Raw genomic sequence first — 1,153,433 nt, 5'->3', positions numbered from 1 at the left:
TGACAGATAGTGCTGGAAGATGGAGACCTGCATGGTGTTGCCACGTTCATGCATTCCTTTCTCCTTTATGTACCAGGGAGTTACTTTTTTGGGTGAAAATTCTTCATTGGTACTGTTTCAATAAATACGGAGTCTCTAAATTCTACAATCCGAGACCAAACTATTCGTTCAAACATTTTATACATTTGAAAGAAGTTTGCCCTCCTATCGGCAAATAACTGAGTACGTCGTTGAGGTTGGTGTGCTACAAGGCTACTATCGCTGTTTCATAGCAATGCCACTGCGATTGCCGGATGATAACTATACTTCTTATGTAAGGGGCACTCATCTATACATACTGTTAATGTATTAACACCAGTAACAATAACATGGCGGTGGTGATCTTTACTGTTGTAAGAGGAAGTACAACTGGGCAATAATTCTGTATTAACATTAATACTGATCAACACGACTTTCGGTTGATATGTTGGTGTCCAACACGCGTTTTAAGACAACTGAAATATCTTGATTAAAAGTATGCAGATCATTTGTCTCTGTCATTCACCGTTCTTGAGATATGCGACATAAACCAATTATATATGTTTAACATTGTATCAAGGAAAACTCGCAGACGGAAGTTTCACTAAATCATTGATAGCTACATGGAGTACTTATGAACATGGCTTTAGCTAATATTAGTACAAATGCAGCCCATGGAACTAACTGGACTTGTTTGTTACAGAGCTGCACAGGTGGAAAAACAGATCTGGTGAATTTTTTCAACATCTAGACCCCATGATGTCCATTGTCACTGACAATAAAAAAGAAGCGAATAAAAATATTCGGCTTTGCATGAAGAAAAACGAAAAACTATGAAGACAATTCTAGATTAGCGCTGTTCCATGAATATGCAACTTTGACAGCATCTTCAAAATATGACGTGAGAGAGCAGAGCGGTTTTCAGAGTTGAAATCAGCATGAAAAACTCTAGGGCAAACAGTAAACATCATGTCAGACATCTACCGTTTATGAATCATTGCAATCAGTGGGAAGAAATGGAAGGGATCCGACACTTCGAAAAATGAAGTTATCGGCCAAAGGAGACAAGGGCCACGAACGGCGTAAAAATGAAGAACTCCCTATAATACTGGCGGGGTTGGAAAAGAACAAGAGTTGACTTTGGTAGGTCGGGTGGGATAGATCAAAATGAGGAGCCTGGCACAAGTAGAAGCGATGCCACGACTCAGCTAAGGGCTTCGTGGTCTCCAACCCTAATGATGAGATAGAGTGTATTTCTACTTAGATTAAGAATATTATTGATTCAGTGTAATTAATAAAGTGGCACAAAATCAGGTAATGTTCAATACGCTTGTGCAAAATTTACAATATTACTTTTACACAAAAAATGAATGGCAAATTAAAGTCACCGGCTATAATATATAAATATAAAAGGTCCTTATTAACTTCACATAGTCTATCAAATTCAGAATATTTTTCAATTTTCAATTTTTGATTTCGTTGGAAAACACACTCACGAAGTTACCTGCTGTAACTGTGACCATCCAATATAATGTTTACACAAACTGCTTCAGTATCACTAAAATCGAGCATTATTTGTTCATATATTGTGAAGTTTCAATAGTTATTAAAGGACCTTCATTTCACTGTACTCCATGATCCTTTCTGTACATTTTAAACTACGTGTTAAGCAATTCGTTTTAGAAAAACAAAGGAGATCCAAACCCTGCGGAATTTCGTATTCTTATTCAATTTGTTAGCATAAAACTACGAACGTTTGTGTCTTAATCAACTAAAATTCTGGTAATAAATATTAATTACGTTATAATTATTTTGAGGTGCACAGTCTCATTTTGAACATTCACGTTATTAAGCATAATTTCCTTCTCAATTTTTAGAGCTTTGTTAAGGATATCCCTTAGTAGGGAGGTCAAGCAATGATTTATGCACATCGTCTCATACTCAGAAATTGCGACATGCTTGGTTTTCGTTTTACCTTGCCCTTACAAATAGGTTCATTCTAGACACAGCGGTGCACAAATTTTACCACATTAGCACCTGAACCTTAACTTAATTCTCTCTTCAACCAACGACATGCATCAATCGACTCATATTTTACATCCAAATTCAATACTCCGCTTACGTGCTTGACAATTTCCGAAACATCCTCATTAGTTCCATCAGGTATCCACGACATCCGTACTCTTGTTAAAAGTGAGGTTAATTTTTAAGTGGTAGAGACCTTTATACATAGGTTAGAATTATAAATATTATTATAAATACTTTTTTGACTTTAAAAAATTATGTTTTATTCCCTTGGTTGAGCCACTTGTCCGTTGTTGGCGTTTGTATAAAGACTACGGATAGTCATCACAAGAGTCGCTGTGATATGATTAGTTAATTTTAAAATTAAGTGACTTGCCCTCGAATTAGCTAATTAACAAGAAACTTGTAGTGGGTCGCCTCTAAGAATTTCACTACCTTTATTGGCTTATTTTAAAAATCGCAAAGCTTGCCATGTTGTTAAGTTGCTACAGGAAGAATGAACTTACCTTGTTGCCAATGCAACCTCTCGTTTCTAACCATCCCAAGAAGCATTTATCCACAGAATTTCTTTAGATTTAAAATTAAAATACTCTGTTCACAAACCATTTAGTCACTAAGGCCACTAAAGAGATTTCATCATTGTTAATAAAGGAGTTTAGCCATTCTGAATTTCAACGTCATTTAGAAAAATAATTCCTCATTCCTCTAACTATAATCATTTTGGAAGAAGCGACGGAAAAGAAAAAAAGAAAGGTATAGCCATTGCTCGGCGTTTACAAGTTGTCTATCTAGCGCTCGAGGTAGGGAACATTTGATAACCGCCCACTTTGCATAATGGGCGCAACTAGCCAGAAATCCATGACGAGCGCTTTGTCACTAACAAAAGCTTGCCTTCGTTTACACGAATACATTAAGTGAGGCTTCAGTAACAGTTTATGGTAGAGATTTAACAGGCGAGCCTGTAACTCTCCATGTAGCGGTCTATAATGGATTTTTCTTTCCTTTATATCTGCTGGAAATTTAGGAAACACGTAACATGTTTACAGGGTTGGTTAAAAACTAGTCTTAATACAACCGGTTTTATGTTTTGCCTACTAAATTTATTCTCGGCTTCCAGTTATTACTCTGTCACATGTTGCTTAGCTGCTGAATAGATAAGTGACCCTCTGCTTAGAGCCAGGATACTGTATCTGTTGGAAATACGCGGTTCATTGTCGCTACAAGTATAAATCTAGATTATACAGGTTTTGAACGTAAAATTATTGCGAAAAAGTAGGGGATAGTACCTTCATTGAAGTCTGTTTTATCTGTCCTGCTTTAATTCAACCTGTAAAATACTAAAAGGACAAATAATCCCAGAAAAGAACAAAGTACATCATACACAACAGAAAATGCTGCAGGAGTAGGCCAAAAGTCATAAAGCATCTTAGTTTTGCTGAGTTTTAAATTACATAAAACAAATTCATGAAATAACATTTTTTTCATACACCTCACATTTTTGCCTCGTATTTCGTTTTTATCTTGGATTGGGTGTACATTACAACTACAACTGAAAATATTTTCCTTAGCTAATAGGTGATAATAATCAAACAAAACCAATTTAAGATTATTTAAGGTGAGAATCCTTAGTCACATTAACAAATAAGATGTTGCACTGGTGACGCTTATAGGAACACTTACCCTAAAGTTGTTTAGAAATTCAGAATGTGTCTATAATTCACCAGATGCCACTCACATAAGCTCATTTAAATAGGTATTGGCAAAAAAATGTAGTTTAGTGCTTCACAGGCAAGCTTAAGGTAGACATTGCTTTGTGCAAAGAGCGGGTATTGTAATGATCAAAAGAAGGGAACTTTCAGCAGGAAAAAGTGTTTTGCAATGGTTACCTTACACACAGCAGGCCATAACATCCTTGAAATACCTAAGAAAGGACATGTGTCCTTGGGTATTTACAGTATACTGTCAAGAGGTATGTGCCTTCTCAGAATAATAAGGATCGTTATCGCTCGGGACGGCCTAAGATGCCGCCAAGAATGAGAAGATAAACATTTGGTAGTGACTAGTAAAGGTTATCGTTTCAAAACAGCGTCCATATTGACAGAAGGAATTGCCCAGTTGAGGGATAATTCGGTGTTTCTACAATAAAGAGACGACTTCAAGATGCAAATCTTAAAATATGCATTGCGGTAGAAGAACCCTTACTTAGGCCTGTCAATAAGAGGAAAAGACTGTTTTGGGAAAAGTTCCCACGAAAACTGGACTGTTAATAAGTGGAAAAACATGTTATTTACAGATTAATCGAAATTCGAACTGTTTGGTACAAAATTCTGCAAGGTTGTCTCAAGGTATGTCTTCTCAGCTTTTCTCGAAACATTTCATGAAAGCATTCCTCTAGCACGAATTTATCCAGTATCCCTTTCTTTACTGATCTGATCGAACTGAATGGCTCAGAAGGTAGAGCGCTTGTCTTCTGAGTCCAAGTTGGTGGGCTCGATTCCAACTCAGTTCGGAACCCTCGTGTATGGTTGAAAAGTTGTTGTTTGCATCATTAGTCCATAGACTGCTTTCTGCGAACAAAAAGATTTAACGACGGACGAATTACCATCAAAGACGTCATATACCCTTACTCCATATGAACACTACTGAGATGTTTTATTGAATCCAGGATTTTGGCACGCAATTTATTGATTAGAAATAGGATACCTCCAATCCTTCTACTCCGCTGGCCAACATTCTGACGGTGAACATTTTCTCCACCAACAAGACTCGAACCGACTAGCGACGGTGTTAGACCATATTGACCTGACGCTATAACGATCATGACCACCAGGTGGGATTATTACTGGTCGACGCTTCTCACTGCCTTCTTTCACGTGAAACTTCCAAGTTCCTTTATTGAAACAGTTCTTGTCTACATCTCACTTCTTTATAGTAACTTACCTCGCTCTGATGAAATATCTTCAGAAACGTCTTTCTATAGGAATAACAACATATTCTGTCTTCTTCAGGAAATATTCACTGTCGGCAGCCCTGAAGATGGTTTTCCGTGGTTTCCCAATTTCACACCAGGGAAATGCTGGGGTTGTACCTTAATGAAGGACACGGCCACTTCCTTCGAACTCCTAGGCCTTTCCTATCCCATCGTCGTCATAAGACATATGTGTGTCGGCGAGAAGTAAAGCCAAAAGCAAGAAAAAAGTATGTACTTGTTGTGGAAGTTGGCTGGAACTCTTCTCGGCAATAGTCTTTATAATGGGTGAAAAACCTGGTAACGCTGAGCTGGTGTATACAAGGCCTTTAAATGAAGTGCAACGCCAGTCTATAAAGGATACTACTCTTGTAGATCACAAACCAACATATTTCACTCACAGAATGGATAAATATGTCAACTGGGTGCACCCAGCCTCATTACATCATTCGCTTGCGGAAGAAATAATATATTCAGCCGTTGCAGAACCTGCTCAAACGTGAAGAAATGGCGATCAGAATGTTACAAAATAAACTCCTGCCGGTATTTACGTAGTAACTAGAGGGGGGGATTTGTAATATTCTGGAAATATTTCTTTCTCTTTCCTTAATGGTCGCGATCTACTACGTACAAACAACCAACTCTCACTTTTCTACCTATCGACCTGCTACCAGCCGCTGTTTTTGAGGCTAGTAGTCGCGATACTATGATGAAGTAGCTGATCATGTGACCATTATTGGGTCTCGAACCCAAATCCTCCACCCCACGGACCAGTACACTAACCATTTCCGCTAGAATGATCGACACGAGAGAATGAGCCGCACGCTCAACCGTTAGATGTGTAAGTGACTATCTTTACCGACGAGAGCTGGCTCTATTGGCCAGTGTCAGAGACCGACAAAATGTTTAAAACTTAAAAATGGCTTCAGAAGTTAGCATTTTCAACCTTTCAGACCTGAATATTATCCTCATTTAAAGCATCTCCATATTAAATATGGTACCTCGAATGGACATCGATGCGAAGTATCTTTTAAAGGTTAGAATTTTTTTTCACTCCTGACGTGCATAGTGGCTCAAAAAAGCGACCAACACACGGTATTTTATGCTTCACACATTTAATATTTTATCAGACTTAACTTCATTTTCAAAATATATGTAACCTCCGAAGTAGATACAAACCCTGCGGATACCCAAAACAAAACACTCATGTTCATAAAAACAAGAACACCTTGAAAAACTAGAGATAGGAAGTTCATATTCACAGGACATATGCACTAGTATGTTCTGAAGAAATGATTATCATTTGAACCATATCAACCCTCAGGATCAAGGTCCATCACATCGACATCCCTGCGCACCACCACCGACTGGTAAAATATGCCTGCGGCTCTTGTTGTCGCTATAAACCGAAGGTAATTGATCAGTGTGACTTGAGAAGACGTGCAGGATGCCTCGCAGATGTATGCGAGAACCGTACCGTCAAGTGAGTAAGTTTGAAAGAGGGCGCATTATTGGCATGAGAGAACGTGATGCATCCATCCGGTAAATTGCTGCTCGTGTGGAACGAAGTGTGTCGACAATGCAGCGGGTGTGTACAGAATGGCTCACAGAAAGCCGTAGAACACGACGAGATGGGTCTGGTCGCACCACCCAGACCACCACCCGAGAAGATCGACACCATATCCGAATGGCAGTGCAGGACAGATCTGCGTCCTTCTCGGCTCTGGCGCAACAGTGGAACAATGCAATACATCGTACATTATCAGGATTGACAGCCCGTCGCCGGTCTGGGTCTGGGTCTGGGTTACCGGCGCGTCGTCCACTTGTCCGCCTACCTTTGGCTAATGTGCATAAACGTGCTAGACTGAAATTTTGTATGGAACGACGTCACTGGGGACAGGAATGGCAGCAGATAATCTTTTCGGACGAATCCAGCTTCTGTTTGTTTGAATGTGATACCCACATTTTGGTTCGCCGCAGGCCGGGGTAGAGGCATCACACTGACTGCATCCGCACAAGACATACACGGCCAACTCAAGGCCTTATGGTGTGGAGTTCTATTGGGTATAACCAAAAATCACAGTTGGTGCGTGTCCAAGGCACTGTGAAAGGTTTGACCTATGTGAATGGCATCTTGCGACTCGTAGCCATACTTTTCTGCACGACACCCCAGACGCCATATTTCAGCAGGACAATGCGAGATCACATGTTGACGCACGAACACGTACCATCTTGTTGTCACAGGATGTCAGACTGTTGCCCTGGACCGCCCGATCACCGGACTTGTTGCCAATCGAAAATATGTGTGATATGGTGGAACAACGGGTACGGCGCTGTGCCCCAATGCCAACCACCAAAGATGAACTGTGGAACCAGGTGAATGCAGCATGGATGGCTATACCCCAGGACGCCATTCGCACCTTATACGCGTCGATGCCATCACGCATGGAACAAGTTATCAGTTCCCATGGAGGACCCAGTGCCTACTAGGCAACAAGACACATGATGATCCTATGTGTCTGAAATGCTAATCGTTTCTGCAGAACATACTAATGAAAATGTCCTATGAATATGAATTTACTATCTCTATTCATTCAATGTGTTCTGTTTTTTATGAACCTGAGTGTATATTTAATGGTTCAGTTTGGTTACTTGATCTAGGGGAGAGTCCTACAGTACCGGCTCATTAATTTTTTCCCTTATAAAAAGTAAAATGCTATATGGTACGAGATTTTAATACACTTTTAATACATTTTAATAATAAATGCTTTTGCAATGGTAGGGTGTGATTTTCATAAAATATTATCAAAGTTTTCTAATGTTTGAAAATAAAACGATGCTTAATTTCCAAGGACTAAAAAAGTCTTGTTTCAGTACCGGCCAGTTACTATTCTCTAAGATATATATGTGTTATGAATTACTGACGTCAAACAACTTCACAATGAGCTCGAAAACGCATAGTTATTGGAATTGACATTCACTAACTTCAAATTTAGTTTACGTTTTGCAATAATCATAAATAAAATATTTTCTAGATCTACATTCCAACATGCGCCCAGTCTTTGCATTTCGTACACTGCACCCATTATTTATCATGTGACTCATAACAAACAATGTATACTGTGTTTCCTTCAATTTCCTTCATATTTACATAATAATCATAATAAGACTCCTTTCCTGCTCAGGGGCATGAAGTTATTACCTAGATTCTTCATATAAGTAACCAACTGGTGTTCCTTATCAACATCAAAGATTTTTAAATCTCCCCATTTGAGGAGTTAGATCCACAGCCACATCAACTCTGAGTGCTCTCAGACGATCTCGTAACGTACTTCTTGGCACATAAAAAGCCTCAGCAACCTGTCATGTTGTTATTTTGTAAGAAATAATTTCTAGTGCCATCTTCATCCCGTTCTCGGTCCACTTTCCTTTTATTTCACCCTAGAAAATTAAAAGAAGTGGATATAATTGTATTTATTTAAAAGTCCTATTGGCCGGTACTATACGGAACTCACGCGAAGGAAATTCCACGACTGAATATTGTTTAAGGTGGCGTTAACAGCTTTCTCCCAAATGGTCGAAAAACATTTAAAATTCTCTTCCAATGCTTTCACCATTGTATCTGAAATTTTGTCCAGATACCATATGCATGTGACTGCTAATAGGCAACAAATTTTAATTCTGAATACTACAGGGCTACCAACTTACAGCTCCTAAATTTTACCACTTTTATCTCTGATATAGAGTCACTAAAGGTACTTTTTAAAAAACGTTTTGGAATGAGAACACTGAAACTTCCTATTCGTAAAGAGGTATCCCTTTGGTATGATCCAACGAAGGTAAATTGTTATACTTCGTTAAGTTTCGAAATTATGATTTTAAAACATGTAAAAAAATACTTTTAAAATTTAGTTTTTAAGAATTTTTTTTCGTAATCGAAGAAAAGTATTTTAATTTTGGTTGGCCAAATTATGCTCATGAGGGTTATAACGCATCCCTAAAAATCTATCCAATTTCCTTGGCTAGGTTTGGAGAAAATGTACCTTATGTGGACAAATATTCAATTTAGAGATAAACGCGTTCAGGGAAAAGTTGCTGTGAGCCACACCTCATAAACGTCAAATGTTATTGGCCCATAAATCAGAAAAAACATAGATATTAACATGGAACAACTTTTCCTAGAATGTTTAAGGTCTGCAACATTCAATAAGTCGAAAAAAGTAAAATATGAATCTTTTTACAGAAAAGCTAAGTTAATAGACGATGTCGTGAAACTTTAACCAGATATAGCATCTTTAAAGAATATATATATAATATAAATGTTAAATCCAAATCAACAGCTTACCTGGAGGTGGACTACTTGGGGGTTGAAAAGAAATGTTTGCGCGCCAGCCAACGTACAACACTCATATCTCACACAAGACTGAACGCTAAACGAAAATCCCAAAGCCTGACACGCGGGAATGTAGTGTACCATTCTGTTAGTTATAAGAATGGATATTTAACGCTGATAAAATAATGCGCAACAGGACGCTAACTGTGAGGGCGTGATGCTATACGGAGAGCGGGAATCGAGAAGGGGATTCCCGAGGCAAGGCGTGGTCATGTGCGATGAAGAAGGAATATGTGATGAAGAAAGAAAGAGAGATGGGATTTGTCTGGGGGAGAGACCTGCCACCTTAACAGAGATTTTCAGCGGGAACAGACAGGCTCACCACGATATGGAAATTGAGTCATAATTCCTATATTTGAAGGTCTTACAGGAAAGTAATAGGATGGGAATCAGTGCCAGAATTTTCCGAAGCCATACATGCCTCAAAGTCTATTAATATATAATTGAATAAATAACTACGTGGGAGGCCGACTGCCGTGAGAAAATGTTTCGAGGCCACATGCCAATCTCAAGTTGTTTCCCGGGACTTCCCAGCGAGTCGCGTGGGTTCCTGGATGCTATAAGAGCAGAGAAAGGTGGAAGGAGGTGATCAGTCCATGATAAGACCGCTGTCCGTGTATGTCGCGCTCTGCTGATACTCGCGCCAGAAACCTTTGTTTATGACAAAGACGGTGATTACTTTAATGCAGTTGCGCTAATGTTCATTCAATGAATCGGTGATCCGTAAACTTTCCAGTAATTATTCAATCGTACGAGTGTATTTAGACGCTTTACAGTGAGGTCGCAAGTGCCTAATTAACCGACTGTAGACAATGCCGTACGGGTAGACATCATCATGAAGAGGTACGGGTAACCACGTAAATATAGCGTGAAGTGCGGAAGAAGTGCAAGTATAAACTAAAGTCATCTGTGTTATTCCTGCTATGCTTATGGGTATGAATCAGTCGAGCATGAGATAACGACAATTTGTTCGACCGATTAGGTGCTGATTTCAGATAGTAGATATTGCCTGTATACATTCGTGTGTGGTTAAGCAGTTAAAGGGGAACAATGACTTTAACGTCGCAGATCGCCAGTACTGATTTTTGCATCGAAAATTAAATAAAAGTACCGGGAATGCTGTGCTGTTAATAAATTAGGCATTTCATTCCAGTGAAGACTCGTGCTGTGTTTCGAGAGACGTGTGAGACGTGACCTGCCGACCACAACCTCAAGAAGAAGGCCTCATGAACGAGCCATCCCTCAAGAAGACGGCTTCATGAACGAGCAACCCATGGAGACTGGACGCAGAGGATTGACCCAGGACCACATCGCTACCATGATGGGCTGAGCAGGCACTGCTTAACCCTGACGGAGAGAGAAAGAGGTCTCCAAGATGATAGATAAGTGAACAATAATTAATATATATGTGTAGGGTTGGGGGGTTGTTATGCAGAAATACGGTGATTAATTTGTAAATATAGTAAGGAGTAGGATTACGGCCCATTAGGCCATTTATGAAGGTATTTCCTTTATATAATTTAGATTAAGGCATACACATTTTTATTTTATTGTCTATATGAAAGCAAGGATTAAGGTAGTCTATGAATGTGTGAATGTACACATAGGCGTAGGGAATCTTATGTACGAGATTAAATCAATGTTTCTTAGTGCCCGGCATCAGACGATATCTACTTGTATTTATAGGTTAATCATGATAGAGTACCCTTATGTTGGGAAGGGAATCTGTCTGCATAATGTAGTGCACGCATGCGGCCAGGATCTAATTGTTTACTCCATGTTTATATTGTGTTGGAGTGACTGTGAGTGTAATGAAAATAAGCCGTAGGCTATGTCACGTATATTTGCGACCCTAGGTAATATGCCAAGTAAGGGATTGAACCCTAGACTTGAGGTTTAATTGGACACGTCGCATGAGGCTGACGGCGAGATGGATATGCATAACATTGTATGATACTCCAGATTGTATAATCAAGACCCAGGGCGGTCTGTCACGGGCATTGGACAGATACTGAAATATATGTGATTCCTCGCTCATTATTGTGGCGATTTTAGTCATGTGTTGAGACAAGGTCGAGGCGAGAGCAGTGTTCCGCATGCTTGGAAACTAGGTTATGTTTTTATTTTTGTTTTGGTGCGAGGGTGCGTTTCAAGCCCCAAGACGTGAAGGTCGTTTCCCTTGCCTGCACAGCAGGGAGTTTCGCAGCCATTTTTAAAATACAAGACGAGGGGTGGAATTCCTTCTCGCAGGCGAGACAAGCATGTGACGATGGTTTCATTCATTCATCCCTTCTGTTTCTCTTACTCTCTCTTATTTGGGGTAAATGGCGATGCGTTAAGTAGAAACTGGGCACTAAGAAAACTTGCTTAATCAGTAAAATTTGTAAATATAATGTTTGTTTGAATGGACCTTGGTTCATATCCATAAAAGGAAGGTATGTTTCATGCGAGATTAGAAAGGTTATGCCTGTAGTTATAGGTTCAAACTTATTATCTTTGTTGTGTGCACTTTCCCAAATATATGTGGGGATCTTTTAGTGGCGTTATTTCTGCAGGACAATTTCTCACCCTAGCATCATATACTTTATGTGCAGGTACAGCGTGGCTGTTCCGAGTAAGGACACACTTGTTTCTTGCGTTCACGTATCGATCCTCCGCACGACAAATCAACCAGATAATGTATAATTTTTTTGATGTTTATCTTATTTAGGATATGAGCCTTTTGGGCATCCACTTTAGCACTATTAGTGCAGTCAATTGTAATATAAAAGAAAAGATGTTGATTTAAGAATACACAACTTTTGCTCAAAATGTCAGTAGGTGCGTTTGTGTTCCTCATTTCGTAGGCATACGTATAGAACAAATTCTTTTTTTTATCTCCCTACTCTCGTTCACAAGAACCCTGTAAACGACCCTGTCCTGCCGACTGCAGTGGGCTGGCGCATTCATCAAATAGCAGGTAAGAAGGTAAGTTCGACATTGCAGTGTTGTTTATGCCCTATAGGGTACATTAAAATGGCCCCCAAAGGCGTGTGGCGAGAGTATCGTGAGGGAGGATAACAATATCGCCGGTAACGTACTAATTTGCTTTAGTTGTGTGTGACGAGAGTATAAGATGCTGACGCTACGAATATCCAAGTTAGGATACAAAACGTGGCTGAATGAGAGTGGATCATTAATTATGAGTTTTCTGTGATAAACGAGGAACCAGGACAGAGAAGCTAGAGTTTGGCATTGAATCTGTCCGAATCTTAGTGCATATTTAGTAATGGCGAAGATAGGTACAGGAGATTGTTGTCAAAAATAATGATAGGTTATCGATCTCTGTGAGGATGATTTCTTTCAGATAAACCATTTTTACCAGATTACACCTTTATTTCGGTCAAATTAAACAACATATTATTTGCATTTGTTCAAAATTTATCAATTTTGTGGTTCATAGGTATAGTGACAGAGCATAAGTTGATGGATAGAAATTTAATGAAACTTGGAGTTATGGTGTCGTGCGGAGAAAGACCTCAGAATTCTCTCCGGAAGGGTTGGCGTATTCTCATTGTAATAGAAATGTCGCTGACATTTGAAAGTTTTCGGGAATTATTGATGGAGGAGTTAGGACAAGTCAAAGCGCAGATCGCTGAAGTCAGGGAAGAGCAGAAAGTGGAGTTAAAGGCTCAGATGGCCGAGGTAGAAACACAGATAGCCGCTGTAAAGTCGCAGGTTATTGACGTAAGTGAAAAACAGATAAATAAAACTGAGGAGCAGTTAATAGGACTAGAAGCCCGTACGAAAGAACAATTAACGGCTTTAGAAGAGCACACGAATGCTAAATTAGACCGGTTAATGGCGGACAATCAGCAGACGCAGACACGGCTCGGGGAATTAGATGAGAAAATAGAAAAAGTGCGCATTTGTTGCCTGGAGAATACAGAGGAATTGAGGAGGCAGGTGTCAAACATGGAGAAGGAAACAGGAGAACAAATTAACACGTTGAAAGAAGTAGTAGGGACGCTAGAGGAAAGGACCCTTAACAATGAAGTTCTGGTAGAGAAGAAGTTGAAAGCATACACTGTGGACATAGATGAAATAAAGAGGGAGATAGATGAAACTAGCTCTGGCCTGGTGTTGTTGGAAAAGAAGATGGATTCTAGGATAGGAGCAGTAAATGAGAAAGTAGCTGACAGGATGGAACGAATTGAAGAAAAGACGAAGGCAAAAATGATTAGTCTTGAAGCTCAAGTAGAACAAACCGAGACGAAAATGACTGCCCGAATGTCAGGTTTAGAACTTCAAGTAGGACAAATGAAGCAGCAACTAGAACAGAAAAATTCGTATGAGTATCGGGGAGGAAAAGGAGAAGGGGTGCTGATGTCATCAAACGAAATAAAGGTGCCGGTAGAAATTAAGGTAGAGGGCAATCTCTTAAGTGAGCCAGCGGCGGTTAACGAGCCTTTGAATATACAGAAGCCAATGAGACCGAGTTCAATGCCGGAGAATGGCAATATCATTCCCGTGTATAATATAGTGAGGTCAAACGAGGACAAACCTAAGAAGTTCGTAACTAATGGCGAATGCACTCCCCGTTCATTTCTCAGGGAGATTGAAGAGTACATGGAAGATTGTCGAATACCGAAGGAGAAAAGACTCCGAACAGTAGAGAGATTTTTAGGAGGGACTGTGTCTCAGTGGATGACTGCGTTCAAGAACACCTTCCAGTCTTATGAGGACTTTAAGGAAGCTTTTCTCAGGAGATACTGGAGCCTCTCGGTCCAACAGAATTTAAGACTGGAGCTGTATACTAGACGATATGCTAGCACGCTGCCCACGCGCTTTAATGATTTTTTCATTTCACAGCTAATTAAAATGCGGGAACTAGACCACCCACCTCCAGAGAAAGAAGTTATTACGACCATCATGAAACAGCTACCGGTCGAGGTGCAAAGAATTTTGATAGCCGCCAACGTCGATACAGCTGGTGAGGCTGAAACGATTTTAAGGCAATTAGATCAAACTTCGGTACAGAATCAGCCTCGTATTCGGCATACTGAAGCGATAAACACGCTGGAGGTGATGCCAGAAGAACACCCACACGGAAGAAATAGCCGGCAAGAAATTCAGGACTCGGGTACCCAGACATCAAGATGGATGAGAGAGGAAGGACAAAACCGACAACAAAGGGGATCGAATGGAAGACCCTGGTATAGGAATAATCAGCAAAGATATAGAAATTACAAAGAAAGGAGAGACGTTTCGCCGGCAGGTCATAACCCCGGACCGCCAGATAGACAATATCGTCCACGGTACGAGGGAAGGAACGTGGCGAGAAACCTTACTCCGACTGGAACCAGAGTCGAAGGCGGGACCACCAACAGCACAGAAATGATTACAGACATTGTGAGTCGGAACGTGAGAGAGAACACAGGCAGTATGTGAAGAAGCTAGAGCAAGAACGTAACAATTCAGAGAATTGGAGGAATGCCATCCAGCAGGCGAATCCGATACAGTGCGGTGCACAGAGTCTAGAACTGCAGCAACACATTAACGAAAACCGAGGGTGTAACTTGAACCCTCACGCGCCTGAGTATAGTCGGGGGAGTGCGGGAGCTAAAAAAAACTACAAGGTCCACAAATGGAGATAGCCTAAACCCTGAAGGGGAGGGCAGTGAAGAAGGATGGATGACGGTGACAGTAGACAGTTGGGTAATAAGGCCTGAGGACTTATTAGACGACCACATTAAAATTGATGTCAAGACGGTTAAAGAATTACCAATAATATATGCACGTATACATGGTTTAAAGACACGTATCTTGGTAGACACAGGCGCGTCAATCAGCGTTATTTCTCAAGCATTGCTGTCAGAAATAAAGACTAGAACACGAGTTCCTTCCATTCCTATCGCTAAGCTGAAAGTCAGAGGGATCGTACCAGATAAGACAACTGTATGCAAGGAGCAAGTCTTAGTGGACATTGAAATAGGCAGATCAGTCATATCTCACCCGTGCGTAGTGCTCACGAAAATGGAGTATAACCTGATATTAGGAGCAGATTTTCTTCGCGAACATCAGGCAAATATTGACATGGGTAACAATGTTATTAGATTACACTTAAGTCCGATACCCGAAGAAGTTAAGATGAATCAGAATGAGGATTACCACCAGGAGGAAAGAATCTGGCTAACTGCAGCAGGAGACGGGAACATAAGTGAATCTGAGGACAGGCCAGCGTTCGAATTCGAGGATTATAAAGGGATTTCTCAGACATGTGAGATCATGGTAGCCAAATTAGAGGGCGAAGCGGAGAGAGAAAATTTCGAGGCGATAAAGCCACGGAAAATCACGGAAGCTAAAATTGGGGAGGAAGACAAGAAGAGATTACAAGATATCTTGGAGCGGCATGCGACAGTTTTTGGTTCAAAGCCAGGAAAAATTCCTAACTTTCAATACCGTTTGAACGTAACAAATTGGGAACCATATAAGCAGAAACCATATCCCATACCGGAAAAATTCTTTTCCCAAGTCAAAAGTATAATAGAGGACATGGAGAGAAACGGCATAATATCAAAGGCGGCCACGCCGTTCCTGAACCCCATATGTACGGTTCCTAAGGCCAACGGTTCGATCCGTTTGTGTTTGGATGCGCGAGTATTAAATGGCCGCTTAGTGCCCGAATATGAGTGTGCCCCGGCCATAAAGGACTTATTGACAAAATTCGGTGATATGGAATACTTTAGTACGTTCGATTTGACTTCTTCGTTCTTCCATATTGTATTAGACCCTGCAACAAGCATGCTGACAGGCTTCATGTTCGATAATCAGACGTATCGCTTTAACCGTCTTCCCTTCGGTGTGAAAACCTCAAATTCCGCTCTTATCCGTGCTCTGGAAGCGAACCTAAGCCCGGAAGTAAAGGCGTTTACTCTCAAATATGTGGATGATTTAATAATAGGTTCAAAGACCCTGGATGAGCACTTAAAGAAGGTAGACATGTTACTGGAAGACCTCAATAAGAGCAACTTTAAGATAAACTTCGAGAAGTCTCATTTTTGTCAGAGAAGCGTTTTATTCTTGGGCCATGTAGTGGATGGAACAGGTGTAAGGCCTAACCCTACGAAGATAGCCGCGATACAGAATTTTCCCACACCTAGTCGTGTGAAGCATATTAGACAGTTCCTGGGTTTATGTCTCTTTTTCGCGAACCATTGTCCAGGTTACACGGAAACGGTCGCTCCACTACAAGACTTATTGAAAGTAAATAATCGTTGGAAATGGGATAAGAGACATGAACAAGCATTTCAGAATACTAAACGACTGTTGGCAAAATCTGTGAAGTTAGGATATCCCGATTACGCTCGCAAGTTCGTGATACAGACAGATGCATCAGAAGTGGGAATAGGTGCGGTACTATATCCAGAAACACCCGAGAAAGAAAACCCAATAACGTACCTCTCCTTCATGAGCCGAAAATTACGGTCTCATGAAATAAAGTACACCACGACAGAGTTAGAGATGTTGTCAATAGTCACTGCTCTAAATTATTGGAGGAAATATGTGTATGGTTTTCCTATCATAATCCGAACAGACCATAAGGCTCTGACTTTTGTATTAAAGACAAATTTAGCGAGTGGGCGTGTTACTAGATGGGCGGTATATGTCCAGCAATTTGACCTAACTTTTGAGCACTGCCCGGGGAAAATGAATGTACTGGCAGATGCGTTGAGCCGTAATCCGAATCCGGAAGAAGTTTCAATAAACTTGACAACACTGGGACAGGAAGATCAGGAAGTCTTAGACCAGCTGCAAAACATAGGACATGAGCAATTAGAAGACCCTGCCACTAGTCTCATGGTGAAGTATTTCAAGAAAGAACTGCAACAAGGAACCCCAGAATACATTGAAGCAGAGAAGAAGGCTGCATCCTACCATTTCCTCAATGGCATGTTACACAAATTTGTGGACGAAGAACACACCCGGTTACGGATAGTGGTACCTTCTAATTTACAGACAGGATTAATCTGGCTAACACATCATGCCACAGGACATGCCGGTATTGATAAGGTTACTGCGACGCTACAAGAAACCTTCGTTTGGCCTAAGTTGAGAATTACAGCTCAGCGGTTACTTAAGACCTGCGATATATGCCAGCGGGTGAAACCAAACCCCTACCTATTAAAGCAAAAACCGAAACCGTTACTCCCTACGGAGCCAAGAAAACTTTTCGCAATAGATTGGTATGGGCCAATTCCTGCAGCGAGTAGAGGCTTGAAATACATATTAGTATGCATGGATGTTTTCAGTAAGTACGTAACACTATGTCCAGTACGGAAGGCGAATACCCGGACGGCGCTAAATCAGCTGAAAAACAAGATAATTCCTTCCATGGGGAAACCTGAGAATTTGCTATCGGACCACGGTGCGCAGTTCACTTCTGAGACCTTTAAAAGGGAGTTAGAACGCCTGGGAATCAAACACGTGCTATCCAGCATACGACATCCTGAAGCAAACCCAAGTGAAAGAATAATGCGAGAGATTGCTAAGTACTGTCGTATCTACTGTCCACGAGAACATTATAAATGGTTAAGTGTGATACCTATCATCACCGAGTCCATCAATTCAACACGACACGAATCCACGGCACAAATTCCTTCAGTTTTACATCACAACGTCTACCCCTGTCGCCCATGGCAAAGTGTTATTCCGTGCCCCACCGACACAAGAATGTCACAAGAGATATGTGTGAGGAGGGCGGCCGAACAGCTGAAGGCACAGGCGGAACGTAGAATGAGGCGAACTAGAAAGAGGCGTTTTCACCGCCCATTACGAGTGAATGAATTAGTGCTCATTCGTCGCCCTGCTCCCAGTCAACCGTCAGCTAGATTTTATCATAAGTTTGCCGAACTATATGTGGGACCTTATCGTATAGTTCAGTGTTACGATAACAATGCATACAGGGTACGAAGCTTGGACGGTAGGACTGAGAAGGTATTCAATGCAGCCAATCTTAAAATTTATGTTCCCAGAGGACAAGTGCCAATTGAGGACAACATCGAGAGTGAAGAGATGGAGGGAGAAGAGGATGATGGAGTAGAAGATGAAGAAGAAGAAGAAGAAGAAGACGTGGTAGGCGCAGACGAAATACCGGGGACGCACGACAATGAAAGTGAAACCCTTGACCACAATCCGAACGAAGTATCCCTGAATGTAGGAAGGGTCGAAGACGTTTCGCCGCAAAGTAACGCAATAATAGGAAGGGCTGAAGTGGAGTGCACGGAATGTTCGGGGAACAATAGAAAATTCTTGGCTTTACTGGATACATACTACAGAATTCGAAAGGAGCGTGAGGAACTATTGGAGCAAGTTCCGAAAACGCCACAGGATGGCTCGGAATGAAAGAAAAAGCCACGCGAGCGTTAAATATCAGATACAAAGAAAAATACAAAAAAATAAGATTTTTCATATTTTTCTTTAGTGTGTGGGGAAGCAAATGTACCATTCTGTTAGTTATAAGAATGGATATTTAACGCTGATAAAATAATGCGCAACAGGACGCTAACTGTGAGGGCGTGATGCTATACGGAGAGCGGGAATCGAGAAGGGGATTCCCGAGGCAAGGCGTGGTCATGTGCGATGAAGAAGGAATATGTGATGAAGAAAGAAAGAGAGATGGGATTTGTCTGGGGGAGAGACCTGCCACCTTAACAGAGATTTTCAGCGGGAACAGACAGGCTCACCACGATATGGAAATTGAGTCATAATTCCTATATTTGAAGGTCTTACAGGAAAGTAATAGGATGGGAATCAGTGCCAGAATTTTCCGAAGCCATACATGCCTCAAAGTCTATTAATATATAATTGAATAAATAACTACGTGGGAGGCCGACTGCCGTGAGAAAATGTTTCAAGGCCACATGCCAATCTCAAGTTGTTTCCCGGGACTTCCCAGCGAGTCGCGTGGGTTCCTGGATGCTATAAGAGCAGAGAAAGGTGGAAGGAGGTGATCAGTCCATGATAAGACCGCTGTCCGTGTATGTCGCGCTCTGCTGATACTCGCGCCAGAAACCTTTGTTTATGACAAAGACGGTGATTACTTTAATGCAGTTGCGCTAATGTTCATTCAATGAATCAGTGATCCGTAAACTTTCCAGTAATTATTCAATCGTACGAGTGTATTTAGACGCTTTACAGTGAGGTCGCAAGTGCCTAATTAACCGACTGTAGACAATGCCGTACGGGTAGACATCATCATGAAGAGGTACGGGTAACCACGTAAATATAGCGTGAAGTGCGGAAGAAGTGCAAGTATAAACTAAAGTCATCTGTGTTATTCCTGCTATGCTTATGGGTATGAATCAGTCGAGCATGAGATAACGACAATTTGTTCGACCGATTAGGTGCTGATTTCAGATAGTAGATATTGCCTGTATACATTCGTGTGTGGTTAAGCAGTTAAAGGGGAACAATGACTTTAACGTCGCAGATCGCCAGTACTGATTTTTGCATCGAAAATTAAATAAAAGTACCGGGAATGCTGTGCTGTTAATAAATTAGGCATTTCATTCCAGTGAAGACTCGTGCTGTGTTTCGAGAGACGTGTGAGACGTGACCTGCCGACCACAACCTCAAGAAGAAGGCCTCATGAACGAGCCATCCCTCAAGAAGACGGCTTCATGAACGAGCAACCCATGGAGACTGGACGCAGAGGATTGACCCAGGACCACATCGCTACCATGATGGGCTGAGCAGGCACTGCTTAACCCTGACGGAGAGAGAAAGAGGTCTCCAAGATGATAGATAAGTGAACAATAATTAATATATATGTGTAGGGTTGGGGGGTTGTTATGCAGAAATACGGTGATTAATTTGTAAATATAGTAAGGAGTAGGATTACGGCCCATTAGGCCATTTATGAAGGTATTTCCTTTATATAATTTAGATTAAGGCATACACATTTTTATTTTATTGTCTATATGAAAGCAAGGATTAAGGTAGTCTATGAATGTGTGAATGTACACATAAGCGTAGGGAATCTTATGTACGAGATTCAATCAATGTTTCTTAGTGCCCGGCATCAGACGATATCTACTTGTATTTATAGGTTAATCATGATAGAGTACCCTTATGTTGGGAAGGGAATCTGTCTGCATAATGTAGTGCACGCATGCGGCCAGGATCTAATTGTTTACTCCATGTTTATATTGTGTTGGAGTGACTGTGAGTGTAATGAAAATAAGCCGTAGGCTATGTCACGTATATTTGCGACCCTAGGTAATATGCCAAGTAAGGGATTGAACCCTAGACTTGAGGTTTAATTGGACACGTCGCATGAGGCTGACGGCGAGATGGATATGCATAACATTGTATGATACTCCAGATTGTATAATCAAGACCCAGGGCGGTCTGTCACGGGCATTGGACAGATACTGAAATATATGTGATTCCTCGCTCATTATTGTGGCGATTTTAGTCATGTGTTGAGACAAGGTCGAGGCGAGAGCAGTGTTCCGCATGCTTGGAAACTAGGTTATGTTTTTATTTTTGTTTTGGTGCGAGGGTGCGTTTCAAGCCCCAAGACGTGAAGGTCGTTTCCCTTGCCTGCACAGCAGGGAGTTTCGCAGCCATTTTTAAAATACAAGACGAGGGGTGGAATTCCTTCTCGCAGGCGAGACAAGCATGTGACGATGGTTTCATTCATTCATCCCTTCTGTTTCTCTTACTCTCTCTTATTTGGGGTAAATGGCGATGCGTTAAGTAGAAACTGGGCACTAAGAAAACTTGCTTAATCAGTAAAATTTGTAAATATAATGTTTGTTTGAATGGACCTTGGTTCATATCCATAAAAGGAAGGTATGTTTCATGCGAGATTAGAAAGGTTATGCCTGTAGTTATAGGTTCAAACTTATTATCTTTGTTGTGTGCACTTTCCCAAATATATGTGGGGATCTTTTAGTGGCGTTATTTCTGCAGGACAATTTCTCACCCTAGCATCATATACTTTATGTGCAGGTACAGCGTGGCTGTTCCGAGTAAGGACACACTTGTTTCTTGCGTTCACGTATCGATCCTCCGCACGACAAATCAACCAGATAATGTATAATTTTTTTGATGTTTATCTTATTTAGGATATGAGCCTTTTGGGCATCCACTTTAGCACTATTAGTGCAGTCAATTGTAATATAAAAGAAAAGATGTTGATTTAAGAATACACAACTTTTGCTCAAAATGTCAGTAGGTGCGTTTGTGTTCCTCATTTCGTAGGCATACGTATAGAACAAATTCTTTTTTTTATCTCCCTACTCTCGTTCACAAGAACCCTGTAAACGACCCTGTCCTGCCGACTGCAGTGGGCTGGCGCATTCATCAAATAGCAGGTAAGAAGGTAAGTTCGACATTGCAGTGTTGTTTATGCCCTATAGGGTACAGTAGTATATTTCGTATGCCACCTGTAAATTACTGACATTTAGCACCAAAAACGAGTGCCAGCAACGGCCGGTACTGCAGGACGTTCCCCTATCTCTGGGGATGCATATTTTTAATCGTCTTAATACAGATCTTCACTAACATACAACATGTCTCACTGCCAATCATCACGGAAACAACAGTGTGAATGAATATACGGTTGGTGTCAAGAGCTTTATGTCATTAAATTAGGCTTAATCCACATTAGTACCGATCCCAGACAGCTAGGAAAAATGCCAGAAATGAAGACGTAAAACATCGAAACTGATTTACGTCGTTCATGTTCAGTCACTTTTACATGTTCTTTTTCATTTGGTTTCGGAAATTAATGAAACTCCATGAGATGAAGCGGCAATATTCAATGTTGCCCCCCAAAATTCCATTTGTTTTAAAAGCGACGTTGGTCGAGAAATAAAACTGAACTACCTTCGTATTCTTGTAATTTCGGTAAGTCTGGGAGGATGGCACCATGTTACCGAGAGCAGAATCAAAGAATGAGTGGAAGACATAAACTACGGCGAAACATTGGAAAGAAAACCATACAGTGGTGTGCATGTTGATGGACACTGCGTCTGTTTGGGTTAACGCAGTAATAATTCTTACAGGAAGTTAGTCTATTACAATAGCATTTTCAGTTCTTTACTCCTAAAATTGTTGTCTTGTTCCCTTAGTATCTCATTCTGTATGTAATCTACGGTAATTTCCTCAACTAGGTTATCGATAGCAAAAGCAGACAGCTGCCTCAAAGCAAGATCTTTAAACAATCAATGTCAGTTTATTGGCAAAGGATGGTAATATATCACGAAACAGAATTCCATGTCGTATTCTGACTTCACCATTGAAAATTCTGTTGGATAACGGCGCTCACATTGTAGTTTTCTACAACTAATGTCACCACATCATTTAGCCTCTTAGCACTAGAATACTAAACTGACACTATGAACGAGGTGAAACAGGTAACAGTCCCCAGTAAGGTCATCGCCCTCACTTAACATATCTATTTCAAACATAATCTACACAACTAATCACTTTTTAAATAAATAAATAAATAAATAAATAAATAAATAAATAAATAAATAAATAAATAAATAAATAAATAAATAAATAAATAAAGACGAAAAGAAAGAAAGAAAGGAAGGAAGAAAGAAAGAAAGAAATAAAGAAAGGGAAAGCCCTTGATCCCTATATTTAAGAATACAGCATTTGAAATAATATTTGATGTCTGCAATAGCTATGCTGTTTCTAACAGGTTTGTGTGCTATGTTGTTTATTTGTGCAAGATAAATATTTTTCATTCGATGCTAGTAAACTGAAATAGAAAATCAAAGACAATGTAAGAAAAGTATTTTCCCACTGTGAATGGTGGGCGTAGAATACGTACATCGGGGCTATCCCCTGCCTATCATAAGTGGCGACATCCAGCTCCTTCGCTGAATGCTCAGTGTTAAGGTCTCCGGCCTTTTAGTAGAGGGCCCCAGGTTTGATTCCCGGATGGGTAGGGGATTTGAATCTTAAATAGTAATTTTCCCTGGCTCGGGGACTGGGTTTTGTGCTGTCTCCAACAATCGTATATGACACACAATATTATCCTCTACCAAAATGACACGCACTTTCCCCATACACGACAGATAGCGACCACACTCATAGGAGGGTCCGTCTTGTAAGGGCTGCAAAAATGGCTACACGAAGGGGGACTAAAAGGGGGGGTAAGGGTTCTCAACTAAGCAGTATGAGTTGGTGACCAAAGTTCTCATAGCTGAGTCTAGAGTTGCTTCCATTTACTTGTGTCAAACTCCTCACTTTATACTTTCCTATCTGGCCTCTCTTGGTCAGCTCTTGGTGTCTTCCGACCCCGAAGATATTAGGTTTACGAGACCTGTTATCTTCACATCCTCCGTGCCCCTTCCCTTTCTTTAACCCATACTTTCATACTTCGAATTATGAGACCTCTTCCATTTTCCTACTGATTAGTGTTCAGACAGGATGGTTTCCCAATTGTACTCCACCTAAAACAACTTAAAACCAATACTGCTCTGAGAAAGGAATTTTAGATTAGAATATTCCTGTAATGCTTGTTAAATTGTGGGTAAAATAAAGTTTTATATTTTATGTTAGATGTTAACCTAAAGGTGGACTCATTCCTGGCTACTTATTGCATCATCTGTGAGCTTGCATCCGGCAGATAGTAGGTTCGAATCCCACTATCGGCAGCCCTGAAAATGGTTTTCCGTGGTTTCCCATTTTCACACCAGGCAAATGCTGGGGCTGTACCTTAATTAAGGCCACGGCCGCTTCCTTCCAACTCCTAGGCCTTTCCTATCCCATCGTCGCCATAAGACCTATCTGTGTCGGTGCGACGTAAAGCCCCTAGCAAAAAAAAAAAAAAAAAAAAAAAAACTTATTGCATCTACTCCATAGAGGATTGCTAAATTACTAGATTCTAGGTTCCAAAGAAGGATGAAGTGGTACAATTCTCCAGAAAAATAGTGTTGACACGTTCTTAATATAAACGTTACTTACATTACAATGTCATTCATTTGCTTAAAATAACAATGACAAATCTCAAGAGAATACAAAATGAACATTATTCGAGATACTTTACAATGAATTAGACCGTAGTAAACGGCAAACCTGGAATTTAATAATAATAATAATAATAATAATAATAATAATAATAATAATAATAATAATAATAATAATAATAATAATAATAATAATAATAATAATAATAGCCTCCGTGGCTCAGACGGCAGCGCGTCGGCCTCTCACCGCTGGATACCGTGGGTCAAATCCCGGTTACTCCATGTGAGATTTGTGCTGGACAAACCGGAGGCGGGACAGGTTTTTCTCCGGGTACTCCGGTTTTCCCTGTCATCTTTCATTCCAGCAACACTCTCCATTTTCATTTCATAGCATCTATCAGTAATTAATAAATCATTTTGGGAGTGGCCATCCCATCGTACTAATAGCCTAAATGATTCATTAATTACATCTCTGACCAGGTCAATGACTGGAAAACAGGTTTTCATTTTCATTTTCAATAATAATAATAATAATAATAATAATAATAATAATAATAATAATAATAATAATAATAATAATAATAATAATAATAATAATAATAATAATAATAATAATAATAATAAAATATATTAAGTAACCCCCAGACTGTTGGAACGGTGTGTACCGAGCTCGATAGCTGCAGTCACTTAAGTGCGGCCAGTATCCAGTATTCATTTTTTTGCTTTACGCCGCACCGACACAGATATGTCTTATGGCGACGATGGGTCAGCAAAGGGCTAGGACTGGGAAGGAAGCGGCCGTGACCTTAATTAAGGTACCCCAGCATTTGCCTGGTGTGAAAATGGGAAACCACGGAAAACCATCTTCAGGGCTGCCGACAGTGTGGTTCGAACCCACTATCTCCCGAACCCCACTGTCGGCAGCACTGAAGATGGTTTTCCGTGGTTTTCCATTTTCACACCAGGCAAGTGCTGGGGCTGTGCCTTAATTAAGGCCACGGCCGCTTCCTTCCCACTCCTAGCCCTTTCCTGTCCCATCGTCGCCATAAGACATATCTGTGTCGGTGGGACGTAAAGCAACTAGCAAAAAAAAAAAAAAAAAAAAGAACGGTGTGTTAGTCCAACGGAGGTACCTGCGAAAGAGTGGAAATTTTACGTTTGATAAGTTCTGAAGAGACTGGATACTTCAATATTCGTAATCGGTGGAACTAAATAATTATGGATCCTTTCCGGGCACTTAATTTTTGAAACATTAATGTTATTTGTTGAACGTCTATTAAAATGCAATATTTAAACATAGCCAAGATATCGGAATGTTGTCGCGCAGGAGTTCTTTAACTTGCTGGAAGTTTAAGAACACGGAGTCGTCACATTTGAATATCCTCAAATACTGCCTTAGTTGGGATCGAACCGAGCAAATGACTATGCGGTTTGGGTCACGTAGCTCTCAGCTTGTATTTGGGAGATAGTCGGTTCGAACCCCACTGGCGGCAGCCCTGAAGACGGTGTACCATGGTTTCCCATTTCCAAACCAGGCTGTACATTAATTAAGCCTATGGTCGCTTTCTTCCCACTCCTATCCCATCGTCGCCATAAGACATATATCTCTGTCGGTGCGACATAAGGCAAACTGTAAAAGAAAAAGAAAGAAAAAGGAAAGTTTGAATCGAACCTGCCATCTTGAAAATAAGATAAAATTAAACCGAATGCGGCAAAGATCACGGCTAGGCCTGTGTTCATCGTGCCAATTCTTTCTTTTCCTAGTGTTTTTAATATTAGTTATATACCAAGGGATCTGCAATTTTAAGCGAGATCGTAATCACTAGAACGTCTTTCACTTACAATGATCTAGATTCGAGCTGCGATCGTCTTAGTGAGAAGCTAGTGACAAAGCCATTGAGATTTTACGTGCGCTAACAAGAGAAGCCTTCGAACCTCCTGACAGCAATCGCCACGAAACTTTCTGGGGGCGAATAAGCAAAATTTAACAGTAACAGTGTATTTTGAGGCATTTCACAGTCACAACCCTTGAAGGAACGCCTATGATAGTGGTGTGCATGACTGTAATGTTTGCGGATATTACGTAAGCAACACGCCGTAACTGTGAAATATGAGATATGTAAGGGTTGAGATTTCATTCAACGGCTTGAATTTTTAGATATTATACATACGTCTCATTCTACATCATTTGGTGTGAGAAGGCAGTGCTGCAAATAAAGTTGAATTTTCACCACGGGCAAATAACGATGATGAAGGCATCACGGTGAAAAATACTACATGTGTCAAGAACAGCAAAGTCGATATCCAAGACATTATGGAACGGAAATAGCATGTCCTGTGACACATATCCAGACGCCTTCCACACACATAACGAAACTAGGGCTGGTATTGTGGTGCACTCAACTGAATGTTTATGAAACAATGGAACTTAAAATTTAAGGTCCTGTCATGCAGATTGCTGCGTTATCTTCAACATGACGTATGTACTCTTCCGCGAGTCGAGCAGATAGTTTGTACTGGCGAAAGAGACGTCAAAAGGCTGACAGTATTTTGTGGGTTTGGGTGGCATGAATTTTCCAGTGTATTTACATCCCTATGTCCGACGGCTTTGGTCGGCAAACCCTTTCCGGTTTGAACAGTAATGAAAGCAATGCTCTCTTTAGTTCCGGCTCCATTACTTTACCCATCTAGAAGAGTACGAGAGCCGTTGACATCTTACCACTCAAGTCGTAGTTTTATTCTCTATTTGTAAGACTGTAGTGTGTCAGAGACACGTCGCCAAATTCATCAACCGCTTCCCCAAAGTCGATATACAGTTTCTTTGCGAGGTGTCCTGACATAGAGACAAGCACCTCGATGGTGTACGAGTGGGTAGTAGATAAAACGCTTCGGACGGCAGCTTCAGTTGTCTTTTCGCCGGTAAACGATAGTATCCTCTTTGACATCACAACGTCTTTTACCGGTGAACGTTACAGAAACCTGCTGGCAGATCATGTTCACCCATTTTCTCGCCTCCAGTGTCCTGCCGGCGACCTATACCTACAGCACGACTATCGCTCCCGAGTAGCGGCTGATGGTTCGATGAGCACTCCGGGTATGTTAAGATGTTTGTCTGGCCCGCGAGAAGTTCCGATCTTTAATCCCATTGAGCACATCAGGGATGCTGTCGAGAGGGATGTGGGTGCCCTGGACTCCGTTCGGAACAATCTTTGTGGATTATTGTAGGCTGTGCAGCATCATGGGTTAATATGGATCCCTGACGCTTCCGGTGTCTTCTGGAGTCCACGCCCCGCCACGTCGCCGCCGTCATGAAGGGTAAAGGAGGTGCTACACGCTGCTAGCCAGGTACCTCTATTTGAATTGCTCATGAGAATATTTCTTTCCTAATACTGTTTTTATTTATTTACAAGGTGTATCAAACAATTTGTAACACGCGTTGGTGTCTGGGGACGGGGTAGGTGTTGTTGCGGAGATCAAAACAAGGAAAATACGCCTTATGAACATTTTGCTCACCGACGAGGCCACATTTGGAAGAAATGGCATCATAAACATGTATAACACTCACGCGGGCAGTTGAAAATCGCCATGATACGGTTGTCGCAAGAAATCTACAACACTTTAGACACAACGTATGGTGTGGTATTGTCTACGATCAGCTGATCGACTCACATATGCTATCCCGACAACTTAACGGAGCTGCGTATCTGAATTTCTTCGCGGACACGCTACTGGAATGTATGTCCCCAGGCGTTCGTCGCACCGTGTGGTTCTTGCCTGATGGGGCTCTAGCGTACTTGAGTTTACATGTGCACCGGATTTTGGACAATACCTTCCTACGACAGTGAATCATACGTTTGAGGTTCGGTGCATTGCCCTATATGGTCTCCTGACCTTAATCCACCGGACTTATATCTGTGGGGTTGTATGAAAAGCGTGGTGTACGCTACTGTGCTTAACGATATCAACGACCCGGAACAGCATATCAATAAAGGTTCGACAGAGTCTCGGTATCTTCGAGCAGTTTCGCCACTCCATGTGAGGTTGCTCATGGTGGGACACTTTGAACATCTATTGTGATCTGATCGGTATACGCCCTGTAACTCCGTCGCATGTAACTCAGAAAAAATACGTTATAAGACATACGGTATGTTCATAGGAACGTTTTTTCTTGTTTGGATCCCAGGAATCACCTCCTCCCCGGACGCTGAGTACAAATGCTTTTCTTTTGCTAGTTGCTTTACGTCGCACCGACACAGATAGGTCTTATGGTGACGATGTGGCAGGAAAGGGCTAGGAGTGGGAAGAAAGCGGCCGTGGCCTTAATTAAGGTACAGCCCCAGCATTTGCCTGGTGTGAAAATGGGAAACCACGGAAAACCATTTTTAGGGCTGCCGACAGTGGGGTTCGAACCTACTATCTCCCGAATAGTGGATACTGGCCGCACTTAAGCGACTACAGCTATCGAGCTCGGTAACAAATGCTTAAATACACCCATATAGGCCTACTGCATATATGTGTAAATTTTTTTGCTAGTTGCTTTACGTCGCACCGACACAGATAGGTCTTATGGAGACGACGGGATAGGAAAGGCCTAGGAATTGGAAGGAAGCAGCCGTGACCTTAATTAAGGTAAAGCCCCAGCATTTGCCTGGTGTGAAAATGGGAAACCACGGAAGACCATCTTCAGGGCTGCCGACAGTGGGATTCGAACCCTCTATCTCCCGGATGCAAGCTCACAGCCACGTGCCTCTGACCGCACGACCAACTCGCCCGGTACTTGTGTAGTTAAAGTCCATTGTTCGAGAATTGTACTACTTAAGACTTTGATATTATGTTACATTTAAATGACATGCTGTGCATAATTATTCAATAAAATCGTGTGTTAAGGGGAGACCCAACTCTTCACTGGCTCTTTTGTCCACTTCAATTTACTCAAATTTAAAGAATAGGCTGAGGATGTGTATAGGCCTACACAATGACATGGGATATTTCAACTAATAATTTTTAAAATATTATTTTTAATATTTCATCAATCCTTAAGTTTAATTATTAGGCCTATATATTTGTGAATCCGTGCTTTTGATTGCAAAACTGTACATTGATTTAGTTTATAATGTGAACTTCAATAGATACAGAAAGTTACATTTTATCAAGTGAAATTCTCAATTGGTGATAATAAAAGGTCACAAACAATTTCAAAGTAGAGTACAGTAACGTTGATATACAGTTATATGTTGATATCTACTAATACCAATAACATTTCGTACTTCCGATTTTATGTAGGGTTAAGTATAATATATTTATTTCTTATATCTTATATATTCTCAACGTGTGTTTTAGAGAGTAGAATGTTTACGATTATTAATTCTACGACATACTATTAGCATTAGGTTGATTTACTATAGTTCAAGTGATGTATAAAAGTGTTATACGTTGTTAATTCAAAGTCGAAATACACCAAGTTTCAGACAAGTGGAAAGAGAGTCGGAAATATACTGACTAGTAGACAATCATGCCTCTTTGATATCATTTGACACCCTTTTCACTGCAATACGAAAATTAAACTAACCAACATCTTCTGGGGGAGAATGTTGTTAGATTAGCTGATTATGTTATGTACAGATAGAACGTGAACCTCGGGAGTTTTTATTTTGATGTTTGTATTAGGAAAATACTGCATGTATGTAAAAGTTGAGCTTTTCTGTAAAACACAATATTTGGAAAGATCTATTGAAGTGCGATTGAGTTTAATAAATGATAGCAAATGTGTGTGTTATTTATTATTATTATTATTATTATTATTATTATTATTATTATTATTATTATTATTATTATTATTATTTGATTGATGTATAGTAATATGTAATAATAATATTACACGTTTTCAATAGGAAATTGTTGTTAAATATTTTCACATAAAGTTTTGAGGAGGCGTTTCCCCTCTTTATCCTTTGATAGCTGAATGAGTTGCTGACGCGTGCAGAGGTATATTCGTATGTTAACAGAGAACGTTCAAATGAGAAGTTCAAGCAGTCGCATGGAGACTGGATTTATTTAGTGCCATTGGCTATTTCTCAACTGTGTGATTCTTTCATAGGATGGGCGGGAGTGAGAATATCTTCAAAACGTTTGTCACTCATAGTGAGAGTGGAAAGAAGTTCAATGACCCTTGAGTTTTGAGCCTGTTCTGCCTTTCAACTATTGTCTGATCGTGGGGTTTTATGAATGAGGTCGGCGTGCTTTACGTAAGTAGAACCTTATCATTCTGATAGCACACATCACACTGTGCAATATTAAACGTTTTCTATAGACTTATGTGACCACTGGAAAATATAAATACTGACGTTTATATGCTTTTAGTATGTTTCTAATTTCAGTATTCAGTTGAGTTTTCTTGTGGTAAGGAGCACAAGAAAAAATACAAGAACTTATGAAACCGAACATTTCACTCAGGCCAACATAATGAATGCCAGCTTAATGCACTAGAATATACTGATTGCTCGGAAATTAACGTGCCTGTTTCACTACAAAATATTTATAACATTATTTCAGAACGTATAATCATTTTGTTGAATTCTGTAAGCGCTTCTTCTAAACTGACATGTACTTAATACACGAAGTCGAAAGTGTTATAATATTACGACGTTTCTGTCCTCTATCAGTCTCTGCGAGTAGAAGCAATTTAATATTTCATTATTTTACTGAATGCCAATTTCACACCATAAAATGCTGTTTATGATACACTGGTAATTAACTTGTTAAGAATGAAAATATGACGACATTAAATAATAACTTTAACTCGTATCTTATGTTCTGATCACGAATGTTCTTTCAAATTCTCAGTATTTTGAAGTGTCCTCTCAGAGTATCTCTATGAAATTAAATGCAGTTAATTAAGCATCACATGAGTGAGCATTCCAATCATCATTCTTGCTACTACATACCAAGATCATCGTTTTGTCTGTACATTACTCAGAATTTAAAAAAAGAATCGAATTTCTGTATCGGTCGTGTCCACAGTAAAAAGGAAATACACCTTTTCATTTTCGGTAATTTCTGTCTGTCTGTCTGTATGTATGTATGTATGTATGTACGCGCATCACGAAGAAAGGGCTGAAGAGAATGTAATGAAAATCGGAATATAAAATCGGGGAACACGTCGCTACAGTTTAGGCTGTAAATAATTTTTTTCACGCTGAGAGAAATGGTAGTTTAGGGGTAGGCCTAAAATTGAATTCTTAAATATTTATGTTATAACAAGTTGTATCGATAAATACTACATAACAAAAGTTATATAATATAAAATTTCCGATCATTTATGTCTTATACATTTTTACCGTACCGGATATGGTGACAGAGCTGTTCCTGAATTTCGATTTTTGTTGCTAAGTCCATATCAGCGCCGAGTCACGAGAAAATGGTAAACAGAATTTAATGAAAATCGGTATGTAAATCCGGGAATAAGGAACTAAAGTCTACGGTATGAATAATTTTATTCACCCTGGTTGAAATGGTAGTTTAGGGGAAGGTGCCTGAAATTTAACTTTTAATTACCTATGTTATTTGTTCTATCGAAAAGTACTACATAACAAAAGTTATAGAGAATACAATTTCCGATAATTTATGTACATATTATTCAGTTTTACCGTACCGACTATGATAAGATTGGCGGTGATTGTGATTATTGTTTTAAGAGGAAGTACAACTAGACAACCATCCTCTATATTACACTAATCTGAGAGTAAAAATGGACGTGGGCCGGGCACTTCGAGGAATGGATATATCGGCCTAAGAAAGACAAGGGCCATGAAGGGCGTGAAAATGAAAGACTCTCTAGGCCTCCACACGTAATAATGTCGGGGTCAGTATGCCGAGCATTGCTTACATGGAAGTATTGTTCAATCGTGTTGACTGGTCAAGGATTTTGTCATGATCGTCTTACGGCGTGAAAACGAATGGTCATCGGTCCATATCGACAAGAGAAATTGTCATGATGATTATGAAAATGAGAAAAAGCTATGAAGGAACGATCGCTTGAATAATAAGAGAAGAGGGAGTCCTGAAAGAAAGGAGGACTCACTAACTTTACCTAAGATGCTCTAATATCACAGAGTTGGAAGAAAATTAAATGTGAAGGCCTCTTGTTGTTGGAGTCATCAATCCACAGACTGGTTTCATAAAGCTAATAAAATTGATCAACAATAACATTACATTGACCATTGTTTGTTGTGATGTGCGTTGTGTCTTCTGCTGCCACTCAGCTACGATAGATGGTATTACTGCTGCGTATAACAGCCTGTTTGAATATTAGTGGGAAGTAACTGGGGAGTTAGACCTCTCTCTTCTTTAGCAAGCCATTCCTCTGGTTCATAAATTTTCTGGTACGTAACACACTGGTTCATCATAGCATTCCATCCATTCGAACCGTACTCTGAACACTAATTCCAATTAGCAGTGTGCACATTTAAAGTAATAATAGCAGAGGAGTGTTCACGGCTATCTGCGGCCAGGTCATTACAGCTTTAAAACCAGCGCAGTACTGTTCGTTAAAATTTAGAAAATGTGCGGTTTTTCATTTGATTGAGGAATTTATATGACATTGTTTTAATTGCAACATTCCTACTGACGTAGTTGTAATGACCTATGTTGACTTCAGTTAGGAAAACCACAAAAGCAGTCTTTGTGGGTATTCCGTGGGGAAGCACGGGTTCAATTCAGTTCAATTCGAAGTCCTGAAGCGCCTCGACCGTTCGTCGAGGAATCGGGAGGCTATTCAGACTTCCCAATACTCAGCAGATCTTCCTTTACGTCACGAGCGATCAATGCTCAGCTTGCCCACCAACAACCCACTTCCAAACACGGGTTCATTAGCTAGTATTGAATACATTACGTTTAGTACCAAACGATGAAAAATTCCTTAGAGTAACGTTTAGTGTGTTTACCATAACATATCTTGGTATCAAATGCACTTTTCTTGGCCAAGTTGATAATTTAAAATTCCTACTTCACCTCAATACACAAACTCTGGCTAATAATAATACTGTAATAATAATATCGGTTTTACATCTCACTAGCTACGTTTATGGTTTTCGAAGGCGTCTCACATGAGCTCTTTTGGGTGCCGGTAAATCTATCGACATGAGGACCTTCCAAAATCACGCAACTGGGTCAGGTTCAAACCTTCCAACTTGGAGTCAGAGCTACTCAGTTTGGCTGAATTTATTTACATTAAAATAGTGGTAAGAGACTTTTGCTCCTTAATATGCAACTCGCAGTGCAGTAAAATGTTCCGCTTTCCTTGAACCATGCATTGATATCTTATTTTTAATTTATTACAAATATAATTTGAATTAAATGTTCTTCCAGTTACTTAGAAACAGCATCATTCGCCAAGGCTATTAGTAAATGCAAAGTAACTCTGAAAACTTCACTTTTTTAAATATTTAAATTGTGAAGAAGTTCGCCAAAATAAACCTTTCACGTGACCAAAATTCCAAAAATGTTCTAAATTTGAAGTGTAAGAAAATGTTGAAAAGTTGATAATCTGAAATCATTAGTCTCGGATAATGAGTATTCGATGCTTAAGCAAAGATAGTAGATTTGAATAATGCATTAATGTTTTTCTTCAAAACTGTCAGGTTTTTATGTTAGTATATTGTCACTTTTGATTGACTGGTATGATGGGTCTGCTGGAAACTTGCAGGTAAACAAGCAGTGTATTTTCCGAATACATGTTTCCTCCCTCTAGAAATATGAAACTACCTAATTCTAGTGGTGATTTAAATACAGTAGTGTTTTCGTATCCCACAAGACGATTATCACTAAACTGTTCGATCAATCATACAGTTTATGTTTACAATTTCATTTCTGGTTACGTCTACTGCTATTTTTGAGTGTTAAAATAGTCAGCATTTGCTGAATACGTTGGCTGATTTTAAATTCCCATTCTCTGGTTAAAATCGAGGAACTGAATGCTTGTACAGTCCATTTGCATTTAATGGAACTATGTGAGGAAATTGCATTAGATGTTTCACTGCGACGTTTCAGAATTCCATTTTATGGATACATTTTGGTACTTCGATTCTTTAAACTGATAACTATTGATTAGACATTCAACGCATTCTACTGTCTATAAGACCTGCAAAGTACATTTTTCGACACACTCAACCGAATACTGAGATATATTGGAAGACTCGTAAGAGTATTTGTATTCAAGTAGTAAATACTTTGGTCTACTTAAGCAGACGAATATATTGTGGATAACCATAAATAAACCGATGCGTATTTTATCTTATGTAAATATGAAAGAAACTCTTCAGTCAATATTTAAAATAACGGCTATAATGTAAACCTAATCCTCATCTATATTATTTATTAGTTATTTAAGTCGACTAGGGAGAATTTAAAACTAGTTCTTTTTGAATGCTCTCTTTCGTTCCCAATACCGCTTGAGTCCTGCTGGTAGTTTTTCCTTTCTTTTATGTGAAAGAGGTTTGCGAGATTTAATAACCTTTGGTAGAGGAGACCACGAATTTACCAATTTAAAAAATTGAGGGCGGTCTGAAACATCAGTATCAGAAATTCACCTACGTAATATAACCTTGGCTCCAGGGGCTCTGAACTTTGGAGTGTGGGTTAGCGAACACGGGACCCTCAGCTGAGTTCTGGCATTGCTTCTACTTTCATCTATCCTATCCGACCTCACTTAGTCAATTCTTTTTCCTTTCCGACCCCGACGCTATTAGGTTTGCGAGTGCTAGGGAGTCTTTCATTTTCACGCCCTTCGTGGCTCTTGTCTTACTTTGACCGACATCTTCATTTTTCGAAGTGTCGGATCCCTTCCATTTTTCCCTCTAAAGAACCAGAGAAACAAGGAAATGCCATTTAGTCCTTGTTTTAATGACGGTGAAATCCTGACATTCACCACCCCGCGGTAGAGAGGAGGCAACGACTGCATATAAAAATAATATTTTATATGCAGGCGGCTAACGAATGAAGGGACCGATTATCTCCCGGTATAAGGAGATCCCCTATACCAAGTGCCAACAGTCTCTTTGAGACTGGATGAGCGGGTATGTGTAAGGGCACTCTATTGTCCTGGGGACAAGAATTGTTCCCAAAGGCTGAGGAACCAGTTTGGTCAACGGCATTAGGATGCAGAAGGCAACGGGAAACCACTACATTAAAGATCCTGAGAGATATTCCAATAAATCCAGATGGCATGGCTGCAACGTCAAGATCGGAGCTGGCCGTGTGGATCGTCTACCTCCGTTTGGAGACGACGGCTTAAGAAGAAGAAGAATATAACCTTGGTTTACTGAATTTCAAAACATATGTATTCTTTATTTTAAAATAATATTATGATAGTTTTAAACTAAACCATTAATATCAACATATTTTAAACACCCATTAACTATATTTATTAATTAAAAAGATGAAATGTGGTTCAGTTTCGCCGGGATGAATATTTTGTGGGAAAATTTAAACAGGTCGATCATTTTTCTAACACGTTTAGTGAGAAACGCCTACATTTAGAGAAGCAACTGCTATGGGTTCACAGTTTAAATTGGCTGTATATTAGTGTTGTTGGTAATGATTATTGCCTTAAGGACCAAATCTGTAGTTCCAGTGGGAGAAGATGCAGCCGGTACCCTAATAGTATTGCTTCGGAAAGGAAAAGGAGTTGACTGAAGAAAGCCATACTAAACGATTACAAAGCAGTCTAGTACAGGAAAGTGGAAACATTTTCAAAATCGGCTGGGTCCCCGTGGACACCACGTATTTTACTGTGCAGGGAAGTGAAAACTATTCTGCATGTGTGAAACGCGTTTACAGACGTGCTGTACTTTACGTTTATGACTCTATTAAATACTTCAAAGAAGCATTAAATGTACTATCACCCTCATATTCCACTTAACCACCCTGTAGGTGGATTTACTCTGCAAATTTAGGTACAAGAAGTGAACATATAACGAGTTGAAATAAATTTTGCTATAATTCTATTAAATTACTCCGTGATAATCATTATAAACTCAATATGAAGGATTAATTGACGATGTAATCACGTTCTCACTGAGGTTTAGAATGAAATGAGCTACGCGGAAGTCACTGGTTGAAAAGAAGAAGTGTAGCCATTATACGCTCACTTTTATAAAATTGTACTACCCTTCGGTTCAGAGGGTCCCGGGTTCGATTCCACGCCGGATCGAGGATCTTAACAGTTTCCAATTAATTCTTCTGGCTAGGAGACTGGGTGCTTCTGTCCCAACACTCTCCTCTTCATATTCAGACAACACACCACACTACCTATCACCACAGAAAAATGCAATACAAAGCGCACTAGGAAAGTTTTGCAATACGCAAAAACAGTTGGCTGGACACCCCTGTTATGGTGAGGGATGAAAAGAGGGGTGAAAACCGGTCTAGAAGACAGCAAGGCGCGACCTTCACACCAGTTGTTACCAAGCATTGGGATTGAAAGCAAGTTAAGATGTCAGTGTGGTCTAAAGGTGAATATCGCGCAATTATCCGCTACAATTTTGCTCGTCGATTAACTGTTGACCAGTGCCTGGAGGAAATGACTCATGTGCTGGGGAAAGACTGTCCACATCGGACAACAATTTTACGCTGACATAAAGAGCTCCAGAGGGGAAATTTTGGGGTTGAAGACGATCCTCGTTCTGGGCGATCGTCTGAATCAGTGACTGAGGAAAACATTGAAGCCGTGAGGAAAATGTTGCAGCAAGAGAGGCGGTTCACACATCGGCAGGTAGAAGAGATCCTCGACATCCCTGCACCAGCTATTTATTCAATTCTACACGACCATCTCCATGTCAGAAAAGTTGTTCCCTTTGGGTGGCCCATTCACTTTCAGAGGAGCAAAGGGCACATCGAGTGAAATGGTGCCGAAATATGCTAAAACAGTTTGAAAATGGGACTTCGTGTAACGTCAATAGTATCGTTACAGGTGACGAAACTCGGCTTTATTATTACGATGTCCCAACAAAATCCCAGAAGAAGGTGTGGTTGTTTGAAGATGAGGGTACTCCTGTGACTGTGCGAAAGTCAAGGTCTGTGAAGAAAAGGATGATTGCATTATTCTTCACTGAACAGGGCATCCTGACTCGGGTTGTGCTAGAAACACAAAGGACAGTTACTGCGAAGTGGTGCAGTGGGACTTGTCTGCCTCAGGTCATCCAGGCTCTCAAGCAGCTCTGTCCAAGGTCACGGCTCAACACTTGGTTTTTCCATTACGACAATGCTCCAGCACATCGTCCTAATGTAACAATGGTTTTCTTGCTAGATCAGGGTTGACTGTGCTTGATCACCCTCCATACAGCCCTGACCTTGCCCCATATGACTTCGCACTCTTCCCATAAGTGAAGATGAAGCTGGAAGGGCGGCGTTTTGCATACGACGAGGAGCTTCTGGCAGCATGGGATCAAGAGTGTGAAAATGTAGCCGAAGAAAAGTGGCAGAGTTGTTTCATTGACTTATTTTGACGTATGGAGAAGTGTATTGAGTGTGATGGAAATTATTTTGAAAAAGTCTAAAGCGTTCACTCAGATTGCAAAACTTTCCTACTGCCCTTTGTAGTGATTACATCCCTCGATATAGGGCATCAGGCCGTAAAACAAGGCCAATTTTAGATGCGTGTCGCAGTTTGCACCTTTGACCCTCGGGTGTGGTAAAAGCGGTAGAAGAAGAAGTGCAGGCCACACCTTTGACCATAAGGATTGTGCTATTGTTCATGGGTGTGAAAATTGTCGGATAAATTATATTACTACTGTGTACTGTACGTGGAAGAATTATGATGCTGAGGGGTATTCAATAACTTCTGAAGTTAACCCTTCAAGACGAAATAGAAGGTAACTGAAGTAGGCCCTACTGTAAGAAGACGAAGACTTATGATAGAAATAAATGGTCATGTTCAGCTTGACATAATTTCGTTAATTACTGAACTTATTATAGTTTCCTCATAGGAGGCAATTTCTTGATATCTATACGAAGGCAATTTTCATACTTTTCGAGTTCAAAACTGTATCTGCCCTGATAAACGAATTATTTAACTAAGGAAATAGGAAAGCTACTCACAAGATGTCTTGACAACAATAAACATGTAAATGATATGATGGTAGTTTAATTCAACAATTGTATGGCTCCTTGCCTGAATGGTCAGCGCAGTGCTCTTCAGTTCAGAGGGTCCGGAGTTCGATTCACGGCCGGGTTGGAGATTTTAACGTTAAATGGTTAATTCCGTTAGCTCGAGGACTGGGTGTTTGTACTGTCTCTAACATCCCTGCAACTCACTCACCACCACAATAACATGAAGTTAACTACACATGGCAGATGCCACCCACACTCATCGGAGGGTCTGCCTTACAAGGGCTGCACCCGGCTAGAAATAGCCACATGAAGTTATTATTATTATTATTATTATTATTATTATTATTATTATTATTATTATTGCTACCGTGTTTTTGTGGAACAGAGAGCTAAAAGAAGGTGCGGGAATGAATGGGTGGATATACAAAAGTCGAAAGATTAATTTAAAAATTTAAAATTTGGGCTATATTCCTTTTCTTTCTTTTCAAACTTTACACTTTGCTATGCAAATAACAACACTCAGGTACAAGATCTAGCTGGTGAGCTTGAGTGACAATGTTAGAAAGTCATATAACAACAAATTAACAACCTGAGCTTGAATCTCCCTAGTTATAAATTTACCAAGAGCACCATTGCTCCCTTCACCACATATACAAGGAAACGGACCTCCCAATTTTACACCAGTAGGGCGAGCGTCTTTACTCTATATTATTAGTTCCTATGAAGTTATTCTCCAAAATAACATTCCAGGCCTGTGGAAGGCACAACTTACATTTATCAACACAAACAGAATTCACTGTCTTCTATGCTCAACAGTCTGATTTGCCTTAAAATGAAATGAATAAAGTTGAATTTAACTGGGGTAACAAGTACCCATTTTACGTGGCCTCTGGTAAAAACGAAGGTAAAAGTTACTGGCCAAAAATAAAAAATGTTACGAGGCGAACACTTGCACTTCTTTGGAATTCACCAGAACATCACTAAAACCTTAAGTGGGCTTATGGCCCGAAGTTACAGAGGCTAGTCCTACACTACGAAGGTGACTAGATGAAAGGAATATTAAGTTTCAAAATTATGAAAATATAGTCACCTCAATATCAAGTTGAGTGGGTACACAAGAGTGTTCCACACTCATTATTCCCTAAGTTCTTTAGACTGGTTTGAGAATTTACATGAAGAAATAAAAGTTACATTGCGAAAGAAATTTGAAACCTTCCACTCGAGATAGCTTTCAAAGACTATTACGTTGTTAAACAGAATCTGCCATTACCTTGAGCTGGCGGACCTCCCGAAGATGGACGAGGGAGCCCTACCCCATCCCTCCGCTAAGAACACACTCTAAACCTCTTGACTGGAGCGATCACAAAGAATACATGGCTCGAAATGTCCCAGCTTTTATAGTGGAGAGGAACGTTCCAGATTTTTCTGGACCTAGACACTGACACACCCAGCATTCCTATTGGTTCATTTAATAAATATCAAAAATTTCTGATTGGTTATATAAATAAATGTACACAATTTCTAATTGGAGGAAATTTTAAGTTGGCGGGAAGAGATGGAAGTGTTGATAAATTTTGAACACCAAAAACAAACTATAAACAATTCAGTTTAGGAAACCTTCATACACAAAATTACTTTGAAAATTAATTGTTCGACTTCACCCCAGAGGGCGAAATATTTGATAGTAGCGACATCTGTCGAGAAATGTTCAAACTATTTCCGAAATGAGTTTCAGATTTCCTGTTATAGATAGCCCTTTACAAGGCGCTGGTATTAAATGCACGGGGCGGTTCTACTTTCGGTACAATTATTATTATTATTATTATTATTATTATTATTATTATTATTATTATTATTATTATTATTAATTCAACAATCAATTTATTGCAGATTCCCGTAATAATATAGTTTATAATTTTTACTCACGTCAGTAAACGAGGCTGGTACCCAACGATGTCCGAGTCCAACGATATTAAAGAGCAATAGCAATGGTAACCCTAAAACGTGATTGTTCAGAAAGACGTTGATTACCGTGTTCCTAAAGTCAACAATCAACAACTCCGCCAAACAGTGTGAAGTTGTTGGTAGTACTTCAGTGAAATATTTATCAGGAATATGCGATTTATCATAATTCTGCCATTTCTTGTGAAGAAAAATTAACTTTAATTTCAATGTGCACTCACAAAGTTTAAATTAATTACTATCTTTTGTTTGGTTGTCGAGTTGGCCCTATGGCACAACATGTTTTACACATTGATATGGAGGTATAAAGCATACCTGCATTTAATACTAAGAGTTGAATTCTTTTTGTTTGACAGTAATTTCAACCAATAATAACCCGTGGCTGCTTTCCTATGAGAGAAAATTAATTAATTCCTTAGAGCCCAGGCCTGGTGGTAGTGGGTCATCTTTGCTTAATCTTTGCCTTCGTCATCTTTCAAATAGAAGGGTGATACTTCCGTTTCGTTTGAGAACAGTGCATGTTACGAGTCACTCCACGCCGTACGACATGGAGTATCGATTTGACTTGTATTCCGTTCTTCAAATATCCAACTACATCTTCCAGGTTTGGACCTGGGATGTTGGGAACCATTGATCCGCAGAAGGAGCTAAGTTAGTAATTGAAGAGGTATGTAATTGAAAACATATCTAATATACACTGCCTGGCACACACATAGAAGCACCTAGAAGGGTATGCGGAAACGAAGTGATTTAGCTCGATAGCTGCAGTCGCTTAAGTGCGGCGAGTATTCATTATCCAGTATTCGAGAGGTAGTGGGTTCGAACCCACCGTCGGCAGCCCTGAAGATGGTTTACCATGGTTTCCCATGTTCACACCGACAAAATGCTGGGGATGTACGTTAATTAAGGCCACGGCTACTTCCTTCCTACTCCTAGCCTTTTCCTGTCCCATCGTTGCCATAAAACCTCTCTGTATCGGTGCGAGGTAATGCAACTTGTGAATAAAAGGAAAGAAACGAAGTGAAACTTGACACGTATAGAAAGTATGATATATCGTTTCAATGATTATAAAATAGAGTCAAATTTACAAATAACTTGGCCAGTACGAGCCCACTTATCAGTATGACGTTGCACCACTGCATGCACTTGTTCGCTTGGGAAAGGTGGCATTAAGCCGTTGAATCCCCTCCGGAGACAAACTGGCCCACAACTGTTGTAACTGGTCCTTGATATCCTGGATACTGGTACTGGGATTGGTCCCACACATCTTCTATCGGGGACAGATCTGGGGATCTTTCTGGCAACGGGGGTAGCTCAGCATCATGGTGACAGTTCACAGAGACACGTGCCGTGTGTGGACAAGTATTGCCCTGTTGAACAATACTCTCGCACCAGAGGTAAGACATGAGAACGCAGGATATCCTTGACTTAGCTTTATGCCGTCAGAGTACCCTCAATCACTACAAGCCTTGACCTGAAGTCATACCCGATGGCTCCTGACATCATAACGCCAGGAACAACACCGCAGTGCCTGTTCAAAATAATGGAAGAATGGGACCTCCCCCAGGTCACTGCCATATTCGTAGACGATGCTCATCCGGTGTAGTGCAGAACCGCGATTCATCGCTGAACACAATGCGTCGCCATTCATCTGCAGTCCATTCTTTCCGGTCACGGCACCACCTCAAACGCCGATGTTTGTGCTGTGGTGTTAACGACAACCTAAGCATGGGATGGTAATTCCCTAGTCCGGCTGCTGACAGTCTACGACCAATGGTGCGAGATGACACAGAATGTAGTTGGGAGTCCATCACTTGTTCTCGCATGGCAGGCGCAGATGTGAAGGGGTTACGATGTGTTGGTGCACAATACGGCGACCCTTCCTTGTGGTGGTCAGACGTGGTTGACCGGAACCTTGACGACGAGTATGCCTGGCCTCACATTCCCATGCAATCCAACATCGGGCCACTGTCGTATCCGAATACTCCACAAGTCTGGATATTGGGATTTTCGACCAGTTGGCGAAATGGAGACTCACAATGAGACCCTTTCAAATACGTGTCGTTCATAGTGATCACTCAATGTTCGACACTATTCACGCACCTTATATACCCTACCAGGCCTAGTAACAACACTAAAGACGAAGGACAGTTGTGGACTCTGGCGGTCGTTCTACCTGTCACAGAGAATCGCAACTCTAATCATTTACATTCCCGCCGATCGCGTGTACGTGTACATTAGCGTCCGACCATTTCTTCTGCGTGCTTCAGTGATTTTCTCAGGCAGTGAAGAAGGTTGAATATAATGCGGAGTGTTCTGTTTTGCAAGAAAGATGTATCAAATCTGTTGGTAAAGTACAATTTTTTTTGCTAGTTGCTTTATGTCGCACCGAAAGTACATTTGTAGACTATGCTTCCGAACTATAAAAATGATGTAATACCCTTTATGGTGGCATGTTTTACACTTGCAAGAAAATAACCACAGCTAAGACTTACAGTTGGTTTTCCGCCCGAATGAACAAAGTTCGATTCGCGATTCATTCTGGATTTGAATTCTCACCTGAAAAGTCACGCAGTTTCAGGAAGGGCGTCCGGTCTAAAACACCTCGGCGAAAAGTCAAAATGAGCCATGTGGTTTCTGCGATTCAAAAAATAACCGGGATAATTTGAATTAAATTTTTTTTCCAGTGAGCCAGTCTATGACATTAAATCCGTCAATAGACACGTGAGAACCAGCTGAAATAGCTAACGTGACTAGCCTTCATGCAGCTGAATTTGAAACTTGGCAGTAGTAGTGTTACTAACAGCGGCAGACAGGTTCGCAAAGTGTGGTAGTAATGTTACTACCGCTGGGTCCACAGTGTTTATGCAATAAATTAGTGTGTGCTAATGCAAAATAGAGATTAATTGCAGCTATTTGTTATTTTGTGGAATGGAGGGTTAAATTTCTAGGATACTCTTTATCCCTTCTTATACAAGTGGTTTAGTGTCGCGCTAACATAGAATTTTGGCAATGATGGGTTGAGAAAGGGCTAGGACTAGAAAGAAAGCAGCCATTGCTCCAGTGAAGGACTAGCCTTAGCGTACGGTTGGTAGAAAAAAGAAGCCGATGTAAAACTATCTTCAGGGCTGCCATATGTGATGTACGAACGCACTCCTATGGCTGCCCAGGGCTGATTCCTTGGTCAGTGCTGCTGTAGGAACGCACGCGTTGGATTGCTGACCTTAAATTTTTAGCCGACATTACAAACCATTTGAGTTATTTAAATGTTTCTAAGGCAAAAATGTGTTGAGGAGTACTATGTGGGACAGAAAATGTGCTTTACAAAGTAACATTTATTGTTCGAAAAACAATTACAGGAGAAAGATTTTGAAGAATTTCTATTATTAATACCAAGTGACTTGTCCAACTAGCCGGGTTGAGTCGCTCAGGCGGTAGAGGCGCTGATTTTCTGACCGCAACTTAGCAGGTTCGATCCTGGCTCAGTCCGGTGGTATTTGAAGGTGCTCAAATACGTCAGCCTCGTGTCGGTAGATTTACTGGCACGTAAAAGAACTCTCGGGGGACTAAATCATGGCACCTTGGCGTCTACGAAAACCGTAAAACTATTTGGTGGGACGTAAAGCAACAATTATTATTATTATTATTATTATTATTATTATTATTATTATTATTATTATTATTATTATTATTATTATTCATACACTTCTCCACAAGAAATATGGGTAGGAACGGGGCACGGGATGCACCAAGTGTCTTACAATAATTAAAGTATTTACACATTATAATACAAATATTGATGTAGAAGTATGTACAAAACTGTAGATCACATGATCTTCATTCTTGCGAGAGGAACGATCGCACAATGTTGCATGTTGACAGGAGGACAGAATGTAGATGTTCGGTAGAAGACCCAGTTCTTGCAGACTCTTGTGAAGTGTGTGTGTGGAATGAGGCCGTTGACTAACAGAATCACAGGGACTATCCGTACCAGTTTCATCTTCCAGATCTTTTTGATCTCTTCTGCAACTTCTTTGTACTTGTAGATTTTTTCATGGTACTTCCTGTCAATGTTAGTGTCATTGGGGATAGGGATGTCAATAACGAAAGTTGCCTCGGTTTTCTTATTTACCAGTATGATGCTGGTCTGTTGTGGTTGACTGTTTTGTCTGTCACAACAGCAGTGTTCCAATAAAGCTTAATCGACTCGTTCTTCAGGAATGGTGTTGGATGGTACTTGTTTTAAGGGATACGCTCCTGAATTAATTGGTTTTCCTGAGCAAGTTCCTGGTGTGTAATTCCCGAGACATGATTGTGTCGTCTCATGTATTCTACGGAGGCAAGTACTGGGCAGCCTGCAGTGATATGGCCGATGGTCTCGAGATGAACGGAGCATCGTCTGCATTTATTATTATTATTGTTATTATTGTGCGGGCCCCGTGGTGTAGGGGTAGCGTGCCTGCCTCTTACCCGGACGCCCCGGGTTCGATTCCCGGCCAGGTCATGGATTATTACCTGGACCTGAGGTCTGGTTCTAGGTCCACTGAGCCTACGTGATTAGAATTGAGGAGCTATCTGACGGTGAGATGGTGGCCCCGGTCAAGAAAGCCAAGAATAACGGCCGAGAGGATTCATCCTGCTGACCACACGACACTTCGTAATCTGCAGGCCTTGGGGCTGAGCAGCGGTCGCTTGGTAGGCCAAGGCCCTTCAAGGGTTGTAGTGCCATGGGGTTATTATTATTAATGTAACTAGTGATTAGAAATTGCATACCACCACCTCTCTTACCCTGCCGGCCAACATTCCGGTGGTGAAGACTTTTTCGAACGGAGGGACTCGAATCGGCTAACCATGGTCGCAGACCATGTAGATTTCGCCTTAGCGATTATGACCACAGACGGTCTGGAGAGTTATATCTTACGTTTACATTTATTTTTTAATTCTTGAATTCTTTCTATGTTTCATAAAATGTGCCGTCTCTTAAACCTCATCCCCTCCGTCTCTTTTCCACTCACTCACCCTCTCTATCCCTTGTGGCAAGCTCCGAGCCCTTAGAGCCCAGGGCTGCCACGGGCCAAACACGGGCGCTGCTCACTTGGAATGACCTAGCGTAGGCAACTCTCTCAGTCTCATAGGATGGCTTAAGGCCACAGGGTGAAGAGGAAATAATTAAGGGGTTCCTTGTATTATAATTTAATGTGTCTGTACATTCCAAAGACTGGTTGGATGCTCATATAGTGCCAACAAAGTTTATGAGGTTGTAGGGAAACCGCAAAATCCGGCACCGTGATGAAGCGTACAGGGCATGGTGTGGAGTGAAGTAGCTTGGCAAGAAATGGCAACAGGTGGTTCTACTTAATGCTAATCCGATATGTGCAAGAAAAGCAAATATTGGATACAATAATAAAACAAATTCAAATCTTAGAAGCGTTATCGATTTCACATAAGCATAATAAAGTACTAAGTGGCCTAGAAACACTATCACATTCTATTCACCCGGAGTAGATTTTAATATCGCAAATTTCAGTGTCAGTAGTGTCACCTTCTAGATTTGCCACTTACACTTTTGTACAAGGAGCGAGACTGTAAAGATAGTTTACTGCCAGAAAGCCAATACAATTAGCAGCTTCCCCTTTTGTTTAATAATAATAATAATAATAATAATAATAATAATAATAATAATAATAATATCAATTAAGCCCATTTTAAAATAATTTTTCATAACATTTGCGGCCAGATATACACTGACTGACAGAGCAAATGCAACACCAAGAAGGAGTGGTTCGAAAGGGATGAAAGTTGGGGAAAAAACAGAGACGGCACGGACGAATAATTGATGTTTATTTCAAACCGATATGCAGGTTACACAATGCGCACGGCATCGACTCAGTAGGATGTAGGACCACCGCGAGCGGCGATGCACGCAGAAACACGTCGAGGTACAGAGTCAATAAGAGTGCGGATGGTGTCCTGAGGGATGGTTCTCCATTCTCTGTCAACCATTTGCCACAGTTGGTCGTCCGTACGAGGCTGGGGCAGAGTGTGCAAGCGGCGTCCAATGAGATCCCACACGTGTTCGATTGGTGAGAGATCCGGAGAGTACGCTGGCCACGGAAGCATCTGTACACCTCGTAGAGCCTGTTGGGAGATGCGAGCAGTGTGTGGGCGGGCATTATCCTGCTGAAACAGAGCATTTGACAGCCCCTGAAGGTACGGGAGTGCCACCGGTCGCAGCACATGCTGCACGTAGCGGTGGGCATTTAACGTGCCTTGAATACGCACTAGAGGTGACGTGGAATCATACGCAATAGCGCCCCAAACCATGATGCCGCGTTGTCTAGCGGTAGGGCGCTCCACAGTTACTGCCGGATTTTACCTTTCTCCACGCCGACGCCACACTCGTCTGCGGTGACTATCACTGACAGAACAGAAGCGTGACTCATCGGAGAACACGACGTTCCGCCATTCCCTCATCCAAGTCGCTCTAGCCCGGCACCATGCCAGGCGTGCACGTCTATGCTGTGGAGTCAATGGTAGTCTTCTGAGCGGACGCCGGGAGTGCAGGCCTCCTTCAACCAATCGACGGGAAATTGTTCTGGTCGATATTGGAACAGCCAGGGTGTCTTGCATATGCTGAAGAATGGCGGTTGACGTGGCGTGCCGGGCTGCCACCGCTTGGCGGCGGATGCGCCGATCCTCGCGTGCTGACGTCACTCGGGCTGCGCCTGGACCCCTCGCACGTGCCACATGTCCCTGCGCCAACCATCTTCGCCACAGGCGCTGCACCGTGGACACATCCCTATGGGTATCGGCTGCGATTTGACGAAGCGACCAACCTGCCCTTCTCAGCCCGATCACCATACCCCTCGTAAAGTCGTCTGTCTGCTGGAAATGCCTCCGTTGACGGCGGCCTGGCATTCTTAGCTATACACGTGTCCTGTGGCACACGACAACACGTTCTACAATGACTGTCGGCTGAGAAATCACGGTACGAAGTGGGCCATTCGCCAACGCCGTGTCCCATTTATCGTTCGCTACGTGCGCAGCACAGCGGCGCATTTCACATCATGTGCATACCTCAGTGACGTCAGTCTACCCTGCAATTGGCATAAAGTTCTGACCACTCCTTCTTGGTGTTGCATTTGCTCTGTCAGTCAGTGTACTTCTATACGCCAACTTTTAAGTGATGATGATGATGCTTGTTTTTAATGGGGCCTAACATCTAGGTCATCGGCCCGAACCCTTATGTGGACGGATGTCCGTTGCCTATTTCTGTGGTGGTTTGTAGTGTGATATTTTTTTTATATACATGCGCATTAAGACCACTAGCTAGAGGAATTAACTAAAAATTGCTAAAATCACCAGCCCGACCAGGATTCAAACCTGGAGCCGTCTGAACTAACGACCACAATAATAATACTATTTCTTTTTCATCAAAATAAAGTACTTCTACTGTTTTCGGGGAAGCCGACATGTTAGAATTTATGCTCTCAGGAGTTACTTCAGGTACTGGTAAATTACCTCCCTCGAGACAGGTGTATTCGAGCACCTTCAAATACCGCCGTATTTAGCCGGGATCGGAGCCACTGATATGAACTCAGAAGAACAACACTCTCCCATGTGATCCACTGAGCCCTGCCCTTATGTAGTTGCACACAGTCGTCGTGTTCCCTCAGACAGGAACAGAAGCGAGTACGAGTGAAATCGACTATTTACATGCGGTCTTCTTCCTGGGGCCCGGCTGGGTGGTTCAGACAGTGGAGGCCCTGGCCTTTTGACCCCAACTTGGCAGGTACTCAAGTACGTCAAACTCATGTCGGTAGATTTACTGGCACGTAAAATAACTCCTGACCCTAAAGATAGTTAGTGGGATGTAAAGCAATTATTATTATTATTATTATTATTATTATTATTATTATTATTATTATTATTATTATTATTATTATTATTATTATTATTATTATTTCTTCCTGGAGTTTTCCCAATTTATTAGGGTCGGCATTTGATGTGGATTTGGTCGAGTTTTACGGTCAGATGACCTTCCCGACACCAACCCTGTGCAGAGGCATGCATTCTCCATTTCGTATATGTGTAGTGGCTGGTAATGTGGTATGTTGAGTATAGATGAAGTGAAGTGTATAAAGACGAACACCCAGCTCTCAAGCCACAGGAATTAACAATACGCTGTGAAAATCCTGGGCAAGGCCGAAAGTTGAATCCTGGGCCCTCTGAACCGAAAACCACTCAGTTACGGAATCATTCGGCAGGACTTACGTCTAATAAATATTCTATTTCACATTGTGCCGATTTTACGGATAGTGAGGGCCCTTATCTTCCGCACATCTATAAACTTTAATGGTCTATATCGAGATCGCTTTGTTTTTGCTTGTTTATTCCGCTGAATATCTCATATGGTTAACAATATCGTGAATTCCATTCCAGCATTTGTTCTCCTATCGACTATGAGAAATCGTCTACTGGAACTGGGCTGCTTGACTGTCATGATCATGAACTGCAGTGTCTCTGAAGCCGTCGATGGCAACACATCTGTCGTGGTTCGACGCAAGAGGAGTCTTATGTTTCCCGAAGGAAGTGTTTTCTCCGTAAGTTCAGATTAATGTCATTTCTCTGGGGACTTTGAACATTTTTAGGAAGAGTAGCAAGAAGTAATTTTCAGGAGATGAACATTTCAATGGAATGAAGTTAAGTGTATGTTATGCTAATTAAGAGGTAGAAACAGGACGAGACTACTTTTCTTCTACGTTGTGTTTTAAGTTTACATTTGTTTCGTATTTTCATTATATAAGTTAATTTTCTAATAATATAAGGGAGGATAAGAATGCGCTGAGAGGCATATCTTTATTGAAGGTTGAGTGGAGATTAATTCTATATGAATGCAGATAATAATTCATTATTGAGGTACAGTCAAATTCATACTCGAGTTGGAATCTGGGCATTTGTTTTGCATAATAACTTTGTAGTTGTTGGGTGTATTTGTGAGTTATTCCTAACATCTGTATCTGTTATAAATCTCACACAGTCCAGTGTCTTCTCGGGTAGTTTTCAGATTAGAACCAAGATAACAATATAAATGTTTGTGAGAAAACTGGATTGAATTAATTTCTGGATTAAATGGTAACACTGAATAAAGCTTACCTGTTTCCAATATGAAAATGAGGTTTCTTTCTATATATTGCCCAGTATATCGTATCTTGTTAAATGTGCTAAAGGAACAGTTCATATGATTTAACACAGCGGTAGACGTGAGAAAAGTACATGCAACATACTCGCAATACTACTGCTCATCAAAATATGAGCTTCTCCCTAATGCCTTGAGCAAAATATATAAAGTTATATTTAATAGGTTAACTGCATTGAGGTGCTTTTAAACATATATTTCTCTCACACGTAGACAGTAGATGCCAACGAGATTTGATTGGAACTTAATATATTTGACTTTGAATAATTTTGATGCGAATGAAATTCGTTTAAAGGCACTATAGGTTAGTGGCAATTATTTCTAGGTACGTAGTTCAAATTTATTTATGATCTTGTAAAGTGACATGAAGAAGAAGAAGAAGAAGAGTAAGAAAAAGAAGATGATGATGATTGTGATGATTATGCCTGTTGGTTAAAGGGGCCCAACAGTTATTGACCCTTAAGAAAGCAGAGTGAGCACAATATACTTGGTGTACAAGGAACGTATCTACAGACTGTTGATTTTTCTCTAACCCGAGGAGAAACTGTTTCTCCGACTTTATATTATTTTAATGGTATTTGTTTAAAGGAGCCTGAGGTTTAGCTCATCGGACTTTTTCGTTTAATGTTCAGATTTCATATGCCTTTAGGATCTCCATCTAATTAGTAATTTAATTCACGTTATTAACTACGTATATGATATAGAATTAAATTCAGTTCATGACGTGTACAAAAGCAAGTGAACTTGTAGTAGGACATGACTGTTGATACCATGGTCATAAGAACGTTAAATGAAATCCGAACTCCAATGAAGTTATTTTCAATTTCAAAATTCCGTATTTGCTGGCTGGCATTCGAATAGCAGTCACCTTGGGGAGAAGCCAATGTCGGCCAGTGTCCAAATAACGTATCTACAAACTGTTAATTTTGCATGAACCTAATACCACTGCAAATCGTTGAGAACAGTCGACCAGAAGAGATCAGGCAAAGCATGCAATGCCAGACTCACCTGGTTACCTTGTAAGCTGTGACACTGGCATCTAGATAGATGCATTTATGGCGGTGAGGGAAATATATTCGTAAATTTGAAAGGAAAAACGAATAAATATAACTTGAGTTGCGAATATTCGAGTACTCATCGTAAGAACGAGTTCAGTAACAGTGTCTTGTACTGTGTTGTTTGTACTTTAGGTTGTAGCGTGTCTCACACTGGAGTCACTGCATCCCTATAACGACTTGGTAGAAGCGGTGGCTTGGCAGATCGACTACGATATCTTTGCTGAGACCAAGAAAGAGGAAGAATCTCGGCAACTGAAAGCCGGCCCATTCCTGGGAAGGCGGCGACGTGCCAGCATCTACCGCAAGCTTGAGGTGGCTGCAAGCTCGTAAGTATATTCGTATTTGAGGTGCTTCACCTGGCCTCTGTCTGAGGATGTTTCTATAGACTCAATTCTTACCTAAATGGTCTGGGTAGCGGCTTCAAACCATGGCCAGACCGGGGATTTTAGCCATGTTAGATTAATTCCTCTTCTTTGGGGACCAGGGGCCTATTCCACGAACGAACTTTGCAACTTTTCACTTTTCACTTTGCACTTTTCAGTTCAGATTTTGTTCCACCATCACTTTTCAGTTTTAGCTTGCAAAGTGAAAAGTGAAAAGTGAAAAGTTAGGAATCTTTTCACTTTTCAAGCCTGTTATGTTCCTCCATTGGTACAGAAATGCAAAGTGCAAAGAAATGAAGTGAAAAGTTTTCATAAATCTTGCAAAGAGATGAATCCCTTTTCACATGTTAATTAACAAGTATGTACACTAGTTTCTCGGCGTAGAATTTGATTTAGTGATATAAACACGTTACGACGTGAGCTTTTATTAGCATCAAGTGAGGACAGTGATGAAGAATCCAATAAGAGAACGTACAAAGACGAGATTAATTTTCATAACCTCACTTTCGCGAGTGATTTCGTATTACCCCAACACAGGCTCACTATATTCTTGAAATGATCGGACATTTATTGAAACATATAATAAAAAGAAGTCAATCCCTTTCCGGAAAAGAACACATTCTTATATGGTTACATTGGTAAGTAAATGGTGCCCAGCTGCACGGTGTAACACCAATGCATGGGACATCAAAATCAATTATTTGCGAACTGTTACCAAAGTCGTAGATGTTATAGTAAATGTAATATTTCCTAACAGTACGTTGGCCTGATAATCCACTCAATATAGCGACGGCATTTCTAATGAAGGGTGAATTTCCTTCTGTGTGTGAATGTGTTGACGGCAGCCTACTCTCGTTAATATTGATGTGTCATAATTTGAGAGGTTATCTTTAAAGTTGTCGAAAAAGTATGTCACGTTTCTCCTTGACAACTTCCAGCACAGCCAGCTACTTGTAATAACCTTTTTTCCCATGATAAAAACTTAAACGGTACGACAATTATACCGTCAAATTCGCCGCGAAAAGTAAAGCATAAAAATCGTAGAGTATTAGGCATATACAGTTTGCTCATGGAATAAACTCGATCGGATCACTCATTCGCAAAGACTTTTCACTTTGCGAAAAAATTGAAAAGTACAACCTAGACCATGGTGGAACAGAAAGACTTTGCACTTTGCAAAATTTGAAAAGTGAAAAGTGCAAAGTTGAAAAGTTGCAAAGTTCGTTAGTGGAACAGGCCCCAGATGTCTTTTTCTCTTGATTTACACACAACACATGCCGGGCTGAGCACCTCAGACTTGCTGACTCAGGTTGGTGGATTCGATACCGGCTCCGTACGGCGGTAATTGAAGGTGGCGGGATGAAATTCAGGCACCTCGGCGTTAGTGGAAAGTAAAACCAATTACAATTATAATTACACTGAACACACCACACTACTTAACGTCACCTGCACATGCAATAGTTGAATACATCATTCCACTTAGTATCACTGCCAGGAAGGGAATTAGGCTGCAAAACTGAGCCAACTCCATGTGCTCAAATGCCATCCGACCAGTGTGGGAAAAGGGGTGGAGACTGAAGAAAGAAAGAAAGAATTATGTGTTTCTGTTGATGTCTGTAAAACCATTTGCTACCGAGACCGTCAGAATGTAAAACAGTGAAAGGCACTGGAGTCAATCACACTCATCCATCAAGTAAATCATTGACGCACCAGCTTCTGTTCAGTTATATTCAAAGTTCAAAACTGGATAGTCTTTATCCGTTTCCTATCGTTTGCTATGAGTCACCCCAGGATGTTACGTTACTCGGCCTGGCCTTTGTGATGCTCCGTTGTGCTGTAACTGGTACGAAGCTTTAGAATCTTCTTCACATTAGCCATTACCGATTCAAATACTTTGTTGTTTTCTGTAAGTTCTATGTGGTAAAGATTACTGAATTTACATTTTGATACAAAATTCCTTTAGTTTTGTGATTCGGGGAGTAAAATTTAATATGCCTTAACTCGATATACTTTATTGTTAAGGAGTTAGAAGTTTGTCCGAATTTCCAGTGGGTATTTCTTAGAAAACAACCACTTAAAGAATATTTTCGGAATTCTCTCAGTAAGAGTTTTCAAATATATAAGAAAATTTGTTAAAATTGGCCCAGTAGAACTCTAGAAATAAGCATCAACGGATGAAGCCTTCGCTTTATATTATTATTATTATTATTATTATTATTATTATTATTATTATTATTATTATTATTATTATTATTATTATTCGTACTTCGCTATAGTGTTACATTGAACATGCCGATGAAGGACGTTAGTCTGGGAATGTGTTGGATGCTGTGGCATGTGATGAGGAATGTCGACCGCATGGCTTGTTCAACCGGCCGTCACGGAGGGCTATTGATGAATGTCCACTGAAGCAAACAATTCTACATTCATTACCAGTTAAACATCGATGCCTGTTGCGGTGATAACTGTCCTAGCTACAAAGCCAAACAATAATAGCTTCTGACACAGGAATTCGAGTTTCGTAGTGGTCGCTGGTTTGAAAAGCAACCCAACAAGACATAATTCCACATAAAATGACGTGTATCTATGAGTGAATCGCACTGTTACTCTGAGGTCAAGAAAGTGTTTGAACACTGTACAGTAATGAATTTAATACAAACCGAGCTCGATAGCTGCAGTCGCTTAAGTGCGGCCAGTATCCAGTAATCGGGAGATAGTGGGTTCGATCCCCACTGTCGACAGCCCTGAAGATGGTTTTCCGTGGTTTCCCATTTTCAGACCAGGCAGATAGCAGCCCCGGTTTAGAAAGCCAAGAATAATGGCCGAGAGGATTTGTTGTGCTGACCACACGAAACCTCGTAATCTGTACCTTAATTAAAGCCACGGCCGCTTTCTTCCAATTCCTAGGCCTTTCCTATCCCATCGTCGCCATAAGACATGTCTGTGTCGGTGCGAAGTAAAGCAAAATAGCAAAAAAATATTAATACAATATTAGGATTTCAAGCATCTTTTCACGAGTATTACGTACAGGTGATGATTTTCGTCTTCAGTTCTTGGTCATCATCAGGACGACTCCAAAAACAGAGATCTCGGTCACTAGAAATTCATATTTACTCTAATTACAATTACGCATTCCAGTGCAGGCACAACACTAACACTAGTTATCACGGGGACTTAACATGGACTAAGTACACGGGAGTGTTGCCTGCATTGCATCATACGCCGAGAAGGAATATCATATAACTAGCGCTGATTTTACATTTCGTTTCGGCCTTTCTTTACCACAGTTAATACTTGTCAGCCTTTTAGGATTTCTAGTTTATTTTGGTGAAGAATGATGGTCTTCGCTCTTCACACTACTAGGCGCTATTTCTTCTTCTCACTCCTTCCAGAAGATCCTTTATCTCGTGTACCAAGGTCCTGAAATTAGTAATTTTTTGAGCCAGATGACTCAGATGGAGGAAGTTCATTGCAGTTCTGAGGGAGTAGGACATTTCCAGATCATGGATGAGGATGAAGAATGTTGCGTGTAATTTTGGTGTTAGGCATTAGAGAAGGATGACCGTAATACATGAAACATCACCTCCTCATGACAAGTGACAACTTTTTAAAGCCCTTCCCAAGCGGATAAGTTTTTCTTGTAAGCGTAATTATTTTTAGTAAAAATATTGTTTTATTCTTAACAAACATGAAATTCTAACATGGTTTATTAAGTCATTCCTACCTGATTTCAGGTGGTCAGCTTGTAGGCATCCATATAATATTGAAAAATAAAACCCTTAAAGCTGGCTTTTGTGCAAAATTGGCACGAGGAACAACACAAGTAGTCTCGATTAAGATCACTAAACAACCGAGCTGTAATTCACTTTCTACCCTACTTCATAATTCACTATGACTACTGCTATAAATATTGAACTGGCGAGTTCAGTAATAAACATGTACAGTAAGAATCTAACTAGTACTTATGATACAATTTCATACACATGATGTTGAGCCTTCCCTGACAGTTTAGAAACTTGTGTGAAACGTTTCAAAGCGCGTATTAGGGTGTAAGAACGGATTTGCTGTGCAGTGTTACAATTACAAATAGTTTCTTTTCTTACTTTATGGGCCTTACAGACAACACAGGCCACAGAACCCTTTTTTCATCGTCTGTGTCTGCTCTGAAACTTACGTTATTTTCGCACTCACTTGCAACGATTTCACTTTCCTCGCTTTATCACTCATTTCCGGGTATTTATCATCATTATTTATTAATTGTGATTCTGTTTCACTCTCGTTTTGAATATGTATCCGCGACATAATGTCTAGAAAAGGCCAAACACGAACTTTCACAATGTCGACAAAGGTATATGAAGTACACTAGCATGGAAACGGCGCTTCGGAACAAACACCTTCTTTTTCAAAATTCCAAAATCCCCGTGTTTAGCCTAAATAAAAGCCCTGTCTATACGCTGCTGGCATCTATCGGCTAATATTTCAACCCTAAGCGGAAATTCAAAATTCCGGATAAACACGTCTATCGTTCGCGTGGGATCAGACGGGTTCCGGATAAAGACGTGTAACGCTTGGCTAAGGTTAGAGTATAGCTTTTCTTTGACCTCAGGCGATATTCACCCTGAAAATTTTGACGTGGATAGGATCTTTCGTAGGAATTTCCTATTTTATTCGGATCCTCTTTATCTCACCGCGATGAGTGATGTGATGACCAAGCGCTGAGTGACGTATAGGGCTTCAGGTCATACTACTGTGGTGTAATGGTGGTATTAGGTCTGTCATGAGATAGATTCCGGACTAATAAGACGGATTATGTAGGTATATTATTATTAATAATAATAATAATATGTTTGCCATCCGTTGTGTTGTGCACTGTACAATACGTACATTTGATCGTTGTTGAAGGCAACAAGGACCTGAGCCATCTCACGAGTAGCATTGAATAAGAAAGCTAGCACATAGCTCATAATGAGTTTCACCACCAACATAAGACTTAAATTAATGTAAAGTAAAAAAGATAGCGTAAACAACAAAGTACCTCTATAGTAAATATCCCTTTGTAAATTGGGGAACTAATAATTGCAATATATTATCTGCAACAGTCTTAGAGCCTTTTCCTAAAAATATAGGCTGCTTCAAGGAAAATATCAATATCCTATAAATTTTGTGCATAATATCACGTGATTGTGCTGTATTTACAGTGTTTTTAAGCTAGTAATTCTTTCCCGTGCTCGACTACAAGTCACAGTGTTAAGATATATATTTAAGTGATCTGCGAATTTCTGTGTGATTACATTGAATTTACACGTATTATTCTTCATTACTTTGAATATAATATTTTAATGACATTTTGATAGTATTAGGTCTGCCATGAGATGGATATAGACTGATAAGACGGTTTATATAGATATATTATTATTATTATTATTATTATTATTATTATTATTATTATTATTATTATTATTATTATTACTATCGTAATTGCTTTACAATATAAAAGGAATATTTTATGTTTTTTCAGTAAATTTAGTACGAATTTTCATGAAATTACCTGCAGTTATCACGTTACACTACTCATAATCCTTTATTTTTAATTTCCATGGGTGTTTCGTTTCTTGTTTTCGTACACTTTTCATTTATTATTTTTCCTTATAAAATTTCTAATTTTGATCAATTTTTTGATACTTTGCTCCCATGCATTTGTTAAAAAAGTAGCAATTTATATTTTCATTTAATTTACTGTAGTGTTGTAAGCAGACATTGCCACCGTGATGTGTTCTAATTGTAATGTTTTGTAATGAAAAAAATGCACGTTCGTGATTAGTTGTTATTTTCAGGCTCGGAGTGGATGGTCGATCATGTGTATTACGTGCCTTGTGCGAGTCGTCTCAACGACTACCAAGAGGAAGGACTCTCACACACGAACTGCTAAGAGTTCTCTTCATGTACGTATTGTCTACATTATTAACATTACTCTTGAACACATGTGATAAGAGTTATTGACATTGTCCTTATGAATCTCGGCATAACTTATTTATCTTTGAAAGAAAGTCATCCCTCTTTACGGTCCTTTCTCACTGGTATTTTCTCCTTCTTGCGATAATGTCATAGATTAAATACTTTTTCCTATACAAGGAGCAACTGACGATTTGGACAACACTTAACTCTGCCTCAAATCCTAACTTTGTTAAAATTGGGGGTGATATAAGTTTTATGCAAAATAATCAACTGAGAAGATTATCCAGAGATGATTTATAAGTAAACCCTATCTGTCAGTTTTACCTACCATGCTGACATGTAATAGGATTTATATATTTTAGAAAAATATAAAATCAGACGAGTGTACATTCATATATCCTGTATATATGTGTATGCAGAACGCTTTAAGTCTACGTTAGAACCCCCCGAATATAATTTGGTCATGGTGACAACATAAAATTTTGAAATAATGTAAATTATCGCACATGTCGAAAAGAAGTACAGAACTAAAAGGACCAATTGTACACCAGTGGGAATCAAACTCATAGCCTTCGGATTACGTGTCCAATGTAATTTCCATTGAGGAATGGTGAGTTGGTGATGATTATCATCTTTGAAGAGGAAGTACACGGTGACCTTATCATTATTGCTCTGTTGGTGGGAATTTCAGCTACAGACCTGGCGTTACGGCCAGAGTGCACGTGCATTGTGGATCATTCGAATTAAATATTCGAATATTTTAATACAATGTGGTCGTGAAATCTAAATATTCAATTCAAATGGGCCACAGCGGGCGACTAGAGCACATTAACCGCCGGACCAGTAGCTCAGATCACTGCCTGCAGAACAAGAATGACAATGGTCATCGTAGCTCAATCGAGAGAGCCATCGGACGCGAAGTCCGGAAGGCTGTGTAAAGTATATAAAGGAGAGGGCATATACGTCTCTGGTAAGACCCCAACTAGAGTATGGTTCTAGTGTATGGGACCCTCACCAGGATTACTTGATTCAAGAACTGAAAAAAAAAAAATCAAATAAAATCAGCTCTATTTGTTCTGGGTGATTTCCGACAAAAGAGTAGCGTCACGAAAATGTTGCAAAGTTTGGGCTGGGAAGACTTCAGAGGAAGGAGACGAGCTGCTCGACTAAGTGGTATGTTCTGAGCTGTTAGTGAAGTGATAGCGTAGAATGACACCAATAGCCGAATAAGTTTGAGTGGTGTCTTAAAAAGTAAGAAAAGATCACAATATGAAGACAATGCTGGAATTTAAGAAGACAAATTAGGACAAATATTCATTTTTAGGAAAGGGAGTTAGGGATTGGAATAACTTCATCATCATCATCTGTTTAACCTCCAGGGTCGGCTTTTCCCTCGGACACAGCGAGGGATCCCACCTCTACCGCCTCAAGGGCAGTGTCCTGGAGCTTCAGACTCTTGGTCGGGGATACAACTGGGGAGAATGACCAGTACCTCGCCCAGGCGGCCTCACCTGCTATGCTGAACAGGGGCCTTGTGGAGGGATGAGAAGATTGGAAGGGATAGGCAAGGAAGAGGGAAGGAAGCGGCCGTGGCCTTATGTTAGGTACCATCCCGGCATTCGCCTGGAGGAGAAGTGGGAAACCACGGAAAACCACTTCCAGGATGGCTGAGGTGGGAATCGAACCCACCTCTACTCAGTTGACCTCCCGAGGCTGAGTGGACCCCGTTCCAGCCCTCATACCACTTTTCAAATTTCGTGGCAGAGCCGGGAATCGAACCCGGGCCTCCGGGGGGTGGCAGCTAATCACGCTAACCACTACACCACAGAGGCGGACTTGGAATAACTTACCAAGGGATATGCTCAATAAATTTCCATTTCTTTTGCAATCATTTACGAAAAGACTAGGAAAACAACAGATAGGGTATCTGCCACCTGGGCGACTGCCCTATATGCAGTTCAGTAGTGATTGAAGTTTATCGTGAACTTACTCGGCATGTAGGCTACTATACGTACTCAACACGACCTCACAAAATGGAAGTCTATTTCCAAGTACGGTATAATACAATCGTGAAAGGTAAATATATTCAATACAGAACTTGGTTACTGTGCCGGTTTGATCAAGGCAATAAGAGAAAAAGAATCAACCTTCAGAATCACCATCTATATTAATAGTTGGCAAACTTTTCTCTGGTAATATTTAAAGTGTTGAAGTACTCTCCGGTCTAGAAAGCCAAAAGTAACCGGCGGGAGTTTTCGTCGTGCCGACCACACGAAACCTCGTAATCTGCAGGCCTGCGGAATGAGCAGCGGTCGCTTGGTAGACCAAGGCCCTTCGGGACTGTTGCAACATGGGGTTCGGTTTGGTTCAAATACTGTGTTCTGTGCAACGTTAATAAGGTATCCCATTTTATATTACTGTAAATTAATTTGTTCTAATAAATGCAGCAAGTATGAGTCCGACTCGTTGGCTGAATGGTCAGAGTACCGGCCTTCGGTTCAGAAGGTCCCAGGTTCGATTCCCGACCGGGTCGGGGATTTTATTCGCTTTTGATTAATTCTTCTGGCTCGGGTACTGGGTTTATGTAACCGTCCCAACCCTTTCCTCATCATATTCAGACAACATACCACACTACCAACCACCACAGGAACACGCAATAGTGATTACACCCCTACATGTAAGGTTGGCGTCAGGAAAGGCATCCGGCCGTAAAATATGGTCAAATCCACATGTGCGACGCAGTTCGCACCCGCGACCCCACAGGTGTGGGAAAACGTGGTAGCAAAAGAGGAAGAAATGCCATTTTGCTTTACGTCGCACCGACACAGATAGGTCTTGTGGCGACGATGGGAAGGGAAAGGCCTAGGAATGGGAAAGAAGTGGCCGTGGCCTTAATTAAGGTTTAGTCCCAGCATTTGCCTGGTGTGAACATGGGAAACCACGGAAAACCATCTTCAGGACTGCCGACAGTGGGATTCGAACCCACTATCTCCCGGATGCGAGCTCACAGCTGCGTGCTCCTAACCGCACGGCTCGGAAGAAATGCAGCAAGTATGAGATGTAATGCAAAGCACCTAGATAAGAATGATTAAAAATAATGTTACGAATAATACTCCCGTATGTTTCATTACTCCAGTTTATTTCAGGATGACCCAATTAATGCACACACACACACACACACATATACGCCCACAATTCTAGTTAACCATGAATGGCCACATTTACTAATTACAAGTCTATTCATAAGTCCCTCTTCCTTACGACGCAGCAGGCGGTCCAGCCCGTTGCTATACGAGCGGACGCTTAATCATTACTTTGACTTTCCCCAAGTCTACTCACCTCATACAGCAGCTGTATGTAGACATCCGGATCTTAACACCGGGTTACGAGCCTCTCGACACTCGTTGACTGTTCGTTGGTTCGATTCCACAGTCAGTCCAGGCATTCTCACAGTCACATGCAGTGAACAACTAAACAACTCAACAGTATTCAACAGCAGGACGATACTCACAGCCAGGGGCGAAGCGTCAGGGGAGGCAGGGTAGACAGCGTGTACCTTTAAAATTTTGTGAACGACAGACTGTCTAGAAAATTCAATTATTTTTATAGAACATTAATTATTTCCAAATACAAGATATTGTTGTATTCCCCGCTTTACTTATTTCCGACTCACTTCGGCAATGCTCGGGCTCGCGTCAGTTACATGAAGCACGTAGGCAAAAGTAGACGCTGCCCATTCCGTGTATTTTCCCTTTGATTTTCAAAGCTTTCAGATAGGGCAACACTAACGCTATCTGTAGGTGCTGACCGTGGAACTATTACTTTCCTATAGCGAGATTGCTCCGCCTAGTAGACAGACTCACCAGCTTCTCTTCTTGCTCTCATTGGCTAGTATTTGGACTTCAGTTATAAAGGTGCTCTTATTGGCTACCATCTCAGGCATGCCTTAAATGTAATTCATTTGAATTTACTTTATTATAAGACACGTCTAAAAATAAAATACTGATATAATAATATTCAAATACGAAACATAACAGACTTACACCTAATAAATGAATGATAGCACCAAAATCCTTCAAGTACATGCATTATCTTGCCCGCCAATATTTGTTACAGTACGGCATTATAACGGAAACGAACAGTTACAGTTTCAAAGTTACGAATGTGGTGTGAGACGTGAGAGCAAGGTGGCTAAGAGGGTATGCGTGTGCTACTGTCTTATAATAAAGTGATAGGCCTAAGCGTTAATTTTTCATTATACAGTAAAGGAATAGTGAATAGTTACTGGTGATAAATTATAAAGTGCAATTCTTGTTTTCTCGTGTGGCAGTTTGTGTTTATTGATGATAGGCCTATCAAGGCTTCTGAATTTAACAGTCCTGACTTCGATTCAGTTGTGTACTTACTTAACAATGGTATTTCCTCCTTGTCATTAGAACAAAATATAACGATAAAAACTTTACAGAAACGGCCTGACCTAACATTATCACAACAGGACGGAAAATTTGTTCGAAAATTTCAGAAAAGGTGGTATGATAGACATCAATGGTTGTGTGGAACTGGTAAAGGTCGTGAACAAAAGTTATTGTGTTTTTATTGCTTGATGTTTGGCTTTGACGGGGATGGTTCTTGGCGCAGAATGGGTGTAAACTCCATAAACAATTTCGAGATAGAAGCTAAAAAGCACGTGGCATCTGAGAATCATGTAAAGTGCGCCGAGAAATTTCACATGTTGGGGCGGTGCCGTATCGATCATGCCGTTTCAGAGGGTCAGAGACTACAGGCCATTAAACACAATGAAATAGTTACAAAAAATAGGAAAATTGTCAGCAGATTAGTAGACGTTTTTTGCCAGGAATTGCCGTTCAGAGGTCATCGAGAAAGTCAATGTCCTTCTTTATGTCATTTAATAAAGGGAATTACTTGGCTACTTTTGACTTACTGGCTTTGGAGGAATCTTTCATGAAAGACCATTTAGAATCAGCCGTTCAGGAACGTATTCGAAAAGAGATATAATCAGCTGACTTCTTTTCTGTCCAAGCTGGCGAAACTACAGATGTTTCCGTTAAATTACAATTAAGTATTATTGTGAGGTATTGTGTTAATGGTAAAGTCGAAGAGCGGTTTCTAGGCTTTTATGAGGTGTTTGCTGATAAGACTGCTAGTGGTTTAGCTGATGTCATAATCTCAGTTCTGAAAGAATGGAACATTGATGATACCAGACTCGTATGTCAGATGTATGACGGAGCTACAGTAATGTCTGGTAGTAGTATAATAAGCGGGTTCGGCGGCCGCCGCCGCCGCACGCCTCCTCCTCCGCCGCCTCCTCCGCCGCCGCCGCCCGCGGGAAATTTGAATTTTGGAGGGAAATTTGAATTTTGGCGCGAGATTTGAATTTGTAAACAAAGCCACGTGCTTTTTGACAGCTGTCATCGACAACAACGCAACGCTAACCTCACTGCTGCCATCTTGACGGGCCTAAACCTCACTAGTGCCAACTTAACCTAACTAGCATGAGGTAAACAAAGCCACGTGTTTTATGACAGCCACGTGCTTTTTGACAGACAACAACGCATCGCTAACCTCAGTACTGCCATCTTGACGGGCCTAAACCTCAGTAGTGCCAACTTAACCTCACTAGCGCGAGGTAAACAAAGCCACGTGCTTTTTGACAGACAACAACGCATCGCAAACCTCAGTACTGCCATCTTGACGGGCCTAAACCTCAGTAGTGCCAACTTAACCTAACTAGCATGAGGTAAACAAAGCCACGTGTTTTTTGACAGCCACGTGCTTTTTGACAGATTTGTAAACAATGCCACGTGCTTTTTGACAGACAACAACGCATCGCTAACCTCAGTACTGCCATCTTGACGGGCCTAAACCTCAGTAGTACCAACTTAACCTAACTAGCGCGAGATAAACAAAGCCACGTGCTTTTTGACAGCCACGTGCTTTTTTGACAGCTGTCATCCGCCATCTTTAAACTACAGAGCACCGTGCTGCCCTCTTTCGTCACCTGTCATCGGCAGTGCTGCCATCTTGACGGGCCTAAACCTTAGTGCTACCAACTTAACCTCACTAGCTCGAGATAAACAAATCCACGTGCTTTTTGACAGCCACGTGCTTTTTTGATAGCTGTCATCCGCCATCTTTAATCTATAGAGCACAGTGCTGCCCTCTTTAGCTACTTACCTTTGAAATGTGGTGGCGGATAATTTGAAAAATGCTTTTCGACAAGCAGCCATCTTTAATCCAGAGAGAACAGTGCTGCCCCGGTGGCGGCAAATTGAAAAATTCCACGTGCTCTTGTTTGAAAACAAACTCACGTGCTTTTTTGACAGCTGTCATCTGCCATCTTTAATCTATAGAGCACAGTGCTGCCCTCTTTAGTTTGAAATGTGGTGGTGGTAAATTCCACGTGCTCTTGTTTGGAAACAAAGCCATGTGCTTTTTTGACAGCTGTCATCCGCCATCTTTAATCAACAGAGCACTCTGCTACTATCATGCGGGCAATTTCATCACCTGTCATCCGCCATCTTTAATCCACAGAACACCATGCTGCCCTCTTTGTGGCTACTACCTTAAGCACGTAGTAGCGGGCAATTTGAAAAGTTCTGTTAGCTATCATCCGCCATCTTTAATCAAGAGAGCACTGTGCTGCCATCTTTAGCTAGATACCTTTGAAATGTGGTGGCGGCAAATTGAAAAATTCCACGTGCTCTTGTTTGGAAACAAACTCACGTGCTTTTTCGACAGCTACCATCCGCCATCTTTAATCAACAGAGCATAGTGCTACCCTCTTTAGTTTGAAATGTGATGGCGGCAAATTCCACGTGCTCTTGTTTGGTAAACATAGCCATGTGCTTTTTTGACAGCTGTCATCCGCCATCTTTAATACAGAGAGCACCGTGCTGCCCTCTTTATCGTAGTAGATGTAAATTCGTCACCTGTCATCCGCAGTGCTGCCATCTTTAGCTAGATACCTTTGAAAAGTGGTGGCGGATAATTAAAAAAGAAAAATTCTACAGCAGCCCTCTCTCGACGCTAATTGCATAAGATGGCGGCTATACATGACTCCTTAAGGGTGCTTACGCAAGATGGCTGCTATACACAGGTTCTTATGAGATGCCCTTGGGATGCTTGCGCAAGATGGCAGTTATACATGGCTCCTTATGAGATGCCCTAGGGATGCTTGCGCAAGATAGCGGCTGCTCTTATGGGACGGCTTAAGGGTCCTTGCACAAGATAGCTTGAGACGCCCTAAGGATGCTTGCGCAAGATGGCGGACACAAGATGGCGGCTATACACAACTCCTTATGAGACGCTTTAAGGGTGCTTGCGCAAGATGGTTGCTACTCTTAGCTTAGAGGCTAACGTGTCGTGATAGTTCGATTCATTAAAATTAGGGCTTAAATGCAAAATGTTAAATATATCGAAAACGGTGCACCGTAGAGCAAAACGGACAAAATTTTTCTGCCTAATACCTAGGTTCGCAGTATGAGGAACAAGAAAATCATAGTCTAATGATGGGATCAACGGTTCGGTTCCTACTTAGGCCCTTTGGCATTTGCTCTGTTTTAGCTTGTATTGAAGCGAGTCTTCGTTACATGATCAGGTCTAGCTATGGTAGAGAGTATAACGTACCGTGCAGGTTCGATTCATTAAATTTGGAGGCTTAAATGCAAAATGTTAAATATCTCGAAAACGATGCATCGTAGAGCAAAACGGACACAATTTTTCCGCCTAATACGTAGGTTCTTAGTATCAGGAACAAGAAAAAACATAGTCTAATGATGAGATCAACGGTTCGTTTCCTACTTAAGCCCTTTGGCATTCGCAGCTATCTATTTCTACAAGATGGTGGCTGCTCTTATGAGAAACAAGATGCCTTGAGACGTCCTAGGGATGCTTACGCAAGATGGCAGACACAAAATGGTGACTATACATAGCTCCTTATGAGACGGCCTAGGGGTGCTCGCACAAGATGGCGGCTACTCTTATGAAGAAAGCTAGCTTAGAGGCTACTGCGCAAGATAACAGCTGCTGTTATGCATGTGGTGGAGGGCAATTTGAAATTCTATGTGCTTAATCAACAGAGCACCCTGCTGCCCTCTTTAGCTGAAATGTGGTGGTGGATAATTTGAAAAATTCTTTTGACAGCTATCATCTTTAAACAAAGGCGACTATACATAGGCTGTTAAGGCCTTATCATTCTCCTCCTCCTCCTCCTCCTCCCCCTCCTCCTCCTCCTTCTCTACCTCCTCCTCCGCCTCTTATGTCAAGGCATAGCTTTATATCGAACAAGTTTAAACCTGCATCGCGAAGGCAAGCGTGTGCAGCGATAACATTATTGTGCATGTTTAGACTTTCGAAACATAAGAAGAGTAGAATCAAACGCTGTACTCGATACGACATGTGATCAGAACATTGATTGATGGGTTCAGAAAACAAAATAAGTGATCAAGACTAGAATCGAACAATGTACTCAATACATCATGTGTTTAGAATATGTCAGGGGATACGCTTGTTCTAAGAAGATCAGATTGAAACATAACAAGACTAGAATAGAACACTGTAATCGATGTTGTTAACTTCAACATGTGATCAGAACATTGATTGATGTGTTCAGAACACAAAATAAGTGATCATGACTAGAATCGAACACTGTACTCGATACAACATGTGATCAGAACATTGATCGATGTGTTCAGAACACGAAATAAGTGATCAAGACTAGAATCGAACACTGTACTCAATACAACATGTGTTTAGAACATGTTAGGGGGTACCCTTGTTCTAAGAAGATCAGAATGAAACATAACAAGACTAGAATCGAACACTGTAATCGATGTTGTTAACCTCAACATATGATCAGAACATTGTTTGATGTGTTCAGAGCAAAAGTACAATTTTGATGATTTGCGCAGCTAACTCGCTCGGTAAACGATATAGCCAAAGTATATCTTCAAATTATTTACCTTCCATCATTCGTCTTGTGTGTAAAAATCAGTCGAACAAGTTATCGCATAAACATGGCTGAAAAAAAAATCGTGATAGGGTATGGAACCCAGGGGTTACATCTTATCAGAAGGGCAAAAAGGATGAAAGGACTCTTCCTCCTCCTTACCGCACATTCCTTGGCTAAAGGGCTAATGGGCTAAAGGGCTAATGGGCTAAAGGGCTAAAGGGCTAATGGGCTAAAGGGCTAAAGGGCTAAAGGTGCAACAACCTCATCGATCGCTATCAGCAAGAACGCTTGTACTTTGTTAAGTGTAGAAAATTAATCTTTATTGGTAAATGGTTTTATGTTCAGAACAAGGAATGGAACCTAGGGGTTACGTCTTACCTAATAAAATCCCCGAGGTGCGATGAGTTACGTTTTTCGAACTAGTGTTTGGAACACTGAACTTTTCAAGATGGCAAGAGTGAGGTTAGCAATGTTCTGTTGTTGGATTTTAAATTCCACGCTACAACATGCATAAGGTGGCAGCCCTTGAGGTTTACTCCCGTAAAGATGGCAAGAGTGAGGTTAGCAATGTTCCGTTGTTGGATTTTTAAAATTCCCCGCTATAACATGCAAAAGGTGGCAGCCTTGAGGTTTACCGCCGTAAAGATGGCAGCAGTGAGGTTAGCGACGCTCCATTGTCCTTCAAAGTGAGGTTAGGGTTCGTCAAGAAGACAGCTGTCAAAAAAGCACGTGGCTATGTTAACCAAACAAGAGCACGTGATCGTGACGTCACGGTCACGTAATCAATCCTTAGCTCGACGTCGCTAAGAGCAGCATTAGGATTAGCTATTCTTAAAAGTCTTGGGAACAGAGCAGCAGTATGAATTGCTATGTTTTAAAGCGTGTACACATTACCTATCGACTTTGCATGTATCGACTCTCGTACTAAACTTCTGCAGGTAGATTGTGCTGCTATCTTAGCATAACTTATACGCATGAACTTAAAGTACAGAGAATAGCTATGTCTCAAAGCGTGTACACATTACTTATTGATTTTGCATGCAACAAATATCGTACTAAACTTCTTCCTCTAGATTGTACTGCTATCTTAGCATAACTTATACACATGAACTTAAAAGTAGAAAGAATAGCCATGTTTCAAAGCGTGTACACATTACTTATTGATTTTGCATGCATCAAATATCGTACTAAACTCCTTCCGCTAGATTGTGCTGCTATCTTAACACAACCTATACGCATGACCTTAAAGTAAAAAGGTGTGTACACATCACCTATCGATTTTGCATGCATCGAATCTCGTACTGAACTTCGTCCGCTAGATTGTGCTGGTATCTTAGCATAACTTATACACATGAACTTAAAAGTACAAAGAATAGCCATGTTTCAAAGCGTGTACACATCAACTATCGAATTTGCATGTATTGACTCTCATACTAAACTCCTTCCGCTAGATCGTGCTGCTATCTTAGCATAACCAATACGCATGACCTTAAAGTAAAAAGAATAGCCATGTTTCAAAGTGTGTACACATTACCTATCGACTTTGCATGCAACAAATATTGTACTAAACTTCTTCCGCTAGGTTGTGCTGCTATCTTAGCATAACCTGTACGCATGAACTTAAAGTACAAAGAATAGCCATGTTTCAAAGCGTGTACACATTACTTATTGATTTTGCATGCATCAAATCTCGTACTAAATTTATTCCGCTAGATTGTGCTGCTATCTTAGCATAACCTATACCAATGAACTTAAAGTACAATGATTAGTCATGTTTCAAAGCGTGTACACATCAACTATCGAATTTGCATGTATTGACTCTCGTACTAAACTCCTTCCGCTAGATCGTGCTGCTATCTTAGCATAACCAATAGGCATGACCTTAAAGTAAAAAGAATAGCCATGTTTCAAAGTGTGTACACATTACCTATCGATTTTACAAGCATCGACTCTCGTACTAAACTTCTTCCGCTAGATTGTGCTGGTATCTTAGCATAACCTATACGCATGGCCTTAAGGTACAAAGAATAGCCATGTTTCAAAGCGTGTACACATTATCTATCGATTTTGCATGCATTGACTCTCGTACTAAACTTCTTCCGCTAGATTGTGCTGGCATCTTAGCATAACTTATACACATGAACTTAAAAGTACAAAGAATAACCATGTTTCAAAGGATGTACACATTACCTATGGATTTTGAATGCATTGACTCTCGTACTAATCTCCTCCCGCTAGATTGTGCTGCTATCCTAGCATAACCTATACGCATGACCTTAAAGTAAAAAGAATAGCCATGTTTCAAAGTGTGTACACATCACCTATCGATTTGCATGCAACAAATATCGTACTAAACTTCTTCCGCTAGATTGTGCTGCTATCTTAGCATAACTAAGATGCATGAACTGAAAGTACGAAGAATAACCATGTTTTAAAGCGTGTACTCATTACTTATCGATTTTACATACATCGACTCTCGTACTAAACTTCTTGCGCTAGATTGTGCCGCTATCTTAGCATAACCTGTACGCATGAACTTAAAGTACAAAGAATAGCCTTGTTTCGAAGCGTTTACACATTACCTAATGATTTTGCACGAAACGACTATCATACTAAACTTTTCCCACTAGATTGTGCTAAAATCATGTAAGTGTGCTGCTATCTTAGCATAACCTATCGATTTTACATGCATCTACTATCGTACTAGACTTCTTCCGCTAGAGCATGTAGCAATCGCTTTTGTGTATCCCTAACCCATGTGCACGAACTTAAAGCATAAAGATGAGCTATGTTCTAAAGCGTGTACACATCACCTATCGATAATGTATGTATCGAATATCGTACTAAACTTCTCCTGCTAGAGCGTACGAGTATCGCTTGTGCGTGCACGAACTTAAAGCATAAAGAATAGCAAAGTATAAAAATCCTGTAAACAAAGCAGCAGCATTACGTATAGTCAAGATTAAATGCGTGCACACATCATGTATCCATGACGCACACAGTACTAAACATATTCCATTAGAATGTACAAAGTTCGCATGTGTTTGTGCTGCTATCTTAGCATAGCCTATGTGAATGAACTTAAAGCATAAAGAATAGTGATGTATAAAAATCTTGTGAACATAGCAGAGTGTTAACTACGTAGGTGTAGACATTGAACTTTGCATGCTGAGGCAGCATACTACGTGACCGTGACGTCACGACCACGTGCTCTTGTTTGGTAAACATAGCCACGTGCTTTTTTGACAGCTGTCTTCTTGACGAACCCTAACCTCACTTTGAAGGACAATGGAGCGTCGCTAACCTCACTGCTGCCATCTTTACGGCGGTAAACCTCAAGGCTGCCACCTTTTGCATGTTATAGCGGGGAATTTTAAAAATCCAACAACGGAACATTGCTAACCTCACTCTTGCCATCTTTACGGGAGTAAACCTCAAGGGCTGCCACCTTATGCATGTTGTAGCGTGGAATTTAAAATCCAACAACAGAACATTGCTAACCTCACTCTTGCCATCTTGAAAAGTTCAGTGTTCCAAACACTAGTTCGAAAAACGTAACTCATCGCACCTCGGGAATTTTATTAGGTAAGACGTAACCCCTAGGTTCCATTCCTTGTTCTGAACATAAAACCATTTACCAATAAAGATTAATTTTCTACACTTAACAAAGTACAAGCGTTCTTGCTGATAGCGATCGATGAGGTTGTTGCACCTTTAGCCCTTTAGCCCTTTAGCCCATTAGCCCTTTAGCCCTTTAGCCCATTAGCCCTTTAGCCCATTAGCCCTTTAGCCAAGGAATGTGCGGTAAGGAGGAGGAAGAGTCCTTTCATCCTTTTTGCCCTTCTGATAAGATGTAACCCCTGGGTTCCATACCCTATCACGATTTTTTTTCAGCCATGTTTATGCGATAACTTGTTCGACTGATTTTTACACACAAGACGAATGATGGAAGGTAAATAATTTGAAGATATACTTTGGCTATATCGTTTACCGAGCGAGTTAGCTGCGCAAATCATCAAAATTGTACTTTTGCTCTGAACACATCAAACAATGTTCTGATCATATGTTGAGGTTAACAACATCGATTACAGTGTTCGATTCTAGTCTTGTTATGTTTCATTCTGATCTTCTTAGAACAAGGGTACTCCCTAACATGTTCTAAACACATGTTGTATTGAGTACAGTGTTCGATTCTAGTCTTGATCACTTATTTCGTGTTCTGAACACATCGATCAATGTTCTGATCACATGTTGTATCGAGTACAGTGTTCGATTCTAGTCATGATCACTTATTTTGTGTTCTGAACACATCAATCAATGTTCTGATCACATGTTGAAGTTAACAACATCGATTACAGTGTTCTATTCTAGTCTTGTTATGTTTCAATCTGATCTTCTTAGAACAAGCGTATCCCCTGACATATTCTAAACACATGATGTATTGAGTACATTGTTCGATTCTAGTCTTGATCACTTATTTTGTTTTCTGAACCCATCAATCAATGTTCTGATCACATGTCGTATCGAGTACAGCGTTTGATTCTACTCTTCTTATGTTTCGAAAGTCTAAACATGCACAATAATGTTATCGCTGCACACGCTTGCCTTCGCGATGCAGGTTTAAACTTGTTCGATATAAAGCTATGCCTTGACATAAGAGGCGGAGGAGGAGGTAGAGAAGGAGGAGGAGGAGGGGGAGGAGGAGGAGGAGGAGGAGAATGATAAGGCCTTAACAGCCTATGTATAGTCGCCTTTGTTTAAAGATGATAGCTGTCAAAAGAATTTTTCAAATTATCCACCACCACATTTCAGCTAAAGAGGGCAGCAGGGTGCTCTGTTGATTAAGCACATAGAATTTCAAATTGCCCTCCACCACATGCATAACAGCAGCTGTTATCTTGCGCAGTAGCCTCTAAGCTAGCTTTCTTCATAAGAGTAGCCGCCATCTTGTGCGAGCACCCCTAGGCCGTCTCATAAGGAGCTATGTATAGTCACCATTTTGTGTCTGCCATCTTGCGTAAGCATCCCTAGGACGTCTCAAGGCATCTTGTTTCTCATAAGAGCAGCCACCATCTTGTAGAAATAGATAGCTGCGAATGACAAAGGGCTTAAGTAGGAATCGAGCCGTTGATCTCATCATTAGACTATGTTTTTTCTTGTTCCTGATACTAAGAACCTACGTATTAGGCGGAAAAATTGTGTCCGTTTTGCTCTACGATGCATCGTTTTCGAGATATTTAACATTTTGCATTTAAGCCTCCAAATTTAATGAATCGAACCTGCACGGTACGTTATACTCTCTACCATAGCTAGACCTGATCATGTAACGAAGACTCGCTTCAATACAAGCTAAAACAGAGCAAATGCCAAAGGGCCTAAGTAGGAACCGAACCGTTGATCCCATCATTAGACTATGATTTTCTTGTTCCTCATACTGCGAACCTAGGTATTAGGCAGAAAAATTTTGTCCGTTTTGCTCTACGGTGCACCGTTTTCGATATATTTAACATTTTGCATTTAAGCCCTAATTTTAATGAATCGAACTATCACGACACGTTAGCCTCTAAGCTAAGAGTAGTAGCCATCTTGCGCAAGCACCCTTAAAGCGTCTCATAAGGAGTTGTGTATAGCCGCCATCTTGTGTCCGCCATCTTGCGCAAGCATCCTTAGGGCGTCTCAAGCTATCTTGTGCAAGGACCCTTAAGCCGTCCCATAAGAGCAGCCGCTATCTTGCGCAAGCATCCCTAGGGCATCTCATAAGGAGCCATGTATAACTGCCATCTTGCGCAAGCATCCCAAGGGCATCTCATAAGAACCTGTGTATAGCAGCCATCTTGCGTAAGCACCCTTAAGGAGTCATGTATAGCCGCCATCTTATGCAATTAGCGTCGAGAGAGGGCTGCTGTAGAATTTTTCTTTTTAAATTATCCGCCACCACTTTTCAAAGGTATCTAGCTAAAGATGGCAGCACTGCGGATGACAGGTGACGAATTTACATCTACTACGATAAAGAGGGCAGCACGGTGCTCTCTGTATTAAAGATGGCGGATGACAGCTGTCAAAAAAGCACATGGCTATGTTTACCAAACAAGAGCACGTGGAATTTACCGCCATCACATTTCAAACTAAAGAGGGTAGCACTATGCTCTGTTGATTAAAGATGGCGGATGGTAGCTGTCGAAAAAGCACGTGAGTTTGTTTCCAAACAAGAGCACGTGGAATTTTTCAATTTGCCGCCACCACATTTCAAAGGTATCTAGCTAAAGATGGCAGCACAGTGCTCTCTTGATTAAAGATGGCGGATGATAGCTAACAGAACTTTTCAAATTGCCCGCTACTACGTGCTTAAGGTAGTAGCCACAAAGAGGGCAGCATGGTGTTCTGTGGATTAAAGATGGCGGATGACAGGTGATGAAATTGCCCGCATGATAGTAGCACAGTGCTCTGTTGATTAAAGATGGCGGATGACAGCTGTCAAAAAAGCACATGGCTTTGTTTCCAAACAAGAGCACGTGGAATTTACCACCACCACATTTCAAACTAAAGAGGGCAGCACTGTGCTCTATAGATTAAAGATGGCAGATGACAGCTGTCAAAAAAGCACGTGAGTTTGTTTTCAAACAAGAGCACGTGGAATTTTTCAATTTGCCGCCACCGGGGCAGCACTGTTCTCTCTGGATTAAAGATGGCTGCTTGTCGAAAAGCATTTTTCAAATTATCCGCCACCACATTTCAAAGGTAAGTAGCTAAAGAGGGCAGCACTGTGCTCTATAGATTAAAGATGACGGATGACAGCTATCAAAAAAGCACGTGGCTGTCAAAAAGCACGTGGATTTGTTTATCTCGAGCTAGTGAGGTTAAGTTGGTAGCACTAAGGTTTAGACCCGTCAAGATGGCAGCACTGCCGATAACAGGTGACGAAAGAGGGCAGCACGGTGCTCTGTAGTTTAAAGATGGCGGATGACAGCTGTCAAAAAAGCACGTGGCTGTCAAAAAGCACGTGGCTTTGTTTATCTCGCGCTAGTTAGGTTAAGTTGGTACTACTGAGGTTTAGGCCCGTCAAGATGGCAGTACTGAGGTTAGCGATGCGTTGTTGTCTGTCAAAAAAGCACGTGGCTTTGTTTACAAATCTGTCAAAAAGCATGTGGCTGTCAAAAAACACGTGGCTTTGTTTACCTCATGCTAGTTAGGTTAAGTTGGCACTACTGAGGTTTAGGCCTGTCAAGATGGTAGTACTGAGGTTTGCGATGCGTTGTTGTCTGTCAAAAAGCACGTGGCTGTCAAAAAACACGTGGCTTTGTTTACCTCATGCTAGTTAGGTTAAGTTGGCACTAGTGAGGTTTAGGCCCGTCAAGATGGCAGCAGTGAGGTTAGCGATGCGTTGTTGTCGATGACAGCTGTCAAAAAGCACGTGGCTTTGTTTACAAATTCAAATTCGCGCCAAAATTCAAATTTCCCGCCAAAATTCAAATTTCCCGCGGGCGGCGGCGGAGGCGGCGGAGGAGGCGGGCGGAGGCACGGCGGCGGAGGTGCCGCAGAACTCTCCCATTATACTACTTCTGGTCATAAAGGAGGTGTCCAGGCAATTGTCAGATAGTCTTATCCTCATGCCATCTTCGTACATTGTTACGCCCATCAACTCAATTTGATTCTTCTTCATGCTGCGAAAACTATAAAAGAGATGAAATTGTTCATTTTCAATTTATCTGTCTTCCACACATTCTTCTCTCGTTCTTCACGTCGTGCAGAATTGCTGAGAGAACAAGGTTTTCAGCTTCCTCATCCTTCTCCTAGCCGATGGAATTATCATTCTCGGGCTGTTATGACCGTGAAAAAATATTATTCCAAGTTGAGGTAGTGTGATGGGCACGAAAACTTAGCAAGGAATTAGTTAATGATCTTTTTTGGCGATTATTTCTGGATGAGAGGTAATAAAGGTCGTCTCTCAATTAAATCGGTATTTTCCTCCGTAGAACACTATGAATAACTGACACAGAAATAAAAGGAGTGCACGTAGGGTTATACAGTAGGTTGTTATAAGATTTGTCTTAGTTTCAGAATCATTAATATAATATTGATAATATGATTAAATAGCTTTAAAAATATCTGTCTACCCCCTTATTTAGCTCACGCTTCGCCACTGCTCACAGCAGCGAGTATTCACACAGATCCATTTACCTTCACACTCAGGATAGTTGTCCCCCTCTCTGACTCACGGCGATCTTCAGTCCACAGAAATAAACAAGCACACAGTATTCTCAGGTAGTACACAGTCTTCCTTTCCGTCGTCTCCAGCCCACCTACTCACTGGACTCTCCGACACCACAACAACAGCTTCTCGTTCAGACATCGGCGGGACACTAGCGACTGCCAACACCTCTGTCGCCCTCATCCCAGCCAACGAATCCTATCGCACTGAGTCTCTCGCTGACTTCACCAAGAAGTCCGACATTGATTGTCCGCTGCCAGCCTCTCTTTTTATAGCTAGAGTTTTTTCAGCCAGGATTTTGGCGAGGTGGCTAGAGGCAGAACATTTCCGTTGAATCTCCAAGAAACTCACATATAAGCCAACCGACGAGAATAGTATACGGAAAGGCCGGCCCCACCCCACAAGCCGGCTGGGAGATCCCAGGTCGTCTGAGTCACTGGCCCCTTCCTGGAAGTTCCGAAAGGGGCTACCAGGGTCTAGCAAGTAACAATAATATGAGAAGTAATGTTAAATGTTTACTATAAAAATTAACAATAAAATGAATAAGTAATATTACTTTATATAGAGAATGGAATGTAACTTCGATTTCAGAATTTTACCTAAAATTTGCAAAAATAATATTTTTTAACATGACTTTATGATATGTCAGATGTGATAGCACAAGTCGAAACGGTGGAATGCACATTATAGCAGATGAAAAATACGCCCTAGTGAACATGGGGTCACAATCGAGCCCTTTGTGAGATAATGGCGGACGTGTGTTGACAGTCCGTCATTGACAGTATTGCTCGAATGATTGGACACATCGTATGTTTACGCGTTTGTGCATTCGGTGTCGTCGTCCTAGTTACAGTCTGTCTCACCATGTTTGAGAGTCGGAGTATGCAATCTGTGTGACGTTTGGTTTTAGGAACGCACTCTCTATATGATCATCTGCACAAACAATAACGTTGCACAACTTACATAGTTTGTAAGAAATGTAACAAGCCTAACACACATGATGCTTTTGCACAGTATTAGCAATATAATTTGAGTATTCCTTACCCTTCCCACTTGTATATACAAATATGTTACATTTCTCCGACACAGGGAGGCAAGTCACATGACGGAAGAGTTTGCAGGAAACGACGATCCGTTTCGCAAACATTTTTCTTTGAACCCAGTAGCTCAGAGTTTGCTGATCCGAAGCACATGAGTCCAGCTTTCTTGTTTCCTTGTTCTAAGTTTATTGTGAATGAAAATAATTCACAACGTTTATCATGCTGTACATGTGTGTATGGTGACGTAATTTTAAATCATTTGTGAACCAGATCAGTCTGTGATTAAATGTATAAAGAAAAACCACTACTAGTGGCAAGAAGACGAGTGTTAAATGTGTTTTACAAATTTGCTTTAAGAATATCCTGGAAGCAGTCTGGATGAAGTGACACGTGCAGTGACCGATGTAACAGATATTTATAAGGCGAGCATTTACCGTGCTAGGAAATAACTTAAGGTTGATAGGAATTTAATTACTCATAAGAAAACATGTAAAGCGACAAAGCTGTGAATATGTTTTACAAAGGACGTCATCTGTAAAACAATTAACTTCTTTTTAGGAAATGAAATACCAACTCTTAATCAAATATTATTTTCACTTAATAGTGACGATACATTGCCTACATTTTCCTGAACAACTCTTCACAGACTTTTGAAAATTACGAACTTCGCTTACGTTTCTCCAAATCGCCAGTGGGCGCTTATTGAAAAGTATGAAATTGTGTTGTGAAGAAGAAAGTACAGTATTTACGTCAGATTAATACATTTCGTGAAGTGAATTTACCTACTTATTTCCTTGATGGAACGTGGGTAGATGCACGGCACACTACTACGAAAATTTGGAAAGATGAAACTATAAAATCTATTAAAGATGGATTCCTTAGGGGATTATCGAGTGGGTTCAAATCTCTCTCCGACAAAGATAAACGGCTTATTGTTCTCCACGTAGGAAATTAAAACTGTTTGATCAAGTGGAACAGTCTAATGAACGATAAAGAAATGTTTTGGAACAGGTAGTACTTCAGAATACATGTGCTTGCTATTGTTTCTTCGACTCTCAAATATTGTGAGAGAGACTGTAGGTAAGACTGTCGTTTGACTATTCTAATCCTTGTGCAGTCTTTGTAAGGCTGACCCTCCGACTATGGTGGACACCTTCTGCCATATATACAAGGTAGATTCAAAAATAAGATAACAAGAGCTCGTGTGAGAAACTTTATTTTACAGCCAGTTGTAAGGATACATTATTAGGGCACGGATACGTATTACTATTCAACATACTCACTATTCTTTTCCAAGCACTCGCTCCAATTGCACAACAAGGCTTTGATGTGGGCATGGATGAAATCTGCATCCAGTCGCTAAAGCATGTTGAACAGCTTTATCGCCATTGGATCGTTTACCACCCTGGTGCTTCTTCAATGGCCCGAAGAGATGGAAGTCCCTGGGTGCCTCGTTCAGGCTGTAGGGAGGATAGTCATCGCTCAACCTAGCTCGGAAAATTTTGCCTCGTTCTAGGTGAGATAGAAAGGATAGTGCTGTGTTATTATATGTCCTTCTTATGTGTTGTGGTGCCGTGAGTTTCCGCCCCGCCTCACAGCCCGTGGTGACCTACCTATTTTGACAAATGACCGACAACCGAGTACTGACGCAGGAACATAGCCCAGTACAAGGGTACAGAATAACTTGAGATGCAAAGGCTAGTCTTCTATCAGCTACCTGCAGCCCTCCGTAAAGGAAACGTTATGAAAAACCTTCCTAAACACACCAGGTAATCCCGTATCCCCTTTCAGCACTGGTTACTCTATCGCGGTTGTACCAAGACATTCCCGGAGCTAGACCATTGCCGCTCAAGTGCCACTGTCATCCGCGGTCTATGGCCGCCTGCAAGGCTTTCAAGGTGGAAATTCGAAAAGCTACCAGTAGGTAGTAAGTGAACAGAAATTTTGGTGCGCGATCAAGGGACAATTGATCCTAAACAAGGTAGTCTTGCTAACGCCCATGCGGACGACCTGTCATGCAATAGCTCTTCCCTATGGAGTTTCTTTGCATACCCCTTCAAATTAGTACATTATTGCAGCCGTTTCTTATAACTTTAAGGACGGACCGCATAGAGAATGTGGTGCCGCGCCATTGTTTTCACACAAGGCAAGTTAAGGTATCTAACAACCAGGGGTTTCTTCAGCATATTAAAGGTCCCAGAACCTTCGCATCTGGTAGAGGAGAAATAACTGATATGGCGAGCACCACATCTCGAATGGTCTTCTTGATGTAATTCCCGTAATATTCATATTGTACTGCTGGATGCTTGGGATAATTGACCAGTAACTAACGAATGACACAGCAAAAGGTATAAGTTATAAATAACAATAGTGAGAAATAATCTGAATTGAAGCAAAAATAAAGAAGCGCCGTTCGCGATAACAGCTGGTGGTGGTAGTTAATGTTAAGAGACATACAACTAGGCTACCACCCCCTCTTGAGACAGCTTTATCGGGACAACATACCACTTGATATACAGTCTGTCTCACCATGTTTGAGAGTCGGAGTATGCAAGGTCTACGAATGTGATACATGCATGAAGATGCAACGGAAGATATTGCTACTGCTGTGTGACAACATCTAACACGAGGATGTTGTGGGAGGTGGATAGGTCGAGGCGTGTTTATACCATCGACACTATGGTCTTCTGATTTAAAACCTTTAGATATTTGTATGTGGGGACATATCAAAAACATAGTGTACATGATGCTTTTTGACAAAGAACTGGAACATAGACAAGTTGATGCTCGTCAACAATTCCGCAACATATCGGGTATGTTCGAACAAATTCCCAACTCAGTGAGGCGAAGAGTTTAATATTACACCCAGGTCGACGGTTTGAGCCCCTCCTGTAACAGATAACAGTGTATCTACCATGTAACACCGTCTTCGATTAATGCTGCAGACCAGACAGTGCGTTTCATAAAAGCTATTGTTAAAGACCTGTAAGATGTGGTTCGGTTATTTGGTACTAACTAGAATGACGGCACTGGGTGTACAAAAGCGTAAAGCACACGATACGTCCAAGTGTACAAGCAATCACGTCAGTGGTGTAGGGTCAACATACCTCCGCAGTTATCTCGCGAACGGCTCGATTGCGACAACATGTTCACTGAGGCGTTTCTGCTCCTGCTATCACGTACGCTTCACTGTTTCGGCTTGTGCCATCACTTCTGATACAGTCCGTACGTGTACGCAGAACGATAGTTGAAACTGGGTCGAAAGCGCTCCAATGAAACAATGTTTTTCCATCACATGCATAAGTAGTGATCGTCAGTTCTTTAATAATAATAATAATAATAATAATAATAATAATAATAATAATAATAATACGCAAGGATAGGCGATGGGATGAGATCTATGACAAAGCAACTGAACATAGAATAAAGCCCGGCAAAATTTTAATTGACATAAAAACAAACAAAAATGGGATGAATTCCTCAAAATTCAAAAACAGGTTTCGAAAACCATTAGATCAGGTAAACGCAATTGCGATAAATCGAAGAGGAATTAAACGGAACTTTTACAAAACGTTTTGAAACAAATGATTTAGTGTACGAATTATTTGGAACGTCCCTATGGGATCCTTAGTACATGTATAAGGAAAATTGCAAACTTCTCTCAAATTGTTATAGAGGAGTCCCCTTGTGGGTGGGGGCGGTATAATAACACCCAAGGTATTCCCTGACCATCGTATGAGATGAGTGAAAGGAATTCCAGGTTCTCATAATTTGGGAGCGTGGGTTGATGACCGCGGGGTCCTTTGCTGAGTATTGGCATTGCTTCAACTTCCTTGTGCCAGGCACCTCACTTTCATCTATCCTATCCGATCTTCCCTGGTCAGCTCTCGTTCTTTTCCCGCCCCAACGGTAGGCCCTATTAGAACATTTGAGGCTTAGGGAGTCTTTCATTTTCACGCCCTTCGTGGCCCTTATCTTCCTTTTCGAAGTGTCGGACCCCCTATCAGGTAAATAACTTCAAATACTAATTTAATACTTAGGGGAAATCATCCAAACATTAAATCAAATCACGAAGCAAACTCAGTTTCTAAATTACAAGATAACATGGAAAAGGTATAAAAAATCTACATCTCTGAACGCTAACAAAAACAGTATAAAACGGTAATTACGCCTGAAGCATTATACACATCAGAAACCCTGATCATTGGAGGCACATCACTAACTAAAAGTTAAAAGACAAGGAAGGAAAACCATTAGGAATATATTTTGCCCAGTATGCTTAGAAGGTTTGTGGATGACAAGGAGATCTCCTAAGTTATACCAGCATTCTGGGAAAATGTCACGCACTCTTAGAAAAATACGATTGAAATTTTGCGGCCATATTCAAGGAATGGGCAATGGATGACTTTCTAAAAGGATATTTAATCATGCCTCCTCATAAAAAGTAAAGAATAATTAGATAATATACATTGAAAAAGACACTCAAGTAATCAACACACAAGACGAAATTTCTTAAACGTTGGTGAACAAAAATCATTTTGCTGAAAAACCCAAGATGTGGTACAACACTGCATGGATGGCAGATCGGATGAAAAATCATAGCAATAGAATGATGAGATACTGGGAAGAAAATAAATCAAATTCATGTGTTAAATAAATCCAACCGCGCTACTTAGTTGGGCACAAAGTTTAGTTTAGTTTACATGTTATACAACCATTTCAGTAGATTTATTGACATGTTAGAAGAGAGTTACATAAACTAACAAAATAGTAATGTTTAGAGATATTGCTTGACTTTCTTGCCCAGTTCCACTGTCTCACAGTTGAACTCAAAAGACTGAATGAACCCCATTCAAGCCCTTAGTACAGAGTTAAAATCTTTAGGTTGGCTGAGAATTGAACTCGGGACCTATGTGTAAGGGACGGAATCTCTACCCATATATTTCGGGGCTAGCTGTTATGAAGGAATTATTAGGTCGACATTCTAGCACTCTGCAGTTCCAAAAGACCGGCCCTAAATGAAACACTCTTAAATTTTATATTATTATTATTATTATTATTATTATTATTATTATTATTATTATTATTATTATTATTATTATTATTATTATTATTATTATTGTCACCAATTCTTTTCACCTGTGTGTTGGAGAAGATTATCCGGGAGTGGGAAAAAGAACTGGACAGAAAAGGATTACTTAACCAAGTATACATTGGAGGGTCAAAAAGTGGTGTCGTGATTAATTGCCTTGCCTTTGCTAATGACGTTGCGCTGCTATCTAGGAATACTGACACAGCAACAGAACAGCTGAATGTACTAAAACTGCAAGCAGAAAAAGCAGGACTACAGATTTCTTTCGAAAAAACTAAATATATAACAAACATCAAAACAGCCCCTCGGTACCTGAAGACAGAACACGGTAAAATAGAAAGAGTTGATAGCTTTAAGTATTTGGGTGAAATAGTGCAATTGAAAACAAATGAAAGAGAAGCAAACAACACCAGACGGGAGAAAATGGCTGCGGCTTTTCGTAGGACATATCCTATATACAAGAAGAAAACCATCTCCAGACGAGCTAAACTAAGGCACTACAATGCAGTGATTAAAACGGAATGTCTGTAAGCTAGTGAATGCCTCCAAATGACAGGAAAAGCGGGACTGAGAGAAGCTGAGAAATTTGAAAGAAAGATCCTTCGCAAAATAATGGGTCCAAAGATTGTGATGGACAGTATAGGCTGCAAGGAAGGGAAGAACTTTACCGAGACAATGAAAGGCTAACTGAGTCAATGAGAAAACGGAGACTTAAATTCTATGGGCATTTATTTCGAATGGATGAGAAGAGACTAACGAAAAGGATTTTCACAATACTAGACAGCAGACCTAAAGTGTCGGACAAATGGTTCAGGGAGGTGAGAAAGGATCTCAGACAGGTGGGACTAAATTCAGAAGACATCTCAAACCGAACAAAGTTTAGGTCAGTGATCGACAGATTTCAGGGATTCCATGACGAACCAAAACTTAACCGTGGGTGGACGGAAAAAAGAAGACAGGCTGCCAGAGAGAGGATGCTGAAGTTCTGGGCTGTGAGGAAGGCTTCCAGAAACATGTAATTGTTATCTAACGTGGTCTCTAATGGCCGTAAACGAATATATATATAATTATTATTGTTATTATTATTATTATTATTATTATTATTATTATTATTATTATTATTATTATTATTGATTCGCTGACTATTTTGTGATTTTAATATGTCTGAAGCAGTTTACGTTCTCTTTTCAGGGGAATCAAACTGACAATCTACTGGCAGTCAATGTTTAAGGCTGGGGACAAATTCTTCTCTTTCTTATCTTACTGTGTTTCTTCGTTTTAGTTTACCACTGGAAGAGCTGGAGAGGACAGAGCCTGATGAACATCACCAGTATGTTGCAGCACATCACACAGGCATTAGCGGTCTCGACTGCAGCTCCCTCTTCAGTAGCTGCCCTGTATCACTCATCGACATGGCGCTGGGACTTCGAGTGCGCACGGACGATAACATTCAAAACCGTAGAAGAAACTGAACAAAGAGGAAGGACTTTCTATATTGGAGACATTGTGCGCTCTTACTGAGGAATATATTTTGATGGAATATTAAAAAATAAGGGGATTAAAATTAATAATGATGAAATGAACCCTCCTCTTGTATTATTAACTGTGATTATTTAAATCTTTAGCATAAGTTCAGGAATAATTATGTTATCCTCGGTAACATACGTTATTTTAATTTGTATTTACAGTATTTGAGGCCTTTTACGAAATCTGACATTTTGTCTGTAATTATTAGTAGATTTATACGTCAGCGATTCAAAAGTCTTCTAGTTATCATCTTCAAGTTTGCCTTGTTATGGTACAAAATACAAAGAACCTTTTCCAGTTGGGACGTGATTTATTATTTTTGTAGTGGGTGTAATGTATCACTAAACACTCTTACGGGTTTTGGAGACACCGAGGTGCCGAAATTTTGTCCGTCGGGAATTCCTTTAGTGCCAATAAATCTAATGACGGAGACCGTTGTGTTCGAGCACATTGGAATACTATCGGACTGAGCTAGGATCGAACGTTCTACCTTGGGCTATGTGAACCAGAGTTCTGCAGTCTGAGCCATTCAGCTCGTTAAGAGACGTAATTGACGATGATTAACTCGCATCACTGTACTGCGCTAATAAATTATTATAGTGGTTACTGTACTCATCTTTCATGCACTTCGGTGCATCCTGCATGAACTAACCCTTTAAGACAGTTTGACTGTAATTGTGTATACAGGGTCTCGTACGTAAACAAAGACCGAGCGCACGGTGTTTGTACGCTGCGCTACGGCAGGTGTCTCAGCCGAATTTACGTCGCGCGCGGCCGCCCTGCTTTAAGCATTTTTAAAATCTTGTATGAAATCTTACTTTATAAATATGCTGGAAGTGTCGTCCTGCCTGGGCTATACAGGCATTGTATCTGCAAACCAAATTATCACTGACGCTATTGTGTTCTCCCACTATAATGTTTCTGATTTCATTCGTAATGCTTTCTTTCCTCCAATGTGTGAGGATTACTTCGATACATATTTTATTTCAGTTTACCCCACAAGTAAAAGTCACGCACTGTTAGATCTGGAGAACAAGGAGGGAAATAGACCAGCACTGAACACTATGTCTGCAAACACTTCCGAGATTGTAAGAAGGGAATCTACTGCTGTTTGAGCAGGAGCTGAATCTTGTTGAAACCACCTACGCGATTTTCCTTCTTGCTTAACTGATGGAAGACGGCGTAAAAATGTCATCTTGGTACCTCTCTGCATTTACTGTCGTCTCGAAAAACATAGGCCCAATTATTCGTCTTGCACTAACAGCACACCAAAACACCAATTTTCATATCATAATGAGAGACTTCATAAACACCATTAGGATTTTCTGCGCACTAATAGCGAGAGTTATGACTGTTCACACGACTATTAAGATGAAACCATAAATTTTACATACGAAAATACGGTGTTGGAATAATAAATCTCTCACCATGTTAACAGCTGAGATTCAGACTGGCGACTGATGCTTACCAGGCCGAACACGTACAGGCTGCTTGCAACGTCAAGAACTATTCGCTTGCCTCCCATACTGCAACCTACGGATCGGAGAGTAAAAGCGCCGCTTCGACGGTCTTAGTTTATATGGGAGATACCGTATCTGTGAATACAAGGCACACTCTACCATCAGTTTTGACTACTATCCTGGATATAGATTAGCTTGTGCTTAATTCCCCCTCTACCAGCAATTGTCCCACATCCTGTAAAACTCATCCTAGATCCAAATAATTACTGTAACTTACCGAATACTACTACAAAATTGTGAGATATTGTGCCTATATCGAAAGATTTTGCTACATCGAACATAAAGTGACTCAGCTTTAGTGGACATTCAGAATTAACCTGTATAATAAATTGGTTACACGTTACAATTCTCATGGTAGGTCCGTATAGAAATGTACGTAGATCGTCGCCGTAAGACCCATCTGTGTCGGTGCGACGTAAAACAACTAGCAAAAAAATGTACGTAAATACAAAGTATGTTACAAGTGTTATTATTTTTTATATTGAATAGGTGGATATAAAAAATTATAACACTTGTTACATACTTTGTATTAATAAATTGGTTTCTAAGACTTTCGTAAGTACCGAGTCAGTTGCTCGGGTTTTTCAGATCGCGTAGCTGTGAGCAATTGATAAGTCTTCGGGGAATGGTGGGTTTGAATCCCACCATCCACTGACCTTAAATGGTCTTCTGTGGTTTCACATTTTAACCCAATGACCAAATGTCATGACCGTGTACCGCTTATAAGATTAATCTACTGGTAACTATGCAAATTTTAAATCAGACATTGGTAAATATTCCACGAACTTGTCCTTTAAGATATTTTGATTATGTATAGGTGTAAATTCGAGGCACACGCCCAGTCGACCAACACCACTACTATTGACACTAAATACTATTCTGGATATAAACTAAGGCCACACGTACTACCTTCTCAGTTTTAGCTATTTGCTATTCTTGCGTCACCGAAAAATCTTCGTTCCAGCGTAACTCGCTCAAGAAATATTGTTATTGTGTAAGAAAAAAGTATTAAGTAACTGTTCTTGGAACTCAGAGTTTAGATGGGTACATTAACAGACTCCGCAGGAATGCTGTAGGCACGGGAAGCATATTACAAATAATTTGAATACCTGTTTTATTGTCCTCTTCTGGATCAAGACCGAATTATTAACTTTCTGCTTGGAATGTCAACACAGCGTATGCCAGGTTCTGATTATACATTTAAGATAATCATTTAAAGGTAGTTCTAAAATTAATATTGACTCATTGCAAACCTTCCATACAATTGTAGACCTAACGTTCTAAAGGGGCTAAGGGGCTACCTGTTGGTAGTATATCCATATGAGCGCATATCATTCTAAAAGTGCTCTATCGTAGGTCAACTGCAATTGACTCATTCATATAGAATGAATCATGTATTAATCATAGCCCCGTCTGCAAGTTTAATTTTTAAATGATATTTTCTAAGGGATTTCATAAATATAACACATTATATTGAACATGATTCGTTGTATATGTGACTTAATGATGGGTTTGTCACACAGAAAAGGCAAACTTATTTAATTGGAGCATTTGGTAATGTAATGTTTTTCGTCAATATCTTATAAAGTAGTTTTTGCGCTTAGCCCCTTTAGAATGTTAGGTATACAATTAGCGAAATGCTTGAAAATCCTTTCCTTACAAATTCTTATAATCCATTCCTGCTGATTGATTGAACTTTCAAAACTATTCTATACTAAGTCCCTTTCGGATATATCACGTAGTTAAAAGAGTTATTATCTGATACGAGGGTGTCATTTATATACACTTTTAATGTAAAATTCCCAAAAGTTCCTTGAATTCTCTGGACTACTTGTATCAAAACCTCAATTCCTTGTTTCTAGTTGCTGATATCCAAATGCTGGATTCATTGGAGATAACATGCATTAAAATTATGTTGTCAAAATAAACTAGCACAAACAGACAAGAATGGAAGCACATGTCCTTTGGGATTGCCATGTCTGTTAGCGCCAAGCCTTGAGCCCCTGATAAACTACTATTCAGTGCTGGATTCTTATGACTTGCAGAGAACATTGCGGTGCTCCCACTGGGAACTCGGATCTATGTCGATTGATTAGTCAAGGAGATTAATCCAGGAGGATACACCCATAATCATGTACAATATTCAAAGGGATTTAACCACCAGTAGTTGTGGATTTATATCGATAATTGACAGATCTGTAACAATTGAGCTGCCTTGGGTGTTCACACCTCAACTTAGGATTCAAGTACATAGGTTGCTATTGTCAGTTTCGGATTAAGCCCATTGCAATCTTCATCTGTTTGCTCATAATGTGTGTGTGAATTATATTGTCTCTATAGAGTACTGTACATTGTGTTCAGTGGTATCTGCAGTGAAATAACATTTAGGGATATGATTGGAAAAAGAATGTTGGAGTAACAGGAAGGACATTAAAAATTGACGAGTGTTGAAAAGCAACAGGTAAAACCACAGACTTTAATGTGGTCAAGTGATGAGTGTTGAGAAAATCGAAGTAAAACTCAATAATAATAATAATAATAATAATAATAATAATAATAATAATAATAATAATAATAATAATAATAATAATAATAATAATAATAATAATAATAATAATAATAAATCCAGTGATGATTGTTGGAAAGCAACAGATAAAACGAAACAATGTTAATTCAGTCAAGTAATGGGTGTTGTCCAAAAGCTTTAGGTAAAATTAGAACAGATTTAATACTGTAAAATGAGGGGTGTTGAAAAACGAGAAGAAAAACTAGAGGAATAAAGCGTTGCTCAGTTATGAGAGCTGAAAAACAGCTACAATGGAAGCAGTGTTAAAATAGTCAAGGAATTCGAGTTCTCGAAAAGCTACTAATGATTTATACTCTCAGAAACATACAATTGAAACAATGGTAAAATTTTCCGGTGATGTGAGTCAAACAAAACCACTGGTGTTGGAAACAATGCTCAGTGATAATTGTAAATGGCTACCAGTACATCTGCTGAAACTCAAAGCGGCCCAATTTCGTTACTTACATTTTTACTCAAGAGATTTGTAAACACTTCTAATATTATTTCACCCTTTAATTTTGAGGTGTAGATACGAAGCAAGATGACAGACATTTACGGATATGATTGGAAAAAGAATGTTGGAGTAACAGGAAGGAGTGTTGAAAAGCAACAGGTCAACAGGTAAAACCACAGACTTTAATGTGGTCAAGTGATGAGTGTTGAGAAAACCGAAGTAAAACTCAATAATAATAATAATAATAATAATAATAATAATAATAATAATAATAATAATAATAATAATAATAATAATAATAATAATAATAATAATAATAGAAGCAGTTTTATTTCATTTGCTTTTTAAAATGTGCTAACTTTTAAATATTAGTATTTTGACAGTCAACCTATCCTTGAAGTCTTTGGGAAACGCACAAAGGCAAACTATCAGGAGACATTAAGCGAGAGATAGAGAGAGCCATAAAAGATAGAAACGGATTAAAACAATAGCAGAGACATAGAGAAATACTTAATATTGATTGAAGATTCGTGTTAGCTTATCTCAACCTTCGAGGTCCGAAGCAGTTTTCGGAGACAGAATTTATCTAACAGAAACAAACAACGATCGCAAGACTTTGGCCCAAGCAGTGAAGGATAAAGATGAACACCACGAACACAAAGTGTACCGAGAAATTGTACAATTCAGACATTTTACCTTCCGATGCTACCGGTGAAATGGAAATACATTCTCATGAACTTACTCCTGGCGAAGATGAGAAGTAATGGTAATATTGCACTACCACCTCTTCTGACATTGCTGCCACATTATTGGAAGTCGATAAAACGGCGCAAAGTACTCTTAAATTACCTCTGTATATCAACTATGTAGAGATTCCGATGTGAAACATCACAAATCAATGCAATATTGTCCAGGTTTTAAGAGACGAAAGTACAATGTCCCAGGAGGGTTGATTTGAGGCACTAATCAGAATTTTACAAGATGTAAGAAAGCAACAAAAAATTAGTGGGAGGCGTCACAGATCAGCTGGAAGTAGAATTTTGATAGAATTTACCGCTTGTTCTAGGAGGTACTTGAACTGTCGAAAGTAAAGCTTATATTAAAGCTTCATCAGTATGGCCCCTCATAAAAAACGTTCTCAAAAACAAATAAAATCGAAAAACAAATAAACCCAAAACATGAGAGTAAACATAGGTGGCGATATTTCTGCTGGACAGTTTTCTGAAATTCTCCTAAAAATAGGAAATGGATAATAACCTGAGTCTGAGGGTAAGGTCGGTATACTTGAAGATCTGGGTTTAACAGTAACTACCTTGACTGAATTGATGGACTGTATTTATGCAGACATGGAACATGAATAATATCCGCCTGAAACCGTTCGAAGGAGAAGAAATAAATACAAGTCAGAGGATTCTGTGCTGCAGACTGTTGTAGCAGTTAATTATCACATAGAGTTCGTTAATACTCTCGATCATCCAGGATATCCAACGCACAAACTTCTTCTGGGAGTGGGAACGTCTGCAATGTTGTTGCGAAACATAAACTCACCTATGTTATACAACGACACTAGGCATCTAATCACAGTACGGCGCAACAATGTCTTCGAAACTGCAATAGTTACTGGCTACGCCCGATGAGATTCAATATTTTTTCCGAGAATACCGCTGATATCTTCTGAATATTCCTTTGATCTCAAAAGACTGCCGTTCCCCCTTAATGTCTGTTTTGTTATGACAAACAAAAAGGCCCATGATCAGTCCCTGAATGTAGTAGGAATTTATTTAAGTGAGAACTGCTTTTCACACAGACAATTCTACATTGAATGTATTCTATAAAGAATTAAATAAAAGAAAGGTTGCTAAAATAATCGTTTACATACGGCTAAATTACTTCATTTATTTTAATTCACTTTTTTAAAAATTCCATTTATCCAATATCACTTGAAATCTGCTAATTTCGTACGACACATGGATATATCTAATCATATACACATGTACCCTGCAGTACCAATTTCTACCTACAATATTCCCCGTGGCATTTTCTCAATTCTACCACCGTATTTCTTTTGCAACTCATAATGTGTGGATGATCCGTTCAAATAAAATGTTACTGATAATATCTTGATATTTTAAGCTAAAATTAAAATATTCACTTGGAATTCATATATTTTATTGATAAATAATTGTTTTAAATGCACTAAATATTATTGTTTACGTATGTCACCGGCGAAGCCGCAACGGGTAAAATGCTAGTCCATTATAAGTGTACATGTTATTAATATAAACTTTTATGAGCACAAATGATGGAACTCTCGAAAAAAAAAACATAATCACTGCTTGTTTCATACTATGGACTGCCTACATAACAACGATAGTGACGCAGCGATGTTTTGATGTCTTCTTTGATCACTTTACCAAGTTCTATTGCAAACGATGCCTCCAATACAACACGTTCTGTGTAAAAGTATAGCAAATAATTACTGTTCCTTACGTATGAAAATATTAGTCTACGACAGAATGACGATTACTATTACGTTCCTGATGTCATTAACAGTCGCTTACCAAAGCTAAGTGTTGCACCGTTAAACACCAATGGCTGGGGTAACCAACTGACCCCACGATTTTTATGCATATTTCGTTTGCTAAGCCATACAAGTTATACATAATTTTAATAATCGTAATCTAAAAATCCAGCATATTACGTTTTCGGTTATGATTTTCATGAAATTTGCTGTGAATAAACCAGATTTCCAGTGATATTTTTTCATTAGGAAAGAATATGATCAAAATTCAGCTCTGGGATTACGTACTTGCTACCGCTGTAAATAATTAATTTTATTCTCAACAGGGTATAACAGATTACTTTTTCCCTAAAACTATTAACACTGATAAGAGTGAGTACAGAAATAATATAAAAATATCCATACCTTCATGAGTTTCGTCCGACTCACTAGCTACCGTTACCTGTCAGCCAGGACATTATTGAACAATATCTTCAGTTTCACTGGATGAACTATTACGTAAATTGCAATTAAATTCACAGTGCAAGTTTTCGAGTCCCTCGTCAATGTCTTCCCCAGTCAATCTCGGCCTTTCTTGAACATGCAATGAAGGCAGAACTTCTTCAAGCACTATTTACTGACTGACTGACTTTCCCACATACACATTGAAGTACAAGAACAGAAACAATGCTACAATTGTCATCGGATTGTCATTTTTTCAGCCCACAGAATAATCTTGTCCCAGCTACACATCGACATCCAAGAATAGGAATAACTCAACAATGGACTGTCACCCGAGGATCTCATTTTCATCAATTCACAGAGTGTCCATCAAAAACAGATGTCATATTTGCTTAAAGTAGATGAACCAACGACATGAGAGTCATGACGAAAAAATATCACTGGGGTCAATAACTTACGCCCCCTCGTTTAGTATGCAACTGTTAATTGATAATCCTCCCAAGTTTCATTGCGAACCGTCTGATCCAATTGAAATCGTTACCTTGTAAGTGTCTCCGCTGTCCTGTATATCCAACCAGCTCTGTGGCCCCACGTAGTACAACTTACCTTTAAATCATTAAAAACTTAGTATCTTTATCATCTCCCTCTGCTTTCTTTACCCACCATCACCAAGTCCACTATTATACTTCGTAGGATATTCTCCTCCATTCGCCTCACACGAAATGCCGGTTGATATGCCCAGCTTTATCCATCGAGCTCATTTAAAATTAGGCTTAAATTCCTCATTGCGAGAATACTGATGCCATAGTTCCAACCCTTTAGTATCAACTATCGTTCTAGGTACGTTTTATGAATAAGATATTATGTGTCATTATTATTATTGTTATGATTATTATTATTAGCCTTTGATAACATTTTTATAATGCTCGTTCAGTGCGCGCATAATGTACGTCATATACAGGAAATATTCGTCGAACTGTGTAGTGTTTTTCAAAACAAAGCAAAGTCATGTCCGTATAGGCCGCAATGATTCTTGGAAAAGTGAAAAGGTAAAGGCACTAAGTGGTTATCTCTATGCCCCACCGCGTTTGAATGAACCTGTTATTTGTTTATGATGTATATTTACCCCTTGAGGATTAGAAATCTCGTTTCTTAAATTTATAAATTTCCTTACAAGAATCCAACCCACGTGATGAAACAAGCGAGCCTTTACCTCGTCGATTAAGCAGTCTCTGTACAGTATAGAGTGTACAGCGGATTTCAACTGAGCTATATCAAACAATTAGTAAAATGAATGAAATAATTACGCCATTACATTCTTTAATGAAGTTAAGAATGATTAATATAAAGACTACTGTGTCCAAGGAGCTAGTTCTTCTGAACGTCGGCCACATGTTGCGGAGTAAGATCACTCATTAAGGCGAACTCAAAGATGAAAGGAAAATAACTAGAGTGTATCAAAGAGTGAATAGACCTCTTGAGAGTTGTAATTACGCATGCATCCTGTACGTGTTCTTTTTTAGAAGGAGACCAGCCAGCAATTAGCGCGACCGATACTTGTTATCTGAAGTTAGCTTACTGCTCGTGACGAGGTAATTATCGCTACCGCCTGAGTGTTTACCTTCCCGTTAGATCGCATTGACCGTGCTCAGCTTAAAGCTTCCACTTCGTGCAGCACATGGCAAAGGTAAGAAAATTTTGGTGGCGCAGCAACTAATTAAGAATCTTTCTTTTTATTGATATTTATGTCTCCACCTCTGTGAACCAAGGGTAGAGTGCCGGACTCCAAGATTGCGGTTTAAAGTCATGTAGATACAGCATTTTTGAAGAGTAGAAAAGAGTCTATTTGGTGCTCTATGCCGTACGATGTCGGCTTGAAAAAGATCCTTGATTACACATTCCGTGTTTTATAGACACAATTAATTAAATTTCAACAGTACTATTTTCAGTCAAATTGAACGTCGAAATTGCGATACAAGCATCAAATCAAACCTCCTGTACACAGTAGATAAAGTCATAAAATTGATATTATTAATTAATATTATTTAATATTCACTATTTAGACGTTGCATGATGTTAAAATCCTCCAATAGCTGTAGTAAAAAAAAATCAGCTTTACTTTTACCCTATATTTCGCTTTAAATGAGAAATAGCAGGCCATGAGTGATATACGAAGTATATAAATTATATTACCAACTACCAAAAGGTGCTCATTTGTTAACTTATTGTATTGTTGTTATATCTATACATCCAATCTCTGCGCATTGATGCTATCTATTCCAGAAAAGGCTAATGATTCACTGTTGAAACTGTACTTTCAAAGTAATGCTTCATTCCATACACCTTATTATACAACTAGCTGATGTACCCGTGCTTCGCTACGGAATTCTACATTGTATACAGAATTCTAGGTTAGGTAGTGTACACATTGGGAGTAAGATTACGTTAAACATAGCTCTTAACGTTACCCTAAAAACGCGATGGAGAAGTCACCAAACGTCCTCTTTGTATGTGAAGACTGGGTTAGCGAATTTTCATTGCAATTGTACGTCCTCTAGCCTACCATCATTTACAATCAAATTGAGGAATTTTCATTATAATGGCAGACTCTCACTAGCCACATGCCTTTTAACATCCTCAGGAAAACTGCCTTAGTGGTTTTCCCAACTGAAATCAACTTAGAACATTACAATGACGCCAGTGGGAATGTCGTGATTAAAAGCAATGCTATCATATGAAGTACTCGATCAAATGAAAAACCACACATTTTCTCACTTTTAAGGAATAGTAGTACGCTGCCGGTCTAATAGTCCAAAGTTACAGAGCTGGAATGACCAGGCCGCAGACAGCCGTGAGCCGTGAACATTCCTTTTTATTTTCGGCGGGGGGGGAGGTGGGCGAAGAGTGCTAAAACTATGCCCTTTTACTCATCTGTTTCCTTGAAGTACCCGATGAGTTGGAAAATATCAATTCACGACACTGGCGGGGCAAAATCTATCTGACTTGGAGGCAAGTTTTTCCTCCAAGTCAGAGGAGAAACCCCCTCTTGGCTGCTAATTTGGAATAAAATGAATGTAGAACCTTACCTTTGATGAAAGTGAAGAGGTAGGAGCTTTTCTTAAGAAACAGCTCATTTTGGGGTTGAATTTCGAGTTATTTAGTGAATTGTGGTGCTATACTTTGGAATAGGCCAAAATTGTAATTCTAGATCAGGTCCTAAGTGAGCCTCTGTCATTATTCCATTAATTGTGCACACAGATAAGCGCGTCAGAGTAGTGATCGAATAGCTGGAATACTATGATGAACCAGTGTGTTACGTACCAGAGAAATGGTATGTTAGAGAAGGAAGTTATACAACACCCCAGCTATTTCTCGCCAATGTATTCAGGCAGGCTGTAATACTCGGTACGCTGCAGTAATATTATCTATCAGAGATGAGTGGTAGCGTAAGTGACAAAGAACATCACAACAAACTATGGTCAACGTTATGTTATTGTTTTATTTTATTAGTTTTCAATATTGTAGACCTTCACATTTAGTTTTCTTCCGACTCTGAAATACCCCTGTTACCATAGTCGGTACGATAAAACTGAATAAAACATAAATTATCGGAAATTGTATTCTAAGTCAATTCTGTTATGTAGTACTTTTCGATAGGACCAATAATATAGGTAATTAAAAATTCAATTTTAGGCACCTTATCCTAAACTACCGTTTCATCAATGGTGAATAAAATTGTTTATAGCTTAGACTATAGTTTCTCATTCCCCTACTCTATATACCGATTTTCGTTAAATTCTGTTTACCCATTATCTCGTGGTTCGGCGCTGATATGGACTTAGCAACAAACGTACAAATTCATGAATATCTCTGTTAACACAGCCTGTAAGTTAAAATGTATAAGACATAAATGATCGGAAATTTAGTTCTACACAACATTAGTTATGCAGTATTTATCGGTAGGAGCAGTAATGACATAAATATTTAAGAATGAAATGTTAGGCCTTCCCCTAAACTACCATTTCGCTCAGTGTGAATAAAATGATTTATAGCCTAGATTGTAGTGGCTCATTCCCTGTTCCCGATTTTGATTGAATTCTCTTCAGTCGTTTTCTCGTGATGCGTGTACAGACAGACAGACAGACAGACAGACAGACAGACAGACAGACAGACAGACAGACAGACAGACAGACAGACAGACAGACAGACAGACAGACAGACAGACAGACAGACAGACAGACAGACAGACAGACAGACAGACAGACAGACAGACAGACAGACAGACAGACAGACAGACAGACAGACAGCAAAGTGACCCAAACCTCGCTGCTATTTACTCAGTAAAGCCAATGGAATTTAGTAGGGATCAAGACAGCAGTTACAACAGATGTTCGATGCAACAAACTACACATTGACAATACACATTTCGGTGATATTTTCACGCATGTTTTTCATAGGTTCTTCAAGCAATGTTAGTATTAATACATCTTTCATTTCACTTAGTCCCATTCAATGCATTTGACCCAGTACCAAAGAATAAACTTCTTTTGCAGAATTCCTTCGTTAATGAGGAACATAATAATAATAATAATAATAATAATAATAATAATAATAATAATAATAATAATAATAATAATAATAATAATAACAACAATAATAATAATAATAATAATAATAATAATAATAATTTGATATCTGCTATATAATGCCTGTTTGTCAATTTTGAGGTTCTATTTGACTGTCCCAGATGGCAGAAACAGTTTTATCTTAGGTGATTTCCTGTATAGATGAGATTTTAAAATTAATTTCGTCGGGTAAACGCCGAATGTGTCACCAGAGAGCTGATAAATCGCTAGCCATGGACTTTTTCCTGCTCTTCAAAAAACCGACTAATCTTGCAGGGTTTGTATCCATTATGCTGAGAAACCAATACTTCACCACTGAAAGGGTAGGGTGCTGCCTATTGTACTCTTTGAGTTGCTTCCTATTATTATTATTATTATTATTATTATTATTATTATTATTATTATTATTATTATTATTATTATTATTATTATTATTATTATTTAGTATAACTTGAATGACTGCCCATGTAGCCATGTATTTATTCAGGGGGAGTAAATATGTAGAACGTTTAAAACAACTCCCCAGTGATTTTTCAACGGTTGATTTGATTTCTAAGCAACATCCCGCAATGAAAAAGCGACTCTGGCATGTCCATATTTGCATGTTTGGAGAAATTTTCTCATGCAGTAAATTCTGTACAGAATTCAGACTTTTCTCTTTTTTTAAGATATTTGACTGTTCAAATCTATTTTTGCAATACGTGACATGACTTCTACAAGAGGTCATAGTTACATGCTAGTATGTACATCACTATTAAGTAGCCTAGAAGACAAAATGAACTCAATAAGTGCATGTTTATGACGATCCATTTTCCATTGCTCCTAGAATAAAGCTTGATAGGCCGTAATATTATTTCAGATATAGAGATCATGTCATTGCGAATCCTACTGCTCGTTGCTGGTGTATCCACACTGCTTGTCTCAGGACACTTGATGTTCGACGATGATATAGATGGAAGGCCCGTTTTAGACCGCCGAAAGCGCTATGTCCTCTTCCCAGAAGGAAGCAGTTTTTCAGTAAGTATTTGACAAACTTCTAGTACTTTTGGAGTTAAACGAGTTGATTTTAACACCAAAAACATTTTGCTAACTAGCACTAGTTATATATTAAGAATTCCCTATTCAATTTCGTCAGTTTGCATTATCACTAACATTCAAAAATGGATAAAATCCTAGTTTCCTAATGTGGATAATTTGTAGGATTAAGTTAGCTCGTTAAGAGTAGCGTATTTCTAGATGCAATAGAGTAATGTAACATGACGTAGAAGGAGCGGAGCATGTTTAGATCTTTATGAATCAGTTAAATGAGTAGCATATCCTAAAGGGAATATCACTTTTGATCTCTAAATACAACCAGTTATTTATACAAAATTTGCCTTCTCCGTAAATTTACGGTTTGAGGTAAATTAGACGACACTGACATTATTGCGCATCTGCCGTCCAGAAGAGAAGGTTTATCATGGAACATTATTCCGGTCATAGGGAGCGAGGCATCAAAATGGGCAGAGTTTACTTCACGTTAAAGAAACAGTAGAAAGAGCGATTTATTAAGGACACGCCAAATAACAGAACAATATTAGCTGTTGTGGACAAGTTCCGTCATAGGGGATCAGTATTAAGTCAAGGAAAGGAACAACAGGAATTTCTAGAACTGTCACCGCAAACTAGAATCATGGCTTATCTCTCCAACAGGTGTTACAGTCCCCAAAGCATAGTCGATGACGAACATCGCTGATACTCTGTTTGGCTGCCGGCTTAACGTCGCACCGGCACAGATAATTCTTATGGCATACTCTGTTTGAGCGATAGGCCTGTTCGGCGAATGTTTAAAGAGGCGGATGGATTTGGATACCGCATTCGAGTTTTTCAGCTTCTAACAAAAATGAATTAGTGAGCCCGATTACAGTACTCCATCCGTGTGTTGTCCAGGACGTGTGAGCATATGAAAACCATATTCACTTTGATGACTTCATCAACCAACTAACAAATCGTTTCTTAAGAGTTTGAACGACCAGATGTAATTATACAGAAACCAGTACACAGAGCGGTGGTTACGATTTGCTGAGCCATGTCCGGTCGTCTAATATTGCGCCCTTATTTCATCGAGGATGCCGCACAAAATCCATAAACAGTGGAACAGATGGTCTACAGAGACCTCATTATTACTCAATGAGACATGTTGAAGGAATAAGTTTTCAAGACAGATGGCCCACGTACAAATATCCCGGAAGTAACAATCGCTCATCAGCGTGTTCAATAAATACAATTTATAAACCTTATGAACAATGCGTGGCACGTGATGATACACATTTTGAACACATACTGTAACGACGCAATTAAATAACATTTCAGTGTCGTTTGTTTTGGCACACACGGTATCAGATAATATCCTCGATATTTTTTTTTTTTTTTTTTTTTGCTAGGGGCTTTACGTCGCACCGACACAGATAGGTCTTATGGCGACGATGGGATAGGAAAGGCCTAGGAGTTGGAAGGAAGCGGCCGTGGCCTTAATTAAGGTACAGCCCCAGCATTTGCCTGGTGTGAAAATGGGAAACCACGGAAAACCATTTTCAGGGCTGCCGATAGTGGGATTCGAACCTACTATCTCCCGGATGCAAGCTCACAGCCGCGCGCCTCTACACGCACGGCCAACTCGCCCGGTTCGATATTTTTAAAGAACGCTTGTAATTGTAGAACAAGTCTGGAGAAGTCTAGTCATATACTCACTCTAGTCGACAAAATGGGCAAACGCAATTATTACCGATGTTCGAACAGCCTCTTAGAAAATTAGTTTCCTACCCGAGTGCTCCTTGAAGCGACTCAGAAGCCCAAGACGAATGCTTCGATCCAGGCACAATGGTTATTGTCTGCTGTCCAGAGCATGAATTTTCTGCCTCCTGTCACACTGCTAGAATTTAACATTACTTCAATTCGCGGGTACCTAGACCATTTCATATTCATCGATATTCAATACTTTACACACAAACACAAAAAATAATGTAATAACGCAGATTACTACACGGACTTTACCCCATCGAAACTGAATCGATGCTATCATACGGCTAACTGTCTAATTGTTTTCAATGTATATTTTTTACGAGCTTACTCTTTACGATGAAGGAAGATCTGATGGTTTTTCCTGGATTCCCATTTTCACACCAGGCAAATGCTGGGGCTGTACCTTAATTAAGGCCACGGCCGCTTCCTTCCCATTCCTAGGCCTTTTCTGTCCCGTCGTCGCCATAAGACCTATCTGTGTCGTTGTGACGTAAAGCAAAATAGCAAGAAAAAGAAGGAGGAAGATCTCTTGTTTTATTGGAGTTTTATAATTTCATTGGGGTTTAATAATCATTTATCTAAAACCAAACCCCACGGCGCAACAGTCCCGAAGAGCCAATTCCTACCAAGCGACTGATGCTCAGCCCGAAGGCCTGGAGATTATGAGGTGTCGTGTGGTCAGCACGACGAATCATCTTGGGCGTTTCTCTTGGTTTCTAGACCGGAGCCACCATCTCACCGTCAGATAGCTCCTCATTTGTAATCACGTAAGCTATGTGGACCTCGAACCAGCCCACAGATCCAGGTAAAAGTCCCTGGTTGGGCCGGGAATCGAACCCGGGGCCTATGGTTAAAAGGCAGGTACGCTACCCTGCACCGCGGGGTGGGCAATCATTGATCTGATGAAATGTATACATGAATTAGCATTTCGAAGACTAACGTGATCTCAGTTCAGGAGAAACCTACGGGTATTGAATGTGAAATGTCTGTCTGTTAGGTCATCAGCCCAGAGGCGGGTTGGATCCTCAAATAGCACCACCAAAGGCTATGCAGTTATAGGGAAACCACAAAAACCAATGGCAGTAGCAAAATGAGGCGCACTAGGTAAGGCGAGGAATGAGGTAGTTTGCCATTGCTTTCCTCACTGGGCCAGACTGTGCTATTGTAGCACAACTAACCCTATGAGCAAAACCTTTCATGATACTCAAACGCACTCGCCGTGCAGTAAATGGCATTACTCAGCACCACCCACACCCCAGAAGCTTCCATACTGTCACAGCCATGGATAAGACTGGGACTTCAGTGGAAGCTACACTTTACTCTGGCCTAGCGAGTAGAAAGCTGGAACTAGTGGATCGTTTCATGCACTTGGAATGTGTATCGAACGAAGATTTTAAAATACTTCGTGAACTGAATTAAGGTGTCCTGAAGCTAAGGCAATGAGTTCACAAAGTGATCAGCACTGTGAGGTTTTGGATGAGATTATCTTTATATCGGTCTGTTTTTAGACCGACTTTTCTGCACGAGAGAAGAGGTTACGTATAGTTAGGACTTCTCATTCATAAGATGGAGGTAACAGAAATTAAATTATTGATAATTATTCCCGGTACAAACAGGTGGTAATAATGACAGGAGGGTACTCGTAAGAGGAAATAAGGGTAAATAATGGAACTCTGATAATTTATGAACCGGATTCTGTGATGGAGTCACATGAGTGGAGTGGATATGTTACTTAGGAGAATAGTGGACTGATAATATAAGGTATGTCTTAGTCTTATCCGTGGCTTTGACAGTAAAAAGTGGCTGAGATATGAGCTATTGTAGTAATGCCATTCCTTGTGCAGCCAGTCCCAACATTGAATTGCATGAAAATATTGCTCATAGGAGCGGTTAGTGAGTGCATTTCAGTGGGCTTGGCAGGCTGGTATGTAATAACAATTCCTGCTTGGTGAGGAAAGCAACGGGAATCACTCCTCATTTCCCTAGTACATCTTCTCCGTGATGTCTTGGCCATCTATGACAGCTGACGGTGGAGCTGTTGAGGTTCCGACGAGCCTTCGGAATGTGTACTCAACAAACACATAGGGTATGAGAAGTAGAGAGGGACGAAGGCGACGATGGTTGGACTTAGACTGTAATGATTGAAATATATAAGGTGTGTAACTAGACAAGATCACTGTGTTACTTGAAAACAGAGAATTATGGAAACACTTAGTTAATTCACATAGGATTGTAGAATGAACGATTGAAGGCATAACATTAAGATGTAAGTATGTTTTGAGGTAGAATGTGTATATAATTCAGCTTTGGATCTCTGCTTTCAGGTAGCGTTTTGCATGACCATTAAGACGACAACTCCTGACGTTGATATTTTCACTGAAGGCGTCAACTGGGCCATCTCTTACGATCTTCCCAACGAGACTCGCAGTCGAGAAGATGCTCCATTTGACCCATTCCTGCCGCCAGCACCAGTTCTGCTGCGTCGGCATCGGCGCTCCTTTTATAGCAAGCTGGAGGTACTTTTCAACGCGTGAGTATTAACATTAAACCACAATGTGGATATAAGTAAACATATTATTCAATATATCGTCCCTGTTCTGCCAGAACGGCGAATGTTACAATGCTCTTCCTATCCATTATTTCCCTTAAGACTTGTCACGCCTTCCAGCCACATATTGATATTCGGTCCATCAGAACAATTTCCGTTGAGTTCATTTTCCTATGTGCGTGTGTGAAGGAAAATGAACCTTACTGTACCATATTGAAAGAATGTATGTTTGCATGACATTTACCCACTCCTAGAGTGTGATGTATTTAAAGTTCATTTTCCTTTACACACGCGCATTGGAAAATGAACTCAACGAAAATTGTTCTGATGGACCGCATATCAATATATAGCTGGAAGGCGTGACCCGTCGTAAGGGAAATAATGGATAGGAAGAGCATTGTTAGATTCGCCGTTTTGGCAGGACAGGGACGATATGTTACACTACATTATTATCACTCTGCGCTTGGTTGTCAGCCATTACCACAAATATCTCTAATCAACGATTTCACTCCAATGTCGAAATATATTCCTGCTTGGAACTCAGGACACTCAGAAAGGGTCTGGTTGGAAGAATAATTAAAATACTACTGAAGAAATAAGGCGTGCGTTTTTATTGACTCCACGCGTTCATTTAATTTTAATTTTCTTATTGTATAACTTCTGTAAGTAAACTAACATACATAGTGGTAAGTGTAAAGCTCACCATCATTGAAAATCTATGGGTTTATCCTCTAAATATGGGGGTGAACCTCCATTATTTATAATTAATAATAATAATAATAATAATAATAATAATAATAATAATAATAATCATGTTACTGATTTCACGTCCCAATAACCACTATTACGATTTTGGAGATGCCTATGTGTCCGAATATTGTCCCACAGTTCTTTTACGTGCCGATCTACCGAAACGAGGCTAACGTATTTGAATACCTTCAACATACCACCGGACTGAGCCTGCTCCTCCTGCCAAGCTGGCTAGAGGAGGTCAGCGCTATGTATGTATGTATGTATGTATGTATGTATGTATGTATGTATGTATGTATGTATGCATGTATGCATGCATGTATATATGTATGTATGTATGTATGTATGTATGTATGTATGTATGTATGTATTACACCCTACCGGGCTTCGAATGGATGACCCACGCATAAGAATGCCTCCACGTAACGGGGTAAACACCCACGGATGAGATTTGATTGAAGAGCGGGTCGAATTGCTTAACGAGCTTCGAACCGCTCCCCTTCCTACTTTCTGTGCCGGCCCGGCCGCCTGAGCACTTGGGGAAGTGGTACGTTCGAAAGGAAAACACAAACAACAAATACTTAAGATGGAGCCTTATGTCTATAATATGAAAGTAGGATCTCTGGGTTCAAATGCCTATTGGATACTGCTTAACACTGCTACAAATGACAAGAATCATAAAATAGGGGTTACGAATATGAATTTATTCAAAACATGACAATTTAAAGAAGTTGATACAGCTCTCTATACAATGACTCTCCACATATGGGAGGAAAAGAAAATAATAATCACTTTAAAAATACGAATCGCCCATGGGCGTCGCCTGCATAACGGTATGATTGAGGTTTTGCGACTTGCTATCGTTCATTTTTCCTCATTAATTCATACCGTTCATGAATTTTGTACATTATTCTGTCGATCACACCGTGAGATGATCTGATGTCCCTATACACAAATATTACTAGCTGTTCTAAGCACGAACATAACCGGGGCCTACACTACATAATATCATATTGAAAGACACATTTGCATAATGCACAAACAAACACAAATACCATTTTTGCTAAACCCCGGACTCCTCATCTATCACCAAGACCACACGACGTGCACATAGGTTCTGTTTGAACTCAAAAATATGTGCACATAATTACGAAACATACACAGATATATGGATATATACACTTCATGCACAAAGGCGAGCCATTCCTAGAAATGAAACAGCATGGTTATCACTGTCTCCGGCCCAAAGCGCAAGCTTGGAGCAGCTCGCTCAAGGGCGCCACCATAATCCGGAGTCGAACTGGCAGACTCCCGACCGAGAGGTACTGTGGGTTTCTGTAGATCCCGAGAATAGCTACAATCTCATCTCGCCGGATATCTGGGGGAGATCCCTACTCATTTATTAAATACCTTTTAAAAGAAATCACCGTGATATTATCATTATACAAGTATTCTTAGCTAAGCCATTTAACCCAAACAAAAGAACGCGGGCAGACCAGGCTCCAAGCCCTAACACAATGGGATACGGGACCCTTTTGTCACGAGGGCGAGAGCTAGACATTCACAAAAAAGGAAGGCCGGCCATTCACTTCGCACGGCCATTCAGATTCTTCTCTCCCTCAAACGTTCACCCTCTCGTCTCGGGGACACATCCATGGCCCATTTCATTTGCTTATTTATATTATCGTGGAATTCCCATAAAATTCTCTTTTATTCTCTCTCATTATTATCGCTGAGCGCCGACTATGGGCACAATCACTTCTAACTCATTTCATCGTAAATTACTCGGGCATTCGGCCCTCTCACTATGTCTCATATCGCGTATCTTCTTCCCTTGGGCATATGGCTCTCATGGCTCCTCGTTCATACCACATACAATACACTTATATTTAAACCTTCTGACCAAAGATTAGGGACTCCTGCACCTGGGTCTCACCCCGGCTATAGATAAAAAAACCACTCCAAACCATTATGGCCAATTAATCAAAAATCACGGGAGACTTGCACATGGTTCCACACACCTATCTAAATCACACAATATGTACCTCTCCCGGTCGGGATTTCTTCTTTCTTGCTGTCCATGCACGGATTATATCTGTAAGCTAGGCATGCATTGTCTGACTGACCCATGAGTTTCCCTGGCATATCCGACAACCACGTGGGACAGTGACTACCAACATTTCGACATGTTTCCCTGCTTGCCAGCACTATTTTTCCAACCACCCCTACGGGAAACTCAAATATTCTCCTAACCTTGTTCCCATATTTGCTAGGACATTCCACATATTACTAAAAATATAACCCTCACGATAAGCTAATCATTAAGAAAGAAATATGAGTCGTCCGGGAATTTAGCTCCCTTGAATTTACTTCAACATTATAAAAATCAATAAAATTTCCATATAGGACATGCATTAACTTACAACATTTTGATATTTACAAAAGAACGCTAATCCTATCCCCGGGTTATGTCATGCTTAGAAATTAAATTTGGACATCACTCATCTGTTTGGTGGCCGTTGTCTCTCCCTCCACGGGAGACCCATGGTGAAGTTCTTAGTACTCCATGACCACTCGGTAGGTGGCGGGCGTGCAGTCCTTCATCCCTGGTCCATACAAGTCCGACATCCTGGGGAACTCGTCACAGCTGAAATCTTACAGTAATCCAAGTGGGTACACTTTACACTCGTCACACGTCCTCTATTTCAGAGTTTACACCACGAATAAGACGGACTTTCAAACCACGGCGGGCGCGTTCACAGTAAGAATCGGGTGGCTCACGAGATTCGAGCCCCTGATTCAAAGTAACACTTTGGGTGATACCAAATTATGAATTTCACTGACTCATTAAGCCGGCAGTTTCTCAGCCGAATTCTAATACTTGTTCGAAAATTATGCTCGCGGTTTTTACTAGTCTGACACGCAGCACAGAAACAATTCACCTAGGCTCGTTTGGCCTCCCGTTCACTACACAAAGGCTTTTGGACACAATAATACTTCTTTGTACGCGGTCAGGGGTTTCTGACTGTAACTGGAGCACCGCGGGACACAGTGTCCGTCTCACGACCCGTGAAAGAACAACTGTCTCTGCAATGGCCTGCCCGGCCTATATTATCTTGCCCGCCGGAAGCTTGGGGGGCGTTAACGTTCACGGTTCATTAAGAACAAGAGCTCCTTTCGTACCAAGAATTGACGATATTTAAATAGTGCATCTTGTGGCCCTCTGTCTCCTCTTTCATTTGAGCCAGGCGTGCTGGACCTACGATCAGCAGTTTTTATGTAATTTGCTTCCCGCCTTTGATTAATTCGTTAGCGTCCCTCGGGAGGTGGAGTCAATTTTGAGCGCGACTCTTGGCTTGGGTGACGCCGCTGTATCCACATGTGTTAGCGATATGTTACATCTTGACAGCTGGTGACCTCATTTCTTCCCCTGCATAAGTTATTACATATTTTTAGTCTGGGGAACGCAGAAAATTCCGCTCTATTCAATGGTGTGTCTCACATAATTTTCCTATGTCTGGATTAAAATATCATTCCATTGTTTACGCGCCAAAGTCCGACGTTGGCACCCGTGACACGTGCATAAAAAACCGGAAGTTCCTTATGTTCGTTTGGAACTCTGGGAAGCTAGACCACACCTCGGGGCGTATCTGACTACTCCAGCATCGCGTCCCCTTCTATCTCTCTCTGCAAGTTGAGAGCGTATTTCCGCGGGGGCTTGGCCTTTGCCCTGTCCTCCCTTTGTTCGCAGGCGTTCTTTTCGCGGGTTCCGTTCTGGCATGACGCCGCTCGATCCCCTTCGCCCATACTGCTACCAATGACGCGACCTTTAGGAGTAATTTTAATGGAGTATAAAAGCCCATATCATTCCCATGAGCTGTACAGGACACTGTACGGTTTCAGTATGTATGTATGTATGTATGTATGTATGTATGTATGTATGTATGTGAGTCAGCAGATCGAATGCAGTTTGAATCCCCTACAGTCCCACCAACAGGTGTTGTAGGGAAATCCTTGCCTCACTGAAGATGCATACTAGGAAAATAAATAGCGCAGCAGAGCCCCTTTGCTGTCCTCATTGAGTTAGAAAATGTTATTACATCTAAGTCTTCCAAGCTTACTGCTATGTTTACACTAACTGTAACCGATCAAATCTCATTCAATTTGATATTGTCAAAGGTCGAAGGTCGAAGAAAGTAACAAACTTATTCTAGCTCATATCAAAATATAAAATGCACTGTGAACACTATATCCCACCAATGAACTGAGCAGAATGAATATTACTGCCGAGAGATTGTAGATGGGGCTCTAGTTCCTAACAGAGTGTATACTTCGGAAGTAGCAGGTTCGACTCTGGAGGTAGCCAATATAGAAAATCATTTGCAATCGATCAATATCAGTTACAAAAGAAAGAGAATTTAAAACTATATCTCTGAAGGTATTATACGGCAATTCCTTTTAACATAGGTTACTTTTTTGTTGCTATTTGTTTAACGTCGCACCGACACAGATATGTCTTATGGTGACGATGGGACTGGAAAGGCCTAGGAATGGGAAGGAATCGTCCGTGGCCTTAGTTAAGGTACAGTCCCAGCATTTGCCTGGTGTGAAAATGGGAAACCACGGAAAACCATCTTCAGGGCTGCCGACAGTGGGGTTCGAGCCCACTATCTCCCGAATACTGGATACTGGCCGCACTTAAGGGACTGCAGCTATCGAGCTCGGCACATAGGTTACTGTATGGAAATAAGTTTGAGAGATAGTGGCTCACTGAACATAAACTGTAGTTGTTATGTGAAAAAATTCAACATGTTCCTTTCGGTTTCCTACGTTATTCATTATTTTTCACAGTGAAGAGGAAAAAGTATTTGAACCAGGTAAATAATACTACTTCTTATGAAAACTTTATTTTATTTTATTCTTGCATTCATTGTAGAAACGCTCAAGAATTCAGTTGTAGAGTTCGTGAACACATTTCACGTTTAAAAAAATCATTATCGTGAGTCGTCTTCTCAGATTTCATTAAAAAATACCATCTAATGGGTACGTTCCTAAATAAGAGACTATCCTGTGGTCTAATATTAGCCGTATGTATAAAATGTAATGTAATGCAATGTGTTGAAATGCTAGGACACGCACTGCAAGATTATTTATTTTGAAAAAAAAAACTCTCTAATGATTGAATTCTAATGCAAGTGAAGATTAGAAATTCTAATTGAGAATATTATTCTGTCAATTGCTTTTACGTTTATTTTGAGCAATTTATTTATACTTTTCATCCTGCAGGTCTCATCTGAAATATGACTTCAGAATTGTAGCCTGATGAATCCCCTTATCTCACGAGTTATGATTTCCTATGTTAAATATCGTGCAAGAACTATCCACAGCATTATCCGTTTATTACATAATGGCATGTCAATTGAAAGACGGTGATGCTGGCTTGTCGTTAGGCACTGCCGTACTTATGTATCACAATGTTGCCATCATGATCGTGCCATATATCACTTCAGGTAGCGAGCTTGATAATTTAACGGTTATAGAACTGTCATTGGAGATGGACCAACTGTAACTTTTTGATGATAATAATAAATAAAATCATAAATAAAAATATATAAATAAAATTACTCAAAAACTTAATAAAATTAATAAGCATAATTAACCGAAATGTCCGTAGTATGGGCGCCAGAGTTCACCAGAATGGATCCCTCGAATTTAGATAAGAGCATGATAAACTGTATATCCCAGGGCGTGTACATAATGCTGCGTACTGGTACATCTGCTGCAGGCCTTACCTAACCTCCTGAAAACGACTAATTAGGTAGGAACTGCAGCAGATGTACCAGTACGCAGCATTTTGTACACGCCCTGGGATATAAAGTTTATCATGCTCTTATCTAAATTCTAGGGATCCATTCTGGTGAACTCTGGCGCCCATACTACGGACATTTCGGTTAATTATGCTTATTAATTTTATTAAGTTTTTGAGTAATTTAATTTATATATTTTTATTCATGATTTTATTTATTATTATCATCAAAAAGTTACACAACCGACCAGCAAACCAACCAGAGCATTTCAGTTATCAATAGCACGAAAACCACTCATACATTTCACTCAAAGTGTTATCTACAATTTAATTGAGTTTATTAGTATAACCATTAAGCTGGCAAATTATGGAACATATTTGAAAAATGTCCTACTCTAGGTATTGTGATGTTTCAGAGCGGGTGTAGACGGACGAGCCTGCGTGCTGCGAACTATATGTGAAGCTGCACAGAGACTCATTCCTAGGGGAAACATGGTCGATGAGATGCTCAGAATTCTGTTCACGTGAGTATGAAATGAATTTAAGAAACCGAGTTACAATTAAATCACTGTACTTGATTTTAAGTAGTACGTCAAATGATAATGCAATATTAAACCTGCGAATTAATTAACGTATCTTCACAGAGGACCTTTCTATTTCAATGATTTTCATGTAATGAAATTATTTATGACTAAGAGTATTGTAGTACTATTGCATTATCTGTAATATTTTGTACGGTACGAATACTTTAGTAGTCCAGTACGTACGGCAACAAGATCTCTCACATGCGTATTTTACTCTATTCCTCTACTTCCCTGACAAACCACTGCAGGTCTTACACCGCTCCCCATCACAGTTACATCAGTTACACTGTCCCAAAATCATTTGAAAGATGTCGAGATTGGGAGAAAATTGATCAAACATTGAGATGTGTTGTAGGAAAAAATCTCTTCGTCCATTCGACAAAGCTGTGGCTAATTAACTCAGTGCTGTGAACAGGTGCCGTATTACTACACGATAACTCTAGGCCTCACAGGCTCATACATAGGAGTTGCTAAGGACTCACTGGCTGATATAAACTTATTCAAACTATTGTAAAGCATGTGTTCGGAAGAATACTAGGAACTGACGGAGACGTTCAGCAATCCTTGCATGTGCTCACCGGACATGCTTGGGAAAGACATAGACAAGTATGGATTAGGAGCAAAACTAATCTTTACGAAGTGCATAGCATGCAGAGGTTCTTGTTCAATTATTAATAACCCTCGTATTTTGCTCAGGAAATAACCTGATATTATTATTTTAGTGCATGCAAATGAAGATTAGAAATACGTTTGCTAAGCTAAATAACATGGAAACAGAGCCTATTAAGGAAATAGAACTAGAACATCAAAGTGAGAAACAGTAACAATGAAAATGATTAAATACGAAGGAAAGACTGCCTTGGACATAAATATCTGGTATCAGGATGTCATCGATTTTTGGTGGGTGGTCACTATTTAACTTTCATTGGAAAGTGTACGAGGATAATGAAATAATTAGTAAGTGATGATCTACAGGAATTGGTTAAATTATTGAGGTCTTCTCGTTCAAAGAGAATAAAATCAGGTGACTTCATTAACTTCCAAGCTGCAGCTGATAGTGCGTTAAATATTATAAAGTTAAACTTACAGTAGGTACTGGACCTGATATTCGGATTACTCATCCTGGTATTGTGTATATTAAAATGTTGCATTCAGACAATGAGGCAAAAATATTAGTGATATCGTGAGTATATATTTAAAAGCATATAACGATGATCGCAAGATATCCCCTGAAAAATTATAGGATCTGGAAGCAATGATTCAACAATGCCTCCCACAAGATCATTGCCAGTTTTATGTTGATTGTGGAGTATTGAAAGAAAATAAAGATTTGTTCCTACCGCGAATTAAGATATTGGACTGAAATTATCATTGATTCAAAAATTCTGAGCTGAAGTTATATTAGTTGCTTTCAATTTTGTTCGATGCTGAATCTGTATATGTATACAAGATGGAGCCCATATAGAAGGAATAATGCTTTCTGCATTTTCATCGTTAACTGTTATTTTCTAAGAAATGTCACAAACGTTATGATTATGTATGTGATTTAGTGATGGGTTTATGACACAATATAGGCAAAATTATTTGAATGGAGCATCATTATCTCTTAAAATTCTTTTTGGCGCTTAGCCCCTTCAAAACCTTAGTTCTTCATTTACTTGCCTGTACTACTGGTTTTATTGTGACACTCGTGTACTACGCGGTCAAATGTATAGTGTTGATTGGTGGTGTTGTGTGTTCACCAACTGAAAAAGAGAAGTTTCATAGCGTGTTTTTGCAGAGACTATTACTCACACCTGAATGAAATGTTCACATTTTCTGAAGACCAACAGTTAACACAGTTAGATGAACCAGTTTATGTTAAGTTCCGTAGTTTAGGAAAAAAATCTCGAATTCGAACATACTCAGATTTAAATGTTTAACTTTTATGATTAACCATAAAAAATAATTATTGTTCATCGGATTACGTCATTGAAATTCCTCTCTTGGAATTCCAAAGATATGTTCTGATGTCACCCCTCTTGGAGTAAAACCTCTTTAAATAATATCTTCTCCAGGAGGAAAAATAGTGAATTTTTCATCTCGTAAGTTCTTATGACGTAACCTAGGGAAAATAAATTAGTAGTGGTTATTTACAATATGAATGTGGTATGTGTGTATATTTCCCTGAGATTCTCTAAAGGCATTTCGATAAATCTATTTATTAAAAATGACAAAGAACAGCCACTCCATCCGGCCGTTTTACGCGACCGAATTGCTTGATTTTTACTTTATTCTCTGCGGAATTATATGCTGGGGTATCATCAGGCATTTATAGGTCTCGTACGTACAAGCTTTGAGTAATCCTAAAATAAAAACACTAAATGATCACTCAAATATTGCAGGCGAAGCCTTGCCCTAGTCCGCAAATATTCTGTACTTAACGGGTTGCAGACAGTTAAGGAGCAAGATCTTTACGTAAATTATATTGGCGAAGTTAATTGAATGATTAAAAATAACAGACGACTATAGGCAAACCTGAAATTTCAACCACAGCTGGTACACATAAATAATTTAATACTATCTTGAGAGAAATTCTGTGAGAGTAAGACAACCCTAGAGTAAGACAACCATAAAGGTGGACTGGGGAGGTGGTGACACGTAAAAATAATCGAAAACGACCTATATTAATGTTGAATCCTTATCTTTCGGGGTCACTGAGACGAATAGTTGCTCTCCAGACGATGTTTACGTTCAAGTTCAGCCACCATCGGCATGGGGCCGAGGAGTGAGGTGAGGGAAGGAGTGAAAAAATAATGTCCAAAATGAACGAGATTATGGATGTACGTGTGACGTGTGTTTGTTCCAGCATAGCTCTCAACCAACCTTGGTACGTATATGACCTACTACCTATAAAAATTTGTCGAGGGCTAAAGGGGTAGAGTAGGAGTAGGGAGGGAGTGGCATGTAAAAATAATCGAAAATGACCGATATTAGTGTCGAATCCATAGTTTTCGGGGTCTCTTAGATAAATAGTGGCAACCTGGATGCCGTTTAAATCTCCATTGGTATGGGGGAGGGGAAAGGTTTCAAGAGACCCCTAGCACTTGTAGGGGTGGAGTGAGAAGAGAATGCCAACGACATTTATTAGTGTTGTATCCACAGTGAACCAGATGAATAGTGACATTCTGGATGAAAGTTAAGTCCACGTTTAGCGTCCATCAGCATGGGGTGAGAAGGAGTAAAAATAAGTCCAAAATGATCGAGATTGAACAGCTTTAGGGCCCACTAGGCTGATCGGTGAAATTTCCAATCGTGTATATCATACCTACAGCGTAAATATATACATTTATTATTTATTTATTTTAAGGGATTAACTACTTCCAGATAATATGGGCTGCAGCAAGGACCAATTATATTGTTAAGTGTGTTCTGAACTAAGGAACACCCCCTTATACTTCTGATTGTATGAAGTTCCATACGTTACCAACTGTTTTCATATTTCTGCACACGTATGGTGTCCACCATAGGTATATCAGTTTTAATCTCCCGATTATTCTTAATAAGGATTGCTTCATGTAGCAGTATCTGTCGTTTACACACTTCTCTTACGGCGAGAGCAGCTGCGCTGAACAGGCCATTCTGATCCAGCTACGATGCGTGACTCACTATCTGCCTCTGACCGTCTTCACAGTACTGTATTGCGGTGTGTTGGTCCATCTCCATTGCATCGTATTCCCTAATAATCAAAACAGTTTCATGTACATGTGCATCACATGAATAAATTTATCTACCATGTAATTGCACTACGTATTTGAGGAATTTGTACATTTATTCCATAAACAAAATTTCGTGATCTTCTGAGACCAATTTGTCCAGTTGTGTGATGTACGATATACAGAGTGTAACGAGAGGTCATATAAGCGAAAATGGAATAGAAATCACCAATTTTAGACACCAAATGTGCTGGTATTTTCACTGAATTGTTCTGCAAACAGTCCAGGGACATTTCATTCTAACCCAATAGTAATTATAGGTACAGAACACATAACAGTATAAGCATCACAGTGACTGGTTGCCTTATCTAACTGAAACAAAAACAGATGGCTGATAATACATATATCTAGCTTTAAGTAATAATAATAATAATAATAATAATAATAATAATAATAATAATAATAATAATAATAATAACAATAATAATAATAATAATAATAATAATAAGGTAATATAATTATACATTAATTTTACAATATGTTTAATTAACGTGTGTCTTGTGTTTCCTTAGAATGCCACTGGAGCATGTTCATGGCTACGAACCGGAGGAGCACCACCAGTATGACGCTGCGCACAGAACAGGGCTCACAGACAGTTATTGTCCTGACATGTTCCCTACCTGCCCAGTGTCACTGTTGGACATCGCCCTAGACATGAACTCTTAATGTGAACCCTCCAGAAAAAGAACATGCATGACAGGAACTAAGGGTTTCCTAATGTTGGAAATTATTGTTTATGATTTAATGACGAATTATGTGGACCATAAATATGAAATGGAATTTAGAGCTTCATTAATTCTATGTGAACACAAAATTAACTGAAAAATAGATATTACATTAACAATTAACAATTCGGTACTTGTGGAAAGCTTCATGTTATTGTTTCCTTTTTATATCTACCTTTAATATCACCATTATCACAATTAATTGTGTGTATGTCTCAAAAATTGTAAATATAATTTGCATTAATTCATTCTGTTCAAATTAAGCTCATTAAAAACTATTTATTGTCAATTTTTTAATGTATTCCACAATTTTTTCTGAAGTTTATATGACATTGAACTATTATTATTCAAGAAACACAACAACTGTTTAAAATCTATATTTGTATATTATATGAGACATTATGAGTAATCATATGGATGCAACCACTGAGCAACCAATGCCGGAAAATGAAAATGAAAGGTTGTCGGATATGAATAAGACAGACCATATTTTCACATGACATTACATGGGTTAGAACATAAGGTACGCGAGAGAGTCAGTAATCAAATACTGTACTTCCATTTCTGAGGTGTGGTTCTAGGGCTGTATTGTGCATAACATTATTGACGTGCTAGAACGGTGTATGCTCACACTGTTTGTACAATTAACGGAGCTTAAGCAAACCCACATATTAGGGGCCGTGGTGCCAAATGCTCATACTGGAGATTTGTTCTACACATTTGCCAAAACGTGTCTGTGTTTGTGTAGTCGGTCAGAATAAGGTGCACATTCCTGGACGGATGTTCGTGACAGCATATCATACCGATGCACGTAAAGACAGTCGCGACGTGCTATAGGAGAGTTCATAGAGGATTGTACATAAACTGTAGAGCAAATTCGCGGTAGTGTCACGCAAGAAGGGTTAGCTATCAATTCCCACAACTGTTTGAAACTGCTTCCATCACGAGTGCTGCCTGACAGATTTTCACTTACGCCGATGCCTGCTTTAATTTTTGAGATATTCTAGGATTTTCTTCGAAGTTTATAGGAGTATCAATTTTATTAAAATTCTTTGTTAGTAGTTTAAAACTATATTATTTTATGTCACATCATGTATGATTATATCCTTGAGACTATTGATCAACCGATTTTGCGAAAATTCTTCATCAGTATCCGAAAATTTACGAGCTCATTATCTAGATCATATTCTGCCTCGTTTCCGGGGATAGCAGTGACGTAGAATATCTGCATCCGATGTGATGGCATGAGAAGCATTACTTACCATACCCATTCACCTTTGGTGTCCGTTAAGAAACATTCAATAATTCGTTGTTTGTTCAGAACATTGTTCACCTTGCTCCACTGGCATTCGTACAACAACAAGTAGACGTACTATATCGACGGGACAATACACTCTCCAAGGTATTCTTCAAGTTCCCTGGGCTGCATGATCTCCGCATGTGCACCCCATTCATCACGTGTCTGGATGTACGACGCTGATGACAATTGCTAATCCAGTTGAGTTGCTAGGTGGAATATACATGGAATTTAATTTCGCAGGATAATACAGGTCACTTCTTTGAACTACGAGAGTTATGCCCTGTATTACTAGTACAGAACTGAACAATCTTTTGAAGAGCTGTGCAGAGTTTACAAACGAGTACGACCTCATGTGAACGATTCTGTGCTCATTATATCTTACAGCACGCTAATAAAATTTCCTTCCCTTAGGGCAGGGATTCATGATGCTTTTCCGTTCTGCAATTTAAGTTAGTCTATAAACATCTTGTAGCACAAAAGAAATGTACAAATTTACATAATTTCCTTCAGAAATTTGCTGCAGATATGTAACTAGAGGTAGATGTTTATGAAGTAAGTATTTCGTCAGACTTATGTACATTTCAGACTGAATATTCTGATTTCAAATTTATAACGCATCAATTTTGAACATCAGTATACATAGCACACTAGTATAGGATGTCGAGCGTACTGATGGCGGGATCTGTTACAACGCTGCAAAGAAGTCTTACCAAGCTTGGTGTTACGATATGACATCTTAGCGCCATCACAATAATAACACGCCCGTCCACAGAAGGAGAATTTGCTAAAGTGGGTACCATGTGTATGGAACTGAAATTCATTTGGGGTAACCTATATAAACGTATGCAAGCATCTGTTGTCGACAAACAATGCCTAATACTGAAGTCAGGAGAGAAACTTTGTATCCCGTCTCCAATGTGATATCAGATGATTATAGAGTTCACTGGGACACTGATTCCTACAATCACAGAATAATTTCGTTTCATAAAGAATATGTCACCGTGTTCATAAATCAAACCCTAAGAGTCTCGTTAATATATTTACCTCAGTTAACTTCTATTTGGCAGTGTACGTTCAAGGAATACTCAATTAATTATAGCCGACTTCACACCGAATTTAATAATAATATTAATGAAATGAAATGGCGTATGGCTTTTAGTGCCGGGAGTGTCCGAGGAGAAGTTCGGCTCGCCAGATGCAGGTCTTTTGATTTGACACCCGTAGGCGATCTGCGCGTCGTGATGAGGAGGAAATGATGATGAAGACGACACACACCCAGGCCCCGTGCAAGCGGAATTAACCAATTATGGTTACAATTCCCCACCTTGCCGGTAATTGAACCCGTCACCCCTGTGATCAAAGGCCAGCACGCTAACCATTTAGCCATGGATCCGGAAATAATAATAATAATAATAATAATAATAATAATAATAATAATAATAATAATAATAATAATAATAATAATAATAATAATAATAAGCCCGCCTGGTGGCCATGATCGTTAAGGCTTCAAGTCTGTACGGTCTGACACCGTGGTTAGCCGGTTCGAGTAGTGTTGGCTGAAGGAATGTTCACCATCCTAATGCTGGCCGGAAGGGTAGGAGAGATGGTGGCATACAATTTCTAATCACTAGATTTCGTTCCAAAACTCTCCGCAGTTCTCATATGGAGTGAGGGCATATGACACTCTCGAAACTGAATCGCCGTCGGATGGGAACGTACCTCTTGCGTCTATTCGACAGGAGTAGGCTATGTGCCGGCATCGAGTTTCACTATTTACCTTCCTGATATATCACGTCATTTATTTCATCTCATGAACTCCTCTGGTAAATTTGACGTCAGCAAGGGCATCCGGTCGTAAAGACTCGCTATGAAGATTTATCTCACTTCATACCCGACGCTGTAGAGAAACGGGACAAGGGTTGGACATACGATAATAATAATAATAATAATAATAATAATAATAATAATAATAATAATAATAATAATAATAATAATAATAATAATAATAATAATAATAATAATAATAATAATAATAACAACAATAATAATAATACCGAGCAAGTTATCTTCGCGGTTATGATCACGTTGCAGTCGGCTTACAATCGGGAGGCAGTGGTGTCCACCTCTACTATTGGCAGCCCTGAAGATGGTTTTCCGTGGTTGCCCATTTCCATACCTTAATTACGTCTGCGGCTGCTTTCTTCCCACAATAAAGAAGGAAAAAGATAATATCCACCTTTTCAATACTATATATTACGAGAAAATTTTACATTTTTGTTAAATCATCACGTTTTATATACGTCTGGTACCGGTTTCTTCCTAGTCCTAGCCCTCCCATATCTCATCCCCATAAGACCCATCTGAGCCCGTGCGACGTAAAACAAATAGCAAAAATAATAACATTTAGTAATATAATATCATATAACAGACGATATTAAACAAGACAGAAAAACTTTCAGAAGATTTATACAAAATCATTTCATTTTCATTCAAAGTACCCGTAAGGTCTGAAACCGATAGCCGTGCCTCTCATAAAACTGTAAAGTCCGTCACATATGAGTATTAAGAAACTTGTCACGTAAAATGACAATCTAAATTTCCACGTGGTTAATAGGGTTCGTTTACTTGTCCTATATTTAAAAACATACACTAAAGTTGAATACTGTCACGTGCTTCCTTTAGATCTTGTAGAAACTCTTGGAGTGGGTAGGCAACCCGACAATATGCGCGTACCGATGAGTTGCCTATCCTGTCTACGTAACGGAGAATTATACAGTATACTGACCGAGATACTAATGGGTAGGCAACCCGCCAATGTGTACGTACCGATTAGTTGCCTATCGTATCTACGTCACGGAGAACCATACCACTGAGCGAAATAATAACCAATAATGTTTATGTTGTTGCTTGTTTTAATGGCTGTGGATATGTAGATAGTACGTCCCAATCACTTGTGCTTACAAAATTATCTGTGATGAATGTGGAACTTCAGTTTCTTTCGTTGTAGATATGACATTACATACTTAGACTACCTGCAGGAATTGGTTTGGAGACCCGGAAGTTAATTGGACAAAATTAATTGAAGTAATGTCTACTACACGACGTTTCTTAAATCACGAATTGTTCCAGTGAAAGATAACACCAAACTGCCCATCGCCTGAGCTAGAAACAGCTAAGTTTACTCACGGTCCTTTTAAGGCACGCATCATACGAGTAGTATGCAAGGGTAAGGGCATACGTAGAAGAACGCAAGAATACGGTGCGAATTCTAAGTAAACCGACAAATATCATGGGATGATTTCTGACTGAAAATGGATAACAAAAGTTCGTACCCCTTCTGCACGGAAATGCACGGTAGATGTTGCCGCAGATCAATGTTAAACACAGAGCCCTGGCACGCAGTACATTTCCATCTGTATGACAACTTATGTTCAAAGTGCCCTCCATGGTATGAAATGCTCTCGTTCACACGTCGCGTAATGGATTGCCTCATTCGTTCGAAATTTCCGGTCTGTGTCCGAATAGCGTCACAAGCTACGTGGACAAGCTGTTCAAGTGTCTGAACATCAGAAACAGGCTCACCGTACGCAATGCCTTTCAGATGCCCCCACAAGTAAATATTCAGGGTGTTTAAGTCCGGTGATCGAGCAAGCCATGCATTAGGGCCTCCACGTCGTATCCAACGTCTCGTAAAGATGTTGTTGAGGTGTCGGCGAACAGTAATGCGGAAGTGGGCTGGTGCACTATCGTGCTGCAGCCACATTGCCTGTCGTATTGCCAATGGAACATTCTCCAGCAATGGTCGCAGAGTGTTTAGCGGAAAGTCCAGATACTTTTCTCCCTTCAGGCGTTGTAGAAGAAGAACTTGTTCCAGTAGGCGGTCGACAATTAACCCTGTCCAAACATTGATGCGGAACTGATGCTGATGATACGATTCAACAATTCCGTGGGGACTTTCTGTAGCCCACAGATGACGATTATATAGGTTAATTATGCCATCTCTACCAACGGTCGCTTCATCGGTGATAAGGATTGAAGACAGAAATCGCGCAATGGTGCGGGTCTGTTGCAGAACCTAGCGACAGGATTTTTCCTGTGGAGGAAAGTCCCTGCACACGTTGGATGTGATAGGGATAATAGAGCTTGTTATGTAAGATACGGATAACCTTCCTTAAGGCTTACATCATATTGGCAAGCCACTTGCCTGGAGCTTGTACCAAGGTTGTTTCTAAAATCATGGAGAACATGTTCTTCCACATCTGCTGTACGCACAGTCTTGCGACCACCTTGCACGTTCCTCCTTCACAAAAGGCCAATGCTCACACAAACGCCGAAAAATGGCTCCAAATGTTGTGTTTTGTGGACCGTGTTGTCTGTTAGGGTACATGGCTCGGTACATCCGTGATGCCTCTCGACCGTTTCAACCTGCTTTGCCATATACGAACACCATCTCGGCCTATTTCTGGAATGAATTCCAGACCATTGCGCTTCTATGTTGCTTAAATCACACTATCAGTGTCTTACAAAACGCACACAGCAAATATGAGAGCATGTCGTTAGTGCCATCTACCTTGGAAACTATGCATTTCCGCGCACAAGATGATATGAAACTTTGTGCTCCATTTTTAGTCAGAAATGATTTCTTAAATGTTGTCGGTGGGCTTAAAACTCACCCTGTATAAGGCTAAAATTCATCAAATTATTTAAATATTTCTAATTGTATCCCTGTGCAATATATGTCAAGTACGAATAAATGAGTAGAACAGACTACGAGGCGAGTTGAATTATGAGCCGATTTTCCGAAATCTCATTAACTAAGAGTTTGTCTATTACGGTGACGTTGCATTTGCAGTTACTTAATTGATACTGAGCAAACGTTAGCTGTAAACCACATGTTTGCTTACTAATGTCATTGTATTCACAATAACGTTGATCGCTGTGTCAAAGGAGGTAAATTAAAGACAACTTTAGTAACCCTTGTTTTCCTATCAGATGAGAATAGTAGGTTCGTAAGGTTCAAATGCGTATATATGTTGCTTAATTTAGGGGCTTGTAATTTTGTTGATTGTAAGCCACATTTACGTATGTGTTGTAAATATCTATGTTCAGTTGTCCCTGATGTCGTCATAACAACTCTAACAACTCTCTGATGCAGTCGATACTTCCAAAAAGTATAGTACCCGTACTCGCGACCTGGCGGCTACCACGTTAGCCTAAGATTACAGCTTCGATTATGAACAAACATCAGACGAGTTATGAGCTTGTCTTGTCATATTATGTTTGATCGTTAATATTGTCACAAAAAAATGGTCACAAGGTGATCGATGGAGCAGTAAAAGTTCAGGAACAAGAGTGGTGGGAAAATTCTAAACTGTAAATAATGTGTGCACCAAGTAACTACTTTTAAGTTTTCAGGGAAGCCTGAAATGGTGGAATATTGTAGTAGTAGTTCTTGCTTTTATCGTTTAATCTATCGATACTTGCGTATTTTGTTTTGCTAGGGGCTTTACGTCGCACCGACACAGATAGGTCTTATGGTGACGATAGGATAGGAAAGGCCTAGGAGTTGGAAGAAAGCGGCCGTGGCCTTAATTAATGTACAGCCCCAGCATTTGCCTGGTGTGAAAATGGGAAACCACGGAAAACCATTTTCAGGGCTGCCGATAGTGGGATTCGAACCTACTATCTCCCTGATGCAAGCTCACAGCCGCGCGCCTCTACGCGCACGGCCAACTCGCCCGGTACCTGCGTATTTTTAGCACCTCCTAAACCATCATTATGAACCGAAATCTAAGCCGTTAATTTACTTGCACTAAGAAAGCCGGTAGTGTACCATATGAGACATTCAGCCCATAAAAATTCTAAGTGCTATATCATCACCAGTTACCAGTAAAGTAAATTCTCCCGAGGATGTATAGTAACTTCAAGTAAATCAAATGCATTAATGTTATTTCAGGTAAAGAAGAATTAATGAAGTAAAGTAAATGAAATGAAATTTAAGTAATGTAAAAAATTGATAATAAATTCTAGTAAAGTGAATTGTAGTACAATGCATTAAATGAAAGTAAAATAAGGAAAGAAAGTAAAAGATTCATATACAGCTAAACCTTAGCAGTAATTATGATAGAGTGATGAGCTCTCTACCCGGACGTCTTTTTTTCTCAGGTGTTAAATTAGCACTCATTTTTCTTCAGAGAACTCCAGTAACACATGTCTCATTTGAAGTGCAATTTCTCAGTACCTTGACACCCTGACCCATCCTCTTGAGGTAAGCATATCTTTACCCCTTAGGCTGTCTGGCTCCATGGCTAAATGGTTAGCGTGCTGGCCTTTGATCACAGGAGTCCGGGGTTCGATTACCGGCAGGGTGGGGAATTTTAACCATCATTGGTTAATTTCACCGGCACGAGGGCTGGGTGTATATGTCGTCATCATAATCATTTTATCTTCATCACAACGCGCAGGTCGCCTGCGGGAGTCAAATTAAAAAGTTGTAACTGACGAGCCGAACATTTCCTCCGACACTCCTGGCACTAAAAGCCATACGCCATTTCATTTTTACCACTTCGTCTAGTTAGTCCTCATAGAGTTAATATGGCTAAAAGCATTCTTCGCAGCGAATTGTTTCCACATTTCTGCTTCGGGATATCTGTATTCAATCATCTTCACCGATGAAGCAACCTTTGTTAGACATGGCATAATTAACCTGCATAATCGTCATCTGTGGACTACAGGTAATCCTAAATACTTGAATATTGATCTACTTGTTCCAGGTTTGTATTCCCGACCCTAAATTCTTTCAGGTTTCTTCTCTACCGATAATATTTAAGTCTTAGAAATGCAGATGTTTGCTGAAAGAAATTTCTCTCTTGGGACATAGCAAGAAAATAAAAATGAAAATATTCAGTACTCAATATGGACCTTGTACGTCTTAATGGATACTACTAGTGAATAGAGCGGCTTATTGTCTGATATTAATGAATAAAGAAACTAAATATTCTCGTCTAAGTTTTCGAAAGTGATTATATTATTTAACACCGATCAATGAAATATTATGCTAGAGTATGCTTGGTGTCCTGGCGTGGTGAGGGTAGGTGGTCACAGCTATGCCTCTGCTCTCCTGGTACAAGGATCTTATGGGAGATGTATTCGGTCATGTGAGAACGATTGAAGCCCTTTCTTATAGGAACACCATAGCGGTAAGATTCCCAGAATTACCCTGAGGAAGGAAGCTGATGGTGAGTAAACTTTTCCTCTAACGGCGACTATTTCACAGAATTATTATTTTGTACACGGAACATTTTATGAAATTTCCTGGTTTATAATAAAAGAGTTGTACATCAAACGCTAAATTAAAAATAATATTTCCCTACACTTTTAGGAATCACAGTTCATGGTTTATAATTTTAATTTACGAGTTTTCTATACACTAGTGCCTTACTCTCAACACTTGGACTGAAACTACAAAGCTTGTATCGTGTTGCGCCAGAAGCACTCTACAAAATGTATTCTTCCAGCATTAGTGGTGATTTAAAGCATAAATTAAGGATTTACTTCCACTGGGGAGCCATAAATTGCCCACTCATTCTCTTCAGTAGATTCTCGCGAGCTAACATTTGGCTATCTACCGCCGGGTAAGAGTTCCAATCCGTGTAAGTGCAAGTCGAGGCTGTGCTGTTGCCAGCATTTATTGAGGGATGAACGTACTATGTATACGTCCCTTACGAAAAAGACTGGGAATTTTAAAATAAATGAATATGTCAAAATTATTCAACATATCAGTAGTTCTGTACCTTTAATTTGCAATACAGAATATAATTTCTCCTGCAAGGATGTGCCTAAGGATTGACGCAAGTGAAATAGACTAATATAACTTGGAAACAATGTTCCTTAACCCATGGGATTATTATAATAATAATATTATTATTATTATTATTATTATTATTATTATTATTATTATTATTATTATTATTATTATTATTATTATTATTACTCGTGAGGTATGGCTATGAAATATTTACATCCATTTATTAGTATTAGTATTATTTACGTAGCTGTGTACGAACCTTATAATCATAATCGTTTTATTTGTGAGGTTATGTCAGGAAACATCTGCTCTTATATATCAATGTGAGTTTATTTAATGTATGAACACGTAGTTAATAGTATATAATTTATTATTACCTGTATATATGTTATATAATCCAATGTAACATTGTGCAACACACTGTAATAAGACCAGAACAATGCAATGCGCGACTAAATTTATGTAGAAAATTCCTTGCATTGTAAGTAGGCTATTGGGGACTCTCTAATTTAGGAGAAAACAAGTTATGTCATATTCTTCTAGAAGCCTGTGCAGGCAACGTATATAAAGAGGCAGTATTGAGGATAGAGTAGAGTTGTTTGTAACGAGACTTTCGTGGAGGTCTGTTAGCAGAGTGTTTTGAAATCAAGTATGTGAATTTTGTTGGGTTGATAGTTGACATGCAACTGATGCAGTATCTTCTTATTCTTCGTAGTAGTGTTTTGTTTTTCAAGTTGGCAGTTCATTAGTGCGTGTATGTAGAAGATGTAAATATAATTTGCGAATAAAATAGGGTACACAACTGAAAATATTTTGTGTGCGTCTTTGTGAATACATCAAGGTTAGCAATCTGTGCACGCTATTAGAGCCTTTTAAGCAGTGTATTCACTGTGCGTAATGTCGGCACTAACCGACCACCCTTGCGCCTAGGAATTAAAGCGGTACTAGAAGCAGAGAGAACTTCAAGGCTATGTGGATATCTCGTTCCTGAAATTTGAATTTCCTGACGGGGACTCAAATCCAAGCCCTTCTGGTGAACTAAGCACACTTTTACCACCTAGGATTAGTACAGGCTTTACATATCTCATAGCAACAAACAATTTTGATCATCTCTTCTTAAATAAATGGACTCGCATGCGAAGTTTAAATGCTGGCATCAGATAAAAGTACACTCTAAGTTAAAAATTATAATGTGAATAGAGAATGTTCCCACCATAATGAATGAAACTGAGGCCAGTTTTTTGTAGCACTCTCATAACCACAAAGGTTTCTCTGTTTACAAAGTACGGGTAGGGCCTATATAATGATAACCACCTCCACCGGATGAATTCTCTTCATATATATATCGTACCTGTTCTGCCTAAACGGCGAATGTTACAATGCTCTTCCTATCCATTATTTCCCTTAAGACTGGTCACGCCTTCCAGCCACATATGGATATGCATTCCATCAGAACAATTTTCGTTGAGTTCATTTTCCTATGAGCGTGTGTAAAGAAAAATGAACCTTAAATACAATACACTCTAGGAGTGAGTAAATGCCATGCAAACATACATTCCTTCAGTATGGTACAGTAAAGTTCATTTTCCTTTTCACATGCGCATAGGAAACTGAACTCAATGAAAATTGTTCTTATGGACTGCATATCAATATATGGCTTAAAGGCGTGACCAGTCTTAAGGGATATAATGCATAGGAAGAGCATTGTAACATTCGCCGTTTTGGCAGAACAGGGACGATATGTTACATAGGTCTGCGCTTAAAATTACAATTAAATTGCAATAAAAATTTCAGATGTGACGTCCATCTTTTGGATTTTTTCACCACTCTGGAAAATATGATATGATACAAATACATCCTAATAATGAAATACGTGAAATGTTCGCGGGCGGTTCCATGTTCTTTAGGGTTGAAGGACGGAGAAATAATTGTTTAAAAATACAACTAATACCTATTTCAACCTTTGGTAACACATTTCCAATGGAATTACAACCCTGATGGGCCTTGATCTACGAAGTGACTGCTGCTCCCCCAGATGGCATACAGATTACAGGGTAACGCGTGGTCAGATCGACGAATTATTTCGGCCGTTATTCTTGGCTTTCTAGAACGAGAGTGAGATAACTTCTCAATTGTTCTTACGTATGTTCATTGGACTTCAAACCAGCCTTCAGACCTCGTTAAAGATCACTTACCCCAGCCAGAAATCGAACCCGGGCCCAGGAAGACGATCTGACGATCTTAAATTAAAAAACATTAATTGTTCTGCTTCACGGTACTTCGATTATTTCCGTTCTTACCTTTGGAGTTTGAAGAAATGCAATGATGTAGTAGTTGTTATATTGTGTATGGACTTATGATGTAAGAAAAATCAAGGACGTGTATTAAAAATTTACTATTCTACTCTATATTATACAGTTGCTAAAGTTACTTCGTACCCGACTGGTCCAGATTCGCTTCCCAGATTTGTCACAAATTCAAGACTGGTTTAATGGACTATAATGGGGTAAAATGAAGTATAGGTAACATGGAGAAACGTACGAGTAGGTACAAATGTCACTCTTGACCAACCGCAATGTGCTATTTGCAAGGGCGCCCATATGACAGTTTCTAGAGGGGGCCACACCTGGGGGTACGTAATAATTTTAATATTTTGGAAGATAAATGGCGATTTGTATTCTGCGCTAGAATAACCCACGGTATCCCCTGCCTGTTGGTGGTGGACGGTACTACCGCGTTTACGTAATACTGACTTTTAAATCATTTTCTTGAAAGGAAAACACCTGACTACACTACATTTTTGCCTTTCCCTGAGAGCTAGAGGGGGGCCGCGGCCCCACCTTGTCCCCGGGTATGGGTGCCCTTGGCCATTTTCTGCATTCCTTTTTCTGTTCCTGACAAAAGTCGAGATGTGTACCGATGTTTGCGAAGAATAGCGAGATTTTTATTATCACCCTCTTCATGGCTCTTCCCTTTCTTTGCCGATACCTTCACACTTCGAAGTGTCCTCAACCTGTTATGCTTTACTATTTGGTTTACGTCGCACGTACACAAATAGGTCTTATGGCAATGATGATATAGGGAAGGCCTAGGATTGGGAAGGAAGCGGCCGTGGCCTTAATTAAGGTACAGCCCCAGCATTTGCCTGGTGTGTCATTAATCCCTTCTGACGTTATTAACAAAAGTGTGTTACCCGGTTCTACCTCCTCCTAAAACGTTAATCACCACCACCACTCTCAACGTGCAGGCCATGGTCACTACCTTTTCAGTTCTAGCTCAATTAATTAAAAATACCCAGTACAGAATAGAGTAAGTCCAATAAACGATCTACCAGGAGTATTATTTAGCTCATGGTTCCAACGATCAATCCGATATAGAAATATCAGAAATTTCAACCAATCAACAACTCTCTATCAGCACGATTTTATAGTTTACGTGTTATCACTTTCATTTTGTCACCCTTACGTTGATATAAATTCATCCGAACAGTGCAGTGATACATAAGGGACAGCGCGGTCAACAGGACGTAACTGTGTTACTCTGATGAAGCCGGCAACCAACATATGGCAAGTTGCTTTACGTCGCTCCGACACAGATAGGTCTTTTGGCGACGATGGGAGAGCAAAGGGCTAGAAATGGGAAGGAAGTGGCCATGGCCTTAATTAAGGTACAGCCCTAGCATTTGCCTGGTGTGGAAATGGGAAACCACGGAAAACTATTTTCACAGCTGCCGACAGTGGGGTTCGAACCCACTATCTCCCGAATACTGAATACTGGCCGCACGTAAGCGACTGAAGCTATCCAGCCCGGTAACCAACATAAGGAGGGATTGTTGTTCGAAGAGTTTAGATGTAAAAATAAAGCAGTCTATTTCCATGCTGAAATTTGGTTCTCTGTACAGGTAATGAATTTGATTTTTTAATGTTTATGGAGTTTTATCGTCATCCCTTATTTACTTCTGTAGGTATTCACTAAATAAACTAAATACGTACAACTCGAGCTCCAGGTTCTCTCTATCTATGTTACTAAAGATAATCCAAGCCTCTTCCATTGAGCAAGAAGAAGTATAAAAACAACATCAATAAGAATAATATTACGGTTTATTTCATAATGTTCGATGCATCACATGACAAACGGGAAACGGATCCAGTTGGGAGGAAATTGCAATTAATAATACATTCCTTCGTTTAGGTTAGGCTGGATACGAGTTTTAACATTTCTCTACACCTTCTTATTGACATCTTTCTCAATTCATAGCGTATGAAAATTGGTTTTACGGACGGATGCTCTCTATAGAGGAACTGAAGTAAAAGATGGTGTAGGCGATTACGAAGATGTTTTCATAGGAGTTAAAATTAAATGCGATTGAACGGAAGGTATGCAAATGCTATGTGGAGAGACGTATTTGCAATTGGGTGAGAAGTAGTGTGGTAATAATAATAATATTAATAATAATCATAATATGACTATTGTTAGCCTGGTGCAGCCCTTGTAGGACAGACTCTCCTGCGAGGGTGGACGTCATCTGCCGTGCATGTAAATCTGCGTGTTATTGTGGTAGAGTATAGCGTTGTTTGTGGTGAATGAGTAGCACGGATGTTTGATACGGCACAAGAATCCAGTCCGCGAGCGAAGGGAATTAAACATTTAAGATTAAAATCACTGGACCAGTCGAATCAAACCCGAAGCGCTGTGAATCGAAGGCCAGTACGCTACTACTTTTCTAAATGGAAACTGATTTTCTGTCATTGGGTAAAACAGTTCATCTTCCTGACATATTACAAGCTATTGCACTCTGTTTTACTTGTTCACGTGATCGAGATATTCAGTTATATACACGGAAGATCCCGGGATATCTACTTTTATTCACTTTGAAAGGATCATGCACGATCATATTGATGTGTACGAAGAAAAACCAAACGTTACCGTAATCCCAAATTGTATGAAGTAATTTAACTATTATTAATTTTGCTAATTATTGAAGTACTAGTTGATCTCAACGGCGAAGTAGATTAGTCGTTCCATTTCCGTTCTCAAAATACAGTTACCGGCTCGATTCCAGCTAAGGTGGAACGCATTTGAGGTTGTTAAAAGGGTGATAAACTCCGTTTGATTGACATCTGCTACGTTGAAAGAACTCCTACGGGATAAAGTATGACATCATATGGTCTCTTACAATCTACAGCAATGGAAACGATGAATAAGTGACTGCATTATTATTATTATTATTATTATTATTATTATTATTATTATTATTATTATTATTATTATTATTCGTGCCAAACTGCGTTCCTTGGTTTGACTCCGTCTGAGTTATGGGATTTTCCTTCATTCCCTTGGGTCAAGGAGTGGACGTTTGTGTTGTCCCTAGCATTTCTGCAACTCACACACTACACACAAGACAGACCACCACCACACTAGCACGCAGTCTGCTACAGATTTCTCCCACTCACGCCGGTGTTTCAGCCTCAGGCTACAAGGTCTGCACCAAGCTATTAATAGTCGCACGGAATTCTTCTTCTTCATCCCCTTAAAACAATGATTATAACGTAAAAAATGAATTGAAATATAATTGCTCTCAGAAATCTGATTAGTATGGTGAAATGACCACACTGAACTGTCTGAATTTCAAGTGACAGTCTATCTATATAGATTTCTACTGGGAAATGTCTTCATTGCTATACATCCACTTGGTAATGTCCAAAGCACTGCGGGTCAGAAACATACCCAATTTTCGTAAATTAAGAAATCGCTTTAAATTCCGTTCATTTTTGACTTTCTATGGACAGTTATCGTATTTCAATACCTTGTATTATCCGTAAACAAGATTAAGATCACTTAAGGACGAAGAATAATAAAAGGATCTATTGTGTATGCTTGAAATCAACCGTAGAAGATTCTGCCAGTCTTGAAATTAAGGCATCTTCATTTATCACCTATTTTACCAACACTGTAGACGTCCTTTGATAATGCAGAGTTATCCTAGAACGTCTGGGATCGATTTCTGGGTCTATCAGAGATTTAACTGACATCTAAACTGGTTCGTTGTTGAAGAGACAAACACAGCTCACATTTCTCAATGGAGTTGCAACATCTCCGCTGACGTTCTAGATGAGCTGTGCTGTTAGGTTTGCGGAAGAAAGACCTCATGTGGAAAAAATGTGTGCGTACATCAATACACCACTCTCGAAACGGGAAATTATATCTGTAGCAGTATATATGTATGGATTGAGCAGCGCTCTTAATAGCTAAAAAAAGCCAGAAATGTTCAATACACATGGAATAAATGTTATCACGGGTGATCTATATTTGATTACATTTGGCATTATTTGTACTGATGGATGTATATATCCAGCAACTAGATACAGTGAAGTGTAAAAAAATTATCTAGGAATGCATCGAAAGGCAACTGATAGGTCAGAAGGGATGCTAGTTAATAAAATGATTCTACCAAGCACCACAGAGTTTCTAATGAAGAAGAGAGTCAAGGTGGACATATGTTGAATAAAATGTTGGCGGAATCGAGGTCATGAATTCTCATTTATAAGCCACCACCAACCCAACTGTATAGTCATTTACCTGTTAATCACGTATCTTTGCTGAAGACGGCAAATTATTTGATTACTACCGCTACGTTTTGGACACATTATTTAATACTGAGGTGAAATTTAAATGGCACCAACACTAATTACTTAAACGGCGCATATAAACATGAGGACATCTGGAATTCATTTAAATAGTTTAATTATAGTTAATTATAGGTTAATTTGTAGTGTGCCTCAGAGGTGTGTTGTTTTGTTATTTTACTTGTTTCATTTGTCCAATGTGGATTTAGTTTCTTGTTTTCTTGCTCTATATTGTTTTAATTGCCATTTCATTTAATTTCATTAGAGAGGTATGTCCTCAGAATTATATGCGTACACCATTGTGTGTTTGGTCTTTCATGGGTGTAGACATCCTCAAGGCGAATGTTTGTTTCCAGTAGGTTACATTAGACTCCCCCCCCCACAACCCTACGGCACCTAACGCCATTGAAAGGGCCTTGGCGTGCCCAGCGACCGCTGCTCAGCCAGAAGGCCTGCAGATTACGAGGGGTCGTGTAGTGAGCACGACGCATCCTCTCGGCCGGTATTCTGGGCTTTCGAGACCGGGGCCACCATCTCACCGTCAGATAGCTCCTCAATTATAATCAAGTAGGCTGAGTGGACCTCGAACCAGCCCTCAGGTCGAGAGAAAAGTTCCTGACCTGACCGGGAATCTAACCCGGAGCCTCCGGGCGAGGGGCAGGCACGCTATCCCTACATCACGGGGACGGCTAGATTAGACTTTAATTTCATTTATTTTACCTCGGGAAGAACATTATTATTAAGGAAGGATCTTATTCCGGAACAAATCTGAGTAATGAAAAGTGTATAACACCTGATTTGGAAATTAGTATTGGTAAATGAGATTGTAACGTTCCAGACGTTACAGTGTAATTATGTTAATTTTATTATGTGTAATTAATTCAGGAATTTAACGTCATGATATTTATTTGGTATGTAATTGTATTATAATTCATGTTTAATCATTTGCTCACTATCATTTCATTACTTTGTAACTACGACTTATAAACGAGGGCTGAATATCCTAATATTCACTTAGATTCTTGCGACAGTTGGTTAAAATTAACTTGCAGTAGATTTCCTTTATCTTGCCACATCACCGAGGAAGTTGGAAGGACAGATTTAGACACCAAGTTCTGAGAAATGCGAGCCCGTGTTCACGCGTCCTAACGTAAGCTACCGTATTTCGACCAGAATTATTCGAACTGATCAACGCCTATATTTTCAAAGGAGCGTCATGTTGCCATGAATACTGAGTGAAAGGACGAATAGAAGAACAGTTGATATCATGGATATGGCCCGTCAACTCTAATTTCTGGAGTGGGGAGAGAAGTGTCATCTGATTGGACCACGTGTAAGCGACCTGTAATTAGCGCGAGAGAAGGTTATAAGAGGGCGTGTTGGAGCTCCTGGAGGGTCTCTCTACAACGTCTTATTCGCTTCTGCGAGTCTCTCTACATTATTCTACGATCTTCTACGAGGCTTCTACTTGATTTTCTACTTGATTCTTCGTCTCGATACTTAGAAATTCTGAATGAGGGGTGTATAGCCACTCTTATCAGGAAGTACGTACTGCACGGCTATAAGACCGGTTTGAACCAGTCTAAGTCAATAGATAGTTTTAATCTAGATAGAAATGAAACTTCAGAGAACATTTTCAGTAAAGTTGGAAGGATTCTTAATTGAGTATCCTCTCCATATAACCCAAGGTGGTTCTTCTAACTGTGACATAGGGCTTATCTCCAATCTATGGGATAAAGCATAATAGGGAGTGTTAGTTTTGAAGTCATCTTCCAATTAGTGGTGGGTGCAATTTGCAAGGCAGGAATGGTACTGAGCTGCAGATGAAGAGATATCAAAGACGACCGGTGATGTTCCAGCTGCAAGGAGGGAAGCTTTCCAAGGACCAGCAGAACAAGACGACATGGTGAGCAAGCGAGTTAAAGATATTGCAAGTTTTCGCGAAGTAGAGTCATTCAATTTTTTGTTAAATTCATTTTCTATGTTAAATTCATTTTCTATGTTAAATTCAGTTCTCGTTAAACCGTCGTCATTCATATTAAATATAATAAATAGTATTTTTCTAGTTTATTTTAATCAATTTGCCTTAATTAGCCTTTTGATTTCTAATTCTCCTGCTTAATGATTAGTGTACTATCACCTCACCCCTGTGATAAGAGTCTGTCCAAGCTTGATTATAAATTTTATCTTTAAGTCCTCAACTTAAAGATTGGCGCCCTTTACTTGCTTGGTTGCATTTCTCATTTGATGATTGTTCTCCGAGAGGGGAAGTCACATAAATGGCGCCCAACGTGGGGCGAGAAAATCATTAAGTACGGAGCAGTTAATAACGGTAACGATATCAGAATTAGTATTATGGGCAAAATTTGGATATCCACGTTTCATTAGGAGTGTTTGATTGTGGGAAGGGTCATGGCTGATCAGACGAAAGAGGAGAGGATGTTGCGCAGTGGACGGGCGATAAAAGGCAATAATGTATTGAGTTCAGAGGAAGAGTTGTGTAGTCTAGTAGAGGAAATTGAAGATAGAAGTGTAAGTAGTATGGAGAGTGAAGGCAAGCAGAAAGAAGTCAGTATGGAGTCAGATGATAGTAGGATGGGGGGCGAAGCGGAAGTAAACACTAACAATGAAAGTAATAATAGTGATCAGTTAATGGGAATGATGCAGTTAATGTTAAGTAAGATAGAGGACAGTAAAACTGAAATAAAAAATGAATTGGAACAAACTAAATCTGAACTTAAAGAACAGTTAGAGCAAACTAAAGCTGAATTAAGTAGGGAGATGAGGGAAAATAAGGAGGAAGCGAATCGGAGAATGGACGAACACAGTAGGCAGTTACGCGATCTGGTGGTAAAAAATGAACATTTTAATAAGCGATTAGAGGACCAAGAAAGTGAATATGTACGGCAAGGGAAAAAGGTAGAAGAAAAGTTTGCGGAACAGAGAAGTGAATTCCTGGAATTAATGGGGAAGGAAAACAACTCTACTAGGGAGGAAGTAATGAGGCACGTCACTAGTATTGATAAGAGAGTTGAGACTCAAAGAGGGGAAATACGGGTATTTAAAGACCACGTCCAACAAGAGATTGACACGGTAAAGCTTAGAATAGAAGATGAGACCCGGGCAAGGGAAGAAAGGTTTGCGATAGCTGAAGAGAATAAGATTGAAATTAGGACATTGAAAGAGAAGCAGGTTAATTTGGAGAGAGAAATTGATAGGAGAGACAGAGATGTAGAATGCCGGATAGAGAAAGCAGAAAATCAGTTAAAACAGGTGGCAAAGGATAAACAGGTTTTCACGGGAAGGCAATGTCTAGGAAATAGCTACATTAGGGAAATTGAACTACCTAAATTTAATGGGAAACAAACGAACCCGCTAGATTTCCTTAAGATGATAGAGAAACGGTTTGAAAAGCGTCTAGAGGAAGGGTCTATGGACTGGGAAGACGTTATGGAAAATATTGACCATGCTTTTGTAGGAGAAACTCGGTCTTGGTTCATGGTATATAGGCAGACGATGACGAACCTGAAAGAATTCAGAAATAAGTTTAGAGAGAAATTCTGGAATGAAGCGATACAAGCTAGGGAGAGAGAAAGGGTGGTATTTGGGAGGTACAAACAGCATGAAGGAGTTACTATGACCGAGTACTTCCTGGCACATGTCATGATTTGTCAGAACTTAGATGGTATAACCGAAGGGTCTGATGTAGTAAGACTACTTTTAAGACATTTTCCGGACAGGGTGAGAGAAGCGGCCTGCATGCAAAAAGTTGGTACTATTCAGGAGATGGAGAATCTACTAGGCAGTTTTGATGCTTTAGGTAACCTTAGGAATAGAACGGAGAATATTCAGAACTTTAGTCATCACAACGGAATGAGACATAACAGTAGTACACAGAATCACGAAGCTCGCAATCAGTTCAGACCTCAGCAGAACAGCAGGAGAGGAGCATCTGAATATAGGACAGGAAATTCCCAACGGAGGCCAGAGCAATGTACTAATGAGTCCAACGTCAATACACAAAGGGAACCTTTAAACTAACGAGAGGCTGTAATGTTAGGTCAGAATTCCAGCCTAGTAAGAAGGTAGCGAAGTGTCTTGCCATGAAAGTGTTACCATATGACCTCGATGTTAGAGACGATTTGTTGTATGAACCCGAGCAGAATAATGGAGATGCAAGTAATAAAGTAGTCAATCCCGTTGTTAAATTGAAAGTCTGGGGGGCGTGGGTTAAAGTTTTGATTGATTCTGGTAGCCAAATATCATGTATTAGTTCTCAGTGGTATGAGTCATTAGTGAAACAGGGTATTCAGTTGGAGGAAATGCCTGTTAAGTCTACTTTCATCATTACGGCTGTTGGAAAGAGGTCTAAGCAAATTTATAAACAAGTAGCTGTCCCGATCTGTATTAATAATTTTATTAGCGTTCAGATATGTTTGGTAATTCCGCATTTGATATTTGATCTTATCTTGGGATCTGACTGGTTAACGTTAAAATTGGCTCAGTTAAATTACAATGATCTAGTGCTAAATTTGAGGTGGAATAATGAGGATATTAAGGTCAAGTTTGAGGAGGAAATTCAGAGGAAAACGGAAGTTAGTACAGTGTGGAGAATGAAAGAGGTTTCTAAAGTAAATGAAGAGGCTAGTGAGGGCCTGAAGTTGTGTCAGTTGTGGATTCATGAGGATAAAATATGTGGCTTGAAAGAAGCCGTAAGTAGAAATGAGTTAAATGAAATCCAGAAGGACAAGTTATTTGAAGTGTTATGTGAACACGTGGAGATTTTCTCCGAGAAACCTGGTGTTACCCATCTGTATGAACATTCTTTTTCTGTGCTGGATAAGACTCCATTCAGCGGACCGCGATATCCGATACCACACAAATATGCAAAAGCCGTAGAGGATCAAATTCAAGCTATGTTAGCAGACGATGTGATTGAATTATCAAACAGTCAATATGTTAATCCCTTAATTGTTGTGCCTAAGTCTGATGGATCAATACGTTTGTGTATTGAATGCGAGAGCGTAGTGAGAGTGTTAGGTTTGCCTGAGGAACCACCTCGTAATGCTGAATTTTACGTCCGACTGGCACGGGAGAACCTGATTAAATCTGGAGATAAACGTAAAAGGCAACAGAAACGTAAGGTACTGGATAACTTTGAGGTAGGTGATATGGTTTTGGTGAGAGTTCCAATGTTGTCAAATAGTGAGGATAAGGTAACAAAGAAATTTTTTCTTTTATATCAAGGCCCGTATAAAGTACATAGAAAACTTGGACCCTGTGCTTACAAGTTAGCGGATGGCGAGAGCGTAATGAATGGTTCATATAACATTAGTAGCTTAAGGAGATACCTGTCGTGTGAGGTGGCTGAACCGGATTGTGAGATATAGGTCAGTAACTCGGGGAAGTTGCTACTTGTTATGTCAGACTACGAGCGGTATGTGTTTACGTCTCAATTGTGGTGGTATTTCCTAGTTGTGTTTGTAAACAAGGGAGATGTTTTGTGTGACGGTAGATTTACGCTCGTTCATTAACGATAGATCATCTGTTTTCCGTATGTGAGGCCATGAAATTTTATATATTTGTTTCTGAGATGTTACATAAGGCTAATTAAAGCTGACGACGGCAAATAATTAATTTTCCCGCATGTGCATTTCTAACTTGCAATAATTTTACCGTGAGCTTAAATCACGTGTGTATTTGTGTGAAGTGTATTGCATCCTGCTTCAAGATAAGGTTGAAACATTCGAAAGAGTGATAAAAGTGTAAATTGTTTGTATCATATGTTTTCCATTTTTTAATGTAAAATATTGGAAGAGAACGTGTTACTGCTATCTAGCAAAGAATGTCGGAGAGATGGGGAGTCAAAGGACAGATAGACACTCGGCAGAGTTTGTAATCTGAATTGTATATATATTATATTATATTCTCTAGGATAATCTTGTTTTTTTACAAAAGTGAAAAGTTGCTCATGTTGGGCATAATTTAGCATCTAAACCTCAAGATGAACTGAAATAACAGACAGTCGCAATGGGAAGCAGTCTAAGCGAGATATGGAAAGAGTGAGATATAATTAATTGTATGAAAATACTGTCGCTCGTTATGGGCAGGTAATAGAGGTATTTCATGTCAATGTGGGAGTAAGTGTGTGAGTTCTCAACTCATGTGATATTTGTTAAGAACTCATGGGGGCGTATGTAACGTTCCAGACGTTACAGTGTAATTATGTTAATTTTATTATGTGTAATTAATTCAGGAATTTAACGTCATGATATTTATTTGGTATGTAATTGTATTATAATTCATGTTTAATCATTTGCTCACTATCATTTCATTACTTTGTAACTACGACTTATAAACGAGGGCTGAATATCCTAATATTCACTTAGATTCTTGCGACAGTTGGTTAAAATTAACTTGCAGTAGATTTCCTTTATCTTGCCACATCACCGAGGAAGTTGGAAGGACAGATTTAGACACCAAGTTCTGAGAAATGCGAGCCCGTGTTCACGCGTCCTAACGTAAGCTACCGTATTTCGACCAGAATTATTCGAACTGATCAACGCCTATATTTTCAAAGGAGCGTCATGTTGCCATGGATACTGAGTGAAAGGACGAATAGAAGAACAGTTGATATCATGGATATGGCCCGTCAACTCTAATTTCTGGAGTGGGGAGAGAAGTGTCATCTGATTGGACCACGTGTAAGCGACCTGTAATTAGCGCGAGAGAAGGTTATAAGAGGGCGTGTTGGAGCTCCTGGAGGGTCTCTCTACAACGTCTTATTCGCTTCTGCGAGTCTCTCTACATTATTCTACGATCTTCTACGAGGCTTCTACTTGATTTTCTACTTGATTCTTCGTCTCGATACTTAGAAATTCTGAATGAGGGGTGTATAGCCACTCTTATCAGGAAGTACGTACAGCACGGCTATAAGACCGGTTTGAACCAGTCTAAGTCAATAGATAGTTTTAATCTAGATAGAAATGAAACTTCAGAGAACATTTTCAGTAAAGTTGGAAGGATTCTTAATTGAGTATCCTCTCCATATAACCCAAGGTGGTTCTTCTAACTGTGACATAGGGCTTATCTCCAATCTATGGGATAAAGCATAATAGGGAGTGTTAGTTTTGAAGTCATCTTCCAATTAGTGGTGGGTGCAATTTGCAAGGCAGGAATGGTACTGAGCTGCAGATGAAGAGATATCAAAGACGACCGGTGATGTTCCAGCTGCAAGGAGGGAAGCTTTCCAAGGACCAGCAGAACAAGACGACATGGTGAGCAAGCGAGTTAAAGATATTGCAAGTTTTCGCGAAGTAGAGTCATTCAATTTTTTGTTAAATTCATTTTCTATGTTAAATTCATTTTCTATGTTAAATTCAGTTCTCGTTAAACCGTCGTCATTCATATTAAATATAATAAATAGTATTTTTCTAGTTTATTTTAATCAATTTGCCTTAATTAGCCTTTTGATTTCTAATTCTCCTGCTTAATGATTAGTGTACTATCACCTCACCCCTGTGATAAGAGTCTGTCCAAGCTTGATTATAAATTTTATCTTTAAGTCCTCAACTTAAAGATTGGCGCCCTTTACTTGCTTGGTTGCATTTCTCATTTGATGATTGTTCTCCGAGAGGGGAAGTCACAAGATATATAACAGGATAATTTCAAAATTTGAAGTAGCCTATGTTTATATGATAATATGACTATACCTATATTTCCGAATTTCAAGAAATATTATCCGACGTATTGACGATGACACATTGTAGAAACTGACAGAAATTAAATATTGATGTAAACTAGTGTTAGTGTAACAGGACAATGATATTTGCCAAACAATGCAATTGATTTTCCACTGCATTACGTTGTAAAAGGTGCATATGAACAATCATTACCCCTTATTTTACTGGAGGAATTTCACTGATTATTTTAGTTACCGGCTTGGGCACTGTCAGAGTAATTAATTCTTATTCTTATCATTTTTCTCCTTTAGCTTTCAACTTAATAACATTCTTTAGTTTCGTCAATAAAAAAAGACAGACCTGAATATCTCAGTTTTTTCTGTGTAGAGTAGATATATCCAACCATACATAATCATGCATAATATTATCTCATCCATTGGTATATAATAAGTTCTGAATATCATAAATATGTAAAATTGGTAATGACATTCATGTAAAATAATCGGAATTAACCATTCTATTAGATTAAATCCTCGATATCGAATACCGACCGCCCAATATGACTATAATCATTTTTTTTGCACGTTATCTTGGATGTTTATCAACTTGACGTCATATGCGACCTCATTTAATTAGCATCGTTACACTTTTGACTAGCTGTGACGTACATACATTTCAAAATGTTCTCGTTGGTGAGAGGCCCCGAGTGCCGAGATCCATGCCTCCGACTGTACGGGTGCAGTATCTTAAATCATAGCCACAACCAGTGCCTTCGCCTTTCCATCTCAGCGTCATCGAAACCTCGTATTTGTGTGACGTTATGCAACCAAAGTAATATCTTTTTTAAAGCCGAGATGTGGGGATCTGAAGAGTCCGTTGTTGGAAGATCAATGAATTTTGCGGCAACTGTGTTTATTCTCATTTCTGTTGCTCTCATATGAGTGAATAATTTCTCAATGGTATGCAGCTGGGATTAGCTCTCACTCATCAAGTACCGCCTAGTTCACTGACTGGAAGCCGCAGAGCGTTAGAGTAGCAACAAACTGGAATCACAGTCACACATACATATGAACCGTTTGCGTAGCCCAAATTTCGTGCGACCTTCTGTGCTTACTCCCAAATTACACTTAGAATATCTCATTCTCAATTCCCTCAATATTAATTCTTAATTTCTGAACGCATCCGACACTTCGTTAAGACTGATAAACTGAAGCTATTTACTGTAAATCGGTGCTGAAGCTAGGGTGTATAAAGCGTTCTTTAATGTATGGAACACCCTTTTAGTTTTGAGGTAAAGCTAGCCTTTTTATCATTTTCTGTGTATCTGTAACCTTACTGTTTTGTCTTTTCAAAATAAACTTCTGTTCGTGGACGTGCTTTATCGCGATGTCTGTTCTGGTGTTAAGCATGGTTGGAATATTCTGAAAGTTTGGACAGAGCCATTTCTAGTGAGATATAGTGTTAACAGTGCACTTCTGGTGTGGGATCGATTAAGTTTGTTATTTACTTCTTAATTATTCATTTCTTGTTTGGCTTGGCAATATGAAAGTACCACAAACATGAGCATTGCTAGTAATACAATTCCTTATGAAGCAACCAGTCCCTAATGTGAAAGTGTCGCTGATATGGTCGGTTGGTGTACATATTTCAGTAGGATTGCAGCCTGTTAAGCAACAGCATCTCCTGGCTTGGCGAGGAAAGCAACGAGGAAACTACCTCACCCTCCTCGGGTCTTTACAGGGCTATCTCTGATAGAGCTATTGGGCATATCATCACCCTTCGAGCCGAGGAATGAACACATACATACAAACGTATATTCTGGAACAATACATGTTATTTCGTCCCAAAGTTTGGACAGTGTGAATTCAAGAGAAGTTTCTGTAAGTGAAGAGAAAGACAAAGACAGATCCGTACATGCCATGAAGACCCTTGGAGGAGTGGAAGGTAAAGGCTTCCACCATTGTTAACCGCGGCACGTGATGGGGTAAAGTGGTTAGCACTACGTCCGACCACCTTTGCCCACAGGAATTAATCTGGTACTCATTTTTGGTGTAGGCTGAGTGAACCTCAGGGCCATATGCACCTCCGGAAGTGGAAATCTCGTTTCTTAAATTTTACGACTTCCTGACGGGGATTAGAACCCACGTCATTCCGGGTGAACTGAGCACGCCTTTACCGCCTTGGCCAGGCAGCCCCCTTCTGTAAGTAACCAGTAAAAAAAAAAAAAAAAAAAAAAAAGACAAATTTTGCATTTTGGTGACATATGCATTTAAGCGAAATGTATCCGGTGGTAAATGAAGGTGCTCAAATATTGGTATCACTATACCTAAAGAAGTAGACACTCTCACGTTTAAAAAAATTATTATTATTATTATTATTATTATTCATCTGTTTACCCTCCAGGTTCGGCTTTTCCCTCGGACTCAGCGAGGGATCCCACCTCTACCGCCTCGAGGGCAGTGTCCTGGAGCTTCAGACTCTTGGTCGGGGATACAACTGGGGAGAATGACCAGTATCTCGCCCAGGCGGCCTCACCTGCTATGCTGAACAGGGACCTTGTGGAAGGATGGGAAGATGGGAAGGGGTAGACAAGGAAGAGGGAAGGAAGCGGCCGTGGCCTTAAGTTAGGTACCATCCCGGCATTCGCCTGGAGGAGAAGTGGGAAACCACGGAAAACCACTTCCAGGATGGCTGAGGTGGGAATCGAACCCACCTTTACTCAGTTGACCTTCCGAGGCTGAGTGGACCCCGTTCCAGCCCTCGTACCACTTTTCAAATTTCGTGGCAGAGCCGGGAATCGAACCTGGACCTGCGGGGGTGGCAGCTAATCACGCTAACCACTACACCACAGAGGCAGACATTATTATTATTATTATTATTATTATTATTATTATTATTATTATTATTATTATTATTATGCAGGTTGACACATAATATAACATTGATACACCCCGTCGTAGAACTTGCCGTAGTACTACTGCCAGTTGTGGGAGGTTACTTTAAGGTCCCGAGCTGGTAGATGCACGAGCCGAGGCGAAGCGAGGGCAGCCCATGCAGCCTGGTGCACTGCGGCTCGAGCACTCCCTGCTGGCCGGGACTGCTCGATCGATGGGGCCTCACTGGGCGCCAAAACCCGGCCAGTATGCGCGAGATGGAAGCACTGGTACTAGCGACACAAGTCCCATAACTTCTTTTTTTTATTCCTCTTAGCTACATCTCCCTTTACATTTCTTAGAAATTCTTCGTCTCTGGTTATGTATTACTTCCAGTTTCCAGTTCTGTCTTTCCGCAGCGCTCTTTTGTTAGGCCAAGGCTCATTCTAGCTACTATCGTCTCTAAAATACTACTACTACTATTAATACTTCTACTACTGTTACTACTAGGCCTACCGAGCAGGGTAGGCTTCGCCTTAAAAGCGGATGGTTTTACTAGCCTTGCATTCCGGAAATGGAAGACCTGGTCCCACCGTCGTCTGTCCTGAGAATGCTTTTCCGTGGTTTTCCATTCCCCTCTTTCAGGCGAATGTCCGGACATTTTGTTTTATATGTCACGGCCTTTAGAGCCTCCGTGGCTCAGACGGCAGCACGCCGGCTTCTCACTGCTAGGTTCCGTGGTTCAAATCCCGGTCACTCCATGTGAGATTTGTGCTGGACAAAGCGGAGGCGGGACAGGTTTTTTCCGGGTACTCCGGTTTTCCCTGTCATATTTCATTGCAGCAACACTCTCCAATATCATTTCATTTCATCTGTCAATCATTAATCACTGCCCCAGAGGAGTGCGACAGGCTTCGTTAGCCGGCAGAATTCCTATCTTCCCCGCTAGATGGGGGCTTACCTCATTCCATTCCTGACCCGGTCGAATGACTGGAAACAGGCTGTAGATTTTCATTTTCATGTGACAGCCTTTCTCACTTTCGCCGCACTTCAAATCACCGTAACACATCTCCTGGCCTGATACAGGGCGTCATCCTGTTGGAGGCCCGCCGCACCCCACCAGGGTGCGAAATAAAACATTTCAGTAGTAATACAAGTACTGCCTGACCCGCGGTGTAGGCTAGGATAGACTAGGCCCCCGGAGGCTCTGGGTTCAATTTCCTGTCAGGTTAGGGATTTTTACCAGGATGTGATGATGGCTGGTTCAATGTCCACTCAACCAACGTCATTAAACTGAGGAACTATCTGACTGTGAGATAGCAGCCCCGGTTTAGAACGCCAATAATAAAGGATTCATCGTACCGACGACACGACACCACGTAATATGCAGGTTTTCGGGTTGAGCAGCGGTCACTTAGTAGGCCATGGCTCTTCGGGGTTGTTGCACCAAGTGTTTTTTGATTTTACTACTACTACTACTACTACTACTACTACTACTACTATTACTACTATTGTGTGGCATGGGTGGTTACATGGCTATCTTGTACACAACGTTGCAAATTAATAATAATGAAAACATACAACCTGTTTTCCAGTCAGAGACTGGTTCAGGGATGGATGAATGAAGCCCCATCTTGCGGCGAGGATAGGAATTGTGCTGGCTGCCGAGGCCTGCTTGTAAAATAATAATAATAATAATAATAATAATAATAATAATAATAATAATAATAATAATAATAATAATAATAATAATAATAATAACAAAGGTGGTCTGAATAACGGCGTTCGGACCAACGTTTCTATTTGGGAGTGAAATTTGTGTGGACACAGAATATCTTATTCATAAAATAGAAGTAACATACATGAAAGTAGCGAGAATGATCGCTAGTAAAATCATGTGGGAACAATGGCAGGGGGTACTCATAATGAGAAGATAAAGGCTAATTTAGGAATTAACTCGATGGATCAAACGGTATGAATAAACCGACTTCGGTGATGAGGTCAAGTGAGGCGAATGGAGGAGGATAGGTTGTTTAGGAGAATAATGGACATGGTCATGGAGGGTACAGGAAGTAGAGGGGGACCATGACTACGATGATTAGACTCAATTTTTAATAATTTAAATATAAAAGTTATGGAACAAAACGAGGCCACAGAGATAGTTAGAAATCGAAGATTATGGAGGCGTTTGGTAAATTCACAGAAGCTTGCAGACAGAATGCTGAAAGGCGAAACAGTCTATAATGAAGATTTATGCACGTATGTATAAGAACGGTGTAAGGGTAGCATGCGTGACTCTTACCTGGTGGATCCAGGCTTGATTTCTATGCAGTAACGGATTTTAATTTCAAACTGAGGGCTGGAAAGGGGATTCATTCAGCCCCGCTAGGCCAACTGAGGAGGTGTTTGGTACGAAAGTCAACGAATCCGGTCAAGAAAGCCAAGCAGTATGACTAAGGACGTCGTCACGATGACCACGTACACCTCCTTTACCCGCTGACCATACTGTTAGGCAACAGTCGTCTAAGGGGCTGATGCGCTAATAATAATAATAATAATAATAATAATAATAATAATAATAATAATAATAATAAATAGTTAAAACATTGAAACTCCTTAGGTATTTTAATCGTGAAATGATCAATGTTTCGCCCCTGTGTAACAGTGAGCTCATCAGCTGGATTGCTACACATATCCAAGACGCTGGCGTCTAATGCACCGTTATTTAAAAAAAGAAACTCATTACTACAGTGTTTTAGATACGCTAGATTAGTGGGATCCTTTCCCAGTAGCCGTGCTTAATGGCTTGGATGGTAGAAATTTGGCTTTCAGAGCCGAAGATGGTAATTTCGATCATTACTGTTGACCGTCCTTAAATAAGTTCCCAGTAATTCCCCTTTCCAATTCTTATGGAACATGTGCAAATATCACTATCATTTAAATTCCAACAGTAGTCCATTTTAATGTAAAACGCACGAGATTAGACAGCGCAAAAATACAGGTATTAGATTTCACAACGCAGTAACTACCTCAAATAACACTATTCAACACGCTGCGTTTACTTACATATTTGAGTAATGAACTATAAGTCCCTCAGCGTTTGGTCTACACTGCTCTGGGATTAGAACTAAGGTCGAGTTAGGGTAAAGTCAGTAACAATATCACTCAGCCACCGTTACCCTCAGGAAATCTAAGCTTCTAATTACAAGCTACGGCAGTCTTACGCAACATGCGATAAACACTAAATATCTTTATTAATTTCAACGTGTATTATCAAGAAAATATTTGTGTCATGTCATTTTGTTCAAGTTTAGCCGAGCGTGGAACGAGGGATGATATGTCGTAGACGTAAGGAAGTTATACAGTTATAACTTGGCCTACGCTGAGAGTAACTGGTATTAATCCAAGGACTTACTCTACTTTGCGAGATCTAAGACGTAGCCTGATATATACAATATAACAATTAGGGACAGCGCGAGAACGCAGGATCTTTAACAGATGAATGAAGGAATAATGTTATTTTCTTTACGTCCCACTAACTACTTTTTAAGGTCTTCGGAGACGCCGAGGTACCGGAATTTAGTCCTGCAGGAGTTATTTTACGTGCCAGCAAATCTACCGACACAGGACTGTCGTATTTGAGTACCTTCAAATACCATCGGACTGAGCCAGGATCGAACCTGCCAAGTTAGGGTTAGAAGGCCAGCGCCTTAACCGTCTGAGCCACTCAGCCCGGCACGAATGAAGGAGTCGTTAACAACGCAGACGAGATATTAATGAATTGTAAAGATATTCCTGGTGACATGAATGCGAAATTGTTTCCGATGACGTGAGAACTTGTTTCTAGTAGTTCAGCTTTTAAGTATGATGAACTCTCGCTGCCAATTGTAATGTATTTTCTTACGAAAATATAATTGTCACGTGTAATTTCATTGTTTCTTCCGTTTGAGAGCTACTGCTATAGCCGTGCTAGCCGTAGGACTGTATTGCTCAAACAGTGATCCAGTACATTGAATCTTAGTCTCGTAACTCACTAATTCCTATAGGTAATTTTAAGGAATTCTTACGACACGAAAAGGCCAGATCCATTTCTGGTGAGATAATGTTTACATTGCACTTTGCGTCCAGGTATTAGCTAGAGAAAACATGTTACTTTCATTGTCCTCTCTCAGGCTGATTCTTGGCTTTGACAATGTGGAAGACCGAGTGAGTTGGCTACTCCGTTTGGGTCTCGTAGCCCTGAACTTGTATTCGGGAGACGGTGGGTTCGAACATCACTGTCGGCAGTCCTGAAGACGGTTTTTTGTTCTTCACTATTTTCACTCCAGGAAAATGTATCTTAAGGCCACGATTGCTTCCCTCCCAATCCTAGACCTGGCCTATCCCATCGCTGCCGTAAGGTCTGCTTGTGTCGGTATAACATAAACAATAGAAAAATATTCGGAAGTGACTGAGGTATGGGCAATGCCAGTCAAGGCATTTCTTATGCAGCCAGTCCCTGTAACAAATGGTGTGAAAATGACGTTAGTAAGGTCTGTGGCCTTCGCAGACAGCTTTCTAACAGCATCTTGCCGCTCAGGAAAATGCATGACTCTTCATTTCTCTAGCATGCCTCTTTAGTGATGCCTAGACTATGTATGACTGCTGATGGTGGAGCTTTTAGAGATGTGACTGTCTTTCTGCCTAGTAACTTACAATGCAACATAAATCAAGGGAGAAATATGCAATTCATTAATGAATAGGTTTTCTCAAATACTGGGAAAATATAGACACAATTTTGCAGAGTCGGAAGAATGTGTTTGAGAAACCACTCTCAATCAGTCGACATAATTGAAATTTAACCGCTGATTTTAAACTTCTTGTGCATTATTCTATGTTAAGTAGTGTCAAACTGTTTGCAACAGTTTAATTTCAAAATTCACTAACAGACACACACGAACGCATGTATTTTTGTGTAACCATGCAATCATGTCTTGCGATGAATTTGATAATGGGCCTCGCAATTGCTAATGACAGCCCTGAATCATGCTTTTTGTAAACAGGAGTGAAAAATTCTTAATATGTAGAGCACACGGTGTGTGTACAGGTGCCGGAGGAATGGTGAAATGTTAGAAACATAACTCAGAACATTCTCTCTCTCTCACACACACATTATGTGGCTTCCTGCGTTCCCATAAAAATTAACGATCTTATCCTATAACTAGCAAATGTACCCGTGCTTCACTATGGTATTCTACATTGTATACGGATATCGAAGTAAATTACCATACATGCAGTGAACAAGATTATTTTAAATTGCATGTCTCTTAGCGTTATCCAGAAACAGCATGAGGAGGTTCCTATACGTTGTTTCCAATGTAAAGTAGGAGTTGCGGAGTTATGATAACGGCAGGCTCACTTGTCTACTATCATTCACAATCGAAAAGGTAAGTTCATTATAATGGGAGGCCCCATTACCTACTGCGCTTTCACATTCGATTTCGGGGAGTTTTCGTTACGATGGCAGGCGCCCTTTCCTACTTCCAGACAGATTACAGTTGATAAGTTTTTATTATAATAGCAGGCACATTTCCTACTGCCAGTCAAAATTGAGTTGTGCTGTTTTCTTAATGACAGTCACACCGAATTGGTGAGTTTCCATTGTAATAGCAAGGACACTGTGCCTAATGCCAGTCATATTTTAGATGGGTAAGTTTGTTTATAATGGCAAGCACACTTGCCTACTCCCAAACACAATCGGTTAGGGGAGTTTTGAACAAATTTGCAAACTCCCTTGACTTCCGCCAGTCAGACCGAGAGGGAATTATTAATTAAAATGATAGTCCCTCCTTACTAATGCTAGTTACAAAGGAGTTGGCGAAGATCCCATTCTTACTGCCAGTCAAAGTCGATGTGTAGAGTAATGATTATAATAGCAGACTCCCTCCTGCTTAGAGTCACTATCGATGTAAAATATTAATTATAATGGCAAAAACACCCTTTCTACCTCGCTAGAAATCGACTTCAGTGAATATACATAAATCGACATACAAAGTACATGCATGTTTAGAATATTGCACAATTTCATTTATAGATTAACTGGTGTTGAGATATTTTCTCCTGTATAATCTATTTATGGGTAAAATCGAGTTAGAAACGTTGAGTAGGATGAAATTTGGGTAATGTTTACTCACAGTGCATTACTTTTGGGTACTAATGTGACAGTTACAAACATAGAATTTGGCTCACGTATGGATACTGGATGGGTCAATATTCGTGTAGAATTAGATGATTCTATCTTTCATATAAGTGATTCGAACTACGAATTAGTCTATACTTGTACAAAGAGTAAAATGTAGGTATAATCGAGAAATAGAGACAAATCTAACATAGACAAATGTCATAGGACCAAAGTTGTAGATCACTCCAAATTGAACTGGGATTGTGCCATCCGTTTTTTATTTATTTATTTATTTATTTATTTATTTATTTATTTATTTATTCACGAAGCACAAGATACAGCTACACTGAGCAAATTTCAGTTGCACTGTCAACAGACTATTTAACAAACGTAAACTTTCATAATAAAATATAACAAACATACGACTTACCATTTAGCCGCGAAATACCTCGAAACGAAGGTCAGCACGATAATTAAAATTGCTTCAATATTCCAATACTTTTCGGGGGAAAAATGAAATATTTAAAGATCTTGGAAGCTTCCTGTCGATTACAGGCTAATACATATAATTTTTCCAAATTTCAATTTTCAAGCCCGTCTGGAAAATTGTGCCTAAATCATGCTTTGTGGGAGGAGGTTAAAATGAGGACTTTCAGGAAACTAAAGCTAAAAAATAAGTAGATGGTCATTATAATCCTGAAACGGATAACTGTACGAAAATTTCGCCCAAACAGTTAATGTACAGACACACGGTCATTAGGATTTTATTTATGTAGATAAGGAATCTGCTCTACGAACAAACCTTTTGGGCTACGTCCACTGGACTCAGCTTGCAAAACCGACCGTTCATTATATCTCCCTTATTATTCCTCCTGTCGAAATAATGCACATGAAAGAAGTTTTAGAAATGGATTTCCATCAAGGTTGGTCGATTTCCAGTCGAGCTCGTCTTGTATATTATGTGAGACAGTAAAATCACTGTTCTTGTTCCCTATAAACCCCCAGTCCATCCAGGGAACTGGACATGGTATGGACCTACAATTTTACCTTTGGATACGTGCATGCTAAATTTGAAGTTTTTTGAAAATTCTTCAGTAGTTTTCTAGTTATGAGAAATAACTCTTTATACAGACCCGCTCTTGAGTTAAGTACGGTGGGACTTGTACCGAAAAACGGTCCGTTAATGATACATCCCTTATTAATCCTCGTGTCGAAATGATGCATATGAGAAAAAAGGTTTAGAAATAGATTTCCATTAAGGGAGGTAGATTTCCATTAAGTATGGTTGTGTATATTTTGTGGGAGTGCAAAATCACGGTAATGTTTTCATATAAATCCCCAGTCAGTTCAGGGATTTAGAAACAATATTGGCCGTAAAACGTACCCAAGGGCAGATGGACTCTAAATATGAAGTTTGGTAGAAATATATCCCGTAGTTTTCAAGTTATAGACAAACAAACAGACAAGCAAACAGACAAACAGATACCAAAGCTAAAAATATGAAGATGGTCATTATTTCATCTGAAACGGATAATTGTACGGAAATTTCGCCAAAATATTTAATGTACAGACATACGGTCGTTACTATTTATATAGATAATACAGTCATTTTAGGTTTCCAATAATAATACTGTACATCCACCTGCAAGCTGAATTACGACGGAGAGCTTAGTAGTGTATGTTGGTATTATTTATTCGCTACAGTTCTGACAACAGAAATATGGAAAGTTCAGTGTAAAATAGTAAGCCGCACGTACATGTAAGATGATTCATAGACCAGTAATTAAAATTAGATATTGTTTAAACCATTTAAATTGTTTACGTTTCTATACGGAAGTGAAATTTGTGTGGACACAGGATATCTTATTCGTAAAATAGAAGTAACATACATGGAAGTAGCGAGAATGATCGCTGGTAAAATCATGTTGGAACAATGGCAGGAGGGTACTCGGAATGAGAAGATAAAGGCTAATTTAGGAATGAACTTGTGTACAAGATAGCCAGGGATTTTTACCAGGATGTGATGGGTGGTTCAAGGTCCACTCAAGCGACGTGATTAAACTGAGGAACTATCCGACTGTGAGATAGCGGCCTCGGTTTAGAACGCCAAGAATAATGGATTCGTCGTACCGACCACACGATACCACGTAATCTGCAGGTCTTCGGGTTGAGCAGCGGTCACTTAGTAGCCCATGGCTCTTCGGGGCTGTTGCACCAAGTGTTTTTTGATTTTACTACTACCACTACTACTACTGTGTGGTAAATGTATAATTCAGAGGGTAGTTTAGTGTAAACATATTAATTTTGGGGATTAATGAGAATTTCTTTCCTCTGAGTTTTAGAAGAGATATCTTAATATTGGTTTACAAGACCAGTGTTTTATTAAACTACTAAAACAATGGCTCCATCGCCAACACACGCCGCCACTCCGCTCACTTACCAAGTTAAGAAGAATAGTTTTATCATATTGAAATGTGGTATCAGCTTTAAGTTCGAAAGCCATTGACAAGATATAAGCACACTCTCCTGGGAAGTGTAGGTTTCGTAAAACGGTGAGTTTTGTAGTTTGTTGCAGTTTGAGTTTTACCGACGATCAACCGAATTATGAATTATTAATGTGATATATCAATACGAATTTAAAAGACTAAGGTCTAATAGGTACCGTATGTTTCCAAATACTTGACGCACCTACTTTAGAAATAATGACAGCTTATATCTGTGGCGAGATATGAATGTAGAGGTTACTTTTATATTAGTGTTGTATTAGAAACCGTTGTTTACAACAGTTTAAACATTAAAAACTGAGCTGAAACATATCAGGATAAGATAGAAATTTATGTACTAGTTAGAAAAGTCACACGCATGATAGCGCCTGTCACCGGTGATGGACGGACAATCAGGCTTACGAGTAACTTATCGTTTTCCATATTTTTCTGCTTCGAATGACATGCAGTTCATTGCCTGTAAGTCCAATTTTCGCCCTATTAAAAGGCACTTGAAAATACAGAATAATTCTTAAATTGTTAAGCGCAAAATGTGACATCGTTATTTCCGTTGTAGATATTGCTCGCTGTTGGTAACACTTTCAACAATGTATGCATGGAACGGTATCTGTAAAAAGTAGCATTATGATTAGTGTGGCTGTGTATACAGAGATGACAGCTTTCTGGAGCAAAATACTGTCGTAACCTGTTTATTTTATGGACATCTATACATTTTTATGCTTTCTGCTAACAAATTTCTAACTTCAACGGTCAAAATGAATTTGATAAATATACAAGTAGCACTCTTGTTTGACTAGAGTGATATTGTGTATAGCAGTCCCCAAGTCACATTCCAGTAGACTGCAGAAAGACTGCAACGTTTCTAAGTTTCCAAAATGAGATCCACGCAAGTTTGTTTATTCTTACTTACTTATAGTTCATTGCTATCACCTTGTATTGCGAGAGTGATAATATCGAGATCATGACTTGAGGATTTTATAATCATCGAATACAGTAGGCTCTCTTAAATGCCTGGAACTTGAGACTTACACGCGGCGAGCTCTAAATCTTGATTGATCTAAGATATGAACTATATTGACAGAGTATGGGGAGACCGACGTTGTTGGAATGAAACAATATCGTGAAGAGGGTGGATTATGGGAGACTACTGGCAGAAATGAGTGCATTTGGACTAGACAAAAGGAAGACTCAGTGGGTTGCTATGTTTCTAGAAAATAGATCTCAGATAATTACAATAGGCGAAGCTTTATCTGACCCTATAATAATTAAGAGTGGAATTCTCAACGCAGTATTATTGGACCTTTATGTTTTCACTTATATATAAATGATATGAGTAAAGAAGTGGAATCATAGATAAGGCTTTTTGCAGAGGATGTATTCTGTATGTAGTAACAAATAAGTTACAAGATTGTGAGCAACTGCAAAATGACCTGTATAATGTTGTGAGATGGACAGCAGGGAATGGTATGATGATAAACGGGCTTAAAAGTCAGCTTGTGAGTTTAACAAATAGGAAAAGTTCTCTCAGTTTTAATTACTGCGTCGATGGGGTGAAAGTTCCTTATGGGGATCACTGTAAATACCTATGTGTTAACATAAGGAAAGATCATCATTGGGGTAAATCACATAAATGACATTGTATAATAAAGGGTACAGATCTCTGCACATGGTTGTGAGGCTGTTTACGGGTCGTAGTAAGGATGTAAAGGAGAGGAAATATAAGTCTCTGGTAAGACTTCAACTAGAGTATGGTTCCACTGTATGGACCCCCACCATGATTACTTGATTCAAGAACTGGAAAAAATCCAAAGAAAAGCAGGTCGATTTGTTCTGGGTGATTTTCGACAAAATAGTAGCGTTAAAAATGTTGCAAAGTTTGGTCTGGGAAGACTTGGGAGAAAGGAGACGAGCTGCTCGACTAAGTGGCATGTTCCGAGCTGTCAGTGAAGAGACACAGTGGAATGACATTAGTAGACGAATACGTTTGAGTGGTGTCTTTAAAAGGAGGAAAGATTACAATATGAAGATAAAGTTGGAATTCAAGAGGAACAATTGGGGCAAATATTCGTTTATGTTAAGGGGAGTTAGGGATTGGAATAACTTACCAATGGAGATGTTCAATAAATTTCCAATTTATTTGAAATCATTTGAGGTAAGGTTATGAAGAAAACAGACAGGGAATCTGTCATCTGGGCGACTGCCCTAAATACAGGTCAGTAGTGATTAAGAGTGAGTGATTGACAAGTTAGTAATATAAACTAATATGATACCTCTCACAAAATTGTGTTTTAGTAATTATTCTTCTTGGTAATAGTATTTCAGAACTTTATATAATGGTTTATCTTTATCAGTTCTATGCAAATATCATGGTAATATTTAGATTAAAGTAGGAGGCTTTATTTATGTTTTAACTGTCAACTAAGTTAAGATAATAATTGTAAATAAACATATGTTTTAAGAAATATATAACAATTAAAGGCTGGAAATCATAGTAGGCTGAATGTTGTTCCTATATATCGGACCTCACAAAAGCTTTCTGCGTTTTCTGGTGTGTTGGCGATGGATGTCCTGTGTATATTATTCCGTAATTTACAAATTTAGAATGGTTATAATATATCGACCCCTCATAACAAAAGGTAACTACTTTCACACAGAGTTCACTAACCGAATGACGTATCCTTAAACTCTAAAATGATGCATACAGATCAGCAATCGTACCAAGAATTGAATCTTCCAAGGAGCGAATCATTTAGGCCCCACTTCATACTTAGATATTTAAGTTCTGGAGGACAGTACTGCGTTGAGTCCCAAAGGACCACGTAGAATAGTTAAACTTGAAATTATCTGGACAAGACATCGGGGACAAAAGCAATTGAGGTGGGAGACGCTTGTAGTGAGCTTAAGGCACTGGGAAATTAAAGAGTGCTTGTGAAGGGGTTTCGTGCATGCTTCATGTTTAAGTGAAACAGTAATTAGTAAGTAAGTGAGTAAATGAGTAAGTTTATGAATGAATGAGTGAATGAATAAAGAGTAACATAAATAAATAAATAAATAAATAAATAAATAAATAAATAAATAAATAAATAAATAAATAAATAAATAAATAAATAAATAAATAAATAAATAAGTGCAAGCGTGCATGAGAATATGAAAGTAATTGAGTGAGCGAGTAAATATAGGGGTAAGTAAGAACACTCAAGAGGAAATTAACAATTACATAAGTAAGAAAGTAAATACTGTAATAGATAAATATTTAGGAGAGTAAATGACCAAGTGAGAAATAGTAACGGAGTGGGGATAGGAATATGTAAATTCGTGAGTTAGTAGGTGAATAAGGATTACAGGAGTAAATAACTGAGTAGTATTTAAATAAATCAATTAAATAAATAAATAAATAAATAAATAAATACATAAATATATAAAATAAATAAATAAGTTAACTATGTAAGTCAAGTAATACTCATATATGCAAATAAATTAATAATAATAATAATAATAATAATAATAATAATAATAATAATAATAGTAATAAGAAAAAACTTGAGAATGGGGAAGTAAGCGCGAGTTACTGAGAGAGTAAGGAAATAATTAAATTAGGAGAGAGCCGGGCTGAGTGGCTCAGACGGTTAAGGCGCTGGCCTTCTAACCCCAACTTGGCAGGTTCGATCCTGGCTCAGTCCGGTGGTATTTGAAGGTGCTCAAATACGACAGCCCCGTGTCGGTAGATTTACTGGCCCGTAAAAGAACTCCTGCGGGACTAAATTCCGGCACCTCGGCGTCTCCGAAGACCTTAAAAAGTAGTTAGTGGGACGGAAAGCAAATAACATTAAAAAAAATTATTATTAAATTAGGAGAGGACAACCAAGCAAGATACTTATTTAATACAGCAAAAAGTACGCAAGCAAATTTATTTGGTTCATCCAGACTTGATCTGTGCAAGGGTATTTGAATTTAATGAGATGCTGGTGTAATCAAGCGCAAATGTGGAGAGGCTGGATTTTGTTACATTTCCTCTCAGAGTAAATGTGCGTTCTGTCTCATAGTATAATATACTTTCGCGTAAAATATATCACCTTTACATTTCATACACAGTTTGAATACAAATAACTAGGTTTTATATCACCCATCACCTCGATCTACTGTATTTTCGTCGATAGTGCAGTTCAGTAGGATTTTTAAATTAGGTCATCGTAGTCATCGATCACATGTACACCGAGCAAGTGGCTGTACGTGTTTGGTCATATAGTAATCGGCCGTTACTGTCGGCGGGGGCAGTAGAATAACACCCACGGTAACCCCTACCTGTCGTAAGAAGCGACTAAAAGGAGCTCGGAGCGTGGGTTGGCAACCATGGGGCACAAGCTGAGTCCTGGCATTGCTTCCACTTACTCGCGCCAGGCTCCTCACTTTCATTATTCTATCCGACCTCTCTTGGTCAACGCTTGTTCTGTTCCGACCCCCACGGTATTAGCATTCGAGGGCTAGGGAGTATTTCAGTTTGACACCCTTCGTTACCCTTGCCTTTCTTTGGCCGATACCTTCATTTTTTAAAGTGTGGGATCCCTTCCATTTTCTTCTCTCTGAATAGTGTTGGATAGAGAATGGATACGCTGTCGTAGCTACTTCATCTTAAAACGATAATTACCACTATCACAACCACTCGAAGATCTTCAGTGGGGTTTGAACCCACTATCTCCCAAATGCAAGCTCACAACTGCGCGTCCCTAAATGCACGGTCAGCTCGCCCGGTGACATGAAAATTATAAATAATTCGTAATGGTAACTGTACTAGTGCTGAATGTTCGGGAAAGTACGGAAATATTCCTCACACAAGAAGGGAATCTTAAAAAGGTGTTGAATTAATCCATATCTGGAATATTCTGTTTAAATCTTTGTCTTGATGTTTGAATCATGTGCTGGTTACTGACATGCGACAGTATGGTCTACATAGTTCCGGGGTAACAGTTGACTCATCCTGATACGTCCCATCTTATTATTGTCCGGTATGTTGCACTTTACCCAATTTAAAGGGAATCATTTTCATCCAGCATTAATCAGAGTAACAGGGAACATTTTCTTTCTTTCACTCTTTCTTACAGGCTAAACCGTTATTTTATTATGTTACACATTTTATGTAGACAACTTACTTCAGCTAATCCCACTTATTTCTAAGGAGACACCCAGACTCATTTTGGTTTTGACCGGATGCCCTTCCTGACGCCAGGTGATTCTTGAGATGAGAATATCGGTCTAGCATCGGCCGGAATTCGAACCTCAGCCTTCCAGATGGGAAGCCAGCAGCTAAGCCACTAAGCTAATCATACACCCGACACATTTATTGCGGATATTTTAGAATGTTTAAATGTAAACATCATGCATTTTACTGGCTATGGCTGTAGAAATATTTGATTTTGTGCTAATCCATTTCTTTACTATTTCGTGTTTCCCTTATCGGAGTTTCCGTATCCTGGGTGCTGAACCAAAAGTCAGAGGTATTGCTACCAAAATGATCTTCGCTCGTGCCCATTTTTGCCTTGGATGATCAGTGGTAACAGTCTGTGTTTGTCATTTATGAAGTTGTAATCGAAATACCTTGCATTATTATGTCGTGCGAGGATTAAGAGTACTTCGTCGTTGGTAAAGACATCTCTCAATGGGCTCATCAATTTTCTATGATGCAAATACATTTCAAAAGTCTGAAATCGTTTCACTGATGAAACATTTAGTATCCAAACTCATGGTGGTAAGAGCTAAATGATGTGTGAAATATATATAAATAACTTCAACACCACAGACTGGCCATTGTTCATTTCCGGCTCTGTCAGGAATATAAGACTGGAATTGGGTTCACTCTCGTTTAGATAACATGAATTTGAGAACAATGGTGGATTCAAATCTTAATCTCTACTATCCTAGAAGGAGATCTCTGTGGTTCTTTCATTAACTCCAGGTGAATATTGGGCTTATTTCTAACACAAGCAACTGTCGTTTCCTTCAGAATCCTAGCCAAAGTTAGCTACAGCTATACATACAACACAGACACAAGATGCTAGGCTCTGAATACATGAGCCCATTTCATTTTAAAAAATTAAGATAGAGTTCTTCATTGTCAGGATAATTGTAGATTTGTTATTTTTGTCATTATTTTGGTTTAGTTACTTTTAAATAGCTCTTAATTACTGTACAAAACCTTTTAGACGTATCGTCACGTTTTGTAGCTTAAGCGAGTCATTCCTTGTTTAGGTTTATTTTTAAATAATGCACTAATTTTTCAGTTAATATACATATACCATGTTAAGAGAGAATATTTAACTAACTGAACGTACCCGCCGTTGAAAGTTCGATAGTTGGCGAAATCAGTGACCTCTGTTTCTAACCTTTAAGCAGCAAACTTTGCACACTCTCGCGTCCAGTCTGGATGAGCAGGACCTCCAAAGAACCGGCCAAATACCCTTTCCTCGACCGGCAGGTGCTATGGCACGCGTGCTTTAATATATACAATACGAAATTACCTTAGAAACATTGAGGTTTGAGCAGCGTTTATTGTAGAAATCTGAATTTTGGCCTTTATTTGGGGAAAGGACGCACCATTTATGCATTATGAAACATTCACAAGTTCTGTGAATACATATTTTGGGCTGCCATTGTAATATTAGAATAGGCTTGTATTTGAAGTGAGTATCTCAGGTATATCCATATCAAATTGGTTGAGTTGTTTGTACTTGATCGAGCGAGAAATGAGTAGAGACTATCTCATTTTAAATTATTATGTGATTAAAATAATTTCATACATGTAATATGTTCAAGTCAGTATCGGCCTTTTAGTTCCACACCTCTTATGAGTAAATAATTAAAACTTGACTCTCACTCTCTCGTCTTGTTGTCCCTTCACTTTTCTCACCGATCAAGGCCCAGTACTGTATATCATTCTCCTGCGTTACCTACCATCACCTATCATTCTCTATTCACCTCACATGACCCGAACGCGGACGTCTGTTGACACGTACAGATTTGTCCAACGAGTTTATTCATAACTTAGCTGTTATCTCCTCATTTGAAATACCCTCCTGCCATTCTTTGCACCTGCTTGTACCAATAATGTCCATCAAGTTTTCACTCCAATACAGAAAGGCCAGTCTGAAGACAAACCGATATAAAAATAGATTCCTCCGATAGTCCGGCAGAAGCTTGTTTGCTATGTGGGTGTATGAGAAAAAAGGGTCACGATCTGTAACGTTTCTTATAACGCTGGGAATATAGGTTATATTAAATCCTACAGGTATGTGCTTGGTATCATTGTTTTTCAATTTACGTGAGTTTAATAGGGTATTGTATTTATTGATGAAGAACATTACAGGCTTTCGGCCCAAATACACGTTCCCGTTACAGAAAAAAATTTAAAATAAAAAATAAACTATAAATCTACCATGTGGACTCTCACATGGGTGGAAAACCGGGCCACATGCAAGAGCCACCCTTATAACTACCTTGTTCCCATTACAATGGAAAAATACAAAAATATAAACTAAGTCTACCATGTGGACGCTCACATGGGCGGAAAACCTATCCACATGTAAGCGCCACCCTTATTACTACCATACTGACCGGCCGTGCCGTTCCCCCCCCACTGGGGAGGAAGAAAAGGAGCCACCCTCCCTGGAACGACACGTCCGGCCCTCTACACCGTTGATAAAGCTATATCCCGTGAGTTTAATACACCATACGTCTTCTACGATTTTAATTTCAAATTTCAATTTCGTTTTAAAATTATAAGCTAAAAGTATAACGAAAGTCGTAAATTTTAATGTTATTTATCCAAGACTTATGAAGAGCACTGAAGCTTTCAGCGCTCTTGAAGTTGTCTTGTCAGAAATCTGAAGTTAATCAGGAAAGATTGACTAAAACAATTATTAGCGTAGGAAACTTCTACGCAGGCTGACGTACCCTACTTTCACCAAGTTTGGTAAAGCGCAGACCATCAATATGTCGTAAGTTAAATACTCTCCGCGATATACGCGCTCTACCCAAACACTAAAAGTGCCTTAAAATTTTCTTTTCATGTACCTGTTGTCGACAAACGTAAGTCAACAAGTACATTAAAATTCCTTGGAAGGTATTTAGCTTTTAGTGAGCGACATTTCACACTGCTCACTGAGGAACTTCCGTTTAGCGCGTTTGTTGACAGCAAGGAACATTGGTAATCTCCTCCACAAGGTCAAAACAGCGAATTGGTGCGAGGATAGAGGTTACTGTGTTATGAGTTTTGATCGGGAGAACACGGGCACCACTAACAGCATCTACTATTGGGTAAGTTCTCTTGTAGTAACATCACGACATTAGAATGGCAGAACTGGTACAAATAAGCCCCTAAATTATCTACTTCTCCCAATATTCAAACAGAATTTACCATCACATCTTCGCCTTCACTTTCCTTGATACTGCGCCCATAACACAATACAGAATTCTGACAGATAGTTTAGTCATGTCATGAAAGCAGTATTTCGTAATGAATAAGGAATAATATTCATCTTGGATCAAAATTGCTCTCCGCTTCCAGCCTTATCAATAAAGTTGTAAAGTGCATCACCTATCACTGTCCTTAATTATATATTTTATTAATATATAAATTTAATATTTAAAATATTATCGATATATTTATGAAGACGGAGGAAAAAGGAACTTCCCTTGAAGAAATGTAATGGATGTGTTTCTTGTTACAACAAAAGCTAAAGCAAAGACACCTCCATACAGGCCATGAAGGCCTGGAAGGTAAAGGCTTCCACCATTGTTAACCTCGGCACGTGATGGGGTAGAGTGGTTAGCTCTACACCCGGCCACCTTTTACCCCCAGGAATTAACGTAGTACTCATTTTTGGTGTAGACTGAGTGAACCTGAGTGTTGTAACAAGAAACACACCATCTTGAAAATCAATACAGTTGGTTCCTCTGGCAAAAGTCCATTAACACGCGAGTGGTCGCTAGCCGAATTATAACACCAGTGGTAGTACGTGAGACTTTCTCTCACGTTAAACATTTAAAATACATATATGTTCTATAATTTTGCGGGGCGAAGGAGTGAAACGAATTACGGAAATGCGACATAAAGACTGCGTTATACAGATTACATACAAAAACCTAATTATCCGTATATTACAGAAACAAATTACTCCATAATGGAAATTAGTCATTAGCTCGGTCACATATAAGGACGTAATATTCACAAGAGTGCCGGGCTGAATGGCTCAGACGGTTAAGCCGCTGGCTCTCTGACCCAAGTTGGCAGGTTCGATCCTGGCTCAGTTCGGTGGTATTCGAAGGTGCTCAGATACGTCAGCCGTAGCTTTACTTGCATATAAAAGAACTCTTGTGCGACAAAGTTTACCAATGACATTGTTATTAATATATAACTTTCTGACAGTCGCAATACAAAAGCAAGAATAAAGTACAATTGGTCTTCTCTCCAACATTTGAGTTAGCTGGAGTTTGTAACAGCGTATAATTCCCAACATTTTTCCTCGACACATAATTTATTTTTATCAGTAATTGCAAATTGGAGAAAGTTACGCGCACGACTTAAGTCAAATACTAACGCCTACAACAGGAGAAAGATTCCCTTTCGACTTTAACATAACACCATCACCACTGGTAGCGCGCTGAGAGAACCTCTCACACAGGGCGCACGAACTAGTACGAATCTTTGTTCCGACTAGGGGAGGGGATGCTTACCATTCAAATGTGAATCGCCTTACTCAGCTAGATGAGGGAACGGTCACGTACCTTGCATCGCTCAGAAGTAACCTCACAATACAAAATAATATGAGAGAAAATCGCATATACTCACGGGTTAACATGTCTCCGTCTTGAATCTTGTTGCTATATCCATATGAGCCCAGAATCACTTATCATTCCAGTCTCTCTCTTCCCAAGTGTGCGTTCAGACCTCCCATTATAATTAATTCCTTGTCTTTTGTGTAATTTACCGAGCTCGATAGCTGAAGTCGCTTGAGTGCAGCCAGTATCCAGTATTCGGGAGATGGTAGGTTCGAACCCAACTGTTGGCAGCCCTGACTATGGTTTTCCGTGGTTTCCCATTTTCACACCAGACAAATGCTGGGGCTGTACCTTAATTAAGGCCACGGCGGCTTCCTTCCCAATCCCAGTCCTTTCCTGTCCCATTGTTGCCATAAGACCTATCTGTGTCGGTGCGACGTAAAGCAACTTGCAAAGAAGAAGGAAAAAAAGGAACCATGTAATTTTACACTGATTCAAGGAATTGTTCTGTATTCTATTCATTATTTCCAGTTTGTGCAGCATATACTTCGAACAGGTCTCGTGTTCCTGTCTCAAACTGTATCCTTGCTATGATCATTCTGTCATTGATCTTCTTCCCCTCCTCCACATATTCTACACATTACTACTCCGTTTACTGCACCCTGTCCTTCACTGTAAAATAGCTTGCTTCCTTCGTTCAGTTTTTTCCCCACTTCCTCTCTATTTTGTTTCACTACGACCAGGGCTGACTATGTCCTTCTCTTTCATGAAAACTTTCAGCTCTTCGGTCTTGTCTGCCAGGGTTAGGGTGTCGACTGACCCTATTCGAATATATATTGATTCTGGTCGTCCACTTGTCACAGCTCCCCCACTACCTGAAGAACTGCGCGTCGCCTGAAGGGGATGCCCTAACATTTTCCGAGGCTGCACCACATATGCACTAATTTTTAGGCTGTTAGTATGATGGGTTCTCTACTCCCAAAGGCATTTTGGAATTGGTGCCAGCAAGTGATGAGGCCGTTCTTAACATGGAGTACAGGCGCCTTCTGCAGCCTCTCCTAACCTGTGTACAGACACAGCTTGATGGGTTCCAGTATCATTTCCTACACTGAGGGGACCATAACCACCTAAGAAAACTCATCCACCCGAAGCCGTTAGTCCTGTTAGGGGGTTAAGTTATTTCTCGCCGCCCGATGCTCGGTGCAGAGTCTCTGGAGGTAGTGGACTGGACTGGCCAGACATAGCAATGATGTTATTATTATTATTATTATTATTATTATTATTATTATTATTATTATTATTATTATCATCATCATCATTATTATATTTAAAAGCTCAACTCAAGCTGATTCGTCTACTAATATCTTTCCACGCCATCTCCCCACTGACAGCTCGAAACATACCGCGTAGTCGTGCATTTCGTTTCCTTACTCCAAAGCTTTCCCAGCGCAAAGCTTGCAACATTTTCGTACTTCCTTGCCGGAAACCACCCAGAACAAATCGTGCTGCTTTCCTTTGGATCATTCCCAATCCTTATACCAAGTCATTCTGGTAAGGGTCCCATTACACTGGAACCATAACTAATTGGGGTCTTACCCGAGACTTGTACGCCATCTCCTTTTCATCCTTACTACAACCCATAAATACTCTCATAATCATGTGAAGAGATCTGTAACTTTTCTTAATAATCTCGTTTATAGGATTATCCCAATAAACAATCCTTACATTAAGCAAAGCAAAGCAAAGCAAAGTCATCTCCGAACAGGCCATGAAGGCCCTTGGAGGGGTGAAATGTAAAGGCTTCCACTATTCGTAACCTCGGCACTTGATGGGGTAGAGTGGTTGGTTCTACGCCCGGTCACCTTCTCCCCAGGAATTAACCTGGTACTCATTTTTGGTGTAGGCTGAGTGAAACTCAGGGCCATGTGCACCCCCGGAAGTGGAAATCTCGTTTCATAAATTTTACGACTTCCTGACGGGGATTCGAACCCACATCCTTCCGGTCGAACCGAGCACGCCTTTAGCACCTCGGCCAGGCAGCCCCTCCTTGCATTAAGACTTAGGCACTAATGTTCCTCATGAGGTACTACTACACCATCAACACAATAATTAAAACTGAGAGGACTTTCCCTCTTCATGAACCATTTATCATCATACCACTGTCCACTGTCCATCAAGCGACATTGTCTACATCCCTCTGCAATCGCTCACAATCCTGCAACTCATTTGCTACTCTATGCAGTATAACATCATTATCTGTGATTCCATTATTGAATGAATATTGAAGTTACAGGTCATGTATAATTTCTCCAAAAACATATGTATATATACATACACTGAAGAAAATGGAAACTGCAACACCCAGAAGGAGTGGTGCTACATTGCTGCAATTGAACATGTAGGACGAGTGTTCGGTTGTGATTTGATGTTTACACTTTCAGGTCCCTCTGACCGCAAGTTTGAACAACAATCAATACAGGATGTGGCCACCACGAGCTGCAATACATTGATGAATTCGTCGAGGCATGGAGTCAATAAGGCCCTGGATCGCTTCCTGAGGAACTGTGGCCCATGCTTGCTGCACTGCACGGGTCAGTAGTTCCAAAGTTGTGGGTGGCTGAGGACGGTTGGCCAGTTGTCGACCCATCATGTCCCACACATGCTCAATAGGACTGAGGTCCGGGAATCTGGCGAGCCATTCTAAGGTTGTGATGTCGTGGAGAGCTTCTCTGGAGATGCGTGCAGTGTGAACCCGGGCATTGTCTTGCTGAAACATCCCATTAGCAATGTTCGCCATCATAGGGACAACCACTGGATTGCGTACCCTATCAATGTACTGTCGAGCAGTCATAGTGTCCTCAACAAGCACTAATTGTGATTTCATATTAAAGCCAATAGCTCCCCAGACCATAATGCTTGGTGTTGGCCCTGTGTGCCTCTCGACAATAAGATCTGGGCGGCCCCTCTCCCCGGTACGTCGGCGCGCACGATTCCGGCGAGCACTGCTGCAAGACAGAAGCGCGATTCATCACTAAAGACGACCCTATGCCATTCGTCGACCCACGTCGATCTTTCTCGACACCAGGCCAGCCTTACACGTCGCTGTTGTGGGGTCAATGGAACACCTTCTGCAGGGACACGGGGTCGTAAGCCAGCTGCACGCAGGCGATTACCAACTGTTTGTTGTGTAACGTGGGGTGTCACAGCTGCTCGAATTTGCTCTGCTGTTGCATGGGGTTCCATGCGGGCCATCTGAATGATGCGGCGATCCTCTCTCACAGTTGTCTGTCGCGCTAGGCTTGTGCCAGATCTACGAGTGTGGGTACCTTAATTTGACCACTGCTGCCATACACGTTGTACCGTAGATGCCTGTCGGCCAATACGTGCAGCGATAGTCCTTAGCGATAATCCAGCCTCACACAGGCCAATTATCCGAGCACTCTCAAACGGCGACAGTTGTTGATAGCGTGCTTTTCTCCGTCGTCGAGGCATGTTTGACGGGGAACTCTTCACTGCACAGACTGCAAGTCAACTACGCTACACCAGAGTCCGTATACTGGAGTTGATTCCTCCATGACCAATCACGCGGGGAGACCTGTAGCAACAATCAAATGGACCTGAAAGTTTGATCGTTTACATACCAACATGGCATAGTTCCATATCTTGAAAATCATCACAAACGACCAATGCCTTCATGTTGTTGCAAGTTCCATTTTCTTAAGTGTATAATGTCCTTAATTCGGCCTGTCATTCACAGCGATATTCAGAGAACGGGAAGGTTTCAACAGCTGAAATTGGTACCAGTTATAGAATTAGGTGTCTTATTTACAAAAAATTATAATGAACCTCTCACGACTACGAGTTTTGTACTTTTTGAATAAAAAACATTTCTATCAGCGAAGCCATTGTCGCATGTTCGCCATGATGGTCTAGGTCTTCTTCTTTCTTCTTTATCTGTTTATCCTCCAGGGTCGGCTTTTCCCTCAGATGCAGCGGGGGATCCCACCTCTATACCGCCTCAAGGGCAGTGTCCTGGAGCTTCAGACTCTGGGTCGGGGATACAACTGGGGAGGATGACCAGTACCTCGCCCAGGCCGCCTCACCTGCTATGCTGAACAGGGGCCTTGCGGGTGGATGGGATGATTGGAAGGGATAGACAAGGAAGAAGGGAGGAAGCGGCCGTGGCCTTAAGTGAGGTACCATCCCGGCATTTGCCTGGAGGAGAAGCGGGAAACCACGGAAAACCACTTCCAGGATGGCTAAGGTGTGAATCGAACCTACCTCTACTCAGTTGACATCCCGAAGCTGAGTGGACCCCGTTCCAGCCCTCGCATTTTTTCAAATTTCGTGCCAGATCCGGGAATAGAAACCGGGACTCCGGGGGTGGCAGCTAATCACACTACAACCACTACACCACAGAATCGGATGATGGTGTAGGTTCACAGCTATGTACATCGGCATGATGTCGAAGTGCGTACATCAAGGCTTGTGTTGCCTTCCACAGATATATTCAATGGTACCAGATATGGGTTGTCCGCCTCTGTGGTTGTTAGCGTGATTAGCTGCCTCCCCCGGAGGCCCGGGTTCGATTCCCGGCTCTGCCACGTAATTTGAAAAGTGGTACGAGGGCTGGAACGGGGTCCACTCAGCCTCGGGAGGTCAACTGAGTAGAGGTGGGTTCGATTCCCATCTTAGCCATCCTGGAAGTGGTTTTCCGTGGTTTCCCCACTTCTCCTCCAGGCAAATGCTGGGATGGTCCCTAACTTAAGGCCACGGCCGCTTCCTTCCCTCTTCCTTGCCTTTCCCTTCCAATTTTCCCATCCCTTCACTAAGGCCCCTGTTCAGCATAGCAGGTGAGGTCGCCTGGGCTAGGTACTGGCCATTCTCCCCAGTTATCCCCGGCCAAAAGTCTGAAGCTCCAGGACACTGCCTTTGAGGCGGTAGAGGTGGGATCCCTCGTTGAGTCCGAGGGAAAAACCGACTCTGGAGGATAAACAGATTACGAAACGAAACGAAACCCGATATGGGTTACATGAACAATGCAATGATGACCATCATACTTGGACTGTTCAGTGAAAAATACTATCTTTCAGCGAAATTAATAAATCATTTTATTTTCCGCTCTGATGTTTATGTCTATCAATAAGCACGAAGAAGAGTGGCCTGTTTGGCGGCCGTGGTCGTTAATGCGTCAAACCATTATGGTAGGATACCGAGGTTCGAATCTCATTCCTTGAATCTACTTTTACCATCAGAATGTTAGCCGGAAGGGTAGGAGATGTGGTGGTGTACAATTTTTAATCACTAGAACGCGTACTAAAGCCTGGTTTAAATTCCAAATTACTGAGCTCGATAGCTGCAGTCGCTTAAGTGCGGCCAGTATCCAGTATTCGGGAGATAGTAGGTTCGAACCCCACTGTCGGCAGCCCTGAAAATGGTTTTCCGTGGTTTCCCATTTTCACACCAGGCAAATGCTGGGGCTGTACCTTAATTAAGGCCACGGCCGCTTCCTTCCCACTCCTAGCCCTTCCCTGTCCCATAGTCGCCATAAGACCTATCTGTGTCGGTGCGACGTAAAACAACTAGCAAAAAAAAAAAAATCCAAATTCCCCCGTTCTGGTGCTCATATTGAGTGAAGGCAAATGACGCTGTTGATGATGATTCGTCCGTCGGGTGGAGACATAAATTCGACGTGACAAGGCTATGTGCCCGGTACCGGGCTCACCCCTCTCCCTTCGTAATACCTTATATCATCATCATCATCATCATCTGTTTACCCTCCAGGTTCGGTTTTTCCCTCGGACTCAGCGAGGGATCCCACCTCTACCGCCTCAAGGGCAGTGTCCTGGAGCTTCAGACTCTTGGTCGGGGGATACAACTGGAGAGTATGACCAGTACCTCGCCCAGGCAGCCTCACCTGCTATGCTGAACAGGGACCTTGTGGAGGGATGGGAAGATTGGAATGGATAGGCAAGGAAGAAGGAAGGAAGCGGCCGTGGCCTTAAGTTAGGTACCATCCCGTCATTCGCCTGGAGGAGAAGTGGGAAACCACGGAAAACACTTCGAGGATGGCTGAGGTGGGAATCGAACCCACCTCTACTCAATTGACCTCCCGAGGCTGAGTGGACCCCGTTCCAGCCCTCGTACCACTTTTCAAATTTCGTGGCAGAGCCGGGAATCGAACCCGGGCCTCCGGGGGTGGCAGCTAATCACGCTAACCACCACACCACAGAGGCGGACGAATATCTTATATCACATCATTTATTTCATTTCTTAAACCACTCTGGCGAGGTTGAACGTCAGGAAGAGCATCCGGTCGTAAAAACTCGCTACGAAGATTCATCTCACTTTATACCCCATCCCGTAGAGAAACGGGATAAGTGTTGGGCATACACACACGAGATAGAAAGTCTTCCGCTGAGTTTGAGGAATGACATCTTGACAAATGGTGATCTTGTATGTTTCGTTGTAGGTGTTTCCATGGTAGAGGTATGATTCGGTTGAGATGGAATTTCATATGATTGTTTCTTTCTCGACAAGATGCCTCTCATTCACCGAGGCAAGGTTGTAATTTTGTTGCATATAACAACATTAAAGTCATTTATTTGCATAAGACTGAATCATGTTATACTCTTTCCTTTGAAGTTTTCACATATTGAATGCGATAACAGACAGCAATCGTTGATACTCCTCATTCAGAACAGTGAGGTTGTTATTTTAAGGCAATCTAATGGCATTATACTGAAAAAAGTCCCGCTTCCCGCTTTGAAGTCTGCGCATTAGCAATAAACATGTTAGCAAAGAGGAATAATTCAATATTCTGTGCCTTCAAATGTTTTGATAGTAGACATTGTCTCCATTTTATCGCCAATAGGTTATGAATAGTTTGATTGGAGACCAAGTAACGAACACTAGCCTAGCCTCCATAATGTGCGGTGGTGTTAATGACGTCGATAAACGGTTTTGTGCAATGCAACGAGATTTAATCTACGGAAGCTAAACAAAACGTTCATGCAGAAATTAAAGTGGGCTCAGCTTGAGAAAGAAACTATTTTATACCAAGAAATTTAAATCCACCGAGTTCGATAGCTGCAGTCGCTTAAGTGCGGCCAGTATACAGTATTCGGGAGATAGTAGGTTCGAACCCCACTATCGGCAGCCCTGAAGATGGTTTTCCGTGGTTTACCATTTTCACACCAGGTAAATGCTGGGGCTGTACCTTAATTAAGGCCACGGCCGCTTCCTTCCCACTCCTAGCCCTTTCCTGTCCCATCGTAGCCATAAGACCTATCTGTGTCGGTGCGACGTAAAGCAAGTAGCAAAAAAGAAGATTTAAATCTTGTGAATCCGGGTATACCATTCATTCCTAAATGAAGGCAATTTTCTCCTAATTTAACCATCTCTGTCACAATGAAGAAGTCACTAGGATAAATTTTAAAGTTGGGATTAATCTCCCCATTCCAGTGTTTTGGATAGTTGTATGTAGCTCTCTCAAGAGTACGCAGGTCCATAGACGTCACATTACAACACCGAACTACGACTGCACTCAATGTGGATTGTAAGGAAATGCTACAGTGCCTGTTTTGATATTCCATTCGAATGGCATACAAAAACCTGGAAAGTGTAACTTTTATTAATAAGATCCATTAATAGTCCATTTAGAATTTATAATTACTTTCGATTCTCGAAGACAGGCTTATTATACTAGTATACAATATTTTTGATAGTCTTCCAGAAAGTAAAATTAAGATGGTCTAATGAGCAACGAGAGCCTCTTGAATATTATACATCTTCCGACAATTGCCTGAGAGTAGGTAAACAACTGATGGGGAATCTGCCATCTGGGCAATAGCCCTAAATGCATATCACTGTGATGGATTGCATGATCTTTAAAAGTTAAAACTGTTTAGTTTAAAACATGGAAATTAAAATTCCTAAAGAATTTGTTAAGACATTGTAAGAAGGGAAAATAAATAACCGAAATTCTGTAAAGTTGAAAGGAAATAACCTATAAGACTCTACTCTGAATCATGGACATAGAGAGAGAAATGCATTTATTTCTGCTTCCCCCATTTGGAAGCTGCCAAAAAGACAAAGCTTACATGAACATGTCTTTCCATAAGTGAAAAAAAGCGTGTGATTCAAGCTGTGGAGGATGGACAATTAAAAGACTTGTCGCCAAACAGTTCGGTATTTTACCATCAACATTGTCGATGATTTTGAAAAATAAAGATCGCGTCACCGAAAATGCCTTAAGTGCGAGTAGAAAAAGGTCACGCCAGGGTGAATTTCCCCGTCTTGAAGAGTGCTTGCTTAAGTGGATTCGTCAGTGTAGAGGACAAAACGTTCCCCTGGGCGGTTTCATGTTGAAGGAAAAAGCCAAGTCTTTTGCGCAGTCTCTCGGGATTTAAGGATTTGCAGCAAGTGAGGGGTGGCTTTCAAATTTCAAAACCCGACACGCCATCACATTTGAAAAGATCTGCGGAGAGAGCGCCAGCGTGGATAGTTCCATTTGTTCTGAATGGATTGACGAACTAAGTGAACTTTTGAATGGCTATAACCAAAGGAACATATTCAACACAGACAAAACCGGGCTTTTTTATAAATGTCTTCCTGATCGCACCCTGACGTTCAAAGACGAGAAGTGTCATGGAGAGAAACTGAGCAAGGAAAAAATAACTGTCCTTCTAGCATGTAACATGGACGGATCTCAAAAGTTGAAACCACTCATTATAGGGAAATCTGCCAAAACACGCTGCTTCAAAGGTATAAAATCGTTCCCCACAGCTTATCGGTCAAACAAAAAAGCATGGATGACGACAGAGTTGTTTAATGAATGGCTGACCTCGGTTAACAGTAACATGAAAAAGGAAAAACGCAAAATCTTGCTGTTTTTGGACCGCTGCACCGTGCATAATAACCCACCACAATTAGACCACCTAAAATTGATTTTCTTTCCACCCAACACGACATCAAGATCGCAACCATTAGACCAAGGCATTATTCAAAATTTAAAAACTCTCTACCACAGATAAATTTTTTCTCTTGTGTTGGATAGCATCGAAAAAGGTGAGAAGGCGAACATAACAGTTTTGACCGCTATAATCATGATTGATAAGGTCTGGAGAAATGTCAACCCTATCACCATTTATAACTGCTTCAAAAAGTGCGGGTTTAAGCAAACCGAAAACGTGGAACAGTCATCAGAGCCGCCAAAATTTACGAATTTTGACTCAGGATGGGGACTTCTACCTAACTGTGGAGAGTTAACGTTTGAGGATTACGTTCAAGTTGACGATGACATCGGTGTCCACGGTGCCCTAACCGATGCTGAACTGTTGGATTTCGCCTCTCTGGATGAGGACGAGGAAGAAAACGAAGAAGAACAATCGCCAGTTCCAGTCACATTGAGCGAGGCAAGGACAGCTCTTACTACCCTACGCTCCTACGCCCTCAGAACGGACACAGGTGACGATTTATTCTCAGCTCTCACCACTATTGAAAATTCATTGGACCATGATAGATGGAAGTCGCTCACTCAAAAGAAAATTACGGACCTTTTTTTCAAAATGAACATTCCTGTATGAACATTCAAATGAACATTTCTGTATGAACATTTCATAATTGTACAAATGTTGCGAAAGAAATGAGTAAGTATAAGTGAAACTTTTGTTTATTTGAATTTTTCCCTCCCTCCCTCTTGGTTACTTGAACTCCTATTATTTTGAACTCTCGGTAAATTGAACTTTTTCTCTGGTCCCTTGAGTTTCAAATTATCGAGAGTCGACTGTATAAGTGTTGGTATGAGTGCCCGCAGAGTTTGTGAAACCACGCTGGTTGTCATTAAAGCTCAAGTAGCTACGTAGCCGTATGTCTAATATGCGCTTTATTACTCTTCTCACTAGTGAGAATAGAGCGCCAGCGTTTTACAACATTGCAGCTGAGCACATTTTAGAAGAACTTTCATCCGCAGAGTTCCAGGAAAAACATAGATATTGTATAATGCCGGGCCTTCCTAACGTAATCACTCTATGCTTTGCTGATGGTACTTTGATTGTATCATAAAACGAGACTTCTGCTAGAAAGATCACTGAAATGTCCATCAAGAGATTCGCAGAAGTTGGCCTAGTGGTTATTAGTCTCCAGTTATTTAGATCCACGGGGGTCTCCTCTCTTATGGATAAGCACAGTTCTAGCTCTCTTAAGAATCTCGGGCACCTGTGTTCTTGTTAACATGGTTGTTGCAATCAATGCTATAATAATTTCGTAACACGTTTCATGTTTAAGTGCCCTCACCAATATATGGTCTGGGCCAGCGGATGTGTCAACGGCTATTTTCTTGATTGCATACTGTACCTCTTGTTTAGAAATGACCATATTCATTGTATCTTCTAATTATACATATTCTACTTCAGATGTGTGCGATTAGGGATTGAAACATGAGAGCAAAAGTAGTTGTGCATTTTATTTACATCTACCTTACAGACCTCTTTGGTGTCACTGTTTGCCGCACGTACTGCTCTGGTAATACAGGAATTGAGTTTTTGGTATTCATACTTCACACGGCAGTTTAATCTATATCTCTTGGTCGCCTTTTTTGGATTGCTTGATTGAGTAAATTTACGTTGATTATTAAATAACATTTTTCTCCGCCGCATCTTAACGCTAAACGTAAACCAAACAATCAGGTAACAGTGAAGAAGTCTTTTATTCTCAACTTACCTGATTCTGATATTGTTGTCCAGCTGAAACGACCAATTCATTTTATTGTTCATTTTTAAGTTAATCTGTCCCCTGGACAGGTTAATGTTCCCAATAAGTTATACTATGTGCCGAATTATAAATGTAGTTGATTCTTTCTTTCTAGGATTGAATCAGCGAGAGTTATGGATATCGCGTTGTAGTCTCGGAATCTACAGTACTTTTGCCAGGATAAACTCTCAATAATTAATTTCCACTTTTAATTGTTATGACTTACAGGTGACCTCTAGATTCGTTTTCCTTCATTTTGAAACTTTCTCTTTCTAAAATCAACATCAATATTCCTGAGAAGTACCGTTAGCTCTTCTTATATCTTCTCTAATCGTGTATATGGACCACTTTAATTTTATCTTGAACAATCACCAATTAGTGGACTAAAAACGTCTCGTTCTGTCTGTGGTTGAGTAGTATCAGTGGTCATCGTCTTAACCCTGTCGTGCATGAAGACCTCATTTGAGGTCGTTGGAGTTCTCGGGCATTTTTAAGCATTTTATTACGTAACTGATGACAAAACAGTGAACATCCACGCGTACCAACCTCCGTTTATTTTCCGTGGACCCTCCACATCGAGCTACCACAGGCTCCAGGATTACCTCAAAGAAATCACCAACTTACGGTCGTGCAAGTATACTTGCGCCTTGCAATCTAAATCTAAGACACTGAACACAAGTTAAACTTTGAAACTTGAAATTTTCGTCACCAAACACAAGTGAAAAATAATTCATGCACAACAGGGCTAACTTGTCAATATGCATGTGAGATTCGGTTCATGAACTGAAAAACACTACGAGTCCACTGAATATCGGTTTGAGTATTTCATTATGTAACAATCCATTCGTCTGGAATACCATTCATTATTTTGGATGCTCATTTATTACTCAACCAAATTTATGCTTCCGTGACACCATCTAATTCTGTAACAAAATACACATTAAGTGGATGGAGAGTTCTGCCTGGCCTAATTTGGTTGGGATACCTTTTATCTTGTTAGACATATTCTCTTGTAAACATGTACATTATTACATTTTATCTATGCATTTAATTACATTTTCATGTGTCTGATCAATTATTTAAGTACATTTGAATGAAATAATAATAACAGTAATATGGCCTCAGTTACAGAGTGAGTGCATTTCAATTTGACGCCATTAAGGTTGTCTTCACGTGAATTTCGAAGTTCTGTTTTACCCTAACCGATGGTAGAGTAAATCGGATCCCAGCTGAGCTAGCTATGACTCATTTGTAAATTAATATTGTCGGCTAAAATCCAAAAGTCTCCCCAGATATACGTAACATGCTGACGGCATACGACATGGAATGTCGAAGAAAATTTGTCCCATCCTTAAAAGGGGAGTCATGACTAACATTTTGAACTTCTAAAATTCAAAAACTTATCACAACCAAATTTAAAATACAAGCATAATATGATAAAGCACCACACACACACAATTTGAAGTTGATTAGTTAATGTGTTGCGAGGTTGTAAAGAAATAATATTTATTTAAATTTGTTGCATGGAGAATGTTCCTTGCGGCTCAATTTTCATTACTGTTTGGTTATAATTTGACAGACTTGTCAAAAATACTCATATAATTAATAAAAATTCTGGGTTTTGCAGTCGAGAACAAACTGTTGGAAGTATACGTATTTCGTTTTCTCATTATTCATACAATAGGAAAACCTCTACTTTGGTGCTATTTTAGGAGCGAAAATATGAAGGTAACCTTTAACTGATAATTAAATGCAGAACTAGTTTAATTCCTGGACATATTGAAACTTTCCCAGAAAATTTCAGGGTGATCTGATAATAACACTGTCGCAAAGAGCATTTTACATATGGCAATGATCTGATCAAATTTTAAGCTAGAAAAATTACATTGAAATTTTTATGTTAATGTAATGTTATTTGCTTTACGTCCCACTAACTACTTTTTAAGGTCTTCGGAGACGCCGAGCTGCCGGAATTTAGTCCCGCAAGGAGTTCTTTTACTTGCCAGTAAATCTACCGACACGGGGCTGTCGTATTTGAGCACCTTCAAATACCGTCGGACTGAGCCAGGATCGAACCTGCCAAGTTGGGGTTAGAAGGCCAGCGCCTCAACCGTCTGAGCCACTCAGCCCGGCATTGAAATGTTTAAGAAACATACTTGCATTGAAAGTGCTCTAGACTGTAAGTTACTCCCTGAGACTTCTGTCCCCTCTTACGCAGAGCCTAAGCCTATTGAATATCCACACCCTGTTTCCAGTCATTCCACCGGGTCAGGAATGGAATGAATGAAGCCCCGATCTAGCGGCGAGGACAGGAATTGTGCCGGCTGCCGAAGCCTGTCGCAGTCCTCTGGAGCAATGATTAGCGAATGACATGTGAAATGAAATGATATTGGTGAGTATTGCTTGAATGAAATATGACAGGGAAAACCGGAGTAAAACCTGACTCGGCTCTGCTTTGTCCAGCACAAATCTCACATGGAGTGACCGGGATTTGATCCTCGGAACCCAGGAGTGGGAGGCCGGCGCACTGCCCCTGAGCCACGGTAGCTCTAGCCTAGGCCTATTACAAGGCGAATATGTTCCAGCAGGATTAATGAAGTAGTGATCTGAAATCACTTTGTAGCCAATATTGTCTGACAACGTGAGAGAAAGGGGACTGCTTGCTCTGAAGTCACCGTGCCCCTACCCTTTAAATCGAGCATTTAGAGATTTAAAGATGGCGTTAGGGCAAAACTGATAAGGGGATTTCAAAGAGGAAAAATTGGGGTATAAAATTGAAAATTCGATTTTTTCATTAAAAAATCGCAATATTTCAGTCACGACTCTCCTTAAAAAATTCGACTTACTATATCAGGGTCGAACTCCTGATCTTTGGGTCCAGAGGCCAACACTCTACTACTGATCGACAAAGGGAGCTATTTTTATTTTAATTCGCCCAATTAATGCATACGTGTGAACTGTTCAATTTTGAATCATTGTCTTTAATTCATAATGTAGGCTATTTGTATGCATTGCATAAAATTACATTATTTATGGATTTCGAAATGTGTATCCTCAGCTGGATTGTTCGGCTTAGATCCTCTGCTCTCAGGCTTTATTTGTAGATTAAAGAATTGTATTCCCGGCTTTCGCTTTTCGACGTAATGAAAACTATTCCCTTGTTAACACTTTATTGGTATGTTACTACGTCGAATATATAAAAATGATTTTGATTTGTGTTTTATACCTGGATTTTAAATACAAAATGAATAATTTAAAAACATTTTAAAGCTCTTTAGGGTTTTTCAATCGTGAAATTACCAGCGTTTCGCCCCAGTGTAGCAGTGGACTCATCACCTTTCCAAGACGCTGATCGCTAGTCCGCCGTTGAGACACCACTGCAGGCCTCTTACGTAGACAGTGCAGTGACGGTGCACTAGGGGAAGCATGTGCCTCCACTTGTATAGATGCCTGCCTTTGGCCTGTATATTAAGGACCTTAAAAGATTATCATATTATTTTAATGTGTGGGTGTAGTCAGGAATATGAGAAGAATGATTGCAGAGAAGTGGATCTTTGTTCAATGTTAATGTTCGTTTTGGTCCTTCCGCAAAAGTTATGACCGTTTTCGAGAGACGTATATTTCACTATTTAAAACTGAGTTGTGCTGTGCGTAGACAGGTGGTAACTTGTAGCTACTTTAAAGTTAGCCGAAACACGTCAACGGTGTTGCTATTGAGTAAATATTTAAGAATCATGTTGGAATAGAGTCCTACATTAATCAGGAGGAGAGATGTGTCCCGTCTGAATTCTGGGAATCAGCCTAACTGCTGGTTTACGACACTTTCTTAAATACGTTATCTAGGGTGACATTTGTTCTAGCATCGTGCGTGTCCCAGAGAATGTTAAGTATTGCGAAATTTGGTATCTTGTAACTACGAATAACGATTAGTTACGGAAACACCGATAATGCGAACTAATTCGTTCTGAGGTATGTTCAGGTTGGAAAATGTTCGGATTATCCGAAAAATCATGCATACATTACAATAGAACCGCATAATGCGTATGCGACGCTGGCAGTATGACATAATCAAGCAGGTTTCGTTTCCCTAGTTAGTAAATGTTAACTAATTTTAGAATAAAGTGCAGAATTGTTAAGAATGCATTACAGAATACAATAATATACAGTAATGACGTTTTTATTTAATAAACTTATTTTGTAAATACGGTACAGAGTAAAATACAAAATTTGTCGTTTTTGTTGCATTGTTTGAATTATTTTAGAGCTATAACCCCATGGCACTACAGCCCTCGAAGGCCTGTAGATTACGAGATGTCGTGTGGTCAGCACTACGAATCCTCTCGGCCGTTATTCTTGGCTGGTCTAGACCAGGGCCGCCATCTCACCGTCAGATAGCTCCTCAATTCTAATCACGTAGGCTGAGTGAACCTCGAACTAGCCCCCAGGCCCAGGTAAAAATCCCTGACCTGGCCGGGAATCGAACCCGGGGCCTACGGGTAAGAGGCAGGCACGCTACCCCTACACCACGGGGCTTGCATTTTAGATCTATAGTAAACAATAATTTGATTAACAATGCACTCTATCATATTTGGATTATCTTCCGCAAAATGCAAGCATAATTAATACTTTTTAAGTACAGAACTAAGGTTAAATATTTAAATATTGTTCGTAGGATTATAATTTTCTCCTCAATCAGGGGTTCTCTTTGAATTATGGGAAATTTTGAATTTTCGAGGTTCGGTTTACTGGGATTCTTCTGTATTTGAGAAAGGCGAGTTTGGATAATTATATTTCATGACGTTGGCATTAAAAATAATGTATTGATGTGTGCTTTATCATGCATTTCATGAAAGGATGGTGATAATAACGTAAGTCATTGGTCTGGTGACGTTCTATGTGCCGAATGAAGCGAAGATAATGTGGCTTTCGTTTGGATGTACGTCCATATTAACTACCACCGGTCCGCTTATAGTATATTGAATTCGTGTAAGAAGAATGAACCGAAGCATAAGAGGTTATATTTCGCATTAAAATGCTGTAAAATGCTTAGATTATTTTGTGTCAGTCTGTTACATCATATATCCTCCTGCATTTTATATGATTTCCTACCAATGACTTTCCAGTTTATCGGTTCCATAGCTGAAGAAATCTGGCAGTATGCAGATGAGGAATTCCCCAAGTAAATATTGAAGAGTAGACCCGTTACAAAATAAAATTTCTTGGCGCTGTATAATAGAGAAAGAAAAGGTGTTCGTACTGTCCAAGGTATAAAATGGTTTTTAAGTTCTAGAGATAAGTATGTGTGTAGAAGTGCATAATAGTATGTCACAATATGTCACTGAGGAAAGGCAAAGGAAAGTTTATCGCGAATTTGGACAAAGTGATGATCTGCTTGATTAGAGTGAGTTATAGCCTACTTCCTTTCATAAATGCACGAGTGAACTTTACAGAGATTCTTGTTTATTATTTTTCCTTTGTTCCTAGTTTCTTTCATGGCCCAATGCCTCGACTGAAATTTCTTTCCATTACAACCAAGATTACTGCTGCTGCTGCCACTAATACTGGTAATAATATTTTACTGCCAGGTGTTCTGTATGTTTGTGGTCAGAGGAAGTATATTGTATGTATTATGAACCTCATAAATTGCTCTTTTAAGTATTTAGTAATACAGGACACGTTTAACTGTCTGATCTCGAGACGTCATTAGCAACGGGTCTATCTGGTAGGAACAGATATATCATCCAGCAACCCTATCTGATACTGTGATTATAGATAACATATTGATCGCTTCCAGCTGATCAGTTTGAAGCTAATGGCCATAGAGAAGCCATTAGTCCGGTAAGCTTGCGTGACAACTTATCCAATACATTAGAAGCAATCACTGAAGCTTAGATATTACGTATTATTAATCTCAAGTCATAAGCCGCATGACCCAAAATTTTACATGAATTTTTAATTACGAAGATCTCTTTTGTAGCATAGGGCCTACTAAATGAAAATTCACAGCCTGTTTCCAATCATTCGACCGGGTCAGGAATGAAATGAATGAAGCCCCCATACAGTGGCGAGGATAGGAATTGAGGAATTGTACCGTTTGCCGAAGCCTGTCGCACTCCTCTGGGGAATAATTAATGACTGACAGATGAAATGATACTGGAGAGAATTACTGGAATAAAAGAAGAAAGGAAAACCAGAGTACTCGGAGAAAAAATCTGTCGCTCCTCTGCTTTGTCCAGCGCAAATCTCACATGGAGTGACCGGGATTTGATCTACGGAACCTAGTGGTGAGAGGCCGGCGTGCTGCCACCTGAGCCACGGAGGCTGTTATAGTGCTTACTGCCATTAGAAATTCCCAGGCTTTTAAAAGAGGCTCATATTTAAAAGGTGATAAGAACTAGCAAATAAGAAAGTCACAAGATCAGTCATTTTCATGTTATGCAATGACAATAAAATCCAAAAAGGTGTCAATTGGGCTAATCAATGGAAATACGTTCAGTCATAGTGATACATGAGCCTAGTTCGACATGAAAATCTTGCTGAACTACATAGGATGGCAAAATATTACTTTAACAACATATTGGAAGGTGTAAAATGAACTGGATGTACATTTGATAGTTGCACCTGCGAAAACTGCTATGTGGTCATATTTTTGGAGAAATACTGACCCGCAGCACATATATTATGGAGAGCGAGATTCCCTTGAAACTATTCGCACAATACTGAACCTTAGATGACAGAAGCTTACCGGTCTAAATTCTAAGCTCAAATATTTCACGTAGTATGTATGTACGTTCAGTCCTCAGCTCTAAGGCTGGTTGGATCCTCAACAGCTCCACCATTAGCTGTCATAGATGGCCTAAGCATCACCTAGGAGATGTACTAGGGTAATGAGGAGTGAGGCCGTTTCCCGTTGCTTTCCTCACTGAGCCAGAAGTTGCTATTACATATCAGTCTGCCAAGCCCACTGAAAGGAATGCACCAACTGATCCTACGAGCAAAATTTTCCCACCATTCACAGCAGGAAATGGGTGCATAAAGAATGGCATTACTTGCGTCACTCATACCTCAGTCACTTTCATATTGTCAAAGCCAAGGGTAAGACAGAGACAGATCAATGAAATTAACAAAATTAATTTAACCCATACCAGATGACATAGTGCACTGTTAACATTAGGTCTCACCTGCAAAGACATAGTAAATCTCTATGAATGTTATATTAAAACTATCTTCCGTTATTAAGATATCATACTTTCATTAAAAAACAACAACAATTTATTCCTTTGGTGATATCAGTTCATATTTCACAAGGTAGAGAACATGAAGTTACGCTTCATGAAACTTTAGAAAGCTGGAGAGATTCGATTCGTCCTGTGTTAACTCGTACTGAGGTTTCTATGGTCTGTTCGACTGAATTTAGATTCTTCGTCTGGATAGGACAGTGCAGAAGTTTTCTGTAATTCATACACCGGTTATTGACATTGGAAACATCCTGGTGTTCGTTATCGAGATGACTGGTCATGAATACTGTAATACTGTAGAATCGGAGCATCGGCAACCTGTATATGATTCATATTAAAAACTAAGCCAGTGGTCAATCAGACGAAGAGGGCATATGCAGTAAAGATTTTGACAGTAATTTTCCTTGATTGTTTCCACTTTCGCTGTGTAATTATTCTGAGCACCCGCTTGCAATTCCTGCAGCATATCGTCACTGCCGGGACAAAACCTCGTATGTGAAATATTTTAACTTAGAACTTTGGCCAGTAAGGTTCTGTCATCTAAGGCGCAATATTGTGCGAATATTGTCAAGGCATTCTCGCTCTTCATTCTGTATGTGCTGCGGGTCAGTATATCGCCAAAAAATTATCACATAGGAGGTTTTGTCCCGGCAGCGACGATATATTCCAAACTACGTTCAAATAAGTAGCTCAATTCTTTAGAAAGGATCTAGTTTACACTGAAGTACACAACTTCTACTAAAATAATAATAATAATAATAATAATAATAATAATAATAATAATAATAATAATAATAATAATAATAAACGGACTGATTGGTCCAGATGGCAGAGACTTGGCTTTCTGAACAGAAATTGGTGTGTTCAATCCCAGATCAGGCCGGTAGTATTTCCGGCACATCAAATTTGAGTAGTTAGTGAGAGATAAACGCAATAAAAGTCGTACATATCGCAAAATGTATTACTTTGAATTTGAAATAAATTCGTTCTCAGTACTGACATTTGAACTAACAAGTAAGATTGAAGCTTCTCGTGACGGTCACTATCGTGATCATAGCCACGGATCTTCCTATTTTTGAGGAACCACAGGGATGTGCCATTTCATTTCGAAAGTCCCATATGTTTTGGCCGATTCGAACCACGACCGCCATAGTGAGAAGCCAGTTACACTGCTACGTGGCTATCACGTCCATCTGAAATTGATGAATACTTTCTTACTCCATGATATTGATAAGGAAAGACGTAAGTTTAAAGCCTAGAATGTTACCAATATATCCTTTTTAAGAAATGGAAGTTATGCGTTTGGCTACTTTTTTGGATTTGTAATCTCAAATAGAAAAGTAGTTTTGTATTTAATATAATTGTATTTTGGCCTCACGGTTATGAATCGTTGAGGCAATGATGGGGCTCATAAGCAGAAATTGAATACATACAAAGATTAATCCGTGTAACTGTAACTATATACAAAAGCCATACAAAACATGGTTTTCTCTTAGATGTAAACGTTTAATCCAAGAAATATGCGTAGTGTTGAATTTTTAGACACCAGGACAGCTGATATTTTCTTGTTTCCACGCCAGTTTCTGCCAAGTCCTTAGCCATCCTGAAATATCCTCATGGATAAGCGGGTTATGGTTGAACATACGGCTGTGTGGTCGTCCCACCAGTGGTGCCATCGCACTCCTAGTTATGATAAAAGACCGAGTTTTACTTCAGAATTAAAACGATTTTCCAAGCTCATGGTTAGATATAAGTTTGGATACTTTTGTACGTGTTTCGGACTTTCCTATAGTAACAGTCCTTATCGAAGGGAAGGGGAACATATAAAGTAAATCTAATGTATGTACTGTATTATGACGTTAATCTTCTTTGTAACTGAATGGTTTTCAGAAAATGAATACAAAATCTATAAATACTCTAACGACGTAAACAAACAGAAAATGTTTAAAATATGTTTGCAGTCACTGACAGTAATATATTCTATATATAACTATATTTTATATTCAGTACACCATGATACAGGATTTTAACTCAGTAGCTTGTTCTGGGTTCCATTTACAGATTCAGGTTGCATAGGTTGCATACATTCAACTGGTGATATTGAATGAATGAATTAAATCATGTAACTTTCAGTGTCACTCCATACTTGTACACGGCAGAGTGAAACATGGAGTTGAACATATAAAGACCAATTAAATTCAAGATTTTACGATGAGTGAGCAAAGCTATTGGCAAGAAACATAACATATTGAAATAGGGGAGTATCTGTTATTTTAACCTAAATCCAGATAGGAAGTTTTACTCTAAATGCAAACAATGCTGACACATCTGGAATTAAAAGTTTCCATTTCATATATATAAATTATTTGACTCACAGGAGCTCTTTATGAATAATAAGAGTAATATAGACGGTTTTCCACCACTATCGATGGTAACTTTAAGAGGAAATGTTAAACTAAACAAATGCAAATATGAAACTAATGCTAGATGTATGTTATAAATAACCACAGAATGTATCTTCCGTACCAGTTTATACAAAATAAACGATTTGTTTGTATAGATGCTCATTCAGAAATATTTAATTAGTTGGAATGTCGTATAAACTAAGAGAGATTAACAAAAAGTCTTCGAGAACCGAGAAAACCATGGTTCGGTTCCTTATAAGAAACATGCAAGTGGTTCTTATGTCTTGATATGCATCAAATTATTGATATGTTTACATGAAAAGCCATGTTGATGATGATGATGATGATGATGATGATGATGATGATGAATACGTCGCTTGTTGTTTAAAGGGGACTAACATCTAGGTCATTGGACCCAAAATTAAGGTTCCTTAGTTTGTCGCACATGTTACACGAGGGATTCTTGGTTGGTCGGCGTATAACATTAGTTTGGCTACGATTTTTGGTTTGATTATATTCGTATAATGAAGAGGTGCAAGAAATACTCGTATCGAGGCAGAAATGACTTTTATATTACACGATATTTTGTTGTTCGTTTCATGAAGTATGTTAAAATACATTTTATGCTATGCACCAGTCAATAATTGTAATATTTTCATCCTTTTTCTAGTGAACGAAATTTTCGTCTATAAATCCATCTAACGGAGTAATGTAAGTGCTATATTCTATTTATTTTTACCGAACCAGCTGACTAAGTGGAATTGGCCGTGTTATTGTACGCTTTCATTCAGGAGATGATAGGTTCGAAACGCCCCCTGCCCCCAATCGCTGGTCCTAAAAATGATTTTCTATGATTTCCTAATTTTACATCAGAAAAATTTCGAAACTGTTCCTTAATCAAGGCTACGGACACTTCCCTTTCAATCCTTGGCCTCTCCCATCTACCCGTCACCGGAAACCTATGTGTGCTGACGTTAGACTACTAGCAAAGAAAGAAGTCCTTTTCTTCTTCTTCAGCCTCTACTACCCACTTTTGAGTGTACATTTCATCCATTTCTTATTCATAGCCTTTAAATACCCACACTTGCATGTAGACCTCTTAATTACTCCTTCATCTTATTCACAGCCTTTAACTACCCACGGCTGAATGTAGGCTTCATTCACATTTCTTCTTCTTCATAGCCTTTAACTAACCAAAGTTGAATGCAGGCCTCTTACTGTAATTATTTATTCTTCTTGTTTACAGCCTTTAACTACCCACTGTTGAGTGTGGGTGCCTTCGGTGGGACAGTGAACATATGAAAAAAACTTCAGTACGCTTTGCTATTATACCAAGAAATGTATGCGAATGTAAAATAAAGTAACACTGCAGCATTTGCCTGGTCTAATATTCAAGAATAGAAATATAGCAATCGATAAACTGGAAAAGCTCACTGGGAAAAAATACATCACGAGGATTTTAAGGAACATTCTAAACAAACATTTCATACAAATAGATGACAATGTTGATATATCAGATCCGATAGAACAAACAAACAGAGTTTTCCAAGGTGATCCGCTTAGTCCGCTCCTATTTAACATAGTAACTGCGGACATTACTCAGAGCATTAGAACAGAAAAGGTCAAATTGTACGCATACGCGGACGACATGGTGCTTGTATCCACTGAGTTAGCGAATCTCCAGGAGGCTTTCAACAAACTTACAGTATGGGCAACCGAGAACGAACTTCAATTAAATGAAAATAAAACTGTGTCAATGACTTTCACATTACAGACTCACAGAAATGCATACAGTATCCAAGTTCGGGAGAGAGTTATCGCCGCTTTATCAACTATGAACAGTATACCGAATTTACGGAAGTTATATAGTGGTATTGGCTATAACTAAGAGAGCTCAAATTCCTTTTTCTTCTTGGTTACCGGCAGCTATCAAATACCGCGTTAAAAATTTTCAAGTTAAAAATCACGCCAATAGTGACATATGGTTTGACTTTAATTTGGGACCAATTAAGAAAGAAGAATCTGAAGGAAATCGAAAAATTAAAAGCAAGATTCCTGAAGAAGGCCCTGTGTATTTCATAGTATACACCCTCACGTCTGGCATATGTTCTCGCCAGAGAATCCTTCTACATTGACGATTTAAGATACGACATATGCCTGCCATCAACAGAAGCACACCAGAGTCTACTCCGTGAACTGCAAGGAAAAAGAGAAGAAATATTTTCTGAATTTTACGCTACAGATGCTATGGTCAACCGAGAATGGATAAAAGCCAATTACGCATTGAGACACTTCATGACGTGTTTTGCTGTTCATGGTTTTCACCACGGTATCTGCACGAGAGACATCTACCACCACCCGGATGAACTACGCGTGTGCAAACTTTGTGATAACCCATGTGACAGATATCACGTAATGACATGTAAGCGCAGAGAAATATCTCTGACAAAATTCTGTGAAAATGCTTAAGAGTATGTCCTCTAATTATGCACATTGTGCGAAATTAAATTAAATTAATAATTAATATTCAAGAAGAAAGAAATAAAATGTAATTTATTACAGTAATCGGGATCTCGTTCCAGTTTTCCATTCTTAATGGCTACTATTACTGCAATGAACATTAATGCTGGAATTCATTTGAGATGATGAAAAAGCGATGAAATTAAAATTCGCAAGAATTATTTTTCAAGTTCCGACAGAGCATATCTCTGTCTCCAACCTGCTCACAACATTTCCACTTACCTGAACTAAACCGTATCATTTTCTATACTTGATTCTTGTACATTGTAAACAATAAGAATGTTGTGATTATGGACTTGTATATATCCTGTAATAACTATTGTTTTCATGCAGACTCTCACTGAATGCTTATTGTTTGAAAACATGTCTTCAGTTACCCATAATAACATACATTAGATTCAACAATACGTCGTATTTTGCATAGTTTATATTCAGCCTCTCTAAAACAGTATTTCAGCCAATATCAGGGGCTCAGACGTGAGCTGACCTTCTGAGCCAAAGATGTCGGTTTCCATCCCGGCTCAGATCGGTGGTGTTTTAAGATGCTCAAATATGCCTGTGTTGTGTCAACAGATTTACTGGCACATAAAAGAACTCCCTTGGGACAAAATTCCGGCACCTCGACGTCTCCCAAGACGGAAAAAGCAGTTAGTGAAACGTAAAACCAATAAAATTATTATTATTATTATTATTATTATTATTATTATTATTATTATTATTATTATTATTATTTAGAAGTTGCTTTACGTCGTACCGGCACAGACAGGTTTTCTGGTGTAGGTGGGGTAGGAAAAGTCTAGGAGTAGGAAGAGGCCGTGGCCTTCACAGCCCCAGCATTTGCTTGTCTTTTGAAAATGGGGGAACCAAAGGAAACCGTCTTCAGGGTTGCCGAGAATGGAGTTTCAACCACTATCTCCCGAATACAACCCCGCGGCCAACTCGCTCGGTTATTATTATTATTATTATTATCAGCTTATACAGGCCAAATGCAGAGACAGGATATGGAATCTCAACTCGCATTAAGGCATAGGAGCCTGCTGCTGACATTACAATCACGACTATCGCAATAGACGCATCAGACTGTCGTATTTGTCAACAATGAGACGAGCGAAATATGTATTGAATAGAGGTTTCCAACTTTATAGAGATTGTGAATGCAAGGAATGTGAGAAAAGTCAGTACTGTACTAATCCTTATGGTGATAGTTGATAGACTAATTCATTTACAGTCGCTATCCACGCAATATAGACAAATCAAACAATTATATAAATCATGTCAGACGTTTTACATTATGTGAGTCAATTGATCATGGGCATTTAAAAAAGAATATTATGTTATACGGTGATCGAAGAAAAAAATTCCCTGACATCTCCAACTTACTCAAATATATGAGCAACGGTATTGATGAATCACTGAAGTATTTGCAGACCATCAGCATCCAATTGTGCGGATGAAGCAGGAGAATACTCTGGATCATCCAGTTTTGATTCGCCCACAAATTTGATCATATCTTAAATAATTCGTCCATGCCACAACAGCTAATTTCTTCTTTAAACCATTCACTTTGTCATTAACACAAACACAGAACGTTATAAATGAACATTTTTAGAGTTTCTTTAAAATATGTGTACTTACCTACATACTCGTTATACCAATTTAAACTTCCGGTTCACACAGCTGAAAACATTCTTATAAGAGTAGATTATGAACTATTAATGAAGTTTATCGATAGCTCCAGTTCTATAAATACCGTTGTTGAAGGTATTTACTAAAGGATATGAGGGGTATTTTCTTGTTTCTGGTTTTGAACAATTTACAGCTTATTCGAAACATTTGAGTTTAGAGATTGTTGAAACTGAAAGGTAGTGAGAGTTACTGTAGAGTAACTGATAATGAATCAAAGCGATTTATGAGCAGAACGTGTGGATTATGTCATATCACACGTACAGTGCTCCGTCTTGAATTTCCAAGTTCATCATCAGAAGAAACATTGGATTGCCTAAAGATTCGCGGAACAAATGTAAATGAACTTGCCTTGAAACTTCCTCCTGATATCTTCAAGGTCTATGAAGGTAAATCGTATTACTTTAATTGACTGCAACCTCTTTAATTAAATACTAAATATATTTATACGTCCATAGAATTTCACATTTTGAGCATTGATTTATGACTTAAGTAACTTGTGTCATGATCAGCCGCCAAAGAACTTGGTAAACACGTTATCACAGTAGGAATATCTCACATAAGTATTCGTTATGAATCCTAGTATCAGACATTAGGGTTAGACATACCTCCACCCGTTTTAGATTTTTTACACATATTTATTTAACGATACTGGTTTATAAACATTTTAGAACAAAATCTTGTTTTATTTTTGTTATAATATACCACTAATGTTAAGGTATTTGGATCAATCTGGGAAGTAATTAAAGCTATTATTAATTAAACAGACCTAATGAATTTTAATTATTATTAAAAGAAAATTTAAGAAGAGTTGACCTTCTGTGTCTTTTTGAGAAATATTACAATGTTATCTATTACCAAATAAAATAGGGATAGGGTTACTTGATTCATAGGAGACGATTAGATTTTGTTTACATTACTATAACTTAAAGAAAGGAAATGTATCTACTTTCTTTAACTGAGTATTGCTTCTTTTACCACATTATAGCTAAAACACGAGAGAAACAGTCAAAAAGCCAATGAAATAGCAGACAAATATGACGTCAAGATACCGAACGAACACGTCGGGAATGCATTAAAACACTCTTTTAAAACATCTGGAATTATTTTATATTATAACAATAACAAATAGAGTTGATTTAGCCTCTTAAAACGTTGAACTTATCAAACAGAGGACATACAACGTATCGAGGAAACACATAGACGTGGGTATTTCACTGTACGGTTCAGCAGGAATGAAGTGGAAGACTTTGATTGAAATATAGGGTAGGTCTTCTGTGGAATGGGATCCAAAATACGAGATTGAATAGAACCAAAATGGGTTAGATTTGAGTAATTGTTATCGGTATTTTTCTTGGAATTTTATGGTTTTTATATATCCAATAGTTTAACTCACCGAATATTATTCCTTTTTTAAATTCTTTTGTTTTGAAACGCCATAATAATCCAAAAACCACATATGTTCATTTAAATCAGCTACCACTATTCATTGAATGGATTCTAGAAATAACTTACCCCTAATTTACTTTTGCGTCTGATTTTCTTGATATAATATTTACAATAGTCGTGGGTTTGAATATTTTCTGCCACTGTCTAGTGCACAACCATTATAAGTCTTCTTGATGATTGTCTTGCTAACGTCATTGATTCAATCAAAAACAACACAATTCGACCATCCGGGATTATTCTTAAAAAAGTGAATAACAGAGACATGAAATGTATATACGTCCAGTTCCTGCCCTTGAAAGATTCGTTGGATAATATTTTTATCATGTTTCTATCACTCTCCTTGAACATTTATATGTATTTGTTCATGAAAGCTAAATTTGCTACTTCTATCACTTATGGTGATTTGATTTGTTTTATAGACGCTTGTACCATGACTATAAATAGTTACATCATAACATTTGTTAATGGTAGTCACAGTGACAGAGTTAATAAATTTTTGACAAGGTTCATTACACTGGAAGGATGAGTCTGCATGAAATATTCGTTGTCCAGTGGACTTCAGGATTCCAAATAAGAAATATCTTTAAGAATTTTCATTTTAATCGCATAGAACAGTTATGTAACAGGATGGATACCATCGAAGTAGGTAAGGTATTTTATTTATTTATTTATTTATTTATTTATTTATTTATTTATTTATTTATTATGGATGCCATTCATGTCAGACAAAAAAATGAACTCACTTTATCAAAAGGAGAGTGATAGAGACATGATTATTATTCCGAGAACGCATGAATCCATTAATTTAAAGACAGTTTAACTAAACTGTTCTTACATCAATACTTTTCACTGTAAATTCCTTGAATTGTGGAAACATCGCCCTTTCTGGGAACACAGAGCAGAGGATAGATCTTTAAGGTGAACAATATAAAAAAAAGAATTCTTATCATGTCTCAACATTTTAAAAAGTGTTTCATGGTTTGATCAAAGCCCATATTTGTCTTCTTCTTCTTTTTCTGTACATATGGAGGATATTTAATTCCTGTATTTGAGTAAAGGAGCACCACAGATTATTAAGTTACCTTGTTTTAAATTACCACTACTAAGAATTGTTCTGAGAACCACGTTGTATCCTTAGTCGCAGCCACACACAAGACGCTGCCTGGCGTGTAAAATAGGAAGACTTGAGAGTTCATAAAATGATTGTATTAATTACTCTTGTCCTCCGGTTTAGGTACGTAGGTTGGAGTCCAGTTGACGTTGTTAGAGGAGACAGTGGAAATCCTGAGCCGACAGCCGACATCGCGTAAACCAACAAACAACATAATGACGCGAAATGTTCAGACTGCTCGAACAAGGCACCACCGTGTTTTGTCAGACGTATTAGAAGAGCCCACTTATCCCACAGGAATTAACAGCTATCAGGGGTTATTATCGACCCCTCGTAAAGGTTTATTAATAATATCAATATAAACTACAATTTTGAGATAACATTAATATTATAAAAATGAAACTTAACTACCCATTAGTTTCTCCCTGAAGTTAATGAGATGTAATGTACTTCAACAAAAAGTGACGGATTTTAACTTGTAGAAGGCCAAGTAATCATGGTGCTAAGTTTTCAATTTCACGCACAATTTTAACGTAGAGGATTGTGAAACCTAATGATCTCACCTGATTAGAGAGAAGAAATTAGTTACAGAAATATAATAATATTTAAAATTTAGAAGTTTATATTTTTTTTAAATTTCATGTAACCGCAAATATTTCAAATTATCGACTTTATATGTGAGACGAATATTTAACTATTCATAAAATATATAAAAAATTTAAGAATTATGAGGATGGCTACCCATATAAACTATTGTGTAACAACATAACAATATATAAAACCTTCGAAATTGGATTTTAAGTCACTTGGAATATAAACTCACCTAGACTATAATATGATTCTGAATTTTGACTATGTTGCCCAACAATTGACTCTGTATTGTAGTGTAAGGTTCACCTGAAACCCCATTCTCATTAACGTATAATATGTGATACTAATCTCCATAATAGCATGAACTATTTCGCGTAGTTTAATGGAACTTTATGATGACCAAAATAAATGCCAAGTATTACACATACTATGTAATATAATTAATGGCGGGAGAAAAATGAAATATTTTTGATATCTACAGGTACACAACAATACTTCGGAATGAGCTAATAATTCAGGACTAACCATTCTTTAAAACAAATACGTCATTTGAAAATGGGATGCACTTGGAAAGTCCTTTAGTTTAAATATTTTAAAGTATATTCCTGATTTAATTGTACCCAGTCATTGAACATGAAATATAGAATTTCAGGGTGAAGTGGTTTTCTTATTATACGCTATTACCATATTGTGCGACTGCATTTGGTAATAATGTTTTAATATCCTTGTACGTGTACACATTTGGGTTCTAGTTTGCAGAGTTCTCTAGAAATGTGGATATTTCGGCTCTCGCGGAGCCAAAGTATTATGATTTTGTTCCGAATAGTGCCATAAAATGAAAATTAAGTATTATGTAATAATTGTTGCCGACCTGGACGATTGCCAGACGCTGACAAGGGCCCAGAAAGCGTGCTGAATATACTTCTCATCCGAAGACGGGAACGATGAATGTTTGTTGGTGTCCAGCAAGTATTATCCATGATTTCTTATTGATATGCGGTAAAAATATTAATACTGTGATATGCTGCACTGATATCGTTGAAATGCATAAAAATATAGCGCTAAAGTTGATGAGCACTGGTAGAATTATACTCGTACTGCTTCATAACAACGCGCGACAGAATTTGCACTCTGGTACTCTTCCTCACCCACCACACAAACACGACCTCTCATCAACAGGTGTAGTTGGGGCGTCCTTTGGCGGAGAAATGTTTCAGCAATGAGCCAACCACCACCACCACCACCACAACAACAACAACAACAACAAAAGAAATGCGCGTGGGCTGTGTGGAAGCCTGGGTGCTGGGTGAATGCGCAGAGTTAAGATTATTTTAGAGAGACCTTTACTTCTGACTGGGCTCTTCTCTTTCAAATGTTGTGAGATCACACTATTTCCTATCTCCATTACTCCATTACATCTTCGGAGGTTTTCGGACTATTCTACGTATCTCCATAGACTAGATGGAAGCAGTAAGAGAAAACCTACTCGTTCGTAGCTCGTGATGCTGTGTGCTCTCTGTTTATATTCCCTTACGCTCAGCCTCAGACCTTGGGCTTGTTCGATTCTCTTTGACGTATTCTTCCTACTCACTTTTAAGTGTGGAAGTCATCGATTTTCTGTAAGTTTTTGAGTCATTCAGGATCATCATCATCATCATCATCATCTAAAGGCTTCGCCTTTTCGCTGCAACCATTGATCTCTTCTCTCTGCGATCCTTTTCATCTCTCCATAACCTTGGCATCCCATCATCTCAACTACCTCTTCAATGATCTTCTTCCGTGGTTTCCCTCTGCCTTTCTTTCCCATCACCTTGCCTTCGAACAAGTTCTTTATGAAGTTATTATGCCGGAGAATGTGACCGAAAACTGATGCTTTTCTCCTTTTTATCGCTGTTATTAAATGCCTCTGGGTGTTTATTTCTCTAAGCACTGCTTCATTAGTTTTCTTCTCAATCCAGCTAGTTCTAGTCATCTTCCTCCATAGCCATATTTCCACTGCCTCTAGTCGTTTCACGTCCTCCTTCAAGAGAGTCCATCCTTCACAGCCGTATAGCAGCACACTCCAAATGAACGTTTTGATAAATAATTTCTTTTGTTCAGTATTTAAGGATTTATTAGTTAAGAGCTGCTTCTTCTCCTCAAAGGCTTTCTTACACAGGGAAATCCTTTTTTTTATTTCCACAGTGCATCTGTTGTCATCGGTAATAACTGATCCTAAGTAGCAGAACTTGTGCACCTGTTTTATTAAAATATTTCCAATTCTGAGCTGTGCCTCTGGCTTCATTTTAGATTTGCTTACAACCATAACATTAGTTTTATTTACATTAATGTTAAGTTGGAAATCTTTTAAGATGGATGTTAATTTGTTGAGCATGATCTGCATGTTCTTCTCATTGTCAGCCAGAAGTGCAATATCGTCGGCAAATCTAATACAGTGTACAGTTGTTCCATTTATTTTAATGCCAGGTGTTTTGGATTTAAAAATTTTCATGGCCTCTTCAATGTACAGATTAAATAGAAATGGTGATAAGGAACACCCCTGTCTTACTCCTTTCCTGATTCTCACCTTGCATACTTTATCATTACTTTCGATGTTTATTCTTTGATTGATGTAGAGGTTGATCATTCAGGATATATCCAGAAAATTCCGAAATAGTTCACAACTTTTCATTTACCCGGTAACGTTTTCTCACAAATATCATTACAGATATCGATAGATCTCGCTTATACGAAACGAACAGTATCTCGAACTACGTTCTATCACGTCTCTAATTATACTAATTTCACCGTACGTTCTGAACTCAAATTGGACCATAAAACGGCGCATGTCACTCATATCTGACATTGATACACATTGGATGGACTTGTTGAACCTTCCTCTTTTCAATTCAGTATTCATATATATATATATACATATATTTGCTCCTTTTTATAGCTTTGAAATTATTGAAGGATATCTGATATACACTTTTTGGGACACAGCGATTTTTACAGAGGGGATCACTACTGAAACGAAACGGCATACATACATTCCGTCAGAACGTCTTCGAGTAATTTCTTATATCCGGACAAAATGAGCATTAGTGCACCTCTGCCCCATTGGGATAAGTATAATATTGTCTACCATGGCGCCTGCACTTCATCATTTAATTTTCGTCACAAAATTCCCGTTGTTTGAAATTTTTGTACCAAAATCGACATTTCATGAACAACAACAAGATACCCTGTATCTATGATTCAGAATAAGAAAAGTTGTATTTGCTGTATACGGTACTTTTACAAACTGTTGAGGGTAAATTGAGGTAATTTGATGCTACGAAAATGTACATTACACTAAATTTTAGCGGTTTAGTCAAGTTTTAGTTGATATAATATAGCAAAACGTTTGTTCCGTGTAATGCTTTTGTGCTAAACTTGATTCTCTGTTATTTATATGAATAAAGGTTTCTTTCTCTTTTCTAATTGTGGCATCAAAAGTAGAACCGATAAGAATTATTGTACTATATTTAAATTTTAGAACTTGAATCGAAAAATGGGATTTCTTGTGAACGTCAAACTAGTCTCAAGCAAACCTGTATAAAGTGGGAGCAAACCGATTAGTAATTAGCTAGTATTTCTCCAGGTTTTTTCCCGTAAGGTAGAATTATGATGAGTTTTAAAAATTTCAGAATCGAACACACACACACATACATACACACACACGCGCCAATGATCATAAATATTAGTTCGAGATTAATATTTCTTTTCTTTCAGATCTATCAACAGTGAGACTATAAAGGAAATTCCCTTGAGAACTATGTTCACAGTACCCAGAAATGCCTTTTAATTAAGGAGAAAGAATTAGTTCTTGAGAGTAACTTCACATTGATGGCTAATGCGGTGAAATTATGATGAACTTATTATTGCTCTTAGGATCGGAAGAGAATAAATATTGACCATGAGAGGTCAGTTAGGAAAGTTAGAAACCTGATGCAAGTAAGTGGAACGAATCCTAGTGTCCCTGTAGTCTTCAACCAGGGGTCACAATTTCGGAGAGCCCAGGCGTTTCCTTTTTGTTCGCCCCTTACGATAGCCAGCGGACAAAGTGATGGTGTTCAAGTTCTCGTTAATGTTTATCTGGTTCCACCTACCCTTGTGATACTATACTAATTTAATCATTTAATTATCCGAATTGATTTGTAAATTATACCTGGGTATATAAACACGAATCAGTACGGGTGTTGCCTGGAGTGTGTGTTGAAGATAGTTGGGCAAACTCTAGTTAGGATGAGTGTTGAATATTTCCATGGCTAAAGGCCGACGGACATAACTTTGACCCCTAGTATTTATGTTAGGTGTTATGGCACCCATCTTCCATGAGGAAAGATCAGAAATTGTCTTAATCAAACAGTTTATAAAGCAGTATTTCAACATATGAGGGAATTATTGAATGTTGGGTACTTAACACATCCTCCGTCATCATACTCTCAAGTGCTCTTTACTCCCGTTCTTACTCTGGCATTTTTGTGACTTTGAACATGCCTCACTGTTTCCTTGTCATGTCTGTTTCATATGGTGTCTCTAGATCATCATTACTTGGGCAACAATTCTGTTTAAAATATATAAACGAGAAGAGAACGATATAAAATATAAGAAAGTACGGGAAATGATTAGCGTTAATTCCTGCAGGTGGGGCAAGGGTTCAGTCTTCTTCGGGCCCCATCATCATGAGCAGCTTCTTCTTGGCAATCTTGGAATATTTGATATCTATCGGCTGTGTCTTATCGTAGAGCGACGGCGCCTTGAGGATAATAAGCGCCGTGCCAAGGACGCAGGCGATGGTGAAGATCCAGAGAAAGAGGCGGTCCAGGACCATGGCGACGTACTTCCAATCTTCTTCCACCTGTAATACAGAACAGAATAGATCACGTTGGTCACTGATAAACACTATTCACTACATACATTGAAATCTGTATATTATATAGGGAAGTATTCGGGGCGTGGTTAATAAATAAATGTAAAACAACCTTCCCATAAAGATACGGCCTACGACTGATCGCTTACCACCTAAACAAGTCATGACGTGTTATGTCTTTTGAACGCCCATGGCCAAAGTAACATAAGATTCTGTCACTGATAACATTATGTATGATTCTTAATCATCATCATCATCATTATCATCATCATCATCATCATCATCATCACCATCATCTGTTTGCCCTCCAGGTTCGGGTTTTCCCTCGGACTTAGCGAGGGATCCCACCTCTACCGCCTCAAGGGCAGTGTCCTGGAGCTTCAGACTCTTGGTCGGGGGATACAACTGGGGAGTATGACCAGTACCTCCCCCAGGCGGCCTCACCTGCTATGCTGAACAGGGGCCTTGTGGAGGGATGGGAAAATTGGAAGGGATAGGCAAGGAAGAGGGAAGGAAGCGGGAGAAGTGGGAAACCACGGAAAACCACTTCCAGGATGGCTGAGGTGGGAATCGAACCCACCTCTACTCAGTCGACCTCCCGAGGCTGAGTGGACCCCGTTCCAGCCCTCGTACCACTTTTCAAATTTCGTGGCAGAGCCGGGAATCGAACTCGGGCTAAACACGCTAACCACTACACCACAGAGGCGGACTATGATTCTTAATAACGCACGAAAATGACCTGTTCGGTAACCAAAAAGCAATATAATTTCTGACAAATTTTGAGAACTTCCTGTCTACAAACAAGGATACAGTTACTAGAAGTGGTATGTACCAGATATGGCTATTGCTAATAATTTCAGTACAACTTTTGAATGTCTGTAACTCGTAAATGATACACTGTAGAACTTAGTTAATGGGAATGTTTTATGGTCCTATATACTATATATGTACTATATATGTCCTAATTACTTTCCACAGTTTTGAGAATACCCTGTAGAAGTACAGTTATAATTATGCCTGTGCTCTTGAAAAATTTGCCACATAAATCAATTTATATCTCGCATTATTCACCACTGATTTGTATTTACGACTATTTCCCAGGTTGTATATTGACTACCAATTGTTTACCAAGGTTTTTCTTAAATGCTTTTAAAGAACTTGGAAATTATTGAACATATTTCTTGGTAAATTATCCCAATTCCTAAGTCGTCTTCATATTCACGAAAATTTTCCCAAATTTGTCGTCTTGAACTCTAAATTTACCTTCACTACTACTTATAAACAATTCATCCAGACTTATTTGTCTACTAATGTCATTCCACTCAATCTCTTCACTGACAGCTCGAAACATACAGCTTAGGCGAGCGCCTCGCCTACTTACTCCGAAATCTTCCCAGCCGAAAGTTTGCAACATTTTCGTTACATTATTCTTCTGACGAAAATCCTTCCAAAAATATACAGGATGAAGCGTAATTCGCGCACTCGGGCGTCGCAGCGCGACTTCTCACATGCCAGCAATGAAAAAATGTATCTTACAAAATTTCGTCTTGCGAGTATATCTGGTAGAAAACGGACGTTGAAGAGTGGCAATCTGGCAACACTGTAACCATATGTAGGGTAACTACCGCTGTCAGCATGTTCTCGTCGTGCCGTGCAGTTGGCGCAGTGGATAGAGTTTTTGGTTGGCATGCAGGAGGTCGATGGTTCGATCCTGGGTTGAGGAGCATTTTTTATTTGCTAATTTCCATCTGACATTACCTACTGTAATACAGTAAGACACAATTTCTGAGTTCACATGTATCCTACATTTACAACATTTTGTAACGCTGAAACAAAAAATACCTGGTTAGACTAATAAGAAATAGACAGCTGAAACAAACAGGTAGTAGATGAAGTGGTGCGAATAAATTCACGCCCACGACGTGGAAATGGCGCCTTTCAAAGCTGACCAGTGAAAACGATTGTTCGTCCATTTCTAGGATCGTAGTAGGTAAGTGCAAATGGTTTCTAGAGGACCCGCTGCAATCGCTGTTGACGATTAAGATGCCAGATACCATACCACCTGGACTACATTTACGAAATAAAAAACATACGCCTCAACCCAGGATCGACCACTCGACCTCCTGCATGCTAACCCAAAACTCTATCCACTGCACCAACTGTACAGTACGACTAACTTCTGCTGACAGAGGTAGTTACCCTACATGTGGTTACAGTGTTGCCAGATTGCTACTCTTCAACGTCGTTTTTCTACCGGATATACTCGCAAGACGAAATTTTGTAAGATAAATTTTTTTATTGCTGGCATGTGAGGAGTCGCGCTGCGACGCCCGAGTGCGCGAATTACGCTTCATCCTGTATATTGTGCTGCCTTCCTTTGGATCCTTTTCAGTTCTCGAATCAAGTAATCCTTGTGAGGGTCCCATACACTGGAACCATACTGTAATTGGGCTCTTCTAACCAGCGACATTACTATTTGGTATACCAAAGTACAAAGTAGGTTCAGTTCAATTTTCTTTCGTGTCGACGTCATGCGAAGAACAGCTTAACAGAATTTCTCGAAATTAAAATTTAAACTTTAAAATTCAGAGAGACCCGGGTTTAGGACTAGGTTATTATTCGACAAGTGTACAGCAGCATATCATTAATAACGGTGGCAACACAGGGATTGTCAGAATTATCCGTTAATGTTAGCTGTATCGAAGAACTGTACATAATAAAAGTTGTACAGTTCTGTTCTGCTATGTTCCATCCTTTTTACCGTAAAAGTGTCCGGCTCCGTGGCTCAATGGTTAGCGCGCTGGCCCTGGGTCACAGGGTTCCCGGGTTCGATTCCCGGCAAGGTCGGGAATTTTAACCATCATTGGTTAATTTCTCTGGCACGGGAGCTGGGTGTATGTATCGTATTCATCATCATTTCATTCTCATCACGACGCGCAGGTCGCCTACGGACGTCAAATCCAAAGACCTGCATCTGGCGAGCCAAACATGTCCTCGGACACTCCCGGCACTAAAAGCCATACGCCATTTCCATTTTATTCACGGTTACTTAATATCCGAAAACATCTCCAGAAAAAAATATAAAATCCAATATTTTTCATGTCAACAGAACGGTGCCTAATTAGCTTCTCCACTGAGCTCGATAGCTGCAGTCAATTATATAGGGCCAGTATCCAGTATTCGGGAGATAGTAGGTTCAAACCCCACATTAGACAGCCCTCAATATGGTTTTCCGTGGTTTCTCATTTTAACACCAGGCAACCAGGGCTGCACCTTAAATAAGGACATGGCGCTTCCTTCCCACTCCTAGGCCTTTCCTATCCCATCGTCGCCAGAAGACCTATCTATTTCGGTGCGACGTAAAACAACTTGTAAGAAAAGGCTTCTTCTGCTGTCGCTATGGCTGCGAGTAGCTCAATAACCCGTTAGCAACGGGCAGTACAGCTAGTAGGACTATATCATAAAGTACATAGTTGTTGAAGTTACAAACCCATTCAACGGAATGGTCCCTGGCACATTTGTGTGGTAATTATCATGGTTATTAGCATTCAAATAGTAATAGAGAGTTTTCAGTAACTATACGGCATGTATTTCCGTGTCTGTTTGCTGCATATTTAATATGCTGTCCATATTGTTTATCGATTGGAAGCGACCATGTGTACTTTCTTTCAGGTTACATGATCTAGATATTATATCTCGCATTATCGTCACTGTTCACCACTGATTTGTATTTAGGGATGTCGCCGAGGTTGCATATTCCCTATCAATTGTTACCTAGTCTTTTATTAAATTGTTTCTAAGAACTTGGAAATTATTGAACATATTCGAAATAGAATCGAAAGGAAACGGAAACATTTACCTTGGCACAACTTTAAGCTGACATAACTACAGAAAGAATTGAATGTCTGCTATCAATTATCACGTTAATGAACACAAAAATAAAATAAAAGAAATGGAAACCGATTAACTAATTTTACCTTTACGTCCGTTATTGTGGTCTTAAGTTAGGTGTGTGTGACGTGACGGTTGGTAAGGGTAGGTCAGTGTCGTATTATTAGGTAAAGTATGTACACTCAGAATATGATCTCGCCATCCACCAAGAAAAACACATGGCATAAACCAGTATACTAATCCAACTGATGCAGTAGCAACCAACGCACGTGATGGCGTAGCAAAAGGGGGGGGGGGGGGTAACAACACTCCAAAAAAAAAGGTATAAGTCCGTCCGTGCACAAGCCCACAGGTAGTTTTCAATTTTCAAGGTGAAAGGTTTTCAGCAGAGCGCATAATGGAAGCATTTTCACTGAGTCCATATATTCAGAGGAACCGAGGTAGGTACCAAATTTTGAGGACAAGGAAAGGCGTACGACAGCAAAAAAAGGGCAAAAAAGAAATAGTTTTTTCATAATAACAATATATTAACAAAAAACACCCAGAAGAAACATTTACAAGCCAAAGAAAACAACAATCATCCAAAGGTCAGTTAGGTCTGACTTCCAAAAGAGAAAAAAAAAAGATGGGACGACCATACTAATATTCTGATTTATTTTTCAAAGAGAACAGCTAGACTCGAAACCTTCAATAATAATACAACCTCTATTACACGAGGAGTGTCCTACACAAGGAAACAGAAATTTACGTATGAACACGAAAAAACATTAAAATTTGAAAGACATATGGGCCACTGTACAATAATACATGTAGAAGAAAAAAAGCGTGGAAGGGATGCGGAATAGGAAGGTGGGGAAAGGGGAGGGACGTGAAAGAAAACAGTATCGATGGCTGCCAACAGGGATTTGGAAAAATAGGATCAGTCAGTATCGATGAAATTCCAAAATAGCAAACAGAAGCTAGGTGATAGTTCAATTGATTCTATTCATGCGTTTGCTCGGGAAAACAGTTGAATTTTGATGGTTCATATCGCAACAATCACTTGACGTATCTCAAAGTCCAACTTCGGAGTAAGATGGTAATGTAATTCCAAAGTAAGGTACTGCTATCAATAGCTGCAGTTAGCTTATTATTAACATGAACTGTCATTGGTAGCCAGTAACGGCAATTTGAAAACTCAGAAAGTGCAGCATTAAAAGAAAGTTCCAAGAACAAGATGGAAATTAAATAAATTAAAGTTTTCGCTCACCCGTCCAGCAGTCGTAGCTATTTCAATGGTACACATAAACACATTTTAAAAGAAACATTGCACACAGTCCAGCTGGTAGCAAAAATAAAACCAAGTCCTCCCTCCACACAAATCGTCGTGTTCATCCCAACTCGCTGCTCAAGCCCAGAGCAGGGCAATTTATATTCAAGTAGAAGCGTCCAGAAAGGACGAGAGCATACAGTACCCAATGCGCAGCGAAGCGGTAGGGGAAGGAAAGAGGGAGGGTAAGCAGCACGAGCAGTTGAAGCTGGACGGGCGAAGAGAGCACAGGCAGGTTAGTAGCGGCATATGCAGCGTAGTAAACGTAGAATCCATAAAACAGTAGAAAAATTCGGAGCACGTTATATTATATTACAGGTGTTATTCATTAAGAACTGACCTATCTGGTTGATTTTATGTAGACCGAGCATATTATGTTTCAATACATTCTGTAATTAGCAATATTTTATACACCATGTAACCGTTACATTGTGCATACGATTCTATTAAATGATTCACACATCATGGTTCGGAATGTCTGTTTACAATTTGATAAGAAGCAAATTAATAAAATGTCACACTTCTGGGCCCGCCTAACTTTGTACCTTTGGGCAAGTCAAGAGTTGTGATTTCACCATCTCGGTCTTAGAGCTAGCTTTATATTCGTACCCCACGTGAGGTATCAGAAGTTATATTTAGACGGGAAAATCACCAATTAAAACTTTGGTACAAATTTTTGAAGTTGACAGTCAGTTATTTACAAACTGTACTTGTATTTCTTATAATGATCCTTAGTTTGTCTGTTTGCGAACAAAGGTAGACTCTTTTAAATCGGTCGATTCATTCACTCCCTAAGGTGCTCCGAAGGATGCTGAGTGCGCGTAATCCAGCACTCAAAGCTCAAGGCCCCGCAGGGAGAGATTGCGCCATTGCACTAAATTTATTATTATATCATTTAGCTGAATAATTCAATTACCTATATATATCGGATTATTGAATTTATCACTTATAGTTTTCCAGAAACAGCCCTTGATATACAGGCTGATTTTCGTAAGGCCATCTCTCCGTGGATGTTGCGGTGTAAGATGTCACATCAAAATAATAAAGTAATATTTATGATTCATTGTCAGAATAAAGGAGTACTAAAGGAGTACAGAATACAGTAGTCAGGGTAAAGGATTTTTTTAAGAATTGGCGATTTAGCCGTCTAAATATCATTTCGGATTCCTCACGTGGGTTACTAACAGAAAGCTTGCTCTAAGACCGAGATGGTGAAATCACATCTCTTGACTTGCCTATAGAGACCAAGTTATGCGGGCTCGACAATGTGACATTTTATTAATATGATTACTAGCTTAACCCTTCCTCCATTGGATACCCTCATGTCAATTAGCACAGTATCTAATTTAATACAATAAAATGCCCGTAAATGCCGAGTTTTATAGAAATATCCCAAGCCATCGTCTTGTGGTACATGAACATGGATCAAAGGTGCCACTGATTTCTGGTAAGTGAAATTGAAAAATGAGAATTATTAAAACATCGCAGTCAAAGTGAATTCTGATCCCAATCACGTTGGACAGATATCCAGTCTAGTGACACCAGATGACTGCTTCATCATCTCCATAACGCTTAGTCGACGTTCTGCCTCTTTTGCAGCCGGCCGTAATTCGGTACCATAGAGACAACGGGACGGTGTGTTGGATCTTCAATTTCATTCAAACTGAATTAATCCTCACATACACTACTAAATTGACATCGTCACCAATCTTAGACCCAAAACGTTCAAACTTGGTCCCTTGGGTCAACTTCCAGCCATCAACTAGGATTTTTGCAATTTCTTGTACGTCTGAGGTCATTTGGTTTTATTTTTCCATTACAAATTTTAAATAACATAACCCTTCCCCAATTGGATACCATCATGTCAATTAGCACAGTAAGTTAAAACAACAAAGTACCCACATATACCGAGTTTTGTAAAAATATGCCAAGCTATTTTCTTGTTGTACTTGAAAATGCATGCATACGTATACACATACATACATATAGACAGATAGACAGGCAGACAGACAGAAAATGAAGCAATTTAATGAAAATGTCTCTTTAGTATAACAATATTATCATTTTCCTGATATCCAGACAAAACATAAATTTCGTTTCTTGTGATTGTCAGATCATGTGTTTGTTTGATTGTCTTGTGACGTTCCATCGTCGCTTCAGCCCAGTTTATTCAACGAATGTTAAGTGCTCTGTTAAGCAGACTAAATATACAATTTAAAAAAAAAAATTCCGTCTTATCAAGAATAATTCTTGTTAACGCTAACAAACTGTTAGTACTTGTGTTAAATTAACATGGAACAGCCCTGTGTTGAACCTTAACTGCTGTTAGAATTTCAAGATGGTAGCGTTTAGAAGATGTAATTTTGAAGGTCTCCTGTTTTATGAAGGCTATTTATAAACTGAAGAAGGCGAAGGGCGACATATGCTAAGAAAAATGACTGTTTATAGTTGTCAGAAGGAAGTTTTCAACGAAGATACCTAATCACCAAATCCATAATGAACAAGGTACTAGAAGAAATTGAAAATAGGTTAAAGTTTCCCAAAGATTGGAGCATTAGTGTCTCTAGTCCAGCCGTTGCTTATAGTTCATAGATATTATGCTTCAGACTCTTTTCATGTAATTGTAGGCGAATATGTACACGAGTGCAAGATAAGAGTGTGTAGAATTCCGCAAAGAGCTCTTGCAGCTATTGCGGCATTGCCAAAGTGTTATATTATTTTCCCAGCAGTAAAATAATATCCGAAAATTATTCAAGACATATCTATTATCACATTTTTCCGACGCTGTAAGAGCCTTAGATTGCACTCAAAGGAGAATATATTGAACGTTGTGATATAACATTCCGGTTTTTCGTTTTTCAAGGCCACTCGCGTACTTTCAATTTAAATCTGTAATTCTCCACTAACCATAATCTGTAATAATGTCAACCATGTAGGACAAAATATTATTTGAACATACCGCTCTGATCGCTATGTGTAAAGAAACAAAAGACATTCACTGTCAAACGTGTTTAGATATCTCACGGAAGCGTATTCATTTCTCTTTAACGATTTTTTCGTAACAAATTTCGCATGTGTATTCATGAAACAGGGGACTTTTAACCGATGTGTTAAATTAATAACAATATTGTTAGTTAACATTTGTTAAGTACAATTAACAGAGAATTGAAGAAACCGGGCATCGGTGCTATTACAGTGCCAGACGTCTCTTTTACCGAGACTCTTTTGACGTAAATGTTCGCGCTAGTACTGTACCTTCTCATGGTTCCTTTGTTATTAGTATGTCGGAGGTGACTGTGTCAGAAGCATTTTTTCAATGCGTGTGAGGTGTAGAAACTTGTGAGTCAGTGGTCTCTGTACGTTAGCGTATCTATTTATCGTGAATACTCAAGTAAGGAGAGCAGTCAAACCTTCGTCCCTCAGATGTTACTCAAGCAAACTGTTCGCTAACATAATTGAGAACTTTGTTAACGGCTTTCCTCAACTCCTTTCTCATCAACACACTGGACTTTCTACAACCTAACAACATTATAGTATAGCTTATAACTCAATCAACATCTCGGAACATGAAAACCAGACTGATTGGCTGGGACGGTAGAGCGCTGGCTATCTGAACTCAAGTTGGATTGTGGAGGCGTTTAATTAATTTACAAAAGTTTGCAGACTGAACGATGAAAGGCGTTTAAGTCAATGATGAAGATATAGGACAGCCGAGTTGTGTATTAGGCTATGTTCTCGTATTATTTCATCTGTAATTTCGAGGATAGGGCTCAAAATAGGAATTCTCAAATATCTATATAAATATTAGTTGCATAGAAAAATGTGCATGGCAGACTTATACAAATAATTTCCAAACTTGAATATATTAAATATATCACCGCAAATATGAGTTCTGTGTAAAAGTTGTGCACCTTTTTAGCGTATGGCTTTTAGTGTGGGGTCGATGGCCTAGATGTTTGGACCCTTTATACATCAAGGAAGCTTTTAGTGCCGGAACTGTCCAAGGACATGTTTGGCTCACCAGTTCCGTAACTGCTTTTCCCGGTACGCCCCATGGAGGTAGGCTAAATGTATTGCTGTGAGAGGGTGTTGTGGGTGGGTGTGGGTGTAATTGTACGCGCTAGAAACAGGAAGGAAACAGTCATGACCTTGAGAAAAGTATCATCCTGGAATTTGCCTGCAGTTGAAACCACGGAACTCCGTTTCGAGGATGACCGACGATTCGAATGCAACTGTCTCCCGAGTACAGAGCTAGCAACCATAACTGGCTGTGCCGCAACATACTGAGATAACCTGCTCGGCAGCTGTGCATTACTAATAGGGGTAAAATATGCCATTTCTGATCTTATAGGAGACTCAAACCATTAGCATGCTCAAGATCAAGTTCCGAGGTCAGCAGAATACACAAGCGAAGGGGTGCCTGTAGTGTAAATTTCTCTTGACCAAAGTAAAGTGGGCCATACACGCTGAGATATGTATCAAGAGACTGTGTCATGAGATGGACTCTAGATACAAGTCTCTAGTCTCCGTGGCGCTAAACATGCTGATGTTTGTTGCTAGTTTGGGTGGAAAGAACATGGCGTCCGATCCTACAGAAGACGAAATGCTTGCTAGGGTCCTTCTTGGTGTTTGTGTGATGAAAATTCGAAGGTAAAAGACTAAGAATGCAGTCTAAAAATGGTTAACAAACAACTTAAATTACTCTAAAGTTTTATTTTTAACGGAGTTGGTGGATACTGCTTCACGACGTTTCTTTAATTAGCCTATTTGAGGATGAATTCCCTAAGCTTTTAAACTTCGTTAGCATTGAGAGGCCCTGAAGTTCTAAAACAAGGTACAATTATGAGCGAAGCAGTGAATGCCAAGGAAGGGCTACTGGTAACATTGAGGTACACATTCTCTTGGTCTTGCGAAATTTATTCAGTTCGCGCCGAGAAGGACATCGAAAATTATGAATTTTCTTGATTCCAAACTTTCTACCAGCCTCAGGGAAACAAAAATTAACCAACATTTCTTACGTATTGCTTCTGGCATGTCTGTCACTATATCTGTCATTTTTTGAATCCTCGGACAGGTGGACTTTTGGTACCGGTAGGAAATGATAAATTCTTCCCAAAATCACCGCTTGGATATTTCCCTGCTTGTGATCAGTTTTCAAATATAAACATGTGATACCTCCTTACACACGTGTAAATCGGTTGAGACTTTTATAGTTCTCAATGTCTCTTGTCCAGTGTGAGAGACATGATACCTGCTCCATTTCGTCATGATACCACGTGAGACCAGTTGTGACAACGCTACACACTACAGAACTGGTATCAGATACGCGTTTCATGAGACAGTCTCTTGATACTTATATCAGTGTGTATGGTCCACTTACAGGTGATAACATTGCAGGTACTAGTGGCTACAACTAGAGACCAGTTACAGTGCCTTTACTAGAAATATAATTATAACAGTACGCAAATCTACATTTATAAATTATCTTATTGTATATAGTTTTCGAATTTGAAATCTGTTTGGATAATACCAGGTAAGTAGAATTGTGGCATGTTCGAATGATGCACTTAATAACGCATGAAAATGAATGAAGATCTAGAACCAGTGGTGAGGATAGGAATTGTGCCGGCTGCCGAGGCCTGTCGCACCCCTCTGGGGCAATGATTAATGAATGACAGATGAAATGAAATGATAGTGGATAGTGTTGCTGGAATGAAAGATGACAGGGAAAACAGGATTACCCGGAGAAAAACCTGTCCCGCCTCCGCTTTGTCCAGCACAAATCTCTCATGGAGTGACCGGGTTCTGAACCACGGAACCCAGCGGTGAGAGGCCAGCGCGCTGCCGACTGAGCCACGGAGGCTCTGCATTTAATAACGTAATTGGTATTAAATGACGAACGCAGCTGGTACGGTCTTATTTCGTCGAATTCGTATGTATAGAATGCAATTAGGATGTATAAGAAGTAAGAAAAGTCTTCAAGAACTACCCCGAAAAGGAAGACAACATCACCTCCTCTACAAAGACCAGTTCAGTTGAAATGGAGGGAAATTTCATTATCAGCCAAACCTAACCTTGTCTTGTCAAGCCTTTGGTACCGGTTTGAAGACTTAGCCTTTGTGTATTCTTATTGAATTACGACATTTGTACATGTAAAATATTTTCTTGTGTGTGCTGTTACAGCGTGGTTTCACGTACCTCCGACAAGTAATAGCAAGTAATATAAAAAAAAATAAAGGTAGAAATATACAACATTAAATTAAATGAGAGTGAGAGAGAGTGAGTATTTACTTAACTCCTCATTGAGCTTGAAAATCGATTATCTTGATTGATCATATATTTGAGTATGGGAACCTCCATTATTGATACTTACGTTGAGGTTCGTGCTCAGTTCGCCCGGAAGGACGTGGGTTCGAATCCCCGCCAGGAAGTCGTAAAATTTAAGAAACGAGATTTCCATTTCCGGAGGTGCACATGACCCTGAGGTTCACTCAGCCTACACAAAAAATGAGTACCAGGTTAATTCCTGGGGGCAAAGCTGGCCGGGCATAGAGCTAACCACTCTACCCCATTAAGTGCCGAGGTTACGGATAGTGGAAGCCTTTACCTTCCACCCCTTCAAGGGCCTTCATAGCCTGTACGGAGATAACTTTGCTTTGCTGTTATACATTGAGGTTAGTTTGTTGATGGTTATGTCTCCTGATTTCAATCTATAACTAGTCATGTTGGGAGAGTGATGAGCATTTAAAGTGAAGAGAATACTTATGTGACAAGAAGTTCACTTGTATTACTTAGCTGATAATGCTAAATGTTGTGTAAGAATGTAGTGCTATGGCGCTACTTCTCAGTGAAATCAGGTCCTCGCAGTTTCACATGCACAGTAGTCGTCTGCGAGCTTCGTTAAGCTAAGTTGATATGCATGAGCTATTAGCTGCAATAATACATGTGAACAGCGTTCGCCTCACAAGACAAAGGCATGTCTAAATGTGTTTGCTCAACACGTTGTTAAGGCATTAGCGAGTCAAGTGAAGCATAGGAATTCTACACACTTCTCTACATGCATTCAGATATCAGTACATGCTTGGATACATAAAATACTATTGTTCTTCAGAGACCAAATTAATACATTCATATCATTTATTTTTTTCTGGTTTGTTTCCTGTGTCTTTCCGAGTATCTGTAATACTTCCTACTATCGTTCATCTGTCTCTCTAGCACATACACGTACAGACTTCCTTGTGGCTGATAATTTTCCAGCGAAGAAAGACATGAGAATTTTCAATCAATCGTCATAAGTCACTACTGTACATCTGCATTTAGGGCAGTCGCCCAGGTGGCTGATTCCCTACTTGTTGTTTACCTAGTCTTTTCTTAAATAACTGAAAAGAATTTGGAAATCTATTGAACGTCCCCATGGTAAATTATTCCAATCCCTAACTCCTCTTACTGTAAATTAATATTTTCACCAGTTTGTCCTCTTGAATTACAACTTTGTCTTCATATTATGATCTGTCCTACTTTTAAAAACACCACTCAAACTTATTCGTATACTAATGGCATTCCACGCCGTCTCTCCACTGACAGCTAGGAACATACCACTTAGTTGCGCAGCTCGTCTCCTTTCTCCCAGGTCTTCCCAGATCAAACTTTGCAACATTTTCGTAACGCTACTCTTTCCTCGGGAATCACCCAGAACAAATCGAGCTGCTTTTCTTTGAATTTTCCAGTTCTTGAATGAAGTAATCCTGGTGAGGATACCGTATACTGGAACCATACTCTAGTTGGGGTCTTACCAGAAATTTATATGCCCTCTCCTTTAGATTCTTACTACAACCTCTAAATACCCTCATAACTATGTGCAGAGATCTTTACCGTTTATTTACAATACCGTTTATGTGATTACTCCAATGAACACCAAGGTACTTACAGCGATCCCCATAAGGAACGTTCACCCCATCAACGCAGTAATTAAAACTGGGAGAACTTTTCCTATTTGTGAAACTCACAACCTGACTCTTAACCAGGTTTATCATCATGAGATTGTCTGCTGTCCATCTCACAAGATTGTCGAGGTGTTTTTGCAGTTGCTCACAATCTTGTAACTTATTTATTAGTCTATACAGAATAACATCATGCGCAAAAAGCCTTACCTCTGATTCCAGTTCTATACTCATAACATTTATATATATATTATGAAGATATCATAACGGACCAAAAGTACTGCCCGCTTCCTTCCTATTCTTTATTCAGTTTTCCATATGTACACTTGTACGTCTGTGGTACTATACAATGTACAGAGTGTAGGGAACATTACGCCTAATAGTAACAGGTCGTCTTAGTAAATGGGATCAGGAGGGGATAGGAAACCAATCCTCTAAATCGCAGTTTTGATCCAAATAATTTCTTTTCCATTTTTTTGCGCCGCACCGACACAGAGAAGTCTTATGGCGACGATGGGATAGTACAGGGTTAAAAATCGAGCGTGGCCTTCATTAAGATACAGTCCCAGCATTTTCTTCATGTGAAAATGGAAAACAACAGAAATCTACCTTCAGGGGTGCCGACAGTGTAGTTCGGACCCGCGATCTCCCGAATGAAAGCTCACAGCTATGTGATGCAGGCCGCATGACGTCACAGTTATGTTACTAATTACAACCTTTTCAGTATCTAGTGGTCATCAACGTCAAGACCCGGCACAATTTGGACGAGTAACATTACTTCCTTTGTTAACATCATCGCTCGAAAACTGAGGCCAAGCACAACGATCGTGGAGATTGTCACTTGATAAATTATGGTCGCAAAACTGCATTAAAATACTTTCCACCAGTTGACTCTGAATGAGGACTCAATCACCACTGATCTGCCTTTAGGGATGTCACACAGGTGATCATAGATTTATTATGCACATAAATCATGTGCATTTTCATGTCCTCTTAACAAATTCGGAACGCTGTCTAAATATAAATGCTGGATGATCATCCAACGCCTGTCTTGTGCTAAGCACTTTTCGATAACGGTCACGGCCACATCAAGTGTTCGTTGTGGAAACTTTTCATTGGTTCACATTACACTACCCTGCATTTCTGCCACGGAAAGCTGCAATTTTACTCACATCCATCTTGGAGTAATCATATTAACATTGCCATGCCTTGTTAAGTTGTCATCGATGCCAGAGCTGTCTAGGATCATTATGATAAATGAGTGAGATCACTCATTAATAAGGCTGAGATTCAGTGAAAATGAGTAAGGTAATAATTTTAAAATGAATATTCATTTCCTTCTCATATACTCATTAACGAAGCACAAGTTTTGTAAGTTCTGCATTTATATATTGCCTTATATGTAACATTAGGCAACTAATGCAACAATATTGGCAATAATAAACTGATTACAAATGTTGCTGTTTTGCTGCCGACAATAAACTGAACTTTCTGAATATAAAACTTAATTTTTATTCATGTATTTTTTTTCTGTAATCAAATGATTCCTTGTTAACGTTAGTTACTACTTCTACTGGCGGTTCGAATGTGTGATATGAATTTGGAATGACCAATTTCATCGTCATACATACATACATACATACATAATACATACATACATACATACATAATACATACATACATACATACATTATCATTATAGACTGTTATGCCTTTCAGCGTTCAGTCTGCAAGCCTCTGTGAATTTACTAAACGTCGCCACAATCCGCGATTTGCAGCTAGTGTTATGGCTTCATTTAGTTCTATACCTCTTATCTTTAAATCGTTAGAAACCGAGTCTAACCCTCGTCGTCTTGGTCTACCTCTACTTCTCTTACCCTCCATAACACAGCCCATTCTTCTCCTAGGTAACCTATCCTCCTCCATTCCCCTCACATGACCCCACCACCGAAGCGGTTTATGTGTACAGCTTCATCCATCGAGTTCATTCCTAAATTAGCCTTTATCTCCTCATTCCGAGTACCATCCTGCCATTGTTTCCACCTGTTTGTACCAGCAATCATTCTTGCTACTTTCATGTCTGTTACTTCTAACTTATGAATAAGATATCCTGAGTCCACCCAGCTTTCGCTCCCTTAAAGCAAATTGGTATGAAAACAGACTGATGTAAAGATAAGTTTCGTCTGGGAGCTCACTTCCTTCTTACAGAATACTGTTGATCGCAACTGCGAACTCACTGCATTAGCTTTACTACACCTTGATTCAATCTCACTTAGTATATTACCATCCTGGGAGAACACACAACCTACAGTAAATACTTGAAATTATCGGCCTGTTCTAGCTTTGTATCACCAATCTGACAATCCATTTGAATTTCTTACCTACTGACATCAATTTAGTCTTCGAGAGGCTAATTTTCATACCATACTCATTGCACCTATTTTCAAGTTCCAAGATATTACACTGCAGGCTTTCGGCATAATCTGCCATTAAGACCAAGTCGTCAGCATAGGCCAGACTGCTTATTAAATTTCCACCTAACTGAATCCCTCCCTGCCATTTTATACCTTTCAGCAGATGATCCATGTAAACTACGAACAGCAAAGGTGAAAGATTACAGCCTTGTCTAACCCCTGTAAGTATCCTGAACCAAGAACTCATTCTACCATCAATTCTCACTGAAGCCCAATTATCAACATAAATATTGATTGATTTTAATAATCTACCTTTAATTCCATAGTCCCCCAGTATGGCGAACATCTTTTCCCTCGGTACCCTGTCATATGCTTTCTCTAGATCTACGAAACATAAACACAACTGCCTATTTCTCTCGTACCATTTTTCAATTACCTGGCGCATACTGAAAATCTGATCCTGACAGCCTCTCTGTGGTCTGAAACCACACTGGGTTTCATCCAACTTCCTCTCAACTACTGATCGCACCCTCCCTTCCAAGATGCCAATGAATACTTTGCCTGGTATACTAATCAATGAGATACCTCGATAGTTGTTGCAATCCTTCCTGTTCCCTTGCTTATAGATAGGTGCAATTACTGCTTTTGTCCAATCTGAAGGTACCTTACCAACACTCCATGCTAATTTTACTACTCTATGAAGCCATTTCATCCCTGCCTTCCCACTATACTTCACCATTTCAGGTCTAATTTCATCTATTCCTGCTGCTTTATGACAATTTACCATCCTTTCCACTTCCTCAAGTATAATTTCACCAACATCATTGTCTTTGTTTGGAGCAATTTCTGATAAGGCTTCGTTTTACGTTTACAAGCTGCTTTCACTTCATCATTCCACCAAGATGTTTTTTTCATAACATAAGACAAAACAGCCCTACAACCAAAGGTACTCCTTCCACCCCGTCAACATCCACGCGAACCAACCACCGTTTACTTTACGTGGGCCCTCCCCATCACATTACCACAGGCTTCAGGAGTACCTCTGGCTCAACCTCAAAGACATTACTGACCTACTGTTCTGCGTACTCATGGCCAGTAGGTAGTAATGTTCGGTCTTTGAATGTTAAAAGCTTAGCGTAAAATCGTGAAAAATCGTATATATATTCAACTATGGCAATCCACATCACATATCAGTGTTAAGCTATTAGCCCCAGTTAAGAATTGCTAGTACATCTAATACACTGAACGTATGTTGAACATTAAAGCTTGAAATTCATAATTCATGCAGTAGAGGGTTAACATAATTCTAGGGACCTACATCGACAGCCAACAGGATTAATACATTTTTTCCAATTTGCTTTACATCCCACCGATACAGATAGGTCTTATGGCGACGATGGGATAGGGAAGGGCTAGGATTGGGAAGGAAGCGACTGTGGCCTTCAGTAAGGTACAACCCCAGCATTTTCTATGTGTGTAAACGGGAAACTACGGAAATCCAGCTTTAAGGCTACTGACAATGTGATTCGAATCCACTCTTTCGAATGCGGGCTGATACCTAGATGAGACAAACCGCACAACCACTTGTTCGGTACAAAGCGGATTAAATCAAGTTTGAAAAAGTTTCCGCACTGAAATTCAAGCAAGAATTATCTTATAGTGTTCTCTGACACACTTCGGAGGGATATCCTAGAAGGGCAGGTGACCTAATCCATGGCTTATCTACGATCAATTCACAACAAGAGTCAAGGATAAAGATGGCTTAGGGTGGATTGTTTATGGGTTTATTTCGAAATTTTGTATAAGGTATCGTACAATCCATGAAAATATTGAATGCTTATAAATGACATTTTGAAGAGTCGATGACTAGCTTCCAGAAAATTTCATAATGAATTGTACCTTTAGTTGCAGAAATGTAATTCTAACAAATGGCAGAGGCATTTATTGTAATGGGTTCCCTTTTGGTAACCAACATCCTTGTCTTTGTATGGATTTAGTTCAAATATTACCATTGAGTTCGAGTATTTCGGTTATTTTATGACCGAGCTTATGTGACCTGATTCAATGCACATATTCGCAGATGTCACACTTACTAAATCATTCCATATAATCTGCAATGACGAATGCTAGCTTGTGGTGTCTTTTGTTCCGAATAAGTTTACCTCTGTAACAGAAGTTAAGCTCTTGAGAGAAAGCTTCACCCGTTACAAACACAACAACGAGTTACTTGTTCTCAGTAACGGGCACGCGTTATCACTAGACATAGGGGCTCAGTTTGATAGCGTTGTCGTCAACGTTGTCGTTCGCTCTTGTGAAGAATATAATGATTGTTTTAAGGGCTCTGATATCAAGGTCATCGGCGGTGTACCATTACGTGGAAGCTGTTCCAAATTTTGAAACTGTCTTGTAAGCGTAGTTCTGGTCCCAATTTATGTGTTCTATTTCTTTAAAACTACAAGAAAATTTGAGTACTTATATGTGAATACTGGAATATTGTTTCCTCATTCTATCCTTATACCTTCCTTAAGGTGTAGTGACATCTCATGTGTAGCTGGTAAGATCCCGCGATGTTGTACGGTTCTTGAGATAGGTTCGAAGCCTCGTAGACAGATTTTCCTGTAAACATCTCCATCTCATTTACTCATCCGTTTGCTGTTTGTCATTGGGATCGTCTTCCTTCTGCATTCCTTTCACTACCGTGTTTCTTAATGCCCCATTCATTTTACAATGTTCCGAAGTATCCCAGATGAATTATGTTAATTTTTTTCATTAGCCTAATTTTAAAGTTTCGTTGTTCGAGAGCAGAGACGTTGGTCTGATGATGAGTCCGAGATATGTCTTGGTCCCGAAGATGCATGCACAACTCAAACGCTTGAATCTTCTTTCTTGTCATTTTGTTGGCAGTCCACTTCATAGTATCTAAAGTGGTGATTAGAAATAACAGCACATTGACCAGCTTCAGGTTATGCTCTTAATGTTAGTTCTATCATTTAAAATATTGATACGCTTGGCTTTCGCCGTGTAAGCAATGGCTAGTTGTCTACTCATATTGCTTCAGAGTCCCCTGTTACTCAAGATTAGGGCTACCAAAAACACAATAAGAAGACTATATACACGTTTAAGGTTAAAACATTTCTTCTAAATGGCATCTATTTTGATTGAAATGTACACGTCTTTTCTTTCTCTGAATTTCACCCAACGTCAGTAATTACTGCTACTTAGGCCAAGGCCTGGTCACGCTCAAGAATTCTTTGAGGCAGCGGCCATGTGAAGACTAAATCTCTCTACTTTCTGTCGTCTGCATGTTATCGAATGCAATGAGATTAAAGTTATAATGGATTATTGTGTCGTTACAGATTGTATAACGTCACTCATCTAAAGAGACTAGATTCTTTAGAATCCATAGGGATAAGTACAGGAGGGCAAAATGGGTGCAGAATTGCCCACTTGATCAGTGGCAGCCAACAGAACAGCTGTGTGAGGTTAGAATAAATTTTTCTAGAATAAGAAAGGTAATAATCACCAAGTTTATTATATTTGCTTTTCTAAAACGCTTGTCTCTCAACCTATCTTTACTGACTATATCTTAGTTATAATATTTTCCTGCGTCTCATTTTAAGGACTGTCAATTCGAAGTAGGGAGAGCAGATGGAAGGAAGCTGCTAAAATGGAATGTCATCCCTACACTCATCGACGTTCCTTATCCCTCGCGTGTCAGTAAGGTTCCGAAGGAAAGAGGGCTGCTTTCAATAGAAAATGGAACTGGTAATTTAAATGACATTACTATGTTAGCTGAACAATATTGTAATTATTACTCAGAAAGTTGTAGGCCTATTCATAAATCTTGATTATAAAGAGAATGACGCTCCGATTATGTCGATTTGTATCGGATTAATCTTCCAAGGTGATAGGTCTATTAGTCTATAATAAACATACCGCACACAATTGCAGTTGTACTTAAAAATGTTTTTCATTATATAAAATATATCTCAATCTCTTATAATAGTAAACTTATGTCCACATCCCGAGGTGGTGTAGTTCTTTTTTCAGGCAAACCTCCAGTGCGCTCCTACCACTCTTATGTTTCTGGCAGTACCCGAAATCAAACCAGGGCTTCAGGACGGAAGCTAATAACACTAACCATTACGTTACGTATGCGGACACGCTATTATAATGTATCGCAGTTTATTAATATTGACATGTTTCCCTGTTACAGGGGATGTAGCCTAAATTGCTAGCTGTAATATTTATTGTAATAATGTTGTTTTAGGCCTTTAGTCAATTTTAACCACCCGCAATTCTTTGACCATTATATTACTTTGTTTATGCGTAGTTCCCCTTAATTAGGCCTACTGGCTGAAAAAGTTATAATAATTTTGTCGTATAGTCTGTTTATAACTTCATTGCAACTGTTCACAATAGGCCTATATGAAAACCGCATTTTTTATAGATGACAAAATATATATCATTATTTCACGATTCGAAGGTTATAAGAAAGCTATTAATTATATGTAATCCGAGGCAAACACAAACAATTTTAATGGCTTTTGTGTTCTTGATTCCATTTAAAAAATCCGAAACCCACCTATATGCAACATGGAAATGCTGTAGAGAATGCCCACATTCAGTATCAAAATTGTGGCTCCATATGTAACATTCTTGTTATGACCTATGTACATAACCTTGACCTTGACCTGGGCTGGTGCGATGAAGGGTTTGCCTCCTCACAGCTTCCGTGCCTTCTAAACTTTCAGTCAGTGTTGTCCACCCTTAGCTGAGTACATCCATTTTTTTTACAATTTGTTTTACTTCGCACCGGCACAGATAGGTCTTATAGCTCATCCAGTTTTAAGACGCCTGAAACTCATCTTACCCTTATGGATTTAGGTGATGGAATATTTTAGGAAGATAGCAATCAGACCAGAAGAGGCAGAGTGCGAAATGCAGCAATTAAATAATAATTAAAGGCGTAATCTACATAGCATACGGTACAGAAAAAAGTTCTAAGATGTTGCCATTGATGCTTTCACGGCCCGTATTTACAGACATGATATAGGCTTTTGGGCTTATGCAGTGTCAAGAAAATGAGGTGAAATTCTTTACATTTCGCAGAGAACTGTGCTCTGCGTCATCAGAAGAAAATCTCGACTGACCACGAGAAAGGCTTCTTAAACAATGAGATGTTGAAATTTAGACGTTATAATAGAAGTGAAAATGGTACGTTCATTCGTCACCGGATGGCTCTCCGGACGCGGAACAGCGCTAGCGTTCGAAGCGGAAGCTGACCGAACCATCAGAACAAGTCTAAAAGCGTGTCTAAGATGCTCGAGCTCTTACCCACACTGGACACTACAGGTCCATGATTATACGTGAAGCTGTGGTAATACGTATAAATCCTAACAATTTCATCAGGGACACTGGCTATCAATTAAGTAATACCTGGTTGCCAACCATTAAGGATTTAAGTAGGTAGTTCCCTTCCTTGACCCTTCACTATTGTTCATTCGTCTCGGTGTTTTACAAATTAGTACGTTCCTCATCGTCAGATGTTTCTTTCCAGGCTTGTGTCTGCGTCATGTACCTGTCAATGTCATATGTTACGTACACTTACGTGATCCTCTTAGATTGATTCGTTATTTGTTGCGAGTGTAAATCTTAACAATGAGAATATGAAAATGTAGGAAACAGTCATGCCCATTTTGATCCCAGTCCACGCTAGTTTTAAGAGATTTACGCTTGAATGATAAATAGCGTTCATATTACATGTTCTAAAATCGGGAGCATTTCAACATAGTTATCGAGAATACGTCATTTCTATCGTGTTCAAGAGTTTACGAAAAGACAATTATACAACTGATTTTTAGATCTCATTGGTAGGTTTAGTATGTTTGAGATTTATAAGAGGGTAGTAGGTACCATTAGGCCTATCAAATTACTTTCACATGAATTTATATAATGAGCACCAGTTTAATCTAAAATTATTTAGAAATTATTCGTACTTTATATATACTCATCCGGTCTAGAAAGCCAAGAATAACGGCCGAGAGTATTCGTCGTGCTGACCACACGACACCTCGTAATCTGCAGGCCTTCGGGCTGAACAGTGGTCGCTTGGTAGGCCAAGGCCCTTCAAGGGCTGTAGTGCTATGGGGTTTGGTTTGGTTTGGTTTTATATACTCATGCTCGCCCTTTATCACACTATGTATACCGGGCGAGTTGGCCGTGCGGTTAGGGGCGCGCAGCTCTGAGCTTGCATTTGGGAGTTAGTGGGTTCAAACCCCACTGTCGGTAGCCCTGAAGATGAACGCTAAAGCACGCTAAAACAATAATCACCACCACCACCGCTAAGCGCACGACCGACTCGCTCGGTGATTCTGATGTTAAGAAATGGTTTGCAGGGGCTGGGTCGTTTATGCGGTTAATAATAATAATGAATAATAATGAATAATAATAATAATAATAATAATAATAATAATAATAATAATAATAATAATAATAATAATAATAATAATAATAATAATAAATTTATGATTGTAGTGTAGCAAGTAGTACATCTCAATTTCCAGTTTTAAGGCAAACCTAACCACTATGTCAAAAATTTTACTAAAATATGTTTCAATTGCCATATAGCATTACATAAGTTAGAGAATATTGCCTCGCTGAGAGAGGTACTTACACTTTCAAACTTATCCTTATTCTTGACGTGTTGAGCAATGAACCTGGCGTCTTCGATCGTCTTCTCCATTTCGTGTGATGGTTTCTCGAACGTAGGACTGACGTCGTGGGCACCACACACGGGGGGCCCCACGCAGCCGGGGGAGAACAGGTCGTCGTCCGCCCCCGGCAAAGGTAGAGGCAGAGGCGGATCTCCGAAGCCCGCCGCCGCCACGTCGAATCGTGACGGTGGTAACGCAGGTATTTCATAGTCCACACTCACACGATTACCACTGTAGCTGACATACTTGTCAATGTCGACAGGCACATCGAACACCCCTGATAACACCCCTTCAGGTGGTTTCGCCTCTTCCTCCTCGTCGTCTACAGAGTCCTCTTTCTTTGGTCTCTCTATGAGAAGCACTTTGGGTAGGACTTGGATAAAGAGGCGATGCACCCACGGCCTCATCCGGTGTGTGACAGGCGACCGGAAATTGACGTTGAGTACAGCGATGGTGACAACCACAGACAAAGTTACTAGAACCATGGTGAAGAGCAGGTACTTGCCGAGCAGGGGCACTGTGAGGGACGTGGGGGGAATGATTTCCGCCAGCAGCAGGAAGAACACGGTGAGCGACAGGAGAATCGAGATGCAGAGTGACACCTTCTCCCCAGAGTCCGATGGCAGGTAGAACACGAGCACAGACAAGAACGAGATGCCCACACACGGAATGATGAGGTTCACAGTGTAGAACAATGTTTTTCGCCGTAGAGTGATGTTGAAGATGATATCCGGGTACGGCTCCTCACAACAGCTGTAGAACTTCTCGTTTCTTACGGCAGGAACTCGCATGATGTCCCACTCCACGGACAGGTAGTAGTCTTGTAAGTCGATACCCATATCGATCTCGTTCGAATCGGCCGATTGAGCGATGTGGCGCAGATCCACCTGAGAACAATTACATTATTACATTAATACAGTGATTGATGTAGGCAAAAGATAAAGTTAAATCATTACTCTCTTATCAGGAAGATATTTCTTGTATTAGAACTCTCTTTAAGAGACGCTAGTTTGGTTAAACGCACACACTTCAAAGCCTAATCTTAATCTGCACAGAAATTGTTATTTTGTAATTGTTAACCTGAGTCAACTAGATTTATCCTGTCAGAAAGATGTGTGAAAAAATGTCCAATATTTTATCAATAAATTTAGACAGAGACGTACCATGTCAAATACTATATATGCAAAACATAAACAGCAGAGAACCTCACAAACAACAATTCTTTATTTGACGCCTCATAGTAAAATAAAAAAAATGCGCTTTGTTCATGGTCACATTCTTGGCCGTACTATTTTAAGATTGTATGTACTGTATATTGTTCTCAGTGAAGTCTTTGTCAAATATTTTAAAATAATATGTAGGCCTAAACAGTTTGTATTTATTATTCAAGATGGAATCCCTTGAGAAAAATATTACAATAGGTTTATGTCCGATTTCACTAACAAATTGACGTTAATTCATTTTTGTGAAGCATTTTATGTTTTGACAAAGCCAATTTCTTGAAATTCCTAATTAGGGAAATAGAGGAGAGTATAATTTAGTTACAAACAGACATGGTTGGTGTCACTTGGTGTAAGGAAACAATTAGTAGCTGAATACTAAAGTACCAGGAGTATATTGTGTTTATATCCAGTTAGGTCCCTTCTTTACTAAGGTTAAGACATCTTTATTCAATTTCCTCTCATCAGAGGTTGCCGAACGATAGCATTGTTGGGTACATTTTTAATTTAGACATAATTTGATTGCTATTATATAATGCTATAAGTTATTTCTGATTAGACCTACCAAACTTTTCTAAGTGGTAACAACAATATAATACTATTTAGTTTAGGTTAATTAGAAATGTGAAATCAGACAGAATCGAAATGATTGCTATTTGATGACAAACACGAGCTTATATGTGACATGCGAGATCGCAGGTGGTAGGGCCAGCTGCACATTATCAGTATCAGTATTGTGGAAGCGTTTTACGTTTTATAATCTACAACTCCATTCGCTTGAAATATATTTAACTTAACTTATGTAAAAGGTTTCATTTTGTCATACAATACGTTCATAGTTTCGGAATCATAAATGAGCCGGTCAGCGTTAAAAAACCGTGACAATTTTTCAACCAAAGCTCACAGTCGGAAGAAAATCAGAACACCAGGAAGGATGATGGCAATTTTTATCTGTTGACAGCATGTGCCACCTGGAGGATAGTAGACGGACTGGTTGAACGTCATCCATCAGCAGGTAGCGTAGGTGCATAGCTACGAGTACAGTGTGGTCAACGAGTGCTTCATTCTGATTGGCTCCGCCATGTTTTAGCCAAATACCCCGTCAGCTGCACAGGGTAAGATCACACTTTATACAATTTCAGCGAAGTAAAGGCTACCTGTTTTAACCTAAACACAACTGAAAATATGTTTTCATTAAACATTAAAGATAATTTAATATCATTAGTTTCAAAATGTGTGGGAATTTACGTATTTCTTAGGTCTGAGTTTTGAAGAAAATTACGCGTGGCTGTTATGCTTATGGATGAAGAAACAGATCGTGAAAGGGTTTTAAAATGAAATTGGATAATTGCTACTGTAGGCTTCAACTCCGAAAGTAGCGCGTTATAAGACGCTCCCAGCAACGAGTAGAGTTGTCTCATACATTACAATGATAACAATAATAACAAAATGGGTTAGTAATTTTATGGAGGCCAAAGCAGTAAATACGAGATTTCTCCATTACTATTCGCCGTATCGAAATCCTGTACATAACGAAAGTTGTTTAGAATATAATTTCCGACTTTTTACGTTTCGTGCGATTTACCGTGCAAGGAAAAATAACAAAGAGAGATTAACCTATTGTATTCGTTATAAAATTAAAAATAACATATTTACAAAACAAAGCTTTTGTTTTCCACAATTAATGTCGCAATTCTCAAAATCTGTTATTCATTTCTTAATTCACGAATGTTTCACGAATTATACTACCTAATCTCCTTCACCCTGATTTCATTTATAGTACTACTGTATTGTCACTAAAGTTATCTTCACGAGAACTACACCCGTCACTATAATCAATTTTGCCTTTCTCTGATAAGGAATCGTTATTAGCCACCTTCAAGTCACTTTGAAATATCCTCCTCGGCAACTGCCGTATCGTTTGCAAGTGGATGGATGTAGGTCTCTTTTTTCATACCTGTATATATACTTAAAATGGTGTGTTCCCTAAGGACGCTTTTATAACCGTTTGAGATAATGTGAAAATGCCTAGAGAACATTTCTTGCCTGTTCTTCAAACTACACGCAGGAGAGTTACGCATGTCGTCTTCAGGTCCACGGTGGGGATCCGGAAAAGTTTCGTATGTAGGCTTGAAAGTTAAGAAAACTGTATATTCCTACTACCGAGTTGTGTTGTTCCATTTTGAGTGTGGCCCCTGTCATTTGAAATGTCGCACACATTTGTTTTATATAATTTCAGATTTGTAGATATGAACTCTTCAGAAAAGAAACATATTATATTACCGTAAACAATATAGGCTGTTAGAGTATTGTGTAAATATAGTGTTGACTGTTACATGCTACATTAAGACAATGGGTTGCCCCTTATAGTCAGTAGTTGGGAACTACCGCCCTTGAGCCGCCTCACCCACCAGGTAGCCGTCGTACGTCCAGGAGCCGAACTTCATGAAGCACGTCTGCTGGTCGAACGGAAAGTACTCGACATCGATCTCGCAGAAGGACTTGTAGATGGCGGGAGGTTTCCACACTACCTTTCCCGTGTAGTGAAGAATGGCCTTCGTCATGATGGTCACTTCGTAGTTCCCGTCGGCACTGAAACACAAGCAAATGTTTCTAAGTCTGACATAATTTAGATAGTAATAGGAAAGTAGTCTAAGTTGATGAAAATGATTGTTAATTTGAGGATTCTAGTAGAATGATTATCTGCCTATACCCTATTCAGTTCTCTGGGCTATTTAATAGAATATTACATCAATTTGGTACCAACATTTCACTTTCTATATCATCAAATTATTAAGTAAAATGCATAACTTAACTCAGTTGCGTCAACAGTTAGACCTAGTTCCAAAGTTACAGGGTTCGATCCTACTTGCGGACGGAGACATTTGAGCGAGTTGAAAAGCGACCACTGTATGACCTTACCTTCCAGCACGTTAAGGAGCCCTAGTAAACAAAATTCCGGCATGCTTATGTCTCTAAGAATGCACAGCAACTGAACAAGTAACATTAATTTTATGTACTGGTATATATGAATTACGCAAGGCTGGATAAAATATCTAATCAATGCAGCAAACCTAATTCTAATAAAGAGATTAAATAATTTTATTCTGGGAAGTATTTGGACAAGGTATCTTGCAACGATACATTTTCTGGGGGTCAACCCTCACTGATGACATTGTAGTTTTTCGTATTCTGATCTTTACTTTGATTCTCTATTCGCACATGATCTCTTGATCAGCTACCGGCACGCATTTAGCTTGTTAGACACTACGCTCAAGGTTGCGGGATATTTGACATTTAAGAGTGCTTCTTTGCTCAAATTATATTTACTGCATGCGGTATGTTGAGTCCTCAGCACGATGGTTCCACCATCAGCTGCCTTGAATATTAAGACCAAATTTCAGCACTCCGACTTCTGTTTTCATAGCATTTATAGAGTCTCAGACACATCAGATTATTTTATGAAATATTTTCCTACTGTAGGCGATACATTCAAGATCGCTGCAAGGTGAATGCAACGATGATGTTAAGCTCTTCAAAATGATTACGGTGAAAAACTATCTCCGTTTCATAAATCATTTCGAAATTCATCTAGAATGTTACTTCAGTGCAATACTACATTCTAAGGGGAATGTCAATTACACTAGAAAAATTGTTACATACGTGTTAAAATCATGAAGGAATAAATCGTACTCATTTAATGGTTTTTTACCTTGGAACTATTTGGTTTGAGACACGAATAGATATTATCTACTACTTTAAATTGCATTACATGGGGGCCACCCTAGTGCAGGCCTTCCAATCCGAGTGTCCAGTGTTCAAATCCCGTTGAAGTACTGAGTTCTTCCAGACAATGATTAATTGTTATGAACCCTACATTACAAATTGGTATGTGTAATGTAAATATGGGTGCCGGACCCTTGTCCCGTTTCTCTAAGGGCTCGAATATGATGTAAAATGGCACTTCGTAGTGAGTTATTACAACCGGATGCCTTTCCTCATGTCAATCTCGTCAGAGGAGTCTATGCGATGAAATAATTGGCGTGATATATGGTAATAGGAAGTGAGAGGGTGAAAACTGGTGCCGGTACATAACCTACTCCTGTCGAATAGCACAACAGGTCTGCTCAAGGCTTAACGCCCCTCATCCGTTGGATGAATAATCATCAACAGCGTCATACACCTTCGCTCTACGTGAACACCGCGGAGAGGTTTGGAACTTAATCCAGGCTTTCGGCACGCAATATAGTGATTTGAAATTGTATACCACCACCTTTCTTACCCTGCCGGCCAAAATTCTGATAGTGAACATTTTGAACGGTGTCAGACCATATGGAATTGACGCCTTGATGGTTATGGCCACTAGGTGGGCACAAATATGTGCGTTTAAAAAATCATCGATGGACTTAATCATTAGTGAGATATTTTAACAACCTGTTTTTGAAAATTATGGAAGATCATTACGGATATTTACTGAATAAATCCAGAATGATTCATTGCCATACAGAGCTGAAGTTGTGACACTTGCACGGAGATGGAATGTGTTGACATTCGCACCGAACACCGAACATTCCAGTAAATTACTAAGCATGGGTTATTTCAAACTGGACATTTGCACGGGGGCCCAAAGAGGTTAGGAATACTGAAGCAGGGGAGGGGAAGGCCCACCCCGTAAATGCAGTTCATTCAGTTCATTCCTACAGTAATGATACGTGATGAAAACGAGTACTCCGTGTTGAATTGGTGATAACTGTTCTGCACCTACGGAGTTTATCGAGGCCACCAAGATGAAGCCTTTGTTGATCTACAACGGACTTGAGTACGTTATGGACTATAGCAATGAAGATTAACTGACGTAAATTTGAAGAAAAGTAAATGCAAAGGAAGAATGGCAAAAATTATGCAGTTTTAGGCAAGGCAAGTCATGATTCCATTCCAAATGAAGCGGCGAAGGAAGTAAGAAGAAGTGTAGTAAATGCAAAAAACCGTGCAAGGGAAAGAGAGAGTATAATTTCAACAATTTACACCGAAGAGTACAGGCAACTCTTCAATCGAGGCTATGATATTGTGACATCGCTTCCATCAGATAGGAGTGCCGAACAATCATTACATCACATCCGAAGGAAAAGAATGGAGTCTACAAAAGACCTGATCGATTGTGATATATCTATGAGGAACGCAAATAGATTGCCTCCCCATCGTGTTCCCTATCTAAATGTGTTACAATAATAAAATAAACAATTACTTATAAATTACACCTAAATTCACTATCGCGATTTCAAAGGAAAACTTGATGTACTGTGCCGTGCCTATTAATACCGCAGTACATGAAATTTGCGGTTCCGTGCAAATGTCATCATCCTACTTCTGACTCACCACGTACTATTAGCCAGTGTGAAAGGCTCCGTGCAAATGTTACCATCCTACTTCTGACTCGGCAAGTACTATTAGCTAGTGTGAAAGGCGCCGTACAAATGTCACCATCCTACTTCTGACTCACCACGTTCTATTAGCTAGAGTGAAAGGCTCCGTACAAATGTCACCATCCTACTTCTGACTCACCAAGTACTATTAGCCAGTGTGAAAGGCTCCGTACAAATGTCACCATCCTACTTCTGACTCGGCAAGTACTATTAGCCAGTGTGAAAGGCTCCGTGCAAGTCTCACTCTGTGCAAATGCCAATCCCTGAAAATGTTCCAGCCCAACACAGATATATTTTGTACAACGAAAGATGTAATAACATATTAATAGCGTATATTATAGCGTGGATATGGTAATCGAAATTTATTTCGCACATTGTAATAGAATGTGTCAAATTATTGCTAATTTTTTGTACCACAATCGCTGAAGATTTCTCTTTGTGTTCTATTGATAGCACTGTGCAATGGCTGTATAGATCCACAGTTGGTGTTAAGATAGGCAGACATAGAAGTGTTTTCAATGCTCATTTACATAATGTCACATCACAAAAACTACAGCTAGCTCAAACATGGATCCTATGCGTCATATAACTTTGAATAAGTCCATAGAATGGTAGCTCAACTTTACTGGGTGTGTGACTGGAAAGAGCTGCACTGTCTTTGGATGAGGACGCGAGTATACATTCACAAAACATAGAAAATACACTTGAGTAATTCACGAGATACTTTATGCTTAACTCTGCTTCTCCTCTTATAACAGGCAGTAGTTTACCAAAGATTAATTTAACGTGTTCATTCCATGTTAATTATTCATCAGTCATTAAACCAAAATATTTGGGAGGTTATATGTTTGGTATTAATTTTCCAGATATATGTAATTGTAAATTTCAATAAGAGGGAATTCTAAGTTTGTGAAAGAGAAACTTTGTTTTATTTAACTTAATAATCAATTATTTTATAGCCAATGCTCGTATAGAACAAATGCCTGTACAGAGCAGCAGAATGTTTGGAGTAAATTTATAAAACGTTGCCAGAAGTGAATTGTTATTATATAATGAAAACTTGAGTAATCTGTATCTATTTTCTCTAGTATTTTTGATAATAATAGAACAACAGAAATAGGCCTGTAATAATGAAGTCCACATTCTCCGCACTCTTTATAAACTGATTTTGCTTTGTAGAATATATATGTATAAGAATGGAACGATAAGAATAGGCCTGTAAGAATTAAGTTCGCACTTGTCGCCGCATTTATAAACTGATATTATTTACACATATAAATGTGGTATTAATTTTTCGTATATTTGTAACTGTAAATTTAAAGACGAGGGAAATTTAAGATTCTTAAACAGAAAACTTGTTTTTATCTAAATTAATACCTAATCAACTCGTTCTTTTTTTCATTTTGCTTTACGTCGCACAGACACATATAGGTTTTACGGCGACGATGGGATAGGAAATAGTGAGAGTGGGAAGGAAGCGAAAATGGACTTAATTTAGGTATAGTCCCAGCATTTATTTGGTGTGAAAATGGGAAACCACGGAAAACCATTTTCAGGGCTGTCGACAGTGGGGTTCGAATCCACTCTATTCCGAATGCAAGCTCACAGCTGCAAAATCCTAATCGCATGGCCGACTCACCCAGTAATACATTATTTTATAGCTGATTCTCATACAATACAAATGTCTTCTGAGAAAATACTTTCACTGCATATTTTACTCACAATAGTAATTTATTTGATCGCAGCCAGATTTTCGTTGCCATATGTATGAGTTATTAGATTTCTGAAGTTCTGCAGGCACAGGACTTCTCACGTCACACGTGCCAAGAGTGTACCCTGAGTACGAGGATTCTGGCCAAACTACCGCCGCCCCGGTGTGCTTTGTTCTGAAGAGAAGGACTGCTGTCGGCTAGCACGGACGGTAAGAGTGGATAAGCGGGCCGCAGCGCTTTAGGTCACTTGCTAATATAATGCTGAACAACAACGAAATGTCAGTAGCTATACCATCTAGAACCATTTCCTTGCAATAGAATGCAGAAGCCACCGACTCACTGGCGTAAAACTGCTTACCGCACATCACAAGACACATCGATAAGCGTGGGCAAGGAACCACCGCTAATCGATTAGTGTGGGCAAGGAACCACTGCGTGGGGCCAATGACCTTAGATGTTAGGCCCCTTTAGAAAACAAGCATCATAATCATTATCATCATCATCAGGAACCACCGCCACTGGACTTTTGAAACACTGCAGAAGGTCGCCTGGACAGAGGAGTCAGGTACCAGCTGGTACACATCGAAGGTTGGGTAGGAAGGAGTACCTACGTCGCCAAGCACACGAGGCAAAGGAGTCTCTTGTCAGCAGGATAGAATTCAGGTTGGTGGTTGTGGTATCCTCGTATGAGGCCTGTTCAGATGGGACGATATGTGGCTCCTGGTAAAAATGCCAAAATCCCTCACAGCTGTCAGATCATGTGCACTCATTTCTTCGTTTCCAGTACCCCGAAAGATACTTGCACCTACAGAAAGACAATGCACCTGTCCATCACCCCTAAATCATAGTCTGCTCATCCTATGAAAATTTCACGGACAGGTGGATGTTTGCCTACCTCTCAGGGCCATCCAGGCTGAATCTTATTGAGCACAAGTGGGATGCTGCTGAGAGGAATTGCACCCTAGAATTCCTACCGACCAATCTCCATGTATTATACTAGGCTCTGCAGTGGTCCTGGGCTAACACATCTCCCTAATGCTTCCGCTGTGTTGTGGAGTCTATGCCACGCTGAATCGCCTCCATCATCCGGTCGAAAGCGGGCGCTACATTCTACTATCCAGGTATCTCAAATTCAATTTCTCGTACGTGTATATAAAGTTGCTGTACCATTCGAACAACTATAATTACACACGGATTGCACAGTGTACAAGTGTTTGCATGACCTTATGCACTTGAAATAGTCAGCACTACTGCCTCTCGAAATATCTGATGCTCCTCTTGAAACATCCTGTGAACTGTTAACAGTCACATTGGAAATTACTTATAATTCGTGCTATATCCAATTTCAATTTTCTTCACGTTAACATAAATAGCGGTGTGGATTAGTTAACGCACATGAAGTATCGTTCATGGTTTAACCAACAGAGTACATTAATTTATGTCTTATTTAGTCTTATTTATTCACTTATCCAAACAGCAGCAATTGGAGGGACTGTTCTTCCTACACAACTTTTAAAACCTCAGATGTTTCCTTATCAGTCCTCTCTGAAGTCACCAAAAGCGTGTACGTGTTTAGAGCGACGTAAAACTGTTTTCAAAAAGAAAATAAATGAATTCAAACTTGTCACTTCTCTGTTCCTTTCATGAGGCTGAATTCACCCGTCATTACAACAAGAATTCAATCCTCTACAGCTAAGTCAGGAATAGAACCAAGGCCAATCGAACGGGAAGCTAACATGTTAACCGACAGACTACTGTTCAGTAGAAAACTGCAATAAATAATCTGACTTATAGTAATAATGCAATAATAATAGACTGATTTTCTTCAATGTTCAGTTCGTGCTTGTTTAATGAAAGAACAGTTTGTCACAGAGCACTGCATCGTATTCTGCAGTCTGCAACGATGCTGAATATCGGAAACAGAATTAATTATACTTATGTCTTAACACAAAAGTTAATTGAAAACTCCGTCCCATCAGCTAATGACTTATTTATACGCAATATCGCGCTTTGAAGTACCGCTGATTGGGTGATGCCGCAGCTTAGAGTTGAAATTGGCTTCGTAAATCGTTTGGTGAAGTTTAAATAAATAACGAGTGAGTGATCCTAATTTGAATGTTAATGGTAATGCGTAAAATAGAAGAACCCATTCCTGACGTACACAGCTTGGTTCGCAAGACTTTGGAAAGCCAACAGCATAGTGTGGCAGTCATTAGTTGTGGAACTTCTAAAAAGGAAACCACAGATATAAAGGATCAACGAGTAACCAGTTTTTATATATGATAACATTAATAACACTTATCTTTAAAAGTTTTGGACAGGAAGCTGAGGATGTACAAAATATTTTGGAAATAAATATCAGTGCTTCCTTATAGTGATATCAACCCCCTCTATTTGAGTGACATGTGTTTCATAACTGTCTCCGTGGATCTGTGGTAGTGCGTCAGTCGCTGGATCTCAAGATCGAGAATTCAGATCAGGCAGAGGTAATCACGTCTTTGAATAAGAAAGTTCACTCGGCACTCCACTGATTAGTGTCCAAAGATTCCCGGGTTAAATTTCCGGCCGGGTCTGAAATTTTAACCTTAATTGTGTAATTCATCTAGCTCGGTGTTTGTGAAGTTTGCAACATTAGAAATCATCTTAGGTAGGGCCCCATCCTCATAGACTTGCAGGTCAACTATAGGCCTTCTACTAGAAAAAAGACCTGGATCAGGCCTCTCCGGAGGTCATACGCCATTATTATTCATCAATTCCTCCTTTTTTTGAAGATGCAACAATTTTCCGATTCTATTTTATTTTCATCACTGAAAGTTGTCTATGGTGCTATAATGGAGGTGCTCTGTTCATTTGAATGTTTGGTTAATTGTTTCAGTTTTACTACTATGAAAGGGGTGTTTACGTTTAATGTGCCTCGAAAACACTTCAATTTTGACGGGGTTTATCAGAGGGCTCCGACTCCTCTTTGCATGTTGGTTTCGGTTCTCCAGAATCCTTAGACCCAATTTCGCCGCTTCAAGACGACGGAGGATTTTCTTTTCAGGCTACTTTCCATCATGCGTAGTTACTTGAACTTCAACTAAAATTGTGAGTTCCTGAGTGCTGTTCAACCGCTCTTAACATAGGGCACAGGCACTGTTGGTAGTCGCCCCTAACCTGCAGTCCAAAGACTACATTATGGTTTTCAGTGGCATTTCCTCTATCGAGTGTCCATCACACTCCTCCCCAAGGTGTAAATTCCTCTAAGTAGTCAGGTTATTTACCGCCGCCCAACAGTCTACTGTATTACTGTAAAGGTAAGAAACCGGCCAGTCTACTTTGTTTATCATCGTTCTTCTTCTTATTATTATTATTATTTGTATTATTACTTCTTTCCTTCTTTATCGTTAGGGCCACTAAGGACAGCGAGATCTCAACGGTTTGCCTTCTTGCGGGCCCACCAGGTTTCCATCCTGTCGGAGTGTGGTTTCTTCCATGTATCATAATGATCATGCTTCCGTTGAGTTGGGACTTCTTCTTGATGAAGCTGTCTGAGCTTGTGTTTGAGTGATGCTCAGAGTTGAATCCCTTTTTCTGTGATACCGTCGATCCTTATCGATCTCCACCAACCAAGGAGGAATCGTTTTGAGACTTCTGAAGTAAGATAACAAATGCTTACAAATTCAGGTCAACTATAGGCCTGCTACTAGAAAAAAGACCTGGATCAGGCCTGATGAGGTGAGCGTAAACGTTATCCTTTCCCCGATTACGCTTGATACCTTTTCGGTGTGGGTGTACATTTCTAAATTATTATTATTATTATTATTATTATTATTATTATTATTATTATTATTATTATTATTATTGTTTCGTTTTGGCCAACTAAGGACCACGTCATTTCAACTGTTTTCCTTGAGCTTTAATGTTGGTCCAGCTGCTCCTTTCGCTCTTTCGTCCATGCCTTTCCAGTTTCCATCTTCGGCTTTGGTAGAAAACTCTGATGTTCTTGGATTTTCTTCTTAGCCCTTTCAGACCGAGTACGCACAATTGTGCGGGTTCGTATTTTCGTTATCCCTGACCGTATTTGATGTTTTTTCGGCGCTACACCGGACTGCAGTGATTGTGCAGGACACGTGGCGTGTATTTCAATTGATTTTAGTATGCGCTTGACCGCCAGGGCGAAGGAAGAAGAGTTTAAAAAGCACAGTTGATCGGCGAGATGGCAGGAAGCAGTAGTGCCGAAAGTAAGTATTTATTTACTGCGTTTATATTAATCTAGAAGCTTTACTGAATACCGGAATATATTCAATGAAGTGTGTACATTGGTTAGTGAACGTAAATTTTGAAGCTACACCATCGTACGTGATACAACGAGGTTTTGAATTTTGATACGCACAATTGTGTGGGTCCTGTTTTTCGGATGTTAGTTTTTATTTTGTAAAATAAACTATTAATATGTGTATTGAGGAGCATTTTAGTCAGTTCTTGACGTACAAACAAAAATTCACACCTCCAGTTTTCTTTCCGGTCTGAAAGGGTTAAGTGGGACACGTTCTCGGATATCTTCAAATGAGATCCCAATCTCATGCAGATTTTTCTGTACCTCACTGAACCATGTCCCCTTTGCCTTTTTCTCTTGGAGGAAAGTGAAAATGCGGTTGGTTAACCGTGTTGAATTCTTTGGGGCCATGTGTCCATAAAAAGTAATCCTCCTTTTTCGCATCACATCCGTTATTTTCTCCACATGCGAGTACAGCTCCTGGTTGTGCCTTCTCCTAAACTCGCCGTTGTCTTTGACTGGACCTACGATTTTTCTCAAAATCTTTCTTTCCTTGGCCTCCAATTTCTCCATCATGCCTTTTTTGTTTATGGCGAGACATTCCGCTGCATATAGAGCTTCTGGCCGTCTGACAGTGCAATAGTGTTTGATTTTTGCATTCAGAGATATAGATATTTTGTTATAGATATTTTTAGTCAGATGGTAAGCCATTTCCATTTTATTCATGCGTGAAGAAAAGGCTTCTTTATCGGACAAGTTAGCTTCTATCCATTCACCAAGATACTTAAATTTTTCAACTCGCTTGACTTTTCCGTGAGTCCCTTCTAGCTCACTTGGCGCCAGTTTGATGTTTGTAATGAATTTTGTTTTCTCAAAGGCGATTTGGAGGCCCGCCTTTGCAGCTTGTGTTTGAAGCTGGTTGATCTGCTTCGTGGCCACATCCAAGGAATCATCGAAATCCGCGAGATCGTCTGCAAATACTAGACAATCAAGTGAAAGGTTCTTGTTCATGTGGCCTAGTCTGACTCCGCTTTCGATTCCTTCATAACTCATTTCTCTGCGCCATTCACGGATCACTCTCTCAAGAACGCAGTTGAATAACAGAGGTGAGAGACCATCCCCTTGCCTAACTCCTGTCCGTATTTCAAAGGTATCTGAAGTCTCTCCTCTAAACTTCACTTTTGAGATGATGTTGGTGAGAGTCTGTTGGATGATCACTCTTGTTTTACCGTTATTATTATTATTATTATTATTATTATTATTATTATTATTTATTATTATTATTATTATTATTATTATTATTATTATTATTATTATCACTATTATTATTATTCGATAAAGTAATTAAATCATCCTTGACACAGACAAAAGGAGTTTCCACTCATATTTACGAAATAGGTAGCTCGATCAGTCCTTCCCTATTAAAGTAAAGCACGGGCTCTCAGTCAGTACAATAAAGCAGGGATCACTGCTGCAGAGATGAGATTTATGACATACACAACAGGGTAGGCAAGTTCGGACCATAAATGGAATGAAATTTTAATGAGAGAAATACAAATAGAACATGTTTTGAAATGTGGAGTAATATCCATACAACTACTGTATTATCGATAGAACGATAGTCCCCTCTGTAACGATAAAAATAATCCGGTCCCGGCATTGATTCCACAAATGCAATAAAACGTCCTTTTCGATTGAACTATACTCTCGTTAACGATACTAAAATTCTCCCAGTTAATTGTCTTTTTAGATCCCGGTGACGTGCTTTCCTCCCGGTACTACGATAATCCAAGTACAAAAGCAATTATTAGAAACATTCCGAAACTGAACTTACCGTTTGCGTAAGCACAGCAAGCAACAGGGTTTATATCTGTGTACTTACCTGAGGAGTGTCCGTCTCCGTAACGTAACGGTTAACATTGTTAACTCCCGTCCTTGGAAGCAAAGATTTAAGAGTGGCATAAGTGCCAGTATGTGGTTGAAATGGTACATGCAACTCACCTCCACTGGCGGTGTGCATGAAAATAGGTGCACCACCTCGGGACGAGGACACGAGTTGACTTTACCTAAAGGGTGGCTTTGTTGAGCTACTCTGTGACCTCGACAGCTACGGAAATCCAAGAATATCTAGGTAGGTAGTGCACATACCAGAAAGATTTAAACGGCAGGTACTGTAGTTCTAGGTAAAAACTATAGTCCCTTCATTGTCTAGTTTTGAAACGTTGTCGTGCGGTACAATGACTGTTGTAACTGTAGCATTGAATCTCGATGCAATTAGGTCCTTGCGCGCTTCCCTGTCCATGAGGAGGAATGTGAAACAGACTGCCATTTCAGATATCTTTAACTGCGGTAGTTCAGTGGTTGTCCGCCTCTGTGGTGTAGTGGTTAGTGTGATTAGCTGCCACCCCTGGAGGCCCAGCCTCGATTTCCGGCTCTGCCACGATATTTGAAAGGTGGTACGAAGGCTGGAACGGGATCCACTCGGCCTCAGGACGTCAAATGAGTAGAGGTGTGTTCGATTCCCACCTCAGCCATTCTGGAAAAGGTTTTCCGTGGTTTCCCCACTTCTCCTCAAGGCAAATGCTGGTATGGTACCTAAAGGCCACGGCCGCTTCCTTCCCTCTTCCTTGTTATCCCTTCCAATCTTCCCATTCCCCCGCAAGGCCCCTGTTCGACATAGCAGGTGAGGCCACCTGGGTGAGGTACTGGACATTCTCCCCAGTTGTACCCCCGATCTAATGTTTCACGCTCCAGGACACTGCCCTTGAGGCGGTAGAGGTGGGATCCCTCATTGAAGCCGACAGAAAAACCAACCCTGGAGGGTAAACAGATTAAGAAGTTCAGTGGTTGAGTTCTGCATAGTATGAATAACAATTATGCGTGATAAATAAAAATTAACTGGTCAATATGAATTTACTCTAATAGACATAGGTGAGGTATTGTTATTTCGTACATTTTGTGTGTTTCTGACATCTCAAACCTCATATTAGAGGGAATTAAATGATATGATGTTGGAGAGTAGTTAGTGTAATTTAATGTCCAGATGTTGTAGTGTTTATAGCGTTCACTAATTGTCCGGTTCCATGGCTGAATGGTCAGCATTGAGGCCTTCAGTTCAAAGGATCCCAGGTTCAATTTCCGGCTGGGTCGCGGATTTAATCTTATCTCATTAATTCTTCTGCCTCGGGCACTGAGTGTTGATGGTTGTCCCAATATTTTTCTCTGCATATTCAGACAACACACCACACTACCAACAACCAAAGAAACACACAATAGTGATTAGCTACACGCCTCCACATAGCGTTGGCCTCAGGAAGGGCATCCGGCCATAAAATGGGGCCCAATCTACATGTGCGACACGATTCGCACCCGCGACCCCACAGGTGTGGGAAAAGCTGAAGAGAAGAAGAAGTCAGTGTTCACTAATTGACATGAGAACGTGTTATTGTAAATCTCTTTTCATAGCGATGACTCCGTCCACAACATTTTTTCTGTCCGCTCGTATTGTTACATCGAGATTACTCTACGTAGGAAAATTCAGAAGGAATTGGAAAGGTCATATAAACACAATATCTAGGGGAAGAATTCAATCAGATATTGGGCTATCTGCCCAGAAGAACTCGAACTTCTGAATGATCAGTAAAAAACATGGAATGAGACCGTAACAGGCCACTTTACGTCATTCATGTCCGGTTAGTAATAATAATTGTACCATTACTTAGGTCAATTCGCAAGTTTAAACTACCACTGTTACCTATTAAGAAGTCTTTGAACTATTTAAATCCAAGAAGTTCTATGTTTTTCGATTAGAGTTCTCTAGCAGCAATTGTCTAGTGTTACATTGTGTTATGCACTGTAAGGAATTATCGAGAATGTTTATGTTTTGAGGTTTAGTAACCTGATCGCTCTTCAGTTGAGTATTTATTTTGGGGTTATTACCACTGTCCTGTTCGGCTCCATGGCTAAATGGTTAGCCTGCTGACCTTTGATACCAGGGGTCCCGTGTTTGATTCCCGGCAGGGTCGGGAATTTTAATCATAATTGGTTGATTCCTCTGACACGGCGACTGGGTGTATGTGTCGTCTTTGTCATCATTTCATCCTCATCACGACACGCAGGTCACCTACGGGAGTCAAATCAAAAGACCTGCACCTGGCGAGCCGAAGTCCTCGGACACACCCCGACACTAAAAGCCATACGCTATTTCATTTACCACTAAGGTTTATTAACCAATTTATATCTGCCCTATCGCATTAAATTCCACCAGTGAGAAAAGACATTGCATCATTGTTCAACTTTCCGTCAGCTCTCTATAAATACAGAGTTTTTGAACTAAGACCGGAGGATGAAGAGTGGGCTTAGGTAGGTCCGACGGCTCTGAACTCCGATCGACCAACCGAACAGAAGAGGGGTGGCCGCGGCTCTGACGTGACTCTACGCCTCTGAATTCGGGAGACGGAGAGGGAGTGGTCCCCACCGTCGGCTGTCCTGCGAATCGTTTTCCGTGGTTTTCCATTCTCTTGCACTAAGGCGAATGCCGGGACAGTTCCTAGTATAGGCCACGGCCGCAACCCTCTCACCTTCACGGCACATCTCCTTCAGTGCAACACTATTTTGCTTTACGTCGCACCGACACAGGTAGGTCTTATGGCGACGATGGGACGGGAAAAGCCCAGGAATAGGAAGGAAGCGGTCGTGGCGTAAATTAAGGTACAGCCCCAGCATTTGCCTGGTGTCAAAATGGGAAACAAGGGAAAACCATCTTCAGGGCTGCCGACAGTGGGATTCGAACCCACTATCTCCTGGATGCGAGCTCACACCTGCGCGCTCCTAACCGCACGGCCAACTCGCCCGGTTTCAGCGCAGTGTTGCCAACTTATATTTTCAAGATCCGCTAAATACTACCAAAAATCCGCTAAAATTCCGCCAAGAAATTCGATCTCAAATAATGAGCAATAATAATAATAATAATAATAATAATAATAATAATAATAATAATAATAATAATAATAATAATAATAATAATAATAATAATAATAATAAAATGAAATGGCGTATGGCTTTTAGTGACATGTTCAGCTCGGCAGGTTCAGGTCTTTTGATTTGACTCTCGTAGGCGACCTGCGTGTCGTGATGATGAAATGATGATGAAGACGATACATACATCCAGCCCCAGAGAAATTAACCAATGATGGTTAAAATTCTCGACCCTGCCGTGAATCGACCCCTGTGACCAAAGGCCAGCACGCTAACCATTTAGCCATGGAGCCGGAAATAATAATAATAATAATAATAATAATAATAATAATAATAATAATAATAATAATAATAATAATAATAATAATAATAATAATAATAATAATAATAAAAGTAAATGTCTGCACTCATCTGATCTGTGAGTTTCACTGGGATTAACCCCTTGCCTGCGAGCCGGCGAGCTAAAACTTTTTTATTTTTATTTATCTATTGTAGGCGTTTCACTGCCGGGTGCAAACTAGGTGAATCCCCTACCTCAAGGCCCACACACAGAATAGGCCAGTTCATTAAACGGTCTTCCTTCATAGCATAAATATAAATGCTACTCTCTCAAAGTTTCATTATCTGTCGTCATTCGTCAACTAAGATATAAGTATTCTTTCCCCACGCATTACAAATTTATGATACCATGATCTCATAACATCAAATCCATATAACATGTTTTCCTCATGTAACTGCTAGCTCCTGATAAGAAATACGGAATAGCTCGGAGACAGACTGGAGTACAGATTTTTAAAAAACGTAACATGGATAAAACACTAAATTCCGCTATAATAAGTCTAGAATTCGCCCAAAAAATCCGCTGTCCGCTAAATGATATATTTCTCCGCCGCCAGTCTTCTAATTCCGCCAAATTTAGCGTAATATCCGCTAAGTTGGCAACACTGTTTCAGCGCAAAAAATCTCTGGGTCTGAGAGACGGCGACACCGTATACGAAGCTCGCCTCCCTCTTCAGGGAAGGAATGAAAACATTTCAGTAGTAGCTAAGACGTCTGTTTGCATCTTTGAGGGTTCTTCGCATCTGAGGAGGTCTCTTTCGGGAGATGCTGAGTCGGGGGCTGGCGTGAAAAGATGGCATCACCAGGTAAAGGCAGAATTTCATCTATGTGTGAATTATCTGCGGCTGAATGAAGGGAAGATTCCAGCGTTCCCTTTTAGCATGTAACGGTTAGGTCAACCTGCGTTTATTTTAACTTTAATGTAGGGATTTCTCCTTTGAATTTAACTTAAAATGAAGGTTTATCTACCGAGCTCGATAGCTGCAGTCGCTTAAGTGCGGCCAGTATCCAGTAATCGGGAGATAGTAGGTTCGAACCCCACTGTCGGCAGCCCTGAAGACGGTTTTCCGTGGTTTTCCATTTTCACACCAGGCAAATGCTGGGGCTGTACCTTAATTAAGGCCACGGTCGCTTCCTTCCCATTCCTAGACCTTTCCTATCCCATCGTCGCCATAAGACGTATCTGTGTCGGTGCGACGTGTAGCAAAAAGCAGGTTTATCTAGGCAGTGTTAGAACTTTAAAGTTGTCAGTTATTGAGTAATGTTCTAAGTTCCCTCTACTACGGGACCTAAATTATAAAGGCTCGTCTATTTCTAAAACTTTGTAAATTTGAAGACCTGTTGGTCTAATCTCCTCTTTAAGACTTGTAAGATATGGGGTCATTACTCCCCTTATTGTAATTTACCGAGATTATAAGCTCATATTGTTCTATGTCTCACATATTACACTTTTGTTGTTACTCTGAAATAACCCTCTAGTAAGAAAATAAAGAAAATACATTTTCAGTAGATATTGTTGACAAAATATAAACTTTGGTTTATACTTTGACCAGCCATTCGCCCCTTCCACTTCTTTCTCCCTCTGCTCCACAGAAATCACAATAATAATAATAATAATAATAATAATAATAATAATAATAATAGCGTGTGGCCTCCGGAGGATTCTTGCCTTCCTTGTTGATGGGATACTTAGCTGGGGCTCCAGACTGGACACAAACACCCATTCCCTAAACCGGAGGAAGTAGCCAATGAAGGTTATAACCTCCTACACGGCTGTAAATCAAACACAGGGCCTCTTGGACCACAGACTAGCATGCCAACCAATGATAATTGTATCTAGGGTACACCTTCTCCAGCCAGTCAAACTGCGTGCCTTCTATAAGGCCATCTAGGTAATCTACCTTTAACTGATGTAGTACAAGATAGTTTGGTTTTCAACTGTTTGATATCTCTCCCATCGGTCTAAGTAGCCTTCCAGCGGGATCAGCGATAATTAATTCTTAAGGAAAAATTGATTTTTACCATTGTCTAACATTAGTTTTTGAAGATTGTTTTGTTTATGTATCAAAGTTGTCAACACTTCTGCTGGTTCCTTCTGCAATATCAGTCAACCTATCACAATTTTGTAAATATTTCCTCTAGCCAATTAAAATCGAGTGTGTGAACTGAAATCCGGCCTATCAGGAAAGAGTTTTGGAATCTTCCCCCTCAAAAATACTAGAAAAGCTGGTTCCTTTAGGGCAGTATTGTCTTCATCCTTCTCCAGGTATTTGAGTGCGGTGTGTTCTATGGGTACAGGGGACGCGGGCGGCTTTTCAAAGGCCTTGCAAAGCAAGGTAATGTCAGAATTTTCATAAACATGTGATAGCTCCTGCAGATAGCTCTTTTATTTCATGTAAATTTCTAATCCTGGTGATTTAAGGGTAGTATTTTCGGCCAGTCTGAGGATTCTGTTCTTTTCCCTACCGGGAAATATGTGTTGTAAGGGAACAACGAGTGATTTCCCTCTGTTGATTCCGAGTCAACTTGGTGTGGGGTGACTAAAGTTTGTAAGCCTGTAAAATTCTTAACACTCTTTTGGGATTTAATATTTCACATTTAGTTACCCTGGTGTAGAATAGGCTTAGCCTCTGTATTTTTGGGCCAGAAGACCCCTTAGGGTTTTAAGCTTTTCTAACAGGTGTTCAAGTGTTTTGTTTATGGGCGACTACAACCAACCTTTTCTTTTTATATTAAGGCCATTTAGTATGGGCTCTCTTGCTCCTATAAATTGATTGTGGTGTGTAGAAATGAGTCTAGTGTGAAGTTTCCTTGAGGGACAGAAAGTTATAAACTGTTGAGCAATAATCTTGTGTAATTAAGAGCAAGCGAGGTTGGAAGTGCGCAATTAGAAACGGATGCCTCTGAGAGACTGGACGATGATATAGTTGGAGCGAAGGCTCCCCCGCTGTGTGCAGGATAGGAGCAAATAGTTCTCTTGTAAATTTGGTACCTGCCAAGAAAAATTCAGCTCTTTTCTGTGTAAATTAGCATTTGTACTTGATTTTCTGGACTTTAAGTCAATGTTGTTGGAGCCGACGAGATCAAATTTTCTATTTACCAATTTTAAACTAAAAAGGAAACAAATAAAATTTCAAAATTGTTGTGTTAAGTTATGCTCTAGTTAATTCCTTGTCCACCTATTCACTTCAGCCGCTTCTTACACCTCTGTAAAGAACTGAAATCCCGTATCAATAATAATAATAATAATAATAATAATAATAATAATAATAATAATAATAATAATAATAATAATAATAGAATATGGCCTCCAGAGGAATCTTGCCTTCCTTGTTGATGGCATACTTTGTTGGGGCTCCAGATGGCACACAAACACCCATTCCCTAAACTAGAGGAAGTAGCCAATGTAGTTTAGAAACTCCTACAAGGCCGTAAATCAAACACAGGGCCAGAACTACAGAGAGCATACAGCACGTCATCTCTGGTTGCCCACACTTGGCCAACACCGATTATAAGCACTGACATGATCAGGTAGCAAAAATCATTCACCTGAAACTTTTTGTAAAATGTGGATTTCTTCAGTCATCAACTGCATATTGGAAATATACACCTCCACCCATTCTCGAAAACTCTTCATATAAACTACTATGGGACCGAGAAGTCATAACCGATGTCACGCTCAGCAACAATAGGCCAGATATTATTCTAATCGATAAATCAAAAAGATCCGCATCCCTTATAGAAATTGCTTGTCCAAATACCTCCAATCTGCAAACAACAATAGCCACAAAGATATCAAAATACACAGAACTGGCAACAGAAATACAACGCCTGTGGAAACTAGAATCAGTCACCACAGTTCCAATAGTAATATCATGTACCGGTGTTATTCCAAAATGCTTGCACAGCTCTCTGGCCGCATTAAACCTGCATCATCACACATACGTAGAATTACAGAAAGCCACCCTCCTGAGCACTTGCCACATTGTGAGAAAGTTCCTAAGAACGACTTTTCCTCTGACTCACGCCAAACAGCATGAAGTTGCAGGCCGCAGTTCCAGTAATACTGAAGAACAGATTCCCAAAACGGGGACATAAGAAGTCTGAAGTTGTTTGTATTTATTGTATAAATGTATATGTTGTAATTATTTATGTTGTAAATATTTGTACATATATGTACCTGTAGTTTCATAATCAAGAGGGTGACTCCTTGCTTAGGCCGAGTCAGCCCATTATGTTACCGGCACAAGCCGAGCCTTCCTAAATTGATACAAATAATAATAATAATAATAATAATAATAATAATAATAATAATAATAATAATAATAATAATAATAATAATAATAATAATAATAATAATAATAATAATGCAAACAGGCAGACAGACATACTCGATTAATTTCAGCCTTACCGTACTTCGCACTACTGCCATACGCTTCGGGAATAAACATGTTAAACCTGCTTTGATCAATGTTTAGATTGAGAATGTGTGAATTTCCGCCTTCGTAAAGTCAATCTGCGTCTAGACTGAATAACAAAATTGAAAGGAGAGTAAAATAGTGGCATCTGCTCATTATCTAATGGCACAGGTGCAGAATTCCCCTTATCTCAGGCTCCGTAACTTTTCTTCGGGAGTGAAGAAACGAACGAAGAATTAATTAACAACATATTCGACGTTCTCTAAGACAACAACTGGAAGACTGGCACCAAAATGTGTTTAAGACTGTATTCGGACCTTTTATTACGAATTTCTTATGAAACATTAATTTAGTTTATACCAAGCTAGCTAAACTCTTAAACACATTAAAGTTTTAAACTCTCATTATCACGTTAGTTCTGACATTGTAAACTTTACGAAATAGACAAAAATACACTTACAAAACGAAATATAAGAACTGATGTAATGATCGTATGTAGAAGTCCTTGTTCACTTAAAATGTACACAGTTCAAAAAATTAGGGTAAATGTTTTTGAACGTATGCCATGCTCCAAAGAACAATACCTGACACCTACGTATATTACCAACTAAACCCTTATTCTTTACCGTTGAAGTAAATAAAAGAACATCGATGGGTTCGCGTTGATTTTCAGAACACAACACAAAAGGCAATGTCCAAATAGGGGAAAATCAAAGTGATAACAGTCCTCCAGGGTTGATTTTTATCACAGTTGGAGAGCTTTAGTATGGTGTATGTCATCCACAAGCATTTATGACAGCTTGGCACCTACGTGGCATGCTCCGTATAAGTCGACGGAGGTCATGTTGCGGTATCAGGTCCCATTCTTCAATGAGAGCCTGTTCGAGGTCTCGGAGAGTCTGTGGTGGAACATGAAGCTCACGAACATTTCTGTCAAGCCTATCCCACACATGCTCGATGGGATTAAGGTCGGGACTCACTGATGGCCATTCCACATCTTGAATGTCCAATTCTCACAAGACAGCTCTGGTGATGCGCGCTGCATAAGCCCTGGCATTGTCGTGAATGAGTACGAATTCAGGGCCAACACTGTATGCAGCAACCAACATATGCTGTAGAAGTATCTGCTCGATATTTCCCGCAGCGGTAAGATTACCACAGACGACGACAAGATATGAACGGCCATCAATACTGATGCCACCTCACACCATCACAGAACCTTGTCCGAATCGATCGCCTTCCTGGACAGCATTTGGCATGTACGGCTCGCCACGGCGTCTCTATACACGTTGACGACCATCACGTTGTGTTTGGGGAAATCTGGACTCGTCTGTGAACAACGCAGGTCTCCATTGGCGAAGTTGCCAGTTGACGTGGGTACGTGCAAAGAGAAGGCAAGCTGCGCGATATTGCTGCGTTAAGCGGGACACTCGAACACGACGTCTGGGTCGTAAGAACACTTCTCTTAACCTGTTCATTACTGTCTGGTCTGACACCGTGACTCCAGTGACCCTCTTGAGGTCTTGTTGCAGTTCTCTGGAAGTTGCTGAACGAAGCCGCAACGCACAGATGGTCAGATGGCGGTCATCCTGTGGGGCTGTCATGCGTCCACGACCTTGTTCAACCCTCCTTGTGAAATGGCCTGTCTCATTGTAGCGATTCCACAAGCGGTGAATAACTGACAGAGAGATATGGAGATCCACAGCAACACGACGAAAAGTCTATCCTTCCTGGATCAAAGTGACGGCCCTTGCGACTTGAACCTCGTTAAGATGTCTCATGGGATGTGCTGGTTTACGTAAAACGTACTCAAATGTCCTCAGTAGTCTGTGTGCCTCACAACGACACAGGGACATACCGCTATTCACTTTGTTTTGAGGAGTCACCTAACATCTTATTGCATGGCTACGCCTACAGATGGAATATAAGATCGATTTGACATACCCTGAATAGCTAATGTCTCAAGGAGTGTTGTACGACCATTGGGACCCCATCTACCAATTTAACGTTCACATACCTGACGTTACAAAACATGTTTCCCTATTTTTATGAACTGTGTACTTAAGGTACCTTTTACAAGGATTTCATTCTGATAACAAGCTGGGCAGTAATAAACGATGTGCTCACGAAGTTCGAATAGAACGCATCTACCTTTGATCTGTACTTTCCTCCGTTAACGGCTTGGCTGAGCGCAGCCATTATGATTGTGCTGGTCCATTCCGAGATGTAGAGATATCATCTGTCTCGCAACGTAATGTACATACTGCTCTAAAAACGTTGTGGGATAACATTAATTTGGTCTCAAGGTTCAACTTCGCAATAAAGATTCCCAAATTGCTACTTGAGGCACGACGGAAGAAAAAGAGGAATACAGATCTCCCTCTTCGCCTGTGGTCATTTACTTGGACAAGCAATAAGGAAACAAATACCAACTTCGAGAATTAAACAAATATACAATAAAACATACACACTTTTATATCTCTCGGTTACTTCTTACCCTCTATTAACTTTGACTGTGTTCATTTCATTCATGTCAACAGATTGGTGTCGAATTAGCTTTTGCTGCTAACTCTGTAGTTGGGAGTTGTTCTGTAACCCGTCAACGACAGGTAACACAGCTAGTATTTAATAATAATAATAATAATAATAATAATAATAATAATAATAATATAGCCTCACGTGCAGATTACAATTGTACATTGATGTCACTTGGACAACTGTCACGTTCAATTTTCATCCATGGATAACACCATTGTAGTTAAATCTATCGTCAGTAATATTCCAGCGAAACCGGTCTTTATAAGTAGAGAGAGAATTTTGTTAATTTGACACCCAATAATATGTTCGGTGATATTCTTGTATTTCAGTATGGTGAACACGCCATGCTATGAAGTTTCTGGGTAATTTTATACGAACGTTTGTACCGTCTAAGCCACTCAGCCTCGCTAAAGCGTAGCTGCCAACTTCAAATGACATCAGTGAGAATTTTGATTGTTATCCTATATCAACCCTTCATGAATGAATTGTGGAGTCTGTCACACAATGTTGGAACGTGCTGAGAACTAAGTAAACCGTCTAATTGCAGTGGATAATTTGAACGTTTCGTTTAAGACAATACGAAATATCACTTTCTAGCAAATGGCCGTATTGAAGTAGTTTACAATCATAGTAGGCAATAATGTGCTTCACAAATGAGCCAATTTATGATCTAAATTTGTGATGTTTGAAGCGTGTTATTGTTAATTGTAACTGTTATTTTATTATGTTCGTTTTAAAATATTATTCCACTAAGCATTCTTAATGTAAACCCTATCAATCTAGGCAACATCTATTTACGGAGAAAGTGGAACAAAGTGTATTTAAAATTTGATAAATTAATTAAAATAATATTCTCCCAGAACGGAGAAAAGACAAACTTCAGTAAGTTATTAATGTGCTGTTGGGCAAACATGGGAGAATATTGTCTCGGTCCTCAGAACACCCCAAAATGATCATGTTGATTCTGAGACTTTTAAGCAGCACAGTTAGTTTCCATATAGCTCTATTTTGACACTAATTTGGGATCAATTGATGTAGTTTGGGACTAACCAAGTATAAGTTGTCAAAGCTAGCAATTAGGAGGACGTGCTTACATTCTGGATCAGAACGACCTTTCTTTTTTGGCTCGTTATGGGTTTGCGAGGGGCATGCGTATATTCTGCACTGAATATACCCAATGGAGTTGCGAGAGGAAAGATGTGTGTGTGTGTGTGTGTGTGTGTGTGTGTGTGTGTGTGTGTGATTGGGGGCGGGCACAAATGAGGAGTCAAGTGACGTTTAATCGCCACCGACTTAGAGTTCAACTCCATGGCTCATTGTAGTGATTCCAGTGGGACAGCACGGTGGGTACGATTACTACGAATTTATTTTGAATTGAACTTGGGGAAGGATTTGTGAAAGAGCGAAAGATATCGTTACTAACAGCAGTGGTTTGGTATGAAGATGAAACACAATTCTGTATGTTTTCAATAAAATGATGAACAATAAAAGTGTTTACCTCGGAGGATGCACTCTTAGTAAGTGATATAATTATATGCAAAAGATTTTTACTGTCAGATAAAGCTTTAACGATTTTTTATAAAATTACCTATCTGACTTAAAAGAAGAAAAAAGGCAAACCCCATGGCATGAAGAGCCTTGGCCTGCCAAGCGACCGTTGCTCAGCCCAAAGGCCTGCAAATTACGTAGTGTCGTGTGGTCAGCACGACGAATCCTCTCGGCCGTTATTTTTAGCTTTCAAGACCGGGGACGCTATCTCACCGTCAGATAGCTCCTCAATTCTAATCACGTAGGCTGAGTGGACCTCGAACCAGCGCTCAGGTCCTGGTAAAAATTCCTGACCTGGCCGGGAATCGAACGCGGGGACTCCTGTTAAGAGGCAGGCACGCTACCCCTACACCACGGGACCGGCTTCTTAAGATAAGAAACCAAGTAGATAAATAATAATAATAATAATAATGATAATAATAATAATAATAATAATACGAAAGCTAAATAATATTGAAGCAAAGTCAGACACATCAGGTTCCGCAGGAAATCTGACAGTCCGAAGACTGGGAAAGTGGGAAGGGACTAGCCTCAATGTCCCTCAACATTTTGGAAGTTTTTTTCTCTACTTCGCAATTTGCGTGAACCGGACATCAGTTTTGCTCCATGATTTACATATGGTATAATCGACCAGTCAAATCTCGTTCTGGAATACCAAACGCATAATATAATTCTGCTCGTCGTAGTTGCGGGCCTCCTGTCATTTACTCCGGAGGTGATCTCTTGAACGGCAAGCTTTGATGACATGTCTCGGAATGCACCTTGCTCTTTATGAGGCTTGGACATTATCAGTGCTGCGTCACCTCTAGCACTGACTTGGCACGCACAAAGCGGGAGCCAATCCATAATTCAGCGGCTTGTAGCTGGGCCAAGCTAGACTCTATTCACTATTTATATCTTCCAGCTGAGTGAGCACTCATGAGGAACGCGCGCCCCACTGCCAAGTGATCTCAGGTCACCACCTAACCTGACAGCTCTGGCTGCTCTGCTACATTTATATCCTTCGTTCACGATTTATAGTCACCATCATCGGCTATGCTGTTCATACAGTTAATGAGTGCTTCAATAACTTCCACCCAGATGCGAAACATAAATTTAAGGGAGATTTCTGTTTAGGGTTCACATTACTCTTACTACTACTACTACTACTACTACTACTACTACTACTACTACTACTACTACTTCCTCCCCTTCTTCTAGTAATAACACAACAACTGAGCGGAGTAGCCGCGCGTGTTAACTCCTTACGGCTATAGAGCCAAAATTCTGCACTCGGGAGACAAGTGGGTTCGAAGCCCACCATCGACTGTCTATGGTTTCCTATTTTTCACTTCAGAAAAATGATGAGACTGTTCCTATTCAAAAGATCACAGTCAATTCCTTCAAGATCGTTACCCAATTTCATCCACCATCATTCAATTCATCTTCATTACCTCTTCAAGTGAGGGTGGCGTCATGAAGGGCATCCGGCCGTAAAAACACGCCATTTAAATTCATCTCACCTCATCTTCGACCCCGTATCAGGAAGCGGGACTAAGGGATAGACAAACATTGTAATAACACAACAAATCAGTCCCTATAATAATAATAATAATAATAATAATAATAATAATAATAATAACAACGTTCTATCTAATAAAGCGATCTCTGTGCCGCTGTCGATTAGTCATTGTCCTTCTGTTCCCAAGTTGTCAGGTGTGTTGTTGTGTTGGCTTTTGCAAGACGTCCAGTGCATTATAACCATGTCAATTTCTTCTTCAAATTAAACGAACGATATTGGTCTGTAATTTCATAAAACGACTCTTCAGTTTATTTCGTGCCAACAATGACATTTTTTCAATCTCATAAAGTGCTGATTCCGCACCATTGAAGTTTTCAGCTACTTACTAGTAATTGAGAAATAGCAGTCTGATCGAAAGTATGACATATTTAACTGATTAGCCCAACACTTATCATCATGGGAAGTTTCGCTGCCTGTTAGATCTATAGCCACATTATCTACGACAATAACAAATTGATAGTCACTATTTTAGTGCTTACTCCCGAGAAAATGAAAATTTAATACTACACTTTGAGCTGTTGAAAAATGTACGGACAACGTGCTTTATGGTTGTGCAGCTTCACTGATGTTCTCTCAGATTTTTGCTGTCATCTTTCGTTCTTATTTAAATTGTATTTATCTGCTTAATTTATCGCGTGTTGGTTGGGCTAGTCGTAAACTAGTAAAACAGCAACAGGTCAATGTATGGTGCTGTCAGAAGGTATCCACACTGATCAATGATTGGTGGATTGACGTGAGCTCTTGCATCACAAGCTGCACATAGTGTCACATCGAGCTTATGTTATCAATATTTTATACTACTTCAAACGTGTTCGTGTAAAATCATTAGCAGTATTTACGGTGTCAAGCTTTTCTTCTGCACTTACATGTGGCTTTTTCAATGAACAGGTAGGTGTAAACCTAATTATACGCATTTATTGATGTTAGTTACTATGGCGATGTATGTTTTCATTGATTATGAAATAATAATAATAATAATTGGATCCTTTTCAAGACTGTCTATGGCCATTTGAACGACCGATTTAGAATCATTTTGTTACCTACTGTTAAATCATTAGTTAATGTATTGTATCTATGGAATGAAAGATACGAATACTTCAAACTTCGTTCATTAGTTTTTATTACAAAGGGCTGTAATAACAATACATTAATGCATAAATTACGGACGGGTGTTGCAAAAGACACTAGTTGCCCCATTATGATTAACAACAGGGGATAGTTTTAGTATTGCAGACTACATCATTGTTGAGCTGAGTCTTTATAAAATGACATGCTGACACTTCTTTACAGATGATGCTTTATTCAAGCATCTTCCAGATATATTCATAAAAGTGAATGTGAAAGAAAACAGAAGCTGTGTGACAGGAGTAAGTTCCTGGATTATGGGGAGATGACTACAGCGAATACACCTCCACTGATCCAACTTAGATTCTACTTCTATCTACTCTATATTACTTGAGACTAAATTATAGCGCATTGTTTATCTAAAATATACGGTATTATTGTAATAATATAGAGTCCCGAGACCACAAATTAATTATACGTATGTTTCAAAATCATTACTCTGAAAAGTAGGTGATGGTATTCATAAGGATTCTTCTATGATTAAGTCGTATGAATTCTTCTATAAAACGAGCTCGATAGCTGCAGTCCCGTAAGTGCGGCCACTATCCAGTATTCGGGAGATAATAGGTTCGAACCCCACTGTCGGCAGCTCTGAAAATGGTTTTCCGTGATTTCCCATTTTCACACCAGGCAGATGCTGGGGCTGTACCTTAATTAAGGCCACGGACGCTTCCTTCCCACTCCTAGCCCTTTCCTGTCCCATCGTCGCCATAATACCTATCTGTGTCGGTGCGACGTAAAGCAACCAGCAAAAAAAAAAAAATCTTTTATAGCAGCTCCCTCAGTATATTTGGAATAAAAACATTTTTACCATATTCGAGGAGATACAAAGCATTTAATCTTCTGTGCCTAAGAGGACTCTACTACAGTTCTGCAATTTATATTTGGTGGAGTACATGAAAAATAGAATAAATGAGATACTCACCTGGCGGATTGACAGACGTTCCTAGGGAAACACTTGGCTCTCAACAGAATTGTGTATATATTATGAATTTGAGAGGCCTGCGCGCCATGGGTTAAAGGGAAGAGGGATACAATGGTCTATGGCAGATGTTCTCGTGGAGTGGGGCGTGACCGTCTAGGAAACAAAATGTTGGGAAATGTTGCATTGGGGAGGAGGGGGGTGGGGTCGATGGACTGTGAAGGAACCATATCTCCTACCGATAAAATTTAGGTCTGGTCCAAATAAATTAGATTATAAATACCAAATAAAAGAGATTTTATATATTTAAGAATACGTCAGAAGGCGCGTTTGAGATGAACAAGAACTTTATCATTAATTTAATCGGCACTTGATAAAGTCTGTATTCCAGAAATAGCGTTGACCATTGTCTTTCAGGCTATTTGGAAGCTGTATTACGCGAAATTAGCCCCTGTTGGGCAGCGACATTGGTGATAAGTGTTTGAGTTCGGACTAAATCTCGCAAACGAACTTAGATTTACTATTTTTATTTGTGCCATGGAAAATTCTTTATCAAAGGCTGGCCCATCCGGCACTTTGTATTTCGACATTTAAAGGTTTAATTTGAAGAGAAATATTAGTTACATGTTACTCAAATATTGTTTGATGTGGTTACATGAATTGGTCTAAGAACTATTTTTATTGCAAACCTAATGTTAATTCCGGGGTAAAAATGTGGCTATGCATAAATGTAATCACTAGGCCTAAGATTATGATGGCCTAAAATTCTGAAAAAATGCATAATAAAACAGGCATTTGTGACCTAAACATATGCAGAAAATGACCTAATTTTTAAAAAACATACCTTTGATTTTCATGATGTCTTTATTGTTTTATTCTTGTGGGGTAACAAAACGAATTCAAGGTATTGATATTGGCAAAACATACATTTTGTAATACATTTTCGAGTTATGAATTTTGAAGGTTTTGTTTCCAAAGCATACATTTTTCAGTCATAAAGGTCTCAACTGTTAATCCCGAAATGTGTGAGTTGCAATGAACAAGCAATACATGGTGTAGATTTTCAAATGAAAATTATTGTCTATAATCTATTTCTTTTGCTAGTTGTTTTACGTCGCACCGACACAGATAGGTCTTATGGCGAAGATATGATAGGAAAGGCCTAGGAGTTGGAAGGAAGCGGCCGTGACCTTAATTAAGGTACAGCCCCAGCATTTGTCTGGTGTGAAAATGGGAAACCACGGAAAACCATTTTCAGGGCTGCCGACAGTGGGGTTTGAACCTACTATCTCCCGAATACTGGATACTGACCGCACTCGGTGTCTGTTATCATCCAACAAAGCTTTATACATAGGAAAGCTCCTTTCTGTCTCAACCGACACAACACTGTCACTTGAATTTAAATCACTGTCACTAACGTCACAAAGACAAAATGTTTCGCCTGACAAATTTCAGCAATTAAACACATTCTCTAATGCCCTTTATTTTTCTCCAAAACCTTCTTCAGCTTCTCAGACACAGCTTGTCCCACTTTGCCACATGGGCGATCAAAATCATTCACCACTTTCAGCACAAGTTGTAATTGCTGCACTAGCGGCACTTCCAACTTTTCCAGAGCGGTTAAGGCAGTAGGAAGAAATCCAACATTTGATTTTATGTCAGCAAGTTTCCCTGCAATTTCACTATCTGCCATAAGTTTTTGCGCTGCTTTGGTTGATGCGGCTTCAGTGCTGTCGAATGAATCCACGATTTGTTTCACCAGTTGTAAATTCTCGCTTAGTACGTGCAGGCTTCCATCCAGGTTCCCCATCTTGTCAAAATGGCAGGAGGAAGTGGAATGTCTGGAGCTCCTGACCTGAAAGTTGAAACTTGAGAGAGTACCTTCAAGAATACCTATTTCGCATATCCTATCAATTGGTCAACTTCTGGAAAATGACCGCGAACCTCCTCCGCGACCCGATGTAACGCGTGGGCCAAACAAGTTAAATACACCATTTTAGAGTAGAGAGCACGAAGCGAATTAGCGCCTTGACTATATAGGGGTTGCATCCGTTACTAAGAGCAACACTTTGTCATGCCGAATGCCATCAGGCCACAACAATGTCAACGATTTATCAAGAACTTTGCTGATTGTTGAGTGGTTCTGGTGGCGGTGATTATTGTTTTAAGAGGGAGTACAACTGCGCAACCATCCTCTATGTAACACTAATCAGAGAGAAAAGTGGAAGGGGTCCGACACTTCGAAAAATGAATGTATCGGCCAAAGGAATACAAGGGCCACGAAGGGCGTGAAAATGAAATACTCCCTAGGCCTCCATACGTAATACCATCGGGGTCGGAAAGGAACAAGAGTTGACCAACAGAGGTCGGATAGGATAGATGAAAGTGAGGAGCCTGGCACAAGTAAGTGGAAGCAATGCCATGGCTCAGCTAAGGGCCCCGTGGTCGCCAACCCACGCTCCAAAGTTCAGAGCCTTTTAGTCGCCTCTTACGATAAGCAGGGCATACCGTGGGTGTTATTCTACCGCCCCCACCCACAGGGGAATTGAGTGGTTCTCTTTTTGTAAATGCTCACAGTAGAGTAGAAGGTGTTCCCCAAGAATATCCTCGTCCAGGGTTCCTATACCACGTTGTCCAGCACCATGTTTAGCGTGCTGGCCTTTGGTCACAGGGGTCTCGGATTCGATTCTCGGCAGGGTCGGGAATTTTAACCATCATTGGTTAATTTCGCTAGCACGGGGGCTGGGTTTTTGTGTTGTCTTCATCGTCATTTCATTCTCATCACGACTCGCAGGTCGCCTACGAGCGTCAAATCGAAAGACCTGCACCTGGCGAGCTGAACTTGTCCTCGGGTACTCCCAGCACTAAAAACCATACGCCATTTCATTTTTCATTACCACCACGTTAGATACATATCGTCCTGAAGAGTCTGTCGTCCCGTCCATCGATACCCATATTCCAACTCTTTTCCAGATTTCTTCCAAAGTTTGTCCATAGCATCGTATAACATAGATTTGCCTTAACGTAGAAGAATCCGGTATAGATTTTCCCATGTGCTTCTCTAGGAAAATGTACAGTTTAGGGTGGTTTAATTTACTCAATGGGATATCGGAACAAAGACACACCCTACACAGTTCTTCAAAGAACGATAGAAAGGATGAATGGGTTTCTCCAAGAAGCTTCTGTTATACACTCCTGCTCAGAAATTAAGGATAATGCTGATACATGGTGAAACAACGCTATGGTGAGCGATTTGTGGTTTTAAATCTCGGGGTATGACCATGTGGTGCATTTGACCTGCGGACGTCGCACGGTGGCGCTGGCATCAGTCCAAATACGCAGAGGTGTGTTGGTGCATGTCAGAGTACGGTGCAGCGAGTAAGTGTGCAGATGTTTTCAGACGTGCTAATTGTGACTGTGTGGTGAAAATGGCTCAACGAACACATATTGATGACGTTATGAGGGGTAAAATAAAAGGGCGACTGGAGGCTGGTCAAACACAGCAGGTCGTAGCACGGGCCCTCCGTGTTCCACAAAGTGTGATTTCAAGATTATGGCAACGATTCCAGCAGACAGGAAAGGTGTCCAGGCGCTACAGTACGGGACGTCCGCAGTGTACAACACACAAGAAGACCGATATCTCACCATCAGTGTCCGCAGACTGCCACGGAGTACTGCAGGTAGCCTTGCTCGGGACCTTGCCACAGCCACTGGAACACTTGTCTCCAGACACACCGACTACAGACGACTGAACAGACATGGTTAATTCCCCGGAGACCTGCAAGGTAATGTCCTTGAAAGGGACCTGTATGGAGGTAGTGATTTGATGGTGTGGGGTGGGATTATGATTGGAGCACATACACCCCTGCATGTCTTTGGCAGAGGAACTGTAACAGGTCAGGTGTATCGGGACGTCATTTTGCACCAGTATGTCCGCCTTTTCAGGGGTGCAGTGGGTCCCACCTTCCTCCTGATGGATGATAACGCATGGCCCCACCGAGCTGCCATCGTGGAGGAGTACCGTGAAACAGACGATATCAGGCGAATGGAGTGGCCTGCCTGTTCACCAGACCTAAACCCCATCGAGCACGTCTGGGATGCTCCCGGTCGACGTATCGCTGCACGTCTTCAAACCTCTAGGACACTTCAGGAGCTCCGACAGGCACTGGTGCAAGAATGGGAGGCTATACCCCAGCAGCTGCTCGATCAACTGATCCAGAATATGCCAATCCGTTGTGCGACCTGTGTACGTGTGCTTGGTGATCATATCCCATATTGATGTCGAGGTACATGCGCTGGAAACAGTGGCGTTTTGTAGCACATGTGTTTTGGGATGGTTTTCTCAACTTATCACCAATACCGTGGACTTACAGATATGTTTCGTTTGTGTTCACTATGTGCCTATGCTATTAGCGCCAGTTTTGTGTAGTGCCACGTTGTGTGGCACACAATATGCAATTATCCTTAATTTATGAGCATGAGTGTAGTAATGTTCCTTCATCCTGAAGTCGTTGTAGACCACGTTTGTGTTTCTCACGCGATACATGTTGTTCCACCGTAAACTATTTACAGCGGCCACTCTCACGTCACAAAATTTGCAGTGAAGTATTGTCCCGTCAGTGGTGACAACCCTTTCTCCACATTGGGAAATAAATTGTTTTAGTTTAAAAAACTCGCTTTGCTTCACTTTAGGCAAATCGTAACTTAGCGTCTAATAGAACAGCACTTCCGGCTCGAAGAAATACCACGAACTCAATTGCTAGCTTCAGCCTTCTATCTACGCGAGAGGTAAAAAGTGTACTTCCTTGTATTGGCGGGTCCATTATACGCATATTTTTGGTAATAGGGGAAGAGGGTATCCGCTTCCTGGAAAATATACTATGTTATGCTTGTATGAAATCAAACAAAACATTCAACACGGAAATCTAGTAAAATACAGAATTAAAATAGCTAAACACTAAAAAATATCCTTCTTTCTTGAAAATAGTAGAAAAATGACCAAATTGAAATAAAATTTCCCCAAAAATACCGTATCCCTCAAAGATGGCAAAAATGCAAACACTTAACAAATAGACATCATTGAATTCATTCTTTCACGAAACATATATATAATAAACGTGTCAATCTTACAAAAAATGCAAAATCATCAGAATCCTAGCCCTAGTAATCACTCATTATCATTACAATTAGTACCGTGTTAAAGCGCAGTTTAGTTTTCAGTCCTTCTAAAGACTGTAAATGGGATGGTTACACAGAGCCTTCTTGTACCGTACTAATAGTATCTATTACTTATCATAATTGAGAAGGTTGTATTCCATTGATCAGTTTTTTTATTTCCCTTAACTTGAATACGTACTTGTTGTAGAGAACGATGTCCGGCAGCCAGATGTGTTCCGAGGGAACGTGCAGAGTGTCGACACCTCCGTAGTCATCCGGGTTCCACTTCAGCTTGTAGTCCGTCCACTCCTGCAACAATCACAAGAAGTCTGCTCACCGCTCCAGGCGACATTGGCGTACAATGAGACAGTGACAGGGAAATGAGAACTCGGTGATCTAGCAATCAGGAATACGAACAATGAAAACGGAGATGAACATTGGCTAAATAGGCTCAAGAAATTCAAGTAAATATTCATGTAATTTAAAAGTATAATGATAGTAATTTCAAGACCAAAAAGACCGTATAACGCTTCTTATCTCAGAAATTAATAATAATAAAAACCAAACCCCACTGCACTACAGCCCTTGAAGGGCCTTGACCTACCGAGCGACCGCTGCTCAGCCAGAAGGCCTTCAGATTACGAGGTCTCGTGTGGTCAGCACGACGAATCCTCTCGGCCGTTATTCTTGGCTTTCTAGACCGGGGCCAGTATCTCACCGTCAAATAGCTCCTCAATTCTAATCACGTAGGCTGAGTGGACCTCGTACCAGCCCTCAGGTCCAGGTAAAAATCCCTGACCTAGCCGGGAATCGAACTCGGGACCTCCGGGTAAGAGGCAGGCACGCTACCCCTACACCACGGGGCCGGCACCACTTAATCGAGCAGCTCGTCTTCTTTCTTTCAAGTCTTCCCAGCCCAAACTTTACAACATTTTTGTCACTCTACTCTTTTGTCGGAAATCACCCAGATCAAATCAAGCTGCTATTCTTTGGATTTTTTCCAGTTCTTTACTCAAGTAAACCTGGTGAGGGTCCCCTATCCTGGGACCATACTCTATTTGGGGTTTCTCAGAGTGGGTTTGTTATTCCAGGGACACTTTTGGCAGATTTCCGTACTTTAGCCGACAGGTTCCCTTTGGGGGACTGGCACTTACACTCATGCGTCCCTTTAAGGGATAAGATATGCTGAATCTGGACGTTTGAAGACATATTAATACTACTACTACTAATAATAATAATAATGTCAAACGAGCGAATGGAAATACACATTCGTGCGCTGTGGGCTGCGGTTCAAGGGAAAGTTGAACATAACAACAAGCAAGCATAGACAGCTGTCTGATTACAATGAACAGAAACGAGTCTGGACAAATCGAGTTCCTAGGAAACTCAGAAGTACAAGTTATTCACTCATTGGTGCACGGTTGTCACATGCATTGGCTCTCCGAACATCTTTCTTGTACAGCCCCTGCATATGTCGAACCTCTCTTCTGCGGACACTGTCGGTTCCGTGATAAAATGTCTGTCACGAGAGATGTCCGCTAAAACAAGGTTGTAAAAATTAATCGAATATTTTAACGGGAAGGAACATTCCTGTTAAATATAAGCATAAGTCTTCATGTTGATCATTCTACATAATAAACTAAATATTCGCCTGGGAGGTATAAGGAGTGATTTTACAGCCTTTATGATCATTACGGCTTCGGGTAGTAATCATTCGGCAGGGTGTACAAATTTAGCACTGAAATATTCTCGAAAAGGAAAAAAACGATCCAGCGTGATACACAAATTCTTTATTAATTTAATATCACCTTTCAGATTATTTGATTCGGCATATGCTAAAAGGGCTTCAGTCACACAAAATGGCAAAGTGAGTTAAGCACGAAAATCGCATGTTATTGAGTAGCTTCAACTATCTATGCTAAAAGGGATTGAGTCACATGAGTATTAGCTAGGTAAATTAGTTTTTGAGAAACCAGGGTCGCTGAGAAACAGTTTTTCGTTTTTATCAAAACTGGATCGCTTGGTCTGAGGCCCTTTTAGTATGTGCCGATTCATTTGCGATTTCTCGTGCTTTTTCTTGTTACGTTGCCCCCCTCAGTCACAGTTTCTTTTTTCGAGCAGATTTGAACCACCCCTACACCGAAACGTTCACTTCTGAGAAAACTGACTCCCACTCTCTTTTCACTCCCCCGTTCCTACTTTCCTCCCACTCACTTAAAATTTCATTTTTATTTTTCACAATTTTGCTTGGGTTTTCTTGCAGTTTTATTTTTCAGGGAGCTTACCTTAGTGAAAGTCCTTTCGCACTACATTATTTCTTGTCTCGAGATATAAACACGCTGTCCCTCGTACTCATGTTTACAGTATATGAATGTCTCTTCCTTGTCAAGTATAATTGAACTCTCTGACCTCAAACTAATCAGTAGCAATCTGAGTTATGAATGGAATGAAGCAGGCTAGGCTCGAAGAGCACTTCGTAACTTGTGAGTAAACAGTCAACGGGTCAACTAAAATATTCAGAACGTACAGTACACTAATTAGAACGCAAGACGACTCAAATGAAAGGTTTGGAAAGAGCCATGAACAGAACAACTAACTTCACAGCAACTTCAGAATTCCTATGTACGTTTCTTTCTTTCTCTTTTCCTTGAATTAAAAATAGTCGAAATATTCAAAATGAATAACCACATGTCTCCAGAATGATTTTAAGAGAAATAAAGTGTCCTAGAACGTTTAAAGTGTCCGCTTCAGACAAGTGGACGAGACTAATGACGATGTCCGCTGTCCGTATTTCGAGGTGTCCGCTTAAATGAGGTTTATTTAACACGTGTGTTATGTAAAATAAAATCGGTTTCATGCAAACATTTCCGTAAAGGGAGGTGTCCGCTGAATAAAGGTGTCCGTTACGGGTAGGTTCAACTGTAGCGCTCGTAACGTGCACACATAAAGCAGAAACAAGGAAACACGTCGCAGTTTGATCACTCACTGAGTGGGCTGGTACACAGACTATATTTTCGAGTTTAGTTCGGCACACACAGATCACTGTTCAAAAATCGCCCACTTTGACTGAGAACCTATGAGATAGGTTCTAGCCTGTCCAGATTCGTTCATTTACGTGTCTGTCTCTGTTCCTTCTAGCAGCAAGCTCACTCTCTGACCAAATTAGCGGAATAATAGAAGTGCAGACGGGACGAGCTTAGACTCGCTCAATGCACGGCTGTAGTACTACGCTGGACAAACGATGAGGAGCATGATGAACATTGAACTGTTATTATCACATTACTTTTATATACTATGAATGCCTTGCAACCATAAACACATTGCATACACAACTATAATATTTGCGTAAGCTTACAGAAGGTTTTCTTGCTTTGGCAGGCCCTTAAATAAAATCAATTTAAGATATTTAGTCATATTATTTAAGGACATGAATTAATGCCCTTGTTTTATGGGTTGCGGTATCTTTATCGTGCTAGTAAATATGACACACTTGAGTCATTTAGGCACGTTGAAATTCCAACAGATTGCAAGTAGCATTATGATCAGCTTAATAATAATAATAATAATAATAATAATAATAATAATAATAATAATAATAATAATAATAATAATAATAATAATAATAATAATAATAATAATAATAATAATAATAATCGTTAAACAGGATATGGCTGAGCTGGGTATCACAAGAAACGAGATATTAGATAGAGCCATTTAAAAGGAAGAATTAAGGAGTTTTGGGGCCTCCAGAAGAAAGAGAAGAAATGAAATCTGTATGTTTCGAGGAAAGAAAGGAGAAAACAGTGAAAGAATGAAGAAATGCTGGAAAGACAGGAAGGCAAGGAGAGGAAGAAAAATTATTTCATGTGGTCCACAGTTGGCCAAGACCGAATAAATAAATAAATAAATAAATAAATAAATAAATAAATAAATAAATAAATAAATAAATAAATAAATAAATAAATAAATAAATAAATAAATAAATAAATAAATAAATAAATAAATAAATAATAATAATCGTGTAGTCTCATCGAGATTGTGGAGAAGCTGGACTGAGTAGCTCAGACGGTTGAGGCGCTGACCTCCTGTCACCAACTTGGCAGGTTCGATTCTGGCTCAGTCCGGTGGTATTTGAAGGTGCTCAAATACGTCAGCCTCGTATCGAAAGATTTACTGGCAATTAAAAGAACTCCTGCGGGACTCAGTTCCGGCACCTCGGCGTCTCCGAAAACTGTAAAAGTAGTTAGTGCGACATAAAGTCAGTAAAAGTATTGTTAGAATGTGGGGGCAATGTGCCTGCGTGTCACTTTTGACGTTCCATTTTCCTCTACCAGTTGACATAGAAACGGATCGCTATGGGCCCATTTATGGTTGAGTTTCAATTAATTATGTTGGGTTAGCACCAAGTGTTGTCATCAGAGATCTTGTTCATACAGACATCGTACGACATGGCGTAGCGAATGGATTTTCTTCCAACCTTCAAAAATCCAACCACTTCCCCCTGGTCTGAACCCGTAATCTTGGGATCCTGAGGCTAACACTCTACCACAGAACCACAGAAGAAACTTATGCTGGCTGATTATAGATGAGTTATATTGTGTTCTTTTTTAAAATCTAAGACAATTTCATCCAATCTAGAACTTACGTTCTGCGATTTTGGGTTACGAATGACGATAGAAAATGTATAGTTCAGTCTATTAGATCTGACTGATATAAGAGACACTTCAGGCAATCCCCAGTAACACAACTGAACAGTTTCTCGTAACTTTCCGGTTGTGTTTCTAGAAATTCCTTGATGTACAAAATAAACTTCGTCAACAGATACGAGCAACTGAGGCCGCAAGGGCTAGCGAAATGGAATCAATGATGGCAGCGTCGGACTGTTCAATGAAATATTGACAAGCGCAGAAAATTAGATTCTCTAGAGCCTGGGTCCCAAGGGTCAGAGAAGGACCGCCCTCACAACTACGTGTGCTTCGAATTGAAGAGAGACATGAGCAGGATTGATTCCCTTTCAGCAAACTCCATTATTGAAAGTGTGCTAAAACGTAGGCTACTTGTACCGCAATCTCAGCATTTTACCCTACCCTGTAAATTTTGTCTACAACAGACGTGCGTCCAATAATAATAATACGATCGTTTAGAATATTCATAAGTTGTTTACTCATATTCCGAAATCGAAATATTTCCGTAGGTACTGTTTTACTGATAATAAAGATAATGATTCCGTGTGTCAATTGCCTTCCTGGTTTAGGCTATGCAAGACAGACTCTCCACGGCGGTTAGGGGTCATCTGCAGTATATGGAGAACTGCATGCTTTTATATATTGGAGAACAGTGTAGTGTGGTACATGAGTTACTAGAATGTTAGGAGAGTACAAACACCCAGCAAGAGCAATTAACCGTTTACGATTAACATCCATCGACTCAGTCATACATCAAATCCGGGGTCCTAAGGACCGAAAGACATTACATTGACCATTGAGTCAAGGATCCGAACATACTGTTCATTAATATGAAGTTATTGAAGAGAAAGTGAGGGGTGTTCCCAGTAGAGATATTGCTGAGGAATCGGTATGAGTCACTGCAGGAAGATCAGCAGAGTGAAGATGGAGATAAGGGAAGCGTTACAGAGAACGTGCGAGGCAAGAGGAAAGTGAACGGTAGGAAAGGGAAACGTAGAGTAGAGGATAGGGAGGTAGAATAGGGTAGTGAGAAAGAAAAGGGAGGAGAAAGTAGGTTCTCCAGGCGTTAGGAGAGTTAAGGGAGACCAGAAGAAAAGGGGATCCAATAAGGAGGATGGGGTTGAGGCTCTGGTTAAGAGCGACGCAATTGTTAGGCATGTGAGGAAAGTGTGTGGAGGAGGACGAACGAAGGTAGAGTGTTATCCAGGAATTAAGATAATGCAGATGTTGAGCAAAATAGAAGGTGAAGTTGGAGGGTAAGGAAAAGGTGGTAATGTTCCACGTTGGTACCAACAACGTAACGCAAGCAGGAATAGCTACTTTTTTCACACTTAAATTAGTCTTTATTACCTTTAATACATTTATTACATTTTAAAATTTTTAAAAGAAACATCTAGACTAAAAAGTCTTGTACTTATTTCCTCTTATTATCACCTTGTTCATCTCAGCAGTGCCACATCTGGAATAATTATCTTCTAATTACAGTTTGCATGAAGGAGGCGATACCAAACGAATGTAGATTTGCGATAGTAGCCCCAGTATACAAGAGAACGGGTGATGAACATAAAGCACATATTTACAGGCTAGTCAGTTTGTCATGCGCTTTTTGTAAGCTCTGGGAAATCATTCTTCCTGATCATATTAGACACGTGTGAAAAATTACTGACTGGTTTGATACAAAGCAGGTCGTGTTTAGGGAAGGTTATTCCAGTGGGGCTATTAATTTGTAGAATTCTAACAAGTTATATCACATCGTTTCTAATTCGGGAGGTCAAATGGACTGAATCGCTATTGACATATCCAAGGCTTTTGATCGCGTATATCATGGGAGATTACTGACGAAAATCAGGGCAATTGGAATAGACAAAAGAGCGGTTGGATGGGTGGCTAAATTTCTAGAGAAGAGAACTCAGAGAATTAGAGTTGGTGAAGTGTTGCCTGATCCTGAAATGATTAAGAGGGTGGTTCCCACAGGGAAGTATTATTCTACCCATATGTTTTCATTATATTATATATAAAGGCTATGAGTAAAAAGCTGGAATCACATTTGCGGATGATAATGTACAGAGTAGTAAATGTTACATGATTTTGAGTGAATACAATTTCACAGTCAAGGGTCAAGGCCTAGTGAAAACTGACAGCTTACAATATTCAGGATGCCGCCTGCAAAGTGGTGGTGGCAATGATCAGGAAGTGCTGGCTAGAGTGAGTTCAGCGTGGGGAGTGACAGGAGGGCTGGTAATAGGCGTCGGGCCGTTCACTTCAGATCTAAAGTGTACAGCACTGAAGTTCGACCAGCAGTGTAGTGCGGAACCGATAGCTGCCCATTCACCAAAAGGGCCGAGCGCTCTCTGCGCACCATGGAGATGGACACGCAACGTTAGTCTCTTGGAGTTTCACTACATGATCACAGAACCGACGACATGATCCGGCAGAGGATAGGAGTTGTTCTCATTAAAAGAAAGCGATAAGGGTGGCTGAGATGGTATGGTCATGACCTGAGAGCGGCAAATGGTACTTTCGCTCATGATGCATGCAACTTCATTTTCGATGGTAAGCGCCGATGTGCAAGGCTGAGGCAACGATCGCAAGACATCCTAGCTGCAGACATGAAGATTGCTCAGCTGACACAAAAAGGTTGCGTTCATAGCGTTCATCAATCCGAAGAGTGGACCCTGCACCTCTGTTTTAATTACTGTGTTACTGGGGTGATTGTACCTCACGGGTTCACTGTAAATACCGAGGTGTTAAAGTACGATGAACTTCATAGGCGTAATCACATTAACGACGTTGTAAAGAGAGCGTACGAATGGCTTCACATGGTTATGAGGGTATTCGGGGGTTATATCAAGAGTACAGGAGAGGACGCATAGGTCTCTAGTAAGACCCAATTAGAGTGTATGAGACCAACCTAGGTGACAGTCCTACATGTAGGTATTGGAATACTTGATACGAAGACTGGAAACTATCCAAAGGAAAGCAGCACGATTTGCCGTGGGCGATTTCCGACAAACGAGTAGTGTTAGGAAAATGTTGCATACTTTGGGATGGGAAGAGTTGGGAGTAAGGAAATGGAGTGCTAGCCCAATTGGTATGTTCCAAGCTGTCAGTGGAGAGTTGGCGTGGAATGAAGTTAGTTGACGAATAAACTTGAGTTGAGCATTGAAAAGTAGAAACGATCGTAATACGAAGGTAAAAGTGGAATTGAAGACGACAAATTGGTCAAATACTCGCTTATAGGACGAGGTGTAAGGAATTGGGTTCTTTTTCTTTTTCTTAATCCGTTTGCCCTCCAGGATTGGTTTTCATCTTGGACTCAGCGAGTTCCTTTCAAACGTTCTTTCAATTTTAGAAAGACAAACAGGGATACCTTTTCCACTGAGCTGGATGGGGCATTGAGCAATTTACAACCTGAACCAAGTCATTATGAAGACTTCATGGAACTTGTCAAGAAGATCTCCCGTAAATATATTCCCCGAGGTTGTCATATCCAGTGCATTGCTGGTTTCAATGCTGATTCCAAGGATCTGTTAAAATACTACCAGGAGAAGTACGAGAAAGATCCTTTTGCAGGCGATACCATTCAAACAGGTGAAAAGCTCTTGAAGAGCACCGCCGAGGGAAGCAAGGAAAGATGCATGAACTTACTTGCAGACCTTGACATGGCCCAGAACCGTAGAAGAGCGTGGAAGCTGATCAAGAACTTGAGCAACGATCCTATGAGTTCACCTGGGGATCCCACCATAGTTACACCAAACCAAATAGCTCACCAACTGCTCTGTAATGGGAAACCCACCAAGAAAAGTGAGCTTGTGAAACTAAAATCTACTGCAGATAAAAATAATTTCCTCAGTCATCCATTCACATCAATAGAATTAGAACATATCATCAAACTTCTGAAGGTCAACAAAGCTGCAGGTCCGAATGGCATCAGGACAGAACAAATTAAGAACGTTGGTCCAGGGACAATTCAATGGCTGGTAAATATGATGAATAGACGCGTCGAGAATCTCCAGTTACCAAAGCTATGAAGGAAAGCTCACGTGGTCGCGTTGTTAAAGCCAGGAAAAGCACCAACAGATGCAAAACAATATCTGGTCTGTCTCACTCCTGTGCCACCTATAAAAGGGTTTTGAATGGTTGACCCTTGCGAGATGAGCATCGTTCATAGATGACAAGCTAATTGAAGATCAAGCGGGATTTAGAGCAAGGAAATCTTGTTGCAGCGAAGTTCTGAACCTTACGCAGCATATTGAGTAAGGATACGAGAGTAAACTGATTACTGGTGTTGCTTTTATAGATATCAATGCAGCATTCGATACAGTGAACCATAGGAAGCTCAGTGCCAAGCTATAAAACACCACCAAGGATATGAAACTAACAAATGTCATACGAGATGGAGGATGGAGGAATCAGAAAAAACGACTTGCCCCAAGGCATTGTGTCGTCACCATTACTATTCAAATGATCACCCAGAATATCTAGAGGCAAAGCGCTTCATTTACGCTGATGACACTGCTATTGCTGCACAGGATAGGAGCTTTGAAGAGGTGGCAAGAACAACCACCAGTGCTCATGAGAGATTAGGTAGTTATTAGACACAGAATCATCTGAAATCTAATCCAGGAAATACACAAGTCTGACATTTCATCTTCGCAACAGAGAAGCCCGAAGAAAGCTGAAAGTTGTCTGGAAAGGAGTGATACATGAGAATTGTGATACGCCTCGGTACTTGGGAATCAGGCTTGATCGCTCCCTGAGCTTCAGGAAACATTGTAGAGAGTTGAAATGCAAGATAAGCTCAAGGAATAGTATACTGTGAAAGATAACTGGCTCAACATGGGGAGTGAACCCTCATGTTATACGTTCATTTGCTTTGGGACTGTGGTTACCTGCAGGAGAGTACTGATCATCAGTGTGGGGAGCATCTGCCCATACCAAACTAGCGGATACAGCACTCAACGAGTCCACGCGTATTGTCACTGGGTGTTTAAAACCTACTCCAGTACAGAAGATTACCCTCTCGCTAGTACTGCACCTCCAGCTATTCGACGCGAGGTGACAGCTGAGAAAGAGAGACAAACGTTTGAGTCAGGTCCCACACATCCAATGTACAACCATAAGGTGGCTACATCTCGCCTAAGATCCAGGAAGAGCTTTATTGAGAGAACAGTACCCCTCTATACCAAACCAGAATTTCGACGTATACGGTATCACTCTGGAAGCCGAGGGGTTTACTCCTAAAGAAGAACTTTGTAGTGGAAGACGTTTGTTCTATATCACCTAGGGGTCATTAGACCGGATGAGAACAGGTGTATCCAAGTACCGTAGTAATATTGTGAAATGCGGTTATTCGGAAGATCCAAGATGTGACAGGAGATATCCAGACTCCATTACACCTACTCATATGTCAAGAGATGAATGACTCCTGTACCCAGGAAGATCTTATGCTTACCACAAACCGAGGGATAAGAGCTGAAGAGTTCTGGAGAGGAAGAATTTAACGTCTCCCGGACACGGAAAGTAAAGAAAGTAAGCGAGTGATCCCACCTCTACCGCCTCTTGGGCAGTGTCCTGGAGCGTGAGACTTTGAGTTGGAGGTTACAACTGGAGAGAAGGGCCAGTACATTGCCAAGGTGGCCTCACGTGCTATTTTGTATAGGGCCATTGTGGGGGGGGGGTGATGGGAAGATTGGAAAGGACAGGTAAGAAAGAGGGAAGGAAGCGGCCATGGCCTTAAGTTAGGTACAATCCCAGCATTTGCCTGGAGGAGAAGTGGGAAAACAAAGGAAAGCCACTTCGAGGATGTTTGAGGTAGGAATCGAACACCTCTCTACTCAGTTGACCTCCTGAGGCTGAGTAGACCCCGTTCCATTCCTCGTACCACTTTTCAAATTTCGTGGCAGAGCCGGGAATCGACCCCGGGACTCCGGGGGTGGCAGCCAATCACACTAACTACTGCACCACAGAATAATTTATCAGGAGAAATATTTGATATATTTCCAAATTCTTTGAAAACATTTAAAGAAAGACCACGCCAACAATTGATAGGGAATCTGACACTTGGGCGACAGTCTTATCTGCAGATCATTGATGTCCGAAGTTAACTCATGATTCAACAGAATATATTTCACATTTATTATAGTCTCAATAAGATATTCGTATTTAAGTGTTCTTCGCCGGGCTGAGTGGCTCAGACGGTTGAGGCGCTGGCCTTCTGCCCCAGCTTCGCAGGTTCGGTCCTGGCTCTGTCCGGTGCTCAACCTCATGCTGTCAGATTTAATAGCACGAAAATAGCTCCCGAGGGAAAAAAAATCAGGCACCTCGGTGACTCCGAAAACCGTCCAAAAGTAGTTAGTGGGACGTAAAAACTATAACATTATTATTTTAAAAGTGTTCTCCAGTAATCACAAATAAGTATCTATCATTCAGTATGAGAAATAAAGGAAACCTAGATTCATAGACACTATAAAAATGCAAAACAATACGAAACTAATTTTCGCTTGGGTGTATTGTGAAAGAATGAAAGCCTACAACCTGTTTTCCAGTCATTGATTGGGTCAGGGTGGAATGAAGGAAGCCCCCATCTAGCGGCGAGGATAGGAATTGTGTCGGCTGCCGAGGCCTGTTGCAATCCTCTGGGGCAATGATTACTGATTAACAGATGAAATGATAGTGGAGAGTGTTGCTGGAACGAAAGATGTCAGGGAAAACCGGAGAACCGGGAGAAAAACCTGTCCCGCCTCCGCCTTTTCCAGCACAAATCTCACATGGAGTGACCAGGAATTGAACCACGTAACCCAGCAGTGAGAGGCCGACGTGCTGCCTCCTGAGACACGGAGGTTAATGTATTGAGATTTTACTTATTTTTTCGACCTCTTTGACTCCACAATTTTTACCATACGAGCTAAGAGAAATGAATATATCCACGAACTTAAACACGTATTACTAAATAAAACAAGTGAAATATTATTCAGTAGTAATGGTGACAATATGACAGGTGATGGTTGTGATTTTTGTTGCGATTTTATAAGCTGAAAAACAACGTGGTCATTGGCCACTATTGATTAGGAAGTTAGTGCGGATGAATATCGAAGTAATAAAAGAACGTGAAGGACGACCACTCGAAGAATTATGGTGAAGGAAATTATGGCAGAGAGGTTTTAATTCTTAATTCTTAATATACTGACGTACGGTACAATGTCAGCTCCTAAAACGTACTGCCAATAACATTACACTGACTTACTATTGTTGATAGTTGAGATGTGGTCTGTTTCTTCTGCCGCCACTCATCTCTGTTAAATGGTATTACTGCTCTAATTGCAAAACCTAACCTGCCAACGGCAGGTACACAGCGGCTAGATTTTTGTATAAGCGAAAGAAGGAAACCAATCCACAATATGATGATTTAGGTCGAACCTTCAGCAGCTGTGTTGGTGAGATACAACATCAATGGTGAAAGTGGCTTTTTGTATTCTGCTTAGTAAGGGAACATTACTCTTCTAATCAGAACAAATAACAGCTCTCTAGTAAAAGAGAGGTACAAATGGGAATGGGTGAATTGAAATGTCGTCATTACTCTCAATGAACAGGGAACGATAATTAGGCCAGCTGTTCTGTTCTCTTCAGCTCACACACAAACATACAAATGAATAAAAGCTTTATTCACATCATTGGCGGCTTGTGTTTACTTCATGTGACTAGGCAAATGCAAGTTTTGGTGACGTAAATTATTAATTTAATGTGTTTGTATTACGGTTTTGTCTTCATCCATAGGATTATGAATGTCGAAGTAACAAAATAGAAGGCCGTGAAGGAACGATCACTCGAATAATTATGGTGAACGGAATCCTTAGAAAGAGAGATTGAAAGCCTTAATATCGACGAGCCGGAAGTAGATAAAATATCCTGCCATACGGTACAATGTCTTCAGCTTCTAAAACTGATAACGAGTGTTTTGAACTTCCTAGAGACTGATTCATTTACACCTAGGACTCTAATGATCATAGGAAAACTGTACTCGCATGTCAATGAGTCCTAAACATATCTGATAATTAGTGTCAGTATGGAATTTTAATGCCTTTGCTGGCAGGACGTAGTGTTTACGGTGCACTATGTCTTCTGGTATGGGCTAGAGCAATATTGTTACTTTCACTGATCTGTCTCAGCTTTATCCTTGGCTTTGACAAGATGAAAGTGACTGAGGAATGAGTGATGCTAGTAATGCCATTCCTTATGCAGGCAGTCCCTGCTATGAATGGTGTGAAAATGTTGCTCATAGGGTCAGTTGGTGCATGCATTTTAGTGGGCTTGGCAGACTGATATGTAATAGCAACTTCTGGCTCGGCGAGGAAAGCAACGGGAAACTACCTCACTCCTCATTTCCCTAGTACGCCCCTTCAGTGATGCCTAGGCCATTTATGACAGCTGATGGCGGAGCAGTTGAGGATTCAACCATCCTTCGGGCCGAGGACTAAACATAACATACATGGAATTTTAATAGCTAGTGCTACTCCACATTTTAAATTTTAGTTTCCATAATTTTCCGTATTCATATACATACATACATACATACATACATACATACATACATACATACATACATACATATATAGAAGGCCACTTCTAAAAATAAGGTAACAAGAGCTAGTAGTAGAATGAACTTTATTTTATAGGTATATATAAGGATACACAGTAGTAGAGCGCTGACACGTATTATTATTCAACATTTTCACATTCTTGTCTGAGCACTTGTTCCAGCGGAACACTCAGGCATTGAGACTGGCATGGAAGAAATTTGCGTTCAGCCCCAGAAGCTGCGTCATGGCGGTATGATGGACGACTGCATTGTCGTTGAATCGGATACAACCCACGTGCTTCTCCGACGGTCCAAAGAGATGGCAAACCCCGGGTGCCAAGTCAGGGTTGTACAGAGGAAGATGCAGATACTTCATTTCATCACCATCGGAGCAACAGGGAATGTTGCCTGCGCAATGTAAGTCAAACAGCTGTGAGCTTACATTCAAATCATAGTGGATTCTAACACCACTGTCGGCAGCCCTGGATATGGTTTTCCGTGGTTTTCCATTTTTACACCAAGTTAACGTCATGGGTGAATGCTGCCAGTTACTATGACACACTAGAGCGTTTGCGGGTAAGAGTTCGCGGAAAGCGTCCTGGTCTTCTCTCAACAGGCGTCATGTTGCTGCTCGACAACACCAGATCTCACGCAGTACATCTGAATTCTTACGGGGCTTCCTGTGGTATGTGCACAACCCTCCCTACAGCTCCGACCTGGCGTTAAATGATTTGTATTTCTGCGGACTGTTCAAGAAGCACCTGGGTGGTGAGTGATTCAACGACGATACGGCCGTTTAGCAAGCGTGGCTTTAGCAACTGGATGCAGATTTCTTCCAACCCGGCCTCGATGTCTTGGTGGACCATCGGAACAAGGCCTTGGACAAAAACGTGGCTGTGTTGAATAGCCCTACTACCGTCTATCCTTATATCTCTCTGTAAAGAAAAAATCCTCTAGGCGGGTTCTTGTCACATTATTTTTGAAGGTATCTGATACATACATACATACATACATACATACATACATACATACATACGTACATACAGTACATGCGTCAGTTTAATTTTTGTCTGTCTTTTTTATGCAACTTGCTTTACGTCGCACCAACACAGATACAGTAGGTCTTATGGCGAGAATGAGATAGGAAAGGGCTAGGAGTCAGCAGGAAGCGAACGTAGCCTTAATTAAGGCACAGCCCCAGCATTTGCCTGGTGTTAAAATGGAGACGCTTGGAAAACCATCTTCAGGACTGCCGACAATGGGGTTCGAACCCACAATCTCCCGAATGCAAGCTCACAGCTGAGCACCCCTAACCGTACGGCTAACCTGTTCGGTGTCTATCTGTAATTAATGTATGTATGTATGTATGTATGTATGTATGTATGTATGTTCGAATATCGCGTGAAAATAGGAGCGAGCGTGTCTTATATGGAAATAATTCCTCATGAGGATAGTGTTCGGTGTATGAAGTCATGATTTTCTTTATAAGGTTCTTGGCCGAATAACCGCGTGATCATCTGACCCTTTGAATCAAGAAGATAATGAAGGCTATCGAAATGAGAAGGAACGTGTGAAAGAACGAACACTCAAAGAATGAGGAGAAAAGGAATCATAAAAGAGTGACGTGCGGCGGGATTGAGAGCGTGTAGACCTTCGATGTTCTAACACCGCCGAGCCGTAACAAGACAATTTGCGTAAGTCTTATCAACAACGACGTAACAGTGACTGACTGTTGTTAATTGAGGTGTACTCCGACGCTTGTATTGCCACTCATACCCACTAGATTACATTACACTTACGACTACACAAAAACTAACCCCTCTGTGACAGGTAAAACAGCACTGAACGGGTCTAAATAAAATTGTAGGTAGGTCACTATCAGTACCTTAGTTTCTTCCGCAAATATTTCCGTATCAAGTCAACTCAAGATCATAACAGTGGCTTTTAGCTTTTGTGTCTGTTGCGCCATCACTGAGAAACAATGAGTGTATTTTGCGCCGTTCCCGCGTCCAGGTCGAGTCGCGTGAGATCCAGGCTAGCTCGAATACCATATCGATTACTAAGTAACTCATACTTCTGGACTATGGGTTTCGCATCGAGAAAAGATCACCGGGATACGCTGTCAGCTAAACCTAACCCTCGTAACCGATGTCTCCGCATGACCTACGATAATCTTTAACTAATAATCACTTAAAACTAAACACTTAACCTAGGAAGGCATTGAAAGAATTATTTAAGTTTTACATAATATTATTATTAGAAATAAGGAAAAAGTCTTGGAAGGTAAATTAAATGCTTTGAATCTTATGTTGAAGAATAAATAATGAATAACTGACTTCATATCTCATCCATTTACCTTAAAATTTTATCAAATTAGAGGCCTCCAACTAAATAAAAAACAGTGAATATGATTACAGTCTATATACAATCTTGATTGGGAGTTATGAAAATGTGTCTGACGCAAGTCCTTTAAGTTGATTAAGTCAAAAGTAAAAATTAAAATCACGTTATCATCTTTCCTTAAACGTTGCATGAAATGCTTCCTAAACTCCTACTTGTATTTGCAAAATTTGTTTCTAATCACATCACAGCGCGATAGATCCATTTGACCGAAGCTATTCATACTCAATTATCATCATATCATTTGTTATCAGGAAAATATTTTCTTAAAAATATATTTCACGCATTCAGAAAAACTTCAATTACTTCAAAACTCATCGGTCACTTCAAAATTCTTCAATCATTTCAAAATTCTTGGTATCATGGAGAGAAAGATCTTTACTTCTTTAAAAATAACATGATCGAAATGTCATGACCTATATTTACTCAAATTGTTCACTCAAATAATTATTAATCTTAAAAATTTAACTTAAGTGCCCATATTGTGATCATACGTGATCCGTTGCTGTGCTATCATTCATATCTGACCACTAATTAACTAGATTCTGCTGGATATCAAGTGATCTTGCTGGTAAGAAGACTCTACCAATTACTATTAACCTTCAATTATAAAGAAAAAAAGTTACCAGTGATATCAATAAATGCTGTTAAATAAGCTTCCTAGCTTTCCTTATCTTAATGAAAATATTTGTGGTTAGGAAAAATCGTATAAATATAGGCTACGCTTGTGCTACTCTTCCTATCTGGACTTATTTGATGATCCACTAGGTAGGTATCAACATAGAAACCTTATCTAGACCGTAACAAGTGCTATATATAGCTTGTTGAAAAATTGACAGACATTTGAGAACTAATTATATCTATTCTCCATCTCAAATTACGTAAATTGAACTACTATCGTCACTAAAATAATCTACACTTTCATTTACGACAGAACAATAATCATCACCGACGCCATTCATCAAAACTTTCTATCATTCTTCACATATAAATTACTCATTTCGCGTTACGCATCTCATGTTTCACTCCCCATTACAATAAACATGCCAATTCAACCTTCTTTTTTAAATTTCGTGTGGCTATTTCTAGCCGAGTGCAGCCCTTGTAAGGCAGACCCTCCGATGAGGGTGGGCGGCATCTGTCATGTGTAGGTAACTGCGTGCTATTGTGGTGGAGGATAGTGTTATGTGTGGTGTGTGAGTTGCAGGGATGTTGGGGACAGCACAAACACCCAGCCCCCGGGCCGTTGGAATTAACCAATGAAGGTTAAAATCCCCGACCCGGCCTGGAATCGAACCCGGGACCCTCTGAATCGAAGGCCAGTACGCTGACCATTCAGCCAACGAGTCGGACATCAATTCAACTTAACGCTTGTTATACTGTCATCATTTGCCATCCATCTGATTATTTCATTCAGTTCTCAATCTATTTAAAAATTCCATAAAAATCTCCATATATCTTCCTACGACGTTATTACATCTTATATACGGTCTCATTCCATCTCAGCTTAATAGTATATGCCCTAACGTAAGCCTAATATTCACCACAATGTCGCATTATAATCACATTGAAGCTAACTTAACCTCTTCTTATACAACATTGACAGCATTGCGAACGGCAAGATAAATTATCACTGGGTAACCACTTCCTACAGTAATGGATTTGTTATTCATGTAGATGATTACCTAATAACCTCTAACATCATTACTCTGGTGGTCTTTTCACGTAACAACACTTCTTTGGACAAATTAAAGATAGCACTTCGTTTATCTTCATATAAAGAACAACATAAAATATAGAATGGCACTTTCCAACAAAACAAATATTATTTACATTACTCACTTAATAACTGACTATGACTTATCTTTCCTCCTGCGCCATCGTTGTTAGCATATGTCCCGCTAACTAGGACATGCTGCGTTCGGGTTCGCGGCATCCTCTCATCCTTTTGGAAACATCTTGGATGGTCTTAGGTTATCGCCGGTCGTCATGGGCTGGATTTGTCAACTCGTGTCGCCGTAGCCTAGGTAGCTCCTGCCTCCACTTCTTTAGCACATTATGTCTCTGGACTCTTGCACGGTTGGAACACAAAAGTACGCCAACATGGTTAATTTCGTCATCTTACGGACACAGCCTGCTATGATCTATTGCTAGTTAGTAAATACCGCTTCTTAAAATGATTTCTTAAAATGTTTTAAAGTTTTTCAAGATGTCTAACAAGGCTTCACTCTGACTGTAATATGACGTTTTCTATGTATTATGCGATCGTTATTTATATTATCCAGCTCTCGAAGGTTGAGCTTTAGCGTTTGATACGTCGCCTTGCTGGGGTCTTGTGACGTAGTAATGTAGAAGTATTCCGGTCCGCCTGTACAATCTAATTCTACAGAGTTAAATATATCTTTTATCGCCGATGTGTCACTATGTTCCGATAGGCGATTATTATTATTATTATTATTATTATTATTATTATTATTATTATTATTATTATTATTATTATTATTATTATTATTATTATTATTATTATTTGAAGTATTAATCTTCTTTCCTCAGGACTAGTCTTCTTCAAAGTTATTCCCGTAGCGTTCTGCTAATGTGTCTCCAGTGAAATCGAATGTTATTTTTCCATAATAAATTCTAACAATATTCTGACGTCTTTCTTTCTCACCGCTTTCTATATTCGATTCCCCTCAAGTGCCTGATGAAAACATCATTTTAACATTTAGGAGTACTTTATCGTTTTATTACTGTCGTTCTCATTGCTTAGACACCATTTTCGTTCAAAATAAATTTCACTGCGAATAGTGAAATGGCACAATTTCTTAAAATGCCATATTTCAATCTGCCTATCCAGGAGCAGGTTACAAGATACGTGTTAGTTCACAATTATACATTGTTTACGATTGTTTTTAGAGAAAGACAAAAGCGGTTTAATGTTTTCTCTCGTGTTTAATGTTTTGCCATTCGTTTCCTGCACGTCCAGCTCCTTGGTCGAATAATCGGCGTAGTGGCCTTTAGTTCAGAGGGCGCCGGTTTCGATTCACGGCCAGGTCGGGGATTTTAACTTTGTCCGTTTAATTCCTCTAACTCGGGGCTGAGTAATTGTATTATCTTCGCTTACATACAACACATTGCAATAGAAACCATCACAGGAACACACAATAATGAATACATTCTTGTGCAAGGGTTGGCGTCAGGCAAGACATCCAACCTTAAAAGTGAGCTAAATCCATACTAAGTGCCGACTCCATGTAAATGGGAAGAAGCCAGAAATCAGAAAAAGGTTTGGATTTCTGTAAAATGTTCGTTTCGTTTCAACCATTTTCGTCCAGTACAAGCTTTTAATTACTCTTGGCATAACGGAGAAAATTAGTGTGTTCTTTTTTAGTGGATCTCTCCCAGTTCGAAGCTGAATCGTAGGTAACGCTGTGGTCTGCCCGCAACTGGTCACTGGTCGACACGCCATTATAGTCACTATAGTTAACTGAGATACAATCTTTTTCATTCCCAGCCACTCATTTCCAGTAGATCACATTACAGACCATGTTCGTAGTTCACCAATACCGTAGTCAATCTTCCGTTTAGCTGCCGATCCTCTCTTTAGAACTTGAGGGCTTGGTTTCAAATATTACTGTATTGACGTTATCGTTCACACCCTCCGCGATGCCCCTTACCCGATGCCTCTCGATTTCCTGTCAGCGCAAGGTTTCAATCCGTACTGAGGGCTGGAGCGGGGCTCACCCAGCCTCGTGAGACCAAAGAGACCAGCTCAGGAGCTGTTTGACATGAGAGGTAGCAGACCCGGTCGTGGAAGCAAACCGATAGGCTGACGTCACGCTAACCACGTGGTACTCCAGTATCTACAAGTCATCCGGCTAGGTAGCCGTCGCCTAGCCAGACCATGACCTGTAATGGGCTGTTGTGCCATGGGTCTGTTGTTTGTTTATCACTGACACAGTTGAAATGTGAAGGAATCTTGAAACTTGGAACTCTATACATATGGATTAGAACGTTGAGAGAATATGTTATCAACGTTTAGAAATAGTCTTCTTTCTGCGATGTACTACTGACGCGGATGGAAAGCAGGAGTGGGCAGAGAAGCATGATTTTGTAAGGACTGGGACTGATGTGGAGAAATTCCGTCCATCTGTGAAAACAGCCCTAAGTGAAGATGTAGGGATTGTCTTCGATTTTGTCCTACTCTGCGACTCGTGAGTGATAAATGACCAAGTAAAAAATAATGTCAATTACTAATGTTTTAAGGGACCTAATGTACAGATCTCATTTCCGATATACTGGGTGAGTTAGCCATGCGGTTGGGATATGCAGCTGTGAGCTTGCATCCGGGAGATAATGGGTTCGATCCATACTGTCGACAGCCCTGAAGACGGTATCCCATTTTTACACCAGGCAAATGCTGCGACTGTAACTTTTCTGTCCGGTAGTCGCCATAAGACCTATCTGTGTCGGTGCGACGTAAAGCCAAATGCTAAAGAAAAAAGTTCCGATATAGTAAACAGAGCGTTTATTGAGAGAACGTTAGAAAATTATATTCTCGTGTGTTCAAGGACAGAGTTATTGATCAAGTATTGGAAATATTCTTTCCATTTCTATCATTAATAATGTTGGGAACATTTTCTTCATTGAAAACGAGTCTTTTGATACGTCAGTCAGCGCGATTGGCGTTGTGAATATTGAAGTATATGCCAATTTTTCAATGATGCATGAAACTTAAATCCAGTGTACTTCAATGCTTGGAAGTGAGCTTAGAAGTTATTGCTCCAAACAACAGATAGTAGGAGTAAAAAGTTGTTCATATTTAAATTACCTTCACAGAAAGCGATGTACATGTTACCCCCATGATATATCAAGAGTATTTCTATCAAATGCCTGGAGGCAAAGGATTTGACTCTCATTTACGTCGAGGAAAGGGGTTGACTGAAGAGTTAACGGTATCTTTTTATTATTGTCGCTAGGATCTGACGTCGCACTCATCAACGGTTTTTCGGCGATGAAAGGATAGGAAAGGGCTAGGATAGCAAAGTTAGTGGCCGAGGCCTTAATTAAAGTATAGCTCCACCATTTTTCTGGTCTGAAAGTGGGAAAGGACTGAAAATAGAGCTGGACATAAAATGCAGACTAGCACTACAAAGGAAGACCTTCCTTAAGAAAAGAAATTTGCTCACTTTGAACACTGATATAGGAATTAGATGTGTTTGAAGACTTTCGTCTGGAGAGTGGCGTTGGATAATATTGTCACGTTAACGATAACTAGCTCAGAAAGGAAAAGAACAGAAGCTGTTAAATTGTGGTGTTACAGAAGAAAGCTGAGGGTGAAATGGTAGATCGAATCATGAACGAAACTGAATCGAATTGGTGAGAGGAGATCGATGTGGCTAAATTTGACGAGAAGAAGTGATAGTTAAAATGATAGGGTACATATTAAAACACCCAGAACTTTTTCAGTTGGTTCTTGAGGGAAGTTTAGGCGTTAGGATTGGTAGTAGTAGGTCAAGGTATGAATATGACAAGCAGATTAAAGCATATGTAGGATGTTGTAGTTACGTAGAAATGAAAAGGTTAGCACAGAATAGTGTGGCATGGAGAGCTGCATCAAACCTCTCCATGGATTGATAATTCAAACAACAATAACAACAACTTGAATGCTAACAAACCACGTAATAATCTTGTACATGTTAAGACTTTCTTAGAAATACTCGGTATAATGGCGAGGATGATGTTTGTTGTTTAAGGGCCCTAAAATCTAGGTCATCAGTCCCATTCGGTGTAACAGCTGGAAATGTATTGAATAAGGAATTGAAAGCAATTGTGCATGTTCCAAAGGAGCCAGAGTCAGGAATAAATTTGCTGCACATACAGTTTTCTCAACGTAATCTAAGTATTCATTTTTATTAAAATACGCACACCTTTTTAAATAAAAATTTGAAATGTCGTGCATTCACGATATATAGGCTACACAAGGAATGTTTAATTGACATTAAAAATTATAATACGGTAACTACATTTCCGGAAACTGAATTTGTTATTTCTTGAGAAAGTACAGAGATGTACTTCGAGTTGTTTGAAATAACCCTAGTAAGCTTCCTGGGGTCAGCCCTTTGTATTGATTTGGCTCAGTTTTACGGCCGGATGCTTTCCCTCATGCCGACCCTATGAGGACGGATGTATTCATTATTAGGTATTTCTGTAGTGTATTGTAGTAGGATTTGTTGTGGGTAAATGCGTATGTGCATTAAGACGAACGCAAAATCCAGTCCCCGAGCTGAAGGAGTTAATCAGACGTGGTTAGATTCTCCGGTCCGGCCGTGAATCGAACCCAGTACCCTACGTACCAAAAGCCACTACACTGACCATTCAGCCAAGGAACAAGAGATTGAAACTGTCGTTATACAAACTGCATTATTATATTATTTTCACTGCATGAATTACTTTATATTATTTTCATACAAATTGACTGTGGTATTGTTTGTTGGAGTACTGTTTGCTGAGTTTACTTGTTCAGCTTAGGCAATGAAGCAAGCAACTAATTGTTCGAACTTGACGTAATTAAGCTGACTTATACTAATAAGGAAATGCTTCGGGATAGGAGAGTTTGTATTTGCTCACAATTACATCGCCTACAGCAGCGGACAAACAGGTTGTTTGTTCCGTCCACTGAGGGCGTCTGCTTTCCTCCATTGGATCCTGCAGTGGAAATGTTTTAAGGCGAGTGAAGAATATCATATAACTACCATTAGGGACTGCACTGAATTGGGTTCTCAGAAAAACAGACTTGCTTGAAATCATGGGTAGTAAGTAACCAGCCTAATTATACATTTTTACCGAGCTCGATAGCTGCAGTCGCTTAATTGCGGCCAGTATCCAGTATTCGGGAGATAGTAGGTTCGAACCCCACTATCGGCAGCTCTGAAAATGGTTTTCCGTGGTTTCCCATTTTCACACCAGGCAAATGCTGGGGCTGTACCTTAATTAAGGCCACGGCCGCTTCCTTCCCACTCCTAGCCCTTCCCTGTCCCATCGTCGCCATAAGACCTGTCTGTGTCGGTGCGACGTAAAACAAGTAGCAAAATAATTATACATTTTTACATGAACGAGGAAGATGGATTGAAAAAAATAGCATATATATATATATATATATATATATATATATATATATATATATATAATTTAATGTTAAATGGACGGGAATGACGATTAAATTTGGCAAATAACAATGCATCCTCTGATTGATTAGAGGCATGTATTTTAACAGGATATGTATCCGGAGGGAACTTTTCCGAAATTTGACTGATACCACGAATGACAGCTTGCACGTCAACGAAGGGTTCATTTAAACCGCGAAAATGAGGAAAACATCCAGTCGTTCGAATACAATTTAAATATGAACGAAGATGGGACATAATTTCTGAAGGAAAATCGTTATTAAACATAGAAAGACACTTAAAATTTAATTCGCTGCCTAAACGGTTAGTCCTGTTAAACAATAGAGGTCACCAAGTGAAGAAATATTTGCCAGAAAATATTGTATATAAATTTTCTTCTTATCTCTAATAGCTTTCGAGAAAAAATATTTTGCTGTGTTTTAGGGCATGCTTTATCTTTGGTCACTTTGTCCTGGTTTCCTTCACGTAAAATCTACTTGCTCAAATTTGGCAAGCATACAAGTGGAACCTTTGGTTAAGGCGATACTCCAGAGATAAAAGTCGATATCTTGGTCATTTTGTTTATTTTGTTAATGATAAGTTGAAAGGATTGAGTTTCCTTTTTCTTGTCACGAAGTTATTCCGCTGAATTGAAACAATTTATCACTGTAATAATGCTTTATTTGACAATTGTAATTTTATACTTAAATCCCATTTTTCTCCCATAATATTCTGAAAAATGTAAAAAAAATACTTGTATGGTATATGTATCACAGCTATATTAAGAAACCTGCGTATGGAATTTTGATTGCAGAATTTTTTCAAGTAGTAGGGATTTTCAAGTCTAAAATTTTAGAACGTATGTTGTGATTTTAAAAGAAGTTTTATCTGCCTAATTACGAATTTACATTAACATGTTAATTACATTTCTTGAAGAAAGGGAATTAAACATTTCAAAAAATATTTTGGAAGAACTATTATTTGTATATGAAAGAAATGTTCGTGATATCTCTACTTTGATTATGATGATGATGCTTGTTGTTTTAAGGGGCCTAACATCTAGGTCATCGGCCCCTGTATCTCTACTTTTATGTATGAGACATTCCCACAAACTTTCGTGAAAATCCATGCGTTAGATAATAGTATCTTTTTTTTTTTTATCTCCGGAGTGTCGCCTCAACATGTAGGCTAATTGTTATTGCAGTGTATCTTAAGGGACGCTGCAGGGAAATAAAATTTGAAGCAAATTATAGAAAAATATATGTCTGGGAGCCTTAAAAGTCTGGATAGGACCAATAACATATGTATTTAAAATTTACATTTTAGACCTTTCTCTAAACTACCATTGTTTTAATCCAGCGTGAATAACATTATTCATAACCTAGACTATTGTGTCATATTTCCATGATATGTTTTCTGACCTGATTAGAAGATCAGAGATAAAATATACGCAAGTCAACAATGAACGTTTCTCGCAGTGTGCACATTTGATGGAATCAGCTTTGTTAGAATTCCCACGGAAACATTCATTAATCCTCCTTCGAAGCAGTACTCCAAGGATATTTGAAATACACCAGGACAGTCTTTGGTGAAGCCGCATTTAAGAAATGCTAGAGAATATTGTTGCCGAGAACTGGAAATACACATACGAATGAAGACGTAAGAACTGGTCTCTGTCCAATGTATTAATTTCATTGTCAGAAGATACCCTCAATGTATCTGTAATACATTACAAAATATTATTTTATCTATGGAAGAAGAAAACGTCGGCAGGCTGTACAATGCCTATACACCACTGGAAATAGCTTCATGATAAATTCAAACCTTCATGAACTGTAAAGTTCATCGTGTGTATTGGCTGCCCAGGATTCGACCAACTTTAGTACGTGCCTGTATATCTGCCCAGGAGTCAACCAACTTTAGTATGTGTTTGTATAATATGTGGCCATATTGCTTACTCTAGAAAACCTTTAAATCCTTCCTGGTCACATTAGCAGAATTTCTTGGAAAACCTTTGATGTTCGGAAAACCTGATGGTTATGTTTGGTTTTCGGACAAATGACCAGTAGGTTTCGAAACAAGAACATGCAAATGGGCAAGCAGGATACCAACCATGGAAACCCCTGGCATTATCATATAAGAGTGCACTATGGATGAACCGCACTAAAGATGTGCTTGCTTCCTTTTACTGCGCGGGTTCGTCTAGATCCCAACTATTTATAAAAGCTTGATTCCTTATGTTAATTTCTTATCTAATGAGAGACGTTTTTCCTCAATGAACGATCTGAGCTCTCTCGAATTCATGAACTCTTTGCTCAATATCAGCAGCCTCATCAACCAGTAGGTTACTAACTTAGTGGATTTTTTCTGACAAACGACCTTATTATTTCGTTTAAACGCTTTTACCCACGAGCTGGATGCTTTGAACAGCAGGGAATTGTGAGGGTCAGTTTTCATCTTAAATGTTATAACCCAGAGACATAATGTACGGTTATGTACAATGGCGTTTCCCTTTTCTTTACTACAAAATTTTCACGCTCTTCACGGTTTATCATATCCTGCAGGCTGTTCAGGTGTGACGAACAGAGTTGTTTGATTGTGTTTTCGAAGTTTTGTTACTGAGTCCTACTCTTTATTTTTTCCTGTCAAGAATATTGTAATTTTCAGGTGAGGTGTCATATCAGTTGCTATTTCAAAACGACACAGATGAGGAGGATAATATTTCAATCTTTTTCCCTTGATTGTGTCCATATTTTGTATACATCCGCCAGATATATTTTAGAAAACATCGGTTTAGTTACATCGTTCTAGCTTTTCTAGGAGGTAAAGGATGATAAACTGCCAGTTCCCTAGGCATGATATTGCTTCATCACTCACCGTTACGGCACTATCACTTTCTTCATCTGATGCCTGCTCATCGATTACAAAGTGTACTCACCTCTGCTATATACTAGTATATACGTACTGCGTGTAACCACAAGAATCCGGAATTTTACAAAAACGGTAGTAGACGTAATGTTACAGTTAGGAAACTACAAATAAATAATTCGTATGCACAAATAAATAACTGCTTGGATTCAGAATTCATGGAAAGAAAAGGCAACAGATTGATAGGGGATTATCGCACAAATTGGGCTAGACTGACAATTATAAAATACAAAGGCGGTGGTGAAGGATGCTCGATGAGTCTTTGATAATACCGGTTGTGATGTTTTTGAGTGTATTTTTTTTTTGCTAGTTGCTTTACGTCGCACCGACACAGATAGATCTTATGGCGACGATGGGACAGGAAAGGGCTAGGAGTGGGAAGGAAGCGGCCGTGGCCTTAATTAAGGTACAGCTCCAGTATTTGCCTGGTGTGAAAAAGGGAAACCACGGAAAACCATTTTCAGGGCTGCCGACAGTGGGGTTCGAACCTACTATCTCCCGAATACTGGATACTGGCCGCACTTAAGCGACTGCAGCTATCGAGCTCGGTGAGTGTATTTCTTGGGATACCTAAAACTTTCAAGATGTTTCAGGTGTACATTGTAGTATCACACCTGCTACCAAATAACAATTCTTTAACTGACCAAATTCAAGTCGGATGTTGTATTATTCGCTTAAATATGGGAGCACGGTTCATAAATATCTCCCTTTTCTGTGTCAATCTTAATCGCCTCGTCAGCGTCTCTTTCAAGACGTGGGATGAAACACTAGATCAGTGTGTTTTATGGATGAGTGGCGATGATGTCGGCCCTTATATTCGACCCCGTAGAAGACACGCAGTGAACTTCTTCGTATACTTGACACTTCATTTCTCTTAACGCCAATGTTAGAGGTGATCTAACCCTGTAATGACGATTATTCCTTTCCTGTGCTCCCTTGGAATAGATACCAAGCACGTCTCCTGAATTTTCAGTCTCGCTACGGTCAGGACGACGGCAGCGGTTTGTACTTGTGCACCTTCTAGGGACTGCTGGAATCGCCCAGGTGTTGGACGACGTTTCAAGGACGTTTTTCAAAACTCAAAACGACAATCTACAGTAATTATTCCTAAAAGTTGGCTTTGGATAGGTCAGCTTATACTAAGACGCTTTTCTTCTCATAGGGTGAGAAGCCCATGTATGAAAGGCATTCTCTGCTAAGACACTTCTTAATCGCCTGCTAGTCCAGTTGTTATCAGCTTCGTTGATATTTAAAATGCCAAAGACAGATTTTCTCTCACTCCTTCTCTGACTGTGTGGAGGTGGGCATCATTGACGTGAAACAGACGGTTACAAATATTGAAGTGTTGTAAGCAAGCCTCCCATTTAGTTTTCACAAGACCCAGTCCGCGACAACTTCTTGGAGCATGTATCATTCCATATCGACAGTCGTGAGGAGGCCCACTGATTGCTTTTGCAGCTTCTCTCGGCAACGTATGTACATTTTCTTGAGAATTATTTTAAATCATTATTAACGGTGCACACTGCAGGGGATATATGGGATTTGGCCAAACAGACTGATTAATGATCGAGAGTTTCTGATCTGGTTTCAGCAAAGGTGAACTATGCAGTTTATGTTTATTTTCAGGTCCTTTATGACCGCACCTTCACAGAAAATTTCATCACAAAAGTTAACACCAAGATATCTGACTAATTTACTCTTTGCTGGGTTTGTTTTTACACCAATGGATGCACAAAGAGCTTTCTGCGAGTTAAATGATGTAGCTTATGTTGGTTTTATTTTCTGCTATCAGAGCTAGATCATCAGAAAAATCATTGCAAGATAGCTTAATCCATCAACCCATATAAATCAGATATTTTGTTGATCAGTAAGCTCCTTAATTATTCCGTCTATTGCTAAGATGAAAAGAGTTGGTAACAGAGGGCTGCCCTCCGGAACGCGCTATTTAATGGGATTGCCTTTGTTTTGTAAGAACAGACTTAAATTTGGATACGTTTGTCGAATAGTAATTTCGCCATTAAAATTCTGAAATTCTCAGGCATATCACAGGAAACTGAAGATCTGCTAATGTGTTCGTGTCCTATGGCGTCGAAGACTTCTTCTTATATTTCTTTATCTGTTCACAAAGAACACGCTCTTCACCTGTCGGTGCATCTTCCAAAATACTAAAGTAAACCATCAATAGGTTCACAATTATCGTCTGCCACATTGTCGACGATGACCGTACTGTTCAAAACTCACTCACTCTGCACCCATACTTCCACATCACAGAGATAACGTGGTCTATTCTAGCGGAATACACAAACTTCTCTTGTGAGTTGTGACAACTGCCTGCTTGCAGGTAGATAGAAAGCTGCAACGCCTAAGCTATTCCTCCTCTCTTGTCTACATCGTTACATCATAGCAGCTAAATCTTTAGAAGGAGTTTGTGTTTCCGGTCGCCTAGTCATTTAATGGTCAGGCAGCTGCATGGCATAAGCAAATTCTTGTACATTTTACGACCTACAGTTTTCTTAATAATTTCAGTATTTATTTACAACATATACAGTCTGGTGATACACAAGTATCTATGTACTTTCGGTATTACCATTTTATTTTTAGAATTTGCTTTACGTCGCACCGACACAGATAGGTCTTACGGCGACCATAGGATAGGAAAGGCCTAGAAGTGGGAAGGAAGCGGTCGTGACCTTAATTATTGTACAGACCAAGCATTTGCCTGGTGTGAAAATGGGAAACTACGGAAAACAATCTTGAGGGCTGCCGAGAGTGGGGTTCGAACCCACTATCTTCCGGATGCAAGCTCACGGCTGCGCGCCCGTAACCACACTGCTAACTCTCCCGGTCTTTCGACAGTACAGAAACTGTTAGCAGAGTCTCTCATTTCATGTCTAATTACAATTCAAAGCAAAATATTCCACTGGTGTCTCTGCCTTCCTCGCAATTGGGGATGGACCAGGAATGAAGAGGATTATATATTTTGTAGCAGCATGAGAATTTAGTGGCTTAGATGGTGCTGATGACGAAATATACACATTTCTTCCTTGTAGAGTGCTAGTATTTGGATTTATGTTTTCCTCGTCCACTCTGTGAAGATTCTCTGTTTCATGAGAAGCACTTGCTCCGGCAATTTGAGGATCTTCATCGGTGCTATCAACTCCTTCCTCTCCTCCAAATTATTGCCTGCTTCCGAGCAAGTGCTATCATTATCAGTAAAGACATCATTCAGATCTTCTTTCCCAAGCTCGCCCAAAATAGTCTACTTCCAATGTTATCAGTAAGGAAAGGATCGTCCACGCTCAAAGACATTTGGGAGTGAACGAAATGAAGTTCGGATTATTGAAAACTAGTTTCAGATTCACCCCTAACGTATTTAAGACACATTCTAATCAAAAAAATATTTCAAGAAAGAGTATAGGAACACAGGTAAAATAAAAGAAACCTGCCGTCTATTTTCTTCAGCTCAAAAGTTCACATCCATTACAAATAAACGACCGTAATTTTTATGACGAACCTCCGTTACTACAAGACGCGGGAACACTAGATCTAGGAAAATCACAACGAGTTAGGCTATTGATTTAGCTCATTGCTGAAGGTACTGAGGAAATCAGATTTGGGAATGCTCGCGAACCCCGTCTATAGTGATAAATGTATACCAGTGTCGTAAATTTTACGAATCTTACTTATCCAGGATTAACAAAACGAAAATTGTTTTGTTTTGTTCTCCGAAAGAACTGCCGTAATTCTACCTTGTCACTGATAATCGTTGCAAACTGTGAACTTTCCAGAGATTGATGGATCGAAACCCACAGTCGTTAACCCTGGAGAAAATTCTCTGTTCTTTCATAATTTCACATCTGGCAAAGGACAGGACTGTACCCGAATTAAGACCACGGCCACAATCGTTCCAGTCTTAAACCTGCCCAACCGAACGTTACTGAAAAAATGTACATATTACTGTGATTTAACACCATTAGCAGTACCAATGATCTGTAGTAATGTTATTTTTTTACGTCCCACTAACTACATTCTTATGGTGTTTGAAGACACCGAGGTGCCGGAATTTTATCTTTTGCGTGCCAGTAAATCCTCCGACACGAAGCTTACGTATTTCAGCACCGTCAAATACCACCGAATTGAGCCATGATCACACCTACCAATTTGGGCTCAGAAGACCAGCCCTCTACCGTCTGGGCTAGTCAGCCCGGCAATACTGTACTGTAAATTAATAATAATAATAATAATAATAATAATAATAATAATAATAATAATAATAATAATAATAATAATAATAATTAGGGCCCGGATGTTTATGCAGTAATAGGTTAGAATGCAAACTTACTGAAGCGAGAAATAAGTAGTGAATACCCACACGACGGTAATGCTATGAGGTTTGCATAACCATTAGGGGTTCAGCCCATTAGAATCCCCTAGTATTTATGTTACTCCCTCTACATTACGTTAGAGCGAGCTAGTCGACATTTCCTACTAAATAATTTTGTTACTAAATAATTTTGTTTCTAGGAAATGTCGACTAGCCCGCTCTAACGTAATGTAATGGGAGTAACATAAATTCTAGAGGATTCTAATGGGCTGAACCCCTAATGGTTATGCAAACCTCATAGCATTACCGTCATGCGTGTAGACTCTACTTGTTACTCGCTTCAGTAAGTTTGCATTCTAAGCCATTACTGCATAAACATCCGGGTCCTAATAATAATAATAATCAGCACTCTTGGAAATCCAACGCATCATTGAAACGAAATGCTGGGATATAGTGAGTTGAAGCTGATTCCTGGTGCTTCCTTCACTGAGCCAGAAGGTGCTCTTTCTAAACAGTCAGTCCAGTATACGGAAACGTATACAATGACTGATCCTACGATCAACAGTTTCAGACTACTCATCACAGAGACTATGTTTACAAAGAATGGTGATACATCACTCATACCTCCACTGTTTTCATATTGTGGTCAGGAAAGTTCAGGATGATGCAGTTCCGGTAAAGTTAAAAAAATATCATAATGTACATGCTACCAAAAGTTCATCTGGGATTAAGAAGCAAAGGCTGTGATATACAGTAATTATATCATGTATCTTGTAATAAACTGTTCATGCACACAAACTCACAGGTCACCACGCCTAGAGAAAGAGAGTTTTATCTTGTACGAAGCGTGTAGGAATTAGTTAAAGCCTGGTATGCAGATTTATTCGAGACTTATCTAATTCAGTAAACTGTATTACGTTCTGTGCTGTCTGCATCTTGAGTGCCTTGCTCTCGTAGCACATAGACTGTCTTACGAGAAACTAACTCCATTTACCAAGTTTAAAATAACCTAAATTATATATCTCTACCGTGTTACCCAGCTCTGTAATTACTCCAGAAGGAGAACTTCTTCCTGCCTCTAGTTTTCATTTGAATAGAACTTCAGATTCTAGAATTATATGGAATGTTTGTTATATTAAAGCTCTAGTTTGGTTTATCTAATTGGACTCTATTTCTAGAAACAATCCTGAGGTATTCACTATTATTATCGCACAGTGTGTTTGTTTTCAAATACATATCGATCATCGAATAGCTTATTTTGGTAATTTTATGAGACCAGTGAAAAGTAACCACGATTAGATTTCAGATTGAGAATGAGTCCTACATTTCCGTACGACCTTTGTAGCTAAATTGTTCAAATCGTTTCGTGATAGGTCTGGGAAGGGAGAAATGGCATTCAAGTCCTGGTGTCGAGAACAGTTAAATAGTGTGTTGTTTCTCAGGTAATTTCACATTTACTCACGGTGTGATTACCGATCTTTGACGTTAAAAATAATGAGGTTATCGCCCCTAGGAATACTAACGGGATGAAGAAAAGCATGAGCTCTCCCATTTCAAAGAGTAAGGGTACCGAATGAAGAAAGTGAAGACCAAAGAAGTCGGGAATATAAGAGAATATCTGTACCTCACGTATATAATGTAGTAACAAGGATCTGAACCTAAGTAAGGGAGTTGGAACAGCAAAATAGGAAAACAGGAATAATAGGGAGCAAAGTACAAGAATTCCTAACTTAGCAGAACATGCATAAATGGAATGCATACTGTGGACTGAAAATTGCGCGAGTATTGCTTGATGTCAAATACTGGAGTACCTTAAAAAATTCTCGAAAAAATCCCAAGAGACGTACATAAAAGGCAACTGCTGCGCAGCCTGATGCCCTGCAGATATTGGAGTGTTACATGGTCAACGTTACGATATCATCAACCAATTTTCCTAACTTTCTTGACCTGGCCTACAACGTTTGACACCACATAGCTTCCAAGTTGGTCTCACGATGATAAGAAAACTCAGTTCTTGCTCTCAGTCCATAACTAAAATCGCTGTATTGGCCGAGGATCTAACCTCGGGCCTCCTGGCAAGAGGTAGGGAAGTTCCTTCACCATGTGGCTGGCTCTCAGTAAAAAAGGTTATCAAATGTTATGTATCTTTATACACACACACATGAATGGATTAAAACTGTAGATGAACCAATTCTTTAACACTAATAAACTCATTTATCGTAGTACCAATATCTTCACCGTTAATTCAGATGATTTTTTGAAGTTCTTTTAGGAAATACTTAAAGATTTAAAATCAGTTTAACTTGTGATTATATCGTACCAGAAAGAAAGTTTAAAAAAGTTTGCTTTCATTGCCTGCAATAATAGATAAAACGATTATTTGGGTTTAGAGAAAACTCCAACAATTTATTATCGTCCCATTTATAGGGCATAAGCCTTAAAGAATATAAAGTACGTAAAACGTGTGATCGGCAACCTTTATTTATAAACGTATCCATGGTTGTATTATGTTTACATGTGAAGATACACCATGTAAAGTTGCATTAGTAATGCGAAAGGAAAAAATTGGTGGTACCTTTCTCTTCGCATTCGAAATAGACTACGGAGACATTCAGATCACATTTGGGCGTCCCATTAATTAGACACGCCCACTCCAGTTTTCATTGCCTTTCATCAAGGAACCTGTTTATAGAGTGCTTCAGTGAAACCACTTTCAACCTGATTAGCTTAAAACTTACATTGTTCATAATTCGTGGTATTCATTTTTGAAATGGTTGAATACGTTTAGAAATATCTCGAATTAATCCATGAAAAATTCAACTGTTTTTAAGATGCAGTCACTTATAAACAAACAAGTTGTTAACAGTAGAAACTCTAAATAACAAACATAAAAACCTCCGGACCTTTATCTTTAATAATAGAATTTCATGCAGCCAATGGCCAAGAAATAAATACAACATCGTACATTGCTCATTCACTACAAAATGAGGTCAACGGCGTAGTTCTTTCCGTACACTCCCGAAGATGGTACCAATCGCATTGTTTCTTGCGCAATTTGCAAGTACAATCATTAGTAGGGTCGTTATGTCTTGTTGCATATTTTGTGATGGAATCCATGCACAGCGAATCGCGTCATGATATCTCGCAGGTCGCAATTTGGACATTGCCAATCTTGAGTCATCATAGCATCCGGGGTGTATAACGTGCTCCATATTTCTTCTTGTCGTGTAGTTCTTTTAACGCACTCTGATACACAGGTGTAAAATGTAATAGCACCCATTCTCGAAGATCCTCTATAAAGAACCTTTCTCTCACCAGCTCATATACCAACCGTGAGGGGGTAAATTTAGATACGCTGAGTACTCGTTTTGGATAAATTGCCGTGATCTTTTCCAATTCCAGAAGATTGCTCATAGGAAGATGGTTCCATCTTAGATGTAATTCGTAACTCACAATAGCCGAGATCTTCACTCTGAATAGCTTTATTGCTGTATCCACTGAGAGCTTCCTTATGTGTAGGATGTCATGCATTGCTATTATCGCAGATGCGACCTTGTCCCTGATGTGAAGTGTGAATGTGGTTCCTGTAGACTGTAGCATCATTCTGAGGTATTTAAAGGATGCGACCGTCGTTAATCTTTCGTTCTTATAATACATTGTGTCATGTGATGCAATTCTTCGCCCTCGTCTGAATGTCAAAACTACTGTCTTATTTGAATTCAGCTAGAGGTCGTTTCTACCGGCCCATTCCACTAATCGTTTGAAGGCTGCTTGCAGATCTACAAGATCTACAAGAGATGATGACGCAATCGTCATGTCATCCGCGTAAACAAATATTTTTACATTACTGGAATTTACTGTTGTTATTGCGTCCATGGTCGCTATGTTAAACAGGATCGGACTCAATGGGTTTTCCTGAAGCACTCCAGTCGTTTGCTCTATTGGGATATATTTTTTCAGATTGTCATCAATCTGTACGTAGGTTTCTGCGAGTATGCTTCGTATCAGAACTAAGAGAGATGTATCACTTTCCAAGACATGCTCCAGTCTTTCCAACAGTAACATTCTAGTGATTGTGTCAAAGGCCTTTGAAAAGTCTATGAAAGCTACATGTAATTTTCTTTTTGGATTTCTCGTCGTTTCCTGTATGCCATCTTGTAGACACTTAACTGCTTGTAGAGTAGATCTTCCCTTGCGAAACCCAAATTGCTCCTCAGGTATTTTACAGTCCACGAGGTCAGTCAATCTATTTGTGATAAGCTTTGCCAGTATCTTGAACGGAATGTATTCTGAAGCGATACCCCTATAAGCATCGGGGTCTCCAGTATTTCCTTACCCTTGTAAAACATTTTTAGAGTGGCGTGCCTCCATCTGACAGGGATGGTTCCTAGTATGAGACATTGATTCATGATGACTGTCCAAACCGCTTTGAACACTGTTCAAGTTTGTTTAAGATGTTCATTGAAGATGTTATCTGGACCACAAGCCTTTCCATCTTTACTCTGCAGAATGGCCGCTTCTACTTCGTCCTCTGTGAACAACTGGATATTTAAATGTTTCATTAGTATTTCTCTTAATAGCTCGGGAGTCCCTTGCTTGCAGTACCTTGCCAAAATGTGATGTCCATGCTTCCATTGCCATGTGCCTAGAAAATTTCGGTTGCCTCGGTTGCAGAGCCTTATATGGGTTTTCTTCTGCCATTTGTAGCAATTGGATTACCATTTGACGCTGATACGCTTCCTTATCTTCCTTAACTATCTTCTTGTAAAATATCCTTAATGCCGAATAATGCTGTACGTTTGTGTCAGTTTTTGTACGAGTTACTGTGAGAAGAGCATCAATGGCATTTCTTCTTGCCTCATATCAAGTAGCATTAAACCATGGTTTATGAGATCTTGCTAATTCCTTTGAATTTTCTAACAAGTTTTCCACTGTCCGTATTACTTCGTTCAAATCTCCATGTCGTATCATGTTTGAAATATCCGGTGCTTTTGCTACTTCCTCTACTAGAGGTGGTGTGTTGCATGTGGAGCTGGCGATCCGCCCATGTGCAAGATGCTACATAGTAGATTTAGAGGTAGTTAAGTAGTAAGTAGTTAGTGCTTAGCTATAAGTCTGTAAGTGTGTATTTTGAATTGCATATTGGAACATTGTAACTTGGCGAAAGCCTGTTATGTTCAGTTCAATAAATACATACATACATAATTCCTCTACTAGACGGTCACTATTAATCGTCCTGGGATTTGTCTCTTGTCGTGGGTGGAAGTCTATATCGTTTCTTAAGTCCGTGATGAAAGTCGTATCGGCTGGTAAGTGCTTTCTGATAATTACATCTTGAAGTACTATCTGTTCCATGAAGTGAAGTCCCTTCATGTTTGTAAAGACAAGATCTATTGTACTGCTCCCATTATGTGAGAAGTATGTGTGTTTGTCTGGATCATTGAGAAGGGATAAACCCTCTGCTTCCAGAAAATCCAGTACGAGTTTCGTCTTCGTGGACTAACGATCTATGCTGCAGTTCATATCACTGGCTAGTATGGCAGGCTCGTTCTTGTTTATATAAAGAAAGGCGGTGCTGCAGTCCTCTATAATAACCATGTCGTGGGTGTCTGGTGGAAAGTAGACCCCCATTACGGTGCACCATGCAGTTTTAACAACTAATACATTGTCTGCTTTATAAGCCAGTTCTAACGGTGGTATACGTGGGCTTATAAGGCACGATATTCCTCCCTTTGGGCGCCCCAATAATCCTTGCGTCGCCAGCACATGTGCCGCATAATGGTCTGGTGGAGTTCATTCTTCTGTTAAGAACGTTTCTAGCAATATCACGATAATAATTTCGTGTGGCTGTTTCTAGCCGGGTGCAGCCGTTGTAACGCAGACCCTCCGATGAGGGTGCGCGGCATCTGCCATGTGTATGTAACTGCATGTTATTGTGGTGGAGGTTAGTGTTATGTGTGGTGAGTTGCAGGGATGTTGGGGACAGCACAAACACCCAGCCCCCGGGCCACTGGAATTAAATAAAGGTTAAAGTCTCCGACCCGGCTGGGAATCGAACCCAGAACCCTCTGAACCGAAGGCCAGTACGCTGACCATTCAGCCAACGACTCGGACAATATTACGATATCATATGTCTTTAGTCTACCCTGACTTAATGAGTTATTCGTGTTCTTCAGCCCTTCTATATTCCATGCTATGCATCGAAGCTTCTGGTAAGGTGGTACATTCCCGTCTCTCTTTTGCTTAAGTCTACTGATGTTCTTAGTGATACAATCGTGCACCTTCTGTTGTCCTCCGAAAAGGATGTATGAACCGCCTCACTAGTACTCCTTTCGGCCAGTACTGTGGTTGGTTAACGACATCCAACATCTCTAACGTTATTCCTATCTTAAACGCCTTACTATTGTCCCTTGTTGGTAACTTGTCACACACGATTCTTCCTGCTTCAGTGCCGCTCTCTTTAAGAAACATTACCAGTTCTTCCTTATTCGTAGAATGGTATAAACGTCCCATATAAAGCCATTCGTTTCGGGCACTCGCTTTAAGCGTGTTTCATTCTGCTACTTTCGTGCCTATTACAGGGATGTTACTTTTCCTGGGCTTCCGTCTTTCAGCCTTCTCCCAGGTACCCTCGCCTCCTATTTGCTGATCGTTAAACGTTGTTGTGGCATCAATCAATATGTTTGCGTATTTTGTACCTGCATTATCCTTGTCCTGACTGTCTATATTCTGCGCTGTTGTATTCGGACTTGGATTTAGCGTTTTTTGCGATTGAACGTTGTTCTTCCCTTTGTTTTGATATTTGAGATGTCCCAGCTGTCCGTTGTATACTAGCTTGTTGGATAGTTGCCACAGTCTCAGGTGCGTGGTGTTGCGGTGCCTTCCGCTTTATCGCTGTTGGACCTGGCAGGAATTTCTCCAGTTCTTTCGTTCAAATTTGTTCTCCAAAACATCCATGACCTTATCCATCATTTCAAAGAGTTCCCCAACCGGGCGAGTTGGCCGTGCGCGTAGAGGCGCGCGGCTGTGAGCTTGCATCCGGGAGATAGTAGGTTCGAATCCCACTATCGGCAGCCCTGAAGATGGTTTTCCGTGGTTTCCCATTTTCACACCAGGCAAATGCTGGGGCTGTACCTTAATTAAGGCCACGGCCGCTTCCTTCCAATTCCTAGGCCTTTCCTATCCCATCGTCGCCATAAGACCTATCTGTGTCGGTGCGACGTAAAGCCCATAGCAAAAAAAAAAAAAAAAAAGAGTTTCCCACAATTAACATTCTCCTTAGAAAAACTCCTTAGCCATGGCTTACAGCTGTCATATAACCATATTAGTTTGGAGTTCTTCCGGTATACCTGCGCAAGTTCCCTTTTTGTAAGCTTCGTGCAAGGTGCGTGTTGCCATTTGTTACATAAATTGCATAGAATTGCATTATCTTGGCTCGTACATACCTCTCCACAGATGTTGCACTTCTCTGTGTCGTCAGTGTGTTCCTTGACGATTTGTATGCCAGCGTCAGGCATGATGATCAGATTAAATCAGATGGCGGTGAGTCAAAATGTCTGCCCTAGTTGACCGAAATGCAAACTCGAAAATAGGACTATTCAATGCTGTTCTACCCTTGCAGACGAAGTTAATGATTGAAATGGTTTATTGAGACTATACGGCTTGTATTGAACTACTAGTGATACTTCTTCTTAGATCCTACAGAATAGCACTAAAAATCACACACCGAACGTACACATGATCTTCAACCAAAGAGATCCAAACGACATATATATTTATCAGTGAATGTTTGACCGTATTTAATGCAACTGTGGATTTTTCTTCTGTGTGGGTCGATTTGTGCGGTGGCATGAGTTTACTCGGTTTGTGCTATCTGTGGTAACACTTTTAGATGGGTTTGTTGTTGAAGTGCGTGATTTGTGTAGTGTTACAGTTTGTTAAACTTAACCTCACTATTGCATGCAGAGATGAGTGGTGAATTTGATGCTCGAATACTGACGTATTATCTCCACTGTTGTTAGCACCATAACGCCTACAGCACTGATATCTTCTTTCTTCCGTTTTGTCACTTAATTCGTAGACATGTCCGGCTCCATGGCTAAATGGTTAGCGTGCTGGCCTTTGGACACAGGGGTCCCGGGTTCTATTCCCGGCAGGGTCGGGAATTTTAACAATAATTGGTTTATTTCTCTGGCACGGGGGCTGGATGTATGTGTCGTCTTCATCATCATTTCATTCTCATCATCACGCGTAGGTTGCCTACGGTCGTCAAATCGAAAGACCTGCATCTGGCGAGCCGAATTTGTCCTCGGACACTCCCGGCACTAAATGCCATACGATATTTCAGTTTTTCATTGGTCGACATTAATAAGCAAGTTTGGAACTAGTAAATAGAATTGTTGTGGGCCTACTCGGGGAATTTTGAATGCAGACCACTTTATTAAAGCCTTTCGTGTATTATTTATGAACCTGAAATAGGCCTACATCGATGTTTTCGTCAACATTCATTGAATCCGGCAAATGTGCTTTAGAAGAGATAACGTCAGAGTCAAATCGCTTTGTCACCTCAAGTTTTTCTCTCTATGTACGTTCTAAACCTTTCCGCATCGGTAAGTTTGATCGTGTTCTCTTCATCTTGATGTGCTCTATTGTTTGATAATCGTCGATTATACCTCCCATGCCATTTGCGCTGCACATGCCACAATATTTTAAATTTTCTCTCTTGATACAAATTCACTCCTGACTCAGTTGTGTTTGTAGCCTGGTTCGCAATGAATCTTTTGATACGTCTTATTTCTTCACACTTTCGAGTTACACTGTCTCGGATATCGTGTGGCTGATTCTCTCTTCACGCGTATCGCTAGGTGACATCACCCGGTGCAACTGAATACAGTGACACTTCATCTGTTTATTTCATTAGAGTATGTCGTGTAAGTTCGATATTTTTTACAATTGGCTTAACGTCGCCCCGATACAGATGGGTCTTATGGCAACGATTGGGACAGGAAAGGGCTAGGAGTGAGAAGGAAGCGGCCGTTGTCTTAATTAAGGTACAGCCATAATATTTGCTTGGCGTGGAAATGGGAAACCGTGGAAAACAATCTTCAGGGCTGGCGACAATGGGGTTCGAACCCACTATCTCCCGAATGTGAGCTCACAGCTGATCGCCCCTAACTTGACGTTCATCTTGCTCGGTAAGTTGGAAATTGTAAGTGTGACAATACTCTCCTGAAAAGGTGTCGGTCGAGCTCCTGAGATGGCATCCTATTACTAGACCGAAGTTACAGAGTTGTTCAACTCAAAATATTAGGGTAGATTGTGTCTTTTACACGGACATGAGTGTTTTGGGGGTGACATGTGAAAGCAGTGAAAGAAATTTCAAAGCAATATGTTTATTTTCTACATAAAGCGGTCTTAAAACAAACATCAGTTTCCTATGTTTTCTTTTCTCAGTCATTGTATGGCTTTACGTTGGTGCTCTTGACAGTTCGTACGATGCAAAAATGCTTGATGTTTAAAGACGGCGAATATTGTACATACAGTCAACTTTAAACAGATGCTGTAGTTGTTCCTCAGAGGTCGTCTGTCGGCGCTTAATGCGATGATGACGCAACGAAATCGTGGGAACTGACGACGCGCCAGTACTAATTTCATCATCGCGTAATGTTTGAGCGAATGAAGATATCTTCACGATTCTTCCACCATTGTATTTGCCTTTTCCATTTATCTACATTATTTGATTGGCAAAGGTTGAATGGTTACTGATATACGAGCCGGGGTAACAATTTTTGCTAATATTCCAATTTCACAGTCACTTATTCAAAAATGTACTTGTATTCGCTATGATGCCACTTATACGTATCAGCCTATCTATATGTCAACCAAAGGAGACCATATTTTTTTTTAAACTGATGAACGCGTTCAATCATTACAGCGCTTCGAAATGAACACCACGCACACAAAAATTGACCGTCACAGAGAACGACTTTGTTTCAAAATCTTCTTGTTTTGATTTAAGTGAACATATTGTGCAGGTGGTAAGATTCATAGTACCATCTCTTTGTCCACCGGCTATCCAGAGTTTACGAATACCCTCGTGTTTCGACATGTATACAATTCAAAATTTCCTTTTGCCAGCCAGTTTTTGCGTGGTTGATTGTACAGAGTGCACGTAATCGAATGTTTAGAATACGAGGATACCACGGGAAGAAATTGCATTATCGCACTAAATTTGTCATTGTGTTTTTTATTAGAGACTGTAAATTACCTAGCGATATCGAAATACCAGAACAGTTTGCCTGAAACAGCCCGTGATAAGCAGGGTGGTAGTTGTAAAGCCAACTTCCTGGGCATGCCGGCCTGTGGAGCGAATGTCGTCACGTTAAAATGACAGTAAAAAGAAACTCCCATACATATAATCGAACAATAGTATATTTACTAGTAGCTAATGTACCTGTTTCGCTACTGTATTGTACATTGTATACGTAAATTCCTGTACACGCGGTGAGTGAGATTTTATTCAATTGCATGTCTCTTAGCGTTATCGACGAAACGCGTGGTGAGATCCCCATTTTCCCACGCTCTTTCTCTTGTATGGTGAGAGTTGTTGAGATGTGAAGATAACGGCAGGCTAACTTGCCTACTGTCATTCACAATCGGGTTGGGAAATTTCATTATAATAGCAGGCCCCATGCCTACTTCCAAACACATTCCAGTCGAGGAGTTTTCATTATAATGGCAGACACTTTCACTACTGCCAGTCAAAATTGAGATTTTCTGTTATCGACAGGCCCATTTTCCTAATGTCAGTCAGATTAGTGCCAGTCACACACGAGTTGGTGAGCTTCGATTATAATAGCAGGCCACTTTGACTAATGTCGGTCACCTTTTAGATGGGTACATTTGTTTATAATGGGAGACACCTTTGCCTACTGTCAGTCACAATCGGGTAGGGGCGTTTTGATGAAAATTGCATGCTCCCTTACCTTCGATAAGTCAAATTGAGAACCGAATTTTTCATTACAATGGTAGGCCCTCCCTGGTAATGCCAGTTACACAGGAGTTGGAGAAGGACCCCATTCCTACTGCCAGTCAAAGTAGATGTAGGGAGTATTGATTACAATAGCAGATACCCTCCTGCTGGCAGTCACTATCAATTTGCACAGTATTAATAATGATGGCAGGTACACTCTTTCTAGATAGCTGCAAATCGACATCATTGCATATAGATCTTTATACGATAGTATATGCACATTTACAGTAAGTTATTGTAGACATTCATTTACAGATTAGTTGCTGCTTAACGGTACGTCATATCGACAAATGGATTGCACCATACGACGCCTCATTTAGCGATCTACGTGGTAGATCCTATGACATTTTGTCCTATCTTATTTATAAATGGGTTACTTGAGTTAGAAACGTTGAATAGTGCGAATTGTGGGTACAATTTTCACACACTGCATTACTTTACGGATACTTATGTTGAAGCCAGAATCCTGAAATTTCGCTAGCATATGTCCATCGGCCTATCAATGAGCATTCAAATTTTATGACTATATTTCCTATAAGTGTGCAAAAGTATAAAATGTACCTCTAAAAAGTACAAATATTACGTAAAATTGGGAAATGCTGCTCTTTCTCACTTATAAAGGATGGAGATACGGCAAAATGTCACAGGGCCAATGTTGTAGATCTCTTCATGTTGAGTTCAATTGCGCCATCCACTTTGTAATACGGCTTATCGTTTAGCCACCAAATACCTCGAAACGAAGGTCTGCACCGTCATAAAAATTGCCTCCATATTTCGATATTTTTCAGGGGTAAGAAGTGAAATATGTGAACAACTTGCAAATTTCCCGTCGGTTACAGGCTAAAAGCTATAATTTTTCCAAATTTCAATTTTATAGCTCCTCTGGAAAATTGCGCCAACATCTTGATTTGGGGTAGTAGGGGGTAAATTAGAACTTTCCTGACATTTTTTAAGCTTAAGAAGCTTGTATGGTATCGCTTTGGATAAATATATCCCACTGAGTTCTTATGCTGAACCCAAAATTTGAAACCCCCAGCTGTCCCCTCAGGAAATCTTGAGAATTTTTGGAATTTTTAGGGATCCTGAGGTCAACAGCTTCTCTGATACCATGTTGTTTCTGAGATGCCTGGAAGTGTCTCATTAATTCACGTCTGTTTTCATTTTTATACCTTTATATACAGGGTTATTCACATGAGATGTTACACGGAAATAACGTCTAAACCATATATATATATATATATATATATATATATATATATATATATATATATATATCGGTATTCAGTTTTCTTATTCGGAAATAACACCCAGGGGCTTGTAAAATAATGTGCTACGTATTCTTATGGGTGATTAATAACCGAGATATTAATACTAACTCCATATTTTTAAATGGAACGGCACAATTCATACAGCTGTCCTAAAAGTTCAACTGCGTCCAAGTTTAAATATGTAAGTGTTTTCAAAATCGGACGGTTACGTTTTGAGATAACGTATCAATGAGAACAGCAAGCGCGGTTTTGCATACCGCATCGACAGCGTTAAGTCGGGTAAGGACATTCTGACGCGCAAGCAGTTTCCTGGGTGTTATTCCAGCCACAGAATGGATAGATACCAGGCATGTAAGCATATCGTACACATGTGATGGGTTTGAGAAATAGGTATGACAGGCAAACTCATGACAGGACAGGGAGGGTTGATGTTTTTAAAAGGAATTCAATAATTACTTTGACTTCAAAGGAAAATAACGAAAGCTGTAATTTTCACTGGTTTGAGTGTACAGTACATACTACAGTATGTATTGAGAAATAAACATAACACAGGGCACCTGAATAGCTCCTTCTAGAAAAGCAAATGAATAATGTCGGAGGTAGACTTCGATGGAAATGATCAGCACGGGGACATAACGTCTCGTCAGTGTAACTCTTATGACATTGACATTTTGCATTTAGAGACCGTGTTGGCAACGATTTCGGTACTTCATGCGGCAAAGCCATTCATGGCCAATCGTGAGTTGACTGGAGGCTGAATTATCACAACAACAATGAAGATACTAGGTTGGTGATGTTTGAAAACGTACATCTCAGTGATCTGCATACACAATGTTCCTATTTAATTATGTGCCCGAAATGTTGACCCTCAACGACAATGCACAATTGCAGTCGTGTCGCGAGGGATGATGCCACATGCCTGGTATCCACTGTGTGGCTGGAATCACACTCAAGAAACTGCTTGCGCGTCAATATGTCCTTGCCCGACTTAACGCTGGCTGATGCAACATGCAAAACAGCGCATGCTGTACTTATTGATATCTCAAAAAGTAACCGTCCGATTTTTGAAAATACTTATACATTTGAATTTGAACGCAGTGGAACTTTTGTGCCAGCTGTATAAATTTGTGCCTTTCCATTTAAAAATATATAGTTAGTATCAATATATCGGTTATTCATCATCCCATGAGAATAAGTAACACATTATTTTACAAGCCCCTGGGTATCATTTATGAATATGAAAACAGAATACCGATATCTCTAATAGTTTAGACGTTATTTCCGTGTAACGTGTTAGGTGAATAACCCTGTATACATACATATATAGATCATTCCAAACCGACTTGCATTTTTAGTATAGATACTGAAAATGTCCGCCACCGTAACGTAACGGTTAGCGCTATTAGTTACCATCCTCGGAAGATTGGGTTCGATTTCACGTCCAGCCAGAGATTTACGAATGACAGGAGGGGTGGTGTGTGGCTGAAATGGTACATGCAGCTCACCTCCATTGGGGGTGGGGGTGTACTTGAAAAGAGCTGCACCACCTCGTTATGAGGACAGGAGTTTATTTACTGTACTTCTACTGAAAATGGAAAAGTACTTTGAACTCTGTCATGAACGTGATAATTTTCTCACTAAAATTCTCACAAAATAAAATATTCCATGTTCAGAGCATTTACTCTAATACAAATCAAACAAACAAACCGCACGGCCCTACTGCCCTGGCGGGACTTGGCCTGCCACGTCACCGCTGCTCAATCCGAAAGCCTGCAGATTATGAGGTGACGCATGATCAGTGCGGCAAATCCTTTCGGTCGTTATTCTTGATTTTCTACACCGGGCTCGCTATCTCACCGTCAGATATCTCCTCAGTTAAAAGGTGGGTTTAGTGGACCTCGAGCCAGCCATCACGTCCAGGTCCAGGAATCGAACCGGGGGCCTTCGGGGCCGGCCATCTATTCTAATACTAAGCGTAAATGCCGATAATGACCGGGAAACCCGTCACATAAACGAATCGACAACCGGCACATTTAAGATATCTAGTCATAACCCTGGATTGGAGAGAATGGCTGCCTAATTGTACTTCCGCTTAAAACAAAAATCACCACCTCCACCACCCTGGACTGGACTGGACTGGACTGGAAACGTAGGTTTCTTCGGACATGAGCTGAAATATGGGGCACTGGGCACACAAGACAACCCGCTGTATTACAACTGAAACACACTGTAATACTCATGGAAGCAGTAATTATTAACGAACCTACATTAGATATTAGTTTCAAGAATAAAAAACAAATTCTGCATATGTATATCCATTATATCGTAGAACAGCTTCATGTTTATCCCGCCATTCGATAATTTCGTTTTTAGTAAAATGGACTATATTGTCCAACATACCAGCATCGATGAACAATCCCAAAGCATCGGATATTGTGGCCTTTAGGAGGGGTATGAGCCTAATGAACACAATGTCAAACCTTGAGCTTTCATATGAGGCTTGGATGACAATCGATGACCGTTCTTTCCTTTCATTTAACATGCTTTGGAACATGTATGTCGCCCTCTTCCTCATAGTCGTCTGAAGTGAATGATGTTCCATCTACTTTCCCCTCGATCTGACTTATCAGTTCACTTCGAATCCAGTCAACATCTTTACCAGCAATAAAAGTCTTTCACAGTCATATATTCTTTTTTTGCTAGTTGTTTTACGTCGCACCGACACAGATAGGTCTTACGGCGACGATGGGACAGGAAAGGGCTAGGAGTGGGAAGGAAGCGGCCGTGGCCTTAATTAAGGTACAGCCCCAGCATTTGCCTGGTGTGAAAATGGGAAACCACGGAAAACCATTTTCAGGGCTGTCGACAGTGGGGTTCGAACCTACTATCTCCCGAATACTGGATACTGGCCGCACTTAAGCGACTGTAGCTATCGAGCTCGGTCACAGTCATATTATTAACCTATAAGAATTGAAGGAGTCATAGCAAACAAGTCTATTATGTTCCTTGTCGGAAAAACAATAACAGTTCTATAAATAAGTACATATTTGCAAAAACATCAAACTAACGTAAACTGAAACGTGAGATGCTCCATGCCCCAAAGCTACCACAGATCACGGAAGAAAAGCTGTACACACCAGAAAATTGTTATATTCGAATGCTGACTCCACCGAAGTAAAGTCACTTCATATGGTATTCAGAGGTAGTATCAATGTAAAATGATGGCGAAAAGAAATTTCTTTAGGGCACTGTATGCTCCAGGTTTCAATTCCAGCGTTAAATCAATCATTTAAAAATAGTCATAAGTGTAGGAAGTAACGCACTCACCTGCTCCACCCACACGTTTGTCGTCATGATCTGATTCTTCAGGTTCTGGAATAAAAACAGAGAACTCATGTTAGAAGGAGGGAGTGAAGACAAATCTTCATTTCAATTGATTATTAATAACGTAGTTAGTTTTTATTGTGCAGCGAGTTTATTAGTCAGATATTCTAACTGCAAGTAATTTTCGAACTAATTTCTCTAAATCCTTTAGAGGTGTGAAGGGTACCAGTGCCAGGAATGAAGGAAATTCATGGGGAAGAGATGAAAGAGGTGTAAGCTTAAAGGAGACTAGAGGGCACTAAAACTTGAGGATTGCTTAATTCACCTTGTGGCTGGACAGACTGGGAAGTAGGTCTAGCTCTAGCCTGAAATTCTCTAGCTCAGTATAACACTACTTTATCTGCTTGTGCCATTCCTTTTTTCGGTTTCCACCTGCCTTCGTCAACATTTGACCTCCTCCGATTCCACGTCCTAGGGATCCTTTCATTATTCGGGAAGCGGCTATGGTCTGCAAATTGACGTTAAAGGAAAAAACAACGGAAGTACATTTCTAGGACGATCAATACCTGTATGCTATTCCATATTACATTCTTGCTTTCCCGATGTATATTATGCAGCTTTCAGACCTTCAGACCACTGCCAGTTGGATATTCTCCTATTGTTTTTTCATTATTTTTTTTTTTTTACGGTTTTGCTTTACGTCGACACAGATGGGTCTTTTAGCGACGATGGGATAAGAGAGGGCTAGGAATCGGAAGGAAGCGACCGTGGCTTTGATTAAGGTACAGCTCCAGTACTTGTCTGCTGTGAAAGTGGAAAACAACGGAAAGCCATCTTCAGGGCTGACGACATTGGGGTTACCAACTCACTACATCCCTAACGAAATCTGACAGCTATGTGTCCCAAACGTGCATCCACTCGCCCGGTTCCCATTCTTTTGAATATAATAATAATAATAATAATAATAATAATAATAATAATAATAATAATAATAATAATAATAATAATAATAATAATAATAATATGAAAAAACACAATACATGGACTCCAAGTGCACTCACCTAACATCACTAGCGACCAAATATGGCAACATTTTGCAAGTCAAACAATTCCAGTACTTGGGTGAAATTGTTGATGATTTAGGCATCGAAAAAGCAGCCAACAAATTCCACGCAGAAAAACTACGTAAAACATACCTAATCACCTGGAACTTCTACAATAAGAAATCAATATCCACAAAAGCCAAACTCCGACACTACCACACTGTTGTCCTCCCTGAGGCACTCTACGCAACTGAGACATCAGCACTTACCATTAACATCAAGAATATTGAGAAAATTGATCGACAGGTACTGAGGAAGATATTCGGGCCCAAGTTTCAAGAGTGTAAATGGATGCGAAAAAGCTCGGAAGAACTCTACGCATTAACTGAGCGATTCACTTCAGTCGCACGCAAACGGCGTATGAAATTTTATGAATATTTAGCACGAATGGATGACTCACGACTGACTAAGAAGATATTTCTTATTATCAATGGAAACCGACAAACCAAAGTTCGCTGGATTGTGGATGCACAAAAGGACCTCGCAGAAGTCGACGTTGATCCAATGGCAACCACAAGGAATACATACAGACAAAAGAACAAAAGCCATAAATTTACACCCAAGAATCCATCTGAGAAAAGCTTGAAACTCAAAAACTCATGGACACAAGAAAGACGGCAGGCCCATAGTGAAAGAATGAGGAAGTTTTGGGAAGAAAAGAAGAACAAGAAGATGAAGGATACCAGTGCAATTTAATGGTTCCACGTGCTCCTTAAGGGGCTAAACGAATGTATGTAATAATAATAATAATAATAATAATAATAATAATAATAATAATAATAATAATAATAATAATGCTTTTACGTCGTACTAATTACTTTTCTGAAACGTTGACGTGCTGGGCTTTTGTCCTGCCAGTTTTGCTTGCCGGTACATCTACCGAGACGACGATGTCGCATTTGGACAACTTCAAATATCATCAGATTGAGCAGGGATCGAATCCGCTAACTTAATCTCAGAACTTGATCTCTACTATCTGATGTTAAGGGAGGATGGAACTCTCGTTGTTTATGTCCTTGAAATAGAATGAGTAGACTACACGACACGGGGCAATGTCTGGAGATAGTGAGTGTGGTACTTGTGAAGATCATTTCCTCTGGTTTCCCATTATTACACCAAGCTAATACCGAGTCTGTGCCATATTTCATGCCCCTTCTCAATCCTTGCTCCTTCCTACCCCATTATTACAGAAAATCTGCAAGTGTTAGCAGAAGTTGAACCACACGGAATAGGCCTCTCTCAAAACTGCAATCACCATTACAGTCCATTGTAGATATCTTAGGTAGCAGGGTCAATTCATTCTACAATACTGACATGCATCTACCGAAATTATTTAAAACTTAGGAAGTTCACAGTCTTAGAATTCATGCTATATTATGGAAACTAGGTAAAACATTGAAGTTCCATTCAATGGATCATGTAGAATATTTCGTCTGAAATGTGCAAAAAAAATAATTTTTGTGCTAGATTAATTATTTTTAAAAGTTAATCCCCTGGGACTTCAACTGATTGCCCTGGCTAGAAGACGTTAATTCTTGGAAAATACTCATTTCCAGTGACGGATATTTGTTCATAAAATTTTCCTTTTTTACAATTGGCTTTACATCGCACCGACAGAGATAGGTCTTACGGCGACGAAGGGATCGGGCTACGAGTTGGAAGGAAGCGGCCGTGGCCTTAATTAAGGTATACCCCCAGCATTTGCCTGGTGTAAAAATGGGAAACCACGGAAAACTATATTTAGGGCTGCCAACAGTGGGGTTCGAACTATCTATCTCTCGAATGGAAGCTCACAGCTGCGCGCCCCTAACCGTGCGAACAACTCTCTCGGTTCATAAAAGGTAACTATGTATTGTTAGAAGCTTATGAACCTCCCCTATAGCATCCATTTGGAATATTTAATGGGAACATTTGTGTATTCTATGAGCATATATTCATCTATTACGGAGAGGAATGCATTGTCATCTAAACTCTGCCAGGCGTAGACTGCCATAATACTGCGAGCCTTGTTAATTGCTAGCAGAGACAGATGATGCTAATTGTAATTTTGGTAGCTCATAATAATGAAATGCAACACATTTAAGTTAATATGTTGGTTCATGGTGTGGTTACTGTAGTCACGTCCTATTTCGTGAACCATGGGAAACGGCTGAGTGGACTAGTAAGTGTCCTGAGCGATGGGATACCAGTTGTTATGGAATGGAAGTGTGCATCCTTGGCATATTCTGAGTCATGGCCCTCCTTGTGCTCAGGCTAGGACTATACAATCCACCAGTGGCCCCTAGCCCGTTAGAGGAGAGATCCTCACTTTACTATGTATAAGTAAGGGTAGCATCCTGCTTCACAATATTATCACCCAATACACTCAGAACATTTTAAGCACGCCTCGGACCTATGAGAGTAATGGAGACCCACTCCCATTTGATAGGCGAGGGACTCCTTGGAAATGGCTTGGCTAACAAAATGGAATTCGATGGGAAGCTATCAATATTAATGGGGCTTATGGAAGAAGGAAAGTAGAACTGGCTGAGTCACGAAAGAGGATGCGTCTGGATGTGTTAGGAGTTCATGATATTTGAGTAAAAGGGGGATGACGAGGAAGAAATAGGAGATTATAAAGGGTTCTTGACGAGTGTCAAAAAGGGAAGTGTAGAGTATTTGGTAGGACTGTTCATCAGGAATACATTGCACGCAACATACAGTAGTTTCTGTTAGGCACGTAAATGAGCGAATGATGTGGGCAGATTTGGCAGTTTGAGGAATTGGGACGAGATTTGTCTCAGTGTATTCACCATGTGCGGGTGCAGATGAGGATGAAGTTGACAAGTTTTATTAAGCATTGAGTGACATCGTTGTCGGGCTCAACAGCAAGGATAAGATAGTGCTAATGGGCAATTTCAATGCGAAAGCTGGAAAAGAGCTGAAGGATTCGAAAGGGTAATTGGTAAATATGGGGAAGATATGGAAGCTAATAGGAAATGGAAGCGTTTGCTGGACTTCTGTGCTAGTGTGGTTTAGCAGTTACGAATGCATTCTTCAAGCATAAAGCTATTCACCGCTACACATGAGAGGGTAGGCTCAAAGGATCTATAATGGACTACCGGAATATCACAACTGACTATGAATTCAGAAAATTTGTTAGGAATGTGTGAGTTTTCCGGAGATGTTTAGCTGATACGGACGACTATCTGATCTGTAGTAAACTAATTAACTCTAGGCCTAGGATAGAGAAAGTGAAATCTGTCTGCAGACGAATAAGGGTAGGACATCTCCAGGGCAGGTAAATTAGACATACGTACGTGGACAAGGTTAGCGAAAAGTTCCAAACAATGGACAGTAAACAGGTTGAGGATATAGAAAGAAAATGGGTTGCATACAGGGATGTTGTAGCAGCAACAGCAAGGGAATGCCTCGGAACAATAGTGTGTAAAGATGGGAAAAAGCGAACATCTTAGTGGAATGATGAAGTGAGAGCAGCTTGTAAAATAGGAAGATGTATCAAAAATGGCTCCAAACAAGGACTGATGCAGTATGATATAGAAGAAAACAGGGCTACAGAACTAGGAACAGATAGAGTAAACTCACGAGGCTTGCGGACTGAACGCTGAAAGACATTACAGTTTGTTATGAAGATGTATGGTATATGCATGCATGATTTACTACGTACAGAATTGAAGAAATATTCATTTATTTAATATCTATGTGATTTCTGTGCTGATATACAATTCTGAATTCCAGGAAGCAAAGGGAGATCGGGAACGTTAATAACGAATGAATTTTTAATCATCTATCATAACCTGAGCCTAGAGGAGTGGCAGCTGTGAATTTTGCTGAGATTCGCGACCTATTTGGTCTCTAATCTCAATTTAACTTGTGGCTCTTAGATCGTGGACTGTTAGTTTTAATTGGTATAATTTTTGTGATTGTTTACATGTGAAAATGTTGATAATTGGTAATTGGGAGGTTGTGGGTGGGATTCGACAGGGCATGCAGTATTTAAAAAAATTTGAATGAGTAAGGGGAGGTTGTCACTGTACAATTATTTACAATTATGTACAGTGGTGCTGTAGAGTGGTGTAATTAACTTATTTTATATGGTATTTACAATGAAATGAAAATCCACAGCCTGTTTCCAGTCATTCGACAGGGTCAGGAATGGAATGGAATGAATTAAGCCCCCATCTTACGGCGAGGATAGGAAATGTGCCGGCTGCCGAAACCTGTTGCACTCCTCTGGGGCAATGATTAATGAAATGAAATGATATTGGAGAGTGTTGCTGGAATGAAAGATGACAGGGAAAACCGGAGTACCCGGAGAAAATCCTGTCCCGCCTCCGCTTTGTCCAGCATAAATCTCACATGCAGTGACCGGGATTTGAACCACGGAACCCAGCGGTGAGAGGCCGGTGCACTGCCACCTGAGCCACGGAGGCATGGTATGTAGATTTGAACTGTTTTACTTACTAACTATGGTATTTACAATAACTACAGTATTAACATGATGTGTGGTTCTGAGTTTTATATTTTAGGTCACCGTATGGTAGTTCTGGCAGACAGAGTCGAAGAATGAAGTGGCGGGAATGTAAAACTATTCAGCATTGTACGGCTGTACACTTTAGGGCTATCTCTTCACTTCATATTCGGTCGTTGTTATTGGACCCGGTTTACTTTCCCATTTAGTTAGCTGGTAATTTTAATCTATTTTTACACTCCTCTGTTGGTATGCGTGTATTATTAACGAGGACTAGATTTATGAGGAAAGTAGCCGTATTGATGCCGAAGAAGGAAACAGCAGAAAGCCACTGATAGGATGGCCAGTAATTGCATTTTTATCTATATGACTTCCTTGTTATATTTCGTATCCTTCGGACTCATATTAACCACTCTTTATTGCATTCTTGTTTGATTTACGTCCCTTCCATTGTTGTGGATCTTAGAAAAAGTTATTGTATCGGAATTTTGTCCCTAGAGAAAACAATGAACAATCGTTAGCACCACATAGGTCAGCATTTACCATTTGACTGATGAGGTAAATATCCTTTTGCACAAGTAAAATAGTATCGGAACGTACCCTTCCTTACACTACTCAGTACACAACGAGGAATAGGTAATAATAAAGCTACCGGGCGAGTTGGCCGTGCGTGTAGAGGCGCGCGGCTGTGAGCTTGCATCCGGGAGATAGTAGGTTCGAATCCCACTATCGGCAGCCCAGAAAATGGTTTTCCGTGGTTTCCCATTTTCACACCAGGCAAATGCTGGGGCTGTACCTTAATTAAGGCCACGGCCGCTTCCTTCCAACTCCTAGGCCTTTCCTATCCCATCGTCGCCATAAGACCTATCTGTGTCGGTGCGACGTAAAGCCCCTAGCAAAAAAAAATAAAAATAAATAAAGTTAGCCTCCGTGGCTCAGGCGGCAGCGCGCCGGCCTCTCACCGCTGGGTTCCATGGTTCAAATCCCGGTCACTGCATGTGAGATTTGTGCTGGGCAAACCGGAGGCGGGACAGGTTTTTCTCCGGGTACTCCGGTTTTCCCTGTCATCTTTCATTCCAGCAACACTCTCCATTCTCATTTCATTTCATCTGTCATTCATTAATCATTGCCCCAGAGGAGTGCGACAGGCTTCGGAAGCCGGCACGATTTCTATCCTCGCCGCCAGATGGGGGCTTCATTCTTTCCATTCCTGACCCAGTCAAATGCCTGGAAACAGGCTGTGGATTTTCAAAAATAATGTTATTGGTTTTACGCACGCTAACTACTTTGATGATTTCTGGAGACGTCCAGTTTCCAAAATTTTGTTCCGCATATGTTCTTTAACGTGCAGAAAAATCTAGAGACACGAGGCTGACGTATTTATGCGCCTTCCAATACCACCGGTCTGAGCCGGGATAGAACCCGCCAACTTGAGCTCAGAAGGCCACCGCCTGAACTACCCAGCCTTGCAAAAGGAAAAATAATTCAACAATCAAACTTTTTCCGTATTATTCCTCCTATCTATCATATACCCTTTCATGCTTCTTTCTAATACTAAAAACATAACTTCGTTAGGCTATCTGAAGAATCTGGAATCAAATCAAACATATCAAATGGTGGCCCTGGCTAAAAGCAATTAATTATTAGCAAAAATTCCTTTCCAGCTACGTGTAATTGCTCATGAAAGGTATCTGCGACCCTTGTTAATAGCTAACAGCAGCAGGTGATACTCACCGTAATTCTGGAAGCTCATAATAATTAAATGCATCACATTTAAATGTTTTTACCAGGTAAGGGATTGAATAACATTTCATTTTGTTTCAGTAAAATTCCTGTATTACCTGATACTCATTTCAAAAACCAGCTATTGTTACTTTTCAATTATTAAGCTTTGCTAAATGGTAGTGAACTTTAGGATGTTTTATGTTCCATACACCAATATAACGGAAAAATGGTTAGTCCTAACAAATAAAGTCCAGCATGTACAGTATACTTAAAACTTCTTTTCCCACAAAGAAAGGCTATAAGAATTTTTTCGTAATTCTATTAGTTCTCCAGGAAATTGAGGATGATCGATGGCGGCTGCTGCTGCTACTGATGACGATGACGATGACGATAATAATAATAATAATAATAATAATAATAATAATAATAATAATAATAATAATGGAGACGTGATTAACATCAAGAATTATCTGTTGGTTTTCCACCTGTGTGGCGGAGATTCGAATTGCGGTGGACATTTCATTTGAAATACCACGTGATGACAGAAAGGGCATTCGGCCTTAAATTTCGTGTCAAAAACCAAAACGAGCTAAGATGGTTTCAGAGACCCAAGAAATACCCCGATAAAGTGAAGAAAGTGAACAATCCATGTATATAAACTAAGAAGTTTGTCTGTACATTGCTCAGAATTTAGAAAGAATGGTATTTCTGTATTGGAAGAGTCCACAGTAACAATGAAATGCACTTTTTAATTTTCCGTCATGTCTGTCTGTCTGTCTGTATGTAGGCCTATGAATGTATGTACACGCATCACGAGAAAACGGCTGAAGAGAATGTAATGAAAATCGGTATATAAAGTCAGGAAATGAACCACTACAATCTAGGCTATAAATCATTAGTTTAGAAAGAATATTTTATTGGGCGAGTTGGCCGTGCGGTTAGGGGCGCGCAGCTGTGAACTCGCATCCGGGAGATAGTGGGTTCGAACCCCACTGTCAGCAGCCCTGAATATGGTTTCCCGTGGTCTTCCATTTTCACACCAGGCAAATACTGGGGCTGTACCTTAATTAAGTCAACGGAAGCTTCCTTCCCATTATCAGGCTTTTCCTGTCTCATCGTCGCCATAAGACCTATCTGTGTCGGTGCGGCGTAAAGCAAAAAGAAAAAGAAAGAACATTTGTACAGTTCTCCTTCACGTTGCACCTTCACAGACATGTCTTATGGTGACGATGGGATATGACGGGGCTAGGAGTGGGAAGGAAGTGCTGATGGCCTTATTTAATGTATATCCCCAGCATTTGCCTCGTATGAAAATGAGCAAACACGGAAAACTATCTTCAGTGCTGCCGAACCCACTATCTCTCGAATGCAAGCTCACAGCTGCGCGACCCTATCCACACGGCTCGGTAGAAGGAACGTAAAGCGGTTGGCTTTCAGCCAACAATCTAAACACCACCGGTAAAATATGTGCCTGCGACTTTTATCAGGCTTTAGACATGATAGAGGCTAGTAGTATGAAGTGGCATGAGCATCATATCTGATAAATATTAAAAATATATCGCAGACAGTAGTTCAGTGTTCGCTGAAGTTTCAGTTTTTATTCTCTTGTGATGTCAACCAAAACGATGTCACAATAATATGGAACATTGAAAATTGTTCTGGCATTTAGTTCTTACGGAAATACATCTCTACGTCGTTTAAGAGGGTGAAACGCTCCAAAAATATGTTTTCGAATATCTTCTGTGTGATCATTCATAGTTATATAAACTGAGTGCCAAAAAGTCATGGGAAGGCACTGAATGTGATGTTAATAATGCGTTGCTCCTCTGCGAGTCCTCCCAACGGTTGCAGTACGACGAGGCATCCACTCTACAAGGTGTTGGAATCGTTCTGGAGCGATCTGAACCCACGCATCTTGCACTGCTACCCACAGCTAGTGCAGGGTTCATGGAGAGTACAGCAGCAACGACAGCATCCCATAAATGCTCGATTGGGTTAATATCGGGAGATCTGGAGGGCCAATCCATGGTCATAACTTCACTAGAGTGCCCCTCCAACCACCTGCGTGCTACCACAGAGCGGTGACATGGCGTATTATGTGCTGAAACTTGGCATCTCTATTAGGGTACTCTAGGGCCAGAAAGGGTTGCAGATGATCCGAATGAATGTCCACATAATGTGCACCTGTCAGCGCTCCCTGCAGCCACACAATGCGACCTAATTGCGACCATGAGAACGCCGCCCAGACTAAAGCGAGCTACCTCCCGCTCGGATACAACCTTGTTGACACACAGAATCTATTTTTTCATGGCGAATACACCACACTCTCATGCACCCATCAGCACGATACAACTGGAACCATACCACACGCCACCACTGTCCCATGGCCAATTGTCGATGTTCGTCGGCCATTGCACATCGTTGAGTTCTGTGTCGAGGTGTCAGCAAAGGGACACGAGGTGGTCGTCGGCTGGTGAAGCCTGTGCGGTGCACTTGTCGCCTCCTTACAGTCCTGGTAGAAATGGGTTCCTGTCACCCAGCATTGAACTGGGCAGTAGCTCGTCGAGCGCCCAGAATGGTTCTTCGGAGGTGACGTAATGTCCGTTCGTTAAACACCTGCGGTCTTCCTGTGCGGGGGTTTAGCGGGTTGTAACATTCTCTCTGCGATATTGAAGATCCACCCTCCACACCATGGACCTCGGAAACTCGAATTCGCGTGCATATGACGCATGCGCCTTGTGCCGATGATCATCCCACGTTCAAAGTCGGTTAACTCGCCACGTGTTGCCATCTTCACGACACTGGTGTCTGTGATAGGCTGGTTAGTTACGTTGCAGCTAGCCGCAATGCTCAGGTGTCATACACGGCACATTTTCTAACGGGATACCCATTCCCGTGACTTTTGGCCACGCAGTGTATATCATATAGATCTTCATTCATAGTTACGCTGAGATTTCTAACTATTCTCCTTTAGAGAATAATGTTACTGTTCAGCATGATAAGAGACTCATATAAAACAGCGGTATCCTAGACACATTACGGAGATTTGATTTCGTCTCCTATCCTAATTAATCTTTGACGGCTTCCATCAATGTTCTACATAAATATAGGAAAGGAAGGAAGACAGAATGCAGGCCTGCCTTATTCCTTTCAGAATAGTTGCTTCGTTTTAATGTCCTTCGTTTATCAGCTGAGAAGGCTATACTGATAAAGCTGCTGAGTATGTTTCGTGACTCCCCAAGTCAGTGTGGTGTTTAGTATGGGGTGATCAGATATGCTTTACCCCGGCGCGCGGTGCTTTTACAATACACGAGCGCGCGCTCGTTTGCAGCGTGCAGGTGGAGGTTAGTAGCGCGAAGGTAAACTATAAAACAGTAACACAAATTAATGTATAAAATTCATTACTTACCAAATTATGAAATGAGGTGACTTCATTACAAAATATTTTCAACAGTACGTGTAGTTCACGATGAGAAAACCCGTAATTTTCTGACGAATATTATGTTTCAGTTCTTGTATGGTGCGGGTTTGTCCTGTAAATGGCATTTTTTAAATTTATCTTAGAGAGAAATAATAACTTAGTTCTATGAAAACACATCGTGAATTTCTCGCAAGTAATTATTCGCAGTACGAGTAGTGACAGAGTTCTGTTGACAAACTCCAAAAACACGCACTCTGTTGGTTAATTCTAAAAAAAGGGGGTTAGTATTTTATTAACATTAATAACAGCATAAACCGTATTCTGGAAATAAATTGGTCCCATGAGTTTTCCACGACTGATGACACGCCAAACACCATTTTTACCGAGCGAGTTGGCCATGCGGTTATGGTCGCGCAGCTGTTAGCTTGTATCAAGAGATAGTGTATTCGGATTCCGCGTTTTCCCTGATGTCCCGTTTTTACACCAGGAAAATGCACGGACTGTACCTTACTTAAGATCAATCCTAGCTCTTTCCCATCCTTCTGACGCCGAAAACATTCGATATATTTAGCGCGACGTTAAACAAGTAGCAAAAAGGGAAAAACGATTTTTGCGTCATGGAGGGGTACTCCATGTACGAAGTCAAGTTTAACAGCACTCCAGTAACGATTGTTTTGTGTATACACATAACCACTGAGGTGGAACTACGCCTTGTTCGAAAAAAAATACTGAATGTGGGTATATCTGTTCCTTCTGCACATTTTCCAGATTCCACTCACAAAATGTGTGGCGACGTACAGGGTCACCTGTTTGAGGAGCATGTGCGACAGCTATTTTATGCGGCTTACACATAGGATGAACACCACGCACCGGAACAAAACATATCTGATCACACTACAACAGATAATTTCATTGTGTGAATACACTGAGTCTTTGGTGGGCATTGTTATTATCTTGTATTATTTCACATACGTCCGGCTCCATGGCTAAATGGTTACCGTGCTGTCCTTTGGTCGCAGGGGCTCGGGTTCGATTCCCGGCAGGGCCGAGATTTTAAACCATAATTGGTTAATTCCGGCGGCACGGGGGCTGGGTGTATGTCTTTATTATCATTTCATCCTCACCACGACGCGCAGGTCGCCTACGGGAGTCAATGTAAAAAACCAGCTCCTGGCGAGCCGAACATGTCCTCGGACACTCCCGGCACTAATAGCGATACGTTATTTAATTTTTCATTTCACATATATTTGAGAGCTGGTGAGTGTTGTTTTTTAACATTACACATGATACGCTATTAATATATTTACAGAAAAGCAAGGGACTCAGAATAATACCAAGTGGGGCACCACTAAGTTTCGTTTTACTTTTAGAAGCCTTGTCGTTCTCTCTTATCCGCCGTTGACAATCACTCAAAATATAAAAATTGAAAAGCTTTAGTCCAACTGAGTCGTATTTAGTGATTTCATCCTCTTTATCATAGTCCGAATTTCCATAGCGTCAAAGGGGCTACTGAAGTCAAGAAAAATACGTATAATGAACACCCGTTTGTCCATAACGTTTTTGACGTATTCAGTAACCTTCAAAAAGTGAAATGGCAATACTGTGACCAGTAGTGCAGCCAAGATCGGCCAATGGCGGTGTGTGCGTGTGTGTGTGTGTTATAGTTACAAAATGGTGATAGAACATAATGAAGAAGGTTGTGCGTGTGTGCATTGTAAGGACACCGATACATGTTGATATGTTGATATTCAGATGGCAGTACACTACAAAATCTTACATGAAGATATAGAACAAGAGCGATACATTCAAGGTCAACAGTTTTACAGCAAACTGTATGTTCAGTTTACAATCTAAAATCCAACTTTAAAGGCTTCCTAGAAAATATATTCAACAGATTTTTTTTGTTCTACAATTATGTATCCGAATGTTTATTTAGGTTATTATCAGTATCTTTTTTATGTAAAATTTACATGGGGGGGGGTATTCTAAGCCCCATGAACTCCAACTCAGCAACGCCCCTGACTGTGACCCTTCTGAAATCTAAATTTAATAGAATCCAAAGGAGCATATTTATTTAGATACTCCAGAATTGGCTCATAAAATAAAAGTTCAACGGCTTTAGTAATAATAATAATGTTATTTGTTTTACGTCCCACTAACTACTCTTTTACGGTTTTCGGAGACGCCGAGGTGCCGGAATTTAGTCCCGCAGGAGTTCTTTTACGTGCCATTAAATCTACCGACACGAGGCTGACGTATTTGAGCACCTTCAAATACCATCGGACTGAGCCAGGATCGAACCTGCCAAGTTGGGGTCAGAAGGCCAGCGCATTAACCGTCTGAGCCACTCAGCCCTGCCAACGGCTTTAGAAAACGGGGCGTGTATGAACACAGGACAGTAGTCATAGGCTGACTGTGGATCAGATTTCCTTTCTTGTGGGGGGTTTACTTCACACTGACACAGATAGGTCTTATGGCGACGATGATCTGATATTTTACTCATTGTTATTACATTGGCGATTTTCCAGATGGTAGGGAAATTTCCGGTTTAATAAACAGTAATACCGGTAGGAAAGTGCCCGTAATGTCATGAATAAAAGAAATAGGAAAACCATCTACATTTGTAGCCCTTGATTTAATAGTTTAAAAAACCTTTTTAACCTGATTTCCTGTCACGAAGTGAAATATGAAAGGTGAGTGGACAGAAGAGTAGGGCGGTGATTCGATGAAGTCAAGTGGAGTTGGTTATTTACTCCATCGAAAATAATCATTCAGTTCGTCAAGTGGATTGTCGCTGTTCATTTTTCTCTATTCCCAGTGGTATATATATTCTTAAAAGTATTTTATCCATGGATACAACACGGTAAAATATTTTGTGGTGTCTGTACCAACTTTCGTGAGATTATGAACTATGGGGAGTGTCAGTCCGGTGGTTATCTCACGATTCAAATTGTTTAAGTATCAAGTGAGCAGATAAGAATCAAAAGTCTCGTGATTCATCGGACAATGATATTTGATTGATAATTGATTGTTTATTTAGGTTTCAGTGCTGTTTATTATTATGTAAAGAAATGTGCAATTGACTGTGAATAAAATGTTTACTAATTTATCAGGGGAAGTGTCGCTTAATTTCCAAGTTCATTGAAATAATTAAAAAAGTCTTGGTAAATGACTGATAGGGATTCTGTACCTGGGCGATAGCGCTAAATGTAGATCAATGTTGATTGATTGATTGATTGATTGATTGATTGATTGATTGATTGATTGATTGATTGATTGATTGATTGATTGATTGATTGATTGATGTTCTATAACGTATCTCGCCACCGATCGGCAATTTCTTCACCCTTTTCAACTTCATGTTTTGGTGAGGACGTTGACGAGTGACTGTGCTTCACGTGTTCTATTATTTTTTAAAAATATGAGCAAATTTTATGGCTGAAAAAAATATTTAAAACTTATTGTCATGGAAGAACAGGCATCAACTGATGGAGAAAGAAGCAGACTCATGATATTTGCGCAGTTATTTACGATTTTATTTTCTTCATAATGACCTCCTTTCCTGTCTCTGGCCAATTATCTGGGGTCGGTACTATTGTTGATTAAGTCTAGTTTTACAGACTTGCAATACACCATCCCTATGTGGAGATTATGTATTCACTATTACTTGTTCCAGTTACGTTAGTAGTATGATATGTTTTACGTAAATGACGATAGGACTATCACAAACTCCCATCCCCCGAGCTAGTGGAATTAACAAAACGTAGTTAAAGTCGCCGACCAGGCCGAGAATTGCACCCGGGGCTCTTCGAACACAAGGCCACTTCGCTGAATGTTCAGCGCAGGAGCTCGACTTCAGAATGGCTCAATATTTAATATTTGTTTTCATCCTTATAATATTGTACTTTGCTATTTAGAAAAAATATTTATATTCATCTATGGCGATTTATAAATTGTGCTCCATATTATTTTTTATATTGGATACAATTCTTGTTTACTTTACTTTCAAAACTTACATGGTTGTTTTCTAAAGTCATATGTTTCAAAGGGCGTGTTATCATACCACTGATGAGTGTAATCCAGTGGTCATTATCATAACTTGCGTAATCCATTATTTACGTTGAATACATTTTTATTTCTACGCAAATAGAAGTTCTCAGAAACGTTGATAATCGCACTTTAATTGTTTCTTCACACAATAACCTCCATTCTGAAGTAAATTAATTCTAAATATTAAGAACACATTTACTCTCATGTGTAAAAAATTTCTGTTCATGGAGCATGTGCCTCGTGACTCTAACTTTTTCCAGTGTTTGAAGCTGCGGTTACCATAGCTGGTTGAAGATACATTTGATTTGCCTTAGAAATGTCACCCTCTTTCAGTATCAACCTGTAAGTTCCTTCAGGGTGTACTACGTAACTCTCACGGCTATGGAGGACAGTTTCATAGATCAGAATATACACCTACGACGGCAGACAGTATCTCTATATTATGAGAACAATTGCCCTTTCAGAAATGCAAGCAACCAATGGAGAGATCCGATAAAATATAAGCTGTTTGTTGGAAACTGAAAATAGAGTTTCAAGACTTATTCTCAATTTGTTCTCTCTTTAAAGTCTCATAGCATTCGTTTCATCTTACACTTTTACCACACAGGAAATCTAAAATATGAATCATTTTCGTTCCGCTTTTGTTGTAAGCGTACTATTGTTCCAGTCTGCACATAATGGCACCTCTTAACACGACCCGTAGAGTAAAGAATAAAACATAACGTTCCTCTCACTGAACATAGAGCAGGACTAACAATAGCATAGATCACAACAGCGTGGCCTAGGGAGCTCACTCCAGTTCTGTCAGAAGTTGCTTGCTTTTCATACGCAGGATTCAGAACATTTTGCGACGTGACAACTTTCCCACGACCACCACATCAAAAAGCCACACTTATTGTGCAGACTGTTGGAACTGTCACGGGTGAAATATGTGCGTCCTACTGACGGAAATCAGGGCACAACCTTTTGGAAAGTACTCCGTATTGTGTGAAACAGCAAGGCCGTGCTGTGAGTGACGAGCGAAGACCAGCCAGTGGCGGTGGGCCCTTAGGGGCACAGGGGCACGTGCCCTGTCAAGTTTTTGCACTCAGAATTTCAGAAAAGAATTTATAATGTAGTTGGGCTACAGCCGAACAACAGAATTATTTCTACAAATATTATCACGACAAAATGTTATATTCTTAACTGAATTACGGAATTTGGTAGGTATTTAAACCCACCATGTCTTTAAGCACGAAGAGAGGATACCTTTTGTATTTAAAGAGACAAGCTGTTGCTGTCACCGCGAGAATGACTGCAGGAGCCTTGCGAAACAAGTCGCAGGCGGACTGTGCAGCTCTGGGCACAAGACCGTCTCGTGCCCAAACGATGCGCCTGCGCATTAGAACACAGTATTTGAAGATGGTGAATGTCTATGACAGCTGTGGGCTTGTGAGGGTGAGCGGGCGACGGGGGGTGCTTCAGGTTGGGCACTCAGATTCTTGAGGACTTCTGCAGCGCATGCGCATAGAGCAAATAACAGATCAAGGGAAATATCCACGCTTTACAAACATCAGTGTAGCCAATTCACCAATTCTGTTACTAAAGTAAATCTAATAATATTTTAGTCTTGTTTATTTAAAAAAAAGGCGTTCATATCACTCCTGCAGGGATTTAGTTGTTTTCAGATGTTTGAATTATTAAAATGAGTTATCCTAAATGAGGTTACCGTGTCTCTATATCTGATATAGAGGTGCTAATGATAAGTTAGTTGCAATAACATTGGGTGTGATGTGAATTCTCTTCAGTTTTATATTTTGTGTATTTGTGTGCTTGTTTATTGCAAAATGAATAAAGTCAGTGAGTTAATTGAAAAGCAATTAAATTTTGAGACCAGAGTTCGTGCCAAGAGTTTAGGACCACGCGACCTGTTATGATTATTGTGCAGCAGACGGAAGGAAAAAACAGGAATTTCAATAGAAAATTTAATAGTGGTATGTATGCTAAAGCGAAATGGTTATGTGGATGCGAAGAGAGAAATTCATTTTTTTGCTTTCCTTGCATTCTATTCGGTGGTGACGATGCTACTTTTTTTTTGCTAGTTGCTTTACGTCGCACCGATACAGACAGGTCTTATGGCGACGATGGGACAGGAATGGGCTAGGAGTGGGAAAGAAGCGGTCGTGCCCTTAATTAAGGTACAGCCCCAGCATTTTCCTGGTGTGAAAATGGGAAACCACGGAAAACCATCTTCAGGACTGTCGACAGTGGGGTTCGAACCTACTATCTCCCGAATACTGGATACTGGCCGCACTTAAGTGACTGCAGCTATCGAGCTCGGTATGTGTGTGGTGACGATGCGTGGAGCACAACAGGTGTCAAAGATTTAAAGCATTTGAACGAAAAACTGAAAAAACACAGTGAATCGAAAAAAAAAAAAATTTAAACAACGAAATGGATCTCGCACTTTTAGGTGAGCTGGACATAAGGATGCAACTTGATAGTGGGTACAGGCTTTCACTTCGTAAGCAGCATGAACAGGTCGACGAAAATAGATGTATTTTATCTCGTCTGATTGATTGTGTGAAATTCTGCGGTGTATTTGAACTTGCGCTCCGCGGCCATGATGAATCAACCGATTCAAACAATCCTGGAATATTTCGCGGTTTAGTTGACTTTGTAGCTAGCTTGGATATCTCAATGAAAGAACATTTAGAATCAGCAGCCGTTTTTAAGGGTACGTCGAAGGCGATACAGAACGATATACTAGATTCTATGCTCGAAGTATGTCATACTTTTATAATGAAAGAAATTAGTGCTGCTAATTACTTAGCCATTCAAGCAGATGAAACAACCGACAATGCAACGAAAATGCAGGTAGTGCTTATATTTCGCTATCATATAAATGGCGAAATACATGGGCGATTTTGGGGTTTCTTTCTGGCATCCAGTCATACAGCTGGAGGTATAAGGTAAGGTAAGGGTTATTCTGCCCGAAGGCAGGTCCGAACCTCCGCAGAGGTGTTCCTGAGCCGGAGTTCACGTGCGGTAGGGTGGCCAGTTCCTTTCCGCTACTCCATTCCCTTAACCCCCACCAACAGCGCGTGGCAACCCATCCAACTCCTGCCCACGCCCAATGTTGCTTAACTTCGGAGATCTCACGGGATCCGGTGTTTCAACACGGCTACGGCCGTTGGCTGAAGGTATAAGTTCTGTGATTTTTAGTGAACTAAGTAAGTTGGATATTGACAAAACCCCTGAAAAACTAATTTGTCAAACATTTGACGGGGCCAGTGTAATGAGCGGTGCACAGATTGGTGTACAAGCACGCATAAAGGAAGTATATAATGAAGCAAATTTTGTTCATTGTTATGCTCATGTAGGAAATTTGATTATGCACAAAGCCACGTCCGATATAAAAGAATTGAAGATATTTTTCAGCGATATTCAGGGAACGTCCTCCTTTTCCAGTCGCTCTAGTAAACGCACCGAACTACTAGATACAGTTGTAATGCGCCGTTTGTCGAAAGCAGCTCCAACGCGTTGGAACTTTCAGACCCGCATTGTCAATACAGTGTTCGAAAACAGAGATGTCCTGATTGAATGCTTCCAAACAATATGCGAAATAGAGACAGATCAAAACACTGTAGGACAAGATTCTGGATTTATCAGATTACTGAACGACGCTGACTTCATATATTGGCTGACTTCCTTCCATAGAGTGATGCCTCATGTTGATATACTGTTCTCCCAAATTCAGATGTGTAATGTTGATCCTGTCTTGGTATCTGAATTCCTAGCGAACTTTGTTCGTAACATCAGAAGCATTCGCTCTGATTTAGAGGAAACTGATGACTACGAAGCTCCAGTTCCTCCTAAGCGGCAGCGAACTTTCCAGCAACGAAAACGAAACATGTGATACTATTTTACTACATGCAGAAGAAGGATTTCGTTTCACAGGCCATTTAGCAGCTGCCAACCTTTTCGGGTATCAATTTTTGGAGAATTTTGTACTCGGTTTACGGAAAAAAGATTTCGCGTCAACCGTAAACACGTACCCGAAAGTGAACAAAGCTAGGCGGCTCAGGACCGAACTTGAAGTGTTATATTCCAGGGTAGACGTGCGTGCGGCAGATGGTGCTGCGGCGCCATGCAAGACATGTTCAATGAATGCGTTAGCATCATTGTTACAATCCCGATGTTGACAGTGGAAAGTGAAAGGTTTTTCTCTACTCCAAATCGAATAAAGACCTTCTTGAGGAATACGATGAGCCAAGACAGACTAACGGCCCTGGTTCAATTGAAAGTAAAATTGCACGTTCGATTCCCGACTTCAACCAGCGAGTTATCGAAGTATTTGCTCAAGCAAAGGATCGAAGAATGGACTTCATCTATAAATAAGAATGTTAGTGTGTTCATTATTACTTGACTTGTAGGGGAACAGGTTATAAATGAAATGTGGATCAGCTTATCCCTGGCCATTTAGCTCAGTGAAATAACACTTGACCGGAAATGGAGAGGTCACGGGTTCGTGTTCCGGTTCTTTTGACCCGACCTTTAACTGTCTTTTTCCTTGGTGTTGATATCTAACTGGCACCATCTGTAAACGGGATAAGCTGATCTACAAGTCAGTTGTTAGTGTATTTATTCACATGCGCATTAGTGTTATATTTTGCAACCGATACCTTAAGTTTCTACTTGACTGTCCATATTATTTTATAAGTTGTGCCCCGCCAGATAATTTGGCCACGGGCCGCCACTGAGACCAGCTATTGGGTTTTAAACAAGTTTTCAAGCTCAGTAAGTACCAACCTGAATGTCTGAACTTGCTAGACAACGTGGTCAGTGAACCTGAAACGAGAGGAACTATATTCACAGAACAAGATGACATCATCATTATCATAAAAAAAGAAAAAAAAGAAAGTTTCACACGTTTGCCACTTGAACTCGTGGTGGACTCAGACTATTACAAAAACAAGTATCAATAAAACTCCCTGGAGATACGGGATAACCTTACGACTAATCATAAGAAACTGAGGTTCCATACAGTGGAAACCTTTATCATATAGATGGTTAGTTTTATATAATATTCCTACATTTTTGTCTCTTCAACTCTTTTGTTCTGAATGACATGAAATACTAAATGATGCAGACTTTTTGACAAATAAATTACCTTCTTGGAAGTGTTGTTCAAACTTTCCAGACATCAATATGAAATGTTGCCATTAAGTTATTCGTGTTATGTCGATGATATATACCACTATAATTTGCTAGTTGCTTTACGTCCCACCGACACCGATAGGTCTTATGGCGACGATGGGACAGGGAATGGCTGGGAGTGGGAAGGAAGCAGCCGTAGCCTTAATTAAGGTACAGCCCTAGCATTTGCCTGGTGTGAAAATGGGAAACTACGGAAAACCATCTTCAGGGCTGCCGACAGTGGGGTTCGAACCTACTATCTCCCGAATACTGGATGCTAGCCGCACTTAAGCGACTGCAGCTATCGAGCTCGGTCCATTTTTTCCAACTAACAACTCTTTGTGGATACATTAACTGATTACGATATTCCTTTAATTGCTTTATCAGGAATTTCACATAAGCCAAAGAGAAAATTTTCGATAATACCGTAAATTCATTATACCGTAAATTAATATTCTGGATTTAAGTGGTGTGATAGCGTGATGATATTGGTTTTCAGCTTCTTAAGCAGATGACCGCAGTTTGAATCCCGGCCAATACTGCGGTACTTTTTAAATAAATTACATTTGAATTCCACGCAAAACAGTCGGTCCTGTTGCTATGACCGCTTTATCAACAGTTAATTGGAACTACAAGCTTGATTTCATAAATATTCTCAATTATGTTGAACACTCATCAATAAGGTAAGTACGCTCCAAAACTTCGTGCCACCTTTACTCGTCTCTTTTCTACTTTATTGTAACACTTTCTCACCCTGTATCAATCTTGATTTATTAGACTTTGATAATCTACCTTTACGAGTCAACATTTTGTATTCGTTAGCACTGCTGTGAATAACGTATTTTTCTCCGATAGTCCACCCTAAAACTAAACCGTGTGCAAGAGTTACTTTGTTAAGTAAAACATTGAGGTTCACTGACTTATGTTAATACTTCAGCAATACTATTATACATATTTAAAAATAGAGATATATAGCCTTCTGTACTCAATTACGATATCCGTTATATTTTGTGCATTTAATTCCTCTAACGGTTAAGGTCAATGTAGCTTCCTAAAATTCGAAGCAATCTCATATTGGGACTGCTATAGTTTTATAAAATGTGTGTACAGTTTTAGGTGTCACATTATTAAATATCCTTCTAAAAGGATCTTCGAGTTTTTGGGACTTCCGTGATTTTTATTCTGCATCTCCAATACTGCGGTACTAACTTTGCTACATCATTTCTGTCTTCTTCAAATATTCAATGAATGTACGAGAGAACGTGGGAAACAGCGATAAAGGACAAAAAATATTCCATTGATATTCTTGTTTCATCTAGAACGTTAAATTCTATAAAATGAAAACCTCTTATGATTGTACAGTTCTGTACACATTAAAGTAAACTATTATGGTTCCACTCGAGCAAGCTGCAAATGAAAATAGCTGATGAAGTCAGGAGAAGTAATTAAATCTACTCCATGCCTGCTTTTCATTGTAAAGCTAACAAAATTCAATTACTCGGCGAAATATGATTTTAATTCCAGGCGTCTACGAAACGTGGATCTATAGTATCACCCTTCTATGGATAAATACGAACGAAAATTATTGCTTGAGAGTACTCTAAATCTAATGATACAATATACACCGAGCGAGTTCGCCGTCTGGTTAGGGTTGCACAGTTGTGAGTTTACATTTGGGAGATAGTGGGTTCGAACCTCACAGTTGGAAGCCCTGAAAATGGTTTTCCTTGATTACCCATTTTCACTCCAGGAAAATTCAGGGGCTACACCTTAATTAAAACTTCGTTTGTTTACTTCCCACTCCTAACCCTTTCCTATCCCATCGTCGTCATAAAATCTGTCTGTGTCTGTGCGACGTAAAGAAAAATTGATACAATACGTAAGCTGATTGTTCTATTATGTCAATAAATGAATGAAGTCCAGATAACTGATACGAAATTATAGAAATTATTTTCCTTTGTTGCTTGAGGAAATAAATATCCGAGTGGGGCACTGAGCAGTCTAATTGCATTCATTATATGTAATTTCATTAATTTATTCATCTCACTTATTCTGATTTGAAACAAACTAAGATTTTTACTGTACTTAACTGTTGATATCATGATCATTGCCATTAGATCTTCAGTTTGATACGGAATACAAATCAAGAGGACGTGACCTTATTTCCGAAATGACAATAGCTTTGGTTTGGGATTCGAGCCGTAGTTTTCTTGGAAAGAAGCCCGTGACTATGTCATACGTCTATAACACCCCAATCCCTAATTCACAATTCAGCTTGTTCATACTAACACAGACTAGAGTGGAGCAGAGTAAAGTAGAGAACATTTTAATTACGTGCATTTTCATGTCTTAGGCTGCCTATATCACAAGGTGCTAGGGTCACTGAAATCATAATCTTGGCGGTAATATTCCACGCTGCTGCAATTTCCATGTTGTTAATTCTGGATACAAATAACTCTCTTTAGCTATTTTTGTTCTTAGTTGGTTGATTTGTTTTGCAGATGAGGCAACGGAATACAAAAATTGGAAAAGCACCTGCAAATGCTAAAAAGTCGATTGCCAGGTTCATACGCTTACAGCCTTGTCCAACTTCGTTTTATTTACTCAGTTTCTTGCACCACTCGCTGATGACTTTCTGAAGCACACAATTGAAGAGAACAAGAGGGAATTCATCTCTCTAACTCCAGTCCTGATTTCAGGTGTCTGAGATTTTTCCTCTAAAATTCACTTTGGATATCGTATCTACCACTGTCGGTTAAATGATCTCTCTTCTTTCATTGTCCAAGCCCAATTCTTTCAGAATTTTGGTTAATGTTGTTCGATCAGTCGGTTTTTAGACTTTCGGAAATGTGTGAAAGTCACCAGGAAGTTCTTATTCCTATCTTTCCAGTGGACACGATTGTATTTAAGGTTCATTACCTGTTCAACAGACGATCGTCCTTACATAAACCCTCCTTGGTAGACTCCCAGTTGCAGATCCAGTTGTTTCTCTGGCCTGATTTGGAAGGGCTTTCGAAGGATCTTGTAGCGAAATGCCTCGGTAGCTGTTCGAGCCTTTCTAACTCTTTTTATGAATAGAGTGTATCAGGGATGGATTATGACAATTTGGAAGTTTCTCTGTTTAACAAATCTCGCAGATTATCAAAGATAGTTTATTGATCATCTTGTCAGCTGCATATTTCCAGAGTTTGGTGTTAATGAGTCATCTCCAGGTGATTTGTTGTCATTTAGTGACAAGATGACTTGTCCGATTGCGTCTCTGGTGGGTGGAGATGAGTCAGTGTTGGTGAGTGTATTTTCTTTGAATTTAAATTTTGATTTTGGAGATCATAGTTATGGAGGGAGTCAAATTTCTTTGCCAGGAACTGAAAAATATCCTTGACATCATAAGCAACTTTACCATGAGGGCTTTTGAAGTGCTTGGTGGAGTGTGTTTTATGAGGTTGCGTTTAGAGGTTTTGTGGAAGTGCTGGGCGATTATTTTCTCGAAATCTTGATCAGTCTGTACTAGCTGTCTTTTGTCGGAGTTACGTCTTACTCTGCGGGTGATTATGGCTGGGTACTTGTCTCCTTCAGGAAGCCATTCTTGTTATCTTGGTTCTTCTGTCTGTTTGAAGCTGCCTCTGCTTTATCGCTTTAAATTCCAGGACTCACGAAGCATGCTTCGGTCATTTAATTGAGGATATTATACCAATTATGGTTTTAACTATGGCCTCTCAATTTTGCCCGATTCTTTGCATCTAGGAATCTCATTTTCTGACTGAAATATCGGATGGTTCTTAGTTTTTTTAAAAATCGAAACCCCTTCGTTTGTCTCTTCCTGGCGTTTCTTGCAAGGAGTTTAATTTTTATCTTAGAAAATTAATATACGAATCAATGTTAATATTTCTCAACAAATTCAGGATCTCCCTGATAATATTCTGAAATTTACTATCTTTGCCAAGAAGAACTTTGAAGTCACGATGTAGAATTTTAGTGCGGTTTTCTGGGATTTATAGAGAGAGTGTCTTCGAATTCTTCCAATAAGTTATGCATTACTTCAGGATCCTGTTTGTTTGCCTCCTTAATTGGCGCATAGGCATCCACAATGGTCCATATTTGACATGGATTTTGGAAAGAAAGTATTCAGACTCGGATGTTAGGAAAAGTGATGTTCAGGACTGAATCTGGAATCTTCTTTCTGGCTGCGTAACAAGGTGCGGGACAGATTTCAGTATATGTTTGCCAGTTTACCCTTCAAGATCCTCCTGTGACCCTCTGACTCTAAGGCATGTTCAGCATAGGTAAACCTCGGTTCTTGAATTTCTATGGTTAGTATTGATGCTGAGGCAGTGTGTGATTGAGATGGTTCTTTTACCAATATTTAAAACGGAATTCGAGTCAAAAGTCGTAAAGAAGTTTCAGTCATTATGCCTGATTTTTTGTAGGAGTCTCCGATACCTCAAAATTTGTCGGTGTAGGCTCTTGAGAATCCTAATGCCCGCATGCGTCAGTCAAGGTGACGGTGGACCGGTAACCCCTTGCAGTTCTGTAGCAACTTATGCTGACATTTCTTCCATACTTTCAATAGCTTAAAAATTGTAAATTATGGTCTTTTATTATTCCTTGTCTTTCTCTTCTCAAGATAGTGTATTCGATTCTTTTGCATTCGAAATGGTGGGGAATATTTACGGAAGAATTTTCCAAGCCTCCCTCCCGTTGTGCCAACAGCCGTAGCCGTGTTGAAACACCGGATCCCGTGAGATCTCCGAAGTTAAGGAACATTGGGCATGGTCAAGATTTGCATGGTTTGGCACGCGCTGTAAGGGGTAAGGGAATGGAGGAGCGAAATGGAACTGACCTCCCTACGGTGCGTAAACTCCGGCTAAGGCACACCTCTGCGGACGTTCGGAGCTGCCTCCGGGCACAATATACTCTTACCTTACCTCGCGGTGTCTCTTAGAATCTACAACAACTGAAGGAAATGTAAACTGATAGACAATAATTATTTTTTGTGAACATGTATGAACCTATAGACATAAAGTTTGCTGTGGGTGTCCATAGGTTGTATCCACATGGCAGCTGAATTATACACTGATAATGATTATTCAAATTAGGTATAATAAAACACGAAATGCGAGAAACATACAGTGCCATGCACTCATTATTTTTGAGAGACTATAAGTGATTTTAAATTCTGAGCTTACTAGGTCTTCAGTGCCGACTTTCTATTTAGTCAACTTCATGAAAACACTGCCGACTCTTAACTTTTGCAGCAAATGATCGAGTCTGTGTGGTCAGCACCCTCTGAGGAAATCCGATAAAATAGTTAATTGTGGGCAGTTGGGTGAGTCAATGCGATTATTGGTGAGCAGTAATTAAGTCCTTACCAGTACCGATCACATTCAAACTCTCGCATCTCGTAGTTGATATTGCAGCCACCACCGCAGTAGTTCCAAGAGTGCGCGCTTTGGGGAACCGCAAGTTTCTCATTGGGTGCCACGGAATAGTACAAAACTGTCCCATTTCTTTCAGTTTCCAAAGCAGAGTGTTAAGATGGAGAAGTCCTTGTCCAGCCTAATTTCTCAAATAGTAACTGACTTTACTAAACGATCTATTATATGAACTTCTACAATAATTATATCTACGTTTCTGGATTGTTTTGCCGGTACACCGTTGTTCTTGCCTTTATTTATAACGTGATTGAAGATGTATCCCCTGAGAATATAAAACAAACTCTAAGCACCATTCCTGTTTCACTAAAACTTAGAATGCTAATTATTAATCTCCTTAGAGAAAATTCAACCAGCATAGATATTAATGGTACAACTAGAACAACTCAAGAAAGGCTTAGCTCAAACTGCACCCCTCTCACCTATACTATTCAGTCGATCATGTTCTGAGAGAAATAATTGAAAGAGGAATAGGAATATATGTACAACATAATTCCGGGTATGGAAAAATCTGACGGCGGTTGCTTTTGCCAATAATTTGGCGGTACTTTGTAAGAACAAAGTAGCAGATGAACATTAATAACTTCTTTATCCAAGATTGGACTCCAAGTAAATACTGCGAAAATTAAGCTCATATTGATGCGTAAATGTCAGCTGATCACTTCTGCTCTCACAGTCATGGATAGGAATACAGTCAAGTGCATTTCATCGATCGAAATAATACGGTACTTGGGATAACATATCTATACGAAATGAAATTTAATCGTTCTGCAGTAATCAGGCAGCTCGTAAGGGATATGAACCACCTGATCCGTTCACCCTTTCTCATTCCAGATCAGAAGCTAAATGTACTCAGGCAATATATTTGGCCACAGTTTTGCTGCCCATTCCAGTGTGCACCTCTTAAAAACCTGAAAATTCAATTTCTTGGACATTGATGAAAAAATTATTGGGTTACCTACTGAAAACCCCGGGCGCAAAGATTAGAGGACTTGAGGACTTGGAATTTTCAAAGCTCAATGGGAGGCTTTCATTCGGCATGTAAATATTTGCGAAAGGCTGATGTGTGTGAAAATCCTGTACATCGAAACCAGTAGAGAGCTCCGTACTGAAATGTCCCATTGTCTTGAAAGCTTGCCGCTTAGCAAAGAACGAGTTGAACGTCTCGAAAACCCTCTTCCTATGCTCTCCCGAAAAGTACTCCTTGAAGAGTCCTTAAGATGTTGGTGCACGTTACCATCAAAGAGTAATATTATTTTCCTACTGGAAGAAAGGAAACGCTTGGATCAGTGATAAGAGAGGCGAGTCATGCGGACAATGGACAGGAGAAATTAAAATGAACTCTAATATCATCCCAGTTTGATCTCTCCCTGGAAGGAATCTTAATGAATCCCTTTGCAGAAGATGTGACGAGTTCGAAACCTTACCTCGTATATTAGAGATCTGTAATGAGAATCAATGGGCACAATACAGTTCGCACGTTCATTGCTGGAATCCTGTGTAAACAACAAAACTTGGAGATCTGTAGTGAAGTAGGATGTCTTTCCACAAATTGTTGTCATCGACCGGGTGAAAGGTATGGGTATGGTGATTGATCCCACTTTAGGATTAGAGGAAAATGAATAGCAGCCTCGAATAGTGTGTGACGAGAGAAAGGTCATATCAACCATGCGATAAGAATCTCGGAAGGAAGTATGGAATTACAAAATGGGAAGTCATTGGCCTTATGATTGGCTCTAGAGGGCCAATTCCTAACAGACGCCGAACTTTCTAAGAATAAACAAAATGCCGGACTGTGTGTTGAAAAATTCATTGACCGTTGATAGACACCATTTGTACTCCCTGATTTGAAATACCATGAACTGAATTTTCTTTTTCTGCCTGATTTTTATCTTGAATTTTAACTCAAGCCCCACTTACATCCAAACATCAGATCAAAAACATATTGTTCATATGAACTGATTAGGAGGCCGATCTTTCGATTCCCTAACAAGGGTGGCTATCGAGTGGATTATCTCTCTTATTTTGATTAAAGTACAATTTTTTTTGCTAGTTGCTTTACGTCACACCGACACACATAGGTCTTACGGCGACGATGGGACAGGAAAGGGCTAGGAGTGGAAAGGAAGCGGCCATGGCCTTAATTAAGGTACAGCCCCAGCATTTGCCTGGTGTGAAAATGGGAAACCACGGGAAACCATTTTCAGGGCTGTCGACAGTGGGGTTCGAACCTACTATCCCCCGAATACTGGATACTGGCCGCACTTAAGCGACTGCAGCTATCGAGCTCGGCAAAGTTCAATTTTACTTATTTTGGAAGAAATAATTACCAGCACTACTTTACCTGTGTTTTATTTAAGTCACGTGACCCGAAGATTTTATTCCAACGTGTATGTACAATTATATTAATTTTCTTTGGTCTTTGATTATTCGTTCATATCAGCATTCTTATAGCCTGCGATTGCCTGAGCTCGTACACGTAAATATTGAAATGTATTTGAGGCTGGGATAGGAGAAGTAGATTATTGCTTGAAAAACATTTATTACACGTAGAACACCCATTTTCGCCAATATAGGATGGTCAGAGGTTAGTGACACTGTACCTTGCTAATACATGTGATTATTTTAGAGGTGAGTTTAATGCGACGTATCAAAATGGAACAACTTACCATACAATGGTAAATTCATAAAACGAAACCGAACCCTATTGCACTACCAAGTGACTGCCACGCAGCCTGAAGTCCTGCATAATTGCGCCTGATCAGTGCGACGCATTTTCTCGGTCGCTATTGATGGCTCTCTGGCCCGGGAACGCTACTTCACTGTCACATAGTTCCTGAATTGTTCTCACCTAGGCCGAGCGGACCTCGAACCAGCTTTCAGTTCCAGGTAAAAGTCCATGACATAGCCGGGGATCGAATCAAGGTTTCAGAGTTAGGGGCACGCTCACTACCCCTACACCGTGAAATTTAATAATGTAAATGTGTAAATATAAAAGGAATCCTGGTGTAAAAAATAATGGACATGGTTTATTTATGGGCAGAGTATACTGTTATGCAATAATATAAAACATGTTCTGAAATTTAAGGTAATATTAACAGAAGAAGATAATCTACAAAAATGGGAAATACATTTTCCTACTTTACGATCAGAAAGAAATTATTGTCTATCCTGTTTTGAAGCAATGTCATGAAGTCAAGGATAGAAATTCATTAACCTTTCTATAAACATTGCAAACACAATCCTCTTCTGCTCCTTTATAATTTTTATCTTACTTGCCTTACATATCTTACATATTTCTCACACCCCTACCACACTATTACGAAGAACGTTTTTAGCGCAAGCGACCGTTTTTCTTGTGAAGTTGAAGCAATAGGAAATTAATTGCTGGAAGGAGCCTTTCTATGCACAGGGCGTTCTCCATTTTCTTCTGTTTGGAGAAGGATTTCTTAATTAATTTTCGCAAATGGAGTTCTGGACTATTTGTGGCAACTTCTCCGTGTTTAATATCTTTCATTTATAGCAGTGCTACAACATAGCATTCTGTCATTTCCTACTTAGATATTTATAAGCTTCACAACAGGCGAAGATATAATATATTTATGTTATTGTTTTTATGTTCTCAAAGATTTATTGTGTTAGCAAAGTGTGCAAGCAAGGACGTAAGTAAGTAATTAAGTGAACAAGCAAGCAACCAAGTTAGCTTATACAGAATGTAAGGTATAGTTATCTAAAACGTGACGTATGTATAGGTAGTGCATTTGCTCAATATCATACAGCTGTCAGCGTCCTGTTGTTGTCCAGAAGGACAAAACTTAATGTTTTCAGGTTTGCTTTACATCACATGCGTGGCGGGTGTTTGCAGACTCACACGCACTCAGTGCACACGAGTGGCCGTCAAACAACCATGGCGTTGATGTCTGTGTCAGGTGTCTTCCTGATAGAGACGGAATGTCGATTAATTGTGGCAGCTCCCTGGAAAACTCCTGCTCAAGAATGCAGTCAGTACACGTTTGGTTTGATAACGCGTCATTTGGCCTGTGTCAGTTGGTTCATTCCGGTTCATTATGGAGTTCATTTCAACTATGAGTGGTAAACCTTGCCGTAAGCCGGGGCCTCTCAAACGCCCAAAATCTCACGCGTGCAAACTGAGGCGCAGAATTTCTGTGCATCGGCTCGGCTCGGCTCGGCTCGGACCAACGCTTCGTCTCTGACTCGGCTAAGCATCGGCTCAACTCGGTTCAGATTTGGAGCGCTACAGAGCAAGTGAGGGAGAGGGATACAGACGGAGCGAGCGAGACAGGCGTGGGGAAAGAGAAAGACAGCGCTATTGCTCCAAATCGAGTGCACTCTGGTCAACCAAGTTGTCTTTTGCACCGTGCACAGTGCATGCACCCTGAGAGGCCCTGCCGTACGCTATAGGCGACTAAGTCATAACAAAGATGGGGTAGTGATGTGGGTTTGTGCCAACGAAACAAGAACAGGCAAATGTAGCGGTAAACTTGTTACCAAAGATAAAGAATTAGTAAGAGTGACTGATCATCACTGTGTTCTGGATGAAATATTAATTGAGGTGCTAATGAAAAAGGGGCACGCAGTTCTGGTTAGCGGTAACAATTGACCTTTTCGGATTTTTTTCTTGTTAAGTTGTATAATATCATGAATATTCCATTCTTAGATTTCTCCTGTCACTCCCATCGAATTTTACACTTGCAGTGCTGCACAGATATTCTATAAGTCTTAATAGCTTCATTCAAGCTTCAGACCGTATGTTACAAAAATAGGCGGTGGTATTCTTTTGTACAGTACCGGCAATGTGAGTGAACTGTAAAAACTAGTTCTTCCTTCCATAGGAAGCCGTTCATCGCAAACGTTAACAGTCACAAACACCATTGCACACAGAAGGGAAGCACAGGACTACGGTGCGTATTCTTACCTATTGTATTACCTTATAAATATATTATGGTCTACAATGTAGGTTCACAGTACCTAGAGTATGTGCCAAAATTTGAAATACGAATGCCTTACAAATATAATTCTCACATATCACGTACGATCGCGATTCAACGTTCGTTTAACATGACTGTCGATATCATTGAATTAGAGGGAGGTAAAATTTCATTTCCGGAATTATTCATTCACTGGTCGGGGTACGAACCACGACCGGCACGGTAATGAAAAGTCGTATTGCTTTTAGTGCCGGGATATCCCAGGACGGGTTCGGCTCGCCAGGTGCAGGTCTTTCTATTTGACACCCGCAGGCGACCTGCGCGTCGTGATGAGGATGAAATGATGATGAAGACGACACATACGCCCAGCCCCCGTGCCATTGGAATTAACCAATTATGGTTAAAATCCCCGACCCGGCCGGAAATCGAACCCGGGACCCTCTGAACCGAAGGCCAGTACGTTGACCGTTCAGCCAACGAGTCGGACACCGGCACGGTGAGTATCCAGTGACCAGATCACTCAGTCCTCATCAATTTAAACTCTAGCCTACATGTAATTATGGGAAACAAGACCACAAAATAAAACTTTTCAAGGAATTTGAATCCTGAATTTCATGTTTATCTCTTTTACTTCCGTGCATTAAGAGGAAAACGAACACTCAGTCCCCGATCCAGAGGAATTAACTATACGCAGTTAAAGTCCTCGGCCCAGCCGGGACTCGAATCTAGGTCACCCTGAACCAAGAGAAAGTACGCTGACCATTCAGGTAAGGAGCCGGACAATGTGGTCAATATCTCAAAAATAGTAAATAATCTGATATACAACAGACATATATACTTTCAAATTATTTTGCTGATGAAGTCTGCAAAACTGTACACGCTGTGCAATATTCCACTCAATCCACTCTAATATCAGAGGTATGTAGATTTCTATTTTTTGCTTTGTTTTGTTAACCAGTTAAACTTCCTTTATATTTTTCTCTGATGCCTCGTCTCAGTTTGCAACGTGCGAAACGGCTAGTACGGGATTGTGGACTTCTCTGTTATAAGAAACATGATGCCATATCCCATAGTGTAGAATGAACGTGACAGTCTAATCCGGAGCTCCTAGGTTCGATTCTCAGCTCATCTAGGGATTTTAATTATGAACTTAGGGTTAAGATTGGGATCACTTAGCACTATGAGAATTCAGAACATCCATCGTACGAGAGGGAGTGAGCCCGTTCATGGGAGCTAAGCAGTACGACTGAGGATGTTATCACACTGACCTGTGAAGCTCTAATATTTGAATGGTGTTTGGCTCGGCAGCAATCGTCTTTGCAGACAAAGACTCCTAATGAACTATATGAGCCATGGATTTGTTCTTATTTTAGTGCCACATATTAAGACTTGGCTATGGTGTAATACATCAGCTTCCATGAACAGCTGAATGTACTTCAGATAAGGCATTGGCAAACACTTTATTATTAGAAATGCAAACTGTTGTTTAATGTTATACGATATACTCTTACCTATACTGATATTATAAAGAGAGTTTATGAGTTGGTTTGTATATGCAAGTAATTCTTGAGAAAAACTAAACAGATTTCAGTAATTCTTTCACCATTATAAAACTCATTTCTTCCACAATATCATAGGCTAAATAAAGGATGTAAAGGGTGGAAGGTAACTGTCTGTTAGGTCATCAGCCCTCAAATCCTCAAATAGCACTACCAAAGGCTATGCAGTTATAGGGAAACTGCAACAAACCAATGGCAGAGTCGAAATGAGGGTACTAGGCAAGATGAGGAGTGAGGTAGTTTGCCTTTGCTTTCTTCACTGGACCAGAAGGTGCTACTGCAGCACGACGGATCCTACACCTTTCATAACACTCAGAAACTAGTTGTGCTCCAAATGTCATTACTCAGCACCACCCATACCCGACCAGCTTCCTTATTGTCACAGCCATAGATGAGTCTGGGACTTCGGTGGAAGCTACACTTTGCTCTGGCCTGTGCCAAGAGACTGATACAAAAATACTGCATCCATCAGGAAATGGCAACAGGCGGAAAGGTATCTGATGCACTAAATTAACACAAGTTTCAGATAAGAAGCTTGCACCGTTCTAGAGGAAAGACGTGTGATTGGAATTGCAAGAATTGAACACAGTGGCTGGCAGTAGCTACTGATGAGGCTGCCGGGACACGTCAGAAAGTGCCTGTTGGTGTATCTTCAAGGTCGAGCGTCCACTCTCAACAAAAGTGCGTTAAACGAGTTTTATGACAGTACAGAATGTAGCTTCACAGATTAATCTTAACAAACGAAATGAACGTCCAGTAACTATTCTACAATATGACATTAAACATTTATTTTCATTTTCTTGATGATTATCCTCTCCTTTAATTATACTCTGAAGGTGAAAATGATAAACCAGGGAACACTACGTTCAAGACGGGCGGTAGTGGCATTCAAACCATTCCCCATTCGATTGTAGCAAACATGCCGGCATACCGCTGACAACTGCGCCTTGCTGCTCGGGTTAGCCACAACCTAAACATTGCGTCACAGGTCGCTTCTATCCTCTCAAAGTGGCTGCTGACCTTGTGAACCAGTCGCAACACCGTAGCTGCGTTATCACACGTTCTTTGCTACCACTCAAGGCATAAAGCATTGCGATACAGGACAAGTAACCTATAAGCATTTGTTCTGACACTTTTCCCTAGGTGTATCGTCTTGAGTTTCGAGCCATTTACCTTTTACATCACTGATTTGATTATGATGTTATAACGTAACGGTACAGACCTGAAACTTGCGACATGGTGACCTCTCTCCAAGATCTTACTTGTGTTAATTTGGCGCATGTCCGACTCGTTGGCTGAATGGTCAGCGTACTGGCCTTCGGTTCAGAGGGTCCCGGTTCGATTCCCGGCCGGGTCGGGGATTTTAACCTTAATTGGTTAATTCCAATGGCACGGGGGCTGGGTGTATGTGTTGTCTTCATCATCATTACATCCTCATCACGATGCGCAGGTCGCGTACGGGTGTCAACTAGAAAGACCTGCACCTGGCGAGCCGAACCCGTTCTGGGATATCCCGGCACTAAAAGCCATACATTTCATTTCATCTGACTCGGGGACTAGATGTTCGTGTTTCTTCCAAAAAACACTCTTCATCATATACACAAACACACCGCACAATCAACCAACACAGAAACACGTACCAGTTAATACACCCCCGCGCAGGGTTGGTGACAAGAAGGAATGCGGCAGTAAAACCGGACCAAGTTCACAACCACGACACAGTTCGCATCCATGGCCCCACCAAGTAGTGGAAAAGTGGAGGAGGAGAAGACATAGAAGGAGCATTATAATAATAGAAATTACCTCTGAAATTCAAATGGGTTAAATTGTTTGTATAGGAAGTATAGTTTAAGACTTCACACTTCTGTTCAGAGGCCGCGAGAATCTCCGAGCGAGTGCCATACGGCTTTTGTCAAGCGTGGCGTGATAAGAAGCATTGATAGCTGAGGCAGCAGGATGTTTGGCTCTGTCGCTCAGTTCACTAGTAACGGTTCGACTTTTAATGCGTGTTGTAAAGTTATTATCGTGATGGTTATGTACACTAAAGGCGCACGTAATATTTTTGATCGAGTGTTATTTGCACAAGAAGAAGAAACCAGTTACAAGGTGTCTTCGAAAATTCCGTAGACCGTTTTCCGGTTCTGCAGTACCATCAACACTTTACTTGCATCAACTCGTTCGCAAGTGGCGTAGTACTGGTTCCGTAACTAATAAAAAAAAACATTGAAGGAGAAGAGGTATGACACAGGAAGAAATACAGGCAAGACTGGAAGTCAGCCCACATAAGTCGCTTCAGAGAGTAGCTCAGGAAAGTGATATTTTACATTCGTCAGCATGTAATGCAATACAATTATTATATTTACGATCTTATCGCATTCATCGAGTCCATAACATAGTTTCTATAGGTGTAATCATGCCGCTTCGTTGGGACGACTACGTCTTCCCGCCATTTCTTATAACTCATACCACCCCTTTCAAAACAAGTTAGCTACTTTCGTAGCAAAATTCATAGACTTTCTGTACCCTCAATGAGCTTCAGATTATTACAGAAATTACAGTGAGTAATGGCTACGAGATGAACCTCAAAACAAAACACAAAAAAATTAGTATATTCGTCACTTCATCTTGAGAAGAAAGAGTGAACAGTTCTACCAAACTTAGGAACTCTTCGACAAAGGTAGGCCTCATAAAACTATCACCGTTGGGGTTGAAAGTTAACAACAGCTGGACAACAGAAATTCGAAGCAATATATAGAAGCGAGGAGCGTGACGTAAATGGAAGCAATGTAGACACAGTTAAAGGCCCCGTAGTCGCCTACCCACTCCCCTCGGAGTTACATTCAGAATAAGTTCAAGACTATTCATTGTCATATCCATCCAACGTGCATAGGCTTATCTATATTGTGTAGAGGCGTAAACTCCCCTGAGAGTTGTATGCACTCCTAGAGATCACTAGCGCCGGAGTTTTCATCAAGGCCGACGTTGGGTGGTCTAGTTTCATTACGCTGGACATTAAAATTGAATGGAAAGGCTGCCTCAAGCCCTCCTGAGTACACTTGTGTGTTTACCTGCTCAAACAGCATACATAATGAATTATGTGGCTTTAGACGGCGAGATGTCAACCTTACTGTGGTGGTCTCAACACCGTCAGCTTTCTCCTGCACCACCAGGCTATTGATATGTTCGCTCGTAGATCATAACAAGCAAGGAAGTGTTAAAAGTTTTAGGAGAAGAGATAAACGATATTAACGGAATTAAATCCATTATTGATCCAAATGAAAAATTTCTGTATTTAAAGGGTGACGGCTCAATTTGAAATACCTACTCTAACATTCTTGTTTATAGATAGATATTACGAAAGCTCTGTGAAGGTCAATAGTTTTACTTCTTAAGTGCAAATATATTCACTGAGATAACACGTTTTAAGATTTTATAGACGATAAGAAACAAGAAATCAAATAATAATAATAATAATAATAATAATAATAATAATAATAATAATAATAATAATAATATTCATCAGCTGATCTCAGCTACCGTGAGCAAAAATTTTAATGTTTCGACATTTAGGTTGCCCTGGTATCAATTTTTAAGTTCCGTTTTAACTCTACAAGATGGCGGAATATTGGATGGTCTATGAACGAGTACGATTTTATCTGGTTAACATTCCATGAATCTCCAGAAATATCTTACACGCCAACGTAGTACGATATGAAATGCCAAATGCACGTCTTGCCACCGTTCAAAATTCTGTCTAACTCTGCCGGGTTTAAACCTACGATTTTGGGATCGGGAGACCGACACCCTACAGTTAACATGCAGCCGGAGCCTCAATTATTGGTGTGGACATTGGAGTGATTTTAGTTCATTTGGATTTCTAGCTGGAGATCTGATGGCGGATCCCTTTCCTAACATCCTGCAAATTATTCTGGGGGAATTTCATCTCGTAGTCATCAGTATTCGAACCTCAGCCAGTAAGGTGGGACACCCAATGCTAAGTGACTATACAAATTCTATTTCAAATGATGATGTTTATGATAATAATAATAATAATAATAATAATAATAATAATAATAATAATAATAATAATAATAATAATACAGTTCATGTAATCTGAAAAACCTTATCAAGAAGGTATTTTGAAGACTCATACGATTTATCTTCTCTGAAGGAATTTTTATATAATCGATTACTCTCTGCTTCGCTCCACAACGGAGTTCCATAAACAGACATATGCCACTTCACTTATCTGGCAATATAAAAAGTTGAGGACCACATAGCACTTATCAATCTTATTTGCTTTGAAGGATGTCAGTCAACGAAGATTAGGGCGCAGCTGTGCACTTCTCCTTATCTGCAAACCAGAACTTTCTGTAACAAAGTTGTCTTGCTTAGCTCGAACATTTTTGCGCATATGCGCACTTCCTCCTGTATTGCTAACCCACTGATAACGGCACTGTCACACAAGGATAAGGTTGTCTTAATAAGCTCAAGTTCATACGGGCGTATTGTTACGTGTTATGTGACTGTCAGCCTTCTTAAAGTCCTTTTCGGTAGTTCCTGGAATGAATGAGGCAGACTGGGGAGCTAGCAGCCGGCCAGCGGACATGTCACAATTTCTGCTTCAGTTGTCTCTTTCGTCCGGTGACTCCGCGAATTTTCTGGAAGGGGAAAGGAGAACACTCAAATTTTTTCCGTACCACGAAGATACTGGAACTTCGTCACCAGGTATATAAAAGCAGGCTCACCTCGAAGAGGAGACTGTTACGAGTCGTGAGCTGAGAGTTCAGAAAAGCAGGCTCACCTCGAAGAGGAGACTGCTACGAGTCGTGAACCGAGAGTTCAGAAAAGCAGGCTCACCTCGAAGAGGAGACTGCTACGAGTCGTGAACCGAGAGTTCAGAAAAGCAGGCTCACCTCGAAGAGTAGACTGCTACGAGTCGTGAGCTGAGAGTTCAGAAAAGCAGGCTCACCTCGAAGAGGAGACTGCTACGAGTCGTGAACCGAGAGTTCAGAAAAGCAGGCTCACCTCGAAGAGGAGACTGCTACGAGTCGTGAACCGAGAGTTCAGAAAAGCAGGCTCACCTCGAAGAGGAGACTGCTACGAGTCGTGAACCGAGAGTTCAGAAAAGCAGGCTCACCTCGAAGAGGAGACTGCTACGAGTCGTGAACCGAGAGTTCAGAAAAGCAGGCTCACCTCGAAGAGGAGACTGCTACGAGTCGTGAGCTGAGAGTTCAGAAAAGCAGGCTCACCTCGAAGAGTAGACTGTTACGAGTCGTGAACCGAGAGTTCAGAAAAGCAGGCTCACCTCGAAGAGGAGACTGACGAGTCGTGAGCTGAGAGTTCAGAAAAGCAGGCTCACAACGAAGAGTAGACTGTTACGAGTCGTGAACCGAGAGTTCACAAAAGCAGGCTCACCTCGAAGAGGAGACTGCTACGAGTCGTGAACCGAGAGTTCAGAAAAGCAGGCTCACCTCGAAGAGGAGACTGTTACGAGTCGTGAACCGAGAGTTCAGAAAAGCAGGCTCACCTCGAAGAGTAGACTGTTACGAGTCGTGAGCTGAGAGTTCAGAAAAGCAGGCTCACCTCGAAGAGTAGACTGCTACGAGTCGTGAGCTGAGAGTTCAGAAAAGCAGGCTCACCTCGAAGAGTAGACTGCTACGAGTCGTGAGCTGAGAGTTCAGAAAAGCAGGCTCACAACGAAGAGTAGACTGTTACGAGTCGTGAGCTGAGAGTTCAGAAAAGCAGGCTCACCTCGAAGAGGAGACTGACGAGTCGTGAACCGAGAGTTCAGAAAAGCAGGCTCACCTCGAAGAGGAGACTGCTACGAGTCGTGAGCTGAGAGTTCAGAAAAGCAGGCTCACAACGAAGAGTAGACTGTTACGAGTCGTGAGCTGAGAGTTCAGAAAAGCAGGCTCACCTCGAAGAGGAGACTGCTACGAGTCGTGAGCTGAGAGTTCAGAAAAGCAGGCTCACAACGAAGAGTAGACTGTTACGAGTCGTGAGCTGAGAGTTCAGAAAAGCAGGCTCACCTCAAAGAGGAGACTGCTACGAGTCGTGAGCTGAGAGTTCAGAAAAGCAGGCTCACCTCGAAGAGGAGACTGCTACGAGTCGTGAGCTGAGAGTTCAGAAAAGCAGGCTCACCTCGAAGAGGAGACTGACGAGTCGTGAGCTGAGAGTTCAGAAAAGCAGGCTCACTTCGAAGAGGAGACTGTTACGAGTCGTGAGCTGAGAGTTCAGAAAAGCAGGCTCACTTCGAAGAGGAGACTGTTACGAGTCGTGGGCTGAGAGTTCAGAAAAGCAGGCTCACCTCGAAGAGGAGACTGACGAGTCGTGAGCTGAGAGTTCAGAAAAGCAGGCTCACTTCGAAGAGGAGACTGACGAGTCGTGAGCTGAGAGTTCAGAAAAGCAGGCTCACTTCGAAGAGGAGACTGTTACGAGTCGTGAGCTGAGAGTTCAGCGTGTGAAGTGGTCACGTGCGAGTTATCGATCTTGTTTGGAGTCGAACCAGGTGTACAGCAGTCGTGCTTTGTGATAGCCACTGGACGTGCGTTCGAACTTATTACATGGAACTGCTGTGTGATATGACTACGGTACGTCTGCAGCGAAGGACAAGTGAAAGGTGAAACTTGTTATTTACTATTACGGAGGACCGCTCGTTCCAGGTAAAGACCGCCTCCCGAAAACCAACTTTAAGGACAATAGACTTCCTTAAATAGTCAGTAATTAGTGAAGTATTTGCACTATCAAATCTAATTGTGTGTGTATTGATTGGACCATCCAAGATTAAATTACTTCAATAAAACAGTCTGTTTTTCTTCGTAACAGAAGTGGTATCAGAAACGGGAGCCCATGTGTGACACATCAGTGTAATCTGTGCGAATCAGATGACCGGGTACTAAAGGTTTCAACCGCCGTCGGGGCCATTCAAGAACACCTGTGTAGAGTGAGTGTACGCAAATACAAATTATTAGGTTTCGACTTGCAATAATTTACTGCATGCCAATTGAGATCAAAAGCCGGACTGAAACGGAGGGTAAGCTAAACGCGCTCGTGGAAATGAAGTAAAAGGCTGAAAAGCCAGATGATGATGGAGGAGAAGATGTAAAAGGCCAGAAGATGATACATAAGAATACGGAACAAGTCCAGAAGATGTTGGAGGAGAAGAAGGAATAAAGCCAGAATAAGGGGACAGATGGATAGATAAATATCTAGAATGGTCACAACGCTATAAAGCATATTCTACAGGCAGAAATAGTGAAAAAGAAATAAAAACTTGCGGCAAACATGAACACAGTGTAACATGAGATGGACGATAAAATTGAGGAATAAATATCCACAGTTGACGAGAAACAGAGGCATTTGACGAGAAATAGAGGCATTTGACGAGAAATAGAAGTAATTGCCCAAAAGGTTTACGCTATTTGATATAGATGTTGATTCCCATAGGGAATCTGAAATATGTGTCCCGAATGAGTAAATGAGTAAATGGTCCGTTATTGGACATTATAAATTTTACAGCTCACTCACTCCTGGTTGCCAGCGTTTCGCCCTCATGTGCATGCTAAGCAGGCATCAATTTTTGGTAAAGAGACAAAGTGTCACATAGCGCATTGGCACTGCCGGTGGCTCCAAGTAGCCTACGCAGTGGCCTGCACGGTATGCACTATCCAGCGTCTTGTTAGGTGTGCTAGGTACCAACTGATGAGCCCAACCTAGCACATGAGGGCGAAACGCTGGCAACCAGGAGTGAGTGAGCTGGAAAATGCATAATGTCCAATAACGGACCATTTGTATTTGTATTTACGCTATTTGCCAGGAACTGCAAAGTGAAGTCACCCACCTACGCGATAATGTTCGAAATAGGACCTACTGTGCTACTAGCCAACGTGGATGCCCGGTAGGAAAATCTCCACCTTGTAGGTTCAATTGTTTCTGAGAAATGTGTACTAGCGAGTAACTTATAAAATTCCACGCACTCATTCCTTTTTGAACGACTGTACATGCACGCTTCCTTACTGCCTGCCAATGCACAGACAAGTACACTCTGCGACTGAAGTGTCCAGTGCTCCTGCTAAGATCGTTGATTTGAGCTTTGAAGCAGTTGACACCACTACTTGCTCTGGTCAAGGTTTTGGAGGTATTTATGGTGTTGATTAATATCACGTCCTTTCTGCTTGCGTGCTTATTTTCCTACTCAGCTTTGTCAAACAAAAGTAAAGAAATTAAGTAATAAACAAGAAAAATACAGGTAGTTTTCAGCGCATCGTGTAAGTACGCAGTTTTAAGAGTAGCCTGTACATTCGGCAAGCCATTAGCAAGATCGGAAGTACGTATGGTCTTTAACTCACACGGCTATGCTCACCCATCATATCTCCTGACCAGTTCTCTTCCTAACTGGCGTGATTAGTACCTCAGAGACTGCGTAGTACAACAGCACTGAATTCAGCTTCTAGAAACGTGAGTTCGTAGCCTACACGATTAAGTACAATAAGAGGGGATGAGATTGAGTTAAAATGAAGCGCATTTTATGAATTGTCATCAGTACATTGCTACAGAAGAAACTGAGAAAAAATATCAACACATTGTCGCAAAATTTCTGCATGTATGCCTGTTGATAATTGCTTTTCCTTAAGACTCTTTGCAGCAGAATATTTCTAAGTTCACATAAAAAATACGTGTATATCTCTACATTTATTTCCGAGATTAAATTTACACCCAAAATAATGAAACAATTTTCTTCAGAAGAACAACTGTAGGTTTTGGCGCTGTTTACATTTGTTTTGAACGACTACCAAATTAAAATATTAACTAAATGACATCAAATTATACCGGAATTTAACTTGATTCGACCAGTGCCCACGGTAAAAAATATCAGTTGATGTATTTATATTTAAATAAAAAGTTTAAAAGCCTTCCATATAAAATGCGGAAGACCAGAAAGAGTTCAAATATTTTGGTGTAATGTATTTTTTTCCTGAATATCTGAACGAAAGTGGATGTATGGTGTGGTATTCTGTGCATGGTGTCGGTGGATAGGGGAAGCTCTTCCGGGTGAACACCCAGTGGAAATTAATTCGTAAACAGGTCCCTCTCTCCACACCCTCTCTCCATGAAAGTGAAATATGCCTGCTACACTTATCATGAACCCAGATATTGTTACAACAAATTAAACGGAAATACAGTTCCTTGTATATAACGCGTGACAACGTCCTTTACGAATATCAAGAATGCACATACTTCTGTGACACAGAAAGAATAATAATAATAATAATAATAATAATAATAATAATAATAATAATAATAATAATAATAATAATGCTATTTGCTTTACGTCCCACTAACTACTCTTTTACTGTTTTCGGAGTCGCCGAGGTGCCGGAATTTAGTCCCGCAGGAGTTCTTTTACGTGCCAGTAAATCTACCGACACGAGGCTGACGTATCTGAGCACCTTCAAATACCACCGGACTGAGCCAGGATCGAACCTGCCAAGTTGGGGCCAGAAGGCCAGCGCCTTAACCAACTGAGCCACTCAGCCCGGCTGTGACACAGAAAGAAAGTCCGACTCGTTGACTGAATGGTCAGCGTACTGGCCTTCGGTTCAGAGGGTCCCGTGTTCGATTCCCGGCCGGGTCGGGGATTTTAACCTTCATTGGTTAATTCCAATGGCTCGGGGGCTGGGTGTTTGTGCTGTCCCCAACATCCCTGCAACTCACATACCACACATAACACTATCCTCCACCACAGTAACACGCAGTTACCTACCAATGGCAGATGCTACCCACCCTCACCGGAGGGTCTGCCTTACAAGGGCTGCACTCGGCTAGAAATAGCCATACGAAATTATTATTACAGAAAGAAGGAAGGAAAGAAAGAAAGAAAGAAAGAAAGAAAGAAAGAAAGAAAGAAAGAAAGAAAGAGGATGGCCCTCTGAGTGGGTGGGGGGGTAATGATAGTTTGTATACTGATACCGAATACAATTCCATTTGAAGTACTGAGGAAGCAACTTAAGCAGTAGGAGTTATTGTATTAGCAATCTGGAGGTAGCGAGCAACGGGCATTGTATATGAGCTGAATGAAATAATATAATTCCTAGTGCATTGAAAGTAATTCTTCATTCGGGAGAGAGTGGGTTCGAACCACTCTGTCGGCAGCCCTGAAGATGGTTTTCCGTGGTTTCCCTTTTTCACACCAGAAATATTTGGGGATGTACCTTAATTATGGCCACGGCCATTTCCTTCCCACTCAGAGCTCTTCGATATCCCATCGTGACCATATACCTATCTCTGTCGGTGTGACGTAACGCAACTTGTAAAGAAAAGTTATTCTTGCAGTAGACATCGACAAAGGATGGTCTGAAAAAATAAGAAGTGCGCTAATGGCACTAATTCTAGCCAGACAACTCCAAACACAAACGGTCAAATAAGAATAGAGTATCGTAAGAAGAGATTATAAAAACATTTTGAAAAAGGAAAGGAAATATTTCCTTGAATATCAAGAGTACAAGGAAAACGAGACAAGTGATATACTACTAGATCAGTGAAATTTTTGAACTAGCAAATGGAAATCCATGGACATATGCTTGTCATAATCAGGAAAGTCAAGTAGACTTAGTTTTTATAAGGGACTTTATTGTACAGCAGCTAGGGATAGTCTGAAAAATAGAGGAACCATTCATTATAAAACACATACCAACAGTCACGAGCAGTAATAATAAGAAAACTGCTATGATAGATGAAGGCAAGTCTAAGTTGGGTAAAGAATGAGTTTGACTACAGAGGAAGTGGAAGTCTTTAGAGACAAGCAGTGCAAGAGGGAAGAGTGGAGGATGCCACGGAAGGTATTGTGAGATAGATGAAAGACAATTCGGGAAAGCAGAAGTGTAGAGGAAAAAAGGAAAAATATAGTTCGTCAAAGGATGTTTTGGAAAAATAATACATACGCTAATGGCGCTAATTATAGTCAGAAAACTCCAAACACAATCGGTCATGTAAGAATAGAGTACACATGAACCTCATTAATCCGGATCTCTGGTTTACCCGGATTAAAAAACATATTTTTACTTGTACAGTATTTCTTTTACGGTGTAGACTCTTCTTGAATGTCTTTTCCGCCAAGGATAATTAACGACAGGAATTGGAAGTAATTCGGCCACGGTCTATGAAAGGTACCGTCCCGGCGTTCGTCTGGGATTGACAATAGAAAACAGTGGAAAACCATTCCCAGAACAAAGGCCGAGGTGGGATTCGAACCCACGCTCTTCTGAATGCAAGGCACTATTAATTCACTGATGGCGAATTCGAAAATGAAACCGGCACCCCATCAGATGAAACAATGACTCATGGAGAGGCAGCAATGCAGCTGGACAAACTGATGGCCTATTTAGAATCCTTGACTGAAACCACAGCGGCAGAACGGTTGTTAGTAAAACGTCTTCGTGATCGTGTACGCTAAAAATATGTAAAACAAACCACTTGCACATTATTTAAGTGCATTAAACAGAGCCGCAAATGTAAGAAAAGTGTTCTTATATTTTTTGTTCAATTGGAAAAAGGTATTACTGTACAAGTTATTTTTATTAGATTATATAATATGTACTGTATTAGTTTCTTAGTTTTTATGGATTATCGGATTTTCAATAATCCGGATCAGTTCCGGTCCCATTTAATCCGGATAAACGAGGTTCTTGCGTATCTTAAAAAGAAATTATAAAATATTTTGAAAAAGTAAAGGAAAGCTTTCCTTGAATATCAACATGACAAACTGGTCAAAGGCATAGAATATGATCCATTTAAAACGATAAGAGTACGGAAGCCACGACTCCCTGCAGATATACCAATTCAGACATGGGATACACGTATGAGGAAAATATATTTTGTCAATGGGGATCAAGACCACAGTGGACTCCAGAGAAACACTTAGATAAATGTGAACTATTCACCAAGGAGGAAATAGCACTAGATATAGATATGGGAAAGGACAATAGAGATCCAGGGCAAGACAGAATCCGGAATGAGCACCTAAAACAGTTCAAAAGGGTACTACAGCCAGCATGGATGGAACTTTTTAACAAATGTCTCGTAATGGGTAACAGACCAGAGGAGTGGAGGAGATCTATTATAAAGATGCTGTATAAGAGCAAAGGAAATGTGATCCAAATAAGTGTAGAGGTGTGGCATTGGGAAGAGTGGGTCTCAAACTATTGACTAGATTGCTAACAATAAGGCTAACAAAGTTTGTGGAGCCATACTTGCCTGATGAGCAGTTTGGGTTTAGACGAAGGAGATGAACGCTAATGGCAATAGAAAACCTCATTGCAGACATTTGACAAACACTGGCACATTATTAAACCACCTTATGGATACATGCAATATACTATTTTTATGCTAATTTCATAAATGAATACAGATTAAGCTGAAAAATGACAGCATTCCATCCTGTTGAATGGGTCGAAGTCATTTTTGAACTAGATGTGTAAGTTTGAACATGCTAAACTCATATGTCACGATATAATCTATGGAACTCATTGGTATAATATTATTTCATTTGGAAAAGCCTTTAAACGGTGTATTTCTTCTTCTCCTTCTTCTTTTTTTGGCTATTTGCTTTACGTCGCACCGACACAGATATGTCTTATGGCGACGATGGGATGGGAAAGACCTAGGAATGGGAAGGAATCGGCCGTGGCCTTAATTAAGGTACAGCCCCAGCATTTGCTCGTGTGAAAATGGGAAACCACGGAAACCATCTTCAGGGCTGCCGACAGTGGGGTTCAAACCCACTATCTCCAGATTACTGGATACTGGCCGCATTTAAGCGACTGCAGCTATCGAGCTCGGTGTGTCTTGCTTCCCGTAACATTTGAGTTGGATCTTACGTTTCTACATTTAACAAGTGTCTTGCTGCATTGATAGACTTACGTGCGTTGGAGATCATAACACAGGAGAAGTTTACTTCAAAACCCTTGACCTGTCTCATTTCCAAACTTTTATCTTACATAGAATCGAAATCGACACGGTTGCTCAGTGTGCTACCAAATGTTATTATACCCAGTTAACAGTAAATAATAGACGTATGAATTTCAGAAGAATGAGAATTTACAATGTCACTTTTCTTGTTCCACAAAGTTGAACATTTAGAGCAAATCCAACTCACACTGGTACTTCATGATGATAATAATAATCCTGTAAGATAAGAATGTTCAAGTGAAGTAGTGGAACTTTCCTGATGACTGTCCCATATTGAGCACACAGTAAGATGATGTGAGCGACAAGTCTGAATAAAACTCTGAACACACGTATGCCCATAATTACTTGGAGTTAAATAGTTCAAGTGAAAATTAAATTATGACTTTTCACTATTTATCTTAACATTTTTCATAATCCGGGACAAGTGTAGTTATGTAGCCTAAATAGCCAAAAATCACTCGCAGAAGATGAACAGCTCTGAGTGAATATGTTCAGCATACCAGTAAATTTGGAGTAAGTTTGCAATGTTTAAGGATGTGAACTGATTGAGTTCTTCACAAACGTAAGAAATTCATTGTCTTGCCTTGCTTAGCAGGAGACGATGCCTTGAGATATGCCTTCAGCTACAGCACAAAGATGGTGAGTGATACCAGCCGGCAGAGAGCCGCTTATATCCACATACGGAGAAATAAGTCATCCCATCAGTAACAAGCCATAAAGTCATTGGAAAAATCGAGAGCAGGGAAGGTGACCTGACACAGCTGATGTCACAAGCTCTTGCTTCCAGAACAATTAGGAACGAAAAGAGTTAGCTCCGATGTACGATCGGTGATTGCTGATAGATCACGTGCCGGTAGTTCCAGAATGTTTCGGAACGTGTAGTGTTAACTTGGATGAGGAATGTGCGATCGTTGTAAGATGGTACCAGCTGCTGCGGCTACCAGAACGATCCAGGACGTTTAGAGGTGCTTGTAAGGAAGGTAGATGATTTTTATAGTGCATTAAGACCTTTGCATTTCTTTCTAACGTTTCACCTTGATTTATAATTTTCAGCGGTCTGAACGTGTATGTGGACTTTACTACTTGTACTTTTGGTAACAAAGTAGAAAAAATCAAAACTTGATGAAAACCGAAGAATATATCTGTATGCATTATGTTTGTCAACCGCATTACTGCAATTTTATAAGTAAGTAAGGTTTGTAACGTAAAATAAATTTTCCCGGAGGACATATTTGAACAAAATCTAAACATGGACTGTGTTATCAAACGTCCCATAGTGCATGTGTATTCTCTGCCATGGTCATAATTCCCATAAATCATTCAGAGTGTGAGAAAGAGGTTTACTTGTGTACTGCATGTTTATTTATCTATCTGAGCATTTTAAATAATGTTCGAGCAAACAATAAAGTAGCAATAGTTGTAATCATTTTGAACACACTGTAAAATGTCATTAAATGTTGATGAAATTATGACGTTCGTGTCTGATACCTTGAAAGCTGAGACTTAGGATAGGTGGAATTTCCTCAAATAAGGAGTAAGTCGCATAAGAATACTGTAAATAACATTTATCTGTTCGTGTTGTTTCGCTCTTCCAATGATATTCTACTAATGTTTTTTTGTGAAAACTGGCAATATGTTCATAATTTTTCGCCTAGTTTGTTCTTTGTAAAGACGTATCTCCTCAATAATAAATGTACTTCTGGTCACTATTTGTCCTTACACGCACCATTGTCAGATAAGCTGCATATTTGCACAAACGTGTTGAACATTAAACACGATATTGTTACGATTAGCTCGTTTCTGAGAGATGAAATGGTGGAATGAGTCCATTCAATATTGAGAGTTGGCCCGTTTTAGCTGCAGACCAGCTACGACCGTGGATCGATGGTGGCCATGACATGAGCAGATCGGCGCCGGAAGGTGGAAGCGACACCGATGACTTGTCAATATGTCACTTCCGTCACCACAGAATGACTTGACGTGTGCTATTAATTGGAATAATACCCCAGCATTATACAGTTACTGGGCTGGTAGTAATGTCTATTTCCTTAATAGGCGTCTTCACCTACTGTAGCAGCAGTGAAAGTTTCACTTCAGCAGGCAGCCACTGAGTTATTCCGATGAAAATAGGAAGACTCCCACGTGCCACAGGCTGATTGATTGTGCGCCAATGAATCGGTAGAATATGGGCAAGCATTCTTAACGCAACAACGTCAAATAAAAAACAGTAACAGAAATCTGTGGCTTTGTTCTAAAAGGGCTAATGTCATTTTTTATCGAAAATGAGATATTAACTGATGCAAACGCGTTTTATCCTGGCTTGCAACATGTTAAAAGGGCCAATGCCTCTGTTAAGTACTAAACGAACAGTTAACGTTTAATTAAATAAGCCCTTGCCAATAATATTACATTGCCAATAAATATTAGAGACCTGGCAATTTTTTAAGAATAGACCTACGATAGAAAAAACTAGCGTTTAATAAGGTGACTTCCACAAAGAAAGTATAAAATTATTTAAAGTTAGTTGTCGAAAACAATAATTGGAAAACTATAAGCAAAACTTCAAACGCTCATAGCTCAAAAACAGGTTTTTTGACATTGGTCCTTTTAGAACCAAGCCACAGAAATAGGAAAAACATAATAATTCATTTATGATGGTGGTTCGTGGTGTGGGTTACTGTAGTCACGCACTAGTTCGTAGACGATGGTCAACGACTGAGTGGGAGTGACCTAGTAAGTGGTCCTGATAGTCGGGATAACAGCTGCTATGGAATAGGTGTGGGTATCTTGGGAATATTCTGAATCATGGCCCTCTTTGTGGTCAGTCGGCTAGAACTGTAAAATATGCCAGTGGTCTCTAACGGGTTAGAGGTCTGATCGTCATAGGGACTATGTGTAAGTAGGGTAGCATCTTGCTTCACAAAATTTATATTGAGCCCGCTCAGAACACTTTAAACTAGCCTCGGACCTGTCAGAGTAACAGAGTCCCATTTCCATTTGACAGACGAGAGACTTCTTGGAAACAACTTGGCGAACGAAACTCAATTCGACATGGAGCTGTCAATAATAATGGGGCTTATACAAAAAAAAAAAAAAAAAAAAAATAGGACTCTGCCGGGTTGAGAGGCTCAGACAGTTGCGGCGCTGGCCTTCTGACCCCAACTTGGCAGGTTCGATCTTGGCTCAGTGCGGTGGTATTTGAAGGAGCTCAAATACACCAGCTTCGTGTCGGTAGATTTAATGGCACGAGAAGGAACTCCTGCGGGACTAAATCCCGGCACCTCGGCGTCTCCGAAAACCTTGGAAAGTAGTTAGTGGGACGTAAAACCAATAATATTATTATTATAATAGAACTGGCTGAGTCAGCAAAGAGAATGCACCTGGATGTGTTGTGAGTAAATAATATTCGGATAAAGAGAGATAACGAGAAGAGACAGGAGATTATAACGTACTCTTGACGGGTGTTAGAAAGGGAAGGGAAGAGAGTGGGGTAGGACTGTCCATCAGGGGTACTATTGCACGGAATATAATTTCTCTTAGGCCGTAGATGTGCCAGTTGGAGGAATTAGGACGAGAATTGTCTCAGCCTATTCACCATGTGAGCGCGCAGATGAGGAGGAAATTTGTAAGTTTTATGAAGCACTGAGCGACATAAAAGTTAGGGTCAACAGAATGTATAGTAGAGTGTTAATGGGCTATTACATGCGATATTTGGAAGTAGAACTCAAGGATACGAAAAGGTGATTGGTAAATGTGGGGAAGATACGGAGGCTAATAGGTATATTGGGAATGTTTACTGGACTCTCGTGCTGGAATCGGATAAGCAGTTACGAACACATTCTTCAAGAATAAGGGTATTCACCGCTACACATGGGAGGGTAGGAGCATTATATTAATAATAGTCTATATGCATTTCAAAACCGACTTTGAATTCAGGAAATCCGTTAGGAATGTGTGGTTTATCCGGAGATTTTTTGATGATACAGGCCAATGTCTGATCTGTAGTGAACTAAGTATCCTTAGGCGTAGGATAAAGAAAGTGAAATCCGTCTGCAGACGAATAAAGGTAGAAAATATCCGGGATAAGGTAATTAGACCGAAGTACCCGACATATCTGTTGCAAACTTGCAAACAATGGGCAGTAAACAGGTTCAGGATATAGAAAGAGAATGGGTGGTATACAGGGTTGCTGTGTTAGAAACAGCACCCGCTTAGGAACGACTCGGTGTAAATTTGAGAAATAACGAACATTTTGGTGGAATAATGAGGCGAGAGCAGCATATTAACGTAGAAAGGAGGCATATCAGAAATGGCTTCAAACAAGAACTAGTGCAGACAGGGAACTGTACGTAGATGAAAGAAACAGAGCTAAAGAAATCATTATTGAATCCAAGAAGAAGTTGTTGGAAGATATTGGTAATAACTTGGAAAGGCTGGGTCAAGCGGCAGGGAAACCTTTCTGGACAGTAAAAAAGAAACCAAGAAAGGGAGGGAAAAAGGGAAAGAATAGTGTTTTGGGTGACTCGTGTGAACTCATAATAGATCCCTGGAAATCATTGGACAGGTGGAAGGACTATTTTGAAAATATTATCAGCATATAAGGAAATCTTTCTGTTACGTCGCGAATAACCGAACTCATTGGGAGGAGGACAATGATGTTGGAGATATTACAATTGAGGAAATGGAAAGATAGGTAAATAAAATCCAATGTCATAAAGCAGTAGGGTTAGATGAAATTAGACTTGAAATGGTGAAATATGGTGGGAAGGCCGGGATGGAATATCTTTATGAAGTAATAAGGTTAGCATGGAATATTAGTAAGGTACGTTCGGATTGAACTAAACAATTATTGCACCTATATATAAGCAAGGAAACAGGAAGGATTACAACAATGATCAGTATAACAGGCAAGTTGTTCATTGGCATTTTGGAAAGGAGGGTGCGATCGGTGGTTAAGACTAAGATGGATGAAAAACAGTGTGGTTTCGGACCACAGAGAGGCTGTCAAACTCAGATTTTCATATGCGTCAAGTAATTGAATGATACGAGAGGAATGGACAGTTATGTTTATGTTTGGTAGAACTGGAGAAGGCATATGCCGGAGTAGCGAGGGAAATGATGTTCGCAATACTGGTGGACTGAACTTTGTGATTAAGGGTAGATTATTAAAAGTAACCAAAGGCATATTGGATAATTGGCTTGCAGTCTGGTTCCATGGCTAAATGGTTAGCGCGCTGGCGTTTGGTCACAGGGATCCCGGGTTCGATTTCCGGCAGCGTTGGGAATTTTAACCATAATTAGTGCTTTTGTCATCATCATTTCATCCTTACAACGACGCGCAGGTCGCCTACGGGGGTCAAATAAAAAGACTTGCGCCAGGCCTCTCCATAGGCCACACGCCATTATTCTATTTTATTGGGCTGCAGTGAGAATTTTTTGTAGAATTATTTCAGTGTTCAAGGTACTTGAATGGGTAAGAAAATGCTGTAATCTTTCAGCTTTGCTTTTATAGTTTACATAGTTTACCAGCTTGAGAGCACCAATCGAAGGAAGAAACGTCGCCAGCGGAAGGATTTTAATATGCATCTCCGAGCTGAGAGGATCACGAGATAGCAAGTTCGCTGCGTTGACACCGATTGAAAGCGAACGTGCTGATTTATCGGCGTGGCTCACACGCTGGTCTTAAGACACGTGCACATTTTGCAGTACCCCTACGCAAAACCCACGTGAAGCGATCTGATTCGCTAACTTCAGCAGCTTATATAATGACGACAGTGCGAGATATCCAATTATGTTTTAAAATTATTTATCAGTATGACAAGATCTCTGACACCTGGTAAGCGGAGTGAAGAATCTGGTTGTAAGTTTAATCTAGAAGAAAAGTCCTCACAGGTTTTAATCAGTGTTGACGGTGTTAACGTGCCTCATGGGAACCTTTGTAAGTACCTAGGTGTTAACATAAGGAAGGGGTTTCATTGGGGGTAAACACATGAACGAGGTTGTAAATAAAGTTTGCAGAACTCTTAATCTCGTTACGAGGGCGTTTATGAGTTGTAATAAGGAGATAAATGAGAGAGCGTATCACTGGTAAGACTCCCATAAATAGAGTATTGTTCCAGTGTTACGGGAACTTCAACAGGATTGCTTGTTTCGAGAACGGGGATGATTTGTTCTGGATGATTAACGACAAGCGAATAGTTTTAAGAAAATTTTGCGAAGTTTGGGCTAGAAAAACTTAGGAGTAAGGGTACGAACTGCTCAACTATGTGGTACGCTTCGAGATGTCAATAGAGAGATAGCATGGAATGATATTAGTAGACGAATAAACTTGAATGGGTTTTTAAAATTAGGGAAGATCATAATTTGAAGATAAAGTTGGAATTCGAGAGGACACGCTGGGGCAAATATTGATTTATAGAAATAGCAATTAAGAATAGGAATTACCGAATTCTTTGAAAGCATTTAAGAAAACACTACGCAAGCAATTAACAGGGAATCCGCCACCTCGCGACAGCCCTATGCACATTTAGTGGAGATTGCTTGTCATAAGCTGGCATTCTGTGTTGTTGGTATTAATTTTGGAAACAAGAGATAAACATGACAAAGAATCTTATATTACCTAAAAGGGTCTGGTGTCAAACTAAAGTTAACGAAAGAGTAACGGAAATTACAGGAGGTCAACAGTGATCTAACAAAAGTGCCTTATTATATGCTGTCCTCCAGATGTTAGCTGGTGTTCCTTTAGCTGAAAGTCGAGCAAATGTTTTCCATAATTTTAATTTTGAGTTTTCTTCACACAGTAATTAAATTATTATGCTTATATTATATTTTATCATCTGCTCTTTGTTTCGCGAGGGTTACAAGAGAATTTCTACCAATCAACAACTGTCTATCGCCACAATTTTATCGTTTTAGTTTTATCGCAATCATTTTGTCCTAGATATGTGCACTTGTTTCTGTTATTATATTCATCAGAATAGTTCACTGATATATCATTATGGCATAAATTTGACCACAGAGCGCGTACTGAATGGTATGTAACTGTGCTATCCTATTGAAGATGACAGTTATATTGGGAGGCTGCAATACAGAGTGTTTAAATACCAAAGAAGAACAGAACCTTCGAAGTTGAAAGTGTGTAGGTACTTGGTTAGTTTGATTACCATTATTTATTAGCATTATGTAGCTAGTCGAAAAATAGTCAAGATAAATGCAACTCGACCACCCTATACTCTCTACGTATATTTTTTTTACAATTGTCTTCACGTCGCACCGGCACAGAGAGATCTTATGGCGACGATGGGATAGGAAAGATCTAGGAGTGGGAAGGAAGCGGCCGTGGCCTTAATTAAGGTACAGCCCCAGCATTTGCCTGACGTGTAAATGAGAAACACCGGGCGAGTTGGCCGTGCGCGTAGAGGCGCGTGGCTGTGAGCTTGCATCCGGGAGATAGTAGGTTCGAATCCCACTATCGGCAGACCTGAAGACGGTTTTCCGTGGTTTCCCATTTTCACAGCAGGCAAATGCTGGGGCTGTACCTTAATTAAGGCCACGGCCGCTTTCTCCCAACTCCTAAGCCTTTCCTATCCCATCGTCGTCATAAGACCTATCTGTGTCGGTGCGACGTAAAGCCCCTAGCAAAAAATGAGAAACCACGGAAAACCATTTTCAGAGCTGCCGATAGTGGGGTTCGAACCCACTATCTCCCGGATGCAAGCTCACAGCTGCCTGCCTCTAACCGCACGGCCAACTCGCCCGGTACGTAAATTCTGAAATTCTCACTGTATTACTAGGTATAACTACGGAACACTGAACAGAATGTGTGGCATTACTTAAAGAAACCAATAATTGGGTCAATAATAAGTTCTTTTTGTAACGGACTGAAACAGAGCTGCTGTACCAAGTAATGTTTCCCAGTTTAGGTTTATGGTTAATCCTATTTCGTTTTATTTTAACTGTTTTCAGTTTTTCAGGATGTGGAGTCTTTCTATATGGTGACGCAGTATTCAAACTGCGTAGCTAGTTAATGGACAGACTCGTTCTCATTTTATGTCGCAATTTATTTTGTACGATGAAATATGTCGCTGACTTCCACTTCCTGGTATATATTGCAGTGTTTTAACCTACACGTCACCAAGCGAAATAAATCAAATCATCTAAAATGTCCAGTTGTTCTTTTTGATATATTTTAATTTACTAAAATCATAACTTAATGAAGTCTGATAATCATCATCATTTTGTGTGGTTATTGCTGGGCCTTTTATGACGAGGGTGAATGACACCTGCCGTGTATGGGAAGCTGCGTGTTATTTTTGTGGAGAGTAGTATTGTATGTAGTGTATGAGTTTCAGGAATGCTGGAAACAACAAAAACACCCGGTACCAGAGACAAAGGTATTATTCGTTTGAGATTAAAATCCCCGACCCGGCCAGGAATCGAACCCAGGGCGTCTGAACATTCCGACAAAAATCCGGATCATGAAATCAGATTATTTTACACTACCTTCATGATTAGGCTTTCATGTCGTGCTTTCTGGAGTGCTTGCAATGAAATGCATTTAAACGATTCAAATTTATTTTCCTTTCCGCCTCACGATTACGTTTAGAGGAGAGTGTTTGCTCTTCAAAAATACAGTCAACTAGAAATGAAAAAAAACCCCATTAAATCATTAATTCACTCTGTAAACAATACTATGTAATTATTCAGTTTTTAGTGAAATAATCACTTTACCAATACGAAAATATAATACATTTTGAGAAATCTGTGCACTTATTTTGGACGATATGAGCAGTTCTGAAGTATACCACTAGTCCTGAAGTGCAGCAAAAGAATTTTACAATATACTCAGCACCAGCTATCTCTGAAGTAAGATTATGTTGAACAGTTTTCATGATTAGGATTTCATGTCACCTTTTTAGAACGGATGGAATGAAATGCATTTAAACGATTGAAATTAATTTTCCTTAATTTACGTTTATAAATAAATAAAATAAATAAATAAATAAATAAATAAATAAATAAATAAATAAATAAATAAATAAATAAAATAAACAAATAATACATTTGTGACCTTGAAATTATTTTAAAAATAGAATTAAGGTTCTGTCTTCAAAAAGGTACATTGGGGGGTTTAATCAGTTAAAAAACCTCTGATGATTCCGGATTGGAAGCTGACATAAAGATTAAGTTCCTGAAGATGAACTTTTCTAGGACTTTTCACAATAATCATAACAAAGGTTTGGATGGTTCAGATGGTTAACCTCCTGTGACGGATCTATGTTAGTACAATTACTGGTTTCTTTAGAAATAGTGATTTTCTTTTCGTTTGTTCTCTTAGAAACTGGTAGTAGTCGAATTTAAGTTAAAGATGCAATCTTTACTAATGTTTTCTTAATTTAAGGGATAATCCCATATCTTTTTTTTTTTTTGCTAGTTGTTTTACGTCGCACCGACACAGATAGGTCTTACGGCGACGATGGGACAGGAAAGGGCTAGGAGTGGGAAGGAAGCGGCCGTGGCCTTAGTTAAGGTACAGCCCCAGCATTTGCCTGGTGTGAAAATGGGAAACCACGGAAAACCATCTTCAGGGCTGCCGATAGTGGGATTCGAACCTACTATCTCCCGGATGCAAGCCCACAGCCGCGTGCCTCTACGCGCACGGCCAACTCGCCCGGTAATCCCATATCTAATAACCGCAGAGTTGAACCCCAGCTAGTCAATATAGTCAGAGCGTAGGATTAAGATTATAGTCTGAAATTTTATACCATATTGCAAAAAGTTTGCAAACAGCGTGACGTGTTCATAGGATGTCAGATTTTTACATTACGTATGTAATCATTTCTCTGACACGAATCTTGTAAAACTTCGTATATAGACTGACTGACAGAGCAAATGCAACACCAAGAAGGAGTGGTCAGAACTTTATGCCAATTGCAGGGTAGACTGACGTCACTGAGGTATGCTCATGATGTGAAATGCGCCGCTGTGCTGCGCACGTAGCGAACGATAAATGGGACATGGCGTTGGCGAATGGCTCACTTCGTACCGTGATTTCTCAGCCGACAGTCATTGTAGAACGTGTTGTCGTGTGCCACAGGACACGTGTATAGCTAAGAATGCCAGGCCGCCGTCAACGGAGGCATTTCCAGCAGACAGACGACTTTACGAGGGGTATGGTGATCGGGCTGAGAAGGGCAGGTTGGTCGCTTCGTCAAATCGCAGCCGATACCCATAGGGATGTGTCCACGGTGCAGCGCCTGTGGCGAAGATGGTTGGCGCAGGGACATGTGGCACGTGCGAGGGGTCCAGGCGCAGCCCGAGTGACGTCAGCAGGCGAGGATCGGCGCATCCGCCGCCAAGCGGTGGCAGCCCCGCACGCCACGTCAACCGCCATTCTTCAGCATGTGCAAGACACCCTGGCTGTTCCAATATCGACCAGAACAATTTCCCGTCGATTGGTTGAAGGAGGCCTGCACTCCCGGCGTCCGCTCAGAAGACTACCATTGACTCCACAGCATAGACGTGCACGCCTGGCATGGTGCCGGGCTAGAGCGACTTGGATGAGGGAATGGCGGAACGTCGTGTTCTCCGATGAGTCACGCTTCTGTTCTGTCAGTGATAGTCACCGCAGACGAGTGTGGCGTCGGCGTGGAGAAAGGTCAAATCCGGCAGTAACTGTGGAGCGCCCTACCGCTAGACAACGCGGCATCATGGTTTGGGGCGCTATTGCGTATGATTCCACGTCACCTCTAGTGCATATTCAAGGCACGTTAAATGCCCACCGCTACGTGCAGCATGTGCTGCGGCCGGTGGCACTCCCGTACCTTCAGGGGCTGCCCAATGCTCTGTTTCAGCAGGATAATTCCCGCCCACACACTGCTCGCATCTCCCAACAGGCTCTACGAGGTGTACAGATGCTTCCGTGGCCAGCGTACTCTCCGGATCTCTCACCAATCGAACACGTGTGGGATCTCATTGGACGCCGTTTGCAAACTCTGCCCCAGCCTCGTACGGACGACCAACTGTGGCAAATGGTTGACAGAGAATGGAGAACCATCCCTCAGGACACCATCCGCACTCTTATTGACTCTGTACCTCGACGTGTTTCTGCGTGCATCGCCGCTCGCGGTGGTCCTACATCCTACTGAGTCGATGCCGTGCGCATTGTGTAACCTGCATATCGGTTTGAAATAAACATCAATTATTCTTCCGTGCCGACTCTGTTTTTTACCCAACTTTCATCCCTTTCGAACCACTCCTCCTTGGTGTTGCATTTGCTCTGTCAGTCAGTGTATTATGCCAGGAAATGATATCCTTAGGGTAGAAGTTTCCTCATTCTCCAATTCAATTTTGGTCTGATAAGCAAACTCATAGTTTTCTGATTTTCCCCGTATAGCTAGGAAGATATATTTCTTGACTGTAATGACTGAAAAAAGATGCGATATTTTGCCTTCTTATTTACTGGCTGATGTCTAGTCTATAGTTATTAAGTACAGCATTTTCTTAGTGAAGATAATTTTAAAAAGTAAATTATTTCTTCCATAGTGGCAGAACAGAACAGAACAAAACGAACGACAATATTATTGTTCAGCCAGTCGTCACGATCCATGTATGTGTTTTGAATGTTAACACATTGGCCCGACAATGCTTTCTCGAATAACAGTTAACAGCAACTTGTTATTTGGTGTATTAGTTTTGTGCACGTGCAGGCATTTCTGTGGTCAGACTAGTAGTGATCTAAATATTTATTCTATTCTATTCCTCGGTGGTAGTAAATCGCATGTATTTTTACCTCTTTAAATCTCTCCAATAAACCACGCTATGCACGATTGTCAAATGTTCACTTCGTCGCGTCGATGATGGAAGTTTAAAAACCTAGTGGGGCAATAACACGTGTACAAACCAGCGACCTCTCAAATATGATTGCTGTAGTAGCACATAAAAATTTCGAAATATTATTTGGTAGCTTTGTCTTAAAGTACTATGAGAATATTTAAAATGTTAAACACTGCATGACAGCAAGCGAAGAGTATCGTTGAAGCAATTTCAAGAGGATCGCACACTGTTTCAACTCGTTTTCAGCATCAAATCTTACTGGATGTTTAATACACAATTTTGACTTTTTTGGAATCCATGCAATATACGTATATCCAGCCAACATTTCAGACTGGCCTTTTCACTTATGAAATACGACATTCTCAATTTATTCAAAGTATGATGTAATCATCACTGTTATTTAAGGCATTTTTTACAGGTTGTGCTGAAATCTGTCATTGCCTACTTTAATCACTTACGGCTATGTATCCGTAATAGCGCAACTATTACTGTTATATTAATTGCTGCATGATAAGTCACTGCAGTACATCCTTTCACTTTCTTCTTTCACAGCGTCCTTATTTGTATCACTATGTTACAAAATACGGAAGTAGGAAGTAGTTGATTAAGTCAAAACATATCTAAAGTTTTGAACACAAAACTACGCGTATTATAATGGTCAGTGGGTCTGAATGAATTAATATTTGTAATAAGTTTTGTTAAAATCAATCTAGAGTTGGCAATGCGGTTCGGATCACGTAGCTTTGAGCTTGCATTTGCAAGAAAGTGGGTCCGAATCCTGCCGTCGGTAGCCCGGAAGAAGATTTCCCTAGTTTTCAATTGTAATCCAAACTGTTCCTTGACTTAATTAAGGCAACGGATGCTTCCTTTCCAGTCATAGCCCTTTTCTATCCCATCGTCACCAAAAGAACTGATTTTGTGTGACGTTATGATACTAGAAATAAAGTTATAAATCATAATATTTTTACGTTGTCAATCAGTGATATCTGCAGTGAAAACCCCTTTTCCTCACGATTTCATTATTCTTGCACTTGGTAGTCAAAACTCTCGTGCCTGTAATGAAATGGTGATTATTTTATTTGTAAGTAAAATGTAAGTTTCGCTATTGTCTTATAGGTGAACAAACAAAGGAAGTTGAAGATAAAGACCATTACTTAATTTTCGTACACTTCTGGGATTTTCATCATAATCACCAATGTTGTTCAAGAATTTGTCATAGCTTGAAATGAGTATCTCTATTCCTTAACGAGAGAAAATGGCGTTCCATTCGTTGCAGACCTCTTGGTACACGTCTTGTTGTTCTGTTCCAGTCCATGAGTGGCATTATCGAATGCACCTGTTGCTGATGGACGGCCACTCTTCTCTCAGTCTTTTGGCTAATTCTCGACACCACATTCCATCACACTGGACAGAGATCACTTTCTCTGCTTATACATTCCTTCTGTGAATGTTTTCAGGTTCAGTGTCTTTTCGTGAAGAAACCGAATCACTATGTGCACTTAATTCTGTAACCACTTGTTCAAAAACTTAAGTCACTTTATAAATGCTTCTGTGTTGGGATTCTGAAACTTTGTGCAACCTATCGACGAAACAGTGAACTAAAGGATTCAAGGAAGAGCTCCGTTTCTGCTCTTCTGGGTAATAAAGAAGGGAATGTTACTTTCCGACTTTTCTGTTTTAGCACTATTTTTTGATTGAAGTAAATTGGCACAATATTAATTATTATTCTTCAATACACATTTTGGTATGTTTTATTACCTTCAGCAGTCTATCTAGGGTAATGGGATGAAATATACCTCCTTCCACTTTAATGCAGTAGTGGGAGAAATCCTTGGTTTTGTAAATTACAATGAAAGGTCGGTAGATGAAGAGTGGGTTGTTGTCCCATATGCTCTGTACTCAGACCGGCCAACCGAGCAGAGGAGAGGTGGTCACGGCTCTACAGTGTCTCTACGCCTCTGCATTCGGGAGATGGGCCTGGGGGCACAGTGCTGCATTTCTCGCCTGGCCTCGCCCGTCGGCTGCCCTGAGAATGGTTTTCCGTGGTTTTTCATTCTCCTGCACTAAGGCGAATGCCGGGACAGTTCGTAGTATAGGCCACGGCTGCCTACCCCCTCACCTTCTCCGCACATCTCCTTCACCGTAAGAAATCTCCCGGCCTGAGCGACGGCGTCACCGTCTAAGAGGCCCGCCTCCCCCTTCAGGGGAGGAATGAAAACGTTTAGTAGTAGTAGTACAATGAAAATTATAACAGATAATCTAACAATTTATTTCACCGTTATTGTACGTGCTTCACTTTTTATTTTTTGAACACAATAAATAATGCAACATTACTCTACCATTAATGAAATTATAGGTGACATTCATCCTCAGTCAACTGGCATGTTCCGGAATCAATGTTTAAATTTCAATAATCAGCTTGGAATTAAACGTTTGGTTATTCATCCTGCTATATGCACTTAGGATATCGAGCAGCTTTGTAATTTAAGTGATCAACAGCAAGTTTGTGTGATCGAGTTGGCTTTTAATTACAATATCTGTGATTATATATTTATGGAGGTCAATTCATTTTAGAATGTTCGAATGGAACAGTGTCTTGACGATGTATTTGTGGAACCATGAGAGAGACTGTCCGGCTCCATGGCTAAATGGTTAGCGTGCTGGCCTTCGGTCCAGAGGGTCCCGGGTTTGATTCCCGGCCGGGTCGGGGATTTTAACCTTCATTGGTTAATTCTAATGGCTCGGGGGCTGGGTGTTTGTGCTGTCCCCAACATCCCTGCAACTCACACACCACACATAACACTATCCTCCACCATAATACAACGCAGTTACCTACACATGGCAGATGCCGCCCACCCTCATCGGAGAGTCTGCCTTATAAGGGCTGCACGCGGCTAGAAATAGCCACACGAAATAATTATTATGAAAAAGACTTGTAATAATTCATGACATTTTCACGACAAGCTTGGAATCCCTAACTAATTACTGTTCATTGGCAATGCCCTTTCTTGTACTTTCCTTACAAAATGCTACATAGATTTATATAGTAGTTGTAGTCGTGTGGTCCTTCCATTTTAAATTTGTGAGGACTAATGTGATTCTTAACCAATGTTTTGCATAGTTCTCTCGCACATTTCACTGCTTTTCTTCACCCTTATTTCCTTTCCGACATATTCTGTTGTACTTCGTTCTTCAAGAGGTCATCTTTTCTGAAATAAATAATATAATCTAAGATCAATCAATCAATCAATCAATCAATCAATCAATCAATCAATCAATCAATCAATCAATCAATCAATCAATCAATCAATCAATCAATCAATCAATCAATCAATCAATCAATCAATCAATCAATCAATCAATCAATCAATCAATCAATCAATCAATCAATCAATCAATCAATCAATCAATCAATCAATCAATCAATCAATCAATCAATCAATCAATCAATCAATCAATCAATCAATCAATCAATCAATCAATCAATCAATCAATCAATCAATCAATCAATCAATCAATCAATCAATCAATCAATCAATCAATCAATCAATCAATCAATCAATCAATCAATCAATCAATCAATCAATCAATCAATCAATCAATCAATCAATCAATCAATCAATCAATCAATCAATCAATCAATCAATCAATCAATCAATCAATCAATCAACCAACCAACCAATCAATCAATCAATCAATCAATCAATCAATCAATCAATCAATCAATCAATCAATCAATCAATCAATCAATCAATCAATCAATCAATCAATCAATCAATCAATCAATCAATCAATCAATCAATCAATCAATCAATCAATCAATCAATCAATCAATCAATCAATCAATCAATCAATCAATTCTTGCACTTAAATTATCATTACCGGTACTTGATGAAATTGAAATTACAGTTTTGACAACTATCTGTAAAGCATCAGCCTAATATTCACAATAAGGTTTTGTTTGCTAAAGACAGTGTTATTACAGACTCCACCTGAGTACAAAACAGAAACTGCTTGCTGAAGATATGACAAATTCAACCAAGAAAAGTTTTGTCACTGGTGGTAATGCAACGACCTATTTACAGACTAAAGTAAATTTGAGATTGTTTGATTCTTTTCTATGACCTGCTGGTTCATCCAGAACGATATCTCAAATATTCCATACGTTTCCCAATAACGGTAGGGAGCTGATGATCTCGTTGTCTTTTTGGCTAGAACTACAAACCCAAACCAGAAAATAAAAGTAATTAGTAAATTAGTGGAAATAGACTCATACTGTACAATTGAAGAGGCTGTGCATTCTGTAGTTGTTCATATCGATAGCCTAGTCCTAATACAAGTTAAATGACTTTAGGGTGAAAATGAGATTGAAAATGAGTTTATGGTATGTACAGAAGCAGAATTTCATGCTGGACAAATCTACTTTAATTACACATATGCACCAATTAAGAGGAGAATTGTCATATCTGTGGCTTGGTTCTAAAAGTGCCAATGTCAAAAAACCTGTTTTTGAGGTATGAGCATTTGATGTTTTGCTTATAGTTTTCCAATTTTTTTTCAACAACTAACTTTAAATAACTTTATACTTTCTTTGTGGAAGTCACCTTATGAAACGCTATTTTTTTCTATCGTATTCTTTAAAAATTGCCAGGTCTGTAATCTTTTTTTGGTAATCTAACATTATTGGCAAGGGCTTCTTTAATTAAACTTTAACTGTTCGGTTAGTACTTAACAGAGACATTGGCCCTTTTAACATGTTGCGAGCCAGGACAAAACGCGTTTGTATCAGTTAATATCTCAATTTCGTTAAAAAAACTGACATTGGCCCTTTTAGAGCCAAGCCACAGATATGCCCTAGACGTGGACTGAAGTTCACTTTGCACGCCGATCCTAGTATTGCCCTGAATGCTGATCGCAGGCACCTTGGAAAATGTCATTTTTAAGCTTTATTAAGCTTTCCTTTCCATAGTGGCCATAGTAAAAGGCACCAGTTCTCAAAAGTGTCAAAAATTACGCACTGACTCCAAATATGTTCCAGTTAACGGTACGTTATGAGACAACCAGCGAAATCATAGACTGCGAAGGGAAAATGCAAGAAATAAATAGTTCATGACATCATTCGAATTAGCAGAGTCCATTTTTCGGGTTTAACATTCACATATTTATGAAAACATTAGGACGGTAAGTGAAAAGTTGAAAATAATTTAATATATCATAATAATTTAAGGCATACGGATAGGACAAATATGTAAATACCACGTGGATGTATTGGAAAAATGAAATGTCTCTAATTACATTTAGATCAAGTGAGTTACGGATTTTTGAATTCGGTAAGACAAGAAAAATTTAGGTGCAGGGTTTGCTGGGTATTCGTATAAGAATATGGCTGATGGTGTTACTACAAAATCCTAAAGAAACAAAGCAGAAAACGGGAATAGAGGAGAAATACAATAACAGTTATATCAAAATTTGAAGGTTTTCACGCCCGAGTCCATATAATTATAAATTATATAAATGTAAAAATATAATTATAAATAATTAAAGAGTACTAAATAATAATAATAATAATAATAATAATAATAATAATAATAATAATAATAATAATAATAATAATATCAACAGCAAACACTGGAAAAAGAGATTCTTCTTCATCTGTGAGTCCGTAGGTGACTGAACAGCCCAATACGGAAGGCACAGTGTTTTCCGCAGAGACGACAGATATAATATAATATAATATAATATAATATAATATAATATAATATAATATAATATAATGTAATATAATATAATATAATATAATTATTAGCGATAAATTATGCCAAATGCCAGAAAACACCTTAGAGTGTAAAATAATGGGATATACTCCACAGTACTGTTCATATATTAATAATCACGCTTAGCACTATTCGAATACGACTGAAACCTCCAAAGGTATTTTGCAAGTATCCCGCAGAATGGCAGCTTGACGCCTATCTAGCCTACTATCCAGCGAATCACGAATCACGAGTTAGCACGAGCGATTACGAAAAAGGCATTACGTTACTTACTTGCTGTCAAGGAGACTGAGGCGTTCTCTTAACAACCGGCAGGCTAGCTGTCGATCTGGGAGGGAGCCCGTCAGTCCCGGCACAACATAGAAGCCTTAGAAAACAGCAATTTTCTTCGCAATTTGAAGTGTAAGCCAAATAATGTACAAAACAAAAATGGTTTAAGATAAAGTAACTTCTCATATAATCTGCAAATTTGACAGAAAATCAATAGTATATGAGAAAATAAATTATTCTGTCGGTCTTCCTATAAAGGCGCAGTATCTTACATTAATTTAAAATCACAAAGATATCAGAACCTGCTTCTGGATGTGTACAATCCAAATATGAAGGTTGGTATAATGCATTCAGTCGTTTGCCCGTGATGGTGGAACACACAGACACACAGATACAGTACTTAAGCTGAAAGCCACTGATAGTGTCTTGAGTTGACCTTAATCAGAAAAATATCTCAAGGAATTGCAAAATAAGCAAATTTACAGTCAACCGAACCCCTACAGTATTATTTATGTAGACTAGCCGTTGTACCCTTAGTTGACGGGGCACCCAGTAGCATGAGCTTACTTGCATTTTTGTCTACCCGCTCAAGTTGAGTTTTAGATTCCGTCGCACGTTAAGTGGATATATAGCCGTCGGAGGCTTCTCGTGACGTACTCGCATCCTGGCACTCTGTAGCCCTTGCCAGTTTCATCTTAAATTGATCTTTGTTTCCGGTATAAATGGGGTAATAGTGAGGTCTCTTTATACTACTTGGTCCACTGTTTTGGATTCTGTGCTGCATCCTCGACGAAATAATGGCCCGTTTATTCCACGATTGGACACGTTGCACGAAACTGCACGCTGTGCACTTTGTAGTGGTTCCTGCACAACGGCACAAGGATATTGAAACCCTAAAAAGCGAGTTTATTGGCAGTTGATACAGCAATGAAGTTGAATATTGTTTTCATCTGAAATTAACATATTACAGAAGAAATCTGGATCCTCACACGTCATGTATAACAGTCGGCTGCAGTGTTGTAATCGAATTCGCTCATCCCCTTCTGTTAGATGCTGTAAAACTTAAATGCGGTATGCAAATCCACGCAGCTCTTTAAACATCCGCCGAAGAGCCTTATCGCACAAGACGAGTTTCAGCGATGTTAGTCGTAGACTAAGCTTTGGGGACTGTGACACCTGTCGTAGAAGTCATCCATGATTCTCACTTGTGGTGATGGCCCTTGGTAGCCCTGCTGTCCCCTTTTGTTGTCATAACACTGATCTCGTATGACGGTACTTGTAAGCGACAACTAAAATTGTTTTGTTATTTCGTGCCTCCTGCACTATTCTTCAACGTGAAACAAACTCAGACTATACTGACGGCACACTTCGTATGACCGGAATTAATTTTCCACGTTAAATACCTTCTCTTCAATTGAGAGAACCATAAATGCAGAGATCAACACAACACAGAATTCACAATGTGACAAATTATACTGTACATTAAATAAAATACTTCGTCGCTAGGGAAATGTAGACAACAAATGAAAAAAAGTAGTGTCTTTCGATTTGACAAACGGCGTACCTGATTAATTCCTCTGCCTCGTGGATTGATGTACGCCGACATTTCTTTGGTTGGGACGTAAGTTCGTTCGCATTCTAATCCATACAGTAGGGATATTCATCCTGGATAGGCCACATCCTACTCTACAGCAGTGGTAGAGCAGTTGCTGCATCACTCGACAATTTGATCCCAACAACACCAGCTTTAAGATGGCACAGCTGACGGGAAGATTGTGAGGAGTGATCTGGTTTATGAGTATGCATATGACGAAAGAAATGGCATGACATGTATTGCTGTACCATAAACTCAGGACACTTACCAAGCTGTCAGTAGAGAGATGGTGTGGAATGGCATTAGTAGACGAATAAGCTTGAGCGGAGCTCTTCAACCTAGGAAAGATCATAATCTAGGAATAAAGTTGAATTCAAAGGGAAAAATTGGGGAAAATATTCTTTTATAGGACGGGGAGTAAGGGACTGGAATTTATTTATCAAGGGAAATGTTCGAAATATTTCGAAGTTCTTAGAAAATATTTTAGAAAATGCTAGGTAATCAATTGATAGGGAATCTGCCATCTGGGTGACAGCCCTAAATGAAGATCATTGATGATCGCTATTCAAACGTACGCACCAGCTCTAACGGTGGATCTTGATGAGTGATGATACTGATTTATTTTTCTTAAAAGATTGCTAAAATACATGCTCTTGCGGGTATGGATAATCGTGTGTAAAGTTAATTTGTACCAACTCCATATTATATGGATTAAGCATGTAAATTATATTTGAGTAGAATAATTTTAAGGAAGCCTCCGTGGCTCAGACGGCAGCGCGTCGGCCTCTCACCACTGGATACCGTGGTTCAAATCCCGGTCACTCCATGTGAGATTTGTGCTGGACAAAGCGGAGGCGGGGCAGGTTTTTCTCCGGGTACTCCGGTTTTCCCTGTCATCTTTCATTCCAGCAACACTCTCCATTCTCATTTCATAGCATCTATCATTCATTAATATAATTCACTTTGGGAGTGGCGACCCCATCGTAATAACAGCCTATATCTTATTCATTCATTACATCCCTGACCCGGTCAAAGACTGGAAAACAGGTTGTAGGTTTTTTTCAATTTTAAGGAATGAGAGATCTTTCAACATTCTTGTTAACCTCTAAAAACCAATTTGAGATTACTATGAATACTGCATTTCTCTGTTATGATATACTGTTCCCAACTAACATTTAAAGCTACAATCATGCACCGTGAAACACCTAACATGTAAATTGTTATATTGAAGTTCTTAAACCACCCGTACCGGGCGAGTTGACCGTGCGGTTAGGGGCGTACAGCTGCGAGATCGCATCCGGGAGATAGTGGGTTCGAACCCCACTGTCGGCAGCCCTGCAGATGGTTTTCCGTGGTTTCCCATTTTCACACCAGGAAAATGCTGGGGCTGTACCTTAATTGAGGCCACGGCCGCTTCCTACCCATTCCTAGACCTGTTCTGTCCCATCGTCGTCATAAGACCTATCTGTGTCGGTGCGACGTAAAGCAAATAGCAAAAAAATAAATAATATAAAGACACCCATGGAGTTATATACCAACATATATGAGTATCATATATATTTATGTATATATGTGGAAATGATAAATGTGGGTCTTAGGAAAGGAAGCATCCGTGGTTTATAACAATGACAGCGTCCAAAACATTGATTATAATTTCAGAGATGGCTGATATATCACTACATTGCTACCTGTGTCCTAAATGGATGGATAGGGACAACGATTCCCAAGGCGTAAATACAATACATTGTGATGGTTTATAGCTCCCTATTTGGATCAGTCGTAGAGTCTCCGGATTCCAAGATAACAGGGCTCATACCCGGGAGAGGTAGTTGGATTTTTGAAGGATGGGAAATATTCCATTCGACACTCTATTGACATACGATGTCAACATGTAAAAGATGTTTGGTGATACATACGGTGTTCATTCGACAAAATAAAAATTAGCCGTAGACGCCCAAGAGAGATTCGGAACGGAACATCAAAATTGATGAGCAGGCAGCCAGATGACATCAAATTACAATGCTTGCACACGGTACCTGACGCCATATGATTCTTCTTCTTATTTGTCATGGTTCATAACATATTTGTTAGTAGGTTAATGACGGATCTTTATGATATGCAGAAATAACTAGTTCTACAAAACCTGGTCACCTTAATACAGCACAGTGAAGTGTAGATTATCAACGGTTTTAAGATGAACAGAGAGAGGGGGAGGCGAGGGGAGGATGAGTGTTGAGACAGGCAGAAAGTGGAAGGGTAATTGAATCAATCAACGAGACGAGGAGAGCAGGAAAGAACACAGGAAAACATGTTGTGTTCTCAGGTTGAACAGAAACGAAGTGATAATTAAACTACAATGTCTACTTCCATCTTTAGCAATGCCGTTTAAACTCCGTACTTTCAGATGCCATCAATGCCTATATTACACATAATGTATTTGTTCAGGGGCACATAAATATGAATGCTAATACTCCAATAAGCTGTGAGCTCGACTTCTGAATAAAGATTATAAAATTACGCGCAAAATTATACAGAAATAAACATTTCAAATCGGTAAACTTGAGTGTACACGTAAGCCAAAAACTTTGAAGTTAGTCACAGATGTTTTCGGTTTGAATTTTAGAAGAACCAATCGTAATATTTTATTTGGACTTTTGGAATTTTTTTGGATTCGCTGGATGGTTTATAGAAGGGGAAAACAATTAGAAGATCCCATTTTTTTAGCTTAAACAGTAAAGCGATTTGTTTTGCGTGGCTCATGTATGCTACAACTTCTCACAATCGACATGTTGCAGAAGCTATAGTGTTCTTTCTCTTTTACATACATGGTGTTGGTTCATTCACTGATAAAACAGTAAACAAACCCACGATTGAGACGACGTTCCTGGTTTCATTTTATATCACCTCAGCGGCCAAATTAAGAGATTGATCACTCCAGATTACGGATATAAACCCCCGTTTGATTTCTTTCCTTTATTGAAGAAAAACACTTCACCTTTTGTGCAAGAAATCTGTTCGAATCTACCGCATCCTGGAACCTTGCAAACTATTTGATTGCTGTTCTACGAAGACCAGTGATCAGCTAATTATTAATTTCTTTGAAAAATGCCTATTAGTGAGCTGAAAGTAATTTCAAACTTCAGCGCAACATGATGTGACCACTTCAAGCACAGTAAATTCATCGTCCAGACATCAATTGAACAATCAATGTCAAATATATTCTACTAAGGCCTTGGAGCAAAGAGGAAGCACACATTAGTTCACGAAAATTGCTCCTTGCTGCAGATATGCTACACCAGAGCAAAACGCTCACCTTAAGTGATTCGTAAAGCAATAGGGTAATGTTACTAAGGGGTTCATAAGTGAACGTTTGGAGTGTCAGTATCTGCCGAGATAAGGGAGTAAGTTTGTTTGTATTAGCGGAATAACGCTGTTTGTTTTCGGCACTCAGCATCGGAGTGATGGACATTGCAAATTATTTTCAAAATCGGACGAGTACTTTTCTAGAAAAGGGAATCTGTTCAAATGTGATTTATTCACCAAACGTCGGCCACCTTATTCAAACAAACCAGAAATGGCCGCTGCGCGAGAGATACGTCCCAGTTGTTCAAAGATGATCATACGGCTCATGGTTGCCTCGCGTAGAGTTTGACTGGTTGAAATCGGTTTGCCTCCGAAGAGGTCTAGTGTAGGTCTTCCTATGGATCTCCTGTGCGTCTGGGTGTGTGATGTTATGATAGTGAGGTAAGGAGAGAGTGATTTCCGGTGTCGGCACACAACCTACTCCTGTCGACTAACATCTTTTTACATTTTTACAAATTGCTTTCCGTCAAACCGATACAAATAGGTCGTATGGCGATGATGGGACAGGAGAGGGCTAGGAGTGGGAAGAAACCGACCATCGCCTTAATTAAGGTACAGCCCAAGCATTTGGCTGGTGTGAAAATGGAAAACCACGAAAAAACATCTTCAGGGCTGCTGACAGTAGAGTTCCAATTCACTATTTCTCGAACGCAAGCTCACAGCTGCGCGCCCCTAACCGCATGGCCAACTCACTCGGTATAGGCTAACACCAAGGGGTCTGCTCAAAGCACAGTCGCGGACGAATAACCACAGCAGCGTCATGTACCCTCACTCCATATGAACACTGCAGATAGAACCTAGACTTTGGCACGTAATCTACTTATTATAAATTATGTACCACTACCACATTACGATGGAGAAAAGGTTTTCCACCAACCGGACTCGAACCAGCTACCCACGGTGTCAGACCATGAAGACCTCACGCCACCAGCTGGGCTAGGGGTAGAACCACAATGGTCACCTTCGTACTTGATTTTATCTGCCTGAGGAAAATGATTATCTCAGGTCGAGTAGGGGTACATCAGTTACCTTGGTAGCAAATACTGCAATATATTCGAAACGTCGATAATTAGTACAAAAGGTACATAAAACAACAACATCGTCCAATATGTAAAAGACTTAATGGCCGTTTAACAGACAGTGGGAGTTTTAAGTCTACTTAATCAGTTTGATTTGAAAAAGGACCATTCAATCCCTTAAATCAAGCGAGTGGCTGCATGGTTTGACCAAGAATCCATCAGCTTGCATTAGAGAGAGAGAGAGCGGGTTCGAAGCGCACTGCCGGCAACCCTGAAGATGGTTTTCTGTGTTTTCCATTTTCACAACAGGCTAATGCTGGAGCTGTACCTTAATTAAAGCCACAGTCGCTTTCTTCCCACTTTCAGCCCTTTCCTATCCCATCGTCGTCATAAGACCTATCTGTGTAGTTGCGACGTAAAGCAAATTTGAAGAAAAGAACTCAATACCTTTACATGTTTAATCAAGAATATTTTCTTTCTAAAATTGACATTGGCCTTCATTAATGTGTCACCTTTCTGTACATGTAATAGCAAAAGTTATTACAATAAGAGGAACACAGAATAGAGAAATTTAGATAGGATGAAAATACTTTCTGTGCATAAATCAGTGTAGAGAGTTCCGCAATTCACCATCTGTAGTTGGAAATTCCAAGTCTTTCCAGGCAAGCGGCCAATATTATATATCATTACGTACCTTGAACTTTATATATGTTAGTATGAAGTGCGGTAGTAGACTGCTGAAAATTCAATGGTCACATAGGTGGTTTAATTTTGCTGGGGTAGCTGGCTCATTTTGTTTGAGTTCACTGCGCTATCTGGTAAAATTTCCAACCCGACAACCTCTAGTAATCGAAACTCGGCCATCCAATTGGAAATGTGTCAATGAGCTAATCATGATCCTCGAATATTAAAGACAGATACTTATTGTAAATTCAGGATTGTTCAGTCTAATGTTTGTCATATGAAAACATTACAATATATATATAATAACATAACGTACATCCGCTCGCGCAGACGGCAGATTGGCCGCATTTTTGTATTATGTCGCAGATTTCTTGCCAGAGAGTTGAGAAAGGCCTGCGAAGGGCAGGTATTCCTCAGTCAGTCATCCCGTTACTAGTCGGATTATGATTTCAGCGTGTCCACCACTCCCTACCATTTCAGTACAGTCTGAAAGCTGACGGTGACGGCCAAACTGCCGTCCTGCGAGCGGAAGCGACAATTACGTTTCCATCCCTCAACAAAAGATGTAAGTAAATATTTACTTATTTTTGTTAGTATTTCGGAATTATATAATTTTTCGGTAAACTATCCTGGCAGAATTTCTTAATTTTTTTCGTTGAAATGTAGCTTCTTGTTTTCACAAAATACTGACGATAGTTTTCCGATCTAGTTACATACTCTTTTGTTCAGGGCTCAACGATGCAGCGATTCTGAAGATCGTCGTTGCCGGGACAAAAACTCCTGTGTTAATATTTTTGGAGATATACTGACTCGCAGCACATACATAATGAAGAGCCAGAATGCCTTGACAATATTCACATAATATTGCACCTTAGATGACAGAACCTTACCGGCCAAAGTTCTAAGTTAAAATATTTCACATAGGAGATTTTGACCCGTCAGCGACGAGATATTCTTCGCATTCTGGAGGAAATGGGGAAGGAAGAAGATGAAGAAACATTTCTAGATTGTTATCATTATTTTAAAAGAAAAATGTAAATACATAGACTTAAACCCCTTTTTTATTTTATGTTTTTCTATGAAAACTATTTTTTTTGGATGAAATAATAAAGAAAAATGAACTTGAAGGACTGAAAATGTGTTATCATTTTACTAACCAAAAGATAAAAATACCTCACACAGGCTTCGATATATTCGATCGTACAGGAGTCATGCAGTACAATGTACCTAGCCTCTGCGGTGTGCGTAATAGGTATTTCTGTGAACTATTTAATAAATATTTCTGGTCAAAACTGTGATTATGAAGTTTTGTTCAGAATTGCAGTGTTGATTATTTTGAATCGGTGCAGGTGAAGTGGAGAAAAATGAATGAAAATTATCAAACATAATGTGTGGCTAAATTGCGAATGTGACGCTGATGGAAGCTGCATTTTGCTCTGGCTTGTGGCAAGAGGCAAATGCAAGAGTATTCCATCCATCAAGAAGTAACAACAGCCAGAACTGTACTGACTATACGTTCGAAATTTCATCATATCTGGTCCGGTGGTTGGAATCTTTTCGCTGTTACACTAGGAGTAAAATTCCACATGCCACAACATCGTCCAATTTGGAAAAGACTTGGTGAAAGTGCTTAGCGCCACATCAATATACTGTGTACCTCCATCCGGCAGTCACACAAACTGCAATCGTACAGACGAGTAAAATGAATCTAGTCTCTTGCAACTATTGTTGCAGGTATGCAAGGTTAGTTAGCTGGCCATTCATACTGGGTAAATCGTCTTCCCATCGTGTCCCAAACATGCTCAAATAGAGAGAGATCTGGGGTTGGAGGTAGGCAGGGCAGTTGTCGAGTACAACAAAGAGTCAGTTACATCCTAGCAGTAGTGTGTAAATGAGTATTATCCTGCTGAAACAGTACATGGATTTCTTGCCGCAGGACTGTTAACAGGACCGGTCAAGCAATGTCCTGGATGTAACACATATTGCTTAAGAGACCCCTCACAAGCACCGAAGGTGAACGTGAATCATGGCTTATCACACTGAACACTATAATGTCAGAAGTTGAGCCCGCATGTCCGAGGCGAACACACTCTCGAAGATGAGGTTCACCAGTCGTCGCACACTGTAATGACTATCACTTACATGAAGTCAGAACCTGGTCTCATAGCTAAACACAGCGGAGTGCTATTCAGTTCTCCAGGCAATCCTTGTCTGACACGACTGGAGATGGTACTGCGATATAAATGGAAGCTGAACCTAAAGAATACTTGTCCGTAGTCCTGATGCAAGTAGGCACTTCCCATTGGCATGTGCGCACAAAACCTGTGCCCCATTCGTTGTATCTCTGTTGAAGATGTGTTGCGGTCTGCCAGTGTTGTTCTAACAGTACGATGATCTTGATGAACGGCTGTACTACGCCGTCGTCCAGAATCTGGTCTACGGGCGAGGACCCGTTGAACAGACCACCCATGATAACAATGCCAGTTGTCATCATAACCGACGTGTGCAGCAATCCATCGATATGCCCATTCCCATTCACGAACTCCCATGATGTGTTCCTCTCTCAAACGGCTGTAATTGCATTGACGGGGGCACATAAGCGTGTTCGATGCATGGATATAGCTTGACTTCAAACACTTAAACATTATTCAACCTTCCAGGCGCACGCAATATCTATGCTGCGTGGCTGGATACGGCCCGATACTGTTCAAAGTGAATGGTAACACGTCATCTGCTCACCGATCTCCCTGAAACGTTCATCAGTTTACCAGCAACCCTCCAGCATGAAACCTTTGCTACCACGCTCAATTGGACATCAATCTGTGCACGTGCAGATGTTCTGAAGTGGCTGGCCTACTGTTGGTAGGATATGTTAGATGATGGGAGATATTTTAAGGGTCCTAATATCTACGCAATCGTCCTTTACGTGTTCATGTACACTCAGTTAGGACTTTGGCGACGATGGGATATGAACTGGCTAGAACTGGCAATGAAGCATCCTTGCCCTTAGTTACGGTACAGTGTTAGTGTGACAATGGGAAACCTTGGAATACCACCTTCAAGACTCCCTAAAATGGAGTTTGAACTATCTTCCGAATGCATGCTCACTGCTATACGGCGCGAACCGCGTAAATAGCTCTCTTGGTGTCCGTATGTATGTGTTAAGAAAACATACGCCGAATACAAGTTGGATTCCTAGGCATCACTGAAGAGGAATGCAGGGGAAATAATGAGTGAAGTAGTTTTCCGTTGCTTTCCTCAGTGAGCGAGAATGTGTTATTAGTATCAGTTCAGCAGATTATTGGAACATAGTCACCAGCTGATCACGCAAACCATAAATCACATTATTCACTTTAGAGACTGGCTTTATGAGGAATGGTGCAACTATTATCGCACATATCTCAGTCACTATTATGTTGTAAACATCATATTGCACTACTAACAAGAGATCGGATCAACAACTCTGATAACATCTATAACTTGGGCGGGCAATGTATATCAAATTTGTCCAGATAATGAGAGTGTCATTAGAGTCTCACGAAGTTTTTGAGCGAGTGTAATAAGTAGAGATGAGAATTATAGACACTAAAAACTGTTAAAATAGGCAGGCATATAGACTCTTAAAATAGCCAAAATAAGCATGTAATTAGGCAAAAAACATGTAATTAGGCACTAACGTGTAAAATAGGCAACAAAATAGGCATGAAAAATTACTTATAATTGAATAACGCACTCAATTACTACAAAATGATTCTACAGTAAAACAACTTTTCAATGTTTTCTGATAATCTTGTTCTCCTGTCATGCAAATGTGATCGGACAAAACTTCAATGAAGCCACTTCATATGGTCTTCATCTACCTCATCTCGTAGGACCCTAGCTACTTTTACCATCAATTTCTATCCTGGATTCCGCTACAGGACCCTATCGAACTTTTCACTGACAGCGGCTACCTTCCCAGAGGTTCGATCAAAACTTTCCCTGACTTCTTCCACAATCCTAAATGACTCCACCAGGGGCATGCCACTCTTCTCCAACTCGGTGATAGCTCCCGGCAGGTTGTTGAAGTTCGCCTTCAGCAATGCCACATTGGATGGAACTGATGGGCAGGACAGGGCTCTCTTAGCTGCTCTTACGCAGACAGCATCCTCTTCATCCATGCCCTGGATGACCGGCAGGCACTGGGCAACTGTCAGGGCAGTGAAATATTATCTTCAAAATTTGATCAGTGGTGTACCCACTTCTCATTCACACAGAAGATTGAAATATAAGTTGAATCTAACTAGGTGTTTATTGCTATAAAATGACTTTATAAGCTTACCGATAGGTACGATGACTGCAGGTAATTCCTCCGTAGCGTCGAGGGACCTTGCTGGTATATTTTCTTAAAAATTCTTTGAATGTTGGATGCTCCAGTTTATGCAGGGGGATTTTAGCTTCCACCATTCCAGTGCATAGGTCTGAAGTAAAGTGTTGTTGGTCACTGTTCACAGTGGACTGGTGGAAAGGCTGCGTTGATACAGCTTTCTGTGCTCGTGTCAGATGCATCGCAGTATTTCTATGTTGATCTATACGGTATTTGTTCACATTTGATCTGAAAAGTAATAAATTGACTTTTGTTTCATAAAAATAAGAATTTATTAGAGATGATGTTTCCAGAAGTACAAAACTCTAAAGTAGGAACAAGGAAGTTTCTAATTTACATGGAAATATGTCTTCAAAGATTTTTCAGTTATAATTTGGCAGTATCGTGTCGAGTTCACCGGGTAAAAAAAATAATGACGGGAATCGGTACCTGAGTGGCATAGAGGATAGATCCTTCATTTATGCTCGCCAGGGATCTACCAAGCTGCCCCTAGTAGTATTTTTACTCATATAAAAGAATTAAAATGGAAGCACTATAAATCTAAGATTTGTATACATTTTGCCTGTTGCTATTCACCGGCTTTTGTCAGCCGGGTCAGCTCTCATGAAGACTATTTTCTGTTGTCTGAAATAGATCCTGCATCATGTGTGCCAACAGGGCTGCCACGCTCTTTGAAAATGAGAAAGCCGCGTAATTTGAAACTGTCGTGGCATTCGCCCATGACCTTACATTTTGTCACAGTTTAGCAAGACTCCAGGGGATGCTAGAGGCTAGTTGGTTGCTTCGCGGCCCTAACCTGGGAATTTATGGCCCCCCCGACTCTTTTTACTTTCCCTCAGCACTACGGTTACCAACCGGACCTCACCAATCCAGATCAACGGTCTTTACACTGGCGTGATCTTGTAAATATAGTATTGGCAGCCATGTAAAAGACGCTGCGACATGTTGCATGTCTAGCCTCTGTGACATCGTCTTAACCACGCCACATTGGATCAGCAACCTATGTTTTGCGAAGGCTTAGCGGAGGCTTACACGAGAGTCTGGTGAAAATTATTCATGACTCTTTTAAAATGGAGTTTTAAAAATTGTATATCAGTTGCAAACATATATTTTCACAGGAAATAAATCACAGTTCAAAATACTGATTTATAATTTTCATCCACTCTGTGACAAGAGACCACCGGCGTTCTGACTCCTCGTCCAGTAATTAATGATTATTTACATTTTAGAAATATACATTATTGAAACTTCACGACTAATACAGCATTGCTACAATTCGACTTGCCACAGTACATAAATTAATAGGCCTATAAATGCTACAATGAAATGCGATCGTAGTTCTCAATCACAAAAAAGGCAAAAGGAACAAACGAACTTACCTCCTTACAGCAAGCTTGGCAGAAGACTACCCTTCCATCCGTAGTGAAACTGGGATCCCCTGCGATCCACTGCCTCAGCTAGTAGGAGTTCGACGACTTTTCTTTGAGCATTGCCACGGACACACTTCTTCCTCCTCTTCTCCTTCTTCACAATAAATCACAACACGTTCTGATGAAGCATACGCGTACAACAGTTCGCTTCGAGAGGGAGGTAGGGAACATAGGTTGTGCGACTGGTTGTAGCATATGTCTTAGGAGGTTGGAGGGGTTGAAGGCTTCGAGGTCAAATTGTTCCATGTTTCTCCTGATGGAAATTTTGCAAGCACAATTTCTGGTTACTTCCGGGAGTTCCCGTTTTTGTTCGTGGGGTAAACATATATTGAAAATCGAAGAGAATTCTGTCGAGCACACCAGAGACAATATAATTCATTGGAAGAAAACAGATTTCTAAAAATACAGTCAAAAGGCATCAAATAGAGACTTATATTCCAAGTAGGCACGAACTCCTGAAATAAGCATTTATAGGCACAATAAAACAACGAAATCGAGCTAGAACTCCCTAACACGGATTTATATCTCAAAAGCCTACGTTTCTGAACACGGGAATTAAATAAGGCAAATTCCCATCTCTGGTAATAAATGTTTCACTGCTGATCTTTATGAATGGCTGCAAAGGATTTTTTCAACAACAGATCTAAGAAAATAAATCATGGCATGGCTGCAGGAAGTTAATTATTTTTAATGCATATCTTATAGTTTAATGTAAAACTGCTTGTCAATCTTGGTCAACAGTTTACGGTTCGGATGTTGTAGAAAGATGCCCTACTCAAAGACGAAGTCGATGCCCAGAATTGTCACAAGCCCTTAAAATGAATCAATAATCACAGAAATGTTTATATCCGCTTAAGAATAAGGGACTTCCAAGATTGTAAATCAATCGCAATCCAAACCTCTGTTCATGAAAAAGAACGTGTTTAGCTTCCTCTTTCAGGATCTCTTAATAAGAAGGATTGTTACAAGTATCCACTGTTACGTAAACTACTGTCTCGATATACATGGAGCGGAGGCATGCATGAGAAAAAAGGAAGGCGAGAGGAAGAGGAGAGAGAAGGGGAGGCAGGAAGGGATTTTCATTAAAAGCCTCCACAAAGAAACTTGATCCGGGATTAGAGCCCCCGCTATCTTTTGTTTTGTTACCATGGCTACGGACTCTAGAGAATACGACCACTACTCAGTGGACAAGACCACTTTGTTAAGTGTAAGGAATGTCCACGTGCTGCTAAGTTGTGAATCTGCAGCTATGGATTCATTATCCCTTGAAAGTTTCTTGTCTTCATTCTAACTTGGCAAGATTCCATATCGGCGGAGGAGAATGATTAACGACTTTGTGTTCACGCAGATAATCTCATTTTAAGTTCAAAGATCAGACACGGTTAGTATGTGTCCTCGTATGCATTACAAAAGTGGCTCCAAGGCCACGTAGCCCGATATATAAATGATGAACAATGTTGGTAGAGATATTGGATGAAGTCCTAAAATAATTTCATCGCCACTGCAGTCCCTGAGGACAAAGACAAGATGAATATAAAAAGTAATTGTGAGTTGGTTAGCATATTTGATATATTGTACGATATTGCATTTTGGGATATATGGTTCTTCAAGGTTTGGATGAAATATTTCAAGACAGTCACTGCAATTTCTTATATTAATGCCCGATTGAAGTTAAATGATTTTCAGAACTAGGCGGAAAAGTATTGTCGAAATCAAAATCGTAACCTACTTTCCTCGACGTATGGGTTTACCAGAATGGTCCTTGGGGGCCTGATCGGAACTTGTGCCGGGACCTACATGTCTCAAATATTTTCCAGACAAAGCGGGCCGTAGAACTCGAGATTACTCCGATAACAGTCAGCCATTATAGCCATCAGTTTCTTCGATAGATCACTGGTAGAACTTCAACGTTTTGGTTCCAATTCGCAGGCTAAATTCCGAACTTTTCACGAGCAGTTAAAAGTCCATTCCGTCATTCGTATCATACGATGCCGGCATGCAAAGAATCTCTGGTGACACATTTGGTGTCATTCGACAGAGTTAAATAAATATTACCACTATATCGCCTTGCAGAGTTTCCATTTCCTTTACATCGGATAGAGTAGAACATGGAGTTGACATTGATACGCAGGGAGCATAAATAATGCCAGATCAAAATTTATGTATATGGTGGTTGAAGCTGAACGACTTATTATATTATTATTATTATTATTATTGCGTGATAGGATGTAAGATAGTCTTATAATACCTGTTTATTAGCTATCAATGAATACGAATGTCCGCTAATTTTGCTTTTTCGTTTTCAATATATGTTTTGTCTCAGAAATAGTTTTAGTTGCATTCTGGTCTATTGTCTGAGTGTCTTACAATAACAGATGAATATCTCTTAGTTTAATTTTAACCAAAGTTATTAATTTTGAGGCCAATCAGGAATGAAATTTAGGCCATGCCGTTGCCATTTTGAAGTACTGGATACCGGGAGATAACTAATGTTAAGCAACGTTTGGTGTATTCACTGTTTCGGATGGGTAGTCCATGTAACTTTGGTTAAAGGCAGTACAAAAAAACGCTCTTGCCATTCTACAACAAATAAAATCACGCTCCTAATGCGTAATCGGTGCCCTTGGTAACGTTCTATTTCTTACGATAAATGCAGTTCAATTAAGGGACCAGAGATTATACATATTGAAGCGGAAATTACTACAGTAAGCAGTAAGGCGGCAATTCTACTTCCTCTCGTCCACCAATCTAAAATACAGGGTCAGTTTACCAAGAAGTTATCGACTTCTATATTATAAATAAATCAATAAATGAATAAAAACTCAAATATCAAACTAACAGGTAGATAAATAAGCGCACAAATGAATTAATAAAGAATGAAAAAATAAATAATTGAACAAATAAATGTATAAATAATAGCGTTGTTAATATTTCATTTAGTCTTGCACTTAATGCGTACCGTTTTGAACTGACTCACCATAGCGAATTCTGTCATGAAATCCATGTTCATATAAGCCACTCTGCGTAATGAAACCATTTGCCATCCAGTCGGAGACTTACCGTCACGTATGTAAATTCCAGCAAGAGGGAGGCTACATAAATTAAACTTTGTGCCACTTTGGAGTAAAGGCTTGGTTCAACTGGTACACTATCGGACAAACGATAAAGCAGGCGCGGTAACAAAAATTCTAGTCGAAGTTGTCTCCCTCAAAGTTATCTATCGTAATTACGCTTTTCTTTGTGATGTCGAAATTCATGCAACATCTAACGTATTCAGCTCTGGCGCTTTGGCTGAATGGTCAGCGTACTGGACTGAGGTTTGGAGGGACTCGAGTTCGATTGTCGGTTGGCCGGGGTTTATAATTACGTCTAGTTTATTCCTTTTGCTCCGGAGCTGGGCGATTGCGTATGTCTTAATACGTACATATCTTCGAAAACGCTAGCTCATAGTTTTCCACTATTATTTATGCCTTGTCACTAAGCAGACATTAGTTATTCCTTATCTCGGCCTAGGAAAAATATCTTCTAATGTGAGGGAAGTTATCTTGAATCGTTTCCGATTTAGATATGCGAAAATATAGTGCACACTGATGCGAGTATTTAAGCTAGGTAAATTTATTGCTTTAATCTACTATTGAACTATTTTTCCAATTTCGAGCCGTACATGGCTAAAGAGTGTTGTTTTTTTCCTGACTTTTTATGTAATCACCTAGATCTACGTACTATCACTCACCAGTGCTGAGAGGTTGTCCATGTATTTTATCAGCATTTCTACTCCACTCTTTAGTATCAGTAGTTGTCACCATCAATGTCGGTAGGCGCTGGCGCCTATGTTCCCCAGCTCATCAACAGAGCACAGATCATATCAGTAACCCCTCTGTGTGTCGATTATCACATTCTGTTATGAATAGTCCATCAAGATCCCCTCAACTGGAACAAGGACACCAGAAATGACTTTTCTTACACAGAGCAAGCTATCCCGACCAGTGTAGCTGAGCTCGTTAAAGGTCAGAACTCATGAGGTTGACCTTCCCGGACTCCAACACCGACCGTAATTAAAATACGAGGGTTGGAGCATAAACTATGTTTTCTCACGAATATCGGACAGACAGATACAGATGGGAGTGGGGAGCATAAGCTGCTGTGCAAATGCGAGTGTGTTTACCAGGTGTAGGCTATATAAAGTGAGCGGACCGTCAACCATGAAATTCTTGTGACACATAATACGGTACTTTATTCTCAGAGAGTACAGTAACCTGTACGTTAAACCCTCAAGATTGTTCATAACACGTTGCAAACGATGCGAGAGACATCGAATACCAGTCCTCTCACCACGTGTGATTTTTTAGTCTCATGTTTCACAGTGTTGGAAATGTCCTCTCGTTTCTAAAATCGTTTCCCACGCATTGGTTCTTTCACTTTGGGTGTATGTATGTATGTATGTTTAGTTCTCAGCCCGAAGGCTGGTTGGATCCTCAACAGCTCCGCCATCAGCTGTCATAAATGGCCTAGGCATCACTGAAGAGGCGTACTAGGGAAATGAGGAGTGAGGTAGTTTCCTGTTGCTTTCCTCACTGAGCCAGAAGTTGCTATTACATATCAGTTTGCCAAGCCCACTGAAATGCATGCACCAACTGACCCTATGAGCAACATTTTCACACCATTCATAACAGGGACTGGCTGCATAAGCAATGGCATTACTAGCATCACTCATACCTCAGTCACTTTCATCTTGTCAAAGCCAAGGTAAAGCTGAGACAGATCAGTGAAAGTAACAATATTGCTCTAGCCCATACCAGAAGACATAGTGCACCGTAAACACTATGTCCTGCCAGCAAAGGCATTCACTTTGGGTATGAGGTTAAAGTCGCACCCAGACAAGCCCGAGGAGTATGGCGGGTGTTTCCCGTACTTCTCACCCACAGCACTGAAGTTGCCTCTATACAGTCTCTGCTGCATGTGGTCTGGCGTTGTCGTGGAAAAGGATGGCATTGTTAAGAAGATCGGGCGTTTGTCCCTAATGTAGTACGTGCCATGTGACACGACGTGACACGCCATCATGCCTCTGACATCGTAAGCCACAATGACTATCAGCTTCACGGGAAAAGGTTCTTTTTTCCTCTAGTGGCTTTACGTCGCACTGACAAAGATAGGTCTTATGGCGACGATGGGATAGGAAAGACCTAGGAGTTGGAAGGAAGCGGCCGTGGCCTTAATTAAGGTACATCCCCAGCATTTACCTGGTGTGAAAATGGGAAACCACGGAAAACCATCTTCAGGGCTGCCGAATGTGGGATTCGAACCCACTATCTCCCGGATGCAAGCTCACAGCCGCGCACCTCTAATTGCACGGCCAGCTCGTCCGATGGGGAAGGTTCTTTTAGAACCTCTGTCTTCGTGGTTATCCTGCATCTCTCCATTCTGCAGACTGGCGTTTGGACTTTGGCCCAAAATGCATTCATTGCCATTATTCTCTACAGTATTTGCTCGGCTTCCTGACGGAAGCGCACCAAGTGGTCAGAGCATATCGTATGTCCACCTTTGCACTTCTGTGAATGCAAGTGGTACCCAACGAATGTAATTTTATAAGGATGAAGATTCTACTGTAAAATTCTGTGGATAATTAGTTTTTCAAGCCTGTTTCGGCCTGTAAGTGATGTAGTCTCCATTTTCTATCCATATCCATTAACTAGGTAATCACTGCACGTGACACATCAGTTCGGACCGTTGTGCGTCACTGCTTATTCCAAGTCCGTCTTGAAATGCTGCTTACCATCTCGCAACGGTTAAGTACGGATGGGCTTTATGTCCCACAGCTTCCACAAGCTCTCTATGACATTCTTTTGCATTGAGACCTCGGAGAACGGCCGGTTCGATGTACGCACGCCATTCTTTCCTCGTCACATCCATTCTGCACGGAGCCTGACTGCAGTCCAATCGCTCTGTGCGTGGCATCTGACCAACGCACCGCCATCTTGTGTTGTGTCCATGTGCTATGAGTGTCAAGCTTTTCAAGACGTATGGCCGTGGTAACATTGTGCAAATTTGAGGGAAAATAATTTGTGCATCAACCCTAGTAAATTCTCGTAGTTTCACATTTTTAGTACCAGTCAACACCTAGGACGCTCTCTCCCTGAAGTGACCTGGCCACTTCCTTCCGTAAGTCACACAAAGACCTAGTTCGTGAGAGCAATGGTGGCATACTGGTCAACAGTACAACAGTACAACATTTTATTTCCATTCAAAATTGTCCGAGTTGTAGAATTCTACCCGTTTGAGCGGTAGATTATTTTTGCTATTGGCTTTACGTCACACCGCCACAGATAGGTCTTATGGCGACGATGGGGCAGGAAAGGGCTAGGAGTGGGAAGGAAGCGGCCGTGGCCTTAATTAAGGTACAGCCCGAGCATTTGCCTGGTCTGAAAATGGGAAACCAGGGAAAACCAGGGCTGCCGACAGTGGGGTTCGAACCCACTATCTCACAAATACTGGATACTGGCCGCATTTAAGCGACTGCAGCTATCGAGCTTGGTGAGCGGTAGATTTAAACTTTACCCTGTACGAATGTGATACCGTGTTAGCAGTTAAACTTTCTTCAAATTAGCCCAATTCTTAGTCACTCTGGCTAATTTCAATTTTTTCGGAATAAGACTGAATGCCACGTAATTTTTAAGGTGAATATTGCATCCTGGATCAACTAGGATTTGATCCTCGGCGCGTCTGATGTGGGTAAAATGCTAAACCACGGTATTAATTACGCACTATGTTAGACGTGAAATAAGAAACATAAAATATATACATCTTCATTTTAGACTGTTAAGCTGTGATGTTTGGGACATCACTGAATGTTTTTAATTATTGAACTATATATTTAATTGATAATATGTATATATTTAATCACTGATAGGTCATTTTAAATTCATATGTATATATATAGGGCTTTTATCATCCATTTCAATCATCATTTCATTTCTTTGTATCGCGGCTATAACGTATTCTGAACGAACAAATTATTGGGTAAAGTATTTCAACATCACGCATATTTATAACTTGCAGTAAACTTTCCAATAGCCGTTGTGAGGTGACCAGAGTCAGCAGGCTAATTCCATCCCAATGCCAGGAAAAGTACGTCATCTAGGTTACGAGAGACCTTACCCTCTCCACCTCATGAAGAGACAGTTGATACATTATTAACACCCACTTTTCAAACTCAGCTTCGGGACGCTTTATTTCAGCGGGAAAGTTCAGCCTATGTGAATGAACGTAATGAAGCAACGTGATGGATGCACAGCTATACATTGGAGAAGGGATGAGACCTCGAATCTTACTGGACCATGTGATATGGATGATGGAAGGAGACTTTTGAACCGATAAATACCACCGACAAGGGCTGGAGCGGACTTTCTCAGTCAGACTCTCATTCAGACTCACATTCAGATTCGGAGATTCGGACATTCTGATTCTGATTCTCACGCTTGGAAGATACTCTAACTACGATTCTACGTCTACACATCGGAGAAGATTTTAACTTAGTTCACTTCGCATCTGAGTATATTCTACTCAAAAGTTACTCTCATTGGGACTTGTTATCTCAATGACGAGAGGTAGTCAACGGGAGACCGGTTCTGACTGGTATAGGAGAGGAGAGCTTTTATTATGAATTTAGCTACGCTACTGTTCCGTAATACGGAAGAATACGAAGGTATTCTCTCCATGAACATAACCCATGGTGGTTTTGCACTTAAAATTAGGACTCATTACGACTTTATGTAAGGAGTACAATAGGAAGTGTTAAAGACAGGAAATGTGGATGTAGGACTGGAATCCAACAACAGATGAGGCAGCCTGTACGAGAGATCCACCCATCTTCAGTTTCAAGACAACAGAGTCTACATTTGGTGAACTTATGCCATAAGTTACTGCAAGTCTTCGCGCAACAGTTCATTTTCTTAAAGTTAATTTCATTCACTTTTTCTTTTGCTTCCGTAAGTTCAGATTTCGTTAATACGCCGTTACGTCACGTTTTCATCTTAATAAATAGCTGTTTTAATTTGTATTTTATGAAATGATTATTAATGATCCTTAAATTCCAAGTTAGTGTACTTAATGATTTGTGTTCCGTTCACCCCACCCCTGGGAGTTTTTTGAGTCTCATTACGTATTTTTATTTATTATTATTATTATTATTATTATTATTATTATTATTATTATTATTAATTATCTACTTTTGTTTTCAAGCCATAAGCTTGAAGACTGGCGCCCTTGGGATACTGTTTCTGGAGAAACCATGACATATCATTTATTTATTTTAATATTAAAGTGACCCGCCACGTAATAAATTTGTCATACATCTGTGGGCAAAGTGGGTACGTCGCATATTGTCGCCACAACTGAGGGGCTCGTAAATCATTAAGTACTGGTATAGAAGGATAAAATCAGTAGTTTGGGGGTAACTGTTGTGTATCCACAGTATATTTTTCTTGTGTGTTTGATTTTGGGGGTAGCATGGCCGAGCAAGAGGAGAAAGACATGACGCTGCGTAGTGGACACGTGCTGAAGAGTAGTATTTTAAGTAATTCTAAGGAAGAGTTAGATAAATGTGTAGAGGAGGAAACTGATATTAGGAGCGAAGATAGCGAAGGGAATAAGAGTAGGAATGACGATGTTACGTTAGATTCAGACGATAGTACGATGGGGGGCGAGGCGGAGGTTAGTCCTAACATTGAGAGTAATAATACTCAGTTACTTGAAATGATGCAGTTAATGTTGAGTAAGATAGAGGACAGTAAATCTGAAATAAAAAATGAAATGGAACAAAATACATTTGAAATAAAAAATGAAATAAAAAAGGAATTGGAACAAACTAAATCAGAAATAAAAAATGAAGTAGAACAAACTAAACGAGAATTAAGTAAGGCATTGAATGAACACAAGGTAGAAGCTAATAAAAGGATGGACGAACATAGCAAACAGTTACAAGAATTATTCAAGCAGAATGAAAGATTTAACAAGCAGATAGAGGAACAGAAAGAGACAGCTAAGCAAAACAAACAAGAGGTAGAAAAGAAATTTGTAGAGCAGAGGAGTGAGTTGTTGGGAGTAATGGAAAAAGAAAGCAACAACACTAGAAAGGAGTTAGAGACACAGGTGGCAAGTATTAATAATAAAGTTGAGATCCAAAAGGAAGAAATAAAATAATTTAAAGATCAGGTACAAAACAAGATCGATACCGTTAAGTGTATAATAGAAGACAACACTAGGGAACAAAGAGGAAAGTTTGCGATAGTAGAAGGCAATACAGTGGAAATTAAGACATTGAAAGAAAAACAGAACACTGTAGTGAATGAAATTGAAAGAAGAGATAAAGATGTAGATAACCGCATAGCGATGGCAGAAGCACGCATACGACGAGAAGTAAGAGAAAGGCAAGTTAACACTGAGAGGCAAAGTCATGGAGGGATTTACAGTAAGGAAATCGAATTACCGAAGTTCAATGGGAAACAAACTAACCCACTAGAATTTCTGAAAATAGTAGAAAAACGGTTTGCGAAACGGATTGAGGAAGGGTTTATGGACTGGGACGAGGCGATCGACATTATTGATCATGCTTTTGTGGGAGAGACGCGTTCCTGGTTCTCAGTCTATAAAAGTAACATGAAAAGTCTGAAGGAATTTAAGACGAAGTTCACAGACAAATACTGGAACGAAAACGTTCAAAGCCGTGAAAGAGAAAGGGTAGCATTCGGGAAATTCAAACATAATGAATGTGTCTCTATGACTGAGTATTTTTTGTCACATGTTATGATTTGCCAGAATTTAGACGGAATCACGGCTGATTCAGATGTAGTCAGATTACTGTTACGACATTTTCCAGACAGGGTACGCGAAGCAGCGTGTATGCAAAGTATTAAAACTATTCAGGAAATGGAGCAGTTATTAGGGAGTTTTGATGCACTAGGAAACATTGGGCATAGAACAGGTAACTCACATAATTTTGTTCCTCATAGTGAACCAAGGGACAATAGGAGACAGCCAAACTACGAGAATCGTAATCAGTTTCAGCCAAGGCATAACGGTAGGGGTGGCGCACCTGAAAATAGATCGGGAAATGCCCAACAAGTCAGAGGACAAGTTACTAACGAGCCAAGTGTAGGTACACGATCGCAACCTTTAAACTAAATGCAGGCTATAATGATGGGTCAGAATTCCAGCCTTACCAGGAAGTAGTTAGGAATTGTGTTATGAAACTATTGCCATATGACCTAGATGTTAAGGAAGACCTTATGTGTGAACCAGATAATAATTATTTAGATTCGGGTGATGAAGTGATTAATCCTGTGGTTCAATTAGAAGTTTGGGGGGCGTATGTTCACGCGTTAATTGGTACTGGAAGTCAGAAATCATGTATAAGTTCAGAATGGTATGACTCTTTAGTTAAACAGGGTATTATGATAGAAGAGATGCCTGTTAAGTCTACATTCATTATTACAGCTGTTGGTAAAATGTCGAAACAAATATGCAAGCAGGTTGGGGTGCCGATTTGTATAGAGGGTTTTATTTCAGTACAGGTATGTTTGGTTATTCCTCACCTTGTATTTGATCTCATCTTGGGATGTGACTGGCTGACTTTAAAATCGGCTCAGCTAGATTACGATGATGCAACGGTAAATCTGAAGTGGGATAATAAGTATGTCAAACTCGAACTGAAAAATGAAATTCAGAGGAAAACGAATGTTTGTGCTATGTGGAGTGTTATTGAGGTTTCTAGATATGAGGAGAAACCCAGTGAGGGGTTTAATTTATGCCAGTTGTGGTTAAAAGAGGATCAGAAGGATGCCTTATTTGAAGCTGCGAGTAACAGTAAATTAGAGGAAGTCCAGAGGGACGAATTGTTGGCAGTGTTATGTGAACACGCTGAGATTTTTTCTAAGAAACCCGGTAAAACACATGTTTATGAACATTCATTTTCAGTGCTGGATGACAGTCCTTTCAGCGGGCCACGGTATGCTATCCCACACAAATATGCCAAGGCAGTTGACGATCAGATACAAGCTATGTTAGCTGATGGGATCATTGAAGTGTCTAATAGCCAGTATGTAAATTCTTTAATCGTTGTGCCTAAGAGTGATGGGAGCGTTAGACTTTGCATTGATGGGAGGGATATGTATAGACGTATTTGTACTGACCAGTTAAAATCACAGACTATTGAAGAGTTAATTCAGGGCTTTGAGGGTAAAAAATGGTTTTCATCTGTTGATTTAAGAAGTAGTTTTTGGCAGATTCCTTTGAGAGTAGAGGACAGGCCTCTGACAGCATTTAGTCATATGTACAGCTTGTATCAGTTTCAGCGCGTTCCCTACGGGACGAAGACTAGTTCTGCAGCCTTAATTAGAGCATTAAATATTGCATTAGGTGATGAGGCAGGTGATTTAGCCACGGTTTTTATGGGTGATATGGCTGGAGTTTTATATCAAGGACCTTATCGTATACATAAGAAACTAGGACCTTGTGCTTATAAATTATCTGACGGCGATTGCATTTTAATGGGTACGTACAACATTAGAAGTTTACTTAAATATATTACGAGTACGATGGATTTTCTATAGTGCTGGAATATAGGTCAGTGAGCCAGGCCACGCTTATCTCTTATATAATATACACCTGTCGCAGCGTGGAGTGACTGCTCTCTGGTAGGTGGAGTTTCCCAAGTTTTGTTTTGCTTGCTACACGATGTGTGTGTATACGATTGACACGAGTTCATTACCAAGGTTACGTCTGTTCTCTTTACGTAACGCCATGTATGGGTAATCTAGTATTTGATTTTATATAACGAGGATCATTAATATTGCAGTTCAAAATTTGTAAATTCCCCGTAGACTATAAGAAGTCATCATAAAGACTTGCAATAATTTTACCCTAGGCTAAAACCACGTGGATGTGTTAACGTGTGTGAAGTGATAGTCATACAGCAAGAACGTATAAACACTTGAAAGAGTAATACGATGCATTTTGTTTGTGTAAATTTTGTACAGATCTAAATTGAATTGTCAAGTATTGCATACACTGGATTGATAAAATCAGGAAGAGGTGACGAACATTTGAGAAAGTGAGACATCAGAAACTCGCTAAGTTTTAATATTGTGTTTTAATGGAAATTTTGAAGTGTTATATATTATCTGTTATTAAGTTGTAGGTGGAATCATCAAGTTGTAATTTTGTAAAATAGTGTTGTGTTGTATACAGTAATGAATGAATGTACAGTTGTTTTGGAAACAAGTGTAACGTAAGTGGCAATGTGTGGGTGTGAGCCCTCAACGAAGTACTACTTGTTTCAGGCTCAGAGGGGCGAATGTGATGTTTGGGACATCACTGAATGTTTTTAATTATTGAACTATATATTTAATTGATAATATGTATATATTTAATCATTGATAGGTCATTTTAAATTAATATGTATATATATATATATAGGGCTTTTATCATCCATTTCAATCATCATTTCATTTCTTTGTATCGCGGCTATAACGTATTCTGAACGAACAAATTATTGGGTAAAGTATTTCAACATCACGCATATTTATAACTTGCAGTAAACTTTCCAATAGCCGTTGTGAGGTGACCAGAGTCAGCAGGCTAATTCCATCCCAATGCCAGGAAAAGTACGTCATCTAGGTTACGAGAGACCTTACCCTCTCCACCTCATGAAGAGACAGTTGATACATTATTAACACCCACTTTTCAAACTCAGCTTCGGGACGCTTTATTTCAGCGGGAAAGTTCAGCCTATGTGAATGAACGTAATGAAGCAACGTGATGGATGCACAGCTATACATTGGAGAAGGGATGAGACCTCGAATCTTACTGGACCATGTGATATGGATGATGGAAGGAGACTTTTGAACCGATAAATACCACCGACAAGGGCTGGAGCGGACTTTCTCAGTCAGACTCTCATTCAGACTCACATTCAGATTCGGAGATTCGGACATTCTGATTCTGATTCTCACGCTTGGAAGATACTCTTACTACGATTCTACGTCTACACATCGGAGAAGATTTTAACTTAGTTCACTTCGCATCTGAGTATATTCTACTCAAAAGTTACTCTCATTGGGACTTGTTATCTCAATGACGAGAGGTAGTCAACGGGAGACCGGTTCTGACTGGTATAGGGGAGGAGAGCTTTTATTATGAATTTAGCTACGCTACTGTTCCGTAATACGGAAGAATACGAAGGTATTCTCTCCATGAACATAACCCATGGTGGTTTTGCACTTAAAATTAGGACTCATTACGACTTTATGTAAGGAGTACAATAGGAAGTGTTAAAGACAGGAAATGTGGATGTAGGACTGGAATCCAACAACAGATGAGGCAGCCTGTACGAGAGATCCACCCATCTTCAGCTTCAAGACAACAGAGTCTACATTTGGTGAACTTATGCCATAAGTTACTGCAAGTCTTCGCGCAACAGTTCATTTTCTTAAAGTTAATTTCATTCACTTTTTCTTTTGCTTCCGTAAGTTCAGATTTCGTTAATACGCCGTTACGTCACGTTTTCATCTTAATAAATAGCTGTTTTAATTTGTATTTTATGAAATGATTATTAATGATCCTTAAATTCCAAGTTAGTGTACTTAATGATTTGTGTTCCGTTCACCCCACCCCTGGGAGTTTTTTGAGTCTCATTACGTATTTTTATTTATTATTATTATTATTATTATTATTATTATTATTATTATTATTATTATTATTAATTATCTACTTTTGTTTTTAAGCCATAAGCTTGAAGACTGGCGCCCTTGGGATACTGTTTCTGGAGAAACCATGACATATCATTTATTTATTTTAATATTAAAGTGACCCGCCACGTTATAAATTTGTCATACATCTGTGGGCAAAGTGGGTACGTCACAAAGCCTCCAATGTGAATTAACTAACCACTTGTTCGATTTTTTGTGCTCAACTAGCTTTTTATCTTCGTTTAGTTCTCATTAAAATCTCTAATAATGATCGTCCGCTTGGTCTCCCACTGCTTTTCTTTCCCTCCATGGCCGAGTACATTATTCTCGTAGGTTACTTATCATCCACAGTTCACCCCACAGGACCCCACCACCAAAGGCGGTTTTCGTGTACAAGTTCATTCATCGAGTTCATTCGGAACTAAAACTTTATTTCTACATTTTGAATAACCTACTGCTACTGATCCTACCTGAGTGTACCAGCAAATAGTCTCACTACGTTATTATCTGTTTCTTTCAACTAATGAATAAGACATAGAGGTATTTTGCCATTGCTTGCTTTGAAGGGCAGGGCAGTGATATTGCTGCATTGTCAGTCTTATGAGTTACACCTTCCCTAACATCCTGATATACTATTCGTGCACCACCCACACCACAGCAGCTTCCATAAATGAAACTGAGACTTCAGTGGAAGCTACATTTTGCTCTGGCTTGTGCCGAAGGACAGATGCAAAAATACTTCATCCACCAAGAAATGGCACGGGGCAGCATATTTAAAACGATCCAGTTGTTCAGATTTTATATTCCCGACCTGAAATAGAATGCTTTTAAGTTTCTTCCTTTTGCCATTAATTTGGAAATGTTAAATTTCTTGCCATACTCACTGTACTGGTTTTCAAGGTCTTTCACCGCAGTCTCCGTCATTTAGGCCAACTCGTTGGGGTAAGGTAAGCTGCTTTCTTAAATAAATAAATAAATAAATAAATAAATAAATAAATAAATAAATAAATAAATAGGAATTGATATTTCAATGCCATCTTTTATTTTATTTACACGTTTTGTTTTATGATATTATAATTCTGAAGATATTTCAGGACTTGTAGGCCACACCTTCCTTGTTGTATATTTCCTTAGAGATCGTCGTGTTAGTAAATGCATTTCTCTTGCTCGTGGTTCTTTTCAAACTAGGTTACTGTAGATTTAGATCGAGTCAAATTTGTTTTGTAGGTTAGCTGGTACTTCAATGAGCTTCTAGTAACATGTTTGTGAGAGAGTTCCTAAATCTACAATGATGTCATTGCCACTCATGTGGTTAATTTAAATTTATTTTACTTTCAGATTCACGCGCTGTGTGAATAGACGGTCTTTATCCTAACCACTACTTTCACTAGTGTAAGCTTTTCTATTTTCGTGTGGATGATCGTCATTGTCACCGTCGGTCTGCTAGTAATAACCATGCATGGCGTGTAGCAAGTTATTTAGCACAGTCATAACAAACCGGTGAATTTTTCCATTACGGTCGATAACGTCTGTGGAAACTCGTCTCTCTCTTGCTTCCTTCAACTAGGACAAATTAAATGCATTTCGGGTATTCGGAACTGTCGTATAAGAAGACCCGTATGTGAATTCGTAGACTTCTGTCCATTATCTCTATCCGTTATCATTATTTTGCTACGTGTTTGGATGAGTCAGAATTAGCTGTTGAATTTGAGCATCTAGTAAATTATGTCGGAAGCGTAGTACTCGTGCTGTGGTAGGAGGACAATAGTTACTTTGCTGACGTGTTAGATCAGCTGTAAATTGATGCTAATGTCCGTTCGTGTCTCGACCACATGGTTTATAGTTCAAATCCTCCAGCTGTGTAACTTGTTATTAGTTCTCGTTCCTTTATTTAATGCTAATTTTCTTTTACATTACGTTTCATCTTTTTTATTTTGTGAAAAAGTTCACACGTACAACTTATGATAAACGGACTTCAAATTCAACGTACCTGGTGGTGAAGTTGTAATGTCAACTGTGCTGCAGTAGGTCGGACGCAGTACTGGCCAGTTCCGGAGCTAATAGAAGAATTATGACTTCAATTTCGTCAAAGAGTGCTTTTCCACCAACATAATAATAATAATAAATAATAATAATAATGGCGTACGGCCAACGGAATGGAATGAATTAGTAGATGAATGAGGTTTAATTGGAGCTTTTAAAGGTAGGAAGGACCGTAATATGAAGGTAAAGTTGGAGTTCAAGAGGACAAATTAAGGCAAATATCCATTTACAGGAAGCAGGATTAGAGAATGGAATAATTTAACAAGGTTAATATTCGATAAATTTCTAAGCCCTTTGAAATAATTTAAGAAAATAGTAGGTAAACAATTGATAGGGAACCTACTACCTGGCGACAGTCTTAAATGATGATCAATAATTGACTGACTGACTGATTGATTGATTGATTGATTGATTGATTGATTGATTGATTGATTGATTGATTGATTGATTGATTGATTGTGATAGTTCAATTGTCTATGATAAACCTTCTCAGTTATCTGAGAGTATGTAGAGCTATGTTCAAACTCTCTTGAACAACTTTAGTTTTTAAACTTGCACAGCTCGCACTATTGATAGCAATATCGACTGGAATCAAGAAATTGCTATTTAGGGCTACAATTAAGGGGACTTGAGCAGATCAGTTGTAGAACGTATTATGAGCATAGGTAAACAATTTTTTTTTCTTCACATCCTAGTCCTTAGTACCTCTCTTTTGAGAAGTCTGTAAGTAATGTTCTATCCACGGTAGAAGTGGTTGCAAAAGTTAGGTACAAATCTGAGGAGAGACAGGGTCTTCAGATATCCTTAGGATATTTGATAATATTTAAAGGTGCACATTTTTTCATTGCCTTACTTTTCAGTTGGCAATATAGGCCATTAAAACTCATAAAAAACAATGATGTTTTTGCATTTCTTTTTGTTGATAAATCGTCGCTGCACGGGCAAGAAGTCATATATCACAATGCTCTTCCCGCCCATTATTTCCCTAACCTAAGTATATTATACTGTAGGAGTGCATAAATAAGTCCTTGAGTGCTGTACGGTAAGGTTCATTTACACGCAAGCATAGGAAAATGAACACAATGAATATTGTTCTGACGGACTAAATATCAAAATGTGGATGGGAGGCGTGACCAGTCTTAAGGAAAATATTGGATAGGAAGAGCATTTTGGAGATATGACGTTTCGCCCGAACAGCGACGAATTGTGCTAGAATAACCGCAACATTCAGGCAAAGTTAACAATGTAATGCATATAAAGGATGCAATACTTTATTCTTATTTCTTATTTCATTTATTATGTTACTGTCGTGTTAAAGTTTCGCAGCAACCTGTGTGAATCATTTTTGTCGGTTTTTAAATGGGTTCAAAAAAGTTACATTCCTCGTACATCTACAAAATATATTATTTACAAATAATTTCCGCTACTTGGATGTACGTGTTGTATTTCCTTTTGAGGTAGCTTTGTATACAGTTCTCCTTTATTTCAAAAAGTATGTAAGATCTAATAGGATCACATATCTGTCTGCGGATTAAGACTTAGATGATGTTTTTCTTCATTTTCACATGGACATGAGAGGTTTTACAAGTGGTTTAGTCGGCCCCGTGGTGTAGGGGTAGCGTGCCTGCCTCTTAGGCCCCGGGTTCGATTCTCGGCCAGGTCAGGGATTTTTACCTGGACCTGACGGCTGGTTCGAGGTCCACTCACCCCACGTGATTAGAATTGAGGAGCTATCTGACGGTCAGGTAGAGGCCGCGGTCTAGAAAGCCAAGAATAACGGCCGAGAAGATTCGTCGTGCTTATCACATGACACCTCGTAATCTGCAGGCTTTCGGGCTGAGCAGCGGTTGCCTGGTAGGCCAGGGCCCTTCAAGGGCTGTAGTGCCATGGGGGTTTGTATGACAGATGTGTCTTAGTGGTTAGAAAGGAGAGAGGTCATGAAAATTGTAATCAATTTGTGACAGTTATATAACGATAGGCAATAGAGCGTTAACAAAATTATCACGACCACCACCAGTTCCGTAACAACAGTCACACAGCACAATTTGACAGGTTGTGTGATAGCGTTCAACCCGGCGAATTAACATCTTCCAAGCTTGTTTACAACAGTATTTAAATACTCCGGACACGTATTGGAACGGTTTTATTACAGATTTTATGGACACTTGAGATCTACTTTACACCCGTTCCTTTTAGCCGGCGTTACTCTGCCCTACATTGTACATCACTTACTTAGGCGTTTTGACATTGTTTAGACTCAATGTATGTTTGTAAATTATAAATGTATCCTCGAAATACGTTTGGCTCCACTCTAGAAATAATCTTTTTCTGAGAAAAATTAACTTATAAACTTTACATAACGTGAATGATTTGTTGGATATGAATACAAGAACAATGATAAAATTATATTCTTAACTAATGTAGTAGGACATAGTTTTACCAACTCAAAAGTTTTCTTGATGAAGTATATGATATTAATTTTTATATGTTCTATTAATTTTTTGATGTACTAATTATTATTTCTGGAATAAATACACCATCATACTTTAAAGATAACTGCATCAGTAATACAGTTCAGGTTTTTCGTAACTTACTGCGACAAGTAGGAACCATGTTTCACAAGAGTAAATACAGTAAATGAGGCTTATATTTTAATATACGATCCAGAAAGCAAATTAATTGTCCTTAACACAGAAATAACGAACATAAATTGCTAAAGATGTGGCGCATGAATGTATGATACTGTGTATAGCATCAGCATTAATTGAAAATGTGTTAACGGCTTTGAAAGTTCCACAGTGCAAATGTTCAGGTTACACTCAAGTATATCTGGTCTTTCCATACATGTTTTAGTCAAGTATTGCATGATATACTGCTTTAGAAGAGCGACAAAAGTACAAATAGTCGTCAGTAAGAATCATTTTAAAAATTTTGGAAGTAGCATTTAGTCTTCGCATCGTCGGAGAAAGTGTGAATGTGAATGAAGTTCGGTTCTAAATTTTGGCACTGGAGTCGAATGTATTTATCGGGAAAAGGTAGCTCTCTTGCGTCCAGCACCATGGTTAAATGGTTAGCGTGCTGGCCTTTGGTCACAGGGGTACCGGGTTCGATTCCCGGCAGGGTCGAGAATTTTAATCATCATTGGTTAATTTCTCTGGCACGGGGGCTGGGTGTATGTGTTGTCTTCATCATCATTTCATCCTTATCACGACGCGCAGGTCGCCTACGGGAGTCAAATAAAAAACTTGCACCTGGCGAGCCAAACATGTGCTCGGACACTCCCGGCACTAAAAGCCATACACCATTTCATTTTTTCAGTTCTCTTGCGACACATCTCTTTGTACTTGAGATCCAAAGGTTGTTCCACAGATGTATTACGTATGTTTTATTTCAACTTTTACTTAGCTCTAGGCTGATTTATTATAAGAAACTTGCATATTGAAGGTAGAAACTGCTTCCTACGATATGGATTTGGAGGACCTAATCGTAAACCGTACATGAAGGACAGATATGTTCTATAATTTATACCCGTATATTTATTAGTGCAGAGGCTACATAGATTCTCAAAAGAGCACCGTAGAAGATTATACAATTATAGGGAAACCTTAAAAGTTATGGCTATGTCATATTCAGAAAAACCAGGCATATTGGAGAAAGCAGCGGGACATTTCACCTTGCTTTTGCCACTGAATCAGAAAATCGTCGTTGCCGGGACAGAACCTCTTATGTGATAACACACTTAAGAAAATGGAAATTGCAACACCATGAAGGCATTGGTCGATTGTGTTGATTTTCATGATATGGAACGATGCCATGTAGGTATGTAAACGATCAAAGTTTCAGACCCATTGGATTGTTGCTACAGGTCTCCCCACGTGATTGGTCGGGAAGGAATCAACTCCAGTGTACGGACTCTGGTGTAGCGTAGTTGACTAGCAGTCTGTGCAGTGAAGTGTTCCCCTTCAAACATGCCTCGACGCCAGAGAAGAGCACGCTATCAACAATTTCGCCTTTTGAGAGGGATCGGATAATTGGGCTGTGTGAGGCTGGATTATCGCTAAAGGACTGTCGCTGCAGGTGTTGGCCGACAGGCATCTACGGTACAACGTGTATGGCAGCAATGGTCATATGAAGGTACCCACACTCGTAGACCTGGCACAGGCCCAGCGCGACGGACAACTGTGAAAGAGGATCGCCGCATCATTCGGATGGCCCGCATGGAACCCCATGCAACAGCAGCGCAGATTCGAGCAGCTGTGGCACCCCACGCTACACGACAAACAGTTCGTGGTCGCCTGCGTGCAGCTGGCTTACGAGCCCGTGTCACTGTAGAAGGTCTTCCATTGACCCCACAACAGAGACGTGTAAGGCTGGCCTGGTGTCGAGAAAGATCGACGTGGGTCGGCGGATGGCAAAGGGTCGTCTTTAGTGATGAATCGCGTTTCTGTCTTGCCCGCAGTGATCGCCAGAATCATGTGCGCCGACGTACCGGGGAGAGGGCCGCCCAGATCTTATTGTCGAGAGGCACACAGGGCCAACACCAAGCATTATGGTCTGGGGAGCTATTGGCTTTAATGTGAAATCACAATTAGTGGTTTTGAGGGCACTATGACTGATCGACAGTACGTTGATAGGATACTCAATCCAGTGGTTGTCCCTATGATGGCGAACATTGCTAATGTGATGTTTCAGCAGGACAATGCCCGTGTTCACACTGCACGCATCTCCAGAAAAGCTCTCCACGACATCACAACCTTAGAATGACCCGCCAGATCCCCGGATCTCAGTCCTATTGAGCATGTGTGGGACATGATCGCGAGAATCGTGTGCGCCGAAGTAGCGGGGAGAGGGGCCGCCCAGATCTTATTGTCGAGAGGCACACAGGGCCAACACCAAGCATTATGATGATGATGATGATGATGATGATGATGATGATGATGATGATGTTTGTTGTTTAAAGGGGCCTAACATCGAGGTCATCGGCCCCTAATGGTACGAAATGAAAGAACAAAAATGTAAAATTCATCCACTGACAAAAAAAAATAATGACATGAAGAATGAATGGATGGACATGAACCCCACAAAAAAGCAAAAAAAGAGGAAACAAACAAACAAAATACAGTGGATCAGACTCAAACAAAGATCATACATAATTGATTACTGACCAAGGGACCACTCATAAAGCACGATGATGCTTGATGTCTAAAGGGGTGCAAAATCCATGTCTAAGGCCCCACAGAATGGTACATGTCGCGAGTAAAGTAGAACCATGGTGCGTGTCATGTTGCGGTACTAATCAAAAGTAGCGAAACTCACGGTGTTCCACACAAGACGGTACTACTCACAAGTAATGTACTTCGTACAGGTAACACAGACCTGTGGTGTTTCGCACACAATGGCGCCACTCATAGCCAACGCAAACCGACGAGTTTCCTCACCTAGGTGTACTAGTCACGGGTGCCGGTCCCACGGGCTCCGTGGTGTTCCTCACATAGTGGGTATTAATGAAAGGCAACGCAGACCCACGGTGTCGCTCATATAGTGGTACAACTCACAGGCTACGCCCAGACACGCGGTGTTGCTCACATGGGTACGACGCACGGGTACTGGAAACCCACAGGGGAACCACTCTCTGCTGCTACTAATCACAAACCTATTGTGTACCAAATATAGTGGTACTACTCGTAAGTAAAGGCGACCCATGGTGTTCCCCGCGTGATGGCACGAATCAAAAGCAGTTTCATGGTTCCTATTTAATCATCCCTTGGTCGCCCCTTTTAGTCGCCTCTCACGACATGCAGGGGATACCGTGGGTGTATTCTTCATCTGCGTCCCCCACCCACAGGGGGTAGTGTGTTTGGTCCGCGAGAGGTATTTTATTTCCCTCAAGTCCGCCGGCAAGCCGGTTAGGACCCCCCTATCCGCCACCTGGGACCTGCCACGTGGGAGTATCACCTCTCCCCTTGCTACGTCTGCGTAGTAGGTTCGTGGCCAAGCATTATGGTCTGGGTAGTTATTGGCTTTATTGTGAAATCACAATTAGTGCTTGTTGAGGGCACTATGACTGCTCGACAGTACGTTGATAGGGTACTCAATCCAGTGGTTGTCCCTATGATGGCGAACATTGCTAATGTGATGTTTCAGCAGGACAATGCCCGGGTTCACACTGCACGCATCTCCAGAGAAGCTCTCCACGACATCACAACCTTAGAATGACCCGCCAGATCCCCGGACCTCAGTCCTATTGAGCATGTGTGGGACATGATGGGTCGACAACTGGCCAACCGTCCTCAGCCACCCACAACTTTGGAACAACTGACCCGTGCAGTGCAGCAATCATGGGCCACAATTCCTCAGGAAGCGATCCAGGGCCTTAATGACTCGATGCCTCGACGAATTCATCAATGTATTGGAGCTCGTAATGGGCACATCCTGTATTGATTGTTGTCCAAATTTGCGGTTAGAGGGACCTGAAAGTATAATGATCGAATCACAATCGAATACTCGTCCTGCATGTTCAATTGCAGCAATGCAGCACCACTCCCTCTGGGTGTTGCAATTTCCATTTTCTTCAGTGTATTTTTGGAGATATACTGACCCGCAGCACATACATTATGAAGAGCGAACATGCCTTGGAAATATTCACACAATATTGCACCTTAGATGACAGAACATTACCGACCAAAGTTCTAAGCTAAAATATTTCACATACGAGTTTTTTCCCCGGCAGCGACTAAATACTAGTGCTAACTAGTGATTTAACATCACATTAACACATCGAAGGTTTTCGGTGACGCAAGGACGCGAAAGGGATGATATTGGGATGGCGGTGATAGTGGACTTAATTAAGGTATAGCTCCAGCATTTGCCTCGAAAATGGGAAACCACGGATAAACATCTTCAGGGATGTCGACAATGGCATAGCTTGTTTATCCAGCCTTTGGTTGAAAATACAACCCATGATTGATAATTATTATTCCACAGTTATTATTACTGGATTAAGAATACGTCTGGAGTCTCTGAGAGAGTGCAAGCCATAGCAGTTCAAAAACAAAGGCGTATGATTTGTATTTAAATAGAATAAACAATGCTGACTCCCAATGCACACATACATAATGATTTTTAGTGTAATATCCTTTCGTTATTTCCTTCTTTTATCCGTAATTCTATGCTTTAATTTATTTTATATTCCTTATACCTTGTTAATCCCACCCCTTTATTGTCGAACGTTGATTTGGCTATGATTTACTTCTAAGAAACGGGGACTAGTTCTAGTGGTAAGCAGGCGACTGGATAATTTGTGCAATTCATCCTTCTGAATTGTGAACAATATTACAGACTACAGAAGGACGTTAAGCCAGTAGGATACAGCTGACACTTCTCATGAAGAGTTTGAGTACCTATAATAAAAATCGCGGAATATTATTGTGTTAGATTCTCTCCTATGACTAGAGTTAACGCGTGAAACACAAAACTAGGTCAGGATAAGCCAAGCAGTTCCAGTGAATGAAGTTTACATCCCACCCGGTAATCTCATATAGGACAGCGAATAGCTGAAGTGTAGATACAGTATACCGTCAGTTTATGATGAATGCATACGAACGTGAAGAGGGCAAGACACATGATGAACGATCCTATAATACCGGCACGAATGTACTTCAATTAATTGAGGAGAATTGGCTGGATACTTAATAAGGTAGGACGTAACCTTATGAAGCTACTACATGTCCTGTGTATGTAGCAATGTGATGCTGCAGGTGGATATTGCGAGAATTACTTAGATGCCTGCTCATCAACAGCTGACCGTAATAAGCTGGAGGGTGTGTGATGTTTACATGTTATATATTCAAATACTTTATAGTGGTATCTTAAGATTAATATTTTTAATGTCAAACGTTCTGGCAGATCTATGCGCTTATTGTTGGCTGCATTCATAGATACAGTAATATAGAGTCTTCCCTCACGACCTCATAAAATTGATTTGAAAAGTGCGGTGGATACTAGCAGCAAATCACTATAAGTAATTTGGGATTTAAATATTTCAGTTAATACAAAATAACTCGTCACGAAAATTATTTTGATTGTTTTACAAGTAGCTTAACCATTAAAAGCATATTATATAGCAATGTAATATTGGCAAATTAAGCTGCAGTAGGCTATTCGGTATTCACGCTACTTTATTCTATTCCCATAGTCTTAATGATAGCCAGTGTAATAATAATAATAATAATAATAATAATAATAATGAAATGAAATGTCGTATGGCTTTTATTGCCGGGATATCCCACGACGGGTTCGGCTCGCCAGGTGCAGGTCTTTCTATTTGACACCCGTAGGTGACCTGCGTGTCGTGATGAGGATGAAATGATGATGAAGACACATACAACCAGCCCCCGTACCGTAGGAATTAACCGATTAAGGTTAAAATCCCCGACCCGGCCGGGAATCGAACCCGGGACCCTCTGAACCGAAGGCCAGTACGCTGAGCGTTCAGCCAACGAGTCGGACATAATGATAATAATAGTAATAGTAAGAATGAATCCCCCATGGCACTACAGCTCTTGAAGGGCCTGGGCCTACCAAGCAACCGCTGCTCAGCCCAAAGGCCTGCAGATTACGGGCTGTCGTGTGGTCAGCACGACAAATCCTCTCGGCCGTTATTCTTGACTTTCTAGACCGGGGCCGCGATCTCACCGTCAGATAGCTCCTCAATTCTAATCACGTAGGATGAGTGGACCTCGAACCAGCGCTCAGGTCCAGGTAAAAATCCCTGACCTGGCCGGGAATCGAACCCGGGGCCTCCAGTTTAGAGGCGGGCACGCTACCCCTACACCACGGGGCCGGCAATAATAATAATAATAATAATAATAATAATAATAATAATAATAATAATAATAATAATAATAATAATTGTTACCGAGTTTTAGTGGTAGGTAGAGGTGAAAGAAGGTGCGGGCGTGAACGGGTCTCAAACTACGGAATCAAAGTTAATGTAAAATTTAACAAGGTTATATTTTCTTTTAAAATGACGAAATAACAAGCATTGCAGGTACAGAGTAGCAAGTCAACAAAATGTATGTACAATATTTACTAGATTTGGGCTCAGCGCCCTTGCTTCACAATTCGTGGGCAATCAGCCCAACCTTACTTCAAAATAAGTTTTACCAGAGGGGCAGAAAACCCCCTTCATGTTCAGGAACATTTGCTCCAAATTACACTGAAAAGCCTTCACGAGGCATACAACACTCAATTTTCAAAAAAAAAAAAAAAAAAAAAAGAGCCACTCGCTCTCAACTCTAAGCCTCTCAAAGGCCACACCAAACTCCACCTTCAAGTTGTCCTCACTGGACATAGACACAGGGGTAAAATACCCAACCTACTGAGGTCTATTAAATGAAACGGGGTAATTACATGACCTCCAAAATAACAATTTGAGAGGAGGCAATCTGCACTCCTAATACACTTTGTTTTTAAAAACCTAATCTGGCTCTAGGCCACTAATGCAAGGGCTAATCCCATACTACAGAGGTGACTTTAGAAAAGAAACAAATTTACATAATGTTAAGGAAGAATAGGTTGAGAAAATAAGTTCACCTCAAAACAATATGAGTGGGAGCTCGAGAGGGTTAAGCACTCTCTATCCCAATACGTAGTTTAAAAGATAGAATAGATACCAGTTTCTTTACATTTTTAAGGAAGGTTACATAATGGAAAAACTTCGGACCCGCCCCGAGAGTTAAACTGCTGAGCAAGCAAGAAAAGAAGTAATTAATCGGCCATTACCTGGTTGTTGACTGTCGCCGAAGAAAGAGGCGCTTCCCGCCCCCTGCTATGTACTTTACACACTGAAAGGTGGAACAGAAGTGGCCCGGAGACCCTAAAATCAGCAGTTTATATCCTCTCGCGGAAGGTTCGAGGCGTTAGGGGAATGAAAACACCCTCCCACAAACACTTTATTGGGTAGGATACAGCAACATATTCAAGTTGGGGGAAGATACCTCGGATTGGTCAGAAATTAATAAAAGAAATTCGGGATTGGTTATGTACAAAACAAGGGGAAGGAGAGGGGTATACAGCTAACTTAAACAGTAACAGAAAGAAATTTAACAAGAAACAAACTTTTGAAATAAAAATTTCTCCAAAAAAAAAAAAAAAAAAAAAAAAAAACAGTTCTTTCACTCCGCACTAGGGTGCACTATTGTTGATCTTCAGTAGTGTCTTCTAGAAGAGAAAGTTCACACTTCTTACTACAAGCAAAACAAAATACGTCGAAAATGACACAGTTCAAAAACTCTAAAATTTCCAGGTAGAGACATCTTCTGAGAAACTTGAAAATTAATACCGTCAATAAAGTTCAGACTTCCTCCAGCAGAGGAGTTTCAACTGGCGCAACTTTTAAATTAGCGGCGTGGAGGTGTACCGCCCGGTACAATAATAATAATAATAATAATAATAATAATAATAATAATAATAATAATAATAATAATAATAATAATAATAATAATAATAATAATAATAATATACCGTACAGAGCGAAGTGTGAATATTCAGTCATGACCTCACGAAATTGATTTTAAAAGGCACTAGACAAATATAATTACAGAAGTAGGTCTACATTATACAATATCAATAGCTGACAAAAAGACCGTATTTTCGTATTTTTACAAATGCGTGTTCATACGTAAATTTGTATGGATAAACTATTTTCAGCTACACCCCTGATAGAAACGATCTGCAGTTGCAATGCCAAACTTTCATTTCTGGAAGTATCGGGAATCAAATCGGAACTCTCTAGGGTGGCACATAATAGCTCACCGTTACACAACTGAGGTGGAATTGATCACAGGTTCTATAAATTCATGAATAATGTAAGTAATCGTTGCTTGGCAACTCAAAGTGATTTCCATTTTTTCTCCTTATGCAAAATTTTGGTAGTGTACACGTGGTTTTAAAATCATGAATTTCAATTGGTTCAGCTTTGAGGTTCTGTCCTTTTATAGAAAAATGTTTTTCTACTCTCTTCCCATTGTTAAATTTTCCTTTCCCCACGTCTGAGACGTGAGGTTAAGACCATTCGCAGGGTTGATCAGTTCTGAATTAACTGAATAAATAACAGCTGAAATATGCTGACGGAGGACATTCATGTGAATAATTAATCACCTCCCCAGTAGCATTAACCTACGCTAACATGGTACCGTATTAGAAATAAGCCAAACATATTTTTTTTGAAGACAGCATTGTTGAATGTGTACATGAACATTAATCTTGTCGTCATAACTACTAATACATAAATCACTCCGTTGCCTCTATCTTGAAATGGTAGGGTATCTAATGATCCGTTGTTTATCGTATCATATTAGCAGTTATTGCTCTATTGTTATTCCCTGTGAACAGTTTTTAGCGTAAAATTAAATGCATGATCACTTTATGCAAGTTTGGAAGAATTTGGGCGATTGCTGTCATATACCGGTATAGTACTCTGAAATTCCACTGTTATTATTTAGTCGGCCAAGGCCTCACGCAGTGAAACTACAGCATACATATGCACTATGACACATTTAAGTTACAACACTTGTAGCACAGCGGTGCATTTCTACCATTAACGCACTGCCATTAGTGCACATAGCGAGGCTGGCCTGCTAGAATATTGCACTTCAATAAAGTTTCGTACTATACTGTGATTAAATATCTGCGATCAGATAAAGTGAAATAAAGATAGATCCAATAATAAGGTACAATATGGATCATCAAAAACAAAGTGCAACACGGTGTAGAAAGATTTCAAGAAAGGCGAATATTCCTCATCGCTTGAGAGCCGCCTCTGATGAAAACATCGTAGAGGTGGGCGCAATTATTGGTGGAAATTGTCGGAGTTCAATAGCCACTGTTAAAAAATGAAAGTGGAACATTAAAATAAAATCAACTCATTCGAACTATGAACGAACAACGCTGCTGACTGCACGGGGGCAAGAGGGCATGTGCCTCCCAAGAAACTCGTCTCTAGAGGGCATTGCTCCCGACCAAAAGAAAGCCATCCGGGGAAATTAGTCTATGTATTTTAGCATTTTTAGGATACAAATTTTAGTCTACTATATATGAAACAATGCCTTATATCAAGTGTTAATTTCACATTATAGATGTAGTTGCATTGCTCAGTATTGTTGTTCCTGATGAGCGATAATAACGGAGAAGTTACAGCGGTGGTTTCGTTTGCCAATATAATACAAGTTGCAGGAGTCGCATACACTGTCGACAATGTGTGGCAATATTATAATGTTACATGTCCGACTCGTTGGCTGAACGGTCAGCGTACTGGTCTTCGATTCAGAGAGTCCCGGGTTCAATTCCAAGCTGGGTCGGGGATTTTAACCTTAATTGGTTAATTCCTACGGCACACGGGCAGGGTGTATGTGCTGTCTTCATCATCATTTCATCCTCATCACGACGCGCAGGTCGCCTACGGGAGTCAAATAGAAAGACCTGCACCTGGCGAGCCGAACCCGTCCTTGGATATCCCGGCACTAAAAGCCATACGACATTTCATTTTTCATCATGTTACATTTCTACTGTTTGAGATCAGAGCCACAGGAAATAAATCCCTACGCAAAAGGTGACAATGGATCAAGGTATTCTTCATAATCTAGCTATGATTCATGTTCATAGTGAGACAACTTACAGTGGTTTAAAATGAAATCAAAAGCAAGAGGACGTGAGTTTAGAGGAATGCAATTTAGGCTAAGCAGTTGTCCAGGTAAGATGTTTATCTGATTGAAGTTTCCAGGTCACAGGTTCAAGTACGCGCGAAGAAGCATGTAACATAGTGGTACATTAATAACCGCTGTAGTCGCCACGATTTTGAATGCATGCGTTGTGCTGTATGTCATTGTGTGGGATGGAGTTCCACGTCGGTTTCACTTGGTCAGGCATATCAGCCATGGTTTATGCTGGTATTGGATGACGTAGGATTTGTCACGCCGTAGTGTCCCATATGTGCTCACTGTGCCAAGTATCTGGTAATCTCGCAGGCCAAAGCAACTGTTTGACGCTTTGGGTGACAGCAGCGGTATAAAGAAGAGTGTTATCCTGTTGTAAAACACCCCGTTGAATATTACGAATGAATGGCACCACAGCTGGGTCTACCACCAGTCTGCCGTACAAATCCTCTGTCAGGGTTCTCAGGATAAGACGACGAGAGTGCTCCTTCTGATAAAGGAAATAGCTCCCCAGAGCATATAGTAACTCCCTTTGTAGGTCCAGTGTGTCGACGCCGCATACAGCTTGATTCCAAGCACACAACTGGCCTCTTTCATACCAAATTACCACCATCGCTCCCAGCAAGACAGTACGCGCTGTCATCTGAGAACACAACAGATTTCCACTCCGCCCTCCATAGAGCTCTAGCTTGACACCACTCAAGTCGCAGATGGCAGTGATTTGAAGTTAATGACATGAACGCTACAGGACTTCCGGCTCGCAGCTGTTCCTCAAGTAATCGATTTCTTACAGTTCCCTGCATCTATTTGGTTCCAAATGAAGCGCTAATAGCTGCTGCAGATGCAGTACGATCCACCATAGTCATGCAGTGAATACGGTGGTCTTCTCTTTCCATAGTGGCCCGTGAGCGGCCGGACACCGATCTTCTTGAGACAGTGCCTTGTCGTGACCTTTCCTACCAACAACGATGCACTGTGGATACGTCTATATTTATAAAATAAGAGTTTTGTCTGTACATTACTCAGAATTTGAACAGAATGGTATTTTTGTATCGGTCATGTCCACTGTAACAAGGAAATGCACTTTTTACTTTTCCGTAATGTCTGTCTGTCTCTCTGTCTGTCTGTCTGTCTGTCTGTCTGTCTGTCTGTCTGTCTGTACACGCATCACGAGGAAACGGCTGAAGAGAATTTAATGAAAATCGGTATGTAAAGTCGGGGGATGAGCCGCTACAATCTAGCCTATAAATCATTTCATTAGCGCTGAGTGAAATTGTAGTTTAGGGGAAGCCTAAAATTTAATTCTCAGATATTTATATTATTAGTGGTACTATCGATAAATAATACATAACTAAAGTTATATATAATTTATATCTTATACATTTTTACTGTACCGCCTATGATAACACAGATATTCATGAATTTGTATTTTTGTTGCTCAATCCATATCAACGCCGAGCCACGAGAAAATGCGTTAACAGGATTTAATGAAAATCGGTATAGGCCTATCGAGTCAGGGAATAAGTAACTACAATCTAGGCTAAAAATAAATTTATTCTCCTCGGATGAAATTGTAGTTCAGGGAAAGACGCATAAAATTTAATTTTTCAATACCTGTGTTACTACATAACAAAAGTTATAGAGAATACAATTTCCGATCTTTTCTGTTTTATTCAATTTTTCCGTACCGACTATGATAAGAGTGGTATTTCAGAGTCGGAAGAAAACTAATTATGCAGGCGTACCGTATCGAAAGCGCATAACATTGAGCAAGAATAACATTATATTGACCATTGTTTGTTGTGATATTCTTTGTCTCTTATACTTCCACTCAATTCCGATAGTTGGGATTACTGCTGTGTACCAAGTATAACAGCCTGATTGAATATTGGCTGGAAATGGCTGGGGAGTTAGAAAACTTTCTTCTTTAGCATGCCATCCCGCTGGTTCATACACTTTCTGATACTGCTGGTACGTTACATACTGGTTCATCATAGTATTCCAGCTATTCGATCCCTACTCTGACGAGCTGTTTTGAATGAGCAGTGTGCCCACTTAAGCTAGAGGCTCACTTAGAAGCAGTAGGAGTAGCAGTAGTAGTAGTATTACCTGGTCTAGAATTACAATTTAAGTCTATTCCAAATTATAGCTCCACAATTCACTAAACAACCTAAAATTCAACCCACCCAGTAAAGAGCCGTTTCTTAAGAAAAGCTTCTTCCTCTTCACTTTTATTAAATTCTACATTCATTTTATTCCAAATTAGCAGTGAGGAGGGGGTTTCTTCTCTGGCTTGGAGGAAAAATTTGCCTCCAAGTCAGATAGATATTTCCGCCGCCAGTGTATTGAATTTGGATTTTCTGACTCATCGGGTACTCCTAGGAAACAGATTAGTAAAAATACATAGTTTTTGCCCTGGTACTCTCCACTATTCGACTCCCCCCGCCGAAAAAAGACGAAGGGTGTTCACGGATCACGGATCACGGCTGTCTGCTGCTTGGTCATTCCAGCTCTGGAACTTTAGACTATCAGATCGGCAGCTTTCGTTAAAAGTGAGAAAATGTGTTTTTCATTTGATCGACTATTTCATATGGAAGCATTGCTTTTAAACGCGCCATTCCTACTGACGTCATTGTAGTGAGCTATGTTCTCAGTTGGGTAAATCACTAAGACAGTCTTTCTGAGGATGTAGAAAGGCAGGTGGAGTGTGAGTGTCTGCCATTATAGTAAAAACTCCTCATCCTGATTGTGACTGATGGTAGGAAAGCTGGCCTACCTTTATAATGAAAATGCCCTAACCCAGTTTTCATATGAGAAAAGACGTTTGGTGACTTCCCCGTCGCGTTTCTAGGGTAACGTTAAGAGCTATGCAATTTAATACAATCTTGCTCACAACGTGTACACTACCTAACCTAGAATTCTGTATACAAGGTAAAATTTCGTAGTGAAGCACAGGTACATCAGCTAGTCCCTAATAAATCTTTCTTCAGTATCTCAGAAAAACATTCTCGTAGCCTAATTACACTGCCTCGTTCAAACTCAGTAAGCTGCTGATACTAGCATGTTTGACTCCCTACCTCACAACGTCAGTACCGAATAATGGCTAACGCTCACGAAGTGTACAGCGTGTACTTGCTTTGCAAGATCATATCGGTGCTACTAGCGCAAATTTGAGTAGGCTTCATTATTCAATGTGCAAACACGCTTTCAGAATTTCATTCAATTAGCACAAATCCTTTTTGGTATAGAGATTTAATTTTCCATCAGTGTAATTCCACTGATATTTTCGAAACTGCCAATGAGTACTGTACATTGACCGGAGATCAGAATACCACAGCACCTTTGCTGAACTCTACAGAAGTTAATCTCCGTTCCCAACTTAAATTCATAGACCAAAATGGAAAATGAAGGTAAAGTTATATGTGTTCAGAATCATTAAGTTACTAGTGAAAAGTACCTACTGTTTTTACGTACTGTATGTCACATGTGTACCAACTATTTTTTTTTATCAAGGATGAGAATGAATAAAACCTCGGTGCCAATCAAACCGACGATAAAATAACGTAGATGGTACATTTCAAGGCTCGCATGCAACTAATGGTTTTCCTTTTGGAATGCAGGAACTTGGGAAATGTGTATTGGAAATGTGAGAAATAGTATCATAGGCTGAAAGTATACAGTACGTGACGTAAATATCGATAAAATGCAATTGAATCATGATTGCTAAAAGGATCTGAATCGCCTTTTTGAGGATATTAAATTATAAACATATTCCGAATCTCTGGGCATACATGCATCTTTGTACCTAGAAAATACCATAGTCTATGCAGATATAGCGTCGCAAACATGGGAGTGAATTATTCGTTGAGTGATGAAAGGTCAGGTGTCTTGGACTGAGGTGCATTCTTTGCTCAACTGGTGGCTTGTTATGACCAGGTGTACCCATCTACTTGCATGTTTTGGTTTACAGCATGATAATCGCGCATCTTGTTTTGTAATTAAGTGAACTAATTTATTTCTATTCATAAAGGTCAGAATGGAATCAGGTGATAGAATGATAGCCAAAAACTAAATAAACGAGAAAGAGAAGTCTCAAATAAAGCTGATTACAAACGTAACATGTAAAAGCGAAAGTTAAAGGGCAGCGACATATCAACTATGTTGTGAAAGACCAACGAGCGAGGGTAACTGGACCATCGTGAAAATGTCCATTGAAATATTTTCTAGGAATTTGTGAGAAAGACCAGTTAGGTATGAGTACGTTGTAGGACATGCCCACTCCATCTCAGTAGAAACTTCTCATTGTTCTGTTGCAAGAGATCGGGAGATTTCATTCAGTGTGCCGATATTTAATCCGTTTTTCTACGACAGTGAAAAGAAAGGATTGGTTTCCGCCTACCAGTATATAAATGGTCTGACCTTCAGCACAGTTTAACTTCTATGACTCAGTAACGTAACATTGCTCTGCCTGTGCGCCTGGCATACCCAGACAATGCAGTTCCTTTCAATAAGGTGTCTGATATTAAGAAATTGGTTGCCTATGTGTTAGAAACAGCAGAACATTAAGATTTCTGGAATGGTATCGTCAGGTGGCCAACTGTGAAAAAAAAATAGGAAGATGTGGATATTGTACAAGTGCTACCAGATCATACTTTACAGATCATGTTGTTTAATGTTAATGTTATCCGTCTCTGTATACATTTTTAAGAATGTTATCAGGGATTAACTACAAAAACAGCGCAATGAACATAATTGCAATGCTTTGAATAGTATAATAATACAAATATAAATGTATTTATATCATAGCAGTGGTGTGTGTTTGTGTGTGTGTGTGTGTGTGTTACTTGAATTTGTTTCCAGTAAAATTAATTTAAAACGTCAATTCATGAGGGAAGACTTTCAATTTAGTATCCTGTAGATCTGCTGATTTTTCAATGTATGGCATCTTTAGCTATTTCAATTGGTAGATATAACTGAACTATGAGGTATGTAGGGGAGTCATAATTATGTGTTGTATTTGCGTTATTCGGAATGACAATTTGTATCAAATTTAATTCATATTATGTGACATGAGTAATAAATGCCGTTACTACAAGCATTTCATAATTTGATCTGAAGTGCCAGTGGAGTGGAACTAGAAGACAACGTGCAAAGCAAGAATCTATACATCTATAACTAGTAAGATATTTTAACAATTTATTACCTCCTGAGGTCATAAGCCGCCCGTAATTTGCGTGCCAATGAGGTTGCCTTAGCCAACTCGCAAAGTTAAGTTTAATGACCATTTTTTTTTAAATTTTGCTTTATGTCGTACCGACATAGATAGGTCTTATGGCGACGGGGGGGGGGGGGGTAGGAAAGGCCTAGAAATGGGAAGGAAGCGGCCATGGCCTTAATTATGGTACAGCCCCAGCATTTGCCTGGTGTGAAAATAAGAAACCACGGAAAACCATCTTCAGGGCTGCCGACTGTGGTTAATGACCATTAATAACGTTTTCGGCAGAAAGGTTGACTCATATAACAGCATTAAGCTTCAGAGTAAATTACATGTACACACAACAGTATAGACCCCAAAACAAGTGCAAATTCATACAAACACAAACTAAGTTTGCAATTTACCAAGTCCTGGGAATGAACTGTGAAATAAACCTAATATAAATGTTGTTGAAACTGAGTTCTCTTAAAGTATGTAAGGGATGTCAGATAATATAAGATCATTTAATAATAAATAATTAACAGCAAATTGTATTGAAAATTCTTTATAGACCATGTAATATACACATAAAATATTAATGTTACATTAAGGTAAAACGAGAAATGACGATAACAAAGATTAAAAATATTGTACACATCAGTAGCTTAAAATAATTAAACATGAAAGTCACTCAGTATAACAATATTCGTCGACATTTTCTAGAGCAAATAAGTAGGCCATTTCAAATTAATTCCTATAATGGAATTCTGTTAATCTATATATATAATACGAGTTCTCTCTGTACATTGCTCAGGATTTGAAAATAATGGTATTTCTCTATCGGTCATGTCCACAGAAACAAGGAAATGCACTTTTTACTTTTCCGTAATTTCTGTCTGTCTGCCTGTATGTAGGCTGTATGTACACGCATCATAGAAAAACGGACGAAGGGAATTTCATAAATAATCGCTATGGAAAGTCGGGGGTACAATCTAGGCTATAAATAATTTTATTCACGTTGAATGAAATGATAGTTTAGGGGAAGGCCTAAAATTTAATACTCAAATATTTATATTATTAGTGGTCGTATCGATAAATACTACATAACTTAAGTTATATAGAATTAAATTTTCGATCAATTATGTCTTATACATATTTAGCGTACAGGCTATGATAACTCAGAATATTCATGAATTTGTATTTTTTTTGCTAAATCCATATAAACGCCGAGCCACCAGAAAATTGGTAAACAGAATTTAATGAAAGTCGGTATATAGAGTCGGGAATAAGAAGCTGCAGTCTAAGCTATAGACGATTTTATTCACCCTGGATGGAAAACGCCTAAAATTTAATTTTTAAGTGCCTATGTTATTGGTCCTATCGGAAAGTACTACATAACAAAAGTTATAGAGAATACAATTTCCTATCATTTATGTTTTATTCAGTTTTACCATACCGACTATGATAAGAATGGTATTTCAGAGTCGGGAGAAAACTAAATGTGAAGGCCTGCAATATCGAAAGTTCATAATATTGATCAACATACATTGACCACTGTTTGTTGTGATGTTCTTTGCCTCTTATTCAGCCACTCACTCCGATATATGTTGTTACTGCTGAGTACCGAGTATAACAGCTTGGATGAATGTTGGCGGGAAATAGCTGGGGAGTTAGAATACTTTCTTCTTTAGAATGCCATTCCTCTGGTTCATACTTTTTCTGATACTGCTGGTACGTAACACACTGGTTCTTCATAGTATGCCAGCTATTCGATACCTACTCTGACGCGCTGTTTTGAATGATCAGTGTGAAAACTTAAGGCAGAGGCTCGCGTAGTAGTAGTAGTAGTAGTAGTAGTAGTAGTAGTAGTAGTAGTAGTAGTAGCAGTAATATGACCTGGTCCAGAATTACAATTTAGGCCTATTCCAAATTATAGCGCCACAATTCACTAAATAACTCAAAATTCAACACTAAAAGAGTCGTTCCTTAAGAAAAGCTTGTTCCTCTTCACTTTTATTAAATTCTAGTATCATTTAATTCCAAATTAACAGTGAAGAGTGGATTTCTCCTCTGGCCTCAGATACATTTTTCCACCGCCAGTGTAGGGATATGAGATTTTTCGACTCATTGGATACTCCTAGGAAACAGATCAGTAAAAGGGCATAGTTTTTTCCCTGGGACTCTCCACTATTCGATCAACTCCCGCACACCCGCCCCCCCCCTTCCCGAAAAAATACGAAGAGTGTTCACGGATCACGGCTGTCTGCGGCTTGGTCATTCCAGCTCTGGAACTTTGGACTGTTAGATCGGCAGCGTCGTACTGTTCGTTAAAAGTGAGAAAATGTGTGGGTTTTCATTTCATCGAGTATTTCATATGAGAGCATTGCTTTAATTCGCGCCATTCCTACTGACGTCATTGTAACGACTTATGTTCATTTCAGTTGGGAAAACTACTAAGACAGTCTTTCCGAGAATCCCGTAGCGAAGCACGGGTACTTCAGTTAGTATATTTATATGACCTATACTAGCTATTCCTCTGAATGAACATTCTAGTAGCCCAATTACACTGCCTCGTTCAAACTCAGTAAGCTGCAGATCACTCTCACTACTGGTGTACATGATCATGTACATCAATTTCTACAGCTATTCTATTAGTGAATATGAAGTATTATATATTTTGACTTCTGTTATCTGCAATAATGCACTTCCGTCTTCACTATTGTCAGGTTGGCAACCTTGGCAATCGACAGCGCTGATGTATACAGTCAGTTGTTTTCAACATGGCAGACAGAGATCCTTCCAAACCAGGTTAGTGCCAAGTTTATTCAAAATTACCTATTTAAATATCTTAAAAGTTTACAATATCCCAATGTAATTTGAAAATAGAATAGATGTTTCATATTAGAGCAACAATTTTTGAGATTAATTTCCGAACCTAGATTGTATACCAACAGTCAAACTTCAATGTACATTTTCGTGGACATTTGTACTCAATGGGTGCAATTATTAGAGCTATGTTCAGTGCTCCTTCGTGATGTTTATTTTTATAATTAGCTACCGTTATTGACATTTATTGTTGAAAATATGTGAGTTTATCCATTATTGTTTACTTACGCCTGTGATATATGTTTATTAGGTCCATTATGGCGATCAGCTTCGGAAAGTGTTGGCATACATATGGAGAAATCAGTTATGCATCTACTTGATAAATTGATGAGTGGTGAATTATCCGATTTGTCTGATTTGTTGGATGATGGAGACGGAGAGGAAGATATAGCAGGCATTCACAATTCAATTGCACCTATTGCAGGTGAGTTCATTTATTTATTTTTTCGTTTTATCGTAACAAATGGTAATTTTTGTGAGAAGGTGTTATGTGTAATTATGGTGTAATTATAAGCGCTATGAATAACACGTAATCAGCTGTGACCTGTAGTTGAGGACCAACCCTAGCATTTGTCTGAACTGAAAATGGAAACCACAGAAAACTATCTTCTGGCTTGCCGTTGGGTGAACTGGAACTACCTCGTTCCTGAATTGAATGACATAAGCGGGAATTTGTAAATGTTCCTAAATATAACAGCCAAGAAAGTAAAATAAGAATAGTGATATTATTGTATCTGCTTTGTTTGTGTATTATCAGTGATACTTTATTGTTGCAGTGGATGAGTTGCAAGCGTAAGATGACGAGTCGGATACTTCGTCCGTAGACCATATGGTTGCAGGTATGGATGGAGGACAACTACATACTGGAGAAGAAGACCAGTTGTCAAGAACCCACGAAAGTATCGGTACTACAAATTCCACCGTTACACAATCTGAATTTGAAACGCAGTTCGTTGTAACAGCAAAGAAATACATCAGATGGCGTCATAGTACTATTGATCCGCTTCCTGACGATTGGGAACAGTTTGATATGGATTGCAATGTAGTAATGGAACCTGTAGAATATTTCAGAAGATATATCAATGAAACAATTTCAGGAGAAATAGCAGAAAAAACAAATATATATGCCCTTCAAAAAGGAGATAAGAATTTCAAGCCCACTAATAAGCGAGAAATTGATGTGTTGGTAGGACTTCATATATACATGGGTTCACTTGGATTTCCCCGAATAAGTCTCTACTGGGATAAAAGTTTTGGTATGTCCCTTTTCCAGTCTTCTATGACAAGAAATAGATTTTACAGCCTGCGCACAAACTTGCATGTTGTAAACAATCTTGAACGTAATCCTGAAAACAAGAACAAGTTCTATAAAGTGAGACCAATTTACGATGCTGTTCTAAAACGATGCAATGAACTTGTTCTGGAGAAAAGGCTGTGCGTTGACGAACAGATGGTTCCTTTCAAAGGACACTTTTCTGCAAAGCAATATATGCGTGGAAAGCCAATCCCTTGGGGTATCAAGTTATTTTCTTGTGTGGGGAAAGTGGATTGGTATACAATTTTTTGATATACCAAGGAAAAACCACATAATTGAATCAAGGACTGCAAAATAGTTTCGGCTTGGGGCCAGGAGTTGTTATACAACTAAGCGAACGCTTTCACACTCCACATTCCCATTTGTATTTTGACAACTTTTTCAATTCATACCACCTACTCCAAGTCCTGAAACAAAAGGGAATTTTGGCTGCAGGCACCGCACGGGTAAACCGCTTCTCAAATCCGCCATTTTTACCTGAAAAAGAGTTGAAGAAGAAAGAACGCGGTTTCCAGGAAGAGGTCGCCAGTAAAGACAAAGACGTTGTTCTGGTTAGGTGGTTCGACAATAGAGCAGTGACACTAGCTTCAAACTTTGTTGGGATAGGAGTCAGTGACGAAGTGAGGCGATGGGACAAATCCGAGAAGAAATACATTCAAGTAAGGAGACCTGAAGTTGTGAAATTGTATGCTTCGATGGGCGGAGTCGACCTCTTAGATTTCCTTATTGGTTTGTACAGAATATTCATTCGATCTCAGAAGTGGACGCTTCGAATGATATTTCACGCTATTGACTTGGCAATTTTTTGTAATAGCTGGTTGGAGTACAGAAGAGATGCAGAGACACTCAAAGTCCCAGTGAAAGACTGCTTGGATTTACTCCATTTTAGACTAGCCATAGCCAACTTTTTGGTGCAAGAAGGCAAGACCTTCCCTGGAAGAAAGAGAGGACGGCCAAGTTTGGATGGTGATAATATGCCTGTACCAGCAGCACCAAAGAGAAAAGTGTCTGAAAGTCGGCCCTCAACTCGAGTTCGACACGATACCACAGATCATCTTCCAATACACTCTGGTAAAAAAGAAGCAGGAAGGTGTAAAGCCATCGGTTGCAAGTGTAGGTCTCACTTCCTCTGTGCTAAATGTGACGTCCATCTTTGCTTGAACAAAGACCGTAATTGTTTTGTTGATTTCCACACAAAGTGAACAGTTTTGTGTGTTTCACTCAGTTTCCACATTGTGCATACGCTGTAAATACTTTGTAGTGTTTTATGACTCGAATGTTCCTTAGTTGTAATTTCTTATGTTGGATTATGAATCAATGGGGCATTCACTTTTTACTGAATTGAGCTAAATTTAACTTGTAATGTGGTAAATATATAATTTTGTGAAAATTAATAGCATACTGTATTTATTTCCAAGCCTTAATTTTGAACACTGCAGGAAACAAGTACAATCTTAATCTTGGTTGAATTGACTCCTTTGAATACATTTGTACATCATGTACAATCTGGATTTTCACTTTCGAAATCGATGAAACCTAATTTTTTGGTATTTTTGCCGTCTTTGGCCTGTTTTATTCACTTTATGTAAAACTTTGAATTTTCTTACAATTTTTTCATGTTCTGGTAGTGAAAGGGTTATGGTAATGGCAGCTATTTAATATCTATGTGATAGCCTCTGAAAGCTAGCTTGAATTTCCAATCGTCTAAAATGTAAATTTCTACTGTAAATTTCAAACAATCCGAAAATCACTTAACTTAGTCCGACTCGTTGGCTGAACGGTCAGCGTACTGGCCTTCGGTTCAGAGGGTCCCGGGTTCGATTCCCGGCCGGGTCGGGGATTTTAACCTTAATTGGTTCATTCCAATGGCACGGGGGCTGGGTGTATGCGTTGTCTTCATCATCATTTCACCCTCATCACGACGCGCAGGTCACCTACGGCTGTCGAATAGAAAGACCTGCACCTGGCGAGCCGAACCCTTCCTGGGATATCCCGGCACTAAAAGCCATACGACATTTCATTTCACTTAACTTAAATTCGGGAATAGACAGTGTGGCACCCTCTCGAGTTCCCTACAGACTTGTCTTTGTGGTGACTATGATTTTGTAACCGTTTTTTTGTCTGTAACTTAAATTTTGTCCATCTAGTCTCCTCCGTAGTATAGGATTAGCTTCTGTAACGTCGGGCAAGGAGCCCAACTAGGGGTTTAAGCTTCTAAATGTAAGTTCCAAGGAGTGCACGTGTCCGCCTTCACATCATTTTCATTTTTGGGCCAGTAACTTTAACCTGTGCTTTCTTCTTCCCACCAAGGCCCGGTAGACTGAGAATTCGACACTCCTGTAAATCTTAGTCATTTCTGTTAAATGGTTAGACTGTTGAGTGTTTAAGACAGTGAATTCTGGTTGAATTGTAAAATGTAGGTTGTCTCTCGAGAAGCCTGGAAAGTGTACATTTTAGTGAGCAAAGATGCTCTGGTTGTTGAAGGTTGTCTTGAAAAGGCAGTAAGGGTATAAGGTGCGGAGCGTAGTCTCCTAGATAAATTCATAGACGCTCCTTCTAGTATACCTTGTAAATTAAATTGGGAGATCTGTCTCCTTGAGTATTGAGTGGATGAAGCCATAGTGCTCAAGTAACATTTGTAAAAATTGGGAGCTTAAAGCTCAGATGATTAATTGACAAAATTTGTTGATTTTCTAATTTCCCCTACTTTGTATCTAAGCTAACGAGCTAATTCTGTACCCGAAATCTTGTTCTGTCGCTGAGCGAGGTGTTTTGTTAAAATTTGACATTTGAAAAAGAAAGAAAGCAGCCAAAAGAAATATAACCTTGATTTTAAACCCTTTAATCAATCTTTTGATTGCCGTAGGTAGACCCATTCATGCCCGCACCTTGTTTCATCTCTGGCCACCATGAAATCACGGTAATAATAATAATAATAATAATAATAATAATAATAATAATAATAATAATAATAATAATAATAATAATAATAATAATGAAAAAAGTCCACATCCTGTTTCCAGTTATTCGACTGGGTCAGGAATGGAATGAATGAAGCCCCCAATCTAGCGGCGAGGATAGGAATTGTGCCGGCTGCCGAAGCCTGTCGCACTCCTCTCGGGCAATGATTGTTGAATGACGGATGAAATGAAATGCTATTGGGGAGTGTTGCTGGAATGAAATATGACAGGGAAAACCGGAGTACCCGGAGAAAAACCTATACCGCTTCCGCTTTGTCCAGCACAAATCCCACATGAAGTGACCGAGATTTGAACCACGGAACCCTGTGGTGAGAGGCTGGCACGCTGCCCTCTGAGCCACGGAGGCTCAATAATAATAATAATAATAATAATAATAATAATAATAATAATAATAATAATAATAATAATACATGCATTAGTATGTGTTTTATTATAATATGTTATTATTTTATGGTTATTGTCTGTCTTTCAAGGGCCGGGCTGAGTGGCTCAGATGGTTAAGGCGCTGGCCTTCTGACCCCAACTTGGCAGGTTCGATCCTGGCTCAGTCCGGTGGTATTTGAAGGTGCTCAAATACGTCAGCCTCGTGTCGGTAGATTTACTGGCACGTATAAGGACTCCTGCGGGACTAAATTCCGGCACCTCGGCCTCTCCGAGAACCGTAAAAGAGTAGTTAGTAGGATGTAAAACGAATAATATTATTATTGTCTTTCAAGTAAATGAAATGCAATATCAATACGAACGTGGCATATCTCCTGAAAGGAGTTTACAACGAACGAAGAATGCGTCCTTTATTACTTCATCCTCAAAGAAGTTCAGTCACTGTTGATCCCTGATCTAGTGTTTATCTTATGGAACTTTCCGTTTCGGTTGCGTTGTATTACACGATGGTTGAACGGACAGTTACAACTAGCATACGTTCGTACAGACATTAATGTCTTTTAAGGCATGACATTAATTTCTTCAGGAATGTACAGAAACACTTAGTAAAAGCCATGAATCAGTGGCTGCATCTTGCGCTTGTAGCTGTCGGTGTACCAAGGGCGCGGAAAATTAAATGTCTTCCTGTTACTAGAGACATTGTATCCACCAGACTTGTCGTAATCTCTGCGGTAGTAGCTTGCAAAGTTTATCTGGAGCTAAACATTCCCCCGTTTAATAGAATACAGCATACCAGATGATTATTAGACCGTCACCTTAGAACTGAGAAATACTTTAAAGCCAGATAATACAATTCAAATTGTATCAGTTTCCTTACTTTTCGGAAACTCTCCTCTAATTGTATACGATTATTTTATTGCAAGTGTAAGTAATTAAAACACCAAAATATTAAATTAATATATACTGCAATCTATCTAGCGTCATACTAGAGTTTGTTGCTGTTTATCGCGGTGTGTAAGAAGGAACGGAGATTAAATCTACCAAAATCCCGTGGCGCAACAACAAATCCAAGGGACCCTGTCCTACCAAGCGACCGCTGCTCAGCCCGAAGGCCTGCAGATTACGAGGTGTCGTGTGGTCAGCATGACGAATCCTCTCGGCCCTTATTCTTGGCTTTGTGGACCGAGCCGCCATCTCACCGTCAGATAGCTCCTGAATTGTAATCACGCAGGCTGATTGGAACTGTAACCAGCCTTCATAACCAGGTAAATACCCGTGACCTGGCCGGGAATCGATATAGTCTTAGTTTATCTTCCTCTGTATTCATAGGTGGTAATTTTCTGTAAAATTTCACAGGAATATGCTAGAAATGACCCCACAATCGAGCTGATACATACGTACTTCTTAATTTATTGTATTCATGCTTTTACCCTTTATCTCCTTATTACGCGTACCTTCCAACCATTTCTCTCATCTGATTGCTCGAGCAATCATTTTCTCTGCCTTCACTCTCATTACTTGCAATTTATGAATGAGATATCCCGAGATATCCAGAGTCCACTCAGCTTTCACTGCGATACATTAAAGCAGTCCATTTGAAAACAGAGCGATGCAATGATAACTTTATCTGCAATTTCACTTCTTTATAACAGAAAACGGTTCATTGCAACTTCAAACTCGCTACAATAGTTTTACAACACTTTGATTCCACTACACGTACCCTTTTATCATCGTGAGGTAATACACTTCCAAAGCACTTGAAATGATCGACAGGCTCCAATTTCGATTTCTTTGACTTGCATTCATTCCTCCCACGTTTCTTCACAATTGACACCACTCAGGCTTATAAATGTTGACTTTCATATCGTGCTCGATGTATTTCTTTTCAAGCTCGAAGATATTAGATGCCGAGCTTTCGTCACAGCCTACTATTAGGACTAGGTCGTCAGGATAGACCAAACTACTTGTGACATTTATACCCTATTGAATCCCTCTCGATCAGTGCATACCTTTCAATAAATTATCCTTGTACTGTAAAATTCGGGCAAGAAGGGTGACAGTTCCAGTAACTACTTAAATACAAGAACTCACTCAGCCATTAAATTCTTACTACGAACTGGTCGGCAACTTAAATTACTTTCATTACCTGTAATGACTCTAAGTATCTCTCGTTGTATTATGCAGTTACTTGAGGCATAGTGAAAATCTTGCCCTAAAAGACCCTCTGTGGACAAATAATATTAATAATAATAATAATAATAATAATAATAATAATAATAATAATAATATGGCCACGCACTGCGTTTGAAGATATCAAATTTGCCACCAGACATTAATTACAAATCGATATCTTTCAATACGAAGTGGTGAGCTAAAATGTTCTTTCTTTTATAAATCCAATTTCCTCTCCAAGTACAGATGCAACCATTCAATTTTCCTCCTTAGCTTGCTCATGGCTTGCACATCAAGAAATCAAACCTACTGAGTGAACCTTGATTGATAGAGACGAGAAATTCTGAAATACTTCATTAGACTGGCAATGACAAAAGACTATGACAAAAATCTAGCTCTTTAAGGTGTGAATAAATCAAGAGAAGTTGTCCCTACTCTCCGAATGAAGGGCTACTGAATGTGTAATGGAGAACGTCAAAGTCTCTCTGCGGCAGATTCAACAAAGTGAACAGCACCGATGAATAATTCATCTAATGCTCTTAATGCACTCGTGGAAGTGCGGCGTGAATATTAAGGAAAAGACACCTGAATTTATTTTTCACTAGGTGCACGAATTTATGTTTAATAACACATTATTAGACACTGAATTTCGGATAACACACTGTCATTTGCAGGACAAGCGGGTAGATATTCAGGAGCACAGAGAGCATTGCATTCAGTGGCTTGATAAATATACTGGTAACCAAACATTGCATCGAACGAGATCTTAAGAATATTTTCTACGATTTTATCTAAACTTCAGGGAAATACGTTTTAACAATCACGCTGTGGAGCTTGGAGTCAACGGGAGAACACGTTAGACATCATTAACTTCCTACAGCTATGGCATCAGAATGTGAATGCAAAATGTAAGATGGTAAGAATGTGTCAGAAGTGACCAAGCCGAATACTTGCATAGGCCTGCATACCCAGATACATACATAACGACGGCTTTCTTTCAAAAACCCCGTGTGTCCCAATGATCTTCCTGCCCATTATATTCCTTAAGACTGGCACGCCTCTCAGCTACGTATTTATATGCAGTCCATCAGAATAATTTCCGTTGTGTTTATTTTCCTATGCTAACGTGTAAAGGAAAATGGACTTCACCATACCGAATTTTATGGATGTTATTTGAATCGCGAATTTACGCACTCCTACTGTACAATGTATTTAAGGTTCATTTTGGTTTACACATTAGAAATGAACAGAACGAAATTTGCTCTGATGGTCTGCATATAAATATGTGGCTGTGAGGTGTGACCATTCTTAGGGATTATAATGAGTAGGAAGAGCATTGGCACATACGAGGTATTAAAAGAGAGCCATCGATAAGTACATAAATACATACATATATACTGACCCCTTTCATAATGCAGATTTAGGTCCAACATGAGAACCAAAAACATGGGTGATATTTTAAAATCTGCAGCTTAGGCTAAAGGAAATTACAAAGAAAAGAATTGAGCGTATTTAGAAGAGAATTCTTTGACATCGCAGTGCTGTCAACCTGGATATCGATTATTTAGGAACAATTATACATTTTTTACTTGTCGGAAAAAAGAGAGGTATGATTCAAGGAAGCCCTCACATACAAGATTACAACATACCATAATATTCCTCATTCATTAGGAAACATTTGGGCGTCAGTTGGCAATTGTGGCATTAATCTGGAGTACCACAAAACATTGTGGGATAACCAGTTGACGTCGATATGGAGCCTAGAATTAAAACAAATGTAAAAAATGGCTAGTGTGCAACCCAACTTGGGGAAGGACCAATCTTCTAATGACACCGAATATATTGGATGTACCTCTCTACTCATTGACGCCGAACGAGTTGGAACTACTCTGTTAACTGACGTCAAGAGTGCTAGTGCTAAGTATCACGTGCTGCTGTTACAAACTGACACGCATATATGAAGATAAGTCACATTGTGAGAAATGTGATTAATAGTGAACCCATAAAATACTTGTATTGATATGATATTGTAAATATATCTTGAATTATACGCTATAGCAGCTATTCTTTGTAGGTTGAACAAATCTCAATTTAAATTCTGTATTTCATGAGGGAAGTATCTCTGTCCAAGTGTTGCGTGTTGAGTCACTAGTGGGTGCGGAATTATGTTATGTGTGTTTTAAAAGTTTCAGTGCCAATACTACAAAATGGGATCAAGAAAGATGCAAGACAAAGAAGCCTACATGATAATATTCTAAGTTTAGGAGGAACAACCATCGCGATGATTCCACGCTAATGCTACTAACTAACGATGGAGGAGGGCTAAATCGTCGAGTAGATAAGTCCATTTTAATATTAAATCATGTTTTACATTTTTCTTGTAGTTCCTCTTTCAAGGTGTAAATTTGCATATTTTAGTTATTGTCAGCAAGTTAGAACATTCTTATTTATTCTCCGATACACATAATCCTATTACACAAAATTTACATTATGTTTATAGTTTTACAAAATTTAATAAACTATTAAATAAAATTCATGAGTTATATTTTTGGGCTTATGCCGTGTACATAATTGTAAACACACTCAACGTTTCAAAAGAAACCTTGCCTTTCTTCATCAGGAGACAAAAGAGAAAAGAAACGACGTATTGATGGTTGCTAGGAGAAAGCAACAAGGAAGCTTCAAAAGGTGTCCAAAGATGTAAGTTGTAAGGATACCATGTTTCTGGACAGGGTGATGGTGAGCTCTCTCACTACTCTGACTACCAGGGCCAGGAGGATTTGTGATGCGTCAGATCTACAAGAGGAAATTAACACCTTGAGAACCACCTTTGAGAGCAACGGTTACAGCAGAGCTTTGATCTCAAGGGTTCTGAAATCGGCACATGATCGGACGTCTGTTAAGAAAAAAGATGTAAACGGAACTGCTTACCTACCTTACATACATAACACGACGGATCGTATTGCTAAAATCTTACGTAGGTACCATGTACGAACTGTTTTTGGAATATCAATTAAGATTAGGCAACTCCTGCGACCGACTAAGGATAGTTTGCCTAAATTACAACAACCTGGTATCTACAGAGTTCCCTGTACTTGTGGCAAGGTTTATATTGGGCAACCTTCGAGAACGGTGTGTACTCGCATCAAAGAACATACCAGATGTATCAGACTCAACCAACCTGATAAATCAACTGTTGCTGATCATGCCTTAACAGCTGGTCATGACGTCTTGCTCCAAGAAGTGGATATTCTTGCCCGTATAAAGCAATATCGCCTAATAATTATCAGGGAGGCGGTTGAAATACGTAAACGCCCAGATAATTTCAACCGCGATACAGGTCACAACCTCAGTGAATCATGGCTACCTATAATCAGAACCATTAGAGAGTAATGCTTTGCTGTTACTATTCATTGTCTCTAGTATTGGGCTAAAATGGCGTCCCCTTTACATCTTTGGGCACCATTTGAAGCTTCCTTGTTGCTTTCTCCTAGCAACCATCAATACGTCGTTTCTTTTCTCTTTTGTCTCCTGATGAAGAAAGGCAAGTTTCCTTTTGAAACGTTGAGTGTGTTTACAATTATTTACACGGCATAAGCCCAAAAATATAACTCATGAATAGTTACACGGGCCGTGAAAGTCTAAATGATAATATTAAATAAAATGTTATGATGCTCCAAGTAACTCACGCAAGCAAAAGAATAACAGAAATTAGAAAATACAATTCTAAGTGGTGGTGAGAAATTAATTTCACAGTAGTTACGAAATGTAAAAGAGAAAATAGGATCTTCAGGATATTAAATCAAATTAATTATTCGGGATTGTTATAGTTTCATCCAAATGTTATTGGCATAATATGACTAATTTATGTATCTTCTTAATGACACTAGACCCGTGATTGTTATTGTTCAATTCGTGGAGTTACAGTTTTCTAAAGTAATATTATAAACGGAGTGATGTGAATTGGTATCTTTTATGGGTTTAAATAAGATGAACAGCTATGTTTAACTTCGTGTTTCTGACTCCCAGATTTATGCTATGATAGGAAAGATACGTTAGATAAGAGTGTGCTAGAGATCTTCTATATGTAATGATGTGATTTTAATAGTAATGTGTTAGGTATTCATGGTAAATATATGTTATCTTAAAGCTATGGTAGGTTATGCTTTCAGGAAGATTGAGAGGTATACATTATAGGATATCTAGGACGCAGTTAGTCTACGATAGCTTGTCATTTGTTAAACATTAGGATACGACGAGGTTTTCTAGAATATAGGTTTATGTTACTATGCTAGACGAAGTCTTCAACGATATAAGGAGAGGCTATGAATTGAATTTTTGACGATACTTGAATGAATAATTTGTGTTCACCAAATTACGATGTCTCGTGTTCTCATAGTACGTTTCTTGTAGTCTATGATCGTATATTATCTGGCCACTCTAATCAGACGTTCTGAGTTAATCATAAATAAATGAGCATGGAGTCCCTTTACGTATTATCCGGCTAGTTCAATGGGTTGATATCTAAGAATTTTTAATAATGTATTCGGCACATCACTACTGAATATACCGGGCGAGTTGGCCGTGCGGTTAGGAGCGCGCAGCTGTGAGCTTGCATCCGGGAGCTAGTGGGTTCGAACACCACTGTCGGCAGTCCGGAAGATGGTGATGCTGGCCCCGCGGTGTAGGGGTAGCATGCCTGCCTCTTACCCGGAGGCCCCGGTTCATTTCCCGGCCAGCTCACGGACTTTTATCTGGATCTGAGGGCTGGTTCTATGTCCACTTGGCTTACTTGATGACAATTGAGGAGCTATCTGACGGTAGGGGAGACGCCCCGGTATAGAAAGCCAAGAATAACGGCCGCGAAAATTCGTCGTGCTGGCCATAAGACACCTCGAAATCTCCATGTCTTCGGGATGAGCAGCGGTAAGTCATGGCCCTTCGGGTTGTTGCACCATGGGGTTTGGTTTTAGAAGTATGTGTTAATTTTATTCACCATCATCTGTAATGTATATCTAGGTAATATTACCTTTCTTCTATTTTTGCTTTACTCTGTATGTTGATATTGACAAGAAAGGTCATTCTTGTGCTCTCTGTCCAGTTCAGAATTTTTAGTTCTATAATTAGTTCTAATATGTTGAGTATTTTGATTACGTTATAACTTGGTGCGTTTTCTGAATTTTTCAGTTGGTCTGATCGCGGTATCGCAAAACGGAAGATATGCAACGTTTTTGCAGCATCAAAGACTAAACGGGTGAGCTGCTGGTTTACTGGAAGAAAGCGAGGTAACGTTGGCGGAGCTACTTAGAGTAAATCTCGACCGAATAATTTCCCCATCCACCAATCCCAGCCACCTCTGTTCTTGAAGGCCCAATGAAGGAAATTGGCGTCTGAAGGAGATGAACCAGGGGATGCGACCGGCCCCGATGATCTTCCGGCAGAGTTTAGGTGTTCTCAATGATAGGATGCAGCGAGGACGGCTAATACATCTTCACAACCAGATCATCAAAGGAGATCAAATACCAACAGCCTGGTGACGGAGCATCATCATACAAATATTCAAGGAAGATGTCAGTATTGCCGATTATTCTAATTACCCCCCGATGAAACTTGTAACCACGCAATCAAGGTCTTCGAACCTATTCTGGACAAAAGGTTTCGAGAGAGAGCCAAAACTTTCAACGAACCAAGCTAGATTTATGAACAATTTTGGCACTACAGATACAATCCATGCTGCACGGCTGTTAGCTGAGAAACACAATGAAAAGCATAATCCGCTGCAACTCGCTTTTCTAAATATTGAGAAAGTCTTCGATAGGTTTCTACATGACCTAATCTGGTTAATGCTACGAGAATATGGTGTTCCAGAATGCCTTGTTAAGTGGGTACATTTGTTCTACACAGAACTAAAGAGTTAAGTTCAAGCTGCCGTAGGAGCGTCCAATGCCTTTCGCATTTCTGTAATCTACCAGAACACAGCCTTAACACCACTGCCGTTCATTCTTGTGATGGACACAGTTACATCAGACCTGCACAAAAGTACCATGGACACTTCTATATGTTGGTAATGTCATATTGGCTGTGGAGAATCAGTCTGACCTCCAGCGCCAAACAGAAGAGCCAAGTAGCGCAATACGGGCTCCGCCTCAACAAAAGAAAGAAAGCAGAATTCATGACATTAGATCCTCGAGAAATTTGAACCTTCCACCTTGACGGTGAAGATCTACCACGAGTAGCGGAATTTATCTTAGCTCGACAATCTCAGGCGATGTTCAGCTTACTGTTAGGTCAACATAAGGTTACACGCTGCCTGGCTAAATTGGCGAATGAGAACAGGCGTCACCTGCGACCGTCGGATTAAGGTCCACCTAAAATCCAAGACCTACCGGACTGTGTGTTATCCATCCTGTCGCTCTCTACAGCACCGAGTGTTGGCCAGCTACAAAGGAGGTAGAACGTCGACTAAGCGTCATGGAGACGAAAGTGATTCGATGGACAATTGGCATCACTAGACTGGATCACGTTTCAAACGACGTTATTCGGAAACGTTTTGGCATTGCGCCGATCCGGAAATAAAATTTGGAAATCTGCCTAACACTGCTTTGGGCATATGTTGCATGTAGAGGACGATGCATTGGCAAAATCAGAGTATACATTGAAAGTCGTAGGAAAGAGGCCCAAGGGACGACCAAGGCAGAGATGGGCCGATGCCGTGCACAATGATCTGAAAGCTGTAAATCTTCATCCAGATCAGGCCTGAGACCGAACTAAATGGAAACAGCGAATCCCCACAGTGGAACCTGCCACCAGGTGGGACAAACGCAAAATAATAATAATAATAATAATAATAATAATAATAATAATAATAATAATAATAATAATAATAATAATAATAATAATAATAATAATACAGTGGTGAAACCGGAATGCCTATATGCAAGTGAATGCCTGGTACTAAACTACAGATTAGATAAACATTAGGTACTAGAAAGGAGAATCATGAGAAAATCTTAGGCCCTGTGAAAGCAATAGAAGTATGGAAGTTAAGATCTAATGATGAAATATACAGGAACATAAAAAACATAACACAAGCCATAAGAAAGAGAGATTGCATTTTTCGGACATATTTAAAGGATGGATGTTTCCAGATTAACAAAAGGGATTTTCAAGTACCTTTGCGACAAAAATGCAACAAATAGCTGGATTCAAGAAGTAAAGAAATATTTAGAAAGAATTAATATGATAGAAGAAGAAACTATGGACAGAGAGATTCTTAGAAAGAGGGCGGTAAGTATGGAAGGATTCCAAGGAAGATTGAACAAGAAGCCTGGTGCGAAGTGGTCCGAGGACAGAAGGTAACAGCATAGTGAAAGGATGAAAGAATATTGGAAGAAACGAAAGAGAAAACAACAAAGTATTAAGAACTGAATTTAAATTGGCACGTGGTCCTTAGCAGGCCTCATGGGAAAGAGTAATAAATAATAAATAATAATAACTTATTATTATTATTATTATTATTATTATTATTATTATTATTATTATTATTATTATTATTATTATTATTATTATTATTATTATTATTATTATTATTATTATTATTATTGGTCTGAAGGCCCGTGGGGGTTTTCCTGTTCCTCTAACGGGCGCGTCTCAGGTGGCGGATCGGGGGCTCGCCGTACTTGTCCGGAGGGTCCGAGGAATATAAAATACCTCTCGCGGACCAGAAACAGGTACAGCCAGAAAACATCATGAGTCAACCTCTAAGGTCAATGAGGTTGACGAATGTCTATCTCCCCATTTTTTAACTTACTGGCATGATGGAAACGTCAGTTTAGGACACTACTACTGTCCTGGACAGAAGAACGTATATCAGTGAGAGGATGGAGAGGTTTTGGGAGGAGGAGAAAGAAATCATCAGCTAGATAAGTTCAAGCATGATTCTCAGTCGGGCATAACGGTGTGAAAAAACATTGGTATGAGGGACATGGATGTCTGCGCATTTTGGGGAGGGTTCTTAGAGTGGGAAGCTGCGGTTTAAAAAATCATGTTTGATTTTCCTCCTTGGTGAAAATAAGGTCTGCGCTTTTGATCGCTTAGTGATTATTCTTTTTATGTTCTTCACGTGTGCTTTATTGACAATTAAACTTCAAAATCCTTATTCAAAAATGTTGTATCTGTTGAAAAATACTGTGTGGAATTCAATAATTCGATTCATTTTACGTGGTCGCTGTGGTCTATTTTCGTTTGTTTATAGCTTAGTTACTGATTTTATTATCAATGACTGTTTTTGGATTGCTTAATTTTTAAGGCAATCATGTAAATAATTAATGTATGAGTCCAGTGAGTGGTGTACCAAAAACACTCTGGTTTAAACGAAGCTTTTCATTTACTTTTAAACTTCTTGTTTCATTACAAACGCAAATTTTATTTCGTTCCTTATCCATAAAAATTGTGATTGGGATATTGATAATTTAGTTGATAATGTAGTGCATTTTGTTATTATGGGTGTATATTTGGCGATGAGATTTAAATCTGAGCATTTCTCATTATATCAGACTAATTGCTTGATGTTAAAGATTTTTTATTTTAAGTTATTTGAGTTTATTTAACGTAACAAAGGCTTTTCAGTCTGTCAAACACACAGCAAATACAATGTAAATTATAACACTATAAACATACCTGTAAAATACATACTAACATACAAAGAATGACATGTTTCGTTCTACAAGAACATCCTCAGATTCTATCAAATCACTTGGAATCTGAGGATGTTCTTGTAGAATGAAACATGTCATTCTTTGTATGTTAGTATGTATTTTACAGGTATGTTTATAGTGTTATAATTTACATTGTATTTGCTGTGTGTTTGACAGACTGAAAAGCCTTTGTTACATTTAACTAAGTCAACACTGGAAAACATCCCTTCATTCTTAACAATTCGTTTAACGTACATTTTTGTATTCATATTTGTATTTCGTGTTCTGTGGACTGGATTAAGTTATTTGACAGTAAAAATGATAATTTCCATCCTAAGGGAAAGCATTTAACCAAATGAACATAATGAACATGTGTAGAGAAAGGCCAGAGATTGAATATTTTAATTTTATATTGTTTGATTGGTTGGAATTTTCTGATAAGGTGTTTATATTTTATTGGTCACTTATTTCCTTTAAACACGAACATAGCGTATACGCTCTGTTAAATACCTTTGTTTTTCCTGTGTTCTTTTATAATGAATTAATGTACAAACAAGTGATTTTTCAATTAATCACCATCTTTCTTTTAGTTTTTATGTATATTGCAGTGACTGTGAATATCGAATTCATGAGCACTGAGTACTGAAAACAGTATATGGAAGGAGGTCACTAGAACATGCTTGGATTAACAGCGAAGGAAATGGGATGGATATAATGATCAAGTTCTTTAGATGATAAATAAATGATGGTGGTAGCTTGCGTAAGAGAGACAGGATAAGGAAGAAAAGGAAAGAAAGAGTATCAAAACTCTTTTCAATGTTAAAAAGAAAGCGAGAAGCAGTAGCTGGTGGAACTGTGTTGGGAGGGCTGACGATGGGGGTAGAAGGGTAATTTACGAGGTTAGGAAACGGAAACCCGATAACGGAATCGATTTCTCTCGCGATGCAGAGCAGAGTAGAGTAGGCAGTATCGTATGCTGTTGGTGGATGAGGGAGAGGGTTGGGGGCTAATTCGTACCTCTATTACTTTACATTGCACAAACGAATAAAAAGAGAGATACGCGCCTCAGCTGACTTATTACACAAGATATGGGACAACGGCACTAATGGTGAAATTAGCACCGGTAGGCTTAGACCTCATCATGGGCACAAGGTCAATTATTAAGTTTCATCTTAAATGAATGATGTGATCACTGTGCTCTACATCACAGCAAAACATTGTCAGAATTATACCCAGTGTAATAATAAAAATAATAGTATTGCATCCGCTGTTGACTGTAGACATTTTGAAGGGGACTAGTCTACGTGAGATGACTACTAGTTCAGACTTTCCACTTGTGATGATGTCTTGATACGAAATAAGAATTCTCCTAGACTGTTCATATTGGCTGAGATAACTGAGTGTGCCATGAGAGTTCTTTAACGTACAAACTCCCAATGAGAGTACGAAGAATCTTAACCGTCCTTCAAAAATCGAGTACCTCTCATGACTCGGACACGCTATCACTAATCCATCGAGGCAATTATACTCGAAATAAGTTTAGAAGTTTAGGAATATCTACCATCATATAGAGGAACCGTAAATTGGAAGTGAAAGTTTTATTATTATTACTATTATTATTATGATTACCAATTCCGTGCTCAAATAATAATAATAATAATAATAATAATAATAATAATAATAATAATAATAATAATAATAATAATAATAATGCCTCTGCAAGATAAACCACAACACCATTGGGTTATATATTGCTCCGTTCCAAAAGTACCTAGTCTGATTGCTGATTAAGAGGTCGGAAAGTACTAGAAGAGATTAAGAACAATAACGCATTATTATATAGCATATAAGTGATTTCGTAAAATTGCGAGAGATCCCTTAACTGCCGAGATTGCAAATATCTTTTATGGTAATATTAGGGATGCCTAGCACTTCGCAAATATTTACAAAAAGGGTCGGTATCGTTCCACGAGCATCCACCATCAATCCAACCACCTCATTAAATTCAAGGTTGTACTTGTTTCTATAGTAGGGTTCTGTAGGTTCGTAGATAGCCTTCCCGTTGTCAGCCTCCAGTGGCCGGTCTGAATTCAGTTCGAAACTAACGGTTGGATCTAGTATGTAGCCAGTTTTTGACTCGGCTTTAAAGGCTATGATCTCAATTCGCCTCGTGCTCCCTTGTACAGCGATTCTAGAGACTTACTCACGAGTGGTGTATCCCCTCTTTTGTAAAGAGTCGGTTAGCATGTGCACCGTTCCCGCGTCCAGGTGAGGATACATGAGTTCCAGACTAGCTCTTGATAAACGATTCTATTATTTAACATTGCTGGGTTGTGGGTTCCGCGTGAGAAAGTACGCCGATGGCCTATGGTAAATCTCAACCTACGCAGAAGGACGTCTCCAACACGCTATCAGTCGGATACCATACTCGCATGTCGCATAAATTTATCGCAAAATCCAGGTTATTACGGCATTTCAAGAAATTCGTGCATGTTGCTACCGAAATCGCAATCAGAAAATAAGTCATTTTAGGCTTATATCTAGCTCTTATTCTAAGTAGGCATTAAAAGTGAAATCCGCCAGTGATATAACCAGGGAGCGCTTCAGGCTATCGATAGTAGGGCGCCTTTTCTTTCAAACCATCTCCTCAAGCACATACCACAGTCTGCAATCCAAGGGATTGAAGTCGGAGCTGGAGGAAGGCCAACCAGCTGGAGATGTGAAGTCGGGAACATTGGCTTGAAGCTACTCCTGGGTGGTCTTGGCTTTGTGTGCTGCGCTGAATCTTGATGGAGACTGCATTCTTGGTTAATAAGGAGTGTGTTGTTTAAGTGCTTTACTACCGGATCTAACACGGTCTTTTTGTAGATCGTTGAATTTTTCATCCTAGCTCGCAGAAATGGAGCTCAGTTGTACCAGAATGGCTCACACTCTACCAAACCGTTACTGAAGCAGGATGATGGCCTCGCTGGATCCTCGCAGCTCCTTCACGGGCTTCACGACATGATGAGGCATACACCTTGTCATTTTGGACATTAAAAGATTGTTCAACTGTGAACATTTTTTTTATCTGTAAAAAGAATTCTGCTGTGCCCAACTCGAGCGTACCATTTTAGCTTCCTATACATCTTCAGCTCGGCTATGAGGAAGTGTCCTGTGCTTTAGTAGTAAGTATTGAACCCAAGGTCACCACGTAACACACGGGACATGGATTTTTTCGAGACATTCAACTCACGAGCCATGATTGATTGTCTCTGCACAGCATTTGTGCGAATACGAGCCGTCACTGTTTTCAGAAGCTCTACAGTCCTGACGGAGCATGGTCTTCCTGGCCTGGCCCGGTTATCAAGAGTCCTGGTCTTGAGGAATCGCTTAATAGTGTGGTACACGAATTTTTACTAATATTCAGAATATCTGATGCAGATTTCTCATACTCTCCTCATTCTATCATAAACACTTTAGGAAAACCTCTCGCTTTATGCCTGGTCTCTCAATCCTAATGATTACTCATGACAGGGAAAGGTAACGATCGCAATAAAACGTGTTGTAAATTACAGCTCAAAAGTTTGTAACAGTATTTATGACAAGACTAGGTCATTATTGAGTGAATACGTAAATACCAGATGTGATTTACTCGCCTGCAGCATACAATAAGCGTGAGAGAATGGACTCTGTCTATATTTCTATCACAGTCACTCTCTTTCCTGCAGTTACCAAACTCATTATCAAACTGGAACTAGACATCTTAGAATCAGGTAGAATATTCCTTCTAGTAACGGTAAATAATTATTGTGTAGGTAGTATAATCCTTTCTTCGTCATACTCTTGCTCGATTCTAAAACGTTTTGAAGGATTTAGTCCATTCAAAGTTATCAAGAATTGTTGAAAAATCGACGAACATCAACTACGTGCATTGTTCCGTTAATTGGATTTCTAATTCGAGGGAGAATTGCTACTGAATGCAACCTACTGTCTGATATCTAATGTATCTGTGTCATGACACAGACAAACTGGCTGTTTCGAACAGCACTGAAGTGCTTTACGGTGTCTAATGTGATAGCTCGTTGTTCATCGTTTGTTTGACTGTACTCTGGTGGATGAAACTAGACTGTCGAGATCCATCTGCCCCGCGGAATATCACACATCTATATGAAGTCGTAGAATGTCTCGATTAATAACATAGCCAACAAGGAATTGTTCCACGGTGATGAACTAAAGTAGTCTGCTTAGAAAAAATCGGAACAAATCTGAAATAGCAACCACGCGTAGTTAAGTCTGTCTATTTGTCTTTCAATCATCCAGGGCACTAAAGTATATGTCACAAATCCTCCTCCTTTCTATGAAAGTACTGAGTTTAAATGTGAAAGAACTGTTGAATGTATTTTAACGTCACTTTCAATTTGGACTGAAGGAAGCTTTATTTGAAGGTTATAATCATATAATTCATATAATCATATAGTATAATCATATAATAATATAATTCATTTCGTTTCAGACTACATACATAAGCAATGTGTTCTAAAAACGCATGGCAAATGACACTTTATAAAATTGCTGAATAAATGGTCTAAAATCTTCTCCTTGTGGCGGTTCTTATGTTACATAATATATCGATATGGTCACTTGATTGTTGTAAGCATTCTCCGAAGACGCACGAGAGTCTGTCAAATACAGATTTTCTAGCTTCTTGTAAGGTTTCCTCTCCTCTCCCTTCAGTTTTGTTGAAATTGTACTGGTCTCTTAAGTGTTTTCTAAACATCGAGTAGAAACTGCTGTTAAAGGAAGTAGATGACGGAAGGATGCAAGAGAGTGCCCAGACAACCGACCGTTGTCCTTAAAACTCGTTAAAATTCGTACTACAAGTCTTCTGGTGCACTTCATGCTTATCATTTTATGTTAATCTCACATATCCTGTATCATATGTTCATTTGAGTTTCACGATAGTTTTATACAGGCATGTAATCAATGTAATACTTCCTGCTACTTAACATGAATGCTCCTATATTTAAAAATCACCACTCACAGGATTAATTCACTTAAAAATTATCATATGTTGACCAATAATGGAAACCTAAGGATATTACATTTACTTACACAAGACAGCACTCAAAAGTCATGTCTTATTACCAGATCTACACCATACCGCAAATAAAGTGGAGCTGTGTTTGGAACGTACAGATTCCTTTAAGAGTACTAAACATTAATTATATGTTAAATTAGAAGATCTTGTGATTGATTTATACTGATATATGCAAATATGTTTGCTTTTTACAAAATGTCATTAGTATTCATTTTCAGATGTATATGGAAGATACTTAGGACTTTTGTATATAGTAGACGAATGAAATTAAAGGAAGTTGAAACTTCAGAGTTAATTTTTTTGCTAGTTGCTTTACGTTGCACCGACACAGATAAGTCTTATGGAGACGATGGGACAGGAAACGCCTAGGAATGGGAAGGAAGCGGCCGTGGCCTTAATTAAGGTACAGCCCCAGCATTTGCCTGGAGTGAAAAATGGGAAACCATCTTCAGGGCTGCCGACAGTGGGGTTCGAACCCACTATCTCCCGGCTGCGAGCACACAGCTGCGTGCTCCTAACCGCACGGCCAACTCGCCCGGTCTTTAGAGTTAAATAAGGACTTAGATGGTGTTACGAAGAGCTCCTGGAAAAGGACTGACACTCATTAATTTAATCAACAGCCAACTCTAATTATAAGGAACTTTCCTCAGGACCTGTCATCTCTAGTAACAAGGCAATTTTTAAATTTACTATCTTGGCGCATGGCGCGTTTTCATCCATCATCAGAAGATGTCATGGACTAAAGCACGTTATAGGGAATGAACGTACATGGTATTATTGAATAAATAACTACCACAAAATAAGATTCATGAGAATCCTCAAGAGTTGAAGAAGTTTTCTTGGAGTATTTCTTGGGATATCTTCTGACGGTTGGACTGGTTAAGGAAAACAAGCGGTTTATTTCAGCCCTTTAATATTACTTACTAAATGTATCGTTATCAACATCAGTGAATGTTTAAATATATTGCTTAACCATATGAAACACTTCATATTCAAAAAAATTACTCGTAATGCATATTCATTTCACTAAAATCACCACAAAAATGAAGCGAACAAAGAATAACACAAAATGTGACAGAGAGCAATATCACCATCCGACGTTTCAGTGGTAGTATAGTTATGATACCACTATGCGAAACAATAATGAGTCTCCCGATACACCCACTACGTTCACAACGGTTATAATTATGTTCTGAAAGATGATCTAAGATCAAGTAGTCTTCATGTGGCACAGCGGGAATTCGCACTGATGACGTTCACATGTAGAACTGGAGTGAATATTATTATGTTACCCAGTTACGTCATTCATTTTAAGAGTAATTCCTTAGTCAAAACTTACCTTATTCATGTAACTATCCTATTTCGGGACAGTAGATTTAATATTTTATGCAATTCTCTATTTGCTTTACTCACAAAATAATCTGTTCGGTTTGAACAAAGGTTTTGTGTCAAAAAGTTAGAATATAAAAGAACATTCAGTTGATAGAACGTAATATACAAGGAAAATTGAAATATAAGGAATGTTCTCTTTTAACTTACATGTTGTACCTATGATTGCGCCATAGCTAAACCCCACAACATAGAGGATAGAGAGTGATGTCGAACCAGCTATACCATGAATCCAGAGCAAGTGTAAGGTAATTTGTATCCTGTACACTCAATGATAACTCTCATAAGACTCGCTATTATTATTTTACGGTCTCAACATATTCTTTGAATCGATGTTGAATTGTTCAAAAATACCTTTTTTAAAAATTTTGAGTCACTCTAAACCACGTAAATTGATTTTCATTCCACTCTGAAATGTATCAGTTCAGACACCACAGTGACATAAGTTATAAGGCTAACATCTCTCGAACTAAGTCAATATGACTGCTTGGGACGATCCTTCAGGATTTTAATGGCGAGAACGATGACCTGAACAACGAAAATAAAATGATGTTTTCACTTCTTAAGTAATACTAAGTTGACTGTTATGCGTTAATTATCTAACGTAGAAGTAAATTTAATACGAACTACTTTTAAGAGTGATATTATGTGGCAATTTTTCATAAATTTATAAACATAAAAATTGTATCGGATCCAGGTTTGGTCAGCTGTGCACAAGAGCCCGGATTCGGATACTGTAACCCTTTCTAGTTAACTCTTCTTGACTTAGGAGCGGATGTCTGAGTTTATTTTAGCAAAAACCTCTTCATGAACACCACACACCACACTACCAACCATTACATAAACACGTGAAAGAGAATAACTTCCTCCATCGACTGTTTCATCACGATGGGCATGCAGACGTTAACATCGACGAGATCCGTATGTGATGCACACACCCACACACCGTACCTCTGACACCATTAGCGTGTTGCAAAAGTGACGGAGTGACAAAGAAAGCGATACAGAAGAAGCCTGAAGGTATAACAAAATCGTAAAATTTTAACAAGTGATGAAAGAAGACATGAGACGAAAATCTCGAGTGAGGCAAAGAAATTTTCTACTTCCACGTAAAGCGTTCTATATGAACTGACTTACAGCACACGAGTGTTCTTACCTAGAGAAACAGTCTTGCACATTGTGTAGTTGGACATCATCAAGTCGTGTGTTTCTCTCCAACCTCTGTGACCTTATACAACCCCACGCGTTCGTCATTAGCACTAAAGCTGGTAGCAATTGGACGGGAATTTGTGTGGAAGGACGTAGGCGAGACTTAAATAAGGACAGTTGTCTGCTTAGCTGTCGGATAAATATAGCACTGGATATGCGGTGTTTGCGAGTAGAATGAAAAAATGCTTTAAGAAGTATGCGGTTCAGTTTCAATTTAATAAGTAAAACGAATTCCACCTCTTTAATTGAGTTAATATTGGGTAAATCAAAAACATTCTTATAAATAAATAGTAAAATTTCGTACATTTTCAGGAAAAGGAAAATATTTGGTAAGAACAAAATAATAATAATAATAATAATATCTTTGAAGTAATTTGGAGAACAGAGAGGATTCCCGAAGAAAGGAAATTGGCCCTAATACACCCAATGTATAAAAAAGGGGACAAACAAAAAGTTGATAACTATAGAGGCATCTGTCTTCTGCAAATTGCATACAAGATATTCTCAAAAAATATTGCTGAATAGAGTAGAAACACCACTTGACGAGCAACTGGGTGAGTATCAAGCTGGATTTCGAAGGGGTAGATCTTGTTCAGAACAAATAACTTAAAATCCATATTTCGCCATAGGATATTGAATTCAAAAGACATTGTTGTGAGTTTTGTAGATTTTAAAACGGCCATTGACTCGGTTGATAGAGAAACCATAGATAAAACAATTCACGAATTTGGAGTGAAATCTAAGTTGGCAAACCTAATACGCGAAACCCTTACTAATACAATTTCAAAGGTGAAATTTATGGGTGAGATATCCAAACCTATTAAGGTAAATACAGGGGTACGGCAAGGTGACGCTCTGTCACCCCTTCTATTCAACTGTGTTCTACAGAAAATTGTAAGAATTTGGAACGTAAAGGTTAAAGAGCATAACATTTTGCCAGTAACTTTGGGGAGAAAAAACAAAGGCATTGAAATAAATTGCCTAGCATTTGCAGACGATTTTGCTACATTGTCAGGTAACCTTACAAGTGCAACAGCACAAAGAAATCTCTTGGAAGAAATAGTCAACAAGACAGGTTTGAAAATCTCCGTAGAAAAACCAAATATATTACAACCATCAAGAATGCTCCAGAATTTTTGGCAACAGATATTGGTCCAGTGGAAAGAGTAACAAAATCGAAATATCTGGGAGAAATAATTAAAGAAAATGGTTTAGACGAATCTGCAGTAGAAGAAAGGGAACACAAGATGGAAAGAGCAGATGGTATCACAAATAACTTTTATAACAAAAAGTGTCTATCTAAAAATCTTAAAATTAGGCTCTACATTACAGTGGTGAAACCAGAATGCTTATATGCAAGTGAATTCCTGGTACTAAACTATAGATTAGATAAAATTGAGGTACTAGAAAGGAGAATCATGAGAAAAATCTTAGGCCCTGTGAAAACAACAGAAGTATGGAAATTAAGATCTAATGATAAAAATGAAATGACGTATGGCTTTTAGTGCCGGGAATGTCCGAGGACAAGTTCGGCTCGCCAGATGCAGGTCTTTTGATTTGACTCCCGTAGGCGACCTGCGCGTCGTGATGAGGATGAAATGATGATGAAGACAACACATACACACAGCCCCAGTGCCAGCGAATTTAACCAATTAAGGTTAAAATTCCCGACCCTGTCGGGAATCGAACCCGAGACCCCTGTAACCAAAGGCCAGCACGCTAACCATTTAGCCATGGAGCCGAACAGATTTAATGATGAAATATACAGGAACATAGAAAACATAACAGAAACCATAAGATAAATGAGATTGCAAATTTTCGGACATATTTACAGAATGGATGATTCCAGATTAACAAAAAGGATTTTCAAGTACCTTTGGCACAAAAAGGCAATAACTAGCTGGATTCAAGAAGTAAAGAAAGATTTAGAAAGAAATAGCATAGATGAAGAAGAAACTATGGACAGAGAGATTTTTAGAAAAAGGGTAGTAAGTATGGAAGAATTCCAAGGAAGATTGAACAAGAAGCCTGGCCCGATGTGGTCCGAGGACAGAAGGTAACAGCATAGTGAAAGGATGAAAAAATATTGGAAGAAACGGAAGAGAAAACAACAAAGTATGAAGAACTGAATTTAAATTGGCACGTGGTCCTTAGCAGGCCTCATCGGAAATAATAATAATAATAATAATAATAATAATAATAATAATAATAATAATAATAATAATAATAATAATAATAATAATAATAATAATAATAACACAACACATACCTACCAACTCTGACTCATCACCACCCACCATAAAAACAATCCACCACTCTATCCAATCACTCAAATACAGCAGACCACCAGGTGAGTATTTTATAATCTCAGAACTCTGGAAAGAAGCAGGTGAAAAGATTATCGATATACATAGATAACATCCGAGATTTGGGAAACAGTGTTTCCAAATTTGTGTATTTCAGCCCAGACACACCCTCTTTAAAAGAAACGGCAACGAGATAGACGTGAATAACTACTTTCCTTTTCGTGCATGATCCTCTTAAATGCCGTCCAAATCCGGGTAGTGAAGCGAGTTGGATTTGCGACTGAAAGATCACCAGAGAGCGTTTAGGAAATGACTCTCTATGTTGAACAGATCATGAGCCTTGAATCCATTCTTCGTATCTCTAATTGAGGAATTAGAAATTCGTGGTGACCTCGATGCTCGACTTATCGAAACCACGTTAATAGAAATTCTAGAACTATCATTCAGCAGGCACTGATGGATACCAAAGTGAAAATTAGAAGAGGAATTTCAGACATCTTCGAAGTCAGGACTTAAGTTAGGAAGGAAGATGGGCTATCTCATATTCCCTTAACTGTGTGCTTGAGAAAGTTTTCGGATAGTGGTGCAAAGAAATGAGTAAGGAAGATATTGCAAACGTGGTTAGGTTGGGCTGTAAGAGTAAGAACATGGCAATCTCCTTTTCAGCATTTGCATATTATCCTGCGACTTTTTCTATTCCATTGGCACAGCTGCAAATCAAATCAAGCAACACAAAACACAAGCGGGAAAGGCAGGTCTTCAGATATCCTTTGAGAACATGTAGTTCAAAACGAACATCAGGTGAGAGCCGAGATAGATAGCGGTACAGCACGGGAGAATGAAGCAGGCAAATTAGTTCAAATACCCAGATGAGTGGATGGACCATAACATATCTGACAAAGAAGCATTCGCATCCAGGATAAACAAGATGGAAATGTTACACAAACTAACAGAAGACATTCAGAGTAAACGATCAGTGTTCTTGAACGCCCACACTCAGGCACTTCTGTACAGTTATTCGACCATAGGCCTGTACCCAGCAGAATGACTCTCCATGAATAAGAAAGGTTTGATAGAAAAACAAGAACCGAAGGAAACGAAGATCATTCTTGGACCCCATCAAAGTAAATAAAGAGTACATAAAACGGTACAACAATAAGCTATATGAACATGTGGAAAATATAATGGACACCATTCTATGGTCATGTGACACGAAAGAGTTCAAACTGTTGAATGGGATCTTTTTCTATGGACAAGAAGAGCAAATGATCCTGGTTCAATGAGACGGAAAAGAACTTACAAGAAGTGGAGATCACACATGATGATATACTGAAAAGTAATCCTTTTCAAAATAAATTTGGAGAAAAAGCATACATTCAAGACAGACAAGAAGTGGACCGAAGACAGAAACGAAGTTTACCCAAAGAGAATGCAGGAAGAATGGACAAACGTTAAGGACCCTGGAAGGAAACAGTTGAAATGACGTGATACGTAACTGGCCGAATCGGAATTAATAATAATAATAATAATAATAATAATAATAATAATAATAATAATAATAATAATAATAATAATTGCATATTTGAATTGGGTCATTCAGTAATGGAGTCATCGATTAATTGAGTTAGAAATTCCTGTGTACTCGGTAGCTGGGTGTTTGTGTTCGTCTTACATCTGCAGTTACACACAACACACCGCATTATAAACCACCATAGAAACGCAATAGCGAATACATACCTTCAGGTAAAGTTGACGTCAGGAAAGGCATTCGACAGTAAAACTGGGCTAAGTCCATACAAAGTGTACATTCCAGGTACTTGGGAAAAGCTAGTAAAAAGGTAACAAATAGAACTTGCGATCGATATTGTTGTTCTTGAGATAGCAACGACTGCCTTGACCTATATTTATCCATAAGCGGATATTTGATTGTGTTCAGGTAGATTAGATTCGACTTTCTGTGTTGTGCCAACAGTATATTCAGTAAGAGTTGTTGCACTTGTATTTAGTGTGTAAATGTCCGTTAAGATGTGATTGTATAATTCAGACTGTATTAAGTATGGATCACGGTTATTGAAATACATAGTATCCAACCGCCATAGCTGCAATCCATACATCTGGAGCGACATTTAACAGAACACCCAACGCAGAAGACAGTTATATATTTCTCTGTGCGGGCTGTTCCATTGGAGTATAACTGAATGAAAGAGAACCGTTTTAATTATATGAACGTACAAGGACGTTCAGTGGATAAGCAATGACAATTCTTTGATGTTTAGTTGGATATGTTAAGACTGGTATAGAGCCTGATTCAACAATATGTCAAGTTCCGTCTTATCTATGAAAATAATAATACATAGAGGTTTTGTTGTAATAATCCTGAATTTACATTCAAAAGGTCTAAACAATGATATATTCTTACCTCAGCCTTTTTGGAAATGTTCTTTTTTTCCATCTATGAGGTGGCCTAGGCCGTTTCCTACCTTTAGATGGATAAAATGGTGTAATTTCTTGTGACTAAATAGCTCTGCTATGCGCAGCACAACTAAACTACCAATAGATTGAGGGAAATTCTACAATGAAGTATGCTCAGAAAATGCAGAAAGATTTGATAATATGATCTATTCCAATGAAATTTATAGAATAATCAATGCAGCACATCAGACTCCGCCGAACACAACTTCATAGCAAACACAGTCACAGGATTTTACTATCGTTAATGTCGTTGGCTGCTGTCCGACTCGTTGGCTGAATGGTCAGCGTACTGGCCTTCGGTTTAGAGGGTCCCGGGTTCGATTCCCGGCCGGGTCGGGGATTTTAACCTTCATTGGTTAATTCCAACGGCCGGCGGGCTGGGTGTTTGTGCTGTCCTCAACATCCCTGCAACTCACACACCACACATAACACTACCCTCCACCACAATAACACGCAGTTACCTACGCATGCCAGATGCCACCAGCCCTCATCGGAGGGTCTGCCTTACAAGGGCTGCACTCGGCTAGAAATAGCCACACGAAATTATTATTATTATTACTATTGGCTGCTTTGGAGAATGCTCTGTTTGATCCTTATATGTACACATCTAAGAGTGGAGATTGCCCTGTTTGATTCCAGGTACGTTTTCAAAATGCCATTTCTGATCTGATTTTGTCTCTTTTGAACACGAATTGAACACGAACACATTCAGACAAGGAAATAAGTGTAGCAGAAGGATGCACTAGAATATACATATCATTTTCGAACAAAGTTGGAGATTGCTCCCTTTGAAACTACCAGTCTCAATTGCAGTCATTATTTTTCGTTTGTATTCTTTTCAAACTTACACTTTTCGAGTTCATCATCATCATTATCATCATCATCATCATTATCATCATCATCATCATCATCATCTGTTTACCCTCCAGGTTCGGGTTTTCCCTCGGACTTAGCGAGGGACCCCACCTCTACCGCCTCAAGGGCAGTGTCCTGGAGCTTCAGACTCTTGGTCGGGGGATACAACTGGGGGTATGACCAGTACCTCGCCCAGGCGGCCTCACCTGCTATGCTGAACAGGGGCCTTGTGGAGGGATGGGAAGATTGGAAGGGATAGGCAAAGAAGAGGGAAGAAAGCGGCCGTGGCCTTAAGTTAGGTACCATCCCGGCATTCGCCTGGAGGAGAAGTGAGAAAGCACGGAAAACCACTTCCAGGATGGTTGAGGTGGGAATCGAACCCACCTCTACTCATTTGACCTCCCGAGGCTGAGTGGACCCCGTTCCAGCCCTCGTACCACTTTTCAAATTTCGTTGCAGAGCCGGGAATCGAACCCGGGCCTCCGGGGGTGGCAGCTAATCACGCTAACCGCTACACCACAGAGGCGGGCCGAGTTCATATTATGGAATTAAATACTTTGTTTCATCTATCATTCTACAAATCTTTCTGGAGAGAAAGGTCTTATCATTGTTTCCTTAGTGCCGTAAGCCCAATTTCAATGCCATAAATCCAAAATAAGTGCCGTAAGATTTTTATAATTAAGTCTTTCTATACACATCGCCTTACTAGCATGAGAAAAAAGCTCTTACGGACTAGGTTTCGAATAAAAAGGTTCATACTGGTATAGCTCATAATTATTGACATCCAGGTCGCCCACGAGCGTCAAATTAAAAGACCTGCAGCTGGCGAGCCGAAATATTCCTCGGACACCAAAAACCATACGCCACTTCTATTACATAATTATTGCATTCATGAAGGAAAATCACAATGCATGAGGGCAACATACCCCTAATATCAGTCAAAGAACTACTCTTTTTCCTGCGAGCTGTGTATAACTAAGTGATTTAAAAATCAGTACTTATGACTAGCGACTTTCGAAGTCATATCGTGTAACAATACTTTAACAAAAATAATTTTAAGCCCATCATTCTCCACGCAGACAATAATAAAATGTAATGCAATACTGTTTTCAATTTCATAAACTACTAGCCAATATGTGTACATATATCTTCCATCTTTCCTGCCCATCTTTTCTTCGTCTACTCTTGTTCATAAGGGAGTATTAAACGCAAATGGTATATTTCAGATTTTCACGGCACTATGCATAACCGTTAGGGTTTTTATCTCCAACAGCTATTTCAGTTTTTATATTTAACGGGTAATGACACGTAAGGGATGTCATGTATTTCATTCTGAGAAATCTACAAGTATATGCTCAGTACGTTTTCATCCGTAAGAACGCCAGGATATTCTGTAATCGCGGGTGTTTGTGGACCATCATCAAACTGCAGGTGGCGTCTGTAGAGCAAAATCACCAGCTAGGAAAGATAACCGGTAAGAGAACAAAGACCTAGCAGATGCGGTATGAATCGTTACATATCCCTTTAACAGACCAGAAATCCTTACATCAGCGGTAATATTTCCCCACGTAGGTACACTATCTCTCCAGTTGATTAAACAGGGATCAGTGATGCAGAAAGCATGTTAACTGTTATTTCAATTCATATGGAACCCTTAACATCAGTCAAAGAACTAGTATTTATGTTTTCCTCCGAGCTGTGTATAACTAAGTGATTTAAAAATTAGTACATATGACTAGTGACTTTCGAAGTCATATCGTGTAGCAATACTTTAACAAAAATGATTTTAAGTCCTTCACTGTCCACGCAGACAATAATAAAATGTAATGTAATACAGTTTCCAATTTCATCCCACTGGTGAATACAGATAATTAGAGGCCTTGAGAGTGTGTAATATTGCATTTTTCTTATTAACCTGTAGATAGTACCACTTCATTTTAGTTTGCTGAATCTCTCTGGTGTTAACAGATTGGCCTACCGAACGCCCTCTGGCAGCTATATTGAGTGGTTTTTTTACTTCCTTTGAGGTTATCTTGAGTAATAATTTACTGACGTATACCTTCATGCACCCTGTGATAGAACCAGTCTCATAGCAATACAGTTCATTTGAATAATTTTTTTGTTCCAGAGAGCTCGGTAAGTTTAGGCTGTTTTCTCTTTAGAATAATTAATGATATCTCTCCGCAGGTATAATTTTATAAGTAAACTCGTACAGGTTGAGGACTGGAAGGTAAAGGCTCACATTATTCGTACACTACTGTAAATCGGTTAGAGTGGTCAGCTCTATTATTGGATGCTCTGAGTGGAACCCAGCACCATATGTCACTCCAGAGTTGGAGATCTCGTAGGTAATTTTTTTTTTTTGCTAGTTGCTTTACGTCGCACCGACACAGATAGGTCTTATGGCGACGATGGGACAGGAAAGGGCTAGGAGTGGGAAGGAAGCGGCCGTGGCCTTAATTAAGGTGCAGCCCCAGCATTTGCCTGGTGTGAAAATGGGAAACAACGGAAAACCATCTTCAGGGCTGCCGACAGTGGGGTTCGAACCTACTGTCTCCCGAATACTGGATACTGACCGCACTTAAGCGACTGCAGCTATCGAGCTCGGTAGGTAAGTTTTGATACTTCCTTGGATATTTGAATTTATCTGTCGTTTAGTTCTAGACTTCCTACAACCAAATAATTAAATTTTGAGTATAACCATCGTCACCTTGTTTGCCGTTACTTCTCTTACTCTCCAAAGCCAAATACACTGACTGACAGTGACAATGCAACACCAAGGAGGAGTGGTTCGAAAGGGATGAAAGTTGGGGAAAAAACAGAGACGGCACGGATGAATAATTGATGTTTATTTCAAACCGATATGCAGGTTACACAATGCGCACGGCATCGACTCAGTAGGATGTAGGACCACCGCGAGCGGCGATGCACGCAGAAACACGTCGAGGTACAGAGTCAATAAGAGTGCGGATGGTGTCCTGAGGGATGGTTCTCCATTCCCTGTCAACCATTTGCCACAGTTGGTCGTCCGTACGAGGCTGTGGCAGAGTTTGCAAACGGCGTCCAATGAGATCCCACACGTGTTCGATTGGTGAGAGATCCGGAGAGTAGGCTGGCCACGGAAGCATCTGTACACCTCGTAGAGCCTGTTGGGAGATGCGAGCAGTGTGTGGGCGGGCATTATCCTGCTGAAACAGAGCATTGGGCAGTCCCTGAAGGTACGGGAGTGCCACCGGCCGCAGCACATGCTGCACGTAGCGGTGGGCATTTAACGTGCCTTGAATACGCACTAGAGGTGACGTGGAATCATACGCAATAGCGCCCCAAACCATGATGCCGCGTTGTCTAGCGGTAGGGCGCTCCACAGTTACTGCCGGATTTGACCTTTCTCCACGCCGACGCCACACTCGTCTGCGGTGACTATCACTGACAGAACAGAAGCGTGACTCATCGGAGAACACGACGTTCCGCCATTCCCTCGTCCAAGTCGCTCTAGCCCGGCACCATGCCAGGCGTGCACGTCTATGCTGTGGAGTCAATGGTAGTCTTCTGAGCGGACACCGGGAGTGCAGGCCTCCTTCAACCAATCGACGGGAAATTGTTCTGGTCGATATTGGAACAGCCAGGGTGTCTTGCACATGCTGAAGAATGGCGGTTGACGTGGCGTGCGGGGCTGCCACCGCTTGGCGGCGGATGCGCCGATCCTCGCGTGCTGACGTCACTCGGGCTGCGCCTGGACCCCTCGCACGTGCCACATGTCCCTGCGCCAACCATCTTCGCCACAGGCGCTGCACCGTGGACACATCCCTATGGGTATCGGCTGCGATTTGACGAAGCGACCAACCTGCCCTTCTCAGCCCGATCACCATACCCCTCGTAAAGTCGTCTGTCTGCTGGAAATGCCTCCGTTGACGGCGGCCTGGCATTCTTAGCTATACACGTGTCCTGTGGCACACGACAACACGTTCTACAATGACTGTCGGCTGAGAAATCACGGTACGAAGTGGGCCATTCGCCAACGCCGTGTCCCATTTATCGTTCGCTACGTGCGCAGCACAGCGGCGCATTTCACATCATGAGCATACCTCAGTGACGTCAGTCTACCCTGCAATTGGCATAAAGTTCTGACCACTCCTTCTTGGTGTTGCATTTGCTCTGTCAGTCAGTGTACATTATTCTCCTAGTTAACCCATCCTCCGCTATTCGCCTCAAATGACCCCATAGCCGAATCAGGTTGGTACATCAGCATCATCATTCGAGTTTTGTTTCTAACTTAGCCTTTACCTCCTGATTTCAAGTGCAATCCTGCCATTCTTTCCAACAATACAAGCAATCATTCTCGCTACTTTCATGTTTGTTACTTCTAATTTATGAATAAGGTATTCTCAGTTCACCTATCTTTCACTCCCACACAGCAAAAGCGGGCAGAAAAATCGATCTAAACATACTTTCATTCGATATTCCAGGAGCTACTTGTTTGCTATATGCGAGACAAGCCAAAATCTGTAACCATTTTATGCAGTGCTTTTTTAACGCTTTACATCGGAGTTTAATTCCTACAGGATTTTTCCAAATTTACCCAAGTGTAATGTACAATTTTGCTTTAATTAAAGGTACATTGAACGTTGTGCATTTTAATTTCATTCCTCCTGAACCTTTAAGTACCTTTGAACCTTTTAAAATTCATGAACTTTCTCTCTTAGAATTCCGAGCTCAACTAGGAAGTATAGCTTACTACGGGATATTTCCAATGTAGGAAACGTCTATACAGGCAGACGTACTTTCTACACATTTGACAAGTTACAGGCTACTAATACCCCAGCCATCGCTTTCATACCAATGAATACCATTCATATTTTCCCCTAAGGATGGTACCTTGGCTTTGTTTGGAATTAATTTCGCAAATAATATATTATCAGTTCTAAATTTTGAAGTGAAACATTTAGTCACATGAAAAGTCCCTCTGAGTATGTTCGTGAAAAATTTCACGGAGTGTCATCCAGTAGTTTAGATGTGATTCTGTTTCAGAAGGCAAACAGATAAACAGACGCCATTTCAATTTTATATTTAGGAATAATAATGAATTTAATGAGAGCCTCCGTGGCTAAGATGGCAGCGCGTCCGCCTCTCACCGCTGGATACCGTGGTTCAAATCCCGGTCACTCCATGTGAGATTTGTGCTGGACAAAGCGGAGGCGGGACAGGTTTTTCTCTGGGTACTCCGGTTTTCCCTGCCATCTTTCTTTCCAGCAACACTCTCCATTATCATTTCATAGCATTTATCAGTCATTAATAATCGCCTTGGGAGTGGCGACCCCATTGCAATAATAGCCTATATATGGTTCATTCATTACTTCCCTGACCCGGTCAAAGACTGGAAAACAGCTTGTAGGTTTTCATTTTCAATGAACTTAATACTCGTGATAAAATTTAACTTATTGCCCGACTGAAATGAGTCGACCAGCCTTGAGAATTTTGCCTACATCAGGGCCTCTCATACACCCAAAAATGTCACGCGTGCAAATTGAGGCGCAGAGTTCTTGTGCACAGTGCATCGGTCCCATTCGGCTCTATTCAGACAAACGATTCGTCTCTGGGCTACTCGGCTATGCTCGGCTCAACTCGGCTCAACTCGGCTCGGATTTGGAGCGCTACGGAGCAAGTGAGGAAGAGGGATACAGGCGGAGCGAGCGAGAAAGGCGTGGGGAAAGAGAGAGACGGCGCTATTGCTCCAAATCGGAGAGTGGGGATCTGCACTCTGGTCAACCAAGCGAAGTTGTCTTTTGCACCGTGCACAGTGCATTTACCAGGTGTATGCACTCTGAGAGGCCCTGGCCTACATTTTCCAGATGATGATAATTAGATAACATATTTGGAAAATAAATACGAAATTGTAAATAGGAAAATTCGGAAAAGAACCATCCCCACTTCTAGTGTGTCTAACAGTAGATTTCACACAATCTCCGAACATATAAAGCTGTTGCACTGTTGTTTTAATTCGATGTCTGTTCGTTCTGTCTATAGAAGAATCTTTGAAATGACAATAAGATTGATTCCTGCGGATGAAGGGGAAGAGAATGAAAATGTAACCTGTTTATTGTAAAGATAGATAAATGTGAGAACGGGAGAGTAAATGAAAAATTAGAGCGATTCTTAAATATTTCGTGAATTACAACCAACATTATCAATTCACCAGCCACATAGCTTTTCTACTATGTGGAGATGGCTATATATAAAACAGCTCATTAGGTAGACGGTCAGCAGAGTTACCAGGGACCAATCACCTCCATGTTTGTCTCTTATAACGGCAATCCTCATCATCATCATCATCATCATCATCATCATCATCACCACAACCATCATCGTCATCATCAAGGGCTACCGAGTGAACAGGCATTACTTTACTGAGTCTCTAACTATGAAACCATTAACATTTATCAGTTCTAGATGAACTAGTGTTTGTAACGTATGTGTTCCCTGAAGTATTCCAATACTCATCAACTTTCCGTGAGCTCGTTATGTCTATTCCCCTGTCGTCCCTCGTTAAAGCTCGTATTGGAAACACATTCACTCCTTAGTGCACTCGTGTGCAGCCTGCTACAACTGACCACCGAAGTAAAGAATAATGAGCGACTTTTCTATCAACAGAGGTGATATATATGATATGAGTTTTGCCCTGTATTACCATGTCACACTTTTTGTTGTACTTTCCCTGATTTGGTTCTCGCCTCCTATGTTTGTCTAGGGAATCAAACTTAACGCCCAATGGTATATTTTCGTAAGATATTAATTACTGTCCTCAAATTTTAGCATTTTTTTTATTTATTACTGAAAATTTCATGATTAGTGAATTATATCCGTAAACTGCCTGACAAAATAATTGAAGTACTCAGAAGGGGAGGAGGAAACGAAAATAATCTTCACGTGTTGAGAGGGTAAGTGATCTTTTTTCAGTGATTACAAAATCTCACGAAGTGGCTATCATCATTCACAAAGTGATCAAAGCTTGGTTTAAATTTGGAGCATGAGTAATGAGTGAATAACTTGATATTGAAGGGTTAAACATAGTTCACGCCATCTAATATCAAATATTAACTCCTTCGATGTGATAAAAGCCTTTGAATACCACCCAACGGGTAGCTACATATGAATCCCGCACATTGAGTCACTGCCCTATATCACAAAATAGTACGATCGTCCTGAATAGTTTATCACACCTATTCAAAATCATCAGATATTTCTCATTCCAATAATAATAATAATAATAATAATAATAATAATAATAATAATAATAATAATAATAATAATAATAATAATAATAATCCGGCGCCTAGACTGACTTGTCAGTGAAGTGGCTTTCATTTCAAAGGGCCGTAAATTCGATTCCAAGTTTCGTTAGTTTCTCCTGCTGGGTGACTGGGTCTTTGTGTTTCTCTTAATACGCATTATCATTAAGCCTACATCACATTGCAATTCGTCACAGAAACACGCCAAAGTGAATGCATCCTTTCATATTGGGTTTGCATCTGGAAAAACATCTGTTCGTAAAACTGGGCTAAAGTTATACGAAGTGCCGATCCCATGCAACTAGTAAACTGGCAGGAATAATAATAATAATAATAATAATAATAATAATAATAATAATAATAATAATAATAATAATAATAATAATAATGTCTACAACAAAAGATCAGTGTCCATCAACGCCAAGCTTAGGCATTATTGTTCGGTTGTACGCCCGGAAGCACTGTACGCAGCAGAATGCCTTGCAATGAACAGAAAAGGTCTGATGGAGAAGCTAGAAGCTAAAGAAAGAAAAATCCTGAGAAAGATTCTTGGACCAATCAAAGAAAATGGTGAGTACAGGAGACGACACAACAGCGATCTGTACCAGCATATGGAGAGGATAACGGACACGATTCGGAAAAGGAGGATTAATTTTTATGGCCATATAGCACGCATGAGCACACAGAGACAAACCAATAGGATCTTTTCCTACTTTCTTAACAAGAAAACCAAGGGACCCTGGTTTATCGAAGTTGAAAAAGACCTTCAAGAAAAAGGAATCACACTCGAAGACATCCAGAAACGTGCTCCTCTCCAGAAAAAGCTCCAGGGATACAAGAGGTTCCAAGAAAGGCCAAAGTTGAAAACAGGCAAGAAGTGGACTGATGAAAGGAAGGAGGCTCACAGAACGAGAATGCGTGAGTACTGGGGAAGAATTAAAGCTCAAGGATGCAAACGGTTGAAATAACGTGGTCCACAGCAGGCCGAAACGAAGAAAGAAAAAAGAAATAATAATAATAATAATAATAATAATAATAATAATAATAATAATAATAATAATAATAATGAGAAGAAGAAGAAGAAAAAATATCATCATCATCGTATGGCCTCAGTAGTTGGATGCTCTCTATCTCGCCTGTATGCCAATTTACAAGTTACATTTTCTATTAACAGATGCCAGAGTAACAAGGATCTGATACTGAGTCGGGTAAACACCAAATGATATACATGACGACATTGTACTGCATGGAGTGTTGAATTTACTTTTCCCTACCCTTCTGAAATCTAACTTCTTCTGTTGGGTAGAGGTTGGACCTGAGGGCCAACACGGCGGGAACTTCCCTCCACTCGGTTTCCGTAAGTTGGTAATCTAGTGCATGGGAACTACCTCCTGTGTGGAGTATTTAACGATATCAAAAACACACAGGTCTCCCTATCTCCAAGTGGGATGTGACCCTCATGAAGAGCTGATATAGTCGAGAGATGGAAATACTGGATACCGGGATGTAACTTATACTGACATTTGGATTTTCAGAATTCGCCACTTTGATCATGCGACGTCCATTCGTTTCACATGGAAGACTTTGGTCGGCGGCATAAGGTCTACGGTACTGTATTGTGTTCTATTATTATTATTATTATTATTATTATTATTATTATTATTATTATTATTATTATTATTATTATTATTATTAATTTCAATTTCTTTTACGTCGCACCGACACAGATAGGTCTTATGGCGACGATGGGATAGGAGGCTTAGGAGAGGGAAGGAAGCGACCGTGGCCTTAATTAAGGTACAGCCCCAAAATTTACCGCGTGTGACCACGGAAAACCAACTTCAGGTAACGACGATGGGGCTCGGACCCACTATCTCCCGGATGCAAGCTCACAGCTGCGCATGGCCATCTCGTCCGGTTTTAAAACTGAAAATATATAAATTATTAATGATATATTTCTTGGTATTATGCACATATTTTGGAAAAATTAATTCACATGGACAGGATGTTACAACAAACATATTCTTTCAAATGGGAATGCGTGTTTATTGTTATATTTTTCTACTCTATTCACAATTCTGTGTCTGAATATAATTTTTTCTATTCAATTTTGATTTTTTAAAATCAGAATATACATTAGTTTGGAAATGAAATATGAAATTGTGTGTTATCTGAGAATCTTAGAGGCCATGAATTATGATGTCTAGCAACAATGAGTTCATTTTCTTTACAAACAAATCTTCCTTCATTGATATTTTACTCATGAAGGTGAACTTCACAGAAAGATGAAGAATACAAATCTTAATGCAGGTTGGTTATCGTGATAGGAGAATGACACAAGAAGAATTGCATGACTAATGAGGTGAATCCAAGCAAACGTATAACTCAATCCATGGTGTCAAACATTATAGAGAAGTACGACGTCACAGGACGTGTGAAGAAGAAAACTAGATACGGAAGGCCAAAATCTGCTACGAGAAAAGAAAATACCCTTAATGTCTATCCATGAAGATACACACACACACACACACACACACACATCAACAAGGCAAGTGGCAAGGGATTACAAAGTAAATCAAGCATCTGTTTGTAATTTATTGAAATCAGTGAGATGGCGCCCATAAAAAATACAATGGTTACAGGAATTAAGTGAAGATGATTTTGACTGAAGAAATACATTTGGTGAAACTGTCAAACCAAAATTAAAATTTTCTAGAACACATAATATTTTCAGATCAGGCCACTTTCTGTCTTATGGAACAGTAAATAGTCATAACTGCCGTTATTGTTCTCCCCCAAGAAACCCACTTTGGATGTTGTAACACCATACACAGCATTCACAGAATATTAATGTATCGGTATGGGCATATTTGCTTTGTAATGACATAATAGGACCATTTTTCGCAAAAAGAAACTTAAATTCAGACAATTATCTCCACCTGTTGCAAACTAATATCAATTCCAGCTTTTTAAGATTTACAGTATGTCCAGGCGATAACAAAACGCTTCAGCAAATAATTTTGTATCAAACAAGATGGTACCCCAGAACATTTTGGAAGATGTGTGACAGAATTCTTAAAACCTCAGTCCATTGGATTATTATTTGTGGGGCTACTTGTAACCTAGAGTGTACCGCAACTAACCAAACAATTTAATAGATCTGAAACAACGAATCAGAGATGAGGTGCGTCAGATTAGTCCAAATACTGTACGAAGGGCAACAAGAAATTTCTGTGAAAGACTGGGCCATTGTTGGCAATAAATGGTGCTCACTTTGAACATCTTTTGTAAAACTAAGGATATCAGTAGTTAATAAATTTCTACATTCTGACTTTCATTGGTTATCGAACGAAAACTTTAATAGAGCTACCAGATCAGTAAAATGTTGAATGATGGATTGTGCCAAAACTAAAAAATATATATACTCATACACAGAACTGTGAATAGAGTAAAAAAAAAAGTAACAATAAACATGAATTCCCTTTTGATAAACAATATGTTAGTTATAAAATCCTGCACATGTGACCTTTCTTTTTTAAATTTTGTGCATAATAGGTCTGACAACAAAAATATCATTACTAACTAAAAAGTTAAACGTTATAAATAATATTCCATAATTATTGTTCACACTGTATATTACTTACCTAGAGAGTTAGACGCGTGGTTTTGGTCATGTAGCTGTCATGTTGCATTCAGAAGATAGTGAGTTCGGACCCCGCTAACCGCAGACGGCTTTCCATGGTTTCGCACTTTCGCACTCATCAAATGCTGGGGCTGTAACTTAGTTACGAACACGATCGACAGAATTTATGTCTGTGTCGGTACAACGTAGAAGAAACAACAATTATATATCCGCACTTTATGTATGATATTTTTCACAATAGCTCAAAAACTTTTTTCTGCGACTCGGAGTTATTTCTGTCAAACTCTGTTGCAATTAAGACAAATTACGAATACGTATTCGTTGAAGTGTACCACCCCCTATATTTTGTTTTCGCCCGGGAACGAAAGCCACACGCTGTAACATGTAATTTTCGCCGTCATAACACAAAACATTACTAAGTCGTTCACGACTCGTTTGCCATCCTGTTCTGCAGCTGAGCGTATTATAGAAGTAATAGTTCCGTTGTTAACCGTTGTATTTAACTTTTCCATCACAGTTTGCCACCATTGATCCACGAGAGCGTTGCATCTTTAATCCCAGGTAGAGGAGGGAGGAAGCCTCTTATCGAAAGGACAAAACTTTTAATTAAATCCAGCTCGTAGAAATTGTGCTAAAACAAGCAAGCATATTCTACCGTCATAAACTGGGCGTCCCCTGGCCCCAAACTGCCAACAGCTTAACTGGATCATATTATTATAACAGCCATACTACGAATACGCGCCTAGCGAACTCGAGTTTAATACGACAATATAGAAAGTTTCGTTCTCTGTTCCATTGCGTCCTGAGTGTTATTGGCGCGGATAAATTTATGTCACTCTTTGTTGGCTCGGTTACCCACGAGGGTGAGGATGGGGATGAAGTGAGAACGTAAGTTATATATTTTAATCCAGTTCTAATCGGTTCATTTACAAGCTCAAAACGACGAAGGTTATAAGGATTATGGTGATGATAATGATAATAATAATAACAATAGCAGTAATAATGTGGGGCATGATAGCAGAATGCAAAGTCACTGGCTTCTCTCACCAAAGCGGCCGTGATTTGAATCCCGGCCAATGTACGTGAGATTTTTTATATGAAAAGCAACATTCTCTTGGGTCGAATTCTACGAAAAACTGCTCGAGAACCTGTGACTATGATTAAGAGTCAGGTAAAACCACAAACTTTAATAACAATATTTGCTTAACTTCCATCCAGACAACTTACACTCTTAGCAGCCACTGCAGTGTTAAGGAGATATTTCTACTTTTTACGCCTCGAAAACCAAGAATACGGAGTTTTGAATATTAAGCACTCGTGAATCCACGGACCACAACCGGAATTGCACTCTCTTTGGAAGCAGGTTAAGGAACAATTAACTGTGCGTTCAAAGTAGATGAATCGGCAACAATTGTTGGTAGAAGAGAAATAAGGATGCTACTTTCGACCTTGCTATCAATTCCTGGTTATACCAGGTGGCCCTACAGCCCCGGACTTTCTACGTATAATTATCCCTTATGCAAAAGTGATGAATGGGTTACCTAATCGTTGGTTTACAAAGGAGCGCTACAACATGGTATATTTCGGATATGAAACAAATAGCAGTAATTTTACTACCCAAGTTCTGTAAGTGTGTGCAATTGTAAATGCGTCAAAGACGCAGAAAATAAGTTGAATATGGCATTCATTTATACAAATAAACATATTCCAATCTACCAAAGAGTTGCTTGTATGTGGAATGTGATTTTAACGATCCATTAGCTCTTAACTGCAACTTTGTTCTGCGAAATACGTGTCGAGAAGGCAGCCGGCTATTTGGAAACCCTTACCAGATCGTCTGGGAGCTTCGTCTGCATTCGGGCCAGGTTTTTCATAGATTAAAAACATGTCTTTGTATTAGTCATTGCTGAACACACCAGGCTTTGTCGACATATTGAAAGCAAATCTAGTGCTGTTGAACCAAATACCAGTCTACTGCTGTGCGTTCGAAAACGAGGGTTACAGTCGCAAGTGGACGCATTTGACGAGTAGCGCTGAAGAAAATGCAGTGAGCGCCTGTCCGGTTGTTATCTTTTCACATTCTAACGTAACCTACCTGTAGGCAGTAATATCCCTGTGAAAATTAGTTGTTAGACACCTCATTCATCATGCGGTACACTCAAAGTAGGAAGTGCAGCGCTGTCATTGTTGTGAATCTACTTCTCTTAGATTTAGTTATTATTAATACACCCGCTTGGTGGCCATGATCGTTAAGATGGTTAGACAGTTCGAGTCCTGAAGGTGGAAGAAATTTTCAGGGTAACAGAGTTGGTGGTATACAATTTATAATCACTAGATTGCGTGCCAAAAACCAGGATTCAATTCCAAACCTCTCCACAGTGTTCACATGGAGTGAGGGCATATGAGTTGCTCATGGTGATTCGTCCGTCACATGGTGATGTTAAGTCTTCAGCAGACCCCTTGTTGTTATTCGGCACGAGTAGTTTATTTGCCGATATTAACATCACCCCACACGCAGACGTGCAGGTCGCCAATGGGGAAAAATAGAAAGACCCGCAAATGGCGAGCTGAACCTCTCCTCAGTCGCTCCCGGGAGACGCAATAAGACCTTTTAGGTCAATCCGCATTTCTTATGATTGTTTCAGAAATACATTAAATATTGAGCTTTCTTGTGAACGTTTCCATTTTTCCATCTCTTTCTTCTCCTATTTATCATCATACTATAAACGAATATTTGCCCCACTTTGTCCTCTTGAATTCCAAATCTATCTTCAGATTGTGATCGTTCCTACTATTAAAGACACCACTCAAACAATATTTTAATCATATTATTGGCTTTATTATTGTAAACGATTATTATTATTGTTACGGGTAATAGTGCCTTGTAAATTCTTAACGTTGCCAGGTTGAATAAAACATCTTTATCTTACCTTAATATTTTCATTAAACAATTTAGTTGCTCTTTTCTTTTAGTTTTGAGCAATGATCAGAATGCTCGTCTTCGTTGCTTGCTGGATCTTGTGGGGAAGAATTTTGTAGGAATTAGATGGCATTCTAAATTTCATAAAGGCAAGGTAATTACGCTATCAATTTGCTGGATGTTTAGGAGTCACTTCTGCGAAACCATTTAGGTCAATCAGCGTTTCTTAAGATTGTTTCGGAAGTACATTAAATATTGAGCTTTCTTGTGAACATTTCCCTTTTCCATCTCTTTCTCCTCCTATTTATCATTACACTGTCGGTCTAATTTTGCGCCAGAGGCCTCGGGTTATATTGCCTCTTTCCTTGCGACAAGGGATTTCACTGAATGTAATGAACACACTGAAGAGGGGTCTGTTGGAAGATTCAGGTCTATTATGCTGACATTGACGCTTGTGGGAACCGTTGAGCTGAGAAAAGGCCCGAATGAAGGCTAACGATATGGTTATTACTTTGTAAAAATATTCAGTTCATGATTGTTTATAAATTACAAGCTTCATAATTCAAAATTTATATTCTGTTATCCTTAATCATGAGAATATTCGAGTTGGAAGCAAATCATAAGCTGTAACTATTCATTCGGTCCAACGATTCCACTCCCGCTAACCTGTGAGCTCTCATATCGTTGAGTCCTACCAAAGGGTCCACTGGACATACTGTAATTACAAAGAACGCTATGAGCACAGCCACCTCAAAGAGCATGCCTTTGATGGCCTTACGAATTTCCAACCGTAATATAATGTTAGCGAACCCCGTTCATTTATTTGAACAGAAATTCTATAGAAAGTCTTGGACGTGAATATTGAGCTCAAGGTAATATTATGATCGTAAAAGCTATTTCTGAATAAATCTTAATAATAATGTTGTTTGTTTTACGTTCAAAAAGTTTCATTTATGTGCCGGTAAATCTACTTGCATGAGGCTGGCGTTTCTAACACCTTCAAATGCCATTCATCTGAGCTGGGATCAAACCCGCTAATTTGGATTTAGAAGGTTAGCGCTTCTACCGTCTGAACCGATCACCCTGGCGAATAAACCCTGCTAATTCATTATAAAGTTATTGACAAAAGACAGAAGAAAATAACTTATGTTTTTTACCTGATGAGCAAAACAGCTTCATAAATGGAGCGATCCTGCTGTTTCTGGTGGTGATTGTTGCTTTCAGGGACAATGATAAAATCAATTCAGTCAATACTGATCTGTATTTAGGGCAGTCGCCCAGGTGGCGGACACCTGCCTCTTGTTTTCCTAGCCTTTTCTTACAGTAAATGACTTCAAAAGAAATTGGAAATTTATTGAACATCTCCCTTGGTAGGTTATTCCTATCCCTAACTCCCCTTCGTGTCAACGAATATTTGCCCCACTTTGTCTTCTTGAATTAAAACTTTATCTTCATATTGTGATGTTTCCTACTTTTAAAGACACCACTCAAACTGATTCGTCTACTTATGTCATGCCACACCATCCCTCCACTGACAGCTCGGAACATACCACTTAGTCCAGCAGCTCGTCTCCTTTCTTCCAAGTCTTCTTAGCTCAAACTTTGCATCATTTTTGTAACGCTACTCTTTTGTTGGACATCACCCAGAACAAATGGAGCTGTTTTTCTTTGGATTTTTTCCAGTTCTTAATAAAAAAATATCCTGGCTAGGGTCCCATACACTGGAACCATACTATATTAGGAGTCTTTCCAGAGATATGCCCTCTACTTAACCAATTGGTTGGGGATTAACAATTTTACATTAAAGCAATATATACATGAATAAAATGGAAACACGTTATTCCATTGTGGATTTTAACACTTAAATACATGTGAAAGGAACTGGCGGAATAGTACGGCACTGCAACAACAAAGAAGACAATCCTTTATGACGCCTTAAGCTCTTCAGGTCCCTTTCTTTCAAATCAGAAAATCGCTGTCTGTACAATTGGCCGGCAGTTTCTGAATTACCATGTGCTTCACCGTTAATAAGAAGCATATCTGACAAATCGCTTGTAGTAAACTCCACTTTTCCAGCAAGAACAGACTGCAAATTTATTGTGTATTTGGACTGACAGACCACGTACATTATCAGTATAGCAATAACAAGTTTGTGTGCTTATTATTATTTATTTAATTTATTTATTTATTCATTTATCTATTTATTTACCACAAATCTTATAGATTTTATGGATGGTCCTGTAAAAAATAGTAAGCCCAGTGTAAATGAATTCTTCACAGGCACACTTTACTATTATGACCACCGAGATCGATAGCTTCAGTCGCTTAAGTGCGGCCAGTATCCAGTATTCGGGAGATAGTGTGTTCGAATCCCACTGTCGGCAGCCCTGAAGATGGTTTACCGTGGTTTCCCATTTTCACAACAGGTAAATACTTGGGCTGTACCATAATTAAGGCCATGATCGTTTCCATCCCCCTCCTAGCCTTTTCCTGTTCCATCGTCGCCATAGGACCTGTATATCGGTGCGACGTAAAGCAAATTGAAAAAAAAACACCGAAAAGAACTATTCTTCCCTTCAACTCGGTGTGCTGTGTTCGTCACAACAGGTCACTTGCCCTTGTGACTGGAGTGACTCACAGCGTATAGAACCAAGCCACTGTACTGCTGCGCTTGTTCTTACCTATTGTATTTACTTACATAAAAGTATTGCTTTTTATAACGCCATGCATGTACCATAACAGTACCTACACTATGCCCGAAAACTACATTTTTTCCACGTGTGCCTTGAAATCATCCTCTGATATCCCATATTATTGGGCTAAAACACTCATTTTCTCGCTGTATATAGAATTATTAAAAATTAATCAATAAATTGTGATATGTAAATAAAAATACACTGAAGGAAGGGATTCAATTACTTACTGTATACAAATGTCACAGCCATACACAATAATTTGAATTTCATCTTTGTGAACATATTGAGACATTTGGAAATTAACATTGACGAGTATTGACAAGGGAAGTAAAACTTCTCTGGTTGGCAGACAATTTACAGTTTTACATTAAAGCAATATATACATGAATAAAATGGAAACAAGTTATACCATTGTGGATTTTAACACTTAAATACATGTGAAAGGAACTGGCAGAATATCACGGCACTGCAACACAAAAGAAGACAATACTTTATGACGCCTTAAGCTCTTCAGATCCCTTCCTTTCAAATATTGTCATTTTGGGGAGATGCAGCTGTGAAGCTGGTATTTCCTTGCTTGAAACGGAAACGCTTCCGAAAAGTGCTGTAGATAATTTACAGAACTCCGATTGAAGAACAAAGACATTTAGACAACGTGGTCTGTGAATAGTATCAACTGTTAGTGAGGAATACAAAAATGGAACGAAAAGGAAATTTACAAATATAACAATGAAAGAATTGAGTCTTAGAATTACTGTTTTATGTTACAGTGAAATGATAAATGAAGTACAAAAACATTCGAGGTATCACAACATGAGAAACATCTCGTTTTAGTACTGTGTCCTACAACATTCAAACGTTCATGTGGTTTCAGTTGGTTTATGAATATAGTTTACGACATCACGGTCATTAGCCCTGTGCACTTCGTAAGAGTGGATTCTCTCAGATAATATGTGTTTTGTATTGGTGAGTGTAGTGTTTACAGAAATAGAACGTGCTGTATATGCTTAAACCATACCAGACTTGGCTTTCAGTTTAAACTGAAGTCCCCAGGAAAACGACGTTCAGAATAGTGGAAAATGAGCTTAATTTTGCTACAGAACTCCGTTTCAATCTCTTAAACTATCATTATTTTTGTCACATCTGATAAGGGAATCCAGGCAATCTGTCCGGGAAACTACTAAGTTGACAAGGGAACCACGTCTAATGGAAAAGAGAAGTCATCAGCAAACTTCCAAAGATTATTGTTGATATGCTGAACAGAACACCTGTATGATGCCAGGTTTAGGAGGGTCCTGGGGCTACGCGGGTGTTCGTATGAACACATAAGCATAAGTTGTACAGTGAATCCATTTGCCCTTTGGCGTGCATTAGGTATATTTTTTGGATGTAACAGAAAACCTCAAGCAAGCAGAAACCGGCTAGAGGGATAATACACGTGAAGGTGGCGATATCAAAGAGGCGGTTTCAGTGCATTCAGAAACATTATTTGTTCTTAGAGATAGTTTTAGCGAAATATTTTAAAGGAGATTTAATTATAATTAGCCACTTAAAACTTGGGTCTGTCTGTACGGATTCAGGATAGAAAAAGTTAGCGAAACGAAATTCGTTAGAATTTCAAAGCCTTCGTAAGATATATGAAGCACTTGGGTATCATTTGTGGGATGAATTACCCACTACGCGACTAGGTGTGTCGAATGAGAGAGACATCGCGCACGAGATGTGGAGGTAGTACTAATGTCTAGAGTACAATTTCGGTTACATAGCCTTCGATAATGTGTTTCGATAATTGACATAGCTTGATTTAGGAATAATAAATGCCTTTCATTTTCTGAAAAAACAACAATTAATTTCCTCGCATGAATACTAATCTGAGGTATCGATCATCGAGACAATTTCAGTGTAAAATTCGCTCATCATCGCGTTGCGATGGCTGATATAACCAAGCTGAATTAGAAGAAACGTTCTCAAACCGACAGAGTGGATCAAAAGCCTCAGGAAAAGGTATATCTTACGAGAAAATCGTCAGCAACGAGCGAGATGGGTACACAGAAATGCAGGAAATACAATAAAAACTTTGTTAATTCAGTGCTTATCTCACCCTTCACAACCACCTAGTACAAGACAGTAAGTAGTAGAGTTATATTGTAATACCACCTCTCTTGCTATATGGCCAGTTAAGCAACACTGCAGGTCGTCTTTAACGTTAATAGGGAGTTGTGGACGACAAAGGAACTGACAACCCAATCACAAGCGTGCTTGCACTGAGGATGACTGAGTTAGTTAAGTGTCTGTAAATGGATCATCGTTGATCTGCATTTGGGACTGTCGCCCAGGTGGTGGATTCCATATGAATTGTTTACCTAGTCTTTCCTTAAATGATTTCAAAGAAGTTGGAAATTTATAAAACCTTTTCCTTGATATATTATTGTAATACCTAATTCCTCTTCCTAAAAATTAATATTTGACTCACTTTGTTCTCTTGAATTACAATGTTATTTTCAAACATGATCTTTCCTACCATTAAAAGATCCACTCAGGCTTATTTGTTTGCTAATGTCATTCCATTCCATTTACCCACTGGAGGCTCTGAACACACCACTTAATCGAACAGAAGTTTAAGCGCAAAGTTTGCAACATTTATGTAGCACTACTCTTTCCTTCGGAAATCGCTCAGAACAAATCTTGCTGATTTCCCTTCGATCTTTTACAGTTCTTGTATCAAGTAGTCCTGGTGCAGGCCTCATACATTGGAACCATACTCTTAATAGAGTTTTATACGTCCTCTTCCCTACATCTTTACTAAAACACCCGTATAACCGTGCAATTCTTTTCAATTTGTCAAAATTGCTAAAATATTTCATGACAATGCTTTTCAGAAATGCTTAGTATTTTCAATAAGAGAAGTGAGAAACTGTACAGCGGTTGATATCAGGTATGTGCGGGATTTTAAACATTTATTTTTACACAATAGCCTGGTAGCAGTAACCTGAGTAGCACAGGCGATTATTCCTTTTCTGTTATCCAGGATAGCTGGCTCAATTATGGCTGGTATATCGCTGAAATTTTAAGTTTCAGCGTGACATCTCCCTGCCGTTCCCTTCCAGAACTCCATAGGACGAGTCTCCATCACACCGCCGTCTGTTAATACATAGGCCTATGTGTAAATATTTATTAGAGAAACTGACACTTAACGAGCTTTTCGTAAATCACAGTAGAGTTAAACAAACGTTTTTAGAATGTAAAGGTGATTTCTCGGGTTGTGAACTGACCCTATTATCGCCGCTCGACAACCTTTGTTAGTAAGTTTTGCTTTAACTGAAATTTTCCTGCATCAAGGATTGCATATTGCTGCATGTGTCATTGAAAAGTGAATAGAAGACGAGTATTACAAGATACTGTGATGGACAGACCTTCATAAAGTGTGAAGGTTGTTTGGAAGGGTATTTAAAAAGGCTCATAAAATGACTGTAAGTGCATCTTACGTTAAGTTCCAGTTATGATTATCTTCAATTATTTTTCTATAAATTGGTTTGTTCCAGTCTCCTCCCTAACATTCCCAACATTCTGGTAAAAAAGTCCATGGCAGTTCTTATAAATCTCATGTATTTATGGTATGCTTAATATACGTTAAACAAAGAACATGATGCAATGATGGTCGTAGTTTCCAGTCAGTATCCGTTCAGTTTGCTGCTTGCCACAAAATTGCTCTTGAATGCACAAAGTTCCTTTGCTTATCAATCACGTCATAAAGTTGGAAGTTTAAGTGCATTCTCAGCAACTCTGAGGCTTGAAAGTAATAAAACAAAGCGAACGGTTCGTTAGATGCTGACTGTAATTCAGTTATTGGACCATTACCTCTAAAACGGGGATTTGCAAGTATGTGATCCACTTCAGATCCATGTTTATTACAGATGTTCCTTTCCTGCCATAAAAGTAAAGTCTCAGTGAAGTTTGCGGAAGATACTATTGGCACATTTTAAGTACTCTAAATGCACCTAGCGGATTATTATTGACATGTAAAGAGATATATTTTCTGTATTTGAACAATGGCTTTTGCGGATATCGTTATACCATTTTCAGATGTAGGCATAAAATGTTTATAGTTTAATAATTTTCATGGTATAGTGGTTTTAAAATAAGGGCCTACCTGGCCGAGGCGGTAAAGGCGTGCTCGTTCGCCCGAAAGGATGTGGATTCGAATCCCCGTCAGGAAGTCGGAAAATTTAAGAAACGAGATTTTCACTTCCGGAGGTGCATATGGCGCTGAGGTTCACTCAGCCTACACCAAAATGAGTACCAGGCTAATTCCTGGGGGCAAAGGCGGCCAAGCGTAGAGCTAACCACTATAGCACAACACGTGCTGCGGTTAACAATGGTGGAAACCTTTACCTTCCACTCCTCCAAGGGCCTTCATGGCTTGTAGGGAGGTGACTGTCTTTTTGTAGTGGTTATAAATTGGGTTACATTAAATTTTACTCTTGTTAGGTAACTGGACAGAAATTGGAGGAAAACCATTCCATTATCACATTGTCCGACTCGTTGGCTGAACGGTCAGCGTACTGGCCTTCGGTTCAGAGGTCCCGGGTTCGATTCCCGGCCGGGTCGGGAATTTTAACCTTCATTGGTTAATTCCAATGGCCCGCGGGGAGGGTGTTTGTGCTGTCCCCAACATTCCTGCAACTTACACACCACACATAACACTATCCTCTACCACAGTAACACACAGTTACTTACACATGGCAGATGCCGCCCACCCTCATCGGAGGATCTGCCTTACAAGGGATGCACTCGGCTAGAAATAGCCACACGAAATTATTATTATTATTATTATTATTATCACATTAAAGGGAATGTAGGAAAGTAAATCGAGTGAGAAGGAAGAGAGAGATGATATACGCAGAAAAGGGCGATTATATGTATTAGTAGGTATTTTACACTCTTTTAACTTTGCAGAAGTTCAGGAAATATTTGAAAATGTTATTAATTTTCATGAGATAATCTTATATACGTTTCAGAAATCCTAGAATGATTGTACGGCGAATTCTACCATGGCTAAATGTTTAGCGTGCTGGCCTTTGGTTACAGAGGTACCTGGTTCGATTCTCGGCAGGGTCGGTAATTTTAACCATCATTGGTTAATTTCGCTGGCACGGGGGCTGGGTGTATGTGTCGTCTTCATCATCATTTCATTCCCATCACGACGGGCAGGTCGCCTACTGGAGTCAAATCGAAAGACCAGCACCTGGCGAGCGGAACTTGTCCTCGGACACTCCCGGCACTAAAAGCCGTACGCCATTTAATTTTTCTACCATTGCATACATACATACATACTGTGAGCATATGCTGGCCTCGGATGAGTGAATATGGGTCAGTGTGCCACGAGCCCGTCTTTGTCAGCGGGGCGCGTGTGTGTCCTTGATGCAGGTGACGTGATGTTCTAACCTTAAGGGTGAGTCTAGCTGGCTCGGAAAATAAAAATAAAAGTGGGCGAGAGATGAAAATAACTAGAATATGTTCGTCTGCAGTCACACTTAATTTATAGTAGAGGAAGTATGTATAATATCTTCGATGGCGTGATATGCGTAAATAAGACAGGGTACCAGAATGATATTTGACTGGACAGTGTTAATGATATCATGTGTGAAGTATAATAATTAGTAACTGAATGTTTATTTAATTTCAATGATATTTCGGCAGAAATTAAGGTGTTATTTAATGAAACCAATAAGAATTCAGTACTTGAATTGACTTTACTTCCTACAGCGAGTGCTGCGCAACTGTATTTAAAGCGAGTCATACGTGTACCAGTTATCACATTATCACATGCTTATCAATTACTCACGTCTACAACTTCGTTCGCTTCGCCAGCTGTATTTCACCGCAGAACGTCAGGATGGATACTGTCATCGACAGGGATATTGTACTCATTTCCTGTGTTCGACTCTTCAGATTGTACCTGCCTACGACTCTAAATAGTGAAACCAACAGACGTCCAAAACTTCAGATAATTTATAAATGTTTCTTTTCATCATATTTTGCAAGATTGTGCTGAGGATGTTTCTTAATTCATCTGGTACAAGTTTCAGCAGTCATCAGAGAGAGTAAACCTGGAAGAGGACCTCTACATTGTCATCGCCAGCCAGAAGATGTAAGTTCGTGCCGGAGACTACACACATTCCATCATGAGTTTCTAGCCTTTAGACCGACGTCAGTGACGCAGAAATTCAAGGGTTTCCACCTTAGAATGTGTGATTGAGGACCCCAGGACTTCAACATGAAGACATCAAAATAAGTTAAGTCGACAACGTCTTATTTTTATCTGCTCTATGTAGTTCTTTATTTCTACTATTGTTCTTTCTTTGATTGGTCTTCTAGTATGTAGTTGATTTCATTTTCACGGTATTTCACTGGTTATTTCCTTAATTGTGAGATAGGACTTGAAACTTAATTCATGCACTTGTTTAATTCATGACCACGTGTTGTTGAGTTCGGATATGACAGAGTAGTTGAAGTTATCCATGTGTTATCAGAACCATCCTTTCTTATTGTACGCATTTCATTATAACAGTGAGTTAATCTGTGTCAGATGAATTTATCGAGGTAATATTTTCCCAATATTTTTCACATTTTGATGGTAAATTAGACTTATACTCGTGCCTCGTGGTGACGATTGCATGTCATCAGGATATTTATTCCGAATCGAGATTATGGATTTATTTAGAGTACATGCGCTGTGATGTATAAGTATTGATGGATTATTTAGTCATCGAGACAAATTTAATGAGAATAAGACTTGTTTTAGGACGATTGCAGGTTCTTATAATTTTTCCGACTACACATTGTGTGATACGCGGTTATGACGGTAATAGTCGTCATTATGATGTTGTTTCTGTACGTGGAAGTTACGTGGAATTAGTACAGGTGATACAAGTCTTCGTGATATTGTGTTTTCACGTGCTAATGTGACGATATTTTTACACTTGATGTTGATCATGGTGGAAGGGAGAGAATGAATCTTCGAGATTATACGACGTGTAGTCACTGTAGTAATGTCTTCTGATGATAAGAATAAGTCCATATCGATCGATGTACTCCACAATTCAGCTTTAATATTTTGGAATAAGCTTATCCTGATAATAGCTTATGGAAGTCAGTAATTTAAAGTTTTAAAGTAAGTGTAAATCTTACTGGAGGACCATAAGTCTGGAAAATAGATCCTTAATTTAATATCCTAATAATGATATAGTTCAATACTAGGCGAACTCAGTGTTCATCGCCATAATTCGTAACCACGTGGTGACTTTATATTTTCAACATTCATAAACGGATTTATTGGAGAGTAGTGATATTGATTAATACCTGAACGTGACGTGTAGATATTGTAAATATTTTCTTCTCTTAGAATTTCCCGGTAGTTAGTTGTAGATTAGTAACATTTTCTAGTGTTTGACATTTTTAGTACATTTGTGTTGTGATAATGTGTGATATTTTAGTGGTGTTTATCCACAGTTGTGGACAGGATTTCCACTTTGACGAAGTATTTTTTCTCTATTTTTAATGATTTTTATTGAGGAGTCATGATGCTAATTTCAGTTCTTATGATGACCAAGCGATAGTAAATTTTGTTGTTGGTTCTCACAAGGAGATAAGTGGGAAGACGTTGTACAGGTATACTCGACGTCTCGAATTAACTTTATCACAAAACAAAATCAAACTCAAATTTAATTCAGATGTTAATAAAATTTTGATAAACATGATTTCACTAATATATTGTTAAAAGAAGTAAACTTGTTAATCTTGGATATTTTATCTTATACACTTCATTAAAATTTAATGCATTTTTTCATTGTTCGAGGAGTTTGAGGAGACAAGCTCATTTTTCAATAAATTTTAAATTATTAAATTAATATTTATCGAACAAAGACCGATGTTATATTCAAAAGTCTGTTAGAATTGTAGGGAAAACTAAGTCACGTGTACCACCCCATTTGCTAGTTTTTTTGTCACATCAAGATTCAGTAATAAATTAACGTAACGTAGCGATCACTTTTCATCATCATAGATATCAGGATGGCAAATATTTTATTTTATTTGAATAAAACTGTAATTTGATTTTATATACTTAAATATTCTTATTTCCGAACCTCGTGTCATATCCTGCCACTTCTTGTAGTTATTAAGTCAGCATTCCTGTCGAATTGAGCACCCCTGAGGTGTCTCTTGTTCACCGGCAGACCTAATTACGCGGACAATACATACATACATACATACATAATTATGGACCTTTATGTCTTTCAGCGTTCAGTCTGCAAGCCTCTGTGAATTTACTTTATGTCGCCACAACCCTCTATTTGCAACTAGTGCTGTGACGTCGTTTAGTACTACACCACTTATCTTTAATTCATTAGAAACTGAGTATAACAATAGTCGTCTTGATCCTCCTCTACTTCTCTTACCCTCCATAACAAAGACCATTATTCTCCTAGCTAACCTATCCTCCTCCATTCACCTCACACGATCCCACTACCGAAGCCGGTTTATTCGTACAGCTTCATCCATCGAGTTTTATCCGATCTTAGTTTTTATCTCCTAATTAAAATGTATAGAATTTTTATCACATACTTGGATAAAACACATACAACAAGAACACAATCTCTATTAGGACAAAACTACGTCACCATCAGGCAGTAATTCAACCAGAGTGGTTGTATGCTTCAGAATGCCTGGGATTAACAACAAGAAATTGAGAAGAAGGAAAGGAAGATTCTAAGAAAAATCCTCGGTCCAAAGAAATGTACTGACACATATCGATTACGCAGTAACAAAGAAATATATAAACCATGCAATAGGATTTCAGATGACATTCGAAAGCGAAGAGTTAAATTTTTTGGACATATTTCAAGAATGCCTGATGACAGACTTGCCAAGGAAATCTTTAACCACTTCAATAAGCCCAAAAGGAACGGCAGCTCTTATGAAAAATGGTTTGTTAACACGAAGAAGGATTTGCAAGAAAGGAACATCACACATCAAGACATCCACAATAGAACCACATTCAGAAACAAGTTACAAGCATTTAAGGGTTTCCTAGAGCCAGAAACAGCGACCAAGAAACAACAATGGACGGCTGAAAGGAAAGAAGCAGCAAGCAGGAGGATGAAGGAGTACTGGCGCCAAAGAAAATGTAAATCATGAGGAGTTATTTACGTGGTCCACAGCTGACCAAAATCGATACAAGAAGAAGAATGATTACAATAAATAAATAAAATAATATTCTTTGACATCGTTATTTTTCCCTGTTATGAGACAAGAGCATTCCCTTCTATTCGGTTCTATTATGAACAAACTGTTGCCTGAACATTAAATGTTTGGTTTTGGTCCCCAAGGAACGAATTATGGAATCCTACTTGAACCATTGGTTAGACAGAACATTAAAGAAGTGACCGCTCCATCGAACAGAACGTTTCACTGAAAACGTCTATCCAGCATCCATCTACCGAAGTAATGAGAAAGGGAAGAAGATACAACGAGGAGAGGGGCTAGAACAAGAACAAGAATGAAAATAAGAAAGAGAACGGGAAGATAAGCAAGAAAACCAAGGAGGTTGAAGATAAAAAATAGATCGATAAGAGGAGCAAAAAGAGAACAAGGAGGTTGAAAACAAGAATGAGAACAAGAGGAGTAAGAACAAGAACAACTGCGAGGTTCAGAACGAGAACGAGAATGTGTTCGAGAACAAGAATAAGAACAATAAACAGAAGAACGAACCGGGACGAGGAAGATTCAGAAAAAAACCGAGAAGAAAAGGAATGAATGGTACCGAGAAAAAGTGTAACAAGATCGACAGTAAGAAGGAGAATGTAAAAAAAACGGTAACGAGGAATAGGAGTAAGAGCCATAACAAGTACATGAAGAATAACAAGAGTGAGTTCGAGATCAAGTTCAAGAACGATTAAGAAGGAGAAGAATTATAGTGAAAATGAACCGAATGAACGAGAACGTGAGGGACATAACAATAAAAACGAAAAAAGTACTACTGTATATTGTATAGTCCTAACTGCCTTAACTCGAATAGTTTGAGTTGATGCCATCGAGGTGATCTGTACGACAATATTGTTACGTTTATTGTTACTAAGAGGTACTCAAGGGCACTATATCTGTGGAACGAGAACTCTCGGGTTAGACTTCTGAGAAAATGTAGCTGAAAATAAAGAATTGTGTCCATTAGATTTCTTTTACATCACGACGGGAATGACGCGGTCCCTGTTATAAAATCATCCTGAAATCCACCTGGATCGAAATCGAAAGCATGATTTTGGGTAAAAGTAGTCTTTACGCTAAACACCCGATCAATGGTACTGGTTCTGCAGTAGTTAGCTTCGTACATCCTTGCCACCAACTATCCACCTGTACGATAAGGAAGGAAAGATAATCGTTGTTCGAACATGGTCACCCATATCAAGGTGACTGAGAAAAACCAAAATTATCGTAATAGATAAAAAGCATTTTGACATAAATATGTCTTCGATCTGGGGGTTTTCTGGAAATATGTATAGCATAGGTAGTGTATATAACAAATGTGTGACGAAAGTGTAAATTAGTAACCGTGCAGGTCATGTCTTATGAATGGCGGTCATCTGAAATTAGTAAATTGTTGATTGACGGCCATGACTGAGAGACGCATCTATATTATTACTAAAAATGAGCTGCTGTTTGTTTGCTTGCTCTGGACAGACTCTAGAATGACTGGACCGATTAAGGTGAAATTTGGTAAGGATATAGCAAGGGATATCTCCGATTTTTATATAATCACCGTTTAGAGGAAATGGGGGATTTTAGAGGAGGATGTCCCAAAAGTTGGCTAATTTTTGTCTTACTTCAACCGAAATAACAGGTATACGGTTGTCCCTATCGAAAAATTAAGTTCACAGTGTGGCCTTGAAATTCCATATTCTACGGAGGGTTGCCCCAGTTAATACAGGACGCCACCTTCAGCTCACGTGTCGCTCCTGGAAGCAGTTGCATGTCTTTTTCTTTGTTCTGTCTGGTCAGTATGATTTAGAGAAGTGCCGTGTAGAGTCATATCCTAACATTGTTGCCACATCGCCTGCCGAATTGCAGATATATGGCAAGGCTACATTGTTGGCCTTTCCGATGCTAATTTCTCATTATCGAGGATTGTACAACAGTTTAAATTAAAGTCTCCACACTAGGAAGTCCTCTGAAGGCAATGTGATAAAATTACATAAAACTGGTTTTCCGCCAGAAACAACACTTCGAAAAAGTTGCCGCGGAATAGGATCAAGCCTCCAGGATTCCGGACAGCATTAAGAAGGTAAAGGCTACTGTCCTGGTGGAAAATCTACCAACTCAAAGGCACCTTGTCAGCTACACAAGCACGTCTAAAGGTACAGTATACCGTATAATTAAAGAAGACCGGAACCTAGTAAAACAGCATCAGACACGTGGGCATGCTTTGAAAATAAGGCACGTTAAAGAAATGTTCACTAATGCCAGAAAATTATTCGAAACCTACCTAGCCGGGGATAAATGGCAGTAGCGTGTTACCCTGAATGAAGAGTTGTATTATTTAGATGACACCAACAAGGTCCAGGCAATTTACTCTCGCCCAATAGGCCAAAAGAGGCACTCAAACTTCGTCAAGGAAAACAAAGAAAAGTTTGATACAGGGTTCATGGTAGCGGAAGGATATATGTGCCCGAGGTAAACTAGGAATCCTCAGAGTGCAAAAAAATGTGATGATCAATGCTACTTACTTCTAGAAGAATGTCATGGACCCCTATTTCGACGAGATATTCCTCGGATGTGCAGTGAGGATGCTTCAAATATCTGGATTCATATGGACAAAGCATCCAGTCATACTGCCAAATCATCATTAACCTACTACGATAGAAAAGAAGCAGAGACGGCTGTCCAAGTCATACCATTTAGTGACATCCCTGTCAAATCCGCGGATGCCTCTCCGACGGATGTCTGTGACTCTGCCTCCTGTAAAGAGATGACACCATTTCAGTCCACCCGCCACTATTCAGGTTCTTTGGAAAGTGCGCAAGGAGGTATGGAACAATATTAGTCTTCCTGTAATCCGTTGAAGTCTTCTACATTGTAAATTGAGATGTAGGGCAATAGTCCGTGCCTGTGGCTATCACATCGAGCACAACCGAGTCTGGAGAAAAGGAATCGTCCAGGACAAATGGTGCGTCGAAATAGTCCAAATCGTCTAATGAATGTATTCGAAGCTCATTTTGACATATTGCCTCAGAATTCCAATGCATCTACACAGAGTTCTGGTTTAGACCGTAGTTACCTGCAGTGGTGGCGCCCTTTACTTAACTACGAAATTGACTTTCAACTTATCCAAGTGGTCAGTACAGAAGACTTGCACTTAGCATCTGAAGCACCGTGTTGAAATTATTATTATTATTATTATTATTATTATTATTATTATTACACGAATTCCTAGGAAATCTTTTGAACACATTTCGGGGAGAGATCAGTAATGTTATAATACATTTTTCCTACGTAACTGGCTGCATAGTGCTGTTTTATTAGCTGTCCATTTTCTTCGTTTCGGGACCAAATTCCGGGGATATTGCTTGTATTTAAGAATGCAAAATGTGAAAAATCTGTGCCTCTACATTTGCCAGTACACTAAACATTTCATGGTGATATTATAGCACTCCAGTTCCACTTACTTTGATAGTATTTAAACTGACCTAAAACTTCACGACTACTGCCAACAAAGAAGGAATGAACGCGAAATGGAACGCAAAACATAGAGAAGGAACCAAGTCACAATAGAAAAATTGAAAGAAATTCAGCTTCAGGATACCGAGATCACCATATCTGAACCACAAAAGTCTTATCTCCAGAAAATTGGATAACTCTCACCATCATCATCATCATCGTACGATCTCAGCTACTTTGAGGAGGTATTTTCATCCGCGCCATTTAGGACTGGTGCATGTCGTTGTAAAACCAATATGAAAATTTGGCGATATATAACTAGATATGAGCTTGTGCATGTGGAAACCGCTATATACAGAACATAATATGATTTTCATATAGATGGTTGAAGCCCGCGCAATGGGTTTGCAAGAGCTGAAATGTCCGAAGATAGAAGACATTAGAAGTACTCCTGTCTTTGTGGACTGCTGAATTCTGGGCTTCGGGACACATTTCACGGTGCATTTGTTATAGTGTCTACCATTGTCATTTTACATGTGTTTAATATGCCTTTACTATCACAACTAATGAATTTCATGTATGTAAATTACTTATTAATTTCAATCCCTGAACAAGAAAAGTAATAATAATGTTTAATGTAAGAATTGAAAATAATATTTCAATGTCGAGTGAGAAATTTCCAAGATATTTTAAACCTTTTAACTACTCGTGTCATAACATGATTATTCATTACCAATAACTAAATCAGAGTAGATCAGAACATTTAAATTGTATACTAAATCTGTATACTTGGCATTACTTAAATGGAAAACAATGGCAATAATGCTGTTTTCCAGAGAGATAATGAATATAAGCAAATGGAAATAGATGCACGTGTAGTAAGACGGAATGGCTGTAGAAAAAGAAGGATATATTATTTTATATTTTATATGTTTTGATCGATACTCACCCTACTGTAACATCGTTGGTTCCCAAAAGGTTTTGCATTACAGCTCCGACGGGTCTTGACTCACCAAGCGACCGCTGCTCTGCCCGTAGGCCTGCAGATTACGAGGTATCGTGTGGTCAGCACGTCGGACACTCTCGGCCGATATTCTTGGCTTTCTAGACCGTGGCCGCCATCTAACCGTCAGATAGCTGCTCGAATGTAAGCACGTATGCTGATTGGACCTCGAACCAGGCCTCAAATCCAGCTGAGATTTCCTGACCTGGTTGGGAATCGAAACTAGTGCCTCCAGGTAAGTGGCAGGCACGCAATCCCTACACCGCGCGGCTGGCCGTATCTTTATACGGAAAATATTATTTCTTTTAATTGTCATTAATTGAACTGTAATTTGAAGAGTTAAACTGTTTAAAACGGTGAATTAAAATATTTTAATTCATTTCTAAGAATAAGCACATTTTTTAAGTCGCTAAGGTTGACGAATTAAATAGTTTTTTGGATACTAGTTATGAATTAACATATTTCACAGCATTGTGATTGCGGAAATGAAAATATTCTGTCGGATCACAATAATGTTGATTAAGTTTATTTGTGAAAATATTTTCGAGCTCGAGCAATTTAAATCTCCAGAAGGGCTGTTTTGAAACATCCCTCTAACTGCTGCGCTACCAAACTCCCTGCAGGCAGAGGCAGAGGGAATTGTTGCTCATTGGGACAAAGAATGGTTCTCTAATGCCCTGAAGAAACAAACCACGATTATATCTCTGGTAGGCGGGGTCTAAAGAGGTGCAATTTACATCGTGTAGCCGAGGAGAGAGTAAAAAATGTCCGAAGATAGAAGACATTAGAAGTACTCCTGTCTTTGTCTAAGTCTTACATTTAGCGCGCTGTTTATATTTCAGGTTAATTCCTCTCGCGTCTCGACTTACTGCCGCAGGCCTGGTACTGTGGGTGTTAACTTCACAGTAATTCCGAATACACCAGATGCGAGTAATGAACGTACGCATTGTGTGTAACGTGAGGAGTTTTACTCTGTGAAAGTGAGTGCCCCATACAGGTTACACATTTTACAATTCCTTGAATAACCTAATAATCTCGAAGAAATATTTTTTGTACATTTACATTGCCAAGTGATTTAGGACGATTGATAACCTGAGATCATGAACTTAAAATGTATTGGTCGAGGGATGGTGGGTTAGAGATCTACTATCTGTAGCCCTGAAGATGGTATCCAGTGGTTACCAGTTTTTCACACGGAAAAGGACCTGAAACCACCGTCTACTTCAACCTGCCAATTTACCTTGGACATCGACCTTACAGTCTTGGACTAGTGTCGTTTGAAGGTTATAATAAAATCTACAACGTGCGAGAAGGAGCAAACAATTTCTATTATGATGAACGAAACCAACGCCTGCCGGGTATGCAACCGCCAACGCCTGCCGGGTATGGAACCGCCAACACCCACCACCCTGGAGGAAAATCAAAAACCGCCAAACAACAGGGCTTCCCGCAAAAGAGTCCGGGACAGACACAAACACAAATTTGACTTTGGGGGAAAATAAAAAAATCAGCGTGTCCCGCCAAAAAAAATCCGAAACAGACGCAAACTCAAAATTGGCTTCGAATCGCTAATCTCCCACTACTCGGAAAGATCGAAGGTAGGGAATGCTGATAAGCCTCCTGTGCGTCAACTACGTGCTGAGTGTGTAGTCAAGTATGTAGTAGTAATGGAAGTTGAGCGTAGCAGTCGTGTAAGTTGGGTAGTAGGAAAGTTCGTCATAGACAAAGTAGGGTAAAGTTAACAAAAGCAATCCCTATGAATTACTTTTCTCGGAATTACTTTCTATCGCGAAATCCGGATCCATGGCTGAATGCTTAGAGTGCTGGCCTTTGGTTACAGGGGTCCCGGGTTCGATTCCCGCCAGGGTCGGGAATTTTAACCATCATTGGTTAATTTCGCTGGCACGGGGACTGGGTGAATGTGTCGTCTTCATCATTATTTCATCGTCATCACAATGCGCATGTCGCCTACGGACGTCAAAACAAAAGACCTGCACATGGAGAGCAGAGCATGTCCTCGGACACACCTGGTACTGAAAGCCTTACCCCATTTCATTTCATTTCATTACATTTCATTTCATTTCATTTCATTTCATTTCATTTCATTTCATTTCATTTCATTTCACTTCACTTCACTTCACTTCATTTCATTTCATTTCATTTCATTTCATTTCATTTCATTTCTATTGCGATTAATGCACTTAAAACTGACTCCAGACTAACTGACTTTGCTCTCCCATAGTTGTCCTCTACAGGCGAGCGAAATATTCTAGTAGGTTTTAAATTCAGATAATTCTGGGAGCCTGATCCAACTTCATCTTCTTCTAGAAGCTTCCTTACCGCCAGTCATGTCCCGTGTACGGTAAACCATTCACCATCGATATTATTTGGATCACTGCTGGCCCCGGCCATATTGTCGCAACTCCGCCGAAATCATTATTTCCGCATTATTTTTGACCGCCCCATATTGTCACAATATGTTAGGCTCAGAAAGCGGTTGCTCCAATCTCTATGACAAATTTTAAGCATCAGGGGATGGAAAACAAGATATGTAAAGTGTAAATAAATGCCACCAAACACAGTCTATGACAACGGTAATCAGGACAATGAAAGTTAGAACAGGATTCAGCTCTACAATTACCAATGGGCTCAACTAAATTCGTGGTTTTAGGCGTGGTCTATGGCAAGTATATACTTTGATATGCCTTCTTCGAGCTTCCACATCTTCAATAGCTACGTTGTGGAATCCACATTTTCGGAGATCATGAAACTGCAAGTTCGCCAAAAACCGGAGATCTAATTTTTGCGCGAACGTAATATTATCTTAATCATCGTTAGAAAGTTAGCAATGCAGCTGTGACCAAGCAAGATTATCGCGAAGACTCCTATATGATACATTCTTTGTAAAACTACGTTATCTTACTTTTCCCAGTTGATTCTGGATAAAAATTTGTTCCGATCCTCAATTTAGTTGTGTCGATCACTTTTCCTGTGATTAGTGAAAGATGTACCTGTACTGTAAATGATTCTAAGGGGGAACGTTCTTCCGTAGTATTTCCCTGGAGCCAAACTGGGAAATCATGGAAAGGCACTGGTGGAAGCACCTAGATTGCTATTGCTGAGTTAATTCCACCCTAGTCTCTCAAATGATTCCTAAATAGTATTAACAAATCGATTGTAACTGGGAAATATCCCGGTGGCAATGGTCATTTATAGGACAGAACCGGAATGAAACACGAACAAAGCGTACTGTAAGTCATATGTTTAATCCAACACAATAGTGGTGATAAAATGTTTCAAACTGGCGGAATATATTATTAAAGGAATAAGAAAGAAATTACCCTTGTGTCTGTACACTGACTCTCGTGAGATAAAAGCAACGTGATAACGTGATAAGACCCTGTGAGACAGAAGTCCATTATGGCGGTGGCTGTGCCCCAGTTCCCCGACAGACGTAAAGCAAACGTTATATCAACACCCACTCTATTCCTTTGTTCTTCGTAGTGCACTATGTATTCATGTTCGTTTACAGTTGTAAAAAGGAATTATGAGAAAACACGGACGAATATACGAATAAGATGTTCCACTTTTAGGAAGGTACTTCTCATGATAGAGCTTCAGAACGCTTATGGCCACCGCAATTTTGCTGTGAATATTTTTGTGACGATCGTCGAAACACTTTCTGACCAAGTGTCCATTAAAATATATTAAAGTGTTTCTTCGTAATGCTTCCCACCTTTCACAACCTTATTCTTCCTGAAATGTTTACAATTACCTGTGGTTGGAACTTCGCATCGATTTACGTCAGCTTTATGGCCGAATGCCCATCCTATTGCCAGCCCTATGTGAAGGAATGCATTCACCATCATGTATTTCTGTGGTGATCTCTATTGTGATCTCTTGTATGTAAATCAACATGTATTGAGTAAACCAGAAACCCAGACCCGAAGCATGATAAATTAACCGGACGTGGATAAAATCTTTGGCTTGGCCAGGAATCGAACCCAGGGTTATCTGAACCGATGGCCACAACGCTGACCATTCAACCGAAGAGCCATATGGAGATTACAACTTTTGAAATGTCCTCTACACTTCATGTACTTTCTTGGTTCTACTAAGGAGAACGTCGTGCCATCAATCAGGAATTCATCGCTGTTCGGGAAAATCTCCCAAACCCCTTCCTTTATTTCTTTCTCAATCTGCTTACCCTCCAAGGTTGGTTTTTCCCTCGGGCATAGCGAGGAAACCTACCTCTACCGCCTCAAGGGCAGTGTCCTGGAGCGTGAGACAGTGGGTGGTGGGATATAACTGGGGAGGATGACCAGTACCTGGCCCAGGCGGCCTCACCTACTATGCTGAGCCGGGACCTTGCGGTTGGAATGGGAAGATTGGAAGGGATAGACAAGGAAGATGGAAGGAAACGGCCGTGGCCTGAAGTTAGGTACCATCCCGGTATTTGCCTAGAGGAAAAGTGGGAAACCACAGAAAAACCACTTCCAGGATGGCTGAGGTGGAAATCGAACCCATCTCCACTCAGTTGACCTCCCGAGACTGAATGGACCCCGTTACAGCTCTCGTACCACTTTTCAAATTTCGTGGCAGAGCCTGGAATCGAACCCGGGCCTCCGGGGGTGGCAGCTAATCACACTAACCACTTCACCACAGAGGTGGACCAATCCTCTTCCTAATCATTACTTTCCTTATTACTGTTCACGCCTCCCAGCCACATATGTATATTTAGTTCATCAGAACAATATTCGTTGTGTTCATTTCCTATGCGCATGTGTAAAGGAAAACGAACCTCACCGTACCGCACTCTAGGAATGTATGCTTATATGACATTTACGCATTGCTACAGTAAAATGTACTTAACGGTTCATTTTCCTTTAGACGTCAGCATATAAAAAAGAATACAAGGAACGTTGTTCTGATGGACTGCATATCCATAAGTGGCTGTTAGGCGTGACCAGTCTTAAGGAAAACTAATGGATAGGAAGAGCATTGTGAGATATGGCCTTTTGTCCGAACAGCGACGAATTTACGGTATTAGAAAATTAAATGAGAAATAGCTTGTAAATATAGACGAACAGGTACCACGTAAGTCAATCTCAATCTTTTACATTTTTATAACTAGATATCATTTATATTACAGAACAATAATAATCGTATTACCTCAGCTACCTTGTCCCGGTTTAATGCCATCTAAGCTGCAAGTGTGTCAATTTCGACGTTGCGTTTTACTCTACCAGATGGAGTAAACCAGATTGTTGAGCGATGCATATTTGAGTTTTAATTATTTTTTTCTGGTAAATACCAAATATGTCACCAGATGCCTTTTATATACCGATATCGGGAGGTAGGGAGTGTCGAATGGACTTCCAGCCGTTCTTCAGAACTTCAACTATCTTTGTCGGATTCGCAACAACGATCTTGGCATCAGAAAGCCGGTATTTTTCCAGTGATTACTATTGTTGTAGATCAGCAATGTATTTAGGATATATTAATCCTTTTTTTCTCCGTAAACTGTACATATTCGTGTTAAGAGATATCCAGAGAGACCTTAAAGAACAAATTTTATAGGGATACTTTCGCGTCGCAAATGTTATTACATAGTTTTGAATGATCCTTCTCATTTTGGATCCATTCAAGGAACCAGACTCAACAAGATTTGTTTTCAGCTGAGTAAATATTTACGTCTGAAAAAGTTTCGAGTAAGTCTATGGAAACTGGTTACATTTGACCCTGAGCTAATGAGTAGTCTACTGAATATTAAGAAGTTTTAAGCAGTTGGAAGTAGGAAAGCTCAAGGAATAAAGGTGTATTTATTTATCAAATCTGTAACATATCCTTCCTATTACGTCTGTACTGATCACTTGTTACCTCTTGTGGTGACTTATGGCCGTACCATCACGAAGTCGGCTCAGTAGAGCGTTACAGTAGATTTCTTATTGTTTCACTTCAGGAGCTGATTTGTGGAACATTCTAATATGCATTACTTTTAAAATGGTTGACTAAGAATAGGTACAAACACTTATTCGCCCGGTAACTAGTTAGATACAGTGTCAATTAGCACTAGCATGCTGTTCTGCCTTGCCGTGTTTCTCAGTATTATCTCTTAATCGGCCTCCAAGTAGCAATAGCATAATGTCGAACAATCTCAGGTATGATGCATGATGGGTTTAACTCATTACATTATTTATGCATTTATGCTTTTCTTTCTTTCTTTCTTTCTTAATCCTTCTACCTACCGGGGTTGAATTTTCCCTCGGACTCAGCGAGGGATCCCACCTCTACGGCCTCAAGGACAGTGTCCTGGAGCGTGAGACTTTGTGTCGGTGGGGTACAACTGGAGAGTAAGACCAGTACCTCGCCCAGGCGGCCTCACTTGCTATGCTCAACAGGGGCCTTGTGGGGGAATAGGAATATTGGAAGGGATAGACAAGGAAGAGGGAAGGAAGCGGCCGTAGCCTTAAGATACGTACCATCCCGGCATTTGCCTGGAAGATAAGTGGGAAAGCATGGAAAAGCACTTGGATGATGGCTGAGTTATGAACCAATCCCCCTTCTACACAGCTGATCTCCCGAGGCTGAGTAAACCCAGTTCTAGCACTCGTACCACTTTTCAAATTTCGTGGCAGAGGTGGTAATCGAACGCGGTACTACGGGGGTGGCAGCTAATCACACTAATCACGACTTCACTGAGGCGGATATTTATTTATACTACCTGACAAAAAACTGAAGCACCCAGAAGGGGAGGAGGAGACGAAATGAAACTTCACTTGTTGAGAGGGCAAGTGATGTTCTTCCAGTGATTACGAAATCGAGTCAAATTCACAAATAATTTGGCAGTACGAGCCCACTAATCAGTATGACGCTGCACCCCGTATGGCCTGGATGTATGCACTAATTCGATTGAGAAGGGTGTCCTAAGGACGTTTTGTATCCTCTCCTGAGGCAAGTTGGCCCACAGGTGTTTTAACTGGTCTTTGATATCCTGGATATTGGCACTGGGACGGAGTTGACGTCCCATACGAGTGTTATATCGGGGACAAATGTGGGATATTGCTAGGCACGAGAGTACCTCAGCATAACGCAGTGCCGTGTGTGGACGAGCATTGTCATGGTGAAAACTGGCACCAAAATAGTGTCGTACGTGAGGACGCAGGATGACCATCACGTGCCGTTGTGCCATTAGAGTTCCCTCAATCACTAGCAGCCATACCCGATTGCTTGCCACACTATGACGCCAGGAGTAACGCGGATGTGCCTCCCCAAAGCATTGGAAGGATGGGTATTCTCCTCATGTAGACCATACTCGTAGACGATGGTCATCCGGTGTAGTGCAGAATCGCGATTCATCGCTGAACACGATGCGACACCATGCTTCCCGGTCATGGCACCACTCCCCACGCTGCCGTTTGTGTTATGGTGTTAACGGCAGCCTACGCATGGAACAGTAATTCCCTAGCTAGTCTCAGACCAATGGTGCGAGATGACACAGAATGTAGCTGGGAGTCCATCACTGGTTCTCGCATGGCAGGCGCAGATGTGAAGGGGTTACGATGTGTTGGCGATCCTTCCTTGTGGTGGTCAGACGTGGTTGACTGGAACCTTGACGACAAGTATCCTGCCCTCATTCCCATGCAATCCAATATCGGACCACTGTCATATCCGAATGCAAATTTGGATATTGCACGATTCGACCAGTCGACCGAACAGAGACCCAAAATGAGGCCGCTTTCCAACTCTGTCAAGTGCTGATAACGCTGTCTCATAAGAGTGCATGGCATCTCCATGTCCTTCACAGTAGCCACTGTACGACTGATGCTGTTCACACCCCCTATAATATACCGTACCAGGCCTGATGAAATGAAATAAAATGGCGTAGAGCTTTTAGTGCCGGGAGTGTCCGAGGGCATGTTCGGCTCACCAGGTGCAGGTCTTTTGATTTGACCGCTGTAGGCGACCTGCGCGTCGTGATGAGGATTAAATGATGATAAAGACGGCACATAAACCCAGCCCTGTGCCAGCGAAATTAACTAATGATGTTTAAATTCCCGACCCTGCCAGGAATCGAACCAGAGACCCCTGTGGCCGGAGACCAGCACGCGAACTATTTAGCCATGGAGCCGGACACGAGGCCTGGTGACAACACTAAACACGAACAACACTAATGCACCCTGGTGGCCGTTCTACCTGTCACAGAGAATTGCACATCTGATCATTTACATACCCGCCGATAGTGTCATTGACATTGACATCCGACCATTTCTTCTGGGTGCTTCACATTTTTTCAGGCGGTGTATTGATTATTTATTTATTTATTTACTTATTTATTTATTTACTTAGTTATTTACTTATTTAACGATGAATGAATGTATAGAACACACTCCCAGTCACGATGAACACCTACAGGGGACAGAGTATTCATTTGTTGTAAGCATAACAATTACGTGGAGTTAGTTCTGTAAATATTAAGGATATACCAATCATATTCCAATTAACAAAATGTCCCATGGAATAATCTGAAGGCTAAGGTTGCCTAAATTGTACTGTACCACTTAACACAATCTTACTTTTCATTAGACCCTACTGTAAATTAATATTTAACAGCGGAAGTTTTATTTTTCTGAAAACTAGACATGTTTGTTGAAATTCTTTGGCTAAAATAATTACAATGCCTTATTGAGCAATACACATTTAAATATTTTTTCTAACGTCTGCAATCGATACGATATAGGAAGCCAGTATCGTAAATCGTACCACCAGTTTCCTAAGTGGTACCACCATAATAATAAAGTTGTTTTAGGTAGTTGAATCAAAGTTTTCAGTTGCATTCTTCACAAATAAATCGCTCTAGTTTAGGCTTTACCCCAGCACACATTCAATGTGCCCAGTTGTGGTATTTGGAACACCTGGCCATGTCTTCCACAGAGTACTTTTCGCACATGAAACAAAGACACTCCTCTTCCTCTGCTGATACAGCAACAACAGGATTTCCTGAAATGAAAGGCGCATCTGTATTGCATGTAGAAACTGTTTCGCTGGGCTGCCCATCTTGCTCGTTTAGAAGCAATTAACTTAGTGAAGTAGCTTCCTATGGAACTTGGGTCATTGACGTTGCCTCGGGCTCACATAGTGATAAGCTTTTATTTCGTGCTTTAAAAGAGTAAAACTACTTTTACCCGGTAAGTTCTGTATTTCCATTGAAGTTATGTGGTATTTCATTCCGTTCAACTATTTCAAACGGTAACCTATGAGAATCAGTAACTGTGAGGCCAAAATGGAACTTATCTCCATTTAAAAGTGTGATTAATGATTTGTTCCTCAACTTCAGCAGGAGGAGTAGTTGTACGCTTCATTACCTCTGTTATTAGTATTACTATCGGTAAATACTACATAAAATATTCGAGACAATACCATTGCCTAAATTATTTTAGTTTTACCGTAACGACTATATTTACAGAATGTATGAATTTGAATTTCCCTTGATAAGTCCATATCAACTTCGAGCCACGAGAAAACAGGTGAACAGAATTTAATAAAAATCGTATGTAAAGTCGGGGAATAAAGCACTACATTTTAGGCTATAAATAGTGTTATTCACGTTCAGTGAAATGATAGTTTACAAGAAGGCCTAAAAGTTATCAAATTTCTATGCTATTAGTGGCCCTACCGATAAACACTATCTAACGAAAGTTATAGACAACACAATTTCCGATCATTTATGTCTTATTCAGATTTATCGTACCGAGTATTGATGAACTTAGACTTTTGTTGCTAGTCCATATCAACGCCGAGCAACACTAAATCGTGCTAACTGGCGATGGTGGTGGTTTTTGTCGTGATTGTCTTAAGAGAAACACTGCGTGGTCATCAACCTATATCGGCTAGGTAAATGATTAGAAAATGAGAAAAAGTCGTGAAGGGGCGCTCGTTTGAAGAATAAAGCAAGAGTGAGTCGTGAACGGAGGAAGAAGTACCCCTTTTACATTGGACGCCCTAATATCAGAGAGCGGAAAAAAAATGTAAAGGTCTGCAGTATCGAAAGCCTATAACATTTTTCAAGACATTACGTTGACCGTTGTTTGCTGTAATAATATTTGCCTCTTCTACCACCACTCTTCTCAGATAGATATGGTTACTGCTTGGTCCCCAGTAGAACACTGTCTGGCGCTGCAGCCCATGAAGGGTCCTGGCCCCTCCGATAGCACTCGCCCACTCCTTTCGGTCCAGAATCCTCTTTCTTCATCACTGGAGCCCTAAGAACTCCAGATCTTTCGAGGCGTTGTCCAGCCGTCTTGTCTTGGTCTCTCCCGTCTTCGTTGGTCGAAGATCTTCTTTGTTGTTCGATGTTGGTCCATTATTACGATGTGTTCGAGGTACCAAACTCTCCTCTTTCTGGACTCTGCAACTATCTCGAGATCACCGTTCTTTGTTAGACAAGATGCACCACTCTTCTCGTTTAGGGTGGACGTCTTGCAGGCATACATCCCCACTGGACGGATCAAGCACACAAAATTCCCAATATTCGATGTCTGACACCTTTATATCCAGTAATTTTACTCTACCAAAACGCTACTTCCTTCAATTTTACTCTTTTTTATCTGTTCTCTCCATCTGCGATTGCTGCTTATAATCGTCCCTAGGCATTTAATTTGTTTAAAAACTTCTATTTTTGTCTTAGCTATCCACCACTGTTCACTCTTTAAAAGCTTGTCACCCCATTTCCGAACCATGACTCTGGTTTCCTGTGGATCAACTTTTAGATTCCATAAAGTTTTATACCTCTGTTTTTTTGCATCTTGATTGGTGTTAATGCAAGTACAAGGATGTCGTCAGCGAGGATCAGGCTTGCAATATTTAGATCCTTGACACATGGAGAAGATCCTTTCTCAAAACCTATCGATTGTAAGATATCATTAATAACAATAAAAATAATATAGATGACAGTTTACAACACTATTTGAGACCAAATTTTTAAAATTTCTTCTCACCACTGTACTATCTTTCACTTTGAAATTCTGAATATATATATATATATTTACTCTTATAATTTTTCTTCATATTCCGATCTGCTTCAACTTAAAGACTGTCTACTTAAGAATAAAAAGCTTTCTCTATCTATTGCTGCAATTTATAACTTGCCCCTTTTCTTCCTCACGTATTTATGCATTAATGTTTTTAGATATATTATATTAACTCTTGTACTCATTCCCTTTCTAAATCCTGATTGGAGTCTGGATAGGATCGAGAACTACTCTGTCCAAGTAATTAGTCGTTTCGCCAATATCGCTGTGCATATTTTTAAAGTAAAATTTACAAATTTATTCCTCTATAGTCATTCAAATTTGATCTTTATCACGTTTGTTTTGTATAGGGCAAATGTTTCCGTTTAGCAATTTTTGGGGATCTCCCTCCGTAGCACTGTCTATGAAGTATACGTGAACACAACAATTGAAATTGTGCTACTCAAAGGATGTAATAATAATGTTATTTGCTTTACGTCCCACTAACTACTTTTACGGTCTTCGGAGACGCCGAGGTGCCGGAATTTAGTCCCGTGGGAGTTCTTTTACGTGCCAGTAAATCTACCGACACGAGGCTGACGTATTTGAGCACCTGAAAACACCACCGGACTGAGCCAGGATCGAACCTGCCAAGTTGGGGTCAGAAGGTCAGCGCCTTAACCGTCTGAGCCACTCAGCCCGGCACTCAAAGGATGAAAGATAGGGAAAAGCATCCCCAACAAGTCTCTGAATACTGTTACGTTTTTACAACAGTAGACTGACTGTTCAATAGAAACGGTAATTTAGAGTTGGAGATGGATTCGGTGAGCTAAGTAATGTAGGAAATTTTGCTTGAATCGATTAGTTTTTTAGTGTTAATTTAAGTTCCAAAATCTCCCTATACCAACAAAAAATATGAGTAATTTTGTAAAGTAATATATTTAGCCTAAGCGACATGAATCCTCCTCACAGAGGACGCTAGATCTTTTCTTCTGCTATTTGCTTTACGTCGCACCGACACAGATAGGTCCTATGTCGACGATGGATAGGAAAGGCCTAGGAATGGGAAGGAAGCGGCCGTGGCCTTAATTAAGGCACAGCCCCAGCATTTGCCTGCTGTGAAAGTGGGAAACCATGGAAAACCATCTTCAGGGCTGCCGACAGTGGGATTTGAACCCACTCTTTCCCGGATGCAAGCTCATAGCTGCGCACCTCTAACAACACGGCTAACTCGCCCGGTACGCTAGATCTTAAGCGCAGCAATATGCTTATTACATAATACAGAGACTGTATCTAAACACGAATAAGCTGGTTTGAGGAAATTATTATTAATGTTAGGGAGCACAAACAATTTTGTTTATGAAACGATGGATATGGTAAATTGAAGTAAAATTCATGAATACAAATATACGTCACTACAACATCGGTATTTGTGCTGCTCATAGAATGGAAGATTTGGTGTGTTGTGAAGGATTCACCCAATAGACGAGTTGAGTACATGCTTATTGCTGTTAAACGATCATATTTTTCGTGAAAAATATACCAAAACTTCTCAGTTTAAATCTTTGAAAAATAAATTTTCTGAGAATCTTTTATTACTTTTAAAGTATAATTAAGGCGCTGTATTAAAAATAGTCTTTACAGTAACGAGTTAAGGCACTCTTTATTCGACTTAAGAGCTCCTGGGATCTTCAGTTCATTTATCATCATTAGATGGATCTTAAATTTCTAATTTTACTATTTAGACCAAGTGATTAATTGTGAGATGGTTTAACAATAAATAAATTAATATGTAAAACATACCGTCCCTGTTTTGCTAAAACGGGGAATGTGGTAAGTGCTCTTTCTATCCATTATTTCCCTTAATACTGGTCACGCCTTCCAGCCATATATTGATATGCGGTCCATCAGAACAATTTTCGTTGAGTTCGTTTTTCTATGCGTCTGTGTAAAGGAAAATGAACCTTACTGTACCATACTGTAGGAATGTATGTTTGCATGATATTTACCTTCCCCTACAGTATGATGTATTTAAGGTTCATTTTCCTTTACACACGCGCATAGGAAAATGAACTCAACGAATATTGATGGAATGCATATCTATATGTGCCCGGGCGGTGCGAACAGTCTTACGGAAAATAATGGATTGGAAGTGCATTGTTACATTCGCCGTTTTGGAAAATCAGGGGCGATACTTAAATAGTTAAATGCTAAATGTCACTCACTCAATCATCCCGATACCAGGGGAACCAGCAAACCGTTTAGAATGAAATTCGGTGCTGATGTTCTTCTTAGAGCATAAGTATACATTTTGAAAAGTGCAGTCTTTAAGGGGAAAATAAGGGGTAAAACTCCGAAACACTGACAATGATTCAGACCAATAGTTTGCGAACTGGAGCGATAATCTACGAACTACTGCGATAGTTAAATTTTATGCCATTTTGTTAGGTCAAGATTCGCTATCATATCTAAATAGTATAGATTTTGGTAACGTTTATATCCATTGTCGTGGATTTCCTGTACAGTTAATGGAAGAAAATTTCTGTGTGGGGAACGCGTAATTGTTTATACAGCTCTAAACTTTTCCTCGCTTGATTTATAACCGAGTTATAGTTAATCTGACGTAGCCTTGGTCCCAACCAACACGAACGATAGAGGCAGTAGTGTGCAGATTGTGTAGTATACGAAAACATAATCATGATCAACACAAAAACAATGTGCTGTAAAGATACTAACTCATGAATAATGGTGATGACCAATACATGAAAATTCGATAATCATATTTTAATGGACATGAAATTCGAACGCAATAATTTAGTTTAAAATTTTATAATTTTTCTGGTAGGGTATGGCAATTTATTACTGTAAACGTTTCATTTTACAAAGAAGAATTCTCTATATACTAAATAACGCGAGTCAGCACGATGCATAAGATGGACAGAGACTTGCAAGTACACATATTATATTATCCACGAAAAGTAAGACTTTTTAAAAGCCAAGTAATACGTACACTAAATACTTAAATAAAAACGTTAAATAATAAAAATAATAATAAAGTAACATTCTACAGCATGACATAGAATTTATTTTTCGACGTCAGTATGACATCATATGAAATACCACACCATTATTATGAGAGGTTGCAATTCATATGCCTCACAAAGACAAAGGCTAACTACTATCTCCATGCTTAGCAATTACATTTTGGCCACGCTGTATATTAATTTAGTTATTAAACTAGCATATATGTGTTGTCTATTCCGGTCACGAGAACTCTAACCAAATAGAATTCTTGTCAGGATCGTGAGATGCTTCTACAAGGTGCCGCTACGTGAGTCAGCCCGATGCATAACTGATAAGACGAACATGGAGAGACTTGCATGTACGCATAGATATGAGCCACAAAATGTAAGACTCGTCCAAAGCCAGGGAGAATATACGCTCCATAACGTATGATGTACAAAAGTATCCAACCTGATACTAATTTTAATTTCGTGTGGCTATTTATAGCCGAATGCAGCCCTTGTAAGGCAGACCCTCCGATGAGGGTGGGGGTCATCTGCCATGTGTAAGTAACTGCGTTTTATTGTGGTGGAGGATAGTGTTATGTGTGGTGTGTGAGTTGCAGGGATGTTGGGGACAGCACAAACACCCAGCCCCCGGGCCATTGGAATTAACCAATGAAGGTTAAAATCCCCGACCCGGCAGGGAATCGAACCCAGGACCCTCTGAACCGAAGGCCAGTACGTTGACCGTTCAGCCAAGGAGTCGGACAACCTGATACTTATCGATGGAATATATGATTAAGGCTGTCTGGCTAAAGTAGGCTTGATAGAGAAGAGACGAAGTATTGCTATTTGCGTTGTAACAGATACCGAAAAATTCATTTGCTTATGGAAAGCAATTCGAATCTCTACAACAATTTAATTTGCTTGAAACGTGATTAAATAACGGTAATGTATCAAATCCTGCAATACAGTACATAATCCAGGTAGATTAACCTGCGGTTTCTCGCATGGTGAGCGCGGCGCTCACCTCCGTAGTATATTGCCTTTTGTTGGAGTTTTACAAGACCTCTACTTCTGAAACTCCCTGTGCCTTTCAAACACATTGTTAGGAAGGGGATGTGTCAATCATTTTCATTACCTTTGGAAACGAATACCCTCCATCCATTATTAAGTGCGACAGTGCATGTTTCGTGAACGGTACGCTCAGTAGCGAGTAACAGTGCTACAGATATTGTCCGCATTGTCAAAGTTTGTCTTATGATTGTGTTTAATTTGAAATGTTTATACTGTGACGGTTGTTGGTGAATTTGCACAAGTTATACTGGCATCCACCGATCAGATAATTTTGTGTTTGGGTGAAACGGTGGAGGAAGTGGACTTGAACAACGAAAGTGAAACAAACGAGGTTTACGAAAGTGATCATAAGTCTGAAACAGAGCATCTACAATTTCTAAAGAAGAAGAGGCACTTTCGTTGATTGAAGGTGTATTCCATTCGTTTTAGGAAATGATGGAATTATCAACTGGGGCCTCATGGTCCTGCTACAAATGTTCGAGCACAGAAACAAAATTTGCAAAATTTTCCAGGTGAGAGGATGAATGAAACAGAACTGATGACTGTGTAACATTTTTGTTTCCTATTATGCAGGATTATATGTTTGCATTATTCAGTTCGTACTAAGCATACTCCTCCTACTTCAAATTTGTTTAAATTTAAGTATTCGTGTTCCTAAGTAAATAACTATTTGTTCAAATTTAAGCTTTCGTGTTCCTAAATAAATTGTTTGTCTACTTCTGAGAACCGCTTCTTGATGCGGGGTCGGGAATGAGGCGAGATGAATTTATATAGCTTGTTTTACGTCCGAATGTCCTTCCTGATGCCAACCTCTGTAGAAGAGTTAATGAAGATGCACTGAATGATGGTGAATGGAAATGTGTGAGTAAGTGAAAGGTACAGGCTGTGTCCTATGAATATAAACATTACCTGCATTTGCCTGGAAGCGTAAACAGGAAACCATAGAAAACCATTCTCAGGACAGCCGACGGTGGGGTTCTAACTCACCCGTCTCCCAAATGAAGAGGTTGGCTCCAGAGCACTCTACTCGGCCGTGTTGCTAACTAAATAAATATCTCAAATTGACGTATTAAAAATACCTCGAACTTTATATGGGCATATTATGACGTTTAAACGTAAAGGTGAACGCTGCGCTCACTAACGAGTAACGGCGCACGTAAAGACATAGCAAGTAATGCCGGGTTAAGGATGTTATTCTTTTCTTATTAAAAATAAAATCTGTACCCAGGTACTTCCAGATAAAGATGCCATCAAAGGACCCAGTGTTCTATACGGATATGAAACACGGTCAGGCAAGGAGCGCTACCACAAAATTTGGGTTTCATTTGGAGGAAAATGCTGCAAGAGGTCATGGGACCAATGTACATGTAGCGACATTTGAGGTAAAGGACATGAGAGGACACAGAATCACCTAATTGGCGGTAGATGGATTCAGTGAACTATTCATATCATGGGAATGCCAGGGAAGTTAACAGAGAAGACACTAATGGAAGGATTTCCGGAGAGGAAGAAAATCCCCAAGAAGAGCGATAACAAGATTGTGAACATAACAGTAGAATTATCTGAATGAAGCTGCACATAGTGCAGGTCAGAAGTATATTGTTGTTTGAGTCATCAGTCCGTAGACTGGTTGCTGGTTTTATGCAGCCTTCCATGCCACCCTATCATGTGTTAATCTCTTCATTTCTACACTACTACTGCATCCTACATCTGCTCCAATGTGCTTGTCATGTTCATACCTTCGTCCACTCTTGCCATTCTTATCACTTACACTTCCCTCAAAAACTAACCGAACAAGTTCTGGGTGTTTTAAAATGTGTCCTGCTATTCTGTTCCTTCTCCTCGTCAAATCGATCTTCTCTCACCAATTCGATTCAGTATCTCTTCATTCGTTATTCGTTCTATCAATCTCACCTTCAGCATTCCCCTGTAACACCACGTTTCAAGAGCTTCTATTATCTTTCTTTTTTGAGTTAGCTATCGTCCATGTCTCACGTCCATACAATGCCACGCTCCAGATAAAAGTCTTCAGAAACATCTTTCTAATTCCTATATCAATGTTTGAAGTGAGCAAATTTCTTTTCTTAAGAAAGCTCTTCCTTGGTTGTGCTAGTCTGCATTTTACTTGTGCCATCATTAGTTATTTTACTACACAAGTAACAATACTCATCTACTTTAAGATTTCATTTCCTAATTTGATATTTTCTGCGTCGCCTGACTTCGTTCGACTTTTGCTAATTACGAATTACTGTATTTCACAAACAATATTTTCATAATAATAACATTTTTATAAACGTGTGTTATTATTGTTTTGCCTCACATTTTTATTTTAATCCCTTACGAGCGATTATTGAATTTGGAAAGAAGACTACTGTAGGCAACTCAATGGCATGCATAACTTTAATAGTAATGTTAATAAAGGCCAATATTCTTCCCAGCCTTGTGAAACTAGTAATAGATAACAATGATTGATAATTAAATCCGATTTCGGGAAAAGTGTCGGTGTTTGAAGCTACTGTCCTGTGAAGCTCAGTTTTAGTGACTTATCCCCTTTCTTTTCTGGGACCGTCGATGTGTTCTAGTGACGGTGATTACTGCTTTAAGAGGAAGTACAACTAGACCAGCTATCTTTTCTTTATGTTAATCACAAGAAAACTGGAAAAGGTCCGACACTTTGAAGAAATGTTATCGGCAAAGGAAAGGAAATGTCCACGAAGGAGTGAAAATAAATGATCCCATAGACCTTGGAAGCCTAATGTCGTCGGGATTGGATAAGAACAAGAGTTGGCCAAGAGAAGTCGATAGGAAAAGTGAAAATAAAGTGACTGGCACAAGTTATTGTACACAATGTTGTACTCAGCTACGTGAATCGTGATCATCACGATAAGTAACGGATACCGAGGAAATATTCTACAAACCATATCTACAACGGAAACAGATATACCATCTAATCTATAGAACTGGTGATTTATTTAATAGTGACTAAAGTGCTACGTAACGTTAGTGTATTCATGTGTACGTGAGAGTTTGGAACAGAATAGCTTTATAAAATCTGTAAGGAACTGACTTTGATCAAATGAAATTAAATGAAATGGCGTGTGGCTTTTAGTGCCGGGAGTGTCCGAGGACCTGCGTGTCGTGATGAGGATGAAATGATGATGAAGACGACACATACACCCAGCCCCCGTACCGGCGAAATTAACCAATTATGGTTAAAATTCCCGACCCTGCAGGGAATCGAACCCGGGACTCCTGTGGCCAAAGGCCAGCACGCTAACCATTTAGCCATGGAGCCGGACACTTTGATCAAAATAACTTATGTTTGGATGTGTTACATACATCCTTGTCATGTCACGAACTATTCCCATAACAGCGCCTGATTTCGTCACCGTGGGAAGCATGCTGACAGCACCTGCGCGTTGTGATCGCCATCCGTTTGCTTCCCGCGCGCTATAAATATTTCCGACACGACCTTCATTAGCACGGCTGCAATTTAATTACGGCTATGTTATGTGGTCCGGAGTTTGACTCTCGTGTGGGTAAGCGAGGAGCGTTGTAGCGCCACGAATATAAATCATCATTAGCACGGCGTATCATACTGCGTCACTAGGTACACACCCAGACAAAAGGCGTGGTAATACTGGCCAAGACTTCTTCGAAAGACAAAACCTAATGATTACGAATTCTATATCCCTCAATGTTATTCATAAACTCATCCTATGATTAACATGAATACACTACTTAAACCAAATATACGAAAATATAACGGAGCAGTTAAGTTTGTATATGTATTAGGGAATTTTCCTCATGTATACATATTATGCAGCGATTACAGCAGAATTCAAGCAACAGAAATGAGTTACTTTAGAACTATGAAAGTAATTACCACGAGAGACATGGTGGGAAATACAGAAAAGTCATCTTTCAGGTTCCTGCAAGCAATCTCATATGGCAGCGTACATTCTGGTGATGATGGCATGTCATTAAGATGGCAATTATCAGAATAGCAAGGACCTAGAAGTAGAATACGACTAAGAAATACCAAGGACAAAGACGAGGGTGCGATATATAGAGAGTGTACGATCGATTCCACAAGAACGAATGTACCAAAAAAAAAAAAAAAAAAATATGCACGAGAGTCGGAAGAGAACACTTGTTTGGCAAACCTGGGAAACTTGAGTTGGTGACTGTTGTAGTTATTGTTGTTGTTTTTGATGATGATGATGATGATGATGATGATGATGATGATGATGATGAAGATGATGATGATGATGACGACGATGACTCATTTACGAAATAAAGGCAAATATGATATTTTCTCACCCTTTGAGCATGAATTCGATCCTTCACTCTCGCATGCATTTTTAGGCTTGTCTAAAGTCCTTAAATGAGGATATATTTCGTCTCAGGAACTAAACTTACTAGAGAAAATATGAGTCCCGTCCGCTCAAAAATAATTCTTCATTACTTCACGCTGGAAAACGAAACGTCCCGTAAATTACAAAGCAAAGCACGAAGTACCTTAACTTCTCACAGTTAGTCATAATTACTTATTAAAAATTCCCCTTGACTATTTCAATTTCAGTTCATATTGGGACAACCACTGATGCAATATGATTGCCACACTCTGGTATTGCAAAATTGATCTCAAATTTGTATCTATAAGTCAAACATATGAACTAACCGATTTACATCATCCTTCATATGTTTTGGTACATTTAAATATCAATTCACATACATATATACACGCCCATGCACATTCATACATGCACTTATACTCACACATATATGACAGATTGGTGGAATTACTGTAAAAACATCAGTGTGAGACAGTTGACAGAGCCTTAAGTTCACAAAGAAGAAAAAAACGTTCCATTTTAATAAAGAGACATTAATAGTGGTCACGAAGCCCGGTTTAATCTTTCAATTTCCGTCTGAGTGGTGAATTTGGTTAGGTAACTGATTCTCGTACTGTGTATCAAAATGAACAATTCCGGCACAGGCATTGCAGACAACCTGGCTGAGCAGCAGACACTTTAAAAAGCTGAATTCCAAAAATTGGCTATAAGGTACAACGGGGGAATCTCATCAGTTTTAAGGCTTAATTCAACATCAGACAGTTAAATATTCAACATATCTGGGTTAATTCTACCCAGAAATTAACGATGTTAAACAGCGAACGAATTCTACGTGAAATAAAACGGATATAAATGATTAAAAATGCGACAATGATTATTTAGTAGTTATTCTGAAACACGCTCTAAATTTGTTCTCTAGAAGTTTGGTGTAGATCATCTGAACATCCGAGAACTCGACTATATGGCAGACAAAGAACGCCGAGCCTGTTCAGTTATTTGCATTATATTAAGGGTTCTGGACCTAGAATCTTGATATTATAGTGCATAGACGAGAAAATTGCCACAGAAGTAATAACCACAAATTCATGGATTACTCAACAGGATTGTCTGTGTTTGAATATCTGGAAAAATAGATCAAGTTACCCCATGGACAGGAAGAAGATGTGATACAGGATGGTCTACCTCAGTTTATTACCCCAAATATCTTCTATGACTAATTGAAGATACGACAGGCGGTTTTCACCTGAGGGGAATAACAATAAAAGGTACGTGAAAGAACGTGCAATTTGTGACCCGTGATTAAATTAGTTTCGAGCAGCGATATCAAGTTGCTGTTCCAAAATTGAACTACAACCATTTCCTTCACGCACATAGTCGGTCGCAGCAGCCAAATTCTGCGATGCAGTTGTTTCCACAGTAATAATAATTAATAATTTCGTGTGGCTATTACTAGCCGATCGCAGTCCTTGTAAGCCAGACCCTCCGATGAGGGTGGGCTGCATCTGCCATGTATAGGTAACTGCGTGTTATTGTGCTGGAGGATAGTGTTATGTGTGGTGTGTGAGTTGCAGGGATGTTGGGGACATCACAAACACCCAACCCCCGGGCCATTGGAATTAACTAATTAAGGTTAAAATCCCCGCCCCGGCCGGGGATCGAACCTGGGACCCTCTGAACCGAAGGCTAGTTCGCTGACCTTTCAGCCAATGAGTCGGACGTTTCCACAGTTAGATATGAAGTATTGGCCAAATAAGATACTGAATCAATTAAGTATGTTGTACTCCATATTTTGAGACTTGTTTATGTAAAGGAAACAATTACATACTTCAGCTTTATACTTTGATATGTAAAAGTATATTTATTAACTTACAACGCTTAAACGTTGTCGGAGAAGTATGGTCAATGAGCTACGCGAACTTCACGTCTCATATCAACGTTCTAAACGTTGAAGGCACAGCAACAGTGATACTTCAGAGACTTTTTGCATGCTGACTCTCCACGATGACATCAGATGGAGGTATAAGTCATAAGTAGCCTTTCTCCTTCTTTTACAAGTTGCTTAATGTCGCACTGACACAGATCGCTCTTATGATTACAATGAGATAGGAAAGAGCTAGGCGTGGAAAGGAATTCAGAGCTGCCGACAGTGGGGTTCGAACCCAATGTTCCCCAATGAAAGTTCACAGCTTCGTCCCCCTAACCGCACGGCCAATTTTCTCTGTAGCCCTTGTCTTTATGACCTTAGGAATTATAACTGAGGACGGTGTCATATTTGAAGAGTAAAGCTGAAGTATTTAATTGTCACAAGATATGGAGTACAACACGCTTAATTGATTACATTTATGTTCAATAAGAAAACGTAAATAGGAGCATAATTATTCTGGCAAGATAGGACATCCGTGCGGTGTGTGGTCACATGGCTTATCTTCAGTTCTTTAGAGAGTCTGTTCAAACATATGATTATTTTGCGATCCAACGTCCATCTGCAAGGAACATCACTGATGTCGATGTTTCTGTAGTTAGTGCTGACCATGTAGAGGCAATGTGGCTTCTCATGACTAATGAAGTTAGAAGTATTTATATTGCACATTTGCATCTAATGTCCACGGGGAAGACGTAGGCGCGTGTTGCTTCAAAGATCGTTTGTATGTTCATTTCAGTGTGAGCTGTGAGTCTTACGAATCGCATGTCTTCCCCACCTTGAGGTTCAGGATACTAACTCACGACGACGCCAAATTTGAAGACATGAACCTTTGAACAGTCCTTTTCACCAGTGCTATATGTATGACTGGAAAAATAATTGTATCGCTGTATGCGGATGCCACGTATGGTCAACCGTGTGTGTATTACAGAAGTGGATATAATTTCATTTTATAAAGCAAAGTTACATCGCTGCCACAGTGTTTACTAAAGTGCAAGGCACACACTCCGCTTTCTTTCATGAGTACCCTATTAATTCACCTATGAGAAAACCGCCTGTCGCTAGTCTGAAGGTATTTGAGATGAAAAACTTAGTTGAGCCCTTTATATAACAAGTGGGGAAACCATAGATTAAACGAATATATCAGTTCAACAGAGTGGCACCCGAAGTGATAAGTGATTATTACAGTTCAAATATCATGGATTCAAATATTGCAATCTTTAGTTATGTTTGGAATATCTGATAGGTCTTTTTATATGACGTGTAGAGTGTAACATGCAGTCATTTTGAAGTTGAAAATAGGGACGCATATCCATAGAATTGAAAGAGACTGCCTACGTTGCATTCGGTGGCTAAGTGTGAGACTAACGGAACCAAAAAATTGACCCTTTAGCTTTTTACAGCAATCAGTACGAAATTTGTTCTTCTAAATGGTGACAAAAATTCTTAACTCAGTTCCACACAGTTTGGTATACATTACAACTCTTAATTTCAAAACATTAAGGTATATTTCGTTGGAAAGAGAGACGACTGCCTGTTAAGTCTTTTGATGTCTATAGTTCATCATTTTAATTTGAATGAACCGCGTGCAACAAATATTATCAGTTGATCTAAGCCAGAAGAAGGTTAACAAAAAATATATACTTCTTTGTGAAGACAAACGAACTTAAGATAGCGTTACATTTCTTTGCTTACGCTTTTTCTAGCGACATAGAGACGTATCATAGTAGTTGTCAACGTAATTAACGACTCTATATTCTAAATATGTTTCATAAAAAAATATTTCATGTTATATTTTTGTTCTGAAAGAAATAAGAAATATGCCTTCATTCATATGGAATATACAAATTTTGTATTTCAAAATATGTGATTTTGTTTCTATGAAAATTTAATAATCGTAATTACGTTAGCACTAAGCCATACATTGAAGAAGTGACGTTGTTTAGCGTTTACGACTGGATTTGCCCATTTCTGATGTCAATCAGTTCTTTATTAGTCTCTTTAAAATAGAATTCAAATAATTGGAACAGGCGAGGGTAGTCCGAGTAGAGCGCTTTCAATGTTTTTGGTATTGATTGTTCTTTGGAAGGGGTAAAATAAGGATAATATCAGCAAATTTAATAATAATTATTATAGAGGGAAGATATGGAAATGTTTAGGCTTCCTTGAGAGCGAGGGTATTTACTGAAGAAAGGGTAGGCACGAAAGATGGGTAAATGGAGAATTCTCTATGCCTCGTATTATTAAAACCGTCGGGGTCGGGAAAGAGCAAAAGTTGATGAGATATTGAACGAAGAGGATCGCTTACTCGTACAAGAAAGCATAAAGATTTGTATATTACTTGACTGTTGATATTGTGATTGAATTTACAGGACCTGTGGCATCAGAACAGTAGTGCGATATTTCATTGTTAAAATACCCTCATGTCATGTCCGGGATTCGACCTGTGGCCACATTGGTGAAAGGCAACTTGGCTATCACACCGTTCGTAGGTGTATGCCGAGGCATTAACTGGATTCCGGTGATTACAGCAGAGAGTCTCGTAAATTGTCAAAAAATCAGATATGGTTCTCCTACACCAAAGAGCAGGATTTGTTAAATCCTTGGCACTAATGTCGTAGATGTAATCCACACTTTGAGGTTAACATTTTATGTTAAGCATTGAGCTCTAGAGCTTCGTTCAACTGGACAATTAGGAGCCACATCACGTAATTATTAGATATTAGGTACCGGTGGTGTTTTCTATTGTTTAGTCGGTATTTCAAAGTAGTCGGTCGCCTCGACTGCTGAGGTGAGAGCAGCTGGAATTAAACAGTCGTTGTTTTGTACGGGATCTGTTTTGGTGCGCTAGTTTACATTACCCTGGCCTATAGAGTGCAGGTGGGCTAACAAGGAATATTGCGTTTAGTGGCACGCTTCAGCTCTTCAAATTATATTCCGTACTTGATTGTCCAATTAAACTGGCCAGGTCAACGAGTTCCATGTTTTGGTGTAGAGCTCCTCTCACGAACAGTGTTACCAGGGATACAAGAGAGCAATTTATTGATTTTTATTAAATGTTGATTCGTTACGAGAATTCATTTGAGAATTTGTGCACATGTATGGAAGTGAGGAAGGGAGGTAAAAGAGAGTATAAAGTACATGGTAAGTCCACAATAAATTATTATTATTATTATTATTAATCACGTAACTGCCAGCTTCCATTCCAGGGATAGTAGATTCCAACCCCACTGTCGGCACTTCTGAAGTTGGTATTCCGTGGTTTCCTATTTTCACGCTGTACCTTAATTAAGGTCACGGTCGCTTACTTCCTACTCTATCCCTTTCCTATCCCATCGTCACAGTAAGAGCTAACTGTGACGGCGCGTCGCACAGCAAATTATAAAATAATAATAAATAATAATATCCGCCTCGGTAGTATAGTGGTTAATGTGATTAGCTGCCACCCCGGCAGGACCGGATTCGATTCTCGGTTCTGCCATTAAATTTGAAAAGATGTACGTGAGCTGGAACGGGGTCCACTCAGCCTCAGGAGGTCAAGTGAGTAGAGGAATTTCGGTTCCCACCTCAGCCATCCTCGAAGTTGTTTTCCGTGCTTTCCCACTTCACCTCCAGGCAAATGCCGGGGTGTTACCTAACTTAAGGTCACGGCCACTTCCTTCCCTCTTCTTTGTCTATCCCTTCCAATCTTCGCATACGCACCAAGGCCACTTTTCCTCTAAGTAGATGAGGCGACCTGGGCGAGGTACTGGTCTTCCTCCCCACTTGTATCCTCAACCCAATGTTTCACGATCCAGGAAGCTGCCCTTGGAGCGGTATAGGTGGGACACCTCGCTGAGTCCGGGGGAAAACCAACTCTGGAGCGTAAACGGATTAAGAAAGAAAGAAAGAAAGAAAGAAAGCAAGAAAGAAAGAAAGAAAGAAAAAAGAATAATAATAATAAATGTTAAATTTCCCCTCTTTCTTGGCGGTTATTCCTTGCACATATTGCCCCGTGTTCGATTCTAGGCCAGCTTTGGTTTTTAACTTGGTATGGTAATACATCTGGCTCGGAGATTGGGTATTCGTCTTAACACATTTTTTCGTTTAAGAACAACACACCACCCTACCAAACCATCATTGAAACAAGTAATAGTGTATATGTATCTCACATGGGTTAGTGTCAGGAAGAGCATCCCGCCTTAAAACTGGACGAAATATGTTAACGAGGAGTGAGGTAGTTTCCTGCTGATTTTCTCAGACCCAGAAAGTGCTAGATCATATCAATCTACATAGTCTAATAAAATGTGTACTAAAACTGATCCTACAAGCCACACATTCTCATCTTTCGTCACAGGGGCTGAGTGCTTTAACGAGTAGAATAGTGTTGTTATTATCACTGCTATGTCCGGCTTCGTGGACGAATGGTCTGTGTAGATGTTTTTGTTTCTGAAGGTTCCGTAATCAATTATCGACCGAGTCGGTGATTTTAACTGCGTCTAGTCGATACCCCTAACTCGGAGGCTGGGTTGCGATTGTCTCAAGGCGCTTCTCCAAAACACACCAAAGTAAGTAGAGGTATAACAAATGGTTATTTTTGTGTCACTGCTACAATAAACAGTGAAAAGTAACAGTTAAAAGCAACGTCCAACGTTACTCACCTGTTATTGATCACAGCCTGGTCACGGTTTCAAGCTTGCCTCGTTACAGCTGTGTGGTGAAGTCCCATTCATTCACTCGCACATGCGCGTACGCATCATTACACTGTTGAAAGTCGGTGCAGCAAAACACGCATTTGTATTTGCTATAAAGTTGACGAGAGTCAGACAACAGATGAAATGGGAAGACAGCGTCTTTTCTGAAATCTAGAGGAGTTACTTTGACAATGCCCCGATCAAGGATAGAAGACAAGAAAACATGATGATGTGTCTGCCAAACCTCCACACAAACCGGTACAAGAGGATCGATTAAGTAAAATGAAGTAATGTTATCTACTACAATATCAATATGGGAGTTAGCTTACTAATTTATTTATGGTACAAGAAAAATTATACGCGTGAAACTTACAATGATATTATAATGTAGGTAGCCGTGCACAATGTGTGAGTCAATGATTACCCCTGAGCAGTTGAATATGTCATAAGAATTTACACTTTACCAGACGGATGCAGTAACTTAAACAAATACACTATAGAGTACATTATACACTATAGTGTACTTGACTTAAAGCAATCTCCTATGAAAGCGCTCTCACTTGGAAGACATGCTTATTATCTGGCCTCTGAAGATCACATACTCTATCTGTAAGCTGCTACTAGTGACAGTTACCACTTCCCAGTTACAGATTTCACTAGTACGGTATTCTGTTGTAGTCACTCGGCAACCTGTTATTTTTTGTCCTCGTTACATTTGTAACAGTGAAAGGCATGTAACTGTGACAAAGTAACTGCTACGTTATTTTTCAGCCATCTCTAACACTAAGACCAGGCGCGCATTGAGAAGCAGTTGGCCGCAGAGCAGGGAAGAGCAGAACATGACAGCGCCGGGCTTACGAAACTGCGAAGTTCATGCGAGCGCACATTGCCACGCAACGTCTCATCGGTTTTCAGAAAGAAAGAATATGTTTTCTTCAGACTCTGTGATAATGGTACATCCAGTGTAAAGGGGCTTCTTAAAGGAGTCCCTCTTTTCTCATTCTTCAAGCGTTCGTAATCTTTCCTCACTTTGAGTGTCATCTTCACAATTTTCCCTGTGCTGATGACTACGTGGTGTTTCACCTTAAGATAATCCCGATAAAAACCGTTACCATTTCCAGTTTACAAGACTGAACAATATTTCTATATTTGTGATGATCTGCATTCATATGGGCTAAGCAACAAAAGTCTAAATTCATTATTTATTTTCATCTGCTTTACGTCGCACTGACAAAGATGGTCTTCTGGTGACAATGGGAGAGTAAAGAGCTAGGAATGGGAAGAAAGCGACCGTGGCCTTAATTAAGGTACAGCCCCAGCTTAAGCCGGGTGCAAAAATGGAAAACCAATGAAAACCATCTTTAAGTTTGCCGACAGTGGGGTTCGAACCCACTATCTCCCGAATGCAAGCTCGTAGCAATGCGATCCTAACCGCATGGCCAACTTGCTCACTAAATTCATTAATTCCTATCTCTGTTATCATAGCCGGTACGATAAAACAGTAGAAGACATAAATCGTTGGAAATTGAATTCTCTTTAAGTTTGATTAAATGGTATTCATTAACAGGATCAGATAGAGCGACAGGGATAAAACACTTACTTACAAATTTAATGCTAGAGTTTCATCTAGTTGCCACAAGACACAGTATCTGCTACTTAAATCAATCAATATTGAAAATCTCTTGTGAACACGTTTTTATTTATATTTGACAATGTATGTCAAATTATTTTCCCTACTTATTTCTTCACATAAATGGGATGGTGAATGACGGCCATGGAGTCGGCGATGATGCTCTCAATAATCAACATTTGATTTTGACGAGAAATACCCAAGGTTGTGAGAACTTGGGCCACGGATTGTTACATAGATATTTGAGAATTACATTTTGGGCCTTCCCCTAAACTAGATACTATTTTACTCAGCGTGAATACAATTATTTATAGCCTATACTTCAGTGCTTTATTCCTCGTATTTACATAGCGATGTTCAATTAATTCCGTACAGCCATTTCATCGCTATGCGTGCACATACACACAAACATAAATAACGGATATTAAAAATTGCATTGTAGTCCAGGTGGTTTACATAGTACCAAACATGGTGTGACCGAACGGCTGTGGTAATTTGTTCCTCTATTTCTCAAGAAACTACGTGACACGTGCGCACGAGACTGTTCCGAACACTGCGAGCGGTAGGGGTACGTAGGTGCAGAAATGTCCTGTCTTGCTCTGCTCTGACCTGCCTCTCAACGTGCGTTGATGCAATGAATTGTGTGGATTGTAAAAATCTGCTCTGCTCTGCTCTGCGCTGCGTTAGCTGCTTTGCCTGCGCCCCATTGTGCGCCCGGCCTAACAACCACTACACACATGGGTCAAAACATCTCTCTACAATGGGTTTGGCTTCAGAAGGGCATCCGGCGTTAAAACATGGCCAAGTCCACTTGTGCGATAGAGTTCGAACCTGCGACCTCACCAGGATGTGTGAAAAGATGAGGATATATTCTTCATGTCTCCGTTAATTTCACAAAAATTGCCAAAGATAAAGGTAAGACTAATGAGGAAGATACGCAAACTGCCTCACTGATACGTGGTATAAAGTCAAATACGAAAGCCGGACTGAGTGGCTCAGACAGTTGAGACGTTGGCCTTCTGATACCTGGCAGTCCGGTGGTACTTGAAGGTGCTCAAATACGGCAACCTCGAGTCGGTAGATATACTGCTACGTAAAAGAGCTCTTGAAGGACAAAATTTCGACACCTCGGCGTCTCCAAAAACTAATAATAATAATAATAATAATAATAATAATAATAATAATATATAGACAGGCCTCTCCGAGAGTTAGACAGTACGTCGAATATTTTTATAAAGTGATATCTAGCGGCGAAACGTCGAACTTTTTCCTACTACCTTTATACTGGATTCTGTTATTCAGCCTGTTAATAGGCTGCGCCTTTGTACCTTGACATTAGGGCCACGTAGGAGGTAGTACTCGAACTTTCGGGAGAGTAATCCGTTGTAACGAGTGATACACCTTCTCGTAAGTTGTCACCACGTGCGTCCAATCAGCAGCCAGCTCGCTGCAAATAAACGCATTTTGCATTACCTTCTTAAGTACTTACTATTTCTCGTCTGCTGAAGTATAGTCCTCTCTATGTCGGACGGCGGGATGGTCGAGGCATTGGCTAGGTAAATTAATAGGCTCTCACGAAGTAATCGAAACGTTAAAATCTGTCAACTGACGGATCCTTCTAGCGATCTTATCATGTAAAATTTAGTGTAGGAACTTCTATTATCGCTATTTAATCATGTAGGCTATTTTAAAGTTATCTTTTCTGAAAGCAAGTATGTGCCCAATTATGCCTATGGAAGTCTGAAGGAAGCACGAGTGTGTGAACATGCGGTTCCCTTTATCATATTTTCTTCATTGCGACTAGTAGTTTTCTAAGATTAACCTTATTTAGAACTAGCAAATGTACCCGTGCTTCGCTACGGTATTCTACATTGTATTCGAATATCGAAGTAAATACTGTACCTGCAGTAAATAAGATTGTTTTAACATTGCATGTCTCTTAGCGTTATCCGAGGAACAGCATGGGGAGGTCCCCATACGCTTTTCCAATGTAAAGTATTTGTTACGGATTTGTGAAATAACGGCAGCCTCACTTGCCTACTGCCATTCACAGTCGAGTTGGGAAGTTTACATTATAATTGCAGGCCCCATTGCCTACTGCGCGGTCACAATCGATTTGGGGAGTTTTCGTTAAAATGGCACCCCCCTTTCCTACTTCCAGAAAGATTACAGTTGAGGAGTTTTTATTATAATGGCAGGCAACTTCCCTACTATCAGTCGAAATTGAGTTGCGCAGTTATCATTATAACGTCAGGCCCCTTTTCCTACTACCAGACAGCTTACTGCCAGTCACACCAAGCTGGTGAGTTTCCATCAAAATAGCAGGCCAGTATGCCTAATGCCAGTCACATTTTAGATGAGGACATTTGTTTATAGTTGCGGCACCCTTGCCTACTGCCAAACACAATCAGGTAGGGGAGTTTAAAAATCTGCATGCTCCCTTGACTTCTGCAAGTCAAATCAAGAAGTGAACTCTTCATTAAAATGGTAGGCCTTCCTTACTAATGCCAGTTACACAGGAGTTGGAAGAAGGACACCATTCCTACTGCCAGTCAAAGTCGGTGTGGGGAGTACTGATTACAATAGCAGACACACCCTTTCTCGATTGCTACAAATCGACATCAGTGAATATATATAGATCGACATACGAAAGTGTATGCGTGTTTACAATATTGCAGACCTTCATTTACAGATTAACTGCTGCTAAACGTACGTCATATCGACAAAGGATTGTACCACAAGACGCCGCATTTAGTGGCCTAAATGGCCGGTCCTATGATATCTCATCTATTGTTGGGTCAGACTGAGTCAGAAACGTTGAACAGGGTGACGTTTTTGTAAGATTATCCCACATTGCATTACTTTTCGGATAATTTTGTGACATCTACATACATAGCATTTGGCTCACATATGGCTACTGGGTGGGCCAATTTTCGTGAAGAGTTTGATGATTCTATATATCCTATAAGTGATTGAAAGTATGAATTATGCATATGAAAAGTCCAAATTTACATAACATCGATTAATAGAGAAAAATCAAACGTAAAAAGGATACAGATACGACAAAAAGTCATAAGACCAAGGTTGTAGATCATTCCAAATTGAACGGAGATTGTGAAATCCGTTATGTGATAGGACCTCCCGAAGGTCTGCACCATCATTAAAACTGCCTCCATATTTCTATATTCTTCGGGGATGAAAAGTAAAAAAAATTAAATATCTTGGAAATTTTCCGTCCGTTACAGGCTAAAACGTATAATTTTGTCAAATTTCCATTTTCTTTTTCGTCTGGCAGATTATGCCGCAATCTGGATTTTGGGCGAGGAGGGTAAAAATTAGGACTTTCAGGAAACTAAACAAAAAAAATTATGCAGATGGTCATTATTACCCCTTAAACGGGTAGCTGTGCGAAAATTTCGCCATAATAGTCATTGTAGAGCCACACAGTCGTTATTATTTTATTTATATAGATAGATAAGGAATCTGCTCAACGTACAACACCTTTTGGGGTATGTCCGCTGGACTTAACCTGCAAAACTGACCATTCATAATATCTCCCTTATTAATCCTCCTGACGAAAGAAATGCACACGAAAAACGTTTTAGAGATGGAATTCCATCACGTTTGGTTGATTTCTAGTCAGTTTGGTCTTGTACTGTATATATTGTTGAAAAGTAAAATCACCATTTCGGTTCCCTATAAACCACTAGTCCATTCCGGGAACATGAAATGTTATTGACCTTTAAAACCTACCTTTGGACAGGTGGATGCTAAATATAAAGTTTGGTTCGAATATCTTCAAGAGTTTTCTAGTTGTAAGAAATACGCTCTACACGCACCCGCTCTTGAGTTAAGTCTGATGGGACTTGTTCCGAAAAAACGGTCCGTTAATGATTTATCCCTTACTAGCAAGATACCCGTGCTTCGCTACGGTATTGTACTGAAATTTATGATTGAATGCTTATTGTTTTAGATATATAATCCGCCGAAATTCGCGATCTGACTCGTTTTCTGCGAGAATCCACCAAAATTCACGATCTGACTCGTTTTTTTCTTATTTTACGGCACGTTTCCTCCCATTTTTCAATCTCCCTTGCCAGCAATCGAGTTCGTACTTCCCGAGCTAGGCTCAGGTATTCCTCCCGGTCAGTTGGGTACGTAAATCTTTGACATCTTTTCCTATAATCATTTTTAATATGGATAAAATCCTTCAGGAAATCCGGCGTGCTGTTATATTGGGTGCCTCGGCGGCACTGGACCGGCGGCCGGACTACATTCTTAGTCATTACCCGTCCAGTAGCCGTTTCCAGCGCGGTCCGCACATTTGATGACGGTCCGGAACATTATTATTATTATTATTATTATTATTATTATTATTATTATTATTATTATTATTATTATTATTTGTTGCTGGAATGGCTGATGACAGGGAAAACCGAAGTATCCGGAGAAAAACCTGTCCCGCCTCCGTTTTGTCCAGCACGAATATCACATGGAGTGACCGGGATTTGAACCACCGAACCCAGCTGTGAGAGGCCGGCGCGCTGCTGCCTGAGCAACGGAACATAGTTATAAGTACATTAATAACAGTAAAATCAATTGGTCTCACCTCCTTCTACACCCTACCGCCGTTAAGTTTTATTTACCACCCCCCCCCCCCACAAAAAATTTAAAGAAGGCTTGTTTCTATATGTTTAAGGGAGATTCCAAACACCAATGTTCACGTCTATTACCTTCAGTTTTGAGATATAAGTATCCCCATAAAAATAATTTACATTCTTCACTTCATTTCACACTACTCCCCTCCCCCCGCCCCCCTAAGTGAATTTTCCCGCAAAAAATACTTGTTTCCTTAATAGTAAAGGATCTTCTAAATACCAATTATCACGACTCTAACTTCTTCAGTTTTTGATTTATGTGTCCTCATGAAAGGAATTCAACTCCTTTACACTCCCGCCCTCCAAGATTGTTTCCCCCCAAAACGCGTTTTTGTTTTTAAAGGAGATCCAAATACGAATTTTCACGTCTGTAACAACTTTAGTTTTTATTAGATGTATGTATTCTCATACAATTAAGTCAATTAATTTTTCAATTCTTTCATCCCCCTCCCCCAACCTTTCATTGGATTTTCCGAGACTACTTACTTACTTTTAAGGCAGATTGCAAATATCAAATTTCACGTCTGTAAATCTTCATTTTTGAGATATCAGTAGCCTAATTAAAAGAATTCAACACCATTTTCAGTCACTTTAACCCCCCTTCCTCCCAAGTGGTATTTCCGAAAACTAAAAATACACGTTTCTTTATGTTTAATAGAGATAAAAAATACCATTTTTTCACTTCTGTAACATGTTAAGTTTTTTTAGATATACTGTAAAAATTCTCATTTTAAAATTTCACCCCTTTTGAGTTCCCCTTAAGTGGAGTTTCCAAAAACAAATCACCTCTGTTTCTTTACATTTACAGGAGACTCCAAACACCCACTTTTTACGTCTGTAACATTTTACGTTTCCAAGATAATCTGTAGATATAGTCTTTCAAAAAATTCACCCCAATTTGTCACTCCTGTTTAACCGCCATGAATTGGATTTTCCAAAAACTAAAATACGCGTTTCTTTATTTTTAAAGGAGATCCCATATACAAATTTTCAGTTCTGTAATATCCTTCGTTTCTGAGATATATGTATCCTCATTAAAGGCATTCAACCCATTTTTCACCCTTTTACACCCCTCCTATTAGGATTTACCGGAAACAAAAAAATACGTGTTCCTTTATTTTTAGAGGAGATTCTAACTACTAATTTTTACATCTGTAAATTTTAAAGTTTTAAGTTGTAGACACACTCATTTTAAAAAATTCACCCCCCTTTTCACCCCCCCATTATTTGGATTTTCAAAAAAACGAAAAATACGTGTTTCTTTACTTTTAAAGTAGATCCAAAATACAAATGTTCAGGTCTGTAATATCTTCAGGTTCTGAAATATAAGTAGCCCCAATAAAGGCATTCAACCCATTATTCACCCTTTTCCACCCTTCCTATTGGGATTTTCCGAAAACAAAATAATATGTGTTTCTTTATTATTAAAGGAGATTCTAAATACCAATTTTTTCATCTATAAACTTTAAAAGTTTTGAGATATAGATACACTCATTTTAAAAAATCACCCCCTTTTCACCCCCCCCCCATTAATTGGATTTTCCACAAACAAAAATATACGTGTTTCTTTATTTTTAAAGGTCCCAAACACCAATTTTTCAGGTCTGTAATATCTTCAGGTTCTGAAATATAAGTACTGTAGACTCATGAAAGGCATTCGACCCATTTTTCAACCTTTTCCACCCTTCCTATTAGGATTTTCCGAAAACAAAATATACGTGTTTCTTTATTTTTAAAAGAGATTCTAAATACCAATTTTCACATCTATAACCTTTAAAAGTTTTGAGATATAGATACACTTATTTTAAAATATTACCCCCCTTTTCACCCCCCTTAATTTGATTTTCTACAAACAAAAAAATTCGTGTTTCTTTATTTTTAAAGGAGATCCCAAACACCAATTTTCAGGTCTGTAATATCTTCAGTTTATGAGATATAAGTAGCCTCATTAAAGGCATTCAACCCTTTTTTCACCCCTTTTCACTCCTCCTATTGCGATTTTCCGAAAACAAAAAAATACGTGTTTCTTTATTTTTAATGAAGATTCTAAATACCAATTTTTACATCTGCAAACTTTAAAAGTTTGGAGATATAGATTCACTCATTTTAAAAATTCACCCCCTTTTCACCATCCCATTAATTGGATTTTCCAAAAACAAAAAAAGTACGTGTTTCTTTATTTTTAAAGGAGATCAAAAGTACCAATTTTCAGGTCTGTAATATCTTCAGTTTCTGAGATATAAGTACCGGTATCCTGATTAAAGGCATTCAACCCATTTTCCCCATTTTGACCCTTTTTCACCCCTCCTGTTGGCATTTTCTGAAAACAAAAAATATGTGTTTCCTTGTTTTTAAAGAAGATTCTAAATACCAATTTTTACACCTGTAAACTTTTAAAGTTTTGAGATATAGATACACTAATTTTAAAATTTCACCCCCCTTTTCACCCCCTTAGCGACGGAATATCCAAAAATCCTCTCTTAGCGAGCACCTACATCGTAATATGAATATATCTCCAAAATTTCATTTCCTTATGTCCAGTAGTTTTGGCTCGGCGATGATGAATCAGTCAGTCAGTCAGTCAGTCAGTCAGTCAGTCAGTCAGTCAGGACAAGTTATTTTATATATATAGATTAATCCTCGTATCGACAAGATGGATTATGAAGATTGGTTGAGATCTATCCAGCCGTTTCAGCGTGATGGTGGAACAGACAAACAGACAGAAAAACAAACAGACAAACAGACAAACAAACAAACAGACACGAAAAGTAGAAACCACCGATTCGGTCTTGAGTTGACCTAAACCGGATAAATATATGAAAAATTGGCAAATCAAAAGAAATTACAGACAGCGGACCCCCTACAACTTTATTTATATCGATTTGTCGGTTGTAACTTTCTCCCTCCTAGTTGTAGATTAGCATGGACTTATCCTCCGCATAACCGGACACTTGTGCCCCCATTAGATTTTGCAAACATGTAATTTTTCGAAGATTGTGAGCAATATGCTCAATATCTCTGTTCATTTTGTGTTGATGGACTTTTCTAAATGAAATTTACTCTTTGTTCTTGGATAAAACTTATTATGGCCTGTTCGTAATATGAGCTCTGCTCCTGTATATTTTCGAAAATTTCTCCCCATTTTGAAAGTCGAGTTGAATTCGCCTGTTGGAAACGTAACGAGCTTTGACACTGTGCTTGATCTGTACCTGAAGGCATCTAGGTCGACTTTGCTATTCTTTCGAAAATTGTTAATTGAAATCTAATGCTCTGAGAGCAAAAATCCTGTTAACTAATATTAATATGTGATACGTTAGGACCAATTACAGACATGTCAATTCACACCCATTTTATATACTCTCATCACATCGAAATTGTTAGAAACGTGTTTTTCACACTATTTTATAATCTATGGCACGCAAATGCTGTAAAGCAGATGTGATAGCTTACGCCATGTGAATACTACGGTTGATGCGTTCAATAAATTAAAAAAACTGGACCATAAGGCTGTAACACATCAGTAAATTTACGAAGCGAGAACATTCGCTCCCCACATGAATACAGAGGTTGTAAGAGCTGTGTATTCACGCAAGAAGTAGCTGCGCAGAATTAGGCATGTTAGATGTACGCGGATAAGCTACATGGAATAGTCAGGGTTCGAAACCTTACCGATTCATGCGGTTTTAAATTTTAATTTCGTTCCCTTCTAGGTATCCTTTTCTAAAGTGTCAGATCTTCTTCTAAGGAAGTTATAAAAAACAGACATAATAATTATCGCCACGTAAGCACCGACTACGGAAAACTTCATTGTAAAAACCAGCGTCCACCATTGTGGTGTAGTGGTTAGTGTGATTAGCTGCCACCCCCGGAGGCATGGGTTCGATTCCCGGATCTGCCACGAAATTTGAAGAGTTGTACGAGGACTGGAACGGGGTCCCCTCAGCCTCGGGAGGTCAACTGAGTTGAAGTGGGTTCGATTCTCACCTCAGCCATCCTGGAAGTTGTTTTCCGTGGTTTCCCACTTCTCCTCCAGGTAAATGACAGGATGGTACCTAACTTACGGCCACTGCCCCTTCTTTCCTTCTTCCCTTCCAATCCTCCCATTCTCCGCAAGGACCCTGTTCAGCATAGCAGGTGAGGCGCCTGGGCGAGGTACTGGTCATCCTCCCCAGTTGTATCCCCAGACCCACAGTATGAAGCTCCAGGACACTGCCCTTCGGGCGGTAGAGGTGAGATCCCTCGCTGAGTCCGAGGGGAAAACGGAACCTGGATGGTAAACAGATAACGAAGAAGAAAAAGAAGTGAATACCACCAGAAACGTTATGCTGGACTTATTTAACCAAGTAATAGGTACATAGTCTACGCGTAAGGACTACGCGTAAGGAACGGTTGCAACTATATGGGCTTAAGAGAGACAAGATTCTTTAGCATACTGTGGCGTTTGCAGCAAGGTAAACCTGTCTGCACATGTCTTATTTTTTTCATTTTTTTCTATTTGGTTTACGTCGCACCGACACAAATAGGTCTTATGGCGACGATGGAAGATGAAAGCCTTAGGAATGGGAAGGAAGCGGCCGTGGCCTTAATTAATGTACAGCCCCAGCATTTGCTTGGTGTGAAAATGGGAGACTTTCCTGGAATCTGCTCTTCTACGAGCTACTCAGAAACGAACATAACAGAGTACCTGCAACATGAGAACTTATTACGATTTAGGATTGCCTTCAACAACGTGACTCACAAGAACATTTAACAACGAAATGAAAAACTCGTTGCGTACCGGCCTCAAACCTTCTCCTAAAGACTACCACATTCCTCCTCTAACTTCAAGCACGCTCGGCTATCATGAGCTGTCGGTTTTTAAAGTTATATCAACATTTCTTCTAGTCATTCAGCCATCATATTCTCTGTGCGTGAAGTTTCTGTGCGCTATTCCTTACCATTATTCGGTATTTTATCGTTAATGCTGATTTTGTTGACACGAATAAACAAAGTATAGAAAGCGTAGTAAGACCTCACATTGCTGTGAGTAGCCAAGGACAATGTTCTTAGGTTAGGTGATAATCAGCGGACTGCATAAAACTGAGTGAATAGGGGCAGCTGTACCACTCGGTATAGTCGGCCATTTTCAACCCCCACTTTTCCCACACCACTACACCTACCGACATGCAGCAACTATACTACACGATGGGAGACTCGAGGCTGCTACACCACACAAACACCAGTGGTCTGCTATGGTCAGTTGTGGCTGCAAGGTGAAATACACGAACACACACGTCAATTTATTATTATTATTATTATTATTGTTGTTGTTATTATTATTGTTACGGGGATACCCGTGGACCAGCAGAGGTGAAAGAATGGGTGAATGGGTCTAACTACAAAATCAAAGTTAATCTAAAACTGTAACAAAGGTTATATTTTTTCTTTAAAAAAGCAACAAGTAAGAATGTAACAGGTACCAGTAGCAATAAACAAGTCTTAGGAAAGACAAGATTGGTGCTATAAACAGATCTTGGGCTTCAAGCCCTCACTTCACGATTCCTGAGCTACACGCTCAATTTTACAAAGATCACAACTTTACTTAAGGGCAGAAATCCCCTAATACGTGGAGCCCTTGCTCCAGCAATTACAAGATCCAGCCTCTCAGAGGCACTTTTACAACACTAGAAAAAGAGCTAACGTGCTCTCAGTTCTCAAGCCTACTCAAGGCAATATAAAAAAATTACAATTACTTGCCATCAAGACACAACTTACAAAATTTGAAACAGGGTTATCTAGTACCCAACCTATTGGGCCGTAGTAGAAAAGAACAGGTTAAGTAAATGGCCCAAAACACAAATAGAATGGAGGCTTGTATCTTCACTCCAAGATATGAAGTCTGAAAACCTAAGGGGCACTAGGTCGATGAAACAGGGGCTATTCCCAAACTATGGAGGTGACCCGTATAAGAATAATTTAAGACATTACGGAAAGGAAGAAAACCAGTTACAAAACGTAGTCACCTCAAACTAATATGAAGGGGATCTCGAGAGGAAACGTCACTCTCTATCCCCGAATTACAGTTGGAGATTTTATGAAATGTTTACATTAGCCGGCAGAACTTATATTTTAGAGAAGTTGGTTACATAGTTAAGTTTTCCCTCAGGTTAAACTGCGGAGCTAGCAAAAAGTAAGATGTTAGATGGCCATTACCTTGTTGAAGAACTGCTGCCTGATAAAGGAGGCGCCTCCTGCTTGACACACGCACTTAGATGACGAACAATTAGCCAAAAGACGTGAAAATCCGCAGTTTATAAACCCTGGGGGAATGTTCGAGCCTTTTTATGAATAATGAAGACACACCCATAGGGTTTTATTGGTCAAATTTAAAAGTGGCACTCAGAATAGAAGAAATACGGCATTGGTTGGAAATTAATTACAAAAATTAGGTATTGGCTGGATTCAAAACTGGCGGAAAGAAAAACCAATATTGCCAACCCAAAAATGAACGAAATTTAGTAAAGAAAAAACTTATGAATACAAAACTTCTTTAAATCATAATTAATCCACTTCGCACCAGGGTGCATGATCATAGTTTTTGAGCAGTGACATCAAATCAATCAAAATCTCTTTATTTGCAAATGAGGTGTCTACCTCGGTGGCAAATGGTACACTAAAATACACTATTCTTCTTCTTCTTCTTTTATAGCCTATTTCAATCCACTGCTGGATATAGGCCTCTTCCATATGTTTCCATCGTCTTCGGTCTTGAGCCACTTGGAACCAGCGTGTTCCAGCCAACAGCTTTACGTCGTCGAGTCATCTCTTCTGGGGTCTTCCAATGCCTCTCTTGTGTCCCCATAATATAATTTACGCTAACAATTTTTTCTATTAAACACACAGCCCATCCTTAATAAATTTACATTGTTTACAAAATTCTACTTATAATATCTCCTGTACTACTTACAAATATAGTCAACTGATATACAATATGTGGAATTACTTCAATTGATACTTTACAACTGGTATAAGATTAAAATTTACATTGCATTTATTTACTTTTTCTTTTCTTTACCCATTCTGGAACCTAAGTTGAAGAAAGTTCAAACTTCTTGATAAAATGGTAACAAAACAAGTGGAAATTCACACAGTTATTGTTTTCACAATAACAAATTTAAGTCAAATTACTGTTGTGACATCTTCTGAGTAACAGTTTAAGAAGGTCTAGTTTCAAGTTCACTGTTCCTCACGTAGAGGAGTTCTATTAGGCGCAACATTTAAATGCGCGGCGATGGGGTGTACCTCCTGGTACAATTATTATTACTGTTATTCAGGTGTTTACAATATAGATTGCTAAGTTACAGGTAGAGATCCGTAATAATGACTTCAGTACGAAGTTTCGCTATAGAAAGGATATCCAAAATACCTACTTCAGAAATGTATCTTTGACTTGTATTCTCATAGCCGAAATGTTCTCTATCGGTGTGGCATGACGAGCATGTGGTAAGTGAAATCTCTCAGGTGAAAGAATTCATTCGTTTGTGAACTTATTTTTTTCCTGACCCAGAGGGGAAACAGGTCTCTTGTCAGATACAGAGCGAAGAGATGGATTACTGAGACAAAAACACACTTCTCTGCCGTGAGAAACGTCTCATGCACCACGTCCGATCGAGACACTACAGAAACAGAAAATATGTTTCAATAGCAGCCTGTGGCGTTCATCTCAATGAAACTTTCCAGACTCTAGTCACACGTCACTAACCTCCACTTCTTACAACCACTCATTTTATGTCCTTTTGGAAAGTACCTAAACTTTATGGCACTATAATCCCAATGAAAAACAATAGTTTAATTGCGGAAGCTTTTTGTTAATGATAACATTCTGCATTTGCGACGTAAACCAAAAAAATAGTACCTGTAACAAATCTGATGAAATATACGAATTAACTCCACCGTAGAACACGGAGTAAAACATCTACAAACCACGTGTTTTTATAGACATTTTATTTTTAAATTCTTGACGTAAATAATAAGAATAAGAATAAGAATAATAAGAATAAGAATAAGAATAAGAATAAGAATAAGTCGCACAAGTGCGGCCAGTATCGAGTAATCGGGAGATAGTGGGTTCGAGCCCCGCTGTCGGCAGCCCTGAAGATGGTTTTCCGTGGTTTCCCATTTTCACACCAGGCAAATGCCGGGGCCACGGCCGCTTCCTTCCACTTCCTAGGCCTTTCCTATCCAATCGTCGCCATAACACCTATCTGTGTCGGTGCGACATAAAGCAAATAGCAAAAAAAATAGAATAAGAACAAGAACAAGAACAAGAACAAGAATAAGAATAAGAATAAGAATAAGAATAAGAATAAGAATAAGAATAAACCGAGCAAGTTGGTCGTGCAGCTGTGAGTTTGCATTCGGGAAATAGTGGGTTCGAATTCCAAGGTCGACAGCCCTGAATATAGTTTCTCGTTTCCCATTTGCACCCAGGTAAATGCTTGGGGCGTGCCTTAATTATGGACATGACCGATACCTTCCTAATCCTAGCCCTTACACCACCCTTCTACCGGTGTGTTAGTGCGACGTTGAAAAAGTAGCAAAAAATAATGATAAAAATATCCATATAGCTTCAGATACTGTGTGTATGTATTTATATTCATATTGGCACTGATTTGGCTGACTGTGTTTTGATTTAAATGTTCTGTTTTCAACAAGTTACACGGAAACATGAATTCTATTGAGCGACCTAATGCTTAGTTTCATTTACATTTTGAGTGCAAACACTGGCCGAAGGTCGCACCAATTATTTTTAACCCGAAATTATACGACACTGAATACCAAGTGAATTACTGCTCGCCACGAAAAATTAACTGCCTCCATCGTATTTAAACTCGTGACTACAAATTCATAAATTCGGCACTCTATCACAGATCCACGGAGGGTACTCTGGTAGAAGTAACATGAACATACATTCCTAGACATGCATAGTAAAGGATGTATGCATAGATGTATGAAGCACCTTTTTTCGGTAAGTACAGTTTCCGTGTATTTCCTGTGCAGAGCTGCAGTTTCACGTTCCTTTCATCTATTGACACGTCACACTTAACGTTGGAGACATACATATAATGTGACGCAATTATAGTGGGTGTTTAAAATGTTCAAGAGAATGGATTAACCCGCATGACTGTGAGATACGCTCCGTGATTCGCTTCTTGATTGCACGAAATATTAAAGCAGCTGACATTCATCGCCAAGTGTGCGAGATGTATTGTGAATGTACACTGAAGGATGGAATGCTGTAGAAATAGGTTCGAATGTTCTATAAATTTCGTCAATATGTGCATGACGTCCTGCGACCATTTGTCGCTATAGAAGAAAATGTCAGTAGACTGTTTCCGCCTTTCTCACAATATTCTGACATTATGTGATAATTCGCATAATATTTCACAAATCATGTGCTCGATGGATGCCAAAAAACCTCACTCAAGAATACAACACCAAAAGAATGGGCAGTGCATTGGTCCTACTCACATTATATGGTGAGTAAAATGAAGACGTGTCAAAGCACTATGTTACACGAGACGAGATATGAGTACATCACATCACTTGTGAATCAAAGCAGAAATCCTTGTTGTGGAGGTATTCAACATCACCAGATAATTTCCACCCGCAAGAATATGTGCACATTTTTCTGGGACAAGCAAGGCGTTTTACTCGTACAATTCTTGGCTCGGAATGCAACAGTCAACGAAGAAATCTACTGTGTAACGCTAGGAAATCTACGTCGTGCGATTCAGAACAAAGACGTAGAATGCTTTCTCATGGGATCTGTGGAATCACCTTACTTCACGACAGTGGCAGACCGTACACAGCGAATCAAAACTGGACCTTATCACATGATTTGGCTGGGAACGATGGCAGAACTCCCCTCAGCCCCGAACTTACAGTGCTGAATTGACGACTAGTAATTTTCATCTTTAAGAATCATCTATAAGAAGCATTTTGATGAAGACGATCTCAAAGAAGGAGAATGAGAGTTTTATCATTGTTGGCGTCATTTTACAACGGAAGCATACAAAAATAGGTGACCGGTTAAAATAAGTGGCTTAGTAATGATAGTGACTATGTGGAGAAATCGGTTAAGGTGTATACGATCGAAAGAAAAATGTTTTCAATATAGTGTTGTATTTCTTTACAAAAGAATGACGGTACTTACCGCTATCTGAGATATGCTCTCTCAAAATCAACGGATTAACACCACCTTAGTTCAAAGAACAGAAATATAAGAGTCATCGATTATTCAACGGAAGTGTTTAGCCGTAGAATGAATTCTTCGCCTCATCATGACGATATTGAAGAAGAGGGCGATTTCCAACCCTTAGAAGAGTGAAGCCATCGGCCAGAAAACGCGAAGTATCCTACCGTGGGAGGTGAAAACATGCAACGCTCTCTAGGTCTCACAAGTTGGAAGAGCAGAATATTTGCTGAAGGTAAAATGAAAGACAACAATCTGACAGTAGTATAGAGAAACAATGATACGAAACTCTTCTAGTGCCCCCTACTCACCTCTCGTTTTCTCATAAGTGGTGGGTTGTTGGACAGAGATTCCTTTTACTTCTGCTGATTCACATAATGAACTTGGAATATGTTTATATATCAGCCATTTTTAACTTGTGTGGGAGTAAATGGAGAGATTTGTAATTGTGTGGTGTATGTAATTTATGTTAAAAATGATTTATGATTAGCATTAGGACGGTTGTGTTAGAGCATGAAATATTCTACTAATCAAGAATTTCCTCACGGTAAGTGCAAGGAAAACAAGAGAAAACCCACATTCAAAATAGACAGTGGGATTTTAAATGTGGATTCCCCAACACAGCGTGCAGTAATGCACGCTATGGAATGAGCTGGAGGGCTCACAGGTGTTTGGTGACTTTAGATCCTATTGTTCATGGTAAACTTCCTACAAAACTCTGTTACAGGCTACAGAAGCATGGACATTCGTACATGAAGATTGCAACAAAATTGCGCACAGCAATCAATTTGCATTCTCTCCTGAGACAAGCTGGCCCACAACTGTTGTAACTGATCCTTGCTATCCTGCCTACGGGCACTGGAATGGAGTGACGTCCGAGCTGGTCCCACACATGTTCTATCGGAGGCAGATACGGGGATCTTGCTAGCCACGGGAGCATCTCTACATCACTCAGAAAGTTCATAGAGTCACGTACCATGTGTGCCGAGCATTGTCCCGTAGAAGAATGGCATCGTGATAATGTCGCATAAGAGGTTAATACATGAGGACGACGAGCGAGTTGGCCGTGCGGTTAGAGGCGCGCGGCTGTGAGCTTGCATCCGGAAGATAGTGGGTTCGAGCCCCACTATCGACAGCCCTGAAGGTGGTTTCCGTGGTTTCCAATTTTCACACCAGGCAAATGCTGTGGCTGTTCCTTAATTAAGGCCACATCCGATTCCTTTCCACTCCTAGTTCTTTCCTATCCCATCGTCGCCATAAGACCTATCCGTGTCGGTGCGACGTAAAGCAAATAGTAAAAGAAACGTGAGGATGCAGGATATCCTTGACGTACCGTACCGATTTCCCTCAATCACTACCAGCCGTGACCTGAAGCCGTATGCGACGGCTCCCCACTAGTGATGGGACATTCGATTCATTTTACTGAATCGATTCATTTGATTCCGTTCACGTTACTGAATCGATACAGAGATCCTATTCATGGCACATTAGAGTCACCGCTCCTTCTGCATCTGTGTAGTATGTAAAATACACGAAAATGTACGCCACATACTGTGTTTATATATTTATTTATGTACATGTTTATATATTTATATATTTTGTCTAAATATGGTCATCCTGTCAGTCTGGAGAGCGTCAATATAACGATTATCATACTTATTATTCAAACGTAGGAAGTTAGAATACGCAATAGAAACGAAGGAAGTTATCTCAGTGATCAGTGAAAGCAACGATATTACCTTCTACAACTTAGAAATTAGCGCGTGCCCGACATTACATTCCCGGTAGCGAGTAGGCAAAAAGCAGAAAAGATATTCCTTACGAGCATCTGTGTGGTTCGAATTTCAGTCTTATCTCGATAACAAAGTGTGAGTAAGCCGTATTTGAATGGTAACAAGGAATATTTCTCCTTTACCTTAAATTATGTTGCTGCCGATGAGTCAATTTATGGATCAGAATCTTCAAGTACAATTTGCATTATATACTTAACGTGCATAGGGTTTGTCTCATAACTTGTGCGGTTATAGTGTTTGTACTTGAAGATTTATTTTATAACTAGCTTTATTTAACCAGTGCTTCGCTATGGATCAGAAGGGACTAAACGTAATTTATTTCCATTTTGTGAGAGACAATTGAACTTAGGCCTACATCACCTGCCCGCGCACAACATTTTTCTATCACAATTTAGCTTACGTCACCCGGTTATTTCGAAATGGCCAGTCCGGAAGTCAGCCTTTCAGTCTAATTAGTGTACATCTTACACACGAACGCCATTTCAAGATTCTGGAATATCAGATAACGCCCAAACAATACACCGGACACTACAAGTTTATTTCATGTAGGAGGAATTCAAACGCGATTTATCGCTTATTTATTGTATACCATTTATAGTCATTCCCATGATTGTGTACACATTTTATTAATATGCCATAGTAGAGTTTGTGACAGAATTGTTTAATATAATGAAGAAACTCTGAATGTACTGACGGAAAATCCCTATATTCTAGAGTAACCTGTAACCATTCACTGCGATGAGAAGTGAAGCACTAGGCATTATTCTTTTCTTTTTGTCTACCTTTTACCAGCAAGTTGTACATATTTAGCGAAGTATAATGGCAGGATAATTTCCTTGACGTCTCCCTTATGTGGAGATATCTATCCTCTATCACGTGTTTCAATGTTCAATTACAGTTCAATATAAATTAACATACGTATTAAGACGAATAAAAGAACCACCACATTTTGAGGTAGAGGAATTAGGTAGACGAGATTAAAGTCCCTACCCCGCTGAGAATGGATCCAGGGCCCTCAGAACTGAACGCCCCTACGCTAACCTTTCATATAAGTAGCCTAAAATGTTAAACTGTTTTCATTATTACATTATAATTAATGGAACGGTGCTTATTGATTGAGCTGTAAAGTTCGGTGCTGAGAATTGTAAGTTTCTTGCTTGCTTGCTTTCTCAATAATTACTACTCATCCTTTTTAATGTAACGTTCAACAGAACGAATTAAAGTTTAATGTACTAAATTTCAGAATACATTTCGAAAGACAATTTATAGTTGCTACTATGGACTAGAAATAAATAGTAATCGTTTATCACTTATAGACTGATTAGTCAGTAATTGTAACATATAGAATCAAATCCTGATCTGTATATCGTCGTTGTGCTTGCAAAAACACTATGTTAATTTTTTATCTTACAACTTTGGTTGGTAAGTTTATGTCATCAAAGGTTCGATATTGTGCGAATATTGTCAAGGAATTATCGCTCTTCATAATATATGTGCTGCGGGTCAGTATTTCTTCAGGACTATTATTACACAGTGGTTTCCGCAGGCGCAAAGATGATATATCAAATGTTTAAAAATGTATAATTGATTTTTGTGATATATTTTTCTAATTTTCATTATGTTTAAACATCTGTTGTTAATATTTCGTCATATTTTTTTAAAATTTCCATTACCGATTATAATAATATATTTGGTATTGCCTGTTGTAATTGAACAACAATTGTAATACAGGCATGTGCGTAAATAAATATGAGTTCTTCTTAATAATAGTGCCTTGAGTAGTGGCGAGAAACCTGCTTAAACTTTGATCAAAATCACACGGAAATTGCATTTCTCTGCGCAGAATATATGATACGTAATCTACCTATTTCGCATGCTCTGCCTGCAGCAAGGCAATCTTGAGAACCGATATCCATTTCTAAGTCAATAGCTTCTTAAACAATCTCAGAATCGCGGGTCAGAGCAGGTGAGTTTCCATGACAACCTACAAGTACCTACAGCTGTATCAGTATTATTCTTTTTACGACTAGCCTATTCACCAAAATATCGCAAATAATCTTATACCGAATGAATGAAGCAACTAAAAGACTATGTTACCAACGGGAGTGTATTCCGTCGTACTGGAGAACATTGAAAGTCTTCGCAGGAAAGCACGTTTTAAGGTCACGTGATTCGAAATAACAAATATAGTCTGATTATGGAAGGTATGATAGAAGGACGTGGAGAGTGAAAGATTACCTTGGGCGCAGAACATCTGACAGCGGTTTGACATCTACAAACGTCAACCCAGAGATAAGAAGTGCAAACTAAGAACAATTACTCTATAGCGGATGCCACCCTAATGTGAGAAGAATGCATCAGAAGAAGAAGAAGACAATCACTCAAGTTCTGCCTGCTGTATCAGACTGCAGCCGCCGAGCCAGTTGGCTTCATGTTTCTGACCAAATAGCCGGAGTTTGCTTTTTGGAGATGGTGGGTTCAAACCCCACTGGCATCGGCGCTGAAGATAGTTTGCCGACGTTTTCCGATTTCTCAGGTGGCAACTACGTCTGTGCTTCATTGATGGCATGATCACTTCTTTCCCAGTCCGAGACCTATCCTACACCATACTCGCCACAAGACTTGTGTGGGTTGGAGAGACGTAAAACCAGTCGCAACAGAAGGAACTGCGGCTAATAATAATAATAATAATAATAATAATAATAATAATAATAATAATAATAATAATAATAATAATAATAATAATAATCTTACCGGTTTTACGTTCCGTGAACTATATCTGTAGGGGCCGAAAGTTTGTCTCGCTGGAGTTCTTTTGCGAGCCAGTAAATCTACCGACACGACGTGCTTGAGCACCTTGAAATACCACCGGAATGAGTCAAAATAAAACCTACCAAGTTCGACACAGAAGGCCAGAGCCGTATCGCCTGAGCTACTTAGGCCGATGTAAAAATAGTAGAGTTGTGTATAATTGAGGACCGTTTTTTCAAAACTCGCTCATTGCAAAAATGGGGTGAAATGAGTTATATACGGAACGTGAATGTTAGGTCACTTGGCTTTCATGTCCTTAAATTGGTTACAGCGAAAGTTGTTAATTGTCATCACAACAAGCCGCTAAATATGGGTTGTTTTCCCAAAACTCGCTCATTACTACGATATGTGGTATACCAAAACTGGCTTATTACAGAAAACGTCGCTAGACTGCTGGATATTTTGCTGACATATAAGGAAACTACGGACGCAGTTATTCATCACATACTGAAATATAAGTGTAGGCAAAGCCACTATAGTCGCAATAAGTGTACACGAGCGTATTTGCCTCTGGACCTTAATATCAATAAAATGTACATTCATTTCTGCAAAGAAAGAGATTTAGAAGGGAAATCAAAATGTTCAATCTCAAAGTACAAGCAAATTTTCTATACGAAATTCATTTTAGGTTTTGGGAATCCACACTCAGATACATGTTCGACGTGTAAAGAACTTTTATTGATAATTAAAGATACGAAAAATGACGTTGTAAGGAACAAGGCTCGACTTGATTATAAATTACACAAAGCACGAGCTAATACATTTTTGCCGTACTTAAAGAAACGGATGAGAGTCATTTTGATGTTATATTTGACATGCAACAAAATTAATCCATTCCTAAAGTATCTATAGGAGGAGCATTTTACTTAAGACAAGCATGGTTATATAATCTGTGTGTCATGACAAATGAAAAGCGACTGGACAAAAGTAAAGTTTTCTTTTATACGTGGTTGGAGACAGAAGGGGGTCGTGGAGCGAATGAAATAGCTTCGGGTGTAAAAGACTATCTTGAGCACTTAGAAAATAATCTTCGCAAGGAAGGGGCTAGGTATTAAAAAAATCAGGCTATTTTCAGACTCTTGTGTATCCCAAAATAAGAATAGTATTTTATTAGCATCTGTGGCACGTTTCCTCGAAAAGTATAAAGTTTTCACATCAGTTGAACATAATTTTCCTATTCGAGGTCATAGCTTTTTGCCGCCAGATCGGGTGTTCGGGAACGTAGAGAAAAAATACAGAGAGAAAGAAGAGATTGTATCACCTATGGAGTATCATAGCCTGCTCAGTGATCACGGCCAAGTGAGAATACTGCAAAAAGAATGGAACATCTATGATCTGAAGGCAAAATCAAGAAAGATTTTGAAAAGAAAACTACCTTTCAACATCACGGAAACCCACATCATTCAATACAGGAAACATGCAAACTTCAAGGTACAAGTCGCTATTCGATACACATACAGTGTGAATCAACCATTGTAGAAATACTCAATAAAGGAAAGATGTCCTTCAAAGAAATGGACCTGGCTCCAAAAATGGAAATAGTAAATCGCGTTAGTAAGGAAAAGAGCCAAGATATGGCAAAATTAATGAAATTCATACAAATACCTGGGGAAGCTAAGGAGTTCTATGAAGCGGTTCTTAAGGGAAAACATACCAAGAACAAGCTGAATGTAAGTCATATGATGGAGGATACAGAAGTTGGGGAAACTGATTGAGAAATAAAGAGGTCTAGTCAATAAAGACAGAGATTCATTAATTTTATGTCTGTTAAATTTTGAATCACGGGTATCGTATATACTATTACCACTACCATTCTTCATTTATAGTATTGTGATAATGTCTGTGTGTAAATTTTGACATTTTATGTTTTTAAATTCGTTTTATATATGCTGTGGAGGAAATTGTAACTCAATAGGATTACGCAATGAGCGAGTTTTGAAAAAAAAAACCCGGACATTTTCCCCTACCTTTTTTGTAAAAACTATACTGATATCAGATTGTAACTAACAAATAAACTGTATAAAATGTACTTTGTCAAATTATCCTTTTTACTCTATTGTATACCCAGTTTTTTGTCTCTCCTGAAATATTTTGATTTTGCAAGGAGCGAGTTTTGAAAAAACGGTCCTCAATTGTAAACAGAATATTCTTAACCTGAATCAGATTTCGTACGTTATACGAACTTTATTTTTCATTTTCAATGTCAAACTGGCTGCTTGATGCTTAATTTCGAAGGATATTTTCATCTGATCATCCAAAGTCAAAACTGAAGAAGAAATTATTATTTTTTACTTCAGAATATCAATGTAATTTCCTGTATGCGGGTGGTACATTGAATGACGATTTATTAAGGAGCCTTCCAGAAAGTATTGTATAATCGAAGAGCTTGTCTGTGGCCAGTAGAGGGGAACCCAGGGAGCACTTATTTGATACCCAGTACAGACAGTGGGCTCATATTCACATCCATATTTCAAGAAAAATTGTCATTTCCTACATCCCAAGATTGTGGGTCGAAATAAAACTGAGGAAGTGAGATTTTAGGAGGACAGGGAATCTCTAATTCTGTTTTCCATGTCGAACCATGTCGGCATGTAAACGATTTCAAGTAACACATTGGTTATCAAGCCGAAACTCAGTAATAAGTCATCCAAGATATTGCTGGTTTCTCTATCATGTCGTAAAGTAAAACTGGACATCGAATTCAGCACGTAGACAGTCTACAGTAAGTGATGTCAAATTTTAAACGCTTGCACACAGCAGCGGAGTCCTTACGATTGTTAATTTAACCAAGACAGGTTAAAATTTTATATTGTTTTAACATAATCCTTGCAGACAGAGAACTACTGTACAAGTAGTTACTAAACAATTAAAAATCGTGTTTCCAATCTATAAATCCAAATGTTATTCCCTTGCTTTCTAATCCTCTGTGTTCTGTATACACATTCGGAATTGTAATTCTAAGTTACCTATTATTATTATTATTATTATCATTATTATTATTACAAAAATGTTTAAATATAGTGGATATTTCTCGCTTTGTAACCTCTCAATGTTGGGTTGAAACGGGTTGACTATAAACTACGTGGGATAACATACATTGCACTTACTTTAGATCTAACACAATAGCGTTATCTTTCTTAAATAACCTCTAGCGATGTAAAATAGTGGGAAAGACCATGAGAGGAGAGAAATGAACGAAAGGTTGTATATTGAATAATTCATATATTATAACTGAAAAAGATATGTCCTTGTACCTCTGAAACCTTTGTAGAGAGAACTCCGAAATATTTATAACTGTATTTACCGCACCAAGCTTCTGGTTTGAAGATGATTTATGATTTCATTTTGAGTATATATTTTCTTTCTGAGAAGAATTATATAATATAGTAAGTCTAATTCAGGTGGTACGAAAAACTTCGCTACGCTGTTCTTTCAACAGTTTATTTTTTGTAATTTGTAAAATTACTGGTTCACTAGTTGGTGAGATTTAGGTAAATAATATATTTCAAATGTCAGATTGTAGAAACGGTGCTTACAGTAATTAATTATGACACTTAATTATACACGTAACAACTCACTAAGGCAGCCATTCTCTTTATCATTACGTTACTATCGTACAGAATCAAGCATTCTACAGAAATCTGTGTAAGCCACCGATAATGCAGGATTTCAACAGGGCCATGAGAAAATTTGTATTCATTTTCGGCCTAAGATAGCTAACATCACAAACACGTCCCTGCAGGGAGTTCATTAACAACTGACTCACGATGTTTAACCGCGTCCGGTTAATTTCTCTACTTCGGGGTGTCGGTGATCATGTTCGTCTTTATTCACATCTTCATTTACTGTAAATACAGCAAATCCCGCCAACCTGGGTCAAAGTTTGGAAAGCCAGGGTATGCCTGTCACAACCCAGGATAAAGGATGAGCGATATAGAAGCACACTCTAGCCGAGCTGAGTGGCTTAGAGGGTTGAGGCACTGGCCCTCTGACCCCAACTCGCCAGGTTCGATCCTAGTTCAGTCCAGTGGTATTTGAAAGTGCTCAAATACGTCAGACTCGTGTCGATAGATTTACTGACACGTAAAAGAACTCTTGCGGGACAAAATTTTGGCACCTCGACGTCTCTGAAAACCGTCAAAAAGTAGTTGGTGGGACGTAAAGACAATAACATTATTAGGCTTCCTGGAAATGTGTGTATGTTCAGTCTTCAGCCCTAAGGCTGGTTGGATCCTCAACAGCTCTGCTATCAGCTGTCATAGAAGGCCTATGCATCACTAAAGAGGCGTACTAGGGAAATGAGGAATGATGTAGTTTCCCGTTGCTTTCCTCACCGAACCAGAAGTTGCTATCATATATCAGCCTGCCAAGCCCACTGAAATGCATGCACTAACCGTCCCTATGAGCAACATTTTCACACCATTCATAGCAGGGACTGGCTGCATAAGGAATGGCATTACTAGCATCGCCCATACCTCAGTCACTTTCATATTGTCAAAGCCAAGGATAAGACAGAGACAGATCTATGAAAGTAACAAAATTGCTCTAGCCCATACCAGAAGACATAGTGCACTGTAAACACTAGGTCCTGCCAGCAAAGGCATTCCAGGCAATATGGATCAAGAATATAAAGGGTTGAGTGAAGGAAGATACATGATTGTTTCATGTATGTAGATGCAATTAAAAATTTGGCTAGGACTCCCAACCAGAGACACATTCCTTCAACACTGATATTCGTAAGATGTATAGTTGACTGGAATGTGACGACACCTGGTCAAATATCTCTTTATTTCTCACGAGGAATAATATTTGGAGCGATGTGGTTAAAACTAGGCTTCCAGGTAATCGCCTGCGTTCATTATATATTCCACTGGTGCGGTCATACAACGTTCTGGTGTACATAACAAACAAATAGATCAATATTTACACCGCAGCTTCGGTCTACCAACCGAATTTCAGACCCACTACATATTAATTTTATTAAATTGAATAAATGTATCCGGAAGCATCAGTGAGGTGGTCAATCATTTTTATTGCAGATCTGATGTTTTATTCCTCCACTATAATATACATAAATATATAGGCTATTTCGAATTAATTTGCATGAATCATTACATGTGGTTTATTATTTACGGCTGCTTTACCTAAATTATCCGAGTATTGACTTTCGCTTAATAGAGTTCTGGGTTCAATTCACTGCCGGGCCTGGAAGTTTAACCACGACCGGTTAATTTTTCTAGTTCGGAGGATCGGTGACTGGGTTTGTCTTAATTTATATCTTCATTAAATACAGCACACCCCGAAAACCTGGGTCCAATGTTTGGAAAGTCAGGCAAAGTCTGTCACAAACCAGAATAAAAGGTAAGTGAGAAACATTGGTCCGCTGGCCTGGCTGGTAGCACCTTATGAGGCCCCATATCAGGGTTACTGCAGACGCCAGTCAACGGTTTTGAAGGCGAAAGAGGATAATACATTCCAACGGCAAATGAAAGCCGCGATATCGGGGGAGATTCGAAGGTAAGAAGCATGCATTCTACGTTGTATTCTGCTTTGTGTGATTAGTACCGTTATAACCACTGCCAGCTGTGGACCTGACTGTCCCCATATCCCTAACTTGTCCTATCCAAGAACGGAGACACTGCGCTGAGAGAGCACGTTATTGAAAGTATTTCAGGCCAACTCACGATCATTGAACTGCATTCACTTAAATTCTCAATCCCTACCTGCTGACAATGAGGAACTAACAGCTCTCCTTAAAAACAGCAATGTACACGCAGCTTGCGTTACTGAGAGCTGGTTGCGCGCAACTATCCCTAGTAGTATGGTACACATAATGGGCTATAATATTTACAGGTATGACCGAATAGATAAAAGAGTTGGAGGAGCAGCCTTCTTCTGTAGAGATGATATTAAATGTAAAATTTTATGCATTCCTGCCGACTATGCTGACCCGAGACCTCAGTTCACTTTGCTGAGATCACTGTGACAATTGCTGAAGTCTCTATAGGAGTTGTTTATCGGCCATCACGGATAGGTCACCTCTCGGACATTGAAGACATTTGCAGACTATCACCTACTTATCAACATATTTTAATATTTTGAGACTTCAATACGGTACTAATTTACTGGAACAGGCTGGAGGCGCAAAACAACTGTTACGTATTTTCCACACATGTGAAATGACAGTACTTCCACTAAAACTGACAAAGCATACCTCATCTTCACATACACTAATTGACTTAATGATCACTAACAACGCACAGAAAATAGTATACCATAGATAGATCCCTACCCCTAGCAAATCGACACATGACTTAATCGATTTGTCTCACTCGCTCAAAGTAACCAAGTATAAATCGAGATGCATCACATTCAGGGACATTAAACATATAAACTTAGATCATCTGAGAATTGATGCCTTGAATAGTTCATGGGATGACGTAAAATTATAATTTATATCGATGATAAAGTTGAAACTTTTAGTTCTCTTATACTTGGCCTTCTTAATAAACATGCACCTAAGCGTACGGGCGAAGTCTCCCGACCTCCTTCTCCATAGCTGACCGACGACATGAAACAAATTATGTCTCACCGCGATGCGTTACACCGGCTCTTCAGACGCACTTTCTCTCCCAGTGCGCTTGAACCTTATCGGGCACTTCGAAATAAAATTAAAGTAATAATCCGAAATAAGAAATTTTCTTTTTACAATCACCTGGCTGGATATTTAAATGTGCCAAACACTTGGAAACAACTTCGTTCCATTGGAACTGGGAAAGCTTTACCCAGCCATGTAATCCAGACATCTCTGTAGAGAGGTCAAATGCTCACTTTTCTGAAATAAAAATTAAACCCGAAATACAAACAATATCTCAGACTACAAATTCACTTCTGAGCCAGTCACCACCAAGTAGGCTATTCTTTGAATTTTGTGAAGTCACAGAGATTGACGTGAAACGCGAGCTATTATCAGTCACATAATCTGCTATAAGACCTGATGAAAAACAATACTCATAACAAAATACATCATTGACATTATTCCTCCAGTCATTACTCATATAAACAACACGTGCCCAACAAGTGGCCTCTTTCCAAAACTATCGAAAAATGTCATAATAAAACCTGTTCCCAAAGGTTCCTCATCTGTACTTATAACAGATTATCGACATATTTGCATATTGTAGTCTCTCTCCAAGCCTCTTGTAACTATTTGATCCTTTACAGTCGGGTTTCAAAACGGGACACAGTACGGTCACTGCCTTGGTGAAGGTTACAGACGACATGAGACGTGCTATGGACGAAAGGCTGGTGACGTTACTTACACTTCTTGATTTTGGCAGCGCCTTTGACACAGTAAATATGGAAGTACTGGTTGCTAAATTGAAATCACTTCACCTTGGACAGACAGCTCTAGATTCTTTCTCTCATATCTTACCGAACGAAAACAACGCGTAATTATTCAGAATATATCATCTGTATGGGTAATTAAATGTTAAGGAATACCACAAGGCTCAGTACTTGGACCACGTCTCTATTTAATATTAATGTTATCTCGTACGGCTAAGGCACTGTAAATACCACTTTTATGCTGATGATCTACAAGTCCATTATCACTCCCAAAATTTCAGACATCAATCAAGCAATAGGTTACATGAACTATGACTTAAATAATATCTGTGCATATGCTCATGAAAAATATCTTTTAATCAAAAAATCAAAATCTAAAGCTATTATTATTGGAAAGTTGAAACAAATCAGTGCGGTAAAAAACAAAAAATTCCTCCGCTAATTTTATCTGGTAAGATTATTCCGTACGAAAGTGTAAGAATTCTTGGTGTAATTATAAACGAGAATCTTAACTGGGGAGAGCATTTTATGAATGTGTGTAGAAAAGTGTACGCCTTCATTCACCCACTAAAATATCATCAAAATATGCTGCCGCTAAACATGAGAATTAGGCTTAAAAATACTGTTATACTCCCAATATTTTCTAACTGTGACGTAGAACTAATTGATGCCACGAGAAAACAACTAAACCGATTACAACCTGCTATGAACTCTCGTATTAGATTTATCTTGTCTTTACTCTATGATGTTCATATTACCCCTTATTATCGTCAACTTTTCCTTCTAATGTTTGAACAATATAGAAACTTTCACGTGGCAGTATTAATCTTTCGATTATTAAACGACAATATCTTCACAACTCAATTTCCCATCCTCTTTCCACCAGAATAACACAGCTTCAGCAGTATACTTGCTATCCCTCTCAGCAGGTCAGCATAATTTAGCCGTTCCTTTGTTGCGAATGGAGCTAGAATATGGAATTCCCTCCCCCTTAACATTACAGCCATAAAACGCTTAAATTCCTTTAAGTCGCCTTGCCGTGATCATCTCTTTGATGTGTGCAGCCAAGCTGAATGAATCTTGTGGAGAGAATGTGTGTGTGAATGTACGTGTACAATGCTTATGTTATATTGTGTCACTCACTTTTTATGGGTAATTATAGTTTTGCGATATGAATAAGAAAATGTATAGTGCTTATATTATGTTATTTTGTTTCTAGGTTGTAATGATAATTTTAAGATAAGATTCTGAACATTTTTCTCAGATGTACACTGTTTAGTGAAGCGTGGTTAAGCGCAAGAGAGGACCATGAGTCCTAACTTTGCCACTACAAATAAAGGCAAATATAATAATAATAATAATAATAATAATAATAATAATAATAATAATAATAATAATAATAATAATAATAATATTATAAAACGGAAGAGCAATCTTCACGCAGCAGCGCCTGTCGTTCAGTGAAACGGCTGTAAATGGAGTCTATTCCACAGAGGAGCGATCTATTAATTACATCTGGCAGTAGCTATAAAATAATTTCAAAGACAGATCGAGTAACACGTCGTTTCGTGTATGCCTTGATCGTATCTACGATTATGTCTAGTCAAATTTTGGATATAAAACTTAGGGCGACCCCCTGAAGCGGCACGTGGCATGACCGATCAAGCGGCCTGGGAAATGGGTGAGAGCTACCCGATACTGGATGGATGGGTTAGAAAAGCTAGTCTGTCTACGAATTGCGACCATTAATAATGGAATGATGAATGAAGGATACAGAGAACTGGCCGAATCTCCGAGGAATTGCTGCAGTTATATCGCGTGCATTCAAGAAACCAAGAGAAAAGAAGCGAAAGTTAGGGAGATTAGTCAAGGATACAAGCCATATTATAATGATGCAAAATAGCATTCGCAATGGTGTCGGAATATTTGTCATTGAGAAGTATCGGCACAACGTCGTCGATGTTCATCGAATGTCTGATCAATTCACGACTCTTAAAATAGAGTTTGGAGCAAGAACTTTCCGATTTGTCACGTCCTACTCATCCGAAATTGGATGCTCTTATTAAGTGAAGGACGAATTCTGGGAGGGACTGAATGCCGATTTACAAACTATCGGTCCCAAGAACAACCGGTATTAGGAGAAGAACTCAATGCTCATGCTGGATCAGCGAGAGATCTATAACTAGTGTCATGGAGATAACGCACTTGTTACTCTCAACGACGATGGTATCCGGATTTTAGAAGCACACGAGCTCGCAGTGACCAACATATACTTCAAGAAGAGGTCCACTCATCTCATCACGTACACTAGTGGTGTGCAAAAGATTCGTAAGACGTCCATACTTGAAGAGGTCGAATAATGTTAAAGTGTTACCGTCAGAATGAATTGTCCCTCCTCCCACCAAGCATGGACCTCAAGGTGACTAATCTAGGACAAGAGCGGCCGCGAATCAATGGCATCGAACGGACAAAATGGTGAATGTAAAATTCAGTTACGGCTGACCTTGTCCCATCAACCAACCAGCATCTGCCATATAGAACGTTTATGAACAAGTACATCATTCAGCTGCTGCCATCCTCGGTAAAACACAGCCAGAGAAACGACCGGATGCTCTTCCTGACACCAATCCTATGTGAGAGGATGGATTAAGTATGGCATGTTTTGTGCTGATTGGTAGTGTATTGCATATGTATGAATAGGTGTACCAGGACGAACACAAGTGCTCAGTACCTGAACAAGAATATTAAAACAGACGAGGCTAAAATATCCAAAGAGCCCAGTTATTGAACCCAGAACCTCCTGAACGAATCAGCGCTACTTGTGTAGATTTGTTTAGTAGTCACTCGTGATGTTTTTATTTCTGAAAAAGAAAAGGCCCGGGTAGGGGGAGGGATGCAAAAAAATTGGCCAAATGATCAATGGACAAAATAATATTGTTTCAAGAAATAGCATGTAACGATGGAAAAATGGTGTAATCGACTTCAATTACTTTGCAACATTGTGCGAAGAAATAAAAGTGATTCACATATCAAAATTAAAAAAGAAGTGCTGGAAAGGACTAACAATTAAATGTAAAAATTACGCACATTTAAACTTCCAATTTACGAAATTCTTTGGTAACAATATGTGTGTGTCCATTTTAGGTCTCCCTAAGTTGTTAAAACCTTTGCAGCGAGTACTGAAATGTTGTCTCAAAGCGTCACAAAGCACTCTAGATATCACAGAACAGCATTATAATATAATACATGGATCATTTATTTAGGACAACGCCGTACAATAAATGTTTAAAAATAGCATTCATATAATGGCATGTCTGAGTGTAATAACTATAGAAACTACCGCTTCTGTAGTCTCAGGTACTCAAGTTATGGACAGTATATCATTTATTTGCTATTCGAGGACCCAACAAGCTTCCAGCCACACGATTTAATAGATACATCATTTCTATGGGTTGAGGAATTAACTTATTTTTCTGTAGATTACTTCATCATACGTATTGTGCACAGTAAGATAGAAATTGCCCTTTCCACAATTTCCAAAAACCGATATATTTGGAGGGGAATTTACCTCAAAAGAATCGAGTGAAGTCTTATAACAGCAATATATTTAGAATATTGTACAGTGCAATATGGAGAAATTCGATATTTCACCTCAACAGTTCATAAATTCAACTCATTAAGTACTGTAATAAACACCGTTCTCGATAACATTTTTAATGTTATGATACCATTTTTTCATGTACGTCATTATTTCATAAGGAAGAAAATTGAAATTTTCTACATCATCATTTGATACAATGGTGTGAAATGGTTTTCTTCTGGACTATATCCCATAGTCTGGGACAGTAATTACAAATTCTTTAGTGACAGTTACAAATTGCTTTACGCCACACCGACACAGATACATCCTTTGACGGCGGTGGGATAGGAAAGGCCTAGGAGTGAGAAAGAAGGGCTGCGGCCCTAATTAAGGTTCAGCTCCAGTATTTGCCTGGTGTGCAAATGGGAAACCACGGAAAACCATCTTCAGGGTTGCCGGCAGTGGGGTTCGAACATACTATCTCCCGAATGCAAGCTCGCAGCTGCGTGTCCCTAACCGCATAGCCAACTCGCTGGGTGGAGATATCATCAGTGAAGGGTAAACTGATTTAATGTTCTCTTACAAACTTCTTAAAGTATACTGGATTACTGGTTCGCAAGTCATACTAGTTCACTAATCATACGTCTTCAACATATCAGCATCCTTAACTTGATCTCCAGTTTCAATGAGTATAAGGATTAGATAGTAAGTAAAGCAATACTTGATACGTTGAAGAATTCAAGGGAGTGTTTTATAAATTTTCTACAACATATGAGTCTGTGTTACGGCTGATACTCTGCTCGTTTATTGAGTCAATTTAGTATGTTGTTGTTTGAGTCATCAGTCCATAGACTGGTTTGATGCAGCCCTCCATGCCACCCTATCCTGTGCTAACCTTTTCATTTCTACGTAACTATTGCATCCTACATCTGCTCTAATCTGTTTGTCATATTCATACCTTGGTCTACCCCTACCGTTCTTGCCACCTACACTTCCTTCAAAAACCAACTGAACAAGTCCTGGGTGTCTTAGGATGTGTCCTATCATTCTATCTCTTCTTCTCGTCAAATTTAGCCAAATCGATCTCCTCTCACCAATTCGATTCAGTATCTCTTCATTCGTGATTCGATCTATCCATCTCACCTTCAGCATTCTTCTGTAACACCACATTTCAAAAGCTTCTATTATCTTTCTTTCTGAGCTAGTTATCGTCCATGTTTCACTTCCATACAATGCCACGCTCCACACAAAAGTCTTCAAAAACATCTTTCTAATTCCGATATCAATGTTTGAAGTGAGCAAATTTCTTTTCTTAAGAAAGCTCTTCCTTGCTTGTGCTAGTCTGCATTTTATGTCCTCCTTACTTCTGCCATCGTTGGTTATTTTGCTACCCAAGTAACAATATTCATCTACTTCCTTTAAGACTTCGTTTCCTAATCTAATATTTCCTACATCACCTGCCTTCGTTCGACTGCACTCCATTACTTTTGTTTTGGACTTATTTATTTTCATCTTGTACTCCTTACCTAAGACTTCATCCATACCATTCAGCAACTTCTCGAGATCTTCTGCAGTCTCAGATAAAATAACAATATCATCCGCAAATCTCAAGGTTTTGATTTTCTCTCCTTGGACTCTGATTCCCTTTCCAAATTTCTCTTTGATTTCCTTTACTGCCTGTTCTATGTAAACATTGAAAAGGAGAGGGGACAAACTGCAGCCTTGCCTCACTCCTTTCTGGATTGCTGCTTCTTTTTCAAAGCCCTCGATTCTTATCACTGCAGACTGATTTTTATACAGGTTGTAGATAATTCTTCGTTCTCGGTATCTGATCCCTATCATCTTCAGAATCACAAATAGCCTGGTCCAATCAACATTATCGAATGCCTTTTCTAGATCTACGAATGCCATGTACGTGGGCTTGTCCTTCTTGATTCGATCCTCTAAGATCAGACGTAAAGTCAGGATTGCTTCACGTGTTCCTACATTTCTTCTGAAGCCAAATTGATCTTCCCCCAACTCAGCTTCAACTTGTTTTTCCATTCTTCTGTAAATAATACGTGTTAAAATTTTGCAGGCATGAGATACTAAACTAATAGTGCGGTAGTTTTCACACCTGTCAGCACCGGCTTTCTTGGGAATAGGTATAACAACATTCTGCCGAAAATCGGATGGGACTTCTCCTGTCTCATACATCTTGCACACTAAATGAAATAACCTTACCATGCTGGTTTCTCCTAAGGCAGTCAGTAATTCAGAGGGAATATCATCAATTCCAGGTGCCTTGTTCCTATTGAGGTCACTCACAGCTCTGTCAAACTCTGACCTCAAAATTGGGTCTCCCATTTCATCAGCATCAACAGCCCCTTCATGTTCCAGAACGAAATTATCTACATCGTTACCTTGATACAACTGTTGGATATGCTCCTGCCATCTTTCTGCTTTGTCTTCTTTCCCTAGAAGTGGCTTTGCATCTGAGCTCTTAATATTCATGCACCTAGATTTCCTTTCTCCAAAGGTTTCCTTGATTTTCCTGTATGCAGCATCTACCTTTCCCAGGACCATACAGCCTTCGACATCCTTGCACTTCTCCTTCAGCCATTCTTCCTTAGCTACCTTGCACTTTCTATCCACTTCATTCTTTAATCGCCTGTATTCTTTTCTGCCCTCTTCATTTCTAGCATTCTTGTATTTTCGTCGTTCATCAATCAGGTCTAATATCTCCTGAGTTATCCACTGATTCTTAGTTGATCTTTTCTTCCTTCCTAACATTTCTTCAGCAGCCCTACTGACTTCATTTTTCATGACTCTCCACTCTTCCTCTACTGTGTTTCCTTCGGCCTTTTCATTTAGTCCTTGTGCAACATGTTCCTTGAAACAATCCATCACACTCTTTTCTTTCAACTTGTCTAGATCCCATCTTTTTGCATTCTTTCCTTTCTTCAATTTCTTCAACTTCAGATGGCATTTCATGACCAACAAGTTGTGGTCAGAGTCCACGTCTGCTCCTGGGAAAGTTTTGCAATCCAACACCTGGTTTCTGAATCTCTGCCTTATCATAATGAAGTCTATTTGATACCTTCCAGTGTCTCCAGGTCTCGTCCACGTATACAGCCGTCGTTTGTGGTGTTTGAACCAAGTATTGGCGAGGACTAAATTATGGTCAGTGCAGAATTCAACCAGCCGACTTCCTCTTTCGTTCCTTTGTCCCAATCCAAATTCTCCTACTGTGCTACCTTCTCTTCCTTGGCCTACCACTGCGTTCCAGTCTCCCATCACAATTAGATTCTCGTCACCTTTGACATGTTGTATTAAATCTTCTATCTCCTCATATATTCTTTCAATTTCTTCATCATCCGCTGAACTAGTAGGCATATAGACCTGCACTATTGTGGTGGGCATTGGTTTGGTGTCTATCTTGGCGACAATAATTCTTTCACTATGCTGGTCGTAGTAGCTTATCCGCTGCCCTATTTTCTTATTCATTATTAAACCAACTCCTGCATTACCCCTGTTTGATTTCGTGTTGATAATTCGGTAGTCGCCTGACCAAAAATCCTGTTCTTCCTGCCAACGTACTTCACTTATACCAACTACATCTAACTTTAGCCTATCCATCTCCCTTTTCAGATTCTCTAACCTACCACAACGATTCAAACTTCTAACATTCCACGCTCCGACTCGCAGAATGTCAGTATCCATCTTCCTGATGATCGCCCCCTCTCGTGTAGTCCCCACCCGGAGATCCGAATGGGGGACTAGTTTACCTCCGGAATATTTTACCCGGGAGGAAGCCATCATCAGTACATCATTCATACAGAGAGAGCTGCATGTCCTCGGGAGGTGGTTACGGCTGTAGTTTCCCGTTGCTTTCAGCCGTGTAGCAGTATCAACACAGCTAAGCCATGTTGAGTATTATTACAAGGCCGTAACAGTCAATCATCTAGACTGCCGCCCTTGTAACTACCGAAAGGCTGCTACCCCCCTTTCGTTGAACCATTCGTTAGTCTGGTCTCTCAACAGATACCCATCCGATATGGTTGCACCTGCGGCTCGGCTATCTGCATCATTGGGACACGCAAGCCTCCCCACCGCGGCAAGGTCACATGGTTCGTAGAGGAGGCAATTTAGTATATTATTCCAAAATTCTTGTGTGGCATGTCGATTTGATATATATTACGTTTTCATTAATGGTTGAGTTAAGAACCACCATTGTAATAACACTCCCCTATAAGCACAGACGCTTGTTATGACGTCAAGACTATCTTTGATACCTACTCATGAAGATATGAGGACATTTTCGAGTTATTTAATTAATTCTGAAGTCTGTTACATTTTGCTTGCAAGTTAAGTGGTTTGTGGTCCCAACTATATGTGACCTTTGGGGTGTACACATGATCAAAGCACATTAATGGAAGCTGGAGGTTGTGGAAATATGAATGCTGCAGTTGACGTGTAGAGCTTCGAGAAGAAGAAACAATAGGAATTAAACAGCACAGGGCAGATTAAATAACCATGACGTCAAAAATATTTCAGCTACTTCGTGAGGAAAGATAATAGCTTTGCTTGAAAAATCTTCCTGGAAATAACTTTTCACAGAAACAGAAGAAGAGAGTCCGCTAGCGAGATCGATTCTGTCATTTCAACAGATTACTTGATTGGAAGAAGGCTGCTTACAACGAGAGCTAATAGACACGGCTGATCCGCATCAGCGTAGAATTAATAATGTTGAAGACAAGCAAGGCAAAGAAGCTAATGTACAATAGAAGAAGGAACAATGAACTGTGGCCAGTATTTCTACGTATTGTTCACAATAGGCCCAGCGGTGTAGTGGGCAACGCGTCCGCCTGTTACCCGGCGGCCTCGGGTTCGATTCCCGCCTGGGATTGGGTGTTTGTGTCGTCCTTAACCTTCCTTTCCGCGCATTCAACACACTACACTTCCTCCATTCCAATTACACGCAGGTTTATGTCACATGGCTCAAGTAGGGACAAAAAATCACTATAAGTCGACGCCGCGAAAAAATAGCATTTATCTTTCAAAAAAAATCTTCGACTTCTTCTTTCCAGGTACCTCTTCGTCAAATCATACACGAGTATCAGAGGAAAGGTGATGATGGCATGGACAACATGTGATTCCTATCCCTCGCGTAAATTACAAGAGATGGCACTGCGGGAGGTCGGTGTTTATTCGTCCGTCATTCTTTCGTATCGTAAACATTCTGTGGTGGGCAGCAGCTCAAGTACTGTTGGAAAGTCACATTCTAAACTAAGAAAATCAGTGCCATAACATATGTTCAGTGATTAAACACCTGAAATTAATATTATTTTCAGATAAAATATTATATATACTTGCTTTAAAATATTCGTGCGAGCATTTGCTTTTAAAAATCACCTCTAAAAAATCAATATACGGATCCCTTTTGTCCGAGGAACTTTTCTCCGGTGCAGCTAAAAGCACCTTTGATGGAAGTAAAGACAGATTTTAGTTAAATTATTACAAATGTAAGATCGCCTAATTAAAAGAAGAATCTTGTAATTCATTCCTTGTTAACTGTAGTCTATACAACGGGCAGTCAGTCTTTGCCCAATAAACAGTAATAATCACTGAACTCTTTACCGGCTTGTATCTCTATCTACCTATTCGTTCCGAAGATTGTGATGTATACTGGCTTTGCTGATTGCTTATCAAGTGGTTCAGGGTTTGAATACACATATTTTAACATTTGAAATAGCCGGGTTGTGTGGCTCAGACAGTTGAGGCGCTGGCCTTCTGACACCAACTTGGCAGGTTCGATCCAGGCTCAGTCCGGTTGTATTTGAACGTGCTCAAATACGTCAGCCTTGTATCGGTAGATTTACTGGCACGTAAAATAATTCCCACGGGACTAAATTCCGGCACCTCGGCGTCTCTGAAAACCGTAAAAGAGTAGTTAGTAGGACGTAAAGCCAATAACATTATTAGACTTGAATGTTGGCTGACCAAAGCTGAACAATTTTCCACAGTTTCCTGCAATACTTAATCCACCATAAAACCAAGTAAAAGGAAAGGTATAAACTCACGTGACCTCACCTTACTAAACCACAGTGAATGTTTATGAAATAACTAGTCCTAACTTGTGACTGTAGTGTATAGTTTCGTGTGCGATGTCTATTTTATATATATTCCTTGTATTGTTCGTACATTATGCTAATTAACGCAAGGACCTAGTAACCTCCTCTTTGTCAGGATTTGAGTAACACCTGAGCCTCCTGCCCTGTCTCTCGAGAGCGACTTGGCTGATGAATGGCCAACTGACGTTCTGATGACAGCACACAACACTTTATCTCGACCACCTGAGCTCTTCCACCTCAGATGGATTGTGCGAGCTGACAGGAAAAATATATCCCGTCACGCCCTGGATTTTACAGACTGGTCCATTCGTACTGACGATGATTTGTTTCTTCAGTTTGATACCTAGTCACTCACCATTCGCTACGGGATCATTATTATTATTATTATTATTATTATTATTATTATTATTATTATTATTATTATTATTATTATTATTATTATTATTATTATTATTATTATTATTATTATTATTATTAATTGTTTTGATTGTCATATTTCACAGCCTCATCAAACTTGTGTGTGTGTGTGTGTGTGTGTGTGTGTGTGTACTGTTGCCTAATAATGTGTGTGAATGAAGCGGTCGAGACTGAGTAATTGTATTTGCCCAGATTAATTTTTCCACAATATTTGCTATAACCTGTCCTTTATAATATGTAAACCAGTTGCGACGATTCAGGGGACATTCGAACCGTAATGTCCTCTATGTTTTAACGTGTTTATTTGTTTTCAAAATGGCCTTAATGCAGGCTGGTTGTTTTCTGCAGCCATTTTGTAGTGTTCCTTAGATCGTAGTGCTGGCCAGCAACAATTAATGAAAGTACCAAACAAAAGTTTTACAAGTCAATCCGCATGTTTTAAAAACAGCGGCTTACGCTGGCAAGTGTCAGCGTTTACCTGCCTGCATGCGATAAGGCTAGGATGACTTTCCCGTTGACTTCCGCAAATCCGTCACTTGCCTTCCGACCATATGCTAGCGTTTGCGAGTAGCTTCGCTGGATACTGGCTCCTGAGTGCTGCTGTGCTATGGTGTTAGCATTTCCGCGCGTTTGAATTTTACTTTGTGAAGTCTTGTAAAGTGTATCATACTTATGAAGAACTATATGAGTTGGAAACTAAACGGCCTACTCCAAAACTAAATATTAAAGAAATGAACAAAAAGCAGACACGCCAACCTTATTCTTTGTGGTATGAGTGGTTATCCTGGTTTACTGTTGATTATAAAATAAATAACATATCGTCGTTGCCGGGACAAAACCTATTTGAAAAATTTCAGCTTAGAACTTTGGCCGGTAAGGTTCTGTCATCTAAGGTGCAATATTGTGTGACAGTTGTCAAGGCGTTCTCGCTCTTCATAATGTATGTGCTGCGGGTCAGTATATCTGCAAAAATATTATCACATAGGAGGTTTCGTCCCGGCAACGACGATATATTGCTATGTTTGCAACATGTGCAGTGAAAATGATATAGAGTGGTGCACACAAGGCAAATGTGATTTAAGTAACTTTACTTCAAAAGCAATCAAACATAAAGAATCTAAGGTATATTTATTACGTAAAGAATCGTGTTACCTTCTCGAAAGACATCGGATTGATCATGTTTTTTCAGAAGTTGTTCGACTTCAGTCAATAAAGCAGAGGTTGCATCAAAGTGATAAGATCTTGGACGTTTAATTCAAACAATCATTTATGTGTGTAAACGAAATTTACCTTTACATAGCCACCGAGAATATGAATCAATTGGCAGAGGCAATTATTTAAAACTTTCAAATTTACTTACTCAGAATTAATCGGTTATACGAGACAATTTAAAGGGAGTTCAGCAGGGATTTATAATGAACTTACTGAGGTCCTAACTCCTGCTGTCAAGGACAAAATTAAGTCAGAAATTCAAGAGTGGTCTTTCGTTTCAATTCAAGGCGACGACTCCTTATACGTGTCCTTTGAGAGCCAACTAAGCGTATAAATCCGGTACTGTTTTTAAGATAAGATTAAAGAAAGGTTCGTAGGTATTTACGATGCCTCATGTGCATAAAAGTGGCGCAGGGTTGGCAGTTATCATTCGTATGGTTTTGGAATAGATATAGATATAGATTAAAAGGAATGATAAACCAAATCTACGATGACTGATGGGTAATGGCAAGCCAACAAAGGGGTTTACAAAATATTGTTAAACACGTTTTGCTCTCACGTGTTCTTTATCCACTGCTAGGCACACCAGTTGTACCTAGTATATATATATACATGGTTCAAAAACAATAAAACTAGTACTAGTGCTCTAAACTATGCAGCCATTCGCTTGGTATGAGGAAGTGCGCCCATTGGCCAATGCAGACTTCTTTTCTGCGTTTTGAAAAGATTAATGGTTTTCTTGTACGATGGCGTACCGTACTTGCTTGTTGGAAAAATGCTTGCCCATGGCACGATCATTCTGCGATTCCTCCAAATTCCAACAGCCTGAAGTCGGTTCATTGCGGAGCCTTTAATAGTCAGGATTCAACACCGAAAAGCAGCACCAGTAACAAGTAACACTTCATTATCCTCTGTATTTGAAATTTGGTACACTTTCAATTGTGTTTCCGTCCAGATTGATAACAGCATTATTGTGTTTCCACTTCCTGATCACCATTACATTTCACGAACTTTCGTTTTAAGGCCGAACTCTTTACTCACATAGTTAATCCCGTTCAAAAGTATTTCTATCTCTTCTAAATTGTCAGCAAATGTCACCTGCACAAATAATTATGTTTATTAAACGTCAACATTGTAAATATATCGAACATGATCTGTATAGAACATGAAAAAGTTACTACTGTACACTTGCTAGTAATTTTGCTTTCGAGCACTTTTCGGTTGTAATAATATTTACGAAGATAATTGAGTTTTAATTTTAAAATTTTTCTCTAAATTACCACTCCAAGCACTGATATGATGCGATATTTTATATTAGCCATTAACATGCTTCGTATGTGTACCAGGCTTTTAGAGTTTTAAGTCACTCAAAATGAATACAGGATATCGAATATTTGTAATATTCACGTGTTGAGGTGGTGTAATTTGATTTATAACATGCAGCCTCATGTGTTAACATTGACGGGCAGAACATGTAACCACAGCAATAAAACACGACCGGAATAACGTAAAAATGTCCGTTAATGTGTAGTTCACTCATATAGGTAAAGTTATTGCGAATGTCCAAAAGACCAGCCTTGATATGATAGATATTTGGATCACAGTCAATCTTTAGTGGAACCAAGAGGCAAGTGTAAGAACTTCAGGTCAAACCTACCAAGAAATCTAAATTAGTCGTGGAGTACGCCAAGGTGGTATTTTATTCCCCTCTCTCACTGATCATGTACTCTGATACGTGTATCTCTAAATAAATGGAGACGTCATCGACGACGGGCCACCAAGTAAACCGAAAACATATAAACAATGCAGACGACACCATGGTGATTGAAAGGATGAATAAAATAACAAAGGTTCCTCTTTCCCTCAAGGCTCGTAAACTTGTAAATCACGGTCATATCATCAGTGGAAGAAAGTATAAAATCTTGCAGTTGATACTTCATGGTAAGATTCCAATTAAACATGGAACTCACCGGGCGAGTTAGCCGTGCGTATAGAGTGCACAGCTGTGAGCCTCCATCCGGGAGATAGTGGGTTCGAACCCCCACTGTCGGCGGCCCTGAAGATGGATTTCCATAGTATCCCATTTGCACAGCAGTCAAGTGCTGGGGCTGTACCTTAATTAAGGCCACGGCCGCTTCCTTACCATTCTTAGGCATTTCCTATCCAATTGTCGCCATAAAACATACCTGTGTCGGTGCGTCGTAAAGCCAGTTGTAAACAAAATGGAGCTACGAACGTCGCATATCACGGCGTAGAAATTTGTAGGAATCCTAGGGAAGAAGTAAGAATCCAAAGTACGTTTTAAAGGGAAAGGACCGGAACTCCTTTTTCAGTAGCCAGACAGCGTCTACGGAAACAGGAAAAGTAGTTTATACGACGTAAAACCAAGAACAGCCAAACATCACGTGAGTGAAGCAAGTTAGTATATGCAACACCACAGTCTTCTGAGAAAATGGGCTGTTATGTTTTCGTAAAACAGTGTTTTAAATATTATTTGTAGCTATACTTTAAAACAGACGATTTTTCATTGGTCAGTTTGAAATGAATATGATGGGTAGTGTTAACTGATCCATGGTTTGTAAATACGGGTTTTGAGTATGCTCATTGCCGAACACACCTATATTATATTCGTTATATTACTCGTCCTACTTTGTAGAAATCTTTATCACTTGACTGTGGTTCAGCGAAACGTTCATTAAATGGGTCACTAGATCTCACCTGGCGAATTCAAAGCATGTGAATCCATTTGAAGTATTTTTTAAAGTAATCTTTTGTGATTTAATTTAATGGAACAAATTCGCCACAGTTATACGTACAGAATAATTAAAGTCTTGAAGGTATCATTCAATACCTTTAAAACAACTATATTTTGAAAAGAGAAATGAATGGCAACCAATCATAGTGAAGATACCATTCTATTGGAAATTTTGGTGTCAACAGGAAATTTCCCTTTACCGCGGAATATCCAGGCCGCATCAATACACACTCAATTTAGTCACTGTAAACAGTGTGTAAAAGTTGAAATTAAGCAACAATTATCCGAGTAGCACATTAGTTGATTTCATTCAGTGATGCTGTTCAATTATTATGTTTCGAGAGTTCAGTTTTTACTGTATATTACACTTGCTTTTGTTGGCAACTTCATTTTTGCTACCCTCAAATGTACAGTTAAAGGCTGAGGTAAAATAATTAAATTACGAATCATTTGTTATGATTTTCGAATATATCCGTATAATTTGAACTTTGTCTTTCTAGTGCCTACATTTATTTTCCATTTCAATGCAGAGAAAGCACTTATGAAATAAATGATATCCCAATAAATGAGTCAAAATGTTGATAAGCCGTTAATATATCTCTATCCAGGTTCAGTATTGAGACAATTTAGACAAGGAACTTTGAGATATGAACAAGGACATATAGACTAATTCTCTACTAATATATCTTAATTCCAGTTTGTTAACATTGGGAACAATGTCTTAGTGTTTCATAAAGAACAGAATAGAAACTAAATTTTTAAGTTTTCTTATCTCAAGGCAGCTATTTCTAAGATGTCTTAGTATTATCTAGGGCAATTGCATGATGTCATAACAGACAATAATAATAAACATACAGAGAAAAAACAAGCAAACCAACAGCTAGGCAGTGTAAATTGCCAATTAATTTATTTTCCACTTTTGTTAGAAACGAAGTATGGACCACAAAATACGCAGATTACGTACAAAGTTATAATTTTACATATGGTTAGACATCAATGGGCTCAGCACTGCATAGGGCTATTGACCTACAGCAGTCATTCGCCGGAAGTTGATAACAGCCGAGTACTTGTTATCTCAATAAACAGATGGTGTTGTTTACGTAAATAATAACGACCTCCATTAATTTTGGCGAAACATGCACACGTATCATATTAAATAACAGGGTATCAGCTTCATCCCTGCCGCTAATTGTGGTCATCATAATTCCCACACAGTGCTGCTGGTATTCACATCATGTTTAATAACTGAAGATCGTATTTGGTTTATATTAAATAGTTTGGAGTACTGGAGGATCAGATTATAGATTATCGTCACATTAGATAGTAGCGGAAAATGTCCAGCCGGATTAAACATGAACTATGGAAGGGTATCAAATTATTATCAAGATAATTCTACATAATAATAGCAAACTAAACATAACAATGACTACAACTACAACATAATTAATTTTTTCCGAACGAACCTCTACGCCAGGGTTTCCCAAACGTTTTGTGTCTGAGGCCCCTGAACATATCGTATTCAAGCCCAAGGACCCTCTAGATACAAAGCGCCTTACTGAATTAAGTGAACATGAAATATAATTGTGTAATGTTACCATGTTTGATTGTATTCGTTTAATTTTTTTTTTTTTTTTGCTAGGGGCTTTACGTCGCACCGACACAGATAGGTCTTATGGCGACGCGTTTAATTTAATTTAGGACCAATATTTAATTTCATTTAAATTTAAATTTAACTTCATTTCCATAAATACACTGTATTTTATACAATGCATACATATTATAAAACATCGTGACACTTGGCTAATAATTACAAAAGTCTTGATCTGGAAACTCATTAGAGAGAATCCACTTGGCACGGTTGTTGGATCAATGGGAAGGATGGCGTTGTTCTCCAAACACCAAGCGTTTTGCAAAGCGTAGTCACCCGAACCGACGATCACCCTGTACTTTAGTTCCGTTTCTGTACTTCGTTTCATTATTTTGTAAGAGCAGAAAACTTACATTCACACAAGTATGTTGTCATGAAAGGCATTAAACGCAGGATTACATTTATAGAAATTGTAGGTTATAGGGGATGTCACGTACCCAAAAGTCGATCAGAGTTGTGGAGTTGTGATACAAGGTCTTCACAAGATACTGCCAACTTGTCCCACATATCGACTGTATATAAGTTGCACAACAGTCAAGACATAGTTCCTAAATTTAGAGTAATGTTTCAAGAATTGTGTATGTACAATAAAATTTCCCTCTTTAAATTCTCGCAACTTTCAGTATTACTGCCAACGGCCGTAGCCGTGTTGAAACACCGGATCCCGTGAGATCTCCGAAGTTGAGCAACATTGGGCGTGGTCAAGATTTGGATGGGTTGCCACGCGCTCTTGGTGGGGGGGTAAGGGAATGGAGGAGCGGAAAGGAAGTGGCCACCGTACCGTACGTAAACTCCGGCTCAAGCACACCTCTGCGGAGGTTCCGACACCTGCCTTCGGGCAGAATACACCCTTACCTTACCTTACATTATTATTGTGGACCCCTTGGATTATCGTCGTGGTCCCCCAGAGTTCCGCTGACCACAGATTGGGAATGGCTGCTGTACAGTGTAGATAAAGAGTAATCACTGATTCGTATTTGTAAATTAGAAATAATTTTCGAAATTGCAGATAGAGGAGGGGCTGCATAGTCGAAGCGGTTAAGGCGGACTTAGTTCACTTGCACAGAATTGGATTCAATTTCTCAGCAGGAAGTCAAAACCCTGGAAGCGATACTTCCGTTTCTGAATTAGTACATGGATATGGGGTCACTTTAGCGACAAAAGTCGCAGGTATATTCCTGGGAGCTAAGATGGCCCTATAAGGAGCTAACCAGCCCATCCCAATCAGTGCCGAAGTTATGGATAATGGAAGACTTTGTCTTCCAATCCTTTAAGGGCTTCCACGGCCAATTTGGAGGTGGTTTTTATTTGTTGTAGCTTTTAGAATAATGTATAAATGACAACTATGTTAAAATAAGTCAGAAATTCTTGTCCAGTATATGGATATTTTAATTAATTGATTTTTATTTCTTTAATTTCTATTTTCCTTTTTAGGCACTGAATAGCATATCAGTTTTTGGTTATATTGTGATAGGAAAATGGAGGATGCTTCACTTAGTATTCACGACATCGAAAAGTTCAGAAGCAAGACTTTCACTTCTGAAAAGGTGAATAGTAATGCTACAAAGGAAAGAGTACCAGGAGGGAGCAAACGTGACTTGGCATAGGCTTGATTTGAATGTCTTTTGTACATTTAAGAATATTTCCTAGGGAGGAGTGATGCCTCAGTGGAATTTGGAAGGTATTGTTCACTTAGAATTTACACAGAAATCTACTATGAACCGCTGGAGTTCAGAAAATAGAATGTTTAATAGTGATGAGTGACACATGGAAATGGATTTATTTCATAGGAGAAAAATGGATTGGGACATTAACGTTAAGAGAAACATTGAGTGATTAGATGTTGAACAGCTTAAAGGTAGCAGAAGAGGCCGCATTACGGAAGTTCTAGTGCAATTACAGATGTTTCAAAACTGAACGCTGATTTACAATAATAATCCATAATTTTTGTTTGCATTAACACAAAAACAAATCTCTGACATATACAGCCCATTAACGACCTTGGCCTGCCAAAACGATTGATGCCCAACCAGATGGCCGGCAAATAGTGGAGTACCACGTGCTCATCTTGGCGACATCATCAGCCATGTTGCTTGTCTTCTACAACCAGATCCGCTGCCTTTCACATTGGACAGTTCGTCAGCTTGTCTTGCGAAGCTGAATTTCCCAAATTTCGCTGCTCAGACTAAAACGGATACCATTGGACTGGCCGTAAATCGAACACAGGGCATTCAGGTAAGAACTCTTATTATATGAGCCTGGCACAGGTACAATGTGATCAAAAGTATCCACACATCCGCGCTAAACAGTCCTGAAAGATCTCCTAGGATATATTAAACGGTAGTGGACATTAATAATAGATGGCCTCTCCCATCTTAACCTTTGCCCTTATTACAGATCGATATATGTAGGGGTTACTGTATACTAGATGGAGGCATATGTCTGGGGGAATGGCATACAGTTCTTCCAGGATTTGAGGCAGAGGCTTTAGTCTGCCAATCCGTTTCCGGAATTTTACTGTCCATAAGCCTCGCACGAACAAACCTTGATTTATGGTGTCTAGCATTATCATATTGAGACACACGGTGATAATTTCCGAACTGATCTTCTAATGATGCTGTTATTTGTTTTACAACTCACTAACTACTTTTAGGTTTCGAAAACCTCAATGTGTATACGTACCGACATGAGGCTAATGTATTTCAAATACCACCGGGATTAGGTGGTATCGAACCGACCAACTTGAGATCAGAAGACTAGCGTACTACCGCCCGAGCCACTCAGCTCAGTAAACAGATCCTCCAGCGTAGACAACAAGCAGGAAGTCATAATGCATTCTTCCGCCTTTAGCCTGCACCATAGTATCACAGGTTGACTGAGTCTCCTTCGAAAAGAAAAAGGCCCACTCTATTATCCAACTACGCCAAATGTCATTGAGGGCATCGTACAGACTGGCATTCATTTCACTATGTATTCATCACACCCAGATCTTTCCATCGGACTGTCACATTACATAGTGTGACACAGTCGTTTGCGAACCAGTAGCGGCGTTCTTTACACTACCGAACGTGGCGCTTAGTGTTCACCGGCAGAATTAGCGGCTTATTATTATTATTATTATTATTATTATTATTATTATTATTATTATTATTATTATTATTTGCTATTTGTTTTTCGTCGCACCGACACAGATAGGTCTTATGGCGACGACACAACTTAAGTGTTTCCAGTACTTAACACTATGGCTTACACCATTATAGGTTGGACTTACTACTAGCTTTACAATGCAAGTGATAATAAAGTTAAAAACATAACTACCCAACAACTATAACACCACGAATACCGTACAAAAGAAAAGCAATTCCATGGGAAAAATGTTTAAAAATATTATAAGAAATAATACTATTTTAATATTTTAAATCCAATATCATCAAGTACAGTTTCATTTACAAAATTATTTCCAGTTACTTATCACTATGGCTTACAAAACTATAGGTTGAGCTTACTACTAGCTTAACATTACAAGTTATTATAAAGTAAGGTTAAAATATAAATACCTAAATACAACAACAACTACAACAACAAGAGTACGACAAGCAATATCCATGGAAAGAAAATATTACAAGAAATACTACTACTTTAACTTTCTAAATCCAGCATCAACATATAGAAATGGGCAGATACCCGAGGCTTGTACTGCAGTTCTCTATCAACCGGCGCACGATTACCGACACTGTGGAATTTACTGGTGATATGCGATGTCTTATGAGTTTCCCGTACGACATTCTTGAATGATCGGCGGTCCCTATCGGTCAACAGACGTGGCCCGCGTGGCGATGCTTTTGTTGCGGTTTTAATCACGTCCCCGGCAGTCGACTTGGGTAAATCGAAAAGGTCGGGAATAGAGTAAACTGAGTGTTTACCGTTATGGCAACCAATAAGTATAGCATGTTTGAAGCCACTAAGTCCCCTTTCTCCTCTCATCCTGCAGCTATGTCAGGGAACTGAACAATATCGAGCACTCAGTTGCCTTTTATAGCAACAGTGGTGGTCGTAGGGACATCTAGTTTATAATTTATGTGTATGGAGGAGTGTCCAGATACTTTTAGTCAAGTAACGTGTGTACATACCATATTATATGTATGTACGTATGTATGTATGTATGTATGTATGTATGTATGTATGTATGTATGTATGTATGTATGTATGTATGTATGTATGTATGTATGTATGTATGTATTATCTGCGCACCTTTTCTGGTTACATTTACACCCTAGTGCTGAATTGGTCGACCTCGGCAATCTTCGAGATTCGTTCTCTCAATCTTTGAAACACAAACTATGAATCGCTTATGCATCGCTGTGCGACATCTGGCGTACACTTTATGTACTAGTACTGTTGTTATTTACACAGCAAAGCCAAACTATAGAATTCACTTCAGGAATAAGATTCGCATCGAGAAATGTTATAATAATATTATATAATGTGTGTGTGACACAGTTGATGGCTTAAGATAATAAAGGTTTAGCAAAATTCATATCGATCGATCATATTATCGATTCAATTCAGATTTCATTTCCATTCAGTTGGCAGTACTACTGGAACCGGAACTGCTCCCTCCTTACTCTTCACACCCGTACACAAAAATATCGATAAAAAGTGCGCAGATAATATGTATGTATCTATGTATGAATGGATGTATGTATGTATGTATGTACAGTTCTTACTTGGTATGTCGTCATGACTGTAATGAAAAGAACAACAGCGAGCTGGATTGTCTGCTCTGTTTACGTATACTCAACGATTAACACCGCGAATGTATCCCCGATGTAATCGCGAGCTACGCTATTTTAGTCAGACCGGATATTATCTTTTGCGGATTGATGTATCATAGGCACAGCAGGGAAATACTGCGTTCAATAACGAATTTTGGATTCATCCATTTCCTCGCTGGAAATTTGCATCGATGAGATGAGGTATTTCATGAAACAGCACGCGAGTTTGTTTTTGCTTACAGGAATGCGTATACATGGCTTAAGGAGTAGGCGCCGATGTAAAATTATCAACTTTGCTATGATAATGGAATGGCTGTTGCATGCTACTTCATATCATTTATATGCACTAAATATTCAGTTTGTGAAATATTAACACCTTTTTTGATTTTGTGGAGCAAATAAATTATCAAACATTAAACAATTGACTTTCATTCTAGCAATGAAATTTCAATATTAGGTTATCTGGAAAGTTTGTATGTAGGTACATACATATAAGAAATAAATTACACATCAGTAGCTTTTCTAATATTAGATTTGATATCACCACCGTCAATATTATCAGATCTATCAAATTACCCCTCAACGAATGTGGAATCCCGCCTTTCTTTTGATTATAAGAATTAGAAATGAGCTTGTGGAGGCTGGAAAGAAATTGATGTAGAAAAATTAGGGTTCATCTGCTTAAAGACGACAGTGTACGATGTTCTTGAGACTGTCCTAGTTCATTAGTGTTTTTCTGTTTGTCCCTGCTCTCTCTTTCTCTTTATCGCTCTTTGCTCGCTGACTTAATGTTGTGTTTTTCCCATTACGTGTGCCTTGACTTCATCTATTACTTATTTGTTCCTTTCAATTATTTATACTGACATGTGAGGTTCATTCTCTCACTTTGCTTGTGTCTTGTATTCTAGTATTTTACCACATATATTCATCTTTATATCTTCTCTCTTCCTGTGTTTACCCGACCTTATTCTCAACCTGAACTTTCCACCGACACTCCTGATGAAGCTAGGAACCAGAAACATGCTTGTCGAGGGCTGAGAAGAAATGGATGTAGAAGTATTATGATAGAAGGATCTCTACTCTTGTAGACGGCAGTGTACGAAGTTATTGTATCCGTTTGCGTTTTCATATTTGTTCTTATCTCCTCTTTCTGCTGTTCGCTTCTTCTAAACTGACCTGCCATTTTGTTTATTACATTATGCATTCCTAATCATGATACTCCGCTCTATATGGCTTGCCAGTAAGGTACCCGTGTTCTACTGCGGTTTTAAACTGAAGGTTATTATTCATAGTTTTAGATTTTTGAGATTCTACTATCCGTAGACTTTTGAAAATACAAAATCAGTTCAAACTCTACATCAAATGGTTTTGGGGGAATAAATTTTTTAGGTTCTAACCATCATTTGAACCTCCTAAAAACTAAATATTTAAAAAAAAATTAAAATCTACAGTAAAATACCGAAGGTTAAATTTAAACTTCACATATCGAACATCATCGAAGGAAAAACGTTTTTGTTATCGGAGCTAACTCTATTCAAATCACTTAGGCGTGGAAAGTTTTAGCACCAATTCTCACTTATTTTACAAGACATAAAAGAGCTACAATTATCAGGAGATTTAAATTCGTACTTCAAACAGTTTTGAAAGGCTAGAAATATTTCTTTCCGGAGCTAAAACGCAACCCTTAGAGATAGATGTTTGAAACATCATTTAACCATCATTTGAAATGTTAACTTCGTACGTCGAACAGTTTTGGTGCACTGAATATTTCCTCTTCACAACTAACCTCCATTTGAACCCCTTAGGGGTAGATATTTTAAAATGTGTATTTTTAATGTAGATTATGAAGAAGAAACCATCATGTTACGTATAAATCTTTCGGAGGAATTAATATTTTCGTTTCTTGGAGCTAACCCCAAATAAAAACACTTAGGGGTGAATTTTTAAAATAACATTTAGAAATTAAAGGAGTAACCCCTGAGGAGTAACAATGTTTCTAACTTTTGACCTATTTTACATATGGGACATAAAATATCATACATTATGTGAAATGTCAACCTTTTTACGGCGAGTGGCTTCGGAGAAATGAATACTTTGGTTTCCGGGATTCAATCCCTATTTTATCCACAACATGCCTTGCGCCTAAATATCTTCTTTGTTACCGCTTTCAAAAATCCGTAACAAATGTGATCAGAATTTAGTGAGGCACATTTCAGTTTTTCACGTGGTATTTACAAATGTTTCCTATCTGGCTGTCAGTTATTGTAAACTTTCTTATCTGTCTTAAATTACTCCGCATATATGGGAGAGCTAATCGCGAAATCTGGACTCTCCCTTCTTTGAATGATGTTATGCACTATTTATTTCATGCATTCTTCCCATCGCAGTCACATATCTTGCCGTTAACAGGAACTTATATAGAGCCAGTAGGTAGGTGGTGACACTTTTGGCAGTTGCTGCCATTTACTATGGCCAATAAAAACGAACTGTCTTAGAAAAATCGTCGTTCAAAGCTGAAAACGCCGGTTCACCTCTAGGGTATTTGAGAATGCTTCTGAACTTGAAGCCGATTTGAAAGCGGAAAGGCTTAAGAAGATTTTAGAAATCGATGCTGATAGCCGGCCAGGTTCATCTCACAGAGAGAACGTCATTGAAAATCTAAGGTATCTGGGTCTGCTTTTATTAATGTTGTTTTATGTTTACGAAACGCCCAGGAGCCGGTTATTTTGTGCAGTTTTGTAGCTTTCCAGTAGCGACACATCCTCACATACCATCGACCGGAGACAGGTTCAAATCCACTACCTTGGGAACAACTAGTCAGCGCTCTACTATCTAACCCATTTAGCACAACAAGACTACTTTAGTTTGAGAGGACAGGCTCTCTGTTGACAGATTTAAGAGGAGCTCTGCTCGATATTCAGTGTGTGATGCTGATCGCAAGCTAATGCTCTTCTGTCAGATGATTAGGTAGTACATTTTGTGTGAAACATCGTTGGATGTATTCAGTAAAACTGGTAGAAAGTTTCTTTCATTTAGGTGAGAAATAGAACCACTCAGGAATATTTGCTGGCGTTTCCAGAACGACAAAATATCTATACGTCTTCAGACGAAATACATATTGTTCGTCAGAAATAGGAAAGACAGTCAGTAACAAAAGTCATATAACACTAATGAATACAGCAAACTGTTAAAAGGAAATTTGCAATTGTTAAAAATTTAACTCATTCTCTAATGAAGCTAGATATCATCCATTTCCAAAATTAATTGGATCCTATGTTTGATTCATCAGAATTTTAAATTTCAAGAAGGGAGGGACAGATACCAACTTTGAATATTTCCTTCAGTCTGTGAGATCATACAATTGAACATTCCAGATCACTGGCTGAAGGAGTCATGCTGGATCCATAAAGATGACATTGAGGCCGCTATAACCACTCGACAACGGACAAGGTAGTCGTGTCGGTAGCGTGGAAGTTATATGAAAAGCAAGACACTCCATAGAACGAAAGACTTCTCTTACGAAAATATCAGTCCCTTTCTATTCTTAACAAATTATATTAATTTGAGGCGAGATGAACTACTGGCGATTTTACGAAGACAGAGAGTCTATATAAGAATCTACGAAAAGGGCAGAAATATACCTTCACCTTAAGTATATCATAAGAGAGCTTTGTTTTCAGGAAATTTCACTTGACGAGTCTGTTACATACAAGAACATGAATGAATTCACTATATTGCATGTATAAATATTCTTGATCCGACCTTTCTATTACAAGTACAATGAACTAGAAGTGCAAGGAAATGTAATTTAATACGGTCAATCACCCAATGATCGTGACATTCTTTAACGTGTACAGTATTACGCTTCAAACTGAACTCTCTATTGTACTGTGTAAGATCAAGTATTTAGACAAACTCTTCGTTTTATGTTTCCGGTTGAGCGTCAAATGCGAGGTTTGTCGGTGCTGTCACGCACCGTGCTTAGGACAGTAACTGCCGACATTAATAAGGTCATTTGCGGTGAACTTTCAGAAAAATGTAACGACACAAAGCTTTCCACCATTTTTAAAAGGATATGTCTGAAGTGGCGCTCAGCATATATGATAGACGAGTAATATTACAGTTATAACGTTTGATCTTCTGAACAGACATGGGGGAGATTGATAGTATTCTGATCGGCGTTAGGAGTCCATCAACAGAGGTTTCAATAAGCCTCATGATTCCCAACTTCAGAATCTACATTACATCTTATAAATGGTCTGTCCCTTCCCATCAATGATGGGTAATTCTGCTGATAATAATCAACAAATTAGAGGGTAAATGATGTGTTACTTAGCTTCTGTGCCCCAGTCGGAAGTTGCCCAGCAAATTCAACACTTTTCCTACTGATGATCCATATTAATTCCTTCCAATCGGTGATTATTTTGAAATTATTCACATTTGAAGAAGGACAAGGGGACGCAAGCAAGCAATTCCTCCTCGATATCCTGTAGAACGATTCACTACTTCTACTACAATATTTCAGCGACTTTCCAGGACTAATAACTTTCCCAAGAGGTAGTATAATCGCCTACAAATTGTCGTTGGACGCCATCATTTAAGGTCTTATTGGTTATTAAGCGAACTACAAACGAAACACGCAGACACTGAAATACAATAATACAAAGCCAATTACAACTTGGTCAAACAGCAACGAAATTGCGATGCTGCCGTCAATAAATTACAGTCATAAATTTTAAACACTGTTTCCCGAATTTCAACAATAGAGTGTACCTAAGGACTATTGACATAACATGACATTTAACTTAATTTGGATCGAGAGTGTTGGCAAATGTTTTACTCCAGAATTCATATTTTGTTAAGGCAACAGTTTTATGAACTGAATTTATAACGAAGTATGAAGTGGGAAAAGTGTCTGCTAATCTGTCGGTAACATAGCCGCGAGAGAACTAGGAACAATTCCCCACCAGGCGGACTATGCATTTCTTTACCTAACCTCTGGTAGAAAATATACGTTGAAACCTGCAGGATTTTGAGGATAGTGACGAATAGTGATCTGAAGGATACATAACGGAAGACAATTAGAGAATTAATAATAATTCACTAAGCTTAGATGTTATTCCCGCCTAATGAAACTGAGCACCGATTAAACATGAGAATACCTGGATAATAATAATAATAATAATAATAATAATAATAATAATAATAATAATAATAATAATAATAATAATAATAATAATAATAATAATAATAATAATTTGCATACATGGAATTTTAACCCAATATTTTCTTATTATTCTTATTTGTTTCATACGTCATGAAATGAAATGTCGTATGGCTTTTAGTGCCGGGATATCCCAGGACGGGTTCGGCTCGCCAGGTGCAGGTCTTTCTATTTGACACCCGTAGGTGACCTGCGCGTCGTGATGAGGATGAAATGATGATGAAGGCAACACATCCACCCAGCCCCCGTGTCATTGGAATTAACCAATTAAGGTAAAAATCCCCGAACCGGCCGGGAATCGAACCCGGAACCCTCTGAACCGAAGGCCAGTACACTGACCGTGCAGCCAACGATTCACATGGAGGTATGGTTATTGGAAGATTTTTCTCAAACATTTTCGTTCCTATTACGTCTATTAAATGTCCGGCTCCATGGCTAAATGGTTAGCGTGCTTACTTGCCTTTGGTCAATGCGGTCCCGGGTTCGATTCCCGGCAGGGTCGGGAATTTTAACCATAATTGGTTACTTTCGCTGGCCCTAGGGCTGGGAGTATGTGCCGTCTTCATCCTCATCACGACACGCAGGTCGCCTACGGGAGTCAATTCAAAAGACCTGCACCTGGCGAGCCGAACTTGTCCTTGGACACTCCCGGCACTCAAAGTCATACGCCATTTCATTTATGTCTACTAAAAGACTGTATACAGCAATCGTTTAAGAAAATGTTATTTCTGTTCGTATATGCCATATACTATACGCATTTATCGTATGACGGATTATAACAGAGATGCCTACGACAACTTTGAGTTTTAATCCAAGTCCCGCGGGATACTTGTTGCATATCACTTGAAGTTTTGTTAACGGGAGGAAGGAAATAACCATTTTACTCTAAGATGGAAAAATAAGAAGGAAGGTATCAGACACGATGAATATCGTGAGTTTTCAGCCATGGTGCCACGCCGCAAACAATACGTAACTCAGAAGAAGGCAGAATTTCGCACGATGTCAGAGCAGGAACTGTACCGTCCTGATTCTGTCTCGAATTTGTTCAGTATTATCGAACTTCACGGTACTATCACGCGGTTTTTGGAGAAAAATATGTTTAATATGTCGTATTAAATAGATCCATGCTACTTTGCATACATTCATGAAGGAGACATGTAATCCTTTGCAAATTCCCGGGCAAGAAACGGGTACAATAGCTATCTAAGGAATAAATCAGTAAAACCGAACATGAGTAGTATTAAAATTGTTACGTATTCTATGTAAGTGGCGTTAGCGTATAATTAAAATATCGCCATATATATTCTGTTAATTTTAGCTAACCTATACTTAAACCAAGATTGCATTGAGTCATAATATGTACTGTAAATACAAGAGAAGCAGCGTGTATAAAATCAAGTTGCAGTTTTCTTCTATATAGAACATTCTGCCAATGTGGAGACAGCGTCTTGCTGTCAGTGAAATTGTGTGTGCAATTACTCGTTCACTGTATTGCTGATTCCTTGGGACTATATATAAATACGCCAAGAAGCAGCAACATCTACTTTCTTTACATAATGTTATGACTGATACCGTGACAACGCTGCACTCTGATCGCGACAATACTCTACGTTATTTCCAGGAGCTGCCGCATTGTGAGCGAGGAGACCCTTAGATGAATCTGATATTGCTTTCGTTTAGTTGGCACTTGGTTCATCTCTCTCACCTTACTTACTCGACTGGTAAAACACTTGTTCTCCTACCATAACGATGATATTAGGTTTGAAATGTCAAGATCTTTCATTTCTCGGTTTTTCATAATTATAGGCTTATCATTAGTTTTACGTAACACTACCTACTTTCGTTGTTTTCGTAAAAGTCAAGGTGCCAGAATTTTGCTTCTCAGGAGTATTTAGGGCTACGGTATATCAACCGATATGAGGCTGGCGTATTTCAGTACCTTCAAATACTACCAGCCCGTGTAAAATCCGCCATATGGGCCTGAGAAAGCCTGCACTCTACCGTCTGAGGCATTCAGAATGTCTGCAGTATTTCGTACCTCTTCTTCTTCTGGAGGAGTTGCCCTCATTCGTTTACATTTGATTGGTGTTCAGAAGAATTGATACATACGTAGCATTTACACTTACGGCAACTGTCAACTCACAACTACTTATTTTGTCCATCTTGCCGCATGTTCTCTGATTGTCAGTTGCACATGCCAAAAATGTTGTGCACGCTGGTGATCAAACACTCTTCCAGTTCCTTACCTCAAGCAATAACTCATCCGTGGCAGGAAGTGTAAAGTGGTTGTCCAGCACGAGGTTATCAGGAAGGAAATATCTGACGCTGTCACATGTCTTGTAACACTCTGTCATTAACTACCTACCTGTCATTGATGGCCAGGAACCGGAACCACGTAAAATTTAGCGGCCGCTATGAATGACTTCCGCTGGGGCTCAGTATTGAGCGCCCCGGACCATCCACTTGTCGATCACCTCAATAGAGATGGGCGGCGCCCCTTTGAAGAGCACTCAATAGGAAAATACTTCTACTGTGCTGCATTTTAGGGGCTGACTGGCCGAGGCGGTAAAGGCGTGTTCGGTTCACCCGGAAAGACGTGGGTTCGAATCCCCGTGAGGAAGTCGTAACATTTAAGAAACGAGATTTCCACTTCCGGAGGTGCACATAGCCCTGAGGTTCACTCTGCCTACACCAGAAATGATTACCAGATTAATTCTTGGGGGCAAAGGCGGCCGGGCGTAGAGCTAACCACTCTACCCCATCCAGTGCCGAGGTTACGGATAGTGGAAGCCTTTAACAAGGGCTTTCATGGCCTGTACGGGGATGACATTTCTTTGTGCTGCATTTTGAATTGAAGATGCGACTACAATGGAGAACTGTGTTAACATTCAAATTCGTTTTCCTAAATTTGAATGGATCATATTCGTAACAACTTATTTTACACAAGGAAGTTTGTATTGCAGTAATTTCGTTCAAAATACGAAACTAAATTGCAAATGTAACTATTAATAAGCTTAAGGATAGTCTTACCTGTATAATGAATTATCATAAGTAAAATGAATAACTCCTTGTAAATTAAATGGCGTATGGCTTTTAGCGCCGGGAGTGTCCAAGGACAAGTTCGGCTCGAGAGATACAGGTCTTTCGATTTTCTCCCGTTGGCGACCTGCGCGTCGTGATGAGGATGAAATGATGATGAAGATGACACATACACCGAGCTCCCGAGCCAGCGGAATTAACCAAGTATGGTTAAGATTCCCGACCCTGCCGGGAATCGAACCCGGGACCCCTGTGACCAAAGGCCAGCATGCTAACCCTTTAGCCATGGAGCCGGACGTAACTCCATGTGAACAAGTGTCTAATGGAGAATGTAGAGGTTAAACTCCTATGTCTACTTGACACTGCAATTGACTTGCATCCCAACAGAGGATGAAATCAGAAATTTTACAGTCCCAATAGTCCCAAAGTTAGTAAAATGCTTTTTAACAATCATAGTATTCCTTAAAGATACCAGCCCGGTGGTACGGAATAATGATCCTTCCTATTATTCAGTATCCCAGGTCAGGCACTTTTAACCTGGATCTGAGGGCTGGTTCTAGGTCTACGCAGCCTACGTAACAACAATTGAGAAGCTATCTGATTGTGAGATAGTATCCCCGGTCCGTAAGTGAAGAACAGCGACTGACATGATTCTTCTTGCTGACAGCGCGTCACCTCGCAATCCGCAAGCCTCTCGGATGTGCAGCGGTAGCTTATTAGGGGAAGACCGATCAGTGCTGTAGACCTACGTTTCTTTAATTCATTAACGGCGCCTTCTCCGTTCAGTTAAATTTGTCTAAAGTATAGGAAATTAAACTATAGTTTTTACAAAGCTTTCCTTTCTCTTACCGGGGGTTGATTCAAAATTTAAAGTGAAATGGCTCATACTGTCTAAATAGTAGAATATTACCTTAGATCTAGGAATGCATACCCCCAAATTCTTCTTAGCCATTTATCTACATTAACGTGTTTATGGATAAGTCTACAGAATATGAAATCACTTCAATTATTAAATATGATACGACGTTTCATGTTTTCACCTTTTCATGTTTTTAAAAGAAAATAGGTACTTTATCACTAAACGTATTCATTAGGCATTTGCCTTCCAAGAAATACACTGGCGGATAAAATATCCAAACAACAAGAAGGGGTTGTGTTAAATTAGGCGTGTTTATACATCTTAAAGGTAATGTTGATTCAAATTTTCCTTAAATCGCATTAGCGTGACGTTAGTAGCAGCCCCATGGCGTTGCACACCTAGTTTGCTTTAAATACGAGCTGTACTCTGCGAGATTGGACGGAGTGACTGTGGGTGGGTCAAGAATGCCTTTTACGACGACGAAGGGGCCAGTATCAACAGCTCACTGCGGTTGAACGAGGCCGTATAATAGGGCTACGTGAAAGTGGATATTCCTTCCGCGCTATTGCAGAACGACTTGTCAGGGTTGTCTCTACTGTGCATGCGTGCTGCCAGCAGTTGTCGTGAGAAGGTACGCTCGCAAGAAGTCCGGGCTCCGGACGTCCCCGTGGCACCACCAAGAGGGAGGACCGCCGTATTCGGTGTATAGCTGTGGCACAGCGGACTGCGTCTGCAGCAGCAATTGGAGCAGATGTTTGCACCACAATGACGCAACGAAATGTTCGAAATCAGTTACTCGCACGACAGCTCCGAACCAGACGCCCTGCGACGTGCCTTCCACTTACCCCATACCACCGCCGTTTACGACTTCAGTGTTGCCAAGCGAGAGCTCTTTGGAGGATTGAGTGGAGGTTAGTTGTGTTTTTGCGACAGTTCTATGATTCTATGCCACAAGCTGTACGACACAATGCATGCACGTTTGCATGCCTGCATTCAACAGTCAGGTGATTACACGGGTTATTAATGGACTAACATGGCACATTTGCGACGGATCTTTTGCGCGCATATTAACATGTAATTTTGTACCTTTAATCAATTAAATATATTATGTCGACAATTTTATTGCCAATATTTCCGTACTCTGCATTCCTTATTTCATGGTGTTTTATTTCGGCCACTGTACTTTTCTCGTAACTGTAAGAAACTTAATTAAATTAGCATCACGTGCTTAATAATGCTCTACATTAATACTATTTTTATAAAATACTTGTCAATTCATAAAATTGTTCCTGAAATATTAATGTTTCCTTGTTATATAGTCATTATACGTGTTCCATCACTTGTTGAATATTCTGCGATTACTTACTGAATTTGAAACGTTTTGAATGCAACGATTTAACAATTATTTTTTAAATTATGCTGATAAATATAATTATTCAGTTTAAATACTTATTTCAATGCTAAAACTACACAAAATATAGGATATTTACTCACGACACAGAAGAAATTCACTTCAGCTCGTGCAGACACTTACCTGCAAAAAATAAACATATTTTAGATATCTGAGGACATTATGAAACATACTTAGTTACCATGCATTAATATAAAGAATACTCATTAGACAATTTATCATAGCACAGATATCGTCGTTGCCGGGACAAAACCTCCTATGTGAAATATTTTATCTTAGAACTTTGGCCGGTAAGGTTCTGTCATCTAAGGTGTAATATTGTGTGAATATTGTCAAGGCATTCTCGCTCTCCATAATGTATGTGCTGCGGGTCAGTATATCTCCAAAAATATTATCACATAGGAGGTTTTGTCCCGGCAATGACGACATATTCCATTCGTTTAAGTCAAAATCAAAATTTCAATTCTGATTATACAATCAATATTATAGCGTCTATTAATCGTTACCAGAATTCGAGATTTCATAGCAGAATAGTTCTATACATATTTTTCTTCAACCATTATGACTAACTGATGGCCTGTTTGCAACGTTACCATGGTAACAGGAATGATTTTGTGTAGATTAAATGTACGTCTGGTTGAGCGCGTGTGTCCACAGGTCATTCATCGGTAGGCTTCCAAGCCACCGATCTCCACAGCAGAATATCTGGTATGAACGCACAGTGATCTGCATGAAATATTGTACTATGACAGACTTTAAGGTTTTACATTAACCATATAGCCGACTATAATGCTTCTCGAGGAAAATGAACCTTCAATACATCCTACTCTAGGAGTAGGTAAATATGTCCAGCAAACATACATTCTTACGGTACGGTACAGTAAGGTTCATTTTCCTTTACACACGCGCATAGAAAAATGAACTCAACGGAAATTGTTCTGATGGACTGTATATCAATATGTGGCTGGGAGGCGTGGCCAGTCTTCGTATAGTTCTGTTTCACCAGCAGTATTGAGAAGAAAACAGTTTTTACCGTAAGATGCATTGAAAACCAACAGCAACAACAACAGAGTATATCGGGGAGATACATTTTAACAAGTGGAAAGATACGAGGTTCTTGAATCGTAGATGTAGTTTCAACGAACATTATCTTGAGTAAAAAGTAACAGAGTTATCTAGGAAACCCGTGGCCTCGAATGGACCTCTGGAAAGAGTTTTTTTTTTTTCTTTCTTTTTTTTTTTTTTTTTGCATTTTTGGACAACATTATTTAGTTAATTCTTTTTCCAGCGTCTACTTAGTCAACGTGATTTTAAATTTTATCCATCTGTCGAAAACACTAAAAACACATGTAACACCATTTATGGTGTTATATGTGTTTCTAATTTATGTTTTCGACAGACTGAAAAACCTCTAAACTATATTATTTAGTTCATAAAAGCCATTAAGGTACAATAACATACTGCATAAACTAGATTCTAATAAGTAGTTTCCATGAGGTCAAGGAGCGCTTACGGTACGGTACAGTAAGGTTCATTTTCCTTTACACACGCGCATAGAAAAATGAAATCAACGGAAATTGTTCTGATGGACTGTATATCAATATCAGTGTCGGAAAGGTAAGGTAAGGGTGTATTCTGCCCGAAGGCAGGTGCGAACCTCCGCAGAGGTGTGCCTGAGCCGGAGTTTACGTACGGTAGGGTGGCCAGCTCCTTTCCGCTCCTCCATTCCCTTACTGCCCCACCAACAGCGCGTGGCAACTCATCCAAATCTTCACCACGCCCAATGTTGCTTAACTAGTATAGGAAATGACATTGTAAAATAGTACTGTAAGTCTTTATGACATTTGCGAGAACTGAATTCAGTCTACTGAATAAAAGAATATGAACCAACTATAGATAACAATGTTACCTGTAATGAACTAATTTAGATCAATTTTAAGTCAATATGATATTATTTCCAAGAGTACTGAAACAAAGACAACGGTTTCAGGTTACCTATTGTCTCAGCCTCGCCAGATGCTGGTCCACGCAGCAAGTGCACACTCGCTCTCCTTTGGTGTTGAAGTGTAACACAATAGAGCAGCCCCATATAATGAACAGATAAGAGAATTATGCAGTGGACAATATTATACTGTAGAAAGAAACAATTGTCATCAAGTGTTTCAAAACTAGATCTTGATACGCAGAGAGTTATTCGGACCCAATTTTCCACATGACTAAATATCTGATACAAATAGGCGGAAACAGAGATGATATCACAGTGTGGTACAGTGAGATACGCGATCATTGATTTTGACGAATTTATACTAAGAGATCGCAGCCTACAGGATATTCATTGCAGAGCGTTTTAAGACGCGGTTTAAGAGTTGATCAGAAAGATGAAGGCGTGTCATTTTATTTTATTTATGCACCAGTAGCTATTCTAAGTTTTAGAGAATGATATTGTTACTAACATAAATACATATTTACATCAATTCTACACTTTTGCTGGTGAGACCTTGTGTTCGCAGTGCATTATGTCTTCTGGTGTGGACTAGAGCAGTTTTGTTACTTTTATTGATCTGTCCCATTCTTGTCCTTTGCTATGAGAATATGATAGGGACTGACTTATGAGCAATGCTAGTAATAATATCCCTTACTTAGCCAGTCCCTCCTATAAATGCTATGAAAATGTTGGTCATAGGGACAGTTGATGTGTGCATTTCAGTGGGCTTGGCAGAACGGATATGTGATAGCAAATTCTGCCACAGTGAGGAAATCAACGGTAAACTACCTTACTCCTCACTTCCCTAGTAGCCCTCTTCAGTTACTCCTAAGCCATCTATGACAACAAACGGTGGAGGTGTTGAGGATCCAAAACAGCCTTAGGGCTGACGACTGAACACACACATAGGCCTACATTACTGTGAAACATGGTGTTTAAAATATATCGAATAATTGCCCTTTCAAGTGTAATATTAATAGAAGTGGAATTATATGTCTGTGTTTCTGGTGGACATAAGTGAACTCAGTTTATAATTGATTATCATCATCATCATCATCATCATCATCATCATCATCTTTTCTCCGATAAATAGACAAGAAACCGCTAATTACTCTCTAAACTAATTGTCTTCTTTCTATTAAATCCCATTCTATATTACGCGTATCATCTCAGAACTTCTAGTATTCTATCTGTAGTTCGTTTATTTCCTGAAAGTAACACAATTCACCGGTTATGGAATGATACTCTATCTTCTCTTTTATTTTGATTCCTAACCTCACCTTTTACAAATATACCTACAAAATATTCCCACCCAGTATATATTTATATGATACATGTACAGATATTTATGAATCTTTGAATGTCCCACAAAGAACTCTATGTTCAATGACATTGGATACCGTGAAATCCTGAGATTTGTACTTGGTTTTCTGAGCTTTATTCCAGAACATTTCGTCATTGCCGGGACAAAACCTCCTATGTGATAATATTTTTGGAGATATATTGACCCGCAGCGCATACATTACGAAGAGCGAGAATGCCTTGACAACATTCACACAATATTGCACCTTAGATGACAGAACCTTAGCGGCCAAAGTTCTAAGCTAAAATATTTAACATAGGAGGTTTCGTTCCGGGAGCGACGATTTGTTATTTAGGTAGATAATTTACAAGAACCAACCAGCGTTTCGCAATCTCTTAACGTGTTAACTGAAGTAATATTGCAGCACTGTTTAGTGAATAAAAGGATGTGAAGATTGAGATACGTGAAACCAAATATTTTATGCTCTTATAAACAAAATTCCGGCCAGTAAACGGGAAGTTATCTCAGTGATCTTATAATTCCAATAATTTCTGACAACAATGTTACTGAATAAAAGTTTAAAATTTTAATTTAATATCATGTCATCTAAATTAGTTCCAAAATTATTACAGGTAACATTGTTTCCCACTTAAGGTTCATATACTTTTATTCAGTAACATTGTTGTCAGAAACAATCAGAATTTTTAGGTCAGTGACATGACTTCAGTTTTAAATTTAATATAATTCCTAAAGGATTTGTGCTGCTCCGCAGCATTCATTATAAATAGGTCAGATAACTCGTCTTGATACGCCTTTCCTAGTCACATTGCTTTTCCTGCCATTTTCAATGTTTTTATGTATATTTAGTAAGAAGCGGGATATGGCATGCCGCAGTTCGTAGTCAGAATTCATCCATTCTGATGTCATCATGCCCTTTGTTAATCTATCAAAATATTCGCTTTTTTACCCTGCAGTTCTTCTATATAGAATGATTGTCTTGTGAGCTCATAGGTTAGTCTCGAAGGAGAATTTTTTGCTATGCAGAGAACTTTTTTAAAATACGTGGTCTTCACTCTTTCTAGTGAAGCTAGGTTATACTGCAATAGGTGTTCCCAGATAATATCTAAGGCTTATGTTTTGATGGGGTCTGTTTGTAGTAGACATTTTTCTTTTAGCAGCATGCAAGTTATTAGGAATGCTCTACCAAATGTTGAATATATTTGGAAGCTCGGAAAAGATGGAGAATCAAAAAGTATCTAGCAGGAAGTATTCTTCCGTGATGAGAGGAATGAAAAATGGCTGCACACAATAACAAAGGATGAAAATCATATATCAGAATATTAATTAAAGTGTTAGTCGCTTTCTTCTTCTTCGTTTTGCCTCATGACTGAGGCGTCGTGACTATCATAATATTCAGCCCTCCAGCCGATGAACCATACTCCGCCATTCTTCCCTATCTAAAGCTTTCAATGTGGTTTCTCTGAGAGAACATTGTAGGGGGCCGTTCACCATGTCAATCCATCGCATTGGTACTCGTCCGCGTTGACTGGTTCCCTGGACTTTGCCCTCAAAATTCAGCTGTTGAAGACTACCATCTCGGCGCAGTATATGTCCAAAGTAGCGTACAATTCGCCAAGAGAGCTTACACGATAGACGAACTTTTATCTGAAGTTGCTTCAGGATTGATGTGTTCGTGTGATGAGCTGTCCAAGGAATCCTTAACATTTTCCTCCAGCACCACATTTCAAAGGCTTCTATCCATTCACGATCACGTTTGAGGATGGTCCACGTCTCTGGGCCATACAAGAAGACTGAGAAGACTAGAGATTCAACGAGCTTCTTTTTTTGTCTTAATGGTGATGATATCTTTCCAGATCTTCCGCAGACGGATCATTGCTACCTTTCAATTCTTCGCTTTATTTCATCTTTGGAACAACCTGCTAAATAGAGAATGTATTGCGGGTTAGGTTAAGCCTTCGCCTGTAATTATTGGAGTGATCATTTAATGAACTTATTTTAATATTACTCAAAGTTGGCTGAAATTAGAGATCTATCAATGTCTCATGATTCACCGGCAGGTAATTCCTGAGAGAATACAACAGAAATGAAGGAATTCGTTCCAGTAGAACGGACGGACGGATTTTCCAAATCTCTTTTTAATATATATATATATATATTCCAAAATTCATCATATTCGGGCTAGAGGTATACAGCCATGAGCTTATAATTTAAGAAATCTTTTGTGTACAGAGTGGTCGACTATCCCATTAAAATTCACAAAGATACGCCAACCCACTTAACACTGATAGTACTTATTTTGGGTACTGTTCTGCTTTTTACCTATATGTAAACAAACGAACCAAACTTTCACAGGATAAATTACTATACGGAAATTTTACGGCAAGATGAAAGGAGCATTCCTCGAACATGCTGTCTATTGTGTACTTTTATAGCACCGCTACTACGAGCTAGTAAGTGGGGTCTGAGAGGTGGTCTGTTGTGGTAGAATAAACGCTGTAAAAATAAACCAGAAATCTGACGTGGAAATTAAATGCCGTGGAGGAAAGAACATGCATTAAGATGGCGCTTCTTGATAGTGGGGTGAATGAATTTCGTCACTGTGAATGAATCAGTAAGGTACCAGTCATCTTTGAGAATTTAAAATTGGTCCACAGTTCGAATCCTACTCTGTGAAGGTATTTTTGAATTCATTAACAGCTTCATTTTATCTACGTACGGTAGAGGGTCTCCTTTGTACGCAGTGTATTATTAAGCATGTATGCTGCTGTATGATGATTGAACGTCAAATTTCTAAATCACAATACAAAGCTTGTTCGTTCACTCGTACAGAGGAAGCGAACATAATTGTTATTACTAAATCTATTCTTGTAATGTGTTCCACTGACGGGTACGTTGACATGTTACTCATTTATGGAAAATCACGAACAATGTAATGACAGCAACAAAGATTTTATGTGAAGTGATTTTATGAGAGAAGAAAACCGACAAATACGTTCCGGATCCATGAATGACGTCTGTTTAAAATTGGAGCACTTGGATGGAAACCTCCTGTTGGAATTGTTGCCATAGCGTCTGGTCAATATGCACAGTTGGTCACAGACCCTGCTTTTGTTCCTAGTGGTTTTACGTCGCACTGACACAGATAGGTCTTACGGCGTCGATGGGACAGAAAAGGGCAAAGAGTTGGAATGAAGCGGCCGTGGCCTTAATTAAGTTACAGCCCCAGCATTTGCCTGGAGTGAAAATGGGAAAACCACAGAAAACCATCTTCAGGGCTGCCGACAGTGGGGCTCGAACCCACTATCTCCCGAATACTGGATACTGGCCGCACTTAAGTGACTGCAAATATCCAGCTCGGTCAGACGCTGTTTGGAATGCCACTCATGTAGATACACAGGCAGCAACACATAACAACAAATATTTCCTGTACTATCTGCAATTACATCAGGAGCTCCACGATCTGACTTCAAAGCTCCGGGACAAATTTACCAACGGGAAGTACACGTGGTGACCAATAATATTGGCCTTTTATCAACAGTCCTTTCCTCAGATGAATCACGATTTGTCAGTGTATCATCCGACACGACAGGACCTTTCCAGAGGCAAATAAGATAAAATTCTTTAGTAATGTGAATGAATGTGCCCCATCATATCTGCAGTAATGGACGTAACAAAAATGTACAGCCTGTGAACGGCCCGGACGCATAATCTTAACGCTGCGTGTCTTTGGCACCTTTGTTGCGCGAGGTCCGACACTCACAAGGAAACATCAGCAATGGGTAAGTCGCCGATCGCGATGAAACTTGGAAAACACATGGAGGTACACGTAAAAACGATGTCGGCATCAATTTTGGGTGCCAACATTCATTAGGGCGTTAACTACGGGGCCTAAAAGTTGAGACAATTCAAATTCCGTGCGATCAGCGATGAATACCTGCTGGCCAATGCTAATCTGGCACACTGCGTACCTGGAGACACGCCTCTGCACCTCCTCCCCTTCCCGCTCCAATTGGTTCGCCACCGCACGCTTCCCTTCTCCCCGCGCTCCCCGCTCCAATTGGTTCGCCACCGCACGCTTCCCTTCTCCCCGCGCTCGCCGGCTGCGGTGGCGAACCATTTGGAGCGGGGGGGGAGGAGGTGCAGAGGAGTGTCTCCAAGTACGCAGTGTGCCAGCTTAGCATTGGCCAGCAGGTATTCATCGCTGATCGCGCGTAATTTGAAATGTCGCAAATTTTAGGCCCCGTAGTTAACGTTCTAATGAATGTTGGCACCCAAAATTGATGCCGACATCATTTTTATGTGTACCTCAATGTCTTTTCCAAGCTTCATCGCGATCGGCGACTTACCCATTGCCGATGTTTCCTTGTCAGTATTAAGTTCTCACTTTATCCGGTATACTGTATGTTCATAGGCTTATTACTAAGGCTGATCAACAAAGACTGAGACTAGTTTTTCCCTGTACATTCCGTGATAGTTTCCTATCTGTAACACAAATGTTCGAAAAGAGCGGGTTTCTATGTATAATGTTCGGAGACGGCAGCACTCTCGCATCGGTAGCTTAGTTAGTAATACTCTATTTTGTAGACATTACGTGCATTTCGCATACCAGACAATGGAGGTGACGCGAGAGGAGCAGTACAGCACAATCAAATTCTGTTTTCGTTTAAACCATACAGCCACTGAAAGTTAAGAAAAGCTCAATCATGATTATGATACTGAAGGAAAACAAGCCAGTGGAAATTGCCAAAAAAGGCAAAAGTTGTTCCATCTCAGGGAAAGTTATGGTGATCACATTTTTTTGGCTGTAATGGAATGATTTACCAACATGCAGTTCCCCCTCACACTACTGTTACTGCACGTCATTACTGGCTACACTGAGGAAGTGCATTGCAAAGCAACGACCAGAGCTTTCTCGGACTGGGTGGCGCCTTCATGATGACACTGCACGGCCTCACGTCGCAAATGAAGTCATGAAGGTTCTGGATCGATTCAACATTACCTGTGTACCGCATCCACCTTATAGCCCTAATCTTGCATCCTGTGATTTTTTTAATTCCCATCACTAAAGACACAGCATAGGGGCATGCGATTTGGGAACTCTGAAGCAGTGCTCAAGAAAAGTGAGCCGATTCTCAAGGACCTGCAGCATGTGTTCAAGGACTGGCGGAGAATCTATAAAGAGTGCATTGAAGTAGGATGGGACTAATTTAAAAAAGGTCATGTAAACAATGAAATGGAGTAATAAACATATCGTCGTTGCCGGTACAAAACCTCCTATGTGTTAATATTTTTGGAGATATACTGACCCGCAGCACATACATTATGAAGAGCGAGAATGCCTTGACAACTGTCACACAATATTGCACCTTAGATGACAGAAATTTACCGGCCAAAGTTCTAAGCTAAAATATTTCACATAGGAGGTTTTGCCCCGGCTACGACGATATGTGGAAAAAAAAAATCATTCTCAGTCTTTCCTGATCAGCCCTCGTAAAAACTTTCTCTTCTAACGTAAGTATCACGCACAACATTTCGTGCACTTACTACAGTTACTGTAATGGAATACCACTGGTAGTAACGATTCCGTCTGTATTGTCGAGTTTAAACGCAAACATATCTTTGCACTAGTCCTGTATAAGGGCAGGGATCAATATTGTTAGGTTGTCTATGAACATTTCTGTTAGCTTTTCCAAAGACATTGAACGTTTACAGTTATATAAGGATGGAGAACGGACAGGATTGGGATGGCAGCGTCCTTCTTCTTTAAGGTAAAACCCCGGCATTTGCCTGGCGTACAAAATTGGAAACACTGAAAACCATATTCAAGGCTGCTGGCGGTGGGATTCAAACCCTCCATCTGCCGAATGCAAGCTAACATCTACGTGACACAAACCTTATAGTAAAAGCAAAACTAAATCAGATTGACGGTTGGACCACCCTATATATTTGTAGGCAGACACTCTATCGTTTACTGTCTTCCCAAGATTTGATTGCAAGCAGTGCTTTTTGTCAAATCGTACATCACGCATGCGCATAAATGGCTTGAGAAGAGTATGTGAAAAAATATATCTAGTTGCATGCATTATTGCAGCATAAAGTGCTATACGTACAATAGATAGCGTAACTAAATCAGTGTTACGTATTCAGCGCGTACAAAAAGGGAGTGGGATGAAGACCTTCTCACAATCTAATGCATTTATTAAGGCGACAAATCTGTAGGAGAGATGCGAAGTTTGATTTCGCATAATAAATAGAATATGAATTAAGGCAATGTGCAGATTGATTTGAGGCAATGAATCACTTACGCAGTTAATCTTATGTCTCAAATTATAGTGAACATGTGGGTAGAGTTTTATTTTAGATTAGATATCTATCGACCTACAAATAGTGCCCATATTGAAATTTCCCAAAGTCCATAGAAAACTTTTGAGATTCTCTGTACAGATTTGGACAAATACATTTCACACACCTTATGGGAATAAACATACACCCACGTACTTTTGCAAAACTCTAGCCTGGGCACGATGTATTTAAATTGGTATTAATTATATCTACAGAAAATGCTGAGTCTTTTATTGTAAACAGGTACGATTACATTCTGAAGCCCTGTTGTGAACTTCCACATTCATTACGACTTGCAATTGCTCGTTAATAGCAAAACTCTTGGCCCACTTTATACTCCAGCAGAACTATGGATGTTAAGTCTGAACAGAATGTAAGGTGAATCGTCGCCAAGAATGTTACTTTCTCCGAACACCACACTTTCCTATCACCGCATTCCTGGTGTCGGCTATGACAGTGAGTTGCGCTGCACCGCAGAATGTGAATACTTCGCTCTAACGACCTGTGGGTTCCGCTGCTAAACTTTGATGAGGTGGTGCAGTGCCGATAATGTTCCGACCGCAGGAAGGGTGAAGTGCCTGCCTGAGCGACTCAAGATAGCGTATTTAAAAGGCTGTGGCGTTGTAAACAGCTTTACGGACTTCTTTAGACTCGGCGCACTCTTCTAACTGCTCTATTTCTGGCTTGAACAGGCTTTTTAAGGCTTCTTTCACAGAAGAGAGATGCTTCCAAACTTTCATATACATTATTAGAATGCAATTTCAGTATTGTTGTTGTGGCGCGGGCAGCTAATTTTTAATACATTGGTGGTTTTGTTCTTTATTTACACATATCGTCGGCTTATTTCTAAAACCTCGTATGTTCGTCCTCCCCATTATATACCTTAATATTGGTCACCCCTCCCAGTCACACATTTATATGCAATCCATCAGAACATGTTTCGTAGTGTTCATTTTCCTGTGCAGACGTGTAAAGGAAAATGGACCTTGCCGTACAGTATAGTAGGGGTATTGTTTTCGTGGCGTATTTTAGCACTCCTACAGTTCAACGTATTTAAGGTTCATTTTCCTTTACACATAACCATAGGAAAATGAACACAACGAAAATTCTTCTGATGGACTGTACATCCAATTGTGACTGGGAGGCTTGACCAGTCTTAAGGAAGAAAATGGATAGGAAGTGCATTGGAAGATACGAGGTTTTAGAAGTAAGCCATCGATATACATAAGGCAAGTTCGGGATACACAATTATATATGCGACGAGCAGACCCAAGAACTCATACTGTGTATCTGTTAAGTTCTGTAGAAAGAAATACAAAATGAGAGAAGTGATAGTTTTACCCAACAGCCCGTATCAGTAAAACTCTGTTCTGCTAGGGCCCAAAACAGAAAGTAAAATACGAATGTATTGCTGGCACGGCGGGGTGTGGGGGGGGGGGGGCAGGGGCGGGGATACGGGATTCTTTTCGTTTCATAGTAAAATATTTGTTTTAAAATAATGTAAACTGATTAACGAGGGCTATAAACAGATTTAACATGCAACCAAGCAGCACTTAGATCGGGGGATGTTTTAAAGGGGTATAATATGCATCCCCGCATTGCATAAACTAGTATGTTATGTTCAGAGATTATTATTATTAATAATAATAGTAATAGTAAAAATTTTAATTTCATGTGGCTATTTCTAGCCGAGTGCAGCCCTTGTAAGGCAGACCCTCCGATGAGGGTGGGCGGCATCTGCCATGTGTAGGTACCTGCGTGTTATTGTGGTGGAGGATAGTGTTATGTGTGGTGTGTGAGTTGCAGGGATGTTGGGGACAGCACAAACACCCAGCCCCCGGGCCATTGGAATTAACCAATGAAGGTTAAAATCCCCGACCCGGCCGAGAATCGAACCCGGGACCCTCTAAGCCAAAGGCCAGTACGCTGACCATTCAGCCAACGAATCGGGCATAATAATAATAATAATAATAATAATAATAATAATAATAATAATAATAATAATAATATTACTTGATTTGCGTCCAACTAACTACTTTTACGGTTTTCGAAGACGCCGCGGTGACAGAATTTAGTCCCACACGAGTTCTTTTACGTGCCAGTAAATCTACCGACATGAGGCTGGCGTATTTGATCACCTTCAAATACTACCGGACTGAGTCAGGAACGAACCTGCCATGTGGGGTTCACACGGCCAGTGCCTCAACAGTCTGAGTCACTCAGCCCGGCAGGGAGCAACACCAGAAAAAGCGAAAGTATTCAAGATCATTACATCGATGGAAAAAGCCGGCAGAGTTGAATATTCTCCTATCCCGTGTTTATCTGTATATTTACAGTCGCTGAATTAAATTATAGTTCCCTATTGGGAATTCAATTTCTGAACTGAACCCACTGTTACAATCAGGCGGAATGCTGGCGATTTCAAGAGCTTGAATACTGGAATATTCTCAATCGATGAAATTAAACTTTGGTTTCCTTCCGGGATAGTGTTTGACAAAGCCAAAGGCAGGCATTTATACAAGTGGAGGTGCACACTGCACCTCCCCTAGTGCTACGCGATTGTCCTAGGAAGGAGGTTTGCCGTGGTTTATCAACGACGTTATATCCACCAGCGTCTTCGGAAACGTGTGATAATTCAACTGACGAGCTGACTGCTTCGCTGGGGTGAAACTCCAGTAATTTTATTATTGAAAAGACCTAAAGATACTGCATGCTTTACGTTATTGGTTTCATGTCCCACGAACTACTTTTCAGAGAAGCCAAGGTTCCCCACGTGAGTTATTTTACTTGCCTGTCAACCTACCGGCACGAATATGGCGTATACCTATTCAAATCATCTGATACAACCGGACGGAGCCAAGATCGAGCTCATCAGCTTTGGGCTACGTCAGAGCAGCTCAGTGCGGCTGTTCAGGAAACATTCTCCAATAAGAACGACCATAATTACATTGGAATGAAGTTGGGAAACACAAATGGTTGTATGCCCTCCGTTATAATATTGCTATGTGCAAAAACGAGAGAAATATATATTGGTACTTGTTGAACGTTGCATTAACATATCGAAGGATTTCAATGACGGAAAGATGGGGAAGGGCTAAGATTGGGAAGGTAGCGGCCGTGCGACTGCAATATACAGTATATATTGCCTGCAATACTGCATTGACAATGCACTTCCAGGCCAAGCGATATGATAATTGAACATTCACCATAACCTGTCTTACCGTAGTTAGTTCGTACAGAGCGCAGAAAACGGTACGAAGAAAGAATAATAGCTGTACACACAGTGTAAAACTTAATGCTTTGTGTTCGATTACCAATCCCAGTCTTCTTCTCTTTTTTTTTCCACAACCTTTGCAGTTCAGTCTCCTACCGAAATAACGTTTCATGTCTTGGGAAAAGTTTCAATGGGCATTAAGCTCATGAAATATGCCACATGATTAATAACATTCTACATGTTTCCGAAACCTTTGTTGACAAGCCTCTCTCCGGAACTTCGTGGCATTCTACCTAAATACATGTGTATGCGAGTCTCGCGCAAATTAGTATAAACATTTTCCCTTCAACTCTATCTACCATCTTGCCCCAACGGTTGACACTGTGTCACCTGTCCAAATGGCTCATGCTTGATTCCTCAATGTGTCTGTAGCATGAGCGGCCTTAGGACCTGGAGAGGAGCAAAATCAGCCCATACGATACAACTGGGAGGGCAATCGTAAAGTTGATTTTCTGTGGATCGTAATATCAACTGCCGACCACAGAAGCACAGTCGGCTAGTCGTTTGTTTCCCAAGGTAGCGAGTTAGATCTCAGGCGACAGTGGTGGAATTTAATGTCACTTACATACAACTGCTACATGTCTTTGGCTACTGGTACCTAAGTATTTCCTTGGAAATAACATTCTGACACATAATAGTCTGTTAATGCTGTAAGCAATTACAGCAGTTAAAGAAATCATACAATTATCCACCAGAGCCAATAACGATATTGCTCTAATTATGAACCGTTTTCTTTCCAACCTTAGCCCAAATAAATCAAAACGCTTTTTACATCGATCCAGGTTATCAAGAAAACAATGCATACTCGACGTACAAGGAGCTCTTACCAGGATGTCTGGAGTCCTTTATATGGGAGAAATCATTATACTCCGAAATGGCGCAACATCTACAAGAAATGATCTTCGCAACTGTCTAATCATATAAATACAAGCTTTTCACAGTTTCACATTAAATATTATAATTTGAATTCCTTGAATGAAAATTTGTTTAAATTATCGATGTCGTCCGAACTTTCATCAGTCACTTAATAGAATCTGATATTCATTTAAAGAGTAATTTATTTTTTCAATCCATTTTATATTTTAGGAAATCATCATGTATCATTATGCTTTGATTATATTGAATTTTCCTTTACAGGCAATCCTCATGTAGCAATGAAAATATTAAATTGTATTTCATGGTTTCTTTAATTATATACCTAGGTACTTCTTCTAGCTGATGTACCCGTGCCTTGGCTACGGAATTCTACATTGTATACATAATTATAGATGAAGCATGGGGCACGTTATGAATACGAATTTATTAATGGCATAATAACACAGGTATTTAAAAATTAAATTTTAGGCGTCTTCCCCTAAATTATAATTTCATCCACCATGATAAAAGCTATTTAGATAATGTAGTGATTTATTTCTTAACTTTATATACCAGTTATGAATAACTTCTGTTCACAAATTTCCTCGTGGCTTGGCATTAACATAGAATTAGTAACAAACATCGAAATTTATGATTATTTCTGTTATCATAGCCGATAGGGCAAAAAAGTATCAGACATAAATGATCGGAAATTTAATTCTATATACTATAACTTCATTTATATAGTATTCATTGACAGGACCACTATTAACATAGATTTTTGAGAATTGAATTTTTGGCCTTCCCCTTGTAATGATCCCTCCCGTGCTACTACTGTCTATGGCACACTCATATATGGGCATACCTTGCTCACTGGTTCTCCCGGCCATCTCTTCTAGGCATCAGCTGCTGTACGGGCGAGCATTAACTTGTTCTGGGCCGCCTGTTACGTCATACTGCCACGTCGTTACTGCCAATCTACACCCGGTGATACTTCCAGTATCTTCCACACGCCAACTCACTCTGCTATCGCATTTTTCCCCGACTCATCAGTCCGGGATTCAACTGTGCTGCTGTGTGGAGGCTCTTAATTGCTTTCTTCACAGCGTGCTGGTCACGCTGGTTTTGACTGGCGGGCCATTTAGTATTGTTGCTTGGCCATTTAAAAACGTTGAATTCTTTCCCTTGTGCCGTGGCAACAGTGTTTTATCATGATTTTGAGTGGCTGAGAACGCAGTAAGTCACTCAGTTGAACGTTCTATCTGTCCTTAGTGTTTCTCCGTTACCTTTCTTGGGGCTTATTCCCGTTTTATTCTCTTCCCTTTCCTTTTGCCGGTTGAGTTGCGCGTCTCTTTTTCACTTTACTCGTCCCTATCCTTTTCCCATTCCGGTTCAATTTTTTGGGAAGTAATGTCTACTTTGATGTCATTTGTATTCAATTTTGCATTTAACCCCTGGAATCAGTGTTCAAAAGAAATTTGGAGGCTCAAAACAAAAGAAAACAACTAGTTCTCTTTTCTTGGTGTTTCAATCTTCCCCTTTTTGGTATTGCTTCTTTGTAAACGATGTTGGGAACACTATAATATATTCATTTGTTAGAACTTGACAAATAATTTTACTTGTTTTGTATCTACCACGGTCCTCTGATTTCTTTCGCACGCTTCCCTGACATTACTTAGTAGGAATACGATTCTTTATAACCACATTTATTAAATCATCGCAACACCCTAAAGTACCATTTCACTCAGCGTGAATAAAATTGTGCACAGTCTAGTTTCTAGTGCCTTTTCCCTAGACATTACATTCCAATTTTATATAAATTATCTTCAGCCATTTTCTCGTGATGCGCGTACATAAACACATCCTGACAGACAGACAGAAAATTTTCCTCTTTTCACTTTCCTCATCCCCATCCTATTCCCATTTGGGTTCGCTTTTTTTTGGTATTAATCTCTACGGAAAATTAAAATGTACATTTCGTTGTTAGCGTGGACTCAACCGATACAGAAATACGATTTTTTAATTCTGAGCAATGTACAGAAACAACTGTTGGTTTATATATATATATATATAGCTCTGTTCAGTACAGTGAACTTTTCATAAAATATTGATTAAAGGTAACATCCTATTTCGCCTTGAAATTATATTTCTACTGAGTGAGCTGTCTACGCCGCTTAGGTCACGTAGTCTAATCGCACCGTCCGTAACCCCGAAAATACTTTCCTCCGTGGTTCCCCATTTTAACACCAGGCAAATTCTGCTGTTGTACCATTATTAACTTCATGACTGCTACCTTACCAATGCTAGCCAGTTACCATCCTTGCATGTTAATCCGACCTTAAACCAACAGCAAAAAGTAAAAAAAGTCTTATTAGGATTTTCATTATTTCACAGTGTTTTAAAATTCTTTGAAAATGAATCTTCTGAAGTTGCTGTACCGGTTTGTTCCTCTTCAAGTCATGCTTAACAAAGAGGAAATAACTGAAGTTACGCATACACACCAGAAAAATCAGAATCCGCTGCCTTTTATTGGAGAGAATGAGATCAATAATGTATAGTACACCTTATCGGCCCTTCCAGAACCTGGAAACAATTATGATAATCGTGGAAGAGTATTTACAGTAGTTATTCTCTTAAAAGTGTCTTTATCTGAGGTACAGGAATTGATAACGGGGGCGAAGTCCCTGCCCATTGATTTGTGTCCTGGGGAGCTATTTAGTGCTGAGGAGATCTTTTATAATCCGTCGATAGTCCTTGAACAGTCGGTTAATGCACTTGTTTAGGGACCAAAGGATTAGTGCCCGATTACATGAAAGCAAACCAGTTTTAATTGTTTGTTTTTATATAATAATAATAATTAATTTGTTTCAACGATATGGGACATTATCACTCTCCACTTGGCTGTTCGGAAACTATTCAAGTACCGAGCGAGATAGTCCAAGAACTATGAGGAAGGCTGTTAACAGTGGTAATGCTTACTTACGGAGGTGAGAAAAAATCAGTATCATGAACTGAGTGCCTAAGACTGTCGAGAGAAGGTGTTGGGTTCGATCCCGACCTAGGCAAGTGATACCTGAAGGTGCTCAAATACGCCGTTTCGTGTGGATATATTTCCTCGGATGTGGGGGAACTTCCAATGGAATCAAATTTTCGACACGCTGATGTCTCCAAAGCCGGTCCCGTGGTATAGGGGCCCCGGGTTCGATTCCAGGCTAGGTCAGGGATTTTTACCTGGATCTGAGGGAGACTGGTTCGAGGTCCACTCAGCCTACGTGATTACAATTGAGGAGCTATCTGACGGTGAGATGGCGGCTCCGGTCTACAGAGCCAAAAAGTAATGGCCGTGAGGATTCGTCGTGCTGACCACACGATACCTCGTAATCTGCAGGCCTTCGGGGCTGAGCAGCGGTCGCTTGATAGGCTAAGGCCCTTCGGGGCTGTTGCGCCATGGGATTTGTTTGTTTGATGTCTCCAAAAGATGTAAAAGCAGTCAGATGGACGTAAAATCTAAAATACTGTAATTTTAATCATCATCATCATCATCATCATCATCATCATCATCATCATCATCATCATCATCATCATCAAAGCAATTGCTGCAGACCTGCCTTGGTAGAGCAGCGGCTGCGATATTCGACGGTTGGTGCCCACAGATACCTGTCGAGCTATTTTCTTTCTGTACCTATCATATTTTTGTCAAGTGCGATACGTACTCGTCATGACATAGTATCTGAAAGATTGTTTGAAGTTCATTACATTCCTAATGAGTAAATTTTGTGATCATTCGTAAAGCCCATTTGTGCTCGCATTTCTCCTGTTCGTGTGCATGCAGCGGAGGAAACAATATTTCTCTTCATTTTCCAAGCGTGCCTCTAGGCTTTCTGTGATAGCTGAAAGTGAAGTAGCTGGAGTTTCCAATAACCAATGGACTCAGGACTATCCGTACATAGAAGTTCTGAAGAATTTTACTGCAGTACTAGACATTAATTTCTCAATGGAAAGTCGCGTGGGTTAAAAAACCTCATACTTTCTTGTTTATGAAAAAGGAGCTCTGCTATGAAGCAATAGCTGTAAAAGATATTCATTGATCGAACTTCTTGCTGAATAACTCAGTGTAAAGTATAAGACACGTATTACAACATTTAACTCTATGTAGTTTGAAATGCTTCCAAGTTTCTGAGGCCGCCTGTTCTGGAGTGGGATGCCCGCAGCCACGAAGACGCCTCGTGCGACCACCTCTTAAAGCGCCGCCAGCAGGGACCACCATTTGCTATTAATGACTGGCGCTGTGGCGACTATTATCTTACTCTGTTCGTTCTGAGGCCTCGTCAACTTGAGAGATGTCGTCTTATTTACTTTACAAGTGGATGAACAGGCCTATAACTCACGTCCATTGAAATAAGTGTTCATATATTTAAGATCAGTCGTGATAAAACTGTACATCTGAAATACGCGACGGCAGAAATGGAGATATGTTCATATTTTGTAAATATTAAGCATTTCAATTCTAGATTTTCCTACCCACAGAGTAGAGAAGAGCACGAGCAATTTTCACAGCATCGTTTCACTTATGTGCGGTTGAAAACCATAGACGACCATGTTCATGAGACAATATTTGGAGAAATTAAGCCTAGAAGTTCTTAACGATAACTAATTCCACTGAATTGATAATATAAATATGGAAATTCACAGCAGGAATTATCAATTTTTATTGGCTTACATTTTACTTTATAATTAAATAATTAAGCCATATCAATTATCATGCTTATAGTTATCCAACGATTCAAATGATAAAAAAGAACATATTATTAGTCAGATAATTCAAATCATTATTAATATTGTTATATTCGTTTGATTTTCATTATTGTTATTTACTACTGCAATAAAAGGGGCACGGTTCAGTATGGCTCTTGAGGACTCAACAACTGCCTTCGTTTTAACTGTGGCAACTGTGCGATGAAATGAACTAATGCCTTTGTTAATTATGGAATTGAATAAAACAGTTTCCACCAGGAACATAAAAATACACAAATGTGAACTGGGTTCGATATGATTGTGAACCCTTCTTATCATTTCCATTTACACTGACTGACAGAGCAAATGCAACACCAAGAAGAAGTGGTTCGAAAGGGATGAAAGTTGGGGAAAAAACAGAGACGGCACGGACGAATAATTGATGTTTATTTCAAACCGATATGCAGGTTACACAATGCGCACGGCATCGACTCAGTAGGATGTAGGACCACCGCGAGCGGCGATGCACGCAGAAACACGTCGAGGTACAGAGTCAATAAGAGTGCGGATGGTGTCCTGAAGGATGGTTCTCCATTCTCTGTCAACCATTTGCCACAGTTGGTCGTCCGTACGAGGCTGGGGCAGAGTTTGCAAACGGCGTCCAATGAGATCCCACACGTGTTCGATTGGTGAGAGATCCGGAGAGTACGCTGGCCACGAAAGCATCTGTACACCTCGTAGAGCCTGTTGGGAGATGCGAGCAGTGTGTTGGCGGGCGTTATCCTGCTGAAACAGAGCATTGGGCAGCCCCTGAAGGTACGGGAGTGCCACCGGCCGCAGCACATGCTGCACGTAGCGGTGGGCATTTAACGTGCCTTGAATACGCACTAGAGGTGACGTGGAATCATACGCAATAGCGCCCCAAACCATGATGCCGCGTTGTCTAGCGCGTTGTAGGGCGCTCCACAGTTACTGCCGGATTTGACCTTTCTCCACGCCGACGCCACACTCGTCTGCGGTGACTATCACTGACAGAACAGAAGCGTGACTCATCGGAGAACACGACGTTCTGCCATTCCCTCATCCAAGTCGCTCTAGCCCGGCACCATGCCAGGCGTGCACGTCTATGCTGTGGAGTCAATGGTAGTCTTCTGAGCGGACGCCGGGAGTGCAGGCCTCCTTCAACCAATCGACGGGAAATTGTTCTGGTCGATATTGGAACAGCCAGGGTGTCTTGCACATGCTGAAGAATGGCGGTTGACGTGGCGTGCGGGGCTGCCACCGCTTGGCGGCGGATGCGCCGATCCTCGCGTGCTGACGTCACTCGGGCTGCGCCTGGACCCCTCGCACGTGCCACATGTCCCTGCGCCAACCATCTTCGCCACAGGCGCTACACCGTGGACACATCCCTATGGGTATCGGCTGCGATTTGACGAAGCGACCAACCTGCCCTTCTCAGCCCGATCACCATACCCCTCGTAAAGTCGTCTGTCTGCTGGAAATGCCTCCGTTGACGGCGGCCTGGCATTCTTAGCTATACACGTGTCCTGTGGCACACGACAACACATTCTACAATGACTGTCGGCTGAGAAATCACGGTACGAAGTGGGCCATTCGCCAACGCCGTGTCCCATTTTTCGTTCGCTACGTGCGCAGCACAGCGGCGCATTTCACATCATGAGCATACCTCAGTGACGTCAGTCTACCCTGCAATTGGCATAAAGTTCTGACCACTCCTTCTTGGTGTTGCATTTGCTCTGTCAGTCAGTGTAATTTCGTGAATATTCCCATCAATTATTTGCACCAGGTCTAAGGAATTCTGCATAATAAATGTTATAATCATTAATTATTTTCTAGTTTGTCAGAGAGCACAGTATATTTAAGCGATATGTTACCAAATTATTTGAAGTTATGCATTTAAAGGATAATTACGTTCCTTGGATTCAGAACTGAGGTGAGTTCATACTCCAGGTTCAACTACCCTTGAAAATATTTTCATTCCTTCACATTTCGATTTCTTGTTCTAACATCATGTCCTTTACCCCCGTCTCTGATAGCTTACGTCCATACCTACCAGAGAAAACGCTAAAACATGGACTTTAGGATAGTTTACAAACACTCACTCTTCCTCTGATAAATGACAAAATATACCTAGCCATAAAGTGTAACAACAATAATAGGAACATAACCTATTCGGAATATTATTTATATTTTATGGAACATTCGCCATGGAGAATAGTATGCATTATCCAGTTTCTTCAGGCCCACGTAGTTTGAACTCATGCCATGATTTTTCTAAAAAAATATTTGTTTGTGTATTGTGTTGATCCACTATTCCTTGTTCATGAATGCTTACACATCTGATCGTCTCAAATGTCACGATGAAGGTGTTCGGTTTTGATTTAGAAGGATTAAAACTTTCTTCTCACTGAAAAGACTTGTTCTTCATTCTCTGGCCACACTGCAAATTAAATAATTACCTTACATTTTCCCGATCTTTTACATACTGTGGTCTTGACTTAACCCAATAGAAGCTGCAGTTTCTTAGTGTCCAAAAATACCTTCTTCTCCTTCATCTTCGTCTTGTTCTTCTTCATATTTTGTCCCAGTGTACCTGGATGCGAACCAAACGGTCGGCATTCATTCTTCAAACAGACAATTAAGATGATCATAGCTCTTCTAGAATATCCACCTTGGATTTTTTTACAATTTTCTTTACGTACACCGAGTAAATAGGTCTGATGGCGACGATGGGAGAGGAAATGGCTAGGAGTGGGGATGAAGCGATCGTGGCCTTAATTAATGTACAGTTAATGTACATTTGCCTGGTGTGAAAATGGGAAAACACGGAAAACCATCTTCAGGGCTGCCGACAGTGGGGTTCGAACCTACTATCCCCCGAACACAAGCTGACAACTACGTGACACAAACTGCGCAGCCACTTTCTCGGTCACTTCTTCTTCTCATACTTATCTTATCCCATCTTTACCTTCAATTCTAGTTCTTTTATTTTTTTGCTAGGGGCTTTACGTCGCACCGACACAGACAGGCCTTATGGCGACGATTGGATAGGAAAGGCCTAGGAGTTAGAGGAAGCGGCCGTGGCCTTCATTAAGGTACAGCCCCAGCATTTGCCAGGTGTGAAAATGGGAAACCATGGAAAACCATCTTCAGGGCTGCCGATAGTGGGATTTGAACCAACTATCTCCCGGATGCAAGCTCACAGCCACGCGCCTCTACGCGCACGGCCAACTTGCCCGGTGTTCTTGTTCTTAGTATACTATATCATGTCGGGGTACGAACTACACAGCAGTTGACTTCCGTTCACCTCAATGAGTTATAACTCTTCATGTAGCCAAATTAAATAGCTTTTTTCTTATTATTTACACTTTTCCTTCCTACCATTTCGCCTTCCCCTCTTGTTCTCAGTGTGCCACTTCATCTCTGGCGTTCATTATTCTAATTCAACCAAAAAATTCCTAGAGGATTTAGGAAAGAATATATCCCTGGTTGGAATACAAGATGTGATGAATTATATGAATAATACCAAGTTAGCAATAGAACTGAAACTACTGACGCATTATTGTACTGCTTAAATTTTTCACAAAAGAGAAATGGAATTCAATGAATTTGCAACATTCAAGCAGAAAAGCATGAACTCTTCAGATAAAGCTTGAAAGTAGCACTCCTAGGTACATTACAATAAGAGTTCAGAAGTAACTCCAGGGCCCTGTTTCATAAAACATCTTTCACTAATATTATTAGTAAGAAACCAATAATATTAACTAATAATATTAGTATTATGTTTCATAGAGTTATTAGCTAAGAACATTAGCAATTATTTTATGAGTCAAAATTATTAGTAGATATTCGTAATAATATTAGTAAACTGTTTCATAGACAATACGACTATTACATGTTACTCATATTATTAGGATTATTTCCATGAGTATATTTTGACACATAATTCATATTATTAGTGAAACCAAAGTGAGTGGTATTTTAATATTTTGGCATAAAAATTGTTGAGATCACTGAAATGGTCGAATCTGATTCAAATAGTGATAAGACTGATAAGGAACGAGTGTAGGTATTCACCGTTCAATAAATGTTACGTCTAAAACAGCCTGTACTGGCATGTTACAAACATATAAATACAATGGGAAATAGGTTATATTACAGACCTTTTGGGTATTTGCTTGATAGGATTGGTAATAGAATGTTCCACCGTAACGAATGAAGCATAACCTTAAAATAGCAGCTTCACATTGCACTCCACCGGTTGGTAGTGATACACAGTATCATTGTGTTTCTCTAGTGCAGTTCTGCTCGGACACTCCAGGTTTCCTTTAAAATCTTGGCTTATATCACCAGTAAACCAAGATGATGGTGGTGATGATTATTCTTTTAAGAGGAAGTAGGCTAAAACTAGTCAACCATCATCTATAATAACACTAATAAGAAAAATGGAATGGATCCGACATTCTGAAAATGAAGGTACCGGCCAAAGAAAGAGAAGGGCCACGAATGGCGTGAAAATGAAAGACTCTCTCGGCCTCGCAACCTACCTCTGTCAGGGTCGGAAAAGAACAAGAGTTGAACAAGGGAGGTCGGAAAGGTGGATGAAAATGAGCCTGGCACAAGTAAGTTGAAGCAATGGCAGGAATCATCTCAGTGGCCCATGTTCGCCAACGCACGCTCCCAAGTTGACAGCCTGCGACCTATTTTAGTCGCCTCTGACGACCGTGAAAGTTATTCTACTGTCCCCACCAACAGGGGTAGTAAACAAAGATTTTGCTAGTCCATCTCGAGTTTTTTAAGAGCACATGAAATAAAAAAGTAAAAGGAACAAGGAGGGTTATAGTGTGCAAAAGGCTGCGAATAGTTGACGCATTAACTCAAGTACTTTCCGCAAAGAAACTTTCTTCTCTCACATTATTTTCACTTCCTTTATCCATTTTCATGTGTATCAAAGTCACAACAACTAAAATATCAAGTGAACCTCTCGAACATGTGGATTAAAAGTCTGTTGAAGTCAAGCATTAGCTTACTGCTAGGAACAAACCAAACCAAGAGCATATTATGCAACAGACCGATTCTAACCTCCATTTGTATCAGCTGACTAATGAACTAATATTATTAGTGAAGATATTTCATTAGTCATGCGTAAAACTTTATGAAACCGAATTTGGTTAACTAATAATTATTTTTATGAGTTCGTTAGTTTTGTGAAACAGGGCTCAGGAGATGTAGCCAGTAGAATTATCAGTATTTCTAAGAGACCAGATAATGTCAATAAAAATGAAAGTAGAAAACACAAAACTATTCTAAGAACCAGACTATCCCTGGCTAATACATCCTCCCAGTTCTCAGGAGAATTCGCTGTTGCAGAAATCTCAACAGCTCTGAAAGAAATTAAAACAGGCAGAGCAGTTGGACTGAACGGAATATATCCAGAGTTCCTAAATCGTTGTGTTCCTAGAACTCTAGACTGGTTGGTTAAATTCTTTAATGACATCTTAAAAAATGGTAGAGAACGAAATATAGTTGACATTCTGAAACCTTGGAAAAGTGGAGACTGTCCAGAAGATTATCGTCCAATCGCACTCTTAAGTACATGCTACAAGCTAATTTTAATGAATGATCTATAACAGAATCTCAACTACAGCCTTCCAACACATTCCAATTGGACAAGCCGTATTCCGTCCACAACGAGGCTGCTCTGAACAAATATTAGCACTCACCAGCCATATTGAGAACGGGTTTAAAGACAAAAAGAAGACCATTGAAGTATTTGTGGACTTGACATCAGCCTATGATGCAATTTGGTGACAAGGAATGATCTTAAAATTATTGAAGATTATTCGCTGTAAGACCCTTACGATAAGTCTAAACAACATGCTATGCAATAGAGTGTATGACGTATATTTGAACGTCAGCGAGAGCAAGCCTTATGTACTGAATAATGGCTTACCACAAGGCTCAGTTTTGCTCCATTACTGTTCAGCGTCTACACTTCAGGTCTCCAAGATACTTCATCCAAGAAATTCATATATGCGGATGACATAGCTCTGACTGCCCAATTCAATGACTTCAAATATCAGAAATTGTACTTACGGAGGATTTCCATACATTGAACAAATATTTCAATACGTGGCGACTTAAACCTAACCTCAATAAAGTTGAAGTTAGCTGTTTTCATCTAGACAATAAAAGAACCAACTACACACCTTAAGTGGAATTCCAACGCCAAAGATTAAAACATAATCCTTGCCCAAAATACCTGGGCATCAAAACGGGACGGACAGGCACGTATAAACAACATCTTCATAATACCGCAGAAAAGTTAAAAACACGAAACAATTTCTTGCATGGAACAGGTTGGTGTACAAACGCATCGGTTCTACGAACTTCAGCCCTCGCTTTAGTTTATCCAGTGACTGGATACTGCTGTCCTGCGTGGCTTAACAGCGCACATACTGCGAAAGTTGATATCCAACTAAATGACACAATGAGGACAACATCTGGTACTATAAAATCAACACCCATACAATGGCTATCTTTGTTACCCAACATCAACCCGCTTAGAACACGAAGGGAATAGCTCTGGTAAGAGAATGGAAGAAATGTTGCAGCAACCCTCAAATACCCTTATATCAGGACTGCAATTTCAGAAACCAGTGAGAATGAAATGAAGGAACCCGTCATGGAAATTAGGATAAAGGCTAATTCACATTTAATGCTGTTCAGACCTGGAAAGAAGAATGGTCTTCTTCAAATCCTGATAACCTGGGTTTAACTAATGTAAAGCTCCGCCTGATTTCAATTTACCTAGAAAAGCATGGACATCTTTAATCAGAATTAGGACAAACCACGGAAGATGCAAATTCTGGCTTCACAAGTGGGGAAAAGCTGAAAACTCATACTGCGTCTGTGACAATGTCCCCCAGACCATCCAACACGTTGCTACGGAGTGCCCAAGAAGAAAATTTGAAGCAACTATTCAAGATATACACAGTGCCACCGATGAAGTTGTGAACTGGATGAATACACAGGACATAATTTTAATTTACCTGATCTGTAAATACTGTGCATAGCTTATTGCAATATTTAAATTTCCAGTGTATCCTTATTTTGTCATACGAAATAAATTATTCTTCTAATTGATTTCTAGGATGAGTTTAAGCTATCCTGTAATAGCTGACTTAATGGTCATTTTACTCTTCTTTTCTCTGCTATTCATCATATTATGCCACTTTTTTCTTTTGGTTTGCGTTGCTCATGTGCTTATATCATCTCGAGATACGAGCTGCAGCTTGTTTAATGTCCGGTAATACACAGAAGGTTTTCGGCGACGGAAGAATGTGAAAGAGCTAGGATTGGTAAGGTAGGAGCCGTGGTCTTAATTAAAGTACAGCCTGGTGTGAAAATCGGAAACCAAAGAAAACCATCTTCAGGATGCCGACGGTGGGATTGGAACTCATTACCTCCCGAATGCAAGCTCACACCTGCGCGACATGTACCGCATGGCCAGCTCACTCGGTCGGACTGCAGCTCTTCCGTAATACACAACTTGAATATCTTTGTCTTTTTCCTTTCTTTTTCTTTTTATTATTCACCTCCGTACTCTCATTCCGTCATTTGCCCCCTGTTCTTATTCTCGCTGTGCCATATCATGTCGGGATGCGAACCGCACAATGGATTATATTCTCCTAAGTAACTCTTAAGATGATTATAGATATTCTGCAAAGGTGAATTGAAAGATTAAGACGATTATAGCTTTTATGTAAAACTAAGAAATGATACTTATACCGCACTTCATTAATCGATTTACTCTATAAAGTAATCGCGTGGACTTTTAAATTATCACGGAGAGAGTTGAAAAGTATAAGTGAAGCTAGTGAGGCAGAATTAGTTCACCTTTCCTTTTTTTCTTCACTGCTGGAAGCTGTGCTGGAACCTAATTTGCTATGTGATTACTCTGTTGTAAGCTTCCATTCCATCAAGTGTTTCTATTACTACACGGCGCGCTGCAATTCTCACGCTACAATTCAGGACAAGTGCCTTCATCACACCAGCAAACAGTCTGCGCTCGTTCTTGGTACACACCAACTGAGACCACACTTTACGCCATGCTTTGTAATTATATTTAGTCTCTTCTCGTGTAGTATTGTGCTCATTGGACATAGTGCTATACCGGACTATCCTCACAATAACTAGGAAGTGTTCTAAATCACCTGTAAAGATCTTATATTTTCTTTCCTATGAACCTTTCTCGTAATTCACAACATCCTTCACTCTAGTAAGCATCTCTTAACTCTACAAAACTTCAGAACTTGCCCCTTTATAGGATTATATAATAATACTTATCTGCTAGACGAATTCGATGAAAAAGAAACACAAACGGAAAGCCATCATATTAAATTGCATTGTTTTTGACACGTAAAGTTTGAAGGTTGATTCCGTAAAAGTTTAAACTTCTTTTTTTTGCTAGTAGCTTTACGTCGTACCGACACAGACAGGTTTTATGGCCACGATGTGATAGGAAAGACCTAGGAGTTGGAAGGAATTGGGCGTGACTTTAATTAAGGTACAGTCCCAGCATTTGCTAGTGTGAAAATGGGAAACAACGGAAAACCATCTTCAGGGCTGCCGAGAGTGGGATTAAATCCAGTATCTCCCGGGTGCGACCTCACAGGCGTGCGCCCCTAACCACACGACCAACTCGCCCGGTAGTTCAAACTTCGGTTCTCATCATTATTATTTGAGGTAATGCAGATATTTTCAGGGACACCCTCTAAAGTAAGTTTTTTTAAACGCATACTAACCCTACTGTCAATCTTAAATGTTTGGCAGGAAAGGTTATCGAGCCTGAGCCTCCAAAGATGGCAGCTATTTTTGTTAACGGTTACACTACCGATGTGGGACGTGGCTTGTTGAATATATAACAGTATATTTGGTAAATATTAAACATACATGTCCTGTATACCAGGTGAATCAACTACCCCTACCAACATTGTTTTAAGCAAACCGCAGTTTTATATACGTCCTGAAGACATCTGTCCTTCCGGTACGCACAGTAAACACAGTAAAATGGATATGTTTGTATTTGTAGCCCACACAAAAATAGGAAGCTGTTATGCCATGTTATTAATTAAAAGAAATCACGGGTGTGCTCTCTAAGAGATCTGATATGTTAATGAAACGTCTGTGAAATAAGAACTGGACATTGCGACGGTGTTAAAACTGTCACATGAGCGGTAATCTACAAGTCTTGTGCTGGACGCTATGTTATTCTTGATTTATTTAATTTTTACCTTCTCTTAATGTACGTGAAATATCTTCTTTCGAACATATTGTAAGGTGAATGAGAGTGTGTGTGGCCTCTATGACATCAGGAACGTACACAGACAGGATAATGGTCAATTAAGTTAGGGAATGTTCGAAGTACTGACTTACTTAGTTTATGCACCTCTGGGCACATCGCTGAATGGATATTGTAGTGATGTTATTGATCTGTAGATTTCCGTGACGAGATGTCGAAGGCCATCGAAATTTTCTGGTTCCTGGGTGTAAACTGTTTTCTTCAAATGCCCCCATAGGAATAAGTCTAATGGCGTTAAATCCGGTGACCTGGTGTACCAAGAGACAGGTCCTCCTTTTCGTATTCGTTTTCCTGGATGCCGTCGTTAAACGTTCTCCAAGTGCTACATCCTCCAGCAGAAGTGGGAGTGCAGCGAACGTTTGCCTGTCAATTGGCTCTCAAATAAATGCGGTCCAGAAGGACGATCATTCAAGATTCCACACCGTATATTCACACCCCATTGAACTTGATACGCTGCCTCTCGCACGCAGTGGGTATTACCAGCACCTGAATAGTACATGTTATGACGGTTGACGACACCACTATTGAGGATTAGCGATTCAGCAGGAATGTTCAATCTTTTCCACATTTCCTAATGACCACTCACATAAATTCATTCGTGATTCGAGCTCCTGGTTTAGCTGTATATGGCAGAGGTGATATTTATGCTCATGCAATATTCGTAGTAGGGAAGCCTGGATGATGTTCACTTTATGTGCAAATACCGAAATGTGTCCGGAACAACCTCTTTATTCTCATCAGAAGTTACGGTCTTCTCTCGGACATGTGGTATTGTCTGTAGTGCCCTTGTTATTCGTAAGCGTTTTTCAAATCTTCACAGTCAGATATCTCCTGTCGGGATACATTTCCTGGTACAGACGTAGTGCCTACAACGAATTCTGTCTCGATTCCCGGTAGATAAGGAGCATGTCAATGTATTCGTCCGTGGATTACATGGCGATTAATTGACTTCATTCCGACCCTATAGCAGCGCACCAAAAAAATATTAGCGGCGTTTTACTGCTTGTGTGTGGCACACATTGGCCTTTGTTTAAACTCTGCAGGTTCATATCGTTGTAAACATTGTCGTACGATGGAGGATTCCAGCTATCAATACTCAGTTTCGATTGTAGGACAACATGTGCTACGTCACTGCTCTGCGCACGATATGTGTTGAGAATGCCTTAGAGCGCGTTATCCCCTTGTGGGAGGGGGCAGTAACGTGAAACACATGGTATCCCCTGCCTGCCGTGCGAAACGACTAAAAGAGTTCCCAAGGGTTCTGAACTTGGGAGCGTGGGTTGGCGACTACTGGATCCTTAGCTGAGTCCTGGCATTGCTTCCACTTACCTGTGGCAGGCACCTCACTTTCATTTACCTTATCCTACCTCCCATGCTTAACTCTTTTTATTTTCTAACCCCGCCGGTATTAGAGCATTCGAGGCCTACGATGTCCTTCATTTTCATGCCCTTCGTGGCCCTTGTCTTTGGCCGATATTCTTATTTCTGAAGTGTCGGACTCCTTCCATTTATTTTCTCTCTGATTTGTATTATATAGAGGATGGTTGACTTCCTCTTAAAACAATAATCACATTACTCCTCCATTTCTCTACCTCATTCGCTCTTTACGTAACTGTATCGTAGTTCAAAGCGTAAATTTCGCGTTTTTCTATACCCGGCCACATGTCACGATATCTTAACTTAGTTACATGGTAGACTGATTTACGGAAAATGACTGGAACTTTGTCATTTCTTGAACGGTCTATAGTCACATGCCGGGAACGATATTACTGTTCAAAGTCGTTTTCAGGATGTGCTTACAGTGTATTGGTACATTACGGGATACTGGCAGAGAAATATCGACCTAACGATGATCTCACACGTTTGTTGGACTACAGAACAAATATTGACAGCGGGATTTGATTCACCTGGTATTATACCAGTGCCGTAACTTCTAAGTGTCCCGCGTGCACTATTGATGAATTGGTTGTCTAATAACTGATTTTCACAAGATTATTACCGCCTGCAGGCAGGTTACGTCAGGATACGAAGAGATAACGAACGGACGGCAACTCGTTGACATGCTCCTCAGCGCTACCAGTCTAATGCCCCCTTGCGTTAATAAGCCTCGTTTCTGAACGCAGATTACTAGGCTGGCATTTGGTAGAGAAACACCACAGTTTCTGTCAACATATCGACAATTGCTAGTGTGTTCAGAAACGACGAGTACACATACATAATTTTAATCTATTGAGAATCTGGTCGAATCTGCATATGGTATGCGCAGGAGTTTGTAAACAGATGCCTACCCCGTATTTTGCCGAACAGATTGGAAATCACGATGTAATGAATCTCTCAAGGTACATACAAGCAACTTTTTCATAGAATGGAATGTCTGTATATGTATAAATTAAGGAGGTTTTAACATATATTTTCTGTCCTTGGCGTATTCAAAAATACACACAGTTACATCATTTGTGCAGTAAAATGACTGTCATTGGTCTCACATCTGAAGTAGAGAGTTGTAGCGTTCCTTTTTAAGCTATCGATTAGCCATCCCATTCATCATTAGTACATGCGGGGCACTTATAAGTATAAAGTACGGGACTGGAGGGGAACCTTGTATATACCTGTTAAATACGACAGAGTTACAGGATGTACGTTGCTCGCATCACAGAGGATGCTCAAAGCGCCCACCATGAATAGCTTCAACATGGACTGCCGAAGCTGCCTGAAGATACCTGGGTCTTGTCGAGGAGCTACAAATGAATTATTAACGTCCCATACACCGTCGTAGGAAGGTGTTCTCTAAAAAACCGCGAACATGAAAACTGAACTACACTGGAGCTCTATCATCTATGAACTATATGGTAGAGTGAACGACTAGGGGCAATTGTTCCAGTAGTATAAGCAGCTTGTTGCTCAAGTAGTGATAGACGACGGTCATTTCCGTCATAAGGGTAGCATGTATGCGCCGATCAGTTGATTATACCACACCAAACATTGCGTCTAAAACACTGTTGGTGATTAGTGATAACCGTACCCTGGGGATTTTCAACTTCCAACGCGTGTGTTATACAAGTATCGTCGTAATCCACTATCACAGTCAATTTATCGTGCTTGCTCACCTATTGTTGGTTACTGACTCGCCTGACACCTTGAGTTCATGTCGCTCCCAAAATTTCCGGAACATTCCATGAATGACATTCAAGGATTCTTAGATGCCAAATTCGATACTTTTGTATTCTCCAACATCTTTCTGTAGGCATTCACTTTCTCATTTTGGAGGTATTTACGCATGTTTCCTGAAATGCTGAAAATGGTAATATTTCATAACTGCAAACTATGAAATCGATTATCATTAATGAATTTTGATTCTTACTGTTAATCAGTAGAACGATCTGAACACTTTAAAAATAGAATTTGGTTATTTATTTCAATTCATACATATCTTCGACTCATAAGAGAGTGTCTCAGGGAATAAATATCTACGGTAGTGTCGTGGACGGTAAAAGTTTCTCATTTCCGCCCAAGGCATTTCTAACTAAAGGTCATAAAAGGACTTTATATTACCTCACTATCAAGAAAGTGGTCCAGGAACGTAATGAGCGGTTTATCTTGTTTCGCTTGAATACTCGATAATGACGCTTTAGGGTTTGTTAAAGCGACTCGAAATAGAATGTAAACAAAATACAACGCTGAAAATAATGTTTGTGCTCCTCTTTCATTACTTTACAAGACAAGGTAATAAAGATCATCGTCAATACATCTTTGTTCAAGAAGAAGGAAGGGAGACCCAAAATATTTCATTACTTTGTGGCTGGAAAACATCCTCAACTTTATTACTGGAACAATCCGTCATAACAAGCGCTTGACAACTTCGAAGAGCTCCGCAAACGAATGAAATTATATTGAGAGAGAAAGATGATGACAAGAGAAAGGAGCTGGTGCTTTTACATTATGAGTAAGTGCCTGCAATAATACGATAACTTACATTGAAAGGAAGGAGTTCTTCTTATTACTGTATCGAGATTCCTTTATGGTTACGGGATAGGGATAACACGGTCATCAATTCGGTATCCTTATTCTACTGTCGGTATTCTATTCTTTTCCTTTTTAACAAGGGTGGTGATTGATGAGTACCTCTCGAAGGCCAAAGTAGTCATTGATTTTCCAACATTTTATTGGAGACTACGTGGTCTTGTACTTTCTCAACATTTGCGAGTAAAAGACAGTTTGTCACTTTCGTCACTTTCCCACCACTTAGGAAGCCTCAGTAGTCATGTTTTGAGATAGGGAGAACACAATTATCAGTCTGGTGTCCTTAAACAACGAAACCAGGATGCTTTGGTTTCCTCTTTTAATGAAGATGGCGACTGATCCCATAGTTCGGTAAATAAAGGCAGTTTTTCACTCTCTCACCTCATCCGAAGAGTGGGTAGTCTTCAAGTTTCCCGTAATTTGTGAGTTCATGCCATACAGTACCTTCTTACCCCTTGAAGCCTTTTAGTTTGCCACCATTTGCTAGGCCAAGATTTTTTCACCCCGCTTGTGAGCTTTTGTTAGCCTATTAGTATAATATAAAATCGGAATTTTTAAATTCCTTTCCGGTCTGAGGTCATATCGGCCATCATTCTCTGTATAACAGGACTTCTTTCCCGGCCTTGTTTCAGTTACTTGGAGTCAGTATTATTTGTGCACTAAGTTGTCTGGGCTGTGACAATTCATAGCACTTTCAAATTTGTTTCTGTGTTAGTGTACTGACAATTGTGAGGAAGGCAGAGAGAAAAAACAGATGAAACAAGTTGTATGCAAGAATGCCTTTTCTAAGGTGGATATATTCTTCCCTGTGTTTGTCTGCAGGGGCTCCCTGGCCCAGGCGGTAAAGGCGTGCTCGGTTCGCCCAGAAGGACGTGGGTTCGAATCCCCGTCAGGAAGTCGTAAAATTTAAGAACCGAGATTTCCACTTCCGGAGGTGCATATGGCCCTGAGGTTCACTCAGCCTACACCAAAAATGAGTACCAGGTTAATTCCTGGGGGCAAAGGCGGCCGGGCGTAGAGCTAACCACTCTACCCCATCACGTGCCGAGGTTAACAATGGTGGAAGCATTTACCTTCCACTCCTCGAAGGGCCTTCATGACCTGTACGGATGTGACATTTTTTGTGTGTTTTTCTGCGATCGGTAGTGCAGAAGTCAAGAGTTGTGTACGAAGAAAAATAAATCATGTCCGCAAGTCAGAGGAATTTGCCAGACGCGGCTGAAATCGCCAGTCTTGCTGGGAATCGAACCTAGGATTCTCCAAATCGAAGGAAACTCTGCTTACCGTTGAGCTAATGAGTAGGTTACTATTCAACATTTCATTAACTACGTATCTCATTAATGAAATGGTGTATCTGTTCTCTGTGCCTTTTTCGTGAAACGCTTCATGTGTGTGCGTGTGTGTGAGCGTGTAGATGGGGGGTTACATAGCCGAAGTTACTTTCTTGCAGGATTGAAGGGTAAACCCTTGGTGGAATATGAAGTGCCCAGTGGATAGTTATCTAGTTATACTTCCTCACACCGGGCGAGATGGTCGTGCGGTCAGGAGCGCGCAGCTGTGAGCTCGCATCCGGGAGATAGTGGGTTTGAACCCCACTCTCGGCAGCCCTGAAGTTGGTTTTCCGTGGTTTCCCATTTACACACCAGGCCAATGCCGGGACTGTACATTAATTAAGGCCACGGACGCTTCCTTCCCATTCCTAGGCCTTTCCTGTCCCATCGTTGCCATTAGACCTGTGTCGGTGCGACGTAAAGCAACTAGCAAAAAAATACTTCCTCACAAAGCAATTAACAGAACCTTCCTTGCTAGCATAATATAAGGTCATATCTTAGAAAATAACTAAAGCGTATGAAGAAAAGAAAAAATAGCTGTGGCTAGGACAATCACAGTCAATGTCCGTGTTTGAAACATGAATCAGATTGCTGTCTGGGCTCTAACAATTCATAGTACTTTCAATTTTGTTCCTATGTTAGTGTACTGACAATTGTGAGAAAAGCAGAGAGAGAAGAAAGATGAAACAATCACGGGTGAACAAAATAATCAAAAAATCACACACTACCACGTCCCTGTTGCAATGACATTTCATATTTGAAAATGCGCCGTCTTCGCACGTATCTTCGACTCAGCAAATGGCAGTACAATGTGTTTCATCCCTGTAAGTACATCAAAGCATACGACACAGAAATTATTCCTCACCTGCTGTTAACATTTCCCTAGCAACGAAGTGTTTATTTATTTCATATAATAGATTTACATATTGTGAATTCATTATTACGTTGATTTCGGTAATTATGGTTTTGAAAACAGAGGATAATGTGTTTATAGTGGGATATTAATTCCTGTCATGTGGAGTGGAGCATCGTAATAGACCGAGTTTATTTCACGTTAAAGAAGAGTATGAGGAGCAATCTGATAAGGAGGTCTAAATAACAGAACAATGTTCGCTGAGACTGACAAGTTCCGTCAAACGGGATAAGTCTCATGTCAACGAAAGTGGTCGACAAGCAAGAACCGGTCGTGGAATGTTGGGCTCTTATTTCGTCGTGGATGCTGCAGATAATCCAAAAATGTGTACCTTGTAGTCTACAGAGACATCATTATTACTCTATTAGTCCGACTCGTTGGCTGAACGGTCAGCATACTGGCTTTCTGTTCAGAGGGTCCCGGGTTCGATTCTCGGCCGGGTCGGGGATTTTAACCTTAATTGGTTAAATATAATGGCACGGGGGCTGGTTGTATGTGTTGCCTTCATTCTCATTTCATCCTCATCACGACGCGCAGCTCGCCTACGGGTGTCAAAGAGAAAGATCTGCACCTTGCGAGCCGAACCCGTCCTGGGATATCCGGGCACTAAAAGCCATACGCCATTTCATTTCATTACTCCATTCGTGCGGGATTTGCGACGTTTTTGTTGAACCAGAAACGTACCCACCAACGACAATGGAGGCAGCAAGAAAAAGCTGTAACCCACACCCAAGGGGAGCCACTTACCCTTCCACAACAACACTCGAGGGGTATTTTACCGCCAGTCACCGTGGTTGATCCGTGGTATTTTGCTCACTAATGCGACTCAGCAGTTTCTTCCTCTCTTGTACATCGTGTAAAACTTCAGCTCTTTGTTCAGTTTACTTTCTGCATTCGACGCCATCATCACATCTCGAAAATCCTCTCCTTCGTATTGGGTACCCAGGTTTCAACGGAATAATGATATGTGTCAAGTGAAATATAAAACATGAGAACAGAAGGACCCATTGAAAAGGTAGCTTGACCCTGATCGACCTGTCTGTGGAAATGCACTTCGACTGAATAGATAGTATATTGTAAACTGTGGGATATGCCATTTCTTTACCATTTCACCCTGTCTTTAACTGAGGCCTTCTTAGTGTCAAATTTTCTCGCATGATCTATACTTCCAACCAAACTGTACCAAGCTTTCGGACAGGATCCAGGAATCATAGTCCCTACTGTGAGCACATAATTTTGTAACACGAATTTTCCAACGTATGTAGTCTTGTGTGATAGATTCTGTCACGTCCAAACCGCTGTTTGAATTCGCTGGTGTTATCAGTGGCTGACAGGAATATATTACCTTGATTATAGTTTTATTTAGGTGCACACACTTCAAATTTTATGGTCACTAGTGAAGTACAAACATATACTACAAAGGCAAATGGTATCCGTATTTCTCAAACAAATTGGTACGGTATTTCAATGCTGTCATCATAGTTTCTCAAATTGGCTTTATTTTATCACTTCCTTTACGATTCCTAAAGGCAGATTCAACTTAACAACTAAAAGCTGTACATTGTCACTGGTACGAGGCTGATGTATTCAGAGAATACATTTTTATTGCGAACAGGTATAATAACCCATTTTTTATGTTCTTTCGATGGTTTTCCCTTATTGGTTTTCCATTTCCCTTTTTCCGAGAATATGTACCCTGTCATTTAGAATAGGGAAATGGATATTTTTCAATATTAATCGAAGGGTTTGCACTATGCACTTGGAACATTGCATTCTATTAGTGTAACTGGTACTATTATATAAAGTTTTTTTTTTTTTGCTATTTGTTTTACGTCGCACAGACACAGATAGGTCTTACGGCGACAATGGGACAGGAAAGGGCTAGGAGTGGGAAGGAAGCGGCCGTGGCCTTAATTAAGGTACAGCCCCAGCATTTGCCTGGTGTGAAAATGGAAAACCACGGAAAACCATTTTCAGGGCTGCCGACAGTGGGATTCGAACCTACTATCTCCCGAATACTGAATACTGGCCGCACTTAAACGACTGCAGCTATCGAGCTCGGTATTATATAAAGTAACGTAACGCCCGCCAGTAACCAGAAGAATGCCACGATTATTTTCATAAAAGGTTATTGGTTTCATATGCCGTATTTAAATTGGAGCCACGTGCCAGTTTTTTAATTACCTTAGTCAACGTTTTGAGGTTTAAAAGAAAAATTAGTAGTTAGCCCATTTTACATTCCATTTCGTTGTTATACTGTAGTATCACATATCACGGTAAATGTTAATGTTGTTTCAGCGTTTAATTGGGGCAGTGTTGTTTTACAACCGTCCGTCTCCTTGGCCGAGTAGTCAGCGTTGAGGCCTTTGATCCAGAGGTTCCCAAATTCGATTCGTTTCGGGTCAGGGATTTTACACGCGTGTGATACACCTCACTACCAGGCACCACAAAACAAGCAGTAGTTTTTTACATCCCTCCAGAAAGCGTTGGCGTCAGGAAGGGCATCCAGCCATAAAACAGTCCTAAATCAACATGTGCAACACAGTTTGCACCTGTGACCCCACGGGTGTAGGAAGAGAGATACGGAAGAAAGTATTATTTTCAAACTAATTTTTCCTCAGAATCATTAATTATTGATCGTTTAAATTAGTTCCCTTCGGTTTTAGGTGTATTCATAATTCCATTCTTTGTCCCCATATCTTGGAGAAAAGAACTATCATTGGGGTATGACCTTATGACTGACAATTGATATTCTTTACACCCTATGATATTAACCAATGGACGCCAATTATCATATGTATGACTAATTCCGATGATTTACAGTAAAATTTAGACCACTAAATTTAGACCATTAAATAAAAGTAAATTATCGCTATGGCAGTGCAACTTGTATTTAATCCATTCGTTAAGAAAGGAATAATATTTTACTCCATGTTTGCCACGAATAATTTGAATACGTATTTAAACTCTTTCTTCCCTAGTTTTCTTTTACGAAGACTCAGTGAACCAGACGAATAAAGGCGCTCTCTCGGCGGCTTGTTGACCCGGTGACTATCGTTTATAACTCGTCCGCATGCGGTTCATTCCTTCTCTTTGTGCAACTCGGGAACTATTTAAATTTATAATAAGTTCTTTCAATTCTCTAAAAGGAAGCAGGATAATACAGCTTGGGTTCAAAGAGCGCTGAGAAAAGAATAAGACAATATTATCAAAGGAAGTATGGAGAAGCAAAGATCAGGGATACACTTTCCCATTTTATTATAATTTTCGTCGTGAAGCCGATTTTAATTTTAATCGTATTAATTTGATACATTTAACGGATATTCATCTATAATAATATGCTTTAAGAGATACCATAATTATTTCTTGGCTAGAGAAGCAATAAGCAAGCATATCTGATATGCGTCCCTAACACTTAATCACACACTTCATTATCAATCCACTGAACACTGATTTGAAGTCAAGAAACTAAACATATTAAGTCTAACTACGTGGTCTGCGGTATTGCAGTTGGTTGGAAATACATATTCCATAAAATAAATATAAATACCAGGTGGCCCATAGGCGCCGGCAGGAAAGCAAAAGAGTATAGATGACCACTCAAATAAGGCAGAACATGAAGTGTTTTCTACATTCCAGGGGTAATATCAGAGGCATAATCAGTTGAGTCGTGCAAGTCATACTAAGCAGTTGTGGAATTCAAAGGCGTAACTAGTTGAAATTGCGATTCATCGCGAATATCCTTCTGGTGGTTGAAGCTTGAAGTTCGAAAGTTCTGAATTCGCTCAGTTTGTTCCAATTCTCTTTTGCTATGCACGGTTAATACGCACAGCTGTTCACATGCCTGGTGTTGCTGCTGGATTTACTAACGACGATAACATTGACATTACATTTCATCGTTCTGCTATATGGTGAAACTTGAAGTACAAAAGTTCTGAATTCGCCCAGTTTGATCCGATTTCCTTTTGCTACGCACAGATAATAGGCTACGCACAGCAGTTAGTAGATCTTCAGTTTGTGTTGACATGGCTGGTGTTGCTAGTGGGTTTACGAACGAGGAATACATCAGTATTACATTGTTCTACTATATGGTGAAACGCAGTAAACAACTGCTACAGTTCTCAAACTTTACTAAATGAGGCACGCTGTGCTTCGGTTACATTCAGAACAAGTTCCAGAGCGTACAACGATGGGGTTACTGTCTGAAATAACATTTAATTTTCAAGAATCAAGAGAGAAGCCAGTACTTGAAAATGAGGAAATGGTGCATAATATCGATCGTTAATTTAAGGAAAATCCAACACATTGTAGGCCTAATTACGGTTTTGTAATGTAGGTACGCATTATTATTATTATTATTATTATTATTATTATTATTATTATTATTATTTAACATTATAATTGAACCATATAAGTAGTATACATAGTTTCCTGTTCCCTTCATTGATTTCTTCTGAATTAGCGGCAGTCCTGCGTATATGGCCCCTTTAATATAGAAATCACTTCGTACTCTCTCCTGTTTGAATGTTTGTGTACATTTGCTCCCCTTAATACCTTTCTCGGAATTTGGTCTTGTCATAGACGTTTGGTTACCACCATGGAATAATTTTTCCCACGTACACATCCCTATCATGTTTGCCCTATTGCGCATGTCGAACTACGGTACTGTAGTTCTCTTCTACCTTGCCTTCTATGATCTGTTGTATCAGTATGTATTGTTATTTTGGAAGATGTGAAGAGAAAAGGCTGCTTTATTGAGTTTTAACGGAGTTAGGACGTCGCATGATTTTGCGGAATGACGGACTTCTTCCCGTTGGTGATATGATCAACCAATGGAATCTTCAACATTCTGAAATACCTGTACATTTCAAAAGCATGCAGTCAGTTCGTTGACAAAGCCTTTAGTCCATCCTTCAGCAAGGTAAAGCAGCACTGATAATTCATGAATATTCATGAAATGCCAATATATTTCGAATTCAGAAGTCATGGTGGCTCAGAAGATGTCTTAACGTAATTAAAGATACATCATTAATACGTTTACTACTTCTTTGAAGTACATCTGAACTATACTCAATGTGTCAAATATAAATATCTAATTTCAAGTTTAGTAGGGTTGTAAGAACTCAATTGCTATTAAATGTTCGCAACAGTCAATTATATTGGTAATTTTTTATGTTTTGTAAACTTCCTTTGATGATAATAATAAATATTAAATAAAATATATAAATAAAATTACACAAAACTTAATAAAATTAATAAGCATAATTAACCGAAATGTCCGTAGTATGGGCGCCAGAGTTCACCAGAATGGATCCCTCGAATTTAGATAAGAGCATGATAAACTTTATATCCCAGGGCGTGTACATAATGCTGCGTACTGGTACATCTGCTGCAGGCCTTACCTAACCTCCTGAAAACGACTAATTAGGTAGGAACTGCACCTAGGTTTATCAATAACACTGATTCTAAAATAGCTAACTATATTCTGAACAAATTCCGTGCATGAGCACCTCATCAACATACAACATTATACATATAATACACACATAAAATATTGCTGGAAGACTCCATATTTACAACAACAACAATAATGAAAACCGTGGGAAAACGAAAGTGAGAACTAAGCTACCATTTGTAGATAGTCCGATGAACAATGTACATGTATGAAGATAAACACCCTTCACTGTCTCTATATCAATTCGATTTACCAATTCTCATAATCGGCAGTTATCACATCACACAGATACTGTACCTTGTACTACTGTGTTCACATATTTTAACACTTGTTGTAAAGATATATACACACGTCTGTCGATCCTCAACATATAAATTTATGGAAAGTCTGAGATAGCTTTCACCAACATATACTGCTAGGCCGCCACAAGTGCTACAATACTTAATGCGCAAGCACTCTCCATAATCAGCCACTTTCCACAAACAAGACTACGCTCCACGAACGTTTGAAGTCCAGTCCATTGCTGCCATGTCACTCCAGTACCGTGTATCAGCACTACTTCCTTCTCGTACAGTGTGTCAGTTGTAGTTGTAGTTGTAGTTATCTTCCTTCTCGTTCCTTTACCATCACCTTTACAATCACCCTTACACTGTTCCTTACAATCTCTTCTAAAAGTCCTGGTTGCCGCCGTATCATCAACCTTTATAGACATCAACATCCCCCTCCTCTCAGATGAGACGTCTGGATTGGTGCTTGCCAGCCAATCATGAGCGAACCTCTTGTCAAGACATGCCCTGAACTTCTCCTTTCTCCCAAGAGATAAACAAACACTCGGGAGTTTTACATGAATCACCAAATTTTCCCTGGTACAACAACAAGCTTATCTCATCAGGCTGGGATATATACATGACACATGAATTTCCCGACACACTGGGGCAGCCATATGACTCATTCAAATTACCAGAGTTATTAAAGCAATGTTTTCCCACTCGTGCAAAACAAATTACTCATACCTACATATGTGGATATCTTCCAGCTTACCAAAATGAATGGCAAAATATACAAATAAATACTGATAATAATAATAATGATAATCATAATAATAATAAAAATAAATCGAATACTGACAATTATATCTCTAACTTCTACATATAATTCGGGGGTGTGATATATGTACTATCACAGTTTTCTTAGCCCCTGTCATGATCACCTTTTGATCTACGTAATTCTGTAAAAGTGGAAGTTACGATTCATATGATGAGGAATCTCCGCAGGTAAATTCGATTATTTCGAAGTACGATTGTGAGATGTTGCACAGTTATATTCAGGGAATTTTTTCTTCATTATTTGCCATAAAATATATAAATTATGCCAGGATAATTACTTCATTAAATTCTCAAGAGAAGTTTGTAGCTGAATCCATCCAAATTTCTATTCAACTTTGTTATTGATGAGAAATTTACTACTACTGCTGTTATTATTATTATTATTATTATTATTATTATTATTATTATTATTATTATTATTATTATTAATAATATTAAGGTTTTTAAGAGTCCTTGAACTGCATCGCTTTATCTTCTCCTTTTTCATTCCTGGCACTTTCGCAGCAGCCTACAGTGGATACTTGTGTTGATCACACACAGTTTTACGGCTGGAAGCTCTCTTCTTTTTTCAACCTTATGTAGTGGGATGTAATCACAATTGGATTTATCTGACGGTTGACAGTGTAGTACATTATGCAGGTGAAGAGCCAAAGGGATAAATCATACCAGTCTGAAACCTCCGTGTGGGCCGGAAATCGAATATGGGGCTCTTTGATCAGAAGTTATACTCTCTGATCATTAAGCTAAGGAACCGGACATTTGATCATTTGGTCATCGGAGTCGAATTATTGCCATTTAACATCAAGCTTGAATGTAGCGACTATAATATTAAACCAGTATAAAGACTAAAATGGTGTCCTTTAGGAAAAAGCCTGAGAGATTTGATGTCAGGTAGCAAATAAAAAAATGGATCACTTCCAGTACTTGAATATGTAATAAAGGATGGTGGAATATGCAGAGAAATCGAATAACATGTAGCACAATTGGTGCACGGAACCCCATTTGAGACTGACTGTATTCTGTTAGAAATAAACAAGATCACATGCGGAATGATATTTACCTCATTTTGGGTTAAAATCTACTTTAAAGGAGGAATTATTATATCTTACTCCTAAAATGGAAGCAATTGACTTAACCCTCGAACCGGTAGTTGATATAGCTCCAACCGGTGGGTGTGCACCACACATTTGCAGTACCTGATGTATGTCACTCTGACAGATGTATTATTCACAGAGTATGCACACCGTAACATTCATCATGAACTGAACTATTCGAAAAGTGCTTTGTATTTACCCTCAATATAATATTTCTTTAATTTTCCGCCGCTTTAATTGCCCCCTCAAAAATCAAAAATATTTTTTAATTACACATTAAATATAAATGACTAATAACTTTTTCTGAAATTTTCACAAATATACATTTTGTAGAGAAATTAATTCTGATGATAGACATCCAAATTTTAAGTGAATAGTGTTAATACTTTACGAATTATTCAATAAAAGGTAGGGTAGTTGATAGAGCTCTAACCAGTGGATGTTCATAACCTACCTCAGGTAGCACAACAATTATCCATTCTGCTGCAGTAGGCCTTGAGTTTACAGATGCATTCAATTCTATTACAATATCTTCATCATTTAAATCCGAAAATGATGTGCATAACACACAGTATACAATGAAAGCAAGTCAAAAAAAATCAACACGTGTTTCAAACCTGTACGAATTGCGACCTTCATTTGTTTCAAAGATATCACACATAAATGGATGTATTTAACACCGAAACATTCGACATTCCAAGGAGGAAGCATGCCTGATGAATGCTGCCATCTAACGGAAATATTCACAAATTCTTATAGCTGTATTTACTGGTAAAGTAGACCTGACGATCTATCGTCAGTGGCGGTTGAGATAGGCGCGCACCTGCCGATCTATCGTCAGCTACCTGTTCGAGGGTTAACTTGGCTATTATTATAAATAATGGATAAAAGCAAGTGAGAAGAACGTCAGGAGGACATTACTAGAGAGAGATATGGTCAGATGAGGAGAATAACTAATAATTTCCCTAGAAGAGTAAATTATTCACCTCATTATTAGTTAGTCAAACTCCTTGTTGAGATGTCACTGACATCGGGTTCGATTCCCGGTCGAGTTGGATATTTTAGTCAAATCTTGTTAACTCCTCTGAGAATGAAACTAGGTGTTTGTGTAAGCACACACTTCGTCATAAAGGCTACACAAATCGCAACACACTGCCGCAGAAACACGCAAGAGTGGATACAACCCTCCATATACAGTGCTTAAGGGTTGGCGTCCATCCATAAAATAGGGGCAAGTCCACGTAAGCAGCACATTTCGCATCCGAGACCGAACCAGGGTCAAAGAAAAGGAACGTATGAAGAGGAAGAAGACTTGAAAGATAAGAGAGGTTGAAGGAGTTGGTTCCAGTGGTAAATTAAGCTTTATTCCGCGCTTAATTCATTCATAGCGGATAACAAACTGAACTCTGAGAGCTGTAACAGTCTACAAGGTAAATCTAAGCATATACATTAATGAAAATGAAAACATACGACCTGTTTTCCAGTCAGTGACCGGGTCAGAAATGGAATGAATGAAGCCCCCCAACTTGCGGAGAGGATAGTAATTGTGCCGGCTGCCGATGCCTGTCGCACTCCTCTGGGGCAATGATTAATGACTGACAGATGAAATGAAATGATAGTGGAGAGTGTTGCTGGAATGAAAGATGACAGGAAAAACCGGAGTACCTGCAGAGAAACCTGCCCCACTTCCGCTTTGTCCGGCAGAAATTTCACATGGAGTGACCGAGATTTGAACCACAGTACTCGCGCTGAGAGGCCGACGTGCTTCCGCCTAAGTCACGGAGGCTAAAGTATACATTCTTATATTCTAATATTATTTTAGAATAGAATTATTAACACATACAAAAATGTACATACATATCACTGATAATGCCCTACCCGCTACCTCCTTCCTACTGCTGGATTAAATGAGGTTGTAAGAGAAAAGTGTTTTACTCATGAAATGGCATGTACTTGTGAACTAATAAACAACGATATACCACTCAGTCGTACAGATCCTTAAGACTCCGTAAAGCAACTCGAGTTTACTTCCCCTACGTCCGATATCAAGCGCTGCTGTAGTCAAAGCCATGATGAAGATGCTAGGTGAATTCCTAGCCTTCTCACGGAGCTATGAAAACAACTTTCCACTCATGTCTGTGAAAAGAATTCAGCTCATAGTGGTATCATTCGCTGACGGTCTAGAGCTTGCGAAATTAACAATTTGGTGGCGTCAAGACGTCGCGTCGAGACGAATCTCTCCAGAAGGTAGTAACATATATTTCCAGGCTTATGAACTTACTTCAGACACCATACGACTCTGGCATGGCTTCGTCGATCCACACCACTGCACTCAATGACCTGATTAAATAAAACGTGAATGACTTGCAAGTTATCATCTAAATGTATATATTTCAAATGTAGCACTGAGAGATTGGATGTCAAATAACACAATTTCATAGATACATATATTGAAAATTAAGTAGGTTGCTGCATGTACATATATAATCACTTGAATGGTAGTCTTTATAGGTACTTAACCATTTTTTTCAACTCGCTGTATGGGGTATAGGAGTCCCTCTTCAACATTTTACCACTGGGTCTTACATCTGACAAGATAAAATATTGTCATGAAGCCTTCGCCAGTCTTATTTTTGCATCAGAATATAAGTCATAGATACAAAGTGTTATTTGACTTAGTTTATGTTTTGCTGGTTATATTTATGATAGCGCAAGTAAGCCAATACATTATTAAGCCTGGAATACAGATAGCTCAAATATTTTAGTTGATAACTATAAGTTTATTAAAATGCAAAAAATAATTTCAAAACATGTTACAAATTTATCTGGAAAGAATAGCATATTCAAACATCAAATTTCAAACTTCAAATTTTGAACAAAATTTATCAAAATTATGTGTGTTAACGGAAGTGGCAAGTCAAACAAAATACAGTACTTCGACTTAATTGCTGCTGAAGCTGCACTACTTCACATGAGTAAATTGTAGCAAAAAGAATTTAGTGGTTTCTGGCTCAAATTTAAAATGTATCGCCAATATCCATTCAGAAATTTAGTACAAACTATTCCTTACATTTTATGTTTAATTAATAACCTCTAGTGAGGTCCTTGATTTACTGTCACTCATTTTCGTTTACAGTTGATCCCAGGAGCATATTGAAGTGGACTTTTGATCGAATGAAATTACTATCAACCAGTGCATAATTACTTCTCAAAATAATTATCTAATTTATTCAGATACGTTTTAATTTTTTCTGTAAGGAAGTATATTACGCCCCACTTTTTCGGTCACGACTTACAGTCTAAGAACCATTGAGCTTCAGCACTATGAATATAGAGAATGAGTATTTGTTCATGTAATATTCACCGTTCAGTAGAAAGTAAGGTCTAAGTTTCATCTGGTTATTTATGTGACACAATGGGGCATTTGCGATTAAGTAACGGAGAACTGTTAGACATCCTCCTAGTGCAGGGTCAAAGTGGACTAAAAATAGACGAACGAGTATCATATACAAACCATGCTTATCTTAGCGAAGAAACTATGTCAACATGGAGCATGTATCGATGTGTCCTAGACATATACGGGAAGGACCCCTTATTGTTGTTGCTAATGATTGGGATACTCCAGCAACAGAAGCAGCACTAGACACGTGGGTGAAGTCTCTGGTGGCCGTTCTACCTGTTACAGAGAATTGCAACTCTAATCATTCACATACCCGCCGATGGTGTGTCCGTGTTTGAAGTTACATTGTTCACATCTTACCATTTCTTCCGGGTGTTCAAATTTTTTATCAGGCAGTGTATTCAATTGAAATTCTCCATGACGTTATATTTAAACTAATCGGAATCAATTATGAAAATCGGTGGGACTTATATTTGATTATATTTTACTGTCAACTTCTGTGTAGCAAAAACAGTGAGTGTTTTTATATTCTGTAACCCATCTTGTTGTCATAATAAAACAAAGTACTTTGCTGATATTGTCAGATACGTTAATATCCTCCCGTTTATTTCATTTAACTTATATCTCTTTTCTTTTAGAAGAAGTTTGAGAAGCTTTGAAAGCATTCACTGGCATGATTATTTAAGTAAACTGTTGTCTAATATTAACGAATATGGTAATGATACAAACGATTGATGTAGGTACCCGGATTACTCATAACCGTCACAGCCGAGATGAATCCCTACTTGATTCATACTACCTGAATAACCTCGGTAAAACATATTGATGATAATCGGGTACCTTTCACAAGAGCTTAACATCGGAGCACACCCGTACGTGTATAGTATCTTATTTACAATTTCAACTCTCCTAGTGACCTATTCCTGAGTACCTGAAATAATTTTCCGGTTAAACACCCAGTGTTTTACCATAAGTTATATATTTTCCTAGCTTTAGTACCCGGCGTTGCCAGAAAAGTTTTTGAATGTTTAAGGAATTCTATTACCAGGTTTTTTTTTTCGTGTGGCTATTTCTAGCCGAGTGTAGCCCTTGTAAGGCAGACCCTGCGATGAGGGTGGGCGGCATCTGCCATGTGTAGGTAACTGCGTGTTATTGTGGTGGAGGATAGTGTTATGTGTGGTGTGTGAGTTGCAGGGATGTTGGGGACAGCACAAACACCCAGCCCCCGGGCTATTGGAATTAACTAATGAAGGTTAAAATCTCCGACCCGGCCGAGAATCGAACCCGGGACCCTCTGAACCGAAGGCCAGTACGCTGACCTTTCAGCCAACGAGTCGGACTATGCGAGCTAGTAATGCGTGAAGAGAATTTTCATAGACTTACTTTTTGACGTTGATTGGTATTTTACGATCTGTTATGAAGGTTTAGAGTTATTTAGATATGTTCAATTTCAAGTTTTAGATTAATTTTCGAGTAAAAATTTATCTATCTGAAAGCTCGTATTGACTGGGAAGTATTTGATCCTGTCAACAAAAATAATAAATGATAACTACATGTATTTACCCGTCGCACTATAGATTTGACGTACACGATTTCAGCTGTCATTGAGACTATGACCAATGAGTCATGCGACCACAAAAGCAGTGGATACAACTCTAATTTCGGTTATTTTAGATTATTTACTTGTAAGTACGTCTCATTCCCCCGTCTCAATGAAGTCTGAACGTGGACTTTAAACGGTATCCAGAGCGTCAAAATTCATCTCAGCGACAAATAAACAATGGATTCGACATTAATTTGGTTATTTTATATTATTTTTACATGTCATCCCTTCTAAGTTTCCCAACTCTAGCGGGGGATGGGATGAATCTTCTTAATAGGTTTTCTTTCTTTTTCCAGATGGTAAGTCTCATGTGTACCACGTTTCGTTGATATATATATTCTGGAACATACCCACGTACATCCATAATTTCGGTCATTTTCATCCATTCTCAACCTGAAGTATGACTTAACCAGCATTAATAGTGTCACAGTTCATCTCTGCGAACTAATATAAATGGTTCCGACATTGATATCAGTCGTTTTCGTTCATTTTTTATTTCACTCCTTCTCCTAGGAGTGGTAGGGGTGTTTTCATCTGACGTTTCAGATAGTAAGTCGTATGTGTGCCAATACTGTATGGGGGCTATGCTGGAATAAACACATATTACATGCGTAAGTTCGGTCCTTCTGTACATTTTCCTTTTCACCTTCCCTCATCCCCATGCCGATGGGACTGAATATGGACTTCAGCGACATTCGAAGTGCCATTATTCACCTCAGCGACCCCGAAAACAATGCACTGTACATTAATTTTTGTCGTTTTCCATCATTTTTATATTTTACCCCTCTTCCCATATTTTCTATAAATAAACCCTATCCTTAGGTGTGCTAGTGGTATCTTACCCCCCTCCCCCCCGCATAGTAATTTCTTACAGATAATAAGTTATATGTGTACCAAGTTAGGTTGAGAAATATGCTAGAACAAACACACATACGTCCATAAACTCGGTCAATTTGGACATTTTCTTTTCTTCACCCGTTCTCACCCCCCTGTCGATGGGGACTGACTTTGCCGTAAACAGCATCCAGAGTATCACAGCTGATCTCAGCGACCTCGGAAACTATGGATTCGTCCAAACTACGGGCAGTTTTCGATTATACTGACATTTCACCCCTACAGTAGCGGGCTAGGGGTCTCTTACTCTTGCAGTATTTTTTTCCAGATAGTAAATCATACACGTACTTATTTGGTTGAGAGCTATGCTGGAATATGAACGCATACGTCCATTATCTCGGTCAATTTGGAAATCTTCTTTTTCACATTTTCTAACCTCTATGCAAAAGGAGGCTGAACTTGGAATTTTAACAAATCCGGAGTAACAATATTCATCTCAGCGACCCTAAAATGTATGAATTCCACACTCTTTCCGATTATGTTTATATCTCGTTCCCTCACACACCCACGCGTGATAGTAAGACGTAAGTGTACCAAATTTGGTTGAGAACACGCCCATTGACCAGAAAACTATGGATTCTGCACTATTATTGATCGTTATTAGTTATATTTATATTTCACCTCTTCACCTAGTTGTTCTAGAAGTGTCTTACCCCCACAGCATATTTTCAAGATAGAAAGACATACTTTTATCAATTTTGGTTAATAGCTACGCTGGAACATACATACGTCCATTATCTCGGTCATTTTGAAAAATGCATTTTAATCCTTTCTCAACCCATTTGCCATAGGGGGCTTAATATCGACTTTTAAAAATTCCGGAGTGGCTCTTTTCATCCCAGCGAAGACTAAAACTACGATTTCGATACTATTTTCGATAAATTTTTATATCTTAAGCCCTCACCCCCACAACTAAGGGTGCTAGTGGTGACTTGCACTCACGCGGTTAGTCCTCTGATGGTATGTCATATGTGTAACAAGTTTGCTTGAAATCGCATCAGGAGTTCTCAAAACCATGCACTGGGCAATAATATCGGTCGTTCTTAGTTCTGCTTACATTTAATCCTCTCCTCAGGACATTCTAGGGGTGTATTGCCCCAACAGCCTTTTTCACAGATAGTAAGTACCAAATTTTATTGACAGCTATGCTGGAAAATACACACATAGGATACAACCATAATCTCGGTCATTTTGGTCATTTGAATTTTTCCTCCTTTCTCACTCTCTTTACCAGAGGGGGCTGAACTTGGACTTTAAAAAATCCGGAGTGCTACTTTTCATCTCAGCGACTCCGAAAACTATGGACTCGACACTAGTTTCGATTATACTGGGCGAGTTGGCCGTGCGCGTAGGGGCGCGCGGTTGTGAGCTTGCATCCGGGAGATAGTAGGTTCGAATCCCACTATCGGCAGCCCTGAAGATGGTTTTCCGTGGTTTCCCATTTTCACACCAGGCAAATGCTGGGGCTGTACCTTAATTAAGGCCACGGCCGCTTCCTTCCAACTCCTAGGCCTTTCCTATCCCATAGTCGCCATAAGACCTATCTGTGTCGGTGCGACGTAAAGCCCCTAGCAAAAAAAAAGAAAAAAGTTTCGATTATTTTTATATCTCACTCCTCCTTCGCCCCCACCAAAAAGGGGGGATGAACTTGGACTATAAAACTGTCCGGAGTGCTTCTATTCATCATAGCGACCCCGAAAACAATGGATTAGACATTATTTTCGATTATTTTTTATCTCACTCCCCCGTCACGCCCTGTCAAAAGTTAGCTGAACATGGACTTTAAGAAAATCGGTAGAGTTACTGTTTATCTCAGCGACCACGAAAACTGTGGATTCGACGTTATTTTCGATTATTTTTATATTTAAACCTCCCTGTTCCCCCGCCCCGCCCGTCTTCGGATAGTAAGTGTACCAATTTTAGTTGAAATTACTCCAGTAGTTTAGAAAGAGATGTGTCATTTACACACGTACATCCATTTTTATGGTTAAGATAGATAGATGGCATAGACTCATCTATGCTATTTAAAAACAGCTTCGGTCATGAACCTCCTAGCAAGGAAAGATACTTTATAAAACATGGCGGCGTGTCCCCATCCTCCCATATGCAGCATTTCTTACCAGGCTAATACTGATATGCCGTAAGCTGCTGTCGCCTAGCGAAAATCTTCCCACCGTGTCGATCCACTTTTGGTGCAGCTTTGTAATTCAATTTAATTACACAAAATTACTCATCATAAAAAAACTACCCATCGGATTTCGTTCAAACCACTCCATTAAACCTCCCGGGAGTATTAAGAACAAGTTGTGACATTTTCAACGAAATCGGTCCAGTAGTTTTTGAGTCTATTAATCCCAAATATACCAACACTCACTTTTATATACAGGGTTATCCACCTAATATGTTACACGAAAATAACCTATAAACAGTTAAATATATCAGTATTCTGTTTTCATATTTGTAAATGATACCCAGGGGCTTGTGCTACTTATTCACTTTGGGTGGTTAATAACCGAGATATTGATAATAACTCCTTTTTTTTTATGGAATGGCACGAATACAGACAGCTGGCCTAAAAGTTCAACTGCGTACAAGATCAAATATGTAAGTATTTTCTAAATCGGACAGTTACTTTTTCAGATATCAATAAAAACCGCATTTGGGCTTTTGCCTGCCGCATCAGACTGCGTGCGATCGGCCAAGGACGTATTGTCACGCAAGCTGTTTCCTGGCATTAATTCCAGCGACAGAACGGATACCAGGGATGTATTGTAAACTATCGTACACATAGTGTGATGTACCGTCACATACCCTGGGTGTGCAACGTTATTGTATGACTGGCGAACACACAACGGGGAAGGGAGATTAAAGTTTTCTTTTTGTTTTCTTTTGAAATTCAGGTTGCGCTCAGTTTGGAGTTTTTCCCCACGGATGGAAATGGGAATAATTTGGAAAGGTCGTCGGCCGTGGCCTGTATCAAAGGAACAAAAGTATTTATTTTATTTCTTTTATAAACATCAACCCTCCCTGTCCTGTCATGAGTGCGCCTGTCATAAACACTTTGCTGCAAACCTATCACATGTGTATGATATACTTACAAGCCTGGTATACATTCTGTGGCTGAAATCACACCCAGGAAACTGCTTGCGCGTCAATATGTCCTTGCCCGACTGCACGCCGTCTGATGCTGCATGCAAAAACGCGCATGCTCTTCTTATTGATATCTCAAAAATTAACTGTCCGATTGTGAAACATAATTACATATTTGAACTTGTACGCAGCTGAACTTTTAGGCCAGCTGTATGAATTCGTGCCGTTCCATTGAAAAATATGAAGTTAGTATCAATATCTCGGTTATTAACCACCCCACGAGAATAAATAGCACATTAATTTACAAGCCCCTGGGTATCATTTACGAATATGGAAACAGAATACCGATATCATTAATGGTTTAGACGTTATTTCCGTGTAACATCTTAGGTGAATAACCCTGTATATAGACTAGCGTATGTACCCATTCTTCGCACGGGAATTGGCAATCGATTTCACGATTACCTCATGAATTTTTGCGAAGTTACATGCCTTCATTCAACCGTTTAATACGGTACGTTAAACTGATATTCTTCTACAAAAGCACGTGGCAGTAACGTGAATTACGACAAAGGTGAACAGAGTGTGGGGTAGATCACAGAGTTCATTGAACGATACAGTTCCCGGTTCGAAGTTGTGCGTAATTTTCCCTTTTTCTCGGTTACATAGTGTTGTTCATGTGTAACCGGAAGTGGCACCGTGGCTGAAGAATCATGAGACCAATTGTTGACGATAAACTCTCTTATTATCTGTTCTATCGAAAAGAGAAAAACGGCTCTTTAATTAAAACATTTAACCCAACTACAAATAACACGACAGCTTCTAAAACAGTCCATTAATGATAACTACCTTTTTATCCTCCTATCGGAAAGCTGCACATGATTTTTTTTAAAATGATTTCCATTAAGGCTTATAGTTTTTGACTGATGTTCGTCATGTATATTTATGCGAGGGTAAAATCACTGTTTTTACTTCCTATAAACCCCCAAACGAATCCGTGATTTATAAATAATATTGACCCTAATACAACCCAAGGAAGACAAAAAGTTTGATAGAAATATATAGAGTAGTTTCCCAGTTATAAGAACTCAACGAACGGACGAAAAGACAAATCGAAAAAAGAGATAAAGAAAGTCCGCTCGAACTTAGACTGAGAAACGGTCCGTTAGTGATATCTCCCGAATCAATTCTCGTATCGAAGTGATGCACATGTGGAAAAAGTTTAAGAAATTGATTTCCATTACGGGAAGTAGATTTCCATTAAGTTTGGTTGTGTATATTTTGTGGGAGTGCAAAATCAATTGAGGGATTTGGAAACAATATTGTCCCAAAAACCTACCCAAGGACAGGTGAATTGTAAATATGAAGTTAGGTAGAAATATATCGAGTAGTCTTCAAGGTATAAGAACTCAGACAAACAGACAAACATATACCAAAGCTAAAAAGTATGCATATGGTCATTATTACACCTGAAACGGATAATGTACGGAAATTACGCCAAAATAGTCAATGTACAGACACACAGTCGTGACGATTTTATTTGTATAGATATCCCGACACTGTACGACGTAGTGTGTAAATTGACCTTAAACATGTCTGTTTTATCGGGTTTGAACACAGACCAGTTACTTTATCAATAATTCATCGAAGGAGCCACTCAGGGGGCATTTTATAGATTATAAATGCCAGTCATAATTTTACCAAAGATAATCGGAATTTCCCTACTCAATAAAATAAGTTGGACTTTGAGTAATGGTGCTAATAATACGTTCGTAATGTTCATCAACTGTCTGGAATTATGTTATTAATATCAAGGTTAGCTGTAGGGTTCTTGATTGTTACAGCACCCGTAATGTCGATCAAAGTAAATTTACTTAGTTCTTAACTGGCAGGTGTTTCCTAAGGAATCTGAAGGTGCTTTAAGGAAACTTCAGGAAGATATCAATATTTTTTGCTGACGATGGACGATAACTAATCCTATCTCCTTGTACTCAACGCCCACATGAACTGCTCACGTAAGCTTCGTTCGTCATACCTCTCTCTCTTGCTCTTCTTCGATTAGAACGAACTCACAACCCATCTGTGTGCTCAGCAAAGCAAATGAATCTGAAGGCGAGAAAGGTCACATGCCACGAAGAGCTCCTTTTTTACCAGCAAAAATAATAAAATTGATAGAACAGGGGCCCCGTATCTCCCAGTCACGAATAACTAGAAAATGACGATAGAGAAGTATTTTTTGTGAACCTTACTGATACGGTACAGTTTATTCAGTAAATAAATGAATTGTGCAGTCGAGAAAGGAACTAAGACAGAATTTGCAGCTTTACCAAGGAGCAAAATTCTTCTCTAACTTCATGCTTTAAGTTTAAATATTTTATATTGTATTGAGATAATTTACGGATATGAAACTGAGGTAAATGGAACATGTTCTGGAATGAGTTGTATATTTTACATTTGTTTAAGGTCTTTTAGACTTACAGTAGCTTGCAATAAATTCACAACAATTTTAAGTATCGTATGAACTATGCTGACTCGTTATACATACTGTAAGGAATCATAGTATACCCAGTAAATTGGTCGCACGGTTAGGGGCGAGCAGCTGTGAGCTTGCAATCGGGAGATAATGGGTCCAAAACCTTGTCGGAAGTCCTGAAAATGGTTTTCCGTGGTTTCACATTTTCAAACCGGACAAATACTGGGGCTGTACCGTAATTAAGGCCACGATCGCTTCCTTCACACTCCTAGCTCTTTCTCACCTCATAGTCGCCATAAAATCTATCTGTGTCGGTGCGACGTAAAGTAGCTTGTAAAAAAAAAAAAGGATAAAATCATACTATCTTAAATTAAATACTATTCACAACCACTGTCTGCAATTTATTCAAAGGATCAAAAAGTTAAAAAATATCAGATCACATTAAAATACTACCTACAGAAAGCTATATCCGAGACTATTAAACTAAGTACACGGAAATTCGTTATACAGTATAAATATCAGTTTCACTCATAAGCTTTGTCACAGTATTGTTAGTTCGCTGTTCAGAAAAATTCTGTTGATAGTTTTCATATTAACTTCTGATTTTGGAGGAAATATACCCACTGGCTATGCTAGCATTGGTTGCAAGGAGAATGTGTGAGAATTACCTTTCCAAAAATAATATGATCAGTTATGGCCTGGTGCCGGTCTTTTGAGTTGACCCCCCTTGGGGCCCAACCTATTATGAAATAAAATATTGAAGACGAGACACATACACACATAATTATATCCAGGCTACGAGGCAGAGAAATTAACCAAAGCAGTATTGTTGGCTACTGAATGCATGATTCGAAGCAGTGTATCGATTCATTCAAGTGTCCGAGTGAATCGATTCACAGGAACGGCGAGCTCACGGCACACGATTCAGCTCACTCCCAGCGGACAGTGCTGAGTGGCGCACTCACTGGACGTTGACGGGGAGCCGAGCTTCCGCTGCAGCGAGACATACAGTGAGCCATGGTACAGTACACTGAAAGAATCGTGTGCTATAATGGATTCTCGAGCTCAGCTCATTTGAAAATAATACCCATTTGCATTCACTGTCCTCTTCTTACAGGGAGGTTTAAATAATATATGGTGTTATTTGCAGTGTTAAAAAGGTAGTCAAAACATAATTCTGAAGTAGCTAGTAAGTAGGTAGGCTATTAGGTTATACTATTTATTAGTTTAATGAATCTTAGTGTTATAACTTAGTTGACATTTGACAATTAAACTCTACTCTAGCCTGCCCTATGACTATGAGTCATGCTTATGACCACTGAAAAGTACCTGTTTTATATTGGGAAGAACGGCTCAGTACTCTCAGTTCATATGTCACATCGTTGCACAAGACTTCAATCACATGTGGACGGACGCAATAACTTAACCAACAGTATGTTGAATCAGAAAACCAGCGGGCTACTGTACATCTCGGGTAGCCTATACAAAATATGACGATTTAAAAAAAATCCTCAGCTGATAGAAAAATACATATTTTCAAAAATGACAGAGCGAGTTGTCGTGCGGTTAGTATCACGTAGCTATGCGCCTGCATTCGGGGTATGGTGGGTTCGAATCCCACCGTCGGCAGCCGTTAAGGTGGTTGTACGTAGTTTCCCCATTTTCAAACCAGGAAATGCTGCGACTGTACCATGGCTGCTACCTTCCTAATCCTAGACCTTTCCCATCCCGCGTCTCGGAAACCTTCGATGTATTAGAGTGACTAGCATTTTTTCTAAGAAAGGAGTTCATAGTATGAAGACCAGATGGCAGCTGCGAGCACTGAATGCTGTTGCTGCTGTCTTACCAGCACATAGTACACAGATGCAGTAGGAGCGGTGACTAATGAGCCGTGAATCGGATCACTGTATCGATTCAGTAACGTGAACGGAATGTAATGAATCGATTCAGTAAAATGAACCGAATGTCCAATCACTACAATGCAGGTCAAAATCCACAAACTGTCTGGGAAATAAACACAAAGCCATTTGAATTAAAGGTTAGAGTGGTAACAACTTAACAACGGCCCCGGTATTTCCCGAGATGAAATGTATGTTTCAAAATGCCAATTATGAAAGGAAGATCTTCAATAACTCTCTTGTCTGAACTGTGTCTGTATTCCTTGAACAAAGGATGATCACATTTAATCTTTATGCCACGAAGCGTAGCCTTTGTTGATGTTTCAGCTGATATGGTCAAAATGACCCTCTTTTCTTACAGATTTATGTTTCTACTTCCTTCTTTCATCACCAAATTAAACTCCTCATATCTCTTTCATTTAATATTTTTGTTCCCTTTTATCATGCTATCACTTACGAAGAAAAATGATTTTCTTCAGCGATATTCTCAAATGACCCCATATTATACTTTAACACTAGAAGTGCCGGAATATATCATACACCTGGAACCGCCGATGCGGTCATTTTGACCGCTATTGAAATTATTATATCTTCGTTCTGGATACGCACGTTTACTCATTATCCTTTTGCCTCTGTTTCTGTACATTGATTTATGAGTTTCCATATTTATTTGTCAACAAAAAGATGCCACGCACTCGTTACACTGTCGTCAGTTTCATACCACTATGAATATGGAGTAAGTCCTGGATTTTCTTCCAAGGGGTAATGCGAGCAATCCAACCGGGTGTCATCTTCCCAGTTTGTTACAGTCCACTCCCTGATGCCATCAGTACCTGAGGACGCATTATCTGGCCATGGTAGGCTTTTACCTTGGTTGTCGTGTCCCCTATGATACCATGATTTACGGGTTACTATGTTTACGGCTGTACGAAAAAATTGAAAACTCGTCAGTACTCAGCCTATGTGAGGAATCATAATAATTTGAATACGGTATAAATCAAGGAACTTCAACAAATTTGTTATGCTGATAGTTATAACAATACTAATATCAACTTACCTTTCAGCCTGAAGAATTCGGTTTTGAGCGTGATCTGAATCACTGCTTTCCGAGTTATCACTTGACTCTTAGTAATATTTGTATGCATTTTCCTTTTTAGGTCCTTTATTTGCCTTTGCTGGCTAAATGTTGTGTTTACAGTTCACTATGTCTTCTGGTATGGGCTAGAATAAATTTTTCACTTTCATTGACCTATCTGAATCTCATCGTTGGCTTTGACCATATGAAAGTGACCGAGGTGCTAGTAATACCATTCCTTATGCAGCCAGTCCCTGTTATGAATGGTGTGAAAATGTCACTCATAGGGTCGGTTGGTGCATGCATTGCAATGGGCTTGGCAGACTGATATGTAATAGCAACTTCTGGTTCGGTGAGGAAAGCAACGTGAAACTACCTCATTCCTCATTTCCCTAGTATGCCTCCTGAGTGACGCCAAGGCTATCTATGACAGATTTTGGCGGAACTGTGGAGGATCAAACCAGCCTTCGGGCTGAATACCCAACATACATAAAATACAGGTCCCTTATATCAGGACCACATTCTACATCAGACGTATGTTCAGGAACGTCATTCAATAGACTCAGCAACTGATGGTTTACGAGATATGTTTACTGCACTGTGAGAAGCTGACGAATGATAAAACTACTGAAGACGCAGCGGAAATAATGCTCGTACAATTCGTAATATATCAGAGTTCCATTGTTGTGTTTTGGAACATTCCTTTGTTGATAGGATAATTATTATTAGTAGATGATTATGTCTCACCGAGAGATGTGTATTATAATACATTTTATTATGAAAATTAATACAGCGGTCAAAATGACCGCTCCGGCGGTAGTAGGTATATCCGTTACTTACACCCCATCCATTGATGAAAAATTAATTATATTTAATAGGGATTTTCCTGACCACTAATCAGGAAAAGTCACTACAGCTCAATATCCTACAATAAAAACTGTAGTCAAATTTGAGTTCGAAAAATGTGTAGCGGTCATTTTGACAGCTCCGGCGGTTCTAGTGTTAAATATAAAGTAAAGTAAATACGTGTCCTTCTCCCGTGCTATAGAGATGAACCTCATGTACCCTTTTTACTAGACACCGCCGTCAAGCTAATCTTAAATTTTCCGTGTCCTCGTAGAAAATGTAAATTAATCATTCAGAGTGGCTGGATTACCTATTCTTAAAATGCAATAGCACTTGTGGGGAGACTATCTGTGAACATTAGAAGTTAGATACGGTTTAACGAACTATAGCCTAATGCAGAGCCAGAATGCAATCTTAGTTGCGAAAAGTTCGTTTCTCTCTGTCACTGCTCAGCTTATTTACTAAAAATCGAAGAACATATTCCCCATTATGAAAAATTTTAATTCATCTAAAAAGATAAAACTTTTAATTTCAATCCCTATCTCATAGATATGTTAAAATATTAGTCTGGGAATTTTGAAGTTGGGGAAGCTAAATTCAAGGAGTTAATATGAATATATTCTTTAAATGTGAATCTATCTATATAAAATAAGAGTTTTGTCTGTACATTGCTCAGAATTTGAAAATAATGGTATTTCTGTATCGGTCATGTCCCCAGTAACAAGGAAATGAACTGTTTACTTTTCCATAATTTCTGTCTGTCTGTCTGTCTGTCTGTCTGTCTGTCTGTCTGTCTGTCTGTCTGTCTGTCTGTCTGTCTGTCTGTCTGTCTGTCTGTCTGTCTGTCTGTCTGTCTGTCTGTCTGTCTGTCTGTCTGTCTGTCTGTCTGTCTGTCTGTCTGTACACGCATCACGAGAAAACGGCTGAAGAGAATTTCATGAAAATAGGTACGTAAAGTCGAGGGATGAGCCACTACAATCTAGGCTATAAATCATTTTATGCACGGCGAGTGAAATGGTAGTTTAGGGGAAGGCCTAAAATTTAATTCTCAAATATTTATATTATTAGTAGTTCTATCGATAAATACTACATAACTAAAGTTATATAGAATTATATTTCCGATCATTTATGTCTTATACAGTTTTACCGTACCGGCTATGATAAAATGAATTTGTATTTTTGATGCTAAGTCCATATCAATGCCGAGCCACGAGAAGAAAGGTTAACAGAATTTATTGAAAATCGGTATATAGTCGGGGAATAAGAAACTACAGTCTAAGCTATAAACAATTTTATTCACCCAGGATTAAATTGTAGTTATGGGGAAGACACCTAAAATTTAATTTTTGAATACCTATGTTATTGGTCCTATCGAAAAGTACTACATAACAAAAGTTATAGAAAATACAATTACCGATCATTTATGTTTTATTCAGTTTTGCCGTACCGACTACGATATGAGTGGTATTTCAGAGTCGGAACAAAGCTAAATGTGAAGGCCTACAATATCGAAAGCGCTTAACATTGATCAACAATAACGTTACATTGACCATTGTTTGTGATCTCCTTTGTTTGGATTACTGCTACGTACCGACAGCCTGAGGGAAATAGCTGGGGAGTTGGAAAACTTTCTTTTTTTAAATGCCATTCCTCTGGTTCATACATTTCCTGATTCTGCTGGTATGTAAAACACTGGTTTATCATAGTATTTCAGCTATTCGATCCCTTCTCTGACGCGCTGTTTTGAATGAGCAGTGTGTACATTTACGGCAGAGACTCACTTAGTAATAGTAGTAGTATGCCCTGGTCTAGAATTACAATGTACCGGGTGAGTTGGCCGTGCGGTCAGGGGCGCGCGTCTGCTAGCTTGCATGCGGGAGATAGTGGGTTCGAAACACATTGTCGATAGCCCAGAAGATGTTTTTGCGTGGTTTCCCATTTTCACACCACGCAATTGCTGGGGCTACCTTAATTAATGCCACAGCAGCTTCCTTCCAACTCCTAGGCCTTTCCTATCCCATCGTCACCATAAGACCTATCTGTGTCGGTGTGACGTAAAGTCAGTAGCAAAAAGGAATTACTATTTAGGCCGATTCCAAATTATAGCACCACAATTCACTAATTAACTCAAAATTCAACCCTAAAAACCAAGCCGTTTCTTAAGAAAATCTTCTTCTTCTTCACTTTTATAAAATTCTACATTCATTTTATTCCAAATTAGCAGTGAAGAGGGGTCTCTCCTCTGGCTTGGAGGAAAAGTTTGCCTCCAAGTCAGATAGATTTTTCCGCCACCAGCGTATGAATTGAGATTTTCCGACTCATCGCGTACTCCTAGGGAACAGATTAGTAAAACTGCATAGGTTTTGCCCTTGGACTCTCCACTCTTCGATACCCCTCCTCCCCGCCGATAAAGGACGAAGAGTGTTCACGGATCAAGGCTGTCTGCGGTTTGATCATTCCAGCTCTGGAACTTTGGACTGTTAGATCGGCAGCGTAGTACTGTTCGTTAAAAGTGAGGAAATGCGTGGTTTTTCATTTGACCGAGTATTTCGTATGAAAGCATCGCTTTTAATTGCATCATTCGTACTGACGTCATTGTAATGCCCTATGTTAATTTCAGTTGGGAAAACGACTAAGACAGTCTTTCTGAGGTTGTAAAAAGGCAGTTGGAGGGCGCGTGTCTGCCATTATAATGAAAACTCCCCAACCTGATTGTGACTGATGGTAGTCAAGCGGGCCTACCATTACAATGAACATTCCCTAACTCAGTCTTCATATGAGAAAAGACGTTTGGTGACTTCCCTTCACGTTTTTAGGGTAACGTTAAAAGCTATGGAATTTAATACAATCTTGCTCACAACGTGTACACTACCTAATCTAGAATTCTGTATACAATGTAGAACTCCGTAGCGAAGCACGGGTACATCAGCTAGTTTATAATAAGTACCTTTTTTAAATCGTACTCTTAAAATAACAAACCTACACAGAACGGAAGTGTAGATGTTTGTGAATAGAGGAGGAATTAACAATACAGTATACTTCTTATACTGATGATTTCTCCCCTTTGTAACAAAATTATTCGATACAATTCAGATTACAATCTAATTAACCTGGCAGTAGCTGAAAGTGCTCAACATCCATTAAATATTTAAAATTAAATAGCATTCTCTCAACATGGAAATTGACTTAATTTCTATATTTTGGAAAATTTGAAATGCGATGAAGTTCGAAACACTGCAATACATGGAAAAGATTGCCTACAATGTCCTAATCCTCACAACTGATCAATAATATTATTATAATGACCTATAGTTATTAGTCCGACTCGTTGGATTAATGGTCAGCGTACTGGCCTTCGGTTCAGAGTGTCCCGGGTTCGATTCCCGGCCGGGTCGGGGTATTTGTTCGCTTCTGATTAGCACTTCTGGCTCGGGGACTGGGCGTTCGTGCACTCTCCTCTTCGAATTCATACAACACACTACAATACCAACCACCAGAGAAACACGCAATAGTGATTACATCCCTTTATATAGGGTTGGCGGCAGGAAGTGCATCCGGCCGTAAAACATGGTAAAATTGACAGTGCGACACAGTTCGCACCCGCGACCCCACACGTGTGGGAAAAGCGTTAGGAAAAGAATAGGAAGTTATTAACTGAGGTGTAATCCGCTCCTACACTGCTCAAGAATTCTCCGTCTTTAAGAAGGCAATCGTTGTATTACCAGATGCAGCCTATAACCTGGTGATGACATCTTGAAAAATTGCAACGAAAAGAATTATTTTTTTTATAAATGCCTTCTTTGAAGCAGACTGTTAGAATTACGAACCAAAACTAACCAGCATATTCACTGGTAATGTTAAATTATACTCGAAAATTAACTGTCGAGTGAATTCCCATAATATTCTCAATGTGTGTTTCTTGACTGGCTTATACAATACCTCCATGAAAATGTGTATATCCTAATACCATATCATAGCCTCAACAAAGAATGAATTGCAATCCTGTAATACACTTGGCGGAAAGTTGTATCTGGCGTTTCACAGTGACTTATAATATGAAGCCTGAAGAGCGAGACAAGCTGTCAGTCTCTTTCAACCGGATGGAAACTTCATGAACTTCGAATGCAGGCAGCTTACCACGGAACAGACCAGAGTAAGTTTGTTGAACTTTCTGTAAGAGTATTCACACTGAAGCTTCCTTGTCAGCTTATAATAATGCAAATGCAGTAGCGTGGAAGTTGAAGCTAATACCTTTCCAATAAAGTGTCTCTACTCGCGGTTCAGAACCTCAAATCGTGTGGGTGCGCCTAACGGACGCAGGCGAACACAGCAATTGGAATTCCAATAGCAGATATCTAACGATCTCTCAGAAGACATTTTACCCATAATCCGAATAAATGCCTACAGCTACATCACGAAAAGGAACAACAGTGATTAGCACTTACCTTTATACAGGGTGCTTGGAAACAACGTGAACCGGGATATATGAGCGTTAGAAAGTTGACCATACTGATATAATTAAAACAAGATATCTCGCACCTTTGTCATTTAGCCGATCAGATGGGCTTTGCGAGGCGATGCTGTTAAATCTGCACGTGGATTATGACCAGCTTGAGAGCTCTAAAAGAAAAAATAAACTTCTCCAGGGGAGGATCTTGAACAAGGACCTCCCTGCTGATAAGCTCGCCCCGTAGCAAGTACGCTACGGTGGCATTGGCTGAAACACACGGTGTGTTAGTGTTTGATGCATGGCTCTCAAGCCCGTTGTTTTCGACCACCCTGTATGTTAAGGACTGAGGATCATGTCTGAAGAACGGTCAATACACAAACATATCGATGTCAGAAAACTGGCCATAGATACTTTAAATATACTCATATATATCTCATATTCGAATAAAGGAGCACTTATTACTTTTAGAGTTCATCTAGACATTCACTGGAAAATTGTCCAACTCGTTGGCTGAATGATCAGCGTACTGGCCTTCGGTTTAGAGGGCCCCGGGTTCAATTCCCGGCCTGGTCGGGGATTTTAACCTTCATTGATTAATTAAAATGGCCCAGGGGCTGGGTGTTTATGCTGTCCCCAACATCTCTGCAACTCACACACCACACATAACACTATCTTCCACCACAATAACACGCAGTTACCTACACATGGCAGATACCACCCACCCTCATCGGAGGGTCTCTCTTACAAGGGCTGCAATCGGCTAGAAATAGCCACACGAAATTAAAATTAAACTGGAAAATTAATATTTATATGTCTACCAGTTAGTCCCGTGTTCTGATATGCAGTCGGGGGTGAGGTGAGTTGAAATTTCATGACATGATTTTACGGCCGAATGCCCATCCACATGCTAACCTCAGTTCAGGAGCTAATGAAGATGAAATGATTGATACTGGGTAAGGAGATGGATGGAATCAGTTGTGGCCTGTGAATAGGAAATGTCCCGGCATTTGTCTTTCTTTCAATTTGCTTTACGTAGCACCAACGCAGATAGTTGTTATGGCGACGATGGGATAGGAAAAGGCAAGGAGTGGGAAGGAAGCAGCCATGCCCTTAATTAAGGTACATCCCCAGCATCTGCCTGGTGTGAAAATGGGAAACCACGTAGAAACATCTTCAGGGCTGCCGACAGTGTGGATCGAACCCACTATCTCCCAGATCGGCATTTTCCTAGAAGTGAAAGTGGGAAAACTCAGAAATTCATTCTCAGGACAGCCGACGGTCCAGTTCCTACCCACTCGCTTCCCAAACGCAAAGCTCGGCTCCACAACCGCAACGCGTTTACACACGCGTCCACTCCGTGGGAAATTAATATTTGATGAATGGAAATGGCATTAAATATCTGAACATATTACCCGAAAACTGAAACTGTTCAATTATTTGTGAGGTTCTATGCTATTCATAGGTTAAAGGATACGAACATACACGGATAAAAAAAATCGCCTAACACCCTTCTTGATCCGTGTATGTTATCCTTACACAGGTATTATTTTCTTTCAGGTCCGGTTGAATTAAGATCCTCTAAGGTTACGTTTGAACATTGAAAACATCGTGTTTCATAAAAAAGTCAACCTTCGGCATCAACCCACCTACATTTGAAGATATTACTGAAATTTAAGCTCTATTATTATATGACTCATCAAGTTAAGACATATCAGTAAGATTCCAACAACAATTACACTAAGAACAAGCTGTCCACCTGCTCCAAACATCTGACCAGTTTACAATGGCCATCTGAGTTTTACCAAGAGGAACTATTTTTATTTACATTGAATGTACAACGGTCTTCTCTATTTTATACTGTACAGTAATATTCTAAAATGTGATAATTATGTATATAGGATTTAACCTTACACGTTAGAACGTTATCAAGGACTCTATATGATGTTCAAGAGCAATAGAATAATCGTCATTTAACTATATAGATGGTAAAAAGAAAAAATGAAGATCTTACATAACTTGTAGCTATATACATAGAAATCATTAATCAACATTATTGGGTGATAAGAACATACTGAATTGTACATACAAAAAACTCTTATCTTAAATCTAGAATTCCAGAATTTCAGAATTTTAATGTGTTTTTAGAGATATGTGGTCAAATGTTTTATGATGTAACGCAACTACCATTGCTAGCTATCTATGTACATATATATATATTTTATTAAGTGTCCTTGCTTGCTTAAATATTGGGCTGATGATGGCATTATATAATGCCGAAACCGGTACCCACCAAATGGAATAATAAAATGTGATATTTTAATGATAATACATTGTAATTAGTATTGAACAGGTGGATAACCTTACCTCTGTTTTTGAAAGTAAATCATAGCGATCTAAGAAATCAGATTCCAAGATGAGAACCATTTTGACTCTGAAAATTTCAGAATATTTAACGGTAAACCACCCATAAATATCAAAGGGAATTTATCAATACTTGGGACGGCCTTTGCAGTAAGGAAAACCATCTTAGATTCAGTTATCGACTCTACATCACCATGTGAAAAAATCTCAGTGCTTACAGTGAGATCAAGCAACAAAGCATGTGTCTTGATAAATGCCCAGGACCCCACTAACATAGACGACAAGAAAAATCCACATAAAGTAAAAGAGTTTGGGAACTGCTTGAAAAAACTACTAGCAAGATCCCTAAACATCACGTTAAAATCTTAATAGGGGATATCAATGCACAGGTTGGCAGAAAGAAGATGATGATGATGATGATGCTTGTTGTTTTAATGGGCCTAACATCGAAGGTCATCGGCCCCTGGCAGAAAGAAGAAATACAGATCAATCGTAGGACTTCATCCTGCACATCGGCGGACTAATAAGAATGGAGAACGTCTAATAAGCTTTTGTACATCATTCATGCTAAGACTTATGTCCATGCACTTTATGAGATGTTTACATAGAACGAAAACTTGGAGATCACCTAACCCATTACTAGGGGAATTCCAGATTGATCATGTTGTTATTTCCGTAAAGAATATGCTTGAGATTCAGAATGTTAAAGTACGGAGGAAGTTGTCGACTTGGATCACTACCTACGAAAATCAAGATTAGATTCCAACCAAACAGACCCAGACCTAAAGGTAACCGATTTCCGAGAGTAGATCCGGAATGCCTGAGGAAGAACGCTAACGTTTTCGTACGTGACATACACAATCAAAATCCTAAGGTGTGGCCAGACATTCGCAACGCATTACAGTCATCAGCAATGACATTCGGACAACCACCCAGGAAACGTAAACATAGATGGTGGAACACAACCTGTGATGAAGCTGTCAATGACAGTCGAACAGTCGACAGATGGGAGAATTTCCTGAAGACTCAAACAATGACCTCAAAAACAATCCGACGCAAAAAAAGTACACGCGAGGAAAACAGACTCTCAGAGATAGAACCGGATTTCCAGAAAAACAACACTCGGAATTTCTACAAGACTTTCCTTGAGGACTTATGAGGGTACAGACCATCAACATTAAGTTTTCGTCATCGTAACGGATCACTAGAGACAAAGGGTAAAGAGTACTGCAAGATATTGGCCGAATACTTCCAAAATCTACTGAACTGCGATCCACCAATTGAAGGACTACAGTTTGAAAATCTCCACCAAACCCAGACACACAGCCCCCAACAATTCAGGAAATGAAAGAGCTAATCCAATCCTCAAAAATAATAAAGACCCTGGGAACGATGGCATAACTGCAGAGCTGTTGAAAATAGGAGGAGATGACTTAATCAGAAGAATTAATGCACAATTAACAGGAATATGGGATACCATGATGATTCCGAAGGACTGGAAGAATGCTAATATCCCTCCGTTACATAAGATAGGCGATCAAGCGGACCCCAACAACTAGAGAGGCATATCCCTTTTACCAGTCATATACAAGGTTCTATCTAAAGCGCTATTAAACAGAGTTGAACAACAAACAGATCATTTGATTGGTGATTACAAAGCAGGCTTCACAAAAGGTAGATGGTGTTCTGAGCAAATTAGGTCTCTGAAGACGATATTAAGGACAAGCCGCAGTAGCACCGCATTTGTCACCTTTGTGGTAAGAAGGCGTATGACTCTAACGACAGAAAAACTGTTGTGGACACCCTAGGAGAGCTCAGTGTGGACAAGAAGACCACAAAATGAATCCGCCAGACTCTCACAGACACAACATCTCAAGTGAAGTTTCTAGGTGAACTATCAGAGCCTTTTGAAGTGCATCCAGGAGTTCGACAAGGAGATGGGCTCTCTCCGATCCTTTTTAACTTAGTGTCAGACAAAGTCATCAGGGAATGGAGAAAGAAATCCAAGGTATGAACATTGGTACTAGGGGACAAAAAATTAACGTGAAGTGCCTAGCTGTTGCCTATGATCTAACTAGCTTTACCAAGACTAGTGAGGAAACGAGGTATGCCATACACAAGTTAAATGAGATGGCATCAAAGACAGGCCTCCAAATATCATTTGAGGAGATTCATATCACGATAATGGACACCAGAATATCCAAAGATCCCACCACAGACAAATTATGGAATAATCACACAGGTCCCTTCCTTCAAACATCTAGGAGGATTGGACAGAAAAGCTAATTTAGAAAAAGCCACCAAACTCCTGAAAGTATACCGAATTACATGGAATTACTACAACAAAATTTATGTCACGAAATGCAAAACTTCGGCATTACAATTCTGTTGTTCTTCAGGAAGCTTTGTATGCCTTAGAAACCACATCTCTAGGAGTCCACTCTAATGTTGATGAAATTGAAAAAATAACGAAAAATTATTGGGAAAATATATGGCCCCGTTCATGTAAATGGTATATGGATCAAAAGAAAAACTATAGATTTGTACAAATCAATCGACAAGTTCACCGATGCCGTACTCAGCAGACGATTGAAATTCCGTGGCCATATCTGTAGAACGGGCGACAATAGATATACAAAGAAAAGGAACAGGCTCGGTATAAAAATTTAAAGAAAGTCAAAATTAGCTGGTTAGAGGAAATATCGCGGGACTTAAAAGAAATGAACATCACGGAAGATACCATTAGGGATCGCAAAGCTTTCAAAACTCTGGTTGTAAAGCACACGTTCACGGAAATGGCCAAAAGAACCACAGAGAAAAAAATTGACGGAAGAAGGCAGGAAACAGCTTAGTGAGTTTTGGGGAGAAGAAGAAGAAGAAGAAGAAAGACGGAAACTGCATTTAAATTATGTCAGAACACCTACAAATCTAAGTCACTCTTCTAACAGGCCAAATTCAAGTACTACAGCACGATAGTCAAACCCGAATGTTTATACGCAGCTGAGACAATAGCCACGAAGGAACTCTCAGATTTGGAAAAGAAAATGAGGAGGTTCCTTAGAAAGATTCTTGGGCCCAGAAAATCATCAGACAAGCTTACGTTTCGCATGAGACCAAACCAAGAACTATACCAACAATTTGAAAACATCACCACCACAATGAAAAAGAGGAGATAGACGTTCTACGGACATATTAAAAGGATGGGATCAGAGAGACTCGCCAACAGAATCCTCACCTTCCAGGAGAACAGGAAGACACAAGTTCCATGGGTAAAAGAAGTCCACCGAGATTTTTAAAAATGTGGAATCACGGCAGGAGATATAACAAACAGAAAAATCTTCAGGCAGAGAGTTGCGGAGATGAAGGACCTAGCTGATGAGAAAACGAGGAAGAATAGAGTATTCTCGGCAGAAGAACGAGCACGAGCAAGCCAACGGATAAAGGAATACTGGCGAAAGAGGAATGAGAAAGAACTTGAGAAAGCAATGGAAGTTGCGTAATCGCAGCCCATAAATGGCTGAAACGAAAAGACTAATAATAATAATAATAATAATAATAATAATAATAATAATAATAATAATAATAATAATAATAATAATAATAATAATAATAATAATGTTTAAGCTCTTAAAGTCTTTAGGATTTTTCAATCGTGAAATTCCCAGCGTTTCGCCCCCAGTGTAGCAGTGGGCTCATCACTTGGAATGCTACACCTTTCCAAGCCTACAGACTTAAAGAGCTTAAACGTATTTTAACATTTTCAGTCGATGAAATTTAATTATGTTTTCCCTCTGGGAACCTTACCTTTTAATAATAATGTTATTGGCTTTTCTTTACTTCCAACTACCTACATTTTAAATGTTTTCAGAGACCTCGACGTGTCGGAATTTTGTCTCGCAGGAGTTATTTTATGTGCTAGGAAGTCTACCGTGGCTAACGTATTTGAGCACCTTCATATTCCACCAGACTGATTTAGGATTGAACCTACCACGTTGGTCTCAGGAGACTAGCGTTCTACCACCTGAGCTATTCAGCACCGCAGATAAGGGGGAAGGTTAATTACACGATCGTAAGACTACACTGCTTAGATATTTGTAGTATGTACCTCTTAAATATTCTATATCAAGGTTTCTTGTTAATCACATGATAATTAACTTCAAGCTAATTTGTGTTAAATGTACACTTTCTGGCAGAAAAGTGAACCGTCTCTAGTAGGCTACGCAAGAACCAGCGTCAAATTTCGTTCACCTTGTACAGAGCTATGATCGTTCGTAATATTTATTGTCTTACTCCTTAATATACAAGTGTTCTATATACATTTTATCATTAACCTTGTGTAATTCAGCTACGTTACAAAAGCGAAAAGCAGCATTTAGATCAATTTGTAGCAAGTGTTGTGTTTTTAATTCGTTCTAAACGCACGAAAGTAGCTCCTTTTATAGACAGAGTGTAATTAAACATAATATACATTTTTTTTTTTTTTTTTGTGGCTCACTCCGCAGCGCCACTCAGAGCACTGCATGGTTGGCGCAGTGACACTCTCCACTACTCACGGCAATTCACACTTATAGAAATCCATTTCTAATGAAACTATTACTCTAAAACCTACCTGGCATTACATTTCATGATCAAATATTGTCCCTCAGCTGTCAAACACGCCTGACACCTCGTAAGTAGGTTTGCAGACACTTGGCGAAACTCAGCCCGTGTGATGTTCGAAATAACTTGTGTGATGTTCTCTTGTAGTTCTTCTCTTGTGTGAGGGTTGTTCACATACATTCTCCCTTCGGCATACCCCATAGGTAATAATCACAGGGATTTAAATCATGAGATTTAGGGGGATACTAAACCACACGATCTTCAAAAATTTCCCGTATTAGCAGTGTGTGCCGTCGCATTATCTTGCATAAAGTAACCATTACTCCTTTCTTCTTCCGTTAGATCTTGAAAGAATGGTCTGAGAATGAGGTATATATCGTCCCTGTTCTGCCAAAATGGCGAATGTTACAATGCTCTTCCTATCCATTATTTCCCTTAAGACTGGTCACGCCTTCCAGCCACATATTGATATTCGGTCCATCAGAACAATTTCCGTTGAGTTCATTTCGTTATGTGCGTGTGTAAAGGAAAATGAACCTTACTGTACCATATTGAAGGAATGTATGTTCGCATGACATTTACCCACTCCTAGAGTGTTATGTATTTAAAGTTCATTTTCCTTTACACACGCACATAGGAAAATGAACTCAACGAAAATTGTTCTGATGGACCGCATATTAATATATAGCTGGAAGGCGTGACCCGTCTTAAGGGAAATAATGGATAGGAAGAGCATTGTTACATTCGCCATTTTGGCAGAGCAGGGACGATATATCGATCAGCATTTATTGTTCCACGGAAAAATATAGGCCCTATAATACTGCGAGGACTTATTGCGCACCAAACTCCTATCTTTACATCATGAAGTGGAAGGACATGCAGCTGGTGGGGATTTTCTGCACACCAGTAGCGACTGCTTTGACTGTTTACATAGCCACTTGAGTGTAGCCATGCTTCATCACTACAAAATAAATGTTCTGGGTCAACATATCCATCATGAACTGACTGAAGCAACCAGTTACAATACTGAACCTTAGCGAAACTGTCAGGTTCTGTCAGGTATATTGAGCAGGGGTGGGTTTGTACGGTTTTGCTTTTAACAGTTTTGTTGCTTTATGGGCAGAATATAATGACATATTAGCTTGTACGGCGAGACGCGACAGGGGTTTTGTTGAAGTTCTTTCCATGAGGGCTCCTATTTCATTAAGCTTTTCCTCTGATAAGACGGTTCGTCTCTTGCGGGTTTTCTTGTTAAGAATGGACCCGGTGGTGCGGAACTTCTTTACTAATTTATGTACCGTATTCCTATGGAGAGGTAAAATGCCAGGAAATTTGCGAATGAATCGAAAACGGCACTCTGTATAAGAAGAATGCTTCGCGTAGCACAACACAATGAATACACACTGTTCTACTGTATACACCACTCGTTAAACACACGATTAGTATTCCTACAGAAAGCGAACAGATTGAACACGCTACCAGTACTGCAGGTGTTGAACTAAACCATTGGTGTGAAGCAATGGTTATCGCTACCGTACTGCATTAGATCATCTTAGCCGGTCATAAAACAATATATTTATCGGCAAATGAGTCATCGGCCGCGCTATCGCCTTCCGTGCGTGTTCCCCTGACACACGGAACCAGCTAAAAATACCCTGTATATACCAGACAAGAGTTCTCTTTGATTATGTACTCTTTCTTTACAGCCATGCTTGCATTCAGAGAGAAATTTTCATCCGATCTCTTTCGGTATCATGAAGTTACACATTACACATAATTGTCACGAATAACATATGTTGTAGATACTTGTTATTGCTTTATTTATTTAAAAATATGAATTGTCATTACCTTCCAGTGATAATTAGGTTCAGTAAAAGAGAAAACTGATCATAATTTCTTGAAGATTTATAGCATCGAGCCTAATTAAAATTAATCAAAGGTAAAGTTTAGAATTTGGTTCAGGAAGTCATAAATAAATGTCAGTTTTGAACTCTGAGGAGCTTAGGATCAAAACGGGACTTAATTACTATAACTTTTTCGGAGGAAACGACGTAGATAACTAAGATACTAATTCTGATATATTTTTATATTTGTTCACTTGTTCAGTCAAAAATGAAATAAAACCTTTGTATATACTTTTGTTTAATTTTATGTGCACAGAATGAAGCAAAAAGAGCATAATGGCCTGTTTATGAAATCAACCGCGTTCTTTGTTGGTTTCTGTATCCAGCAATCTACCCAAGATCATCAGCATTGATAACGGTATGTTTTAGAGTACATAGTAATCTCTTGCAAACATATAAAACTTACAAAAAGCTAACGGCTGTCAATTATGTACATTTATGTGGATCTTGCAACAGAATTTAAACACTGACAATGGATTTCAACTCAGGTATCCATTCAACTAGTCCTCGTTTGAAGCTCAAGCCAAAATTTCACCATAAATTTACATTTCTGCTTCTAGTTCGAACAAAACAAATATTTGCATTTGAAGGAAGGCTGAAATTGCGGTAATAATTACTCTTAACCCATTTTCAATCATTTAGACCAGAGGTTGTCAAACTTCTATAAGACGGTACCCCACACTCATGACTAAACGTTCGATGTACCGTATCCCTGTGAAAAAATCCCTAAATTATGTTTAAAAGTGATGAGTACCAGGCTAAAAATTACGGGAGTTTCAACTGACTAAAAATCGTTCTCTTAAATATACTTCGTAAATAAGACAATATCGTGAAATGAAATAACACATCCCAATAAATTTCAGAGCTTGTGCCTGTGTGAAGTAGTATGCATTGCATGCATCTGCATTTGCAAAAACCGGGCGAGTTGGCCGTGCGGTTAGAGTCGCGCAGCTGTGAGCTTGCATCCAGGAGATAGTGGGTGCGAATCCCACTGTCGGCAGCCCTGAAGATGGTTTTCCGTGGTTTCACCACTTTCACACCAGGCAAATGCTGGGGCTGTACCTTAATTAAGGTTACGGCCGCTTCCTTCCATCACCTAGGCCTTCCCTATCGTATCATCACCATAAGACCTGTATGTGTCGGTGTGACGTAAAGCAAACAGCAAAAAAATAGCATTTGTATAAAATGACACACCTTTTCATGTTTGTAGGAAAGCTTCAACAACGGCAGAGGTTAGCCACAATATCACAATAATAATTAAGAATGAGAATTTGTAATATTAATCCTGGAATACGGAGATTGCGAATCATCAAACTTTAAACGGGATGGGTATGACTGCATGGCATGTCTAAGTTTTCTGACGTTCAGTAGTCCAGGTGAAATTTTCAAGCGAGATATGGCTCAAAATTTAGCTTATTTTGGTACCATACATATATTTTAGGTACCCACACATTCATAGATACGCTACAGGAAAGCGGATCACAAACTTGATGGCCTGGTCAGTGATATCGTCATATTTAAGTACATTTAACTTTCTTTGTATTTATTTCCATATTTTAATTTCTTCTTAAAATTCTTTCCAGAAACCTACTCGCGTATCCTAGTTTGAGAACCACTAATTTAGACGAATATCCGTGCATTTATTATTCATTATTAAAAATATGCCTCATCACATGTACAAGGTTTTAGAAAATTTGAAACAACTGATAGGACATAAGAATTCTTATCTCGGAAGCAATGCTACCAGTGACAATTAAGTGAACATGTTGGCACGAAAGAATAGCCATTGCTAAGAAAGCTTACCAAAGCGAGAAATCATCCACTAGGCTGTAAGTACATCAATATGGAAACAGGAACGGCATTCGTGAATAGCTTTATCTGGATTGTACTTCCGTGTGGATGTGAAATATGGACAGTATAGAAACGTGAAAGAGAGAGATTTGAAGGAACGGAAACGTGGATGAGGAGAAGAATGACTTGGACAAGTTCTTTGGTGGAAGGAAGCAATTTTTTCAGGGTCGACTCACTATATCCTTTAAGTTTAAAAGTGTATTGAAGCACTAAATATAGCATTTAGAACTCTATAGTACATATGTAAAAGACCAAATAAATAACAAATTAACACGTTTCATCCTACAAGAACATAATTCTATCAAATCACTTGTAAACATGCGTCTGTAGCAATATATTTCAAAGTTTACTTTGCGTAAACGAATCAATTGCTTTGACATTATGAACAATAGTGTCAAATTATATTAATGTTGCTTTCTTGTTGTTTAAAGGGCCTAACATCTAAGGTCTCGCCCCTATTAATATTGAGGCCCGATATGAACACTATGTTATATATTTCAGAAAGTTTGCTGTACTTAAATTCTGCAGCTTTGGTTCTGGTCTGCAAGAGTAATGTGGGGGTGGAGAAGGGCGATGCTTTACTGTGTTCAGAGGAGAAAGAGGTAATATCTGATTTTTAGACTATTTATTTTTACTTGTTGAAGAAAATGAATGTATGAAAACAAATTTAGCAGAAAAATATGCAGTACACCAACACGTTAGAAAGAAAGCAATATTAAACGATCACTGACAACAAAAGCAGTGACGAAAATGGCAAACAAACTAAGCTTGAGAACAATAACCACGGCATACTCAATTAACTCAATACGACCTTTACGAATACGAAAATAAATACGCTAGAATAGGTTTCACGTGCAAAAGCCAAGATCATCACACAGGAAACAATATAAAACAACAAATCACTAACAGGGAACTGTCTGCTGAAGCAAAAAGAAAAACAAAGGAAAAAAATAGAAATGACATAAACGTATCCACAAAAGAAGCTCTAAACATTTTAGATAAGCATATTTCTTTAAAGAACGAAGTTCCAAAAACAATAAACTCGTCATTAATTGGTAACACCAAAATAAAATACGAGAACGTAATCGTCATAAAAGTAGGTAAGGGGAGGACAACGGTCATAAAAAAGGATAAAAAATAAAGAGATCCAGTGCATAGAAGGAAATTATTCATTAACAACGAAATACAAAAGATCCAATGCGCCCCAACAAATATATTTCAAAAGGAGTTAGAAAGCGCGATCAAGATAAGACCTGATCCTAAAAAATCCGGAGAAATGAAGAATTTCAATCGAAACTCCCAAGCTCCTGTACGGAGCATAAAGACTCATGTACCCATCAGAGCAACAGTAAATTTCAAAGATACGCCCAGCTACAAATAAATCAATTTACTCAACAAATTCCTAAACGATATAGTACAATCAAAGATCGATTAAAAGCGATTAAAACATACTAAACCTAATCAAAGAACTACTTAAAATAAGCTATAACAAGAATAGTATCCTTTGGCATTACCAACAAGTATACTGACTCACCGAAAGCGTCAATTAAAATTATAGAAAATCATTTATAAAAACAATTCACTGCGAGAAACGAACGAAATAATTAACCTCGTAAGGAATATTTTAAACCAAAATATTCCTACGTTCAACGACACAATGTCGAAAAAAAATGGTTAGCCATGGAATTACCTTTATGATGACATTGATGATGATGGTACTTGTTTAAAAGGAGCGTAACATTTAGATTATTGGCCCCTCACCATCATGAGGAATATATTCGTTAACAATTTGTTAAACAAACAACTCTCTAAGCGCATCTTACACTCGATCAAAGCATCGTTGCGCTTCGAAAAAGCACTATGTGTTTATACACTGAAGAAAATGCAAATTGCAACACCCTGAAGTGGTGGTGTTACATTGCTGCAATTGAACATACAAGACGAGTGTTCAGTTGTGATTCGATGATTACACTTTCAGGTCCCTCTGACCGCAAGTTTGGACAACAATCAATACAGGATGTGCCCACCACGAGCTGCAATACAGTGATGAATTCGTAGAGGCATGGAGTCAATAAGGCTCTAGATCGCTTCCTGAGGAATTGTGGCCCATGCTTGCTGCGCTGCACGGGTCAGTTGTTCCAAAGTTGTGGGTGGCTGAGCACGGTTGGCCAGTTGTCGACCCATTATGTCCCACACATGCTCAATAGGACTGAGGTCCGGGATCTGGCGGGCCATTCTAAGGTTGTGATGTCGTGGAGAGCTTCTCTGGAGATGCGTAAAGTGTGAACCCGGGCATTGTCCCATTAGCAATGTTCGCCATCATAGGGACAACCACTGGAATGAGTACCCTATCAACGTACTGTCGAACAGTCATAGTGCCCTCAACAAGCACTAATTGTGATTTCACATTAAATCCAATAGCTCCCCAGACCATAATGCTCGGTGTTGGCCCTGTGTGCCACTCGACAATAAGATCTGGGCGGCCCCTCTCCCCGGTACGTCGGTGCACACGATTCCGGCGATCACTGCGGCAGGACAGAAGCGCGATTCATCACTAAAGACGGCTCTATGCCATTCGTCGACCCACGTCGATCTTTCTCGAGACCAGGCCAGCCTTACACGTCGCTGTTGTGGGGTAAATGGAACACCTTCTGCAGGGACACGGGCTCGTAAGCCAGCTGCACGCAGGCGATTACCAACTGTTTGTTGTGTAACGTGGGGTGCCACAGCTGCTCGAATTTGCTCTGCTGTTGTAGCATGGGGTTCCATCCGGGCCATCCGAATGATGCGGCGATCCTCTCTCACAGTTGTCTGTCGCGCTGGGCCTGTGCCAGGTCTACGAGTGTGTACCTTCATTTGACCACTGCTGCCATACACGTTGTACCGTACATGCCTGTCGGCCAACACGTGCAGCGATAGTCCTTAGCGATAATCCAGCCTCACACAGCCCAATTATCCACCCCTCTCAAACGGCGACAGTTGTTGATAGCGTGCTCTTCTCTGTCGTCGAGGCATGTTTGACGGGGAACACTTCACTGTACCGACTGCAAGTCAACTGCGCTACACCAGAGTCCGTATACTGGAGTTGATTCCTCCGCGACCAATCACGCGGGGAGACCTGTAACAACAATCTAATGGGTCTGAAACTTTGATCGTTTACACACCTACATGGCATCGTTCCATATCTTGAAAATCAACACAAAAGACCAATGCCTTCATGCTGCTGCGATTTCCATTTTCTTAAGTCTATTTCAGCTTAGAACTCTGACCAGAAAGGTTTTGTAATCTAAGGTTCAGTATTGCACAAAATATTTCAACGAATTTTCGTTCTAAGTGATACGTGTGCTGCGGGTAAGTATTTATCCAGACAACATTGTCCCATAGCGGTATTTCGAGGCGCAACGCACTGAATTATTAACACAGTTCATTCAAATTGACAATTAAACATGAAACTAACTGAATTACCTAATTATCAATCATCACCATGAGAAGAAACAACCACAACCTGTCATAAATAAACACAGGAAACCCTACACAAGAAAAACCTATTCTTTAAATTAGGAGCTTGCGAAAAAAAAAACAAAAAAAAAACTAAGCAGTAATACCACAGATATATCGCCTACATAAAACGTAATTCCCACACCAGGTGCAAAGAACACAATAATGTAGTTAGATTGAATCGGCATTCAGCCTTCAGAGAACACATATACAGCAGGTCTCATAACTTCACAGACATCAATACAGATCGTAAAATTTTGCATGTTGTAAATAAAAACAAATCATTAAACAATTAAGGCAATAGAAATACACTTAGCAAAGAAATCTAGCCAAACCAACCTCAATGATCACACATACGTGAAATATTCGCTCTATTCGCGCTAATAAATCAATTCAAATTTCGTCGAAACAACATTTTACAGTACTTTTCTTCCGCTTTTATTAATTCCACTGCAGGTTTCTCAGGCACAAAATACATCTGGAATCTATCATGGGGTGCAGTTTCTTCATTTTGTCACTCATATGAAAAGTATATTTATTTCTCTTTTTTTATACTAATTTTGCAATCAAACAAAATTCCTGAGGTGCATTAAAGTTTGTGTATAAATTGTTGGAAAAAGGGATTAGTGCACTTTGATCTGATTATTACTCTTCCAAGTATCAATAGTTCTTATATATGTTCGATATTTTATAGTCAACTTCAGTTCTATCTTCTATTCTAATTAGTGATGTGGGTGTGTGTGTTCGTACGATATCTAAAGAAGCACAACCTTAAGGTATTGTGTACCTTTTGACAATAAGTATTAAATCTTTAAATGTATTTTCGTATTCCTTATGCCATACTTTGATGAATGATTGCTGTTCATGAGTGTCTTAACTGTCTTACGTTTTAAGTATGTAATGGACCACTTAAATTGAAGAGCCTGCTTGAGAAATTAATTTATAACTTCTTGAACATGTGCCAAGTATTATCTACAAAGAGTAGCTTATAGTGGAAGTATTTCGATGGAATCAGACAAAGACTCGGTTGAAATTAACCTGTTAAGTTCAAATAACATCTTCAATGCCTGCTCCCTATCATAACTTTCAAGTCATGTATCAATTCATCAGTTGTGGTCACCATCTTGACAAAGGCATTCAGGTTTAAATGATCGGTTCCTCGCAGTTCACTGACATTTATCTATAGATATTTAAGAGGTTAATTGTGTTAGATTTTCTAAAACGTTGAAGAATATTTCATCATGACACTATTAGCGTCAAGTAAAATTTTCGAAATATTCAATACCTAATTAACAGTGGAAAATTGCGGCACCATTGAGCCTTTTAACACCGGCCGTAGTTAAAAGGAACAGTGCTGCAGATTTACTGACATAATGGAGTTCCCTTACCGAAGGTAACATTTCATTAGTGCGCACATGTAGTGAGATCATTACTAGCTGATGGGACTTCCACATTAATTTATTAGCAGCTCAGTACACATGTTTACTGAGTATGCTGTGCAACGTTAATATCTTCTTCAATTACGCATAAAGTTACAGAAATTATACTGAACAATTTCTTCCAAACATCGCTCTCATACATTCATTTTCTACTACAAGCGAAGACAAATATACTATAATCACACATCAACTTTCTCTCCCTGCTGAACAGTGTCACCCCCGTTCGCCTTTCCCTAACTCCCCTACGGACAGGCTTGGGTTAGCAATCTACAAACGAGGCCTGTGACCTGACACCATTCCAGGCAATGTCACTGTATATAATAGACTGACGGAACAAGAGCTCTATAATGTAAATGCAGAAATTTTTTGAACTCTATTGGTCTATAACAGACTTCGACATTAATATAATTGGTCACACTTGTTCATAATATCACAGTCATTGACAAGTTTATTCAGCGTAAAGAATATTGTGCATTGCCTATGTACGCGTGCTTAAAAGTGATTTGATATAGTCTGAGTATGTTTTAGTAGAACGAAACATGTTGTTCTGTAATTGAATTGCATTTTTAATGTATATTATATAATATTAGAAATCAACCTTAAAGAACTGAACACAGAAATAAAGTAACCTCCATCTTATGCAGAAAGTAGATTAAAAAACCTCATTAATTGAATTGAATTGAATTGAATTGAATTGGATTTTATGAAGAAAATCAGGAGCTAAGGGTCATATAGTTTAGACACGATGGCTTCCTTTGCAGTATCTTCGAAGGAGAAGTTGTTGGCGAGAGGGCAAGAGGACGATAAAGAGAGACGTATTTAAAAATCTTGGTCACCAGCATGATATGCGGCTGTTATGTACAGCTACAGCGAACTGCACAAGACGGAACTGTTATTGCAGTAGAAAAGCAAGGACTTTAGAGCATGAATGAACGAAATTAATGAATGAGGGAGATTGAGGTTATAGGAGGTATTTATAGTATTAGTAATTCTTTTGATGCAACGTAGCTAGCCTGGGCATTACAGGGTCATTATATTGTCCTGATACAACCGTTGGTAACTGCAGGTAGGTGCATTAGAGAATGAGGAAGTTACTTGCAGTTATTGAAGTACCAATGAGAAGAGCACGTGTGAATCACCGCAGCTTGTTCGCACTAATGGCCTCCTCTCTTCGCGACCTTGGCCAAGAGACACTCCGCCCTCTTTAGCTTAATAGTGAGTCAAGTCGACTCGAGATAATCGATAAGAACCACACGCTGGCTCGCGCTAAATATTCAACGCGAACATCCCTAGTGTGTACAGTGCTCTATTCGCGCATTAACTAAGCAGAGTGCTTCTTCGTTACTGAAATTATAACCTCACCTATACGTGCGATATTCAGTAAACAGCTGTGTTGTGCAACTGGGTGTGAAAGACTCGCCCTGACATTAACAAGACAGACAGTTCTTATAGCATGGTTCTAATATATATAAAGAAAGAGAACACAGATATTACCATATACAAGAAACATTGAAAAATGTACGTTAAATTTAGAAGCATAAGTGTCTATATCACTTTCTCTAGGTAACAAATGTAATAGTTCTAATCCACAAATGAAGAAGGTATTGAGGTAGCACAATATATAATCAGGAGCATGTGTGCTGAACAACTTATAAATTAAAATGAATAACAATAATAATATTAATAATGGTAATAATGTTGAAAGTCTCTTCAGCTAGTAATTATCTTGTTAGATGTGCGCACTAATGAAATGTTGCCTTCGGAAAGAGATTTCTGTCATATCAGTAAATCTGTAGTACATCTTTCTTCACCTACTAATGGTATTACAATACGCAATGGTGCCAAAATTTAGTACTGTTAAGTAGTTATTGAATATTATTGGGAAATCTTATTTCTCCATTTACCTACATGCAGGATTAAGAGCATCAAATGTTGAAATTATGCCCTGATGTAACATTCTTCAACGTTTTTAAAATCTAACATTATGAACCTCTCAAATCTGTACACATAAATGTCAACAATGAACTGTGTCAAGTATCTATCATTTAACCTTGAAACTCATTGTCGAGAGGCTGAGCTAAACTGATAAATTGTTAAATGATTTGAAAATTATTCTAGGGAGGAAACATAAAAGATGTGATTTGAACTTAACAAGTTAGCTCTAACAGAGTCTTCGAAATACTTCCATTAAAGGCCGTTATTTATAGATACCGTAATATTCGACACATGTTCATGAAGTTTTAAATTATTTTGTTTGTTTGTTTACCAAACAGGTTCTTAAATTTAAGAGGCCCATTATATTTTTATAATATAAGACAATTAGTACAATCAACAATTATTGTTCATCAAAATATGGCATGAGGAATAAGGAAAATGCATTTTAAGATTTAAAACACAGTCAAAAGGTACACATTATCTAAATATTGTGTTTATTTATGTAACGTACCAACACACACACACACATTTCTAATTAGAATGTAACGTATATCTGAAGATTTTTATGAGATATCGAACTTCCGTAGGCCCTAGTAGCAACCGTCAGAACAAAGTGCACTGCTTCCTTTTCCTAACAGTTTATATACAGAATTTAACGCATCTAAGGATATTTGTTTAATTGCCAAATAAATAAATAAATAAATAAATAAATAAATAAATAAATAAATAAATAAATAAATAAACGTATCTTATGTGTACCGTAACAAAGAATCTGTAACCCAAAAAGGGAGAAACTCCAAATGTAATTGCACAACAATAACAAATAAGAATTATTTGTGTTCTAAAATACTGAATCCCAAGTTAAAGCTTAAGTTTAGGAACAACAAACGTTGTTTTCTGTAGTAGAGATCTAGGTTTTCGGATCTTCCTCCTTAGATGTACAGGAGAACTTTGACATTTGATTGCAAGGAATCTTCTTCTTCTACCTCTTTTACTCACCAGTGGGGTCGCGGGTGCGAACTCCGTTGCACAATTCAATTCGGCCCCGTTTTACGGTCGGATGCCCTACCTGACGCTAACCCCATATGGATGGATGTAATCTCTATTGCGTGTTTCTGTAGTGATTGGTAGTGTGCTGTGTTATCTGAAAATCAAGAGGAGAGTATTGGGACAGACACAAACACCCAGTCCCCAAGCCAGAAGGATTAATCAGTCAATTTTTTATTTTGCTGTAGCCTTTAATTTTTCGTATTCAAAAAATCTGTTTGGTGACTTTTCTTAACCCAGATATGCCCAAAATAATTTTTGGAGTGGATTTATGATCTTATGTTATACTAGAAAGATACCCGGGCTTCGCTGCTAGCAAGATGCCCGTGATTCGCTACGGTTTTAAACTGAAAGTTATTACGTATTTTAAATGTTAGAAATTAGAGAGTCCACTGTCAGCTGAGCCTGTAAAATACGCCCTCAGTTCGTACGCCAAACCGTTTTGGGGAAATGCTTATTTATTTTCTTATCAAACACTAATTTGAACCTCATATCGATTAATTTGAATGTTTTAAACCCTATCATATTTAACATCTAGGATGTAAAAGCCACCAACCTGTGAAATTTTGATTTTGTGCGTCGAACAATAATGGATGAATGATTACTTCTTTAAGGGGTGAATGTTTTTAAATATTTATTAACATCTAAGAAGACCACATTTCATGAAAAAATGAACGTGTCTGAAACGATTTCCGAAGAATGGATATTGTGTTTTTGAGAGTCAACCGTCATCTAACCCCCCTTAGGGGATAAATATTTTGAAGTATACAATATTTTATACCTAAGACATAGAAGACCCTTCTCGTAAAACTACAACTTTTACGTCTAATGGTTTTGAAGGGATGAATAATTTCGCTTACAGAGCTAACCTCATTTAACACTTTAGGGGGTGGAACGTTAACAAATATTTCCTATATCACAATCAAGATTTAAAATACACACCGCTATTTGGAATTTTGTCTTCGTACGTTAAAACGTTTCGGAGGAAGGAATGAATATATTTCTTTCCGGATCTTAACCCCCATCCATCGCCCGGTTAAATTTGTTTCAAACCTTCTGTTATTTATCACTTAGGATTCCATTGGAAATTTTAACGTCATTATTCAAACGGTTCTATATAAATGCGTATTTTTAACACTATTCCTCACCCCCAGTCGAAACCCCCAGAGGGGTTTATTGTTTTAAGTCCACTTCTTATTTGTATTCTCATAAAAATAATTCAGCTCCTTTTACACCGCCTTAAGTTGATTCCAACCCCTCCCCTCCCCCGCCACGAAAGACGTGTGTCTTTATTTTTGATAAAGGGGATTCCAAATACCAATTTTCTCGTCCGTAACATACTTCGTTTTCGAGATATTAGTATCCTCAAACAAATAATTCTACTCATTTTTCAATTAATTTATTCCCCCTTAATTGGATTTTCCAAAAACAAAATAATACGTGTTTCTTCATTTTAAAGGATATTCCAAATACAGAATTTCATGTCTGTAACATCTTCAGTTTCTGAGAATATAAGTATCATCATAAAAATAATTCAACCAATCATTCAGTCCTTTTTACAACCCCTACCCCTAAACTGTTTTTCCGAAACAAAAAATAAGTGTTACTTTATTTTTTAAAGACTAAATATACCTATTTTTTCGAATGCTGTAAGTTATTTGAATCCCAAGCCATATCTGACCGTTGAACATTTTTCACAGCCAGGTGACCTGGTGTATTGCTTTTCCGAAGAAATATTAAGATTGAGTTTTAATTCATTCGTATCACTGATCAGTATGTTACTTTCCAATTCTTCTTGTACTATTCCTGCACATTCGCTTCCCTGTTCATCTACATCTTCAGTATTTTCAATTATTTCAAATTCTGAACGAAGCTGAGATCCGGGAAGATTGTTCACATTCATCATATCTTCGTCTCCAGAATCTTCAACTGTAGTTTCTTCACACGCATTGCCAGGTGGTTGCATGATGACAGATTTCTCAGTTTTAATACAATCGTCATCAGTTTCCTCCAATGCAATTACTAATTCGTCGGCGCACGTTGTCTTCCATGATTGTAATATGGGTGTTGTTTAGAGACGCATACCAAATACATACACTCATTCAGCTACACAAAAATGGGTAGTGTGCAAATTCATAACTTTCCCTCGAACACTGCAACATTGTTAAACCGAACTCATTGTAGCCCGTAACAACAATTGATAAGTAATAAAGAAGTGTCGGCTGTCCTTTTGAAAGGACAGTAGGCATATCAGGATTTTAATTTAAGGGGTGGATAATAACACCACCTTGAATATTTCCCTTCATTAAAAATTACGCTTTGAATCTTAGAATTTACCTCAGATGCCCAGTGGAGTCATTTTGACTGCTAGAGAGATATTCATGCAAATCATATCCTTTCTCATGTTACATTGACTTAAATTAGGCCCTAGTAGGCAATCATGGCGTATAACGTAACAATGTAATGGCTTTGTTCATTATTGTTTACGTTACACTGTTGTGTTTAAAACCATGAAACATAAATTCTACTCAACAAAAGTCTACACGAATGATGATATGATCCTTACTGTTTATCAAGGTAAGCGGAGGGTGAATGTGGTGCTTCTGAAAACACTCCACCCAGATATAGACATCTCTGACAATGAGAAAAATAACACTCTCGACAGTGACATGTTATAACGAGACGAAGTATGGTGCCACTGTAGTGGACAAGATGACCTGCGAATAATCTACCAGAACAGGGGTAAGGCGGCGGCCAGTTCACTCCTTTCAGAACACGTTAGATCTGGCTGCAATAAATGCTTGGATCTCATACAAGGAAATAACGTTAGAGAAAATAGCTACATCACAAATTCTGCAAAAGTTTGCTGAAAATGTTGGGAAATGCTTACATGAACAGCAGAACTGCTAAGAAGTGAACAATCCGATGGAGGGTCATTAACGAAGTACTGTCAAGTGGAGAAAACTTGCAAGAAGAACAGAACAGTAGGAAAATGTAGCACGTGCAATAAAACAGTCTGTAGATCTTGCACCGCCATCTGTACTAGTGGTGTGTTGAACTGTTCATACGTATTTTATTCCTTTCACAGTACATTGAAATGTACAATCTATGTAACAATGTTTAAACCTAGGGTTCTATACCAAGTTATTTATAACACTTACATAAAATGGTTGCTCATTATCAGACTTCTTGAACGTATCTTTTTAAACTATAATTCGAATACCATGCAATACTTCGCCAAAACTTCCAAAAATATAATTACACGACTTATAGTATCACATGACTTATAATTCCAGTTATTGCGCCTACAACTATTTTAGAGACTGGATCCAAAGACTGTTAAAGTTATGAACAAATCATAGAAAACAGACAAACCAAAAATTCATATTCATTCCCGTAAACTGGATTAAAATCAAGTATGGAGTCGAAATGACTCTCTTTGGGCCTTATAGGAAGGTTGTAAACACCAGGGGTGCTAGTATTAAAATCCCCGACCCAGCCAGAAATCGAATCCGGGACCCTCTGAAACGAAGGGAAGCACTCTCACCATTCAGTGAACAAGTCGGACATATGATTGCATAGAATTATATTCAGAATATTCTTAATAGATCTAGTAATATTAACGAGGTGATAAGGAGAGATCGAGCACAATGGATCTGTAAACTTCAAGAAAGGCAGAAAAACAGCTTGCGTACTGTATTTCGTCGTTGCCGGGACAAAACCTCCTATGTGATAATATTTTTGGAGATATACTGACCCGCAGCACATACATTATGAAGAGCGAGAATGCCTTGACAATATTCATGCAATATTGCACCTTACATGACAGAACCTTACCGACCAAAGTTCTAAGCTAAAATATTTCACATAGGAGGTTTTTTCCAGGCAGCGACGATTTAACGTTCTGATAATAAGAGGGCAAAGTTGAAGACAGCGAAGAGCTGGTAGACGGAGGAGTAACAGATTCACTAACCATGTAGTCATCTTCAAACCCAAGAAAATTAAATCTAATTCGCTCCAATATTAAACACATTCCTGTACCCTTGTTTGCAAACATCAGTAGGCAAGCAGGAATCTGAAAAAGTTTATTTTATTCTGTCTTTGATCTAGAGAATTAATAGACGGGGAGAACACATTATTTGGTAAAATATGTATGATAATACTCATTACCGGCATGATTTTCCCAATTCCTGTAACCGAATTATATCGTTTTGTGAGAAATGGACACATATAATGCAGCTATCGTACACCATATTCAGTGTATTTGTCAGTAGTTAGGCCATAGAGAATTCAACATTGTCAATTCTGTAACGATTGTGAAAAGCCGGGTAACTAACAATGTACTTCCTAACCATTTTTCTTCCTTAAGACTGTTCACGGTTCTCAGCCACGCATGGATATGCAGTCTATCAGAACAACTGTCGTTGTGTTCATTTTCATATGCGGATGTGTACAAGAGAATGAACCTTACATACCTTGTAGCATAGGCCTGCTGCAGAAATGTACGTATGATTCCCTCCTACAGTATAATGCATGTAAGGTTCATTTTCCTGTACACGTAGGCATAGGAACATGAACACAAGGGCAATTGCTCTGATGGACTGCATATCCGTACGTGGCTGAGAGGCATGACCAGTCTTAAGGAAAATAATGGTTAGGCAGTACATTGTCAGTTACCCGCTTTTTCACAATCGTTACAGAATTACATACCGAAACTCGACGTCAGATAATTTGAAATGTCGGACATAAAGTGACTCCAAAGTGTTTGAAACCCTTGCACATAACGAATACATCTGATTCGTGCAAACTTGACGAACTATGATCAGAAGAAGAGGGACATCGAAGTGACACAACTCTGGACACACAGAAATTTAGTTTTTGAAGTTTAAATAAGGGGGTTAGATTTAAACATTTAAAAATACAGGAAAAACAATTGGACACATACAGCAATTGGATATTAAAATGCAATATTGTGATCAGTTTTCTTATTGGAACTTTTCTTGTTGTAGCACAAACTCAGGCTTGCCGACGGGGCACAGAAGAGAGCTGACTGATGACAGGCTCAGCGTTACCCATAAAATTAATTCAACTATGGGAACTGTTCCGAAAAGTTTAACTTTTACTACTGCAGAAGATAGCAACACGATCGGAATATCCTGACCAGTGGAGTGCTCGTCTTCATGGCTTCATTTCTGTAGGCCTACAACCCGGTAGCCGACAACATATTATTATTATTATTATTATTATTATTATTATTATTATTATTATTATTATTATTATTATTATTATTATTATTATTATTGCCTATGTTGAAAATCGTGGCCGCCATGATACCGTCTGAAAACTTCTAGAATGAACCATAGTCTCTATGGTTTCAATCGTACACCGTTTGTTTAGTGCTACTACTACTAAAATGATAATAATCGTATGGCCTCAGATATCGTGCAGACATTTTAATTTGGTGCCTTCTGACTGTCAGCTCGTCAATTTCGACGTTTCGCTTTACTCTAGGCAAAGAAAACGGAATCTCTCTTGGGCGTCTATGGCTGAGTTATTATGAATTTTGGCGGGTAAACAATAAATGTGTCACCAGATATCGTTTACATGCCGACATCTTACGACATGGAGTTCATGGGCTGTTATCTGCCTCTGTGGTGTAGTAGTCAATGTGATTAGCTGCCACCCCCGGAGTTCCGGGTTTGATTCCCAGCTCTGCCATGAAATTTGAAAAGTGGATCGAGGGCTGGAATAGGGTCCACTCAGTCTCGGAAGGTCAACTGAGTAAGGGTGGGTTCGATTCCAACCTCAGCCATCCTGGAAGTGGTTTTCCGTAGTTTTCTACTTCTCCTCCAGGCAAATGCCGGGATGACACCTAACTTAAGGCCACGGCCACTTCCTTCCCTCTTCCTTGTCTATCCCTACCATTATTCCCATCCCCCACCAAGGCCCCTGTTCAGCATAACAGGTGCGGCCGCCTGGGCGAGGTGCTGGTCATACTCCCCAGTTGTATCCCGCGACCCAATGTCTCACGCTCCAAGAAACTGTCCATGAGGTGGTAGAGGTGGGATCCCTCGCTGATTCCGAGGGAAAACCCAACCCTGGAGGGTAAACTGATTAAGGAAGAAAGAACGTATTTTTGAGACTATAACTCGTTTTCATTTTATGAAAAGTTACGAAACATTGCATAATACCTCTAAGCTCTGACTGATTCAGTTACTAATTACTGCAATCTCGGTAGTAATACTTTCTACGTTTTTACTACCAAGTAAACGCAAGAAATTAAGATTTTGCTACAAATTTGTGGAAACCATTACCGTCTATGCCAGTGATTTTTGAAACGTAGGAGTTTCGATAGAACAGCGTCGAAAAATGGCTTAATACTTAACTATAATTTTGTAAACGTCAGATCCTTTCTCCCGAGAGAGTTTCTTAACAACTGAAGTCAATAATATTTATTTTGCTTTGACGTCCAATTAACTATTCTTTACGGGTTTAGTAGACGCCGATTTGCTGAGTTTATCCCACGCACGAATTTTCTTACGCGCCAGTAAATCTACCCGTACAAGGAACTTTTGGGGCTGAGAAAGTTAGCAGTCTAACAATCTTAGCCACTCAGCACACAACATTTCAGATTTGTTGGTCAAAATTCAAACGATGTCCCAGATATGGGAAGAAGGAAGATAAAACTTGTGGGTCATATCCTCAGACATAATGATTTCTTAGTAAACATCTTTGAAGAAAAAATACTAGGAAAGAAAGGAAGAGGAAGACCGGAAGACCAAGGAAGACACACTTCGAGGATGTGAGAATCTGGATGGAATGTTAAAACTGCAAGGAAGTGAAGAGAACAGCAGAATTGAGACGAGAATGGCTAGTATTTAGTGTATGATGATGATGATGATGATGATGATGATGATAATGCTTCTCCTTAATGAGAACATGTGGTAATACAATTCTTATGATTTACCGAACAGAGTACAATAAAAATGGATAAAGTTCGGATAACCGTCCCTCGAAATAGTCTAATGAAATTCCTTGGTTGGTTATTCCTCTGTTTGCTGCAAAGTTATCTTCCTAAAGCTAGAGTGCCGTAAGTGCAATTGAACATCAAAATTCTGGCAGCGTGAAACTATAAAAACGGTGTTGTTTGGCAGCCATCAAATAAAATGGCGATGACTTGGCAAGGTGCCAGCCAATGGGTGGTAACTGGAACTGGACGGTCTATATAGAGTGTGACCGAGAAGCAAGAGGCATGAAAATTTAAGTACGAGTGAAGCCTGGCCACTAATCAACCACGCTTTCCATCATACGTTAGCTCGCTGTCTACAGTTAAATCAGTCAATCACTCATCAATGAACTATATTTAGGGCTGTCACCCAAGTGGCAGATTCCCTATCAGTTGTTTACGTACATTAGTCCTTTCTTAAACGTTTTCCAAAGAACCTGGAGATTCATTGAACATTTCTCTTCATAAATTATTCCAATCCCCTACTCCTCGCCCTATGAATTAATATTTGCTCCAATTTGGCCACACTAATGTCATTCCATGCCATCTCTCCACTGACAACTCGGAGCATACTATTTGGTCCGAAGTCTTCCCAAGCCAAACTTGCAACATTGTTGTAACAGTCCTCCTTTGTTGAAAATCAGAAAGAACACATAGTACTACTTTTCTTTCATTCCAAGTTTCATTCCCACTGAAGACACTTTGACTTTTTCAAAACCGTTTAACCTCGTTTTCTACACTTGTGCGTGCAAAATGACCCAAAGAATTCGATTTTTACAAACTCAAATGATAGAATTTACTTAAGGACACATAACCGCAATATATGGAAGCTGCACTATTTGAAGATCTGGAAACCGTAACCCGAAAATGATAATGATAATATTGAGTGAGATTTTCGTTGTTCTTACCATTCTCAAGTAGGTAAAGCACTCCTACTTTACATTTCCACTTCAGTCCTAGGTACACAACCTTTCTCTTAAACTACATACCTCCCGTACCTATCAGATTGCATTCGGAATATAGCGGGGTTCGAACTCCTCTCTCAGCAGCCCTGAATATGGTTTTCCGTGGTTTACCATTTTCACACCAGGAAAATTATGGGGCTGTAACTTCATTAAAGCCATGATCGCTTCCCATCCTATCCCATCGTCGCCTAAGACCGTTCTGTGTCGATGTGACGTAAAGCAAATTGAAAAAAGAAATCTAAACACCTCCATACAGCCCGGAGTAAACTCCGTGATAATGAGCATCTGCTATATCCAGCATTTTATTTTCGTTTATAATATTGAACTCTCCATTAACCTTATAATGTCCTGCTTGAAATTCTTGTCTCACAAATGATTAGAAGCTGCATGACCGAGTGAGTTGGCTCTGCAGTTAGAGTCGCGCAGCTGTGAACTTGTATTCTGGAGATGGTGGGTTCGGACTCCACTGTCGGCAGCCATGGTTTCCAATTTTCACACGAGACAATGGCACGGGCTGTATCTGGAATAAGGCCATGGCCGCTTCCATCCAATTCCTAGACTTTTCCTATCCCATCGTCGCCATAAAACTTATTTTTTTCGATGTACCGTACAGCAAATTATTAAAAAGGAACCTGCATGGATCCCAGATAATAATCAGTTTCTTTACTGTCCACTGAGATATATTTGTTACACAACTGCATGTAGCACCAGGTGAAAAATTATTGGATATTCGGTGTTTCCCTGATGTCAGTGGACATTTTCTGTGAAAAATCTGAAATATTTCTGTGCAAGAACAAATTGAAATTTTTGTTATTGTAATCCAATAAACTGTAGTGGTTGGTGTGATTAGCTGCCATGCCCGGAGGCTCGGGTTCGATTCCCGGCTCTGCCACAAAATTTGAAAAGTGGTACGAGGGCTGGAACGGGGTCCACTCAGTCTCGGGAGGTCAACTGAGTAGAGGTGGGTTCGATTCCCACCTCAGCCATCCAGGAAGTGGTTTTCCGTGGTTTCTCACTTCTCCTCCAGGCAAATGCTGGGGTGGTACCTAACATAAGGCCACGGCCGCTTCCTTCCCTCTTCCTTGTCTAACCCTTCCAAATTTTCCATCACCTCCCCCATAAGGACCCTGTTCAGCATAGCAGGTGAGATCACCTGGGCGAGCCACTGGTCATCCTCCCCAATTGTATTCCCCGCCCCAGAGTCTGAAGCTCCAGGACACTGCCCTTGAGGCGATAGAGGTGGGATCCCTCGCTGAGTCCGAGGGAAAACCAATCCTGGAACGTAAGCAGATAAAGAAGAAGAATTCTATAAACTCAATTACTATTTACATACTTTTTTATTTGTCGTCATTTAGGATGTCTGCGGGTCCATTTGGACGTTACGTTGTACTCGACCAGACAGCTGTGAAACTGACCTATGTAGAGCGATCTGTGCCTGAGTTTTAATTTTGTGGGGTAACCAAAAATGGTGTCGCCAGACATCTTGTACATATAAACATGGAACGTCAAGGATTGTCGATTGAGATTTTCTCCACCTTTCTAAAATGATACTAACTCAGCCGAGTTTGAACCCGTCATCTTAGAGTTCGCAGATCAACATTATACCACTGACCATCTAGATGAAACGATTATTATTGTTAATAGGCCTGTTGTCCCTCTCTGTGGTGTAGTGGTTTTTGTGATTAGCTGCCACCCCCGGAGGCGCGGGTTCGATTCCCGGCTCTGCCACAAAATTTGAAAAGTGGTACGAGGGCTGGAACGGGGTCCACTCAGCCTCCGGAGGTCAACTGAGTAGAGGTGGGTTCTCCGAACTCAGTCATCCTGGAAGTGGTTTTCCGTGGTTTCCCACTTCTCCAGGCAAATGCCGGTATAATACCTAACTTAAGGCCACGGCCGCTTCCTTCTCTCTTCCTTGTCTATCCGTTCCCATCTTTCCATCCCCCGCAAAGCCCCTGTTCAGCATAGCAGGCGAGGTTACCTGGTCGAGGTACTGGTCATTTCCCCGAGTTCTATCCCCCGACCCAGAGTCAGAAGCTTCAGGACACTGCCCTTGGCGGTAGAGGTGGGTTCCCTCGCTGAGTTCGAGGGAAATATCGACCCTGGAGCTTAAAAATATTAAGATGATGATCCGTGTAAATTTATCCACACCTGTTCTTTAATGTACTTGAAGCCAATGACGCAGCTGTCACTTTTAAATCCACTGAATTACCACGTACTTCCACTGCGATCTGACTCGCCACCCTGGGAACGGATGGACAACGACTAACTGGCTGTACCACTGAGTTGGTGTTATATTGTTGAAATTATCTTTGGGCTGAGTAGCTCAGACGGCCTTCCGAGCCTAGGGTTGGCAGGTTCTATTCTGGCTCAGTCCGATGATATTTGAAGATGCTCATGCTCTGTAGATTTACTGGCACGTAAAGAAATCCTGCGGTACTAAATTTCGGCGTCTCAGCGTCTCTGAAACCCGAAAATAATTTTAATAATAAAAGCAAGTTATGTTGTATATTTATTTTACTTTTGTTACAGTATTCATCGCCGTAAGACCTCCGGTTTCTCGTGGAATATTAACCACATCAATGTTATTGTTTATTTGAAAAAAAAATGCAACATTGATTGGCCAGTATTTAGACCAAGGCTTGCTTGAACATTTGTCAGCAACGTTACTCCCTCTTCACAATGTATTAAATGAGAGTGTTTAAGCCCTTAAGCACGACGGATGTCCAGTTAAGTAAAGAGAGTGTGTTTTGTACCATAGGATTTCTGACACTTTTAAAGAACCTTCCTGCTGATGACAGATGAAGTACCGCACGTTACCAGATATGAAAAAGTATGGGAGGCCATTGGATATGTTTATCTTTGATTCACACTAATTCACATCGTTATTACAAATATGGATCTATATTTGCTGTTGACAGCTCTCTATATGTGATGGATAGAAAAAACGATTGAAATCAAATGCTACATTCATTACCAGATTTTTTCCGTGAATTGAGGGATACAATCATCTGAAGATGAATACGTATCAGTGATAGGATACGCTTATATTTTTACGTGCTCTCATCAGTTTCAGTGTGCTACAGGACGGTAAAATCAATGAAGAGAGTGAACAGTTTTTATACTGCAGGCTGCACATCGATATCCTTTAAACTAGGTACAGCAATCAGAGCAAATTTCATTTGCCAACAGTACGTTAGCCTGTCTTCGACAGACGAAAGGTAACTGAAAATATTATGTAATACAGCCTGGTAGGAAACAAGGTGAATTGGGTATATTAGCATTAGAACGTTGGTCATACTGATGAGCAATTTGAAAAAAAAAAGTAATTTTATCAGTTGCTGAAGTTAGCCAATCTGATGGGCTTTGCGAGGCGGTATTGCTAAATCTGCAAGTGGCTTATGACCGGCTTGAAGATCGCCAGTAGAAGAAGCAAACTTCTCCAGGGGAGACACATAAACACGGTGTGTTGGTGCTTGATGCTCATTTCTCGGCATGGCTCTCAAGCACGACCAAGCCACGTGCAAATTTACCAACACCGCCTCGTACGGCTCATTTGAATTCACACGCGACTGGCTAACTTCAGAAGCTGGTAAAAGGACAACGGCATGAGATGTCAACATGATATTTTCAAATTAACTATCAGTATGACCAACAGTCTAATGCAGGATCTCTCAAACGCCCAAAATCTCAAGCGTGCAAACTGTATCCCAGAGTTCCTGTGCACAGTGCATCGGTCCCACTCGTCTCGGCTCGGATCAACACTTCGTATCTGGGCTACTGGGCTAACCTCGACTCGGCTTGGATTTGGAGCGCTACGGAGCAAGCGAGGAAGAGGTAGACAGGCGGAGCGAGCGAGACAGACGTAGGGAAAGAGAAAGACATTGCCATTGCTCCAAATCGCGGAGTGGGGGCCTGGTCAACCTAGCGAAGTCGTCTTTCGCACCGTGCACAGTGCAATGCACTGGTGCATGTACCCTGAGAGGCCCTGGTTTAATGTTTATATAATCGGTTCACGTTGTTTCCGACAACCTTGTATATCCTATGAATAACATTTACGTAGGGTCGACATTCATAATTACTACAATATATGATGTTACTGTTACTTCTTAAACGAATACGACGATCTCACCTCACTAATCGAAAGATTTTTGTTCAGAAGGAAGCAAGCATGAGATTTCCACATTGCCCGAATATATCTTTACCATGGATATGCCTACGATACATCTTGGACCAAAATTTGAGAATGTCACTACCCAAACTCAGTCGATAAGTGTAATATATCGTGGTTGTATGCCATTTTTGTCTGCTTAACAATGCATCCTATGTGATTTCAAGCACGAATTTGCTACTGGCTATACGTCACACAGACACAGATGGATCTTATGGCGACGATGTGATAGGAACTGCCTAGGAGTTGGAAGGAAGAGGCCGTGGCGTTAATTAAGGTACAGTCCCAGCATTTGCCTGGTGTGAAAATGGCAAACCACCGATAACCATCTTCAGGGCTGCCGACAGTGGGATTCGAACCCACTATCTCCCGGATGCAAGCTCACAGCCGCGCGCCTCTAACCGCACGGCCAACTCGCCTGGTCAGAAATAATTAATGATAGATTTGAGTGAGAGCTAGCAGTATCAGAGCCTTCGATAATTATTGTTTCCTTTAATTGAATTAATGGCAATGATACATTTAGCCTTGGACCAGTGGTCTAGAGTAGTATTTCTGCCTCTTACCTGGAGACCTAGGTTCGTTTCCCAGCCAGTAAGGGATTTTTACCTTGCTCTGAGGGCTTGGAGGTCCACCCAGCGTACAGGATTAAAATAAAGGAGCTATCTAATTGTGAGTGTGTCAACACGGTCTAGAAAGCAGATAATAACGGCTGATAAATGGATTCGTGGCGCTGACCACGCGTCACCTAGTAATCTGCAGACCTTCAGACTGAACAGCGGTCGCTCGATAGATCAAGCTATCAGCATTGTTGCGCATTAGGGTTTGTTTGTTTATTGGCCCAAATAGACTGCTTTCCTGCAGATTTTGAGGATTAAATCTGTGCATGAATTTGTAGCAACACGGAATACCTCCTCGTTCGTGACGTAGTCTACCTGTAGGATCTTGAACCTTCTGAGTTAATGCTTTTACGTTCCACTATCCACTCTTGCGGTTTTCGGAGACGCCGATGTGTCTGAATTTTGTCCCACAATAGTTCTTTTTACGTGCCGGTAAATCTACCGACACGAGCCGGACGTATTGAAAACGTTCAAATGCCACCGGACTGAGCCAGGATCAAACCTGTCAGGTTGGTCTCAGAAGGCCAGCGCTCTACCGTCCAAACTACTCAGCACGGCCCTTCTGCTTTACAAGTACATTTCAAAACAGTCTGTTTATTGACGAAGACTTCAGTGTCCAGCATTCGATCTCCGACACTGTAAAGCAGCATGGATTACAAACCACGATATGAGTCACAGTTACATTAAACGTCAAGGACACTTCTTGCAATATCGATTCAGGTTTTGATTTCCTTTGCGCTAACCAGCAACCTGCTACTTGGAAGGAAGTGCCGTTACAATATCGATACAATTTTCACATGCTCACACAGCGAAATCGAATATGATAAAGCAGTAATATTTGTAAGTCCTTAGAAGGTACATAGGCCAACATATTTTTGCTAGTTGCTTTACGTCGCACCGACACAGATAGGTCTTATGGCGACGATGGGACAGGGAAGGGCTAGGAGTGGGAAGGAAGCGGCCGTAGCCTTAATTAAGGTATAGCCCCAGCATTTGCCTGGTGTGAAAATGGGAAACCACGGAAAACCATTTTCAGGGCTGCCGACAGTGGGGTTCGAACCTACTATCTCCCGAATACTGGATACTTGCCGCACTTAAGCGACTGCAGCTATCGAGCTCGGTACCCTACATAATTACCTACACACATACATACATAGTACAGGCATACATACATCTTCATTATAGTCTGTCCACCTCTGTAACGTAACGCTTAGCGCTACAAGCCGCCGTCTTCGGGCGCTCAGGTTCTTTTGCTGGTACTGCCAGAAATTTAAGGATGACAGGACTTGTATGTGGTTAAAATTCTACATGCAGCTCACCATCATTGGGGGTGTGCCTGAAAAAATGTTGCATCACCTCGGAAAATGAAATGGCATATGGCTTTTAGTGCCGGAAGGACATGTTCGGCTCGACAGCTGCAGGTCTTTTGATTTGATGCCCGTAGGTGACCTGCGCGTCATGACGAGGATAAAATGACGATGAAGAGGACAAATAAACCCAGTCTCCATGACAGCGAAATAAACTAATGATGGTTAAAATTCCCGACCCTGCTGGGAATCGAACCCGGGACCCCTGTGACCAAAGGCTAGCACGATAACCATTTAGCCATGGAGCCGGACACCACCTCGGAATGAGGACACTATAGACTGTGATGCCTTTCAGCGTTCAGTCTGCATAACTATGAATAAAATGTGCGTCTCCAAAATCCTCTAATCTCTGTAGTCTTGTTTCGTTCTACACTCCTTATTACTAAATTATTAAAACTGTCAAACAATAGTCGCCTTGCTCTCCTTCTGACTACTTCTCTCACCCTCCACTGCCAAGTTCATTATTCTCCTTGGTAACCTATCCTTCTTTATTTGCCTCACAACATTCCACCACCGAAACCGTTTTATATAGCATCAACTCCGCTTAGTTCATCCTTGAATTAAATTCTTAGCGTTGAGGCAATCCAGGGGAAAATACGGGATAGTCAACTGGGGTGTGTAGGGAACAGAAGTGGAACAGTGGTGAGCTATCGAGGAAATCAAAAGCGTAACTGATCATTGTGCACCTTGTGCACTATTCGGCGAAAATCTGAAATGTACAAAGTGTAAGAAAAGTTTCTACAACATAGATTTTCCTTCAACTCTTGCATAATTGTAGATATTTTAACACTGTATTATTTCTACACACTTCTAATAGTAGTCTCTTCGAACGTCATTGGATGAGGCAACAATTAGGAAGGAGCACTGAGAATGCCATGAAGATCTTCGAGCACTGCGTATTAAAAAAACAAGAATTACGGTACGTCTTCTGCTGGCATTCAGCGTGCGAGAGAGACCGCAGAACAAGGCGCGAGGCTACAGGAACCATTACGCCCCAAGCAAAGATGAATAGCAGTTCCTGGCTGTCTTCTCCTTCAGGTCAGCGACGCATTAACAGATGCTCTGTGTTAGAGCAGGTCATGCGCAGCCCTGTCAACGAGAGAAACATGAGTGATACTTCAACGTTGAATTGTTTACAGAACCTTAACCCTCATCTACGTTATTTTATTAATCCGTTATTCGTACGAGAGAAATTGTAAGGAAAAACTATGTTTATCTTTCGCTTTGAAGGTAAAGAACTCCCCCTCACTTCTTCGGATGTTGAGAGAAACACGACCAAGAGGCACCCAGTCATCCTATTTTTCAATAGTCTCCCATAACCTATCATATCAAAAGTCTTGCATAGGTCAATAACAATGCAGCCCATTTGATCTTCGGAATCTTAAATATCCGCTGTTTATTGCTGTCTTTTTTATCAGATCAATCAGTAATTTTATAAACGTGTCTAACATAATCAGGAAAAATTCCACCCCATGGCTTACGTGCAACATATGTAAAGGTATTTGGCTGTTAAATGTTCGGTTTATCCTGAAACATGCTCCTGCATAAAAGTAGCTATATATTACCGCTGTTTGGGCAAAAAATCATATCTCATAATGCTCTTCCTATCCATTACTTTCCTTAAAACTGGTCGTGCCTCACAGCCACATGTGGATATGCAGTCCATCAGAACAATTTTCGTTGTGCTAACGTGTAAAGGAAAATGAACCTTAAGTACATTATACTGTAGGAGTGAGTAAATAAGTCATGCAAACATACATTCCTAGAGTGCGTGGTAGATGTACAGATATGCTCTATAGGATATACCCTTGACGGGAAATGGAATTTTGCCAAACTGAGTTCTTTCATAGTATGTAGGTAAGCGTCAAATACTAAAATTATGAGTACAACAAACTGCAACCCGAACAGTTAATATACGAATAGTATATGCGAATATTCTTCAGTAGCATATCCAGGCTGAAACACCCAGACGTATGGGATATCCGAAGTTAACCAACTTTGGACGGGTTCGCCACTTGGATTCGTAGTCTTCGTGCTGTTGGCTGGAGGAGAAATGGAAGGAACTGGCCATATCTAACCGCATTTAGTGACTTCTGACACGGACGGGGGCAATGATAGATCGCCAACATCCGGGCACCTAGATTTGGATAAGACACTTATTGTTATTATTATTATAATAATAATAATTATTATTATTAGCCGGGCTGAGTGGCTCAGAGGGTTGAGGCGCTGACATTCTGACCCCAACTTGGCATGTTTGATCCTGGCTCAGTCCGGTGGTATTTGAAAGGTGCGCAAATACGTCAGCCTCGTGTTGGTAGATTTACTGGCACGTAAAACAAATTCTGAGGGAGTAAATTTCGGCACCCTAGCCTCCGAAAATCGTAAAATTAGTTAGTGGGACGTAAACTAGTTATTATTATTATTATTATTATTATTATTATTATTATTATTATTATTATTATTATTATTATTATTATTATTATTATTATTATTATTATTATTATTATTATTATTGAATCTGGCCTGGTTTCTACCGCTCTGGTAATGAAGTAGACAATACTGCCAGCTACTCAACGTCGAGTGTTGGCCGACGGTAAATAACCCTGCTTACTAAGGGGGAGAACGACTTCAGGTAGAAGAGCGCTTTTAGGCGAGGTGTTGGACCTTTCAGTGGTGTAAATGACACTGGAAGCCATCAAGCTTTTAGGCCGAACGGCAAAAGGGACGGAGGGGAATCATTCACTATTCAGTTCCCAATGATCGTGGAGGTGGGGGAGGTCACGTGAGACAGACTGGATGTAAAAGCGCATTTTTACGGCAGTCCGTTGCAGTCCCAGGGTCCAACCCTGCTTGTGTCATTTGATGTGTGCCACAGAATTTGGCTCTGAGATCATAGTGTGTGGGTCTCTGTCCTGGCAAGTTGGGATCTACGTTAAACAAATTCACGCCGATGGCACTTTTTCCAGAATACCTTCCCTCACTCTTCGAAGTCCAACGGCGAGATGACGGCGGTAGGAGTAGATTTCGAGTGAAAATAGGAGCTTCCAGTCAGGATCTATAAGTTGACGGCAGATGTGACGGTCGTCTTCCTGAGAGCTACGTCTGTGACTAGGTGGGCCTATTCAGAACCGCTACGCACTCCACATGGCGAAGGCCCTAGAAAATGTGGGATAAACATCAGTAGTCACAAATTTTGACTGACGTAGCGGCCGTACCAAGCGGGTGACACCACTTGCGGTCAATTACAGATTAGATTGTGGAATATTAGAACATCCATAGATATAGATAACAATGACAGGCCTGATAGGTGAACAATACTTGCCATTCACGAGCTCACTAGATTGGACGTAGATGCTTTCGCCTTGAGTGAAAACGGATTGTCTGGTGACGGAAAAGTTGAGTTCGGTTCAAGCTGTAATATCATATTTTAGGAGGGAAGGAATGTGAAACTGTAAAGACACAACTGATAAATGCTATCCATTTCATTCCACAGGAACCAGTGAACGGCTTATGAATCTCCGTATACAATAACCTGGGTTATCATCATCACTCTTATCTCTTCGCATGTTAAGCTTTTCGGCTCCTTGACTAAACGATCAGCATATGGCTGGAATCATGGCTGGGCTGAGGATTTTACTCTTGCATAATTAATTGTTCTGGCTCGGCGACTATGATTTTTTGGTTCCCTTAATACAAATCTTCTCATTTAGAAAACACACCACACTCGAAGCACTACAATTTTCAATACATCCCTCCACATAGAGTTGGCGACAGAAAGGGTGTGAGGCCATTAAACGGGGCCAAGTTGACATGTGAGGTATAGATCAAACCCACCATCTTACTAGGTGCGAGAAAATGTTAAAAAGAAAGGAAGAACAAGAAAAAATCGTCAGTCGATCCATTTTACTGAGTGGAATACGGCCAAGGTGGCCGCAGGTCAAATCCTTGTCCTTGATAATAATATTGGTGACTGCGAAGTACATCTAGCATATTTCCTATGAACTCTAATGATGAGAGATATTTGAAAGGTCTGCACCGCAGGTAAATGATGACATGGGAGAAAGAAAGACAAGGGCCACGAATAGCGTGAATATGAAGACTCTGTATTCCCCATAAATTTATTAACGTCGAAGAAATAAGAAGAGAAACGTTGACTAAGAGCTAATGGACAGAACGGTCAAAGCGAATAGCGTGGCATAAATAAGTGGAGTCAATGCCAGACTCAGCTGGGAGCTCTATGACCATCAAGCAACTCTCTGAATTTTGGAGCCTCTGGGGAGTCACCCCATTTAGTGGCCTACGACGGGCAGGGTGTACGGTGCAAGTAGGATATTTAAGTGTGTTTGGGTCCGGCCCCGCGGTGTAGGGATCAATGCGACCGCCTGTCACCCGGCGATCCCTGGTTCGATTACCGGCTGGGTCAGGGGTTTTTAATTGTAAATGATTAATATCGCTCGCCTGGGGACTAGGTGTTTGTGTCCTCCTTAACGTTCCTTTCCTCTTTACACTTCCGCTATTACAATTACACGCAGATTTATATCATATGGTGCAAGTACTGGCAAAAGATCTTTGGAGGTCGACGCTACCAGCAAATAGCATTAAAAGAAAAGTGTGTTTGGGAGTCCGCTGAAGTTCCCGTGGTAAAACTTTAATTATAAATAATTCTGGACACTCCTGAGATTCTACAAGTACTACGCTGAGTGTGTAACATTATTTCTCCATTTAATTTTCACCCATTCTCGCTGTTAATGAAGGATTACTCTCAAATAGAAATGTTACATTGAAGGAGAAGCGCATCGTTAAAGTTGAACGTAATCCTCACCCCAGTTCATAATTTTATCCTTGATGCTACTTCAGCTCACGTAACGATTTCTTCGTCAACACAAGGAAAGATTCCCATTATCTTAAATAATCGACATCCGATACTAGGACGATCATTACGTTCATTAGCACGAGAAGGAAGCAGTGAAAATCAAGTCTGGAACATCTTCGCCAAATAACGAGCTCTTGGTTTGTCACGGTAGGTAACTCAATTATACACAAGCCGCTACATTCACGGAGCAGACTTTTGCTGTTCCTGCTTCAATTGCTAACCAAATCTCCTGGTAACTGAAATGGTATTTACAATTCTAGAGAAAAGTAGAACAAACTAAAGCAATTTTAATATTTTGCAAATTTATTTAGCTGAAAATATCAGAGTCACTCGGTCTTGATTCGACACAAAGTCAACTATGAGGGTAGTTCATTTGTTCACAGCCATAGTGAACCAAGTCAATATTTTATATGTCTGTTGTAAATGTTACTGGAGACTCTCTTCTACTCACTGACATAAATGAACCAAGTGATTAGTTCATTTGGTATCCAGGAGTTGTTGCTTCCTCCACAGCCATATGAACCAAGCCCATATTACGGTAGTGGTACATTACTATAATTGCAGTCAATCAAATTGCTAACGAAAATAAGTACTTTATTTCAATATTCTGGTGAGGGGTTCATCATTCTATATTTGAATCTTCAGATGAATTTAACCACAGTAAGTGATATTGTTACATCATTTAAATAATGTAATAATATATAACTTGGTGTGGCCATTGCTGGCCAGATGCAGACATTGTATAGCAGACCCTCCAACAAGGGTGGGTGACATCTGCCTTGTATAGGAAACTGAGTGTTACTGTGATGAAAGATTGTGCTGTGTATGGGCCGAGCTCGATAGCTGCTATCGCTTAAGTGTGGCCGGTATTCAGTATTCGGGAGCTAGTGGATTCGAACCCCACTGTCGGCAGCCCTAAATATGTTTTTCCGTGTTTTTCCATTTTCACACCAGGCAAATGCTGGGACTGTACTTTATTTAAGGCCACGGCCGCTTCCTTCCAACGTTTCGCTCTTTCCTGTCCCATCGTCATCTAAAAACGTATCCCTGTCGGTGCGACGTGAAGCAAATTGTAACAATTGTTGTGCATGGTGTGAGAGCTACAGGAATGCGGGGACAGCACAGACATTCAGTCCCCAGGCAAACGGAATTAACTGTTTAAGACTCGATCGAGGTAGGGGCACTGAGGATCGAAAGCCAAGGCGGTCACCGCCTCCACCATGGCGCCGGACAAATTTCAAATTTCAGTTATAAGACAAAGGAAAGTAACAATTTTCACTGTATTTTGTCATATTTATATTTTATCGGGCGAGATGGCCGTGCAGTTAGGGGCGAGAAGCTCTGAGCTTGCATTCGGGAGACAGTGAGTTTGAACCCCACTGTCGGAAGCCCTGAAGTAACTTATTTGAAGCCACGGCCGCTTACTTCCCACTTGTAGCCCTTTTCTATCCCATCGTCACCATAAGACCTATATGTGTTGGAGCGACGTAAAGCCAGTTGTAGAACGAATGTGCTAATACATTATCTCTTTATAAGAATTGTCTATTAAACCGTTTAGGCACCCTTTGTTCAAACATTTTCGGATGGACCTAGTCCAAACCTACCAATGGCATTGGCGACGCTGAACTGAAGACTACTAGAGTTGGGTCTTAAATTAGCGTTTAAGCAAATGCAGCGGCAGTCGTTAATACGACCCTTTTGAAAATAATTAGTTGTTTCTAGTAAATATTATCAGACTACTCTCCTCTGGTAATTAGAGAATGGTCTCGTTATACGTGAGGTAGACTTTTCACAAGATAAAGCGGGACTTTTCAACATGCAAAGATTAATACTAGATACATTAATACTTGAAACTGATGCAGAAGTCTATAGAAAACAGTTTATTTGGACATGATGGATTAGAAACGACAATGAAAAAACTATACACGGTTTTTTTTCTTAAATTTCAAAGTTTTAATTATGTCTAATGAAGGAACTCATATTTAGTAAGTTCAAGAGTGCACCACGACATTCACTTCCGTCACCGTTTCTGGTATATCTTCATCCGTTGATACTCGTGACACTGAAATCAATCTGATTCCTCTCGCAGGGCTCGTACAATATTCACATAAAAATCGTGTACATCAGAAAAAGCAGATAACGACATCGTACAGTAGTTCCCAGTTTGGTAACTGATTGGCGCTGTCCTTACTTAGGGGAGTTAATGATGGAACTATATGATTTTCAATTGTATTTAGTTACAACTAGTAGAACCAGATACTTGCCCGAATAACGAATTTTGCTTACTAGCTTAATTTCTTAAAACGTATTTTCTTATCACGAATTGCAAGGTAAACCAACAAACAGATCAAAAAACAACACGTGAATCCATGGATTATGTTACGTTGCTAGAGAATATGTATACGAAGCTCGAAAATTCCTCATAAAAATGTAGCTAGTATGGAGTAAAATCAACTGAATAGTTAATTCCTCCTTTTTTTATATAATAACGAAGCTTGAAGACAGACGAATCAAACTGTCATTTCACTGTCATGATTTTGTTAATAACTTACACAATCGATCGTCAGAAAGAACAAAATGCCAGGAAAAGAGCTAAAATTGAGCGGTTATTATTAATAACAGATAAACTTATTTCGCTCACATTATTTGATAACAGCATCAATTATAATCAAATGAAACTAATTGGTACATTTTCCATCTCACGGGAATATGAATTTTAGCCTCTCTTTCTTCATGTGACTCTGGTTATTACTTTATCGGGTCTCAAGTTCTCAGAGAATATTCAGTGTTTCATAAGAGTGAACGCAACAAGTTCAAAGATATTGATGCGAACAACCCTTCGTGATTTTGAGACATAAATTCCTCCTTTTTAGTTTAACCTTCAACCATTTACAGTCCTGAAACGTTAATTAGGAACTCGCAATAATGCTATTCTATACACACAAATTCAACAAGAGATGAAGAACTTTAATTTTCAAGTTAGAATGATACGAGACGGTAATGTATTTTAAAGATTTCGACTGGAACACGTCCAGTATTTAGCTGAGATTTTAAAATAAAAACCGGCATTGACTCTTTTTCTTAATATGTTATTCCGAACAATAATAAGGTCGATTCACACATCTCCGTGACGTGACGGCGCTCTCCGTGTCCGTATCCGTCCTTTCCGACATGAATATTTCACGTCTGTTCTCACACTTCAGTTCCGTGCAGTTATAAGTCGGCAATCAAGTGTTCCATGATGAGTTTTTTAGTGATGATGAACTGTTAATGGTAGCTATAATCTTGGATGAAGAGGAGAAAGAGAGGAAGAAAAAGTGGGTTCATCCTATATGGAAACTCAGGGATAAGGTAGGAGAGTTTTCTACTCTATATAAGTGCTTGAAGGACGACGAAGTAAAATTTCACGGATACACTACATTTGCTTTCAATTACTTGAAAAATTAAATAATAATTACTTGAAAAATTAAATAAATGAATTTGTTGATTAATTTTTAACACCCCTGACTTTTTAGGTTGAGGGCAGAAAGTGCCTTGCTGCGCCAAAGTCGGTGCCTATGTACAGACAGACTGATTTTCTTAATCTTAAAAGCAAAAAAATGTTAGTTACGTACCTTCAGCTTCCATTTTCTCGCCAATTTCGTCCCATACACGCTTCTTTCAAACCACTATCCATATATTTCGAATCAGCTATATTATATGGAAAAGAGTGTGCCTTCACTAATTCAATCAGCAGTTCTTCCTTCATTTTAGGATTTAAAGAACAGTTCAAACATACACAGTTAACCTCAGTACTCGAAGAAAGCAGAGAAGCAGGAAGGCGGGAAGAGAGAAATCACGTCCGTGAAAACAAGAAAATATCGTTGGCGAGCGAATACGTATTGCCGGCATGGATCACGGAGAAGCACTGGAGGTCACGGCGAATGACATCAACGGAAGTGTTGGAACTCATCCCTTCGTGTACATGGCGACTATATTTTATTTTCACGGAAGATGCCGTCACGTCACGGAAAGCGCCGTCACGTCCCGGAGATGTGTGAATCGACCTTAACACTGACACTAAGCGGTCACGGAGACTTCCATTTCACCTTAGCATTAAACGTAACGTCCTTTGTCAAAGGTTAATTTACTATCAGTTTTTTGAGTTCATAAGATAAAAGAACCGAGATAGGTATTAAAACAGGTGAATATTTTATAGCAGATGTTGATATTATAACTTGCAAATGCCTCGCCGTTCTGTTAAAAAAAATACGAGCAAACACTTGTTCAGCCGGAGAGCACTTCCAGGGACCGATAACGAAAGTATTTTCCACTAGCGGACGCGAGCCTGTATAACCCTATTATTGGTAGGAGGATCTTAATTAACACTGTTACACTCTGAGCACAGCCAGTGGAGCGATATCGTGAGCTCGGAAGCCATCTAAATATGATCGAAGTCCTATGGTATGTAATAACGGGTGTAGTGGCAACATCAGCAACATATAGAAGTAAATTAACTACTGTCATGGCATGTTACCAATACATTGCAGTTTCAAGTAAGGAAATGAGCAAAACAAACAAAAACAAGCAAGCAAGCAAGCAAACAAACAAACCCATGGCGCAACAGACCCGAAAGGGCATGGCCTACCAAATGACCGCTGCTCAGCCCGAAGGCCTGCAGATTATGAGGTGTCGTGTGGTCAGCACAACGAAGCCTCTCGGCTGTTAAACTTGGCTTCTTAGACCAGAGCCACCATCCCGCCATCAGATAGCTCCTCAATTTAAAACACGTAGGCTGATGTTGATGATTATTATTTCAAAATAAAATACTATAAAGTAACCCCCTATAAAGTAAATGTTGTGAAGTTGTAAGGCATGAAATCTCTAGAATTTATGGAATCGGAAAAAACAAGAGATTGTTGTGGGGATCGTGAGAAATGAAATTCTTCCACTACCTCCGAGGATCGGAGTTGGAAGAAAACGTACTTTATCCAAATATAGCCAGATATAAATAATGACAGTGATGTTTTGGTTACAAGTAAGCGGAGGAAATTCTAGATTCACTTATGGGCTCCTGATCGCTATTGTAAGCTCCAGTACCGGGCGAGTTGACCGTGCGGCTAGGGACGCACAGCTGTGAGCTTCCAACCGGGAGATAGTGGGTTCTGGCCCCACTGTCGGGAGCCTTGAAGGTGGTTTTTCGTGGTTTCCCATTTTTACACCAGGCAAACAGTCCCTACTAACCTCAATAAATAACCTGAAGCAGTAATGAAATGGCGTATGGCTTTTAGTGCCTGGAGTGTCCGAGGACAAGTTTGGCTCGCCAGATACAGGTCTCTTTATCTGACTCCTGTACCTTAATTAGAGGCACGAACGCTTCCTTCGCACTCCTTGGCCTTTCCTGTCCCATCGTCGCCATAAGACCTATCCGCGACGTAAAACAAATTGTAAATAAACAAAACAGCCTATGAAAATAATTATGGATAAATCAGAATTTATGGATCAGTAAATTCCTTCAGTTACAGAAGATCGTAGGAACTTTCTGTTAAGATTTCATATTTGAATAAATACAGTCCCTACTAACCTCAATAAATAACCTGAAGCAGTAATGAAATGGCGTATGGCTTTTAGTGCCGGGAGTGTCCGAGGACAAGTTTGGCTCGCCAGATACAGGTCTCTTTATCTGACTCCGGTAGGCGACCTGCGCGTCGTCATGAGGATGAAATGATGAAGACGACACATACACCCAGCCCCCGTGCCAGCGAAATTAACCAATTAAGGTTAAAATTTCCGATCCTGCCGGGAATCGAACTCGAGACCACTGTGGCCAAAGGCCAGAACGCTAACCATTTAGCCTTGGAGTAAGTTCAATAATTAATTCCTAAATCCCAGATGTTCCTGTTCATATATGTAACTTTCTGTAACTAAGTAGCATTTTGCACCATTCATGCCAGTACAATCTTCAGCTTACCCCACTCATTTCTGAAGTCACTGGAGCCACAAAGGCTTATTTTAATTTTGGGTTTCAAAGTCAGTTGCCCCTCCTGACGCCATGTTATTTTGAGATGAAAGTTTCAACTCAGGATCGACTGGTATTCGAACATCACCCTTCTCGGTGGGAAGCTAGGAGCCAAAATACTGAGCTAATCACGCCATCACACTATTCGTACGAATCCCAGTTGTCAATTTTCATTGGGACCGAACATAATAATAATAATTCATTTCATGTGGTTATTTCTGGTCTGGTGCAGCCCTTTTAAGGCTGACTCTCCAAAGAGGATGGCCGGCAACTGCCGTGTAAAAACTGCGTATTTTTGTAGTGGAGGATAGTGTATTGTGTGGTGTGTGAGTTGCAGGGATATTAGGGACAGTAAAAACACCCAGTCTTCCAGCAAGGGGAAATAAACTTTTAATGTTAAAACCTCCGACCCGGGCTGGAATCGAACGCAGGGCTGTCTGAACCGGAGGTAACTACGTTGAACATACAACCAAGGAGCCGGACATTTATAATAATATGATAATATTTTCTGGTATCAATTGGAGATACATTTAGAACTATAAAATAATGTGATAGGGAATAAAACCGTAAACTCGTCACTGACAGACATGTATAGTCGGATAACAAATAGAATTAAACTGAACTTATCTAGCACCTAATCCGAGAAAAAATGAAGTACGAGGCAAAGTGTACAGACAAAATTGTAGAGTGGCGGTGCAATGTAATTTGAGTTCTATAAAACAGTTTTTAGAGGAAAGTCAAAATTTCATCCGTGGAATACTGTTGAAACAAAAATTTAAAAAGCAGGAGACACTATGGAGAGATACATGAATAACATAAGATATATAAGAAACTACTTCATTATTAAATATACACATTTTCCAGAATATATTGAAAAAATTGAAGAGGATCTAAGTTCACTAGTCATTAACCAACCATCTAAGTGCTTTGCAAGTTATATACTTCATACTGGAGTCCGTATTGAACTACGTATAAGCTTATGAAGGAATTGTCTCTTACACGTCCATATTTTCAATCCTTTTTTTCGATTTATTAAAAATTGAAAACGAAATTGCTTGCTAAAATATTGGGACATGTTTCGCCTATGATGTAGGCATCATCCGCCATGCTATCCTTAAGATTAAAGTTAAAATTGACGTAGAAATGACTTAAGGCTATGCTTAAAATACTACATAAAATGGCTTATAAAATTTAAGAAACATCACAAAATCGCATTTATTAATATAAAATGGGCACTTGAGTGTCTGAGTCTTAGCTGGCATTTACCTAGACCAATTAGGAAATACTAAAATTATTAGCAAAATACAATGTTTAGAGCTCTGGATCCGCTATGTTGATGATACGTTTGTGATTATAGATCAACGCCACAACAGTAGTACCAATATGTTGCATTTCCTTAATTCTTTGGATCAGAAAATAAAATTTACTCTAGAAGATGAGGTTAATGGCTCCATAAATTTCCTAAACGGTACTATAACACGGAAAGTAGACAATTTTAATTACCAAATTTTTAGAAAGCGCATGTTTTCACCGACTACAATAAAAGCAACTCCTTTCATCCGGGCGCCGAAAAAGGAACGTCTTATTACAGCCTAAGATACCGAGATTTTAAACTCCCATTTTCTCGCAAGGACCGTAATAAGAAGTTGCAATTCATACGAAATACAGCTAAGTTTAATGGCTATAAAGTAAACATGGTCAACAAAATCATTAATAAAGTAGAAAAAACAAATTTCTACTTTGGTCCCTGACAAACCAAAAAAAGACCAAGTACGCCACCTTCACTTACAGTAGCCCTTGCATACATCAAATTTCCAATGCATTTAACAAATACGATTTTAGTGCTTCGTTTACTGATAATGACACAAATCATGAACTTTTTCTAAATCACAACACCGTTATCCCCGCAAAACGTTGGTTTTCTGGATCAGGGATTAACAAGCTTACTTGTTTTCAGTGCTGATTTTCATATGTTTGACAGACTGGGAGAAGCTTTTCCACCTGATATTTAGACCACTTCAACTCTAACAAGTACCAAAGATATTCGGCAATGAGTGTTCATATGAGGGAAACAGGCTATAATTATTCTATCATAGAGCAATATTTAACTATTTTAAAGAGATTAAAATGGGTAGGTTAATGAACGAGTATGAAAATATCTATATTTACATTGATCGCCTTAGCAACCGAGATCGAAACTTGAATGATGTCATTGAGTTACGTAGTCCCCTCTGCGGACTGCTTCCACATTTTCTAAATAAATGGGAATTGAGAGATACTTCTACTCAAATAACAGATAAATCCTCCCTGGCTTTAACGTAGCCAACCAGCAGGCCTCCTCCCCCACAACCATAATTCCCTCCCTACCCACTCTTCCCTCTCCTCTTGCATTCCCGTCACGCACAGCAGATACAATACCAGACGCGCAGCCTTGACCTTATGCATCAAATTACTCCGTCACTAGGGTTGGGCAGACCGTAACAGTCAGTTGTTCCGGAACATTAGGAGCTTGAGGTGGAGTGTTTCGGTACAGTGTGCCGGCACACGTCACTGTAAATCCGCAGTAGAGAGAAGTTGTGACGCAACATGACATGCTCCGCGTCAGCGGTAAAGTGCTGCTGTACCGGACGTGCTGTGCGTAGATACTGCCAGCATAAAGCTGCACGGAACGTGAAGGAACAGCCCGGACACTGAAATTCGCTCCCAATAATCACGATTAAAGGATGATTTCAGGTTAAGATCTTTCGGAAAATATGAAATACGCACGATTACAGTGGCAGTAAATGTGTTTAAAAGTAACTAATCCAAGTATATCTTCATCAGTTGCCTGTATCGACCTGTACTGTGAGTAATTTGGGCCAAGTTAAAACTTCACGGCACGTGAAAAATAGTCGGAACTCTGAAATACGCACCCACAAAGTCGTATCTAAATATTTTGTTTAGGATTAGAATGTTTTCATTCATTCTGAAATACACCTGCCACAATTACACTGGAAGTAGATGTGTTTATAAATGTCGCAATATTATTTTCACCAATTACAATACACCCGAACAGTTGAAGAAACATTCGTCAATACTCTATTTACGTACAGATTATAGAAGTGGAACACGAAAATAAAAATTAACCCATACAAGCAAAACACAAAGATAAACAGAACATCATCATTATCATCATCATCATCATCATCATCATCATCATCATCATCATTTCTTGTCATTGTGCCAGTTGAAATCCCTATGCAGACAAAATAGAAGAACATAAATTGCATTTCACTCTGTCCGGTTTTATTGTAGTAAAAGTTCTAAACAGGACTCCGGTACGACATGTAAAGTTTACCGTCTTTCGGTTATAATATTAGGCTTCAATGGAAACACTCTTACAAAACAGTTTAAAACAAAACAGAACACATTACGATAAACGCATGTACCGAAGGCCGTTGTCGGTGCAACGGAACTGATATGATAGAAAACGGAACACGGAACATGGAATCCGGAACACGGAACCCTTCAGCACATGGTGCCACACAGCCGGTATCGACAGTCAGCTAGTAGGCGAAGAGCAGTGCATAGTGGCACTACCGACGGGATAGCGAGTCACTATCTCGTTCTCGCTTGAGAATGCTTCGGAACAATTGACACTCGGTGCTCCGGAACAGCGGAACACAACTGTGGACCGGCACAGTGTGCTGAAACATGGACATAGTGCCGAACCCTATCCGGCACCTAGGCTGCCAGCAGCAAGGTGTGGACGACAAGTGGGTATGCCTAACGCTAATTGTCAGTTTTCAGTTACATTTCCCCCCACATATTTTCGCTTGAACTTATAATTAAGGTATTTCCCTTTCCCTTTTTTGGTTTCAGACTACCACAACCAGAATTTCTTGTACTAAACATAACATTCAGCCATAGGAAGAACTTTCTCTGAGAGCCCCATTTTCTACTCTATCCACAGGAAGCATACAAGTCAAGCCCACCTATTTTGATTTTAAAAAGCCACAATTACGGCCTCAAGTGATAGCACTTTTATCCCAGGAAGAAACAAGTTTTAAGCACATAAATACAATTTGAACCGGAGTGCTCACAAATATTAACTGACAAATACGATCAATGTTACGTTACTCACTACGAAGTTTTAATAACTCAACACATGTTATTTTCACTCAAGTGCTCATTTTATCTTTATAAGTATGATTTTGTGATTTGTTTAATGTTATAAGCCATTTTATGTAGTATTTTTGAGCTTAACCTTAAGTCATTTCTACCTCATCATTTAAACTTTAATGTAAGGATAGCACGGCTGATGATGCCTATACATCATAGGCGAAACCTGTCCCAATATTTCAGCATGTAATTTCGTTTTTGATTTCTCATAAATCAAAAATGTACTGAAAAGGTGGACTTCTAAGAGACACTTCTTTCATAAGCTTATGTAAGTGCTTGTTTATGATAATCACCATACGTGGACAGGATTTCAAGAAAAACTGTTTATTCACTCTTCATAAAATCAAGCATCTGTCGTATGTCTTTCTTTCCTTTAATTCACTGAGAGAGATATCTCATCAGGCAGGCTTGAAAGTTTTGCATTATTTATGTGAGTCACTGATTCCTACCTTCATCACATGACGTTTCCCAATAAGTATTATTGTATTTATATTGATGATATTTAAATGTATGGATAATCTAGGCGCAGATTTCATATGACCGAAGTGGAATATACTTAAGAATTACTTTTGGAGGCGTCTCTATTTGTTATCACTGGCATCAGTTGCCTATTCTCAGATTCCATCGTCTTCCTTCCATCGATTTCCCACGGCTTTAGTCACGGCACCTCTGCGGGTTCCTGTAAGTCTGCCTTGCCACCTTCACCCACGTGCTAATGATAATTCCATGTGGTGAAGCCCTTGAAAGGCAGACTCTCTTTCGAGGGTGGGTGAGTTGTCATGTGTGTGGAAACTGAGATTTTTTTCTTGAGAAGGATTTTGTATGAGTTGCAAGGATGCTGGGCACAATACTAACGCCTAGTCAACGTGAGTACTGAATTGACTGACTACGATTAATATCCTTCGAAGAGACCGGGAATCTAATCCAGGATCTGTGGACCGGTGGCTAACCCACTGACCGCGTAGCCATTCAGCGAAACTTCTTCCAGATGAAGGACAGTTAAACAGTTTTGTGGCCACCCTTGTTTCTCCTTCAGTGAAATACGACCATAACACGTTTATGCTCTGCAAACAGGTACTCAGCTTTCTCAGCATCCACATTTGCCCTTACAAAATCTTTCGTTGGTTAATGCTACCTTTGAATATTTCAAAGAACTGTATCACCTTATACAGATATTTCAGTCACCTGTTTGGTGATGGGGACGAGAGGCACCACCCCGAAACATTTTCCAGACTTCTGTAAGTAGTTCGGACATCCAAAAGCTTTCATCACCACCATGCAGTTAACGCACTTACAAGTTCTATTTCCGTTCTTAGGATCCATGCATATTGACTTTTAAAATGATCACATGTTTCTTCAGTTATTCGATTTATTAAATTAATAGCTTCATGGATAACCAATATGGGTACGATACTCTTTGTCTTTGTGGCAGCCTGCAAATGCTGTCGGAAAAGTTTAAAATTTTAACAAAAACAATAGGGCATGAATTTCAACTGCCTCAATTTTATTTCTGTATCTGCCATTCAGTCTCTCGTATTCGTATGTCAAGATATTTTAGACTACCGTACGAATAACTACCATGGGAAATGAAATATATATTATCCCCTGCGAGAATACCCAGGAGGGAATCTTCTTCCGATGTAAGTATGGAGTCATGTTGAGCAAGGCTATAGAGGCAGGTATATAACTTAAGAGCTATCAACTTCATCGTACGTTCCGTCATTGCTGTAAGACCCTTTTAAGAAACAGCCGCACAGTTATTTCCCAACTTGCCCTGCACATGTTAGCACAGGGCACCATACGTCACTCTCGTACGTGTCAATACTCGACTGATGATTCAATTATTCGCTATCGATCGCCTGTCGAGAGCAATAGCTCCACAGAGGCGACGTGCTTTTGATCCGGAGGCTGGGATTATTTTGATAAAATCCTATCCCATTTCCAGTGTTATTTCTGGATCCAGAACGTGACTCAGTGTTCACGGAGTAACACGATGGGGCTATTCTACCTGCTTTTCCAGCACTATAATATACTGTCAGATATGCGTGAGAAGAACTTGTTATAAAATTTAGCGAACATCGTTGTGAATCAAAGTCAATTACAGTGTTAAGTTCTAAAAACAATAGTATTCGTGTTGCCAGTCTTATAACCGAGAATACTTCTGTCCTCTTCAGAGAAAATTAAGTGAGACAACATTGTTTCTCCTTTCCTTACCACATAATGATCAGCATTGGAAAGGGAGATAATTTCACAGATCCGTTGTAATAGATGTTTTTCGCATTGTGTGTATACCAAATTTTGTACTGAATTATGATATTTTTTGTACGTATTATTGAAAATATGAGAAATTAGTGTCGTCATCTAGTAAGATGATAACAAAAGCCTAATAGCATTAAAGTATAAATGGGGAGCCCATCCAACTTGTTAAGAACCTCAGCTCTTGCTCTGAGTTCCTCTGCAGCTGAGTATGCGTGTCCTGTATGGTTTAGGTCTGCCCATACGAAGCGGGTGGATGCAGTCCTTAATGAAACATGTAGAATAGTAACTGGGTGTCTGAAACCTACTCCCACTGATAAACTCTACTGCTTGGCTGGTATTTCTCCTCCAGACATTCGGAGAGAAGTGTTTGCAAGGTAAGAGAGGTCGAAGGTGGATCTCACAAGCAACCTCCCGTTATTTGGACATCGACCTCCACCCAGAAGACTGAAGTCCAGTAAAAGTTACCTTAATGTCTCCAAGGCTCTGGATAAACCAGCAAGAACAGCACGTTGTGATATGTGGCGAGCAAAAATGGAGCATCTTTCTGATTGGATGGTGCCTTCTGAATCTCCACCCCCTGGTCATCATTTGGAATGGACAACCTGGAAGCCACTGAATCATTTGAGGAGTGGAGTAGGTAAATCCAAGGATACCCTGAAAAATGGGGTTATCTGAACGATCAGTCAGACTTCTGCGATTGTGGGGAGCAGCAAAGTACCCAACACCTGTATGACTGTCAGTCCTGCCCTGTTCGTTGTACACTTCAAGACTTGATTCAAGCTACTGAAGTGGGAATTTCTGTTGCCCATTTCTGGGCAGACATTGTGTGAAACATGTTTTGTGACATAAAATGTATTCTGTTTTATTTGTATATTTGTATATAATATATTTTTTATATTTTTAAGTTTCTCAACACTCTGACACGAAATAAATAAATAAAAGTATATTCTGGTATGAGGATATGTTGTGTACGTTGGTCAGTGTTCACTTCTGCATTGCCTAACTCTGGTGTAAAATGACCCCAGTGTAGATTTAGTGAGCTCAGATTTCGTAAATACGTCTCTAAATAGTACAGTTAAAACATAAATAACATAGCCGCCAACCAAAAAATTAAGTAGTAGAGGTGCATATTTGTGAGCTTAAGACACTATATTCTTAACCTAGAAGCAATATTTTGTAGTTTTCTCTTTTAAATTTGTGTGAATGCCAATGATGGTGTTTGAGTCATCAGTCCGTATACTGGTTTGATGCATATCTCAATAAAACCCTATCCTGTTCTAACCTTTTCATTTCTACATAACTACTACATCCTACATCTGCACTAATCTGCTTGTCATATTCGTACCTTGGTCTACCTCTACCGTTTTTACTAAATACACTTCCCTAAAAAACTAGCACTACAAGTCCTGGATGTCTTAAAATGTGTTATATCATTCTATCTCTACTTCTGGTCAAATTTAGGCAAATCGATCTCCTCTCACCAATTCGAATCAGCACCTCTTCATTCATGATGCTGTCTATCCATCCCACCTTCAGCATTTTTCTGTAACACCAAAGTTCAAAATGTTCTATTCCCTTTCTTTCTGTGCTACTCATCATCCATGTTTCATTTCCATACAATGCCATGCTCAAGGAGAAAATCTTCCTAATTCCTATATCAATGTTCAAGGTGAACAAATTTCTTTCCTTAAGAAAGCCCTTCTTTGTTTGTGCTAGTCTGCACCTTGTGTCCTCCTTACTTCTACCATCATTAGTTATTTTACTACTCAGGTAACAATACTCATCTACTTCCTATACTTCTAATACTTCTAATATTTCCTGCATCACCTGATTTTATTCGACTGCAATTCATTAATTTTTTTAGATATTTATTTTTATCTCGTAATCATTCTCTTTTGCAGAGTCAGTTAAAATAACAACATCATCGGCAAACCCCAGGGTTTAGATGTCTTCTCCTTGCACTTTGCTTCCCTTTCCAAATTTCTCTTTGATATCTTTTTTTTTTTTTTTTTGCTATGGGCTTTACGTCACATCGACACAGATATGTCTTATGGCGACGATGGGACAGGAAAGGACTAGGACTAGGAAGGAAGCGGCCGTGGCCTTAATTAAGGTACAGCCTGGTGTGAAAATGGGAAACCACGGAAAACCATCTTCAGGGCTGCCGACAGTGGGGTTCGAACCCACTATCTCCCGAATACTGGATAATGACCGCACTTAAGCGACTGCAGCTATCGATCTCTGTTTGATTTCCTTTATCACCTGTTCTGTGTAAACATTGAAAAGAAGAGGGGACAAAATGCAGCCTTGCCCCACTCCTTTCGGGATTGCTACCACTTTTTTAAAGCCCTCGATTATTATCACTGCAGACTGACTTTTGTACAGGTTTTAGATAATTCTCCTTACTCTGTATCTCGCCCCGATCACCTTCAGAGTCTCAAATACCTTGGTCCAATCAACATTATTGAATGCCATTTGTAGATCTACAGACGCCGTGTACATGGGCTTGTCTTTCTTAATTCGTTACTCTAAGATCAGACGTGAAGTCAGGATTGCTTCACGTGTTCCCACATTTCTTCCGAATCCAAATTGATCTTCTCCCAACTCACTTTCAACTTTTCTTTCCATTCTTCTGTAAATAATACCCCTTAGTTTATCAGCCGTGAGACACTAAACTAATGGTGCGATAGTTTCCACACTTGTCAGCACCGGCTTTTTTGGGAATAGGTATAACAACATTCTGTCGAAAATCGGATGGCAATTCTCTTGTATCATACATCTTGTACACTAAACAGAAAAACCTCGCCATGATGGTTTCTCCTAAGGCAGTCGGTAATTCTGAGGGTATGTCATCAAATCTCCGGTGCCTTGTTCCTACTTAGGTCTCTTAAAGCTCTGTCAAATTCTGACCTCAAAATTGTTCCGGAACTCTACCATCTACTTCTTTACCTTGGAACAACTGTTGGGTATGTTCCTGCCATCTTTCCGACTTGTCTTCTTTCCCTATAAATACCGATATACTTATATTGGTCGTATACTTCAATCTTCCGGACCACCTTAACTAAGAATATACAATTGTACAGACACTACAACCAAGTACGTTTTAGAGAGAATTCGCGCACGTATGGTTCCAAGGATTCGTTCAACATTCTACTTGTACGAGAATCCATAAAAACGCTAATCAAAGTGGATTTACCCCAGGAAGATTCCACTGTAGACACATCACCAAGGCGTAACAGGAAAATTCATCATATTTGGCCTCCAAAGAAAAGAAGGAATACATGTTTTCTACAATATCAGTGGAGTGTTAAATGTAAATGTGAGTACATGGCATTGAGAAGAAAATTTCAGGAGAGGAAGAATGGATCCTTTGTAGGGTTTCTCAGTATTTCATTTAAGATGTTCTTCGGATATGTTTAGTTATTGCATTACATTTACTTTCTAAATTCCTTTAGAGCCTTCCGTGACCACGTTAAGTAAAGTACGCATTTTTGCAAGACTTTCCTGTAACTATTTTATGCTTCAGTTCTTCATAGAAGTCGTTGAATTTGTTGATGCAGAATCTGTACTGGGCTCGACTTTTGATGTCAACCCACACGAGATCATTAATTTTAAAGCATTTACTTCTGTCAGTTATGTACGTATCAATGAAGCTCCTGTGTCTTCGTTTTTTTCAAATGATATATTTTGGAGTCAAATACCAAAAGGGTTATATTTTCAATTTGGTATTTATTCAAGATCTAGGAAAGCAAATATAATACATTTTTTAAAGTTATGAAACATCTCTATTTTATCATCCCCCATTTATGAATGGTCCCTGGGAGGACACGCCAGTATTGAATCAATAGAAATGCTACGTCAGTAGTTAAGGCTTAAGTCTACGGTCCTGTTGCTTCAATGTTACAAACCTGATATGAATCAGAAGTAACAATAAAGACTACCTTTATTTCAAAACCAAAAGTAGGATGTCATCTAGCACACCTCCAATGAGACCACTAACATTAAACTGTGCAACGTTTTGGTTAAACATAACACCTACCGGGCGAGTTGGCCGTGCGCGTAGAGGCGCGCGGCTGTGAGCTTGCATCCGGGAGATAGTAGGTTCGAATCCCACTATCGGCAGCCCTGAAAATGGTTTTCCGTGGTTTCCCATTTTCACACCAGGCAAATGCTGGGGCTGTACCTTAATTAAGGCCACGGCCGCTTCCTTCCAACTCCTAGGCCTTTCCTATCCCATCGTCGCCATAAGACCTATCTGTGTCGGTGCGACGTAAAGCCCCTAGCAAAAAACAAAACAAAAAAAACATAACACCTTATTAGCCCTCATGTTGTCATGTTTTGTATACTGTTGTTTCCGAGTGAGAATCCGTGTCTTTAACAACCTCAAATCAGTCATTCAAGAGATTTAACTAACGTAATGTATAATGATAGTAGTATTTGAAAGCGAATTTCAATATAGTAACTCGTGTATCGTATACCAAATAGGTGTAGAATACACTACATAAATGACCAACCCGACATCGGTGGTAAGCGAACCCACAAATTATGATTATGCGTCCGATGAACTCCCGACAGAGCTACGGTGTTCCCTGTCAATTTTTGCTCTGTTGGCAAAAACGTGAACTACAGTCCGAAACTGCAGCGAGCAGATCTGAGCACGGGAGCCTCTTTAAATTTTGTGCTGCTGGTAGATTGACAAAGGAACACGTATGATCGGAACAAATAAGGAGGTATTTCATTGATCAATATACTACGCAACGTGATCACTGGCATTTTGGAAAGGAGAGTGTGATCAACGGTTGGCAGTAAGTTGGATAAAAACCAGTTTTGTTTCAGACCACAGTTGAATGTCTCATCAAGGCATAGCCACCATTCACCATTCAGTGGAGAGAGAGAGAAAGAGAGAGAGCGAGAGACCATCCAGCAGATTGGAGGCAATTGGCTCTTTCGGAAAAGCACTAAACTACACTGCCTGACAAAAAATTGGAAGCACCCAGAAAAATGGTCGGATGTCAATGTATCTTCGTACAAGTACACATCATTGGTGGGTATGTAAATGAGTTACAATTCATTGTGACAGATAGAGTGCCACCAGAGTGCATTAGTCCTGTTAGTATTTAGTGTTGTCACCAGACCTGGTGGGGTATATGAGGGGCGTGAACAGCGTCAGACGTTGAGTGATCACACTTAGATGCCGCGTACTCGTGAGAGACAGTTTCATCAACACCGTGGTAAGCAGGACACAGCGAGGTACAGGGAGTGTGAGGTATACCTCAGAATTCTAGAGGGGAGCAGCCAACGTTTCCCCTCCTCTAAAAAGGGTGTCACAGCCGCCATCCCGAACCTAAATCCGGCCCTCAAGAAGGACGGAATAAATTTTGCACAGGCCACGGTGTCGAACCACAAACCTTCCCTCTCCAGCACCAGCACATCCTCACCTCTCCCCACCCTCATCCCCCTAACACTCACCCCCCGAGAACTTCCGCTCTTTACCCTTCTCCAGCACCATTCCACACCCACTATCTACTCCTCAACCCTCCCGCCCACCAGATCTCTTCGACCTTGTGAAAATCTTGCCTCCAAGGCGGAAATGACGGAAATTCTGCTAAATATAGACTTCGAATGGTCTAGTTATGAGACCTAAACCATGTAAACGACCGAAAAACTTAATAATCCTCTTTTGGAACGTTGTCTCTCTACTCCATAAAACAAACGAGTATGATGAGCGAGCCCTCACACACCAAGCAGACATCTTAGTTGGGGTAAACCAAACTTAAACCTCGTCTACTCATGCGCATACAAAATTGCATTCTATACAGAAACGACCACCTCAGTGATCGAACCGGTGGAGGTACGTGCATTTTAATAAAAAGCACACTAAAACACACTTGTTTACGAACCTCTGGTGGCCTCACAACCCTCGAGGCCACAATAATGAAAGTAGTGACCAGTAGGTGACTCGTAGCTGTTCCATCGTCCTGTTTACTGACTCATGCTGAGCTTGGTACGGATGATTTTGACATACTGTTACTAATTACACCAAAAGTAATTCTGGCGAGAGATATTAAATGTAAGAACTTGAAATGGAAGAGCCGCCTTACTACTGAACGCGGTCGTATCCTCGCCTGGTACTGCGAGAAATAACAATGGCTTAGTTCACACCACGGATAAAGCTAATCACTACTCCTATAACGCTAGCATACCTTCTGACTGCCTAGATGTAGCTTTATCACGCAACCTAAACATATTCACCTGTGTCATTACTCAAGATGTCCTCGATTCTGACCACAAACCTGTCCTACTCACACTAGATGCCTCCCCTCAGCACGACCCTGATACTATCCCGCTTCACGCTCGCGCTAGAGACTGGCAACGTTATCGTAGTATCCCGAGAAAAACAATCGCAGGCCATCCCAATATTCGCTCAGCCGAGGACATAGACCTCCAAACGGAATTAATTACGGACATACAACATTGCAGTTTATACAGAAACGACCGCCTTAGTGATCGAAGCGATGGAGGTACGTACTGCACCCATAAGCGAATGTGCACAGTACATTTTAATAAAAAGCACACTAAGACACACTTGCTTACGAACCTATTGATGGCCTCACCGCCCTCGAGACCACAATAATTAAAGTAGAGACCAGTAGAGGACTCCTAGCTGTTGCATCGTTCTGTTTACCTTCTCATGCCTAGCTTAGTACGGATAATTTCGACCCATTGTGGGACCTACAACCCGGACACCGTGAATACGTATGACGGTGCTCCATACCCTACTAGAACATCACCGTAGACCGGCTCTCCAGTTAGCGATTGAACTACAGTGAGTGTTGATGGTATATTGAGTTCTGGTTTCAAGGTAGTTACAGAGGTTCGTAAAGGCTTTAATCTTTCAGCATTGTTGTCCATAGTGTATATGGATCATTTACTAAAAGGTACAAACTGGCAGTGACCAGTTAGGTGGGAATGTAGTACGCAGTTTGGTCTATGCCGACGACTTGGTATTAATGGCGGGCTGTGCTGAGAGCCTATAATCTAATACCTTGACACTTTAAAATTGGTTCAATGAACATGGTATGAAAATTAGTATTTCCACGAAGAAGTAGTGAAGAAACCTAGGAAGATTGAACGTCAGGTCGGAAATAAAAAAACTGTAACAAACAAACAAACAAACAAACCCCATGGCACTACAGCCCTTGAAGGGCCTTGGCCTACCAAGCGACCGCTGTTCAGCCCGAAGGCCTGAAGATTACGAGGTGTCGTGTGGTCAGCACGACGTGTCCTCTCGGCCGTTATTCGTGGCTTTCTAGACCGGGGCCGCTATCTCACGGTCAGATAGCTCCTCAATTCTAATCACGTAGGCTGAGTGGACCATGAACCAGCCCTCAGGTCCAGGTAAAAATCCCTAACCTGGCCGGGAATCGAACCCGGGGCCTCCGTGTAGAGACAGGCACGCTACCGCTATACCACGGAGCCGGCATACAAAACTGTAACAGGCATATAATTCTCAGTATTTAGGATGTGTACTCTCGTACAATGGTACAATGAATCAAGGAACAGCATGGCAAATGCAGAGAGCTTGCGGTTGCCATCAGCGGTATTTTGTAAACAAAGAAGTGAACTCCCGGACGAACTAACCTTCACTCCAGAGAGTTTTCAGAACGACTTTGTTGCAGAGGAGCGAAATATGGGTGCACATAGGACAACTTCTTCATTAGTTGGATATAATGGGCATGAAAGTACCGAGAATTATTTCTGGTACAAACAGGTGGGAATAATGAAAGGAGGAGACTCGAAATGAGTAGGTGAAGGATAAGCAATAAATTAACTCGATATACTAAGCTGTACACACAAGCCAGCTTCAGTGAACAAATCGACGCCAATTAAACACAGGTTTTAATGATGAGAGGTATAGAAATAGACGAGGCTCCAGAGTTAGGTAAGAATAAAAGGTTGCAGAGGAATTTGGCCAATTCGCAGAGGTTTACAGACTCAACATTGAAAGGCATAAAATTCTATAAGGATATATGTACAGTGGTATGAATGACAGGGATCTGTCACTACCACCAGCCCAACTAAAGAACAATCAGCAGAGTATCAGACGCGAAATTAGGCGGATATAGGTTAGGTTCCAACTGATTTCCGATTGATGGATTTGTTCTGTTCTTACAGTAGCATCTAGTCGTTGAAAATGACCTAATACGCAGAAGGTCGATTTCAGGTTTGAATACGATCAAGATGGATGAATATTAAGTTCCGTGACAATACATACTTTAGCTATTTGAAAATAATGAAAAACTAGAGAACATAATAGCACCTTATCCTTCATAGAAAATAGGATCTTCCTGACCACTTGTTCTCTATCGGATTAAGATCAGGAATATTTTGGGGGCAATCAAAACGTTAAAACCCAAGTGGTGTCATAAATTCCATCACTTCCCTCGACACGTTGTATTTACAACTAACATAACGCCCATTGAGAGAAACGGATGGGCATCTTTCAGGCCCGTTTAATCTAAGCATTTGCATACATTAGATGAAGATAGAGATTGGAATAATTTTCATGGTCGTCATTAGAGGAGCATTTATAGCCAATATTAACCGGAAAGTAGGGACAAAACTGTACTTCTATATTCATAAGGATTTAAATATTCATAAGGATTTAAAACACTGTACACCCCAGGGTAGAAACATTAATACCACACTTCGCGCGACTGTGTGCCGCTGGTAGTAATACAACTAGAACGAACATTCAAATTCAGCTGCGCGATAGCTAGTGATGCTATTGGAGTGTTTTAGTTCCTGTTAGTACCATTACATTTCGTTATTTCTCGTTAGTAATCGGTGGTTCTTCCTAGGGACAATGATTTGTCGAAATGGAACCTCAGTACGAAATCCCTGAAGATATTTCACCTTTCTTTTGGATAATAATTTTTTGAAGTTTCCTACTTCAGAACCTCTTCAGTAAGGACGAATTAAATGCCTATTTGATACTCAAGCTTCCTGTGAATGCTAATGAGTAGAAATCATGGAGATTCAGCCATATTTGAGAATTGATAAAATCATTGAAAAATCTCAATATATGTAACTCTCCACAGATATCACTGGCTGGTCACAATCACGTGATATACCTACCAATATATTATTGTGTTGTTTGAGTGATCAGTCGATAGATTGGTTTGATGCAGCTCCATTCCACACTATCCTGTGCTAGCCTTTTTGTTTCTACATAATTGCAGTAGCCTACATCTCCAACAATCTCCTTGCAATATTCTACCCCTACTGTTCTTGCCACCTACACTTCCCTCAAAAACCAACTGAGCAAGTCCTGGATGTCTTAAGAAGTGTCAAAGCATTCTATCTCTTCTTCTCGTCAAATTTAGCCAAATCGATCTACTCTCCCAATTCGATCGAATAAATCTTCATTCGCGATTCGATCTATCCACCTCATCTATAGCGTTCTTCCGTAACACCACATTTCAAAAGATTCTATTCTCTTTCTTTCTGAGCTGGTTATCGTCCATATTTCACTTTCATACATTGCCACGCTCCAGACGAAAGTCTTCAAAAACATCTTTCTAATTTCTATGTCAATGTTCGAATTGAGCAAATTTCTTTTCTAAAGAAAGGACTTTCTTGCTTGTGCTAGTCTGCATTTAATGTCCTCCTTACTTCTACCATCGTTAGTTATTGTACCATCCAAGTAACAATATTCATCTACATCCTCTAAGACTTAATTTCCTAATCTAATATTACGTTCGACTGCACTCCATTACTTTTGTTTTGGACTTATTTATTTTCATCCTGTTCTCTTTACCCAAGACTCCGTCCATATGATTCAGCAATTTCTCTAAATCTTCTGCAGTCGCAGATAAAATAACAATATCATCAGCAAATCTCAGGGTTTTTATTTCTTCCCCTTGGATTGTGATTCCATTTCGAAATTATTCTTTGATTTCCTTTACTGCCTGTTCTACTTAAACACTGAAAAAGGGGGAGGGGTAATAAATCATTCTTGCTTTACTCCTTTCTGGATTGCTGCTTATTATTATTATTATTATTATTATTATTATTATTATTATTATTATCTCGTTTGAGAAGATTTCTTGTTACTCGAAGTACAGAGAACACAGACAGGAAGTAATACTACTCTTACTAGGAAGTGTACTCTCACATCCAAATATTCTGGAACAGAGCCACATATTAACTGATAAATCCAACTCTGAACAAGGTGAAATTAATGAACTTACGAAATCTATTGGACGAAGGGAAGAGGGAAGGATGGATGTTTAAAACATCAGCACTTCGACCCACTCCTTTATGGTGGTGGTAGCATAGCTATCAATGTTTAACAGGTTAGAATATTTAATGTTTACTCATTATTGTTTAACATATGTCAGTACAACGCACACATTGTTTCTATAAATTGGAAGTTCAGTCAGCGGATCATCAAATCTAGCATTTAAAGGGGTGCAGATATGCACTGGTTGCTTATTTCCCTTGTATCCTGCGCTGTCAAGCACAGTTCACCACAGCCTGGCTGTCGCTGGCACGGGCAGAGTTTAACATCACATTTCCTCTCATTTCCGTGACGTTACTAGTTGGAATAGGGAGGGGATTCACCAATGACTCAAACGTACACCGCGTTTGGAAGCATAATCTTTATGCAACCGTTGTTACACACTTGGAAGAATTTATGTAAACGTTATGAATTAAGTTAACGAATTTCTTAGAAGCCATCTTAAAATATAGTGTTCTAAAGCATATGTTCTTATTGTTACGAGTCGTTTAGCCTGGTTGAGCTGGAGAGTTTTGAGTGAAAGGGGTTTTCTTTACAGATGTTAATTTAATTTTAATGTTTCGAAATAATTTGTAGATTTCTTAATAGAGTACTAAGCAAGTAAATCTGGCAGTTTGAGCTTAATCAAGATGTCTGGTAGAGCTATGGATTATTTAGATTACTGCATGCCCTACATGTCTCCAATTCTATGAAACAGTATTTTATATTTGGAAAAATAAGTCAAGTAATGCTGCTTCTGGAAGTATGTAAGTTAGAGGCACGTGGCAGTGAGCTTGCATCCGGGAGATAGTGGGTTCGAATCTCACTGTCGGCAGCCCTGAAGATGGTTTTCCGTGGTTTCCCATTTTCACACCAGGCAAGTGCTGGGGCTGTACCTTAATTAAGGCCACGGTCGCTTCCTTCCCATTCCTAGCCCTTTCCTATCCCATCATCTCCATAAGATCTATCTGTGTCGGTGGGACGTAAAGCCACTAGCAAAAAAAAAGAAGTATGTAAAATTAATTTCCTTCTAAACCGGCGGGATTTTGTATCAATTTAGAAATATTGACATTATATGTTTATGATTATGACGCATCATAAATGCAAATGCATTCTCGTTTAGGGAAACACATTCTTAAAATATCTGTTTATTATTCCTTCTTAAAAAATATAATCGATACGAATTCATATCGATGAAGAATTGAAATAATAAAATTTTTTAATTGTATACAAATGCATTATATGCCATTGACACTAATGAGCTAAGAGTGATGCCCAACACCTCGTACGAAATGATCAGTGTTTTGGTATTGAATGCAATAGCAAACTGAAACAAAGACATACGTAATTGGATACTTTGTTATATCGTAAAAACATTACCATCTCCTTACAGGCCATAAAGATTAGACTGGAAGGTAAAGATTTCCACTACCCTTAACGTGGGCGCTCGCGGAAAGAAATGACTAGATCTATTCCCAGCTACCTTTGGTCTCGAGAATTAACCTGGTACTCATTTCTAGTGTAAGCTGAGTAAACCTCGGGGTCATATATATCTCTCCGGAAGTTACTAAATATTTGACTTGCTGATGAGGAACCAAATCGATTTCCTTCTGGTAAACCGAACACAACTTCATAACTTCGCTTATGTGCATAGTAAGTTCTCAAGCGCACTGGAGCTGACACGTGGGAGCAATGTGTAAAGTTTTTACTGAATAATATCAAGACACGTATTCATAGTACGTCTTTACTGATCCTCCTGACCGTAAACATGTGTGAAATCGCCCCCCAGTTCATTTAATATTTTAATCGTGGAAGATGTTTCACTTCGTCATATTTTACTGATTTCTATCTCTTTTTTTGCTATTTGGTTTACGTCACACCGACACAGATAGGTCTTTTGATGAAGAAGGGACACAAAAGGCGTACGAATGGGAAGGAAGCGGCCGTGGCTTAAATAAGGGTACAGACCCAGCATTTACCTGGTGTGAAAATGGGAAACCATGGACAACCATCTTCAGGGCTGCCGGCAGTGGGGTTCGAACCCACTATCCCCCGGATGCGAAATCACAGATGTACGCCCCTAACCACACGGCCAACTCGCCCTGTGATTTCTGTCTTAAAATGGGATACTCCACTCGCTATCGATCGGACACCGGTTACCTATCTTGTAAGATTTCAGTATACAGATATGTCTATGAATGTTGGTTTGAGATTAATAGACTCAAAAACTACAAGACCGATTTCGCTGAAAATTTCATAGTTTTCTCTTATTACATCTGAGAGGGTTTATGAAGTGGTTTCAACGAAATCGGATAGACAGTTTTATTATTGTGAGTTATTTTATGTAATTTTATTAAATTGCAAAGCCGCACCAAGATTGATTCGGCATGACGGATAGTGTTGCTAGGCGACAGCAACTTGCTCTATATCATGCTACTCCGATAATAAATGTTATATATTGGAGGATGGGAACACGCCAGCATGTTTTATGAAGTACCATCCCTTGCTATGAGGTTCATGAATGACCGTGGCTGTTATTTGGAAATAGCAATCCAACATGCCGTGATCGAGACATACTTTCATGTCATAGGACCAATTTTGATAGGTCTTCCCAGTTTGAAGGATGTAGCTGTGTATTAGATGTGTAAAATATTTAGGAAACTGTGAAAAATATAGATTGTCAACAGTGGAATGACACGAGTTATCATCCACTCCCAAAGAAGAGCAACTGGGGGTTCCCAACGAGCAAAGACGAGTCTTTGTATACTATCTATAGGTCTACATACACAGTATATATCAATGTAATCGTATATATGGATATATATTTATTACATCTCCTAAATCACTGGAGCGATTTCAACCAAACTTGGTATACTTGTGACTTGGTATCAGGAGACAAACCTCGTGGGGGAAAGACACCACAAGTACCCTTAAAGGCGGGGGAGGGGCTGATTTATAAAAAGAATCGAAAATAGCGTCGAATCCATATTCGGGGTCGCTGAGATGAGTAGTAACATGCCGGAGTTTTTAAATTCCAAGATCAGCCCCCTTTGGGGTGGGGGCGAGGGGGTGATATATAAAAGTAATCGAAAATGGTGTCGAATCCATAGTTCTCGCGGTCGCTGAGATGAATAGTGACACTCCGGATTTTTTAAGTCTAAGTTTAGCCCCCTATGAAGTGGGGTGCAAAGGGCCAGGTACTACAGCTTGTATATATATGTATTCCAATATTCCTTGCAAGTACAAGTCTGTGTGAAATATTCTGTGGTAAACCATGCCTCCACTACCCACAACATCTGCTTACCAACGGTAACAATCACTGATAGAATTCGTCTATTAGGTAAATAATATCTTGTGACTGATCTGTCTGATCCTGTGTCTGCAATGTCCTTTCTTATGACTCATTCCAGCTGCTTTACCAAGGATAAATTCTGATGAAACCACGAATTTCTCCCAAGATAATAAGTGTAATTCGGTTCGATCATCTGACCAGCTATTTGCCTGACATGATAGGAAGCTACTCCGAATGGTGATCTTGGATGAAACAACTAAAATTTGATTATCATGGCATAGCTCTATATAGAACTAGAGTACCTTTTAATAATACACATATTTTCTGAGCCTGATATGACGGGATCGATCCTAGCTCTTTCGGATTGTGTCAGAAGGTCCATAAATTTGCCAGCTTCGTGTCAGTATATTTACTGGCATATAAAGCAATACCGATTTGATAGTGAGGTAATTCTATCGTTGCAAGATAATGTGTTCACCCCCTGTATTTTGCAGATGTAAAAGCCTACACTTCGTTCATAGGTTCACGGAACAATAAACACTGGTATTTTAAATTCGCGTCCACATTAAGAAATTCCCTATATTGGCGTTCTAGCCCGCCTGGATACAGCTTCATGCGTTACGAAGAGCGCAGAGAGTAACATTGGTTACAATAATAATAATAATAATAATAATAATAATAATAATAATAATAATAATAATAATAATAATAATAATAATAATAATAATAATAATAAAAATATACTATAAAAGCTGGGCCTTTTAGGGCCGTATTAACTTCTTCATTTACCCAGTTAATAGAGTGTGGCGTGTCCTAACGGAGGCAGGGACCACGGGCGGCGTTTGGAAGGCCCAGAAAAGCAAGGTAATGGCAGAATTTTCATAAGCATGTGATAGCTCCTGCAGATAGCTTGAGAAGAAGGTTTCAACCTCTTTTATTTCATGTACATTTCGAAATCTCGAGGTTTAAATGCAGAATTTTCGGTCATCCTGAGGGCTTTGTTCTATTCCCTACCTGGAAATATGTAATATAAGAGAACAAAGAGGGATTACCCTATGTTGATTTCCATTCAACTTGATATGGGATGACAAAAGTGTCTAAATCGCTAAAATTCCTAACACATTTGGTATTTCATGTTTCTCACTTAGGCTTAGCCTCTCTATCATTGGGCCATAAGCGCACTTAGGTTTTTAAGTATTTCTGGAAGGAATGCAAGTGTTTCACTTCCTAGCCTTTTGTTTACGGCCAGTCATGTTTTCCTTTTTTTACATTAAGACCATTTAGTATGGGCACTCATTGCCTCTGTTTATTCGGTAATGTTTCTGGAATAGTGTCCTACTGAGCGATAAATGAGCCCACATTAGGGCAACGATGTGTAAATACTTTTATTAAGGACAACCGACAGATTGATGCCTCTGCGAGGCTGGACTATGATATAATTGGAGCACAACCTCCCCTGTAGTGTGAAGGATAGGAGCAAATCGTGCTTTTGCAAATCTTGTTACTGCCAAGAGCGATCCAGCTCTTTTCTACATAAATGAGCATTTGTAATTCTCTCAAGTTTTGAACCTGATTTTTGAACTTCTTCATTGCTCCAGTTAATTGAGTGCGGCGTGCCCTAACGGAGGCTGTTTCAACCCCTTAGAATTGGAATATTTTGAAATGATTTTCTTTGTGAACACTTAACGTATACGGGCAACCATCGTACAAAATTTGAATTTCATGCAAGAGTCCCGTGATACAGTGATCAGTCACTGAGTCAGTGGGTTTTTGATTTTTTAATATAAATAGATTTATAGTACTTCTCTTGACCATCATAATTAACATGTAGGAAGTGACAACCATCAATTGGAATGCGTTGCCTTAAATTTTGATACCCTTTTACGTTTTTAAATGACATAAAATGAAAACTGTGAGTGAGAAAGCATGATGTCTAAAATTCTAAAATAAAAATCTTTACCTTCTACTGTCAAATAATATGGTAATACCAGCTCTAAGTGAAAATCAGTGCCCAGTGATGAACCTTTCTCATGAAAAGTGGTCCATGACTTTATAATTTCTGGATCCACATTTGTAGATAATGTGTTCTATTCCAAAACTCAGCCGTCAGTGCTGCAGTGTGTTCAAATCGTTACCAAATTTCGGAAACAACCCTTCACACTACTACAATAGCCCATTTGATTACTGGACAGATTCCAACTGAATAAAATTCCCTTATGTGTTACTGCGACAAGAACAAAGGGTTGCTGTACCCGGGAAATTGAGAGCTGTCACGCCGACCCCAGATTACATGGCCGCATGCAAAACTAGATCATAAATTTGAATGAAGTTATTTACTGAAACTAGTTTTGCTTTCACACACGGTGTGGACAGACATAAACAATTAACGGGTGAGCAAACCTATTATTATTAAGCCATGGATATTCATGAAGTCTAACCAGTAGAAAAATAGAGGTATTATCCATTTTGTGGAGAGGATAGGTTAGAGATTAATCCTCTGTCAATTTCATGTCAGCGTAGGAAATGCTATGAACGGAAATGTCATGTGTTTCCAAGTTTGCAAGGTAGGTCTAATATTGCTGAGTTGAATAATAGAAATGCACCTGAGGCTTTAAATATTCAAACATCTGATACAATTTGAGATGTTAAAAACTGTAGGTCCTAGGAGAGAAGAGGAAATATACAGGGTGTTACAATAAGTTAAGCCAAATTTTCAGGGCACATTCCTCACACATACAATAAAAAAAATATGAGAACATGGGCCCGGAAGCGCTTTATTTCCAAGTTAGAACATATTTTCTACAAGTCTCTACATAGTACATTAATCATGGAATACACACAGAAACAGAACGTTCTAGCATATCACATGAAATTCTTTCTTAGATCAAATGTTCATAGTACCACTCCTCAGAAATAATACATGCATCAACCCGATGTAATGACATCAGCGCGTCTGGGATTCATGTATGTCATAAAAAGGAAAATGTTAAATATAGCCACAAGAGCCTCCGTGGCTTAGGCGGCAGCGCGCAGGCCACTTACCGCTGGGTTCCTTGGTTCAAATCCCGGTCAATCCATGTGAGATTTGTGCTGGACAAAGTGGAGGCGGGACAGGTTTTTCTCCAGGTACTCCGGTTTTCCCTGTCATATTTCATTCCAGCAACACTCTCCACTATCATTTCATATCATCTGTCATTCATTAATCATTGCCCCAAAAGAGTGCGAAAGGCTTCGGCGGCCTGCACAATTCCTATCCTCGCCGATTCATTCATTCATTCATTCATTCATTCATTCAATTCCTGACCCTGCCGAATGACTGGAAACAGGCTGTGGATTTTCATAGTCACATATTCCTCTTTTTCTGGTGTCTTCTCTTCATAGAACGATCGGTGACAATCAAAGAGTAATTTTCTTTATTTTATGCTTCCCGTTCCAGGGTTGCCGTGCCGTGGATGCCTAATCATTGTCGGAATACCACAGTCTGGATAATCTTCTCAGCCAATGACGATATTTTCATTCTATTGTGCCTTCTTTTAACAGTTGTATGCCGCTGTGTTTGCCATTTCGAATGCCGTGAGTGTCCAAAATGGGCTACTGCTCTGCGATTTGTGAGGGTTAGGACTAAGTAAAATTTCCATGTTCGACGTCGTAACTCGTCGTTGGTGACGAATTTACCTCTAGGATCTTCAACATTCTGCAATAATAAGCCTGAAGTCGGTTCTTTGATGAAAACAAAGAAATGAAATGGTGTATGACTTTTAGTGCCGGGAGTGGCCGAGGACAAGTTCGGCTCGCCAGTTGCAGGTCTTTTGATTTGACACCCGTAGGCGACCTGCGCGTCGTGATGAGGATGAAATGATGATGAAGAAGACACATACACCCAGCCCCCGTGCCAGCGAATTTAACCAATTAAGGTTAAAATTCCCGTCCCTGCTGGCAATCGAACCCGGGACCCCTGTGACCAAAGGCCAGGACTCTAACCGTTTAGCCTTGGAGCCGGACGGTTCTTTGATGAAACTTTCAGAGCCCAGCTTCCGACATAAATCAGCACTGATAAGTCCGCACGGTTAGCACTATTAGCCGCCGTCCTCGGGGGCCGGGTTTGATTCCCGGTACCGCCAGAAATTTAAGAATGGCAAGAGGGCTGGTATGTGGTACATCCAGCTCACCTTAATTAGGGGTGTGCCTGAAAAGAGCTGCGCATCCTCAGGACAAGGTCTCCAGCACTGATAACACTTAATGACAATCTAATGAGTTAAGCTGTTAAGTCATTGTTGCACGCAAGGCGTTTTAACTTCAGGAACACAATTCAAACAGCCCAAATCATCGTTTATATTTCCACATCCGGATCTCACTTTTGTGTTCGCTAGGGTCTCGGGTACTTGTAATACAACACCTTTTTAAAGACGTTTCCATGCAGAGTTCTAACGGCATTATTTTCTGATATCGATAAATTTGGTTACCTCAATCTTTAGTTTAAGAATGTACACTGGTTATATGTTAAAATAAAGAACATGGGCAATAAGCCCTTCGTATACCGAGCTCGATAGCTGCAGTCGCTTAAGTGCGGCCAGTGTCCAGTATTCGGGAGATAGTAGGTTCGAACCCCACTGTCGGCAGCCCTGAAGATGGTTTTCCGTGGTTTCCCATTTTCAGACCAGGCAAATGCTGGGGCTGTACCTTAATTAAGACCACGGCCGATTCCTTCCCACTCCCAGCCCTTCCCTGTCCCATCGACGCCATCACACCTATGTGTGTCGGTGCGACGCAAAGCAAAAAAAAAAAAAAAAAAAAGCCCTTCATACGTGGCAAAGTTTGAAATTCATTGAAATCGCTGATCAGATGAAGCAAGAATTAAGGACTCTTTAAATACGATTTCAAAATTAAAGAAAAAATTTAAGTAATTGTCGAGAGTTGATACTGAAACCTAGAAATCTATGTGATCAGCGAAACAACACAAATGTAATAAATGTAAAGTGGTTTTCCCTGGTTTCCGACTTCTCCTCCAGGCAAATGCCGGGATGATACCTAACTTAAGGGCACGGCGGCTTCATTCCGTCTTCCATGCCTATCCCTTCCAATCTTTCCCTCCTCACACAAGGCCCCAGTTTAGCACAGGAGGTGAGGCCACCTGCGCGAGGGTTTGGTTCCCCTCCCTTGTTGTATCCCTCCGACCCTCAGTCTCAGGCTCCAGGACACTGGCCTTGAGGCGGTAGAGATGGCATCTCTCGTTGAGTTTGAGGGTACAACCAACTCTGGACGGTAAACAGATTAAGAAAAAAAGAAAGAAAGAATAAGTAATCGAATGAAATAATGGAATGAATCCGTCTCTGTAGTGTAGTGGTTAGTGTGATTAGCTGCCATCCCCGGAGGCCCCGGTTCGATTCTCGGCTATTCCAAGAAATTTGAAAAGTGGTTCGAGGGCTGGAACGGTGTTCACTCAGCCTCGGGAGGTTAACTTACTGGAGGGGGGCTCGATTCCCTCCTCAGCCATCCTCGAAGTGAATTTCCGTGGTTTCCCAGTTCTCCTCCAGTACCCAACTTAAGGCCACGGCCGCTTCCTTCACTCTTCCTTGTACATCCCTTCCAATATTCCCATCCCCACAAGGTACCTGTTCATCATAATACGTGAGATAGCCTGGGCGAGGTACTGGTCCTCCTTCCAAGTTGTATTCCTCAACCCGAAATTTCACGCTCCAGGATACTGCCCTTGAAGCGGAAGAAGTGGGATCCCTTGCTGAACCTAGGGAAAGACCACCCCTGGAGGGTAAATGGATTAAGCAAGGAAGAAATAAGGAAATATAGAAAGACAGAAAGAATTATGGAATGAGTTACAAATTTCATTCAGTTATATCGAATGGATCAAATTTTTCGGTTTATATGTTTAAGATGGATAATCTACTGATATAAGCGAATAGATGAACATTTACGAAAAATAGAAATACGCCTTTTTCCCGAATGAGTCACCAAACTTTGAAACTAAGTGGGAGAATTAATTGTCTTAATACGTAACATCTGTAAAATAAAGTTCCTTATTTAAGTAAATGCCTTCTTCTGGCCATAGAACGGAACTAAGCTCCAGTGCTACCAACTGACAATTTATTTTAACTAGCAACAGGCAGTATACCTACTTCAATATCGTGCCGCCCGCCCGTGATTAAATGGTTAGCGTGCTGGCCTCAGGTGTAAGGGTCCAGGGTTCAATTCCAGGGCGGGTGATTTCAACTTTTATTAGCTAATTCCTATGGCTCGGACACTGGATATTTGTGCCATCTTCAGTATTGAACTTTATCTTAAATACGGCCCCGTCCTACACGGTGTCAACTGAAAGACCTGCACCAGGCCTCTCCGGAGTCCACACGAGATTGTTACAAATGTATGTAAAAGGGAAAAATGCATTATATTAGCTTGAAGACCACAGCAAAGTATTTCGATAACAATAAAAATGCTATTATTTTCCCCTGTGGGTTGGAGTGGTAGAACAACATCCATGGTATCCCCATCTTGTCGTAAGAGGCGAATTGGAAGGGGCCCCATAGGTTCTTATTTAAGAAAAGACTAGGTAAACAACCACCAACCAAACTGTCACCTGGGTTACTGCCCTAAATGCATATACAGTAGATTGATTGATTGATTGATTGATTGATTTATTGATTGATTGATTGAATGGGAGAGCATGGTTTGGTGACCACGGGGCCCTTAGCTGAGTCCAGGCAATGCTTCCACTCACTTGTGCTAGGCTCCTTGATTTCATCTATCACACCCGATCTTCCTTAGTGAACTCTAGGTCTTTTCCAACCCTGAAGATGTCAGATTTCCAAGGCCTGTAAATGCCTTAGCGTTATCGGAAACTATATATTGACAAGGACCAAAAGAAGCAAAGTTAGTATTATGGCAAGAAATGGTAGACTGAGTGGTAGGCAGCTTAGTCGGAAATAACCATGAAAATCTAGTGAAGCCGTCTACACATACAAGGATGAATTTATTCCCGTTCTCTTTATATTGAGGGAAGGGTCCTACTTAATCTATGTACAAATGCTCCATGGGGTGAGATGCTTGGTGCGATCACAATAGTCCTAGCTTAGTAGACAAGGTGGGCTTACAAAGCAAGCAAGATTTACATGCTTTAACCATTTCTCGGATTTCGTTGCCAAGTTGTATTCCCTCTTCAAACAGTAATCACCACCACCAATTTTTTCCTTCATTCTTTTCAAACCTTATTGTTTTGTATTGGCCATTTGCATGTTTTCTTCGTTGCAGGATAAACCACTATCAAAAAATATCATCGACATCATCATCATCAACATCAGTACTGCCAACTCCTGCGATCTGAAGTCTTTTTGAAGAAGTCGTTTAGCGACAGAATTAAAAAGACGAATTTTAATTTATGACTTAATAAGTTTGGTGAGCCAACTAGTCAACACTATAGTATTGCACTTCGCGTAATCGCGTGGGCAGGTAATGGGGAGGCGGGAAAAAAGCAACAAATTGGTAAGTTTTTTGATGATATAGATGTTGATTCCCATAGGGAATCTGAAATATTTGTCCTGAATGAGCTAATTTATAATACCAATATAAATGGTCCGTTATTGGACATTATAAATTTTCCAGCTAGCCCATTCCTGGTTGCCAGCGTTTCGCCCTCGTGTGCTAGGGTGGGCTCATCAGTTGGTACCTAGCACACTTACCAATACGCTGGCTAGTGCGTACCGTGGAGGCCACTGCGTAGGCTAACTGGAGCCACCGGCAGTGCCAATGCACTAAGAGACTTTGTCTCATCACTAAAAATTGATGCCTGCTTGGCCATCAGATGATATAGATGTTGATTCCCATAGGGAATCTGAAATATTTGTCCTGAATGAGCAAATTTATAATACCAATATAAATGGTCCGTTATTGGACATTATAAATTTTCCAGCTAGCCCATTCCTGGTTGCCAGCGTTTCGCCCTCGTGTGCTAGGGTGGGCTCATCAGTTGGTACCTAGCACACTTACCAATACGCTGGCTAGTGCATACCGTGGAGGCCACTGCGTAGGCTAACTGGAGCCACCGGCAGTGCCAATGCACTAAGAGACTTTGTCTCATCACTAAAAATTGATGCCTGCTTGGCCATCAGATGATATAGATGTTGATTCCCATAGGGAATCTGAAATATTTGTCCTGAATGAGCAAATTTATAATACCAATATAAATGGTCCGTTATTGTCAATGGCCAAGCAGGCATCAATTTTTAGTGATGAGACAAAGTCTCTTAGTGCATTGGCACTGCCGGTGGCTCCAGTTAGCCTACGCAGTGGCCTCCACGGTATGCACTAGCCAGCGTATTGGTAAGTGTGCTAGGTACCAACTGATGAGCCCACCCTAGCACACGAGGGCGAAACGCTGGCAACCAGGAATGGGCTAGCTGGAAAATTTATAATGTCCAATAACGGACCATTTATATTGGTATTATAAATTTGCTCATTCAGGACAAATATTTCAGATTCCCTATGGGAATCAACATCTATATCATCTGATGGCCAAGCAGGCATCAATTTTTAGTGATGAGACAAAGTCTCTTAGTGCATTGGCACTGCCGGTGGCTCCAGTTAGCCTACGCAGTGGCCTCCACGGTATGCACTAGCCAGCGTATTGGTAAGTGTGCTAGGTACCAACTGATGAGCCCACCCTAGCACACGAGGGCGAAACGCTGGCAACCAGGAATGGGCTAGCTGGAAAATTTATAATGTCCAATAACGGACCATTTATATTGGTATTATAAATTTGCTCATTCAGGACAAATATTTCAGATTCCCTATGGGAATCAACATCTATATCATCTGATGGCCAAGCAGGCATCAATTTTTAGTGATGAGACAAAGTCTCTTAGTGCATTGGCACTGCCGGTGGCTCCAGTTAGCCTACGCAGTGGCCTCCACGGTATGCACTAGCCAGCGTATTGGTAAGTGTGCTAGGTACCAACTGATGAGCCCACCCTAGCACACGAGGGCGAAACGCTGGCAACCAGGAATGGGCTAGCTGGAAAATTTATAATGTCCAATAACGGACCATTTATATTGGTATTATAAGTTTTTTGATGTTATCTGAGCGAATTTCCACAGGGAGATAAAGGTTGACAGTTTACCAACTTGAGTGCGGAAATGATAGTTTATACGGATTTTGATTCAGTACTTTACAATAAACACTCAGCATACACCAAAAATGAGTACCAGGTTAATTCCAGGGGGCAAAGGCGGCCGGGCGTAGAGCTAACCACTCTACCCCATCACGTGCCGAGGTTAACAATGGTGGAAAGCCTTTACCTTCCACTCCTCCAAGGGACTTCATGGCCTGTACGGAGGTGACTTTGCTTTCACGAAAGGAACAATAATTACACATGCATTACAATTAACCCGGGAACGCCGGAGTTCTCAATTTTCGTTTAATATTCTCAGCATTCATATCCTATAGATCACTTAAAAGTCATTTTTCTAAAAATTGGATGATTGGTTTCTAAATGAGGGCCTGGTACCGTATGGTACCGCACGGCGCTTGACATTCCTTTTGGGTGAAACGTAGAAATTATTACCTCCTTCGAATACTATAAAATTTTATGCTTAATATTGTCACAGAATATCGCTTACATATTAGTAATAAATTAAAGGAAAAACGGTGTTTATAGGTTCATTTGTGACATCCCTTTGGGAATTCCTAAAAATAATATTAGCTCAGACGAGACATATCTTTAGGAAATTGGAATGGTACTATTATAGAATTCAGGTTTTATTAACCTATTCCCACTTATTAATAATCTTGACCATGATGGTCGGGATTGGATCCGTATTGACTTAGTAACAGTAAATATGTTGGAAGATAGTCCGCCTAGTCAATACTATTCATTTATTTACCTTTCACCTTAACATATAGTACATGTTTCGAGAATATAATGCATTCTCTTCCTCAGCTAGTAGATTAAAATTCATTATACAATAAAACCTGACTAAAATACGGGGGCCCCCATTAAAATTCAAAACAATGAGTATGACAATGTGACACTTAAAAATTTTGGATAGTACAAACATAGAATTAAAATCCCATTTTGTCAAGTACAAATTAAAAACACAATATAGTCTAATTAATGTCTAATTAAATACAACGTCTTGTGATGATATGAATTCACAGTGTCCTTGAAGTTGCCTTGCGTAGTTCAAAAATGTTGAGTTAAGGATGAATAAAATTGCATTAAAACTTGAAGTCCTGTCGATATCCACCGTTAATGGGTGTTAAAATGATGTCTATTTAAATTAAAATATTGGACACAGCGTCGTGTAATGATGTGAAATTACGGTGTCCTAGGAATTATAATACTATCTTGCGTAGTTCAATTGGATTTGTACAAGAATAAATGAAGTTGCGTTAAAACTTGGAGTCCTGCCATTATCTTCGGTTGATAGATGTATTATGCAGCCAGGTTGAAAATAGGTTAAAATGGTCAGTGTGATGATGTAAATATTACGTGTGGCATGCATGTGTTAGATAGATGTTGAGGCACCTGATGTTGTATTTACATCATCACACTGACCATTTTAACCTATTTTCAACCTGGCTGCATAATACATCTATCAACCGAAGATAATGGCAGGACTCCAAGTTTTAACGCAACTTCATTTATTCTTGTACAAATCCAATTTAACTACGCAAGATAGTATTATAATTCCTAGGACACCGTAATTTCACATCATTATACGACGCTGTGTCCAATATTTTAATTTAAATAGACATCATTTTAACACCCATTAACGGTGGATATCGACAGGACTTCAAGTTTTAATGCAATTTTATTCATCCTTAACTCAACATTTTTGAACTACGCAAGGCAACTTCAAGGACACTGTGAATTCATATCATCACAAGACGTTGTATTTAATTAGACATTAATTAGACTATATTGTGTTTTTAATTTGTACTTGACAAAATGGGATTTTAATTCTATGTTTGTACTATCCAAAATTTTTAAGTGTCACATTGTCATACTCATTGTTTTGAATTTTAATGGGGGCCCCCGTATTTTAGTCAGGTTTTATTGTATAATGAATTTTAATCTACTAGCTGAGGAAGAGAATGCATTATATTCTCGAAACATGTACTAGATGTTAAGGTGAAAGGTAAATAAATGAATAGTATTGACTAGGCGGACTATCTTCCAACATATTTACTGCTATTCCCACTTTTCACGAGTTCAGACTGGCAAAAAGTAGTTTATACAGACGCCCACACTACACTGGACGCGTTCTTTGCGGCCGCGGGATTCGAATCCTGCGGCCGCGCAGCGCCGGCGTTGGTTTGTTGGAACGATATAGTGATGTAGGTCATTGAATCTCAAAGTATCAGATACTCTATAAAAAGAAAAGAAGCGTGAACAACTGTATTTATTTATCTTCAAAATACCACCCATATATATAGTGTTACGTATCTTTCACCTTCCTAGTTCTGATGGTGGCACTTGCAGATAGCCACTGACAAGTAAAGTCATGACGAATACTTTCATTTCTTCGGAGGTTACTTTAGGATCTTCTTCGTATTTAAAAAGCGCATTCTTGCTCGCTTCAGAGCACAAGAAATTCATAATTTCATCGTTAAAATTAAACTCAAAATATTTCGGGCAGCATCATATTTCGAAAAGTGGAACATTTAGCACTAGGGTAATGGATTGTTGTGGGAACTAGGTTATCCGCCATCCGGACAGATGGTGTACGAGGTGATGATTTTCTCTTTTCGCGGGCTATTAATCATTATCGGACATGGATTCTCTACTCCTGTGCGGAATTTACTCGCTCAGCACTACTTCAGCTGGTGCTCGGAGTTCACCTTCAGTAAGGTTATCTGCGAAACTCCCTTCCTTTTCCTCAGCCGGATCTTCATCAGATAATACATTACATTCCGGCGGTTCAATGTATATGGCTTCAGCATCAGTATCCTCTTCTTCAATAACATGTAGTACCTCTTCAAGCGTCAAACCACTCGAATGATATTCACGTATCATTGGATGCGATACATCGCGCTCGCCACGTGTGTTATAACGTGAACATTTTCTAGTAAAATCCACAATTATACAATTTAATGACACATATAAATCATTATTGGCAACTAGAGGATGAATTGTTTCTTTAAAATCGCCCTTAGAACCATGGAGGAGAAAAGGAACAGAGAGGTACGGTAAGCGCCGTACGGTACCATACGGTACCAACAGATTAAATAGTGTCATAACAGCTAACACAGAAATGATGACCAATTGCTTGTTATTTCAAATCATGCACTGATATTTCAAGATAATAAACCACGCGATAAAAATTGTATTGTGAAAATTTATAAATAAAATAAAGCAACTTACCGTAGACGGGCAGTCATTTTTATTCCTCTCAACACGATCTCAAATTCCAAGCAGTTGTTCTCGCAAACAAACGCTCAAAATAAAACCCTATATTGATTTCAGACATTGTAGGGAGTATCACCTTGACATTCAAAAGCGGAGTTGTCATATTTACGTCGCGAGTAATGATCAGCATGAGAAAATCTGAAGTAAGGCGCACTGGTACCATATGGTACCGCACGGCGTTGCCGGGGACGTGATTATCCCTTTAAGGAGCAAACGTTTATTGATGTATAAATTCCATTTTATGACTGTATAATTACTATTGTCATGTATACTTACAGTTAGTAACAAATATTCATCCAAGCAATGTCCGACTCGTTGGCTGAACGGTCAGCGTACTGGCCTTCGGTTCAGAGGGTCCCGGGTTCAATTCCAGGCCGGGTCGGGGATTAACCTTAATTGGTTAATTCCAATGGCATGGGGGCTGGATGTATGTGTTGTCCTCATCATCATTTCATCCTCATCACGACGCGCAGGTCGCCTACGGGAGTCAAATAGAAAGACCTGCACCTGGCGAGCCGAACCCGTCCTGGAATATCCCGGCACTAAAAGCCATACGACATTTCATTTCATTTCATCCAAGCAATATTTCACATTTATAATATAATGAATTTAATGACCACCATCCACTCAAGCACCCTGTTGGTACCCACCTTGATAGTGCTCACTTAAATAACCCCGTTTTTTAAAATGATATTTGTTCGTGGCGTCGACCTCTACAGATCTTTTGCTACTACTTTCAGCATCTGAGAGGAACCTACGTGTAAGTGTAATTGAGGAAATGTAGAGTGTTGGGTGCGAGTAAAGGAACGTTAAGGACGACAAAAACACCCAGTCCCCAGGCCAGGGATATTAATAATTTACAATCGAACCCGCAACCACTGGGTGACAGGCGGAAGCGTTGCCCTCTACACCGTGGGGCCGGACAAATAACCACTTACTGTTATTTATGATATTTTCATACTGAAATTATTTCCAGTTTATTATCAAATTGGAATTACATACTCGATGAACGGTATTGACATTTGTGTTGATAATAATTTATACATAATATTAAAATAATGTTTGACCTCAATTATTTGAAACTGTTATACACTGAGAAAATCAAACTGCTAATGACAAGAGCTCACTCAAAGACGTGTCATCTATTTCTGAAATGTAAAGGAGTAAAGCAGTCCTCACAGAACGCTACTTCGCAGTCTTTGCGCAACATATAACTTCACTTAGAGTAGGTTTAGCTTTTGTGTTGCAGTAACCACTTGCTCTTGCACTTCTTGCAGAACAATTCATTGACGAGACACTTTCTGGCTGTATGGTGCTATTCTGCGCATGGTATTCACCACTAATATCAGAACCCACTACCCGATCTTCTCATATAGCATCAAGAATATCACACAACCCTTCATTGGACTCTTCTCTCAAGTCATTTTTGCCTCCCCTCCCGGCAATTTTGTTCTGCAGTAAAAGAAGGGTCTTAACGTCATATATTAATTTTTCTTAGTTTATTATGAACAATCTTGTTTTAACTTAATATAGAACATTGCTTTCTACAGTACAACAACACCTAAGCCTGCCTCACGTTTTCAGCCATAATCTCACTTATTCTCTTTGTTTTTATTTCATACACAGCAAACCTACCTCCTACTTGTGCGGAATTCTAATGAGTGTTCTTGGTGAAAAAATAAACCAATAAGGCCGAAAGACAGTGTAAGAAATACTATGCAAAGAAAACTAGTAGTTTAAATATGTAATTACAAATGAACCACCGTGCGTGAAAGTACAGTTAGCTCAATTCATTTGGATTTTCAGCCTCCTACATGCTACACCAGAAACACTCAAAAGATACCTCAGTGAAGTATCTTGTCGGTAAAAGTAGGAAACAAAGCCTTACTAATAACAATGCGCTTGTACACGGGGTCAGCGCGCAGAGCGATATTGTTCATTTATGTAACCACTTAGAAAAAAATATGCAATGAATTCATGACTGTCAACTGATACATAGTGAAGTGACTATATGAACAACCACTGTTCGTTCCAGGAACCTCTTCAAGTGAAAAGGGTCACCGTTATTGCAAATTAAGTGAAAATAAGACATTACGAGCAGGTGGTTATTTACGTGACCACCAAACTATAAAGGGTTATACAATTCAAATCATTCAGTGTTTGACTACATACTAAGAAACTAAGAGACACTAAAGAGACTGCCAGACTGACGAACGCGCGCGGCAAGCGGATGAATCTTAACTTACTGTTAGTGTCGATGACTTTGGCAAAAATATATATCCATTCTACCCTTCTTCCCAGTATATGCAAAGTCCCCACTACTTGCAGTGGAGCTATACAAGTAGGTTAGCTCTGAAGAACGACATTTACTGGGTATTTCCGCTAATAATTTTGTTAATAATTAAAGAAAATTAGGAAAGAATCAGCTGATAAGTCAACAGGGCTTGTACAAACACTATTTTTAAATAATTCTTATAATTCCTAGTCTGAGACGGCTTTTCTCCGCAAAGAGGGGGATCCTCCTCCCCCATTCACCGCTGCTGCGATTATCTCATCACTACAGTGGCCTGACTGTTACGAAAGGTGATACTCATCGGTTCTCATAGGTTCACGTACTCCAATAGCATTTTCAGACCGTGTGACGAAAACTATAGTAAACTACCTCAGCTCTCATCTTACCTAGAACTTTTCATTTTAGCAATACCATCATATTTTGCTGTTTCGTTATAAGAGCATAAATCCTTGTGGTGCTATTTGAGGATCCAACTAGCCTTTGTGCTGATGACCATGACCTGACATAGAAAAAATAAGATCAAACCTTGCAAACTCTCATTCCTTTCAAGTAATACTGTTGTTCCGTACATCAAAATGTTACTTTCAAGAAATAGATGAAGTTTGTGACAGAGTTGAAGTCAATAGACCTGTATTGAACAAGAGGATACTATCTGACTTGTTCCGACGTCTTAACAAAAATATGATCACACACTTAAACATCAATATGTCCGGCCCCATTGCTGAATGGTTAGTGTGCTGGCTTTTGGTCCGGAGGGTCCCGGGTTCGATTCTTGGCCGGGTTGGAGTTTTGAACCTTAAATTGTTATTTCTCTTGGCTCGAGGACTGGGTGTTTGTGCTGTCCCCAACATTCCTGCCACTCACAGACCACACATAACACTATCCTCGACTACAATAACACGCAGTTACCTATACATGGCAAATGCCGCCCACCCTCATCGGAAGGTCTGCCTTACAAGGGCTGCACTCGGCTAGAAATAAAAAGGTAACATTTTCTTCAGGGGGTTTATTTGTAATCTGGCTTTCGTGAGCGTAAATACCGGTATGTACATTCTCAGTATTAGTCATATCCGACTTATACTATTTTACAGTTTTTCCTTTTTTTTTTTTTTTTTTTTTTTGCTAGTGGCTTTGCGTCACACCAACACAGACAGGTCTTATGGCGACGATGCTATAGGAAAGGGCTATGAGTGGGAAGGAAACGGCCGTGGCCTTAATTAAGGTACATTCTCAGCATTTGCCTGGTGTGAAAATGGGAAACCACTACAGCCCTTGACGGGCCTTGGCCTACAAAGCGACCGCTGCTCAGCCCGAAGGCCTGCATATTACGAGGTGTCGTGTGGTCAGAACGATGAATCCTCTCATCCGTTATTCTTGGCTGTCTAGACCGTCGGCTAGAAATAGCCACACTAAATTATTATTAACATCAATATAAACGAAGATTTAATTTTTACGACTGCTTTACGGTGGATCCGAACCCAAAACCAACGCTAAATCTAGAGATTGTGAGCTTGGATCCCACTGGTGTCCAGCTGGCCAATTTTATTCTTAACATTTCTTCGATATCTAATACTGTATGTGTACTGAACAAGACCTATTAAGCTGAATGTTTATTCAGAGATCAATATAAACTTTTAAATACATCTGCATATAGAAGATTAAGCTGTATCAAATATTTCTTAAAGGAATATGAACAGTAAATCCTGGAAGCTAAATAAAATTAAAACAGTAAACCCGTCTATAAACTGTAAAATACCGGATGACTTGGCAGTGTGGATAGAGGCGCGCAGCTGTGAGCTTGCATCCGGGAGATAGTGGGTTCGAATCCCACTGTCGACAGCCCCGAAGATGGTTATCCGTGGTTTCCCATTTTCACACCAGGCAAATGCTGAGGATGTACCTTAATTAAGGCCACGGCCGTTTCCTTCGCACTCCTAGTCCTTTCTTATAGCATCGTCGCCATAAGACCTGTCTGTGTCGGTGTGACGTAAAGCCATTAGTAAAAAAAAGAAAAAAAAAGGAAAAACTGTAAAATAGTATGAGTCGGATATGATTAATACTGAGAATGTACATACCGGTATTTACGCTCACGAAAGTCACATTACAAATACACCCCCTGAAGAAAATGTTACCTTGTTCAAAAATTTTCCTTCTGAAGATGACGGGTAAGAACATTCAGTTACTTAATTTGTCCTCAGTCAGTCACCACTAAACTGCATTTGTGCTGTTTCCCAGGTGGCAGATTCCCTACCAGCAGTCCACTTAGTCTTTCCTTAAATGATTTCTAAAGAAGTTGGATATTTATCGAACATCTCTCTTAACAAATTATTCCAGTCCATAATTACTCTTGCTGTAAACCAATAATTGTTGCAATTTTTCTTCGTGAGTTCAAACTTTACCTTCATATTAAAACCTTTTCTGCTTTTGCACACTTCATTCAAACTTATTCGTCCACTGAAGTCATTCCACGCCATGTCTCCATTGACAGTTTGGAATACACCGTTTAGTCGATCAGCTCGTCTCCTTACTTCAGTCCTTGCTTCCTTACTGAATGTGAAAACGTCTTCAGAGGAAACATAATTTTTCTCTTGCTTTCAACATGATGCTTACATCAAATTGTATTGGTAACGTTGCGTTTGGGGAGATATTTATAAGTTTGGACAATTTATAGGTATTGTCGGGCGGGTTTACTTTCCTTTGTTAGAACTATTACAAAATATTCTTCCTTCTGATTCTTCACCTTGTCATTTTATGGCCGCTTACATGCTTAATTCCCTTATTTGAAAATTAATCAACTAAAAGCTTCAGTTACATGAAGTTATATTCATCTTTGAGTGTTATTTCGTCAACCTCTGTGGAGTAGTGGTTAGTGTGATTAGCTGCCACCTCCGGAGGCCCGGGTTCGATTCACGGTTCTGCCAAGAAATTTGAAAAGTGGTACGTGGACTGGAACGGGGTCTCAGCCTCGGGAGGTCAACTGAGTAGAGGTGTGTTCGATTCCCATCTCAGCTATCCTGGAAGTGGTTTTCCGTGGTTTCCCCACTTCTCCACCAGGCAAATGCTGGGATGGTACCTAACTTAAGGCCACGGATGCTTCTTTCCCTCTTCCTTGTCTATCCCTTCCAATCTTCCCATCACCCTGCAAGGCCCCTGTACAGCCTGGCAGGTGAGGCTGCCTGGGCGAGGTATTCGTCATCCTCCCCAGTTCTATCCCCCGACCCAGAATCTGAAGCTGCAGGACACTGCCCTTGAGGCAGTAGAAGTGGGATCCCTCGCTGAGTCCGAGGGAAAAACCGACCCTGGATGGTAAACAGATTAAGAAGAAGAAGAAGAAGAGTGTTATATCAAAAGAGGTAGCCAAACTGGTCTCCATGATTGTTAAGGAGACAAGTTTGTATTGCCTGATGCCGTGGTTAGTCGGTTCGAGTCGAGATGGTGGAAAATAATTTCAGAATGTTGGTCGGTAGAATAGGAGACGTGGTGGTACACAACTTCTAATCCGTACAGCGCGTGCCAAAAACGTGGATTCAATACCAAACTTCTGCTCAGTGTTCAGATGGAGTGAGGGCATCTGACGCTGTTGATGGTGATTCATTCGTAGGATTGTGACATTCGACAGGAGTAGGCTATGTGCGTACACCAGGTTTCACTCTCTCCCTACATCATCATCATCATCATCATCATCATCTTCCGACATCCAGACCTGCAGGTCGCCCATGGTCTTCAAATAGAAAGACTTGCACCAGGGGAGCCGAAAATTTCCTCGGACACCCCCGGCGTTAATAGCCATAGCCTATGATAAATACATAAATCCAGAAAAGTGTGAATATTTTAATGATGAGATAATAATTTTGTGTGGTTATTTCTAGCCGGGTGCAGCCCTTGTAAGGCATTCCTTCCGATGAGGGTGGGTGCCATCTGCCATGTGTAGGTAACTGCGTGTTATTGCAATGGATGGTAGTGTTATATGTGGTGTATGAATTGCAGGGATGTTTAGGACAGCACGACCGCCCATTCTCCGAGCAAAGGAATTAACAATTTAAGGTTAAAATCCCCGACCCGACCGGGAATCAAACCAGGGGCCTTCTGGACAAAGGCCAGCACGCTAACCATTTAGCTATGGAGCTGTACAATGATGAGATGAACTGTCATCCTCAATGACTGGTCAGTGGATGACGGGTGCACGCAGCTTGCAGATATATAATTAAGAAAGGGAGTAACGAACGTACGTGAAATCATGAACAACGAAACAGGAGTTGTTTGATAGATTTAAAATACGAAAATGGGATGCATCACTTAAAAAATCTCCCAGTGCATATGGTGTTTTTAAATAAGATATACTCAATGTATCATGTTATATTTTTAAAATTTTATAAACTTCGACTTGTTTAATTAAGGCGTTCCCAATACATTTTACTCACGTAAGTTGAGGGACATAGACGTAGCCGTCATCAACATATAACAGGAGTAGACAGTATGATTACCTAGATCCCGTCCGCGATCCATAGTATGATAATACATCCTGTGCAAATCCCATTTACAACGCTTAACCCAATTAGGATTAGTTCAGGTCATATTTTGTGTTAAGCCGTTTAATTTATTACCTGACACCAGCCACCTGCCAGTGTTCGCACACCTGTCGCAAGAGCAGCCCCTGGCTTGCAGAGATATTTACGAAAGGAAACAAATTTATTTTACCTTACTGGATCGAAGACATCTTTCGAAAATATGAACATTTCCGAAAAGGAGAAACAAACCAATATATTTGTGTTGTAATGATTGTTAGAAAGTGATTAGAATGTATTTTAGTGGCACAAGAATACACAAGTATGTTATTGTTTACTAGGACAATCGGTTTGCTTGGCGACGTGCGGGTACGAGACGAACTACTGAATACCAGCGTTGACGGTTGATAGCCGGAGGAAATGTCAATTAAATGATAGAACTTTTCCGTTGTTTCTCATATCCATACGAGAAAAATGTCATGATTTTACTTACGAAGGGTACGGTTTTCACACTCCCATATGAACTGGAAGACATTCCTGCCAAATTGATTACTGCTACCGAAGCTGGGATAAGATGATCAGTCGTACTTCTGAGAAACGATTATCAATAATATATTTGTTGAACTATATTGGGTCTTACGGCAAGCCCATTGAGGGTCAGTGTCTGTAACAAGGAACTGTCATTGCTTTACATCTCCCCAAATCTCCGAGGCTTCCAGGAATGTCAACAATATCGCAAAACAAATATTCATTTTAAAATACATGATTCTTTTAACGGATACAAAGCAAACGATATCGAGCTCTAGAGAATCTTTATGCGGCACTGCAGATAAAATTGTCTAACGTGAAGTGTGTCCATCCATAAATATACTTAAAAGCATATAGGTTGTATCTTAAAGAGTGCCTGTATCCCAGCTCACGACTGTTTCGTTTGTTACGTGGAATGTCTCGTAGAGTTCACCAATTTCTTGGGAATGGTACTCCTCGCACCCAGGATAACTGCAATGATTTCTATCTCTGTTAAGTTGTATTGTTCAAGGCAGTATGGAACAGTAGATGTGTAGCAGCGCGAGGACACCTACGTAATTATACATGTATCCTTTGATTGTTAAAACCCTCATCCACGACAAAGGTAAGGGTAAATAAATATAGTACGGATAACACATGTACATGAGAATTTGCTTTAGCGGGTGGTGTCTCCTCAAGGGTTAGTGATTGTAAGGGGAAAGCGCCCACTAGTCTTGAGTCCAAAGTCCCCGAATTTTGGTCAGACTCGTCAACCTACATCTCCACGATGGCCAACGTACTAAAGAGGTACGTTCAAGGCAATGATGTCTGAACAGCTGTCTTTGATGATTTGAGGACACATCTTAGAATCATGACCACTTTGAGGCCAGTTAGAACACTGAGAATCAAATATTTCGGCATTTCATCCTGAAAATGTCTTAGGATTTTCTTGGTTAAATTCATGAAGATGGTGGGTTCGAACAGTGCTGTCGAAGAAATTTTCCGTTGTTTCTCACATCCATGCGAGAAAAATGTCATGATTTTACCAACAATAGTTACGGTTTTCACCTTCCCATGTGAAATGGAAGACATTCCTGCCAAAGTGATTACTCCTCAGCTAGATGAACAGGTATCGTCGTTGCTGTGCCAGAACTTCGTATCTTACAATGCTCTTCCCATTCATTTTCTCCCTTTAGAATAGTCACGCCTCCTAGCCACACACTGATATGCAGTCCATCAGAACAGTTTTCGTTCAGTTCATCCTATGCGTATGTGTAAAGGAAAATGAGTCTTGCTGTACCGTACTGTATGTTTACTCATTCCTGCAGTATGATGTATTTAAGGTTCATTTTCCTTCATTCACGCTCATTAGGAAAAAGAACTCGACGAAAATTATTCTGATGGATTGCATAACAATATGTGGCTGGGAGGCGTGACCAGTCTTAAGGGAAATAATGGATGGAAAGAGCATTTTCACATTCCCTAGTTTGGCATAGCAGCAACGACATGTACCTTGTTATCAACATGACATTCCTCAACTGCACCATTTGACACTCATGAACGTGTTCCCAGTTCACATACCGGACAATTCTTCAGTTGACCCCACAACTGTGCATCTACACAAAGGGACTAGACAACTACTGGAATTTAATTCCCAGTATCCCTGTCCGACAAGTTAAACCTAACACTCTATTGTAGTCCTACGAGATGGAACTGAGTAAAACTCCGGATGTCTTACGAGAAGCCTAACACTCTATTGTAGTCCTACGAGATGGAACTGAGTAAAACTCCGGATGTCTTACAGAGAAGCCTAACACTATATTGTAGTCCTACGAGATGGAACTGAGTAAAACTCCGGATGTCTTACAGAGAAGCCTAACACTATATTGTAGTCCTACGAGATGGAACTGAGTAAAACTCCGGATGTCTTACGAGAAGCCTAACACTCTATTGTAGTCCTACGAGATGGAACTGAGTAAAACTCCGGATGTCTTACAGAGAAGCCTAACACTATATTGTAGTCCTACGAGATGGAACTGAGTAAAACTCCGGATGTCTTACGAGAAGCCTAACACTCTATTGTAGTCCTACGAGATGGAACTGAGTAAAACTCCGGATGTCTTACAGAGAAGCCTAACACTATATTGTAGTCCTACGAGATGGAACTGAGTAAAACTCCGGATGTCTTACGAGAAGCCTAACACTCTATTGTAGTCCTACGAGATGGAACTGAGTAAAACTCCGGATGTCTTACAGAGTGATAGTTCATTTTCCCATAAACCTGTAGCTACGCCGGTGTTTATCCCACGTTCGGTTACTAGTACGTAAACGTCTCTTTTGTTTTCGAGATACTATCGTCGCTTCACCTGCAAAACCTTGCATCTCACAATTGGTCACACCTCCCAGCCACATATGGACATGTACTCCATCAAAACATTTTTGGCTGTGTTCATCTTAGTAAAGGAAATTGAACCTTACTGTACAGCGCTGTAGGAATATGTGTTTGCATGACGTATTACGCACTTCTAATGCGTAATTCATTTAAGGTTCATTTTCGTTTACCCGCCAGCATAGGAAAACGAATATAACGCAAGTTGTTCTGATGGACTGCCTATCCATACGTGGCTGGGAAGCGTGGCCTGTCTTACGGAAAATAACGGATAGAGGGAGCAACCAACTCTTTCCCGCGGCTTCATAGGCATGTAAATTACTTCATGACCAATTACATAACTGATGAAAATCCGAAACTGTCTTGAAATATATTTAGAAATGTTTCTTTCTGTTCATTTGTTGACAGACTCTCTATTTTCAAAAAGAAAAGAAAAAGTAGGAGGGTAGAGAAACAATTAATCCAGTAAGAACCTACAAAGAGTTCATATAGAAATACATCACGATCGGGAAGAAACTCTGGTACAGGCGACTCCGAGTGGTGCACCACCGACCAGTGACCTTGTCATTCGACTCTCACGGCTCTTAGTGAAATGAAATGAAATGTCGTATGGCTTTTAGTGCCGGGATATCCCAGGACGGGTTCGGCTCGCCAGGTGCCGGTCTTTCTATTTGACGCCCGTAGGCGACCTGCGAGTCGTGATGCCCTTAGTGATAGTCTTTCTCATTAAAGTCATCACTACATTGCCATTTGTTTTTATACAGAAGTGATTCCAATCCTATTCCGGTCAAAATACACGACGTTAATCCTCAAACCACTGACCAAAATAAAAATGAGCCATGGAGGCTCCAGGGGCCATAGAAATAACAGAGACATGAATGAAAACCTACAACCTGTTTTCCAGTCAGTGATCGGGCGGCGAGAATAGGAATTGTGCCGCGTGCCGAAGCCTGTCGCACTCCTTCGGAGCAATGACTAATGACTGACAGCTGAAATGAAATGATAGTGGAGAGTGTTGCTGGAATGAAAGATGACAGGGAAAGTACCCGAAGAAAAACCTGTCTCTCCTCCGCAATGTGCAGCACAAATCTCACATGTAGTGACCGGGATTTGAACCACGAAACTCAGTGGTGAGAGGCCGACGCACTGCCGCCTGAGCCACGGAGGCTAAATAATAGAGATATGTTTAAGAAAGTAATGACAATCATTTCAATAATATCTGTAGCAAATATAGCCATTGTAGGTTACATTCTACTTTCACGTCTATCTCATAGAATTAATAGCTTTTTAAAGATAAATTTATGTACAATGTTGGAAAATACATACTGTAATTAAGTATACATTGGCAATTTAGTGGTTGAAAACAGTTCAAATTTAATCTATCAAAATCCTATATCAAGTAAGTACGTTTTGAATAGTAATTCATTACTTGGTTTCTATACTGGAGAGGGCAAGTAATGGTCAATGCGCTGTTTAGCTGCATTTCATGTCTGTTTACATGTACGTTGGTGAATATACCTAGTAAGAGAAGATTTACGGATAAATATCGACGGCAATGCGGATATTAATACGCAAACAAATGTTGACAAGTACTATAATAACTTATAAACAATACTATTTAATACCTTAAAAACAATATTCCTGTCATTGAAAAACATATTTACCAGGCAAATATCGTTGCTAACTAAAATTATTAAAATACTTCTGGGTTGAAAATAATGATTATATTATTTATTTAGGTTGTATTAATGCCACATTAAAGTCAAATACACGAACTGTCAGCTTCGCGCAATATAATGAAGTAAAATTATTGCAAATTAAAATAGTATAATGATAAATTTATAATTGCAGATAATTAATGAACGAGATAATTGCCTGCAAATAAAGTACGATATAACAATATACGACAGTTTGTTACGATTCCATGACTGACACAAAATATTGATATATTGTACTTCACCAATAAGTAAATTTAGCACTCCATTTTCTATAATAGCTCTAATAAAGTAGAATAAACGAGTTACCGAGTAGGTTAACAACACACTACGCCAAGTGTAGTTGTAAGCTGGTACTCAGGAGTGAGTGCGTTTTTACCATACCTCCGACATTCATTTGCACGACATGCAAATGTTGAGGTCATATGCTTTGCCTATTTTCCCGTCACTGAAAACTCCCAGGTGTTAGTACGACGTTAAACTGCTACCAGAAGAAATAAATGAAAAAGTAAGTGACAGCTATTAGAACTGAGGTAACTGGAAATACGTCTGCCGATGAACCTATAATTACAAAAGTACATCCCCAAAAGAATGAATAAATTTCACTTTCATTCCTCATGAAAAAATAAAACATTTATAAGGAGAGACATTTGGAAAGGGAATCACAGTCCGAGGAGAGGAAATAAAAACCTTGAGATTTGCCGATGATATTGTTATTTTATCTGAGACTGCAGAGGACATCGAGAAGCTGCTGAATGGTATAGACGAAGTCTTGGGTAAGGAGTACAAGGTGAAAATAAATAAGTCCAAAACAAATGTAAAGGAGTGCAATCGAACGAAGGCAGGTGATGCAGGAAATATTAGATTAGGAAACGAAGTCTTAAAGGAAGTATATGAATATTGTTACTTGGGTAGTAAGATAACGAACGATGGCAAAAGTAAGGAATACATAAGATGCAGACTACCACAAGCAAGGAAGAGCTTTCTTAAGAAAAGAAATTTGCTCACTTCAAACATTGATATAGGAATTAGGAAGATGTTTTTGAAGACTTTTGTGTGGAGCGTAGCATTGTATGGAAGTGATACATGGGCGATAACTAGCTCAGAAAGAAAGAGAATAGAAGCTTTTGAAATGTGGTGTTACAGCAGAATGTTTAAGGTGAGATGGATAGATCGAATCACGAATGAAGAGATACTGAATCGAATTGGTGAGAGGAGACCGATTTGGATAAATTTGACGAGAAGAAGAGATAGAATGATAGGACACATCTTAAGACACCCAGGACTTGTGCAGTCGGTTTTTGAAGAAAGTGTAGGTGGTAAGAACAGTAGGGGTGGACCAAGGTTTGAATATTTGTTTTGCTAGGGGCTTTACGTCGCACCGACACAGATAGGTCTTATGGCGACGATGGGTTCGGAAAGGGCTAGGAGTTGGAAGGAAGCGGCCGTGGCCTTAATTAAGGTACAGCCCCAACATTTGCCTGGTGTGAAAATGGGAAACCACGGAAAACCATTTTCAGGGCTGCCGATAGTGGGATTCGAACCTACTATCTCCCGGATGCAAGCTCACAGCCGCGCGCCTCTACGCGCACGGCCAACTCGCCCGGTAAGGTTTGAATATGACAAGCAGATTAGAGCAGATGTAGGATGCAGTAGTTACGTAGCGATGAAAAGTTTAGCACAGGATAGAGTGGCATGGAGAGCTGCATCAAACCAGTCTATGGACTGATGACTCAAACAACAACAAGAAGATATTTGCAATTAATTTACAGTTCAATTCCTCATTAAGAACAAAGTAAACTAAACGTTTAAAAGAAACTACTGCATTTTATATATCATTTAGTTTCCAGTTAAATTCTTCATGAAATACTAAACAAGTCGTATAAGAAACCGCTCAATTAAGAGTAAAATTAAATTCTCCGTGAGGAACTTATCACTTACAACAGAAAATTTTCAATTCTTCACAACGTACAAAATATATTTAGTCGTAAATTTCATTTAATAAAAAATTGTTTTCAGTTCAGTTCAGTTTCCAGTTCAATTCTTCATGAAGAACTAATGATCTATATTAAACTAATGTATTTATTGATATTCACTTCAGTCTTCGGTCCCATTATTCTTGAAGAACTACACTTTTATAAGAAAGTACTCTATTTAAAACTGAATTCAGTTTTCAGTCCTATTCGTCATTAAAAGTTTTACATTTGCAAGAGACAATTTTCAATTTCTCATGAAGTTCTAAACATTTAGTGAAGACAGTTTAAAATCCAGTTCAATTCTCAGTTCAGTTCCTCACGAAGAACTAAATGTAAGAAACTATTGTTCAGTTCAGTTCAATTCCCCGTGAAGAATTTCCTGTTCTTTTACTACGGAAGGAATATTTTTAATATGAAATCATATTAATTTCAATTCAACGTTCAGTTCATTACCTCATGTAAGCTACTTTTTAAATCAGTAATGAACTTGAGTGAACTATGACCATGTGTCAACAGCGTTCCGAATGTTAATGGCGGAGCATATTAATAACGACGTCAAGTAATATTAACTACTCCATGTGACACTGACAAAGGTGTTTTCCACTAGCACTTCCAAATATCAGTTTTCCGACGTTTCGAAACTGTACGAAATTTAAAAAACAACACGTTTCAACCCAGAAGAAACAAAATAACTCTACACGCCATGGAAGCTTCAGTTGTAATATAACTTATCGAATGGGTTGGCTGCACATTGCGAGCAGTGTTTCTTGAAACGTTGCTTTCAAGAGATGGTATCTTCAAACCCAAACACTGACAATCCTGAACATGGTATTCCGTGGTTTCTAATTTCCATGCCATGCAAGCTTTGTCTATTCCATCGCTGATGATTTCGAAATTTCTCCGATATTCTGTTAAGAATGACAGCTTATATTAAGTACTCTTTTCCTATTTCCGATCTCTAACTTCCCCACCAAGAAAGACGATTTTACACAACTTTTTATATTGAATTTTGAAATGATTACTTACCCCTTACATCCTACTGCTTGATAAAACGACTCATTAATTAAGAAATACGACATCTTCAACATTGGGATTATGGAAACATAGATTGTGAATAAAACTACAAGAAGAAAAATAGTTAGACTTACGGTTTGAAAACTTTTATTACAATCAGAAACACTTATGTATATTGCTGGAACTCTCGACGAATTCCAGCACGAATGAAACATATCAATATTTTAAATAGATTCGTTCAGATAAAAGTGTTCTACTTTGGACTACTGTATCATTTAATGTCGAAGCAGCTGTCAGGTATCTTTTAACGATTATAGTTCAAGAAATATGGTCTCAGTAATTAATTAATTATACTGTTTAAGTTCTGGCCATTTCGTATACTCTCGAAGGAGTGGGACACTGACAATCCGCAACCTTGGAGCTAAATGGTGTAGAGCTCTTGAATATAAGCCCGGCCATATCTACTCACAAGAAATAACGTCACAGTTATTTCTGTTGCAGGCTGAATGAACCCCCAAAACACATGCCCCTCTAAAATGCATAGTCGAGTTTCTAAATGTTTATTTCATGACAAGAGACAGAAGGTACGACCTTCTTTGCTAAAGATCTTGTCTTTACCGTCTTTAATGAAATACAAACTGAGAGGAATGGGATAAATATTACACGTGAGAGCGAAAAGTCTGGCCCATACAGGAACTGCGATTTAGGTTGGTAATGAATTGTCTAATAGCCCCGCCTTCTCTGGGATCAGCCATTCTCCACCTCCTGCATGCGTATTGCAACATGACAGACAAGTTACCGCTCTCTCCACAAGTTCGAGTCTCTAATCACATTACATTCGATAGCACACCTCTCATTTTCTTCAATCGTAGTAAATATTATTAATGGAAGCTGTTTCTAACCCACCTTGATTTTAAACCGAAAGTAACATCGCTTATTGGGTCGTACTTATTTCTCAAGATTTCCTTCCAGCCAGCCACGGAGAGAAGCTATAAGGGATGGCTGAAGTCAGGTGCAAGTTATTTGCTAAGAAGAACTGTACAATAAACTACGAGCATGGGTCAGATTTTCTGAACATATATGTACATTAATAAAAATATTCCAGTAATTTAAAACAATCCATTTCATTTCAGATTATGTTTATTTACTGAGGAGTCAATTTGTCGAACTGTTACCTTTGTAGTCTTCCTAATGATCACCCTGCCTCACCCTAACTTAAGAGTACGATTTATTAGACTTGGTAATGAAAAGCAGTTCGACATCTTACACTAAATAATATCTAACAATTTTAAAGATACGGGGGTTATTCTGGGGGTGAATGAATAATATACTTACAGGAAGAAAAACAGGAACGTAAACTTACCTGAAAGAAAGAAAATTATACATTTAGTGGTTCTCGAAACAAGAATAAGTTCTGTTATAATAGTGAGACAACATAAACATGATCATGAGAAAATTATTTCTAATATTTTGCTACTCAGTTTGACTCACTCCATTTTAGAGTATATCGCCATTGGCGGGACAATACCTCCTATGTGATAATACTTTTAGAGATATACTAACCCGCAGCACACACATTATGAAGAGTGAGAATGCCTTGACAGTATTAACACAGTATTGCACCTTAGATGATAGCTAAAATATTTCACATAAGAGGTTTTGTCCTTGCAGCGACGATATTTGCATATTCACCTGAAGGAACGGCTTAACATGTCGGGCTTCAAATGGTCTCTAATTCAAGCTCTCATCTTGTAATAAGTATCCAAAATAAGGCAATCGTGTGACAGTATATGTTATTAGAGAATGAATCACTATTTTCAGTGCCTTGCAACATCACGCAGGTGAAATCCGGTTGCAGCAACGCAGTCTACACTGGCTCATCTGGTGATCGGGGAGCTTCTCTCCACGTTTCCCGCATTGTTTCTGTGCAACTGGCAGTTCCCATCGCGTTTGACGTTTGCTTTAACTCTAATAAAAGGTCAGAGTAGACCAATGTTGGGTTTGAATTTCCTTAAACGAGCCAGTGTTTAGCCACCGACAAAGATATGTAGCCAGATCTCACATGAGGGGCACCCGAATGTTAAATATTCGGTTACCAATAGGGAAAATTACTAAAACTAAAAGAAGGTTTACAAATAATCACTCTATGATTTTATCTTGCTAAACCTCGGAAAACTTTCCAAAGTTGTGGAGGTGTCGGAATTCCGCAACCTGACGGAAACCAACTAAACGGAGCTGTCACAGTTAAACACCATTAAGTGCCATCCTCGTAGGCATGTACAGAACTTTGATCTTAGGAAATAGAAAACTTAGGTTGATTTGAACAGTTCCTTTCAAGAGAAATATCATTCATATCAGTCCTTCATTATTTTCACAGTAAAAATATTACCTAATTTCTGCAGAAATAAGGTACGGTATTTGCAAACAATTGGGTCAGTAAATAATTATAACTGAAACACTGCTATCATATTTTTGCACGCATGGTATTATAAATCGTTTTATAAGTCCATTGACGTGAAATAGAAGTGATTGGTCAATACATATATTCATGATTGTTGAACGCAAGTCACAACATATAGAGGCTATTCTAAGCACTGTAATCGGCTGCTGTCTTGAAACATATACTAGAGAATTGCAGTGATTGAAAGTTACTTTGTCGACCTGAGTGGCTCAGATGGTTGAGGTGCTGGCCTTCTGACCCCAACTTGGCAGGTTCGAACCTGGCTCAGTACAGTGATATTTGCAAGTGCACAAATACGTCAGCCTGGTGTCGGTATATTTACTGGCACGTTAAAGAACTCCTGAGGGACTGAATTCCGGTACTTTGGCTTCTCCGAAAACTGTAAAAGTAGTTAGTCTGACTTAAAAAACAGTATTATTATTATGAAAATTACTTTACAGTATTAAAAGACACCTCTTGAATCCTCCCACGTTTCTTCATGAGGACATCGTGCTGGAAACACCATCGTTTGCAATCCACGTTTGAGATATATTGTATTACCTATCAACTCAACCCTTAACTATGTATAACGTCATTTGTAACACACTGTCATTAATTGCATTCACTTCCAATATCACTGCAAATTATGAACAATGTACGGTGGTGTTACTGATAAGGAAACTATTGCCATTGTTTCAAAATAAGGCGGAGTAAGAACCCTGAACTTAGGACGTTTTGAAGCAACAACTGTGATCAATATAGTATTATGAAAGTGGGTCTTGTTTATTGTTATTGGTTTTTGTATATCTCCTTTGTTCCTATGCTTCCTTGCGGGACATTTTCATACTTAAGCTGGGGGAAGTTTATACAACGTTAATATCACTCAGGTTCATATTTTATTTATGATGATGAAGATGTTGATGGTGGGAATGATGGCGATGATGTTTTTACAATATTTGTTTAAATTGTATTCAATTACCATCCGTCTTAGGAGACATTAGCCACTTGTATCACTCTGAAATACTAATCGATTGAGCGGAAATTCATTTACCATAGCAAGAAATCGCTTAAGCAGCATTATTTCTTTTTCATATCCCCCGAATATTAATACACTGATTGGTTCATACACAGATTATTAATAAATCTACTTTATATCAACTTCAATCAAATCACCTTCACAAACTCAAGGAACTTTGGTGCAATTTACAGTTCTGCGAATATGATATACGTTGGCCCGCTTTTCTATATTGTTATTTTAACTCATAAGTACATAATGATTTCCAACATATGGTGTGTATACGAAGACAAAAGTAGTGTCCTCGTAATTAGGCACATAAAATAATTTTAACACGACTACTTCCCACTAACTAGCCACTAGTCCTGATGATTTGTCATAATATTTCACTTCCGCTTTCCTATTTCTGCCACTAAATTCTCTATCGAATTGCTATTCAAAGTTGGATCTCCTAACTCAATCGATTCTTGTGTAAAATGAAATGTATTCGAAGTACCGAGGAACAGTGAATACACCCAAATAACGATCTATGTTTCTTGAATATGTCTAAATACTTGCTCTACCATCAAGTTGGACTTACTATAATTGCAGGCATTACGGATGAAAAATGGAGAGGTAAATGTTTCCGTGATAAATAGAAAAATATTTAGTCTCTAAGGAATGTAGACATTACGTCAAGTGATACATTTAAAATTCATTGTTTGACTTATTTACCTGTGTTTTCATAAGCTATGCAAAATTTACGTAAATTTTAAAAACCTAAAATTACTATTGTATAACAAATATAAATAAATCGTAACGGAACGCGTCACAGTATTCTTAATATTGTTACATACTTTGCTATTTATTACCAACACAAATTCAAGGATCAATTTGTATTTATTGCACCTCGAGAACATTAAACTTGAACATGGTAACTGAGAAACTGAAAATAATCTTACTTATCTGTAGACGGTAATGTCAGCAGAAGGTTCATTTTCGTAGGCAAAAATGAAGCATTAAATTGACGAACATATGAAGAAGTGATTACAACGTTGCTCTTTAAGGAGATACGTTCATTAGAGTATTTCTTTAATCTTCGCCTTTTCGAAATATTATGGGTCCGCAATTGTTATGGAACTGGCCCAGTTATACGTTCAGATGTCCCCTCCTCCTGTTGTTATCCTTAAGTGGAGGGATATTGTCTATTTCAAGTTTCTGTAGTGGATAGTAATGTTGAGCGTTAAATGTAAAATTAAGAGAAGTAAATTAATACGAACATAATCATCCAGTCCCCGATTTATAGAAATTAAGCATACGGAGTATATTTACTCAGCTCTGTCAGGAATCGAACCCGAGACCCTTTTAAACCGAAGACCAGTAGCCTGACCATTCAGATAAAGAACCGGATATATTATTATATTTAGCACATATATGACCATTACGGAATAGAGGGAATGTAATAATGAATCATCAAACCAAGGTATGATCATTTCCTGATAGGCTTTACTGTAAGACCCACTGATTAAATTATATTCACTATCAGTTAATAATTTAAAACATGTAATAACTAAATGTATTTCTTTTGGTTTTTCTATCTTGAAATCTGAAATTATTATCGCAGAAGTACAAGGATTAGTCACTTCACTAAAGCCTTCAGTACGTAGTTTGGTCACTTTCTCTCCCCCGTAGTCCATATTTTGATTATTTAATTTCAGGTGATATGTAAGTTGAAATGCGTTATTTTTAGATCCCAAAATAAGTAATAAAACAAATGACTTGTTAGCTTTGAGACACATTTTTTCTACTTACGCCTACCTTAAGAAATTCTAAGGTGATAAATAACTTCATGTGTAGTGACGGTAACATTAGATTAAAAAAGCAAATTGAATTCTGTAATGTTTAAATGATTCTTACTGGTAACTAAAAACGATGATGATAATAACACTGTCGAATTAAATTTACAGGACAGATTTTTCTTCATCGTAATTCACCTGGCTGTAGGTCAGATTCGAGTGTGGACGGTGGTCACATTTTCAAGACTTTCATCTTGAAACTGCAGTTGTAACTGCTATCTAGGCTCACAAAAATATCACGTATTATAGAGTGACGTAAAATATGTCCAATGCTTATAGATTTTGGGTAGATTTACTGAAAACATTGAACAAGAAAATGCAACCTGAACCATAAAACCCATCCACGCAAAATGGAACAGCTACACATTCATACAAGAAAAGAAGCAAGTATCAGTTTCAATTATCAGTGAGTCGGAAATGCAAAGTGTTCAGTAATAAAACAAACTAATACACGCAAACAATCATTCAAGTAAATAACAAAGATGTTACCAACTGATGAATAAATCATTTAATTTGTCTCTGAACATGTCGGCAAGCAAGCATATACTAAAACACAATGAAATAACTGATTAGTTTAATACGAGCACTTCCTTTTCAAAACGACAGAATGTGATTTATAAGTTTTAATCAAATTGTGGAAATTCCAGATTTATGGAATGCAAATGTTTAATCACTTCTGCTGCACAGTCGACTCACTTGGTATAGAATTTCAAATTCCCATTACAATCACAGATCAATCAATGCCTGAGACAGAATACATACATACCAGACTAGATGATTATTAACACAACATGGCTCCGAACTGTTGAAATATGATGACTAAGCTGCATAATATTAACTGAATGGAGGAAATATCGTGACTTGGAAGACGATGCTCTGAATATAGGTTGTTCTTCATGCGATGACATTCACTTTTACATCGTTTGTACTGAGATAAATTTGATGTATCGTGCGAAGTATCTAAATTAATTGAACTACTCATTTAGTTTCCATTGTCTGTAAGTAATGAAATGTGTTATATCAAGAAGACAGCAAATGAAATACTGCTCATAACTTGACTGGAATGCTGTCAATGCAGTTAAATATAGGAGGGAATGACCAATTACAACGTTATCCCCGTAAAGTGTTAAGATTGAAGTTCGAAAGTAGATAGTAATGATGCATGTCTTATTATCAATCTACCATGTGATAATGTTTCATTACAGCCCACTTCAACCTGTTCAGGTATTACTCCTCTGCAGTATACTGTAATCCAATTCACAACTCCTCTAAGAGCACATAATGTTTTGAGGCGAACGCTATGGACATTCTTCTGTTTTTGATCGTACTTCGTCAAATTTATTAAAACTCAACAACTCAGTTTTTTCTTCATTAATCTTCCAGAAATTATAGGTAACTACAAGAATATAAAATACTATAACAAATGTAGAAATTAGTCTACAGTAGTCGGAGAAGAAATATAAATATCAAAAGAGGAATTTACGATTTGTGGTACAGGGAGTATGAGAGTAAATATCTTGATGAATCCTGCCGGTGCTGTGAGGACAACGGCTTGGATGACATCTTCGCTGATTCCCAGTCTGTTGCAGAATTCGACAAAAGAAGACGTAATTTGGCCTCTGGCTCTGACCAAAAGTCCCAGAGCTTCGAGCTTCATGATGTGATATTCATTGAGGCAGGAACGAATATACGTACTGAATCTTTGTTTTTTATTTGTTGGCTACTGGCTGTGTCACTTTAGTCTCAAATCTGTGGTCCATTCTACCATCCTTATATACAGTATAATATTCTCATCTGAACCAAACATTACAATGTTGCCTTCCTGATATAAAGTGTTTCGCTTATGTACTGTAGTCTGTTTTTTTCAGTAGACAACGGTGTTTCTAAAAGTACCAGAGCTTCATATGGAATGTATACAGTAAAGTTAATTGCTATCCATGTATAATGACACTGCATTATTTACAGATTCAGAGAGGGAAATAAGTACAATGCTACGAGTTTTAACATCAACGCTTCAAGAATCAAAATTGAAACTCATTACCTCGAAAACAAAGATATTAGTTGTCAAGAAATCAAGTGAGGAGATACCAATAAACATTAAGATAGGTGATGAAACTCTACAACAAGCAAGTCCATTCTTCTACTTGGGAAGCATTATCATTCAGGACAATAGGTGCGCCACAGAAATCAGAATTAGGATTCCTCTAGCTAAACAAGCCTTCAGTAACAAGAAAAAGGTTCTGACAAGCAGGAACATTAACATTAAAACTAGGAAAGAATTTGCCAAAATGTTTGTGTGGAGTGTTTTGTTGTATGGTTGCGAAAGATTGGTTTTAGAAAAACAGGATAAAAACGCCTGGAAACAATGGAAATGCGAACATAGAGGAGGATGCTGAAAATAAGTTGGACACCCATTTTCACATCAGGCAAATGCTGGGGCTGTACCTTAATTAAGGCCACGGCCGCTTCCTTCCCATTCCTAGGCCTTTCCTGTCCCATGGTCGCTATAAGACATATCTGTGTCGGTGCGACGTAAAGCAAACAGCAAGAAAAATAACTTGGACCGAGAAAAAATCAAACAATAGGGTCCTTAAGGAAAAGATGGAACAAGGGAATTGATCAACACTGTAGGAAAGAGGAAAACCAAATTCCTTGGCTACACACTTCGACATAACACATTCCTCACGACTATGCTAGAAGGAGAAGTTCTGAATATGAAGGGAAGGAGACGGCCGAGGAAGAAGTATCTGGATTCCGTGATGGACAGGATGAATTTAAAAAATGTGTTGACCTGAAACGCTGAGAAGAGGAGAGACACGTTTGCTTGCAGCGACAAGGCCGTGCCTTTAGGATATGAAAGTATGTTAGTCGATACGAGTACATTTTATGGCGCTAATATATTTAACTGGGACGAAGTCTCGTTTTGAACGTGCATGCAATTTACCGATTTATTTAGCAAACGGAATTAACTACTATTTAATTTAATGGTAAGACCAAATTGTACAGTAATACATTTAATATTGATCACTAATATTACTGTCCCTTAGTTAATACAAGCACTCAATTATATCAATTCCTGAATCCATACATACTTTCTCAATAGTTATTCTGTTCATTAGCGCTGCCTTCATACCTAAGTTTCCTTAGATGGGCTCTACAACATATCGTTCTCTATATGCGATGTTTTACTTTACGAAATAAAAATATCACACGAAAACACATTTACCAATTTCTAAACAACTTTATTGTCACTACGAAACTTATCCTAGTTTTGTCATTCGCTCTTTCTCCACACCACTCTGCTAACATTTTTATTCCCACCAGAAAAAAATCGCTCCTATAAAACAATCTACAAAGAAAATGTAGATGTTTGACTCCAGAGACCTAATGGTGATGATCCCTGACGACATATTGGAAGTCTGTGTGTCCGTACGTCCGTTGCTATGTTAAGCAGGTTAAGCATATGGACGTTATACGTCCAGTGATATGAAACATTAATATATTAACATAATACCTTCGACTCATCGAAAAACTTCAAAGTGCGATTATTGAAGGTTTTATCATGATTAGGATATCTATCCTACGACAATTATCCCCCTAAAACCTTCAATATTCATCCCGGACCTTCCCTTCTCCAGATCCCAAATTACATCTAGGCGTCGTGATATCTATGTCTTCAGCTCCCCCATCCCCCAAGGCAGGCATCGGTGCATGTTGGTCCTCTCCGGAGTTCGCACTCCTCCAGGGCCGCCCAGAGAGTGCCCTCTCTCCGGTCCCTCGGCGCTCCTGTAGGGGTCGCGGTGACACCTTCTCCTTGAGAAACCTCACTGCCATTTCAGTCTTTCTTTTTCTTGGGAGATTCACCTGCTTTTCTCACTATCCTTCTCGCTTTTTTCTTATTTTAAGCATTTACTATCTGATTGATCCTTCTTTTCAGATGCCTTTTTAGACTCTGCTTCTTTTCCAGGCTTTTTCGTGGCAACTTTTCTGATGAAGACTCTCAGCCTCTTTTCTAAGAAATCTATCTTCACGATAACGCACATATCACTTTAAGTGTAACCTTGAGCGATAATGGATGGATATAACTCTCTCTTGTTCATCATACCATGACAAGTAGGTACGACACAAATCATAGTAATAGCCCCCATATTCTGGGCATATTCAGCACTTATGTTTTCAGTTTTGGCTTTAGATTTGGATCTGGTTTCCTTCTTTTCTTCTTTCCCGGCTTTCTTTTAAGCTTTTTCATCTCCTCTGCTTTCTTCTTCCTCACCACCAACAGAACCTACTGAATCAAGAATATTAAAGTTGACAAGGTTGAACTCCTTTTCATCATCCTTTCCACCAATCTCTTCATCTTCACTCTTGGGTTAGTCAGCGAAGAGAGCCTTGAACATGTGATCCAAGGAACACAGATGATGTTCACAAAACACTGGTGTATTGAATCTTTGTATACACACCCTGGAATATGGATCCAAGAATTTTACCATATTCTCATGAACCTCAGAAGTTGTGTGTGTTGATTTGTGCTGCTTTAAATTGAGCTTACGAACGGCACAGAACTTCGTTCTATCAGACAGTGTATGCCGGAACTCTTCAGTTTCCTCTGGAATGCGTTGCTCTTGACGTTGACTCACACGCATTCACTTCAAAGTCTGCTCGTGTAATAATGATTGTTTCCTCATAGCATTTATGTGTTTAGATGAATAGAGGTGCATTTTGTACTCCTGTACTGTGTCACATTTATTTAAACAATGAGGACAGGACAGACCATACACAGGTTTCTTTCGTTGACCTTCTTCAGTTGTAGAATGAGCATCAGAATCTTGATCATTTGCATTGTTAGCCTCTGAATTGATATTCTCTTCACCTATCTTCTTCTTGACTTTGTTTTCAAGGTGTGCACATCACTCACTACTTTATCTACATCTAATTTTACGCTATTGCTTTTGTCATTCATTTTTCAAATATCTTCCTTCAGATCTTTGACCCATGAATTGATTTGGCCTTTTATTCCTTGCGACTGGGCCTCGATTTTCCTTTCGAGTTTTTCAGATCGGGTCTCGATCAAAGTAGTTAGTGCAAGCATAATGCCTACCCGGCAGTTGGTTTCTTTCTCTGATAAGACTTCGAAGTTTAAACTGCCTGGGTCCTCCTCGTTTTCTATCAAATTCTGGCGCAGCCTCTCTTGTAACTCCGCCTTTCTTCCATCCGTCGGTAAACCTCGGTATTCTAGCCCTTTCCGTAAAATCACCACGGTCATTTGATCAATCTTCATCGCTGAGTTTCGAAAGTCCTGCCACGGTCGCCAATTTATCGTTCACTGTATGCGATTTTTTATTCCACGAAATAAAAATATCACACGAGAACACTTTTACTTTTTTCTAAACAACTTTATTGTCAGTACGAAACTTATCCTAGTTTTGTCAGTCGCTCTTTCTCCACACCACTCTGCTAACATTTTTATTCCCAACAGAAAAAAGCAATCGCTCCTATAAAACAATCTAAAAAGAAAATATACATGTTTCACGTCAGAGACCTAATGGTGATGGTTCTTGACCCCATATTGGAAGTCTGTGTGTCCGTACGTCCGTTGCTATGTTAAGCAGGATATGCATATGTACGTTGTACGTCCAGTGACATGAAACATTAGTATATTAAAATAATACCTTCGACTCATCGTAAAACCTCAAAATACGATTATTGAAGGTTTTATCGTAATTAGGATATCTGTCCTAGGACAAACAGGCCTCCTTCTTCTTCTTCTCCTTCCTCTTCTGATTATTATTATTATTATTATTATTATTATTATTATTATTATTTTTATTATTATTCCCGTTTTTCGTCTTATGGCACTTATTCATTCCGAATCTTCTCTTGTTCGTGGTCTCTGATAACTAACCTGTTTAAGTACAACGTACCAGTTTCTAAGATACTTCTTCCACGAGATGAATGAATAGTAAGTTACATAAGAGGATAGAATATAATGGAATGCTATTCCCTCCCAAGAAAAGACAACAATAAACTAGGAAAATATTTTTTCTTTATCGTGAACTATACTAACGGGCAGTTTGATATTCACTATGCAAAATACTAAAGATATTCCAACTAGGGAAATGTTAAAAAAAATATGTTTTCCATAAAACATTCTTGGACTTATCATTAGTAATTAGACAAGGACTTCTAAGATATTTCATAGATTTCAAATGTAATTCAGTCCAGGATACCTCCACATGTACAACCTTCCTACTTGCCGCACACATCCACTAGGCTCTCCACTTCTTTAGTTCTGTTATTCTCCCCAGTTTTACCATTTCCTCCTTAATAACTTAACAAGAGCGTAAATTGCAAGTTCATTTTCAAGCATCCAAGAGATCTGTTGATGTCCCAGACCATTCTCTTGATATATTCCATGTGGTGAAGTATGCTATAGTTTAGTACGTTCCACGTAACATAAATACCGAGTGGTACAACTGCCCCTATTCACCAGTTTTATGCAACGCGCAGATTATAGCCTAATCTAAAAACATGGATCTTGGCTGGCTACTCACAGCGATGTATGGTCTTATTACGCTTTCTATAATTCGTTTATTCGTGTCAACAAAATCAGAGTCAACGATAAAATACCGAATGATGCTAAAGAATCGTGAAAATTCTGTATCACAGAAACTCCATGTACAGAGAATATGATGGCGTAATGACTAGAGTAGTGTTAGCCGAGCGTGCTTTTTGTTAGAGGCGCACAGCAGTGCTTGTTAGTCGGAGATTCGAGTCCGATTTAGGATGTTTTTTTAAATTTCATGGTCAAATGTTAATGAGTCGCGTTGTTGAGGACAAATATAAAATCTAAATCATGACCAGTTCTCATGTTGCACGCACTCTGTTATGTTCGTTTTTAAGTAGCTCTTTAAATATCTATTTGCAGTAAAATAAGCTTGTGCATAGCCATTCAATTAATGATGGAGATGTTCAAAATCACCACCTCTTTCGTTAATGTATTACTGAGCACGCTAGAGGTGAGTCATTCTTGCTTGCTGCAACGCATGTGGTTGGAACTGCCTGCACTTTGCTGTAAAGATTACTATATGCTCTTTCCTGTGCCCTACGTATGAATTCCAGTCGTTTTCCGACTCGAACGTCAGCAGTTGCTTGTTTGAATGGGTGTGTCATAATGCTGACAATGTGGGCAGTGCGCTTCATTCGGTATAGCCATTTGCAATATGAAATTTGCATATTATTATTCCTTTCTGGTGTATGCTTTCTTTCTAAAGGTGAAAAGTGGATGTTGAAACTTAAGGAAGTTACACCTTAATGAAAATCTCGTAGCTAGATTCGAACTCTGAATAATAACAAAATCACATACTGCATGCTGCATGCGATTAATACCATGTATACACCCTAAGCCACGACCAATAGGTCTCGTATCTCTGTACTAATGAAATAATCTACACTAACGCTTCGAAACTGATCTTCCACGTTACAAGTTATGAACTCGAATATGCAGACAGGTTTACTTTCCTGCAAACAGCACAGTATGCTAAAAGAACTATCATGTCTCTCTTAGGCCCAGAAAGTTGCAATCATTCTTTGCACGTAGAGTACGCACCTATTACTTGGTGGAATGAGTCTAGCATAATATTTCAGGTGGTATTGAAAACGGATTTATCTGTAGTCGGTGCTTACGCAGTGATAAGTATTATGCCTGTTTATTATAACTTCAGACTTCAGAAACGTCAAGTCTTCGTAAAGGATGCCTAGAAAAGTAGGAAATGAAAATTTAAAGAAAGTAATCACTCAACAAGGTTCCGAACATTCACTGCTCCGTGTAGTCTATCCAGGTACATCTTACATGCCTAATTTCAAACAACTACTTCCTGCGTGAACGAGCCGCTCTTACAACTCTGTATTCACGATGAGAGCGAATGTTCTCGCTTCGTAAAGTTGCTGAAGTGTTACAGCCTTATGGTCCTTTTTATAACTTGATTGAACGCTGTAACGGTAGTAATAACATGGCGTAAGCTATCTCATCAGCTGTACAGAATTTCCGTGCTGTACATTATAAAATACTGTGAGAAACACTTATTTTCGATGTGATAAAACTATACAAAATGGCGGTGAATTGGCATGTCTCTAATTGGTCCTATAACGTTTTCTATTTTACCGTGACCACACTTATCTATCAAAAGAAATTGACCGCTTGAACCAATCAGGTGCGCAATTCTCTACCGACAGCTAAATGAAGAGCTATGGTTTCTACAGTACAGCAAAATTACTTTAAAATGACTGGAGAATTGGACTCCACTCTACATAAAATAGTAGTGTTTTTGAGATGGGTCTCACTTACTGCCTCTTGTACCGCTTTTGTATTGTGCGGGGAAGTCTATACCGGGGTAACAGCACATACAATTGCTGTTAGATGTTGCGCAAGGTAGGACTATGAGACATTTAATTTTTAGCTGGTTGCATTTCTTCGGGAAAAATAGGGGCAGCTATACCACCCGGTATATATATATAGTGAATGTTAGGGGTATACGCACAGATATTTCTTGTAACAATAAAGAACGATGTGACGAACCACTAAATATCAACCTTTTAGTAGTCCTCGGAGGTATTTTCGCAAGCAAAGTGGTACGATGTTTATAGAATAGGTAATATGCTTTTTTCTTGTGATTGAATACATTTCCTTCGATAACAGGCAAGTCACGCGCCAACTTGCCAAACTGGTTTTTGTTTATGTATACGAGCAAATTTATTACTGTAACAGCTGAACGCTACCGACACATTGGCACGAGATGTTACGTAACATTCTTGCCAGACTGGTTTTATGTTTAAAAGCAACTGAACTATGATAACAGCTGAATGCTGCTACTAAGGCGTGCCATGATACGTAACATTTTGGGCAGACTGGTTTTGTGTTTGTTAGTATTTTGTTCCCGTCGTAGGGACTTCAGATACCCGTGGTCATCGGTTTCGGGCCCGTGATATCTATGGGACTGTCGGCATTTTTATGTTACGTCCTTTAGGAGATTGGGTTATCTGTGGTCACCAGTCACATGGTCTTCCAAGGTAGTGAGTATGGAAATGAGCTGAAAACCTGTTTCGTTGTCGGATCTGTATGAACGTGCGATAATTATTCGAGCGTAAGGTTGGGATAGGCACACCGGGACGTAAAATACGGTACGATCCCCGTTGTACAATGCGTAAATATAGAAGAAAGAAGGCAAGATCGTGTTGACGTGTATGTAAACAATGTTATTTCCGTCAACGAAAGAATGCATGGGATAGGATGTCCAAATGAATAGTATCGGAACTGATTTATCGAAGCACATGGAACGTTTTGTTTCAAACGAATAATGGGCATGTTATACAACTAAACAAATTAAACGTGCCTACCTATTATTATTATTATTATTATTATTATTATTATTATTATTATTATTATTATTATTATTATTATTATTATTATTATTACCAGGTCATGAAGAGCTGAAAGACAGGGAACAAAATAGTAAAATATGCGTGGTTTAGGAGAAAGCAAGATGAAATATACGTCACACGAGGCAGAATCTCTATGATCTGAGAGATCGTAGAAATGTACACTCTTACGATACACGGAGAAGGAATGATTTAGATTTACAACGGGTTGGATTGAAAAAGACACAAGGTAATTACAGATATAATGAAACTAAATTGCTCAATTAGCTGCCTTCCCAATGGAAACTAACGCCCTTAAGTAACTTCAAAACATATCTCAAAAATGGCTGTTATTAAAGAGTTTTTATTCACTATCTGAATATGAAGAAAAAGTAACGCTATTGTCAAGCGGCGAATATGAAAGTCAGTACCATCCTAATAGGTAGGTAACACTGGTAGTTATGATCAGCTCCAAAGTTAATATTCAGTAGACAAGTAGCCCAAAGTGTCATAATCAGCTTCAAATTTACTTTTCAGTGTATATAAACCTTCTATATGTAGTGCTCTGTTTAGGGCCGGTATTATAATGATGGTGTAAACTGAAGATTGAGTTAAACTGTAACTTGAGTTTAAACCGATGTTGAGTCTTATAATGGCCGGCCTAAGTTAAACTGAGGTGAAGAAGGAAATATAAGATCTTGGTAGCAGTGACCTATGAGAAAAGAATGACGATAATGTTTTGCAGGGACTTGCAGGAAAAGATGACTTCTCGTTAATGTTTTGTTTACTTTTTGCTGGTAAAATGGCGGATGAAAGCAAAAGCGTTGTCGCAAATTTACTTGTAAGGAAATATAATTGCTTGTGCAATTAGTACAGAAATATTTACATCATCCGTGAAATGGTGGCCTTATGAATTCCTCCAAAATCTCCCATTTTAGTAAACATGCTACGGGAGTCATAAAACTGCAATGTTATTAGTAGCTGTCTTGAGGTGTTCTGCAGCATGATTTCTGAAATAGAAGGAAGTTACTTTATTTTCCGTAATTTACACTTTTGTTATTCAAACGGTTCAAAAAGTCACTTTTACATTCTTACCATTTCGTTGCATGTTTTATTCTAGCACCAATTTGCTGAAATAGGGTTATGACAGTCTGTTTTCTAAGCCTAAAACTGTTTAATAACTATTTTTCATTCCATATATGAAAGTGACGTCCCCTTTCTCGGAAAACTCGTAGTGCCCGTGGTCGTTCAATAATTTGAACCACTTCTTCGTCATCGCTTAGTATTTCTTCAAACACTTCAAAAATATCATCGAGATCCATTCGATCTGCCATGTTGTAGGGTTATGTATTCTTAAACTTCAGTTTAATCGATAGATGAGTGGCAGTAAAATTAATCTCTAGTTAAGTTTCATAATACACGACTAACGGATAAACCGAAGTTTAAGCTGAACCAACAGTTATAATACCGGCCCTTAATGACATTTGTATGTATTTACACAGGGTGGTCGAAAGTAACATGAAGCGGGGATATGAGCGTTAGCTTTGGCCATACTGATAACTAATTTGAAAAAAAAATCCGTGGATATCTCACGCCGCTGTCATTTTATCAGCTGTTGAAGTTAGCCAATCAGATCGCTAAGCATACGAATACAAATGAGCTTTACGAGGCGGTGTTGATGAATCTGCACGTGGCTTAGTCAGACTTGAGAGCCATGCCGAGAAATGCGCATTAAACGCTAACACACCGTGGGTTTCAGTCAGTGCCACAGTAGCGTGCTTGATATGAGCTGAGCCTATCGGCCGGGAGGTCCTTGTTCGAGTCCCTCCCGTGGAGAAGTTTATTTCTTCTATTGGCGATCTCAAGCCGGACATATGCCACGTGCAGATTTAGTCACACCGCCTCGCATAGCCCATCTGAAGTCACCCGCGAAGCGATCTGACTGGCTAACTTCGGCAGCTGATGAAATGACAACGGTGCGGGATATCTAATTATTTTTTCCAATTATTTATCAGTATGACCCGTTCACGTTGTATCCGATCAACCTGTATAATTTGACTGTAACGTATGTATTGTATTTGACTTTGTCTATTGCAACTGTATGTTATCTAATGGCAATGAACTGTATTATTATTATTATTATTATTATTATTATTATTATTATTATTATTATTATTAGTAGTAGTAGTAGTAGTAGTAGTAGTAGTATTAACATATGTACAAGTTCTTTATAATCGATTTCATGACTCCTTCATGAATTTATGCGATGATACACGTCTGTTAGAACACATAGTGGAAGGAGGATATGCACTTGTAATGGATGTCAAGAGAATTTCAAAGGAGGATGAGGTCAAGAAATTACAAGAAACGTATAGAAACATTCGGAGAAGAAGCTATGCGAGAACGAAGAGTGCAAGTTTACGTTTTCACCTAGAAGGAACCTAAATCCTCCCTGGGAAAAATGTGTACACATGTCATTAATGCAACAGTGCATTTTCGCGAATTGTTGATCCAGAAAAACACAATTGCATTCACTCGGGGGTGAGACTACACAAGTGTACAATATGCGCTAATACGTTACCATGAAACAAACTACAGATTAACCAATATAATAATGCTCTTCAGGACCTGCTCACCTGATGATCTAAACTGAGCAATGTCCCTGCATTGCAGGAGGCCATAGCCCTTAGGGGATTCACACGGCTTATTTATTTTATTTATTTATTTACACATCTTTTATTGAAACGTTTAATAGAGCACGTTAAAAGGATATTCTTCTACGAAAGCAGTAACGTGAAGTTCGATAAAGCTGAAGAAAGTGGAGACAGAGTGGGGACGATAACAGAGTTTATTGAAGGGTACAGTTTCTGATCCGATGTTGTGCGTTTCTCCCTTACATATTGTTCATCTGAAACCAGAAGTGGCACTACCGCTGAAGACTCATGAAACCAGCCATTGACGATAATCTCTCATATTTTATGTTCTATGGAAAAGAGTAAATTAGCTCCTTAGTTAAAGCCCTTAATGCACCTTGAAATGACATGGCAGCGTAAAAAACAGTCCTTAATGGCATCCCCCTTGTTATCCTCCTATCGGAAATGTGCACATGACAAACATGTTTTCAGAAACTGATTATTAAGGCTGGTAGTTTTCCGTTAAGGTTGGTCGTGTATATTTTGTGCGAATGAAAATAACTGTTTCGGCTTCCTATAAACCCCCAAACCAACCCTGGATTCAGAAATAATACTGGCCCTACAATCTACCTAAATACAGGTGGGTTCTAAATATAAAGTTTGGTGGAAATATATCCAGCAGAGTAAAATGGCACTTTAGTCAAACCCTTTCACCCACCTGGAAATGACATAGCAGCCTGTAAAACAGTCCGTTAATGATGCATGTGAGAAAAAAAGTTTTATAAATTGATTTCCATTAAGACATGTATATTTCCATTAAGTTTGGTTGTGATATTTGGTGGGATTACAAAATCACGACTTCGGTTTCGTATAAAACCCCAGTTAGTTCATAGACGTAGAAACAATATTGGCCCTAAAACCTACCCAATGACAAGCGGATTCTAAACATGAAGTGTGGTAGAAATATATCCCGTAGTTTTCAAGTTATAAGAACTCAGACAAACAAACAGAGAGGCACAAAAGTTAAAAAATACTCAGATGGTCATTATTACACCCGGAAAAGATAACTGAACGAAAGTTTCGCGAAAATAGCCAGTTCACAGGCACATGATCGTTACGATTTTATTTATATAGATTTTTGGTCATGTTTAACCTGGTCAAGCGTAAATGTTAAAAAGTGACGAAAGCCAAAAGTATATGTCTAACTTACGGAATCATATGTTGGTAATTTTAACCTTTGATTTTGATCAGACATAGTACTTTTGCTTATAGTTGGTGATTATTTTTGCCTACAAGCCCGTACAGTATGACAGATGAAGTACTTGCCGAAGTGTCAGTAAATGTACCCGATTAATCACCCACAAATGAGACACATTATTTTCAAGTACGATATATTAGGAATACAGCCGAATACCATCCTTTATTCGTCACGCAACGAAAACATTTCACACGTTTTTAAATACCGGTAACTACTTCTTCCAATGAGCAGGATGCAGAGTCATCAACTTCAACCCATTTTTTACAAATCGATGGGAGACGTACATTAAGATCTACAGCAATATAGATATTTACAAATAATCTTAGGCAACATTTATCGTAATATCCGGCTGTGTGACGCAGTTCTCTGTGCACTCGTCTCCTGTTTTCCAATTTGCATGGTCGAATCACAGCTTAGCATTTAGTGATATAAGAAAGATGTGTAAATGTATTAATTCGAATATTAAGGTATCAGGCTAATATTATGGTACTCGATTGTCTTTTTCTTCAACAATAACTAAACCAAATAGATATCTGATTTAAGAGCCCTTCCGATGCACAATTGTTTTTGCTAATTAAGTACAAATAATTTTTGATAGAAGGCAGTTCGGTTTTAGGAAAGGTTATTCCACTGAAGGTCAACTTGTAGGATTCCAGCAACATATACAGATATCCTGGATTCAGGAGGTCAATTGAACTATATCGCCATTGACCTGCCTATGGCATTTGATAGGGTGGATCATAAGAGACTACTCGCAAGAATGAGTGCAATAGGACTTGGCAAAAGAGTTACTGAATTGGTGGCTATGTATATAGAAAATACAACTCAGATAATTAGAGTAGGTGAAGCTTTATCTCTCCCTGTGATAATTAAGAGGGGAATTCCTCAAGGCAGTATTATTGGACCTTTATGTTTTCTTACATATATCAATGATATATGTAAAGAAGTGGAATCAAGGCTTTTTGCGGTCAATGTTATTCTCCATAGAGTAATAAATTACATGATTGTGAGCAAGTGCAAAATGACCTCGGTAATGTTGTGAGATGGACAGCAGTCAATGGTATGTAGATAAACGGGGTGAAAAGTCAGGTTGTGAGTTTCACGAATATGAAAATTTCTCTCAGTTGTAATTGCTGCGTTGATGGTGTTAAGAGTTCTTTATGGTTATCACTGTAAGTGCCTAGGTCTTAACACAACGAAATATTTTAAGTGGGGTCGTCACATAAATGGGATTGTAAATGAAGAGTACAGACCTCTGCACATGGTTATGAGGGTATTTAGGGGTTGTAGTAGGGCATATAAGTCTCCAGTAAAACCCCATCTAGAGTATGGTTCCAGCGTATGGGACCCTCACCAGGATTATTTGGTTCAGGAACTGGATAAAATCCAAAGAAAAGCAGCTCGATGTGTTCTGGGTGATTTCCGACAAAAGAGTAGCCTTACAAAAATGTTGCAAAGTTTGGGCTGGGAAGACTTGGGAGAAAGGGGACGAGCTGCTCGACTAAATGGTATGATCCAAGCTGTCAGTGGGGAGATGCCGTGTAATAGACATCAGTATTCGAATAAGTTTGAGTGGTGTATTTAAAAGTAGGAAATATCACAATATGAAGGCAAAGTTGGAATTCAAGGGGAAAAATTGGAGAAATATTCGTTTATAAGAGGAATTGGAATAACTTACCAATGGAGATGTTCAATAAATTTCCGATTTTTGCAATCATTTAGGGAAAGGCTAGGAAAATACAGATAGGGAATCTGCCACCTGGGCGGCTGCTCTAAATTCTGATCAGTAGTGACTGATTGGTAGTGATTGAAAAACATTCATTGGTAATTAGGATGTATTCATTATTGTGACGTTAAAGTCAAAACGAAAGAATAACGTATTCGAAGAAATCCCATTGGTAAGGTTTCGCTCGTTTAAAAAGGAGCGTGTGATTATAAAAAAGAAACATTTTACATCTTTATATACTTAGAACTAGAATAAAATAAATACATAAATTTGAATGCATGAACGTACGCGAACTAAAATATAATAGGTTTCATCTGTAGACATTAATGTCAGACTCTGAGTGTTCAATCAATCATCACTTTCAAGAATCAAGTTTTAAATCAATGAACGCAATCACTCTTCTAGCTATGGCACACAGACGAACCAGAATTGATGAATTTGCGAAATTTCATCCATCTGGAGGGATTCTAAAACTTCTTCTTTAATAAAGGACCTGTTCTTCTCTCTTTCATTTCCTTGAGCCTATTCCAGGCTCTCATCTCCGCGGATTTCATTCGGCGTCTCCTTTTATTTAATTGCATCAGTATCAATGGGCGTGCGACAATGACGCTCTGGCCTGCCTCATTCCACCGCCCAGCGGGGCTTTCACATTTTGTCTCCATCATTTCCGTCATTTTTCTCGTTCTCAGGCAGGCGAACGTTCTGAATTTGCCACGTGTGGACTAAGAAAGGGGAATTCTTCTTTTAAAACAATTAGTTTATGTAAAAATGACCTTTTAAGATAGGAAAACAAAACTAGCTATCGAGCGAGTGACGTAGCTGTCAGCTTGCTTTCGAGAGATAGTGAGTTGGAACCCTATTGAAGGTAACTTTGAAGACGTTTGTCCATCGTGTCCTATTTTCACTAGAGGTACATGCTGGGACTATACCTTAATTATGGCTGTCCAGTACTATTAATTTCCTCTTACATTGTTGCTTCAATATCTGAGCATTTCTTGTTACAAATAAATCTCTGTGCTTTAGAATACCAAAGAAACAGACATCTCTGTATTTTAGGGGAAAGCATGAAGACGTTTGTCCATCGTGTCCTATTTTCACTAGAGGTACATGCTGGGACTATACCTTAATTATGGCTGTCCAGTACTATTAATTTCCTCTTACATTGTTGCTTCAATATCTGAGCATTTCTTGTTACAAATAAATCTCTGTGCTTTAGAATACCAAAGAAACAGATATCTCTGTATTTTAGGGGAAAGCATAAAGAGATAGACTATAGAGAACTACTACAAGAGGCGGAAATCAGTATTCAGATAACTTTGTGTAAGTATAAATTTTAAAATTTCAGCTAGTAATACTCTGCCGCTCAATTGTATATAAATCATAATACTAACATTCTGAAACTAAGCTATATGTGAATTTCTGCGCTATTTGGCTGTACTTTTCAATCTCCAGTAATTGTATAATAAGGAATATTCAGTAAATTTTGAACAAATTCTTGAATAAGCTCGTTAAAATCATCATGTCATTCTACTTGCAAAGGAACATTTTTACTTGGTAAATTTTATGTGAACTCGTATGAGACTTCTTCTTTCTTCTTTTTCTACAACTTTTTCCCACCCCTGTGAAGTCGCAGGTGCGAACTGCAGTGCACATGTGGTTTTGACCCTGTTTTACGACCGGATGCCCTTCCTGACACCAACCCTGTACGAAGGGATGTAATCACTATTACGTGTTCCTGTGGTGGTTGGTAGTGTGGTATGTTGTCTGAATATGATGAGGAGAGTGTTGGGACGGACACATAAATCCAGCCCCGAGCCAGAAGAATTCATCAGAAGCGATTAAAATCTCCGCCTCGGCCGGGAATCGAACCCGGGACCCTCTAAACCGAAGGCAAGTACGATGACCATTATTACGATACACCAATTGTTAGTAATGTTAAATTAAGTACTTCTGCGTCCTGTTTACATTTACTTACTTTTTGTTATTCGCCCTCTTTCGTTAGCATATAAGTTTCTGCTCGATGTAATTTCTTATAATAATTTTTCATACAATTCAATTTTGAAATGCATGTTTCATTCCGTTGCAGTTTTATTGTAAGCAATTATTGTCATCTCCGAATTCCAAAATATTTCTAGTAGTAATAATAAAAGATAATAATAAATAATAATAATAATAATATTAATAATACATACATACATACATACATACATACATACATACATACATACATACATACATACATACATACATACATACATACATACATACATACATTATCATTATAGACTGTTATGCCTTTCAGCGTTCAGTCTGCAAGCCTCTGAGAATTTACTAAATGTCGCCACAATCCTCGATTTGCAACTAGTGTTGTGGCCTCATTTAGTTCTATACCTCTTATCTTTAAATCGTTAGAAACCGAGTCTAACCATCGTCGTCTTGGTCTCCCTCTACTTCTCTTACCCTGCATAACAGAGTCTATTATTCTCCTAGGTAACCTATCCTCCTCCATTCGCATCACATGACCCCACCACCGAAGCCGGTTTATGCGTACAGCTTCATCCATCGAGTTCATTCCTAAATTAGCCTTTATCTCCTCATTCCGAGTACCCTCCTGCCATTGTTCCCACCTGTTTGTACCAACAATCATTCTTGCTACTTTCATGTCTGTTACTTTTAACTTATGAATAAGATATCCTGAGTCCACCCAGCTTTCGCTCCCGTAAAGCAAAGTTGGTCTGAAAACAGACCGATGTAAAGATAGTTTCGTCTGGGAGCTGACTTCCTTCTTACAGAATACTGCTGATCGCAACTGCGAGCTCACTGCATTAGCTTTACTACACCTTGATTCAATCTCACTCACTATATTACCATCCTGGGAGAACACACAACCTAAATACTTGAAATTATCGACCTGTTCTAGCTTTGTATCACCAATCTGACATTCAATTCTGTTGAATTTCTTACCTACTGACATCAATTTAGTCTTCAAGAGGCTAATTTTCATACCATACTCATTGCAAATATTTTCAAGTTCGAAGATATTAGACTGCAGGCTTTCGGCACAGTCTGCCATTAAGACCAAGTAGTCAGCATAGGCTAAACTGCTTACTACATTTCCACCTAAGTGAATCCCTCCCTGCCATTTTATACCTTTCAACAGATGATCCATGTAAACTACGAACAGCAAAGGTGAAAGATTACAGCCTTGTCTAACTCCTGTAAGTACCCTGAACCAACAACTCATTCTACCATCAATTCTCACTGAAGCCCAATTGTCAACATAAATGCCTTTGATTGATTTTAATAATCTACCTTTAATTCCATAGTCCCCCAGTATGGCGAACATCTTTTCCCTCGGTACCCTGTCATATGCTTTCTCTAGATCTACGAAACATAAACACAACTGCTTATTCCCCTCGTAGCATTTTTCAATTACCTGGCGCATACTGAAAATCTGATCCTGACAGCCTCTCTGTGGTCTGAAACCACACTGGTTTTCATCCAACTTCCTCTCAACGACAGATCGCAACCTCCCTTCCAAGATGCCAGTGAATACTTTGCCTGGTATACTAATCAATGAGATACCTCGATAGTTGTTGCAATCCTTCCTGTTCCTTTGCTTATAGATAGGTGCAATTACTGCTTTTGTCCAATCTGAAGGTACCTTACCAACACTCCACGCTAATTTTACTACTCTATGAAGCCATTTCATCCCTGCCTTCCCACTATGCTTCACCATTTCAGGTCTAATTGCATCTACTCCTGCTGCCTTATGACAATGGAGTTTATTTACTATCCTTTCCACTTCCTCAAGCATAATTTCACCAACATCATTTTCCTCCTCCCCATGAGCTTGGCTGTTTGCAACACCACCATGATGATTTCCTTTTACATTGAGAAGATGTTCAAAATATTCCCTCCACCTCTCCAGTGATTGCCTGGGATCTATTATGAGTTCACCTGAATTACTCAAAACACTGTTCATTTCCTTTTTCTCTCCCTTCCTAAGATTCTTTATTACTGTCCAGAAAGGTTTCCCTGCTGCTTGACCTAGCCTTTCCAGGTTATTACCAAAATCTTCCCGTGACTTCTTTTTGGATTCAACAACTATTTGTTTCGCTCTGTTTTTTTCATCTACGTACCAATCCATGTCTGCCTCGGCCCTTGTTTGGATCCATTTCTGATAAGCTTTCTTTTTACGTTTACAAGCTGCTCTCACTTCATCATTCCACCAAGATGTTCGCCTTTTCCCATCTTTACACACAGTTGTTCCTAGGCATTCCCTTGCTGTTTCCACTACAGCATCCCTGTATGCCACCCATTCACTTTCTATATCCTGAACCTGCTTACTGTCTACTGTTCGAAACTTCTCACTAATCATATCCATGTACTTCTGTCTAATTTCCTCGTCCTGGAGATTTTCTACCCTTATTCGTTTGCAGATAGATTTCACTTTCTCTACCCTAGGCCTAGAGATACTTAGTTCACTACAGATCAGACAGTGGTCTGTATCATCGAAAAATCCGCGAAAAACTCGTACATTCCTAACAGATTTCCTAAATTCATAGTCTGTTAAGATATAGTCTATTATGGATCTGGTACCCCTAGCCTCCCATGTGTAGCGGTGAATAGCCTTATGCTTGAAGAATGTATTCGTAACAGCTAAACCCATACTAGCACAGAAGTCCAGCAAACGCTTTCCATTCCCATTAGCTTCCATATCTTCCCCACATTTACCAATCACCCTTTCGTATCCTTCAGTTCTATTCCCAACTCTCGCATTGAAATCGCCCATTAGCACTATTCTATCCTTGCTGTTGACCCTGACCACGATGTCACTCAATGCTTCATAAAACTTGTCAACTTCATCCTCATCGGCACCCTCACATGGTGAATACACGGACACAATTCTTGTCCTAATTCCTCCCAGTCACAAATCTACCCACATCATTCGCTCATTTACGTGCCTAACAGAAACTATGTTGCGTGCAATGGTATTCATGATAAAGAGCCCTACCCCAGACTCTGCCCTTCCCTTTCTAACACCCGTCAAGTACACTTTATAATCTCCCACCTCTTCCTCATTATCTCCCCTTACCCGAATGTCACTTACTCCTAGCACATCCAGATGCATCCACTTTGCTGACTCAGCCAGTTCTACTTTCTTTCTTCCATAAGCCCCATTAATATTGATAGCTCCCCATCGAATTCCATTTCGTTCGCCAAGTTGTTTCCAAGGAGTCCCTCGCCTGTCAAATGGGAGTGGGACTCCATTACTCCCATAGGTCCGAGGCTTGCTTAAAGTGTTCTGAGCTCGGTAAATTCATGAAGCAGGATGCTGCCCTACTTGCACATAGTCCAAGTGAGGATCTATCCTCTAACGGGTTATGGACCTCCGGTGAATTTTATAGTCCTAGCCGCCTGAGCACAAGGAGGGCCACGACTCAGAATATGTCCGAGGTGCCCACTCCCATTCCATAGCAACTGGTATCCCGACTCTCAGGACCACTTACTAGGCCACTCAGCCGTTGCCCATGGTTCACGAACTAGGACGTGACTACAGTAACCCACAAACATGAATAATAATAATAATAATAATAATAATAATAATAATAATAATAATAATAATAATAATAATAATAATAATAATAATAATAATAATAATAATAATAATAATAATAATAAACTTTCTTGCTTTCTTTCTTTCTTTATTTCTTAATCCGTTTACCCTCCAGGGTTATTTTCTACCTCGGACTCAATGAGGAATCCCGCCTCAAAGGCAGTGTCCTGGAGCCTGAGACTTTAAGTCTGGGGTGAAAGACCAGTACCTCAACCAGGCGGCCTCACCCGCTATGCTGAACAGGGTCATTATTATTATTATTATTATTATTATTATTATTATTATTATTATTATTATTATTATTATTATAAGGAACTCTGATAGGCTACATCTTCGGAAACATGTCTGGTTTATATCGGTGTCATCCTTTCTTGACCTTGCTGACTAGAATAATTTCCTATATGTTTTCCTTTCCTTGCAAAATGCACTTCTTTTTGCTTCTCCACCTTTTCTTATTCATGCTTTGTTTTCAGATCATTTTCGTGCGTACTAATTGTCCCACCCAGGAACATCTCATTTCTCGCTGTTAGTTTCTACATGCATTTTCTGTCCTGCTCTCTTCACTTAATATATTATACTAGCAGGACCCGTGGCTTCGCTCGCGTGAATTTCGTAAAATAATAAAATTAATCGTTCCGCGGTGCTGTACTAAGACATTATCTGAATATCCTTAAAGTATAAGCATTCACCGACAAATTGAGTTTCATTTACTGCGGAAACGCTTTGCAAACCACGTTTGTGTTATTGCCTTTTGGGGCTAAGATGACCACGCAACACAGAACAGTACATATGAGAAAGAGTCTTCTCTGAAATCGAAAGAAAATGTTTATTTCTAAAGTAGATTCAAAATATCTATCTCAACGTCGTAACATTTTCAGTTTTTGAGATAGGCTATAAGAATCCCCATAAAAAAGAATTTAACCCCTTTATCAGTCCTTCCCATTTTCCTAAAATGGAAAGAAATGCATGTTCCTTTACTTTTAAAGGAGATTCCAAATGCTAATTTTCGCGTCTGTAACATCATCAGTTTGTGAGATGATAAATATGAATCCTCATTAAAAATTATTCACTTCTTTTATCACTTCTTTTCACCCCCGTTAAGTGCCTTCTCCGAAAACAAAAAGTACGTCTTTCCTGTATTTTTAAAGGACTTTACAAATACCAAGTTTTTTGGTATTTTGCTATTTTGATTTTATATCGCATTGACAGAGATAAGCCTTATGGCGACGATGCGATAGGAAAGGCGTAGGAATCGGACCTAGTATCAACAAATCTCACACCAACTCTCCTACATACTCATTCCATAGTATCGTTTTAATTCCCAATTCCCCTCCAGTCAGTATACAGATATTTATTACAATTACTTGCGGACAGAAAAAGCAAGCAAGGCATTGTCTGATAAGAATAGTTATGCTACAATTATAAACTGCAGTAAAACTTATCAAACACTTGATTCTACCTAGGTGATTACTCTTAGAATGGAGTTTCATAAGTGATTTCAGAGCCAATTTTGCGCTCACGTTATTCATATCAGCGACCCCGAAAACTATGGATTCTACATTAATATTTCACCCCCCTTTCAACCCCACCCCTAATGGTGCTTTTCGGGATAAACTTGACTTAAACAGCATTTTGAGTGGCATAGTTCATCTCAGTGATCCCGAAAACTAGGGATACGACACTAATATCGCTCGTTTTCGATTACATTTACATTTCATCCTCTCCCCTTGGGTTGGGAGGGGTGTCCTGCCCCCACACTATTTGATATAAGCAGAAATAAGTTTTAAGGAACACATCAAAATCTTCGCATACTGTTGGGTAGGAAACCCGCTGATCGGACTTGTCTTGCGGTTTGCTTTTCCCCTAATTTACTTTTCACCCCTTAGTGCCGAACTACCAATCAGATTTCGTTCACAACACTTCATAATCCCTCTCGGATGTAATAATAACAAACTGTGAAAATTTCAGCGAAATCGGCCCAGTAGTTTTTGAGTCTATTAGCTTCAAACATACCAACATCCAATTATATATATAGATAATCATTTGCATTGTATTCAGTAATAATCTTGGTCCGCCCTTCACTGATTCGAAGTGTTGTTTTACAATATGACGACTGCATTAAATGAGTCTGCAAACTCTAAACTCATTCTCTTTATTTTTGAAATCTAACTAACCACACTCATAATGGTACTCATTGCCAACAATGCAGTGACCCTTCATTTAGTCACCGTAAAAAATCATATTCAAAGCAATGACAGGTGTTTGAGAAAATGTTTCTTATATCATTACAGAATTTTAAAAATTTGTATTTGTATAAATTAGAAAAATATACATGTTTTATTTTCGTACTAGTAGGAAATATTCATCTCACAAATGTTTTCATGTATGCCAAGTTTGGTGAATTTATGTATAAAACGGGCCGAGGTATGACAGTAGATCTTTTATGCTGTATTGTCGCATACATCCCGCATAATACTGCGGGTATTTTATCTGTCTGGCTGTTCGATGACTGTGGTTAGGCAGTCTGTGAATTGTCTCCAGGAAACTCTGCCACTGACAATCTCACTCTTCATATGCTCTAATACGGATATTTTAGAATTCAATCAGCCTTTGGATTAATGAATTAACTTATTGCTGAAAATAAATGTGTTATACCTATCTAAGATCGGAACTGCTGCCATCTTGAAGACAAGCATCTGAATGCCAATAGCAACAATGCAGATTCATGTACTTTAACATATTATTCATGACACTTGAGATGTAATCTTACACTAATGAGGTTATGAACCTATAACTATTATTATTTATCTGATAATAATCCAATAACCCTACAATCGTAAAGAGGAATTATGTATAAATAAATGTGCTAGTAGTAGCTTAAAAGATACGACAAAATCATCCCCTTTCCTATGGTGGAACGGTTCTGATGGGCTTTACCAAGCGACTGCTGCTGAACACGACGACCTTCAGATTACGGTGTGATGCGTGGTCAATGCGATGAATCCTTTTGGTCGTTATTCTTGGCTGTATAGGCCATGGCCGCTATCTCTCCAGCAGATAGCTCCTCAATTACTCTCAGGTAGGCTGAGTGGATGTCCAATCAGTCCTCATAACAAAGGTAAACATTCATGAGTTGGCGGGAATAAAATTGGGCCTCCGAGCAAGATTCAGGCTCACTACACATAAACCACGAGGCCAGTATAAGGCAGTGTGAACGTATCCAATAAATAGTTTAACTCCTGGTAAATCAGGAAATACACTACCAACATGTGCTTTCGAAAGTAACTGCAAAATGGTCCACGGCAAGCAGGCTTTCATAACCATTCGGTGACTTCGCAGAATGCCACCCAAGAGTTAACTATAAATCACTGGTTTCGGTAGTAAAGGGGAATGATGCTACGATATATTACTCAGGAACGAACAAAACGTGACGCCGACAATACCAAGAATACTTTCACATTTTTAGTGCTCCGAGTTCTAAAAATACAAATCGATTATATCCTCATACTGTAGTGGAATCTGGTCCGAGTTGAATGACTGACATCAAGTTCGGCAACCTGATGACTATCTACACTATTGGGTAGAAAGGACTAATCGAGATTCTGAAATTTCACAAAGATCTTTGAAAATTCTTTTCCGCATTTTCCCCTCCACATTTATATATTACTTTTCTTGATTGTTTAATTATACTAGATTCTGTGCAACAATTAATGGATAAGGCACATCCTCCACACCGATATAAATTGAAAATGTAAAGAATCCTCTTAGACAGGTCCAATGTTGGTTTGTGTGTTGAGAGCAGCCATCAGTCACCGCATCACGCGCAATGCGGGTTGTGTGCCTCATCCGTCTTAGTATACCCTCCCCAGGGCCACATTAAGGACACAACTGTCAAGGGCCCTTCATCAACTAAACGTGTTGAAATCGGAATGACATCAGTTGTGTGTCAAACAAATTTTCCCTCTTAAAAGCTCGAGACCTTCTTCAATCCTAGTTGTCACCGACCATTCATCTTAATTATCGAGCTTTATTTTAACATTGCACATTGAAACGGTAACGTAGAACTTCCTATCGGCATATAACAATCTGTTATAGTGAAATGATTTAACTTAATGTTATATCCACAAGCAGTGGGTAGTAACGCAAAACGCAAACTCAAGTTACAAATTGACTATAATTCTCTAGTTTCAATAGTAAGTAAGTAAATGTGTATTGAGAGCAGTCATCAGTCACCCCATCACGTGCAATACGGGTTGTGTGCCTCGGTAGTATACCCCTAACTTGACGCGACTCAAACTACATGAACCTAAAAGCGGGCGTACCCGGGCAAGTGATGAGTTCCGTTCACCATTAATTGTTCTTAATCCTGGGAACTGGTTAACAGTAGCTACCTCTTAGAAAGTAATTATTGTTACTCCTTATATAATACTTCTCTCTGGGCAAAATAATTAAAACAATCATACAATGAAAAGAAAGGAAGAAGTTAACATTGCGTAATTAAGCAATAAATTGTAAAAAAATATGTATTATTTGGAAGTTTAAAAGTAAGAAAACTGAGCCATTTATGAAAGCTTCTTTAATAGAAGAATCTGAATGGATGACATCGTAGGATCACTATCATTATCCGAGCAAATTCTCTTTCACCATCACAACAGTCAGAATCACAATCAGTTCAGTAGTGTCTTCCTTCTCGTTGGATAACTCCTGTAGTAGCGTTTATATGTCTTAACCTCGTAGAAATTTTGCCCACGAAAAGGAATAGATAGTTACTCTTGCCAATATATGTAGCCTCAAGACTGTTATAAGGTACGATTTAATTACTTTTCTGAGTGCGCCAATGGGTGACTTGAGCAGATTACGGTCACTATGTAGTTTTATTGCTCGAAAGCCACGATATATAAAGAGTGAACACACATAAGTTATCAACTAAGGGGAACAGCCACGCAGTTTTTACCACAAAGTGCGCTCAGATAAAGCATTTCAAGGACCGACCATAGCTTGTCGATGCCAACGCTGGGTAAAACCATGTGATATTCTAGATATTACTCGTTAGTGTATGCAATGAGGACTGTAACTCTACGATTAATGAGAGTGGCATAAAATATACATGCTATATGCACATTGTGCGCTTCTCTCTAATTAAAAGTATCACTAAATTTGATCCTTTGGGTTATTTGACTATATTTCATTTTCCATATACGTTTCTTTACAAGTTGCTTTACGTCACACCGACACAGATAGGTCTTTTGACGACGGTGGGACAAGAAAGGGCTAGAAGTGGAAAGGAAGTGGCCGTGGCCTTAATTAAGGCACAGCTCCAACATATGCATGGTGTGAAAATGGGGAAACCATGGGAAACCGTTTTCAGGGCTGCCGACAGTGGGGTGCGAATCCATATCTCCCGAATATTGGATACTGGCCGCACTTAAGCGACTGAAGCTATCTATCTCGGTTTTTGATATATGAAAAATGTTTAATTTAATTATAATCTTGGAGAAAGTAACAAAGGACGTCAGATGTGTATTGCTTTGCGGGTAATACTACCTCCATTTAAGTAATTCATTATCAGCTCCATTATGATGTGAAAAGAATGTCTTGGTCCAGTCGGGAAGAAATCACACCTTAAAGACTGTTCCTCTTAAGCTCTTACTCATTTAATTTTTAATATTTCTGTGCGATGAAGGAATTATTTTCTTAGAATAAAAATTCTCAAGTTAATTACGTATGGCATGAGATGCTGTGAAGACGCAAGCAATCTTTTCCTGTAATGAGTTCAGGTTATTAACTTTTCCATCTCCTAGTCTCCACGCTCTCAGTCGGAGTGTAAGTTACCACGGTGCAAAAAAACAGCGCATTTTAATATAATTTCTGTTCCAATCTTCGCATTACCAGGACTAAAACTCGTGGAATATTCCTTAAAAAGACAGGGCATGAGGTATGAGGTATATTAAACATTTATTTTACGTTCCACAAAATAATAATCCCTGAAACTTTGTAGTGACATCCGAGAAAGTTTATCAGCATTTTGTTTTGATACAAAGCTGCCGCCATTCTTAAACCGTGAACGATCTATAATGAGAACTCACGCCAGCCTTCCTAAACACATGCTTCTTCTCCATGACAATTACTTACCATGAAAACTGTGATCGAGAAATTATCATATTATTGCCATAAAATTAATAAAAATATTTGAGGGCTGTCATTGAAGCCTTAGGCAGCCCCTCCTCAGACCTAATTTAAATCAATAATTTCATTATGTAATGCGGATTGTACAGTATACTGTATCTGAAACAGCGAGCACTTAGTTGTGCATTTTTTGGAAAGTTTAGAATCTCTGTGGAGCATACTGCTTATTATTACATAATTTGTGGACAGTGATGCTATCTTTTTGCCAATGAGTGTAGTTACTAGGTGTTGATCTCTTGGTTGCTAAGTTACATGTTTAGTTGGCTGTTGCCATACAGTGTAATTTTTGTTTGCTATGTGCTCCTTTTCTGTTATTCAACTCTTGTGATAAAAAAATATTTTTGATGAATGTTCTAAATTATCGTAGTTAAGTACAGTTGCATTGTTACCGTGAAAACTCAAAGTGCTAGAGGAGGTAGAGTTTGAATGTACATTATACCGTACTATCACGCTGAATGAATATTTTTATACTCAATAATGGCTATATCTTTGAAATCTTCATTTATTATTGATTTAAGTGAATTGAGTGAAATATCAGATATAAGAATATTAAGTGATGAAGAAAGTGGTGATGCATCAGGGTCCTTGAAACCAAGAACAAAAAAGTAATTTGGACTCAATGGACTATTTTTATAATTTTTTTTCTCTTTTAATCATTTTCGAGATCTTTTGATTTTCGTTGCGTTCGTGAATTGTGTAATAATACGTTTTGTTTTGTATGTTAATTTGCAATACCAAAATAATAATTAGTTACTGTAGGTTGTAAAAATATATAGTGTAATTTTAAACTTACTCAGAATTATTATTTAAATATATATTTTGTTGATAGTTGTACATTTGTACGTGCATTATGATGCGCTGCTAACTGGTAAACAACGTTTAGCTATATTATGTGCACCACGTTACCCCATGCACGAATATGTAGTTAACTCAAACATGAAGGTACAGTGTACTTTATATTAAAAACTAAACAACGGAAGTGCTTCAATAACCGAAAACTCAATTTATATGCACAAATATTTCCATTGAACGAGTAAACAAAAGAAAACAAGAAATGATAAGACTAAAAATGATGCAAATTTTGATAATAAGTCTGAAGAGGCTAAGTCAAGAAAGCGCTCGGATGGCTGTGATTCCTTTGACTTGCTTAATTCAAATCGCTACAGATTGGCTCCGGTTCTTTGTACAGTAATGTTTCACATATCCAAACACTTCACAATAAATGCCCCATACGACGGTTAAAACTGCTTCAATCTACGACTGTTTTTTCTCGAGATAAGCCCGAAAAATCACTTACCTGCCGGGGACTCCATCGCATAGTTAAGTTTCAAGGAATATCGTTGCATCATGTCACGCTAAAGACGTATTCTAACATCCCTGAGTCCAAGGATACAACAGTAATTAAAAATAGAGAACGACCATCCATCGGTGTTGTATATATGTTGGCATTTGAATGAGCTGGTATATGAGAAGGCAAGAGACTGGATGTTGGGCTTGTTAGTCGTAACTGTAGCACACATTGCACAAGAGTTAGTATGGCATGATTGGAAGCGACATTAGCAAGATACTTGTTGCACCATACAAAATTCAGGGGAGAAATATCTCCTATATTCCTAGGTTCTTTTTTTTTTTTTTACAATTATTGGCTTTACGTCTCTTCGACACAGATAGGTCTTATGGCGACGAATTTCTCATATTCAATATAGGCCTACAGTAACAGAGTATGGCGCAATATCTTGACACATTTACCACTTTCATGGCGTGAACTCATTTTAAGATATTGAACCTCCGAAGACGGACTATCCCTGCATTTCTATTATTAAGGCTTTATTTATCAAACTATTCAATGAATAACGAAATAAGCATCTTGGAGTAGGAATATATAACATTGGTAACGTACTTCATCGCAATGTTGGTCTCACTTCAAACTTTGTGCAGGTCTGACTGTACCAGAACATGATGCCTGAAGTAAGCTTGTAGTTTTACGTGACTGCTTATATCGTGATTATGATGCCTGCAATTAACGTTCGAGTGTACTATTTTATGTTTCATACGCAACCAGGCTACCTCCATGCGTGTTTAACATACAGAGGCAAACTCAAGAGTATGATATCGTAATCCTATGTTTACACTCCTAGTGCTATTTTGTCATAAGATATTGTCGCTTTACATTTATCTTACTTTCCTGAGAATGCCGGGCTCTTGCCTGCTTGCATTTCTTTTTCTGAACCTTAAGTGAAGGAAACAGAAAATTTTGCATAGGTGCCAAGACTGCTTGAAATAGGCTGCATTCCTACATTTTGTGAGGGTCAAGACTTAGCAATACGCAATCTCTCTTCGCTGGTGACGTGGTGTGCCATAAGAATCTCGAACATTCTGCGAAACATCTACATTTTAAATGGCTGCAGTTGGTTCATAGACGAAACCTTTCGTTTCCATCTTTCTACACCGTAAAGCCGAACATAAGTCGTGTTCTGAATGCCATTATTCAGCACCATCTATACATCACTAGCCTCGACTCTGTCAGTAATTCTATACAGTATTCCTTATACTTCTGTGTCAGGAGATAGATGCAAATAGAATGCGTACATGTAGGAAAAGCAACGGGCGATTCAATTAATATGAAAAGACAGGAAATTATTCTACTGATTCCTATCAAGTGCCAGATCACATAATAATAATAATAATAATAATAATAATAATAATAATAATAATAATAATAATAATAATAATAATAATAATAATAATAATAATAATAATAATAAAACGGGGACATAATAAGTCCGAATTTGTTTGTATTTATTGTATAAATGTATATGTTGTAATTATTTCTGTTGTAAATATTTGTAGATGTATATACCTGTAGTTTCATAATCAAGATGGTGACTCCTTGCTTAGGCCGAGTCAGCCCATTATGTTACCGGCATAAGCCGAGCCTTCCTTAATTGATACAAATAATAATAATAAATGTGTTATCAAAGATCGTTTAAAATCCGACATATCGTACGATATGGTGTGTCGACTGGACACTTTTTCCGTCCTTATCCAGTTTTGAAACCGCGATCTTGGAATCCCGAGGCCTACGCACTACCTCTGATACACAGAGGGAGCTATTTCGCCCTAACTATTTCACAGATTTCAGCTGAAGGAGCCTGTTTCACTCGTTCAGTGTGATGTTAAGTTAACCATTATGCCGGGCGCACATTGAGAAGCAGTTGGCCGCAGAGCTGGGAACAGCAGAGCAGGACAGGGCGAGGCTTACGAAATTGCGAATTGCCTGAGAGCGCACATTACCACGTAGGGTTTCGTCAGTTTTTAGAAAGAACATGTTTTATTTAGACTCTGTAATATTGGGGCATCCAGTATAAAGAGGCACTTTTTTTCTTTTTCTTAAAGCATTCGTGATTTGTCTCATTTTGATAGTCATCTTCAAAATTTCCCTTGTGCTAATGACAACGCGGTTGTTCACCTTAAGACAATCGCAATAAAAACAACCACCATCGACAGTTTACAAGACGGAACAACATTTCCATGTTAGCGATGTTAGGCGTTCATATGGACTAAGAAAGAAAAGTCTGAAGTCATGATTATATTTTATTTTTTACGTCGCACCGACACAGGTCTCATGACCACGATGGGATAGGAAATGGCTAGGAATGGGAAGGAAGCGACCGTGGCGCTAATTTAGGTAAAGCCCCTCCCCAGCATTTGCCTGTTGTGAAAGTGGGAAACCACGGAAAACCATCTTCATGGTTGCCGACAGTGGGGTTCGAACTCACTATCTCCCGGATGCAAGCTCATAGCAAGGCGATCCTAACCGCACGACCAACTTGCTCGGGAAATTCACTGATAGGCCTATATATCTCTGTTTCCATAGCCGGTACGATAAAACAGCAGAAGACATACACGATCGGAAATTGTATTGTGTTGAACTCTTGTTACTTAGTATTCATTAATAGAATCAGAGAGGGGGAGAGGGAGAAAACATTTCTTCATCTAGTTGCCACAAGACACAATATACTAAAATCAATCAACATTGACAATCTGTTGTGAGCGCGTTTGCATTTATATTTGAAAAAAACCACATGACACTACAGCTTTTGAAGGGCCTTTCCCTACCAAGTGACCGCTGCTCAGCCCGAAGGCCTGCAGATTACGAGGTGTCGTGTGGTCAGCACGACGAATCCTCTCGGCCGTTATTCTTGGCTTTCTAGACCGGGGCCGCCATCCCACCGTCAGATAGCTCCTCAATTCTAATCACGTAGGCTGAGTGGACCTCGAACCAGCCCTCAGGTCCAGGTAAAAATCCCTGACCTGGCCGGGAATCGAACCCGGGGCCTCCGGGTAAGAGGCAGGAACGCTACCCCTACACCACGCGGCCGGACATTTATATTTGACAAGACATGATAAATTATTTTCCGTACTTATTTCTTCACATAAATGTGATGGTGAATGACGGCCGCGGAGTCGGCGATGATGCTCTCCATAAACATTAGATCTTTACGTTAAATACCTAATGTTGCGAGAACTTGGGCCACGGATTGTTTGATAGATATTTGGGGATTGATTCACAGATATGTTCTCATTGTTTAGAAGTCATGCTCGACAGTGTCCAGTAGTTGAAACTGAGAACACAATTGACGGCATAAACCAGGCGTAAGAGATGAAATCAGTTCATTATTAAACGCAGCGTTCATTATCAGTAACTGTAGGCTTACCTATATAAAGCCCTTCCTATTTGTAAATATTTTACACTTTCATGATACTGCATGCTGTACGAAAACGAGGGGCTTATGATGTTCTTTAAGTGGAATTCACATTTCGTAATGCCATGACTTCCTGGCGGATCACGGAACTCATATCTATCCAGATGAATCAAGCTTTCCTTCCTTGCCCTGTTTACTTTTAAAGAGATCAGTAATTACAACCTGGTGTAAAGTTATTTGTACATAAAGGAAGTAAAAATTTAAAATTGAATATTTTGAAAATTATAGTTCATAATTGTACCTTTTCCACTAGAATAGCTATACGCACGCGGACGTTAGAAATATCTTTATGATGTAAAAAGGTAGGAATTTCATAATGAATGATATTTCATTTACTAAAGTTCCATGCCCTTGGTTCATTAAGGTTTACTGACAAATCAGTGACTTGTTTGTTAAGTCCATCTATATATTTAAATACATTATTACAGTCAATTTTTTCCCGTTCGTCCGGCCGGTCTACTGGAAGAACTTTCTTTACTTTTCTTCCTTTTGGAATTACCTGTGGCTGAATCATCTAGCACTGGTATGTCTCTAAGTTCAGTCAACTTTAAGTAATTCTAAAATCAAATCACTAAATGACCAACCACGTAATTTCAGGCAAAGGCTTGCCCTAGCCCGCTTAGCGGGTTGCACACGGATAAGGAGCAATATATTTACGTAAAGATACCGGAAAAGCTAACTTGGCATACATAAGTTTTAACAAGGGAACGGTCCATACAGTGAAATTTGGTAGAGAAGATGTACAAATTTTAAGCTGCCATTTAGATCTGTAAGGATCCTGAAATCGATACGGAAATGTCTAATAGAATTGCATGCGTTAGCGTATAGCTCGACATGGACAGCCCTGGTGACCAGCTGAAGCGACCGGATTACCTTGAGCTTTCTGCGCTATCCAGTTGACACATGTTCCTTTCAAAGAGCAGTCATGAATCTGGCTAATGTTCTCCAGTATGCTTTGCGTTATTTCCGTGAAAAAGGTTTCTTCTCTTCCCGTGAAATTACTTCGGAAGAACGGGAGAAGGGTCGACATGTGATCGAAGTAATTGAAAATCATTCCATGCGTGCCATCATCGTGTCGGAGTCGTGTCTGGAGAGAAAGTGACAATGAAAGTGATAATAGAAGCATCGACACCTCCTCTGCATTATCTGAAAGAGAAGGCAGCGCACCATTGCCAGAAGCAAGATGTGTTACGGATCCGAATTTAAGCCCCGAGTCTGATTTCCGTCAATCCAGTGAAGATACACCGCTGTCACCTAGCAAATCTACTAGTTCAAGCTATGCTTCCAGTCCACAGAAAAAAGTGAAACAAACTGTAGATCTTGCATACAAGAGAAAAGCTCTCAATTTATGGTTAAATAAATTGTGGGTGATAAGAAGCGACTTTCATTAACTACTGTTCGCAAAAGTTGTCGTACGGTGATGTCACTACGACAACTGTACAAGTGAAAGAACCAATTAGAATCTACATCAGTAAGTCACATTGAACACAGGAAGCTGATTCATACAAAATTATTTTCTCGCTTTACAGAAGCAATAAGACTGAATTGTAATGTATGCGACTGAAGACCTGCGTTTGTGTGGCTTGGAAATTTCAAGAGAGATTTCAATTGGGCGGACTGATTTCAGCGCATGTGCTAGTTGGTTGAGTCGTTTAAGGAAAAGTACAGAATAAAAAGAAAAATTACGAAATGCGTATCCCGTACGTATCTGCAAGAAGAAGACGAAAAAGATAAAGTCGCAAAGAAATTTTGTAGAAGCAGCTACAGAGCGATTTTTAGACTACACCCCTTCTTCAACACAATACTGATCAAAGTGGTTTCGTGCGCGAAATGAAATCGAAAAGGACTCTATCGTTTGTTAGTGAGAAACATACAGAAACAGCTGCTCGATCAGTTAGATCACTCGCCCATTCGTTCACAATTATGCCTGCAGTTAGTATGGCCGGTACTCTTTTCCGGAAATTATTCATTGTAGTACATGAGACAACTGGAACTTTTGGTCCGAGAGGTTTTTTTAATATCATCGCTTAATAGGCATTGTGCCGACTTGCGAAAACTTTCAGTTTGATATTTATCACATAAACAGCATACTGAAAATGCAGTCCTTCACTGATTTTCAATTTTCCTCCCAACGGTTCAAGTACGTGATTAAATATTCGTGGTTCGCAACTAATTATACAACGGAGAGACCTCCCGAGTTCGAAGCCCTGCGAAATATTTCCTTCAAACAAGTAAAGAAACACTGTGAAGAACAATGTGGCCTCAAAGTGCACATTCTTGTGCATAATGCCGAAAATATCTGTGTTTTTATCATGCGATAAACGCCCCTTATTTAGTTTCACATTCGTTTCCTAACAATAAAGTGGCAACCAGCCCGTTCGTTCTCTCTCTCTCTCTCTCTCCAGCACAACTACAACTCCACTCCTCTGTGCGCCGCGCGAGCCTGCAAGAAGCAAGGGTTGTCCAGTAAGCTGCGTTGTCACACGGATTTTGTATCAAGATTTCGAAACCTTCCAGTTCAAAATGGCAGCTAAATTTCTGTACATCACTATTTTATAGGTCTCGTTATGGTCTCTGCAAAATTTCATTGTCCATTTCGATACGACAGTATGAACAGATTCCTTGTAAGACTAACTGGAGAGAAATACTGTGGGGATAAGACACTCCTAGCACCCCTATGGGTGTCAGTGGGTGGGTAGGGAGATTGGCATATAAAATAGTAGAAAACGACCTGTGCTAGTGTCGAATCTATAGTTTTTAGCGTCGCTTGGATAAGTAGTGATACTCCAGATGGCATTTAAGCTCAAATTTGGCCTCTATCGGCATGGGGGTGGGAAGGGGTGAAAAATAAAATCCAAAATGACCGAGATTAGTGTTTTTTAGGGTTCGCTAGACTGAATGGTGACAGTCTCAATGGGAGTTGAAACCGTGTACATCATATCTAGATCGCGATGCGTAAATTTGTAAAATTATTGCTATTTGCATTAGTCTGCATCTCGATCTAGCGGACACACTTATTCAAAGATTTATCACGAATTTACCTGTCTCACGAATATACCTCCCTTTATCAATACAGTGCACTTAAAATCTTCCTGTCCTGAATAAATGTAATGATTCTTCTATATTCACTAGGCATCACACTTGGGATCCGTGTCAAGTGGAAACGGAGACGAAGAGCAAGATTTGAAAATGTCTTTCCAGAAAATATGTTCTTGACTAAGGACAATTGAATCCAGTCCTTAAGGTAAAGGGGTTGTATGAAATCTGCGGAAAAACTGCAAGGAGATCGAGTCCCGATAATACAACGTTGATTTCAGTTGATAAAAATAAAATATTTTTTGTAAGTTTACTAGTTGCTGAATGGCCATCGTTGACGGGTTAGCTTTTGTAAGTCGAATAATAATGCTCTCTCATGGAGTTGATTGGCAACAGAAACAAAGTACACCTGAACTAACAGCAACAGTCAGTCAGTGCAATGCTTTGTTGATAAGTCCAACGGGCTTAGAACATTGTAGACCTAGACATTTTGTTTTTCCATGGCTCGACGAAAGTAGGATATTCGGTGCTATGCTTTCAATCCCTGCTGCTTTAAGGACGTTTATGGCCACGAGCCTTGCACCTTATGAAATGTATCACTACAACAGCCACCACAGCAGTCAATTAGATCGTTACAATGTTGACTGAAAAATATTTCTACCTCAGTGATGTTAGAAGAGTCGGTAATAAAATGTTACGTTCTTCAATATTGTCATTACAGATCGTACGTTATATAAGGTACAGAATATTGGAAATTCCTTTTTCAATAATTAATGATTTGAACACTAATTCTTCAGGAGATTTTTCATCGCTGTTCGGGCAAAAGGTCATATCTCCCAATTATCTTCCTATCCATTATTTTCCTTAAGGCTGGTCACGTCTTCCAGCTACATTTTGATATTTAGTCCATCAGAACAAGATTAGTTGTGTTCATTTTCCTATGCTAACGTGTAAAGGAAAATGAAGCTTACCATACCGTATTCTAGGAAGGTATGTTTATGTGACTTATTTACCCACTCTTACAGCATAATATACTGAAGGCTCCTTTTCCTTTACAAGTCAGCATACGAAAATGGATACAACGAAAATTTTTCTGATGGACTGCATATCCATGTGTGGTTGGGAGGCGTGACCGGTCTTAAAAAGTAATGGATAGGAAGACCATTGTGAGATACGATGTTTTGCCCGAACAGCGACGATTTGAATGTTTATGAAAAATGTAAAATGTCCATTATTCCTCATTCGGCAATAGCCGTCATCACTGAAACGCGTGGGTTAAATCGTAGAAGCCTTATTTACTGGAGAACTATTAGACTTATAAAGAAATTGAAATTGAACGTTTAGTTTTTTTAAGGGCTATATTTTGTTATTGGATTGACCATTTCCCAATATTTTGGTTCTTGAGTTAATAGAACATGCACAAGTTAATAAATGCTTACATATGAATGGCTCCCATTTTGAAATGTTTAGTTATTTAAAAAATAGTCCTGGCCTGAGAATTCCCTGTTTGAAATAAATATCCAAACTTCAGTTAAGTTGGACGAATGGTTTTGGCGTAATTGCGTGGAAAGTTAGATATGCACTTTAAGGTAGTATACTATTTCTTCTAAATAATTCCGTGTATAACATATTTTGAAGTAAAACATGGTCATGTGACACTTCCCTCTAAGAATGTTTGTGTGAACTTCCGTGAAATTCCATCAATTTTTTGAACGTAATGTTTAAGATGGCAGACAGAGAGACTGGCGTATATTAATTTATATATAGGGAAATGGAAATGAACGGTATAAATCGTAGTGTGTTTTGATCATAGCAGATAAGGAATGGACTGAAAGGTAAGACAAGTTACTTTTTTCGTTCATCCATACAGTGATAAAATTCTCTATATCTAAATTATGTCAATTTTGTCCTATCAAATTTGATCGAGCACTACAGTTACTAATATTCTCATTATCTGATGGAACTGAAGTACCTGTTGTGATGAGGAGGGGTATGCTATCTCTTGGCACCAATAAATGCTTTAACTGTCTTCCGTTCATTTTATTTTACTGTAAATGTACGAGGGGACCATAAAATGCTAATGTATTCTAAGTGGTTGTTATGTGACACACTCTACGCCTCGTTCATCTTAAAATACGTACAACTGTTAAGTGATACTTTTACATTGCTGTAACATCACACATTAATCTGTGCTGTGAGATAACGTCTCCTTGTTACCAGGGTAATGTTACACTCTATAACCTTTCTCTTCATCGTAATCTAGGCGTTCACATTTCCTGCAAATGCTAATACTTTCTGAAATACCTTTAAGCATTACTACTCTATAAGATTTGTATTACGAACTTGACACATTCCCAGTTCAAATAACTATTTGCGGCTTAATTTACTGAGTATACAATGTATCGCTCACTCAGTATACTGTTAATTTTTGTATATTAATATGTTAATAAAGTAAATATTTACATATCAGTTTCCTTAAGAGTCACTTGCCAGTGCTTAGTGAAATACCAATGATGTGACTCAATAATCGGTTGAATGACGTTCAGATGTATTTTGCTTGTTAAAGCATTTATTTATAAATTTCTTTAAGTATTCATGGCCCGAAAATTCTTTATATTGTTGTTTAGTTTAATGTACATGGTTTACATAAGATTTGAGTGAGGGAAGCAATTTTTAAATGTTATTTCGTTAGGGATAAATTATTAACAATTAATTTTCAATATACATGGCTCAAATTATTATATATTATTATTTCAAGGGATATTAGTTAAGAAACCATGCCGATTTGAGGAATATAATCTCAGGCGTAATATACATTCTCCAAAACACTGACACAAAATGAAATGCTCAGTTTTATTATTTATTATCCTGGGTAGTCGTCACATCGAAATTTAAGTCACTTATACTTACACTAAAGTTGCAGTCTGATACCGACTCATTCTTATTTCGCTGTATGAATGGTATAAATGTATTTCTCCCAAGAAATTCCAAACTTCGTGTACTTCAGCCCCTTGCTTCTCGCGTACATGTAAGATCATCCTTTCGTAGGCAAATTACTCGCAGCTTAGACGAAACTTTACCTCGCGGCTCTGTACTGATATTTCACAATGTGCGAACAGTACCTAAGCCTTGACTGCACTTATATCCAAACATTGCTAATGCTTCTTTCTGGCTCCGTGGCTACATGGTTAGTATGCTGGCCTTTGATCACAGGGGTCCCGGGTTCGATTAACCATAATTTCTTAATTTCGCTGGCACGGGGATACTTGTATGTGTCGTCTTCATAAACATTCCATCTTCATCATGACGCGCAGGTTGCTTACGGGCGTTAATTCAAAAACCTGCACCTGGCGAGCCGAACTTGTTCTTGGACACTCCCGGCACTAAAAGCTATACGCCATTTCATTTTCCCTAATGCTGTTCTGCATTTAGCGTATAGGCCCGCTGCATTTTCAGCACATTTCTCCATATTGATCCCACAAAGTTCTCAACAACGTTGTTCGAAATAATCCTTTCTTCTGGAATACCTTTTAAGAATGTTTTATTGTTCACAGCTAATTCGTCTCCTAAAATGCAACACAAAAATATTTTACGCAATATCATCAGTTCAGGTGACCTTATTTTGTCCACTCACTGAGTGTTACTGTCCTAGTCACATCTTCAAATACAACAATAGCTATAACGCAAGAATTAACTCAGCGGAGACGTTGATATTTGTCAACCCACAGTATACTCCTTAAGGACAAATATCGCAATTGTTGAAAATGAATAAATAATTTGATAGCCAAGGCCAAGAAATGTCACTGGAGTCAATGACTGCGTCCCAACCAACCATTTGGTACACGACTATTAAGGATTTGAATGTACTGAGACATACTACTTCGGAGCCAAATTTTCGCTGTTGACGATAATTTCTGCTCTACGTATCAGGCATTCCTACTGGAAGGCAGTCCAGCTCTATAGCTAAATGGTTAGCGTGCTGACCTTAGGTGACAGGGGTCCCGGGTTTGATTCCCGGCAGGGTCGGGAATTTTAACCGTAATTGGTTAATTTCGCTGGCACGAGGGCTGAGTGCACATGTCATCATTTCGTCCTCATCAGAACACGCATGTCGCCTACAGGCGTAAAATCAAAAGACCTGCATCTGGCGAGCCGAACTTGTCCTCGGACACTCCCGGCACTAAAAGGCATACGCCATTTCATTTTTACTGGAAATTACACACGAATGGTTTTATTTAACCCCAATGCGTTGTTTCAAACAAACTCTTTACAAATGCTAATATACAATCCATAATACTCCATGAATGTTGTCTTTAAGGAACTACTCCTCGCATAGTACATCCAGAAGTTAAGAGTGAATTTTGCCACAAGGATCATGCATAAACTAGAATACAAATGATTTCATCGAATCATAAAATACGCGAGTTTTGCCTGTGACAGTTTAGAGTTTCATACATAAATATTTCCGTCTGTTATCAGAATTATTTAGCAAAAACAAAGAACAATGTTTTATAAATATTATACTGAAAGTAATTTTGGGCCATTTTTTACCAACACGATCTCAAATTTTGTATATAACGGTAATAAAAATAAATGTTCAATGAGATTATGTTAGATAATGCTTTCAGCTATATTTTATCGATATAGTTGTATCGTAGAAAGGAAACGTTCCTTTTGTGACCAAGTATTAGGCACACGATAGGAAAAGTTAATAATTAAACATTATTTATTAAATCATACGATTTGTGAAGACTCAGGTATATGTTTCATACTTTATATATGACTGATTCTCGTAGTGATTCCTGCGATGATTTCAAGTTCAGTTTGTTTGTTGTATCTGTCTTTTGAATGTTTGATTAACACAAAAATCAGACCACTTTATTCATCACTTCATTCTTTAAAGTTACCAGTTCGAGCTGATTTTCTTCATCACATTATACGCCTAGTTCTAATAAAAATGAATTTCCTCCCTTGCAACGAAATTTTAATGTATATTTCTATAAAGCAGAAGAAAACATAATAGTTAATTAATACATAACACGTCACAGATTTAACCTACTTTTATCCTAAATCGTGCCATATCATTACGACCAATGGGGCCGTTCGTGTCTAAATCTAGATCTTCATTGGAATATTCCAAAAGGCTAAAATATTTACACTAATGCGAATAACAAAGTTATTGGTTCCACGTTCCACTAACTCTTTTTTACGGTTTTCGGGGACGCCGAGGTGCCAGAATTGTGTTCCACAGGCGTTCTTTAATGTGCCAGTAAAATCTACTCACACGAGACTGACGTATTTGAGCACCTTCAAACATCACCGGAATGAGCTTGCCTACTTGAGCTCATAAGGGCCTTCCCAGATATTTTTAGTGTTTATAAATGTAATTAGGATACCAATGTAATTATTACCACGCATTAATTCAAGGAATAATTAAATGTCATTTTTCATAAGGTATTGGTTAATTCCACACCCCACTTCGGTGATACTGTCTTCATAATTGAAACCCAAGCATGTCGACAATTACGAAGCCCTTTACTAAAGTTCCAGTACCACAATTATGAACATGTGTGGCAATAGTTCGTTTCTTTCCAAGAAAAATACGTCATTAAAGGTTTGGAACAAAATTGGACGTTATTAGAATAGCATTTCTGGCCCTAACTGCCCATTCGTTGCTTTCTGCTATGATATATAATGAACAAGTAGATGGTTCGAAAGGTGAACATCAGTCGTGTTACCAAGGTGATATGGAAGAGCTATGTAACCATAACAAAGGGTTTTATTTATTTTCAGCATCTCAGTCCCGCATGATGAGTGTCTACACCAGGAACTGTAGAGATCAGTCACTATTCTCTTCTGAGCCCCTTTCAACGGCCACCAAAGATATTGCAGAATATTGGTAATCAGTGAGATCGCAATACGTGGTCAAATGAATTTATTTATTTACTTCAATAATTATATTAAAATTCACCAACAGAGTCTAAGTCTGATCCTCCATCTCAAACTGACAGAAACAGTCATTTAATTATCTAAACTTCAGGACCGAAAAGTCTTCCTTCTTCTGAAATAATTTTGTCACAAAAGAATATGCATGAAATGTACAAGAAATAGGGAACATGCATGATCCGGGGTTTTCATTAAAAATATGCTAATCTGATTCAAAATTGCATGCAGAATTCAAAAATGTGATCAGAATGTACAAATAATAACTCGAAACATGATAAAAATCTACGAAAATGTCACGTCACGCAAGTACGCGATCTCATTGGCCTGACGTCATCGTACAGGTTGACTGAATTAGCAGACGAAATAACACACAGTGTGCTGTGAGAAGCAGGATACACTTCGCGTATTTCTACTTTACGTTAGTGTCTAGTATGGTTAAATTCGAGGTCTATACATTGGATAATAATCTGAGTGGTATATTTTAGACTTAAAATGAATCCTGCGCAGACAGTGAGGCAGAAAACTTATAAATGGTGTAGAGTTCCGATGTGCAATAGCATACCAAACAAATTGTTTATAAATGTTCCAAAGACGCTAAAACTTGGGAGAAATGGATTTTGGCGAGCTGGAGAAATGCTGGTGATATATCGGAAAAGTCTACAGTTTATTTTTTTGAAGATTTTAACGTAAGATGAATTTGTTTGAATTTTCAAATCACTTTTCCTTGTCAGCTGTTGTAGTGGTAATACTTTAAATTTTAATGTATGATGCTTTATTTAAATGCTTCAATTACATCTTGGAATATGAAAGTAATAAACAGTGCATTAAATAATGCTGATTATTAAAGTATTCTCCAAACCTAACCTATGTTTTGGGTGATCCATGTCAAGATAATAAATCAAAGGGGTTATGAACCATTTTGACAGCTCTAATTCTACCAATATATCTTGGCATGGGACAGTTATGTATGTCTTTATTGAAGAGCTTAATTGGTAAAGAAATTTAGGCTATATCTAAATACTCTATAATGTAACAAAGAATAGCGTGTACATCATGAAAGGAAAAAACGTGAATTTAACAAATGTATAACTCTACACAAAACCAATGCTTGTCTGTTGGGGTCTTATAAGTTAATAATGCTCAATTATAATAATTATCATAATATTAATGAAATAAATAACATAATTGTACACAGGTGAAAATAGTGATGTAGGTGTTTAAAATATTATCCAACTTAGCCTAAGTTTTAGGTTATACAAGCCAAGTCAATAAACCGAAGGGTAAAAATACCGCGCGAGTTGCCCGTGCGGTTAGGAGCGCGCAGCTGTGAGCTCGATGATGAGGCTGTACCTAAGGCCACGGCCGCTTTGTTCCCATTCCTAGGCCTTTCCTGTCCCATCGTCGCCATAAGACTTATATGTGGCGGTGTGACGTAAAGCAAAAAAATAAAAGTCACAGCACCCAAAGACATTCCTGTATTGAGCGACTAAAACGTCACCAGGACACTTTTCTTTCCTGATATGCTCAGCTTGTTAAAAGCCAAATGTAATTAATGTTATTGACTTCACGCCCCGTTAACTACTTCTACGATTTTCGGAGACGCCGATGTGCAGTAATTTAGTCCTGCAGGAGTTATTTTCCGTGCCAGTAAATCTACCGACACGAGGCTGACGTATTTGAGCACCTTCAACTACCACCGGACTGAACCAGGATCGAACCTATCAAGTTGGGGTCAGAAGGCCAGCACCTATGAAAACTAGATGAAGTCATATTTATCTTTATCATGTTTAAATTTTTCCCTCCACAAAGATATTTAATTCTCTTTCATGGGCCCCGGAAGTGGGTAGGCCAGTTGTCCCAACCATAAATATATATTTTTTTGGGAATGATAGATTATAGCCCTATAGTACTATGATCTTTCTTTCTTTCCTTCTTTCTTTCTTTCTTAATCAGTTTATCCTTCAGGGTTGGTTTTCTCTCGGACTCAGCGAGGGATTTCACCTCTACCACTTCAAGGGCAGTGTCCTGGAACGTGAGACTTTGAGTATGGTGATGACACTGGTGAGGAGGGCCATTACCTCACCCAGGCGGCCTCACCTGTTATGCTCAACAGGGGCCTTGTTGGAGGATGGGAGGATCGGAAGGGATAGGCAAGGAAGAGGGAAGGAAACGGCCGTGGCCTTAGGTGCCTGGAGGAGAAGTAGGAAAATACGAAAAACCACTTCGATAATGGCTGAGGTGGGATTCGAAACCCTTCTACTCAGTTGACCTCCCGAGGCTGAGTAGACCCCGTTCCAGCCCTCGTACTATTTGTTTTCAACTTTCATGGCAGAACCGGGAATCGAAACCGGGCCTCCGGGAGTGGCACACATTAACCAATACACCACAGAAGCGGACTAGTACTATAATGCTACCTATATGTTTATGTTAGTGCTGAAATCCGATTTCTTACTTTACTAATGCTGAAAGCCCTAAAATGTAATGTTATTCTTTAATAGGGGAGTCAGTCTAGAAGGAAATGTTGAAAGTGATGTGATATCTATCCAGGTTCGTTGTTATCCTAATACTATGGGTTACAGTACATTGCACGTATATAAAAGACACCACTTACAAACTTGCTTGTTATCCGCGAATTTCTGCGGCCACAAAAGTCACTATTTTTCAAGAATGATGATATTTACACATGATAGATTGTCTGACTGTGCTGTTTTGAACCTTTCTTCCGTCATTTCTAAGTTATTCGCGATCATCAATAATAAACAATCGGCTTTTAGCAACGGCTGATGCACAACGGCTGGTAGAGCTCCATGCGGTACTGGATCGTGACGTCACAGCGCGCCGCTTACGTCAGAGGCCGTTTCACTCGCCTTGCGGAAAGGCACTATTAAATATTTTTTTAATGGTAGAAAACAAGGCAACATACCACAATGTAATACGTTTACGTACTATTTCATTGGTGTACTTTTCAAAAAAAATATTTTTGAAAATGATGCATGTTCCCAATTCACTGTCCATTCGTTCGTTTTTGCTACGATCTGTAGTGAGCAAGTAGATGGTTCTAAAGGTGAAAGTCACTCGTGTTACCAAGGTGATATGGAAAAGCTGTGTAACCATAACAAGCGTTTTTACTTGTTTTTCAGCATCACTGTTCTGCATGCAGAGAATCTACACGAGGAACTGCAGATATCACTGTAACTATTCTCTTCTGAGGCCATTTCAAAGGCCACCAAAGGTATTACAGAATATTGGTAATCAGTGAGATCACAATAATCATTCGAAACACATCCTAAATAAAATAACTTGGAAATCAGATGGCAATAGAATAAAACATGTTTTTCCTCATATATGAACATGAAGTTTAAATAAGGTGAAAAACAGAGTTTTAAATAATGCGTTACTCACCTCCAAGCATGTACATCAACGTTGAGAGCCCTGACACTAACCGGCTAGTCCCATACACATTTCCTATTCAACATTTGGAGTGGTACGCTGACGGCTGCATCCGGTCGCTCCTGTGAGCACGACTTATCAGATTAAACCGTAACTCTGCGTGAGATTAATTTTGTGGAGTGTTAATACACGATTTATTTTTTCCCAAACGAGTCATAGTTTCATGCACATGGACCAATAATGTCATGACGGTCTTCAAAATATACTATGCTCTTACACGAAAATTGACCTGAGTAAAATGGAGAATATTGACCTTTAAAACCTTACACGTGATGCTGATGTAGGGACGGCTAGTGCTAGAAATACCCACGGGCCGAAAGGATGTATACATTTCTGCAGAGTTTATTTATGCATGTGTTTTAGATCTTAACTCAAAATGGCGTTAAATGGTGGGCTGCAGTCACTACATCATCATGCGACCATTACGGGAATAAAAGTAAGTGGCAGAGGAACGCTTAACCTTTGACCAACGAAGACCAATCTGAAGTTGTATTACCAAGTGGTAAACGTAAATTATAAGTTAAATCCTCGTTGAACCGTTATTTAAAATTTGCGACAGAAGTTTTTAACAATGAAGTGCCTGAATTGAAAGGATTGCTGTAATAGAGTAAATCATATTAGTATTTAACTTAATAGTATCGAATAGACATAAAATACTTTCACTGGGCGAGTTGCCTGTGCGGTTAGGAGCGCGCAGCTGTGAGTTTGCATCCTGGAGATAGTGGGTTCGAGCTCCACTGTCGATAGCCCTGAAGATGGTTTTACGTAGTATCCCATTTAACACCAGGCAAATGCTGGGGCTGTACCTTAATTAAGGCTACGGCCGATTCCTTTCCACTCCTATGTATTTACTATCCTATCGTCGCCAAACACCTATCGTTGTCGGTGTGACGTAAAGCCACTTGTAATAAATAAACTTCTCCCTAAAGATCCAAAAACTTCCGTGATTCATACATATGATAATGACATGACTTCACGACGGGACACCAGTACGCTTGATAAACGTACGCTTTCGCGATAAGCTTAAAACCGATGACACCGTGCGTGATGTGCGCAAGGAGCGCTATGGGAATCATCACTCAGCATTAAGTCCTGTGTCCTGGGATACTATGTGATAAAAATATACGTGTTCACGCAAAAGTACGTCAACTAATGAGTATGTGAGACGGGAGTAACCCAATAGAGTGAACGATGGTTTTTTTTGGTGAGTGAAATAGGGAAGTTTCTCCCATTCCATGAATGGAGATGACCATGATGGAGGAATGTAGTAGTGAAAGTAGTTTCGTGACATGGTACGTCAGGGTACACAGTTCATTGGGAAAATGTTGTAATCTAATGAAACTAAATATAAATTAACCGGTACAATTAAGTGGTTCACTTCAAACCCAGACAATCTAGGCTTAATCCTAGATCCAGTTAACCGTTCTTCCGGTTTCAGCCTACCTAGTAAAATACGGACGTCATTAAATAGAATAAGAACCCAGCATGGCAGTATTCAATACTGGAAGTAGAAGTGGAAGGTAACTGGAAACCCTTACTGTGCCTGTGCAGACGTGCCCTAGACTCTCCAACATATCACTATGGATACTGTTCAACGGAACAATGTTTTTTCAAGTTTTTAGAACAAAACACTTCATTCATCTTAAGCCTTCTATTGTCCCCGGAAACCAGAAATGGAAGGGGACGGCTTCCATTTTTAATAACAACGATGGACATATTAGAGTTGGAAGGATTCTAGAACTTACAATAAAAGGGTTACGTGAAAATGTAAATATCAAAATAGTAGAGAATAACAGGAGTTGTATTAGGCAATTGCTCAAATGACATTATTTTAAAAGATAAATACCATGTCGTTGCCCACTTCCATTATATTTTATCTATGGGAGCAGTGTTCGCAATTACAGTAGAATTTATCCAATGATACAGGACTAAACCCTAAATGATTTAAAATTCAATTTACAACTATATTTGTAGGTGTAAACCAAACATTCATCCCTCAACGCTTCATAAGACTAGCAGGTATACCACGACGTTACTTTGATTATCCAGATAGTTATACCTCTTGAAATAGTTTCAGGACTAGGATGAACTATCTCATTTATTGGAATTGTTTTGCCCCTTATTGGGCCGGCTAGTCATAGTGAAAAAGCTTTCATCTTTATTTCATTGTTCTCACTTATTCTATTTAATAACTTTTTAGGGTTATTCCCTTATATTTACAAGTTCTAGACACTAGTCCTAACACTTACCTTAGCACTCTCCATATGATTGCCTTTTATATTATATGGATGAATTAATCACACAACTCATATGTTTGCTCACATAGTACCACAAGGAACACATCCATGAGGCCAATAATAAAGCCGTAAAATAGTGAACATTTTGAGCATATTGGACATCCAACTCTGGCACTACTACATCATATGATCTAAGATTCGGTATGTATGTCTTAAGACTACTCAAATTCGTATATACTTGTAAATATTTTTATCGATGTTTGTAAACTTCAATCCTTCTGCCATCCGAAAAAAATAAAGCATTTCAATTCGACTTTTAGCTCAATATGCCGTGTCCAGCAAATTTCTAATCCCATCGGTGTCCAGATGCTCATCAGCGTTCCTTCCTTAACATCTTATTGGCATGTACAGTGTATACTCGTCACGACTTAATAAAATGAAAGTGTACTTCAAATTCATAGCGTTGTCATACATGTATTTATTTCGGTTCAGAAAATCCACACATTCATGTGGACAAAGCAGTCAATTTACCGAGGGTTGATTTGCGGTGTGGACTGTTATCCACGAGATGAATTTCACCTTTCCTTTTTTAGGATACAGCCACTGGTCTTGTATACCTTTATATGTTCCCTGTACCCATTTTAACGGCCATCCGTGCAATTTACCCGGATGAGAGATTTTAATTCAAGCACGATGGTGCACCATCACGACGAGATGATAAGCTACTAGGACGCTGAGTAGCATATTGATACTGTTGAATTCCCGCCACATTTCCCTGACTTAAGACCTGTTCACTTCTAGCTGCAGGGAACCTTGGAGGATAAGGTGTACAGTTGAAAAATTAGTTGTACTGTCTATGTGTATAGAGGAGATTGAGACATTTGCAGTGCAATCCTCCCGAACATTCTAGCAACCGTTTTTCGTGCAAAGGTTCACCGAAATCAGAATTACGTGGATGTTAAGAGTGAACGTTTTGAGCAACCAAAGTGATTGGAGAAGTTAAACACACCTTGAATACCTACATTAATCTAGGTATATACATGTAATGCCGATACTATGAAAACATTGTAATGTTTAAGAGAGTATCATATTTTGATCCCACATAGCCTATGTTTCATAGAAACTATCAACGTGAACCGATACGAAATACTGATTTAGAGGCTCTACCTCGAGCATTTAACAGAAGAAAAATAATGTGGTAAATTTCGATAAGACTCTACTGCCTCCGCACAACAATAGAATCACTAGATGTAATATGGAACGTGTTCATTTGAATAATTATAGAAAATATGTATGGCCTCGACACTTATCTGTTCGTGATTCTTATTCATTGTGTACTAAAAATCGTTCTTATTCTCACAAAGATAACAGGAACTAAAATACAAAGTCGGACATCAAATAGATTTAAGTACTCTCAATTCAACTTTAACATGTACAGGGTCCCTGTTATAAACTCAGCCCGAACGCATGGTGTTGGTACTCCGCGCTACGGCAACTACCTTAGCCGAAATTACGTCGCGCGTGGCCGCCCTGATTTAAGCGTGTATAAAATATGAAATCTTACTTTATAAATTATGCTGGAAGTGTCGCCCTTCTTGGGCTATACAGGCATTGTATCTGGTAACCATATTCTGGTTGACGCGCGTGAATTCTGCCAGTGTAATTTCATTCGTAATGTTTTCTTTCAGTTCCTCCAACGTGCGAGGATTTGTTCGATACAATTTTATTTTAGTTTACCCCGTAAGTAAAAATTACCCCCACGCTGTTAGATCTGGAGAACGAGGAGTAAATATGCCAGCATTGATCACTCTATCTGCAAACAACTCCGATATTGTAAGTAGGGATTCTTCTGCTCTATGAGCAGGGGCCAAATCTCGTTGAAACCATCCACATTACATTTTCTTCCATTAACTGATGGAAGATGGCGTCAAAATGTCATCTTGGCACCTCTCTGCATTTACTGTCGTCTCGAAAAAAATAGTCCAAATTATTCGTCTTGCACTAACAGCACACCAAATACCAATCTTCCTATCATAATGAGGGACTTCATAAACACGATTAGGCTTTCCTTGCACACCAAAAGCAAGAGTTATGGCTGTTGACACGACCATTAAGGTGAAAACAGTAGTTTTACATACGAAAATACGATGTTGCAATGAAAATTGTCTCACCATGTTAATATCTGAGATTCAGAGTGGTGACTCGCATTTACCATAAATGTGTGCGTTGTAGTACATGTATTTGTTACTGTATAGAAAATCCAGGTCGAACACGTGTAGGCTGCTTGCGTCTCTCGTATTGCACATGCCGTAGCCCAGAGTGTAAACTCCGTGCGTTCGGTCCGGCGTTATGAGAGAGACGCTGTAGTTTAATTCATTTCGTTTGGTATGTTGTACGCAGCTCAGCCTATTCCCGTTATTTAGCCTTGGACTCTGCAACCTTATATCTTCGAGCTCAAAATTATATGACAAAGGTATGTCATAAAAATTAAAATTTTAAGGTTGCGTTCATGTCAGGTGGGAAGAAATCTAAGCCGATTGAATTTCAGGTAGAGATTATGAAATTGGAGCAGTTTGTAATTGTATTTAGGGCATGTAAGCTTATCCTCCCAGAATGGACTTATTATGTTTATTTTCTTACTGGTGGTATATGCTTAACTATGTTTAAATAACATAGGAGACATTAGTTCGGATTTCTTGTTGTTTACGTAGTTAATTTGATTTTCAATGCTATTTCAAGAGGATATTGAAAACACCATGTACGAATCGATTAACTTCCGTTCATCCCGAGTGATGGAGTCATGCCTTAAGTAATAGTCTACTGACACGAGCCTGTTTTCTATATTCATTCAAATGCCTGCCAATCATAACGAGATTCAATTTTATAAATATGATTACACGATGACCCTCAGCCGACGGATACAAAGAGGACTGGACCAGTTACTGTGCAGCCCCAGATCTGAAGATTTCCTGCTTAAGCTGATTCGATGTGATATTAACTTCGAGTGCTGGTTCATTTCACAAGCAATTAAATGAAAGATGTCTAGCGTGAGTAAAATTTCAGATCCTCATCTCTCGTAAACAAAAACTAATTTCCGTGTCCGGCTCCATGGCTAAATGGTTAGCGTGTTGGCCTTTGGCCACAGGAGTCCCAGGTTCGATTCCCGGCAGGGTCGAGAATTTAAACCTTAATTGGTTAATTTCGCTGGCACGGGGGCTGGGTGTATGTGTCGTCTTTATCATCATTTCATCCTCATCACGACGCGCAGGTCGCCTACGGGAGTCAAATAAAAAGACCTGCATCTGGCGAGCCGAACTTGTCCTCGCACACTCCCGGTACTAAAAGCCATACGCCATTTCATTTCATTATGAATAACCATTACCTAGTGTAATTCTTAACACATCCACTCTGAAGACTATTTCTGCATTCAAATAAAGCACACAATCTCTGGAACATTCAATTGAATAGGCTACCTAGTATAACTGTCCACAACATCGTTCTGGAATACATAAACAGAAATAAAATGCTAATCTTAAGAAGCATCTTAGGCGATTTCATTAGTGAGGAAAATAATAGTGACAAGGAACGACCTGCTGAGATGAGGAGGTTGCTTCACTCACATGATCAATAGAACAAACATTTAGAAACTTCTGGATATAATTAGAGTGAAGGCAAGATACAAACTTGAGGTCTGTGGTGGTTATATGAATCAACCTTTGACGAAGAAAACATACCCAAACCAAACCAAACCCCATGGCACTGCGGCCCTTGAAGGGCCTTGGCCTACCAAGCGACCACTGCTCAGCCCAAAGGCCTGAAGATTACGAGGTGTCGTGTGGTAAGCACGACGATTACTCTCGGCCGTTATTCTTGGCTTTCTAGACCGGGGCCGCCATCTCACCGTCAGATAGCTACTCAATTATAATCGCGTAGGATGAGTGGACCTCGAACCAGCCCTCAGGTCCAGGTAAAAATCCCTGACCTGGCCGGGAATCGAAACCGGGGCCTCAGGGTAAGAGGCAGGCACGCTACCCCTACACCACGGAAGAAAACATACGCACGTAATTAATTTGGCTCCAAGATCCTACCTGAACACCAGGTGCTTTATACGTAGTGCAGTCCTTAATTTCTCAGACTGACCGCATGATGGCGCTGTGGTGCACTATACAGTAGCACATAGGTGGCGCCGTGGTATGGTACCATGCCAGTTCTCTCTCGCTCTTGCAAGAGACCGTTGAGTGCATGCACTGGAAGCAGACGTACTGTCGTTGTTGTAACGGTGATTTGAATGCGCACGTCTGACCTTGACATGTCACAGTTTGAGCAACGGGCAAACGTCAAGTGCTGTCAGAAATTAGGCAAAACCGCTGCAGAAACTTTTGAAATGATGCAGCAGATTTACGGTGAGGACGCATTGAGTCGCAGTGTTGTGTTTAGGTGGCGCCGACGTTTTATGCAAGGCGGAACAGTTTGGAAGATGATGTGCGTAGTGGTCCATAAGCAGTTCGAACGGAACGTAAGATCCAAGACGTTGGTGAGTGCTAACCGCTCCTAATCGGTAGACGATCTGGCAGCAGCAATAGGGGTCAGCCATGGTACTTGCCATAACATTTTGACGGATGACCTCAATATGTCTCGTGTTACCCGGCCCAGTGTGCCACGAATCCTGTCGCAAGACCAACGTGATGTTCGCATGACGATTTGTGGTGACCTCATCAGTAGTGCTGACGATGATCCGACGTTTCTCAACCGGATAATAACTGGAGACGAAACATGGTGTTTCCTTTCATCGGTGCTTCGAACAGCTATACCAACGTTGGCAAACGTGCTTAACGGCCAACGGCGACTATTTTGAGGGTGGATGTGGTTCTGTTTTAGTAGTTAACAGTGAACGGCGACTGTTTTGAGGGTGGATGTGGTTCTGTGTAGGTGTACGCCGTATAATGCGGCATCGTGTGCAACATACCGAGTCGTGTGGGTGCCTGTCTTCCAGGCGTCAAGCCTCACAACTTAATGACTGTACTACGTAAATACAGAGGGATTAGCGAGGAAATTCCAGACTCATTTATGGAATAAGCTCTTCTAGAGAAAATACGTTTGAAATACAGTATATTATGTCAGTTCTTGTTTGATGCTGTCACATGACCTCAGCAATATCAACTCGTGCCTGTTATTGAATCCAAATATAAATCCCATACAAATACTTTAAACTATTTTTAATATGACACATAATTAAATTTGACTCCATTGCCATGAAAGCAGATCCGTTCCTCACCTTGCATCCCATACATTATTCGTAGTTAAGAGCGCAATCTCACTTGGTAGAACGTGAGCCAAACGCAGACTTTCAGTGCGTGACCTGAAGAAGAGTTCCAGAGATTTGGGCAGAGCAAATGTAGAAGTTTCACACAGTTCAGGATCTTCTCAATTAAGTGAATGCAAGGAATCAGATAGCATGCCTCTACTGAAACTCATAACCAATGTCAAATTTGTATCTGAAAAGAACGTATAATAGTGTCTATCGAGAGACGTGTGAAGTTTTGCGCACGATCTTTTCTAATTTCTTTTGCAAGTTACTGGGATAAGGATCATGCTGAATTTAGGTTAATGTCGCTCTGTCTCAGACCTTACAAATCGATATAGATAAGAGGATATTAACGTCAGTATATTATTATTATTATTATTATTATTATTATTATTATTATTATTATTATTATTATTATTATTATTATTATTATTATTATTATTATTATTATTATTGCCAGAAGCATTTACAATGATTGAAGTTAATTGGTAATAATAATAATGCATACTATGTACATGATGCAATATAACATTGAATTGTCAGTTCGCTTACACTTTTGCCGCCCAGAAATTAGCAACATCGATTCCATTTAGTGTAGCACTAATCAGGTCCTCCAGAGTACACTGGAGCAGGTGGGAGGATGTCTGCACCTCGCCACACTCGCATAGCGGCGACTCCGTACGGAATACACTTTGGGCTAAATTTAAAGGAATCATTTGGGAAGGAGAGAAGAGATTTGTACCTGTTAAGAAGGGTAAAATGACCTCAGACCCTGTTTATTATACAAGGGAAATAAGTAAATGTAGAATAGTAAAGAGGAAAATCAAAGAGGGTAGGGAGAATAGAGAAACTAGAAAACAGCTAATGAGGGAACTGAATAGAGTGAAAAAGGAAGCAAAAAAGAATTATATGAATGGCATACTTCAGGAGGGTAATGACCACAAAGGGAAATGGAAAAATCTGTATTCATATATTAGGAATCAAAAAGGAAAAGTAATCCAAAGTCCTACAATGGTGGGAGAATTGGGTTAACACTATTCAACAGATACTGTGAAAGCAAATCTATTTAGTAGGGAATTCAGAGAATCAGTAGAAGATTATCAGGAGTTGGAAACCGTAACAGAAGAATAGAGAGGGTGAGACACATGTGGAAACAAGGAGCTTCTCATTAACAAATGAAGATATCTTCAGAGAAATCCAACTGATTCAGCAAGGAAAAGCAGCAGGAAGTGATCAAATTACTGGGAAGGTATTAAAGACAATGGGGTGGTACATAGTGCCTTATTTAAAATTTCTCTTTGACTATGTCATTAATAATAGTGTGATACCAAAGGAATGGAAGGAATTTATAATAATGCCAATTTATAAAAGAGAGAGTTATAAAAGGAAACAAGAGAACTACAGACCAATCAGCCTGACCAGTATAGTTTGTAAAATACTGGAGAGTTTAATAGCAAAGTACATCCGAGTGATATGTGATAATAAAAATTGGTTCATGAGAAGCCAGTATGAATTTAGAAAGAAATTTTCTTGTGAGGCACAACTGGTGGGATTTCAGCAGGACATATCAGATCAGTTGGATTCAGGAGGCCAGTTAGATTGCATAGCCATAGATATTTCCAAAGCCTTTGATAGAGTGGAATGTTATTAAAGAAATTGGAGGGAATAGGATTGGACGTAATGATTATACGTTGGATAAGAACATTTCTAAATTCAAGGGTTCAGAAAGTCAAAGTAGGAAATAACATATCACAGGAAGAGAAAGTTTGGAAGGGAAATGCACAGGGTAGTATAATCGGTCCGTTACTTTTCTTAATATACGCAAATGATTTAGGGAACAATTTAACATCAAAAATAAAATTGTATGCAGATGATATATTTGTTTATAGGGAAATAAATAACATAGAGGATTGTTCAGAATTACAAAGGGACCTTGAGAGTATCCAAGAATGGCTTGAAGAAAATAATATGAAGGTTAATGGGGGCATATCAACTGTTACAACATTTACAAACAGGAGCTTTAAAACCGAATTTGAATATACTTTGGATGAGGTAGTTATCCCAAAAGATGGCAAGTGCAAATACTTAGGTGTGAGATTTGAAAGTAACTTGCACTGGAAGGGTCATGTTGATGACATTGTTGGGAAAGCATACACATCGTTACATGTCATAATGAGGCTACTTAAAGGATGCAACAAAGAATTAATAATAATAATAATAATAATAATAATAATAATAATAATAATAATAATAATAATAATAATAATAATAATGTTACTTGTTTTACGTCCCAATAACTTCTTTGACGGTTTGTTGGAGACGCCGAGGTGCCGGAATTTAGTCCCACAGGAGTTCTTTTACGTGCCAGTAAATCTACCGACACGAGGCTGACGTATTTGAGCATCTTCAAATACCACCTGACTGAGCCAGAATCGAACCTGCCAAGTTGGGGTCAGAAGGCCAGCGTCTCAACCGTCTGAGCCACTCAGCCCGGCCAACAAAGAATATAAATTTATTAAGGATGATGTGTGTGTTTAATAGAAAAAATTATTAGCGTAAATTGTATAATATTGTATTCTAGGATAATTTTCTTCGTCTCTTGTTAATTTAAAATTTAGTGCTTGACAATAATGTATTTTAGTGTACCATTTGCCACCTCATTTGCAAATAAAGAGATTTTGATTTGATTTGAAACCCCACTTCACTAAGTCATTCCTGCATTTGAACGTAATCTATTGAGCGATCTCCATGTGGTCCATTTCTCTGTGTATCCAGCGGGAAATTTTTTACAGGGTGTGAGACATCCCTCGGGGCTTTTAAACCATGCACACCTGAGATCACTTCCGGAATTCTGTGGTGTCCCAATAAGAGCCTCTGTTGTTCTGAGGAAGCTGGTCCTTGATTTTAGTCGTGGGGTTTCTGGTTGATATACATGTAAAGGATGTGCTTGAGAAGTTTGCACCTTGTACATCTCACAATTTGCCGCTACCTCTCTACGGATGTCAGGAGGTGCAATACCAGCAAGACATTAAAGCTTGTCATGCCGAGTGGGCTTTAAGCACCCGGTCATGATCCGACAAGTATCGTTAAGAGCAACATCTACTAATTTGGCACGACTAGTTTGTGACCATACTGAGCTTGCATATTCCCCGGCAGAGTAACAGAGTGCAAGAGATGATGTTCTTACAGTGGTAGGGTTAGCTCCCCATGTTGTGTTTGTTATTTTACTTATAATGTTGTTTCTGGCTGTCACTTTTTGTTTGGTATTCAGGCAATGTCTCCTGTAAGTTAGAGCACGATCGAAGGTGATTCCTTGATATATTGGAGTTGTGCAGTGTTCTAGTGCAATTCCTTCCAGATATCATATGGAATATGATGATACGGGGAATATATTCTACACATAATATTTTTATTTCAGTTACCAGGTCGAAGCACACACGGTAAATAAATAAATTTTGTGTGACTATTTCTAGCCGAGTGCAGCCCTTGTAAGGCAGACCCTCCGATGAGGGTGGGCGGCATCTGCCGTGTGTAGGTAACTGTTATTGTGGTGGAGGATAGTGTTATGTGTGGTGTGCGAGTTGCAGGGACGTTGGGGACAGCACGAACACCCATCCCCAGAGCCATTGGAATTAATCAATGAATATTAAAATCACGACCCGGTCGGTAATCGAACCCGAGACCCTCTGAACCGGCTGACCATTCAGAGAACCAGTGGGACAGCAAACACGGGCATACAGTAGCAAGGATTATTCGTTTTTATTGGAATATTACTTAAATAATACCGTATTAGGTTGAAACTTTCTGTCTAGAGTGAACGAAGATTAACAACTTGCTTTCTTGGATGAACAATCAGCGTAGCAGCATTTGATTCAGAGGGTTCCGTGTTCGATTTCGGAATGTCCCGAGATTTGGGGTCCAGGCGTTTTTCTTAATGCATACCACCTCATTTACCCTCAACACACCACATTGCCAACCAGCGTAAAAATATGTGAATTCAATAATCCATATAGATCTGGGGTCAAGCAAGGGGTCATAAACCTGGGCAAAGGATTGAGTAGGCACAATCTTTTATGGCAATTATAACATATGTTTCTGAAGTGCTGCTGTACATAAGTGAAACTAAAACGTCTCTCCACTTGAATTGATCACATTACAGTCATACCAATTATACTGAAGCTGGAACTTGTAAAATAATGTATATATTTATACACGATAGTGATTTTTATTCCGCATAATATGCATAATCGATACAGCATACCAGATCATTTTTCGTCTCCTTATAAGATGTATGTTAGCGGTAAATTAAATTTGCGTGTATCTAATGTAGTCGAATCATAATATTAGGAATTATTTCACGTATCTGACGCGAAGTCTTACTATGTTATAGCACCGACACTCTTTTAAAGTTGATATGCGATTCAGAAATTTGTTTAGAAGGCACAAATCTTATTTTCTTGTGGGAATGAACGAGAGGGTATTGGAATTATTTTGAAAAATTTGCATAGACACTTGGGAAGTTCGTGACGTGAAAAATGAATAAATGTATAAATTTCATAATTTTCTACAGATAATAAATAAATTCACTTCATGTTGATGAGATTCTCATTAAAGAATGAATTCAGGTAAATGTGGGCTAAGTAAGAAATAACTCAAATTCTTTGAACATAACAGCAAGCATCATAATTACACAATATATATCTTCTACTCCCTAGCATCCAATAATAGTAAATATAATAATAATAATAATAATAATAATAATAATAATAATAATAATAATAATAATAATAATGTACCTCACCTCTTGAAATATAACTCTTTCCATTTATGTTACGTGAGTAAATCGGATGTTAATTTTGACGTCTCATTTTGATAACAAATTTGCTACTGTAATTACTGTAATTAATCATTTAGTCATAACTTATAATCACACGAATTTAAAATGAATGAGAAGGAATGTTACCAGCCTTGTAGCTTGTTATATGAAGACCTTAGGTTCGACCATCGGCCAGTCCAGATGATTGAACCGGAGGCTGGGACGATTTTCACTTAACTACGCTCATGCGATCAAGGTCAGGAATGCCATCACCTAGATCACGGCATTCCAATATATGGGGAGCATTTGGCTAGTCAGCAGCCGTCTAGCCATGATACGGTTCATAAATCGGCTGTATGAGTCACAAGGGAATTGGAAAATAAAGGGATATTTTCATCATGAACACAAAACGCACTTTCAAGTATTCTTAAACCTGCCAAAGTGAGCGACATGGCGTACACTATTTTCTGGCCTCTCAAAACTCACTGACGTCGATGGAGATCAAACACACGTACAAGAGGCTAACAAGTTAACCAGTGAACCACTGGCACAATGTTGTGAATGTTTTAATAAAATTAACAATCCACAATAGATTAAGACCGTCATTGACTGTATTACATAGAGTGTTCCGCAGCCTGATTTTTCGTAGGTGCAGCAGTAACAACAGCTCATCGTAAAAGCTTTCAAATAATTAATTTAACTTCGGTTGAACGAGAACGCATGTCCAGTGAAAGCTGCACACAATACAAACGGGAGATGCAATTAGGACGGATGGCTTGTAATTATCAGCATGTAGAGTTGAAACTACACGGCTCATGTCAGCCCTACGTTATTCCAGGTCATAAAAGTACGATATGTATTACAACAACATGGACCACACCGCGAGGTACATATTTTGCACCACCGAGCGAATTGGCCGTGTGGTTAGGGGCTCAGAACTGTGAGCCTGCATCGGGAGATAGTGTATTCGAACCCCACTGTCGGCAGCCCTGAAGATTGTTTTCATGAGGTTTCCCATTTTCACGCCAGGCAAATGCTGGGGCTCTACCTTAATTAAGGCCACGGCCGCTTCATTCTCACTCCTAGGCCTTTCCATTCCCATCGTCACCATAACCCACGTATCGGTGTCGGTGAGACGTGAAGCAAAGTGTAAAAAAAAAGGTAAGTTTCCCAACATACGAACTACTTCCTATTAGTAAGGTAAAACCAACCTCCTTTTCCTCTCAGCTCCCTCACAAAATTGAAATATTAAATTCAACTACTCAAGAACAGGCTAAAAATGAGAAGAAAGTATTAAGTCGAATTATTGACAACTTAATAAACGGTCAGAATTATAAATTACTATGAAAAGAAAATATCATTACGTCTCTCTACTTAGTAGACTGCATAAGTCAGGGGTAAGGTATTCGTCAGTTACTCAATAAAACCGACGGGTCATTCGAAGATTGTCTCCTTGTCTGATGCTGGATTAGAATTCACTCAACCTTGATGGTACATGTTAAGGAATTCCTAGCAAGTGGTCCTCAAGGCCAAGCATTACGGCGAAAGGTGTCGACATGACAACAGTTTATCTTCCCGGTATGTGGTTTCTTTGACTGGACCGCACACGTCTTGCCAGGTCTAGGATGCGTCATCGTTTCTAAAAGCTAGATGTATGTGATGCTATTAGCTATGAATGAACATTGTATGTACCAATTTCTCTAAATCTATCCTCCAAATAATTGCAATTACACATCTGTCACCCAGAACTACTCGTATTATATTTGTAGAAGTGTCTTCTACATGCAAGGAATATTGTAGCTGGTTTTCGCCGGTGAAACTTCTTACGTTTCTTATATTGCTAGAGTATATGACTTTCAGGTCTAAACAAATTATGGGTGTAACGTATTCTAGCGCCTCGAATTTTAGAGATAGTTTTATTACGCAGTGTTTTATAAGTCTGGTGATTCACTTCCTTTGGGTAGTGTTAGTGTTGTCTATGAGCAGTGTCTTGTCTAGCCATTAGGTGGCTAATTTCGTCATCTATGCACGATTTAGGAGCTCTGGTACACTTTCTATTACGCACTGGGGCATGCCGGTCGTAGAGTTGCGTTATTAGGATATTAAAATAATATTGAAACAATCTCTTCTAGATCATTGGCGCGATTTATCTCCATCCATGGCACGGAAAGAGCATCTTCTAATTTGTGTGCGTCAATTCGTAGTTCCTGTAACATAAACTAGGATTCAGAGTATATTTAGCTAATAAGTTACTGTCACCACCCAATCCTGAACCCTGCCCACTTCCAAGTCCAGTATTTCCGACTCTTCAATTGATGTGATGTATGGTAATGTATAAAATGTTTTACATTTATCCCTAATCGGTGTTGCCATGCAGTACACAATAGATGGAACTGACATTTGGTGCTTACTCGACAAAGTTAATAACATTTCTGCCACCGATCACCCAAGGGAGACATGTTATACTTCGCCATCTGTTAGAGTAAACGGAACGTCGAAACTGACATTCAGCAGCATAGATGGTATCGAATTAAAAAGCCTTTACACGGTACCTCATAACACGCGTTATATATAATTATCATACTTCACCCAATTGGCAATGCAGGTGTTCGTGAGGTAGTAAGTAATATACGAGGGTTGGGGCAAAAGTCATTGCAACTATTTTTTTCTTGAAGATACCAGTCCGGTTAGAAAATGTGACATATACAGACGAAAATGTTTGGACAATGAATAGCACTGAAATATCGTAACCCACTAATTTATTACGGTAGTATACAGGGCAATACGGCCTTCCCGGTGCAAAAGAATGACAACACAGTACACATAAATTTGGCATGACAACCCTGGGCCTAAAGACCCTCAATGTAGTCCCCTGCTACTGACACCACACGCTGCCAACGATGTGGGAAGCGCTGAATACCAACTGTCTCAGCATTTGTCGCACCATGTGTGAATCGGGTCACCTCTTGAAGCACAGCATTAGCAATGTCCTCTCGTGTTGCAAACTGCCTGCCACGTAGTGGTTCCTTAATCTTTCGAATGAGATCAAAGTCATAGGGTGAAATGCTGGGAGAGTACGGTGGGGGGTCCAATTCTTCCCATCGCCAACGTCGCAGTAGCTGCCCTACACACTCTGCTTTATGTGGTTTTGCATTGTTGTGCAGGATTATTGCACTGTCCACAAGAACGCCACGTCATACCTGCCGCACCAGAAAGTCCCTGTAGTACTGTGCGACACTGTTCTGCCATGTGGAACAAAGTGGCAAACAATGACACCCCTGACGTCATACGCGACGATCACCATCAATTTGTCTGGGAAAGGATTCTGACGGACCATCTGCCTCCTTGGTGATCCAGCATGTCGCCACTCCGCGGACTGACGTTTCAGTTCCGGTTCGTATGCCCTGGCCAAAAATTCACCAATGGCGATTATTCGTGACAAGAATCGATCGCCGTCCTGTTGCTAGCGTGCAAGGTGGCCGGAGCGTATTGCATAGCGCACCTACCTTTCAACTTCCATCAGTGCATGCGGTTAACACCGCGAAGCGATTTTGCTCAATTGCTCCCCAATACGCAACATCCTGTGGACGGTGCGTTTCTCGATGCCACTTGCCCTCTCTAATTCCAGTAGCGTCCATCGTCTCTCTTAGTCCAGGAGCTGCTCGATGACGGCACGTGCCACGTCGGTCCGCACACTGACAGGTCGCCCCAAACGTTGCTCATCACTGGTTGACATACGTCCTTGCTGAAACTTTTCTAGCCACCGTGCTACTGTACGGTATGGTAGGGCGTTATTCCCAAGGGCTTTCACTAATTCACTGTGAATTTCCATCGCATTTTTCCCTCGGAGAACGGGTATTTTGATGGAAGCGCGCTGCTCAACCGGGTTACTTCCATCTCGCACGACACTCACCTACTGACTGATTTCACAGCCCTCGCTGCGCCACTACCAGCTATCACAGAGCCATATGTTGTTCTGCATACGCACTATGCCTGCAGAACTTCTACACGACACATATACGTTTGTGATCCGTTCACATATCTACAAGAAAAAAATAGTTGCCATGACTTTTTCCCCAATCCTCGTATTCAACTCAACTTGTACAGCTAGCAGATGAGTCAACTTGTGTGACGTGCTCGTTTCCTGGCTCTCAGGTCCTGTGCAGCTTCATTGTTTTTACACTTGACCGCATCTCTCTGCTACGAGGGCAAGTCAATAAGTATGTGCAATTTTGCTCTAATTGTCTTTAGGTTGACCCTGCGTCGTTTACGTCGAAACAGTGCAAGCTGTACTGATCTGATAACGCTGAAACTTACCACAGACGTGGACAACGGTTGTTGTTGAAGAATATACAATGTCATAAAGTCAAAATAAACACAATTAGAGCAAAATTGCAGATTTATTGACTTGCCTACGTACAAAAGGAAACCATAATGTACCACTTAACACAGTGTCACACGTTTAACCAGTGTGGCAGAGTGTTATATTCTTAATAAGACAGCTGACTGGCCAACATAGCAGTCCAATAGTTCCCGAATACATCGTAAGACCCAATTCCAGTCTCCAGCCAACACAATTCCAGGCTGCACTAGTGTTACGTCTTGGGGTATACGTACATTGTGATTTAAGTGTATTCCGACCGTATCATGTCAACACTGTGAACTTACAGCTAGATGTTTGACTGTCTGATCAACGGCAGAAAATGCACAAGATAAAAGGGTTTTATTTGTATAAGGTACTGTATGAACTTGCAAATGACCAACTATAATACAAAAATGTACCTTTTGAAGACTTATTTCATTTTAATTTTAACACATCAATGAAGTATTCTGTTATTTCAGTTTTTGTAAATAGTAGCTTAAAATCATTTGACTTATTTCGTGATGACTACTCTTATAAAGCGAAGGAGATTTGTTAATTTTATTTGGTTCCACTTAATGAAAATAATTAACTTTCACACTTCAATCAAATTGTAATTTATAACTAGTAAGTAGCAAATGAAAAAAAAAGTCATTTAGAAAAGAAGGATTGTTCTGCTAGTTAACATGAAAACATATCTTTTTATGTTTCATTCTAGAAAATAGGTGAATTGCACAATTCTATGTTTAATAACCCAGATATTAAAATGAAGATCTTATAAGTTAAAAGGATAGTGTAAATAAATATTAATTAATAAATTAATTAATTAATTAATTAATTTATTTATTCGTGAACTAGAGCAATGTAGTATTGACGACTTCTAAAAACAATTAAGTCTACGAGAAAGGATTAGTTTGAGCATTTTCGGCGATTTGATTTCATAATCAGGAGGATAATGACACCCTTGTTCCAATCAGCAAGTATCTTTCATCTTTCTACACTATATTGGGCAACCTGTATGTAAAACCTTGATTCATACTACTTTAATCATATCCGTGTTGAAATCGATACACGTGGATTTCTCTTGCGGTATCTTATGTGCTGCTTATATTTCTGATCATGTAGTGGGAGTAGGTCTTTAACAGCTTGTTCTTTTTTCTCCGATCGGCTTCTGATCCCTAAGTTGGTGGTCAAAATGGTTCCTCAGAACCTCTGATGTGCCCTTTCTTCATAGCCTGGTTTCCATTGTGATTTTCAATTATGGGTTCAACTACATTCCTTTTGGTTTTGATCACTCTGAACAGTAATTTCAAATTGATTCTGCTCTTCCTCTATTTTTTTTAGTAGAGTTTCCCAGCACTTTATTTTCTGCTCTTCGACTACTCTTTTAGCTCTCTGTGTCTTCTTCTGGTAAACATGTTCGATGTCTGTGATCTTTTCCTCGTTCCTTCTCTGTTCTGGTTTGGATTTCTTACTCAGTCTCTTTTTGTGCTGTGTTCCTTTCCTTTATTGAGAATCTCACTCTTTCATTCCGCCAGGTCAGTTTTTTCCTTAATCTTGTACCTGCCTTCCCGCAATTACTTCCTTTATCAAGCTGGTTTTAAATCTGGTTCACTCTGCCTTACCACTTCCCACTTCTTCGGAAGGCAATTGTCCTCTTATACGGTCCTGTTGTCAACTCTTTTTACAATCTCTGCTAGTTCCCACACTTTGATCTCAGGAAATTACCTAGTTGTTATTTTAAGTACAATAACGTCTTTATGCATCTCAGCCCATCCCCTTCATGAACATCAGCCACCACCAGCTCGACTGAAGTCCAGGAAGAGTTTTCTACAGTCTTCTGCTCCACTTGATTCTGACCCAAAAAAGGCCAGGTTTAAGCTATGGAAATAAAGGTACCCATATAATCCGGAACGTGTTGAAATTGAAGAAAAGTTGCCTCCTGGTCACGAAGAGGGATGCTGTATATGGAAGTCGTTAAACAGACTGCGGACCGGCGTTGCAAGATCTAAGAGGCATCGTGCATGGTGGGGACTCATTACGCGAATGTGGAGAGGAACAGACTTCTAGGCACCTCTTGCACTGTCGTCTATGCCCAGATTCATGTACAGGGTTGGAATTGACACTGGATGGAAACAGTGCCATCAATGTAGCCAAATACGGGTCACAACTTGTGTAAATAATGTATATATAGTGTAAATATTTTCATGTAATACTTCCTTTCTCCTTTTTATTTTTAATTTTTATTAATGTTCTTCCACTTCATACGCAAATTTTTCACGTGCTTCATTCATAACTATATACGATTAATTTGTTCATGTACATCTTTCATATTCAGTACATATATTCAGTATCTCTTCCTTCTATATATTGGTACCTCTGACACGAATAAATAAATAAAATACGTCTTTCTGACCTGCTCCTAATAATTGGTGATCGCTATTGAGGTTCTCGCACTTTGGATCACCTGTACCTTTACTTTGACCAGTTATAAGTCTACTTCTTTTTTTGATCTCAGGAAATTACCTAGTTGTTATTTTAAGTACAATAACGTCTTGTCTTCTCAACCCGAGTTGTATCGGGTAATCGTGTGGCTGACTCTTTTGAGGAGCCAACTGTTCTTTACACCAAAGTGTTTCTTATGCATAAATCTATGCTTCCCTTTGAATTCCTCCTCCCATGGCCCTGTGGTTCTATGACCTTCTCATAGCAATTCCTGCCTCTATCCCGAGCTGTGCAATGAGGTCCCCGGTGATGACTTACAGACAAGATTTAAACTGAACTATTATTTGTCCAGCTCGATTTACAAAATATGTATATTCAAAATGTACAAGCAAACAATTATTATATGTACTGAAATGTACCATTCCCTCTTATGAATTGAGCGCCGGCTGCTCATCCCGTGGTCGAACACGCGTGATCGCAGGTGATATTTCGATATAAGAACAAAATTAAGGATAACTAATCTTAACTAGGTAAGGAAGAGAATAGACTTAAAATACTATAAAATAATGAATGAGAACTATCTTTCAATACTAAATTTATTCTATCTTTGGCATAAAGTAATATATTTACTGAAAACCAATTAAACGGAAACTCAATAATATTTTTAACACTAGGTCATCTGACACAAATGAATGGACGTAACCCTTCAAACGTTATCGTCCATCTTGATTAATTCAAAATAATAAATTATCCTTTATTTGGTTTCACATTTCAGAAATATAAACATTAATTCATTAGTTACTCCATTACCATTATCTTTACAAATTGTTCTTTGGGGTTTGTTATTAAAAGTAAACATTCAACATAATCATACAATCACTAACTTTAAATAACCTGTGTTAAATAACTTGAATCACCAATAAGAACATTATTTCGCCGCACCATTCATCCTACTAATAAGCTAGAACTGGACCGCAGTACACCGAGGACTTCAGACATAAAATCGCCCGATGAGCGGCATCATTGAAAAAAATCATAACCAAACAAACGCCATTAGCCAGATAATATTGAATTGAAATGCATAAATATGCACGTACGTAGCGAAGTATCCTTACATGAACAGCAAAAGCAATAGAAAAGAACCCCCAAACTTACATACGACACTGCTTCTACGGCTAAGGGGTTAGAACCCACGCCCCAAATATCAACCATGTGTGAATACATTCACGACCACGGGCAAGAAATACACTACAACCAGAGATATGAATCTGTATTGTTTAAACATATGTTAAAAATACAATAATACACTAACATATAAGAAAAAATCTAATGCTGCAGCAACCTTCCATGAGACAGCCATAACCAGTGACGTGGGTGAGGATCGAACCGATGTCCTGCTGGACCGAAGAACCTGCCTATCTGAAATCCTTTCATTCCTGAATCTGCGTTGACAACACTGAATCAGTGCAGTGTACCTGCTCATTCGAATAGGGAATCTTATTATTTTGAAACCATATAGCATACTTAAAAGATCCCTAACAGAATATTCCTCAAACGGACAGGGATGTATGGTTCAAACATTGGGGACTCTCTTTATATTATCACTGACACATAAACACTTGAGTAAAATATACAGGCGAGATCCCCGCTCAACTAATTAACATTTCCTCATATTCTGACACATGATACTCATGGATTGCTATCTAAATGTTTCACCTGTCAGTGGGTAGTCACTGGTTCACAACCCGCCACGTTGTCTCTTGGTTAATTTGAAGACCGTAATCAAATGCTATAAACTCTCTAACGTACGTGATGCCCCTGTTTACACTCCCTTCTAAGACAACACACGCTTATATCTCACATTGAATTTACTGAGGACACTATGTTCCAAACAAATGCAGAGGATATGTCACACAATAAATCTAACCACGTACAACAAAAGTTTTCCCCATTGCCATCCACAATAATGTAAAAAATAATCATTCGATTCCGGAAATATTCCATTGTTCTAATGATTTTTCACCACTGAGCCATGGGGAAAGGGCCCAGCTGCGATGAAAACTACTTCACCACGATACTGCTCAAATCACTGCTGGCCAAGTCGTTTTGTCACTGGTGATTGATGACGGTCACTGGTCACTGTCCTTCTGGCATAGTTTGTTAAGCACGACACGTACTACGATACAGTTCACTGTGCAATAAGGAAATATATCGGCTATTAATCAGCACTAACACAGTTTATGCATCAGTAATCAAGCTAAGTTACCATCGAATGCTAATTGAAGCATACAGTAGTTCTGTTCTCTCATGCCACACAGTTCACTTCCTGCGCTGCTCACAATTTCATTAAATAATGCTGTCTCACTAGTGAAATTAAATTATCCTTGTTTCCTACATTTGGGTAATCCTATCGGATGAAGTGTATGCATGATGCAACTATCATTGATCTAGAAATTACATTGCTCAGGCTATCCACCACATGTTTGAACTGAACACGGTACTCCTTCTTCCTGTTAACGACCGAATCACAGTGTGTGGTCTACCTTGAGCGTTACCTCACTGCTTTCTGTAGTAGACTGACGGCCTTAAAACGGATTGCATCATATTACACAGAGGAACACTTTCGTAATTGCATCTTCAAACTATGCAACACTTCATAATTTATACATTATTTACAACATCTTCTCTCATATTCAATTGCTCCCCTTCAGCGTTTAAGTCATCCAAACAATCATTTCATATTGGTAACACTGCATCAAATCTCCTTGTGCAATAAGCAGCACCACTCCTTCTTCGCCACTTGATACTAATATTCCTCTCTTACTCTGATATTTGCTAACTCACCCTTTACTCTTACGAAAACGTACTGCGATCCAATTTCTTCATACCCTTGATTAGCCACACATGGCTATCCAGTGCCCAGATTCTAATGCCCAGTATCGTAACATCCGGCTGCAACTGGCCAACATTTACATTACCTTTCTTTACTTAGAAATTGACTTTAATAAACGAAGGACAATTAATCAATCGGGTTCTATATATGTACATTAATGATTGATAGAGTTACATTTTTATCTGTGCCATCATTTAATAATTGAATTCTGTTGACTAATATTCGATGAATACATGCGACATATATGAAGTGATAATATCACTGTATTATGTTGTCTGAAAATGGACGAATCCAGAGAGAGTGAGTATTGGCTACACAAAGTTACACTCCCCTTTGGCTACACAAAGTTACACTCCCCTTCATCTGTATCAAGTTGAACTTAAATAATGTGCCAGTAACGCAGCTTACCCCATTCCCCAGAGTCACAGAGATTTGCAGATGGATTGGTCGAGAACAAGACTGAAAGGTCAAAGCGTTGCTCAACCCACACTAAGCCAGTCATCCGCCAGTTACATTACCTCGTAAAACCATTTGCTGAAAAATAAACTGAGAGGACGCTTTCCAACAACTAGGCATGCTATCAAAATATTTTAGAATAATTCTAGCATGATCAAAAATAGAGCACTGATTTATCCGGGTATACTGCTGGATATACAGCATACTAAAAGGCACAGACAGGATGTAACAGGAATCACTTTATTCTAAACTCCTTATACAATAATGAAAAACATAACTGAGGCTACATACCATTATTGTATGGAAGTGCTTCGAGAAATGGGATAACTATCTTTATACCAAGATACTTGGTGGCACGGAGAATTAATTTGTGACAACCCAATGGTTCCGAGACAATATGTGGTAGTACATCATGGCTAAGCTATATGTGAATACCACATGATTCAGAAAGCTATGTGGGAAGACTCAGGAAATTACGAGTGAGAACCTCGTAATCCGGGAGTATTTGTGGGAAATTCACATGAATCAGAAGGCTATGCGGGAGAACGTTTTTATCAGACAATTATATCGAAAAACCCTGTGAATTTGGTGTTTACGTTGTGATATGGGAGGATTTGTGAGAGAAACTTGTAATATGGGAGGCTATATGGGGAAATATCGTGGTTTGGAAGGGTATCTGGGAGAAGCTTGTGATTCTGGACGTTACTTTTATATTATTTTTCATTTATTTACTGCACACTACAACATTTCTAATCCCAGTAACAGTGGCAATTGTTTACATGTATTTATTTTTCAATGTTTCAAATCAGTCTTATAACCTAATATCTAAACTCTTCTAAGATTATATCTACATTGAGAAAGAAATAATATTTCATACCTAATCCTTACAAGAAAGTAGTAGATAAAAACATAATTTCGTAACTAAACTAGTCTAATAACCGAATATCTGAACTATTCTAATGTTATATTTACAGTACGATGAGAAAAGAACAGTATTTCATGTTTAATCTTTACAAGAAAGACTAAAATCAAAAATAAAAACGTAATCTCATATCAAAACTATTATTTTCTTCTAGTTTTGACAGTTAAAATTCCTTAATGTAGAATTTTTAAACTACATTTTGTGTTTCAAATCAGCATTACAACTTATTTACAGAGTTTTCACGGAGATGGTGAATTGTTGTAAAAAGAGGTCTAGAGGTATACAGAAGTCTCAAAAATTATTTTTCTGAATTTCGGGAGAAACTTGTTAGTTGGGAGGTTATACGGGAGAAATTTGTGATTCAGGAGGCCACGTTGAAGAAATTCATGATTCAGGAGCATTTGCGGGAGAAAAAAGTAAATCTGGAGGCTGTGTATTGGAAATATGTGATTCGCAAGCCTATGTGGGCTAATTCGCGATTCTGGACGTTATGTGTTGGGAATACGTGATTTTGAGTGCTATGTGAGGAGAAACTCGTGATTCGGGAGGCTATACGCCGGGCGGAGTGGCTCAGACAAGGTGGCCCTAAGGTGCCCTGCTTTCATAGTACCATAAGGGGGAATCTTCCAGAAGTGATTACTAATAGGCTGGATTCTTGTACACACTCCCAGTTTTAATTGGCTAGAGAATATATTTCCAAGTATCTGATAGGTTGATTACAATCGAGGAGGAACCAACTGAAGTGTTGACAACTTCGGTACCATAAAAATAGAAACACTCCTCAGAACCAGGTTAACAACAAAATAAACGTTACTCCATCAATTAATTGGAAATCGGTGGCTTAGCAATCTGAGGGTATACGACAAAATCTTTGGAATATTTCAAGTTCAAGTCCGTTGGCATAGATGGCCTTAGGGAAGGCGCGCAGTTTTTATAGCCGGGGAGGTAGTACCCCTGGTATTATTATTGGCAGAATATGTGGGAAAACATAATTCGACAGGTTATGTGGGAGAAATTCACGATTCGGAAGGTTTTGTGCAAGAAACTCATGACTCGCGAAGCTATGTCGGAGGAACAAAAGATTCGAAATGTTATGCGGTAAGAACTCATGATTCGAAAGGTTATACAGGAGAAACAACAGGATTCGGGAGGCTTTATGGAGAAACTCCATATTCGGGTGGCTAAGTGGGTGAATTTCATGATTTGGAAGATTATGTGGGAGAAACTTACGATTCGGAATGCTATGCGGGAGAAACTCATGATTCGAAAGGATATGCGGGTGAAATAACACGATTCGGGAGGCCATTTTGAAAAACTCCCTATTCGGGTGGCTATGTAGGGGAATCTCATGATCGGAAAGTTATGCTGGCGAAACACGTCAATCGAAAGGTTATGCTGGAAAACTTATGATCCAAGCGACTACAGTGCAGAAGGTCGTTGATCAGGACACCATGCTGGAGAACCTGGTGATTAGGAAACTTCGTCTGGCTCATAGGCATTTTGTACGAGTACTTTGTAATTGAGAAATTTTACGTTAAAGTACCCCGAAATTAAAATGTTAATATGTGAATGTACCTCCTGTTTAAGGAGTCTACGATTCAGACGAAACTAATTGGAGATATTGTAATAATGACTTACGCTACGAATTTCAAGGAATCAGTAGCTTGGAACTATAGCTGTTCCAAGGACCTCAATCCAGTAAAACCCTCACAAACATTTGGGTGTTTTCACCAAGAAATATTTTGCAAAACGAACTAAGTTTGGAATGGCATGTTTGCAAAGCAGCCCAGTACTATCCCTGAAATAATAGTGAGTGCAATGAACCAGAGAGCTTACGGGTAGTCTTTCCGGATACACCCACTTACAAACCCATTATTCATCGACAACTAATCCGACAGATTTCTTGTTCAGATATCCACCAATGCGAGTTTTGGCTAGCTACGATATTGTGGTCAAGTGCCTTTTGTTCAAGTCTCCACGGTATGAAAATCTGGTTAAATAAAACCACTGTGAAAAACTTAATAACGAAAGTAACTTTCGCATGTAATGTCACTGCCAAGTGACATAGCTTGATGAAACTTGAACTGTACATAGGAAGAGCTGGTGTGGTACGTTAGGCAACTGAAAGGAATATCCAATGAGATTAACAGAAATGACACTTTTATGCAGAGAAAATAAATTACACGTAAGTCACTGCGACTCATGATAGTCCCCTGGACATCACAAAAACAACGGACATGCTTCTTAACAGGGTGTGTTATCACCACGGACAGCGATGCATGCTCTACTAAGTGTTCCCATGCTGACCACAAGATTGGTAAGGAGTTCTTGCGGTAGGGCCACCAGCGCGATTGACACCTGCTGGATGGTCGTTGGTGCAAGTGAACGTGCTGCAATACGCCTTCCCTACGTGCCACACACTTGCTCAATGCGATCTAAGTCGGGGGAACGGGCAGAACAGTCCATTCGCAAAATATCCTCCCGTTCCAAGAGTTCCTCCACCTACGATGTTCGATGCGGTCGTGCATTGCCATCCATAAAAATGAAGTCAAGGGTGAAAGCAATCCTGAAAGGACGCACATGGGGAAGAAGTACACTGTCACAATAACGTTGACCGGTGAGTGCCCACAATTCAAAGATTTGGAGGTCGGTTCGCCCACGCAACATTAGGCCTCCCCACACCATAACACTTGGACCACCAAAATGATCATGTCCGACAATGTTCCTGAGTGCATTACGTGTTCCCACCTCTCGCCAGATGAGCGTACGTCCAGAATCACTACTCAGACTAATCTGCTCTCATCTGAGAAGAGCACGCGACCCCACTCCTCATCGGTCCAGATCTGATGCTCTTGGCACCATCGCACACGGTGCCGCCGATGTGCGGGTGTCAGCGGAACATAACGTAATGATCGTCGGGCAAACAGATCACCCCCATGCAGTCGCCGTGCCAGTGTGGAGTGTGAGACTGGGTGCCTTGCAATTGCACCCACTGATTAGCGTAGCTCTCTTCTTGCCTGTTGCATAATGTAGCGGTCGTCTGCTGCTGTAGTTGACCGTGGTAGCAGCGCCTGTGGTTCAGAATGCTCTCCATGCACGTGAAACAATGCTGTGAGCAATACCAATCTCCTGGCTTACACTCGTTACACTTCGTCCTCCTTCCAGGTCCTCGATGATCCTTCCCCATGTGAAGTCATTCAAATGTTGTCGCCGGGCCATGTTGTAACGAATAACACCACGACAGTGCACCGTAAGAGCTCGCTGATGACTCACACTGTCCTGTCCCGTTCCTTCAGCTGCCTCCTTTAGTGGGGCGAGACCCATTTGGCGCTATAGTCGAGCTGACTTCACGACAACTTTCTATGTAAGTGTGGGAGATATCTGGCAACACGTTACCACACTTTCATTCATTTCCACCGAGTAGTTGATATGTTATGTTGCTTTACTTATCTCATCCTAAAGTTTTGCACAGGTGTGTATATAATTTTATACATAGGGCTACTCCACTGATCCTTCAAACAGGTTTGATATTTCTATTCTTCTTGCTTTTACTGTGGGAGGAATTCATCACTTTAAGCAGCCGAACTGTACCCATACTTCCTTCGTTGGGTTCGCTGTTCACGGTGTAAACAATGGTTTTGCTTTCATCATTTACTAAATTCAACGAATTATCATTTATAAAAGCGGTGGCTTTATACCTTGAACGTAATGCTATCTGAAAGGTTATTTTCTTGCCTTCATATATTATAATTTAATTCGTATTATTGATGCTGGCAAATTTTACCTTGTGAAGGTGAGTTTCTTCTTTATCTCCAATGTGGTTAACGTTGCACCGTGTTATGACAATAATGAGATTCGAAATTGTTAGGAATAGAAAGAAAGTGCCGTGGCGTTAATTAAGGTACAGTTCCAGTATTCTCCTGGTGTGAAATGGGTAACCATGGGAAACCACCTTCAGGGCTGCCGACAGTGGAGTTTGAACCCACTATATGTCGAATCCAAGACGATAGCTACGTGACCCAAACCCCGCAAAGCTGGAAGTTAATTACGGGGTAGTATAATATAACATTGCATGTTCTTATTATCAACATGATTACATTTTCCCAGTCCGGGCGTACTCTGATGTGTGGAACTTACTGTGGTCAAGTTGTCCTTCCTACCCTGAAACTATTCGCTAAACGTATCTGACATTTTGCATGGAGTACTTTAACAAGCTGTACTTCATTTCCACTGAGGCTCATCTCGATATATAGCGTTGGGATGGATTCCTTGTCAGTAGATGGGAACTTGTCACGAGTAGAGGACAACGAAACTTTAAAAGAGACGGGTTCCGAACATCTGTTGCCCGCTTTATTGAGCGATCCGTAGACTGGAAGAAACTGGATTATTCAGACGGTCTCATTACTTAATGAGATAATTCCTTTGTTCTCCCATTACAGACTAGAAGTGGAAACTATTACAGTCTTGGGCTACCAATTTACCAGAAGTGATGTTAGAAATTGACTGAGGTAGCGATTAGCTATTGACATCTCTAGGATTTAATTACTTAGAACTATATACTGGAGTATTTTCCACGTCAGTTAAGGGTATTGAGAAGCTCTTCACTTCTAAAAATACAAACGGCGTGATATATACAGCCCACTGATAGCCACGATTTTCAAAGGCCACAGGTGTTTTGCAGATATTCAAGTGCCACGTGGTCAGCCTGACGACTTCTCCGTCGTATTAATTGGATTTCATTGCATGTACCTTCTGGTTTTCATATTATAAAGCCGCTCAGTTGGCTTCACGAGCCTGGGTCCTAAAGTCCAGCGCGAAAAGTCTAGAATGAGCCGGGTATTGAATTTGCACAAATTGCACAAATTAAGTTGTCAAAATTTAACCATATTTCAGGAAAATGAATGACGTCACCTCAGTCCTTTAGTACTTACTGTTAGTCATACAAATATCATGAGAGCGAGATTATTAAATAACATATATTCAACTGTGAAGAGAAAGTATTTTATTATAAACTTATGATGTTTCTTCAGTACTTTAATATTTTTTTAAAATTTTAATTGTCCGGTTTTTTCAATAACACTTTATGAAGAAACGTGGTGTCAGGGTGAGGATAGAATAGCTTGAATTTATTTTAATTTTTTTTGTTCACCCACAAGCTGACTTAGGATTCCCACGGTGTTCCCAACAAAGAAATTTTCGGATGACAATCAAATAATATTACTATAGTCCGGTAGGGAAGAAAGGGTTGTCACAATATACATTGGCGGGAACGGCTTCGTCAAACCATACTTTTCTGCATGACATAATTAGCATTATCTAAGTTATTGCTCACAGAGACTTAAAAATTTAAATAATGTCATAGATATTTAATCCACTATATTAGAAACACTACAAAATTGTACGTATCAGATTCTTATTAATTCCTATTGATAGGCATGATTAAAAATAATTAATGCACATTCATATACATCAACGATATGTGATACTGGAATAATTTAAATCAATCTCATCATTCAAATAATTCGTAACCTGTGTCCTGATTGCTGAGAGGAACATGCCACGAAATCTCTTCAAAACTTCAAGAATCCGACATTTCAGTTGCTAATACGGCGTTTGATATATAGCGGTTAGTGTGCTACACAGGAGACAGTTTCACTGTTTCGTAAACTCGGGAGAATAATTCAAATATGGTGATTTTACACGTTTAAATCCTGAAAAGAATAAGTCCTTAGTAAACTGAAATATAAATTGATGAGCAAGGCTTATCCTGAATATTAAAGCATTTCCTTTGGTCTTCAAGGATGTACCCCTTAATGGTTAATCCAATTAAGTTTCCTATTGACCAAGAAGTTTTAATCTATAACATTCTACTGCACTTAAGACGGTGTTTGCTGTTAAGCTACATGGAATCATTAAGAATATCTACGATCTTTTCTTTTTGAACGTCTAAGTTTTTTAATGAGTTTGTGGGCCAACACGTTGTCCAATTAAGGAATTCTTGTTCCCTAAGGGCTGGCGCCGCGTTAATTAATACACCAGGGCCACTAAACGGAAAAGCTGTGAAGTTCACAAACACAGAAATTGCATTATCTTGCCTGCTACATTGTCATAAGCCATATCGTTATGGGCAACATCGGTTAAATAGCTGCCTCTGTGGATCCGAGGTAGAGTGTCGGCCTCCGAATCCCAAGATAGCGGGTTCAGACCCGGCAGAGGTAGTCGGATTTTTTAAGGGCGGAAAAAAGTCCATTCGACACTCCATGTCGTACGATGTCGGCATGTAAAAGATCTCTGGTGATACATTTGGTATTTAGCCGACAAAATTAATTAAATCTCGGCCATAGACGCCCAAGAGAGATCCGGTTTACTCTGTCTGCCATCTAGCGGACCTAGAGTAAAACGAAACGTCGAAATTGACGAGCAGACAGCCAGATGGCGTCAAATCGAAATGTCTGCACACGGTAGCTGAGGCCATACGATTATTATTATCGGTTAAATTAAGTGGAAAAAAGTTCTCAACATAGGGATACATACAGTATATGCATACATGTTATTGTTAGAAAAATACTGCTAATACAGAAAGTGTATATTATATACAATACTGCATGTAGGAATTAGATGGATAAAGTGAACGTCGTAGGAACTCGTCTAAAATTATTTTCGTACACTTGTAGGTCAACATGTTTTTAAATTAAATGGTTCCTTATCACTGCGTACTGGTGTTCTGTACTCAGATGTCTGGAAGAATTACAAGCACTTAGGAAATTATGCATCTGAATGTTTGATGATCAGAATTACTCTTAAAAGACATATCGTCGATGCTGTGCCACAACTGCGATTGTGACAATGCTCTTCCTATCCACTACATACCTTAAGATTTGTCACGCCTCCCAGCCACATATTGATAAGCAGTCCATCAGAAAAATGTTCGCTTAATTCATTTTTTATGCGCATGTCTAAAGTAAAATGAGACTTAAATGCATCATACTCTAGGAGTGGGCAAATATGTCATGCAAATATTCATTCCAACAGAAAGGTTATTTAATATGTTAATCACTTTACGACACACCAACAGCATTTTTACGGTTTCCGAAGACGCCGAGGTGCCAGAAGTTAGTCCCTAAGGAGTTATTTTACGTGCCAGTAAATCTATCGACACGATACTTACGTATTTGAGCACCTTCAAATACTGCCGGACTGAGCCGTGACCGAACCCCCCAAGTTGGGGTGCGAAGGCCAGCGCCTCAACCGTTTGAGATACTCAGTCCGGCAACAAGACTAAGGTACAGTAAGCTTCATTTTCCTTTACAAACGCGCATAGGAAAATGAACTCGACGAAAATTGTTCCGATGGACTGCATATCAATATGTGGCTGGGAGGCGTGACTAGTCTTAAGGGAAATAATGGTTAGGAAGAGCAATGTCCCATTCCCGGTTTTGGCTCAGCAGTGGAGATATATTGCTCTGTAAATGAATAACAAACTTTCACTATATAACTTCATGATGCTTGATTAGTTTAGAAACTGTACACTCTCGTCCAATTTTTAAATATTAGAAATACAAATGTGTGTATATGTTTAATATATCACAATAAAATAAAAAAGAACATGAACATTACATATTATGTAACAGAAGTATATGTAATACAAAAATAGAATACATAAAAAGTAATATACACACACGGTAACATATTCGTGAAGTCTACTAATCTTCTTATGACGCCGTCTCCCTTCGAAGGTTGGCGATGGAATTGATTATGATTACACGCGAAACGGCAGCACGGAAGATTTCTATCGACGTATGTCCATACCACCGCCGCAAGTCTTTCAGCCAGGAATTTCTCCGTCTTCCCACAGATATTTTCCCATCAATCTTCCCTTGAATGATCAGTCGGAGAAGTTCGTATCGTTCACCTCTCATGATGTGCCCGAGGTAGCTGAGCTTACGCTCCTCGATGGTTATGACAAGCTCTTTCTTCTTATTCATGATGTTGAGGACTTCTTCATTTATCTTCTTTTCTACCCAAGATATTCGGAGTATTCTTCTGTATAAGTACATTTCAAAAGATTCAATACGCTTCTCCAATAAAGGGCTAAACGTCCACCCTTCGAAACCATACAGAAGGACAGGAAAGACATAACACCGTAGCATTCGAACTCTGAGCTGGAGGTTGAGTTCTCGGCTGGTGAATAAGGTCCTCATGGTATTGAACATATTTTTTGCTTGTCCAATCCTGGATAAGATTTCGCATTTTGAATCACAATGCTGGTTAACTAGAGTTCCAAGATATTTGATAGAAGATACTTGTTGAACGATGTTGTTGTTGATGTAAAGGAGGCCTGTTTTGGTGTTTTTGAGAATACAATCAGCTTGGTCTTGTTAATATTCAAGGATAAACCGTAGGTTTCACTGGTCCTCACGATGTTGTTTATAAAGATTTGAAGACCACTAGGGTTGCTGGCTAACACAATCGTGTCATCAGCAAATCGGATGTTATTAATGACAAAGCCATTGACTTCAAGTATGGGAAAAATATACTCTCAGAATTTCTCTGGGGTGGCATTTCTTTAATATAACATACACGTTGCATCACAACATTAGCTAACCTGTGTCTTAGCCGCCAACTTTGTTTACACACCAACATGGAAAGCCTTGAAATGACGCAATACTTGTGGCTCAGTTGACTGTTTACTTGAGTTTCTCTGCTCTTGATATTGATGAGTAACTTATCGGGGCTTCCCGGACCAGCGTAACTATCCCGACTCGTCATGCATCCAGGAAGTTCGAAAGGTGCTCAACCAGATTTCTAGTTCATTAACAAGCGAGTGTATCGATAGAATTTTAAAGTTAAAGCTACATTTAAGAAGTGACCTGCATCGCGAGCGGTTGCCGACTCAGATGATTTCCGCAGGTTAAACTCAGTAGCGACGAAGATGGAAACAGTGGGAAAGGTTATCATTACTCCGACCTTTATGCTGTATTTGACTTTGCAGAGAGAGATTTAAAAAAAAAATAATCTATCAAACATCCGACACTTCACAGACCATCAATATAATATGTGTCAACAAACAAGACCTCCACAACCCGACAGCTATCCTGCTAAACTCGAGGGAGTATATCAGCATAGTAGCCTATGTATCGAAAATGTCGAAATCCACTGATATAAGGTGCCAATTCTACCTTTGGCTCTATCCCACCAGCCATTACCACTGAAGTGAAGCAAGTTATTTACAAAATGGGAAATAGTAGAGTTGTAGGACCTCAAAGTGTTAAGAGACCTCTTCAGTAAGATCATGAGGGAAATTGACACTCAACGTTAGAGTACCAAACTGAATGGGCAAGGTTGAAGTTACCGACTGCGCAACTTCTAACCCGATGGCTGTGTAAAACAATGAAGATATTTGAACACAACAAATAATCTCTATTACTCTCAATCAGTATGCAATCGTCAAAGACAGCGGGGGAACAGGCGTTGTCTTCCTTCTATATCCGGAACTACATCGTGAGAAAAGCTGGGAAATTCACATTATTTCCATGGATAAAGATAAAGCCAGCCCAAGTTACATGTATTCGCATATACTACTGTCTCGTACTCAACATCTCCTTGAATTATACGTGCAGTAGATATAGCTCCTCCACTCTAGCATTTCCAACAATGTGGGATGCCTATCTGAACTGCCCAAACCATCACTCTCACCCTCTAGTACACATAGCACCTCCCCACTTTTAAAATAAATGTGAACCTCAAGCAGTAACGGTACTCACTTTCTCAACCGGAGAGCTTCTAACTTGCAGTACGGAGGGTTACACCAGTTATTACAGGACGCGACCTTGAGCGCACGTGCCGCTCCTGGAAGTAGTAGCATTTCTTTTTTCTTTTTCGTTCTCTTTGGCCAGAGTGGTGTAGAGAAGTGCCGTGAAGAATCATATCATACCATTGTTGCCCCATGACCTGCCGAATTGCAGATAATTATACGGCAAGGCTACATTGTCGGCCTTTCCGATGCTAATTTCTCATTATCGAGTATTGTACAACAGTGCAAAATGAAAGATCTCAACACTAGTAATTCTTCTGTAGGCAATGCGATGATATTACATCATAATGGTTTCCTGTCAGAAACAACAACTTCGAAGAAGCTGCCGCGAAAGAGAATTCGACACTCTAGGACTCCGGACATTATTAAAAGTTTAAAGGCTGCTATTCTGAAGGAAAATCCACCAACTCAAGGACACCTTGCCAGCTACACAAGCACATCTAAAGGTACACTATACCGTAAAACTAAAGAGGGTATGAACCTGGTAAAGTGACATAAGGTACGTGGACGTGTTTCGAAAGCAAGGCACGTTCACTAATACCAGAAAATTGGACGAAAACTACCTGGCAGGGTATAAAGGGCAGTCAGTTGTCACCCTGGATGAAGATTTGGTTTATTTGGATGACACCAACAAGTCCCAGAAAATTGGACGAAAACAACCTGGCAGGGTATAAAGGGCAGTCAGTTGTCACCCTGGATGAAGATTTGGTTTATTTGGATGACACCAACAAGCCCCAGGAAATTTGCTGTCGACAAAAAAGGCCAAAAGGGGCACTCAAACTTCGTCAATGAAAACAAATAAAAGTCTGGTATGGGGTACATGGTAGTGGCAGAATACTGTGCCCGGGATAAGCTCAGAATCCTCAGAGTGCCGAAAACTGTGAAGATCAATGCTACCTACTTCCGTAATAATGTCGTGGACCCTTATTTCGACGGAGATATCCCTGGGATGTTTCAAACGTCGGGAGCCACATGGATAAATAATCCAATTATACTGCCAGATCATCAGTAACCTATTAGAAGAGAAGAGAAGTAGGGATGGGTCTTGATTTCGTACCATTTAGTGGCATCTCTGTCAAATCCCCGGATGCCACGCTGATGGATTTCTACACCTTTTGCCTCCTGAAAAGAAGGCCTTCTTCTAGACATCCCGCCACTATTGAGTGTATTTCGGAAGTGTACAAGGAGGTATGGGGCAATATTCCTCTTCCTGTACTCCGTCAAAGTCTTCTACAGTGGAAATTGAGATGTAAGGCAATAGCCGGTGCCCGCGGCTATCACATGGAGCACAACAGGGTCTGGAGAAAAGAAATCGCCCAGGACAAAGGTACGTCAAAATCGTCCAAACATGACTGGGCAACCCTCCGTATTCAGAACGAATGGCACACAGTTGCCACAGCTGTTATATTCGGAATATTTTCCTGTTGATCGGCTTTCTGTTTAAACATTTCACCCTCCCGAAACGTTCAGTCACTTCATTTTCAATGTTTTTAAGATAACCGGGTTGAGAGTATTCTAGATCACCTGACCTAATTTCTCATCATGGTTTGAACTATCATAGGAGTCGTACTTTAAAACCTCTGAAATCTTTGAAACAGGAAAAACTGCAGTAGTTAAAGTAGTACAAGCTCCTGTATTATCAAATTTTTCAGACTCACACACGAAACTATTTGCAATGTCTATAACCCACACCATCCGTTCTGATGGATAGAATACAACGATTTTGCTTTAAAATGATGCCCATTAGTGGAAAACTGCATTTTGCTTGTTGAATTAGGCTACGGAAGGTTTCACAATTTACTTCTTTCCTTATTTCCTTCACAACGAAAACACTGAGGAAATCAAGCGAACCAAGTTTAGTTGACACACCTCCAGAGCTCTGAAAGAAATGAAATAAGACCAAGTTCGATACCTGCAGTCGCTTAAGTGCGGCCAATATTCAGTATTCTGGAGACAGTGGGTTCGAATCCTACTGTTGGCAGCCCTGAAGGTGGTTTTCCGTGGTTTCCCATTTTCACACGAAGCAAATGCTGGGGCTGTACCATGATTAAAGCCACGGACGCTTCCTTCCCACTCGTAGCCCTTTCCTCTACCACTGTCGCCATAAGACCTATCTGTGTCGGTGCGACGTAAAGCAACTTGCAAAAAAAAAGGAAATACGGGTTTTAGGATTACTCTATAATAACAGTATGGTTATTATGTATAATATAATTATCTATCAATCAACAGTAAATAAATTTTGTGAAGTGACTATACATACATCGTTGTTGAATACGTAGTCAGCCGAGTAACCTCGTAAGTTCTAAGGCTGGGGAAAACTCACTCGTTGCTTATGGCATGCTTCCATCACATCGTCATGATATACTAGGAACTCACTCTTTAGCCGATGAAGCCTGTCATCATTCATGTGTTGAAAATGTGAGCCTTGTCGGAGCAAAACTTATTGTTGTTGTAATTACTAACATAGTGGATATTTATTCATTTCTGAATCATTTTAATGAAGAATATGGTCGTTGTGCAGTCTTGGAACGAACGGGATGTCCAGAATGTTTCTGGAGATATTCAAGAGCTGTTGTTACTAGTGTAAAAGATATGTCCTTACCCATGTTCACGGTAATTATTCTATGTTGTTTTGGCTTACACGTTTTCGAGTCATAAAGCGAACAGATTTTTCCACCTGATTTGCTTGCATTTCATATAAATTCTTCATATGGGAGGCAATTATTCTGTTCTCTGCTTCAAACATGGTCTTCTCTAAAAATGTGTGATTTACGTTCTTTAAAATGTGACATTGGGCAAATGCAAGAAACAAGGGTCGATTCGGGTCATTTGGAGGAGTAATTTTCGGCTTCAAAACCTTGCTATTGGAAAGTCGCTTCATCATATTAACGTTGGTCTTACGATTATCGGAAACTATACGTAGTACAAGAAATCCACAAGCCTCAATCACTCTGATTACAGACAGTATCAAATCATACAGTTCCTTGCCTGAGATTCGTTTGGTAACGAAGTACGCGGTTGGCAGTCTGTACTTAGTGCATCACCTCTCTATCATAAGACAAAGTAAATTTACGAAATTAGACACACATATTTTATGGCGACGAAGGGGTACGACAGGGCTAGGACTGGGAACGAAGTGACTATGGCTTTAATTAAGGCCCAGACCGGTATTTTCCTGATGTAAAAGTCGTAAATTCATATTCTTAATATGATGTTATATGATATCGAACGCACATTTCAAACAATATTCTTTATCTCAGCAACTATCTAAGAGATTCTGTTGAAATTTTGACCGTATGCTACACTTCATATGGTGTAAATAAAAATGACTTTTGTGCTGTGGTTCTGAATTATAACTGTTCATATCATTATCTACATGTAACTCACAAAATACAATAATCCCAAAGTTAAAGTAAAAATGAACAATCATTTCACCGCTTTTGAAAGCTGAGGTTTTCATCTAGAGGATTAAGCACTATGGGGTTAACAGGTACCTTCACATATCATCTTCAGGGCAGCCGGTAGTATGGTTTTGAAATCACACTCTCCGGAATGAGAGGTAATAGGTACACGGCCCGAGCAGGTCATTCAGTTCACTCCCTGTTCCCAATTATTGCTGAAATACACCAGGGTGCAGCATGGACGTTTACAACTGCTGGTCAACTGCTGGGTATGACTGAACGACGGCCGCGAGGGTGACCTAAGGAGGAGTGGATACAACGGCTGTGAGGAATGCATGGATGAAGTACTGGAACGATCCAGGTTAAGAAATGCAAAAAAATAAAATAAAAAAAAGCATTCGTCTTTTCTTTGAAAATGGATAATATGCTGAGTCGTTACTTAGACATCCATTTGGATCGCCATCAGTTTAACCATCAGCCGTTGGAAAGTGCTTAGTTTCACACAATAAGACTAGTAAGAAAAGGACGTGCTGTAAGTTTACCGTTACTTTGCTCACTTAGCCGGATGACGTTGTTACATATGTGTCAACCAGGTCCACTGAAACGAGACGAGATCTTCATCTTAGTCCTTACAGGGACTGAATGTATAAACATCGCTCATTAATCTGTCAAATTAATGTCTTCTTCCAAGTAAATATGATGCAGATCAGCTCGTTCATTTTCAAATATAAAGTGATTTATCAGAACCATATGGGACTAAGCTTATGAAACAGGATTCTATTGGCGGCTACAAAAAGAGTAAAAGTTCCAACGTCCTTTACTTTGCCTTACACTTTTGTTATTGCAGACATAGCTGTATTGCAGATTAAGATACACGTAAGTGATAATGTTCCTCTTATTTCCCATCTTCAAAAACCACAGAGGTAGTCAGTGCTACATAAAACCTATAATATTAATACTGCTTGCACACTGGGTGAATGTACGTGCTCATAAGTATAGAATACAAAACTGGACTCTTCAAATCATTGTTCCCATATCTGTCACAAAACACAATATCCCCAAACGTAAAGCAAAATCTGACAATCGTTTCACTCCCAAAGCTGATTATTGGATTCGCAGATGTTACTTGCGGCTGAGGTAATGATTACATTACACAAAGGAAAGGTATTCTGACACGAAAACCAAGCATGTGCTAATATATACATTATATAATATCCTCTCAATCAGACGAAGAAAAGTCACATGACAGTCCTTGCAGCAGCACCTCACGTCTTACAAATGTGTACATTGAGAAGTTTCATATGATATCGAACGCACATTTCAAACAATATTCTGTATCTCAGGAACTATATGAGAGATAATCTTGAAATTTGGCCCGTATGTGTATTATTACTGATCGTTTCATATGGTGTAAATAAGAATGACTTTTGTGATGTGATACTAAATTATAACTGTTCACATCATTATCTCCATATAACCCATGAAATACAATAATCCAAAAGTTAAAGTAAAAATGAACAATCATTTCACTGCTCTTGAAAGCTGAGGTTTTCATCTAGAGGATAAATCGCTATGGGATTAACAGGTAAATTCATATAGATTTCAGAAAACATACATTACACATACATTATCATTATAGACTGTTATGCCTTTCGGCATTCAGTCTGCAAGACTCTGTGAATTTACTAAACGTCGCTACAAACCTCGATTTGCAACTAGTGTTGTGGCCTCATTTAGTTCTATACCTCTTATCTTTAAATCGTTAGAAACCTAGTCTAACCATCGTCGTCTACCTCTACTTCTCTTACCTTCCATAACAGGGTCCATTATTCTTCTAGGTAACCTATCCCCCTCCATTCCCCTCACATGACCCCACCAACGAAGCCGGTTTATGCGTACAGCTTCATCCATTGAGTTCATTTCTAAATTAGTCTTTATCTCCTCATTCCGAGTACCCTCCTGCCATTTTTTCCACCTGTTTGTACCAGCAATCATTCTTGCTACTTTCATGTCTGTTACTTCTAACTTATGTATAAGATATCCTGAGTCCACCCAGCTTTCGCTCCCGTAAAGCAAAGTTCGTCTGAAAACAGACCGATGTAAAGGTAGTTCGTCTGGGTTCTAACTTCCTTCTTACATAATACTGTAACAGTAAATGTGGTACTTCGGTAGACATGAGACGCAGGCGTGTACCATTCGTTGAAGTGCGTACAGGGGGAGAGGGTTTGTTTCGAAATAAATCATAAATTTTTTTCCTCTGAGTTTATTAATAAATATATAAAGATACAGTAGAAAACGTTCCTCGTCCTAGGGCTGGCGATGTCCTTGGATTCCGGCAGCTCCTTTTCCCATACCAGTGAACCACCATTCATCTCCCGATGGAAGTTCTAGAAAATCCATTCGACGTCTTGAAGATCCATACGATGCTGATGAAGGGCGTTGAGGTGGTCCTCGTGAATGATGAACGTGAATGAACATCGTTAAGCCTTGGGGCGAGTTAATGCAAAGACTGCTTCTGCACAGATGAGAGGAAAGTCTATTAATGTTTTAACAAGGTTCAAACACAAAATGTATCCGTGAGAGTTTACCACACGGTGAAATGTCACTAAATTTTGTCCCGTGTTAAATGAAAGAAGGCCAGTAGACTCGAATGAGAATGTAAGTTTAATACTCATAAAAATAAAAGTCCACTCGAAACTTATCATCGAATTTAACAGAGTCACTTAAAGTTTGTGGCACCTGGTACAACGTAAAGTAATGCCGCACGACTTAGTTCCTTGAAGCACTGTTCAACATAATTTAATTGAAAATAAAGATGTTCCACTCGTGAATTAGAACTCATTCACGTATTGATAACAGCATGAAATCAAAAGACGAAATTAATCGACTATTGACAGTCCTCGGTTCGACTGTTCGTAAACTGAATGTTCGTAGAATTGAAAATTGAAATGCACAGTTCACACATGCACAGTTCACAGTTCATGACCTAAAAATATTTACATAGTTCATAAAATGGTAAATTAGTGACGTAGTCATGCTTGGAATCGAGTAAATCTGGATTCAAACACAGTCTCATAAACTCGAAGTATTTAGTACTCTGTAAGGAGCAAACTGTTCTAAGTCCTGTCCATAACATGAAACTTCACATTACGAGCACTCGAAAATATTCGCAAGTCTTAGACACTCGTGTAGAATAACAGTCACTTGATAATGTTCAGACGATGCACAATTCATATCACGTCCCGTCGGAGTAAAAAGTTGTCACTCACAGTATAAAGAAATCCGTACAAGTCTATATTCGACCCGATTAGGTTAAAGTCCACGGACTCGAAGATTAATAGCTGCTTCACGCTCGATCACGGTGCTCACGAACCGACTGTGTGAACTCCACTGCCTAGCGTGTACATACATACTCAGGCCACACACTCAGGCCACACACTGGCAACACACTGGTCTGCTGAGTGAAGCAGTACGTATTTATATCTGATCCGGGCTTTCACCTCTCGTTCCATAACTTTATCGCCTCATGTCAGATTTACGCGAAACTCAGCAGGAACATAGATAAGGAATCGAGTTACATGGTCAAGTCGTTAAATTTGTTTAATTATTATTGTGGGGAAAGTTATTACCCATAGAAACTCGAAGAACATTCCACATCAGTCTCGGCTCTGTATCTCGGCGAGGCATGCTGTGACGTCACCCGCTCTCTACGTCACACGCACACAGCTGTTGCTCGCCGTCCAGCCAGTCTTTCGTAGGCGGCCCGGAGCGTAACACGTAAGTTTTTAAAATTTCTATGACGGGGACTTAGTTTGGTACCGCCGTTACCGGTACATCTCCCCCTCCTCCTGGGAAAAAAAATTCGATAGGATTTTCTTTTAATGATGTTCTCTCCTGAAATATTTCTTCAGGTTGGCTGCATTGTAAATGCCCTCGATGCTTCCATCCAGCTTATTAATTTTGTATGCCCCGTTTTCGAGAACCTCTGCAATTCTATATGGTCCTACATAAAGTGGGAAAAACTTTGCATAAATGCGAAGTTCGGGGTGCGAAACAGCTGGTTTTCTTATCAATGGCCAGGGGGTTTAGATACAGAGTGACATATTTAGAAATGATACCATTATTTTCCATCTCCTTTATCACAGTCCTGGCTTCCTCTCGGTAGTTCTCAGGAACTGGATAGGGCCGTTTTTTATAAGGAGAGGTGTTCTTAACATTCAATTGGTATTCAAAATCTCTAATAACACCGGGTTTGTCATCAAAAACCTCAGCGAATTTCTCAAATATTTGTCGAGTTGCTTCTGCCACGCGGGAATCGAACTCTGGGCTTTCAGCCACACTGGTGATAAATATGAAGTGATCACGACCTTCGTCAAACACATCCTCAATAATGGGCACTTCCTGGCCCTCGACGGGTCCCTCTTGACCGGGTCCACCCTCTTCGCAATCTATTTCATCGGCAGGCAGAGCGTCGCTCATCTTGCCTCCGGTTTCTATGAATGGGGTACCCAGACCTTGGCACTTCAAATTATTACAGTCTACCAGCTGCAACTCTACAGAGTCGATGTTAAAGAATCGTATGACGTTGGCAGGATAATCAATGCTTCCCCCATACTTGGCTAGGAAATCTGACCCTAGGATGACGTTGAATTTCATCGGCGAAATGACTAGGAATATATGCTCGAACTGGACACCTTCAATGTCAAATATAACAAAAGCCTGAAATTTACATTTGATATGCCTGTCCGGTACTATCCCTTTAATTTTGATCTGTGCGACTGGTATCAATAACATGTCTTCTCCCCCCTTCAACATTTCAATTAACCTCTCAGAAATTAATGAAGCCTGAGCTCCAGAATCGATTAAGACAGTTACTTAAAGGGTATCCAAAGTAATATTAATAACTGGAAGACTTCGTTGGACCCTCGGTGTTGTAGGAGTGGGATCTTCATACAAGAGATCTGAGTCATCCAAGTACCAGTAATTAATATTAGTGACACAAATTATTTCCCCTCTACTACGGTTTTCAGGCAATCTTATTGTTGTGTTGTCGAAGTTTTTTTTAATTGCGCCTGTCGATTCGGGGTTTGTCGCAGGCGTCGTGCTCTGTCTTCTGGCATGCTCTTGGTATTCTAAAGAGGTAGCGCCAGGTAATCCTTCATCCCGGTTTCGATTCTGGATATATTCGCGAGTTTCTCTCCATCTTCTTTCGATCTCGGCTCTCGGCGAATCTCCATCTCGAGTAAGCGACTCGATAGGTTTCTTCCCTGTTTTGATTACGTCTGTAAGGCGTACTTTGCCCGTATGGACGTCTCCTAAATCGCCGGAAATGAGATAATGAATCTCTCCGTGGTTCTACTTCCTCACGGAGTTCGGGATTCGATCTCGGCGGGTTGTTAACTTCGACATGGTTGGTTGCAACCTCTTTCGTCTTAGTAACCCTGGGCGGATTTTGTGTATGGGCAGTGTCAATTTTCCTTAATAAATCATCAAGTTGTTCTAGGTCTTGAACATTGGCTGCCACAAGAATTTCTTGTACATGCGCCGGAAATTGTAAAGTTACTACCTGTATTAACTCCTGTTCTGGCAAAGGAGGATCAAAGAATTGCATCTTATATAATTGAGAAATGAGAAAATCAGAATATCGGGAAGAATTAATAGCTGTGTTGTATCTCCTGGAGTACAACTCTAGCTTAATCAAGTGTTGAATTTCTGAATTCCAAAACCTCTTCAACAAGGCTTCCTTGAACTCATCATAGGTTTTAATGTTACATTTAAATGCTGTGTACCAATTTATTGCTTTCCCTTCCAATAATCTAGAAGCTATCCTCAATTGATGATCGGATCGTACTTTATTCTCTTGAAAGTACTCTTCAATGTTGAGAAGGAATTCTTTCGCTGTGTACTCTTCCTTTCCGGAAAATTTTGCAGGTTTATTGTCTGATAATTTTAAAACTGTGGAAATGCTAGAAGTATCTCCGCTAGACCCTTGATACTGGTGTGTAGACACCTCCTTCTCCACCTGAGAGATTCTATTATCAATCATCTCTATTTTTCCTTGCAATTCGACCTTGATAGTCTTAACTTGTCCACGGATGGAGTTATCCACGCTCTGGACTTCCTTTTCGAGGTCCTGCTTCACTTCATTTACGTCGCGGCCTATGCGAATGATTTGAGTATGTGCGCTATCTAATTGGGTTTTTACATGCTTATCTGTTTTCTCCTGCTTTGTTTTAAGTAAATTAACCTCATTACTTATTTTCTGAAAGTTAGTCTTAAAAGATTCATGGATGTTATCCTGAATAGAGGCTATTTTTGCTTGTGCCTGTGATAACTGACCATGAGATTCTTTAAATTCTGCCTTTAAGCTTTCAACTTCCTTAATCAATTGATGTGAGGTGGGAAACGAAGCTTTTAAGTCTTCAACTATTTGTAGTTTAAGGTCCTGTTTTAATGTTTCTAAGTCACGGGTGAGGCGTTCGTTTATTTCCGTAAACTTAGAATTAATCTGCGCATTAGTTTCTGAGAATCGTTTTTCAATCTCAGAACCAGCTTTAGTAAGCCTATTTTCCAAATTAGCATTGACTTCGGTAAACTTGGTATTAATTATCTTAGTTACTTGTGTGATACGACTTTCTAAGTTGGCTGCAGTTGCAGCATTGGCCTCATCAATACGAGTATTAATCTCAGTAATACGAGATTCTAAAGTAGTACCTAATTGAGCAGTTACGGCATTGGCCTCGTTAATACGAGCTTGTAAATCAGCACCTACTTGAGCATGCAATTTGGCGATACGTTCATTTAAGCTAATCTTAAGGGCTTCAATAGCAGCTAAAATATTTTCCATTTTGATGGTAATGTATTTAAACCAAGCAACAAGGAAATCATAAATCACTCGAAAAGAATTCAGGTATCACAATTATTGTCCAATGGTTAAAAGATCATGTTCAAAGTCATTCAAACATTCTCAAAAAGAAAAATCTCCAAGACATTTAACACACAAAAATTATCCCATATCATTGATAACACTTCTTATAATAGAGAAGTTAAATCTTGTTAGAAAGTTCACTGGAATGTTAATAGCTATTCCACACAAAGCACTGGAAATGTATCTGAATTATATTGCTAAGTCACACGATTGTAGTGCGATTTTGTCTATCACTGCACTTCTTAATTTATTACTAGTACTTCAAAATTGAGCCTAGAATGGTTAAGTGTCAATTTAATTTCTACTGCACTCATAATTAAGTTCTGATATTGCTGAAGCGATAATTTCTAATTCTACTGCACTCCAAATCGGCCCCGACACGACTGGGGCGCCAATTTCTCCCCCTCTCCTCTGTAACAGTAAATGTGGTACTTCGGTAGACATGAGACGTAGGGCGTGTACCATTCGTTGAAGTGCGTACAGAGGGAGAGGGTTTGTTTAGAAATAAATCTTAAAATTGTTTCCTCTGAGTTTATTAATAAATTCAAAGTCATGTCACCTCTGTACAGCAGATACAGTAGAAAATGTTCCTCGTCCTAGGGCTGGCGATGTCCTTGGATTCCGGCAGCTCCTTTTCCCATACCAGTGAACCACCATTCATCTCCTGATGGAAGTTCTAGAAAATCCATTCGACGTCTTGAAGATCCATACGATGCTGATGAAGGGCGTTGAGGTGGTCCTCGTGAATGATGAACGTGAATGAACATCGTTAAGCCTTGGGGCGAGTTAATGCAAAGACTGCTTCTGCACAGATGAGAGGAAAGTCTATTAATGTTTTAACAAGGTTCAAACACAAAATGTATCCGTGAGAGTTTATCACACGGTGAAATGTCACTAAATTTTGTCCCGTGTTAAATGAAAGAAGGCCAGTAGACTCGAATGAGCATGTAAGTTTAATACTCATAAAAATAAAAGTCCACTCGAAACTTATCGTCGAATTTAACAGAGTCACCTAAAGTTTGTGGCACCTGGTACAACGTAAAGTAATGCCGCACGACTCAGTTCTTTGAAGCACTGTTCAACATAATTTAATTGAAAATAAAGATGTTCCACTCGTGAATTAGAACTCATTCACGTATTGATAACAGCATGAAATCAAAAGACGAAATTAATCGACTATTGACAGTCCTCGGTTCGACTGTTCGTAAACTGAATGTTCGTAGAATTGAAAATTGAAATGCACAGTTCACACATGCACAGTTCACAGTTCATGACCTAAAAATATTTTCATAGTTCATAAAATGGTAAATTAGTGACGTAGTCATGCTTGGAATCGAGTAAATCTGGATTCAAACACAATCTCATAAACTCGAAGTATTTAGTACTCTGTAAGGAGCAAACTGTTTTAAGTCCTGTCCATAACATGAAACTTCACATTACGAGCACTCGAAAATATTCGCAAGTCTTAGACACTCGTGTAGAATAACAGTCACTTGATAATGTTCAGACGATGCACAATTCATATCACGTCCCGTCGGAGTAAAAAGTTGTCACTCACAGTATAAAGAAATCCGTACAAGTCTATATTCGACGCGATTAGGTTAAAGTCCACGGACTCGAAGATTAATAGCTGCTTCACGCTCGATCACGGTGCTCGCGAACCGACTGTGTGAACTCCACTGCCTAGCGTGTACATACATACTCAGGCCACACACTCAGGCCACACACTGGCAACACACTGGTCTGCTGAGCGAAGCAGTACGTATTTATATCTGATCCGGGCTTTCACCTCTCGTTCCATAACTTTATCGCCTCATGTCAGATTTACGCGGAAACTCAGCAGGAACATAGATAAGGGATCGAGTTACATGGTGATGTTGTTAAATTTGTTTAATTATTATTGTGGAGAAAGTTATTACCCATAGAAACTCGAGGAAAATTCCACATTAGTCTCAGCTCTGTATCTCGGCGAGGCATGCTGTGACGTCACCCGCTCTCTACGTCACACGCACACAGCTGTTGCTCGCCGTCCAGTCAGTCTTTTGTAGGCGGTCCGGAACATAACACGTAAGTTTTTAAAATTTCTATGACGGGGACTTAGTTTGGTACCGCCGTTACCGGTACAATACAGTTGATCGCAACTGCGAGCTCACTGCATTAGCTTTACGGCACCTTGATTCAATCTCACTTACTATATTACCATCCTGGGAGAACACACTACCTAAATACTTGAAATCATCGACCTGTTCTAGCTTTGTATCACCAATCTGACATTCAGTTCTGTTGAATTTCTTACCTACTGACATCAATTTAGCCTTCGAGGGGCTAATTTTCATACCATACTCGTTGCACCTATTTTCTAGTTCCAAGACATTAGACTGCAGGCTTTCGGCACAATCTGCCATTAATACCAAGTCGTCAGCATAGGCCAAGCTGCTTACTACATTTACACTTAACTGAATCCCTCCCTGCCATTCTGTACCTTTCAGCAGATGATCCATGTAAATTACGAACAGCAAAGGTGAAAGATTACAGCCTTGTTTAACCCCTGTAAATACCCTGAACCAAGAACTCATTCTACCATCAATTCTCACTGAAGCCAAATTGTCAACATAAATGCCTTGGATTGCTTTTAATATTCTACCTTTAATTCCATAGTCCCCCAGTATGGCAAACATCTTGTCCCTCGGTACCCTGTCATATGCTTTCTCTAGATCTACGAAACATAAACACAAGTGCCTATTCCTGTCGTAGCATTTTTCAATTACCTGGCGCATACCGTAAAGCTGTTCCTGACAGCCTCCCTGTGGTCTGAAACCACACTGGTTTTCATCCAACTTCCTCTCAACGACTGATCGCACCCTCCCTTCCAAGATGCTAGTGAATACTTTGCCTGGTATACTAATCAATGAGATACCTCGATAGTTGTTGCAATCCTTCCTGTTTCCTTGCTTATTGATAGGTGCAATTACTGCTTTCGTCCAATCTGAAGGTACCTTACCAACACTCCATGCTAATTTTACTACTCTATGGAGCCATTTCATCCCTACCTTCTCACTATACTTTACCATTTCAGGTCTAATTTCATCTATTCATGCTGCCTTATGACAATGGAGTTTATTTACCAGCCTTTCCACTTCTTTAAGCATAATTTCACCAACATCACTTTCCTCGTCCCCATGAGCTTGGCTGTTCACAACACCACCTGGATGATTTCCTTTTATATTGAGTAGATGTTCAAAATATTCCGTCCACCTCTCCAGTGATTGCCTGGGATCTATTATGAGTTCACCTGAATTAACGTTAAAAATTAAATAATTGAAAAAGAGGTTCAACCTATTCAATACATAAAAGAAAGGATTGTAGTGATTACATTCTTATTTAATAATGATTAGAAATGGGACCGGTTTCGACCCTAGTCCAGGTCATCGTCAGCCGTTAAAAACATAAAAAACAAGAAAAACAATGCATATGAAAAAGAATAAGTGAACTCTGGATCGGTATAAGATGAAATATAAATTGATGATGGGGGTAGAAATTGTGAGTCACTTAAAATAAAACAGTACGTAATATTATGAAAGGTAGTACGGCACATGCAATGATAAGTAAAGTCACTCAATGTTTATGAATAGTGGAGAACGGTCAAATGGGTCAGTTTTTACACTCTGTCAGGTACAAAGTCACAACACTATCGAACAACATATGAAGATCCATAAATGTTTTGAAGTCGCAGACGAATAGATTTATAGAAGCAAACTGCCAGCTCTCGGCGATCAGCGCGGCACATCCAAGGTCATGCGCTGTGTTCTCGAACGCCAAAGTAGATTGGAGAATATCCTGAAGGTCCAGTATTTGCCTCGGTTTCGGGAAGTTAAGTACGTATATATAGAAATATACAACGCAATTCAATATAATTGAATGAGTAATATTGTGCTCCTGCTGAGTTCTTGGAAAAGAGTTGACTTGAAAAAACAATTGTAAAGAGAAAAAATGTAGTAAAAAGCGCAATATCGGAAAACAAATGAAAACATATATGCACAGTGCGCTATTTTTTAAAATTGAAAAAAATTAGAGGTCATGATTGAAGTAGTCGAAGTTGGCGCAAGACAAGAGTTAAAATTTGAATGAGGAGAACCGAAATGAAGGTAGTGTCTTTTTAAATAGAAAAGGTAGAATAAATTAATACCGGTAGAGGAAGAGTGATAGTGAAATAAGAGAAGAATAAAGGAAATTGAAGGTAAATGGTGTTGAAGAAGGATAAGATAGAGAAATGAAAGAGGGGTAGTTTAGGGTGGGTTAGGAGGGTGGGTTATTGGAGCTAGAAAATGTGGGTGGGAACTTTGTAAGGCATGGAAAATAGAATTGGGGTTTTGGAATTTGGAATTTTTGAGAAGAAGAATTAGGAAGTCGAAAAGGATGTTGGGTTTTTCAGAAATGTCGTTTAAATTGAAATTAGGGTTGAAGTACTGGTCAAGGTGGATAAAGCAATTTTCAGTTATGTTTAAGAGGGTCCTTTGTTAATGATCTTAAGTATTTTCATGTCATTTTCAATACTTGTGAAACTATGCTTTGATTCTTGTATGTGCTGTCCTATGGCAGAGAATCTGTTGTATTTAATGGCGTTGACATGTTCAGAGTACCTGATATTGAAGTTGCGGCCAGTTTGTCCGACGTAGGAGGAATTACAGTTGTTGCATTTGAATCTGTATACACTAGATTTAGAAAAAGCATTAGATTTATTTAGAGATTTAGAGTTGTGTAAGATATCAAGATTTCTATTGTGAGTTCTAAAAGAAATTTCCATGTTATGTGTTTTAAAAATATTAGTTATTTTATAAGCATCCTGAGTGAAAGTGAAGGTGGAAAAAGCAGTTGGTTTTATTGTGTCTTTAGATAAAGTGGTTTTTGGACGGTGTTTGAATTTGTTGATGATGCGGGTTATGAAGGAGTTGTTAAAGCCATTGAATTTAGCGATGTTGCGGATGGTATTTAATTCGTTATTTAAATCTTTTTTGGACATAGGGGTGTTGAAGGCACGAAAAATTAAGCTGTTATAAGTAGCACGTTTATGAACTTGAGGGTGCGAATATACAACAAAAGAATGCAACAAAATTTCGCAGTATGAAACGTTCCGTAGACACAATATGTTCCAGTCATTATGGTGGACAAACAACGATTTTAAACTACGGTCACTATCAAAGCCTCATTTACACTGGAAAAATACATAGTTTCGTACAATTTTATTTTAGTGCATGAAAGAACACGGAACAAGCTAAACCAAACAGTATGAAACTCAGATTTGTCCTTGCATGGACATAATACGGTTTGCGAAAAGTGCAAATGGTTTACCACATAAATGAATTAAATTAAGCAAATTAAATATTCCATATTATATATATCATTGATAGGACTTTTAATTCATGTCCCTAGAGGTGAAATTCGGTAGAAAGGGGATGTATTAATCAGGGCCTGGATTTTGATGACGTCATCTTTTAACTGGTACATCATAGATATTGCTAACTTACATAAAAATCACTTTCATAGCCCCGGGATTAGAAAAATGCATATTTATTGTCATTTTTCGTCATTTTTATGTGATACTCAAACTGAGAGCTTCGCTGCTATCGAAGTTAGTCGGAACCCTTGATAATGCCGAACGCAGTCTTCGGTGAAACATCGGGACATTCACTCGCTCCTGGACCACGGCCTACAAACCCGGAAAACGCTGACATGATTTGTAACGCCGGCTGTGAAAGCATCAATTCCCACATCTTGTTTCTAAGGAAAACCGAGACTCCAGAACAAAGAACTGATGTATTGTATTGTAAAAAGTATAATAATGAATATATATGTATGATTTAGTTTTCAACAATAAACAGTTGCTTTTTTAGGGACTTTTTGTTAGTTTCACGACATTATTTGAGAAAGTTGAGGTTGTTTGTCGGGCCTTGGTAGTAATATTATCTTTTCGTAATAATGAGCATGTTACGACATCCTCTGACTGTCGGCTAAAGTTTTCCAATTTTCAAGAAGTAGATATCCACGTTTATGACTGCCCCAGTTCAATAATACTGTATCCTTAGAGGAAAACTTGTTTTCGGATATTTGTAATAAAAAACGTACATTTATTTTCATGTTATGAGTCTCGGAAAGGAATGGCTTTATTGCCTACAATTTTAACTTTTGAAGACGTAGCAATTACAATGAAAATGTGTAGTAACTGGTACGAAACCATTCTCCTTTACAGGGAATTGAATCAATATTAACTGCACAGCTTAATATACAGGATACTCAAGCGATTGAGAGTGGCCTAATAACCAAGTATGATTACCTTTGTATTTGGTTGCGAATGTTTACTTCGAACTTTGTATTATGTGTAATAAACGAAGTTTAAACATTGTTTAAGGAAGAAGTTAAAATGTGTATTTTACGTGCAATTGGGACTTATACAGAATAATACGATTCAATTTCGAGGCTGATGTAGACGCAATAAAAAGTAACTTTTCGAAGAAATGGGTCGTAGTTGTCATCAACGGTACTGCGGTGCTACGAATTAAAGTTCTCGTAACTAAAATTCCCTCCCAGCGCTCTGTCTTCTGACCGAGTTTGCTGTTCAGAAATGAGAACCGGGTAGATTCTGGATAACTCATTCATAATCTTAAAGTAACCAACACCAAGGTAATCAGAATGTTCGCGGGCACAAATAGACGGGAACAGTGGCAGGAGGTTACTGCAGTATGAAGATGGATGAAGCTATGGATATGAGGCGGATTCGGTATTCAGTCATGTGAGATGAAAGAAAGAGGATGCTTAACAGAATAATGGACTCGGTCATCGAAGGTAGGAGAAGTTGAGGGAGACTAGGGCAAAGGTGGCTAGACTCAATTTGTAATTATTTCATGGTACGAGGCGTGAATTCGATGAGGTCACAATGCTAGGAGCAGTATAGGCAGTTAGTTCCTTTACAGATGGATGCAAACTGAATGCTGAAAAGGAATAGTCTATAATGATGTATATAAGTTATGTAAACATGTATGTCCGGCCTAGTTCTAATACTCACGTATCTGAAAATGCTCTTCCTATCAAGTATTTTCCTCAAAAACGGCCACGCCTCCAAGCCACATATGGATATGCAGTCCATGACAACAGTTTTCGATATCTTCATATTCCTATGCGTATGTGTCAAGAAAAATGTAAACCTATATTGTCAGGATGAGTCTCTATTCCTTTATTTGGTCTCACCCACATAATTTGAACTGCAAGCTCGAAGTTTTCGCAAAATTTTTGAGACCACCTTTACCACTTCAACTACTACCCTTTCCCATTCTACAGTCTCTGAAAACCTTCGATGCGACGGTAAATCATCAATAACAACAAATAAAATATCTCTAACCCCTCCTAGTTTCTGAATGATTATTATTTCTTTAAATTTCCTAACGTTGAATGTGGAAGCTTTCGCAGTTTTACAGTACAAGGACAGAAATGGTACTCCATTAGCCGCATTTAACAACGTAACCAGAGGTGATTTTATTATTTTTCCTTTTTTGAATTACGATTTGCTTTACGTCACTCCGACACAGGTAGGTATTGTGGCGTCAAAGGCATAGGAAAGTGCTAGGCGTGGGAAGGAAGGAACCGTGGACTTGATTAAGTTACAGACCCAGCATTTGCCCGGTGTGAAAACAGGAAACCATGATTTCCGTCATAGTCTTGCAACTTATTTACACTAACGAGAAACAGAATGAAATTCTAACAGAACAGGGATCAGGATCCACTTATATCATACAAATATTCTATCACCCAAACATGAATTACAGCAATATGATGGAATTAGATTCTTATGGGAGGGGATTTTGTGACGCTTGTTTTCCTATCCCTCTATCAAGTTACGAAATGTACGTAATGCAGTGTGCCCATTCCTCCCGCATGGTCACTATGACAATGTAATAGGTACTCAATGTGCCAATCCTCGGCCTTCCACAAGTTGACTTCCAACAATGGTTTTCAATATTCTTCCGCTGACAGCACCTTTGTTTGCTCTACAAATACTGTACCGTTATTACGAAGAAACTTTCTGGGAAACTCTTTTATTTCTTACTACTACTACTACTACTACTACTACTACTACTACTACTACTACTTCCTAGGCCTTTCCTATCCTACCGTCGCCATAAGACCTACCTGTGTCGGTGCGACGTAAAACAAATGGCGAAAACTACCACTATTACTGCTACTACTACCACTACTACTACTCATAATAATAACACCATCCGGACATTTGACTCGAATGAACCCACAAAAATTGGCCGATTGGAAACATCAACTACTTTGTGGACAAGCTAATCAAAGGGACCTGGTTTCCAAGGTAGGAGGAGATCTCGAAGAACTGAGATAAAACCTAGTGACATCCTGGAGTGTGCCCCACTCAAGCATGCCATGGTTTCAAGGAAAAGCCGAAGCTAAAAGAGCAGGAAAGGTATGGATACATGAGACAAAGGAAAAACATCGAGAACAAAAGCAGAAGTACTGGGCAAATGTCAAAGCCCAAAGAAGGTGACAGTTGAAATTACGTGGTCCATAATCAATCGGCCGAAACGAGATGAGTGAATGAATAAATAATAATCGTATGGCTTCAGCCACCGTGTGCAGGCATTTTCTGCTGATGCCATATAGGCTGTGCGTCAGTTTTGAGATTCCGTTCCACTCTACCAGGTGGCAAAGAAAGCGGTGATCTATGTCTGATTCTTTATTGTTTAGGGTATTCAACAAAAATGATACGAGTGATCTTTTACATGCCGTTATCTTACGATATGGACTATCCAATGGACTTCTTTTCTTCTCTTGAGAAATCCAACTACCTCTGTCGAGTTTAAACCAGTGATCATGTGATATGAAGGTCAACATTGTATCAATGATCCACAGGGGCAACTACATATGAGAATGACGCAGAATAGGCCTACATGAGAGGATTTCATTGTTCACAATACTGTAGTACAGTAACTAATTTTCACGAAATCTAGAATGTGTGGCTGAAACAATATTATATATTGTTTCAATATCAAAATTCTGCTGGAATACAAAGAGTTGGCCTGAAGAGAAATTAAAGTAAACATGTAGAGATAAATATATTCTTTAAATAATTATTTCCTCTCATTTGTAATGCTCTTAACCATTTTCAAAACTACAATTTGCCTTTAGAATTTGAACTAGTTCTTCAGTATGTAAATACTCAGAGACAAAAGTGGACGAGAAATATTGGGAGGATGGACAGAATTGGGAAAAGAGAGCAACTCTCACTCACAAGTTAAAATGCCGTATTCACTTTAATTTGCTCAATTTTTTATTCTTCTTTCGACAAAGTTGCCTGTGTTCCACTCCCTTGTGCGTATCTCATCCCTCCAAGGGGTCACGCCCCTCTACTTTGGGAACCACTGGGTTAAAAAAAGGTGGGTGTTTTTCCAGTAGAGAATGGCATGCAATATTTAGAATATTTCTTTGTTCCGTTATGAAGACTAATCTGAAATACGTTTAAAATACTAACAGAATCGTCACCTCATCTCACACTAATTCAGGAACTATTATATAACTCAATTTTTTTTTGTCTTTCAGTTGTTTAAGCTTAACATTTAATACCATGAGAGGTTGACAACCTCGTTTACCTGAAGTTGCTAGAGGTGCCCCGTTACCACGTACTGCATTCGTAATAGATTGCGCCAGCTGTTGTCAGTAATATTATACCATACATTTGTTTGCTTTAGCATCAACTATGAAAACATGAAAAATCTTTTCAAGAACCATCGAGGCATAAGTATTCACCTTGTTAATTTCTCAACAACTTTACTAGATACTGAGTGCAATCTGTTCTAAAGTCTCCAAGCAGCTTAAATTCATGTCAGAAGAGAAAGCCGAAAGACACCCAAACGGGAGGCGGGAATGGAGGGGGATATTGAAGGTAATATGCTCACCCATACACCAGTTGTGGTAATTAATACGGTTACTGGAAAGGTACTTAGAAATATTGATCGTGTGTCATCAAATGTTTGGAGAGCGCAAAATTTGCCAAACCGTTATAATTTTACTGTCATATAAAATTTAATTTACCATTGAATTGTTGTTTTATTAACTCACTGATGTGCATTGTGAATGCCCTCCAGAACTCACCGACTGACACATGTCAGCGATGTGATGATGCCACTAATGTTTTACAAGTGGCACTATTCATAATTTGGTCATACGTATATCCTACATATTTCCAAATCACGGTGTTAATTAAATATTCAAGTTGTAACTAATGGTTTTTGGTAGGATAATACTTCATTTTTAGGTATGGGTACTAAATATATAAATAAGACATATGAACAATTCTCCTCATAATCTAACCTCACGAATGGTGATCGTTTTTAAAGGACAGCAAATGGCTTGACTACCCTTAAACATATATTTCTTACTATCTTCTTGGATTCACTGATAATACAGTGGGAAGGTACGCCATAATAACTGTGAACACGACACCAGACTTCGTAAATCCGAGCCTACCTGTAAGTCTGTAAAATGGTGATATCTGAAAAAAAAATCCGTTATGCTGGAATTATCCAATACAGTTAAACAATGCGAGTTGATAGTAATTACAAAAGAATGGAATATTAAACCATATCAACGATATGCCATTCTATACTTTCTCTCCTGTGCTTACTGGTATGTCTTTAACTTCTCTCTCAAATTTCTGAAACAAGCTCACCACGTCAACTCATCGCCAGCTGACGGTGAAGTTTTACTGGAATCATACTTACAGAGTTCATCGTAGAACTATTTCATAGATTTCGAGTTGGACAACAGCTCCAGTCAAATGGTCTTAACTGCCAGCTGTGACCGACAGATGGTAATTAAACTAACAATGACCAAGAGCAAACTTCTCCGTAATAAATGTAACTAATCTCATGTCAGATGTTAAGGATCCATATGCCGCGTACACATATTAACTATTAACCACCCACATCATTCGTATCTCCCTCCGTAGCGTAATGGTTCGGACTGTTAGCTGCCGTCCTCGGTGGCGAGGGTTTGATTCCCGGTTCTTCAAGAAATTAAGGTAGGAAGTGGGGGAGGGGGGCTTGTCATCATCATTTTCATTTTCCTTGTTCAGCTCCTGGCAGATCGGGGTGATACAATAGAACTGAAACGAGATGAGTTATCGGCAACATGGAAACGGAAATCGGTAGAGGATATGTGCCTCATTCTATGATAGTCACGTATTATTTGAATTTACCTTAACTAAGGTCTGTATAATTAGAGTAATAAGACCAACACGAACAAAAAATTTTAATCCTACACATTTTCATATATAAAATGGCGGTCCTAAACCTGGAAAATGTAGAAAGGAACACTTTCGGAGTTTTCTTCTGCATGCGGGCGAGTTTACATCGTCATTATACGACACTGTTTGCGAACGCCGGACAAGTTCATATATCAGGTCCTAATTATCGATTTCGAGTTTATATTACCCACACTTGGCATTACTTTGTTTCTTATAAGTTTATCAAGGCTTTTCTGCGAATAAGGTACGAAACTTCTAGGTATCTTTCATTTTTTTCTTCATCCACTAACTCGGTGACTCGGTGGGAGAGTGTGAGACTCATAATCCGAACTTTGTGGGCTCAATCCCAGATGAAATATTCGATTTTCAAGGTCGATGAAAAAGCATAGCAACCCATACTTTCTGTCGTTTGTATCTTGGTAGCACAATCAGTGTCACCCGATCAAATTAAATATGACATAGGAACAGCAGCACAGTCGGAACATCGAAACTGGTAGGTACTCCACTTAGATGGCATCGCCTCAGAAGATTTCGAGCTTGCTGAGAGAGACCATAAGATTCTAGTTAAAATACATTATTAGAGGCTTAATTCTGTACTTCAGAGGGCGAGTTGACCGTGCGGTTAGGGGCACGCAGCTGTGAGCTTGCATCCGGGAGATAGTGGGTTCGAATCCCACTGTCGGCAGCCGTGAAGATGGTTTTCCGTGGTTTCCCATTTTCACACCAGGAAATAAATTCTAGAGATGTACCTTAATTATGGCCAAGGTATCTTATTTCCAACTTCTAGCCATTTCCCATCCCAAAGTCACCATAAGACCCATCTGTGTCTGTGCGACGTAAAGCCACTAGCGAAAATTCTATATTTTACTGTTTCCTTGAACGCTTTTATTAATGTGTAGATTCATAGTCTTACCGTAAGAGAAATTTTGATTATATTTTAGGATAACGATGAACTGAGCATTAATCCTAACGTATTTTTATCAACAAATAGAGATCAGTGTATTAACGGAATTCATTTCATGTTTCACAGTGTTCCAAATATTTTTAGAACATTATTAGGGATATCGTCTGTACCTCATCTCAAAGGTCCTTGGCTCGATTTTCTGATCAAAACAATGAAATCTAGTTCCTTTATCTTCGCAAATCTGATATGAGAGACAGGGGAATTCGATTCGTGAATACCAAGCTACATGGCTTCAGGGAATTGTCACGGTTATCATTTGTCACTCCAGTATCCGTCACAGTTTGACTGAGCAGCAGTCGTATTGGCAATTGGAAAGATATTTGAGGTCTGTACCAGACACTAGTTACTTAATTTACAAATACACGCTAGCATAAGACATTTTGTAAAAGTACAGTTTTCTGCTAGTTGCTTTACGTCGCACCGACACAGATAGGTCTTATGGCGACAATAGGGCAGGGAAGGGCTACGAATGGGAATGAAGCGGCCATGGCCTTACTTGTGGTACAGTCCCAGCATTTGTCTGGTGTGAAAATAGGAAACCACGGAAAACCATCTTCAGGGCTGCTGACAGTGGGGAAAAATAATTTTAAAGATTAATAACCGATGTTTCACGTAAATCTCCTCAGTTGAATTTGATTAAATCAACTCTAATACTTCCTTGTATTTATGATAAATTCAAGTGACCTCAATGTTTGCAAATTTTCTAAGGACGTACGTGGGTAGCACAATATTATAACTTTCAAGAAGTAAATATATTACAAGACGCTACCTTAGTACTGAAAGTTATGGATGATGATGAAGTAGGGATGCGGGTATTTAAAACTGAGTTATTCGACTCACCACGTCGATGAGCTGCGAGAGACGGAGTCCCATCTTGACAGTGAGACGGTCCGAGTTGTTCCCCACGGGCCGAATGAGCCGGTTGTAATTGCTCAGCAAGTCCTCGTACAGGCGCTTAGCGTCGGGGTTCCCCAGCGTCTCGCCCATCACCGCCAGCATGACTGCCAGCAGCACGCTTCCCATCTTAGGCCTAGTCCACCCCTGAAAAAAGATAACAAAAGTGTTCCTTCTTAATATCTAATTCACATGAAGGAAAGTGCTATTGCTAATAGCCACTAACACTTGCATGTTTATTCATTCATAACATTATTCTATTTTTAACGATAAAAAATACTGGTCATAACATACTAATAAGCTCGGACACATCTCGAGATATAGTGTCGAAAGTGCAAAAGGAATTTCTACCAGTCGTAGAGGATTTAAATTTTCGTAATACGACTGATATGGGTACACTACGTCTTATAAACACCAAGAACAATGTAAGGTAAATTCTCATACTCGGTCATCATTGAAGTTGTCTTCCTTGATTGCCTTGAACAGAGCCCTCAATATATCGGACCAAACCAAGTCCGGTTTGAATCTGACTGAACCACAACTAAGAGTATACTAATAAAGTGTGCATAACCTCTGACAAGAATGTCCCAAGCCTCTCATTGTGGGATCCAGTAACTTAATGTAACTTAAAGTTATTATTTCAATTTCTCCCTGTTATTACTGTTACCTATTCAATGTCGCACAAGCATAGATAGATTTTCAGTGGCAATGTTATAAGAAAACTTCTAGAAGATATGGCCGCAGTATTTACATGATGTGGTATTCCCACAGATGACTGTTCATTTGGTTCTACGCCCATGTTAGCAAGGCTTGAGAGATGATCTTGAGAATTATTTGGAGAAAAGAGTTTCCTCGGTTATTTTTTACTCCTATAAGTCCAATGACTTCTTCCGGTACACTTCCGAAGTTCGGCCACAATGTAGTCCTCTTCTGCTGCCTTGTCATTCTCGAATAGCAGGATGATTTGACTCATTTATTCCACTGAAGGAGGTAGTGAATCAGTGTTTGGAGTGCTGATAGTTAAAGCCTTTACTGGGTGGATCACAATTGAACAGGTTCTTAAAGTCCTTGGCTAGGTGATAACGAGGGTACTTGTTGATGTAAATCCAGGGATGGAGGTATTGAAGTAGGGAGTGGAAAATGCAGATGGAGGTGGAGTACCGCAATGTATGTACTAAGTAACGTGTGGTTAGGCGCTTCAGGAGGCATCAGGAGGTAAACAACCCTTCCCCACAAAAGCTGACCTGAACCTTGTATCATTTTACTCTTACATCCTAATACTACACCGTAAGGGATACAGTGGAACATGACACAGGAAAGTAACCGTTTGTCCCGACTCTGTAGTCACAGTCTTCACTCCCACCTCACATGCATTCTTCATGTTAGAGGGTGAGTTCACTGGCCGTCTTGACAACGATCTCCAATTGGTCTCAATCATACAGATTTGCATTTTTCAACATCTGACTTACGTCTTGGTTGTTATTAAATCCTTCTGCATCGGATTTTATGTATGTTAGTCATTTAGTGTTTGTGTCTCAGCTGGATCTCTGAGAGGTAGTGATCCGAATCCAGGTTGGCGCCTCTCAATATCTTTACGTTTTGTATTTGCCACTGGAACTTTCTTTCTGGTACTCGCCCAAGTTGTGCATTTATTTATTTATTTATTTATTTATTTATTTATTTATTTATTTATTTTCCATCCAATTTTGAACTAGTGATGCTATTTTGTCATAAAAGTGCTGGAAGATATTGTATACATCAATATAAGTTTATGTTCACTACAGGCAGAGGGAAAGCGTCCAAAAATACTGTAAATGGATCACCACAGTGAAGTCCGACTTAGAACAGCTGGGGATTTCAGAACAAACCATACAGGATCGTGTATTATTCCGGCAGTTAACCTTTCAAGGTGTCTTTCCAGAGTCTCTCACCAGCAGACAGAGTACAGGCACCACCCGACCGAAGTGGACCGAGGAAAGGAAACAAGCACACAGCCAGAAGATGAAAGCTTTCTGGGCAGAGAAAAAACAGAATTTCCATACAAGGAGTCGAAACGAGCCCCGTGGTCCTCAGTAGGCCCAAACGACAAGAGGAAGAAGAAGAAAAAGTTGAATGATATACCAGACTGTCATTGCTTATACTTACTTTTGCCAGACTCCTTTCAAAACCGTGTGGCCATTTTCAACTCTTAAGATTTGTGATCTTTTGGGAAGCTTTAGTTTCATTCGCCGGTATTTTAATAGCAGACACTTTTCAAGTTCAAAGAAGAACTTGCATTCATAGCTTTTATATCATAATCCCTCCTCTGCAAACCATGTGACCTTGCCGCGCTGGGGAGGCTTGCGGGTCCCAATGAAGCAGATAGCCGAGCCGCAGGTGTAAACATATCAGATGGGTATCTGTTGAGAGACCAGACTAACGAATGGTTCATCGAAAGGGAAGTAGCAGCATTCCGGAAGTTGCAGGGGCGGCAGTCTAGATGATTGACTGATATGGCCTTGTAATAAAACTGATCATGGCTTAGCTGCGTTGATACTGCTACACGGCTGAAAGCAACGGGAAACTACAGCCTTAACTAACTCCCAAGAACATACAGCTCTCTCTGTATGAATGATGTACTGACGATCGCTTCCTCCCGGATAAAATATTCCGGAGGTAAAATAGTCCCTCATTCGGATCTCCGGGTGGGGACCACACGAGAAGGGACGATCCTCAGGAAGATGGATACTGACACTTTGCAACTCGGAGCATGGAATGTTAGAAGTTTGAGTCGTTGTGGTAGGATAGAGAATCTGAAAAGGGTGATGGACAGACTAAAGTTAGATGTAGTTGGTGTAAGCGAAGTACGTTGACAGGAAGAAGAGGAGTTTTGGTCTGGCGACTACAGAATTATCAACACAAAATCAAACAGGGGAAATGCAGGAGTTGGTTTAATGATGAATAAGGAAATAGGGGATAAGCGGGTAAGCTACTACGACCAGCATAGTGAAAGAATTATTGTTGTCAAGGTAGACACCAAACCAATGCCCACCAAAATAGCGCAGATATGTATGCCTTCTAGTTCAGCGGATGACGAAGAAATCGAATGAATATATGAAAAGATAGAAAATGTAATACAATATGAAAAGGTGTTGGGAATATAATTGTGATTGGAGACTGGAATGCAGTGGTAGGCCAAGGAAGAGAAGGTAATACAGTAAGAGAATTCGGACTGGGACAAAGGAATGAAAGAGGAAGTCGGCTGCTTGAATTCTGTACCGATCATAATTTAGTTCTTGCTAATACTTGGTTGAAATACCACAAACGACGTCTTTGTATGTGGATGAGACCTGAAGGCATTGGAAGGTATCAAATAGACATGATTATGATTAGGCAGAGATTCAGAAACCAGGTGTTGGATTGCAAAACTTTGCCAGGAGCACACGTGGACTCTGACCGCAAACTGTTGGGCATGAAATGCCATCTGAAGTTGAATAAATTGAAAAAGGAAAGGAATGCAAGGAGATAGGACCCATACAAGTTGAAAGGAAAGAGTGTGAAGGATTGTTTCAAGGAACAGGTTGCACAAGGATTAAATGAAAAGGCTGAAGGAAACACAATAAAGGAAGAGTGGTTAGTCATGAAAAATGAAGTCAGTAGGGCTGCTGAAGAAATGTCAGGAAGGAAGAAAAAATCAACTAAAAATCAGTGGATAACTCAGGAGATACTAGGCCTGATTGATGAACGACGAAAATATAACAATGCAAGAAATGAAGAAGGCAGAAAATAATACTGGCGATTAAAGAATGAAGTGGGTAGAAAGTGCAAGATAGCTAAAGAAGAATGGCTGAAGGAGAAGTGCAAGGATGTTGGAGGTTGTATGGTCCTAGGAAAGGTAAATGTTGCATAGAGGAAAATCAAGAAACCTTTGGAGGAAGAAAATTTAGGTGTATGAATAGTAAGAGCTCAGATGGAAAGCCACTTCTAGGGAAAGAAGACAAGGCAGAGAGATTGCAGGAACATATCCAACAGTTGTATCAAGGTAAACACGTAAATGATTTGGTTCTGGAACAAGAAGAGGCTGTTGACGCAATTTTGAGGTCAGAGTTTGACAGAGCTGTGAGAGACCTAAATAGGTACAAGGCACCTGGAATTGATGACACTCCCTCTGAATTACTGACTGCCTTAGGAGAAACCAGCTTGGCATGTTATTTCATCTAGTGTCTAAGATGTATGAGACAGGAGAAGTGCCATCCGATTTTCGGCAGAATGTTGTTATACCTATTGCCAAGAAAGCCGGTACTGACAAGTGTGAAAACACCGCACCATTACTTTAGTATCTCATGTCTGAAAACTTTTAACACTCATTATTAACAGAGGTTCGTCCGGCTCCATGGTTAAATGGTTACCGTGTTGGACTTTGGTCACAGGGGTACCGGGTTCGATTCCCGGGAGGGTAGGGAATTTTAAGCATCATTGGTTCATTTCGCTGGCACGGGAGCTGGGTGTATGTGTCGTCTTCATCATCATTTCATCCATATCACGACACGCAGGTCACCTACGGGCGCCAAATCAAAAGACTTGCACCTGGAGAGCCGAACATGTCCTCGGACACTCCCGGCATTAAAAGCCGTACGCCATTTATTTAATAGAGGAATGGAAAGACAAGTTGAAGTTAATTTGGGAGAAAATCAATATGGCTTCAGAAGAAATGTAGGAACACGTGAAGCAATCCTGACTTTGCGTCTGATCTTAGAGGATTGAATTAAGATTGACAAGCCCACCCACATAGCGTTCATAGATTTAGAAATGGCATTCGATAATGTTGATTGGACCAAGCTATTTAAGATTCTGAAGGTGATTGTGATCAGATACCGAGAACGAAGGATTATCTTCAATCTGTATAAAAATCAGTCTGCAGTGATAAGAATTATAGCCTTGAAAAGGAACCAGCAATCCAGAAAGGAGTGAGGCAAATCTGCTATTTGTCTCCCTTCCTTTTCATTGTTTACATAAATCAGGCAGAAAAAGGAAATCAAAGGGGAGATTGGAAAGGGAATAACAATCCAAGGTGAGGAACTCAAAACCTTGAGATTTGCCGATGATATTGTTATTTTATCGGAGACTGCAGAAGATCTAAGATCCTGAAAAGTTGCTGAACGGTATGGACGAAGTCTTGGGTAAGGAGTACAAGATGAAAATAAATAAGTTCAAAACAAACAGTAATGGAGTGCAGTCGACGAAGGCAGGTGATGCTGGTAATATTAGATTAGGAAATTAATTCTTAAAGGAAGTAGATGAATATTGTTAATTGGGTAGTAAAATAACTAACGATGACATAAGTAAGGAGGACATAAAATGCAGACCAGCACAAGAAATGAAGAGCTTTCTTAAGAAAGTAAATTTGATCACTTCAAACATTGATACAGGAATCAGAAAGACGTCCATACAGACATTGTATGGAAGTGAAACATGGACGATAACTAGCTCAGAGAGAAATATAAGCTTTTGAAATGCGGTGTTACAGAAGAATGCTCAAGGTGAAATGGATAGATCGAATCACGAATGGAGAGATACTGAATCGAATTGGTGAGAGGAGATCAGTTTGGATAAATTTGACGAGAAGAAGATGTATAATGATAGGACATATCTTAAGACACCCAGGACTTGTGCAGTTGGTTTTCGAGGGAAATGTAGGCGGTAAGAACGGTGTGGGTAGACTAAGGTATGAATATGACAAGCAGATTAGAGTGTAGGATGCAGCAGTTACGTAGAAACGAAAAGTTAGCACAGAATAGGGTGGCATGGAGGACTGCATCAAACGAGTCTATGGACTTATGACTCAAACAACAACAACATATCATAATCTATGTTGTATGCTGAGTGCTCAGACCGGAGGCTGGTCTGAACGTCAACAACTCCGCCATCAGCTGCCATAGGTGGACCAGGCGTCGCTAAATATGCGTACTAGGGAAATGAGGAGAGAGTTTGTTTTCCATTGCTTTCCTCACTGAGCCATAAGTTGTTATTATTACAACTCAGTCTTCCAAGCCCACTGAAAATTTTCACCAACCGAGCCTATGAGCGACATTTTCACACCATTCATTACAGGGACTGGCTGCATAAGGAATGGAATTACTAGCATCACTCATATCTCAGCCACTTACTTGCTGTCAAAGCCAAGGATGAGACAAACAGGACAATGAAATTATTTTTTTTTTTTGCTACGGGCTTTACGTCGCACCGACACAGATAGGTCTTATGGCGACGAAGGGATAGGAAAGGCCTAGGAGTTGGAAGGAAGCGGCCGTGGCCTTAATTAAGGTACAGCCCCAGCATTTGCCTGGTGTGAAAATGGGAAACCACGGAAAACCATCTTCAGGGCTGCCGATAGTGGGATTCGAACCTACTATCTCCCGGATGCAAGCTCACAGCCGCGCGCCTCTACGCGCACGGCCAACTCGCCCGGTGACAATGAAATTAAAAAAAAAAAAACATAGTTCTAGTCTGCACCAGAAGATATAGCGTGCCATAAACACTAGATTTTGCTATCAAAGGCATTACCTATGCATACAAAATAGTGATAATGAACAAAATTACCAACTGATGGTATTTAATTAGTAGAAATTTAGAATGTTGCGGTGTGTTATTTCAATTCTTCATAACATCTAAATTTAATCGGAATAAGCTACTATTAATTTCACTCTCAAGCAGGAGCGTAATTTGTATTCAGCATATAGATTACCTCTCAGATCGGATGAGCTTGTGTAACCCCAACAGAGAAAATTAGTAGTACAGATTAAGCGAAGGTAGCATTTTGTAATTACTACGATCTCATAGCCCTTCCGCAAAATTTAAAATGTGTTCTCCTCATTTAGCACAGGTAAGTGTAACCACGTTTTATTTCCACGTTCTTTACTGTCTTCATAACAGCATTTGACACTCTGTGTCGTACGATGTCGACATGTGAAACTTCTCTGGTGTTTACCCGAGAACATACGAAGGTCGATCAAATATAAACAGGATTTTTGTTCCTGAACTGCAACAGTTGGTAGGACTGACCCCGCGCTTCTGCTATGCTTAGGCGGGACCATTAGGAATGGAAAGAGCGTGCAGTTAGATATTTCCCGCCGTTTTGTCAGTAACGCTCACGATGTCGGAGTAACAGGTGCACTGTGCAACGCATAATTATAAAATGTCTTGCTCGTGAAGGAGTTACAGCAAAGGAAATTTGCCAGAGATTTACTGCGCAGTTCGGTGATCAAACATTGGCAAGGACGCGTGTGTTTGCCTGGTGTAAAAAGTTCAAGGAAGGGCAAGAACGTGTGGAAAATCAGCAACACGTTCGCCGTCCTCGGACCAGCATTACAGACGAAAACATTCTTGCGCTTAAAGACATTATTGACGACGATCGACGGGCGAGAGTATCAGAAATTGCAGAACGAGTCGTAATTAGTTATGGGAGCTGTCAAGCAATCATCACAAACTTGTGTTCCAGATGGGTCGCTCGCCCGTTGACCGAAAATCTGAAGTGAAAACGTTTGGAGGTCTGTCAGAGGCTTACAGCAAGGTTTGCGGAAGAAGGTGATGCCTTTTTCAGTCGGATTGTAACCTGCGACGAAACATGTGTCCACCACTACACTCCCGAATCCAAACAAGCCATTAAGGAGTGGCGGAGATATGGTGAGGCAGCACTAGTGACAGCCAAGACTCGACTGTCAGCTGGCAAGCTTCTTGCAAGTGTTTTTTTTTCGATCGGCGAGGCATTGTGCTGATTGATCTTTTGCAACAGCGATGCACAATTATTGCTACTTACTACTGCGAACTGTTGAACAAGGCGAGGGTTGCATGACGCCGTAAAAAACGAGACCAACCGATTCGACAGGTCATCCTCCTCCACGTTAATGCGTGGCCCCATATTGCAACTCTAACTGTCTCCAAGCTACAGGAGATGCACTGGACTACACTTGATTATCCTCCATACACACCAGATTTATCGCCCTGCAATTTCCATTTGTTCGGACCGCTTACAGAAGCTCTAGGAAGGCAACGATTTGAAGATGACGATAGTGTGGAAGACTTTGTGCCCAACTGGCTGGTGACAAGACCCTGTTCTTTTTACGATGAGGGCATCAAAAAGCTGTCCAAACGCTGGGACAAATGCATTTCCAAAGCAGGAAGCTATGTGGGAAAATAAATTGTAATTGCCTTGAGCTTTTCAATAAATGAATTAAAAAAATAAAATCCTGTTTATATTTAATCTTGCCCCCCCCCCCTAGTATTTTACAACTCAATCATAGATCATTCAGCGGAGATCTGCTTTCCCTGCCATTTGGTAGGGAAGAACGAAATGTCGAAACTGAAATGCAAACAGTCTACATGGCGTTAAATTAAAGTGCATTCATACGGTAGATGGGGCCATACGTTTGTATGGTTATTAATTTTATTATTATTATGATTATGATTATGATGATGATGATTATTATTATTATTATTATTATTATTATTATTATTATTATTATTATTATTATTATTATTTATTACAGTTATTTCTAGGATCGCTGGAGACACCCAGGCTCATATGGTTTTGGTCGTTGGTTTAAGACCGGATGCCCTTCCAGACACCTCGTGATTTTTTAGATGAAAATCTCAACCCAGGATCGATCGGATTCGAGCCTCAGCCTTATGGGTTGGAAGCTAGCAGCCAAGCCACTGTGTTAATCACGCTCCCCTATCATTATTACTGTTATTATTAGTATTATGTCCGGCTTCATGGCTAAAGGGTTAGCGTGCTGGCCTTTGGCCACAAGGGTCCTGGGTTCGATTTCCGCAGGATAGAGAATTTTAACCATAATTGGTTAATTCCCCTGGCACAGGGACTGTGTGTATGTGTTGTCTTCATCATCATTTCATCCTCATCAACTCGCGCAGGTTGCCTATGAGCGTCAAATCAAAAGACCTACACCTAGCGAGACGAAGTCCTCGGACACATCCCGGCACTAAAACCATGCGCCATTCCATGTTTTCTTTCTTTCTAGTGGCTTCACGTCGCACCGACACAGATAGGTCTTATGACGACGATGGGATAGGAAAGGCCCAGGAATTGGAAGGAAGCGGCCGTGGCCTTAATTAGTGTACAGCCCCAGCATTTTCCTGGTGCAAAATAGGAAACCACGGAACACCATCTTCAGGGCTGCCGACAGAGGGATTCGAACCCGATATCTCCTGGATGCAAGCACACAGCCGAGCGCCCCTAACCGCACGGCCAACTTGCCCTGTCTCTCTCTCATTGTTAACGTCCAAGCACATTATTCTCTCAGTTAGCTTGTCATCTTCAATTTTCATCTCAGGATTTTACCTTCGAAGCCAGTTCATATACACAGCTTCATCTAATGAAATCATCCCTAATTTATCCTTAATTTTTCTCATTGCAAGTGTCTTCCTGCATTTGTTCCACCTGATTTTTACTAGCAATGATTCTCACTACCATTGCAATTTATCTGTTACCTGGAGATTAAGAATAATATATTGTGAGGCTACCAGTTTTCACTACCGTATAGAAAAGAAAGGTCTAAAATAGAGCTATGTAAAACATTCGTCCGAGAGTTGGCTAACTTCGTATACAATATCAGTGATCGCAACGACAAGCTCATAAAATTAGCTTTGCTACACTATTATTCGATTTCGGTTAGTATAGGTCATACTACCATCCTGAGAGAAGTATTTAGCACTTGAAATGATGAACCCCTTCCAGTTTCGTGTTCCCTACCTGAATTTCAATACTCTTAGTTGTCTTCGTAACTGCATTTTAGTTTTGGAAATCCCTATGTTCATATCATACTCACAACGTTTATTTTCATGCTCCAAAACTTTGTCATCGGTTGCAGTTTGCCGTTAGGACCAAGTTGTCGGCATATTTTAACCTTCTAACTTCATATCCACATAAGTGATCCATATAAGCTATGAACATGGCGAGTAAACATTGCTGGTAATGTTTCTTTATTGTCAGATATAATGCAGGATATTATAACTTTTTCAGTATCTACGAAATTTGTACAATTGCTTGAAGAATGTTTTAATCTAAGTTATAAGGACGTTCACTTGATCAATTGCTACTTACAATGAGATATCATCCAGTTCAAAGCTTACATGCATGGCAGGGAGTTAACATGAGCGGGCAACACCCCTAGCATATGCTACTGACGGCTTGCATAATGCTCATTCCCCACTGCTTAGAAACTGATGGGCTCCAACTGAGCTTAACGTTAAGACACAGTTTCTCATCGCTGCTCTTGTAATATACCACACAAAGAATATATGAACGCATGTTAGTGAAATAAATCCGTCGAACGCCCATCCAGTAAGGGCCTTTTATTTTAAAGGACATGAATCATGAGATACCTCACTCAAGAAATTCATGGTACTTCCATGGATTTCATGAATTATAAGTTATCCAACATATTGGAATTATACTAGTAAAGTTCTGCTGTAGTATTTATGGAAACCTCGCAGTAAGAGTTATGTCAAATATATGCTACATTCTTTAACTGCTCCGAGGACATGAGCGAACGTCTCGTACACAATCTATGGTAACATCTATATGTTGTATAAAAGTAGGTAAGAAAATGAAAATATTCGTGGACTAATGATGCTGTTACTCGCATCTCAGAAGGTACCAGAAGACCTGAAAACCACCAAGTTAGAGCGGATGGCTAGAAATTAGGGTTCAGGACCAGTTTATGCATTTTCTTCGGTCAGTAGAAAGCTTCTCTTCTAAACCTATATATTTTGTGGGTTTAAAAGTTTTCTGGAAGTCCACATTAACTTTCACCATTACACTCTCAAAACCTTTGAGGGAAATTTGCGGTGTGGTCATGAGGTAAGGATAATGAATTTATCAATAAAAGAAGCTCCACTGAAGTGATCATGTTGGTCCACATTGGATGGGGATCTGCTACAGGTAAAATATCCGGTAAATTTGTTTGACCTGGATTAATTTTCGATCGTTGGTTTCTCGGTCAATACATGACAGGATTAATTAAAAACAGAATAGGTGCTGTACATGGTGTAATGCACATGTGCTTTGTAACAAAATACGTGTATCGACTCTAACAGTAAACATACGAAATAATGAGCATCCATATCTTTCAGAACGTATTTTGACTCTAATTTGAAAAACCACTGTTGAACTGGCTCATCAGTTTATTAACAATTTCATGTAACACAGTCCATTCACGGTCCGCCTGGTGGTTATGGTCGTTAAGGCGTTGAAGTCTAAACAGTCTGACCCCGTGGTTAGCCGGTTCGAGTCCCGTTGCTCGAAGATATTTTCACCATCAGACTGTTGGCCGACAGGGTTGGGTAGATGGCGGTATACAATTTCTGATCACTAGATTGCGTGCCAAAAGCCGGGATTAACTTCTAAACCTTACCGCAATACTCATATGGAGTGACACTGTCGATCGTTATTCATCCGTCGTATGGGGACGTCAAGCGTTGGGCACACCACTTGGTGACATTCATTTCATCTCAAGAACTCCCCTGATGAGGTAGAAGTCAGGAAGGGCATATAGTCATAAAAACCCGCCGTGACAGATTTATCTCACCTCATACCCGACTCCGTAGAGAAACGGAACACGGGTTGGACATACAAAAACACGAGTCCATTCCATTCATAATATGCATGGATCGCTGAAATGTTTTCTGAAAACACACCACACAGCGAAATGCATTGGTAGAGCTAGTTAAGAAATATAACGGGGGCAAAAAATTACCTTTTCCAAGAAAATCAACCAGTTAACATAAGTACTAAATTAGGAGAAACTCTCCAGATGTATTACCGAGGAGTGAAGTAGCAGTGAATATTGCCAAAATGCAAAAGAGAAGAGACGTATCTGAAGTTACATGTTGTGAATTACGAAATATTTGGGCAGACATAATATCTGGCAAGATAATTTTTAAGTTTGATCGATGAAAAATAAACAGTAGAAATATGTACCCTTCGATGTACGAAAATTACATTTTATATCTTGCTATAGGCAATTAAGAGTTATGACTGACCTTAATAGTAGCTACAGCGATACCTGAATTGAATATCAGGACATTGTGTTAGACAGAGTGAGATACACTTAGAATGCTGAAAAAGAGGTAGATATACATAAGGTACCTTACTTTGCCTTATGTTAGAGGGGAATTTGCTTTTACGATGTGTACGTCATATTTATCTTGCAATAGGAGAATCGCATTTCACCTCACTCAAGTCTGCATACAGAATCTGAGAAATCGAATTGTAATGGCGCGATGGGAGTCGACTGTGTATTCAGTTTGAATTGAGAATGGAACGTGTGCTTGGCAGGCTGAACTGTGCAAACAAGTGCTCTCTGCTTCCTTCTCTCGAGAACGCTTAATGTATGCCGCAGGCCATGCTGCCTCCAAATGGACGATAAAATATCGCGCTGATGGCATAAATCGATCGTGAACTCGAGTCAAGTGCCGTACGCTACAAACACCACATGCGGAAGCAGTACCAGAGAAATAATTTTGATCAGAGTGAACGCACTCGTTTATGTGCAAAGAAAAATCTTCCAAATTCGAATTGAACCCAGGAGTATAATTCATCGCTGCTTGGGCATAAAGTCACATCTCACAATGCTCTTCCTATCCATTACTTTCCTTAAGACTTGTCACGCTTCCCAGCCATGTATGGATATGTAGCTCGTCAAAACAAGTTTCCTTCTGTTCATTTTCGTATGCTAACGCGTAAAGGAAAATTAACCTTAAGTACATTATACTCTTGGAGTGCGTAAATGTCATGCAAACATACATTCCTAGAGTGCAGTATGGTAAGGTTCATTTTCCTAGATACGTACGAAAGGAAAACGACTATTGTTCTGATGGACTAAATATCCATATGTGGCTGGGAGGCGTGACCAGTCTTACGGGAAATAATGGATGAGAAGATCATTGTGAGATATATCCTTTTGCCAGAACAGCGTCGAATTCTGATACTGCTGCTATTTCATGTACCTTACTCAGTAGACCTGTTTTCTTAACATTTGTGTATTTTTGTGTGTTATAATCTGTGCTAATGTGGTGAGAGTAATAATAATAAAAACAATAATAATTTTCATTTAATTTAGCTAATGATAATTTAATGGTTTATAAAAGTTTAGTACATAACAGAAGAGATCACATGATCGGAATATTGGTTACAAAACCAAATCCAGCTTGGAAATCCACTGGATGTGAGATGAAGGTCTGTGAAATTGTCCTGGTAACCTCGAAGTGGGCATTCAAATGCAATGTGTTGAAATTACTGTTCACCACAGTCACAGTTCGTTGAAGTTCCCCATATCCGTTTGGTGAGTGTAGCACCAAATCTGCCTTGATTATTCCTCATTCGATTGATTTCCACAGACGTCTGCGATGGTGGAACCCAACTGGGTTGACAAGAATTCAGTCTGTTTCCTGTACCGTAGTTCTTAACGTATATATGTGGATTGGTTAGCACTGATCGCTAATAATTTTTCTCCATGCCTTCAGTAGCGATTCTTATCTCCTTAACGGTGGTGGTTAAGACAGGCAGGCAGTGTGTGTTGGTAGGACGAATACAACGAGTAATATTTGATTTAGTTGGTTATCTATATTTTGATACGAGCACTGTTTAGACAGGTTGAGAAGAAGTTTTCAGCAATAACAAAGAGCCACACCTTACTTGAATCCCTGGAATTTCCCTCCGCAGCATACCTTAATGTGTACGTGTCCTCTCGGTCAAAGAGTATGGAGAATTAGAAGCAGAAATAATAATAATAATAATAATCTACGCCTCTGTGGTGTAGTGGTTAGTGTGATTACCTGCCACCCCGGGAGGCCCGGGTTCGATTCCCGGCTCTGCCACGAAATTTGAAAAGTGGCACGAGGGCTGGAGCAGGGTCCACTCAGCCTTGGAAGGTCAACTGAGTAGAGGTGGGTTCAATTCCCACCTCAGCCATCCTGGAAGTGGTTTTCCGTAGTTTCCCACTTCTCCTTCAGCCAAATGCCGCGATGGTACCTAACCTAAGACCAAGGCCGCTTCCTCCACCCTTCCTTGTCTATCCCTTCCAAACTTCCCATCTCCCCGCCCCTATTCAGCATAGCAGGTGAGGCCGCTTGGGTGAGGTACTGGTCATGCTCCCCAGTTGTATCCCCGACCCAGAGTCTGAAGCTCCAGGACACTTCCCTTGAGGCGGTAGAGGTGGGACCCCTCGCTGAGTCCGACGGAAAAACCATCCCTGGAGGGCAAGCAGATTAAGAAAGAAAGATAATAATAATAATAATAATAATAATAATAATAATAATAATAATAATAATAATAATAATAATAATAATCGTATGATCTCAACCACAGCAGGGTGTAGGCATTTCAGTTTGACGTTACTTAGGTTTCCTGTGTGACAATTTTAAGGTTCCCATTTACTTCATCAAATGGTAAAGAACCCGGAATTCTATTTGACAATTATGACCGTTTCTTGTTCTTTTAATTTTTTTCAGGTATACGCCAAATTTGTCACCAACAATCTTCAACATGCGGAGGCGTTGTAAACATAGAGTGAAGAACGGACTTTTCCCCACAATTCCTCCTCCTCTAGCGGGTTTCAGCTAATGAGCTGCGGATCTGGAGGTCGAAAAATCTACCACTTACCCACAGAGCAAGATGATAATAATAATAATAATAATAATAATAATAATAATAATAATAATAATAATAATAATAATAATAATAATAATAATAATAATAATAATAATAACAACTCTGCTACCACCTGCAGGCACTGTGATTTCATACCACATAGGCTGCTGTGCACCAGTTTCGACGTTTCGTTTCACTCCCTCAGATAACACAGGAACGAATCTTTGTTGTGCTGTAGCCTATACGGCTGAGTTTTAATTAATTTTGTAGGGTTTCCTTCTATCTCTCACATAAGGTTGGAGTAATGTTTCCTATTTTGTGTTTCTCGTATAACAGTTTCCGTATCGTAAAATGCCCAACCATTTTTGGACGTTAAATTTCTCCGTCCGCCTTCTTTGATCAGTTGTATCATGTAGACGTGAGCGTTTTTCAAGGGTTCAGACTCCAGTGCGATGAAATACGTGGTTAACCCATGGTATCTTAAACATTCCGCCATACATCCACATTTGAAAGGGCTGCAGTGAGTAACCCTGAATGTCTTTTACATGCCAACATTGATCAACAAGGAGTGTCGAATGAACTTCTTCCTACCCTTCAAAAATATGAATACGAATGCTGAGCTTGAAGCGGTGATGTTGGAAACCTGATCCACAGAAAGATCGTGTATTACTCTGTGACTTTGTGACTTTGTTACCAGGATTACTTGATTCGAGAACTGGAAAAAATCCAATGAAAAGCACCTCGATTTGTTCTGGGTGATTTCCGACAAAAGAGTAGCGTTACAAATATGTTGCAAAGTTTGGGCTGGGAAGACTTGGGAGAAAGGAGACGAGCTGGTTGACTAAGTGGTATGTTCCGAGCTGTCAGCGGGGAGATTGCGTGTAATGACATCAGTAGACGAATAAGTGGTGTCTTTAAAAGTAGGAAATATCACAATATGAAGATAAATTTGGAAGTAAAGGGGACAAATTGGGGATAACATTCATTTACAGGAAAGTGAGTTAGTGATTGGAATATTTTACCAGGGGATATGTTCAATAAATTTCCAATTTTTTTGAAGTAATTTAAGAAAAGGCTAGGAAAACAACAGATAAGGAATCTGCCACCTGGATGACTGCCCTAAATGCAGATCAGGATTGATTGATTGATTGATTGATTGATTGATTGATTGATTGATTGATTGATTGATTGATTGATTGATTGATTGATTGATTGATTGATTGATTGATTGATTGATTGATTGATTGATTGATTGATTGATTGATTGATTGATTGATTGATTGATTGATTGATTGATTGATTGATTGATTGATTGATTGATTGATTGATTGATTGATTGATTGATTGATTGCAAGTAGGAAAGAAGAGCTTTGTTGAAAGAATGAATATCGTCGTTGCCGGGACAAAACGTCCTATGTGATAATATTTTTGGAGATATACTGACCTGCAGCACATACATTATGAAGAGCGAGAATGCCTTGACCACATTCACACAATATTGCACCTTAGATGACAGAACCTTACCGGCCAAAGTTCTAAGTTAAAATGTTTCACATAGGAGGTTTTGTCCCGGCAGCGACGATATAATACTTGTCTCTCGCAATCATGGATGACTACCAGCTGGGGAGAAAGTACTCATTTTCTTGTAATCATTAGTGATAAATGCATTTACAGTGTTTATTTATGGTATAAAAAAAACTACAGATACTCTTAACAGCAAAATGTTAGAAAATAAATTTAAAACATGTATTCCTTACACATATAGCATCACCAAAACCTATGGCGTATCAAGTGACCACTGCAGAGCCCTAAGGACTGCAGATTAGGTGTCGTGTTTTCGTCACGACGGATCCTCTCAGCCGTTACTCTTGACTTTCTGGACTATGTCCTTATATGTACAGTATATACCATAAGACATTCTAGATGTATGCTCAATAATTATTCACATTTTTACTTTGGAGGTATTTCCTGAACTTAGTCATGTAGCCTGGGATATCTGCTCATGTACATCCTTTCTACTAGTTTCGTGTATCCTATATATCTTCTTAATTTTTTTGGCTTGTATTCCAAAGCGATTTAGGGTAGTCTTGAAGGCTCTTACCGAATATGATGTTCCCCTCATTTTTATCTAGAGGCTTAAATGCATTCAGAAAATAAGTCGATTCCGAGGCCATGTCCGAACTATCATTGTGAAGTCTATTATTAATAATCTATCAATGACTAATATCACTTCACTGAACACTTATCTAAGGCTTATTATACTTGCAGATCTAATAGACGGGTAATCTCCTCGGGTTAGGACTATCTTCTCATAATTCTCATAAAATACTGCCCTGACTTAATAAAGTTAAGGTTATGTCCTTTCTGGTTTTAATGTACAGTTTTCGCTTTTAAATTCCACCGTTTGGTCCACATTTTGTCAATTTAATAAATAATTTTCCTGTCTGTATCCAACGAGACATCACAGTCAAGATAACTGAAATGTAACATTTGTTTTACCATTTTATCGTCTATCACAATTTTGGCTTGGACAGGTTCCTTGTGCACGAAAGTTACTATTTTTGACGAAAAGTCCTTCGGATTAGCCTGAAATTCATCGTGGTACACTTGGAGAAGAATTTGGTCCTGAGTAAATAATATTTATGAATGCAACATTATTTTTATCCCAAAATTAACTAAATATAATAAAGAGCATGGATGATAAGCTACACTGTCGTATTAAGTGTATAAGGATTTGGAAGTAAGACAATCTGGAACTAGGAAATTGTTATAGAAATAACAAAGGTAGTTCTATTTAATTGTATCTGGTAACTGATCGGAATTTATGGCAAGATCTTGCAATGAGAATTTTTAATTACTATAATAATACGTCATTAAGGAAAAGTTCATAATACATTCGAAGTTCATGATGTTATTATTCCCTCCAATCGTTAATATTTAATATTTATTTTTGATATCCGATTAATTTTCCTGTCTGCGATCGAACGTATTAATTGAGTGTTCACATGCCGGTATCAATGGTCGAGTTACGAGACAACCTGCAGAGAATACCCGCCCCACATCTGTCCAAATTACGGCAGCCTTCATCAAAACGCTTGCCTGCGGCTGCTCGATCCACCACAAAGCCCAGAAAACATGAGTTCATTTTAAATTAAAAATGTAACATGTGCTTGCGTTTTGTGGTAAATCGTTCAGCCACAACCCTGGGCCTTGCAATTTGACTGAGAATGCACCAGTTGTAGTTGCAGATGTAGGTCAGAGATGTTATGACCTCATGAAGCTATCTCACTGACTGCTGAACTAAATTATTGAAGACAGCGTGGATTTTAAAGAAAGACATATTCCACCAAACAATCCGACAGAAATAACATACGTTTGGTAATACTGTGTATATAACATGAGGTGATGATTGATGCTTTACCCCTTCATTGTACACTTACTTGTTTATTCTAATATCCAAATATTTCTTTTAGACCTTATAAAATGTGTGCAAAAGAACATAGTGACAGAAAGCAACTACCAGGCGAGTTGACCGTGTGGTTAGGTGCGCGCAGCTGTGAGCTTGCATCCGGGAGATAGTGGATTCGAGCCCCACTGTCGGCAGCCCTGAAGATGGTTTTCCGTGGTTTATTCTTTTCACACCAGGCAAATGCTGGGGCTGTACCTTAATTAAGGCCACGGCCGCTTCCTTCCCACTCCTAGGCCTTTCCCATCCAATCGTCATCATAAGACCTATCTCTATCGCTGCGACGTAAAACAAACAGAATGCAAATCATTTTAAATTACCTCAAGGGAATTTCTACGACTTTACGAGGCAAGGAATTGCATATTTTAGTGTATATATTTTCTTTATAGAATATAATATGTTCCTTTTTAATTCAGTGAAGAAACTTAAGTACCTCCTATAACTAAAACAGCATGTGTAAAATTTCCATGTACGACATTCGCTACGTCCCAGTTACTTCTTTATTAATTTTTAAACACAACTTTCATCGTCGTTCAAATACTATTTAAGACATTTCATTCAAGTTATGCATTATAGTATAATTTATTCATGTTAACAAAATGCTACAGGCTATTTTCTTGGACGCTAGTAATAACAGAGAAAATATCATTGGAACAGAGTCCAGAAGATTGTACACTGTCTTAAGTAACTCACAAAGTAGAGAAAATTAAAAAGTTCAAAAACTACAAGAATTGTAACGTAGAATTGCATGATAAATATTTAAAATAATTTAATTAGAGGTGAATATTCTGCAGCATGCAGTTGTACATAGTCATTAATAGTGCTGATAGTAATTTCAACGTAATGTTTGGTTTGAGATATATTGCGAGATAACTGGTAAGTTTGATATCTATTTTTAATTAGATATTCTTTACAATCTGGATCAACATTTATTTCCATCTGTGTACCCACCAACATTGTTTGGAATTGTCTATGTATTTCATTAATGGCACTTAGCGCAGAAATGGTTCTCATTCACGAAGAAATAATGAAACTGAGGGACTGGGATTCGAATTCCATCTGGTTTGGGGATTTTAACTACACATGGCTATCTGTTCTGGTAGAGGACTGGAGTCTGTGTCCGTCTCAATATAGTTCTCCTCTAACATACAACACTTCAAACTACTTAGACATACTTCACAACTTGGTTTGGAGCAACATTTATTTCCATCAAAATTGTTTGGAATTTTCTATGTATTACGTTAATGGCACTTAGCCAACTTCAAGAAATATCTGTTCTTAAAGAAGATATAACACATTTTAAGTATTTGTGATGTTAATATGATATTAAATATATGCTATAACTGAATAGTGTATTTATTACAATCTACTGATATCTACGAAAGTTACAGAAAAATATTTTGTTTCCTTTGTAGGCCTTTCTCAATCGATTTCTTGTGTGGTATGTCTTTCAAGTCGGCTTGCTGTTTTTGCTAAAATTTTTTTTATATATTACGTGTGTTTATCTGTTTGTGCATTTTAAATGCTGGTCGGGCAAATAATACAGCGGAAGAAAATTTTTGTTGCAGTGATAAAAACAAATACATTCCTCCACATTGGGATGGCACGAGGAAGCGCTTTCGGCCGTAAAACTAGGCCAAACAAGTTAAAAGTCGATTCCAATAAACTGGAAAAAATGACAGGAAGGGTTAAATGTAGCTTCCACTAACGTCTCAGTTTCACGAGTGGATGATCAGTACACAAGTTGCCTTAAATAAATCGTATTCTAGGAGTGGGTACATATGTCATGCAAACACATTCATACAGTAGGGTACAGAAACATTCAGTTTTCCTTAAGATCGCGCATAGGAAAATTATCTCTACTAAAACTGTTCTGATGGACTGAATATCAATATGTGGCTTGGAGGCGTGACCAGTCTTAAGGGAAATATTGGATAAGAAGAGTATTGTCACATTCGCGATTTTAACACAGCAGCGGCGGTATATGAAAAAAGGGCAAAATTTTGTAAATTAATTGGTTATTTTCAAAAATAACGTTTTCGACGATCGCTTTCAATGACGTGAGCCCTCCCGCTGAGTCCGCCCGGGTTGCTCACTCACTAAAATTGACTTCGGAAACTTTCGGATTTCGAAAGGGTTCGGTAAGGTAGTCGGTATTAATAATTTACAATATCTTTAAGTTGTTGATAATCAGCATTTGGTCTAGATTAGGTTCATACAGCGAGCATTGTAAGGACTGACACAAACTTCAAAAATATGTGTTCATGAAGAATACATTTTAGGCAGTGATAATAATACGATATTAAACATATGATATAACTGAATAGTGCAATTATTACAATCTACTCATGGCTACGAGAGTTACAGAACAATATTTTTTTACTTCGTAGGCCTTTCTCAATAGATTTCTTGTGTGGTACTCCTTTCAAGTTGGTCTATTGATAAAAACACTTGTTCTTAACTAATTTGTTTGCGTCAACTTCATATCTGAAGTTCGTTTTCCGCTGTAAGCTACAGTTTTCCTGCAATTCGTTTTTAACAATTTTTTAAAGTTTCCGTATTGTAAAATTTTCGAATTTGCCAACATTGGTCTCAACTTACATATTCACCTTTGTGGTGATAGGCTAATATATGTCATTTAAACATAAAAACATGCAATGGTGCACAAGTATACGTAAAGTGTTGAAATGCAAAGGTATAAAATCACTTACTTCGGGCATAAATTTTTCCATAAAACACTATTAAATACAAACATGTAATTTTATTTACTGTAGCATTGATATGTACATACAGACAGAAGTTGTTAATTAATAAATGCAGCAGTGTGAATTCGAGGACATGCAAAAATCAGCCAGGCAATAATTTGCGCTCTTGCGTTTTTGAACTTGCCCAGGACAGACTAGTTTGATGCTCCTGCAGTAGTTTGCCATCATATGCCTCTCCCATCACCTCTGATAACGCTCTTCCATTGCCTTGAGGTCTTGATGGATGCGTTGTGCCTAATCACCGCTAACATCCCCAAGGTTTTCGGGAAATTGAACAAGATGGCTAATCAGGAAGTTCATCGTATTATTCATGTTGCATCCAAGATTGCAAAAATGCCTTTAGAAACATTTGAATCAGAATTACACAGTTTCCTGCCTTCTTGTTACCAAGGAAGTGCTTAATAACTACTACAGAAGACATCCATGTTGCTCTCTATTTTTGATCTACCTTCCTGACAAATTCCTCGTCACGTATAAGGGATTGAATATGAAGACCATCAAACACGCCTGCTTATATTTTCTCGAATGACAGGCCAGGAAAAGCAGAAATAAATTGTCGAAAATATTCATATTGAGTATTCAGCTTTTACGAATTGCTTCATCAAGCAAAGCTTGATATGAAGTGGGGGAGGGGGTAAAGATGATTCTGCCTCGGCTGACAATAGGTACTTTCACAATGGCATCCCCACTTCGAGAATTTCACCGTTCGGGCCACTCCTTCTGTGTGCAGTGTTTCTGCCGAGCACGGATATCCCACATGCATATATAGCAAGGATATTTAGTGAAACCTATCTGTTCTCAAAGGAGGAAGTTTATCATTTTGAGATATACACAAATGATCCAGGTATGGTCAGAATATTTTAGTAAGTTGATAATTGATTTGATGTCATTGTCATGTCATTACGAGTAGTAGTAGTAGTTGTTGTTTTTGTTGTTGCCCTCTAACTTCAATGTAAAACAATAATCTGTAATAATGATAGAAATCGTGTTGCATTCAGTATTCAGCATAAAGACCAAAATCTGCATCAGTAATTAAATCTCATATTGCATGAAAACTAGAGCATGTACAGGAAAACTGATTTAATATTCGGAATACAAAGAATCAGTTGAAAAATCTCAGGCAACAGACAAAATATTTGTGTTCCCCGTTGTAATAATTGTCTGTTTGAATAAAATTATAATAATAGTAATACTTATGAATGCATTATTAATAATGATGTAATAATGGTAAAACTAATTCCCAAGCTCAGTGCCTTGGTAGGTGGTACTTGGGATAAGGAAAGTTCCTCTGAAAGGGAGTGTGTAAAGTCAAGTAATGGAATATTACTTCTTACATGTTTTTATAGTTTCACGCAGGATATTTTCGTGAAAGCTGTTCAATGTTTTATTTTTAAAGAGTACACGATAGTTTAATTTGAAAAGTACAGTAAAAATATTTCCCGGTATATTACTGTTTCGTATGGTCTTTGTGCACAGGAATAATTCATTGTGATTTACTTAATTGAATAAGAGTAAATTAAGATGCACATTATTAGCAGAATATAGGTAACATTTCCTCCTAATTTACGCCGAATACGAATATGGTAAAGTCTCAGTGAACAAGTCAAGGCCCTCCACATTAAGAAATCTGTCAAATAGAGATTGTTAACGCAAAAATCGGCATGGTCAAGCATTGACATTACGTTTGAAGTTCAAAGGATACGGAAGAGGAATCACGTCGAACTCTCGAAAGTCATCCTAAAGAAACAACTGCATAACTGAACTTTTCATGCTAGAATGGATACGAAGGTATAATCTGCAACTTAACAGAAGGAGTTTGAAGTGTTAATAATCGAATTAATTTCTCGTAATGTAAAAAGTGGGAATTGAGTGCTGGAGTTATTTAAAAAAAGTGAACTGTAGGTGTAAGGTGCATTCGGAACATGTCGGATTCCAAACACACTTTTGACATCATTGAGGGTTATTTTCCTGGTTTCCCATTTTCACACGAGAATAATGATCGAACTACGGCTTAACTAAGGTCCTCGTAGTTATGTTTTCAGCCCTACTCCTTTCCTTGTCCAGCGTTACCTAAAACGTTTAAGAATGTTAGTTAAACAATAAAAAATAGCGAAGACAAAAAATATTTGAAGCAAAGGAATGGAAAAGAAAGGAACAAGCGTGGCGATTGAGTGTTATCCAAGCAAGCGCGAAAGATAAAGGAACCTAGGAAAAAAAGTTGAATGGCTTAATAGCTTAATAGTTTCTATAATATTCCCTAGTAATTCACGATAATGTAATCTGCAGTCCATATATCTTCAGGAAGCCGGATATGAGATGGTTGATGCGTGTTTTCCAGACGCAGAAATATTTTAGGGCTAGGATGGATCAAAGGTATTGAAGAGACATGGAGGAAAATCATGAATAATCGAGAGGCATGAACAAAGGAGGGCGCTGGTGTCTTTTGATGTCAGGCAGATTCCTTCCATGAGCATTTAACCTGTAACTACTGTATTCATTAATTATTTATATTATGTACGTTATTGAAAGGAGGGATCGTTATTTTATTAAAATATTTTGTGGAAGTTCTTTCTTTATAATTTGAATATAGTTATTCATTTGATATAGCCTTTAAGCTTATTTTCAAGATTTTGCCATGTAAAGTTCATGGAAGGTTTTTCAGAAAATCCCCATTTTTATGCTAGCAGTTCAACTCTATTAGTTTTTAATATTTCTAAAGACTATAATTTTCCTATCAAATCTAAAAACTGGTAACATTATCCTCCAAATACTAATACGAAAATAGTGAAGAAAGTTGCAACCTTCAGAGATCCCAGTTCTGTAACTTAGTAATGAAAATGAGACATACTTGGAGCTTCCTCCACTCACTCAAGGACAGTTAAAAATATGGTTCGTTATTTCTGCTCCTAAAGCTGGTTGTGAATAATGTAAATTATCAGAGAGTATTGGTGTACATTAAGTTTCTCGTGGTCAATAACAGAGATATGTCTGCAGTTCCTGAACGTAGGAAAATTGTGAGAGAAACGTCACGGATCAATTTCATGTATAGACGCATACATACAAGACAGAGCATCAGTTTCAGTGATGACTATTGTATTACAAGTGTAACTGTGTTAACACACTGCCTAGAGCATGATCACTGAAGCTGACTAATACTGGACGTGGTCCTTAATAGAATGATTGATCAATGCTGATCAACAGAGAAATTCATCTTCCAATCACACGCTTGTCTTAGCTTAGAAAAGGAGATGTTTAGGAGATTCGGGCCCAAACGGGTACTAAAGCGACAAGCTCGATTACAAGCAAGAGAAAGAGTGACTGACAAATGAACTGATACAAAATAAACATCACATAAATTGGACTTCAGAAACATGTCATATGTTTTACTTTATGTGAACGTTACTCAATTTAAACATAGACTGGTGGCTATAAATTCAAACAGACCGGGCGAGTTGGCCGTGCGGTTAGCGGGGTGCGGCTGTGAGCTTGCATCCGTGCGTTGGTGGGTTCGAATCCCACTGTCGGCAGCCCTGAAGATGGTTTTCCGTGGTTTTCAATTTTCACACCAGGCACCTTAATTTAGTTCACGGCCGCTTACTTCCAACTCCTAGACCTTTCCAATCCCATCGTCGCCATAAGAACTATCTGTGTCGGTGCAACGTAAAGCCACTAGCAAAATAAAAAAAATTCAAACAGTGCTTACTGGTCAGCATAAACCACACAACAACGAACATATACTGATGTCAGTTCAAGAAAGTCTGCACAGTTCCACCATTCAACCACCTGTCTCGATGCAAAACAAATATCTCTGTACCATCCACAATCCTAGTTCCTGACTGAAACTCCAGCATCGATCCGATTTATAGGTAGTGATACGCTTCTTCTTTATCGCGGTCTTCAACGGATCAAAAATGTGATACTCGCATGAGGAGAGATCTTGGATCTAAGGCAGACGTCCCCAGGGAAAGCTGAACCGAGTGTGCTTTGTTGCGTAGGTTGCGTGGGAGTGTGTATCATCGTTATGCACAAGCGCACCTGACAACATTCTTCCATGTCAAAGTACCTCCTTTACTTTCGTATTGGTGATATGAGGTAAGGCATAAGGGTTATGCAATTGAAACAGGGACACAGTTGGCAACACTGTAAGTAACTGATGGAACAGCCAAGAGGTGGGAGCATATCATCGTTTGGCTTATGTAATAGCTCAGAACGTGGTCGATCTGCGATGCATCCGCTGACTAGAGGAATACATTGAATCACAAATATTGTAAGTGTACTTGTATAGATGCGTATCTTGTTTGAGTATATATCCCGTGCCATACTCACTATTACTTTCTCCCACTTAAATCACATTAACCTGCTTTGTTGTTAAATGGATTCACAAAACAGGGCATATCACTGTCACCACTATTTTTTTTTCTAGTAGCTTTACGTCGCACCGACACAGATATGTCTTATGGCGGCGATGGGACAGGAAAGGGCTAGGAGTGGGAAAGAAGGGGCCGTGGCCTTAATAAAGGTACAGCCCCAGCATTTGCCTGGTGTGAAAATGGGAAACCACGGAAAACCATCTTCTGGGCTGCCGACAGTGGGGTTCGAACCTACTATCTCACGAATACTGGATACTGGCCGCACTTAAGCGACTGCAGCTATCGAGCTCGGTGTCACCACTATTGACGGATTGTGATGCCACATGAAAATCATGAGATAATTATTGCATAATGGGACGTCAAATAAGTTAGATTTAAACCATTTATGAAAGTGCCCAGAATATATCTCTGACATTCACATGAAAAGCATTAGGACAAATAGGATTTAAAACCACCCACAGATATACGATTTTATTAGAATCTAATGCAACTGGTCGGTCACTTGGTATATTCTTCCATACTGAGAGTATACATTAGAACACTGATACACAACTACCATAAAAATGCAAACAAATGCAGGTGAAGGGCTTTCCTGCTAAGTGTTTATGGCAAAGAAGCTCGACGTCTAACTGATATTATACACTGACTGACAGAGCAAATGCAACACCAAGGAGGAGTGGTTCGAAAGGGATGAAAGTTGGGGAAAAACAGAGACGGCACGGACGAATAATTGATGTTTATTTCAAACCGATATGCAGGTTACACAATGCGCACGGCATCGACTCAGTAGGATGTAGGACCACCGCGAGCGGCGATGCACGCAGAAACACGTCGAGGTACAGAGTCAATAAGAGTGCGGATGGTGTCCTGAGGGATGGTTCTCCATTCTCTGTCAACCATTTGCCACAGTTGGTCGTCCGTACGAGGCTGGGGCAGAGTTTGCAAACGGCGTCCAATGAGATCCCACATGTTCGATTGGTGAGAGATCCGGAGAGTACGCTGGCCACGGAAGCATCTGTACACCTCGTAGAGCCTGTTGGGAGATGCGAGCAGTGTGTGGGCGGGCATTATCTTGCTGAAACAGAGCATTGGGCAGCCCCTGAAGGTACGGGAGTGCCACCGGCCGCAGCACATGCTGCACGTAGCGGTGGGCATTTAACGTGCCTTGAATACGCACTAGAGGTGACGTGGAATCATACGCAATAGCGCCCCAAACCATGATGCCGCGTTGTCTAGCGGTAGGGCGCTCCACAGTTACTGCCGGATTTGACCTTTTTCCACGCCGACGCCACACTCGTCTGCGGTGACTATCACTGACAGAACAGAAGCGTGACTCATCGGAGAACACGACGTTCCGCCATTCCCTCATCCAAGTCGCTCTAGCCCGGCACCATGCCAGGCGTGCACGTCTATGCTGTGGAGTCAATGGTAGTCTTCTGAGCGGACGCCGGGAGTGCAGGCCTCCTTCAACCAATCGACGGGAAATTGTTCTGGTCGATGCTGAAGAATGGCGGTTGACGTGGCGTGCGGGGCTGCCACCGCTTGGCGGCGGATGCGCCGATCCTCGCGTGCTGACGTCACTCGGGCTGCGTCTGGACCCCTCGCACGTGCCACATGTCCCTGCGCCAACCATCTTCGCCACAGGCGCTGCACCGTGGACACATCCCTATGGGTATCGGCTGCGATTTGACGAAGCGACCAACCTGCCCTTCTCAGCCCGATCACCATACCCCTCGTAAAGTCGTCTGTCTGCTGGAAATGCCTCCGTTGACGGCTGCCTGGCATTCTTAGCTATACACGTGTCCTGTGGCACACGACAACACGTTCTACAATGACTGTCGGCTGAGAAATCACGGTACGAAGTGGGCCATTCGCCAACGCTGTGTCCCATTTATCGTTCGCTACGTGCGCAGCACAGCGGCGCATTTCACATCATGAGCATACCTCAGTGACGTCAGTCTACCCTGCAATTGGCATAAAGTTCTGACCACTCCTTCTTGGTGTTGCATTTGCTCTGTCAGTCAGTGTATTTACGGCTGATTCGTTAATATTGTTATTCACTGCGAACTTATCCGGCTGGTCACCTAGTGACGCCGATGGCTAATTATAAAGCTCAAGCGTGCATGAACCGCTCCACCTCGTATAATTCCGTACCAGTCGGTGCATATGCTTATGAAAGTCGTATGAGTCCGAGTGGTTACAATTTGCGAATCTGAAATCTTAGAAGTTCAATCTTATTCGAATTCATCTTTCCCATTATGCTATTTCCATCGTAATTTTGGACATTACGTTTATCATGTAACTTCTGCCTTAGTTCTACTAAGTGTATGGTACTGCTATAATGGCTGTAATATTATCTATTTAGCGCTGCACAATATTCTTATTCTTCTTCCTGGCCTTAATCGCAATTATTGTGGTCAGATCTTGATGTAAATTTGGTCTAGTTATTCGACTGGATGCTCTTCCTAACGCTAACCCTATGTGGAGGGATGTCTTCGGTATTGCGTCATCCTGTTGTGGTCTGTTGTGTTGTATATTTAAAAGAAGCGTATTGAGACGAACACAAAAAGCAAATCGGCGTACCAGAGGAGTTATCCATATGCGGTTCAATTCCTCTGCCTAGCTGAAAATCGAGCCCGGAGTCTTCTGAACCGAATAGCAGTTCACTGACATTTCAGGCATGGAGCCATACTTGGTGTTACACCCATCATGGGACTGCATTTTTACCCAGAAGTCTGTGTGTAGAAAATGAAAAAGTTCTGACATTTTCGATCCCTACATAACGTTATCTGTAAGAATCATAGGGAAACCGTTGTGGTACCATCATCTCGGGATGATGGATAGCTTTCTAACAGAACCTCATATGAGGCTCGCATCACATCGTCAGTTCTTCAATTAATTTTCCTTCTTCAAACCTTAGGCTCTTCCCTTTCCGTGTTATTCCTCTGAGATTGAAGCCAGTGCGTCATGTGACTGTGAGGCGTCATAATGTTCTGTCCTTTAAAAAAACTTAATCACCTTTTGTTGCAAGTTGCTTTAAGTCGCACCGACACAAATTGGCCTTATGGCGGTGATAGAACAGGAAGGAGCTAGTAGTGGGATGGGAGCGGCCGTGACCTTAAATAAGGTACAACTCCCAGCATTTTCCTGGTGTGAAAATGGGAAACCACGGAAAACCATCTTCAGGGCTACCAAAAGTGGGGTTCGAACCTCCAGACTCCCGAATACTGGATACTGGCCGCAATTAAGCGACTGCAGCTATCGATTTCGGTCTAATCACCTTTAGTACCACCTGTTGGCATTTATATTTTTGTATAGGCTACGTCTCTTGGTCAGAAGAAAATGTTGCTTCAACTGAAATCTCAGTCTCATTAATTTATGGCTCTGACAGTGTGGAAGCTGCTGAAGTACGGAGTACTCCATCTGGATGTTATGAATGATGTAGTTCATAGGAATGGATGAGTTGCAATGCCATTTTAAGGCCAGTGGGGAAAGCTATGGGAAACTACCACATTTTTCGATTGCCGATTTTGAGTTAAGTTGATAAAAATTCTCACAACAGAGTCCTCTCTGTGATGCACGAGCGGAGGAAATTTCACGTGACCTTGCGCCGTTACGGAGCGCCCAACATCAGTATTGCAGCGAGGATATTCATCCTCCTCCTCGTGCATTAAAGACATTTATGTCAGTGTGTGGCAATGTGTTGCCGTGAGTAGATGCGCATTCGCTTCGCTACTGACGGGTGTGCACATAAGCCAGTAACGCACCAGCCGAATTAACACTCTGGGTTTAGAAATAGTTCTCTATTCAGACAACCGAGGGCGACAGGGTAAGAATAAGTTCATAGTCTCTGCATTATTGTACGCAGTAGACCATTACAAAGAAAAAAATAATTACTCTGAATTTCTTGGACAAAATCAAAATGAAGGTGATTCCTGCCATTCCATTATAGAAAGAAATGTAAAAAGAGAGTTGAAATCTGGTGGTGGTGATGATGATGATGCTTGTTGTTTAAAAGGGCCTAAGATCCAGGCCACTGTCCTTGAAATCTGGATCCATCTACGTACAGCCCACTATTCAGCTATAATCAGTAGTGCAAGGAAAGGTGAAAGTGCATTTAGAGTAAACAAACACCGATTTCGTTGATGTGAAGAAAATTACATCCAATTTTGCCAACTCTCATTTCAATATGAACACTGATGGAGGGAAATTTCAATTCAGTAGCATCGTAATGGTGAGTCATCAAGGACCATCTGGACCGCTACTTCTGCAAAGTCTCTTACGCTGAAGCTGAATTTATGTCGGTAATAATGCACTGAAAGGAAAGATGCAAATCATACTGAAGTTAAGGATTAACCCAGCTTATCCAGAAACTTTGCCAACCCAGAAGAATAAATTTGACGATTTATAGAGTCGCATACCATGTTTTCATGCTTGTTTCATTTTGTACAAGCTTACAATGAGAGGATACAAAAATTTAGTTCACCAGTGTGGACTGACAGACAATATTTGCATTATAATTATAATTTAAAATTGATATTTTCGTCTTGTTTGATGTAACTCCCTGCATATTTTTACTTCCTTTATGATAATTGCTTTCTGATTTTATTCAGTGAGCAATCTAAAGTATAATGAATAATGTTGCATTTTCGTGTTTTAACAAATATCTGCTTTTGTTTCTTATTCACTGGTTGTATAATCCTATAAATAATTGTGATATTTTTTGCGAATAAACAGGTCTGTAAGAATAAATAACATTCATTACGTCAACATTGCATCCATATTTTCTTGCAATATGATACCATTTCATTCATTGGCGACGTAAGTCAGAAGAAAAACATATATTAAAATGCAAAAACGCTCTCGTATTAGGATAACTTGAAGAGTGCTGTCTGTAAATATAAATTACATTCTGAAAAATACTGAACGGTGATGGCGGAATAAAAGATTGAAGTTGAGCCAAAACTTCCAAGGCACTCTTCTCAGAACAGCTATTTCTGAGTTACGTAACTATTGTTGTCAGCTAGCGACATTCTCTAATCTGTTTGTCATATTCATGCCTTGGTCCACCCCTACCATTCATACTACCTACACTTCCTTAGAAATTTAACTGAACAAGTCCTGGGTGTCTCAAGATGTATCCTATTCTTCTGTCTCTTCTTCTTGTCAATTTTTTCCAAAATCGTTCTCCTCTCCAATTCTATTCAGTATCTCTTCATTAGTGATTTGGTCTAACCATCTAACCTTCAACATTATTCTGTAACACCACATTTCAAAAGCTTCTATTGTTTTTCTTTCTGAGCTAATTATTGTTCACGTTTCACTACCAAACAATTCCACGATCCAGAGAAAAGTCTTCAAGACTCATCTTTCTAAGTACTCTATTCATGTTTAAAACCTTCCTTATTTGTGCTAGTCTGCAGTTTATGTCCTCCTTATACCTGCCATCGTTTTAATCTGCTACCAATGTTCATCTGGTTCCTTTGTATGTATGCTGGGTATCCAGCCCGAAGGCTGGTTGTATGCTCAGCAGGTCCACCATTACACCATTAACCTGTCTTAGATGGCCTAGGTGTCACTGAAGAGGCGTACTAGGGAAATGAGGAGTGGGGTAGTTTCCCGTTATTTTCCTCACTAAGCCAGAAGTTGCTATTTCATATCAGTCTGCCAAGCCCACTGAAATGCGTGCACCAACCGACCCTATGAGAGACAATTTCACACCATCCTTAGCAGGGACTGGCTGCATAAGGAATGACATTACTAGCATCACTCATACCTCAGCCAATTTCATATTGTCAAAGCCAAGGATAAGACTGAGACAGGTCAATGAAAGTAACAAATTTAGTCTAGCCCATACCAGAAGACATAGTGCACTGTAAATACTACATCTTGCTAGCGCAGGCCTCTGCTTCCTTTAAGACTTAATTTCCTGATCTAATATTCTCACATTACCTGACTTCGACTCCAACCCATTACTTTTATTTTGAATTTATTTGTTATCTCGTACTCCTTCACCAAGACTCTGTCCAAACCATTCAACTGTTTATCCGTATCTTCTACAGACTCAGATAAAATAACAATATAGTCGGCAAATTTCCAAGATTTGACTTCTTCTCCTTGGATAGTGAGTCCCTTTCCAAATCCCTCTTTGATTTACTTTACCACCTGAAAAGGAGAGGGAAAAACTGCAGCCTTGCCTCACTTCTTCTTGTATTACTGTATGAAGAGTAGTATTCTACCTTGCTTGCCTCTGAGAAACTTGGTAGTGTGACGTGTTGCTATGTACAAAATGGTTCATCAAACTCTGAACTTCATGAAGATATGCAACCCATCCTCCAGTGATAGATCTATGTCGATATTTCGCTGCTTGTTTCCTATATGTCAATAATGTACAACGAGCCTTCATAGCACACGAAAAATTAACGTATTCAGTATTCGCGCCATGAAAAACACCAATCCACAATCATAGTAGTAGTATAATTGGATGGTTCTGCCGCACCTCCGCCGCCGCACGCCTCCGCCCGCCTCCTCCTCCGCCGCCGCCTCCGCCTCCGCCGCCGCCGCCCGCGGGAAATTTGAATTTTGGCGGGAAATTTGAATTTGTAAACAAAGCCACGTGCTTTTTGACAGCTGTCATCGACAACAACGCAACGCTAACCTCACTGCTGCCATCTTGACGGGCCTAAACCTCACTAGTGCCAACTTAACCTAACTAGCGTGAGGTAAACAAAGCCACGTGTTTTTTGACAGCCACGTGCTTTTTGACAGACAACAACGCATCGCTAACCTCAGTACTGCCATCTTGACGGGCCTAAACCTCAGTAGTGCCAACTTAACCTAACTAGTGCGAGATAAACAAAGCCACGTGTTTTTTGACAGCCACGTGCTTTTTGACAGATTTGTAAACAAAGCCACGTGCTTTTTGAAAGCTGTCATCGACAACAACGCATCGCTAACCTCAGTACTGCCATCTTGACGGGCCTAAACCTCAGTAGTACCAACTTAACCTAACTAGCGTGTGGTAAACAAAGCCACGTGCTTTTGACAGCCACGTGCTTTTTTGACAGCTGTCATCCGCCATCTTTAAACTACAGAGCACCGTGCTGCCCTCTTTCATCACCTATCATCGGCAGTGCTGCCATCTTGACAGACCTAAACCTTAGTGCTACCAACTTAACCTCACTAGCTCAAGATAAACAAATCCACGTGCTTTTTGACAGCCACGTGCTTTTTTGATAGCTGTCATCCGCCATCTTTGAGCACAGTGCTGCCCTCTTTAGCTACTTACCTTTGAAATGTGGTGGCGGATAATTTGAAAAATGCTTTTCGACAAGCAGCCACCTCTATGTGGTGGCGGCAAATTGAAAAATTCCACGTGCTCTTGTTTGGAAACAAACTCACGTGCTTTTTCGACAGCTACCATCTGCCATCTTTAATCTTTAGAGCACAGTGCTGCCCTCTTTAGCTACTTACCTTTGAAATGTGGTGGCGACAAATTCCACGTGCTCTTGTTTAGTAAACAAACTCACGTGCTTTTTTTCAGCTGTCATCCGCCATCTTTAATCTATAGAGCACAGTGCTGCCCTCTTTATCGTAGTAGATGTAAATTCGTCACAGCTGTCATCCGCAGTGCTGCCATCTTAACGGGCTTAAACCTTAGTGCTACCAACTTAACCTTACTAGCGCGAGATAAACAAATCCACGTGCTTTTTGACAGCTGTCATCCACCATCTTTAATCTATAGAGCACAGTGGTGCCCTCTTTAGCTACTTACCTTTGAAATGTGGTGGCGGATAATTTGAAAAATGCTTTTTGATAGCAGCCATCTTTGAGCACCGTGCTACCCTCTTTTGTGGTGGCAGGCAATTCCACGTGACAGCAGCCATCTTTAATCATGAGAGCACCGTGCTGCCCTCTATGTGGTGGCGGCAAATTCTACATGCTCTTGTTTGGAAACAAACTCACGTGCTTTTTTCTGACAGCTGTCATCCGCCATCTTGCATCACAAACCTCAGTGCTGCGCTCTTTAGCTAGATACCTTTGAAATGTGGTGGCGGCAATTTGAAAAAAATCTATGTGCTCTTGTTTAGTAAACAAAGCCACGTGCTTTTTATGACAGCTATCATCCACCATCTTTAATCAATAGAGCACGGTGCTGCTATCATGCAGGCAATTTCATCACCTGTCATCCGCCATCTTTTAATGAACAGAGCACCGTGCTGCTCTCTGTAGTAGCGGGCAATTTGAAAAGTTCTGTTAGCTGTCATCCGCCATCTTTGAGCACCGTGCTGCCATCTATGTGGTGGCGGCAAATTCTACGTGCTCTTGTTTAGTAAACAAACTCACGTGCTTTTTGTCAGCTGTCATCCGCCATCTTTAATCTATAGAGCTCAGTGCTACACTCGATGTGGTGGCGGATAATTTGAAAAGATAAATTCTACATCAGTCCTCTCTCGACGCTAATCGCACAAGATGGTGGCTATACATGACTCCTTAAAGGTGCTTATGCAAGATGATCGCTATACATAGACGCCCTTGGGATGCTTGCGCAAGATGGCGGTTATACAAGGCTCCTTATGAGGGATGCTTGCGCGAGATGGTGGTTGCTCTTATGAGGCGGCTTAAGGATCCATGACTAGAGACGCCCTAAGGATGCTTGCGCAAGATGGCGGATGCAAGATGGCGGCTATACATAGCTCCTTATGAGACAGCCAGTACTCGATACAACATGTGATCAGAACATTGATTGATGTGTTCAGAACACTGTACTCGATACAACATGTGATTAAAACATTGTGTGGTGTGTTCAGAACGCTACATAAGTAGAATCGAACGCTGTATTAGGGGATACCTTTGTTTAGATTGAAACATAACAAGACTAGAATTGAACACTGCACATTGATTGATTGATGTGTTCAGAACACAAAATAAGTAGAATCGAACACTGTGCTCGATGTCGTTAACTTCAACATGTGATTAAAACATTGTCTGGTGTGTTCAGAACACTACATAAGTAGAATCGAACGCTGTACAACATGTTAGGGGATACCTTTGTTTAGATTGAAACATAACAAGACTAGAATTGAACACTGCACTCGATGTCGTTACATGCGATCAGAAAAATGATTGATGTGTTCAGATCACGAAACAAGTAGAACCGAACACTGTACAACATGTTAGGGGATACCTTTGTTCTAAGAAGATCAGCTTGAAACATAACAAGACTAGAATTGAACACAGCACTCGATACAACATGTAATCAGAACATTGATTGATGCGTTCAGATCACGAAACAAGTAGAACCGAACACTGTACAACATGTTAAGGGATACATTTGTTTAGATTGAAACTAACAAGACTAACACTTCAAATGATTTGCTTAGTACGAAAATAAAAAAATATATACCGCGTAGCTAACTCGTTCATCACACTGCTAAGACGCTTAGTAATTGTGAATACACTCATACGAAAATCAAGAAAGCACACTGCGTAGCCAACTCGCTCGGCTCACTCGCTTAGTATTTGCAACACACACGGATAAGAATGTTCCGAGATACTTACATGTTCTTTAAGGGAGGGTGAAAGATCATAAATTATATGTACACATGTTGTCTCCTCCAAGTTGCAAGATGAAATAGACGCAGTACTGCGAGTTTCCGCTCTAGCTGGCGAACGGAAGTAGCATGATATCTCAGCAAAAAATAATACGCGTGAGCTTGCAAGTCAGACACAATGATGGATACCGCGATTCAAATCCTAGTAACTTATGCCGTCGGGAAGGGTATCCGGCGAGCATCTAGCTGTAAATCCTCGATTCTCGACAGATTCTTAATCCGAGTTCTTTGACGTCAGGAAGGGCAACTAGTTGAAAACAATTATCGAACACGCATCGCGAAGGCAAGAGTGTGCAGCGATATGCTTGTTTAGACTTGCAGATTACGAAAAGAAACATAACAAGACTTGAGTCTTAAAACAAATTCTTGCGATTTAAAATCTTAGTCAGGAAGGGCATCCAGCAGTAAAACAATAGTTCGTGATACTACGATTTAAAATCTAGCAGTAAAACCCCCGATTCTCGACAGATTCTTAATCCGAGTTCTTTGACGTCAGGAAGGGCAACTAGTTGAAAACAATTATCGAACACGCATCGCGAAGGCAAGAGTGTGCAGCGATATGCTTGTTTAGACTTGCAGATTACGAAAAGAAACATAACAAGACTTGAGTCTTAAAACAAATTCTTGCGATTTAAAATCTTAGTCAGGAAGGGCATCCAGCAGTAAAACAATAGTTCGTGATACTACGATTTAAAATCTAGCAGTAAAACCCCCGATTCTCGACAGATTCTTAATCCGAGTTCTTTGACGTCAGGAAGGGCAACTAGTTGAAAACAATTATCGAACACGCATCGCGAAGGCAAGAGTGTGCAGCGATATGCTTGTTTAGACTTGCAGATTACGAAAAGAAACATAACAAGACTTGAGTCTTAAAACAAATTCTTGCGATTTAAAATCTTAGTCAGGAAGGGCATCCAGCAGTAAAACAATAGTTCGTGATTTAAAATCTAGCAGTAAAACCCCCGATTCTCGACAGATTCTTAATCAGAGTTCTTTGACGTCAGGAAGGGCAACCGGTTGAAAACAATTATCGAACACGCATCGCGAAGGCAAGAGTGTGCAGCGATATGCTTGTTTAGACTTGCAGATTACGAAAAGAAACATAACAAGACTTGAGTCTTAAAACAAATTCTTGCGATTTAAAATCTTAGTCAGGAAGGGCATCCGGTACAAGACTTGAGTCTTAAAACAAATTCTTGCGATTTAAAATCTTAGTCAGGAAGGGCATCCAGCAGTAAAACAATAGTTCGTGATTTAAAATCTAGCTGTATATCCCCCGATTCTCGACAGATTCTTAATCCGAGTTCTTTGACGTCAGGAAGGGCAACCGGTTGAAAACAATTATCGAACACGCATCGCGAAGGCAAGAGTGTGCAGCGATATGCTTGTTTAGACTTGCAGATTACGAAAAGAAACATAACAAGACTTGAGTCTTAAAACAAATTCTTGCGATTTAAAATCTTAGTCAGGAAGGGCATCCAGCAGTAAAACAATAGTTTGTGATTTAAAATCTAGCAGTAAAACCCCCGATTCTCGACAGATTCTTAATCCGAGTTCTTTGACGTCAGGAAGGGCAACCGGTTGAAAACAATTATCGAACACGCATCGCGAAGGCAAGAGTGTGCAAAGGACAACTCAACAAATTCTTGCGATTTAAACACATTTTTTATTCCCAAGAGAATCGAACCCGAGACTACCGGGTGAGAGGCATGCATACTGTAGGCTATGGGTTTGTTCTACTGTCCATGAAGTCGTATCAGCGCAGAGCGAGCAGCGGAATGCGTGTGTTAGCTGAAATTGTACACGTATCTTCCGGCTCGGCCTTGAACGAGGACACTGATAAGCGGCTTGTAACTCGCGAACGTCTTCTTAGCTGAGTACCATTCAAGCTCTTAAAACACAGTACTAATTAAGGTTGTAAAATATTCTGAAATAGTCCTCCTCTGTAGTGTAGTAGTTAGCTGCTACCCTCGGATGTCCGAGTTCGATTCCCGGCTCTGCCACGGAATGTGTAGCATTTAGCCTATGTAAGTTCCTAACGTAAAATATCATGATTGTACGGAGAGGTTAAAACACACACAGTGCCTACTCCTATCGAAAGAACCTGCACGGTACCGGCATGTAGGCTTCTCCTGGTGAAGGAGCATGCACATGGTTTAACGCCTCCTATCAACAGCCCTTACTTAATGCTGGCTTTTTTGCACACCCCGCCTCACACCATAGTTTTACGACCGGCTGCCCTTCCTGACTAGGATTTTAAATCGCAAGAATTTGTTGAGTTGCCCTTCCTGACGCAAAACTGGCAGTATCTAACCTCTTACATCATACACTATAGTTTTCGACCGGTTGCCCTTCCTGACGTCAAAGAACTCGGATTAAGAATCTGTTTTGTTTTAAGACTAGTTGCCCTTCCTGACGCAAAACTGGTAGTATCTAACCTCTTACATCATACCCTATTGTTTTCGACCGGTTGCCCTTCCTGACGTCAAAGAACTCGGATTAAGAATCTGTCGAGAATCGGGGGTTTTACTGCTAGATTTTAAATCGCAGTATCACGAACTATTGTTTTACTGCTGGATGCCCTTCCTGACTAAGATTTTAAATCGCAAGAATTTGTTTTAAGACTCAAGTCTTGTTATGTTTCTTTTCGTAATCTGCAAGTCTAAACAAGCATATCGCTGCACACTCTTGCCTTCGCGATGCGTGTTCGATAATTGTTTTCAACCGGTTGCCCTTCCTGACGTCAAAGAACTCGGATTAAGAATCTGTCGAGAATCGGGGGTTTTACTGCTAGATTTTAAATCACGAACTATTGTTTTACTGCTGGATGCCCTTCCTGACTAAGATTTTAAATCGCAAGAATTTGTTTTAAGACTCAAGTCTTGTTATGTTTCTTTTCGTAATCTGCAAGTCTAAACAAGCATATCGCTGCACACTCTTGCCTTCGCGATGCGTGTTCGATAATTGTTTTCAACCGGTTGCCCTTCCTGACGTCAAAGAACTCGGATTAAGAATCTGTCGAGAATCGGGGGATATACAGCTAGATTTTAAATCGCAGTATCACGAACTATTGTTTTACTGCTGGATGCCCTTCCTGACTAAGATTTTACATCGCAAGAATTTGTTTTAAGACTCAAGTCTTGTTATGTTTCTTTTCGTAATCTGCAAGTCTAAACAAGCATATCGCTGCACACTCTTGCCTTCGCGATGCGTGTTCGATAAATGTTTTCAACCGGTTGCCCTTCCTGACGTCAAAGAACTCGGATTAAGAATCTGTCGAGAATCGGGGGTTTTACTGCTAGATTTTAAATCACGAACTATTGTTTTACTGCTGGATGCCCTTCCTGACTAAGATTTTAAATCGCAAGAATTTGTTTTAAGACTCAAGTCTTGTTATGTTTCTTTTCGTAATCTGCAAGTCTAAACAAGCATATCGCTGCACACTCTTGCCTTCGCGATGCGTGTTCGATAATTGTTGTCAACTAGTTGCCCTTCCTGACGTCAAAGAACTCGGATTAAGAAACTGTCGAGAATCGGGGGTTTTACTGCTAGATTTTAAATCACGAACTATTGTTTTACTGCTGGATGCCCTTCCTGACTAAGATTTTAAATCGCAAGAATTTGTTTTAAGACTCAAGTCTTGTTATGTTTCTTTTCGTAATCTGCAAGTCTAAACAAGCATATCGCTGCACACTCTTGCCTTCGCGATGCGTGTTCGATAATTGTTTTCAACTAGTTGCCCTTCCTGACGTCAAAGAACTCGGATTAAGAATCTGTCGAGAATCGGGGGTTTTACTGCTAGATTTTAAATCGTAGTATCACGAACTATTGTTTTACTGCTGGATGCCCTTCCTGACTAAGATTTTAAATCGCAAGAATTTGTTTTAAGACTCAAGTCTTGTTATGTTTCTTTTCGTAATCTGCAAGTCTAAACAAGCATATCGCTGCACACTCTTGCCTTCGCGATGCGTGTTCGATAATTGTTTTCAACTAGTTGCCCTTCCTGACGTCAAAGAACTCGGATTAAGAATCTGTCGAGAATCGAGGATTTACAGCTAGATGCTCGCCGGATACCCTTCCCGACGGCATAAGTTACCAGGATTTGAATCGCGGTATCCATCATTGTGTCTGACTTGCAAGCTCACGCGTATTATTTTTTGCTGAGATATCATGCTACTTCCGTTCGCCAGCTAGAGCGGAAACTCGCAGTACTGCGTCTATTTCATCTTACAACTTGGAGGAGACAACATGTGTACATATAATTTATGATCTTTCACCCTCCCTTAAAAAACATGTAAGTATCTCGGAACATCCTTATCCGTGTGTGTTGCAAATACTAAGCGAGTGAGCCGAGCGAGTTGGCTACGCAGTGTGCTTTCTTGATTTTCGTATGAGTGTATTCACAATTACTAAGCGTCTTAGCAGTGTGATGAACGAGTTAGCTACGCGGTATATATTTTTTTATTTTCGTACTAAGCAAATCATTTGAAGTGTTAGTCTTGTTAGTTTCAATCTAAACAAAGGTATCCCTTAACATGTTGTACAGTGTTCGGTTCTACTTGTTTCGTGATCTGAACGCATCAATCAATGTTCTGATTACATGTTGTATCGAGTGCAGTGTTCAATTCTAGTCTTGTTATGTTTCAAGCTGATCTTCTTAGAACAAAGGTATCCCCTAACATGTTGTACAGTGTTCGGTTCTACTTGTTTCGTGATCTGAACACATCAATCATTGTTCTGATCGCATGTAACGACATCGAGTGCAGTGTTCAATTCTAGTCTTGTTATGTTTCAATCTAAACAAAGGTATCCCCTAACATGTTGTACAGCGTTCGATTCTACTTATGTAGTGTTCTGAACACACCAGACAATGTTTTAATCACATGTTGAAGTTAACGACATCGAGTACAGTGTTCGATTCTACTTATTTTGTGTTCTGAACACATCTATCAAACAATGTGCAGTGTTCAATTCTAGTCTTGTTATGTTTCAATCTAAACAAAGGTATCCCCTAATACAGCGTTCGATTCTACTTATGTAGTGTTCTGAACACACCACACAATGTTTTAATCACATGTTGTATCGAGTACAGTGTTCTGAACACATCAATCAATGTTCTGATCACATGTTGTATCGAGTACTGGCTGTCTCATAAGGAGCTATGTATAGCCGCCATCTTGCATCCGCCATCTTGCGCAAGCATCCTTAGGGCGTCTCTAGTCATAGATCCTTAAGCCGCCTCATAAGAGCAACCACCATCTCGCGCAAGCATCCCTCATAAGGAGCCTTGTATAACCGCCATCTTGCGCAAGCATCCCAAGGGCGTCTATGTATAGCGATCATCTTGCATAAGCACCTTTAAGGAGTCATGTATAGTCACCATCTTGTGCAATTAGCGTCGAGAGAGGACTGATGTAGAATTTTTCTTTTTAAATTATCCGCCACCACATAGAGTGTAGCACTGAGGTTTGCGATGTAAGATGGTGGATGACAGCTGCGCGTAGCACGTAGAATTTGCCGCCACCACATAGATGGCAGCACGGTGCTCAAAGATGGCGGATGACAGCTAACAGAACTTTTCAAATTGCCCGCTACTACAGAGAGCAGCACGGTGCTCTGATCATTAAAAGATGGCGGATGACAGGTGATGAAATTGCCTGCATGATAGCAGCACCGTGCTCTATTGATTAAAGATGGTGGATGATAGCTGTCATAAAAAGCACGTGGCTTTGTTTACTAAACAAGAGCACATAGATTTTTTTCAAATTGCCGCCACCACATTTCAAAGGTATCTAGCTAAAGAGCGCAGCACTGAGGTTTGTGATGCAAGATGGCGGATGACAGCTGTCAGAAAAAAGCACGTGAGTTTGTTTCCAAACAAGAGCATGTAGAATTTGCCGCCACCACATAGAGGGCAGCACGGTGCTCTCATGATTAAAGATGGCTGCTGTCACGTGGAATTGCCTGCCACCACAAAAGAGGGTAGCACGGTGCTCAAAGATGGCTGCTATCAAAAAGCATTTTTCAAATTATCCGCCACCACATTTCAAAGGTAAGTAGCTAAAGAGGGCACCACTGTGCTCTATAGATTAAAGATGGTGGATGACAGCTGTCAAAAAGCACGTGGATTTGTTTATCTCGCGCTAGTAAGGTTAAGTTGGTAGCACTAAGGTTTAAGCCCGTTAAGATGGCAGCACTGCGGATGACAGCTGTGACGAATTTACATCTACTACGATAAAGAGGGCAGCACTGTGCTCTATAGATTAAAGATGGCGGATGACAGCTGACAAAAAAGCACGTGAGTTTGTTTACTAAACAAGAGCACGTGGAATTTGTCGCCACCACATTTCAAAGGTAAGTAGCTAAAGAGGGCAGCACTGTGCTCTATAGATTAAAGATGGCAGATGGTAGCTGTCGAAAAAGCACGTGAGTTTGTTTCCAAACAAGAGCACGTGGAATTTTTCAATTTGCCGCCACCACATAGAGGTGGCTGCTTGTCGAAAAGCATTTTTCAAATTATCCGCCACCACATTTCAAAGGTAAGTAGCTAAAGAGGGCAGCACTGTGCTCAAAGATGGCGGATGACAGCTATCAAAAAAGCACGTGGCTGTCAAAAAGCACGTGGATTTGTTTATCTCGAGCTAGTGAGGTTAAGTTGGTAGCACTAAGGTTTAGGTCTGTCAAGATGGCAGCACTGCCGATGATAGGTGATGAAAGAGGGCAGCACGGTGCTCTGTAGTTTAAAGATGGCGGATGACAGCTGTCAAAAAAGCACGTGGCTGTCAAAAGCACGTGGCTTTGTTTACCACACGCTAGTTAGGTTAAGTTGGTACTACTGAGGTTTAGGCCCGTCAAGATGGCAGTACTGAGGTTAGCGATGCGTTGTTGTCGATGACAGCTGTCAAAAAGCACGTGGCTTTGTTTACAAATCTGTCAAAAAGCACGTGGCTGTCAAAAAACACGTGGCTTTGTTTATCTCGCACTAGTTAGGTTAAGTTGGCACTACTGAGGTTTAGGCCCGTCAAGATGGCAGTACTGAGGTTAGCGATGCGTTGTTGTCTGTCAAAAAGCACGTGGCTGTCAAAAAACACGTGGCTTTGTTTACCTCACGCTAGTTAGGTTAAGTTGGCACTAGTGAGGTTTAGGCCCGTCAAGATGGCAGCAGTGAGGTTAGCGTTGCGTTGTTGTCGATGTCAGCTGTCAAAAAGCACGTGGCTTTGTTTACAAATTCAAATCTCGCGCCAAAATTCAAATTTCCCGCCAAAATTCAAATTTCCCGCGGGCGGCGGCGGCGGAGGCGGAGGCGGCGGCGGATGAGGAGGCGGGCGGAGGCGTGCGGCGGCGGAGGTGCGGCAGAACAATCCAATTATACTACTCATAGTGCTTATTGTCTCCGTTTATAATATATTTACGACTAATAGGAACTAGTTCAGCGTATTCGAGAGAATAGAGCGACTTTTCAGAATCTAGAATGTCCAATATCACAAGTGGCGAGAGTCAGAAGGCGTATTAGGAACGTCTCAGAATGTGGGTAGCCTAGCGTTGTGAGGCAAATTCAGCACTGGAGAGACCTATCCGAGCACATGTACTGCTCCAGTAGTGGCAAATGGTTTAAACCCTATGTACATTGGTTTTCATTGCTTCATATTTTTTTTTTACGTCGCACCGACACAGATAGGTCTTATGGCGACGACGGGATAGGAAAGGCCTAGGAGTTGGAAGGAAGCGGCCGTGGCCTTAATTAAGGTACAGCCCCAGCATTTGCCTGGTGTGAAAATGGGAAACGACGGAAAACTATTTTCAGGGCTGCCGATAGTGGGATTCGAACCGGATGCAAGCTCACAGCCGCACGCCTCTACGCGCACGACTACTCGCCCGATTTGCTTCATTTTGTCCCCTAATCAAATAACATTCTTCCAGTAAATAGTGGATGCCTTTATCATGTGCAGCCGCAAGGGCTTCTTTGGAGTATTTATCCTTCATCGAAGGACAGACCTGCAAGTGATCAGGCTCTCGTGAGCTACCGCAGTGGCAGAGCTCATTGTTGTTGGTACTGATCACCCTGATCTAAAGTACTTTTTCTTGAAGATGTGTACAATTGTTTTGAATTAAGAAATAAAACGTCAAAAATATATTCAACCTATAGAGACTAGATATTGTATTTTGAAAATACCTTACACGCAGTCGTACTCTCCGCAAAAATCTGCAGCTGTCACCCAGACACTAACAATTGCATGTTTTTCTTCCCTTCTGGGAACCATATCATCAACATTTAATCCGTATTGAAACACTGTTCTACATTATATCTTCTAAATTACAATACTTTGTGTGTGGATAATACACTGGTGGAAAAAAGTATCCAAACAAAAGGAAGGGGTTGTGCTAGATTAACGACCGTTGGCAGGCATGTTTATACATCTAAAAGATGACGTTGATTCAAGTTAACCGCAAATCGTATTAGCGTGGCGTTAGTAGCGGACCCATGACCTTACACATCAGGTTTGTTTTAAATACGGGCCACACTGTGTGAGAGCATCAGTTACCTATGTGATTGGACGGAGTGACTGTGAGTGGGTCAAGGATGCCTTTACAACGACGCAAAGGCCAGTATCAACAGTTCACTGCGGTTGAACGAGGTAATATAATAGGGCTACGTGAAGGTGGATATTCCTTCCGCGCTATTGCGGAACGACTTGGCAGGAACGTCTCCACTGTGCATGCGTGCTGGCAGCAGTTGTCACGAGAAGGTACGCTCGCAAGGAGAGCGGGCTCCGAACGTCCCCGTGGCACCACCGAGAGGTTGGACCGCCGTATTCGGCGTATGGCTGTAGAGCAGCGGACTGCGTCTGCAGCTGAAATTCGAGCGGCAGTTGGCACCACAGTGACGCAAAGAACTGTTCGAAATCGGTTACTTGAAGGACAGCTCTGAGCCAAACGCCCTGCGGCGTGCATTTCACTTGCCCCAGACCACCGCTGTCTGCGAATTCAGTGGTGTCAAGCGACAGCTCATTGAAGGATGGAGTGGAGGTCCGTTGTGTTTTCCGATGAAAGCTGGTTCTGCCTTGGTGCCGTGTGTTGGTTAGGAGGAGGCCAGGTGAGAGCCTGCATTCCACCCGTCTGCGGCGTCGAAACACAGGACCTACACCGGGAGTTCTGGTCTGGGGAGCAATTTCCTATTTCAGCAGGGACACTCTTGTGTTTATCCCACGCATCCGCACTGCAGATGTGTACGTCCGTTTGGTGATAGGACCTGTTGTGCTGACATTCAAGAAGAGCATCCCCGGGGATGTTTTTCAACAGGATAATGCACGCCATCATGCCGCTGTTGTAACTCAAACTGCTCTACAGAGAGTCGACATGTTGCCTTGGCCTGCTCGATCCCCCGATCTGTCCCCAATCGAGCACGTATGGGACATCATAGGACAACTCCAGGGTCATCCACAACCACCATTAACCGTCCCTGTACTGACCGACCAAGTGCAATAGGCATCGAACTCCATCTCACAAGCTGACATCCGACAACTGCACGACGCAATGCACGCACGTTTGCATGCCTGCATTCAACAGTCAGGCGATTACACCGGTTATTAATGGACCAGCATGGCATATTTGCGATGGCTTTTCTCGCGCGGATATTAAACTGTAGTCTTGTACCTTAAACCAATTAAATATGTTACCTAGACAAATATATTGCAAAAATTTCCGTATTCTACATCCCTCTTTCAATGGTGTTTGGATATTTTTGCCGCTAGTGTATTTGACAAGAATGACTGCGTGCCTGTGAATGAATGGGGACAAGAATGGATATGGGTTTAGTTATTTATTTCATGTATTCTTTAAGGTCAATATTTTTAATACCACGTCCAATTGCGTGACATTTTAATCCTCAATTGAAATTGTGTAGGTGTAGAGAGACTTTCCCATAATAGATGAGAAATTTACAGTTTCAGTTTTTACCGATGGACTTGAAGAACTCGAATATAGGCTATATACATATTTCACTTAGGACCAGAATATGCGATTGGAATGTCGTAATATTTGTAACCAGTAATCGTGGTAGATCATGTGATGCAACCAATATCATACAAATCATGAGTCACGTTTGTTCAATACGGTGAAATGCTACTAGTGTGTTATATGGGTAGGTAAGCACAATGAAACTTAGTTATTCGAATATTCTGGCTAGTATGATCTGATTATGGAGGGTAGAATAAACCAGTACTGAACGATTTTAAATTTAATAACGAGTAACCATACTCTGCTAATGGTCTAATAACGTGCTGCCCTATGAGTAATTGAATTGGGTCATTGTATGGAACATATTACGTCGACATTTCTCCGGTATTCTTCATTTACTCGTTGTATAATGGGTTTTATTAAACCGAGGTGTAAGTAACAATGTAAAACATCGTGAAATAAGAATGATCCGCAAAGTCGACGTGTCCTATTTATATTTTGTGCTTAACAAGTGTACTATAATATTTATACGACTGTTGTAAGTGTGAATAAGTAACTTTAAAATTCTGGGAGTTTGCGGCATGTGCAGTCAAAACACCTGTATACTTTTTGTATGTGAGAGAAATCTCCGATAACGTGTGTTTTTGAGAAAAGTATTATCGCTCTGTGTAAGTGTAATGAATTATACTGAACCCATAATTCTACGATGAGAATTTTTTTCCTAATATTTATTTCAGCGACAAACTACTTTTTGAGAGCATTTCATGAGTCTGGCTGTCTCGTGGGAACGAGCTCCCCGTGTCGAGCAAGTTGCGAGCTCGTGAAATATCTGGACACTTCGGTGGACCTCGAATATTGAACAATTTTTCAAATTCAAGGAATTCTTCGTAACGAGAGATTTTGGCGACATAGTAAATGTAGAAATAAAAAATCTAAATTATTCTTAAACCCTATGTGAAGATCATTCAATAAGTACAGCGATAGCTATCAAGAGAAATAAAATTGACAAAAGCCATAAGCAAGGTTATTATGTTTGTTTCTCAAACGCCTGCCATAAAATAATTAGGAATATACTAACGTATCTATGGTCTTTAACCGCTAGACGGGAAAGAAATAAACGTCAAAATAAGCAAACAGGCAGCGTAAATTACAAAAAAGGCAAAATCGTCCTCATCTCGTCTCGTCTCTTTCGCTGGTAAAAATAGTGTTACCGATCTCGATAGCTGCAGTCGTTTAAGTGCGGCCAGTATCCAGTATTCGGGAGATAGTGGGTTCGAATCCCACTGTCGGCAGCCCTGAAGATGGTTTTCCGTGGTTTCCCATTTTCACACCAGGAAAATGCTGGGGGTGTATCTTAATTAAGGCCACGGCCGCTTCCTTTCCAGCCCTAGCCCTTTCCTGTCCCATCGTCGCCATAAGACATATCTGTGTCGGTGCGACGTAAAACCAATAGCAAAAAAAAAGTGTTAATATCTCAGGAAATTCGCTGTGTATTCCAGAAATAGAATGTTAAACCTTTGTGACTAATCTCAATTCTCATAAGCCACTTGTCTTTTCAGTGTGCTTCAAAAGTGTCACACGATTGTGTTACGTCACATTTACCTCATCTACTTTTCAGACTTTTCGAACTGGGTAGAGCGCCGATTGTTCCTTTCCTTTATTTCTCCTCTACCCTTTTACCCTTAATTGAATATATCGTCGCTATTAGTGCAAAATGTCATATCTTCCAATGCTCTTGCTATACATTATTTTCCTTAAGACTGGTCACGCTTCCCAGCCACATATGGATATGCAGTCCATCAACAAATTTCGTTGTGTTCATTTTCCCAAGCAAAAGTGTAAGGGAAAATGAACCTTAAGTGCATTATGCTGTAGGAGTGCATAAATAAATCGTGCAAACATACATTCCTAGAGTGCGCTACGGTAAGGTTCATTTTCGTTTACACGTTTCTTTATTACAACTTGCTTTACGTCGCACCGACACAGATAGGTCTTATGGCGAAGATGGGGTGGAAGCGGCCATGTCCTTAATTAAGGTATACCCCATGCATTTGGCTGGTATGAAAATGGGAAACCAAGAAAAACCATCTTTAGGGTTGCCGACTATCTTCCGAATGCAAGCTCAAAGCTTCGCGCTCCTAACCGCACGGTTAATTCGCTCGGTGGTCTACTTTGTGCTGTCGTGAAATTGTCATCTCTAATTCGAATGTTCCTTACTCCAATGCAATTGTAATTAACTTGTGTTTCTCTTTAAATAATTGCAAAATTAATTTAATTGATATTATTCATGTATATGTCTTGTCCCAGAAGGAAACTCTTCAGTATATTTTACTTCTTTGGTTCCCTATTTCGTGTAGTTTGTTCTATCATCCTGCCCATTTTTTTCCTACTCCTGCCCAGTTGTAGTTCCTCTTAAAACATTTACCATAATCAATATCATTGCTGCCTAGCAAAAAGGGATGAATATTGGCATTATTATCAATCTTCATTATCTGTCCCGATCGACGTTACTTTTCTTGGACCGTTTTATGCTTCCTCATGCGTAGTATTAACTCTACTCATGATCTGCGTCACAGTAGCTGAGGATGTATGATTATTATAATAACTTAGCAGTTAGTGCCAATATCTGTCGTCTGCGGAGGCCCGGGCTCGATTTCCAGTACTGCCAGAGATTTTTGAAGAAAGGAGGATGTGCAGTTAAAAAGATACACTCAGCTCATCTACATTGGAGGTGGTAACTGAAAACAGCTAGGGTTGGGGGCCCTGCGATTCAGATGTTTTTGGATATAGCACATAGCAGTAAATATTTCAACCACTGAAATGTATCCACTTCCATATTATATTCTGTAATGATACTAGTTGGATTAACAACATTTAGATAATATTACATACATAAAAATATTTTTAAAATTAATTGAAAAAGTCCGATAATTTTAACAGATGCTCTTAAATCCGGACATCACTGAAACATGGTGAGCCATTTCCCGGTCATTATATTTTACCAGTTACGACGTTTCCGCTCTCCACTATTCAACTTAACACATGCTCGGAACATTACTAGGGTTGTGGCACTATATATCGAACACTTAAGGTTATCTCAGTGAATTCTTTTCCCACTGAAGAATGGGCCTCTGAAATAGTAATAAAACCTCAACGGAACATCCCCTGGTTGCAAATAGCTTGTTCAAAATTTTGAAATGTATAATTTGCAGGCTCGAGGCGCCCTTAAATGCAACAGTTTTATTCCTTCATATATCAAACGGTCTGCGTTATATATCGATCAGTGAGGTCTTATTTATCAAACATGATTTATATCGAACGACAAGGTTTTAAATACCGAGCATAACTATTTATTATAAATCACTTTACTTTAGATATTATATGATTGTAATAACATGAGCAAAATTGAAAGAAACCCATGGCACTACAGCCCTTGAAGAGCCTTGGCCTACCAAGCGACCGCTGCTCAGCCCGAAGGCCTGCAGATTACGAGGTGTCGTGTGGTCAGCATGACGAATCCTCTCGGCCGTTATTCTTGTATTTCTAGACAGGGTAGCAAAATAGAATGATTATTAAATAGAAATCACAAAATTACAGGAGGCAATGTTAGTACAGCTTAAAATATCCTGAGAAACAAACAAAAAAAAAAACATTTTCTTATCTCTACCCTTCCACAGAGAGCAGAACATGCCTTTAGTCTTCCTTGTTTCTTTCCTTTCTCTTCAATTCTTCCCGGTACTTCTTTGAAGAAACCGCGTATGTTTTTCTTAATCTAAACTGATGAGGTTTTTCTGGTACTTGAGGAACTTTGAGAAAATCTTTGAAAGAATCCTCGCTACTACTTGAGGTGGGTGAATAAGCAAGTTCCGAAGCAATTTCATGCTCATTCAATATTTTCGGCTTGTGAACTTTTACTCCACACTTCAAAATGACGGCACCAGGAAGATCATACTTGGGAGAAGGTGCATACACCTCTAAACGTTCATCACTCCACGTGAAATTATCTTTTCCCTGATAACCATCATCTTCTGATGAACTGTCGGTCATAGTTTCATTCTGATTATTCGATATTATTTCGCGTGTTGCATTGTACCGAGTTGTAACATTTTTCCATTAAGCATCCAAATCTGGTTCATCATCATTCTGTTTCTCTCCATCACGACTTAGTTTGTCATTGAACTTATCGAGAATGCGAGGAGGCAAGAATTCTTCCAGGTCATCAAGCACAAACTTTAACTTCTGACTGGAAGTTGTTGTTGCCTTCCCACTGGGGATTTCAAATTATCTGCAAAACATTCTGTGTAGTCCACAGCATTGGGATCTAGTGGATAGAGACCGCACTTACGAAAGGCGCTTTTCACAATATCTGGCCTAACAGCATCTTCCCAAACTTTCTTTAACATTGGTGCAAAATTTACCTTGGTTACTGATGCACCGAGAGTTCGTATTTTCTCCTCTTGAAGATAATTTCCCCATGCTCTCTTTAGAGGTGCAAACACCCCCACATCTTCTGGTTGCAGAAGATGGGTGGCGTTAGAGAAAAGGCAGTACAATATTATTCCACGATCATCACAATATTTACTGACTGGAAGGGATAAGTGACTCCTGTGTCCATCAAGAAATAAAATAACAGGAAGTGTAATTTTCTCTACCTCTAGCCATGACCTGGTGTGTTGAAGGTAGTTCAGAAACGTTGTGGCCTTCGTTCAGCCACTTCCAGTTTTCTCGTAGATCCAAGACTCACGTACATTATCTTTGATAAGTTGCTGAAGTCGCATGTTACTGTAGACGACCATTTTTGCCTCATTTCTTGGACAAAATTACATCGTTACGTAGTTTTTGTTATGATTGTCCGACTCGTTGGCTGAATGGTCAGCGTACTGGTCTTCGGTTAAGAGGGTCCCGGGTTCGATTCCCGGCCGGGTCGGAGATCTTAACCTTCATTGGTTAATTCCATTGGTGCGGGGACTGGTTGTTTGTGCTGTCCCCAACATCCCTGCAACTCACACACCACACTGTAACCGTATTTATTATTATTATTATTATTATTATTATTATTATTATTATTATTATTATTATTATTATTATTATTATTATTATCATTATTAACCCGACTCATTAGATTTTATATATTCTGTTTCTCATCATTTAGACTGTAATAATTAGGTATCGCGTATATTATTGTATTTAATCATAGGTTAAGTGAATATGTTTGTAATTATTCTGTATTGTAGTAAGTGAGATTTGTTGGTTTCATATTGTCATGCTGTGGCTTGTAACTTTGGCTAGATGAGCTGGCATAGTATTTTGCAATCGAGGCTATGTTTAACTGGGAATGTTGTGTACAAGGAGATTTCCCGGTGACGCATTCGGTACAGTCATTCTCGGACCGCTTGGGTACGCTTAGACGACACATGACTGATGACATCAGTGCGTGGACACGTGATTGCGACCAAGTGTCAGTATTCGCCAGCTACTGTATGTGGAAGTGGAAGGGATGAACAGTGAGTGGGGAGATGAGTCGTCATCGCGAGGTGATATAAGGTGATGCTACGGTAGGGAGAGGTACTCAGTTCATCATATCTATTCAGTTGATGGTACTCAGTTCATAAGCAGTTCATATCGTGCAGATCATATGTAACAGTCAGATGTATAAAATGGAAGAAGTGGTCTTAGTGTGATGGTCAGAGCTAAGAGTCGTGTTTGAAGAAGTAATAATCGAGGAGGTCTACAAGTGGTGGTTGTATCCGAGCAGAGACGGGTACTATGCTGATAAAGAAACATCATCTTCTTGTGAGGATGGACTTCACAAGGTGCTTTAAGAATATTTTACAATTTCTTGTAATATATTGAGTGGACGTAATTACATTGGAGCTCCCTACACGCGTACATGGTATGTAGGCCAACTTCTTGTGACATAAGAAGATTACAGCAGACGGCTCCCGACTTCAGCTCACAGGTTTTCCCAAGAATTTCAAGTTCAACAGCGGTGTATGCAGACAACAGGTAATTAAAGCATCAGACATGTTATGCATTCATAACATGAAGAAGAGTGTAATCAGCGGCGATATCACATCTCACTTCAAGTTCATGCCAATAGCTTTTTTTGTTTAGATTAAATTTTCCTTTTCTTAATACCGCAAATCTCACGATATATTTCTTGTGTTAAATTAAAAGACGTCAATGATTGTTCATTGTGACGTAAATTATAGTCATAAACTCAGTTTTATTTTAATTATAATAAGTGATTCCAGTTCCATGTACAATCCTCAATTGTGGAAATGCAATAGTAATTTAATATTTTCCTGATCCATATCCCTGTATATTGCCAAATATGTGAGTTTATCACCTCACGCCTTGAGATAATTGATATAAGAGGTATGCTCTACCGAATTTTGTTGTTTTTCTTAAAAAAGCAACTGGCGCTCAAACAAATGTTATGTATATTGTGTGAAGGAGATGTAAGTATAAGAGTAGTGGTTGGAGTAGTAACAACGTGTCGCCAGCAACGTGGGACTCGAAAGGTTCAGAAGAAGTGTTTCTGAATGGCAATATACATGGATCAGTTTTTTTAATGAGTACGCACATGTTAAATTCACCGAGTAATGTTAGGAAAGTCATTTTGTTGATGTTTGTATTTAAGGGGTAATGTCAGAGGAATTGCAAGGGGAAATAGCTTTGAGATCGCGAAAAATTAGTAGGAAACCGAAGATGGACAAGGATAGCAATATGCAGTCAGGTGATGAGGCTGAGGTTATTGTGTCCAAGGAAATCCAAGGTGGTAACATAAATAGGAAGTTGGTGACTAAGGTGGGACCTGCTGAAAGTCAGAAAATTGTAGAAACTGAGGAAAACGCTGTCACGCAAGATCAAAGTAAAGGGGTGATTGACCTGGGTTTATTTAATTTGCTGATGTCCAAAATGACTGAGCAGAATAATATCATTAGTGAGAAAATTGAATCTCAGAATAATATTATGAGTGAGAAAATTGAAACGGTCATTAGTGAGAAAATTGAATCTCAGAATAATATTATGAGTGAGAAAATTGAAACGGTTATTAGTGAGAAAATTGAATCTCAGAATAATATTATGAGTGAGAAAATTGAATCTCAGAATAATATTATTAGTAAAAAAAATTGAAGCTCAGAGTAATGTCATAAATAGTATTAATAAGAAGATTGATGATGTTAGTAATAAGATAGATTATAAGGTGTTAGAAATAAGTAAGCAAATTAATAATTTAGAAAGTAAGGTAAATAGGGAGTGTAGTGACATCAGAGCTGAGATGGAATTGGGTCGGAGCAATCTCCATACGGAAATAGAGCAAATTAGTGAGACATGCATCAAACAGATTGATGAATTAGGCGCCAAGATCGATTCTAATAAAGGAGAAATCAATGAGTTAGTAGAAGAAAGGTTTGAAAAGATAACCAATACAGTGGGGCAAGAAACTAGGAAATGTATTAGTAGGGTAGAACAGGTGGAAAGAAAACTTGGAGAAGTAGGTGATCTAGAGAGTGAACAAAAATCATTATCACAGAAGGTGAGAGATTCGGAAGAAAAATTACAGGAGAAGTTAAGAAAAATTGAAGAAAAGGCTGAGGAAATATTGGAAGAAAAATTTCTGAGTTGCCAGAGAGTACTCCAGAAAGAAGTGCGTGATAGTAGAAATGTAAGCGAAATAATTGTAAATAATGGTTTAATCACTAGAGATCATGACTTACCTAAGTTTTCTGGGAAAGAATTTAACCCGATGGAATTTATGAGAGTAGTAGAGAAGAAATTTGCTGTTCAATTAAGAGACAATATTACTAGCTGGGAAACTGTATTGGAGATCTTATCTAATGCTTTCGTAGGAGAGACTAAGTCTTGGTTTCAAGTATATAAAAGCTCGATGTCTAGTCTAACTGAATTTAAGGAGAAATTCATGGCTAAATTTTGGAGTGAAGGTGTTCAGAGTAGAGAGAGAGAGAGAGTAATGTTTGGCAGGTATAATTCTAACGAGGGTGTTAGAATGACTGAATACTTTTTGGCTCATGTTTTGGTGTGGAGAAATTTAGAATGTATTGGACCTGAGGCTGATATAGTTAGACTTATGGCTAAGCACTATCCCGATAGAATAAGAGAAGCTGTTTGTATGCAAAGAGTGGAGACTATTAAGGAAATGGAGATTTTGTTGGAAAGTTTTGATGCTTTAGGTAGTAGCTTGAATAATAATAGGACACTAAATAGGAATGTAGAAGGAAGGGGTAACCAATCTAATAATCAGGACAGGCCTATGAATAATCGTAACTACAGAAGAGAATATCAGGAGAGACCTAATAATAATTTCCACAGGGAGAGAAATTATCAGAATAGTTCGGAAAATTTCAGGACTGGGAGGCGTGATTATGGTAATCAACCAGAAGCTGGGAGGCGAGAGTATACAGGCCATAAATAATAATAATAATGACGCTAGAGGAAATAGGCAACAGGGGAGGCCGACTGAGGTGTGTAACCAACAAGTCGTAACCGAACCAAGTACTTTAAACGCGCAACGGACTGTATAAACAGGTCACGGAGACAGTCCGTAAATGGTGAGTTCACGTATAAGGTAGATAAGTATGTTAATGTCGACCAGCCTATAGTTGTAAGTGAACATGATTGTGACCTAAGTAGCAATAATTCAAATGTTTTAAGTGACGACTTAATCGTAGACAATAAATTTTATAAGTGTAATTTAAATTTAGATATAAGGCAAGATTTGTTAAGTGATCTTATATTCTGTAATGAGGATAATTTAAGTAGTGTTACTGTTACACCGACGATTGAACTGCTGATATGGGGCAGAAAAGTTAAGATTTTGTTGGACTCTGGTAGTGAGAAGTCATGTGTAAATTCCAAGCTGTATGAGGAAGTTTTGAGAGAGAAGTATGAGGTAGCGGAAATTCCAGTGAGGAATACGTTCATCGTAACAGCTGTTGGAAACAAGTCTCAAAGAGTGAATAAACAAATAGCTGTCCCCATTAGCATAAGTGGAGAATGTATTTTCCAACCATGCTTAGTTGTGCCTAATTTAGTTTATGCCGTTATTTTAGGTACTGACTGGTTAACGTGTCACAAGGCTAAATTAAATTTTGATCTGTGTAATGTCAATCTTATTTGGGGAAAGAGTAGCAGGGAAGTCAGTTTACCATATGATGTTTTGTCAGAAATTAGTGCGAATAAAGTGTGTTCTAGTACGGAAGGATCTTGTGAAATTCCTAATATGAGGAAAAATATTGATGTCTGCCATGTGTCCATACAGAGAGATTCTAGAGATGAATTGTATGAGACAATGGAGAAATGTAATTTAGCGGAAAGTCAGAAGGACGAATTGTGTGAATTATTGATATCATATAGTGATGTTTTTAGTGACCGGCCTGGTAGAACACATCTTTACGAACACAAATTTAATGTTCTTGATAACTCAACTTTTGTAGGACCGAAATATCCCATTCCGTTAAAATACGCTAGCGCTGTTGAAGATCAGATTGACATTATGCTAGATTATAATATAATTGAACCATCATGTAGTCCTAATTTAAATCCACTTGTTATTATACCTAAGAAGGATAACACGGTAAGATTGTGCATGATAATTTTTGTAAGACTATATTGGATGAATTTGAGCTTGGTGACAAGGTTTTACTCAGAGTGCCACTCCCGTCATCAGCAGAAGCTGGTCAATTTTCTAAGTTTTTCTTGTTATATCAGCGATACTTCACCGTAGTGAAACGGATTGGGAAATGTGCTTATTCATTAGAAGACAAGGAAGGAAATATCGTAGGAACATACAATATAAGAAATCTTAAGAAATATATCATGTGAGTTTGTTGATTAATTTTCATTATTATGTTAATTCACCATGTTTTATGAAGCTGGCATTGCGAACAGGACTTCAGTGAAATTAGCGTGTGTTGTGATATTAAGTGAAGCATGGCAGTGCAATAAACTCCAGTGCTTGGAGACAGTGTATATAACGAAATGTCTTCGAGAATTATTTTTGAACACTCAATGAACGTTTGAAACGACAGAAGTGAGAAAGAAATGTAATCTCTGTATGTAAATAATACTTTATAATCAAAGTGAAAATGATAATTGATCAATGTTTTATATGTGTAACAACGAACATCCAGATGGATGATACTATGTACCCAATTTGTAAAGGGCAATTTTATACATGTATCTATGGTGTACTCGATTTCATGTGATTAGGTATATATTTCATGAATCAATCGATTCATTTAATCGATTATTTCATGAGGGAGGCGTTCTGTAACCGTACAACAAGGTTACAGACTCCATTCTGTATTTATTATTATTATTATTATTATTATTATTATTATTATTATTATTATCATTATTAACCCGACTCATTAGATTTTATATATTCTGTTTCTCATCATTTAGACTGTAATAATTAGGTATCGCGTATATTATTGTATTTAATCATAGGTTAAGTGAATATGTTTGTAATTATTCTGTATTGTAGTAAGTGAGATTTGTTGGTTTCATATTGTCATGCTGTGGCTTGTAACTTTGGCTAGATGAGCTGGCATAGTATTTTGCAATCGAGGCTATGTTTAACTGGGAATGTTGTGTACAAGGAGATTTCCCGGTGACGCATTCGGTACAGTCATTCTCGGACCGCTTGGGTACGCTTAGACGACACATGACTGATGACATCAGTGCGTGGACACGTGATTGCGACCAAGTGTCAGTATTCGCCAGCTACTGTATGTGGAAGTGGAAGGGATGAACAGTGAGTGGGGAGATGAGTCGTCATCGCGAGGTGATATAAGGTGATGCTACGGTAGGGAGAGGTACTCAGTTCATCATATCTATTCAGTTGATGGTACTCAGTTCATAAGCAGTTCATATCGTGCAGATCATATGTAACAGTCAGATGTATAAAATGGAAGAAGTGGTCTTAGTGTGATGGTCAGAGCTAAGAGTCGTGTTTGAAGAAGTAATAATCGAGGAGGTCTACAAGTGGTGGTTGTATCCGAGCAGAGACGGGTACTATGCTGATAAAGAAACATCATCTTCTTGTGAGGATGGACTTCACAAGGTGCTTTAAGAATATTTTACAATTTCTTGTAATATATTGAGTGGACGTAATTACATTGGAGCTCCCTACACGCGTACATGGTATGTAGGCCAACTCCTTGTGACATAAGAAGATTACAGCAGACGGCTCCCGACTTCAGCTCACAGGTTTTCCCAAGAATTTCAAGTTCAACAGCGGTGTATGCAGACAACAGGTAATTAAAGCATCAGACATGTTATGCATTCATAACATGAAGAAGAGTGTAATCAGCGGCGATATCACATCTCACTTCAAGTTCATGCCAATAGCTTTTTTTGTTTAGATTAAATTTTCCTTTTCTTAATACCGCAAATCTCACGATATATTTCTTGTGTTAAATTAAAAGACGTCAATGATTGTTCATTGTGACGTAAATTATAGTCATAAACTCAGTTTTATTTTAATTATAATAAGTGATTCCAGTTCCATGTACAATCCTCAATTGTGGAAATGCAATAGTAATTTAATATTTTCCTGATCCATATCCCTGTATATTGCCAAATATGTGAGTTTATCACCTCACGCCTTGAGATAATTGATATAAGAGGTATGCTCTACCGAATTTTGTTGTTTTTCTTAAAAAAGCAACTGGCGCTCAAACAAATGTTATGTATATTGTGTGAAGGAGATGTAAGTATAAGAGTAGTGGTTGGAGTAGCCACAACACATAACACTATCCTCCACCACAATAACACGCAGTTACCTACACATGGCAGAAGCCGCCCACCCTTAACGGAGGGTCTACCTACAAGGGCTGCACTCGGCTAAAATAGCCACACGAAATTATTATTATTGTTTTGATTTACTTCATTCTGTGTTTATTAAATGAACAAGATGTTCAAGCTCGTATTAAGTTCTACCTCCCCTTTCCCAGTATCAGTACTTAAGTTCATCGATAATGGGTACATGTAAAGAAAAACTTTAATACGCTTTTAGTGTTTAGGTAAAACCTATATATTGTCGAGAGTATTTAACATACGATTAAGTTAATGTCTCAATTGACAGATAAAAGAGGCGATTACATCCAGCAAAAAAGCACATAAAAAAGAAACAAACCTGGAAATCTAAAAACTTAGTTTTCATGAAATAGCGCTTCAAATAAAGCAAAATTTGCGCCAAATATGTGACGTCACACGCATACTCTGTTATAAGATGGTGCTGTATTGGCTCGCGCTCAGTTGGAGATTACCCCAGCTGTCGTTGTGAATACATTGTCGTCAGTTGTATGTAGGCTGTATGCCAATCATCATGATGACCGATTTTAATATAGACATCTAAAAAAATAAAAAGGCATTTATTTTTATCAAATATCACTTTAATTTGAATGTTGTGCCGAGCACATTGCGCAGTTAATTTATTCATCTTACTTTTCTCGTAATATTACTCCCGAAATCTTAAATTATGTAAGATCTTATTTCCCATATCACAGATCCATTCTACACCGAGATATTACCCACATTTAAAGTGTACTACGTTCTATTGAAATACATTATTATCCACATAATATTAGTCTTTTATTTCCACTAGTGGACCCGTGCGATAATTCTCGCATGTTCATAAAGCACGTGGTGGAGTAGCCCCCTGGTGAAATACTGGTGAACTAAGAAATACACAAGTCAGTACAATATTAGATAGTCTTACTTACCAGTTAATGTAATTTTTTACTATTTATGGTATCAACTTGAACGGAAGCAAATGCAAGTGAATTATTATACTGACGAATGTTCCGGAAGTAATTTTTGGTTTTGCTATCATTCTTTTCTTAACTAAAAATTACAGCATATTATAATGAAAAACAGGCGTCCCAGCGGCCCAAATGTGAAGTGGACAGCAATGAAAAGAAAATCCACAACCTTCTTCCAGTCATTTTACAGAGTCAGGAATGGAATGAATGAAGCCCTCGTCTAGCGGCAAGGGTACGAATTGTGCCGGCTGTCGAAGCCTGTCGCACTCTTCTAGGGCAGTGATTAATGACTGACAAATGAAATAAAATGAAATGAAATGATATAAAAGAGTGTTGCTGGAATGACAGATGACAGGGAAAACCGGAGTACCCGGAGAAAAATCTGTCCCACATCCGCTTTTTCCAGTACAAATCTCACATGGAGTGACCGGTATTTGAACCGCGGAACCCAGCGGTGAAAAGCCGGTGTCCCGCGGCCTGAACCGCGGAGGCTTAAGTGTACAGCAACGATGGCGCGTATTTTCCTACAGCAACAGTATTTGAAAATCGCACACTTCGTACATTATTTCAACTCATATCTAGATATATAAAATAAGAGTTTTGTCTGTGCATTGTTCAGAATTTGTAAAGTATGGTATTTATGTATTGGTCATGTCCACAGTAACAAGAAAATGCTCCTTCTGCTTTTTCGTAATGCCTGTCTGTCTGCCTGTCTGTCTGTCTGTCTGTCTGTCTGTCTGTCTGTCTGTCTGTCTGTCTGTCTGTCTGTCTGTCTGTCTGTCTGTCTGTCTGTCTGTCTGTACAAGCATCACGAGGAAACGGCTGAAGAGAGTTTAATGAAAATCAGTATGTAAAGTCGGGGGATGAGCCACTACAATCTAGGCTATACATTATTTTATTAACACTGAGTGAAATGGTAGTTTATGGGAAGGCCTAAAATGTAATTCTCAAATATTTATATTATTAGTGGTCCTATTGATAAATACTACATAACTAAAGTTATATAGAATTAAATTTCCGATTATTTATGTCTTATACATTTTTACCTTACCGGCTATGAAAACACAGATATTCATGGATTTGTATTTTGGTTGCTAAGTCCATATTGACGCTAGCCACAAGAAAATGGGTAAACAGAATTTAATGAAAATCTGTGTATAGAATCGGGAATTATAAACTACAGTCTAAACTATAAACAATTTTATCCACCCTGGATAAAATTGTAGTTTACGGGAAGGCGCCTACAATTTAATTTTTAAATACGTATATTATTGGTCCTATAGAAATGTGCTACATAACAAAAGTTATAGAGAATACAATTTTCGATCATTTATGTTTTGTTCAGTTTTACCATGCCGACTATGAAAAGAGTCTTATTTCAGAGTCGGAAGAAGACTAAATGTGAAGGTCTACAATATCGAAACAATAACAACACATTGACCATTGTTGTGATGTTCTTTGTCTCTTATTCTGCCACTCAGCTCTGATAGATGGGATTACTGCTGTGTACCGAGTATAACAGCCTGACTGAATATTGGCGGGAAATAGCTGGGGAGTTAGAAATCTTTCTTCTTTAGCATGCCACTCCTCTGGTTCATACATATTCTGATACAGCTGGTACGTAACACACTGGTTCATCATAGTATTTCAGCTATTCGATCTCTACTCTGACGCGCTGCTTTTAATGAGAAGTGCACATACTTATGCCTAAGGCAGAGGCTCACTTAGTAGTAGTAGTAGTATGACCTGGTCTAGAATTACAATTTAGGCCTATTCCAAATTATAGCACCACAATCCTCTAAATAACTCAAAATTAAACAACGAAAAGAGCTGTTTCTTAATAAAAGCTTCTTCCTCTTCACTTTTACTAAATTCTACATTCAATTTATTCCAAATCACCAGTGAAAAGGGGGTTTCTCCTCTGGCTTGGAAGGAAAATTTGCCTCCGAGTCAGACAGATTTCTCCGCTGCCAGTGTAGTGCATTGAGATTTTATGACTCATCGGGTACTCCCAGGAAATTTTGGTAAAAGGGAATAGTTTTGCCCTGGGACTTTCCATTATTCGACCCCCCATCCCCCGCCCAAAGAAGACGTAGAGTGTTCGCAGATCACGGCTGTCTACGGCTGGGTCATTCCAGCATTGGAACTTTGGACTGTTAGATCGGCAGCATAGTACTGTTCGTTAAAAGTGAGAAAATGTGTGGTTTTTCATTTGATCGAGTATCGAGTATTTCATATGGAAGCATTGCTAATCGCTCCATTCCTACTGGCGTCATTGTAATGACCTATGTTCAATTCAGTTGGGAAAACCACTAAGACAGTCTTTCTGAGGATGTAAAAAGGCAGATGGAGAGTGAGTGTCTGCCATTATAATGAACACTCTCCAACTTGATTGTGACTGATGGTAGACAAGCAGGCTTACCAGTACAATGAAAACTTCCTAACCCAGACTTAATATGAGAAAAGACGTTTGATGACTTCCCCGTCGCTTTCTACGGTAACTTTAAGAGCTGTGCAACTTACTATAATCTTGCTCACAACATGTACACTACCTAACCTAGAATTCTGTAGCCTATACAATGAAGAATTCCGTAGCGAAACACGGGTACATAAGCTATTTTAGATAAATTATCGATATTTATAAAAGAGAGTGCAATTCGTCAATGCTAATATCTATTCTCTTTCTTTTGAATGCTCATTTGTCACGATCGATTACTTGTGAGCGCCGCAAAAGGGATCTAAACTACTGAAATAATCATCATTTATATTATTTAAGTAAGTCTACGAAATCCTCAAAACCCAGTGGCTGTTACAATGGTGACAGCATACCTCCACTTTTCGTTTTATTTTAGCATTAACGTTATAAGTCATGATCGTATCTCATCATGTGGTTGGTTCTCCAAGAGAAGGCTTGCAGCAGGGCACCTCTGTCACGCTGGTGATCCAGCAGCACTTGACTCCCAGGAAGGCTGAGCACGTGTTCGCTGTTAATCAGCTGGAGGGCCCTCTGCCACACAGAGTGACCGACCTCCTTTGTGCTCCGTGCTTTCAACTACATAATAGCTTAATTGATCTCGCGTCGCGGTGCTCGTTACGGTATCTGATTGGCAGCCTCACACCTCCCACATACTTCTGCCTTCATAGGGCCAGAAAAATGCCGGCTGTTTTACAGTCTGTACCAATCCCAATAACAACAGGAAATATGTTCAGAACAATTTCCGTTCTGTTCATTTTCTTATGCTTACATATAAAGGAAAATGAACCTTGCTGTACCGCACTCGAGGTATGTATGTTTGCGAGACGAATTTACGCACTCATACAGTGTACTGTATTTAAGGTTCATTTTCCTTTACACCTTCGCATAGGAAAATGAACACGACGGACGATGGTCTGACGGACTGCACAACCGAGAGAGTTGACCATGCGGTCAGGGGCGGGCAGCTCTGAGCTTGCATTTGGGAGGTAGTGGGTTCGAACCTCACTGCCGGCAGCCCTGAAGATGGTTTTCCGTGGTTTCCCAAATTTACACCGGACAAATGCTAGGAATGTGCCTTAATTAAGGCTATGGCCACTTCTTTCACACTCCTAGTCCTTTCCTACCCCATCGTCGCCATAAAACCTATCTGTGTCGGTGTGACGTAAAGCAACTTGTACATATTATACACACGCATATGTGGCTGGGTGGCGTGACCATTCTTAAGGACAATAATGGATAGTACATTGTGACATACGGGATATTGTTCCTTCACCGACGATATATCGTCGCTCCTATGCCAAAAGCGCGTATGTGACAATGCTCCTCCTATCCATTATTTCCCTTAGGTTAAGAGTCGTCACGCCTCTCAGTCGCATATCGATGCGCAGTCCATAAGAACAACGCTCGTTGAGTTCATTTTCCTACGCGAGTGTGTAAAAGAAAATTAATCTTACTGAACAGTACTGTAGGAATTATGTTTGCACGATTTATTTACGCATCTTTACAGTATAATGCACTTAAGGTTCATTTTCCTTTACACATTAGCATACGAAAATTAACACAAAGAAAATTGTTCGTATGGACTGCATATCCACACGTGGCTGGGAGGCGTGACCAGTCTTAAGGAACACAATGGATAGGAATAGCATTCTGATTGTATATACTATTGGCCGAACGGCGATGACATTATTGTCAAAAATTATTCATATCATACTTTGCTTTTACCGGGCGAGTTGGCCGTGCGGTTAGGGGCGCACGGCTGTGAGCTTGCATCCGGGAGATAATTGGTTCGAATCCCACTGTCGACAACCCTGAATATGGTTTTCCGTGGTTTCCCATTTTCACACCAGGCAAATGCCAGGGCTGTACGTTAATTAAGGCCACGACCGCTTTCTTCCAACTCCTAGGCCTTTCCTATCCCATCGTCGCCATAAGACCTATCTGTGTCGGTGCGACGTAACGCCACTAGCAAAAAAATTTGCTTTTCTTTCTACTTACTCTGTTATTACAGAATCAATTTGAGAAGAAGCTTCTACGTTATTTAAAGTGTTTATATTCCTTGAAACAATATTATTATTTATACACTTTTTTCGGACACTCCTTTCCTCCATATGAGTATGCAGCAGGGGAATGGCTTCTAAGTTGCCGGTGATGTCACCAGTAATTTATAGGATCCAATTATTCCTTGAAGACATTTTCCCAAACCCAAGAAAGGAAAATGTGGGCGATAACTCATCTAATTGTTTTCCTATGCTGTTTCGTGGTTTTCAACCAATTTAAATATGACATTGAACCCTTGGTGGCCAAGTTCATGGGTTCAATTCATTTGCTGGATTCCACGGAGGACATAAGTTAATCCTTGTAATGTCGCGAGTTAAGTCATATCTGTTCTCTTTTATTTACTATGTGTGCGTTTAATATTTAGTTTAAATCTTCTTTCAGTAGCACTTGGTACACGATCTACACTCAAGCACATAAAAAACAGAACACATTGAAAGATAGGAAGTTCATAATTCATAGGACATGTTCTTTAGTATGTACTGCAGAAACGATTAGCATTGCAGTCACCTAGGTTCAGCATGTTTGCTGTTGCCTACTAGGTTCTTGGTACTACATGGGCACTCATAACTTCTTCCATGCGTGATGGCATCGACACGTATAAGGCGCGAATTGCGTACTTGGTTATAGCCATCCCTGCTGCATTCACCTGATTCCACAGTTCATCTTGGTGGTTATTATTATTTATTTTCCACTAATTGTAGGTACAATTTAGGGATAGTAAATGGAGAAAGGGCATAGCCCCACATACACAGAAGTGCCTACAACAGTGCTGCACCCGTTTCACCATATCCCACAAATTTTCGATTGGTGACAAGTCCGGTGATTGGGCGGGCCAGCACAACAGTCTAACATCCTGCGACAACAAGAAGGCTCGTGTTCGTGCAGCAACATGTGGTCGCGCATTGTTCTGCTGAAATATGGCATCTGGGGTGTCGTGCAGAAAGGGTATGGTTACGGGTCGCAGGATGTCATTCACGTAGGTCAAACTGGTCACATTGCCCTGGACACGCACCAACTGTGATTTGTGGTTGTACCCAATAGCACCCCACATCATAAGGCCTTGAATTGGCGCTGTATGTCTCGTGCGTACGCAGTCAATGTGATGCTCCTCCCCCTGTCTGCGGCGAACCAAAATGCAGCTATCATTTTCAAACAAACAGAAAATGGAATTGTCAAAAACACTATCTGGTACCAGTGCTGTCTCCAGTGATGTCGTTCTATACACCATTGCAGTCTAGCAGGGTTATGCACAGTATTCAAAGGTAGACGGACAAGTGGACGGCGCGCCGGTAATCCAGGCCGTAATAAACGGCGACGGTCTGTCATGCTTGATAGTGCACGATGCGTTACCTTGTTCCACTGTTGCGCCAGAGCCGAGGAGGACGCAGATGTGTCCTGCAATGCCATTCGGATTAGGAGTCAATTTTCTCGGGAGAGACGGGGGTGTAGGTCTTTGGTATTGCGACCAGACCCATCTCGTCGTGTTCTACGGCCTTCTGTGAACCATTCTGTACACACCCGTTTCATTGCCGACACACTTCGTCTCACACGAGCACCAATTTTCCGAATGGATGCATCACGTTCTCTCATGCTAATCATGTGCCCTCTTTCAAATTCACTCATTTGATGGTACGGTTCTCGAATACGTCTGCGAAACATCCTGCACGTCTACTCAAGTCACGCTGATCCATTACCTTCGGTTTACAGCGATTACGAGGGCCGCAGGCACATTTTACCAGTCGGTTGTGGTGCGCAGAAATATCGATATAGACCTTGAACCTGAAAGCCGACATGGTTCAAATGCTAATCATTTCTTCAGAACATACTCTGGATATGAACTTCCTATCTCGTCTTTCAATGTGTTCTGGTTTTTATGTACGTGAGTGTATTTTGCATGACTGAATACTTGTTTTTTTAATGTGCCTATGTGGAGGTGGAGTATTGGTCCCCTACGTCAGGGATTTATTATGAATTCGATTCGTGGCCCGTAGTTGGTAAAAGTCTCATTCGCATGCTTTGATAACATCCTCAATTGTTTCATCTATGAAGCTCATTGCTAGGGGCGAGATTCTAGTTTTATAGATATTCCATCGATGTCTGCGTCATTCAGGTTGTGGGTACGGTAGTGTCTTGGTAAGAGAATACTAGTTCGATGGTACGTGTTTGTGCGAAGGAAGACTTCGTATCCGTAGAATCATTTAGAGCCTTTTGTATCATATATTGAATTGAGTTATGGCACTGATGTTTTCTGATTGTGGTCTCTGTGTGCTAAATAAATGTTTATTTGCTAGTGGCTTTACGTCTAACCGACACATTTAGGGCTTATGGCGACGATGGGATAGGAAAGACCTAGGAGTTGGAAGGAAACGACCGTGGCCTTAATTAAGGTACAGCCCCAACATTTTCCTGCTGTGAAAATGGGAAAGCACGGAAAACCATATTCAGGGCTGCCGACAGTTGGATTCGAACCCACTATCTCCCGGATGCAAGCTCAGCCGCGCGCCTCTAACCGCACGGCCAACTCGCGCGGTAAATAAATGGTATACCACTAGTGATTGAGAAAAGAAGTTGTAGTTGTATTCCCTTTGATTTTGTTATCCTTCTCATTATATTTTATTTATGTGTGTTTATAGCCTGGTCCGTATGTTGGTTCATTTACGCTTTCCATTATGTGCGGGGCCATGGTAACTTAGCATATTAACTTATTTTCCTATTGTATGGCGGCACCCATCTTTGAATTAACTCATTGCGCAAATCACTCCTTTTTGTCCAGTACTGCATTGGGGCCTTTTATTTCGTCACTTTTCCCCTTTGCCATCGTAATTATTGTTTAGAGGAAAGGTGGTAACTATTTCTTTTTGGTGTGGGTGTGGCCCATTTGTTGGCCAATGCTATAAGTTTTAGTTTTATTTTCGAGTCATGCATCTGCTTTTCAGTGAAAGGACTGAGTCTTTCAGTCCTGAGACATTTATTACATGTTCGAACGAGTTGGAACATTGACACCCAAAATGTGGGGGATGCCAGACTATGTTATAGCAACATCGATGTTGAATGTCCATCTATTGAAAACCTGTGAGCACTTCGTAACTGCCTTTATGCTTTGATTTCATGATAGTCAACTATTTGGCCTGCGTATATAATTTTACCTTTGATTTATTTCTTCAATAAATCTTGTAATTTTCTTAACTATTTCCCTTTTCGTTTAGCATTTTAAGTCTTGTTAGGTACTTGTGCTTTTGGATTAGGAGAACGACTTTAACTTCGAAACGTTTTCTCGTTCGCTCTGGTCGGGGTTTCGCGCCCCGATATATTTTTCTTTTTACCACTGCTTTTATATCTCTGCTACGCTTCTATCTTGGATACCACTGTGTATGTGTCTGCAGAGTTCTGGTAATACATGTGCTAATTGCTCCCTATCCGACGTGTATTTCAGTTTTGGGGGAGAGTTCATTGCGACAAATACTGATTGATATAGTGTTGGTGTGCTAGGTAAATCGTTGAGGATACAACATCAGCTGTACAGTCACCATAGAAAGTGTGGAAGAGGTCACATAGTAAACATGCGGCAAAGTAATAAAATGTTCCATACAATCGCATAGTCGTTTTATGCAGTATTTTTGTTGAACATATCTTTGAACAAGGAAGAGAACTATGTAAAGGAAAGATTTTGGATTTGTGATATTGAAGAACATTAGGCAGAATTTGTATTCATTGTTTTAATTGATATGACATAACAATGTCCTAGATTTGAAACAGTCAATCGAATTTTCTCGTAGTGATTGCGCAAGCTATATTTAGTTCTGATAGGATAATCATTGCAAAATGCGCATGTGACAGAAGATATTTTCGGTATTAGGTGGTTTTATAAACGTTACTGTTTGGTGATTCCTAGACGAAATGCTGCGCCACGCAGTTCCACCATGCAAGATTAGGAAATAATCGATATATTTTGTCTATAAGTACATGAGATATGACGAACTGGGAGTCTCTGTGCTATGTTTAAGCTGTTCAGGGCAAACACTGCGTGTCTCTGAAGCAGACGCGAGAAGGATTCATACAGTTCTCTTACCATGAGTTTATAGGCGACAGACGAGGAGAGAGGTCAACAATCTCATTGATATGACTTGCACATGGCACAAAATATCATTCACTATTCAATTACCAATTATGCATTTCATGACTTGCATGTTCAATCAAGATCACATGCATTGAAGGTACGATTAAATGCGTGCGAGATCATACGCTGAGGAAGATTTCAACATCTGATGGAGTCTTGAAATCCTACTCAGTTTTCAAATACTGTACATAGGAAACTGTAATTGTAGCAAGAGGTTTTTTAATTGTTAAATGCCTTGACATTAAACCACATAGCTGATAAGAATATTAATAATAATAATAGGAACGAATTTTCATGCACGACCGTAATAAATTGAAACAATATTTCTCGAGATTTCAGGGTCCTGTAGCATACCCTCAACCTTGTTGCTAGATTTATATAATCTCTTAGTAAAGATCCTGAAGGCTGCGCCTCCAATGATTAAGGACATCTTTTTAACAGAGATGTAGTATGGACTATATGAATATAGACATGATAATTATGGGCTTTTAGGCTTATGCCGTGTCAACAAAATAAGGTGTACCTTTTAGGTTTCGCAGAGAATTTCGCTCCGCGTCTTCAGAAGAAAATCTCGACTGTTCACGAGGACGACTTCTACAATATTAAGGGTTCGAATTTAAGAATGCGTCACCGTTGGAGCTATAGTGGCACGCTCATTGGTCACCAAGGAGCTCGCTGTATGCTGGCACAGCGCTCCGCTAAACACTACAGGTCTAGGATTATACGGGAAGCTGTGGAAATACGCAACAATTTCTAACAATTTCAACGGGGATACTGGCTGCCAATTATGTACTACATGGTTGCTAGCCATTAAGGATTTACGTAAGTAGTTCCCTTCCCTGTCCTTCCTATATTGTTATTTCGTTTCGGTGTTTTTTAAATTCGTACCTTCGTCATCATCCGATGGTTCATTTCAAGCTATGCGTCAAGTGTCATGCTAACGTATGTGTGTACGCGGGGTTATTCCCCTTCCCCCACTCCTACACCGTCTCATCCTCTGATTTTCTCCACATACTTTATTTCTATTCTTCAGCTCTGTTCTATTCTATCCTGGAGTCTTTCAATGCATTTTATTTTATTAGTTCCTATTTATTTCTTCTACCACATTCGTCCCTAATTCGTCTATGTCCTCAATGTCACTTCTCACGCACACACGGTGTGATAGAACATATTTAAGCTCCAATTAAGATTGTTGTTGTGGGCTCCCGTTTCGAGCGCCGTGCCAGCATACAGCGAGCCACCTGGTGGCGAATGTGCATATCATTACGACTCCAACGGTGATGCATTCTTAAATACAAACGCACATTATTGTGGAAGTCTCCCCTGTGAACAGTCGAGATTTTCTTCTGAAGACGCTGAACAATTTTCTCTGCGAAACATGAAGACTTTCGCCTTATTCCATCATTATCATGTCTACAAGTACGGACCGTGAAGGCATCTATTTTAACATTAGATGAGTCAAGTTTGTTGTTACAATGTATGCGTATTTTTTTAGTTCTAAGGATATTTTAGATCTTTTAATAATTTCTCGTTGAAACAATATTTTTTCATGTCTCTCTTGGGGAGAAACACAATAAAATGTAGTTTCCATTGACATATTGCATGATTCGTATTTTAGTTGGATCTTATCCGGAATCCTTCGAACAAATCATCAGCTAAGGTTTCCTCCGTAACCCAACCACCCACTACCTTTATTTTTGTCTAATTGCACCAAGTATATGGTAGTCCCAGGGCGAACATGGATGCACTTCTCTCTCTGTTTCGTGCTTACCCAAAGAGTCGGAACAAATCGCTCAACAACTACACTGGCGGGTAGAAAAATGCTCTGTTATGCCAGGGAGTGAAATGTCAGAATTGAAATCTCCTCATAACTAAGTTGTTGGTAACGTGGAAGTAAGGGTCGCACTTAGAAACAGAATTTTGATTTAAATTATGAAGAGTGTGGTAGAATTTACAAAAGGTCAAAAGTTACATTTTGTTGTACAGAAATCAAGGCCCCCAATACTTGAATCTAGTAGTGGGTTTCTTGGTCCTGATTACCCTTTCTAGCAAAGTATTGTCATCATAGGAAGATTGGGTGAGAAGAACCCGAGATTTTGTTGATCTTACCAGTTTCAAAATTTGTTAATAGACGATGGGAATCTGTAGTTCACTGTGAATTTTGAGTTTGGATTTATACCATGGCTAGAGTGTGATACGACGGAGTACCTTGCTTTGTAGGATCCGGAGTCGACCAAGGAGTGTCTTTGAAATGTAGCATCAGGCCTCACACCCATTAAGGATTGTTGTGCTGATACATGGCAGATAAAGGATCGCTTGATCCCGTCATTGAGGTGCCGGTTGTAAAGTAAGTGTCGTAGAGCAGCGAGTCTGATATTTGCCGTTTGCAAGACCTGGTCTACATTCCACTTCCAGTTTAAAGCCCTACCAAGTATTAATCCAAGGTACTTCACCTTGCTTGACCATGGTAAATCCCTACTTTTAATTGAGATGACAAAACCATGTCCGTCTCGTCGAAAAAAAGGATGGCTTGGGTCTTTTCCCGGTAGACTTCGACCTTATTCTTGAAGAACCAGTATACAAATTTGTTGATCCAAGCCTGAAGCTTAACAGTGGCATCGCAATATCATCGCTGAGCGGTATAAACTGCAATGTCGTCGGTGTACTGTTGGACTTCTACTCCAGTTACCTGTGGGCGATCATTCAAGTATAGGGAGTATAAAATGGGCGATAGGCATCTACCGTGTGGGACACCTGCAAGGAGTTGCTGAAGCCACCCACCACCGTGCCCAACGTGATTCAATCAGTGAACAGAGTGCCAAGAGCGACTCAATAATGATTCGGACCAGAACTTAACTACACCCCAAAACAATCAGAATGCCAATGTTGCAGCCATCGACGCAAGTTATACCTGTGCGACGAGAATGGTACTTCAACTCATACAGCACTGTAACTGAAGATGTCTACCATAGCGGTAGAAGAAACTTCATGAGAAAAAATGAGTTACAATAAGTCACAGCTCTACTATTCGGAAGATAATTAAATCTTTTCATAGGGACGTCATTCTGAAAACTAATCACATAATTCGTGTCTTCACACGGTGCATTTGAGTTGAAGAAACTAGAGTATGACGGTAAAAAATTCCACTAAGGGGAAATGTAAATAGTGCATCTGGTTTCTCTGGCCTCTCGTCATGTATAGCCGTTCTCTCAGAACTCCGCTTTGACTACTGTTGTTGTTGTTAAATTTAAGGCTATTTAGATACTTCGGCAAGGAGCCACACGATTACCCCTTTCAGACCCGATGGAAAAAAATTACGAGTTTATGCGTTGGCAGAATATGCATAACATAACAGAATATTTTTAATGAAGTAACAGGGTATTTAATGTAAATATACGATCTACAGTGTTGAGTGAATTAGGAGTACTTTTTTATGTTTTACCTTTATAATACGTCAACTTTTTATTGCAATTACACAATATTTTAAAAATATTAAATTACGCTTATTGCTTACGTCCTTCAGTTCTGAAGATGAAACAAAATTTTACGTAAATTCTTAATCAGTTTGATATCTTTAAAAGGCTCAAATACACTCTAATTATTCCGTTTTTCAACCGTTAATGACGCATTACATATTATACTTCGTTTTATGAAACTTTCTGAAATATCACAGCGTTAGAACCAGTTGTAACCTTTGACACTGAAGGATGCATATCAAATTTTCACAACCAACCGCTACAGCTCCTTAGGGATTATCATTGCACGAATATGTTAGGAAAGAGAAAGTAAAGTCTTCGGTACAAGTTTGAACTCTCCGGCGGGAAATATGAAACAAGAAAAAAGTACATTTCCAACACACAAATGTGTGTGGGCACCGTGTGAAAAGGACATAGCGTATGCCGAGCCTAATAACCTCTAGGTATGTGGCCATAGTACGGGTGAGTATATTTTTAATGAAATGGACAAGGACTGAAAATGAAGCGGGCGTAATTTATGTGGTAAAAAAATTCAATATTCTGTTGCAGCTGATGTAGGTTGGATTGAGTAAAAGACGTGTAAGATTTTCCCCCTTTTGCTCCACTGTTTCCTAGTTCTATTCTTAAGATTCTGACAGTGCGGAGAACTAAACCCATATCAGCTACAGTACTACCGACAACTTTCTCAATGAAGTCTCATGATTATTTATTGTTTAAACACCGTGTGTTAGACTTCAAAGGGTTTGGATCCACATTAGAATAGTGATTGTGAGTCATCTCAGTGGAGGTAACTACCTCAAAAGCTAACGGGCAGTGAAATGCAAATCAGTACATAGGTCTAGGATAAAGGAGGCAAATGTAGCTGAACTGTGTGTAGAGAGAGAGAGAGAGAGAGAGAGAGAGAGAGAGAGAGAGAGACAGAGAGAGAGAGAGAGAGAGACAGAGAAGAAATGCTTTTGGGACACAACTTTCATATAGAAATGCATCAACATGAGACACTTTCACCCAGGTAGAATGGATGTATTGTCGTCGTTAATGAGAAGGTGTATACAATCGAAATATTATGTAGAGAGTAGTGATGACAGGACATACTGCTCATGAATGAATAAGTAAGGAGTACTTTTGAGCGGGCAAAGCAAAGCCATGAAGGCCCTTGGAAAAGGGTGAAGTGAAGACTTTCACTATCTGTAACGTCGGCACTAAGTAGGATAGGGTGGTTAGCCTTATGACCGCCATCATTGATCCCGATATTCAGTTTAAGTAAACGCTGAGTGAGCCTCAGGGCGACTGCAGCCCTACAGGTATTGGAGTGCTGCATGGTTAGTGCGACGATTTTCTCAACTACCTTGACTGAGTCTGCTCCGTCCCTAATGAAATAGGACCTTAGTTGAACTCAGAGTCCTAAGTGAACATCGTTCCAGTCCAGAGTCTAGAATGAAAGTATTTGGCTGAGCCAGGGATCAAATCCAGAACCTCTGATTAAGATGAAGTTTCACTATCTTCCTTCATCGCAAGTCCACCAAATGAAACAATAACATTTTACTGCATTGATTAATTATATTTATTATTGTTTCAATAGTTTCCCTAAAACCAACACCAGTGCAAAAAGTGGACCCGATTGTTGGAATAGGCCCTCCCAACATCCGGAGGGCCACTGCTGCAGACGCCGGGAGAACAAAGCAGGTGAATGACTATCGACATCCACTCCATGGTCGCCAAGCTGCAAGGTCTCGCCTCAGATCCCGCAACAGCTTTCTTGCCGGACTCTGCCGATGGAGGAAACCCCAGAGACAACTCGTCTATACAGATGAAGGAGATCACTGCCCATAGACATGTCGCCAAAGGAAGAACTAGCTGCTGGCGCCGACCTACCTTACCCTGTATGGAGGTCCTTCAGGCGATTAAGAGTGAGCGTCCATAGATGCAAGACCAACCTGAAGAAACGGGCGATCCTTCCACCAAACGCCGACATCTCGTGTGAATGTACAGTAGTGCTCAACAAGACCCAAGCCACCTACATATATATTCCCTCCTGGACAACCCATGCACATCACAAGGCGTTTTTAGAGGAAACAACAAGGCCATCGCGGCTGCAGGATTTTTTTTTTTGTAAATGCTGATCGCACACGAAAATGAATGAGTTTCCTTGTATTACATATCCACTCCTCATTCAATATTTTGCTTCCACTAGGAGTTATAACAATGTTGATCACCTTATCAAATTTGTAGCAAAGAGCTACATTATATTATGGTTGTTGTACAATGAGTAGAATGGGGCACATTTTCATCTAATTGCATGTAATAGTGTAGTTCTAAAAGAAAAGATAAGCCAGAGAAGGCCGAATTGGCTGTGAGATCACAGGCTTTTGAACAACAAGGTGGGGAATTTAATCCTGACTCTGTCCGGTCGAACTTGAAAGGCATTAACATTTTCCAGCACCTTTGGGGATATACTTTCGGCATTTTGATGCCTAAGTATACCGTAAATGTAATTAGTGAAATGTAAAACTAATAACACTTTTATAGTCGTAAATACAAATATTTGTTTTATTAATATATTGGTGTGTTTTAGGTATAAAGTCCATGTGCATGAGCATCTAGACCCGAGAAAGAATAATAATTTACTGAACCGTTGACTTACCATTCCATCGTTGGTCGGTCACAGCTGCTGCAGTAGAGCAATATTGAACTTTTAAATCTTGGGGTCGTTGCGGGAATAATTCGGTCACGATGTTAACCAAACGTTGGGGTTCAGAAGAGAGCCTAACTACTTGAAATGAGGAGCAAATATGTGCTTACTAACTTTTATTGAATCAATTAACTGCACAAAAAAATATTTATATAAATCCTTGATCAAAAAGAATTATTAAATGTTTCAAACGCAGTAACATTGCATGGCGTTATTTTTATTGATTACAATATCGAAGAATTTCCTTCGGAGAAAAGTAGAAATCTCACAGATTAGCGGAGAGCGAAACTGAAAAAGTGAAAAGAAAACATGAAAATCGGGCACCTATTGATCCAAACGATAACTGAGAATCAATCCACACGATCCGTAGAAAATCTGACCTTCCACAAATAGAGTTCCAGATTTACTCTTAATTAAAGTTATCCACCAGTCAAATACCCTGTCGGATATGGAAACACCCGCCGAATGGACCTTTAATCGAACCAAATTGACTATCAGTTGCTTTGGATAGGTTGCGAGATATTATTGGAAAGCATGGGGTTCACTACACGTTAACAGCAGCATTCACAATCGAAAACAAAATTCCACCATGTATTGTCATTTCATGACACCATTAAGTTATAAAATAATCCCGATCCTGACACGTGCATCACCCAAACAGCTGTTCAGAAGGAACCAACAACAACACGATCCACGAGGATCTTACGTTACGTCGTTCTGAAGGAACAAAACTGCGAAATGCAGGAAACACTTATTCATCACGCATTTAGAAGAAATGCCAAACACTGAAGTTAAGTAAAAAGTGGTAAATCACTTGAAAAATATTATTATAAAACCAACCTTCAGGTCATAAATGGTTATGTTACGCTTAATAAAATTACAAGTTCACATGGAAAAATAAAATAAAACACAGAACTCCTTGCTTTATAACAATGACTACCATCACAGATCCATCTACTTATTGTTTGTCCCAACACACTACCTACAAAGTTATCAATTGACCACACTCAACTACGTATAAAAATGAAAGAACGACAAAAATTGAAAATGAAATATTTTACCGCCTGACGAATCGAACCCGCATTCGTAACTGAAGTCTCACACAAATACTTTGAGTGTCAACACGCACACTATCAAAGCAAACGACAAAACAATTAAGTCTGTAAAATAAAATACTGAAGTTCATTGAACTCAAAAACGCGTGGCGCACTACAATAATATTTCAATCTTCGTTAGCTCAGTACCCAATGTTGGACAACCCTCACGTTAATGGTTCCATAATCTTAGGTAAACACCTTCCTGCCGGTAAAGGGCTGTGCGCAAACATGGCATCAATATTACTTACCTAACACTCTTCGCATTGCATAACTACTGCAGACACTACCATCGCTCAAGTCACTTCGCAACAACATCTAATCTAAGACTTGAGTATACACAGCTGACATCCCAGACCTATCGTCGGGCCTACCTAATGTCTGCACATCCTAACATTAACCTCTATGTACACACACACACACCTTCCTAAACCTATCGTTGAGCGTGAAGTAGGACGTCTCATCATCAATATACTCTAGGATAACATGTGACGTCCTAAATCAATTGTCGAGCGGAAATTGGGTCATATACGCTTCCTCTAGCATATCAGGCGAAATCGTAACTTCAAACACACTCTTAGATATTTTAGCTGTAAACCCTGTCGAAATAAAATCACACAATGAAACGAATCATGCCACAGAATGAACGCGAGTCGGGAAATACAACTAAGTACCTATCTTGTTAATAAAACGTGAAATTGAAAATAAAATAAATAACGCGTGGCAAGCAATCCACAACTCAAACACGATCTCGGCATGCGCAATGAAGTTTTAAAAAATAATAGTGACTTCCAACACACGTCTAACATTACATGAATATCGCCAAAACTGTAATCATCACCACCGCAAAAATCCACACTGTAATTTTAGGGTGAGGCCCTCTAATCGCCTACGATCTCATTATTCCAAATATCCATATCCATGACTATCCAGTGAAACGAAATCCAATGAATCTACACAGCCAAACATATCGCTTTAATAACGTCCAATATCTCATCCCACAATGTTTCCGATTTAATGATAAATTATCGTCTCGTAATTTATGAAAATTTCTGAGGGGAAACTTGTCATTACAAATAACACCAACCATTTATTCAGAATGCTTTCTACCCTTGAGGTCATATTACTAATATTCATTATACTGACTTTACGCAACTAGTCACTTGTTCTTTAACTACCATGAGCTACAATCTTCACCAGAAATTGCACTTGGGATCTTCACTTGAAATCTTACTATGTATCACACAATACTCATCTCGAACCAACCTCCTCCTGGTCTCAGTTTTCGGATTGTTAGCGGAATATACTACAGCATGCCACATAAATATCACATTTAATATACAGCCTGTCTCAAAAACTCTTCGCCATCAGCAAATATAGCCTGTCTCAAAAATTCATTCTCATCGCCTCCCACGACGCCATCGCATGAAATACAGGCTTCCTTTGCCTTCAACATCTATACAACTCTTTCTCAACATATATAAATTCTTCGCCATCAATCCCTTTTCTTATATTTCAAGACTTTTCCAACCTCAATCCTCTGGTGACAAACAACTTTTATAAAAAAATCTTTTCATTTTATTTTTACTACAACTTTTGTCCCTCAGGAATACAACAACACACCGTGATTTTCCATATCACCGACATAAACGATGTCACAAAATTTTACTTCCCATGAATAAAACATACCTTTATCATATCTTCCTGGATTTCGAGACACACGCAAACGTTATTGAATATAACTGTTAAATCCACTTTTAAAATAGGAAAATTTTTATCCCGCGGTAAACATTATTATTATTATTATTATTATTATTATTATTATTATTATTATTATTATTATTATTATTATTATTATTATTTCGATCAAAAATTTTCTGAATTCATACAATATTTAAAATTAAGACATTCACCGCGACTACATGATCGTTATCACCTTCCTAATTTTACTCATTTTGGACAATATCTCAAAGAATATTAACACAATATTTCAACTTCGCATTTTATAGTTTCTCGACGTGAATTTTACAGCCCTGAAGAGTTTCACATGACGACCAGAAATGGAATACCTTCACCTGATCATTATTAAATATCAACCCGACACACGCAATGACAATTGGTTGAGACATACAATATTCTAACTACAACATTGATAAAAGATGTTACAGATCTGTGATCTTAGCCGTCATCCTGGATTCTGGCCGCATATAGTCAGGAGGCCTTCCGCCTAGCCTTCCATGGTTAACGTTTAACATCGCCTTCTTATACTGTACATACATATATATCTTAAATTACACAACAATTTACACTCGGGGTCGATTGACACCGCAAACAACGCACTTTCAACACGTTTAACAGGCGACGAGCACTCTTCTCAAATGGCCACTGCCACCGTTTTCCCAAGATTCTGCTTTCGTTCACCCTACTAAGGGCCAGGTGTTCCAAACAGATAAGAAACCAGACCTCTCTTTGACGAATATTAGACGCACACACTGAATACAGACAGAATCTCGACTACGTATTTAACCAAATCTCTAAACCTTCAAAGTTTCCATCAGCGGCAGCTCAGAAAATTTCTATCATCTTCTACTTTAATATTATATTTGAACCTTAGATACGAATATGTAACGAGTTACTTGGAGAACAAATCTCCGCACTTTCCTGCTGACGAGTGACGTGAGCTTTGCCGTTCCAACAACCAGCTAGAAAGTGTGTAAAATAGACGGAGGGGGATTTCTTTTATACCCTCTGAGAGGACGCTACCCTTTCCATGAAGCTTGATTGCACAATCTGCTAATTCCGCATCCAATAGACCAATTTTCCTGAAATGTGTTCCATAAGTTCGGACAGACTTACGATTCATTACGGTGTTAATTTCATATTTTCCCCATACTTGCAACGGGCGAAATAAATTATTTCTGCCCTGGAGTTTCGCGGTATTTTTCGTCATCCATCGGCATTGGCATGTGTCGCTGATCCGCGGGCCGGACGCAAATACTTCTCTAGGCTTAACTGCATTTATATTTACCCTTGGGGTTCTGTCTTCACACACGGTTTAAGAATAACTTAGATCCTTTATTCCTGGATTTACCATGTCCAAAAAATCTCTCGTTATGAAGAATTTCTTGAATTTGATAAATTGTTCAATATTCGAAGTCCACCGAAGTGTCCCAGTATTTCACGAGCTCCCGGCTTGCTCGTCACAGAGAGTTTGTTCCCACGAGACAGGGAAGCTCTTGAAATAAAAACATGGCTACTCTCAAAAAGTAGTTTGTAGCTAAAATAAATATTGGGAAAAAAAAAACATAATTTTCTCATCGTAGAATTATGGGTTCAATACCGTAGTACCATTAATACTAATAATTATAATATTAGCCATCATCATCGGCATCGGATATAACAATAACATGAACATTCACAACGAACTTCGTTGACATTCATCTTCGTTCATCTACGTTCTACATCATCATCTTAAACTCTTCCCAAGATTCATTTACATCTTTAATTCATCTATTTAAACATGATTTAGTTCACTGAAGTCTCATGACAAACTTACAAACTGCAGAATAACGAACTAAAGACTGTAGAGATTTTTCTCCCAATAAGCTAGTTGTATAAGTTTGAGAAGTGATCAAATATGAAGAAAACCCATGCAAAAATACATACACTACCTCAGAAGATGTTCCGTATTAGTATCCAGATAGCATTTAACAAGTTCACCGACAAGCGGGCTCCCACCATCCGTCAACTTAGCGAGTGTCCTCCGATATGCAGAGTATTCTCGAAGTAATGCTACTATACATAAGTGGTAAAAATTATTTGACAGACGGCACTGTAAGTGTGAACATTGGTCCGACATCACCGCTCACAGCACTTTGGGGGAAGGTTCAATTGTGGCACCAGAATATTGTGCCAGCTGACATTTCTTGATGGATGCATTGTATTTGCATCATCCCTTGGCACAGGGCAGAGCAAAATATAGCTTCTACCGAAGTCAAAGTCTCATTTATGGCTTGACGGACTGGAAACTGCTGGGGTATGGGTGTTGCTGAGTAACGACATTTGGAGAATGCTTTGCCTGTCTGATTGTTACGGAAGGTGTTATACAAGGTCTATCTTATAAACCCAGACCGCCCAGCGGAGCTTTTTACTCCCGGAGACCTAGGCAGCTGTACGGAAGGCGCACGCATAATTCTTGACCTTGTAAGGGGCGTATACATGTTCGACCTAGCATCAGTAGCCAGTATAAATCTCAGCTGTTAACATGGTGAGACAGTTATCAATGCAACACCGTATTTTCGTATGTAAAAGTTATTTTAAGTACAAATCGGCTCGATGGGTAAGCGATGCATTTGTTCAGCGATTTCCTGGTGAAGTACCGCCTTAACGAGTACAGATTTTCGTGATTGTAAATACATTTGAAACTCCTGGCTCAGTGTTCAATATAAAACATGCGCACACACGAACAGTTTTAATAGAGTGGTGCGAATCTTGAGCGGTCACCGAATGAATCACTCACAAAATTAACACAACAAGTACGGGTTTTGGCTTCTTCTGCCCATAAAGCCACACAGCAAACCACACATATTTACACGGGCCATTTGTTTAAAACTTGTTGATCCAGCCACAAGAGTGAGATATTGTGAGTGGTATCTTGTGTCATTGAATGATCTTTTATTCGATCCACAGCTTCCGTTCTTTTGGATGAGGCCTGGTTTCATCTTAATGGTCGTGTGAACCTCTCGTGTGAATCTCTCGCTATTGGTGTGCAGAAAACCCTAATGGTGGTTACAAGGTTCCTCATTATGAAATATGAAATTTGTCATCTTTTATAAGGTAAGATAAGTTCAACTGAGGCAGGTGCCGTAGCGCAGAGTACAAACAGCGTGCGCTCGGTCTGGGTTTAAAACAGACACCTTGTACATAGCACCGGTCCTGCTCTGGGCCAGTGGGAGAGCAATGGCAAATTACCTCTATCCTTCTTCTTCCATAGTACGTCTCAATCTAGAACCACCATTGGTTTTTATATATTTTTTATAACAACATAAACTTCGGTTATGCTATCTGGCGATCCAAACAGCTGGGGATGACCTAACAGATAGACCTGAGGATTACGTTCATGACAGAGCACAGATCCAAACGCGTACCAAATACCCTTGTAATTACATAATGTCATTATTATACAATGGTAGCTGATATCATAAATGTTCTAGAGTCTGTAGAGGTGAAGCTTATAACTGATATGGCTCTGATATCCAAAAACTCCACGGACATCCAAACTGCATTTTACGACCTCAGAGCATGGGCCGACAAGAACTCACTAAGCATTTACAGTGCCAAAACAAAGGAATGACATTCGGAAGGGGAGGAAAACTGGCAAGGGATGATGTATTCAGAAATGGATATGACCCAGTTGAGATTGTGAAATAATTCAAATGCCTTGGTATTACACTGCAGACGACATGCGCAACATATACTCTGCACTTAAAAGAAAAAGTGGCGGTAGCAACCAAAGCAATGCACGAGATCTCCAAACCACAGAAGTACTCAGTAGACACTGCCATGGCAACATTCAAGCTTAAAATTGCTCCAGTTGCTACGTACGGAACACAGCTAACATAGCATAAAGTAACTATGACAAATCTAGAGCGACTTGAAAGTGTAAAGGCCAGGTACCTAAAGCGATTCCTTTAGCTCCCAAAATTTACAGGGAACTTACAGAGAATTTACAGACAAAACTTTCTTTCTAGAAGATATAAAAGTCACTTTTGTACTTCCTGATACCACCGCATCGATAGTTGTCCTGGAAAAAGGATGACATAAATCCTAGCAGACACCGGAAGACTTCTATGAAACAGAATTAATGAGAGGCAACGAATGGAGAGGACCAGACTACAAGCTACGCCACGTCCTGACAAGATTTGATGTCCACAGATTTCATGGAAGGGTATGTCTAAACTCCAGATTTCAAGTTCCCGACGAAAGGTGCTTCTGTCACCTCTGTGGCATGACCTGCTCTAGGTATCATTTTTTTTTGCAAGTTGCTTTACGTCGCACTGACAGAGATAGGTTTTATTCCGACGATGGGACAGCAAAGGGCTAGGAGTGGGAAGGAAGCGGCCGTGGCCTTAATTAAGGTACTACCGCAGCATTTGCCTGGTGTGAAAATGGGAAACCACGGAAAACCATTTTCAGGGTTGCCGACAGTGGGGTTCGAACCCACTATCTCCCGAATACTGGATACTGGCCGCACGTAAGCGACTGCAGCTATCGAGTTCGGTAGGTATCATTTAATGGACAGGAAGAGAACACAACCTATTAGCACATTTGCTAAGAACTCACAAAATGTACAAATTTTCAATGTAAAAAGAATCCAATCTAGCTGAGCAGTAAGATGCATGTACACAATGTGTTTAGTAAATATCTATATTGATATTTTTTATTATTACTGAAAATATACAGTCCACCAGATAACCAATCTTCCCATATTAAATAAACATGTTTTGTATACAGTGTATCCTGAAGGTCACGTGACAAGGAAACCGATTCTTGTAATTGGTTACAGGTGATGGTATTTAATATCCCCTAAATTTTGAGTTCTGTTAGCTGCTGACCTTACGCCGACAGATTTACTCCGAATACTACTTACTCATGGAACTATAAATGAAAATTCATTTGATGAAATGCAGTTGTGATGAATATAGTTACGTTGTTTGTATCCCGATAATTATGGAATGTAAAGACGATAATTAAAACTTGTCCTCTACAGAATTGTAAAATGAAAATAGAAAATGTAAAAATAGGGAAATAATACCGCATTACACATGCCACTTAAAACATGAGAACTAAAGCAAGGTACTGTAAATAAATCAGTAATGAAGTAAATACGTTAATTAATTAAAATTATCAGTATGTATTAGGAAATTTACAAATATCTGCAAAAGTGTAACTTGAAGAGATACAATGACATCAAATCCGTAGGTTTCTCCAATATCAAACAAAAGACAAATCTTTATAATAATAATAATAATAATAATAATAATAATAATAATAATAATAAGTAATGAGTATTATTATTCAGCAGAACCCCGCTTACCCGAACTTCGCTTAACCGAAACCCGGCTTAACAGAGATGCTCTGGCAAAATTGTATTTTAATATTTTGTTTTCATCCTCTCGTTCTTAGCCGTCGATATTAGTAATTCTTTTGCTACATATGCTGATAGCTACTAGGCGAACCCTACTTTTAAATTATGAATTATGCCAGAATATATGTGTAGCATAAAACAAAACAGTTTTTTACCCTCTAGTTTGTTCAATGATACATTTTTTCTTGAACAAGCAACAATTATTATTACTGTATTATTATTATCATTATCATTATTATTACTGTGTTATTTGTCATGAAGGTTATGCAGACGACTCCGACCTTAAAAATAGCAGTTCTGAGAATAGAGTTTCATTAGACGATGGATTTAATGCTTTGGAGGTACGATTGATTTCGAATTTTCATTAAAATACACTACCACACGCTTTGAATATAGTAATATAATAAAATGTATACAGTATTCTGTTTAATAGTAACAAGAAATGTTTCATTATTTCAGATTGCTTTGCGCTTTGTTGAACAAAGCAATGAATCTACGTCAGTTAACGTATTGTTGCATCCGGGAGACAGTAGGTTCGAATCCCACTATCGGCAGCCCTGAAGATGGTTTTCCGTGGTTTCCCCTTTTTCACACCAGGAAAATGGTGGGGCTGTACCTTAATTAAGGCCACGGCCGCTTCCTTCCAACTCCTAGGCCTTTCCTATCCCATCGTCGCCATAAGACCTATCTGTGTCGGTGCGACGTAAAGCCCCTAGCAAAAAAAACGTATTGTTGATTATACGGTGGCGCGACATAGCTGCACGACAGCGCTGCACCAAGAAAATCACTGATTTTATACAATCAGTGACATTACGTAAACATTTTAATATACAGTATGCACCTTTGCTTAACAGAGTTCATGAATTTTTATTACGACATTTAACTTCCGAAAATATTTACGATGTGTCATCCGAAAAAAAGCATCAACCGTAGGCTCCGCCCACTTTATTTCGGATAAACGGAGTTCTAATATATTATTATTATTATTATTATTATTATTATTATTATTATTATTATTATTATTATTATTATTATTATTATTATTATTATTATTATATATATATAATTCGCTGGGGCCATCAAGGACAACGTTAAGTCTTGTTGCATTTGACACTGAACTTGGCCTTCTTTAGAGCCCAAATTTCCCTCATTCTTTGTGAGTGGGCCTGCTTACGCTCCTCTGTGCAAGGGGCACCGTGTCTTTTCTTGGGTTGCTCGTCTCGGTTTAGCCCATTCGTCAATTATTATTATTATTATTATTATTATTATTATTATTATTATTATTATTATTATTATTATTATTATTATTATTATTTTAGTGGAGAGCGTCCTGTGACACAATGCTTCCTCTATGCACCAAATATTCAACACTGAATGTCAACAAACTTGCGATCTACTTAACGTAAGAACTACATTACAGCAGTTTGTGCCGGGCTGTGTGGCTCAGACGGTTGAGGCGCTAGCCTTCTGAACCCAGCTTGGCAGGTTCGATCCTGGCTCAGTCCGGTGGTATTTGAAGGTGCTCAAATACGTCAGCCTGGCACGTCAAAGAACTCCTGCGGGACTAAATTGCGGTACCTCGGCGTCTCCGAAAACCTCAAAAAAGAAGTTAGTGGGACGTAAAACAAATATTATTATTATTATTATTATTATTATTATTATTATTATTATTATTATTATTATTATTATTATTATTATTATTATTATTACAGCAGTTTATGTTGATGTCGCCTGCCGACTAGTCCCATTTCATGATACGTGCTCGGGGATCAGGTGAGATGAACTTACGAGACAAGTTTCTACGGCCGGATGCATTTCCTGACGCGTGCAGCTGAGGATTTTATGAAGATGAAATGAATTATGGTGAATGAGAGTGCGTGAGAAGGTGGAAGGAATAGGCTGTGGCCTATGAATTGGAACTGTGCCAGTATTTGCCTGGAAGAGAAAATGGCTTCATAGCCGTAGCGTGTTAACACGCGTGGCCTCTTCACTCGGAATAATACAGCACGTTGTCATTATATGCAATTTCTGCTGTCGGAATGCCACTTTGATGTTACACGAAATCAACGTCACAGCTGTCTGTTCCATTGGATGTAAACAAACAGCACGCTGTTGCATTGCTTCTGTCCTAATTGCGTAGCAAAATTTCACAAATGCTAGGCTGTTAATTGGGGCCGATGTCCAAGATCATCATCACCATCATGTTGTTAATTATCATGTTCTGAGAAATATTAAGGGAGCATATCCTCTTCGCTTGGCCAAATTATAAACAAGTGAGTGATGCTGTGGGAGTTTCAGACCTGTGAACTCCTACAAAGTGAAGGGGAAGTAGCAAGTAACTTGTGGCAAGCAACGCAACTTAGAAACATGGTTTCCAGCAAGCAGTAACATTTTAACGAAAATTTCCACTGAGCAACTGCTACTGGTTATGGTCCAGATTGCTCAAACTTAAAGATAAATACAGGATAATCTTCAATATTTAATAAATGGCAGAACTGTACTTTAAATATTATCTCACGAATAATTACCTAACTACCGGATTTGCTGTTTACCAATTTCACTGTCCCCGAAGACCTATGGAATCGTATACCAATGAGTAGATGCGAAATATTTTGGAAATATCATTTAAACCAGCCTTTCACTCCAAATCAGAATTCGAAAATTAGAATAAGATTTCTATAACGGGGGAAAGTGTAAGATTAAAGTCTCGTAGTTATTATTAAACTAACATTGCCTCATCACCATTATCATTATCATCATCATCACCAGCATTGCTAGGTTTATGGCACTCCTTTTACAGTCCCTTCTGTTTACAGTAAATCGTCGTTGCCGGGACGAAACCTCCTATGTGATAATATTTTTGGAGATCTACTGACCCGCAGCACATACGTTATGAAGAGCGAGAATGCCTTGACAATATTCACACAATATTGCACCTTATATGACAGAACCTCACCGGCCAATGTTCTAAATTAAAATATTTCACATAGGAGGTTTTGTCCCGGCAGCGACGAAATGTTATCATTTTCCGGAATCCATACTTCTGCTAAGCACATTCTCCCATCTAGTTCTGTGTTATTTTCCTTTCTCTTCTATTCCACTTAAAATTGGCCGTTCATACTTTACCCACAATCACTGCATGGCCACCCAAACTTGGCCAAGATTTTGTAAAAATACGATTGGTACCGCGAGTTTCACTATCCGTACGAATTGCAATAAATTTTTGGATAAAAATTATACGATAAATGCTTATTAACAAATATATGGATCATGTAATATTAGTGATCAGGTAATTGAATCTGCCATATTCTATACTATAGAGGGCTAAAATACAATCAGTAAGACATGTACATAATGTCTTTCCTATTGATTAATTTAAAATATTACTTTAAGTGTCAATACACGTGTTTTGTTCCATTGCTATGTCTATTATACACTTGAATAAACACTTTTCTACTGTATAAATGACTGCTTACCCTTCTTTACTTATGCTGTTTTGCTTCTGAGTCTAAATTTTAAATTACCCCACAGTTCAGGCCATTCGGGCAGTTAGCTTGGTAGATCTTTCTTGGCAAAATGTGGAATGTACTGTATCCGAAGAGTTGTCTTTCCCTCACGTCCTACAGCGCCTAAAACATGCATTTCCGGACATGAATACCGACACAAAAAATGATCACTCTCTCTCCACGATGAACTCCGGAAAATTTGTTTGAAATAAATAGTTATGTGTACGTGAGATGTTAGCAAACTACATCTGAAACAATGCCTGTGAAATCTTCTCCACCAGAGTTGCGCAGCTGGGCGCCCGTTGAGACCTGTCCGGTGTGGTTGACCTGACTGAAACGGAAACTGCCTACATGATAAGCGTATGTCACAGTGAGTGAGAAAGCAAACACACTCTGCACGACCAAGGAGCAGTGACGTTAAATTCTGACTACGAAGATTTCCTCGCACAATTTACAACGATATGTTGATTGGAGTATGGTATGAAAGGACACTATAATCGCACGAAACTGCACTCGATATTAACAGACATGGTTTAACTTTCCTATATTTAAGCATTAAAAGAAAACTTACTCGTTACAATTATCGTATTACAGTACGAAAAGATAAGGGGTTTAAGGGTGCAAGCTACAAATATATTATAATTTAACGGAAGAGAAAGACACTACAAATATTAAAATTACTGTAATTCATTCAGTAAAAGTACGGCTCCTTGGCTGGATATTCAGTGCACTGTCCTTCGGTTCAGAGGGACCCGGGTTCGATTGCTGGACTGGTCAGGGATCTTAATCGCGTGTGGTTAATTTTTCTACCTCGGAGCTGGGTGTTTGTGTTCATCTTAGTAAACATCTTCATTTATATACAACACATCACACTATAAACCACCACAGCAGCACGCAATAGTAAATATATTGGAGCCAGGAAAGGCATCGAACCGTAAAACTGGACTAAATATATACAAAATATCGACCTCAAGGAAATTGTAAAAGGCCAGTAAGAAGGAGGAGTAGATTGATTAAACAGTAAAACATTTAAATAATTCAAGAAATGTAATGCTTGATTTTGCGCCGAGTTGCAGCGTAATGTGACTTTCCGTGATCACTGAGTTTTGTAGTGGCGTTGTGGATTATACCTATTTGATAAAACAGACCGCCCACATTTTGCACCGGTTCCTGCTTGCACAAAAGTACCGTTCGTCCCACTGGCTCATGCAGTCAGATTCTGCGAGGCGTTCTTCTTTTAAAATTAGATTGTGTCTCCATTTCGAACTCGGGTACCGCCGCAATGATCGCGGGTAACTGACAGACGTGGTTACGTGGAAGTACGTCTGTCAGTTACTCGCGATCATTGCGATCTGTGCTCTGTGGCCGCAGGACCAAAAGCCCATCCTGAGCAGGAGGTTTCTACATCAACGCGCAGATCACCCTCACTTGTTTTACGGGTTGTATTTAATCGGCTTTATCGTTTTGTACTCACCACTAGATGCATTAAAACAACGACAGCTGAAAAGGAATACTTTCCACAGTTTATACTTAGTATTGCGGAGAATTATTTAAGTTTATCTAGCCCTTGTTCTGTTTTTAAACATGCCGTTGTCATTGTAGTGAGTGTGCTGTGTTTGGGGTCATGAGTTTAGTGTCAGGGCCAAACTGTCTGTTCTGCATTTATTATTAGCGAGCCAGGCGGGCGGACGAACGGGCTGTTCACCACGCATCGTGTGCAGTATTCATGTGGCCCTGCTCGCTACCCTTTCTAATATTAATAACTCCCTCACAGAAGCTGGCACAGACCATCACAATTAAAACGGCTAGAAAGTGTACAGGGGTCTTTTAGTTTAATAATAATAATAATAATAATAATAATAATAATAATAATAATAATAATTTGATTACTTCTGGAGAAGAAAGACCACTACAGCATGGATTAAGGAAGTGAAGAGGGATATGGAAAGGTTAAGCATCTTGAAAGACCAGCTGTTAGAAAGGAATACGTTTAGGAACACACTGAAGAATTTGGAAGATGTTCAAGCCCCAGGAAGAACTAACAAAACCGCAAGAGCCTGGACAGATGAACGACGAAGCAGGCCAGCGAACGCATGAAGGAGAATTGGACACACAGAAAACTCCGCACGAAGAGAAAGAAATGAAGTTGTAGCGTGATCATTAGTGGTCCATTCGGAACGTGGAACTTTTGGCAAACTACTTTGAGCAGTTGCTCAATTGCGAAGAGCCCACGGAAAAATTACCTGTTGAAGATCCTCCAGAGATACACCGCCCATCTAACCTACCAACATGCAGCAAGTTGCTAGTGCCATCGGACATCTTAAGAACTGCAAGGCACTCGGGGAAGATGGCATCATTGCGGAAGTTCTTAAAGCAAGTGGAAATAAGATCACAGAGGCCATACACCAGCCAGATCTTGGTTGACTGCTGGGAGAGTGACAGGATCCCTGATAACTGGAAATAATAATAACGTATATTATAACGTTTCTTCAGTTTATTATAGATGTTTCTGGAGTCACTGGAGCTACCGTTGGTTTATTTTATGGGTTAAGTCCAAATGTCCTTACCGACGCGAATTTTTAGATAAAACCTGAGAGAAAGCGGGATTCGTTCCTCAGGATTCCTCGTACGAAGGTCATCAACTGATTATCACCACCAGTCCTGTAGACTTCCAAAAACAGCTCATTTCAGTTTATACCAGATGTGTTTCCTGGGGTTTATACCTAGGTATATGTCGAACCAGCAGTACACTGCAATCAGGTGATATCAACACGATGGAAGAAGGTGTTATCGATAAGTACACGATAGACACACGAGTTATCGTCCAGTAGGATACGTATTATACTCGTACAAAATTTGGCGATAAAGTTCAACTCTTCGCCGTTAAATGAAATTCCAGTAATTTGAAGCATTCATTGTGCTGTGATGTGTACAGTAACCTTGTGTAATGCCACCTCAGAACATCGAGGATGCACCACCTTGCTGTACATATCGGACACAGTATTGAGACCTACAGTATTACCTGTTTCCCTCCGGACACATTGTCTGTGTTCCTCTAGGGTTAAACAAACGCAAAATCGTCAGTAAACAGAACGCTACACTAATTCTGGAGAGTCCATTCAGTATCACTTCTGTAATGGGCTGCAAGAAGTCCATACGTAAAAGCTGCACCTCGCATTGGTGGTTCCTAATATTTTGACTGAACAAACAACGTTCTCTAATATCAGAAACGTCCAACTGAGTCCTGTATCATTCAGGTTGGAGTTCCTCCGAGTCAACAGTTGCAGTTTTAGAACGTGGAATACTCTTATAGGCAGCCAGTGATTTAAAACCACTCGCGTTCGTGGTGTGACGTCAGAGCACGATTCCCAGTCGATGAAAGAGCGAGAGCAAAGCGAAGACCTGTGGCGGATAATGCGTTGAGTGTAAGGGCGCAGTTTTGTCTGTAGAGTCATGGCTTAAACGTTTAAACCTTCTACTCCGACGGCATTCCCTTCCATTTAAAGAAAGTTTTTCCTTCTTATGTACACAGTAAAAAAATCATGTGTTCCCAGAAAATTCAGTATGTCAATGACTCGATGTACGGGACATTACTCGTCTTATACTGTTTAGTAAGATACATATCAAGGAGAAGAAAGTGTTCATATAATAATTAAATTTGAAGCAAAATTGCTGAAGTATTCAAAACTACTCAAGTAATTAATTTACTCTCCATTTAAGCTACACCAACACTTTACACTTGGCAACGATTTTAATACGCATAAAACATGTTAAAATATATATGAATTAATTATAATAGCATCTATGTCAATTCTGATGCATACGATAGTATTCCTACCCTACAGTGAACTTGTTTCTCTTATGCCAGTGCTTCGACAGGGGTTCGTGGCACGATCTGGTCTATAGTGGTCCTCTAGGTTTAAACATACGCAAAATCCTCGGTAAATAGAACGCTACACCAATTCTGGAGAGTCGATTCAGTATCGTATGTTACCCTTCTGTAATGGGCTGCAAGAAGTCCATACGTAAAAGCTGCATCTCGCCCTGGTGGTTCCTAATATTTTGATTGAACAAAAAGCGTGTTCTAATATCATAAACGTCGAACTGAGTCCTGTATCATTCAGGTCGGAGTTCCTCCGAGTCAACAGTTGCAGTTTGACTTAGCTTAGCTACGACAGAAGCAGAGGGTGACGATACAGAACATTCTGATAGAAATAACTGGACTGTCATAAACACTGTGTGCTTCCCTTAAACGATTCCTTGTTCAAACCAAATCACTTTGATTCATTCGCACTCATCGAGCCACTTCTCTAGTTGTCAATCGTTCTTGGTGTGCGGGACAATGACTGTGAAGAGACGAACAAATGATACAGTCTGTATTTGTAGTTATCTACTATTGTATTACGAACAAGTGAGGATACGTCACCATGAGAGTTGGCTGTGCGGTTTGGAGCGCGCAGCTGTGAGTTTGCATCCGGGAGATAGTGGGTTCGAATCCCACTGTCGGAAGCCCTGAAGATGGTTTTCCGTGGTTTCCTATTTTCAGGCTGTGCCTTAGTTAGGGCACGGCCACTTCCTTCCCATTCCTAGGCATTTCCTATCCCATTGTCGGCATAAAACCCATGTGTGTCGGTGCGACGAAAAGCAAAATAGGAAATGAGGAAACGTCCGTCCTGCCATCATGGAGTTTTCTGATGTTCAGAATACGACTCTAATGTTACTGATGATAGAATTTCAACTTATGTTCTGCCTATTATTTGGGTTTGACTTTCTTTCTACAAGTAGGGTGATATACAGATCTCGTTATCATCACAAACAACTTAGATGGTGACATTTTGATCTACTCTTAAACATTCAAAAGTGAAACATACCGTCATTATTTAAAGAGGGTGATATGAAACATTTTGATAAGTCTATTTCCACTGACCGACCCAACAGCAAACCCCTTCACACCATTCATAACGAGAAATGGCTGTGTTAAAAATATAGTGTGTCACTTATCTCCACTAGTTTGATACTGTCCAACTGATGGATGAAAATGGGGAAGGTGCTGGTAGTAGTGCTTTAAACGAAAGTATAACAAGGAAATCGTATTCAGAAGGAAAAAAAAATCTGACGCTTCGAGCAGAGGTGGTATGGGGAAAATAAGGAAGGTGAAAATGAAACATCCATGGGCACGCAAACCTAATACTGGTCAGGATTGAAAGAAAGTAGTTAGGGTGGAGGGGAAAGATTGGTACAAGTAAATGGAACCAATGCCAGACTTAGTTAGGGGACCAGTGGTCGCCAACCAATATTTCCAATTTGATCACTGCTGGGTTATCTCCCGCCTTGTAGTCACCGCAAGGAATAACGCGACTGTATTCTACGCATAGAGAATAGGGAGAGTTTTGTAAGAAACCAGCTTTTTCTACTCCACACCAGACACTGCACACTGTGTCTCAACCAGACAGAATGAATATACGAAGTGATTAATCACACTAAATGAGCAACAACAGCAACAAAACAGAAACTCTTTAAGATAATCCTAATATAGAGACAGTAAGGGTGGATGATGGGAGACGTCGGTAGTTTGAAGAAAGTTCTCCCACTTGAAGATTTAGGACTAACAATGTGCTCCACAAACATTGAGTAAGTTCAAGGCTGATCTATTAAGAGGAGAACATTAAGGCCTAACGGCCTAGTCTAGTAACATATTAATGTTGACCGACCTGCTGGACGGTACCGTATTTATAGTCTCCGTCTATCGAAGTGGAGGTAATACATCCTACAGAACATTTCCAGGTTTAAATGATGTCCATGAAGTTAAAACAGGACTAAATGACATACCTAAAACAGAACTCTGGTAGATGAAATTGGTAGTTGGAATGAATATGAGTCCTATCATTATTGGTTTTTACAAATATGGATATTAATAATCATTCTACTTGGTGAAAATATTGATTTGAATTGGGGGTGTACACATTGTTTGTGAACACTATTCACGTAGGGCCTATCACTGTAAAATATACTTCTTCTACTTCCCCTTATTGTTCCTATTGTTAATTATTTCCCATAGATCAGAGGAGGAAAGAAACGTGAGTTGTATATAGCTAATGAAATGTCGTATGGATTCTAGTGCCTGGATATCCCAGGACGGGTTCGGCTCGCCAGATGCAGATCTTTCTATTTGACTCCCTTAGGCGGCCTGCGCGTCGTGCTGAGGATGAAATGATGATGAAGACAACACATACACCCAGCTCCCGTGCCATTGGAATTAACTAATTAAGGTTGAAATCCCCGACCCGGCCGGGAATCGAACCCGGGACCCTCTGAACCGAAGGCCAGTACACTGACCGTTCAGCCAACGAGTCGGACCATAAATAGCTGAGGAACGCATAAACAAAAGATTAAATATTCTGAAAAGTATATTTACTGAAATATATTTTATTTCCTTTGGTAGGTAATCTTTTCAAGCCAAAACAACAACAAGAGTGAGTTTTCAACAATAAATAAAATTTGAAAGAGATAACAATTAATAACGATTAAGCTCAGAAGGTTGGGGAGGAAAAGCTCCCATTTTTCCACACGAGACTAACTCTTTACCTGACCTATACGTCTCCACATTGAATTTTGAATTTTTACGACCGAATTGTAATCGAAATCTACTTTTAACCTATTAGGTCGTGTTTCGTACCGAGTGGAGTGGTCGTGCGTGTTGACGGGCTACGGCTATGGATTCAAACTCAGCATTCGGGAGACGAGTAGATCGTCGGCTATTCTTTGAATGGTTTTCTGTAATGTCCCATTTTAATTTCCAGGCAAATGCCGGGAGAGTTCCTATTCACAGGCCACGGCCGATTTCTTCAACGCCCTTACCCAGTTTCATTCACCATTATTCATTTCATCTTCATTAGCTCAAATGAAGTCGGCGACAGGAAGAGCATCCGGATGTGAAATCATGCCATATAATTCCATCACACCTCATTCCCGATCCCGTATTAGGAAACGAGAGTAAGGGCTAGACACGTATCATAATTATAATATATCGCCACTCCTAAGCCACGAATGTGACAATACTCTTCCTAACCATTATTTCCCTTACGACTGGTCAAGCCTACCAGCCACATATTGATATACAGTCCATCAGACCAATTTTTGTTGAGTTAATTTTCATCCACGCATGTGTAAAGGAAAATAAACCTCAAATACACCATGCTCTAGGAGCGGGTAAATATGTCATGGTAACATACATTTCTACAGTAGGGTAAATTAAGGTTCTTTTTTTACACATAAGGATAGGAAAAAGGATTCAACGCAAATTTTTCTACGTATATTTATGAAGTGCAACTCCTTCTGTGAATGGTCAGCGTAACGATATTAAGTGCAGAGGAACTGGATTTAAATTCCTGGCCATAGTAGGGAGGGAAATTTAGCCTCATCTAGTTCTTTCTATTGGATAGAGCACTGTGTTTTTTGTGTTCATCTTCATACACACCTTGTTACTTAGACACAACAAAATACACTACCTACAACTGCATAAACACCTAATTTATTTATTAATTTTCGTAAAGCATTATTCCCGAAGACTTGATAATTAAAAGAATTGTAATCTCAACTTTTATTGGCACGTTCTTCACAAGATCCCATAAATTTTGTGAGCACGTAATGAAAGAAGAGCTTTATTTTGCATTCCAATTAGCATTTGGGACGAGTGTGTTATATTTCAGGCGCTCGAATTTAATACTGGTGACACTGTATCATTAAGGTACAGAAATAACTATTTTAATTAAAATATTGATTAATATTGACCAATATGGCTGCAGGGTGACGACCAACAAATGAAAACCGACAATGTTATTGATGAAATTAAACTGGAACATACTCACTGTTCACATTCTCATGGGGATGTCGTCTATTGGCTGGAGAATTTTATATTTGACTGTTGCACTTTGCTCACCGATTCACTTTATTGGCATAAAATCAAACGCTGAAGAGTACAATTTTAGAACTGTTGAGTTAATGAAAACAATGTAGGAGTTATATACTTGTATGATCTAATGATGGAGATGTAGTACCTCATCGGGAAAGACTGAGAATAGGTTCATATTACACTTTCTACAAACCTGACTACTCTTCTGGCGAATCCACATTACCTCGCACTGGAAGTTAGGGAAGAATTGAAGGTCCAAAATAACGCTTAAGGCCACTTTTTATTTTTTATTTCTTTGCACCTGATGTATGATGTTTATTAAGCATTTTAAAATGTCTTCAGGATTTTTAGAGTTAGTTCACTTCTTCATCAAAATCAAAGTACGAAAGGTTGATACTTACTGTTCAAAAATTTACCCCTAAGCCCATCTGAGAGATAAGAAATACCTCAGTCAAATCTTGCATTTGTAATGATCGCATGAATAGTTCCAGGCTTATTTGGAAAGCTTATCTCAGGCAAATCCATGTGGTGGAATGGCCGGGACATAAACTCGAGGCTGGAAAAGCCATGAAATGGCTGGTGATCTGTAAAGTTGGAAGGTAATTGTTTTAGAAGGAAAATAGCTATATTACCCGATCAGCCTAGAGTTAATTAGTAAAGGATTTCGCATCAAAGAGGATTTCAGGTGAAACTTGACGACAGGAGGCCACTAAGCCCAGAAATCCTAATGCCGTTGGCATCAGTTGACCAAATGAGATGGATCTGCAAAACTGAAATAAGTGATCTAAATACAGTGATATGATCTAGATGTGTGCTAAAATGTTGGACCTGAGGTAGTAATAGACACGGTTCCAGGTGGCATCAAGTGTATGACGTATAAAGGAACAAAACACATCTTGATCCTTGCATTAAGATGGATTTACACCTTTCGTTACTTAAACACGAAAATGATTTTCATAGCTGATGACAACCCTGGAAGCACACCTGTTCATAGAGTTGCAGGGGCTAATGACGATGTAAATAAGTTAGGTGGCGCGCTCTTTGTTGTGGTATGACGTCACAGCGCCCCAGCACGGCACAATCGATACACTGAGAGTATACGCACTTGTGGTGGGCGGAGGTCTGCACAGACTTTATAACACGTGCGAACCGTGTTACCTCAAACAGTGTAAATATCATTTCTGCAAGGTTTTCCACATTGATAGCTTCTTAGTGGCAGACTATGATGCAAGCTTGCAATCTAAAATCTTAGAACTTGAAAATGGTGCCGTGGAAACTAGTATTTCTAGCGGTAAATTCATGTCAAATAACAAGCCACTTACGAGTGCTGAATGTCAGGTAGAGAATACGAAAGTCGATCAGATGAATCATTTGAAGAACAAGTGATATGCATTCTCCCAGGTTGGTCAATGCAGTAACAGAAATCAAAACCAAGGAGTAGCAAAATAATGTTTCATGTAGATAATTTTCTGTACCATGTCTTCAAATTGAAACAGAGTTTTGCTTTAGACAGATTTCTTCAGTTAAAACTTTCTTAAAATAATGTCTGCATCTTCCAATACTCTAACTCCCAAACCGTATGGAAAAACAGTCCTAGTTATCAAGTTATATTACTTCTCAAAACGACAATCACCACTACCACCCATCGGGCGAAGGCCAATCAAGAGACTACTTCTCAGCTTAAAGGCCTACAAACTGCGAGGTGATGCTTAGTCAGTGCCAAGTTTCCTACGACCATTAATCTTGGTTTTGTAGACAAAGGTTTCAATCTCACCGTCAGATAGCTACTCAGTTCTTCTCCCATAGCTATCAACTTGCATTTGGGAGATAGTGGGTTCGAACCCCACTGTCAGCAGCCCTTCTGACGGGGATTTCCATGGTTTCCCATTTTCACACCAGGCAAATGTTGGGGCTGCATCTTAATTAAGGCCATCGTCAATTCCCTCTCACTCCTAGCCCCTTCCTCTCTCATCGCCATAAGACCTATCTGTGTCGGTGTGACGTAAAGCAAATTGTAAAAAAATCTCCCATAGACTGAGTGGACTTCGATTCAGGTAAAATCCCTGGCTAGGACAAGAATCAAACCAATGACCTCCGTCTAAGGAAGAGGTTCGTTACCTTATACCGCGGGCTCGCATCCTTATACGGAGATTTAAATACAGATCGGAAAGGGAAAAACAATCTTCCAGCGATAATTTAAACTGTGATATTCGGAATGCTTATAGTCCGGAACCTTGTCTGAAAGGTCAGCGTACTGGCCTTGGGTTCACTGAGCTCCGGATTCGATTCCTAACCGGGCTGTATTTTAACTGCATATGGTTAATTAATCTGGCTCGAATTCTGGGTATTTGGGTGCTCGTGTTTATATGAATACACTTCTTTTCATCTACACACAACGCACCACATTACTAACTACCAAGTAATCACACCATAGTGAATGCATCCCTCCACATTGGGTTGGTGCCAGGGAGAGCATCCGGCCCAAAAACCGGAGAAAAATTCACCAAGCGGATATCTCAATAAATTCATAAAGAGGCAAATAATAATAATAATAATAATAATAATAATAATAATAATAATAATAATAATAATAATAATAATAATAATAATAATAATAATATTTGTGTATACGTCAGAGAACAACACCGAGTTAAATTATATACGACTTATCAGGCCCACCTCGGGTGAGGTGGATACAGTGTGTAATTTCTTTCTTCACAAATCCTTTAAATATCGCACTTACACATGCAGGTTTTCATTGACGGTGTGATGGAAAATGTCTAGGAATCGGAAGGAAGCGGCTATGGCCTTAATAAAGGTGCATCCCCGAAATTTACTCTGTGCGAGCATGGGTAACAACGAAATTCTATCTTAGGTGCTGCTGACGGTTTGGTTCGTCTCGTAATTTGAGATTAGCCATAGGACCTGTACCAAGTAACCAAGCTAAATATATCGCCTGGCATACACTATTTTTTCTTTACTCCATCTATCTTTATCTCAGTCGTCCAAGGCTTTCGCCATACGATAGTGTGGCCTAGGTATCAGCGAGTTTGAGCACCTTCAAATGCTTACCAACTAAGCCGGGATTGACCCATTCAATTTGACCTCAGAAGGCCAGACTCGATCGTATCAGTTACACAAGCTGGCGTTGTTCTTATTGTTGTTATTGTTTAGATTTTTGTTGTTGTTGTTATTATTATTAACAGGGTAATAGTTGACATTCAGCAGAATCGCTGAATTCTCTACTGTATATCTCAGAGAAATTGTTCAAGGTCCATGATAACATTTGTTCGAGGTACAAGCTCCACTTCATTCTGTAAATCATGCAGCAAGAAAGTAATCGCTGATTTCATGTACAGTACGTCCTCAATCATAGTAAGTTCCTAGAAACATTGCGGTAAACTGTCTCATTATTTGCTTGTATTCATTCCATGTTATAATCTGCATAACTGTACGTTTTTCATTTGTGATTAAGGAGCATAGGGATGAACATAATCATTATGGTTCAATAGGTGGAATGATTACCGTGGGATTTTTCGATAGTGTCAGTGAACTTGAAAACTCGCCATTCGATATACAAAAACCGGATTAAGGGATATTTGACTCTGAAATTAATCGCCATGAATTGCAGAATATATGCTGTCTTAACACAAAGAGTAAGTGGTCATGGTACATAAGAATGTAGTTAACCGCTTGACCCTGCACGCATCACTAATCCATCTGAAGGAATTTTCTCCAATTGAACTATTATTTAGGGGTAAGGATTACAAAGTTATTCTTACGGTGTTTCACTTTACTTCATTACAGTCACAAGTTTGCACCTTCTCATATGTTTCTGTTAACTTCTTTGTAGGTCGTGCATTTACACCTTATCATTTGTCTGTGGTCACTTGTTTGTACGTCGTGCATTTACACCTTATCATTTGTCTGTGGTCACTTGTTTGTAGGTCGTGCATTTACACCTTATCATTTGTCTGTGTTCACTTGTTTATAGGTCTTATATTTACACCTTATCATTTGTCTATGTTCACTTGTTTGTAGGTCGTGCATTTACACCTTATCATTTGTCTGTGGTCACTTGTTTGTAGGTCGTACATTTACACCTTATCATTTATCTGTGGTCACTTGTTTGTAGGTCGTACATTTACACCTTATCATTTGTCTGTGGTCACTTGTTCATAGGTCGTAAATTTACACCTTATCATTTGTATATGTTCACTTGTTTGTAGGTCGTATATTTACACCTTATCATTTGTCTGTGGTCGCTTGTTTGTAGGTCGTATATCTACACCTTATCATTTGTCTATGCTCACTTGTTTGTAGGTCGTGCATTTACACGTTATCATTTGTCTGCGGTCACTTGTTTATAGGTCGTACATTTACACCTTATCATTTGTCTGTGGTCACTTGTTTGCTCATCGTACATTTACACATTATCATTTGTCTGTGTTCACTTGTTTGTAGGTCGTGCATTCACACCTTATCATTTGTCTGTGGTCACTTGTTTGTAGGTCGTACATTTACACCTTATCATTTATCTGTGGTCACTTGTTTGTAGGTCGTACATTTACACCTTATCATTTGTCTGTGGTCACTTGTTCATAGGTCGTAAATTTACACCTTATCATTTGTATATGTTCACTTGTTTGTAGGTCGTATATTTACACCTTATCATTTGTCTGTGTTCACTTGTTTGTAGGTCGTATATTTACACCTTATCATTTGTCTGTGTTCACTTGTTTATAGATCGTACATTTACACCTTATCATTTGTCTGTGGTCACTTGTTTGTAGGTCGTATATTTACACCTTATCATTTGTCTGTGGTCACTTGTTTGTAGGTCGTATATTTACACCTTATCATTTGTCTGTGGTCACTTGTTTGTAGGTCGTACATTTACACCTTATCATTTGTCTATGTTCACTTGTTTGTAGGTCGTACATCTACACCTTATCATTTGTCTGTGGTCACTTGTTTGCAGGTCCTATATTTACACCTTATCATTTGTCTGTGGTCACTTGTTTATAGGTCGTACATTTACACCTTATCATTTGTCTGTGGTCACTTGTTTATAGGTCGTACATTTACACCTTATCATTTGTCTGTGGTCACTTGTTTGTAGGTCGTACATTTACACCTTATCATTTGTCTGTGGTCACTTGTTTGTAGGTCGTACATTTACACCTTATCATTTGTCTGTGGTCACTTGTTTGTAGGTCGTATATTTACACCTTATCATTTGTCTGTGGTCACATGTTTGTAGGTCGTATATTTACACCTTATCATTTGTCTGTGGTCACTTGTTTGTAGGTCCTATATTTAGACATTATCATTTGTCTGTGGTCACTTGTTTGTAGGTCGTATATTTACACCTTATCATTTGTCTGTGGTCACTTGTTTGTAGGTCGTATATTTACACCTTATCATTTGTCTGTGGTCACTTGTTTGCTCATCGTACATTTACACCTTATCATTTGTCTCTCGTCACTTGTTTGTAGGTCGTACATTTACATCTTATCATTTGTCTGTGTTCACTTGTTTGTAGGTCGTATATTTACACCTTATCATTTGTCTGTGGTAACTTGTTTGTAGGTCGTATATTTACACCTTATCATTTGTCTGCGTTCACTTGTTTATAGGTCGTATATTTACACCTTATCATTTGTCTGTGGTCACTTGTTTATAAGTCGTACATTTGCACCTTATCATTTGTCTGTGTTCACTTGTTTGCTCATCGTACATTTACACCTTATCATTTGTCAGTGTTCACTTGTTTGTAGCTCGTACATTTACACCTTATCATTTGTCTGTGTTCACTTGTTTGTAGGTCGTATATTTACACCTTATCATTTGTCTGTGGTCACTTGTTTGTAGGTCGTATATTTACACCTTATCATTTGTCTGTGGTCACTTGTTTGTAGGTCGTACATTTACACCTTATCATTTGTCTATGTTCACTTGTTTGTAGGTCGTACATCTACACCTTATCATTTGTCTGTGGTCACTTGTTTGCAGGTCCTATATTTACACCTTATCATTTGTCTGTGGTCACTTGTTTATAGGTCGTACATTTACACCTTATCATTTGTCTGTGGTCACTTGTTTATAGGTCGTACATTTACACCTTATCATTTGTCTGTGGTCACTTGTTTGTAGGTCGTACATTTACACCTTATCATTTGTCTGTGGTCACTTGTTTGTAGGTCGTACATTTACACCTTATCATTTGTCTGTGGTCACTTGTTTGTAGGTCGTATATTTACACCTTATCATTTGTCTGTGGTCACATGTTAGTAGGTCGTATATTTACACCTTATCATTTGTCTGTGGTCACTTGTTTGTGGGTCCTATATTTAGACATTATCATTTGTCTGTGGTCACTTGTTTGTAGGTCGTATATTTACACCTTATCATTTGTCTGTGGTCACTTGTTTGTAGGTCGTATATTTACACCTTATCATTTGTCTGTGGTCACTTGTTTGCTCATCGTACATTTACACCTTATCATTTGTCTCTCGTCACTTGTTTGTAGGTCGTACATTTACATCTTATCATTTGTCTGTGTTCACTTGTTTGTAGGTCGTATATTTACACCTTATCATTTGTCTGTGGTAACTTGTTTGTAGGTCGTATATTTACACCTTATCATTTGTCTGCGTTCACTTGTTTATAGGTCGTATATTTACACCTTATCATTTGTCTGTGGTCACTTGTTTATAAGTCGTACATTTGCACCTTATCATTTGTCTGTGTTCACTTGTTTGCTCATCGTACATTTACACCTTATCATTTGTCTGTGTTCACTTGTTTGTAGCTCGTACATTTACACCTTATCATTTGTCTGTGTTCACTAGTTTGTAGGTCGTATATTTACACCTTATCATTTGTCTGTGGTCACTTGTTTGTAGGTCGTATATTTACACCTTATCATTTGTCTGCGTTCACTTGTTTATAGGTCGTATATTTACACCTTATCATTTGTCTGTGGTCACTTGTTTATAGGTCGTACATTTGCACCTTATCATTTGTCTGTGTTCACTTGTTTGCTCATCGTACATTTACAACTTTTCATTTGTCTGTGTTCACTTGTTTGTAGGTCGTACATTTACACCTTATCATTTGTCTGTGTTCACTTGTTTGTAGGTCGTACATTTACACCTTATCATTTGTCTATGTTCACTTGTTTGTAGGTCGTATATTTACACCTTATCATTTGTCTGTGGTCACTTGTTTGTAGGTCGTACATCTACACCTTATCATTTGTCTGTGGTCACTTGTTTGTAGGTCGTACATTTACACCTTATCATTTGTCTGCGTTCACTTGTTCATAGGTCGTACATTTGCACCTTATCATTTGTCTGTGTTCACTTGTTTGCTCATCGTACATTTACACCTTATCATTTGTCTGTGGTCACTTGTTTGTAGGTCCAATATTTACACCTTATCATGTGTCTATGTTCATTTGTTTGTAGGTCGCATATTTACACCTTATCATTTGTCTGTGTTCACTTGTTTGTAGGTCGTATATTTACACCTTATCATTTGTCTGTGTTCACTTGTTTATAGGTCGTACATTTGCACCTTATCATTTGTCTGTGGTCACTTGTTTATAGGTCGTATATTTACACCTTATCATTTGTCTATGTTGACTTGTTTGTAGGTCGTATATTTACACCTTATCATTTGTCTGTGGTCACTTGTTTGTAGGTCGTATATTTACACCTTATCATTTGTCTGTGGTCACTTGTTTGTAGGTCGTACATCTACACCTTATCATTTGTCTGTGGTCACTTGTTTGCTCATCGTACATTTACACCTTATCATTTGTCTGCGTTCACTTGTTTGTAGGTCGTACATTTACACCTTATCATTTGTCTGTGGTCATTTGTTTGCTCATCGTACATTTACACCTTATCATTTGTCTGCGTTCACTTGTTTGTAGGTCGTACATTTGCACCTTATCATTTGTCTGTGGTCACTTGTATGCTCATCGTGCATTTACACCTTATCATTTGTCTGTGGTCACTTGTTTGTAGGTCGTACATCTACACCTTATCATTTGTCTGTGGTCACTTGTTTGTAGGTCGTACATCTACACCTTATAATTTGTCTGTGGTCACTTGTTTGTAGGTCGTACATCTACACCTTATCATTTGTCTGTGGTCACTTGTTTGCTCATCGTACATTTACACCTTATCATTTGTCTGCGTTCACTTGTTTGTAGGTCGTACATTTACACCTTATCATTTGTCTGTGGTCACTTGTTTGCTCATCGTACATTTACACCTTATCATTTGTCTGCGTTCACTTGTTTGTAGGTCGTACATTTGCACCGTATCATTTGTCTGTGGTCACTTGTTTGCTCATCGTGCATTTACACCTTATCATTTGTCTGTGGTCACTTGTTTGTAGGTCGTACATTTACACCTTATCATTTGTCTGTGGTCACTTGTTTGTAGGTCGTACATTTACACCTTATCATTTGTCTGTGGTCACTTGTTTGTAGGTCGTATATTTACACCTTATCATTTGTCTGTGGTCACATGTTTGTAGGTCGTATATTTACACCTTATCATTTGTCTGTGGTCACTTGTTTGTAGGTCCTATATTTAGACATTATCATTTGTCTGTGGTCACTTGTTTGTAGGTCGTATATTTACACCTTATCATTTGTCTGTGGTCACTTGTTTGTAGGTCGTATATTTACACCTTATCATTTGTCTGTGGTCACTTGTTTGCTCATCGTACATTTACACCTTATCATTTGTCTCTCGTCACTTGTTTGTAGGTCGTACATTTACATCTTATCATTTGTCTGTGTTCACTTGTTTGTAGGTCGTATATTTACACCTTATCATTTGTCTGTGGTAACTTGTTTGTAGGTCGTATATTTACACCTTATCCTTTGTCTGCGTTCACTTGTTTATAGGTCGTATATTTACACCTTATCATTTGTCTGTGGTCACTTGTTTATAAGTCGTACATTTGCACCTTATCATTTGTCTGTGTTCACTTGTTTGCTCATCGTACATTTACACCTTATCATTTGTCTGTGTTCACTTGTTTGTAGCTCGTACATTTACACCTTATCATTTGTCTGTGTTCACTTGTTTGTAGGTCGTATATTTACACCTTATCATTTGTCTGTGGTCACTTGTTTGTAGGTCGTATATTTACACCTTATCATTTGTCTGTGGTCACTTGTTTGTAGGTCGTACATTTACACCTTATCATTTGTCTATGTTCACTTGTTTGTAGGTCGTACATCTACACCTTATCATTTGTCTGTGGTCACTTGTTTGCAGGTCCTATATTTACACCTTATCATTTGTCTGTGGTCACTTGTTTATAGGTCGTACATTTACACCTTATCATTTGTCTGTGGTCACTTGTTTATAGGTCGTACATTTACACCTTATCATTTGTCTGTGGTCACTTGTTTGTAGGTCGTACATTTACACCTTATCATTTGTCTGTGGTCACTTGTTTGTAGGTCGTACATTTACACCTTATCATTTGTCTGTGGTCACTTGTTTGTAGGTCGTATATTTACACCTTATCATTTGTCTGTGGTCACATGTTAGTAGGTCGTATATTTACACCTTATCATTTGTCTGTGGTCACTTGTTTGTGGGTCCTATATTTAGACATTATCATTTGTCTGTGGTCACTTGTTTGTAGGTCGTATATTTACACCTTATCATTTGTCTGTGGTCACTTGTTTGTAGGTCGTATATTTACACCTTATCATTTGTCTGTGGTCACTTGTTTGCTCATCGTACATTTACACCTTATCATTTGTCTCTCGTCACTTGTTTGTAGGTCGTACATTTACATCTTATCATTTGTCTGTGTTCACTTGTTTGTAGGTCGTATATTTACACCTTATCATTTGTCTGTGGTAACTTGTTTGTAGGTCGTATATTTACACCTTATCATTTGTCTGCGTTCACTTGTTTATAGGTCGTATATTTACACCTTATCATTTGTCTGTGGTCACTTGTTTATAAGTCGTACATTTGCACCTTATCATTTGTCTGTGTTCACTTGTTTGCTCATCGTACATTTACACCTTATCATTTGTCTGTGTTCACTTGTTTGTAGCTCGTACATTTACACCTTATCATTTGTCTGTGTTCACTAGTTTGTAGGTCGTATATTTACACCTTATCATTTGTCTGTGGTCACTTGTTTGTAGGTCGTATATTTACACCTTATCATTTGTCTGCGTTCACTTGTTTATAGGTCGTATATTTACACCTTATCATTTGTCTGTGGTCACTTGTTTATAGGTCGTACATTTGCACCTTATCATTTGTCTGTGTTCACTTGTTTGCTCATCGTACATTTACAACTTTTCATTTGTCTGTGTTCACTTGTTTGTAGGTCGTACATTTACACCTTATCATTTGTCTGTGTTCACTTGTTTGTAGGTCGTACATTTACACCTTATCATTTGTCTATGTTCACTTGTTTGTAGGTCGTATATTTACACCTTATCATTTGTCTGTGGTCACTTGTTTGTAGGTCGTACATCTACACCTTATCATTTGTCTGTGGTCACTTGTTTGTAGGTCGTACATTTACACCTTATCATTTGTCTGCGTTCACTTGTTCATAGGTCGTACATTTGCACCTTATCATTTGTCTGTGTTCACTTGTTTGCTCATCGTACATTTACACCTTATCATTTGTCTGTGGTCACTTGTTTGTAGGTCCAATATTTACACCTTATCATGTGTCTATGTTCATTTGTTTGTAGGTCGCATATTTACACCTTATCATTTGTCTGTGTTCACTTGTTTGTAGGTCGTATATTTACACCTTATCATTTGTCTGTGTTCACTTGTTTATAGGTCGTACATTTGCACCTTATCATTTGTCTGTGGTCACTTGTTTATAGGTCGTATATTTACACCTTATCATTTGTCTATGTTGACTTGTTTGTAGGTCGTATATTTACACCTTATCATTTGTCTGTGGTCACTTGTTTGTAGGTCGTATATTTACACCTTATCATTTGTCTGTGGTCACTTGTTTGTAGGTCGTACATCTACACCTTATCATTTGTCTGTGGTCACTTGTTTGCTCATCGTACATTTACACCTTATCATTTGTCTGCGTTCACTTGTTTGTAGGTCGTACATTTACACCTTATCATTTGTCTGTGGTCATTTGTTTGCTCATCGTACATTTACACCTTATCATTTGTCTGCGTTCACTTGTTTGTAGGTCGTACATTTGCACCTTATCATTTGTCTGTGGTCACTTGTATGCTCATCGTGCATTTACACCTTATCATTTGTCTGTGGTCACTTGTTTGTAGGTCGTACATCTACACCTTATCATTTGTCTGTGGTCACTTGTTTGTAGGTCGTACATCTACACCTTATAATTTGTCTGTGGTCACTTGTTTGTAGGTCGTACATCTACACCTTATCATTTGTCTGTGGTCACTTGTTTGCTCATCGTACATTTACACCTTATCATTTGTCTGCGTTCACTTGTTTGTAGGTCGTACATTTACACCTTATCATTTGTCTGTGGTCACATGTTTGCTCATCGTACATTTACACCTTATCATTTGTCTGCGTTCACTTGTTTGTAGGTCGTACATTTGCACCGTATCATTTGTCTGTGGTCACTTGTTTGCTCATCGTGCATTTACACCTTATCATTTGTCTGTGGTCACTTGTTTGTAGGTCGTACATCTACACCTTATCATTTGTCTGTGGTCACTTGTTTGTTGGTCGTACATCTACACCTTATCATTTGTCTGTGGTCACTTGTTTGTAGGTCGTACATTTACACCTTATCATTTGTCTGTGTTCACTTGTTTGTAGGTCGTACATTTACACCTTATCTTTTGTCTGTGGTCACTTGTTTGTAGGTCGTATATTTACACCTTATCATTTGTCTGTGGTCACTTGATTATAGGTCGTACATTTACACCTTATCATTTGTCTATGTTCACTTGTTTGTAGGTCGTATATTTACACCTTATCATTTGTCTGTGGTCAATTGTTTGTAGGTCGTATATTTACACCTTATCATTTGTCTGTGGTCACTTGTTTGTAGGTCGTATATTTACACCTTATCATTTGTCTGTGGTCACTTGTTTGTAGGTCGTATATTTACACCTTATCATTTGTCTGTGGTCACTTGTTTGTAGGTCCTATATTTACACCTTATCATTTGTCTGTGGTCACTTGTTTGTAGGTCGTATATTTACACCTTATCATTTGTCTGTGGTCACTTGTTTGTAGGTCGTACATTTACACCTTATCATTTGTCTATGTTCACTTGTTTATAGGTCGTACATTTGCACCTTATCATTTGTCTGTGTTCACTTGTTTGCTCATCGTACATTTACACCTTATCATTTGTCTGTGTTCACTTTTTTGTAGGTCGTACATTTACACCTTATCATTTGTCTATGTTCACTTGTTTGTAGGTCGTATATTTACACCTTATCATTTGTCTGTGGTCACTTGTTTGTAGGTCGTATATTTACACCTTATCATTTGTCTCTGGTCACTTGTTTGTAGGTCGTATATTTACACCTTATCATTTGTCTGTGGTCACTTGTTTGTAGGTCGTATATTTACACCTTATCATTTGTCTCTGGTCACTTGTTTGTAGGTCGTACATTTACACCTTATCATTTGTCTGCGTTCACTTGTTCATAGGTCGTACATTTACACCTTATCATTTGTCTGTGGTCACTTGTTTGCTCATCGTACATTTACACCTTATCATTTGTCTGTGGTCACTTGTTTGTAGGTCGTATATTTACACCTTATAATTTGTCTGTGGTCACTTGTTTGTAGGTCCTATATTTACACCTTATCATTTGTCTGTGTTCACTTGTTTGTAGGTCGTATATTTACACCTTATCATTTGTCTGTGGTCACTTGTTTATAGGTTGTACATTTACACCTTATCATTTGTCTGGGGTCACTTGTTTATTGGTCGTACATTTACACCTTATCATTTTTGTGGTCACTTGTTTGTAGGTCGTACATTTACACCTTATCATTTGTCTGTGGTCACTTGTTTGTAGGTCGTACATTTACACCTTATCATTTGTCTGTGGTCACTTGTTTGTAGGTCGTACATTTACACCTTATCATTTGTCTGCGTTCACTTGTTTGTAGGTCGTATATTTACACCTTATCATTTGTCTGTGGTCACTTGTTTGTAGGTCGTATATTTACACCTTATCATTTGTCTGTGGTCACTTGTTTGCTCATCGTACATTTACACCTTATCATTTGTCTGTGGTCACTTGTTTGTAGGTCGTATATTTACACCTTATCATTTGTCTGTGTTCACTTGTTTGTAGGTCGTATATTTACACCTTATCATTTGTCTGTGTTCACTTGTTTATAGGTCGTACATTTACACCTTATCATTTGTCTGTGGTCACTTGTTTGCTCATCGTACATTTACACCTTATCATTTGTCTGTGGTCACTTGTTTGTAGGTCGTATATTTACACCTTATCATTTGTCTGTGGTCACTTGTTTGTAGGTCGTACATTTACACCTTATCATTTGTCTATGTTCACTTGTTTGTAGGTCGTACATCTACACCTTATCATTTGTCTGTGGTCACTTGTTTGCAGGTCCTATATTTACACCTTATCATTTGTCTGTGGTCACTTGTTTATAGGTCGTACATTTACACCTTATCATTTGTCTGTGGTCACTTGTTTATAGGTCGTACATATACACCTTACCATTTGTCTGTGGTCACTTGTTTGTAGGTCGTACATTTACACCTTATCATTTGTCTGTGGTCACTTGTTTGTAGGTCGTACATTTACACCTTATCATTTGTCTGTGGTCACTTGTTTGTAGGTCGTATATTTACACCTTATCATTTGTCTGTGGTCACTTGTTTGTAGGTCGTATATTTACACCTTATCATTTGTCTGTGGTCACTTGTTTGTAGGTCCTATATTTAGACCTTATCATTTGTCTGTGGTCACTTGTTTGTAGGTCGTATATTTACACCTTATCATTTGTCTGTGGTCACTTGTTTGTAGGTCGTATATTTACACCTTATCATTTGTCTGTGGTCACATGTTTGCTCATCGTACATTTACACCTTATCATTTGTCTCTGGTCACTTGTTTGTAGGTCGTACATTTACATCTTATCATTTGTCTGTGTTCACTTGTTTGTAGGTCGTATATTTACACCTTATCATTTGTCTGTGGTAACTTGTTTGTAGGTCGTATATTTACACCTTATCATTTGTCTGCGTTCACTTGTTTATAGGTCGTATATTTACACCTTATCATTTGTCTGTGGTCACTTGTTTATAAGTCGTACATTTGCACCTTATCATTTGTCTGTGTTCACTTGTTTGCTCATCGTACATTTACACCTTATCATTTGTCTGTGTTCACTTGTTTGTAGCTCGTACATTTACACCTTATCATTTGTCTGTGTTCACTTGTTTGTAGGTCGTATATTTACACCTTATCATTTGTCTGTGGTCACTTGTTTGTAGGTCGTATATTTACACCTTATCATTTGTCTGCGTTCACTTGTTTATAGGTCGTATATTTACACCTTATCATTTGTCTGTGGTCACTTGTTTATAGGTCGTACATTTGCACCTTATCATTTGTCTGTGTTCACTTGTTTGCTCATCGTACATTTACAACTTTTCATTTGTCTGTGTTCACTTGTTTGTAGGTCGTACATTTACACCTTATCATTTGTCTGTGTTCACTTGTTTGTAGGTCGTACATTTACACCTTATCATTTGTCTATGTTCACTTGTTTGTAGGTCGTATATTTACACCTTATCATTTGTCTGTGGTCACTTGTTTGTAGGTCGTACATCTACAACTTAGCATTTGTCTGTGGTCACTTGTTTGTAGGTCGTACATTTACACCTTATCATTTGTCTGCGTGCACTTGTTCATAGGTCGTACATTTGCACCTTATCATTTGTCTGTGTTCACTTGTTTGCTCATCGTACATTTACACCTTATCATTTGTCTGTGGTCACTTGTTTGTAGGTCCAATATTTACACCTTATCATTTGTCTATGTTCATTTGTTTGTAGGTCGCATATTTACACCTTATCATTTGTCTGTGTTCACTTGTTTGTAGGTCGTATATTTACACCTTATCATTTGTCTGTGTTCACTTGTTTATAGGTCGTACATTTGCACCTTATCATTTGTCTGTGGTCACTTGTTTATAGGTCGTATATTTACACCTTATCATTTGTCTATGTTCACTTGTTTGTAGGTCGTATATTTACACCTTATCATTTGTCTGTGGTCACTTGTTTGTAGGTCGTATATTTACACCTTATCATTTGTCTGTGGTCACTTGTTTGTAGGTCGTACATCTACACCTTATCATTTGTCTGTGGTCACTTGTTTGCTCATCGTACATTTACACCTTATCATTTGTCTGCGTTCACTTGTTTGTAGGTCGTACATTTGCACCTTATCATTTGTCTGTGGTCACTTGTTTGCTCATCGTGCATTTACACCTTATCATTTGTCTGTGGTCACTTGTTTGTAGGTCGTACATCTACACCTTATCATTTGTCTGTGGTCACTTGTTTGTAGGTCGTACATCTACACCTTATCATTTGTGTGTGGTCACTTGTTTGTAGGTCGTACATCTACACCTTATCATTTGTCTGTGGTCACTTCTTTGCTCATCGTACATTTACACCTTATCATTTGTCTGCGTTCACTTGTTTGTAGGTCGTACATCTACACCTTATCATTTGTCTGTGGTCACTTGTTTGCTCACCGTATATTTACACCTTATCATTTGTCTGCGTTCACTTGTTTGTAGGTCGTACATTTACACCTTATCATTTGTCTGTGGTCATTTGTTTGCTCATCGTACATTTACACCTTATCATTTGTCTGCGTTCACTTGTTTGTAGGTCGTACATTCGCACCTTATCATTTGTCTGTGGTCACTTGTTTGCTCATCGTGCATTTACACCTTATCATTTGTCTGTGGTCACTTGTTTGTAGGTCGTACATCTACACCTTATCATTTGTCTGTGGTCACTTGTTTGTAGGTCGTACATCTACACCTTATCATTTGTCTGTGGTCACTTGTTTGTAGGTCGTACATTTACACCTTATCATTTGTCTGTGTTCACTTGTTTGTAGGTCGTACATCTACACCTTATCATTTGTCTGTGGTCACTTGTTTGTAGGTCGTACATTTACACCTTATCTTTTGTCTTTGGTCACTTGTTTGTAGGTCGTATATTTACACCTTATCATTTGTCTGTGGTCACTTGATTATAGGTCGTACATTTACACCTTATCATTTGTCTATGTTCACTTGTTTTAGGTCGTATATTTACACCTTATCATTTGTCTGTGGTCAATTGTTTGTAGGTCGTATATTTACACCTTATCATTTGTCTGTGGTCACTTGTTTGTAGGTCGTATATTTACACCTTATCATTTGTCTGTGGTCACTTGTTTGTAGGTCGTATATTTACACCTTATCATTTGTCTGTGGTCACTTGTTTGTAGGTCCTATATTTACACCTTATCATTTGTCTGTGGTCACTTGTTTGTAGGTCGTATATTTACATTTATCATTTGTCTGTGGTCACTTGTTTGTAGGTCGTACATTTACACCTTATCATTTGTCTATGTTCACTTGTTTATAGGTCGTACATTTGCACCTTATCATTTGTCTGTGTTCACTTGTTTGCTCATCGTACATTTACACCTTATCATTTGTCTGTGTTCACTTGTTTGTAGGTCGTACATTTACACCTTATCATTTGTCTATGTTCACTTGTTTGTAGGTCGTATATTTACACCTTATCATTTGTCTGTGGTCACTTGTTTGTAGGTCGTATATTTACACCTTATCATTTGTCTGTGGTCACTTGTTTGTAGGTCGTATATTTACACCTTATCATTTGTCTGTGGTCACTTGTTTGTAGGTCGTATATTTACACCTTATCATTTGTCTCTGGTCACTTGTTTGTAGGTATATATTTACACCTTATCATTTGTCTGTGGTCACTTGTTTGTAGGTCGTATATTTACACCTTATCATTTGTCTGTGTTCACTTGTTTGTAGGTCATATATTCACACCTTATCATTTGTCTGTGGTCACTTGTTTGTAGGTCGTATATTTACACCTTATCATTTGTCTGTGGTCACTTGTTTGTAGGTCGTATATTTACACCTTATCATTTGTCTGTGGTCACTTGTTTGTAGGTCGTATATTTACACCTTATCATTTGTCTGTGGTCACTTGTTTGTGGGTCGTACATTTACACCTTATCATTTGTCTGTGGTCACTTGTTTGCTCATCGTACATTTACACCTTATCATTTGTCTGTGGTCACTTGTTTGTAGGTCGTATATTTACATCTTATCATTTGTCTGTGGTCACTTGTTTGTAGGTCGTACATCTACACCTTATCATTTGTCTGCGTTCACTTGTTTATAGGTCGTACATTTGCACCTTATCATTTGTCTGTGTTCACTTGTTTGCTCATCGTACATTTACACCTTATCATTTGTCTGTGGTCACTTGTTTGTAGGTCGTATATTTACACCTTATCATTTGTCTATGTTCACTTGTTTGTAGGTCGTATATTTACACCTTATAATTTGTCTGTGGTCACTTGTTTGTAGGTCCTATATTTACACCTTATCATTTGTCTGTGTTCACTTGTTTGTAGGTCGTATATTTACACCTTATCATTTGTCTGTGGTCACTTGTTTATAGGTCGTACAATTACACCTTATCATTTGTCTGGGGTCACTTGTTTATTGGTCGTACATTTACACCTTATCATTTGTCTGTGGTCACTTGTTTGTAGGTCGTACATTTACACCTTATCATTTGTCTGTGGTCACTTGTTTGTAGGTCGTACATTTACACCTTATCATTTGTCTGTGGTCACTTGTTTGTAGATCGTACATTTACACCTTATCATTTGTCTGCGTTCACTTGTTTGTAGGTCGTATATTTACACCTTATCATTTGTCTGTGGTCACTTGTTTGTAGGTCGTATATTTACACCTTATCATTTGTCTGTGGTCACTTGTTTGCTCATCGTACATTTACACCTTATCATTTGTCTGTGGTCACTTGTTTGTAGGTCGTATATTTACACCTTATCATTTGTCTGTGGTCACTTGTTTGTAGGTCGTATATTTACACCTTATCATTTGTCTGTGTTCACTTGTTTGTAGGTCGTATATTTACACCTTATCATTTGTCTGTGTTCACTTGTTTGTAGGTCGTACATTTACACCTTATCATTTGTCTGTGGTCACTTGTTTGCTCATCGTACATTTACACCTTATCATTTGTCTGTGGTCACTTGTTTGTAGGTCGTATATTTACACCTTATCATTTGTCTGTGGTCACTTGTTTGTAGGTCGTACATTTACACCTTATCATTTGTCTATGTTCACTTGTTTGTAGGTCGTACATCTACACCTTATCATTTGTCTGTGGTCACTTGTTTGCAGGTCCTATATTTACACCTTATCATTTGTCTGTGGTCACTTGTTTATGGGTCGTACATTTACACCTTATCATTTGTCTGTGGTCACTTGTTTATAGGTCGTACATTTACACCGTACCATTTGTCTGTGGTCACTTGTTTGTAGGTCGTACATTTACACCTTATCATTTGTCTGTGGTCACTTGTTTGTAGGTCGTACATTTACACCTTATCATTTGTCTGTGGTCACTTGTTTGTAGGTCGTATATTTACACCTTATCATTTGTCTGTGGTCAATTGTTTGTAGGTCGTATATTTACACCTTATCATTTGTCTGTGGTCACTTGTTTGTAGGTCCTATATTTAGACCTTATCATTTGTCTGTGGTCACTTGTTTGTAGGTCGTATATTTACACCTTATCATTTGTCTGTGGTCACTTGTTTGTAGGTCGTATATTTACACCTTATCATTTGTCTGTGGTCACTTGTTTGCTCATCGTACATTTACACCTTATCATTTGTCTCTGGTCACTTGTTTGTAGGTCGTACATTTACATCTTATCATTTGTCTGCGTTCACTTGTTTGTAGGTCGTATATTTACACCTTATCATTTGTCTGTGGTAACTTGTTTGTAGGTCGTATATTTACACCTTATCATTTGTCTGCGTTCACTTGTTTATAGGTCGTATATTTACACCTTATCATTTGTCTGTGGTCACTTGTTTATAAGTCGTACATTTGCACCTTATCATTTGTCTGTGTTCACTTGTTTGCTCATCGTACATTTACACCTTATCATTTGTCTGTGTTCACTTGTTTGTAGGTCGTATATTTACACCTTATCATTTGTCTGTGTTCACTTGTTTATAGGTCGTACATTTGCACCTTATCATTTGTCTGTGGTCACTTGTTTATAGGTCGTATATTTACACCTTATCATTTGTCTATGTTCACTTGTTTGTAGGTCGTATATTTACACCTTATCATTTGTCTGTGGTCACTTGTTTGTAGGTCGTATATTTACACCTTATCATTTGTCTGTGGTCACTTGTTTGTAGGTCGTACATCTATACCTTATCATTTGTCTGTGGTCACTTGTTTGCTCATCGTACATTTACACCTTATCATTTGTCTGCGTTCACTTGTTTGTAGGTCGTACATTTACACCTTATCATTTGTCTGTGGTCACTTGTTTGCTCATCGTACATTTACACCTTATCATTTGTCTGCGTTCACTTGTTTGTAGGTCGTACATTTGCACCTTATCATTTGTCTGTGGTCACTTGTTTGCTCATCGTGCATTTACACCTTATCATTTGTCTGTGGTCACTTGTTTGTAGGTCGTACATCTACACCTTATCATTTGTCTGTGGTCACTTGTTTGTAGGTCGTACATTTACACCTTATCATTTGTCTGCGTTCACTTGTTTGTAGGTCGTACATTTACACCTTATCATTTGTCTGTGGTCACTTGTTTGCTCATCGTACATTTACACCTTATCATTTGTCTGCGTTCACTTGTTTGTAGGTCGTACATTTGCACCTTATCATTTGTCTGTGGTCACTTGTTTGCTCATCGTGCATTTACACCTTATCATTTGTCTGTGGTCACTTGTTTGCTCATCGTACATTTACACCTTATCATTTGTCTGTGGTCACTTGTTTGTAGGTCGTATATTTACACCTTATCATTTGTCTGTGGTCACTTGTTTGTAGGTCGTATATTTACACCTTATCATTTGTCTGTGTTCACTTGTTTGTAGGTCGTATATTTACACCTTATCATTTGTCTGTGTTCACTTGTTTGTAGGTCGTACATTTACACCTTATCATTTGTCTGTGGTCACTTGTTTGCTCATCGTACATTTACACCTTATCATTTGTCTGTGGTCACTTGTTTGTAGGTCGTATATTTACACCTTATCATTTGTCTGTGGTCACTTGTTTGTAGGTCGTACATTTACACCTTATCATTTGTCTATGTTCACTTGTTTGTAGGTCGTACATCTACACCTTATCATTTGTCTGTGGTCACTTGTTTGCAGGTCCTATATTTACACCTTATCATTTGTCTGTGGTCACTTGTTTATAGGTCGTACATTTACACCTTATCATTTGTCTGTGTTCACTTGTTTATAGGTCGTACATTTTCACCTTACCATTTGTCTGTGGTCACTTGTTTGTAGGTCGTACATTTACACCTTATCATTTGTCTGTGGTCACTTGTTTGTAGGTCGTACATTTACACCTTATCATTTGTCTGTGGTCACTTGTTTGTAGGTCCTATATTTAGACCTTATCATTTGTCTGTGGTCACTTGTTTGTAGGTCGTATATTTACACCTTATCATTTGTCTGTGGTCACTTGTTTGTAGGTCGTATATTTACACCTTATCATTTGTCTGTGGTCACTTGTTTGCTCATCGTACATTTACACCTTATCATTTGTCTCTGGTCACTTGTTTGTAGGTCGTACATTTACATCTTATCATTTGTCTGTGTTCACTTGTTTGTAGGTCGTATATTTACACCTTATCATTTGTCTGTGGTAACTTGTTTGTAGGTCGTATATTTACACCTTATCATTTGTCTGCGTTCACTTGTTTATAGGTCGTATATTTTCACCTTATCATTTGTCTGTGGTCACTTGTTTATAAGTCGTACATTTGCACCTTATCATTTGTCTGTGTTCACTTGTTTGCTCATCGTACATTTACACCTTATCATTTGTCTGTGTTCACTTGTTTGTAGCTCGTACATTTACACCTATCATTTGTCTGTGTTCACTTGTTTGTAGGTCGTATATTTACACCTTATCATTTGTCTGTGGTCACTTGTTTGTAGGTCGTATATTTACACCTTATCATTTGTCTGCGTTCACTTGTTTATAGGTCGTATATTTACACCTTATCATTTGTCTGCGTTCACTTGTTTGTAGGTCGTACATTTACACCTTATCATTTGTCTGTGGTCACTTGTTTGCTCATCGTACATTTACACCTTATCATTTGTCTGCGTTCACTTGTTTGTAGGTCGTACATTTGCACCTTATCATTTGTCTGTGGTCACTTGTTTGCTCATCGTGCATTTACACCTTATCATTTGTCTGTGGTCACTTGTTTGCTCATCGTACATTTACACCTTATCATTTGTCTGTGGTCACTTGTTTGTAGGTCGTATATTTACACCTTATCATTTGTCTGTGGTCACTTGTTTGTAGGTCGTATATTTACACCTTATCATTTGTCTGTGTTCACTTGTTTGTAGGTCGTATATTTACACCTTATCATTTGTCTGTGTTCACTTGTTTGTAGGTCGTACATTTACACCTTATCATTTGTCTGTGGTCACTTGTTTGCTCATCGTACATTTACACCTTATCATTTGTCTGTGGTCACTTGTTTGTAGGTCGTATATTTACACCTTATCATTTGTCTGTGGTCACTTGTTTGTAGGTCGTACATTTACACCTTATCATTTGTCTATGTTCACTTGTTTGTAGGTCGTACATCTACACCTTATCATTTGTCTGTGGTCACTTGTTTGCAGGTCCTATATTTACACCTTATCATTTGTCTGTGGTCACTTGTTTATAGGTCGTACATTTACACCTTATCATTTGTCTGTGTTCACTTGTTTATAGGTCGTACATTTACACCTTACCATTTGTCTGTGGTCACTTGTTTGTAGGTCGTACATTTACACCTTATCATTTGTCTGTGGTCACTTGTTTGTAGGTCGTACATTTACACCTTATCATTTGTCTGTGGTCACTTGTTTGTAGGTCGTATATTTACACCTTATCATTTGTCTGTGGTCACTTGTTTGTAGGTCGTATATTTACACCTTATCATTTGTCTGTGGTCACTTGTTTGTAGGTCCTATATTTAGACCTTATCATTTGTCTGTGGTCACTTGTTTGTAGATAGTATATTTACACCTTATCATTTGTCTGTGGTCACTTGTTTGTAGGTCGTATATTTACACCTTATCATTTGTCTGTGGTCACTTGTTTGCTCATCGTACATTTACACCTTATCATTTGTCTCTGGTCACTTGTTTGTAGGTTGTACATTTACATCTTATCATTTGTCTGTGTTCACTTGTTTGTAGGTCGTATATTTACACCTTATCATTTGTCTGTGGTAACTTGTTTGTAGGTCGTATATTTACACCTTATCATTTGTCTGCGTTCACTTGTTTATAGGTCGTATATTTTCACCTTATCATTTGTCTGTGGTCACTTGTTTATAAGTCGTACATTTGCACCTTATCATTTGTCTGTGTTCACTTGTTTGCTCATCGTACATTTACACCTTATCATTTGTCTGTGTTCACTTGTTTGTAGCTCGTACATTTACACCTTATCATTTGTCTGTGTTCACTTGTTTGTAGGTCGTATATTTACACCTTATCATTTGTCTGTGGTCACTTGTTTGTAGGTCGTATATTTACACCTTATCATTTGTCTGCGTTCACTTGTTTATAGGTCGTATATTTACACCTTATCATTTGTCTGTGGTCACTTGTTTGTAGGTCGTACATTTACACCTTATCATTTGTCTATGTTCACTTGTTTGTAGGTCGTACATCTACACCTTATCATTTGTCTGTGGTCACTTGTTTGCAGGTCCTATATTTACACCTTATCATTTGTCTGTGGTCACTTGTTTATGGGTCGTACATTTACACCTTATCATTTGTCTGTGGTCACTTGTTTATAGGTCGTACATTTACACCTTACCATTTGTCTGTGGTCACTTGTTTGTAGGTCGTACATTTACACCTTATCATTTGTCTGTGGTCACTTGTTTGTAGGTCGTACATTTACACCTTATCATTTGTCTGTGGTCACTTGTTTGTAGGTCGTATATTTACACCTTATCATTTGTCTGTGGTCACTTGTTTGTAGGTCGTATATTTACACCTTATCATTTGTCTGTGGTCACTTGTTTGTAGGTCCTATATTTAGACCTTATCATTTGTCTGTGGTCACTTGTTTGTAGGTCGTATATTTACACCTTATCATTTGTCTGTGGTCACTTGTTTGTAGGTCGTATATTTACACCTTATCATTTGTCTGTGGTCACTTGTTTGCTCATCGTACATTTACACCTTATCATTTGTCTCTGGTCACTTGTTTGTAGGTCGTACATTTACATCTTATCATTTGTCTGCGTTCACTTGTTTGTAGGTCGTATATTTACACCTTATCATTTGTCTGTGGTAACTTGTTTGTAGGTCGTATATTTACACCTTATCATTTGTCTGCGTTCACTTGTTTATAGGTCGTATATTTACACCTTATCATTTGTCTGTGGTCACTTGTTTATAAGTCGTACATTTGCACCTTATCATTTGTCTGTGTTCACTTGTTTGCTCATCGTACATTTACACCTTATCATTTGTCTGTGTTCACTTGTTTGTAGGTCGTATATTTACACCTTATCATTTGTCTGTGTTCACTTGTTTATAGGTCGTACATTTGCACCTTATCATTTGTCTGTGGTCACTTGTTTATAGGTCGTATATTTACACCTTATCATTTGTCTATGTTCACTTGTTTGTAGGTCGTATATTTACACCTTATCATTTGTCTGTGGTCACTTGTTTGTAGGTCGTATATTTACACCTTATCATTTGTCTGTGGTCACTTGTTTGTAGGTCGTACATCTATACCTTATCATTTGTCTGTGGTCACTTGTTTGCTCATCGTACATTTACACCTTATCATTTGTCTGCGTTCACTTGTTTGTAGGTCGTACATTTACACCTTATCATTTGTCTGTGGTCACTTGTTTGCTCATCGTACATTTACACCTTATCATTTGTCTGCGTTCACTTGTTTGTAGGTCGTACATTTGCACCTTATCATTTGTCTGTGGTCACTTGTTTGCTCATCGTGCATTTACACCTTATCATTTGTCTGTGGTCACTTGTTTGTAGGTCGTACATCTACACCTTATCATTTGTCTGTGGTCACTTGTTTGTAGGTCGTACATTTACACCTTATCATTTGTCTGCGTTCACTTGTTTGTAGGTCGTACATTTACACCTTATCATTTGTCTGTGGTCACTTGTTTGCTCATCGTACATTTACACCTTATCATTTGTCTGCGTTCACTTGTTTGTAGGTCGTACATTTGCACCTTATCATTTGTCTGTGGTCACTTGTTTGCTCATCGTGCATTTACACCTTATCATTTGTCTGTGGTCACTTGTTTGCTCATCGTACATTTACACCTTATCATTTGTCTGTGGTCACTTGTTTGTAGGTCGTATATTTACACCTTATCATTTGTCTGTGGTCACTTGTTTGTAGGTCGTATATTTACACCTTATCATTTGTCTGTGTTCACTTGTTTGTAGGTCGTATATTTACACCTTATCATTTGTCTGTGTTCACTTGTTTGTAGGTCGTACATTTACACCTTATCATTTGTCTGTGGTCACTTGTTTGCTCATCGTACATTTACACCTTATCATTTGTCTGTGGTCACTTGTTTGTAGGTCGTATATTTACACCTTATCATTTGTCTGTGGTCACTTGTTTGTAGGTCGTACATTTACACCTTATCATTTGTCTATGTTCACTTGTTTGTAGGTCGTACATCTACACCTTATCATTTGTCTGTGGTCACTTGTTTGCAGGTCCTATATTTACACCTTATCATTTGTCTGTGGTCACTTGTTTATAGGTCGTACATTTACACCTTATCATTTGTCTGTGTTCACTTGTTTATAGGTCGTACATTTACACCTTACCATTTGTCTGTGGTCACTTGTTTGTAGGTCGTACATTTACACCTTATCATTTGTCTGTGGTCACTTGTTTGTAGGTCGTACATTTACACCTTATCATTTGTCTGTGGTCACTTGTTTGTAGGTCGTATATTTACACCTTATCATTTGTCTGTGGTCACTTGTTTGTAGGTCGTATATTTACACCTTATCATTTGTCTGTGGTCACTTGTTTGTAGGTCCTATATTTAGACCTTATCGTTTGTCTGTGGTCACTTGTTTGTAGGTCGTATATTTACACCTTATCATTTGTCTGTGGTCACTTGTTTGTAGGTCGTATATTTACACCTTATCATTTGTCTGTGGTAACTTGTTTGTAGGTCGTATATTTACACCTTATCATTTGTCTGCGTTCACTTGTTTATAGGTCGTATATTTTCACCTTATCATTTGTCTGTGGTCACTTGTTTATAAGTCGTACATTTGCACCTTATCATTTGTCTGTGTTCACTTGTTTGCTCATCGTACATTTACACCTTATCATTTGTCTGTGTTCACTTCTTTGTAGCTCGTACATTTACACCTTATCATTTGTCTGTGTTCACTTGTTTGTAGGTCGTATATTTACACCTTATCATTTGTCTGTGGTCACTTGTTTGTAGGTCGTATATTTACACCTTATCATTTGTCTGCGTTCACTTGTTTATAGGTCGTATATTTACACCTTATCATTTGTCTGTGGTCACTTGTTTATAGGTCGTACATTTGCACCTTATCATTTGTCTGTGTTCACTTGTTTGCTCATCGTACATTTACAACTTTTCATTTGTCTGTGTTCACTTGTTTGTAGGTCGTACATTTACACCTTATCATTTGTCTGTGTTCACTTGTTTGTAGGTCGTACATTTACACCTTATCATTTGTCTATGTTCACTTGTTTGTAGGTCGTATATTTACACCTTATCATTTGTCTGTGGTCACTTGTTTGTAGGTCGTACATCTACACCTTATCATTTGTCTGTGGTCACTTGTTTGTAGGTCGTACATTTACACCTTATCATTTGTCTGCGTTCACTTGTTCATAGGTCGTACATTTGCACCTTATCATTTGTCTGTGTTCACTTGTTTGCTCATCGTACATTTACACCTTATCATTTGTCTGTGGTCACTTGTTTGTAGGTCCAATATTTACACCTTATCATTTGTCTATGTTCATTTGTTTGTAGGTCGCATATTTACACCTTATCATTTGTCTGTGTTCACTTGTTTGTATGTCGTATATTTACACCTTATCATTTGTCTGTGTTCACTTGTTTATAGGTCGTACATTTGCACCTTATCATTTGTCTGTGGTCACTTGTTTATAGGTCGTATATTTACACCTTATCATTTGTCTATGTTCACTTGTTTGTAGGTCGTATATTTACACCTTATCATTTGTCTGTGGTCACTTGTTTGTAGGTCGTATATTTACACCTTATCATTTGTCTGTGGTCACTTGTTTGTAGGTCGTACATCTATACCTTATCATTTGTCTGTGGTCACTTGTTTGCTCATCGTACATTTACACCTTATCATTTGTCTGCGTTCACTTGTTTGTAGGTCGTACATTTACACCTTATCATTTGTCTGTGGTCACTTGTTTGCTCATCGTACATTTACACCTTACCATTTGTCTGCGTTCACTTGTTTGTAGGTCGTACATTTGCACCTTATCATTTGTCTGTGGTCACTTGTTTGCTCATCGTGCATTTACACCTTATCATTTGTCTGTGGTCACTTGTTTGTAGGTCGTACATCTACACATTATCATTTGTCTGTGGTCACTTGTTTGTAGGTCGTACATCTACACCTTATCATTTGTCTGTGGTCACTTGTTTGTAGGTCGTACATCTACACCTTATCATTTGTCTGTGGTCACTTCTTTGCTCATCGTACATTTACACCTTATCATTTGTCTGCGTTCACTTGTTTGTAGGACGTACATATACACCTTATCATTTGTCTGTGGTCACTTGTTTGCTCATCGTACATTTACACCTTATCATTTGTCTGCGTTCACTTGTTTGTAGGTCGTACATTTGCACCTTATCATTTGTCTGTGGTCACTTGTTTGCTCATCGTGCATTTACACCTTATCATTTGTCTGTGGTCACTTGTTTGTAGGTCGTACATCTACACCTTATCATTTGTCCGTGGTCACTTGTTTGTAGGTCGTACATCTACACCTTATCATTTGTCTGTGGTCACTTGTTTGTAGGTCGTACATTTACACCTTATCATTTGTCTGTGTTCACTTGTTTGTAGGTCGTACATTTACACCTTATCTTTTGTCTGTGGTCACTTGTTTGTAGGTCGTATATTTACACCTTATCATTTGTCTGTGGTCACTTGATTATAGGTCGTACATTTACACCTTATCATTTGTCTATGTTCACTTGTTTGTAGGTCGTATATTTACACCTTATCATTTGTCTGTGGTCAATTGTTTGTAGGTCGTATATTTACACCTTATCATTTGTCTGTGGTCACTTGTTTGTAGGTCGTATATTTACACCTTATCATTTGTCTGTGGTCACTTGTTTGTAGGTCGTATATTTACACCTTATCATTTGTCTGTGGTCACTTGTTTGTAGGTCCTATATTTACACCTTATCATTTGTCTGTGGTCACTTGTTTGTAGGTCGTATATTTACACCTTATCATTTGTCTGTGGTCACTTGTTTGTAGGTCGTATATTTACACCTTATCATTTGTCTGTGGTCACTTGTTTGCTCATCGTACATTTACACCTTATCATTTGTCTGTGGTCACTTGTTTGTAGGTCGTATATTTACACCTTATCATTTGTCTGTGGTCACTTGTTTGTAGGTCGTATATTTACACCTTATCATTTGTCTGTGTTCACTTGTTTGTAGGTCGTATATTTACACCTTATCATTTGTCTGTGTTCACTTGTTTATAGGTCGTACATTTACACCTTATCATTTGTCTGTGGTCACTTGTTTGCTCATCGTACATTTACACCTTATCATTTGTCTGTGGTCACTTGTTTGTAGGTCGTATATTTACACCTTATCATTTGTCTGTGGTCACTTGTTTATAGGTCGTACATTTACACTTTACCATTTGTCTGTGGTCACTTGTTTGTAGGTCGTACATTTACACCTTATCATTTGTCTGTGGTCACTTGTTTGTAGGTCGTACATTTACACCTTATCATTTGTCTGTGGTCACTTGTTTGTAGGTCGTATATTTACACCTTATCATTTGTCTGTGGTCACTTGTTTGTAGGTCGTATATTTACACCTTATCATTTGTCTGTGGTCACTTGTTTGTAGGTCCTATATTTAGACCTTATCATTTGTCTGTGGTCACTTGTTTGTAGGTCGTATATTTACACCTTATCATTTGTCTGTGGTCACTTGTTTGTAGGTCGTATATTTACACCTTATCATTTGTCTGTGGTCACTTGTTTGCTCATCGTACATTTACACCTTATCATTTGTCTCTGGTCACTTGTTTGTAGGTCGTACATTTACATCTTATCATTTGTCTGTGTTCACTTGTTTGTAGGTCGTATATTTACACCTTATCATTTGTCTGTGGTAACTTGTTTGTAGGTCGTATATTTACACCTTATCATTTGTCTGCGTTCACTTGTTTATAGGTCGTATATTTACACCTTATCATTTGTCTGTGGTCACTTGTTTATAAGTCGTACATTTGCACCTTATCATTTGTCTGTGTTCACTTGTTTGCTCATCGTACATTTACACCTTATCATTTGTCTGTGTTCACTTGTTTGTAGCTCGTACATTTACACCTTATCATTTGTCTGTGTTCACTTGTTTGTAGGTCGTATATTTACACCTTATAATTTGTCTGTGGTCACTTGTTTGTAGGTCGTATATTTACACCTTATCATTTGTCTGCGTTCACTTGTTTATAGGTCGTATATTTACACCTTATCATTTGTCTGTGGTCACTTGTTTATAGGTCGTACATTTGCACCTTATCATTTGTCTGTGTTCACTTGTTTGCTCATCGTACATTTACAACTTTTCATTTGTCTGTGTTCACTTGTTTGTAGGTCGTACATTTGCACCTTATCATTTGTCTGTGGTCACTTGTTTATAGGTCGTACATTTACACCTTATCATTTGTCTGTGGTCACTTGTTTGTAGGTCGTACATTTACACCTTACCATTTGTCTGTGGTCACTTGTTTGTAGGTCGTACATTTACACCTTATCATTTGTCTATGTTCACTTGTTTGTAGGTCGTATATTTACACCTTATCATTTGTCTGTGGTCACTTGTTTGTAGGTCGTACATCTACACCTTATCATTTGTCTGTGGTCACTTGTTTGTAGGTCGTACATTTACACCTTATCATTTGTCTGCGTTCACTTGTTCATAGGTCGTACATTTGCACCTTATCATTTGTCTGTGTTCACTTGTTTGCTCATCGTACATTTACACCTTATCATTTGTCTGTTTTCACTTGTTTGTAGGTCCAATATTTACACCTTATCATTTGTCTATGTTCATTTGTTTGTAGGTCGCATATTTACACCTTATCATTTGTCTGTGTTCACTTGTTTGTAGGTCGTATATTTACACCTTATCATTTGTCTGTGTTCACTTGTTTATAGGTCGTACATTTGCACCTTATCATTTGTCTGTGGTCACTTGTTTATAGGTCGTATATTTACACCTTATCATTTGTCTATGTTCACTTGTTTGTAGGTCGTATATTTACACCTTATCTTTTGTCTGTGGTCACTTGTTTGTAGGTCGTATATTTACACCTTATCATTTGTCTGTGGTCACTTGTTTGTAGGTCGTACATCTACACCTTATCATTTGTCTGTGGTCACTTGTTTGCTCATCGTACATTTACACCTTATCATTTGTCTGCGTTCACTTGTTTGTAGGTCGTACATTTAATCCTTATCATTTGTCTGTGGTCACTTGTTTGCTCATCGTACATTTACACCTTATCATTTGTCTGCGTTCACTTGTTTGTAGGTCGTACATTTGCACCTTATCATTTGTCTGTGGTCACTTGTTTGCTCATCGTGCATTTACACCTTATCATTTGTCTGTGGTCACTTGTTTGTAGGTCGTACATCTACACCTTATCATTTGTCTGTGGTCACTTCTTTGTAGGTCGTACATCTACACCTTATCATTTGTCTGTGGTCACTTGTTTGTAGGTCGTACATCTACACCTTATCATTTGTCTGTGGTCACTTCTTTGCTCATCGTACATTTACACCTTATCATTTGTCTGCGTTCACTTGTTTGTAGGTCGTACATCTACACCTTATCATTTGTCTGTGGTCACTTGTTTGCTCATCGTACATTTACACCTTATCATTTGTCTGCGTTCACTTGTTTGTAGGTCGTACATTTACACCTTATCATTTGTCTGTGGTCATTTGTTTGCTCATCGTACATTTACACCTTATCATTTGTCTGCGTTCACTTGTTTGTAGGTCGTACATTTGCACCTTATCATTTGTCTGTGGTCACTTGTATGCTCATCGTGCATTAACACCTTATCATTTGTCTGTGGTCACTTGTTTGTAGGTCGTACATCTACACCTTATCATTTGTCTGTGGTCACTTGTTTGTAGGTCGTACATCTACACCTTATCATTTGTCTGTGGTCACTTGTTTGTAGGTCGTACATCTACACCTTATCATTTGTCTGTGGTCACTTGTTTGCTCATCGTACATTTACACCTTATCATTTGTCTGCGTTCACTTGTTTGTAGGTCGTACATTTAAACCTTATCATTTGTCTGTGGTCACTTGTTTGCTCATCGTACATTTACACCTTATCATTTGTCTGCGTTCACTTGTTTGTAGGTCGTACATTTGCACCTTATCATTTGTCTGTGGTCACTTGTTTGCTCATCGTGCATTTACACCTTATCATTTGTCTGTGGTCACTTGTTTGTAGGTCGTACATCTACACCTTATCATTTGTCTGTGGTCACTTGTTTGTAGGTCGTACATTTACACCTTATCTTTTGTCTGTGGTCACTTGTTTGTAGGTCGTATATTTACACCTTATCATTTGTCTGTGGTCACTTGATTATAGGTCGTACATTTACACCTTATCATTTGTCTGTGGTCACTTGATTATAGGTCGTACATTTACACCTTATCATTTGTCTATGTTCACTTGTTTTAGGTCGTATATTTACACCTTATCATTTGTCTGTGGTCAATTGTTTGTAGGTCGTATATTTTCACCTTATCATTTGTCTGTGGTCACTTGTTTGTAGGTCGTATATTTACACCTTATCATTTGTCTGTGGTCACTTGTTTGTAGGTCGTATATTTACACCTTATCATTTGTCTGTGGTCACTTGTTTGTAGGTCCTATATTTACACCTTATCATTTGTCTGTGGTCACTTGTTTGTAGGTCGTATATTTACACCTTATCATTTGTCTGTGGTCACTTGTTTGTAGGTCGTACATTTACACCTTATCATTTGTCTATGTTCACTTGTTTATAGGTCGTACATTTGCACCTTATCATTTGTCTGTGTTCACTTGTTTGCTCATCGTACATTTACACCTTATCATTTGTCTGTGTTCACTTGTTTGTAGGTCGTACATTTACACCTTATCATTTGTCTATGTTCACTTGTTTGTAGGTCGTATATTTACACCTTATCATTTGTCTGTGGTCACTTGTTTGTAGGTCGTATATTTACACGTTATCATTTGTCTGTGGTCACTTGTTTGTAGGTCGTATATTTACACCTTATCATTTGTCTGTGGTCACTTGTTTGTAGGTCGTATATTTACACCTTATCATTTGTCTCTGGTCACTTGTTTGTAGGTCGTATATTTACACCTTATCATTTGTCTGTGGTCACTTGTTTGTAGGTCGTATATTTACACCTTATCATTTGTCTGTGTTCACTTGTTTGTAGGTCATATATTCACACCTTATCATTTGTCTGTGGTCACTTGTTTGTAGGTCGTATATTTACACCTTATCATTTGTCTGTGGTCACTTGTTTGTAGGTCGTATATTTACACCTTATCATTTGTCTGTGGTCACTTGTTTGTAGGTCGTATATTTACACCTTATCATTTGTCTGTGGTCACTTGTTTGTGGGTCGTACATTTACACCTTATCATTTGTCTGTGGTCACTTGTTTGCTCATCGTACATTTACACCTTATCATTTGTCTGTGGTCACTTGTTTGTAGGTCGTACATTTACACCTTATCATTTGTCTATGTTCACTTGTTTGTAGGTCGTATATTTACACCTTATCATTTGTCTGTGGTCACTTGTTTGTAGGTCGTACATCTACACCTTATCATTTGTCTGTGGTCACTTGTTTGTAGGTCGTACATTTACACCTTATCATTTGTCTGCGTTCACTTGTTCATAGGTCGTACATTTGCACCTTATCATTTGTCTGTGTTCACTTGTTTGCTCATCGTACATTTACACCTTATCATTTGTCTGTGGTCACTTGTTTGTAGGTCCAATATTTACACCTTATCATTTGTCTATGTTCATTTGTTTGTAGGTCGCATATTTACACCTTATCATTTGTCTATGTTCACTTGTTTGTAGGTCGTATATTTACACCTTATCATTTGTCTGTGGTCACTTGTTTGTAGGTCGTATATTTACACCTTATCATTTGTCTGTGGTCACTTGTTTGTAGGTCGTATATTTACACCTTATCATTTGTCTGTGTTCACTTGTTTGTAGGTCGTATATTTACACCTTATCATTTGTCTGTGTTCACTTGTTTGTAGGTCGTACATTTACACCTTATCATTTGTCTGTGGTCACTTGTTTGCTCATCGTACATTTACACCTTATCATTTGTCTGTGGTCACTTGTTTGTAGGTCGTATATTTACACCTTATCATTTGTCTGTGGTCACTTGTTTGTAGGTCGTACATTTACACCTTATCATTTGTCTATGTTCACTTGTTTGTAGGTCGTACATCTACACCTTATCATTTGTCTGTGGTCACTTGTTTGCAGGTCCTATATTTACACCTTATCATTTGTCTGTGGTCACTTGTTTATAGGTCGTACATTTACACCTTATCATTTGTCTGTGTTCACTTGTTTGTAGCTCGTACATTTACACCTTATCATTTGTCTGTGTTCACTTGTTTGTAGGTCGTATATTTACACCTTATCATTTGTCTGTGGTCACTTGTTTGTAGGTCGTATATTTACACCTTATCATTTGTCTGCGTTCAATTGTTTATAGGTCGTATATTTACACCTTATCATTTGTGTGGTCACTTGTTTATAGGTCGTACATTTGCACCTTATCATTTGTCTGTGTTCACTTGTTTGCTCATCGTATATTTACAACTTTTCATTTGTCTGTGTTCACTTGTTTGTAGGTCGTATATTTACACCTTATCATTTGTCTGTGGTCACTTGTTTGTAGGTCGTATATTTACACCTTATCATTTGTCTGCGTTCACTTGTTTATAGGTCGTATATTTACACCTTATCATTTGTCTGTGGTCACTTGTTTATAGGTCGTACATTTGCACCTTATCATTTGTCTGTGTTCACTTGTTTGCTCATCGTACATTTACAACTTTTCATTTGTCTGTGTTCACTTGTTTGTAGGTCGTACATTTGCACCTTATCATTTGTCTGTGGTCACTTGTTTATAGGTCGTACATTTACACCTTATCATTTGTCTGTGGTCACTTGTTTGTAGGTCGTACATTTACACCTTACCATTTGTCTGTGGTCACTTGTTTGTAGGTCGTACATTTACACCTTATCATTTGTCTATGTTCACTTGTTTGTAGGTCGTATATTTACACCTTATCATTTGTCTGTGGTCACTTGTTTGTAGGTCGTACATCTACACCTTATCATTTGTCTGTGGTCACTTGTTTGTAGGTCGTACATTTACACCTTATCATTTGTCTGCGTTCACTTGTTCATAGGTCGTACATTTGCACCTTATCATTTGTCTGTGTTCACTTGTTTGCTCATCGTACATTTACACCTTATCATTTGTCTGTGGTCACTTGTTTGTAGGTCCAATATTTACACCTTATCATTTGTCTATGTTCATTTGTTTGTAGGTCGCATATTTACACCTTATCATTTGTCTGTGTTCACTTGTTTGTAGGTCGTATATTTACACCTTATCATTTGTCTGTGTTCACTTGTTTATAGGTCGTACATTTGCACCTTATCATTTGTCTGTGGTCACTTGTTTATAGGTCGTATATATACACCTTATCATTTGTCTATGTTCACTTGTTTGTAGGTCGTATATTTACACCTTATCATTTGTCTGTGGTCACTTGTTTGTAGGTCGTATATTTACACCTTATCATTTGTCTGTGGTCACTTGTTTGTAGGTCGTACATCTATACCTTATCATTTGTCTGTGGTCACTTGTTTGCTCATCGTACATTTACACCTTATCATTTGTCTGCGTTCACTTGTTTGTAGGTCGTACATTTACACCTTATCATTTGTCTGTGGTCACTTGTTTGCTCATCGTACATTTACACCTTATCATTTGTCTGCGTTCACTTGTTTGTAGGTCGTACATTTGCACCTTATCATTTGTCTGTGGTCACTTGTTTGCTCATCGTGCATTTACACCTTATCATTTGTCTGTGGTCACTTGTTTGTAGGTCGTACATCTACACCTTATCATTTGTCTGTGGTCACTTGTTTGTAGGTCGTACATCTACACCTTATCATTTGTCTGTGGTCACTTGTTTGTAGGTCGTACATCTACACCTTATCATTTGTCTGTGGTCACTTCTTTGCTCATCGTACATTTACACCTTATCATTTGTCTGCGTTCACTTGTTTGTAGGTCGTACATCTACACCTTATCATTTGTCTGTGGTCACTTGTTTGCTCATCGTACATTTACACCTTATCATTTGTCTGCGTTCACTTGTTTGTAGGTCGTACATTTACACCTTATCATTTGTCTGTGGTCATTTGTTTGCTCATCGTACATTTACACCTTATCATTTGTCTGCGTTCACTTGTTTGTAGGTCGTACATTTGCACCTTATCATTTGTCTGTGGTCACTTGTATGCTCATCGTGCATTTACACCTTATCATTTGTCTGTGGTCACTTGTTTGTAGGTCGTACATCTACACCTTATCATTTGTCTGTGGTCACTTGTTTGTAGGTCGTACATCTACACCTTATCATTTGTCTGTGGTCACTGTTTGTAGGTCGTACATCTACACCTTATCATTTGTCTGTGGTCACTTGTTTGCTCATCGTACATTTACACCTTATCATTTGTCTGCGTTCACTTGTTTGTAGGTCGTACATTTAAAACTTATCATTTGTCTGTGGTCACTTGTTTGCTCATCGTACATTTACACCTTATCATTTGTCTGCGTTCACTTGTTTGTAGGTCGTACATTTGCACCTTATCATTTGTCTGTGGTCACTTGTTTGCTCATCGTGCATTTACACCTTATCATTTGTCTGTGGTCACTTGTTTGTAGGTCGTACATCTACACCTTATCATTTGTCTGTGGTCACTTGTTTGTAGGTCGTACATCTACACCTTATCATTTGTCTGTGGTCACTTGTTTGTAGGTCGTACATTTACACCTTATCATTTGTCTGTGTTCACTTGTTTGTAGGTCGTACATTTACACCTTATCTTTTGTCTGTGGTCACTTGTTTGTAGGTCGTATATTTACACCTTATCATTTGTCTGTGGTCACTTGATTATAGGTCGTACATTTACACCTTATCATTTGTCTATGTTCACTTGTTTTAGGTCGTATATTTACACCTTATCATTTGTCTGTGGTCAATTGTTTGTAGGTCGTATATTTTCACCTTATCATTTGTCTGTGGTCACTTGTTTGTAGGTCGTATATTTACACCTTATCATTTGTCTGTGGTCACTTGTTTGTAGGTCGTATATTTACACCTTATCATTTGTCTGTGGTCACTTGTTTGTAGGTCCTATATTTACACCTTATCATTTGTCTGTGGTCACTTGTTTGTAGGTCGTATATTTACACCTTATCATTTGTCTGTGGTCACTTGTTTGTAGGTCGTACATTTACACCTTATCATTTGTCTATGTTCACTTGTTTATAGGTCGTACATTTGCACCTTATCATTTGTCTGTGTTCACTTGTTTGCTCATCGTACATTTACACCTTATCATTTGTCTGTGTTCACTTGTTTGTAGGTCGTACATTTACACCTTATCATTTGTCTATGTTCACTTGTTTGTAGGTCGTATATTTACGCCTTATCATTTGTCTGTGGTCACTTGTTTGTAGGTCGTATATTTACACCTTATCATTTGTCTGTGGTCACTTGTTTGTAGGTCGTATATTTACACCTTATCATTTGTCTGTGGTCACTTGTTTGTAGGTCGTATATTTACACCTTATCATTTGTCTCTGGTCACTTGTTTGTAGGTCGTATATTTACACCTTATCATTTGTCTGTGGTCACTTGTTTGTAGGTCGTATATTTACACCTTATCATTTGTCTGTGTTCACTTGTTTGTAGGTCATATATTCACACCTTATCATTTGTCTGTGGTCACTTGTTTGTAGGTCGTATATTTACACCTTATCATTTGTCTGTGGTCACTTGTTTGTAGGTCGTATATTTACACCTTATCATTTGTCTGTGGTCACTTGTTTGTAGGTCGTATATTTACACCTTATCATTTGTCTGTGGTCACTTGTTTGTGGGTCGTACATTTACACCTTATCATTTGTCTGTGGTCACTTGTTTGCTCATCGTACATTTACACCTTATCATTTGTCTGTGGTCACTTGTTTGTAGGTCGTATATTTACACCTTATCATTTGTCTGTGTTCACTTGTTTGTAGGTCGTATATTTACACCTTATCATTTGTCTGTGTTCACTTGTTTGTAGGTCGTACATTTACACCTTATCATTTGTCTGTGGTCACTTGTTTGCTCATCGTACATTTACACCTTATCATTTGTCTGTGGTCACTTGTTTGTAGGTCGTATATTTACACCTTATCATTTGTCTGTGGTCACTTGTTTGTAGGTCGTACATTTACACCTTATCATTTGTCTATGTTCACTTGTTTGTAGGTCGTACATCTACACCTTATCATTTGTCTGTGGTCACTTGTTTGCAGGTCCTATATTTACACCTTATCATTTGTCTGTGGTCACTTGTTTATAGGTCGTACATTTACACCTTATCATTTGTCTGTGGTCACTTGTTTATAGATCGTACATTTACACCTTACCATTTGTCTGTGGTCACTTGTTTGTAGGTCGTACATTTACACCTTATCATTTGTCTGTGGTCACTTGTTTGCTCATCGTACATTTACACCTTATCATTTGTCTCTGGTCACTTGTTTGTAGGTCGTACATTTACATCTTATCATTTGTCTGTGTTCACTTGTTTGTAGGTTATATATTTACACCTTATCATTTGTCTGTGGTAACTTGTTTGTAGGTCGTATATTTACACCTTATCATTTGTCTGCGTTCACTTGTTTATAGGTCGTATATTTACACCTTATCATTTGTCTGTGGTCACTTGTTTATAAGTCGTACATTTGCACCTTATCATTTGTCTGTGTTCACTTGTTTGCTCATCGTACATTTACACCTTATCATTTGTCTGTGTTCACTTGTTTGTAGCTCGTACATTTACACCTTATCATTTGTCTGTGTTCACTTGTTTGTAGGTCGTATATTTACACCTTATCATTTGACTGTGGTCACTTGTTTGTAGGTCGTATATTTACACCTTATCATTTGTCTGCGTTCAATTGTTTATAGGTCGTATATTTACACCTTATCATTTGTCTGTTGTCACTTGTTTATAGGTCGTACATTTGCACCTTATCATTTGTCTGTGTTCACTTGTTTGCTCATCGTACATTTACAACTTTTCATTTGTCTGTGTTCACTTGTTTGTAGGTCGTACATTTACACCTTATCATTTGTCTGTGTTCACTTGTTTGTAGGTCGTACATTTACACCTTATCATTTGTCTATGTTCACTTGTTTGTAGGTCGTATATTTACACCTTATCATTTGTCTGTGGTCACTTGTTTGTAGGTCGTACATCTACACCTTATCATTTGTCTGTGGTCACTTGTTTGTAGGTCGTACATTTACACCTTATCATTTGTCTGCGTTCACTTGTTCATAGGTCGTACATTTGCACCTTATCATTTGTCTGTGTTCACTTGTTTGCTCATCGTACATTTACACCTTATCATTTGTCTGTGGTCACTTGTTTGTAGGTCCAATATTTACACCTTATCATTTGTTTATGTTCATTTGTTAGTAGGTCGCATATTTACACCTTATCATTTGTCTGTGTTCACTTGTTTGTAGGTCGTATATTTACACCTTATCATTTGTCTGTGTTCACTTGTTTATAGGTCGTACATTTGCACCTTATCATTTGTCTGTGGTCACTTGTTTATAGGTCGTATATTTACACCTTATCATTTGTCTATGTTCACTTGTTTGTAGGTCGTATATTTACACCTTATCATTTGTCTGTGGTCACTTGTTTGTAGGTCGTATATTTACACCTTATCATTTGTCTGTGGTCACTTGTTTGTAGGTCGTACATCTATACCTTATCATTTGTCTGTGGTCACTTGTTTGCTCATCGTACATTTACACCTTATCATTTGTCTGCGTTCACTTGTATGTAGGTCGTACATTTACACCTTATCATTTGTCTGTGGTCACTTGTTTGCTCATCGTACATTTGCACCTTATCATTTGTCTGCGTTCACTTGTTTGTAGGTCGTACATTTGCACCTTATCATTTGTCTGTGGTCACTTGTTTGCTCATCGTGCATTTACAACTTATCATTTGTCTGTGGTCACTTGTTTGTAGGTCGTACATCTACACCTTATCATTTGTCTGTGGTCACTTGTTTGTAGGTCGTACATCTACACCTTATCATTTGTCTGTGGTCACTTGTTTGTAGGTCGTACACCTACACCTTATCATTTGTCTGTGGTCACTTCTTTGCTCATCGTACATTTACACCTTATCATTTGTCTGCGTTCACTTGTTTGTAGGTCGTACATTTACACCTGTTCATTTGTCTGTGGTCACTTGTTTGCTCATCGTACATTTACACCTTATCATTTGTCTGCGTTCACTTGTTTGTAGGTCGTACATTTGCACCTTATCATTTGTCTGTGGTCACTTGTTTGCTCATCGTGCATTTACACCTTATCATTTGTCTGTGGTCACTTGTTTGCTCATCGTACATTTACACCTTATCATTTGTCTGTGGTCACTTGTTTGTAGGTCGTATATTTACACCTTATCATTTGTCTGTGGTCACTTGTTTGTAGGTCGTATATTTACACCTTATCATTTGTCTGTGTTCACTTGTTTGTAGGTCGTATATTTACACCTTATCATTTGTCTGTGTTCACTTGTTTGTAGGTCGTACATTTACACCTTATCATTTGTCTGTGGTCACTTGTTTGTAGGTCGTATATTTACACCTTATCATTTGTCTGTGGTCACTTGTTTGTAGGTCGTACATTTACACCTTATCATTTGTCTATGTTCACTCGTTTGTAGGTCGTACATCTACACCTTATCATTTGTCTGTGGTCACTTGTTTGCAGGTCCTATATTTACACCTTATCATTTGTCTGTGGTCACTTGTTTATAGGTCGTACATTTACACGTTATCATTTGTCTGTGGTCACTTGTTTATAGGTCGTACATTTACACCTTACCATTTGTCTGTGGTCACTTGTTTGTAGGTCGTACATTTACACCTTATCATTTGTCTGTGGTCACTTGTTTGTAGGTCGTACATTTACACCTTATCATTTGTCTGTGGTCACTTGTTTGTAGGTCGTATATTTACACCTTTTCATTTGTCTGTGGTCACTTGTTTGTAGGTCGTATATTTACACCTTATCATTTGCCTGTGGTCACTTGTTTGTAGGTCCTATATTTAGACCTTATCATTTGTCTGTGGTCACTTGTTTGCTCATCGTACATTTACACCTTATCATTTGTCTCTGGTCACTTGTTTGTAGGTCGTACATTTACATCTTATCATTTGTCTGTGTTCACTTGTTTGTAGGTCGTATATTTACACCTTATCATTTGTCTGTGGTAACTTGTTTGTAGGTCGTATATTTACACCTTATCATTTGTCTGCGTTCACTTGTTCAGAGGTCGTATATTTACACCTTATCATTTGTCTGTGGTCACTTGTTTATAAGTCGTACATTTGCACCTTATCATTTGTCTGTGTTCACTTGTTTGCTCATCGTACATTTACACCTTATCATTTGTCTGTGTTCACTTGTTTGTAGCTCGTACATTTACACCTTATCATTTGTCTGTGTTCACCTGTTTGTAGGTCGTATATTTACACCTTATCATTTGTCTGTGGTCACTTGTTTGTAGGTCGTATATTTACACCTTATCATTTGTCTGCGTTCACTTGTTTATAGGTCGTATATTTACACCTTATCATTTGTCTGTGGTCACTTGTTTATAGGTCGTACATTTGCACCTTATCATTTGTCTGTGTTCACTTGTTTGCTCATCGTACATTTACAACTTTTCATTTGTCTGTGTTCACTTGTTTGTAGGTCGTACATTTTCACCTTATCATTTGTCTGTGTTCACTTGTTTGTAGGTCGTACATTTACACCTTATCATTTGTCTATGTTCACTTGTTTGTAGGTCGTATATTTACACCTTATCATTTGTCTGTGGTCACTTGTTTGTAGGTCGTACATCTACACCTTATCATTTGTCTGTGGTCACTTGTTTGTAGGTCGTACATTTACACCTTATCATTTGTCTGCGTTCACTTGTTCATAGGTCGTACATTTGCACCTTATCATTTGTCTGTGTTCACTTGTTTGCTCATCGTACATTTACACCTTATCATTTGTCTGTGGTCACTTGTTTGTAGGTCCAATATTTACACCTTATCATTTGTCTATGTTCATTTGTTTGTAGGTCGCATATTTACACCTTATCATTTGTCTGTGTTCACTTGTTTGTAGGTCGTATATTTACACCTTATCATTTGTCTGTGTTCACTTGTTTATAGGTCGTACATTTGCACCTTATCATTTGTCTGTGGTCACTTGTTTATAGGTCGTATATTTACACCTTATCATTTGTCTATGTTCACTTGTTTGTAGGTCGTATATTACACCTTATCATTTGTCTGTGGTCACTTGTTTGTAGGTCGTATATTTACACCTTATCATTTGTCTGTGGTCACTTGTTTGCTCATCGTACATTTACACCTTATCATTTGTCTGCGTTCACTTGTTTGTAGGTCGTACATTTACACCTTATCATTTGTCTGTGGTCACTTGTTTGCTCATCGTACATTTACACCTTATCATTTGTCTGCGTTCACTTGTTTGTAGGTCGTACATTTGCACCTTATCATTTGTCTGTGGTCACTTGTTTGCTCATCGTGCATTTACACCTTATCATTTGTCTGTGGTCACTTGTTTGTAGGTCGTACATCTACACCTTATCATTTGTCTGTGGTCACTTGTTTGTAGGTCGTACATCTACACCTTATCATTTGTCTGTGGTCACTTGTTTGTAGGTCGTACATCTACACCTTATCATTTGTCTGTGGTCACTTCTTTGCTCATCGTACATTTACACCTTATCATTTGTCTGCGTTCACTTGTTTGTAGGTCGTACATTTACACCTTATCATTTGTCTGTGGTCACTTGTTTGCTCATCGTACATTTACACCTTATCATTTGTCTGCGTTCACTTGTTTGTAGGTCGTACATTTGCACCTTATCATTTGTCTGTGGTCACTTGTTTGCTCATCGTGCATTTACACCTTATCATTTGTCTGTGGTCACTTGTTTGTAGGTCGTACATCTACACCTTATCATTTGTCCGTGGTCACTTGTTTGTAGGTCGTACATCTACACCTTATCATTTGTCTGTGGTCACTTGTTTGTAGGTCGTACATTTACACCTTATCATTTGTCTGTGTTCACTTGTTTGTAGGTCGTACATTTACACCTTATCTTTTGTCTGTGGTCACTTGTTTGTAGGTCGTATATTTACACATTATCATTTGTCTGTGGTCACTTGATTATAGGTCGTACATTTACACCTTATCATTTGTCTATGTTCACTTGTTTGTAGGTCGTATATTTACACCTTATCATTTGTCTGTGGTCAATTGTTTGTAGGTCGTATATTTACACCTTATCATTTGTCTGTGGTCACTTGTTTGTAGGTCGTATATTTACACCTTATCATTTGTCTGTGGTCACTTGTTTGTAGGTCGTATATTTACACCTTATCATTTGTCTGTGGTCACTTGTTTGTAGGTCCTATATTTACACCTTATCATTTGTCTGTGGTCACTTGTTTGTAGGTCGTATATTTACACCTTATCATTTGTCTGTGGTCACTTGTTTGTAGGTCGTACATTTACACCTTATCATTTGTCTATGTTCTCTTGTTTATAGGTCGTACATTTGCACCTTATCATTTGTCTGTGTTCACTTGTTTGCTCATCGTACATTTACACCTTATCATTTGTCTGTGTTCACTTGTTTGTAGGTCGTACATTTACACCTTATCATTTGTCTATGTTCACTTGTTTGTAGGTCGTATATTTACACCTTATCATTTGTCTGTGGTCACTTGTTTGTAGGTCGTATATTTACACCTTATCATTTGTCTGTGGTCACTTGTTTGTAGGTCGTATATTTACACCTTATCATTTGTCTGTGGTCACTTGTTTGTAGGTCGTATATTTACACCTTATCATTTGTCTCTGGTCACTTGTTTGTAGGTCGTATATTTACACCTTATCATTTGTCTGTGGTCACTTGTTTGTAGGTCGTATATTTACACCTTATCATTTGTCTGTGTTCACTTGTTTGTAGGTCATATATTTACACCTTATCATTTGTATGTGGTCACTTGTTTGTAGGTCGTATATTTACACCTTATCATTTGTCTGTGGTCACTTGTTTGTAGGTCGTATATTTACACCTTATCATTTGTCTGTGGTCACTTGTTTGTAGGTCGTATATTTACACCTTATCATTTGTCTGTGGTCACTTGTTTGTGGGTCGTACATTTACACCTTATCATTTGTCTGTGGTCACTTGTTTGCTCATCGTACATTTACACCTTATCATTTGTCTGTGGTCACTTATTTGTAGGTCGTATATTTACATCTTATCATTTGTCTGTGGTCACTTGTTTGTAGGTCGTACATCTACACCTTATCATTTGTCTGCGTTCACTTGTTTATAGGTCGTACATTTGCACCTTATCATTTGTCTGTGTTCACTTGTTTGCTCATCGTACATTTACACCTTATCATTTGTCTGTGGTCACTTGTTTGTAGGTCGTATATTTACACCTTATCATTTGTCTATGTTCACTTGTTTGTAGGTCGTATATTTACACCTTATAATTTGTCTGTGGTCACTTGTTTTTAGGTCGTACATTTACACCTTATCATTTGTCTGTGGTCACTTGTTTGTAGGTCGTACATTTACACCTTATCATATGTCTGTGGTCACTTGTTTGTAGGTCGTACATTTACACCTTATCATTTGTCTGCGTTCACTTGTTTGTAGGTCGTATATTTACACCTTATCATTTGTCTGTGGTCACTTGTTTGTAGGTCGTATATTTACACCTTATCATTTGTCTATGTTCACTTGTTTGTAGGTCGTACATTTACACCTTATCATTTGTCTGTGTTCACTTGTTTGTAGGTCGTATATTTACACCTTATCATTTGTCTGTGGTCACTTGTTTATAGGTCGTACATTTACACCTTATCATTTGTCTGTGGTCACTTGTTTATTGGTCGTACATTTACACCTTATCATTTTTGTGGTCACTTGTTTGTAGGTCGTACATTTACACCTTATCATTTGTCTGTGGTCACTTGTTTGTAGGTCGTACATTTACACCTTATCATTTGTCTGTGGTCACTTGTTTGTAGGTCGTACATTTACACCTTATCATTTGTCTGCGTTCACTTGTTTGTAGGTCGTATATTTACACCTTATCATTTGTCTGTGGTCACTTGTTTGTAGGTCGTATATTTACACCTTATCATTTGTCTGTGGTCACTTGTTTGCTCATCGTACATTTACACCTTATCATTTGTCTGTGGTCACTTGTTTGTAGGTCGTATATTTACACCTTATCATTTGTCTGTGGTCACTTGTTTGTAGGTCGTATATTTACACCTTATCATTTGTCTGTGGTCACTTGTTTGCTCATCGTATATTTACACCTTATCATTTGTCTGTGGTCACTTGTTTGCTCATCGTACATTTACACCTTATCATTTGTCTGCGTTCACTTGTTTGTAGGTCGTATATTTACACCTTATCATTTGTCTGTGGTCACTTGTTTATAGGTCGTACATTTACACCTTATCATTTGTCTATGTTCACTTGTTTGTAGGTCGTATATTTACACCTTATCATTTGTCTGTGGTCACTTGTTTGTAGGTCGTATATTTACACCTTATCATTTGTCTGTGGTCACTTGTTTGTAGGTCCTATATATACACCTTATCATTTGTCTGTGGTCACTTGTTTGTAGGTCGTATATTTACACCTTATCATTTGCCTGTGGTCACTTGTTTGTAGGTCGTATATTTACACCTTATCACTTGTCTGTGGTCACTTGTTTGTAGGTCGTATATTTACACCTTATCATTTGTCTGTGTTCACTTGTTTGTAGGTCGTATATTTACACCTTATCATTTGTCTGTGGTCACTTGTTTGTAGGTCGTATATTTACACCTTATCATTTGTCTGTGGTCACTTGTTTGCTCATCGTACATTTACACCTTATCATTTGTCTGTGGTCACTTGTTTGTAGGTCGTACATTTACATCTTATCATTTGTCTGTGTTCACTTGTTTGTAGGTCGTATATTTACACCTTATCATTTGTCTGTGGTAACTTGTTTGTAGGTCGTATATTTTCACCTTATCATTTGTCTGCGTTCACTTGTTTATAGGTCGTATATTTACACCTTATCATTTGTCTGTGGTCACTTGTTTATAGGTCGTACATTTGCACCTTATCATTTGTCTGTGTTCACTTGTTTGCTCATCGTACATTTACACCTTATCATTTGTCTGTGTTCACTTGTTTGTAGGTCGTACATTTACACCTTATCATTTGTCTGTGTTCACTTGTTTGTAGGTCGTATATTTACACCTTATCATTTGTCTGTGGTACTTGTTTTTAGGTCGTCTATTTACACCTTATCATTTGTCTGCGTTCACTTGTTTATAGGTCGTATATTTACACCTTATCATTTGTCTGTGGTCACTTGTTTATAGGTCGTACATTTGCACCTCTTCATTTGTCTGTGTTCACTTGTTTGCTCATCGTACATTTACACCTTATCATTTGTCTGTGTTCACTTGTTTGTAGGTCGTACATTTACACCTTATCATTTGTCTGTGGTCACTTGTTTGTAGGTCGTACATTTACACCTTATCATTTGTCTATGTTCACTTGTTTGTAGGTCGTATATTTACACCTTATCATTTGTCTGTGGTCACTTGTTTGTAGGTCGTACATCTACACCTTATCATTTGTCTGTGGTCACTTGTTTGTAGGTCGTACATCTACACCTTATCATTTGTCTGCGTTCACTTGTTTATAGGTCGTACATTTGCACCTTATCATTTGTCTGTGTTCACTTGTTTGCTCATCGTACATTTACACCTTATCATTTGTCTGTGGTCACTTGTTTGTAGGTCGTATATTTACACCTTATCATTTGTCTATGTTCACTTGTTTATAGGTCGTATATTTACACCTTATCATTTGTCTGTGTTCACTTGTTTGTAGGTCGTATATTTACAGCTAATCATTTGTCTGTGTTCACTTGTTTATAGGTCGTACATTTGCACATTATCATTTGTCTGTGGTCACTTGTTTATAGGTCGTATATTTATACCTTTTCATTTGTCTATGTTCACTTGTTTGTAGGTCGTATATTTACACCTTATCATTTGTCTGTGGTCACTTGTTTATAGGTCGTACATTTACACCTTATCATTTTTGTGGTCAATTGTTTGTAGGTCGTACATTTACACCTTATCATTTTTCTGTGGTCACTTGTTTTTAGGTCGTACATCTACACCTTATCATTTGTCTGTGGTCACTTGTTTGCTCATCGTACATTTACACCTTATCATTTGTCTGCGTTCACTTGTTTGTAGGTCTTACATTTACACCTAATCATTTGTCTGTGGTCACTTGTTTGCTCATCGTACATTTACACCTTATCATTTGTCTGCGTTCACTTGTTTGTAGGTCGTACATTTACACCTTATCATTTGTCTGTGGTCACTTGTTTGTAGGTCGTACATTTACACCTTATCATTTGTCTGTGGTCACTTGTTTGCTCATCGTACATTTACACCTTATCATTTGTCTGTGGTCACTTGTTTGTAGGTCGTACATCTACACCTTATCATTTGTCTGTGGTCACTTGTTTGCTCATCGTACATTTACACCTTATCATTTGTCTGCGTTCACTTGTTTGTAGGTCGTACATTTACACCTTATCATTTGTCTGTGGTCACTTGTTTATAGGTCGTATATTTATACCTTATCATTTGTCTATGTTCACTTGTTTGTAGGTCGTATATTTACACCTTATCATTTGTCTGTGGTCACTTGTTTATAGGTCGTACATTTACACCTTATCATTTGTCTGTGGTCACTTGTTTGTAGGTCGTACATTTACATATTATCATTTGTCTGTATTCACTTGTTTGTAGGTCGCATATTTACACCTTATCATTTGTCTGTGGTCACTTGTTTGTAGGTCGTACATTTACACCTTATCATTTTTGTGGTCACTTGTTTGTAGGTCGTACATTTACACCTTATCATTTGTCTGTGGTCACTTGTTTGTAGGTCGTACATCTACACCTTATCATTTGTCTGTGGTCACTTGTTTGGTCATCGTACATTTACACCTTATCATTTGTCTGTGGTCACTTGTTTGTAGGTCGTACATTTACACCTTATCATTTGTCTGTGGTCACTTGTTTGTAGGTCGTATATTTACACCTTATCATTTGTCTGTGGTCACTTGTTTATAGGTCGTACATTTACACCTTATCATTTGTCTATGTTCACTTGTTTGTAGGTCGTACATTTACACCTTATCATTTGTCTGTGGTCACTTGTTTGTAGGTCAAACATCTACACCTTATCATTTGTCTGTGGTCACTTGTTTGTAGGTCGTATATTTACACCTTATCATTTGTCTGTGGTCATTTGTTTGTAGGTCGTACATTTACACCTTATCATTTGTCTGTGGTCACTTGTTTGTAGGTCGTATATTTACACCTTATCATTTGTCTGTGGTCACTTGTTTGTAGGTCCTATATTTACACCTTATCATTTGTCTGTGGTCACTTGTTTGTAGGTCGTATATTTACACCTTATCATTTGTCTGTGGTCACTTGTTTGTAAGTCGTATATTTACACCTTATCACTTGTCTGTGGTCACTTGTTTGTAGGTCGTATATTTACACCTTATCATTTGTCTGTGTTCACTTGTTTGTAGGTCGTATATTTACACCTTATCATTTGTCTGTGGTCACTTGTTTGTAGGTCGTACATTTACACCTTATCATTTGTCTGTGGTCACTTGTTTGCTCATCGTACATTTACACCTTATCATTTGTCTCTGGTCACTTGTTTGTAGGTCGTTCATTTACATCTTATCATTTGTCTGTGTTCACTTGTTTGTAGGTCCTATATTTACACCTTATCATTTGTCTGTGGTAACTTGTTTGTAGGTCGTATATTGACACCTTATCATTTGTCTGCGTTCACTTGTTTATAGGTCGTATATTTACACCTTATCATTTGTCTGTGGTCACTTGTTTATAGGTCGTACATTTGCACCTTATCATTTGTCTGTGTTCACTTGTTTGCTCATCGTACATTTACACCTTATCATTTGTCTGTGGTCACTTGTTTGTAGGTCGTACATTTACACCTTATCATTTGTCTGTGTTCACTTGTTTGCTCATCGTACATTTGCACCTTATCATTTGTCTGTGTTCACTTGTTTGCTCATCGTACATTTACACCTTATCATTTGTCTGTGTTCACTTGTTTGTAGGTCGTACATTTACACCTTATCATTTGTCTGTGTTCACTTGTTTGCTCATCGTACATTTACACCTTATCATTTGTCTGTGTTCACTTGTTTGCTCATCGTACATTTGCACCTTATCATTTGTCTGTGGTCACTTGTTTGCTCATCGTATATTTACACCTTATCATTTGTCCGTGTTCACTTGTTTGTAGGTCGTACACTTAAACCTTATCATTTGTCTGTGGTCACTTGTTTGTAGGTCGTATATTTACACCTTATCATTTGTCTGTGGTCACTTGTTTATAGGTCGTACATTTACACCTTATCATTTTTGTGGTCACTTGTTTGTAGGTCGTACATTTACACCTTATCATTTGTCTGTGGTCACTTGTTTGTAGGTCGAACATCTACACCTTATCATTTGTCTGTGGTCACTTGTTTGCTCATCGTACATTTACACCTTATCATTTGTCTGCGTTCACTTGTTTGTAGGTCGTACATTTACACCTTGTCATTTGTCTGTGGTCACTTGTTTGCTCATCGTACATTTACACCTTATCATTTGTCTGCGTTCACTTGTTTGTAGGTCGTACATTTACACCTTATCATTTGTCTGTGGTCACTTGTTTGCTCATCGTACATTTACACCTTATCATTTGTCTGTGGTCACTTGTTTGTAGGTCGTACATTTACACCTTATCATTTGTCTGTGTTCACTTGTTTATAGGTCGTACATTTACACCTTATCATTTGTCTGTGGTCACTTGTTTATAGGTCGTACATTTACACCTTATCATTTGTCTGTGTTCACTTGTTTGCTCATCGTACATTTACACCTTATCATTTGTCTGTGGTCACTTGTTTTTAGGTCCTATATTTACACCTGATCATTTGTCTGTGGTCACTTGTTTATAGGTCGTACATTTACACCTTATCATTTGTCTATGTTCACTTGTTTGTAGGTCGTACATTTACACCTTATCATTTGTCTGTGTTCACTTGTTTATAGGTCGTATATTTACACCTTATCATTTGTCTGTGGTCACTTGTTTATAGGTCGTACATTTACACCTTATCATTTGTCTGTGTTCACTTGTTTGTAGGTCGTACATTTACACCTTATCATTTGTCTGTGGTCACTTGTTTGCTCATCGTACATTTACACCTTATCATTTGTCTGTGGTCACTTGTTTGCTCATCGTACATTTACACCTTATCATTTGTCTGTGGTCACTTGTTTGCTCATCGTACATTTACACCTTATCATTTGTCTGTGGTCACTTGTTTTTAGGTCCTATATTTACACCTTATCATTTGTCTGTGTTCACTTGTTTATAGGTCGTACATTTACACCTGATCATTTGTCTGTGGTCACTTGTTTATAGGTCGTACATTTACACCTTATCATTTGTCTATGTTCACTTGTTTGTAGGTCGTATATTTACACCTTATCATTTGTCTGTGGTCACTTGTTTGTAGGTCGTACATTTACACCTTATCATTTGTCTGTGGTCACTTGTTTGCTCATCGTACATTTACACCTTATCATTTGTCTGTGGTCACTTGTTTGCTCATCGTACATTTACACCTTATCATTTGTCTGTGGTCACTTGTTTGCTCATCGTACATTTACACCTTATCATTTGTCTGTGTTCACTTGTTTGTAGGTCGTACATTTACACCTTATCATTTGTCTGTGGTCACTTGTTTGTAGGTCGTACATTTACACCTTATCATTTGTCTATGTTCACTTGTTTGTAGGTCGTACATTTACACCTTATCATTTGTCTGTGGTCACTTGTTTGTAGGTCGTATATTTACACCTTATCATTTGTCTGTGGTCACTTGTTTGTAGGTCCTATATTTACACCTTATCATTTGTCTGTGGTCACTTGTTTGTAGGTCCTATATTTACACCTTATCATTTGTCTGTGGTCACTTGTTTATAGGTCGTACATTTACACCTGAGCATTTGTCTGTGGTCACTTGTTTGTAGGTCGTATATTTACACCTTATCGTTTGTCTGTGTTCACTTGTTTGTAGGTCGTATATTTACACCTTATCATTTGTCTGTGGTCACTTGTTTATAGGTCGTACATTTACACCTTATCATTTGTCTATGTTCACTTGTTTGTAGGTCGTACATTTACACCTTATCATTTGTCTGTGGTCACTTGTTTGTAGGTCGTACATTTACACCTTATCATTTGTCTATGTTCACTTGTTTGTAGGTCGTACATTTACACCTTATCATTTGTCTATGTTCACTTGTTTGTAGGTCGTACATCTACACCTTATCATTTGTCTGTGGTCACTTGTTTGCAGGTCTTACGTTTGCACCTTTTCACCATTTATGTTTACTTCATTTTATGTCAGACTCTTACACTCTTATACACATTTTTGTATTTTTCTGCCTCAAATTACAGTTAACCACAAGGATCCAGAACACAACAGTGAGGTTACACATTTATACACCGTATATTGTGTCAGGAAAATCGAAGCTTTAGACACTTAGGTGTACACAGTTAGGGTAAATTGGTTATTTCGTTTGCATGTTTGTAATTTGATTGTATTATGACCGGAATTACAACAATATTGAGCATATTTGAAGTATTTGTAGGGAGGAAAAGGTCGCAATGCACACCTTATACTACTACTACCACTACTACTACTACCGGGCTCGATAGTTGCAGTCGCTTACATACTACCGGTATCGAGTATTCGTGAGGTAGTGGGTTCAAACCCCACTGTCGGCAGCCCTGAAGATGGTTTTCCGTGGTTTCCCATTTTCACACCAGTAAATGGTGGGGTTGTATCTTAATAAAGGCCACGGCCTCTTCTTTCCCACTCCTAGCCTCATCCTGACCTATCTATTTCAGTGCGACATAAAGCAACTTGCCGTGCTGAGTGGCTCAGACGGTTGAGGCGCTAGCCTTCTGACCCCAGCTTCGCAGGTTCTATCCTGGCTCAGTCCGGTGGTATTTGAGGGTACCACAACTACTAGTACTATTACTACCGGTAATAATAATAGTAATGTTAATGGTATGGCCACAGCTATAGAGTTTTGGACCATCTAATGTGGTGCTGTCTAGTTGGCCTAACTATCAATTTCGGCATTCCAGTTTTGCTCCTGTTTAGCAACGAAAGCGACCGGACGGCTCCTATGCCTGAATTCATTTGAGTTTGTCGAGAGACACTGAGTGTGCCACCAGAGATCTAAATCATGTCAACAACAATGACATGGAGTGAAAAATGGCATTATCGCTCTTCAAAAATTGAAGACCTCACCCGAAAACCAACTCGTGACTTGGGATCATGATGCTGACACTCCACTATAGAGTCATCAAGGCAACACTACTTATTATATTAAAGGTAGTGATGAAAATGAAATGAAATGTCGTATGGCCTTTAGTGCCGGGATATCCCAGGACGGGTTCGGCTCGCCAGGAGCAGGTCTTTCTATTTGACACTCGTAGGCGACCTACGCGTCGTGATGAGTATGAAATGATGATGAAGACAACACATACACCCAGCCCCCGTGCCATTGGAATTAACCAATTAAGGTTAAAATCCCCGACCCGGCCAGGAATCGAACCCGGGACCCTCTGAACCGAAGGCCAGTACGCTGACCGTTCAGCCAACGAGTCGGACAAGGTAGTGATGAAGCGAGTAGAGAAATATAAGCTTAATTTCTATTAATACAACCTTTTTATTAGTACTGCAGTAATTATACACAGGTTTAACAGACCGTTGTCAAACAATTGAAATGTCCAGAATAATTACTCTTTCAAAGCGTATTGTCTTGTTGAAACAGAAATAATTATTGTATTAAAGGAGTAAAATCTTTGAAAATTGTCCCCTTATCTACGGCGAGGGAAAAAATGTAATTAAAACTGGTTATTTTCTCTTCTTCGCTTGCAACAAACCGGAACGGAAAGTAATTTAAAGCAGCAAATATCTTGCTGTTGTCAGAGATAAAATATTAAAAACTCTCTCCATTTTTTCGCTTATTAATTCAGTAACTTCTGTGTGCAGACATCTTTGTGAGAAATCTTCCAGTGTATGCTGGAACACTAAAATCATTGAATGCTTAAAATTTCATTTCATATGCTTCGTAATGCATAATTGGTTTGTAATTTAGGCTCATCTGGAATTTTAGGAAGTAAGTGAAGTGAAGAAAAAAGCCTACTTTCACATCCTGCTATCGTGGGAACAGTGAAGATGATTAATTTTTAATAGGAGCATGAACTTTTTGTTCTAAACCTAAGCATTTACTGTCTATATTGTTAAGTTTGGAATTTATTGTGTTGAGCTTGTTTGGGTTGCTTTATTTATATTTGAATTTTTTTGATTATGAATTGTATTTTAGTATAGTTTTTTTAACATTTTCTGTTTGTGAAGGGGCTTTAGGGTTATGGATGGTTTAGAAATGACTGATCAGCTGATTAATCAAAATTGATTTATTGGTTAGTTAAGTGTTAGCTTGATTGATTGACTAGATGCAACAATAGATTTTGGTTGGGATTGGATTCGCTTTATTGCATATCATATTTATTTATTTATTTATTTATTTATTTATTTACCGAAACTGTGCGACTTCTTGGCTAAATGGTCAGCGCACTGGTGTTCGTTTCCGGGAGCCCCGGCTTCGATATCCGGCTGGATCAGTGATGTTAACTGCGTATAGTTAATTTCTCCAGCTCGGGGACTAGGTATTGAATGTATCCAAACATCTAACCAGAGGCTGGAGCACAATCTAGAGTGCAGACATTGAGCTACTTTGTTAATAAGAATGACGTTACGCTAGAGCAGCTGTGGACTTAAAACTTTATAATATCATCATCATCATCATCATCTGTTTACCCTCCAGGTTCGGTTTTTCCCTCGGACTCGGCGAGGGATCCCACCTCTACCGCCTCAAGGGCAGTGTCCTGGAGCTTCAGACTCTTGGTCGGGGGATACAACTGGGGAGAATGACCAGTACCTCGCCCAGGCGGCCTCACCTGCTAAGCTGAACAGGGGCCTTGTGGAGGGATGGGAAGATTGGAAGGGATAGGCAAGGATGAGGGAAGGAAGCGGCCGTGGCCTTAAGTGAGGTACCATCCCGGCATTTGCCTGGAGGAGAAGTGGGAACCACGGAAAACCACTTCCAGGATGGCTGAGGTGGGAATCGAACCCACCTCTACTCAGTTGGCCTCACGAGGCTGAGTGGACCCCGTTCCAGCCCTCGTACCACTTTTTCAAATTTCGTGGCAGAGCCGGGAATCGACCCCGGACCTCCGGGGGTGGCAGCTAATCACGCTAACCACTACACCACAGAGGCGGACACTTTATAATATGATTGCTTATATTGTGATAATTTTCAAGAGATCTCGAGTTCTGTGAGAAAATGAAACACCATTATCACGGTGATGGTTCAGTGAACTTCTTTTTATCTCTGTTTCTTATTCTTATTACTGATGATGTTGCTGTTATTATCGTCACTGCTCTTCTTCCTAACGGGACATGCAACGCTGAGGATCAAAACATTTGACATCTCTTTTGGTCAAATATCATAAAAGTGTATACTTCTTTTAACGGTGTCTTGGTTGGAGACAGTGAAGTGAGAAGCGTATCACACCAAGTAAATGAATTCCCCCCAAAAAATGGAGCACCAACAAAAGGTCAATTTTTATTTTTTTTAAATATTTCTTTTACATGATATTCCATTTTTAAACAGTGTCCTTTTAAAAGGACGCCAGGCCTCAGGAGGTTAGAATCTGGGGAAGAAAGTGAGTTTTGGAAAAAAAATTACCACGTACATATTAAATTCAACGACGAGTACTGCAACTAGTTGGCACAAATCGGTAAGTTGAGATTAAAGGAAATCGTCCCAGTGAAAAACAGTTTTAGTAACCGCAATGGAGAAATAGACAAGGCTGCGTATCTCCTCTCTTCTCTACGATCTCCAGGCTGAAAGATTTTTCTAATCATTTCTGGAAGGAAAATATGAAAGGACAGTTGTAAATAGAATTATAATTAACTCACTGTGATGGTTTGACATCTGCAGATCGCCATGTTTGTCTAAATTGTCTGAAATATCCCCAGAAGCGAGTGTAAAAAATAATGTCAAAAGTTTGTATTCTGAGTGAAGAAGCAATTCTCTCTGTTAATCTGAGAGCAGCTGGTTCAATGCTGGAGCAAGTGCAGAATATCAAATATCTAGGTCGTCACTCAGTGATAATTGGGACAGGTCAATCGAATTTAGAACAAGAGGAACGAATGCATTCAAGGGAAATAGTTAAGTGGTCTGCAGTAAAGAACTTGATCTGAGTTTTAGTGCCTGTTGACTTCCTCTCAGTTTTGTCTCTCACTATCTCTTGAACGTTCTCTGACAACTATAAGAAATGGAATGCACATTTTTATAGGCTGCAGTCTACGATTAACTGTTACCACTTTTATGTCATCATTAGACTGACTGAGTCACGGATTCTAAATGTTTACACATAAGAGAAGGCGAACACCGTGTTTGAGAACAAAGAGTGGGCAGTACAGAAGTGTCTCTCAAACTCGACCTAATGTGTACTGAGAGGGTGAATTACGAAAATGTCGAGTTTTAGGGACTGCGGAAGGATTTCATAAAACTCACTTCAGGGTTTATTAGGATACTAGAAGCTTTAAACGTATAGCTACAGAATCCAGTACATATCATCTTCATGTACCAAGACTTAACCTCTGATCACTTCTTTTCCTAGCAAATTATCGATGTGCGTCCAACTTGCAAGTCAATGAGACAATTTTTATTTATATTTTCCATATATCGAATCATTTTTATGCATAAAGTTTCATTTCCATTGCTACAATGTTCTGATTCCCATTCTTACATTTTCACTGGTAAAACAACACAGCTCTGAGTCTGAAAACTTTCTCGCGGAACGAATCACTTAGAAATGGCAAGTCCAATATGCGGATAGTTTAACAGACTGATATAAATACCAGTAGGTACCCCATAACATTTGGTATTTAAAATTAATTATTTAGTGAAAAGGCGGTCCTGTATAAATACCTGGAAAAATAGAAAGGAATGCAAATGATTTTTCTGCTAGTGGTTTAACGTCGCACTAACATGTCGAAGGATTTCATTGAAGCAAGGATGGGAAATGGCTAGGATTAGGAAGATAATGGCCGTGATCGTAATTAAGTTACTGCCCCGGCATTTGCCTGGTATGAAAATGGGGAATCCACGGAGAAGTACCTTAAGGGCTGCCATTGGGGGTATTTGAATACATCATCTCCCGAATGTAAGCTCACAGTTACGCGAACTAGCAATGAATAACTAACGCGAGCTATCCCACCTTCAAACGCTACCACCTGCTTGGTAGTAGGAATTTACGGAACAAATCACTTGTCACCATAACGTTGTAATGTATTACGGTATAATCCAAAGCTTGCTGTGCCTAGTCATACCGCTCGACTAACATAAGTACAGAAGTAAAAAATAATAAGACTAATTTAATTATTTATCCGCTAAGGAAAAACGTAAACTTCTGCATGCGTCGAGTTTTACGGAGAGCTGAGTTTCCGAGACTTTGTGCAGAAACTTTCATAATTTAATCACAAGATCTGGACTAATGAGCATCATATCACCCTACTCGTGTAGAATAATAAGGAATGAACATCTAAAAAGAAAACATGATTTTTAGAGAAAATATTTTTTTGCTAGGGGCTTTACGTCGCACCGACACAGATAGGTCTTATGGCGACGATGGGATAGGAAAGGCCTGGGAGTTGGAAGGAAGCGGCCGTGGCCTTAATTAAGGTACAGCCCCAGCATTTGCCTGGTGTGAAAATGGGAAACCACGGAAAACCATCTTCAGGGCTGCCGATAGTGGGATTCGAACCTACTATCTCCCGGATGCAAGCTCACAGCCGTAGAGAAAATATAGCAACCCCTCTTCTTCACCACTGCTCTTGACGTCCATATGTTTTATGGCTGGGTGTCATGTGAAAATATGTGTAACATAACGTGACAAAATGTGTGACGGAAATGTAACCATAGCAACCGTGCAGGCAGTGATGCAAGGTATAGGTGGGTGGTCAGACAGTTTACCTAGCAACTGTGTAGGCTATGCCGTCTGAAATTAGCAGCCATTGATAGATGGCCATGACCTGAACAAATATTTATGATCATTATTTTCGCAAAGGTAAAAAAGTGGTTTCTTTTCCAATATCGTGAGTGCTATGAATGCCGCATATTTGAACTAGGCCTTCCTTACAGACCAGTACTCTTCCTTAGCGCAATTTCTTGTACTTCATTCCAAAATTCTTTAATGCCCTTTCCGGTTCTTTACAAACTACTTCATTAAGTCAGAAAATGAGTCTGAAGTGTCTCAAATCCTTTGTCAGGGATAATAAAACTGTAATGGAAGAAATAACTAAATGAGAATATCACGTCACCATATCCAATTTCTATTCTATGCTCCACCATGTGCTGTTGATCATATCAGTCATTCACTCATACCCATACTCGTACTTCAGGCATCATTTTAAAATATATTTCTCTCTATGTAATTAATATTCTAAATTACCACACACAGGGTTTCACCTTACGTGGTATTTTACTGATATCTACTCGACTCTGTTGCGGTTGGTGTGATTTTGTATAATAATAATAATAATAATAATAATAATAATAATAATAATAATAATAATAATAATAATAATAATAATAATAATAATAATAACAATTTATTTAATGTGTGTAAGAGATAGTTGCAAGTTCAATTTATTTTAAGTATTAATATGTTAATAATAATAATAATAATAATAATAATAATACTTCTGTAATATATGTGGTTTAGTTACAAGATTAATATTTCTCAAGTAATAATGTTATTAGAAGAGTTATGTATATATGAAACAGAGTCCTGTAAATATTTAACAACATGATGAATGAATAAATACTACTACTACTTATGCCAGATCTATGAAGAGGCTGGAGTATATTGAACTTCTGTGGTGGTTAGCAGTTTAATGTGATGTGTGTAAATTAAAGCGTGTATTAAAACGAAAATACCCAGTCTGCCAGCTAGAGGAGTTAACCAGACATAGTTGAAGTGTCCGAAAATTTCGGAAATTGCGCAGGACCCTCTAACCCGAAGGCCACTACACTGACCACACAGCAAAGGAGCCGGACTGGAAATGTGCTGCACATATATGACTGAAATTAAATATATAATTGCAATATGCTGGGAGTTGTTTCGAATACCTAAATTGATCGGGTAACACCTGATATTCGATGTGAATTTCGTAGTGGAGGAAGAACGAAATGTTTCATAGTGCATAATACCGTCTTTTCCTCTTCATTAAAGTAATAGTTGATATTGATGGGTTTTAGGTGTATTTTTTACCACAAGTTACTCCACCTTGCGTACACGAGTTTCAACTTTCTACAAAGTCATCATTAGCCTGTAAATCAACAGAAATAAAATGATTTGTTTCATAAATGGAGATTCAATAGTCTTAGGAGCTAAGATGCATAAAATATTGAACATAAATTAAGACAAATATTTAAGAATCTGCTGGACAAACCGTCTGTAGTGTGAAAGCTAGACGTCAAAACATGTTACAGATAAATGAAAAACGGGCAGCGGAAATAAGTCAAATGGTAGAATTGTACAACGTATTATTCACAGACTGTTCAGGGAAGATAGTTTGTTAATTTATATATGCCTCTTGGTTATTTTTGACACACACTTGTATTTGTATAATTTCTAAATAATTGACAATGCATCCCTTGGTTTCAAAGAGAAGAATTTTGAGATTCTGAACTGAACTGAAGAAATTATCGTTTGTTAGAAGGTGTTTAGAGAATTGCCCATCTGTGGGCTAATGCAAATTCGGTAATCTAATATTCTCTTTCGAACTGATTTTAAATTTTCGTCCTGTCTTAGCCACGTAAAAGGAGTTGCAATTACCGCACTGTAATTTATATACACCAATTTTAATTTCCTTAATGTTGGTATCCTTTGCTTGCGAAAATTTCGATAAGTAAAAACTATATTGAAATCCTACAGAATGACCCCGTCTCTGTAGCAGAGTTTTTCAGAAACTGGACCGTAGTATGACAGAACTGTCAATTTTCCTTTTATCTTGATAGAGTTATGAGTAGATTGAAATGATATTTTATTTCTTTTGTATTCGTGTTACTAATTTATCTGCGAGGTTAATCTTGTAACCGCTATTCACAGCAATTTCTTTAATAATCTGAAGTTCTTTACCGAAATCTTCCTTACTTTCGGGTATAAAAAGAAGTATATGAATCATGCTAGAGAAAGTAGCTAATTTGTATTGGAAAGGGTGACATGAATTATATTCAATTGTTAACCTAGAAGTAGGCTTACTGTAGATTCCTAAAGTGTGGATATTTTGAGAGTGGTCAATTATTACACTAAAAATAGAATGTATAATTGCTTTCAGTTTCACGAGCAAACTGCAAGAAAGAGTGACAGGAATTGAGTAATCGGAGTAGTTTCTGAAGTTGACGGTATGTACCTTTATGCAAGTATATTATATCATGAACGTAACGAATCCAATAAAAATATCTGTAAACAGTATATTTTGTGAGAGCGTCTGATCTCGAAATCGTCCAGAAATATCTCAGCAAGTAGAGGTGACAAGGGATTTTCCATTGAAATACAGTAAAGGTGTTTGTAATATTGTCCTTTAAACTTAAAAATGTTATGTTTGGTACAAGTAAATAGCAGGTCACATTACACCTCTTTTGGTATGGAAGGAATCTGAGTGGTATAAATGATGTTTTCAGAAAGAGAGAGGGTTTGGTAGAATGGAATATTCTTGACAATTTTCTTGACATCAAACGGTACTAGTTTATGAGATGATGGGATAGGGCTAAGGTGTTCTTCATGCTGTGTTTAAATATGAACTGAAGTTTCTTTCGGAAGGTAGAATTAACTCTGTGGGCTAATTTTGTTGAGGGAGTTTGGGAATATGATCCAAATGGTCTGACGATAATTCAATGTTACATAGTCTCGGCTGACCGTATAAAAGTGGAGGATTAGGATTCATCGGAATTATGGTTTTGTTTTCTCGGTCGCTTATAAGGTTAGTAACTGTAGATATTATATCTTGGTGACACTGCGGTAATTTGTTATTATTAATTAGCCTGACGGTATTAGAGGAAATTAACTGTACAACTTTCTCAGCATAGCCGGTTTTCTCTAGAAATGACACATGAATTCCCTTTATCAGCCTTGACAAGTATGAGAGTGTTATCGCAGATTTCTTTCTTCAAATTGCTATATGTAACCCCAGCACTGTTGTAATTCAATAGCTGCTGCTTCTTAATAGCTGTCTGGATGAGGGATGTCCACTTAACTTCTAGGACTTGGTCATGGTTGTAGAAAAATAAGTATCTATGTATTATGCATTTATCGTTTCTTCAGTCCAGATCAGCATCTCAAAATTCTTCACATTGAAACCAAATTATACTTATATAGAACAGACAATACTACGAACAAATTTTAAAATCAACTTCAGTGCAATCGGAACTACCTGGTTTGATTGCTCAAAGGTGGGTTGAAATGCTACAACTCCATGTCGACTTCCGTTAAGGAACTCCTGCTGTAAAATATTCCTATATTCCGGTGGTTCTTAAAAATCTATGACTTTTGGCGGTACATAATAATAATAATAATAATAATAATAATAATAATAATAATAATAATAATAATAATAATAATAACAATAACAATAATAGTAATAACAATAACAGGGCGATGCCAGTATTATGCTTTATCTAGCTGCAAATAACTGAAAATGAATGTTAGTTTAAAGTGAATTCCGGCCTCAGTCAAGCTATCGAAGCCATGCTAGGGCAGTGCCCACTCTCAATGACTATTTTATCAAGTACATCTGCGCTCCGCTAGAGAATGCCAGATCCTCCCATATCATATACTTTATTCCTACCCAAAGGAGGTCGATTGCTCCAGTTCACCTCTCGGGATGCAATAGAAGTTGCTAAACGCTGCTATGTAGAGAGAATAGTAGTTCTACTCCACCTCGCATTGCTTATTTCTTAGTAGCAGAAGTGATGGGATATTCAGATTTAGTGCATGCAATTTCACCAACGGCACCGGGAACTGTCTTACATAGACAGTGAATATAAGAGGGAAACAGCAGTAATTCGTAGGTTCACGAAGTACGGGCTATTAGAGAATTATTACTCGCTAGAAAATGACACCAAATTTCCGGCGTATCCTACTTTAAAAACAGCAGGAAGTATTATGAATAAATATTATTCAAACAAGAAGATATTCCATTCGTTTGGGACTGAGGGGTAGGTACCAGGCTACTGGTTTAGTCGGCTATGAAGCGCATTTAATTAGACACTCAGATCCGTTTCTTACCGTCGACAGATCGAATCCTGACACGAATGATGAAACGTGAAAAACCTAAATCTATAGATCACCTGTCAAAATTTCGAATATCTTTGGAATTCATAACTCAAAGATTTTGGCGTCTCTGGTGTTGAACGGACGTTAGTACTACTATTACTGTTACTACGAACTATAATAATAATAATAATAATAATAATAATAATAATAATAATAATAATAATAATAATAATAATAATAATAATAATAATAATAATTGCTACGGAATTATGGTGGATCACAGAAGTATAAGAAGGTGATTCTATATTTAGAAATTGTATTTCTTTCCTTCCCTTTTCTTATTAAAATTTGATAGATAGAAAATTTTGAACAAATATCATCAAGAAAATCTAAATGAGCTCGTCAGCTTCTACAATAACAGTGGACTATAAGTCCGAATATCAGGTACCAAAACTTGAGAGAATTATTAACATGATAACATACAAGGAATGAGCATTATAGCTCTGAACAGGTGTACTATCTTATACGAGCATGTTTGCTCCACTCATTTTTATAACTCCAAAAGCAAATACAGTCCAGCCTCTCAGAGGCATAAATTCTTACATCACAAGGTTAACCTGACAATTCACAAACAATCACTTGGTCCGGGTTTGGGCTCATCGTCCGCTCAACAGTTTTATAATTCACGTGATCCAAAAGGAACTTCACACCACAATCTTTTTGATAAAACAGTGGTGTGATTTCCCATACTACTGGCCTTAATATGAAAAAGAAAAGGTTGATCAAGATCGGCCAAAAGCAAAATGCAAAGAAGGCGAAAAACCTGCACTCCTTCTAGGAAACTCTTAAAACCCTAAGTGATCTTATGGCCAGACGTTACACAGGTTAAGCCTATTCTACAGAGGGGTGACTAAACGAGAAATGTGAAATGCCAAAAGTGTTAAGAATGTAGAGGTTCAGAAAATTTTAGTCACCCCATACCAAGTTGAATGGGAATCAACAGAGGGTTTACATGTTTCGCAGCAGGGATTTGAACAGAGTCCTCAGACTTGCCAAAAATGGATACAGCCCTGAAGTGCCCAGCGTTTATGTATTTCGAGGAGAAGTTTCCAGAACATTTTACATATAGGCTGGATGCCTGTACACACCCCAAATTTTAATTGGATACTGAAAATATTCACAATATTCCTGATTGGTTGATAGATACAGGAGCAGGAGGGGGAAGAAGTGTTGACAAATTTGAAACAAGAACAAAACAATCTTCAAAAACTAAGACTAGCCAACTATGAAAATACACATTTCTTAATAAATTAATTAGAGTTCGACCCGCTAGGGGGAGCAATTCAACCGATGATAGAGAGATCTAGTGTTTGAAAATACAAGTATCTTGCATAACATCAGTTCGAGGCAAATTACCTGGATGGCCTCATAGAAGGCACGCATTTGGACTGGTCGGAGAATCTGTACCCTCGGTACAGACCTCCACCTCCCTAAGCTTTTACCACGGTATGAACAGCTTTGAAATATTTAATCTTGCAATACATAAATTTTGAGAAAGGCGAATATAAGTTGGAGTATATCTTGATGGAGAGTCCGTTCTAATTTTTTTTAAATAAAGTAATCTTGATGGTGTTGGCGAAGTAGTCGAATTTCGGCATGGGGTCGCCCGAAACCCAAAGGTACCCTGAGATACCATTCTCCCGTATATTAAGGGGAAACAGCCAAGGCGATGGTCACCAAGGCCCGAGTTTCATTGTTCGGACCAAGGATGTAGTGGGCGGCTGGAGTTCAGCTTCCAAGTTACTCCCAATGAGGACAGTCCCAAAGGAGGCAGTTTAGATGGAGTCTAGGCCGGTACAAGGCGGGTCCATACCTCGCGTCGGCATCTCTCACAGGTTGACACGAGGTGGTCTCAGGTGAAAGTGGGCACTGTAACATTGAATTTTGGGGCAATAATAACTGATTCACTGACGGTGTTATATGTAGTGCAGGTGAGGTTGGCGACTTTGGGGGCCGAGTGCACGGAGTTTCTGACTCAGGTTTGAAGGCAGGGGCCGTAATGGCAGAATTTATCGAAGCGAGAGTTTTCACAAAATGATTTAAACGAAAAATGAAAATTAACTTAAGATATAACTTAAATACATACAACTTTTCACAACCAACAGGGGCAGAAGGTCTCCTTATTCTTAATTTGCTTACACACGACTTTAATAAAATGATCAGGAAATAAATATAATTAAATCAGCAACATCATCACTTGGTGGTTTTACTTGAGATCGGTGAACCCTAAAAATTCCTTCGGTCTCCGCATTACTCACCAAGAGGGTGACATGAGTAAGGATATCTAGGATATTGCGAAGTCCATGAAATCTGGGGACAAGCTTGCCCGCGGGAACAAATTTTTTAATCATAACCTGATCTCCAAATTTCAAATTGGTGGGTCTTCTCCCAAGGCCATACCTCATTTTTACTCTCTGATGAGAGGCTTTAAGATTATTTCTAGCTTTTCCCAGTAAATCGTGGATATTCTCAGGGTATTATATTATCTCTGGCAAAAGCTCATTGATCGACCACAAATTTGACAAGTAAGTATTTCGGACAAACGAATACATAAGAGAAATTGGAGAAAACCTGTGGGACTCACGAGCGGCTGAGTTAAAGGCTAATGATAACCAATGCAAGGACGTGTCCCAACGAGAATGATCTTCGTGGTGGAAGGCAATAATGGCTGATCGAACATTGCGATTAACCGGCTCAGCTAGAGATGGCTATGGGTAATATGCCAACGTAATGACATCTGAAATAGAAAGATCAGAACAGAACTTACTATGGAAGTGAACGCCTTAGCGTTTTCGGAACAATATACTTACATGGTCCCGAAGATGCAAATATAGGATTGAGACAAGAAATAGGAGTTTGTGCAGTGGCAAGCCTAGTCCAAAACAGTCATGAAAGTCGAGTAAAACCATCCACGCATACAAAAAATGAATTTATTCCCGCTCCCTTTAGATTGCGCGAAGGGTCCCACATAATCGATGTACAGTCGCTCCATTGGGCGAGAGACTTGGTGTGATGACAATAGCCCTACCTCGCTAATCAAGTGATACTTACATGCTTTAACCAGTTCCCTAATTCCGCAACTCATACTCTTTCAGATAAACGTCTCCCTTATCTTCTCTCTAGTTTTTAAGATGCCCAGATGTCCCCCAAATGAGGTCTTATGATAATACTTGAAAATCATATTCACTAGAAAATCTGGAACCAGAATTTTAATCTCCTCGTCGTGCCTCGAATGGCAACACACAACCCCATTCCTTAACAAAAGGGCAACATGTTCCTCGGAAGAAAGGGTTTCCATAATGGAAACAAATGGCATTTATGCTAGGAGGTGGGGAAATGAAAGTCGAAGGACTTTTCTCCGGATTAACAGAAAAAGAATCGCCAGAAAACATTCGGCTTAAGCAATCTGCGACTACATTCTCGGATCCTCTAATGTGTCGCACGTCCAACTGGAAAGCTAAAATCCTAATGGCCCATCGGGCGATGCGCCCGGTACGACGGGGTCAAGCTAGAACCCAACTGAGAGCCTGATTGTTGGTCTCCAAAGTAAAAATGGAATTTCTCTAAGGCAAATAGGACGGCCAGTCTTTCTAACTCGTATACAGAGTACTTGGCCTCTTGAGATGCGAAGGTTCTAGACGCATAGGCAACTGTCACCTTCAGAGTTCAGATTCCTGAAAAAGAACCGCAGCGACCTCAGACGAAGAGGTGTCTGTCTGTACAATGAACTTATTGGAGAAATATAGCATTGTAAAGGACGGGGCGTTGCACAGAGCTAATTTCAGATCCTCGAACGCAGCTTGCTGCTACGGCTCCCATTCAAACTTGACACCTTTCCTACGGATAAAGTTCAGGAGTTCCGCCCTGTTAGTGAAGATGGAGATGAATTTCCTAAAGAAATTCACCATGCCGATGAATCTATCAATCTCTTTAACATCCTTGGGAGGCTTGAAGTTACCGATTACATGCGTTCTGGAATGATCGAATGAAACTCCATCAGGCGACACATTTGCCCCAAGAAGGACATAGATGGTTCAGCAAAAGATACCTTTGACAACGTGAGCGTCAAGTTCTTCGTTACGCAAATACCAAGGAGCCATGAAAGAAGTTTGCCAAAAACCGAAAAATTTCTAGCGTTCAATTTCAACTGTTAAGGAAAGCCGTCAAAACATGCTTTGTTCAGGCCCATTCAACCACGCTCTGCTGCTACTTGCCAGGGAATTATCGTAGATTACAGAGGTATAAGAAGATACTGGGGTGAATGGGCGGACAAGGGATTGACCAGAGCAAAGGTTAATGCACTAAATTTTGAAATTTTATTTCTTTCCTTCCCTTCTTTTCTTAAAATTTGATAGTTAGAAAATTTTGAACAAATAACATCAAGATAAAATATGAGCTCGTCAGCTCCCACAACAACAGTGGACTGTATGTCCGAATGTCAGAATTATTAACAGGATAACATACAAGGAATAAGCATTATAGCTATGAACAGGTGTACTATATTATACGAGCATGTTTGCTCCACTCACACTTATGTAGCTGTAAAAGTAAATTCAGTCCAGCCTCTCAGAAGCATAATTTCTTACATCACAAGGTTAACCTAATTATTCTCATACAATCACTCGGACCGTGTTTGGGCTCATCGTTTACTCAACAGTTTTACAACTCACAAGAAATTCACACCACAATCTAGTATTTGATAAAGAAAGGGGCGTGAATGCCCATAGTACTGACCTTAATGTGAAAAAGGAAAGGTTGATTATGATCGGGTAAAAACAAAATGCATGGAGGTAGAAAACATGCACTACATCTACAAAACCCTCAAAAACCCTAATTGGGCTTATGGCCTGAAGTTACTGAGGCTAAGCCTATTCTACAGCGGGGTAATTAAACGAGAAATGTTAAATACCAAAATTGTTAAGAAATTAGAGTTTCAGAAAATTTCAGTAACCCCATACCAAGTTGGATGGGAATCACCAGAGGGTAATCACTCTTAGTTCCCGTACTTTACATGTTTCGCAGCAGGGATTTGAACAGAGTCGTCAGACTTGCCAAAATTTACATTTAAACCATGAAATTAGAACTTTGCATTAATAAAAGATGTCTAATCTTCGAGCTATCAGCCTGGAGCTGTTACATATTATGAATTTCTGCCATTACCTTGCTTGCTGGGCGTTCTGAAAACCGACCTGCGGCCCCTGCACCTAAGAACACGCCGCACTCACTAAACTGGAGCGATGAACATGACGATACATCCCTGAAGTGCCCAGCTTTTATATATTTTGAGGGGAAGTTTCCAGAACTCTTTACAAATAGGCTGGATGCCTGTACAAACCCTTAATTTTAATTGGCTAGAGAAATTATTCACAAAATTTCTGATTTTGTTGATAAATACAGGAGTTGGAAGAGGCAGAAGTGTTGACAACCTTGACATAAGAACAAAACAATCTTCAAAAACTAAAGTTAGCCAACTGTGGAAATACATATTTCTTAAATAAATTAGTTAGATTTCGATCCGCTAGGGGGAGCAAATAAACTGATGGTACAGACATCTAGCGGTTGAAGATTCAAGTATCTTGTAAAATATCAGTTCAAAGAAAATTGCCTAGATGGCTTTATAGAAGGCGCGCAGTTTAACTGGCCGGAGAAGGCGTAGAGGAGGTCAAGATTTCATGCCATGAACTTGACAACTCAATAATAATAATAATAATAATAATAATAATAATAATAATAATAATAATAATAATAATAACAATAATAATAATAATAGGCCTAATGATAATAATAATGTTGAACAATTCATAATAGTAATCATGTTGTTGGCTTTATGTTCCACTAACTACTTTTACGGTTTTCGGAGAAGCTGACGGTGCCAGAATTTATTCCTACAGGAGTTCTTGAAAATATCAGTAAATCTACCGACACCAGGCTGGCGTATATGAGCACCTTCAAATACCACCGGACTGAGCCAGGATCGAACCTGCCAAGTTGGCGTCAGAATGTCAGCGCTTCAACCGTCTGAGCCACTCAGCCCGGCTGTTAAACATTTCAGAGTGACAAAAATTTTCTCCCAAAAGAGATTGCTACATTTCCTCATTAAGTTTAGGAGTAATGTTTTATTCCGATACCGTCATTTTAATTTCTTCTTTTAATAAACCATATTGCGTTTATTTTACATGGCTGTTCAGATGGTTTGATCTCGTACCGCATTACATTTGCTTGTCTAATAACTTACTCCAACATTTCGGTATGTACTTTAAAATACACTGGCGGAATCTGAACACCATGAATGGGTTCTACTAGGTTATCGAGCGTCGGTAGGTTTGTATACATTTGAAAGATATCGTTGATTCAGATTTACCGTAAATCGCATCAGCGTGGCGCTAGTAGTGGACCCCTGACCTTGCACACCAGGTTTGTTTTAAATACGGGCCGCACTGTGCGAGAGCGTTAGTTAATTTGTGAGATTGGAGTGACTGTGAGTGGTTCGGACGACAAAGAGGCCAGTACCAACAGCTCACTGCGATTTAACGAGGTCGAATAATAGGGCTACGTGAAGGTGGATTTTCCTTCCGCGCTATTGCAGAACGACTTGACAGTAATGTCTCCACTCTGCATGCGTGCTGGCAGCAGTTTTCACGAGAAAGTACGCTCGCTAGAAGACCGGGCTCCGGACGTCCCCGTGGCACCACCGATAGGGAGAACCACCGTATTTCGTGTATGGCTGTGGCGAAGTGGACTGTGTCTGCAGCAGCAATTCGAGCGGCGGTTGGTACGACAGTGACTCAACGAACTGTTCGAAATTGGTTATTTGAAGGATAGCTTCCAGCCAGACGCCCTGCGGCGTGCATTCCACTTTCCCCAAACCACCACCGTCTGGGACTTCAGTGGTGTCAAACGAGAGCTAATTAGAGGTCCGTTGTGTTTTCCGATTAAAGCCATTTCTACATTGGTGTCAGTGATAGCCGTGTGTTGGTTAGAAGCAGGCCAGGTGAGCGCCTGCATACCACCTGTCTGAGGCGTCAACACACTGGACCTACACCGTGAGTTCTGGTCTGGGGAGCAATTTCCTATGACAGCAGGACCAGTCTCGTGGTTATTCCACGCACCCTGACTGCAGATGTGTACATCTGTCTGGTGATTCGAACTGTTGTCCTGCCATTCATGAACAGCATTCCTGAGAGTGATTTCCAACAAGATAGCGCATGCCCCCTTGCCGCTGTTGTGACCCAACGTTCTTTGGTCTGCTCAACCCCCGATCTGTCCCCAGTCGAGCACGTATGAGACATCATCGGACGATAACTCTAGCGTTATCCACAACTGGCATTAACCGTCACTGTATTCACCGAAACACAAGATGACATCTGCCACATGTACGACACAATGCATGCACGTTTGCATGCCTGCATTCACCAGACAGGCATTACATCTGTTATTAATGGACCGGCATGGCACATTTGCGATGGCATTTCCCGCGTGGATATTAACCTCTAGTCTTGTACCTTAAATAAATTAAATATGTTATCTCGACAAATATATTACCAAAATTTTCGTATTCTAGATTCCTTATTTTATGGTGTTTTGATCATTTTTCCGCCTGTGCAGGTAGAGAGTTTTCGACTATTTTCATTTCAGCAATCTGTTTTGAGGCGAAATTCTATTACGGTACCTGGTGAAATCCAACATTCTATCGTTGTATGACTCTAAACTTTGTCTTATTTCAGCCGATAACGTAGCGTAGCTGTTTATCGTTTTACAAAATAATATGTTCAGTTTCCGTTCAGTAGTACTTTTATATCTCTTACGATAGATAAATCATGAAGAAGTAAGATGGGTTATCCTAGACCTCGAATTTTTAGGTGGCAATAGGTTATAATGCAAAATAATCTGGTTCGTAGGAAATGTCATGCAACCCTTTCTTCCATCATGTAGAGAGGGCAACATAAATTACAGGAGTTCTCTAGACTGTACCTCTAATGTATATGCAAATCTCAAACCATAACCGTTGTACAGGGTAGACTATACTTGTTTCAGTAACTTTGCATTCTAACCTATGAGTACCTAAAAATCTGGACTCTAATATCATATTACGAATGTTTCCGTACTAATGAGTGATTATTATTGCAGTAAGTAGATATCAAAACAACAAGGTAGTCATCTTCAGGCCTATTACTGTGAAGCAGTTATACGTGACCGTTTACTGCAGAAGACATCATTACTTTGTATTATATGAGATGAGGCCCGGTTTAATAATGTGTCTAATGTAGAATTACTCCCGTTGATTAAAATGGATGGAACACTCGGATGCACAAATGGATTAGGAATGAGGTTATTAAAACAGGAGTCCAAATAAACAGGCTCATTCATTTACATTGAATCGAATTACAACTGATATATTATTTTTATTACATTCGTTACAAATTTGGGCATGTATCACACGGAAGCATGAAACGCCTCACCCCTCCATTTTATTAACGAGAGAATGCACACTATTGACCGATTTTCGTTAATCCCATCATGTGGTGGATTTCTATTACATCCTATACTGATGGAGGGAACAGTTTGTACACCAAAAGTTAAAACTTGGTTTCCAAACAATATCAAATTGTTAGTGAGTCTTTATTACGACATTTTGAAACATAAATATATGTGGCAATAAAAGCAATGTCATTGAATGACAATAAAATCAATTTTAAAGTATTTCCTAATGTTGCAGTTTACCTATTTATTTTTCTACAAACATGTGCAATTACAGTTCAGTGGTAATCTTATATCCCCCGCGATAAACTTTAAGAAGTATGTTGGATTGTTATCTTAGAAATATTTATTTAGTGGTAGTGGTTGTTGTTGTCGGAAGGCTAAAGACATAATTACTGTCAATTGTATGAGATAAAGTCTAGTTTAATACTGTGTCTAAGGTAGCATGTTGTGTGAAAACTGAGAAGACAGATATTATTATTAAACATAGCAAATAATTCTCACGAACGTGATGTAGTAAAAATTGTAATGATCTGATGATTTTGCATTTAATGTCAAATTCATTCATTTATGCAGTTAGAATCTAAGGTATTCGAATTCATTTTTTTACAGATAACATTTCCAGGGTCAACAAAGACACCATTTCTGCTCTAATCTTATTTCAGGTATGCTCAATGACGTTACTGAATATTCGAAGAGTTAACTGACAGTGGACAGGCGCATGATGATTGATCACCGCATTAGAGATATCCTGTTCAGGGATTATGTGAAGACTGACAAGACGGATCACGTTCTTAACTTGGACGAATGACAAAGAGAAAATGTTTGTAATTATCTCAAATTACACTGACGAAATGTTTCAACCAGTGAAATTGTGCCAGGAGATGTGATTGTTATCTCTCTGGGCATAGAATATGTATACTGCTGCTAGTGTGAAATTCAATTAAGAATCAGGAACACAATTTAGTTTCAACACTGATAGAGAGACAGTTACCCCATCATCGTTTAAGGACATATCGCGCACTTATTGTTAGTTAGGTTTTGAAAATGTAAAATTGAAGGTTCGATCAGCTTCTGCTGAAAAAAGAGAGAAATTGTGCTATTCATCTCACATACAACAAAAGGAGGAAATGGAGAAGAGAGTTTACATTTCTGGAATACAATGTACTGATCCATAAGCAGGCGCCATCATCAGAAAAATCAGTGCAGTAAGCCCTATTCGTAACTGGCTTATTATATATCATACAAACATCTGCCAGATACTTCTAAAACGTGCCTTCTCAGCCTCTGCAGAAAAGTTAATTTTATTATAATAGTCCAAATCCTGTTCAGGGATTATGTGAAGACTGACAAGACGGATCACGTTCTTAATTTGGACGAATGACACAGAGAAAAAGTTTGTAATGATCTGGTGTTCTTGCTCAATTCTAGACATCGGGTGATTTTAGAGGAAATGTAATTTAATTTCTGTGACTAAAGTAATGTCAGTTGAAAAGATGCTTAAAAGCCATGTCACAGAGAATATCATTCATTTATAAATTGAAGCTGTTTGCTCCTACACAAGTTGTCAAATAAACAACATACTAAGTTAATCACGACGAATGACAATATTATGAAGCAAATATATTTGATGTAATAAATGAATAAGAACGTAAATCAGGAGCATCTTCTCAAGGGGTTGCAGGTTTACACAACCCCGATGATATTTTCCGAATTCCAGATTATCTTACCAGATTATTTGTTTACAGTCTTCAGTATGATTATCTCTTTCCGGCGTCAACGTCCGTATCAATTAAACAGTCATCCTTGATCTGCATTTAGGACTGTCACCCATATGGTAAATACCCCGCCAATTGTTCACCTACTCTTTCCTTAAATAAATTCAAAGAAATTTATCGAACATTTTCCTCGATAAAATGGTCCATTCCCTGATTCCCCAAATTTTTTCTTAGAATTGTAGTGTACATACGGTGTATTTAGAGAGTACCTTGACTGCTATATTTTGTGTATCTTTCGTGTGTATCTATTGGAGCATAGTAGTACAAAGCAGTACTAATAATAACCTGTATACGCATTTAGATTCGTTGGTAATCTTTGAGTAGTTCTTGGGAATTTCAAACTTGCAATTTTCATTTCTGTTTGTGCTTGGTAGTAACATATTGTAATTCGGATACGTCTGCACGTAGTGTATTGTATTATCTTATTAAAATTAGTGTGCTTATTCTATTATTGAAAAATATTTGTGTAGTAGGCCTATAGTAGAAGTATCTGTAGACACTCTCTTAGTAGAATTCTGTTGTTGTAATTTGGATACGCTTATCTGCAGTTTATATAATTCTTGTTTATTCCTTTCGGTATTCAGTAACTAATTGTTATGGTGTTGTAGGATATAAAATAGTGCGGCTAAGCAGTATTGTAGTGTACCAGTATATTAATTACCTTATTGTCGTGTGTTTCTTGTGTACCATCCTAGATAATATTTATTTCATTCCATTTTTGCACACAATAAGTCATTTTATTGTTATTTTTCTTTTCATTTTGCCTTAAAGAATGGCTAAGGAGTTCAAGTGTAGTAAATGTGGGTTTGGCCAAGAATTAACGATTATGAGGCAGGACTTGGAGAGTTTGGGGGAGATACTTAGGATTCTCTCAGAAGATAGGAAGTACGGTAGGTTTCCCTCAAACAATGTACAGGATGCAGTAGGTGTAAAAGAGGAATGGGGAAGAAAGGTGGGAATTGTAGAAGACAGGTGGACTAATGTTCTAAGGGGAAGGAGATTGCAGGCTAAGGGCTATATTCCGGATCAGAATTCAGGACAGGTGTCTGTAAGAAATCGGTACTTGTCATTGCCGGTAGAACAACAGAGGAAAGATGAGTAACAGGGAAGTTTTGCTGAGAAGTTTGGAAGTAGGAAGAATGGAAAAGATAGTAAAGGGAAATGTAGAGTAGAGGATAGGAAAATCCGCAGGGCTTTCCCCGTAAGGGAATTAATAATGCTTAATTGTCACAAATTAATACGTATAGCTGTGTGAAGTGCCGAACCATTCGTTTTGTGAGCAGTTCCAAATTTTATAATAATGAAATCGCGATTATTGTTTGCATGAAGGAGCAATACGAAATGAATGGAGACTTGCTATGCTAGCCCCTGTTTATAAAGGAAAGTGTGATGTACATAAAACTGAAAATCACACGACAGTCAGTTTGATAAGCATTACATGTAAGCTTTGGGAAATCATTCTTTCGGATTATATTATACATGCTTGCTGAAAGTACTAACTGGTTCATAAAAATCAGTTCGGGTTTAGGAAAGGTTATTCAACTGAAGCTCAACTTGTAGAATTCCAACAAGATATACCAGATACCTTTTATTCAGGAGGTCAAATGGATTGTATCACGATTGACATATCCAAGGCATTTGATAGGGCGGATCATTGGAGACTACTGGCAAACATGTGTGCAATTGGACTAGACAAAAGAGTGGCTGAATGGCTTGATAGGTCTCATGGAATTAGAGTAGGCGAAGCTTTATCTGACCCAGTCATAATTAAGAGGGAAATTCCTCAAGGGCGTATTATTGGACCGGTACGTTTTCCTATATATATATATATATATATATATATATATATATATAAATTATATGTGTAAAGAAGTGGAATCAGAAATAAGGCCTTTTGCGGATCATGTTATTCTGTATAGAGTAATAAATGTTACTAGGTTGTGAGCAACTGCAAAGTGACCTCAATAATGTTGTGAGGTGGACAGCAGAAAATGACGATAGACGGGTTTAAAAGTCATGTTGTGAGTTTGACAAATAGGAAAAGGCCTCTCAGTTTTAATTACTGCCTTGATGGTGTTAGAGTTACTTATAGCCAGTCATAGAGAGAAATGCTAAGAAGTTGGCGGATTCAGGAGTTAGGTAAATACGGAAACCTTACGGAAGGAAGAACACTATTGTGATGCACAATAAACCAGATTTTCTGCATGTCAGTGTATGTATCGAATCTTATCAAGTATGTAATAGGGATTTCCTAAAATACCATATTAGAGTCACTATAATAGAAATTTCAATTTTAGGCATATTAAATCAATCCTGTCCGAATGATTCATCTGAAAAGATGAGGTACCTGGTTCACTTATATGCATTCACATGCCATTCTATAGCTAAATGAATTATAATAATAAATATTGAATATTGTATCTGTAATCTGAATAATGTAAGTGCTAAATCCCGCATTTTAATCTAATATATTCATAATAATAAATGATACTTTAATTAACACCAGGGATATTATTTATAGAATCTCGGTTTGATTGTCGCACCGATAGAAACATTACGAGGCCTTCACCAACGGAGTAGTGATAATTAAAAATTTTGAGGAATATTTTATTTTAATATGTTTGGTTATTCACAAATTTTCACTTTTTTTAATTTCGTGTGGCTATATCTAGCCGAGTGCAGCCCTTGTAAGGCAGACCCTCCGATGAGGGTGGGCGGCATCTGCCATTTGTAGGTAATTGCGTGTTATTGTGGTGGAGGGTCGTTTTATGTGTGGTGTGTGAGTTGCAGGGATGTTGAGGACAGCACAAACACCCAGCCCCCGGGCCATTGGATTTAACCAATTAAGGTTAAAATCCACGACCCGGCCGGCAATTGAAACCAGAACCCTCTGAACCGAAGGCCAGAACGCTGACCATTCAGCCAACGATTTGGACACAAATTTTCACTGATAAGCCAGAAACAAAGCAATACCGACGCTATTACTTTGCTTTGCGTTGAAAATATCGACATATTCGTGAAGGATGTAATATAGCTCATTCAGCCTACTAGATCGCGAATTCACAGCAAGACAGTTGTGTAGAAACTATATGTTATCCATTCGTAAGCAATAGCGACCAGGGGGCAGTATAATTCTGTCTTAATATTAGTTGTATGCAATTCTTAAAATAATTGAGATTCCAATGGTAGATTGTGAAATCTTGATCTGTAAAAGACTAAAGCATGGAATACACTTCATACGTACACTTCAGGCATGTCAACAGTCGCTATCGATTACTAGCTTTTGTGTGTGTGTTTTACAGCTGTTCCCTGCTTCGTTCATAAGCTTGTGGAGCATATTGGACGTTACCTATGTAGTTATTTGTAGTTGGGAATCTGTGGTTCCTGCTGCTTGATGCATATTTATACCAGATGACAATGTGGATAGCAGAATATAAACGTGGAATTAAAAGGTGAAGGGAGGAATGATCAGCTGGGAACTTACAGTACAGATTGTACGTTCTGCAGAGTTCTATCTGAAACTAGCCTACCTAGTGACTGATTCCTTCCTTTAATCCATTTTTCCGGACTCTCTTCGTCGACTAGACTCGTTTACTCTGAAGGAACAATACTTAAATAATTAAAGCTTGTTGCTGACGCGTTATGAGCGTGGAAGACGATTGTGGGAACTAAGCTGACTCCGGAAATTCTTCCCCTTACGTTTGGTTCACCTGTCACACCTGAACTAGGTGCTCGTAATTTTCACGCCTATTATGGTCCCTCCCTATCTGCAGGTGATACATTAAGTTTCCTAAAGGAACACGGCGTATAGTAACAGGCTGATTGAGACCTGTCAAACATACACTGACTGACAGAGCAAATGCAACACCAAGAAGTCAGAACTTTATGCCAATTGCAGGGTAGACTGACGTCACTGAGGTATGCTCATGATATGAAATGCGCCGCTGTGCTGCGCACCTAGCGAACGATAAATGGGACACGGCGTTGGCGAATGGCCCACTTCGTACCGAGATTTCTCAGCCGACAGTCATTGTAGAACGTGTTGTCGTGTGCCACAGGACACGTGTATAGCTAAGAATGCCAGGCCGCCGTCAACGGAGGCATTTCCAGCAGACAGACGACTTTACGAGGGGTATGGTGATCGGGCTGAGAAGGGCAGGTTGGTCGCTTCGTCAAATCGCAGCCGATACCCATAGGGATGTGTCCACGGTGCAGCGCCTGTGGCGAAGATGGTTGGCGCAGGCACATGTGGCACGTGCGAGGGGTCCAGGCGCAGCCCGAGTGACGTCAGCACGCGAGGATCGGCGCATCCGCCGCCAAGCGGTGGCAGCCCCGCACGCCACGTCAACCGCCATTCTTCAGCATGTGCAAGACACCCTGGCTGTTCCAATATCGACCAGAACAATTTCCTGTCGATTGGTTGAAGGAGGCCTGCACTCCCGGCGTCCGCTCAGAAGACTACCATTGACTCCACAGTATAGACGTGCACGCCTGGCATGGTGCCGGGCTAGAGCGACTTGGATGAGGGAATGGCGGAACGTCGTGTTCTCCGATGAGTCACGCTTCTGTTCTGTCAGTGACAGTCACCGCAGACGAGTGTGGCGTCGGCGTGGAGAAAGGTCAAATCCGGCAGTAACTGTGGCGCGCCCTACCGCTAGACAACGCGGCATCATGGTTTGGGGCGCTATTGCGTATGATTCCACGTCACCTCTAGTGCGTATTCAAGGCACGTTAAATGCCCACCGCTACGAGCAGCATGTGCTGCGGCCGGTGGCACTCCCGTACCTTCAGGGGCTGCCCAATGCTCTGTTTCAGCAGGATAATGCCCGCCCACACACTGCTCGCATCTCCCAACAGGCTCTACGAGGTGTACAGATGCTTCCGTGGCCAGCGTACTCTCCGGATCTCTCACCAATCGAACACGTGTGGGATCTCATTGGACGCCGTTTGCAAACTCTGCCCCAGCCTCGTACGGACGACCAACTGTGGCATATGGTTGACAGAGAATGGAGAACCATCCCTCAGGACACCATCCGCACTCTCATTGGCTCTGTACCTCGACGTGTTTCTGCGTGCATCGCCGCTCGCGGTGGTCCTACATCCTACTGAGTCGATGCCGTGCGCATTGTGTAACCTGCATATCAGTTTGAAATAAACATCAATTATTCGCCCGTGCCGTCTCTGTTTTTTCCCCAACTTTCATCCCTTTCGAACTACTCCTTCTTGGTGTTGCATTTGCTCTGTCAGTCAGTGTATTTACTGTATAATGAGACGGCACTTCGCCAGACGACGAATATCAGCAGATGCTGCAGAGAAGAGAAGAAGAAGAAGAAGAAGAAGGAGAAGAAGAAGAAATAAACTATCCAGTCACCCCAAATTCGGATGTGAACCTCAGTTCTCGAGGCTGATATCGATAAGTAGGTTTCTGCGGATAACCGAGTCAATTAAATCGTCACCTGGTTATTTTCAGCTCGCCGAGTATACCTGTTTGGTATGTGAAGGTCCGTGGAGTAATGTCAAAGAGGACCTGCTGCTGGTTATAGCTTCCGTATTCAAACGTGAAAGGCTCTGGTTTGACTCAGAACTGACGTGACTCCATGTAAAACCAATCTCAAAAATGTAGCGCTATATAAAACCACAGATGAGCTTTGTGTGTGTCGGAACTTGTAGGATTAGGAATACTCTTTGGTTTGAAGAGAGCTAGATAAAGTTTTCAATCTGTATGACCTGTTTTTCGGAGGAACCGATAAGGCTATGTGGATTGCTGAATGCTGGGCTTCGCAGCACTTTAGAACGTGCATTGGTTATGTCTACCCTTTTTATTCTTCCTTCTGTATGATATTTACTAGGCTATTATTATTATTATCATGATCATGTAATATTTAATGTGTATATAATCGCTCAAAGAAAGTATGAACGCACTCTTGCTAAGTGTTCTGACCAAGTCCCAGCGGCAAATTTACGTGAGAACCTTTACAACAGTGCAAGCGAGTATAAGTATAGATTAAGAGGTCATCCTTCTCTTTTTTTAAGTGGTGGCTAAGGCCTCGAGAGCTAAACAAGGAAAAGAGCAAAAATGTGGTCCGGGATTTTGCTTCAGTCTCTACAAATAAGAAACACGGAAATGCGTCATAAAGAAAGTGAGTCAAGGAGCCACTTGTTAGCTGTTCAGGTAGAGGCATTGGATTAAACTGACAAGTGTGGAAACTGGTAGTTGGCGTAGGTTCAAATTCTCCTGTGGGCGGATAGTAGGGCCTATCGTATTTATTACAATTATTACTCATATCGGGGAGTCTTGAGAGCCTCCGTGGCTCAGACGGCAGCGCGTCGGCCTCTCACCGCTGGATTCCGTGGTTCAAATCCCGGTCACTCCATGTGAGATTTGTGCTGGACAAAGCGGAGGCAGGACAGGTTTTTCTCCGGGTACTCCGGTTTGTCACTGTCATCTTTCATTCCAGCAACACTCTCCAATACCATTTCATATTATTTATCCGTCATTAATATCACCTCGGGAGTGGCGACCCCATTGTAATAATAGCCTATATCTGGTTCATTCATTACATCCCTAACCCGGTCAAAGACTGGAAAACAGGTTATAGGTTTTCGTTTTTCATCGGGGAGTCTTGTCCTTATGCAAGAGAACTAAACACGAAATAAAATTAAAATGTGTCTTGAGATGTATCGTCAATCTCTTCAAATAAGGCAAATCAGCAAGTGAGAAACACAAATCATCATCGGGTCTTCCGACACTCCAGCTCTATCCGCTGGAATCGATTGGGCATACAAGCAGCGAGGGTCTAGAAGAACCTCTCTTTATAGCCCAGTTCTTCCCAGATGATGAGCGCCATCGTGCATAGCTCTTTCTTTGATTTCCGGCGACGAGGGCGTTCCCATGGAGTCCACTTCATATTCTCAGTGGGGTTCAGGTCAGGACTATTTTGATGCCAAGCGATTGTCTCGGTCCTTGCCTGCAAAACAAACCTTCGCTGAATTACCCATAGTGAACAAGGTGAGAGGAAGAGGTTCTCCTATAGTGTTGCCAGGATGATTTGTCTTGCGCTCTATTAGAGATGCGTGGGTGGCAAAGTTTGAGCTGGGAAGACTTGGGAGAAAGGAGACCAGCTGCTCGACTAAGTTGTATGTTCCGAGCTCTCAGTGGAGAGATGGCGCGGAATGACATCAGTAGACGAAAAAGTTTGAGTGATGTCTTTAAAAGTAGGAAAGGTATGACGATAAATCCGCAATTCAAGAGGACAAAATGGGGCAAATATCGGAAAGTTAGTTAGAGATTGGCATAACTTACCAAGGGAGATGTTCGATAAATTTCCAATTTCTTTGCAATCATTTAAGAAAAGGCCAGGAATACAACAGGTAAGGAATTTGCCACCTGGGCAACTGCCCTAAATGCAGATCCGTAGTGATTGAAATTAACTGAGTTAGTTGAATAAGCGGTTTGGTCACGTAGCTATGAACTTGCATTGGTTCGAACCTAACTGTCATCAGCCCTGAATATTTTTTTCTGTGGTTTCCCATTTTCACACCTGGCAAATGTTGAGGCTGTACTTTAATTAACGCCAATGTCGCTTCCTTCTCACTCTTAGTCCCGTCCTTTCCCATCTTCGCAACAAGAACTGTTTATATCGGTGCGACGTGAAACAGAAATCTTTGGTCCTAAAACTCCTATGTCAACAGGCAGAAGTTGACTCACCTGAAATATGAAGTACTCCTTCATTAATAACAATACCGGTTGGGTTCGAAACCCACTGTCGGCAGCCGTGGAGATGGTTTGCCGTAGTTTTCCCATTCTCACACGAGACAAATGCTGGCGGTGAACCTCAGTTTAGACCACGGCAGCTACTTTCCCACTCCTATCCCTTTCCTATCCCATCGTCACCATAATACCTATCTGTATCGGTGCTACGTAAAGGAAATCGCAAAAACAAATAATAATAATGATAATAATAATAATAATAATAATAATAATAATAATAATAATAATAATAATAATAATAATAATAATAATAATAATGGCAATCCTACGGTCACAGCTTTTGTAAGCACGCATGTTAAATTTAAACAACATTTAGTCTAACTGCATGTCAGTTCCGAAGTCTCATTTTACCCTACCAGATTGCAGGGAAACCGAACCTCAGTAAGACGATCTACAGATGAGTTATATTCTAATTAATGTTACCAATTAAGCACCAAATGTATCACTTCATCTCGTTTGTACGCTTATAGGTTGGTGGCTAAATATTTTGCCACCCCACATAAAGGTCCATATTGTTAAAAAATTGCAATGAATTTGGTCTTTATCGCCATAAACCACATGCCTGAACGGATAGTGGCTAAATAGTAAGCCACAAAGAAAATTTTGAAGGCTATGCAAGCAACTGGGATTGGAATACGATTGAGGTGGCTAAGGATATTGCCACCATCCATGGAGGCTCCATGGAAAACATGGTTATGCAGTATTGGAGTGAATTCGATGTTGTTTTTCTAACAAACAAAATTTGAATTGCTAGTTGTGGCTATATCAGTGTCTTCAGTTTATATTCAGACAGTTTATTCTGCCAACAGTTAGCAGATCTCTTCAGAAGTACATTGTTTTATGAAGTTGTTTTGTTGACGTTGCGCCAAACAATACTACGCTTGCCAACTAATTATTTTACATTATAAAGGAAACGCATATAGTTATAGAATAGTGTGAGGTAAAAATGCATGTAGAAATAAACATGTATGTAACCAATATGCGACTTTAGTATGGGAAATTATCCGCTCAGATAATATTATCACCTTTATCCGAGTTGGCAAGTGACGAAACATAACCTCACTTTTAACCGTAGGCCTAGACCTATGTTTATGTTATAAATGATAATTATAACAGCGTTCAGCTGCTATAAAACATATGTCTATCCGTATTTTCCTATCTGTGTTTCAAGATACGTAATGGAGAAGTACGTGGACGTAAATAAACAAGTCGGCAGACGAGCTATTCGACTTACCAGATGATGTTTCAGCAGATCAAGCATACGACCCCGAGGAACGCGTGGATAGTAGCTGAAGATTCTGTTGCATACAGAACTCGGATGATGGATACATCTACTAGTTCTAAAAGCAGCAATGATTCTGCATTTTACGATAATGTGTCAGAGATTGAATCAGCTGATCCCATGGATACTGATGACATTGACATGCAAGATTATCCTGAAAATTTTCCTAGCCTCTCATCAAGGTTCATCCAAATTTGTAAAGACTATTCATATCTGTCCTACGGTACTGTTTAGAAGTTCCTACAAATGAAAGAAAATTGTGGCTTGTTATAATGATGGTGGCTAAATAAGTAGCCACCATCCACATACAGAAAGTTGTGAGTCAGAATGGATGGTGGCTAAATACCTAGCCACCCTATTTCTATTCGTATATAACAAATTTAGGAGCAAATTGCCTTAAAAACTGTTCTAACCTACTCGTTTGCAACTCAGGATTAAGAGAAACATAAAAATATACTCATAACAAAAGAAAAAAGCCTGCCCTAAAAAGGGTTATATGACGATATCTTACGACATGAGGGCCAAATTGAATGTCTCTATCCTTCAGAAGTCCATTTATATCTGTTGGGTTCGAACCTGTGATTTTCGAATCCGAAAATCGACACTCTACAACTGATTCACACGGAGTTTATGCAGCCTACATAGCACGATATACCTACAATTCCCTTTTTGAAAGACATTGACGATGTCAAAAATATTCTGTGATTTCATTGCTTCACAGAAACCACATTGAGTAAGAAACGGGGTTGGGATTATTGTGTGTCACTTGTTTGAAAGTCACAAATTTTCTCCATTCAAAGAACTCTAGAAATACTGTATGTAGTACGAAAACACCAATTTATTTCTGAACTACCTAATGTAAAAGTGTATGGCAAACAACTGTATTAACAACTCAATAATCAACAATTTTTACTATTTTTATCCGTGTGCATGAGCCAGTCCTGTGTTGTAGGGGTAGTTCACTTGCCTCTTAGCCGAACATCCTTGGTTCGATTGTCGACCAGTCCAGAGATTTTAATTCTAGACTGAGTACTGGAACAGGGATCACTCAGACTCTTGAACCACCTGAGTAGCTATTTGATACGAGGAGTCGCGGTCAGTGTCGGAGAAATAAAACAATACGCCTAAGCATCTTGCCATATGACATTCTAATATCTGCAGTCCATTAACGGGTCAGCAGTCTTGACAGGTTAAAAGACTTAATAGTATACATGTCATGTATTCATGAGTGTGGGGCATAGTGGTTCTTCTTATAACAGGACTGCAAATCTTCCCTGTAGCAGGGTGAATATGCTCATATTCCACGCATTACATCTGAGGATCAGTCTGAGCGTTACAGAATATGAATGAAGGGTTCAGTTTACATAGGCGCAGCTCATTAAGCAGGTAGTGGCGTCCCGACGGACCTTGTTACTGACGCATTAACCCGAGTACGCCCTGGGGGCAGCAACTAGATCTCTGAGCTTCCATTTCAAACATTGCCATGTCACAGATATGCATGGACTCCAGGTGGCCGAGCTGGTACAAGACGTCCATCTTAAAGAGATTTTAGAACATTCTGTTCTTATGAACTTTGATTCAAACAGTGATGTTTAGCTTTGCGATACATATCCTGCGATACAGTGACTTTCAATAGTGGTTAGTATTAGGGGTGTCCAGTACATGAATGAGCCATGATTTTTCACCTGATGTCGATGGATATAAGTACTTCTGGAACTGAACCCAAATTCATTCTTCTTCCATCACACCTACAAATCCATCTCACCTAGCGATCAGTTAGCAGAGTTAGCCACTAGGTGTCCTAACTCACCCTTGGGATGGGGGAATTAGATGGATAGACAGATATATAATATGGGTAGAATATTTCTTTTTTTTTTTTTTTTTTTTTTTTGCTAGTTGCTTTACGTCGCACCGACACAGATAGGTCTTATGGCGACGATGGGACAGGAAAGGGCTAGGAGTGGGAAGGAAGCGTCCGTGGCCTTAATTAAGGTACAGCCCCAGCATTTGCCTGGTGTGAAAATGGGAAACCACGGAAAACCATTTTCAGGGCTGCCGATAGTGGGGTTCGAACCTACTATCTCCCGAATACTGGATACTGGCCGCACTTAAGCGACTGCAGCTATCGAGCTCGGTGGTAGAATATTCATATAGGCATAGGCTTTATCTAGAAGTAAGGTAATAATAATAATAATAATAATAATAATAATAATAATAATAATAATAATAATAATAATAAATTCTAAATATGCACCCACTCAGGTAGAGAAAACTGCAAAAAGCAGCATTGTTGGCCATCCTTCACATCGTCTGGAAGTTTTGGAGATGGGATATCAATTGCCTGTTCCAGCAAGTGAATGATCGGTAGTTTTGTAAATAATGTAAATACACGGAGCAAGTTGGTTGTGCGATTGAGGTAGCGCAGCTGTGAGTTCTCATTCAGAAGATAGTAGGTTCTAACTCCACTGTCAGCAACCCTGAAGATGGTTTTCCATGCTTCCCACTTTCCCACCAGGCCAATGCCGGGGCTGTACCTTAATACAAATATAATATGGGAAGAATATTCATATAGGCATAGGCTTTGTCTCGGCCACCTCCTTCCTATTCCTAGACGTTTCCTATCCCATCGTCACGATAAGACCAGTCTGTGTTGGTGTAATGTCAAACAAACAGTAAATAAATAATTTAAATGTTAATATGTATGTAATCAAACCGTTAAATCGATCTACAGTCATTTACCCAAACTGCATCGGAAGCACTTCTTCGTAGATTCCTGTAGTCTCCTGTGGTTTACGGGTTAATCTGTCACTTACTGACGTGATTGACGGGGAGGCCTAACTACTTTAAATTAAGGGAAGAAATGGTACTGACTCAAATTGTTCTTAGAATAATAAAAATACGTAATGAACGACGAAAAGAACAGGTTTATAAAACAAATTTTGAACGAGTTAAAAATAATTAACAACAAGTAAATGGCTTCTAGATGATATCTAGATGCATTGCTTGATGGGCTGAGTGGATCGGAACAGGTACACGTGCACTTGATGTCTGCTCAGAATTTCCTATTAAAAGCATAAGCTCAGCTAACTTTATATATCTGAAATTGTGTTATAAATGGTCACCAGTGAAGATCCGACTAACCTTCTTTCAACATGATCAGTAAAGGAAGATCGAATCAACCTTTCACCTGATGTCTACCCACAAATTCCAAACGCGACTCTCTCATAAACGTGAACATATTTAACTCAAAACACATTTCTAACACACGTTCCAAATTAGTCATTTACTTATAAGTTCAAAATTCAATCCTTCGAGACTCATCACTTAACCAGCTTTAGTTTGATATGTTGGAAGATCCAAACAACTAAATAACTATAAAAATTCTAATTACAGATAGGTCTTATGGCGACGATGGGATAGGTAAGGCTTAGGAATGGGAAGGATTCGGCCGTGGCCATAATTAAGGTATCAGCATTTGCCTGGTGTGAAAATTGGAAACCACGGAAAACCATCTTCAGGGCTGCCGATAGTGGGGTTCGAACCCACTATCTCCCAGATACAAGCTCACAACTGCGCGCCTCTAACCGCACGGCAACTCACTCGGTAACTAATTAACCCTAGGCTTATATCAAAATATCACTTCAGACCGCACTTATTTCATCAGGCAATTCACATGCAAATCTCGGCATCCTGCTACTCATCCTTATCCTACAGGATATTTATGCCTAGAATATACACACGTATGCGTCTCAGGGCCTCACAACTTTCTGGAGCATAACAATATATGTGCTAAAAAACATAATTTGCGAAGTAACGGCACAAAATTTCACTTGCACTATATCCTACCATTAGAAACGACATATTACTCGAAAATGATATCATAAGTACACTCATATCGCACAAGTGTTTTAAATTTTACATGGAATTATCACGCCTCAACCCTGATCTTACAAATCCATTACATATACAATTTACTCAGGATTTCTCATTTTTTAGAAGACAAGCTGCTTATTTTACTTTTAATGGTGTTTATTATTAGTTTTCAACACTGGACATAACTTAGTAAATAAAACAATTTTACGCTCTTTGACACAACACTAGCAACTATTTAGCATGTATGACTATATTACTTTTCCTCTAACACAACCATGTCCGACTCGTTGGCTGAACGTTCAGCGTATTGGCCTTCGGTTCAGAAGGTCCCGGGTTCGATTCCCGGCTGGGTCGGGGATTTTAACCTTAATTGGTTAATTCCTACGGCACGGGGGCTGGGTGTATGTGTTGTCTTCATCATCATTTCATCCTCATCACGACGCGCAGGTCGTCTACGGGAGTCAAATAGAAAAACCTGCACCTTGGCGAGCCGAACCCGTCCTGGGATATCCCGGCACTAAAAGCCATACGACATTTCAACACAACCATAACGACAGTTTTAGCAAAAATGACAATTTAAACCTCCTGACATCGCAACAAAGACAGTTTATTAACGATATTAAAGATTTTGCCCCATAACACAACAGTAATGACAATTTACACTTTTGAAAACAGAGATATTTCCTAATCTTCGCCCTAAGAGACAAGATATTGGGAAAAAACTACACACAGTATTTTAAATTTCAAAAAGGGACTTAATTTTGCATGAATGAAATATGGCGAAAATATGCCCTGAAAGAGAACGTAACACGATATAAAACACGTGGCATTACTCACAGACATTTAATTTTACAGTGAACCCAGCCATGTTTTCAATCCACCGGAAATCTCGTCGTGCCAATAAATATATCGTTACTAGCTCTTAGCCAAGGCGGCTCAGTTTTAAAACTCGACTAATGCACGTGACGTTTTTGAAATGGGAGGTCACATTTAAGTAGTTTGGATTCCACGTTAAACAATTTCAACACTTCCGAATAACTTCAACCTTGTTTTTTCATTTTACTTCAAATTCTTAGCAGAAAGTGTCCACAAACTCGTCGAAAACGTTATTTTGTAGAAATCAAAAGTAGGTTGTCAATCGTCATGGGCAGGAATTGATACAGTCTGCAGAATTAAAAAACTGACTTCAAGGTGGTACGGTTTACTGTATTTTGATATTCTTATGAAGAGTTTCACGAATTAATTCACTTATAATTATATTTTATGTAATTCATCGTTAAGTAAAATAATGCCCGTACTCGGGCGATAGCGAGGTTATGGAAGTTATTTACTAGATAAGGTAACAAGATTGGCTTTGTCCTCGGTCAGCCTTCTTATGGGAAGAAATAGGCGGCTGTTTCTCCACCCACCCTGGAATTGGCTCTTTTCCCCACGATTCTATTCTTGCAGAATTTTTTTATCACGTTGGCTAAGAATAGCTCTACTCCTCCATAAAATGTAGAAAGAACGCCTTATTTTCTGTCGTTTTCTTTCCTTCCTGCGCCTCTGAGCTTCCTCTTTCACATTTTACTCGTACTATCTCGCCTTATACTCCTGATCTACTCGCCCCTTAGTATAGCATTTCGTTGCTAGGAAGAAGCTTCTTTCTTTAAACTTGCCGTATTCCTTGCCTTCAACATTTATTGAAGTTCTGTCCATTATTTCTTATTGCCTACGTCGCTCTGAATAAAGAAACCTTCCTCTTCGTAACGCCTTTGAGTGGCTAGCCCTGTCTGTATGTCTGCTTACATTATTCTTCATCTCGGGAAGTTCCCGCCGGCTATTGTTTATTTCATTTTATGGTCGGAATTTAGAAGAAAAGCGTCTTATTTTAACTTAAATGTACATTCTCCATGTGGTTAAATAGGGCTATGAAAGAACGATGTATATTTGCTGAGTTTGGTAGGTCTTTAATGTTGTTAGAGCATAGGTCTCCAATCTAATTACCACCATAATCGTTCCTGTGTTCTCTCTGTCCCGCTGTAGTATATGAGGCCCTCAAATAATGTGCGAAATAATTATTAGATAGCTGTTGTAACTGTTGAGTTAGTGGAACCATGGCCATGAAATCTTGCAATCAAGCGCGGTTACACAAAATGTTGACTATAATGAAAGCAAGCTGCAATGTTGATAACAAACTACTTTTTTATAGAATGAAGGGATAATATGTCAGTGTTTTATAAGTCATGACAATTGCGTTATATTTTCCAGTGCAGGGTTGAGTGGCTCAGACGGTTAAGGCGCTGGCTTTATGAAGCGAGGTTGGCAGGTTCGATACAGGCTCAGTCCGGTGGTGTTTGAACGTGCTCAAATGCGTCACCCCCGTATCAGTAGATTTACAAGCACGTAAACAACTCTAGGACGTCGGCATCTTTGAAAACAGTAAAAATAGTTAATAGGACGTAAAAATAATAATAATATTGTTATATTTTTCGATAAAGCTGCAGTAATAGAAATCCAGTATAATGTGTCTTGAGGCCACTGAAATTTGCTTCTCAATGCTAGAACTAAATTGGACCCAGTTACGGAAGCTATTTTACAGGGGTCAATATCGTGATGTACGGAAAGAGAAATAGTATTTTTTGTATGTAAAATAAACACAAACGTACATATCCAGTTGGTTACGAAAATTGCAATTGTTTGGTTTATCATATCGTTTCCTCGATTGTGTGACTCAGTTCACACCCACGACCCACAAGCAAGTGAGAAAAAGCCTAAGAATAAGAAGAAATTCAACAATTATAACATTTGAATGAAAAATCAACAGAGAGACATTCGATAGACAGGTAGAACTAATGATAGACGGATAGACATACTGAATCTAATTTCCATAGTAATTTTGTATTAAGTGGATAACAATATTAGAACAATGCTGTATACAATTTTGTAAATTTGGGTAGTAAGTGCGGAAATTATCACGTTTCAAATTTAAAAATAGCTCTCCTGAAACTATAATAAAATGGACTTAGCCCGTTCTTTCAGTGTGATCACCATACTGTTTCCTTCAGAACGAAATTGCTCTAGATAGAAGCGGTATATCTAGTATAAAGTCCCATTTCTGTACTTGCCTTAATTTTCCTGGCAAGCACCTTCTACGAATCTTGTGCATCTGCAACTCCTACCGTCAAATTGCGAACACTGATGACACAGAAACATTCGTGTATGTGGACAATTTCTGCCCAGACCAACACCTGTATTCAATTAAAAACTATTTGCTCTGAAGGGGCAACTGACACCTCACAAGATACGTTCACTCTAAACAGACCTTCAGTTGCTATATGTCCACGTTTGAAGGCCTGAACCCAATGTACTAAAGTGAATAGATATAATATAACGCTTCGCTTCCGGCCGCATGACACGGACGTGCATGTCTTCACAGAAAACTGCAATGTTCACATACCTCTACTGTTCAGATATGCTTACATCCATCTTGAGCACGGCAGGTAGCACACGAACTATTTCACGGGCTGTTAGCTATCCACCAACGCAGACTGACGCCTTCTCTTTGTGACATTCAATAGAGATTGTCCAGATCCATGGCTAAACGGACAACATGCTGGACATTGGACAAAGGGGTCTCGGGGTTGGGGATGTAAAACTTAATTGGATTATTCGCCTGGTTCGGGGGCTGGGTGTTTATGGTATCTTCAGCATTAGAAATCATTTTAGGTAGAGGATCAAATCCTCATAGACATGCAAGTTGCCTATAGGCCGTCTACTAGGGAAAGACCTGCACCAGGCTTCTCCGGAGACAATACGCCATTATAATGCTAGAGAGGAAGCAGTTTTTCAAATGTAGGGTACTAGACATTCGAAGGATGCAACATGATTCCCATAACTTATGGAGCTATATGTCCGTATATTTAAAATGGGCTAGAATGAACGATCTTAAGAGATTTGAAATGGAGAGTTTTTGAAGAAGTACACTGTATCTCTTTCACGGGGTCGAACAGAAGAGCAGAAGTCGTTGCAATCCACCAGAAGACTCGAACAGTCGTTATTCTTGATCAAACCATCCAGTTCGAAAGAGACTTATCCCAGGTCAAGGAAGTTCATCAGGAATAGAAGAGCATTTATGAACCGTGAAGCACGCATCTGAATAAGAGACATAACATTCTCTCAGAAAACTTGTCTGTGATGGGTCTGCTATTTGGAAGCAGAGGCAGTGTACCTAAGCATACTTGGGAAATATTGAAAAATCTTGGTATCCAACACATGGCTTTAGAAAAAATATATAGGACATTTTAAACGATTCTGTGACAACTTTAAATCATTACTTGTACTTTTTTCTACTGATAAATAATTTAATGTTTCCTTTAATATTTTCGGTTTTCATCATATAAATTGTAAAATTTCAGGATCTTTGTGGTCATTCACGGTTTGTGAACTGATGTCATTAGAAATATATATGCATGAAACATAAAATAATCAGTATTCATGATGAATATCGATGGCTTACTTCTAAAACCTCGTATCTTCCAATGCACTTCCTATCCATTTTCTTCCTTAAGACTGGTCACGCCTCCCAGTCACAATTGGATGTCAGTCCATCAGAACAATTTTCGTTGTGTTCATTTTCCTATGGTTATGTGTAAAGAAAAATGAGCCTTAAATACGTTGAACTGTAGGAGTGCTAAAATTCGCCACGAAAACAACACCCCTACTACACTGTACGGCAAGGTCCATTTTCCTTTACAAACCTGCACAGGAAAATGAACACTACGAAACATGTTCTGATGGATTGCATATAAATATGTGACTGGGAGGCGTGGCCAATGTTAATGTATATAATGGGGAGGACGAACATTGTAACATGCGAGGTTTTAGAAGTAAGCCGACGATATAATCAATAGACATAAGTGAACTGAACTCATTTTGACTTTATGTTTACGTGCGTCCTTGCGTGCTCGTATGTATATATACATTCTTTTTATCTACCTTGTATGAGGCTATTAGCGCAATAGTGGCCTAGCCAACAATTGGGCTGAACTGTGATACCGGCCTAAGCATACGAGACCCGGTACATAAGCGTGTTGCTGTGCTGAATGCTGGTGGCCATTCTAGACACTGAGATTAGGCTGTGGAAGGCCGATATCTCACTTCGTCCAAAAATTATGTTAGGCTAATATATTCCTCTGTCCACATAAAATCACAGTGAGTTATTGCAAAGATAACAGCACAAAATTCGGTAGCCAATCGCACACGGAAGTTGTGACCGTTTTGTTGCAGTACAGATCGTCGCTGCCGGGACAAAACCTCCTATGTGAAATATTTTAGCTTAGAACTTTGGCCGGTAAGGTTCTGTCATCTAAGATGCAATATTGTGTGAATATTGTCAAGCCATTCTCGCTCTTCATAATGTATGTGCTGCGGGTCAGTATATCTCCAAAAATATTATCACATGGGAGGTTTTGTCCCGGCAACGACGATATACAGTATACAATATAGACACACGTTAGTTACAGAAGATATTTTATAATTGAAAGTAACCAGCCCGAATTATCAACAATGAGTGCCGGGAAAGGTACTCAAAATATCAGTCATCTTGGTTACCTGCACTGCTCAAGATATTTCGCGACTCATTAAGGGGGACATATCGATAGTGTGCGAACAATACCTACTATCCCATAATGTTGTTCTGTTACCAAAAGTTCTGTTACCAAAAGTAAGAACATAGAACATATAAGTAAGAAAGAACTCTGTGAATATGTACAGAACATGAGGAACGTAGAAATGTTATGCAGCTGGACATGCAGCAGGTGTGTGGCCCCCGAATAAACCTTGTGCAGGTCTTCCGAGATGACTCCGTATAGGAGACCTGCGCGTCTGTAAGGATAGGGCACTACCTGCGAAGAATTCTGATGCTGAAAACGGCACACACACCAAGTCCAGATGAATTCTAATGCTCAAGATAGCACACACACACACACACACACACACACACAGTCATTGGAATTATCTAATGGAAGTTATTATCCCCGACCCGACCGGGAATCGAATCAGGGACCTCTTGAACCAAAGGTTAGCACGGTAACCATTTAGACAAGGAGCCCGACATGCATAAGGTAGGAAGGCCTGAACCATTTCCATTAACATGGATATGATGTAAATTTAATCTTCAGACTATCACAGTTATTTCTGGGATTACTAGAGCCATACTGATTCATTTTTCATTTTTCGCTGGATGCTCTTCCTAACATCATCTGAGATTTCTGGGGGAAAAAACCAACTCAGATTCGACTGGGTTTCGATCATCAGCTATCTGGGAAAAAGCGAGCAACTAGGTGACTGTACAAATCACACCCGTGCTGTAATTCTTAATAATAATAATAATTATTATTATTTCATGCCAGGACTGAAGATTATGTCATACCAGAAAAGTGACAGTACAAGTAGCTGATTTAATTTTCAACAGCTGGCAGAAGGAAAGGATTATTAAACAATGAAAATAAACCCATTTTTTGAAATAGGTTGACGTTCTATTAATTTCAAATACTTTACAAACAATGCTGTCTCAGTTATTCACAACTCAACCTTATGTCCGGAAATCTGTCTATTTTTAAGTTCTACTCTCAAGCCCGGGAACGAAGGACATTAGTTTCAACGTTGGTGGCTATTCTTTTAGGACGGAATATTACATGAAATAAGTACTTTCTTGTACGTGCTTGCAAGTAGGTAAGATTTGAATGGGTAAGTGGTTTGTCCAGAGAGTGACAAGTGTGCTGAATGTTCATTATGTGATCTACCACGTGAATACACACACCTTCTTCAGTATGATGTTTGACTGTGTTAAGGTCAGCCACATTTAGTGAAATTACCGGTTTCTATTAATTTTCGATGAGCAAACATATTTTTGACATATGTATATAATGTTCCATTTCTTGTTTATTTGTTGTAATTTTTATTTATTTATTTATTTATTTATTTATTTATTTATTATCAAAGGAGCATCTTGATGAAGTAAGTGTAGCCTATATTTTATAATATAAACATATAATTATTACGTAGCGAAGGGATAAAGCAATAATAGTAACATATTGCGATATATGGGAGATATTTGAATAAAATGATGTATAAATACCAAGAGAAACGATTTTGAAGTGAGTGGAGATGTGCGTGGATATATCTCGCATTCAGTAGACAGCAAGACGTGTTCGAGGAACGTTAAAAGCTATTTATATGTCAATCGTTAAACAGAGTGTGAACGCATATTTTCTCTGATTGTTCAAATTAATTTTTCACTCTGTTCTGCAACTTATTATGTTAATATAGTTTGCAAGGGTGTAATATTCACGAGAAATTTCTGCATTGACTACTTATTATGACAGTTGACTGAGAAATTTCTGCTTTGACTACTTATTATGACAGTTGCCCGAGTATTGGGTGGCTACATATGTAACAAATAACCATCTAGGTTCAGTATGCTCAGTACGGTACAATATGTGTAGACAAAGCGTCCACATACGTACTGTAGTCACCAACAACCCATGCAGAAAGGGTGGGAAAAATGTAAGCATAAAGGGGGTTAAGGGGACGATTATTCCCATATATTTTGTTCTAATGTGGCCAAGGGATGCCTCATTTACGTAGATAGACGGAATTTGCTATTTATCAACTAATATTCGCTGCCCAAATTATAAGAGTTTGGTAGACAAACATGGAAGAACTCTTCCACGTGACTTAGTTCAGTCAAACTTAGGAAGTCATATGTCGACTAAACAGGTCATGAGTACTCAACAACTTGTCCGATGTTAGAGATCAAATCTCTGTGGAGATTGTACAGACATTTAAACAGTGCCGTTAATGAGCTAATTGTTCGAAAGTGGTTTGTGGAGTTATCAATTAATGGGTCCTTTATGGTCAGCCACGTCCACGCCATCGTATGAGAGACATTATAATTTCTTTGTAGTTTGGAGAATTCAACCATATGTACTGAAAATAATAATACAGCATTCTTCTGACCATATACGATGCCTTTTATTATTCATCATATCGTCGCTGCCGGGACAAAACCTCCTATGTGAAATATTTTAGCTTAGAACTTTGGCCGGTAAGGTTCTGTCATCTAAAGTGCAATATTGTGTGAATATTGTCAAGGCATTCTCGCTCTTCATTCTGTATGTCCTGCGGGCCAGTATACCTCCAACAATATTATCACATAGGAGGTTTTGTCCCGGCAACGATGATATACTCTTCTTCTACCGTCTTTCCTACACCTGTGGGGTCGAGGGCGCGAACTGTGTAGCACATGTGGATTTGGCCCTCTTTCACGGCCAGATGCCATTCCTGACACCGACCATTTGTGGAGGGATATAATCACTATTGCGTGTTTCTGTGTGATTAGTAGAATGGTGCTGCGTTGTCTGAATAAGAAAAGGAGAGTGTCGGGAAAAACAAAAATAGCCAGTCCCCGTTCCAGAATAATTAATCAGACGACATTAAATTCACAGAACTGGCCGAGAATGGAACCCGGGACCCTCTGAACCGAAATCCCTCAACGCTGATCACTCAGCCAAGAAGTCGGATATTATTTATCATATACACCAGATTAAATTATTTGGTGACTTAAATCGTCATTTTTAATTATTTCCCTAACTTAGACAAAAACGCGAGTGTCATACATCGAACAAAATGTGTTCCAATTAGTGACTGTATACACTTGTAATTGCTTTTCACTATTGTGTCATCAGTTAAAAAATTGAAACATATATTTTATGTAATCTATGACGTCCCACCATGGGTAGTCATATTCCAACAGAGTGTGCTTTCTGACGAGCTACTCAGTGGAAAGAATGGAGGATACATATCTTTGCTTATTTTAACAATGGAGAAGGGCTCGGTATTAATTTAAAGAATAAATTCACTGAAGTACAATACCCCTGCAGACTCTCTTTCAGAAGATAGTTGATTTAACGGTGAGCATCTACTTACAGTAGATGGGAACTGGATATTTGCAGCGTGTGATAATATTACACTTTACTTATTCATTTGTTTTCTATTTCTAAGTATTTTACCGTGAGTGGTCTACAAATTAAGGATATCCGGAATTTAATGAAACATGTACCCTATTTTCTACAAATAATCAGTTATTTTAAAGTCTATTTTACACCTAACTAAAAGAAATACTCTCATTTCATTTTTTTACAATAACTTCACCTAGTGATTTGCACATCTACCTTTATACTTCATTACATCTCGAATAAGCGGATGCGTGATTCTTATTCCGTGAGTGGAATGTCTGTACAAGATTCTTTCTTGACCCACACATTGTTAATCATTTCTATATCCAGTATTCGTAAGCACGCTTCGTCCCTCGTTGTACATTGAACTATGAAGCCGGTGCATTTAGCTCTCTGAATCACACCCAGTACCATTATTTTCACACGATATTTCACAGCCTCCTTCATACCTTCTGGCAGCCGCCCTTCCCTAGGCTTACGTCCAACAATATAAATTTTATATTTGATTATGGAGAGAATGGTTTAGTCAAGATGATTACTTTTTAAATTCTTCTGACATGTTTAATTCATAAATTTTCTTCACTTTCTTAAATTTTTAGTGGATTGTTTCATAGCACAATATCAATTTCTTCTTTCAAGGATTAATATTATGATCTTTGTATATGAATAAAATTAGTATAGTATAGAGTGGTTTCTGATTAAAATGAAATAAGATTTCGTTAAAAATCCTAATTCAGTAGACACCCATTCATAAGCATTAAATTGAAGCATGAGTCAATATTGATTTCTCGACTTTGGTTTCGCTAATCATAGCCGGTATCATACAGGGTCTTTGATGCAGAAAAGCAACTCACATTCAACTTTAGTACTGTTTCTAACTGCATTAAATATAAACTAGTGCTGATGAGGTACTGGAGAATGGCTATAATCAGAAGGTAACAACGGTCTGAAAGCGTGTCCGCCATTACTTCTCTTTGTTTTCATGTGTATTTAATGTCCTGAACAAAGTAAGAAGTTCGAGCGTTAAGGTGGATCACGTGGCAAAGTGGAGTGGGGAAACTGTTGCCTTTTAAGAAGCACGAAGTTGAAATAATTCCGTAATTATATCAGAGTATCCGGCAACACACCTGGTGCTACTTAGGGTAATGAGCTCCCGGTAGCGAACTGGAGAGGAATAATATTGCCCTAACCTCTGAACGAATATCGCAAGATTAAACTCTAAAATGAGTACCAAGTACTACACCCTCAAATTACTTAGGCAAATACAGTAGCACCAATAATTACACGAGAATCTAAGTATCTTCATAACAGGTACAAAGTGATGTCTACAATTTTCGAAAAATCATTTTCATTATAATGTAATGAAATTTGACCTCCGGAGAGGCCTATTGCAGATCTTTGGAGTAGACTTCGTATAGGTGACCTGCGTGTCTGTGAGGATGGGTCCTTACCTAAAATAGAACCTAATACTGAAGGTGGCACAAACACCCAGACCCCGATCCTTAGGAATTAACTAATGAACGTTTAAATCCCCGACCCAGGCGGTAATTGAAACCGGCACCTTTTGGAGCAAAGGCCAGCAAAAGCCACGGAGCCGGATACAATTATCATTCATCCATACAGTTCGTATATCGTCGCTTCACCGGTAAAACTTTGTATTCCACAAAGCTCTTCCTATCGACTATTCTCCTTAAGACTGGTCACGCCTCCCAGCCACATATGGATGCGCATTCCCTCCGAACAATGTCCGTTGTGTTAGTTTTCCTATGCCGACGAGTAAACGAAAATGAACGGATAGGAAGAGCTTTGTGGAATACATTTTACCGGTGGAGTGATATGAAAGCAGCTTGAATTTTATTCGATGTTTATCCAAGTTCCATTTGCATTTAAGCCTAATTGAAGCATTTCTGCACAGTGATCAGAGAAGGGTGCCTTCATGCTCCAGAAACTCTGACTCAGTCATTGAAAAAATAAAATAAGCTTCCTCCAAAAGATTGCAAAAGGACCAACTCACTTTGCAGTTGAGATAGAACCAGGAGCTTCACGAAACAGTGGAGAGAATAACAACAACAATGAGTAAAAGGAGATTGGATGTTAAGGAGAACATCGAAATAATGAACTAAGAGTGAACAACAGGATACTCGTTCTGGAAGAAAAATGGAAAAACCAGTCTGGATGGCTTACACAAAGACCAAGACGAACTAGGTGTCGAAGAGGAAGAAATGTATTTACAAAAAAGGTGATTGTGTGAATGTGGGATTCCACCGCAAAAACAAAGTTCCAAACCAATCCTGACGGAAGTGTGAGACAGGAGAAGTCAAAAAATTAAGGTCCTCTGGTGAAAGAGCAGAGGGAATTTATACGCGTGATAACATGACAGCTATATTGGCTAAACGTGGTCCATAGATGGCTGTATCATTACCTGGATGAATAATAGGTAGTACACATGAATGGTACCCTTACTTAAAGTTCCCGTCAAACAATTCTGCAGCCCTGAACATGGTTTTCCGTGGTTTCCCATTTTCACACCAGGCAAATGCTGGGGATGTACCTTACTTAAAGCCACGGCCAATTACTTTCCGTTCCTAGGCCTTTCCTATCCCATCGTCGCCATAAACCTATCTGTGTCGGTGTGATGTAAAGCAAATAGCAAAAGAAGCAATTGTGCCTATTATTGTCATACGTCTTCTTTCCAAACTACTTTATGGACAGCTTTATAACGCATCGGTTTAGTTGTATACGATCTCTTTGAAACAATATTTTAATTATTCTTATTATCCTAATTAGCAAGGCATTTTATAAATGTTTTACAAAACATTCTCCGATACAGAATCGATAATGTGAGCAATAGTTATGGGTAATTTTACGAGATTAAAGCCGCGCATATTATTTAACCCCGGTGTAAATGCAGATTGGATAGTCCTACGCTAGAGAGAGCCAGATAATATGAATTCATCTTGGATGTATTTCTGTCATATTTCTACAATTTTTTTTTAGAAAGAATCCTTGGCATGGCTGTAGTTGCAGAAGAAGGGTTTCCTTATATGTATCTGTACCTAAAACAGGGCTTCCGGAGCACTTTAATAATAATAGGAAAGTAATGGTTGATTTTATCTTTTATGAATGATCTATTAACGATCCTGAACTTCAGTATTTCACACTCATAACTTATTTTTAGAACACATTAATATAAATTCTACAACTATTATCAGTAGACATTGTGCATTAAAATGACCTTATTTACCGTTATCGTATGCGACGTGTTGATATCGTACTTATATGAATGCAAAGAATAATACAAGTCATTGCTGACAAGAAAAAAATATTTTATAGCATTATTGAATTACACTTTTAATTAGCTCTGAATGTTTGAAGTAAATGTTCTTTCTTCCTTTACTGATCCTTAAGTGAAACTATGTTAGTGCGGTCATCCTCCGTCTGTAATTCACTTTCTTACGATGTTGCTTTCATTCCTTCGTAAAGTGGGTAAAACACTGGCGGGACTAATGTTACTAGAACTTTTAATTACTTCTGCTTCTTTGGATTGATACTACGTTATTGGATACAGCCTTTGCAAAAGGACAAGAGTAGTTCAGTTTGGAATGTGAAGTATGGTACAACCAAATCTATGCGGAAAACAGCTCTTTAACGAAAATTAAATACCAATACCACAAAGTTCTCACTGTCATAAATAGAAGCGTGATTTAAGCTTTCATTCGGTGCCATTTAATCCAGTGAGATGGTTCATTTTAGCATTAAGGTCATCCAATTCTTACGTCACACGCTGAAAAACATTGAGTCAACCGTCACTGGTGCTACGACTTTCATTAAATACAAAGAACTTGTACATGTTCATATCAGTAAATATACCGGGTGGTACAGCTGCCCCTATTCACGCAGTTTTATGCAACCCGCAGATTATAGTCGAACCTAAAAATATTGACCTTGACTACTCACTACAATGTCTGCTCTTACAACGCTTTCCATAATTCGTTTACTCGTGTCAAGCAAATCAGCATTAATGATAAAATACCGATTGATGGTAAAGAATCGTGAAAATTATGTGTCGCAGAAACGCCCTGTACAGAGAATATTATTGGTGAATGACTAGAAGTAGCAGCAACACAATAGCGCTAAACAGCAACCCGTAATAGCCGAGCTTGCTAAAAGTTAGAGGAGAGTACTGCGGTTCGAGTCCTGTGTACGACGAATATTTTTATTGCGTTGTTGATGTTCTTGAGAGTCGTGTTGTTGACGACAAATCTAAATCATGATCAGTTCTCATATTGCAGGTACTCAGCTATGTTTGTTTTTCAAGGAGCTCTTAAAAGAGCTATTTGCAATAAAGTGAGATTGTACCGACAGCGGTGCGATGGGCTTATGCATGGCCATTCGATTAATGAAGCAAATGTTCAAAATGACCACCTGCTTCGTTAATGCACATCTGAGCACGGTGGAGAAGAGATATTCTTGCTTGCTGCAACATATGTGGTGGAATCTGCCTGCAGGCTTCCGTGATGAGCCGCCGTAAATGATTCGGGCTCTCAGGCTCCTGCTCATAGACTCTTTCCTTTAAATAATACCAGAGGAAAAAGTCGAGTGGAGTAAGGTCAGGTGATCTAGCCGGCCATGTGACCGGAACCCCTCGTCCAATCCATCGCCAGGATATGTCCTATGTAAGTGGTTCCGTACTGCCAACGACCAGTGTGGGGGAGCTCCATCCTGCTGGAACCACATCCGTAACCGTGTCATAAGGGGCACATCCTCCAATAAGAGTGGGAGGTACTCACGAAGAAACTCTAGATAGCGTCGTCCCGTGAGGTTTCCTTCGAAGAAATATGGTCCAATTATCTTGTCACCTAGTATCCCGCACCACACGTTGACGCCCCATTGAACCTGAAATCGAGCTCCCCTGATCCAGTGAGGATTTTCAACGCTCCAGTAATGGAAGTTGTGCCGATTAACAGTTCCGTTGTTGTGAAATCTGGATTCATCACTAAAGAGAATTTCCATTAAGAAATTCGCATCAGCTTCAACTCTTTGTACTATCCATTGCGAAAATTATATCCGTTTTGGAAAGTCATCTCCGTGAAGTTCCTGGTGCAGCTGTTGATGGAAAGGGTGGAATTTATGGCGGTGAAATATTCGCAGTACAGATACATGACTGATGTTCAGTTCATTTCGTATGGCCCGTGAGCTTGTGTGTGGGTTGTATGCAATTGCATTTTGAACAGCTTCGTCGTTATTTCCAGACGTCACTGGAGCATCCCGAACGGGGGGTAATGTATGAAATGACCCCGTTGCACGCAACCGTCTTTCAACACGTCGAAATGTATCTGCAGTTGGCAGCCTTCGTCCAGGAAATCGTTCTTGATACAAGCGTCTGGCTTCCCGTGCATTTTGCCTTGCTTCTCCATAAAGTAGTACCATATTCACATAATCATCCCGTGAATACATAATGTTTGCTTTCGTGCTAACCGTACAGTACGTGCTCACACGTTGCTGCTAGGATTACGATATGCTGTTTCATGTGCCCTACGTATGAAGTGTAGACCGCTGTTAGTTGGTCTTCGAGTCGAACGTGCGCAGTTGCTTGGTTGAATGGGTGGGTCAGAATATTGACAACACGTGCACTGCGCTTCATTCCCTGTAGTCGTTTGCCATAAGGAAGTCGCATGTTATTATTCCTTTCGTATGTATGCTTTCTTTGTAAAGGTGGCAAATTACTTTTGAGACTTAAGAACGTTAAATATTTATTACGAATGGCCTTACAAGTATAATATAAAAATAAAATTGAAAAGCTCGTAACTAGATTCGAACTCTAAATGCCTGCTAACATATCGTATGCTCGCTACGACTGGTGCCATGTAGCCACTGCAGGCGACAAAGAATTGGTCTCGTAGCGCTGTACTAATGGAATTACCTAGGCTATCGCTTCGATACTGATCGTTGATGTTAGAAGTTCTGAATTCGAATGTGCAAACACCACAGTGAACTAAAGAATCGCGTCTCTCTTACGCCCAGATAGTTGCAACCATTTTCTACGCGTTACTTGGTTGAATGAGTCCAGCGTTATGTTTCAGGTGGTATTCACAATCGGTGCGTATGTGGCGATATTTATGATACCTGTTTATTATAACTTCCGTAGAAGAATATCGGAGACTTCAGAAAGGTCTTCGTAAACGATGCCTAGGCGAATACGAAATGACATTAAAAAATGCATGACTCATGAATGGTTGGAACCCTTCCTGCTTCAAGTAACCTATCGAGGTACGTCTTCCATACGTAATTCCGCGCAGCTATTTGCAACGTACAAGCGCCATCCTTGTAACTCTGTATTCACGAGGAGAGCGGAAGTTCCCGCTTTGACAAGTTACTGATGAGTTACAGCCTTATGGTCCCGTTTTATGCCTTTTTTGATCGCTCTAACGGTAGTAATTACATGGCGTAAGCTATCACATCTGCTGTACAGCATTTGCGTGCCACAGATTATAAACTACAGTGCAAAACACGTTTCTATCAATTTCGATGTGATGAGACTGTACAAAATGGTGGTGCATTGACATGTCTGTAATTGGTCTTACCCTATCACGTTTTCTATGATACCACGACCGCCCTTTCTATCAAAAGAAAATGGCCTCTTGGACCAATCAGGTGCGCAATTCTCTACCGACAGCTATAGGCGTGTTTATGGTTTGTACAGTATAGTAACATTTCGTAAAAATTTAGAGTATTGGACACCGCTCTACATACAATGGTACAGTGTTTTTCAGATGGACCTCGCTTACTGCCTCTTGTACCATTTTTCCATTGTGCGGAGAAGTCTACATCGGGTTAACTGCACATAACATTGCTGTAAGGTGTTGCGCAAGATGGGACTAAGAGGCATTTACGTCCTAGCTGGTTGCATATATTCGGGAAAAAATAGGGGAAGCTGTACCACCCGGTATTCCTCTCTCTTTCACACACACACGCGCGCGTACACATACATAATAGTTCATTCATTCTGGAAGAACATACCTCATTTACTCAGAAAATATTGTTCTAATTCTTTCACTTTTTAACCATACTTCTTTGGGATCGCTAGTGTGAACTGTGCCATACATGAAGTTGACAATTAGTTACTTCTAGCGTTAAGATCTATTCTTTCAGATATTGACTTACCGTAGAGAATCCATTTGCCACCTTCAGTCACACACCCACTTTTCAAAGGGTAACCTTCAGTTCCATGAATAAGTCATAGGCTGACCATGAGAGCAAAATTCATACTTAGTTGGTGTGGGACAAACGGAGCATCTCTATTGGTTTAACCAACTAATATGAAACGTTCCTTTACCAACTCGCATAGTTTTATTACTTGATTATTTGATCTACAATTTCATTACCAGTAGAGATTTTGGTGTAAAACTGTTCAAACTATGCCCTATCAGTTGCAATACTTTACCCGTAAAGTGAACAAATCCTCTTTAAAATTACTGAGGCGTGGTTACTCCTAAGATAACCACATACAATGTAAATAACATTGCCGGTTTAGACATTCTTATTATTTTTCCTCTCCTTCATTTTTAACTATCTGGAGTAGGCATTTACGAAGATTAGGCCATCATTTACGGCCGGATGCCCTTCCTGCCACCTGTTCTATGTGGAGAATTGTACTGCACTCACTATTTCGTGTTCCTGTGGTGACATTTAGTGTTATGTGTTGTATATGAATGACGTTGTGTATCAAGGCGATCATAAGCACTCAGTCCTTCACCTGGAGGAATTATCCAACGCAGCTAAAATGCCAGGATAGACTGGAAATCTAACTCGTGGCTCTGTGAAAGAACGACCAGTACGCTGACCATTCATCCAAGGAGCCAGGCAGATTCCACATTCAATGCTCCGTAAACATCGATAGATCTCATGGCTCACTTCGACAAGGTCTCTGCCTAGGATGTGCAGAGTGTCCAGACGATGTTTGCTCAACGTTGTGAAAACGGATAGATTGATGTTTCTAGTCGAAGTTTCCTCACTGGTTTCATGGAAATTAATTCATAATAGGTGATTTTATATCCTCAGTTATATCATCTGATCTTCGTAAAATATATCAGAAATTGCCACATTCAAATCGTAAATTACACGTTTACGTGATTTACTCATTTTTTACAGTACATATCTACATACATGTGACGGTTTGACACTTCAATGTTCTGTTTTAAATTGCTTCACTTTATGGCATTTTCATGTAGGGTAAAAAATATTTAATAGAACTGCAGTGTTTTAGAAATATTACGAGGTTCATATTTTCTGTGTAAAAGCAAAATTAGACTGAGATCATCATTATGTTAAACATAGACTTCCCTTTGCATTATTTAAGTTATAGCAATCTTCTTCTTCTGCTTCTTCTTAATTTGTTTACCCTCCAGGGTTGGCTTTTCCCTCGGTCTCAGCGAGGGATCCCACCTCTACCACCTGAAGTGCAGTGTCCTGGAGCTTCAGACTCTGGGTCGGGGGATACAACTGTTGAGGATGACTAGTACCTCGCCCAGGCGGCCTCACCTGTTATGCTGAACAGGGGCCTTGCGGGGAGATGGGAAGATTGGAAGGGATAGACAATGAAGAGGGAAGGAAGCGGCCGTGACCTTAAGTTAGGTACCATCCCGGCATTTGCCTGGAGGAGAAGTGGGAAACCACGGAAAAACACTTCTAGGATGGCTGAGGTGGGAATCGAACCCACCTCTACTCAGTTGACCCCCCGAGGCTAAGTGGACCCCATTCCAGCCCTCGTACCACTTTTAGAATTTCGGGGAAGAGCCGGGAATCGAACCCGGGCCATCGGGGGTGGCAGCCAATCACACCACAGAGGCGGACTCTATAGCAATCTATTAAAATATTTAATACCGTAGTATTTTAGTTGCTCAGTCTCAAAGATTAAGGGTATCATGTCTACTTATTTTCTGGATGCTATAGGTTCTATTTTCGGCACGTCCTACTCTCTATTCTAAACTAAGGTCAGGAACAGAATTTATTTAACCCCATGAGAACAACTAAAGAGCTGTCTGATACGAAATGCATCGTAGCCAGTCACCAGAGCAAAACAATATGGTTGACTATGTGGCACTCCGACATCTTCAGTACATCTCACCGAGCAGCAGTCCTCTTAACAGGTCATGGGCTGACTGTGCCAAATGGCTGGTTTGGTATTTTATTCTAGTTACTAAGAATGGCCGCCGCAGAAATCGCTCGTTATAAAACATTAGTTTAACAGGATAAATTACATATCATTTCGTCCACCTCAGTAGCGTAACGGTTATTGTTATTACGTGCCGACTTGGGTGGCCCGGGTTCGATTCCCGGTACGGCCAGAAATTTAAGAATGCTAGGAGGGCTGGTATGTGGTTGAAAGGGTACATGCAGCTCATCTCCATCGACACATCATGTCTACCATTATTATCTAACAAACATCCACATTGGTGTTATTCACTATCGTTGATTGTTATTGGTTTTTAATTAAAACATTGATTTGTTCAAATTATATCTCTACGATCATGCTGATATGATAAATCCTAGAAAACAGTGAGCACTAAGTTAGGCTGCTAAATTATATGGTGGGGAAATAAGTTAATTCTGTGCGATCTCAAATATTCGCCTGATGAAACTGCACAACCACTGCAAGTCTAAAATGCAGAAGTTGCGATCAGCATGACCAAGTGTACAATAACATAGCCAGTTGTTCGTTCATTCGGTTTATAACTGTGATATCGCACGTACCTATTGTACTCTGCTACCTAAGTGTTTGTCTACATGGACAGTTTATAGGGGTACTTTAGGTGTTTGACTACTGCAAGAAAGACATCGCTCTACAAAACTCAAAGAAAACTGTACGTATTGGGAATATAATTTAACCGATCCGACATGCTAGAATTCTATTTCAAGATATTGGACTGGAAAGATTTCTTTAAACGAAAAATATCATATCAGCAGATCTGAGTACAGACGTTGAAAATCTGAAGATATTATTTGAACACAACTTAAGGATATGAAAATCCACAGTCATTAGATCGTGTCAGGAATGGAATGAACGAAGCGCCATCTCACGGCGAGGATAGGAATTGTGCCGTCTGCCGAAGCCTCTCGCACTCCCCTGGGGCGATGATTAATGAATGACAGATGAAATGAAATGATATTGGAGAGTGTTACTGGAATGAAATATGACAGGGAAAGCCGGAGTACGCGGAGAAAAACCTGTCCCGCCCCCACTTTGTGCAGCACAAATCCCACATGGAATGACCGGGATTTGAACAACGGAACCCAGCGGTGAGAGGCCGGCGTGCAGCCGCCTGAGCCACGGAGGCTCTTACTTAAGTAGGCCTATAACGATGCAGGAATTAGCACAATAACTGAACATATCATCCTGTAATGTAAAAACCAATATATGAAGAGTTTTAGTTACGTTCTTCGATATAATATTTGGATACCACGTGAACTGAGAGAACAGAACTTAGGTGCGTGTCCATGTGCGACTCATTGCTGAGACGCTATCAACATGATCCTTTCCTGGAATGAGCGGTGACGAGAAGTGGATCATATATGATAACTAGCTATAGTGACCGGCTCTGTTCAGTTATATTTTAATGTTTATTATAGGAATTCCATTACCTGTCTGAAGTGAATTTTTGTTTGTTTCTTTATTGTGGCGTTAACTAATGGTTTACGAACACCTTTGCAGATTTGGAAATATTATTACGTGTATAATTTTAAGTTTTAATTTGAAATATAATTTTGCGTTAAAGTATTTCCTTGTGGTACACCTGATTGTCTGGGAAGTAGTTGATACTTTCAGGCAACTAACAAAAGTATGTCATAGCTGTATGCATTTAGGCGTTGCGCTATAGATATGATGTACATGATTCCAACTGTTTCTTGAGCTGTTACTAATCAGCCTAGGGACCCCTAAAACTATGGAATCGACATGGTAATCTCTTCTCCCAATTTGTGCATTTTCTTTTTTCGCCCCTTCGGAATCCCAATACCGATGGAGGCCGAACATGGACTTTAACGGCACTCATAGTGTCACAGTTTACCTCAGCGACCCCGAAAGCTATGGAAAACACACAATTATCAGTCTTCCTCGACAATTTTTACATGTCGTACCCTCCCCTCGGGGGGCTAGGGATGTAGTACCCCAACAGTACACTTTTTGGATAGTAATTCATTGTGTACCAAGTCTTCTGTAGATCTATTCTGAAACATACTGTTACATCCGTAATCTAGGTAATTCTGAACATTTTCATCATTTAGCCCCTTCCCATACGCCTAGCCAATGATGGCTTAACTTGGACTAAAACGATATCCCGAATGTCACTATTCATTCGGTCATTTTTACATGCAGAATCTCGCTACTATAGAATCACAGAGCTGGCATTGCCTTGGTTATGACCGGTCATTTCTTTATTCGATTCCTAGATTTAAATTGTAAAGGCTCCCTATATCTGTAATCTGTGCACTAAATGGGATAGGCTTGTTTACTCTATTCCTCGCCGCCTTTGCCTACCATTCCTTGTGTAGACTGAATCGATTACTTGGAAATGTGCCTCTCCTGAAATTGATTTTTTTAAATTTCCAAACTTCTTGCCAAGGAATAGAGCCTATGCTATTCTGAGTGAAGAAGACTCGTTTTCTAGGCGTGAATGAGTCAATTGATCATGAAATGTATGCCCGTTCATAATAGTTATGTTAGTTTATTTAAAGACTTCACTGCATTTCGAGGACATTGATCACTAAGTTTAAACCCTTAAAATGATAATCATGAATATTATCATCAACATCACCAGCAGGCGCAGAATCATACAGCAGTATAAGCAGAATCACAATGGTGATGTACATTCTGTCCATACACATTCAATAAGAAATGGTCACTTCAGTTTAGGTGGAAACCATTTTATTTTCAGTTTCGTCTTCGTAAGTTTTTCAGTTTGTGAAAACTAACTCAGGATTAGTAAATGTTATAAAATACATGAAAAATAAAACGTTTAATTAGTAAAAGCTTTGTCCAAAATTATATTTTCTTTATCAGGTAATACACGTCATTCATTACAAATGTTAGCTTTTGCTGGTATATAGTAATGTTTATCGATTGTGTATTAGTTTCTAGAGAAACGAAAAGACTATCAGGTATTCCGAAAGATATCTACATCATACAAGGTCATCAAGATGTTCCTTGTACATAAGTACATTTTCAAGCGGCATTGAATGGATGAGATTATTTTGCTAAACAACAGATATGTCCTGCAGCGAGCAGATCAATAATGTTCCATTCCGAGAAGGATATGTGAGATGGCTTGCTGGGATATGGGTGATGACAGACTCTACAATGAGATACCACCCTCGACGTGACAGCTGGGGTTACATGGGGACAGAAACCGCGACAACAGAATTCAATTGCATCTCGGTGGCGTATGCTTCTCAACCAATATGCATGATCATTAACTGTGATTCTGAGATCGAGATAAGAACGTTACATCAATGGTAGCTGGTTATTATTCATACACTCATTTTTATTTCAGACTGTACGACTTTCAACGTTTAGGGTACAAGACCGAGAGCAACCTAAGCTCATCCATGACTTTCTCCTTCCACCAAACCAAGGCCTTTTCTAATTCCCGATACGTTTTATTTATTTATTTATTGGAAATCGTCTAGGTTTAATTATTATCCTCCAAATCTACCTCTGCATTTTGGTTTATGCACGGCTTCGTCTATCATTGTAAAATAATAACGATATCAGTTGTTCACCAACTAACTAGGCCTACCTTCATGGTTTTCGGGAACGCCGAGGTACCGAAATTTTAACCGCATGCATTCTTTAACCCTGGAATGGAAACAGTGTCCCAGAGGCATTTGTTTTCACTGTAATTTTATGTTCATTTTATGAGCGCCATATGAAGTGACTTTTCTTCGCGGGAACCAGCATTCGAATATAAAGATTTGTTAGTGTTCAGAGCTTTGATTCCAAGTTCGGTGGTATCACTGGGGCATGCAGCATCCCACATTTCAGTTTAAGTTAATTTGTTGTTTATACAAGTATTTTATTGTTCGTACAACTGTCATTGTTTCTCCGGCAAGGAGCATAATGGATTTTTCCTATAACTCCTTCAATATTAATTATAGGTTAATAATATGACTGGAAAAGTCTTTTATTGCTGGAAAAGATGATGACTGGATTGGAGACTAACTGATGAAATCAGAGCAAGGATGAAGATCACTCACTCACTTGAGATGACTGATGGCAGATGATTGAGGACTACGAGGAATAGTACTGCATATATGTTCCAGGGGCATGTTAAATGAAAGGAAAGAACGGTCATCGAAAGTCATTGAATCGTCATAAGAAAGCTGAAAGGAACCCGAGGCGTGACATTGTGTTCATAAAACCCGGTCCTAAAGGCCATGCTAAGCTCGTGAAGAAACATCCGATGATGTGGGAATGTTTACCGATGCTGGTATATTCGGCAATATAGTGTATTTCATTAAAACAAAGGAAATCGTCGCTCAGTGGGTTAAATGCTACGATGGCCAAAGCTATAATGCAGATATCTATACACATTTTGCTTTATTATTGTTTAATGTATGACTTTTGAAAACAATATTTCGTCTATGTTCGTTAAGTAGTACTTCCATAAGTGTTATAGTGTGTTTCAGTTGTAATGCAGCTTTACGTAAAATGTTCTTTAAAATATGGTGTACTCAGTGCCCCATATTTCAGTTTATGTCCTAAAATGTATGTTTCCAGTCCAGGGTTAATGTACCAAACATTTACCTTCAGGAGCCTGCTGTTTCTCGGAACCTTCAAATATAGTAACACCGAACTGAGCTGACATCGAATCCTCAACAAGAACTTGGAAATCCAGCGCCTCCACAATGCCAACCACTCATCTCAGTATGTTTAGTCATTTTAGTAACTCACTATGGCGGTAGTAATGGTGATTAGCCATCCTTCCGTGCCTATAATTAGAAACAAGAAGCTAAACCCTTGAAAGAAAGTAGGCGTTGGTAAATAAAGTTAACGGTAACGGAGGGCGTGTAAATGGAAATTTCTTACGTATGTGAGATGGCGCAATCACTGAAATTCTCTTCTCGTTTCTAAGTACCGTCAGAACATCATAACATAGAGCCAGAGGATGTACCCGTTAACCTCCGTGCGAAGAAACGTTCTGCGGTTGTGATTGAATGACAACGTGAGTCCACCGAAGAACAAGAGCTTGGCAAGAGTGATCGAAAATTTTGCTATGTTCATCTAGAGGTGGCCCGAGACCAACCGAACGACCAACCAACCTGTTTAGAATATGTGGTCAGTTCATAAATATCGGAACGAATCGTGGACACTGAATAAAGACTCATGTAGTCTTTTGAAATGAATTCGTAGGAAGTGAATTCATATTGCTAGAAAGCAGACATATCTTGCAGAGAGCAGGTCAAATTTCCCATTTCGAGGAGGACATGTGAGACAGCTTGGTGGGAAATAGATGATGAAAGATACTCAACAACGGAAGAAAATATTGGGGGTAATCGTGATGAATAGAATTTGGAGGCAAAAAAATTGAGAGGTGAATGATGAAACCAAACTATATATTATATCCATCTTAAAGTCGGTTATGTTTTACGCTTTAAGAAAATACATGCATCTGAGGATGAGGAGACGCTATCCTACATTACAATGTGCTTTAGTGTGGGCAACAATTAAAAGCAATACGTGAAACTGAATTCTATTCTAAGTTCAAAATTTGCCACGGATGCACATAGGGTCATTTTGGGACTTGATCTTATTAATCTAGGTCACAATAGAGACATGGTACAATATTCTCAGTCCGACTCGTTGGCTGAATGGTCAGCGTACTGGCCTTCGGTTCAGAAGGTCCCGGGTTCGATTCCCGCCAGGTCGGGGATTTTAACCTTAATTGGTTAATTCCAATGGCCCGGGGGCTGGGCGTTTGTGCTGTCCCCAACATCCCTGCAACTCACACACCACACATAACACTATCCTCCACCACAATAACACGCAGTTACCTACATATGGCAGATGCCGCCCACACTCATCGGAGGGTCTGCCTTACAAGGGCTGCACTCGGCTAGAAATAGCCACACGAAATTATTATATTATTACAATATTCTCAGTTAAATGTTGTTCGTGATATCATTTATAGTTTTCATACTGGTGTGATCGATATATTTGGATTACTAAGGGAGTTCCCCGTGCAGTTAAGGTTGCGTAGCTGTGATCTTACATTCGGGAGAAAGTGGGTTCATATCCCAACGTCGGCAGCACTGAATATAGCTTTCCCTGCTTTCCCATTTTCATACAAGACAAATCAATGTACATTTATTAAAGCCACGTCCACTACCTTACCAGTTCTAGCCTTTTCTCATACTTCTGTCACCGAAACCCTTCTATGTGAGTGTGTCACGCTAAACATGGTATATAATTCAATATTTCGACAAAGTGTACTTTTACAGAAGTACGGATATCAATCAATCAATCAATCAATCAATCAATCAATCAATCAATCAATCAATCAATCAATCAATCAATCAATCAATCAATCAATCAATCAATCAATCAATCAATCAATCAATCAATCAATCAATCAATCAATCAATCAATCAATCAATCAATCAATCAATCAATCAATCAATCAATCAATCAATCAATCAATCAAATCTGTAACTGGAGGTACACCTCAACTCCGCACATTTAAAAGAAGCGCCTTAAGAAACACTATCTATCGGACAACTCTTGAAACAGCTAATGCATAAAGTTGGGACATTTATCAGAAGTTGTCACTACTGTATAACTGAGCAATATGTTGTTTTAAAGTTTTCTAAACTGATTGGATTTATTTGTTTTGTTTTCGTGTACATCAAGAAGTTTGAACTTTTCTCCATAGATGTCTCTACAAAAACTGAAGTCATGCACTCTGGTGCAAGGTGGAAGAATGAGTGGTTTAAAGAAGTTTTGTGTGTATAGGTTTTCTCAACTAAACTAACTTTCATTTATTTTGGTACTTCAAGGCTTGCAACACTTCTTTCTCTTCCCGCCAGCTTTTGAGTCTGGACAATCATAAATTTTCAGTAGCCTAATTATTTTTCAGCCAATTATAAGCTTCTTGCTGCTTTTTGTTCTGCCAATAAAAATGAGAGGGTGTGTCCGGACTCAATCCAGAGCCTTCTCGGACCCTCCCCTCGGGTACATAAGCTGCGGCTTTTTCGAGCTACCTTGCCTTATTGATCGTCGGAGTTCTGAGTGTGTGTGTTAAGACAGGAGGCGGAGTGCCTCATTTTTCGGGAGGCAGAACATCAGCCCAGGAAATAGCCACCAGTTTTTTATCTCTGTAGCTATCTCCGCAAACTTACTCAAGGAGAAGGTTCTGATCTTTAACTATGTAACCACTTTTCAAAAAACTTTCTTTCGGATAACGTAAAATCTCATAAAAGATTTAAACTATAAATCGGGGATAGAGAGTGCTTTACCCTCTCGAGTTCTCCTTCATTTATCTTGAGGTGACTATACGATTTTGTAACCGTTTTTCTCCTGTAAATTACCAAGTAACTTGTTCTTCTAGTCCCCTCAGTAGTGTGGGATTAGCCTCTGCATCATCGGGCCAAAAGCACAAGTAGGGTTTTAAAACTGAATTTTCAAGGAGCGCAAGTGTACGCCTCCATTCATTTTGAGTTTGAGCCAGTAATATTAACCTGTTCTTTTTCACGAAGGCCCAGTAGTATGGGTACTAGATGCCCCTGTGTAAAGGTATTGTAAATTGTAGGTTGTGCCTAGAGATGCCAGAGTTTGTAAGGTTTTGCGTAAAGTTGCCTTGAGTAGGCTGTAAGAAACTGGGAGCCAGTCTCCTTTGCTGAATTCTCAGAACTTGTAAACTCTTTCTAGCTTTTGTGTAATACTACGTGGTACCTTTGGAAGGCCGTAAATTTTAACGGTTGGAGCAAAGTGCTCTGGAAGTTTGTATCTAATTAAACGCTACATCGGCGTCATTGTAAACTTGTAAATTAGGGGCTTGAAGCCCAAAACTGTAAAATTCTCTGTTCTGGGGTTTCTTTTCTGGTATCAAAATTGTCATTGTACCTGATACATTGGTTTCTTTTCACTAAGTGAGGAATGTTGTTAAGTTTGATATCTGAAAAGAAATATAACCTTTATTTAAAGTTTTAAATTAATTGTTGATATCGTAGTTAGATCTATTCAAGCCCACACCTTCTTTCACCTCCCTCTGTTCCACGAAAACTCCGGAACACAATCAATCAATCAATCAATCAATCAATCAATCAATCAATCAATCAATCAATCAATCAATCAATCAATCAATCAATCAATCAATCAATCAATCAATCAATCAATCAATCAATCAATCAATCAATCAATCAATCAATCAATAATGATCTGCATTTAGGGCAGTTGCCGAGGTGGCATATTCCCTATCTGTTGCTTTCCTAGCCTTTTCTTAAATGATTGCAAAGAAATTGGAAATTTATTGAACGTCTCCCTTGGTAAGTTATTCCAATCCCAAACTCCCCTGCCTATGAACGAATATTTGACCCAATTTGTCCTCTTAAATTCCAACTTTATCTTCATATTGTGATCTTTCCTACTCAAACTTATTCGTCTACTGATGTCCTCCCACGCTATATCTCCACTGACAGCTCGGAACATACCACTTAGTCGAGCAGCTCGACTCCTTTCTCCCAAGTCTTCCCAGTCCAAACTTTGCAACATTTGTGTTGCGCTACTCTTTTGTCAGAAATCGCCCAGAACAAATCGAGCTGCTTTTCTTTTGATTTTGAGTCAAGTAATCCTGGTGAGGGTCCCATACAATGGAACGATACTCTAGACGAGGTCTTAGCTGAGACCTACCTGCCCTCTCCTTTACATCCTTACTACAATCCCTAAATACCCTCATAACCATGTGCAGAGATCTATACCCTTTACTTACAATCATATTTATGTGATTACCCCAATGAAGATCTTTCCTTATATTAAGACCTAGGTGTTTACAATGATCCCCAAAGGGAACTTTCACCCCATCAACGCAGTAATTAAAACTGAGAGGACTTTATCTATTTGTGACTTCACAACCTGACTTTTAACCCCGTTTATCATCATACCATTGCCTGCTGTCCATCTCACAACATTATCGAGGTCATTTTGCACTTGCTCACAATGTTTATTACTCCGTACAAAATAACATCCTCTGCAAGAAGCCTTATCTCTGATTCCATTTCTTTGCACATATCATTGATGTATATAAGAAAATATAAAGGTCCAATAATACTGCATTTAATTCCCCTCTTAGTTATTACAGGGACAGATAAAGCTTCGCCTACTCTAAATCTTTGAGTTCTATTTTCTAGAAACGTAGCCACCCAAACAGTCACTCATTTTAGCCAGTAGTCTCCCATGATCGACCCTATCAAATGCCTTAGACTGGTCAATCCCGATACAGTCCAATCGACCTTCTAAATCCAGGATATCTGCTATATCTTGCTGGAATCCTACAATTTGAGTTTCAGTGGAATAACCTTTCCTAAACCTAAACTGCCTTCTATCAAAGCAAACATGTCTTATATAATCAGAAAGAATGATTTCCCAAAGCTTACATGCAATGCATGTCAAATTGACTGGCCTGTAATTTTCAGCTTTATGCCTATCACCCTCTCCTTTCTACAAATGAGCTACCATAGCAACTCTCCATTCATTTGGTATAGCTCCTTCATGAATACAATAATCAAATAAGTACTTCAGATATGGTACTATATCCCAACCCATTGTCTTTAGTATATCCCCTGAAACCTTATCAATTCCCGCTGCTTTTCTAGTTTTCAACCTTTATATATTACTGTAATTGTCATTGTTGTCATAGGTAAATTTTAATACTTCTTTAGTATTAGTCACCTTCTCTATCTGGACATTATCGTGTAAACAACTATCTTTACATACTGCTGACTGAACACTTCTGCCTTTTGAAGATCCTCGCATACACACTCCCCTTGCTCATTAATTTCCTGGAATATCCCTATTGGAACCTGTTTGTGCCTTGAAGTACCTATACTTACACTTACATTTTTCACTAAAATGTGTATGCCGCCAATTGTGCTTGCCATCATGTTATCCTTAGCTGACTTCTTTGCTAGATTCAATTTCATAGTAAGTTCCTTCAATTTCTCCTTACTTCCACAGCCATTTTTAACTGTATTTTTTTCCAACCTGCACATCCTTCTTAGTCTCTTTAATTCTCTGTTATAATATAGTGGATCTTTAATATTCCTTACCACCTTTAAAGGTACAAACCTATTTTCACATTCCTCAACAATTGCTTTAAACCCATCCCAGAGTCCATTTATATTTTTATTTACCGTTTTCCACTGATCATAGTTACTTTTCTAAAACTCCCTCATGCTCGTTTTATACGCCATATGGTACTGCCTAATAGTCCTAATTTTAATATCTTCCTTATTTGACATTCCTCTTTAACTACCACAAAACATTCGTGTTCACTAATACCATCTATTACTTTGGTTTCTCTATAGAGCTCATCTGGTTTTACCAGCACCATATCCAGAATATTCTTCCCTCTTGTTGATTCCGTCACTTTCTGAATCAGATGCCCTTCTCATATTAACTTATTTGTCATTTGTTGGTCATGCGTCCTGTCTTTCGCATTACCTTCCTAATTGACATTCGGTAAATTGAGGTCACCCGCTACAATCACGTACCTTTCCTTATCGTTTCCCACAGAGCTGATTATCTTATCAAATAATTCTGAATCAGTGTCTGCGCCACCCTTTCTCGGTCTGTACTCTCCAAAGACATCAAGTTGCCTATTACCTTTAGAGATGAGCCATACACCTAGATTTTTCATGTTTGTCATCTTTAACTTTTTCGTAGTTTACAAATTCTTCTGTCACCAGAATGAATGCTCCCTCTCCTACCATTCCTATCCTATCTCTACGATACGCCCTCCAGTTCCGTGAGAAAATTTCTGCATCCGTTATATCATTTCTTGGCCATTATTCAACTCCTATTACAATATGTGGTAAGAATATATCTATTAAATTAATTCTATTCCTTACTTTACAATACTTCTACATTTGAGCACTAACATTTTTATGTCATCCCTACTTGATTTCCATTTCCCTGTTCCCTCATCACCACTCCCTAGGCCACCCCGTTTCACTTAATGTACCTTCCTGTAACACATCTAAACAAATTTTCTAACTTATATGTACCACTGCGGTTCAGGTGAAGGCCATCTCAGCTCAGATATCTATCTCCTACCCACCCATTAGGATCTAGAATTCTCACTCTCTGTTTCCCATATACCCACTCCATAGTCTCATTTAAATCCCCAATCACCTTCCAGTCAGTATCCCTCCTACACAGTATTCCACTGATAACAAACACTGCTTCCTTAAACTTCACCCGTGATGTATTTACCAGGTCCCACACATCCCCAAATATGTTGGTACTTATACCTGCTTGTCATACGTTGTTAGTACCAACGTGAAACACTACCACCTTCTACTTTCCCTCCTCCTTCTCTTCTACTTTCCTCAACATCTGCTTTAACCTAATTCCTGGATAACACTCTATCCTGGTACCCTTTCCTCCACACACTTTCCCGACATTTCTAACGACGGAATCCCCCATGACCAGGGCCTCAACCCTACCCAACTCATTCGATCCCCTCCCCTCCTAATCAATCGAATCCTTCCTGACCGCTGCAGAAGCTATTTCCTCCTCCCTGTTCTCTATCGCATGACCCTGTTACACCTGTCTTTTCCTATCCACTACTCCACATTTCCCTTTTATACTTTTTCCCTTCCTCCTACTCCCGCACTTCTCAACAAGAGCTCCCTGTTCCTCATATTCCCTCGGTTATTCTACCTGCAATGACCCGTACCGATTTCTCACAGACACACGTTCTGAATTCTGATCATGAATGGCGCACTTTGCCTGCATTCTCCTTCTCCTTATTACATTGGACCAACTGTCTTCTACAATTCCCCACTTTCCTTCCTATCCCTCTTTTACAACTGTTGTGTCTTGTACAATATTTGAGGGAGGTCTACTTTCATTCCTCTCCTCTGAGAGAATCCTAATTATCTCCTTCATACTCTCCAACTCCTCCCTCATACTCCTTAATGCCTGGTCACACCCACAGTTCCTACACTTGCACTACTTAGCCATTCTGTACTGAATAATGAAGAGAACAGGAAAAATACCGTAAGTTATTCTATATAAAATAAAAATGAAAGGAAGGAAATATTACCTAGGATAGTTCACAAAGATCACACGACAATAAGTTAATATAAGCTACTACTACACTACAATAGTACTTAATTGTACGACTTTTTATTCCTAATACACTCTAACAGGATGAAAATTGCTGTTAATTACTGGGAACGGAATAATACACAGGAATTACACAATTATTAACTGCAGTTAAGTCTATCCTAATTACTACAACAGAATTCTAGTAAGGGATTTACTACAGATACCGGAGATACTATACTACAGATATGTTTCACAGTAATAGAATAAACAGACTATTTTCTAATAAGATACTATGATACACTGCAAAAATTTTAAACTACGTTTTGACTATGTTCATATACTACAGTAAGCTACAATAATTTTGAACTAAGTTCAGACTTATTCTAATTACAATTGATTATTACCAAGCACAAACAGAAAAGTAAATAACAATTAAAGTTCGAAATCCGCAAAACTACTCAAAATAATAGAATAGGCACGCTAATTTCTAATAAGTTACTATAATACACTACAATAATTTTTAAACTACGTTCATACCTATACTAATTACAATAGGTTATTACTAAGCAGAAATTTAAAAGAAAATTCCAATTAAGCCTAAGGTTAGATATTCGCAAGGACTGAAAGTACTCAAGGAGTACCAACAAAGTTGAACACGTAGACAGATTAATATTAGTACTAATTTATCCTACTACGCTGTAATAAATAGAAATGAAAATGAAGCGGAGCTTGTGTTTCTGACATTATGGTATAGGATGTCACAAAAAATGGAGATGGAATTCAGGTAATGGAGGAACATCTTGCATAAATTAATGCGAACTGGTTGTTTTAAATCTTTTGTATGTAAATGAGTGATGTGCGTCTCTATAGGTAGCTGTCTTTTGCTTTATTAGACAGCTGAAATACAGATTTCTGAAATGAGAATTCATGCCAATATGGTTCGGATTTCAGGTAAGCTGGAGGTCACGTGAATCAACAGTCACGTAAAACTACATGCTTACTTCTTCTGAGATAATAAAATGATGCAATCAAAAAAATTTCATAAACAAAGAGTTTCTTAGAAAATTATGTCCAACAATAGCAAATTTTTAACAAAACATTAATTATTTTCATAAGAGAAAATATTCTAAAACATTTGTTGATACCTTTAACTTAATTTTAAGCCTTGACTACTTCATTAAATGTTTTCCAGGCTTGTATGATCTGGTCCTGTGAGAATTCAATCTTCCGACTTTTCACTGTTTTCTATGGCCACGACGTTCGGCAGCAGGCGTCTGTAGCTTCAAATGGCACTGGACTGTGGCCTACAAGCCCAGAAACCTTCTATTAGTAATGCGATGCTGGCAGTGAAAGTCTTCTTGTGTTGAACTTTCTCTCACTTCCAGGGGTTTCTAACATACCAGTTGAATAGCCTTTTTTATTTCTGCCTCTACAGGCTGTCTGTTGACTTTTGTACTGTGGAGTCGATGATAATGAGCAAAATCTGTTAGATTTAATAATTGTTACTATCCCAATAGATTGAAGGAGGTAAATGAGAACCTATAGCCGATATCCCACCAGAATAGAAATTTCAGTTCCTTGAATACTGCTGTTTTACAATCTAACAGTTCAGTTCAGAGACATATTTTCCAAGACAAATAAGAAGGATTTACTGTTATCGAGTGATGTATTTAATATACTTTATCCGCCCTTTTGTTGTAGAAGTCAGCTAAGATTTATCTCATTTACAAGCAGCTCAATATGGCTTATAAAAATGTTTGTAATTACGTCTTCTTTATTTCAGCAGAAGCCTTCTCTGAAAGTCATTATGGAAACGACCAATTGTTTTCAATTTCACCGACGTCGCTTTACTAACTCTTCTGATGCTCAAAGGAGAAGCTGTGATTAAAGCTGAGGAGGATTTCTTTATACAATATAATGAGCTTTAGGTACTTTGACGTAATTTAGGCTAAGGTATTTCAGGATATTTCAGCACACCAGTTGTTCCATTTACATATAAGTTATGTCCGCTTGGCAAGTCTATATATTTGGGGTTTGATATAAGAGGGAAAACGAATATCAAGGTCACATTTATCTCATGTTTCTTTTAAAATATTAAATAGCTCAAGCCCACTTTTCGGTGGCATGTGGGTTATCAGTAACATTGAAATTTCCAGTTCACTTCTAAACACCGTCAAACACCATAAAATTCTCGTTAGTGGAGAATATAATACAACAGAAATTTAGGATGTTCCCGTTAATTTTCGTGCGAAGAAACATCGTTGAGTCATTGTCGTATTAAAATATGCATGTGAGATAGATCATGGGGAATATTGCTCTTCATATCCTTAGTAATACATATTATTCCTTTTCGACTAAAAATAACGGCTCTATTAACGATTTCTTGCTCTCCGTCTGTTCAGATATTCCTTCCCCATCTTTTTCCCTCTATTGCGAATCACAAGGGGTGTAGCTAAAATATTAATCGTTGACAATCACTTCCCATATGTATGATTATTCCACTCAATTTGGTTTCTGAAACCTGTCCCATTTATTTTTAAAAAACTGCATTCCCCATTATTTAAGGCCACATGCACTGACAAAGCTTACACAAATATTAGAAAAACACAAATAATAATGGCGCATTTACAACTAAATTTTAAGACACAATTTTTCTTCTTCTGCCACTATTTCTACACCTGTGAAATCGGGGATGCGAACTATGTCGCACATGTGGATTTAGCCGAGTTTTACGGCTGGATGTACTTCCATACGCCAGCCCGATGTGAAAGGACGTAATCAATATTGCGTGCTTCTTTGGTGGTCGGTGGTGTGGTGTGTTGTATGAATATGAAGAGTGGAGTGTTGATACAAACACACACACCCAGTTCCCGAAACAGGAGAATTAATCAGACGCGATTTAAATCCCCGACCCGGCCGGGTATAGAACCAGAGATCCTCTGAACGAAAGACCCAAACGCTGGCCATTCAGCTGGGAAGTCGGAAAAGCTTAAGGTACCATTAATTTAAATTAATCTTTATGATATCGTAAGTTATGAAGTCTACAATATGATGCTCTAAATAATGTGTAGGCCATGATGCTCATAATTCCACTTTATCCATATAAATGTTTCTTATGGGGAACTTTTTCCAGCATATAAACATACTTCGTTAATCAAAGTACGTTTTAAGTCAAAAGTTTTGCTGAAATAGAAAATATCAAGGTTATCACACCCCTAGCACCAATTATTAATAATTCTACAATTTTAAGTAGTAGTTACTTTATATTCTTCTCAATAGTAGCAAATGGTTCAGTTGTAGCTCGCACACTTCTCATCAAGTAATTCCGCGAGATGGTGTTTATTCATATCCATTCCTAGGGTAAAATCAATAATGAAACCCATTTGATGCTCCGTTATGTAATTTCGCTAGAACATAGACTTGATCTCATATTTAACATATTGTTATAACAGGATCCATCCGAGTGATAAGTAATACATACAGCTTAGTAAATGGTATCATAAATGTACTCTCTGTATGTCCACATACTTTGAATACTGACTTCTTGAATTCAAAGGCAGTTATATCACTGTCTATTCCAGATCTGGTACATAAACTCTCCCAACAGAGGGTATTATGATTTTACAATTTTTACACTAGTAGAAATTGAGTATCGATTAAGAGTTTTTACATATCTACTAGTATCCATTGCTCTTCTCTTCTCCACCTTTACTGTTAATCAATAAATCATTTATATCTTCATCAATCGTATAGATTATGCATCGTCCTCATGCTTTGCATATTCACAGTTTATTGTAAGTGTATTCAAAATCAGTGGCGAAGAGTGGGGATTTTCTTTGGCTAAGCTGCACGGAACACAACGTTTTTAAGCGTGGTTATGTGATAAAGATTGTGCATGTGAAGTTCGTAAATTACCGATTCATTTTAAACTCTTAATTGTGCATGCATTTTTATTAACTTTCACAATGATATTAATGCTTTCCCAATTTATAATTATTTTTAACGAATTTTGACTCCCACTACTGTGTTTAGCAGCGTATGCACGTCAGATAAAATTCAAATCATATTTGGGTTTACAGAAGTGATATACAGGGTAAAGCGAATTTCGCGCACTCGGGCGTTGCAGTGCGACTGCTAACATGCCAGCAATAAAAAAATGTCTTTCACAAAAGTTCGTCCTGCGAGTATATCTGGCAGAAAAAGGACGTTGAAGTGTGGCAGTCTGGCAACACTGTAACCACATGTAGAGTAACTACCTCTGTCAGCACATATTAGTCGTGCTGTACTGTTGCTTTAGTAGAGATTTGGGTTAGCATGCAGGAGGTCGAGAGGTCGATTCTGGGTTGAGGCGTATGTTTTTTATTCCGTAAATGTAGTCCACGTGGTACGGTATCTGGCATCTTAATCGTCAACAGCAAATAGATTCACGCCCACGACGTGGAAAGGGCGTCTTTCAAAGCTGACCAATGAAAACGATTGTTCGTCCATTTCTAGGATCGTAGTATGTAAGTTCAAATGGGTTCTAGAGCACCCGCAGCAATCGCTCTTGACGATTAAGATGACAGATACTATACCACCTGGACTACATTTACGAAATAAAAAACATGCGCCTCAACCCAGGATCGACCACTCGACCTCCTGCATGCTAACGCAAAACTCTATCCACTGCACCAACTGCACAGCACGACTACTATGCGCTGACAGAGATAGTTACACTACATGTGGTTACAGTGTTGCCAGATTGCCACTCCTCAACATCCTTTTTCTGCCGGATATACTCGCAGGACGAAATTTTGTGAGAGATATTTTTTTATTGCTGGCATGTGAGGATTCGCGCTGCGACGCCCGAGTGCGCGAATTTCGCTTCACCCTGTATAAAATGTAAGATACCTATTTGTATCTTATCTTTAGGTAACATTAAGTTGACATGTATCTTACGAAAGAGTAACAAAAGACAATATTTTTTCACTCTAGAGAACAAATTTTACTGGGGAAAGCCGAGCTAAGTAATCTGAAGCTGTGAACGAGCAGGGAATGTATAGATATGCACATCGATGAGTCATCCACCTCCGCTATGCCCAGCTACCTCTGTACCGAGAATTGAACCTGGTACTAAGTGAACTTCAGTGCTATGTACCTCTCCAGAAGAGGCAATATAATTTATACAACTTTCGACTTCTCGACTGGAAATAAAATCAACATCCTTCCGGATGGCCCGGCAACGCCTCTACTGCCTCGCCTAGGCAGCCTTTGCCTTCATTCCACGCATCCCTACTAATGAATTAAATTTCCAAATTGGTTTGAATTTTTGTGGGCATGTCAAGTCTCAATGACTTGATGTTACGTTTCACAGACAAATTGTAATATGACCTTAAATAACCTCTACGCTTTCTCTTAACCAGCGAAGGTTCGTGCGAATAAATGTAACGCGAGGACTGGCGCCGAGTGTTGTGGACCCATGTACTGTATTCATTTTATTTCTTCCTATATTTTAAAGATTTTAATTTGAAATACTAGGTTTTATTTTATTCACTAATCTATCTACAGTCAGAATATGTTGCTTTTGACGATTTATTGACTCCTTCATGCACTAAAAGAATCAAATATTTCTAGGCACAGAAATGGACCTACAGGTACAAAATTAGAGTGTTTTAATCGGACAATAAATACAAATTCATGGAAAAATCGTTATATTTATCAAATAGTAAGAACAGAAGAAAAAGAACATTTTCAGTAGTTTAAAACTCTTCTTCATCTTCTTCTTATTCTTTTCCTCTTCTTATTCTTCTTCTTCTTCTTCTTAATCTGTTTACCCTCCAGGGTCGGTTTTTCCCTCGGACTCAGCGAGGGATCCCACCTCTACCGCCGCAAGGGCAGTGTCCTGGAGTTTCAGACTTTGGGTCGGGGAATACAACTGGGGAGAATGACCAGTACCTCGCCCAGGCGGCCTCACCTGCTATGCTGAACAGGGGCCTTGTGGAGGGATGGAGCGATTGGATGGGACAGGCAAGGAAGAGGGAAGGAAGCGGCCGTGGCCTTAAGTTAGGTACCATCCCGGCATTTGCCTGGAGGAGAAGTGGGAAACCACGGAAAACCACTTCAAGGATGGCTGAGGTGGGAATCGAACCCACCTCTACTCAGTTGACCTCCCGAGGCTGAGTGGACCCCGTTCCAGCCCTGGTACCACTTTTCAAATTTCGTGGCAGAGCCGGGAATCGAACCCGGACCTCCGGGGGTGGCAGCTAATCACGCTAACCACTACACCACAGAGGCGGTCAGTTTAAAACTCACGGTACTGATCCAGGAAGCGGGTATAGTTATGCGAAGTTCACTGTGTCACTCATCATTTCCAATAGCCCGTTCCGCACATTGAGAGCGTATATAAGTTGTGTTTCGTTTACAGATCATAGTTTTACATGTGTAAGACTCAGTTATTGTTTTCCTATCCACAATACAGGGGCCCTTTTCACACGATCCACTCCACTCCACTCCACCAGAGGTCTACTTTTTTCTGAGCCTTCCTCATTCATATATCACGAAAACGTGGTGAGCCACTCAAGGTCATCTCTCTCTGATGAGCTATATAACAATGGTTATCCTCTTGAATCTGCACTTGACCCATCTTCAGAAGATCTCCTACGGAGTTTCTCCATGGCATTTCAAAAGAGTTTCTATATTATAGAAATCAACCTCTTTCTTATATATTTGGTATGATATGCATAGTCTTCTACACAATAAAAACCATGAAATTCTTCAGAAATACCAAAGTATTTTCCAGTTTTTCACATGACGTTGCAACGTCACTCACAGCATGTTTTATGCAATAGCGTTTCATTCTCTCTGTAATAGTGTTGTTCTTTTCATCAACAACATAAATTTATATATATAATAAGTTGCGAGTAAATAAACATCCATTTCTATTTGTTGTTATTAATAGTGCGTACGCTTTTACGAAATTTTAAGCTGTAGAGGCATTTTGGGCGTCATGGTTACACATTTTCTGATTTTCTTTACGAGGGATTGTGGAAAATCTTCAAAAGACACTTGTGAAGGGTCCGCACTTCACAAGTGTGTGGGATTCTTACCCACTAAAAACCACGCACCCTTTTCCCACGATGTGTGTCATCACCCCGGAACCGCTCTCGCATTACTTCAGGGTGATATCGTGCTTTGTCTTTCAGACGTCTTCTTTCTTCATTTCTCCTTTACGAACGTTCGTATGCTTCCAAATCTTTCTTCTTCTGACGAAGGACGTTCTCCACGTACAATGCCACGCGATCACAGGATTCCTGGTTTCGCAGCATCACAGAAATAATATTATCTGTTGTCAATTCTCCTAGTTCAGTTTCCACACATCTTCTCTGAATCGTCCAATGGCCGCATACAAAAAAGGTGTGAAATACGTCGTCAATGTCATCACAGTTTATGCATGCTGTGTCACTCTCTCTGCCCACTTTATGCAGGAATTTCTGGAAATATCCATGCCCTGTTAGAAGCTGCGTGAGGTAGTAATTCACTTCATCATGGGCCCTTTCAACCCAGATATCCAAGCGTGGTATCAGTCGCTTGGTACATTTGCCTCGAGGGTCACTTTCCCATCTGAGTTGCCATCACCTCATCTGTTGACTGAAGGCACGCATTTTCTGATAACATGAAAGTTTGTATTAAACATAAAATGTTCCTATAACGATTCAACACTAAATAAGACACTACCTGTACCGTATTATCTTCCGGAAGAATGTCTCGTACTTCGACGGAGTAATTTGCTAAACTGAATAGTTTGACAAAAATCAGAATGTTCATATTCCACGAATATCAACGTGCTAATTGTGGGTCATTTCCTTGCTCGAATTAATGTTCAACAAATGGTCTTTGAAGTAATATTATGGATTACATGGGGCAATTTTCTTAGTTAGTATAAGCAGAACATAAGCAAGCTTTTCAAATGAGGAAATACGGAACCATTAGAGAGGAGTGTCTGGAATTCATCAGAAAGGACAAAGAAAAACACAAATGCAAAAACATCAGAATGAGTTCAATATAAGAGAGAGATGCTTAAGAAGAGAATTCACTGTGAAATTACTCAGAGGGAAGTTACAGACTGGAATCTAAGCTTGAGGATTTAGATTGATTACGGTGACAGATAAAATTGTGTTGGTGAGCAATTGGAAGTTGGTGAATTCAAGAGTGGATTTCAAATAGATTGGGTAAACGTTAAGTGAGTTCTCATGTAATGAGCTGACGTCAGGAAAGTAAGTGTGTCAGCGAGAAACGGGAAAAAATATATTTTACTCCAGCACTGAAATATGCACTGTCTTAGACAAGAAACCAGTCTAATAAACTTTAGCATAGTATTATTCGCAAACAGGCGAAGATTTCGATACGGCTGATGCAGCAACATCTGTCAGAATACCATTTAGTGATATGTGCGGACTTGGAGACGATATTCTGCGAACATAACGGGTTGCAAACAATTTTTTTTACAATTCGTATGTGAATGTAATTATTATTTTGAATTCAGTAGTGACGATACCAATGATTTTTTTTCTTTGTACGGAGTGGTGAAGTTACGTTATGAAATCTCAGGTCCATATCGCTTATTCTTATTAATGTTGAGTGAATATAATTAAAAATTAGTAGAATATGCTGAAATTGTAGTGTTTAAAAACGTTACGAGATATTCCTCTTTATACATACACCATAAAAGAAAATAAGTTAACTCGTTTGCTATAGTCTTCTCAATAGCCTATTATTATTATTATTATTATTATTATTATTATTGCTATTCTTATTCTTATTCTTATTATAATAATAATAATAATTATTATTATTATTGAGCGAGTTGACCGTGCGGTTAGCGTCGCGCAGCTGTTATTTTGAATTCTTGAGATGGTAGGTTTGAATCCCACCGTCGGCTGCTCTGAATACGGTTTTCCTTGGTTTCCCGTTTTCACAGCTGGCCAATATTGGGCTGTAACTTAATTAAGCCTACAAATCCTAGTCATTTTCCCATACCTGCGTCACCAAGAACCTTCCATGTGACATTGCGGCGTTAAATAACCAGCAATAATAATAATAATAATAATAATAATAATAATAATAATAATAATAATAATAATAATAATAATAATAATAATAATAATAATATGCATTGATAATAACAATTCTCGAAATGTATTTCCTCTTCATAACATATTCTGCCCCAGTGAGGAAGGGAATGAGGAACTACAGTACCTCACTCCTCATCCTGCCTAGTATATCGCATTATAGGACTGGCATTGGTTGTTGCGATTTTCCTTCAATCACATAACAGTTGGTGGTGCAGATTAAGGATATGACCAGCCTCTGGACTTAGCAGGAAGGCATACGAATTATAAATTGCAGATTGAGGCTTGGTTGATCACTTTATTACACTATCAGTTTGTTTCGCGTCACTAACGAGATAGTTTCCCCGTTGAACCTTCATCAGCTGGCAAATAATATTACAAGGCCGTAATGCTGACTGGTTCTCATCTTCCGGCATTGCATCTCATAGACCGGATTTTTTACTTGCAATTCCTCACAGTCGAACACTTACAAACTTGATATAGGACAAAGGCAGGCATGCTTCACCTAGTGCACCGTCACTGCATTGTCTACATAAGAGGCTTGCAGTGGTGTCTCAACGGCGCACTGGCCGCCAGCGTCTTGGAAAGGTGTAGCATTCCAACTGATGAGCCCACTGCTGCACTGGGGCGAAACGCTGGTAATTTCACGATTGAAAAAGCCTACAGATTTTAAGAGCTTACGTTTTTAACTGAAACTTGTTACCGAAAACATGCATACTACCCATGCATACTGTGTATAACAGTTGTAATTATTAGGTCTGCATAATCTCGACACGAAATGGTATAGAGTAGCCTGGACACGAAATGAGAGAGAGTTATCAACTATTCGTAACCTCGACGCGAAATGGGATAGTGATCAGTTCTTTGCAGCCTCGCCAGAAATGAGATAGTGAGCAACTCAAGCTCAACACGACACGGGATAAAGTGATTAGCTCTTCGCAACCTTGACACTAAATGGGATTGTGTGATTAGCTCTTCGCAACCTTGACACTAAATGGGATTGTGTGATTAGCTCTTCGCAACCTTGATACTAAATGGGATTGTGTGATTAGCTCTTCCCAACCTTGACACTAAATGGGATTGTGTGATTAGCTCTTCGCAACCTTGATACTAAATGGGATTGTGTGATTAGCTCTTCCCAACCTTGACACTAAATGGGATAGTGTGATTAGCTCGTCGTTACCACGATACGAAATGCGAGATGGTTATTTATTTTTCGTAACCTAGACAAGAAGTATGGCACAGTGATCAGCTCTTCGTAATCATGAAAATAAATGAAATAGAGCGATTAACTCTCGTAGTCTTGACACGAAATGGAATAGAGTGATTAACTCTCCGTAATCCGGACATGAAATTCGAAAACTTAGCTTCTCGTAACCTCAACATGGAACGGGAAAGCTTAGCTGTCCGGAACCTGGATACGAAATGAGGTACAGTGATTTGCTGTTCGTGACCTGAACACGAAATTGGGTAGAGTGACAGCTTTTCGTAACCTCGACATGGAACGGGAAAGCTTAGCTGTCCGGAACCTGGATACGAAATGAGGTACAGTGATTTGCTGTTCGCGACCTGAACACGAAATTGGGTAGAGTGACAGCTCGACATGGAACGGGAAAGCTTAGCTGTCCGGAACCTGGATACGAAATGAGGTACAGTGATTTGCTGTTCGTGACCTGAACACGAAATTGGGTAGAGTGACAGCTTTTCGTAACCTCGACATGGAACGGGAAAGCTTAGCTGTCCGGAACCTGGATACGAAATGAGGTACAGTGATTTGCTGTTCGTGACCTGAACACGATATTGGGTAGAGTGACAGCTTTTCGTAACCTCGACATGGAACGGGAAAGCTTAGCTGTCCGGAACCTGGATACGAAATGAGGTACAGTGATTTGCTGTTCGCGACCTGAACACGAAAGTGGGTAGAGTGACAGCTTTTTGTAACCTCGACATGGAACGGGAAAGCTTAGCTGTCCGGAACCTGGATACGAAATGAGGTACAGTGATTTGCTGTTCGTGACCTGAACACGATATTGGGTAGAGTGACAGCTTTTTGTAACCTCGACATGGAACGGGAAAGCTTAGCTGTCCGGAACCTGGATACGAAATGAGGTACAGTGATTAGCTGTTCGTGACCTGAACACGATATTGGGTAGAGTGACAGCTTTTCGTAACCTCGACATGGAACGGGATAGCTTAGCTGTCCGGAACCTGGATACGAAATGAGGTACAGTGATTTGCTGTTCGCGACTTTGCTGTTCGTGACCTGAACACGATATTGGGTAGAGTGACAGCTTTTCGTAACCTCGACATGGAACGGGAAAGCTTAGCTGTCCGGAACCTGGATACGAAATGAGGTACAGTGATTTGCTGTTCGCGACCTGAACACGATATTGGGTAGATTGACAGCTTTTCGTAACCTCGACATGGAACGGGAAAGCTTAGCTGTCCGGAACCTGGATACGAAATGAGGTACAGTGATTTGCTGTTCGTGACCTGAACACGATATTGGGTAGAGTGACAGCTTTTTGTAACCTCGACATGGAACGGGAAAGCTTAGCTGTCCGGAACCTGGATACGAAATGAGGTACAGTGATTTGCTGTTCGTGACCTGAACACGATATTGGGTAGAGTGACAGCTTTTCGTAACCTCGACATGGAACGGGATAGCTTAGCTGTCCGGAACCTGGATACGAAATGAGGTACAGTGATTTGCTGTTCGCGACTTTGCTGTTCGTGACCTGAACACGATATTGGGTAGAGTGACAGCTTTTCGTAACCTCGACATGGAACGGGAAAGCTTAGCTGTCCGGAACCTGGATACGAAATGAGGTACAGTGATTTGCTGTTCGCGACCTGAACACGATATTGGGTAGATTGACAGCTTTTCGTAACCTCGACATGGAACGGGAAAGCTTAGCTGTCCGGAACCTGGATACGAAATGAGGTACAGTGATTTGCTGTTCGTGACCTGAACACGAAAGTGGGTAGAGTGACAGCTTTTCGTAACCTCGACATGGAACGGGAAAGCTTAGCTGTCCGGAACCTGGATACGAAATGAGGTACAGTGATTTGCTGTTCGCGACCTGAACACGAAAGTGGGTAGAGTGACAGCTTTTCGTAACCTCGACACGAAATGGGAAAGAGCGATTAGCTCTTTGTGCCGGAGCCTTTGCCGTCAAGATGTAACTTAATACTCATTTCTGATGTTGGCTGATTGAACGATATGGCTATATGTCTCTCCAGATGTGTAAGTTTAGTTTAGAAATGTGTAAGATTCATGAATAGAACCCTCAACATCAGGGAGAGCTGGCACAATTTTATGACCTCTACAAAGTTTATCGTGCATGTATATGAATGCATAGTCTCACAGATTTGCAGTCTTTATGACCGGAATATCCCATGTAATGTATTATATGTAATAAATAAATAAATAAATAAATAAATAAATAAATAAATAAATAAATAAATAAAATAAATAAATAAATAAATAAATAAATAAATAAATAAATAAATATAAATAAATTTGTGGGGGATCTGCTATCTACAATTCCGTCCAGTTCACCATATTTTGATATATTTATACGTTTTACGTGAACTCAAAACCGTATCAGTAGTTTTCAAGTTCCGTGTCTGTTTGTTTGCCTATCTGTTTGTTACACCATCGCGGATAAAAGGCTGAATATCTCGACCAAACTTCATATTTAGAGTGTACTCATACAGGAACATGTTTTGATATGCATATAATTTAAAAATCACTGAATAGGCTGGGGATTTATTTTAAGACCAGAAAGGTTTTTCAATTCTCTCTTACACTAATGATTTTTGTAAAATATGTAGATTATATGTAAAACGTCCCTTCACTTTAAATCAATTCTGGTAAGTACATATATTACCGTACTCTTCAAATGACGGAAGCAATTACTCGTATGTGTGGATTTCATGCTCTGTGGTCAGCGACGGAACACATACTGCATCCCCTGCCTGTCGTAAGAGGCAACTAAAAGGGGCCCCAGGATCTCTGAACTTCGGGGCGTGGGTTACGACTACGGAGCCCTTAGCTGAGTCCTGGCATTGCTTCCACTTACTTGTGCCAAGCTCCTCAGCTTTATCTATCCTATACGACCTCCCTTGGCCAACTCTTGTTCTTTTCCGACCCTGAGGGTATTAGAGAATTCGAGACCTAGGGAGTCTCATTTTCACGACCTTCGTGCCGCTTGTCCTTTGGCCGATACCTTCATTTTTCGAAGTATCGGATCCTTTCGATTTTTCTCTCTGATTATTATTGTATAGAGGACGGTTGCCTAGTTTAACTCCCTCTTAAAACAATAATCATCACCACCTCACCAGCAAAGTCTCATTCTGCTTACCAGCAGGGCTGCAACGTGATGCCATTTTCGTCACCATTCCTGTAAACTTGTGGTTGTTTGTTGGTTAGAAAGTGAGAAAGGCGTCAAACTGCCATTCTGAGGGATATTTGCAGAATACCATTGGAGGTTACAATCGTCTTCGAATAGTGCTAAGCGCGATTGTTAATATTTGAACAGTACAACGGATTGTAGCCCATTATTTCACACTGTACAGTGTTTCCTGTCATTTATATACATAAAATCGTAACGACCGTATGTCTGTACATTGACTATTTTGACGAAATTTTCATTCATTTATCAGTTTCAAGTGTAATAATGACCATCTGCATGTTTCTTTACTTTGGTGTCTGTCTGTTTGTTTGTCCGAGTTCTTATAACTTGAAAACTACTGGATATATTTCTGCCGAACTTCATACTTAGAATCCACCTGTCCTTGGGAAGATTTCAGGACTGTTTCTAAATCCCTGAATTTACTGGGGGTTTATACGAAACCGAAAGAGTGGTTTTGTACTTCCACAAAATATACACAAGCAAACTGCCTTAATGAAAATCAATTTCTAAAAATTTTTTTTCATGTGCATCATGTCGATACGAGAATTAATAAGGGAGATATCATTAAGGGATCGTTTTTCAGTCTAACTTCAAGCGGACAGCCTAAAACCGGGTCCATGTAAAGTATATTTCTTACAACTGCAAAACTACTGGAAATATTTTAACCAAACTTCATATTTGCCATCCCCCTGTCCAAAAGTAGCTTTTAAGGTCCACAGCATTCCTACTGGACCGAATCAATGATGAACAGAACTCGGAGCAATACAGACCAGAATCTCTGACATTTTACTAATTCTATGGCAATTCATGGGTGCCACTATAAACTCTGCAAAACTAAGGTCTTTCATGAACCTGATGATAGTTGTGTGTGTGCACTGTGTGATTTTTCACACCACAAAATATACACAACTACACTTAATGGAAATTCACCTGCCTTAATGGAAATCAGTTTCTAAAACGTTTTTCTCATGTGCATCATTTATATACGAGGATTAATAAGGGAGATATCATTAACGGACCGTTTTTCAGTCTAATTTAAGCGGGCTTTCTTGTTAGTTTTTTTCGATTTGTCTGTTCGTCCAGTTTTTGAGTTCTTATAACTGGGAAAACACTCTATATTATATTTCTATAAAGCTTTATATCTGTCCTTCCCACAAAATATACCTAACCAACATTAATGCAAAATTACCAGCCTTAACAGAAATCAATTTCTAAAAGAGTTTTTATTATGAACACCTCTTCGATCGGAGTTATCATTAATGAACTGTTTTACAGGCTGTCATGTCGTTTCAAGTTTGGTTAAATGGTTTAATTAAAGAGCCATTTTACTCCTTTCGATACAACAGATAATAAAAGAGGTGATCATCAACGAATGGTTTATGTGTCTTCAGTTACAGTGCCGCTACCGGTTTTAGATGAACAACAATATGTAACCGAGAAACAGGGAGAATTACGCACAACTTCGAATCAGAAACTGTATCGTTCATATCACTGTGTGATCGACCCCATTCTGTCCCCACTTTCTTCGCGTTTATTATCGTACTTCACGGTACTGCCAGGTGCTTTCATAGAAGAATATCAGTTTAACATGCCGTATTAAAGGTTTGAATACAGGCATGTGACTTCGCATAAATTCATCAAGGAATGGTGAAATCGATTACCAATTCCCGTGCGAAGAACCGGTACACATGATAGTCTATACATATAAAAGCAAGTCGGGCTGGAGCGATGTAGATATAAATATTTAAAAATGAAATAAGACGTGAATTAATGAGGCACTTCCAGAAATCTCAGAAATTTAAAACTTGGTACGGGAGAAGCTGATGACCCCAGGATCCCTAGAAAAGTCGGAAATTCTGAAAATTCCCTGAAGGGGGCACGCTGAGGGGCTCAAATTTTGGGCTCAGCATAAGAACGCAGTCGTATAATATATCCGAAACGACAACCTATAGGTTTCGTGGGCTTAAACATTTTCAGGAATTTCCTAATTTTTATCCCCCGTCCCCCCAAATCAAAAAGGCGGCACAACCTGCCAGACGAGGTAGACAATTGAAATTTGGTGAAATTATAGTTTTTGGCCTCTAACCGACGGAAAAATTCCAAGATGTTCAAATTTTTCACTTTTTACCCCCAATGATATCGAAATATGGAGGCAATTTTAATGACTGTGCTGACATTCCTTTTGAGCTATTTTTTGGCTAAAGGATAAGTCGTATCACAAAACGGACGGCACAATGTCACTTCAATTCGGAGTGGTCTACAACTTTGGTCCTGTGACATTTTGTCGTATCTCTCTCCCTTATACGTTAAATTTGGCAGTATTTCTGGATTGTTCGTAAATTTGGTGATTTTTACAAGTATATTTCATTGTTTGACACACTTATGAGAACGATAGGATCATCACTTTGGGTGCGCATTGGCACGATTAAGGGCCATATGTGGACCAAATTTAATTATTCTAGCTTATACATAAGTAGGCAAAAAGTAATGTGGAATGTAAAAAGTGTACCCAAATTTCACCCTATTCAAAATTTCAACTCATTTTACCCCCTTAATATGTGGGATGTGAGGAAATAGTTCACATACAAACATGTAGAGCGATAAATGAGGCGTGTGATGGCGCTAACCGTTTCTTATTATCATGAACCGTTTAGGAGATATGAATCTCGAAGTGGAAGTCTGCACTATTCAACGTGCTCATGCTTATCCTTCATCTATATATATAAAGTAGCTTGTCCTGACTGACTGACTGACTGACTGACTGACTGAGCCAAACTACTGAACATAATGAAATGAAATTTTGGGGATATATTCATATTAAGATGTAGGTGATCGCTAAGAGATGACTTTTGGATATTCCGTCGCTAAGGGGGCGAAAAGGGGGGGGGGAGTGAAATTTTAAAATGAGTGTGACTATATCTCAAAACTTTAAAAGTTTACAGATGTGAAAATTGGTATTTAGAATCTTCTTTAAAAATAAGGAAATACGTATTTTTTGTTTTCAGAAAATCCCAATAGGAGGGGTGAAAAAGGGTGAAAAAAGGGTTGAATGCCTTTAATCAGGATAACGGTACTTATATCTCAGAAACTGAAGATATTACAGACCTCAAAATTGGTACTTTGATCTCTTTCAAAAATAAAGGAACACATATTTTTTGTTTTTGGAAAATCGAATTAATGCGAGGGTGAAAAGGGGGGTGAATTTTTAAAATGAGTGCATCTATACCTCAAAAGTATTAAAGTTTAGAGATGTAAAAAATTGTATTTAGAATCTTCATTAATAATAAAGGAACACGTATTTTTTTGTTTTCGGAAAATCCCAATAAGAGGGGAGAATAAGGGTGAAAAAGGGGTAGACTGCCTTTAAAGAGAATACTTATATCTTAGAAACTGAAGATATTACAGACATGAAAAATGGTGTTTGGAATCTCCTTTAAAAATAAAGAAACGCGTATTTTTTGTTTTTAGAAAATCCAATTAAAGGTGGGGGGAAAAGGGGGATGTTTTCTAATATGAGTGTATCTATACCTCAAAACTTTTAAAGTTTATAGATGTAAACATTGGTATTTAGAATGTCCTTTAAAAATAAAGAAACACGTATTTTTTGTTTTGGGAAAATCCAGTTAATCGCAGGGTAAAAAGGGGGTGAATTTTTAAAATGAGTGAATCTATATCTCCAAACTTTTAAAGTTTGCAGATGTAAAAATTGGTATTTAGTATCTTCATTAAAAATAAAGAAACACGTATTTTTTTCGGAAAATCGCAATAGGAGGAGTGAAAAGGGGTGAAAAAGCGGTTGAATGCTTTAATGAGGCTAGTTATATCTCAGAAACTCAAGATTTTACAGACCTGAAAATTGGTTGTTGGGATCTCCTTTAAAAGCAAAGAAACACGTATTTTTTGTTTCTGGAAAATCCAATTAAGAGGGGTGAAAAGGGGGTAATATTTTAAAATGAGTGTATCCATATCTCAAAACTTTTAAAGGTTATAGATGTGAAAATTGGTATTTAGAATCTCCTTTAAAAATAAAGAAACACGTATATTTTGTTTTCGAAAAATCCTAATAGGAAGGGTGGAAAAGGTTGAAAAAGGTGTCGAATGCCTTTCATGAGTCTACTTATATTTCAAAACCTGAAGATATTACAGACCTGGTGTTTGGGATCTCTTTTAAAAATAAAGAAACACGTGGTTTTTGTTTTTGGATAATCCAATTAATGGGGGGTGAAAAGGGGGTGATTTTTTAAAATGAGTGTATCTATATCTCAAAACTTTATGGTTTATGGACGTAAAAATTGGTATTTAGAATCTCCTTTAAAAATAAAGAAACACGTATTCTTTTGTTTTCGGAAAATCCCAATAAAAGGGTGTAAAAGGGTGAGTAATGGGTAGAATGCCTTTAATGAGGCTACTTATATTTCAGAACCTGAAGATATTACAGACCTGGAAATTGGTATTTGGGATCTACTTTAAAAGTAAAGAAACACGTATTTTTTCGTTTTTGGAAAATCCAAATATTGGGGGGTGTAAAGGAGGGGTGAATTTTTTAAAATGAGTGTGTCTACATCTTAAAACTTTAAAATTTACAGATGTAAAATTGGTACTTAGAATCTCCTCTAAAAATAAAGGAACACGTATCTTTGTTTCCTTAAATCCCAATAGAAGGGGTTTAAAAGGGTGAAAAATGGGTTGAATGCCTTTAATGAGGATACATATATCTCAGAAATAAAAGATATTACAGAACTGAAAATTTGCATATGAGATCTCCTTTAAAAATAAAGAAACACGTATTTTTTTAGTTTTTGGAAAATCCAATCAATGGCGGTTAAACAGGGGTGACAAATTGGGGTGAATTTTTTGAAAGACTATATCTACAGAATATCTTAGAAACGTAAAATGTTACAGACGTAAAAAGTGGGTGTTTGGAGTCTCCTGTAAATGTAAAGAAACATAGGTGATTTGTTTTGGGAAACTCCACTTAAGGGGAACTCAAAAGGGGTGAAATTTTAAAATGAGAATTTTTACAGTATACCTAAAAAAACTTAACATGTTACAGAAGTGAAAAATGGTATTTTTTTATCTCTATTAAACATAAAGAAACCTGTATTTTTAGTTTTCAGAAATACCACTTGGGTGGAGCGGGGGGGGGGGGGGTAAAAGTGACTGAAAATGATGTTGAATTCTTTTAATTAGGCTACTGATATCTCAAAAATGAAGATGTCACAGACGTGAAATTTGATATTTGGAATCTGCTTTAATAGTAAAGAAACACGTATTGTCGGAAAATCCAATGAAGGGGGAAGGGTGAAAGAATTGAAAAATTAATTGACTTAATTGGATGAGAATATATACATCTAATAAAAACTAAAGTTGTTACAGACGTGATAATTCGTATTTGGATCTCCTTTAAAAACAAAGAAAAACGCGTTCCTTTTTTTTGGGGGGGGGGGGCGAAACATCTTGGAGGGCGGGAGTGTAAAAGAGTTGAATTCCTTTCATGAGGACACATAAATCAAAAACTGAAGAAATTTGATTCGTGATAATTGGTATTTAGAAGATCCTTTACTATTAAAGAAACAAGTATTTTTTTGCAGGAAAATTCACTTGGGGAGGGGAGAGTAGTGTGAAATGAAGTGTAGAAAGTAAATTATTTTTTATGGGGATACTTATAGGCTATCTCAAAGCTGAAGGTAATAGACGTGAACATTGGTGTTTGGAATCTCCCTTAAACACAAAGAAACAAGCCTTCTTTTAATTTTTATTGGGGGTTGGTGGGGGGAGGTGGCGGTAAATAAACTTAACGGCAGTGGGGTGTAGAAGGAGGTGAGACCAATTGATTTTACTGTTATTAATGCACTTATAAGGATCCTCCGTTGCTCAGGCGGAAGCGCGCCGGCCTCTCACAGCTGGGTTCCGTGGTTCAAATCCCGGTCACTCCATGTGTCATTCATGCTGGACAAAACGGAGGCGGGACAGGTTTTTCTCCGGATACTCCGGTTTTCCCTGTCATCAGCCATTCCAGCAACACATAATAATAATAATAATAATAATAATAATAATAATAATGTTCCGGACCGTCGTCACATGTGCGGACCGCGCTGGAAACGGCTCCTGGACGGGTAATGACTAAGAATGCAGCCCGGCCGCGGGTTCAGTGCCGCCAAGGCACCCAATATTTCACCACGCTGGATCTCCTGAAGGATTTTATCCATATTAAAAATGATTATAGGAAAAGATGGCACAGATTTACGGACCCAACTGGCCGGAAGGAATACCTGAGCATAACCCGGGAAGTACGAAATCGATTGCTGAAAAGGAAGATTGAAAAATGGGAGAAAACGTGCCGTAAAATAATAGAAAACGAGTCAGATCGGGAATTTTGGTGGATTCTCGCAGAAAACGAGTCAGATAGCGAATTTCGGAGGATTATATATCTGAAACAATAAGCATTCAATCATAAATTTCAGTATAATACCGTAGCGAAGCACGGGTATCTTGCTAGTCTACAATATATCTGAAAAACGTAACATGTTACAGACGTGGAATTTGGTATTTGGGAACTCCTCTATAAAAGTAAAGGAACACTAATAATTTGTTTTCTGAACATCCACCTAAGGAGAAGTGTTAAAGTGGGTGAATTTTGAAATTGAGCTTATCTACAATGTACATAAAAAACTTAACATATTAGTCGTGAAAATTGGTATTTGCAATCTTTTTTAAAAATAAAGTAACACGTATACTTTTGTGTTTGAAAAAAACAATTAAGGGGTAAAATGACTGAGAAAGGTGGTTGATTTTTTATTAGGATACTGGTATCTCCAAAACTTAAGATATTATACACGTGAAAATTAGTATTTGGAATCTCCTTTAAGAATAAAGAAACATGCAGATTTTGTTTTCAGAAAATTCTCCTAAGGGACTTGTAAAATGGACTGAAAATGGGTTGAATTGTTTTTATGAGGATACATATATCTAAAAAACTGAAGATGTTACAGACATGAAACTTTGTGTTTGGAATGTACTTTAAAAATAAACACCTATTTTTTATTTTCGAAAATTCCAATTGAGGGGGCGGGGTGGGTGAAAGGAAATGAAGAAAGTGCTGAATTCATTTTATGAGAATACATATAAAATAATGACGATGTTACAGACGTGAAATTGGCATTTGGAATCTACTGTAAAAGTAAAGGAACACGCATAATGTTTTCTCTAAATCCACCAAACGGGAAGTGTTAAAGTGGGAGAATTCTTAAAATGAGCATATCTACAGTATATCTCAGAAACTTAACATATTACATACTTGAAAATTGGTATTTTAATATTTTTTAAGAATAACTTTATTTTTAGAGTTCTGTTTCCGAAAAAAGTCTTAAGGGTTGGCGGTTGTAAAAATAACTTCAAAAGCGTTGCATTCTGTAAAAATACACACGAAATATTTTCTTTTCTAAAAATCCAAGTAAGGGGAGGGAGGATAAATGAATTGAAAAATGAGTTGAATTCTTCGTTTGAGGATACTTAAATTTCGAAAACGAAGGATGTTGCGGACGAGAAAATTGGTATTTGAAATCTCCTTTAAAAATAAAGGCACACGTATTTTGTCGCAGGGGCATCCGGCTAAGAGGCAGGCACGCTACCTTTATAGCGCGAGGCCAACATTTGAAGGATCCATAACAGGAGAAAATTAGAGAATGAATAATATTGTTCTCGACTTGAATATTAATTGCACTTAATGTAACTGAACATCGAGGAAGTATGTGGTAGAATTCGTCACTGTTCGGGCAAAAGGTTATATCTCAAATTGCTCTTCCTATCCATTATGGGGCCGATGACCTTCGATGTTAGGCCCCTTTAAACAACAAGCAGCATCATCACCCTATCCATTATATTCCTTATGAATGGTCACGCTTCCCAGCCACGTATGAATATGCAGTCCATCTGAATAATTTTTGTTGTGTTCATTTTCGTACGCTAACGTGTAAAAGATAATGAAGGAATAAGGCATAAACGAATGAAAAACAATATTCTTAAACGTTCATGGTGGAAACATGTAATCCATCGCAAATTCTAATAAATAAATGAATGAATAAATAAATTAATAAATAAATAAATAAATAAATAAATAAATAAATAAATAAAGAAAGAAAGAAAGAAAGAAAGAAAGAAAGAAAGAAAGAAAGAAAGAAAGAAATATATTTATGGTACATTTTTTATAAATATAATTATGCTTCATGCTATGTTGCTTGTAGTCACGTTCAATTTTGTGAATGGGGAGTCATCGCATAGCAGCTTATTAAGTAGTCCTGTCGGTAGCAGCTCACGAAGTAATTAATTGCATTTAGAGTAGTCTCTTTATGGTGAATGTATTTATTGTTGTGGTGCTAGAGGAAGACTACCCGTAAGTTGAGCCCTAAGTATAGCTCACCGAGTAATTTTAGGAAGACCGAACACCTGACTCACCAATGTATTTCAGAAACCCGCAGGGAGAGATCCAAAGCTCGCCTTATTCCTGTGGGAGTTACTGAGTTGGTAGACCAGGGATTGCACGGGAACGATGCGACAAACGATCTGATATTCGACGGTGCACCATTAACCTGAATGGAAACTGCGAAAGTAAGTGGCGAAGTCAGCAGAACAGAGATAAGGTCTGTTAGGCATCAGTGATGCTCATGTAGTGGGGGAAATGTAGACAGGCCTACGTGTGCGGGATGTGAGAAGTCTAACACATTTCCGACGGTGGAATTAAAAATGCATGTAGCGAGAGCCACTACTATATTAGCCCATTCGACCCCGTGTCATTATAGTTTCCCATTCATTTATAACTCTTGAATTGAGTTGTTCCTATTCTTAGTTCCCTCTGTACCCGCTTTAGATATCGGGATTTATGGGGAAGAATTTAAACTAAAGGACCTCAAATTATAGCTGAAAATCATCAGTAAATTCAGGGCTTGAATGCTTAGTTAATATTAGAGAAGAGATGCCCATTATGGATATAATTTATACCTTTCATACAAAATATAGCAATAGGAGGGAGCATGCGTGATGTTGGGTTTTAATTAAAAATGTGCTATTCTGATTCAGAATTTCATCTAGAATTCAAAAATATGATCAGAGTGTAGTAACAATAACTCCAAATCTGATAAAAATCCAAACTAATGGACGAAAATGTCACGTGACGCAAGTACGCGATCTCATTGGTCTGACGTCATCGTACATGTTGACAGTATTAGCAGCCGAAATAACACACAGTGTGCTGTGAGAAACAGGATACACTTAACCTATTTCTACTTGATGTTAGTGTCTGGTAAAGTTAAATTCTATGTCTGTACATCGACTAATAATCTGAATGTTATATTTTGGACTTCAAACGAAGACAGTGAGGCAGAAATGTAATAAATGGTGTATAGTTCCGATATGCACTAATACATTGCATTGAACTAACCAAAACCAACCCTATGGAACAACAGCCCTTGAAGGGCTTGGACTACCATGCGACCGCTAATCAGCCCGAAGGCCTGCAGATTACGGGGTGTCGTGTGGTCAGCACAGCGAATCCTTTCGGACGTTATTCTTGGATTTCCAGAATGCAATACATCGCATACCACAGCAAAAAGTATATTAATGCACCAAAGGACATAAAACTCGGAAGAAATGGATTTTGACGAGCCGGAGAAATGCCTGTGATATATCGAAATAGTATACAGTTTATTGCTGTGAAGATCATTTTAATGTAAGCTGAATTTGTTTGAACTTTAAATCAATTTTCCATGTCTGCTATTCTAGTGGTAAAACTTTAAATTTGAATCTATGATGCTTTAATTAAATTCTTCAGTACATTTTGGAATATGAAAGTAATAAACAGTGCATAAGTTAATATTAATTATTCACCAAATCTAACCCAAGGTTCGGGTGATCCATGTGAAAGTAATAAATCAAAGGGTTTATGAACCAAACTGACAGCTCTAATTATACCAATTTATCTTGGCATGCGACAGTTATTTGTTTCTTTATTGAAGAGCTACATTTGTAAACAAATGTAGGCTACAGACAAATACTATTTCATATAACAAAAAGTAGGCGTGCACATCATGAAAGAAAACAACGTGAATTTAACAAATGATTATCTCTACAAAACCAATGCTTGTCGTTTCGGGTGGTATCAGTCTTATAAGTTAACTATGTTCAATTATAATAATTATGATAATATTAATGAAATAATATAATCGCACACTGCAGTGCAAATATATTACCGGTACTACAAATAATAGTGATGTTGGTGTTTAAAATATTGTCCAAACTTAGCCTAAGTTTTAGGTTATACATGTCAAATCAATAAATCGAAGGTTACAAGTCACAGCATCCAAAGACATACCTATATTGAGTGACTAAAATATCACAAAACACTCTCCTTGCTTGACATGCTCAGCTTCGGAAAAACTAAATGTAATTAATGTTATTCGATTTACGTCCCACTAACTATTTTTACGGTTTTCGGAGATACCGAGTTGCCGGAATTTAGTCCCGCAGGAGTTCTTTTACGTGCCAGTAAATCTACCGACACGAGGCTGATGTATTTGATCATCTTCAAATATCACCGGGCTGAGCTAGGATCGAACTTGCCTGGTTGGGGTCAGAAAACCAGCGTCTCAAACGTCTGACCCGCTCAGCCCGGCTTGTGAAAAACTAGATGAAGTCATATTTATCTTGATAATATTTAACTTTTTCCTCCAAAGGGTCTACTTATTAGCAAAAGAAATAAGGTTTTAGACCTAGATGTAGTGTTTGCTAAGTTTATTTACTCACCAGAAGATGCAGCACAGTCATGACATTCTACACTGTATATGCAGCACTGTTCCTCATCCACAATTAGTGTGACTGAATAATCTTTGGACACGACCTTGTGCTCAGGACATATTTTGCATTTTACAATGTATTTCCCACTTTGTCGCTTCACTTGAACATAACCTCTAGCACTGTCACCATAATTTTCTCTGCCAGCACAGAAAAATGAGTATGGAATATATTAATATAGAGCTAAAATGTTTCTAACACAAGCAATCGAGTGGAATTACGTTATTGTCTGCTTCTAGGAACCTTATGTTTGAAAATGAATATAGTTTATTGTTCAATATAGCTGTAGGAAAATGAACTGAAGACATTTAATGCTCCTCTTTCATGGCCCTCGGTGTCCGACTCGTTGGCTGAATGATCAGCGTACTGGCCTTCGTTTCAGAGGGACCCGGGCTCGATTCCCGGCCGTGTCGGGGATTTTAAATTTCATTGGTTAATTCCAGTGGCGAGGGGGCTGGGTGTTTGTGCTGTACCCAACATCCCTGTAACTCACACACCACTTATAACCATATCCTCCACCACAATAACATGCAGTTACCTACACATGGCAGATGCTGCCCACCCTCATCGGAGGGTCTGCCTTAAAAGGGCTGCACTCGGCTAGAAATAGCCACACGAAATTATTATTATTATGGGCCTGGGAAGTGGGAGGCCAGTTACGCCAACCACAAATCTATATTCAGGGATGATAGGTTATAGAAGTATAGTACTGTAATGCTAGCTATATTTTTGTGTTTGTGATGAATACCGATTTGTTACTTTAGAAATGACAAAATCCCGAAAATGTAACGTTATTCTATAATATGGGAATCAATCTAGAAATAAATGGCAAAGCTGTTTCAAGTGATTTATATCCATGTTCATTGTTATGCTAATGCTATGAGTTACAGTACACAGTATTCATACATGTATGGTTTCAAACGGTACGCAAACGGGAATTATCATTAAGCGATTTATACTAACACTACAGATGTAGTACAGTTTGGCGTAATTGATTGTGAAATACAGTGGCTGTACGCACTATATCCCTTGATTTATAACAAAGTATTGTTTAACGGAACCGAAAAAAGAAATCATACAATTAGATCGTGTTCATGTATGGTACGTAAACGCCGCCGACTGATGGCTGAAAACAAATCATTCATCGTTAATCCAGTAAAATAGTGAGTATTATTGCTAGAACTAACAGTGGACAGGAATGCGATGTCGATCCGGTGAGTTGAAGACTGTTGTGAAGGGAAAAATATTTTCCTTATGGTAAGAGGGACTTTCGTTGCCGAAATATTGCTAAAAACTGAAAAACTTGCATGCTGCTGTCCAGTGTGCACAAAAGAACAAGATCTGCGAAGGGCTGGACGTCCTAGAGCTCTAACGGGCTGAGAGTCGCGATATGTAGTACAACAAGCGCACACGTGAGCGCTCAAATGGTTCCTGTAGAGGTCGCAACAGCAACAGGCGACGAAGTAACACATCAAATTATAAGGAAATGCATTCACGAAGCTAGCTTACAAGACAGGGTAACAAGAAAAGAACCATTCATTCACCAGCGCAATAGGGTGAAAAGACTGGAGTTTGCTCGCGCATATCTCAAAAAACTCATGGAATATTGGATGAGAGCAAGTTAAACCTTTTTGTATCTATGAGGGAAGGTATGTGTGGCGTAAATCAGCTCAAGAATTTCACCCTTAGAACATTGTACCTCACTGTGAGGATGCATGAACTACACTGGGGTAGGAGATTGGGAGAACTGGTTGTTGTTGAGGGTAATATGACTGTCACAGCATATGTGAACATACTCCCTGATAATTCGCTGTGTTTCAACATGTATGAATATTAATCTTGTCGGCAGAAAATTATATTCGTTTTGTTTTGTTTTAAAGGCTGCATAATTTCCATTCATAGGTGGTTCTCCACACTTAATTAAGAAATATAATTCATGTACTAGGGAATGAAGTATTTTTTTAAATTAAAGATGTGTAAGCCGCACATGTAGTGTATGAATACTTATTTTGTTCACTATATATAAAATATGCCATTTATCAGTCTGCTTTTGATCCACGAATTTCTGCAGCCACAAAGCAGTCACTATTTTTCAGGAATGATGGCATTCACATATGATGGATTATCTGATTCTGCTTTTCTGAATCTTTCTTCTGTAATTTGCAAGTTATTCGCGACCACGCTTTTAGTAACAGTTGATGCACAATGACTGGTAGAGCTGCATGCGTCACAGCCCGCCACTTACATCAGAGGACGTTTTACTCGCCTTGCGGAAAGTGACTTTTAAATATATTTTTAATGATAGAAAACAAAGCAACTTACCACAATGTAATATGCTTACGTACAACTTAATTGGTGCACTTTTCAAAAAAATATGTTTTAAAATTGCTCATATTCCCTATTGTGTAAAGGAGACAATGAAGTCTTCGAAAGTAACTTGTATCCAACATGAACAGGGATATGTCAATAAATGTAAATAACGATGAAGAAAACAAGACTTTGCAAGAGAAGTTTCAGGACTCAGGCCCACACATTGTTTCGGTAATAAAAGCGATCCTGGGTTATTGAGTACACATGAATTTTACAGAGAAGAACTGTGGCGCAAATTACACGCAACAGGAAATTTACACTACATCCAGGAGAGCATCAGAAATTGCATACAATGATTGAAAATAATTATCAATACAAAAATTAACAATCTTCCTTCCTTGGAAGGAGAGTAAGTGAAAGTTCCTATCACAGTAGAGTATCCCCTGACTGGATAGCGACGCCGATTCGCTGCCGGAGACACTCAGTGACTCGGGAATAATCCGAGATGTCCTGTAGCAGTTTTCCGATGTCAGAGACGGTGTTCTTTGTTTCAGATCACCATGGTCCAAACGTTTCAACAGGTAAAGGGTAAGGGGTGTATTCTGCCCGAAGGCAGGTCCGAACCTCCGCACAGGTGTGCATGAGCCGGAGTTTACGTACGGTAGAGTGGCCAGAACCTTTCCGCTCTTCCATTCCCTTACTCCCCACCAACAGCGTGTGGCAACCAATCCAAATCTTGACCACGCCCAATGTTGCTTAACTTCGGAGATCTCACGGGATCCAGTGTTTCAACACGGCTACGGCCGTTGGCCGTTTCAACAGCAAATGCAACGAAAACGTAATTATCGACAATGAATCAACATTTACTCTTCTTTAAAATAACGGCTGCTCCTGCTGCTGACCCAGCAACATTAAAGGTACCTGATGGATGAATGTTAAGTTGCAACAGAATGCACGTAAGTTGCATCCCACATTAAGGATTTTCCTTCTTCCAAGGTGTGACTGATAGCCCATCAGGGCGTTTATGATCGGACCGATTGGTTCTTCTAGGTTTTAAAATAGCTGGAACGCCCGCGGATGTCAAAGACTTTTCTTACAATTTTATGCCATTCAAGTAGAAATATCTGGAAAACCTACCCGAGATTTTAGGGCAACTTAAACCAATGACATCATAGATACAAGTATGCTGCTTACATATTTCGCAAGCGAAGTTTAAACCTGCTACAATACGGGAAGACGTGTTATCCATGAAAGTAAGTCAAGAGCTAGTCTCCTTGCGCGAAACCTAGCTTGATCAACAGCTGTACCATGGAGCGGAACCAGTGTTTGACATATCTGTGGTGCGTTGATCGTAACTCAGATTTTCTGGAGATCTAGACGTGATGAAGGAAACTGAAATTTATTCAGAGTTGACCGGGAAAGTTAGTTTGTATTTAGACACCCCTTTAACACCATACCAGGACAAAGGAGTAATTCGCATTTTTGCGGGGTTAATGACCAAATTAATTGTTTTACAATCTATCGAAATTTGTTAAAGTCTACAAGGATTTGATCACATTCTGAAGTGACACCGTCTAAATAAAATAAGTAAGGAGAATTTTGTAATTTAGAATTGATTGGAAGAACTGCAAGGCTAAATATCATTGTTTAACAGTGTGCTTTTACAGGTATATTGCAATTGTTGTAAATAGTGTTCGACATGAAAATTAATGGCTTTCTTCTCAAAAACACAATTTAAATTCGCAAAATATTTCAAAAATAATACCGCAAGAAAATTAACGATAGCAGTTACAATTAAGATTATATATTTTTACAATACTCAAGTATTTCACAATATTCAGAAGAGTTAGGTATAACCCAGTGATCCACACAACCTCCAACATAAATAAGTTAAATTCGGGACAAAAATGGTTGAGAATACGGCTAAATGCTCTGCGTTATACAGTATAGAAGTTGAGGATATCGGACATTTACACTTTTCTCGCCTGCATAGCATTTTGTGACCTATATAGTGGCGACTTCACTTCCTTTGGATTTGAGTATAATTATGTTCAAGTCAGTGTTCACTCATGAATATCACCATCACTGCCACTATTATCTAAATCAATCATCCCACTATCGGCAGCCCTGAAGATGGTTTTCCGTGGTTTCCCATTTTCACACCAGGCAAATGCTGGGGCTGTACCTTAATTAAGGCCACGGCCGCTTCCTTCCAACTCCTAGGCCTTTCCTATCCCATCCTCGCCATAAGACCTATCTGTGTCGGTGCGACGTAAAGCCCCTAGCAAGAAACAAAAAATCATTAAATGATATGGCCTCTTTGTCATAGATCCAAATAGGCTTCTAAAATTCTGCTCCAAGTGGTACGGTCTTGTGCAGTTCTCTACCAGCAATGTTCCTCATATCTCTGTCCCATCTGTCTACTGGTCTTCCTCTAGGACTCCATTCCAGCACTAGCTTCGTCCATCTTTCGTCATTACAGTATGTTGAGCAAAACGTCCAGCCCACTGCCATTTTAAAGAGAATACTCTCTCCAAGATGTTCTTAACCTTAGTGATCGTTCGGATGCCAACTGCTCTTTCCCTATCTTTCCTTGTATAGCCCAAGATTTACCTGTGCTGTCCTAAGTTTTTCTTCCGTAAACTTCTTTAGTGTCCAAGTCTTACAACCAAATATTGAAACAGGAAACAGGAAGAATGCATTGATCAAAGACTGATTTCTTCAAATTTACCGGCAGTTTTTATCTCAAAACTAATTAATTCCTTCCAAAAGCTTGCCATCCAAGTTTGATGCGCAGATAGATGTCTGGTTTTATATCACCCTTCATATCTAAAATATGGCCAAGGTAGATATATATCCTTGATCACTCACTAATTTATATAAGACTTGAAATTGCAACAGTTGCTTGACTTCGACGTAAATAGTAATGCCCGGAATGGCTGCTGTATCGAGCACGTTTCCAAATGTTTCAATCTCAAGCCCCATCCAATTTATCGCCTTATTTACTTCCCTCAGAGAGGAAAATTTCTCGATTTATTTTGCCAGGCTCTGTAAACACACAGAGGAAGTCAGCTTCTAAGGCCAGTGTGCCAGGTCGTCTTCAACTCAGCTCCTATATCAATTACAGAATCGATTATCGATACAAGAGAGCGTCAGGTGTAGGAAGTGTTTACATAACCCCTACCAACTCTTCAAGTCTATAAAATCGCCTAAACAACTTCTGACTTCACCAAGTGTTGTTTCAGGTAGTTATTCGTGGCTTCAAAACCGTCCTATATCAAGCGAATTAAAAACTACACAAAACACTATTGTGTAAAATGTTAGATTTCAATAAACAATTCGTATTATTTAATAAAATGAGATATAATTACTGAAGAATACCATGCGAAACTTTATAGATAGAGTAAATAAATTCTAAGATTTTCACAACAATTTGTAGTAGCACGTTTCACAAAAACTTAACATTCAATACAGAAAAGCAGGGTGTAATCATGTAATTCATACAAACTCAGTTAAATACAAATATTTAATTGATAATATTATTTGAGGTCCGCCTCTGTGGTGTAGTGGTTAGCGTGATTAGCTGCCACCCCCGGAGGCCCGGGTTCGATTCCCGGCTCTGCCACGAAAGTTGAAAAGTGGTATGAGGGCTGGAATGGGGTCCACTCAGCCTCGGGAGGTCAACTGAGTAGAGGTGGGTTCGATTCCCACCTCAGCCATCCTGGAAGTGGTTTTCCGTGGTTTCCCACTTCTCCTCCAGGCGAATGCCGGGATGGTTCCTAACATAAGGCCACGGCCGCTTCCTTCCCTCTTCCTTGCCTATCCCTTCCAATATTCCCATCCCTCCACAAGGCCCCTGTTCAGCACAGCAGGTGAGGCCGCCTGGGCGAGGTGCTGGTCGTTCTCCCCAGTTGTATCCCTGACCAAGAGTCTGAAGCTCCGGGACACTGCCCTTGAGGCGGTAGAGGTGGGATCCCTCGCTGTGTCCGAGGGAGAAGCCGACCCTGGAGGGTAAACAGATGATGATGATGATAATGAATATTATTTGAGAATAATAAAATTAAATGAAAACTGCATGACATATTCTGTATCAGCGGAAATCAACCAAGTGAGTTGGCTACGCAATCTTTAAATCAAAAGGTGATATGTTTGAAGCCCACCGTCAAGGTTCCAAGGTTTTCTGTTTTCACACCAAGCAGTTTCTGGGGCTGTTCCATATTTCTCCTTCCTTTATGTAGTCTAAAACTTTTCTGTAAGAGTATTCACTCAAGCAGCTAGACAAAGGAAAGTAATAATCAGCCTCGTATGAGAAACTGAAGCGACAGTTTGTGGTAGATTGTTTGACCATATAATTCTGGCAATATTCATGAATGAATTTATCTATTTCTATTTCGAAATATTTGGCTAAAAGCTCAGTACGCTATGTGGAAGTTTTATAAGAGAAAGTCGACTCACATGTATACTCTTGAATGTTTACTGTTCTAAATGTATGGTGTATCAGTTAGTAATTTCTTTCAACTCCAGTTGCCGGTTCATAAAGGAATGTCTCTACTAAGGATTATAGTGAGCCAGACATTGCACTGGCTTGCAGAATTGAACAAACGGGGTTTGTGTGGTTAGGCTTGCGGTTAAGAGCAAAACATCCCAATATTTGCATGCATATGCTGGAAACAGGACGAGGAAATCGTAATACGAGATGGTCAAACGCAATCGTCTCCACTCACTTAACTTTGATATCTGGCTGGCTAAACTAGACCCTTCGCAGAAATTCAATGAGTTACAACAAAAGGTAAATATCACCTCAGCGGCAGCTGATACTGTCCATTACGCCACTTCTATTTATTGTAATATTTACATGTAATATCTTCATAAATATATGTTCTGTCGCAAGTAGTATCCAATATTTCAATTCTGATTATTTCAAGGATCCTGTTTTATGTAGTATTTAAAATAATCCCTGGTACAAGTATTAAACTGATTCTCGTATGGAAAATCCAGCCTCATATTTTGTATACCTAAACCGCGCTAAATCCTTTCGTAATACAATATTTATTTTCTTTTGTATGCGTAGTTTTTATATTAATAATAATAACAACAATGGCGTGCGGCCTCCGAAGAGGCCTGATGCAAGTCTTTCGACTTGACGCCTTATAAGCGACCTGCGCGTCTATGTGGATGGGGCCCTACTTGTGATGAATTCTAATGATGAAGAAGGTACATACACCCAGCCTCGATCCATTGGAATTAACCAATCAAGGTTAAAATCACCGACCCGGCTGGGAATCGAACCCGGTACCCTCTGGACCAAACGCCAGCACGCTAACCATTTAGCCATGGAGCCGGACTTTATGTTAATAAGGTGATAAATATCGTTTAGTACAATTTGTATGATTATCTTGAATACAACTAGTTCAAAGAGAATACAAGTGCATGTATTCATTAGCAAGTTGTAGATTAAATTCAAATATCTGGAAACTGGTATGACAATGTGTCTATTCTTTCTGCAATAGCTCACACTTATGTAACCTATTTATTACATTATACAGTATAACATCATTTGAAGAAGCCTTGACTGTGATTGCAGTTATTTTTCATATCATTTTTTAAATATAACTTAAAATAAATGTCCAATAATATTGCCTTGCGGTATCCCCCTGTTAATCTTTACATCACATCATTCTTCAACTATCCTTATTCTCTTTATAGTTTCTAGAAATTGAGCTTCTTTTCTAGTTCAATGGCCCGCGCTTCCGTCAATAGTCCTCCATAATCTACCCTGTCAAAGCCCTTGGAGAAGTCAATTCGTGACACAGGTCATTTTACCTCTTGAAGCTATAATATGTGCTACATCTTGCTGGAATCCTTGAAATTGAGCCTATCGGAATAAACTTTCCTAAACTCGACCTGAGTTCTATTAAAACAGTTAGCAATTTCTCAAAAGTGTCGGATATAATCAGAAAACATTCCTTCCCACAGCTCAAGTCCAACACATGTCAAACTGACTGGGATGTAATTAATCGATTTATGTTTATCACCCGTTCGTTTGTACACTGGAGCTACTAAGGCAACCTTCCAATCATTTCTATTTTTTAAATGTTATTATTAACAAATGCACCGCAATTGATCACTTACACTATTGTGATAATAAAGTTAAGTTAAAACATAACTACCCAACAACAACAAAAACTAAGTACAACAACTACAGCAAGAGTACAACAAGTAATTCCATGGACAGAAAAAATTAAAAGAAACACTGCTAGTTTAACATTCTAAATCCAGCATCATCATATAAAAATGCACGTAGAACTTAAGTATTTCCAGTGCTTAATACTACGGCTTATAATACTGTAGGTTGACCTTACTACTAGCCTAACATTTACAACAGCGTCACATATAAATTCACATGTACCGCGAGTATTTCACAATTTTACACTATCACTTGCAGTAGATTGAGTGGTCCAAGAACTAACTATTATCTTAGAATTATAAATACGTAGTACAGCACGTCCATATACAAATTCACATATACCTTAAATAATTCAGATGCCTTAATACCACAATTAACAGTGAATTAAAATATGACTCCATCACGTAAAAATGTACACACAACTTACAGAATGCAGGAGTCTATTCTTGTAGCATATTATATTTTTGGAAAAAAGGTTCTAAGACAGCTGCAGGTATTAAGGCATCCGAATTGTACCCTTGTTGTAGTTGTTGTTCATATTTTATCTTGTTTTTTTTGTTGTTATGTAGTTATGTTTTAACTTAACTTCATCATCACAATAGTGTAAGTGATCAATGCCACCGGAAAATTTTCAATTGCGGTGTATTTGACAATAATAATAATAATAATAATAATAATAATAATAATAATAATAATAATAATAATAATAATAATAATAATAATAATATTAAATATAAGGCAGAAAATATTCGTTTAAAAATTGAGGAATTGATGACAGGAATGCGCATAATCCAGGACAGGCCTAATGAATGATACACTGACTGACAGTGACAATGCAACACCAAGGAGGAGTGGTTCGAAAGGGATGAAAGTTGGGGAAAAAACAGAGACGGCACGGATGAATAATTGATGTTTATTTCAAACCGATATGCAGGTTACACAATGCGCACGGCATCGACTCAGTAGGATGTAGGACCACCGCGAGCGGCGATGCACGCAGAAACACGTCGAGGTACAGAGTCAATAAGAGTGCGGATGGTGTCCTGAGGGATGGTTCTCCATTCTCTGTCAACCATTTGCCACAGTTGGTCGTCCGTACGAGGCTGGGGCAGAGTTTGCAAACGGCGTCCAATGAGATCCCACACGTGTTCGATTGGTGAGAGATCCGGAGAGTACGCTGGCCACGGAAGCATCTGTACACCTCGTAGAGCCTGTTGGGAGATGCGAGCAGTGTGTGGGCGGGCATTATCCTGCTGAAACAGAGCATTGGGCAGCCCCTGAAGGTACGGGAGTGCCACCGGCCGCAGCACATGCTGCACGTAGCGGTGGGCATTTAACGTGCCTTGAATACGCACTACAGGTGACGTGGAATCATACGCAATAGCGCCCCAAACCAATGATGCCGCGTTGTCTAGCGGTAGGGCGCTCCACAGTTACTGCCGGATTTGACCTTTCTCCACGCCGACGCCACACTCGTCTGCGGTGACTCTCACTGACATAACAGAAGCGTGACTCATCGGAGAACACGACGTTCCGCCATTCCCTCATCCAAGTCGCTCTAGCCCGGCACCATGCCAGGCGTGCACGTCTATGCTGTGGAGTCAATGGTAGTCTTCTGAGCAGACGCCGGGAGTGCAGGCCTCCTTCAACCAATCGACGGGAAATTGTTCTGGTCGATATTGAAACAGCCAGGGTGTCTTGCACATGCTGAAGAATGGCGGTTGACGTGGCGTGCGGGGCTGCCACCGCTTGGCGGCGGATGCGCCGATCCTCGCGTGCTGACGTCACTCGGGCTGCGCCTGGACCCCTCGCACGTGCCACATGTCCCTGCGCCAACCATCTTCGCCACAGGCGCTGCACCGTGGACACATCCCTATGAGTATCGGCTGCGATTTGACGAAACGACCAACCTGCCCTTCTCAGCCCGATCACCATACCCCTCGTAAAGTCGTCTGTCTGCTGGAAATGCCTCCGTTGACGGCGGCCTGGCATTCTTAGCTATACACGTGTCCTGTGGCACACGACAACACGTTCTACAATGACTGTCGGCTGAGAAATCACGGTACGAAGTGGGCCATTCGCCAACGCCGTGTCCCATTTATCGTTCGCTAGGTGCGCAGCACAGCGGCGCATTTCACATCATGAGCATACCTCAGTGACGTCAGTCTACCCTGCAATTGGCATAAAGTTCTGACCACTCCTTCTTGGTGTTGCATTTGCTCTGTCAGTCAGTGTACATTGCCCTGCGCTCCGCCTTCGCCTGGAAACTGCTGCCCTTTAGCACCTTCATCACGAAGTGTAAGGACTTACACGCTTTGGTAGTTATACTTCCTATGTAGATGTCCTATTTTTGATTTCTCTTTACGTGGATTCCTAGGTACATTCATGAGTCACTCTCAAACAGAGGGTCCAATCCAAAACAATATTGAAAGTCCCCTTGCCTAATTTTCGTTCCCATTCTTATGAGACTGCATTTTCGAGAATTTATTTTCATTTTCTTATTGAGTGCCCACTTATGGAGTATAATTATACCGACTTGTAATAAACTATTATCGCTAGCATTCAGTATTTTTCTGTATGTAATGTAAACAATCGTTCGGAAGATAGTTGATAAATGCCGTAAATAAGAGTGGCCCTATAACGCTAACCTACACTCCTTAGACCCTTCAATCAAACACCACTTTCTGACTCATCTGTCCTTCCCAAACTAATTTAGTTGCAACTTTTTGCTCATGGTTTCTCTCATCCGCATTACCGTCCCCGCTAATATTTTGTACATTGAGATCACTCGCTACATTCACGTTCGTTTCTATGTAGTTCCCCATACAAGGGATTATCTCATAAAATAATTCTGCGTCAGACTTCCCAGGTCTGTACAACCCAAAAATATCTAATTGCCTATTATCTTTAGAAACGAGCCTTACACCCAGAATTGCAGGTTTCTTGACCTTAACATTTTGATAGCTTACAAAATTTTCTTCCAAAATAACGAATGATGTCCGGCCCCTGTAAATTCAAACTGTCTCTACGACAACACTCCAGTAGCGGGAGAACACCACTTCTTAACCATGATTCAACTCCTATCACAATAAATGGTATATACAAAGTTAACATTAATTTCTTCCAATACTTCTACAGTTTACCACTAATAACCTTTCGTCCCTGTTCTGCCAAAACGGCGAACGTAACAATGGGCTTCCTATCCATTATTTCCCTTAAGACTGGTCACACCTTCCAGCCATATATTGATATGCGGTCCATCAGAACAATTTGCGTTGAGTTCATTTTCCTATGCGCATGTGTAAAGGAAAATGAACCTTAAACACATCACACTCTAGGAGTGGGTAAATGTTGTGCAAACATACAATCCTTCAGTATGGTACAGTAAGGTTCATTTTCCTTTACACAAGCACATAGGAAAATAAACTCAATGGAAATTGATCTGATGGACCGAATATCAATATGTGGTTGGAAGGCGTCACCAGTCTTAAGGGAAATAATGGATAGGAAGAGCATTGTAACATTCGCCGTTTTGGCAGAACAGGGACGCTTTATTGTCATCCTTACTTGACTTCCAGTCGCCAGTACTATCTAACACTTCCCCGAACTCTCTAATCAGTCCTTCGTTATTTTATTAGAATACTAAATTAATGTTATTTGTTTAAGATCTTTTCAGTTCCTATACGACCGGGCGAGTTGGCCCTGAAGATGGTTTCCGTGGTTTCCCATTTTCACACCAGGCCAATGTACCTTAATTAAGGCCACGGTCACTTCCTTTTCATTCCTAGGCCGTTCCTGTCCCACGGTCGCCATATGACCTATCTGTGTTGGTGCGACATAAAGCAAATAGCGAAATAGTTCCTATACGTTTCAAGAGACGTTGACATTCTATCCTACACAATTCTTTAAGATACCGAAAACTAATGACACGGAGTTGTCGCGTTCACATACCCTTAAATGTTACTGACCTCATCCAGGATCGAACTTGACATTCTGGGAACAGAAAATGGTGGTGAAGAACCATAACTAGCCTCCACGTCACTGATACAGACTATTTGATTGTAGAAGAATACTGGACTACCTACTTCAGGCTACAATATATCTCAGATACGTAACTTTACATATTACCTTAAAAATGTTAGTGCTAGTTAGTCTGCGTGACGATAGGTACAATCATATTGCTTGGTTTTGTGACCAGTTCCGCTGCTTCTCATAGCATATGTGACGTAGAATGCCTCGAATACTTTCAGAACAATATTTGGGCTATAAAAATGTGAAAGTTCTCAAATGTTCATAATGTCCAGGCAACAATTAGGACGACAGTGTTTGTATCTCATAATAAAGAGGTGAATATGACCTCGGTATGACGTCATCCGATGACATAATAGAGCCGCCATCTTGAAGTACTAAAATCACAGTGTCACGTGGATAACAATTAGTGTATTTCAGGCGCCAGCGTGGCAGCACGTTGTGTGAGGTGTCGTTTGATCCATCCCGGTAAGTTCAACAGGCGTGCGGTGAAATAACTTCTAATCGTGGCAGATTTTACTGAGAGAAATTTCGGAAAAGTCTTCCTTTCAAAAAATTTCTCGACGTGCAATAAATGTATTCAAAATTATCGGAAATGCATTTGAGATATCAGAATTCTGGGAAAAGAGCAAAATCACAATACCGAACTTCAAAAGACCTATCGCGAGCCTCTCAAAGTAACGCAGCCGAGCTTCCTAAGGGGAATTCTGCGCTACTGGAGCACCAGCAGAGCACATTTACAGCCCAAGTTTTGAGAAATAATTTGAAACTCACGGGTGTATATAGTGATTACCTTGGCCTGACTGACTCAGACTTAAAAATTTGTACCTACTATATATAATTTTCAGAATTTCAAAAATTTTCACGCACTACGTATTTTACGTCAAAAATTTAAGCAATGGCCCTGGAAGCAGAGGCGTAGCTAGGGAGTGGATTACTGGAGGTTAGAACTCCCTACCCCCATGGAAATTTTACAAAAAAAAACATTCAGACACATAATTGTAGAAACCAACAAATCTGGTGAATCTATTTTTTAAGAAGCCTCGAAAATTTGATTTTAGATCGCAATCTGAACTTACCATTCGCTGTAAATCTATCGGCCTTGATCGTACTGTTCTTTTTCTGTATTTTAATGTAAGATTATTTCCTGTTTTTCAATCTGAATATCAACACAATTCACTTGTCAGTGTCCTTATAATGCCAATCCACGCATGAACGCACCACACACGTACCTTCATTGCGTTCTATAATTATTTTTTAACCCCTCTTCGCCCCCGCATCGGGCGATCCTGGCTACGCTACTGCTCCTTAGATTTTTTTCTCTGTTGGTTTAAGGTCGGAGTAACATTTAGAAAGTTTTCTGCGACGTAAGGATGGACGAGAGCTGTATTTGGGAATGAAGCGACCGTGCCCATAATTAAAGTGCAGCTTCAGTATTTTCATGATGTGAAAATAGGTTACCTCACAGTAGCCATTTTCAGGTCTGCCGACAGTGAGATTCGAACTCACCACCTACCAAGTGCAAGCCCACCCATAGTTACGCAACATGAAGGGTGCTGTGATCTCGCTCGAACACTGCCTTGCATATCAAACAGCTCTTTAGTTATTCTCATTACTCTGAAAGAATCCCATTCCAAACTTCAACCCACAATTAATAATAATAATAATAATAATAATAATAATAATAATAATAATAATAATAATAATAATGTTGATTTTACGTCCCACTATCTACTTTTACGGATTCCGGGGACACCGAGGTGCCGGAATTTTGTTCCGCAGGAGTTCTTTAACGTGCCAGTAAATCTACCGACATGAGGCCAACGTATGTAAGCAACTTAAAATACCACCGGACTGAACCAGGATTGAATCCAACAAGTCTGAGCTGCTCATCCCGGCGAAATTTAAATTATTGGTCCCATCGGAAATAAAATCATAGGACTCTGGATAAGAAGCAGAAACGCTACCCCTCTTCCGCATGCCTGACTCTAAGGTGTAATATATTATATTCACAATTGATGTGCAACATTTTCTTTCATCTTGTCTCATTTCCTTGCGAATTGAATTTATTCTTCTGTAAATTACTCAAGAACGAATGGGAACAGGTTTGTACGTAGGAAGAAGAACACGTTAATCACGAATCACTTTTCTAATTTATGCTTGGCTGCGTTTGACAGGCCTGATTACTGTGGTTCTTTTTGATTATGCTTTAGACGGGGAGCGACGTAGTAATAGAAACTTTATAATAGAGTTGTTCTTCTTGCAAGAAATTACGTGACGTAGTGAGAGTTCATACTGTAATTCAAGAGATCGCTTACCACTTGTATGCTTCTCACGAATGTTGATTAATGAGACCTATCCGTACAACTAGTGTTGAAAGAGTGTCAAGTTTTCTCACCCTGTTGGCCGCAAAATGTATGTCGCCGCTTTAAAGAATTGTATACGACTATATCCAAAATTATCCAGTTTATTTCGTGCTCGTCTAAAACAAATAATACACATACTACACGTGTGTTTAACCACGAAAAATACACTTGGATTACTCGAAGGTTAAGGTGGAGGTGTTACAGATGACCATTATGTGCACTTCAAAGCTGATGACGATTATTAGTTGTATAAGATGTCGTAGAGGGGTACCTTGATTTCAACCCCCTTCGACCGGTATCGGTAACATATAACTATGATCCAAAATGGAGATGTGCGTATTTGTCAGAGTTTTGCAAGTGGAAAGAATTAATTGGAGTGACGTTTACAACAAGTTAGTGACAGAGATATTTAAAGTCATAAGTAAGTGAATGTATAGTGCAATTACTTCCAAAACGAGCGATCATAACTGTATGCTGATCCGGAGTCAGGCCAAGAACTTTGCACTTGAATGATGCATCTGTCAGAGTTCCAACCGCTTATGGGTGTGTTAACACGGACATGGGTTTGAAAACTAAAATGCACTGCAAGAGTGGTTTCGTATTACTTCACCATTTTGGGACAATTTTATGTGAAAAGGGAATACCCGTTCCTGCCCTTATACTCTCGACCACAATGAAAATAAGAGCTTTTTATTTCAAAAATATGAAATGTTACAGCGTGAACATGAATACACCGATGAAATGGCGTATGGCTTTTAGTGCCGGGAGTGTCCGAGGACAAGTTCGGCTCACCAGATGCAGGTCTTTTGATTTGACTCCCGTGGCGACCTGCGCGTCGTGATGAAGATGAAATCATGATGAAGACGACACATACACCCAGCCCCCGTGCCAGCGAAATTAACCAATTAAGGTTAAAATTCCAGACCCTGCCGGGAATCGAACCCGGGACCTCTGTGGCCAAAGGCCAGCACGCTAACCATTTAGCCATGGTGCCGGACAATACACCAATACCACTAACGTACTAATGCTGATACTGTATGGAATAGGGTAGCATTCTGCTTCACATAATTTTCACCGCGCACGCTCAGAGCATTTTAAGCAAGCCTCGAACCTATGGGAGTAACGACATCTCACTTCTATTTGACAGGCGAAACAACTTTGGAAACAACTTTGCGAACGAAATAGAATTCGATGGTGAGCTATTAATCTCAATAGGGCGTATGGAAGTAAGAAAGTAGAACTGGCTGAGTCATCTAAGGGGATGCGTCTCTATGTGTTAGGAGTTAATGACATTCGGCTAAAGGGAGATAACGAGGAAGATATTGTAAAGTATTCTTAACATATGTTAAATAGTGAAATGCAGAGTGCGGGATAGGAGTGTTCATCAGGAATACTATTGCACGCAACATAGCGTATGTTAGGCTTGTAAATGAGCGAATGATGTGGATAGATTTGGCTGTTGTAGGAATTGGGACGGGAATTGCCTCAGTCCATTCACCATGTGAGAATCGGAATGAGGATGAAATTGACAAGTTTTATCGACAGTGACTGTTATCGTAGTCAGGATCAAGAGGGAGTATAGGATAATGGTAATTCATGATTTCAATAAGAGAGTTGGAAATAGAACTGAAGGATACGAAAATGTAACGGGAAAATGTGGGGAAGATATTGAAGCTAGTAGGAACGGAAAGCGTTTACTGGACTTCTGTGCTAGTATGGGTTAGCAGTTATGAATACATTCTTCAAGCATAAGGCTATCCACCTTTACACATGGGAGGGTAGCGACACCAGATCCATAATATACTATACAGTATTATAACCAACTGTGAGTTCAGTAAATCTGTTAGGAAGGTGTGTGATTTCTGGAGTTTTTTGAATGATACAGACCACTATCTTATCTGTAGTGAAATAAATATCTTTAAGCCTAGGATAGATAAAGTGAAATCTGTCTGCAGACGAATAAAGTTAGAAAATCACCAGGGCGAGATAATTAGACACAAGAACATGTATATCATTACTGCTAAATTCTAAAAAGTAGACAGTAAGTGAGCTGTGGATGAGCAACGCTCATAGTCAACTATCTCAGTGGTGATATCAATAAAATATTCTCTTTTGCTTCCATATGACTTATTTTTCAGGTCATTTAAATGCCATATGGCTGAAAGTCTGGCTGTCATTTCCACAGTCACAGGCAGCTAAGAGCTTCAAGCGCCACTTCACCACTGATACCATCAGCATTCGCTGGCAGACCATCAAATTTGATCTACTGACAAAGGAGTTAATTGTGGAATACTGTGCATTATGTATGCTGTACTTTGCGAGGTCAATGTTTTGCAATCCTTGCTCAACACTGGAAATATGTAACTTTACAACTTTATAACATAACATGACGTGATATGAGATGACGTGTCATAACATACCATTGCCGTATACGTATAGAATGGGATTCTTCTCTACGACAAAACGCACGGAGGTCACTAGAGCGCCTTTTTTTACAATTTGCCTTTTGTAGCATTGACACAAATGGGTTGTATGGAGACGGTGGAATAGGAAAGGACTAGGATAAGGAAGGATGTGACAGCGTGGCCTTAATTAAAGTACAGCCCATGAATTTGCCTAGTGTGAAAATGGGAAACTGCAGAAGAAAAGTAACCTTCAGTGCGGTTCACTACAGGGAAGATCAGCAGCTGGGCACGAGGGATGGGAGATTTAAACAGAAGAAGAGCTGCTCTTCTTAGGGGATGCCAGTTCTTCTATCAGTACTCAGGAAGTCGCAGTTTGAATTGGTACATCAGAAAATATGCCACTGTGTATTTTACATGGGACTGGGCCTACCCATTTCACTTACAACTTATGCAAACAGTTCTACCTTAGGATGAGGGTCCATTTCCTTCAGTGACTGGCCCATAGAATTCGTGATGAGCCTGCCATTGTGTAGTTCCGTACGCGTTCGCTAGATTAAGATTTGTAGGTTAGGATGGCTCACAAGTATATATATGGTTTTTTAACTTCCGCAGTGGTTATATTAGTGCAGATAGCAGTTCAACTCTTCCACCTACTGTCTAATAAAAATAACTACCGGTACCGGTACACTACATTTCTCAATTGCACTTAGACGTGCCCTATTTGTAACAGGTCAATGACAATTCACTAGGTATGACATAACAAACGCCAATTACGCATAAATATGAGTTCAGCAGAACCCTCATTCTGCGCGATATTCCTCCTATCAAGTAATATTTTCGATTAACGTCTGACCAAGAGTAGCGGAGAGTGATTTGACTGGATCCTATTTACTGAAAGGAAGAGATTGCCGGAGTGGTTGGAGGATGATTCTCTTAATGTAGGCCCTACATCCCGGATGTAATTTCAACAGAATGAGACCACATCCCCATTAAACCAACGGTGTTCGTCAACGGCTGAACATAAACCAACCCGGCAGATGGAATGGTAGACCAGTTGCCTGGCCGCACAGATGCATTGATTTCATCCTTTAAAAATTCCATCTCTCAGGATCTGTGAAATAAACGGTGGACTCCGCGGACGTTCGCTTCAGTGGTGACCTCATTCGGATATAGAATGCTGAGGGTAAGATTTGACACCGTACTTTGCTGGTAACCAATGTGTTCTGTTCCATCAGAGAAACCGAGCAACTACAGTGACGTTGTTTCTCGCCCGGTCCAGCGTAGTTAGGGTCTCTGAGAGAATGTTCAGAATGTTGTAAGTTCCAATAATTTCCTTCCGTGTAAATAACAGTGCACAGAAATTCTATCCATGCATTGTGGATCTCAGGATGCGAATAAACCTACCCTCAGAGAAATCAGGGAGTGGGGTAATTTATTAAGGAATATGTTAGATAAATTTCCATGTTCTTTGAAATCATTTAAACAAAGTCAGGCTCTATGGCGATATGGTTAGCGTACTGGTGTGTGGTCACAGGGTTCGCGGGTTCGATTCCCGGCAGGGTCGGGAATTTTAGCCAGCAATGATTAATTTCGCTGGTACGGGGGCTGAGTGTATATGTCGTGTTCATCATCATTTCATCCTCATCACGACGCGCAGGTTGCCTATGAGAGTCAAATCGAAAGACCTGAACCTGGTGAGCCGAACAAGTTCTCGGACACTCACGGCACTAAACGGCATACATAATTTTATTTAAACAAAACTAGGTAAAGAACTGATAGGGAATCTGCCACCTGGATAACAGACCGAATGCAAAATAATGATTTGTATTCATTGGTGCTGACCCTGTTGCACTAGGTGAATTCTTCAAGCAGTCTGTCCGATGTTCGCAGTGCGAAAATGTCTCGTATACACCCACTATTCACACTCATTCTTAAACTGCATATGGGCGTTACTAAAGACCGACATTATCTTCATTACTGCGGCCTTGGATGTGCAATTGATGTCTTAGCAGTATACATTAAGTTGTAATACAAAAACACGTCCTGAAACACCGTTTTAACATAGAGGAGAGGCTCATCCTAAGTAGTGGTTTTTGGATAGTTCGGCCGCCACTACCACCACCCGCCCCTGGACGAGGCCTGATCCGGTAGGTGACATCACAGCGCGGAGCGGGCTGCTAGCTAAGAGCGCGTCCTTAACCTTACATGAAGTTACAGTGGCTACACGTTCAGGCTTAACCTTACAGACTCCGGATTCGATCTTAGGCTTAAGGGCGTTAACCTTACAGACCCAAATTTGATGTCAAAAAGCGCAAGCTGAACACAACTGCCAACGTGATTAAGATGAAGAGTGCAAGTTTAACCTAACATGTGCGGATTCGACACCAAGCTTAACCTCACAGGCCTTAGATTCGACCCTAGCTTAACCTTACAAGGGCGTTAGCATTACAGTCCAAAGTTTGATACTCAAAATGCCAGGTTAACCTAAGTGCCAACGTGATTATGGACAAGAGAATGGACTTAACAGGTACGCATTTGACGTCAGCCTTAATCTTACGAGGTCGTTACAGTCTCAAGTTTGAGATTCAATTCCAGGCTTAACCGAACTAGACAAGATGAGGTATGGTCCAGGGGTCTTTGGAGCTGACCTTGCCACAAGAAGGCGGCTTCACATGGTACCAAGGAGATTGTGCAAGGCGCAATACATATCGTCGTTACCGGGACAAAACCTACGTGATGATAATTTTGAAGATATACTGACCCGCAGGACCTACATTACGAAGAGCGAGAATGCCTTGACTATATTCACACAGTATTGCACCTTAGATGACAGAACCTTACAGGCCAAAGTTCTAAGCTAAAATATTTCACATAGGAGGTTTTGTCCCGGCAGCGACGATATGCTTCATTCATAGCAGTGTAATATTGGGGAGCATCTTTGAGGATCCAAGCTAAGCGACTGCGGAGTCTAATACGCTAACGTGTGAACTGATGCGTAACGCGCTATTGGTTTTCAGTGTTTAGAACAATGATTTTTTATTTTAACATTTCGTGCTTATAGATTCGAACTCTAGAGACTTATAGAAGCTCACAATATTGTTGACATCACTTAGAGATTAAAAGTTTGTGTTCAGAACCGAAGAAAATGTCCGCGTTACACATGCCAGGGAATGAACCCAGGGATCTTCCCATTGGAAGCTGAGTATCATGCTAAGTAAATGACTGCGCATTGAAAGCGTGCGTTAAATTTAAAACACACAAAGTCGAGCTTCAAGAAATTTAAAAAATCGCCGACCCGATTAGAAATCGAACCCGCGGATTCCTCTACTTGGGTACTAAACAAGCATGACTGTACGTTAAAAGCTTGTGCATTTAATTGAAACACCTGGGTTTAGCGCTACAAGAAATTAAAAACTCACCGACCGAATTGAGATTCCAATGTGAAGCTCACTTGGATGCAAAGCTAAAGCGCTATTGTTTAATTCAAAACACCTAACGTTTGAGTTGCAGGAAATTAAAAATTCGCAACCCGACTACGATTCGAAACTGGGACTCTCTTGGACTCAAAATGGATGTGATATTCAAATATCTAACTCCAGAAATTCAATGATCTAACTTTGAGCAAAGAAAAAATCGCTGGCTCGTGGTTTCGAACCTGGAGATTACTTGGACTCAGAACTATAGAGCATAAGTGTATAAGAAGAAAAAAATCCTGAACCCGACCTGGAATCATTGGCGAGCTTTCCTTTCACTGATGACTAAGTGTGAACTGCTAGTTCAAAGTACCGAGTGCGAATGCTGCTAGAGTGAGGTCGTGACAGTATGTGCATTTCAGCAGAAAAAAAAATATATGCACGAACAATTTGATTAGACTTAGAAGTATTTGCTGAGACATGAAATACAAGGTTCATTGTTTTGTGCATTTAGCCTAGTATTCAAATATCAACAGCCAACGGCCGTAGCCGTGTTGAAACACCGGATCCCGTGAGATCTCAAAGTTAAGCAACATTGGGCGTGATCAAGATTAGGATGGTTTACCACGTGCTGTTGGTGGAGGGTAAGGGAATGCAGGAGCGGAAAGGACCTGGCCACCCTACAGTACGTAAACTCCGGCTCAGGCACACCTCTGCTGAGGTTCGGACGAGTCTTCGGTTAGAATATAACCTTACCTTACCACATATCAGCAAACAGTTACTGCATGAGCAAGTTGATTAGACTAGGCAATTTGCTGAGACACGATATTGAACAAAATAGCGACTACACATTAATACATACGCTTTATGCAAAGCGGCGTAACGTTAGAAGGTACTCTCAGGAACTTGGAGATGAACTTGGAATAAGATAGCGGCTAGACATGGGACTAGGGAGATGTTGTATTTTTAGTACACATGCTTTATTCACAGGGTGTAACACTGGAAGGAAACCTGAGGGGTTTGCAGTTGAACTAGGAAAAAGATGGCGGCACGGAACTAGGGAGATGGTGTCTGGTTGCCCTTCCCCATATTCTAGCTAAAAGGTGCAGGCTTAACCTTACGCTGACGAGGTGTTAAACTAGCCAGTTGCCCTTCACTTCACCCTAGCTAAAAGAGCAGACTTAAACTTACTCTGGCAAGGCGTTAACCTAACCGGTTTCCCTCCCCTACACCCTGGCTAAAAGTTCTGGCTTAACCGAACCAGGCAAGATGAGACATGGTCCAAAGGATACTGGAGATGAGCGTGGAACAAGATGGTGCCTACACATGTTGTAGTAATGGGACTAAGGAGATGGTGTAAAGAGTAATACATGTGCTTTATTCATACAAGCATAACGTTGGAAACTGAACTCGGAAGCAGATGGCGGCTACACATGGATTAGGGCGATGACGTAAGGTTTAATACACACGCTTTATTCCTAGGGGCTGTAACGTTGGTAGCTGAACTCGAAACACGATTGTGGCTGCACATGGTGTAAGACTTAATACATATGTCTTGTTAATAGGGGAATAACGCTAAAATGCGACCTTAGGCCTTGGAGCTGAGTGACCGCATAAAGACAAAAGGGCAAAGGGGATAAATGGCAAAAAGCGCATAACGGCTAAATGTCAAAAGGGCAAAAGGGCCAAATGGCTAAAGGAAAAAAGGGTAATATGACAAAAGGGTAGAAGGGCTAAATGGGAAAAGGGCTAAAGGCAAAAGTGGCAAAATGGCTAAAGCACAAAAGACAAAGAGGCCGAAGAGCAAAAAGCTAAATGAATAAAGTGCAAAAGGGCTAAATGGCGAAAGAGCTAAAGCGCAACTGGGGCAAAGGGCCAAAGGTCAGAAGGGAAAAGTGCTAAGTGAATGAGCTATGTTCAATGGCTCAGGGCTGAACATCGAAGGGCTGAAGGACTAAAGGGAAAAAGGGCAAAATGGCTAACGGGGTAAAAGTCTAAAGGTCTAAATGGAAAATAGGCCAAAGGAAAAAATGGCAAAAGGTTAAAAGGGCAAACGGGCAAAAGTGTTAAATGGCTAAATGGCTAGAAGGTAAAAGGGCGAATGGCTAAATGGCTAACGGACAAATGGGGTAAACGGAATGAGTTACGGTCTCTGGCTCAGAGCTGAACTTGTAACAAGATGGTGGTACGGGTTTAGGAAGATGGTGTAAGCCTTGATACGTGTGCTTTATTCGTAGGGATATACCTATAGGAAGCTACTTAAAGGCCTTCAAGCTGAGCACCTGCAGATTTAAAGATGGTAGCGTGAGGGCTAATGCGTAATACTCTGCTGGTTTTATAGTGTTTGGAATACTGAATTCTTAATTTTAACATTTCGAGCTTATAGATCCGAAATTTAGAAACTTATAGTAGCTTATATTTTTTTAATCAATTTCAGATTAAAACTTTGTGATCAGAACCTAAAATAGTTCGCGCTTATTAGTAGCGTCGTTGAGAGGCAGTAAGTAAGTTCTTGAGAACACTGTTTGAGGGCTTGGTTCACGCAGGAGTGCGTGGGTTCTAGTATTTGTCAAGAAGTCCGTTAGTGAAATTTGCTAGAAGCTCTGAGGTCTTTATATGTGAACTTGTGTTCGAATTAGGATGTCTATCTTTTTCTATCCAGTCTTCAAACTAGCTCTACAGGTAGAGGCGGAATTAACACCATGAAAGGGTTACCAAATTGTTAGTAAAATTTTTGTTTACTATATGTTAAAGAAATGAGGCTTAAGATTATGGTAAATACTAGTAATTTTTAGTGAGGTGCTTAGGTGTTGTACTGAAAAGAGAGATAGCTTACAGGTGACATCATCGCTTTGAAGGTCTATTAATTAATAATACCCGAACGACGTAATTTTTCCCTATTTCTAAAATGTCTGCTTTATACTGTGTGTAACCAGCATCATGATATACTCTTAGCAGTTGCAAACGTTTCACGAGTGGGTTGGTGTCTTTACAGTTTCTTACATCTGTATAGGGTAACAGAGACTTCTTGTTAATATTGCGTTTACATGCAGACAGTTGATGTGTAGGAAATGTACAACTTGTTTTGCAGTAGTACGTACTTCTGCAATGGCGTTTGTAGGTAAGAACGGAACATGGTTTGAAGGCAAAGATACGTCGATTTCTTTTTCTTCTTTCTTATTATCATCATCTTGCTTCCCTTGTTCTCCTTTTTCTTCATATTCTAGGTCATCATCCTTGTGTTCTTGATACGTTTGCACGGCGACAGAAGGTACTTTAAGGCAGAAACAGTTTCCAAGAAGGACATTCCAGGAATCATTAATGAACAAGGTGAGTGTGTATGTGAGGATCTTAAAAAGGTAGATGTATTCAGTCAGCAGTATGTAAAGATTGTTTGTTACAAGGACAATGTCCATATAGAGGAGGTGACTAATGCTAAAGGACTATTAACATTTATATATGATAACAATGACATTTAAAATAACATACAAAATTTAAAAACTAGAAGATCGGTTGGAATTGATAAGATTTCTGGGGATATACTAAAGACAATAGCTTGGAATATATTACCATATCTGAGGTAATTATTTGATAATTGTTTGCATGAAGGAGCTATACCAAATGAATGGGGAGTTGCTATAATATCCCCTGTCTATAAAGGAAACGGTGATAGACATAAAGCTGAAAATTGCAGGACAGTAAGTTTGACATGCATTGCATGTAAGCCTTGGGAATACATTCTTTCTGATTATATTAGATATGCTTGCGATGTAAATAACTGGTTCGATAGAGGGCAGTTCGGATGTAGGAAACGTTATTCCACTGAAGAGAGCCTCAGTGAATCAGGCGGCAGCGCGTAGGCCTCTCGCCGCTGGGTTCCGTGGTTCAAAACCCGGTTGCTCCATGTGAGATTTGTGCTTGACAAAGCGGAGGCGGGACAGGTTTTCCTCCAGGTACTCTGGTTTTCCTTGTCATATTTCATTCCAGCAACACTCTCAACTATCATTTCATTTCATCTGTCAGTCATTAATCATTGTCCCAGACGAGTGTGATATGCTTCGCAGCCGGCACAATTCCTAACGTCGCCCAAAGATGAGGGCCTCATTCATTCCATTCCTGACCCAGTCATTGACTGGAAAACAAGTTGTAGGTTTCCATATTCCACTGAAGCTCTACTTGCAGGATTCCAGCCAAATATAGCAGATATTTTGGATTCAGGAGGTCAAATGGACTGATTCGCGATTGACCTGTCTAAAGCATTTTATAGGGTGGAACATGGGAGACCACTGGAAAAAATGAGTGCAATTGGACTTGACAAAAGAGTGACTGAATGGGTTGCTATGTTTCTAGAAAATAGATCTCAGAGAATTAGAGTAGGTGAGGCTTTATCTGACACTGTAATAATTAAGAGGGGAATTCCTCAAGGCAGTAATATTGACCTTTATGTTTTCTTATATGCATAAATGATATGACTAAAGAAATGGAATCAGATATAAGGCTATTTGCGGACGATGTTATTCTGTTTAGAATAATAAATAAGCAACTGCAAAATGACCTCGATAATAATGTGAAGTGGACAGCAGGCAATGGTATGATGATAAACAGGGTTATAAGTCGGGTTGTGAATTTCACAAATAGGAAAATTCTTTAATTTCTGCGTTGATTGGGTGAAAGTTAATTTTGGGGATCATTGTAAGTATCTGGGTGGTAATAATTTCGTGTGGCTATTTATAGCCGAGTGCAGCCCTTGTAAGGCAGACCCTCCGATGAGGGTGCGCGGCATCTGCCATGTGTAGGTAACTACGTGTTATTGTGGTGGAGGATAGTGTTATGTGTGGTGTGTGAGTTGCAGGGATGTTGGGGACAGCACAAACGCCCAGCCCCGGGCCATTTGAATTAACCAATTAAAGTTCAAATCCCTGACACGGCCGAGATTCGAACTCGGGACACTCTGAACCGAAGGCCAGTTCGCTGACCATTCAGTCAACGAGTCGGACATCTAGGTGGTAATATAAGGAATGATCTCCATTGGGGTAATCACATAAATGGAATTGTAAACACAGGTTACAGATCTCTGCACGTGATTATGAGGGTGTTTAGGGGTTGTAGTAAGGATGTAATGGAGAGGGCATATAAGTCTCTGGTAAGACCCCAAATAGAGTATGGTTCCAATGTATAGGACCCTCACTAGCATTACTTGATTCATGAACTGGAAAAAATCCAAAGAAAAGCAGTCCGACATTTCTGGGTGATTTCCGACAAGAGAGTAGCGTTACAGAAATTTTGCAATGTTTGGGCTGAGAAAACTTGAGAAAAAGAAGACGAGCTGCTCGACTAAGTGGTATGTTCGGAGATGTCAACGGAGATATGGTATGGAGTGACATTAGTAGACGAATAAGTGTATGTGGTGTCTTTAAAAGTAGGGAAGATCACAATAGGAAGGTAAAGTTGGAATTCATGGGGACAAATTCCTTTGAAATCATTTAAGGAAAAGCTAGGAAACAACAGATAGAGAATATGCCACCTGGGCGACTGCCATTGGATTGTGTAATAGGCTTAGGGAACGAAGTAAAGTTAAAAAGCTTTGATGGTACAGAAACGTTGTTATCTTCTTTATCATCACCATCATCATCGTTATCATCATAATCATGGTAATCATAATTATCATCCTACTTCTCTTTATATTGAGATGTCTGCATAGTAACAGAACTTGTAGCAGCCGTAGAGGAAGAATTAAATATCACTCACAGAGGCGTGCTTTTTAAAAATAAATCAGTATCTGTATGAATATGTTTGAGCTTATTAAATAAAATTTGTTTCTTGATGAAACTACACTACAGGCGTTTTCATAATGTTGCCCATTGTAAACGTTTTTGAATTGTCTTCTACAGTGTTTGCATTGAATAATAGCCTCACACAACATCTCATGTCGTCTCCTGTAATGGCTCCTTAGAAACGTCTTTCCACATTCATTGCAAATATAGATCGGTTGTTCCATGATAGACGGATTTCTAATAACACAATTCTCACATTACTCAAAAGATGAACCTCGGCCTGGGGGCTCCTTCTCTGGGACTGCAGACTATAATGCTAACTAAATGACGGTGCAATTATTTCAAGCATCCGTACTTCGAGCTGGTAAAGTCAGTTTTCCTCCAAGATGTGCGCACTGGTAGGACACCGTCCCTTAATACATTTCGTTTAATCGTATTAGTAGCTGTTCTATCGAAAAATACGACATAATAAATGCTGTAGAAAATTACATTTCTAATCATTTTGTCTGAACATGCTTTACCGTGCAGGCTATACTAAGTGAGATAATAATCAATTCAGGCTTTTGCTGAGTTACGAGCATTTTTTGAACAGAATGTAGTTTTCACGCTAGAGCGACGTAGATATATTGACTCGATGTGAAAATGAGAAATCATGTAATACAGTCTGCAGATTGGGAGTTCACACGTACTGTCTTTTGTGTACAAGTTAACAGCCAATAGGATTTTTAAAATTTATGTAGCTAACTCGCTCTCTATAAAAAGAAAAGCGCGCTGATTCTCCCTCCGAGATGCAAATAGCTTACGTGCGATCACCTGATGAAGTATCTAGCTTTGAGGCGTTGACTCCATGGTAAGTTACGTGACTTATGCTAACGGCCTTTCTAACATTGCATTGCATGGCGAGGTCAACGTCAACCTACCAGATCAGGCCTCGTTCAGGGGAGGTGGTGGTGGTGGCGGCCGAGCTGTCCAAAAACCACTATCATCCCACAGTCCATTTATAAATTTTACATATATAAAACGTCCATCAAATAATTATTTTATCTGTTACATTTTTCTTTTCATATTTAATTCTAGTTAATGTGAATAACTTAGGTACTCTATTTTAATTTTGTTTATTTTTATCTAGCGAAAATTAATTTTGAACTCTATCATGTATATGTTTCGTTTTCTACGTGAATCTCTTTGAATGCCTAAATAGGACATCATTCTCACTACGAGACGTAGTTTTTAGAATTTGTGGTCTGTTCATTGCGTTGTCCTAAGCACCTTAAATCCAAGTAACAAATACCTGCTTTAATGGAAGCTTTGTTTGATGATTATAGTTTTAAGGGACTATAAACATGGTTAATCCTATGTTTGACCGGAAGAAATCATCAATACTAATTATTAGAGTAAGATAATATGGAATACATTGATGACCACTTCCGCTAATTTTTAATATGATAGGAAAATTGACAAAAATACATGCTTATTAACTGCATTCATATTCACAGATAATTTTCTTACTCCTCTAAACTCTGGAAAAGAAATGGAATGTCTTTTCCTGGATGGATTATAAAAATTTCCTTTGAAGTAAATTGGTCGGTTGAGAGTGTCATTCATCAGACTTGAAGATAGCGATTGTATGATGTGGCCCAAGTTACGCTTACAAAGAAATATGAAAGTTCTTTACGAAGAAAAGAAGAGATTTCTATCGTCTGTGTACAGTCCTTTCCCTTCGCCATTTTTGAAAACTGAAAAGAACACTCAGAAAACGGCCAGGGCTGAATATGTGGAAAAAAATGCCAAAGGCAAGTGCTTCTCTTCAGGTCCCATGTTGCATCTATTCCCATGGCTCTTTATCGGAAATGTCAATACAGGACTTTTTTACCCAACTGGGCGTGCACAAAATCTGGATACTACTTAGTATACGCCCTATAAGTCTCCAGAGATGTCAGTTTCCATTTGTTTCCAAACATGCAACAGAGTTTCTGAAGATTGCTTTTGTGTTAGAAAAGTGTGCTGGTCTGCGAAGTTTGGAGACAGAGCCTGTTTGGAGATTCGTCCTTGCCTTTGAGTTATCGATTCTGTCGCTCGCATATTGTACTTCTAGGAGCTCACAAACTCTACAAGGTTCGTCACTTGTGAAGGAGAACGTCGGCTTGACAATGCGGGAATATTGACAGCAGGAAAGGAGATTTCTTTCGACGAGAAACCTGATATCACCTTCAATAGAAGCAAAGCCATTAGAGGGAGTAAATTTAGGGCAGAACCGTAATCTGAGATAGACCTATTACACGACATGTTTTAGATTTTTCCCTTTAATACTTTTAAGAATTAATTCCCGAGTTCTTCTTCTACCGCTTTTCGCCACGTATGTATTTGGCCCTATTTTACCACTGAATGCCCTTCCTGATCCCAACCCTATATGGAGGGATGTAATCACTTTTCGTGCTTCTGTGGTGGTTGGTAGTGTAGTGTGTTGTCTCAATATGAAGAGGAAAGTGTTAGTCCAAACGGAAACACCCAGTCCCCGAGCAAGACGAATTAATCAAACGCGATTAAAATCATCCACCTGGCCGCGAATCGAATCCGGGTCCCTCTGAAACGAAGGCCTCAATGCTGACCATTCAGCCAAGGAGTTGGATTAAGAATTAAATTTCCAGTAATGTGTAAAAAGGTTTCCATGGAACAGTTCAGTGTTTTTCAAACTACAGTGTATTAATTTTAATTTGTGGTGGAGGAGAAGCTAGTTTTGTACCATTACATGTGATCTGCAACATGTCGTCCGCGTGGTAGATAGTGTTAACAATTCAGAGATCTGTGTTGTAAAAAGCGCACTGCCGTTGAACTGGAGAGACTGGTTCTTTGTGAAAGTGTAAATGACAAACATGACTTTATAAATAGGACGTCACTTGCACTGGATGCGGTATATACTACTCTTGAGATCTTACCTATAGTCTGGTAGTTGTTCAGAGCTACACTGTTCGGTCACGAAGATGTGAGCTTGCATTCGGGTGAATGTGGTTTCGAATCGCACTGTCGGTTGCCTTGAGCATTATTTACGATTTCTACACCAGGTAAATGCTGGAGTTGTACCTTAATTCCGACTACTGTCGCTTCTTTCATTCCTGGCCCTGTCCTATCCCATCGTCGTCTACCTGTCTGTGTCGATGTGACGTAAAACCAATTGCAGTTCCATGCAGTGGAGTTATATGTTTTGTGAGATACAACGATCCCGAAGATGCCCGATCTCATGTTATATGATAAAGAATGCCCTGTCTTGACCTTTCTGAATGTATTATTTATTGGTTTTTATACGGCGAGGTTCAGGCTATGAAGCCTACTATTGTATCAAATCATACATTATAACACCGCCATGTCTGACTGTTACATCTTCAGCCCAGAGGCTGGTTGAATACCCAAAATAGCACCACCAACATTTTGCGTTAGAGGAAAACGCAATAACCGATTGTGGTACTCTAATGAGGCGAATAACTCATGGTGAGCAATAGGTTAGTTTAGGCTTTCTTCCTCCAATGAGCTAGACCGACGCTATGAGTACCACCTTTCATAAAATCAAGATGAACTAGTCGTGCTCCGAACGTCACAACTCAGTGCCATCCTTACCACAGTAGCTTCCATACTGCCACAGCCATAAATAATGAGACTAGTGTCCGGGTGCGTCAACCTCGGTTACGACTTAACCGTGGTAAAATGGATAGCTTGCATCAAGACTGGTTTTGAAATTTATGACGTTTTACCGCGGTTATAAGTTAACCGGTCGTAATTGAAATGGCGTATGGCTTTTAGTGGCGGGAGTGTCCGAGGACATGTTCGGCTCGCCAAGAGCATGTCTTTTGATTTGACATCCGTAGGCGACCTGCGCGTCATGTTGGAAGATAAAATGATGATGAAGACGACACATACTCCCAGCCCTCGTGCCAGCGAAATCAACCAATGATGGTTAAAATTCCCGACCCTACCGGAAATCGAATCCGGGACCCCTGTGGCCAAAGGCCAGCACACTAACCATTTAGCCATGGTGCCCGACAACCGGTCGTGGGCGAGCGATATTACCTCAGATTGACAGGCTCCAAAATGCAGTGATGTTATCGTTAAAATGTATTTGGCACCACATATCGTACATCCACAAAATCTTGAGGATGCTGAACAGAGAGAAAGAGAATGTGGCGTCCTTGTTACAATTGATAGGTGACCAACTCGAGTTCCCAACTCATAGACATAATCCTGTTTCGCCAAGAAGAAATCTAAGTCAGTGAGCATTTCAGTTTCAAATGCACTAACATTTGGCTTTCTCGTTCTCCCTTCTTTTCCATACTGACTGATACTGGTAACAAAAACTGACCTAACGAAACAAAATTAAGTCGTTTTAGAAATAAAGAACTGTAATAAAAGATGTGATAAAAATGACTACAGAGATGCTGAAAACGAGGAAAATTATTATAAAACATTTTGTAGAAATGTAAAGTAATATTCGTCCTACGAATAAAAAGTCAGCTGATGATTCCAGACAAAATGTAAGCAACTACTTTGAATTACTTCCAAGGTGAATAACAGCGAGAAAAATGGGCGTCAAGAAACCGCGGTTTCGAAACCAAGGCTTAGCAATGGTGCAATCAGGTTAATGTCAATACCACGGTAAGAGTTTCACTACGGTTTCGTAACGCCTGATATTTACCGAGAATGGTGCACCCGGGCATAGGACTAGGAAGCTGCTTGAATTTTGCTCAGGTCTGTGTTAGGAAACAGATGATAATATATGCATCCGTTACGAAATAGCAACCGATGAAATAATTCCTTATATCATTCACAAGATACAAATACAGGGTCATCGAATTAACGCAGTACCACAGAAGAAGGGACGCTGAGACCTCGGCCAGCAAGCCATTGCTTCCCGCCGGTCGGGCAATAAGACAGCGATCTACAGAGACAGCCTAATAAATTCTAATGCACTATAAACGTACTCACCCCTAATTTATCGTCATGAAGATGTTCGTCAAGGATCAGGTAAGGATTTTCGGCAGTCTATTAGTGCCTGTTTTGAAAATGCACCTACTCTTTTAAGTGAAACTATGCTTCATCTGGGAGGGGAGTAAGATTTGGATCCATTTCTCCGTCATGCACTTATTCAAAATCCATCCACTAAATTTAATTCTACACACAGGATCATCTGGCTTGATATTTTGCACCACAGTACATTTATAGGGTTTTAACGTAGCCCTTTATACAAAACCGTGCAAGATTCCCGTTTTTCAGGGAAAGACGGATAAGAGATTACTTAAGAGAATTTTTCAGACGTTGCCGAATGTCTTCAGGACCTTTCTCTGTAAGTACGGTTTGTTGACTTCACCGCTTCTTATCATTAATATAGGAGAATTTTTCAGGCGTTGTCGAATGTCTTCAGGACTTTCCCCTGTTAACACGTTTTTTTTTACCTTCTTCGCTTCTTATCATTATTTCCCGTTTCACAGATTTGATTAACTAACCTATAAACCGTTCCAATACTTAGAACTTGAACACCTGGGAATTTATCTTCAAATAATATTTTAACACCACAAGCAGATTCGGTTAGGACATACAAATCGTTAATAAACATCGGTTTGGAATAATATAATATAATATAATATAATATAATATAATATAATATAATATAATATAATATAATATAATATAATATAATATAATATAATATAATATAATATAATATAATATAATATAATATAATATAATATAATAATAATTTTCCATGCAAGCCTATTCTCACTTCACTTTGCACCCAAGTGTTCTCTCACTGAAATATGGAACAAACTGCGTTGCGAAGCAAAGCCAGAACCGATAGTCCCCGCTGGTTCCCTTCTCTCACGTGCAGCTATCAGCTTAGTCCCTCGTATCCACCGTTCTGGTTCCAAGACAAGTGGATGACCCAGTAGTATAAATATTTATACAAGCTCTTTTGGCTTCTTTAGTCGCTGGGGTCTTGGGGAGGATTGGGAATCACACAGATTAGTTCGATACTATGCCTGGGCGAAACACTAATAAATTTTACGATTTAAAATGCCTCAAGTGCTTGAATAATTTTATATTCTCAGCAATCAGTGAAATTTACTTACATTTCTTGAATTTCATTTTATTCACGTCATATCTGAAGTTCATTTCGCTGATATACTGGTACTGAACTTCGGTACCTATTTTCGGGAAAGTGTAATCAATTTATGTAGGGCCTACATACAGTGCAGCTTCATTAGAGATACTTCATCATTTAAGTCTGCAAGTGTCTCTGGACTAAAAAGTCCTGACTGGGCGAGTTCGCCGTGCGGTTAGGGGCGCGCAGCTGTGAGCTTGCATCGGGGAGATAGTGGGTTCGAACCCCACTGTCGACAGCATTGAAGATGGTTTTCCGTGGTTTCCCATTTTCACACCAGGCAAATTCTCGGGCTGTACCTTAATTAAGGCCATGGCAGCTTCCTTCCCACTCTTTGCCCTTTCCTATCCCATCGTCGCCATAAGACCTGTCTGTATCGGTGCGACGTAAAGTAACTAGCAAAAAGTCCTGAGTTATCCTCTATATTCAGCTCGTCCCTTTGGCCTCGTTTAGTTCCACATCTGTTTCCTAAATCATGTAAAGCTGAATACAACCATCATTGCCTTGCTCTCCGTCTGATTATCTAATCCTCCATGACCAAGTCCTTTAGGCTTCCAGGTAACCTATCGTCCTCAATTCACCTTGTACGACCCCACAACCGAAAGTGGTTCGTGAAGATAACTTCATTGCTAATTCAGCCTTTTTTTTGTTCCTTTATTTAGCCATTCGGGTATTTAATATGGAATTTAAAATAAAAATTAGTAATACATGAGTAGATACGAAGATAGACATTCTGTTGCAAGAATTACCAGGGAGTTAAATGTTACAAAAGTATGGTTCTGATAAACAGTTTCTTCTAGGACATCCTTTAATAAACTGTATTTTCTCAGGTGCACATTCCGTTTACATATTGCGTAAAGGCAAATTTGACGAAATTTAGGTCGCCTGTCCATGAATTCCAACGTTCCATATTACTATAAGAGATGGCAGGAAAAATGAACTTCTTTTCGGTGATCTATGGCTGAGTTTTTATAACTTTTGACGGGTAAACACTAATTTTCGTGTTACCTGAGGTATTTTTACATGTGTACGTGGCGGAGTGCCAAATAGCTTCTTTCCGTCTGCCAAACGCGTCTACTTCTGCTGTATTTGAACCCGTAATGCTGGAATTCGAAGGCTTACACTCCACTACTTTTCAGCATTGTCATTTGTATATTAGTTCTCAAAAATATCGATGTTCCCATTTCAGTATAATTGATGAGACTCCGGCATGTCTCTTAATATGTCACATACATTAATTAACATGACCAAAGCGAAGAAACGAGTTGTTGCATTTAAACAAAAATCGTCATAATTTACTGACTTCAGCTGGGATTGAAACCAGTACTTTTGCAACCGGAAAAAAAATGAAATGGCGTATGGCTTTTAGTGCCGGGAGTGTCCGAGGACAAGTTCGGCTCACCAGATGCAGGTATTTTTATTTGACACCCGTAGGCGACCTGCGCGTCGTGATGAGGATGAAATGATGATGAAGACGACACATACACCCAGCCCCCGTGCCAGCGAAATTAACCAATTACGGTTAAAATTCCCGACCCTGCCGGGAATCGAACCCGGGACTCCTGTGGCCAAAGGCCAGCACGCTAGCCATTTAGCCATAGAGCCGGACTTGCAACCGGAGGACAATGACTAAGAAATTGAGCTACCGGAGTCACCTCACGATGTCAACAGCCATGTACAAACCGGGCGAGTTGGCCATGCGCGTAGAGGCGCGCGGCTGTGAGCTTGCATCCGGGAGATAGTAGGTTCGAATCCCACTATCGGCAGCCCTGAAAATGGTTTTCCGTGGTTTCCCATTTTCACACCAGGATAATGCTGGGGCTGTACCTTAATTAAAGCCATGGCTGCTTCCTTCCAACTCCTAGGCCTTTCCTATCCCATCGTCGCCATAAGTCCTATCTGTGTCGGTGCGACGTAAAGCCCCCTAGACATGTGCAAACTAGTGTATAAGCTGGCCTACATACTTTAAGTCTTAGGAGTAAGGAGGCAACAATCTCCCTGAGGTTATAATCCAATTAGTTCGTGTGTGAGAATGCTCGGCTATGGTGACTGGTAGTTAAAATTTTACTATAAAAATGTTCATGTTGTGAGAGTTAGAAATTAAGTTTCACTCTCAATGGAAGCCCTTGTTGGAGAGCAGCGATCAGTAGATGGAGCCTGTATATTACTCTCCACTTTGCAGCTGACGTGGGGGAGTGCAAGCTCCGTTTATAGCCCATAAAGCAACTTCCGTATTAGCCAGCAAGTTTTAAGTATCACACGCACCACTGATTCCTGTAATCAAATCACAAACAAGGACTTGAGTTTCCAGCTACTCCTGGTCATGTTCCGTTTCCATTTTAAGTTCAGAATTATCCTGCTGAGGAGGGAAAGTTTGATCCATCCCTAATGCCACTTCGTAAGCTACTACACAATATTAGTCCTGTCAACCAACGGAATAGGAAGGACGGTAGCCTATAGAATGTTCTGCGTGACTGCAGGTCCAGGAAGCTAATCTTATTCCATTGTTCCGTACCTAGTGCTTCCCTGTTTATATTCCCGAAACTTCCTCCTTTCAAATTATTTATTAAAATTATCTTCCTTCATCCTAATTTCTTCTCTCTCCCATCAGTTCCTTCTAGGGCGCGCTCAACAAACTGTATCAGCTCAAGTCATCTCATACGCAGGTTTTCTTCCTTTTGGTCATTGTTCTTCTTGACCATCCTTTGTGATAGAACTTCCTTGTTCGTAACCCTATCATTCCATTTTACTTCAAGCATCCTCCTTCATACCCACATCTCAAAGATTTTCTGTCCCTGTTACGTCACTTTTTATGACAGTTCAGGTCTTCGCTACGTACAACAGCCTACTTCAAATCAGACCACATTTAGATAGCTCCCTCTGCCACTTCAACCCTTTTTCTTATTTCCTTTCCAGATCTCCATTCCTCTGTCACAACTTTGCCAAGGTATATTTGTATTCTCGAACTGGTCCTGCACATTTTTATCTTAGGTACACTTCAGCTTGTCTTCATCCCTAGTTCACGTAACTTTTGTCTTCTTTCTCTTGATGTTCAATCTCCAGTTACCTTCCATTCTTGCAAGCTCCTGGTTGTTGTTCGATATAATGACCACGTCTTCGGCAAACCTAACAACACCGAGCAAGGTGGCCGTACGTAAGACCTGTCGGTGTAGGTGCGACGTAAAGCAACTTGTGAAAGTATATGATGTGTGCAGGGTAGGAAAGGGCTAAGCCCATTTTTAATTTTTTAATGTAAATGAGTTGTTTGTTCCCGATCCTAAACAATACCTCAGGTGGTTTTGGAAAGAAGGAGCTAGGTCCACAGATACAGGGAAAACAAGAAACAGTCCACTGGAAAAGAAGAGGTCATTTCCAGTAATTCAGGGAATAAACGGTAGTTTTGTACTGTTAAGTTACCAACCCTCTCACATTAATTATGATTTCCCTCCATTGTACAATTTGGAGGTTGTTTGATCTGTAAGAGTTGTTTCTAGAAGTGCTATCTGAATGATTCAACAAGAAAGTGTTCATTAATTCTTCAATACGTGTGGCTCACGTGAACTTTCAGATTCAATTAATAATGATCGGCACCAGGTAACTAAGAAGAGGAGACGGCCCTGGAAGAATGTCAGAGGTCAGAATCAAACTAAACATGACTAAGTAGTCGTGTAATGGGGCAAAACTGCAATTTTAAGATGAAATGTTTTGATATGGTTGGTGAGGAAAACAGGAAAACATATTTAAGGACCTTTTAATCTCATTCGAAGCAGTGACATCCAAGAATCATACATTTGCGGTCTCATTTCTGTTTTACCAGTCGCTTGTCGACGGCCTAAAAAGGTGCAGGGTCAAGCAGATACTGCCAAACAAGTGCAGGGGGAGAGGATGTGCCGGTGCAACAAATTATTACGATGAGTGCCGAAAAGCTTTCCTTGAAATTCATGGCATCGGTAGAAAGAGGGTCGAGTGACTGGTAAGAGGCGTTAAAAAAATCACCGGTGTAAGTCTAAGGAACATTAAAGGAAAATGTTCGTGAACATATAAAATTATTTCCGTCAAGAAACTGCCACTATATTACACAAGACACCAAAAACGCATACTTAGCTGAAGATCTCAATATCAGCAGAATGTATGGTATGTTTAAAACTAAGTAGCCTACGATCCAGCTTTCGTATTAAATTTACCGTTCAGTATTCAACAATGAATTCAATATCAGTTTTGGTTACCCACGAACGAACACTTGTTTCACCGGCGATGAATACAAAGCAAAGGTCACCGCTTTAGAGAAAGGAAAACCAAACCGTCGGGACTTTCCTCGAGCTGCACTAATTTCTGATGAAATAAAAAGATTTTCATTTGGAAATAGGATCCACCTTAGGGCTAGAGAGTCGGTTTATCGCGTTAAATTTTATAATCAATTATTTCAAATTTATGTTTTGTTTTTATTATTGATATTATACTGTACTTTTAGAAGCATGAGTATATTTTCTTTTTATTTCTTCTTATGTCAGAAAATGGAAGGCGCGGGTAAGTTGTAAACGTTCAGGAATAAAAGAAGAAATCTGTCTATCCCTAACATATGTATTCAATATTCATAGATTATCCTGTGGTGAATGTCAGTTTTATCTCTATTCAGAAGTTGAGGGCAAGAAAGGCGGTGACGTCGTTTGTTCATTATTGCATGATTATTTTTATAATCAACTGTCGATGAAAATTAGAGACATTTAAATATTATGTAACTCTTGCGCAGGACAAAATAAGAATCACACTGTCTTTCGATTTCTTCACTATCTTGTTTATTTTTACAAGAGATTTGATTCAATCAAAGTAACATTCCCTATTCGACGTCACAGTTACATAGAGTGTGACCGCAACATGGGCATAGTTATTCCAAAAGCACGTATCGAAACCCTTGAAGACTGGGCATACGTCTTCAGCACAGCCAGAGAAAACCCCTCACCTTTTGAAGTTCGCCTCCTTCATTCATCGGAAGAACCGTTTGCCACGTCGTCTGCCATAAGTGATTTCATTTTTGCAAAGTGGACAGTGCACTTCTCTCAGTTCTACAAGAAGAATTCCCCACTCGACCTATTCGCGAAATTGTTCTGGACAACAATGACAGAGGAATAAAGTTCCGCTGCACATACAAGGGGGAATGGACTGATCATGAAATGATTTCCAGAAACCAGAAGCAGCTTCCCAAAGGACAATTCTTCTTGCCAGGCCGTAGCTACTCTACTGGGAAGTTAATTTTACGTTACTATGTAACCCTGTATCCACCAACAGAAAATAATTTTACGCATGAGGAGCAAAGTGAGTTATGGTCGAATTATTTTTGTTACAGGTTCTCCCCCAATATCTAAGGCAAAGTACGACGACTTGCAACAGCTGGAGAAATTCTGTGGACCAAAGGCTCAAGCATTCTTTCAAGCACTCGCAAAGCTGTAGGAGTGGAGTGGAGGTAAACAGTGACATCTACGATTCAAAACTGTAGAAAAGTTGATCAGACATAAGTTGCTTGTAGTTCCTCCATAAAATAATAATTAAAACGTAAAATGTGTTCGTTTATTTTCCTATATGATTATTCGTTCAGAGTAATTTTCATTCCCGTAGTTATTATAATTATGATACAGTATATAAGTTACTTTATATAAACTAAACCGAGCTCGATAGCTGCAGTCGCTTAAGTGCGGCCAGTATCCAGTATTCGGGAGATAGTAGGTTCGAACCCCACTGTCGGCAGCCCTGAAAATGGTTTTCCGTAGTTTCCCATTTTCACACCAGGCAAATGCTGGGGCTGTACCTTAATTAAGGCCACGGCCGCTTCCTTCCACCTCCTAGCCCTTTCCTGTCCCATCGTCGCCATAAGACCTATGTGTGTCGGTGCGACGTAAAGCAACTAGCAAAAAAAAAAAAAAGCATATTGTCGTTGCGCCTGCAAAAATCACTATGTGAAATATTTTCGCTTAGAAGTTCCGTCGGTAAGGATCGGCCATCTTAGGTTCAATATTGTCAAGGAATTCTCGCTCTTCATAACATATGTTCTTCGGGAGTGTATTTCTCCAAAAATATTATCATATAGCAGTTTTCACAGCCGCAACGACGATATATCATGTCGTTCATTTCATCTTATTGACTCATCTGATGAGGGTGACGTCAGGCATGTCATCCGGTCGTAAAAACTCGCTAAGAAGTTACCCGACCCCGTGGAGTAAGGTTTGATACACACTGAGTAGAATCAAACAGCGACATGGCGATTTTAATAACTAGAGATGGCTGCACTATTGCATTACAGATTGACATAACCCCGCGGCCACACTCTTGTTGCGGTCCGCCTCGTTGGCTGAATGGTCAGTGTACTGGCCTTCGGTTCAGAGGGTCCCGGGTTCGATTCCCGGCCGGGTCGGAGATGTTAACCTTCATTGGTTAATTCAATGGCCCGGGGGCTGGGTGTTTGTGCTGTCCCCAACATCCCTGCAACTCACACACCACACACAACACTATCCCCCACCACAATAACACGCAGTTACCTACACATGGCAGATGCCGCCCACCCTCATCGGAGGGTCTGCCTTACAAGGGCCGCACTCGGCTAGAAATAGCCACACGAAATTAAATTAAATTAACACTCTTGTTGCAAGATACAATGGTACTTCCACTTTGAAATAGGTTATTGAATATTGTTGTCCCACATGTCCAGAAATAATTTCCATTTTTATGCTTCTGTGACGATCACCGGCCATAGTATGGTTCCGAAACTACAGCCTTGTTCTACGCCAAAAGCAGGAGTTTCGAGAGAACCATCAGAGAAATGTGCTTATGTTTTTAACAGAAACTAAGTAAGCATCAAAAACGTGTTTCTACAACGAGTGTATGAACAACTGATCTCAAACGCCCAAAATCTCACGCGTGCAAATCGAGGCGCAAGAGCTCCGTGCACTGTGCATCGCTCCCGCTCGGCACGGCTCGGACCAACGCTTCGTCTCTGGGCTACTCGGCTAAGAGAGGAGGAGGGGTAGCTGTGTACGTGAGGAGCAATATAAAATGTAAAATAGTTCACACCTCCCCTGCAGAATATTGTCGTAAGCCAGAGTATTTTTTCCTAGAACTTGAATTACCTATAGGTAAAGTATTATTTTCATGCATCTACCGTCCTCCCAAAATTGGTTTCATGGATTCGTTTGTAGAGGCGATGTATAATTACGTTTTTCATTATAAATATGTTATACTTGCAGGTGATATGAATGGGCATTTTGGATCAGGGTCCTCGGAAACTGTAGTAATCGATGACGCACTTGACTCATGCAATTTAACTAGAATACCATTTGATGACACATACCATACTGCATATTGCCATTCTAATCTCGATACCATAGCTTCAAATTGTAATCATACCCTTCTTAAATTTGGGCAGACCCCAGCGAGTGGATTTTCTGGACATGATATGCTATATGCTGTCTTCTCTATATCGACACCCAAATATGAAAGAAAATGGATCACATTTAGGGATTTCCGCAGTTTTAATCCTGAAGATTTTCGAAAAGGCGTAATTTCCGCTCCCTGGTATGAAGTATTTTCTCAGCGTAATATCGATGATATAGTCATCAAATTTAATAGTTTAATTTCCGCGTTGTACGACAAGCATGCCCCATTAAAACTAATTCGAGCAAAACACCCACCTAACCCGTGGATAAAGAAATTAATCTCTGCGCGGGACAAGGCAAAAAGAAAGCACATCAAAACCAGGAAACCTGAAGACTTTGAAACCTTTCGCATCTTGCGTAATAAAACCAAACTCGCGATCCGTGATGCTAAAGTCAAACACATGCATTCTTTGTTCAGTAAGAGAACAACTCCGTCTGCTCTCTGGGGAACTATAAAATCACTAGGTATTGCTAAGAAAAATTCGCAACATACTTCCTCATTCATATCTGCAGAATTGCAAAATGATTATTTCTTAAAGATCTCACCAGTGAACAATTCTCACAGAATATCCGAAATTATTCATAGTTACATGAACACAAATGAACCTCAACATGATCTCTTTCACTTTTCGTACATTTACCCAGAGGATATAGTCAAGGTATTTAAGAGCATGAATACCAAGGCTGTTGGACCAGATGGTATCTCACATCCCCTCCTAATGAACTGTTTGGATATAATCACTCCGGTTATAGCTCACCTGTATAATTCTGTTTACAATCAGGAGTATTTCCAGCTGTATGGAAAATGGCCAATATAAGACCTGTTCCTAAAGTTCCTTCTCCTCAAAAATTTGATGATTTCAGGCCAATCAATATTTTGTCAATATTAGGTAAAGGATTAGAAAGAATTGTTTACCAACAACTCACTTCGTATTTAAATACTCATTCTATACTTAACACATTTCAGTCTGGTTTTCGAACAGGCCATAGCACTACGACGGCACTTCTCAAAGTCACCGATGATATCAAGTTTGCAATGGACAGAAAGGAACTAACGCTTCTGGTATTATTCGATTTAAGCAAGGCATTTGATAGAGTTCATCATGACCTCCTTCTGACTAAATTACGTACAATGGGCATATCTCTATCAGCTCTCTCTTGGTTTGAATCGTTCTTGAAAGGGAGATCTCAGCGTGTAGTATTTGACAAACAAAATTTTTCTAAGTGGTCTAGTGTGCATTCTGGCGTCCCTCAGGGTTCCGTGTTGGGTCCCGTTTTGTTTTCGCTGTATATAAACGATCTGCCTGGAGTTTTACGCTACACGAGACATCATATGTATGCCGATGATTTACAGATCTATTACCATTTTCCTGTGAATCGTGTTGTCGAAAGTATTAGTAAAATAAATCTAGATATAGAAAGACTACATCAATATACACTAAGTCATAATTTACTATTAAATGAAAACAAAACTTTAGCTATTTTTCTAGGATATCGAAGAAACTTATCAAATCTTTTCAACAGGGACATTCCTCCAGTAATTGTAAACGGTTCTGTAGTCAAGTATCAGGAATGTGTTAAGAATTTAGGTATTCTAATGGATAACACTCTGTCCTGGACCTTTCATGCCAAGCACTTGGTCAAGAAAGTGTCTGGCATATTGCATCAGTTTCGACGAAACTTACCGTATCTTCCTTTCTCGGTGAGAAAGATGCTGATCCAAACTATGGTATTTCCTATTTTAGATTACGGCGCTGTAATTTACAGCGATATCTCTGAGAAATATAATAGCAAACTCCAACGTATTCAGAATGCCTGTGTTCGATTCGTCTTCAATATTCGTAAAGACTGTCACGTAACATCTTACTACAAAGCCGCAGAGTGGTTGAAACTCAGGGATAGACGATCATACTCAGCTGCTTGTTTACTTCTGAGAATTTTAAAATCTAATGCTCCCTCATATTTGACCAAGTCCTTTGTCCCGATGAGTCAAGTGCACGACCGGGACAATAGGTTTACAGCTAACACCCTGCAGGTTCCACAGCATCGTACGGTAAAGTGCAGTAAGTCGTTCATTGTCACTGCCTCTCAATTATACAACGATCTTAAACTATATGAAATTCAGCAAAGTAGTGTTAGAACTCAGAAAAAATATCTTAAATACCGCTACCTTTCCACTTATTAAGCCATGTAAATGAGTTTTCACCAAATTAATTAAATAGTACGAAATATCACAATCCCCTAGATACATTTTAGATGCTCAATTTTACTCTTAATTCATCCTCGGCTTTAAAATTCTTAGGTTTCTGTTTCGTCTTCTGTTCCTTGTTAGTATAGTGTATGTTTATGAAATGTTATTATTGTAACCTCCTAGATGTTTAGTTTTTAATCTTATTCTTATATCCTCAGTAGGAAAATGTATGTTACGCTTTTTATGTATTCTTTCATTAGATTTTGTATGTTAGGTGATACATTTAAGTTAAAGTGGCAGTTAGTTACAGCCAAAGGGACCTCTGGTCCTGCTTGTAATTAACTTTAAATAAATATATTTCTATTCTATTCTAAGCTCGGCGCAACTCGGCTCAATTCGGCTCGGATTTGGAGCGCTACGCAGCAAGGTAAGAAGAGGGAGACAGAGGGAGCGAGCGTGACAGGCGTGGGGAAAGAGAGAGACCGAACTTGGCCGAGTAGCCCAGAGACGAAGTGTTGGTGCATGCACCGTGCACGGTGCAAAAGACGACTTCGCTTGGTTGACCAGAGTGCAGACACCCACTCCTCGATTTGGAGCAATAGCGCGGTCTCTCTCTTTCCCCACGCCTGTCTCGCTCGCTCCCTCTGTCTCCCTCTTCCTCACTTGCTGCGTAGCGCTCCAAATCCGAGCCGAATTGAGCCGAGTGCGCCAAGCGCATGCACCCGGAGAGGCCCTGGTCTAGAAAGTAACGTGAACAGTCTGGACGCGAACTGAAGGAATGTAACACCTGTTAAGTTAATCTGGAGCCATGTATTACCTTTCGAACAAAAGAAGGATGTTAATGCTAGAGTCATATATTCTCTGGAAGGGTTCTCTTTAAGGTACCCCTACATGGGAGCTAAGTTTCTAGCAACAACGGCACTCCCTTTAAGACTGCACGAGAAAGAGAGGTTAAAGAAATTCTGGGGGCTAAACCACCCGTCAATTCTTCTGGCACAAGCCACAACACCAAGACGTGTTACAGGTTTCAAACGTGTTGTAAAATTCATGCCAGTTTGTTTATTTGTTCCCTTGCTCATGCTTCGTCAAGGAACCAGAAGAACATCTCTTTACACAGAAAAGTCCCCTTTCTGCTCTTTCATATTTGCGTTCTGATTTCATTGTTGTAAGGATTGTGTATCTGATATTTATATTAAAACAAATCCACATTTACGAGCAAATGTCTAAATAATTCGTCATTCCTGAACTTATTGTAGATATTTTATATCTGAGATCTCTATTCAAAGTAGCATAAATCATAACTTCATCATCATTGCCAACAGTCCGTCCTTCAAAAACGAAAATTTTCAAACAAGTTGTAGACATTAAATAAGTGCAATTTTACAGTGTCTTAAAATGCACATAAGAAAATAACAGAGGTTATCAACATAGAGTTTTCAACAACAACAACAGCCATCATAATAATAATAATACGAGTAGAAACCGAACTAAACCTCATGGTGAAACCTCCCGATCGCTGCTCAGCCCGAAAGTCTGTTGATTACGAGGAGTCGCGTGGACGGTAAGAAGAATCCTTTCTAGGCCGTGGCCGCTATCTCGCCGTCAATAGCTCCTCAATTGTGGTCACATAGGCTGAATGAATCTCGAACCAGACTTCAGGTCCAGGTAAAAATCTCTGACCTGACCGGAAATCGAATCCCGAACCTTCGGGTAAGAGATAGGCAGGCTATCCCTATACAGTTGGGCCGTCCTTATCCTTGTAACTATTATCAGTTTTTAGAGACGCCGGACTGTCTGAATTTCTGAATTTTATCCGTAAAAGAATTCGTACATTATAACGCGTCAATAAATCTGTTGCTGACAAGTTTCTTGACCCTTTAATTGAAGGTAAACTGGCTGTACTTTGTCTGTAAATAGGTTACCGTTATAGAAGCCACAATTTTATACCAGGTGTGAGTTTGCATTCGGAAGATGGTGGGTTCGAATCCCACCGTCTACAGCCCTGAAGATGGTTTTCTTTCGTTTACCATTTCCCAACCATCCGAAAACCTTCGTTGTGTTAGCGTAACGCTAAACCAATAGCAATTGTACCTGTGAGAAATGAATACAGCAGTGGGTATTGGTGAAAACACAAATTCCTATAATATATGAGGATAGTTTGAAACATTTTCGTGAGATGAGTGGTCAAATGAAGCTTCTCTCCACCTCAAAGGTATTACTGTATCTGTATCCATAGAAGTTCAATCACCTAAAACTTTCACCCCAAATATTTCTGAAATGGAAGGTGCTATTGATGTGCTGTTTTAGCAAAAATGAGGTGTAACCAAAATCTGACAATTGTAACTTATACACAAATTTTAATAATTAGAGTGTGTATTTATTTTTTAAAGTTACATTTTCAAATGGAACAATGCCTATTGACATTAAAAATGACAACCGGAGTAAATTAGAATATCAATGGTGTGCTTTTCAGGATTCGAGTACAGGTAGTATACGGACTATCGCTTCTTGAAAATTGTACATGCCGATAGTTGTTTGCTCCATTCAACAGCTTAGTTATGAGGCTATGATGTCCTAATGTTTCTTTCCATTAGAGTGCACTGGTTGCATTGCGACTTCCTTATCAGTTACTGTGTGATAGTTCAAAAAGTACAATGTGGTGGATGATGGTATTTACCAATGCCGAAAAACCTGACGTTAATGGTATATGGAGAATGTAAGAAGAATGCTGTTCGTTCTTGTATGCTCTATGCACGGAGTGATATTCCGATAGACGTCACACATCTCGATAATTATTTGTGAATATCTACAAGTAATTACGGCAAAATGGAAGTGTAACACCTAAAACATGCTGACCGAAATTCAGGTCATTTTTCAAGACAGATATTGAAAAAGATAACTGCTTATTATAGTTTAAAGGAGAATTTTAACGTAACAATCTTCTCCTAGACACATGTCAGCTCTCTGTTTTTAACGGAAGAAAAATGTTAGTGTATCTTCCCGGCCAGAATTTTGTCCATTAGCACTGAAACCATCTTGTATACAATTACTAAGATCTCGTTTAATGAGTTTGGTGTAACTCTACGAGTTATATCTACCTTAAACACTGCTAATGTTTTTATTCTGTTGCTGTTGTTGTTGTTGGTGGTGGTGGTGTTGCTGTAATTTCTACTGCTGCCGCTGTTGCTTGATTACAGTGGTCTGGGACATGATATACCCTGCAGACTTAGTGCAACAGTCTCAAAGCTCATCTACAGTAGTTGGCATGTTTGCTCTAGTGTGTGTATTTGCTATGACACTGGACTAAGTTTGGAAACTAAACAGTCTTGTTTTGTGTCATATATACCTTCGAAGTTTCATGAAGAACTGAAGGGGACAAACTCCATTTCTCTGTAATCTTCGTGAGACCGAGTATATTATTATGTCTGAGTGATATGGAGTAAGAGATGCCTAAAATCAGAATTCAGGAGTTATAACATCATAGCTTGTGTATAGTTAGCCAATTAATTACTAAACTTCATATCCTAACTAAAAGATGAAGATTCAGTGGTGAAAACATGGACTTATAATCCAAAGTTAGTCAAACCGGATACTGTAAATGAAGGAGGACATAAAGTGAATGTGTGACAAATCAAGAACACATACTATAGATGGATGAACGAAAAATATAAAAGATCTCTGTATACTCACGTTTTTTCGTCCACTGAATGTATATGAAGGATTCTGCATTGCTTACACTTTTCATTTCCGTAATCGTAAAAATGTTACTAATATGACTTCTACCTTGGTAATAATAATAATAATAAAATGAAGAGTGTGTGTGTGTGTGTGTGTGTGTGTGTGTGTGTGTGTGCGTGCGTGCGTGCGTGCGTGCGCGCGCGCGCGCGCGATAACATAGATCAGGGCCTCTCAGAGTGCATGCGCTTGGTGCATACACAGTGCACGGTGCAAAAGACGACTTCGCTTGGTTGACCAGAGTGCAGACCCCCACTCCTCGACTTGGAGCAATAGCGCGGTCCCTCTCTTTTCCCACGCCTGTCTCGCTCACTCCCCCTGTCTCCCTCTTCCTCACTTGCTGCGTAGCGCTCCAAATCCGAGCCGAATTGAGCCAAGTTGAGCCGAGTTTAGCCCAGTAGCCCAGAGACGAAGCGTTGGACCGAGCCGTGCCGAGCGGGAGCGATGAATAGTGCACGGAGCTCTTGCGCCTCGATTTGCACGCTTGAGATTTTGGGCGTTTGAGAGGCCCTGACATAGATGGCTGGAAGGAGTGAAAATGCACCATGAAGCATGATTTTGTATTTCCGCATACATTAGTGAGTTATGAACGAGTAACCGGTGGAAAACGTGTGTTGGGATATGACAATCCAACGTGCTGTCACCAGGATTAAATGTATAGATTACCGGGCGAGTTGGCCGTGGGCGTAGAGGCGCGCGGCTGTGGGCTCGCATCCGGGAGATAGTAGGTTCGAATCCCACTATCGGCAGCCCTGAAAATGGTTTTCATTGGTTTCCCATTTTCATACCAGGCAAATGCTGGGGCTGTACCTTAAGGCCACGGCCGCTTCCTTGCAACTCCTAGGCCTTTCCTATCCCATCGTCGCCATAAAACCTATCTGTGTCGGTGCGACGTAAAGCCCCTAGCAAAAAAAAAATGTATAGATTCACTGTCATTAGGCAACACACATGTAAGAGGTGATACAAGTCAAGGAGCAATTTTAAGTCCATGGCGTACGAATCCATTTTCGGGCGCGGACGATTTCTCCGCCTTCTCCCGCATTTCCTACACAGGTGGGGTCGCGGGTACGAACTGTGCCACGCATATGAGTTTGGCCCTGTTCAATGGTTGAATGCCTCTCTTGACGCCAACCCTACGAGGAGGGATATAATCACTATTAGGTGTTTCTGTGTTGGTTGGTAGAGTGGCGTGTTGTCTCTCTATGAAGAGGAGAGTGTTAGGACAAGAGGAATTAATAATAATAATAATAATAATAATAATAATAATAATAATAATAATAATAATAATAATAATAATAATAATCATCTGTTTACCCTCCAGGTTCGGTTTTCCCTCGGACACAGCGAGGGATCCCACCTCTACCGCCTCAAGGGCAGTGTCCTGGAGCTTCAGACTTTGGGTCGGGGGATACAACTGGGGAGTATGACCAGTACCTCGCCCAGGCGGCCTCACCTGCTATGCTGAACAGGGGCCTTGTGGAGGGATGGGAAGATTGGAAGGGATAGTCAAAGGAAGAAGGAAGGAAGCGGCCGTGGCCTTAAGTTAGGTACCATCCCGGCATTCGCTTGGAGGAGAAGTGGGAAACCACGGAAAACCACTTCCAGGATGGCTGAGGTGGGAATCGAACCCACCTCTACTCAGTTGACATTCCGAGGCTGAGTGGACCGCGTTCCATCCCTCGTACCACTTTTCAAATTTCGTGGCAGAGCCAGGAATCGAACCCGGGCCTCCGGGGGTGGCAGCTAATCACGCTAACCACTACACCACAGAGGCGGACGGAATTAATAATACTCAATTAAAATCCCAGACCCGGCGGGGAAGCAAACCCGGGAACTTCTGAACCGAAGGCCTCAGTGCCGACCAGTCAGCCAAGGAGTCGGACATAACTTTCTTCAGTTTATCCCAGGTTTCGTGGGGTGGCTGGAACCACCAAGGCTAGTCTGACTGGGGGTTTAAGGCAGGATGCTCTTCCTGATCCCACGCAATTTTTGAGATGAAACCGAACCGACCGGGATTCGAACTTCCACCTTATAGGTGGGAAACCAGCACCTAAGCCACTGAGATAATCACGCCCGCTTTCGATTCCCGTCAATTCATTTCGTGATATCTGGAAATGTTTTTCTTTGTGTACGTGTGCGATGCCCAACCAAATGTACGGCACGCATGACCGTGTCAATGAGCTATTCTTGCTCCAAGAAATGCTGTCAGCGTCATATACAAGCAACTTTTACAAGAATTATCCAGTGTTCTACAAATTTATAAGTCTATCGACAAGACATGTGGCACAGATGAGGCTGTCAACTACACGACAGAGCGTTAGGACAACTTGGAGTCGCCTGGAGTACCCTCGAACAACTTGGAGCGGACGATTGTGGCACCGATTCCGTCCCTATGAAATGGAACATAACTCTCATTCAAGAACGTCATGCCGAATATTATTGAAGTCAGCATTCTGACTGGGCGTGGCGTGGGCGAAACAGTATTCAATCGTCGGATTTAAATAATCCCTTCGGATATACCGTTTAAATTCTTACGTCTGCACTTCCACGTTTCACCGTGAGCATCAACAAGGTACAAAAACAATTCTGTCTATGACTCGGTCTTCGAACACTGTGCTTCTCCCGTGGACAACTTTACGTGGGTTGTTCAAGAGTTCAAGACAGACACACTATAGGAAGAATGGAAGAACAAGTTTTAATATAATATGGTCTTTTATATTGTTTTAATATTTTTGTACCATCCACCAACCATGTCCTAAGCACTGAAAATAACAATATAATTAAAAATTAAATAACGTAATTCATGCAAGTTATGGAAAACTGACAGGTGTTGATAAATATAACGTTTTTTATTTAGCTTTCAAATAAATGAAATTATAAGCGTCCAACCTTTGAATTAATAAGCTCGGATGAAGTAGCGCGTACACCCTAGAAATGATAATAAATAATAGATTATTATCAGACAATAAAATAATTGCACTGGATGCCTTTCCGTGGTCCGTAGGTGGTTAAATTCAAAAAAAGAAGAAAAATATTCGCAATTATACTAAGAGTAAATATGATAGCACTAGAAGATAAATTGCTTTCAATAAACACGTCGTAATTTAGTACTGTATAAAGATTCGTCGCTGTTCGGAAGAAAGGTTATATCTCACAATGCTCGCCTTTTCCATTATTTTCTTTAAGACTGGTCACATCTCCAAGCCAAATATGGATATTTAGCCCATCAGAACAATATTCCTTGTGTTCATTTTCCTATGCTTACTTGTAAAATAATGAACCTTATCGTACCGCACTCCACGAATGTATGTTTGCATACGCCTAACTTATTTACGCACTCTTAAATTATAATGTACTTAATGTTCATAGCTGGCATACGAAAATGAACACAACGAAAATTGTTCTGATGGACTCCACATTCATATGTGGCTGAGATGCGTAACTAGTATTAAGGAAAATAAAATGGATAGGAAGAGCATTGTGAGATATGATCTTTTGCCCGAACAGCGACGAATTTTAAGTTAATGTCTCAACCTGGTGAAAGTTTGTTGTTTTGACGAAATATAGGAAATTCAAGAATATACTCTCAGTTCAGTAAGAATTATGATCAAGGTACTTATTAAAATGAGCTAATTTACTGTTACAGTATTATTAAATTATATTATATTCAAATTCTGAATTGATAAGGAGACAAAACACAGTAGAATCCGTTTCTCCGATGCTCTTAAATGAAACCTATACACATATCAAAACAAGTAAAGGTGAAATTTTCCAACGGCATTGTAACAACATTAGAAGAAAAAATATTTAGGATCACTGCAGATAATTGTTTGGAAAATTACTTGGTCCAAAGTTGTTCTGAAACAGGATGTTCATTATTTTTCTTCTTGACCTCTAAACTCCTTGGGGTCAGTACTATATCTGATTAAGCCCTGCTTGACAGCCAACCCTGCGTGATGAATGTACCCACTGTGCTTTATGGTGATTTCTAGTGTCACGTGCTGTATGCAAATGGATGGGTATATTAAAACAAACAAGAACAGGCCCCGAGACAGAGAAATTGTAACGAGACGGGGCTGTAATCTCCTGCCCCAGCTGGGAATCGAACCCGAAGCCTTCTGAATTGAGGAATAATAAGCTGACCATTTAATCAGTTTGCCGAACCCGGACCCTTCTTAACCGAGGACTACTAAGTGACCATTTAATCAATTTGCCGAACCAGGAGCCTTCTGAACCGAAGACTAGTAAGCTGACCATTTAATCAATTTGCCGAACCAAGAGCCTTCTGAACCGAGTACTACTAAGCTGACCATTTAATCAATTTGCCGAACCCAGAGCCTTCTGAACCGAGGACTACTATGCTGACCATTTAATCAATTTGCAGAACCCAGAGCCTTCTGAATCGAGGACTACTATGCTGACCATTTAATCAATTTGCCGAACCCGGAGCCTTCTGAACCGAGGACTACTAAGCTGACCATTTAATCAATTTGCCGAACCCAGAGCCTTCTGAACCGAGGACTACTATGCTGACCATTTAATCAATTTGCAGAACCCAGAGACTTCTGAACCGAGAACTACTAAGCTGACCATTTAATCAATTTGCAGAACCCAGAGCCTTCTGAGCCGAGAACTACTAAGCTGACCATTTAATCAATTTGCAGAACCCAGAGCCTTCTGAACCGAGGACTTCTAAGCTGACCATTTAAACAATCTGCCGAACCCAGAGCCTTCTGAACTGAGGACTACTAAGCTGACCATTTTATCAATTTGCCGAACCCAGAGCCTTCTGAACCGAGGACTACTATGCTGACCATTTTATCAATTTGCCGAACCCAGAGCCTTCTGAACCGAGGACTACTAAGCTGACCATTTAAACAATCTGCCGAACCCAGAGCCTTCTGAACTGAGGACTACTAAGCTGACCATTTTATCAATTTGCCGAACCCAGAGCCTTCTGAACCTAGGACTACTAAGCTGACCATTTTATCAATTTGGCAAACCCAGAGCCTTCTGAACCGAGGACTCCTAAACTGACCATTTAATAAATTTTCCGTACACGATGTTCATCATATAAACATCGTCATTCGTCTGTACAGAAAACTAAATCACATTTAAAGTTCTTCACTTACTTATGTTTGAGAAAATAGTTTTTCCGGAACAATCGAAATCACTCTGAGGAGCAAATGAAAACATTGAGATTGATCGTTACAATTCATATAACTTGATTTTTTTCAGTCTAAACACGACATGTAACACTTAGTACTCTAAAACATCTTCTTCTTTTCCTTAATCTGTTCATCCTCCAGGTTCGGTTTTTCCCTCGGACTCAGCGAGGGATCCCACCTCTACCGCCTCAAGGGCAGTGTCCTGGAGCTTCAGACTTAGGGTCTTGGGATACAACTAGAGAGAATGACCAGTACCTCGCCCAGGCGGCCTCACCTGCTGTGCTGAACAGGGGCCTTGTGAAGGGATGGGAAGATTGGCTGGGACAAGCAAGGAAGGCGGAAGGAAGCGGCCGTGGCCTTAAGTTAGGTACCATCCCGGCATTTGCCTGGAGGAGAAGTGGGAAACCACGGAAAACCACTTCCACGATGGCGGAGGTGCGAATCGAACCCACCTCTACTCAGTTGACCTCCCGAGGCTGAGTGGACCCCGTTCCAGCCCTCGTACCAAATTTCGTGTCAGAGCCGGGAATCGAACCCGGACCTCCGGGGGAGGCAGCTAATCACGCTAACCACTACACCACAGAGGCGGACACTCTAAAACATACGCGTCTAAAATAACCATTATAAATTTTACAGGTCTGTTCCAAGTTAAGCCGATACTGAAGAAGAATGGCTTCCTTCTTAACACGTTACACTTCAATAATTGATGATGGTTAGCGATAGTCAATCGATGATATTCCACTTAAAGGAAGGTATGTATCTCGAGCTAGATTAGATTGACTCTTTCAAGAAGAAAATTACTACGGTATTGTTACAGAAATGAGACCATTCATTCGCTACGGTTTTTGCTGTGTTACCCGCACTTTATCCCTAGTCCACCAAGTATTTACTGTCACACATAAATATTGACCGACCGAGCGAGTTGGCTGAGCGGTCAGGGGCGCCCATCTGTGAGCTTGCATTCGGGATATTGTGGGTTCGAACCCTACTTTCGGCAACCCTGAAGATGGTTTTCCGTGGTTTCCATTTTCCCACCAGGCAAATGCTACGGCTGTACCTTAATTAAGGCCACGGCTGCTTTCTACCACTTCTAGCCATTTCCCATTCCATTGTCGGTATAAGACCTCTCTGTGTCGGTGCGACGTAAAGCGAATTGTACAAACAAAAAATATATATTGATCTGGAAGCAAACTGTAGAACTGTTCGGTGATATGAGCTTGTTTCTAAAAAACCACCGGCGATTGCATCACAATTTTGATCCTGTTGCAATTTTTTTAAATTTAATTTACTATCGTAGCATTTAGGAAGAATATATAACTCATAATATGAAGTGGTCCACGTGCCTCATTTCATTGCAAAAACTATTTTCAGGCTCGATGTATTGTGCGTCATATATTTTTCCTTTGCATTCTTACACGAACCATGAAGCAACAAGTTTTCTGGACATATGGTAGACTTATCATAAACCTTACAGATACCATTCTTTGATCAACACTTTCGTTTTATTTCACTCTTCTTTTATCTACAACCGTCAAACTAGTGTATGTCATTTTTTTCAGATTTTCCTGCCTACTGGCATCATCTTGGTTTTGTCTGACTCTATGGCTAAATGGTTAGCGTGCTGGCCTTTGGTCACAAGAGTCCCGGGTTGGATTCCCGACACGGTCGGGAATTTTAACTATAATTGGTTAATTCCGCTGGCACGGGGCTGGGTGTATGTGTCGTCTTCGTCATCATTTCATCCTCATCACGACGTGAAGATCACCTTAGGACGTCAAATCAAAAGAGCCGAACTTGTCCTCGGACACTCCCGGCACAAAAGCCATACGCCATTTCTTTTTTTTTTTCTACTTGCTTTACGTCGCACCGACACAGATAGGTCTTATGGCGACGATGGGATGGGAAAGGCCCAGGAGTTGGAAGGAAGCGGCCGTGGCCTTAATTAAGGTACAGCCCCAGCATTTGCCTGGTGTGAAAATGGGAAACCACGGAAAACCATTTTCAGGGCTGCCGACAGTGGGGCTCGAACCCACGATCTCCCGGATGCAAGCTCACAGCCGCGCGCCTCTACGCGCACGGCCAACTCGCCCGGTATACGCCATTTCATTTCATGGTCCGGTCATACTCTCTGTCACTCGCTTCATGAACGTCTCACTCGGCCATCTCAAAGGCACACAAAAAATTGGAAATGGAGGTAATATTCAATAGTTACATCTTGTATTATAGACCCTGTTAGATTTTTCTTCGCTGACAATTTAGAACGAACTACTCCAGGTGTAGTCAGCAGCCACAGCAAATAAACCAACAGCGTGTGAGCTAAGTGAGGAAGTAATCACCCGTACTTAATCATTTATGGATTGATAAGTTCATTTCAGTAGTTCTAGTCTTCCTATAAGAGTGTGGAAAGTGATATGACCTAATGGCGCCAGAGAAGATGCTGAAGGACATATTAAGCCGATAAAGTGGTCATATCCTTTCTGTAACATTTAATAGTTCGCTGAATTTCTGTTCATGGGAGGTCAATTGTGAAGGATGTACACTTTTATAGACTTTCATTCCTGTCGAGACATCACAAGCATACACGTTACTCTCTGCACATGGCACATCAATAACCTGCGAATGGGCACTGCTCCTCCATTTATTAACCATATTTCACGTTAACGGCCGTAAAAAGTGGAGGCAATAAGCAATTTATGACCTAATTGTACGTGCGATTAGGCAAATGTATAACAATAAATGGCCTTCCGAAAAACGCTAACGGTGCTTTGCACAAAAAAGTAGCAGAAATGTTCACAACAAAAACAAGAGTTACATAGCGATTATTTCTCAGGGATAAATGTATATATGTGCGCATTTACAGAGTATAATTTCACTTGTGGTTGATTTAATCAAACACAACATTGTGATTCGTAATAAGAAGAACTAAATATTTTATACAAAGCATCATACTGTATGAGGGGTTCATAACCATACTGGATGAAGTCCATCGGACAATATTTCAAGGAACGAGGTCTGAAAGTTTTTGGTATATTTGAAGAACGTCACTCAAGTAGTTCCTCTCCATGTAAAAACGAAACGAAGTCCGTATATTTATTTTCCGAAACAACAACACGTCTAAACTACTTGACGTAATTTCATGAAATTTTTCACTATCCTTCTCAAAGAGAACTGTCACTACGTTCTAGTTCTAATTATTAACATGAAAATATATTACTTACGAAAATATGTGCAAACATTTTTATAATAGATGTGTAATGCGTGTGGATGTGTTCTGGGGTACTTACCACAATTTACCACGTAAGAAGCGGAACTTTTCAAAACTTTGTCTTTTTCAACATCTAAAAATAATATTTTATTTTCCTTTCCTTTCCTTAATCCATTTACCCTCGAGGGTTGCTTTCTCCCTCTGACTCAGCGAGGGATCCCACATCTACCGCCTCAAGCTCAGTGTCCTGAAGCGTGGGTCGGGTGTATAAAACTGGCGAGGAGGGCCAGTACCTCGCGCAGACGGCCTCACCTCCTATGCTGGACAGGGGCTTTGTGGGGGATGGGAAGATCGGAAGGGACAGGCAAGGTAAGGAAGAGGGAAGGAAGCGGCCGTGACCTCATGCTAGGTACAATCCCGGTGTTTCCTTGGAGAAGAAGTGAGAAACCACGGAAACCACTTTGAGGTCAGCTGAGGTGGGAATCTAACCGACCCCCCCCCACTCTACTCATTTGACTACCCTATGCTTAGTGGACCCCGTTCAGCCCTCTTACCACTTTTCAAATTTCGTGGCAGAGCAGGGAATCGAACCTGGACCTCCGGAGGGTAGCAGATAATCACGCTAACCACTACATCACAGAGGCGGACATCTAAAAATTATATCCAAGGAAAGGAGCAACCATTATGTGAAATTTCAAGTTTGTATGGTTTAATAAATGTGTCAGATTGAAATTGAGGTGAAAACCTAAAATTTAAAATAAGCATTTCTCCAAAACCATTTGCTATGTCGATGTCATTGTTATATTGTCTGGCGAAGAGGAAGAGCTTGATGAATTTTAGAAGATCTTACATAAACATCCTTCAAGAAGCTTCACTCTGGATAATAATATGATTGTTTTTACGTCCCACTGACTACTTTTGACGGTTTTCAGGAAAGCCGAGATGTCTGAATTTTGCCCCGCGGGAGTTCTTTCACGTGCCAGTAAATCTACCGACACGAGGCTGGCGTATTTGAGCACCTACAAATACCACCGGGCAGAGCCAGAATCGTACTTGCCAAGTTGGAGAAAGAGGTTGAAGGTGTAACGGACTCTTACCTATTTTGTCTCCATTTTCGGGTGTGAAGTATCCATCTCTTTCGACGTTGATCCTACAGCATATTACAGCATTTAACTGAACTCTATAAGGGTAAACGACTGCGCGTATGTCAAAACGATACTATGTTTCAGTGTACTCACCTTCTAACATTTTCCCTTGGTCTACGTAACCTACTCTACCACGGCTCCTCAATGGCCTAGAACTCTAGTTACACACTTTTTTTGCTATTTGTTTTACGTCGCACCGACACAGATGGCGATAATGGCTCAGGAATGGCCTAGGAATGGGAAGGAAGTGACCGTGGCCTTCATTAAGGTACAGCCCCATAATTTGCCTGGTGTGAAAATGGGAAACCACGGAAAACCATCTTCATGGCTGCCGACAGCGGGGTTCGAACCAACTATCTCTCCAATACTGGATACTGGCCGCACTTAAGCGATTGCAACTATCGAGCTCGGTCTCTAGTTATATCATCACGCCTATGATTGGCGATTCTGTCATACTCGGAACTGTAAACTGGCCTAACTCGCAATGGAATGTGTATTTCGTTTAGTGAAACTTGTGAGAATAAGTGAGGTAGCAGTTCCAGTCTGCAAGAGTTAAGGTAGGGTTGTCGGACGATTTTACATCTTTTCGCGACGGTTCTACCTTTCCGCCACTTCCACGATGGACTCGTGCCGTCAGTTTCTATCATTTGCATTACTAATTTTTTAAGTGAGGAATTCTTGACCTTCTTCAAAATTGTTTATTTGAAGTTCTTACAAATTATTGCTTGGAGACAGTCAGTGATATATGAAATTTTCTTTCGTTAAAAAATGTGAAGCTTCTAACCTCAGTTACTCACTGTGCAAGGTTGCTCTTAGGAAACAAACTTTACAGTCTAAGGAACTTTGAAACTATGTTTCTGGATGTAATATTTTTGGATTGTATTGTTGGAAGTGAATTTATTAATTTAGTGCTTTACTGTATCCCCTGTGATCAGTAGCCTGTATTTGCATTTGGCAGTCATGACACTGTTAAAACAATGCAGTATCCTTTCTGGAGTGTGATTCTTAATTTGGACAGTGCTATTTCCTTCGAGGTACTTGTGGACATATTATTTTTCTGGATCGAATACCCCTCCTCTTACATTTATTTGCATAAAGATTTTGCTATTTTGTTAACATGTTTGCTATGGAGACGGTCTACTTCCCCTCGGCTTAGGTAGATGACATTCACCGTCATCTTTTGTTATATTTAATCTGGTTCTTTACTTGTATCTAGTTTCTCTTCCTTTGGACTCTATTTATTCTACTTTGGTAGTCCCTTTCCCCATGCTTCCGGATCACCTCTTTATATATTGTAAGTTTGGTCGGGAACCCTGTAATAAATTGTTACCTGAATATTTTTAAACTTGTTCAGTTGTTGTGAACACTTATGAAAATTAAAATGAAAACCTACAACCTGTTTTCCAGTCTTTGACCGGATCAGGGATGTAATTAATGAACCATATACAGGTTATTATTACAATGGGGTCGCCACTCCCAAAGAGATGTATTAATGACTGATAAATGCTATGAAATGATAGTGGAGAGTGTTGCTGGAATGAAATATGACAGGGAAAACTGGAATACCAGGAGAAAAACCTGTCCAGCCTCCGCTTTGTCCAGCACAAATTTCACATGGAGTGACCGGGATTTGAATTGTAAACACTTATATTCCTGTTAATACTGTATATTCTACTCGTTGTGATTCAAACCTTAGTACTTTATTTCAATCCCTTTATCGTTCCTAATACATTGACTTAGTATTATAGTTAATGTCAGCATTTACATTCATTATGGATATTGAAAAATGATTACTTTCATCGATCCCATGCTCATAAGCCTCTCTAACTAGTTTCCACTGCATTTACATTCTAAGAATGTTAGTGAGATTCATCTTCATCACTAATGTGGGACCTGATACTACTCTTGATCCCAACTAATTGTAATATTACTATGTAACGTAAGATGAAAGTGTTCGTCACAAAGGAAAGTTACCATTCTTGGATGTGTTGATCTCCAAGATATCTGATGGTTCCTTAGATCACACTGTATATAGCAAGCCAGCCCATACCAACGCGTACCTTCATGCAGACTCACATCACCATTGTGCACAAAAACTTATTATTATGGCTTTAGAAGTGCTGATTCGTTATTGTCACAATGAAGATTGGCCCAGGTCAATCGAAATGTCGACGCCATTTTTCATATTCTTTCAACCAAAGTAGAATAAGTATAGTCTAAAGGAGAAGAAACTTGATACAAGTAATGAACCAGATTAAATAGACATTTGTCTATAAGTACGGGCCGTGAAAGCATCAATGGCAGTAATCGTAATCGTAATCTTTATTTTTCTACTAGATCTACAGCAATGAAGCCTTATTGATCCTTTACAGAAGAAAAATAATAATGCCTAGCCTAGTCTGCTTAAGTTGCTGTACACATATCATAAAGCTCGTATAGTAAAAATAACTAACACCAAAAAAAAAAAAAGAAAGTTACTGGAAATGATAATAATCAATTGTCAATAAGTCACTGTTGTCTTTTCATATATAAACCAAACCTCAAAAAAATCTCAATATTGCTATTAAGAACAGGGATAAAACGAAAACTGATAGTATTGAAAATAATAATAATCAAATGTCAATGCTTCACTGATGTCTTTTCAGATATCAACGATCTCAATATTGCTATTGATAAAGAGGGATAAAACGTAAACTAATATAACTATTGGTAATTCCATCTATTTGACAATATGGCAATACTAGTAATGGGAAACTAAAACTGGCAACATATAACTGGGCAGAGTACAATGCTGTGTCGGACTGAATCAGCACTTAGGCCACAGAGTATATCGCTTCCGGCCGGGATCTCATTCAGCGCATTCTCTCTTGAACACTGACCTTTCTTATATTCTACTTATGTTGCACACCTGACTACGTGTTACCTGCACTGTAATGCCTGAGTGCCATTTACTACACCTTAAGATTCTCTACTGGTAATCACACTTCAGCATCTAGTATTTCACTATATTAGTTACCTTTAAAGCCCAAGCAATTCGTCAACTAAGATGAAACTATATTAACTCACATATCACTAGGCTACTAGAGCCCCAGCTCATATTCCAACCATCCCCATATATTCACTTTCTCCTTAGCACCTGTCCTAGTTACATACACTCTCTTCCTCATTCACTACACACTTCACCATCTGGTATCATGCCTCTTCAGACCCACTTGTCATTTAACCGCTCTTGTCATGGCTATGTATAACATGCACACACTCCACTATTCTCCAGAACGCAGCAATTTACTTCCAACTACAAATTACCTTTTTTACTTCTTGTCACTATGCCTTCGTCTTCTCTGTTCTTTTTGCCCCATATCTCTCTTAAGCTCAAACTTCTCCCTTTCATTAGGGCACCTCTTGCTTCTTCTTCCTGACTCCCAGTCGTATTTTCGCTTCGTTTGCGTGCTCTTGTTACATCCTGCGTTTCTACTCCCACAATCGCTCCCTGTTTTCTTCTTTCTTCTTTCCCACTGGCCTCCGTTCTGGACTCCTTCAATATTGCCCTGGTCTCCCTTATTTCCCTCCTCATCTCTGCTAATACCTCCCTGTTCGCTACTTCGAATACTTCAGCTATCGCATCCATCCCTTTCTTTCTTTCTTGCTGCGAGCTTGGATCCGGTGCTTTATTGTCCTTGGTTCTTTCTTTACCTCCATGTCCGTCTTCGCCCACTTTACTGTCTCTGGTCTGTCTTACTTCCACACTTTTCCCCACTACCGTTTCGTCTTTGCTGTCATTTTCCATCTCTCGTAATTTCTTCGCAGGCCACACTCTGGTCCATATACCGTTAGTCACAACTAATTTTTGACCCTTAATATAGGCTCTCAACCCTTGTAATTTAGCCCTGGCCAAATGTTTCTTCAGTGTGTTAATGTTCTTTACCCCTTCTCTGCCAATGTCTTCTTTGATCCAAATTTTTGTGCTACGTATGTTGTCTGCACCTTTTAACACTGCTTCCGCCATCAAGGTGGAAAACAGCTTGAGTTTTATCGGCCTGTCCCCCCTTTTTTTGCCTATCCTTTCCACATCATCAATGTCAACTTCGCTAAAGTTACTTCTCATCATTTTCTGGATAATCTCCACTACTTTGTATGTTGTCAGTACTTTATCTTCTCCTTTATCTTCCGGTACTCCATATATAAATAGGTGTTTCTTCCTCCGTTCTCGGTTACAGTCTTCAATTTCCGATCGCAGCTTCACCACCTCTCCTTCCATCTCCCTTATTCTTGTCTTGAGTGTTATAATCTCTCTCTCGTTGGATTCCACTTTGCTCATTATCTCGTCTGTTTTTCCCTGTATCCACCGTCGTATATGCTCAAATTCCTTCATTTGCTCCTTCATCATATTCTTAATCTGCTCAAACGGGCATACTTCTACCACCACTTCTTTCACCACTTTTTTTATGACCTCCACGTCTTCCCAGTTCATGTTGCCACTAGAAGTCGGGCCAGGGTTTACCTCTACACCTCCTATAGTTAGTAGTACCAATATCACCGCTGCCGCTAATATCATCTCGTCCATCATTCTTGCTTCCATTATACCTCCTTTATTTCTAGCTATCTCCTTTCCCTCTTTCCTCTGCCATCTCCCAATAGCTGCACGATATTGCTCCACTCCAATCATCGTCCTCTTCCCACTCGAATTACTATACCACACACCGTTCATATTCCACGCTGACTCTCCTGAGACCTCCACACAATACGTCCGTCCCCGAACGCTGACTAGGTTAGACTGCAATGGCAGTATCAATGACAAGCAGATTAAATATAACAAAAGATGACAGTGAATGCCATCTAGCGGCCAGCACTATTACTACCTAAGACGAGGAGAAGTCCAAAAATGTTGCCAATAGGGTGTCAATACTGTAACGGCCTCAGAGTTTTGAGGGTTTCGTAGACTTAGTAATTACAAATATCAAATTTTCAAATCCAGTGATTTACTTTCTTGTCTTCTAACAAAGTCGTACTTGTTATAGATGCACCCTTCTTCAAAGTATTTACGTATTGTAAATTGCTTTTCGCTGTTGAGTTTTTCATAGTAATGCTCTATTCATTTCATTTATTTTATTCTTTCATCATTCACTTTTCTCGTTTCAAGTGTTTTCTTTTGCATCGTTTTGCCGAATCCTATTCAAATATTTCTTTCCCATTATTACATTTGTTATTCTACATAACTGACCACGATGTATTCACAACGACAGCTAACTTTAGTTTAGTTTATTTTGAATATCTTCTTTTTTCCATTATATAATGATGTTATGATGTAAATCAACATTTCTAAAACATTCCTTGTTACATATGTAGGTCTATGCCTTATCTGTTAACTGAAACTAAAAATTGCCAAGCTGTGATTGTAAAGGGCAGTTCCTCCTTGAGCCCCGAGCTCACTGGGATATTTTATAATAAATAAATAAATAAATAAATAAATAAATAAATAAATAAATAAATAAATAAATAAATTAAATAAATAAGCAAACAATCAAACAAACTTCCAACGGAGCGCGTGAGTCAACACAACGCCATCTTATAACAGAGTATGTGATTGACGTCACATATTTAGCATAAATTTTACCTTATTTTAAAGCGCTATTTCATGAAAAAGTACGTTTCATATTTTCAATTATTGTTTTACAACAGGTAGTCCACTATTTTGTCTGTCAATTGAGACATTAAACATATTAAATACTCCCGATGATATACACATTCTACCCACACACTAAAAGCGTCTTAAAATATTTATATCCTTGTATCCGATATCAAGGAACGTAAGTCTATGTTAAAAATAATAAGAGGATAAGCTAACATTCTCCTTGCCCTTATCCTAAACTTAAATAATTACCATGAAATTTCACCGGTCCATTCTCCCGTGATGCTGCAATAAAGAGACAGACAGAAAAACAGACAGTGCATAGCGGCATAGGACCTTAACACTCAAGCTTAGGCTTTACATGCTTGCGTGAACCTTCAAACAATAATTATATAACAAAATAGAAAGCAATATTTATCAATATGCAAGCACTTTCAATTAACCAACACCAAATCTCAAACAACATTGCTGTGAAATTCAATATTGAAAGTAATTATGTAATTTCCTATGTGATGGTGTTGAATTTACAATGCTAAGCTAATAATAAGTCGTTGTTCTGCCCAATCGATTGTTAATTCTAGTGTTAAGTCCTTGGAAATATTTTCTATTATGAGCAAATGTTTGTGTAATAGCGTTGACATTATTGCGCTACACTACTATATTTTAATTTATATCTCGAGTGACTGCATCGTAATCGTAATAATTTTTGTTATAGGCCTACCTATAAAGTAGGAATGGCGAGGTTGCATTCACTAGCTTCAAACTATGTCGTTAAGAGAGTAATGTAGCGCGCGGAGAGGTAGTCCACATTTCGTTGCGTGTCGTAATGTAAACAACACACAGACTTCATCAGATGTCGTCCAGTTCCTTTTCCTGTCTTATTATCAACTAACAGTGCTAGAGCTTAGCTGCGCCGTGCAGCAAGTTGGCTTGCATAAACAGACGCTAAAGCGTAGTATATTGTTAAGAATAGAACACAATGAAATGCAGACGAGTTCTACACGCGGTACATGACGGTCTCTCCACGTCATAGTTAGAAGGTCGTGTATTCAACTTGGTTGCCCCTACTGTAAATGAATCTTCTTCTCCTTCCTCCTGGTCTTTCCTTCCAATTTATTAGAGTTGGTATTTGATACAGATATGCTCCACATTTTTGCCAGAATGGCCTTCCTGATGTCAATCTTATGTAGAGCGATGTATTCATTATTATGTACCACTGTGGTAGTTAGCAGTGTAACGGTCTATCTGTAGGTGAGCAGACGTGTACTGAGAAGAAAGCAAACACCCAGTCCGTGAACCAGAAAAATTAGCCTACGCAGTTAAAATCACCGGCCCGGTCGGAATCGAATCATGGTCCCTCTGAACCGAAGGCCAGTGTGCTGACCATTCAGGCAAGTAAACGTATCCTCCCGCTGTAAAGGAATGTTTTAAGTTATTGTACGACAATTTCGTATGAATTCATAATATCCCATTAGTTTTAATTATTATGATAAACTATACAGAAACACTCCTTGATTTTCACGCATTTTTCTCGCTTTATTTTTGTATTTGCTTTTCGTTCTTCTTTCCTTACCATTAAATTTCTTATTTTCATGTATTTTCTCGTAATACTTTATAATTGACTCGTATTTTTGTTATTGTTATAATTATGTCTCATTTAATTTCGTTGCTATAATGCTGTCAGCAGATACTACCACTGGGATATCTCCCAGTTCCAATTGCAACACATTTGATTAATAATAATAATAATAATAATAATAATAATAATGAAATTTAACTAATTAATTAACAGTTTATTGACATTGTTTTCTTTTACAAGTTGCTTTACTTCGCATCGACACAGATAGGTCTTATGGCGACGATGGGATAGGAAAGGGCTAGGAGTGTGAAGGAAGCAGCCGAGGCCTTAATTAAGGTACAGCCCCAGCATTTTCTGGTGTGAAAATGGGAAACCACGGAAAACCATCTTCAGGGCTGCCGACAGTGGGGTTCGAACCCACTATCTCCCGAATACTGATTATTATTATTATTATTATTATTATTATTATTATTATTATTATTATTATTATTATTATTATTATTATTATTATACACTTCTCCACAGGAAATATGGGTAGTAATGGGGCATTGGATGCACCAAGTGCCTTACGATAATTAAAGAATTTACACATTATTTTACAAAAATTGATGTAGAAGTATATACAAAACTGTAGATCACGGGATCTTTATTCTTGCGAGAGGAACGATCGCACAATGTTGCATGTTGACAGGAGGACAGAATGTTGCATAATTGTGTAGATGTTCGGTGGAAGACCCAGTTCTTGCAGACACTTGTGAAGTGTGTGTGGAATGAGGCCGTTGACTGACCGAATCACAGGGACTATGCATACCAGTTTCATCTTCCAGATCCTCTTGATCTCTTCAGAAAGTTCTCTGTACTTGCAGAACTTTTCATGTCGATGTTGGTGTCATTGGGGATTGCGATGTCAATAATGAAAGTTGTCCCAGTTTTCTTGTTTACCAGTTTGATGTCTGGCCTGTTGTGGTTGACTGTTTTGTCTGTCACAACAGCAGTGGGTCAGTGGTAGAGTGTCGGCCTCCGGATCCCAAGATAGCGGGTTCAAACACGGCAGAGGTAGTCGGATTTTTGAAGGGCGGAAGAAAGTCCATTCGTCACTCCACTTCGTACGATGTCGGCATGTAAAAGATCTCTGGTGTCACATTTGGTGTTTACCCGACAAAAATCATTAAATCTCAGCCGTAGTCGCCCAAGAGAGTTTCGGTTTACTCAGTCTGCCATCTAGTGGGCCTAGAGTAAAACGGAACGTCGAAATTGACGAGCAGAAAGCCAGATGGCGTCAAACTGAAATGTCTGCACACGGTAGCTGAGGCCATATGATTATTATTATTATTATTAGTGTTCCAATAAAGCTTAATCGACTCGTTCTCCAGGAGTGGTGGTGGGTGGTACTTGTAATAAGGGATACGCTCCTTAGTTAATTGGTTTTCCTGAGCAAGTGCCCGGTGTATAATTCCCGAGACATGATTGTGCCCTCTCGTGTATTATACGGAGGCATGTACTGGGCAACCTGCAGAGACATAGCCAATGGTCTCGAGATGAACGGAGCATCGTCTGCATTTGTCGGAAAGTGCGCTGTTGTCTTTAATAATAATAATAATAATAATAATAATAATAATAATAATAATAATAATAATAATAATGTTTTTTGCTTTACGTCCCACTAACTACTTTTACGGTCTTCGGAGACGCCGAGGTGCTGGAATTTAGTCCCGTAGAGTTCTTTTACGTGCCAGTAAATCTACTGACATGAGGCTGTCGTATTTGAGCACCTTCGAATACCACCGGACTGAGCCAGGATCGAACCTGCCAAGTTGGGGTTAGAAGGCCAGCGCCGTAACCGTCTGAGCCACTCAGCCCTGCTCTGTTGTCTTTGATGATGTACTTTTTGTAATTGATTTTAGCTATTACTTGGTCTTGTATAGCAACTGCAAAACCCTCTGTATCCCCAAATAAGCGCCCCATTTGTAACCACATGCACAACGCATTCTTGTCTATGTTCTGTTGGCTCAGATTGCTGTAGTATTTCCCGTGGAGGGTTTTCTCTCTCCAGGTCCTTTCTTTTCCCTGCAGGGATACTTGGTGATTTGTATGCTGGTGATTTGAATGAGTGTCAGAGGTATTATATGGATACTATTATTATTATTTGCACTATTCAAACTCAGAATTACTATTCAAAAGTAAAGCAATTCGTAAAGGTTAGTTGATTAATCTGTAAATGTTAGAGAATCAAAGCCGACATTTTATTTTTGGCTAGATTATTAAATTACGTTAGTACTAACTCCGTTAATTGGATTTTTAACATAACTAATTAGACCTTAACTTTGACATTTTTGAAATAATCTATGATCGCGGTGTTAGAGAAATGTCTCGAAGGGATGTTCCTGGTGGCTCACAGGCACGTCAAATATGTTAAAATATGAAGAGGGCGGAGTGGTGTTCAAGTCAGTGAGTTAGCACTCGGTTATTTAAGAACGCTCAAGGCGTCATATCGTACTAGTCGGCAGAGTTAATTCTTGAGTCACAAAAAGCGAGTGCCTGGCAGAGCTACGGTGGATATCGATCTCTCGAACTATATAGCAGCCGACTTCCCCGTCTGCTACATCTCACCTTCTTCAGCATCTCGGCATAATAATTCTCACTTTGCATTAACAGGCAGAAGAAGTCGTTAATCTAGATCAACCGAATTTCCACAAATAATTTCACTTATATTGTAATGTATTTGTCTGAAGTTGTAATTCCCGGACATCTTCGAGGTAATTAACAGGATCACAAAGAAATTCAAATATAATAGTTAAAAACGTATATTTCGCACGACAGGGCAAAGGGCGCAACACCGGATTACTGTTTTATAAATTCCATAATGAGCTGCAAATAAAAGGGAGAGAATTATAAATTAATTTTGAAATTTCCTAGGTTTGACTACTGTTCTGTTGTACGACCATTAGGCATTAGTTTAAAAATACCGCTTTAAATCCCTTTATATTGCAAACCCTCACGTTATAAGCTTAGAAGTTGCCAAGACAAACAATCCGTGAATGGTTTGGTTGGTACTCTAGAACAGGAGGGGGAAAGTGGGTCCTTCTTCAGAGCTTGCTTTCTGAACATGGCTCCCCACTTGTCTTGTGAAAATCAGCCATAACGTATGAATCATAAGATAAAATAAAGCAATTCAAAGTCATGTGCCTACAGGCCATGAAGGCCTTAGAGGGTTAGAATGTAAAGGCTTCCACTACCCACAACCCTGGCACTAGTGGGGCGGAGTGGTTAATTATACGCCTGGCCACCTTTGCCTCATTTTTGTTGTAGGTTGAGTGAACTCCACGACCATTTGCACCTTAAGAAGTTTCTTAAATTTTTCGAGTCACTGATGAGGAATCGAACCCATGTCCTTTCGGGTGAACCAAGCACGCGTTTACCGTCTCGGCCAGGCAGGCTCTTTTTCATCAGGTGTTATGTATAAATAATGTACACAAACGTATAGTGATTAATTTAAAGGGTGGACGACAGAAGTACTTAAAATGCGTAGCATGCCCAATAGATTTCTGGTTTTCTACCATCTCGTAGAGTGAAGCGTCGTCAAAATTTACGTAAATGCAGTAAAGTTAAGCTAGACTTAATGCGCGTTAGTCCTGACCTCATATAACTGAAGAAAAAGAAGGCCAGGAAATAAGGGGAGGAATAATCTTACGTGTACATATATCACTGACCGAATAGAAAATAATCACCCAAGTTCCTCTTCACGACTGATGAGGCATCGAATGCTACCTCATTCCAAACTCACCAGCATTTCGGTGTTCATAATGGTTCATAAAATGAAAATTTAGTAGTTAAAAGTTCATATTTTCCACATAAGTATAAATGATGAAGCACCAGATTATTGTTTCATCAACTCCATCTCCTATTGAGTTACATACAAAAGTGGGAGAATTATAAATTAATTTTGAATGTTGCTAGATCTGACCACTTCTCTTTTATAGGAATGCCAGACATTAGTTTAAAAATACCGCTTTAAATCTCATTATATGAAGTTCCCACTGGTTTAAGGGGATCATTTCCTGAAACAATCGCAGTTGTCAGACGAAGTACGTTGAAACGAGAAGCGAAAGAAGTGGACTTCAGATATCTCCAAATACAGCACATTCGATATCAAAGAGCTGACTGTGTTTCTGTTGCTTGTAAAGCATCATAGCGGAATTATTAACTTACCAACCTAAGGGCGAAGTATTCGGATTTGGTACAGAGGATGGTCACATCTTAAATTCTTTCGTCTTAGAATCAGTGTACAGACAAAACTTTATTGGACATTAATCTTCAGACGGCTTGTTCAGCACTTATTATCCTCAAGTCTTTCAATAATCGTAATTCATCCTATTATTTGATTAACGGTACTTTGGTAATAATTTAGAAATGGCATGTCCAGAGGACCTTAGTCTATGATAGAAGAAATGCTTTTTTTCTTTCCGGCACAGTGTCTAGTCGTTTAACTCCTAACGTGAGTATACCAAGTTCGAATTTCTATGACATTGGATGGTAACTTCATTACGATTAGACCAAGGCGGCAGGTTGCCCAACCAGGTCCTAATATAAACCTGGGTGCTCCACCGACCCGACATAATCGTGAGGAGATGAAATACAACATTCTGGTATAAATGTAATGTGGATAGCCTCTCTGCAGTATTCCTAGTGCTATCTACGCTCCGTAAGAAAAAATAAAACGTTACCCACTATTCTACAAGGAATTTTTCTAACACACCTTGACGAAAGAAAATGTACTATTTCATCACAGAAATAGTTTGATTATAGTTTTCATGAAGGACACTTCCACTTTTCAATTGTATTCACGTAATTTAGAAGTGGAAGTCCGTCAACATGATGCAATTTATGACTTCCTGCATTTTAGAAACAATGTAATTAACTGTATTATATTGATTATGATTGGTGTTAATTATAAAGTAACTGATACTTCTGCAATATATTAAAATACTTGTCCTGATGAGTTAATAAGTTTTCCGTTTTCTATATACCTTGGTATGAATATACTGACGCAAGTGCGATAAACAAATATAAATTGAAAACGATATTCTTTCAACCATGGGTAAATAATGCAAGCATCGAGCTCGAATTATATTATTATTATTATTATTATTATTATTATTATTATTATTATTATTATTATTATTATTATTATTATTATTACTTTTAATGTATGGCAATGAAGTGTTACATCCAATTAGTATTTGTATTATTATTACATCACATGTACATACGATACGATAGCGTTGTTTGTGAGGTTACGTCATGAAACACACTACATATAGACATGCATATCAATTCAATTAATCTAAGAACCTGTATATTATTTATTCTTACCTGTATATATAATTTGTTATCCACTACAAAATTTTGAAACACACTGTAACTTCCAGAATGGTACTGGGTAGACGAGAACGATGGAGAACATTCTGTACACTATATCTATGTAATAAGGACTCTAGAATTTTCGAGAAGCTATTTTTTGTAACGTATCCTTCTAGAAGCCTGGCCAGGCGCATATACAAGGAGGCGATCATTACGGTAGAGAAGAGTTATTGTTCAGCAGAGTTATGAGTTAACAGGTTATACTTGTAACCGTATGTTGTGACATGCTTTTAATCAGTCACCTGTTTCAACTGTGTTTTAAGGTTGCGACCTCCATGTGCAGTGATAGGCAATTGTTAAAATGGCGGCTTTGTTGATGCGTGTATTTTGCTAGTGACAGCAGTGATTAAGGTTATGTGTGTGTTTAATTTTAAATACATGTGAATAAGTAACTGTACCAATTGATATCATTTCGTGTGCGTTTTTGTGGATAAGTTAGTATAAACTTTACAATTATGAACATCTTCTGAATGATGGTTTTAGAAAGGCCTTTTATCAGAAATTTCATGTAATGGAACCATGACAACAGTAGCAAAGACAGACATTTTTGAACCAGTATTGTTGTAAATAAGTTATCTTTTTAATAAAATGATACTTCTTATTTCCTCGTATCGGAGTTTGTATCTTAATGCTTCACATTTATGGAGTGTCGTTTAGCGCCGTACTCAAAATTCCGAGTTAAATCCCTATATCATGTATAACCAAAAATGGCTGCACCACCTCACATGACTTCGAGAACAAGAAACTTTTTTTCTTTCTTTTTCACACTTCCTATGTTGCTCAGGTTCATTGAAAAGGAAATGCAAGATGCAGTTTTGTTTGGCATATTGTGTTATAGAGATGTGACACACAGACTGCCAACACTTTTCTATCAAAATGCTCAAGAGGTAGCTGTATTAGATACGTGCATGGATCGATGAAGGAAGTGTGTGAACTTTGGTAGGTTCCCAGCGAGACTGAACACAGCTCGCTCCAACAGTATATGGCAACTCGTGTCAAACTTTATGTGGAGTTACTCTAGTGGTGTCACACCCTGTCGCAATGCCGGTGACGAGTCTACTACGAAATGTTTTCTCCAGGGAAATAAAGAGAACAGCGTGCAGCATAGTTCACTTCATAAGAAGAAAGCTGTCGTGCTAAATTCATCGTCCCTGAATTAGGCTGTTATGTATGTGAATATTTTTATGAAAACTTTCCAACTGAAGTGGGGTCGATGGTGGTCAGGTCTGGTCAAGATAGCCATGCAACGGGGCTGAGAATGTCATCACGCTGACCACTACGTGTTGGCCATCTGGATGGGCAACAGTTGTCATGGCAGGCCTATGCCCTAATAAATTGTTGCGTCACGGGTTTGTTTTGTATTGTTAGTTTCTTTCGGCCTAGAACTTGAAGGAAGTTAATATCAGTTAATATCTGTAATGTGAATAAAATTAACAGACTTATGATGGTTGATTGCATTCGCGATATAGTGGGTTCAAAACCCACTCTCTTCAGCCCTGAAATGGTTTACCCTGGTTTCCCATTTACACACCAGGCAAATCTTGGGGATGTACCTTAATTAAGGCCACTTACTTCCAATTCCTATCCTTCTCCTGTCCCATCGTCGCCATAAGACCTATCTGTGTAAGTGCGATGTAAAGCAAAATTGTAAAAAGTTGTAAGATTGTTGATATCATTGGCAATGTTAGAACGTCCGATATTTGCAGTAGCTTTTTACAGTCGTGTTTTATCTGTTTAGCGATCCTACCCATTTCAGTGATTAATTTAAGCAGACACATATTTTTAGATGCTGCCTGGCCGAAGCAGTAAAGGCGTCCTTGGTTCACGTGCAGGGACGAGGGTGCGATTCCTCGTCAGGAAGTCAAACAATTTAAGAACCGAGATTTCCACTTTCGAACGTCCACTTGGACCTGAGGTTCGCTCAGCCTATATACAATATGAGTATTTGGTTAATTTCTCGGATCAAAGGCGCACAGGCGTTAAGCTAAGCACTCTACTTCATCAAATGCCGAAATTACGGATGGTGTAAACCTTTACCTTGCACCCCTCCAAGGGCCATCATGGTCTGTATGGAGTTGACTTGGCATACTTTATACAACTTCTGGTTTGCTAATGGTAAACGTTGCATTAACGTGCACAGGTTTTCAGCGATGATATGAAAGGACTATAACTGAGAAGGCGGAGTCTGTGATCTAAAATAAAGTGCAACCCCAATAGAATAGAATAGAATTGATAAGAATAGAATAGAGTACTCCAATCCCCTACTTCTAGATTGCCTTAAACTTGTGAGAGATCACTCTTTTATTGCAATTCATTGTCTGAAAAATGCATTACATTTTCCTCTTATAACTATTTGACTATTACTACACTAAATACGAAGAGCGTACTACATTATTTTACACTTTATTTTTTCTACCCAAATGAAGTACGTTACACATCAGTTGCTACGTCCACCTTCTCAACATAATCTCCGTGTAACTGTATGAACGTTTGTCATCCATGTGTCAGTTTCTCCACACTTTCCTGAAACTATTATTTCGGGAGTGCTGCGTACCCATGCCTTGACGCCTGTGTCCAGTTCTGCAAAATCCGAAAAAACAGTGACCATGCGGAGGTTTCTTCATATTTCCGAAGAGGTGATAGATAATCACTTGGTGCCAAGTCGGGAGAGTATGATGGGTGTGGCAGCACCGTGAAACTCATTTGATCAATGGTAGCAGTGGCTCATGGTAATAAAGTCGGCTGTATCTAGATCATGGCGTTGCACAAGTTCTCTGCACACGTCTAGACGTCTCTGATTTTCGTCTGCAGACAAGAGTCTAGGCACCCGCGTGGATGACACCTTCCCCAACTGTAAGTGGCCGTGCACGGTCCGCTGCAGGGTGTTACGGCTATTTCCCGTGGCTGCCTCCATTTCCGTAAATGTGATGCATTTGTTTCCTTGGATGGCCTGTTCGACCCGGGCAATGTTGGTTGGTGTGTACACTGTCACATTCCTTCCAGAACTGGTTCCCTTGTCCACCGATGTGCGCCCTGTTTTCCAACCTTCCACCCAGTTGTAAACTGTTTTCCGCACTTCTCCACATATTTCCACCAAGCGCCGATGAATTTCTTCTGTGGTCACGCCTTCTTTCCATAGGAACCAAGTCGTATAGCGCTGTCCCTGACGGTTGCTTTCCATGTTTTCTGCTCCTACGCTGACAGTGTTGTTATAAAATGGCTATGACGAGGGCATTCGTTGGCCCCTGTGCGTGTGCTGCTACCAAACGGTGGAACAAGACACTAGTTACACTTCACCACCTTCAAAAGTGCAATGTGAACCATGCACGAACGTACAAAAGAAATGTGTAAAACAATATAAAACTCCTCTCGTATAATTTATCTTGTCCTAGACGTTAGCAGTGCTATATTGTCTAGGACGACACGTATCTTCCCTTCCCTTAACTTATGTAATGTTTACTTTTGTGTCACAAGTCTTTTGGAGTATCGTACCGTTAACAACATCCCTTACTTAACGGCTGAATTAGGAATAGGAGATAATGACATGGGGCAACCCCAATATTTACCTGGAGTGAAAATGAGAAGCTATGAATTTCCTTCTTTCACGGCAGCCGATACTAGTATTGTAACTCATCGGCAACCAAATATAAACTTACAACAACGTTACACGTATTCTGCAGCCTCCTTGAACGGTGCACATTATACGTATACAGTGCGTTCCAAAGCATATGGCCCCCAGTGGGTGGGGGCGGTAGAATAACATCCACGGTATCCCCTGTCTGTCGTAAGAGGCGACTAAAAGTGGCCTCAGGGGCTATGAACTTTGAAGCGTGGTTTGGCGACCACGGGGTCCTCAGCTGAGTCCTGGCATTCCTTCCACTTACTTGTGCCAGGCTCCTCACTTTCATCTATGCTATCCGACCTCCCTTGGTCAACTCTTGTTCTTTTCCGACCCCGACGCTATTAGGTTTGCGAGGGCTAGGGAGTATTTCATTTTCACGCCCTTCGTGGCCCTTGTCTTCCTTTGGCCGATATCTTCATTTTTCGAAGTGTCGGATCCCTTCCACTCTTCCTCTCCGATTAGTGTTATATAGAGGATGGTTGCCTAGTTGTACTTCCTCTTAAAACAATTATCACCACCACCACCACTCCAAAGCATATGGGAAGTAATCAAGCGGTGGATAGTACACCCCTAAACAACATGCAATTCCGTATGAATATATGCCCTACAGTCGATCGTTTACAAGTTATAGACTTTACAGTCTTTGTATAGGAAGTATTGGTTACAGCGTTACCTGGCATTTCCCATGTCGAGTAGCTATCACCATGTTGGTATACCACCAGGAATACTGCATTTAAATATAAAATGTGCTCAAATGTTCACCATGCGCCTGAATACGCCACTTCACTGATTGTCGGACGCATTCGAACAATCCTCACATTGCGCGTATTCGATGGCAGCCTTGTTCCACACGCTGCTAAGTTCTGCAATATCCGTAACGGCATGCCTGACTCCAAAATTAATCCTTCGACCGTAGGGCACGTGTTAATAGGGATGTTTTGTGTTGTTTTGCAATGTACTATCCCGATTTCATCCCACGTGTTTGGGAACTCCCTGTACAAGACATCTGCTGTACCCGTCGTTGGCAGGCTAGGTTTGAACAAACTAGTGGAGATAAGCCGCAGCTCTAGAGACTGAGGATTCTTCAGCTAACAAGAGCCAGCGAGTGTAATATTACTGGTGATAAGCCAGAGGCTCTGAAACGCGTGCTGTAAGCATAATTTCCTGAAGATCCATTACAGTTACAAAGAAAATACATAGGCCTATGAAAGTTTTAGTAGAAAAATGAAGTCTCAGTAAACACACAGGACTTTATTTTGTGATATATTCATTTTATTTTGGGTTTTTAGCGTGTGAAATATGAACAAATTCAAGGAATATCTGCATGTTAAAAGACATTACATTGAAATGGTTGAGTATTGAAATATAACAATACGTAAAAAGAAAGCAAAGTTATCTCCGTACAGGCCATGAAGGCCCTTGGAGGGGTAGAAGGTAAAGGCTTCCACTATCCGTAACCTCAGCACTTGATGTGGGTAGAGTGGTTAGCTCTACGCCTGGCCGCCTTTGCCCCCAGGAATTAACCTGATACTCATTTTTGGTATAGGCTGAGTGACCGTCAGGGGCACATGCACCTCCGGAAGTGGAAACCTCATTTCTTAAATTTTACGACTTCCTGACGGGGATTCGAACCCACTTCCTTCCGGGCGAACCGAGCACGCCTTTACCGCCTCGGCCAGGCAACACCTTATAACAATAAGTGACACATGAAAAATTTCAAGGAATACCTGCATACGTTGAAATGGTTGAGAGTCGAAACATAAAAATAAGCTTGTGTTTGAACCGAATATCGGAGATATATCGGTACCAAATGTCAGTTCAATTGGTGCAGTAGTTCAAACTTGATTGATGAAGAAAAAACGGACATCATGTAATTTTAAGCTATTAAACGATTTATTTTGTACATATCGACGGCTCCAAGTGTTAACATCGTAAGTCCAAGGCTATCCAAATGAGTTACAATCATCACCAAAACCATAACTTCAGTATTTTTCACCTCTATAAAAATCGTATCTCCTGCTCCCCTAAACTTAGTAGCAATAATAGATCTTAACGTCGTCTCCTAGGAGAATGATAACACAAAATTGTAACTGAAGTTACAATATTTATACAAAGGAAAAGTTACGAAGCTAATACTTGGATACGTCGATAATTTTGCAAATATATTTTTCAGTTCAATATTTTTAAATATAACACAGTCATGTTATACTTCCCTGTGAGAATATTTGTGCAATACTGCACGAAATTGCGCCCATTGCTTTAGAATTGAAATCGTTTCGGGAGACATATAGACAGAGAGAAATGATTGCATTTTGACGTATGGAGTTCTGTATTTATCTATCAGTCTTCTTTTTCTACCACTTTTCCCACACCTGTGGGATCGGCGATGCGAACTATGTCGCCGGGCGCCCTTCCGGACGCCAAAATATGTACCTACCATAGACAGGAGGAAAACACTTTACCGAGTGGGTTAGCCGTGCGGTCAAGGACGCGCAGCTGTGAACTTGTATTCGAGAGATAGTGGGTTCGAACTCCACCAAATGGTAGCCTTGAAGATGGTTTTCCATGTTTTCTCATTTTCATACCAGGCAAATTCTGGGGCTGTATCGTAATTAAGGCCATGGTCGCTTCTTTCCACTCACAGCCGTTTCCTATGCCATAGTCACCATAATACCTATCTGTGTCAGTGCGACGTAAAACCAATGGTTAGAAAAGAACACTTTGCATGTATGATCACACTTTTGACAAAATCCTAGTTCCACTCAGTAAAATAACGAAACCGTCATTGGAAGCACTATTAACTAAAAATGAGAACAACACATTTTCCATTTCAATTCAGTAAATAATAACACCCCGTAAAGCCAAAAAAAATCACCATGTATGTTCAGTTGAATGCGACCGGGCACGGAAAACTCAAAGATCGGAATAATGTACGCAGGGAGGCGGGCCGACAAGAAGGCATATCTATGAACACCCACACTTACTCATTCCAGGCCTCACCATCCGCTAGAAGACGTCAGTTTATTATCCGTCCCATGTACTAGAGATAGGTTCACATGCCTATGATTAGACAAATATTAAGCGGGCAATAATTTTTTCTCTTCGTATCATGGCCTTTCTCTCAATTCTGTTTTATTTAGCATGAATCGCTAAATGAATAGCTGATTGTATTTTTCCTATTATGATATGAAATAAGGTTCCTGAAAGGTTTACAGTAAAAAGTAGAGATAGAGAGATGGTTATACATTACATTCTCCAATCAAAACTCCTACTCGAAATATTGTCCTCATAGTGTTCCCTCGATATACCGGATATACTGCCCAGTAGTGGACATTAATACGAGATGGATGGGCACATTCCCGTCCTAAACTGGATTCCTCATATCTCCCGGCACACATTCAGGGTCCTAGCTGCAGAATTAATGGCACTGTGGAATTCATGGGTGACGGTATGCGGATGGTGTGTGCTTTATTTGCTCTACCTTCTCCATGACTGGTCAACAAATGTGACTTACGCGGCCGTAGTTTCGTCGTACTTGTGTCTTCTCGTTTTTATCTCACCGTCATGTCACAGACAGTCAACTTAGACAACTTGAAAAGCGTGGAAATGGTCCATACTGATCGCGTATTGTTGTATCAACCATAACCGTTCAAAGTTAGAGGACACTATGCTCGTTTGATCCATCCATTCTGCAGGTAATTTGTAGCACTGACAGCCATCGAGCCCTCAGCCACTATTTATATCAGCAGCGGATGTCGTAGTGGCAATTAACTTGTACGGATAGTTTTCATCAAACAGTGTATAACTGAATACATAATATATGAAGAGTTAAACTTCCCCTCTGAATCGAACAATTTAGATCAGTGATCAGCGGCAGGGCCAGCCAGCTATGGCTGCCAGCACTGTTTTCAGGGCACGGTTGACTTGTTTTCCATGGTTTCTTATTTTAACTCCTGGCAAATGCCAAGATAGTACCTTGCTTAAGGCTGCGGCCACTTCCTTCCCATTCCTAGCTTTTACAATTACACTTACACCTACACCCACAGACAACACCGTCATACAGTGAGCGATGCATGTGTGCCGGGAAAAGCAACTAGAGAACTAGCGAGCCGAACATGTCCTCGGACAAACCCATCACTAAAAGCCATACGCTAAAAAATGGCTCTCACAATTAAGCACTCTTAAGATGCTAACTAAGTGTCAGGATTCGATTCCACAAACATGAATCGAAATGTGAGTGTTTAATCAACCACTGAATATATGAAACGAGTATGTGCCATGCAATTTTCTCTGCTGTAGCTTCCAAACCTTGGTCCAGGTACATAGGGTACCGGTAAAATAAATGTCGATCTCAAAAAGTGATCAGAAAATGAAAAAGTTGAACTTTAATACCCGTGTATCTTGAACTAAGAAGGTTTCATCAGCGTTCGTAAGTGGCATCTTCTTTCGTATCTTCAAACGTATAAGGTCCTTGAGAGACAGGCTCTTCTTGGATACTCAAATGGTCGTACAGAAGTAATCCTTATCTCTAACATTACATGGTAACATGAATTATTATTTTAAATTTGACTGATCTAACAAATACCAACTGTTCGATTCCATTCTGGGGATGCTGTATTAGGATGGAAATGTCGGCAAACCTGTGAGAGTCCTCGTGGTTACACCAGGCAAGGCTACCTTTAGACTGCGGTCAGTTCCTTGTGAGAACTAGACTTCTCTCAGTCAGTACGATGTAAAACCAACAGCGAAAAGTAGACTATATAATTCAGTAAGGGCAGTTGCTTAAACGTAAGCTCAGGTGAACATGCGATTAAATACCCCACATGTACACTTAATGGAACTCTGTCTACTGAAATGAAGTGGTAGAGATAAGGAGGTGTGTGATGGTGTTCCTAAACATGCCTGTCCACGTGTCTTTCACAATCTCTGTTCAAGTTATTTGAATCTGTTAGGAACTAAATGCGGAGACCTGGCTACTAGTAATATATCGTAAGTGTATTATGGCAAGCACTGCCCCAATCCGAACATGGCAAGACTCCAGCCAACGTGTAAACGGGCTTGACTGCCGCGCCGTACGTCGATATCGTCCGACCAGGAGCTTCTGCCAGCGATTGCTAGCAGTTAAATTGAAACTATCCTGAACGGATATTGAAGGTGAGAGGTTCTGATGTCATATACACCTCAATGAATAATCCTCTCAGCTCCGAACTCACAGGTGTTGATGACAAACTTAAATACTATTGAATGCGTTTTAAGTATATCATTCATCGTGAACACACTTGGTTACTTAAATAACCAGTTATACTCACTATATTACTTTCAATCACAGATTTACCAATCGACTTTGTTATTATGATGCTTTTTTGCTTAAAGGGGCTATCGGTCCTCTTTGTGATCATAGCTTTTTCAGCTATTGTGTTTGCGGATCGATATCTGGCGAGTAAGTTATATATTCTGGCGTGAGCTAGAATAGCTTTGTTACACTAATCGACCTACCTCAGTCTCATCATTAACAGTATTAAAGTGACAAGAGGCCGTTATATGCTTCGGTGGCCAAGTACTGTGAAGGATAAGCCATCTAGAATTATTAATCCAAACAGCGTTCGAGGACAGGGCTTTACCTGTTATATATAGACCCATACATTCCGAACACATGATTGTAATACTTCGTCACTTGAAATAAGGCTTTATCTTTCAGTTTATCATGAGGATAGCCAGATAGCCCACCTTCAGACAAACTCTGAATGTATGATCCTAGAAACTGCATATCTTTAGAACTCGTGCTAAAAAAGTCGACTCGGTAAGTCAGATTTTTTCCCCAAAGATTGGTTTTGGAAATGCTTGAGGATATCTCGGTGTTGTTAGCTTACAGTAATTCCGAATAGTTGGACTGAGAAAAACGATTAACAATTACAACAGATGTTAATCAAACATTTTTTCTTTTCTTTTCTTTTCTTTTCTTTTCTTTTCTTTTCTTTTCTTTTCGTCTTTTTTAATTGTCGGGGTGGGTAGCTGAGATAGTAGAGCGCTGGCCTTTCAAAGTAAAGTTGGCTGGCTCGATCGCGGCTTAGTCCGGTGGTATTCGAAGGTGCTCAAATACGTCAGCCTCGTGTCGGTAGATTTACTGCAAAGTTAAAAATTATTGCGGGGCAAAATTCCGGAACCTTGCCGTCTAAGAAAACCGTAAAGTATCTCGTGGGACGTAAAATCAAGGATATTAATCTATATATTTAAAGAGTTTACTAAAAACATACTTTGGCAACTGTCTATTCCTCTCGTAGCATTTTTCAATTACCTGGCGCATACTGAAAATCTGATCCTGACAGCCCCTCAATGGCCTGAAACCACACTGTGTTTCATCCAACTTCCTCTCAACCACTGATTGCACCCTCCCTTCCAAGATGCCAGTGAATACTTTACCTGGTATACTAATCAATGAGATACCTCGATAGTTGTTGCAATCCTCTCCGTTCCTTTGATTATAGATAGGTGCTATTACTGCTTTTGTCCAATCTGAAGGTACCTTACCAACACTCCATGCTAATCTTATTACTCTATGAAGACATTTTATCCCTGCCTTGTCCGGCTCCAAGGCTAAATTGTTAGCGTGCTGGCCTTGGGTCGCAGGGGCCCCGTGTTTGATTCCCTGCAGGGTCGGAAATTTTAACCTTCATTGGTTAATTTAGATGGCACGAAGACTGGATATATGTGTTTTCCTCATCATCATTTCATCCTCATCACTAAGCGCAGGTCACCTACAGGCGTCATCAAAAGACCTGCACCTGGCGAGCCGAACATTTCCTCCCACACCCCCGGCACTAAAAGCCATACGCCATTTCATTTCAATTTCATCCCTGCCTTCTCATTATACTTCACCATTTCAGGTCTAATTTCATCCATTCCTGATGCTTTATGACAAGGGAGTTTATTCCATCCTTTCCCCTTACTCAAGCGTTATTTCACCAACATATTTTTGCTTCTCCACATGAGCTCGGGTTTTCGCGACACCACCATGAAGATTTCCTTTTACTTTGAGAAGATTTTCAAATTATTCCCTCCATCTGGCCAGTGATTCTCTGGGATATATTATGAGTTCACATTATTTGCCCAAAATACTGTTCATTTCCTCCCACCGTCCCTTACGAAGGTTCTTTATTACTCTCCAGGTTATCACCAAAATCTTCCCACGACTTCTTTTTGGATACAATAATTATTTGTTTCGCTCTGTTTCTTTCATCTACGTACAATTCCTTGCCTGCATCAGCCCTTTATTGGAGCCATTTCTGATAAGCCTTCTTTCACGCTTACAAGCTGCTCTCACTTCATCATTCCACCAAGATGTTCGCTTTTTCCCATCTTTACACACAGTTGTTCCTAGGCATTCCCTTGCTGTTTCTACTACAGCATCCCTGTATGCCATCCATTCTCTTTGTATATCATGAACCTGCTTACTTTCCACTGTTCGAAACTTCTCACTAATCATATCCACGTACTCCTGTCTAATTTACTCCTCCTAGGGAATTTCTACCCTTATTCGTGTGCAGACAGATTTCAATTTTTGTATCCTAGGCATAGATACTCAGTTCACTACAGATCAGAGAATGGTGTGTATAATCGACAAATACCCGAAAATCCCATAAATTCCGAACAGATTTCCTGAATTCGAAGTCGGTTAAGATATAGTATATTATTGATCTGGTACCCCTACCCTCCCATGTGTAGTGGTGAATAGCCTTATGCTTGAAGAATTTATTCGTAACAGCTAAACCCATACTAGCACAGAAGTCCAGCAAACGCTTCCCATTCCTATTAGCTTCCATATCTTCTCCATATTTACTAATCACCCTTTCGTATCCTTTAGTTCTATTTCCAGCTCTCGCATTGAAATCGCCTATTAACACTATCCTACCCTTGCTGTTGACTCTAACTACGATGTCACTCAATGTTTCATAAAACTTGTCAAATTCATCCTCATCTGCATCCTCATATGGTGAATACAGCGAGAAATTTATCGTCTTAATTCCTCCACCTGCCAAATCTACCCACATCATTCACGCATTTACGTGCGTAACAGAAACTATGTTGCATGTAATAGTATTCCTGATGAGCAGCCCTTTCCCACACGTGCTATATAATTTGTGCTGTTCTAAGAATTTAAAATATGTTTGTAAATACTCTTTGTATTTCAATTATTCCTTATAGAATAGTTTTATTGTCCTCTTCAAACTCTTCAAACGTCTTTCAGAGTTTCCAACGTGTGCGCCTGGATTACATTACGATATGAATTTTGTGGTTAAACGTGCTACAAGTCTGTTGAATTTCATAAATATTAAAATATGCTATTTCTCTTGTTTATGATTAGACAGTTAAGCAATGAATATATGTCGGAATGAATAATTCGTAATACAATTATTACAATTAATGTATTTAGATGATTTTGTGCTAAGCATTTCCCTGTGTTACAATTAAATGGAAAATTTATCTCTAATTAATTCAATTTGTATTCCGATGACTGTTCTGTTAAGGATAAAACTTAATAATTCATCAAGAAAAATCAATGCGTATAAAAAATTAGAAATAACCTCCATTCTCTATTATTACTAGTGGATATATTTTGTTGGGAAATATAACGCTCTCCAGGGAGAGTGGCTCAGTCATAAGAGCGCTTTCTGTCTGAGCCCAGGTTGGTGGGATTAATCAGTCCAGTTGTACCTAAAGGTGTTCTAGCACGTTAAAGAACGAGTAGGAAACAAAATTCGTGAACCTATATGTCTTCGGAAACTGTAGGAGTTGATAGAAGGACGTCAATTTTTATTATTATTATTATTACTATAATTATCCCTTTATTCTTCTTCTTCTACCAATTTTCCGAAATATGTGGGGTCACGTGTGCGAACTTTGTCGCACACATGGATTTGGCCCTGTTTTACAGCCAGATACCCTGCCTGACGCCAATCTTATAAGGAGGAATGTGATCAATATTGCGGGTTTCTGTGGTGGTTGGTAGTATAGTGTATTGTCTGAATATGAATAGGAAAGTGTTCAGACAAATAAAATTACCCAAACACAAACATCCAGTCCCCTAGCCGGAAGAATTAATCAGACGTGATTAAAATCCCCGACCCGGCTGGGAATCGAATCCGAGACCCTATGACCGAAAAGCCTCGGCAATGACCATTCGGCCAATGAGTCGGACATTATTATTATTATTATTATTATTATTATTATTATTATTATTATTATTATTATTATTATTATTATTATTATTTGTTCTGCTGTTGCTGACGATACCTATTGCTTAAAGTTAAACCGAGCTCGATAGCTGAAGTCGCTTAAGTGCTGCCAGTATTCAGTATTCGGGAGATAGTAGGTTCGAATCCCACTGTCGGCAGCCCTGAAAATGGTTTTCCGTGGTTTCCCATTTTCACACCAGGCAAATGCTGGGGCTGTACCTTAATTAAGGCCACGGCCGCTTCCTTCCCACTCCTAGCCCTTTCCTGTCCCATCGTCGCCGTAAGACCTATCTGTGTCGGTGCGACGTAAAACAACTAGCAAAAAGCTTCAAGTTAATTAAGACTGTTTGGTAGGGGCTAGAACAAACGTTTTGCTTTCATCGACCTGTCTGAGTCTCATTTTTGGCTTTGAAAATATGAAAGAGAATGAGATACGAGAGATGCTAGTAATGCCATTCTTTATGCAGTAAGTCCCTGTTATATTTGGTGTGAAAATGTCATTCATAAGGTCGGCTGGTGCATGCAATTCAGAGAGCTTGGCTGCGTGACATGTTATAGCATCTTCTGGCTTGCTGAAGAAAGCATCATGGAACTACCACACTTCTCATTTCCTTGATAAGTCCCTTCAATGACGCCTAGGACATCTATGTCAGTTGATTGCGAGGCTGTTGATGAACCAAAACAGCCTTCAAGGTGAATAATCAACATACATTACCATTCTCATTATTATTATCATTAATATTTTTATTTTTGTAAAATGACGAATATTCTTAATACAATTGCAAACGATGTAAAATGTCGTCAAAGTGAAAGTGCTCTATTGAACACAATCCTGGATGAATAACGAATAGTTGTATTAGTTAGGTACTCTGTTGAGGCCAGCATTGTTAAGAGGTGTAACTGTTTCACCCTAGAAAGAGCAAGACTGTTTAAAAGTCAGCTCTCTCGGACAGGTGGAGATAAAGTTCTCCTTTAAAATGCTTACCCGCGTAGTCTAAAAGAGAAACTCTCCATAAAAAAACAGACAGAAAGTATTCAAGGTTGTGAGACGTTAAAAGAGTACTTTCTGTTCCCGCTGACGTCTGCGCCTCAATCACAGCGCAGTAATTTCTATGCATCACAGTGAAAGCTTGATTCAAACGTGGGTAGAAATGAGTCGCTGAGAGAAATGGTCACATCCCAACTGAACACTTGTCATATATTTAAACCAATGTGTCCTAAATGATCCCTCTCTGGACGGTTGTCGTACACATTATAGAGTAGATCAGGGATTTGGCAAATAAAATATTTGAGAAATCACACAGGACTTTGTAAACCAGATATTTTATTCAACGTTTTATGCATTAATATGTCTAATGAAGTCATTTTCGTTTACGTTTACAAGACGTTTGAGATTCTACACGTATTTTTTTCCTGCTATAATTCTTCTTTCGACATCTTTGGCAAATGTCATGTCAATTTCTGTTGATAGTTTGCTTATGTCACATGGTCTACACAAATACACTACTTGTCGCTCTCAGTTCTCATTATTGGCAACCCTGCATTGAAATATCTAACCTCCTCCTGGGATCAGTTTCAGTTGTAGGCATGTAAACAAGTAGAAGTGCTAACAAGGAAAATAAGTAAAACTTGTACGTGATTTGATGCAGAAGCAATTCCGGTGAAAATTCGGAGTATAATGAAAGTCTTGCATTTTACAAAGATGTAAATTCTTGGAACTTTATCCACAGTAACAATGAGGACGTAGATGTGGTTTGTAATTCTATTTTGGATGGTAGAAAAGAACAATGATTTCAAATCAGATTAAAGGTGTCGACAATTCTATACAAAAGACTGTATTCAGAATGATCATTAACAAATACGCAACACTGTAAGAAATCATTCAATAACATTAATAAAGAGATATAATAAATTGTAAATTTGGAATTTATTGCGAGTTGATTTAATTACATATGATTTTTCCGCTGTGGCAACCAAAACATCCCTCCTCCAAATATTAAAATTTACCACTGTATTTATTTTTTGAGATTATGCATGTGTGATTAAAAGCCTTATGGGAATATTATAGCTTTAAGAGGGATTTACGGAATCTCTAATATATATTTGATATGTATTTTCATACCAAGGAAGTGGCGGCGTGGGTTGGGTCACGGCAGATAGTGGATTCGAACAACATTGTCGGCAGCCTTAAAGGTAGTTTTCCGTGCTTTCTCACTTTCACACTATGCAAACTCTGAGACGGTACCTCAATTAAGGCCACGGTCACTTCCTTCCCACTCCTACCCCTTTCCTATCCCATGATCGCCCTAAGACCTCTGTGTGTCTGTGCGACGTAAAGAAAAAGTGTAAAAAAATAAGTGTTTTCTTCTTTTCTATAGAGTCACTGAGTCTTGTTTTCTACGGACTCACTTCCTTTCCTGAAAACAAAATTCATTAAAGTTATAAATTTCTTACGTGTTCTCTTACATTATAACACAGGAGGCAATAATCTCGAGATTCGTCACTTATAACTATTTAATTCTCTATAAATCTGTTTGTCTATGACGTCATATCTCCATAGTTCATGAGGCTAATGAATATGTATATAAATCTCAGCGCATCAGTTAAAGGGAATTTATAACGACAGAATGTGTTGTTAAAGCCTGAGGTACGAAAGTAACCGACAAAATACTACAGTATACTGTTTATAAAGCATGACGTTGGCCCCTTAAAACTGTTATTCACTACGTTTTCGATTTAAAAATTCCCTGCAGTCCGTACAAACGTAGAAAGACACCTCGAATTCCAGATTCTCTAATTACTATCCTGTTAGAATAATTTTGTGGACCGGTATCTTCAAACACATTTTCCAGAAAGTTCAACATGGTTTCTTTGTAACCAATCAGATAAATTTTAACAATTAGCCTTACTAGGAAATGGGAAAACTGCTGCCTCTTCAACGGCAGGTTTCTGACAATAACTGTAGTTAAATTTTCGTCGTAACTTCTGCTGTAGAAATTAAAATAATTCCAGGAATTAGTACTACTTGTCAATGATATTTTCCTGCATATTAAGATTTTCCCTTCACATAATTAACAGTAAAAAATGAAATGTCATAAAAGTTAAAAATCAAAATTTCCTTTCCACATGTATGGAATGAAGTTGTCAAACTATAACTATAACATAATAAAATATATTTGCTCACAATCGACTATTATCCATGCTGTCTGTATACAAATTCATTTCAAGGCAGTGCGGATATTTTCAACTGCATATTTTGTTATTTATTTAACATATGACATTTTTTTCTAATTGCTTTACGTCGCACCGACACAGATAGGTCTTATGACGACGACGGGAGAGGAAAGGCCTAAGAGTTGGAAGGAAGGAGCCGTGGCCTTAATTAAGGTACAGCCCGAGAATACGCCTGGTATGAAAATGGGAAACCACGGAAAACCATCTTCAGGGCTGCCGGCAGTGAGATTCGAACCCTTTATCTCCCGGATGCAAGCTCACAGCCGCTTGCCCCTGACCGCACGGCCAGCTCGCCCGGTCATATGACTTTTGCTGCTGGGTGGGGGTTGGGGGATGTCTGTGTGCTTGTTCCTGTCACTGTGCAGGTCTTGCTATTTGACGTTAAAAGATGACATACGCGGCTGGATATGAAATGATAATGAGATAGAGAGATGGTGAAACCTGGTGTCGTACATACCCTATTCTTGTGGAATAACACTTACAGGTTTGCTGCATTCATTTTCATTCCATTTGCAGGTTTCTGGTGACATTCAGTACTGTTCGTTTCGTCGCATAGTGTAGTTATAAAAATTGTATACATTTGAATATTAATATTTAATTTTAAGATTGGTATGTAGTATAAACACTGTACTACAGTTCATTCAGTGTATACAGATTATTTGGCAGAAATAGTTTTAAAGGAATATTAACAATACGATAAATTATTTCTTAATCGTTTACCCTTCTAATATCTTCACAACTCTACTAATTCGTGGAGCGTGGCATTCTATGGAAGTGAAACATGGACGATAACTAGCTCAGAAAGAAAGAGAATAGAAGCGTTTGAAATGTGGTGTTACAGAATAATACTGAAGGTGAGATGGATAGATCGAATCACAAATGAAGAGATACTGAATCGAATTGGCGAGAGGAGATCGATTTGGCTAAATTTGACGAGAAGAAGAGATAGAATGATAGGACACATCTTAAGACATCCAGGACTTGTTCAGTTGGTTTTTGAAGGAAGTGTAGGTGGTAAGAACGGTAGGGGTAGACCAAGGCATGAATATGACAAGCAGATTAGATCAGATATAGGATGCGGTGGTTACGCAGAAATGAAAAGGTTAGCACAGTATAGGGTGGCATGGAGAGCTGCATCAAACCAATCTATGGACTGATGACTCAAACAACAACACCCGTACCAAAGAAACAAGTTTAGAGAATGTTATTCACATAAATACAATTCCCTGTCATTCTAAATTCTATGCAAATATCTTCATTAGTTCTCGTATTATGATAAAAACTAACTTAAATCTATCCAGCCCGAATTAATTTGACACGCGAGGAAGAAAATTCTTGAAAATCCTCCTTCTAATAGGTATGAATATATTTTCTGTGTAAAAATCCGTACAATTTTAGGAACAATAAGGAAATTGAACAGTGATTCCAAATGGAATGATTAGGGAATATGAAGCAATCAGCAACTCGCAGAAAACATGAAAGTTTCATTCCAATTGGATTCATTGACCTGGAGAGGGTTATAAATGAATGTTAAGGAAACTGATCAACCAATATATCACAGAGGGGGACGTACGAAGTCGCATGCAGTAACATTCGCAAACATATGCATTGAAGCAGTGCAGATGAAAACAGTTTTTTGGTCAGCCTATTTATAACAGTGACGTTTCGAAACTCATTTTAGATTCGTAATGGACTAATTTTATCCACAAGTGTGTGTAAGTATACTTTTTCGCTCTCTTGCTTGAATTGGGATTATATTTTTAATCTTGTCATTTATTATCAATATTCGCAGTACAATATTGCTCAAGCTATAAAATTAAACATTTGGAGTTGGAACATCATTTTGAACGGAATTTTGGTACTTACGAGTGAGCTTGAATTGCACAACAATATACACAAAACACGTCCACAACAACCAGTTTTCGTCAGAAAACTCACTATTGTAATAAAATCTGAACCAAAAATTATATGATTTCTTTTCGAAATAACGACGATAATTTGGCTGTGTAAGATATCTTGTATGGGGAACATCCGAAAATGGCATGAAAGTTCACACTTCAGTACTTTCTTCGTTAATATATTTGATTTAAGTGGAGTATGTCTGTACAAATATTGAAGACTGTGAGTTTATGTAAAGGCTAACCTCGGGAACATATTGGTTGATATTAGTAACTCTTTTACCATTAGAGAAAGCTTATACCATTCAAATTATTGTAGGCCATTACCTAATTACGCCAGCTTAACTAGGGAAGAGGCAGATTTAAAAAAAACAGACCACTTTGTAAATTATGGTCTCGAACCTTTAAAACTGGATATCCTGTGTGAACAGTTACTCGTGTTAAGTTATTCAAAATTCAACTTCCTATTAAAAACCATTCAATTTCTTCCCAACTCTAACAATAATTATCCAGTAAAAAGTACTTGTCTGTGTTTTGTCGCAGGCTATATCCGATAAGAACGCCTCCGTGGCTTAGGCGGCAACGCGCCGGCCTCTCACCGCTGTATACCGTGCTTCAAATCCCAGTAACTCCATGTGAAATGTGTGCTGGACAAAGCGGATGCAGGACAGGTTTTTCTCCGGTTACTCCAAATTTCCCTGTCATCTTTTATTCCAGCAACACTCTCCATTAACATTTCATCTGTCAGTCATTTATCATCATTTCCTCAGAGGAGTGCGACAGGCTTTGCCAGCCGGCACATTTCCTATCCCCGCCGCTAGATGAGGGCTTCATTCATTCCATTACTGACCCGGTCGAATGACTGGAAACAGGCTGTGGATTTTCATTACATCCGATAAGAAACAAAATACTGGATATTGCTTTCCCAAAGAGGAAACTACATACAGTATTGAAAATTAAATCTCCTATGAAAATATGCATTTTCTTTTAAAAATGAGTGCTGCTGCTGAAGATAAACATAATTCAACCTATATTTATGTTGAGTAGATTTCGATACGACATTTTAAATGTAATTTTATTGGGTTTACATCCCAGCAACTACATTTATATGTTTTCGGGACGCCGGAGAACGGAATTCTGTCCCCGTAGGAATCGTTTAAGTGCCGGCAAATCTATCGATACGAGTCTGAATGTGAGTACTTTCAAATACCGCCTGACTTAACAAGGATCGAAGCTGCCAAGTTGGCCTCAGAATTCAAGTTATTAAACCGCCTGAGCTACTCAGCCTAGCGAAATGACTTTTTATTCAAGAGAGAAGCAACGGGATTAATAGTCTGACATGAAAAATATTGCCGGAAAATTACAATTTGCCATGATAAAAGAATACATCGAGCGCGCGGTCCAAGGTGCGGTACAACTTGGTAGTTAACGGTAAGTAGTAAAATTAGAAGCCGTTTGAGGTGGAAGTCCAACAATCGCTAGATGAGTTAACTGTATCTAAGAATGATTAAAGTGGTATACAAGTGCAGAAAAAGAAAATACTGACAGAATCAAATGAATTGTTTGACCGTGAGCCTTAAGGAGCTTTAGAAGGGAATAAGCTGGTTTAATAGTTTAGAAGTTCGGGTTCTGGAAGAGGTGATGTTTTCTGGTTACGGACTTGGACATGTTAACTGATGTAGGCCCGAAGGGAGAAGTCAAATTTGGCAGAGAGTGGTCAGGGGTAGGTTGTTATTGGACTGTTCTCTATCGTCACCAACAGTCCTCAAATACAATTCCGACTCCAACTCAGGTAGAGCCGCGGGAATTGCTAATCTATATATATAAAATAAGAGTTTTGTCTGTACATTGCTCAGAATTTGAAAATAATGGTATTTCTGTATCGGTCATGTCCATAGTAACAAGGAAATGCACTCTTTACTTTTCCGTAATTTCTGTCTGTCTATCTGTATGTACGTATGTATGAATGTATGTATGTATGTACACGCATCACGAGAAAACGGCTGAAGGCAATTTAATGAAAACCGGTATGTGAACTCAGGGGATGAGCCACTGCAATCTAGGCTATACATCATTTTACTCACCCTGAGTGAAATGGTAGTTTAGGGGAAGGCCTAAAATTTAATTCTCAAATATTTATGTTATTAGTGGTCCTATCGATAAAGTTATATAGAATTAAATTTCCGATCATTTATGCCATACATTGTTACTGTACAGGTTTTGATAACACAGATATTCTTGAATTTGTATTTTTGTTGCCAAGTCCACATCAACGCCGAGCCACGAGAAAATGGGTTAACACAATTCAATGAAATTTGGTAAAGGAATCGGGGAACAGAAACTACAGTCTAAGTTAAAAACAGTTTTATTTGCCCTGTATGAAATGGTAGTTTAGGGAAAGGTGCTCGAAATTTAATTTTTAAATACCTATGTTTTTGGTCCTATCGAAAAGTACTACACAACAGAAGTTATAGAGACTAAAATTTTCCTTCATTTATGTTGTATTCAATTTTACTGTACCGACTCCGATAAGAATGGTATTTCAGAGTCGGAAGAAAACTAAATGTGAAGGCCTACAATATTGAAAGCGCATAACATTGATCAACAATAACCTTACATTGACCATTATTTGTGGTGATGTTCTTTGTTTCTTATGCTGCCGCTCAACTCCGATAGATGGAATTACTGCTGCGTACCGAGTGTAACAGCCTGACTGAATATTTGCGGGAAATAGCTAGGGAGTTAGAAAATTTCTTCTTTAGCATGTCATTCCTCTGGTTCATACATTTTCTGATACCGTACTTCTGGTACGTAACTCACTGATTCATCACAGTATTCCAGCTATTCGATCCCTACTCTGACGCGCTGTTTTGAATGAGCAATGTGCACTGTTAACGCAAAGGCTCAGTTAGTAGTAGTAGTAGTAGTAGTAGTAGTAGTAGTAGTAGTAGTAGGATGAAGACCTGGTCCAGAATTACAATTTAGGTATATTCCAAATTATAGCACCACAATTCACTAAATAACTCAACATTCAACCCTAAAAAGAGCCGTTTCTTAAAAAGAGTTGATTCCTCTTCGCTTTTATTAAATTTTACATTAATTTTATTCAAAATTAGAAGTGAAGAGGGGGTTTCTCCTCTGACTTGGAGGAAAAAATTGCCTCAAAGTGAGATATATTTTTCCTCCGCCAGTGTAGTGAAGTGAGATTTTCCTATTCATTGGGTACTCCAAGGAAACAGATTAGTAAGAGGGCATAGCTTTTGCCCTGGGACTCTTCACTATTCGACCCCGCCCGTCGAAGAATGACGAAGAGTGTTCACGGATCACGGCTGTCTGCGGCCTGTTCATTCCAGCTCTGGAAGGTTGAACTGTTAGATCGGCAGCGTAGTACTGTTCGCTAAAAGTAAGAAAATGTGTGGTTTTTCATTTGATCGAGTATTTCATGTTAAATCATTGTTTTTTACTCGCGCCATTCCTACTGACGTCATTGTAATGACCTATGTTCATTTCAGTTGGGAAAACCACTAAGACACTAAGGCAGGTGGCGAGTGAGTGTCTGCCATTATAATGCAATTCCCCAACCTGACTGTGACTGATGGTAGGTAAGCGGGCTTACCATTACAATGAATTTCCCTATCGCGGTCTTCATATGAGAAAAGACGTTCGGTGATTTCTCCGTCGCGTGTCTAAGGTAACGTTAAGAGCTATACAATTTAACACAGTCTTGCTCACAACGTGTACACTACCTAACCTACAATTCTGTATACAATATAGAATTCCGTAGATATGCACGGGTACATCAGCTAGTATTTCATAAAGGGAAAGAATAGTTTGTAAATGCAATTTTCTAACCCACAAATGCTTATATCCCGTTTAAGGCACCAAGTTTATAATTTTACTTCTTCTTAATCTTTCGTCGCATTCCTCATGCCATGGTGTGGTCGTCAATGCCATCTGTGCCGTACGTGTGGACTTGGCCCTGACGCCTATCCTATATGGAGGGATGTATTTACCACTGCGTGTTCTTCGGATGCTTAGTAGTCTGGTGTGTTGTATTAATATGAAGGGGAGTGTATTGGAATCAACAAATATTCAGAATAATTAATCAAGCGCGATTGAAATCCCAGACACTGCCAGGAATTGAATATGCGACCCTTTGAACTGAGTGTTTCTACACTGACCACTCAGCCAAGGAGCCGAACCCATAAAGTACCAAACTATCCCACCAATTACTTTACTAGTTTAAAAGTTTGTGAGGGGTGTACTAACTGCAAGTAACATGAATGTGACTTACACGAATTATTCCGTTTTAATTACAAGGGATAGGTTCGTATAGATTCGTCAACTTCCTGTAGGAAATTCAACTTTTTAGAGTAATTTACGCTAAGAGATCAAATAAATAACCTACATCTAATGCTGTAAGACCGAAAAATTCGCATTTGATACAATATTGAATTGGATTTATATAAAGTGTGTTACGTCAAATTGCGTATATGAAGGCTTGCCATTGTAGTCTATATGCTAATGAAGTCCATTTTTCGTCCTGTGGGTATGCAAATGCACGGCCGCAAAGCAGAGCGGGCTGGGACGCGTGGGGTGAATTTTTATCTAAACCAGGATTACCTCGTAAATTTGTGTTTCCACTTTTTACAAAAGGGGTTTAGCGACGAAAGGGCATGTGTGTATGTCTGATGGTAAATCACTACCGTGGAAAGCTCATTATAAACTTTTGATCCATGTCATAGGGTTTGTGGTAATAATTCTCATGATACAATTTTACGTAATATTTTCAAAGATTATGCGCAACTAGAATAGATGATAGGGTAATGGTGGGATGGCAAAATAGTTTTATCATAAGTAATTAGACGTAGACGTCAATGCTTGCATAACACTTAGGCAGATGGCCACACACATGCTAGCAGTGACCACTCTACATTAACACCTTTAGGACCGAGAATATTTAAGAAGTGTGCACCTGTATAGACCAGGTGTTTGCTAGGTGGTAAGGTAGAAAGTTCTCACTTTAAGTACACCTTGAATATGTTATTGTTAAGATTTAAACATGATTCATTTTCCAGAAGGTTAAGGAAACGACGTAACCTATTTCACATGTACTGCAAGGGAAATATTGTTTAAAAACGTCTGCATTTCTTCCTTGAAATATCACAATCTGGTCATCTTAGTTAGTGTGACCATTGGTGACATACGTCAGTTGGTCTTTTGAGCTAGTGTGGCCAATGACGACATTCGTCAGTTGGTCTTTTGAGCTAGTGTGGCCAATGACCACATTCGTCAGTTGGTCTTTTGAGCTAGTGTGGCCAATGACGACATCCGTCAGTTGGTCTTTTGAGCTAGTGTGGCCAATGACGACATCAGTCAGTTGGTCTTTTGAGCTAGTGTGGCCAATGACGTCATCCGTCATTTGGTCTTTTGAGCTAGTGTGGTAATTGACGACATACGTCAGTTGGTCTTTTGAGCTAGTGTGGCCAATGACGACATTCGTAAGTTGGTCTTTTGAGCTAGTGTGGCCAATGACGACATCCGTCAGTTGGTCTTTTGAGCTAGTGTGGCCAATGACGACATCCGTCAGTTGGTCTTTTGAGCTAGTGTGGTGATTGACGTCATACGTCAGTTGGTCTTTTGAGCTAGTGTGGTAATTGACGACATACGTCAGTTGGTCTTTTGAGCTAGTGTGGCCAATGACGACATTCGTCAGTTGGTCTTTCAAGCTAGTGTGGCCAATGACGACATTCGTCAGTTGGTCTTTTGAGCTAGTGTGGCCAATGACGACATTCGTCAGTTGGTCGTTTGAGCTAGTGTGGCCAATGACAACATTTGTAAGTTGGTCTTTTGAGCTAGTGTTCCCAATGACGACATTCGTAAGTTCGTCCTTTGAGCTAGTGTGGCCAATGACGACATTCGTCAGTTGGTCTTTCGAGCTAGTGTGGTAATTGACGACATACGTCAGTTGGTCTTTTGGGCTAGTGTGGCCAATGACGACATTCGTCAGTTGGTCTTTTGCGCTAGTGTGGTAATTGACGACATACGTCAGTTGGTCTTTTGAGCTAGTGTGGTCAATGACGACATTCGTCAGTTCGTCTTTTGAGCTAGTGTGGACAATGACGACATTCGTCAGTTGGTCTTACGAGCAAGTGTGGTAATTGACGACATACGTCAGTTGGTCTTTTGAGCTAGTGTGGCCAATGATGACATTCGTCAGTTAGTCTTTTGCGCTAGTGTGATAATTGACGACATACGTCAGTTGGTCTTTTGAGGTAGTGTTGCCAATGACGACATTTGTCAGTTCGTCTTTTGAGCTAGTGTGGCCAATAACGACATTCGTTAGTTCGTCTTTTGAGCTAGTGTGCTAATTGACGATACATCGTCTGTTGATGTTGTAAAGTCTAATAAAGTCCTGGACAGAATGCCTGTTTAGTGATTGGATTGCGAGAATATTACCGCGGATATTACATTCCTTACGGGACTTAGAGGTCTTCAATTGAAGAGATTTTCACATTTGTACGAGGAAAAACTTCGCAGACTAAGAAAAACATAACATTTTAAACTAAGTGACTAGACGGATGGTTTTGGTAGATTTGGAAATCTCAGGCGTTACTTGCCCAGTGTAGCTTGTTCTTTACTGGTATGTTTTTAAAAGCTGTACTAAACTGACTGCGCTGTTGAGCTCCTTCATTAAACTAAACCGTAGTATTATTGTAACGTGATGGTGGGGAAATACGGCTCTAAGTTTTGTTAATTTAGTACTAGTAATCACTTACACACAATTACACATTTCGCGCTCTCTCAGCGTTCTCAATATTCAGTCACACTAATTCACACTCCGTGTCTCGTCTTCCTCGGATGACACTTATAGCCTTATTACGGCCACTCCTAAACCTGTCAATCGAGCCCTAGGGCAGTTCACGAGTAAATCCACTGAACAACTATCCGGCCGCTCGTTTCACAGTTCACGTTCGCGCAACACAGTCACACACGTCTGTACGCGGTAATGAGTCCACAAACAAAAAACACACTCACAAGGCAGTCTGCTTTCGTTATCCCTCTTCGCTGGTTCACACGCAGCACTCCTGTGCTCCAAAGCACTAACTCCGTAGCACTGTCACTTACAGAACTGAACCACTTGTTCTCAATCGTTTACTCACTGACACACTGAACCACTCGCGCTCATCCGTCGGCCTTTTAGAGATCCTTCGGAAATTGGAAACACGTGGAAACTTCTGGACATGGACGGTTTTACGTTCTGATTCCGGTCGTTTCTACACCGCCGGGGGACACGGTTTGGTGGCAGTGGATTAGTAGCGGGCTAGTCACTGCGCGCCCATCTCGTCTCTGACTGGTTGGCCGTAGGGACGAGTGCTTGGGGGACGTAACATTTCGATTCACCCGCCATTGGAGCCAGGTTGACTTGCTCCACCCAGGCCGTATTACAAAATGGCTCACGGAGGCCTTCCGTTCCACAATATACACTGATAACGTATTGCTGTGAATACAGATCGCTTCGCTAGCTGATATATGAGCCGGTTACAATTGAGGATTAACCAAACGATTGATGACGCTTTCTGTGACGATGCTGCAAAATTCACACACACACACGCGCGGGCACACGCACACCCCTTGCAATGAAGGTAACGGTTTATCAGAAAGTGGAGGGAATGCAAGAGCACGAGCAGTTCCGTATACCGACGTGTACCCTACCTCGCAAACAGACAGCAGCACGAAAGAAGCCATACTGCTTAAGCAATGTCCAAGGCTTCTAAATCTATCAAAACCATCCTGCTAATCACTTTCTTCCGAGGTTGAGTGGCACAGATGGAGGAAGCGCTAAATGTTTGAGCTCAACTTGATGGGTTGATTTCGGATCAGTCCGGTGGTATTTGAAGGTGCTCAGATTCGCCAGCTTCGTTCAATAAATTTATTAAAAGAAATGCTGGACCCAATTCTTGTAACTTGATGACACCGAAAACCATGAAACTAGTTAGTGGGACGCAAAACGAATAAAAATTAAACAGTTAAGAGTACTTAGTTACGAACAATGACGAGGACAAGAACTCTGTGAAGGAAGTCAGACAGAAAAACAGAAGGAGAGGAATCTGTCAGACGTAAGTGGAAGGAATGCCAGATTTGATTGACAGCCACACCAAGTGACAGTACTCACGAGTTGCCATACAGGGAAAAATTTTGTCCTAGAGTTTGGGAATATGGTTTATTTATTTTCATACGTCTGGTATATTACATCAGTTTGAAGTCGGCATCGAAGCTCGAAATTTTGAACTACATCGCCTGAGTATTCAAAACAAAGTGTTTCTGGTTCACCAGGAATACAATTACTACAGCGAACCAGTTAAGAAGTATAATAGTTTACTTCGATGCATGTGGAGAAATATTTAGTTTGCATTTAACCGCTAGTACCAAAAATTACAGCAATCCAGTACCGTGTCCATCGGACGACGTTGTACTTCTCACCCATTTCAATTATCGGCTCTGTTATGTCGGATCTAAATAATGTGAGGTTTGAAAAATATGTTGTTAGTCTATGGAGGAAACACTAAAATTAAACTTTCTTGCCACTATTACACCAAATTGATTGGTCATACAGACATCAATAGAGATTATTCATTAGGCTTCACGGGCACTTAGCCCACGTTGCTGTCAAGTCACATTATTACACAACCCTAAAAATGAGGCATCAATCATAAGAATTATTATATCGTCGTGTAACATCTGCAAAGTGTAGTTTTTCTTGTATACATATATACATATGTTTCTATTCCAAGTTTCTTTGTGCATTAATTTTGTGTCACCTCACTTCCCTACTTCGTAAATATTTTGTTGTACAAATGGAGTTTTATCTAAGATATGTTGTTAAGTACATTTGCTTTTCTTGCAGATACACGTCACTTTATTTTATTTTCAATACATAGAGTATATAAAGGAGAAGAGTGTTAGAGAGAGAGGCAGTGATGGAGGTCTTTGATTCACAACCCGACCCGGGAAGCTGGAAACGGGAAATAAAAATGATTGTGATGACATACAGTATATGGATATTTTAGTGTCTCAAATTCTTTTATATTACCGTATTTAATTTCATTTAATTACTTGTCTAATTCCTGTGCTTCTTAACAGTGTTGACCGACAGATAATTCTAAACAATGCCATTTTGAAATAGTTTAAATTATGAATAATCTTTGGGAATTGAACCTAAATCCTCACAGCGCCTAAAACTTTAAAATAGGTTTACTTATAATTATATTTTAAAATTGTGTGTGAAGTTAAATTTTGGATGGAAATATAAAAATGTGTATCAACACGTAATGAAAACGGTTTTATAAAAATTTCCAACCTTCTGGTACACAGTGGAGAATTATCAGGAATTTCCATCCAACACTTAAAAACAGTCTCAGAAATTACCTTTGGTAGGAGCTGAAAATGTGTCACTTCTCTAAAAGTGGATAAATAAAAGGAACTCTTCCTTACTACTCCGCAGTCTAATCATCCAAATATGTGTAACTTAAAAACCGTCTTGATCAATGCCGATGCTCGTTAGAAAGACTGTGTTCCCTTCCCCAAAGACGATGAGAGGTATTGATTTCCAGTTTTGGTCCTTCTACGTCCTCGCTGAAGACGCTATCACGTTTCCGAATTAGGAAAGGGTCATCATAAATTTCAGCGGTGTATGAGTTATACTTGATATTGTTTTGATTACGTATAACTTTTAAATTCTGGGAGATATATGGACCTTAAACTACTAACATTAATTCAAATGATAAAATGTTATTAAAATGATAGCTTCTAGAAATATTAATGTGTATATATTGTGTACAGTAATGAAATTAATCATTTCACAATTATGGTCTCATTACAATGAGATTAAATAGTGTTAGTTGAAATTTTTGTACGTACTTGAAGGAAAACCAAGCAATAATATATTGTGTACGATAATGATTATAACATCCAGGCATGTTACAGTACGATGCCGAAAATTCCTTGCTTAATTTGAGTTAACCAAAATATTCACTTCTTTGTTTGCAAGAAAATCAGATAACAGAAACCTTGATCATTTTTTGTTCTGAAGGAGGCTACGATTCTAACTTAATCAAGTTCAAACTTCGGATAATTAGTGCTTAGAAATGAAAGAGCTCATTTTATTGTCGTTTTATTTGTGAGATACATGGTTAACAAACTATTCTTTATCAGGAACGTAAATAAGATATCTCCATGAAGTCAAGTACAATTTAGAACAGTAACTTCGTACACAAAGAATATACATCGAAAAGCAATGGAAATAGAGATCAAATGAGTAACACGGAAAGAAACACACAAATTTTCTAGATATGTGGCCGTGTCATTATGAAAAATCTGTGAGTCAGTAGGAAATACATAAAAGTAATGGAAAGGGAAAGGAAGCTCCCAACATGCCCACAGAATGGAAAAATAACATTGTCGTATGAATTCAATAATTTAAAGCAATCAATCAAAAGTTTGTTTGACAATTTATGCGTGTCTCTCGCACAGGAAGCTGCAGAAGAACATGGAAACTAAGCTATAACTACTCATGGAGAGTGCTTTCTACTTCTCGTTACACATGCATTCAATGAACTCTGACTGACAAGAAACATTAACAGGGATTTATAATGCAATCTACGATTTCTTGCACATATGTACATTTAGTTTTCAAGTAAATGTAGCTATTCTAAACGGCGTCTTATTTCAGGGGCATGCTTTTCTCCATGGAAATATTCCAATACCACGAGTTGATGATACACCGAGATATCCGAACATTTGTCCAGAGCAATAATAATTGCCGCCTATTCTTCTCCTTTGTGTACATAATTGCAGCTGTTTCATTAAACAGAGCTGTGTGTGTTGATTTCTATCACAAAAGCATGCTGCTTTTGATATTAGAATTCCCTCCTATTTTCAATATCACTGGTAAGCCATGCTGTCGCTCTGTTTGTTTCTTCCCTTTTATAAATTTCAAATGATGACAGAGCAACTCGACAAAAGAGACGTGGGAAAACACAAAGCGGGGGCTGCATTTGCGTTTCTCAGAAATGTGACACGAGATGAAAATATCAAAGTACTTTGCATCAATTTAACAAGCGATTTAAAATATATAGTTATCTGATACTTCATATATTATAAATGTATTATAAATGTATAAATGAACTCTAATTATGTACATAACCACTGCGTCGTGAAAAACACTGTTCAGTTTTTTAAGGAAAGTACAATATTTTTCCACTTCACAAGGAAATAGAACCACCATTCTCCCTGATGTAATTTGAGGTATGATGTTTTAAACAACCTCAATCCAGTTACTTGGCTGAATGAACAGCGTAGTGGTAGTCGATTCAGAGATTCCCTGGTTCTCTTCCAGGTTGTTCTGAGGAATTTAACCGTCACAGTTCAATTCATGTCGGGATCTGGGTGTTTCTGATTGCCTCAACACACACCTCTTCGTTTACGCAGAAATACCACAGAAACACGAAGCAGTTGAATAAATCCATCTACATAGCGTTAGCGTCAGTAAGAGTGTTCGTCCTTATACCTAGGTAAAGTTTATAAGTGCGACATATTACAACCGTGATTTCACTGAACTTTGGGAAAAGTAGCAGAAGAACAACATGTTTATCAAATTCGACGTACATTACGCTACATCAAAAAAGATGATAAAGGCCAGATTCAGTTTTCGAAAGTTTAATTATATGTGGTAAGTATGTAACTTGCTCATATTTCTTGCTGCAAAGAGAGGAATTAGGGAGCGCTTAGCTAATTCACAGTGACTTGCAGACTGAACGATTAAAGACATAACATACATAATTAAGTTGCATGTACGTGTTGATCTAAATATACAAGGAAAAATCAAATGTGTTACAAGCCTAGTCTAAATATATTCATATTCCTAGTATCAGGTGCCTTCACTGGCAGGACCTAGTGTTTACAGTGCACTATGTCTTCTGGTATGGGCTAGAGCAATTTTGTTACTTTCATTGATCTGTCTCAGTCTTATCCTTGGGTTTGACAATATGAAATTGACTGAGGTATGAGCGATGCTAGTAATGCCATTCCTTATGCAGCCTGTCCCTGCTATGAATGGTGTGAAAATGTTGCTCATAGGGTCGGTTGGTGCAGGCATTTCAGTGGGCTTGGCAGACTGATATGTAATAGCAACTTCTGGCTCGGTGAGGAAAGCAACGGGAAACTACCTCACTCCTCATTTCCCTAGTACGCCTCTTCAGTGATGCCTAGGCCATCTATGACAGCTTATGGCGGAGCTGTTGAGGATCCAACCAGCCTTCGGGCTGAGAACTAAACATACATACAGTATCAGGTGCAAGAATATCATATCCTTGTGTACGAGTGATGAACAGTTGCTTAGAACAAAATAAGAAACACCAGTGAAAAGATCACACAGGATACCACAAGTAGTTAATAAGTCGTCATTAAAAGAATGATTGACGTGAAGAAATTCCATTTAACAGCATCAGGTAACAACAGCAGAAGAACTATAGAATGGAGCACTGGAAAACTGTAAGGAACCTCTCTTATTGAATCTCGAGTACTAAGCATTATACGGCAACAATGAATCTCTGAATCGACCTTTCATCTTGTACAGAAAAATGCCTTTAAGAATTTGGCATTAACATTAATACTCAAAGAAAAGGGAACAAATATCTGATCTTGACCGAAAGATTCTTTCTTATAGCAAAAGAGATAAGAATTACTTCCTTAGTAATATTTATTCTGAGATTGAAGTCCATAGGAACGAATTACACGCAAACAATATTTTTGAAAAAATATATAAATCATAATAATCACTCGAGAATTGAAGCCAAATAATGTGGATATAGAGAATGTTCTAGAGGCATGGAGACTGTATTCAAGATCTGTACAGAGAACAATACAATGTACAAGTCCAGGTGAAAGTAGACTAATTTTGAACCTTGTATCCTCCAAGATGAAGAAGAAATGTTTTTAAAAATGTGGAAAACAGGCAAAGCGTAAGGGCTTGATGGAATAATTGCAGATGTCTCAAAAGCTACAGGCAATGTTGGAATTTAAATTTTTAGAAAATCTGCCAACCAATATGGAATAACTAGAATCTGGTATGTGGAAATTATTGCTTGAATACTTTGGTTTCACTTGCTACGAAATTTATACTTCATATTGTACACAAACTATTCCAAGCTTTATCATAGCACCATATTCCTGAATTCGAGAGGTAGCATCCGTGGCTCAGGCGGCAGCACGTCGGTCCCTCACCGCTGGATTCCGTGGTTCAAATCCCGGTCACTATATGCGAGATTTGTGCTGGACAAAGCGGAGGCGGGACAGGCTTTTCTCCTGGTACTCCGGTTTTCCCTCTCATCTTTTATTCCAGCAACACACTCCAATATCATTTCATTTAATCTGTCAGTCACTCATCATTGTCCGACTCATTGGCTGAATGATCAGTGCTGAGGCCTACGGTTCAGAGGGTCCCGGGTTCGATTCCCGGCCGGGTCGGGGATTTTAATCGCCTCTGATTAATTCTTCTGGCCCGGGGACTGGGTGTTTGTGTTTGTCCCAACACTTTCCTCTTCATATTAATCTAACACAGTACACTACCAACCATCACAGAAATAGGCAATAGCGATTACATCCCTCCATATAGGGTTGGCGTCAGGAAGGACATCCGGCCGTAAAGCAGGGCCAAATCCACATGTGCGACACAGTTCGCACCCGCGACCCCACAGGTGTGCAAAAAGTGGCAGAAGAAGAAGAAGAAGAAGAAGAAGAAGAAGTCACTTATCATTGCCCCAGAGGAGTGCGACAGGCCTCGACAGCCGGCACAAAATTTCTACCCTCGCCGCAAGATGGGGGCGTCATTCATTTCATCCCTGACCCGGTCAATGACTGAAAACCAAGTTGTAGGTTTTCATTCCTGATTTCGAGAACAGATCTCAAGTCTAAGACAAATCGTTGAAGAGACTAGGAAATTCAATGTTCCGGTATACCAGTGGTTTTTTGACTAACAAAAGGCCTTCGATACCGTCATCTGGAACAATCTCTGGAAAATGATCGAAGATATGTGTTTGCCACTTTATCTGATAAATCTCCTTAAGTCTTTTTATAAGCAACATACAGCCACTGTGAAGATTCAAAACAAACAGTTGCAGCAGTTTCGAATGTAGGCATTAGGGATTTATACTGTCAACACTGTTTTTCATTTCTATGTAAATGTGCAATGAGAACTACAGTATACTAGATAACTGGAATAAAGGATTTTCCATTGGGAAATGCAACATAAACTACTTCAGAACTGTTGATAATACCAATGTTGCAGTATTATCTGAAGAAGAGGTCATACAGCTGATCAAGAGAGTGGAGGAAACAAAGAAATAGGATTACGTCTTAATGGACAAAATTCCGTGGTCGTGATTGTTAATCATAAGAACAACAACAATCAACATATCCATGCGAATGGAGGATTGAATTCGTAAATCAGTACGTACATCTAGGATCCTTAATGTCCAATTGTGGTGCTTCCACTGATCAAATAAAGCGAAGTCTCAAAATAGCAATGATAGCAATGACCCGTCTGCTGAAGATTTGGAAAGATGATAGTATCATCATCAATACAAGAAAGAAACTCGCTGAATCTCTTGTCTTCTCAGTACTCTTGTATGGCACAAAGGTGTGGACTATTCAACAACGTGCTCGTGCACAAATAGAAAGTTCCAATTGTGGTGAAGGAGGAGAATGCTGGGCTCCTTGGAAAGCTAGATGGATAAATTATGATAGCCACGACGCCTCGGCCACGAGGCAAAAGGAACATGGAGGAAGTGTACTAGCAAGAACATTCCCGCACTCGCCCTGCATTCTTCCAAAACCAGATACTGATATAAGTGACTACAAAGCTGATCTGTAACACAAGGTAAATTGGCGCTGCCCAAATTTATTCTAATTTTGTTCATTTTCACATAAGTTCAATTACTCAACACCTTAACAACAGCGTAACATATTTAATATGCTTGCTGAGTCAATAAGGATGTAAAAGCAAAAGCAAAGTCATCTCCGTACAGGCCATGAAGGCCTTTGGAGGGGTGGAAGGTAAAGGCTTCCACCATCCGTAACCTCGGCACATGATGGGGTTGAGTGGTTAGCTCTACGCCCGGTCGACTTTGCCCCCAGGAATTAACCTGGTACTCATTTGTGGTGTAGGCTGAGTGAACCTCAGGGCCATGTGCACCTCTTGTTTCTTAAATTTTACGACTTCTTAACGAGGATTCGAACGCACGTCCTTCCGGGCGAACCGAGCACGGCTTTACCGCCTCGGCCAGGCAGCCCGATAACAACGTCGACCCCCCCTATTCCACCAGATCATTTAAAGATACTGACATTCTGTTACCAGGATTTTAAATGGTAATAAGGAGGTCTGTTTTCCTGGATGTTATTAATAATGGAGATATCAATACCAATTTTGTTTCTGTAAATGGAACTATACAGGTTTCATCCACCAGCCCACATCAGGGCGAACGATGACTGGAAATTGGAGAGAGAATTATTTAAATTGTGTTTAAAGACTTTAAACAAATCATCCCGGAAAGATACAGTATGTAAACGGTATACTTAGCGAAGCTGAAAGGGGCACCACAATTGAGTAACTTCGAAAACACCTCCACTGTTGCAGTAGTATAATTTGGAGTACTTTCTTGCTTCCAATAGTATGATCGTATGTAAATAACATGTACACTGCTGAATTTGTCTAATTTAACACAGCCATTGGTGGATGAAACCTGTGTAGTTCTATGCACACCTTCATCCCAGAGTGTTTACATTACATGTTGGATGTATTTAAAAGGAACAAATTTGATCATAAAAGCGTGGAAGAAATATGAAAATTTAGCGACAGTGTCTTTAATTGCTAAATATATGAAAACTCTGAAATGAACATTTGAACAGATATAAGCCACTAATTTCGGAAAAAGTTAATAACATTTCTAGAAAATGGTGCTATTTTATTAATACATCTTACAGTTTGTCAGTCTGTCGAGATCATGAAATATAAATCTGCAACTTACCTGTACAACAGGTATATTTCGTGTTTTCGGCAGACTGAAAAACTATTTGTATTAATTGAGTCGGCACTGGAAAAGAACGGCTTCCTTCTTAGCAAAGTTTAATTGATTTTGTTGGGTAAATACCAAATGTATTTCTCGAGATATTTTACATGGCGACATGTATGGTATTGAGTACCGAATGGAGTTCCTTTCACCCTTCAAGAATCTGAGTAGCTCTACTGAGTTTAACATCAAGAATCTGTAGGCCAACTGTATACCTCTGATCTACGGAACGGGATATAATAATTATATAGGATTTTAATGAGTGGCAGAGTATTGGAATCCTGTCTTTTAAGGCTGCTCTTTAAGACACCAGAAAAATCTATGGACTGCACTGATGCTGCAGCACGCAACTTTGAACACAGTGGGGGAGTGCCTAACCAACTAAAACCCGAAGATAGCTTCCGTTCACATATGTTATCTCTAACAGGACTTTGATTCCATTCTGTCTCCTAGTCTGGTAGTGGTAATTGTTGAATTAAGGGAAATTACTACGAGATATTCAGTCCCCTCTTATCAGTGGTGATAGGGAAAGAGGTACGTTCTTTCAAGGGAAGAACGTATCGACAAAAGAAAAGGACAGGTCAAGAAAGGTGTGAAAAGAATGATTTCCTAGGCCTCACAAACATAATAGCTCCAGGGTCATGAAATATGTTTTGAGAAAGAATTGGGATAAGAAAGAGATAAGAAAGGGTGCCAGCACAAGTAAATAGAAACCATGAAAACTCAGCTAGGTACACCGTGATCACCACCTATTATTACATGAAACGAAGTGTCTATAAATTGAATCGGTCGTTGCAGAAAGGGCATGCACCAACATGTCCTGCGAAAATATGTTTCACACTTCACCTATCAGCCATTCAATGCAGAAAGGTCTTGAGTCATTGGCCCGTGACTTTTCTGCAGTGACAGTGAAGTTATAAACCATGGAAATCTGTGTTCTTTTTCGGACTGGTAGAGCTACCTTTAAGCTATATTTTCCAATGAAAACATGTGGTTGTTTCCTATTATCTGTAGCTGTACCTTAATTAAGACCACGGGCACTTCCTACCCACTCCTAGTGTTTCCTATGCCATAGTCGCCGTAAGACCTATCTGCGTTGGTGCCACGTGAAGCAAATTGTGTAATAATAATAATAATAATAATAATAATAATAATAATAATAATAATAAGTGAAACATGTTTCCACACGAAATGTTGAATCGTGCCGTTCTTGCAATGACCAATTCAATAATAGGGTGCAGAATACTGACTAACTTGCCATGAAGATTGCAGGCAACGTATAAGTCGAAAATATACCTACCAACCATATCATGAGTTTTCACACGCATCTTCCTGCCAATTTTTGCTGTGAAGACCGGTGCGTGTTTGTTACGTTGTTCTGACGTAATATCTCTGAAAGGCTTCTCTGGCACAGGATGACACATTGCTTTATCGAGTTCCAATGATGTGATCTTGCCAATAACCCTCGGGAACTCCTCGTCACCCACATGTTGCCCCATTCCATCCCACCCAGCCTTCACTCAATACCTTCCCGGTGTCCATCACATGAGGCATAGCCCAGAGTAAACTATAGTTTTTCAGTATCTTGTCTTTTTTTCTTTTTTTGCTAGTGGCTTTACGTCGAACCGGCACAGATAGGTGTTATGGCGACGATGGGATAGGAAAGGCCCAGGAATTGGAAGGAAGCGGCCGTGCCTTAATTATGGTACAGCCCCAGCACTTGCCTGGTGCGAAAATGGGAAACCACGGAAAACCATCTTCAGGGTTGCCGACAGTGGGATTCGAACCCACTATCTCTCGGATGCAAGCTCACAGCCGCACGCTTCTATCCGCATGGCCAACTCGCCCGGTAGTATCTAGTCTTGTAGATTTCACGTAGTCTCCTAAATACGTAAAATTCGTCTATAGTTTCAGAACCATTCTTGGGTCGGCGAGAGTTACAAAAGCGTGAACGATTTAAGTCGATATTGCTTTTGGACAGCACTTGCGACGACATTGTTCTATGCCTCATTATAAAGAACACGAACTAGTGCACCGAGCAACAAGAGTCTCAATTCGGTATGATGCCATCGGGTGTTGCAATGGCGTCACCATCTTAGGGTATAAATGTCGCCGTACCGCACGGCTCACGAAGAATGTAGTAGTTCTGGACTACGGCGTGGTAGCATGTCATGTGAGGTGTCATTTGATTCGGTTCAGTGACTTACATAGCCATACGGTAACGTTAATATATAGAAAATTCGCAAAAATTCAGTGCAAAGAGGTAACAAATATTTCCTTAGCAAACTGTCGCGAAATATGGACGGGATAGAGTGTCTTATTAGAATTCGTAAATGTCCAAAATCACAAATACTGAATATCGAAGGGCTTTGCCGGGAGCGTCTGTAAGGTAAGACAGCCGCGTGTTGTAAAGCAAGTAGCGCGCTACCGGAGCACCGGCCGAGCACACCTACCATCCCAGTAGTGAATAATGATTTGGAACCAGAGAATGTAGACACTGATCAGTTGATCACCTTGGTGATGATGAAAAGGCTCCGATGTTTTCGTCGAAGTTCCCACGATTTTACGGGGTGAATATATCTATTTTAATTTACACTCGTAATATTAATGTCCCTTACCAAATCTATGTTACATCTCATATCTCTGGTTCAGTGCACAGCAACTTTGTCTTGAACGTGCGTACACTTGTTTGGAATTAAGGAATAAAATGCCAGCTATTAAATCGAAATCTCACACTGCCTAGATAATTTATTTCGACAATAATTCTCACGTGGTGCGTATCCCACGTTAAAACTTGTGGTCGTCACCTCAATTTAGCCCCATTCAAATTTCCTTTTTAAATCTGCGGAACTTAGAATATTCTTTTGTTAATCTGTAACTTAAAATTCGTCACGGTAATTGCTGTCTGTCATCATCATCATTAATTTATTAAGATGTAAATATCTTACATCATTCGCATAATAATAATAATAATAATAATAATTGCAATAATCTCACAGATACCTCAAGAGTTAAGTCTCTAAATGAACTCTCACACCCCTTCAAAGTCAAGCCTGAAGTTCATTGTAATTTCACCGATGATCTTTAATTTTGGGATCAAACAATATCATGACGGACTGGGAAAATAGATTACATGAAGAAAAAACATTAAAGAAATCCATTATGGGCAAGGAAAGGAAGATTTGCGGTGAACTGTCTTGCCTTTGCTGATGATATGCAGTAGCAGTTATTCCGGAAAAGAAAATTACAAGCACAAATAATGGTGGAAACTGTACATGTCACAGCCATTAAAACTGCTCTTCAAATTTCATATGAAAAATCTAAATATATTGAACATAGACACAACGGAACAAAGTACCTCACAGCACAACAATGGACATATTAAAAGAGTTGATAAATTCAAATATCTAGGAGAATGGATCCAGTTAAATGGACTCGTTAACACAACCTGCAAAGAGAGATTGAAGGAGATGGAAAAAGAAAGGAAATAAAATACTTCGGACAATTTTGGTATCCGAAAGGAATAAATATATTTGTATGAAAAGAAAAATGAATACCTGTACTGAAATATGCAGAAAATGACAGAAACAATTAAAAGACGAAGACTAAAATTTTATGATAACCTTCACAGAATGAACAACGACAGTCTAACTAAGAATATTTTTGATTATACCTCCAAATTAAAACACACCACCGGTTGGCTGAAAGAGATATGATGGGATCTACAAAGACTGAATATCAAATATGAGGTCATATATAACAGGTTGGCCTTCCGGCGGCAAATCCCTTCTGTGGATTTTTCACTTTTGCAAATTCTACGTTAACCTTGGAGAGGAACAGAGGCAGATCATCAGCTGACGTATGAAGACGTTCTAGGAAGTAAATAAAAACACTGTACCATAATCTTAAGTTCTAAGGGATCTATAATTCTTTAATAATAATAATAATAATAATAATAATAATAATAATAATAATAATAATAATAATAATAATAATAATAATAATAATAATAATAATAATAATAATAATAAATGTTACCGGGTAGTTGATTACACGGCATTGAATCGTAACATTTTCCTGCATTCAATACCCCTTCCCGACTTGTATTCATGTATTTATTGGCTTCGTAAGGCTAAGTTCTTCACCATCTAAGATCAATACGATGCCTATAATCAGATACCTCTTGTGGAAGAATCGAAACATCTAACGGCTTTTGCTACTCACTGGAATCTGTGCTAATAAAATCGCATTCCATTCGGGATTACAACGGGTAGTGCGGTTCTCACTAGACTGCTAGACAGGGTCTTCTCTGATATTCAATTTGAATATATCTTCGACTATTTAGATGATGATGTCATTCTCTCTGAGACCTTCTAAGAACATCTAGCTCATCTAGAGGAATCACTAAAATGCCTTCGTAACGCAGGTTTGACGGTTAAGCTGTCAACAGTATCTCTGGATAAACCATCTATATCCTTCTTGGGGCATATTGTTTCATGTGATTCAGTTTCGGTAGATCACTCCAGAACTCGGCCATCTGTAATTTCCTGCCTCCCAAAGATGTGAAAAGGGGTGCTAGATTCATCGGCATGGTCAATTTCTTTAGAAAATAAATTCCCAACTTTGATAACCGGGTGGCACCCCTGAATCCTTATTCGCAGGAAAGGTGTCTAATTCGAATAGGGCCCTTCTTGTAGGCCACTTTCGAGGATCTCAAATTAGCCCTCTGCAACGCGCCTGTCTTGGTTATGCCGAATTGTTCTAGCTAATTTATTGTGCAGACCGATACGTCTTCATAGGCTGTTGCTGCGGTTCTTATACAGGAATATGGACTCGAAAGCCGGCCCATCGCCTATGCGTCTCGTATCTTCTTATCTCTAGAGGCCAAATACTCTATATATGAATTAGAGGGACTTGCGGTACTCTTTGGTTAGAAACATTCTGCCCTTATCTAGAGCATGTCAAGTTTGAATTAACCGACAATCAGGCTCTATGGAGGGCATTAGCTATGTCCGGTCGTACCGGGCGCATTACCCGCTGGGCTAACAGGATTTCTGCTTTCCTGTTCGACGATGCTGGTTGCGAAAGGTTGTCCATTATTTTTTTTCAAAACTAATAGGGTTATATTTGGAGTAATAATGATAATAAGAAAAATGTGTTTAACGTACCTTCATCAGAGGTCATTTCATTCCTAAGCGATTAACTTTCTGCTCACATAGGAACAAGTTACCCAATAATGCAGGCAATAAATGATAATTAGACACTGACTTATGCGCAGAAAAGAAGTAATTTAATCCTTACGTTGTTATGGAAACAGAGATTCCTGAATGGCTCTTCTAGGAAGAAAATGAGCGTCTGTTCATGCAATGGACAATGTGGCTGTTTGAAATGTTATATTTCTTTCAGTAAACGGTAAATTAGGAAGATATGTTTTTATATTGTTATATTATTTTCACAATTGTATATTCACTAAAGCAGTTCTGCTCATGAGTGTTTTCAGTAATGATCTGAAAAACGGTCGTAATGTTAGGGAGAGAGATAGTCTAAAACAGTTTCAAAATGTGGTCGCCATGTTCGAAAATCGTTAAGAGGAGGACGGCTACCGATGTTAAAGGTACCGGAATAATATATAGTGTTGATATCAACTAGATGTGTTTTGTCCATCGTTAGTAGATTAGTTTTTTAATTGTATAATTTATTCATCTAGAGGACGTCCTAGGTTTTCTAACTCCGCCCCTCCTACTTTCATGACTTCTTCCCCGCTCATTCTTCGAGCGATCATTCGTTTCCATTTTCCTTTTCATTTCAGAACACTTTTCCATTACCTCCCTGATCAACAGGGGTTAATGACCACTCAGTTTTGCTGCTTATAAAAGCAGTCATGACAACAACCACCACCATCACTACTTACTTCGTTATCATGACGGCTGAACGACATATCCATGTAGGGTTGCTTGCCGTTGTAGAATTATAAATAAACATTTATATTTGTGATTACCTTAGTTATTTTAACTCTTATGGTAAAATGTGTCAGATGTAAAAGAATGGAAATATTATTTTTGATATCAGATTTGTTATGTGCGTTTGTACTGTACGGTAGAAATAATTTTACCGAGATATTTGTCTTAATGAAGAACGTAATAATAGTGAGTATCTCGGTTATTACTCCTCGTATGGTAAAAATGCACGATACATTTTGCAGAATTTGTTTTACTTTACAATATTAAGCGAGATATATCGTCGTTGCCGGGACAAAACCTCCTATGTGATAATATTTTTGGAGATATACTGACCCGCAGCACATAGGCCTACGTTATGAAGAGCGAGAATGCCTTGACAATATTCACACAATATTGCGCCTTAGATGACAGAACCTTACCGGCCAAAGTTCTAAGCTAAAATATTTCACATAGGAGGTTTTGTCCCGGTAGCGACGATATGAGACCTTTACAGTATCTCCTGTTTAATATGTCTATGCCACCGTACATTAATGAAGTAATAAAATATATAGCTGAGTGCACAACATGGTTATTCTACAATTTAAAGACTACATTTAGAGAAATTATGTTGTCAATTTTCCCATGACGTACTAACAAACACACAAGCAGATAAAAATTGAAATGACCTACTTTAAGAATGTGTGGACCTAATACGAGATTGATTCGAAATATGAGACAAAATTTGAGGTATATAGTGAAAATTTTAATTTCATTCTTACAGGTATCCAATGACTTTTTGGGATGAATTAAGATGGGGTAAGGAGACGATCATCATGGCTATGGCGAAGACAAGGAAAATAATTATTGTAGAATTGTAGTGGGTATTGTAGTATATGAAATTAACATTTCAAATTCACTCAATTTTTATCCCTAAAAGCCGGTTTTAAGTGCATTTGTTATCTATGACGATCCACTACATATAATATTATTCTGGACCATATTATGTGTCTCTGCCTCGATATCAAAACAACGTCTTACAGAAACATCTGGATAAGAATTATTCACAAGGCGTGATAGATGTAGAAGGAACGTTGCAAATCCCTTCTTCGCGAGTATCCATCTGCTTCTTTTCACAGTGCCCGTCTAGAGCGATGCAAATTCTGTCAATCTCCTTCGAAGCTTGAATGAATATTTCGCTTTTGTCTGACACCAGCAGCATCCTGCAGATGAACCTCCACGAGAAGACTATCTACCAAGGAGTGGAACAGTTTACCAGGGGTAGTGTTTGATCCTTTTCCAAAATCTGTACAGATATTCAAGAAGAGAATAAACAGCAACAGAGGAATAAATAAAAAAATGTGTGTGAATAAATTAATTCCATCCCCTGGTCTAAGGAGTTGGACAGCCAAAGTAGGGGACTGCCTGTAGGGGTGAAGTACAGTGGGGACTTCGAGGGCCCTGGGACCGCTACGGTAGCTGTGAAGGCCCTTCAGGAACTCTGAAAAGTGGTGGCAAAAGGGGCTCTGGTTAAGACGCAGCAGGTCGTTATGCTACTTAGGTTCCAAAATGGGTAAAGAAAAAAAAGTAAATAAATGCAATGTAAATTTTAATCTTATACCACTTGTACAGTATCATTTGAAGTAATTCCACATACTGTATATCAGTTGACTATATTTGTAAGTAGTACAGGAGATATTATAAGTAGAATTTTGTAAACAATATAAATTTATTAAGGATGAGCTGTGTGTTTAATAGAAAAATTGTTAGCGTAAATTGTATAATACTGTATTATAGGAAAATTTTCTTCTCTTGTTAATTTAATATTTAGTGCTTGACAATAATGTATTTTTGTGTACCATTTGCCACCGAGGTAGATACCTCATTTGCAAATAATGAGATTTTGATTTGAATTCTCACCGGAGTGTTCTGGAATGAATTGTTCTGTGCAATCGTATGCTCTTTCACGAGAATATATCATTTTAAAATGTGAATATATTACTATCATTTAAATAGACTACAAGTATTAATTCAATAACGGACCGCTAACAATTCTACTAAGGGCCTGTACTACGACAGCCAGATAAAAGTGCGGTATAAATGTATTTGTATTCCCACCTCAGCCATCCTGGAAGTGGTTTTCCGTGGTTTCCCACTTCTCCTCCAGGCGAATGCCGGGATGGTACCTAACTTAAGGCCACGGCCGCTTCCTTCTCTCTTCCTTGCCTATCCCTTCCAATCTTCCCATCCCTCCACAAGGCCCCTGTTCAGCATAGCAGGTGAGGCCGCCTGGGCGAGGTACTGGTCATACTCCCCAGTTGTATCCCCCGACCAAGAGTCTGAAGCTCCAGGACACTGCCCTTGAGGCGGTAGAGGTGGGATCCCTCGCTAAGTCCGAGGGAAAAACCGAACCTGGAGGGTAAACAGATGATGATGATGATGATAAATGTATTTGGCAGTATGGACATTTATCTGGAAGTTCGATTGAAACCGCGTACAACGACTTTCGTTTATGTGCAATCTGGGAAAATATTCTCGAGTATACCTATGCCGAAGTTGGAGAGACTGTTAACGCTCTTATCTGGGACTTAGCTCTTATCGGGGACGCTACTGTAAAGAATCAAGATGGCTACTCATGAAGATGAATCTACATCTGCATGATGCTGTGCAAAATTGAGCTGTTACAATATAATTTATGTATATATTTATAAAGTATGTCATGCTTCCTGTCCAGCTATCACAGAATTCTTAAAGATTTCCCAAGCTAGCAAGTTGTTGCTACTGAGTATATCAGTAGCACACGAGCAGCCAACCGTAAGCTTCAAGGGTTGCCGTGGTCGTTAGGACAGTAAAGTTTGCTGCTGAGCACTTTTTCGTGGGTTCGAGTCCCAATAGGCTAACATTTTTTTTACCTTGTAAATGGTAGTCGGTAGGGTACTAGAGGTGATAGTACACATTTCCTAATCATTAAAATGCGTGTCAAAAGCGTGGGTTCTATTCCAAATCTATCCGCGACGCACATCTGGAGTAAAAGTACACGACGCTGTTCATGGCGATTCGTCCGTCGAATGAGGATGTTAAGGAGGTTATATTTCTTTTACTTCATAACAACTTACTACAAAAGTATTTACGCTAAAGTGAGATAAATACTTGCCAGTTACTATTCTCACATTGTATTGAAAAGAAAGAAACTAACTACTTATTCAATGAGCAAACAATAAATTGAATTAATAATTAATAATTAAATTAATGATCCCACGCTGCATCAGTGGCATTAGGGTAACAGTACCAGTAGTTGACAGGGTTAAGTGTTAAAAATTACTTTTTCTCAAATACTCATTGATGTGGTACTTTTTTGACACTATTATCATGATTTTTAGGATCAGCGACTTGTTTTCTTTTAAGATATTCAGTAATTATTTGACATAACACAACATATGATTTTTTAATAAATTTTGAAATTGTACCTAGAAATGTACCAGTAATTGACATATCAAAATAAGCAATGTACCAGTACTTGACACTTTTAGAAACCAGTAGTTGACATATAGAAAAAACTGCATTGCCATAGGTGATGTACAGAAAATACTCATTTACACAACATAAACACCTTCTATTATAGACCTACAGAGACAAAACATTATATTTACAATATTATTACAAAAGGCTAAACAAATACAAATTACAAAATTGAAGTTTCAGTAGCAAAAGGCTACTTGATTATTTAAGGAATGAGCAATATTTTCCAAACACAAGAATGTCTATGATATTCTTAACGCTTCTACCAGTCCACATCTAGCGGCTCAGAAAACTGATACCTACTCATTTACACAACTGAAACTCCTTCTATTCTAGATATACAAAGACAAAACATTATACATTCAATATTATCACAAAAGGCTAAACAAATACACAGTACAAAATTGAAGTTTCATTAGCAATAGGCTCCCTGATCAATTTAAGGAATGAGCAATTTCTTTTGGACACAAGAATGTTTGATATTCTTAACGGTTCTACCAGTCCACATCTAGCGACTCAGAAAACTGATATCTACCCGAATCAGATGAACCAAACAACACTGGAGACTTTAAAATCTTGAATATTTGGTCAGGACTGACAGTTCTTATGTCTTTTGTATTTCTGACAAAAACATTCCGAAGTCTTGTGAGAGGATTTAGTGTCATAGCTTCATGCTTATTTTCAAAAACTTCACAAACCACCAATGCCAATTTAGTCATTCTTTTACTATTTGGCTTACGGATGTGGCATAGAATGAAACTTCCTTCCTTAACTAGGCCTAAGTCACCTCTAGAAACAGTCTCATTGTCACATTTCTTTACAGTGATCGAGCTGTCGGGTACAGGCAGGTTGTTTGGCTGAAAGTTTTGTTTGTTCTGATTTGTGTTTCTTCCAGGCTCCTTGCTGATATCAGTATTGTTAACTTCAAGACTTAATTCATGAAGAACTTGAATTTCTGTGTCAAACTGAAAGTTTTCCCCTGGTAGTACTTCATCTTCATCGGAAGGGCTCTTCCCTGGCTGTAAGGGCGTGCTGTCTTTTCCAGAATTAGCATTTATAACAGGATGGATATAATCAGGTCTGAGTGATCAGAAAGATCAAAGCTGACATCATCAGCACTGTCTCCAGATGGGATCCATTCTTCATCTGAGGACGAGGAAATAATTTTCATTGTTTTCTTTCTTGTAGTCCTAGGCTTAAGTGTTTTAACTTTTTGTAACTTCACCTTTCTCAGTTCTTCCTTTTCTTCCTTCTTTCGTTTCCTTTCTGCAGCTCTTTTCTTCTTATTTTCTTCCATCTCTAGTTTCTTCTCATTCTTTTTCTTGTGGTATTCTATCCATGGTTGTGATGTAACTACGCTGGGAAATAGCTCCCTTTTTCTTTTTCTTTCAGTAGGTGTTTCCGGCCAGTGAAGTGCTCTCTTGAAGGGGCTTGGGACATTTGGCAGGTTACTATATGTTGCTGAAATACCATGGACATTATTTTTGGTTACTTGCATTTCAGTGCATGAGCTCTGAGTGCCACTAGTTCCGGGACGGTCCATATCAATGTTTCCTAGCATGTCACTTCGGTTCGAAGTCTGGTTCTTTATTTTCTTCCACACTTCAAATAAAGACTTATCCTCTATTTTACCGTCCCATGATACTTGATTCTCCTTGGAATTAAATAAAATAACTTTCTCTGCGCCGATAGCGCTTTCCAAGACAGTTAGCGCCAAAGGAGTGCTAGGCCTAGGCCTAGTAAGATCCATATTGATATTACTAGGACTATTTGTGGGCTTATTCAGCAGTGAGGGAGCCTCTGGGTTTCAAAGATGTAATCCACACTTTTTGAACCCATTACTGATTATGGCTGGGTTTATCTCTGCTAGAACAGCACGAAGAATAGGGGCAAAATCCTTTTTCTTCAAAATTGGGTTGCTCAGATTTTCAACTCTCCACTCATGCACCTTGTCCTTCCATTTTCCTTTTAATGCCCTAAAGACAGCAACATCCATAGGTTGGATGAGATGAGTGGCATTGGGATGTAACGCCACAAGGATGATTCCTTTCTCAGAGCAAAATTGGCTTGTGTGTAGAGTCAAATGAGAAACGTGGCCATCCATGAAGAAAATCACTGGCAATGGAATATCATTTTCCAGTAGCCAAGGGTAAAAGACATTCGCCATGTACTCAAAAAATAAGGGACCTGTCATCCAGCCACTCTCAGACCTTCCGATGCCCCAGTTCGGAGGAACGCTATTAGCTATCTCAGCTGGTATGCGCTCATACCTGAAGACAAGCAAGGGCGGTGCCATTAGACCAGCAGCATTAGCAGTTACTAATACTGTAATACACTCTTTATCGTCACAGTTAACTACCTGATAGACTTTCTTCTCCCCTTTACCAGCTAGTACCTTGTTACCTTTCGGATTTAAGAAAAATGCAGATTCATCGGAATTAAAGAGGCGTGAGGGGTCACTGAGAACGGTAAGCAGATTTTCCTCCTCTAAATACTTATGAATATTCTGAAACCAATTCTGTAAATCAGCTGAACTCACACGTGCTCTTGCAAGAGTTAAATTTTCTGCAACTCTCAAGGTAATTGCAGGGTGTCTGTTCAAGAAAGATTTTATCCATTTATTTCCCGACTTAAATTTTGATGCTTTGTTCAGTTCTTTCAGAAGGTGAATGGCACTATTAATCAGCTCGGATTTTGTGACTGGAAAACCTGCTTAGCCATAGATTGGATCCAGTCCACAAGTAATAGCTCTTCATGCGTTAACAGGATAGGATCAGGTCCCATCCTTCTTTCAATTCTAGTTTTCCCTCGGCATTTGTAAAGTAGAGTAATACGAGGCACACCAAAACGCCTTGCTGCTGCCGCCACTGATGAACCTCCTCGGACATCATCTACTGCATCTTTCATCTGCTCAGGGGTATAGTTCAAAATTCTATTCCTCACTTTCTTCGGTGGCATGTTTCCAACTCTTAAAGAAAAAGGAGAAAATGAACCTATGCAAATATCAAAATAGATACCCATGTAAATATCGAATAGAAAATTTAGTGTAGATTGGAACCTACATTATAGAATTTTAACACGAGTAAATGAATAATATGTTTGAAAGAAAAAAAATTAATTAAAAAATAACTTATAGTTAGCAAGAACCAGTCGTTGACATGGTAGAAGACCAGTACTTGACACCCCCTGTCATCTACTGGTAGGAATAACTTATTTAATATGGGACTCAGCACAAATGTCATAACTTACTACAAATTATGCGGATAAGCCGTTATCAATATAGGTCCTTACAAAAATGCCCAGACCCAGTAGTTGACAGGGGATGTCAATGACTGGTGACTCATGACATTTTGAGAACCAGTAGTTGACAGGCAGTATTAGTGCTCAAAGAAGCTTCACTGTAAACAACTACCAATAGAATGATGTCTATGCTTAATGAACTTAACGTTTGTACCTTGTAACTGCAAAAAATATCATATGACAAATAAATATAAAGCAATTTACCTACCACTGCTCCTTATCAAAATCGGTAAGGAAACACGCTGTGAGGCTTGGAGCAAGCACGCCGCCATTAAATTGTAAGAATGCTCGACTACCCAGAGTGCTCCGGTGACATAAGGGACAGGGGCTCACTCCAGCGGGCTCAGACAGAATTACAGTTAACCGCTGTGCGCTCCACCTCTTCCAAGGAGCTTATGAAATGGTTTTGATTCAACAAATGTCAACTACTGGTATCCCTGTCAAACACTGGTACTGTTACCCTAATTACGAATATAAACTTTACTTTCGTCGTAACACGCAACCTCGTAAATAGTAGCCTACTAGACAAAAAAGATACATAACCTGAATCTTAACTTTTGCGTCCAGGTTACATTTTCAGTCTTTTTATTTTCTATAACAGTTTCATTTTCGTTATACAGTTAGGCCTAATTGATTTTAAAATTTCTTCGTATGTGTATATTTCAGTCCTAATTCTGTTTTTGACCTGGACTTCCACATTATAGATTAATAAGATTCTGATATTGGATTCTAGTAATACAATTTCAAAAGGAATAGAGCTAAACAAACTAAAACACCAGGGAACACGTATACCACCACGCTAAATTTCACTATATTTTCAGTAACCTTATTACCAACCCAATAAAAATGTTACTACATCCTCCGCATTACAATACCGTCCTTAAAATCCGTTGGTAGTACGCAAGAAAATATTTAACTTCTAGTTTGCAAAACTGCAGCCTACGTATCTGGCCGTTTATCTGACAGTCGTAGTACAGGCCCTACGTTACAACCATAAGGGTTACGAACGTGACTTTGGGCCTCTGCTTTATTCTCCTGATAGTATTCGTAATTAACTTCTGCACTTGTTGGTCTACTATATGTCATACGATCAGGCTGGGGTTATACTTTATTCATGTAACTAGAGTCATATGTATCTGAAAGAGTGTAGACTCAGCAATTGGATATCAGAGTATTGGGACAGTTGCCGGAAATGTTAATAATTCGACTCACAATATTCGAGTACTTAGGCATTAAATGACGCAAAAGAGCTGAAACCTAGCACACAATAACTTAGCTTGCTAGAAAAATTATAAAGCCAAAGGTAGAGTAGGCTACAATTCACGCGTCAAAACATTCTGGAAACGCTGAACACGAATATAGGCCTATTGGGCAATACGTACTGCCTCAATCTAGCATGTCATCGTCAGCAGGATAGAGTGGCAATATGTGAAGTAGGGGAACCGAGTGTGAGGGACATGGGTAGGTCGTGCGACCTCTTGTGATGGCAAGCAAAAAAAGAGGTATGTTGGGCTTCTGTTAAGTTATTCTCCATCTTATCATTCCTTTTGGTGAGGGAGATGTTAATTTTAATTTTGTACTTTAGCGGGTAATACGCCAGGATTATTTCTTTCAGT

At 39.5% G+C, this 1,153,433-nt stretch overlaps 2 protein-coding genes across 2 annotated transcripts; one reads left to right on the top strand and one right to left on the bottom strand.

Moving 5' to 3' along the window:
• Positions 1–94,205: 94,205 nt before the first annotated feature.
• On the top strand, positions 94,206–111,054 carry LOC137496981 (uncharacterized). Its single transcript, XM_068225249.1, has 5 exons — positions 94,206–94,381; positions 94,917–95,022; positions 99,111–99,316; positions 106,307–106,414; positions 110,742–111,054. The coding sequence occupies exons 1-5, from the start codon at positions 94,206–94,208 to the stop codon at positions 110,893–110,895; spliced, it is 750 nt and encodes a 249-aa protein (XP_068081350.1). The 3' UTR covers positions 110,896–111,054.
• Positions 111,055–187,944: 76,890 nt separating this feature from the next.
• Positions 187,945–806,116, bottom strand: nAChRalpha1 (nicotinic acetylcholine receptor alpha1). The gene is made up of 6 exons (XM_068228366.1): positions 805,934–806,116; positions 291,497–291,541; positions 245,991–246,100; positions 214,225–214,405; positions 210,554–211,480; positions 187,945–188,311 (listed from the first exon to the last, which is right to left on the bottom strand). Exons 1-6 carry the CDS (start codon positions 806,114–806,116, stop codon positions 188,111–188,113), a joined length of 1,647 nt encoding a protein of 548 aa, XP_068084467.1. The 3' UTR covers positions 187,945–188,110.
• Between the last annotated feature and the right edge of the window lie 347,317 nt (positions 806,117–1,153,433).

Source organism: Anabrus simplex, chromosome 1 (assembly GCF_040414725.1).
Source record: "Anabrus simplex isolate iqAnaSimp1 chromosome 1, ASM4041472v1, whole genome shotgun sequence".
Classification (NCBI taxonomy): Eukaryota; Metazoa; Arthropoda; class Insecta; order Orthoptera; family Tettigoniidae; genus Anabrus; species Anabrus simplex.
This window is presented reverse-complemented; position numbering and strand designations above follow the sequence as displayed.

Bases quoted from the DNA above. Each gene is read 5' to 3' on its own strand.
- LOC137496981 (XM_068225249.1), top strand. From the start codon at position 94,206: ATGTGTCACCAGAGAGCTGATAAATCGCTAGCCATGGACTTTTTCCTG. The intron at 99,317-106,306 runs GTGAGTATTAAC...GTGATGTTTCAG, and splicing joins CTGGAGGTACTTTTCAACGC to AGCGGGTGTAGACGGACGAG. The intron at 106,415-110,741 runs GTGAGTATGAAA...GTGTTTCCTTAG, and splicing joins ATGCTCAGAATTCTGTTCAC to AATGCCACTGGAGCATGTTC.
- nAChRalpha1 (XM_068228366.1), bottom strand. From the start codon at position 806,116: ATGGGAAGCGTGCTGCTGGCAGTCATGCTGGCGGTGATGGGCGAGACG. The intron at 211,481-214,224 runs GTGGGTGAGGCG...AATTGTTCTCAG, and splicing joins GGACGTACGACGGCTACCTG to GTGGATCTGCGCCACATCGC. The intron at 188,312-210,553 runs GTAAGTACCTCT...TCTGTATTACAG, and splicing joins ATAAGGATAAGTTTGAAAGT to GTGGAAGAAGATTGGAAGTA.